The sequence below is a fragment of the Carassius gibelio genome, chromosome B4, assembly GCF_023724105.1.
Source record: "Carassius gibelio isolate Cgi1373 ecotype wild population from Czech Republic chromosome B4, carGib1.2-hapl.c, whole genome shotgun sequence".
Classification (NCBI taxonomy): Eukaryota; Metazoa; Chordata; class Actinopteri; order Cypriniformes; family Cyprinidae; genus Carassius; species Carassius gibelio.
In genome coordinates, this window is record NC_068399.1 from 20,808,719 (window position 1) to 21,894,340 (window position 1,085,622).

Sequence of the window (1,085,622 nt, forward strand, 5' to 3'; positions counted from 1 at the left end):
CGTTGTCTTCCAACCTGCTCTCACCTTTTTGGGTTTCTGACATCATATTTCATCACATTTTGAACCTCTAGAATATTTCTGGATTTATGTGTTTGAGTAAAATTGAAAAAGTGATAATGAAAATTTTATAAAAGGGTTGATTAATTGATTGATTAATGTAGCATACTTGCATATTCAAATAACATAAATATTAAAACAAAAATAACATTAAAATATTATATTAAAACTTCTTTAGTTTTTAAAATTAATAATATAAAAAATAAAAATACAAGAAATTCTATCTATAGATAGCTATCTATCTATCTGTCTGTTCTTTCTCTATCTATCTATCTATCAAATTAACCATAAAATTATATAAAAAATAAATAAAGTAATTATAAAAATAATAAACAATAAATATCTAAATTCAGGAATTGAGGTTAATAAATACTCTAAAATAAAATCTTTTTATCTATTGATCTAGGATTTATGCAATAATAAATAAAGGAATAAATAAATAAGCTGTAGAACAAATTCTCTGCTACTTAAAAGTATTTCTCTTTTTTGTCATTGTGAGAAGTGTTCCTCTTTGGTGTCCATAAACCAACTTCAGCCTTTCTATTAAAATAAGCAGCAAGCAAATTAAATTTACTAGTAATTACTTAAAACCTAAATTAAAAAGTAATACATGGAGCTAGACTATACTGCCTTCTTACCCCTCGCTCGCTCTCTGCTTGCTGTAACAAAGCCACTGATAGACAGAGCTGTTAATGTGTGAATTTTTTACCCCTGAGTGCTAAAGACAAAAGTGCCTCACAAACACCAGCTGAGTGTGTGAAGGTCTTTCAGAACCTTGCAATTGCACAAAAAAAAAAAAAAAAAATCAACATCTCTCAGTGCCTTTAGCATGTCTGTATATAAGTGTTTCCTGCTTTTAATGAGCGGGTCTATTCCAATGTCTCATCACCTTTACAACCAAACATGCTCTTTAGGTGTTTACACCACATAGACCTGCAGAGATGATGGACAGACACTACACCTCCTCCAACTTCTGAGACATCAGGAGGCTAAAAACATCCACCTGCAGCTTGGTCTCTCGATCCACTCACAGCAGATCTGCTGGCATGCCGAGGAATTCCTCTGGTCGTCGCTCTTCTGTACCTCAACTATGTGGAGGGGATTTGTCAGGGTGCTATGACTAATGACGTCTTAATGAATTGCGACTCGCAGTCCGCTAAAACAAGATAGCTCATTGACAACTAGTTTCCAGAAGCCTGTCAGTAGCAAAGTGGTAAATATAGCCTCTGAAACATGAGATCCACAGAGGAGCAGCCTCTTCGAAACACAGGGAATGGATTCTGTCAGTCAGAGTGGCTTTGATAAATACGGCATTTGTGTTGAGGATGTAGGCTTGCTAAGTGTTTGTGTTATCTTTAGTGCAAATGCAATGAGTCTTTGACACCTGTTGGCATGGAATGATTTGTGCAATCTACTGTACAAATAGCCAATGTAAATAATTACCGGTCTGTCACTTACGACTAGGCCTATAGGCAAATGCTAACATTGCTGGCATGTATATACATGCAGAAGCACATATGTGCATGTTGGTGACTTCTTGTATTCATCCTTTGTTCCAAGAAATGACTGAGGTGATATAAGGCGACAGTTGGTGATGAATTTAGTATTTTTGTCTAATTTTTCAGTTAAAATATATACATATAAAATATCCACTCCACCAGAAGGAACTTCCTGTTAAAGCGGTCATATTTCTTGCCTGAGTAACGCACAGCAGTGACATCTCTCCAAACCATGTACAGTAAGTCAGCAGATATCAGTAAACCACGTCCACTTCCCCTGTGACTCCTGAAAGAGTTTTGGTTTAGGTGAAACGAGAATGATGGGAGTGGAGGAGAGGAAGGATAGATGGAAAAAGAGAGAGAGGAGAGGTGTAATGTTTGCGTGGCATAAGAAGTCAGTCTCCACTCTACCCACATCCTCCGCTCGCCGTGATGACAGCTCAGACGCCTTGGTCTGCTCAATCAACACATGGCCCAGTGAAAGAGAGAAAGAAAGAGAGAGAGCGAGAGCAGTAAAAAACACAAATCACATCTGCTCATGAACAACAAGCCTGAAGATTGATAGACTGGAAATCTGTGTATCACAAGTAATGCTGTTTTAGTGCAGGCAGATGGATAGATGGATGGATGGATTTAGTGCTGTTATAAAGAAAAAAAAAATAGATTGGACTAATAACACAATAATTATAGAACAAAATTATTTGTTCACACTTTTAGTAAATTCTCAGTATTAAAGCATTAACTATTTTTACCTCAAACTCCTAATTTGCTGCTTATTAATAGTTAACGTGGTAGTTGTTAAAGGGGTCATCGGATGCTAAACATGCACTTTGACTAGCTGTTTGAACAAATGTGTGTTGGTAGTGTGTGTCCATAACCACCCTATAATGATAAAAACCCAACAAGTGTTTTTAGTTTTTTTCTACTAAAATCTTTACCCCTTTCTCAAATCTATCTTCGCGCAAATCATTCGTGATCCAGCTTCACCTACAGAAAAAGGGAGTATAAAGTTTTTTGAATGTATCTTTGCAAAATAGCGTTTCCTAATAACGTTCTAAAGTAAAGAGAGCAGAGAGGGGTGGGGTCAGCAAAGCTCATTAAAATTTAAAGGTAAATGCTACAAAATGGCTTGCTCTGAAAAGAGCCGTTTTTGACCGGGTAAAAATGATTTTTTGTTTTTTTACACTACCATTGAGAAATTTTAACCAAACTATGTTACTGGTTTTTCATTAAGACCCCAAAGAATCATATCAACTAGTGGAAAATGTGCATCCGATGAGCCCTTTAAGTTCAGTTACTGGGTAGGATGGGATGTAGAATATGGTCATGCAGAATATGTGCTTTAGAAGTAGCCTACTAATAAACAGCCAATATGCTATCAATAATAGGAATGCTAATAAGCAACTAGTTAATAATGAGAATTGGTCCCTATAAACAATAATTAAAAAAACAATAAAAAATACGAATAAAAACCATAGATCCCACTCATTTATTTTTTCTCTATGAATCTGCATAAGGTTAAATGTAAATATAAATATTACAGCAAAAATATAAATATATATATATTTTTTATTTAGATCCATTATTCACTCAGTGTTTCACAGGATCACACAGAATTTGCATGGTAATGACAGCTATAAAGTGGAAATACCAGAGTAGACAGTGCCAAAAACAAGAGCCTCTCTCTCAAGAGAGTATGCAAGTAACCTGAGGGCTTCATCACACTTCAGAAAGAGAGACAGAACTCCGAGCATAATCACTTTACCAGAGATTCCTGCTGGAACAGCAAAGCCCCTTGAAACACGTCCTCCATTACTTGATGTAATAGAGAGGTGTTACACCAGCAGGAGACAGGAGACAGAGTGAACGCTGATGACGTAGTCGGCCATGGTAAAGATACCTTGCAATGCTTAAATTTTACGATTCAGAATTTAATGCTAGAAACTTTTTGACATTTCCATAATATATGCAAAAATGCAAAATATTTTTATATACTTGTAAGACAATAAAAACTTTTTCTGCTGGTTTCATTCCATCATTGTCAACTTTATAACGAAGCACGCAGAAGCGGCACTGAATTTGTCCATTTTCCTTAGAACATGAGGGTGTGTTGGGAAATTTAGTACCTCCTGTCCATTTCCATTTCTGAAAAGGCGTGTTTCCTCTGTTTCATCGGAGGTGCAGAGGTCAGAGGTCAGCCCTCATTTCACAAAAGGTCATAGTCCTTGACAAGTGGACAACGGAAGTTTCATAATCCACATCCCCCCCACCCTGACACCCACCCCTCATAAAAGCTTTTGATATTAAATATTTTTGACAAAGTTTGTAAACTGAATGTAAACAAACAGTGATGAACCATGACGTATGGGTGAAATGGCACCCTCATAAAAACATCAATGAAAGAGCTCCAGGGTTGAGAAACTAGGCAGATTATTTTCTATAAGTAATTTCTTCCCGTATATCACTGTGAAGGAAGAATCCCGCAGCGTCTTTGCCACAGATGCATCCGTTCCAGTGGTGCATCAGCAGGGTCTTCGGATTTCAGGAGTGATTTATAGAGCAGAACAGAGGAAGAAAGAGAAGAAGAAGAAAAAATTTCATCTGATTCATAAAGTCTGACAGTGCCTGGACTTGTCTTACAGGTGATGTAATGTGAGTGGCAGGCAGCAGGACGAGGTTGAGCTTTATCACCGTGTGGTTTGGCGTAGGAGAATCTCAAGTTAACATAAGTGCAAATGGAAAGGCTCAGCACACCTGGATCTCATTCACTGTGGATTTTTGGGGTTGTCAGTTAACCAAGTAAAATACTATTGCTAACAATGAGAAAATAATATGTTAAATCCAAAAAAGGTACCTTAAAGTGTCATGAAGCAGTGTGGTACATGATAGAGTCATGGTATCAGTTTGTAATATCATGGTACTTTGGTAAAAACACCATAATACTAAATGCTTCTGATTTCTACCACTGCTAATGAAGATTTAGTTTTATTAGTGAATGAACAAGATACAGTGCAACCAGTGTAGTCTAATTCTCCAACAATAACTCTCATCAGCCATTTGATGAGAGTAAATCAAGAGAGTAAATCAAAACCATGCAGTGCAACCAGTGTAGTCTGATTCCCAAACAAGTTACTCCGGTTCTTTCTAGTGAATCAAAAACACACCACACAGCCAGTGTAGTCTGATTCTTGAACAGATTACTCATAGTTAATCAAAACCATACAATCTAAAAACAAAAACAATTATCAAACAAATTACTCTACGAATTGACTATTTTAATTAATAAAAATCAGAGCATAACCAGTGTAGTTTGATTCTCAAACAAATGACTCTTACGAATCATGACCTTTTAGTGAATCCAAACCAGACATTTCAACCAGTATAGTCTGATTCCTGAACAAGTTACTTTGGTACTTTTTAGCGAATCAAAGATAATATTTTATGTTTTAATTCCTAAATGAATTACTCTAAGTGAAGCAAAACCATACTGTCCAACCAGTGTAGCCTGATTCCTGAACAAATTACTCTTATTACCAACTGGATCTTTTTAATGAATCAAAAATCCAAAGAACAACCAATGTAGTCTGATTCTTGAACTAATTATTCTTATGACTCAGTTTTTATTTTTTATTTATTTTTTGGTGACTCAGAAAGCAAATGGTTGTTTTAATGCATAGTTGCTGGTTTTAATTAGTCTGACAAATACTCCACTGAACCAAATTCATCAGCGGAGATGGTGAATCAACTTCTGAGTCACTTTCTGAACACACACACACTACCAAAATACATGGGAACATTTTGGTACTTTTTTTGTTGGAGAAAAGATTAATTACAACCTGATTACTTTCATTAATAGACGTCTTTTCCTAAAAAACAGCAAACATTAGCTGTTGCTGAGGTATTCAGGTCAGAACAAACAACACTAGTTTCAGGATAGAAACTAAATGGTCTTTGAATGGATGTGCAGGTCTATGCTCCGGATCACAGGAGTTCATTGTCCGATGGAGTGCTCCTAAAAAGTGCTAGTGATGTGGAAAGGCCTCGTCGAGTTTGTGAGGAAGCTGAACTAATTCAGGAGGCAAAAGCTTTTTTTAAATCTCATGTATATGTAAATGTTGTGTGGCGTCAGTGAATGGTCTGGTCCGCAGAGCTTTACTCCAGATCGGCTGAGACAACAGAAAAGCGCTCATTATTCCATCTGTGTAACCCAATCAGAAAGCTTAAGCTGGCAGAAAATCCCCCCTGCAGCCGTTGGTCAAGGTATATTGGGGTTAAGAAGGACAGGGAAAGAGCATTAGCTTCTTTGCATGGCTGCTGAAATTAAAATGTAACCAAATCAAATGTAGAGTTTCATCTACAGGGGTCAATTAATGTATCTAGACCAATACACAAGGCTTGTTTGGAAATGTTAAGTAGGCTTCATTAAGTCTACCATTATGAACAAATTAAGAGTTCTTCAAATAAAAGTAGGTGACAGAAGTTCACCATATACTGTACATGATGAGGCTGACCAGAACCAAAACCAAACTTTAAAAATCAAACAAAGACATATTAATTACTGCTGTAGGTGTAAGAAAGTTAGGGATGGACATCTTTGGCCAATGTGTTGCATCTCATTACTATTTTCAGCACTGTGAACATACTGTAGCATTTTAAGTCTGCTGTGTCAAGTTTCAAAAGTTCTGAAACTTTTACAGTCCACTCCATGTACATTTAATTATATAGATCGATAGATAGATAAAACAGTTTTCATTTATGTATACTACTCACCAATTTTCAAACAAGATAATTTTAAATAATTGTAAAATTTGTATATACTAAATAACAATGTCGCTACAAAAAAAAAAAAATCGAATTTAAATTGCATAATCTGGTTTGATCATATAAATAACAACATTTTAAATAAAATAGCACTTAAAATCTACACCACTGAAGCTGTCGATTGACAGCCATCTTTTGTAATTTTGTCCAGCCCAACCACACATTGGTGGGCGGAGTTAGTGCAAATAGATGTTGGACTATTTGCAAATAATGTAAATAGACAATGCGTTAAAATAATTTTATATTATAGTATATTATAGTAAACCATAAAAATATACTATAAAAAATATAATAATAATAATCATAATAATAATAAAATAAATCACTTTGATTAGGCTACTGATATGACTGGAGTGTTTTTCTCACCCAAATAAATGTCTTTTCAAATACTGGAATCTTTTCAAACCTTTCATTTGGACAGACACCAAATTGTTACATCAAGCCTTCAAGCCTCATCTCAAAAATATTGCTGATGTTGCCAGACACTGTTGCTCATTATCCAACTTAGTTTGAGCCAAAGGTAAATTACATTGTGGAATTCAGACCTAGCCCAAAAAAATAATAAAATAAATTGCACTAGAGTATTATATAAATCTGACCTGTGTGTCATGTATCTCTGCTCTTGTTGTCAGGCACAGTGCTCTTCAGCTTGGGAAAACTGTCATAGTGACATTGCAGTCCAGCCTGCATCTCTATTAAACATTTACATGCTTGTGAAACGAATAAAAACTAACCACTGGCACTCACGTTACAGCCAAGCTGGGGAGTCATATTCAATATGGAGCTGAAAGTGCTGCCAAAAAACATCAGGGTAAAAGAGAGAGAGAGAGAGAGAGAGATAGAGAGAGAGAGAGAGAAAGAACAGCAACTGTAATCCTCTTTTGAATGAAACCTGATGATCTGTGGTTAAATCCATTTATATGGAGTGTTTTGGTGTAGCGCTTAATTCGATTTGCTTTATTATGCACCGTTTCGGTGTTTAAGAAAAATATAATGAGTCAGTCTGTGCCTCGGTAACCTTATGTGATAGTCTATGAACTTGAAATGCTTACATCACACATTAACACGACAGTGCCACCGGGAAAAACAGGCCTTTGTGACAAAAACATGCGGGTGGATGATTGCACAAATAACCGGATGCTCTTCAACGTAGGTGTTTCTCTCGGACACTGAACGTTTCCTGGGAACGCGGCGTTAATGCAATGTGCCGTTGTGATGAGTCACCAGGTGTTTGCCGCTAGTGACGAGACCCAGCTGTGGGCACGAGCGGCTGCATTCATAAAGAGAGAAACATGTTTTTTCAAGACAATGACGCACAACATGACTTCAGGGACAGTTTCAGATGTTAACAGCCTCCCTTGTCTCTCACCTGATATCAGTTTTTAAGTGTCCATATAATGAGAGTCAGTTGAGACAGTAACATTCAAATGACGGTTCCCCTGTAGATTACATAAGTTAAGAGATATAATACAGTATATATTTATTTTTACAAAGACATGTACTGTACCTGATATATTAAAATACATATATAACACTGAATCAATTTGTGAAATGTGTCAATTCCAAACCATACAATGAAGTCACACAGGTTTGGAAAGACATGAGGGTGAGTAAATCATAATTTCAAAACGTTCTTCAAGGATTGACAGTCCATGATAGTTTTCACTTGTGTTGGAACAGACTAATGGACACATTTTCATGTTACCCAGAAGAAAATCTTCATATATAATGCAGGACATGCTTTTGGAGAACACACATGCTTTTGTTAAATGCTGCCCGCGATTGGGTCACGTACACATTACTGAATAAGGCAAGTCAAGAGCTATTCAGGAAATAATGGAGGGCAAGACAAATTGTTTGGTTGCCATTTAGGATAATGAAGGGATGTTTCTGCATGCAAATGAAATGCTGGCACACGCTCGTCCACTCCGCCACTGTCCTGCTCTCATTCATCAACCCCCTAAAGCGAAACAATCAAGCTTTCGATAAAAACAAGCTTCACTTATGGGGTTGTTCAACCTCATCGTACTGTACATCCAACACAACTGACAGGAGCACGAGATAAAATGCAGATCTCCTCAATAATGATAATAATAAAAATAAATAAATAAAATACTTTCATTTAATTCTGTGTGGTCAATTACTTTCAAAGAAAGGCTATTTTTATGGGACAGCCAGAGATAGAAAATGTATTCCAGCAGCATATCTGATTTCAAACAACTTAATCTTTCAAAAAAATGAATAGTGTTTCTCCATCCAGTATATCAGTAACTTGCACGATTTGATTTAAAATTAAGTGGAAACAGCATTGGGAGCGTGTGGAAAACACATCTGAGTGCGTTCCTATCAGGGTCAGGCAAAAGTGAATTAAAGAAGAGGGAATTTGAACTGGACTGGTTCCAGATGATTTTAACATGTTCTTCCACCCTGATCCACAAAAGCTTCAAAAGAGTTCAGATGCAAAAGCGCTGTCTGAAATTTGCATCTAAAATTTGCATTTTTATAAGGCTCCTATGTTTCTGTTCAGCAATTTTACTCAAATGGCAATGTTTAGGTACTTTTATATGCAAGTGAAATAAATTCAAATAACTAAACAGTAAATGTAGAATCCGGATAAAAAATGCTCATCTATTCATCTTCCTCTCTATCCATCCAACCAACCAACCATAGATTTCTTAAAGGTCCCATGACATGAAAATTTCACTTTATGAGGATTTTTTTTTACATTAATACTAGTTCCTCTAGCCTGTCTAGAAATTACGATAGTTGTAAACCAAGCCCTGGGTGTCCTGCTCTGCCTTTGAGAAAATGAGAGCTAAGACGGGCTGATCTGGAATAATCCCCTTACGTAATTAAACTACAGAGAGCGATCTAAGAAGCTCCCTTTATTTTGTTTGGAGTTGTCAATCACACAATGCGAGTGATCTGCACACTTGCCCAAACTGCCGTTATAATGAATGACGCTGTTATGTATATTGTGTTTGCTGTTAGTTGTGGTGAAAGCATTTTCTGAGAGAAAATGCGGTGACGCGAAATGACAAGATCACTGCTTTCTCACTGCAGCCTTTCATGTGATGGGAAAAGAACTAAAAAATTATGCTATAATCAACACTTCCATGATTCGTTAATCTCGACAGCTGTAATAGTAAAAAAAAAAAAAATGTAGTAAAAGTATTTGAGAGGGGTTCCACATGTAATACGCATTTTGAATGCAAAGATGTCAGCCAATCACAACAGTTGTCGTTTACTCTGAGTCTCACAGCAGACATGTCCCTTCAAAATGAGCATTCAAGCCAGAGGACTAAAATCAGGATATAAAAATGACTTTTATTTCTACATTTTAAATGTAAAAATCATACTAACAATATAAGTACACCTCAGGAAACATTAAAAAGGCATTTAAAAAAATAAAATAATCCACATCATGGGACCTTGAAGCAAAACAACCAATTTTTTGTTTTTATTGTTAAAATAGTCTTTACATAAATTTTTTTTTTTACATTTTAATTTAAACTGCTCTTACATTCAACATCGAATTGCAATTAAGCAGCCTATTTGCTACGTCAATTCAAATTTCATTATTAAATTGGAATTCGAAAGGCATTCTCAATTCAGTCCTAATGCTTCGAAACCCTAATTCACACAAGAAAACCATCCATGCAACAGAGAAAAAAATAAAAAAATAAACTTATGTTTTTTTTCTATGTAATGTGACAAACGTTCATTGCACTTTGATGAAATAATATGATCTGCTCTTTAACCAACATTTTATATTGTAATTTATTACCACAATTGAAACACTCCATTATCTTTTATTGTATAATAATCAGCATGTTTAGGGAATTTCCCCACAGAAGAAGGGGTCAAGCGATTAGAATGAAGACAGCTTTGATTTACTCAGTGGGAAAACCGAGATTTGTAATTGAAATGAGATGTTTTCTATCCTTGGAATGCATTTTACTGGATCTGCAGGCTTTGTACATAAATAAGCCTTCTTTCAGCCCTCATTCCATTATGACAAGCCATCCATCAGAGACGTCTAGTGTGCATTCTGTGGTTGCTTTAGGGAAACGCTAATGGCTATTCAACTGTTGGCACTGGTGCTCATGACAATAACTTTTGGCTCATGCAATAAAGACTTTGCTGGGAACAAGCCAAGGCATCTCATTGAGATATTAATGTACATGCTGATATAACAAATGCACTACTGTCTAATGATAGACAGTTAATAAAATACACAAATATAATGATCATAATCATAGAATCAAGACCAAAAACTGCCTTAATCTCATAAACGCTTCTGTACTGAAGATGGTTCGCATTATGATCAGGTATGCGCTGTTTAATGGAACAGTTACTGGCTGGCCAAGGCTCTTCTAGATGTATCCGCAGTAGAAATTCCCTGGCAGAAGATCAGTCTCATTCATTCCTTTCCAGACAATATCATCCTCTCGCTCCCATCAGCGAGACACTTCAGAGAACTGACGTGCTCCACTTTGAAAACAAACCCTTGTCCTGCTGGTGGGAACAGAGTTAAAAGATCAGCTAATGACCGTGAATTATACCTCATCAGATCCACATACACGCACATGCACACTGCCTATATTCATGCGGGACATAAAGTCACTGATAACAGCTGTGTGTGAACATAGTAGCTACTACTAGGGCTGTGTGATATGTTGAATTGAAAATACTTACTGTAAGTCAAAAAATTTGATTAATTTACTTTTTACTGTTACACAAAAGGACAAGCTGTCCATTTAAATTAATTAGTTCAAAACTGTTACAACCTGTTCGTCATTTCTTGAAGTTTTTATTTATTCAAATGTTATACTAATATTATATATATATATATATATATATATATATATATATATATATATATATATATTCATATGTGTTTGTGTGTATAGGTAGGTAATATATATGCAAGGAATAATATTGATTATTGAGTACGGAAAACTAAATGAAAATGAGAAATGCTGCCTTGACATCTAGCTGATTTTATTAAAATTAAATAAAATGTTAATTTCAGTAAATGTTTACTTTAAACAAAAATATTTCTTATAGCTTTAGTATTAGTTAACAATAATAATCCTAGACTTAGCTACCATAACAAAAGATGATACTGCTGGATAAGATGGGGCATTTAGCAAGAAGTTTCACTTTGATGCGACTCCAGTGCTGATAGTAAAGTTAGACATGGGGGCTGATGGTGGAAAAGCCACATCAAGGTCCTGTGCGGTTAGAACCATGGCTCGCACCCTTCACCGTACCTTGAGGAATGCATACCTCAAGTCTCCTGTCCACTTAGTCTAAATATCACACCACCCTATTTCAACGAGCACACTGCATTCATCAAGTCATCTCAGTCACTAACAATGCCAGCTTTTCATCTATTACCCGTCATTGTACTCGACAAGGTTCACAATGTGCCATAAAACACACTTTTCCTCTCAACAGAGTGATCAGAGATTGAGCAGCGTCCTTGGGGAAACGAAACCAAACAAGCATCTGGAGAGACATCTGTCAATATAAAAGCTCTGTATGCGTCTTTATGAGTTTGCACTCCCATCATGTTCTGCCGCTGATGTTTTTGTGGTTGTGGTTATCTGTTGGCCCAGTGGTGTTTTTGGCGAGATTCACCCCTGACTCACTGTTGTTTTGGTAGCTTTTGAATGAGCCCGGTTCCTCTGTCATACCCAGATCAGAGAATCCCTGCTAGCATTGTTATTTTTGGACGAGGACACACTTTAGAGTTATGGGAACCTGGCATTTGAAGCCTGTCATTTGATTCCTAGCTACAGTATTGTGGTTAAGTCATCTAGAGCTTAAATTTATTGTCAAATTTTATGTAAACCCTTTATAATGATATTAACATGTATGTAGCCTCAGGGTACAAGACAGCATTTTAAGAGTACATTTTAACAAATAAATTTAAGTACGTGCATGACGCAACATTTTCACCATATACTTAAAAAGCCTGATTTGTTTCTCAAGTTACAACTTGAATAGTCAGATTTGGAAAAACAGACAGACCTTTGCATTTGTTGGCTTGCAAATGTAATCCCTTAAACAGGGTTTAGCTACCTAAAGAATTTTTTTTGGAAACGTTGCATGTGCTGAAGACAGGTTTTACCTTTTCAGCTAATTCCTTTACGATCATCGTAGCTTCGCGACATACGTGGAAGATTTACCCTAAAACAACATTTGTCAGGGAAATATGTTGTCCAGACAGTAGTGCAACGAGCAGACTTGCCCTCCATTAATACATTTCTGTCAGCGTGCGATCACAAATAAAGCCAAACGAGTAAAAAAAAATACATTTATAGCTCATGTGATGCTCTTCCAGAAAGCACATGCACACCTGTCTGTCTAATTGACTGTTTAGGGAGACCACCCTAAGTCAATATCTCTTCCTGACAACCTGACATACATGAGATTATAGGATATGCCTCGTCTGAAGGAGAATATGTACTGTATCAACAAACTTCTGGTTAAAGAGATTGAGTTGATGCATGTAGCAACACACTGCATTAATAACAATCAGTTTTTTGCATGCTTGAGTCTCAGAAGCAAATAAACATACACGCAATAATCAACGTTATTCAGACTTTGGCCACATGTTGGGGTGAGTCAGTGGGGTCTGTTGGGAGGTTGCTCACAGGGTGGGAGATTAACTCAAGCTGCACAGACAAAACACTCCAGGGCCCTCTAGAAAAGACTAGCTCCAGGCCCCCGACCCGTCGCCTAATCCAGTCCCAGCTGGACCCAATCCGTCTGGGTTTGCGTCGCTGCAGACCTGCGGCGCTAAGCCTGCAATAAGAGGCTTGGACGAGTCTGACAACCTGTCAAACTGAAGACTTAATTAACCATCTAAAGTCAACCTGACTAACAGGCAAGAAAAGATCCACTCAAGTGTTGCCACAAAAGAAGAGGGGGTCAATTCCTACTCTCTTGATTTAATTATGAAAGGCGGGCACTCTGCTAAACCATCTTGGATGTTTTTTGCATGACATGGGGTTTTTCCTGTTACAGAACAACATATGAAATTGTAACTAAAAAATGAATCTATTTATTTAGTAATTTAGTCGTTTATGTGTTTCTGCAGAGGGAGTTTCAGAAATGTACTGTGGTAAAGGTCAGTTTTATTATTATAAGCAATTATAACTACAATTTACACAATGAAAAGAAACAGGATTTACAGGATGCCTAAGACAAAAAGCCTCCCCCCAAAAATAAATAATCTGAAATAATAATAATACTAAATCTTATCAAATATGGCATCTATTAAATCATAATAATAATATATTTTTGTTTGTTGTTGAAAAATAAGTGAATGAAACAAACCGACAGACATTATCACTGCCATTTGTACAGACTTTAGAATTACATACAATACATAAAGAATATATATATTTCAAAATTTTAAAGAATTTAAGGATGACAAAATGAAATTGAAGACATTTGAAAAAGCTATAAATCGACAAAAAAATATTACTAATGTAAAACATGTAGTTTAAAGCATTTTACATTCTTCGCTTAAAGTAGAGAACGTAAAAAAAAGAAAAGAAAAACCAATTCTTATTTTTTTTTAACTTAATTAACTTGATTAAATAAATTTTTCTTAGAATATCTTAAAATAATGTAGATTTTAAAGTTTCATTCATTTTTTTCATCGGTTTAAACCAGTATAAAAACATAAAAAGTACATTTTAAATATGCAGTATTCAAACACGAATCACATGTTTGTTTAATTGTGACACTGAGATGAAAGAAAACTAATATGATTTCCAGTGATAAAATATGTAGTATTTTAACTAAAATAATATTTTATCCAAGATATAAGGAAATATATAGTGTAGCACTGCATAGCAGGAATGACATAGCTGCATTTTGTTTTATTAGCATACCTGCAAAAAGTGTATAGTTGCATCCCAAATGACGCACTATGCACTTATACACTATGTACTCAACCATGTAGTATATAAATTATATAAGGTTATTTTGTCACTCATAATTGGAGTCTGATAGCCTAATTAAATCTGTGACAGGTGAGTGCTTGAAGTGTTCCATACTTAGTTTTTTCGGTTATTTAAGTGCATCACCTAGGTGTTTAAAGTGCAGTTTATAGTGTGAACGCACTACTAATACAAAAAAAACCTCACAGAATTGTGCATAAGTATGCGATTTGGGATGCACCTAAAATACCAGTCAAATCTAGCAAGTGCACTTTTATCTGCCATTTCCAAATAAACACTCGGCACTATCACACATCTCCCAACAGGAAGAACAAGAGACACTTCAGAGTTAAAGGAGACAGTGATCAACTATGTCTAACTTGTTTGTTTTCACAAGGTGAGTCTGTGTCAAAACTCAGGAGAGTTGCTAAAACTGTGGCTCCTGACCTTCCTTTCTTCCTCCTCTTCATCACCGTTTAGTGTTTAAGGACACCATCTCCTTTCCGCCATAATGTATTTAGAAATCTCACTCGCACCCCCCCCCCTCCCCCTTTCAATCACCGTAATGTGTTTGACTGCGCTAACCCTCTTCCCTCTGGCCATAATGTGTGTAAAACTGTCATACACTCAAGCAACACTCTAGTAAGGTATTGTGTTTGATTATTCCAGTCCCGGGCTACTTTACAAAACGTGCCTGACTGTGTCAGTGCACTAAACAGGGACGCACCGGCCATATGGAGCACCTGGACCTGTTTGTGTTCAAATGAAAACCAAAGCGCACTGGATTGAGCATTTGAAATCAGTGTACTATGTAATCCGAGTCAGTGTAATGTGTAATCCGTCTCTGTGACCTCCAGCTGAATGACCGTCTGAGAGCTTCCAGGTGTATCATCAGATTTTCCACTTCTCTGCTCCCTTAAATCTCATTCTTTCTTTCCTGGCACCTTCTGCCTTTTCAGACTAAGCCACTTGATGCTTTTTCCTCCATCAACTTTCACTTTTTTCCTTCGCTCAACCCACTTGAGTCCTTTTTCTTTTTGTCTACAATACACATTGCATTGCCTTTTGAACTTTTTGTTATTCTGTCCCTTTTGTCCACATTCTTCCCCGCTAAATCTTCTCATTTTCCGTCAACAAACCTTCTCTTTCCTGCTGACTCTCTCTCTGTGCGCTACTGTTCTGAGAGCCAGAGGTTGCAGAAGAAAAGCAGACTGTGCCACGGCAGTAATAGCAGTGTTCCAGTGCGGTACAGCTAATGATGTGTAGCTGTTAACCTCCGAGGTGCGGACCCTGGCTGTGGAGAGATCACCCACGGAGAGGTAGCCCCAACTCTATCCAACTTGTTAACATGCCTATTTGAATCTCAAACTGTTATTTGATATTACACACTTAGTGGCAATTTTTTCCCCCAAATGATTTTTTGCACAGAAGACTAAACATGAAATTTTCCAGAGATTCTTATGTTGTTATCTCAGCTGAGACTTTGCCTGCTTTATGAACATACAAGATGCCTTTAAAAGGCATAATTCAAAAACATTAATATTCTGTCTTCTCTAACAAACCCTGATTTCTTAGCAAACCTGTATGACTGATGTGGAACAAAAAAATAAAAATAGAGTGATTTTTATAGAAATTCCAAGCTGCTCTTTCCCACACAATGGAAGTGAATAGTGACCAAAGCTGCCGAGCTAGATTTGTAGTGCAATATTTTTAAATAAGTACAATTTCAGTCTGTTCCTTACAAATTCTATTTTATGGTTTCAGATTATTTTTTATTATTATGCTTTATTATTTTTTTCTCCTTATATGAACTGCATGAAAAAAAGAGCTGCATGAACATACCTTTAAACGTCATCTTTTATGTCCCACGGAAGAAAGAGTTATGCGTATGTTTTTAGGATCACCAACATTTTAGCTTAGGTATTTTTGTAGATTCTGTTATTTTGTTATGTATGTGTGTTTTTTATATTTTATTTCATTTTAATTCAATTTTAGTTTTACCAAAAGTTTAGAACTTCAACTTGCACTTATTTTATTTCAAGCAACTTTTCTAATTTGATTTATATTTTTCATCAAATATTTATATTTTATTTTATTTGGATTATTGAAAGTGTTTTAAACAGTTCTGGTTTCAACAATAACAACACTGGAGATCACATAAGGCAGAGTAAATGATATTGGATTTTTTATTTTTGTATGGACTAATCCTTTAAGTTCACATTAATTCCGAGCAGCACGTCTAAATCCCTTGGCACCTATTTCCTGATTAACCAATGATGCTGCTCTGTTTAGTATCAAATTAAATTATTAAGGAGTCAGTAGGGAGTAATTTAATCAATTAACCTTCTTCCATTGGAAATGACTTTAGGAATGTGGTCTGGCCTGACGTCCAGTGCAAACCACCTTGTTAACAAACCAAAGACTCTGAGTGCTGCACACACGACACATACAAGTGTGTTCTTGAGTGTGTGAGTGGATGAAACCCGTGTGGTGGAGCCTGACATTAATAAATCCCAAATCAGGCTGTGTACACATAAAAACTCTATTGTTCTTTGAAGTGTCTCTGTAGCCTTGCAGACGGCGAGTCGTACATCACACACAGACATACAGAGGGGTCCTGGGGGCCACGGCTCCAGCTTGTCCCTACACTCTCAACAGCTCACCACACGTTCAGTCTAATACAGCCTATGTGTCCCCCAAATATCATCTTTCCCAAGGGGTCAAGCCCAAGGTTAACAATGGATGGCTTTGTGAATGAGTCTACTGGATGATCAATTAACCTTCCCATAGCCACCATTTGTATTGTACTAACTGACCCATATAGGTGATATTCCATAGTACCAAATGCCAAGACATACAGCAGCATGCAAGGCCACTACGAATTTTTTTTTTGTGTCTGTGATGAGATGCTAATTTTTACATACAAACAATTTATTCTAAAATACATTAAAAATGCAATTCACGCATACCATTTATTTTATAAATCTCTTCCAAGATAAAACACATTATTTACATTTCTGAACCAATTATTGAGAATTTATTTATTTTTATTTATTATTTATTTATTTATTTATTTTATTTATATATTTTGACTGGACTGGACTTTGACTAGATTTTTTTTTAGTTTTTTTGTCAAGCTGATAAAGATGCCCTTATACTGCACAGTAACTAAAAATCCTGAAATGATTTATTACTGTTTTTATATAAAAAATATATTTTTTAAAATGGCTAATATAAAACACTTTTACTGCTTATAGATATTTGAAAAATACCCCATGACATTTTAAAGTTATTCATTTGAAACCTTTCTTGAAAATGCTATAAAAGTATTTCAAAACCATATAAAACCACCATTTAAATTAACTTTAACAAGTGTTTTCATTAAGACTGTTTTTTTTTTTATTGTCACTGACCCATCTACACACTCGCAGAGTCCGTTTGGCACCTATACATGAAAAAGCTTTATTTATTCAGAAGTAGTCTTGCCTTTTCCTTAAGCCCCTTTCACACTGCACGTTGGATCCGGAAAATTGCTAGATTTCCTTCTGTGTGAAAACAAACACATCCCGGGATTGATACCAAGATTGATTCCGGGTTGGGGACCTAGTAACATTGCCACGTTCAGTCCCGGAACGAGCTCTGTGTCAACAAAAGCCATAAATAATGGCGTAAAGGGTACGTCATAGTAATGACAAATTTGTACTGTACTGGGTGTTTTGAAGGAAGATCAACGTTCACAATGAAAAAATGTGCAAACTAATGAAGCAGAGATCGTTCGCCAGTTTAAGTGAAAGTTAACATGCCTAGCATTTTCGACTCTGACATTACACGTCATATCCCTATATCACTTGTTATTACGGGACCTTTACGGGTTGTGTGTGGATGCACGCACAGATTCTGGGAAATCACTGGCAGTGTGAATATGTCAGGACATATTATACGTGTATTATCTGGAATCTCAGTGTTAAAGGGACTCTAGTTTGTTGTACACCAACCCATGTCTAAGTGGTCTACGTGCTCCCAGCAGCCAATTACTGCCCATTTTAGCCAAAAAAAAAAAAAGAGCAGCCATATTGAATTTACATTTCACCGGTTTTACACAAAGTCCCTTAATGGACGCGGGCAAGAGAGCGAGGGTCAAATTGTCATGTTTGCTGTGCCTGGGGCATATCACAACACACAGGGCCAATGGCAGCCCAAGACAGAGTTTGGACAAGCCGAAGCTTATCTACATATAAGAGGGACAGATTGTGATTGAGGAAGGGGGAGAAGAGACAAAGAAAAAAAAGAATACAGGCACGTTTCTGAAATTGAGCCAGGAAGAGAGGGGAGGATGAAGACAAACAGGAGATTCATGCAGACAGGTTGCTGCTTATCAGTGCATGTGATGGAGAAGATAATAGAGTGATGACAGTCGTGACTGGTATCCAGTTCAATCAATCACTGCATGCTGTCAGTCACAGCACTGATGCTTTATTGACAGAGTCAGGCTGTCCGATAACATTAACCCCCATTCACATGCCAAACTAACCTACAACACAAACTAATGTGTGCTGTTGACAACAGATGCCTTTGAATCCGATCAATACTGGCACGGGATTGCTGAGAACAGTCAGGGTCAGAGCTTAAACTCAAGGGCTTGATGAGTAGACTATAAAAAAAAAAGACAGGTGTGGCTTTTTTGTAAATTTGTTTAAAATATTGTATAATCATATTACATGCCTTTACAGCCTTATAACAACTTTGTTTTAGTTCTGACTGTGAAGAAAATTGTCTGTTTAAACTGCATTTGACCTTTGCATGACTGAACTTTAATGCTTCACAGGTTCCATTAAAACCCAGGATCACACGTCGATAAGAACCAGCCCGACATTGACCTAAACCCTGAAGCCTGTATTAGCCGACATGTCAATGTCATTGATGAGCCATTCGTTCCGGTTCTGATTGATACGGGACAAAGCTGCATGTGCAGCTCATTACCCATAATGCTGCAGTGGCCAAAACTACAGCGATCCAATTTCCCCAATAGCTTTTTTCCCCTCCATCATTCTCTTAGCATTTCATTTGTCTTCTTTCTCAGTGTCTGCAATTCTGACTGAACCACACTGATAAAAAATGATTCTATGGAGAAATACTACAGAAAAACAAATGTAATTTCCACCTGAAAAAGTTAAAATAAAATAAAGTTCTCAATTGAATCTTGTAAAAACGAAAGCGTAAATATCAACATTACACAATTAAATAAAACCTACTTAACTTTTTTTTTTGATACTGGTGTTCCCATCATGCACTGGGAACACATAAATATTTTTCACATATAAACAGTGTGAAAAACACATATATACATACACATAACATACACATATATACACACACACACACATATATATACATATATATATATATATATATATACACACACACACACAGTATAAACATACATATACACACACACACATATATACATGTATATATATATATATATTTTATTTACTTAACTTCGGGACGATTTTACTCGACAATATGTATATTAATCAGAGCAGTAGTAGTACAATTAACTTAAAATGTGTTAGTGTAAATTATTACAAAGATTTTACAATTATATCATTATTTATATTATTATATACATATATTATGAATTGACCTGGTTAAACTTGCTAATACTGTGCCATATCCAGATACAAAATGCAAGAAAAGAGGACTGTTCCATGAAATTCAGTGGTTTTGTTCTATATCCAGTCACAGCTGTGATAAGAGATGAGGGACAGGATGAGTGCCTGTCTTTTATCTATATAATTACGTTTTATTCTTATGTTTTATTTGAACTTTTGCAGCATTGTGCTGGTTAGTCCACATCTCTTTTTTTTTCAGTGCAGCATCTACACTGTTCCTGCTATCTATTTTGGTCACAATTTCCCACTGTTTTTGCTTTTCTCTCTCTCTCCCCATGTCTTCACACTCCTCTGGCACAGTTACACACACACCGTTCCCTGGACCGGGCTCGCGGGAGAAGCTGAAAACAGACAGGACCAATTTTCTGCTAATTGGAGCTCAGGAAATTGCTCCTCATTTTAATTTACTGCCACACAGCCAGACAGACATGTGATCCTCCGCTGGTTCTCACCGCAGGTGTGTGTGTGTGTGTGTGTGTGTGGGAGAGAGAGAGAACCAGACGGAGATGGAAAGATACACTATGCATCGGTCCTACTATTACAGTCCACAGGTGCAGAGGTCACACCTCTGGACATTAATTTGACTTAAATACAACATGAACTCTCTCAGAGGTCAGACGCATCGGGAGAAACACACAAGACCTTTGACTTTCACTGCGGTCTGACTTTAAAGCTGCAATGATAATTCAATTGATTTCATTTTTATTTTTTGAAAGCCCACGAGGGATGCGGTCAGTTGATCTATGATGACTGTCATAATATTTCTATAGCCGCAAGACCCTTTTTGATCCTGAAAACAGACTTGCAGCAAACTCGGTGTTAAGGTATAGCTTAAATACAATTGTAATAAAATGATTATAAGTTGAAGTGCTAAAATTACTAAACTAAAAATGAAATACATGTAGGAATGTTATAAATAATTAGTAAAGCTAGCTATTTTATTTACATATGGCTTTAATTTTTTATTTACATTTTAATTTTAGTAATTTTGCTACTCAAAATTTCAATTAGTTTCCAGTTTTTCTAATTTAAGTTTTTCATTGAATATTCGTATTTTATTGCATTTTAGCCTTATTTCGGTTATTAAAAATTGTTTTAATAGTTGAAGTTTTATTTAACAATAACAAAGACAAACCCCATCATAATTGATAACAGGACATTATCAGATGACCTGTAATACTATTACAGTATCTAGTAATATTTTAAATGAGCTTTTAATTTCATATTTACTGTTTTTATTTTAACTTTTAGTACTCTTTTTTTTTTTTCATAAAAAGCAATAATGTTCAAGTTGAAGTGAAAACTAAAAATGAAAAAAAATAAACATGTAGAAATGTTTACAATAGTAAATAATACAATTAGATATTTATATATAGCTTTAATTTCTTTATATAAATTTTCATTTTAGTATTTCAATTTCAGTTAGTTTTGAGTTTTTCATCTTATATTCATATATTACTGCGATTTAGCCCATTTAAATGATCAAAAATGATTTTTAACAGTTGTAGTTTTAGTTAACGAACAGAAACACTGATTCAGATGAGATCTATGAAGACAAACCCAATTCATAACAGGAGATTTCAAACCCGTGTCAAGGGCCATCAAGCGCTGATCTAACCAAATGAGATAAAATCTGGATAAACAATGAAACGATAACATTTATAAGGAGATTACATTATTACTCATGACCCAGACCCTCTTTAGGGAAAAGTACCACTTCCTAATTCTATCTCACATAACAGATAGGATATGAATGACTTAAGTGCTATATCGCTTTAAAAATATCGTTATTGCCTCTTGTTTCTGCTTTGTCTACCTCCTCCACAGCCCCCCATAAAACTATTTCCTCTAACATTCTCCCGTCTGCGTTCGCTCTGTGTGTCTGGATCGCTCTCCCTGAATTCATTCTCTCTCTGGTTGTTTCTCCACTGGCTCTTATTTGTTGCTTCAGAGCAGCAGGGTGAGATCCCGCTGCAGAGACGTCAAGAATGTTTATTTGGGATATGCGATGCTCGCCACATCTTTGACAGTTTATGTGCTTATGGAGACAATAACATTGCTTTTTGATGGATTCAGCGGTTCGGTACAGTTCTTTTTTAATGGCAGTGAATGGAACTTTTGAATGAGCACGAGTGCTTGGATTGAATCCAAGCCTTGTGTGACAAGAATCCAGCATATTGAGTTTATTTACTGTGGGACTGGAGTGAAAACAAGACCACGACTCCTAATGAGAGGGAAATAACTCTGAGACTGCAGATTTTGGCGTCAAAAAGTGCCTCGCAAACAAGTTTTGGCGAGCATATCTGACCTTGCCTGACATTTATCATTGGTCATTCGTATCTGAGGCTTGTGTTGACCCCGATCGATAAAGAGATATGTGTATTTTAACACAGAACCGCTTACTAATCAATAGTGCGATATTGCCAAACAGAGACGTCTATCAGATGTGTATCACTCAATGAGACAAGAGCACAATCGATGGATGCTTTGTGAAAAGCACATCCATCCCGCGCTGACATGTTTTCCAACATCTGACACTGTCATTTATCCATGTGTGGAAGATCAGGTGGGACTGAACATCGTGTTGCACACACAGGCCGTTTTAATGAGACTGTGACCTTTTCTTCGTGGAGCTGTGGGCCCGTGTTCTCTGAACTTGAATAAATCCTCTCTTCCGGTCAAATCAGCCGGCCGTGCTAATGCCATTTCAATCCATCGATCTCTGCCGAATACACATGCACAAACAAGCTTTAAGAGCACATGCATTAATATTTATAAACTATCTTGTCGATCATTCATATTCAACATTACTATTGCTCATACAGTAGCATGGGTTATTAGACTTCTTATTCATCGTTTGTGCTACAAACAATTGTTGTTTTCACCTGTTTTCTTGTCCACCTTATGAAAACCAAGTTGATAAAACACATTAAATATATCCCAAGAGGTGCCTGAATCACAGAATGCTTGCAGACCTATAATTTTATCTGTACTGATACATGCCAACTAAAATTGCAGTTGGGTTTTTAAAAAGAAATTACTTTCATTCAGCCAAAATGCATGAAATTGATCAAAAGTGACAGTAAAGATATTTATTATGTTACAAAAAAAGTATTTTCTCCATTCTGTCACCAGTGGAGTTTTGGTTCCTTGCCGCTGTCGCCTCAGCCTTGCTTTGTTGGGGACACTTCATTACCAGCGATTTCGTCGATTTGATTGCACAGATACCATTTAAACTGAACTGAGCTGGATGATGATATCATTGAATTCAATGATAAACTGCCTTTTTGAATTATTGACATACTATTTTCTATTTAATGCTATTCAGTTGTTTTGTCACAATCTGTATTGTTAAGAGCGCTATATAAATAAAAGTGACTTGACAAAATATTTATAATTTCAAATAAATCCTGTGTTTTAGTGAGTGATGTGATAAGTGCAAAATGTAACATGGCTTCTACAAAAGTAAACAGCACAACTGTTTTCAACATTGGTAATAAGAAATGTTTCTTCAGAAGCAAATCAGCATATCACAATGATTTCTGAAGGTTCATGTGACATTAAGGACTGGAGAAATGATGCTAAAAATTCAGCTTTTCCATCACAAGAATTAATCCCATTTTAAAATATATTCAATTACAAAACAGTTATATTCAATTGCAATAATATTTCACATTATTATTTTTGATCAAATAAATACAGACTTTCAAAAACAAAACAAAAAATATATAAACTTACACACCCCAAAAATAGTTCAAGGTCAAAACATTTCAATTTCATCCAAACTAGCAGCATGGCACTGGCAAACACAACTCACAACATTTTCTGAAAAATAAAATAAAAGTCTAGTTTCCTTTATCAGTAGCATCTAAACATCTCCACTCATGGCATCTCTTCTCTCTTTTTCTTCAGTACGAGACTCATTTGTGCTGCTCCACTGACTTCTCAAGGGTCTGTTAGGGACAAAATGTCACTATATGCAAACTCAATGAGTGTACAAGAGGTTGTGATTCCAGCACTCCAAGCAACTCTAGAGCCAGTCCCAGCAGCTCATTAAGAAATGTCATGCTTGACTGGCTCTCAACTCTTATGTGGCCTTTGCTATCCCTTGTTTCTACTCCTCTTCATTTGTCTAGACCCTCTCTCCACCTTTTACGAGTCATTATGATCGGTTCAGACTTTTGAACATCTCTACAAGGTTTGGAGGCCGTTCTGTTTAAGAGTCTTTCTCTATGAATAATTCACCCTACACCCTTCTGTCTATCTGTCTCCCTATCATATGCTGCAGTGGGTCTATTAAAACAGGAGCCTCTGACAGTAAAAGTGAGTGGTCCGTTGTGACTGATACAACCATCCATCATAAGATTCGGTATGTGTCTCCTGAGGGTCTTTCTCCACTTCTGGCCGTCCCCTTAATGAACTGCTACCATCACTCACTCACACACCTGCAGTCAGGCCAGCATGTGTGGGCTTAGACTCAATAAAACTGTATTATGTACTGGCTGTGGTTTCCAAATAATTACAGAGCAAGGGGAAGCAATGGGAAAAACAACAAATGTTTAACCGTATTTCACATGCACGTTACGACATACAGGCAATGTCCATCTGCAGTATGCTGTAATACCAGGTGGCATTATGACCAAAATCTCAAACGGAATGGGTAATTTATAGTATTATTTGAATTATTTATATATATATATAAAATTATTACTTTTTTATCATCAACTAATAAATGAAATACTTTTAATTAGTGCTTATTTTACAAGAATTTATAAAATTACAACATTTTACCCTTTCACTTTATCATAGTTTTTTTTATCACAGTTTAGTATAGTTTCTTTTTAAATCAACCCCTAATTTTTAATTATTTTAATTAATATTATATTATTAATTATTTATTTATTAAATCAATTATTATTTTAATTAATATTATTTCTGTATTATTTTATTGCAATTTAGTATTGCTATTTTGAATTCAACCCAAAATATATATATATATATATTATTTAACTATTAAATTAATTATTTTAAATTAATGCCTATTTGAAAGTGAAAGTCGTGACATTTGCCAAGTATGCTAAGAAGTACATAAGAATTTTAGCATCAATACAAAACCAGCATTTTATAAGCAAAGGTTGTACTTTAAAACTTAACAATAAAGTATTAGTTAGAAAAAAAATAAAAATACAATTTGTTAATGGCTTAGATATCAGTCTAACTATGAACAATATTTTTTTACAAGTTTTTACAACATTAATCAAAGTTAGTTATTTTTAGATATTGTAAAGTGTTACCAAAGTGGAACCCCCAATGCAATGCACCATTAAAACTATCCAAGCCTAAATATGTAATCAGAGACAGACTCTGCAGCTCAGAATGCACAAATAAATGTGGTGCACGACATGAGGCAGAGGAAACAGTACACACAAACATACAGAGAAACTGCTAATGCAGCAAAAAGGCTGATGCAGCAATGCAGTGGCTGATTATAGAACGCTGCAGCAAAACAGAGGAACACACAACAAAGCAGTGTTGCAGCAGCAGCACTGCAGCCGAGCAATTAAAGCCAGAGCTGCAGAAAAGACCAGAAAGGCAGCTGATAGCTCTGTTATTAGGGTCAGAGAGTTCATCGCTGACAGAACTTCCCCTCCGCTTTTAAAACAGGGAATCTATATGACACCTACAGATGCTACATAGGTGGTGGCGGTAAAAAATTAGGTGCTACATGACTTAATGTGAGGACATTTTAGCAATTAAATATCAAAAAGTCTGGCATTTTTAAATGACTGTGGTAAATATGGAGACGGTGCAGTGGGGGGTGATCAGTGTGGCTTTTTGGTTTTGGTTTTATGAAAGTTATATATGTGCTTTACTTAAACCACTGGTCCTCTCAGTTAAAGTTTACTCCATTATGAGGGTGAAAGACAGAGCGTAGAGACATGCAGGAATTTACAGAGACACATATGCATACAAACACAGATTTTCCTCAAAAACAAGGTTTAAACTCTAGTCCCTCGTTTCAATCTTTAATCTTCATTGCAGATAAAGAGCACACACAAACTTTGTTTGAATCACTCCAGTTTTGTTCTAGTGTATATGGATTTGCAAATGAATCATGCCAAAAATAACTTTTTTCCAACTTCAAAAAGAAAACCTTCAAGTAATTTACTCATTTTATTTAAATTATTAGCTGAAAATCTTGAAGTCTGTGTTAGTTTCATGTTTATGAGTTCATGAGAAAAGTACAGTAACAACATAAAGTATGATTCATTAACGAATCATTGTTTTGACTCTTTTCAATGAATAAGTTGATTCAGTTCACAAAAGTGGTAAATTATTAATTCATTAATTGTTACTGGATGACAAGTACAATTACTAAGAAATCTCTCCTTTTGTCTTCCATCAAAGAAAGTAATTCAAGCTTGGAATGACATGAAGATGATTAAATATTGTCAGGAGTTTCATTTGGTGAACTAATCCTTCAAGCTCCTTCAGATCTTACAGGTGACCCTTCAAACGGGCAAAGCCATAACCCCTTAAATAGCCCTGGGGATCCTAGTGGTTAGGTGACCTCTGACCCCTGACCTCAGAAGCTGCTAACTTATTACTCTATGCCTCTTGCAATTCTGGAATGTTCCAAGCCAATGGCAGGAATGCTGGAGGGTGTGCAACCACCTCGATTCACTAATTGATCTCGGAGAGCGTGAGTGCTGAAATGAGTGTTTGATTAGGAACGAGCAGGCTTGACAAGAGGAAAAACTGAAAGAAAGAATATCTTTCCATACCTTAAGAGATATTGAGAAATGAGGTCAGAGCCCTTTGGCCCCTTGGTTCTAAATAGCACCCGGAGCTTATTGACTGTAAACACAGAGAGATGAGTGAGCTACTTGTGGAAAGCACTTCCATCTTCTTGCAATTTTTTTTTTTTACCCTCAATGCATGTCTGAACCACTGAAAAACACTTAAACTCACTTACTGTTAGAATGAAACTGAATAGTGTGCGCTGTGAGGCATTTATTGGCTTTTAAAGGATAAAATGTCAACCAATCACACGCATTCCTGGTCCCTAACAGATCCAATAGGGTGCTCTGATGCATATGGTTGGAGAAAATAAATTATCTATCACTTCTTTTGCTACTAATGCAACTTTAAGACAACAAAATTCAATATGACTGATGATCATGGACCACAAGCTTGCAAATTTTAAAAGCATATTAACTTGGCATTCCTCAACTCTGTCACACAGAGGCCCGGAGAGGACGTATCGCTCAAACACCAATCAAACACAATGTCAAACACAATTTGAGTTATTGTTCAGCCAGATGAGCGGATATCTCTGGAAGCACATAATGTTCAAAAGCAAACATTTAATCAATGGTAGTACAGTAGGACGGGTTGACGTTTTTACAAAAGGCCACTGTGAGCTGCTGAGGAGGTAGAAAATAAGACAAGGTTTAGAAATTTGAACCAGATGTGTGTGTGGAGAGAGAAAGAGTGCTAAATTGCCTGGACAGAGAATGGATGGTGATTTTTAAGGGGGCATGTGGTTTTTGAAAACAAGTTTGGTCGGTGCAATTAAGAAATGAATAAAGAGATGGTAACACAGGATGCATAAACATGTTTTTAGGGTTTGCTGGCCATTTTGTTTTACAGAATTAAAGAATAAAATTAATGTAGCTAGTATGACTCAGATGCCTGTAAGAATTTTATGAGAAATAATACATAATAATAATAATAGTTATAAAATATTTGAGCTAATATTTTCACTTTACAGCCCAATATTTTTTTTCTCTCAAGGAAAAACTTTGAGAAACACATGAGACTCAGTTGACATTCAACTAAAACACAAATGACTCCATTCCTTATGAAAGAGCAACCACGGAGGAATAAAAAAGCAGAAAGAGAGAGCAATAAAGTGAAAAACTGCAGTTGGGCGACGGAAACACTGGTATTTATAACCAAGAGGCCGTGACACAGCAGAATGCTGGGCTATGTTTGGTGTGGCCCGTCACATCATGACATCCCGACTTCACATCACACTAACGAGGTAAGGTCTCGACTTCAGCTCTTATAACTCATCCAGAACGCTGACCTTATAACCCAGGCACTTCGCCACATACTCTCAGCTTCAAAACTTCCACTCGACACAGAGATGTATGCAGAAGCCGCAACACAGAGCCGATGAAACCATTTCCACTTCACTAGGACAACAATCAGACAAGTTGTGACAGACGTCGCCAGCAAAAACTAACGACTTCGAATGGCCTCCCACAGGAAGCCGAACAACTTTTACATACTGATACTTCTCAAATTTTATATCATTTTTTACTAGTCGTTTTAATTTACAAACCTTAAAAAGAAAATAAACTAATTCCTACAGATTTACAAACCAAACATATTCTGTGTGTGTGTGTGCGAATGCAAGCAGTGGCAGTGTGAAAACTCAAAGCAAAGCTCTGAGCTGTAAACAGGAGGTGCTAATTCATATAGGGTTTATAACGCCTGCAAATGCCCCCTATAAAGAACATATGTCACCCCCTATCAGTTTTTATTGACAGCCGTCAGTTATACTGATTGTTCTGACATATGTTTCATAAACCCAGAGAGATTGTAAATCAATGGACGACCGTTACAGAGCTATACTAATAAATGAACAAGGACAAAAGACCAGTGGCCTTCAACTATGGCTCAGGATCTCCAGTAAAAACACTGTCTACCAAAATGTTCAATACTTTACTAAAAAGTCAGATAATGCACAGAGACTCAGAGAAACTCAATGACACCAAACACAAAGACACACAAGCACAACATTGACTATAACGAAATATCGGCCACTTTAAATTAATGGCCAACCCGCTAGATTGGCCGCTGTAATTTATTGACATCTGTTAGGTGATTGTGGCCCACCAGAGTGCAGAAAGGAGAGTAGTCTGGAAAATCGACTTCCATTAAACACTGTTCGGATCAGGCCATTCAGCGTGAGATTGCTTTATGACATATTACCCCTCGCCGATACTTCACACAAGAGACCACGAAGCTGAGCACACAGTATGCAGCTGAGTATGCATCTCCTCACATCATTTACAGTGACAAGCCCTTCCCAGATTTGAGATTTATTCTGTCATGTTTGATCAAGATGTTGATTTTGATTAAAGTCATTACAGTGATGTCTTTTTCAAAGTATGAAATCAAGACTGAACCAGTTGCTTTGCTTTCAAAATAATGAGAGCTATACTTCAAATTTAGTTTTCTATTACAACAGAGTTATGACTGTGTATAAGCTGCCAAACAGAAGTAAAAAAAAAAAAAAAAAAAAAAATAGTAAAAAATTAAGATTTACACTTCAGTGACTTCTTTATTACTGTACCTATGTAATGAAACAATTTCAATTAATTGCTATTTTAATTTCCTCTCAGCAGGAAGCTGCGTCGATGGCTGATGCCAGGGAGAGGGCAAGAGGAAATGAAACACAAATGCCCTTCACTAGCGAAGTTAACATGTCTGTGACTACAGGAGCTGGCAGAGACTCCTTCCAGTGCTTAATGTGTTCCCTGGAATGGAACAACAGAGCGGTCTGGATGACCTTCAGTACAAGCACACACCCAGTGAGACACGCAAGATCTGGGACTACTGTGGACAGCAGCCAGAAACTCCCTAAAAATGCGAGAAAAAAACAGGCAGGTTCTACTAATATACAATAAGTAATACAGAGCTCTCTCGCGCTCTCTCTCGCGCTCTCTCTCTCTCTCTCTCTCTCTCTCTATATGATTAATGTGATGTTCATGCAATGTTTTTTTAATGAAGTTCGTAAAAAAATTGTGAATTGGTCCATATCCATTCATCCTATATCTGTATCTATCTATCCATCCATCCATCCTTTTATGCATCCATCAATCCATCTATGTACAGGTGCATCTCAAATTACAATGTTGTGGGAAAGTTCATTTCGGTAATTAAACTCAAATTGTGGAACTCATGTATTAAATAAATTCAATGTACACAGACTGAAGTAGTTTAAGTCTTTGGTTCTTTTAATTGTGATGATTTTGGCTCACATTTAACAAAATTATCCATTTTTAATTATCCAGAGTTTTCTGGCCAGTCAAGGACACTAACACCATGGTCATTTAACCAACTTTTGGTGCTTTTGGCAGTGTGGGCAGGTGCCAAATCCAGCTGGAAAATGAAATTAGCATCTTCAAAAAGCTGGTCAGCAGAAGGAAGCATGAAGTGCTCCAAAATTTCTTGGTAAACTGGGGCAGTGAATTTGGTTTTCAAAAAACACAATGGACCAACACCAGCAGACGACATGGCACCCCAAATCATCACAGACTGGGGAAACTTTACACTGGACTTCAAGCAACTTGTACAGTTCTTCTCCTTAGCCCAGGTAAGACACCTCTGACATTGTCTGTGGTTCGTGGCTTAACAAGAGGAATACAACAACTGTAGCCAAATTCTTTTCAAGTGAAAAGTGAGGTGTGCTCTGATTGGCCAGCGATCCAGTGCGTTGTGATTGGATGAATGCCTCAAGTGTGTGACAGAAATGTTAAGCCCCTTACCATACTGTGCTGCCATACTTCTTTCTTTGCGTGAACATTTAGGCGGCATTATGAAGATCTTTATGACCCCTTTAATTCTATGTCCTTACATTCAACTCAAAAACTGAACTGGAATATAAAAGGCATTCTCAGTTTAATTGTGAAGGTCTCACAACCCTGTTATTCACTACAACAGCTTCCACTCTATCACCAGATGTTACAACATGGCTGTGGGGATTTGCTCTCATTCAAACACAAACATCAGTGAGGTCAGGCCCTGATGTTGGGTGATGGGGTCCAGCTCGCAATCTGCATTCAAATTTATCCCAAAGGTGTTCAGGTCTGGGCTTTGTGTAGGCCAGTCAAATTCTTTCCCACCAGGCTCTGTAAATTATTTCTTTATCTGCATTGCTTTGTGCACAGGGCCATTGTGATACTGGGGCCCATTCTTCTTAAAATGTTTGTCTGGAGATTACATGGCTGTATGGTTGATTTTATGCACCTGCTAGTGATGTAGCTGAAATAGTTTAAACCCAATAATTAGAAGGTCACATACCTTTGATTTTATTATTTATAACTAATTTGTTTCTTAAAAAAAAAAAAAAATTACGAATATCAAAGAGTTTTAAAGAATAGTCATAAGCTATCAACAATGCATAACTTCAATATGCCTGTTTTACATTAACTGTTCCAGGAGAGATGTCTGTGACGAATGAAATATTGTATTGCTATTTATCAAACGCAGACAAAGAAAAAGCCAACATTTCCAAAGCACAATTCCAGCACAAAGTTTCCAAATACCTTTGACCTAAAGAACTTCCAAGATGTGTGGTGGAGCTATTTCTGGATGGGTTTCTTTGCTCTTCAAAACTGAATAAGAGTAATTGCAGCCAACAATGGACACTTTTCTGCCATGGTTCACTGAAACTTCGCATCCTTGGACCACAAAGTTATGTGTTAAGATGGAAAATGTTACCAAGAATGTTTCTGGAAACAAACAAATCCCCTGTATACATATATTTTTTTAAAATGCATTTTTATTTAATGTATTTATTTTCAATCTTAAAAGGCATCGTAGCTTCACCTCTTCTCTAAAAAAGTTCCTGCATCGACAGTCTTCCAGTAAATTTTCTTTGCGAATCAGCATAGTAATCAAAACTGGGCTAATCCATCATTGTCTCCTGAAGTCCGACTCATAAATACCACAAGGACACAATCTGTGCACTGTAAAGGATTGTGGGTGATTGTGTTAGTGGCTCGGAGGACTAGTGGTCCAAATGAAGGCAGCAGTCTTTAATGCTGGCTCAGCAGAGAGGGCTGCGTCTCATTCACCACTCTTATTACCTTACATCAGGTGCCTGTCTTCAGTTGGATTGAGCTCAAAACCCAGCCATGTTTTATTAAAAATCGAGTTCAATCTCTGTTCACTACTAGTTTTCAGTTCTTGCAACCCACACAGGTTCTTCATCAAACTCATTTATTAGCCAGTTGTCATTTCTACTCTTTTTTTTTTTTAAATGGCCCCTCTAGAGGTCAAAGTACGCAAGCCTTCAGCTTGATATCTAATATAGAGTTTCCCCCTCCTTTCTTCATTTAACTACCGTTTTCCTGGTTGCCAGCACCTTGGCATAATCTTCTGTGACAGATCTGGCCCTCCTCTGGCATTCCCGTCTCCATGGAGAGAACCAAACACAGAGGCGTTTTTATTCAGCTGGAAAGAAAAGCTCCTGACATGATAAATACAGCTCTGTCATGTCTCTCGAACTCATCTGCACACGTTTAAAAGTGTGAAACAAGACAACCAACTCTAAAAGGTGGGAATCCTGTTCAACTGATGCATCCACACAACACAAAGGCCCTCTAGAGATCCAGAACATTTGGAGGGATTGCCTCAAAAATCTTCCGTGATGAATGCTCAAATAGAAGTGTGTTGGTGTCTTTGAGCCAAAACCAGTTTTTTAGTTACCTAGATCCTAGTCTCAGCCTCAGATGGCATGCCCACATGCCGCCCACAGCCCGCTTACTGACCGATGATGCATACTGTACACAAAAATGACAAGCACTGGCTGAAATGACCAGTTTCAATCTGAATGCCAACTTCACGCAACTCTCACACACGCTTTTCAATCAGTCTGCCTGAAATATTAATAAACAGTCACTGGACTTTCCAGATTTGTGCAATTAAATCTGAAGAATTATGCCACTTACCTGTAAGTAAAAGGGTAGGTAAGTAGGTAAGTAAATAAATACTGTAAATAACATTTTATGTCTGTAAAATAATAATTGTTTATTACTTTTGGAAAGACCAACATTCAGATCGGATTCTTATCATTCGGAGCCTAAGCACATTTGTAAAATGTACAATTGCTTGTTATAATTGTCACACTATTATTATTATATGAATAATTTATTAATGTTTATTCATTTTTTTAACAGTGAATAAAATGCATTTATTAATAAATGCATTTATTTTTTTTTCATATTTTATTCATTTTTATTCATTATACATTTCATTATACACTTACTAAACTTTGAAATTGTAATTGTAAAAATGTTCTATTTTTAATTCATATATTATACATTTTTATTAATTTTAAAAGTTTTCACATTTGTATTAATTGTATTATAGCTTTAAAATATTAAAATTCATACATTTTTATTAATTCCATTACAAATGCATACAAATTTATTTGATTGAATTGTATACATTCATAAATATAATTTGTTTTGCCCACATCACTGAGATATTATCTATCTCAAAATAAAAGAGCACCTAAACAGCACATAAAACTAAATATAATTTGGGTGATCACATTATGTTGGTCTTTTCCTTCTGTCTAAGTGGCTGGTTGTTTGCCAGAATAATAGTGTATAGTCAAAAGTTTTTATACATGAGACTACCATGATCCAAATGTGAAAAACAAAAAAACAAAGCGATAAATAATTAAGAAAAGAAACCATCCTCAAGAGAAATGAAGAAAGCATCTAAAACGAATTCACTCCCACAAGCAATGCAACTCCTTAAAAATCAATATAGTAATTTTCTACTTTGATAACCCAATTCCTCAAGAGTGATTTTTTAATTTCCTCCAAGAACATCTTCGATTATTCAATTAGGGAGTCCGTTCAAGGGCCGAACCAGCAACGAGGTGACAGTTTTCAGATCTGTTTCTCTTGTTCTCGCCCGACACTGATCTGTCAGCAGCTCATGCATGCCGGTTTTATTAGATATCGGCTCAAGCTTTGCCAAATGTGAGGCAGAAATGATTATGCACAGCAGCGGCCACAACAGAAAAGACAAGCGCAGACGCATACGACAATTTATATGCCTGAACCTGGGGATTTGAGGTTGGCTTGCAACCACACTGTAAATGTATATCCTACACATATGTGGTCTGAAGCCTGGGTGGTGCGTTTTGGGCAAGTTTGTGGTTTATTAAACTATGAAATAGGAAAAGGAGATGAGGAAACAGCCGGCTGGCGATTTTGAGGCAGTGGTGTGGTAAACGAGTGGGCGGTAGGGCGGAAAACAGCAGACGTGTCGTTTTATCTGAGGGGTTCAGACTGTAGCATAATCTTGGTGGCGCAGGAGATCGGCCTGAATGTGAACAATTAAGATGATGAGACAAAATAATTTATCAAGCTTCCTACAACCCCCCTTCTTGTTCCAAAAGGAAAAGAAAGAATTAATTCATTTCCTTTATCTCCTCAAGTCGTTAGTTCCAGCAGTCATTGTGGATCACAATGGAAGCCACACAGACTGGCGGCAAATAAGTATTCATTAGGACGTATAGATGGACGGGCACAAACATTAATTCACCCACACACACACAAACAGACAGACAGTCTGCGCACACACAGACAAAGGGGACAGTCTGCGTGCTCGAGCCTGGGATATTGCAGATTTTACTCTCGCTGTATGAGGTAAGTGTGAAGTGATGTTGTCCAACAGCTGGACGGTACTTCTCTCCCTTGGAGTCTGGATCATCTTTCTATTGCCGCTCCGCTACAATCCCCTTCTTTTTTTTGGGCTGTGAGTGAGCAGCCCTCGCTAACTGTTACCAGGCCCAATGAGAGATCAAACGGACCCTCGCAGCACATTTGGATCAGATAAGAGATTTATAGAGCCAATGTCTAGGTACCAGTCTTCCATGACTGACCCTTACCAGATAGTGCTGTGGACTGACCTGATTTGGTAATATTAGGTTACGGTAAGCACAGGTATATAATGAAACATGGGCACATGAAGGGAAAATAAATCACTCATTACTTACTACATATTTAGCGTTTTTTTTTTTTTTTTTACTGCAAATGTCGAAATACGTGCTCTTTGGTCCATCAGTGCTGATCACAGAGCAGTGACTGATCACATTAGAATAAAATATCTTATAATAAAATACAAAATTGACTGATTTATGAATGTATATGCATAGTTCTCATCAGTCGGAAATACAGATAAACGCTTTCATTTGTTGTATTTTTTTATCCTGAAAGAAAACAGAACAACAAAATAGCGAATCATACCACCGTCTGAGGCTGTGCTTCAAGTCGAACGCACCCATTTTTAAATCGTTCACAGCTGAGCATCGCGAGAGGCGGATCTGCGCCAGAGTGCGCCAGAGTACACGTGAATGAGCTGCACAAAGTCATTTTCAGATGCAATTAAAAAAAAACAACAACAACCCTGGATAGCCTAGATTAGGCCCATATTCACAAATGTGTTAGCTATGGAATGAAATATCTGATACTCCGATTGTAAAATACATGCAAGTGGAAGTGTATTGTTGTTTAAACACCTTTATAACTATTGCGTTAGTTGAGCTGTAGGCCCTATGCGCGATATAATTTTATGACACAAATTTTGAAATAGGATTAAATCAAACACATTTTAATTCAGATTTTATAAATATATATATATATATATATATATATATATATATATATATATATATATATAAAATCACCCGATGGGTGACCCGCAAATTTGGCTGAAATGGGTGAAAAATATCCAACTGTGTCGGATACGGGTGCGGGTTGGGTCGGACACAGGGAAATACGGGTTTAAACACGGGTTCAAAACAGTCACGTGCAAACGTAACAATAGGCCTACGTTCCACTTTTTAAAAAAATCACAACCGCGCAAATGACTGCATGATTCATTAGTTAACAGACGTAAAAGATCAGCCATCTGGGTTTTTTTTTCCGTTGTTTATGTTTTCAGTTTACTGTGCATGTATATATATATATATATATATATATATATATATATATATATATATATATATATATATATATATATATATATATATACACACAGATGGCTGATCTTTTACGTCTGTTAACTAATGACTCATGCAGTCATTCGGGCGGTTGTGATTTTTTAAAAAGTGGAACGTAGGCCTATTTTTACGTTTGCACGTGACTGTTTTGAACCCGTGTTTAAACCCGTGTTTCCCTGTGTCCGACCCAACCCGCACCCGTATCCGACACAGTTGGATATTTTTCACCCGTTTCAGCCAAATTTGCGGGTCACCCGTCGGGTGCAGGACTCTAGTTGACACAGAATAGGGGACAATCACAAGCCTTGTGGTTTTCATCCAAAATATATTAAATTGTGGTCCGAAGACGAACAAACTTTTAGGGGGGGTAAGGGATTAATGACAAAATTTTCATTTTGGGGCGCAGTATCCCTTTAATATCCTTCTGATTTTTGGCATAAAATAATTTTTTTATTTATGTACTGTATTTTTGGATATTGCTACTAATAGTTTGTTGGCTATTGTTATTGTTTTGTGTTCCAGGGTATGTGTACATGTCTATTTTTATATTCATATAATCTATATTATGAATAAAAATCTTTAATATATAAATAACATTTTTCTGAAATCTATGCAGCATGCCATCCTAATTGTTGAGCCCTGACCGGATCAGTCCCACCAACTGCTAGTCTAGTTGATCAACAGTCCAGACCTGTTTGGAACAGCAAAAGGCTATTAGGTTCCATATTAGCTGCATTTTCCAACAGGGCGAGATCCCCAATTTCCATCCTCACAGCTGCCTTGACTGGACTAATCTCCGGCATGACACACAAGCATACTCAGAACAAGGGCACAAACATAAGCATGCCTGCGAAGTTACGGAAATGACAGAGGCATCTTGGGAGTCGACGGAAACACCTTCACCGTGTGTGGTGTACAAGTGGTTAACAGCATGTTCAGGGCATTATTCCCAGCCAGTGGAAACACTCAGGCTGATATTACATCCCTGCTGTAATAATAAACCTGTTTCATCTAGGGCGAGATGGATCGAGAGTTCCAAATGCACAGAGTCCTGAAATTACATCCTTGATGCTGAGGGCATCTCTCCAGAAATGAAATGAAATCCTATAGCTGAAGTCGGTGGGTAGTGCGGGGATCTAGATTAAACATATGCTAGTATTAAAGTCAGCTTTAAATAAAGAGAATTCACACATGGTCACAGACTCTCTCCATGACCTCCCATAGATCACACTGAGAGCTACAGACGCTCTCGTGTAACTCATCTTGAAGTAATGAAAAAATGAAAATGTTGTGACAGTAAAAACGGAGACTGGAGTAGAACAATAGCCCCCTTTGTGTCCAGGAAATAAATGCTTTTAATGACTTGTTAGGAAACTCCAAGGAAGCTGCCTGGAAGTGTTTTTGCACAAGAGGAATTCGCTAAATCACAGTAACTGTGTGTTGCATAAAACACTGTCGAACAGCTGTAGACAAACTGAAATGACTACAGGATGAAGCAATGCAGCATCCAAGTCACTGCCAGTGTTTTCATCTGTTTCTCGTAATCCTAATTAATGTATCCCCAGAGGAACCGTGCGGTCTGAACCCCCACGTGCCATTAAACCTGACATACCTGATAACACTGAGAGCTGGTCAGAACAGAGCCAGCGTGACCTTTCACCTTTGAGAGAGGGATGGGAATAACAGGAAAAGCACATGAAACTCAATTGTTAGTAAGCAGAATCTGACAAGCAATTCCAAAAGATACAAACTGTCTGCTAATGAAAACATCTGCTGTGATTCTTCTAATGGCTTTTATATTAGTGGAAAATTTGCCATCATTCGTTTATCTAGAAAACACAAATCGTTTTTTTAGCATAAATCTAACTAAATTTAGGAAGGTTTATGCTTAAAACATGAAAAATTATTTATCAGTGAAGAACGAAAAATAAACAGGATTCTAGATATCCTCTCTGAAAACGATTGTAATTATCTAACGCAACTATGGTTAAGTAAACTTACATTGCTTTATGGATGCTAAGATATTTTTACTGCAAAACAAGAAAAATTCTGATTAATAATTATTTTTTGATGTTATGTAAAAAATATCCTTTTCCCTCAAAGTTGAAAAAGAAAAATTTTATAAGATTTGGTCTAAATGGACTGAGTATGTAAAACCAATTAGATCTGATTTCATCTAATTGTACTTATGCTTTGTGTAGACCTACCCTCTTTTTATGTGAGGTTGTAATTACTGGAAATGGTGCACATCCCGGGTTCTGTTTTATTTATTGATTGTCTTTACTGGAATAAGTAATGGTTGGTAAAAGAAAATGTCGGAAGGGCAATATAGACAAACTCATCTAAAACATCTGAATCCATCCCTATATATGTACTTGAAAAACTAATTCTGTAATTAATGTATGTGATGGGAATTTGCCTTTCTAAATAAAAAGATAATTAAAAAAAAAAATATATATATATATATATATATATATATATATATATATATATATATATATATATATATATATATATATATATATATTTTATATATATATATTTATCTCAATGCCAAAGTGACAGAATATTTGTAATAAAATAATTTTCTTGCCGGTAAGAAATATTTATGGTCAGTGATAATGAGCAAAAAAAAAAAAAAAAAAAAAAAAACATTAAAAAATGTGTTGTCGGTGTGGGTGACCAAATCAAAGTAGGGAGTTTATTTGGTTTTCCTCTCTTGCTCTCTCTGCCTTTTCTCAGTTAACAAAGAAAGTCTGTTCATAAAGTAACCGCTATCTCCCAGCACTATCTGTCATTTGAATATTCTTCATCTTTTCCTGTCCTCCCCGTGCTCATTTCTTTCTCTCGGAGTCAGACAACACACGCCAACATCGGCACAGAGCGATGCAGGCGTTCCTCAGCTGGTTTTCATTTCTCTACAGCCAGGTCAGGGTTTAACAGTCTCACAGTCTATCACACACACATCAGAGCCTGATACCTGAGCGCTGTCCCCCTGGAGCTTCACCATACAGCCCTCAGCACGCTCAAATACCCTCACATGTCAACAGCACCTTGAGAGAAGAAGTGTGAGGATCATGAACCAAACACCTTATGCTCCAGGAGCTCCTCTTGAGACAGCAGGAGACGGATATGAATGCATTTCTGTCTGAATTAACTGATTTTGACTTTAAGTCAATCACAGCTTCCTTTAGGGGCCTTCTGTGCTTCTGAAAGGGTCACACGTGGGCCATATGAGGGTGTAGAATTGCTTGTAGAATCCTAAATTAGGATTTGGTGCATAAATGGCTTTAATCCCAAGTAAATCTCACAGGATTGGTTTGTCTTCTGGGGAAGAGGTGAAAAGATTAACCTGAATCGCTCAAGCCAGACTAATATAGCCCCAACTAATACTAATGCGCCATAAACAAACCCTTCAGACTGCAGACCTTCTCTGTGTGGCTGCACATTCCTACATTGCTGGTACAAGCCATCATGACCTTTAAAACTGTTGTGGATCTTAGACATCTGAACTGGTTTAATTTTCTACAGTTTGACCTGTGTTTAAGACTAACCATAATGTATGTATATGATATGCATATAGTAAATGCATATGCATATCAGAGATGATAGTGATATTAGAGGTCACATGGTAAAATTACTCATGTATGGCTTTCGATCAACTGCTGCCTTATTGCAATTGCTATTATGTGACATTACATTTCAACTAAAACAAAAATTTCTTGAAATTTTTTTTTTTTAAACTAAACTAAACTTTTAACTAAGTTTAGATCCTATTCCTGTTGATGTCGATGGCAAAACTAAATCTCACATAATATGGTTACTTAATGTATTTTTCTACCAAAACTCAAACCTTAACCAACAGAAAAATAAAATTCTATAAAATATGTTAATTACGTAATATTGTATATTACACAAATATTACTCAAAATAAATATAAAAATTACATGGAGTAAATAAATGTAAAAAAAAAAAATTAATAACCATATGCAAAATTAAATAAAACAATTAGAATGTTTAAATATAACAACTAAAATATCTTATTTTATTTTTGTATTATTTGTATTTTATTGAAACCATTTATAAAATGTAAAAAGTATTTGTTTTTTTATTAATTATGAACTGTTCTTTATTTTGTTAATAGAAAAAAAAAGCGGTATACGCTCTCAAATTGCTTAAATAATCATCAGTATGTACTGGAGAGGCAAGTCCAATGTATTAATCATTGCATTCTCATACACTTCAATGAAGCGCAGTAAGTTTCTGAAAAATGAAGCTGTAAATTTAGACCAGAATACCACTAGAGACTGAGGAACTATAACCTCTGACTACACAAATAACGGTCCACTCACTCCTACAGAGGTTGATTTGTGCCTGTATTGAATTCAATACAGGTATTTAAAATGATTAAACGTCCAAAAAATAATGTTTACATTTGTAGTGATACACATTTCCTTCCCGCTTATTCCCAGAGGTCTGCCATCCAGGTTTATGTATGTTAGCAAAAATGTAAAACGCCACCATAAACTACACATTTTCTACACTCTCAGGGACTTCTGGTGAATGGCCCTGTTCATATTTTTATGATCTACACAAGTTTAGTTTCCAACAATTGATTATGCCTGCGCAGTCACGGTGCGGTGGTTTTGGGCTCACTTTTTACTCATTAACGATGCCAAGAGCTCCACCGCCAAGCGGCACCCGGTTTGGCGCATGCCAAGCTTCTCACCTTCCTCTGATTCTACGCCACACATTCAGTCCCTTTCTCTTCACCTCGCCATTCCAGTTGCTCTGGCTTGCTTTACTACTCTTGTTAACTGCTGGAGCGGATTCAGAAAGCTGCCCCAAACTTAATGAGATGTGACTAGCTATATGGCGTGGCTTGAAAATGAAACGTGGTGCTGCCGGTCTAAGCAATCTCAAACCAAAGCATGAATTGCTATAAATGTGTCACAATCGAGAGCACTGGAGAAATCTGACGCTAAGCAGCTCAGAGGGTTGTTCGAATCAAAAACCCATTGGGCGTATTGAAATAAGCAAACTTTCCCTTTTTGAAAATGCTGAGTTTTCCAGGCAGGATTTTTAAGTATCCCCCCCCCCCCCCGAGTGACGGAGCCCAATGGCATCCATATGTGCCGCTGCACTTGCTCAGGTTGGAGGGAAAATGGATTGGCATGCGGCACGCTCTGGAAGGCTCTGAGTAAACATGACCCTATAGTGACCCCCACTGCTCATAGCCCCTGCATGTCTCAAACAGGTCCATTAAGCCTGTTCAGATACCCTGGGGCTGACCTGCTCCATTTCAAACTCAATCACCAACAGCCCAATCACGCCACACCAACTTACAATGCATTCAGGGTACTACCAAATACCCAAAAGCCTTTACAATCGCATCATAACGAGACAGAAAAAGGTTCGCTGAACTGAAAAGGAGAAAAAACAACATCCACAAAAACAGTTTGTTTAGCTACCTCATACATATAGCTGACAATCACCATTTGTTTTCCTTTAACGCAGTTCCTTCACACTCTGCTTAAGGATCCTGGCAGTCACGCTCAGTTAGCAAAAACAGACGGCTTTGGGAAAATCTTCAATTTCTTGTACGCTTGTGGTTTGCGCTTTCATTTACAAAGAAAACTGATATGTGCACATGTATAAACATACTGAGCCGCTATTGTGCAGCTCACCTCGTACCAAGAAACACAGTGTCATTGCCCCAAAGAAATTGTGTTAAATACAGCTTTAATGACAAATGATTAATTAAAAGCACGTCATCCAAACCAAAAGAATAATTTGTCATCCATTGACAGGTCAATGATCCGAATCCACTGTAAGCCTTTGATTCTGGATTCAAAGGAAAACAAGACAAATGCATAAATCAACACTGTCGTCAAAGCCAAAAGGTTAAGAACCTGTGAATATAAGCTGGTTTTATCAGCCTTCTTTCCCACATTCACAACATTCATATAACTTTAGACATCATCCAGTAAAACTGGCACCAAGGTACTTTCATTCTTAGTGCCGTAGCTCTGCGTGCACCATTGAGGTTAATCGTTTCTAAACAGCATTAGGGATTCTATGCCAGCCGCTGAAGTGCAATTACTTCACGCTGCAATTATCTATTCAAGCCTCGGATTCTTCTCAAGAACATATTCATTCCAGCTGTGTAAGAGCTCTTAGCTTATTCACTTACCTGGGCAAATTACTTGTCTCGGTTCAATCACATTCGCTGGGTGGCCAACAGCAGCTCTTTTGCATCATGACAAACTCTGTTCTCTGTTGTCAAAGAAAACAGGAAAAGTGATGTTAGCCTATATTGAAGAAGTAAGATGAGACTCATAATAAACATCTTAAGCTAAAATAAAGATGAATTGCAAACATGATCCTGTTTTTTAAGGCATGCCATTACTGCAAGCATAATTATTATAAAGCTGATGTCTTTTAGTTTCCTATTCTAGTGCATTCAATTACATTGTAGCAATTAGCTGTGATTACCTGAGAGAGCTTTTTAATTAGCATGCGATAAAAAAGACCAATCGAACCAACCACTCAGAATTACTTTCCATTGTTTAAGTTTATTTACATTTTAGACCACAAAATGTTGACTAGCCTCTTAGCCCAGCATTTAGTAATGCAAACAATAGCTAATGAAACAAGAAAGATTTTATCTCATTCGCTCTTCAACTTAACAGACTTAGCAATAGTGACTCTGAATGGCTTTCCATGTTTATTTACATATTTTATACCACAACATGTTGACTACAGGTGTGCTTAATTGTGTTGAATGTGCACTTGTAGTGTAATTCAGATCTTAAAATCTTACATTTTTAAAAACTGTACTTGCATATATAATATTAATGAATTTCAAGGCAACTTTCATAATTACTTTTTCTTTAAAAAAAAACCAAACACTTCAGACCTTACACTTTTTAAAGTTTTACTTTAAAGTGCAATGTAATATAGCCTACTTCAAATATTAAAAGCACATTTTTAAACAGTATTTGCAGATATATCATTAATGAAAAATACCATGTTTAAGTACACTTAGCACAAGCACTTCAAATGCCAAATCAAAATGTTTATTTTAAAGTACATTTAAAATCTTTTTTAAGTCTTTTCACGCTTTAAAGTGCACTTATTTTGATGACTTCTAATTGCATTAAAACATTTTAGTTTACCATAAATGCTTGTCAGTACAGTACATACAAGAACACTTTTTTAATGTGAAAGTACATATAAAGTTGTCCTACTTAAGTTGGTGAATAAAAGCCCTTTTAAAGTTTAACTAATTGCTTTTCAAATAGAAATTTAAAACATAACATTTTCATTTAATTGTAAAATAACACTCAAATTACAATTCACGCTTAAAGTATATTTCCAGAATAAGCACTCTCTTTAAATTTTTGTTATAACACTTTTTTTCTTTCTTTTTTTTACACAATTGGTACAATCTTTTAGCCTAGCATTTAGCAAAGCAAACAATAGCTAATGAACCATGAAATCTTTTGTCTCATCTCATTCAACCCATACTGACTTAGCAGAAGCCACAATCTCATAATGGGAGCTTTAGTTGAAGTGTTTACCTTTCCCATGGTTCAACACTAGCCGCGATTGCTTAACCATGCGGCGGGGAAATCAATGGAGGGACATCTTCCCTCCCTACATACCAGGTTTCACTAGTGTGGAAGTTATTCTGAGGTCGCCGCAAGATTGTTTGGATGCTCGTCAAGAACTCCAAATTAAAAACCACAAACATTTCAGAGCACTTAACCCAAAAACCTTCTCCCCAATCAAGTTGAAGACTTGAGGGAATGGACACGTCGTTCTCACAGGTACTGAAAGTGCCCAAGGGACCACCAAGGGCCCCCAATCTTCAAAACATTGTGGGGTTCGATGATGTATTGATTGGAGTACCTCCCAAAAGGCATTTCACTCACCGTAAACACCCTCTTAAAATAGTGCCGCTGTCCCACAGGTCGCCAAAAGCCCTGTCCGAGGCTTGCTGCTGTAACTACATGACTGCATAATTACGCTGGCATGTGATGTGATATAAAGAAAATGGCCCTATTTTAAGATCAATCTTGTCCAGGCAAGCCACCAGAGTCTTAGCAGTTACCCTTAAGTAGTTCAATAATATCTGTGAAACCATACATAGATCATGTCAGCTCTCATAAACACGCAAAAGAGTTATTTTAAATCACCACACAAGGCTTTAATATGAGTTTTGATGGTTTTCGGTAGAGACTAGGAGTCTTGGAACAAACAGTGCTGGAGTATCAGACACAACCCAAGCCAAGGGATCATTTCTTAGAGGCTTTAATCATCTGGCTCCTGCTTTGCACAGGGGGGCCAACAATTAAAAGTTTAGCGGGATAATATAAATGTGTGCTGCTCTCCTTGTTTACTTCCCTTTTTGCACCAAATGAATGGCTTTATATTGGCGTTATAAATTATGCAAGCTTTAGCTTCACAATAGGTAATCCTATATGAATTTCTGTGATAAGTTTGGACACATAATGACAGGATAAACAAATGTAGTCCAGATGGGAGATCTAATTCTGTTTATCCCTATTGTGTCACAGCTATTCAGTAAAAAGCTTGATCAACCAAACATTATTTACTGCATTGTTTCGCCAACACTTCAAGCTCAATGGTAACAGGCCTTAGATCTCGCATATTGGGTGTCATTTATGGTTGTCTCACACATAAAAATATGTAGCTTTAAATTACGATAACAGCCACAAGAGGCGAGCTCTGAAACCTGCAGGAGTTGCTCTTACATAACTACACAAAGTGCATCCAGGTACAGAGCCTTATTTGAATATTTGAGCAGATTTTGGGAAAAAGAAAATCCTCTCTGGGGCAAAATGGTCAGAAAATGGAACTGAAGTTGAGGGTTAAAGCAGAAATGTGAAGCTAATAATTTCATAAAACCAAATTAATTATTAATCCTGTTGAAAATGTATAGTTTAGTTCATTTTTGCAGGCATTTTAGGGTTTATGGCGCTGCATTATCATAGCAAGTAATAAAATTGGATATACTGTAAATCAATACACAATGTTAGTAAGTGAATTCTGTCCAGTAAAATCAATTGAACACACACATTGTTTAGGTTTATCATGGCGGTTCCATTCATATTCACTGTAAGAGTCTCATTGTATTTCTTAAACAACTATTTTATTACAAAACGGTATGTTTAAAATATTTGTCTAAATATCACTAATTGATTTCTTGAGGACTGCAGGACTCCTGGAATGAGAGTTCGCATATGAGAACTATTACCCAACATGCTTTGCTATCTCCCCCATATGAAAGAAACACTAACACAACTCCGCCGAAACCCAGCTGACTGTTTATTGTTACAAGCTTAGGCCTAATCAATGTTTTAGAAACTGGACCCAGGCTAAGCTCTGATGGACGGACAATGACAACCACCTGAAAGCTGAGAGAGTGAAAGGAAGGAGATCCAGCAAATCAAACCACAGTGTTTTGAGGGGGAAGGATCCTTGTTATGGCATCCCAAAGAGTACAAAGGCATTTTAAAGGAGGATTCTTTGACTCTGTGGCCTTTTATTCAACCTACAAGTCTGACGTTAGTTTATGGACACTGATTTAGTTTTTACTCTATTCTGTAGTTCTGGTTCTCCATAATGGCCAAGGAATGACTCCGTAGTGTTGGCTGACTATTCTCAGACTCACATGAATGGATCAGATTTAAATATCTGGCAGATGTTCTGACTAAGTTCTTGTCGTCATTCTCGGCTCGACCCACTCAAATTGTTTTCTGTGGCCCGTGCATGAAACAACCAATAAAATACACAGCAGACGGATGGTAGTCCAGGAAAGCGCTTACACCATTAAACTGACTGGCAATCTGAGATGCCATGCTGACATGTGGGGAATAGCGTTGTCATGGAAAATACTTTTGTCATGATGACAGTTTTGAAATTGGGTTTTCTAGCTCCTGTATGTCTGTAAACAGCATTATGGCAGGGAACGCTTACAATTTCCCATCATAAAATGAAACTTATCCATAAGTACGGTTCTGTAGTATGCAATCACAAGATATCAAGCCATCATGACATGTTACAAGAATAATGTGTGTATGATTATGAAGTTCTAGAAAATAATTACAGCCGCCTTAAAAGCCTTATCTGGAAACTCTCATGACGTACACATGTCAGATAGTGGAGGAAAAAATCTTTCAAATTCAAGATTCAAAGTACATTTGGGATGGTGTCGACATATTGATTGACAGTGGTATGCCCACCTGTTTGGGAAGACTCAGCAGGTGTTCCAATCTCCATGACAACCGTACAATCAATTTACTTTTACTGTCAGTCTTCCACAAAAACACAGAACCAGTGAAATCCTGGTCTGCTGTACTCGCAAACAAACACAACTTGGAAAATTAAGTGGCAAAACAATTAGTTATCCATTAACTAAATGAAAATTAAATATGTAAAATAGAAATGTATTAATTATTCATTAATTAATTATATATCAACATGAATTAACAGTTTATATATATATATATATATATATATATATATATATATATATATATATATATATATATATATATACACACACACACATACATACACACACACAACTATAAAGAGAGAGCAAATTTATTAATGTTAACATGCATCTACAACTATATATTATATATATATATATATATATATATATATATATATATATATATATATATATATATATGTGTGTGTGTGTGTGTGTGTGTGTGTGTGTGTGTGTGTGTGTGTGTGTGTGTGAAGTCAAACTATTAATCACGATAAATCACATACAAATTAAAAATAGAGAAATATGTTATTTATAAATTAAATATTTTAGATATCAAATTATATGAATATGAATATATCGGCTACATTGTAAATAATTTAAAAATATATACTGAATGTATGCGTATTTACATATAAAGATACACAACAAACACCTATATTTTATTTAAATATTACATTTTTGAATTAATCAATCATTTGACAAAAATGCTATTTTTTATGAAAATTACATTAAAGGCTTCATATATTACATTACACAAATATTTTATATATTATTAGAGGCTACATATATTACATTTTAATGAATTTTCTTTATTATTATTATTATTATTATTATTACAATTAAAAGTAATGTATAATTAAAAGCTTTTTTAAAGTTTATATTATATTATTTGTAAAATAGAGGCTAATGGTCCTGTTGGTACTTTGCTACTTTCCTCCTGCGGAAATCTACATAATTTATGCATTTACATTTTTGTAAATAACCTTGATGAAACAGTACATTACTATTTCTCTTTGCAGATGGTAAATTTGAGTAGATCCGGACTGGTAAAAGTCCAGAAAGCCCACAAGAGGTGAACTGTGAACAAAACATCATGTGCCTTTAAGTAAAACACTTAACCTTAGGTTGTTCCAGAGGGACTGTCCCTATAATAAGTGTATTTCAAGTTGCTTTGGATACAAGGGTCAGCTAATTAGTACTTTGATGACTTACAAAGCACTAGTATGCCAAGAAAATGAAATATAGTGTGCACTAGTATTTTTAAAAAAATGTAATGAAATTTAAAGTAGAGTCATTAGAGGGCCTGGAAACTAAGAGGACACACCAATGAACAGTCACAAATGGTTGAGTGATCACAGACCAGGTCATCAAATGGTCTTTCCAGCAGCACTTTTATGCGGGTCATCTGTCTAACTAATCCCAGACACATCAACACAAGACTTAAACGAACCAAGATCCATTCGATACACACACGCAAGCAGAAAGTAGTAGCCCCCTCTGGAAAGCAAGACCTGGAAAGACCTAAATTGTCATCTGGTCAATGCGTTAGGACTTTCTTCCACCAAATCCGGCCATTACTCCTTGAATAGCAGCAGAGAACGCAGAGGTAAGCTTGAGCAATCTGTCTTGAGTTTGACACTCACTTTCAAACTTCACACTTTTAACAGGGGCAACTCAACACCTTTCAGCTCAATGAGTTGCACAAAGGAGCCAATTAGATCCTGGGCTTCAGTGACCAGGGATCCCACGCTCAACTCTATTACGCTGACTGCTCAACTGAGGGAATAAAGCCTTTTTTTTTTTTTACTCAAGCATTTGGCAAGCTTTTTTCACATACTCGCTGCTTTTTCAAAAAACAACAACATTGACAATCTTATTAAAGCAAGTTCATATGGAAGGAATGTGGCCTCAGCCCCACTTTGCATTGTAGCGTATCTTCTGATGAAGCATTTTTATAAAGTTGTTTATAGTATGTTTGCTCTAATTGGTTAGGGTGATGAGATATATTGGCCTCATTCGTCTCTGAGATGCATCCTTGGGATGAATTCCAAAGAACAAAATCCACCCTGCTCTATCAGCCAGAAGATCACGGGGCTGTAGCAGTGGATCCAAGGCAACCAAACAACTCTTAGATTATTGACTCGGAATATCAAGTAGAGTTTCTATATTTAGCATATTTGCTGTCAGTTTGCAATTAACAGTATAGGTTGGGAATGAAAAACTGGTTCTTACTTGCAAGAGCCAAATGATATTTAGACGTTTTAAGTGATTCAGAAATGCAAAAAAATACTTATTAAAAATGCGCAATCATGCAACATTTCAGCATAATTCTGTCAGCAGTATGTTAGTGAGTTAGAATATTTGGATTAGACAACTGCATTTCTCCTTTAACAAGCAAGAAATGCAGAGATCCTAGCCAGCTCTTTTGACTGTCCTTAGCTTGTCCTTAACTCACACGACCATTCGACTGCCATTCTAACACAATAAAAGTTAAATGAGGCCGTTGGGACAGGAGTCAAGCCTTTACCATTGCATTTGCAGTGTTGACTCATGGCTTTGAATTAAACTGAGCCCTGACATGACTGCAAGAGGGCACGGTGCTCTGGGTTCATCGTAATGACTCCATCCTCTGGCAAAATCAGGAATCACGTCACAAAGAATAACATCACTACCTTAATAGCACTTAAAATGACTGATCTACATCTCGGTAAGTGTTTTATCAGCCCGTCTCGATGAAAGCAGGTTTAAGAGAAGTAGAGATAAAGAGCATCTTGGGGGTGGGGTTGAATCCCTGTGCAGAACGACAGGCTGAATTACAGCCTGTCACAAGATAAACACGACTGTCTGAAATATGACAGGTATTAATGAATGCTAATGAGAGGGAGAAAGCACAAGGAGAGTTAAAGAAGAGACGAGGCACAGGATGAATCCATGCAAAGTTTTGATGGTGTTTAAATAAGGGACACGCATACCTCCAGACTAGGTTCCCCAGGGAATTACCAGAAAAGAGATCTAAATATGGACCCTGGGACTTAGGCGAGGTCAGAGTTCAAAGGGTCAGTACACACCTGACCTCACACTCTGCTAACGTCTTCATCAGATGTCCGGTTACATTAGACCTTTTACAAGAGCAGCTAGAGGACGCACTGTCCACAAACACACATAATAACTGCACAAACAGTGCTTTATAAGAACACAGTCCATCCTGACAGATGGACAGAGACAATTTTAGACACCAGATGATTTAGTAGCCTTCTTTCGTCTCAGCACTCTGAAAAATTATAATGTTACTGGTATCAATTTATTTCTTTAAAAGATATTATAAAATAAATTAATTTATAAAAGGAATTAATCTTAAAAATCAATTCTGAAACTTCCAAAAGGAAATAATATAATTATTTTAAAAAAGTCCCAAAACTATCTTTTTAACAATGTATACTAATCAATAAATAAATAAAAAATATCTAGTTTAAAATTAATATTTGTTTTATTCATAAATTACTGCATTGCTGAATTTTAGACCCAATCCCAAAAGCATACTTTTTTTGGTATAGTATACAAATCACTCAATTTAATTTAATGTAATGTAATGCAATTTCATTCAATATAATTAACCCTAATTACATTTCATTCCATTTAATTTAATTTTAATAATATAATAACATTTTAATAAAAGTTCAACTTTTAATTTTTTATTTAAAATGACTGATTTTATTTTTTTTGTGTTTTTTGTTTGTTTGATTTTAATTAAATACATATTTTATAATTAAATTATTTCATACAGAAAAGACAGAATTCTTGAATTTTAGACCTAAGTCCAAAAGCAAACATTTTTGGTATTAAATTAAACTTTATATTTACAGTTAAATGTAATTTTTAAAACATAAATTTTTATAATATTCTGGTGCCTAAATTCACTTGTACCATTTTAAATGTTTAAATATATGATAAGTCATTTATCATTATCAGCCATTACATGAAAACATATCAGTTTATCTGTATCAGCAGAGTTTTAATGATTGGTGCATTTATTATTTTAAAAAGCTGTCTGTAAAGCTAAATTCGAACTCATGACCTCTCACACGAAATATTTTCTCAGAGCCACATCAACTCACGCTCAGGTTGAACTGAGACCCCTAAGACTGAAATCATAGACCATCCCCTGCTGAGGTGTTATACAGACACCCAATACAGTGTTGCAGCCCTAATGATTTTATATAGCCGGGTGCTGATGTGAGAGTAATGATTTATTAATAGAGTGGGATTTAAGAATAGCTGTCTGATTACATTAGCAGAGGCTCAGTTTGTATGTGTGTGCTGAGATTCCCTCAACTATTTCCGGGTGATGCATGGAGACGGGCCATAAATGGGGGTCTCCTTTCAAGCTTGCTCGGATTCTTTCCCTGTTCGTGTGACTCGACCCTTGGTCTTTGTCTCCCTGATCCGCACATCACAGTGTTTCACCACAGCGGCACTCGAGGTCGCGACCCAGAGAGGAACACGGCTAAATCAGCCTGAGCATTGACATTTACTGTACACCTGTAGAGAGAAGTTCAGTCGTCTTTTTCACGCGCCCTTACTTTCTGCTTTTTTATTCACTTAAAAGAATTTCTATATTCAGCGAACAACAAAGGTCTAAGACCTCCAGTGAAATTTTTTAGTTTAATAATAAAACATGAATACCTAAAATTCCTTAAATACCTTAAAATATATATATATTTTTATAATAATTTGAAATATTAAAGAAAATGGCAATTATTATTATTACTGATTCAAATTAATAATCAGTAATTTATTTTATTTGAGTGTAAAATTAAAAGGAAAAATTTATCCAACAGAAATATAAATATTTTTTAATTGAAATTATTTATTTACTTGGTATATTTAATGAAATACTATAAAATACATTTAAAAGTAAAATAAAATAAAAATGTCTGTGAACCTGTGCCCTTTTTATTGGGGTACAAGGACACATATATTCCTGGGGCTTTACCTAGCAGGTGTGTTAGCCTGTCCTGTTACTTCACTTTCTCCCTCTCTCTCGTTTGCCTCAGTACTGCCTCAAAGCGAGATCTCTATTACAGGAATCAAGCGCTGCATTAGAGCAGTCTGTAATTAAACATGTCCAGTGGTGGTCATTACCAAATACCAGCTCTAATTGCCCCTTATCTGGGGTAATTACTGCCTAGTAGGAGAAAATGACTCCATATCATGTGGAGAGAGGCTGATGCGGCAATGGGGTGTGTGTGTGTGTGTGTGTGTGTGTGAGAAGAGATGGGTAATTGTGTTAAATTTATGTTGAGGTGGAACGAGAGCTTTAAGAGTCAGAGGAGGTGAGAACGGATTGTAATACAGAGGTGACGGCTTAGCAGGTGCATTAACGCTGAAAATACACACACTTACACATGACTTTCCCCCCGATTTACAGTTTGAACAAGCTAACGCTAGATGCTAAAAAGTCAGAGCCAGTCTGCGGATTTCAGTTGACAAATTTTCTTGAAAAACACAGTGTAGGATGGCCACAGACTATAGCTAGCAAGGCATGTGTTTTTTGGTATGCATGAGTTTGACGACTTGAACATGTTGTAGTGTCGTATGTGTGGCCCAGCCTCTGTAACTATTTACAATCGGTAAGTGTATGATGTCTAGTGGTTTAAAATTGAAAAGATTTTAAAGGTTGCGTTGCGTATTTCAGCCTTTACTTGAAAAAGGGGATCAGTAAAGTTGATAATAGGATCATATAAATGTACCCCTTGTATCATAAAATGTTTTTTTTCATTAATAAACTAATAAACCAATTAATAGACAATAATAATTATAATTATAAAATGTACTATAAATTATAGAAATGTATTTATATTTATTAAAATAATTGTCTAATTGTCTATGATTATATATATATATTGGATATATATATATATATATCCAATTTAGTTTATACTTTAGTTTTACTTAGTTTAATATATTTATTAAAATACTACTACTACCACTACTACTACTACTACTACTAATAAGGAATTTTCTTGTATTTTACAACAACAACAACAACAATAATAATAATAATAATAATCATCTGTTGCCTTTATTTTAATTATACCAATAATAGTGATTATAAAAGACATTTATTTATTATCTAAATGTAATATTTTTAGTGTTTTTGCCTTCCTACAGTATATAGGACAGTCTAGACTCGACAAAGGAAGTGGGACAGAGAGAGTAATGGATGCGGGACATGACATGTCCCAGTGCTTAATTGTTAACAGAAAACTACTAGGTATTTTGAAAATCAGAAAATATGCTTGTGAAGCACCATTTTACCTGACCTCCTCAGGGAAACTCAGTCCCATCCGGATAGGGTTTTATAGTCACTGTGGACTCTAGCAGCACTGCAGGTTTTGTGAGGGGGGTGTTGGCAGCCTTTTTCTGGTCTACTGAGACACTCTTCTCTCCCTGCAGCATGAAGCAATGTTTTATCCATACATGAGTGCGCGCTCTCTCTGTCTCAGCGATTTCCAGACCTCTGCAGCTCTCAGCACATACTCCCAACCTCTGAGGATGTGTGTGTGTACCAGTGATCGGGGTGTCACTACTGGATCGATGCCTCACAATGTCTGGCAAGACTGTGTCGATTCAGCACACTCTGTGAACAAAGAGCAAACAGCACACACACACACATACAACTCAAAATTCTTGAAATCCATCACAAGGTCATTGCATTCAGTCAGGGTCCCAAGGGACATGTGTTGAGCGCGCCGTCCTGCTCTAATAGTGCTGCCCAAATCTGAAGAGGAGCACTGAGGTTATTGTACAGAAAAAATCTTAACATGTCAGCGGTCGGTCTATACATTCACAGTTTTCCTAATTTCCTAAAATAATAATCAGTTTGAAATTAATTTGAAAAATAAAAACATTAATAAATCACTTTAAAAATAAATAAAAATATGAAACTACATTAAAATATCAGCGTCATGTCTAATTATAAATATTAAATAATTAATACTCAGATTTTTATAGCTAGAAAATGTATTACATTATTATTATTATTTATTTTAAATTATAGAATTAAATTATACAACTGTTTAGCTTATGCCATGTTTTATAGTATATAGTTAAATATTCTAAGTTAATCGTTATATTTAAATACAAATATTTATCTCTAACAAATGGATTATGTATGATTTAATTGTATTCAAATGTACTGTAAATGTTTTAGGGTGCACTCAATCCTCTTTACTAATTGAAATAACTGGATCTTTTATCAGGATGCATTGATTAGCGGACACTTTTTTGTATTTTGTATTTCGTTCTTACAGTTAGTAATTTGCTAAGAGTCTGCTAAAGGAATAAAATGTACAATTATTTGATAAGCCAAATAGGAATCATACTCAGAAACTAGCAACACTTAAACCACAGATCAAACCTGTCAAACAGCTCGGATAATGGATATTCATTGCAGTAGACTGATTAAATAACAGTCTATGCAGCACATGTATTGTCTATGCACTACTCCGATTAAAAAAAAAGAGCAGAGTACGTGAGGTTCACGGATAGCATATACAGTTGCATCTTTGAACATGTGTGTGTGTGTTAATGATTAAACTGTTTTGGCTCTCTGTTCATCTCTGATTGATAACTGGTATCCCTGTCTCCCCATGGGCCCATTAAGAACCTCTTGTCTGTGTTTCTGTCACAGCTCATGCTTCGAAAGAGCCCATCACACTTCCTCCCCGGCAATGTCGGGATGGGATTAAACGATCGCCTGTCCCCGAAGAGTGCAAATGAAACCAGAGAGCCGATCCGCTCCGGTGTGGTAAAAATCGCTGCTCCTCAGCAGTATACTTGGCATTTCTCAGATCAGTATCAGCTTTCGGTTTCAGCATCACTTTTGGCTTCCAGACATAATTTCAATCTGTGATCCATAAATCCTTTTCACTAAAGGTTTTTTATAATATATATCCTATGCGATTGTATGTGATGCGCACCAAGAGAGGAAGCGGAGATGACGAGATGTTCCTCACCCTCTTAAAAGATTTCAAGGTGTCTTACAACTAATCGTCTGTCCGTGACTTTAAAAAGGATTTATTAAATACAAAAAGATCATGGGAAAAAGGACACATGTCGGTGTGAAGAATTCCTAAGTGTAATGTTTCTAGATGGTACCACAGTAAAATGAATACACCGCTAAAGGTTAATTTCACACTAGATCTTTTGGCGCAGATTTGGTTCAATATGGCATTTGAGTTCAGTTCATTTGGTTGATGTGAAAACCAGAAAATAATATTTGAAAGATGGCTCTACTAAACATAATGACACATGAATTGTCCATTTCTGAGGAGTCTAGTGAATTGAAGCCCTTTGCTAATAAAAAATAGATCCACAATAACTGCTGAGCCAGAACCAAATCTCATCTTTGAACCATTAAATTAATCTAACATTTGATACCATGGATGGCTGACCGAAGTTCAGTCTTCTATCTAAACTCCATGGAGTTTTTATGGAAAAGAGTCAGTCATAGTCTCTAATGAAATTATAGCATGTAAAAATGGATGTCTTGATAGTGCCAAAGAAAAAAACCTCACTATAGTTACCACAAAACAGAAAAACATTTCACCCGCTTATCACTGCATAGAACTCTACCTATAAAAAAAACAACTATAAACTACTTGTAAATTGATCGCCTTGATATTCAAAACATTGCTCTGTTTGTTTGAGTCTCCTGACCAGTGTAACATAGCAACTTTGGCTCATCCAATGGCAGTACTATCTGTGTGATCGTCCAATGACAAATGGGGGAAGTTTTCAGGAAACTTGTTTGGAACAGTAATTGTTTTTGCTATAGTAGTGAAAAATTATATAAATGTTTTGGAACCAATAAAGCTAACACTAAAAGAAACAGTTAGGAAAAATTACACCGTAAGGAGTGCGATGAAAGAGTGCAACCACAACTTGTTATTTCGACTCCATGTGTCTCCATTTAGACACGAACACGCGCTCGCATAAACAGCTGCATCAGTAATGACGATGAATAGCATCTCTCAGCGCTGTCTAGGGGCATTGATCATGGACACTAAGCACGGAGGTCTGCGGTCTGGGAGAAAGCTGTTCACATGCTTAAATCTGTGACTAATCCATTCTAATTTGGCTCTCTATCTCCTGATAACCTCCAATACGGGGTGCTTTGTAGAAACAAATCGCCTTTAACACTGTATGCCAACATCTATCTTCCAGAAAATGGCTCTTACAATTCGACATCGCTTTAAGGGATAGTTCACCCCAAAAAATAAATAAACTCACTCTAATGATTTCCAATCTTGTATGACTATTACGGTATTGCTCACTGTTTTTTGTCTATACAATAAAAGTCAATGGGGTCCAATGCTATTTAGACACCAATGTTCTAGACTTATCTTTTTGTGTTTCAAGGAACAATACATTCTAATTTGGTTCCTTCTAATACTTGGTGCCTTGTAGAAACAAATGGCCTTTAAAGGGTTAGTTCCCTTCTGACCCTTTATAGACAGGGAATACAGACAACAGAACAACAGAATAACCATGGTCAAGGTAGTAAGGACATTGATAAATTAGTACCAAATTTGTATGACTTTTTTTTTCTAAAACACAAATGAAGATACAGAGAAATGTCTCAGTGTTTATTTGTCCATACAATGAAAGTCAATGGGGTCCAATGTTGTTTAGACCTAAGTGTTCTTCAAAACATAATATTTCTGTGTTACACAAAAGAAAGTCTTAAAGGTTTGGAACATGCGCACAATAGAGTGAGTAAACTATGAATTTACATTTTGAATGAACTATCCCTTTAAGTGCAAAGGACAAAAACAATTGCTTCTTTCCACCAACACATGAGATAGGGGTTAAGTGTCTGGATTTGAAAGATAAATTACTCAATTAAGTTACGTTAACAGATGGTTGGTCCTCAAGTTCCACATCAATGGTATCGATCAGAGCCAGTGGCAGAAAATAAAAGTGAAGTGAATTCCAACGCAACGTTGAGCGCTCTCATCTTCTTCATCAAATAGGGATGGCCTGTGTTGTTTCTCATAAATGTCATCTCACCCATTCTAGCCATTAATCTCCATGAGGCCTCACTCAGTGACTTGATTTAGTGGGGTTGTTGGCAAAGGCCCACCAGACCAGGGTTGGCAGGGTTTAAGGTAGTGTGTTTACGCCCATTTTTATTTGACTGGACTACAGCGGCAGCAGCAGGGGTACGAGTGGGAAAACAGGAAAGGGTTTTATGATCAGATCCATAGCTGCCACTGGAATCAAAGACACACAGACAGAGGAAACATGGGCACATGGACACAAAGAGCAGACGCGCAATTCTAGCTGAGAAAGCCCAATCAAGCAAATCCAGTCTCAGAGAGAGCGCGTTCTCGCATGGTAGCACACCAGTGTGATATAAATGGCAACCTACTGGGCCATTTGTGCTCCTACATTTGATATCTAATAAACAAGAACAAATGAGACTGTCCTTCACACTCGAGGAACGAAATCTGACATCAGTGCACAAACAGCCCATTGACAACTGGCCTCTAATGCGACAGAGGAATGCTTGGAACTGTGTGAAAAGGTTGATTTGCCGCCGAGATGATATTGGTTACGTCCTAATGGGTTCTTGTTGTACTTTCCATATCTCGAAGTTGGCAAACTATGCAAGAATTACTATTGCCTAGTTAATTCCTGGAATTTGAGGTTTGAGTGACAAGGCTGACAACCAATGGCGTTGCTTGTTTCATTGTGATTGGCTGAAAGCAGCAAAGGGATAAGTGTGACCCTTGGCCGAGAAACCATCAAATGCCAAAGTAATTTCCATTGCGGCTAAGTTTAAGTTTAACTGGTTTACAGGTCTTTATTTTGAGCACACAGCTGAAGTAACAAAAAGCAAAAGCACCAGCCAATGGGTTTGTGATGCCATGAAAGAGAAGCAGAAATTATGCCAAGCCTAAAATGTATGCTTAGACCCAGTAAAACCCTAAAGAGGGTTCTCTGAATATTTTACCCCCACATAACCTGTATGCAAGTTATACACACAGATCTATTCATAATGATATTTAAATTGACAGCAAGATGAATCTATAGATCTAGCCCATAAATAAAGCTTTTAAAATCACCATCACTTATAAAGAAAGCAAATACAATGGGCAAATCATTCAGCAGCGCTGTGTCCATAGCAACAGCAGAACCATCTAGCCTTCTAAACGAAACATTGACCCCATATTTTCATTTTCTGTCACCAGAGGCACTGAATGCTGAAAAATACACTAAGAAGGCGAATCTCACAAAAACCTGTCAAAAACATGTCTGGGTCATATTTTAGCCCAAATGGAGAAGAAAGGAGAAGGCCATTAAGATTATTAAGGCATTATTTTTTTAACACTTAAGCACACAGATTTCTTCAAATAAATGAATAAAACACAAGTGAAAAAAGTCTGGGGTCAGTAAGATTTTAAAATGCCTTCGAAAGTATTATGAAGAATTATGCTCACCAATGCTGCATTTATTTTGTTCAAATATAGTAAAACATTATTAGAATCTAGTTAGAAACCATTTAGTATTTTGGTATATTTTAAAATGTAATTTATTTCTGTGATGCAAAGCTGAATTTGTAGCAGTCTTCAGTGCCACATGATGATCCTTCAGAAATTATTCTAACACGCTGATTTGCTGCTCAAGAAACATTTTATCAATGTTGTAAATAGTATTCCTTAATATTTTTGTGGAAATCATAATGCATTTTTCAGGATTCCTGACGAATATAAAGTTCAAAAGAACAGGAATTATTTGAAACAATTAACTTTTTGGTAACATTATAAATTTCTTTACTGTCACTTGTGATCAATTTAATGCATCTTTGCATTCATTTCTTTTTCAAACATTGCACATTGCCCCAAACTTTAAAAAGTAGTATATTGTATTACATAATTATATTATTATAGTTATAAATATATATATAAAATATGCAATTATTTTATATTTTATATAATGGTCATTTTGTATTTCCATTTATGCTGACATAAATGTTTTATTAAATTAATAAAAATCTAATGAGGATAATTTAAAGAATTGTCCAAAAAAACAATGTCCAAAAACTATACTAATTTTTAAGAATTTACTGAAACAAAAATAGGTTTATACTCTTCTGACAAATACAATTTCTCATTGTATTCAGCTTTGAATTTTGCACTGAAATGCAACCTGGACATGTTTTCGTGAGATTCACCCAGGACCGCTGGCAAGATGTGGACGGGAGGAGTGCTGGGGTCTGAAACAAGAGAACAGAGCAGCTCAGTGGATGTAATCTCTGTGCTGACTTATCAGAAACACATTTGCTGAAGTAAATCGGTAAGCGCCTGCATATACATGGGGTAACAGGCCAAAAAGTCCTCCTCAGCCTGTATGAAGCAAGCCTCTCCAGGTCCCCTTTCAACCTGGGACCCCCATCTCATTCTCATTCAATTTTTCTTCACCTGTCCTTCTCCCCATCTCTCTGTAGCCTCACAGAAAAATAATAAGGCTTCCCCCCACGTCCCTGAGGACTGCACTTGTGAGAGGGGTCAAAGTGGACCCCGCTCGTGCAAAATCCAGCCTCTCTCTCCTTAGCGGGCTGTCAAGAATTTAAAAAATGGAGACAGGCTGAGAGAGGCTGAGGCAATTACTCATTTACAGTCTGTATAGACGTTACTGAAAGCTGCTTTCCCTCGGCTGCAAAGCAGCAAATGTGTTTCCAATTAAAACTCATGTGTTTACATATTCTGTATTTTCTATTGTGTAATTGCGAGATTTATTGCAAGGCCTGTTATATTTCCTATGGGGCGGAAAATATGGTCGTGAGGCTTGAATATGTCGCATGACTGGTGCCAAGCACAGAACACTCTTAAAATTCGATCAGCGAGGCCGCAGAAGCAGGACGGCGTGGTCCGAGTTCGGTCATGTGGGATTACTAGTCATAAGATATAAACAACAAGTGGCTTAACGCTGAACGTGATCCAGTTATGGACGTCCGTTGAGGTCCACTGCAGAAGCACCCCTAACACACTGTACATATGGTCATACGTAACTTTCTGAACAACAACAAGCCACATGGAAGAATTGCGATCTGGCCTTTGAAACGAACACCAACTCTAAATCTATTTAATGACACAAGAGATATGAATAATTGCAATAATGTCCTGGCGGTTTCCGTCCGCCTCCATCCCCAGATCCCTCATGATGCATGCTGTTGTCCAAAACGAAGGCACGCTCATGGCTTAGATGTTTCGGAGCGGAACTTGGCAAGCGCCGTTTGGATCCACACTCTTAAAGGCTTGTCGTCATGGTGATTTGTCTTAATGCCCATGCGACCCAGACCCCTGCATCTGTTTTCCTTTCTCTTCCTTCTCTCATAATCGGCTTAATTATTTACCGTTACTCATTCATCTTTCAGAGCTGGCTCACTGAAGCAACATATTTAGCAACCTGAAGAATTTAAGGGGTCTTTAACCTCGTATTTGTTCCTACAGAATCAGGGCCATCTCACTTTACAAGCACTAAATAAAGAGTAACAATCCTTTGCTCCAAAAAATGATCTTGTTAAGATTAAATAAACATAGATAGATTGCATTTATACTGCCCTTAAAATAGAAAAAGAGGAAACTTGCAAATAAAATAACAGCTCTTGAATGCACTTCCAACGATTTTGAACTAACAGTGCCCTCTTCTGGAAACTAGGAGCATCTCAATTGGACCACCACTCAAGATCAGCCATTTTGTAGTTTTAACATGTGGCCACAACCACTAAAACTCACACTGACGCTAAGCAGACTTTCCAAGAAGTGGATTTTTCGGGCCCCTGTATGACCACCACTGCCGTATCCCGAACAGACACTCGCAGTGATCGGTGAAGACGCCAGTTGTAATGTGAGGCATGTGTGTGTGAGAACTGTCTGAGGGTCTCGCAATGCTCGGCACGACTGTGGTGCAGTGGGAAAAGGATCTGTGTGTGTGTTACGGTATGTGGAGCTGCGAGTCAGCCAGAGTTCCACAGACACACACACTCGCAAACAAACGAACACACACATATACACACGTCTGCTGTTCCCATGAGAGAAAGAGAAAGATATGCCAGCAAAACTCCTCACCACAGTCCTCAGTAAGAGGTTACGGATCAAGCATGAGGATATGAAGAGGTCCGCAGGCATTTCTGTAGCAACTGCTCACACAACAGTTGAATAAGACTGATTCATGGTGAAGTGTGTCATTTCTGAGCCACACAAAAATCATGATGGCCACGTTTATCAACTGCACCTAGGACAGAACAGATCAAACTCAAACATCAGACTTTAAAAAATGAACTCAGTTTCAACCTGAAAGGCCTCCAGTGAAAGTATAACCATCTCACCTTTTTTGAATTTACATAGTTTGGATTGAACGGAGGAAATTCCTCCTGAACAGGCAGAGGATTGTTATGTAATGCTCTGTGGTGCTGTAAATAACATTTACTCTTTACAGATGCTTTCATCTAGAGCGACTTACAGATAACCTAGATAGATATGATATGATGTCATATATCCTCAGGTGCATGGCATCCTGAACCTGTTCCAAAATTGTAATATTAATAAATACAATAACTGATCCAGCATCAAAAGTGTTACTCTCATAAACAAGCTCAAGTTTCCTTTGAACTGCGAACTGTTTAGCTCACAGAAAATGTGTTCCAGGTGTTCGTGTCAATATAGTTTTTCTGCAGTCTTGTTGTGCGCTGTTTGACATGCGAGATCATACAACTTTGAGATGTTTGATTCATCTCATTTAAATGTTAGATTTACCTCAAAGAGCAGCTAGGCTGAATTCCTTCATGTGCGCTTTGACATATTACCGTTGATTCTGTCCTGTTTCTTTGTTTGTATATCAAGCCAACTGAAAATGTGCCTGTCTACTGCATTTTAAGTTCATTTTTTCAGTCAGGACACAACGCAGGAGATAAACAACTGTCAAAATCGATCATACTGTGTATATTCCAGTGGAAAAATGGAGAGAGAGAACCAGGTCACTCAAGATCAAGGCTCTAGCTCTCTTTTTTTTTATAGACATGAATGATATGAAGTGAATTTGTCACAGACTTACAGATAAGAACTGAAAGAAGGTTAGGAAGGGTTAATAAAAATGAAACAGCTTTTCAAAATAAAATGATTAATTTGGAACAATTGCTCCCATGAAAATTAAAAAAAAAGTCCTTGGCTTTGCTTTTATAAATCGGTCTTAGATAAAGAGAAGTGCCATTTCTGTTTGTTAGGTTTTTTCCTAATTTGCAGACGGTGCCAAGGGCATATCACTAATTGAACGGTGATAGCCCACTCAAACAGATACAGAATATGACATGAATGCTGACATAAAATGCACTAGCAGATGTAAATATAAAGCACAGGCAACACCCATCAGTTTAATAGAAGAGCAGGGCCATCAAAGCAAATAATATACAAACAATACCAAAGCAAACATTTAATGCAATGCCAGTCTTTTGATTTCTCACATACATAATTCAACAGTTAGGTAACTTACCAGTCAGATAAGATGCTTTTATCCAGATGAATAATCTTCTTAACCTGAAACAATATAAACGACTAACGTTAAATGTATCAGTAGTGTATCTCATATCCCTGCACATCTGTTGCTTTTGTGCAGACTTGAATAGCATCTCATGTGTTGTTGTTTTTTTAGCAGTTTAAATGGATTCTGGAATATTGTAATCCTTGGTTATCTAGTTAATTTCTCACATTTAATTAAATTATATATTACCCTGGTTTAGTAATGAATCCTCCAGATTTCAGGGTTTCCTAGCTACTGTTCGTTTGTAAACACGGGTTTAGCGTTGTATTTGAAAATTTCTGAAACAGAAATGTCCCCACGTAAATTCGCTTATATGGTTTTGTTCTGACATACGAAGTAAAATGATGGTGTTTATCATAACGACGTTTAACACGTTTGGCGTCGTTGTTCAATATTTTTAACGTGGGGTAAACTGCGCGAGAGAGTTAATCGGATTAAAAAACGTACGTCAATATTTTATGACGTCAGTGCTGGTGCTATTTATGATTGGCTGCAAGTTGTTAATTGGTTTTCACGTTTAGATTTATACGGGTTTTAAAACGACATTAAAACAAAGTGAAATATGTTAAAACCTTTTATTCTAGAGAGTCTTTGAGTTATATAGCCTACAGTTATTGAACAATTTTAAACGATTGAATGAGCATCATGTGTGTGTGATTGTGTTTTGTAAATAAGTTATAGTATGTTTAGTTAGTTGTCTATAATATTTTTATTTTTCTGCCTGCTTGGTTTTTGGTTGACTGTTTCTGAGGGTTTGTTCTGGAAGTTATAACAACTCCTGTAAATAATTGGAGAAGAGATTAATATATGATGGTAAGGCAGCACATCAAACTTAAGTGTCTTTCTCTCTCATTTCATTCCAAGGCTGGAAGGGCCAAATAGCTAAATAAACAAAGCATTTGCTGATGGATCTGTATAAATTTGCATCAAGAATTTGTTTAGGTCTATGACACACAAGAATTGCATTATGTAAAGGCCAAAGGTCGTATTGTTCAGTGTACAATGTATAAACAATAATTTTACAAGTACAACAATCTACTCAGTGGCCTAAAGCAGCATTAATGTTAGTCAATGACAAAGACAAACATAATTTCATTTAATTCATTTAGAACATTGAAGAACTGACAGATGTAAAACATTCTCTCATCTGACTTAGGTTTGATTGAAAGCTCTTCTCCCTGGACGTCTGGAGGCCATCTCTCCAGGCTCCGATCCAAGAAGCAACATCTGGCACTATTCATCTCTGGCAGCGTTTGCTTAGGTTCTGACACATCTCCGCATGCTGACAGGAACACACCACGGTTTCAGTTTGTGTGCCGGACCTCTGGTCCTGGTCCCGCTGACACCCACAGCTTTTGTTGTCTAAACGGACGTCTTACCAGAGCTTTGATCATGCACTGAAACATTCCAGCATGTTTACTGCTGAGAACAATGCAGTTTAAATATTCATGTCAGGTCAGTTTCACTTCCACTGTGGGCAATTTTGTGGGATGGACAGATGGATGAAAAGACAGACAGATAGATAGATAGATAGATAGATAGATAGATAGATAGATAGACAGACAGATGAAATGAAGCATATAGGTGTGGCATTACTCAGAGATTTGATCTCAGGGTGTGTGTGTGTGGAGCGTTATGTATCACCAGCTGTCTTTCATTCACTCTCACTTGTTGGTAATGTTAAACAGGGGTAGGGTAGGGTAGGGTGTATGGGGGGGGGGGGGGTGTTGCGCTCGCTCATATGCTTTACTCAGTTATTCATGGTTTCCTGAGGAAATGACAGGGGGGAATGAGAGGGGGGATTTCAGCCACAATAATCCGCTTTATGAGTCTTGGATTTATCAGATAGATGCCCTCCAGTGTAACTGCATCTATGCATTGCAATTGCATTGCTTAAAGCACACCGAGAAGTGGTTTAAAACACATTGTGCATGTGAGTGAGCAGAAAACATCTGTTGCATAAGTCATCATTACTCAACCCTAATTGAATATTTCAGTAACCTACTTATAATTGATGACAGAACAGTTAGAAATGCTAGGGGCTGCAATGCAGCTCAAGATTAAAACTCTTAAATAGGCAGAAAAATGCAAGACTCTGCCAATAACTCAAAAGTCTTGTTCTTATGCACACAAATCCATATTAACAATGACATTTTATGGCATCATCACAAAAAGGAACCAGGAAATGAGCTTCCTCAGATTTGTTTGCAACAAGGGAAAAAGCATTACAGATCAGATTTTTATCTGACAGAGACACAAAACAGAGACAAATTTATTGTGGTCAAATGTAAAGACAATCTGGATCTGGATATTATCCGGATATGAAAGTTACTATCCGGATATTAGGGGCTGCATGTCAGTTGGTCTTTTCCCAAAATAAAGCACATGAGAATCATGTGGATTTTCAATTTAAAGTTGAACATGAGTTCTTGTCCTTGAAGCAATTTATTTGTGTTCGTCTCCATCTACTGGCTACAGTACGTCAGTACAAGCAGTCAAAAAGAATACGTCAACAAAATAAGTTTATTAGAAATAGATTTTTTTGAAAACATACAGCTGTTTCAGATAAATCTCTACTGCCCACAAAAATTTGCAACAGTCTTAAGGCAAAGAATTAATCAAGTGAATTCTTAATGAAAATACATACACATTTCCATCTACAAATACATAACAGTTTTCAAATGAAAGATTACATCTATTATATCAACTACTGGGATGATTAAATGCATATTTTAAATCAAAACCTACAGACTTAACGTGCAGTTCATGAGAGATGTTTTTACTGACAATGTTTTTAAAATATGCATAATCTGTCGTAAGCATAAAGCAATTGGATTACAGACGGTAATCATTACAACAGAAAACAAGAATGTTACATTAAATCTTTTTCTAACCATTTTTCACCCAAATTACATTGAATTTCAATAAGGCTGATGTTGCTGTGGCAACTACATTAAGATTTTGCAGCTGTGACTTGTGTTGCAATGCAATGGAATGGTGCTCATTCTTTTCCTTCAATCAGCTGAACGTTTCATGACATGGCCCTAAATTGGAGTTCATCCTTGGAGTAAAATCTCCTTCAAAAAAAGCATAATATTCTGCCATTATTAGAAAAATCATTAAGACTCAAACAGCAGCTTTATTATTATTTAAATTTTTTGTGAATGATATTTAACATGAAGTGTGACAATTGGCAGAATTTAAAAGACACCTGTTTATTGCAATGTTAAAGTATATATATATATATATATATATATATATATATATATATATATATATATATATATATATATATATATTTTTTTTTTTTTTTTTTTTTTTTTTAATTTGTTAATGATTATTGGATTGGTTTTAATGTTGTTCTGTTGCATTTTGTGCCTACAAGCAGGTTCCCACACCTGCTTGAGATCTAACAGCACATAACCTAGCTATTTAAAGTGAATATGTGGTTAATACAAATATTTTGAAATATTATAATTTACTCAAAGTAAAAAATATTTATTTTTATTCCTTGAGATCGAAATGACTACAGGGCAATATCCCACATCCATATATTAGGATCATAAGGAGGCAATGCCACTAGCAACATTTGTCTTAAAAATGTGGCAAATAAAAGATAATAAAGCCCTTATATGAATGCAAATGCATTTGGTCATGCAGTTTAAAATGGACACAGTAGTAAGGCCATGGATGTGTGTGTTTATAGTGTAATAAAGGCATATAACATTTCCGAGCGGTCAATACGGGTCCAGTTTAATTCGCCTATGCAGGCAACAGGTGAACACCATTCCACAAATCTGAAAGACACAGACAGAGATTACTTAAAATGTATCAAAGTAACATGAAAATGATGAAGATTGGTCTTGCATTTGACTAGACCAGATGGCCATCAGCCACACTTTTTTTGTCTGGTGGACATCTGTCTAGTCAAATACCCGTAATATCTTGTACTGAATGAGATACTGGCAGGCATCAGGCAGCAGAACATTCCATAAAAAGAGCTCCAACAATGTCAGTCTTGAGATTTAGGATTCATTTTTTCATTTGGTTCAAGGCTTCACAGGACTAGTTCATGCCAAAATAAAAATGTTCAGAAAATTTCCCTCAGGTCATCCTCCAGATGTAAAGGAGTTTGTTTCTTCATCACACCTGATCAAAACTTTGGAGAAATGTAGCATTATATCACTTGCTCACCAATGGTTCCTCTGCTGTGAATGGGTGCCATCACAATAAGAGTCCAAACAGCTGATAAAAACCACATAATATCACAATAGACCACACAACTCCAGTAAATAAATTAATGTTTGGACTGCTTTTGCTAATAAACGGTGCTTGATGTATGTGCATATTTCTCTCCTGATTCAGAAAAGATAAAAAAAAAAAATGTTGTTTTACTGAGAAAGCAATATCATGGATAGAGGACTCAAATTTGAGTTAAAAGCAACAGTTTGAAGTTAAAAACAACCAAATGATTTATTAGTTTATTACAAACATGCAACTTTTTACTTCACAAGATGTTAATTGATGGAGTGGAGTCAATGTGGATTACTTGTGATGCTTTTATCAGCTGTTTGGACTCTGATTCTGATGGCACCCATTCACTGCAGAAGATCCATTGGTGAGTAAAATATTTTCCAAAACTCATCTTCATTTTGGATGGCCTGAGAGTGTGCACATTTTCAGCAACTTTTGGGGTGAGCTATTCCTTTAAAAACAGATATATTAAAAGCCATGTGATAATTGTTGAAACTCTCTTCATAAAAGGCTCGGAGAGGAAGAGGGAAGCGGTGTACAGTTACTATGGAAACCGAGGTGTAAGGCAGCCGGTAGCAGTGTTGTTGTAACTGGGTCAATCAGCATGTGTGGGAGTGTGTGTGTGTGTATGTGCACGTGTCTATATAAAGGCTAAAACATGTAGGCAGGTTCACACCAGTGGTAAACTCTAATAATGAAAAGCATAAAAATGAATTACCCATTTCCATATTTCAAAATGCCTTTTCACTTTAAATGTTGCAATGAGCCACACTCTTCAAAGGCGAGTTAATGTTGTACATTTTTGTTGTAAAATTTGTGGCGGCATAAAAAAACACCCTGAGTATATTCCTCTAGCTGTAATTGTGGGGAAAAAAACTTTAAAATATGAAGGAGATAAACATATAAGAATCTTAACAAACCTCTGAAAACTCTGTCTACAAATTACAAAACATGCCCTAAAAATATAGTGTTTCAACATCCAGCCACTATTTATTTTTCCTCACTCTCTCTCTCTCTCTGAAAAAAGCTGAAGACAATCTGAAGCCGGGTCCTAGGAGGGCTCTTGGTGGGCGATCGTTTCTTCAAAAATGATGGAGCCTCTTCCTACCCACAAACACAGAAATAAACCAGAGCTGGGAGTGCTGCTCAACTCAAGTGTTTCCTCGCCTTAACAATGCTTTACTTTTATGGGAAATACCATGAACTTTAAATTGGTTAATTTGTAGTTAATTGTAGGGGTAAATGAGCATTCATGGCACATCCCAGTAAGGATCTCTGGATTATGAGTGTTTTTAGAGGACTCAAATGAACCTCAGAATGGGATCTGTAATATTTATGTCACTATGTGGAAGATTAGTTCATAAAACTTGCTCATGGTACAGTGTAATTTTAATTCACTTAATTCAGAATAAATTATACCAAAGTTAAGATTGAATAATATACGTTTTTCACCTTTTCTAACCTATTCATTAACCCATGAGATATTCTTTCTTTTGAAGATATTTTACAGATATTTGTCAGAGGTGCTCTTTTCAATACAAAGAAAATGAAAATGAATATTTTATTTGCACTTGGGTCAATAAATAAATAAATAAGGACATTTACAAGAACCGGTGATATCTGATGTCAACTAGGCCAATCTTGGTGCAAATAGGTCTTGAAATGCCAATTTAGAGTGTTTAATAACACAAATATACACAAGATTTAAAAACACACCCAAAAGTATCAATTTCAGCAAATGATTAGTATAGTTGAAAGGTTTGCGGTTGGAACATGAAGTCACTTATGCTCACCAAGACGGCTCAAAAATAGTAAAACCATAATATTCAAAAAATTCAAATGTAATGCTATTTCTGTGAAAAAAAAAAAAAAAATCCTTACTGAGGAACTTATGAACAATAATGTAAATTTGTCATAAAATGATCTTTACACATAACTCATATGTCATTAGCAAATGTAGAATATAGTTTACCAAAAAATGATATGCTTTATGCCTCTTTATTATTTTTGGAGCTTAAAAGCCCCCGTCTTCATTCATTTTCCTTGCTTAGAAAAGAGCCTCTTAGAAAATCTACAGAATTCTTTCCCTTGTGTCCATTTTTCATTTTTGGTTTAAAAAGCTTGTTCTTTTCAAAAGCTCTCCTCCATGTCATAAAGCACTGAGTGAGAAGCAGTATTAATGCTGTCTGCCAGCACTTCTAATGCTACTCCAGAGGAAAATAAAGCCGGATGAAAGTGGGATTAACTGGACGGGAGAAAGCCTTGATAGACAACAAACCCAGAGATGAGACTTCATCACAATCAGCAGACCTACACAAAAAGCTAGGGACAAACAGGCTTTTTTCTGAGCAGATATGTTGACACCTTTTAAAAGTTCTTTTTTCTAGCAGTCTGGGTCCAGAGGAAGGGATACAATAGACAGGAAGAGAGAAGCCTGAAATAGATCTGACACACTGGGAGTCCCACAGCAGGTTGCAGGTAAAAGGCTATATCAGATAAACGGTCGACACGGTCTACTTATTCTCAAAAATACAGGTTTTTTTAACATGAACATATTCAGTTATCTGCCTTATGCCCTTATGAAATGATTTTGGTCTCAAAACACAAATGTTTAACATAATAAAATGGTATTTGATGAGATTAGTTGTGAGTTTTTGTTCATTTTTTGCCATGCAGCATTCAGCGTGTCTTGAGTAAGAATGCTGGTTTCATGCCAAACACACATAAGTCATACAGAAAGCATGAGGTGGACATGAAGTGACAGGAACAAGGCACGTGGACATGCACACACACACAAACACACACACACACGAGCACAAAATCAAACGGCCGACCTTCTCATTGCATAGCGCTTCAGGAGTCAAACATTGGCACTAGCCAATCAAACATCAGAAAAGTCTTCTTCCTCTTCTTTATAAAGCAGATAAATAAAGCAGGCAGTCAGCACTGCTCCTACCAGCTACACCACACACACACACACACACACACACACACACACACACACACACACAGAAACAACAGATAAGAAAGATACAACCAAAAGGAAAAAGACAAAGATCGAGAGAGAGACAAAGACAAACAAAACCAAGACAAAACAGAGACACATGCTGTAATTTAAGACAAACATTACAAATCCCTGAAATAGTGTTTTTTCTTCAGACAACCTCAGAAAAAGATGTTCGGGGAAAGATAAAGAGTTGAGCTTATCACCTTTTTAAATAATAATAACTTGTTTTCTGAAGTGAAATATGTTAAATGATGCTTTGTAACAAAATTCATTGTGTTTTCTAGCGTTTTATTTGGTTACGCACAATCTTCAAAAAGTCTTGTGTTCAGCAAAAGAAAGAAATTCACAAGTTTGGAACAACTTGAGGGTGAGTAAATACTGACTGAATTTTATTCTGGGTTAACTATTCCTTTAAATGATGAGTGGCTTGTGCTGTAGCTTATCAAGCTAGTTTTAAGTAGTTTCTTCAAAAATACACTGCTGTGATTACACAGAAAAGATAAAACCAAACGATTTGTTACAGTATGTTATGAATGTGAACCGATGCTCTAGACCCCTGCAGAGCACTGTGTTTACAGCCATAATGACACTAATAATGAAAGATCACTGAAGAGGATAAATTTAATTAGCTCTGCCTCTAGAGCTGCTTCAAGCTACACTGTGGCTTTTTACAGTAAAATCATTACATTAAATTCAACGCAGGATTTATTTTTAGTCACTTAATCACTCCAGAGCTTCACATTTCCTGGATGTAATAATCACATGACCAGCAGCTGAGACCTGCTATAACATCCAGTATACTACATAGTATGTGATTCTAAGTATAGACTGTATCCTACATACCATACTCTACAATCTGCATACTATACACTGCAAATTCAAAACATTTGAGAAGAATGCAGTGTTCTAATAAGATGTTAAAAGCTAAAGGTGTGACTTTTAATCTCACATTTCTGAGTTTTTCTTGCAAATTCTGAGTTTATATTTCACAATTCTGACTACTTAATCGCAATTCTAAGAAAAAAAGTCTGAATTATAGGATAAAAACAAGCAATTTTGAGAGAAACAGCCTAATTGTAAGTTTATAATTTGCAGTTGTGAGATAGAAATATGCTATTCTAATCAGTTGTTAAAAGCTTAAAGGTAGAACTTTTTTTCCTTGCAATTCTAAAGAAATCTGCATTGGTAGAGAAGAAATAAACATATTGTGCAATATACAATATATAATGCACTTTATATTGTATAAGAATTTAAATATAATACAAATATATAAAAAAAAAATACAATTGAAATATTAATCCACAATTCTCAGAATAAAAATTCAAATTGTGAAATATAAACAAGTTTGTTTCTAAAATAAATAAATAAAAAAGCTAATGGAAAAATGGAAATATGCTTCAATACCAAACGACATATAAAAACATTAAAGAGTGGGATAAACTTCTCAAAAGTATAATCTGTGGTTATTACACATCCCTCCCAGCTCAGAGAATCAATATGAGGTCGGAGCTGGACTCAGATTTCAGAGGTGTTTATATACAGAGTTTATTGAAGGGAAACAACAGATCAATGGCCCTCTGCACCCCTGCAGTGAATGCAGCACTCTCACCGCGAGTTCTGCACTTAAAGCTAAGAGCTCTCGATCTCCCTGTCTTTCATTTTCTCAAACCTGCATGTGGTCTCCACCTATTTTTACCCAGCAGGCTGTGCTCTGTGTGACTACAATGCGTATTAACGGTCGAGGGTGAAAACAGAGTCCATTAAACGATTGCCCGCAGGTCATTGCATTAGCTATTTTAGTGAAGGCTTTCATGTTATTGAACCACCTCAATGATCCATTGTTCCTACTGTTTCTCTGAGATATAGTTCACAGTAATTGGACATAAACATAAAAAATATAATATGCAGGTTATATGCATGTTGAGTTGAGCTCAAAATAACATACATATATATATATATATATATATATATATATATATATATATATATATATATATATATATATATATATATATATATACACACAGTTAACATGTTTTAAGAACAACATGACATTGAGTAAACCATTTTTTGAGTGTGCTATCCCTTTAATTGCACAGCATACCTGAGGAGGGCGGGGCTTACCTGTAGACAGGCCACGCCTATTCCCACAGCACCAATAATGAGCAAGTGATCTGCCAGAAACTGCTCCAGTTTAGTGATACAGCCGCCCTGTGAGAGACCACAGCACTGTTAACTCTGTTAACAGTTCCAGTTTACTGTATATATCATGTTCTTGGTGTCAACGCGCATATGTGGATGTGTAAATTGATTTATTTTGCAGACTTATAAAGAGTTACTGATTTTTTATTGTGTGATTTAATAGACAGTATCGTGGATACTGCCACAACATATCAAATACAGAGTAAAACTAATGGCCCACTAGAGGCCAGTAAAACCAGTGCTGTATTGTATCATGTATCACACCGGAGGTCGGTTCCCAAAGAATGTACACAGAGAGCTTGGCAGCCGTTAACTGCAGTGTTACCTCGCACTTTACAAGCTCATATATGTTACCAGTCACACCTGCTTTGCTCACAGCTGTGCTTTCTTAGTCTAAATGACCCCCAAGGGGCGCATCAAACACTTTAGGATAATTTGGTTCACAGGCATAGTGTAGTTCCCACAGACAATGAGGAAGAATCTAAGCATGTGTTTTGTAAAGCACGTTAAGTACAGATGAATAGACACACGTTGCGTAATCGTTGTGTGGGGGTTGCTTTGAGGTTAACAGTATCTGACCCACCTCCACCTTGTAGATGTTCGAGGGGTGGTCTCTCATTCCACACTGAGGAGTGATGGTCTTACAGCAGCTGTCAGGGACCAACCGCTTCTCCGCTTGCTGGGACATGATGTACACACTGTGTGTCCAATCAAATGAGTTGTTGCTCCCACAGCACTTGAACTGGAAGGTTAGGATGAGGGAGTTATGGTTTTAAAGGTATGGAGTAACTGTATTTCTGCACTTTGTGCACAGCAAGGATTTTACATGATGTTTAGAGGCAGTACACTGTTGAGTGCATCTAGTTTAAATTAAATGAAAGTGCTAATAATAAAATAAAATAAAATATAAATAAAAAATACATTTATACTACATTAAAAACAGGCAAAATAAAAATTATAGCATTTTATTTTTAAATAAAACAAATAAATGATATTGGAATAAAAATTGAATTAATTAATAAAAACAAAATAAAAAAATAAAAAAATAATGAAATAAGCATGAAATAAATGCAAAAAAAAGCTAAATAAAGACATTATAAAATAAAATAAAGCTACTGAATTTCCCATCTCTAGCAGTGTTTTGAATGATTTAAATTTCATTACTGTCAAAAAAAAAAATGATTCTGAAATTTGTGTTCACAGCAAAAAAAAAAAATAGATGTGAAAATGTCTAGTAACATGCTGTGATCTGGCGTTCCTCACATCCTGCTGTAGTCTGTCCACAGACTGAGTGATGCTCTCTTTTCCAGGTTGGGCATAGTTCTCCGTCATCGTCTTGCTCAAGTGCTGCTTCAGCTCTTCACTCAGCTGCGAGAGACGGAGAGAAGAGAAAGACAGAGAGAAATGAACAAAAAGATAGAGTGTGAGCAGTATGCAGTGTCATCTGTCAAATGTCTCATCTCACCAGTCGGGTATAGTCCTACAACTAGATCCATCATAAAAGCAAATTGGAGGTTGGTAGAGCTTTGTTTTGTAGCAATGTTGTCTAAAAGTGTGTCTGAGTTCACTCACCGCCTGGTAATAAACGTAGGCCAGAACACCAGCCACCAACTCAATTAGGAAGATCAGAAGCAGACAGGAGAAGTACTGCAAGAAGACAGGAACCAATAAACAATACAAATATAATTAATGCACAAAAATCATACAACATCCTTTACAGAAAACAGGAAATCCACTCATTGCCACTCTAGATATGCTATACAAATGATAAAATACTGATAGCATAAATATCCATGGGAAATACACATGAAATCAGAATTCATATTATAGTTATTATAGAAAGTCATGAATGCCAAGCAGATGATCTATAAAACTAAAATTGAATTAAAAAACATAAAAATGAACTGAATAGATGAATGAATGAATGAGTAAATGAAAAAATATGTAACTTTTGCTAACATTTAATTTGACTTGAATTTAACTGGATTCGTTAAACGAAAAGCTAAAAGGTCGCCAAAAAACTAATGCATTATGGATCTTTTGTGCAGAAAATGTTTCATTATTTAGTTGCATTTGCCTTTGTCTTTATCAGTAACAATTGTAAATGGCTTCCCTCTAAAACAAACAATATCTTACAACAGGGTGGTTTATTCACACACACCAACAAACAACATTCAAAATGCTTCAAAATGTAACCATATTTTCCCTGTCATGGGGCTAAAGTAAATAAAACCGGTTTCTAAGAAATGTCTTGCTCAGAGGTGGAGATGCCTGACAGATGAAAATAAAAGACACGGTGACATTTTCCTCAGAGGAGAATAAAGCAATAAATGACTGAATAAGCCGTCACAGTTTATTGTGGAGGGAGAGAGAGTGGGTGATAACAACCCCAAATATTTCTTGTGGTGTAATTGAAAACAAACCAAGCAACAAACAGATTTTTTTTTACAATATTATACATAACTCAAACTCACCATCTCTTTCTGTGCACACACTTATTTCTATTTTTATTGCACTGCGAGTACTGAAAAGTCAGTTTCCATCACTAATCTATGGTGGCTCAGTAGTGCACAACACAACAAAATCTCCACATCACAACGGAAACAAACTGTGCTGTGCACTGTGTAGTGACAATTTCATTGTGTTGAAAACACAAACAGAGTTTGTTGTGTTGTTCACTACTGGGCCCCATCACGTTAAAGCTGCAGTAGGTAACTTTTGTAAAAATATATTTTTTACATATTTATTAAACCTGTCATTATGTCCTGACAGTGGAATATGAGACAGATAATCTGTGAAAAAAAATCAAGCTCCTCTAGCTCCTCCCAGTGTCCTATAGCCATTTGCAGAAATCCATCGCTCCTGTTAAGAAACAACCAATCAGAGCTGCGGTCCGTAACTTTGTTTGTGTTCAAAATGTAGAAAAATGTATATAATAAGTGAGTACACCATGAATCCATTTTCCAAACCGTGTTTTTAGCTTGTCCTGAATCACTAGGGTGCACCTATAATAAGTGTTTATATTCAAACTATTTTAGATTGCTTCGGGGGTACCGCGGCGGAGTAACCCAGTGCCTTTGTGATTCTTCATAGACATAAACAGAGAGAAGTAGTTCCGGCTACGATGTTCTTCCGCAAGACGCAAGCAGTTCTGTTTATTAACCGCTAGAGCATCAAAAGTTACCGACTGCAGCTTTAATCAGCAGAATTCAATATAAGCAAAGAACAGAAATATGCAATTACACACAAAGACTGTAGACCAAAAATAATAATTTAGAGCAAACAAACACAAATACTCTGTACAAACACATTCATATATTTGGCAATTCTCTTATGGAGGTCGAAAGAAAGGACAGGAAGTCGGATGTAATTTATATAAACACCAACATGAGCACAGTAGCAAATTAAATGAGCCGATTCAAGGTTGTTCAAACAAGTAGCGCACTGAACAGCTGTTAACCTCACAGCAGCTGTCGCGTGTGGACATTTTTCTATGTTTTTCCCATAATGCAACGCACTCAGATCAGACCAGCAACGGCAATATCCTCATTGCTAATTCCTAGCGAAGTGGCGCTCGTCCGTAGATTCATACAGATTCAGTGAGAGTGGGCTATAAATAGCACTGCTGCAGTGGCAGTCACAACCTTGCTTGTCTCGTTCTCTCTTTTGAACAAACACATGGTACACTATGTTTTTAAAAAATGGAGAGAAAGCAGATGCCTGTCAGCTCATTTGTCACGGCTGCCATGGAGCCGTTTCTGCTTTGTCTATGGACACTCAGTGCCGCCCACCTCGACTTACAGGCAACAATAACTGAGATGACCAAAAAGAGGCCGGGATCTAGTGCAATTATATCTAATGAGTGGAGCACAATGGATAAATTGGCACAACATGATGTCCTCTCATTCATCTCTATTCTCTCACCGTGGACAGACAGCTCTTCTGCTCACGTATGACGGCACAGCAGCCCAAGAACCCAGTGACCATCACCAGCCCTCCTGCCAGGATCAGGATGTAGGCGGACACAGCGAATGTACTAGAGGCCAGCAGGCTCAGGTACTCTCCTTTATCGACCAGCGTCCAGACCCCGACACCCATCACCACCCCGCCGCCCATCTGGAAGAGAAAACAAGCATCTCAAGATATCAGAACGTTTGCTCTAATACACATATTACAAGTTTAAACGGGTAAAATAAAATGAAATCAAAGACAAAATGTCCAATTTAGAAACAAATATACCATTTATCATGAGTAAGTCACAAAAATGGCTTGTTCTGAACATCCAGAACTTTATGATGTATAGGAATACACACGACAGCACACATTTTGAACCTTTCACAATGAAACATTTGCTTATTGAAGAATGGGACAGCGCACACACACTCACACACACATACACACACACACAGAAATATCGGTCTAATTCTGTTTATATAAATTTTTATTTACGTTCATTTAAAATGTATTTAAAATATTGATGCACATTTAAAAATGACTAGTTTTGACTGTTTCTTAACCATGTGGATTCGTGTCATGTTTTTATCAGCTGTTTGAACTCATAGATCATTCTGACGGCACCCATTCACTGCAGAGGAACCAATGGTGAGCAAGTGATGTGATGCTACATTTCTACAAATCTATTTGAATAAATAAACTAATTCATAAACATCTTGGATGGCCTAAGTGTAAGAATTTTCTTTGCAAATTTCAATTTACCTTTGATGTAATTTAAAAAATACATCCACTGTATGACTAGTTTAGGTTTTTTAACAACGTGGGAAGTGGAACTGAGGGAAAAAGATGAAAACAAATGATTTTTAGGCAATAACGATAACGAAGATAAAAAGATCTTTGTAAGTCTGAAAAGTCTTCAAATTAAAGACAAAAACTGTAGTTTTGGATAGATGGTTAGGGAAAAACAATGATGAGAAGGTCGCCCAAGTAAAAAAAAAACAATGGCGTTAATTATACACATCAAACTGAAACCCCTGTTTCGAACGATAAACAATTATTTCATTGTTTGACAGGCGTGTCATTATTTAACCAACTCAAATAATCATTCATTTACCCTGGGATTTCAGCACAGGTTAATTCTACACCTGTGTAGTGCTGTGCAAAGTAAAGACCCCATTAATCTATATGCAAACACACTCATTTATACGTTTCTCAGATCTATCCAAGTCAGAAACTGGGGAAATTCCAAAAAGACTCCTCCCTTCAACACTTCCAGTTCTTTCCATGACACCATCCAATTCCAACACTCAAACAACAATCCCTAAGTCCCACGGTCTCTTTATTGCCCCCCCTGAGCTGCTTGCATACCACACACAATGAGGACTCAGAGTTCGAGGAGGAAATTTATTAACAAAAGAATCTGCATTGAACGAATCACTAGAGTTAATATATTTTAGAGGTTAAGCTCCAAAGGAATTGTTCACCCAAAATTGAAAATGAGTCATTAGTTACTCACTCACCAATGTCAGTTCAAACTTGCATGACTCTTTCCACCCCCAGGCAACACAAAATGTGAATATAAAGAAAGTGAATAATAATTTTGAGTTAGATACAGATTGAGATGCGTAAAAACCTCTTTTATAGTGCTTTTGTGTCCTTTTTAATATTTGAAGCAACACAACGACAAAAACAACCAGTGCATTATTCAGAACTTCTCTGTTTGTGTTCCGTAAAAGAGAGTCAGTCATACAAGTTTGGAGTAACATGAGAGTGAAGAAATGATGACAGGATTTAATTGTGGGTGGACTACCCCTTTAAATGAGTGGAAACATGCTCAGGGTTGTGCATTCTGGATGAAGGTGTGGTTCTGAATCATTTCCTGGACTTCTCTTGTTTGGTCCACGATTCATGGAATAAATCCATCTGTCTGAAACTGCAGTAGAGATGTAACTATAAAGATGAATTTAATTAAATAATACTTCATATTGAGAAATGCTTTTGCTCAGACAGCAGGTTTGTCTTTCTCCACTCAGAAACAAAGTCAACTCTAGAGGGCAGTGTACTTGTTCAGTAAGGGGGGGACAAGAGCACACACTGCTCCGTGTGTGTGCATTTAGGATGGGTTAAATGCAGAGCACAAATTCTGAGTATGGGTCACCATACTTGGTTAAATGTCACTTCACTTCACTTCACTTTTAAGATGATGGGACAAGACTTAGATTTAAGTTATGATTTGAACGTCACACTCTTTCATTCACATACACAGTTTTTGTTCCATCTCCTTGTCATTTGTCTCTCACTGCATCTGATATTACATAAGAATGCTGCCTACAACAGAATATGGAAATAAAATGTATGACAAAGAGAAACAACAGCCTAAAATCAGCTTTTTAACTGTAAACCATCTCTTCAAAATACTATCCATAATCCGTAATATCGCTTCTTCCAGTGAAAAAAAAATCTATCCCGTTGTGTTTGGATGTTTCTGCTTGTAAACCATGCTTGAACTGTGCATATTTCTCTCTTGATTCAGACAAAACAATGTTTTTACTGGAGAAAGCAATATTATAGATACAGTATTGTTGTTTGAAGATAAAATACTTCAAAATGGATTTCTGACAAACACATAGTTTTACACTTCAGATATTAAGAATAGAAGATATTAACTGATGGACTGAAATAATGTGGATCTCTTAAAGATTATGGTGACGTTTTAATCAGCTGTTTGTACTCGCATACTGACGGCACCCATTCACTGCAAAGGATCCATTGGTGAGCAAGTGATGTAATGTTAAATTTATCCAAATCTGTTACAATTCATACACAAACTCATCTACATCATGGATGGCTTGAGGGTGAGTACATTTTCAGCCATTTTTTATTTTGGGGAGTGTTATTCCTTCAAGCAGCAAAGCGGAACAGAGAGAGACTCACCCAAAACAGGAAGTTGAAGACGAAGAGGAGGTACTTGAGACACACCGTGATCCAGTCGCCCTGCTCATCCTTATACAAGCTGCCCATCTCTCCTGTTGGTGAAAGAGAAAAAAAAACGGTGTGGAACAGAGTTGTGGCTCACTCTTTGTGAATTTACGAAGCAAAATGGGAAAAGGACAAAGAAGAGGAGGTGGGCAGGAGCATAAACAGGCTTTTGGAAAGATGGCAGTCAAACACTGTTCCTTTCCATGACATGTTAATTAACAGCTGTGGCCCGTGGGTTTCTGCCACAGAAAGACGACACGCTCACGTCTCAGGGCCTTGTGTGGAGGAGGTGCGTGTCAAAACAGCAGCCATGTATGTATAAAATGAGGGTGTTCAGTTTGAAATGGCTAAAAAAAAAAAAACTACAAATAGTCCAACCCACACTGCTGGTTTTAAAAATATTTAGGACAGCGAATGCAGCACCAGATTAGAAAGGTGACTGACACGTTCTGTTATTTAAAAAAATCCCTGCTATAATGGATTCTATAGTCTGGATTTTCACAGATTTCTTTCAGATACTGAGGCTTAAAGAAGTTGTTCAGAATGACTGCGAGCACATATTGATTTGCTGATCACGTGTTGTAAATGTATGGAGAAAGGCCTTGTTGTGTGTCAGTGGTAATCACTTAGAGTGCTTTTTCTAAAGCGTTATTTACCTGCACTGAGCAGATTATTTATGATGGTGACGGACACCAAGTGCAGAATTTTGAATTTGAAATTAGGATTTAGTTCAAAATAATGTTTTATTCATTGCATTTGCATTTATTATTCACCTCACTGTGAGGGTCTTGCATGATAAAGACAAATTTCCTCTCATCTATGCGGTTGACAGGCCGATGGCTTTGGCTGGGATTTGGAACACATGCAGGCTTTGTGTCGTTATGGGTTACCACAAGTATTCAAAAGCCAGGTCTTCTTATTTACTGCATATACTGATTTACTTCAAAAATGCTGTAGCCTATTATTGAACCACATGCTGATTTACTTCAAAATAAATATTGCATTATTTAAAAGTTTAATAAAATATTAAACTTAAACCAAACCAATAGATGTTTCTTATTTTAATGAAAGCAGTAAAATTAGATATAGTTAAAAAATTCATTATACTGTTAATATAATAATATAGGTGCTATTAAAAGTAAACTTTTACATTACATAGGGCCTATAGGCTATCATTAAATGCAATTTGGGGACTTTATCGTCTTTTTGCTTTTTTCCAGCAAACTGTAAGGCGTCTTAAAAACTATTTTAACAATATAAAGTAGCCTCCATATAGCTGAAGAAAAATCAAATTAGCAGGTTTGCTGGTCTCTCAGAGTGAAGTTTTAACATAAGTCTACCAAACTATTTTTTGGGGCTGGTTTAGTTTGGTTTGTTAGTTTTTTTCCTCTCAGGGTATTATCTTCTTGAATATAATATGGGCTTTTGCTGTAAAGTAGTCTTTGTGGCTATATTACGCTTTACTTCTAAGAAAGAATTGGCATTTGTAAGCGTAAAATTACATATATTGTCCTATTTAACAGATTTATAGTGTAGCAGTTTCTCATGGTTAAAATTAGTAACATTTTTACTGACATTATCGTGGGTTTTTTAAAGGTTAAAAGAAGTTGAAAAGCGTTCTTTGGTCTATTTGTAGGCCAACAGCGTTTCACTTTCGCTCTGGTAAGTTACCTTTGTGTTAAGGAGAGTTTGCGGTTACATGTTGTTGTGCTAACACCTTGACTCAAAAAAATATATATTTTAAAGCCACGGATTATTTTGATTTCAGAGCGATGTGACTAAAAATCATGAGAAATTACTCCTGTGCATTTCAGTTATTTCAATGTATGTTATTATCCTTCTTCCTTCAACACCCCACATACTGTACTACAATGAACGCAATGGTGGTTGTCCCGGTAAAAAAGGAGACGTGGTGATTCAATGCAGCCGATTACCTTTCTTTCCTCCCCCGGACTTTGGCCTTATACTTTACCGCAAAACGCGTTTTCAGTTGCGTTGATCCTGCGACACTCTTTCCGCGCTAAAGAACATCAACAAAATAAAACTGCGTGGTATGATGCACACTTTAGTTATTTTTTCTCTTATTCTGCGTTTGGGACAAGCACCAATGTCTCTGCCGATCGCACAAAGAGAAAGCATAGCGTGTTCAAACTTACCTTAACAGCAGATAAAGGTCTTTTCACCGGCAGCGAGGCTTGTTGCTCCGCAGGCGCTTGATCAGTCGGTGGGGGTATCGGGGGGTCAGCGCAGGATGTGAGGAGGAACTACAACTACAGCCCGCCCCTTCATTTAACGAGATTAAATACAGCGAGCTGGTCATCTCCAGAGGCTGCTCATGGACTAATAACTGTTATTAGTGCTTTTGAGTAAGTTGCTTTGTCGCATTCATTGAAAAATATCCCTTGTTTTCTCTCCAAGGGTTGAATTTGAACTGGACTCACGTGATCTCCAAACGTGCAGTGCTGTTGAATACTGTAAGTAATGTCATTTTAACAGAAAACAGCTGTAAAAACCTGTTAATCTTTAAACTGTGAAATATTTAGGCCTGCAATTAAAGGGATAGTTCATATAAAAATGACAGAACATTCCAAACACAAGATAAGATATTAGAATAATAAGAAGAATGTTGGTAGGCTAACCAAGCAGTTGCTGCTAGCCATGCATTGACTTCCATATTATTATTTTTTTTTCAGCTTCTGTTTGATTCTTCAAAATATCTTCTTTTCTGCTCAATAGAGAAAAATAATAAGAAATTATCATTTTTTTGTGATGAACTACCCCTTTAAGATTTATGTAATTTAATTGCATATAAAGTTCCAATCATTATGATTACACAGTTATAACAAAATTGATGCATGTTTGTCAGTAGTAGCCTACATAAAAATAAATAAAAAAAACAGGTAAGAAACAGATGTTGTCTAAAATTACATAGTTTATTGTGAATTTGAACATGTATGAACATGTCTAAAATATGGCTAGCTGCATGTGAAACAAGCTAAATAAATTGTAGTATAAATAATTTATTATTAATGATAGTATAATTATCTTATAACATGGAAAAAGCTTATATTATTGTATATATTAAATTTATTATAATTATTATATTTTATTCCAAATTTATATTTTAAGCATGTTATATTATATTATAGAGTCAAAATCATATTATAATTCATTGGGAAATGGGCTTTCCCAACACAAACAATTATTTCTGTTGCAAACATTTTTCTTATTTTTGCAATAGTTTGTGTCCAAGAGTGTTTTTTATGTTGCATTTGTGTTTTTAATGTTTAGAACATTATTTTAAAGTCATGGAAGCTTTAAGAAAGTATAGATTTGTCATAAAGATTTTTACCAATATTTTAAGTACCTACATCTGTCAATGTCCCCCAGCTGTGATAAAAGCTAGGAAAAGGCAGGGACATGGTAAATTATGCTTCCCAATGGATGTCAGTATTTCACATTTGTGAAATCGTTCACATTATGGAAATAATCTTGACAGTTTCTCAATGCATGCAGCTCGACTTTCTGTTGACTCTCCGTTTGATCTCAAACAACACTTGTACTCTCTGTTTTTTAGTGCACAGAGATACCTCTGTGTGCCTTTCTCTTTCAAACCTCAATCCCAGTAACTCTATAAAGTCAAAACCCCATTAGGAGAACACACAATGCCACAGGCAAAAGATATAAGCCACATTTACCTGTCTGTGACAGTTTCCCAGCTGAAACAGCATTAGAGAGGAAATGTTATCCATCACGTCTGAATTAATGGAAAGAGTCTACTGAGAGAGTGAAGAAACCGTGCACTCAAAGTGAGAAATGTCATCGCTAATCTGTATTCTGCCTCTGTTAGGGCTTCTAATGGAAATGAACACAAACTAAAGTGCATTGTATTTGAGATTAGAGTTCTGCATCAAGTTTTCATTCTGGAAGTCAAATCAGATGGAAATCCATGCACAAGCGGTAACATGAGGGACAACAAACATACAAACACAGAGAAGATGGCAAGAAAGCATGACATTAACAATGCAGCAGATGACAGAGAACTTTGAAAAGGAGCTCAGCCCTTTGAACTTATGTTTATCCTTTTGAATTTGTCTCATTGTGATTCCTACCTGGTTCTATCTGGTTTTCTCTACTGCTCCCGTTATTTTATTGTTGTGTCCTCATGCCGTCCTCAGTTCTAAACTATGAAATGGCACCTTCATGGTGGACGGCAGGAGTTTGTGTGTATATGTGTGAACAAAAACATGACAACAGCCCTCGGGATAGTGAAAAGGACAAAAGAAACCTACTGACTCACAGATCAGAAATGTACACGCACACACTTCCTCCATCAAGTCTCAGAAAAGGCTTTCATTTAGCAGACCAACAACAAGGCCAAGGACAATCCTGCTGTTTCAGGACCGTTTCAACACACAGATAAAGACATGCAACCAAAAAACTAAAAACTGTTTGGTAATTTTTATAAAGGAATAGTTCACCCCAAAAATAAAAATTTGTTTAAAATGCACACACCCTCAGGACATTCAAGAAGTGAGTTTGTTTCTTCCTCAGAACAGATTTGGAGAAATGTAGCATTACATCAGTGAATCTTCTGCAGTGAATGGGTGCCGTCAGAATGAGAGTCTATACAGTTGTTAAAGCATCACAACAATCCACAAGTGTTCCACAACTCCCATCAATTAACATCTTGTGAAACAAGAAAGAAATCCATCAAGATATTTTAACTTTAAACCATCACTTCTGACCAAAATACAGTCAATAATCCATAATAATGTTTCCACCAATGAAAAAGTCTATCCCCAATTGTCCTCTCACATCAAAATCCACCAACATATATATAATCAGACCTGCTTTGTTTTATAAATAGTGCTTGATCTGTGCATATTTCTTTCCTAATTCAGAAGAAATCACTTTTTCACTAGAGAAAGCAACATGGAGAGAGGACTTGTATTTTAGTTGGAAGCAATGGTTTGACTTAAAAACATCTTACGGATGGATTTGATGAGTTCAAAGAAAGCAGCCTGTCGATTACATCCATTACTTGTGGGTTACTGAGTTGTCTTTCTGATGGCACCCATTCACTGCAAAGATCCATTGGTGAGCAAGTGATGTAATGCCAAATTTCTCCAGATCTGTTCAGATGAAGATACAAACTCATCTACATTTCAAATTTTCATTTTTGGGTGAACTATTCCTTTAAGAGCAAGAGAACACAACTGAAACGAAAAATATATGTGATTCAAGGATTCTTACTTACACAAACCATCTCAATGCCAGAAAAAGAGCAACAGGCTTCTGGAAATTTAGAAAATAATTAGTGTTTTGCTGTTTGCTGCCCACAGTTTCTCCTGGAAATGTTTTAAGCATGCATGACTGTGTGTGTGTGTGTGATTGACAGTGTATGGTGTTGTGGTGCTGTGTGCGAGTGTGTGGTATTACTCAGCATGCGTGGGCATCCGTCCTTCAGTTTTATACATGAGCAGCCCATGTGTTGGAAGTCCTCTCAGCAGGATACAACAGAGTGTACCTTTATTTCAGTCTGGTAGATCATACCATGAGCTCCATTACTGTGAGTGCTCTGAAACCAGCACTGATTGAATTTATTTTGTTGACATTTTCAGTACTAAGAAAATATGATTTTCATTGCTAATTCCACATGTTTTTTTTTTTTGGATATTTGGAGAGGATATTGATCTTTAAACTCTTTAAAGTGTATGTTTGTGTGTGAGAGAAAGAGTATATGTTCTGGCCAGGACTGCCTCCCACATTAGCTCCAGGGATTACACAAGCAGATGAGTGGGTGGCATGTAAAAACAACGAGGGGGCCGCCGTTCGACTCCAAATCCAGAATCCCACACCTCTCTGTGTATACAGACACTGGTGAACTCGCTCCACTGTGGGCTTAGATTGGCACAAACAACAGCTGCTGGTAAAGTTTCTTCTAAGCTAACCATAAATAAATGCAAAGAATAAAGATTTTGTGTAAAGATATATTTTTTATGGGGCTGGTCTTGTGCTGCAGTCTAAAACAAATAAAAATGCATTACCTTAAATCAATGGATGTCTAATTATATATGCATAATGAGAATAATAACCTGAAATGTGAATCCAGCAAAAACACAATGTAGAAAGATACAATAATGAAAATATATGTATTTGCATTAAATGGCGTTCAGTGTTATTTTAGTATCATTATATTATAATTTAGAAAGATTTTTTTAGACCGTTTTAGTATTTTTATTTCAATGTTTGCCATTTTTTTAAATGTCCATATAGTTTTTTTTTTTTTTTTTAGTTTGAGTTATTTCAGTACATTGAATTAAACTATATATATATATATATATATATATATATATATATATATATATATATATATATATATATATATATCAAATAATTAAATATTTTTATACATTTATATGGTTACATTTATATATGTACTGTATGTATGTATGTGACATTAAATATGTATGGGGTCTTTGAGACTCAAAGCATATGTAGCATTTTCAACATTCAAATAAGAATGTAGAAAAATAAAATGTTAAAATGTTGTTTATCAGTTCTCATGAATAGCATTCTAAAGTCTTAAAAGTTCATTGTTTTTAGTTATTTTTAGACTCTGGGATACCCAGCATAATGTAAGTAATGCAATATACATTTTATGAACATTTTTTTTTAAAGGAAATTTAAGAAAGGCGATTCTTACAATCTGGAAACTATGCGTATAGTATATATATATATATATATATATATATATATATATATATATATATATATATATATATATACACATATATGTATGTATGTATGGCCTTAGAAACACCAAGGTCATGGGTCCGAATCCCAGGGAATGAACTGATAAGATGTAGGCTGTATACTGAATGCAGTGCAGTCATTTTGAATAAACGCGTCTGTAAATGAAAAAGTACATGTTCGTCTGAAAAGGTTCAGCCTTGAAATGGACTAAAATGTAGTCGACCTTGTGTCCTTTATTTTGAGTAAGTGGAGGTGCGATACTTGTGTGGGAGGCACTAATTCAGCTCCTGATATCGCTCCAGTTCTGCACTCACTGCGCTCGAGTTCAGTCAGCAGTCTTTCAACTCCAACTTTCAGCGTGATCCAGGCGCACTTGACTGACCGCAACGCCACGAAGTGTACAACTAGGCTCCGATGACATGTTAAGAACTGAAAATAATGGATTATCGTGTTAAACCGAAATAAAAGATGATTTCTAGTCGGTCAGACTCCGTGTAACGCGGCGATGCGCAGCGGCAGGTGATGTGGATGCTGACGCGTCGGGGCTCAACTGGTCTCCAAGTGGCGCTCAGAACCCGTGGAAGAACTTCTGCACGATTGGCTTTCAGTAGGAGTCGGAATCATGGAGTTGAGGGACTATCCAAGAAGTCTTTATGACAATTTCAGAATTAGTTTCTATTTAGGCACTTACTGTTCTTTAAACACAGCTGTGCGAATCAACAAATGGGTCGTTTTAAAGCACTAATCTACTATTGCTTATTGCAGTAGGTTTTTAAAACTTTTCTAGGACGTTTAGTGACAACGCTTCTTATCGAGTTAATCCGGATCCCGTTGGCTCGTATGGGACTGAGGCACTCATCGCGGTGCCTGCTCCTGCGGAGAAAGATGGCGGAGGCGGAGAGCTCGGAGGTAAGTCAAAGATTCCTCAAGTCATCTATAAAACATTAAACCTCGTCCGGATATTCATATATCTACCTCTAAATCGCTTGAGATGCATTATAGTTGTTTATTATGTTTTTAAGTGCACGATTGCGTAAAATGACGCGCTGGTTTGGAGGTCATACAAATCAGTGTCCGGTGATGTATGTGACTATGCAGGCTAAAAAACACAGAGATCCGAGCAGAGCAGAACACGTCCGATTTCCCAAGACGATGTCTTGAAAGCGATCACACAGACCACACCAAACGCTAAATATAAAGGTTTATATTAATATTTATGTTGCGCGTATCGGTTGCGTAAAGATAAGGCAGGCAGACATCAGATGCAAGATGTTATTTAAAATCTTGAACGCAACAAATTAGTGTATAATTCGGACCTAAGCGATACAGTCAGACGGTAAAGTTGGTCTTGTGCGTGTTGAATTGAACAGTCATTGATCTTTTTCTTTACTGGGTCATCGCGAGACGGCAGAGCGCTGTCCTTGGTGCTGCAGTATTCACCCCCCCCCCCCCACGAGCTCATTAGCATATCCACCTTTGCATACCTGATTTTAATGTTGACGCTGTTAATAGGTCACTAAAAAACACAAGCCCTGAATGGCAAGGTGAAGACAAATCACAAGGTGAAAAGCATTGAAGAAGTGCCTTCTGGCCATCTGCTTTGTTAATTGTTTTTTGTCACACATCTATCTATCTATCTATCTATCTATCTATCTATCTATCTATCTATCTAAATATATGCAAGATACCTTGAAAAAATGTTTGTTGAAAAAAAACAAAAAAAAAACGCTCTTCTAAATAGAGGCTTTTGCCGTGCTGCCATAGTAGCACCATTTTAGGTTCCCAAAAGAACCTTTCAGTGAACAGTTCCTGACCATTTTCTAAGAATATAAAAAAAAATCTAAAGAACCCTTTTCCACTATATATATATATATATATATATATATATATATATATATATATATATATATATATATATATATATATATAAACCTTCTTGTGCATATTGAAGGTTCCATGGGTGTTAAGGTTTTTCTTTGCCAGTAAAGAACTTTTATTTTTATGTGTATCACATAAATAAATACATTAAAAACATTTGCAGAAAAAAAAACCTTTCAAAAATGAATTACATAATACAACTAAATATTATAAAACCCCATAGTTCAAACAGTAGGTCACAGTACTAACAACACCAAGGTCATGGGTTTGATTCCCAAGGAATTCACGAACTGAAAAAGTCGAAGAATTGTTTTAGATAAAACTGTCTGCCAAATGCATAAATATACTTATTGAACCAATAATTGGTGATGAAGGCCAGCGAGTCTATTGTTATATATCATCTTGACCAGCAGCACCAGCATCAGCAGCACCAGCAGCAGCGTATTTCCAATGACCCCTCGTCCCAGTCCTTGCAACCATCTCCACTACCAAAACCAGTGACATCTGTTCATCATGTTCCTCACCCCCCACACACTCCACACGTCTCCTCGCTTTCTGCCTGTCCGGGCCGAGGCAAGATGGCCAAGCTACTCAACCCGGAGGAGATGACATCACGAGACTACTACTTTGACTCCTATGCCCACTTTGGAATTCATGAGGTATACGTAGTACAATTTTACCATCGAGCATTAAAAAGTATGCAAGTCTAAGATGAAACTGTGTTATTATATTGTTCATCTCTGTTGCTTTAAGAAAGGAAAAAATATCAAGAAGAACCCAGGAAGCACACATTTGATACTCTCACATGTATAGCATAAGGGTCAAATTGGATCTGTCTGAAGTTAAAAGAACACCCCTTGATAACAGAACAAAGAATTAAAAGAATAAGATGAGTGAGATGGAGAAAGGGAGAAAGAAAAGGGGAGAGAATTAGAGCAGAGGGAGGGGGTGGACGGAAAGATGTGTATCAGTTAATCCCAGCAGGCTAAATGGAGACCTGTCTCTATAAAAAGAATCCTGGAGACACTGTGCTTTGTGTCCTATATATTGTCCTCCATAGCCCAGTCCAAGAGAAAAGGTGCGGAAACAAGGGATAAAAGTCATGGGCTTGAATTCTCAAAAGTGCACCAGTAAAATATGTACAGCCATACACTACCGTAATGTAATGGTGTAATGTAGAAACATAAATGATAAGTTCTACAGAATCGAATTTAAGACTAAACTTGTTGATTCCTCTCAATAGGAAATGCTAAAGGATGAGGTGAGGACGCTGACCTATAGGAACTCCATGTACCACAATAAACACATCTTTAAAGATAAGATCGTTCTAGATGTGGGCAGTGGAACCGGAATCCTCTCCATGTTTGCTGCCAAGGCAGGAGCCAAGCATGTATATGGGGTGAGGACTCACATTACTCATTACAAATGTGTGATGTTATGTAAAAAAGTTTTGAGTTGGAGGACAACATGCAGGCATTTCTGCAGATCGTACTCTTTTTAAAAAAAAATTTTATACTCACAAACTTTATGTATATCGGGAGAGACAGAGTGGGAGATGGTGCTGATAAAATCAGTACCCTCACTGTGTTTCTGGTCTGTAGTTAGATAACACTCCACTGATCCACCCACTAGGTCCAGTTTTAGTTGCCGTTTTTATCTTTTCTTTGCCACTAAGCACAGAATATTCTAAGCAAAAGAGGTCTCTGATTTTGTCCAGAGCACAAATACATCTAAGCAGAAAGGGTAACCAGGTTCATAGATTTTTTAAATTAAGAAAAAAAAAAAATGTTGAAAATCATTAGTTTTCTGTTAAACACACTTAGGCTTAAGGGTAAGCAAGAACAAGACTGTTCTAGCAGAAAATAATGGCTTGATTACACAAAAATGCAAATGCAAGAGAATGGGAATAACATGCATGTGTAATATGCATAATAACCAGCAGGAAACTGGAGTAGATGGCTGTGCTGATATTCAGAACAACATAACTGTGGTTTAGACACAACGTTGCCAGTTGCTTTGTCTATTTTTGCTCTGCCAACAATAACAATTCCAGACAAAGCATAAGAAGAATTTGTAATATAATCTCACAGCAACACAAAAGTGATGTTCTTTTGAATATAACAGTGGTCTTGAACAAATCGGTTGAGTGAATGATTAATTGACTCATGTATAAAGACTGCAGTCACTTGTTTCATTCCAGAAGAAATCAGTGGTTTTGAATGAACTAGTTGAGTAAATGATTCAGTGACTGACACAAAGACAGTATCCACTTATTTAATTCTGGAAAGAATAAGAGTTCTTGAATGAATCGGTTGAATGAATGAATCTTTGACTCATTCATAAAGAGAGTCACTGGTCGCCACCTACTGGCATAACAACATAATAAAAATAAAAAAATCAATGAAACATTGCCACAAAACACACAGATTTACAGTCAGTCTAAAGCATGCAAACAAAGACAAGCAGATTGATACAAATAGTATATTCCACAAAATATTTATAATCATTCATTTTTTTTCTTTAAATATAAACCTGAATCCAATAAAACGTATACAGGAAAAAACGGTCTCGAGTCTGCTAGAATGGATTTTTTTTTTTTTTTTTTGCATTAGTTGCAACTATATCAATGAAGAAGAATGTAAATATCTTTATAGTTATGCTAACATAATTAAGCTAATTATCTTCTTTTATATATAGATTGAATGTTCCAGTATATCAGAGTATTCCGAGAAAATCATCAAGTCAAATCACCTGGACAATGGTAAGATTTATAACCCCCTGCTTATTCCTGTTAGGGCACAGCACAGTGTCTAGGTCTGATCTGCATTCATGTGTCGAGTAGAGGAGTCATACATTTTCATTTTGGCAAGTGATGTTCCATGACACAGGAAGCAGCTTCCTGTAACGGACACTCTCCCCTTGTAGTGTGATGGCAGAAGTTTTTGTTTAGTTGTCAACAGCAGCTCTCATTAACACTGGAGCGCAACAGGCGAGTGAGAAGCCTGAGTCAGCGTTAGAGAGTCACTGCTGTATACACACACACACACACACACACACACACACACACACACACAAACAAACACAAACATACACCAGCATGGTAGCTGGACATTGGCAACTTGCCTTTTGCAAAATAGGAAAAATTGCAACGATGGAGAAAAAAAAGAAGAGGGAGAGAAAGAGAGAAAACCATGAAAAACCCATCAATCAAACATAGCTTTCTGTAGTCTTTATGGTTATTATTTTTAATGACTAAATACTGGATTTTTAACCCATTTGATTTCTATAATATGACATATTTATAAGTGAAACAAAAATGGGGGTAAGACTTGAATTTGTTCCATTAGGAAATAAAAGTTTGTTGTTATAAATACATTTATTCAGAATAAATTCAAAATTGTATATAATATGCAAATACATTCAATAATAATTGTATTTAATATATAAATATATTTCATATTTAATTGTAAATTAAACTGCATTAAGTCAGCTCAGCCATTTAGATTTTAGAAAATAAATAATTGTTATCTTATTTAGACAGTAATTATAATATTACATTATATTATGTGTTGTATTATATATGTATTATTTATGCTACCAATAATATTAGAACTTAAACCATTTAAAAGATTTGACAATAATATAGATTATCTAGTTTTGATATTAATTATAATAATTATTAAATATTACATCATATTGACAATTATGAGTAAAACAAAAAAAAATGTGGTGAGAGACTTGATTTTATCCATTGGGTATTATTAATAAAGCAAATCTGGAAATTTAGCTGTACCTAAAATTATCACTTTATTGTTATAAATATATTTGAGAATACAATATATTTCATATTTAATCGTACATTCAATAGAACAAAATCAGCTCATGAATTTAAATGTTTTAATTTTCTGTGCATTTGCAGTAATCACCATCATTAAAGGGAAGGTGGAGGAGACTGAACTGCCGGTGGATCAGGTGGACATTATTATTTCAGAGTGGATGGGCTACTGTCTTTTCTACGAGTCCATGCTCAATACTGTCATCTACGCCAGGGACAAATGGCTGGTCAGTGAGTGTGTGTGAGCTGGCTGTCTCAAGGCCAAGGTTACGTGTCTAATTAGAATGTAAAGCATGTGTCCATGCTGAGACTGATCATTTACAATGGGAATGAGTGGCTAATCATCGGCTGCTGATGAATGTCTGCCGCTGAATCACAATTTGGTCCAGAGGACAAGTGGCTTGTTAGACATTTTATGGAACCACTGTGTTAGTTCCAGAGCATTGTTTCACCCTAGGGTTATTTGTATGGTACATTGAACAGGAAGGAAAATAAATTATAATGTGAAATCACTAAAATAATAGGAATATAATCACGCATATGCCAGGAAAACGTTTTTAAGATTATTTTATGAATGTAGTTTCAGCAGTGTCATGTGGTGTGACAAGATACATCTAAAACCATTTAAAAGATTAGATATTAATAAAATATTTCCATCAATTATTATATCTCATTTTATGTATAGTGATATTATATTAAACATTTTAAAACCATTTAAAGGATTTTAGGTAATAATTTTAGATTATTTAATTTAGAGATTATAATAATGATTATGATATTTTGAAAAATTCTAATTCAGAATATCGTCCCCTTGGAATTATAAGGTTCTATCTGACATTTTTGTCAAAATTGAGTTATTCACATATTCTTATTCTGTGACAATTTATTTACATTATGTGATGGTTTATTTTAAGTTTTGTACATTTTGGGATTTTTTTATTGAAAAAACAAAAAGGTTCTATCTACAGAAGTCTATGGAACACAAAAATTTTGAAGCTCAATATCTCAAAACTACTGAGAACGCAGATAGAACCTTATAATTCCAAGGGGACGATATTTGAAAAGATTTTAAAATAATAATTTTATAGTTTTATGACCTCTTTCATGACATTTATACTACTACTACTACTACTATTTGTACCTTTAACAATTCAATTTAAAAATATTAAATTGCATTATATGTTGATTTATGACATTATAACAATATATAAAATAATAATTTATGACCTATATTATTTTTTTTTACTTCTACTGCTACTACTACTACTACTAATAATAATAATATTTAAAAATATATATATTTTAAATACTAATTTAAAAATACAAAGGTAACTTGGACATAAGTCACCTGCCCATAAATCTTTTTCAGATGGGAGATCTGTAGATTCTCTTTCCTGTCATTTTTCAGAAACCTGGTGGCTTCATGTTTCCAGACAGAGCGACACTGTATGTGGTTGCCATTGAAGATCGGCAATACAAAGACTTCAAAATCCACTGTGAGTACTCTATCTCTCTCTCTCTCTCTCTCTCACACACACACACACACACACACACACACAAACTTACTGCCAAGAGTCAACAGATACTGTATTAAATGAGCATTTAATACTGTATTGCATCTCTTTCTCATTCTGCAATGTGGCTTGATCAGTGCTTTGTTTTGGATCACTCACTTAGCTTAAGGAAGAAAAGAAAAACAGTAGGAAAAATTCCTGTTGGGTTCCATTACTCCCCCGCAGCAAGAGCTTTGCTTTTTCTCCCTCCTCCTTGTTTGGACAGAAGTGTGAGATTGGCCTCGGCCTAACACTCATGTGAGGGGATGCAATCAAATGCTGCCAGACACAGAGGAGGCAGGAGTCTATTTTAGGGCCAAATAAAGACGACCAGACACAGCCAGAAAGATTTTCAACTTTTCCGAGTTCTAAAATGTCTTAAAAATAAGTTTTCTCTATGCTTGCAGGGTGGGAGAACGTCTATGGTTTTGACATGACATGCATTCGGAACGTTGCTATGATGGAGCCCCTGGTGGACATAGTAGATTCTAAACAAGTCGTGACCAACTCCTGCCTCATTAAGGTACAGGTATACGCTCGATGTGTGTGTACATGTGAGCAAGATCTGACCTGAATCATGGTACTGATTGACTGCGCGATTGGAACACATGTAGCGTGGGTGTTACCTAACAGAATCGTTCGCAGTAAAGAGCGCCTGATGATCTCAGCACATGCACAAACACCAATCATTCATTTAAATAAGCCAACAGAAATGAGTCCTCGTGGGATATAATGCTAATAATATCATCATGTAGGTCATTTAAAGGCATATATTTTGTTGTAATTAAGCATCTCAGTAGGAAAGAAAAAAAACACAAATTAGATCTCTTTAGTATCTCAATTATTTCTCCTAAACAGGAATGAGATTAAATTCATAATATAATTTAATATAATGCAATATAATATAAATTATTATAATTATTTTTCAAATAACATAACATCTAAAAGTTTGAGATAATATTGTCTTTATTATATGTCATTCAAAGCTAGCAATTACTACTTGGAACTTGAAAAAAAAAACTATGCTTTAAGTTTCCGTGACTTTTTAATATTTCATACTTTCCTTTTTTGTCATACACAAAAAATCAAACCTGATCTGGAGGCAGTGTGTAAACGTGACTGTATGTCTAAATGTTTCAAATTTTGCTCAATTTTATCTAGATATCAAAGTTGAATAATAATCAGAGATCTTAGTATTAATTCTCAAAATATGTGAACTGTACTACATATATTTCCATATCCGTAACTTTATAGTCTTTCATTACTTTGACAATTGTCTCTTTTGTCTTGGAGAAACATCTAAGATGAAGTTTATATATTTAAGTTATATATTTATAGAAGTTTATATAGTTAATGTTTTCTCTAAAGCAGCAAACTATGAGCAATAATATCCTCATTCTCGTGAGCAAGTTTGTGATCTGTTTGACAGTGGAGACATATCGAATTTCAAAAATGTCAAAAGAAAAAGCAACAATGTAGGGGAGAGAGAAAAAAGCTGTATAGCCGCCAGCAAATGAACGGGAAAGAAAGAGAAGGCTCTGTATCACCTGAGGGATCAAACTCTTTGAAGAGGAGAATGATTTGGGCCTCTTTGTGAGGTGTACTCAATGAAGGCTTGAATTGAACAGATGAAAGGGTCAATGCTGCTACTGATCTGTTGTTCGCACAAAGAGTAATAGGATCTTTGTTCGTCAAAACCGATGCTTGAGCCAACTCCTCAACTTAAACAGGCACCAATATGGCCATATCCCAACAAAAAGTCTTTGAAACTGTTCAGATATATGGGTTAAGGCTATATGACATAAACCACATTACACTTCAAGCTTACAGTAGATCACAGCTGAAGTATCTCATGGCAGACCATCAAAGGACTTTAGTGCAAGTATGCGGCTCAATCATAATCTCTACATTTCAAACTGTGGGCCGCAGCCCCCTAGTGGGTCACAATAGTATTGCAGGTGGGCTGCCAATTACTATTAAAAGTAATTATAATATTGTTCATATATGTAAAAATGTCTATGTCATAACATAATAACATCATTTCATATATAGAATTAAATAAGAACAAAAATAAATATTAAACTGTAACTATGCTTCCACTATTTGAGCTCGCTGGTTGGTTTAAGAATAAACCACCAATTTATCTTAGATATTTTTGCTGCATATGCTACAGAACAACAGCAGTTGTGCCAAACTGAGTTATTGTCTGTTCATTGCCAGTTCATTCAATAAAGACTTTTACAATCTAGCTTCTGAGTACTAAGTTATTAACCCAACAGTAGCGGGGTCAGTTAATTTTTTTGCAGTGGGCCGCACAAACATATGTGTTTGATTGTGTGTGCCGTGAGTTGAAAAAGGTTGGGATCCACTGCTTTACATAAACATAACTTCTGCATCAAAAAGTGAGATGTGACATGTTGCTTTCAGGAGGTGGATATCTACACGGTGAAGCCAGAGGATCTGACGTTCACCTCGGCCTTCTGCCTGCAGATCCAGAGGAATGACTATGTTCACGCTCTCGTCACGTACTTCAACATTGAGTTCACCAAGTGTCACAAGAAGACGGGCTTCTCTACAGGTTCAACCATCACTTCTTCTGAACCTTATTATCTTTTACAAATAAATTTGGTCATAACCGAGTCATACATTCCCTTCAAGCCCCCGACGCTCCCAGCACTCACTGGAAGCAGACAGTGTTTTATCTGGAGGATTACTTGACGGTGCGGAGAGGGGAGGAGATCCTGGGCAGCATCACCGTGAAGCCCAATGAGAATAATGAGGTGAGGCTGTGAATGGAGGAGGTGAGAAGCCTAACGTTTAAACAGTGGTTCTCAACCTATTTTATCCAATTGATCCAAGGCTGCCTATGTCAAATACAATATTAGAAGGACCCTAAAGATATTTCTGGTACTTCTACAGTAATGATAATATTTTTTTTTGTTTTTAATTCAATGAAACATGACAATATATTAAAATAATTAAAAAAAATTTAACTGAATGTTCTTTGGGTTTTACTTTTCATTACCAAAGAATTTACAAGACTTTTCTAATTACAGGATTGAAAATTAAAGTTTTTTAAATTATACTTCATTCACAAATAGCAATTTAAACTTAGAACTTGAAAGTAAAAAATAATTTAAAGACTTTTTAAGACTTGACTAATAAATTTGTCAGGTATGGAATATATATATATACACGCACACACACACACACACACACACACACACACAGATATATATATATATATATATATAAACCTTTAGCTTGTTTTGTCTTATTTTGAATCATTTAAAGCCATCTTGAAAATAGCTATTTCTACCCAATATAATAATTAAGAATATGACATAACTGGGAAAAAAAACAAGTATATATACATGTATAAATTTAAAATTTCCATGACACTTATTTTTAGTTCCACGATTTTCTCATACAGCATAACAAATGAAGAGATAAAAAAAAATAGCTTATGCTAAAAACAAAGTACTGACGCAGCCAAATTTGATTTGTTTCAGCGTGACTTGGACTTCACCTTTGAGCTGGATTTCAAAGGACAGCTCTGCGACGCAGCCATCTCTCACGATTACAAGATGCGGTAAAACACGAGCGGCATCCTGAGTCGGGCCACTGCTTCCCAGGGAGATTCGTGCAATCAGCAGATTGTGCCTCTCCTCTGCCTCTGTCTAGATCAGAGAGGCTGCTGACCTGCAGGACCCGTCGGTGATGTCATCAGTGCCAGTCCAGCACTAAAAGCAATAGTGTCAACACGTGTCCCGTTCTTAAATGCACATAGAGGATAGACTGTAAAACATCACTCTGAATGTAACCGTTAATGAGTCTGAGAATGTCAAAGCTTGTGTTTATTTAACCTTATAAGATAGGAAAGTGTTACCGAACAGTATATGCCAATGTGAATCGTACAATAGAACTCATCGAACAAAGGCTTCAGTTTGGATGCATACATGAAAAGAGCATTTTTGATGTTTTGCTTATGTTGAAGTACTTTTATTGTGTTCTATTTATTGGGTTAATGTTGAGTTGTTTAATATAGTGATCACTGGAATATTTTCTGCCTTTGCTTTATTTGAATTCATTCAGGTTTCACTAAGATTTTTCTAAAGGACTTCTAAGAGCAGCTACACTATTTTAAATCATTCTGATCAAAAGCAGGACCTACAAGATTTGTTATCTTAGTGTAACATAATGTGACTGTTTTATCTTAAGAATATTTTGGGTTTTGTGTTCTTGGTCAACTGTCAGGTCATTGTCACATTCAACCTTTGTGTGAAACAACCCCAGAGCAGTTCAGATGAAGATAACGAATGAGGCACAGCATGCTTGACACTGAATCCAGACAATGTTGTTCCCTCAGTAATATATCTGAAGATTTCGGTGGCTCATGTAGTTTGTCGTCATCTGAACCGTCTCTGTGAATGGTAACTGAAACACTTGTTCAAGCAATGAGGTTTTACTGGGCAGTCTGAAATCCAGGTTTCATGATGCTAGCAAGACTTCAGGAGCTTTGAATGAGGCTATTGCAATGCTAAATAAATGGGAAGTAACAAACAATCACATTTTCTCCTGAATTATTTTGCTCTCACTCATTCGGATGAATGGGATAAATTGGTTAAACTACATTTGTCACATGCAGCTTGACTGAACACATTTTCTCAATAAATGTATTGTGAATGACAATTGGTATCATTAACAAATAGAATATGTACAAAGACCATTTAAAAGAGGTGATATACTGACCTGTGAATCTATAATATACTATACTTCATCTACATTTTGGAGAAACTCATCAGATGAGCACAGATATACAATGCCCTATGACAAATAGACATAAAAAACCTTTTTACACTTTACACTATTAATTGATACAAATATAAGTGAATCTGTCCTCTTTCAGTCAACATGAAATTATTTACATTAAATATAATGTGGTTTGACGATGATACGTAAAGCTTAAAGTGATTTCACTCGTGTGTTTTATGGTGTTTGTGTGTGTGTGTGTGTGTGTGTGTGTGGTCACTTGCAGCAGGCTTTCTTCTTTAAAGGTTGATCCACCAATCTGATCGTGTTTACCCATACTCTGTCTTCCTGCTCCCTCAGGACCCTTAAAGCATATTAATTAAGATACTTATTAAAAATAAAAAAAAATTAAACAATTAAAAATAATAATAATAATAATAATAAATTGCATTTACATACAGTATAATAATTCCTTAAAAGCTTAAACAATATAAAATAAATATTAAATTTTTAATGCATAATATTAAATGCAATTATATATAAAATTACATGTATATCAAATATAAATTTATATATTTTGGTTGTACAAATACTCTATTCGCACGTTTCACACCCATATTTAATTTATTCAACAGCAGAAAGTGTCTGATTAGTGAAGTTATGTGATCTCAACATTGAGTGGTTCACACAATCTGTGAAGTTGCATATTAGATCACACTTTAACAATACAAAAACCGCAAGCTTTCTAGTTGACATCTGATAATGTTTACTGTCGGTTAGCTGTCTCACAGTTTAGACCTCTCTCTGTTTTTGTGGGTCGCACCCCTGACTGAAGCGTTACAAACATCACAGCTAAACAAAATGTGACAATGTTTGATTCGACGTTGCATTCATTGTGTTTTCTGAGCTCTTACCTGGCCAGATGAATCATGGCCTCCAGCACATTAGCTCCAGTAAAAGCACTGCACTCGTAGAACATCAAGTTTGCTTCCTATCAAATACAGCAAACTACTATTAATCTCTGCTCACTGTGTTGAATTAGATGAAGTAGAGTAAAAACAAAGCATATTAGGTAATATTAATATTTTAAAGGGCTATACTGTGTGTTTGAGAGCACTAGAGACATCCACACCTCTGCAAGCATATCAGCCTCTTTTGTCTGCACTTCTCTCTCATTCTCCTTGTCTGATTTGTTGCCAAGGAGCATGACGGGTATAGGGTCGCCTACGGCCTCCAGTATGCTGGCCAGCCAGGGGCGGACTGATCTGAAACTGTCCTCCATTGTGATGTCATAGATGACCACCACGCCATCTGCCTTACGGAAAAACTGCTTGGTAATGCTGCGATACCTGCAGGGCACAGTGACATTGCTTTTATTAATGCTGGATGTTTATCAGCTGTGACAAGCCAGATTATGTTTTGGTTATGCAACAGATTACTCTAGAGTCTAGACAACAAGGCTTTTAGAGCCGTAGGATAACAGTACAGGAACAAAATTAAAGAATATAAACTGAAGCTGAATGTAAATATCCTAAACCAGATGAAAATGATTGAATAAATGCAAAACTCAATCCTTTTTGTACTATGTTGGTATCAGGGCCTCACCTTTCTTGGCCTGCAGTGTCCCATAGCTGAAGAGCCACATGACTGTCCCCCAAATTTAGTGTTCTGACACTATAGTCAATGCCTGCACAGCACAGCACAATACAATTTCATTTTTTTGGATTATGTTTACAAAATTATATATTTGTATATATATGCACACAACAAATAAAGTCATAAAAATGCTGTAAAAACATGTTTCTTTACGAAATCAAAACTGCAGTAAGATATAATGTCCACTAGGAGGTACTGTCGTGTAAGATTTCTGTGTGGAACATACACGTGCATTGATTGAAAGTCACTAAAACACTCCAGTTCTGTTCATTTGCAAATGCTGTTTGGTTTGATTGTACCTAATACAATGAAATTCATACTTTTTAATTGTTTAGATTATTAATGAAACCACTAAAGTGAAAGTCTATGAAAACTTTGCAGAAAGTGAAATTATGATGTTTGACATAATCTGCCGTGCAATGTGTGCCAGGGTTTTTAATGCAGGGAGTGTGACTTCTCAAGCTGTTTCATGTGATGCTGACTGCTTTGAGAAATCCGTCTGATATAGCAGAGTAGACTTAAGTTAACACACCTACACACACACACACACACACACTCAATCACAATGCACTGCAAAGCCTTGAAAGACTAATACTATGCACAAGAACAATGCACAGACTTTAGATGTCAAAGGTTACAAACTTTGGTAAATCCGTTTGAAGGGAAGTATAATTGATAACAATTAGCACAAGCGAGAGGAGTAATCCATCCTTCTGACCAAATAAGCCAAACTCCAGTAAAGGGCCACCAATTAGCAGGACCAAATATCTATTTCCACTGGAAAAAGTAATGTGTTAAATTGTAAATTGCACGTGGAGTGGGTAACCAACTTACCCACAGTGGCTGTGGTGGCAGAATGAAACTGGCCATCACAGAAGTGTCGCAGCAATGCAGTTTTGCCAACGCTGGAATTTCCCACCAGAATGACCTTAAAGAGGCGCTGAGGGGACACAGTGGATCTTTCTGCAGGACCCTGCAGCCAAAAATACCCAGAGTGTTCTCTTAACACTACAGTTAAAGGCCAGTTTTGTTGAAAAGTGCACACAGGGATATAGTCTAGACCAGTGGTGTCAAAAATCTGTTCCTGGAGGGCCACTGTCCTGCAGAGTTTAACTTCAGCTCTGTTTAAACACACTTGAGCCAGCTAATCAAGGTCTTCAGACTCACTAGAAACTTCTAGGCAAGTGTGTTGGCGCTAGACTCGGCAGGAAACTGGCCCTTCAGGAACATGTTTGGGCATCCCCGGTCAATATTAATGATCTCTTGAGCTAAAACTATTCATTTTAAATGCTCTCTTTTGCATTAGATAACTTTTTTTGTTCCCGTATCTTTAAGATTTCTATGTTAATCTGTTCTGTCATGGTAATCAACATCTTTGAGGGTTTTCTTGCCTGCTGGAGGGTCTCCTTTCCGACAGGCTGACCCCGTGCAGATGAGGGCATGTTTCCTCTGATATATTTCTTCTTAGAAGGCTTCTTCACTCTAACTGGGGGTGGAGAGCCAGCAGAGGCCAGGGATGCATTGGAGGGGCACAAGAAGCTTGTGTTTAGACTGGCCTGACCTTCTTCTTTGCCCCACTCTTCTTCTTCTTCTTCACTTAGCTGATGGAGGAGAAGGTGAGGTTCTCCTTGCAGCAGGTGGGGGAGGTGATCCTCCTCGATGGATATGACTCTGCGTAGAGGCCATCCATCCAGTGGAGCATCCTCCACATCCACTCTGTCATTTACACCTTCTGAGTCTCCAGCTTCTTTTTCAGATCGTCCATCCACCTCTGGCTTCCCATCATCCCATGTGCTGAAGGGTGAACAGAGACCGTTTGCTAGAGAGGAGGTCTTCCTGTTAGAATGCTGAGTCACTTCCTCTTTATCAACTTCTCTGAAATGACAGAAAGAGAGGTGAAAGAATAAATGTTTCCATGTTGATAAATCGCGTACGTAACCATTCTAAGAAAAAATATGTGAGGATTTCTCACTTTCTGACAGATGGTTTTCTCTCAGTGTATTTCATTGAAGCTGTGCTCGGTCTTTGCTTGCGTGAGGACTTTTTCACTGAATTACTGCACTTCTGTTGTGAAAAACAAGGAGATTTTTTGTTTAGATTGCTCTTATTAGAAGTCAAAGATTTGAACACACCCACTCCTTTTCCATTATTAATATTCTCCACATTTTAGAATAACGGTACAGTCATCAAAAATATGAAAAAACACAACTGAAATACATATAATAAAATAAAATGTAAAGTGTCATATAGAATTTGATATGTACATACAATTTATGTGTGCCTGCCAAATTCATTTCATATGTGTTTACGCTTTAGGCTTTAGATCAAGGAGTTTTAAGATCATGACAAGCATAGATTAGTGTTGGTAAAACTAATAAACATTTAATTTCATTGAAATCAAATAAATGTTCTATGTTGTACTAAAATGACTAAAACTAAAATGATACTGAGTGGACATAAAAAAAACTAAATAAAAATAAAAACTATTTTATATAGATTTTTTTGTAATTGTGGTAATTTTGTTGCTTTGCCATCTAGGCTATATTTTCTGTGTCATTTTAGAAATGGAAAAAAATGTAGAAAATTTGTAAACTTACCAGAAACGTAATGTCTCGCTCATCTCGTAGATGTTTATTCATTTCTCTGAAAGAACAACATTTAATTTGTGATTTCAGTTGACTGATTTTTTTTTTTTCACAGCACCTGTTAGCATATATGAAGCTCACCTGAGCAGATCCAACTGTTTCATCAAGCTCTGTTTTTCTCTCTGCAAGCCTTCTGTGATTCTGTACATCTCCCTGTGAGGGGGAAAATGTTTGTGTTTATGAGAAACTCTAGACACTGGTGGGATCTATTTGTGTACATCATAAATGCACGGACTAACATCTCTCTTTCCTGCTGTAGTCGAGAGGCCTGCTCCTGCAGAATGCCCAGCTGCTCCTGAGCCAACACTAGCTCCTGGCAGGTGTGCTCCAGTTCACGAGACAGCTCCTCGTTGGTCATTTTGAGTTTAACATTCTCCAGTCGACTCACCTGGTGTTCGCTATGAAGGTCACGACATTGTCGCTCCAACTTATAATATATACACAAGGAGAGCAACTTGAAAAGGTGTGAGTTATAAAGATGTGAGTTGCACAAAAGTATAAGATTTTGTACGATTATGACTGTTTGATCATGGCACTAACCCTCCTCTGTTTTTGGAATAGCTGCTCCAATTCTTGTTCTTTACAGCGGAGCCGCTGCTGAAGCTCTTGACTGCGCGACTGCAGATTTTCAGAGTCCTGAAAGAAAGAATGAACACACTTGTTCATTTCAGTTTAGACAGCCTTGATCTAAACAATGCACCATTATCTCCAAGTCGAGATCAAGAGATAACAACCGCACAAACTGAAACAGAAACTGTAGTTTGAAACCGAGTTGACTATGCAAGATTAGCTGTATGAACTGCAGACATTCAAAAGTTTGGGGTTAGTAGGATTTTTTTAAACAAGTTTTAGAAAAATGCTCACCAATGTTGTACTTATTTGATAAAATATACAGTAAATATGTTGTGAAAAATCTTTACAATTTAAAGGAAATGTTTTCTATTTAAATATATTTTAGAATGTTATTTTTTCTTGTGATGGGAATGCTGAATCTTCAGTAGACATCACTTCATGTCACATGATCTTGCTCAATAAACTCATTATCTTATAATTATTCTTATTACTATCAAATGTTGAAAATATGTTGAAATATTTTTATTGAAACTTTGATGTATTTCTATTCAGGATTCTTTGATGAACAGAAAAATCTAAGTTTAAAAGAACAGTATCTAAAAATATTTTATAATATTATAATATTATATTATAAATGTCTATACTGTTGCCTCTGATAAATGTAATGTGTATTTGCTAAAAATAAATATTCATTATTTTTTTCAAAAAAATAAAAAAATAATAATCGAACAGAGTTTAAAATAATGGGGTTTTTTTTACCTTCAGAATTGCTCGATCTTTTTCATGAATGATCTGTTGCTCCATTTCCTCGTATAATCTGCAGATTTCAGTGTCATGTGTGGCTGCTTTCCTGTGCAATGAGGCAATGGTGTATAATGTTAAAACAAACATTAAGCCTAACAGGCCTACAATCGAAAGGAAATTTTATGATACAAACGAGCCGTTCACATAATATTAAACCACAAATTCAGTATTTACATTCAAAAACTGGCTTAGACATTTACATCCAGTTAGGTAATAATTAAAGGATATTCTTATATAACACTTAAGCTCAAACGTGAGTGCGTCACACTTGAGAGCAAATATATATTCCATTTTTTTTTCCTGTATTTACTACATATTACCTGGAGATGACTTTAAAAAACACATTAATTGTTGCAATCGTCAATTAAATCGTATGTTTACGTTGATTTATTCGGCTTATAAAATACGCTACTACTATGAATCCGGTTTGGACTTTCATCGCGAGAGCGCCCCCTGCTTTGAGTATGAATGAAACATTCACTGCGTGAGAGTTTAGAGCTTTACTGTTTACTTGTTTTGGATAGGAATAAAACGTCATGCATAGACGATCCTGTCTCTTTGCATTTAAATATATATTTATTCACACTAGTGCCTGAAAACCTCTTCATGGACATAAGTAATGAGAGATCTTTATTTGTTGTCCAAAGATGAATAAAAGCCTTATGGGTGTGAACTGACATGAGGATGATTTGTTCAAATTATCAATTATGATCAAATCATCAATTTGAGTTTCCGTCTCATCTGGCCCTTTGCTTTCACATTTGGTTTTCTTTTTTGTTTTCCTTATCCATGTTGTATTGTTTTCTGTGAAAACTTACACTGCTGTCTGCATTAAAGGGACAGTTAAAATTAAAATTTGATGACTTATAAGTCTGCAGTCTGCCATAAATCAAGAAGAAAACATCTCAAGCACCCGTCCGCCTGCTTCTAAGAACATGCAAAGAAGAGTTCTAACAGTTCAGGCATTGCAGTGCATCGGAAATATAAAAACTTTTTTTTTTATTGTATGTTTTAGGCGTGATTCCCATCAACTTACATTATAAGACTGATAGACTGCAACGGTTTGAGCTAAAAATCTTGGTTTGTGTTCTACTGAAGAAACAAAGTCACCTACATTTTGGATGCCCGGGTAAGCAGATAAACATCAAATTTTCTCTTTTGGGTAAACTATCCCTTTGACAAATAACTGACCATGGCAAAAGTCTTTTTTATTTTTATGGCAAAACCTGGGTCGCTGTCGTGGAACAGTTAATGGTTTCCCTTTGCTAAGGGAAGTGTTTAAGGGATTAGGCTATATGCATTAATCCCTTAAACCCAAATTGCCTTATACATAACATAATAATTCCCTTAAACCCAGATTCTTTGCATATCTTTAACCAATACATATTGCAAATCTCATCATTATGACCTAGATTTTATCAAAATATGCTTTATTCCCCCCAGAAAAGTATGTAAAATAATGTTAACTATTAATCTTAGTGACCATTGGATATGGATAGAACACATAGCATTCTATAGAGAATTACATTAAACCCCTAAGAAGAAATTATCCCCTATAACATCGTGGAAATTAAGAAAACAAAGCAGATTATCGGTTCTTAAACATGGGTGACTTTAGATCAGGGGTGCCCAACCCTGCTCCTGGCGATCGACAGTCCTGCCAAGTTTAGATCCAGTCCTAATCAAACACAGTGTTGCTTCAGATGGTACTGCTCTCTATTTATTCTCAGTCACCTTCTGAGGGCGCTCTCCATCTCCTTCCTCTCTTGTCGTGCCTCTCTGATTTGATCCGTGACACAGGCCAAGAACTCTTCGAAGTTGGACAAGAGGTGAGGCTCATCTTTCCGGAGCTGAGCCCACAGGTCACGAACCTCACTCGGGCTGAAATGAAGAGGAAACTTTTACTTGTAACAATATAAAGTGTAAATGTATAGCTTTTTTTTTTTTTTTTTTGCAATGCAATGTGCAGAGCAAACTGTAAAACAACAGTACTAACTCTTCAAATACATTGCTAGCACCCAAGCTCTCCATCAACATGCTGAAATGTCTCTCTTCATCATCCTTGTTCTCTGACAGCTGTTCATTCCCAGAACTCTGATCAAGAGCTTCTGGATCTATTTGAGAGGATGTAGTCATTAGTTCCTCTGACATAGAGACTCTCCGTCCATGAAGAAAGTCACCTGGGGAACAGTTACAGAAACAGTTTCATTTTCTGTGCTATATATATTGCACCAAAAAACACATAATTTTTTGAAGAGCTCCTTTTGTCTGGAAGGAGATGAGAGACTTACTAAATCCAGAAGAAAACTCTCCTAGTGTCAGGTATCCGTTTTTGTCAAGATCTAGTGAGTCAAAGACGTTCTCCAGTTCCACAGTAGTGAGTGGCAATTCTTTGTGGAGCCTCTATTGTAAATAAAAATAACTTTTAAATAGGAGGGTAAAAAAAATTATATATATGCACCCTAAATATTTAAAACCAAAACTTTCATGGCCATAGAATGGCAAAAAATATAAACAAATAATTTGAATAGACAGAGCTATTTGGTTATACTGAAGCCACGACAGTTAAAAATCAAAATCAAAAACAAGTGGTGTCCCTTTTAAGGACCCCTACTTTACCGTCATATCCGTACGTGTGATGAAGCCCTTTTCCTCGCTGTCACAGATCTGGAAAAAGTCCTTTATTTTGTCCAACATAGCAATGTGTCCCCCTCCTGCCTCCTTATTCACACTTTTGCTTGACTTTTCCTGCTTCTCATCCTGCTTTGAGCCACTGCTTATGACCTGTGTAGATCTATCCTGACCAGTCTCTGACATGATTCCAGTATAACTTGCCTCGACCGTCTTTAATAAGAGGTCAGGATGCAGTGCAGGCGAGAGACATGACTCAAACTCACTGGACATCAAAGATAGATCCAGTACGGAGAATTTTCCTGATTAACTGAGGAGATGTAATGCATGCATTGTTGTCTTGAACTGAATCTCTGCTGTGGGTCCCAGCTGGAAGTGCAAGAAAAAGTCAAATTAACAATCCTCTGAGTCTTTAGGAATGTTAAGACTTTGAGAAGTGAAATGCAGATTACTGTTGTATATGTGTTTGTGTGCATGCAGCAGAACAGATTAACAAGCCTTGATTTTAAACTTCAGCTTCACTTTGGCTTTGAGTGAGAACTGTAAAACATTTAAGGTTTAATTGAACACTTGAATACTTTATCACTATGTAATAAAATTATAAAAGTTGCTAAATATAAAATTATGTATGGCAATGTATGGAAGGTGATATGATAAGAAAAAATCTGTAATCTTGACATGAGTATACAATTATATTTAGTTCAATTGAATCGAGTTCATTTAGATAATGAAAAATGATCAGTGCACATCTACAAAGCCACTGCTGATGTCATCATTGTGCAGACCTGACACTTTTTTGCTTTGATGTCCCACCACCACAGTGTCGAGGGGAAAAGGAAGAGGTTTCTGTGGTGAAATTTCCTGTTTGAACAGAAGTTGAAGTTGCTAAGGTTTGGACATGAGGCTGTCAAGTATTTTATATTTATATTAAAGCATACACCAATTAAAATGACTCTGTTGTTTGTCTAAATGGTCCCATAAAGAACCTTTAACATCCGAAGAACCTTTCTGTCTCAATACACAATAAAATGCTTAATTCATGAAGCTTCAAACTAAAAATACATGCATACAACGTTTTTATAGAGAGCAATAAGTAAAAATATAGCTGCAAGCAGCGATGGCGGGCTCAAGCCGTCAGTGCAACGCCACCCCGGTGGCATCGGGAAAACTGTGCCCAGCGGGCATAAGCATTTACAGTAACCCTCTGGCAATCAAATTTTAAGGGATATGGCAGTTAAAGGGTTAATCCGACCCGTCTAGACTTTGAAATCACATACACAGAACAATATATATAACTTTAGTAACACTTTATTTTAATATATATATAAATGTATAAGGTGTACATTGTAGCTGACACCTAAATTAACACATTAAAATTGTTTTATGACTGCAAGTCTTTCTCCTCAAATGCTATTGAGCTTCAAATTTGCTTTTGAGTCCATGTGAAAAAGTAGCATAATTTACATATGACTTACAGTTTGTTTTAATAAATATCAAACATTCAATTTAATGGTGCATTATAGCTGTCACCTAGATGAACAATTACAGTTGTTTTTATGACTGTAAGTCATTCTCTTCAAATGCTACTGACGTTAGAAAATTGTATAACAATATCACATGTAACTTAAGAGACGGCCCCTAAATTTGAGACTCTCGAATGTCCAATGTCAAGCCAAATTTATGCCTGTTTTTGTTTTGTTTTTTACTTTATTTTTCTTTTCTCTGTGCCGGATTGCTGATGACTTTTACCCGGGCATAGATGTCCATCCATCAATTACGAACATTCATCCGCAAATGTCCGAGCGGTCGCGAGCGCGGATGGGAGAATGGCGCATGTTTTATTTTACTGGGATGGTGCCTCCTCTGGGAGTTGGTGCCCTACGAAGACTGCGTATTCTGCATATAGGGAGCGGCGGTACTATCTGGAAGATATATTCCTCAAACCGTCGTACAAGAGGAGGTGATGCTAGTACTTCAAGCATCTCTCAAAACCTATCTGTTCATAAAGCCTATATATAAAGTCTTAATATAGTATTCCACAATATGTTGTGCTATTCTAATATTATTGTGGTTTTTTATTGACATTGTTATTTGCTGTTATTTTTTGTTTTAATATTGTTACTGTTGTTACTTGTTGTACGGTGACCTTGAGTGGTTTGAAAGGCGCCTTAAATAAAATGCATTATTATTATTATTATTATTATTATTATTATTATTATTATTAGCTGTACACTTGATAAAAAAAATTAAATATAAACTTATGCAATTGTATATATATGTATATATAGTGTACAGTTTTCTTTTATTGCATCTTGAAATAAATGTTTCTGAGTTCTGTGTTTGTTTATTTTTTTATTTTTATTTTTTTATTTTTTTTAGGAAGATTACAGCCTTTAATCTCCTCAAAATAAATGTGCATATAAACCATGAACAATTTAATTATAGCTGTATTTATAAAATGCTTACTAATGACTATTAATTTTGGGAGATGGCTATATAAAGCAGCAACAGTTGATGTTGAGGCCTAAGATATTTCTTAAGCTGTAATGATGAAAAAACAACAACAACACAAAATTGCTTTTTTTTTCTGCTGGTGATTAAAGAGATGATTAAGTCTCCCTCCCTCTCTCTCTCTCTCTCTCTCTCTCTCTCTCTGACACCAAGCCCATCCCCTCTCCCACACATTCACACAAACTCAGCACACACACTTAACACACAAACACACACACACACACACACATTACCCACAGTGACAGAGGGACAGAGTGACATCAGATGTATGGTAGTTTTTTAATTTTCTATCATCCATATAGTGTTGTATAGTCATGAAACTATGCATATTTCCTCAGCATGACTTCTATGTGTACATTTTGTTGAAGTGTTTAGAAGCTGCACTTTAAAAAAATAAAAGACATTTACTGGTTACTTTTTTACTGTTATTTCAAAAAATCACCACGACAAAACCATTCAAGCTATCCAAAATTAATTTGCATCTGTTCTGTAAGATAAATTCTTTAAACAGTGGTAAAAGAGGATGTGGTGCTGATCCTTCAAGAGTCACTCAAAACGTGTCTGTCCATAAAGCCTATAAAGAATTATTCTTAATATACAGTTCACAATATTTCAGCTTGTTATTCTAATAAAGTGAGGGTCATTTTATCAGTAAATACATAAAATTCATATTATTTTTCTTTGAAAGATTTCTATAAATGATTTAAATCATACTTGTTTCTACAATAATTATTTAAAAGTAATCCTATACCTCCATCTGGTGGCCATTATTGGTACTAAGAATTGCAAGCTTCATTTATAAGTTATGATAGTTTTAATTTTATGCTGGCTCTTGAAAATGATAAAGCTATTAAACTTACTGTGCTTCCTTCAAATGATAACTTCTACGTATATAAAAAAATATGAAGAGTTTGGAATGAAAAAAATTAAAGATATAGTAAAATAACTATTGTATTTTTTTTATGTTACTTTAATAAATCGCTATGACCACACCATTTAAGCTATCCTAAACCCATTCGCAATTTAACATCTCAGTATATTGGCTTCATGTTAAAAAAAGTTTGGTGTGAACTACTTGTGTCTTCTTGGAGGAGTATGAAATCATTTACAGGCTGATTTTATCATAAATCCACAATAGAATTTCTGAGTTCTGTATCAATCAGTGTTGTTGTTTGTTTATTTTTATTTTTTTATTTTTCATAGGAAGATAACTGACCCTTTACTCTCCTTTTTAACAAATGTGCTTATAAACCAAAAACAAGCTATTTATAGCTGTATTTATAAACTGCTTACTACTGACTATTAATATTGGGACAAGGCTTTATAAAGCATGAACTGACTATTTACTTTTTGAGTTTGAAATTATTATTTGCAGCACAAATAAGGTTTTTTAGGATTTTTAAAAATCCCTAAAACTGTCAGAAAAGGATAAGGCCTATTTCTATGTGAGTGGCTACATTTATTTGTTTTTATAACTATAATGCATAAACTATGAAATTATACAAAATGTATAAAAAAAGTACAACAGTTATTGTTTTCCAATGTTTTTTATTAATTTTTTTTTTTTTTTTTTTTTGGATTTACATTTAAAAAAATTAGCCTACTGCAATCATTCTAAACAGCTTGAATAAAACCTGTCAATATTTATTATAGACCACTGTAACTGTGTATAATCTAACAAACAAGTTTATTATGAAAATAAAAGTGTGTACACCAGAAAAATTGGACGATAAAGAAATTGCTAACAATAGTATAATAGATCATGTTTTATGTTTTTAGGCGTTTAGATGCAGAAATGGACAAATAAAATGTAAAATAAAATGTAATTGATTTAATTAAATATAGATTAATTCTTGTTAGAGCAAAATAATAAATACATACGTACACACATTAAAAAAGCAGCCAAGATGAATGAGTTTCATTTTTTTTATAGATTCAAATTGAAGACAGAAGCAGCTGGTATATGCGGTCACTTAATATTCAAATCCAGTAGATCCACTTCAGATTTATTTCTCAACAGTTTATGTTCAATTGGCTGTTTTCGTTCATATTCGCCAAGCTATTTTGAAATAATCTTGTCCGTTATGTGTTCGTTCGTACGACGAAAGGCAGAATCCTGCAGCTCGAGAGATACATGTTATTCTGCCAGTGGCGGTGTCAAATAGTCTTTCACACTTAAACGAGTCACAAACACCTGCATTTAGCTCTTGCAGTGTTACAATGGGTTTATTGTGTGCATTTGTGGTAATATTTTATTTAAAAAAGCTCTTAAACAAGAATAAATTCGTTTGTTTTGAGCTCGACACTGTACGCGCTGATCGGAGCGGTGATTTCAGATAGGCAGCCACAAATATTTAATTTTCACACAAACAGTTCAAAAACATCTGAATTTAGCTCTTGGTGTGTTCTAATTGGTTGATTGTGTGATATCGCTGTAATAATTTATTTTTAAAAGCTTTAAAACAGGAATAAATTCGTTTTTTCTGAGCTCTTTACTCCAGACGCTCGTGATCAGAGCGGTGATTCACCTCTCCTATTTCTCACGTATCTCTGGCCAGAAATTATTTATCCATGAGCCCTGAACCGGTAATAATCAGATATGTTGGTTTAGCTTGTCAGTGTGAATTAAATCTAAGTATGTATTTGTATTTTTAACCGATTTAAAAGTGAAAGTAAAAGTCCGGTAATTGCACCTGTAGGGGCGCTATTTCTCTCAGACAATGGAAGTCTGAAGCACATATACTCAAACAGAGGGACAGAGTGAGATGAGATGTCTGACAGTTTTTTAATTTTCTGTTATCCATACAGTGTTGTAAAGTCGTGAAACTATCCATATTTACTCAGAATGACTTTTTTTCTGTATGAAAAAAGGTTTTGAAGTGTTTGGAATTTAAAAATGCAGGACAATTAATAATTCCATTTTTATTGTCATTTAAAAAAATCACCATGACAAAACCGTTCAAGCTATCCAAAATCCATTGGCAATTTAAGTTGTTTAAAATGTTTTGGCATCATGTAGACAAAGTTTGGTGTGTATAGTGTTACTCTCCTCTGAGCAGTATGCATTAATTCACAGCTAAATGTAAAAAAAAAATCCACATTCAAATCAAAATAGCTGACTTCCTGTTGATCGTAGCTGATGACTGTGAATTAGAAAGTTGTCCGTGTTGATAAGAACAATTTTTGTACCGAGTTTGGTGTCTGTAGCTAAAACTAACCCCCCCACTTTTGACAAAAGGTGGCGCAATAGAGTGCCTCTTCCACGCCCTTTTAAAAGCTTTTTCCATTGTCTAGCTATCAAGAATACTGATATGTGTTTTGAGTTTCATGTAAATCTGAGGTTGTTATCTGCCTCAAAATCACCATAACAGAATATTCAAGTTTGACACGTTGCCATGGCAACAATATATAAGATATCAATATCCCCACAACAGATTTACATCGGCCATGTTTTGTCATTATTCTGATGAAGTTTGAAGCAAATCGAGTAAAAATAAGATGCTGAATTCAAAGCATTTTGAAAATGACTCACTTCCTGCTGCCAGTTGGTGGCGCTATAACGTTGACTCTTAATAATCACATATATACGATCGGTATCATACATCGAACAAACCGATGAAGTTTGATCAAACTCAGGCAATGTATGTGGATGTTATTAGGCATTTCCTGTTTCTCACTTTTTGCCCTAATTTCAACGCCTCGCCACGGGCAAACCGTTCGAGATATAAAAAATCCCCTCGCAATTTTTCATCCCCAATGTCTTGAGATCATGTTCACCGAGTTTGGTGGCAATCATGTAAAAAACCTATGACAAGTATATCAAATTCCAGAACATGCTTTTTTTAAACAGCCATGAATAGCTGACTTCCTGTTGGGCGGAGCCTTTGACATAGAGCGCGAAAGTTGTTCAGCTCAATGAGATCTACAAGTGTACTGAGTTTCATATAAATATATGCAAGTGTGTGTGAGCTATGGTTCAAGATTTCTGACTGTGTTCCAGGGGGCGCTGTAGAGCCCCTGTGCCACGCCCGGGTCCCAGTCTCTGTGGCGTCCTGATGGCCGCAGATTCCAATGTGTGTGCCAATTTTCAAGAGTTTTTGAGCATGTTAAGGCCCCCAAAAACCCCCGGAAGGTTTAATAAAAAATAAAAAAAATAATAATAATAATAAGAAGAAAAAGAATAATCCTTAGGGGAACAATAGGGCTCTTCGCCCCTTCGGGCTTGAGCCCTAATTACAGTTCTTACCTGATCAATAAAACAAGTATTTAACTCTTCCAGGTATATGCCTACAATAATGTTAGTAGTAATGTTAGTTTGTGGAGAGCGACTGTTGCTCGGTTTTATATGATGGTGCGCGCGAGAAGAGGAGGAGGAACTTGTTCAGCTAGGAAGCCCTGCTTTCTATCAGCATAGTTCAAAAACATAAGGCAGCGTCATCATCTTGTAAATGTTAAATTAATATGTAAAAAGACCAAATATTCAATATTGCGGTGACCAAATGTGTTAGAATTAGTCATTAGACCCCCATATTAAAACCAGTCTTGCTTAAGAGTAATTACATGCGACGTAATTACTTTGTATTATATATTTCAGTTTAGTATATATTACAACAGTAAATAAAGAGTAAAATTAAGAATTCAGTTCAAGAAATCAGAAAAATGATATACGTGTAAAAGGGAGAATCTCCATCATGCGGTGAGACAGGAAAAGACATTAAGAAGTGTTTTTCTGCCATCTGCTGGACAAATACAACATTGCAGCAAATGTTTATTGCTGTTGTATTAGTCTCCAAGATATACCAGTTGAATGTTATAATATATCATTAATAATTTATACAATAAACATTCATCGTTAACAATATAGTTTATGCTGTGTTGTCATCATATTTTATTGTTACATTGGATAGAATAAAAAAAGTAGTAAAATCCACTTACAGTAATATTATGCATAATTTGTCCAGAAACAATGAGATGTGTGAAATGTTACATTTATTGAAATTAGTGATGGAAATTAGTTTTAGTAAGTTTTTGTAAGTGTTTGAAGTTATCAGACTTACTGAGTATGGGTCACCATACTTGGCTGAATGTCATGTCACTTTCACTTTCAGTGACATCACAATGCTATTTAGCCATAATCAGCCTGCCTTTAATAGCTTTTCCTGAAATTTTGTTGGAAAAACTGCTTGCAGTATCTTAATGAAATAAATAATAACAATTCCTTACATTTATATAGCCTTTTTCTAGGCACTCACAGTGCTTTACATAGTCAGGGGGTATCTCATTATCCACCACCAGTGTGCAGTATCCGACTGGAAATGCCACATCTTTCACTCAGGTTCCTCTCTGGGTCTTCATGATGGTCTGGTGCGGTTGTCTGGAGAGAGACAGTGTGAGGGGGAGCTGGAAGTTTTCCTCCATCAGGTCTGGAGGAGAGTTCTGCTGGACTCCTGGAGTCTCACTGAATCCTCTGTGGTCTGCAGACAGCTGGGCTGTGGCTCTGTGCTGAACTTCTACGGCTCCTCTTCATCCAGTCCTGAACACAGTCATGAGTGTGTGACGGGCTTCCAGTGCTCTGGGAGTGAAGCTCATCTGGGGAACTGCAGTTCTCCACAAACTCTCAACTGCAGCTCCACACAACAGCTGTACATTACCCAGGGCCGCGGGAAGTAATTTTGAACAGGGGGTGCTGTGAATTTTTTTTTTTTTTTTTTTTTACAAAAAACCTATGAGCCTATAGGCCTATTTAAAATACATTTTAAAAATATATACATTGAGATTTACTACTTTATTGTCATATACACTTCAGTGCACAGCCAGCAGGGTCTGAAACACACAGACATCAGTTCTCAGATATGCGCAATGCGCTATTAATCTGAAGCAGAATCAGAATCAGAAATAATAGTTTAAATAATAGTTTAATAATCGAAAAAAACGAAATAATTACTTTCATTACAATTTCAGATAGCCTATACATACATGCAACTCATTTAGATACAACAAATAATATTACAACAAAATATAATATTAATCAAACTTCACAATAACGCTAAAAAAAATGCAATCGATTTGGTCAGCTGGCTTGAGTCACTGCACGTTTATGTCACACGCAACTCTATTAACTCCAAAATCTTTTTACGCACACCACAAGGAAATAATCTCTGACTATTTAAGCAATTTGTTTATTGAACAGTTCTCCACATCCATTACGCAAAGAACACACGCACAGTATAAAGCTTTCTGTCTCCATCTCCAACCTTTTTACACAAACCACAAGGAATCTCCGACTATTTAATAGGGCTGGGTAAAAAATAGATTTTTCGATTAATCGTTTTTTAAAATGTGGTCGATTCAAAATCGATTCTCAAAGGCCATGAATCGATTTATTTTCCGTATTTATTTCCGCATACATTGAACGTAAGATTAGCGTTAATCTAATTACAAATCTCCTCCACTAGATGTCACCCTCTTATCTGCCTTGTGCGATGTTACCAACGAACCTATCATTCATTCATTCAGTTTAAAGCAGTGGTTCCATTTTCTGCAATGTGCGTCAGGTCATGCTCCCGTTCGCGTCTTACAGACTGCATCTTAAAGCCTCTTATACTTTCTGCGTCCTCGAGTCCGCTATGGACCGCTATGCAGGCTTGATGTAAACATCGCCATCGGAGAGTGTGTACCGAGTCTGAGCAGAGCAGACAACCGCGCGGACAGGTGCGCGTGGTCAGTGGTCTTCAAAAGCACAATTGCACATGTTCAGGCAGTGTGAAGAATCCCATTGCCAATCGAACTAATCGTGCCGGGCTCGGGCTTGTGCGGTAAATGAGCGGTCATGTAATGTTTCGATTAGCGCGAGAAATATGCGAAAATGTATGCTGAGTAGTTGAAACGGAGGCTTGCTTCTGACGATTACGTTTTGGTAGCACCAGCAACTAAAGCAAAGTCTGAGGTTTGGAAAAGTTTTGACCTTGTTTATAATGAGAATAATGAGTGAATAATGACGCACCATCAGTGAGCGCAGGAACGCGCTGAAGACATCTACAGTGGATTCAGTGATTTTCCTCCACATAAACACTTAAGCCTTACCTAATCTTGGTGAGTAAATGTTTTTCAAATAATAACTAAATATTACTTGAGTCTTAAATGCATAATGTAGACAGAGTAGGCTATATAAGCTAATGTTGGCATTATTATTTTATTATGTCAGCTGCTATGGCGAAGCAAATCCGGCAGAGCCTTTATCTTAATTCATTTCGTTATTGCCAAATACCCATCTTAATTTATAATTTATCTTAATTAAATTTTTTAAGAAAGACTTGTTTTTATTGGTGCGTTGGCCTATTTATATGCTAAATGAGCCTATACCTTAGGGCTATTTATAGAGTGCTGAGATGTTACGATGTTACAGAGGACTTATTTTATTTCTTTGTTCAAACTTCAAAGTGGCCTATTACGTTAGTCATGTATAAATTATGTTAAATTATGTATAAATGACTCATTCCTGACAAAAGGCAAAAGAGCTGTGTGCTGCGCACATTTGAATACTGTCGGGTTGTAAATGGGTTCGGGCTCTTAAAAAGCTGTCAATCAAAATGTACGTGTCGGCTCGGGACGTGTCGGGCTTATATTTTAAGGCCCGATTACATCTCTAATAGAAAATCGAATCGAAAATCGAAATCGAATCGAGGATCGAAATAGAATCGATTTGAGAGCTTGTGAATCGAAATCGAATCGATCTGGAACATCTGAATCGATACCCAGCCCTACTATTTAAACGTTATTTAACAGTTCTCCACAACCATTACACAAAGAACACACGAACGAAATAATAGCTACTCTCCATCTCCATCCCCACCACCTTAAAAAAATACTATAGTGTACTACTTAGAGCTGTAGTCAAGTCCGGCTTTGTCGAGTCCAAGTCAAGTCCAAGTCCAGGACTAGTCGAGACCGAGTCAAGACCGAGTCCTAAGAGGTTCGAGTCCAAGTCAAGTCCAAGTCCAAAAGTTTCGAGTCCAAGTCCAAGACCGAGTCCAAATGAGTGAAAAAAGGGTCCTATTCAAGACCACATACTTAACTACTGATAATGTTTGTGATGCGAGAGAAAGCATACACCGTAAACCCTAATGTTGCCTTGACTTAAAAAATCAAGTAATGTTGACTAAACATTACTTAAAATTTTGCATTTTGGCCCTGTCACTTAAAAATATGAGTTAATTTAACTAATTTACCTTCAAAATGCATAAACTTAAGATTTCAAGTGTTGTGAGCTCAAAATCATGAGTAATCCTTTCGAAAAACTCAAGGTCACTCTCTTCTTCCTTTAATGTGATTGGCCATGGAAGAAATTCTGCCTAGCAACAAGAGAACAAAAGCACTGATTGGTGGATTACAAAATTTGTCCTTTTGGTCTGTTTGGTTGCTGAACTACAATTCAAGAGGAAGTTTTTCTTTCTGTACTATGTTCGGTGACTAAAATTATGTAGATATAAAGTTGTTTTGCATGATTTCTACTGGTGAAATATGTTAATTTAAATCCTTGTGGTACGTGATTTTGAGATGATTATTGAAACGACAACTTAAGTATTTGATGAAGTGGCCCAATCGTTTTCCTTTGAGCGAAAGAACATGGCAGCTAAAGTTACTGCTTAACTCGTTAGATCGAAAACCCTAATAAGTTGACTGAACTAAATTTATTGAGTAAACTCGTTGCCTCAATTTAATTGAGTAATGGAGTCTCCCAAAACTTACATTTTTAAGTTTATTTAACTTGACGGTTTTGTAGATTGTACTTAAATCAATCAGTTCACCAAACTTGATGCTAATTTAACGTACTTAAACAATTATGTTCACTTAACTTGGTACTAATTTCAAGTGTACTTATATATTTAAGTTAACTCAACATGTAAATTTAACTGAAAATGATGTTCTTATTTTTGACAGCACACTGAAGTAAAACAAATAACAGCATATTTAAACTTTGACCTTTTGACAAACTGTCTCAATATTTATGAAAATACAGTAAACCCTATACTGCACTGTAAAAAAAAACAAAACCAAACAAACAAAAAAAAAAGTATTTTTATGTCTTTGCAGACATTGAAAAGACATCCACTGAGGAGAGAATGTTTTTATGACGTCTTTTTTTAATGTTTTTTATGTCTTCTGTACATCCAATATAGACGTTCACATATCCTCCTTACAAGGTTCTGTGACTTTATTTCTGTCAGACATCTAGAGAAGCTCTTATTGAGAATTAACAGAGGTTTAAATGTGCATACTTGATTCATTTGAAGTCACCATTGTGGTGGAAAATGTTTGGTTTAGTTGGGATCTTGGTCCAGATACTTCTATTCGCTTGTCTCTTGCTGCTATAACAGTATATTTTAAAATGCTGTTTTTGTGGTGAAAAAAGACAAAGTTTAAAAGAGCTCAGGTGTTATCAGCTCTTTGTTGGTGTAAGCTTGTCTCTTGCTACTGTAACTTGTGTGTTGTAAAACACTGTTACTGTGGCAAAGAGAGTTGAGATCTAACATACACATATCTTGCTTGTAATGGTGACTAGTTATAGTAAAATAAAATGTATTGCTGCAACTATGGATATACTTTTATGGATATAAACTTTGTAGATAAAACAATGTACTTACTTTTAGAAAACTGATCACGTCGTCACAAACAGACATCAAGATTTTGGATATGCATCACATCAATGGTGACAATCAGAACAAAAAAGGCTGGAAAATAAGGAGGAGTTTGTGCTATGGAGATCTTTTGTTTGTCACCATTATTGTGATGCATATGCTAAATCTAGAAGTCTGTGTGTGTGAATACTTGATTGATTCTTTTACTCAAATTTTTTCAAACGCATTCATTTCGTCCATCTTTAAAATAAGTATTTTACTCCTGGTGCCTGTTAAAAATATCAAACAAAACTTATTTTATGATCTCAAATACGTATTATGTGATGACTTTCTCAACAACAAAAAACATCAAATAACACCTGAGCTCATTTAAATTTGTCTTTTTTCACCACAAAAACAGCGTTTTAAAATACACCAATACAGCAGCAAGAGACAAATTAACCCAAGAAGTAACTGGACCAAGATCCCAACTAAACCAAACACTTTCCACCACAATGGTGACTTCAAATGAATCAAGTATCAACATTTAAACCTCTGAGGGATTTAGGTAGTCTACAAAACCGTCAAGTTAAATAAACTTAAAAATGTAAGTTTTGGGAGACTCCATTACTCAATTAAATTGAGGCAACAAGTTTACTCAATAAATTTAGTTCAGTCAACTTATTAGGGTTTTCAGTGTATCTCCTATTCTAAGAAAATCATTTTACATTATTATTTGTAATGATCAAAAAGCATGTGCAAAGTAACAACTCTGTAGGACAGGGGTCTCCAAACTACATCCTGGATGGCCAATGTCCTGAAAAGTTTAGCTCCAACTGGCCTTAAAACACCTGGAAGATTAGTGTGTCTAGTAAGAGCTTGATTAGGTTCAAGTGTGTATAATTAGGGTTAAAGCTAACAGGGGCGTTAAACAAGATCCTGGGCCCTATGCTTAGGCAGTCCTGATGGGCCCCCATGCCCCCCACCCATGAAAATATCCAGGTAAAATAAAATATATTTCAGATTCATACTTTTCAAGGGCCCTCTCTTCCTTTGGGGCCTTGCTAATGAGTACTGGTTTTACCCCCAGTCCGACCCTTGGAGCTAAACTTGGATAAACAAACAAAGTTTGGAACTGTAAGGTCAAATAATTTTTATGTACTTTATTTTTTGTTGACATTATATCTGTGGTCAAAAATGTATATGACTATGCCTAATTGGCACAGTGCACAGACACACGCAAAGCTCGGGATATGACAAATGCACGCAGCAAGGCTAGAATGGATACGTTTGGCTCTACTGGGCATGCGCACATAAATACAGCAATTTTTGTCATACTGTGCTAGTGTTTGCATAGACTAGTCGAGCACTGTCACAATCGACTACTCCAGCATGTATTAACCATAATGCATACAAAGTGTTTGCAAGTACGACGTGAATTTTAGAATTACAATATTGCGTGGAGCTGTTACTATATGACCTTATCTATGTTGCATGTAAAAAATAAAATAGGCCTATGTAATGTAATAATTAGGGTTGTGCCTGAAGCCGGATACCTTATTCGGAATGGCACGGATAATGGCTTAAAAAACGAATAACGGACAAGGAATAATTCTGCCTGAATACTTGCCTGAAGCTGACAGAGTCTGGTGTTTGCTAGATAACAGGTGAGCCAGGGCATCAGCGCCAGAAGTGAATGAATGTAAACTTTATGAGTGAAAAGCGCCCAAATCAAACACCGCATTGTTGTCGCCTCTCTGTGCATCTCTCAGAAATCAGAGCATTGCAAGAGTAATTTTACCTATAATAATACATCATAGCTACACGTTATATTATTTGTATATATTTAAAAGGCAAATATTGAAAGCTTAGGCTACCATGATACGAATGAATGGAATAAGCACAGCGCGCTCACCAATCAAACAGCCGCGCTGCGCGTCTCAGTCTCTCAAAAACCAAATCAATTCTCTCTCAAAAGTAGGCTAATAAATAACATAGATATGGATACATTGTCTACTTGTCCTACATGTTTGCATCTTTATGTTTTGCTGGTTTGCGCGGCATACACACATCTGTTTAGTGAAGTCGACTATACATTATAGACTCGCTCAAAGTGTTTTGCGTAATGAGAATGTGTGCATTAAATGGATTCAGTCGTGTTCAAATGATCACTATGACACGTTTGTCATGACATCTCTCTGCTTGCATGATAAATATTATTTTAGAAATTAATAATTAATTCAGTTTAACACGACATACTTGTTCAGTGATAACTACGAAAAAATATATAAAAAGTCATAACAGTCTTATCAAGTAACTGTACGATGTTGTATCCGAATGCAGATAGGAAAAATTTTGTGATTGTTACAGATACAAATACTGGCTGTTACATGAAAATGTAAATATGTAATGTCATATATAAAGTTTTTAAAATTTACATATGTAATTGTTGCATAAGGCTATACATTAATACGCGTTTATTGATAAAAAAAAAAAAAGGCTATCTAGGTGTAGACGTAAATAAAACACAATCTAACAAGTAGAAAATTAAATTAGAAACATCTAAACTTTTCAGGTCGCAGTAAGTGCACCACTGGTCATGCACATCCAGGCACGTGCACAGGTAGGGCTCAACCTGTGCAGAGCACATGCCCTTTTTGCCCTTACACTCCGAAGTGCCCTTTTTTTTTTTTTTTTCTTTTTTTTTTTTATCAATGCTATTGGTCACCCTTTACGTCTGTCTGTCTGTTTTACAAATATTTAGCAAATGAAAGTTCTTAAAACGAGTTTGTGTAAATCTTATTCGATCCTCAAGCTGTCAGTAAGCTGATAACTCCGCCCCATCTATATTCATTAAATCAACTGAAGTTCCACAGCAGCCGCACGGTAGACACCAGCTGAGCTGAACAAAGTTTTGCGAAGGGTAAATAAATATCTTGTTGTTTGAATAAGTACTACTAAACACTATGTCTATGTCTGACTGACTCACTGACTGAGACATGTGGGACGTCGCCTGAGAGAGAGGGCTAGCATTTGCCATCTAGTCATAGCCAACACTTAAATAGCCTGTGCATACAGTTGCATTTCATCTTTTATAAAATGCTATTTTGGCCAAATGCATTTTACCACAGGAAAAACTGAGCGCTCCGTCTATATAGCTACAAAAACTAGTTTGGAACCTGTAACGTTAGATGAAAATGTAATGTGATGCCGGCAGCGGCAGGCGCCGTCGCCGTTTTAATGACGGACAAAAAATAAATAAATCACATTTGCTGGCCAAAAACAATATATTGATAATTTGTTTTTACCATCGGGAAATCATAACAGGTGCGCAGCCGCGCTGTTTCGTACTGGAACTTACACAAAGCGACGAGTGATCCTCGTCACCTACATAACTATATTTCTAAGAAATTTCTTCTATGATTTATGATTGCTGATACACTTAATTTATTAACATTTAGGCTAATCATGTGATGGTATACTCTCCGCTCGTCCTCACATGTATAAAATGTTGTAAAAAATGGTTTTACTACAGTAATGTAGTAAGTTAGTAACTAAAAAAAAAAATTACAGAAGATCACTGTGAAATCTTTATATTTTATCATGCAGAATGTAATTCATGATTCATTCCAAGGGTTCATTTAGTTGATCCAAAATACAGCAAAATCAGTAATATTGTGTAATATTTTTACAATTTTAAATAACTGTTTTCTATTTGAATATTTTAAAATGTGATTTTATTTTTTTGTGATCAAAGCTGAATTTTCAGCATCGTTACTCCAGTTCAGTACTCTTCAGTGTCACGTGATCCTTCAGAAATGCTTTTCACTGCAACTGTACTTTTCACACTATTTTTATTTATTTTTTTTATTGCTGGCTTATTTTAGGGAAAGTGTAGTGAATAAGAGACCTTCAAGAGACCAACATCCCTGGTCCACCACAGTGTCAAATTTTTGCCAGGTACATGGCTCACAGAAGGTTGCTGTTGTAATTAGGGTTAAAGAAGCCCTTAAAACCCTGTTTATCTATATTATCTAATTATCTAATATTATTATTATGGTTGTTATTAATCGGGAATAAATCTAAAGCTTTTGAGACTATTATTTTGTGTTATTGAATTTGTCATGAAGATGTGACCATTTCTTCCTTTTATGCAGGCTTACTAAATAATCTTGATATAAAAAAGGGAGGGGGGTGCCCTTTTTCAGTTTCAGCACATGCCCCTCAAAAGGTCTGTGCACGGCCCTGTGCACATCCTTTCCCGGAACAATACTGAAAGCTAAGGCAAGATGGAGAAACAGATGATCATAGTTGTACAAGGATAGCCATTTTTTAAATGAATCTATTAGCAGAGCTACTGCAAGTGATTTTAAGTGCTGGAATTCCATTTATTCTTTGCTGAAACGTCTGCGTCATCATGGAGAGCGGGTCATGGTTGCCCAGCAACAGCAGACGCAACTGGAGCGCGAGCGCAGATTACAGAGTGCTTTGGAAATAAGGAGAGCGGCGCGCCTAGCGTTCCCTCTCGAGGCGGTAACTCAACATTACGTCAGCTAAGACGTATATGGGAACTCTTCCCTTCTCCACTTTCACTGAAATCTTATTGGCTAACGCCAGCTGGGGACAGCTGGCCAATTGACGCGAAGCATGCAAATACTGGCGGGTAAGCGTGCAGTATAAAATGCATGGGCGCGAAAATTACGTCAGAATCTCTTTCTTCACGCTAGAAGTCTTATCTAAGTCATCGTGGAAGTTGCAATAGAGGACTACTCACCCTGTTTTTCCTCTCCGCATCCGATGGCTGCTAATGCTAGATTCGGACCTTCACCAGTTCTGTGTGACCTGCCTGGGATTCTCACACGGACAACACTTGCGCCCACTGTACCGAGCTGCCAGTGCGCGCCCTCAGAGCCAGAGTGGCTCGGAGGACGGCGGGAATGAGGCCCACTGCCGCCAGCGAGCCGCTGGTGGGCCCTCCCCCGCCCGAAGACGAGTTTGACGTCGGCGTGGTGGACTATAGCTTAGCGAACTTCGTCCTCTTCGGAGCTGACGAGGAAAACGACTCCATGTCGCTTCGACGTCGAAAAAGGTTTGGGCCTCTCAGTGGGACCGTCCCGACCAAGAGGGCCCTGAGACCTCCAGGAGAAGCTCGTCAGGGTCTTCGGAAAGGTCGTCACGGAGCTGAGTCTCACTTGCAACGCACATGACGAGCCTGTGATAGGTAACTAGACTCGTGGCTCCTCCAGTCGAGCTGCTACCAGATGGCATTTAGGCATGCAAGAGCTCGTGGTGAAATCGTGGGCTGCACCCCAATCGGCGCGCACCCACTCTGCCACGAAGGCCATATCACGCACGTGGACGGGACGGGACGGAAACCCTCCCCCCGTCTAGGAGACTGTTACCACACACCTGTGCTCGTCTCCCTCTGCTTTTGGTCCGGACCACAGTCTAGAAAGAGCGAGTGCAGCTTCTGCTCTTCATGCCAGGGCAATACTCAAGGTATTTCAGGCAAACGGCGGCACAGTAGCTCTGACGTCATCAGGATCTGCACGCGGCAACTGATCTCGCGCTGATTGCTACTAAGCGCTCTGCTCAGCTGTTTCACGGAGCTCATGGTCATCTTTACAGGCACCTATGGCTTACCCTAGCTGTCCTGAAAGACGCAGACCGTAGGCCGCTCCTAAACGTTCCAGTTCCTCCCTCCGGCCTCTTTGGTGACGTCATGGAGCTATTCTCAGAGACGCAGAAAGCGCGCCAAAGTGTGAGCCATGTGATACCCCGTCGCTCACCCCAGTCTTCTTCTGCGAGATTCTAATGCACCGGGCCAGGCTCTGAAACCAGCTAAAATAACCCACAGTGGCACCCCGCTCTGAACCGGACGCTCGTTTCTGCCGAAACCAGCAGTGGTAAGAGCCTGGAAGGTAACGTCAGGGTCAGTTGAGGATCTCGCGCCGCGAGGGAGCCAGCGCGCCATACGAGCCGTCTCCCTGACGGTGAAAGAGTGAGTGAGCGGGAGGCCCCGCCCCCAAGCGCCATGTTCATATGCATAATGTCCCCCATGTTTCTTCGGGCGACGATTGCTATGTCTGTTTGAATGCTGTTTGTGTGAGTTCCACAATAAAAGCATGTTACAATCAACTAAAGAGCTTTACTTCCTCTTACGCTCATCTCTGTGTCACTCGCCCTGTCTCAGAACAGTGCAGAGCCACAACCCATGATTATACTGGCCTCGCGAGAATGCCAACACCACATAAACACGGTGTCACCCTCAATGTTCAAATGCATCATGTCCCCCATGTTTCTTCGGGCGACGATTGCTATGTCTGTTTGAATGCTGTTTGTGTGAGTTCCACAATAAAAACAGGTCAGCGAAAGAACTTTACTGCCTCTTACACTCATCTCTGTGTCACTCGCCCTGTCTCAGAACGGTGCAGAGCCACAACCCATGATTATACTGGCCTCGCGAGAGTGCCAACACCACATGAACACGGTGTCACCCTCAATGTTCAGATGCATCATGTCCCCCATGTTTCTTCGGGCGACGATTGCGATGTCTGTTTGAATGCTGTTTGTGTGAGTTCCACAATAAAAGCATGTTACAATCAACAAAAGAGCTTTACATCCTCTTACACTCATCTCTGTGTCACTCGCCCTGTCTCAGAACAGTGCAGAGCCACAACCTATTATTATAATGGCCTCGCGAAGGAGCGAGAGTGCCAACACCACAAAGACACATGCATCATGTCCCCCACATCACTATGGGTGACGATTGCTCTATGTGTTTAAATGATGTTTTTGTGAGTAAAAATTGTACTAAGAAGCATATATACAAATTCTTGCACCCAACGTTGTGTCACTCGCCCTGTCTCAAACAGCGCAGAGCCACAGTCCATGATTATAATGGCCTCATGATAGCGCAAGAGTGTCACACCATTTCGCGACGCGCCCGCCCTCCCGCCAGTGCTTCCAGCCTCGCGGGGGCGGGGCCCTGGTCAAAATATGCCATCAGTGGCTGTAGACGTAACGCGTCCGCCGTGTCATCTCATGGACGGTAAGAGGGCTATCCCGGGCGTTTCACCGTGGATACTGGGAATAATTCACGACGGATATTCTCTCCAATTCAAACGCAGACCTCCCCGCTTCAATGGCGTGGTCCCGTCACTGACTTTGCCCCAAAACCGTCCTGTTCTGCGACAGGAAGTTCTCAGTCTGCTGTCATAGAGAGCGATAGAGCGAAATTTCCCCTCAGATCGAGCGGAATGCGCATGTTGAATTATCTGGACGATTGGCTGATTTTAGCCCACTCAAGAGATGTGCTATCAGTCACGTGGAAACAATGCTTCGCCGTTTGGATACGCTGGGACTGCGTGTGAATATGCAGAAGAGCGTGTTGTTACGAGTCGGACTGTAACATATCTGTGAATATGTTTGGACTCGATGGCGATACTAGCCCATCTCTCTCTAGAGCATTTCATCGACTCTGCACTGTTTCTGACTGGGCAGGTCGTTTGCACTGAGGGAATTTCAGAGGCTTCTGGGACTGATGGCGGCGGCTTCTTCAGTGTGCCATCTGGGTCTGCTACATTGCGGCCGCTACAGTTTTGGCTGTAACTCGAGTTCCGCCAAGGGCGTGGTCTTCGGTCCACAAGCACTTACGGTCATTCACAGTTGCGTCAGCACTCTGAGACCGTGGAACAGACCAGAAATGTTCAGCCCAGGAGTTCTTTTCTCTGCGAACACGATCTAGGCTGGGGAGCAGTGCTTCTGGGCCTGTGGTCGGAGTCACAGAGAAGGTGACACAAAACCGTTTGGAATAATGGAAGCGGTGTCCTAATATCCCTGCAAGCCTTTCGGTCGAAATTGGAGCGGAAACATGTACTGATTCAAACCGACAACACGTCTGTGGTCTCGTACATAAATCGCCAGGGCGGTGTGCGCTCCAGAGCTCTATTCAAACAGGCAGCGAGTTTCCTGTTGTGGGCGGACCGACACTTAATCTCCATAGGAGCGTCGCACATCCCCGGTACTTTGAACCGTGGAGTGAGCATGCTTTTGAGGAACGGGATTCCTCAAGGAGATGTTGGCTTCACCCAAGATCAGATCTAATGATTTGGGAGGGAGGAAGTGGATTGTTTGCCACGAGCGAGAACACGTTTGCTATCTCACCCCCCCTGCTGGGAGATGCTCTGATCGCGCTGGCCGGAAGCCAGGCTTACACATTCCCTCCTGTGAAGATTCTGCCTGTGTTGTGCAAAATCAGGGAGGAGAAAGCATCAGTTATACTCGTGGCCCCGAACTGGCCGAATCAGCCCTGGTTCGCGGACCTGAGAGAGTTACTGATGGCTCCCCCATGGCGAATCCCCCTCAAGCAGGACCTGCTGTCTCAGGCGAATGGCACTATGTAGCACCCCAGCCCCGAGCTGTGGAACCTTCATGTGTGGCCGCTGCGGGGACCCTAATGAGCGGAACACTCTGCACTGACGAGTGCTAAACACACTTACTGAGACGCGAGCATCATCAAACATTCGCTGCTACGCGCAGAAGTGGTGAGTTTTCACAAAATGGTGCGAGAACATTTATATTGGCCCGGGGACCTGTTCCGTGTCGGATGTTTTGCGCTTTCTACAGCACAGTTGGATAGCGGGAGTTTGAAACCATCCACGCTGAAGGTGTATGTGACCGCTATTACCGCTTTCGTTCCCCGGTTACGGGTAAACGATCGGTAAGCACGCTCTGGTATTCAGTTTTCTCAGGGGAGCAAGTAGATCGTGTACTTCATGGCCGCCTTCCGTGCCGCCGTGGGATTTCGCTCTAGTTTTGAGGGCTCTATCTGCTATTACCGTTCGAGCCATTAGCTTCGATTGCGGTTAAGGAGCTTCCCTGAAGACTGCCTTGCCTCTTGCTCTCGCCTCAGCGAAGTGCCTTGGAGAATTTCGTGAGTGTTTGGTGAACGATATTGCATTGGTTTCGGGCCTGGCGACTGTAATGTCACTCTCCGGCCGAGACCGGGTTTCGTTTCGAAGTCACTCAATACACCGTTTTGTTTCCCTGCCCGCCTTATCTGTTGAGCCGTCAGCCTCGTGCGACGCTGATGCTCAGAGCGCCAGGACCCTGTTAGGGTTTTACGGATGTATATGAATCGCTCGGCCGCCTTTCGTCAGTCGGACCAGCTGTTCGTGTGCTTGGTGGATGTAATAAGGGACGTGCTGTTTCTAAACAGAGACTTTCTCACTGGATCGTGGACGCTATCAAATGCCAGGGGAAGGAGTACCCCCTCAACATCAGAGCTCATTCTGCGAGGACATTATAAATGCTTCCTGATGGGCCTGGTCTAGAGGTATGTCTGTCCAGTATTTATGTTTTGCTGCTGGCTGGTCTTCCCAGAACACAATCGCCAGGTTTTACAAGCTGGATGTACCCTCTGTAGCGTCACATGTTTTTCGGTGAGTTAAATTTTTATTCATTAAAGCTGTTATAACCAGCTATACAGTAGTTACCATGGCTGCTAACTCTGTGTTATGGTTTAAATGGTTTATGCAGCAGTCACCGCAAACGCCGTCGACTCTGTTTAACTCTCATGCTTGAGTGCTTATTGCTTTGTGTCTGCCCTGGTTAGTGCAGATTTCGATATATTGCTTGAAGTTATGCATATTTTGTTAGGGTCGGAGCAGATGTCTCATTGGCCTAGTTCCGCCTATCAGATGCAAGCACTCTTAGCGACACGGCCATTGGCTAGAACTGTACTGCTTATGTGTGGGGGTGATTGACTCCTTTCAGGGCTTATCTTCACTGCTCTCACGGCGGGATTTTATACAGTTCCCATATACGTCTTAGCTGACGTAATGTTGAGTTACCGCCTCGAGAGGGAACGTCTCCGGTTACTATCGTAACCTCGGTTCCCTGAGAGGCGGGAACGAGACATTACGTTAGCCGCCGTGGTCGCTGTTTGATCAGCTGTGCTAGCGTTCAGTCGTGATTCTGACGTAATTTTCGCGCCCATGCATTTTATACTGCACGCTTACCCGCCAGTATTTGCATGCTTCGCGTCAATTGGCCAGCTGTCCCCAGCTGGCGTTAGCCAATAAGATTTCAGTGAAAGTGGAGAAGGGAAGAGTTCCCATATACGTCTTAGCTGACGTAATGTCTCGTTCCCGCCTCTCAGGGAACCGAGGTTACGATAGTAACCGGAGACGTTTTCCACACAGTTTCAGTCGCGACATCATGCAAATGTGGTTTTGTTTTGAAGGAGACATTTTTTTTTTTTTTTTTTTTTTTGCTGGACTCGGTCGAGACCAACTAGAAGACTTGGCGAGTCCAATGGCCAAGTCCGAGACAAGTCCGAGTGCAAATTCAACGAGTCCGAGACAAGTCCGAGACGACAGAAAAATGTCTCGAGTCCGGACTCGAGTCCAAGACCGGACTCGAGTACTACAGCCCTATGTAGGAAATTTACAAAATGTTTTCATGGAACATGATCTTTACTTAATGATTTTTGGCATAACAGAAAAATCAATAATTTTGACCCATACATTTTTTTTCTTTGCTATTGCTGCAAATATAGCAGCAAATTAAGACTGGTTTTGTGGTACAGGGTCACATATGGTCACAGTAGTCATATTTCATTAAATGCCAATTTTATGTGGTATATAAACTAATTTGCAATAAAAATAATATCTTCAGTTTTATATATTATATTGTTGTGAATGTTGTGCTGAAGCTGCTCAGTGCTGGGTCATTTGTGTGTTTTAGAACATGTTCCTCTCAGACTGAGTAGAGGGGAGGGCCAGTGCTCATTATTATGAATTTGTTTGTGTCTGTTTTGCCAGATGTGTCAGTGTCCTCTACTCCTGCCACAACAACATCAGCTTCTCCTCCAGTTTCTCCTCCAGTGCGCTCAACATCAGTCTCTCCTCCACAAACTCTCTTGTGCTCTTACTGCTCTTAGTGCCACTGCTTATACTGATTCAGCAGAACAGAGTGATGAGGAGTTTATTTAAAGTTTATTGAGACATATGTTTTTATTATTTTATTTAGACAACAATCATGTATGATGACGAACTTCCTGATTTATAGATTTATTTCTTTACTTTTTACATGGTGTCTATTTTTTCATGTTTTATTTCCACTCTTGTTCTCATTTAAAGTGTTTTAAATTTGAAATATGAATAACCTAATTTATTTTAAGATATATATTAAGCAATTGTTGCTAGCTGACTGTTGCTGGCACACATTTGTCTTTTAATTAAATCTTGTAATGTTACCTAGTTGTATTTTGGCATTTTTAAACACATAATGCATTTGTAAAATGTTTCATTTTTAAACAATCTTAAATTCTTTTTGTGTTTGTAATTATATTGAACAGAAATAATATTATAGGTGTATTTTTATGTGTAGATGACACATCTGAGAACTGATGATGCCACTCCAAAAGATCAAATCACTGATAACAGGTATTTGTATAGATTTATCATCCTTCTAAACGTGTATTTCAATTGTAGTCCATTACTTCTACAAGAAAAATAATTTATGTTCACTAAATGTGGCAAGCATTATATTTGGACTTTTTTCTCAGTAGCTTTGACACTATATCTACAGTAGTATCATGTAGACTGAACTTTGACTAAAGATGCAAAAGTCATGTTATAAAATATTCCGGATAAGAACCACTAACACGTAGAGAGACAGTCTGACTGACATGTAAACCAGACACAGTCAGTTTTGTTTTCTATGTAATGTTATTTTACATTTTAATTAGTCATAATACATTATTTTCTCATTCATCTTTTTTTAATGGGTGAGATACCACTGATACACTCATAACCAGATTTTTTTTTCTCATGCAAAAATACACTCATGCATTAATTCAACATCGCGTTAGTTCAGGCAGGCCATGTTAGTCACGCTTGCATCAGCCGACAGTCAGCTGTTCCTGACGTGTACCAATCCAGTGTTGACACTTATCACCTTGCGTCTATTTAAATTCCCATTATTCAGCGTCTTTTCCGTTGCATCGCTGCTTTCAGTTAACTCCCTCCTCCAACCCCAACTCCACCAACTGAACCTGTAATCCGATCTAACTTTCTTTCTTTACAGTCACTTCATTGGAAGCAGTCTCTGTCATGTTTCGTTTACAACTCATGTAATTCTTAATTGTAATTATGCTTATAATGGTTCTGTTCTGTACCCCAGGGGGGTTTTTGTCTTGCTGCTCTCCCCACTCTGTCCAAGCATGGCTGCATGGACTGGTGTGTAGAGAACATAACTTTTTGCCCAGAACATAACTATACCGCCAACACTAACAGTATGCAATTTAATTGTCATAAATATACCTGACGGAAGTGGTCCTTATTGAAATTAAATTATTATTGCTTTGTTCAAATGTAAAATTTTAGATGGTGGCAACACTATTCTGGAAGTATCAATGTACAATACAAGGTGGTATAGCAGAAATGTACAGATGCAAACTGATTCTCTCTACTGGTCACAAGGTGAAGAACATGATCACCATTGAATGACAGTTATGATTTATTTGGGCCATCAAAAAAAAAAATATGGAATTAAATTTGACATTAGTTACAGGAATAATTTTGACAGATGTTGAGGTTTCACAACATTTAACTCATAGTTTATTAAGTCTTATACAAAGTTAAGCCTTTATTTACTCAAAATAATGCCCTTTTATAATTTTACAGAGTTGAGTTTATGATATGATATTTGTATACACTAATTTGGGACATTTTCAGTTTGTTATCAGTGCTTTTATCTTGTCTTAGCAGGTGTTTGGCTTTGATGCTGTAAATAAACTGGAGAGTTTCCTGTCTCCTGTAAATCAAAAATGTGTTTGTGCATGTGAGTGCCTCCCCTCACTGAGGTCTTGATGTGTGTGGAGGAGGAGTTCACTGACAGTTTTGATATACTGTATATGGAGAAAATAAAAAAAGTATCCTCTGATTTGTCACTGAAGCTGTTTGATGATTTCCTCTGTTGTGTCTAATAAGGTAATAGCGAGTGTGATTGGAGGGTGTTGGGCCTCTTTCTCTCTCATTAAGGGGGCTGAGAGGATGCCTGTACTTCTGCATTATCAGAGCGAAGAAGCTTGTTCTGGGTGTTGAATTAATCATGTTGCGGATGATGGGAAGATACCTGATGTTCATTTTACTGTCTGCAGTTACAATACTCATCACAGCTGGTAAGTACACAAATTAAATACAACAACATAGAGAGGGATGAAGAAATGTTACGTTCTGTAATTGATCAGAATATTGTGGGATTTAAAAAACTTTAGATTTTTTTGCTACAAGATGTTTGATTGTAGCTTTTTAGATGACAATAGTATTTATTATTATTCATTCACAATACGCCTTTCTCATTTGTTTCAAATATTAGACCGTGTGAATGTGAGGTTGGTTGGTGGTCACAGTCGTTGTGCTGGTCGAGTAGAGGTTCATCACAGAGGTCAGTGGGGAACAGTGTGTGATGTTGCCTGGGATTTGGCTGATGCTGCAGTGGTGTGTAGAGAGCTGGACTGTGGAGAACCTGTAGATGCCTTGGGTAATGCACACTTTGGACAAGGATCAGGACCAGTCTGGACGGATTTTTTCAGATGTGTTGGTTCAGAATCCACACTTAAGGACTGTTTAACAGGAGGATGGGAAGAAGGTGACTGTGATCATTCTAAAGATGCTGGAGTCATCTGCTCAGGTAACATTTGCACACTTGTGGCTGACACATGAGACACCTGAGTTTTGCTATTCATATTTTATCTAAAGTATGAACAGCCACTCAATGTCACAGTTTACAACATTTTAGACTGATGCGCACAATGTGCACAAAAATAAGAACATGGTAAAAAATAATAATAATAATAATAATATTTAACAGTACCGACAAGGCAATTGTGTGATAGTGTATAGCCTATTGCAGGGGTTTTCAAACTGTGGGTCGAGACCCACTTGTGGGTCACAGAATAATACAAGGTGGGTCGCACAAAGTCACTTGGCTGCATCTAAATTTGCATTTCACACACTCACATAGTTCAGTCTAGGGCTGCACGAATGTGATGAGTTAGGCGTGGCCGAGAGCCATGGGAACGGAGCGAGGCCGGTGGAGTGATTGGGAAATGAGCGACACCTGCTCCACTCACCGGTTTCAAGAACCACGGAGGATATCGGAAGGATACAAAAGAGGAGCGACAACAGTGAAGGACGAGAGAGGACCAGGCCTGGGCTTTATTTTGTGTTTGTTTTTTCTTTGTCCGCGGCAGTCATCCACGAGGGGCTGTCACGCTGTTTTGTGTTTATTTGGTTACTAAAACTTTGTTTGGTTGTCCACCGGTTCCCGCTTCCTCCCCGAAGGAGTCTTCGAGGCGGTGGGCCGGTGGGCAACTCACTCCAGCCCACCGCCTCGAGCATCCTCGGCAGCAGACTCCTTCGCCCTGCTCAATGGCACCGCGGATCCACCCTAGCGGCTAAGGATCTTAGGCAGCACATCCCTCCTTCCTCCCGGGCTTCGGCAGAAGTGTAACACGTTAAAAACTTCACAATAACGGGAAGAAGGAGGCGGGAACCGGGAACCCACTCGTCACAACGATATAGCCCACCAACATTAATAACGAACTGCAATATCCTCAGTGTGATTTTCGAATTACAATAGTACAAAAAGTCCACGTGCATTGCGTGTTTTGAAGCGCGGGTATGCAAGAGTTATAATAACAGTGAAGGTCTCAGAGCAATGTCATTTAAAGGTTCAATCGATCCGCATTATTAAAAGAGAAAAAAATTGCTAACTTCAATACACTATATTCTGCATGAGACTGCATACACCAGAAAATTCAAATGTTACGAAAACGGTTTCAGGTAGGCCATGTTCATTAATTTCTATCGTCCATTTGAACTCTGCACTTTTTTTCGTTCGGGAAACGGTTTGTAAAAAGCATTTCATATGTACAGGGTGAGCAGGGCACAAACGCAGGGTTAATTGTAATAATACAAGATTTAAACATTTCCACATAACAAAATGTACAAAAGTTCGCAATAATTCCTAGACATATCATCTCTGTTTAGAGAAAATTTTGCCAATAATGTTCAGAAATATTTTGTAGATATTGCTGAGTATTTATTTAGAACACACAGAAGTGGTGTGCACATCACATGAACCCAAATTTGGGCCAGGTGCAAGACAACAGGATATGCAATCAATAAATACAAAAATGCAGTCTGCACACTGAAAAATACTGCTCCATACAAAAGTGTATTTAATTATTTACAAGGCAACGTTTCGACCCTCAGGTCTTCATCAGGCACAATCTCAATAAGTGAGGAACACCTTTAAATACATAACAGGTGCTCACCTTAAGGTGTTTATTTAACCATCACAAAAATGAATTTCTGCCTGAACTAAATGTCATCCAGTTTTTTCTCTTTTTTTTTTTTTTTTTTTTTAAACGAGACACGTTTATTCTAATTTATAATATATATATATATAATTATTTTAATCTCCAAACTGTTTTAGATGGTTCTGCTTGGCTTATGCTTTTCTAAAAAAAAAGTGCTCCATTCTCGGCGGAAGGATCATGAGTGTATTTACTGCAACAAAGCACAGCAGCGCAGATTACAGTTCCCTGGAGTGAGCCTGTTTCACGGACACTACATATTTTAGCGTCTGTACACAAATATTTAAAGTTAAATATTAGTAGTGAAATTTTTCAAGAGTACTCTAAAATAAAATGGTTCTTTTTCTTAAATACTTAATTTCTGTCATCAAACTTTAAAGTAAGATTAGGCTTAAAGTAATGTCAACCGTTTTTTGTTTCTCAAATATTTTGGTGAGTCGTGAAATAGATTGCACTTGTCTAGGTGGTTCGTGGGATGGAAAAGTTTGTCACTTTGTCTAAATATATGTTCATATGTGTAATGTTTAACACAAATACAGTTCAGAGAGGACCACTTTGGTAAGTTACTTGAGTTTATTGAACACAATTTATCTTCGGCGGTATGGTTCCTCATGGGGGTCCTTGCTCCAAAATAATTGAACACACAAGAGCTTTAACTCAAGAGATCCAGCTGTCTCTAGGCAATGGGTCGTAGTGGCAGGCTTCCATCGAGCCTGGGTCGCATCACCGACCACCGATCTCACCACTTCCCACTTCGACTCAACCTTTTTACCACAGCTCTTCCGGCCGCAGCGTCATATGCAGCTGGGCAACAAGTCCTTGTGCTAGCGCCACAGGCCATGTTGCAAATACATTTTTAGGTAAATTGCTAAAAAGTTGTCATTGGTCGCCGAAGTTGCTAAACGACACCTTGACTCAAGGATCTTGATGTTATTTCATATTTATTTATTATATGTCGCAATGGCGTAGAGAGAGAGAAAAAATATACATTTTCGCTAGCATTTTTTCCTGTATTTTAAATTACACTTCACTCAGATAATGGATAGAAAGATTGAGTTGTGAGAAAATGAAACCAACAATGTACCTGAATGATCAACAATTATAGGTGCATAATGTTTTTATACAGTCTGGGTTTACCACAAGTAAACGATTAAACAACCAATTAGTGCAATTAATGATCAAATGGAACTAGCAACCTAATTCACATGTGACGTGAGTATTTCTAGGCACCTCTAGCCAATGTGCTGCGCTGGCTAACTTTTCAGTACTTGCTTCTTTGTGTGGTTAAGAGGAAAATGCATATCTTTGAACTTCTAATAGTCATTAAGGTAGTCAAAAATCCCAGCTAAATCTAAACAACAAATGGCTAAATTGGTAACAACACTGGCTTCAGTTTCCCACCCCAAGCCACAGAGGTTGCTTTTAAGCAGGAGGAAGCTGCCTCCCCGGACAATCACAGCCCCTACTCATCTGCCTCACAGCTCTCTACTTCATTTAAAATCAGAATTTATTTTATAGCAATATCACTGCCTGTTACACAAAATGCCATTGCCTTGGAGAAACCTCCAATGGTTCAGAGTTTTCCATGGATTATTCTGATTAATCATATAAATATAATATCTATTGATGTTAAATATATATATATATATATATATATATATATATATATATATATATATATATATAGAGAGAGAGAGAGAGAGAGAGAGAGAGAGAGAGAGAGAGAGAGAGAGAGAGAGAGAGAGAGAGAGACCTAATCAAACAATAGCCTTTAAAATTGCATTATTATAGCAATGAGGCAATGGTGATTGGTTTAAGTGAAGTATGAAAAACAATTAATTACACTGTTCCATTGAACAAACTTAACATAATGCATCGCAAACAATATAAATGTACATGAACATTATATCAAAAGCCTTCAAAGGGGACCAACATCCCAAAAATAGTTTCTACATGTCACTGTACAATCTGGTCCTCGTTTGGCTAAACATTTCATTCAAATGTACACAATCTTTAATATTTGGACAATTCTTTATGACAGGCATGCTATAGCAATCATAAATCCTTGAATGTGGACATCAAATGTTGCCATTTTTCTTTACGTTCAGCTATTTCACTGACATAATCTGTTCATCTTTCCCCATAGGTGGCATGAATCAAAGAAGGGTTTATGATCAGAATTTTTGAAGCCCTGCCTTTCGGTTTCTCATTAGCCCACTGGAGTGGCTAATCTGAAATTTCTGGGAAAAGAAACTAATAATCGATCTGTCAGCTCCATATAATTTGCCATTTTCAAGCATAATCACCTCGATTGCTCTTGATGAATTCTCTCTCCCAACCGCAGAATAATGATCATGCAATAAATATGGAGAGAGAGAGAGAGAAGTATTGCGTCTTAGCACTTGGCTGGCAAAAGTTGACATCACCTCAGCTTTCAATCTATGCCCATGCATCCAGATTCATGGCACTTATTTGGGGTACACTGTTGTATGCTTAACTTCGAATACATGCCGAACCAAGATTTTCTGATGTTATTGGAAGCATCTTATTGGATTTGATAAACAACTATGCAAAGTAATCCTCATAGCATCCCCTTTAGACAACTCAAATTGCTCTGAGTATTGAACTCCCTCTCAGGTCGAGCAACCTTGCCTTTTCTGACAAACTGCCGGTGGAGTTTACCTGTCTGATGCCGTTAGTATTAAACTCCTGTCAGATGCTTCAAGAGCTTTCCCGGTCGAGTGAACGTTTTCTTTCAACTAACAGCGTTGCTTACCCGTCCGTGCGCGAGTATTGAACTCTCGTCAAAGGCTGCAAGAGCCCTACCGGTCAAGCATTCTTGGCCTTTCCATCCGACTACCAGTGTACCCATCTGGTGCCAATGCGTATGCACAAATTTCGGATCCGATTTGAGCTTCGGATGCGTTCAAATATTTGAACTTCTGCGGCTAGACCATATGCGACCGCCTGACCGAATGTGATGTATTCTAATCAAAACAATTGGCGCAAGGTTAGAATTACCAATATTTTGTTCACTTTAACACTATTCTTTAAACACAAAACATGGGGGATACCAGTTCTTTTCCCCTCATTGGAAATGCATGGTGTAAACTCAGAGTGGCCTACATGAAATCATTTCTGCCGCTCGACAGAGCAACATGGGCATAAAAACTAAGCTGTATTGGATCAGACTGTCCGTACAGTATCTGTGACTGGACAAACGACTCAACAAAATGGATAAAGAATGCCAAGTACAAGCCTATAAGAGGACGAAACAGCTTGTGAAAAGTAAACATTTTACGTTATGTTTTGCTTAATTTTAAGAGTGATAATGACTTTAGTAAAAGCCTGTCGTACTTTATTATTGATATATTAAAAGTATTTGTAACATTGACAAAGCAGGTCCACTGAAGTGCCTTGAAATGCGCAGCTTTATTCTGTGTATTGTGTGCTGAGGCTGCCTAATCATTTTCACAAATACGTGCTGTAAAATAAATATATAACGTGAGAATTTGTATATAAAATATGAAAAAAAAAACATGGTCATTGGTTACTACTTAAACCTTGGTAAAAACAATGTTTTGCTTCATTAACCATAGTTTAACTATGGTATCTGTAGTAAAACTGTGGTTATAGGCTATAATTGGTAATAAAAACGCCAAAAAGAAAAACCTGTCTAGCCTACTTTACATTTACTATAGTAATATCATGGCTAATTTAAGTAAGGGATTGTGTATAATAATACAAAATAAATGTTTTAATAGATTATGACATCACAAAATATCAGGGAGTGAGATTTATTTGATTGTGATGCGAAGGAGCATTAGCCGTGCAAGGGGACAGGACTAATGACAGATCATTGCAGAGTAAGTAGTGTGTAGCCTATCATATAATTAGAATATCATCAAAAAGTTGATTTCACTAATTCCATTCAAAAAGTGAAACTTGTATAATATATTCATTCATTACACATATACTGATATATTTCAAATGTTTATTTCTTTAAATTTTGATGATTATAACAACTAATGACAACTAAGGAAAATCCCAAATTCAGTATCTCAGAAAATTTGAATATTGTGAAAAGGTTCAATATTGAAGACACTTGGTGCCACACTCTAATCAGCTAATTAACTCAAAACACATGCAAAGTCTTTAAATGGTCTCTCAGTCTAGTTCTGTAGGCTACACAATCATGGGGAAGACTGCTGACTTGACAGTTGTCCAAAAGACTACCATTGAAACCTTGCACAAGGAGGGCAAGACACAAAAGGTCATTGCAAAAGAGGCTGGCTGTTCACAGAGCTCTGTGTCCAAGCACATTAATAGAGAGGTGAAGGGAAGGAAAAGATGTGGTAGAAAAAAATTGTACAAGCAATAGGGATAACCGCACCCTGGAGAGGATTGTGAAACAAAACCCATTCAGAAATGTGGGGGAGATTCACAAAAAGTGGAATGCAGCTGGAGTCAGTGCTTCAAGAACCACTACGCACAGACGTATGCAAGACATGGGTTTCAGCTGTCGCTACATCAGGGTGTGGCCAAGTAAAAAAAATATAAAAAATAGCTAGTTTTATTTAAATATAGCTAAAATAGCTCATTGTTGCAAAAAATAAATAAATAAATAAAAAATGTCACAGCTACAATGGGGAAGTAGCTAAATTTGGTGATAAAATCCCAAAATTGGCAACACTGCTAGACGACAGCACCACGGTCACTCGCTTTCAATGTCAACACTATGCTTCCAGTAACTTTTTCTAACTTATTTTAACATGTTCATTGAAAAGGACTTACTAAATGAATTTTAATCCATGCATGAACCTTTTCATATAAACTGGAATAAATACAAAACAATAGTCAAACTAAAGCTGAAATGAGAAGTGCGTTAGTAATAAATAGTATAGTGAATAAATGAAATAATCATAACTAAAGGACATATGAAAGCATGTATTTCTGTATATTTCAAAATAACTTGCATTTAAAGTCAATAAATCCTTGATTAATATGAATACTTTGATAAAAAAAAAATGTGCTTAAATTATAGTCATTTAATCTATTAATGAGTGAGCGAGTTTTTAGATATGGTAAGATTAAACCTATTTTTGTGAATAAAGTACCACATTTCAGCTATGATTTTCTTATGGTGAGTACACAAAATTTTATATTTTATTCTTGCTTCTAGAAAATCCTTCTAACAACTTCACGTGGCTGTCTACATTTGATTTTAAAGTGGCTTTAGGCACTCATTACATTTTCACACTAGAGGTATTTGGCACAACACACTGGATAACCGGCCAATCAGCATACACCTTTTCAGAACGATGAGCTTTGTAAACATTTCAGAAAGGTGGGGCATAGACGAGAAACAATAATGTACAGTTTGTGGAAAATAATGTTTTTTTTTTCTTTTTTTTACCTTAAACTGCATAAACACATTGCATTACTCCAAATACATAAAATAATGTTCTATTTAACAACGTCATATGACCCCTTTAAAAAAAAATCAAGAATGGGGTGTAACTGGTGTGTTTTATGTCGTAGGCCTAGAATAAATGGTAACACTTTAGTATAGGGTCCAATTCACACTGATAACTAGCTGCTTATTAGCATGTCTATTATTAACATATTGGCTGTTTATTAGTGCTTATAAAGTACATATAATGCATGACATCCATAATCCTACCCAATTCCCTAAACTTAACAACTACCTTATAAACTATAAGTAAGCATCAAATAAGGAGTTAATTGAGGCAAAAGTTATAGTTAATGGTTAGTTAATAGTGTGAATTGGACCCTAAAATAAAGTGTGACCGAATAAATTTTTTTAATTTAATTATTTAATCAAACTCCCATTCATAACATCTATGGACTATGGAACAGGAAGTGCTAAAATGCTAATTCGCTTACAGGTTAGCAGACTCACAGTCATGTTTTGGCTGCTTTAAGAGCTGCTGCTGCGTATTTTCTCACAACTCTTTACATATTCTGACCCACTTCAGGTCTCTACTAATAATGAGCTGAGTTAAATCGGGTGTGTTTGACGAAGGAGAGAATGCTGGAATTGCTCCAGGCATCGAAAACTGCTGCATTTCAGAGACATGCTCTTAAATCTGACTCCTATATCAAATACTTGCCTGCACAGTTTAGGGCAGCTTAAATGAACTTTTTGGTAACTTTATGAATTAACTGATGCCATAACTACGACACTGCATGCTCATAGTCATAGTTTCATTTGTGCTTTAGTATAATACAGCATGCGCCACTGCATTTGCAGAACACAATATAACGGCTGACAGGAGAGGAAGATTAGTTTTTACTGGCATTTGGTCTGTCAACATCTTTACTGGCATATGGTCTGACAACATCAACAGCTCCCTCGTCACCTGGGGGGTATTCCAGAAAGCAGGTTATGTGACGTACTCGGTATCTTTAAGAGTAAGCGGATAACCTCAAATTTCGGTTCCAAAAACGGAGGTAACTTTCAGGGTATGTTAGTAGTCATAGCAGCTCACTTCAGCAAGCCTTCAGTGGGCATGACAGATAGCGCAAAACATTATATAATATTACAATATGTAATATAGCCTATTTTATATATATATATATATATTTTTTTTTATTATTATACCTTTATTTAACCAGGAGGTCCCATTGAGATTCAGAATCTCTTTTACAAGAGAGACCTGACCAAGGTAGCAGCCAAATCACAACAAATGCATACATAACAAACACTAAAGTACATTTTAACAATAAAAGAAGTACAAAATATTAAAAATAAAAATATAAAACACAATGAGACTCTTAAGAAAAACAAGAACATGTCTCCATCACAACACTCTTTATAGTAGTTTTAAATTCATTTAAGGACATAAGGGTTTCTAACTTTAGCTCTTTTTGTAGATTATTCCACCCCCAAGGTGCTAAATAAGAAAAGGCAGTTTTTCCCAATTCAGTTATAACTCGTGGCACATTAAAAAGCAACCACTTTGAGGAGCGTAGCTGATAGGTACCAGAGCAAACAGAGAGGAGGTTACAGAGGTACAGTGGAAATTTGCCAAGTATAGCTTTATAAATAAAGATATACCAGTGCTGTTGTCTACAAATTTTAAGTGATGTCCAACCAACTAAATCATAAAGAATGCAGTGATGGGTAAGGGACTTTGTATTTGTTATGAATCGTAGTGATGCATGGTAAACTGAATCTACATGACGCAGGATGGAAAATGCAGCATGCATGTACAATATATCTCCATAATCAATTACAGGCAGAAAAGTAGCTTCCACAAGTTTCTTTCTAGCACTAAAAGTAAAGCAAGATTTGTTTCTGTAATAGAAGCCAAGCTTGACTTTAAGTTTCTTAACTAAAGCAGTAATATGTTCATTGAAGGAAAGCTTATCATCTATCCATATCCCCAAGTACTTATATGAAGACACTCTTTCAATTGATTTCCCATCTAATGACAAAATGCCACAATTGTCGAGTAGCTGTGCTCGAGCTTTTGAGAAGACCATAAACTTTGTTTTCTGTGTATTTAAAACCAATTTTAGACTCAATAATGTTTATTGCAATGCCTGAAATGCAGTCTGAAGTTCCTGCACTGCTACTGAAATGGTGGAAGCCTGGGTGTAAACCACTGTATCATCAGCGTATAAATGTAATTTGGCTTGAACATCTCTATCCAAATCATTTATAAAAATTGAAAACAAAATGGGTCCTAAGATTGATCCTTGAGGGACACCTTTAGTTATCTCAAGAAAATCAGATTTATAACCCTCAGCATAAACACATTGAATACGATCTACCAAATAATTCTGGAACCATGCAACAGCCTTCTCACTTAAACCAATTGAACGTAGTTTGGTCAATAACAATCCATGATCAACCGAATCAAATGCCTTAGAAAGATCAACAAATAATGCAGCAGAATGTTGCTTCTTATCTAAGGCCCCAATAATATCATTTGTCACTAATGTAGCAGCAGTGATAGTGCTATGGCCACTTCTGAACCCTGACTGAAAATTATTTAAAATATTTTTGTCAGTCAAATACTGTTTTAACTGTACATTCACAAATGATTCCAAGATCTTTGACAAAACAGAAAGTTTTGATATTGGACGGTAATTATTCAATTCTGATGGGTCTCCACCTTTATGTAAAGGGAGAACATAGGCTGCCTTCCAACTTTTAGGAATGGAGTTAGAAAGAAGACTCAAATTAAAAATATGCGCTATGGGCTCAGCAATAATATCAGCTGCCACTTTTAACAGAAAGGGATCCAGATTATCTGTACCTGCTGACTTTTTGTGATCAATGTCTCTGAGGGCTTTATGAACTTCTGAAACTGAAATCGGTTTAAAATTAAACAATTCCCGGTTTACATTTTCAGATGCTGACATGGCTGGACATGGGACAGATTTATTTACGGTTTGATTAAATATGAATCCAGCCTGAATAAAGTGTTTATTAAACTGATTGACTATGACTACTTTATCTTTTATTTCATCTGAACCAATAAGAATCTGATCTGGGAGGTTTGAGGTCACACGTGCACCCGATAAAGATTTAATTGATTTCCAAAACTTTAAAGGATTGTTTAAGTTTTCTGTGGTTGACTTAAAAAAAAACTCAGATTTGGACTTTCTAATCATCAAAGTACACTTGTTTCTTACAGTTCTAAATGCAGTCCAATCAGCAGAAGAGTCGGAAAATCTGGCTTGTGCCCACATTTTATTTCTCAAACAGATTAGCTCTGATAGGCTGTCTGAAAACCAATGATTGTCCTTACCACTGATCCTAAACTTTTTGATTGGTACATATTTATTTACAATGGAAATAAAATTTGAATGAAAAAAATCCCATGCCATTTCAGCATCCGAAAACAAAGACACCCTGCTGAGTTCACTATGATACAGATCATGCAGAAAAGCTTGTTGTTCAAAACTTTTGAAATGTCTTTTTAGGATCATGCGTGGTTTTACCTTAGGGATTTTTGTATTTCTTACACAAGCGACTGCACAATGGTCACTGACATCATTACAAAATACGGCAGTTGAGGTGTATTTATGAACTGAGTTTGTTACGATTAGATCTAGGAGAGTAGATTTTATTTCTGCTTTGGGATTTATTCTTGTCGGTTCATTAATAAGTTGCACTAAATTTAAGTCATTACATAAGTCTTTAAAACAATCAGAGTTCCCAGACAGCCAGTCCCAGACATGGGGACTTGAGACTTGGTGACTTGGACTCGAGTCGACTCGAGTCGCTATTTTTAGGACTTGAGACTTGACTCGGACTTGGAAGTTAAAGACTCGGGACTTGACTTGACTTGAGACACGATGACTTGAATGACTTGAGTGTTAATCAAATCATGTTTTCAGTTTGAATATAAAATATATAAATTATTTTTTTAAATAAAGTTGATTACTCAGCTGGAGCGCAGGCTGAGAATAGCGTCGTGACTGGATCAGGACACTATCATCAGTCATGCCCTCTTTACCTTACACACACCACGCCCACTTAAATCAGATATCACATCACATCACATCAACATGTCAGCCTGAGAGGTACCGAGGGTCATCGCTTTTGTCTTCAATAGTTCGCGACTAAAAACGCGTGGAAAACGCTAGTCGCGCCGCTTTCTCCTCCTTTCCAAAGCGCTCGGGCAGAAGTGCTCCTGGGGCGTCTGACTTTGCTAAGCATACATGATGACACGCTCTCTCTCAATGAAGACGCGGAAATTTCATCAAAGGATAAATGGATTTGAAGCACTAAAAATCGCTCGCAGTAGCTCTGCTACTAAATTCACGTTGATACGGGAAAGGATTAAGCTGATTGGTTAGTTATTGTCACATGACCTGCAGTGCGCTTGCAGCATTCTGAAAAGTTTAGATGTTTTTAACTCGATGCGGTGCGCGTCGTGATCGCGTTGCTTCCATTATGAGCGCGCATACCGCGCGCCTACATTGGAAATAACGAACTTGCGCGTGCAAAAGACGTGATGTGAACAGCCCCTAATGATCCGCTAGCAGGCCGTCAAAAAAACGCATTCCAGGGGCGGCGCTAGGGCTGGGCTAAGGGGGCAAAAGCCCCGAATATTTTGTTACATTGTCTTTCTCATAGAGCAAAACAATTAATCAGAAAAACAAATGTAGCTGCCGCGATTACCCAATCATGAGAAGTGCATATATATATATATATATATATATATATATATATATATATATATATATATATATACAGTACAGACCAAAAGTTTGGACACACCTTCTCATTCAAAGAGTTTTCTTTATTTTCATGACTATGAAAATTGTAGAGTCACACTGAAGGCATCAAGGTCTATTTGAGCAAGAAGGAGAGTGATGGGGTGCTGCGCCAGATGACCTGGCCTCCACAGTCACCGGACCTGAACCCAATCCAGATGGTTTAGGGGTGAGCTGGACCGCAGACAGAAGACAAAAGGGCCAACAAGTGCTAAGCATCTCTCGGGGAACTCCTTTAAGACTGTTGAAGACCATTTCAGGTGACTAGCTCTTGAAGCTCATCAAGAGAACGCCAAGAGTGTGCAAAGCAGTAATCAAAACAAAAAGTGGCTACTTTGAAGAACCAAGAATATTACATATTTTCGGTTGTTTCACACTTTTTTGTTATGTATATAATTCCACATGTGTTAATTCATAGTTTTGATGCCTTCAGTGTGAATCTACAATTTTCATAGTTATGAAAATAAAGAAAACTCTTTGAATGAGAAGGTGTGTCCAAACTTTTGGTCTGTACTGTACATAACAAAAAAGTATGAAACAACTGAAAATACGTCATATTTATATTCTATACTCTGAGAGAGAGAGAGAAAGAGAGAGAGAGAGTGTGTGAGAGAGAGAGAGCGAGAGAGAGAGAGAGAGAGAGAGAGAGAGAGAGAGAGGAGAAATGTAACAGTTTAATGTTGTATGTAAACTGTGTTTGAGAGAGAGAGAGAGAGAGAGAGAGAGAGGTGTTCAGAGAGGAGTCTGTTGGATGTTTAGTTTTATGGACTCAATGTTGAAAATGTAAAACATTTCAAACACTGTTGGCAGAAGTGAAAAATAAATAATTTTAGGAAGTTACAATTTTGTTTGATTCCATGATGTATATTACTGCACATGAGTATTTACAATGCAAATCCAAATTATTTTAATTTACTGACAGTTACTTATATCTTGTCTTTTAACTTTATTAAGGTCAGATTCTGCAGGTAAAATAACAATATTAAGGTGACTTGACTTGGACTTGACTTGACATAGCTTGTGACTTGACTTGACTTGACTTGCCCAAGAAAAAAATACTTGGGACTTACTTGAGACTTGAAGGTTAAGACTTGAGACTTACTTGAGACTTGCACATGTGTGACTTGGTCCCATCTCTGGCCAGTCCCAATTCATATCACCCATAAGAATAAATTCAGAGTCATTAATTTTATGTAATATTTCGGATATAGATTGGAAAGCATCCTTTGAAGCAGATGGAGGTCTATAGCACCCAACTACTGTAATATCAGCGTCTTTTGAAATATTCACTTTCACTGTCAGAATTTCAAACTGTTTAGCTTTAGTTAGTGACAGGGTTACCGAGCTTAAAAACTTGGATTTCACATATATGGCAACCCCACCTCCTTTGCCAACCCGATCAGTTCTATAAACTTTAAAACCTTCAATAGAAATAAATTCATCAGATACAGATTTTTTTTAAGCCAGGTTTCAGAAATAATAATGATATCAGCATTGGTTGTATTAGCCCAGATCCTAATCATATCCATTTTAGGGACTAGGCTTCTAACGTTTAAATGTATAAACCCAAGGCCATGTCTGCTTTTGAAATCTGAAGGAGTGGCTAAGGATTGCAAAGTATTAAGAAGACCAAGAACAGGACCAGGATTGGGCTGAACATTACCAGATAACATCAATAAAAGCATAATCAAACAACGTAGTTTTTGTTTAGCTGGGTAATATTTATCATTACCACTGTCCTCTGTACATCTCATAATAACTTGTAGATGAAATTGAGAAATGACCGTAATTTAACTGTATCGGTATACTACTCATTTTGGGCATATTAAATTCATCTAGTATAGGGCTGGACTGTAAAAGTATGAAGAGTATAAAAAAATGCATGATGTCAAGTTACCAGGTTTAGTTGAAGACAGCCTTAACAGGGGTGAACAGTAGCTTGGAGTCAAAAAGTAAGGGCTATAGGATGGAGGCTAGCAGGGAAGCTTCCAGGTGATAGCTCGCAAGCAAGGCTAATAGTAGCAGGCTAGGAGTAGGGTTATCAGCAACAAAGCTAGCAGCAGGGCATCCAGGTGGTGGCTAGCTAGTGGGGCCAGCAACAAGGCATCCGAAAGGTGGCTAGCAAGTGGAGCTAGTAGCAGAATCCTGGTGGTAGCTAGCAAGGGCAGCTAGCAGCAAGGCATCCAGGTGGTAGCTACCAGCAACAGGCTAACAACAGAGCATCCAGGTGATGGCTAGCAGACAAAGCCACCAGCAGCAGGCTATGAAGCAAGGCCACCAACAGCAGGCTAGCAGCAGAGCTACCAGTAGCAGGGTAGCAGCAGGGCATCCAAGAACCGGCTAGCAAGCAAGCAGGACTACTGACAGCAAGCTAGCAGCAGTAATTCCAGCAGCAAGGTAGCAATAGATCATGCAGGTGGTAACTAGCTGCAGGGCTAGTTGCAGCAGGCTAACAAGCAGGGCTACCTGTAGCAGGCTGCTAGCAGGGCATCCAGGTGGTGGCTAGCAAACAGGGCTACCAGGTGGTCAATGTCCAGGTTTTAAGTTCAAAATTCAGCCTTATCCGCTATTAAAATAATCCCAGTATGGAAGAGAATGTCCTGTTTCTCAAGAGTATACTCATTTGAGTTTAAAAGACATAAAAAAGACATAAAACATCACAAAAAAAAAACTAAAACCTTGAGATCTCAAACACTGAGGTCAACACATAGGTGTGGCTCGGCTGCCATCTTGGATGTTGCTTCAAAGCATATATATATATGATATGTTAATGAGGAAGCGCTAAAATATGTAATAAATAAGGCAATATATTATTCTAAAATGATTATTTCTTTTATTGGCATATATAAGAGTTATCTATAAATTATGTATTAAGACGTATGCATAAATTATAAAACACTATGACAAGGTAATGTTTAACATATATTTTATTTATTACATGTTATATCTCACACATGGAGTGGTATTTTCTATAATGTCTAAATTCTAAATCAAAATACATATCTGATATGACTTAATGTATAATTAGCATAAAACAAACAATATAATTCACATTCTCAAGGATTAAAGATTAAATGGAAAAAAAATTAAAATGATTGCACATCCATCAATAAGATGGCGATATGCACCAAGCATGTAAACAACTAATGAACAAAAGAATAAGAAAGAAACTGCCTGGCACACTTTTTCTTAGCGTCTCGTCGATTCGTCGCTCTGTTGAGAATGTCTTGAGTCTTAACCAATTTAAGCCCACTGTCAACTATAGTTGCCGCTGTTTATAGTTGTCATTTTCCTTTTGTAAGTATTTTTCTATATGTTATCAATGTTATATTTCTCAATGACATGCAAGTAAACAACCAAATAAAGGATTTCAAGAATAAAAATAAGGTATCCACTTCCTTCCTGTCACATGAGGCTGTCAACTTCCTACCCCTACTTCCAGGAAGCATGGCGAAGGCAAACCCTCCCAAAGAAATTAAATTTTCATATTACTAATAAGTTTTTATTGTCTCTAGAATCATCCAAACAAAACAAATCTTCCAGGAGATCTATAGTTTTTTGTAAACTTAGTCAAATGTCCGGTGGACAAATAACTTGTAAGTACATATCATGCATGGGAAATGGTGTATACGGTGTTAACAAGTTATGAATCAAGGTTATTGGTCTTGTTTAGTGCTTTTTCCTTTCATAATATCCCACCTAAAACCCTTAACCCTTTAACTGACATCTCTACTGTACAGTAGACCTTAAATTAATCGGGAATAAATCTGTCAAAAGGAGGATATGAGAGATCAATCTTTCCACAGCTCTACTGCCCCTCTTCTGTGTCTGCTTTTGCCACAGGGGTTGACAGCAGCAGTTTACTAACTTCAGTCAGTCACACAAAAGGAAGAACGGAAAGATAAAGAGCTAACACATGGGATTAATTGATGTAGATCATGTTTTTCACCCTTTTATGACATTATGTCTCGTAAGGGGCAAAATATTGAGGGCCCTTTATCCAGTTTGGATGTGTTTCATTCTAATATGTCAAGGACCCTAATTAATTTTAAAGTGAAAGTGAAAGTGACATTCAGCCAAGTATGGTGACCCATACTCAGAATTCCTGCTCTGCATTTAACCCATCCGAAGTGCACACACACAGAGCAATGAACACACACACACACTGTGAACACACACCCGGAGCAGTGTGCAGCCATTTATGCTGCGGCGCCCGGGGAGCAGTTGGGGGTTCGATGCCTTGCTCAAGGTCACCTAAGTCGTGGTATTGAGGGTGGAGAGAGCACTGTACCTGCACTCCCCCCACCTACAATTCCTGCCGGCCCAAGACTCGAACTCACAATCCTTCGATTGGGAGTCCGACTCTCTAACCATTAGGCCACGACTTCCCCAAGACTTATGACTTTAAGCTTATGATTCCATTGTAATGCTGAAAGTAATGAATTTACATTATTATGAAATCACCTTTTACAGTAAGCCACTGAATACTATGGGCCTAAAAAAAATTCGTAATTTTATTTCAGGTATACCTTTTTTATTATATAGGTGTAATATTTTCTTCATTCTATTTTATTTTATTTACTTACATTTAACACACTTTTAAGAATGAAAATACCTGCATGTTCAATAATAAGTAAATAAACAAACAATCATGGGTGTAGCCTACAAATGATACTTATATTAATAATCATATATTTAAAAAGAATATCATTAATTTCATTAATATCAAGGATTTTTGTCAAGGTTAATTAATTTGACCTAATCAATATGTGCCTATTCATAGTTCCATTGTTTCATAGAGTTTCTTTCTTCTGTTGAGCACAAAAGATATTTTGCAGAATGTTGGTAACCAGACAGTTAAATGCATAATTTTCTTTCAGGTATACTCTTTATTATATAGATGTAATATTTCCTTCATTATAATTTTTTTTTATTTCTATATTTTTTTTATTAACCTATTGATACACAATACCCTGTTGGGTCAACTTAATGGCTGCACATTGTTCTGCACTATGTTCCACCATTTTAAGACAAATGGACAAACTTTTTGGGGGGTTGCATTAAATGTTTTTCGACTTATACATAATTTGTTTATGAATAAAGATTGACCTTTTGAAAGCAATTATTTTGGGTTAGATGCCAAATGCTCTCCTCCTATTCAAATTTGACATTGAAGGGGTGAATACAACTATAGTTGCCAGACATTCAAGTACAATTGTCAAGAAAATAAGGAGCGGCTTCCAGACCATTCAAGTACAATTGTCAAGAAAATAAGGAGCGGCTTCCAGACCATTCAAGTACAATTGTCAAGAAAATAAGGAGCGGCTTCCAGACCATCCTCAAGGGGACATCAAATTTGGGACATGACTGACTGAGATACAGACTCAAACCAACAACACATGACAAACAACAATAAAAGGTAAACAAGAATACACCACGACAGGGTTTGGGTGACATATCAGAAAAAAACAAACAAGGAAGGGGAGGAGGCGGGACAGCAAAGCTCATTGGGGTAGGTCCATGGTGGATGGGTAGAGCGGAGGTCTTAGGTTGACGGGACGAAGGCTGATGATGAGGGGTCTGGGCAGGTCTGGGTGGCATAGAGTGGGAAGTGAGCTTGGGAGAAACAGTCTGGGGTTGTACTGTGACAAGGGGTACAGCAGGCAACTATGGAGTGGGAAAAGGTGCTGGGCTCACAGTAACAGACCCGGAATCAAAGCTTCCATCCGAATCCACACTCATCTCTGATTCTGCAGCAGCATTGACAGAAGCTGGCTCTGGAACGGAGCTCACTGCAGCTGGCTCGAGATCAGAGCTCACTGCAGTCTCTGAAGCTGGCTCGAGATCGGAGCTCACTGCAGTCTCTGAAGCTGGCTCAAAATCGGAGCTCACTGCAGTCTCTGAAGTTGGCTCGGGGATCAGTGCTCTCTGAAGCTGGCTTGGGGATCAGCGCTCTCTGAAGCTGGCTCGGGGATCAGCGCTTTCTGAAGCTCTAGGTACGGGGTCTGGGGACAAGACAGGTCTGACAGGGACTTCTAGGATCTTGACTAGGTGTGATAGGGTCTTGGCAGCAATGACAATGGGCATCTCCTGATGAGCCGAAACAGACTGCAACACCACCTCAGCAGCCAAGTCAGCCGCGGCTCTCTCCTCAGCACTCACGACTGCAGACTCAGACACAGTTCTCTCCGTTGCTGGTTCAGAAACCTTCTTCACTGAGGTAATCTCAGGAACAACATTCTCCACCGCAGTCTTCGGAACAGCCTTAAACAGCAACCTCTGGAACCACGCTTAAAGCAGCATGCTCAGGAACAGCGCTCTCAGATACAGCGGCGGGTTGGAGAGGCGTCGCAGACTCATGGGGAGACAGGGACGGAGGACAGAAAGGACCCTTCTTCCTCCTCTTTCTCCTTGGCCACGGAGCAGAGGCAATAGCCGGATCTGTGACTGGTTGGGGAAGTTCAGCAAGAGCCGTGACTGGTAGTGGAAGGACAGTCTCAGGCAGGGCTGACTCCGATGCTGAGGATTCCGAGGCAGACCCCCACAAGATCCATCTCCCTCGTTTCCTGCAGAGACTGATAGGTGCGGAAGGTGCCTCGGGATTCGGGGAGGGATGAGCCTGATCCCCCAGTGTTGCAACGGCCAGGACACGACCCTCTGAGATCACTGGCAGCTTGGCAGAAGGTGGGGACCTTGAGGGAGAAACTCTCCCATAGTTTCTCAGGATCCACTCACCCTGGGACGAGAATGGAAGGATGACCCTCCTCTTGTCAGTTGGGGATGACAACCAGCATTGCTTACGGAACTCCAGTTGTCGCTGAAGTTCGGAGGACATCCTGTCTGCTGAGTTCTTTCTTGGGCGGGTCATTCTGACACGAAGGGTGCGGGGATGAACTCAAGCGCAGACAGAATGCACTACACACAAGGTTTATTAATGACAAAAAAGGGGAAAACAAAACCCACCAGGGGGAAAACAACAACTAGGGAATAGACAAATAACTTAACAAGACTTAGACTAGACTAGAAACAAACAATAAAACAGAAGACTCTTCACTCTGGTACTCACACGACAGAAATACAATCCACACATCTCACAACGTTTGACCAAGTGTAACAATGAACCACACTAGACAGCGAACACAAGGAGATTGACAACACAAGTCAGGAAACAAGACAACACAAGCACATGACCCAAAGACAAGGCCATGTGCTTGCACACAAAACACGGGCCTGTCATGATCCTGCCTCAAGACTAGAGAAAAATCAAGGACATGAAGGCAGAATCATGACACGAGTAAGCAAGGTTTGGGGTTAATCAACTGAGAGTTCAGGGTTTAGTTCACGGTAAGTTAACCCTGCTTTCTGGAATACACCCCTGTACCTTTTCCATGCTCGTTTAACTTCGCTGAGGTTAAGTTGAAGTGTGCACCTGAACAGTGTTGCCAACTAATTTTCAGGGGAAGTTGTTAAAGGAAGATTGATTTTTTTTATTAATTTGTTTTGCTTAAAGTTGCTAAATGACGTTGTTATGTCATTGCATGATGACATAATTATGTAACCACAACACAAAATTGTGTCACTACATCAAGACTCAGTAAAAATTATATTTTACTTATGTTAATTTAGATTTGTTTGTGAAATAATATAACTTAATGGTATTAAAACATAACTATCTTTTAGCAGTTAGTTAGTATGCTACACTATAAGAAAGTCTCTAAAAACAGGACAAAATCTGTTGTGTTAATATTAAGAAATTTTCCGTGTTGATGTTTCACAGGGTTTTTTTTTTTACCTGCTTTTTAAATTACTGGTAATTCCTGGAAAATTACTAGTTAACTTTTCCATTTTTCTAGATATTTTTCTGACTGTGTACTAACAGATCAATAGTCGCAGGTACAAGCTACTAACAAGGTATATCATAAATAAACAATTATTCAATTATTACTATTAAACTGAACAATTTGCAAACAGCAGCTAAATTCATTCATGTGATGTGTGTAATACTAGGCATCTTTGGTTTCCTCTTGTCTAATTTAGATGGAAAATGTGTGCCTTTTTATTGTTTGAGTCACTTATCAAAAGTTACTAAAAGTTGCTAAATAAATTTGAAAAATAGCCAAATTTGTTGCTACTGTAGGTGCTTTTGGAAGAAAAAGTTGCTAGGGTCGTGTGAGAAGTTGCTAAATTTAGCAGCAAAATTAAGTTGGCATCACTGCATCTGAAAAGTCTCCTGTTTTGTGTTGTTGTAAAGATGTTCTGCATCTAAATAAATGCAATTCAAGAAAAAACACAGAAGCAGCAGTTGTGTGTGGGGTGGCTTCACCCCGGTGTGCACTGCATTAAATATTTTTAACAGTCAAACTGAAAAAATCATTTGCATGCGTTAACCCGATGTTTTTACAGCACTGGTTGTTGTATTAATGTTATTAAGATAATTAATGTCTGCTATATTTGGTTCTGTTCTGTTAACTCATACAAGGTTATTGCAGCTTTCCTTGGTCATTCATGACAAGCTGCATGGATGGGCAGGGAGTTTATACCCAGAACAGAACCATACCATCAACCCAAACTATATGCTAAGTGTCATTTTGACAATAGTGGTCCTGACAGAACTAAAATTTATGTTCTTTCAGGCGTCAGACTGGTTGGAGGTTCTCGCTGCTCTGGGAGGTTAGAGATACTTCATGATCAGACGTGGATGTCAGTGTGTGATGCTGTCTTTGACCAGCAAGATGCAGAGGTTGTGTGTAGAGAGCTGGACTGTGGGGCTCCTGTACAGGTGCTGGGAGCAGCTGCTTTTGACAAAGGAGACACTCAGATGTGGACACAAGAGATTCAGTGCAGAGGGAATGAATCTCAGATTCACCTCTGTCCAACATCACCATCACATGAAAACAATTGTTCTCATGACAGTGATGTTGGACTGTTGTGTACAGGTATGTGTTGACTGTTTCAACAGGAAAGATTTCTTTAATTTTGATAGAGCTCTTCCAATTTATTCCTCTTTCTGTTCACAGAAATAATAAATGTGCGGTTGGTTAATGGAAACAGTCCCTGCAGTGGGACAGTGGAGGTTCATCACAGAGGTCAGTGGGGAACAGTGTGTGGTGATGGTTGGGATTTGGCTGCTGCTGCAGTGGTGTGTAGAGAGCTGGACTGTGGAGAACCTGTAGATACTCTGAATGATGCTCAGGTTGGGCTCGGATCAGGACCAGTCTGGATGAATAATGTAATGTGTACTGGATCTGAGTCCACACTGAAGAAGTGTGGATCTATCATATGGGGTTTTCAAGGTTTGTGTCAGAGCAAAAGTGCAGGAGTCATCTGCTCAGGTAAACTCAAAACTTCATTTTGTTAAAAAAATAAAATAAAATAGTGCATGTTTTGTTATTTAAGGTTCATTCATACTCGTGCTTTTTTCAGGTGTCAGGCTGGTTGGTGGTTCTCGCTGCTCTGGGAGGTTAGAGATACTTCATGATCAGACGTGGATGTCAGTGTGTGATGCTGTCTTTGACCAGCAGGATGCAGAGGTTGTGTGTAGAGAGCTGGACTGTGGGGCTCCTGTACAGGTGCTGGGAGCAGCTGCTTTTGACAAAGGAGACACTCAGATGTGGACACAAGAGATTCAGTGCAGAGGAGATGAGTCTCAAATTCACCTCTGTCCAACATCTCTGTTACACAAATACAACTGTTCACATGATAATGATGTTGGATTGGTGTGTGCAGGTTTGAGCAAATTTATTTTTCTTCACTGAAATCTTATTTCAAATCTTCTGACTCTTTGTATGAAAGATTCTTTTCTCTCTCTCTCATTATGAGATTCTTCTTACTGTCTTGTTTGCTCTGTTCATAAGAATTGCTTCTCTTGTTTTCTGTATTCAATATACAGACCGTGTGAATGTGAGGTTGGTTGGTGGTCACAGTCGCTGTGCTGGTAGAGTGGAGGTTCTTCACAGAGGTCAGTGGGGAACAGTTTGTGACGCTGGTTGGGATATGACTGAAGCTGCAGTGGTGTGTAGAGAGCTGGACTGTGGAGAACCTGTAGATGCTCTGGGTGATGCTTATTTTGGACCAGGATCAGGATCAATCTGGACTAATCGTATGATGTGTACTGGATCAGAGACTACACTGAAGAACTGTGGATCAGTTCAATTCTATGATTATGATAAGTATGACTGTAATCATGGTACAGATGCTGGAGTCATCTGCTCAGGTGAGCTGTTCTAAAATGTAAATTATTACATCACTGTTAATCCACATGATTTACAGTATATTTTAGTTCCAAAGATTTATATTTATTTTTTAACACCAAGTGTTGGCAACACGAAAGTCATAGGTTCATTTCTCAGGGAATGCATGAACTGATAAAATGTTAATCTTAAATACATCTGTAAGTAGCTTATTCTATGTGCATAAATGTGTGCCAAATGCATAAAAGTACTATGTAAATCTAAATACGAATAAGGCAGTGATTATACAAAAATTGCATTAAGTACTGTACACCTTCTGTGTTGTCTAAGGCCAAGACTAATGATAGTATATCAGTAGTTCATGTACATTCATAAAAAATATAAATGTATCATGGTTTAATAACATTTGTAACCAGTCGAATGCACATAAAATAATTATCTGTCAGCATTACTGAATGGAACAATAATATCAGTAAAAGTTATTGCCAAAGTTATTATGAAGTCTTGTCTTTTTATTTTAGATAAATGTGGTTGCTTATCATAACAATGGTTATTGAACTTTTATTTTCTCTCACTTCTGCAGGCGTCAGGCTGGTTGGAGGTTCTCGCTGCTCTGGGAGGTTAGAGATACTTCATGATCAGACGTGGATGTCAGTGTGTGACGCTGTCTTTGACCAGCAGGATGCAGAGGTTGTGTGTAGAGAGCTGGACTGTGGGGCTCCTGTACAGGTGTTGGGAACAGCTGCTTTTGACAAAGGAGACGCTCAGATGTGGACACAAGAGATTCAGTGCAGAGGAAATGAGTCTCAGATTCGAATGTGTCCAGCATCACAGAAACACAGCTGCTCTCATGATGATCACCAGGTGCTTCAGTGTGCTGGTAAGAAGATTAATATGAGAGAAATTAGTAGTATTCAGAAGAATTAACAAAAATTCTTAAAAATATAACACTATAATTCTGCTTTTTAAAAATATATTTCTATTTTTAGTTTTTCTATTTTTTTTTTTTAATCTATTTTAGTAGTAGTTATGCCAATTTTAAACACTATGACATCTCATTAGAATGATTGATTAATTTTAGTCTCTGTCTTTCTCTCTTAGATGTAATGCATGTGAGACTGGTAAATGGTAACAGTCCTTGTGCTGGTAGAGTGGAGGTTTATCACAGAGGTCAGTGGGGAACAGTGTGTGATGATAGCTGGGCTATGCCTGCTGCTGCAGTGGTGTGTAGAGAGCTGGACTGTGGAGAACCTGTAGATGCTCAGGGTCGTGCTCATTTTGGTCAAGGATCAGGACCAATCTGGATGAGTGCTTTAACATGTTTAGGATCAGAGTCTACACTGAAGAACTGTGGGTCAGCAGGATGGAATATACCTGTCTGCAGTCATAATCGTGATGCTGGTGTCATATGCTCAGGTGAATAAAGTTAAACCTCAAAGCATTCCTCACTTTCTGATAATTTTGTCTTGATTATGTAAGAAAATAAAGATATATATTTTTGGATATGGTTAGCTTTAAACATGTTTTATTATTCTTAGAATTAATTACCACTTAAAAATAAGGCATCTTGAAAATAATGTAAATTTGCCATGATTATTTTACTGCATTTTCACAATGATTTAAATAAATATTTACAGCACACCATCAATAGTTAAAGGCATTGGTGACCTCAACTGTCCAGGTTCAATATACATTTTCAGGGAATAACAACTACGATGAGAAATTCCATTAAAAAAAAACTTTAATTATGTATTACAGTAAACATTTAAAATTGCATATATATTCAGAAAATGTAATTGAATGAATGTAAAACTTGCCACATCCAAAACCTGCTCACCTAATACTCACTTTTATGCAATATAAACAGGACATAAACGCTCCAGACTTGCTGATGGGTCTAATCTTTGCTCTGGGAGGTTAGAGATACTTCATGATCAGACGTGGATGTCAGTGTGTGACGCTGTCTTTGACCAGCAGGATGCAGAGGTTGTGTGTAGAGAGCTGGACTGTGGGGCTCCTGTACAGGTGCTGGGAGCAGCTGCTTTTGACAAAGGAGACACTCAGATGTGGACACAAGAGATTCAGTGCAGAGGAAATGAGTCTCAAATTTCATTCTGTTCAATATCATCACTCAAACACAACTGCACCACTGACAACATTGTGGGACTGATCTGCTCTGGTTAAGTATAAATATTCAGCATCTCTTCATTTGTTTTTGATACTAGGTGATGTCTTAGGTTTGAGTTATAATGTTATCAATATAGTGACAACTTAGCTTAAGAATGTTTTATGCATTGTTTCTGAACTCTTTTTACTTCGCTCAGGTTACACTGATCTCAGACTGATAAATGGCTCAGACACTTGTTCTGGACGAGTGGAGCTTCAGTTCCTCAAAGAGTGGGGCACAGTGTGTGATGCATGCTGGGATATGAGAGCTGCCAATGTCCTCTGTAGACAGCTGAATTGTGGGATTGCTGTGTCTGTTGTGGGATCAGACTGGTTTGGAGAGGGAAATAATGAAATCTGGGCTGATGTGTTTGATTGTGACGGGAATGAAACAAAACTCTCAGAATGTTCCATCTCTTCATGGAGTCGAGCTGAATGTTCTCACAGACGAGATGTTGGAGTCATCTGCTCTGGTAAATTTTTTTGACTTTTAGAGAATTATGTTACTGAAAAATGTTTAATATATTTTCTAAACACTATCTCATTACATTTTAACACATTTCAGATTCCTCTCTGGCTCTTCATGATGGTCTGGTGCGGTTGTCTGGAGAGAGACAGTGTGAGGGGGAGCTGGAAGTTTTCATTCATCAGGTCTGGAGGAGAGTTCTGCTGGACTCCTGGAGTCTCACTGAATCCTCTGTGGTCTGCAGACAGCTGGGCTGTGGCTCTGTGCTGAACTTCTATGGCTCCTCTTCATCCAGTCCTGAACACAGTCATGAGTGTGTGACGGGCTTCCAGTGCTCTGGGAGTGAAGCTCATCTGGGGAACTGCAGCTCTCCACAAACTCTCAACTGCAGCTCCACACAACAGCTGTACATCACCTGCCTTGGTGAGAACAACAACATCTGGACAGATATTTTTTTAGTTGTATAATTATGTGTTTTTCTTTCTCTGAATATCAGGTCGCGGGTCCATCAGGCTGGTGGGTTCTGGGGGAGACTGTGCAGGGAGGCTGGAGGTTTTTCACAGCGGCTCATGGGGGACAGTGTGTGATGACTCCTGGGATATTAAAGATGCCCATGTGGTGTGCAGACAGCTGCAGTGTGGAGTGGCCCTCAGTAACCAGCAGGTACCAGCCTGGTTTGGTCCTGGTTCTGGACACATATGGCTGGATGAGGTGGAGTGTGAGGGGAATGAGACGTCCCTGTGGAGCTGCTCTTCTTCAGGCTGGGGAAAACATGACTGTAATCACAAGGAGGACGTAGGAGTCGTGTGCTCAGGTAAACATGCAGCTAAATTGTTTACACTGAAATTAAATATAAGGTTTTACACATTTCAAAATTTAAGTGTCCATTATGCTTTTTTCAAATTTGTGATTTTCAAATTGACATTTGTTATGTAGAGTTTAAAGAGATCAGGTTAACTGATGGCTGTGAAGGGAATGTGGAGGTTTTCTACAATGGATCCTGGGGTAATGTGTGTTACAACCAGATGGACAGAGACACAGTGAGTCTGATCTGTCAAGAGTTGAACTGTGGAAGATCTGGTGTTTTGTCTGATTCTACATCAAGAGTGAAATCAGCCCCTAACTGGCTGGATAAAGTTACATGTCGACCACATGATTCCACTTTATGGCAGTGTCCTTCTTCACTCTGGGGACAGAATAACTGTGGTGACGATGAAGTGGCCAAAATCATCTGCTCAGGTAAAACAGATGTTGTTGTTTTTTATCAGTGAACAATACAAACATGATCCTTTATTATGTGTGCATAGAGAAGATGTGTGGAATACATTTAATAATAATTTAATTATTGTTACAGAGCAGGAGATCCATGAGTCTCCTCGAAGCTCTCTGACATGCTCCACATCTCCCCATCAGAGAAAGTGTTCAGGTAAGTTCATTTAACAGAAACAACCATAAAAATTATGAATGTTGAATGCAACCCCTCTTGAAAAAATCAGCACATGCTGGTTAGGTATGTTCTTAAGTGTGGCAGCTGCTTTAAGCGTGTCCTTAGTTTGTCATAAACTGGTTCAAAGCTGGTTATGAGCAGGAGCTAGTTGCTTTGGACCGGCTTAAACCAGCTCACAACCAGCTCAGGACCAGCTGCCATGCTTCAAAACATCTGACCTGCATATACTGTTTTTTCGACAGGGACATAAGATAATGTTTTTTTTTTATATGAGAAACCAGCAGGATTTCATCTTGGAATATACAAAAGATCACACACACACTCCTGTGCAGACGCTGCTGTTCAGACAATACTCTGCTGGCAATTAATGTATGTAGTTTTTTGTGGTGTGTGTGTTTTAGATCATGTTCCTCTCAGACTGAGTGGAGGTAAGGGCCGGTGCTCCGGGAGGCTGGAGGTGTATCATAACGCTGTGTGGGGCTCAGTCTGTGATGATCAGTGGGACATCAGCGATGCTCAGGTGGTCTGCAGGCAGCTGGGTTGTGGAGCAGCACTGAGGGCTGATGGGAATTCAGTCTTTGGTGCTGGTGAAGGTGTTGTGTGGATGAACAGAGTCGAGTGCAGAGGGAATGAGATTCACCTGTGGGACTGTCCTCTCTCCCTGAAAAACCACACTGACTGCTCCCACAAAGAGCACGCTGGACTCACCTGTGCAGGTCACAGGAAAATACTGAGAAATAATATTTCCTTTTAGACCATTTTAAAGTGTCTAATGTTGTTATATTCAGAACATTCCTAGCTTTGAACATGATTGTGTCTGTTTTGCCAGATTTGCCAGATTTGTCAGTGTCCACTTCTCCTGCCACAACAACATCAGTTTCTCCTCCAGTTTCTCCTCCAGTGCTCTCAACATCAGTCTCTCCTCCACAAACTCTCTCCGTCCCCCCAGTGCTTGTGATTGTTCTGGGAGTTGTGCTCTTACTGCTCTTAGTGCCACTGCTTATACTGATTCAGCAGAACAGAGTGATGAGGAGAGGTAGGAGAGATCCAGAGACTGTCATATTGTGTCTTATTCAGTGTGTGATCAGTCATGTGTTGTGAACTGACAGCAGGTTTGTCTGTCTACACTCACAGCTCTCTCTAAGAGGAGACACAAGATGAAGACTGAGGCCGTTTATGAGGAGATTCAGCACAGATCCACTAACAGACACAGTCTCTTCACTCAGAGGGGTGAGTAACTGTCATAATATTAGATTTGTAGTCATCAACAGGATAATCACTTCATACAGAGGGATGAGTGGAAAAAATCACACTGATTTATTTGTGGGACCTTGAGTGTTATTTGGAATCATAGTATTAGTGTTGAGTGATTCAAAGGAAGTGGAGGTTTGGCAGATTTGTGATTGTGAACATCTGTCTAATGGTTACTTCATAACAGGAAGTGTCTTTTCTGGAGAACAGCATTCTGGGTATGAAGATGCTGATGAGCTTCTTTCAGGTTGGAGGACTTAAATATATTAATGTCATCCACTACTAAACCCTGTGTACTGCATTTTGTGTAATGCATATATAATTAAAAACATTCTGAACATATTTTTACATAGTTTAGATATGGTTTTTATTTATTTATACATTCATTCCTTTTTATATTTTTTTATTAAAGCAAACTCTGCAGAAAGAGCCACACCTGAATACCATAATGATTTCTCCAGCACTGAAGGCCCAACTGGTGAGTGACTTCAGCTGATGGGGTTCACTTCTTTAACCTTCTGTGCCTGTGAACAGTAAACCTGTTTCTGATTATAGACTTTAGTCAAGGTAGATAGCACATTGTATGCAGATGAAAATGAGGATGTGAGGTACAGACTTACAGTCTTAACAGTGGCATGTACTGAACAAAGGTTCTAGATCACATCATTTTCACAAAGTTTGTGATTACTGAAAGTTTTTGGAAAGATGTGATGTCAGTTGAACAATTAGTATGTTGATCAACAACAGTACGATCCATTGAACCCCCTGTACTTCTATCCAATCTTTTCCTTCTGTCCTGACTAATGTCTGTTCTCTCTTTGTTTTTAACTCATTTAGAAAAGCAACAAATCACATCAGAGAACTATGATGATGTCATCACTTCTGGACTGAGACATGCTACAGGTTTAGTTCTTAGAATTATTTCTACACATTTTAACACTATGTATGTATATTATATTTATTGCATAGTTTCAATATCCAATATTTGTTCATTTGATGGATACATTTAATTTTTCATTATTTTGTTGTAGATGACTTGCCAGAAAACTATGATGAAGTCGTCATCATACGACGGTTCTCCAATGATAAAGCAGGTGTGGGATTCAATTTACACCCTTCTAGATTGGAACAGGGTTTTTTTTTTTTTTACTTTTTTTTTTTTTTTTTTTTGTGCCAAATAAAGTATGTAGTCCAGTGGTGTCCAAACCTGCTCCTGGAGGGTCAGTGTCCTGCAGAGTTTAGCTCCATCTCGTCCCAACACCCCTGTCTGGAAGTCTCTAGTGACTCTGAAAACCTTGATCAGCTGGTTCAGGTGTTTAATTGGGCTCAGAACTAAACTCTGCAGGACTGAGGCCCCTGAGGCCCCTCCAGGAGCAGGATTGGTCACCCCTGATTTATGTCTATTTGTTCATGTAATTAATAACAGCCACATTTATATCAGAGGGTGTTCAGGAGGAGTATGATGATGTGAAGAATGTCAAAGAATATATGAGTGACATGTTTGGTAAGTTATTAACACCTTTATTTAGTCTTTATTTAACTTTATAGGAACAATTTCTGTGGTTATGAAAGTTCAATTAAATTTACTGCTAGTTTTAGTGTTGTAGTGTTTTTTTTTTATCATGCATTTTAATATATGTATTGATACATGAATCATTCTCTTGTTTTTCAATAACAGACTATGATGATGTGGAGGAGGATCCAGGAAAACAGACAGGAGCTGTTTAACTCAAACCTCACACACTGCATCAAATCCTTTCAAAGCTTTTAAAGTTTTAGCAGTCTTACTGTATACATTTCAGTTACAGTCTAACAGTGTTTTGTTACATTCTGTACTGAAATATACAACTGCAATTTTTGTTTTTTTTTTGTCTAGAAAAAAAAATGCTTTGCTTTCATGACCTTTTCGAAAGGTGCTTGACTTTTTCCAGACGCTTTTACAGATCTTTTTTATTGTGTAGCCTTAAAAATTTGAGAGACATTTTCATTTTCTGACATTTAGTTACTTTGTATAAACATAATTGTGTTGAGTTCAGATTGTTCACTATTCAACTACCACCCATCATTAATGGGTTACAGTATCTTCAACTTAATAATATCATAATATTAAATATCAAAATATCATTCACTGATGGTTCTGTTAATATTTTGTTAAAGGACACTAGAATGTTACGGTGGCTGAGAGCTCAGTGCGAAACACACGCAAATAGAAAAAGCACCAGCAAATAAAGAAAACATCTTCATCAGTCTGAGAGCTACACATACTCCAACACAACCAAATACAAAACATGCTGCAAATCCTCGCAACACAAACAAATAAAGAAACACACAAGTACAGACCTTAACAAAATTACCCAAACAAAGCTAAAATTAACGTTTTTTTTTTTTGGCATTTTGATTACCATTTGTTACCACAGTTGAACAAATAACATAGTTAATCTATAGTATGTATTAAATCCATAGTTAATTGTAAAGAGTAGTCCACTGAAGGCGAGCGTAGATGAACCCAAGTGCAGTTTATTTACAATGGTGCATAATCCAAACAATAAACAAAGACTTGACGTGGCATTAACAGATTTGACACACCAACAGCAGGTTACATACGTTAATACACAACAGAGGACAATGCCAAAAACATGGCTACTTATAACAGACAATACAGGTCACATTACATATCCCCCCCTCTAAGGGTGGCTCCTGAAGCCCAAATAAACAAACCCCAAGAAATACCAGGAGGGTGGTGGAGTGGAGGCGAAACAGGGGGAGGGATGGAGCGCCAGGCCCGAGAAAACGAACATGTAGGAAGCCATGGTGAAGCAAAATCATGGACAGACCACTTGGTAGTGACAGGACAGACAGTGAGTTCTTGAGTGGCCTCCGTGGCCATGACAGGACAGGCAGTGAGTTCATCAGCAGCCTTCGAGGCTGTGACAGGACAAGAAGTGAGTTCATGAATGGCCTTCTTGGCCATAATGGGACGGACAATAAGTTCATGAACTGCTTCCATGGCCATGACAGGACAGGCAGAGAGCACAAAGGTGGGTGCCACCACTTCTGGAGGTTCTGCAGTGGATGCAGCTGCCTCTGGGGCCACTGGAGTGAGTTCATGGTCAGGAGAGGCCTCAGGAGCAGACTTGTGGACAGGAGAGATCACTGGAGGGCAGTGTGCAGCCCACAAGCTCAAAATGGCGACTGCCATTACTAGAAGTACTGAGGCCACGGGAACAGTCTCAGTGACTACCAAGACTTGACGAGACTCTGGCATGGCAGCCATCTCGGCCGTGTCGTGATGAGACCCTGGATGATCAGCTGAGATTAGACGAGGCTCTGGTAGTTCAGCTGAGACATAAGGAGACTCTAGAAGGGCGGCCATTTTGAAGTTCATGAAGTTCTTCAATGGCAGGCATGTTGTGGAGAATCTCTTGCATGACCAGCGTGATGTAAGCAGCCTCTGGCTTGGCAGACGTGATGTGAAGAGGACTTGGTGTAGCAGGCATGATGAGAGCAAACCCTGACATGTTGGGAGAAGTTCCTGGAATAGCGGGCATGACGTGAGCAAACCCTGGCTTGTGGTGTGCAGGTCCTGGAGTAGCAGGCATGATGTGAGCAGACTCTGGCTTGGAAGGCATGACATTAGCAGGCTTTGGCTTAGCAGGCATGATGTTAGCAAGCAGACGTGGCGTGAGCAGGCCCTTGAGTAGCAGGCGTGACGTGAACAACTCCAGACATGACTGTTGGGATGTGAAGAGGCACTGGTGTGGTGGGCACTGTAGGATTGCAGGTCTCCTTATCCGCAAAAACCACCGTGTACGCTGATCCGCACAACAGCTGAGCATGATCAATGTATTGTTCCAGAGACCAGTTTATTTTTCCTCCAGGTAGCCGGGAACAAATTGGTTTGAGCACAACATCATTAAAATCCACATGGTTAGAAATTTCACAAAAATCCTGAACATAATCCTCAATGCATCGGTTACCTTGATGTAGTCCAAGGAGGACAACCGCTGGGTTCATGTTTGCTGGTTGTGTATTCTGTAACGGATAGTCTACTGAAGAGGAGCGTAGATGAACCCAAGTGCAGTTTATTTACAACGGTGCATAATCCAAACTTCCAATAATTGATCACCGTGGAATTACATAATACTTTTACAAACAGCAGACATGAGCAATAATCTTTCTTTTTTAATAAATAATACCTCTTTTTTTTAATACTGATTCATTGATTCTTTATTTAACCAGGATTAAAAAAATCTCTTAAAAGAGTGACCTGGCCGAAAAAGCAGAAACAAATAACAGAAATATACAAGTTTACATCAAAAACACAAATCAAAGATCACAACAATGAATTTACTGAACAGAAAAGCATGTTGTTCACTTTATGTGCTGCAGTGCTGCTTTATGATTGTCAGAAACACATGACATGAATACTTGCTCACGACGTCACAAAAAGTGAAACCACTGCACCGCCATATTGATTTGCTCTAGTATTCCCACATATTAGGAAATTGTGCAATCAGAAAATAAATCAGAAAACGTCACTTAACAAGTCAGAATTTTTACAAAGTCTCACTATAGATTCTCAAATTGCAGATGTCGCCTGTAAATGGTTGTTTCATGTTGGCAATTGTTCCCGCTTGAAAAAATGACACTGAGTCATTATAGTAGTGAATATTTGAATGAGACATCTCAACATATGTAGGGGAGACCGGGGAGTGTTTTAACATGGCGTTAGTTGTAACACTGTCAGTTAGACCAATCAGAAACAACCTATGGTGGTTATCCATATCATACCATCCCATCTCCATTTTGAGCTAACAGGAGAAGTGACGTGAATTTTCAGGGAAGAAAGTAATTTTTTTAATCAAGATTATTTTTTGTAATGTAGATAAAAAAAGCCCTTTCTGTAGTTTAATTTGATGCTAGACATTAATACTAACTTCAATTAGGTGGGGATAGTTGTAACAGTTCATTAAAAATGTTAGAAACACCGGAAAAAAGGGCACAAAAAGAGATTGGTGTCTGGGAAGGGTCAAAATAAGAAAACAAGCAAAAAGCCCAAGTCCACTGACCAAGAGTGTTCCGATTCGTCTAACAATGAGAATTTCTGCATCGTGTGCATGGATCACTTTGCAAATAAGTCAAAAGTGTGGGTCAAGTGTGTTTCTTGTGAGTTATGGGCCCATGAAGCCTGCACCCCAGCGGCAGCCATCTACATTTGTCACAACTGTGAGCATGACTCAACCCTTATGAAATATACACTATACACACACTCACACTGACACACAGCATTTTTTTTATAGTGTTAAGTTTAAAGTCCTATAAGATATACACCACACACACACACTTAAACACAGAGAAATGTGTTATATTGTTACATTTAAAGTTGCAACAAACACAGCAATTTGTTATAAGCTTTACATTTAAAGTTCCAGAATATTTGTGTTGGTAAAACTGTTCATTTTTGTTCTTCAATAAAGTTCTTGCATAATCTGGAAAGTGGATATTGTTTCACCTGACTCCCTCTAATTGTTACATCTATCCCCAACCAGTGTTACAACTCACCACAGGAGTGGGGTAGGATTTAACAGCGGAACTCTTTGTATTTGACATTAACTCATATAATCTGTGATTGTGTAGTACAAATGTAATGCACTGTGTAGTTATTCACTGTTCTTATGTAAATCTGTTTTTGTAATATTGTTTTTATTAGTAAATTACGATAACTGCAAATGTTTAAAAAATGATTTCATTAACAGTATGCAATTTGAAGCGCTTAATGATTTAAACATCGCTTAAATTAATTATAACAGAAAATTTTTTTACTCCTATGGAAACTGTAGATCAGTAAAATGCCATAACTTGTACATTCTTGACAATGACAATGGTCAAGAGTATGAAATAGATGTTGCTCAATCAGGAAATAAAATACACATACTTATTCAGAGAAATAATGCTGACTTTGTAGAGATTTTAAAGATGTGAAACTTTAGTGAGGTTGGTGTGTGGCAGTATCTCTGTGCTGCTGAGTGAAGGTTCATCATGACAGTCAGTGTGGAGCAGTGTGTGATGAGGATGCAATGCTGGTATATAATTGGTTTCTACAATATATTGTTGCTTTTTATTTATTTTTTCACACTGTTCCTTTAAGGGTTGTACAGATTAAAATGTTACAGATCTGCATTAAATATTCTTATTTTATGTGTATTAGTTTAATGGTATCTGTATATAGCCAAGATAACCAGATAAAATAGAAACAAAGGAATTTTAATGAAATCAGGAACTAAAAAAAACTAGCATTAACATAAAACATCATCATAACAGCAACACAAGACCATGAACTGAAGAAACTGTGGGCTGATATATACTTGCCGGGAGTAATCAAGAGAACAGAAGTTGATGCTATAAGGACAGATGTTAAAGCAGGTATGTTTATAAGTTTATATCCCTTCTTCCCTTGAAGGGAGAAAGAAGTGTGCTTAAAATGTGCACTTATAATATACGTCAAATTAAAGGCCACTTAAAGGCCATGTTGCAGGTTAACCACCACTTTCGATTAATGGGTACCTAAATCACTCAAGATATGTATATCATTTTATCATATCAGGAAAGGTAGCCTCAGTCTAGTATGATGCCGCGTTCCAGGCAACCCATAACCCGTGTTTTTCCAACCTTAAGCCCGTGAAAGTGCACTGGAACGGCAATCAAACCCGTGACTTCCCACCCGTGAACTCGTGTCTCGTACTAGATCGATGTACTCCGAGTTCTGAGGTCACACAGCAGGCGAAACAAGGATGACAGCCCCTACGAATAATACTGCCTGCTGATGCAGTGTTTATGCAAGTGGTACACGTTGAAAAAACGATTTTAGGTCAATGCAACGTTGCAATAAAATAAATAATCTAGTTACAATTCCTTGCGCTCAGAAAGTTTGGCGTAACTTGCCTGGAACGGTACAAAGTCATTAGTAGTGATATGAAATAGTGATTACGAGCTCAAAAACCTGCCTGGAACGCGCGCAGCATCAGAACTATCAGGGCCGTGCACAGACCTTTTGAGGGGCATGTGCTGAAACTGAAAAAGGGCACCCCCCTCCCTTTTTTATATCAAGATTATTTAGTAAGCCTGCATAAAAGGAAGAAATGGTCACATCTTCATGACAAATTCAATAACACAAAATAATAGTCTCAAAAGCTTTAGATTTATTCCCGATTAATAACAACCATAATAATAATATTAGATAATTAGATAATATAGATAAACAGGGTTTTAAGGGCTTCTTTAACCCTAATTACAACAGCAACCTTCTGTGAGCCATGTACCTGGCAAAAATTTGACACTGTGGTGGACCAGGGATGTTGGTCTCTTGAAGGTCTCTTATTCACTACACTTTCCCTAAAATAAGCCAGCAATAAAAAAAATAAATAAAAATAGTGTGAAAAGTACAGTTGCAGTGAAAAGCATTTCTGAAGGATCACGTGACACTGAAGAGTACTGAACTGGAGTAACGATGCTGAAAATTCAGCTTTGATCACAAAAAAATAAAATCACATTTTAAAATATTCAAATAGAAAACAGTTATTTAAAATTGTAAAAATATTACACAATATTACTGATTTTGCTGTATTTTGGATCAACTAAATGAACCCTTGGAATGAATCATGAATTACATTCTGCATGATAAAATATAAAGATTTCACAGTGATCTTCTGTAATTTTTTTTTTTTAGTTACTAACTTACTACATTACTGTAGTAAAACCATTTTTTACAACATTTTATACATGTGAGGACGAGCGGAGAGTATACCATCACATGATTAGCCTAAATGTTAATAAATTAAGTGTATCAGCAATCATAAATCATAGAAGAAATTTCTTAGAAATATAGTTATGTAGGTGACGAGGATCACTCGTCGCTTTGTGTAAGTTCCAGTACGAAACAGCGCGGCTGCGCACCTGTTATGATTTCCCGATGGTAAAAACAAATTATCAATATATTGTTTTTGGCCAGCAAATGTGATTTATTTATTTTTTGTCCGTCATTAAAACGGCGACGGCGCCTGCCGCTGCCGGCATCACATTACATTTTCATCTAACGTTACAGGTTCCAAACTAGTTTTTGTAGCTATATAGACGGAGCGCTCAGTTTTTCCTGTGGTAAAATGCATTTGGCCAAAATAGCATTTTATAAAAGATGAAATGCAACTGTATGCACAGGCTATTTAAGTGTTGGCTATGACTAGATGGCAAATGCTAGCCCTCTCTCTCAGGCGACGTCCCACATGTCTCAGTCAGTGAGTCAGTCAGACATAGACATAGTGTTTAGTAGTACTTATTCAAACAACAAGATATTTATTTACCCTTCGCAAAACTTTGTTCAGCTCAGCTGGTGTCTACCGTGCGGCTGCTGTGGAACTTCAGTTGATTTAATGAATATAGATGGGGCGGAGTTATCAGCTTACTGACAGCTTGAGGATCGAATAAGATTTACACAAACTCGTTTTAAGAACTTTCATTTGCTAAATATTTGTAAAACAGACAGACAGACGTAAAGGGTGACCAATAGCATTGATAAAAAAAAAAAAGAAAAAAAAAAAAAAAAGGGCACTTCGGAGTGTAAGGGCAAAAAGGGCATGTGCTCTGCACAGGTTGAGCCCTACCTGTGCACGTGCCTGAGAACTATAGCGACTGACTGGGATGAGGAAGAGGTGGCAAGAGCCAACATGTATGATGGGCCGCAGCCGTGTAATTTCGATCGAGCCAGACGTGAGAGGGCAAATGAGGAATTGCCAAGAACTGATGTCCATCAAAGCCTGTAATGCATGGCCCGAGGAGAATGAGTGGAGTTGGTGAAGTGTCCTGGTGAGTTGCTATCATTTAGCATCGCAGCAATGAGCACTGGAGCTAGTTTACGAGCAGCAGTGCACAATAACGACACACACACACACACACACATACAAACATATATATATATATATATTAAGTAGCACCGATTGAAAAAAAATCATTGTTTTCTTTATATCTAGTGGCAGTGATCATGACGTTAGTTCAGATAAGTATCGGTAACCTTTGTCATAGTGTCGTAGAACTGGTAAATTTTGTCTTTGTCATCTAGAAATAGAAGGCACGTTTCTAAGCGTTTATCTCTTCCTCCGGTGAAAATGTTGTTGCAAACGTAGCCGCGTGTGTGTCGCTGTGTTTGACAGGTGCTTGTGTGGGAGGCGCTGTCCCATTGAAACTGCGCTGAAAAGCTTGTGCTGTAGGGAAGCGAGTGCGTTTGGGTAGCTGTTGGTCGATATCTCTCTATCTATCTGTCTGTCTATCTATCTATATATGTAGTCTATCTATATGTATATATCAATGTATTTATCTATTTATCTATAATCTGCGCTATCTGAATACTCTCGTCTACTACTCGTCTCTCTAGTCACTCTCAATGCTCTCAAGGCGGCTTTGGTAAATTCTCTCCCCAACGTGACGTGATGCAATGCATTGTGGGGGAAAGGAGACCGCTGCAAGATAGTACCTACTTTTTCGTATTATATTCCGTTTTGTGATACCCAACAACATAAAATACAATGGATAACAGTTTAAATGTGTATTACCAACAAGCAAATTGCACAAATTCGTTAAAAAATTAACCTTGCAACACGGCCTTTAACTATATCTAGACAGAGTACTCACTTTATGTTTCTTAACGCACTTTAAGTACAATTAAAAATGTGCTTTGTAATATTGAGCATTTAAGTTGTACTTAAACTTACATTTTGAATCACTATGTTTTTGTCATTCTTTAAAGAGTAATTTTGATGTATTGATTAATATACTAAGCACATGTAAAATAATTGACTTTCATTTCAGCTGAAGTGTGTTGTCCTTTACATTTGTTCATGTATTTTAAAAGTGTTTATAATATATACTGTGCATATATTATATACTGTGTGCATTGTGTACTGTGTGAATTGTTCTTCTAAACTTCACTAAATGTTTTTTTAAATCGGATTGTACTAAAAAAAAAATTATTTAACAGATTAAATGTTATACAATTCTTTAAAAATTAAGGCCCATTAAAAGTTATTGAGAAATTAATTATTAGTTATTTAAAAATTAATGTAATTTAAATTTTGTTAATTCTGTATCGAGATCTCAACATACCAAGAGAATGTCATGAGAACCAAAAATACAAGAAATATCACTGCTAGAGTATTTATTTCATTCTGTCGCGTTGTGTCTTATGTTATAAAGCAGACAAAGAGTAAAATTATGTGCTACATGAAAAAAAAAAAAAACAGATTTGTAGCTATAATGCATCTGTAAACAAAGAAATTAAGTTTCTGTCCAGGAAAAAAATATTCATTAGTAAGAAGCTCCCTCATGTGGAGACACAAGGACTAGACTCTTGTCTGCTCTTCTTTACAATAAGAAGTGTTCTGCTGCCATCTGCTGGATGAATTACACATTACTGTATTAAACACACATCTACAGCTACAAATGTATTTGATATAATATCAGATGAATATCTCTGGAATAGAAACCAATGTTTATTTACAAATCCTGTCTGAATATACCTCTGTTTGTGTCCAATTCATTTTATAACATTATTAAATTAATACAAGTTAATAGTGCTTTTATCCAAAGCGACTTACAAATGGACAATGGAAGCAATCAAAATCAACAAAATAGCAATGATATATGTGCTATAACAGTCTCAGTTATCTTAACACAGTACACATAGTAAATTTTTTTTAATTATATGATAACTGTAATATATAAAAAAGTAACAGTAGCTTCTCTAATATATTTGTATTCTAGCCTATATATTTGCTTTCTTATTTATTATAATATTAACAAAAGAAAAAAAAAGAAAGAAAAAAAAGCCTCCAGCTTGCTTTTCCATTCTATCTTTACATTTTTTTTTTTTACTATGTGTACTGTGTTAAGATAACTGAGACTGTTATAGCACATATATCATTGCTATTTTGTTGATTTTGATTGCTTCCATTGTCCATTTGTAAGTCGCTTTGGATAAAAGCTTCTGTTAAATGACTAAGTAATGTAGTCTAATGTAATATAATAATATTATTACATTAACTGTTTAGGGCTATAGCCATACATGTATTTTTTATATTAATTGTTATATATTTCCCTTTCAATTCGTGTATCGTTTTACCTACAGTAATTAACTTTCTGTATAATTATGCTATAGCATTATTATGCTACCATATATTTTGCAAATACTGTAAACGCCTGACAGTTATACCAATAAAGTTTTGAATTTATGATTGTATTTATGTATTTGTATGTGATGATAAATGACGTGTTGTGTTTTTCATTTACAAATGAAACAAAGGGAATTATTAATTCATCAACTAAAATGTATAATTATAGTTTATTGATTATCCAAAATGAAATGAAATCGCCTATATGTTAAGATTTGACTTTAAACTGCACTTCCATTACAAATTCCCGTAAATCATAGAGCATATGTCAGGCATTTACAATGGGGTATTATTTACAAAACTGTTCAGAACGTAACGTAAATAAATCGAAATGAAGGGAAAACAAATAAAATACATAATAATAATAATATACAAATATTACAGGGAAAAGACAATAAGTTAATGGACTTTGGATGGATAAAAATGTTTTCTTATAGGCCTTTTTTTTAATTACTTTATGTAACTTTGAACAACTATGGAGGACCAATCCTGCAGAAATTAAAAATAAATAAATGAATATACAGATAAATAAATAGCTACATGTAATAAAAGGAAAATAAATAAATTATGTGATTAAAACAAAAATCAGGCACGTGCACAGGTAGGGCTCAACCTGTGCAGAGCACATGCCCTTTTTTTGGTGTTATTATTATTATTTTTTTTATCAATGCTATAGGTCACCCTTTACGTCTGTCTGTCTGTTTTACAAATATTTATCAAATGAAAGTTCTTAAAACGAGCTTGTGTAAATCTTATTCGATCCTCAAGCTGTCAGTAAGCTGATAACTCCGCCTCCTCATAGCCAACACTTAAATACCCTGTGCATACAGTAGCATTTCATCTTTTATAAAATGCGATTTTGGCCAAATGCATTTTAGCACAGGAAAAACTGAGCGCTCCATCTATATAGCTACAAAAACTAGTTTGTAACCTGTAGATGAAAATGTAATGTGATGCCGGAAGCGGCAGGCGCCGTCGCCGTTTTAATGACGGACAAAAAAAAATTCACATTTGCACACATTCGCTGGTCAAAAACTATATATTGATAAGTAATACAACAACAAATAATTTGTTTTTACCATCGGAAAATCATAACAGGTGCGCCCCCGCGCTGTTTCGTACTGGAACTTAAACAAAGCGACGAGTGATCCTCGTCACCTAGATAACTATATTTCTAAGAAATGTCTTCTTTGATTTATGATTGCTGATACACTTATGTTAGCATGTTATGGTATACTCTCCGCTCGTCCTCACATGTATAAAATGCAGTAAAAAATGGTTTTACTAGCCTACAGTAATGTAGTAGCTAGTAACTAAAAAAAAAAAAAAACAGAAGATCACTGTGAAATCGTTATATTTTATCATGCAGAATGTAATTCATGATTCATTCCAAGGCTTCATTTATTTGATCCAAAATACAGCAAAAACACTAATATTGTGTAATATTTTTACAATTTTAAATAACTGTTTTCTATTTGAATATATTTTAAAATGTAATTTAAAATGTAATTAACCTCATTTTTGAAAAAGATCTCTCCACAGTTGCAGTTGATACTCAATTCCAACTCAATTCCAGATTATAAGAAACTATAGAGCTCGGGCGTAGACGTCATGGAATGGTGCATTGTGGGTAACGGCGGCCATTTTAGAGGCATCGCAAAGCAGGTTTGTAATAAGATAATAGCCAGTCTCCAGAAAAAGTTATAGAACGTGACAAAAAAAGTTGCCTATACCTATACGGACAAACTTAATAATGAAGCCAAACAACGCTACTTAAAAAAAAAGAGGTTGTAGGCGGAATCGATCCCTATGAACACATGAAAGTTTACCAAGCCTCAGTTTCCCTGATAATTTATCCTACCGGGTCTGTGGAGTGAGCGCTTACACCTCCGATCAATTTAAAAATGTCACTTTCACTTTTTAAAAAGTCACTGGAGGCTCACCTGCAGATCATAAATGGATCTGCAAATTAAACGTGGAGAAAACAATCTTTTTCACTAAGGAAATGTTAACATTAACCAAGCATCAGTGGTGACACACACACACACACACACTTATCAGATTCTGCGAGCTATGAAGCTTGTCTATGCGGGTTTGTTACACTTCAGGAGTAATTACTCACCTATCATACTTGCAAAAATCCACTGTTTTCCTCCGGTAGTTCTGTAATCCGGTATAATATTGACGAACATTCACCTCAGACACAACCCACCATTCACCAAAACAAGACGCTTAACTTCCTATTTTGAAGTTCGTTCCAGTTTTTTTTTTTTTTTTAAACAAGTTGTTCAAATTTGTTAAATACAGTCAGCACAAAAATATCAAAAAGCAAATTAAGTTCAGGATTGGGTCAAAAGAAAATGTTTAAACAAAAAATACAGACACTAAACTGACTCCCTTACTGGCCAAAAACTAGAGAAAACGTAATGTGTTTGTGTGTGTGTATGTGTGAGAGAGAGAGAGACCATACACAACATGTCTCACCATAACTATGTATTATAATATTATCGAAGGTGATGGTTTCCCTCCGTACAGTGGCGACCCAAGCCATCTGACGCCTCTTGGTGATTTCAGACACCTTGTGTTTTTTTTCCAAGTAGGAAAATGTTGAAAACTAATATGATTCACGAGGCGTTTGCCCTGTCGATCATGAAACCGATTACAGCAGTTCACAATACAGCAATACTGAACCATTTTCCAAAAAATAATCAAAATTAATGACCAAATGACCAACGTTACCTAATGCCTACTATACAGTACATCTACTTCTGTACCGCGATTCCCACAATGCATTGCGACGTGACGCAACGATCCCGACCTCTATAGCCATACCGTTACTCTAACATATCCAACATACAGTGTTGTAGTCGAGACCGGCTCATTCGAGTCCGAGTCCAGATCGAGTCCAGAGAGGGTCGAGTCCGAGTCAAGACCGAGTTCAGAAAGGGTCGAGTCCGAGTCAAGACCGAGTTCAGAAAGGGTCGAGTCCGAGTCAAGACCGAGTTCAGAGAGATTGGGTCTGAGACAAGACCTAAAGAAATCTTCAAGAGTATGTCAAATGTTTGGTGGAAACAATAAAGGTTAAAAGGGCCACATAGTATGTGGTTTAAAGGTAATTTTATTAGTATTATGAAGTGTTGTCAATATTAAGTGCTCATTTTCACATAACATCGTTGTACCATTATACACAACCATATAACCTTTCTAGTACACATAATATTACTGTACGACTCTATATTGTAATTCTACATAACACTTCTAGTACAAGTAACATTACTGTACCACTATACCTGTAAATGTTCAACTGTAACAGCTTTTACATAACTTTAACCTTGAAGCTTAACTAATGACTGCTAATATCCTTACAATGTATTGGATTATGTGCACTTTAGATGTTGTGAAGATTACAGATGGGCATAATTACTTTTCAAAAATATAAGTGAGGAGACCATCCTGCTACCCAACCAAGCACCATGTGGTCTCATGATCAATCCACCCAGACTAAAAACTCTCTCTACTGGTGCAGAGGAAGCGGGGACTGACAACAGTTACCATTTTATCACTTTCTGTAACAGCAACGGATAATCTAATGCTAATTTCCCTGGATGGTGCATTTTAATGCAGGGTAAAATACACACTAGTCGAAGTTTTTTTAGTTATGGAGGGCATACACACAAGAGCCGAGTGACTGTCCAGGAAAATTTCATCCAAAAGTGTGTATGTGCCAGGGGAAGAAAGCTGGATCAAATGCAATATAAGTTCAATGCATTCTGTCAGACATTGTTTTTGAGGGGGAGATGTTTAGTGTTGAGACAGTCAGTCTGTGTCTGTATTCATTATATAATTTAATTAAACAATATTTGTTTTTTTTCTGTGACCATTTTGTCCTACTTTGTAAAAATATCACAGTTGAGAGAAATAATGTAGCAATGTGGCTTTCTGGAAAGCGGGATCACTACAGGCGGATGGCAGGAGGGTAACTTAAGGCCGGTGACACACTGGCTGCGTGGCGTCTCTGCTGCGTGCTAGAAGCGTGGTGGCTGCTTCGCGTTTTCTGTGTCTTTACACACCAGAAGCGTGCAAGTATCCCAGAGTGCAGTCTGGACGATGGGGCGGGGCGACACGTTGGGGCGGAGCGACACGTGTCGCCCCGCCCACCTCAGCGGTTATTGGTTTATGATTAAGATGAGCTTATTGGTGTACAGATGAGTGACGATTTTACAGCTTATTGGTATAGAGAATTATGACGCTATTAGCAGGATTGGAATGCGGAAGTAGACACTCAGATGAATAAACTTTTAATATAAATTAAAAAGTGAATATGAATGTTGTGTTTTTGCATTTATTGTTGCATTTCCACAACATCCCGTATAAATACAAAGTGTTTTGGATTACGACGAACAGAATAGAAATAAATGGTCTACTCCCTCAATGGCTGTAGTGTAGACGCTACCTCGGCATTACTCGCTGGTTTGAAAATGACACGGCAATATTATGCGAAGTATGGTTATGTAGATAGTCATGGAGTACCTTGATTTATATATTCAAATTATATATATACATACATATATATATATATATATATATATATATATGTGTGTGTGTGAGTGTATATATATATATATATATATATATATATATATATATATGTGCGTCGTGTGTGTAACAAATTGTCACCAGTCTCTGAACCTCACCAATAATATTCTGAACATTCCCTTGGCCCCTACGAAAATTTACCATGGTTCTGCTACAGTAACTATAGTAAAACTATGGTGTTTTTATAATTACAGCTCACAGTAATTAATATGCCAACAAATATTTTTACTACAATAAATCCATGGTTACTTTTTGCAAGGAAGGAACTATACAGGTTCTAAAGAACTTGCCCAAAAACACTTGTTACTTTCTGTTATTTGTTTTCTGAACTGCACTACTGAAAACCTCATTAATCCTCACAATCCTGTCACAACTAAATTAAGAATCCATTATGAGCAATGCATAGCAAATGATGTTATCATCAAATATGAGAAACCTTAAAGAATGATAGACTGATGTAAATGACTGAAACCTGTTGTCATGCACGTGTTTTCCATAGCTTTTTTATTAAAACATTATACACTGCAAAGTTGAACTTTAAATGACATCAATTAATGCATCAAAACCAGTTGATCTCAGTCCATTCTCTATTTCCCTTCAATAAACTTAACACACAAATGTGTTTCATGCCGAAAAAAAAAAAAAAAAAAAAAAAAACAGTCCTTGGAACAAAATCCTGTGTAAACAAAAGCCCAGAAGATCACCACGCCGGTCTCTTCCCTGTAACCTGGTGGGTTAAACTTGAAAAGGGCTCTGCACTGCAAGCATTCCCTGATGCTGTATATCCGTCTGAACTTGTTCCGGTCAGGAGACAGGAGGACAATTCTTCCAGTTGGCCACAACTTATAGTGTAAAGACAAAATACATGAAAGATAATAATAATAATACAAAAAAAGTTTAACAGCCTTCTACTACAAAATTCAATTGGAGAATGAGCATTAAACGGGGAAATCTTACTGTCTAGCCAGGCAAACTGTGCCGCTTTCCGAAAAACTTCGGAGCACATCCCTAAACCATCTGCAAACCAGAGAAAGTGTCAAATATGCAGAGTCACCCGCCAACAAAATAACTTCCCTGAGGATTTCCAGTGGAAGCTGTTGAATCAAAAACATACATAGGTTTATTTATACATGTATATAAAAGTTATTAAACATTATATAAACACTGAATACAGACAACCTTGCTTTAAAACTCTTTTATAATAACACTAATAAAATGTTAATATATACAGTACTGTGCAGAAGTATTAGGCATGTTAGTATTTTCACATTGAAAAAAAAAACAGTTTTAAGCCAATTATTTATATCTTTTGCTGTTGTGTGTCAGTAGGATATATTAGTTTACATTTCCACACATTCATTTTGCCATTAATTGTAATAATCCAGTGATATATTTGTATATATTTGTATGCATGATCCACATGAAGATCTTTTACATTGAATATAAATATTTCTGTCTTATATGGTGAACAAAATCCACATTAGATCGCAAACAGAAGTTATTTAAAAAACTCGCTGCTGTCTGAAAATGAATTAAGCTGAAATGTTTTTAAATGTCTTTGATGCTGATGTTAACTGATAGCTATATATTAAATAATCCACAGTGCTGACCAATATAGTACTTGTACATAATACCAATTTCACATCTGAACAACTATGTAGCTGTAATAACTAAAATACCTCTGCATGTACACACATGTAATTATTAGTTCTTAATGAATGTATGTGCACAAATAACCTGCTTTGCTGGACTCTGCCTGAAGACATGGTGAATGGTGAAGTTCCTCCCCTCAGTGGTTGAGCTCTAAAAGAACAAATGTCAAGAGGTAGGTATATTGCTAGATATAGTACAGAGTAATGTTTCATGTAGCAACATTCAAACAGCTACATACATTTGCGGAGTGAAGCTGTCCAGGAGAACAGAACACCACCACCTCCTGATCATGTCATCCTGAATAATAATAATAATAATAATAGTATACACACAAAAATCATGCATGTCTGTTCAAATAACTTGACAAATGTGATGCCATACCTCTGTAAAATCGAACCTATGAACTAAAGCCATGTACAGAGTGTACTGTTACAATCCACAAAGAACAATAAAATTAGCAATTTATAACAATTATTAACAATAATTATTCAAATTGAACGTACCATGGATAAATAAATGATCGAACATCGCATTTCATATTATAAGATATTTACACAACCACTTTTACTCACCTCAAGCAATCAACGGAATAGCGTTATTACTCTGCTGCTGTAGTTGCCACTGTTCTGTTTGTTTCAACGCAAACTGCCCCCTACTGGCTCGGAGGAAAATGTCAAAGGCGGTGAAAACAAATATGGGCGGGGCGACACGTGTCGCTCCGCCTCGAAGTGTCGCCCCGCCCCATCGTCCAGACTGCACTCTGGGGTTACTCGAAGCGTGCCTGCACGCGGCGCTTGGCGCGCTGCTGCGGCTGTAGGTGACATAGAGAGAGGCCGCCAAAAAACCAGGCTCTTGTCTTCATGACAACAATATCAAATTTATTTTTTTATTTTTTTACACACCTACTGATAAGACACCGTCAACAGTATTGACGGCAAAATAGAGTATGTTTGACAGGTGCAATATTTGCAAATCGATCATTATTAATTTATTTTTAAAATTACATTTATATCTGAATTTATGTCAACCTATAGACTTTCAAATATCAAAATGTCATGAATTAATATGTATTTGTGTTCAAAATGACATATAAAAATATTTTTCTAGTATATTTTGCCTTGAAACGCTTCCAACATGCACGCGTGTCGCGTGAAAAATAGGCGTCGGTTCTATTTCTAGCATGCACGGGTTTTAAGCGCGTCTCACGCAGGCAGTCTGCAAGATCTAACCTGTTAACATGGGAGCCGAATTAAAAACAGACACGCCACGCAGCTGAGACGCTTGCGCCACACATCCAGTGTGTCGCTGGCCTAACGTCTCACGTCAAAAGAAAATCACCAGTCATTGGATGTGTCAATCATACATCAATTTAAATAAACATTAACATACAGTAATAATCATGAAATATTTTGATTGGGACTCGAGTGGACTCGGGCATAAGTCCGATTCCTAATATGTTCGAGTCCGAGTCAATACCGAGTCAAAATGCACACGAGTCCATGACAAGACCGAGACCATTAAAATACGGTCTCGAGACCGAGTCCAAGACCGAGTCCGAGTCTCGAGTACTCAACACTGCCAACATATATCCGCCTACCTGGCAAAAAATTTGATACTGTGGTATCAAAATTCAGCTTTGATCACAAAAATAAATTACATTTTAAAATATATTCAAATAGAAAACAGTTATTTAAAATTGTAAAAATATTACACAATATTAGTGTTTTTGCTGTATTTTGGATCAAATAAATGAAGCCTTGGAATGAATCATGAATTACATTCTGCATGATAAAATATAACGATTTCACAGTGATCTTCTGTTTTTTTTTAGTTACTAGCTACTACATTACTGTAGGCTAGTAAAACCATGTTTTACTGCATTTTATACATGTGAGGACGAGCGGAGAGTATACCATAACATGCTTAGCCTAAATGTTAATAAATTAAGTGTATCAGCAATCATAAATCAAAGAAGAAATTTCTTAGAAATATAGTTCCCTGTCAAGGGAACTTCGAACTGCGTCCTCTGAAGGGACACTATGGGGAACACCTCGTCATGACCCGTGTCTGAAGCATACTTTGAAAAACGCCAACGTGTTGGCCGGCGACAGCCTCTGACGTCGCTACCGGCGCGACTATAAATACGCGCCCGTAGGACCCGTCACTTATCTTCTTCGTCTTCATTGACTGTTTTGTTTGAAGCGTGCATCTGAGAAACGACCAGAACAGTAAGAGCGATCTTTTATAATATCATGGCATCCACTAGCAAGACGTTTAAACAGTGTGTGCATCCATGTCAGCGTTATTTGACACCTGATGACACACACAGTCTTTGCGTCTCTTGTTTGGGCGAAGAGCACGCGCGCGATGTCCTTGAGGGGGCAATCTGCGCGCACTGCGAGCGTTTTTCTGTGAAAAAGCTCCGCTCTCGTTTGTCATCTGGATCTCGCGGCTCAGGACCCGCCGTTGCCGAGGCACGGAGGAGAATGAGCTCGTGGGGATCACAGGTGGATCTCGCTGAGGAGTGTAGAGAGGGACTTTTCCTCTCACACTCTCCGGCGGCAAACGAGAGCGAACTTCGGGAGGAAGATGATTGTCATTAACCCATTCTGACACTGAAGTTAGTGCTCTGCTGGGTTCTACCCAGAAAGAGCAGGAGATATTTGAGAGTGGCGAAGAAGCTGAGGCTGAGCCGCTCATATCTCCTGCTCTGCGTATGGGGAGCTGTTAGAGGTTATGGATCACGCCGTGGCAAAAAAATAAATAAATAAAATAAATAAATAAATAAATAAAAATAAAAATAAACTTGCCATGGAAGCGTGCCAGAAAGGTAACGTCGCGAGGTAGCCTCGATGAGCGTTATTTATCTGACCATAGCCCACCAGCCCAGGTGAGCCTCCCATTCTTGTCTGACTTACATGCAGAAGTCAAAAAGGAATGGAAGAGGCCGTTTTTCTCTCGCATCCATCGGTTTCAGCATTCGAGTTATGCTGATATCGATGGCATGCACGAGAACGGCTATGAGAGGATGCCCCCTGTAGAAGAGATGCCGGCTAAAAGAGCTATCTCTCAGTGGGGGAACATCCTCTCTAAATTCTCCCTCTTTGCCATCTAAGCCCTTCCAGGATACATCCCGCTTAAATGGTAAATCATACGCATCAGCAGAGCCCGAACAACAAAGGGGTCCTGGCCCATCTCGATCTGAGGATCGAAGACGGGCGCAGAAGGCTAGTGTCGCGGCTCGCGCTCCTCCCCCGCCTGAGGGCAGGGGCAAGAGGAATCGCGGGTCACGAAGAGGTAAGCAGGGTCTGAGGGATGTGATTCAGATGAGGCAGCGTTCTCGTCCGGATCGGAGCGATACCTAGGAGTTCGTCACTTCCTTTTGGATGTTTTTAACTTCTGTTTTATTTCTCCCCTGCCTAATTCCCCTGTAGCCACCAGCGCTCCACCTGATCGGGGTTAGGTGGAAAGTTTCTCACATAACAGTCTCCTATCCTGGACCTGTTATGTTTTTGGTTGGTCCTATTTTCATAGTGACCACCTTACTGACGGTCCGGACCAAAAGGGGGCGCCCCATAAAGCGGGACTCCAGTCCATTAGGGTGGGTGAGTATGTAACCCTTTCTGCTTATGGGTGTTATGTTGCTGGTGGTTATATGTCTACTACAAACTCTGTGAGTTTCCTTTACAGTGCTCAGTTCCAGCCTTGTGCTCTGGCCACGATCACAGGCTTTCGGCAGGCGGCGGCGCCGCGTGGGTTCGCCCCCCCCAGGGCGCGACACCCACCGCGGAGCGAGTTCCGCGTGCGGGAAGCAAGCGCTCTGCGGTTGCTCGTCCCACACCCCTCCCGAGGAGCCTGGCTGATCGTCGGAACTGGCACAGCACTGCAGGGAATTTCATGGATATCCGGCCAGGTCACCCTGAGGGGCCGCCTGGCCGCTTGGCGCATCCGGGGAGGTGGTAGCTACGGAGTCCTTCTGTATGTACTGTCTCAGGTGATGCTCCCCTCGCTTGAGGGTTGGAGCTCACCTCTCCCATGCGTTCCAGCGCCTCTGCGATGCTTAGGAACCTTTCTGTACACACGCTAAGCCTGTGTACTGTCTCAAAACCACATTGTGGTCAGTGTGCACGTGAACACTTTGCGCACTGTCTCAAATCCACGTAAGTGGTAAGTGTGCACGCAAGGCTCTGCGCACTTTCTAAAATCCTGTACGGTAAGGGTTACGCGCTCTGCTTCGTTCCCTTTCTTAAGATGATTAGCCCCGAGGTTCCTTGGGCTTCATTCAACCAGTGTGTATTTGTTATACACCCCAAGCATCACTTCCCTCAACATGAGGGGCTGTGTGGACTCCCGCATATTGTGGTTTTTCAGATAGTAGGCTTCACCAGGTCTCTCTGAAAGCGAGCTCCCACATACTGTGGTTGTCAGGTAGTAGGCCTCACCAGGCCTCCCTGGAAATTTAGCTCCCACATGCTGTGCGTTTCCACTAAAAAAAACGAGCTCCCACGGTTTGTGGTTGTCAGGTAGTAGCCTCACCAGGCCTCCCTGGAGTCGAGTTCCATATTACCTTCCACTGAGGTGGTTATCTGGTAACAGGCAGTAGTCCTCTCTAGGCCTCTCTGTAGGTGAACTCCCACATATTGTGGTTATCAGATAGTAGGCTTTACAGGTCTCTCTGAAGGTGAGCTCCCACATACAGTGGTTGTCAGGTAACTTTTCTGTACACACGCTAAGCCTGTGTACTTTCTCAAAACCACATGGTGGTCAGTGTGCACGTGAACACTTTGCGCACTGTCTCAAATCCACGTAAGTGGTAAGTGTGCACGCAAGGCTCTGCGCACTTTCTAAAATCCTGTACGGTAAGGGTTACGCGCTGCGCTTCGTTCCCTTTCTTAAGATGATTAGCCCCGGGGTTCCTTGGGCTTCATCCAACCAGTGTGTATTTGTTATACACCTCAAGCATCACTTCCCTCAACATGAGGGGCTGTGTGGACTTCCACATATTGTGGTTATCAGATAGTAGGCTTAACCAGGCCTCTCTGATGGTGAGCTCCCACATACTGTGGTTGCCAGGTAGTAGGCCTCACCAGGCCTCCCTGGAGATTTAGCTCCCACATACAGTGGTTGTCAGGTAACTTTTCTGTACACACGCTAAGCCTGTGTACTTTCTCAAAACCACATGGTGGTCAGTGTGCACGTGAACACTTTGCACACTGTCTCAAATCCACGTAAGTGGTAAGTGTGCACGCAAGGCTCTGCGCACTTTCTAAAATCCTGTACGGTAAGGGTTACGCACTGCGCTTCGTTCCCTTTCTTAAGATGATTAGCCCCGGGGTTCCTTGGGCTTCATCTAACCAGTGTGTATTTGTTATACACCTCAAGCACCGCCCCTCAACATGGGGGGGCTGTGTGGGCAATTCTCGCGGTAGTTTAGCAGCGCTCCCCTTTTCAAAAAGGGTCGCCTATGAGCATGCTGCTCGGAGCTCGGAGTCCTCCTCTCAGGGGAGACTGAATTCTCGGGTTTTTTCATCAGAGCGCTCCAGTACTACATACTGTTTTGAGACGCACTGTGAGAGCAGACATCCTGCTGAGGCAGGGGCTGAGGCTCGGGGAATGGCGCCTTCGCACCAAGGTGTTGAAGCAGAGTTAGAGAGGTTGGCCAGACCTGGCTGGATCGGTTTTGCGGCTCAAGAGAGCGTCGCACTATCCCCTCTGGCTTCCTCTGACTCATCCAGCTCCATTGAGGCTGGACGCCATGGTACAGGCGTGGCCGAGGCTTCATCTGTACGTTCCGTCCTCCAATTGCTCTGCTCCCGGGCCATTCCATCTACGAGCTGCTCTATCAGAGTGCCACGAGAGCCCCTCCTTTGTGACAGGCAAGACTTGGTAATAAACAGTGCTAGGTTCTTAGCCGTATCCCTTTAAAGGAATCTTTCGTGATTCCAAGCCTTCAGCTCTACCCCGGGCCGAGGCCCTTCAGGTAAGTTGGGTATGTAGCGTAGGCCTTTGGCCATAAGGGATAATGTCATGGACAGCCGTCAAACCGTCCCAGGGGCGACTCCCGGTGAAATGGTAGAGTTGGTACTTAGTGTTTGCCATGGTTCTGGCCTGCACTCCCCTCAGCATGGCGGCGTGGGTATACTGTTCCCCATAGTGTCTCTTCAGAGGACGCAGTTCGAAGTTCCCTTGACAGGGAACGTCTCAGGTTACGAATGTAACCATGGTTCCCTGAGAGGGAACGAGACACTGCGTCCTCTAGCTTCCTGCCATGCTTCGGACGTAAGCTTCACGAAGAAGATAAGTGACGGGTCCTACGGGCGCGTATTTATAGTCGCGCCGGTAGCGACGTCAGAGCAACAACACGTTGGCGTTTTTCAAAGTATGCTTCAGACACGGGTCACGACGAGGTGTTCCCCATAGTGTCCCTTCAGAGGACGCAGTGTCTCGTTCCCTCTCAGGGAACCATGGTTACATTCGTAACCTGAGACGTGCGCAGTCAAGAAAAATCACTTATGTACAGTAAGTGTGGCAAGCATTGTGTTTGGACTTTTTTCTCAGTGTAGGTTTAAAATTGCATCTAGTCTCATGTAGACTGAACTTTGACTAGACATGCAAAAGTAACGTTGTAAAATATTCTGGACAAGAACAGCATGTATAGAGACAGTCATGACTTGTAAACCAAACACAGTTAGTTTAGTTTTGTTTTCTATGTAATGTTTAGTGGAGAGATTATTTGAAATTTTATTTAAGTTATGTGATGTCATATTAAATTATTAAAACCAGATTTTTTCTCATGCAAAAATACACGGAGATTAAATTATTTTTGCTTTGTTAGAATACAAGGTGGTTTAGCAGAAATGCACACTGACTCTCTCTGCTGGTCAATAGGTGAAGAACGTGATCATCATTGAATGAGAATTATAATTTTTGCAGGCCACCTAAAAAAAAATAATAATTATGGAATTAAATAAATTTTACATTGGTTACAGGAATTATTTTGACAGATGTTAAGGTTTCACTAAATTTTCCTCATAGTCTATTAAGCCTTATACAAATGTAAGCCTTTATTTACTCAAAATAAAGCCATTTTATAATTTTACAGAGTAGAGTTTCTGATATGATATATGTATACACTAATTTTGGGACATTTTCAGTTTGTTATCATTGCTTTTATCTCGTCTAAGCAGGTGTTTGACTTTGATGCTGTAAATAAACTGAAGAGTTTCCTGTCTCCTGTAAATCAAAAACATGTGTGAGTCTGTGAGTGTGTGTGTGCGTGTGTGTGTGCCTCCCCTCACTGAGGTCTTGATGTGTGTGGAGGAGGAGTTCATCATTACTGACAGTTTTGGTATATATGGAGAAAATCAGAAAGCGTCCTCTGATTTGTCACTGAAGTTGTTTGATGATTTCCTCTGTTGTGTCTAATAAGGTAATAGCGAGTGTGATTGGAGGGTGTTGAGCCTCTTTCTCTCTCATTAAGAGGATGCCTGTACTTCTGTATCATCAAAGCGGAGAAGCTTGTTCTGGGTGTTGAGTTAATCATGCTGAGGATGATGGGAAGATGCCCGATGTTCATTATACTGTCTGCAGTTGTAATAATCATCACAGCTGGTAAGTACACAAATTAAAAACAACAACATAGAGAGGGATGAAGAAATGTTACTTTATGGAATTGGTTAGAATATTGTGGGATTGTTTTTTATTATTTGCTTGAAGATGATGGATTACAATGTAGCTTTTCAGATAACAATATTATAATTTATTAATTCACAATATGCCTCTCTTTCTCTCTCTCATTTGTTTCAAATATTAGACCGTGTGAATGTGAGGTTGGTTGGTGGTCACAGTCGCTGTGCTGGTACAGTGGAGGTTCTTCACAGAGGTCAGTGGGGAACAGTGTGTGATCTTGCCTGGGATTTGGCTGAAGCTGCAGTGGTTTGTAAAGAGCTGGGCTGTGGAGAACCTGTAGATGCTCTGGGTAATGCACACTTTGGACAAGGATCAGGGCCAATCTGGATGAGTTTTGTCAGATGTATTGGTTTTGAATCCACACTGAAAGACTGTAGATCAGCAGGATGGGACCAAAATATCTGCAATCATGCTAACGATGCTGGAGTCATCTGCTCAGGTAACATTTGCACACTTGTGACTACACCCTAGTTTTGCTGTTCATATTGTACCTAAATTATGAACAGGCAAAGTACTCAATGCCTTAGTTTACAACATTTTACACTGATGTGCGCAATGTGAACAAAGATTAGAAACATATGGAAAAAAAACTTCCAGTACCCAGAAGGCAAAATTATGTCACAAATGTTAAATATGTGATAGATTGTGTGTAGTGAACACTAATAAGTATGTTCTTTTTTTTTTGCATTTCATAATTTCATCTTTAAAACATTAATATCCTATTTCTGTGTAAACACATTTATGCCACATTTGTACAGCATTAACAGTTATGCACATATTCAAGGTATATGCTAGTTGAGATGTAGCTTCTGTCTTGCCTTGAGAAATACTTATATTTACACAAAGCAAACTTCAAATTTTAACACTCCTTGTTAAATGTGCACACGTGAACCGATATTTAAACATGGATATACATTTGGTTAGTTAATATAGTAAGCCTACAGTGGGTTTGCTTTCGTTATCAGTTTGTCTAAATATATGTTCACTACAGTTGAGGTCCAAAGTTTACATCTCCCTTTCAGAATCTGCAAAATGTTAATTATTTTACCAAAATAAAAGAAATAAAAAATGCATGTTTTTGTTAATTTAGTACTGACCTGAATAAGATATTTTGCATAAAATATGTTTACATATCGTCAGGGCTGTAACTGGGGTCAGCGGGGCCCTGGTGAAGGTTGTACCAGTGGGCCCTGTTTGAAATTGTTAATTTGTATGTTCGTTCATTTTTATTTATTTGTGCATTTAAACAATGTTTACGTTTTTTTCAAGTTTGGTCAAGTAGGTGTCCAGGTACAGACACCGAATAATTAAATGTAAAAATAGCACTGGATACTCTTCAATGAAAAATGAAATATACAATCAAACCAAAATTTATTCAGACACCTTCAACATTTCTCACATTATTACAGTTTTATTTGCTATTGGTTCTAAAATGGTTATAAAATATAACAAGAATTTAGAGTTAAACTCTGTCAGAACAAATTCGTCTTGATAATGTCATAACTTTGATAGAAATGTATGTAATGGATTACAATCAACCAAAACTACAGACAACTGTAATATTTACACAACTATCAATACTTTGATGACCAATTACCAAGCAATGCTTCATTTTGTTCAGACTGTGGTTATTATAAATATTATTATAAATATATTTATGTGGGTTTTTCACATGAAACTGTGTTATGTAAAAATATATACATATTTTATTTTATTTTTTTCTAATAGGCCTGGAATAAAATGAAAACAAAAGGCATTAATTATTTAGTCACTGAAGTCTTTTTTTAAGATGTCATTGTGCTTTCAAAATGTAAGTGCCTCTACATCTGTAGACAGCCAAGCGCATGAAATCATTTTGTAGGCTACTGCTCAGCAGGGACGGAATATTCTCAGCACATTCGCAGTAGGCTAGCCAAATAAAAAGTGTAAGTTACGATCATGAATATTCAAACCGTTATCAATCCGCATCAAATGCAGGCACGTGCACACATAGACATCAAAGGGGGCTTGAGCACCTGCCCTTTTTATTCCTGGAGAGAAAGTGCCCTTTTTTTCTGGGTTTTTTTTTTTTTTTTTTGAAAAAATAATATATATTCCTGTTTGCGCACAGCTTCCCTGTCAAACAAATATATTTATTGAAGAATAGTATATCTAAATATCAGGTCAGGAGTTCTGAAGCGCTCATTGACCCCCAACATTTTACTGCTGATTAGCCAAAGGCAAATATAACTTAGTTAACCTGTGTTTTGCTAGCATGCATGCCTCATGAGCTACTAGACTAGAGCTGTGTAAGGGATAATCGCTATACATTATCCTCCTGCTTATTACATGGCTACCTACCAAAAAATAAATATTAAAAGGGAGTTTATTGATTTAAACCCGATTGTATTGCTTCCACTAAAGAAAATAGTACGCTCCGTCTCTACGGTTAGAATCCTGTGAGTCCATAGCAACACTCTGTTTTTCATGGCAACGGTCTGTTATACTCCGCACAGCGGTCTGTTATCAAGAAATAACAGACCGCATTCTACATTAGAGATCAACCAAGCCATGTAATAAAATAAGTTAATAAAATAAGAACGTCCCCAGTTAGTCACCTTTATTTATATAGTGCTTTAAACAAAATACATTGCGCCAAAGCACTGAACAACATTCATTTGGAAAACAGTGTCTCAATAATGCAAAATGATAGTTAAAGGCAGTTCATCATTGAATTCAGTTATGTCATCTCTGTTCAGTTGAAATAGTGTCTGTTTTAATTTGCAATCAAGTCAATGATATCGCTGTAGATGAAGTGACCCCAACTAAGTAAGCCAGAGGCGACAGCGGCAAGGAACCGAAACTCCATCGGTGACAGAATGGAGAAAAAAACCTTGGGAGAAACCAGGCTCAGTTGGGGGGTCAGTTCTCCTCTGACCAGACGAAAACCAGTAGTTCAATTCCAGGCTGCAGCAAAGTCAGATTGTGCAGAAGAATCATCTGTTTCCTGTGGTCTTGTCCTGGTGCTCCTCTGAGACAAGGTCTTTACAGGGGATCTGTATCTGGGGCTCTAGTTGTCCTGGTCTCCGCTGTCTTTCAGGGCAGTAGAGGTCCTTTCTAGGTGCTGATCCACCATCTGGTCTGGATACGTACTGGATCCGGGTGACTGCAGTGACCCTCTGATCTGGACACAGACTGGATCTGGTGGCCACGGTGACCTCGGAACAAGAGAGAAACAGACAAATATTAGCGTAGATGCCATTCTTCTAATGATGTAGAAAGTACGGTGTTATGTGAAGTGTTCCGGTTCCAGTTTACCTAATTAATGCAGCCTAAAAATCCTTTAACGGATTTGGATATTAAAAGCATATTAGTATGTTATGTGTATGCCAGGTTAAAGAGATGGATCTTTAATCTAGATTTAAACTGCAAGAGTGTGTCTGCCTCCCGAACAATGTTAGGTAGGTTATTCCAGAGTTTAGGCGCCAAATAGGAAAAGGATCTGCCGCCCGCAGTTGATTGTGATATTCTAGGTATTATCAAATTGCCTGAGTTTTGAGAACGTAGCGGACGTAGAGGAGTATAATGTAAAAGGAGCTCATTCAAATACTGAGGTGCTAAACCATTCAGGGCTTTATAAGTAATAAGCAATATTTTAAAATCTATACGATGTTTGATAGGGAGCCAGTGCAGTGTGGACAGGACCGGGCTAATATGGTCATACTTCCTGGTTCTAGTAAGAACTCTTGCTGCTGCATTTTGGACTAGCTGTAGTTTGTTTACCAAGCGTGCAGAACAACCACCCAATAAAGCATTACAATAGTCTAACCTTGAAGTCATAAATGCATGGATTAACATTTCTGCATTTGACATTGAGAGCATAGGCCGTAATTTAGATATATTTTTGAGATGGAAAAATGCAGTTTTACAAATGCTAGAAACGTGGCTTTCTAAGGAAAGATTGCGATCAAATAGCACACCTAGGTTCCTAACTGATGACGAAGAATTGACAGAGCAACCATCAAGTCTTAGACAGTGTTCTAGGTTATTACAAGTAGAGTTTTTAGGCCCTATGATTAACACCTCTGTTTTTTCTGAATTTAGCAGTAAGAAATTACTCGTCATCCAATTTTTTATATCGACTATGCATTCCATTAGTTTTTCAAATTGGTGTGTTTCACCGGGCTGCGAGGAAATATAGAGCTGCGTATCATCAGCATAACAGTGAAAGCTAACACCATGTTTCCTGATGATATCTCCCAAGGGTAACATATAAAGCGTGAAGAGTAGCGGCCCTAGAACTGAGCCTTGAGGTACTCCATACTGCACTTGTGATCGATATGATACATCTTCATTCACTGCTACGAACTGATGGCGGTCATACAAGTACGATTTAAACCATGCTAATGCACTTCCACTGATGCCAACAAAGTGTTCAAGTCTATGCAAAAGAATGTTGTGGTCAATTGTGTCAAAAGCAGCACTAAGATCCAATAAAACTAATAGAGAGATACACCCACGATCAGATGATAAGAGCAGATCATTTGTAACTCTAAGGAGAGCAGTCTCAGTACTATGATACGGTCTAAATCCTGACTGGAAATCCTCACATATACCACCTTTTCTAGTATCTTGGACAGAAAAGGGAGATTCGAGATTGGTCTATAATTAACTAGTTCTCTGGGGTCAAGTTGTGGCTTTTTTATGAGAGGCTTAATAACAGCCAGTTTGAAAGTTTTGGGGACATATCCTAATGACAATGAGGAATTAATAATAGTCAGAAGAGGACCTATGACTTCTGGAAGCACCTCTTTTAAGAGCTTAGATGGTATAGGGTCTAACATACATGTTGTAAGTTTAGATGATTTAACAAGTTTATACAATTCTTCCTCTCCTACAGTAGAGAATGAGTGGAACTGTTCCTCAGGGGGTCTATAGTGCACTGTCTGATGCGAAACTGTAGCTGACGGCTGAATGGTTGCAATTTTATCTCTAATAGTATCGATTTTAGAAGTAAAGTAGTTCATAAAGTCATTACTGCTGTGGTGTTGGGAAATGTCAACACTTGTTGAGGCTTTATTTTTCGTTAATTTAGCCACTGTATTGAATAAATACCTGGGGTTATGTTTGTTTTCTTCTAAAAGAGAAGAAAAGTAATCAGATCTAGCAGTTTTTAATGCTTTTCTGTAGGATATGCTACTTTCCCGCCAAGCAATACGAAATACCTCTAGTTTTGTTTTCCTCCAGCTGCGCTCCATTTTTCGGGCTGCTCTCTTTAGGGTGCGAGTATGCTCATTATACCATGGTGTCAGACTGTTTTCCTTAACCTTTCTTAAGCGTAAAGGAGCAACTGTATTTAAAGTGCTAGAAAAGAGAGAGTCCATAGTTTCTGTTACATCATCAAGTTGTTCTGAGGTTTTGGATATGCTAAGGAATTCGGATACATCAGGAAGATAACTTAAAAAGAAGTCTTTTGTGGTAGAAGTGATGGTTCTTCGATACTTGTAACAAGAAGTAGAATTTACAATTTTGGCTATATGAAGTTTACACAGAACTAAATAATGATCTGAGATATCATCACTTGGCTGAATAATTTCAACACTATCAACATCAATTCCATGTGACAGTATTAAATCTAGAGTATGATTTCGACAATGAGTAGGTCCTGAAACGTGTTGTCTAACACCAATAGAGTTCAGAATGTCTATAAATGCTGATCCCAATACATCTTTTTCATTATCGACATGGATATTAAAATCACCAACTATTAAGACTTTATCTGCAGCCAGAACTAACTCGGATGTAAAATCACCAAACTCTTTAATAAAGTCTGTATGGTGCCCTGGTGGCCTGTATACAGTAGCCAGTACAAACATAACAGGGGATTTATCATTAACATTGGTTTCTCTGGATAATGTTATATGAAGCACCATTACTTCAAACGAGTTATACTTGAAGCCTGCCCTCTGAGAAATCCTGAAAACGTTATTATAAATTGAAGCAACACCTCCACCTTTGCCTTTTAGACGCGGCTCGTGTTTATAACAATAATCTTGGGGGGTGGACTCATTTAAAATAATGTAATCATCAGGTTTTAGCCAGGTTTCTGTCAAGCAGAGCACATCTATATTATGATCAGTTATCATATTATTTACAAAAAGTGTTTTCGTAGAAATGGATCTGATATTCAATAAGCCAATCTTTATCATTTGTTTATCCATATTGCATTTGTTTTTTATTTGTTGAACCTCAATTAAATTGTTAACCTTAACTTGGTTTGGACGTTTTTTGTATTTTCTAGTTCGTGGAACAGACACAGTCTCTATAGTGTGATATCTAGGTGAAAGAGTCTCTATGTGCTAAGAATTAACTGACCTCTGTGACGGGAGGCAGCTAGCAGACGGTCGGTTTAGCCAGTCTGTCTGCTTCCTGACCTGGGCCCCAGTTAGTCAAGTATAAACACTAAGACTATTTGCCATATTTCTAGACAGAAGAGTGGCGCCACCCCAGGAGGGATGAAGACCATCTCTTTTAAACAGGTCAGGTCTGCCCCAAAAGCTCGTCCAATTGTCTATGAAACCTATGTTATTCTGTGGGCACCACTTAGACATCCAGCCATTGAGTGATGACAATCTGCTATGCATCTCGTCACCACGGTAAGCAGGGAGGGGACCAGAGCATATTACAGTGTCTGACATCGTGCTTGCAAGTTCACACACCTCTTTAAAAGTTATTTTTAGTGATCTCCGACTGGCGAAGTCGAACATCATTAGCGCCGGCATGAATAACAATCTTACTGTATTTACGTTTAGCATTAGCCAGCACTTTTAAATTTGCCAAGATGTCAGGCGCTCTGGCTCCCGGTAAACATTTGACTATGGTGGCTGGTGTCTCTATATTCACGTTCCGTACAATAGAATCACCAATAACTAGAGCACTTTCATCAGGTTTCTCAGTGGGTGCATCACTGAGTGGGGAGAACCTGTTTAATGTTTTGATCGGAACAGAAGAGCGGTGTTTTGACCCACGACTACGCTGCCTCACCGTCACCCATTTGCCCTGCTGCAGGGGCTCTGCTGGAACCGGACAATGTACAGGAATCCCTGAGCTAGACGCATCCAAAGCTGTATCTAGAGCCCTAACATTCTTACTGTCCTCAATTAAAGTTTGGATGCGTGTCTCTAATTCTGAAATCTTCTCTGTCAGCCTAACTGTTTCCCTGCATTTATCACATGTGAATCCCTCATCAGCGACAGAGATAGATAAACTGTACATGTGGCAAGAGGTGCAAATAACAATTGTAGGAGAAGCAATTACTCACCGTGCTTGATGAAATATTCTTACTGCAGTTGTTTGATGAACTTGTGGAAAACTGCAGCGTGGGAAAGGAGAGGAGAGGAGAAAAGAAAACGCTAATGACAAGCTAACGAGTGCTAACGCTTTGCAGGTGTGCTGCAGTCACGGAAGAGTGAACGATCAAAGTTAATCTGATAAGATTGATCGGTAATATCAGAAATATGGTGTGAATTAAGTTATATTTTACAATTAAAAAAACAAACAAACAGACAGTGATAGTAAGAAAGATTATAGAGAAAAAATATAAAATAAAAACAGCTACATGGAGCTATGATTAGCTACAGAAGGCCAACAGGAAGTAGAGAAAACACTGTCCAACAGCCAAGTTAGTTAATGACTTACATCAAGAGTCTTTCCCCCTGAAATTTAGAAATCTAAATTGGTTAATCAAGAAGAAATCTACAGATGCAAACATATGGAGGATAGGCTACACTCTAAAACAGGGCTCTCAAGTTTTGAACTGAGTTCAGAGTGAGATTTTGGCGGCGGTCGCGATGGCGGCAGGGGTTTGATGGGGACGGGTCGGGTGTCTGATCTCATAAATTACACTTTCTTACAAATAAAATAATATTAATTCAGCATTTATTTGTGTGTGTGTGTGAGTGTGTGAGCGAGAGAGAGAGAGAGAGAGAGAGAGAGAGAGAGAGAATGGTCAGTGTTGTTTATTGTAGGTGTTGGTAGCTGGTTTTGAGGCCAGGGGTTGGTGGCTCCCATTTGAAGCACTGTGGTTCCAGGCCAGCCATTTTTCACAGTTCCATCAAGTGCTAAGCTGTTCCTGGTTTTGGTCTTGTTTAATCCCACCATGGAGAAAACCCTCTCAGCATAGGCATTTGAAGGAGGTAGCACTAACACTAATGCACCTATTTTAGAAAGCCTCCCTGCTTATGTCCCTCACACCTTGATGGACACAGGAGTTCTCTTGTCTGCGGACTAAGCACCAGTAAAAAGAGCTGGTGGTTCCCATTGTGATGAATGGCCATCGGGTTGACCACTCCTTCTTAAAGGAACACCTATAGGTGGCTGCTCTACATAACCCTCTCTTTTCCCTGTTTCCAGTGGGTTCTCCACTGTTTCCTCTATGGTCCTCCACAGTCTCTTCCATGGACCCATCCTCTACTGGCACCCTAACTGCCTCCTCCACTGTCTTTTCCACAGCCTCCTCCTCTGACCTAGCCACCTTTTTAGGGAGCTGGGCCCGTATTCATAAAGATTCTAAGAATCCTCTCAGAAAACTCTTAATTTAGCTTAAAAACCTTTACGTAGGAGTCTTAGCTTAAGAGCGATTCGGGACCGATCTGAGAGCAAACTTTCATCTTAGTGAGGAGGCGGGGTTGACCCCGTTGCTATGTATGACACAATCTTTTGAAGACTGTGATTGGTTGGTTGTCCAAGAAGGAAAAAAAGAGGGATTTTAAGTATAGGGTCTATTCTAATTCTCACTTTGAATTTACATGCATAATTTTTCCTATTTGACCGCTCTCTCTCTCTCTCTCTCTCTCTCTCTCTCTCTCTCTCTCTCACACACACACACACACACACACACATTATATGTGTGTATATGAATTCTATTTTTATTTACCATGCTTCTAATTTTCTATAAGGTATTTGATTGGCTTAGAATGATAAAAACATTCTTCCACTCTTTCCAATTACAGTGATTGCTGTCCTATTTAAGTGTTTGAATGTTGGTTTTAATGTATCAAACATGGGATCAAAACCAAGAAGGGCGAGAAAGCCAAACTGGACAGAGGAACAGTGTTTACTGTTAGCCCAGTTAGTGGATGAACACAAGGCCATTCTTAAAGGAAAATTCGGGATGGGTGTCGCAGCAAGGGACAAGAAGCAGACAGAAGCGTATAGCACAAACTATTAACGGTTCATTCCCTCTGCTTGTGTGCACCTATAAGCCTGCTATATTCATAAATGCAGTTTTTTGAGCCTGCAAGGTGCGAATGTCCAGTGGAAACTAAATGAACTGCGACACAATAAGATGTTCTGAAAGTGCTGTAATTGTTTGTGTGATCAATCTGCTTACAGAAGGTTGTGACAGACCAAAATCATCACTATAGCATTGTTGCATTTTCCCAGTTGCCAAATATCGTAATGTAGTGATTACTTTAATTTCTGGCGCTATGGCATTTCTGCGCTGTGTCGGAGATGTTAGCACGTCTCTAATAAGATCAGTCACAAACATGATCTCTGCACGATCTAATCTATAGCGTCTTATTAACTCACTGTCATCCACTGTCTGCAACACATTTCTTCTGCCATTTTCTCCTCTGTTAAAGAAACTCTTAAGCCTCTTAAAAGTCCTCGTCTGTGCTCCTAACAAGTTTGACCTTAAGACCTCTTTTAAGGGTTAAGATGATTTCTGAATTACTTTTTCCTTTACTAGGATTTTTTCTTTAATTTTAAGAGTAAACGCCCACATTTCTGAGAATTTTGTCACTAGGAGCTACTTTTTGCATTAAGATTCTTTATGAAGATTCTTTAAGATTTTTGCATTAAGATTCTTTATTTTTTATGGGCCCTGGATGTTGTGCAGTAAAAATAAAAGGAAACAAAAAATAATTCAAACTATTAGGCTATGGGTACTGCCATACAAGTATTACGGATAGGCCTATTATAGAAGTCTCTTGAGTAGCCCCGCATCCTCTTCAACGTGTAACTTTAGCTATAAAAAAATAATAGTGGGCTAATAATAGGCACAAAAGCTACTGCCGACCACGTATGATGGCCAAAATTGCGTGCGTGTCGGGGTCATAATAACCATCAGACCAAAGCATATCTTAGACTGTTCTGAATTTTTTTTAAATTAATATATTGATGATGAATTCATATAGTGAATTCATGTGTCATTGTCTTGGCAAGTCTGTAAACGTTACGTAACCTACTTCAGCGAGCGTCTGGATCTGTGTTGCACACGAGCTAGTAAAAATCTTACCCAGATACAGCAATGCTATTTTCTGATTGGTAGCTATATTTTTTTATTTGATTAGCTGGTGCGTGTCAGGGCCTTCGGGGAACTCACTTGATTCCTCTACCTGTTTCGCTGTTTAAAAAAATAGCGCCGCAACTTGATAGGCGTAATCCTCGCAATGTCTCTGCGTGAGAAATACAAGGTGTGGCGTGTGAGCGTGTGAACGGATTGAAATGCGTGGGTCTCACGCCCAATGCGTGAGACTTGAGAGCCCTGCTCTAAAAAATGTAGTAAATCTGAGTAACTGCATCTGTACATTAATAAATAAAACTGAGTAGAAATAAGTTAACATTAAACATTAAAAATAACAATATTTATAAATTAACTTTTTTTTATTTCCTCTAAACCTTTATAAAATAGTATTCCATACAACCACAAATACATACATGACATTGGCTTTTATTTAATTTTATTTAATTTTTACTCAGTTATTTTGGTAAGTTTAATTCAAACAATCAAGTAAGATTTTCAGAGATTTTATTAAGTTAATTAAGTTAAATATTTACTAAGCCACAGAATATTTTTTGAGTGTAGTAGGTTTAAAACAAACTCCATCTAAATGTGGATTTTGAAGGTTTTATTTGATGATTTTTTGACCAATCATAAGAGGGTCAGTGCCCTCCTTGGTTTCCGCCCCCAAATTGTCAAAAGTCATGTAGACTCGAGCGAGCAGAAATCAGCTGGGCGAGCAGAAATCCACCGCGCGAGCAAAACAGCACTCCGCGAGCAGAAGCCCGCTGCGCGCGAGCAGGATTCCACTGCACAAGCAGAGTTAACCTATGCGAGTATGCCAGGCGCTCGCTCGCAGCTACATGTACACCTCTCGGTTGTTGAATTTGTGCGCGAGTACTTTTATCATGCCAGCTGAAGGTTCATTTTTGCGCGTGTGAAATAACATAATGTGCTCGTGAGCATGTCTTACACGCTCATAACATTTGACTAAAATGTAACGCCATAGGGGGTGTTGGGGGTCAATGAGCGCTTCAGAACTCCTGACCTGATATTTAGATATACTATTCTTCAATAAATATATTTGTTTGACAGGGAAGCTGTGCGCAAACAGGAATATATATTATTTTTTCAAAAAAAAATTTATTCCTGCTTTCTCTCCAGGAATAAAAAGGGCAGGTGCTCAAGCCCCCTTTGATGTCTATGTGTGCACGTGCCTGTCCCCGGGCATTAACCCCAATGTACCCTACTTTTTCCTATACCCTTTACACAAAGAAAGAAGTTCAAAGAGTGGTTCAAATAAATATTATTAATATAATTTGAAACAGGATGGGACAGACAATGGTTCTACACATGGTCGTTGCTAGCAGGGCAAAATGTGGTGACATTTCTAGGGGCCCTGGGCTTGAAGGGTCCCTCATACCGGAACGCGTTTTCAAGGGAGTCCACAGCAAAAATCTGCATTGGGTCCCAGATACCCCGAAAGATTTGGAGTCGTTCATATTTACAGATCCCATTAGTAATAGTAGTTTGACTTGGAGTGGATCGCCTATATAGTAAAGAAAATTATACCTTTCTAAAGAATCAAACAACTCTTTCTCTGTTTATTAAATAAATCCAGTGCACACAGACTGAAGTAGTTTAAATCTTTGGTACTTTTAATTTTGATGATTTTGTCTCACATTTAACAAAAACCCCACAAATTCACTGTCTCAACAAATTAGAATACTTCATAAGACCAATAAAAAAAATGTTGGCCTTCTGGAAAGTATGTTAATTTACTGTAAATGTACTCAATACTTGGTATGGGCTCCTTTTGCTTTGATAACTGCCTCATTTCGGTGTGGCATGGAGGAGATCAGTTTGTGGCACTGCTGGGGTGCTATGGAAGCCCAGGTTTCTTTGACATTGGCCTCAGCTCATCTGCATTTTTGGTCTCTTGTTTCTCATTTTCCTCTTGACAATAGCCCATAGATTCTCTGTGGGGTTTAGGTCTGGTGAGTTTGCAGGTCAGTCAAGCACACCAACACCATGGTCATTTAACCAACTTTTGGTACTTTTGGCAGTGTGGGCAGGTGCCAAATCCTGCTGGAAAATGAAATCAGCATCTTCAAAAAGCTGGTCAGCAGAAGGAAGCATGAAGTGCTCCAAAATTTCTTGGTAAACGGGTGCAATGACTTTGGTTTTCAAAAAACACAACTGACCAACACCAGCAGATGACATTGTACCCCAAATCATCACAGACTGTGGAAACTTAACACTGGACTTAATGCAACTTTGGTTATGAGTTTCTCCACCCTTCCTCCAGACTCTAGGACCTTGGTCTGCAAATGAAATACAGATGAGCTCGAGAGGCAGTATAAATATACTGAATTTATTTAATACACGAGTTTCACAATTTGAGTTGAATTACTGTAATAAATGAACTTTTCCATGACATTCTAAGTTATTGAGATGCACCTGTACTTGTCTGATCCTTGACACAATCGCGCATTCTGTGCTTACTTGTTACAATATTTTATGCTTTTTAAAATATTGTAGATTTAAATAAGAATCACTAGAATGAATGTATATACTTTGAGACAAAGGTCTTCTTCATGATTTTCAGTTTTGTTTAAGATAATAAATAATAATATAGCAACAGTTTTTAAATAACAAAAGAATATGCAAAAGTATGGTATTTGGGGTAAAAAGAGCCCCTGCTGTTGGGGCTAAAGGTGCACAGTAGTTTGTTGACATGACATGGTTTGATTCAGATGGTAAATATCATATATTATGTTGTGTGTCCATATTACATATAATGACCATGTTTAGAATGAAACCATATTATTCATATCATATAATAAATATAAATTGTTTTTACTACTGTAAATATATATTCAATTATAACTGGACACCCTTCAATATTTTCAGAATGTTTACTTATGAAAATGATTTTTGCCTCTGTATTTTTAAATATATTTTTTTATATTAACATATTTTAATGCCAGTATATTTATTGAACATAAATTAATTCTTTTATTTTTCAAAATAAGCAGAACATAGTACAAACTTTGCTAAAGTGATAATTTTGAACAAGTATTAACAGTCATTTTTAAACAAACAACAACAACAACAACAACATGATTTTAGCTGAAGTATTTGTATCAAAACCGTGTGCCTTTTATCCTGTGTGAGGGGTAAAAAGCCCCTCTTGCCACCTCATACATTTAAGATTTTTTAAAACCAACTTCAATGATTTATTTCCACACAAATCATTTTTCTCCATTAATGTTCAATACAACGTAAAAAAGTTTCTGCAATTATACATTAACTACTTCAGTCTGTGTGCACTGAATTTATTTAATACACGAGTTACACAATTTGAGTTGAATAACTGAAATAAATGAACTTTTCCACGATATTCTATGAGTCTCACGCTCTCACAATGCCCATGTATATCTCATGCTAAATTGGCAACCTCTCAGCTTTCAATATTTGTAAGTTTAAATACGAAATGCAAACAATAAATACAGTTTTGGCGCACTTAATGTGCGTACATGGTAAATTGTAGGCTTCGGTTAAAGCCAGAGCCATTGAAAAACAGAAAAACACAGAGTTGTGACAAGCTTTGATCACGTGGTTCATGGAGCTTTCCAAACAAACCAGTGTTAACAATACATTTGAATGGGTTGATTAGACAACAGCTTCTTTATACAGGTATTTACAGCAATTCTTGGTTAACATTACAGCATATTATGCACTGGTTATTATATCGATGACATTTACAGTATCATTTTATTCTTAAGAGTCAACCCTCAGGTATTGCTATAACTTATAATGTGACCATACAGCTTAACTCTGTTTTCAGTTAAGTAAATGTTCTATATTTTAGTTCAATAATATTTATTTAATAGTTTAAGGAGATCTTTTGGTACTAAATTCTGTTTATGAAGTAATTATGGTCGATTAATGACGTAAAATATTTTATATTTCAATTACTTATATTACAATTAATAGTATTTAAGGCTAAAATAGAGAAAACGTTTTAATTCCAATCCAAAATGGCAAATTGGAGTAATTTTATGGTCATAATTTTTTTTTTTTTGGTAATGTCATGGTTAACCCACTATAGGTACCTGTATGGCTCTGTACTAAATTGTATCTACAATACTGAAGGTCATGCCTGCGTAATTAATTGCGTATTAATTTTAAGTGTTTCATTTGAAAAAATATTTAGACATAATTAAACACTATATTTTTAAATGAAACAAAATATTTGTATCCCCCTTTTTGTACAGTAAATGCATATGAATTGATATTGAACCCCAACCCCCCAAAACTATCTCTTTATATAAGTATAATGACATATAGTTTCCAGTTCACAAAGCTATTTAATTGGTTAAATGAGTGCTGCAAGTTTCAGAGTCAGATGCTGCGCTGCTTTGTTTACTGCAGTTACGAGGGACCTGCGCCACCTGCTGGCAGAGAATAAATTAGCATTTTTCAATAAGTTCTTCTGCTCTTTGTTTAGGCCAAAGGCAAAAATTACCCTTATTTTTACGCAGAAAACACGCAGTTGTAAATGTGAACTGGTGGATAGACAAGACAATTAATTATATGAAGAAAAAAAAAACAGTAAAGATGTAGCTTACACTAAGATATATTTGTTACTAAATTAATTTAATTGTTTGATAATAATTGTTTGAATTAATATAAAAATAATATTATAAAATATAATATAATATACTATACTATATATTTTTTTACTTTTGAAATATTTTTAATGCCGTTTAACTGAAAAAAATAAATAAATGCAAATATATTAAAATGTTATTAAGAACATTAATATCTATATTTGGTTCTATTCCGTTTACTCTAATGGGGCTATTGCAGCTCTCTTTGCTCATTCGTTACAGGCTGCATGGATGGGGAGGGAGTTTTTACCCAGAACAGAACCATACCGTCAACCCAAACTGTATGCTAAGTGTTATTTTGACAATAGTGGTCCTGACGGAATTATAATTATTTATGTTCTTTCAGGTGTCAGGCTGGTTGGAGGATCTCGCTGCTCTGGGAGGTTAGAGATACTTCATGATCAGACGTGGATGTCAGTGTGTGACGCTGTCTTTGACCAGCAGGATGCAGAGGTTGTGTGTAGAGAGCTGGACTGTGGGGCTCCTGTACAGGTGCTGGGAGCAGCTGCTTTTGACAAAGGAGACACTCAGATGTGGACACAAGAGATTCAGTGCAAAGGAAATGAGTCTCAGATACACCTCTGTCCAACATCACCATCACATGAAAACAATTGTTCTTATGAAAATGATGTTGGACTGATGTGTGCAGGTATGTGTTGACTGTTTTAACAGGATAGATTAATTTAATTTTGATAGATCTCTTCCAATTCTTCCCCCTTACTGTGCACAGAAATAATAAATGTGCGGTTGGTTAATGGAAACAATCCCTGCAGTGGGACAGTGGAGGTTCATCACAGAGGTCAGTGGGGAACAGTGTGTGGTGATGGTTGGGATTTGGCTGCTGCTGCAGTGGTATGTAGAGAGCTGGACTGTGGAGATCCTGTAGATGCTCTGAGTGATGCTCAGGTTGGACTTGGATCAGGACCAGTCTGGATGAATAATGCAATATGTAGTGGATCTGAGTCCACACTGAAGAAGTGTGGATCTGTCATATGGGGTTTTCAAGGTGTGTGTCAGAGCAAGAGTGCAGGAGTCATCTGCTCAGGTAAACTCAAAACTTCATTTTGTTAAAAGAAAGAAAGAAAAGAAATTAGTCCATGTGTTTTTTTCTGGAAGATCAATTCATAATCGTTTTGTTTTTTTTGTTTTTTTTTTTTTTTTTAGGTGTCAGACTAGTTGGAGGTTCTCACTGCTCTGGGAGGTTAGAGATACTTCATGATCAGACGTGGATGTCAGTGTGTGCCGCTGTCTTTGACCAGCAGGATGCAGAGGTTGTGTGTAGAGAGCTGGACTGTGGGGCTCCTGTACAGGTGCTGGGAGCAGCTGCTTTTGACAAAGGAGACGCTCAGATGTGGACACAAGAGATTCAGTGCAGAGGAAATGAGTCTCAGATTCACCTCTGTCCAACATCTCTGTCACACAAATACAACTGTTCGCACGATAATGATGTTGGATTGGTGTGTGCAGGTTTGAGCAAATGTATTTTACTTCACTGAAATCTTATATCAAATCTTCTGACTCCTTGTATGAAAGATTTTTTTTCTCTCTCCTTATGAGATTCTTCTACTGTTTTGTTTGCTCTGTTCAGAAGTATTACTTATCTTTCTGTATTCAATAAACAGACCGTGTGAATGTGAGGTTGGTTGGTGGTCACAGTCGCTGTGCTGGTAGAGTGGAGGTTCTTCACAGAGGTCAGTGGGGAACAGTGTGTGACGCTGCTTGGGATATGACTGAAGCTGCAGTGGTGTGTAGAGAGCTGGACTGTGGAGAACCTGTAGATGCTCTGGGTGATGCCTATTTTGGACCAGGATCAGGACCAATCTGGACTAATCGTATGTTGTGTACTGGATCAGAGACTACCCTGAAGAACTGTGGATCAGTTCAGTGGTTTGGTTATGACTGTAATCATGGTACAGATGCTGGGGTCATCTGCTCAGGTGAGCTGTTCTAAAATATAACCTATTACATCACTGTTGATCCACATGCCTTATATTTTAGTTCCAAAGATTTCTATAGATTTTTTCAACACCAAGGGCATAGGTTCAATTCTCAGGGAATTCATGAACTGATAAAATGTTAATCTTGAATGCATCTGTAAGTAGCTTTTTCTATGTGCATAAATGTGTGCCAAAAGCATAAAAGTACAATGTAAATCTAAATACAAATAACGTATTGATTAGTTCTTCAGCAGAAGCTTTTATTGTACAAGCCCAGTATCACAAGTGTTTGCCCTTTTACCTTTCAGAAACGGCATTAAGTACGGTACACCTTCAGAGTTTGTCCATGTCGTCTAAGGCCAAGAATAATGATAATATATCAATAGTTCATTTACATTCACAAAAAAAAACCCCACACATATGTATATATATATATATATATATATATATATATATATATATATATATATATATATATATATATATATATATATATATATATATATATATATATATATATATATGTATGTATGTATCATAGTTTAGTAAAACATTTTACTATTTGAATGCATATAAAATAATGATCTTTCAGCATTAATGAATGGTACAATGCCAAGTTTGGTGAAATGGTGTTATGAATGGTGTTATTGTTATCAAGTTTTTATAAAGTCTTGCTTTTTTAAGTTTATGATAAAAGTGTTTATAGAACTTTTCTTTTAATTTCTCTCACTACTGCAGGAGTCAGGTTGGTTGGAGGTTCTCGCTGCTCTGGGAGGTTAGAGATACTTCATGATCAGACGTGGATGTCAGTGTGTGACGCTGTCTTTGACCAGCAGGATGCAGAGGTTGTGTGTAGAGAGCTGGACTGTGGGGCTCCTGTACAGGTGCTGGGAGCAGCTGCTTTTGACAAAGGAGACGCTCAGATGTGGACACAAGAGATTCAGTGCAGAGGAGATGAGTCTCAGATTCGAATGTGTCCAGCATCAGAGAAACACAGCTGCTCTCATGATGATCACCAGGTGCTTCAGTGTGCTGGTAGGAAGATTAATATGAGAGAAATTAGTAGTATAACTAGGATCATATGCATCTCATTGCACTTGATGTGGCCCTCGCCACACCCACAGCTTCAAAAAATGAACTTAAATAAAATAAAAAATAACACTGTAAATCTGTTTTTTTTTTTTAGCTATATGAGTAGTTATGCCAATTTTAAAAACACAATGACATCTCTTTAGAATGACTGATTGATTTTAGTCTCTGTCTTTTCTCTCTTAGATGTGATGCATGTGAGACTGGTAAATGGTAACAGTCCTTGTGCTGGTAGAGTGGAGGTTCTTCACAGAGGTCAGTGGGGAACAGTGTGTGATGATAGCTGGGCTATGCCTGCTGCTGCAGTGGTGTGTAGAGAGCTGGACTGTGGAGAACCTGTAGATGCTCAGGGTCTTGCCCATTTTGGTCAAGGATCAGGACCAATCTGGATGAGTGCTTTAACATGTTTAGGATCAGAGTCTACACTGAAGAACTGTGGGTCAGCAGGATGGAATATACCTGTCTGCAGTCATAATCGTGATGCTGGTGTCATATGCTCAGGTGAATAAAGTTAAACCTCAAAGCATTCCTCACTTTCTGATAATTTTGTCTTCTTTATGTGAGAAAAATATATATATTTTTGGATGTGGTTAGCTGCATATCATATTTAAATATGTCTGTTTTATTCTTAGAATTAATTACGTATTCGAGATCTTGAAAATAATGTTAATTTACCATGACTAGTTTACTGCATTTTCAAAATGACTTAAATAAATATTTACAACACACCATCCATAGTTAAAAGGCATTGGTGACCTCAATTTTTCAGCTTCAAGAAGCATTTTACATTTATTCATTTAGCTGATGCTTTTATCCAAAGTGACTTACAATTGCTATTTATGTCAGAGGTCGCATGCCTCTGGAGCAACTAGGGGTTAAGTGTCTTGCTCAGGGACACATTGGTGTCTCACAGTGGATTCGATCCCGGGTCTCTCACACCAACACCACCCCATTTTCATTGAATAACAACTACACTGAGATTACAATTGTCTTTTTTGGGAAATTAAAAACCCTTTCATTATGTACTACTAAAAATGTATATATGTATAAAATCTAATTGGATGTAAAACTTGCCACATCCAAAACCTGCTCACCTAATCCTCACTTTTATGCAATATAAACAGGTCATAAACGCTCCAGACTTGCTGATGGGTCTAATCTTTGCTCTGGGAGGTTAGAGATACTTCATGATCAGACATGGATGTCAGTGTGTGACGCTGTCTTTGACCAGCAGGATGCAGAGGTTGTGTGTAGAGAGCTGGACTGTGGAGCTCCTGTACAGGTGCTGGGAGCAGCTGCTTTTGGAAAAGGAGACACTCAGATGTGGACACAAGAGATTCAGTGCAGAGGAAATGAATCACATGTTTCATTCTGTTCAGTATCATCACTCAAACACAACTGCACCACTGACAACATTGTGGGACTGATCTGCTCTGGTTAAGTATAAATATTCAGCATCTCTTCATTTGTTTTTGATACTAGGTCATGGCTTAGGTTTGAGTTATAATGTGATCAGTTTAATGACAGCTTAGTTTAAGAATGTTTTATGCATTGTTTCTGAACACTTTTTACTTTGCTCAGGTTACACTGATCTCAGACTGATAAATGGCTCAGACACTTGTTCTGGAAGAGTAGAGCTTCAGTTCCTCAAAGAGTGGGGCACAGTGTGTGATGCATGCTGGGATATGAGAGCTGCCAGTGTCCTCTGTAGACAGCTGAATTGTGGGATTGCTGTGTCTGTTGTGGGATCAGACTGGTTTGGAGAGGGAAGTGATGAAATCTGGGCTGATGTGTTTGATTGTGACGGGAATGAAACAAAACTCTCAGAATGTTCCATCTCTTCATGGAGTCGAGCTGAATGTTCTCACAGACGAGATGTTGGAGTCATCTGCTCTGGTGAGGGATTTTATTGAACAAAAAAGTTAAGTGCATAAATTACCATAAAATATATTAATAAAAATGCCACATCTTTCACTCAGGATCCTCTCTGGCTCTTCATGATGGTCTGGTGCGGTTGTCTGGAGAGAGACAGTGTGAGGGGACGCTGGAAGTTTTCATCCATCAGGTCTGGAGGAGAGTTCTGCTGGACTCCTGGAGTCTCACTGAATCCTCTGTGGTCTGCAGACAGCTGGACTGTGGCTCTGTGCTGAACTTTAATGGCTCCTCTTCATCCAGTCCTGAACACAGTCATGAGTGTGTGACGGGCTTCCAGTGCTCTGGGAGTGAAGCTCATCTGGGGAACTGCAGCTCTCCACAAACTCTCAACTGCAGCTCTACACAACAGCTGTACATCACCTGCCTTGGTGAGAACAATAACATCTGGGAAGATTCTTCAGATGTTAGTGATCAGTAATGTGATATTCTTTCTCTGAATATCAGGTCATGGGTCCATCAGGCTGGTGGGTTCTGGGGGAGACTGTGCAGGGAGGCTGGAGGTTTTTCACAGCGGCTCAGGGGGGACAGTGTGTGATGACTCCTGGGATATTAAAGATGCCCATGTGGTGTGCAGACAGCTGCAGTGTGGAGTGGCCCTCAGTAACCAGCAGGTACCAGCCTGGTTTGGTCCTGGTTCTGGACACATATGGCTGGATGAGGTGGAGTGTGAGGGGAATGAGACGTCCCTGTGGAGCTGCTCTTCTTCAGGCTGGGGAAAACATGACTGTAATCACAAGGAGGATGTAGGAGTCGTGTGCTCAGGTAAACATGCTACTAAATAGTTTAAACTGAAATTAAGTATAAAGTTTTACACATTTCAAAATTCAATTGTACAAAATGTTCAAATTTTTTAAATTTGTGATTTTAAAATTTATATTGTTTATGTAGAGTTTAAAGAGATCAGGTTAACTGAAGGCTGTGAAGGGAATGTGGAGGTTTTCTACAATGGATCCTGGGGTAATGTGTGTTACAACCAGATGGACAGAGAGACAGTGAGTCTGATCTGTCAAGAGCTGAACTGTGGAAGATCTGGTGATTTGTCTGATTCTACACCAAGAGTAAAATCAGCTCCTAACTGGCTGGATAAAGTTACATGTCGACCACATGATACCACTTTATGGCAGTGTCCTTCTTCACTCTGGGGACAGAATAACTGTGGTGACGATGAAGTGGCCAAAATCATCTGCTTAGGTAAAACAGATTCTTTTTTTCATCAGTAAACAACACAAGAGTTATTCTTTATTATTAGTGCTTTGAGAAGATGTGTGGAATACATTTTATAATAATTTTATTGTTGTTACAGAACATGAGATCCAGGAGTCTCCTCGAAGCTCTCTGACATGCTTCACATCTCCCCATCAGAGACAGTGTTCAGGTAAGTTCATTTAACATAAATGATGTAACCCAAATTTTGACTTCTGTCATGTGTGCATTTGCTACGTGCTTAAAAGTACAGGACAGCCTGTTCTGAAGGCCTCAGCTGAACTTTAGACTTAGAAGACTTCTATACCAATATGGAAATAAGAAAAGTTAAAGATAAAAGATTTCCACGAAATGTTTATACTTCTAAAAACAGCATGATTCAGAGACGTTTATATTCCATCACACGTCTGTTATTTGGAGCCATTCGAACCCCCCCCTGTGGGTTCTTAACAAAAGAGAACCAGACGATTAATCTTCTGAGGTAGGACAGTTGGACTTTGAACATACAATCTGCTGACCTTACGAAATAGGGAACTGAAATTAGGCTGCAAGGGCTAGTATGTATTTTCGGAGAAAGATGACGAAGGTTTTGATATCTGTCTGAGACGTGGCTGCAGAGACGTGGCATGAGTTTGATACAGATTGGCAGGACTATAAAAAGGAGGCAAATTCACCCCTCCTTACTCTCTCTCTCTCTCAGACTGAGTTCAGCATAGACCCTTCTAGCTGGACTTAGTCTTTTCTCACCTTCTTTATCTTTGATTCCGGGCTCACTTGAATACTTTGAACTTCTCTCAGGTTTTATTCATCTCAGATATGATTATTATTATATTATTTGTTATTATATGAATACTATTATAACTTTTGACTTTTGATATACAGGGTATTGTTGTATACTTTGTATTATTATTTTTAACATCTTGATTACTTTTGAATATTATAATGCATTTTGTATTACTTTTAATTGGGCAGCATCCATCATACATGGATTGCTTTTAAAACTATATTAATTTTGGGATTTGTATTTTCTATATTTGAAGCTGATTTTAATACTTACTAATCTGTTTGCAAGTTATGAGTTGTATTCTCATTTCCTATATTCTTTGAATAAATTTGCATACTAAAATACCACCCCACCGTCTGACCAGAATTGAAGTCTCATTTTTTGCATCAGTTTTTGAAAATTACGAATGGTGAATGCAACCCCTTTTGAAAAAAAAAACAGCACATGCTGGTTAGGTATGTTTTAAGCATGGTAGCTGGTTTAAGCTGGTACTTAGTTTGTCATGAGTCTGTTTAAAAGTTGGCTATGAGCTGGTCCTGAGCAGGAGCTAGTTGCTTAGGACCACCACAGACCAGCACATGACCAGCCGTCATGATTCAAAGCATATCTAACCTGCATATGCTGTTTTTTTTTTTCGATAGGGACATAAGATTATGGTATTTTAATATGAGAAACCAGCAGCATCATGGAATATACAAAAGATCACACACACTCCTGTGCAGACGCTGCTGTTCAGACAGTACTCTGCTGATAATTCATGTATCTACCTTTTTGTCTGTGTGTGTTTGTGTTTTAGATCATGTTCCTCTCAGACTGAGTGGAGGTAACGGCCGGTTCTCTGGGAGGCTGGAGGTGTATCATAACGCTGTGTGGGGCTCAGTCTGTGATGATCAGTGGGACATCAGCGATGCTCAGGTGGTCTGCAGGCAGCTGGGTTGTGGAGCAGCACTGAGGGCTGATGGGAATTCAGTCTTTGGTGCTGGTGAAGGTGTTGTGTGGATGAACAGAGTCGAGTGCAGAGGGAATGAGATTCACCTGTGGGACTGTTCTCTCTCCCTGAAAAACCACACTGACTGCTCCCACAAAGAGCACGCTGGACTCACCTGTGCAGGTCACAGCCAAATACTGAGAAGTAATATTTATTTTTAGACCATTTTAAAGTGTGTAATGTTTGTATATTCAGAACATTCATAGCTTTGAACATGATTGTGTCTGTTTTGCCAGATTTGCCAGATTTGTCAGCAGTGTTGTGGGTAACGCGTTACAAAGTAACGCGTTAGAGTACTCTAATTACTTTTTTCCTGAAATGTGTAACTTAACGCGTTAGTTTCGTGCGTAAGTAATCAGTAACTTCGTTATTTTTTAAAAAAAGTAATCCGTTATTTTAAGGAAAGGAAAATCCCGACTGCAGCCTGCTTTTTGTCAGACAGTATGCCTAGGTCTACTGTGCCACCTGCGGATGTACAGTATCAGCGGAGCCGAAGCTCTGTGATCGTGAAGTCAATGGCTGTGATGCGTCTGTGCCCTGCGCCTGACCCTGTGTGTGGTTTTTTTTTTTTTTTTTCGAACTCCCGGCAAGATAGCAGAGAGGACAGCGTTTGGTTTATGGAAGTACGCATATTATTTTCAATTTGTCAACGAAAAAGAAAAGAACATAACGGTAAAATGCACACTCTGCTTTGGTGAAAAGCTTCTTTCGACCGCCAAAATTTCTACCTCAAATCTAACGCTACGTTTTAATCACTACTTTGAAGAGTAAATGTAAGAGGATTGTGTTAAAGCGAATTTAGGCTTGTGACTGTGAGTGACACTTTAATAATAATTAGTTCGGCTATTAAGCGATTTGTCATTTGCCTCTGTGGCAGTGGAGGATTTAATTCGGTTTGTTATCATTTTTGTCTGACAGGCAGCTGTTAATTTCTGTTAGATCATTGGCTGGCTGGTTGTTCATCATTTCTAAATGGATTTAAATCTGCAAGCCTGTTTAAGGTTGTGTTTACAAGTAAGCATACTTGTACTTTGATAACTGCATTATTTAAAGTTAAAGAAAAATCAGGAGTTATCTTGTGGTGCTCATCATAATATACAGTAGCCTAGGCTACCCGGGCTGGGTAGGTGCAAATTTTGATTAATAATATGTTCTGTGATAATAAATAAATAAAACGCCATGTGGAATAGCCGATTGCTGACTGTCTTTCCTGTTATTGTTATCCTGCAGTGTTAATTTAGTCGGATGAATGACGTTATTCGTTGTCGGGAGTCACGACTTCTAGGTGCATTTAAAGGGGCCGGGGGCTGTGTCTGTCATGTGTGAGCCGCTGCAAACGGCTTTTAATTTTTGGTAACGCATGAGTACTCTAACGCGTTACTTTTATGAATAGGTAACGCTGTATCATAACTGATTACTTTTAATTGATGGTAACGTTGTAACCTAACTAACTACTTTCCAAAGTAACTATACCCAACACTGTTTGTCAGTGTCCTCTTCTCCTGCCACAACAACATCAGTCTCTCCTCCAGTTTCTCCTCCAGTGCGCTCAACATCAGTCTCTCCTCCACAAACTCTCTCCGTCCCCCCAGTGCTTGTGATTGTTCTGGGAGTTGTGCTCTTACTGCTCTTAGTGCCACTGCTTATACTGATTCAGCAGAACAGAGTGATGAGGAGAGGTAGGAGAGATCCAGAGACTGTCATATTGTGTCTTATTCAGTGTGTGATCAGTCATGTGTTGTGAACTGACAGCAGGTTTGTGTGTCTACACTCACAGCTCTCTCTAAGAGGAGACACAAGATGAAGACTGAGGCCATTTATGAGGAGATTCAGCACAGATCCACTAACAAACACAGTCTCTTCACTCAGAGGGGTGAGTAACTGTCATAGTATTAGATTTATGATTTATTTGTGGGACCTTGAGTATTATTTGATTATAATATTAGTGTTGAGTGATCCAAAGGAAGTAAGGGTTTTGAAAGATTTGTGATTGTGAATGTCTGTCTGATGGTTCTACTCCATAACAGGAAGTGTCTTTTCTGGAGAACAGCATTCTGGGTATGAAGATGCTGATGAGCTTCTTTCAGGTTGGAGGTCTTAAATATATTAATGTCACCCACTGCTAAATTCTATGTACTGTATTTTGCGTAATGCATATAAAATTAATTAGAAACATTCTAAAAACATTCACATCGCAAGTTTTTATATACACCATTCAACTTATAATATAGATATGGTTTTTATTCATTTATACATTCATTCATTTTTTTATTTTTTATTAAAGCAAAATCTGCAGAAAGAGCCACACCTGAATACCATAATGATTTCTCCAGTACTAAAGGCCCAACAGGTGAGTGACTTCAGCTTATGGGTTTCACTTCTTTAACCTTCTGTGCCTGTGAACAGTAAACCTGTTTCTGATTATAGACTTTAGTAGAGGTAGAAAGCACGTTTTTTGTGAGGGACAGACTTACAGTCTTAACAGTGGGATACTGTACAAAGGTTCTAGATCACATCATTTTCAAAAGGTTTGTGATTACTGAAAGTTTTTTTGAAAGATGTGTTGTCAGTTGAACAATTAGTATGCTGATCAACAACAGTACGATCCATTGAACCCCCTGTACTTCTATCCAATCTTTTCCTTCTGTCCTGACTAATGTCTGTTCTCTCTTTGTTTTTAACTCATTTAGAAAAGCAACAAATCACATCAGAGAACTATGATGATGTAATCACTGCTGGACTGGGACATGCTACAGGTTTAGTTCTTACAATTATTTCTAAAGGTTATAACACAATGTATGTGTGTATATTATTTTTAATTGTAAATATGCATATTTTTAAATATCCAAAATTTTGTTCATTTGATGGATACATTTCATTTTTCATTATTTTGTTTTAGATGACTTACCAGAAAACTATGATGATGTCGTCATCATACGACAGTTCTCCAATAATAAAGCAGGTGTGGGATTCAATTTACACCCTTCTAGACAGGAACAGGGTTTTTTTGTTTTTACTTTTCTTCAAATTATTGTGCCAAATAAAGTATGTAGTCCAGTGGTGTCCAAACCTGCTCCTGGAGGGTCAGTGTCCTGTAGAGTTTAGCTCCATCTGGTCCCAACACAACACCCCTGTCTGGAAATTTCTAGTGACTCTGAAGACCTTGATCAGCTGGTTCAGGTGTGTTTAATTGGGCTCAGAACTAAACTCTGCAGGACTGTGACCCTCCAGGAGCAGGATTGGTCACCCCTGATATATGTCTATTTGTTCATGTAATTAATAATCACCACATTTATATCAGAGGGTGTTCAGGAGGAGTATGATGATGTGAAGAATGTCAGAGAATATATGAGTGACATGTTTGGTACGTTATTAACACCTTAATTTAGTCTTTATAATCACTTTATATGATACATTTATGTGGTTATAAATGCTCTTTTATATTTACTGCTAGTTTTAGTGTTGTAGTTTTGTATCATGCATTGTAATGTATGTATCGATACATGGATCATTCTCTTGTTTATCAATAACAGACTATGATGATGTGGAGGAGAATCCAGGAAAACAGACAGGAGCTGTTTAACTCAAACCTAACACTCTGCCTCAAATCCTTTCAAAGCTTTTAAAGTATAAAACTTACTATATAAGTTTCAGTTGCAGTCTAACAGTGTTTTGTTACATTCTGTACTGAAATATACAATTGCAATTTTTGACAGAAAAAAATGCTTTGCTTTCATGACCTTTTTTAAAAGGTGCTTGACTTTTTCCAGATGCTTTTACAAATCTTTTCTATTGTGTAGCCTTAGAAATTTGAGAGAACAAAAACCTGTTATTTTCTGACATTCAGTAACTTTGAATAAACATATTTGTGTTGAGTTCAGATCGTTCATCATCCAGCTGCCCCCAATAAATAATGGATTACGTTATCTTCAACTTAATAATATCATAATATGAAATATCAAAATATCATTCACTGATGGTTCACTGTTAATATTTGCTAAAGGACATTAGAATGTTATGGTGGCTGAGAGCTTAATGTGCTGCAACTTCAGAAAACAAATTAAAAAAACATCTTTATCAGTCTGAGAGCTACAAATACTCGCAACACACCCAAATACAAAACACACTGCAAATACTCCTAACATAAACAAAGAAACACACAAGTAGCACAGACCACAACAAAATTACCCCAACAAAATATTTTTTTTTTTATTATTACAATTTGTTACCAGAGTTGTACAAATACCATGGTTAAACTATGATATGTAGTAAATCCATGTGTAAATTGTGCAAGGTTACCATGGTTTAACTATAGTAACCATTTTTTGTTTTCATTTAATTTTTATATATTAAATGAATTAATTAATTTTAAAGCTATGTTTAATTTTTATTGGGAAAGTTGTAAAAGTGAGACACATAATGTTAAAATAAATCTCACCTTTCAGAGCAAACACTGATCAGCATGTCCCAAAGGTGTTAGTCACTTTGTGGTTCCCTTAAAGATATCTGTGTGTCTATTTGCAGCACATTTCTGTTTTTGCAGCACGTTTCGTTATTGTTTTTTATAGAGAGCATTTGCAGCGCATTCGTTGTCAAATTGATGAAAGTGAAAAAGCGAAAGTCGTGACATTTGCCAAGTATGGTAACCTATTCTTGGAATTGGTGCTCTGCATTTAACCCATCCAAGTGCACACACACACACACACACAGCAGTGAGAAGTGAACACACACCCGGAGCAGTGGGCAGCTATATCCAGCACCCAGGGAGCAACTGGGGGTTCAGTGCCTTACTCAAGGGTTCAATGCTTACTCAAGAGAGCGCTGTTCAATGCCACCCAAATGATCATGCAAAGAAAGCAAGTGTGGTTTCAGTAACTGCAGTCAATGCTGAAGCAGCCATGTCAGGGAGATGTTGTTTGTTTCTAGGTGAAAGCAAAAGTACTTTATTTGGCCTTCAGAAAGTAGATGCATTTAGAAATCTTTAAGATCACTTACAAAAGAACAGCAGCGCACCGTGGACGACCGTTTCGTGAACCTAGATAATCTGCCGCTGCTGAATCAGCTACTGTAATTACGTTTTGTTATTAAAGTATTTGCTATTGACTGTTCAAATGTGGATTTTTGCACATCATGTGTGTGTGTGTGTGTGTTGAGAGAGAGGGTCACACAGTGCAGTTAGCTGTCTTAACTGTCCATGGCTTGTGTTCTGCAAACACAAAAGAGCTTCATGGCTGTGTGTCATGCCACTCTTTTTATGATATTATAACTAAGGACATTATTAACAGTATTTGAAGAAAATAATGTGTTTTTTGAACATTAAACCATGTCAACATATTCTGTAACACCAAATACACAAAATAATGGTCTTTAAAAAAAGCATTATGTGATCCCTTTGTTTTTTCATTTGCAGCGTTTTGAACTCTTGCCCACCATAGAATGTACTTAAAGCGGGGGTGAAATGCTCGTTTTCACTCAATATCCTGTTAATCTTGAGTACCTATAGAGTAGTACTGCATCCTTCATAATTCCAAAAAGTCTTTATTTTTATTATATTTATAAGAGAAAGATAGTCTGTACCGATTCTTCCCGGAAAAACACGAGCCCCTAGAGGCGTGACGTGTGGGCGGAGCTAAAGAATCACGAGCGCCAGTAGGCTTTTGCGTTGAGAGCGTTTGGAAGCTGTGACACAGATCCAGACCAGAGGCTGAAATTTAACAAGAGCAGCAGCAGCAACGACGTCTCTATGTGGTATGTACTGAAACTGTATATATTTGCTTAGCGGTTTTGGAAAATGACTAAGTTCCACTTTATGTCGTCTTTTTTTTTTTTTTTTTTTTTTTTTTTTTTTTAAGCTGTACATGTGGGAAGTGCAGTTTGATGACAACATTGCATGTTGTTTACTTGATGTGCTTACGCGCTGATAGCTAAGTTAACAACACAGAGATATTTGAAGCAGTTTTACTCACCGCCTGCGGTTCCAACACACGATCGTGACCCTTTTTCGTTGGGACTGCATTATCCTTAAGAAATAAACAATGTGCAAATCCGGCGTCAAACTGGGCCTCGTTTGTAAAACAAGCATCTTCGAAATGCAGGGAACAAACAAAAACACTTGCACAACTCCGTTGATGCTCTGCAAAAATAAACTCCATCCACTGGTCCCTTGATGCTGTTTCTCTTTTGGTAATCTGTGCAGGGTTGTCTTGCCCTGTTAACCAAAAACACACTCCTTTTGTGATATTTCGCGACGCTCTCGCTCTGATCAGTGAATGTCTGTGCTCTCAGTGCTCTGCTCTATGGGAACGCGCGCTCTTCCGGCAGAAGTGCCCTTGGACCCATATAAGGAAATTCCGCTCCATCTAACGTCACACAGAGCCATACTCGAAAAAAACTTTCCGAAACTTGTGACAAACTGGAAGGAGTATTTTTGGAACAGAAATACTCCTTCAAACGTACAACTTAATTTTTGAAACTTTGCCCATGTTTAGCATGGGAATCCAACTCTTTAACAGTGTAAAAAACTCAGTATGCATGAAATAGCATTTCACCCCCCCCCCTTTAATAAATTTAGAAACAGGAGACAATAGCAAACATTTGAACAAAGACATCTCAACATATGTATTACAAATGTCAAAGTGTTCATTCTGAAATCTGAATAAAGATGTATGCTTTGTAATGTATGCACTGTTTAGTTAGTCACTGTGCTTATGTAATTCTGTTGTAATATTGTTTTTATTAGTACAGTAGGGTAACTGCAAATGTATCAAAAATGCACTTAATGATTTAAACATTGTTTAAATTAATAATTACATACAACACATTTTACTTCTATGGAAACTCTTGAAGAGTCTGAAATAGATGTTGCTCAATCATTTATTCAGGGAAATAATGCTAACTTTGTAGAGACTTTAAAGACCTGAAGCTTTAGTGAGGTTGGTGTGTGGCAGTATCTCTGTGCTGCTGAGTGAAGGTTCATCATGACGGTCAGTGAGGAACACTGTGTGATGATGACTGTGCAGCTCTGTTATTATATGATCGGTTTCTACAATATATTGTTGCTTTTTATTTATTTTTTCACACTGTTCCTTTAAGGGTTGTAGAGATAAAAATGTCACTTAACAGTTTAATGTTTAATGTAAGAGCTTGTAATGTGTGTGAGAACAATATTCACACTAAACAATGATTATGTTTATTAATTTCTCTGAAAGAACAACATTTAATATACGATTTCAGTTGAGAGATTTTTTACACAGCACCTGTTAGCATATATGAAGCTCACCTGAGCAGATCCAACTGTTTCATCAAGCTCTGTTTTTCTCTCTGCAAGCCTTCTGTGATTCTGTACATCTCCCTGTGAGGGGGAAAGTGTTTGTGTTTATGAGAAACTCTAGACACTCGTGGGATGTGTGTGTGTACATAATAAATGCACGGACTAACATCTCTCTTTCCTGCTGTAGTCGAGAGGCCTGCTCCTGCAGAATGCCCAGCTGCTCCTGAGCCAACACTAGCTCCTGGCAGGTGTGCTCCAGTTCACGAGACAGCTCCTCGTTGGTCATTTTGAGTTTAACGTTCCCCAGTCTCCGGTGTTCGCTATGAAGATCACGACATTGCTGCTCCAACTTATAATATAAAAATACATACACAAGGAGAGTAACTTGAAAATGTTTGAGTTAGAAGGATGTGAATTGCACAAAAGTATAAGATTTTGTAAGATTATGACTGTTTTATCATGGCACTAACCCTCCTCTGTTTTTGGAATAGCTGCTCCAATTCTTGTTCTTTACAGCGGAGCCGCTGCTGAAGCTCTTGACTGCGCGACTGCAGATTTTCAGAGTCCTGAAAGAAAGAATTAACACACTTGTTCATTTCAGTTTAGACAGCCTTGATCTAAACAATGCACCATTATCCCATTATCTCCAAGTCGAGATCAAGAGATAACAACCGCACAAACTGAAACAGAAACTGTAGTTTGAAACTGAGTTGACTATGCAAGATCAGCTGTATGAACTGCACACATTCAAAAGTTTTGGGTTAGTAGGATTTTTTTAAACAAGTTTTTGAAAAATGCTCACCAATGCTGCACTTATTTGATAAAAAAAAAAATAAAGTAAATGTAATGTGAAAAATCTTTACAATTTAAAATAAATGTTTTCTATTTAAATGTATTTGAGAATATATATTTTTTTCTTGTGATGGAAATGCTGAATTTTCTGCGGACATCACTCCAGTCTTCAGTGTCACATAATCTTGCTAAAGAAACTCGTTATCTTATTATTATTATCAATGTTGAAAATATGTCGAAATATTTTTGTGGAAACTTTGATGTATTTTTATTCAGGATTTTTTGATGAACAGAAAAATCTAAGTTCAAAAGAACAGTATATAAAAATATTTGTTATAATATTATATTATAAATGTCCAGACTGTCGTCTTTGACCAATTTAATGTGTCTTTTCTAAAAAAATCAAACCAAGTTTAAAAGAATGTTTTTTACCTTCAGATCTTTTTCATGAATGATCTGTTGCTCCATTTCCTCCTATAATCTGCAGAAATCAGTGTCATGTGGCTGCTTTCCTGTTCAATGAGGCAATGGTTTAAAATGTTAACACAAACATTTAGCTTAATACAATCAAAAGGTAAAGTTATGACACTGTAGCGTATCTGACCCGAACCAGACTGTGACGATCGTGCACCAGGAAAACACGAGGAGAGGGAGAGGTCCAATAGCAGGTACGTTTATTTGACAAAAAGGGTAATCCAACATAAACAGTCCAAGGAGACAAACAAAACAAAAGAGGGAACCGGATGGAACGGAACGGGAACTCGGAGGACGAGAAGGCAAGGGTAAGTCTCGGGAGACGAGAACACTGGTAACACGAAGGGTAAGGACTCCATACAAACAACAGGGAAAGACAGGTATTTATAAGGAGACTAATGACAATAGATTGCCTGCACCTGGTGCAATGAATTGGAGTGCAATTACTGTGAAGACCGGACCAGACTAGAGGAATTATAGTGCCTATGGTGAAGTGCCTAAGGAGAAGTGAGCTCACTAGTGGACACTCAGGAAAACAGAGACTGACAGCGTGACATTACCCCCTCCTCCACGGAGCAGCTGCCAGATGCTCCACCTGAAACCAAGGGAAAACCAACAGATAAAGAAACTAGGAGGGAGGTGGAGCGGCGGAGGACTAGGGGGAGGGACGGAGGGCCAGAAAACATGATACACAGAGACAGGAGAACCAGGTAGAATGGGGAAACCGAGACAAATCAACCAGGTAAAATGGGGAAACAGAGACAAGACAACCAGGTAAAATGGGAAGACAGAGACAAGAGAAGTGTAACACAAAACAAGGAGTCCAGGAGGGTGGTGGACCGGCGGAAAACCAACAGATAAAGAAACTAGGAGGGAGGTGGAGCGGCGGAGGACTAGGGGGAGGGACGGAGGGCCAGAAAACATGATACACAGAGACAGGAGAACCAGGTAGAATGGGGAAACCGAGACAAATCAACCAGGTAAAATGGGGAAACAGAGACAAGACAACCAGGTAAAATGGGAAGACAGAGACAAGAGAAGTGTAACACAAAACAAGGAGTCCAGGAGGGTGGTGGACCGGCGGAGGATCAGGGGGAGGGACGGAGGGCCAGGTCCAAAGAAGGAAACAGACAGAAAAACAAAAGAAAACAAAAACACAAAAACATAAGTCCATGAAGGACATCACGTGATGCCCACCAGGGCGGAACAGAAGACCACCACAACCGTGTGGTCGGCGGAAGCCTCCCAGGGCGGAGCAGAAGACCACCACATCCTTGTGGTCGAGGCCGGAGTCCCCCAGGGCGGAGCAGAAGACCACCACGTCCATGTGGTCGAGACCGGAGCCCTCCAGGGTGGAGCAGAAGACCACCACAACCATGCCCCCCAGGGCGGAGCAGAAGACCACCACAACCGTATGGTCGGGATGGAAGCCCCCCAGGGCGGAGCAGAAGACCACCACGTCTGTGTGGTCGAGACCGGAGACCCCCAGGGTGGAGCAGAAGACCACCACAGTGGGATCAGACTGGCAGGAGAGCAAGTCTGGTTGGGCAAGTCTGAAACAAAGAACATGAACAAGTTAAGGGTGGCCTCCGTGGCCACGACAGGATCAGTCGGGCGCTCAGAGAGTTCGACTGAGATGTGACGAGGCTCTGGAAGTTCCACAGAGGTGTGGAGAGACTCTGGTAATCCAGCTGAGACGAGGAGAGGCTCCAGTAGTTCAGCAGAGACATGGAGAGGCTCTGGTAATCCCATGGTGTTTAGACTGGATTCCAGAAGATCATTGGTGACTTGCATTTGTTCATGGAGATCATTGGTGACTTGCATTTGTTCATGGAGATCATTGGTGACTTGCATTTGTTCATGGAGATCATTGGTGACTTGCATTTGTTCATGGAGATCATTGGTGACTTGCATTTGTTCATGAAGATCATTGGTGACTTGCATTTGTTCATGAAGATTAATGGTGACTTGCCCTTGTTCACGAAGATCATTGGTGACTTGCATTTGTTCATGAAGATCAATGGTGACTTGCCTTTGTTCATGAAGATCAATGGTGACTTGAATTCTCCCATGAAGAACCCCGGTGACTTGACTCTGTCCTTGAAGATCACCAGTGACTTGAGTCTGTCCTTGAAGATCACTGGTGACTTGACTTGACTCTGGAAGGTCCATGGTGACTAGCCCTGACTCTGGAAGGTCAACGGTGACTAGCCCTGACTCTGGAAGGTCAACGGTGACCAGTCCTGACTCTGGAAGGTCAACGGTGACCTTCACCTGACTCGACTCTGGAGGGACAACTGGAACCTGACTCAACTCTGGATGGTCAACGGGAACCTGACTCGACTCTGGAAGGTCAGCTGTGGCTGTCATCCTGTGCAGAGGCGCTGGGCAAGCAGCCATCTTGTGCCATGACTCTGGACCAGCGGCCATCTTGGGCCGTGGCTCTGGACCGGTGGCCATCTTGGGCCGTGGCTCTGGAGCGGTGGCCATCTTGGGCCCTGGCTCTGGACCGGTGGCCATCTTGGGCATTGGCGCTGGGCTAGCGGCCATCTTGTGCTGTGGCGCTGGGTTAGCGGCCATCCTATGCTGTGGTGCTGGGCTGGCGTCCATCTTGCGTCGTGACGCTGAGCTTGCGGTCATCTTGTGCTGTGGTGCTGGGCTGGCGGCCATCTTGCATCGAGGCGCTAGGCTGGTGACCACCTTGTGCTGAGGTGCTGGGCTGGCAGCCATCTTGTGCCATGGCGCTGGGCTGGCGGCCATCTTGGGCTGTGGCGCTGGCTCAGCAGACGTGATATGAACAGTCTCTGGATCAGCAGACGTGACGTGAACACTCCTGGGAATCTCTAGGATCTTGTTCAGTATGGAGAAATAATCCAAGAATGACTCAGTGGCCATCTTGGGCAGTGGCGCTGGGCTCGAAGGGGGGCCATGGTGGAGAGCGATGCTGAGCCTCCTCTCGACCACTCCCTCCTCGGCGACCTCCCCTGGTCCCGCGAAACACGACCAGGCGGGTTCCCTCAAAACGATCGCTTCTCACCCGCTCGGTGGCTGGGGAAGAAGCATCAACTGACATACTGCTGGATCTCGCTGTGACGGAGTCCTTCTGTCACGACCGGGATACAGGAAAATACGGAGAGAGTTTTAAATGCGGGTATGTCATTTATTAGGGGTAATCCAAATCGTAAACAGTCCATGCAGGGGTCAAAACCAAAGAATCAATCCAAACAACATAAACCGACAAAAACACAAGGCAAGAACAAGACTATGAAACGGACGTGATAATCATACAAGGACTCCGTGCCACATACTAAGACAGACAGGGTATAAATACACAGGGAGATGACAAATGCTAATGGGGAATTGACTGAGTGCAATGATTAATGATTAGTGACAGCTGAGTGCAATGCGAAGACAGAGATCGTGGGAAATGTGGTTCAGGAAGTGACAGACACCGTGGGGAAGGAGGACATCTAGTGGTTACCCAGGGAACACAAACCAGACACTGTGACAATAAACCAATAAAGAAATTATACATATTGCTAGTCTTGCTGGGCTTTTATATTTTACTTTTAAGCTACTTTTATATTCTATATTTTACTGTAGAAGTACTGTGTTATATATGTGTAATTCAACAATCTGTAACATGTTTGAAATATTTATTCTCTGTACACCATATGTAAATATATAATATAACAATATATTATAACTTAACAATGCTTAACAACAAAATATTAAAATCTCAGGGCAGCTCATGTCATATCTATTAATATAAAACAAGCAGAGTTGCCTGTTGTGTGACGTAAGCTTCATTAAAGGGTTAGTTCCCCCAATAATCAAAATTATGTCATTAATAACTCACCCTCGTGTCGTTCCAAACCGGTAAGACCTCCGTTCATCTTCGGAACACAGTTGACGATATTTTAGATTTAGTCCAAGAGCTCTCAGTCCCTCCATTGAAACAGTGTGTATGGTATACTGTCCATGTCCAGAAAGTTATGAAAAACATCATCAAAGTAGTCCATGTGACATCAGAGGGTCAGTTAGAATTTGTTGAATTATCGAAAATACATTTTGATCCAAAAATAACAAAAACTACGACTTTATTTAGCATTGTCTTCTCTTCCGGGTCTGTTGCGAGAGAGAGTTCAAAACACAACAGTTCAAATTATATCCGGTTCGCGAAAAATCACTCGATGTAACCAAATCTTTTTGAACCAGTTCACCGAATCGAACTGAATGGTTTTAAATGGCTCGCGTCTCCAATACGCATCAATCCACAAATGACTTAAGCTGTTAACTCTTTTAATGTGACTGACACTCCCTCTGAGTTCAAACAAACCAATATCCCGGAGTAATTCATGCACTCAAACAGTACACTGACTGAACTGCTGTGAAGAGAAAACTGAAGATGAACACTGAGGTGAGCCAGATAATGAACGAAAGATTGAACCGGTTTGAACTAACCCTTTAATGTCCTTCTACTTTTGCTATTATTTTGTTAAAATGTAAATTATCTTTACCTGCAGTATTGAGTTTATGAGAGCCTCTTCATTAATGACAAACAACATTATGGAGCTGCAGGTTTCTTTTTTCCATTTTATTATCTCTATGTTAATACAGTATACAGTCACTGGCCACTTAAATTCATCTCCACACTGACTTCTGACTGATACGAGTCTGTCCTCAGTGAAGTGTCTCTTCACGCTGGAGGAGGAGTCCCGCTCATCAGCGCTCACACTTTATTGATATATATGGAGAAAATCAAAATCCTAAATGTTCTCACAGATGAGATGTTGGAGTCATCTGCTCTGGTGAGAGGATTTTATTTAACAAATTTAAGTTACATGAATACATGTATTACCTTGCAATCTGTTTTGCAAAATTTGCAATTTTGTTACTAGATTTATCAACTTTTTTAACTGCATTAGCTACTTATTTCTTCAAAAATAACCTGAGCAAAAATATTTTACTCATTTGGCAACTTTGAAAAGTGTACTGCAAATAAAAAGGCATGCATTTCCCCTCTTAAAACTACAAAAAGAGGAAACCATGGAACAGCTATCAATCCGAGCAGCACATCAGTCTGGAGAGAGCTGTCTTGCAGTAAACACATCATGTAGGAATTAACTTGCTGGTTGGAACTGTTCAATATTTATTGTTCATTTATGATGCATCATGCATTGGCTTGTACCTCTTAATCAGTTGGGTCAAGAACATTATCTATTATAATAATGCACATAACCTGTAGCCCTAAAAAAAAAAAAAAAAAAAAAAAGTATGATTCATTTACAATACAGGCAAAACACCTGTGAAAAGATACATAGGCTATTAACACAATACATTGTGAACTTTTTTTTTTTACAGGCTTTTAGAGTGTAGCATATTAATACCACAATTGTCATGACTTAAGTCTGAGATGTTGTGTTTTTGTCTTTTTGTCTGTGTGCCTAGTCTCTGAGCACATGGGTTTTGTTTTGGCTGCTCATGTGTTGTGTCTTCCCCCTCCCACTCGTTATCCTTAATACTCTGTGTTCTGTCACACCTGTAGCCACTCTTTCCTCATTAGCTCTGTGTATGTCATTTAATGTTTTGCTGGTGACCGTCTTGTTTTGTTTGCCTAGTCCTGCCATGTTATGTTGTATTAGGCTCCAAGTGTTTTTGATTTTTGTTTTTGTCTGGAACTGGTCCCTCTCATCCTGCCAGACTTAACTGGTTCTGCTTCCGGCCCTGGCATTTCTTTTCTGTTGGGATCACCCGAAACTTGACTCCAGCTCCTCTCTGCACTCAGGGAGTTTGATGGGCCTTCGACACTGTGTCCCAATGATGCTCTGGTTGATGTGACTTTGATGCTACGTCACGGGAGACATTATAGGACCGGTCCCTGCTGAGAGGTTTCTTTTTGGCCCTGTGCTTTTGGAGTGATCCTTCATTTGTTTTCCCTGTTTGCCCAGTGAGGGCGTAATAAACTTTTTGTTACCTGCAATTGAATCCTGTGTATTCCTGACAAAAATATACTGCTTAAAACTATTATTGTTCAGGATGTGTATTTAACTAGTAAATGATAAAATAAATAAAATAAAAGTGTTTAAAAAAATATGTACACTGTAACTATTCAATAAATTAATGTTTAATATAAAACATATAATAATAAAAATGTGGTGTGTTTATATTACCTTTACTTTCACATATAATGCATACTACTTTTATGAACAAATCTAAATTTGTTAACAGATTTCAAATCTGATTTCTCACTGAGAGGCCAGTCAGTTTGAGTAATCTCTTTGTGTTTTACAGTTACACAGTTTTGTGTCATGTAACGATGAGTGACATAATGTCATTTGGCCATTTAAGCAACTAATCAGCCTGCCTTTAGCAACTTCTTTTGAAAATTTGTTGGAAACACTGCTTTCATATTTCATATTTTTTTCATATATTTTAACAGTTGATTTGTGCAGGGTAAATGCATCTAGTGATTCCACTTTTGTCAATAAAATTATTCAAAATATATAAATGTCTCTCTGCATCCATCTGTCCAATCTGGCTTTACATTCATCAGTTCTATTAGATATATTCAGTGATTCACTTAATTCTTTATTAGAATTAATTAGAATACCAAGATATTTGATCATATATTGCAAATTTGTGTGAGCTGAGATTGTTTCAATGTCATTATTTCACATTTACTTGATCAGTATTGTTTAGAAATAAGACTGTGTCATCAGCCAGTTGACTGATCACTACGCCATTATCAAAAAATTGCTCAATTTAAGAATTTTTGATTGCGAGAGAAAGCATTTCAGTGGCCAAAATGGGACAGCCTTGTTTAATACCTCCTCGACTTATATTAAGGTGGAAACAGAATAATTTGTATCCTGATATAAACTACCAATTATACTTATTATATTCAACTATTTCCCAAACCCATACAATTTTAAAGCCGCAAATATAAAGAGGTGTTCGACTTTTAATTTCCCATAAAAGAGAAAGATTTTTTTGTGCTATGTCATTGGCGTTGGAAGATTCAGTCCAGTTTGGGAAACCCTGAATTAATGTCATTTTTAATGCATTGTATGATGATGATGATATAAATTTGTCATTCTATTTGCTTTTTTTATATCAATATGGTACGTTTAATGGAAAGTTTAAAACAAGTTAAATAAAAAAGAAATCTAAAAAGTAGTCAGAATACATTACCAAAAATGAATTACGCTATAACTAGTTTTCTTGCAGTTTTCATCATGTAATCTGTAATCAGTAATGGACTTCAAGTAATAATTGATGACGGACCATTGAATTATTTAAAAATAATACACAACCGAGATGGTGATTTGGCCACAACGTAAAGTGCTTTTTTGTTTTGTTAGTGTTTTTTTTTTTTTTAATAACCCAAAAAGAATTATCATACAAAGAAAAATCATGTAATAATATGGAATAATTAAAGTATTAATATTACTCCAAAAAGATTGAAAGGACAACCCAAGACAAATGACTTGTAGTTTTAGGCAAAGATTGACAAAAAGAGCAGGATGTGTCAATGGTATTTTTACATTTTTGTAAGTAATGCTTAACAGGGTCAAATCCGTGAATAATTTTGGAAGATATTTCTTTAACTTTATTCATTAGGAAAAAAAATTGAGGGAGTGACCACACATGTGGCCAGTTAATATCATCATAAATATTATTTCAGTAGCAAATTGCTGAAGGAATGGAGGTAATATGGTCTGAAAAAAGAATCTGACTTTGTAATTACACTTTTGCATTGAGAAACAAATACCAACCAGTGAATTCAACAGAAATCATTGAGCTATTATTATCATTTCTAAAGAGCATACAAATTTCCAAAGAGATTGAAAGCTATATTGAATTATTTCCTGGATACTGTAAATTAATATTTTAAAACGAAATCTGAGTGACTGAATAAATGATTGTTATCAGATAACTGGGTTCAGATAAAGTGCTTCTCAAACTCAAACTGATGCTTCCTCGTTTCCTTGCTCCTCTGTTCTCCAGCCCTGACCTGAAACTAATCCAATAAATAAATAAATGAATACACATAGCAAAATATAAAACAACAAATATAAAGTCTTTCTATATTTCCTTAAAAATGTATAATTAAATTTTTTCCACATTTTTTTTCCATTTATTTATTTATACGCTTATTTATTTTCACTTTTATTTATGTATATATTTTCACATTTATTAAAATGTGACATAGATACATATATAAATAATAAATACATATGAAAATGAATAAATGTATAAATAAATAAATTAAAAATAAATGTTGAAAAAAATTATACATAAAAAATGAAATATAAGTAGAAATTATTTCAATTTTTTCCAAATTTTATTTATTTATTAATTTTCTAAGTATATTTATATACTCATTTATTAATTATTTTGGAAACTTTGGCATTTACTATAATAGAGTCTGTCCTGTAATACTTTCACTGGTGAGAAGTTCCTCATGCAGCAACACAGAGACAAGACTCTTGTCTGCTCCTCTTTACAATAAGAAGTGTTTTGCTGCCATCTGCTGGACAAATGCAGCAGCGCAGTATTATACACTTGATTATTGCTGTTATTTTATTTTCAAAATTATACCTAATGAAAATAGATTATATTTAATTGAATAAAAATTAAATAGACTAAAAAACTAAATAAACTAAAAACAAAATAGCTTTAACACCAATATAGTTTATACTATGGTGTAATCATATTTTTATTGTTTCCTTGGTTAGAATAAAGAACAAATGAGTAAAATCCATTAATTCATTAAAATTAGTCGTGAGGAATTGGTTATAGTAAGTTTGTGTAAGTGTTTGAAGTGTTCCGGCCTTACAGAAGTCAGTGATCAGAGCTTGTGTCTGCTGTGTTCAGGTTCAGGTTTGATGCTGAATATAAGCTGCAGTGTTTCTGTATCAATCTGCTTTAAGTTTAGTGTGACTTTATCTCCACCCTGACTTCTGACTGTCACGAGTCTGTCCTCAGTGAAGTGTCTCTTCATGCTGGAGGAGGAGTCTCGCTCATCAGCGCTCACACTTTATTGATATATATGGAGAAAATCAAAATGCTGCTTTCTGATTTGTCACTGATTGTGTTTGATGATTTCCTCTGTTGTGTCTAATAAGGGAACAGTGAGTGTCATTGGCAGCTGTGAGTCTCTCTCTCTCTTTAGGGGGCTGACAGGAGCCAGTTTTTTCAGTGTGTTTGAGGAGCAGACGTGAAACTTGTGCTGACAGAGTCAAACAGACTGTGTGACGAGCAGAAGAAGATGGAGGGATGCCTGACACTCATTTTACTCTCCACTATTATCACTCTAACCACATCTGGTAAGTTCAAAATAGAGAGTAAAGAGGTGAAATGATACATGCTTAAATGAGCAGTTTATCTGTGATGGGTTTATATCACTAGAAGCTGAACAGATGTCTATGTAATATAGAAATATAGATTTTGAAACATTAGACTTATAATTTATTAATGCATGTACAGAGAGCAATTTAATGAAAATTATTTGTTAAATTGTCTTGTTAAGAAGAGCGCTCAGTTTGTGCTCCAGCTTTAGCTTACCAGATACTAAAAATATATTTATATTTATGTGTACTGTGTTCATTGTATCAAATGAATATATGAAGGCTTCTGATGCACACACACACAAAAAAAAAAAAAAACATTAATCTGAGATTTTTCAGACATTTTTTCTTTTAAATTAGCTTTTTATGTTTGTTTTTTTTAATCAGGCTCAATAATTTCACTTTAATAGCAAATAAAAGGTTGTAAGTCAGTTATTCAATGACTTATTTTAAAAATTGTACTGTTATTTTCATAGGAGTCTAACATAAATGCTAATTTAAAGGAAAAATCATAGACAGCGTTTGAGGTTTTTGCATCTTAAGTCTTCATATGTTTTTTGCAATATTCTACAGATGATTGTAGGCTGTTTTACTTCTACTGGCTAAATCTCTCTTTCACAAACAGACTTCAAAACTGTTAGGTTGGTCAGTGATAACAGTCGCTGTGCTGGTCGAGTGGAGGTTCTTCACAGAGGTCAGTGGGGAACAGTGTGTCATTATTACTGGGATTTGACTGATGCTGCAGTGGTGTGTAGAGAGCTGGGATGTGGAGAGGCTTTACAGGCTCTGGGTAGTGCTCATTTTGGTCAAGGATCAGGACCAATCTGGATAGATAGTGTGCATTGTAGTGGATCAGAGTCCACACTGAAGGACTGCTGGTCAAGAGGATCGGGTGAACATAACTGTGGTCATCAATATGATGCTGGAGTCAGATGCTCAGGTGAGTTGCCCCATACATCACTCTGTTAATGCATCACTCATCAGACTTTCATCCATTCGAATATCATATATGAAATGTAAAATAATTTGATGTAATTTATTTTCAGAGCTACTACCCTTACGGAACAAAAAATATGGGAATATACTGCAAAATATAATGTGATTTATTACCTAATACATTTCTATATATTGGAAACTAGTGTTTATGTTTTTCAATATACAGTATCTCACAGAAGTGAGTACACCCCTCACATTTTTGTAAATATTTTATTATATCTTTTCATGCGACAAAACTGAAGAAATGACACTTTGCTACAATGTAAAGGAGTGTGTGTACAGTTTGTTTAACAGTGTAAATTTACTGTCCACTCAAAATAACTCAACACATAGTCATTAATGTCTACAAAAGTGTAAAACAAAACACAAAAGTGAGTACACCCCTAGGTGAAAATGTCCAAATTGGGCCCAAAGTGTCAATATTTTGTGTCTATTTCCCAAACACAACCTTGAAATATGACGCTGAGCAAATGCACTCAACTTCTTTGGTCGACCATGGCGAGGCCTGTTCTGAGTGGAACCTGTCCTGTTAAACCACTGTACGGTTTTGGCCACTGTCCTGTAGCTCAGTTTCAGGGTCTTGTTGATCTTCTTATAGCCTATGCCATCTTTATTTAGAGCAACAATTCTTTTTTTCAGATACTCAGAGAGATCTTTGCCATGAGGTGCCATGTTGAACTTCCAGTGACCAGTATGGGAGAGTGTGAGAGATAACACCAAATTGATTTTTTTTTGTTCGGAATCTGTCAGTTACACTTAAAAAAGTAAAAAAAAAATACAGTAAAAATACAGTAGGCTATGGATCACACCGTGCCCACTTTAGTAAAAAATAAAACTGTAAATGTATTTTTTGTTGTTATTTTAATTAACTTAAAGCCATCTAAAACACACACATTAAATTTCATGTAAATTATCCATGCTAACACGTTTTCTTTTTTTTTTTCATTTGAAATGTAGACATTTCACTCTCTACAGATTTATTTTTCATACACAGAGTTTCAAAGTTTCTCGCTCAAGTTCACATGACACAGACTGCAGAAACTGCATTTTGTTTGTTTTAATTATGTTACAGAAGCACAGCGTTTCGTTGTTATTATGAGTGCACACAAATAAATGCATACGGATTCGAAAGATTGATTACTTTTATATGTAATTTATTAGTAGTATTTTAACAACAATTTCCCTCTGCGCTCCAAGCATTTAATAATCACTCCACTCTGCGCTGATCCCAGAAACACCACTCCGCCTTCGCTCTGTGGATAAAGTATTTCAGTATGTTTGTATTTCAATGTTATGTTCATAACGTAGCCTATATTAAAATAAAATAAAAAAATATATAAGTAAATAAAATAACAGGAGAGTTTCAAAGTGGCTTATTGTGTGCACTTTTTTTTTCTACCACATGCAAAACTAATAACATTGTCAGCATTAAAAGGTAGGCTATTTCCTGCTTTCTGTTGTGCAAATTTTGTTTGTGATGAAAATAACAGTACATTTTCATCATTTATATTATCTTCAGATCGATGCATTTCTTACAGATTTCTGCTCAATCCAAATCAGATACAGATGAAGTAGCAAGATTACTTTTTTTTTTAAATGTATTATTGCCAAAGCAACTGCATATGAATGTGCTGAATCTGTTTAAATCATGCTTTAACCCGAAAATATTCAGTAAAAGTAACAGACAAACTCCTTGAGAACTAGCATGTAACTTCTTGCTTGGTTATTGCCATCATTATAACCTTTTGATCGGAGAGATCCAATTGTACTCGTGGTGGAGCGGTGGTGGAGCGCTTGGAGCAAGTAAGAACCACGACGCTCCGACTTTTAAAAAATCTGCTCCTCGATCCAGTCAAAATCCCTGCAAGTATAGGTCTCTGAGTCTCCATCCCTGGGCGCCGCCATTGGCTAGCGGACCCCCAACTGCTGTTAGCATTCCATTCACTCCCATTCATTTTGGCGTCACTTTGGCAGTGAATAACTTTACATCTGAGGCGTTTAAAGACTCCATTTGTCCATTAATTATTTCTAAAGAAACACGAAAATGTATTAAAAGCTCCATTACCTTGTATCTTATGTTATGGCCCTGTAGAAGCAGTTTTTGTAAAAATAGGCTAACAATTGCATCATAACCTGCGAAATTACCGTATGGACGAGAGGAGAAGCTCGCAGGCAATCTTTTACTGTCTATGAGGCTATCAGGGGGGACGTGGAGGCATAAAGTCAAGGGAGATAATTAATCAGAATACTTACCAAAATTTGCTTCTGTTCACGCTCGCCTTTTCTGCAAGATTCGGTGGGTGATTCAGATTTCTCTTGGCACAGCGATTAGAAGACTTACAGGTTGCTCACGTGACATCTACGTCATAAAGCTCAGTTTGAGTCTGCGCAGTATGCCCGACCCCCAGGAAATGCATGCTTCTAATTGACTTCACTTGTCTCAGTTGAATCAAATGGCTGTGTCCATTTCTTTTTCTGTCTATGATGTAAACATTCAGCAAGTCGAACGTGAAGAAGCAGAGTTGGGAGAAAGAAAAAAGATGTTAAAATCACGAAAAGGTTGTGGGATTTACAGGGATACACTAAATAGGGATGCCATGGAGTGGTATGCAGACAAAATTGGCAAATTAACAGTTTGGATCCATATAAAAAATTCCAAACAAAGAGTGGAGCACTGACGACGACTTGCTGCTGCACTTTTGCATTACAGATATCTCCAGCTAATGTTACCTTGTTTGTTTTGTGAGCGCCTACACTTCAGAACAGTTCCGAAGCTAAAAGGCATTGGAGTCTCATGTGCAGTTCACAAATGGATGGGTTCAAGAGCTGCAGATCATAAAGCCTACAAACAGTGTACAGTAATCCGGACAACAATAAGCTGCGCTCATCCTATCTGCTAGTTAAGTAACTGTTAGTGCTAACAACCTCTCACAATGTACTTTTAACTATGCGTTTCAAAAGTGTAGTTAGTAACTGTCAACCCTCCAGTTTTATCCGGGGTTCTCATGTATTTGAGCTCTTTTCCCGCTGATCATTAGTATTTTCATGTAAAATATCCCGTTAGCCCTTCCATCGGTTGAAAGCAGTTATGGCCATGAGATTGAGACCAGAATGAGTAGCAATAGAACAAATAAATTCTGCTTTGTTTACAGCAGACTGGCAGTTTCAGAGTAGAGGTCTTCACAGTGCACCCAAGACCTGTCGACCCGGGACCCGTACGAGTTCGGGTGTATATTTTAAATGATCAGCCGTGTCTGGGTTGGGTCCGAATCTATTACTTTGGGTCCCGGGTCTGTTTAACATTGTGTGTAATAACCGTGTGATCGGAGTCATCGGACTCGGAGAACACCCGGCTGTGATCAGACACTGCTTGTGTTTTTTGTAAATTGCAGCTTATAAAATTAAGAAAAGAAAAGTGTGAACCAAAAAAAAGTTCTCTCTCTCTCTCTCTCTCTGCATTAGAAGCAGAGCATGCAGACTCAAGAGTTAATGCAAGTGCACACATGGTAATAATGGATACGTTCATGAGCGATGTGCGAAAAAAGCTAAAAAAACGAATATAAAGAGGTAAAACCTATGGGCACCTCTTCTGTCTGGGCATTCTTAATGTAGATGAACATCAGAAAAAAGTAAGTGCAGTTAAGTGTAATATGTGTGATGTCCTTTTGAAGTTTGATTCAGCAAAAAACTGGCACATCGCATCTTTTAAAGCACAATAGGTCATGTGGTAAAAAAATTTTGACTAATTTATTGACTTGTAATATCAATTTAAGGTGGAATATGTGAGAATCGGGTCCAGTCGGGTCTGTGTCTTCCCGGCAGGTTTGGGTCCAGCTTTTTAATAATACACGGGTCCAGGTCGGGTCCGGGTAGGCACTTCTCGGATCTACATGGGTCTGGGTCCAGCCTTTGAAATAATAGACGGGTCCGGGTCAGTTCGGTGTATTAAATTATGGGTCTCTTTTGGATTCGGGACAAATATTTTGACCCCTGAAGATGTCTATTCCAGAGACCAACTGGAATAGAGAGTAAAGTAGTAAAGGATATAGGGACAGGCCGGAGATTATTAGGATTGGCCTGCCTTCAACATACAGTGTGTGCTTTCCGAGTGTTAGTAGTAATAGTAAAGATTTGAAAGCACATTGTAAGTACAATTGACTAAACAAGTAAATGAGAACAAGCTTTACAAAAATTTAAGAGAAGGGGAGAAAAGCAATCCTCAAGTGACTTGTCGTGATCCTTCCTCAACGGAGTCGTGCAGGTAGAGTCAATGGTATTTACACTCGTCGATCTTCAAACAAGGGCTGACACGACCAGTGCCGTGGTGAACTAACCAGTTTTATATTCGCCTTATTATTGTTATTGAAGTCATCTGGTCTCGCGTTACTACTTAGCAAACCAAAACTGCACAAGTACAAACGTGACTAGAGCACGCATTTACCATGGTAAAAACAGTAATTAAAACAATGTTTCCTAGCAACGACAACCACGCTAAAACATTAAGAACATTTTAGAACATTAAAACTGCTCAGGGAAGTTCAGCGGTAGGCTGTGATACATATTGCTGTATTAAACTTGTAACTCATGATAGTGTGCTAATTTCTGCCCGTTTTCACACTGCTAGTTGTCAGCCTCTGCTTTTCTGCAACAGACTGAAGCCTCTGCATTAATTCAGCATGCCTTGCATTCAGTTAATGAAAGAAGAAAAAAAAAACATATCCTGGAGTTATTTTATGATTGTTTGGTCAAAATACAGACCGCTTCAGATTCATTTTAATCTCTGCACAAAAAATGTACGTAATCTTTATCTCATTCTGATTCAACAAACAATCAACAAACATTTTTTTTATCTAAAAAAAATTTTCCATTAAAAAATAAACACTGACTTGCTGTTTGTTTTATGTTTATATTTGTGTGCAGATGGTTTTCTGCATTGTCTAAATATTACTACAAACCTTAACCTTCTGAAGGTATCATCTTGTTGCTGGTTCTCACCTGGGTTACCAATGTTCCTTTTTCTTTCTTTTCTCAGAAGTCAGACTGGTTGGAGGTTCTCGCTGCTCTGGGAGGTTGGAGATACTTCATGATCAGACGTGGATGTCAGTGTGTGCTGCTGTCTTTGACCAGCAGGATGCAGAGGTTGTGTGTAGAGAGCTGGACTGTGGGGCTCCTGTACAGGTGCTGAGAGCATCTGCTTTTGACAAAGGAGACACTCAGATGTGGACACAAGAGATTCAGTGCAGAGGAAATGAATCATTCATTCGACTGTGTCCAACTTCACAGTACATACAGTGCTCTCAAGAAAACAACGTGGGACTGATATGTTCTGGTAAAATGGCAATATCTAACCTTTATTTGTGGTCCTTGCATAGGTGGAGCATGTGTAAGGCTGGGGCTTAGGCCCAATCCCAGTTCTACCCCTTAGCCCTTCCCCTTTCCCCTACCCCTACCCCTTGATTCTCTTTTGGTTTGAGGGGTGAGGGGAAGGGGAAGGGCCAGATAGCCCTTCAAATGAAGATTTTTCGGGACCACACTTCAAACGAAGGGGTATTAATTATCTCGGAAACATGGCTGCTACAGCGAACAAAAATACACATAAATGTAAGCTGTTTTGGCATAAATAAAGATTTTGATGAAATGTAATCATTTTATTTTATGTTAAATTCAATTGGGAGTTCATTTTAATGGTCATGTTACTCAAAAAATTCGCTAATATTTGCTAACGTCATATCACAGACTTTAAACTGTATTTAATAAAAGTCGCGGGGCAGCGTTGACAGGCTTATTTTCCCCTGGATGTGTGAGCTGCGTGATTTCCGATATGTGTCATGTCATATGTGTCAGTAAGCAGCTCATTAATACAGAATGATAATTAAAGGCTCTAATGCAAACCAGCACACCAGTATATGTGTGTATTGTAAGAGCTAGACGACGAATGATGATGGCGTGTGACGTCATGGTAGTGGTGTCCCAATCCTTAGGGGAATATTTTCTCCCCTGCCCCTTGACACTGTTTCAAGGGACAAGGGGAAGGGGTAGGCGGAGGGGTAGGGGTAGGGGAAGAGGAAGGGGTATAAAATAGAATTGGGATTGGGCCTTAGCCTTCCACTGACCACGGGTTGGAAAATAACGGCCGCTTCACAGTCAAACAAAACTCATTAATGGCTGTCCAAAATAAAATGAAATGAAGTGTTTATTGCATCATTAAATTTAAAATCTGTTCATGTTGCATCAGGCCTGTGTTTAAATAGGCATTGGGGGGACATTGGGCCCTTGCTTACATCATCACGTGCAAACTGAGAACGAAAAACATTCATTTTACTAATATAGCCATTAAATATTTCAAAACAGATCATGTATTCAGCAGCATTTAGCTCAAAGGACCCCTAATCTCTACAACAGTAACTTAATATTAAGCTAATAGTAGTCGCATAGCGGACGGGCACGCACTGCGGTGTAAATAGCAGCACAAACATCAGAACACAAGATCCTTACCTGCAGTGCTCGTGTAAGGAGAAAAACTAATATGAATGAATAAAACAGCATATGAATGACTACAATAAATAGTTAAATATATTTCTCTTAAATAGACTAATAAACATATTTACAAAACCAGGGGAAAAATGTGCGACATATCTACAGATTAATTTTTGTGACTGCGCCACAAGTTTAAGGAAACCAAAAATTCTGAAAGTGCCCCCTATTTGTTTTTCATTATTTTACAAAAGCACAATGTTTTGATTTAATTATGAGTGTACACAATTATGAGTGTACACAATTAAAAGTTAACCCTTTACAGTTCCAAATAATATGTTATTCTTATTTTAAGTCGTTTCTGCTGCTATAAGGAAAAAAAAACAAATCGATTGTGCCCGCGCCTCTCGTGGGAAACATTTGTATTTGTACGATAGAGAGATGTATAGGTGCTTTTCAGTTTCTCTTTAAAGAAATTTGTTTTGTCTAGACTTTTATATGTTGTTTATAAGGAATGCCATTATAATTTGTGTTTTATTTTAGAATTTGTGCATACAAATTTGTACTATAATTTTAAAGCTGCTTACATTTTCTGTTCTGTGTTGCCTCTCTTTATGGCACATTTACATGTTTATGGCCAGCCTGGAGGATTGGTGCAGTTTTACCCAAAATATTGTACATGTCACAATCACGTAGTGTACATTATTTTTTGAGGAATAAAGAGCAGATCATTTTGATACCAAGTAAGAAATATCTAGAAGATACAGTCATGCACCTGAATATCAGCGTTAAGAGCAGGGGTCAGTCAGGACCATTTCGGCACAATGTGCCATTTAACATTTTTCTGATTAACCACTGTGCCAACGCCCCCTCCCCCACCCTTATTGCATTATCATACAGTAGGCCTATAGAATGCATTAATGCTTTGTACAGTACATACACATTTTTAAATGATATGATTAACAAGTAAAAACAATAGGCCTGTTTAATAGTTTCTGAAGATTGATTTTTTATAATATTTTTTTTTTTAACTTTTCAAAAGTTTCTTGAATAACAGATATACAATGTGACTGTACTGAACATCACTTGTAAGTTTGTGACAAGGCCAGTGCATAATAACGTTCAGTTTAATGACCGTTCTACAATAATGAGCTGCTTTAACTGATGCGTGCACACCCCACTCTCACACAGATCTGAGATCACACTGTGAGTGTGCAAAAAGTAACAGTCAGAAGATCATAAACTTGTTGCATCACTGGATATAGCTGTTGGTCATCTAACATTTCTATCATAAACGTATCGTTAAAAGCTTACTAATATTAAACGATTTGCAGCTTCATCTTATCTCGCTCTCTTTAACGTTAAACTGACGCTTCGCGCTCTGCTTCTGTGAACCGTAAACCCCAGCTACTTTGATTTGATTGGCCATCTTAGTCATTTTGACATTCACAAGCGCTGGTGTGCAGCCATTGCGTGCACCTCCATAGTCTCGCTCAAGTTAATTATGCATTTAGGATCGGGGATCGGTGCATTCCCTTCAAAAATAAATTTAATGGTAAATGCAAATGTAACTTCAACAGTGCTTTCCGGTAAAAAAGTTGACAAAAAATCCCATAGACTTACATTGACGCAATGTTGTGAATTTGAATCTCAACTGTCACTTTCACAAATACAGGGCCTTAAGGGGGTCTCACACCAGACGAGAAACGCAGCGCCACGTCGCATCGCGCCACGTCTTTAAAATTCTAACACATTATTCTCTATGAGTGTAGACACACCGGTCTGTCTGCGGCACCCAGCTATGACTCAGAGCGCCATCTGCATAATTTTGTATTAAATAACATAATTATTAGTTTTCTTCAATTACTCTTGTCCAGCTTTATTTGTCCAGTTTGTCCAATATGTATAATATTTATAATTACCAACTTCTGTTCTACTGCTGTGGTTAAATCCCTTTCTCTCTCTTTCATGTACAGATTTTGAAACTGTAAGGTTGGTTGGTGGTAACGGTCCCTGCAGTGGTAGAGTGGAGGTTCATCATAATGGTCAGTGGGGAACAGTGTGTGATCAATACTGGGGCATTGATGATGCTGCAGTGGTGTGCAGAGAGATGGGATGTGGAGAAGCTGTACAGGCTCTGGGTAGAGCTCATTTTGGACGAGGATCAGGACCAATCTGGATGGATGATTTGTACTGTAGTGGATCAGAGTTAACACTGAAGAATTGTAGATCAAAAGGATGGGCTGTTCATAACTGTGGTCATAATCAAGATGCTGGAGTCAAATGTTCAGGTGAGCTGCTCCGTAAATTACCCTCTTAATGCATCACTGATCAGAATTCCATTCATAAACATACACAATTTAAAATAAAGGGTGTGTAATTTGTTTTTAAAGCAATTCATAAACAACTAAATGATATTTCATGGTACAAGAGTATTATTATTACTTTCATCCATTTAAAAATCCAATATTAATTAAAGGACTTGCTGTTGGTGATATATTTGTGTGTGTGTGTGTGTGTGTAAATGAAATCAGAAACCATAAACTATAGACGATTTACAAGACTTGCTGATGGACCTCACTTGTGCTCTGGGAGGTTAGAGATACTTCGTGGGAACACATGGTACACAGTGTGTGCTGCTGCCTTTGACCAGCAGGATGCAGAGGTTGTGTGTAGAGAGCTGGACTGTGGGGCTCCTGTACAGGTGCTGGGAGCAGCTGCTTTTGACAAAGGATACACTCAGATGTGGACACAAGAGATTCAGTGTAGAGGAAATGAAGCAACCATTCGACACTGTCCATCATCAATCTTACATGATATAAACTGCACCAATGACAATGACGTGGGACTGATATGTTCTGGTAAAATGTCAATGTTCAGCCTCTAACAAGGAAATCTAATTGTTAAATAGTATAATTTAATCATTTGATGAACTTCTTCTTTGTTTGATCAATTTAAATGAGCTCTGTATTCTTTTTCCAGTTTACAATGATCTCAGGCTGGTAAACGGTCCTGACATCTGTTCTGGTCGAGTTGAATATCTGTACTTCAGTAAATGGGGTACAGTGTGTGATGCATGCTGGGATATGAGAGCCGCCAGTGTCCTGTGTAGACAGCTGAATTGTGGGATTGCTGTGTCCGTTGTGGGATCAGACTGGTTTGGAGAGGGAAGTAATGAAACCTGGGCTGATGTGTTTGATTGTGACGGGAATGAAACAAAACTCTCAGAATGTTCCATCTCTTCATGGAGTCGAGCTGAATGTTCTCACAGACGAGATGTTGGAGTCATCTGCTCTAGTGAGAGGATTTTATTGAAAAAAATTTTTAATGCATAAATAACCTTAATAGTATTATCTTTATAAAATGCCACATCTTTCACTCAGATTCCTCTCTGGCTCTTCATGATGGTCTGGTGCGGTTGTCTGGAGAGAGACAGTGCGAGGGGGAGCTGGAAGTTTTCTTCCATCAGGTCTGGAGGAGAGTTCTACTGGACTCCTGGAGTCTCACTGAATCCTCTGTGGTCTGCAGACAGCTGGGCTGTGGCTCTGTGCTGAACTTCTATGGCTCCTCTTCATCCAGTCCTGAACACAGTCATGAGTGTGTGACGGGCTTCCAGTGCTCTGGGAGTGAAGCTCATCTGGGGAACTGCAGCTCTCCACAAACTCTCAACTGCAGCTCCACACAACAGCTGTACATCACCTGCCTTGGTGAGAACAACAACATCTGGACAGATTCTTCATTTGTTCGTGATCAGTGATGTGTTTTTCTGTCTCTGAATATCAGGTCGAGGGTCCATCAGGCTGGTGGGTTCTGGGGGAGACTGTGCAGGGAGGCTGGAGGTTTTTCACAGCGGCTCATGGGGGACAGTGTGTGATGACTCCTGGGATATTAAAGATGCCCATGTGGTGTGCAGACAGCTGCAGTGTGGAGTGGCCCTCAGTAACCAGCAGGTACCAGCCTGGTTTGGTCCTGGTTCTGGACACATATGGCTGGATGAGGTGGAGTGTGAGGGGAATGAGACGTCCCTTTGGAGCTGCTCTTCTTCAGACTGGGGAAAACATGACTGTAAACACAAGGAGGATGTAGGAGTCGTGTGCTCAGGTGAACGAGCTGCTGTATTTATTTATTTAATTTAGTTTTTCAGTTGATATAAAGGTTTTAGAAATAAGCTTTCAACACTTTCAAGTTTATGATGGCAAGGTTTTTCAGTTCAGATATTTTAAAAGGACTTTCCTATTCTGTTCTGTATCTAGAGTTTAAAGAGATCAGGTTAACTGAGGGCTGTGAAGGGAACGTGGAGGTTTTCTACAATGGATCCTGGGGTAATGTGTGCTGGAACCAGATGGACAGAGACACAGTGAGTCTGATCTGTCAAGAGCTGAACTGTGGAAGATCTGGTGATTTATCTGCTTCTGCAACAAGAGTGAAATCAGCTCCTAACTGGCTGGATAAAGTTACATGTCGACCACATGATTCCTCTTTATGGCAGTGTCCATCTTCACTCTGGAGACAGAATAACTGTGGTGACGATGAAGTGGCCAAAATTACTTGCTCAGGTGAGATGATACTTAAATTATTTAATTTAGTCTCAGTAGTCATATTTTCTTTTTATGCTATAATTATGTGGTATGATTTTTCTGCAAAACTAAACAGAGCAGGTGAGAAGAGTCTTGATTGTTTAATGTTTTATTTCAGTGGAGGAGAGTGATGAGTCTCCTCGGAGTCGTCTGACATGTTCAGCATCTCCTCACCAGAGACAGTGTTCAAGTAAGTTTCCTGATAATACATTTGCTAATGTGTCTTAGTTTAAGGATGTATTCTCTTGTATGCCTCATATATTATTCTGTGCACTGCGATATTTTCTTGTAAAATCCTGTCTTCAGTATAAGTGTATTTTAGGGATGCACCGAATCGAGTGTTTAAGATTCGGCCGAATCCGAATCCAAATACCAAATCCTACTCACATCCTCATTTAATTAATACAGTAAAACACATTAATGAAGTAAACAACATCCACAGAAGTGTATTTTTCATTTTATTTTAACTGTAAAAAAAAAAAAAAAAGATTAGCAAACATTATGCCAGGATGACAAGTGGGAAAAAAATATTTTGACAATTTCCATAAGCCTATGCTTACCCAAGTACAAACCAAAACCTTTCAATGAATGTGCAACAATGCAAAGAAAAGCGTTATTCTTTTCTTTTTTAAACCAGAATATGTTGGGTGACTTAACTGAAATTAATGTTATTGAACATTTACTCAATAAACAGGAAGTTTTCGTTTATAACAGTAGGCTAGGCTATGATTAGAACAGTAGCCAAATATTACGAAAAATATTACGGAAGATCACACACATCTCCTGCGTCATAATTAAATTAATGTAAAACCTCTAACCTTTCACATGAAATTTCCTTTAAAAAAAAACAAGACGCTCTGCATTAACAGGTGTAAGCAGGCGGCAAGGATGTCGACTGGAAGTTGAAGTCGGCTGCGTGCTGCCATCTTGTAGCAGAACTTCACTTGCGTTAGCATTCCCATTGACTCCCATTCATTTTTGCGTCACTTTGACAGCAAATAACTTTACATCTGAGGCGTTTAAAGACTCAGTTTGTCAATTATTTATTTCTAAAGAAACACGACAATGTATAAAGGGCTACATTACCTTCTATGTTACATTATGGACCCGTAGAAGCAGTTTTTATAAAAAATAGGCTAACGATTGCGTCATAACCACTCGTCTCTCTGTCGCATTACTTCACAGACAGGAGGAGAAGCTCGCAGGAAATTAACTTAATATGGCGTACTGGCGTTACATTTTAAAATACTATACAAAATAATTAATCAGAATACTTACTCCTGCTCACTCACGCCAAAGAACTCCCCGCTCAAGCTCGCCATCTCCATGTCAGCGCCCAATGTGACTGGCTCTGTATTGCTACAGAACAGTCCTCATGTAAACACCATCACGTAATCAACGGCCGTGTGACGTCGAGCAGCATAGCGCAAGCCTAGGGTTCGGTTCGGTGGAAAAAAAATCTAAGGTCCGAAACCAAACCCCATCAAAAAGCCTAGTATTCGGCCGAATTCGAATCCTGGATTTGGTGCATCCCTAGTGTATTTTGTTGTAAATGTTGTGCTGAAGCTACTCAGTGCCGGTTGATGTGTGTGTTTTAGATCATGTTCCTCTCAGACTGAGTGGAGGTAAGGGTCGGTGCTCTGGGAGGCTGGAGGTGTATCATAACGCTGTGTGGGGCTCAGTCTGTGATGATCAGTGGGACATCAGCGATGCTCAGGTGGTCTGCAGGCAGCTGGGTTGTGGAGCAGCACTGAGGGCTGATGGGAATTCAGTCTTTGGTGCTGGTGAAAGTGTTGTGTGGATGAACAGAGTCGAGTGCAGAGGGTATGAGATTCACCTGTGGGACTGTCCTCTCTCACTTAAAAACCACACTGACTGCTCCCACAAAGGACTCGCCGGACTCACCTGTGCAGGTCACAGCAAACACAAAGGAATAATATTCATTTTTAGATCATTTTAGAGCAGTGGTGCTCAAACGGTCCTGCAGACCTTTAGCTCTAACTTGCCTCAACACACCTGCCGGGAAGTTTCTATGCCTAGCTTGATTAGCTGGTTCAGGTGTGTCTAACTGAGGTTGGAGCTAAACTCTACAGGACACCTGCCCTCCAGTACTGTGTTCGGGCACCCCTGTTAGAAGTGTATTATATTTTTCCATGAACTGAATTTCAGTATTTTTTTTCCAGATTTGTCAGTGTCCACTACTCTTGCAACAACATCAGCTTCTCCTCCAGTTTCTCTTCCAGTTTCTCCTCCAGTGCGCTCAACATCAGTCTCTCCTCCACAAACTCTCTCCGTCCCCCCAGTGCTTGTGATTGTTCTGGGAGTTGTGCTCTTACTGCTCTTAGTGCCACTGCTTATACTGATTCAACAGAACAGAGTGATGAGGAGAGGTAGGAGAGATCCAGAGACTGTCATATTGTGTCTTATTCAGTGTGTGATCAGTCATGTGTTTATGGGGATGTCATGGCCTAATGGTTAGAGGATTGTGGATTCAAGTCTTGGGCTGGCAATACCATGACTGGGGTGCCCTTGAGCAAGGGACTGAACCCCAAACTGCTCCCTGGGCAGTGCAGCATAAATGACTGCCCACTGCTCCGGGTGTGTGTTCATGGTGTGTGTGTGTGTTCACTGCTGTGTGTGTGCAATTTGGATGGGTTAGATGCAGAGCACGATTCTAAGTATGGGTAACCATACTTGGCTGTATATCACTTTCACTTCACCTGTTGTGAACTGACACAGCAGGTTTGTCTGTCTACACTCACAGCTCTCTCTAAGAGGAGACACAGGATGAAGACTGAGGCCATTTATGAGGAGATTCAGCACAGACGCAATCACTTCACTCAGAGGGGTGAGACATTAGTCATCAATCTCATTTAATAACATTAATAAGAGTCTGTCAGACAGTTGATGTTCATCTATTATTAGTCCTGTTAAACCTCCTTCTGCAAACCACAGAATTCCTGACAGAAAACCACAGAGCTGCAGGTGCATGTTTATGTGTGTGTGTCTCTGTGTGTGTGTGTGTGTGTGTGTGTGAGAGTGTGTCAGTGAGTCTGTGTGAGTGTCTCTTCCTGTGAGTTTTTTTAGATTGTCATGAGGAGGTGTTCATGTGTTTTTAAGTATAGGTGCAGGTGTGTGTGTGTGTATTTCGGGAAGGCAGTGAGGAATGGGTTCGTGTGAGGATAAATGTGTGTTTGCTAATAGGCATTTCTGCCTAAAATTATTTTAAAATGTGAATAATTAATATTTGTGTTGTGTTTTCTTCTTTAATATGCAAAGGAAATGAGGATTCAGTTTGTTTGTAATGATTAACATGTTTCTGACATGGTTCTGCCTTTCTTTAACAGGGAGTCTTTTCTCTGAAGAACTGCATTCTGGCTATGAAGATGCTGATGAGCTGCACTCAGGTTAGAGATGACTCAAATCCTTTTTTTAAGAACTCATCTAAATAAATACATTGTTACATGTTTTATTAATGACACAATACTATTCAAATACTGCCGTTCACTTATATATAAAAAGTCTGCTCTCCTTTTAGCAAACAGGTTCAAGACAGCATATTATAATGATGTCACCAATGGCAGTGGCCTAAAAGGTCAGTGATCTTTTTAATTGATCACATGATTAATTACCAAATGTTTATGATGTCTCATGACATGTAACAAAAATATATTTTGGCTTTTTTATCCAAACATATTTTGTGTTGATGCAGAAGAGATGAAGGGAATCACACTGGGATACTATGATGATGTCATCACTGATGGACTGAAACCAGATCGTGAGACAGGTGTCACTCTCTTATGCTGTAATTGGATTAAATATTTAAAATACATAAAACAGGGATGTCCAACCCTGCTCCTGGTGGGCCTATATCCTGCAGAGATTAGCTCCAACTATTTTCAACCCACTTGCCTAGAAGTTTCAAGTGGTTACTTCTCAAACAGCAGGAATCAGGATGCATCCTTGTATAGCTGCATATATATATATATATATATATATATATATATATATATATATATATATATATATTAGGGCTGTGCAAAAAATCGAATGCAATTTTCATGCACATCTCATCAGTAAAAACGCTCCTTTAATTAGAAGTATTATCTCCAGCTTGTGTGTTCAGATCATGGTTGCCAGGTTTTCACAACAAATCCTGCCCAGTTGCTTCTCAAAACTAGTCCAAAACTAGCCCATTCGGGTTTCCAGGAGGTTCCCCGATAAAAAAATTAAAGTTTTATGGCATGGTTGCCTTGGTAAAGTTCGCATTTTAGGGGCTAAATATCACATTATTTGTATCGGGGTCGCTTCGACCCGCGGACATGAAAGACAACCACTATACAAACACTATAGTACTGCATCATGTCTCTGATGAGAAGAGGTGGTTCATGCTGGTGATGGTTGATGCTTGAGATTTAAATCGCGAAATGGTCGCAAACGATTAGTAAATAAACTGCAGGATGTTATATTTTCTAATGCATGCACACATTGCATGTATTCTGACAGTGCTGCACGAGCTCGCAGGCGCTATAGGGTTCAAAGTACAAAGTGCAACAGCTCTATTAATACATTTATTATAACATTCACACATAGTTTACAAATTGGGATCGGTAATATATTCTAATGTTTTAAAATAATTATCTTCTGCTCAGCAAGACTGAAAAAATTCAGTGTTAAGTAGATATTTTAAAATTGTTGTTTTGTAATATATATTTTTTTTATTTGAAAAGCAGTACAAAATAGTAAAAATAGGCCTACATGGTGGGGGAGGGGAGATGCGATAATCCGTGTTCGGTATTTGCCGTTTGGCCCAGTGTTTCATTTTGTTTAGCTTTGGCCAAGAATTTTCATTTCGGTGCATCCCTAGTTGTTTTCTGCAGGGTGACCATACGTCCTCTTTTTCCCGGACATGTCGTCTTTTTGGACCTTGAAAAATGCATCCGGTCAGGATTTATATATCGCTCAAAATCGCCATTCATAGAGTGCATTTTTGTATTAGAGCCCTGAAAAAGACTGTCAAGTCTCGTCCACTCCCGCAAACATTCTAATATTACATATAATTTTTGCGCATCAGGGGGCAATCAATATGCAGAGGATATCATTTATTTTCAATGAGCTCAGGATCTGAACAGCACATCCTCCAGCATTGTCTGTCACCCATCTCTCTCTTCTAAACCTGTGATCAGTCAAATCTGACTCCTGCAGCTGGTGTTGGATGCAGAGTTGTCATGTCCACGTAAATTTTTTTTGATGGAATTTTTTTAAAAGAATAAACTATAAAACTGTTGCCAAGGATTGCTTTTCCTCCATGAGTTATGTGGGAAGTCGTGGCCTAATGGTTAGAGAGTCGGACTCACAACCGAAGGGTTGTGAGTCCTGGGCCGGCAGGAATTGTGGCAGGAATTGTGCCCGTCCTGGGCCGGCAGGAATTGTGGGTGGGGGGAGTGCATGTACAGTTCTCTCTCCACCCTCAAATACCACGACTTAGGTGCCCTTGAGCAAGGCATCGAACCCCCAACTGCTCCCCGGACGCTGCAGCATAAATGCCTGCCCACTGCTCTGGGTGTGTGTTCACTGCTCTGTGTGTGTGCACTTTGGATGGGTTAAATGCAGAGCATGAATACTTGGCTGTATGTCACGTCACTTCATTTGTATTGATGTGGTAGTTAAAAATTGCATTAGGAAGCAATGTGAGGTCAGTAACACGGTCACCACCAGTTAAATTGTAACACCCGTATGTGCCCGCAATAATGAGCTCTTGAAGCTCCACACTCGTCTGAAAAGGGAGGCAGGAGTACCAGCTCATTTTCATTTATAGGGGACAAACACAAAATACAGTCATTTTTGGCTCATACCCTAAAAGTGGCAATTTTAAGAAGCTATAAAAAATTATCTGTGGGGTATTTTGAGATAAAACTACACGTACACACTCTGGGGACATCAGAAAATAATTTAAAATAATGTATCAATGCATTCTATGGCATCCTTAACATAATACCTTGATCTTTAGAACTGATATGATGATGTGACATTTGTTCTGTTCATATCTTCATGTATGTGTAGTGGACACACCAGAGAGTTATGATGATGTCATCATTATTGGACAGAATTTTCAAGGTGTAACAGGTGAGTCACACAGAACTGTAATTTATTATCACTCTTATATATGGTTATATAATATTGAAAATGCATTTCTTCCATTAATTAACAAGGCTTTATATAGGGCAGCGGTTCTCAATTCCAGTCCTCGCGCTCCACTGCTCTGCTAAATTTGTATGTTTCTATTATTGCTTCAGACGTTTGTTCTATTCAAACATAAGTGCCCTGCAAAGTGGGCACCACAGGATATTCCACCATGATCCCAGTTCGAAGCGAACATTTATGTTCCATTAAAAGTGCATTAAAGTTTGCGAGACGTGAATTTAAATTGCATTGATTTACAGAGGTATATGATGTCACATTTGTCCGTGTGTGCAGACGGACATTGTAAAACGCAAATCCATGAATGAATGTTCTGAAGTGAAGTCAACTTCAACAGATTTCCCCTCCTCAGGGAGTAGGGAGCAGTAAACACTGTGTAGAGACCATGTCAATGGCAACACAGTTCATGCATGGAGCTCACTTCTAAATCAGGGGTGTTAGCAAAAAGAGACATACAATATGTGCAGAGCATTGGGGCACGATGACTGGAATTGAGAACCGCTGATATAGGGTAAATCTAATAGTTCAGACAGTCATGAGCATAAAAAGATCAAGGCCACAAGCTGTGTTACACATTACAATGTGAGGTTTTATTTCACATATATACCAGAGTTAGATCAGGAGGAGTATGATGATGTGAAGAACAGCAATGGAAATAAAAGAAACCTGTTAGGTAGGTTGTCTTCACCTTTAGCCATAATCTACTTTTATTCATTTAAGCCCTATTAAATGTAAATTTGTGATGCATTTATAAAAATGAACATGTGAATTTGCTTGTTTTTAAAAACAGACTATGATAATGTGGGGAAGGAGGGAGGGGCCATATGAGTGACCACAGCATCTGCCTCTGTTCATCAAAATAGTATTACAGTAACTGGAGCTACTGGGAGTTTCTTATATTGCTACTAATGCATCAATGCCTTATGTTTTTGTGCTATTTTAAATATTTTTGTATGAAAGGTTACATGCTTTGCAGAATTCATTATCAACAAAGTTTAATGTTTGTATTTTAGTATTTGGCCTCTTATTTCTATTTTGACATCAATGCTTTTCACCTAATAAACAAAAGATATCATTCATTTGTCTTGTCAGAAAAATAATTTTTAAAAAAACTGTAAAAGAAAAGAAGAAAATTATGCTATAAATGTTTAAGGAAGCACTTTTAGGCACAATGCCTGATGGCATTATCGACCTAAATACAATGATAAAAATAGATTTACCACTTAATAGATAGTACAAAGCTTCATGTTGTTCCATAAGCGTATAGCCATAGCATTAGTTCTGTACTGTCAGCTTGAATTAACTTAATTGGAGGATCATTTAATATTTATTTACAAGAAATATTACTTGGGAAAAACAAAGGTATGCAAAGTTTTTCACATCCTAGAGGTCAGAAAACACTCACCCAAACTGCACAGTTTATTGTGTGGGATGACACTGAATTATTTGCGCTGAGCTTGAATCTTTTGCAGCAATAGCTCCATATGCAGATTAAGGTTGGGCTGACCTTTCTTGATTTTTTTTTCTCTCTTCAACAACTGATAGGTTGCTATTTTCTTCTCCTTATATTTTTTTCAGAGCCTCCTCTCGCTGAGCTTTGTCTTTCAAAAATTCCTTCACAGACACACATAATAAAACATGCATCAATCATTTTCCAAAGAATGTAAAGGGTAATAATAATCTGTATATTTACATGACATAAGGCATCCTTCCTTAATTACATCACATTGGAGATTCATTAGGGAATGGAAAACTGTACAGTTTTTATTTCCTCACCTCTCGTTTTCTTGTACGCTCCTCTATCCTTTCATTTTCTTGCTTTGTCTTCTGATACGATGACATTCTCTACTTCCTTTGGATGAATGCAGTCTTGTGGGAGCTGATGAGGACAATTAAAAAATCACAAATGTGGCTTTGTGTGTGTGTGTGTGTGTGAGTGTATCTGTTCTCTTTCAGAAAGGTATAGATGTCTGAGATGTTTGGGATATTCCTCCTCTAACTGCATATTCTTCCTCTCTTTTCTGAGAAGTTTATAATATTCATGTTTTATTTTCTCCTTCCTTTTGAAAGTAAACCCTTGAGCTGAGAAAGAATGAGAGGGACATGAGACTCAAAAAGAATACATTACATGTTTTGTCCTTTTTATGCACACTGAACTATTTTTTGTATATACTGGTCGATAATGTAAATACATTATTGCAATATATATATAAAAAGAATAATTGGATTAAACTTTTCTTTTAAGAAAATTGTATAAACGTTTTTGTTTTTTTAAAGTACTTAACATTAATAATAAGATTTCATATCTAAGAACTAGGCAGTCGTTTTACAATAGATTTTATTTTTCACAGACGTATTTACTTCATCAAATTTGTTTATTCAGTGTGAATTTTATACATCGACAACATTTACTCACCGTCTTTTAAACTACCATCAAAAAACTTATTCTCCGGGACCCATGTTATTTTCCTTGTGGCAATGTGTGATAACCACCATGTGGAATTTTGTTATTAAAGTATTTTCCCTTAATCAGATCCTTACTTTTTTAGGTTTGTTTTAAATGTTTTAAACGTTAACATCTGCTTACGCAAGAATGTGGATGGGAAAAACGGATGTTTCTCGTGTAAAGTCGCACAGTAATGACGTAGGGATGGTCGCATTGCAAATTCGTGATTGTGCATTTATAGTATTACATCACTATTACATATTGTATTTGCATATTGTATGTCTGCCTCGGAGAATTGTTAATATTGTTTAGTCAGTACCTATTTTGTATGTACATTTGTTTGTTTGCTAATAAAAAATAGATAAATAAATAATAATAAAAAAGTCAATAGCAGAGCCTGTCTACGGAGAGCCTTCCCACTGCCTATTAAGTCATATTGTACCGAATTTTTGGTTGCAGTACCATCAGAGTTCCACTGGGGGCGATCGCCATGAGTGCAAAATGAATGGGAGTCTATGGGGCTGGCGGCTAAATTTGTCCCTTTCACTCGATTGCCGTTGAGAAATCTCAGATCTGATTGTAGGTTTTGCAAGTTCAACATGGGTTATAGGTTGAAAGTTGAATGAACGAGTACTTATGTCTTTTCGATTTCTTACAGGTTGAGTTGTTGTTGCCCATAACACGCTAGCATTATGCTAATGAATTGTGTATGACGTCATTGACATTTTAAAAGACTTTTTAAAGCAAATAAGTGACTCTGAAAAATCTAACACACAGCAATGTGTAATTTCTTTTCATCTCCTTTCGAATACAACATTCAAATTACTAGAAAATTGGATTTTGGTTGACCTCCGTTCATTCTGCACTCGTCCTGTGAGCGCCCTCAAATGGAATCAGAGTGGAATTGCAACCAGTTCAGAAGCCGGACGTGTAGTGAGAGTGAAACTTCTCACCATATTAGACATTCTCTGTCAATATAAACACGTGTGAGGGCAACATATTCGATTCGCCATTCAACAAAACGCACACTGGTACACTCAACATGGCCGCGCATTCGGTCGCTCAGAGGAATCATTTCCTTATTTGACTACTTACGTCTTAAACACTGTGTCAACAGCTTCTGCTCTCACTAAATATTCTCACCCGTGAACAATGGCATTTAATGACATACCCGTCGACACTTTAAAAAGAATATTAGGCGCTTTCTCTCCATATCATTAAGTATCTCAAATGCGCACACTGTGGACTTTTACACGCGTGATGTTTGGAGTACGTTTAAGTGAGTCCAGAGGAAGTGTTTTGTGCTTACAGTTCCACACAAGACCGCATGAGAGCGATAGAAGGTAAGATACTCGCCATCATATATATATGTGTGTGTGTGTGTGTGTGTGTGTGTGTGTGTATATATATATATATATATATCTCAGGGGCGTAGATTACTCGGGGGACGCGCACGCACTTTATCGGGCAAGGGTGTTCGTATAGAGTATTCAAGGGCTGGTGTGAATAAATATATATTTAAACTTAAAGAGACAGGATAGTCAGCGCATGACATGATATTTTATTCGGACTCATAAGGCGAAATGAACATCACGGAGCGCTAAACTCTCCTGCAGTGTGTGTTTCTATGGAATGCCACATCTGCCAAAATAAAAAATAAATAAATACATGAATAAATATACAAATAAATGTGAAAAAAAAAAAAAAAAAAAAATATATATATATATATATATATATATATATATATATATATATATATATATATATATATATATATATATACATGGAAAAGCACAAAAACGAAAATAAATAATTATTTATACATTTATTTCCTTATTTATGTAAATATTAATTTTTTCCCATATTTATTTATTTCCTCTTTATTTCTACATTTATTCATTTATACATTTATTTATTTCTTCATTTATTTATTTTTACATTTATTTATTTCTACATTTATGTATTTCTACATTTATGGAGACCCGTAATGTACTACACCGAACCGACCCGGACCCGTCTATTATTTCAAAAGCTGGACCCGGATTCGTGTAGATCCGAGAAATGCCTACCCGGACCCGACCCAGACCCGTATATTATTTGAAATCTGGACCCGAACCCGCCGGGAAGACACAGACCCGACTGGACCCGACGTTCACATATTCCACCTTAAATTGCTATTACAAGTCAATAAACCTGTTGCGAAGAATACAGCTAAGAGCCGTCGTCTCTCTTCCTTGTACCTGACTGCCTGTGATGCATTACAATCCTCCGACAAGAAAGTTTCTCTCGTTATTCCAAGTCCAAGCTGAATCCACTCATTATTTTTTCAGCTTCAAAAGTCCACTTGATGTCACGGTGATGGATGACAAATGCTACTGTGCACATGTACATTCTGACTCGAGTTAATTCGCATAATAACTTACACTGTTTGCCTTTTGAACTATAATAACGATCGCTCGTGCAATGCCATGGCCACTGACGTTATTTATTTGCTATCATCTGATCTCTGTGCTCTCTGCTCTGCATCGAGTCTGAATCTGAACCACTAAAACTTTAAGATTAAACGGTTCATTTATAATATTATAAAAATGGGAGAAAATGCAAAACGCGGTTTGGCGGTCGAAGTGTCCCTCACTGCTTGCCATACAAACATGACTGCACATGCGTGCTAGCTGTATCAACCTAAAATGCTTTAACGCAATTTGAGCGTCATAGAAAACATTCATGGGACAGTTCACCTCAGATTGTGTTGCTGATTTGAAATATATTAAACATGAGTGTGTCAAGTCTGCAAGCATTACCGTGTGTGCACTTGTATTAACTCTGAGTCTGTGAGCGAGAGAGAGAGAGAGAGAGATCACTTTTTTTGGCTCACTCTTTTCTTTTCCTAATTTTACAAGTTGCAAGTTACAAAAAACACAAGCAGTCTTTGATCACGGCCGGATGTTCTCCGAGTCCGATGACTCCGATCGCACGGGTATTACACACAATGTTAAACAGACCCGGGACCCGAGGTAATAGATTCGGACCCGACCCGGACCCGGTGTTCTGTCGATTTGTTCTACGCTGTCAGATTTTCCTACCTCCCACTAAAACAGTGGGTGTTACAATTCCACAACGAAAAATGCTACTGTAAAGTTATGGTTTATTAACGTCTATACCTACCACAACCCTAATCATACCCTTACAGTACTGCAAATACAGTAATTATGTGTTATATTCGCGGTTGTAGCTAGACGGGATACAGCTACAGGAAACCAACAATAAATATTATTTTCTACCAATTAGATTGCGTTTTTATTAAAGTCTATCCCTACCCCAAACCTAAACTTACCCTTACAGTAATGCAGATACATTAAATATTGTTGTTTAGCATGAGACAAAGGACGCGATATTGATGTGCGCGTGCGCAGTAAACCCGGGTAGGAAAATCTGACAGGGTAGGATAAAATGTCAGGACACCGGCTGATTTAAATTTAAAATATAGACCCGAACCCGTACGGGTCCCGGGTCGGGTCCGGGGTCCGGGGTCGACGGGTCTCGGGTGCACTGTGAAGACCTCAACAGAGTAAGCGAAGGCGAAGGGTTGAGGCCACAGTGACACCCTGTGGGCGAAATACAATAAGTATCACTGACGTTGATACGGTCTGTGACTGCGAGGTATATGGTTAAAATCTTACTGTGTGACATGGATATGCTAGTCTTTATTCCGGACATGGCCGTAGAGGATCGTTTGGTCTGGATTTGTAAAATGTCCTGGGCTAAGAAACATGAAACAGAGACTCTGAAACGGAAGCGCTTGATATTTTGCATTTTTCGGTCAAAACTCACGGAAAGGAAGCAGGGCACATAGGCTACAGTGAAGTCGACGCAAGCATATTGACCAATGCTTTTGAAACGAGACCATTGCATTTGAATGTAGCCTAATTTCCAAAAGCAATACTGACAGCAACAGCCTTATTAAATGTATGAACGTCACGTTAATCCACATCGATAAATTCAGTTAGAGGATAAGACTGTAGCCTATAGGGCAGTTAGCCTACCACTAAAATCCAACCAGAGCTTCATCAGAGCCATCAATACAGAAGAGATCTTAATGCATTTACACAGCAATTAGCCTACAAGTGCATACAAATATTATGAAGTGTCTTAGGCCTACATTTTGAAGACATAAATATGACATGATGGAATCAATGAAGTGATAGCCTACGTTTAATATGAAACTAAAACAGACACCAGGTGGCAGATAGTCACTGTCTTAATGAGTGAGTTCAATCCACTCGTTTGATACACCGAATCAAAAACACTGAATCAAAAACAACTCGACGTGTTGAAGCAATTTGTTTCTGATCATTTATATTTAGGTCTATGCGTTATCGAAATAATTATAATAGCCTAATAATAATAATAATAAATAAATGACCAAATGTTCAAAAAGTTGGCAGAGAGGGGTCATGTTCGGTGTGGTAAGATGGTCGATGCAATGGCTAACTGACAGCAAAAGAAGTGGCAAAACTCCAGGAAAAGTCCATGGAAAGTCCTTTTTTTTATTCTTGGGATCCACAAGTTTCAAACAGACATAGCAAAACCAAAACAAACTATCAAATAAATGGGCAAGTTGAACCCAGGAAAAAAACAAAACAAAAGAAAACTTATTTAAAGTACAACTCAGGACATAACAGAAAACTAAAGAAAAAAACCTAAATAGTTGGCTACTGTTCCAACAAACACCCGTCCCTCCATTCAGACATTTCCACTACTCTTTTATACCCTTGGCCCCCTCCCCTAGTATTCAAACGGACCAATCATAACACTCCATTTGTTAAACGGTACATTTCACACTTCACATAGACTTTCAGCCTCACAAGTCACACCCATAATGAAGTTCTCCTTTAACCAAAGGCTTCCCTCCCTAATAATTCATCAAAGTATACATATACAAGACATTTAATCCACACATCCTTAATTGTGTAACTCCTCCCCTTCAGAATGCCATAAACTGGTTTCCTGTTCACGGGCCACTCTTTTGGGCTTTCCAGGAACCGGTAAGACACAGAAACGAAACGCATGTTACGATTCACACATTTCTTGACTTTAACACTATATTGAATGTTTCACATTACCAGCAGTCACCATGGAATGTGCACCTTCCATGTTACTGTTTCTAAGTAAAACAAACAAAATAAATATCTTGCCAAACATGTCTATGGTGTTTTCATTTGACCCATGTGTGCCACATCACATTTTCCCCTTTCTTCCCCCTCTGGATGATCTAAATTTGGCAAACGGGACAAATAATCAGCAATAATATTTTTCTTACCTGGACAGTGCTCAATGGTACATACATAGGGCTGCAGAGTCAGACACCAGCGCAGTATCCTTGAGTTACTATTCTGCATAGTTTGCATCCACTTCAGGGCACGATGATCAGAACGTAATGTGAATTCACACCCCAGTAAGTAATACCGCAGGGAGTCCACAGCCCATTTGATGGCAAGTCCTTCTTTCTCAATTGTGGAGTATTTCCTCTCTCTTTCAAAGAGTTTTCTGCTCAAAAATAGAACTGGTCTCTCATCATGAGCCTCTCCTTGGACCAGTACAGCTCCCAAGCCAACATCAGAAGCATCCACCTGTACAATAAATCTCTGGGTGAAATTAGGGCTCTGTAACACTGGTTCATTGCATAACAGATTCTTCAGGGCCTTGAAGGCTTCTTCACACTCACTCGTCCAACAAAACTTAGCAGGACTCTTTTTAGTCAGATCAGTCAAAGGTTAAGCCAGTGATGCAAAGTGGGGAACAAATCGGCGGTACCAGCCGATTAATCCAAGGAAAGATCTCACTTGCTTTTTAGTCTGCGGGCGAGCAATATTTTGGATAGCCTTAAGCTTTTCCACCTGTGGTCTGATCTGACCATGTCCCAGTAAGTACCCCAAATACCTGACCTCCGTCTGAGCCCATGAACATTTGGTGGTGTTAATGGTGAGCCCAGCTTCCTGAAGCCTCTTTAGGATATCCTCAAGATGCCTTAGATGTTCTTGCCAGGATCCACTGTATATCACCACATCATCAAGGTATGCGGCTGCATACTGCTCACACCCCGTAAGTACACGGTCCATCAACCTTTGGAAGGTGGCTGGTGCTCCATATAATCCAAAAGGCATAACAGTGTATTGATATAACCCTGAAGGAGATCGAAAGGCTGTGTAGGGCTTGCAAGAAGGATCAAGGGGCACTTGCCAATAACCTGGCTGTGTAGGGCTTGCAAGAAGGATCAAGGGGCACTTGCCAATAACCTTTACACAGATCTAATGTGGTCATAAAGGATGCTTTACCCAGTCTCTCAATCAACTCATCAATACGAGGCATCGGATAAGAATTAAAGCATGAGACACTGTTTAGTTTTCTGAAGTCAGTGCAAAATCTAACTCCTCCATCCTTTTTAGGGACCAACAGGATGGGACTTGACCACTCACTTTTCGAGGGTTCTATAATCCCCATTTCCAACATGGTCTTGATCTCAGTCTTTAACTGTTCCACCATCTTCTCTGGGACTCGACAGGGCTTCTGTCGTATGGGAGTAGTGTCTTTCAGGATGATGTTGTGTGTTAGGATCTCAGTCCTTCCAGGCCTCTTCTGGAAAAGAGAGGGAAAAGATTGAAGTACCTCAGTTAGTTGCTGTTGTTGTTGGTTATTTAAGCTTGAATAGCATTCTGGGGCCTTCAGCAACGAACGAACTGGTTCCATATCAGGTTCATCCTCTTCCTCCTCTATGGCCCTCACCATCATCACTTGGTCTTTGACATCCTCTGGACCTGTCAGATCAGACCCCCTCTCCTTAAATTCTCTCAGGAGATTGACATGTAGGACCTGCTTAGGCTGTTTTCTTTCGGGACACAAAATCTCATAGGTTACTGGACCAAGTTTTCTGGTCACAACATACGGCCCCTGCCATTTTGCCAACAGCTTGCTGATACCGGATGGTAATAATAGCAGAACTTTCTGCCCAGGTTCATAGTTCCTTCCCCTGGCATGTGTATCGTACCATACCTTTTGTCGTCGTTGGGCGGCAGCTAAATTTTCTTTAGCCAGAGTTCTAAAGTTCTCCAATTTGTCCCGCATCTGTAAGATATATGAAGCAATACTGCACTGGGCTGGTTCCTCTGATGTCCACCCTTCTTTGAGCACGTCCAGGGGCCCACGAACTTGCCTGCCAAACAAAAGTTCAAAAGGTGAGAATCCGGTTGAACACTGAGGGACCTCTCTATAAGCAAAGAGAAGAAACGGAATCCATTTATCCCAATCCCTCCCAGACTCATCGACAAACTTCTTCAGCATGTTTTTCAAGGTACCGTTAAACCGTTCGACAAGACCATCAGTTTGAGGATGAAATTGTGTAGTTCTAATTCCCTGAATGCCTAGCTGTTTATACAATAGCTTCATCACTTTAGCCATAAAGTTTGTTCCCTGATCAGTGATAATCTCAGATGGAACTCCAACCCTTGAAATCAAGTTTACCAAACATCTCACGATGTGCTTAACTTGAACTGAACGCAAGGGGTACACCTCTGGATATTGGGTAGCATAGTCACAGATCACCAATGCAAATTGGTGACCAGAACTACTCTTAACCAAGGGAACGATGATATCCATCCCTATACGCTCAAATGGAATTCCAATAATGGGCAACGGTTGCAGATAACTTCTATCAGCCGTTCGAACAGGTGCTACCATCTGACATTCAGTACAAGTTTTACAGTAGTCCTGCACATCTTGGTACATTTTTGGCCAATAAAATCTTTGGCTGACTCGCTCATACGTTTTCTGTCTGCCTAAATGCCCTGACCAAGGGATGGTATGGCCCAGATGTAAAATCATTTGATGCAGTGCTTTAGGTACCACTAATCTAGGACTCTCGAGATCAGCCAAATACAAAAGATTGTTCTTTAAAATATACCGATCCCCCCCAAACTTTGGTACCCCTACAGGCTTACCATCCACTTCACACACTTTTGCAAACAAGGGCTGTAAAGCAACATCTTCCTTTTGCAATTCCCTAAAATTTTCAGGAACCAGCCAATGAGAGTTAATCAACTCGGACCCAGAGTCGGGTAAATTTGGTAAGCTCTCTTGTATCCTATCTTTCCCCTTATGCTTCTCTTGTCGTCTCTGTTTTTTACTTTTTCTATCCTTCCCTGCATTAGAGAACAGATCACCATCAGCATTGGGAAGGGGTTGCAATCCTTTGGTCTGGGACCTTGTAACTACTGCACACATTTTGGATACGGAACCCACCAAATCAGTTAAATAAGGAAAATCTTCCCCTAACACCACATCAAATGCTAGTTTCTCAACCACCCCCACCCTTAACAGGTATACTTGTTCTTCTATCACTACAGAGACCTCCGCAGTTGGATAAATGTGTTCATCCCCATGTACACATCCCAAGCACACAGTATCACCATAGTTCAACATTTCACAATTTAGCAAGTCAGATTTGACCAAAGTTTGTGTACTACCTGTATCAACCAAAGCCTGAGCATGCTGACCATTTACCGTTACCATTATAAGGTGACTATGTTTCTCAGTAGATGTTGCTGATTCACCAAGGCCCTCATTCCTAGGAACATAACACATATTAGTCACTTTGGGCTTTCTAAGGGGACAAAGGGAAGCCTTATTATTTAAAAATAGGCTAAATAATAAATGAGAAACGGTTTGATTTTGGTTTTTTCGTTTTGTTTAAGAAACGGAAAACGAATAGCTGGATTTTTCGTATTTTTGTTTGTGGGTAAAAAATGAGATTATGCTTTAATATTTGTTTGAATGTGTGGGCGGCGCTGAAACGCCCCTTTCATCCCTTCTGTACTGCACCGACAAGCAGCAACCGCAAGCTCAGTTCATTTTCACCAGGAGAGAAGCGGCAGACAGCAGAGTTTATTAATCCTGCGAATTCTGCATTCCATATGTTTCATTCATACTCGAAGACTGAGGGTGCTCTTGTGCAGAAAGTCATAACAGGAAATTCTTAATATGGACAACAGCGTCCAGCTATCCTGTATGAAAACAGTTGTTTTCGGTTTTGTTTTTTTCAAGTCCAAAAAAATCTCCAGCAGGTGATAAATAAAGTATATGAACAATGCAGAGCAATAGCATTTATAACAGTATATAAACTATTCTATATATATATATATATATCGAGAGAGAGAGAGAGAGAGAGAGAGAGAGAGAGAGCTATACAGCCATGTGATTTGCAGTGCCAACCACAATTAACAGGCGAAATTAATGAGTCAATTTCTGCATCAAGGCACGTAATTTGTGAAAGATTCACAGTGCTTCTGAATTGTGAAACAGGGGGGCGAGGTGCTGAGGCATGCTTTTCTATACACCCCTGCATGTCCAGTGCCTTTGATGGGGAGAGATTTATTGTGCAAACTAAATTTGACACTGATTGCAGACTCTGGGGGTGTCCGAGTGGCAGAGAAAGAGCAGATTTGCTGTCTGCAAGCAGAACCAAAATGGTCATATGAATGGCACATCATAAATTCTGATTGGGCTGAAATGATGTGTGAACTGGCTAAAAATCGAACAAAACCATTTGACAGAGAGATTATGCTGCCTGACAAATTGCATTGCACGTCACATGTTGTAATACAACGAGATGACCAGTATGAAAAAGACTGGTTTGAGGGGGAGAAAGGAGAAACCTCACATTTTGATAAAATGTTTTGGACAGAAAATTTGTGTGCAGTTTCAGTTGACAGAAAAACAGCTTCAGTTTTACTTAATGGCAGAGGATTCTGTGCCTCACTTATCACTTTTCCGAGGACAGGAGCCAGACAGGGCCCAGATTAGAACTGTTTGTGAAAAGCTGTGTTTATGCCAAAGACTGGAGACAGATAGAGTGTGTGTGTGTGTGTGTGTGGGTGGGTGGGGGGGGAGGTGTCACAGTGAGAGTTTATGTCTGAGTTCAAGCATGACATTGAGACAGAGAGAGTTGTGGAACCCATTGACAAAAGAGAAAGGGAAAATCATTGCATAACAATTATTTGTGCCTCAGATATACACCCAGCATTAGCCGAAGTGCCATCAGAGTTATGGGCAAAACACAAATATGATGTGGGTTTGATTAAAGGATGTGAACCAGTTGTGGTCACCCCAAAATCTGGTTACAGACCATGTCAACGTCAATACCCTCTAAAACTAGAAGCAATTCTTGGCATAAAACCAGTATTTGAGTCACTATTAAGAGAGGGGATAATGGTGCCATGCAATGATTCTCCAGTTCGCACTCCAATTTTTCCTGTGAAAAAGGGATGAGGGTCAGCCCACAGAGTGGCGATTTGTACAGGATTTACAGGCTGTGAATGCTGCTGTCAGACAAAGAGCTCCATCAGTGCCAAATCCATACACAATTTTGTCACAAATACCACAAGATGCAACATTCTTCTCAGCGGTAGATTTGGCAAATGCATTTTTTAGCGTGCCAGTTGATAAAGACAGCCAATTCTGATTTGTATTTGAATTTGAGGGCAAAGGTTACAACGAAGCCCTAAGGAGGAGTTTGGAACCTTTGACCCTGACAGCAGGTACAGCTCTGTTCAAAATCATCAGAGTATATTTTGTTATCTGAAAATAACCCTGATATTTCTTCATCTTTACAGAGCATGCAGACATTTGCGACAGGGCAGGATAGAGATAAATGGAAACAGAGTGGCTGTGAAGTGGTGAATGGAGTATGGATGAGTGGAGATGGCAAGCCTTGTTTACCCAAACACTTCTTTCCTCGCTATGCTAAGTCGATGCATGGGAAAGACCACACATCGAAAGGGGGAATGATTATGGTGTGCTACTTGATCGCAATCTTTCCTTAGAAAGCCACGTTTCTAGCATTTGTAAAACTGCATTTTTCCATCTCAAAAATATATCTAAATTACGGCCTATGCTCTCAATGTCAAATGCAGAAATGTTAATCCATGCATTTATGACTTCAAGGTTAGACTACTGTAATGCTTTATTGGGTGGTTGTTCTGCACGCTTGGTAAACAAACTACAGCTAGTCCAAAATGCAGCAGCAAGAGTTCTTACTAGAACCAGGAAGTATGACCATATTAGCCCGGTCCTGTCCACACTGCACTGGCTCCCTATCAAACATCGTATAGATTTTAAAATATTGCTTATTACTTATAAAGCCCTGAATGGTTTAGCACCTCAGTATTTGAATGAGCTCCTTTTACATTATACTCCTCTACGTCCGCTACGTTCTCAAAACTCAGGCAATTTGATAATACCTAGAATATCAAAATCAACTGCGGGCGGCAGATCCTTTTCCTATTTGGCGCCTAAACTCTGGAATAACCTACCTAACATTGTTCGGGAGGCAGACACACTCTTGCAGTTTAAATCTAGATTAAAGATCCATCTCTTTAACCTGGCATACACATAACATACTAATATGCTTTTAATATCCAAATCCGTTAAAGGATTTTTAGGCTGCATTAATTAGGTAAACTGGAACCGGAACACTTCACATAACACCGTACTTTCTACATCATTAGAAGAATGGCATCTACGCTAATATTTGTCTGTTTCTCTCTTGTTCCGAGGTCACCGTGGCCACCAGATCCAGTCTGTGTCCAGATCAGAGGGTCACTGCAGTCACCCGGATCCAGTACGTATCCAGACCAGATGGTGGATCAGCACCTAGAAAGGACCTCTACTGCCCTGAAAGACAGCGGAGACCAGGACAACTAGAGCCACAGATACAGATCCCCTGTAAAGACCTTGTCTCAGAGGAGCACCAGGACAAGACCACAGGAAACAGATGATTCTTCTGCACAATCTGACTTTGCTGCAGCCTGGAATTGAACTACTGGTTTCGTCTGGTCAGAGGAGAACTGGCCCCCCAACTGAGCCTGGTTTCTCCCAAGGTTTTTTTCTCCATTCTGTCACCGATGGAGTTTCGGTTCCTTGCCGCTGTCGCCTCTGGCTTGCTTAGTTGGGGTCACTTCATCTACAGCGATATCGTTGACTTGATTGCAAATTAAAACCGACACTATTTCAACTGAACAGAGATGACATCAATGAATTCAATGATGAACTGCCTTTAACTATCATTTTGCATTATTGAGACACTGTTTTCCAAATGAATGTTGTTCAGTGCTTTGGTGCAATGTATTTTGTTTAAAGCACTATATAAATAAAGGTGATTGATTGATTGATTGATTATGCAAATTAAAGAATTGTGGTTTACAAAGGGGTTCAAAATTTATGCAGAATTCTTTTGCAAAAGGTGTGTCATTTATAATACACATAATGTGGCAAGAGGCATAAAAATGTCTCTGGTATCCCAGACAGCCCCGATGGATTTCATTGAACTGTCCCCATGTGAAGGGAAGGAAAAATGGTTTGGTATTTGTGGACATGTGGTCCAAATGGGTAGAGGTCTTCCCAATGTCCAAATAGGATGCAGCAGCAGTAGTAAAGGCTCTGCTGACTGAAATAGTCCCGAGATGGGAAATTCCACGAAAAAGCAGTTCAGACAATGAAACACATTTTGTGTAGGGGCAATAAAAATCTAATTGGCTAAGTGTTGTGAGAAAACTGAACTCACATTGGTTAAGGTGCTCCCAATCATTCTCATGTACATGAGAATGAGAAAGCGATCCTGAGTAAACCTGAGCCCTTTTGAAATTCTCTTTGGCAAACCACCATTTATGGGTAAAGAGGGGGAGGTAAACAACAGCTACCATCAACAGAGGTGTGTGAGCATGACATGTTGAGTTATTGCAAGGGAATGTCTTCTCTGTTGTCTAATGTCTGTGTTCAGGTGAAAGCTGCTCAGTAGGAAGGTTGCTGAAACACCGTTGCATAACCTGAAACCCGGAGATTTTGTGGTGGTACAAGATCTGAGGAGAAAGAGCTGGAAGGCGAAAAGGTGTCTGGGACTGTTCCAGGTGCTTCTGATCACTCACACGGCTGTGAAAGTAGCAGAGAGAGCAATGTGGATCCAGGCTAGCCACTGCAGAAAGGTCCCACAGAAAGGAGTGGAGACATACACGTCAACAAGGCCAGAACCAAGAATCAGCGGGAAGAGCAACGTTAAGACTGAAAAACAGCATCGAAGTAGTCTGCGCGCAAGTGAAAAGATAAACATGAGCCTCATGGTTGGGTACATCATATTGTTTTCATATTCCAGACTACAGTGACAACGTTACCAATATCATCACCCAGATGAGAATGGCCGTAAAAGAGCCTGAGCATACACATAATGCTGCTAAATGATTTTTGCTGCTGTTATGTCTACCATGTATTTTTCAGTTGATATCCAGTTCAGTACAGAGACTGGTGAAGTCTAGTGTTTCCCATCAAATGGTTCAAATGACTGTGTACAATGAAGACATTATCATGGATTTGAGTGGGGAGAAAGCAATTGATGAAGAGACAACCAGTAGCGGAAGCTACAGTGAAATGTGTTAAATGTATGAGATTTATGATATTTTTTCTTTGAAATAAGTAATGTTCAGGCCTATCTGAATCTATACTGTTTGCTTGCTTGAAATAGGGTCTGTCCCCATACAAAAAGCTTTCTTTTACAAACTTAAGAGAGTGATCATTTATGAGAAAATCGGAGATGAAGAGTATAAATGTGATGATATGCCTTAAGTTTGCTTTATTTTGAATTATGTTTGTATTCCTGAGTGTGATTTTTTTTTTGAATTGTGTTTGTATCTGTGAGGTGACTGAGGGTCTGACTTATGTCAGGAATGCAGTAATGCAGTGGTGTATAAAGTACCTGAAAGTCATACTCAAGTAAAAGTACAGATATCTTACCAGAAAATGACTTTGGTAGAAGTCACCGTTCAGAATATTACTTGAGTAAAAGTCTTAAAGTATGTATTTATTGTACTTGCAAAATGGTAAAGCAGCATATTATATTTATGTTTTATATATTTATTTATAGTGTCTCCTTTATCTATACACCTTTTACCTATTTATTTATTTATTATTCTCAGGTAGGTAAGGAAAGTCGACTCTGGACAACACTATAAACATTACGATTACAATTTTACAACTTCCCTGTGGTCAGTTCTTGCTTACGGCTCTTAAATTACTACTCTTTTAGACAATAACTTGTAATTAATATAATATAAGTTTATATAACTTTTTTTATTAAAGTTAACAAAAGTTATATAAATGGTACAACAGTAGAGTTACAAAATTAAGAGATAATCAGCTGGAATCAGCCGTCGAGGGACACTGCGCTATTCAGGATCCGTCCGTCGAGTCAGTCTGTTATATGTAGACGGTCCACCATTGCTGCCAAGCTTTCTCCTGCTGTCATCACCTGGAGTGCTGCCAAATCCTCTGTCAAGGCTTTCATTTCCTTACCTCGCAATGCTTTCCAGTACCTTTGAGCCCTTTTCTTCTTTTTCCTCTTTACCGTCTGTAAAATACATATTAACTACTATAGTGTCTCTTTATCATAAAAACTATTTCTAATACATAAGTGTTTCTACTCTAAATCATTCACTACATACATTTCATGCAAATAAGCAGTTTTCTTAATGTTAGTAAAGTTACACAAAACATTTTCCCCATATAGCATTAATCACAGGGTTACATATTTGTACTTAGGCAAAAGCATTATTACTACTTAGGTAACAGTACATCAATTTAGATGTGTGTATGTGTATATATATATATATATATATATATATATATATATATATATATATATATATATATATATATACACACACACACACATATATATATACTGTACACACACACACACACACACACACATATATATATATATATATATATATATATATATATATATATGAAGAGTTCAGATGCAAAAGCCTCTAAATGCCATCTGAAATTTTCATCTAAAATTAGGATTTTTATTAAGCTCCTAATGCATAGGTTGAGTCATTTTACTTTAGTGGCAATGTGCAGGTCCTTTTCCAGGCTATTAAAGTGAAATAACTGAACATAAGTATAGAAACTTGATAAAAATCCTAATTTTAGATGAAAATTTCAGATGGCATTTAGAGGCTTTTGCATCTGAACACTTCATATATATATATATATATATGTATGTATAAATGCTCATACACAGCTTGAGTAGCAAGATTGTGTTTAGTTTTAACTATTTCTTCAATTTTGTATTTGTGGGTAAGAATAAGTAGCACTTGTTCCAGAACTTTGTGTCTTTCATTCTAACATAAACATTTCTGGAATCTTCATCTGAAATGGCATGCATTTACACAGTTTATGTATTTCAGAAGAGATATGGATTAATTTAAACTGCAGATACAGATGTATAAAAAGGACTAATGTTTTGTTTTTAACATAAAACGTTGAATACGGACATTTGAAATCATTTAAAACATGGGGTTGACAGCAAGTGAATGTTAATGAGTGAGTCTTTGAGATTCAACCGATTAATTCAAAAGGCTTATTCAATCAGAAACAAAGCATTTGACTGTGTTAATGAGTGAATCACTGAGTCATTTATTCAATAATTCATTCAAAAAGATGATTCATTCAATAAGTTAACACTGTCCATTGCTCAGAGATGCAAACAGTGCTGTGATCCTTGTTTGGAACTGTTATTGTTAGCAAAATGAGCAAAATTACTTTTGTTGAGAATAATAATATAGTATAAAATTATAATTAAGTGCAGTTTAATGCAGTTGACTGATTTACTGAATTGCTTAATTTTGAAATTTATCATGTTTTGACCATTTTAAAGATTATATTTAAACAATAATACACTTAAAATGTATGTGATCATTTAACCATTATCATGCAATATTGTATTTATCTTGTTTATCATGGGTCACATTATATGCTGCCAGATCTTAGCCTGATGTGGGCCACACTCCTCCCACCAACAATCGGCCCTCATATTGTTTGCTGTGATCCACCCGTGCCATCAGTGCTACACATGGCCCAGCTCTGGTTGAAAAGCAGTGCCAGCAGTGCCAACTCGAGGCAACATTTGGGCCAAGTCCGTTTGCTATGTGGGATGTTAAGGTTTCACTAAATTTCTCTCATAGTCTATTAAGCCTTATACAAAGGTAAGCCTTTATTTACTCAAATGTCATTTTATGTAATTTTACAGTTTTACTGAGTTGAGTTTATGATATGATATATACACTAATTTTGGACATTTTCAGTTTGTTATCTGTGCTTTTATGTCATCTCTGCAGGTGTTTGACTTTGATGCTGTAAATAAACTGGAGAGTTTCCTGTCTCCTGCAAATCGTGTGTTTGTGTGTGTCTGTGTGCCTCCCTTCACTGATGTGTGCGGAGGAGGAGTTAATCAGTACTGACAGTTTATATATGGAGAAAATCAGAAAAGTGTCCTCTGATTTGTCACTGAAGTTCTTTGATGATTTCCTCTGTTGTGTCTAATAAGGTAATAGCGAGTGTGATTGGAGGGTGTTGGGCCTCTTTCTCTCTCATTAAGAGGATGCCTGTACTTCTGTATCATCAGAGCGGAGAAGCTTGTACACTGGGTGTTAATCATGCTGAGGATGATGGGAAGATGCCTGATGTTCATTTTACTGTCTGCAGTTGTAAAACTCATCACAGCTGGTAAGTACACAAATTAAAAACAACAACAACAGAGAGAGGGGTGAAGAAATGTTGCTTTCTGGAATTGGTCAGAATATTGTGGGATTTATTTTTTTTTTTGCTTCAAGATGTTCGATTACAATGTAGCGTTTCAGATGACAATATTAATTCACAATATCTTTCTCTCTCTCAATTGTTTAAAATATTAGACCGTGTGAATGTGAGGTTGGTTGGTGGCAACAGTCGCTGTGCTGGTAGAGTGGAGGTTCTTCACAGAGGTCAGTGGGGAACAGTGTGTGATGTTGCCTGGGATTTGGCTGATGCTGCAGTGGTGTGTAGAGAGCTGGACTGTGGAGAACCTGTAGATCCTCTGGGTAATGCACACTTTGGACAAGGATCAGGACCAATCTGGATGGTTTTTGTCAGATGTGTTGGTTCAGAATCCACACTGAAGGACTGTGTATCAGGAGGATGGGACCAAGGAATCTGTGATCATGCTAAAGATGCTGGAGTCTACTGCTCAGGTAACATTTGCACAATTGTGACTACACCTGAGTTGTGCTGTTCATTCAATATATAGCACTCACAACATTTTAGACTGATGTGCACAATGTGCACAAAGATAAGAAATGTATGGTTGAAAAAAAAACAGCAACAACACTTCCAGTACCCAGAAGGCAAAACTGTCACAAATTTTAAATGTGTGCTAGATAGTGTATAGTGAACACTAATTAATACGTTAATTTTCTATTTTTGAATTTCATAATTTCATCTTTAAACATTAATATCCTATTCCTGTGTAAACACATTTATGCCACATTTGTGCAGCATTAATAGTTATGCGCATTGCGCACATATTCAAGGCATGTGCTGGTTGAGAAGTAGCTTCTGTCTTGCCTACAGAAATAGTTACATTTCGACAAAGCAAACTTCAAATGTTAACACTCCTGGGGCCCGTTCTTTGTACGTCGCTTATTACATCCGAGATCAAATGACACATCCAAGATGATATCATCGTGCTAATCATGATCCGGCTAATTGGGTTCTTCGAACACACCTGTTTTGTATGATTAGTATCGCTGGATTGAGTTACCTGAGATAATTGCGCGTTCATGTGTTGGGCGTTCATGTTAAAAGGGGATGTACTGGATCAGTACAATACTCTTGTAATAAAGCAGGTTTAAGCTTACGGACCTGTTGCTATGACAGCAGCTCCGGGATGAGCTTCGAAGAACCAAATGATCCAAGATCATGCCAAATCAGAGCTGTCATAGCAACAGGTCCGTAAGCTTAAACCTGCTCGGGAGCACATACATTATTTAATGTAAACAGGATTAGATCGCTTCTTTTCAACCAGAACTGATACTCAAAATATGTGTGCTACCACCGCTACTTTATTACAAGAGTATCGTACTGATCCAGCGACAATAATTTAAAATAATAATCATTAAAAAAAATAATAATTAAAAATAATATAAAAATGCTGTGTAGTTGATAACAGCCCACTATAGACACAGCCAGTTTTACTCACTGAAATATTTATTTGTCATAAAATTATTACTTCATAATTGTATTAGAGTCTTACACACATGCTAAACAGATAATAGAGTCGTGCATTATTTTGAGTGACGACTGCTATTATAAGAGTGGCTTGATGGAGCGCAGGAGATGCAGATAACATGATATTGACCCTTAAGAAACTTTCATTAATGCTGTCACGTAACAAATCTGTCCAAATATAAAATGAAATGAATAGATAATTTCTAAATTGAAATAAAAATGTAAAGACTGCACAACTATTATAAATTGCAAATCTAAATAATTGGGAATCATGAAAAAAAAAAACATATCTCTTTCATGTATCTATTATAAAATTTATGTAGTTTTGTTTGCTTGGCTGTTTCCTTATAAAAGTCCAGAAATTTTTCCTTCAGGTGTCGTTTTAAATTATATGATGTCATTACATTGCCGTCTTGCCACCAGCCAATCGCTGCACTGCTGATCATGATTTCGAGTATCAATACATATCCCCTTTTAAGCCAACACATGAACGCGCAATTATCTCAGATAACTCAATCCAGCGATACTAATCATACACAACAAGTGTGTTCGAAGAACCCAATTAGCCGGATCATGATTAGCACGATGATATCATCTTGGATGTGTCATTTGATCTCGGATGTAATAAGCGACGTATGAGGAATGGGCCCTTGGTGTTCAGGGCTCATGCACGATTTGTATTTGTCGTCTCAGAACACTTGAACATCGAATTTGCTTATTTTTGTTCTTGTGCTGACAAATACATAGCACTTTGTGATGCTTTTTGGAAACAAGAGATGAGCCCCTTTTCTAATGCACCACCTAGTTTGTCAGTTTTATTTGGGTAACACACATATTCTGAATGCCGTCGGCAGAATTCGGATGAGCCATTTTAAACTAGATTAATCAAGATTAATCTAGATTAATTTCAAGATCACAGTGAGATTAATCTAGATTAAAAAATGTATCTATGCCCACCACTAAAATATATATATATATATATATATATATATATATATATACATATATATATATATATATATATATATATATATATATATATATATATATATATATATATATATATATATATATATATATATATATATATATATATATATATATATATATATATAAGACCTCTAACACTAACTTGCTCTATTCTTTTTCTATTCTATCTGTTTTCTTTTTATTTATTATATTATTTAAAAGCCCTTGCTATGTGTACTGCGCTTAACCTAACTGAGACTTGTTATAGCAATTACATATCATTGCTCTTTCTTTTTTTTTTTTTTTTGATTGCTTCCATTTGTCCTCATTTGTAAATTGCTTTGGATAAAAGTCTTCTAAATAACTAAATGTAAATGTGATTTTTCTTACTGTGTACTAACAGATAAACAATTGCAGGTACAAGCTATTAATAAGGTTTATCATAAATGAACAATAGGCACCTATTGTATCCGTTAGCGTAATTATTTTCTTCCGCCGCAAGTCTATGGCAGCCCATAGAACCGCTTGCGGGAAAGTTTTATAATTTGGCACACTGATAGAGGACAGTCCCAACATTAACTATAGCAAACTTGAAGTCTCTAACTCCAACTCTCTAGCGCCACCACTTGTCCAAAATGTCAATATTTTTATGCTAATAACTTTTGAACTGTAAGCCAGAAAATGAAAATTCTTTTTTCCTCTGAATCCTTGGCTCATGCCGAGTCGAATTAACCCCAAAATTCGAACCAAAAAAAAAGTCGAATGATGTCCAGATTTCCCGTGTCAGCCATTTTAGGCGTCGGCCATTTTGAATTATGTTTTAAAATGCTGTATTTTTTATCGTATCGTTACAAAAATATCGTTACGAAAATAATTACAAAAATATTCAGCTCCATATAAGGTACTCAAAAAGTTTGGTGGCAGCGCCACCTTGTGGTTAAGAGTTATAATGAAAACTAAAAATGCTAATAACTTTTAATAGATTAGACTATTGAAATGAAAATAGTCTCCCTATAATCTTTGCATCATGCCGAGAACATCGATACCAATTATGCCAAAATTAGCCATATTTCCTGTCCGCCATTTTGATTAATGTTGAAAATCTACTTTTTCTAACTCCTCCTAGACCGTTAGTCCAATGTTCACCAAATTTGACGCGGATCATCTTCAGACCCCACTGGATTTATGAGTTATGGATTTCGTGTCGATGTACGAAATGGTTCTCATTTAGCATCAACGAATTTACTGGAAGGATGCCAAAATGCATTTGAGGCTGTATCTCAACAAAGCTTTGACATATTTGCACCAAACTTTGTATGTGTCATTGTCAACTCACACTGACCATGTCACATCAATTTGGTAAAAGCGCCACCTATTGGCCAAGAGTAATAAACCATTCATTAACCTTCAATTATGAAATTTCCAAAAATGCTAATAACTTTTGATTGCATTAGGCTATTGTAATGAAACTGATCTAAAAATATTCCTTGGGTTGAGCCGACGATAGACATACCAATTTATACCAAAGGAATACCAAAGGAAATCTGAACTCCCTGTCCGCAATTATGATTTATGTTAAAATCCTACCTTTTCTAACTCCTGTTGGTCCAATTTTCTACTAAATCGAGTCAGATCATCTTCAGACAATGCTGACAAAAAGTTAAGCATTTTGTGTTGATTGACATTACCGTTTTCATACAGCACCATTACAAATTTTAGGCACGGTACCAAATGCATTTGAGGATATATCTCTGCAAAGCGTTGACATATTTGCACCAAACTTTGTATGTATCACTGTCACTTCACACTGACCATACCTCATATGCTAATAACTTTTTATTGCATTAGCCTATTGTAATGAAAATGGTCTCAAAATATTCCATGAGTGAGATAATCTAGAGACTGTGCTGACAAAATGTTATGGATTTTGTGTCTATAGACAAATCCGTTTTTGCATGCTCCAGCAACGAATTTGAGGCATAATGCTAAAATGTCAATTGAAGCTTTAGCTCTGCATTGCTTTGGCTTATTGATACCAAACTTAGTGTGTGTCACACAACATATCAATTTGATAACAGTGCCATCTATTGGTCACACTTGGTAAGCCAATAAATCATGCTACAATCATCCTAAAATTGAAGTAATTGCTCATTGTTGCATTTGGTGTGATGCTCCATGCCAAGCTTAGCTCCTCAATTTGTCGGTGGATTGCTTGGGCCTGTAATCGCTGCTTGCAGCTATATTTATTATTATTATTATTAAATTGAACAATTGCAAATAGCAGCTAATTTGATTCATGTGATGTGTTCTACTAGAAATCTTTGGTTTCCTATTATGTAATTTAGAAGGAAAATGTGTGCCTTTTTATTGTTTGAGTCACTTTTCAAAAGTTGCTAGAAGTTGCCAAATTAAAAAAAAAAAATGGCAAAATTTCTTGCTAGGTGCTTTTTGGAAGAAATGTTGCTAGGGTAGTGTGAGAAGTTGCTAAATTTAGCAACAAAATTGCTAAGTTGGCAACAATGCACCTGAAATTTCTCATGTTTCATGTGAAGATATTCTGCATTTAAATTAACACAATTCAAAAAAATATTTTTAACGCAGTTAAACTGGAAAAAATTATTGCATGCGTTAACGCGCTAATTTTGACAGCACTGGTTGTTACATTTAAAAGGTTATTAAGAGCATTAATGTCTGCTATATCTGGTTCTGTTCTGTTAACTCTTACAAGGTTATTGCAGCTCTCTCTTTGCTCATTCATGACAGGCTGCATGAATGGGCAGGGAGTTCTTACCCAGAACAGAATCATGCCACCAACCCAAACTGTATGCTTAGTTTCATTTTTACAATAGTGGTCCTGACAGAACTATAATTCAATCCGGACCACTTCCGTCAAGTATATTTATGACAGTTATATTGCATACAGTTAGTGTTGGCGGTATGGTTATGTTCTGGGCAACACTTCACACACTTGTCCATGCAGCCATGCTTCAACAGAGCGGGGAGAGCAGTAAGACAAACCCCCTGGGGTACAGAACATAAACATTATAAGCATACATAATTACAATTCACAATTTCATGAGTTGTAAACAAAAAGTGACCGAGACTGCTTCCAATGAAGAGACTGTAAAGAAAGAACAAAGTTAGATCAGATTACAGGTTCAGTTGATTGAGTTGGAGGAGGGAGTTAATTCCAAGCAGTGATGCCATGGAAGAGACACGTAAGAATGGGAATTTAAATAGACCGCATGTGATAGGTGTCAAGACTGGATTGGTACACGTCAGGAACAGCTGACTTTCGGCTGATGCAAGTGTGACTAGGTGGCCTGTCTGAACTAACGCGATGCTCATTTATTTGTTCTTTCAGAAGTCAGGCTGGTTGGAGGTTCTCGCTGCTCTGGGAGGTTAGAGATACTTCATGATCAGACGTGGATGTCAGTGTGTGACGCTGTCTTTGACCAGCAGGATGCAGAGGTTGTGTGTAGAGAGCTGGACTGTGGGGCTCCTGTACAGGTGCTGGGAGCAGCTGCTTTTGACAAAGGAGGCGCTCAGATGTGGACACAAGAGATTCAGTGCAGAGGAAATGAGTCTCAGATACACCTATGTCCAATATCACCATCACATGAAAACAATTGTTCTCATGACAATGTTGGACTGGTGTGTACAGGTATGTGTTCACTGTTTCAACAGGAAATATTTATTTAATTTTGATAGATCTCTTCCAATTTTTCCCCCCTTACCGTGCACAGAAATAATAAATGTGCGGTTGGTTAATGGAAACAGTCCCTGCAGTGGGACAGTGGAGGTTCTTCACAAAGGTCAGTGGGGAACAGTGTGTGATGTTGGCTGGGATTTGGCTGCTGCTGCAGTGGTGTGTAGAGAGCTGGACTGTGGAGAACCTGTAGATGCTGTGAGTGATGCTCAGGTTGGACTCGGATCAGGACCAGTCTGGATGAATAATGCAATGTGTACTGGATCTGAGTCCACACTGAAGAAGTGTGGATCTATCATATGGGGTTTTCAAGGTGTGTGTCAGAGCAAGAGTGCAGGAGTCATCTGCTCAGGTAAACTCAAATGCATTTTGTTAAAAAGAAAAAAGTAGTGCATGTTTTGTTCTGAAAGGTTAAATCATAACCATGTTTATTTATTTTTTTTCAGGCGTCAGGCTAGTTGGAGGTTCTCGCTGCTCTGGGAGGTTAGAGATACTTCATGATCAGACGTGGATGTCAGTGTGTGATGCCGTCTTTGACCAGCAGGATGCAGAGGTTGTGTGTAGAGAGCTGGACTGTGGGGCTCCTGTACAGGTGCTGGGAGCAGCTGCTTTTGACAAAGGAGACGCTCAGATGTGGACACAAGAGATTCAGTGCAGAGGAAATGAGTCTCAGATTCACCTCTGTCCAACATCTCTGCCACACAAATACAACTGTTCACATGATAATGATATTGGATTGGTGTGTGCAGGTTTGAGCAAATTTACTTTACTTCACTGAAATATTATGTCAAATCTTCTGACTCTTTGTATGAAAGATTTTTTTTCTCTCTTTATGAGATTCTTCTTACTGTCTTGTTTGCTCTGTTCATAAGTATTACTTCTCTTGTTTTCTGTATTCAATATTCAGACCGTGTGAATGTGAGGTTGGTTGGTGGTCACAGTCGCTGTGCTGGTCGAGTGGAGGTTCTTCATAGAGGTCAGTGGGGAACAGTTTGTGATTTTGGCTGGGATATGCCTGAAGCTGCAGTGGTGTGTAGAGAGCTGGACTGTGGAGAACCTGTAGATGCTCTGGGTGATGCCTATTTTGGACCAGGATCAGGACCGATCTGGACTAATCGTATGATGTGCACTGGATCAGAAACTACACTGAAGAACTGTGGAACGGTTATGTTGTATGAATATGACTGTAATCATGATACAGATGCTGGGGTCATCTGCTCAGGTGAGCTGTTCTAAAATGTAACCTATTACATCACTGTTGATCCACATGCCTTATATTTTAGTTCCAAAGATTTATTATGATTTGTATTTATTTTTTTACACCAAGTGTTGGCAACACCATGGTCATAAGTTCAATTCTCACGGAATGCATGAACTGAAAAAATGTTAATCTTGAATTAGTAGTTTTTTCTATTTGCATAAATGTGTGCCAAATGCATAAGTGTAAATGTAGATCCAAATAATGCAATGATTATACAAAAAATGCATTAAGTACCGTACACCTTCAGGTTTGGAGTCGTCTAAGGCCAAGACTAATGATAGTATTGTAACAACAATGAGTTTTACAGAATAATTAACTCAAATGATATATAAGGAATTTGAATAATTAATCAGGAATATGATTAATATATATCTCAGATGACAGTTACATTAAATTTTATTGATTATGAAAAATAGCTCAATTGCCTATACCAATACTAATCACAGGGCACTGTAATTTACTCATTAATATGTCAATATTCCATTCTTCATATCAATTGTTGTGATATCTCTTACTGTAAATTACTGCAAATCAAACAGTGGTTTGTCCAGCAAACCAGATTGACCTATCAATTTTCAATAAAGTTATCACTTCTTATAATTCAAGGAAAAATATTCTCTGGCGATGAAAACATCATCCTATCCTTATGATAAATTTAGTTTCTAAATTTAAAGCTTGTAGCTAAAGATCAGACCTCTCAGTGACTCGTAATGTGAGTGGGGTGGAGTCCAAGCCAATCATTAATATAGGGTTTTTAATAATTCAACTAGTGATACATCGAAACTACAAATCACACAGAGTAAATATGCGTACGACAATACAGACAGTAACCTTTATACAAGACATAACGGGATCCAAATAAAAGAGAGAGAGAGAGAGAAAGAGAGCGAGCGAGCGAGAGAGAGAGAGAGAGAGAGAGAGAGAGTAAATGGAGAAAGCGAGAGAGATCACAGAATGAGCTCAGGTATGAAAATCAGTCAGTAACCTTTTTGGAAGCCAACAACAATCAGATCATAGCAACACTTTAAAGCAGCATTTAAATCTCCATAGAAAACGATACTTGCATGGCCCAGTGGGTGAGCGTGGTGCCTGGATCTTGGCGTGAGCGTGGGGTCACGTGGTCCTTTGTGGCAAAGGGGTGTTCGTTCATCTTCGCGCAGTATTTGAAAGGTTCAACAAACAATGTTCCAGAATTCGTCTTCCTTGTGTGGAGAGGCGAATAGTCGAATAAACTTAGTAAAGAAAAGAAAACAAACAACAAAAACGAAAGCTTCCAAAGGAGCCATGACAATGGCTTTCCTCTCCTCAGTCCCTGTGCTGAGGGGGAAGGCGAAATGAGCGCGGCCCAAGGCCGCACCGAGGGACTCGCGGGAGCGACGAGGGTCGCACAGGAGAGCAGCGTGTCCGAGAACGAAGAACGAGAAGAAGAGAAGAGAGGGCGGATCTAGTCCGGTCGGTTCTTATGGCTTGGGATGGTTCACGCTTCTTTTCGCGTGAACATCCAATGAACGTCCGCGATCTGAAGCGGGGGAAAAGTTTCTTTGTCTCTGTGGAAACACTTACCCTAATGATTTTGGTTTTGTCAGATTTCATCAGGGATATTCTAGCAAGTTCTTAATTCCAGAATAATACATTTTTCATTACTTTGCTTTAGATAAATGGGTCTGTCAAAGCATGACGATTACAAGAACACCAAACAGTACATGTATATAACTGATAGAAACACGAAGTTACATTCAAATGCAGAATTAATCACATTTAAAGATTAACACACGCTAATAAATTGCAGATAGTCTCAATTTATATGGGAAACAACTAATGTACCAAAAAGAACAATACTATATACATTTAGACTACATTTGAGTACATTTTACCATTCTTTTGTAAGGATTAGATTTTCTGTCCTGTTGCCCTGTGTGGTCGTAAAATTTTACGACCTGCAGGAGTGGGGGTTGCAGAACATGGCTCTCTTTGAGAAAGTTAAAGTGAGGAGAAACAATTCCAATTTATACGCTAGAAAAATTATAATCCTCGCATAACCAGGATTAACCATGGTCAGTGTTGGGTATAGTTACTTTGTAAAGTAGTTAGTTAGGTTACAACGTTACCATCAATTAAAAGTAATCAGTTATGATACAGCGTTACCTCTTCATAAAAGTAACGCGTTAGAGTACTCATGCGTTACCAAAAATTAAAAGCCGTTTGCAGCGGCTCACACATGACAGACACAGCCCCCGGCCCCTTTAAATGCACCTAGAAGTCGTGACTCCCGTCTCCCGACAATGAATAACGTCAGTCATCCGACTAAATTAACACTGCAGGATAACAATAACAGGAAAGACAGTCAGCAATCGGCTATTCCACATGGCGTTTTATTTATTTACTATCACAGAACATATTATTAATCAAAATTCGCACCTAACGTTACCCAGCCCGGGTAGCCTAGGCTACTGTATATTATGAGCACCACAAGATAACTCCTGATTTTTCTTTAACTTTAAATAATGCAGTTATCAAAGTACAAGTATGCTTACTTGTAAACACAACCTTAAACAGGCTTGCAGATTTAAATCCATTTAGAAATGATGAACAACCAGCCAGCCAATGATCTAACAGAAATTAACAGCTGCCTGTCAAACAAAAATGATAACAAACCGAATTAAATCCTTCACTGCCACACAGGCACATGACAAATCGCTTAATAGCCGAACTAATTATTATTAAAGTGTCACTCACAGTCACAAGCCTAAATTCGCTTTAACACAGTCCTCTTACATTTACTCTTCAAAGTAGTGATTAAAACGTAGCGATAAATTTGAGGTAGAATTTTTGGCGGTCGACAGAAGCTTTTCACCAAAGCAGAGTGTGCATTTTACCGTTATGTTCTTTTCTTTTTCGTTGACAAATTGAAAATAATGTGCGTACTTCCATAAACCAAACGCTGTCCTCTCTGCTATCTTGCCGGGAGTTCGGGAAAAAAAAAACCCCACACACACACAGGGTCAGACGCAGGGCACAGACGTATCACAGCCATTGACTTTACGATCACAGAGCTTCGGCTCCGCTGATACATCCGCAGGTGGCACAATAGACCTGGGCCTACTGTCTGACAAAAAGCAGGTTGCAGTCGGGATTTTCCTTTCCTTAAAATAACGGATTACTTTTTTAAAAAAATAACGAAGTTACTGATTACTTACGCACGAAACTAACGCGTTAAGTTACACATTTCAGGAAAAAAGTAATTAGAGTACTCTAACGCGTTACTTTGTAACGCGTTACCCACAACACTGACCATGGTACACATAAAACATATTCAAAATACATATTATTAATAAAATGATGAAAGTAAGGAACTTCTAAGAAAGGTTTCTTTTTGTGTGTGTGTTCAGGAATTTGGTTGGGGGTTTTCATTTCTCCTTTGAGGCTTGCACGGGTATCGTAAATTAATTTAAGTCCAGCCAGGCTGGCGCCAGGCCAGGCATTTAGTGCAAAAAGGGTTTCATTTGTATGCCTGAATTTAACCCATGAATCGATGATCTGCATATCCGTTACAGAATATCAATAGTTCCACAAAATATGTATCATAGTTTAATAACATTTGAAACTATTTGAATGCACATAAAATAATGATCTGTCAGCATTACTGAATGGAACAATAATTTCAGTAAATGTTATTATAAAGTCTTGCCTTTTTTATTTTAGATAAATGTGGTTGTTTATGATAACAGTGGTTATTGAACTTTTATTTTCTCTCACTTCTGCAGGCGTCAGGCTAGTTGGATGTTCTCGCTGCTCTGGGAGGTTAGAGATACTTCATGATCAGACGTGGATGTCAGTGTGTGACGCTGTCTTTGACCAGCAGGATGCAGAGGTTGTGTGTAGAGAGCTGGACTGTGGGGCTCCTGTACAGGTGCTGGGAGCAGCTGCTTTTGACAAAGGAGACACTCAGATGTGGACACAAGAGATTCAGTGCAGAGGAAATGAGTCTCATATTTCATTCTGTTTAATATCATCACTCAAACACAACTGCACCACTGACAACACTGTGGGACTGATCTGCTCTGGTTAAGTATAAATATTTAGCAGCTCTTCGTTTGTTTTTGATACTAGGTCATGTCTTAGGTTTGAGTTATAATGTGATCAGTCTAATGACATCTTAGCTTAAGTTGTTTTATGCATTGTTTCTGAACTCTTTTTACTTCGCTCAGGTTACACTGATCTCAGACTGATAAATGGCTCAGACACTTGTTCTGGAAGAGTGGAGCTTCAGTTCCTCAAAGAGTTGGGCACAGTGTGTGATGCATGCTGGGATATGAGAGCTGCCAATGTCCTCTGTAGACAGCTGAATTGTGGGATTGCTGTGTCTGTTGTGGGATCAGACTGGTTTGGAGAGGGAAGTGGTGAAATCTGGGCTGATGTGTTTGATTGTGATGGGAATGAAACAAAACTCTCAGAATGTTCCATCTCTTCATGGAGTCGAGCTGAATGTTCTCACAGACGAGATGTTGGAGTCATCTGCTCTGGTAACCTTTTTTGACTTTAAGTTTTATGTTACTGATTATTTTTTCTTTTAAATGTATCTTATAAGCACTATTTAATTACATTCTATCACTATTCAGATTCCTCTCTGGCTCTTCACGATGGTCTGGTGCGGTTGTCTGGAGAGAGACAGTGTGAGGGGGAGCTGGAAGTTTTCCTCCATCAGGTCTGGAGGAGAGTTCTGCTGGACTCCTGGAGTCTCACTGAATCCTCTGTGGTCTGCAGACAGCTGGGCTGTGGCTCTGTGCTGAACTTCTACGGCTCCTCTTCATCCAGTCCTGAACACAGTCATGAGTGTGTGACGGGCTTCCAGTGCTCTGGGAGTGAAGCTCATCTGGGGAACTGCAGCTCTCCACAAACTCTCAACTGCAGCTCCACACAACAGCTGTACATCACCTGCCTTGGTGAGAACAACAACATCTGGACAGATTCTTCAGTTGTTAGTGATCAATAATGTATTTTTCTTTTTCTGAATATCAGGTCGAGGGTCCATCAGGCTGGTGGGTTCTGGGGGAGACTGTGCAGGGAGGTTGGAGGTTTTTCACAGCGGCTCATGGGGGACAGTGTGTGATGACTCCTGGGATATTAAAGATGCCCATGTGGTGTGCAGACAGCTGCAGTGTGGAGTGGCCCTCAGTAACCAGCAGGTACCAGCCTGGTTTGGTCCTGGTTCTGGACACATATGGCTGGATGAGGTGGAGTGTGAGGGGAATGAGACGTCCCTGTGGAGCTGCTCTTCTTCAGACTGGGGAAAACATGACTGTAATCACAAGGAGGATGTAGGAGTCGTGTGCTCAGGTAAACATGCTGCTAAATTGTTTACACCGCAATTAAGTATAAATTATTACACAATCATTTCAAGATTCAAGTGTCCATAATGCTCAAATTTTTCAAATTTGTGATTTTAAAATTGACTTGTGTTTTTTTTTTATGTAGAGTTTAAAGAGATCAGGTTAACTGAGGGCTGTGAAGGGAACGTAGAAGTTTTCTACAATGGATCCTGAGGTAATGTGTGTTTAAACCAGATGGACAGAGACACAGTGAGTCTGATCTGTCAAGAGCTGAACTGTGGAAGATCTGGTGTTTTGTCTGATTCTACATCAAGACTGAAATCAGCTCCTAACTGGCTGGATAAAGTTACATGTCGACCACATGATTCCACTTTATGGCAGTGTCCATCTTCTCTCTGGGGACAGAATAACTGTCGTGACGATGAAGTGGCCAAAATCACCTGCTCAGGTAAAACAGTAAACAATACAAGATTTATCTTTTATTATTAGTGCTTGAGAAGATGTGTGGAATACATTTAATAATAATTTAATTGTTGTTACAGAGCAGGAGATCCATGAGTCTCCTCGAAGTTCTCTGACATCCTCCACATCTCCCCATCAGAGACAATGTTCAGGTAAGTTAATTTAATAGAAACAACCATGAAAATTATGAATATGAATGCAACTCCTGTTGAAAAACCAGGACATGCTGGTTAGGTATGTTTTGAAACATGGCAGCTGGTTTGAGTTGGTCCTTAGTTTGTCATGAGTTGGTCCTGAGCAGGAGCTAGTTGCTTAGACCAGCTCAAACCAGCTGCCATGCTTCAAAACATATCGAACCTGCATATGCTGTGGGGATTTTTTTCCTCCTCTTCTTTTATCTTCAGTAGGGAAATAAGATAATGTTGTTCTAATGAGATACCAGCAGGATTTATTTTTGGAATATACAAAAGATCACACACATACTCATGTGCAAACGCTGCTGTTCTGACAGTACTCTGCTGGTAATAAATGTATCTACTTTTTTGGGATGGGCGTTTTAGATCATCTTTCTCTCAGACTGAGAGGAGGTAAGGGCCGGTGCTCTGGGAGGCTGGAGGTGTATCATAACGCTGTGTGGGGCTCAGTCTGTGATGATCAGTGGGACATCAGCGATGCTCAGGTGGTCTGCAGGCAGCTGGGTTGTGGAGCAGCACTAAGGGCTGATGGGAATTCAGTCTTTGGTGCTGGTGAAGGTGTTGTGTGGATGAACAGAGTCGAGTGCAGAGGGAATGAGATTCACCTGTGGGACTGTCCTCTCTCCCTGAAAAACCACACTGACTGCTCCCACAAAGAGCACGCTGGACTCACCTGTGAAGGTCACAGCCAAATACTGAGAAATAATATTTATTTTTAGACCATGTTAAAGTGTGTAATATTCAGAACATTCATAGCTTTGAATGTACTTGTATCTGTTTTGCCAGATGTGACAGATGTTTTAGTGTCCACTACTCCTGCTTCAACAACATCAGCTTCTCCTCCAGTTTCTCCTCCAGTGCGCTCAACATCAGTCTCTCCTCCACAAACTCTCTCCGTCCCCCCAGTGCTTGTGATTGTTCTGGGAGTTGTGCTCTTACTGCTCTTAGTGCCACTGCTTATACTGATTCAGCAGAACAGAGTGATGAGGAGAGGTAGGAGAGATCCAGAGACTGTCATATTGTGTCTTATTCAGTGTGTGATCAGTCATGTGTTGTGAACTGACAGCAGGTTTGTCTGTCTACACTCACAGCTCTCTCCAAGAGGAGACACAAGATGAAGACTGAGGCCGTTTATGAGGAGATTCAGCACAGATCCACTAACAGACACAGTCTCTTCACTCAGAGGGGTGAGTAACTGTCATAGTATTAGATTTGTAGTCATAAACAGGATAATCACTTTATACAGAGGGATGAGTGGAATAAATCACAATGATTTATTTGAGGTACCTTGAGTGTTATTTGATTAGAATATTAGTGTTGAGTTATCAAAAGGAAGTGGGGGTTTTGGCAGATTTGTGATTTGTGAACATCTGTTTGATGGTTCTACTCTATAACAGGAAGTGTCTTTTCTGGAGAACAGCATTCTGGGTATGAAGATGCTGATGAGCTTCTTTCAGGTTGGAGGACTTAAATATATTAATGTCACCCACTACTTAATCCTGTTTACTGTATGTTGTGTAATGCATATATAATTAAAAACATTCACATAGCATGTTATCTTAGTGGGAAATCATTTACAACATTCAACACATAATTTAGATATAGTTTTTACTTATTCATTCACTCACCTTTATATTTTTTAATAAAGCAAAATCTGCAGAAAGAACCACACCTGAATACCATAATGATTTCTGCAGCACTAAAGGCCCAACTGGTGAGTGACTTCAGCTGATGGGTTTCACTTCTTTAACCTTCTGTGCCTGTGAACAGTAAACCTGTTTCTGTTTATAGACCTTAGTCAAGGTAGATGGCATATTTCATGCAAATGAAAAATGAGGATGTGAGCGACAGACTTACAGTCTTAACAGTGGCATGCACTCTACAAAGGTTCTAGATCAAATTTTTTCAAAAAAGTTTTTGATTTATTTAAGTCTTTTTTGTTTTGTTTTTTGTTTTGAAAGATGTTTCGTCAGTTGAACAATTAGTATGTTGATTAACAATAGTACAAATAAATTGAACCCCCTGTACTTCTATCCCATCTTTCCCTTCTGTCCTGACTAATGTCTGTTCTTTCTTTGTTTTTAACTCATTTAGAAAAGCTACAAATCACATCAGAGAACTATGATGATGTCAACACTGTTGGAGTGAGACATGCTACAGGTTTAGTTCATATATATGTGTATATATGTGTGTGTGTTTATATAAATATATATATATATATATATATATATATATATATATATATATATATATATATATATATATATGTATGTATATGTATGTATATGTGTATATTTTTTATTGTGTGTGTGTGTGTGTATGTGTATGCATGGTTTCAATATCCAACATTTTTTCATTTGATGGATGCATTTAATTTTTCATTATTTTGTTGTACAGTAGATGACTTGCCAGAAAGCTATGATGATGTCGTCATCATACGACAGTTCTCCAGTGATAAAGCAGGTGTGGGATTCAATTTACACCCTTCTAGATTGGAACAGGGTTTATTTATTTTTCTTCAAATTATTGTGCCAAATAAAGTATGTAGTCCAGTGGGATTGGTGCAGCTGGATTGGTCACCCCTGATATATTTCTGTTTGTTCATGTAATTAATAATAGCCACATTTATATCAGAGGGTGTTCAGGAGGAGTATGATGATGTGAAGAATGTCAGAGAATATATGAGTGACATGTTTGGTACGTTATTATACCTTCATTTAATCTTTATAATCACTTTATCAATTTCTGTGGTCATAAAAATTAATTTAAATTTACTGCTATTTTTAATGTTGCTAGTTTTTTTTTTAATGCATTTTAATGTATGTATCGATACATGAATCATTCTCTTGTTTTCCAATAACAGACTATGATGATGTGGAGGAGGATCCAGGAAAACAAGCAGGAGCTGTTTAACTCAAACGTCACACACTCCATCAGCTCCTTTTAAAGTTTTAGTTTTGTTTCAGTTTAGTTTAACAGTGTTTTGTTACATTCTGTACTGAAATATACAATTGCAATTTTTGACAGAAAAAAAATGCTTTGTTTTCATGAACTTTTGAAAAGGTGCTTGACATTTTCCAGACGCTTTTACAAATCTTTTCTATTGTGTAGCTTTAGAAATTTGAGAGGACAAAAACCTGTCATTTTCTCACATTCAGTTACTTTGTATAAACATAATTGTGTTGAGTTCAGATCGTTTATCATTCAACTACCACCCATCATTAATGGATTACAGTATCTTCAACCTAATATCATAATATTAAATATCAAAATATAATTCACTGATGGTTCGCTGTTAATATTTTGCTAAATGACATTCGAATGTTACGGTGGCCGAGTGCTGCAACTTCAGAAAACACATTCAAATAGAAAAGCACCAGCAAACAAAGAAAACATCTTCATCAGTCTGAGGGCTACAAATACTTGCAACAAAACCAAATACGAAACACACTGCAAATCCTCACAACACAAACAAATAAAGAAACACACAAGTAACACAGACCACAACCAATTGACTCTAGCAAAACTAAGTCTTTGTTTTTGCATTTTGATTACCATTTGTTACCACAGTTGTACAAATGCCATGGTTAAACTATGGTATGTAGTAAATAAATGGGTAATATTTGCAGCTCTTAAGGTTTTAAATGACTTAATTGAATCCATAGAAAAACAAACTGTAAGTTGGTTTGTTAAATTACCTTAAAGACAGAACTCAGTGTGTGCAGGCGGAGGGAAATACCTCTAGCTATCTCAAAATAACAAAAGGCGTGCCACAGGGATCAGTGCTGGGTCCACTGCTTTTCATTCTATATATAAATTAAAACTTAAACTAGGGTTTTATTTTAGAATCAAATCCTGTCTCTCATTCGAATCTAAAAAGAGGTTAGTTGCTGGTACTTTTATGTCTATTATTGACTATGGTGATGTTTTATATATGCACGCTTTGTCTCAAAGTTTACATGCACTGGATACTATATACCATGGAGTTTTGAGGTTCATCACTGGTCTTAAAGTCCATACTCACCACTGTGAACTGTATGAAAGTGTTGGATGGTCTTCTCTGTCAACACGGAGACTTCAACACTGGTATGTTTTTATATATAAGGCTATTTTAGGTCTTCTTCCATCCTACCTTCTGACCTACATCAGTGTAAATACTGGGATTTACAATCTTCGGTCCCAGGATCTTGTTCTTCTGTCTGTACCAAATGTTAGAACTGAGCTGGGGAAAAAGGTGTTTAACTTTGCTGCTCCCCTTGCATGGAACAAGTTACAGAAAAATTTGAAACTTAATAAGCTTGTCTCATTGGTTACTTTTAAGAAGATATGAACTGATCTGGAAGCAGCCACATCTGTTCTGCATGATATGCTAAGGATTTGTGGTTGTTGTATCTGCTATTTTAGTTGTCTTATGTTATTGTGTATTCTGTGTTGTATGGTTGCACTGCTGCATATCTTGGCCAGGACACTCTTGAAAAAGAGATTTTTAATCTCAACGAGCACTTTCCTGTTTAAATAAAGGTGAATTTTTTTTTTTTTAACATGGTTTAACTATTAACCATTTTTTGTTTTTATTTACTTTATATATAATGTATTCATTCATTCGTTAATTTATTTTAAGGCTATTGTTTTTATTGGGGTAGTTGTAAAAGTAAGCAAACATTGATCAGCATGTCCCAGTCGTGTTAGTCACTCTGCTATTCCCTCAAACATTTCTGAATGATTGTGTCTATTTGCTGCATGTTTGTTGTCAAATTGATGAAGTTGTTTTAAATTGCATATGTTTTTTTTTCACTTGCAGTGTGTTGAATTCTCACCCACTTTAGAATGTATTTAATAAGTTTACAAACATCAGACATGAGCTATAATCTTTCCTTTTTAAATTCATATAGTTTATATATACTGCTTCATTCATTCTTTATTTAACCAAGATAAAATCTCTTACAAGAGTGACCTGGCTAAAAAGCAGAAACAAATAACAGAAATATACAAGTTTACATCAAGTTTACTTGTCCTAAGCCTCTAAATGATTTTTTTTAATGTTGGTAATTTCTCCTGCTTTAAAAAAATACATTCATATTCATTACAGTAGCGAATATTGAATGAGAAATCTCAACATATGTATTACAAATGTCAAAGTGCAAATTCTATTGTTTTTATTTGTACCGTAGGGTAACTGCAAACTTTTCAAAAATGATTTTGTTAACAGTATGCAATTTGAAGCACTTTAATGATATAAACATTGATTAGTAATTACATACAAAACATTTTACTCCTATGGAAACTACAGTAGAATTTGTGCAGTCTTGAATAGTCTGAAATAGATGTTGCTCAGTCAGGAAGTAAAATACACATCCTTTATTCAGAGAAATAATGCTGACTTTGTAGAGACTTTAAAGACCTGAAGCTTTAGTGAGGTTGGTGTGTGGCAGTATCTCTGTGCTGCTGAGTGAAGGTTCATCATGACGGTCAGTGAGGAACACTGTGTGATGATGACTCTGCAGCTCTGTTATTATATAATCGGTTTCTACAATTTTTTATTTTACAACTGTTCCTTTAAGGACTGTAAAAATGTCACTTTATCAGTTTAATGTTACATTTCAGAGCTCGCTAAATGATGATGTCATTAATGGGGCTGAACAAGTTACACAGAACATTAAATATTCTTTTTTTATATAATGTGTATTGGTTTAATGGTAACTTTGTATATATATTAGATAACCAGATGAAATAGAAATCATTTTAATGAACTCAGGAACTAAAAAACCCATTAGCATGAACATAAAACATCATAACATCAACACAAGACCAAAAAAACTGAAGAAACTGAGGGCTGATACTTGCAGGGAGTAATGAAGAGAACAGAAGTGGAAGCTAATCAAGACAGATGCTAAAGCGATATGTATCCCTTCTACCCTTGAAGGTAGAAAGAAGTGTGCTTAATGTGCACTTATAATATACATCAAATTAAAGGACACTTAAGTTTATCTAAATCATTTATGTTTTTGTAACCCAGGCTCAAAAACCTTTGTAGTCTAAATTAGATTTAAACACAGTCATCTGAATAGCTAGATACTGTTAGAGGAAGAAATATGGAACAAATACTAAATGTATATATATGTATATATAAATATTTTCCATTTGAAATGGGTTACTTGTTAGGTAAACTAAATAGTTGAAATGTAACTTTAATTTTGATTGAGCTCTAGATCTGTGCAGGTGAGCAGCCAATCGAGCGTAATTAGGTCAAGCTGACTCCGCCCACCGAGAGATGCGGCATTAGAGAGAGAGAAAAAAACTTGAGAAACAACGTGAATTAGAAGCTGCGTAAGATCTTGATTTATTTCATTTTGAGAGAGAACGCATGTGAAAACCAAACATTGTAAGTTATTTTGCAGACATTTTGTTGATAAATAAGTTTTATTTCAAACTACTCACTTACTTACATTTTGTTGATTATGTGACCGTCGTCACGCTGAATTCCAGTGGAGTAGGCCATCATTGCGTCATCCGAGAGAAACCTGGAAAAAAACAGAGAAATATCATTAATACACGAGGGAATCGGTGAGTTAGTAAAAATAAATAATTAATGTTTAGTATATATGTTAAAAAAAATAGCGATTCAAGGGTGTATTGGTGTAACTGGAAGGAAAGAGGTGTTCAGTGAATGTACACGCTGTTATAAAAAATATGTACAGACATGTAAAGATTGTGTAGATTTAGTGAAATGTATGTAAAGTGAGGATTGATTAAGAATGTTGTTTTGTGTTTGTGCACAGGCCAGTTTTGTTATTTTAGAAATCTAGAATCTGGATTTTTTCAATTCATGAAGATGGCGAGCCAACCGTAAATCGATCAGAAACAACTATCCTTTGTCTTTTTGGACATCTGTATCACTTCACTTTCGGCAGGACATCGCGTCGGATTTTTTTCTTTTGAGGTTTGAAACATCTGACATTTTCATTTTTCCTTTTGAGCATTGGATCACTGATTTAAAGGAACTGAGGAGACAATAGAGCTCGGGCGTAGACGTCATGGAATGGTGCATTGTGGGTAACGGCGGCCATTTTAGAGGTATCGCAAAGCAGGTTTGTAATAAGATAATAGCCAGTCTCCAGAAAAAGTTATAGAACGTGACAAAAAAAGTTGCCTATACCTATACGGACAAACTTAATAATGAAGCCAAAAAACGCTACTTAAAAAAAAAAGAGGTTGTAGGCGGAATCGATCCCTATGAACACATGAAAGTTTACCAAGCCTCAGTTTCCCTGATAATTTATCCTACCGGGTCTGTGGAGTGAGCGCTTACACCTCCGATCAATTTAAAAATGTCACTTTCACTTTTTAAAAAGTCACTGGAGGCTCACCTGCAGATCATAAATGGATCTGCAAATTAAACGTGGAGAAAACAATCTTTTTCACTAAGGAAATGTTAACATTAACCAAGCATCAGTGGTGACACACACACACACACACACTTATCAGATTCTGCGAGCTATGAAGCTGTCTATGCGGGTTTGTTGCACTTCAGGAGTAATTACTCACCTATCATAGCCTACTTGCAAAAATCCACTGTTTTCCTCCGGTAGTTCTGTAATCCGGTATAATATTGACGAACATTCACCTCAGACACAACCCACCATTCACCAAAACAAGACGCCTAACTTCCTATTTTGAAGTTCGTTCCAGTTTTTTTTTTTTTAAACAAGTTGTTCAAATTTGTTAAATACAGTCAGCACAAAAATATCAAAAAGCAAATTAAGTTCAGGATTGGGTCAAAAGAAAATGTTTAAACAAAAAATACAGACACTAAACTGACTCCCTTACTGGCCAAAAACTAGAGAAAACGTAATGTGTTTGTGTGTGTGTATGTGAGAGAGAGAGAGAGACCATACACAACATGCCTCACCATAACTATGTATTATAATATTATCGAAGGTGATGGTTTCCCTCCGTACAGTGGCGACCCAAGCCATCTGACGCCTCTTGGTGATTTCAGACACCTTGTGTTTTTTTCCAAGTAGGAAAATGTTGAAAACTAATATGATTCACGAGGCGTTTGCCCTGTCGATCATGAAACCGATTACAGCAGTTCACAATACAGCAATACTGAACCATTTTCCAAAAAATAATCAAAATTAATGACCAAATGACCAACGTTACCTAATGCCTACTATACAGTACATCTACTTCTGTACCGCGATTCCCACAATGCATTGCGACGTGACGCAACGATCCCGACCTCTATATCATTCTTTATTGTTCAGACTGACATTTTGTTTGAACTGTGCATTCAAGAATTACTGATACTGCATTGATACGCATTCATTTAGACTTTGTTTCGTATAAACAAGTGTTTACAGTGGACATTTGTACGTGTGACTAAACACAAGTCCTGACATTCGTGTTTATTTTATATTTACTGATCTTGAGTATACATTTGAGTTGTGTACATAAAAAAGGAGATCAGAAATTGAATGTTTATTACAATTTAATTTGCATTGGAGAGAAGAATTTTCTATGTCAAGGGTTAAATTTCAAATTCATTTAGCTTAATTGGTAAAAAGTAATATTTAAAGCAGATTTAATATTTCTTTTTTTGGTTTTATTTTTTTTTTTTGTTTGTTCTTGTTATTTTTGCCCTTTATGCAGTGTCATTGATATTTTTTTTTTTCCCCAACCAGTGTATCCTATCAATCGCGCTTACAAGTAAATTTTATCCAATATAAAGGTGCGCATTTACATCTATGTGTGTGTGTGTGTCTTGCCTCTTACGAGTTTCAGTCTCTTCTGATTTGGTCCTGATTTGCGAATTACAGTTTACCTACAATAACTGTTAAACCTTAGTGAGTTATTGTTTTCCCTAATATATGAGTTAACCCCTCTGTTTCATTTTACAAGACAAGGGTTACATTTTACTTAAACTTAGATTTTAAATCACTATGTTTTTGTCATGCTTTTAAGAAGTAATGTTGATGTATTGATTAATATACTAAAGCATATGTAAAATAATTTACTAAGTGATTTAAGTGTGCTGTCCAAATTTACATTTGTTAATGTATTTTAAAAGTTTTTATAACATATACTATGTACATTGCATACTGTGTATTTGTCTTCTAAACATTTTTTTTTTAATTGGATTGTACAAAAAATGCGTTATTACACTGGTAATTTAAATTTAACAGATTAAATGTTTTCAAATTCTTTCAAAATTAAGACCCATTGAAAATAATTAAAACAAAATTATGTTAAATTAAATTCTGCTAATTCTGTATCGAGATATCTCAATATATCAAGAGTTGAAAAATAAGATTTTTTTTCCTGTATAAAAGATTACAATGAGAACCTGTCAGGAACACAACTGGACACAGATGCAGGTATAGTGTGAGAATTTATTCAAAAAGTCCAAAAGAAAAACTCCCTCCAACTAACAGAAACAGGCCGGGAAATAATGGAAAAATGTCCAACAGAAAAATAAGAGACTTGAATGTCCTTTCGTAAACACCCGGCAGGGGGCGCCCGACGGCGCGGCCGCGTAGAAAGTGGAGGAGGGAGGAGGACACGAGACAGCCCGTCACGGAGCAAACCAAAAACACTTCTGAGGAATGCAGGGGTCAGGTCTAGGAAATGAAGGAGGGGAAAAAATAGAAAAAACAAGACAAAACCAGTAGCAGCAGACAATGGCACGACAGAGCAGGGCTAGACAGAATGGCTACACATGGGCTGTAGTCGAACAACGATCTGGCACCGATTGACGCGACAGACGGGAATAAATAGAGGAAGAGATGAACAGACATTGAATGCAGGTGAGTGGAGTCAAACAATTAGAAACGGAAACTGTAGTAATGAGGGTGAGGGAGGAACGCCACAGATAGGTGCAAGACGAACGATCAAAACCAAAACAAAACACCATGTGCGCATGAAATGAAGACATAAACAAAAACACACACCGAAGAACAGGGTGATCAGACAGCGGACATGACAGAACCAAATAAATATACAATAAATATCACTTCTTGTGTATTTACATCATTCTGTCATGCTCTGTCTTATAATATATTATAGAAGCAGTCAAATATTAAAATGATGTGCTGTGAAATTAGCTCTATGTGAAAAAAAAGAAAGAAATAGATATGTAGCTATTATGCATCTGTTAACAAAGAAATTAAGTTTCTGTCCAGAAAAAAATATTCATCAGTAAGAAGCTCCCTCATGTGGAGACACAAGGACAAGACGCTTGTCTGCTCCTCTTTACAATAAGAAGTGTTCTGCTGCCATCTGCTGGATGAATTACACATTACAGTATTAAACACATACAGATACAAATATATTTGATATATCAGATGAATATCTGGAATAAAAAAATAAATTTATTTACAAATCATGTCTGAATAGACCTTTGTTTGTGTACACAAACAGTACAATACATTTTATAACATTATTAAAGTAAAAAATAAAAAATAATATCATAACACAGTAGTAAAATTCCCTTGATGTTATGCACATCATCCCCAAAATAACTTGAAATGTTCAGTTTATGAAAATCTATAAATGTATAGCAAATATCAACTTTCTTTCTGTGTGAAGTAAGTTTTAGTACTGTGAAGTGAGGAGTCAGTGATCAGAGCTTGTGTCTGCTGTGTTCAGGTTCAGGTTTGATGCTGAATATAAGCTGCAGTGTTTCTGTATCAATCTGCTTTAAGTTTAGTGTGACTTTATCTCCACACTGACTTCTGACTGACACGAGTCTGTCCTCAGTGAAGTGTCTCTTCACGCTGGAGGAGGAGTCCCGCTCATCAGCGCTCACACTTTATTGATATATATGGAGAAAATCAAAATGCTGCTTTCTGATTTGTCACTGATTGTGTTTGATGATTTCCTCTGTTGTGTCTAATAAGGGAACAGTGAGTGTCATTGGCAGCTGTGAGTCTCTCTCTCTCTTTAGGGGGCTGACAGGAGCCAGTTTCTTCAGTGTGTTTGAGGAGCAGATGAGAAACTTGTGCTGACGGAGTCAAACACATGGTCTGATGAGCAGAAGAAGATGGAGGGATGTCTGACATTTGTTTTATTCTGTTTCATATCAACACTAACCACATCTGGTAAGTACAAAATAGATAGAAAAGAAGAAGACTTATACATGTTTAAATGAACAGTTTTTCTATGATGGCCTTATTTCACTAGAAACAAAGGCCTTTACAATCTAGAAATATATACTTTTGAAAACTAGACTATTAATTAATAGTACTATTTTTGAATTTATTAATGCATGTACAGACAACAAGTGTATTATAAACAAGATGATTTGGCAAATTGTCTTTTTTCACAGGAGTGCTCACTTTGTTCTTCAGCTTTAGTTGTCCAGATAATAATAATATATTTTATGTGTATGTTCTGTGTATTCTCTGTATCATATGAATATATGTTCTTCAACTTTGCAATGTTGTACAGATGATTGTAGGCTGTCCTACTCCTATTAGCTAAACCTCTCTCTTTCATGTACAGATCCTGTGAGGTTGGTTGGTGGAAGCAGTCTCTGTAGAGGTCGAGTGGAGGTTCTTCATGATGGTCAGTGGGGAACAGTGTGTGATGATGACTGGGATATTGATGATGCTGCAGTGGTGTGTAGAGAGCTTGGATGTGGAGAAGATGTACAAGCTCTGGGTGATGCTCAATTTGGAGAAGGATCAGATCCAATCTGGATGGATGATGTGGCCTGCAGTGGATCAGAGTCAACACTGAAGAACTGTAGTTCAGGAGGATGGGGTGAAAGTGACTGTGGTCATAGTGAAGATGCTGGAGTCATTTGTTCAGGTGAGGTGCTCCATAAAACACCCTGTTAATGCAACACTGATCAGACTTTCATCCATTCATATATAAATTGTTGCTTTTCAGAGCAACTCATCAAAAATATTATTTTATTATCTAAAATGTTATCCATAAAAAATAAACACAAAAATAAAAAATTTAAAAATTTAAACATGCTGCTATAGATTGTCTTCTGATTTGTGTAAAATTACCAAAAACCTTAACCTTCTGAATATCTATAGTCTTGTTGCTTGTTCTCACCTGATTAACCAATGTTTCTTTTTATTTCTCACCTGATTAACCAATGTTTCTTTTTATTTCTTTATTCAGGAGTCAGGCTGGTTGGAGGTTCTCGCTGCTCTGGGAGGTTGGAGATACTTCATGTTCAGACGTGGATGTCAGTGTGTGACACTGTCTTTGACCAGCAGGATAAAGAGGTTGTGTGTAGAGAGCTGGACTGTGGGGCTCCTGTACAGGTGCTGGGAGCAGCTGCTTTTGACAAAGGAGACACTCAGATGTGGACACAAGAGATTCAGTGCAGAGGAAACGAATCCAGCATTTGATTGTGTCCAACTTCACATGACATACAGTGCTCTCAAGAAAACAGTGTGGGATTGATATGTTCTGGTAAAATGTCAATATTTCACCTTTATTTCTACTCCCTCATTTGATTTATCTTTTCAATTGACCAATAACCTACTTACTGACCAATACACTTACAGCACCCTAGCAACCACCCTATAGCTTACAATTTAAACAGATAAAAATTAAACTTTGGATAGAAGTGTCATAGGAACATGGTATTTTTGTTCTTTTGACTCTAGCAAACAAGATTTCCAATCATGCATGCTACAAATAGCCTACTAACAGTGAATAGCTACATGCTAATAGTGATAAATCAGTGCTAATTGCTGCAAGCTAAATGCTAAATCAAGCAATGAACATGCTAAGGACTTTAACTTCATAGTAATAGCCACCTAGCAACAGATAGCAACTGCCCAGAACAACCTAGCAACTGCTTAGCAACTGCCTATAAAACAACCTAGCAATCAAATGCAGCATTTTAAGGCAAGTCAAGGCAAGTTTATTTATATAGCACTTTCCGTACAGAATGGTAATTCAAAGTGCTTAACATAAAAAAAAGTAAAATAGTCATGAAGAAAAATAAAAATAAAAACAAGCAATTTTAAAACTTTGGAAATGATTTAAAAATTGACTTATTTAAAATGAATGTAAAACTAGTTAAAAATAGAAAAAGATTTTACATAAAATACAGTGAATTTGTAAAAGTTCAGACATTGCACAGTGCTCATTCAATAAATGCACAGCTAAACAGATGGGTTTTGATTCTAGATTTAAATGTGACTAGTGTTTAAGCACATCTGATCTCTTCTGGAAGCTGATTCCAACTGCGGGCGGCATAGTAACTAAAGGCAGACTCCCCTTGTTTTGTGTGAACCCTTGGTATTTCTAACTGACTCGATCCTAATGATCTGAGTGGTCTGTTAGGTTTATATTCAGTGAACATATCCGCAATATATTTCGGTCCTAGGTCATTGAATGATTTATAGATGAGTAAAAGTTAGATTAAGAGCTCACTGGGCCCCGGGGCTATGAGTTACTGCAGGGCCCCCCACCAATTTAGGTCACCAACTACAGAGAGAAACCGCGTTTTTCTAAAACACTGCTGAATTTGTTTTACATAAATATAGAAACATTCAGAATAACAGTTGCCAATTATTTTACAGTATAAAATTAAGAAAATAGCTATACTTGAAAAACTTAAAGCACTGAATAATATTATATTGTATAAAGTAATCAAATATACAATACATAGTTTTCACTATAAATTCAATATTCATTCTTATTTATTTTACAAAAGTGATTCAGTCAAGGGCAGTAAATGACTTTCTTTCTGATGTTTGATTAACATTGATACAAATGGCGACAGCAGCTTTATTAGCAGCTTCTGTCACTTTAAGACCTCAGGGTCTGAACTCAAGCCAAGTGCCCTGTGCAAAACTATCTCAAGTTCACCATGGTCTCAAAACCAGCATTTACAAAATGAATTCTCTCCCGGTGACATGCCCCCACGGAAGAATTTTTAAACAAAAATAACCCCTGAAATAATGACTTCTGGTGAATATCGTGGAAACTAATTGATACATTTAGATAAATATATTTCATACATCATAGCATATTATAATACAACTTATTAGGCCTATATATTTATAGAATAGCAAAGTAGGCTTAATCAATATACAAGACTGAACCACATACATGTGAAATATAAAGGCTATCATGATCATTTTGCCAACAATGAACCATGGATTTGTTTAGTTTATAATACGTTTTAATTTTAACTTAAATACAACATATAAAATACAAAACTAATTGGCTTAGACTGCATTTAAAGAAAAATAAACACAACAGTTTTCTGTACCTTGTTCAAACTTATTCAATAGAATTAGACTTCTGTAATGTTCTTTCCAGTGCAAAAAGTACAGGAACACAACAAGGGGGGACACTGGGGAGATGTATATGGAATGTTAGGCTAAACATGTATTATCTCTTTTAATATAATCACTTTCATATCAACTATATTTGAGTTTTAAAAATCCACATGATTACATTGCCTACCATATCTCGCTTCTCCTGTGCTCACAGCTTTGCGCTCCTCTTGTGATTATTGCCTGATGTGTGCTGCTTAATATCACACACTCCGCTGTGACTAACAGAAGACACACGACGGCATATGGTACAATTGGCCTTGAACAGTGGCGGCTCCAGACAATTTTGATTGGGGGGGCAATGGGGGGGTCCTGGTCATTTCAAGGGGGGTCTCATGAAAACCAACAAAAATACAGTGGGCATGGCTAGTGACTTCATATTACTGCATCGAAAATACATTTTGGTCCAAAAATAGCAAAAACTATGACTTTATTCAGCATTGTCTTCTCTTCAGTGTCTGTTGTGTGAGATTTCAAAACACTGAAGTGTAGTGATATCCGGTTCACAAACGAATCATTTGATGTAACCGGATCTTTTCGAACCAGTTCACCAAATTGAACTGAATCGTTTGAAATGGTTTGCGTCTCCAATAAGCATTAATCCACAAATTACTTAAGCGATTAACTTTTTTAACGTGGCTGACTCCATCCGAGCAGGGCGATGCAGAGACCTTTGGAGGGGCAAGTACTCAAAGTATAAAAGGGGCACATGGAACAAGGCTTTAAATGCTGCTGTTCAAAATATCAATACAGCAATATATTGTGATGCATTCCTTGCCAATTCGAGTATCGATATGGATGATTATGTATTGATACAGCAGCAAATCCTATGATGCAGTTTTGAAAAAGAAACAATAGAGAAGACAATTTTAAGTTTAAAATAATAATAGCTATGGGATTAGAAACGGAAATGGCTTAAATTGTCCCAGCCTGACTGCTTTTTGTTCTCTGTTCTACAGAATAATTAAGAACAGCAGTTATAGTAAAAACTATAGAAAACACTTGTGCCTCTACATTTTCCTCTTTCTCACCAGCCTCTGTCTCCTGGCTTGCTGTTCCCTGCTCTCTTTCTGTCACTTGTGCCTCTACATTTCCCTCTTTTTCTTCCTCTCTATCTCCATCTCCTCATTTGATCTATTACTTTCCACTCTCTGTCCATCTAGGAACAAGGCTCAATTTAATCTATTATTTTAACCATCACTAGTACTCTTGCACCTAATCAATAAGTCCACCTTAAATATTGATACAAAACATAAAAACACTGATACACTGGAATATAGTGATTAATATTATTATTACTGTTGTAGTTGTCTAAAATGTAACACCTTTGCAATATAAACAAATGACAGGCTACATTTGGTATTCATATCCTTCACACTGCACTCTGATGTCAGGTATATTATGCATTTTTTATTGACATGATATTTTTACATTTATTTCCAGAGAGATATAATTGAGTTTACAGGCTAAAGTGGTCTTGCTGTTGTAAATACTGTTGCTATTGTAGAAAAAAAAATATTTGCATCACATTTAAAATATAATTATATTTTAATTCATTTCTGAAATGTTTTTATTTTTATAATGATAATTCAGAGAATGAGAAAATCTGAATAAGCCTTACCAGTGTTGTGATATAATTTAACTTTACGTGTTAAAAAATAAATAAGTACTGTAATATATAGTGGTGGGCCGTTATCGCCGTTAACGTGCTGCGTTAACGTGAGACTCTTATCAGGCGATAAAAAAAATATCGCCGTTAATCTATTCTCAAAGTTGGGTTGGGAGCTAGGTCTATACTAAGCAAGCTATGATGACTTTCACCTTGATATTTTATAAAACTGACTGGCTGAGGCCAGCCTAACGGACAGCGACACTGAACCGAGCTCTCTTCTGCAAAGTTCTCCTCGAAGTCCCTCCTGCACCGGAACGAACAAATACCAATCGCAGTTTGAAACAAACAAAAAGATGTGAAAGAGCCGAGTTCAGTACTCACGGTGTTCTGGTGTTCAGGGCTCACGCAGAGAAGGCGTCTCGAGACACTAAAAATAAGTGTTTTCAAGTGTTTTGATCAAAACACTTGAACATCGAATTTGCTTATTTTTGCTCTAGTGCCGACAAATACATCCCAATTTGCAAAATACAAATATGTCAAAATATCCACCTTGGAAATCATGCTCGAAAAAACTGTCAGTTATTTCTTAAGTGAAAGTAAACAGTTGAGGGAAAAAATGGGATGTGTATTATATTGGATGCGTTCATCATCTCTTAAAGGGACCGTGCCTAATTTAGCTACTGGCTGCTGTAATGTTAATCCAAGAAAATGAAAATGAAAATCACTCACTGCTCTTGACTACTTTGTAGTTTTAACAGTCAAACCAAAAATTATTCAGACACCAGATATATTTTTTTTATATGTATAGCAAAACTGAAATAATGTGAGAAATGTTGAAGGTGCCTGAATAAATGTAGGTTTCATTGTATATTTCATTTTAACATTGAAGACTATCCAGTGCTTTTTTACATTTAATTATTTAGTTTCTGTACCTTGACACCTACAAACTTGAAAAAACTTAAACGTGTAAATAGCACAAATAAATAAAAATAAACGAACATACAAATTAGACAATTTCAAACAGGGCCCACTGGTACAACCTTCACCGGGGCCCCGCTGACCCCAGCTTCGGCCCTGCTCACGCCTGTTAATCTAAATTAACATACTCCGTCTGCAGTTCGTATGCAGTCCATATTCTGAATGCCGACGGCAGAATTCGAATGAGCCATTTTAATCTAGATTAATCTAGATTAATTTTAAGATCACAGTGAGATTAATCTAGATTAAAAAAATTTAATCTATGCCCACCTCTAGTAATATAATAAAAGTTTAGTCAAATAACATAAAAAAGACCAGACCCTCGATGCCTGTGAAACTTTTCTCCCTCAAACAGCACGCTAAAATTACTTCTACACTACAGGCTACACACAGCAATATAAACAACATATCTGCATGTTCTCACATCACATCAGTCTTGTAAAATAATAATAAGTAAATAAACATCAAAATAAAAAACAAAGCGGTTCACCGGTTCTTTTGCGCTAGATGTAATGTCATTGGCGATGACCGCCCTTCATTCAAGCCTTCGGTTTATCCCAGTGTTCGAACTATACTGTGTCCTTTGGCCTTTTTTTGAAATTGTCACACTAAACGATTTCTTAATAAATCAAAAATTTATTAAACTGCCTTGTTTCTTTTTTGCCATGGCTATGATGCTGTAACTGCCGAATGAATTAAGGACTTTGCATGCGATAAATGGCCTCCAATGTTTATTTTTTTCTACGAATCTATGACGTACTAACATATGTTGAATTTGCAGTGCAGCGCCCCCACACCTTGATGCTCATTACAAGACTAGCATGTATAGTAATCTTTATTGAAGTAAATTAGGTTTTAATCGCCGTCATGCATTAATCAATAATATTTTTGCTATTTTACACTTAATAATCCATCATGATCACATTACACAACCGAAATTGCACTTCAAAATATTCACATTGTCAGTATTTTTTGAGACCCCCCAAAATTTCATATTTCTCGTTTCCAGGGGAGCCCATGTCTTATTAAGGGGATCCGAGCTCCCCCTAGCTCCCCCGTAGTTCGCACTATGGTTTACCCGCGCTTATAACATTAGCACAGAATCAGTTCAGAATCAATCACCAAAAGAATCAGTTCGGTTCAGACACGCTGTGAGTCAGTCTACTTCACGCTGAATCACACATGTGCAGTATCATCAGCTCTTCGTTTCTCGAATCGGACGCGTCTGACAGAAACAGGTCTCGGTTCAGTGTACGAATAAATGTCTAAATAATTATTATTTATTATTGTTCTGCGTAGTTTGAAGAGAAAATTTTTTTTAATCTTTATCCTGGATATATATATGTTTTTATCAGGAAGAGGATGGGGGGTCAAAGCGTTTTTTTGCAGGCCCCGCAAGCGTTTTTCTTGAGACCTCCCAAGACCCCCCTGGCGCCGCCGGTGCTCACGCATTCCAGCCACGGGTTGTTATTTTCCCATTCAACTCTATATTTTTGTGGTCTTTTCTTTTTCGCTGGCTGCTCTGAGGTAGTCATTTCTACATTTCCCGCTGTTGTCACTTGTCGTCATCGCTGCTAAGATACGTGACTCACAATGACTGAAACGACCAATTAAAAGGGCATTCTCTGATAATGTTCCAAGATGTTAAAGAGCTACGCTGATCAAAGACAAATGGGGAGAAATTAGTAGGCCTATCTACCGCGCTGTCATTTTTTTTCTTATCATAGCCTACAAATGTCTTCGTTCATAGTCTGATATATATTATATACTGTGTGTGTGTGTCTGTCATGGATTTGCACTGAATTGATTCTCAAAAATATGGAACAAAGTGCGTTCCGTATCAGTTCAATATGAAACAAGACTTTTATGTGTCAAATACAGGACGATTCCATATGGAATGATTGGCAACCCAGTAAGCTGCTCTGAGCTCTCTCTTGAATGTCAGCACGTAATCATTATAACGTTAGTCTTTGCCCCGCAATGTATTTTTCACTGGGTGAGTGAGAACATGATGTGCATGACTCGTGAGAGCAGCTTGTCACACAGTAACTAAATGAGACAGGTCTTTGCGAACAGTCACTATAATATTAATGATAATGATTCCATGATAATGCATGGAATATACAGCAAAGCGCCACTAAATAACAGGGCTAATTTGTGGGGGGCGTGGTAAGGCTTTGGCAATCAGATAGCTAGTGGTCAATCTTCTCCACAGCCTATCACCGGCCCTCTTCTTGCTCGGGCCCTGGGGCTTAAGCCCCGCCTAGCCCTATTGTTAATGCGGCAGTGCTGAGGACTGGTGTGATATGCTCAGATTTTCTGTCTCTAGTCAGAATCCTGGCAGCAGCATTCTGGATGAGCTGCAGCTGTCTAATTGTCTTTTTGGGAAGGCCGGTTACGAGCCCATAACAATAGTCCACCCTGCTTGAAAAAGTTTCTCCAAGTCTTGACTGGAAAAAAACATCTAATTCATGTAATGTTTTTTAGATGATAGTATGCTGATTTAGTCACTGCTTTGACATGACTACTGAAACTAAGGTTTGTCTCCAGAATCACACCAAGATTTTAGTTGTTTGACCCCTAGAGTCAAGGTATGCATTCACCTTGAAACTTCATCTTTGATTCCAAATGCAATAACTTCAGTTTTTTCCTTGTTTAACTGAAGTTCTGGCACATCCAACTATTAATTTCACCAATACATTGGCAGAGGGAGTCAATGGGGCTGTAGTCATTTGGAGATAAGGCTAGGTAAATCTGGGTATAATCAGCATAGCTGTGATAGGCAATTTGGTTCTTTCTCATTATTTGACTTAGTGGGAGCATATACAGAGTAAACAAGAGCGGTGCGAGGATAGACCCTTGTGGGACTCCGCATGTCATGGACGTCCACTTAGACTTATGCTCTCCTAGACTCACATAATAGCCTCTCCCTTCTAAGTATGACCTGAATCATTTGAGTACCATCGCAGAAAGCCGACCCTAGTTATATGTCGCTCTAGTTATATGTTATGATCAACAATGTTAAACGCAGCACTGAGATCTTTCAATACCAGCACTGATATTTTGCCAGAGTCAGAATTTAAGCAAATATACAGTACAGACCAGAAGTTTGAACACACCTTCTCATTCAAAGAGTTTTCTTTATTTTCATGACTATGAAAATTGTAGATTCACATTGAAGGCATCACAATATGAATTAACACATGTGGAATTATATGTGAAATTATATACATAACAAAAAAATGTGAAACAACTGAAAATATGTTATATTCTAGGTTCTTCAAAGTATCCACCTTTTGCTTTGATTACTGCTTTGCACACTCTTGGCATTCTCTTGATGAGCTTCAAGAGGTAGTCACCTGAACTGTGACTGTGGAGGCAAGGTCATCTGGCGCAGCACCCCATTACTCTCCTTCTTGGTCAAATAGCCCTTGATGCCTTCAGTGTGACTCTACAATTGTCTTAGTCATGAAAATAAAGAAAACTCTTGAGTTTTTGAGAATGAGAAGGTGTGTCCAAACATTTGGTCTGTACTGTAATTTATTATCTTAATGAGTGCTGTATCTGTGCTGTGATGTGGTCGGAAACCAGATTGAAAACTTTCCAAGTATTCATTTGAGTTCAAGTATTTGTTCAGCAGACTAAAAACTACCTTTTCTATGATTTTGCCTATAAAAGGAAGATTGGATATTGGTCTATAGTTGCTCAAAATGGTGTTATCAAGATTGCTTTTTTTCAGGAGGGGGCTTAACAACTGCAGTTTTTAGGGAGTGTCCCAGAAAGAAGTGAGGCATTCACCACTTCTAAGAGATCTGCTTCTTAACAATTAAGCACACTTTTGAAAAAAAGATGTGGGAAGTGTGTCAAGATAGCAGGTTGACGATTTTAGGTGATGCACTATTTCTTACTATTTCTTCTGAGAGCATTTCACTGGGAATCTGACTTGGGGGGTTTGTCAGTCTCTCAACGGTGGCAAAAAGAGTACGAGTGTTGTTTAAGTTACTGTTTATAAGGTCTGAGAAGAAATTCTCTCTAACATTTCACATTAAAAGCATGAAGGCTATCTTTACAGATGCTATAGTGAATTTCAAGTTTCGTCTTCCGCCACATCCACTCTGCTTTTCTGCATTGTCTTTTCATAGTGTGGACTGCTGTTGATCTTCTCCAAACTGATTTCTGTCTGTTTGTTTTTTCTAACCGACTATTATTCGACCAGTATCATCAATAACATTCTTAACTTTTGAGTTAAAGCAATCAAGGAGAATATCAGCAGAGTCTGCAGAAATTCTTGGTGTTAAAGATATAGCCTCCATAAATAGTACATGTTCTCATTTATGCATCTCCTTCTGACAGAGACAGATCTAGATTCAGTGGTAGCAGAGATCAGTATCTCAAAGCAAAACCAGAAGTGATCAGAAGTGCTAAGTCCTTAATAACAATGGATGAAATGTTTAGACCTCTACTCATGATTAAATCTAGAGTGTGTCCACCTTTGTGTGTGGGTCCATGCACATGCTTAATCAGGTCAAAGGTATTTAGAACCATTATAATTTCTTTTGTCATTTTGTTTTATGCATTATCTATGTAAATATTAAAATCCCCTGCAATAGCAAAACAATCAAACTCTGAGTAAATCATTGATAACATTTCTGTGACCTCTTCAACAAATGCTGGAGAGTATTTTGGAGGCCTGTAAATAATGATAAACAGATTTCTTGGAGCACCTTTCAGCACAACCCCTAGATATTCAAAAGACAAGTACTGACCAAATGACGCTTGCATTGATAGACATCTTTAAATAGAGCAGCTACACCTCCACCTTTCCTTACAGTCCTGCAGACACTCATGAAAGTACAATTAGGAGGGGCTGCTTCATTGAGGACTGTTGCACTGCAGCTGTCTTCTAGCCATGTTTCGTTTAGAAACAAAATCCAGATTGTTTGTGGTTATAAAGTCATTGATTAGAAATGATAATGTTTTTAGTGAGCGAATATTTAAAAACTTGATGGCAGTGCTTTGTGTCTTTACATCGATCTTAGTTTGATGCATAATAGGCCGCAGATTTACATGAGTTTGCCCTTCGGCTTGAAAAGGCCTTAGACTTTCTAGCACGTGATAAAAGGCAAGGCAAGGCAAGGCAAGTTTATTTATATAGCACATTTCGTACACAATGGTAATTCAAAGTGCTTTACATAAGAGAAAGTAAAATAATCATGAAGAAAAATTATAACAAAAATAAAACAAGTAATTTTAAAACTTTAAAAATGATTAAAACATTTTAGAACAGTTCATAATAAAACAATAATAAATCATAAAACAGTGAAAATATAGTGCAATCAGTTCGGACATTGCACAGTGCTCATTCAACAAATGCACAGCTAAAAAGATGCGTTTTGAGTCTAGATTTAAATGTGACTAGTGTTTTAGCACATCTGATCTCTTCTGGAAGCTGATTCCAACTGCGGGCGGCATAGTAACTAAAGGCAGACTCCCCTTGTTTTGTGTGAACCCTTGGTATTTCTAACTGACTTGATCCTAATGTTCTGAGTGCTCTGTTAGGTTTATATTCAGTGAACATATCTGCAATATATTTCGGTCCTAGGTCATTTAGTGACTTATATACGAGTAAAAGTACTTTAAAATCAATCCTAAATGTAACTGGAAGCCAGTGTAAGGACCTGAGGACTGGTGTGATATGCTCAGATTTTCTGGTCCTAGTCAGAATCCTGGCAGCAGTGTTCTGGATGAGCTGCAGCTGTCTAATGGTCTTTTTGGCAAGGCCAGTGAGGAGCCCATTACAATAGTCCACCCTGCTGGTGATAAAGGCATGAACAAGTTTCTCCAAGTCTTGACTGGAAACAAAACATCTAATTCTTGCGATGTTTTTTAAATGATAGTATGCTGATTTAGTTACTGCTTTGACATGACTACTGAAACTAAGGTCTGTCTCCAGAATCACACCAAGATTCCTGACTTGATTTTTAGTTGTTTGACCCCTAGAGTCAAGGTATGCATTCACCTTGAACACTTCATCTTTGTTTCCAAATGCAATGACTTCAGTTTTTTCCTTGTTTAACTGAAGAAAGTTCTGGCACATCCAATTATTAATTTCTTCAATGCAATGGCAGAGGGAGTCAATGGGGCTGTAGTCATTTGGAGATAAGGCTAGGTAAATCTGGGTATCATCAGCATAGCTGTGATAGGCAATCTGGTTATTTCTCATTATTTGACTTAGTGGAAGCATATACAGGCTAAACAAGAGCGGTGCAAGAATTGACCCTTGTGGGACTCCGCATGTCATGGATGTCCATTTAGACTTATGCTCTCCTAGACTCACATAATAGCCTCTCCCTTCTAAGTATGATCTGAACCATTTGAGTACCATCCCAGAAAGCCCGACCCAGTTTTCCAGTCTCTCTAGTAGTATGTTATGATCGACAGTGTCAAACGCAGCACTGAGATCTAGCAATACCAGCACTGATATTTTGCCAGAGTCACAATTTAAGCGAATATCATTTATTATCTTAATGAGTGCTGTCTCTGTGCTGTGATGTGGTCGGAAACCAGATTGAAAATTGTCCAGGTATCCATTTGAGTTTAAGTATTTGTTCAGCTGATTAAAAACTACCTTTCCTATAATTTTGCCTATAAAAGGAAGATTAGATATTGGTCTAAAATTGCTCAAAAATGTGTTATCAAGATTGGTCTTTTTCAGGAGGGGCTTTACAACTGCAGTTTTTAGGGAGTTTGGAAATGTCCCAGAAAGAAGTGAGGCATCCACCACTTCTAAGAGATCTGCTTTTAAGCAGTCAAGCACACTTTTGAAAAAAGATGTGGGAAGTGTGTCAAGACAACAGGTTGATGATTTTAGTTTCTGCACTATGTCTTCCAGAATTTTGCTATCAATTTTTTCAAATTTAGACACAGTATATTTTTGATATTTTGGCCGAATCTGTCTGACCTCTGCATTACTTGAGGATGTGCTAATCGCCTTCCTGATATTTATGATCTTCTCAGAAAAGAAAGAAGCAAACTCATTGCATTTGCTGTCTGATAGCATATCAGTGGGAATCTGACTTGGGGGGTTTGTCAGTCTCTCAACAGTGGCAAAAAGAGTACGAGTGTTATTTAAGTTACTGTTTATAAGGTTTGAGAAGAAGTTCTGTCTAGCTGTGGCTAGTTTCACATTAAAAGCATGAAGGATGTCTTTATAGATGCTATAGTGAATTTCAAGTTTCGTCTTCCTCCACATCCGCTCGGCTGTTCTGCATTGTCTTTTCATAGTCTGAACTGCTGTTGATCTTCTCCAAACTGATTTCTGTCTGTTTGTTTTCTTACTGACTATTATTGGAGCAATATCATCAATAACATTCTTAACTTTTGAGTTAAAGGAATCAAGGAGAATATCAACAGAGTCTGCAGAAATTCTTGGTGTTAAAGATATAGCCTCCATAAATAGTACACTTGTGTTCTCGTTTATGCATCTCCTTCTGACAGAGACAGATCTAGATTCAGTGGTAGCAGAGATCAATATATCAAAGAAAATACAGAAGTGATCAGATAGTGCTACGTCCTTAATAACAATGGATGAAAGGTTTAGACCCCTACTGATGATTAGATCCAGAGTGTGTCCACCTTTGTGTGTGGGTCCATGCACATGCTGAATCAAGTCAAAAGTGTTTAGAACCGTTATCATTTCTTTTGTAGTTTTGTTTTCTGCATTATCTATGTGAATATTAAAATCCCCTGCAATTGCAAAACAGTCAAACTCTGAGGAAATTATTGATAACATTTCTGTGACCTCTTCAACAAAGGCTGGAGAGTATTTTGGAGGCCTGTAAATAATAATAAACAGAATGCGTGGAGCACCTTTCAGCACAATCCCTAGATATTCGAAAGACAAGTACTGACCAAATGACATTTGCTTGCATTGATAGACATCTTTAAATAGAGCAGCTACACCCCCACCTCTTCTAACAGTCCTGCAGACACTCATGTAAGTGAAGTTAGGAGGGGCTGCTTCATTTAGGATTGTTGCACTGCAGCTGTCTTCAAGCCATGTTTCATTTAGAAACATAAAATCCAGATTGTTTGAGGTTATAAAGATTTATTTTTTAGTGAGCGAATGTTTAAAAGTGCTAGCTTGATGGCAGTGCTATGTGTCTTTACATCAATCTTAGTTTGATGCATAATAGGCCGCAGATTAGATGAGTTTGCCCTTCGGCTTGAGAAGGCCTTAGACTTTCTATCACGTGATAAAACTGAAATAGAGAAAGCTACAGGCACACTGGGTTCCCGCTTGTTCAGTAGGCATTTGTGAATGTTGCTGCTATTATAGCGGAGACCCGACACATATCACTGAGAGCTGCTATCAGTTGTTTTTGGTTCACCTTCAGCAGATAGAGGGTTTGGGCCCTGGCGTTGTGGCAGCGGTCGGAGAGCTCTCATAGGAACAGGGCCCACAGGCTTTGGTGGTTGGGGGGCCCGCCGTTTTTTAGTTGATATCTGCGGGCTAGCAGCGAATGAGTGGGAGAGTTTAGTCCCAACATACACCAATTCCTCCATTTTCTGTGAGAAGCACAGAAGTGGAGATGCTGGAGAGAGGGATAATGTGTCTGGTGAGATGGGCTGTGTCTCTGGTGTTTCCGGTGGCTGTGATGTGTTGTCCTGGCTTCCCTGGCTGTTTTCCAGAAAGTTGTCCTTGGGTGGTGAATCTTGTAGCTGTTTTGATACATCACAGTCAGTCTGTGAGGAGCTCTGTGGGCAGGGCTCAGCAGGGATAGTGTCTATCAGCAGTGATTGTTTTGGCTGCATGTTGTTATCAGTGTTCTTGTGGGATATGTCAACCACATGATGACTCGGACCCGGTGTGTGTGTGCTGAATGGATTGACACACTCTGCTGAAGGATGACAAAGGGAGAAGAAGATATTGTCCTTAAACACTCTTGCACCTAGTTTGTTTGGGTGAAGGCCATCCGGTTTAAACAATTGTCTATGCCCCCAGAAAAGATTGAAGTTGTCAATGAAATGTACTCCTTTTATATTACAAGATCTTTGTAGCCATGTGTTCAGCCCAAGCAACCGTGAAAACATATTTGTTCCCCTAGCTGGGAGTGGTCCACTGATGAACGACTGAACTTTGAGTCTTCGAAGTGTTTCAAAGAGTTCAATGAAGTCCTTCTTAAGGAGTTCTGACTGCTCTTTCCGAATATCATTCTTCCCCACATGGATGATGATTCGATTTGCAGTTTTGTGCTTCATCAGAATGTTCTGAAGTTCCTTGTTCACATCAGAGACTGTTGCTTGAGGAAGGCAGCATGTTGTTGTAGTCCTGCTACGGATGTTTCTGATAACAGAGTCACCCACTATCAGAGTCCTGGGCTCGGCTGCGCTCTGAGCTGAAAGCCGCTGTCTGCTCGTCCTTGAGCGCCTGTTAGTAGCGGTGTTTGCTGCTGGCTGATCAGATCCATATTTAAATACATTTGGGGATTCCTCACCCACATTTATTAATGCTTGAAATCTGTTCTCCAGATGTATAGGGGGTGGTAGAATACCAGTATTTACAAGCCTTGTCATAGTCGAATCTGGGGTAGAGGAAGCAATGGCAGCAATACGAGAAACTCGTGACAATCTGATATCTTGTGTTCCTTTGGGTCTAGCTCCCTGTTTGTGCCATTGATTAGTGTGGCGATCAGTTTCGGCTTGTTCCTCTACACTTGGTATAAACTGTTGAGATTCAGAAGATTCATGGGACTCACCGGCTGTATGCTGAGAGGGTCCATGACGACGGTCTGCTAAGTGTTCCGTCTGTTTTGGAAGTCCAGCAAGTAACTTTGTTTCAAGAATCACAATCCTTTGTAGAAGTTTGCAGCAGTTCATGCAACAAGTAAATCCAACAGGAGGCATTTTCTCTCTCTTCTGTTTGGTAGGCAGTTGTTTTCCCGTCTCCGGAATGTAAGCTGTTTGCAGTGGGAGACGAAGTCTTCTTTTTGTAGTATTATTCCAGTCCCAGTGTTTTTAGTTTCAGCGTTTGTGCCAAAAATCTGTTGTTTGAGCACTGTGCTGATCTGCTGAAGTAAAAATCTTAGAAAAATCTGAGAAAAGTACAGAAATAAGAAGCAAAGCGCAGAGCAGTAAGCTAGAACGTCCGAACGGTAGCAAAGCCGGAAGCATAATGATAGATCAAAAAAACTGAATTCAGAAAACTGAAATGGAGAAAGCTACAGGCACACTGGGTTCCCGCTTGTTCTGTAAACATTTGTAAAAGTTGCTGCTATTATAGCGGGGACCCGACACATATCACCGAGAACTGCGATCAGTTGTTTTTGGTTCACCTTCAGCAGATTTAGGTAGATTCAGGTTTGGGCCCTGGCGTTGTGGCAGCGGTCGGAGAGCTCTCACAGGAGCAGGGCCCACAGGCTGGTTGTCCTGGCTTCCCTTGCTGTTTTCCAGAAAGCCGTCCTTGGGTGCTGAGTCTTGTAGCTGTTTTGATACATCAGAGTCTGTCTGTGAGGAGCTCTGTGGGCATAGCTCAGCCGGGATGGTGTCCATCAGCAGTGCATTTTACCATTGTCACATCCATGTGTAGTTTTGTAGATTACATTTTTTCTTTTGTATGGTGCAAAAACTATTGAGAATACTTAAAATAGTTTTAAAATAAATGTTTGCTATTCTAGGAGATGTGTGCTGTTTTGAATGTTGTGTCTTTTGTGGTTTGTGTATAGAGATAATAAGATAATAAGCCATCATTTTAGAAGGAGTGCATAAACAAACAATTTGACACAACAGTAATAAACTAAATTATTTGTTTTCTTGAATTTAATTTGTAATATACTTTTGCCCACTTGTATTTGTCCAGTTCAAAATATGTATAATATTTGTACTTACCAACTTCTGTTCTATTACTTTGGTTAAACCCTTTCTCTCTCTTTCATGTACAGATCCTGTGAGGTTGGTTGGTGGTAACAGTCCCTGTAGAGATCGAGTGGAGGTTTTTCATTATGGTCAGTGGGGAACAGTGTGTAGTGATGACTGGGATATTTATGATGGAGAACCTGTAGAGTTTCTGAGTAATGCACACTTTGGACAAGGATCAGGACCAATCTGGATGGATGATGTGGCCTGTAGTGGTTCAGAGTCAACACTGAAGAATTGTAGTTCAAGAGGATGGGGTAAACATGACTGTGTTCATGATGAAGATGCTGGAGTCAGATGCGCAAGTGAGCCTGTTTATTCTGTTTGTTTTACAGAAATGAAATAAATAATGGAAATGTTTATCTTAATAATGAAATAATAAGCACATCACACATTTGTTATGCTGATTTTTATTTGTGGTGTAGACATGTCATATTCCCAGACTTACTTTTATGCACCAGGAAATACATCATAAGAAGACCTGGGTTTAGAACTTGAAAAGTAAATGTATGAAATATACATTTTGGAATATCACTCTGAATAACCACATTTGTGTGTGTGTGTGTGTGTGTGTTTTTGTAATATATAGATCATAAACATTCTAGGCTTGTTAATGGATCTCACCTGTGTTCTGGGAGATTAGAGATACTTCAGGAGAACACATGGTACACAGTGTGTGACGCTGTCTTTGACCAGAAGGATGCAGAGGTTGTGTGTGGAGAGCTGGACTGTGGGGCTCCTGTACAGGTGCTGGGAGCAGCTGCTTTTGGTGAAGGAGACGCTCAGATGTGGACACAAGAGATTCAGTGCAGAGGAAATGAATCTTACATATCTTTCTGTCCAACATTATCATCTCTCAAATACAACTGTACAGAAGAAAATGACATTGGACTTTTATGTACTGGTAGGTCTTTTTTTTTTTTTTTTTTTTTTTTACAAATGTATTTAGCATGTTTCATACTGTATAAATAATATCTGTTCTTTGTCCAGGTTATACTGATCTCAGGCTGATAAATGGCCCTGACATCTGTTCTGGTCGAGTTGAATGTCTGTACTTCGGTAAATGGGGCACAGTGTGTGATGCATGCTGGGATATGAGAGCTGCCAGTGTCCTCTGTAGACAGCTGAATTGTGGGATTGCTGTGACTGTTGTGGGATCAGAATGGTTTGGAGAGGGAAGTGATGAAATCTGGGCTGATGTGTTTGATTGTGATGGGAATGAAACAAAACTCTCAGAATGTTCCATCTCTTCATGGAGTCGAGCTGAATGTTCTCACAGACGAGATGTTGGAGTCATCTGCTCTGGTGAGAGGATTTTATTGAGCAAAATATTTTAAATACATAAATTACCTTGCACTATCTTAAAGGGTTAGTTCACCGAAAAATGAAAATTATGTTATTAATAACTCACCCTTATGTCGTTCATTTTTCAGTGAACTAACCCTTTAATAAAATGCCACATATTTCACTCAGATTCCTCTCTGGCTCTTCATGATGGTCTGGTGCGGTTGTCTGGAGAGAGACAGTGTGAGGGGGAGCTGGAAGTTTTCATCCATCAGGTCTGGAGGAGAGTTCTGCTGGACTCCTGGAGTCTCACTGAATCCTCTGTGGTCTGCAGACAGCTGGGCTGTGGCTCTGTGCTGAACTTCTACGGCTCCTCTTCATCCAGTCCTGAACACAGTCATGAGTGTGTGATGGGCTTCCAGTGCTCTGGGAGGGAAGCTCATCTGGGGAACTGCAGCTCTCCACAAACTCTCAACTGCAGCTCCACACAACAGCTGTACATCACCTGTATTGGTGAGAACAACAACATCTGGACAGATTCTCCAGCTGTTCGTGATCAGTAATGAGTTTTTCTGACTCTGAATATCAGGTCGTGGGTCCATCAGGCTGGTGGGTTCTGGGGGAGACTGTGCAGGGAGGCTGGAGGTTTTTCACAGCGGCTCATGGGGGACAGTGTGTGATGACTCCTGGGATATTAAAGATTCCCATGTGGTGTGCAGACAGCTGCAGTGTGGAGTGGCCCTCAGTAACCAGCAGGTACCAGCCTGGTTTGGTCCTGGTTCTGGTCACATATGGCTGGAAGAGGTGGAGTGTGTGGGGAATGAGACGTCCCTGTGGAGCTGCTCTTCTTCAGGCTGGGGAAAACATGACTGTAATCACAAGGAGGACGTAGGAGTCGTGTGCTCAGGTAAACATGCTGATAAATTGTTTACACTCAAATTAAGTATAAGGTTTTATACAAATTTAAAAATTCAAATTTGTGATTTTAAAATTGAATTCTTATAATTTTATGTAGAGTTTAAAGAGATCAGGTTAACTGAGGGCTGTGAAGGGAATGTGGAGGTTTTCTACAATGGATCCTGGGGTAATGTGTGTTACAACCAGATGGACAGAGACACAGCGAGTCTGATCTGTCAAGAGCTGAACTGTGGAAGATCTGGTGTTTTGTCTGATTCTACATCAAGAGTGAAATCAGCTCCTAACTGGCTGGATAAAGTTACATGTCGACCACATGATTCCACTTTATGGCAGTGTCCATCTTTACCCTGGGGACAGAATAACTGTGGTGATGATGAAGTGGCCAAAATCATCTGCTCAGGTAAAACATATGATTTTTTTAATCAGTAAACAATACAAACATGATCCCTTATTATTAGTGCTTAAAAGAAGATGTGTGGAATACATTTAATAATAATTTAATTGATATTACAGAACTGGAGATCCATGAGTCTCCTCGAAGCTCTCTGACATGCTCTACATCTCCCCATCAGAGACAGTGTCCAGGTAAGTTAATTTAACAGAAACAACCATTAAAATTATGAATGTTAAATGCAACCCCTTGTTGAAAAAAACAGCATATGCTGGTTAGAAATGTTTTGAAGCATGGTAGCTGGTTTAAAGCTGCGGTAGGTAACTTTTGACGCTCTAGCGGTTAATAAACAGAAATGCTTGCGTCTCGCGGAAGAACATTGTAGCCGGAACTACTTCTCTCTGTTTATGTCTATGAAGAATCACAAAGGTACTGGGTTACTCCGCCGCGGTACCCCCGAAGCAATCTAAAATAGTCCGAATATAAACACTTAATATAGGTGCACCCTAGTGATTCAGGCCAAGCTTAAAACACGGTTTGGAAAATGGATTCATGGTGTACTCGCTTATTATATAATTTTTTTTACATTTTGAACACAAAGTTACAGACCGCAGCTCTGACTGGTTGTTTCTTACCGGGAGCGGATGAATTTCTGCAAATGGCAATAGGACCACTGGTAGGAGCCAGAGGAGTTAGATTTTTTCACAGATTATCTGTCTCATATTCTACTGTCAGGACATAATGACAGGTTTAACAAATATGTAAAAAATATATTTTTACAAAAGTTACCTACTGTAGCTTTAAGTTGGTCCTTAGTTTGGCATGAGCTGGTTAAAAGCTGTTTCACTAGTTCACGCTTACATATAATTAGCTGAGGTATGGTATGCGTATTTGGCGTGCTGTCCGGGGAAGGTCTCCGAGCTCGGGAATGGCCCGAACCTAGAGTACCCCCCCTTCCCCGTCTATTTATAAAGTGAACTTGAAGTGAGGAGATGGGGTGGAGGAGGGATGCTGATAAACCGTCAATGGATAGAGGTAAGTCAGCGATATTTATACTATGGAATTGATTACTTGATTATGGTCCACCTGTGTTGATTAGGCTAAGTATCTGACGCGCTCCTCCCGAATCTTATTAATAAATTACATTTCACAAATTCACGCTTACATATAATTAGCTGAGGTATGGTATGCGTATTTGGCGTGCTGTCCGGGGAAGGGCTCCGAGCTCGGGAATGGCCCGAACCTAGAGTGCCCCCCAAAAAGGCAAATGTACAAGAGGACAGCCGCCAGTTTAAAGAATGCCCCCCCAAAAAAGCAGAGTACTGGCGGGGGCTGATTTGGTTTCTGAGAAGTCATCTCGTTGGCAGGCTGGAAGGGTCTACGTACTCCAGAGGGAGCGACTTGGGCATTGGGAGAGTAGGCAGCTAGTGAACTACGTGGTTGTTGGCGCCCGGTCGGTAGGGCTTGAGCCGATGCTCAACTGGAGCTTTTTGGCGTTGGAACGGTGAGCCCTACCGGCCGATGAGGAGGAGCAGCGTGGTTGTGGTGCCTGACTGGGAGGACCCGAGTTGCCTCGACCGGAATAGGTCACGGTGTCGGCGTACGGGCCCTATTGGCTGATAGCCCCTGCTATTCAGTGGGTGAAGGGCCTAACGCTGACCGAGAGGGCCCATGAAGCCTCCGACAGGAGATTGAGACTCAAGATGACGGACGTCTGGGTCCTCTCGGTTTGGCAGATAAAAAGCTTTGGGCTGGCCGACAAGGAGGACTCTGGCGACATCTGAAGGGAGATCCCGACTCATGGCATCGGATGGATGAGACTCACTTGTGGCCGGCAAGCATAGGCCCGTCTGGGAGAACTCTTGCCAGACGTCTGAAGGGAGCACACGCATCAGACGGGTAAGCCTCGGCGGAGGGGGAGAGTTGGAAAGGAAAACCCGACTGGGAGGACTCTCGCGGCATCCGATGGGGCCTCAAACTCAGAACATCGAACGGGTAAGCCTCGCCAGGCAGGGTTAAAAGATGTGAGAGTAGCTGAGGGTAGCTGAGAGTTTTTTTTTGCTGATTTATTATTTATTTATTTTTTTGGGGGGGTTAATCTGGCTTTTTAATCGGGTAAGCTTCGCTGGTGGTCGGATGGAAAGTACAAGATTGCTTAAGCGGGAAAGCATCTGACAGGATTTTAATACTTGCGATGTTATACAAGTAAGCTTTGCTGATAGTTGAACGGAGAAGGCAAAGGTTGGCTCAACCTGGAGCACTCTTGCAGCGCCTGACAGGGAGTTCGATACTAAGGATGATTTGTTTGTCTACGAGGGTAGACGCTGTGAGGCTTACTTGAGTAATTGTGTAGTAAATCCAATGAGCTGCTTCCGATAATGGGTCCGAAAAATCTTGGTGCAGTCATAGTATTCGAAATTAAGCGTGCAAAAATAAATTGGATTTCCTGTGCCAGTGTACCCCAAATAGGTGCCATGTGTCGGCGATGTGGTCATTCTCAGCACGTGAGATCGATGGTACATATCAACGATGTAATCGTGCATGGGTGGAGTAAGAGAAAGATTCTTTATACTTGTCTGAGCTTACTATTTCCCATTTTGACCATGCAGGTGCACGTAAAGAGCCTATGGAATCACCAATAATCTAAAAATATACTTTTGGACGTACTGATAAACTGGCATTAAGTATAAAATACTATATTTAAATTCTGCTAGTTCATGTAGCCTGCACTACTGTCATCTCGCTTGTCCTGTGAATTTTTTTTTTTTTTTAATATACGATAGTAGATTCCATTTAAAGTCCAATGATTTAACCCTAAAATGGACGTAAACTAATGCCTTAAATATAAGGTATTCAAAAACCGGTAAGTGCATATATTTGGAGTGAGTTCGGTTGAAATGATGCCTTGGTCGTACGCGCCCCGGACCACATGCCTCATGATGGGACCGACGCGCCACCCCTGAAACCAGAATGAGATGCGTTCTAATGTAACTGTGGCATTAAACTCCGAGGTACAGGAAAGGCTCCTGCGGGAGCAGGCACTGCTGCGGCAGTGGGGAGATACGGGAAAGGCTCCTGCAGGAGCAGACGCTGCTGCGGCAGTGGGGAGATACGTGAAAGGCTCCTGCGGGAGGAGACACTGCTGCAGCGGTGAGGAGGTACAGGAAAGGCTCCTGCGGGAGCAGACACTGCGGCGGCAGTGGGGAGATACAGGAAAGGCTCCTGCAGGAGCAGACACTGCTGCGGCAGTGGGGAGATACGTGAAAGGCTCCTGCGGGAGCAGACACTGCTACGGCAGTGAGGAGGTACAGGAAAGGCTACTTGCTTCGGCTGCTGTAGATGTTGGCTGTGGGAAGAGTAAAAAAGTTTAGTAACATTTGATGGGGCAAGCTAAAAATGAATGGGTAGCCTACTGTGTTACCAGCTTAGCAATTGGTTGCCTGATTTGACAATTCCTCAAGCCATGTCCACCTTATTATGTTCCTGTTGGAAAAGCATCTTTCCTCTCATTTGGCCTCCGGGCTCTTTAGATGGTCTCCCGAGGGGATACGTTTGGAACGCTGTTTTCACGTTGTAGTATGGACTGTGGAAACAGAGGCTTTTGGAAACGATGAAGCATGTTTAGTCTTGTAAGACATTGTACCGAAAGACATGATTATGGCAGTAACGTTAACCCCTTACCAGTCACCCCCCATTTTTGGCATGGAGACAGAAATTATATACCCAAAATAAAGATGTTTCTGTTCATGATTCTTTCTGACTAGATCCATGATCAACATTTGTCCACGAGCTAACACTTCGAAGTTTACCGTTCAGGAATGGGAATAGTTTTCCTGACATGATTGAAAATTATCACTGAAATGATGTTTTACCGAAATATTGTATTTGGCATACTGTGTACAAAGGTTTTAGATCACATCACATAGAAGCACCGTGCTGTTATGCACGTTGTTGTATAAAATTATAATTAATGTATAAAAAATTCATAGCACATTTGTGCTCGCACACATTGAAGTTTCAAATTTCAATATTTTATTCAGAATACAACATAGATGACATATCAAATGTTTAAACTGAGAAGATGTATCATTTTAAGGGAACAATAAGTTGATTTGAAATTTCATGGCATCATCACATTTAAAAAAAGTTGAGACAGGGCCATGTTAACCACTGTGTAGCATCCCCTCTTCTGCAAACTTATGGGGACTGAGGAGACAAGTTGCTCAATTTTAGCAATAGGAAGGTTGTCCCATTCTTGTCTAATACAGGCTTCTAGTTGCTTGACTGTCTTAGGTCTTTGTTGCATCTTCCTCTTTATGATGTGCCAAATGTTTTCTATGGGTGAAAGATCTGGACTGCAGGCTGGGCATTTCAGTACCTGGATCCTTCTTCTTCGCAGCCATGATGTTGTAATTGATGCAGTATGTGGTCTGGCATTGTCATGTTGGAAATGCAAGGACTTCCCTGAAAGCGACGACATCTGGATGGGAGCATATGTTGTTCTAGAACTTGGATATACCTTTCAGCATTGATAGTGTCTTTCCAGATGTTTAAGCTGCCCATGCCACGCGCACTCATGCAACCCCATACCATTAGAGATGCAGGCTTCTGAACTGAGTGCTGATAACAACTTGGGGTGTCATTGTCCTCTTTAGTCCAGATCACATGGCATCCCTGTTTTCCAAAAAGAACTTCAAATTTTGATTCATCTAACCACAGAACAATTTTCCACTTTGCCACTGTCCATTTTAAATGAGCCTTGCCCCAGAGAAAACGCCTGCGCTTCTGGATCATGTTTAGAAATGGCTTCTTTTTTGACCTATAGAGTTTTAGCCGGCAACAGTGAATGGCACGGTGGATTGTGTTCACTGACAATGTTTTCTGGAAGTATTCCTGAGCCCATGTTGTGATCTCTATTACAGTTTTTCATGTATGTGGCGCACTGTCATCTAATGCTGCGTTCACATCAATTGTGAATAGAGCATCTGGCACAAATAATTTCAATGTTAAGTCAATTTAAAGATGTGTTTACGTGCATCTGTAGGTGCATCGCGGTGTGAATGGGGCATTTAGCGAGGCGTGGTAGACGTGAATGTTCGCGCATTGACATGTGAATGACGACTCTAGTCGCGCAAATGCATTCAAAATCTTCAAGCGGCAAACTAGACACGGTAGACATGAATTAGACGCTCTATTTGTGTTTGGTGTGAACGCAGCATAAGGGCCCAAAAATCACGGGCATCCAGTATGGTTTTCTGGCCTCAGACCTTACGTACAGAGATTTGTATGATTTTATGCACTGTAGATGATGATAACTCTTTGCAATTTTCTTTGAGAAACTCCTTTCTGATATTGCGCCATGTTTCACCACAGCATTGGGGGAATTAGTGATCCTCTGCCCATCTGCCACTCTGAGAGGCTCTTTTTATACCTAATCATGTTGTCAGTTGACATAATAAGCTGCAAATTGGTCTTCCAGCTGTTCCTTATATGAACATTTAACTTTTCTGGCCTTTTATTGTTACCTGCCCCAACTTTTTTGGAATGTGTATCCCTCATGAAATCCAAAATGGGCCAATATTTTGCATGACATTTCAAAATGTCTCACTTTCAACATTTTATATGTTATCTATATTCTATTGTGAATAAAATATAAGTTTATGAGATTTGAAAATGATAGAATTGCTTTTTTACTCACATTTTGTACAGTGTCCCAACTTTTTCGGAATCTGGTTTGTATATGCATAGTCTCAATATCCAAAATTTTGATAATTCGATGTCTGCATTAAATTTTTTATTTTTTTGTTGTGATGACTTACCAGAAAACTATGATGACATCATCATCATACAACAGTTCTCCAATGATAAAGCAGGTGTGGAATTCAGTTTGCACCCAGGTTTTTTTTTTTTTTTTTTTTTTTTTATTGTGCCAAATGAAGTGTGTAGTCCAGTGGTGTCCAAACTTGCTCCTGGATGGTCAGTGTCCTGCAGAGTTTAGCTCCATCTCGTCCCAACACCCCGTCTGGAAGTTTCTAGTGACTCTGAAGAACTTGATCAGCTGGTTCAGGTGTTTAATTGGGCTCAGAACTAAACTCTGCAGGACTGAGGCCCTCCAGGAGCAGGATTGGTCACCCCTGATATATGTCTGTTTGTTCATGTAATAAATTATAGCCACATTTATATCAGAGGGGGTTCAGGAGGAGTATGATGATGTGAAGAATGTCAGAGAATATATGAGTGACATGTTTGGTACGTTATTAACACCTTCATTTAGTCTTTATAATCACTTCATATGATCAATTTCTGGTTATGAAAGGTCATTTAAATTTACTGCTAGTATATTTTAGTGTTATAGTGTTTTTCTTTATCATGTATTTTGATGTATGTATTGATATATGAATAGTTCTCTTATTTTCCAATAACAGACTATGATGATGTGGAGGAAGATCCAGGAAGAGAGGCAGGAGCTGTTTAACTCAAACCACATCCACTGCCTCAAATCCTTTCAAAGCTTTGAAGGTTTTAGCAATCTTACCATATACGTTTCAGTTGCATCCAATCAGTGGGTGTTATGTTACATTCTGTACTGAAATACTGTTAAAAATTGCAGCTTTTGAAAGAAAAAAATACTTTGTTTTCATGACCTTTTGAAAAGGTGCTTGACTTTTTTCAGATGCTTTTACAAATCTTTTCTGTTGTGTAGCCTTAGAAATTTGAGAGAACAAAAACCTGTCATTTTCTGACATTCAGTTACTTTGTATAAACATAATTGTGTTGAGTTGAGATCGTTCATCATTCAGCTGCCACCCATCATTAATGGATTATCACATGTGCTGCAAATACTCCCAACACAACCAAATACAAAACATGCTGCAAATCCCCATTACCACAGTTGTATAAATGCCATGGTTAAACTATGGTATGTAGTAAATCCATAGTCAATTTGTGCATGGGTACCAAGGTTTAACTATAATAAGCATTTTTTGTTTTTATTTGCTTTTTATATAATGTATGAATTAATGAATTAATCTTAAAACAATGGATAATTTTTATAGGGGAAATTGTTAAATTAAGTTAGCTACATACAGTACTTGTTAGTCACTGTGCGATTCCCTTAAACCTTTCTGATGTCTGTCTATTTGCAGCATGTTTCTTTATTGTCTGTGTTGTGAGTATTTGCAGCACGTTTTTGTTCAAATTGATGAGGTTTCCTTAAGTTGAGATTATATATATATATATATATTTATTTATTTTTATTTATTTTTTTTACTGATTCATTGATTCTTTATTGAACCAGGATAAAATCTCATAAAAGAGTGTCCTGGCTGAAAGAGCAGAAACAAATAACAGAAATATACAAGTTTACCTAGAAAACACAAATCAAAGATCACAACAACAATTTACTGAACAGAAAAGCATGTTGTTCACTTTATGTACTGCAGTGATGCTTTCTGATTCTGTCAGAAACACATGACATGAATACTCGCTCACGACATCGCAAAAACCACTCCGCTGCCATATTGCTTTTCCCAGTATTCCCACATATTAGGAAATCGTGCAGTAAATTAGGAAATCAGTAAAGAAATGAGAAATCATCAACTAACAAGTCTGAATTTTTATATCTAAAGTCTCACTATACATTCTTAAAATGCAGATGTCCTAAGCCTGTAAATGTTTGTTTAATGTTAGCAATTTTCCCTGCTTATTAAAAAATGACACTCATATTCATTATAGTAGTGAATATTTGGACAAGACATCTCAACATATGTCTGTATGTATGTATGTATGTAACAATGAGAATTTCTGCATTGTGTGCATGGATCAGTTTGGAAATAAGTCAAAAGTGTGGCTTAAGTGTGTTTCTTGTCAGTTCTGGGCCCATGAAGCCTGCACCCCAGGGGCAGCCATCTACATTTGTCACAACTGTGAGCATGACTCAACCCTTATGAGATATAAACTATACACACACTCACAATGACACACAGCAATTTTTTATAGTGTTAAGTTTAAAGTCCCATAAGAAATACACTACATGCACACTGTTCAGTTCAGTTCAGTTCAGTTTATTTATATAGCACATTTAAAAACAACCATGGTTGACCAAAGTGCTTAACAATGTCTAGAAAAGAAAACTAGAGAGTCACATACAAATAAAACAAATACAGTAAAAACATACCAATGTCACAGCTCAGCTTGATATAAAAGCCAAGGAATACAAGTGTGTCTTAAGAAATGACTTAAAAATTCCAACAGTCTGAGCAGTTCTTATGTGTACAGGTAAACTATTCCACAAATTAGGTGCCACCACTGAAAAAGCCCGGCCACCTTTATTTTTTAACTTAGTTCTTGGAACACTGAGGAGCACCTGACTGGATGACCTCAATGCTTTAACGGGGGCATGGACATGTAAAAGCTCTGATAAATACGCAGGCGCCAACCCATTTAAGATCTTAAAAACAAACAATAAAATCTTGAAATCAATCCTGAAGCGGACAGGAAGCCAGTGTAGTGAAGCTAGGACAGGGCTAATGTGCTCATACTTTTTAGTCCCAGTCAAAAGCCGAGCTGCTGCATTTTGGACTAACTGTAAGCGTTGAAGAGATGACTTATCCAGACCAACATATAAAGAGTTACAGTAGTCTAGTCTAGATGTTATAAAAGCATGAATTACACTTTCAAACTCCTTACGTGGCAGGTAGGGCTTGACTTTAGCTAACAGTCTTAGTTGAAAGAAACTGGCTTTTACAACAGAACTAATCTGTTTTTCAAATTTAAAAGCACTGTCAAAAATCACACCGAGATTCTTGGTAAATGGACGAACAAATAACCCTAAATTACCAAGTGCATCTACACAAGCACTTAAATCCCCAGGACGACCAAACACAACAATCTCAGTCTTATTTTCATTAAGACAAAGAAAGTTCTGATCCAACCATATTTTTAAATCTTTCAGGCAATTCAGTAATGAAAGAAACGAAGCTTTGTTATTAGTATTGACAGGCAAATAAATCTGTACATCATCTGCATAACAGTGAAAAGTGATATTGTGCTTTCTAAAAATATACCCCAAGGGCAGCATATACAAAGAAAACAGCATAGGGCCCAATACTGACCCTTGAGGGACGCCACAAAAAAGAGGGTGGGCAGATGATGAAAATTCACCAAGGTGAACAGAAAAACTTCTGTCTGTCAAATATGACTGAAACCATTTAAGGGCTATGCCCTTAATACCGACACAGTGTTCAAGTCTAGATAAAAGAATAGAATGATTGACCGTATCAAAGGCCGCAGTAAAATCCAAAAGGACTAAAACAGCAGAGTTACCAGAGTCCACAGTTAAAAGAAGATCATTAGAAACTCTTAAAAGAGCAGTTTCTGTACTGTGACGGGGCTTAAAACCAGACTGGAAATTTTCATATATACTAAATTCATCAATAAATGACTGAAGTTGATTAAAAACAACTCTCTCCAAGACTTTCGATAAAAAGGGGAGTTTAGATATAGGTCTAAAATTTGACAAATTGTAAGGATCCAAGTTATTCTTTTTCAGTAGTGGTTGTACAATGGCATGTTTAAAAACAGATGGTACACACCCTGAGCTGAGAGATGTATTGACCAAAGATACAATGCTTTGCCCAACAGTGTCAAAGACATCTTTAACTAAACGTGCAGGAATACTGTCAAGGGGGCAGGTCGTAGGATGTAGCTGTTTAACTATGTCAAAAAGATAGGAGAATGTAACCGGCTCAAACTGCTGAAAGACAGCTGGGCAAAAAGAAAAACCGGGGGAGTTACTGATAACTGTAAAGGGTGGAAAACTGAGACCAGCAATTTTGTCCACAAAGTGTTTCAGAAAGTTTTCACATAACATTAAAGATGGCACAGTACAATCTGAATCACGTGGGTTAACGAGAGAATTAAATACATTAAAAAGAACCTGAGGCCGCTGGCTGTTACTGGCTACGAGGTCAGAAAAATATTTAGTTTTGGCCGCTTTAACTGCTCTCTGGTATTTACATAATGCGTTCTGCATAATTTCGAACGAGATTTTAAGTTTATCTCTTTTCCACTTTCTCTCAGCTACTCTGCAGGCACGTCTGAGAGAGCGGGTAGTGTCATTTAACCAGGGTTCTGAAAGAACTTTGGGACGTTTTTTCCTCAACGGAGCGAGCGAGTCTAAAATCTCAGTACAAGTAGAGTCAAATAAGGCCGTGAATTCTTCTACACTGAGATTACAGTCATCAAGATTGTACAACAGTGAATCCTTAAAAACATTAGAAAACTGTGAAGCAGTTAAAGGGTTAATTGCTCGCACACTGGGTTGCGCAGAAGCACAGGGTGAAATCTCAAAATTGGGAACAACCAGAGTAAATAAAACAGGCAGGTGGTCTGAAATACTTGTGTCACATATTTCACTGAGAGTAATACATAAACCATAGGACAACACAAGGTCCAAAGTATGTCCTTTTTCATGGGTCGGACCAGTGACTGACTGCGTTAGATTAAATGAATCAATTAGACTGAGAAAATCTTTAACCAGAGGTTTTGATTCGCAGCACACATGAATGTTAAAATCACCAATAATTAAAAAACGATCATATTTCAATGCAATCGCCGCCACAAATTCTGCAAAGTCACTGACACAGAGAAATTTGTTATTTTGTTAAGTTCCAACACATACACACACAGATACAGCAATTTGTTATAGGCTTGAATTTAAAGTTCCAGAATGTTTATTTTGGTTAAATTGTTCATTTTTGTTCTTCAATAAAGTTCTTGCATAATCTGGAAAGTGGATATTGTTTCACCAGACTCCCTCTAATTGTTACATCTATCCCCAACTAGTGTTACAACTCACTGCAGAAGTGATGGGATTTAATAGTGGAACTCTTGTATTTGACATTAACTCACATAATCTGTGTTTGTGTAAGTTACTGACCCTCAAACAAAAGTGTCACTATGATCCCCAGTCTCCCTAACAAATGTCAAAGTGTTCATTCTGAAATCTGAATAAATATGTATGCTTTGTAATGTATTCACTGTACTTATGTAATTATGTTGTTGTAATATTAATATTACATACTATATATATGTAGGATAATGGCAAATGTTTCAAAAATTATTTTGTTAACAGTATGCAATTTGAAGCACTTAATGATTTAAATGTTGCTTAAATTAATAATTACATACAAAACATTTTACTCCAATGGAAACTCTACAGTAGAGTTTGTGCAGTCTTGAAGAGTCTGAAATAGATGTTGCTCAATCAGGAAATAAAATGCAAATAATTTATTCAGAGAAATAATTCTGACTTTGTACATACTTTAAAGACCTGAAACTTTAGTGAAACTGGTACATGAAATTGAGGTCTTACTGGTTTTGAACGACATGAGGGTGAGTCATTAATGAAATAATTTACATTTTTCGGTGAACTAACCCTTTAATGTGCACTTATAATATATATCAAATTAAAGGCCACTTAAGTTTATCTAAAATGAGTACTCACTCTATGTTTCTTAACACTTAAAGTGCACTTATGTGCATTTAAGTTTATTTTAACTTAAATTTTTTCTGACTTTCATATTAACTGAAGTGTGCTGTCCAAAATTACATTTAGTGTTTTTAAAGTTTTTATGTATATATATTATATACTGTGTGCATTGTATACTGTGTATTTAAAGTTTTTATATATATATATATATATATATATATATATATATATATATATATATATATATATATATATATTTGTAACTATAATGCATCTGTAAACAAAAGAAATTTACGGTTTCTGTCCAGAAAGTTAAGATGCTCCCTAATGTGGAGACACAAGGACTAGACTCTTCACTCCTCTTCACAATAAGAAGTCTCCTGCTGCCATCTGCTGGATCAATCACACATTACAGTGTAATACACACATCTACAGATATATCTCTGGAACAGAAACCAATGTTTATTTAAAAATCTTGCCTTAATATTAAAAAATAAAAAATAAAAACTGTCCAATTCATTATATAACATTGTTAAAGTAAAAAAAAAAATATATGCTAATTGTGCTCATTAGAATATCAAAATATTGTTAATGTTCTGCACATCATCCCCAAAATAACTTTAAATGTTCAGTTTATTCAAATTGATTGACATTTATAGCAAATATCAACTTTCTTTCTGTGTGAAGTAAAGTTTTAGCAAGTGTGTGAAGTGAGCAGTGAGTGATCAGAGCTTGTGTCTGGGTTTGATGCTCAGATTTGTCACTGATTGTGTTTGATGATTTCCTCTGCTGTGTCTAATAAGGGAACAGTGAGTGTCATTGGCAGCTGTGAGTCTCTCTCTCTCTTTAGGGGGCTGACAGGAGCCAGTTTCTTCAGTGTGTTTGAGGAGCAGACGAGAAACTTGTGCTAACAGAGTCAAACACATGGTGTGATGAGCAGAAGAAGATGGAGGGATGTCTTAACCAACTTTTTTTTAGTTAATGATCTGTAAGAATGGGGCTTTATTAGTGCTGTTCATTGATTCAATTAACTTTTTTGACATTTGAGTATGAAGTGTTTTAAATCTACAATATATGGTGTAAAAACGTCTGAGTGCTGCCCTCTTCAGGTTGAACGGTGGCTACTGCAGTTGATTTTTCCTATTGGATGTTGCGGTGGCAAGTGAAGTAAGCGGTGGCAGGTGACGTAAACAATTTCCAGCTCACCACGCCCCTTGGTAAAACCATCTTGTTCCGTCAAAATCACTGTAGTGAGTCAGGAGTTGGAATTGCGAGTATTGAAAACGATCAGGATAGACTAATATAGCATCTATTTAGCAGTAAATTATATAGTTATTTAGATCTTCAAGTTAGCTAAATTTATCTGTATTTAGTACAGTGGTCAGGATGGAACGTAGGTGTGTTGCTGGTTGTGACAGCACTGCTGGACTATCGCAAGCCGTTTTAGCATTTAAAACGTTGTTTTGAATATCCATAAATATAATTTCGGATAGTTATGGCAAGCCGTTTTAGCATTTAAAACTTGGTTTTGACTATCCATAAATATAATTTTGGATAGTCACAATTGTAATTCCAGATATCTATATTGCGATTATGACTCGTCGTAATTGGAATTAAGATATCTACAATGTGATTATGACTAGTCATAATATGCATTGAAGATATCTACAATTTAATTTTGACTAGTCATAATATACATTCCAGATATCTGCAATGCTATTATGACCAGTCATAATCTTCCATTAACTTCCATTGAAAAATATTTTCAGATATCTTCAATTGAGTTTTGACTAGTCATAATTCCAATTCAAGATATCTTTAAATATGATTTGACTAGTCAAAATTCTAATTAGAGATATCTCAAATAACAATCTGACTAGTGATAATTCAATTAGATATATCTTCAATTGAGTTTTGACTAGTTGTAAACCCAATTCAAGATATCTTTAAATATGATTTGACTAGTCAAAATACAATTTAAGATATCGTTAATTTCAAATTTTAAAAGATATCCAAAATACATTTGTAGATATCTGCAATTCATTTATGACTAGTCAAATTACAGTTGTAGATATCTTGAATTGGAATTTTGACTAGGCAAATCATATTTAAAGATATCTTGAATTGGAATTATGACTAGTCAAAACCCAATTAAAGATATCTGCAATTTAATTATGGATATCCAAATCAGATTTTTGACTGGGAAGAACTATATTTGGAGATATCTGCATTTAGCTTCGTGACTAGGCGTAATAGCAATGTAGATATCTGGAATTAACAATTTGACTAGTCAAAATACGTTTATAGATATCTACAATGTGCATGCAAATACACATTTGTTGAGCCCCGCCTTAAACATTTTATTTAACCAATCCTAGCTTTGAAACTGTTGTCATTCACAGTTTTGTCTAAGAGTTATATAATAAAAGTCCCGCGTCTTTGGTTGATTTTAAACTGTTTTATACAGAAGTAATTCAAAAGTATGGAAATAAAAATGTAGCTGTAGCATGTGTAAAAGTGGTAGGTTATACAGAGAGGACTTAAATAGGCTTTTGTCCTGTTTTTTTATCGTAATGTTGAGACGCTGTGGATTAAATTTTGTTAGTCTTCATTTACAAACGAACACATGCATAAGCCTCATGAAAGCTCTTGCAACATTTGATATAATGTTAAAAGAATCAGTGTCTATTTACATTGCAAGCCTGCCTTGTCAGAGACTAATTACATTATCGCCCACCATGTGATTGGGATAGTTAACACTGATAAACGACGGCAATCAAATATCAGCTGCTGTGGATTAGTGGTTAAAATGCGTGCCTTTTGACGCGATCGACCTGAATTCGCGTCCGCCTTTTGTCAAACATTTTTTCTCCTTTTTCAAATCTCATATTGTATCGGAAAGGCATTTATTTTCTATAAAAATTAAGGAAATAAATAAAAAGTTGAAACTAATTATTGGGTAGGGTTAGGGTAGGTTTAGGGAGGGCTTTATTGTCCAAGTAAGGTGGCATCCATTTAAAATTTGAATTAAAATTCAAATTAAAAAGTTATTATTGCGTACTGTTTTATAATGTACTACAAAATTGCCACTATTTCAAATAAGTAGTCTACATAGCATCAAATCTAGCTGTTTTAACACAGTGTAAATATAATCAATTGCTATTTGCACTTAGTGTAAATAGCATTTATTGCTAAGAAAATATGCTATTTACACCTAATGCAAATAGCCCCTGCCTAAAAGAATACATTGGTGCTCATCACTGAACACAGCAGAATGTAATCATCATGGAAATCTCCCTTTAATACAATACTCCTTTTATACAAGAATACTATTTATGGAAGCTCGTTTCCGCCACTAAATAAATAAATTAAAAAATAAATTAATAAAGAAATAGCAACTTTTTATCTCACAGTTATTAAATCTCGCAATTCTGGGATAAATTCTGAATGAATGGTAAGATAAAAGCTGCAAATTAGGCCTTTCTTCATTTTTTTTAAAGGTACCGGCCTACCTTTCTTTAATAAAAAATAAACATTGTTTTTCATTGTCTAAATATATAATAAATAAATTCAGACGAGCAGTTTGTGATTTTTTGCCTTTATTGAACATTACACTGCATTTGGTCTATTTTGCAAAATGATTCAATTAAAACACAGCGCTATACATACATGCACGCGGGAGACCTTTTACCACACAAGGCTACATCCAGATTTATTTAATAATCCTTGAAGCACCTCATCCAGTAGTTTTTTTCTCCGTAACAACAAAAACAGACTTTTATTATGTTGTTAGCGGTTAGCAGAGTAGGCGGGGAGGTGCTGAGTAAATTTATTCTGACGTCACACAACAGGATTTCGACTATCATTTCAAATATCTTAAACTATAATTGTGACTAGTCGAAATTGAATTAGAGATATTGTCTATTGAAGATATATATAAAGTAATTACAGATATCTTAAATGTAGTTTTGACTAGTCATAAATATTTAGAGATATCTCTAATCCGATTTCTTACTAGTGCAATTATAATTGCAGATATCTCTAATTGTCATTGTGACTAGTCGAATTATAATTATGACTATCCGAATTACAAATTGTGACTATCCAAAATTATATTTATGGATGGTCAAAACTAAGTTTTAAATGCTAAAACGGCTTGCCATAACTTGCGTCATTACAGCCACTCTCCATTTTAGCGACTCTGACAGCAGCTGTCAATCAATCCGTCACTGCGGGTCTCAGGGTGGTGGTGGGGGGGTGTTTTGCCCTTTTGGATTTGTTTGCTTTTTGTGACCTCTTCCTTTTTCCTTGTAATGGAGCCAGCAAGAAAGAGGAAATCCTCCCGTCTGGGAGTTTTTTTAAATGGTTGGTCACAATAAGGTATGTGTACTATTATTGTTTTACTGTCTTGATCTAATAATAATACTCACTATAAGTCTGTATTATATTTCATGTCTATTCATTTATGTTTCTAGGTGAAATGCTTGCTGAGCCTAAAGGAGCTGACATACAACAATAACACCCTCCTCCATGCTTAGGCATTATCGCACGAGCATGCACAGACTACTAACAATCTTTATCAGTCAAATTAATATTTATCCAAAGTGAATCTCTCAAGATCTGAGGATCCACTAGTATATTGGGCTCAACATAAACATCTGTATCCTCATTTATACCAGCTGGCACTGACATTTTTATGTTCCTCCGCATCCTCTGTTCCATGCGAAAGGATCTTTTCCAAGGCTGGAGAGGTTCTGTCCAAAAGGAGGAATCGTCTAAGCCCCAACACACTTGAACAAATTCTGTTCCTCAATAAAAAGAATGTGAGATCCTTTCTTCACCCACCCCAAACAGCAGTGTTGCAGTTTGTTCCTCTAAATCCATAGTCCCATAAGCACAACACTGCACTAAAGCTAGGAACAGTTTAATGCACAAAACACACCAGAAAAAATTCTTAACCTTTCCCACACCACACTTTTCTGTTGCAATTTGCGTTATTACACTCCCTCCTCCACCATAAGAACTATGGCATTGAGTAATTTGGCTTTTCATACTTTAGATACAATATGAACAGCAAAACTCTTAAAAGACATCTACAGGTTCTCCACAGTCCAGCTCTCTACACACCACTGAAGCATCAGCCAAATCCCAGGCAACATCACATACTGTTCTCCACTGACCTCTGTGAAGAACCTCAACTCTACCAGCACAGCGACTGTGACCACCGACCAACCTCACATTCACAGGGTCTAATTTCTGGTGTGTTTTGTGCATTAAACTGTTATTTTGTCAGATGTTCACTAAATTTCCCTCATAGTCTATTTAACCTTATACAAAGGTAAGCTTTTATTTACTCAAATGTCATTTTATCTAATTTTACAATTTTACAGAGTTGAGTATATGATCTATATATATATATATATATATATATATATATGTGCGTGTGTGTGTGTGTGTGTGAGATATATGAATTTTCAGTTCTTTATCAGTGCTTTTATGTCATCTCTGCAGGTGTTTGGCTTTGATGCTGTAAATAAACTGGAGAGTTTCCTGTCTCCAGTAAATAAAAAACATGTGTGAGTCTGTGAGTGTGAGTGTTTCCCCTCACTGAGGTCTTGATGTGTGGGGAGGAGGAGTTCATCAGCTTTGATGGTTTTGATGTATATATTTATATATGGAGAAAATGAGAAAAGCGTCCTCTGATTTGTCACTGAAGTTGTTTGATGATTTCCTATGTTGTGTCTAATAAGGTAATAGCGAGTGTGATTGGAGGGTGTTGAGCCTCTTTCTCTCTCATTAAGAGGATGCCTGTACTTCTGTATCATCAGAGCGGAGAAGCTTGTTCTGGGTGTTGAGTTAATCATGCTGAGGATGATGGGAAGATGCCTGATGTTCATTTTACTGTCTGCAGTTGTAATACTCATCACAGCTGGTAAGTACACAAATTAAAAACAAAAACAGCAACAGAGAGAGGGATGAAGAAATGTTACTTTCTGGAATTGGTCAGAATATTGTGGGATTATAAATTTTTTATTTGCTTCAAGATGTTTTTTTTACAACGTAGCATTTTAGATTACAATATTTTTTATTTATTTATTCACAATATGCCTCTCTTTCTCTCGCTCTCATTTTTTTTATATTAGACCGTGTGAATGTGAGGTTGGTTGGTGGTCACAGTCGCTGTGCTGGTCGAGTGGAGGTTCTTCACAGAGGTCAGTGGGGAACAGTGTGTGATTATGCCTGGGATTTGGCTGATGCTGCAGTGGTGTGTAGAGAGCTGGACTGTGGAGAACCTGTAGATGCTTTGGGTAAAGCACACTTTGGACAAGGATCAGGACCAATCTGGATGCGTCTTGTCAGATGTGTTGGTTCAGAATCCGAACTGAAGGACTGTGGATCAGAAGGATGGGACCGAAGTTACTGTGATCATGCTAAAGATGCTGGAGTCATCTGCTCAGGTAACATTTGTACACTTGTGGCTAAATCCGAGTTTTGCTGTTCATATTGTATCTAAAGTATGAAAAGCCAAATTACTCAATGCCATAGTTTGCAACATTTTAGACTGATGCACAGCAATATGCACAGAGATAAGAAACATACTTTATGGTAAAAAAACAAACAAAACCCTTCCAGTACCCAGAAGGCAAACTCTGTCGTAAATTTTAAATGTATGATACACAGTGTATTTTGAACACTAATTAATGTTAATTTGTTTTATATATAAAAAAAAAAAATCTTTAAAACATACTTTATTCCAGTGTAAACACATTTATGGCACATTTGTGCATCATTAACAGTTACGCACATATACAAGGTATATGCTGGTTGAGATGTAGCTTCTGTATTGCCTTGAGAAATAGTTACATTTTTACAAAGCAATCTTCAAATTGTAACACTCCTGGTTAAATGTGCCCGTGTAATGTTTAATACAACTACAGTTGAGGTCAAAAGTTTGCATTCCCCTTTGTTAAATGTTAATTATTTTACCAAAATATGAGGAATCATACAAGATGCATTTTATTGTTTTTTTAGTAGTGACTTGAATAAGATATTTCACATAAAATTTGTTTACATATAGTCCACAAAAGAAAAAAATAGTTGAATTTATAAAAATGGCCCCGTTCAAAAGTTTACATCCACTTGATTCTTAATACTTTGTTGTTACCTAAATGATTGTGCGTTTTTTTATTTTTTTACTGATAGTTGTTCATGAGTTTCTTGTTTTTCCTGAACAGTTAATCTGCCTGCCATTCTTAAAGGCCATGTTGCAGGTTAAGTCTTAAAGACCAGTTTTTTATGTTTTTGGTATTAACGTTTTTTTTTTTTTACAAACTCAGTGATGACCAGTGTTGGGTAAGTTACTCAAAAAAAGTAATCCACTACAAATTACTAATTACTGCTCTAAAATTGTAATTTGATTACATTACTAATTACTGCATGTAAAAAAAAGTAATAAGATTACTAATTACTTTACTTTCAAGTTACTTTGAAAACCTATTAAACCTACAAGGAAAAAAACTACAAACAAAGTGAAACTCAGTTCTTTCCGTAATTTAATATTGACTGAAAAATATTACAGAAATATGAAAACAGCAACTTGAATTAAAGATCCAATGCATTTCTATAACTTAACACTCTTAACATAAACTTGCATAACAATGAAAACTGTAGTCTTTTTAAATGTATCTACAGTATGTCTTAACTACATATGGGCTGTCATTCCAAGGAAGCTTCTATTATTACAAGTCCAGATGTCTGCGGTTGTGGAGACATATTCCAAACGCTCAAATGTTTTTTTTTATGTTCATACTCCATGTCCGCATAGGGCTGTCACTTTTCGTTAGAAAATCAATTGCACAATCGATCGGACCAACCAAAAAAAGTTTTGAAAATGAAAATAGGGAATCGATTTTGACCAAACTATTAATTTTAAAATAATTAAACAATTAAAAAAATATTGATGTAAAAAAACTCGTGTTGGGGCTTAATTTATATCAACTTACACTGGCTCGGGCTTTGTTTGATTAAATCCTTGTTGGATTAAATCCTGCTGTGGATACGCTTCAGGATTATACACAACGAAACGCAGCGAGTTTTGTCGCATGCGTTTTCCTTCTTGTTCGCCAAGGTATTATCCAGATATGGCTGGACAGAGTGGATCAGCTGCTGCTGGTGGCTCCGCGGTGGCACACGCAGCCGTGGTTTGCGGACCTGATCAGTCTGCTAGCGGGCTCTCCATGGAGATTCCCCTCAGACAGGATTTATTATCACAAGCACAGGGACTGATCTGGCACCCGAGGCCAGATCTATGGAAACTGTGGGCGTGGCCTCTGAGCGGAGTGAGTTAATAGCTATGTCCCGGTCTTTCTGTTGAAACCACTGAGACTATACTGAGTTCTAGAGCAGCTTCTACGAGACGCTTATATGCTTTGAAGTGGAGACTGTTTACAGCCTGGTGTGAAAATCGTAATGTGGATCCAGTTTACTGCCCAGTGGCTTCAGTAATGGATTTCCTTTCAGGACCGTTTTTCTGATGGAATGACACCAGACACTCTTCAGGTTTACATGGCAGCCATTTCAGCTTACCACAAATATATAGACAGTGCCTCAGTGGGCCGTCATCCACTGGTTTCTTGTTTCATACAGGCAGCGCTACGGCTGAGGCCTTTCCGCCCTGTGCAATTTCCTTCATGGGATTTATCCATTGTGTTGCAGGGTTATCAGGGCATCCGTTTGAGCCCTTGGAAACTGTATCGGATAAAATCCTGACTCTGAAGACACTTCTTCTTATGGTTTTATCCTCCCTCAAGAGAGTTGGGGATTTTCAGGCTATCTCTGTCTCACCCTCGTGCATGGAATTTGCACCGGGCTCTGTGAAGGTGCTGTTGCGACCGAGGCCTAATTTTGTTCCTAAGGTCGTATCTAATCCCTTTCGCTTTCAGCGAGTTGTGCTGGAGGCTTTACCCCCCTGCTGAGACGGGGTCAGGAGATCTAAGTCTTTGCCCTGTAGAGCTTTAAAGACTTATGTGGATAGTACAGCCCCATGGCATGAGTCTGACCAGCTGTTTGTCTGTTTTGGACATAAGAATAAAGGCCATGCGGTTACAAAACAGCGCATGTCCCATTGGCTGGTGGAGGCAATATATTTAGCCTATGAGGCGTGCGGACTCGCTTCGCCTTTAGGAGTTAAAGCTCATTCCACAAGAGCTGTGGCCTCTTCTCAAGCTTTCTCAGTGGATCTTCTTTGGATGATATCTGTGCTGGGGCAGGTTGGTCCTTACCGAGCACTTTTATCAAGTCTTACAGTCTGAATGTGAGGATGGCTCCTGGCCCCCTGGGTTCTCTCCGCTTGAGCAGATGCTTCCTTGGATCCCAGCTATCAGGTACAGTGTGTCAGGGGTTATGGTATGGGCTAGTTGCATATCTCCGCCATCTTGGATTATTCGGTTTTACGAGTGTGTGCGTAGATATTTCCGGTTGTGCTAAACGTCAGTGCAAAGAACCGGAGAAGTCAAAATATTACCTTCTGTATGTTTACAGGATTTATAATATCACTTCAAATCCAAATAAGATATACACTGCTATTATTAATATACTATAAATGTTACCTGAGCCAGTGGATTTGAAACTTGCATATGTTTGGGTCCGGTGAATGAATTAAATACACTAATGTTCCCTACTGTTCACGAAATGAAAGTTGAACTCATGGTGTGTATACACAGCTACATAATGTATTTTTATCTTACCAAATATGTGAATGTACAAATTACTTATTTCTCGAAAATGTTTGCATTATTGTTATTATTATTTTTTCTATTATTTTATAATATTTACCTCGTGAGACGTGGGCTGCGATTTATCTTCAATAGTACACGCGCATCAGTCTTCTTTCATCGTTATTTTCACAACAAGGAAAGGAAACTACAAACAAAGTGAAACTCAGTTCTTTCCGTAATTTAATATTGACTGAAAAATATTACAGAAATATGAAAACAGCAACTTGAATTAAAGATCCAATGCATTTCTATAACTTAACACTCTTAACATAAACTTGCATAACAATGAAAACTGTAGTCTTTTTAAATGTATCTACAGTATGTCTTAACTACATATGGGCTGTCATTCCAAGGAAGCTTCTATTATTACAAGTCCAGATGTCTGCGGTTGTGGAGACATATTCCAAACGCTCAAATGTTTTTTTATGTTCATACTCCATGTCCGCATAGGGCTGTCACTTTTCGTTAGAAAATCAATTGTACAATCGATCGGACCAACCAAAAAAAGTTTCGAAAATGAAAATAGGGAATCGATTTTGACCAAACTATTAATTTTAAAATAAATAAACATTTAAAAAAATATTGATGTAAAAAAACTCGTGTTGGGGCTTAATTTATATCAATTTACGCTGGCTCGGGCTTTGTTTGATTAAATCCTTGTTGGATTAAATCCTGCTGTGGATACGCTTCAGGATTATACACAACGAAACGCAGCGAGTTTTGTCGCATGCGTTTTCCTTCTTGTTCGCCAAGGTATTAGGTGCAAGGTGCACCGCATCAGTCTTCTTTCATCGTTATTTTCACAACATATTTTATTATTTTACACAGTAAAAAATACGTGACTATTTTTAATATCTGTTTAATCTGATAATTAATGCAAAAGAATAACAATATGGCTGCTCATAGACAGATAATGATTTATGCTGCAGATCTTTCACAAAACAAATAAACACAAACACACATGAATGCAAACAGCGATCTTTTATTTAAAGGTCCCGTTTTACGTGCTTTTTTGAAGCTTTGATTGTGTTTACAATAAACAATATAACGTGTTCATGTTTCGCTTGTAAAAAAAACACAGTATTTTTCACACAATTCACCTATCTGTTTACTGCTGTTTTCACTGTCACAAAAACGGGCTGATGTCTTCCTTGTTCTATGAAGCCTCTCCTTCAGAAATACATAACGGGTTCTGATTGGGCCAGCGGTGCCTGTGTTGTGATTCGACAGCAGCTGAGAGCAGGCTGCCCTCCTGGTAAAGTGATTGGGCTAGAACGAACGTGCTGGAGATGTATTTATAGTCACAGGCGGAGCGTTTTTACTGACGAGATGCGCATGAAAACCGCATTCGTTTTTTTGCACAGCCCTAACATCTAGTTAACAAAGCTAAACAGCGTTGCTCTTTGTGTAATAAGTTACAGAAACTGTTAAACGCACCAACTTAAATAATAAAATACACTTACCGGTTGTGGTCCATAAACAACGCCTTCTCCAGACAAGAGGGAACTGCTGCATCTTTCAAGAATAATTTTTGTGCAAATCCAGCATTAAACTGATTGAGATTGAAAAAGTTGTCCTCAGCAAGCTGAGCAAAATGAGCTGCACATAGTTTTACATGTGCATTATAATTTTCGGGAACCGAGTTAAACATAAATTGTAACCATTAATCTCAAAGTACACCTGGGAAGCCCAAACAAAGATGATTGGACTCAGAGATGAAAAAAAAAACAGCGTTTCAACAACATGGCGACAAACACAAACAGCTCTTCCTTCTTTTCCGTCGGAGCGCAACAACAGTGGCGGTTCTACATTGAAATACACCCTGGGCGAGACCCCTTTCGAGCCCCCCCACACACACAAAAAAAAAATAGCAAACAAAGTTCTGCACAAACAGCAATATTTTATTATAACAACTGTTTTCATATGATGTGAGATCATTGCATGCATGTTTCCAATTTGCCATTCCTGCACTTGTTAAATTGATGTTCCTCTTGGAAAACAATTTGCAGCAGAAGCAAAAGAGGCTGTTGTTCTTAATTGAATAAATCAGCCAACTTCTTGCCATCTTTTCACCACTTACTAATGTCTTATTAAAATATTAGTGGTGGCAACTTCTCCCATTACTCTCATTCCTACGGAAAACAAAGCCAGGTGGCACTTTACTTGGTCCTCTGTGAACCGGCTCAGTCCGAATCCTGTCAGTCAGATGTGAGGGCCAGTGGGGCTCAGTGGGGGTTCAGCTCCAGGCATTTCTATCAGACAGCATATTGGCACATTACTCAAAACACATAGCAGTGAAAAAACACAGTCCTACTCATAAATTATCAGAAATATTAAAATTACATTAAATTGCAGTTGTCTTGTAGCCCACACACACACACATACACACACACACGATATGCACACCTGAAAGCTCATGCTGGGTAGAAGTAGAGGCAAAGAGGTCTTCATCCTCAATATCAGATATTTGTGGAGACATATGGGTAGCGGAGGAGGTGGTTGGCTCATCCTGACCAGTGGCAGAGGATGCTCCGAAATATTTTAGAAGTGCCCCTGAAATTGCAATTTAACTGCATTTGAAATCAAAAGACCATAGGACAATGTTTTATAAAGCTAAAAAAAACTAGGGTCAAATTGACTCAAAACATAATAGAAGGGTTACATAAACATGCTCTTACACACTAAATGTCTGTCATTACACGCTATATCCTCCTAGACCCGGAAAAAAAAACATTTATTTATTTCATTTTTCCCCCATGTCATCACATTGTTTAGAGCATAGAAACAAATAGTAAAAAAAATACATTGAAAATTTATATTTTATTCACGTTATGCTATGGTCACTGGGACTCAGTTGTTTAAAAAAATAAAATGACTTTAAATTATATGTATAGGCAAAAACAAAAACTTTTTGGGTTTCAGGATATTTTTCAACCAAAATTTGAATACCAATCTAACTTTCATGGAGGTGCCATTAGGTTACTGCCTCAAATTATACGCATGACACACTTTTAGTTATGACTTGTAAAACTATACTTAGGAAACTATACTTAGCATACTGTGTAGCAAATAAAATGCCATTGGTTATTTACAGGGCCTAATGTTAAACCAACTGATGGAAATGATAACTGAACTTTTAACAGTTTTATTGCAAAGCACAATATTATAAATTAGATCTCGTGATTGAGTTGAAACCAAATTATTGTTGTATAAGCATAGCAAGAGTTAACAAAGAGTTATACCCACCACCAATTAACATTAGCCCTTCATTCATGAAATGGATACTGTAATCATACAGAGACAATAGTTGCATACCTTTATCTTTTGCTCGTTTCTCCTCTTCTAATTTTCTTTTTTTTTCGAAATTGGGCACCTGGCTTTGACCTTTTCTTCTCCATCTCTGTTTATTTGACACTCGACAATCAACAGATTTCCCATCCCCCCAACTGTCACTCAGGACCAGAAGTCAAGACTAAACCAATTCACCTTGATGACCGCATAATCGTCTTGTATTACCTAGTTTCATTTGCAGGAAATATAGGCCTTTATTATAACATTATGAATGAAATGTGCGTTATTTGGAAGAAAGTCGAGGTGTGTGACTGACTTTAGCCTATTATTAATTATATTACTAGTGTGGATCCCCCGTCCACCCCCGCCCTGTCCGTTCCATTGGAGAGAGACCCAGAGGTGAAATGTCGCACGCGCCTCTCGCCCCACTCCCTTACACTTCTCTCACAACACAGAGCTTCAGTGGATATTTTCAGCAAGCAGGGGCGCCGGCAGCTGCAGGGAGCGCCAATTTGCCAATTCCACACACAGTGAAATGATATAAATGACGAAAAACCGTTTCACGACACAGAGGATTTTTTGTTTATCTGCTCATGCTGCCGCCCCCAATGTGTCACGAAAAAATGACGCCCCGGGCGGCTGCCCGGTTCGCCCGTGCCTAAAACCGCTACTGCGTATATGGACAAGTTAAATCAGAAGTCTAAAATTCGCCTGCAGAGAATAAGGATGTCACAACATTTTTGAACTGATTTTTTAGTTTTTGATTTGCGTAGAATGCAAATTTTGTAGAACTTGAGAAATAGATAAAGATAAATAAAATACAGGAATTGGAAAAAATAAAATACAGAAAATACAAAGAGTGCTTCAACAAATAAAATGATTTCTTTAAACACCGTTTTTTCTTAGGGTTTCAAGGACTTTAAATACTCTAAAGGACTCGCTTTCTAAACAAAATAAATAATAAAAATAAAATTAAAATAAAAATAAAAAATAAATATATATTCTGCTATTTATGCTACTTGTTTTTAACCTGGGTTACACACCTCCCAGCAGTTTATGCACGCACTAAGCAGAAATTACATAAGCCCATATATCTTTACAGACAGCCAAGTATAAAACACAAATGCAGTTAGAAGCCACAAACAATCATCAACAATTCACCTGCTTAGTATATGCCTTATGAAAGCCAGGGCTGGCTGGCTTCAACAAGTGAATTGAACAAATGAGTTACCCTCAGAAGAGTTTCAGGCGACGAGTGCTGCTACTGAACCGTCTAAGTACTGTGTCCTTCCATTCGCTTGTGCATTTGCTAGCATTCGCAAAAGAAGTGCCAGCTCGGTACTGGACCGTGGTACTGGTGGTCGTGGCCGGAGTATCCAAGTCTGCTGATTGACGAGGGTGCGGAGGTCTAATCCATTTTCGTAAATCCATTTTTTTAATTAGCTGCTAACAACTGTCTATAATATAGACCGACAAACTGTTCTTAAACTTGAAATGGATTTTGCGCGCGCGCTGCAAATCAAATGTAACAAGTTTACTCGGCAAGATGGCGACCAATAAGCATGCACCATGAAGAAAGCCTAGTAACGTGCCATGAACAAACTAAATGATGCATTTTCCCATTCTTTTTATTTTATTTAATTTAAGTTAAAGTTTGAACATTTAATATTAAAATAATAACTAAAAGGGATATTTTTTTTTTGGCCACGCCATGGCCTGAAGGAGGGGCATCAATAACTGCTAGGGGGGGCACGGCCCTCGAATGCCCCACCATAGCGCCAGCGCTGAAGATCACAAGGAAACTAGAAAGAAATGTAATTCAAGCACACTGTAAAACCCGACAAAAAAATTGTTGAAACAGATTAAATCGAAAATTTTAAATCAAATTAACTTAATTTTTTTCAGTTCAATGAAATATATATTTTTAAGTGTCCGTTACCATATACTGTTATTGTTTTTACTGTAACAAATTGAAATTATAAAATAAAGATGAATGAAGTGTAACACGTATTACAAATATTATAAGTATAATACAAAGCTTATCTTTAGTGTTTTGTTACGTACACAAATAAAGCTGAAGTTTGTGCACTGCAATGTAAACAGATACAGAATCTCTCAGTCACACCAATGTGCAAGTATCCTATGCGAACATTCAGTCCTTCAACAAGCATTTAACATTACAACTTCTATAATATAAAACAATTCTGTAAGAGGTTTAATATACAAAACAGCATGGCAGTGTGCAATTGTCTGCTGCAAGGAAGCCATCATTTAACTTGCAGTTAACCCTATGTGCAAATTCCTATTGCCACCACACCATTCCAAAATTTCAAAATTACCTTAGTGTATTATATTTGTAAATATGTCCTATGGTGTGACATTGCAAAGACATAAAAAATAACAATTAAACAAATAGCATGAGAAAGTTACAAATACCATTAAAGAGATTAAACTATTTTTAATGATTTTTTTCCCCCACATTGTTTGTTGTCATACCACACATTTAGAATATTTGTCAACACAAATATATGTGTTAGATACACAAACATTTTACACAAGTATAAAAATGTACAAAACAGGACTTCATTCAACTTTAACGCATTAAAACTTCAGGAACAATATCTATAAAACCCATCTGGCACCCATAGGCCTCAACTTTCCATCCTCAAGACCCATCAAGACCTTTTGGACGAAGTCAAATGTGTTGAGCAATTGTTTTGGATAGTTAAGGTGCAGGGTGTATGTAAGTGCAAATAGAATGACGAATGCATCAGCCAGTGTGGAGGACTCAATAACAATGCTACCCTCAATCAGAACTGCAATCCTCTCTGGGCAGAAAAAATGGGCATCTGATGATGTCTGATTGCTTAGGAGGAGCCCAAGTGGTACATCATTGGTGTTCAGTTCTTCAGTCTGCTCCACCTAAAGACAACAAGAGAAACAATTACCCATTACTAAAATTTTTCTTAAAGCTGACACCAAACCTGCAGTCAAATACCAGGACAGTCCAAAAAAGGCAAACACAATCGCAACCTACATATCTATTAAATCACAATCAGATCATAGGTGGGTTCAAATGTGACGGCAATTATTTTAATAAACTATAGACACTGCTGAATATGCACACTTACGTCCCACATCTTGAAAAAGCTAACATCACTCTCATGCATATACGGAGGGAGAGCCCGGAGTACCACAGCACGTCTAACATGGACATCAACTTGATCCTTTCATTGTCATAAAAAAAAAAAAAAAAAAAATATATATATATATATATCATTCAGTACGGATGCTAATCAGTATAGCCTCACAACACTATTCATGAACCAGCCATTAGAGTTCAACTAAAGATAATTAAGCACCTTTACCAGGCATTGAGAATTTGAACCAACTGACCTGGAGGTCATAAATCTGGAAGAGCTGATCCAGGAGTTCAGAAGCTTTTCCTGTCCTAGAAGCTTTTTTCCGAAACAGGCTCTGAAGCCGGGGGGTATGTTGGTCCAGTTGAGCAAAGAAATGATTCTTCAGGTTGACATTCGTCACTCTGTGAAACTCAGCACAGATCTGTAAAAAAATGTGAACATTCAACACAACCACAACAAATAATTAAATGTAAATATCTTGAATAGTTATAATAAAGAAAATATTTGTACCTGCGACTCTAATTTAAGGGCAGGCCATCGTTTCAGGATTTTATCAACTGGTATCTCATTACAGACAATCTCTTTGCGCCGCAAAGCAAAAGTGCGGTCCATTAACTTTGTGATCAGGACAAGATTTTTGTCAGCCATCTGAACTTCATCTATAATTCTTTGTCTTTGTTGTTTGAGGCTTGAAGCATCTTCATCTCTTGGGAAATTAATTAAATTAATCTCTGCCCTTTTTGGTCTTTTGATGTTCGTGTGAGGGGCATCTTTTTGGGGGTAGTTTTTACTCCTCTTTCCAGAATTTACAGCAACTTCCTGAATTCCAGCACGACTTAATTTTTGCAGTAGTTGCCCATCTTAAATGTTAGGCTGTTCTTCCATCCATACCAACCTGCACAAGAGCCTGGCTCTTTTAGACAGGGGTGCTTGTTGACAAGGGCTTCTGCTACCATAGAAATTTCCTTAACATTAGGGTATGCTTTATAGCCATGCTTTTGTTCTGCTAGGGTCTCAAGAATGTTGTGCTTTTGTCCTCTATTTAACTTCAAAGTCTTTCCTGTTGTCTCGTATGCAGCATTTCCCTCAGCAAGTACAAGTTCTACTTCAAAAGAAAAAGTGGGCCCTCGAAAAATGCAAGGCCTCATTTCAGGCCTTTTTGGAATCCTTGCATGTGGCAATATTACTGTGTCATCAGATGCTACAGAACTAGCATCATTCTCAGATCGCACCACTATAAGGACAGCCTTCTGTGGAAGTTCCTCAATGTCTAAAAGGGAACATAGCTGCCCGTTGAAGTCAGGATCTTGGTATGATAGGGTAAAGTCAATGGTGAGATCAATTTTCTCTTTTATCTTTTTTTATAGCTCTTCCACAGATGCTGGACGTGAAGATAAAGTCATCTTCCTCACAATGTCAGTGGATGTATGGAAATGCAGGAAAAAGTTCTGCGCTTCCATTCCTGTAAAAAAATAAAAGAAAAAAAAGCTTGTCAATGTTTTTCCCAACCTCATTTAACATGACTGTAAGTCAACATTTCTAAATGCATTTTAGACATCCAGGTGTTTGATCAAAATGAACCTTTTCTGTGTTAACACCAAATGTCCATCAATTTTGTATGCTGGGAGACTTACTGTGTCATTTAGTTCTGGTAGCTCATGCACAGAGAAGTTGTCCAATGATGTCAGCTTAAATGATATTAAATTCTCAATGTACCAGCACTCGTAGGACCTGCACAGAAGTGACACAGAGTTATTTACAAGAAGTATACGTTCAATCTTGCAAAAATTAGGAAGTCCCCCTGACTGTCCTGCAGAAACAAACATTCCATTTGCATAATCTGTGCCATGTATGGAGACGACTGATGTGCTATATATATTTTGGCTGTCTGTCCTGGTCTTTATGAAGTCTTTCGCCACTTGAGGTAGAGTAGTAACCTGCACAGAAGTAACACTTCTGGTTTGTATTTGGGGTTTGAAAAAAGATGGGGCATTCATATGAAAAGCCACCATGGACTGATGCCTATCAGCAAGAGTCTTCAAGACATTTTAAAAATTTTGTGTGTCATGCATCACCCTTTTAAAAAAACGATGTTTCCCTTCGAACCTCATGGTCCACAGATGAACCAGAGGCCCAAAACGCTTGATCAGTTCCGGATAATGATCGATGTAATGGTGTTTCGGTCTGAGATTAAATTCTGGAAACACAGCTTTAAGAGCCTGTCTGTGATCACTTATTTTGGTCTGCAGGTACTGAAGGGATTCCTCTGTGAAAGAAGGAGATAACACAAGCTGGACAATTTCTTTAAGGTTCATTATTATGTCCCATGTTTCATTGCCTTCTGGGACCTTACTTCCTATCATCAAGGGTAATAATCTCAGCAAAGCAGAATTTTCATGTCCATTTCCTCCAATACTTAGTTTGGCAACAAAACTCTTTGGGATTGGCTGTGGTTTATCAATCTTGTCAAAATGCTGATATGGAAATGTGCGAATCTTTGTGTTCAGATATTCAAGCGTGAAATACTTCTGCCAAATCATTTCACGGATGCACAAAGCCAACTCAACAGGTACAACACCCTCGAACAAATCATGAAGTATATCTGGCGGGAAACCTGTAATGGTATGAAAATGCTGCAGGCCCTTGCTAAGAGGACACTCACCCACAACACCTAAATGAGCTACATTTTCTTCCTGCACAACTTTTTGGACATGTAGATCATGAGTTTCCTTCTTTCTCATGCTGAACTCTCCTTCAGAAACTTTGCTGATCTGTATTTGGTCTGTAGTACAGCAACAGAATCTGCAAACGTATTGTCCTCGAAAAGACTGCACAAAGCCTGCAAGACCATGAGCAGCCAAGTTATCAGCTGCAACGCACAACACAGTGCCCTGAACAAGCTGACCGAGGGTTTCAATGAAAATGCCATCCTGTTCAAGAGTTTGCAAGTCTTTCAACAAAGGTGACAGGATACTTTTATAACCACACCTCTGCACGTCAGATACTTTGCATAGCAGCGCTAGCTGTATGACATGTAGGCTGGACCTATACTTACTGGGTAGGTTTGCAAGCAGCCAATATACTGCACAAAGCTTGTGGATTTTTCTGGATGTGCCTAAAGGATTTGCTATTTCAAGGTCATCCATATACAAAATGAGTGACAATTTCAGCTCTCCTGCTTCTGACAAAAACTGGTTTTCTTTAAAATAGGTTCCATCTTCATGAGACATGTGCATTCCTGGTGATAACAGGTTGGCTTGAATTTTTTCATTAAGATCAGTATTTTTAAACATAGCTTGAAGCATTTGTAGTACTGGAACATATACCACTGTGCATTCTCTCAAACCTACAGTATATTGTACTGGCATTACCAGAGGGTAGTTGCTTCTCACAAATGTTTTCCTTCGCTTAGAGGTAGACAGCTCTGCACCTTCCGCAGTTGCACTGACAAAAACATTACTTTTCATGATACCTTCAACTAAATCATTAAGAAGGACATCACTGATTGACTGTTCATGTTCTTGAAGAACCGTCAGAATGGAGTCTCTCACAAGAGGTTTGGACAGTAAGAATATCTGCCCCAAATTCTCAACTATGTCTTGAATTGCAGTCTCTGAAACATGAAGAATACTGTGCATTTTCGAGAACAAAGACGACAAGTTGCTTTTTAGTTGACCTTGCAATTCACAAGTATCATAAGTCGACTCAAGAGGACTATAGTCAGGACTTTCATGCTCAGGAGGATTCTGAGGAAAGTCAGCAGCTTCAACTTGACCCAGCATTGTGGGGCTGTCAGTTTCTGTTCAGATAATATTCTTAAAATTTGACAAATGAGCATCAGCATCTGGATGATGCCTACTTTTGTGGGCACTGAAAGAGGTATACACATTACTCACAATAGTGTCTTTATATGGACAATCCACCATCTCATGTCGTTTTAAATGTGCCCTTAAATGACGGAGGATAGTTTTCCCATTAAATGGCTGCTTGAAACCACATTAAGGACAAATGAATGAAACCCTTTCCATTGGATTCACATCATGCTCTATCGGAGTATGTATTCGTGATAAGTGAATTTATAATGCATTTACAGTCTGAAATGTGCCAACACAGTCATAATGGACACATGGTAATGGACTGACTGAGGAAACACTGCTATGATGTAAACGATAATATTCCAGTACATGTGTCCTTTTATCAAAGGCAGCAGCACAAAGTTTGCACGTCCAAGCCATTGGATTTTTGCTTAAATGGTTCTATGTACACTGTCCTCATTCACATTTTAGTCACTATTTTGCAATGTTTCCATTGTTGTTAATAGTTTTTCAACATACCGCACTGAAAACGCTGTATGCTGGCCAGCTGCTTCAGTTTTAATTTAAAAAAATTGAAGATTCAAAAGTTAGTTAGGTTGCAATGTTCACAAAAAACACTTATCAGTATACAGTCTGCTTTCTAAAGTGTTAAAAGCTAAATACCAGCATAGAAATGTGTAATAGATAATCTTAATGCAATGCATTTATCACTGTGGTACAATACAAGAAAAAAAACATGCATATTGTCACGGTTTACGCTGCCTGAAGGAATACGGAGTCGAGGATAAACAGAATAAGGCTTTTAATATATGCAACACAGGGGATATCCAACATGGAGCACAGAGGTAGACACACGTAAGTAGCAAGTGAAGACCCGACAAAACAGAACTGAAAGGACAAGGCTTAAGTACAAAGGATAATGGGGAAACACAGGTGGATGGAATAACTAAATTATTTATCACTGTGGTACAATACAAGAAAAAAAACATGCATATTGTCACGGTTTACGCTGCCTGAAGGAATACGGAGTCGAGGATAAACAGAATAAGGCTTTTAATATATGCAACACAGGGGATATCCAACATGGAGCACACAGGTAGACACACGTAAGTAGCAAGTGAAGACCCGACAAAACAGAACTGAAAGGACAAGGCTTAAGTACAAAGGATAATGGGGAAACACAGGTGGATGGAATAACTAAATTAACAGGGACATGGAACACATGAGGAATAGAATTGACACACCTGGGAACTAATCAAACTAAACACGGAAGACAGAAACTGGGTCACTGGGGCAAAAACACTAAATGAGTCCAAGTGTGTGACAGTACTCCCCCCTCCCGGTAGGTGCGTCCTCGCACCGTAGAAACAACAGAGGGAGGCGTGGGTGGGAACTTGGGAGGAGGTTCCGGTGGAGGACGGACTCCCAGGAGGGGGCCAGCAGACAGGGACCACAGAAGGAGGAGCCAGGGAGGAGACGACGGAGGGAGGAGCCAGGGAGGAGACAGGAGCAGGAGGAGCCAGATGGTCCACCAGAGACCAGCCAGGACGGAGATCCAAGGTGGAGTCGACGGCGGGAGGAGCCATGGTGAAGGAGGGGTCGACGACACCAGGGGGCCGACAGGCGGAGACTGCACCGGTGGGTGAGGAGCCCAAGATGGAGCAGCACAGCCGCAGAGCCAGGGTGACGTCGAGGATCCGGAGGGCCTAGGTGGAGCAGAAGGCTCAGGCGACCAAGGCGGAGGCGGGGTCCTGGCAGACCGATGTGGAGCCGGAGCGACCGAGGATGGAGGTGGAACCGGAGGGAAGGAGGAGCCTGACAGAGCCGGAGGGATGGAGTGACGAGGTGGAACCAGAGGAGTGGAGTCCCGAGGCGGCGGATGGTCGACGACTGACCAAGGTGGAGCCGGAGGGACGAGGGAGCCCGGTGGAGCAGGTGGGATGACAGGCCACGGTGGAGACGAGGGAGCTAAGAGCCAAGGCGGAGCCGCTGGGTCGAAGGACCGAGGAGGAGTCCAGGGCTCGGAGGCTGGAGGCGGAGACAGGGCCTTAACACGCCAAGGCGGAGCTGGAGACTGGCAGTCCAGCGGCGAACCACCGCGCCCCGATGGCGCGGACTGAGGGTGAGCTGCGGGACTGACTGGCACCAGCAGGGATGACGAGGAACTGGCTGGTCTAGGAGGAGGAGAGAGGAGAAGGATGGGAGGAAGGACAGGAGGATCAGGGCTGGACGGAACCAGCAGAAGAGGAGTAGAGGGACCAGCAGGTCCCTCATAAATTACTCATAAATTATCAGAAATATTAAAATTACATTAAATTGCAGTTGTCTTGTAGCCCACACACACACACATACACACACACACGATATGCACACCTGAAAGCTCATGCTGGGTAGAAGTAGAGGCAAAGAGGTCTTCATCCTCAATATCAGATATTTGTGGAGACATATGGGTAGCGGAGGAGGTGGTTGGCTCATCCTGACCAGTGGCAGAGGATGCTCCGAAATATTTTAGAAGTGCCCCTGAAATTGCAATTTAACTGCATTTGAAATCAAAAGACCATAGGACAATGTTTTATAAAGCTAAAAAAAACTAGGGTCAAATTGACTCAAAACATAATAGAAGGGTTACATAAACATGCTCTTACACACTAAATGTCTGTCATTACACGCTATATCCTCCTAGACCCGGAAAAAAAAAACATTTATTTATTTCATTTTTCCCCCATGTCATCACATTGTTTAGAGCATAGAAACAAATAGTAAAAAAAATACATTGAAAATTTATATTTTATTCACGTTATGCTATGGTCACTGGGACTCAGTTGTTTAAAAAAATAAAATGACTTTAAATTATATGTATAGGCAAAAACAAAAACTTTTTGGGTTTCAGGATATTTTTCAACCAAAATTTGAATACCAATCTAACTTTCATGGAGGTGCCATTAGGTTACTGCCTCAAATTATACGCATGACACACTTTTAGTTATGACTTGTAAAACTATACTTAGGAAACTATACTTAGCATACTGTGTAGCAAATAAAATGCCATTGGTTATTTACAGGGCCTAATGTTAAACCAACTGATGGAAATGATAACTGAACTTTTAACAGTTTTATTGCAAAGCACAATATTATAAATTAGATCTCGTGATTGAGTTGAAACCAAATTATTGTTGTATAAGCATAGCAAGAGTTAACAAAGAGTTATACCCACCACCAATTAACATTAGCCCTTCATTCATGAAATGGATACTGTAATCATACAGAGACAATAGTTGCATACCTTTATCTTTTGCTCGTTTCTCCTCTTCTAATTTTCTTTTTTTTTCGAAATTGGGCACCTGGCTTTGACCTTTTCTTCTCCATCTCTGTTTATTTGACACTCGACAATCAACAGATTTCCCATCCCCCCAACTGTCACTCAGGACCAGAAGTCAAGACTAAACCAATTCACCTTGATGACCGCATAATCGTCTTGTATTACCTAGTTTCATTTGCAGGAAATATAGGCCTTTATTATAACATTATGAATGAAATGTGCGTTATTTGGAAGAAAGTCGAGGTGTGTGACTGACTTTAGCCTATTATTAATTATATTACTAGTGTGGATCCCCCGTCCACCCCCGCCCTGTCCGTTCCATTGGAGAGAGACCCAGAGGTGAAATGTCGCACGCGCCTCTCGCCCCACTCCCTTACACTTCTCTCACAACACAGAGCTTCAGTGGATATTTTCAGCAAGCAGGGGCGCCGGCAGCTGCAGGGAGCGCCAATTTGCCAATTCCACACACAGTGAAATGATATAAATGACGAAAAACCGTTTCACGACACAGAGGATTTTTTGTTTATCTGCTCATGCTGCCGCCCCCAATGTGTCACGAAAAAATGACGCCCCGGGCGGCTGCCCGGTTCGCCCGTGCCTAAAACCGCTACTGCGTATATGGACAAGTTAAATCAGAAGTCTAAAATTCGCCTGCAGAGAATAAGGATGTCACAACATTTTTGAACTGATTTTTTAGTTTTTGATTTGCGTAGAATGCAAATTTTGTAGAACTTGAGAAATAGATAAAGATAAATAAAATACAGGAATTGGAAAAAATAAAATACAGAAAATACAAAGAGTGCTTCAACAAATAAAATGATTTCTTTAAACACCGTTTTTTCTTAGGGTTTCAAGGACATTAAATACTCTAAAAGACTCGCTTTCTAAACAAAATAAATAATAAAAATAAAATTAAAATAAAAATAAAAAATAAATATATATTCTGCTATTTATGCTACTTGTTTTTAACCTGGGTTACACACCTCCCAGCAGTTTATGCACGCACTAAGCAGAAATTACATAAGCCCATATATCTTTACAGACAGCCAAGTATAAAACACAAATGCAGTTAGAAGCCACAAACAATCATCAACAATTCACCTGCTTAGTATATGCCTTATGAAAGCCAGGGCTGGCTGGCTTCAACAAGTGAATTGAACAAATGAGTTACCCTCAGAAGAGTTTCAGGCGACGAGTGCTGCTACTGAACCGTCTAAGTACTGTGTCCTTCCATTCGCTTGTGCATTTGCTAGCATTCGCAAAAGAAGTGCCAGCTCGGTACTGGACCGTGGTACTGGTGGTCGTGGCCGGAGTATCCAAGTCTGCTGATTGACGAGGGTGCGGAGGTCTAATCCATTTTCGTAAATCCATTTTTTTAATTAGCTGCTAACAACTGTCTATAATATAGACCGACAAACTGTTCTTAAACTTGAAATGGATTTTGCGCGCGCGCTGCAAATCAAATGTAACAAGTTTACTCGGCAAGATGGCGACCAATAAGCATGCACCATGAAGAAAGCCTAGTAACGTGCCATGAACAAACTAAATGATGCATTTTCCCATTCTTTTTATTTTATTTAATTTAAGTTAAAGTTTGAACATTTAATATTAAAATAATAACTAAAAGGGATATTTTTTTTTTGGCCACGCCATGGCCTGAAGGAGGGGCATCAATAACTGCTAGGGGGGGCACGGCCCTCGAATGCCCCACCATAGCGCCAGCGCTGAAGATCACAAGGAAACTAGAAAGAAATGTAATTCAAGCACACTGTAAAACCCGACAAAAAAATTGTTGAAACAGATTAAATCGAAAATTTTAAATCAAATTAACTTAATTTTTTTCAGTTCAATGAAATATATATTTTTAAGTGTCCGTTACCATATACTGTTATTGTTTTTACTGTAACAAATTGAAATTATAAAATAAAGATGAATGAAGTGTAACACGTATTACAAATATTATAAGTATAATACAAAGCTTATCTTTAGTGTTTTGTTACGTACACAAATAAAGCTGAAGTTTGTGCACTGCAATGTAAACAGATACAGAATCTCTCAGTCACACCAATGTGCAAGTATCCTATGCGAACATTCAGTCCTTCAACAAGCATTTAACATTACAACTTCTATAATATAAAACAATTCTGTAAGAGGTTTAATATACAAAACAGCATGGCAGTGTGCAATTGTCTGCTGCAAGGAAGCCATCATTTAACTTGCAGTTAACCCTATGTGCAAATTCCTATTGCCACCACACCATTCCAAAATTTCAAAATTACCTTAGTGTATTATATTTGTAAATATGTCCTATGGTGTGACATTGCAAAGACATAAAAAATAACAATTAAACAAATAGCATGAGAAAGTTACAAATACCATTAAAGAGATTAAACTATTTTTAATGATTTTTTTCCCCCACATTGTTTGTTGTCATACCACACATTTAGAATATTTGTCAACACAAATATATGTGTTAGATACACAAACATTTTACACAAGTATAAAAATGTACAAAACAGGACTTCATTCAACTTTAACGCATTAAAACTTCAGGAACAATATCTATAAAACCCATCTGGCACCCATAGGCCTCAACTTTCCATCCTCAAGACCCATCAAGACCTTTTGGACGAAGTCAAATGTGTTGAGCAATTGTTTTGGATAGTTAAGGTGCAGGGTGTATGTAAGTGCAAATAGAATGACGAATGCATCAGCCAGTGTGGAGGACTCAATAACAATGCTACCCTCAATCAGAACTGCAATCCTCTCTGGGCAGAAAAAATGGGCATCTGATGATGTCTGATTGCTTAGGAGGAGCCCAAGTGGTACATCATTGGTGTTCAGTTCTTCAGTCTGCTCCACCTAAAGACAACAAGAGAAACAATTACCCATTACTAAAATTTTTCTTAAAGCTGACACCAAACCTGCAGTCAAATACCAGGACAGTCCAAAAAAGGCAAACACAATCGCAACCTACATATCTATTAAATCACAATCAGATCATAGGTGGGTTCAAATGTGACGGCAATTATTTTAATAAACTATAGACACTGCTGAATATGCACACTTACGTCCCACATCTTGAAAAAGCTAACATCACTCTCATGCATATACGGAGGGAGAGCCCGGAGTACCACAGCACGTCTAACATGGACATCAACTTGATCCTTTCATTGTCATAAAAAAAAAAAAAAAAAAAAAAATATATATATATATATCATTCAGTACGGATGCTAATCAGTATAGCCTCACAACACTATTCATGAACCAGCCATTAGAGTTCAACTAAAGATAATTAAGCACCTTTACCAGGCATTGAGAATTTGAACCAACTGACCTGGAGGTCATAAATCTGGAAGAGCTGATCCAGGAGTTCAGAAGCTTTTCCTGTCCTAGAAGCTTTTTTCCGAAACAGGCTCTGAAGCCGGGGGGTATGTTGGTCCAGTTGAGCAAAGAAATGATTCTTCAGGTTGACATTCGTCACTCTGTGAAACTCAGCACAGATCTGTAAAAAAATGTGAACATTCAACACAACCACAACAAATAATTAAATGTAAATATCTTGAATAGTTATAATAAAGAAAATATTTGTACCTGCGACTCTAATTTAAGGGCAGGCCATCGTTTCAGGATTTTATCAACTGGTATCTCATTACAGACAATCTCTTTGCGCCGCAAAGCAAAAGTGCGGTCCATTAACTTTGTGATCAGGACAAGATTTTTGTCAGCCATCTGAACTTCATCTATAATTCTTTGTCTTTGTTGTTTGAGGCTTGAAGCATCTTCATCTCTTGGGAAATTAATTAAATTAATCTCTGCCCTTTTTGGTCTTTTGATGTTCGTGTGAGGGGCATCTTTTTGGGGGTAGTTTTTACTCCTCTTTCCAGAATTTACAGCAACTTCCTGAATTCCAGCACGACTTAATTTTTGCAGTAGTTGCCCATCTTAAATGTTAGGCTGTTCTTCCATCCATACCAACCTGCACAAGAGCCTGGCTCTTTTAGACAGGGGTGCTTGTTGACAAGGGCTTCTGCTACCATAGAAATTTCCTTAACATTAGGGTATGCTTTATAGCCATGCTTTTGTTCTGCTAGGGTCTCAAGAATGTTGTGCTTTTGTCCTCTATTTAACTTCAAAGTCTTTCCTGTTGTCTCGTATGCAGCATTTCCCTCAGCAAGTACAAGTTCTACTTCAAAAGAAAAAGTGGGCCCTCGAAAAATGCAAGGCCTCATTTCAGGCCTTTTTGGAATCCTTGCATGTGGCAATATTACTGTGTCATCAGATGCTACAGAACTAGCATCATTCTCAGATCGCACCACTATAAGGACAGCCTTCTGTGGAAGTTCCTCAATGTCTAAAAGGGAACATAGCTGCCCGTTGAAGTCAGGATCTTGGTATGATAGGGTAAAGTCAATGGTGAGATCAATTTTCTCTTTTATCTTTTTTTATAGCTCTTCCACAGATGCTGGACGTGAAGATAAAGTCATCTTCCTCACAATGTCAGTGGATGTATGGAAATGCAGGAAAAAGTTCTGCGCTTCCATTCCTGTAAAAAAATAAAAGAAAAAAAAGCTTGTCAATGTTTTTCCCAACCTCATTTAACATGACTGTAAGTCAACATTTCTAAATGCATTTTAGACATCCAGGTGTTTGATCAAAATGAACCTTTTCTGTGTTAACACCAAATGTCCATCAATTTTGTATGCTGGGAGACTTACTGTGTCATTTAGTTCTGGTAGCTCATGCACAGAGAAGTTGTCCAATGATGTCAGCTTAAATGATATTAAATTCTCAATGTACCAGCACTCGTAGGACCTGCACAGAAGTGACACAGAGTTATTTACAAGAAGTATACGTTCAATCTTGCAAAAATTAGGAAGTCCCCCTGACTGTCCTGCAGAAACAAACATTCCATTTGCATAATCTGTGCCATGTATGGAGACGACTGATGTGCTATATATATTTTGGCTGTCTGTCCTGGTCTTTATGAAGTCTTTCGCCACTTGAGGTAGAGTAGTAACCTGCACAGAAGTAACACTTCTGGTTTGTATTTGGGGTTTGAAAAAAGATGGGGCATTCATATGAAAAGCCACCATGGACTGATGCCTATCAGCAAGAGTCTTCAAGACATTTTAAAAATTTTGTGTGTCATGCATCACCCTTTTAAAAAAACGATGTTTCCCTTCGAACCTCATGGTCCACAGATGAACCAGAGGCCCAAAACGCTTGATCAGTTCCGGATAATGATCGATGTAATGGTGTTTCGGTCTGAGATTAAATTCTGGAAACACAGCTTTAAGAGCCTGTCTGTGATCACTTATTTTGGTCTGCAGGTACTGAAGGGATTCCTCTGTGAAAGAAGGAGATAACACAAGCTGGACAATTTCTTTAAGGTTCATTATTATGTCCCATGTTTCATTGCCTTCTGGGACCTTACTTCCTATCATCAAGGGTAATAATCTCAGCAAAGCAGAATTTTCATGTCCATTTCCTCCAATACTTAGTTTGGCAACAAAACTCTTTGGGATTGGCTGTGGTTTATCAATCTTGTCAAAATGCTGATATGGAAATGTGCGAATCTTTGTGTTCAGATATTCAAGCGTGAAATACTTCTGCCAAATCATTTCACGGATGCACAAAGCCAACTCAACAGGTACAACACCCTCGAACAAATCATGAAGTATATCTGGCGGGAAACCTGTAATGGTATGAAAATGCTGCAGGCCCTTGCTAAGAGGACACTCACCCACAACACCTAAATGAGCTACATTTTCTTCCTGCACAACTTTTTGGACATGTAGATCATGAGTTTCCTTCTTTCTCATGCTGAACTCTCCTTCAGAAACTTTGCTGATCTGTATTTGGTCTGTAGTACAGCAACAGAATCTGCAAACGTATTGTCCTCGAAAAGACTGCACAAAGCCTGCAAGACCATGAGCAGCCAAGTTATCAGCTGCAACGCACAACACAGTGCCCTGAACAAGCTGACCGAGGGTTTCAATGAAAATGCCATCCTGTTCAAGAGTTTGCAAGTCTTTCAACAAAGGTGACAGGATACTTTTATAACCACACCTCTGCACGTCAGATACTTTGCATAGCAGCGCTAGCTGTATGACATGTAGGCTGGACCTATACTTACTGGGTAGGTTTGCAAGCAGCCAATATACTGCACAAAGCTTGTGGATTTTTCTGGATGTGCCTAAAGGATTTGCTATTTCAAGGTCATCCATATACAAAATGAGTGACAATTTCAGCTCTCCTGCTTCTGACAAAAACTGGTTTTCTTTAAAATAGGTTCCATCTTCATGAGACATGTGCATTCCTGGTGATAACAGGTTGGCTTGAATTTTTTCATTAAGATCAGTATTTTTAAACATAGCTTGAAGCATTTGTAGTACTGGAACATATACCACTGTGCATTCTCTCAAACCTACAGTATATTGTACTGGCATTACCAGAGGGTAGTTGCTTCTCACAAATGTTTTCCTTCGCTTAGAGGTAGACAGCTCTGCACCTTCCGCAGTTGCACTGACAAAAACATTACTTTTCATGATACCTTCAACTAAATCATTAAGAAGGACATCACTGATTGACTGTTCATGTTCTTGAAGAACCGTCAGAATGGAGTCTCTCACAAGAGGTTTGGACAGTAAGAATATCTGCCCCAAATTCTCAACTATGTCTTGAATTGCAGTCTCTGAAACATGAAGAATACTGTGCATTTTCGAGAACAAAGACGACAAGTTGCTTTTTAGTTGACCTTGCAATTCACAAGTATCATAAGTCGACTCAAGAGGACTATAGTCAGGACTTTCATGCTCAGGAGGATTCTGAGGAAAGTCAGCAGCTTCAACTTGACCCAGCATTGTGGGGCTGTCAGTTTCTGTTCAGATAATATTCTTAAAATTTGACAAATGAGCATCAGCATCTGGATGATGCCTACTTTTGTGGGCACTGAAAGAGGTATACACATTACTCACAATAGTGTCTTTATATGGACAATCCACCATCTCATGTCGTTTTAAATGTGCCCTTAAATGACGGAGGATAGTTTTCCCATTAAATGGCTGCTTGAAACCACATTAAGGACAAATGAATGAAACCCTTTCCATTGGATTCACATCATGCTCTATCGGAGTATGTATTCGTGATAAGTGTATTTATAATGCATTTACAGTCTGAAATGTGCCAACACAGTCATAATGGACACATGGTAATGGACTGACTGAGGAAACACTGCTATGATGTAAACGATAATATTCCAGTACATGTGTCCTTTTATCAAAGGCAGCAGCACAAAGTTTGCACGTCCAAGCCATTGGATTTTTGCTTAAATGGTTCTATGTACACTGTCCTCATTCACATTTTAGTCACTATTTTGCAATGTTTCCATTGTTGTTAATAGTTTTTCAACATACCGCACTGAAAACGCTGTATGCTGGCCAGCTGCTTCAGTTTTAATTTAAAAAAATTGAAGATTCAAAAGTTAGTTAGGTTGCAATGTTCACAAAAAACACTTATCAGTATACAGTCTGCTTTCTAAAGTGTTAAAAGCTAAATACCAGCATAGAAATGTGTAATAGATAATCTTAATGCAATGCATTTATCACTGTGGTACAATACAAGAAAAAAAACATGCATATTGTCACGGTTTACGCTGCCTGAAGGAATACGGAGTCGAGGATAAACAGAATAAGGCTTTTAATATATCCAACACAGGGGATATCCAACATGGAGCACAGAGGTAGACACACGTAAGTAGCAAGTGAAGACCCGACAAAACAGAACTGAAAGGACAAGGCTTAAGTACAAAGGATAATGGGGAAACACAGGTGGATGGAATAACTAAATTAACAGGGACATGGAACACATGAGGAATAGAATTGACACACCTGGGAACTAATCAAACTAAACACGGAAGACAGAAACTGGGTCACTGGGGCAAAAACACTAAATGAGTCCAAGTGTGTGACAGTACTCCCCCCTCCCGGTAGGTGCGTCCTCGCACCGTAGAAACAACAGAGGGAGGCGTGGGTGGGAACTTGGGAGGAGGTTCCGGTGGAGGACGGACTCCCAGGAGGGGGCCAGCAGACAGGGACCACAGAAGGAGGAGCCAGGGAGGAGACGACGGAGGGAGGAGCCAGGGAGGAGACAGGAGCCAGATGGTCCACCAGAGACCAGCCAGGACGGAGATCCAAGGTGGAGTCGACGGCGGGAGGAGCCATGGTGAAGGAGGGGTCGACGACACCAGGGGGCCGACAGGCGGAGACTGCACCGGTGGGTGAGGAGCCCAAGATGGAGCAGCACAGCCGCAGAGCCAGGGTGACGTCGAGGATCCGGAGGGCCTAGGTGGAGCAGAAGGCTCAGGCGACCAAGGCGGAGGCGGGGTCCTGGCAGACCGATGTGGAGCCGGAGCGACCGAGGATGGAGGTGGAACCGGAGGAAAGGAGGAGCCTGACAGAGCCGGAGGGATGGAGTGACGAGGTGGAACCAGAGGAGTGGAGTCCCGAGGCGGCGGATGGTCGACGACTGACCAAGGTGGAGCCGGAGGGACGAGGGAGCCCGGTGGAGCAGGTGGGATGACAGGCCACGGTGGAGACGAGGGAGCTAAGAGCCAAGGCGGAGCCGCTGGGTCGAAGGACCGAGGAGGAGTCCAGGGCTCGGAGGCTGGAGGCGGAGACAGGGCCTTAACACGCCAAGGCGGAGCTGGAGACTGGCAGTCCAGCGGCGAACCACCGCGCCCCGATGGCGCGGACTGAGGGTGAGCTGCGGGACTGACTGGCACCAGCAGGGATGACGAGGAACTGGCTGGTCTAGGAGGAGGAGAGAGGAGAAGGATGGGAGGAAGGACAGGAGGATCAGGGCTGGACGGAACCAGCGGAAGAGGAGTAGAGGGACCAGCAGGTTTGGGAGGAGGCGGGAGAGGGAGGCTGGGAGGGAATACAGGAAACACAGAAGATTCAGAGCTGGGCGGAACCAGCGGAGACACAGAAAATTCAGAGCTGGGCGGAACCAGCGGAGACACAGAAGATTTAGAGCTGGGCGGAGCCAGCGGAGATACAGGAAACTCAGGGCTGGGCGGAACCAGCGAAGAAACAGAAAACTCAGGGCTGGGCGGAACCAGCGGAGAAACAGAAAACTCAGGGCTGGGCGGAACCAGCGGAAATGGAGCAGAGGAAATGACTGGAGGAGGTAGGAGTGGGAGACTGAGAGGGTATACAGGGGAATCAGTGCTGGACGGAACCAGCGGGGAAACAGGAAAATTAGGGATTACCTCCATAGACCAGTCCATCAGATCCTGAACTTGCTCCATATGATCTTCAGAGACTGCATACAGCTCACCCTCAGTCGCAGGAGTGTGGGCAGGGCTTTCCTCCACGCCCTCGATCTCCACGAGGACTCCCACGATGCACGGTGTTGCCGGCTCACACACCTGGTCAGTCGCGCTCTCGAGATCCGGCTCCCTGTCAGTGGATGGCTCGGGCTCTGCGGCTGCGGTGGGCTCTGGCTCCGTGCGGCGTGATGGTGGCTGGCTGGTCTCTGGGTCGGGAGTGGGGCTGGCGAGGTCCTCTATGGGGCAGATGGTGAGAGATGAGCCATTTCTCGCCAGAGTCCACTCCACGAATGCGGCGAAATCCTCTCGAGGACCATCTTCGGACGACAACGCTCTGCATTTGGAGTTCAGGCTGGTGTTGTAGAAGGTGCAGAGCGCGCAGTCCGGGTAGCTGGTGGCATTAGCTAATAGGAAAAACTGTCTGGTATGGTCCTCGAGAGAACGTCCTTCCTGCTTCAGCAGGAGGATGAGGAATTCGGGACGATAGAGGGGATCCATAGACACTAAGAAAAGAAAAGACTGTGAAAAAACAAAAGCAAAACGGAGGGAAGAACACGCAGTTTTCTATTTTCTCTTTTGAGGTCGGGTCTTCTGTCACGGTCTTCGCTGCCTGAAGGAATACGGAGTCGAGGATAAACAGAATAAGGCTTTTAATATATCCAACACAGGGGATATCCAACATGGAGCACAGAGGTAGACACACGTAAGTAGCAAGTGAAGACCCGACAAAACAGAACTGAAAGGACAAGGCTTAAGTACAAAGGATAATGGGGAAACACAGGTGGATGGAATAACTAAATTAACAGGGACATGGAACACATGAGGAATAGAATTGACACACCTGGGAACTAATCAAACTAAACACGGAAGACAGAAACTGGGTCACTGGGGCAAAAACACTAAATGAGTCCAAGTGTGTGACACATATAACTTGTTAAAGTAAAAAAACGTAATTAAGGTAGCTTGTTTTAATCTGTGCTTTAACATTGACGCTCTGGTAAACGCACCAAGCCGACGAATTAGTTCCAAAATATCTATATTTACCAAAAAAATATAGGGACAACTGAAACCACCAGTGTGTGAACACCTGCAAATTTAACGAGAGTGGCTAAAAGGAAAGGGTGTGCCGCCAATTTTTCTAAGTAGGAAAACCCCTGCTCTAGCACGTCACGTTTGTTGGTCGTCACCACAATTATTATTCATTTTTTATTTTTTATTTATTTTACCGCGAAACGCGAACCCCAACTGTGACTATGTTTAACAAGGATTATGTCATGTTAATGTCATGCCCGAATTCAATGATTACCGGTTTGCTAGTTTGCGATGGACACCATATTTAATTGTAAAGGCATAAAATAAATCTACTTTTAAGACACCAAGTTTGCAGATAATTATAAAACGACAGTAAAATATAGTGATATAGTGTTAATAGATTACTTACCAGATTAATGCTCCCAAAACCAACAGACAGCGTGGTCAAAACGGAGTAAAACTTTGTCCGATGATCTTCATAAAATTGCTGCATGCTACAGCGCGTGTCTTCTCAGAAGTATTCACAGAATAATGCCACTGTGAAACTTGTTTCGCTATATTTTCTCAACTTTTCTCGACAAAAAAAAAAAAAAAACGCACCCGAGTCAAGCAAACCCAAAATGGCGAACTCTCTCTCAGGCGCAGATGAGCATGTGCGTTGAATGCACATGGATGTGACGTCAGGCGAGATAGTGCTATGACAAAAATGAATTAAAGCGTTTGAGCACTGTAAACTTAAAAATAAAAAAAATGTACACATGACAGAAAATTTGAGACTAATTCACTTTTTTTTTTTTACATTTTTAAGTTATTACAACCCATTTTATTTATCAAACCTTTACTGTTCGGTCTTACATTGCAGAAATCATGCATTTCCTCTCAGTTTTTCCCTACTGTTTGTATCATCCAAGCAAACTGAACATTAATGTGCTTGTACTTCACTTCAACACCAACTTAACAGATAAACATAATTTATCAAACATAAAATAGACTTTATGCAGTTATTATAATGCACTATTACCATGTTTTGGGAAATATCTAAATAACAACCTGTTACAAATGCATCTACCGTAATGCAAACTTAACATTTAGTGTGAAGCGAAGTATACTGAGACGTTGTATATATCAGGCGTCTTGTGAGGCGACGTATATTGAGACGGCGTATATATCAGGCATCTTGTGAGGCAACATATATTGAGACGGTGTATATATCAGGCGTCTTGTGAGGCAACGTATATTGAGACGGCGTTTATATCAGGCGTCATCTAAGGCGACGTAGCTAGTTCAGACGTACTTAGAACACGTACTATTTTTGATAAATTTCTTACGTACGCCGCCATCACGTCGCCGTCTATGATTGGTTCCAACAGTGACGTCGCCGTGACGTAGCCGCGGGTCTGTTGTCTGCCCTCTCATTCAATCCCATTCAAAAATGGACACGGACTGACGGCGACAGAAGGGTCGACTGCTCCTTCTCCTTCTCCTGCTAAGCCTTCGATGTGTCACAAAATGCACGCCATACCTGGTGAGTTGCTATCATTTAGCAAAGCAGCAATGAGCACTGGAGCTAGTCTATGCCAGCAGTGCACAATAACGACACACATATATACATAAATATACACACATGGGCGTGGTAGTGGGGGGGAAAGTGGACCTGACTACCCAGGGCCCCGTCTAGGGAGAGGGCCCTTTGAAATTCCATCAGTTTTTATTTTTTTTGGTAGCCTAATTCGAATTAATTGGGCCCTCCAATTGATGTCATTATTCATTTCAAAATATATTGATAACACCAACTGAGAGAATAAACTCAGTGCCAGACACTCTGGACCTAGTCAAACGCACATGAGTTTGCTAATCAGTGTCTTCAGGATCATTAGAAAATCACAGGCAGGTGTGTTTAATTGGAGGTGGAGCTAAACTCTGCAGGAAACTGGTGCCGAGTCCCAATTCGCCTACTTATACTACGACCTAAAAGTATGTACTTTTTTTGTGAGGAAAAAGTACATACTTTTGAGTGTGTAGCAAAAGAGTATGCACGTTCTGGGACATACTTCGATGACGTCATGCAACGTGAACGACAACGTGTTTGCCTAGTTATGCACACCACAACTGTTAAAGTTTCATTCATTCTTTATGTCCAGTAAAATTTTATTTACTATTCCCATCTTTTTTTCTTATCGTTTTTTTTTACAATACATTTTACAATGTGTTCTTCTACCAAGTTGAGGAGTGAAGAAGCAGGGCTGCGTCGTCGTAGAACCAAACGCAGGTCCTTTGTGAGGTGACTGGTTCTGACGTTCATGTGCAATGTGTGTAACAAAATAAAATATAACTTTAATTAGGGTTAAACATTTGAATTCTTACACTTAAAAGCTGAGGGCGCATCTCCGCTGCTGCACCCGGCTGCCATGTTTACATCACCGCAAAGCTCCTCCCTCCCGTACGCAATGGGTTGTGGGAAATATTAGCACTTAGAGTGTGCATTGATCTGCACTTCGAATTCTAACCGGAAATAGTAGACCATCCGGGTATCTTTGGAATACTAGTTTCGCATACTATTTAGGACGGATAGTATGCGAATTGGGACTCAGCGTGGATCTCGCGAGCCAGATTTGAGGATCACTGGTCTAGAGTCTTGAAGCCTGATCATGCTGAGCAAAAAGCCCAAATCGGGCATTCAAAAAAAGAAAGGAAGGAAAAAGAAAGGAGACAGAATGAGGGGAAACAGCTGATGACTGCTTTCTTTCCAAAAGGTGGACTGAGTTTGCTTGTTATGCACCTATTAAAGTTAACGTAGTCACCTCCAGACAGCTGCTGCTAATGTATGTATGCTGATGTTAAATCTTTAGCTTAGTTTGTCAACCAGGCTGCTTGTTGCTGTTAGTAAATTATGGGCCAGGCCAGCTAACGTCAGGTTGCCAACAGTAACCAGAAACATTTCAGAAACAACCAGTGGTTCTGACACACCAGCAGTAGTAGCAGCACTGGCCAGTCCTGGCTACTGTTCTGGAGATGAGGCCGAGACTGAGAGCAGAAATGAGTAAAGACAAGGTGAGATCACTGCTCGAAGGGCGAGCTCCCTTACTTCCTGATTGTGAGTTTTTTTTTACCTTAAATAAGTAAGCCTTTTGATTCAATGTGTGTGCTATTGCCTAGTGCTATTGGAGTGGTGGAAAGAGTGTCAGCACAGTGTAAAGTTACTAGCCCTACTATTGCTTATAATGTGTGATATATTCTCAAACTCCTTAATAAATTAAGTAGCGTGGCCTCAGTAGCCCTGCAGTGTGCATGTGATTTAATATAATATATGTATAATGTATAATACACATACATACGTATATATATATATATATATATATATATATATATATATATATATATATATATATATATATATACTGTCATTGAATAGCACCGAGAGAAAAATCAACGTTTTCTTTATATCTAGTGGCAGTGATCATGACGTTAGTTCAGATAAGTAACGGTAACTTTTGTCATGGTGTCGTAGTACTGGTAAACTTTGTCTTCGTCATCTAGAAATAAAAGGCATCATGCTAGCTATATGGGTGTTTCTAAGCGTTTATCTCTTCCTCCGGTGAAAATGTTTATGCAAAGGTAACCGTGCATGTGTTGATGTGTTTGGCAAGTGCTTGTGGGGGTGCTGTCCCATTGAAACTGCGTTGGAAAGCTTGTGCTGTAGGGAAGTGAGTGCGTTTTGGTCGCTGATGGTCGATATCTATCCATCTATGTCTATCTTCTATCTATCTATATCCATGTATTTATCTATAATCTGCGCTGTCTGAAAACACTCGTCTACTACTCATCTCTCTCTAGTCATTCTCAATGCTCTCAACGCGGGCTTTGGTAAATTCTCTCCCCAACGTGACGCATTGCAATGCGTTGTGGGGGAAAGCAGACCGATGTAAGATAGTACCTAATTTGTCGTATTATATTCCGTTTTGTGATACCCAACAACATAAAATACAATGGATAACAGTTTAAATTTTTATTACCAAAAAGCAAATTGCACAAATTCGTTGAAAAATGTACCCTGCAATATGGCCTTTAAGAAAAATCCTTCAGGTTTCACAGATTCTTTGGTTTTCCAGCATTTTGTGTATTTGAACCCTTTCCAACATTGACTGTACTTTTAAACAGTATGGAGGCATGTACATTTGCTCGTTGGAGGCCACAGAAGATAGTTACATGTTTCCCAGAAGAAAATAAGTTAAATTTACCCTGATTTTCAAATTCAGCTCTTAATGCATGTTTTTTCCCTTGAGAGTGTCTGAGCATTTGAATCTTCTGTAAGGGTTCAAATACACAAAAATGCTGGGAAACCACATAAATAATTAAAAAAACTAATTGAATATAACCTAAAACAATCATTACATAAACCCATCATAATAAATGTCATAATTAGCTACCGGTGCCCTTCAGCAAGTAGATAATAACTGTATTCAGTACAGTCACTTTGTAAGCCAATCAGCTGTTAACATCACACTGGTTCCCGTGACAATAAGCTAATAACATTTTTCCATAGGCTTTTGAATTATCGAGAAAAAATAAAAATCAGAATCAGAATCAAAATGAGCTTTATTGCCAAGTATGCTTACGCATAAAAGGAATTTGTTTTAGTGACATAAGCTTCCAGTACACAGAGACAACAACACACAGACAAAAAAAATAAAAATTTTACAAATTGGCAAATAAATAAGTGTATAAACAATTGTGCTATAAATGATAATGGAATAGGATTGAGTGAGATGCAGGAATGTTCTAGGATGGAGGGTTAACAAATAAATATAAGGATATTGCACGTTTATAAGCATAAGTAGGGAACATTTAACTGTTCATGAGTTAGATTGCCTGGGGGAAGAAACTGTTCTTGTGCCTTGCTGTTCTGGTGTTTGCGGCTCTGAGGCGCGGACCAGATGGCAAAAAAAAAGTTCAAAGATGGGGTGACTTGTTAAGACTGCACCAGACAGCCAGCTGCTCAACCTCTTGTCTGTAAGCAGACTCATCACCGTCCTGGATGAGGCCGATGACTGTAGTGTTGTCTGCAAACTTTAGGAGCTTGACAGAGGGGTCCTTAGAGATGCAGTCGTTGGTGTACAGGGAGAAAAGCAGAGGGGAGAGAACACATCCCTGAGGGGCACCAGTGTTGGTGGAGCAGCTGTTTGATGTGAATTTCCCCAGTCTCACTAACTGTTGCCTATCTGTCAGAAAGCTGGTGATCCACTGACAGATAGAGCTAGGAACAGAGAGCTGGGTCAGTTTGGTCTGAAGGGCTGTTGGGATGATGGTGTTGAATGCCGAACTAAAGTCCACAAATAGGATCCTCACATAAGTCCCTGTTTTGTCCAGATGTTGCAGGATGAAGTGCAATCCAATGTTGATTGCATCATCCACGGACCTGTTTGCTCGGTAAGCAAACAATTTTAAAATAATAAAATTATAATAATAATAATAATTGTGAAGCGTATGGAAGTGCCAGAACTTAAAAGCTAAACTTAGGCAATAAACGGACTACATTACCACGGTCGCTCGTCTTCAACGTCACCACCACCAGCATGCTTCTGACAACTTTTTCAAACGTATTTTTAACATGTTCAGTAAAAAGGATTTACAATGTATATGAATTTTAATCCATGCTACATTTTCATAAAAACTGGAATAAGTATAAAACTAGAGCCAAACTAAAGCTGACACAGTACGTTGGTAATTAGTGAATAAATTAAATAATTATATCTAAAGGACATATGAAAGCACGTATTTCTGTGCATTTCGAAATAAGGCACAAAGTCAATAAATACTACAATATTTGGATTTAAAACGTGTCTCACTGAAAATTGTTTGTCTTCGTAATCTTTAATCAAAATCTGAATATTTACTTCTGCTCTGGGTATTCCCTTTCTGATGACGTCAGTTTGACGACTTGGGCAGAATATCCTTTAACCCCTCAGACTATTGGATTGCTATGAGTGCGAGACACAGAGGAGGAGCGCAAACATAAAACTATGCCCTCTATTCAATATGCAGTTTCAGATGGAAATACATCACTACCAGGGGGCAGGGTTTCATATTTTTTTGAAGCACCCCTGGGTGCCGCCATTGGCTAGCAGACCCCCACCTGCTGTTAGCATTCCATTGACTCCCATTCATTTTGGTGCCACTTTGACAGCGAATAACTTTACATCTGAGGCATTTAAAAACTCAATTTGTCCAGTAATTATTTCTAAAGAAACACGATTCGTTATGTTCCCGTAGAAGCAGTTTTTGTAAAAAATAGGCTAACGATTGCATCATAACCTGCGACTCTCTGTCGCACAGTAGAGAAATTACCATATGGACAGGAGGAAAAGCTTGCAGGCAATCTTTTACTGTCAATGAGACTATCGGGGGGACGTGGAGGCATAAAGTCAAGGGGGATAATTAATCAGAATACTTACCAAAATTTGCTCCTGTTCACGCTCGCCTTCTCTGGAAGATTCGGTGGGTGATTCAGATTTCTCTTGGCACAGCGATTTGAAGATTTACAGGTTGCTCACATGACATCTACATCATCAAGCTCAGTTTGAGTCTGCGCACTACGCTCGACCCCCAAGAAGTGCGTGCTTCTAATCGACTTAATTTTTCTCCGTTGAATCCAGTGGGGTCGCTGTTTCAGTGTAGTGGCACGCACTTCCTGGGGGTGTGGAAGTTATATGTTTCATTCAAAGTGCATTGATGTGTGCGAGACATGAATTTAAATTGCATTTATTTAGAAATATGATGTCACATTTGTCCGTGTGTGAAGATGTTGTGCAACGCAAATCCGTGAATGAATGTTCCAAAATGAAGTTAACTTCAACAGATTTCCCCTGCTCAGCGAGTACGGAGCAATGACCACTGTGTAGGGACCCTGTCAATGGCAACACAATTCATGAGAAGGGTATTCCTGCACAACCGGAGGCTACAGTTACAGGACCGCAATTCTGTGACCGCAGCTTTAGGACCCTAGTATTTTTGTGACAGCGCCACCTACTGTACTGGATCAACACTAATTCAAGTTGGACGACGTGGACAGCAGTCAGATGGTGAGTACCGATATTTAATTAAGTTTTATTTTATAACGTTTAAACGGTGCAAAGTTTACATAGTGAGAACTGCTACCTATGAATTAATAATTAATTCCCACCAAATTAAGAATTTGTTACCTAGTTTTATAAATTACTACGACGTTAATTCGTGGCTATGATTTCATAAATCCTTGTTGTGTTTTAATGACGAAGTATTATAAGTGAATCTAGCCTGCACATTAATTAAACTTATCAGATGACAAGAGTATGGTTGATGTAAGGTTTGTAAGATTTAACTGCAGCTTAATGTATTAGTGTGAATACTGGCTTAATAGTCATTGTTTTACCATATTTATGTATAAAATATCTTTCATAATTAAACTGCACTGACTACCTAGTTGCAGTATGTGTTAGCCTGTTGTTTTGGCATTGTTTTGCAATGATAAATGAGGCATTTGGCAATTTTAATAGCTTGTTACAATTTGGCCTAATCTGCAGGTCTATTCCACATACAGTTATACATTGCTATCATGTGTTAGTTTCTGTCATGTTCTGCATGGCCAATATGAAGTGATTTTATGGATTTGATTAGGCTCATTGTAGGAGAGATGATTAAAACAGGCACTAGGGATATTTTCATGATCTCAAAATATTCTAAGTACATTCTCTCTTTTCCAAGATAGATATAACAATCCAAAAAGGGAGATCCCTGCCCGAATTGAAGAGATGCACCACATGCTGCAAGGACTTTCACTTTTTTTATATATATATACACAGGGAGTGCAGATTATTAGGCAAGTTGTATTTTTGAGGAATAATTTTATTATTGAACAGCAACCATGTTCTCGATTCCAAAAACTCATTAATATCGAAGCTGAATATTTTTGGAAGTAGTTTTTAGTTGTAGCTATTTTAGGAGGATATCTGTGTGTGCAGGTGACTATTACTGTGCATAATTATTAGGCAACTTAAAAACAAATATATACCCATTTCAATTATTTATTTTCAGCAGTGAAACCAATATAACATCTCAACATTCACAAATATACATTTCTGACATTCAAAAACAAAACAAAAACAAATCAGTGACCAATATAGCCACCTTTCTTTGCAAGGACACTCAAAAGCCTGCCATCCATGGATTCTGTCAGTGTTTTGATCTGTTCACCATCAACATTGCGTGCAGCAGCAACCACAGCCTCCCAGACACTGTTCAGAGAGGTGTACTGTTTTCCCTCCTTGTAAATCTCACATTTCATGATGGACCACAGGTTCTCTATGGGGTTCAGATCAGGTGAACAAGGAGGCCAAGTCATTAGTTTTTCTTCTTTTAGACCCTTTCTTGCCAGCCACGCTGTGGAGTACTTGGACGCGTGTGATGGAGCATTGTCCTGCATGAAAATCATGTTTTTCTTGAAGGATGCAGACTTCTTCCTGTACCACTGCTTGAAGAAGGTGTCTTCCAGAAACTGGCAGTAGGACTGGGAGTTGAGCTTCACTCCATCCTCTACCCGAAAAGGCCCCACAAGCTCATCTTTGATGATAGCAGCCCAAACCTGTACTCCACCTCCACCTTGCTGGCGTCTGAGTCGGACTGGAGCTCTCTGCCCTTTACCGATCCATCCATCTGGCCCATCAAGACTCACTCTCATTTCATCAGTCCATAAAACCTTAGAAAAATCAGTCTTGAGATATTTCTTTGCCCAGTCTTGACGTTTCAGCATGGGTGTCTTGTTCAGTGGTGGTTGTTTTTCAGCCTTTCTTACCTTGGCCATGTCTCTGAGTATTGCACACCTTGTGCTTTTGGGCACTCCAGTGATGTTGCAGCTCTGAAATATGGCAAAACTGGTGGCAAGTGGCATCTTGGCAGCTGTACGCTTGACTTTTCTCAGTTCACGGGCAGTTATTTTGCGCCTTGGTTTTTCCACACGCTTCTTGCGACCCTGTTGGCTATTTTGAATGAAACGCTTGATTGTTTGATGATCACGCTTCAAAAACTTGACAATTTTAAGAGTGCTGCATCCCTCTGCAAGATATCTCACTATTTTTGACTTTCGGAGCCTGTCAAGTCCTTCTTTTGACCCATTTTGCCAAAGGAAAGGAAGTTGCCTAATAATTATGCACACCTGATATAGGGTGTTGATGTCATTAAACCACACCCCTTCTCATTACTGAGATGCACATCACCTAATATGCTTAATTGGTAGTAGGCTTTCGAGCCTATACAGCTTGGAGTAAGACAACATGCATAAAGAGGATGATGTGGTCAAAATACTCATTTGCCTAATAATTCTGCACACAGTGTGTGTATGTGTGTATATATATATATATATATATATATATATATATATATTCCAGTTGATTATGTTAAACAAATGTTTCTTATTTATCTCTCTGTCTCTCGCCCTCTCTTTCTCTAGAGTTGATGCCTACAGTCATTCTATCCATACAGCGACTGATGGAAAAGGGGTTCACTTTGGTGCTGTTGTGATGTTGTCACAAAAATGACATGTATATACAGTACAGACCAAAAGTTTTGTTCTCATTCAAAGAGTTTTCTTTATTTTCATAACTATGAAAATTGTAGATTCACACTGAAGGCATTAAAACTATGAATTAACACATGTAGAATTATATATGGAATTATATACATAACAAAAAAGTGTAAAACAACTGAAAATATGTCATATTCTAGGTTCTTCAAAGTAGCCACCTTTTGCTTTGATTACTGCTTTGCACACTCTTGGCTTTCTCTTGATGAGCTTCAAGAGGTAGTCACCTGAAATGGTCTTTCAACAGTCTTGAAGGAGTTCCCCGAGAGATGCTTAGCACTTGTTGGCCCTTTTGCCTTCTGTCTGCGGTCCAGCTCACCCCTAAACCATCTGGATTGGGTTCAGGTCCGGTGACTGTGGAGGCCAGGTCATCTGGCGCAGCACCCCATCACTCTCCTTCTTGGTCAAATAGCCCTTGATGCCTTCAGTGTGACTCTACAATTTTCATTGTCATGAAAATAAAGAAAACTCTTTAAATGAGTAGATGTGTCCAAACTTTTGGTCTGTACTGTGTGTGTATATATATATGTATATAAATAAACATTCTTGAATCATTCTTGTGTATTGTCTTGCCTCTCAACAACTTTTAAAATATTGGCAGTAATTTAGTGACTCCATACGCTGATTCCAACTTTAACTTACCTGATAATGAGCTAATTCACCTTTAAGTAGGTTAATCAATATACTGTATTATTCAAGAGACTAAGACTTTTAAGGTTCTTAATTTTTTACAATTGTTTTAAAATTGATACATCAATTTTACAAAATTTATATTTCATTTATATTTTGTGTAAATTCATGTTTAAATTTAAAATTGTGACTCAGCACACTTAGTAATTAACCTCTGCTGTATTTTGAATCAAAAATCACATTTAAAAAAAAAATGCTACTGAGATTAATATATTGATACTATATACAAAGTAAAGTGACTGCAAACTAAACCAACGGTACTAGAACTGCGGTCCTGAAACTGCAGCCATCGCTATATCGTCCAGTACGGTAGGTGGCGCTGTCAGGAAAAACTATGGTCCTAGAACTGCGGCCCAGATCTGCCGTCCTGAATCTGCAGACTCCGGTTGTGCAGGAACATACTATTGCAATTCATGCATGGACCTCACTTCTTACAAGCTGGTTTTCTGAATCAGGTGTGTTAACAAAGAGAGACGTGCAAAGTATGCAGAGCTTGTGAGGGATGTGAGGACTGGAATTGAGAACCACTGCACTAGAGTTGTTTATTTGAGGTGTTTGTATTTTATGAATGAGAAAATAAAATACCTGTAAAATGAGGCCTCCTTTGGAGAAATCATTAGAAAAAATTGGAATGTGTGTTTGAGTATTTATGCATTCCACTACAATATATTATATTTTCTAAACAACAAAATTAAGTAGTAAAGCATTACATGATTGAGGTGTTTATTCATGGTCCATCATTAATTTAGAATTTAGTCTTTGGATTTAACTGTGTTAATGCATTAAGCCATTTTTCGATTAATGGTGTTCTTGGGGACAACACTCAATTTATTTATTTTTTTTCCATTTAGATTATACTGCCGTTATCTTAGCGAAATATGGTGCTTACAAAAGAGTGAATTGGTCATACAATCTTAAAGTCATAAACACTTTTAAATAATATTGAAAGTTAATTGATCAGATAATATTGCAGTGTTATTATTGTCATATGTTCGTCAACATTCTTGGATTATGAAATATTCAGGGATTTGGAGGTGCTAAAATGTTATAACGCACATGTTATTTCTTTCTTTTTGCTCAGAACAAAACAAAACAAAAAACACTAAATCATCATCATAACACCTCATAGTCAGAATGCAAGAGACTGTCCATATGCATCAGACATTCATCCAACGACAATGTGTGTGACGTCTGAGGCTGAGATGGGACAGCTCCGCCCCTGTGTTAACTGTATAAAATATTTTTAACGCTGTAAACTGGAAAAATAAATAGCATGTGTTAATGTGCTAATTTTGACAGCACGGGTTGTTACATTAAATGTTATTAAGAGCATTAATGTCTGCTATATCTGGTTCTGTTCTTTGTACTCTAAAATGGGTTACTGCAGCTCTCTCTGCTCATTCATGGCTGCATGGATGGGCAGGGAGTTTATACCCGAACAGAATCATGCCACCAACCCAAACTGTATGCTAATGTAAGAGTTAAATTAAACAATTTTATTTTTGTGTTAAAAAATGCCCCATATCAAAGTGCCTGTTGTTATGAGGACTTTTATTCTGACGGGGCGGAAAAAAGAGAGAAGTGAGGATTTTGTGAACCAGAGAATAAGGTGGGAAAAAAGAGCTCCTCAGTATTCGAGGGTTTTATTTCTATAAACATTAAATTAAAGCCCCGAAAACACCCACAAGCGCTCAAGCAAGCATTACACTAAGTGTCATTTTGACAATAGTGGTCCTGACAGAACTATAATTATTTATGTTCTTTCAGGAGTCAGACTGGTTGGAGGTTCTCGCTGCTCTGGGAGGTTAGAGATACTTCATGATCAGACGTGGATGTCAGTGTGTGACGCTGTCTTTGACCAGCAGGATGCAGAGGTTGTGTGTAGAGAGCTGGACTGTGGGGCTCCTGTACAGGTGCTGGGAGCAGCTGCTTTTGACAAAGGAGACGCTCAGATGTGGACACAAGAGATTCAGTGCAGAGGAAATGAGTCTCAGATTCACCTCTGTCCAACATCACCATCACATGAAAACAATTGTTCTTATGACAGTGATGTATTTCTAGTGTGTAAAGGTATGTGTTGACTGTTTCAACAGGAAAGATTTATTTAATTTGATAGCTCTCTACTATGAAAGCATATGGGTAGCATTATTCAATTTGGGATGTAATATGCAAAATGACAATGCAATATGTAAAATGGCAATGCATTTCTGTATTTACATTTACATTTTCCAATACATTTGTGCAACGTTTGGTGCAAAATGAAAATGTAAATTAAATTACATAATTTTCATTTGCCATTTCCTACACCAGTTTTAATATGTAAAATGAATATTAATTTTAACGCTTTATAAGTTGCAAAATTAAAATGGAAATGTATTACAGAAATGATTAGATATGTCTAACATGTTCAAGCAAAAACTGTGGCAAAATGATCATTTAAATGCTATTTTTCTTAAATGCATTAACACTCACAGTCAAGACACTTGCGATTGCTTTTTCATTCAGTGACCCGCAATTAATGTAGCAAAATTTAATGAGCACATTGAAAATGCATTCCGAGCCGATCATAACTCCGCCCCCTCCCACCCTGTCAATCAATGCGTGAACAAGGCGGGGCTCACAGAAGGTCTCAAATCTCAAGAAGAGGATTCAAGTGAGAGAACATGGACAATACAGATGATCCGTGTAGGTTTTGATCATTTTGGTTTATGGCTTCAATATTTCATTCACACTTGTGGGCGGAGCTGAAACGCTGCGTTCATCTGATTGGTCGAATCGCTCCGCCTTCAGCTCGGTCTTTTTATTCTTTCAAGCAGAATAATAAGAGTCAGTGCGAGTGAAGCACTGTAATATCTGAAACCACCGCTCACTGTTAATTAGCAAAATATTTGAATCAGATGTAGCTGGGCAAATAATTTGTGCTGTCGAGACCTGCAAATTATTTCTAGGTTGTAGTATTGTATGAATATTGTCCCACTGATAAATACAGTGCAAATAGTTCTCTCTATTTGGATAAAAGTAAAGTGGAAATAAAAGTCAATAATAGACTGAACAGTTCCATGTCTGTAACATTTACCACTCTCATCTTTTAAGTCATAAGGCAGTAGGTATGTGTGTATGTGACCTTAATAAATAATTGTAAAAATGAAGTTAAATTTCTAAATAAAAATAGTAAAATTAGCTCTATGCTGCTCAGTGCTCATGTTGCTCAGTGCTCCTGTAGCCTACCCTAGAGCGCCCTCTCGCCGCTGTAGACGGTAATGTTTTCTCTTGGTCCTGAATAAATGCGACTTATAGTCCAGTGCAATTTATGTATGTTTTTTTCCTCGTCATGACGTATTTTTGGACTGATGCAACTTATACCGAAAAATACAGTTAACATTATTATTATTATTTATTATGAGAGTAATTGACACAGACTAGAACTTAAATGTTTCACCCAATTCAGCTCAGATCTTCAGACTCATCTGACTCGTGTTGCTTGTATAACTGGCCAGACTTACCTTCCCAAAAAATCCTATTTAATTTTATTTCATAAATGTAACTATATTTATTTCCACTTCACTGTTATCCAAGGAGACAGAACTATTTGTACTGTATTTATTAGTGGGACAAATTCATATTCATACAATAATTTAATGGGGTCTCTTGGAGGTCTCAGCAGCACAAATTATGTGCCCAGCTACATCTGATTCAAATATTATGCTAATTAACAGTGAGCGGTGTTTTCAGACATTAAAGTGCTTCACTCGAACTGACTCTTATTCTGCCTGAAAGAATAAAAAGACCGAGCTGAAAGCGGAGCGATTCGACCAATCAGATGAAAGCAGCGTTTCAGCTCCGCCCACAAGTGCAAATGAAATATTGAAGCCATAAACCGAAATGATCAAAACGTACACGGGCCAACTATCTTGTCCATTTTCTCTCACTTGAGTCTCTTGACCTTCTGTAAGCCCCGCCTTGTTCACGCATTGATTGACAGGGCGGGAGGGGGCGGAGATGTGATCGGCTCGGGATGCATTTTCAATGTGCTCATTGAATTTTGCTACATTCATTGGGGGACATTGAATGAAAATGCAATCGTAAGTGTCTTGACTGTGAGCGTTAATGCATTTAAGAAAAACAGCATTTAAATGATCATTTTGCCACAGTTTTTGCTTGAACATGTTAGACATTTCTGTAATACATTTTCATTTTAATTTTGCAACTTATAAAGCGTTAAAATTAATTTCCATTTTACATATTAAAACTGGTGTATGAAATAGCAAATTAAACTTATGTTATTTAATTTTCATTTTCATTTTGCACCAAACGTTGCACAAATGTATTGGAAAATGTAAATGTAAATACATAAAATTAATGGCCATTTTACATATTGCATTGTCATTTTTCATATTACATCCCAAATTGAATAATGATACCCATATGCTTCCATATATCTTACTGTTCACAGAAATAATAAATGTGCGGTTGATTAATGGAAACAGTCCCTGTAGTGGGACAGTAGAGGTTCTCAATAAAGGTCAGTGGGGAACAGTGTGTGACATTGGCTGGGATTTGGCTGATGCTGCAGTGGTGTGTAGAGAGCTGGACTGTGGAGAACCTGTAGATGCTGTGAGTGATGCTCAGGTTGGACTCGGATCAGGACCAGTCTGGATGAATAATGCAATGTGTGCTGGATCTGAGTCCACACTGAAAAAGTGTGGATCTGGCATATGGGGTTTTCAAGGTGTGTGTCCGAGCAAGAGTGCAGGAGTCATCTGCTCAGGAAAACTCAAAAATGTTATTAATAAAATAAAAGAAAGTACTGCATGTTTTGTTATTTAAGGTTCATTCATACTCATGTTTTTTTCAGAAGTCAGACTGGTTGGTGGTTCTCGCTGCTCTGGGAGGTTAGAGATACTTCATGATCAGACGTGGATGTCAGTGTGTGACGCTGTCTTTGACCAGCAGGATGCAGAGGTTGTGTGTAGAGAGCTGGACTGTGGGGCTCCTGTACAGGTGCTGGGAGCAGCTGCTTTTGACAAAGGAGACGCTCAGATGTGGACACAAGAGATTCAGTGCAGAGGAGATGAGTCTCAGATTCACCTCTGTCCAACATCTCTGCCACACAAATACAACTGTTCACATGATAATGATGTTGGATTGGTGTGTGCAGGTTTGAGCAAATTAATTTTTATTCACTGAAATTTTGTCAAATCTTCTGACTCTTTGTATGAAAGATTATTTTCTCTCTTTCTCTTTATGAGATTGTTCTTACTGTCTTGTTTGCTCTGTTCATAAGAATTGCTTCTCTTGTTTTCTGTATTCAATATACAGACCGTGTGAATGTGAGGTTGGTTGGTGGTCACAGTCGCTGTGCTGGTAGAGTGGAGGTTCTTCACAGAGGTCAGTGGGGAACAGTGTGTGATAGGTGCTGGGATATGGCTGATGCTGCAGTGGTGTGTAGAGAGCTGGACTGTGGAGAACCTGTAGATGCTGTGGGTGATGCTTATTTTGGACCAGGATCAGGACCAATCTGGATTAATCATTTGATGTGTACTGGATCAGAGACTACCCTGAAGAACTGTGGATCAATACAATTGTTAGGTTATGACTGTAATCATGGAACAGATGCTGGAGTCATCTGCTCAGGTGAGCTGTTCAAAAATGTTAATTATTACATCACTGTTAATCCACATACTTTACAGTATATTTTAGTTCCAAAGATTTATATTTATTTTTTAACACCAAGTGCTGGCAACACGAAAGTCATAGGTTCAATTCTCAGGGAATTCATGAACTGATAAAATGTTAATCTTAAATGCATCTGTAAGTAGCTTATTCTATGTGCATAAATGTGTGCCAAATGCATAAAAGTACAATGTAAATCTAAATACGAATAATGCAGTGATTATACAAAAATTGCGTTAAGTACCGTACACCTTCTGTGTTGTCTAAGGCCAAGACTAATGATAGTATATCAGTAGTTCATGGACATTCATAAAAAATATAAATGTATCATGGTTTAATAACATTTGTAACAATTCGAATGCACATAAAATAATTATCTGTCAGTATTACTGAATGGAACAATAATGTCAGTAAAAGTTATTGCCAAGGTTATTATAAAGTCTTGTCATTTTATTTTAGATAAATGTGGTTGCTTATCATAACAATGGTTATTGAACTTTTATTTTCTCTCACAACTGCAGGTGTCAGGCTGGTTGAAGGTTCTCGCTGCTCTGGGAGGTTAGAGATACTTCATGATCAGACGTGGATGTCAGTGGGTGACGCTGTCTTTGACCAGCAGGATGCAGAGGTTGTGTGTAGAGAGCTGGACTGTGGGGCTCCTGTACAGGTGCTGGGAGCAGCTGCTTTTGACAAAGGAGACACTCAGATGTGGACACAAGAGATTCAGTGCAGAGGAGATGAATCTCAGATTCAAATGTGTCCAGCATCACAGAAACACAGCTGCTCTCATGATGATCACCAGGCGCTTCAGTGTGCTGGTAAAAAGATTAATATGAGAGAAATTAGTATCATTCAGAAAAATTAACTAAAAATCTTAAAAATATAACACTGTAATTTTGTTTTTAAAAAGTATATTTCTTTTTTTAGTTTTTCTATTTTTTATCTATTTTAAACACGATGACATCTCTTTAGAATGATTGATTGATTTTAGTCTCTGTCTTTCTCTCTTAGATGTAATGCATGTGAGACTGGTAAATGGTAACAGTCCTTGTGCTGGTAGAGTGGAGGTTCTTCACAGAGGTCAGTGGGGAACAGTGTGTGATTTTAACTGGGATATGCCTGCTGCTGCAGTGGTGTGTAGAGAACTGGACTGTGGAGAACCTGTAGATGCTCTGGGTCATGCCTATTTTGGTCAAGGATCAGGACCAATCTGGATGAGTGCTTTAACATGTTTAGGAACAGAGTCTACGCTGAAGAACTGTGGGTCAGCAGGATGGAATAAACCTGTCTGCACTCATAATTATGATGCTGGTGTCATATGTTCAGGTGAATAAAATTAAAACTCAAAGCATTCCTCGCTTTCTGATAATTTTGTCTTGATTATGTAAGAAAATAAAGATATATATTTTTGGATATGGTTAGCTTTAAACATGTCTGTTTTATTATTATAATTAATTACCACTTAAAAGTTAGGCATCTTGAAAATAATGTAAATTTGCCATGATTATTTTACTGCATTTTCACAATGATTTAAAGGAATATTTACAGTACACCATCAATAGTCAAAGGCATTGGTGGCATTGTATATATATATATATATATATATATATATATATATATATATATATATATATATGCAGAAAATGTAATTGAATTAATGTAAAACTTGCCACATCCAAAACCTGCTCACCTAATGCTCACTTTTATGCAATATAAACAGGTCATAAACGCTCCCGACTTGCTGATGGATCTAATCTTTGCTCTGGGAGGTTGGAGATACTTCATGATCAGACGTGGATGTCAGTGTGTGATGCTGTCTTTGACCAGCAGGATGCAGAGGTTGTGTGTAGAGAGCTGGACTGTGGGGCTCCTGTACAGGTGCTGGGAGCAGCTGCTTTTGACAAAGGAGACACTCAGATGTGGACACAAGAGATTCAGTGCAGAGGAAATGAGTCTCATATTTCATTCTGTTCAATATCATCACTCAAACACAACTGCACCACTGACAACATTGTGGGACTGATCTGTTCTGGTTAAGTATAAATATTCAGCATCTCTTCATTTGTTTTTGATACTAGGTCATGTCTTAGGCTTGAGTTATAATGTTTTCAATCTAATGACAGCTTATCTTAAGAATGGTTTATGCATTGTTTCTGAACTCTCTTTACTTCGCTCAGGTTACACTGATCTCAGACTGATAAATGGCTCAGACACTTGTTCTGGAAGAGTGGAGCTTCAGTTCCTCAAAGAGTGGGGTACAGTGTGTGATGCATGCTGGGATATGAGAGCTGCCAGTGTCCTCTGTAGACAGCTGAATTGTGGGATTGCTGTGTCCGTTGTGGGATCAGACTGGTTTGGAGAGGGAAGTGGTGAAATCTGGGCTGATGTGTTTGATTGTGACGGGAATGAAACAAAACTCTCAGAATGTTCCATCTCTTCATGGAGTCGAGCTGAATGTTCTCACAGACGAGATGTTGGAGTCATCTGCTCTAGTAAACATTTTTGACTTCAGAGCATTATGTTACTGAAAAATGTTTTGATGTATTTTCTAAACACTATCTCATTACATTCTAACACAATTCAGGTTCCTCTCTGGCTCTTCATGATGGTCTGGTGCGGTTGTCTGGAGAGAGACAGTGTGAGGGGGAGCTGGAAGTTTTCCTCCATCAGGTCTGGAGGAGAGTTCTGCTGGACTCCTGGAGTCTCACTGAATCCTCTGTGGTCTGCAGACAGCTGGGCTGTGGCTCTGTGCTGAACTTCTACGGCTCCTCTTCATCCAGTCCTGAACACAGTCATGAGTGTGTGACGGGCTTCCAGTGCTCTGGGAGTGAAGCTCATCTGGGGAACTGCAGCTCTCCACAAACTCTCAACTGCAGCTCCACACAACAGCTGTACATCACCTGTATTGGTGAGAAGAACAACATCTGGACAGATTCTTCATTTGTTCATGATAATTATGTGTTTACAATCACTGTTTTTCTGTCTCTGAATATCAGGTGGTGGGTCCATCAGGCTGGTGGGTTCTGGGGGAGACTGTGCAGGGAGGCTGGAGGTTTTTCACAGCGGCTCATGGGGGACAGTGTGTGATGACTCCTGGGATATTAAAGATGCCCATGTGGTGTGCAGACAGCTGCAGTGTGGAGTGGCCCTCAGTAACCAGCAGGTACCAGCCTGGTTTGGTCCTGGTTCTGGACACATATGGCTGGATGAGGTGGAGTGTGAGGGGAATGAGACGTCCCTGTGGAGCTGCTCTTCTTCAGGCTGGGGAAAACATGACTGTAATCACAAGGAGGACGTAGGAGTTGTGTGCTCAGGTACGCATGCTACTAAATTGTTTACACTGAAATCACATGTAAGGTTTTACACATTTCAAAATTCAAGTATCCATAATGCTCACATTTTTCAAATTTGTGATTTTTAAAATTGACATTTTTTATGTAGAGTTTAAAGAGATCAGGTTAACTGAGGGCTGTGAAGGGAATGTGGAGGTTTTCTACAATGGATCCTGGGGTAATGTGTGTTACAACCAGATGGACAGAGACACAGTGAGTCTGATCTGTCAAGAGCTGAACTGTGGAAGATCTGGTGTTTTGTCTGATTCTACATCAAGAGTGAAATCAGCTCCTAACTGGCTGGATAAAGTTACATGTCGACCACAAGATTCCACTTTGTGGCAGTGTCCATCTTCACCCTGGGGACAGAATAACTGTGGTGATGATGAAGTGGCCAAAATCATCTGCTCAGGTAAAACAGATGTTGTTGTTTTTTTTATCAGTTAACAACACAAGAGTTATCCTTTATTATTAGTGCTTTGAGAAGATGTGTGGAATACATTTAATAATAATTTCATTATTGTTACAGAGCAGGAGATCCATGAGTCTCCTCGAATCTTTTTGACATGCTTCACGTCTCCCCATCAGACACAATGTTCAGGTAAGTTCATTAACAGAAACAACCATGAAAATTATGAATTTTGAATGCAACCCCTCTTGAAAAAATCAGCACATGCTGGTTAGGTATGTTTTGAAGTGTGGCAGCTGCTTTAAGCTGGTACTAAGTTTGTCATAAACTGGTTCAAAGCTGGTTATGAGCAGGAGCTAGTTGCTTTGGACCGGCTTAAACCAGCTCACAACCAGCTCAGGACCAGCTGCTATGCTTCAAAACATATCTAACCAGGGACATAAGATAATGGTGTTTTAATATGAGAAACCAGCAGGATTTCATCTTGGAATATACAAAAGATCACACACATACTCCAGTGCAGACGCTGCTGTTCAGACAGTACTCTGCTGGCAATTAATGTATCTACTTTTTTGTGATGTGTGTGTTTCAGATCATGTTCCTCTCAGACTGAGTGGAGGTAAGGGCCGGTGCTCTGGGAGGCTGGAGGTGTATCATAACGCTGTGTGGGGCTCAGTCTGTGATGATCAGTGGGACATCAGCGATGCTCAGGTGGTCTGCAGGCAGCTGGGTTGTGGAGCAGCACTGAGGGCTGATGGGAATTCAGTCTTTGGTGCTGGTGAAGGTGTTGTGTGGATGAACAGAGTCGAGTGCAGAGGGAATGAGATTCAACTGTGGGACTGTCCTCTCTCCCTGAAAAACCACACCGACTGCTCCAACAAAGAGCACGCTGGACTCACATGTGCAGGTCACAGCCAAATACTGAGAAATAATATATTTTTTTAGACCATTTTAAAAGTGTGTAATGTTGTTATATTCAGAACATTCATAGCTTTGAACGTGCGCTTGTGTCTGTTTTGCCAGATGTGTCAGTGTCCTCTACTCCTGCTTCATCAACATCAGCTTCTCCTCCAGTTTCTCCTCCAGTGTGCTCAACATCAGTCTCTCCTCCACAAACTCTCTCCGTCCCCCCAGTGCTTGTGATTGTTCTGGGAGTTGTGCTCTTACTGCTCTTAGTGCCACTGCTTATACTGATTCAGCAGAACAGAGTGATGAGGAGAGGTAGGAGAGATCCAGAGACTGTCATATTGTGTCTTATTCATGTGTTGTGAACTGACAGCAGGTTTGTCTGTCTACACTCACAGCTCTCTCTAAGAGGAGACACAGGACGAAGACTGAGGCCGTTTATGAGGAGATTCAGCACAGATTCACTAACAGACACAGTCTCTTCACTCAGAGGGGTGAGTAACTGTCATAATATTAGATTTGTAGTCATCAACAGGATAATCACTTTATACAGAGGATTGAGTGGAAGAAATCACAAGGATTTATTTGTGGGACCTTGAGTGTGATTTGAAATCATAATATTAGTGTTGAGTGGTCCAAAGGAAGTGGAGGTTTGGCAGATTTGTGATTGTGAACATGTCTGATGGTTTTACTCCATAACAGGAAGTGTCCTTTCTGGAGAACAGCATTCTGGGTATGAAGATGCTGATGAGCTTCTTTCAGGTTGGAGGACTTAAATATATTAAAGAGCCAGTAAGATGAAAATTGTAAGCTTCCTATCACTGTTTATAAGTCCTGTACATTAGGTTTAAATCCATCCAAGGTTAAAAAACATTGTAATTTTGTCAAAATATCATTTTAAAATTACCTCAATTCTCAGAGATCCCCAAACGGTCTTGCGAAGCTGTTCAAAAGATTCAGTTTCCTTAAACCCCACCTTTCGGTAGCATACTGTGTTCTGATTGGTCAACTAACATAGTCAGGTTTGATTTGTTGTTCCGCAACCGGTAAACTATGCGTTAGAATAGGGGTGAATTATGTCTTATTCCTTTCACCGCGAAGCAAACAGTAAAATAAAAAACTTGAACAGTCTCGCTGCTTTTTCTTCTGTGTGGGTGTATTCAAGCCGCACGCTTCAGTTTGAATCTGAATAGTGCGTTTAGCGCGGGGGCGTGGTCACGAAGGGAGACATGAAAAGCAGACATTGCGTTGTTTTCATATGGATTACTTTATCACAGAATATCTGTTTTCGGCAGCACTTGTTTAGTTTTAAAGTAGACATGTCAAACTTTCTATAGATATCTCTCTCATGTCTCTTCGTTGAGTATTCACTGAGGGGGGGTTTGGGGGCGGTTGATGGGGGCAGGTCAGAGTTCCGTTTCTCCCAAGACGGTAGGCGGAGATTATTATGCAAAGTGTTCCTAGGGACGTACATAGAGATGGGCAAAATATTTGAAATCTATGACGACTCGCTTCAGCGATTCAGAGTCGACTCCTTACTTTAGAAGCCAATAACTTTATAAATCATGTAGTTTTTGGTTTAATTACTTTGCACATCGTTTACACTGATGGACAGCTACATCATACACTGTAATACAGGTAATTTTTGATTTCCCATCTGTGTGGCTCTTTAATGTCACCCACTACTAAACCCTGTTTACTGTATGTTGTGTAATGCAGATATAATTAATTAAAAACATTATAAAAACATTCACATAGCAAGTTTTTATATACACCATTCAACACATAATTTAGATATTGTTTTTATTTATTTATTTATTTATTTTTTATTAAAGCAAAATCTGCAGAAAGAACCACACCTGAATACCTTAATGATTTCTCCAGCACTGAAGGCCCAACAGGTGAGTGACTTCAGCTGATGGGTTTCACTTCTTTAACCTTCTGTGCCTGTGAACAGTAAACCTGTTTCTGTTTATAGACTTTAGTCAAGGTAGACAGCACATTGTATGTAGATGAAAATGAGGATGTGAGGGACAGACAGTCTTACAGTCTTAACAGTGGTATGCACTGTACAAAGGTTCTAGATCACATCATTTTCAAGTATGTGATTACTGAAAGTTTTTGGAAAGATGTGTTGTCAGTTGAACAATTAGTATGTTGATTAACAACAGTACGATCCACTTAACCCCCTGTACTTCTATCCCATCTTTCCCTTCTGCCCTGACTAATGTCTGTTCTCTCTTTGTTTTTAACTCATTTAGAAAAGCAACAAATCACATCAGAGAACTATGATGATGTCATCACTGCTGGACTGAGACATGCTACAGGTTTAGTTCTTATAATTATTTCTACACATTGTAACACTATGTATGTATATTATTTTTATTGCATAGTTTCAATATCCAATATTTGTTCATTTGATGGATGCATTTCATTTTTCATTATTTTGTTGTAGATGACTTGCCAGAAAACTATGATGACGTCATCATCATACGACAGTTCTCCAATGATAAAGCAGGTGTGGGATTCAATTTTCACCCTTCTAGATTGGAACAGGGTTTTTTATTTATTTTTCTTCAAATTATTGTGCCAAATAAAGTATGTAGTCCAGTGGTATCTAAACCTGTTCCTGGAGGGTCAGTGTCCTGCAGAGTTTAGCTCTATCTCGTCCCAACACCCCTGTCTGGAAGTTTCTAGTGACTCTGAAGAACTTGATCAGCTGGTTCAGGTGTTTAATTGGGCTCAGAACTAAACTCTGCAGGACTGTGGCCCTCCAGGAGCAGGATTGGTCACCCCTGATATATTTCTATTTGTTCATTTAATTAATAATAGCCACATTTATTATCAGAGGGTGTTCAGGAGGAGTATGATGATGTGAAGAATGTCAGAGAATATATGAGTGACATGTGTGGTACGTTATTAACACCTTTATTTAGTCTTTATTAGGGATGCACGATAATATCTGCACAACATCGGTAACGGCCGATAAAAGCTTAAAATGACCATCATCGGTATCGGCCGATATGAATATTTCTGCCGATGAGCCAAACCGATATTCTCCAAGTGAAATTATTGACCTGTTTTTCAGATGTGAATGTCTGTCTACATTTTTAAAATAATACATTTATGGTAGAATCAGTACAGAAGAGATACATGGATTTCTCTTCAGTAAAATTAAAGTTTAAATATATTAGTATATATTTGTATATATATCGATATCGGTATCGGCATCGACCAAAATTATTTTGAAAATATCGGCCAAAATCCAATATCGTGCATCCCTAGTCTTTATAATAACTTTATAGGACCAATTTCTGTGGTTATGAAAGTTCAATTAAATTTACTTCTCTTTAAGTAATTTATTTATAAATTTATAATTTAAAAATGTATTTCTCGTTTTAGTGTTGTAGTGTTTTTTTTTTTTTTTATCATGCACTTTATTGTATGTATTGATACATTAATCATTCTCTTGTTTATCAATAACAGACTATGATGATGTGGAGGAGGATCCAGGAAAACAGACAGGAGCTGTTTAACTCAAACCTCACACACTGCATCAGATGCTTTGAAAGCTTTTAAAGTTTTAGCAATCTTACTATATGTTTCAGTCTAACAGTGTTTTGTTACATTCTGTACTGAAATATACAATTGCAATTTTTGACAGAAAAAAAATGCTTTGCTTTCATGACCTTTTCGAAAGGTGCTTGAGTTTTTCCAGACGCTGTTACAAATCTTTTTTATTATGTATCCTTAAAAATTTGAGAGAACAAAAACCTGTCATTTTCTGACATTGAATGACTTTGTATAAACATTAGGGGTGCTCCGATCACGATCGGTCGATCGTTAATGCGCATCTCGTCAGTAAAGCCGGTTATGTAATCAGTGGTTAATTCCATCAGGTGCCTGATTTCAAGTAGAGCAGCTGTTACTACACAGAGCCGTTGTTAATAGATAAGATGCGCAAATCCACTTCATTTTCAGCGGTTTTTGGCACATCTTCTCAGTGATCGGAGCACCCCTAATAAACATAATTGTGTTGAGTTCAGATCGTTCATCATTCAGCTGCCTCCCATCATTAATGGATTACAGTATCTTCAACTTAATAATATCATAATATTAAATATCCAAATATCATTCACTGATGGTTCTGTTAATATTTTGTTAAAGGACATTGTTATGGGGACCGAGAGCTTAATGTGCTGCAACTCCAGAAAACACACGCAAATAGAAAAAGCACCAGCAAATAAAACATCTTCATCAGTCTGAGATCACATGTGCTGAAAATACTCACAACACAACCAAATAAAGAAACAGACCACAAGAAAATGACTTTAACAAAAAAGAAAAATGTTTTTTTTTTGGAGGAGGGTGGGGGGGTATTTTTTATTAACATCTTTCTTTTACTGTCTATGGTTACCACAGTTGTACAAATACCATGGTTAAACTATGGTATGTAGTAAATACATGGTTAATTTGTGCATGGTTACCATGGTTTAACTATAGTAGCAGACATTAGCATAATCTTTCTTTTTAAATTAATTTAATCTATTTAAAAAAAAAAAAATCTTAATTAAAAAAAAATATATATATATATTTATTTTTTATTTTTTTACTGATTCATTCGTTCTTTATTTAACCAGGATAAAAAACTCATTGAGATTAAAATCTCTTACAATAGTGACCTGGCCGAAAAAGCAGAAACAAATATACAAGTTAACATAAAAAAAAACAACATAAACATGAGGGGATACAATAGCAATTAAAAGGTAATTAAATAAATGGTTTAATGTTAAGGCATCACGCTTTGTGAATGTTGAATTTTCCCATCATACAAATAAAGTCCAGGACATCCTCTAGCTCTCTATTATCAGAAACCACAGAATGAAAGAGAACCTTAACTGCTGAAATGTTACATAGACGAAAGAATTCAAGACGTAAAGATGCTGAGATCTGAAGCCAGAATTGTTAGAATCTTCTGAAGACAGAAGAAGAATAAATGTGAAAGAGATTCTTCCTCTTCTTGGCAAAAAGAACAGAGTGGAGAAATATTTTTTATAAATTTACTTAAATATTTCTTGCAGAGGTAAAAATGATGAATCATTTTAAAATAACTTATTTTATTTTATTAGTAAAACAAAATTGGTTTGGGACTGCCTATAATTTCTGAAAATTAACATTTGGATAAAGAGCCAACCACTTTCCATGAGCTTTAAAAGTTGAACCATTATTAGCAGTAACAAAGTTTATCAAAAATAAGCTTGTAAATGTATTATCCATAATATTAAAGCCTTTAATAAATAATCTAGTGATAATTAAACTAAAATTACAATGTATTTTCTTCAATATATTTTAGACATCATTAAAAATAACAATTTAGCAGGAATGGAATTTGTGAGAATAGTATAGTCCCGTTATGAAGCATTTATCCTATTTTTATTAATAAAATCAACATACTCATGCTTTGCTCTAGTATTCTCACACATTAGAAAATCATGCAGTGAGAAAAGAAACGAGAAAACGTCACCTAACAATACACAGTATTTATCTCTGAAGTCTCACTATACATTCTTACAATGCAGATGTCCTAAGCCTGTAAATGATTGTTTAATGTTGGTCATTCCCCCTGCTTATTAGTCAAGGCAACGCAAAGCAAGTTGAAAATATAGTGAAAAAAACAGTGAAAACATAGTGCAATCAGTTCAGACATTGCACAGTGCTCATTCAATAAATGCACAGCTAAACACATGGGTTTTGAGTCTAGACTTAAATGTGACTAGTTTTGTAGCACATCTGATCTCTTCTGGAAGCTGTTTCCAACTGCGGGCAGCATAGTAACTAAAGGAGGACTTTTTTATAAAAAACAAAAACAAAAAAACATTCATATTCCAGTAGTGAATATCTGAACGAGAAATCTCAGCATATGTATTACAAATGTAAAGTGTTCATTCTGAAATCTGAATACGATGTATGCTTTGTAATGTATGCGCCGTGTTATTCACTGTGCTAATGTGATTATGTCGTTGTATCATTGTTTTTATTAGTACAGTAGGACAACTGCTGTTTAAAAAAATATTTTGTTAACAGTATGCAATTTGAAGCACTTAATGATTTTTCTCCTATGGAAACTGTAGTTCAGTAAAATAGTCTTCATAGCCGGCGCCAGCGCAGCACTGGTGGCTAGAGACCTGAGACGATTCAAAATGTCAAGTAGCGCAGTTACATTGAAATACAATGGAAAAGTACAGCAGTGGAATGAACAATGTGTCCTGAGTTATGTCTGCTTTACAATGAAACACAAGCTCATTGTGACCGATTCCCCAGACAGCAAGCAGTTTCAGCCTAAAAATGGCCCAAATCTGGCCTGCATGGATTTCACGTGAGCCGGTTCTGGGCCGAAACTGCTTGCTGTCTGGGTCCCTGACATAATACATTCATTACGACCCTTTTAACAGATGCATCATTTTAAGAACAACTTAAACACCAGCAAAAAATAACAATGCAGCGAAATAATGAACAAACTTCTAACTCATCTAGCTCTCTATTAAACACGAAAAAAAAAATGTAATCATAGCTTACTCAGTAGGCCTAGGAATTAGTTTCAGAGTAACAATTAAAATGCGACTTTGTGAAACACTGTGCTAAATTGTTGCTATAGTAGCATCATATTAATTCTAGAAAGCCCATGCATTTGGCAACTATATATATATTTTTAATAAACAATTATATTTCATAATCAAAATATATTTTCACAATCATCTTGGGAGAGGGACTACCATCGGAGTATGTTTGCTTTTGACATTGGTGGGGACATAAACCCAAGTACCTACAGCCCCCCACCCATCACTCCACCACCCAAAAAAATAACCACCCAATAATTGCACAATTGTTATTCTGTGAACCAACAACATCAGCATCAGAATTTTTTTTTTTTTTTTGTACAATTACCGATTTCATAAAGTAGTCCAGCTAATGGTTCTGAATCTAAATATACAATTATTCTGAATAATTAGACTATACAATTTTTTATCTTAAATCCAACAGCTATTAAAGTTTGTAAGTGTCATTATTTATCCAGACCACTTCTAATGTCTCCAATAAGACAAAAATGCTCTGAGATATGAACACAACCCAACAGAGGTTCTTTCTGAGTCAGTGAGGCTCCTCTGAGGAGAACACTATCCTTTGTGTCGTGTACGTAAACCGTTTTAATCAATGTTTCTGATTATTTGTATTAATCTGTGGTTCTCAGGTGTCAAAACAAATATGTGGCCAGGTCATTATATTCTATCTTTCTTTTTCATGTTGATGAAAAAAAGTTGGTTTGCTGACTATTTTTAAAACCTGATATAAATAAAAGCTCATTTAAATTTAGATCATGAAATAAAATACACTTTTGATGGTAAATATTAAGTAGGCTAATTTACAAAAAAGTAAAGTGATGATAATACTTTATATGTCATTTATTATTACCAAAGTAGCCTACACACAGTAAATGTTTTCCAGAGCTGGGTAGTAATGTAATCATATTCCAAAAATCAAGTATTCATAATTAGAGTATATTACATTTTAAAATGCTCAATTAGATTAAAGTTACTTTTTTATTGATAACATTATTACATATTATCCACACAATGACAGTAAATCCTTAATAATTTATTGACTCTCCCAAATTCATATTTTTTCTCTCTCTCTGCTTTTAAAATTTACTCTCTAAAATTATTATTTGTGTCACATTTAGTTTTGGCTATATTCACAATATTAAACGATCGATTTATTCTTTCGATACATTTTCAAACCATGTTTCTGAATTTGGGTGAAAAAAAAAGCGCCTCATAATAAATGAGATCATGTATGACACAAATAATATTTGCAAGTTACTAAATACTGCTGATGTCTATCTGTGAAACACTATAGCAGCAGGGGCTTGTCTAGGGGGAGGCTGGGGGAGGCAGTGCCTCCCCTAGGATAAGCCCTGCCTCCCCGAGAAACGGACTGTCCCTCTGATGATAAATAAACATTTAAAAGTTGATTGTTTTGTGCATATTTTTCCATCAGTAGCAGATGAGTCTGACCCAACAAAAATCCAGTTTGGCGCTGTTTGACAGTGCGCGCGCGTTTCAGGCTTACGGGCTCAGGAAAAGTGCATCATGTGAGAATAGAACGCCAATGAAATGTTTACCTGGCAGAGCCTTAGACAGTGGCGTGTCCACAAGAGTGGCACAAATGAGCTTTGCCACTCCAGTTGCCACCCCAAAACAGCATATGGGATCGAAGTGCATTGAGAGCGGAACATCGTGATTTTGACTGAAACAGGGTTTTTTGAAAGTCAGAGAATTCTGCGACTTGCGGCTACGACTTTGAGGTCCAACGCTAAAGTGCCCTCGCGGTCCGGTCTGCCCCCTGTCCTCAATTTCTGCCGAGGGTAATATGTTAATATTTTTGGTTGTGGACGATAAAAATGTCTCCACGATCTGCTTTTGAAGAAATATCGTTGCATTGTGCCGCAGCGCACATTCTATCAGCTGCAGTTCTAGTTTTTTTTTTTTTTTTTTTTTTTTTTTTGTATCTGCTTTAAATCCTTACTGCTTATTTAAACGTTTCATTCCTGTGCTTTTCTGACAAAAAAAAAAAAAAAAAAAAAAAAACGAAAACGAAAAAGCCCTTCAAACTGTGCCTGATTTCTAAGTTATGTTCTGTGCTAATACTGTCGAAACACACAAGGTTTATGTATAGACTAAGTTGGATATGTCTAAGATGAAAGTAAACAACTGAAAGAGGATGCATGTCTGTATGCATGGAGGTCTTAAAGGGACAGTAGGCAGTACATGCTGCCGTGTGAATTAAAGGGATAGTTCACCCTAAAATTTAATTTCTGTCATTGTTTATACACTCACATGTTGTCCAAAACCTATATTAACTTCTTTCTTGTGCTGAACACAAAAGAAGATATTTTGTAGAATCTGTGTAACCAAACGGTTTCTGGTTCACATTGACTTTGATAGTATTAAAACATACTCTGGAAGTCACTGTGAACCAGCAACTGTTTGGTTTGCTTCAAAATAATGCTTATGTTTAGCAGAAGAAGGAAACTCATTCAGGTTTTTTTCTTCAAAAATATCTTTTATTTCAACTCTCTAAGTCTCCTTACCCCCTGTAGCCTAATATGTTCCCTTTTATCTAGGCCTACATGTTTACATTTATTCATTTAGCAGACACTTTTATCCAAAGCCACTTACAACCAGAAAATACCATTCAAATACTGTTCTCATACTGTTTTTTTTTTTACCTGGGGCCGCATTCACAAAGAAACTTATAAGAGGCTAACTGGCAAATTTATGGTAGCACCTACGTCTGGAACAGCTTAGAAGAAACAAATTAATTTACCTCTTGTCTATACAAACATGACTTCAGATTCATTTAAAAAAAGCCAACTCGTGTAGCAAGTCTTCTCACAAGCAAACACCTGTCACTCATCATCAGGCAATCACTGTGATCTGTTCTATATATGAATCTGTGAATAATAATAATAATATCATCATCATATTATTAATGTTGACCGGGTTTAACTAACTTTTATGTGACAGCCCTATAGTCTAATAGGGGCCCTGTACCTGTCTCTGGGTTCCTGGCTTAGAAAAAGATATGCACTAAAACAGATTGTGTGTAGTATAGCTTAATTTTGCGCCGATTTTTTCAGTTGTTTATGTTTCCCCCCAAAAAACGCCAAATGCCCCCCCAAACATGACATCCTGGTAACCCCTCTGTATAGCAGTCCTCATCATTTTCAGAAGGACCTTAACTGTTGAACTGAGAAATATGACCTGAAAGACTTAAAATAAAATATATCTGTTTTTAGTGTTCAAGTGTACATTTTTATGATTTAAATAATTATTAGCTTTTTAATCACAAACCCACTGCAGTTTTTACATTAAGCCCAGTTTGGGAAACCCTGAATTAATGTCATTTTTAATACATTGTATAATGATGATAAATTTTGCATTCTATTTGCTTTTTTATATCAACATGGTACGTCTAATGGAACGTTTAAATCAAGTTAGATAAAAAAGTTATCTAAGAAGTAGTCAGAATACATTACCATTCATCATTAAAATGAATTACGCTATAACTGCAGTTTTCATCATGTAATGTCTAATCAGTAATGGACTACAAGTAATAATTGATGACGGACCATTGAATTATTAAAAAATAATGTACACCCCAGATAGTTACAATGTGAAGTGCTTTTTTGTATTGTTAGTGTTTAAGATAACACTAATCCAAAAATAATTATCATACAAAGAAAAATCACGTAATACATTCAGAAAAATTAAAGCATTAATATTACTCCAAAAGGATTGAAAGGACAATTCCAAAACAAATGGCTTCTAGTTTTAGGCAAAAAGAGCAGGATTTCCAATGAGATTGGAAGACATATTCAATTATTTTCTGGAAATTGTAAATTAGTATTTCAAAACAAAATCTGAGTGACTGAATAAATTATTGTTATCAAATAACTGGGTTCAGATAAAGTGATTCTCAATACTCAAACTGATTCTTCCTTATTATTTCCTTACTCTGTTCTCAACAAATATTAAGTATGTCAGTATTTGTATAGTTGCATTTTTTTACACATTTATTTTTTATTTATATATACGTTTATTTTCGTATTTTTCTTTTATTTATATATGTATTTGTCAACATTTATATATTTTCCACATTTAGTAAAATGTGGCATAAATGCATATATAAATAATACATACATGTTGAAATAAATAAATAAATGAAAATAAATGTTGAAAAATACAATTCTACATAAAAAATGAAATATAAAATTCATTTTTTACACATTTTATCTATCTATCTATATATATATATATATATATATATATATATATATATATATATATATATATATATATATATACTCTTTTATTATTATTCTTCTTCTTTTTTACTATTATTATTCTTCCATCTTTGGCATTCCACATAATAGAAGTCCTCAAGTCCTCATGCAGCAACACAGAGACAAGACTCTTATCTGCTTCTCTTTACAATAAGAAGTGTTTTGCTGCCATCTGCTGGACAAATGCAGCAGCGCAGTATTATACACTTGATTGTTGCTGTTATTTTATTCTCAGTTAATCCTAATGAAATGTAATGACACGAAAAAGTAATTATTTATGTAACATAACAAATTATATGTCAGATTTGTTTATTCAGTGTTAACTTATTACATTTAAAATACATTTTCTTAAATGATAATTTGTTTAGTGGTTAAGTTTAAAGTGGACTATTCTTTTAAACTACCATCAAAAACGTTGTCCTCTGGAACCCATTTTCTTTTATTTTGGGCGTTGTGTGTTAAACAACCATGTGCACATTTGTACTGAAGTATTTTCCTTTAATCGGACCTTTATTTTTTGCATTTTGTTTAAAAGGTGCCATGTTCACGTTAACATATTCTAATTTGTGGACAAAACGGTTGTTTATTTCTCGCGTAAAGAAGGATGCACAATAATGACGTACGGATGATAGTAAGGCATTCCTGTTCAAAATGAACACCGAACATCAGATTGGTTTTATTCTCTTTTTAGATTTTAAAAAGGCATTTGACACGATCGAACATAATTTGATATTTAACTCCCTCGAAAAATTTGGTTTTGGCATGAAATGTATTTCTTTTATAAAAATGTGATATAAAGACATCAATAGTTCTATATCCCTTTAATTTGGAACATCCCAGAGATTCAACATTTCAGGAGGAATAAGACAAGGATGTCCCATTTCCCCTTTTCTATTTATCTTGGCAGTAGAAATGCTTGCTATCTTGATAGATAAAAATAGCAACTTTGATAGACGCAGTGTATTTGGAAGACAAATTGGTATAAGTCAATTAGCTGATGATACAGTGATCTTTTTAAAGGACAAATTTCAGATTAATAAAGCCATTCAACTAGTTAATCTATTTTCCAAAGCATCAGGCCTACACTTAAATTTGAGTGTAAAGTGTGAAAGTTACTTGCAATTCATGGCAGCAAATTAGACTCTTTATGTAACATACCCATAAAAACATGTGTAAAATATTTGGGGATAACTATTACTAGAGATAGTAATCAAAGTGTCCAAGAAAGTTTTGTTAAAAATCTTTCAAAAGCAAAAGCAATTCTCAATAACTCAATAACTGGCTACAAAGAGATATCTGTTTTATTGACTAAAATGGAATTACTCTCCAGGTTCGTTTATCCAGCCTCCTCCTTAGCTATCCCACCTCATTTACTAAAAGAATGTAATATTGCATTGTTTAACTTTATCTGTAAAAATAAGCATCACTATATTAACAAAAATGATTTAGTTCACAGTTATGAAGAAGGGGGTTTAAATGTTATTGACTTAGAAATAATGAATAGTGTTTTAAAAACTCAGTGGTTAAGATAATTTCTTTGTAATACAAACTGCTTATGGTTCATTGTATCTTCTTCAATATTTGGGAAAGTAGATGGCTTGGATTTTTTGATTAGATGTGACTTTGATATATCCAAATTACCTCTTAAATTGTCTGCATTCCACCAACAAGTTCTCCTTTGTTGGAAAATAGCATTTTCTCACAATTTTAGTCGACACAAAACTTGTATTTGGAACAATCGTTTTATTTTGCACCATAACAAATCTTTATTATATGAAAACTGGTTTCAATATAATATTCTTTCCCTATTGGACATGGCAGACATTTATGGAAATGTTCTCAATTACAAGGGATTTCTTTTTAAAATATGGATTTGTCATCCTAAAGAGTTTTACAGTGTTGTAAATGCCATACCCAAAACACATGGTATTATTAGTAAAAGGGATTCTTTCACATTACTCTGTAACATTCTCTCTCCCATCTCCTTGTTTGGGTAATTTGTTTATTAGAGATCATAAATTTAATAACAAATATATTAGAAATGTCTTCATTAATAAACTTTATCCAAATAGAATTAAACGATATTATGTTTTCAAAGAATTTAACACTAAAGAGGTAAAGGAACTGAGAATGAATTATCTTACCTTTCCAAGTCTCTAAAGTAAAAGAACTTCATTTTAAAATATGATATATACCCGTCTAAAGAACTTCTCAAATCAAAATTTGATATTGGAGAAAACTTTTGTCAATTCTGTGATAGTGATATTGGAACCACCGAACATATATATTTTTAAATGTAATTACTCAAAGTTGTTTTGGACTCAATTGTGCAGTGAAATGTCATGCGTAATTACATGGGTAAATCCCCTTGAATACAAACAAATTAAGTTTGGTGGGCTTAAGAAAGATGCTTACAACATTACTTGGTTAACAACCTTTTTGATGTTGCTAAATACTTCATTCATAAATGCAGATTTCTGAAAACCCCTCCATCCTTTCCTCACTTTTCTGATGAACTTAAATGTTTTGCTGCTTCTCTTGATGCTCTTTCAAATGAAAAAGCTACTGCAGTTGCCAGCTTCTTCAGTGAACTAAGTACCCAATAACTACTTGCTACCCCTTGTAAGAAATTAGCTATCTATGATTGCTCTTTTATTTTTATTTTATTGTAAGGTTGTTGTTTTTTTATTATTATTGTTATTTATTTATTTTTTAATCCCTTTTCGCTATTTAATGTATTACATCACTATTACATATTGTATTTGCAACTATGTCTGCCTCGGAGAATTGTTAATATTGTTTATTCAGTACCTAATTTGTATGTACATTTGTTTGTTTGCTAAAAAAAAAAAAATCAAAATGAACACCATTTGTGTGAGGGCAACATATTCGATATCGCCATTCAACAAAACGCACACCGGTACACTCAACATTGGCTGCGCGCATTCGGTTGCTCAGAGGAATCATTTCCTAATTCGATTACTTACGTCTTAAATACTGTGTCAACAGCTGCTGCTCATCCTGCTCTCACTAAATATTCTCTCTTTTCTGTGCCCGTGAACAATGTGATTTAATGACATACCCGTGGACACTTTAAAAGAAAATAGATTCTCTTAATCGCTTTTTCTCCATTTCATTAAGTATCTCAAATGCGCACACTGTGGGTGTTTGGAGCACGTTTATGTGTGTGAGTCCTGAGGAAGTGTTGTGTGCTGTCAGTTCCACACAAGACCGCATGAGGGCGATAGAAGGTAAGATACTTTGATTTGCGTAAAAAAGTATATATAATATTTATTATTTTATTTTATTTATATATAGTAGTGTTTTCCTTAATATAAAAATAATAATAAAAAATAAAATGAAACACACACACACACACACACATATATATATATATATATATATATATATATGTGTGTGTGTGTGTGTGTGTTTCATTTTATTTTTTATTATTATTTTTATATTAAGGAAAACACTACTTTTTGTTTCTGCAATGCCTCAAAGAAGTTGGTGGGCAGCGAAAGCCCACTGTTTACAAGGTCTGGGGGTCTGTATGCAGCTGGAAGATCTGATGCAGAATCTGAGACTGATGACTAGAGACACTACTGCAGGTAACTGCAGTCAGAAGCACTGAAAACCACATTTAGATTCCACTGGATCTTTATTGTGATTATTATGCATGCCAAATTCATGTTATTATTAGAAGGTCATATGTCATGCATTGTCTGTAATTCCCATCAGACAAAGCAGTAACACCGGATGAGTTTATGAACTGTAAGAAGGCCCATGAGGTGCAGGCAATGTCTGAGGTTGTGGCTAGTTTGGCCAAATACTGCAGAGTACAGGTAAACAGGTAAAAATGATTGAAATGTAATTAGTTAAAAACAAACTGAATTTAGTCTTTTGATCATGTTTCTGCTTGTCAGGTGATAGACGTGGGTTCAGGGAAAGGCTACCTGTGCTCCTATCTGTCCATGCGGTTCAACCTGCAAGTGTTCGGGATCGACTCCTCCAGCACCAACACACATGGAGCTCAGGAGAGGAACAGGAAACTGAAGAAGTTCTCCAAAGCTTATCAGAAACCAAACAAAGCCACTAGGAAGCAAACTTTGGACAGTGAGGATGCGAGTATACAACACAGCAGAAACTTTGAAAACAGCGATGGCCTCAAAAACTTTATTACTGAGGAAAAGTAAAGCTTTGAGGCTCGAGCGGATAGCAGTGCTTTATCAAAACAAGTCCCCAATGATTTATCTGCTTCAGATGATGCTGGAGAATGTCCATTAGACCTGAATGATTCAGATTCAGGAAGCAGCTTCCTCAGTATGCTGCCTCTAGACGTCACAGAAGACGTCTCTCCCCGCGTCAACCACAGCCAGCTGAGTCTGGAGGAAAGAGAGAAGAGGAAGAGATTGAATCTGGAGAGGAAAGCTGGAGAAGGAAGGGGGAACATCAGAGACGACGGCCTGTTTTCCCCTCTGACCTCATATGTCACCGCAGAAACTGAGCTCAAGACGCTGATCACAGAGCTGGAGGTGAAGAGATTATCCTTTTGTCCAAGGGAGAATAAATAAATAAATAATAATAATAATAATAGTAGTAAGAATAACAATAATAACTGTTGTTCTTATTATTTTTATGTTTTCAATTAATTAATTAATTAATAATTAGTAATACATTTTAGAATAATTTTAAGAAAAATTGTGTAAATATGTTAAAAAAGTAAGGTTTAATAAATAAAGATGAACAATTATACTAATAATTTTAAAATTCTAATTCTAAAAAAAGTACCAGGGCAGAACAATGTTTACAAAATATACAACAATACGATATGATTTATAGAATCAGTCATTTAATTCATTGTTAAATAATAATAATTATAATAATAATTATAAAATAGTTGTTAACAGTTGTTAATAAAAATTGTTAAAATAGTAGTAGTAGTAAGAATAGAAATAATACTAATTTATTATTCATTGTGAAATAAATAAAATACATATATTAAATAGAGATAATAAATAACTACAATGAAAACAACATTAATTATAATAGTTATTTCTGTATTATTATTTTTATTATTATTAAAATGTAATTGTAATCATTTTAATGTCTACTATTACTAATATTATAATATACAAACATTGACATTTTTATAATTACAATTATACTAATTATCATCATTATAATTAATGAATAAAATAATTTGACATCGTTGTTTTTATAATGTTATATCATCATATAATATTGTGCTAATAAGTGGGTGTGAAATATTTTTTATTTAAAGCATTACTTATTTTTGTCCTCGTAAATGCACTATGTATTAATTTGATATGATATTCAGGATCAAGGGGAAGTCGTGGCCTAATGGTTAGAGAGTCGGACTCGCAATCGAAGGGTTGTGAGTGTGAGTATCGGGCCGGCAGGAATTGTGGGTGGGGGGAGTGCATGTACAGTTCTCTCTTCACCTTCAATACCTCGACTTAGATGCCCTTGAGCAAGGCATCAAACCCCCAACTGCTCCCCGGGCGCCGCAGCATAAATGGCTGCCCACTGCTCCGGGTGTGTGTTCACAGTGTGTGTGTGTGTGTGTTCACTGCTCTGTGTGTGTGCACTTTGGATGGGTTAAATGCAGAGCACAAATTCTGAGTATGGGTCACCATTCTTGGCTGAATGTCACTTTCACTTCACTTCACTTCACTTTAGTTGTCCAGCTGCTGGCTCTGATTATAGACCTGAAGTTGTATCATTGCTGTTACAGCTCAGCGAGACGACTGTGATTATCCTAATCATGTTAATTAGGTGAAATTGAGCTCAAGAATGGAGAGGGACTTGGATGTGTCCATAGCACATTATTTATGATCAATGAGAGATGGCAAACGATCTGTGTTGATTTCACTAAATTACCCCCTTTCTTTCTCTCTCTCTCTCTTTTCTCTGGCTGGTACCCAGGATGCGGTTCTGGTTGGTCTGCATACGTGTGGAGATTTGGCCCCCAGCACTCTGAGGATGTTCGGGGCCAAACAGGAGCTGCGCGCCGTTTGCAGTGTGGACTGCTGCTACCATCTGCTCTCTGAAGAGTTTGATCAGGACAGACAGGGTAAGAACACACACACACACACACGTGGGCAGATCAGTCTCTATTAGAACGGATGAACAAGTTTTCAATCAAGACAAGCTCTGTGGAAATGCATTTCTTTGTATAATATTTTTTCCTGCACTGTGCAGCCCTATACCTGTATTTTTAATAATAATAAAAACAATAATGTATTATTATTATTATTATTATTATTATTATTATTATTATGAAAATGTGTTATTATTTTATAATGAATATTTTTGTTCTTGATTGTTTAGTAAATAAATAATTATTTCACAATACATAAAATATATAATGTTTTGTGTATGTATGTATGTATATATATATATATATATATATATATATATATATATATATATATATATATATATATATATATAACACTATAATAATAATAATTATTACTCAGTGTATTCAGTGAACACATAATTATAAAAATTGGAACAATATAATATACAATGTAATTTAATTAATATAGTAAATATAATGACTGCAACAATGATAATAAATGTAACATGTCAACATGTTTTTGTAACATAATAAGTCAAAATTCTTATTATTAACTTGTGTTATTTTATAACAAATAATACATTGTTTTAGAATAAATAATAAATAGTTGTTTATTAAATAAATTACTTAATCGTTTATTATTATTATTGTTGTTGTTGTTGTTGTTTAACTGTAATTTAATTATGAGTTTACTAGTCTCTAAAACAACCCCATTAGGCTCCACTTACTTTTATTTTGTGGACAAAAAGCACAAAGACACTTTTTTCAGATTATGTTCATAAAGAACACAGGTTTGGAACAACATGAGAATAATTAAATGATGACAAGTTTTACAGTTTTTTTTTTTAGGTGGACTTTCTAACTTGGTGTTAGCTTTAAGAGAGCATGTGGTTTCTCTCTGCCTCTTAGAAACGTTCTCTTTGAGCAGACAGTGCAGAAACGATTCGAGTGCCTACAAAATCTGATATTTTGATCACGTAATTACTGCGTTATGAAGCACAGCAGGTCTACAATAATATCTCAGTGTCTTTTAAAGCCTGCTGATCACATCACAGACCCTCGATTGCTGCAGGGACAGAGCTAAAACACAAGAAGTGTGTGCAAAAGCTGGACTGACATCACAAACACTCTTCCCTTCATCAGACTGATCTCATGAACTCAAGAAGACTACAGCATGTGGTGTTTTCAGTCTGATGATGTCAGTGTTTTCAGGGCTTCAGCGGCTCACTTTACAAGCACATTTGTTCTGCAGAAAAAAACTAAATCTAATGAAACAAATGCAGTTTCATATGTGTCTCAAAAACTCTGTATGATTACAGCATGCTGTGCGTTTAAAGGTGAAGTGTGTCATTTCTGTGCTACTCACACCATGATTTTGCATAGAATTTCACTTGCATACCAGAATGTATTTCTATGGTCTTTTCATTTTGACAGCGTAATACTCTTCCACGAAATCTCTTCTCAGGCCCTGCATTTGCTGACACAATTCAGAAGAGCCCCCCGCAATGTGTCCTACTTAAACAGAAAACAGGAAGTCCCACCCACCAACAGCATTCATTAAGCAGTCGCTTATTTATAGTGCATTACATTTGCATTTTCATAAAAAAAAAAAAAACACTTCAGTTATACATTTTTGTATTATAAAACATGAACTGAAGACTCAGTTTATCATCCAACAGCAGCTGGTCGCCTCAAGACAGTGTTAAAGTTCACTCGCAATGAGTCAAACCTTTTAGAATGAAATCACTGATATTGTTTTGTACACTGTCCCTCTCTCAGGCATTTTTCTTACGCACAGCTCATTCTGTATCACAAACACATTTTTCAGGCCTGTGCTGGACTCTGGATCCTGTTCAGTTTGGCGTGGTTTAGATTAGTATGATAGCTGGAGTAAACAGTGTTTGTCTGCACTGAATAGACCTCGAGCCGCAGTGTGGGTCTTGTTTGAATGACACGTGTTCGACAGGTTCTCATCCAAAATGTTTGGTGATTAGTTTTAAAATGCAATAAAAATTTTGGGGGTTGTTAAGATTTTTACTGTTTTTGAAGGTCTCTACAAAAATACAATAAAAAACTGTAAAAGTGTGAAATATTATTACATTTTCAGCATCATTACTCTAGTCTTCAGTGTCACAAGATCTTTCAGAAATAAGTTTAATATAGTGAATTGTTGATTTATAAACATTTATTATTGTTATCAAGGTTAAAAAAAAAAAAAATAATAATAATATATATATATATATATATATATATATATATATATATATATATATATATATATATATATATATATACATAAAGGACAGTTTGATGGAAAAAAAAAGTTCAAAAGAACAACATTCATTTGAAATAGACATTTTATAACGTTATAAATGTTTTTATCAATATTAATGCATCCATGCTCTCTTCAAGTATAATTTATTTTTAAAAGATCTTCTGACTCTGAACATTTGAACAGTACTTTATGTTAAAACTTAAGCTGTACAGTTTTTCATCTCCGTGTTGTTCTGTGGTTGTTGTTCAGGGTGTGTTGATGGTGTGTGTGGTTTCCCTGTGAGTCAGTATCTGAAGGCTCAGGAGTGTTTCTGTGGTCGAAATGCACGGATGTCAGCGTGTCTCGTAAGTCTGCCTCACACGTCACAAATAACATCACGTTGCCCACGCATCTTCAACCACATCCTTTGCTTATTAGCTGATGCATGTTGCATAAGGTTTTAACTATAAATACATAATCTTTTAGGTGTTTTAAAAAAAAACATTGCCAATAAGCTGAAGGCGACCATCAAATCATGAAAATTTGTGTTGAGTTATCACTACTTTTTCAATTCAAGCTTTTCATTCCCCTCTCAGGCTCTGGAGAGAGTGTCTGTTGGAGGAGGGGTGAGTATCTGATTGTGTCATGTGACTCATGTATCTTACAATATTCACTTTTTTGATTAGAAACTCATTTCCACTGCAGGATTTGCATATAAAGACTTCAATCTAATGTGACCGAGGCTGTTTGCACAGCTGATTGTAATGTGTTGGTCAAACATGAATGCCAGAATGAACAGCGTATGCACCTATGCATATGCACAGTGCTTCCAAATTCAACTGGAAGCACTGTGTATTTTAATTTGAACTATTCTCTTTTAAAAAACGATTGAAAGTACAGAGGTGAAACAGTCAGCATGAACAAACTCTTTCTATCTTGTGCATGTCTGATTGTTTGGATTATATAATTGTCATGGAAAATATGAAACAATCTGTTTTCAGAGTTGTCACAAATGGTACAAACATTTCAAATGAAATAATTAAGAATATAAATAAGTAAGCAAACATAACCAAGTAAGCATGCGTTGTGTAAGTAAAGCAAAATTAGCTTTGAAATGTAATCGTGGTTAACTTGGTTTCTTGTCTGTTTCAGCTGCCTATGGAGTCACTTTTTTATCGGGCCGTCCTTCATGTTATTTTATGAGATTGCTACAGCAAATCTTCATGGTTTAAAGAGAAATATAACCAAATATTGGATGTTTGTCAGGAAATAAGTATTTAAGTAAAATATTTACTTAAAATTGAAAATTATTTTACTCTCTCTCTCTCTTAATCTATCTCTCTCTATACACACACGCACACACACACACACACTATACTTTTATTAATTTACAGCACAGATTATATAAATAGACATCTAAATACATAAACTTTTATGTATTTATTATGTATGTGTGTATATTATGTCAATATAAATGAATAAGTATATGAAGTGTAATTTCTTAATTAATATTTTTTTGTAAAATTATAAATATATATATATATATATGTGTGTGTGTGTGTGTGTTTATTAATTTTTATTTAATGTTTTTTGTAATATTATATATGTATTTTTATGTATTTTCTTGTCAATATAAATTAGTACATTCATTTTTTTAATGTTTTTTTTTATTATGTGTGTTTTGAAAATCATTAAGTCTTTATGTCTTGTTCTCTTTAGATATCTATGACTACTTTTTATTTAAAAATATTTTATATTTATAAGTGCATGTGTATATATATTTTAAAATCATTAAGTCTACATCTTTTGTTCTGTCCATCATATGCACCATCATATAAAGTACATTATAGATTTTATGTCATGCTGGATTTGTTTTGTTTCTGTGCCACACAATCTATTCATTTTAGTAGTTCAGTAGCTCAGGCTGTTTTATGGTTTTTAGATGCATGTAGATATTTGGAAAAACTTATGATTTAAACACCATAAATGACATAAAATATTAAATATTTATCATCAGTAGATTGAAGACAAAGTTGAGCTATTTGGTGATTGCTAAAACAGTGACTGAACCTAAAACCTTCAGCTGACACACAGATGATACCCACACATTTGGAAATTACTGTAGTTGCTCTGTATGTGTCACGACCGGGATCCAAGGAAACGCGGAGAGAGAACCAATTGCGATTGAGTCTTTATTTAAGAGGTAATCCAAAGAGCATAAACAGTCCAGGCAGGGGTCAATACCAAACACAACCCAAACATGAAAACAAAACAAGAAGACAAGGCATGGGCAAGACAGACTGATGGACATGAATTCACAATGACTCCGTGACACATACTAAGACAGACCGGGTTAAATACACACTAGGAGAGACAAACGTTAATGGGAAATTGCCAGAGTGAGATAATTGATAACTAGTGACAGCTGGGTGCACTGATTAGGCAGGGACGTGAGGAATGTGATTAATGAAGTGACAGACACCGTGGGGAAAGGAGGACATCTAGTGGAAACCCAGGGAACACAACCCAGACACTGTGACAGTATGATGTTACAGAAAGTTGAAAGTTGATACAGACAGTGGATACGCCGATATTTTTGCTCATAAAGGTAATGAACATGTTTCTGTGAAGAATGTGTGAATTTGTAGAAGACACATCTGAGAGCTATGATGAGGTCATGACGAGCGGGCTGAACTCTGATATCAGAAAAGGTGTTTTAATTCATCAATTAAAAACAATATGTAATAATATTCCTTCAAATAATATGCCTTAATGATTTTTAGTTTACATTTTAAATTGACTTATATTTTTATGTGTAGTGGACGCGCCAGAGAATTATGATGATGTCATCATTAATAGACGGATCTCTCAAGGGGTAACAGGTGAAATGCACAGAACTACATTTTTTATGACCCTTTTCATGTTTACATGAGTATTAGATTTGTGATCCTTCAAATGTGTTTTATAAACTGATATGAGATGTTTTTATGTCATTCTTGATCAGAGAGAGTTCAGGAGGAGTATGATGATGTCATGAGTGTCAGTGAAGATGTGACAAACCTGTTGAGTAAGTTACTATAACACTTTTGTTCTCATCTTAACATTATTTTAATTTAGTTAAAAATATTCCATTTTTATTTAATTTTTTAATATTTTCCAGTTTTAAAATAATTATCCAATAACAACATTTGACCTGATTTAATATTTTGTATTTAATAACAGATTATGATGATGTGGAGGAGGAGTCAAACAAAGAAGAGGGACATTTGGCTCGATGTCATCCACTGCTTCAGTTTAACACATCTGAGCAACGTTTTATTGATGTTGATACTGATATGTTAATTCTCAGGTTTTTCTGCCCCCCACTCCTTTGGTATTAAACCTTTGTGAGATTTGTATTGTTTTTGTAATTAAGATCAATAAAAACAACAAAAATTTTTTGCTGCAGTCATAAATGATATCATTCTAATGTACTGCTACTTTCTGATACTTTTAATATTCTTTCGGTTGGAAACTGTCCTTCACTGCAGGACCGAGTCATTCAAAGCTCACGCAACATTCTAAAGTGCTGCTTCATTGCTGTCAATCGATAATATTTATTTGCAGGGCTCATTTTGTTATCTTGATGTTAATATATGGTTACAGTGTTTCTGAGTAAGCTCCAATGATTCCGTTCAATGATTTATTAAAGGGGGGGTGAAATGCTATTTCATGCATACTGAGTTTTTTACACTGTTAAAGAGTTGGATTCCCATGCTAAACATGGACAAAGTTTCAAAAAATTAAGTTGTACGTTGGAACAAAAATACTCCTTCCGGTTTGTCACAAGTTTCGGAAAGTTTTTTTTTCAAGTATGGGTCTGTGTGACGTTAGATGGAGCGGAATTTCCTTATATGGGTCCTAAGGCCACTTCTGCCGGAAGAGGGCGCGCTCCCGTATGGCAGAGCACTGAGAGCACAACAGACTTCATTGATCAGAGCGAGAACACAAGAAATGTCACAAAAGACGTGTATTTTTGGTTGCCAGGGCAAGACAACCCTGCACAGATTACCAAAAAAAAAAAAAAAAAAAGCATCAAGGGACCAGTGGACGGAGTTTATTTTTACAGAGCATCAATGGAGTTGTGCAAGTGTTTGTGTTTGTTCCCCTGCATTTCGAAGATGCTTGTTTTACAAACAAGGCCCAGTTTGACGCCGGATTTGCATATCGTTTATTTCTTAAGGATAATGCAGTCCCAACGAAAAAGGGTCACGATCATGTGTTGGAAGCGCAGGCGGTGAGTAAAACTGCTTCAAATATCTCTGTGTTGTTAACTTAGCTATCTGCGCGTAAGCACAGCAAGTAAACAACATGCGATGTTGTCATCAGACTGCACTTTCCACATGTACAGCTTAAAAAAAAAAAAGACGACATAAAGTGGAACTTAGTCATTTTCCAAAACCGCTAAGCAAAGTTTCAATACATACTAGAGAGACGTCCAGATGTAGTCGTTGCTGCTGCTGCTCTTGTTAGATTTCAGCCTCTGGATCTGATTCTAGATCATAAATATACGGCTGAATCTGACTGTTACCCATGGTTTGTTTTGGATTATGTTTTTTTCCTCATGCAATGTCACAGTTTCCAGATGCTCTCAACGCAAACGTCACGCCTCCAGCCGGTCTTGTTTTTCTGGGAAAAATTGGTACAGACTATCTTTCTCTTATGAATATAATAAAACTAAAGACTTTTTGGAGTTATGAAGGATGCAGCACTACTCTATAGGTAATCAAGATTAACAGGATATTGAGTGAAAACGAGCATTAACCCCCCCCCCCCCCCCCCCTTTAAATAAATCTGTAGTCCTCAAGTTTACATCTCAGTGCTTTACTGCCACCCAAAGAAATAGATCGGTATTGCAGTATTAAACAAAATTGCAACTGCAAACTTGGTCTATTATTCCTGTATGATGAGTTCATAGATATAATTTATTATCTTTTTTGATTACCTATTAACAAAGTATGGACTAATATATACTGTACCTGACAAGCATTGCTAAAATTTACTTCTGAATAACAGTAATTAAAACATTGAAAAGTGCATGTGATTTTACAACTAACATGAACGCAAAGCTTTACATTTATTGTTTATGTGAAGTTTTTTTCTTTTGTTTATGTTCACATTAAATTAAAAGTTTTTATATTTTTAAAACATATTAAATGTAAAAAATAATAGCTTTTTAATTATATTGTAATGGCAAAAATGTATGGCTATAATTGAGGGAAAATGCATTCAGACATCTGTGTAGTAATATAAGCACACTGGTCTTTAGTAAAAACTCATATTTAATATTACTCTAAAAGGATTGAAAGAACAATCCCAAAAAAATTTATTATAGTTTTAGGCAAATATTGACAAAAACAGCAGGACGTGTCATTTTGTGATATTTTTACATTTTTGTAAGTAATACTTAACAGGGTCAAATATGTGATGAATAATTGTGTAATTATGTATTTATTTAACTTTAATTATTAGGATACATTTTGAGGGAGTGTTAATATCAGTTAAAATCATCATAAATATTAATTCAATGTGGAAGGAATTTAGGTAATATGATCCAAAAATAGAATCTGACTTTGTAATAACACTTTTGCATTGAGAAACAAATACCAATCAGTCAATTTAATGGAAATCATTGAGCCATTATTATTGTTTCTAAAGAGCATACACATTTCCAAAGAGACTGAAAGCTACAGTAAATTATTTCCTGGAAACTGTAAATTAATATTTCAAAATTAAATCTGAGTGACTGAATAAATGATTGTTATCAGATAACTGGGTTCAGATAAAGTGCTTCTCAAACTCAAACTGATGCTTCCTCATTTCCTCGCTCCTCTGTTCTCCAGCCCTGACCTGAAACTAATCTAGTGATTAACAGTTTTATTGATTCTCAGACAAATTTCAAAATAGAATACAGAATACAACAATTTATTCTGTTAACAAACCCAACCCAAACTAATCCTCAAATACGGCTTCAAGGTTAAATACAATAAAAGCATCCATCATTATATTACATTATATAATCAAAAGAAAATTCAGTAAATAAAATACATTACATTAAATTAATAAATAAATTCAATCAATAACACATCACATTTACACTGTCACAAACAGTGTATTTCTCACACACAGTTATTAATGTCCCTTTTCCAAATAAATTAAGTACTTAGACCATTTTTCATAATACAGATTTAGCTTGAGTTTGCTTAAAAGACAATTGTTCAAATGCAGACACTCTAGTTCTACCGCCCATTCCTGATAGGAAGTGACATCCTCTGATTTCCAACTCTTGACAATTATTTGTCTTGCCTAAAAAATGTAAAACAACAAATATTAAGTATGTCTATATTTCCTTGAATATGTATAATTGCATTTTTACCACATTTTTTACATTTTTTTATTTATACGCTTATTTTCACTTTTATTTATGTATGTATTTAACATTTATATATTTTCACATTTATTAAATATTAAATGAAAAAAATATAATTGTAAATAAATAATGAAATATAAGTATAATTCTAATTTTTATTATTTTTATTACATTTTATTTATTTTCCTAGTCTATTTATATACTCATTTATTTATTATTTTGTTAACTTTATCATTTCACATAATAGAGACTGTCCTGTAATACTTTCACTGGTGAGAAGTTCCTCATGCAGCAACACAGAGACAAGACTCTTGTCTGCTCCTCTTTACAATAAGAAGTGTTTTGCTGCCACCTGCTGGACAAATGCAGTAGCGCAGTATTAAACCCACATGATTATTGCTTTTATTTTATTCTCAAAGTTAAACCTAATGAAAGTAGATATAATAAAATAAAAATAAAAATAATACTCAAAATAAAATTAGCAACAATATAGTTAATACTTTGGAGTAATCACATTTTTATTTGTTTTCTGATAGAATAAAGAACAACTGAGGAAAATCCATTAAAATTAGTCATTAGAAATTGGTTCTAGTTTGTTTGTGTAAGTGTTTGAAGTGTTCAGACTTACAGAAGTCAGTGATCAGAGCTTGTGTCTGCTGTGTTCAGGTTCAGGTTTGATGCTGAATATAAGCTGCAGTGTTTCTGTATCAATCTGCTTTAAGTTTAGTGTGACTTTATCTCCACACTGACTTCTGACTGACACGAGTCTGTCCTCAGTGAAGTGTCTCTTCACGCTGGAGGAGGAGTCCCGCTCATCAGCGCTCACACTTTATTGATATATATGGAGAAAATCAAACTGCTGCTTTCTGATTTGTCACTGATTGTGTTTGATGATTTCCTCTGTTGTGTCTAATAAGGGAACAGTGAGTGTCATTGGCAGCTGTGAGTCTCTCTCTCTCTTTAGGGGGCTGACAGGAGCCAGTTTCTTCAGTGTGTTTGAGGAGCAGACGAGAAACTTGTGCTGTGCTCTGAGTTGATGAAGTAGTGTGTGTATCGAGCTGAAGGAGAAGATGGAGAACTGTCTGATGCTGATGTTTCTGTGTTATATGATAAAACTCATCACCTCTGGTAGGTACATACTCAGAGTCAAGAGGTGATATATTCTTTAAAATGTGCTGAAATAATTTACATGTAATGTTACACTTTACTACATACTATGTTTGGTATGTTCACTGTTTGTCTCTCTCTCATGTGTAGACAGTGTGAGTGTGAGGTTGGTGAATGGTAGTTATCCCTGTGCTGGTCGAGTGGAGGTTTATAATGATGGTCAGTGGGGAACAGTGTGTCATTATTATTGGGATATTGCTGATGCTGCAGTGGTGTGTAGAGAGCTGGACTGTGGGACGGCTGTAAAAGCAACACATGAAGCTTACTTTGGACAAGGATCAGGACCAATTTCAATGGCTCTTGTAGGATGTAGTGGATCAGAGACTGCACTTAAAGACTGCAGGTCAGACAGCGAGGTTGCACAGCAGAACTGTAATCATGGTCAAGATGCTGGTGTCATCTGTTCAGGTAAACAGCTCCAAACCTCAGTCTGTTATTTCATCACTCTCTTTCATAATTCACACTCAAGCTAAAAACATATTTATGCTGGTGTTTACAAACATCACTATCAATCTCATGAAACAGGCAGCCTCTGTTTAATTGTTTTATTCATAATAATATATTAATCCTAATTCCTTATTATTTTAAAATAAACTATGATGAAGAGAGTCACCATTTAATATGTCATGTCTTTAGTATATTCAGACAGTCTGATCTGACAATCTTATTTCAGTTGTTTATAGAATGAAAATTATCAAATTACAGATGAGAGATAAAATTACATTTTATCTACTACGTTGAGCTGGAGGGACATGTTAGTTCGTAGTTCTTAATAATCCCTTAGGACCTGGGATTATTAAAGATTGATAAAACATTTTTCTTCAGTTTTGTAAATCCATTAACTGATCGTTTCTTTTTATTTAATATTTGTATTTTATAATAATAATAACTGCAATATAATAATATAATAATAATATTATTGTAATGGGGCTGACGAGTCATGAGACATGCGGATCCATGTGCAAACTTTTATTACACAGAGACGTGGTCGTAACAGGCATGGGTCAAACACAAACAGTTATATAGAGTGCAAGACAAAGAATATTCCTAGGTGGTGAATAAAGGGAAATTCATTGACCGGATCTTGACAATTATTATATTAATTAAATTATTAATATAATTATTTGTATATTTATTGTTATATATGCTTATTTCCCCTTTCAATTTGTGTATCATTTTACCTAATTAATGTTCTGTATAATTATGTTAGTGTTATTATTCTTCCATATATTTAGCAAATAGCCTACTATAAACGCCTGACAATTATACCAATAAAGTTTCGACTTTATAATTGTATTTGATTGTATGTGGCGTGTTGTGTTTTTCATTTACAAATGACACTATGCAAATGATTGATTCTTCAACGAAAATGCATAATTATAGTGTATAAATTAGCCAAAATAAAATGTAATATATGATAAATTTGACCTTCAAATTGCACTTCCATTAAACATTTCCGTAAGTCATACAGCATATATCAGGCTATTATTATTATTTACAAATCTGTTCAGAACATAAAGAGATCGAAATGAAGGGAAAATAAATCAAATACATAATGAATATGATAATAATAATAATAATAATAATAATAATAATAATAATAATAATAATAATAATAATAATAATAATGTACAAATATTAAGGGAAGAAGATGATCAGTTAATGGACTTACAAGAGTGTGGGATGGATAAAAATGTTTTCTTGTAGCCCTTTTTTATTTTATGTACTTTATGTAACATTTATTCATGATAAACTTTTGATTGCTGTTTACATCACGTGCACAGACTACAGTCTGGTAACCTAGGCCTGTTGTTAATATAGTAATTAAATAATGTAATAATTTCTATAATAATGTACATAATATTAATAATATTAATAAATCTATATCTCTGATAATCCCAGGCTTCTATGGTCATGCAGGTTTGTTTACACAATGAACTCGTGGCCACGACAAAACTAAGTGAACCGAACATATAAAATTAGTGCAGATTAAGTGAATTAGCTACATTCATAGATTTGACAAAAAAAATTCTAAATGTAATGATTTTTCTCTAGTCCTCCAGCTGAGTAGAGATGTTTAATTATGTGTCTTTATATTTCAAAGACTCAGAGCAAAGACTTCGACTTGTGGACGGGCTTCACCTGTGCTCTGGGAGAGTGGAGATGTTTCGTACAGAAGGATGGGGTTCAGTGTGTGACGCTGTCTTTGACCAGCAGGATGCAGAGGTTGTGTGTAGAGAGCTGGACTGTGGGGCTCCTGTACAGGTGCTGGGAGCAGCTGCTTTTGGTAAAGGAAAAGGCCGTGTTTGGTCAGAAGAGATTCAGTGCAGAGGAAATGAATCTCAGATAGACGTCTGTTCAAGATCATCTTCACAGAAGCAAAGCTGTTCTCATGACAATGATGTGGGAGTGATCTGTTCTGGTTGAGTATCAACATTTGTCATCTCTTTAGATAAATTACATACTCATGTAATATACTGCTGTTGTTTTGTTCAATTATTTTAACTCTAGTTTCATACTGTTTGAAAGAGCTGTCAATTGTTTGTCCAGGTTACACAGATCTCAGGCTGGTGAATGGTTCAGACTCTTGTTCTGGAAGAGTGGAGCTTCAGTATCTCGATAAATGGGGCACAGTGTGTGATGCATGCTGGGATATGAGAACTGCCAGTGTCCTCTGTAGACAGCTGAATTGTGGGATTGCTGTGTCTGTTGTGGGATCAGACTGGTTTGGAGCGGGAATTAATGAAACCTGGGCTGATGTGTTTGATTGTGACGGGAATGAAACAAAACTCTCAGAATGTTCCATCTCTTCATGGAGTCGAGCTGAATGTTCTCACAGTCGAGATGTTGGAGTCATCTGCTCTAGTGAGCACATTCACACCACACTGAAGTCTGGTTTCAGAATAAAACTACACATTTCAACAAATGTAGCATATTTTAGATAAATATTAAATGACAAATAAATACTATCTCCAGACAGTAAAGCTCACCTGGAGAACTGCAGCTCTTCACAAACTCTCAACTGCAGCTCCACACAACATCTGTCAGTAAAGAACACTGGTGAGAAAATCAACATCTGGACAGATTCTGCAGTTGTTCGTGATCAGTAATGTTGTTTTTCTGTCTCTGAATATCAGGTCGTGGGTCCATCAGGCTGGTGGGTTCTGGGGGAGACTGTGCAGGGAGGCTGGAGGTTTTTCACAGCGGCTCATGGGGGACAGTGTGTGATGACTCCTGGGATATTAAAGATGCCCATGTGGTGTGCAGACAGCTGCAGTGTGGAGTGGCCCTCAGTAACCAGCAGGTACCAGCCTGGTTTGGTCCTGGTTCTGGTCACATATGGCTGGATGAGGTGGAGTGTGAGGGGAATGAGACGTCCCTGTGGAGCTGCTCTTCTTCAGGCTGGGGAAAACATGACTGTAGTCACAAGGAGGATGTAGGGGTTGTGTGCTCAGGTAGACATGCTGCTGATTTTTTTCTATTTAAATGAATATTACATATTCATAATTATATTAATTTGTCCATAATGCCCTTTTTTAATTAATTTATTTAATGGTATTTTTGCATTTCTATCTAGAGTTTAAAGAGATCAGGTTAACTGAGGGCTGTGAAGGGAATGTGGAGGTTTTCTACAATGGATCCTGGGGTAATGTGTGCTGGAACCAGATGGACAGAGACACAGTGAGTCTGATCTGTCAAGAGCTGAACTGTGGAAGATCTGGTGATTTATCTGCTTCTGCACCAAGACTGAAATCAGCTCCTAACTGGCTGGATAAAGTTACATGTCGACCACATGATTCCTCTTTATGGCAGTGTCCATCTTCACCCTGGGGACAGAACTACTGTGATGAAGATGAGGTGGCCAAAATTATCTGCTCGAGTAAGATCAATTTAAATGTTTTTTGGATTTAATATGGTCAGGTTTATGTGGTAAGTAAACATTTTTCTGCAAAAACAAACAGAGCAGGTGAGAAGAGTCTTGATTATACAATGTTTTATTTCAGTGAAGGAGAGTGATGAGTCTCCTCGGAGTCATCTGACATGTTCAGCATCTCCTCACCAGAGACAGTGTTCAAGTAAGTTTCCTGATAATACACCTGTTAATGTTTTTTAGTTTAATCATGTATTTGTCTCATATATTATTATCTGTGGATTGGAATATTTGCATTTAAAATAAGCACATTTAAATTTCTGTCTTCAGTTTTAGTGTATTTTGTTGTAAATTATGTGCTGAAGCTGCTCAGTGCTGATTGATGTGTGTTTCAGATCATGTTCCTCTCAGACTGAGTGGAGGTAAGGGCCGGTGCTCTGGGAGGCTGGAGGTGTATCATAACTCTGTGTGGGGCTCAGTCTGTGATGATCAGTGGGACATCAGCGATGCTCAGGTGGTCTGCAGGCAGCTGGGTTGTGGAGCAGCACTGAGGGCTGATGGGAATTCAGTCTTTGGTGCTGGTGAAGGTGTTGTGTGGATGAACAGAGTCGAGTGCAGAGGGAATGAGATTCACCTGTGGGACTGTTCTCTCTCCCTGAAAAACCACACTGACTGTGCGCAAAAGAAGCTTGTAACACTCAACTGTGCAGGTTTGTCAAAAATTTTGGACCATCTCAATTCTAACAATATTTGCATTTAGATCAATCATTTACATTATTGTTAATGTGTTTATATCCATTTTGACAGATTTGTCTGTGTCCTCTACTCCTGCCACAACAACATCAGCTTCTCCTCCAGTTTCTCCTCCAGTGCACTCAACATCAGTCTCTCCTCCACAAACTCTCTCCGTCCCCCCAGTGCTTGTGATTGTTCTGGGAGTTGTGCTCTTACTGCTCTTAGTGCCACTGCTTATACTGATTCAGCAGAACAGAGTGATGAGGAGAGGTAGGAGAGATCCAGAGACTGTCATATTGTGTCTTATTCAGTGTGTGATCAGTCATGTGTTGTGAACTGACAGCAGGTTTGTCTGTCTACACTCACAGCTCTCTCTAAGAGGAGACACAGGAGGAAGACTGAGGCCGTTTATGAGGAGATTCAGCACAGACAAAATCACTTCACTCAGAGGGGTGAGACATGAGCCATCAATCTCATTTAATAGCATTAATTAAATGACATCTGTCAGACAGTTGATGTTCATCTATTATTAGTCCTGTTAAACCTTCTGCTTCAAACCACAGAATTCCTGACAGAAAACCACAGAGCTGCAGGTGCATGTTTATATGTGTGTGTGTGTGTGTGTGTGTGTATGTGTGTGTGTGTGTGCGTGTGTGTTTGTGTGTATGTGTGTCTGTGTGTGTGTGTGTCTTCCTTTGAGTATTTTTAGATTGTCATAAGGAGGTGTTCATTTGTTACACTTGTTTAGTGTAGGTGCAGGTGTGTGTGTGTGTGTCTATTTCTGGAATGCAGTGAGGAATGGGTTCATTTGAGGATACCTGTGTGTTTAGTAACATAAAATAAAGGGATTTCTGCCTATAATGCTTTTAAAATGTGAATAATTAATATTTGAGCTGTCTTCTTTATGATCAAAAGGTATTGAAGATTCAGTTTGTTTGTAAAGATGAACATGTTTCTGCTCTGCTCTTCTTTAACAGGGAGTCTCATCTCTGAAGAACTACATTCTGGGTATGAAGATGCTGATGAGCTTTTCTCAGGTTCGAGAGATGATGCGCATATTTACTCAAATCTTTTTTTTTTTTTTAATTCTTAAATAAATAATTAAGTGAAGTGAACCAATGCTATTACAAATTAGATTATTGACCCAATATTATTTAAGTACTTCTGTTTGCTTATATATTAACAGTCTGTTCTCCTTTTTTTTTGCAAAAGAGTTCAAGACTGCATATTATGATGATGTCACCAATGGCAGTGGCCTAAAAGGTCAGAGACGTTTTTAACTGATCACATGATTCATCAACAAATGATTAATACATTCTCAATCTGCCAAAAGAAAATATTTTGGTTTGTATCCAAACATATTGTGTGTTGATGCAGAAGAGATGGTGAAGGAAATCACACCGGGATACTATGATGATGTCATCACTGATGGACTGAAACCATATCTTGAGACAGGTGTCACTCTCTTACTCTACAACAGCATAGAATATAGTTTTAATTTAAAATATTACTGTATAATTAAGTTAGATATTTATTTATTTTTCTGAATGCAATGAATGTGTCTGTTATGAATGTGTGTATTTGTAGAAGACTATGATGATGTCATGACAAGCAGACTGAACTCTCATATCAGAAAAGGTGTTTTACTTTTTTTATCAGTTAAAATATATATAATATTTAAAATCCAGATTGTTACAGATAATATTTTAAATTACTGACTTTAATGGGTTTATTGGATCATATTTTATTATGACTCATATTTAAATATTTAAACTAGAGCCATTTTCATGTTTACAGGAGGATCAGATATTCGCTCTTTGTAATCATGTCAATGAAAGGAAAAGGGACTGTTTATAAACTGATATGAGATGTTTTTATGTCATTCTTGATCAGAGAGAGTTAATCAGAGAGAGTATGATGATGTCATGAGTGTCAGTGAAGATGTAGAGTAAGTTACTAAAACACTTTTGTTCTCATATTAACATCTTTATTTAGATTTAATATTTTATATTTTTCCAGTTGTTTAGACTTCAAATATTTATTCAGTTACAGTATTTGACATGATTTAAAATGTTGTATTTAATAACAGATTATGATGATGTGGAGGAGGAGTCAAACAAAGAAGGGGGTCATTTGGTCAATGATGTCATCCACTGCTTCAGTTCAACACATCTAAACAAATGCTGAGTTATTGATATATCGATATTGTTATTGATATGTAAAATTTCAGGCTTTTATATTTTTCGCCATTTTTTTTATGAAATCTGTTTTGCCTTTGTGGATTTTGTTGGATGTTTTTGGCCTTGTTAATAGCAATAAAATAAAAATAAAAATTGGACAAGTTTTTGTATGTCAATAAGAGATTACATGATCCCTGAAGTCAAATATAAGTATTTACATTATAAAGCACAAAAAACAGTGACAATCCAAGACTAAGTATAAAATATAAATATAAACACAATGACCATCAGTGACGTAACAGCCCTCAGCATTACCACAGAAAGTACTGAGTTCATGAGCGGATAATGCTGATAATATGCTTGCATTTATTTTGGATGCAAGAAGTAACTTTCACAATGGAGAAAAAAGAAATAAAAATTAACTAAAATCAGCTGTATCAACTTATTTTCTTAAGTGATCAGGCATAAACCAATAAATAAATTATGCATATTGCTTGTCTGCTGGGCTTTTATATTTTACATATAAAAAACGTTTAATTTTATTTTATTACTGTAGAAGTACTGTGTTATGTGTGTAATTCAACAACCTGTAACACGTTTAAAATATTTATTCTACCATACTGTATCATATTGTCATAATCATGGACTTTCTGTTCCTTTTTGTTCCGCTCCCTTGTTTTGTTAATTAATCCCCACCGGTTTCCATTCCCCTGATTACTTTCCTTGTGTTTAAAATCCCTGTCTGTTTAGTTCCTCCTTGTCTGCTATTAATGTTATATCATATGTTTGATGATTTGTGTTGGATGTGCCTTGTTCTCCCATGAGCATTAAAATAACTTTTGATATAGCCTATATATCCTTCATCTTGCGCGTTAGCACACTTGTGACAGAATAGCGGACCGAAAAGTGAGTTTAGCTATGTTTTGTAATCTTTCCTTTTTGTTTGTTTTGTTCTCCCCCCTCCCAGAATGAATATCCCCCAGCTGTTCAGTTCCTATGCCTGGAGCAGTCGGTCGTGGAGTGGGTGCTGGAGAATAATGGATCCCCGTTCTCCGTCTGCCCTGCTGAGGAGTATATTATGGGATTAGAATCCGGCCAAATGTATTGCAGTCACAGATCGAAAAATAATAAGCATAAATAAAATATTTAAAAACACGTGTAAAATAATAACGCACAAAACCGAAAAACAAATGCAATTTTTTACAATAACAAACAGTGCAGTCATGGATTACACAAAACTGAAACATGAATTAAAAATTTTCCAAGTCGCAAACAAAATCAAAATCAATTTCCTGCTCACATGTTATTTTTTTATGTGCTTGTGGTCTTTTCCCCTTTGCCCTTCTTTCCACTGTCTGCGCTTGCATTTCTAAAAGTTGCAGTTTGAGTTTCAATCAGTCCAAGGGGGAGTTGACGTCACTCCAGTGCGACTTGTGGCTGCTGTGGCAGGTGTGTGAAGATGGATAACCAGAGTCAGCAGACAAATCTCGGATGATCTCAGGTAATTACCCATAAATATTTTGTTAGTGGGTGACAGCACTATTTTCTGCAAGCACTATGTAGGCCGATATCCTGTTAACACGTGTCTTGTTAGTTTGGTTTATTTACCAATACTTTATATTTTAGGCAGTTGGGCTGCACGATAAATCACACGCGATATTTAATTTATCTTGTCAGTAAAGCCGGTTGTGTAATCAGCGGTAAATCTTCATCACCTACTGACAAGATGCGCATTAAATATCACACAAAGGGAATGTTTCTGTCACCTGCTAACAAAATATTTAAGACCAATTACCTGAGATCGTCCGGTATTTGCTTTCTGACACTGGCTATCCATCTTCACACTAGAGGCTGACATTTATTGTAAACAAAATCACTATCACAGGATTGGGACGGGACGAGAAAATTTTTTGGTGGGACCTAGAATCGTAATAACAATTTGATCCACAACTTTCTACACAAATATAGCCTACCTTTTAAATAAATAAAGTTGTGGCGAGTGGGGCGGGGCCGAGAGGCGTGGGAACGAGGAGTGAGGCCAGGTGTAGTGATTGGAGATGAGCTACACCTGCGCCCCACCGCCAGTATCGAGTCCCACGTAGGAGATGGAAGTATATAAAACTGGAGTGACGACCATGAAGGACGAGAGAGGACCAGGCCTGGGATATTATTTTATGTTTTGGCTTTTATTTGTGCGCCTCAGTCACCGTGAGGGGCTGACGCGCTGTTTTGTTTATTTTGAATATTAAAGTGTTTTGATTGTCTGCCGGTTCCCGCCTCCTTCTTCCCGATGTATATGGAGATTTTAATATTGTTACAGTGGTGCCGAAGCCCGGGAGAAGGAGGGACGCGCTGCTGAAGATCCCTCGCCGCTGTGGTGAATCCGCGGTGCCCTCGAGCAGGCGAAGTATGTGCCGCCATGGACGCTCGAGGCGGTGGGCTGGAGCGAGTTGCCGGGGACGGGCGAGCTCGCTGCTGACCGCCCACGATATGGAGGGGCGGCTGCCGTCCGTGAGGGAGCGGAGGAGTCGGCGCCGTTCGCCAGGGGGCCGGAGCCTGCCGCCTCCGTGACGGAATCCGGAGGGGCAGGGAACGGGGGACTCCTGCCGCTGCCCAAAATCGGAGGAGCCGTCGCCGTCCACCGGGCGGCGGAGGAGTGTCGTGCCGTCCGGCGAGGGCCGTCCAGTGCCACCGCCGGGCACCGCGGAGGAGATCACCCAGCCGGTGGAGGGCCGAGCAGCAGTGCGTCTAGGAACCAGAATTTTTATTTTATTTTTTCCTCTCTCCCCTCTCTCGTCCTTGTCGCTCCTCCTTCCATCTCCTTTTCTCTCGCCTCGTCTGTCCTACCCCCAGGTTCCTGCAGGTCCCCGTGAGCGGTCCCCCCCGGAGGGAAGGGGGGGGGGGGGAGTAGAGCGCAGTGTCGAGGGTACCCCCCGGCCTGCGAGGGGCGATGGGGGTATGTGGCGAGTGGGGCGGGGCCGAGAGGCGTGGGAACGAGGAGTGAGGCCAGGTGTAGTGATTGGAGATGAGCTACACCTGCGCCCCACCGCCAGTATCGAGTCCCACGTAGGAGATGGAAGGATATAAAACTGGAGTGACGACCGTGAAGGACGAGAGAGGACCAGGCCTGGGATATTATTTTATGTTTTGGCTTTTATTTGTGCGCCTCAGTCACCGTGAGGGGCTGACGCGCTGTTTTGTTTATTTTGAATATTAAAGTGTTTTGATTGTCCGCCGGTTCCCGCCTCCTTCTTCCCGATGTATATGGAGATTTTAATATTGTTACAAAAGTATAAACTGTAGGCTTATATTTTAATTTTGAATTCAATTGTACTCGACCTGTGTCTTTATGCTGTCCTCCTGTTTGTTTGGTGTGGCTGATAAAGGACAGATCATTAACATCTGGTCAATGTGGTAATACAGTAGCCTACATCGGGCAGTACATCCAAAAGCCCACCTTTTGGATCATTCATAGACCTCAAATATAGCTTTTCATCGAAAAGATGTATGTATATCTACATACATATACCTACAGAAATGTGCACTATTGAAGCGTGTGTAGACACTGAACAGCAGGACAGATGGAGGCACAATAAATACAAATAAATAAATACAACATGGGAGAGGGAGAGATCGTGAGTCATTCCGGGAAAAAGGACGGGATGTTTCCCCAATGTTTTTTTCGTAGGATTGGAATGGGACGGGATCTTTATTTGCGGGAGGGGGATGGGAGAGATTTGAAAATCCACTCCCGTGTCACCATCACCCTCTACTTCATACACACACACCTACCCTCTTGGCCACAGCAGCCACGAATCACATTGGAGTGATGTCAAGTCCCCATTGGACTGATTGGCTAGAGGTGCAGCTGTCAATCTAGAACTTGCGGGCCAATGGTGACACTGAAGCCTGCCCTGATTTACATGAAACTCAAACTGCAACTTTAAGAAACACAAGCGCAGAACATGGAAACAAGAGCAAAGGGGAAAAAAACCACAAACACACACACAAAAAAAATTACATATGAGCAGGAAACCTGATTTTATTTGAGATTTGGAAATTTTTTAATTCATGTTTCAGTTTTGTGCAATATAATTTTAAATGCGTTTACATTTTTGATTTACACTTATTATTTTTCGATCCATGACTGCGCTTTTGGTAAAAAAAAAACTGCATTTGTTTTTCGGATTTGTGCGTTATTATTTTACACGTGTTTTAAAATATTTTATCTTTGCTTGTTATTTTTCGCTCTGTGACTGCAATACATTTGGCGGGATTATAATCCCATAGTGGACGAGTGAACGATTTAAGAACCACTGACATATAGATGGGAAGAGATGGTCTGACTGACATGTAAACCAAACATCAGTTTTGTTTAGTGGAGGGTTTATTTAAAAGTTTATTTAGGCTATATGTCATGTGTTCACCACTGAATCACAATTATTATTTGTGTGTGCAAAATGAAAAAAAAAAGAGCAATTTTATGAAATTCAATTTGACATTATTTACAGGAGTTATTTTGTCAGATGTTCACTAAATTTCCCTCATAGTCTATTAAGCCTTATACAAAGCCTAAGGTAAGCCTTTATTTACTCAAATGTCATTTTATGTAATTTTACAACTTTACAGAGTTGAGTGTGATATGGAAAGATGAGGACCCAAAAGCGGTTATGCAAAATGAAGCCCCTTTAATAGAGTAGCGTTGCAACAAAACAAGTCTTGGGAATAAACAACAAAAGCAGCCGATGAGCCGTGTGTGAGTGTAGCAAAATAACCAGCAGAGGAGGGGGAAGGAGAGAAGGGAAACCGAATCCATGACAGTTGACTATATGATATATGTACACATTTTCAGTTTGTTATCAGTGCTTTTATGTCATTTCTGCAGGTGTTTGGCTTTGATGCTGTAAATAAACTGGAGAGTTTCCTGTCTCCTGTAAATCAAAAACATGTGTGAGTCTGTGAGTGTGTGTGTGTGTTTCCCCTCACTGAGGTCTTGATGTATGGGGAGGAGGAGTTCATCAGCTCTGATGGTTTTGATGTATATATTTATATATGGAGAAAATGAGAAAAGCGTCCTCTGATTTGTCACTGAAGTTGTTTGATGATTTCCTCTGTTGTGTCTAATAAGGTAATAGCGAGTGTGATTGGAGGGTGTTGGGCCTCTTTCTCTCTCATTAAGGGGGCTGAGAGGATGCCTGTACTTCTGCATCATCAGAGCGGAGAAGCTTGTTCTGGGTGTTGAGTTAATCATGCTGAGGATGATGAGGAGATGCCCGATGTTCATTTTACTGTCTGCAGTTGTAATACTCATCACAGCTGGTAAGTACACAAATTAAAAACAACAACAATTTGCTTCAAGATGTTTGATTACAACTTAACATTTCAGATTTCGATATTTTTTATTTATTTATTCACAATATGCCTTTCTTTCTCACTCTCTCTTTTTTTTTTTATATTAGACCGTGTAAATGTGAGGTTGGTTGGTGGTCACAGTCGCTGTGCTGGTAGAGTGGAGGTTCTTCACAGAGGTCAGTGGGGAACAGTGTGTGATGTTGCCTGGGATTTGGCTGATGCTGCAATGGTTTGTAAAGAGCTGGACTGTGGAGAACCTGTAGATGTTTTGGGGAATGCCCACTTTGGACAAGGATCAGGGCCAATCTGGATGAATTTTGTCAGATGTGTTGGTTCAGAATCCACACTGAAGGACTGTGTATCAGGAGGATGGGAACAAAGTTACTGTGATCATGCTAAAGATGCTGGAGTCATCTGCTCAGGTAACATTTGCACAATTGTGGCTAAATCCGAGTTTTGCTGTTCATATTGTATCTAAAGTATGAAAAGCCAAATTACTCAATGCCATAGTTAACAACATTTTAGACTGTAATATGCACAAAGATAAGAAACATACTGTATGGTAAAAAAAAAAAAAAAAACAGCAAAAACAAAACCCTTCCAGTACCCAGAAAGCAAACTCTGTCACAAATTTTAAATGTATGATATACAGTATATTGAACACTAATTAATGTTATTTTTATTTTATATACAGTATATAAAAAAAACTTAACACTTATATTTTATTCCAGTGTTAACACATTTATGGCACATTTGTGCATCATTAACAGTTACGCACATATTCAAGGTATATGCTGTTTGAGATTTAGTTTCTGTCTTGCCTTGAGAAAAAGTTACATTTTTACAAAGCAAACTTATAATTGTAATACTCCTGGTTAAATGTGCACGTGTAATGTTTAATACAACTACAGTTGAGGTCAAAAGTTTACATTCCCCTTTGTTAAATGTTAATTATTTTACCAAAAGAATTTGCCATTCTTAAGAAAAATCCTTCAGGTTCCACAAATTCTTTGGTTTTCCAGCATTTTGTGTATTTGAACCCTTTCCAACATTGACTGTACTTTTAAACAGTATGGAGGCATGTACATTTGCTCTTTGGAGGCCACAGAAGATAGTTACATGTTTCCCAGAAGAAAATTTTCCCTGATTTTCAAATTCAGCTCTTAATGAATGTTTTTTTTTTTTCCTTTGAGAGTGTCTGAGCGTTTGAATCTTCTGTAATAGTTGCATACGAGTCCCTCATTTGTGAAAAGATGGATCTCAAAATCAAAGTCATTGTTGGAAAGGGTTCAAATACACAAAAATGCTGGAAAACCAAATAACTAATTTAAAAAAAACTAATTGAATATAACCTAAAACAATCATTACATAAACCCATCAAAATAAATGTCATAATTAGCTACCTGTGCCCTTCAGCAAGTAAATAATAACTGTATTCAGTACAGTCACTTTGTAGGCCAATCAGCTGTTAGCATCACACTGGTTCCCGTGACAATAAGCTAATAACATTTTTCCATAGGATTTTGAATTATCGAAAATTATAATAATAATTGTGATTCCTATGGAATCGCCAGAACTTAAAAGCTACTTTGGCAATAAACGGACTACATTACCACGGTCGCTCGTCTTCAACGTCACCACCACCAGCATGCTTCTGACAACTTTTTCAAACTTATTTTTAACATGTTCAGTAAAAAGGATTTACTATGTATATTAAATTTAATCCACGCTACGTTTTCATAAAAACTGGAATAAGTATAAAACTAGAGCCAAACTAAAGCTGAGACAGTATGTTGGTAATTAATAGTTTAGTGGATAAATTAAATAATCATAACTAAAGGACATATGAGAGCACGTAATTCTGTTCACTTCAAAATAAGGCGCAAAGTCAATAAATACTTGAATATTTTGATTTAAAACGTGTCTCACTGCTTCAATAAAATTCTAGTGCATATCGTCTAAACAACAGCAGAGTGAGCAAGTTTTTGAATATAGTAAGATTAAACTTATTTTTGTGAATAAAGTATCACATTTTAGCTAGCCTATCATTTTCTTAGGGTGGCACACAAAATGTTATTTTATCCTTGTTTCTAGAACAGCTTCATGTGGTGGTGGCCATTTAATTTTAATGGGGCTTTAAGCACTAATTAAAGTTTTGCGACAAAAAGACATGCGCTTAGGACTGTGCATGCACACTGACTGATCTACCCTGAAAAATAAGCTTTTAACACTATTTGAGCAAAATAAACAAACAGTGTATATAAATGACTTTTTCTCTCTCTCTCTTCCCCATTACACAGCTATTAAAATAGTTCAGTTTTTGTTTTTAATGGCAAACTGGTCATGTTTTATTTTGTTTCTTAAGTTAATTTAAAAATACGTTTGGAACATTTTATGTTCGGTAATTTTAAGTTTAGTTTTTTAAAGGAAAGATCAAGCTGCAGCAGACAGTGAGTTGTGCATAATGTTCGATGAATTAAGCCTTCTCAAACCAACACGACTTGCCTAAAATAATCAGACATAAAACACTTAATGCATTTCACACTATTCATTTAAACATTTAACCTAGATAAATGAGTGCTGTTAGGTTCATATCCAATTGTTTGTGTGGAAGCCAAAGCATGCTTTGCAGGTCATTGAGGCGGCAGTGCGACCACATGCACTTTTTTTTGCAATAACAGTGGGAACTTAAAAAAATGACGTCATTTTTGTTCATAAAGGCAAGAGTATGCATCATTCAGAACTGCAAAGGGTCTACTGGTATTTGAGTGCACTCACAATATCAACGAAACCTTATGCTTTTGTAAAAAAAGGAAAACAAACAGGATGCGCTTTCTGTCCTCTTGGTCTTGAAATTTTCTATACAATGCTTTAAATTACTATTTTTAAACAAAATAATTCAAATCAAAAAGAAAAACTCTTTCATTATACAATCCATAAAGTTGAATTTCTCTCAAAAAGCACGTCTAGTGAGGAAATGGTAAGTCAGGTTCCTCAAATTCATTTTTGCAACATTGACTCAGAAAACATTAGCTTGTTAATAAATAATTAAAACATCCCCTCACTTTTTGGTTTGTTTTTTTATTTATTATGAATGTAATATAACACAGGATACCTTTGATTACATGCATAAATAAATTGGACAAATTTCACTAAATTTAAAATTAAATTAAAAATCTAAATTAAATTAAAGTAAATGTATGCATTTAGCAGACGCTTTTATCCAAAGCAACTTACAGTGCATTCAGTCTATTAATTTTTACCTATCATTGCAGCTTCAGACATAGTTCTGCAAAAACATGAGTAAAAAAAAACAAACAAACAAAAAACTGGCTAAATTTGCCAATCACAAGTTTGAATGTGTGTATGTCATACTGTTTACTGGGGACCAAATAGTGAAATGTCCCTGAAAGCAGTCACCTGCTCTCCTGTTTATACTAGCCTGAGATTCTGATTGTTGTGTCATCAGTTTTGCTACTGAATGCTTGCTTTTGGATAATTGTGTTATTTGAGTTCACACTGTGACACTAGAGCAGTGGTTCTCAATTCCAATCCTCGTCCCCCCCTGCTCTTCACATTTTGTTTTTCTCTTATTGCTTCAGATGTTTATTCTATTGGGATGTTAGTGCCCTGCTAGGTGGACATCACAGGATATTCCGTCATGATTCACGTTCGAAGCGATCCTATATGTTTCAATCAAAGTGCTTTGATGTGTGCGAGACATTTAAATTGTATTTATTTAGAAATATGATGTCACATTTGTCTGTGTGTGAAGAAGTGTGCAACACAAATCAAATCCGTGAATGAATGTTCTGAAGTGAGGTAAACTTTAACAGATTTCCTCTGCTCAGGGAGTAGGGAGCAATGAATATGCACAGAGCTCACTTCTAAAAAAGCTGGTTATCTGAATCAGGTGTGTTAACAAAGAGCTTGTGAGGGATGTGAGGACTGGAATTGAGAACCGCTGCTCTAGAGTTGATTATTTGAGGTGTTTGTGTTTGTGAAAATAAAATACCTGTAAAATGAGGCCAGCTTTGGAGAAATCATTAAAAAAAAATTGGAATGTGTGTTTAAGTATTTATGCATTCCACTATAATATATTATAATTTCTACACAACAAAATTAATTAGTAAAGCATTACATGATTGAAGTGTTTACTCATGGTCCATCATTAATTTGGTCTTTGGATTTAACTGTGTTAATGCATTAAGCCATTTTTCGATTAATGGTGTTCTTGGGGACAACACTCAAAAAAAATGTGTCTTTAGATTATACTGCCGTTATCTTAGCGAAATATGGTGCTTACAAAAGAGTGAATTGGTCATAAAATCATAAAGTCATAAATTATTTATGTTCTTTCAGAAGTCAGGCTGGTTGGAGGTTCTCGCTGCTCCGGGAGGTTAGAGATACTTCATGATCAGACGTGGATGTCAGTGTGTGACGCTGTCTTTGACCAGCAGGATGCAGAGGTTGTGTGTAGAGAGCTGGACTGTGGGGCTCCTGTACAGATGCTGGGAGCAGCTGCTTTTGACAAAGGAGACACTCAGATGTGGACACAAGAGATTCAGTGCAGAGGAAATGAGTCTCAGATTCACCTCTGTCCAACATCACCATCACATGGAAACAATTGTTCACATGACAATGATGTTGGACTGGAGTGTACAGGTATGTGTTGACTGTTCAGCAGTAAAGACATATTTAATTTTGATAGTGTGTGATTTAGTTTTTTCCCTTAATGTGCACAGAAATAATAAATGTGCGGTTGGTTAATGGAAACAGTCCCTGCAGTGGGACAGTGGAGGTTCTTCACAGAGGTCAGTGGGGAACAGTGTGTGATGTTGGCTGGGATTTGGCTGATGCTGCAGTGGTGTGTAGAGAGCTGGACTGTGGAGAACCTGTAGATGCTGTGAGTGATGCTCAGGTTGGGCTCGGATCAGGACCAGTCTGGATGAATAATGCAATGTGTACTGGATCTGAGTCCACACTGAAGAGGTGTGGATCTGTCATATGGGGTTTTCAAGGTGTGTGTCCGAGCAAGAGTGCAGGAGTCATCTGTTCAGGTAAACTCAAAACTTTATTTTGTGAAAAGAAAGTAGTGCATGTTTTGTTCTTTAAGGTTGATTCATATTCATGTTTTTTTCAGGTGTCAGGTTGGTTGGGGAATCTCGCTGCTCTGGGAGGTTAGAGATACTTCATGATCAGACGTGGATGTCAGTGTGTGACGCTGTCTTTGACCAGCAGGATGCAGAGGTTGTGTGTAGAGAGCTGGACTGTGGGGCTCCTGTACAGGTGCTGGGAGCAGCTGCTTTTGACAAAGGAGACACTCAGATGTGGACACAAGAGATTCAGTGCAGAGGAGATGAGTCTCAGATTCACCTCTGTCCAACATCTCTGCAACACAAATACAACTGTTCACATGCTAATGATGTTGGATTGGTGTGTGCAGGTTTGAGCAAATTTATTTTACTTCACTGAAATCTTATTTCAAATCGTCTTACTGTTTGTATGAAATATTTTTTTTATAGTAATTCTTCTTACCATCTTGTTTGCTCTGTTGATACAGTAAGTATAACTTTTCTTGTTTTCTGTATTCAATATACAGGCCGTGTGAATGTAAGGTTGGTTGGTGGTCACAGTCGCTGTGCTGGTAGAGTGGAGGTTTTTCACAGAGGTCAGTGGGGAACAGTGTGTGACGCTGCTTGGGATATGACTGAAGCTGCAGTGGTGTGTAGAGAGCTGGACTGTGGAGAACCTGTAGATGCTGTGGGTGATGCTTATTTTGGACCAGGATCAGGACCAAGCTGGACTAATCGTATGATGTGCACTGGATCAGAGACTACACTGAAGAACTGTGGATCATTTCTGTTGTATGAATATGACTGCAATCATGGTACAGATGCTGGAGTCATCTGCTCAGGTGAGCTGTTCTAAAATGTAATCTATTACATCACTGTTGATCCACATGCCATATATTTTAGTTCCAAAGATATTTATTTAGATAATTTTTTTAACACCAAGTGTTGGCAACACCAAAGTCATAGGCTATATTCTCAGGGAATGCATGAACTGATAAAATGTTAATCTTGAATGCATCTGTAAGTAGCTTTTTCTGTGTGCATAAATATGTGCCAAATACATAAAGATAATATTTAAATGTAAACCCAAATAATGCAATTATTAGTTCTTTATCAGTAGCTTTTATTGTACAAACCCAGTATCACAAGTGTTTCCTTTCAAAAAAGGCATTAAGTACACCTTCAGTTTTTGTCTGTGCGATCTTAGGCCAAGTCTAATGATAGTACCAATAGTTCATGTACATTCACAAAAATATATATATGAATCAGTTTAATAACATTTGTAACAATTTGAATGCACATAAAATAATGATCTGTCAGCATTATTGATTGTTGTTTATAACTTTGATAACAATGGTTGTGGAACTTTTATTTTATTTTCTCTCACTACTGCAGAAGTCAGGCTGGTTGGAGGTTCTCGCTGCTCTGGGAGGTTAGAGCTACTTCATGATCAGACGTGGATGTCGGTGTGTGACGCTGTCTTTGACCAGCAGGATGCAGAGGTTGTGTGTAGAGAGCTGGACTGTGGGGCTCCTGTACAGGTGCTGGGAGCAGCTGCTTTTGACAAAGGAGACACTCAGATGTGGACACAAGAGATTCAGTGCAGAGGAGATGAATCTCATATTTCATTCTGTTCAGTATCATCACTTGAACACAACTGCACCTTTGACAACATTGTGGGACTGATCTGCTCTGGTTAAGTATAAATATTCAGCATCTCTTCATTTGTTTTAGATTCTAGATCATGTCTTAGGTTTGTGTTATAATGTGATCAATCTAATGACAGCTTAGCTTAAGAATGTTTTATGCATTGTTTCTGAAGTCTCTTTACTTTTCTCAGGTTACACTGATCTCAGACTGATTAATGGCTCAGACTCTTGTTCTGGAAGAGTGGAGCTTCATTTTCTAAAAGAGTGGGGCACAGTGTGTGATGCATGCTGGGATATGAGAGCTGCCAGTGTCCTCTGTAGACAGCTGAATTGTGGGATTGCTGTGTCTGTTGTGGGATCAGACTGGTTTGGAGAGGGAAGTGATGAAATCTGGGATGATGTGTTTGATTGTGATGGGAATGAAACAAAACTCTCAGAATGTTCCATCTCTTCATGGAGTCGAGCTGAATGTTCTCACAGACGAGATGTTGGAGTCATCTGCTCTAGTGAGAGGATTTTATTGAGTAAAAATGCAAACAATACATACTGCAACATCTTTGTAAAATTCCACATCTCCTCAGATTCCTCTCTGGCTCTTCATGATGGTCTGGTGCGGTTGTCTGGAGAGAGACAGTGTGAGGGGGAGCTGGAAGTTTTCATCCATCAGGTCTGGAGGAGAGTTCTGCTGGACTCCTGGAGTCTCACTGAATCCTCTGTGGTCTGCAGACAGCTGGACTGTGGCTCTGTGCTGAACTTTAATGGCTCCTCTTCATCCAGTCCTGAACACAGTCATGAGTGTGTGACGGGCTTCCAGTGCTCTGGGAGTGAAGCTCATCTGGGGAACTGCAGCTCTCCACAAACTCTCAACTGCAGCTCCACACAACAGCTGTACATCACCTGCCTTGGTGAGATTAACGACATCTGGACAGATTCTTCAGTTGTTAGTGATCAATAATGTATTTTTCTTTCTCTGAATATCAGGTCGTGGGTCCATCAGGCTGGTGGGTTCTGGGGGAGACTGTGCAGGGAGGCTGGAGGTTTTTCACAGCGGCTCATGGGGGACAGTGTGTGATGACTCCTGGGATATTAAAGATGCCCATGTGGTGTGCAGACAGCTGCAGTGTGGAGTGGCCCTCAGTAACCAGCAGGTACCAGCCTGGTTTGGTCCTGGTTCTGGTCACATATGGCTGGATGAGGTGGAGTGTGAGGGGAATGAGACGTCCCTGTGGAGCTGCTCTTCTTCAGGCTGGGGAAAACATGACTGTAATCACAAGGAGGATGTAGGAGTCCTGTGCTCAGGTAAACATGCTGCTAAATTGTTTACACTGAAATATAGGTTTATAAGTTGTACACATTTCAAAATTCAAGTTCCCATAATGTTCAAATTTTTTCAAATTTGTTATTTTAAAATTGACATTTGTTATGTAGAGTATAAAGAGATCAGGTTAACTGAGGGCTGTGACGGGAATGTGGAGGTTTTCTACAATGGATCCTGGGGTAATGTGTGTTTAAACCAGATGAACAGAGACACAGTGAGTCTGATCTGTCAAGAGCTGAACTGTGGAAGATCTGGTGTTTTGTCTGATTCTACATCAAGAGTGAAATCAGCTCCTAACTGGCTGGATAAAGTTACATGTCGACCACATGATTCCTCTTTATGGCAGTGTCCATCTTCACACTGGGGACAGAATAACTGTGGTGACGATGAAGTGGCCAAAATCATCTGCTCAGGTAAAACATGACTTTTTTCATCTCTAAACAATACAATAGTTATCTTTTATTATTAGTGCTTAGAGAAGATGTGTGGAATACATTTAATAATAATTAAATTATTGTTACAGAACATGAGATCCCGGAGTCTCCTCGAAGCTCTCTGAAATGCTCCACATCTCCCCATCAGAGACAGTGTCCAGGTAAGTTCATTTAACTGAAACAACCATGAAAATTATGAATGTTGAAAGCAACCCCTGTTGAACAACCAGCACATGCTGGTTAGGTATGTTTTGAAGCAGGGCAGCTGGTTTAACCCTCTGGAGTCTAGGGGTATTTTTGGGGCCTGGAGAAGTTTTGTCATGCCCTGATATTTGTGCTTTTTTCAGTTTCTTACAAATATCTAAATGGGTCTAATCTCACTGTAAACAGCACAAAACTGGGCTATAATAATATGTGAAATGCATGCATGTACACGATTGTATTTTTGAGGAAAAAATTTTTATGTGTGGATAGTGAAAAACTAAAAATGTTAAATCACTTGAATAAGGCCATAAAACATATAAAGAACAATGGTTCCCAGGATTTTTGAGAACTGGAGCTTTGCTTAGAATTTTTCTTTCTAAATTATGTGAAAATCATTTTGTTTACTCACAGAAAACAATATATTGATTTACATTTTCAAAGACACTTTTTGTTGGTAAGAGTCATATGCGAATAGGCGTCAACTATCATGAATATCATTGTGATTTACACCTGAGAAGACAAAGGGCTGCATAATGAGCTGCATAATGAGCCTCTCAGTCAGCTGTGCCACTGTGAGGGAGGTGTTACAAGAAAAAATGTAGGGACAAAATAAATCTATATAATTTTATGTTTGTAGTTTATTAAGAATATATTTAATTATCCCACAACATAATTTAATATCCACTTGGGGAAGCAGTTAAACAGTTTATTAGACAAGCTGAGATGCAAGTAGCTACCATCAGATCATCAGGATGGAATTAGAGGTAGAGTTGAGTGTCATCAGCATAGCAGTTGTATGAAAAGCCATGTTTCTGAATGACATAACCTAATGATGCCATGCAGACAGAGAAGACAAGTGGTCCAAGAACTGAGCCCTGAGGCACCCCAGTAGTTAGATGATGTGAATAAGAAACAACCATGAAAATTATGAATGTTGAATGCAACCCCTGTTGAAAAAGACAGCACATGCTGGTTAGGTATGTTTTAAGCTGGTCCTTAGTGTGTCATGAGCTGATTAAAAGATGGTCATGAGCAGGAGCTAGTTGCTCAGGACCAGCATAGACCAGCACATGACCAGCTTTAACCAGCTGCCATGCTTCAAAACATATCTAACCAGCATGTGCTGTTTTTTTCAACAGGAGTTGCATTTCACATTCATAATTTTCATGGTTGTTTACCCTGTTTTCAGGGAAATAAGATAATGGTGTTTTAACATGAGAAACCAGCAGGATTTCATCTTGGAATATACAAAAGATCACACACACTCCTGTGCAGACGCTGCTGTTCAGACAGTACTCTGCTGATAATAAATGTATCTACTTTTTTGTTATGTGTATGTGTTTTAGATCAAGTTCCTCTCAGACTGAGTGGAGGTAAGGGCCGGTGCTCTGGGAGGCTGGAGGTGTATCATAACGCTGTGTGGGGCTCAGTCTGTGATGATCAGTGGGACATCAGCGATGCTCAGGTGGTCTGCAGGCAGCTGGGTTGTGGAGCAGCACTGAGGGCTGATGGGAATTCAGTCTTTGATGCTGGTGAAGGTGTTGTGTGGATGAACAGAGTCGAGTGCAGAGGGAATGAGATTCACCTGTGGGACTGTTCTCTCTCCCTGAAAAACCACACTGACTGCTCCCACAAAGAGCACGCTGGACTCACCTGTGAAGGTCACAACAAAATACTGAGAAATAATATTTATTTTTAGAGCATTTTAAAGTGTGTAATGTTGGTATATTGAGAACATAGCTTTGAATGTGCTTGTGCCTGTTTTGCCAGATTTTAAAGGTTTATCAATGTCCTCTACTCCTGCCACAACATCAGCTTCTCGTGCAGTTTCTCCTCCAGTGCGCTCAACATCAGTCTCTCCTCCACAAACTCTCTCCGTCCCCCCAGTGCTTGTGATTGTTCTGGGAGTTGTGCTCTTACTGCTCTTAGTGCCACTGCTTATACTGATTCAGCAGAACAGAGTGATGAGGAGAGGTAGGAGAGATCCAGAGACTGTCATATTGTGTCTTATTCAGTGTGTGATCAGTCATGTGTTGTGAACTGACAGCAGGTTTGTCTGTCTACACTCACAGCTCTCTCTAAGAGGAGACACAGGGTGAAGACTGAGGCCGTTTATGAGGAGATTCAGCACAGATCCACTAACAGACACAGTCTCTTCACTCAGAGGGGTGAGTAACTGTCATAGTATTAGATTTGTAGTTATCAACAGGATAATCACTTTATACAGAGGGATGAGTGGAATAAATCACAATGATTTATTTGTGGGACCTTGAGTGTGATTTGATTATAATATTGGTTATGAATGATCCAAAGGAAGTGGAGGTTTGGCAGATTTGAAAGATTTTTGATTGTGAACATCTGTCTGATGGTTCTACTCCATAACAGGAAGTGTCTTTTCTGGAGAACAGCATTCTGGGTATGAAGATGCTTATGAGCGTCTTTCAGGTTGGAGGACTTAAATATATTAATGTCACCCACTGATAAACTCTATGTACTGTGTGTAATGTGATTCATATATAATTAAAAACTTTCCAAAAATATTCACATTGCATGTGTACAGTAGCATGCACTGTACAAATGTTCTAGATCATCATTTTCAAAAAGTTTTTGATTACTGAAATTTTTTGGGAAAGATGTTTCATCAGCTGAACAATTAATATGTTGATCCACAATAGTACAATCCACTGTACACCATTAACTTCTGTCCCATCTTTTCCTTCTGTCCTGAATAATGTCTGCTCTCTCTGTTTTTTACTCATTTAGAAAAGCAACAAATCACATCAGAGAACTATGATGATGTAATCACTGTTGGACTGAGACATGCTACAGGTTTATGTATGTATGTGTGTGCTTATATATATATATATATATATATATATATATATATATATATATATATATATATATATATATATATATATATATATATATATGTGTGTGTGTTCATATTTTCGATATCCAAAGTGTTTATTTGATGCATTTAAATTTTCATTATTTTGTTGTAGATGACTTACCAGAAAACTATGATGATGTCGTCATCATACGACAGTTCTCCAATAATAAAGCAGGTGTGGGATTCAATTAAAAAACTTCTAGATACAGAGTTCTTTATTTATTTTTCTTCAATTTATTGTGCCAAATAAAGTAGTCCAGTGGTGTCCAAACCTGCTCCTGGAGGGTCAGTGTCCTGCAGAGTTTAGCTCCATCTCGTCCCAACACCCCTGTCTGGAAGTTTCTAGTGACTCTGAAGACCTTGATCAGCTGGTTCAGGTGTTTAATTGGGATCAGAACTAAACTCTGCAGGACTGAGGCCCTCCAGGAGCAGGATTGGTCACCCCTGATATATGTCTGTTTGTTCATGTAATTAATTATCACCACATTTATTATCAGAAGGGGTTCAGGAGGAGTATGATGATGTGAAGAATGTCAAAGAATATAAGAGTGACATGTTTGGTAAATTTTGAACACCTTCAGTTAGTCTTTGTAATCACTTTGTATGATCAATTCCTGTGGTTATAAAAGCTCATTTAAATTTACTGCTTGTTTTAGTGTTGTAGTTTTGTATCATGCATTGTAATGTATGTATCAATACATGAATCATTCTCTTGTTTTTCAATAACAGACTATGATGATGTGGAGGAGGATCCAGGAAAACAGACAGGAGCTGTTTAACTCAAACCTCCCACACAGCATCAGATCCTTTTAAAGCTTTTAAGATTTTAGCAATCTTACTATATGTTTCAGTCTAACAGTGTTTTGTTACATTCTGTGCTGAAATATACAATTAAAATTTTTGACAGAAAAAAATGCTTTGCTTTCATGACATTTTAAAAAGGTGCTTGACTTTTTCCAGACACTTTTACAAATCTTTTCTATTGTGTAGCCTTAGAAATTTGAGAGAACAAAAACCTGTTATTTTCTGACATTCAGTAACTTTGTATAAACATAATTGTGTCGAGTTCAGATCGTTCATCATTCAGCTACCACCCATCATTAATGGATAACAATATCTTCAACTTAATAATATCATAATATGAAATATCAAAATATTATTCACTGATGGTTCACTGTTAATATTTTGTTAAATGGCATTAGAATGTTACGGGGACCGAGAGCTCAATGCGCTGCAACTTCAGAAAACACATGCAAATAGAAAAAGCACCAGCAAATAAAGAAAACATCTTCATCAGTCTGAGATCACATGTGCTGAAAATACTCACAACACAACCAAATAAAGAAACAGACCACAAGAAAATTACTTTAACTAAACGAAAATGTACGTTTTCTTTTTTTTTCTTTTTATTTTTTATTATTACCATTTGTTACCACAGTTGTACAAATACCATGGTTAAACTATGGTATATAGTAAATCTATGGTTCATTTGTGCATGGGTACCATGGTTTAATTATAGTAGCAGACATGAGCATAATCTTTCTTTAAAAAATCATTTAATAACTTTTTTTTCTTTTCTTTTCTTTTTTAACTGATTCATTCGTTCTTTAATTAACCAGGATAAAAACTCATTGAGATTAAAATCTCTTACAACAGTGACCTGGCCGAAAACGCAGAAACAAATAACAGAAATATACAAGTTTACATCAAAAACAAAAAAAAACACAAATCAAAGATCACAACAATGAATTTACTGAAAAGGAAAGCATGTTGTTCACTTTCAGAACTTGTCAGAAACACATGACATGAATACTTGCTCACGACATCACAAAAAGTGAAACCACCACTCCACCATATTGCTTTTTAGCATTTTGTTTTTTTAGCATTTTTTTATTTATTTATTTTTTATTAACAATATCAGAAAGAAACTGATAAACATTAGAACAAAAACATAAACATGAGGGGATACAATAACAATTAAAAGGTAATTAAATAAATGGTTTAATGTTAAGGCATCACGCTTTGTGAATGTGGAATTTTCCCATCATACAAATAAAGTCCAGGACATCCTCTAGCTCTCTATTATCAGAAACCACAGAATGAAAGAGAACCTTAACTGCTGAAATGTTACATAGACGAAAGAATACAAGACGTAAAGATGCTGAGATCTGAAGCCAGAATTGTTTAGTATAAGGACAGAAAAAGAATAAATGTGAAAGAGATTCTTCCTCTTCTTGGCAAAAAGAACAGAGCGGAGAAAGATTTTATATAAATTTACTTAAATGTTTCTTGAAGTGGTAATAATGATGAATCATTTTAAAATAACTTATTTTATTTTATTATTAAAACAAAATTGGTTTGGGACTGCCTATAATTTCTGAAAATTAACATTTGGATAAAGAGTCAACCACTTTCCATGAGCTTTAAAAGATTATTAGCAGTAACAAAGTTTCTCACAAATAAGCTTGTAAACGTATTATCCATAATATTAACGCCTTTAATAAATTATCTAGTGATAATTAAACTAAAATTACAATATATTTTCAATATATTTAAATAAAAATTCATTTTTAAATTAAAAATTATTAAAAATTAACAACTTAGCAGGAATGGAATTTTTGAGAATAGTATAGTCCCATTTTGAAGCATTTATCCCATATTTATTAATAAAATCAACATAAGCATGCTTTGCTCTAGTATTCTCACACATTAGAAAATCATGCAGTGAGAAAAGAAACAAGAAAACTTCACCTAACAATACACAATATTTATCTCTGAAATCTCACTATACATTCTTACAATGCAGATGTCCTAAGCCTATAAATGATTGTTTAATGTTGGTCATTCCCCCTGCTTATTAGGCAAGGCAAGGCAATGCAAGTTGAAAATATAGTGAAAAAAAAACAGTGAAAATATAGTGCAATCAGTTCAGACATTGCACAGTGCTCATTCAATAAATGCACAGCTAAACACATGGGTTTTGAGTCTAGACTTAAATGTGACTAGTGTTGTAGCACATCTGATCTCTTCTGGAAGCTGATTCCAACTGCGGGCAGCATAGTAACTTATAAAAAATAAAAAAATGACATTCATATTCATTACAGTAGCGAATATTTGAACGAGAAATCTCAGCATATGTATTACAAATGTAAAGTGTTCATTCTGAAATCTGAATATGATGTATGCTTTGTAATGTATGCGCCGTGTTATTCACTGTGCTTATGTGATTATGTCGTTGTAAATTTGTTTTTATTAGTACAGTAGGACAACTGCAAATGTTTAAAAAAATATTTTGGTAACAGTATGCAATTTGAAGCACTTAATGATTTACACATGCTTAAATTAATAATAACATAAAAACATTTTACTCCTATGGAAACTGTAGATCAGTAAAATGCCATGGAATTTGTACAGTCTTGAAGAGTTTGAAATAAATGTTGCTCAGTCAGGAAATAACATACATATCATTTATTCAGAGAAATAATGCTGACTTTGTAGAGACTTTAAAGACCTGAAGCTTTAGTGAGGTTGGTGTGTGGCAGTATCTCTGTGCTGCTGAGTGAAGGTTCATCATGACGGTCAGTGAGGAACACTGTGTGATGATGACTCTGCAGCTCTGTTATTATATGATCGGTTTCTTGTATATTGTCTAGCTTTTTATTTATTTTTCACACTGTAGGCTACAGATAAAAAAAAAACAACAACAAAAAATTCACTTTATCAGTGTAATGTTACATTTCAGAGCTCACGCTAAACAATGATGATATCATTATTAATGGACAGCACTGAACAAGTTACACAGAACTGCATTAAATATTCATATTTTATGTGTATTAGTTTAATGGTAACTGTGTATATATATCAAGGGTTCTATAGTCTTCATAGCCGGCGCCAGCGCAGCACTGGTTTTCATTTTAAGAACAACTTGAACAGCAGCAAACAATAACAATGCAGCGAAATAATTAACAAATTACGATCATCTAGCCCTCTATTTAACATGAAAAAAATAAATAAATCAAAGCTTACTCAGTATTAGTGTTGTGCTGCTTTCTTGGTTGCAATTAAACAAGTGAGTAACAATTAAAATGCCACTTTGTGAAACACTGTGCTAAATTGTTGCTATAATAGCATCATATTAATTCTAGAAAGCCTATGCATTTGGCAACTATATATTTTTTTATAAAGAATTATATTTCATAATTAAAATCTATTTTCACACTCATCTTGGGTGAGGTGCGACCATCGGCGTGTGTTTGCTTTTGACATTGGTGGGGACATAAACCCAATTACTTACTTTATTGATTCTCTCAAATCCAAATTCATAAAGTTTGCATTCTATTTGCTTTTTTTATATCAATATTGTATGTTTAATGGAAAGTTTAAAACAAGTTAGATAAAAAAAGTTATCTAAAAAGTAGTAAGAACACATTACCTAAAATGAATTACGCTATAACTACAGTTTTCATCATGTAATCTGTAATCAGTAATGGACTACAAGTAATAATTGATGACGGACCATTGAATTATTTAAAAATAATGTACACCCCAGATAGTTACAACGTGAAGTGCTTTTTTGTATTGTTAGTGTTTAAAGAAAATAACAATAATCCAAAAATAATTATCATACAAAGAAAAATCACGTAATACATTCTGAAAAATTAAAGCATTAATATTACTCCAAAAGGATTGAAAGGACAATCCCAAAACAAATGGCTTCTAGTTTTAGGCAAAAATTTTACAAAAAGAGCAGGATTTCCAATGAGATTGGAAGACATGTTCAATTATTTTCTGGAAACTGTAAATTAGTATTTCAAAACAAAATCTGAGTGATTGAATAAATTATTGTTATGAACTAACTGGGTTCAGATAAAGTGATTCTCAATACTCTGTTAATAAATACTCTGTCAATACTCCTTACTCTGTTCTCAACAAATATGTCAGTATTTGTATAATTGCATTTTTTTAACACATTTATTTTTAATTTATATATACGTTTATTTTCATATTTTTCTTTTATTTATATATGTATTTGTCAATATTTATATATTGTTTTCACATTTAGTCAAATGTGGCATAAATGCATATATAATTAATACATACACACTAAAAAATCCTGGGTTATTTTTTCTACCCAAGTGCAGGGTTGAGCCATTTGGGTAAATTTTTTGGGTTATTTTCTCAGTCTTGGGTAGTTTTTGGGTAGTTCTATGTAACCCAACCGCTGGGTTATTTTCTGGGTCGTTTTCACTGAGAGCTGAATCAATGCACCCCCTCCCCCACTCGGACGCAATAACCCAGCTCACTGGGTCAAATCAACTCCGCGTAGGATCCAGTGTTGCCAACTTAGCGGATTTGTCGCTAGATTTAGCGACTTTTCAAACCCCCATAGCGACTTTTTTCCAAAAAAGCGACTAGCGACAAATCTAGCGACTTTTTTTTGACAGACCTTATTTATTCTCTGAGACTCTCCAGTACTGCCGAACGAGCACAAGCGCTCGCGCTCTCTCTCTCTCTCTCTCTCTCTCTCTCTCTCTCTCTCTCTCTCTCTCTCTCTCTCTCTCTCTCTCTCTCTCCCCCCCCACAGGCAGCGCGCGCACACGCATCTCTATCTGCCCTGTTCAGCGAGCAGAGAGGAGCAGCACTTTCAGTTAAAAAAAGATATTCTGTTGCTTCAAACTCTATTTTACATACAAGTACAGTCGAAATCACAGTTCAACCATTGTCTTAATCTTATGTGTATGTTATTTCATAGTCGTGAATAGGATTTTAGTGCACAGATTAACATCTTTGAGAGCTGGTATGTAGTCTTAATGGACCGCGTTTCAGTCATTATAATATTAATTCCGTTGTCTGACAACAGAAACATTAAAATATAATAATAAAAAACGTTTTATTGAGAATTTTTGCAGCATTAAAATGCAGTACATGAGCACAGAAAGGGCGAGATAATATGACGCACCTACGTCATGAATATGGTAATTACCATATGACGTCATCTAGCGACATTTAGCGACTTTTCAGGCAGGGTTTAGCTACTTTCCATTGAAAGAAGTTGGCAACACTGGTAGGATCAGCGCAGCGCGGGCTGACTGAATTCGAGGTGGAGGTGGATGCCACACACACGCTGTAATATTTGGAGAAATAAGGTTCGTATCAATACATTTATACATTTGACATGTATTTTTAAACATATTTACACACATAACATAATAATGAGCGAACGAGCGATAAAAAGGCAAAGAAATGTGCGACAACAAGTCACGTTTACATGACATTAAATGCACCGCCAGATTCGCTCGTTTTGGTTTGCTGGTAATGCCTGCTGGATAGTAAATACGTTTTCTTCAGTTTTTATGTGTTAAACGACCCTTTTGTCAAAGTCTTACGTTTCTTCTTAACTGTTAAATGACATAATTTACTTCAAAGTCCATTAAGTCAATTAATTTCAATGCCACGAGATCAATGTGATGTAAACGTGCATTCCTTGCCTTGCCCATCCCCCATCTTTCTGCATGCAGTGCTAAGTCAAAACAACCCAATTTTTGGGTCATCTGTCGCGGGCATATTTTGGATCGTTACAGGAGAAATTATTTTAAAAACAAACTGACTTCAGCCTTTTTTTCTGGTGAAATAAATGTTTGTATTGGTCTTTGTATCATTGAATCGTTACCGATTGGCAAAAATGTCCCATTCTGATTTTAAAATATCACTTAACGTTATATGATAGATCATAAAGCATCCTGCATTTGCAAGCACCAGAGATAAGGTTAGCTATTTTTTTTCTGATGCGTTTCGGGTTTTTTTTTTCACAATAAAAATAAATTTCTAATCATTTATTCATTTAATAAATGTATTATTATTCGAAATCCAGGTAAGTGTCAATTAATCTTGGACTAAAATATATAGTTTTTTTCCCACAGACCCGCTCTTGACTGTCCGTGGTGGCAAATCCACAGCCTTTCGCTGGAGGTGACACTTTTATCTCATCTAATTTGAATGATTGCCATACATTGATCATAATAAAATTACCATAAACCATTAAAAACAGCTGTTACTATTATTAAAAAGATCCGGTAAAGTTATTAGGGTTATACCCGTTTAGTTAAAGGGTTAACGTTACTTCACCCAATAATCAAAATTATGTCATTAATAAGTCACCCTCATGTTGTTCCAAACCTGTGAGACCGTGAAGATGAACAGAGGTCTTACTGGTTTGGAACGACTTGTGAGCAAATTATGAGCAAAGTGAAATGTATGAGCAGTATAATTCAGGAATCAGTTTGCATGGAGTTTAGAAACATCCAGGATTTACTAGTTAAAGTGTTGAAAAGCTCTGAAGAGTATTTCTGTTTTTATGGAAACTAATCCTTTTACATGTAAAAAATGTTCATAAGCCTCTATTTGATTAACAGCATTGTTATTTCTTTGTCCAGTAGAATCAACCGTATCTGAAGAGAGAGCTGAGGAAATTAAACAATGGCTGAGAAACAACACACAGCCCATCAGCCAGGTGGAACAGTACATCTGAAAAATATTTGAGGTCCTCCACGAGTTTCCTCGGCTAACTACCTCAGGCATGGTATGTTAACATAATGTCTTTGTCATATGGTAACATGAGTTATATTAAGTCTTTTTTGAGAAGTTTTTTTTTTTGTAATTTTTGCTTTTAGATTGCACAGGACTTTCACATTTTACATCAAAATGAAGCCCCAAAACTGTTTGAAAAATGGCTGGTATACTGACAGGATCTTGCTTTTTGTGAGCGAGAAGCAAAGCTTTCATGTACAGCTGAAGAAATGACAGAAGGTTAAAATGTTTCTACAATATTTTGATATTATGGGCCAGATTTACTAATAGCTTGCACCATAGTACTGTCAGGATTACTAAAGAAATGCAGTGATGAACTAACATTACTGCATATTTGTGGTAGTTTATATATTTTAACCCATTTTTGTGCTTGGCAATAATGCTGCTAGGAAATGCAGGATATGTTGGTCATTATGTGTCTGTGTTTTTTTTTTATTTGCATATTGTCAGTGGATCAACAGCACAACTTTACACTTCAGTCTACACTTTTATGGGATTTTGGACTCACGCTAATTTGACCTGTTTAGTAAATCTGGCCTTATATTCTCAATGACAACTCGCTACTGTTTTTACTAGTGTTGATGAATGTAATATTATTTTCCTACAGATGCAAAGGGAAATCTTGCACTAAAGCTGTTACCTGTTTTGCTTCTACCTCCACCCTACAAAATTGGCAGAAAAACAGTCCGACCCAGCAATGATGAAAGCAAAAAAGCTTTCATTGACATTCAGCCTGTAAGTACGACTTACAGAAATTTACTTCAATCATTTAATGACTTCACCAGGTTGAATACACTACCATTCAAAAGTTTGGGATCGGTATGATTTTTTAAATGTTTTTAAATTAAGTCTCTTCTGCTTACAAAGGCATTTATTTGATCCAAATACAGCAAAAATAGTAATGTTGTGAAATATTGTTACAATAAATTAATATTTGCTATTGATTGAATAAACAGTTTCGAATGAATCCCCAACCCACCACCCATACCAACACCCCTGACACTCCCATTCTGTTTCACCTTTATTCATTTGCATTATCTGTCCTTTAGGTTGGAACAAATATGGAGTACCTCCAGCAGGCTGAAGCATCAAGACCTTACCCTTATGTCCTGTAACTTGAAAATGGACACATTGCGTCGCGGGCATTTGTCATCCTCGCAGGAGAAGCTTTGGAACAAAGCACTATTGTTTAAGGGGAAGTCGTGGCCTAATGGTTAGAGAGTTGGACTCGCAATTTAAGGGTTGTTTGTTCGAGTCTCGGGCCGACAGGAATTGTAGGTAAGGGGAGTGCATGTACAGTTCTCTCTCCACCTTCAATACACGACTTAGGTGCCCTTGAGCAAGGCATCGAACCCCCAACTGCTCCCCGGGCGCCGCAGCATAAATGGCTGCCCACTGCTCCGGGTGTGTGTTCACAGTGTGTTTGTGTGTGTGTTCACTGCTGTGTGTGTGTGCACTTGGGATGGGTTAAATGCAGAGCGTGAATTCTGAGTATGGGTCACCATACTTGGCTGAATGTCACATCACTTTCACTTCACTTCATTGGGACAGTAAATGTATGTTTCAAATCGTTTTATGTTTTTGATGTAAACTAACCGAAACATTGTTTCTATATTAGGGAGTTTATTCATAATATTTTTGAGTTGGAGGGAAGTGAATCCCCAACAGTGAGATTTTTGCACTGGGCACTACATTCTTGCAAGTAGATTATAAGAGGTTCTTTGAACAAACAGTGGTTCAAGAACACGAGGTAGCATTTTAGTTTAAGTTTTATTTGCACATGAGATTTTTGTTCTGTTTTTTTTTGTATAAACAACTGTTTTATTGCTTGAGGAAGAGTATTACTTTATGCGTACTGATGATTATCAATTACATTTTTATGTAGAAATATTTTACTGCCAATACGTATGTATTTCATAGATTTATTTTTGTGTTCATTTTGTAGACTTAAAACAACAGGTCCATAATGTAGACTTAAAACAAATGTGCTTTGTAACAAACAGTTCTTGAGGTAAAGAATTTTATGTGCTTATGGATTATTTAAAAATAAGTATTTATTTGTATATTTTAAAAAAAAACCTTGAGGTTTTTTGGACTTAATGAATTTCATAAGCATATGGATTAAAAATAATATGAATTATTTTTTAAATGTATTACTAAACCTTGTGGTTCTTTGGAGTTTATGAATTCAAATGTTTTTTTCTAAACATTTACAGTTTAGAAAAGTTACAGAGGCAAACCATAAAAATGAAAGAAATTGTTTTAAATACTGTTTATAAATGGAATTTTATTTTTTTAGTTTTGTATGATCTCTTGAATTTTTGGTTGAGGTAAAGTGTAATTACAAAGTGTAATATGCTGAAAGAAAAATAAAGATAATACAATGTTGTCCTGTTTGTTTATTATGTGGTATATTTAATGTTAAAAGGAATAAAAATTCCTTTGAAAATATAACCCATTTATGAAATCAAATTAACCCATTATTTTTGTAAAAATAACCAATTTTTGGGTAGAAAAAACAACCCATTTGCTGGGTTAAAATTAATAACCCAACTTCTTGGGTTAGTTTAACCCCATATGGGTTCTGTCCTATATTTACCCCGCAGTTGTGTTAAAAACAACCCAATTTGGGTTGTTTTTAACCCAGTGTTTTTTAGAGTGTACATGTTGAAATATTTTTTTTTTCTATTATTATTCTGGCAACTATGGCATTTCACATAATAGAGGCTGTCCTGTAATACTTTCACTGGTGAGAAGTTCCTCATGCAGCAACACAGAGACAAGACTCTTGTCTGCTCCTCTTTACAATAAGAAGTGTTTTGCTGCCATCTGCTGGACAAATGCAGCAGCGCAGTATTAAACCCACATGATTCCTGCTCTTTTTTTATTCTCAGTTATGATACCTAATGAAATTAGATATTTTTTATATTAAATTAAATATTATAAAATTAGCTTTAACAACAATATAGTTTATACTATGGTGTAATAATTTTTTCTTAATTTTTCCTTGGTAAGAATAAAAGAACAACTGAATAAAATCCATTAATTCATTAAATTAGTCATGAGAAATTGGTTCTAGTAAGTTTGTGTAAGTGTTTGAAGTGTTCAGACTTACAGAAGTCAGTGATCAGAGCTTGTGTCTGCTGTGTTCAGGTTCAGGTTTGATGCTGAATATAAGCTGCAGTGTTTCTGTATCAATCTGCTTTAAGTTTAGTGTGACTTTTTCTCCACACTGACTTCTGACTGTCACGAGTCTGTCCTCAGTGAAGTGTCTCTTCACGCTGGAGGAGGAGTCCCGCTCATCAGCGCTCACACTTTATTGATATATATGGAGAAAATCAAAATGCTGCTTTCTGATTTGTCACTGATTGTGTTTGATGATTTCCTCTGTTGTGTCTAATAAGGGAACAGTGAGTGTCATTGGCAGCTGTGAGTCTCTCTCTCTCTTTAGGGGGCTGACAGGAGCCAGTTTCTTCAGTGTGTTTGAGGAGCAGACGAGAAACTTGTGCTGTGCTCTGAGTTGATGAAGTAGTGTGTGTCGAGCTGAAGGAGAAGATGGAGAACTGTCTGATGCTCATGTTTCTGTGTTATATGATAAAACTCATCACCTCTGGTAGGTACATACTCAGAGTCAAGAGCTAATCTATTCTTTAAAATGAGCTGAAATAATTTACATGTAATGTTACACTTTACTACATACTATGTTTGGTATGTTTACTGATTCTCTCTCATGTGTAGACAGTGTGAATGTGAGGTTGGTGAATGGCAATAATCCCTGTGCTGGTCGAGTGGAGGTTCTTCACAGAGGTCAGTGGGGAACAGTGTGTCATCATTTGTGGGATATGACTGATGCTGCAGTGGTGTGTAGAGAGCTGGACTGTGGGACGGCTTTAAAAGCAACATACAACGCTCACTTTGGACAAGGATCAGGACCGATTTCAATGGGTTTTGTAGAATGTAGGGGATCAGAGACTGCACTGAAAAACTGCCGTTCAGACAGTGAGAGTCCACAGCAGTACTGTAATCATGATGAAGATGCTGGTGTTGTTTGTTCAGGTAAACAGCTCCAAACCTCAGTCTGTTATTTCATCACTATCTTTCATAATTCACACTCAATCAATAATTATGCTGGTGTTTACAAACATCACTATCAATCTTATGAAAAAGGCAGTCTGCTTAAATTTTGTTCATAATAATATATTAATCCTAATTCCTTATTATCTTTCATTAAACTATGATGAAGAGAATCAAGATTAAATATGTCATGTCTTTTGTATATTCAGACAGTCTGATCTGACAATCTTATTTAAATTGTTCATTTAATGAAGATTATCAAATCACAGATGAAAGATAAAATGACATATCTACGGTGAGCGGGAGGGACATGTTCGTAGTTTTGTCGTGTTCACGAGATCATTCTGTCGAGATTAACGACATTCTTATGTTTACGAGTTTAATGTGTAAACAACTCTGTGTGACCATAGCAACCTGGGATTATGAGAAATGGATAAAACGACGGGCCGTTTAATTATTACAAAAAGTCATCAGTTATTCCTCATATTGTAAACGCCTGACAATTATACCAATAAAGGTATACATTTATTATTGTATTTGTGATCGTATGTGACATGTTGTGTTTTGCATTCATAAATGAAACTACGCAAATAATCCATTCATCAACGGACATGTATAGGTAGGTGTCACGCTGTCAGTCTCTGTTTTCCTGGGTGTCCACTAGTGAGCTCACTTCTCCTTAGGCACTTCACCATAGGCACTTTAATTCCTCTAGTCTGGTCCTGTCTTCACAGTAATTGCACTCCAGGTAATCGCACAGGTGCTGGCAATCTATTATCATTAGTCTCCTTAAAAATACCTGTCTTTCCATGTTGTTTGTATAGAGTCCTTACCCTACGTGTACTAATATTCTCGTCTCCCGAGACTTACCCTTGCCTTCTCGTCCTCTGAGTTACCTGTCCGTTCCATCCGGTTCCGTCTTTGTTTGTCTCCTTGGACTGTTTATGTTGGATTACCCTTTTTTTCAAATAAATGTACCTGCTATTGGATCTCTCCCTCTCTTCGTGTTTTCCTGGTGCACGATCGTCACAATAGTCTAATTATAGTTTATTAATTAGCCAAGAAATTATATATATATATTTGTTAAATTAAACCTTTAAACTGCTCTTCCATTAAACATTTCCGTAATTCCTAGAGCATATGTCAGGCATTTACAGTAGGCTATTATTTACAAAACGAATGTGAAGGGAAAATAAATCAAATACATAATGAATAATAATAATTTTATTATTTGAAAAAGATGATCAGTTAATGGATTTAGAAGACTGGGATGGATAAAAATGATTTCTTGTAAGCCGATTTTATTTTATGTACTTCATTACCTCATTTAACATTTATTCATTATAGGCTACAGTCCGATAGGCCTGTGGTATATATAATAATTTAATAATTTAATAATTTACATATTAATAAATGTAATATTTTCTTAATTCAAATTAAAATATTAATAAATCCTTCTCTGATAATTCAGATTTACACAGGTTTGTTTATGCAAACAACCCTGGCCATATAAAATTAAATTAAGTGAATTTATTACATTCATACATTTGACAAAAAATTTCATTGATATCATCAATGTCATCGTTTTCTCTAGTCCTCCAGCTGAGTAGAGATGTTTCATTAATAATCTCTTTTTATATTTCAACATCTCAGAAAAAGGAGTTCGACTTGTGGACGGGCTTCACCTGTGCTCTGGGAGAGTGGAGGTGATTTTTGGGAACACATGGTACACAGTGTGTGACGCTGTCTTTGACCAGCAGGATGCAGAGGTTGTGTGTAAACAGCTGGACTGTGGGGCTCCTGTACAGGTGCTGGGAGCAGCTGCTTTTGGTAAAGGAAAAGGCCGTGTTTGGTCAGAAGAGATTCAGTGCAGAGGAAGTGAATCTCAGATAGACGTCTGTTCACGATCATCTTCACAGAAATACAACTGTTCTCATGACAGTGATGTGGGAGTGATCTGTTCTGGTTGAGTATTAACATTTGTCATCTCTTTAGATAAATTACATACACATGTAATACACTGCTGTTGTTTTGTTCAATTATTTTAACTCTAGTTTCATACTGTTTGAAAGAGCTGTCAGTTGTTTGTCCAGGTTACACAGATCTCAGGCTGGTGAATGGTTCAGACTCTTGTTCTGGAAGAGTGGAGCTTCAGTATCTCGATAAATGGGGCACAGTGTGTGATGCATGCTGGGATATGAGAGCTGCCAGTGTCCTCTGTAGACAGCTGAATTGTGGGATTGCTGTATCTGTTGTGGGATCAGACTGGTTTGGAGAGGGAGTTAATGCAACCTGGGCTGATGTGTTTGATTGTGACGGGAATGAAACAAAACTCTCAGAATGTTCCATCTCTTCATGGAGTCGAGCTGAATGTTCTCACAGACGAGATGTTGGAGTCATCTGCTCTAGTGAGCACATTCACACCACACTGAACTCATGAGTTTCAGACTAAAACTACACATTTGAACAAAGGTAGCATATTTTATATAAATATTGAATGACAAATAAATACTCTCTCCAGAAAGTAAAGCTCATCTGGAGAACTGCAGCTCTTCACAAACTCTCAACTGCAGCATCACACAACATCTGTCAGTAAAGAACACTGGTGAGAAAATCAACATCTGGACAGATTCTTCAGTTATTAGTGACCAGAAATATGTATGTACAATCACTGTTTTTCTGTCTCTGAATATCAGGTCGTGGGTCCATCAGGCTGGTGGGTTCTGGGGGAGACTGTGCAGGGAGGCTGGAGGTTTTTCACAGCGGCTCATGGGGGACAGTGTGTGATGACTCCTGGGATATTAAAGATGCCCATGTGGTGTGCAGACAGCTGCAGTGTGGAGTGGCCCTCAGTAACCAGCAGGTACCAGCCTGGTTTGGTCCTGGTTCTGGACACATATGGCTGGATGAGGTGGAGTGTGAGGGGAATGAGACGTCCCTGTGGAGCTGCTCTTCTTCAGGCTGGGGAAAACATGACTGTAATCACAAGGAGGATGTAGGAGTCGTGTGCTCAGGTAGACATTCTGATGATTTTTTTTTCCATTAAAATGAATATAACATTTATAGTATATTAATTTGTCCACAGTGCCCTTTGTTTTCAATTTTTAGTTTTTTCTTTTAGTGGTATTTTTGCATTTCTATCTAGAGTTTAAAGAGATCAGGTTAACTGAGGGCTGTGAAGGGAACATGGAAGTTTTCTACAATGGATCCTGGGGTAATGTGTGCTGGAACCAGATGGACAGAGACACAGTGAGTCTGATCTGTCAAGAGCTGAACTGTGGAAGATCTGGTGTTTTGTCTGATTCTACATCAAGAGTGAAATCCGCTCCTAACTGGCTGGATAAAGTTACATGTCGACCACATGATTCCTCTTTATGGCAGTGTCAGTCTTCACTCTGGGGACAGAATAACTGTGTTGGAGATGAAGTGGCCAATATTACTTGCTCAGGTGAAATTATATTTTAATGATTTAATATGGTCTCAGTAGTCATATTTCTGCAAGACTAAACAGAGCAGATGGGAAGATTATTTGTGATTGTTTAATGTTTTATTTCAGTGGAGGAGAGTTATGAGTCTCCTCGGAGTCATCTGACATGTTCAGCATCTCCTCACCAGAGACAGTGTTCAAGTAAGTTTCCTGATTATTTATTTACATTATTTATAATACATTATTTAATGTTTCTTTGTGCAAGCCTGTATTTGCCTTTATTATATTATTATCTGTGCACTGGATTATTTGCTTTTAAAATCAGTTTTAAATATTTTATATGTTTAACCAACTCTTGTCTTCAGTTTCAGTGTGTGTTTTTGTTGAAAATGTTCTAAAGTTTGTACTAATGTGTGTTTTAGATCATGTTCCTCTCAGACTGAGTGGAGGTAAGGGCCGGTGCTCTGGGAGGCTGGAGGTGTATCATAACGCTGTGTGGGGCTCAGTCTGTGATGATCAGTGGGACATCAGTGATGCTCAGGTGGTCTGCAGGCAGCTGGGTTGTGGAGCAGCACTGAGGGCTGATGGGAATTCAGTCTTTGGTGCTGGTGAAGGTGTTGTGTGGATGAACAGAGTCGAGTGCAGAGGGAATGAGATTCACCTGTGGGACTGTCCTCTCTCCCTGAAAAACCACACTGACTGCTCCCACAAAGAGCACGCTGGACTCACCTGTGCAGGTCACAGAATTAGTTTTTTAGATCATTTTAGTGATTTGTGTATTTTAATCAATCAATTGCATGATTGTTAATGTGTTTGACAGATTTGCCAGATGTGTCAGTGTCCTCTACTCCTGCCATAACAACATCAGCTTCTCCTCCAGTGTCTCCTCCAGTGCGCTCAACATCAGTCTCTCCTCCACAAACTCTCTCCGTCCCCCCAGTGCTTGTGATTGTTCTGGGAGTTGTGCTCTTACTGCTCTTAGTGCCACTGCTTATACTGATTCAGCAGAACAGAGTGATGAGGAGAGGTAGGAGAGATCCAGAGACTGTCATATTGTGTCTTATTCAGTGTGTGATCAGTCATGTGTTGTGAACTGACAGCAGGTTTGTCTGTCTACACTCACAGCTCTCTCTAAGAGGAGACACAGGACGACGACTGAAGCCGTTTATGAGGAGATTCAGCGCAGACACAATCACTGCACTCAGAGGGGTGAGACATGAGCCATCAATCTCATTTAATAGCATTAATAAGAGTCTTTCAGACAGTTGATGTTCATCTATTATTAGTCCTGTTAAACCTCCGGCTTCAAACCCAATAATTCCTGACAGAAAACCACAGAGCTGCAGGTGCATGTTTATATGTGTGTGTGTGTGTGTGTGTGTGTGTGTGTGTGTGTGAGAGAGAGAGTATCTCTTCCTGTGAGTATTTTTAGATTGTCATAAGGAGGTGTTCATATGTTACACTAAGTGTAGGTGCAGGTGTGTGTGTGTCTATTTCTGGAACGCAATGAGGAATAGATTAATGTGAGGATACTTGTGGGTTTACTAACAGGTTGAAAAGGGATTTCTGCCTATGATTATTTTAAATTGTGAATAATTAATACTTCTGTTGTGTTCTTTATGATCAAAATATCATGAGAATTCAGTTTGTTTGTAAAGATGAACATGTTTCTGCTCTGCTTTTCTTTAACAGGGAGTCTCATCTCTGAAGAACTGCATTCCGGGTATGAAGATGCTGATGAGCTTCTCTCAGGTTCAAGAGATGATGCACATCTCACACATATTTATTCAAACCTTTTTCATTTAAAAAAAAATAAATATTTAAGTGAAGTGAACCAATTCTATTACATATTTGATTATTGATCCAATATTTTTTTAAATACTGCAGTTTGCTTGTATATTAAAAGTCTGTTCTCCTTTTTTAGCAAAAGAGTTCAAGACTGCATATTATGATGATGTCACTAATGACAGTGGCCTAAAAGGTCAGAGACATTTTAAACTCATCGTATGATTCATCACCAAATGATTAATAAATTCTCGATCTGCCAAAAGAACATATTTTGGTTTTGTATCCAAACATATTGTGTGTTGATGCAGAAGAGATGGTGAAGGAAATCACACCGGGATACTATGATGATGTCATCACTGATGGACTGAAACCAGATCGTGAGACAGGTGTCACTCTCTTACTCTACAACAGCATAGAATATACCTTATTTTAAAATATTACTGTACATTTAAGTTAGATTTTTTTACTGAATTAAATGAAAGTGAGACTGATGAATGTGTGAATTTGTAGAAGACACACCTGAGAGCTATGATGATGTCATGACAAGCGGACTAAACTCTGATATCAGAAAAGGTGTTTTACTCTTTTATCAGTTAAAATATATATATAATATTTTAAATCCAGTTTGTTACAGATATTTTAAATTACTCATATTCAATTTTGACACATATTTTTATGTGCAGTGGACACACCAGATAATTATGATGATGTCATCATTAATAGACGGATCTCTCAAGGGGAAACAGGTGAGATGCACAGAACTACATTTTTATGACCCTTTTCATGTTTACATGAGTATTAGATATTCGCTCCGTTTAATCAAGTCACTGAAAAGGGATCCTTTAAATGTGATAAAGTGTTTTATAAACTGATATGAAATGTTTTTATGTCATTCTTGATCAGAGAGAGTTCAGGAGGAGTATGATGATGTCATGAGTGTCAGTGAAGATGTGAGAAACCTGTTGAGTAAGTTACTATAACACTTTTGTTCTCATATTATACTTTATTTAGATTCAATATTTTTATATTTTTCCAGTTGTTAAGACTTCAAATATTTATTCAGTTACAGTATTTGACATGATTTAAAATTTTGTTTTTAATAACAGATTATGATGATGTGGAGGAGGAGTCAAACAAAGAAGGGGGTCATTTGGCTCCATGATGTCATCCACTGCTTGGGTTCAACACATCTGAAAAAATGTTATTGAAATATCGATATTGTTATTGATATGTCCAATCTCACGTATTTATATTTTTTCCCATTTTTGTATTAAATCTGTTATGCCTTTGTAGATTTTGTTGGATTTTTTTGGCCTTGTTAATAGCAAAAAAAAAAAAAAGTTTTTGTATGTCAATAAGAAATTACATGATCTCTGAAGTCAAATGTATGATCTTACATTATAAAGCACAAACACAGTGACAATCAAAACATCCTAAATATAAACACAATGACCATCAGTGATGTAACGGCCCTCAGCTTCATCACAAAAAGTACTGAGTTTATGAGCGGATGATGCTGAAAAAATGCTTGCAAAAAATCCACTATAATTATCTTATGTGATCAGGCGTGTTATAAACCAATAAATAAAGAATGCATATTGCTTGTCTGCTGGGCTTTTATATTTTAATTATAAACAACTTTTATATTCTATATTTTACTGTAGAAGTACTGTGTTATAAATGTGTAATTCAACAACCTGTAACATATTTAAATATTTATTCTACCATATCATGTACAAATATATTATGAGTTAACAATGCTTAACAACAGAATATTATAATCCTAAGTGCAGCTCATGTCATATCTATCAATATAAAACAAGCAGAGTTGCCTGCTGTGTGACGTAATGCAATTTCATCAATACACAAGATAATGTCCTTCTACTTCTGATATTCTTTTGTTTGTAAATTATCTTTACCTGCAGTACTGAGTTTATGAGATCCTCTTTATTAATGACAAACAACATTATGGAGCTGCAGGTTTCTTTTTTCACTTTTATTATTTCTATGTTAATACAGTATGAAGTCACTGGACACTTAAACTGCTCTTTAACACAGATATCTAATCAGCCGCTCATGTTTTAATGATTTTAGATAAGAAAGTTTGTATGACCACAGGTGCACTAGAAGTGATATAAACAGATGCCCAGGCTTTGTTCTTCAAGGCTAAAGTAGCAGCGTGTAACCAAGTAATAAATGTAGCTTGCAGCTCACTTTCACTGAAAATAATCACTATTGCTCTAGTAACCAGCAGCAGTCGTGGTTTTAACCATCATCCAAACATTCTATGTGTGTGGGGCCCCTGTGAGACCCCCCTCCCCTGGAACCTGATTTGTCACATGCAATGTGAGCATGAAGGTTATAGTCGTTCAAGACGCCTTGCCTTAGATTTCATTACTCTGATTTCCTGTGTGAACCATGAAGAGAAGCGGAAATAATCGAAAGGGACAAAAAAAATAAAAATAACTTAAAACTTTTTTTTTCCATAAAATAAATTACAAATGTTTATAACGTTACCTAAAGAAGCTAGGTATGTTGATATTTCAGCACTCGATGAATGGGGGACACCACAGGGTATCGTCTTGTCACCATTATTATATATATATATTGTTATTGTTATTATATATATATATATTCTAGACTGATTGTTGTCGCAGTAGTTACCCTGGACGTTATATAATTAAATTTGCAGATGATACTGTTGTGATTAGTTTATTGGAGCGAGATGAAACTGAACACGGTCCAGTGTTGCATGAATTTGTTGACTGGTGTGAAGCCTCCCAGTTGAATTTGAATAAGTCCAAGACCAAAGAGTTGGTCTTTGATTTTAGAAATGGGGCTCCCTCACCCACTCCAACTCTGATAAAAGGAGAGGAGATAGAGATGGTGACGGAGTTTAAATATATCGGTCTTATCAGTAACTGTAAATTATCTTGGGATCAGTATGCTGTATCCACTCACGGCACCCCTCCAGGAGCTCGGCTTTTCCCGGAAAGAATCGGAAAGCTGTATTTGTCTTCTATAAATATGATAAAAACTAAAGACTTTTTGGAGATATGAAGGATGCAGTACTACTCTATAGGTACTCAGGATTAACATGAGATTAGGTGAAACTGTGTATGTTATGTACCCTATAAACTGTTGTAGCTTTATTTAAAGTAATTAAAAATAATAAGAAAACGTATTTATTTACTTATTATCAAATATTAAATAACCAAAATTTAATTCTCGGGTTATGTAGCCGATGTTTTCATTAAAAAGTACTGAAAACTACTACTACTACTACTACTAATTATTATTACTATTATTAAATCAGTCAATCATAGCAACATGGATGGATGAATTATGTAGTGCAGCTATTAATGGTCCAGATACTATTTTTTTTAAATAATTCTTGTCACGCTCTCAGTCTCTGTTTTCCTGGGTGTTCCCTAGTGAGCTCACTTCTCCTTAGGCACTTCACCATAGGCACTTTAATTCCTCTAGTCTGGTTGTGTCTTCACAGTAATTGCACTCCAATTAGAATCGCACAGGTGCTGACAATCCTCTGTCATTAGTCTCCCTATGTATAGCTGTCTTTCTCTGTCATCTGTATGGAGTCCTTACCCTATGTGTGAGTTGTGCTCGTCTCCCGAGTTTTCCCTTACCCTCTTGTTCCTCCGAGTTTCCTATCCGTTTCATCCGGTTCCCTCTTTTGTTTGGTTTTGTCTCTCACGACTGTTTATTTTGTATTTTTTCCCTTCTGTAAATAAACCCATACTTGCAATTGGATCCTGCCCTCACTTTGTGTTTTTCCCAAAACCCAACCGTCACAGAAGGACTCCATCAAACAAGGATCCAGCGGTATGTCTGCTGCCATGTTCTCCCCAGCCAGCAAGCGGGAGAAGGGTGGCTTCGAGGGCTCTCGCCTAGTGGTGTTCCGGGGAACAAGGGGAGGTCGCTCCGGAACAAACAGCCGGGAGGAGGTCCGGCAGCGATCTCCACTGTGGGCAACCGTCGACCCGGGATTCGGTTGGGGGCTGCCAGTTCCCCAGTTTGTCCCGAGAGGAGAGGGGAGACGCAGGTCGGCCGAGCCAGCGCCGTGGAACCAGATGGCCGCCAGTCCTGTGCATCGGCACAAAATGGCCGCCAACCCAGCACCACAGCACAAGATGGCCGCCAGTCCTGCGCCACAGTACAAGATGGCCGCCAGTCCTGCGCCACAGTACAAGATGGCCGCCAGTCCAGCGCCACAGTACAAGATGGCCGCCAGTCCAGCGCCACAGTACAAGATGGCCGCCAGTCCAGCGCTGCTGCACAAAATGGCCGCCAACCCAGCGCCACAGCACAAGATGGCCGCCAACCCAGCGCCACAGCACAAGATGGCCGCCAACCCAGCGCCACAGCACAAGATGGCCGCCAACCCAGCGCCACAGCACAAGATGGCCGCCAGTCCAGCGCCACAACCCATGAGGGCCACCAGCCTAGCACTACAGCACAAGATGACCGATTCAACGGCTGAGTCTCCTGATAAGGTGCCACCGACTCGCCATCATAAAGGACGGAGGAGGAGACGGGCGTCTGCCGTTCCTCAAGGTCCAGAGGCGGTGCCCGATGCTGTTCCCGAGGCCGAGGCGGTGCCCGAGGCGGTGCCCGAGGCGGTGCCCGAGGCGGTGCCCGAGGCGGTGCCCGATGCAGTTCCTGAGGCGGTGCCGATGCTGTTCCCGAGGCCGAGGCGGTGCCCGAGGCGGTGCCCGACGCAGTTCCCGAGGCGGTGCCCGACGCAGTTCCCGAGGCGGTGCCCGACGCAGTTCCCGAGGCGGTGCCCGACGCAGTTCCCGAGGCGGGGCCCGACGCAGTTCCCGAGGCGGGGCCCGACGCAGTTCCCGAGGCGGAGCCCGACGCAGTTCCCGAGGCGGGGCCCGACGCAGTTCCCGAGGCGGAGCCCGATGCAGTTCCCGAGGCGGTGCCCGAGGCGGTGGCGGTGCCCAAGGCGGTGCCCGATGCAGTTCCTGAGGCGGTGCCCGATGCTGTTCCCAAGGCCGAGGCGGTGCCCGAGGCGGTGGCGGTGCCCGAGGCGGTGCCCGATGCAGTTCCCGAGGCCGAGGCGGGGCCCGATGCAGTTCCCGAGGCCGAGGCGGTGCCCGATGCAGTTCCCGAGGCCGAGGCGGTGCCCGAGGCGGTGCCCGATGCGGTTCCCGAGGCGGTTCCCGATGCGGTTCCCGAGGCGGAGCCCGATGCGGTTCCCGAGGCGGAGCCCGATGCGGTTCCCGAGGCGGAGCCCGATGCGGTTCCCGAGGCGGAGCCCGATGCGGTTCCCGAGGCGGAGCCCGATGCGGTTCCCGAGGCCGAGGCGGTGCCCGATGCTGTGGCCGATGCAGTTCCCGAGGCGGAGCCCGATGCAGTTCCCGAGTAGGTGCACGATGCAGTTCCCGAGGCCGAGGCGGTGCCTGCTGTTGTTCCCGAGGCCGAGCCCGATGCAGTTCCCGAGGCCGAGGCGGTGCCCGATGCAGTTCCCGAGGCCGAGGCGGTGCCCGATGCAGTTCCCGAGGCCGAGCCCGATGCTGTTCCCGAGGCCGAGGCGGTGCCCGATTCAGTTCCCGAGGCGGTGCCCGATGCGGTGGCCGAGGCCGTGCCCGATGCAGTTCCCGAGGCGGAGCCCGATCCCGATGCAGTTCCCGAGTCCGAGGCGGTGCCCGATTCAGTTCCCGATGCAGTTCCCGAGGCGGTGCCCGCTGTTGTTCCCGAGGCCGAGGCGGTGCCCGCTGTTGTTCCCGAGGCCGAGGCGGTGCCCGCTGTTGTTCCCGAGGCCGAGGCGGTGACCGCTGTTGTTCCGGAGGCCGAGGCCGTTCCAGAGTCAGGGCTAGTCATAAATGGCCTTCCAGAGTCAGGGCTAGTCACAGATGACTCTCCAGAGACAAGGCTAGTCACCGGTCATCTTCGAGGACTGAGTCAAGTCACCGGTGATCTTCGTCCTCCCATGGGGTCGGCCACAAGAATGTGGTGGTCTTCCGCTCCGCCCTGGGGAACTCCGGCCTCGACCGCGAGGACGTGGTGGTCTTCCGCTCTGCCCTGGGGGACTCCGGCCTTGACTGCGAGGATGTGGTGGTCTTCCGCTCTGCCCTGGGGGGGCTTCTGCCTTGACCACATGAATGTGATGGCCCTCTGTTCCGCCCGGGTGGGCATCACCTAATTTCCTCCTTTTACCCATGTTTTGGTTTGCATTTGTTTGTCTATTTCCTCCTTTGGACCTGGCCATCCGTCCCTCCCCTTTTTCCCTCCGCCGGTCCACCACCCTCCTGGACTCCTTGTTTTGTGTTACACCTTCCTGTCTCTGCCTTTCCATCCCATCTGGTTGTTCAGTCTCTGCTTTTTCCATTTTTACCTGGTTGTCCTGTCTTTTGTCTCTCCATTCCACCTGGTTGTTTGTCTCTGTCCACTCTATCTGGTTCTCCTGTCCCTGTTTTCTGACCCTCCGTCCCTCCCCCTAGTCCGCCGCCGCTTCACCTCCCTCCTACCTCTTTCTGTTGGGTTTTCCGGGGTTTCAGGTGGAGCATCTGGGAGCTGCTCCGTAGGGGAGGGGGTAATGTCACGCTCTCAGTCTCTGTTTTCCTGGGTGTTCCCTAGTGAGCTCACTTCTCCTTAGGCACTTCACCATAGGCACTTTAATTCCTCTAGTCTGGTTGTGTCTTCACAGTAATTGCACTCCAATTAGAATCGCACAGGTGCTGACAATCCTCTGTCATTAGTCTCCCTATGTATAGCTGTCTTTCTCTGTCATCTGTATGGAGTCCTTACCCTATGTGTGAGTTGTGCTCGTCTCCCGAGTTTTCCCTTACCCTCTTGTTCCTCCGAGTTTCCTATCCGTTTCATCCGGTTCCCACTTTTGTTTGGTTTTGTCTCTCACGACTGTTTATTTTGTATTTTTTCCCTTCTGTAAATAAACCCGTACTTGCAATTGGATCCTGCCCTCACTTTGTGTTTTTCCCAAAACCCAACCGTCACAATTCTACTATATAACTTATCTTAAATCCAATAGCTATTAACAGTTTTAAGTGTCATTATTTATCCAGAACACTTCTAATGTCTCCAATAAGACAAAAATACTCTGCGATATGAATGCAACCCAACAGAGGCTCTTTCTGAGTCAGTGAGGCCCCTAATAATAATACTTTATGTGGCATTTATTGTATACAGTACCATGGTACACACAGTAAATGTTTTCCAGAGCTGAGTAGTAATGTAATCAGATACCAAAAATCAAGTATTCATAATTAGAGTATATTACATTTTAAAAATGCTCATATCAGTTACTCCTTTATGGATTACATTATTACATATTATTCACACAATGGCAGTGAATCATTAATAATTTATTGATTCCCCCTAATTCATCTTTCACCTCTCTTTTAAAATTTCCAAACTAAAAATCCTACTTTGAGTCATACATTTAGTTTTGGCTATATTCACAATATTGAATGTTCCTGTAAATGTCATGTTAATAAGTTTTCAAACCATGCTTCTGTATTTGGGTGAAAAAGGCACCTCTCAATCAATGAGATCATGTATGACACAAATAATAATGCAAGTTACTAAATACTGCTGATGTCTAGCTGTGAAACACTAAAGCAGTCCTCATCATTTCCAGAAGGACCTTAACTGTTGAATTGAGAAATCTGGCCTGAAAGAATTTGGCTGTGGACAAAAACAAATGAAATATATCTGTTTTTAGTGTTCAAGTGTTCAAGTAATTTATTTGACTTTTTTAAGATTTAAATAATTATTAGCCTTTTAATCAGCTCAAAAACCCACCGGAGACTGCATTGTATGACGATGATATAAATATTTAATTATTTAATTGTGCATGTGTGTGTGTGTGTGTAGCCTATATATATACATACATATATATATATATATATATATATATCAGTAATGGACTACAAGTAATAATTGATGACGGACCACTGAATTATTTGAAAATAATGTACACCCCAGATAATGTGATGCAGCCACAACCTGAAGAGCTTTTTTGTATAGCTAGTGTTTAAAAAAAGAAAAATACTGACACAAAAAACATTAACCCAAAAATAATAATCATACAAAGAAAAATCACGTAACTTTTTTTGAGGGAGTGACCACACATGGTCCAGTTAATATCATCATAAATATTATTTCAATAGCAAATAAATTATTGTTATCAAATAACTGGGTCTAGATAAAGTGCTTCTCAATACTCAAACTGATGCTTCCTCGTTTCCTCACTCCTCTGTTCTCCAGCCCTGACCTGAAACTAATCTAATAAATAAATACATCTACAAAGATATGTAAAAAACGAATATTTCTATATTTCATTAAATATGTATAATTGCATTTTTTCAACATTTATTTATTTATAAATTTATTCATTTTCACTTTTATTTGTGTATTTGTCAACATTTGTATATTTTCACATTTATAAATAATAAATAAATATGAGAATTAATAAATCTATAAATAAATGTAAAATAAATTAGGAAAAAATACAATTATACATAAATAATGAAATGTAAGTAGAATTCTATTTTTTACATTTTATTTATTTTCTTGGTCTATTTATATAATAATTTATTCATTATTTTGGCAACTTTTGCATTTACTATAATAGAGACTGTCCTGTAATACTTTCACTGGTGAGAAGTTCCTCATGCAGCAACACAGAGACAAGACTCTTGTCTGCTCCTCTTCACAATAAGAAGTGTTTTGCTGCCATCTGCTGGACAAATGCAGCTGCGCAGTATTAAACTCACATGATTACTGCTCTTATTTTATTCTCAAAGTTCAACCTAACGAAAGTAGATACTATTTAATGTAATAAAAACCCATAAAAATAGCTTTAACAAAAATATAGTTTATACTATGGTGTAAACATATTTTTATTGCTTTCTTGGTCAGAATAAAAGAACAAATTAGTAAAATCCATTAATTCATTAAAATTAGTCATGAGAAATTGGTTCTAGTAAGTTTGTGTAAGTGTTTGAAGTGTTCAGACTTACAGAAGTCAGTGATCAGAGCTTGTGTCTGCTGTGTTCAGGTTCAGGTTTGATGCTGAATATAAGCTGCAGTGTTTCTGTATCAATCTGCTTTAAGTTTAGTGTGACTTTATCTCCACACTGACTTCTGACTGACACGAGTCTGTCCTCAGTGAAGTGTCTCTTCACGCTGGAGGAGGAGTCCCGCTCATCAGCGCTCACACTTTATTGATATATATGGAGAAAATCAAAATGCTGCTTTCTGATTTGTCACTGATTGTGTTTGATGATTTCCTCTGTTGTGTCTAATAAGGGAACAGTGAGTGTCATTGGCAGCTGTGAGTCTCTCTCTCTCTTTAGGGGGCTGACAGGAGCCAGTTTCTTCAGTGTGTTTGAGGAGCAGACGAGAAACTTGTGCTGTGTTCTGAGTTGATGAAGTAGTGTGTGTCGATCTGAAGGAGAAGATGGAGAACTGTCTGATGCTGATGTTTCTGTGTTATATGATAAAACTCATCACCTCTGGTAGGTACATAACTTAGAGTCAAGAGGTAATCTATTTAAAATGAACTGAAATAATTTACATGTAATGTTACACTTTACTACATACAATTTTTTGTATGTTTATTAATTGTCTCTCTCTCATGTGTAGACAGTGTGAGTGTGAGGTTGGTGAATGGCAATAATCCCTGTGCTGGTCGAGTGGAGGTTTATAATGATGGTCAGTGGGGAACAGTGTGTGATCAGCGGTGGGATATTGCTGATGCTGAAGTGGTGTGTAGAGAGCTGGACTGTGGGACAGCTGTAGACGCAACACATAGGGCTCACTTTGGACCAGGATCAGGACCAATTTCAATGGCTTTTGTACAATGTAGTGGATCAGAGACTGCACTAAAAGACTGCAGTTCAAACAGCTGGTTTGCACAGCAGCGCTGTGATCATGTTTACGATGCTGGTGTCATCTGTTCAGGTAAACTGCTCCAAACCTCAGTCTGTTGTTTCATCACTCCCTTTCATAAACCACACTAAATCAATAACATAATTATGCAGGTGTTTACAAACATCACTATCAATCTTATGAAACAGGCAGTCTCTGTTTAATTGTTTTGTTTATAATAATATCCCAGCCAGCAATGACATGTGGGGCCCAAATGGGTTAACTGCGGGTTCCATGGTTATTGTGTGGGCATGGGCTTTGGCTGGGTGAAATCAGCGGGTCCCATGTAGGTTTTGTAGTATGAGTCCTACATAGGAAGCCCATATGAGCTGATTACATGGGCCCCATTAGGGACAGGCATGGGCCAATTGGGCATGGGTTTGATCTGGGAACACATATGAGTCTTGAATGGCATATTTATGGTCCAAGTGGGCATGGGTTTGAACTGGGAATGATCAAACATGCCCACTTGGCCCATAAATATGCTATGCAGGACCCATATATGTGTTCTCACTTCAAACCATGCCCAGTTGGCCCATGCCTCTCCCTTATGGGGCCCATGTAATCAGCTCATATGGGCTTCCTATGTGGGAGTCATACTACAAAACCTACATGAGACCAGCTGATTTCACCCAGTCAAAACCCATGGCCACACAGTAACCATGGAACCTGTACTTAACCCATCTTGGCCCCACATGTCATTGCTGGCTGGGATTCCTTATCTTTCAATGATGAAGAGAATCACCATTAAACATGTCATGTCTTTTGTATATTCAGACAGTCTGATGATCTGACAATCTTATGTAAATTGTTAATTTAATGAAGATTATCAAATTAGAGATGGGAGATAAAATTACATATCTACGTTTTGTCGTGTTCACGAGATCATTCTGTCGAGATTAACGACATTCTTATGTTTACAAGTTTAATGTATAAACCACTCTGCGTGACCATAGCAACCTGGGATTATGAGAAATGGATAAAACGACGGGCCGTTGAATTATTAGAAAAAGTCATCAATTATTTTGCATGATCGTAACTTGTTGTGTTTTTCATCACAGTCCCGCCCACAGCCCGAGAGAGCTTCGATGCCGGTGTTGTGCCCAATTTCGCCCCTCTGCCGAATTATCACACCGCTAGTATTGGTAGGTTTAGGAGAAGGTGTGGGGGAGGGGTTAGTATTAGGGGTGGGGTTAGGATTAGGCAATCAGGTAGCGATTTAAACAAAGGGGGTAATAATTCGACAGTGGGTCGAAATTGTGAACAACACCGGAAGTAAATTTCCCATTAATTTCTCCCATTGACTTTCGGAAAAATCCATATCTATAGAGTTTTAGAGCATGTGTGAGGATAACCAGCTACGGCTGAACTCATAAGCATATAACATATAATTTTGAGTGAAAGAATTAAGAGAAAATCCAAAAAAAAGTCAAAGGTACAAGACTGTGAACATATTTTCATTTCGAGCACAGGAACTCTGATGACGGCTGCCTGCGCTAACTTTTTCCTCCAGTGAATTTTATTTTATATAGTGAATGTGCAGTAATAGCAGTTCTTTCAGTATTAATCATGTAAATAAATAGTGTTTTATATAGGTATTGTGTATTGATTTTTATATTTATCATTGTGTATTTTATATTGTGTGCATGTGTGAAAGTGGTTAACGATAACATCATCAACATGGTTCAGTGCTTTGTACCTGACTGCAATCACCGCTCAGTCATCAACACATGTCGTTGCCATCACACAAATGTTCAGTAAATGCACAAAAAGGTATGCCTAGGCTAAATATTGTTTTGACAGTGGCATTATAAAATGCTTGATATGACTCATACCATATGAAGGCTACAGTAGCCTAGCTAAAGTTGACGATAATGCTAACTAACTTTACCAACCTCCCTGCAAAACACTCATGGGAGCCAAGGAGATCATGATTGCACTGATAAGTCTACCGTGCAAAAACGCTACACAGGGTTTTATTATTTTTTTTTATTAATGATATTCAGTCTTCACGGACCTTCGCGGGGTTTAACCAGAGGGTTACACGAGCTCCACCAATCAGATGCATCACTGTGGGATTGTTCAGGATTGTGGGTAATGAAGTACTTAACCAAGACATCACGAATAAAAGGCATTTATCTCAAAACAAGATTTGTGCCCTATGAACCTTTGGCGTTTATATGAGCATATACTATCGCTTAGTACAGCTGTAGCTGGTTTTAAGTCTACCATGTATGGTTACGTTTTTATGGCTTATACCCCAACTGTCAATGCAGAAATTGTATTGAATTTGTACTTCCGGCACCGGTTGTGCGCGGAACTGTGATGCTCTATGGATGAAACTACGCAAATGATCCATTCATCAACGGACATATATAAGCTAATTATAGTTTATTTTTTAGCCAAAATAAATTAAAATATTTGTTAAAATGAAACCTTTAAACTGCAGTCCCATTAAACATTAAAGCTGCAGTTGGTAACTTTTGACGCTCTAGCGATTAATAAACAGAACTGCTTGCGTCTTGCAGAAGAACATCGTAGCCAGAACTACTTCTCTCTGTTTATGTCTATGAAGAATCACAAAGGTACTGGGTTACTCCGCCGCGGTGCCCCCGAAGCAATCTAAAATAGTCTGAATATAAACACTTATTATAGGTGCACCCTAGTGATTCAGGACAAGCTAAAAACACGGTTTGGAAAATGGATTCATGGTATACTCGCTTATTATATAAATTTTTCTACATTTTGAACACAAACAAAGTTACGGACCGCAGCTCTGATTGGTTGTTTTCTTACCGGGAGCGGTCTGTAACTGCAAATGGCAATAGGACCACTGGGAGGAGCCAGAGGAGCTTGATTTTTTCACAGATTATCTGTCTCATATTCTACTGTCAGGACATAATGACAGGTTTAACAAATATGTAAAAAAATATATTTTTACAAAAGTTACCTACTGCAGCTTTAATGGAAGATATAATCACTGATATTAGTGCAGATTATATGAAATAATAAAATACAAAATTTAATAAAAGTTTTCTCTAGTGCTCCAGGTGAGCAGAGATGTTTAATTAATAATAATTTGTTCATGTCATGTAAACACAGGTCGTCACCCCAAACTTGTTAATGGATCTCACCTGTGTTCTGGGAGATTAGAGATACTTCAGGAGAACAAACAGTACACAGTGTGTGACGCTGTCTTTGACCAGCAGGATGCAGAGGTTGTGTGTAGAGAGCTGGACTGTGGGGCTCCTGTACAGGTGCTGGGAGCAGCTGCTTTTGGTAAAGGAGATGCTCAGATGTGGACACAAGAGATTCAGTGCAGAGGAGATGAATCACACATTCGACGCTGTCCATTGTCAACTTCTAAAAAAAACTGCACCCATGACAATGACATAGGACTGATATGCTCTGGTAAAATATTCAACCTTGTAAAGAATACAGTAACTAAAATTAATTTGTTTTAGTTTGAGTAGTTTGATCGATACCACAATCTGAAATCTTTGACAGAATTAAACAGAGATTAGAACTAGTGAATTATTCAGATTATTTCTGTTCTCTTAGTTTTTGATTGATTGACTGATTAATTGTATTTGATTCCAGTAAGAACTGTGTTGTTTGCCCAGGTTACACTGAGGTTAAACTAGTAAATGGTTCAGACTCTTGCTCTGGACGAGTGGAGCTTCAGTTCCTCAAAGAGTGGGGCACAGTGTGTGATGCATGCTGGGATATGAGAGCTGCCAGTGTCCTCTGTAGACAGCTGAATTGTGGGATTGCTGTGACTGTTGTGGGATCAGACTGGTTTGGAGAAGGAAGTAATAAAACCTGGGCTGATGTGTTTGATTGTGACGGGAATGAAACAAAACTCTCAGAATGTTCCATCTCTTCATGGAGTCGAGCTGAATGTTCTCACAGACGAGATGTTGGAGTCATCTGCTCTGGTGAGCACATTCACACCACACTGAACTCATGAGTTTCAGAATAAAACTACACATTTAAACAAATGTAGCATATTTTAGATAAATATTAAATGACAAATAAATACTCTCTCCAGACAGTAAAGCTCATCTGGAGAACTGCAGCTCTTCACAAACTCTCAAATGCAGTAGCACACAACAGCTGTCAGTAAAGAACACTGGTGAGAAAATCAACATCTGGACAGATTCTTCGGTTATTAGTGATCAGAAATATGTATGTACAATCACTGTTTTTTTCTGTCTTTGAATATCAGGTCGTGGGTCCATCAGGCTGGTGGGTTCTGGGGGAGACTGTGCAGGGAGGCTGGAGGTTTTTCACAGCGGCTCATGGGGGACAGTGTGTGATGACTCCTGGGATATTAAAGATGCCCATGTGGTGTGCAGACAGCTGCAGTGTGGAGTGGCCCTCAGTAACCAGCAGGTACCAGCCTGGTTTGGTCCTGGTTCTGGACACATATGGCTGGATGAGGTGGAGTGTGAAGGGAATGAGACGTCCCTGTGGAGCTGCTCTTCTTCAGGCTGGGGAAAACATGACTGTAATCACAAGGAGGATGTAGGAGTCGTGTGCTCAGGTAGACATGCTGATGATTTTCTTCCATTAAAATGAATATAACAAATTCGTAGTATATTCATTTGTCCACAGTGCTCTTTGTTTTCAATTTAGTTTTTCTTTTAGTGGTATTTTTGCATTTCCATCTAGAATTTAAAGAGATCAGGTTAACTGAGGGCTGTGAAGGGAATGTGGAGGTTTTCTACAATGGATCCTGGGGTAATGTGTGCTGGAACCAGATGGAAAAAGACACAGTGAGTCTGATCTGTCAAGAGCTGAACTGTGGAAGATCTGGTTTTTTGTCTGATTCTGCACCAAGAGTGAAATCAGCTTCTAACTGGCTGGATAAAGTAAAATGTCGTCCACATGACTCAAATCTGTGGCAGTGTCCATCTTTACCCTGGGGACAGAATGACTGTGGTGACGATGAAGTGGCCAAAATTACTTGCTCAGGTGAGACTTTTTTTTAAATGATTTAAAATGGTCCCAGTAATCATATTTTCTTTATATGCCATAAGTATGTCGTCCCCTTGGAATTACAAGGTTGTATCTGCATTCCGAGTAGTTTTGGGATTTTGAGCTTCAAAGTTTTTGCATTCCATTCGACTGTGTAGATACAACTTTATTTAAATAAAAAGTCCCAAAATGTACAGAACATTAAAAAATGGATCACATAATATAAATAAGTTGTCACTGAATAAGAATATGTGAATAACTCTACACTCGCCTAAAGGATTATTAGGAACACCTGTTCAGTTTCTCATTAATGCGATTATCTAATCAACCAATCACATAGCAGTTGCTTCAATGCATTTAGGGCTGTGGTCCAGGTCAAGACAATCTCCTGAACTCCAAATTGAATGTCAGAATGGGAAAGAAAGGTGATTTAAGCAATTTTGAGGGTGGCATGGTTGTTGGTGCCAGGGGGTCGGTCTGAGTATTTCACAATCTGCTCAGTTACTGGGATTTTCACGCACAACCATTTCTAGGGTTTACAAAGAATGGTGTGGAAAGGGAAAAACATCCAGTATTTGGCAGTCCTGTGGGTGAAAATGCCTTGTTGATGCTAGAGGTCAGAGGAGAATGGGCCAACTGATTCAAGCTGATAGAAGAGCAACTTTGACTGAAATAACCACTCGTTATGCAACCGAGGTATGCAGCAAAGCATTTGTGAAGACACAACACGCACAACCTTGAGGCGGATGGGCTACAACAGCAGAAGACCCCAACGGGTACCACTCATCTCCACTACAAATAGGAAAAAGAGGCTACAATTTGCACGAGCTCACCAAAATTGGACCGCTGAAGACTGGAAAAATGTTGCCTGGTCTGATGAGTCTCGATTTCTGTTGAGACATTCAGATGGTAGAGTCAGAATTTGGCGTAAACAGAATGAGAACATGGATCCATCATGCCTTGTTACCACTGTGCAGGCTGCTGCTGGTGGTGTAATGGTGTGGGGGATGTTTTCTTGGCATACTTTAGGCCCCTCAGTGCCAATTGGGCATCGTTTAAGTGCCACGGCCCACCTGAGCATTGTTTCTGACCATGTCCATCCCTTTATGACCACCATGTACCCATCTTCTGATGGCTACTTCCAGCAGGATAATACACCATGTCACAAAGCTTGAATCATTTCAAATTGGTTTCTTGAACATGACAATGAGTTCACTGTACTAAAATAGCCCCCACAGTCACCAGATCTCAACCCAATAGAGCATCTTTGGGAAGTGGTGGAATGGTAGCTTCGTGCCCTGCATGTGCATCCCACAAATCTCCATCAACTGCAAGATGCTATCCTATCAATATGGGCCAACATTTCTAAAGAATGCTTTCAGCACTTTGTTGAATCAATGCCACATAGAATTAAGGCAATTCTGAAGGCGAAAGGGGGTCAAACACATTATTAGTAGGCTATGGTGTTCCTAATAATCCTTTAGGTGAGTGTATTTTGACAATGTCAGATAGAACCTTATAATTCCAAGGGGACGATGTGCTAAGTAAAAAAAAACCGAGCAGATGGGAAGAGTATTTGTGATTCGTATAATGTTTTATTTCAGTGGAGGAGAGTGATGAGTCTCCTCGGAGTCATCTGACATGTTCAGCATCTCCTCACCAGAGACCGTGTTCAAGTAAGATTCCTGATAATCAGTTTTTGGAATAACGGCGTTTAAAAGAACGGCGTTAGGTAACGACGTTATTTTTTCAGTAACGGGGTAATCTAACTAATTACTTTTCCCGTCGTTACAACGCCGTTAACGTTACTGAACGTTAAATGCGGTGCGTTACAATGCACTGATTTAATAAACTATGCAACCCGAACGCACCCCTGGCTCACACAGCGAGTGAGCAGGTGTGTTTATGACGAGATAAGCGATTGTGATGGGCTAAGGCAGAGTCATGTGTTTCATGGTAGCCAATCAGAGCCAGTGTTTTTACACACATGCCGGCACACGCGGCGGCGTCAGCGGCGCCAAACACACACACACACACACACGCAACAGCTACACAGAGATTCGCAGCAGAGATTGCGAGTCAGGAGCAATCCGATGAAAAGTTGGCATTTTCAAGGTGAAGATATAAGCACTACTTCAAATTAATTGTGTTCAAAGGCAAGAACGTGCATGTAATGTGTACATGCAATGTGTGACACGCATCTACAAAGCTAGTGGCCAAAAACACTTTTCTTACAAAGATAATACTTGAAGTGCAGGATAAAACTCTTGCTGTCTGTTGACGTGCAATAAATATTGAAAGATATGTACCTGTCTGTTCTACTCATTTCAACTGACTTGTAAAAACTGGAGAAAAAAAAAAGTACTCTGACATGTAGCAACTTTTTTTTTTTTTTTTTTTTTTTTTTAACAGTAACGCAAATAGTTACTTTCCCTGGTAACGAGTTACTTTTATTATAGAGCAGAGGGGTTACCAGGATGTCATGTTTGGGGGGGCATTTGGCTTGTTTGGGGGGGCAACATAGACAATTGAAAATATCGGCACAAAATTAAGCTATATTACACACAATCTTTTTTAATGCATATCTTTTTCTAAGCCAGGAACCCAGAGATAGGCACAGGGCCCCTATTAGACTATAGGGCTATCACATAAAAGTTAAAACCAGGTCAACAGATATGACAGATTCATATATATAACAGATCATGGTGTTTGCCTGATAAATGAGTGACATGTGTTTGCTTGTGAGAAGACGTGTTACACAAGTAGGTTACCGAGAAGGACAAGATAGTTCTTTAAATGAATCTTCACATTTGTATAGACAGGAGGTTAATTAATTTGTTTCTTCTTTTAAGCTGGTCCAGAAGTAGATGCTACTTTTAGGGCTGAAATGCTTCGTGAATTACTCTTAGTAAAACACATTAGCAGTCATTATTTGCAGGAGTTTCTCTTAAATTCGCCTGTTAGGAGCTACTTGTAGCCTCTTATAAGTTTCTTTGTGAATGCGGCCCCAGGTAAAAAATTGGAATTTTTTTATATGCTCATTTGAACAGTACGAGAACATTATTTGAATGTTATTCTGTGGTTGTAAGTGGCTTTGGATAAAAGTGTCTGCTAAATGAATAGATGTAAACACGTAGGCCTAGAAATATATTAGGCTACAGGGTGTCAAGAGATTTAGAGAGTTGAAATAAAAGCTATTTTTGTAAAACTATAACAATTTCAAGTATGATATGATTAGCAGAGGCAACATAACTTTTTTTAAATATAGTTTTATTTTTTTATTTATTATTAGTGGTGCTTGCCATAGGCAAATATTATTATTATTTTAGGGGGGGTTGGAGTCTGTATGGGTTTGGTCTCCCTGGGTGGGTGATATAATAAAAATCCAACAAAATTTTTTTTTTTTTAAGAAATACCATGATTTTATCATGATATTTGTCATGTTGGTTTTTCTATTTGCAAGCTGTTTGAGCATCAGAGCCAAACTAATTTCCCTATTTAAAGCCTTTTAAGGTAACAAAATATGAAAGAAAATGTCCGATATTTAGGCCAAAGTGCATGGATTAAAATCTTTGTCATTATTTTATCTTTGTTATTAAAAAATGAGAACAAAGATAAACATTACAAATACAGATATTATACAAATAAAGTGCTTAATTTTCAGGTACAAGGGGTGTATTTAGCAGGAGCATTTAAAAAATTTAATGAACAAATATAAAAATAAAAACTATATACACTGATTCCTATTAAAGCAGCTGAATTAAAGTTTTTCAGTCAAGAGTATAGAGTATTGATTTTTCTCTGTGTGTTTGTTGTTTCATTAACATATAATTCACCCAAAAATGTAAATAGTGAAGGAAAAAAAATCTGAATGAGTTTCCTTCTTCTACTAAACATAAACTCTATTTTGAAGAAGGTGGAAAATCAAACAGTTGGTGGTTCACAGTGACTTCCAGAGTAATTTCCCCCCTACTATAAAAGTCAATGTGGACCAGCAACTGTTTGGTTATCCTAATTTTTCAAAATATCTTATTTTGCTTTCAGCACAAGAAAGAAGTTAATATAGGTTTTGGACAACATGTGAGTGTATAAACAATGACAAATAAAATTGTAGGGTGATCTATGCCTTTAATTCACACGGCAGCATGTAGCCTACTGTCCCTTTAAGACCTGCGCACCTCTAATATTCAGATATGCATCTGTTTCTTTCAGTTGTTTACTTTCATTTTAAACATATGAGTCTATACATAAACCTTGTGTGTTTTGACAGTATTAGCACAAAACATAACTTAGTAATCAGGCACAGTTCGAAGGGATTTTTCGTTTTCGGGCCGCGCGTTGTGCTCAGAAAAACCGCACGTCAGAAAAGGACACGAATTAAACGTTTAAATAACCAGTAAGGATTTAAACAGACGCAAAAAAATGTGAATGAGTTAACTGTGATGTTAATGTATGTCGCAGTATATTAATCCCGCTGGGCCAAAACTGCAGCTGATAGAATGTGCGCAGCACACAATGCAACGATCTTTCTTCGAAAGCAGATTGTGGAGACATTTTTATCACCCACAACCAAAACTATTAACATCCTACCCTCGGCAGAAATCGAGGACAAAATCAAGCTGTTCAGCTGTCAATGCACTTCGATCCCATACGCTGTTTTGGGTTGGCAAATCTAATTTTTTGCTACACTTCTGGACACGCCACTGCTTTAAAGCTCTGCGAGATAAACATTTCTATTAGCGTTCTGATCTCACATGATGCACTTTTTCTGAGCGCGTACCCCCGAAGCGCGCGCAATGTCAAACAGCGCCAAACTGGATTTTTGTTGGATCAGACCCATCTGCAAGCTATGAAAAAATATGCAAAAAACAATCCACTTTAAAGTTTTAATTTATCATCAGAGGGACAGATCATTTCTCAGGGGAGGCAGGGCTTATCCTAGGGGAGGCATTGCCTCCCCCAGCCTCCCCCTAGACACGCCCCTGTTATAGAGTAATTCAGTTACTAACTCAGTTACTTTTTGGAACAAGTAGTGAGTAACTATAACTAATTACTTTTTTAAAGTTCCCAACACTGCTGATAATACATTATTTAATGTTTCTTTGTGCAAGCCTGTATTTGCCTTTATTATATTAATATTTGTGCACTGGATTATTTGCATAGAAAATCAGTTTTAAACATTTTATATTTAACCAACTCTTTCTTCAGTTTGTGTTTTGTTGTAAATGTTGTTCTAAAGTTTGTACTAATGTGTGTTTTAGATCATGTTCCTCTCAGACTGAGTGGAAGTAAGGGCCGGTGCTCTGGGAGGCTGGAGGTGTATCATAACGCTGTGTGGGGCTCAGTCTGTGATGATCAGTGGGACATCAGCGATGCTCAGGTGGTCTGCAGGCAGCTGGGTTGTGGAGCAGCACTGAGGGCTGATGGGAATTCAGTCTTTGGTGCTGGTGAAGGTGTTGTGTGGATGAACAGAGTCGAGTGCAGAGGGAATGAGATTCACCTGTGGGACTGTCCTTTCTCCCTGAAAAACCACACTGACTGCTCCCACAAAGAGCACGCTGGACTCACCTGTGCAGGTCACAGAATTTTTTTTTTTAATTAAAATACACATCACAAAAATTATCAATCAATTGCATGATTAATGTGTTTGTGTGTTTGACAGATTTGGCAGATTTGTTGGTGTCCTCTACTCCTGCCACAACAACATCAGCTTCTCCTTCAGTTTCTCCTCCAGTGCGCTCAACATCAGTCTCTCCTCCACAAACTCTCTCCGTCCCCTCAGTGCTTGTGATTGTTCTGGGAGTTGTGCTCTTACTGCTCTTAGTGCCACTGCTTATACTGATTCAGCAGAACAGAGTGATGAGGAGAGGTAGGAGAGATCCAGAGACTGTCATATTGTGTCTTATTCAGTGTGTGATCAGTCATGTGTTGTGAACTGACAGCAGGTTTGTCTGTCTACACTCACAGCTCTCTCTAAGAGGAGACACAGGACGATGACTGAGGCCGTTTATGAAGAGCTTCAGCACAGACACAATCACTTCACTCAGAGGGGTGAGACATGAGCAATCAATCTCATTTAATAGCATTAATAAGAGTCTTTCAGACAGTTGATTTTCATCTATTATTAGTCCTGTTAAACCTCCTGCTTCAAACCACAGAATTCCCAACAGAAAAGTGTGTGTGTGTGTGTGTGTACTTGTTTTTCTATTCTGGTGGGGACTTAAACCTGAATACACACAGACTCATGGGGACTTGTGTCACGGTGGGGACCTAAATTGAGGTCCCCACGGGTAAACAAGCTAATAAATTACACAGAATGAAGTTTCTTGAAAATCTAAAAAAAGAAAGTTTCCTGTGAGGGTTAGGTTTAGGGGTAGGGTTGGTGAAGGGCGATAGAAAATACGGTCTGTACAGTATAAAAACCATTACACCTATGGAGAGTCCCCACAAGGATAGCTGACCAGACGTGTGTGTGTGTGTGTGTGTGTGTGTGTGTCAGTAAGTATCTCTTCCTGTGAGTATTTTTAGATTGTCATAAGGAGGTGTTCATATGTTACACTAAGTGTAGGTGCAGGTGTGTGTATTTCTGGAATGCAGTGAGGAATGGGTTCATGTGAGGATACTTGTGTACCTGCAGCTCAATTGGTAGAGCATTGCGCTATCAAGTGCAAGGTTCGTGGTTCGATTCCCCAGGAACACATGATAGGTAAACACTGATAATGAAAGGTAAACATTGATAGCCTTAATGCACTGTAAGTCTCTTTGTATAAAAGCGTCTGCTAAATGCATACATTTAAAAAAGGGATTTCTGCCTATAATGACTTTAAAATTTGAATTGATATTTGAGTTGCCTTTTTTTATGATCAAAAGATAATAACAATTTAGTTTCTTTGTAAAGATGAGCATGTTTCTGCTCTGATCTTCTTTAACAGGAAGTCTCATCTCTGAAGAACTGCATTCTGGGTATGAAGATGCTGATGAGCTTCTCTCGGGTACGAGAGATGATGCACATATTTATTCAAACCTTCAATTTTTTTTTTTCAAACCCAATATTATTTAAATACTGCAGTTTGCTTGTATATTAACAGTCTGTTCTCCTTTTTTATCAAAAGAGTTCAAGACTGCATATTATGAGGATGTCACCAATGGCAGTGGCCTAAAAGGTCAGAGACGTTTTTAACTGATCACATGATTCATCACCAAATGATTAATAAATTCTCAATCTGCCAAAAGAACATATTTTGGTTTTGTATCCAAACATATTGTGTGTTGATGCAGAAGAGATGGTGAAGGAAATCACACCGGGATGCTATGATGATGTCATCACTGATGGACTGAAACCAGATCGTGAGACAGGTGTCACTCTCTTACTCTACAACAGCACAGAATACACTTTACTTTAAAATATGACTGTACAATTAAGTTTTTTTTTTTTTTTTTTTTTTTTTTTTTTTTACTGAATTAAATGAAAGTGAGACTGATGAATGTGTGAATTTGTAGAAGAGACACCTGAGAGCTATGATGATGTCATGACAAGCAGACTGAAGTCTGATATCAGAAAAGGTGTTTTACTTTTTTATCAGTTAAAATGTATATAATAATTAAAATCCAGATTGTTACAGATATTTTACTCCTACTTCATTTTGACACTTATTTTTATGTGCAGTGGACACACCAGAGAATTATGATGATGTCATAATTAATAGACGGATCTCTCAAGGGGAAACGGGTGAGATGCACAGAACTACATTTTATTATGCCCATTTTTCATATTTACATGAGTATCAGACATTTGCTCGGTGTAATCAAGTCACTGAAGGGAAAATGGATACTTCAAATGTGATAAAGTGTTTTATAAACTGATATGAGATGTTTTTATATCATTCTTGATCAGAGCGAGTTCAGGAGGAGTATGATGATGTCATGAGTATCAGTGAAGATGTGACAAACCTGTTGAGTAAGTTACTATGACACTTTTGTTCTCAAATTAACGTCTTTTATTTAGATTATATTTTTTATATATATATTTTTCCAGTTGTTTAGACTTCTAATGTTTATTCATTTACAGTATTTTAAATTATTTAAGATTTTGTTTTTAATAACAGATTATGATGATGTGGAGGAGGAGTCAAACAAAGAAGGTGGCCATTTGGCTCAATGATGTCATCCACTGCTTCAGTTCAACACATCTGAAAAAATGCTTAATTGTTAAATGCTTAAATGCTAAGTGCTTAGTTCTTGATCTTGTTATGGATATATCATCTCAGGTTTTTATATTTTTTCCCCATTTTTGTATTAAATGTGTTATGCCTTTTGTAGATTTTGTTGGATTTTTTTTTTTTTGTTTTTTTTTTTTGGCCTTGTTAATAGCAAAAAAATAAAATAAAAAGGGTTTTGTATGTCAATAAGAGATTACATGATCCCTGAAGTCAAATATACAATCTTACTTTATAAAGCACAAACACAGTGACATTCTAAATATAAACACAATGACCATCAGTGATGTAACAATCCTCAGCTTCACCACGGAAAGTACTGAGTTCATGAGCGGATGATGCTGAAAAAATGCTTGCTTTTATTTTGGATGCGATAAGTAACTTTCACAATAGAAAGAAAATAAATAAAAATCAACTATTATTATCTTATGTGGACAGGCATGTTATAAACTAATAAATTATGCATCTTGCTTGTCTGCTGGGCTTATACATTTTGCTTATAAACTACTTTTTATATGCTATATTTTACTGTAGAAGTACTGTGTTATATATGTGTAATTCAAAGATCTGTAACGCGTTTAAAATATTTCTTAGGGATATGCCAGAATCAAATGTTCCTGTTGCGATTAATTGCTCATGCTTTTATCACAGTATACGGTATTATCACAGTATTGAAATTACAATTTTGGTCAGAATACAGTATAAAAGGTTAACTAACTTTTTTTTTCTTATAACAAAAATAACATTTAAATGCAATAAAGCAATACAGAGAAAAAAATAAAGTCAAAAGTTTTACACAGATTAAAGTGCAAAAGAACTAAAAAGACTCCTAGGTATCATTTTACAATAAGACCTCTTTAGTTAACCATTAACGTTCACACTGTGCAATGGCTACATTTGTTACAGAAGTTATTCATCTTTTTTTTTTAAGTCTTAGTTCACGTTAGCTGATTAAATATACAGTTGCAACTTTAGATTTAACAACATGTTATTAGATACTGGAATAGCTAAGATTAATGAATGTTCAGAAGAATTTTTAATTGGCAGAGATGTTGCTATGATTGACTGATTTAATAATAATAATTAGTAGTAGTAGTAGTTGTAGTAGTTTTCAGTGCTTCTTTAATGAAAACATCAGCTACATGACCCGAGAATTATATTTTGGTTAAGTATTTGATTAAATAAATGTTTTTCTTATTATAATTTTTGTTAATTAGTTTAAAAAAAGCTTCAACAGTTTAAACCTGTAATATTTACTCGATACATATGAAAGCACAAACCAATACTTCTTCACCTGTAAACGATTCTCCCATTTCTTCTGGAATTTAAATCCAAAGTCAGCGAGGCTTCTCTGAGGAGAACAGCATCCTTTGTGTTGTGCACGTAAACCGTTTTAATCAATGTTTCTGATTATCTTTTATTAATCTGTGGTTCTGGTGTCTAAACAAATGTATGTCATGATATTCTGTCTTTCTTTTTGTGCTGATTTTTTTATGAAAGCTCATTTAAATCAGATCATGACAAAAAAAAAACACACTTGCGATTTCTGAATGAGTGAGCATTTCTGATGGTAAGCAAAGTAGGCTAATTTCCAAAAATGTAAAGTGATGATAATACTTTATGTGGCATTTATTGTATAAACAGTACCATGATACACACAGTAAATGTTTTCCCCAGCTGAGTAGTAATGTAATCAGATTCCAAAATCATTTAGATTGTAGTTTTAGATTTTAGAATTAGAGTATATTAAATTTTAAAAATGCTCGTAATCAGATTAAAGTTTCTCCTTTATGGATTACATTATTACATATTATTCACACAATGGCAGCAAATCATTCATAATTGATTGATTCTCCTTAATTCATATTTTTTTCTCTCTCTCTTTTCATACATTTAGTTTTGGCTATATTCACAATATTGAATGTTCCTGTAAATGTCATGTTAATCAGTTTTCAAACCATGCTTCTGAAATTGGGTGAAAAAAGTGCCTCTCAATCAATGAGATCATGTTTGACACAAATATTAATGCAAGTTACTAAATACTGCTGATGTCTATCTGTGAAACACTATAGCAGTCCTCATCATTTCCAGAAGGACCTTAACTGTTGAATTGAGAAATCTGACCTGAAAGACTTAATAAAAAAAGACTTAGATAAAATATATCTGTTTTTAGTGTTTAAGTGTTTAAATCATTTATTTTTATGATTTAAATAATTATTAGCTTTTTAATCAACTCACTGCAGTTCTTACATTAAGCCCAGTTTGGGAAACCCTGAATTAATGTATTTTTTAATGCATGATGATGACATACATTTTTTAAATATAGTTTTATTCTATTTTATATATTCACCTGTTAACTAAGGGAGTGACCACACATGTGGCCAGATAATATAATCATAAATATTATTTCAATAGCAAATTGTGTAAGGAATTGGTTTAATATGGTCCAAAAATTGAATCTGACTTTGTAATAACACTTTTGCATTGAGAAACAAATACCAACCAGTGAATTCAACAGAAATCATTAGCTGTAATTATTGTTGCTAAAGAGATTGAAAGCTATATTAAATTATTTCCTGGATACTGTAAAATAGTATTTCCAAACAAAATTTGATAGACTGAATAAATTGTTATCAGAAAACTGGGTTTAGATAAAGTGCTTATCAATACTGAAACTGAAGCTTACCTTGTTTCCTCGCTCCTTTGTTCTCCAGCTGTGACCTGAAACTAATCTAATACATAAATAAATAAATCTACAAAGATATGAAAATTTTTATATATAATATATATATATAGTTAAATATGTATAATTGCATTTTTACACATTTTTCTTTATTTTTATTTATACACTTAATCATTTTCATTTTATTCATATGTGTATTTGTAAACATTTATATATTTTCACATTTATTCAAATGTGGCATAAATACATATATACAAATATATAAATATGGAAATAAATGTATAAATGAAAAAATAAATGTTGAAAAAATACAATTCTACTTTTTTCACGTTTTATTCATTTTTGTATATTTGTATACAATATGATATATTCAGTTGAAACTGAATGATTTACACTGAGTTTGAATATTTAGCATTAGCCCCCTCTGCAGGTCCTTGGACAGGTCCATCTTGGTTTTACTTTTCATCAACTTTTCAGCTCTTAAGAACTGCTACACATGCAGGCATAATAAAACAAGCATGAATTATTAAATTACCATTTACAAAAAAAAAAAATCACAATTTTATCCCTTATCATGCTAAATACCCATCACTCATAAATCATTAAATCTGACTCCTGATTCTTAGTGATTGTTTAAAAGTGCAGCAGGTGATGTCAGCATCAGAGATGGGCATAAATACATGAAATTTTTATTTATTATAAAATACAAAATAGAGTGTGGAAAAACGTATTTAAATACAAATACAATATTTTGTATTTTGAAAATATATACATGTGAAATTGTCCATCCAGTGCAGATATCCCTACAGGGTGAAATCTGTCTGGACCTATTCTGAATGCAAAAATGAAAATAAAATTGATGTGTACAACTGCTTAGAAACTTTTGATTTCACCCCCCTCAATATTTATTTAATGTAAAGGTTTTTGGTTGTATATAAAGTTGAGTAAACTTATAAAGTTTATCTAAAATAAATAAAAATAGAATTTATTTAGTTGGCATTTACAGTTTTTCAGAATTTCGAAAACACATTTCTTGAAACCATCACTAATTTTCAAAAAAACTTGAACAGAAATCCAAATACTCAAACTAAATTCACAAAACCTCGCAAAACGATTTCACTTACACTCAAAATCAACTGGTGCTCTCAGATCACACGAGTGAATCATTAAACACTACAGAGCATTTATTAGACACTACATGAAAAAATGGAGAACAAAGCACCCAAAACATTACAGGAAAAAAAATTATATTGTATTGAGTAAACAATTTTGCAATTCTATATGAAAAAGTATAGTAATTGCAACAGAGTAAGGTGAATATACTGAATAGGCCTATGAAAGAACAGCCTTGAGCTGAATACTGAATAGTACTGTATGTTTGTGTATATTCAGCACTTGGATACTGCAAAAATACTGCAGCCCAACTGCAAACGCCAAATATGTCAAATAAAACTCTAAACGAATCTGTCTGTTTATAGATAAATAATCTGTAATTGTTTATGTCTGTTGTAGATAAAGTTTAGTGTGACTTTATCTCCACACTGGCTTCTGACTGACACGAGTCTGTCCTCAGTGAAGTGTCTCTTCACGCTGGAGGAGGAGTCCCGCTCATCAGCGCTCACACTTTATTGATATATATGGAGAAAATCAAAATTCTGCTTTCTGATTTGTCACTGATTGTGTTTGATGATTTCCTCTGTTGTGTCTAATAAGGGAACAGTGAGTGTCATTGGCAGCTGTGAGTCTCTCTCTCTCTTTAGGGGGCTGACAGGAGCCAGTTTCTTCAGTGTGTTTGAGGAGCAGACGAGAAACTTGTGCTGTGCTCTGAGTTGATGAAGTAGTGTGTGTCGAGCTGAAGGAGAAGATGGAGAACTGTCTGATGCTGATGTTTCTGTGTTATATGGTAAAACTCATCACCTCTGGTAGGTACAAACTCAGAGTCAAGAGGGGATCTATTCTTTAAAATGAGCTGAAATAATTTACATATATTGTTACACTATTCTAGCATATTACATGTTTGGTATGTTCACTAATTGTCTCTCTCTCATGTGTAGACAGTGTGAGTGTGAGGTTGGTGAATGGTAATAATCCCTGTGCTGGTCGAGTGGAGGTTTATAATGATGGTCAGTGGGGAACAGTGTGTCATGATGCCTGGGATATGACTGATGCTGCAGTGGTGTGTAGAGAGCTGGACTGTGGGACGGCTGTAAAAGCAACAAATGAAGCTCACTTTGGACGAGGATCAGGACCAATTTCAATGGCTCTTGTAGGATGTAGTGGATCAGAGACTGCACTGAAAGACTGTACATCATATGGCACACAGGGCTGTAATCATGATGAAGATGCTGGTGTTGTTTGTTCAGGTAAGATGCTCCAAACCTCAGTCTGTTATTTCATCACTCTCTTTCATAATTCACACTCAATCAATAGCATAATTATGCTGGTGTTTACAAACATCTCTATCAATCTTATGAAAAAGGCAGTCTCTGTTTTATTTTTTTGTTCATAATAATATATTCTTATATATATCTTAATTCCTTATTATCTTAAAATAAACTATGATGAAGAGAGTCACCATTAAATATGTCTTTTGTATATTCAGACAGTCTGATCTGACAATCTTATTTATGTTGTTTATTTAATGAAGATTATCAAATTACAGATGAAAGATAAAATTACATATCTACGGTGAGCGGGAGGGACATGCTCATAGTTTTGTCGTGTTCACGAGATAATTTTGTCGAGATTAACGACATTCTTATGTTTACGAGTTTAATGTGTAAACAACTCTGCGTGACCATAGCAACCTGGGATTATGAGAAATGGATAAAACGAGGAGCCGTTGAATTATTAGAAAAAGTCGTCAATTATTCTATTCTATTCTATTCAATTATTCAAAATTTGTAAATGCCTGACAATTAAACCAATAATGTTTTGACTTTATGATTGTATTTATGATTGTATGTGACATGTTGTGTTTTTCTTTAACAAATTAAACTACGCAATTGATCCATTCATCAACAGTCATGTATAGGCTAATTATAGTTTATTAATTAGCCAAAATGAAATATATCTTAAATTAAACCTTTAAACTGCCCTTCCATTAAAATTTTAAAAAAATTCTAGAGCATATGTCAGGCATTTACACTAGGCTGTTATTTACAAAATGAATGTGAAGGGAAAATAGATCCAATACATAATGCATATAATAATATTAATAATAATATTATAAAAATATAAAAATATTATGGGAAAAAGATGATCAGTTAATGGATTTACAAGACTGAGATAGATAAAAATGTTTTCTTGTAGGCATATTTTATTTTATGTATTTCATTACTTCACAATTATTCATGATAAACTTCTTTCGAATGCTGTCTACGAAAGGCTGCAGTCTGATTTGGCCTGTGGTAGATATAATAATTAAATAATTAAATAATGTAACAACCCCACGGAGTTCAGGGGAGGCAGAGACCATCACACTCAGATGCCAGTTAACACGCAATTCTTTATTAATTGTTAAAAACATAACACCATCTCATAAAACACGTTACCCCCCTTTTTCATTCGAAATTGGTTCACATGCAAAGCAGACAAGTTCACATCAGGAGAGGAGGATACACAGGAAATCTTTATCACTTGTGTCTCTCGACAGACATAATCAGACCCCTAGTTTCTTTAGTGCTTAAACAGTTACTGGTTGCATTGGTCATATCCCATTCTGCTGTACACCTTAATTTAATTAAGCAACACCCATTCATTCAGATTAAGGGGGCGTGTACATTAATCACACCTAAATTCAAAATAATTTCCTTCTATTCTTCACAATAATTTCTATAACAATTCATGTAATATTTTCTTAATTCAGATTAAAATATTAATAAATCCTTCTCTGATAATCAAAAGTTTCTACAGTTATGCAGGTTTGTTTACACAAACAACTGTGGCCACGACAAAACTAAGTGAAACGAACATAGTGAATTAATTACATTCATACATGTGAAAAAAAAAATGTCAAAATGTAATGATAGTTTTCTCTAGTCCTCCAGCTGAGTAGAGATGTTTCATTAATAATCTCTTCTTATATTTCAACATCTCAGGACAAGGACTTCGATTTATGGACGGGCTTCACCTGTGCTCTGGGAGAGTGGAGATGTTTCGTACAGAAGGATGGGGTTCAGTGTGTGACGCTGTCTTTGACCAGCAGGATGCAGAGGTTGTGTGTAAACAGCTGGACTGTGGGGCTCCTGTACAGGTGCTGGGAGCAGCTGCTTTTGGTAAAGGAAAAGGCCGTGTTTGGTCAGAGGAGATTCAGTGCAGAGGAAATGAATCTCAGATAGATGTCTGTTCACATTCATCTTCACAGAAACACAGCTGTTCTCATGACAATGATGTAGGAGTGATCTGTTCTGGTTGAGTATTAACATTTGTCATCTCTTTAGATAAATTACATACACGTAATATACTGCTGTTGTTTTGTTCAATTATCTTAACTCTAGTTTCATACTGTTTGAAAGAGCTGTCAGTTGTTTGTCCAGGTTGCACAGATCTCAGGCTGGTGAATGGTTCAGACACTTGTTCTGGAAGAGTGGAGCTTCAGTATCTAGATAAATGGGGCACAGTGTGTGATGCATGCTGGGATATGAGAGCTGCCAGTGTCCTCTGTAGACAGCTGAATTGTGGGATTGCTGTGTCTGTTGTGGGATCAGACTGGTTTGGAGAGGGAAGTGGTGAAATCTGGGCTGATGTGTTTGATTGTGACGGGAATGAAACAAAACTCTCAGAATGTTCCATCTCTTCATGGAGTCGAGCTGAATGTTCTCACAGACGAGATGTTGGAGTCATCTGTAAATTCACACAACACTGAACTCATGGGTTTCAGAATAAAACTACACATTTTAACAAATGTAGCATATTTTAGATAAATATTAAATGACAAATAAATACTCTCTCCAGACAGTAAAGCTCATCTGGAGAACTGCAGCTCTTCACAAACTCTCAACTGCAGCATCACACAACAGCTGTCAGTAAAGAACACTGGTGAGAAAATCAACATCTGGACAGATTCTTCAGTTATTAGTGATCAGAAATATGTATGTACAATCACTGTTTTTCTGTCTCTGAATATCAGGTCGTGGGTCCATCAGGCTGGTTGGTTCTGGGGGAGACTGTGCAGGGAGGCTGGAGGTTTTTCACAGCGGCTCATGGGGGACAGTGTGTGATGACTCCTGGGATATTAAAGATGCCCATGTGGTGTGCAGACAGCTGCAGTGTGGAGTGGCCCTCAGTAACCAGCAGGTACCAGCCTGGTTTGGTCCTGGTTCTGGACACATATGGCTGGATGAGGTGGAGTGTGAGGGGAATGAGACGTCCCTGTGGAGCTGCTCTTCTTCAGGCTGGGGAAAACATGACTGCATACACAAGGAGGATGTAGGAGTCGTGTGTTCAGGTAAACATGCTGATTAATTTTTCCCATTAAAATTTATATAACATATTCATAGTATATTAATTTGTCCATAGTGCCCATTGTTTTCAATTTAGCTTTTCTTTTAGTGGTATTTTTGCATTTCTATCTAGAGTTTAAAGAGATCAGGTTAACTGAGGGCTGTGACGGGAATGTGGAGGTTTTCTACAATGGATCCTGGGGTAATGTGTGCTGGAACCAGATGGACAGAGACACAGTGAGTCTGATCTGTCAAGAGCTGAACTGTGGAAGATCTGGTGTTTTGTCTGCTTCTGCACCAAGATTGAAATCAGCTCCTAACTGGCTGGATAATTTTAAATGTCGACCACATGATTCCACTTTGTGGCAGTGTCCATCTTCACTCTGGGGACAGAATAACTGTGGTGACGATGAAGTGGCCAAAATTACTTGCTCAGGTGAGATGATATTTAAATGATTTAATATGGTCTCAGTAGTCATATTTCTGCAAGACTAAACAGAGCAGATGGGAAGATTATTTGTGATTGTTTAATATTTTATTTCAGTGGAGGAGAGTGATGAGTCTCCTCGGAGTCATCTGACATGTTCAGCATCTCCTCACCAGAGACAGTGTTCAAGTAAGTTTCCTGACAATACATAAGTTGATATTTCTTTGTGCAAACCTGTATTTTCCTTATTATATTATTATCTGTGCACTGGATAATTTGATTTTTAAATCAGTTTTAAATATTTATATATTTAACCAACTATAACTTCAGTTTGAGTTTTTTCTTTTTTTTTTTTTTTTTTGTAAAGGTTTGATCTAAAGTTTGATCTAATGTGTTTTAGATCATGTTCCTCTCAGACTGAGTGGAGGTAAGGGCCGGTGCTCTGGGAGGCTGGAGGTGTATCATAACGCTGTGTGGGGCTCAGTCTGTGATGATCAGTGGGACATCAGTGATGCTCAGGTGGTCTGCAGGCAGCTGGGTTGTGGAGCAGCACTGAGGGCTGATGGGAATTCAGTCTTTGGTGCTGGTGAAGGTGTTGTCTGGATGAACAGAGTCGAGTGCAGAGGGAATGAGATTCACCTGTGGGACTGTTCTCTCTCCCTGAAAAACCACACTGACTGCTCCAACAAAGAGCACGCTGGACTCACCTGTGCAGGTCACATTATAATTTTTTTATATTTGTGTATATAAATCAATTAATTGCATGATTGTTAATTTGTTTGTGTGTTTGACAGATTTCCTAGATGTGTCAGTGTCCTCTACTCCTGCCACAACAACATCAGCTTCTCCTCCAGTTTCTCCTCCAGTGCGCTCAACATCAGTCTCTCCTCCACAAACTCTCTCCGTCCCCCCAGTGCTTGTGATTGTTCTGGGAGTTGTGCTCTTACTGCTCTTAGTGCCACTGCTTATACTGATTCAGCAGAACAGAGTGATGAGGAGAGGTAGGAGAGATCCAGAGACTGTCATATTGTGTCTTATTCAGTGTGTGATCAGTCATGTGTTGTGAACTGACAGCAGGTTTCTCTGTCTACACTCACAGCTCTCTCTAAGAGCAGACACAGGATGAAAACTGAGACCGTTTATGAGGAGATTCAGCGCAGACACAATCACTTCACTCAGAGGGGTGAGACATGAGCCATCAATCTCATTTAATAATCGCATTAATAAGAGTCTGTCAGACAGTTGATGTTCATCTATTATTAGTCCTGTTTAACCTCCTGCTTTAAACCAAAGAATTCCTGACAGAAAACCACAGAGCTGCAGGTGCATGTTTATATATATGTGTGTGTGTGTGTGTGTCCCTACCTGTGTATATTTTTGGAAGGCAGTTAAGAACGGGTTCATGCAAGGTTACGTGTGTTTGCTAATAGGCCCAACAAAAAACATGCCATTTCTGTTTCTGATGCTTTTGTGTGTGTGTTGTGACTAATTCAGTGCTACATGATCCAAAGGAAATGAGGATTCAGTCTTTTTGTAATGATGAACATGTTTCTGACTGCTCTGATCTTCTTTAACAGGGAGTCTCATCTCTGAAGAACTGCATTCTGGGTATGAAGATGCTGATGAGCTTTTCCCAGGTCAGAGAGCTGAAATATAAATAAATAATACCTAAATAGTGGTCAAAATCTAATTCACACTTATAAATCACACATATAAAGTGTAATTATATCACTAAATTAAATATATGACCAATGACTCAAAGGCTGTGTTGATGCGGTTCATAATACTAAAACTTTTAACTTATTAAACAAGTAAAACGCTGTATATTATAATAATGTCAACAATGCCAAGTCTCAAGACCTGCAACAGCACAGTTTATATTTTGTTTTCTACAATATTCCACAAGCACCAAAACATATGATATGTTTTGATGCAGAAGAGATTAACAAAATCATGTCAGGCTACTATGATGATGTCATCACTGATGGACTGAAACCAGATCGTAAAACAGCTGTCACCCTGTTTTATATACATACAATACACATGTATTTACATATGATACATTTATAGAAGACACACCAGAGAGTTATAATTATGTCATGACAGGTGGACAGAACTCTAATATTAATGTGCTTTTACATTTTTATCTGTGTTTAACTAAATACCTTTTACATTTTTACTCAGTAAGTCTGATATGACAAAATGTGTTTTGTTTAGATCTTCATGTATGTGTAGTGGACTCACCGGAGCATTATGATGATGTCATAATTATTGGACAGAACTTTAAATGTGTAACAGGTGAGTCACACAGAACTGCTTTTTATCATAACCTACTGTATTATATATTTATTTATCATGTTAGATAATGAACATGTATTCAAACCATTAATGAATCATCATAGGTTTATCAGGTTTAATCTAGTCTTTAAAACTATTTTTATCTTAAAATAGTCTTAGACAGTCTTGAGGAGAAAGAGATCAGTGACACAAGCTGTGTTACACATTACAATGTGAGGTTTTATTTCACGTGTGTATCAGAGGGAGATCAGGAGGAGTGTGATGATGATGATGATGTGAAGAGCAGGCGGTAAGATGAGAGAAACATGCTGGGTTGGTTATTGCTACCTTTTTACATAATCTTCTTTCAATCAATATATTTAAAATTTAAACCCAATTTTAACTAAATAATGATATAATTATAATAATGATTTTTTTTCTTTTTTTTTTAAACAGACTATGATGATGTAGGGGAAGTCGTCAAATAAAGAGGGAGGAGCCATATGACTCTATGGAGACTGTTTATGAAATCATATTACAGTTACTGGTTCTACTGAGAGTTTCTTATATTGCTACAAATGCATCAATGCCTTCTGTTTTTATGAAAATTTTCATGTTTTATCAACAAATTTGAGTATTAAAATTTTAGTATTTGGCCTTTTATTTTGATATCAATGCTTTTAAATTAATAATCAAAATATACCATTCATTCATCATGTCACAAAAATATATTTTTTAAATAACGGTTAGAAGAAAAGAGAAATAATGCAAAATTCTATGAATGTTTAAGAAAACACTTTTAGGCAGTTCAGCTTCTGAAAGCATTTTATAGCTAAATATAATAATAAAATATAGATCTACCACTTATAAGATCTTAAAAAGCATCATTTTTTTTTCACAAACTTGAATTAACTCTAGTAAAATAATTTAACATTTTGTTTACTAGAAATATTACTGGGAAAGACAAACTTATGCACATCCTTGTGGTCAAAAAATAAAAAATAAAAATACACTCACCCAAACTGCAGAGTTTATTGTGTGATGGTCTATTTTAACTTCAAACAGTCTCATTTTATGTTTGATGGTGAATTATTTACGCTGAGCTTGAATCTTTTGCAGCAATAGCTCTGTATGCAGATTGAGGTTGGGCTGACCTTTCTTAGTTTTTCTCTTCAACAACTGATAGGTTGATATTTTCTTCTACATATATTTTTTCAGCACCTCCTCTCGCTGAGCTTTGTCTTTCAAAAATGCCTACAGACACACATAATAAAACATACATCAATCATGTGCTAAAGAATGTAAATGATTCCTTAATGACATCACAAAGGAGATTGGTTAGGAAACGGAAAACTGTACAATTCCATCATACTGATGGCTCTAGCACTGAGAATACATTTGACAGTTTTTATTTCTTCACCTCTTGTTTTCATGCACATTCCTCCTTTATCCTTTCATATTCTTGCTTTGTCTTCTGATACGATGACATTTTCTGCTTCCTTTGGATGAATGGAGTCTTATGGGAGCTGAAGACACAAATCAGAAATGTGGCTTCGTGTGTGTGTATACAATATATACCATATACATAGAGAGATATATATTTTTTTTTTTACTATCTGTGACTGTACCTGTCAGACTCTGAATCAGAGGCAGGTGTTTGGTCAGTTGTTGTGTTTGAGATGTGTTTCTCAGTAAAAGGTAAATCCAACACTGTTTTTAGTTCATCATATACCTCTGTCTCTTCATCTACTGCTCTCCCTTTACATCATTTCCTCTTTTTTTCTTGTTCTTCTTCATCTAGGCGTTCTTTTTCCGCCAGGTACAGATGTCTCAGATGCTCGGGATATTCCTTCCTCCTCACCGGATTGGTGATGCTTGATTTTCTTCTTCTCCTTTCTGAGAAGTTTGTCATATTCATGTTTTATCTTCTCCTTCCTTTTGAAGGCAAATCCCTTATCTGAGAAGGATTGAGAGGGAGATGAGATTCTAACAGTAACTTATACACTTAGTCCTAGTTAACTATTTGTTTTATAACTATTTGTACGACATTTTCTGGATCTATTACGTTGATCAAAAATGTAATTTATATAAGAAAAATAATTAAGTTAACTTTTTTGTATAACATGATATTAACGTTTTTCAAAATGTAACCAACGTCTTTATTTGTCATTGACCCTTATGTCAGATGTCTTATGTTTATTAATTGTTAACTTTATACATCTAAAATACATTTTCTGAAAAAGAAGCTAGGTTTAAAGTGGACTAACGTTACTCACCTTTTTTAAACTACCATCAAAAACTTTGTCCTCTAGAACCCATTTTCTTTTCTTCTTGCTATTATGTGTTAAACCACCATGTGCACATTTGTTATTGAAGTATTTTCCTTTAATCGGACCTTTAGTTTCTGCGATTTGTTTTAAAAGTGCCATGTTTCACGTTAACATATTCTAATTTGTGAACCAAACATTAGTTTGTTTCTCGCGAAAAGAAAGACGCACATTAATGACGTAATGACTATTTGTGTGAGGGCAACATATTCGATTTCACCATTCAACAAAACGCACACCGGTACACTCAACATGGCCGCGCATTCGGTCGCACAGAGGAATCATTTCCTGATTCGACTACTTACGTCTTAAATTACTGTGTAAACAGCTGCTGCTGCTCAGCCTGCTCTCAATAAATATTCTCACTTTTCTGTGCCCGTAAACAATGATATAAGATGATATGCATTAAGACCGGGTTCGGGCAAAGATCTTAAGCTCGAATGCAGAATCTGAGACTGATGACTGGAGACACTTCAGCAGGTAACTGCAGTCAGACCAGAAGCACTGAAAATGACATTTACATTCCACTGGATCTTTAATATGATTATTATGCATGTCAGATTCAGATTATTATTAGAAGGTCACATGTCATGCATTATCTTTACACAAATAAATATATAAATAAGAAATAAATAAGAAAATGAATACATGTATAAATACCTAAATAAATAAATGAAAAATAAATGTTAAAAAATACAATTATACATAATGAAATATAAGTAGGAATTCTCATTTATTTTTTCACATTTATTATTTTTTTCTTAATATATTTATATAATAATTTATTTTGGCAAATTTGGCATAACACATAATAGAGGCTGTCCTGTAATACTTTCACTGTTGAGAAGTTCCTCATGCAGCAACACGGAGACAAGACTCTTGTCTGCTCCTCTTTACAATAAGAAGTGTTTTGCTGCCATCTGCTGGACAAATGCAACAGCGCAGTATTAAACCCACATGATTATTGCTCTTATTTTATTCTCAAAGTTAAACCTGATGAAAATACATAATATTTAATGTAATAAAAAATCATCAAAATAGCTTTAGCAACAATATAGTTTTTACTATGGTGTAAACATATTTTTATTATTTTCTTGGTAAGAATAAAAGAACAACTGAGTAAAATCCATTAATTAATTCAAATTGGTTCTAGGAAGTTTGCGTAAGTGTTTGAAGTGTTCAGACTTACAGAAGTCAGTGAAAGTAGATAATATTTAATTTAATAAAAACAATATAGCAACAATATAGTTTATACTATGCAATAGTAAAATAGTATAATAGTAGCATAGTTTATACTATGGAGTAATCATATTTTTATAAGTGTTCAGACGTACAGAAGTCAGTGATCAGAGCTTGTGTCTGCTGTGTTCAGGTTCAGGTTTGATGCTGAATATAAGCTGCAGTGTTTCTGTATCAATCTGCTTTAAGTTTAGTGTGACTTTATCTCCACACTGACTTCTGACTGACACGAGTCTGTCCTCAGTGAAGTGTCTCTTCATGCTGGAGGAGGAGTCCCGCTCATCAGCGCTCACACTTTATTGATATATATGGAGAAAATCAAAATGCTGCTTTCTGATTTGTCACTGATTGTGTTTGATGATTTCCTCTGTTGTGTCTAATAAGGGAACAGTGAGTGTCATTGGCAGCTGTGAGTCTCTCTCTCTCTTTAGGGGGCTGACAGGAGCCAGTTTCTTCAGTGTGTTTGAGGAGCAGACGAGAAACTTGTGCTGTGCTCTGAGTTGATGAAGTAGTGTGTGTCGAGCTGAAGGAGAAGATGGAGAACTGTCTGATGCTGATGTTTCTGTGTTATATGGTAAAACTCATCACCTCTGGTAGGTACATACTCAGAGTCAAGAGGTAATCTATTCTTTAAAATGTGCTGAAATAATTTACATGTAATGTTACACTTTACTACATACGGTGTTTGGTATGTTCATTATTGTCTCTCTCTCATGTTTAGACAGTGTGAGTGTGAGGTTGGTGAATGGTAATAATCCCTGTGCTGGTCGAGTGGAGGTTTATAATGATGGTCAGTGGGGAACAGTGTGTCATTATTGGTGGGATATTGCTGATGCTGCAGTGGTGTGTAGAGAGCTGGACTGTGGGACAGCTGGAAAACCAATATATAATGCTCACTTTGGACAAGGATCAGGACCAATTTCAATAGGTTATGTATATTGTAGTGGATCAGAGACTGCACTGAAAGACTGCAGGTCCAACAGCCAGTATACACAGAAGTACTGTAAACATGGTCACGATGCTGGTGTCATCTGTTCAGGTAAGCTGCTCCAAACCATTTCATCCCTGTCTCTTAAAATGCTTACTCAAGCAATAAAATACTTGACATGGAAAAACTGCATCAATTTCAATCCCATGAAATAGGCAATTTGTTTAATTATTTTTTTTCAAAATAATATATTAATATTCATTCCTTATTCCTTTATAATAAACTATAAAGAGAATCACCATTAAATTTGTCATGTCTGCTGTTTTATTTTATTTTTATCTTATTTTACTCCGATTTAACAAAGATTATAAAATTATGGATGGAAGATAAAATTAGTGCTGATTAAGTGAAATTAATGAAACCCAAAATGTCAAAATTAAATGCCAGTTTACTTAATTATCTGTCTTTATATTTCAAAGACTCAGAGCAAAGACTTCGACTTTTGGACGGATTTCACCTGTGCTCTGGGAGAGTGGAGATGTTTCGTACAGAAGGATGGGGTTCAGTGTGTGACGCTGTCTTTGACCAGCAGGATGCTGAGGTTGTGTGTAGAGAGCTGAACTGTGGGGCTCCTGTACAGGTGCTGGGAGCAGCTGCTTTTGGTAAAGGAAAAGGCCGTGTTTGGTCAGAGGAGATTCAGTGCAGAGGAAATGAATCTCAGATAGACGTCTGTTCACGATCATCTTCACAGAAACACAACTGTTCTCATGACAATGATGTGGGAGTGATCTGTTCTGGTTGAGTATTAACATTTGGTATCGCTTTAAATTAATTACATTCTTATGTAACATACTGCTGTTGTATTGCTCAGTTATCTTGACACTAGTTTCACACTGTTTAAATAAGCTGTCACTTGTTTGTTGTTTGTCCAGGTTACACAGATCTCAGACTGATAGACGGTTCAGGCTCTTGTTCTGGGAGAGTGGAGCTTCAGTATCTTGGTAAATGGGGCACAGTGTGTGATGCATGCTGGGATATGAGAGCTGCCAGTGTCCTCTGTAGACAGCTGAATTGTGGGATTGCTGTGTCTGTTGTGGGATCAGACTGGTTTGGAGAGGGAGTTAATGAAATCTGGGCTGATGTGTTTGATTGTGACGGGAATGAAACAAAACTCTCAGAATGTTCCATCTCTTCATGGAGTCGAGCTGAATGTTCTCACAGACGAGATGTTGGAGTCATCTGCTCTGGTGAGCACATTCACACTATGGTTTCAGACTAAAATTACACATTTTAATAAATGTAGAATATTTTACATATAGAATGAATGGCAAATTAATATTATCTCCAAGCTCATCTATTGAACTGCAGTTCTCAACAAACTCTCAGTGAGCTAGTGTTTGAATCAACATCTGGGCAGATTCTTTAGTTGTTAGTGATCAGCAGTGTACATGTACAATCAATGTTTTTCTTTCTCTGGATAGCAGGTCGCAGGTCCCTCAGACTGGTGGGTTCTGGGGGAGACTGTGCAGGGAGGCTGGAGGTTTTTCACAATGGCTCATGGGGGACAGTGTGTGATGACTCCTGGGATATTAAAGATGCCCATGTGGTGTGCAGACAGCTGCAGTGTGGAGTGGCCCTCAGTAACCAGCAGGTACCAGCCTGGTTTGGTCCTGGTTCTGGACACATATGGCTGGATGAGGTGGAGTGTGAGGGGAATGAGACGTCCCTGTGGAGCTGCTCTTCTTCAGGCTGGGGAAAACATGACTGTCAACACAAGGAGGATGTAGGAGTAGTGTGCTCAGGTAAACATGCTGAATGCTAATATGGCTATAAAATATTTTAAAGGGGTCATATAATGTTGCTAAAAATGTCTGCATTTGTGATCAGAGAAACGACAAACAACATGCGCTACTCTACCATACTGAAAACTTGCGTTTGAATATTCAGTTGCAAATTCTTTAAATATAAAAATTTACTTACAGGCTGTGAGTCAGAACAGACAGCATTGTACCCCTTGAACACATTTAACGCACATGCCCCGGCCCGCCCCCAGACCTGTACATCATCTTATATTTCATTCAGTTGACTACTGATAAATATCATGCACTCCATAAATGCAGTTATGCCCTAAAATTCAAGATAATGGGGTAATATTAGCCCCTGTATGAGTTTTTGTCTAATATTTATATCATATTCATATGTTCATGTTTTCCTGGGTCTGTGCAAGCAACAAGTGGATGGGCAATCTGCTAATGTTTCATGTTGACATGACATGAAATGGCTTGAGATTAGTTTTAAAAAGGATCAGAGTCTACACCTACTTTTGATAGACAATAACTTTATACACAGTGAATTTCAGATTTAAAACTTTGCAGGATTTTTTCATTCACTTCACACTTCATGAAAGGTTAAACTGAATTTTTATTTTATTCTCCTAATTTCTGCTTTATTCTCTAAATTTTACGACCTTTATCTTGTAATCTTAGATTTTTAAAATTTATTTAATGTGGCATTAAAACACTGTCATACTAAAACACCATCGTAAGTTCACCCCAAATTAAAAATCTTTCATCATTTACTCACCTTCATGTAGTTTTACACCTGAATAACTTAAAGAAGGTAGTTTAAACACTGTTGGTAACAGCAGATTTAGTTGCCAGTGACTTTCATTGCATGAACAAAAAATACTGAGATGTTTCTCAAATCATCTTTCTTTATGTTCCATAGTTTATGTTAGGCTGTTGTAGCCTAAATGTTTGTGTAATAAATTTTATGTTGAATCAAATAAAATATTTTTCTAAAGCTACTATTTTATATCTACTTAATACTTTTCTCGTTTAACTCAATAATAGCTTTATATTACCTTTTGTGGCTATTTTCAAAGTTAAATTTAGTTTAGTTCATTTGTTTCTGAAATTAATAGCGATTAATCCCACCTAAAGTTAAAGTTTTTCAGTATACTTTTATATTGCAATAATTTCACATTCAATCTTCAAATTAATGCAGAAACAACAAAGACAATATATTTGTAATAATTGTTTAGTGGCATCTTTTATTACATATCCATAATGCCCAGATTTTTACACTTTGGTATTTTAAAATGACATTTTCTTTTCATTTCTATCTAGAGTTTAAAGAGATCAGGTTAACTGAGGGCTGTGAAGGAAATCTGGAGGTTTTCTACAATGGATCCTGGGGTAATGTGTGCTGGAACCAGATGGACAGAGACACAGTGAGTCTGATCTGTCAAGAGCTGAACTGTGGAAGATCTGGTGATTTGTCTGCTTCTACAGCAAAAGTGAAATCAGCTCCTAACTGGCTGGATAAAGTTACATGTCGACCACATGACTCAAATCTGTGGCAGTGTCCTTCTTCACCCTGGGGACAAAATAACTGTAATAATAAGGATGAAGTGGCCAAAATCACCTGCTCAAGTGAGACGATATTTAAATAATGTAAAATGGTCTTAGTAGTGATGTTTCTTTAAACACAATGTTTTTATCTAATATGGTGAGTAAACTAATGTTTATGAAAGACTAACCTGAGCTGATGGAAAGAGCCTAAAAATTATTTATGAGGCTTAAATTATGTTTTCACATTGATATGTTTCACTGTGAGGTGTTACAATTTGTGCCTTGTATCTGAATGTTCTCTTTATGTTTTAATCTCAGAGGAGGAGAATCATGAGTCTTCTCGGAGTCGTTTGTCTTGTTTTATCTCACCATCTCCTCAACAAAAACAGTGTTCAAGTAAGTTTTTTTTAAAACAAATTTGGTACATTTTAGTTATTTAAACTTTTTTTATTTTTATATTTTTTTGCTTTAAAGGTCCCGTTTTACGTACTTTTTTTGAAGCTTTGATTGTGTTTACAGTGTGCAATATAACGTGTTCATGTTTCGCGTGTAAAAATACACAGTATTTTTCACACAATTCACCTATCTGTATACCGCTGTTTTCAGTGTAATAAAAACGGGCTGATATCTTCCTTGTTCTATAAAGTCCCTCCTTCAGAAATGCGTAACGAGTTCTGATTGGGCCTGTTGTTCCTGTGTTGTGATTCGACAGCAACTGAGCGCGTGCTGCCCTCCTGGAAACGCGATTGGACTAGTTTTGAGAAGCAAGGGGGCAGGAGCATGGGCAGGAGATGTATTTATAGTCACAGGAGCGTTTTTACTGACGATATGCGCATGAAAATCGCATTAGATTTTTTGCACAGCCCTAACATCTAGTTAACAAACCTAACAGCACTGCCCTTTGTGTAATAAGTTACAGAAACTGTTAAACACACCAACTTAAATAATAAAATACACTTACCGGTTGTGGTCCATAAACAACACCTTCTTCAGACAAAGAGGGAACTGCTCCATCTTTCAAGAATAATCTTTGTGCGAATCCGGCATTAAACTGATTGAGATTGAGGAAGTTATCCCCAGCAAGCTGTCCTCAGCAAAATTTGTTGCACATAGTTTTACATGTGGATTATAATTTTGGGGAACCGAGTTAAACATAAATTGTAACCATTAATCTCCAAGTACAGCATCCCTGGGAAGCCCAAACAAAGATGATTGGACTCCGAGATGATAATAACTGCTTTTCAAACGACATGGTGACAAACACAAACACATCTCTTCCTCCTTCTCCGTCGGAGCACAACAAGGCCACGCCCCCCTTTTTGTTAATTCATGTGGGCGGAGGTTAGTCAAAAAACTGTTTTAGTGACGTCATTACTGCAGGAACTAGAGGGCTGTAGTCCAAACGGGTCGTTTTTTGTAGGCGAATTCTGTTAAATCAAATATTTCGCTTGGCATTGAACTTTGAGCTTTAGAATTTTACAGATATTATATATATATATACTCTATCAACAACATTACACACTAACTAAAGTTTAAAACATGGAATCACGAAGAAGGGGACCTTTAAATATGTGTGTTCAAAGAAGATCAAGAAGTCTAATCATACATTTAAAGCCATCTTGGTTTAGCTTCAGTGTGCTTTGTTATAAATTATGTTTTGAAGCTGCTCAGTGCTGGTTGATGTGTATGTTTTAGAGAATATTCCTCTCAGACTGAATGGAGGGGAGGGCCGGTGCTCTGGGAGGCTGGAGGTGTATCATAACGCTGTGTGGGGCTCAGTCTGTGATGATCAGTGGGACATCAACGATGCTCAGGTGGTCTGCAGGCAGCTGGGTTGTGGAGAAGCACTGCTTTCTGATGGGAATTCAACCTTTGGTGCTGGTGAAGGTGTTGTGTGGATGAACAAAGGTCAATGTAGAGGGAATGAGATTCACCTGTGGGACTGTCCTCTCTCCTTGAATAACCACACTGACTGCGCCCACAAGAAACATGTTAGACTCAACTGTACAGGTTACAGCAAAAAAAAATTAAATAATTTTCTAATAGTGCTAATAATATTTGTCATTTGCATGATTATTAATGTGTTTATGTATGTTCTGCCAGATTTGTCAGTGTCAACTACTCCTGCAATAACAACTTCAGCTTCTCCTCCAGTGCGCTCAACATCAGTCAGTCCTCCAGCAGTGTGTCTCTCCCCCCGCCCAGTGCTTGTGATTGTTCTGGGAGTTGTGCTCTTACTGCTCTTAGTGCCACTGCTTATACTGATTCAGCAGAACAGAGTGATGAGGATAGGTAGGAGAGATCCAGAGACTGTCATTTGTGTCTTATTCAGCGTGTGATCAGTCATGTGTTGTGAACTGACAGCAGGTTTGTCTGTCTACACTCACAGCTCTCTCTAAGAGGAGACACAGGACGACGACTGCGGCTGCTTATGAAGAGATTCATTTAAGACACAATCACTTCACTCAGAGGGGTAAAACATAAGCCATCAATCTCATTTAATAGCATTAATAAGAGTCTGTCAGTTGATGTTCATCTATTATTAGTCCTGTTAAACCTCCTGCTTCAAACCAAAGAATTCCTGAAAAAACCACAGAGCTGCAGGTGCATGTTTATATGTTATTGTGTGTGTGTGTGAGGTGAGCATGTGTCAGTCAGTGCCTCCTCCTGTGTGTATTTTTAGAGGGTCGTAAGCAGGGGCTCATGTTTGTACAAGTACAGTAGGTGCAGGTATGTGTGTGTGTCTCTTCCTGCATGTATTTCTGGAAGGCAGTAAGGAATGGTTTCATGTGTGTATGCTAGTAGGCCTAAACTCCATTGGATTTATGTGTTGAATGCTTAAATAATTAAATTAACTGTGTTGAGTAATAAATTCATTTGTTGTGTTGTCACTATTACGATGCTTTATGATTCAAAGGAAATAAATCAGTCGGTTTGTAATGATGAACATGTTTCTGACTACTCAGCTCTTCTTTAACAGGGAGTCTGATCTCTGAAGAACTTCATTCTGGGTATCAAAATGATGATGAGCTTCTCTCAGGTTCGAGAGCTGAAGCGCACATTCATTCCACATCCTTTTTATGAATTAACTGAAATGAATGAATAAATAAATAAAATTAATAGTTCTATTATATATTTGACTGATGATTCTATACTAAAAACTGGTGTTTACATATACAGTATATTAACAGTCTGCTCTCCTTTTTAGCAAAAGAGTTCAAGACTGCATATTATGATGATGTCACCAACGGCAACGGTGTCCTAAAAGGTCAGTGACCTTTTTAATTGACCACATGATTTGCAACCAAATGTTTCAGAAATTCTCCATCTCATGTTCTGTAACAAGATATTTTGGCTTTTGTATCCAAACATATTGTGTGTTGATGCAGAAGAGATGGTGAAGGAAATCACATTGGGATACTATGATGATGTCATCACTGATGGACTGAAACCAGATCGTGAGACAGGTGTCACTCTCTTACTCTACAACAGCATATAATATACTTTTAAATCAAAATATTACAGTATATTTAACTTAATATTTCACATTTGTGTTGAATGTAATTAATGTGTTTCTGTGATGAATCTGTGAATTTGTAGAAAACACACCTGAGAGCTATGATGATTTCATAATGAGCGGACAGAACTCTGATATCAAAAACGGTGTTTTAATCAGTTCATAAATATAATAAAGATCTTGAAAACATTTTAAATTAGTGTTAATGTGTTTGTGGCGAGTGGGGCCGGGCCGAGAGGCGTGGGAACGAGGAGTGAGGCCAGGTGTAGTGATTGGAGATGAGCTACACCTGAGCCCCACCGACAGTATTGAGTCTCACGTAGGAGATGGAAGGATATAAAACTGGAGTGACGACCATGAAAGACGAGAGAGGACCAGGCCTGGGACGTTATTTTATGTTGGCTTTTTATTTGTGCGCGTCAGTCGCCGTTAGGGGCTGACGCGCTGTTTTGTTTATTTTTGAATATTAAAATTATGTTTTGATTGTGCGCTGGTTCCCGTCTCCTTCTTCCCGATGATTAGGGAGTTTTTATCGTTACAGTGGTGCCGAAACCCGGGAGAAGGAGGGACGCCCTGCTGAAGATCCCTCGCCGCTGTGGTGAATCCGCGGTGCCCTCGAGCTGGCGAAGTATGTGCCGCCATGGACGCTCGAGGCGGTGGGCTGGAGCGAGTTGCCGGGGACGGGCGAGCTCGCTGCCGACCGCCCACGATATGGAGGGGCGGCTGCCGTCCGTGAGGGAGTGGAGGAGTCTGCGCCGTTCGCCAGGGGGCCGGAGCCTGCCGCCTCCGTGACGGAATCCGGAGGGGCAGGGAACGGGGGACTCCTGCCACTGCCCAAAATCGGAGGAGCCGTCGCCGTCCACCGGGCGGCGGAGGAGTGTCGTGCCGTCCAGTGCCACCGCCGGGCACCGCGGAGGAGATCACCCAGCCGGTGGAGGGCCGAGCAGCAGTGCGTCTGGGAACCGGATTTTTTTTTTTTCTCTCTCCCCTCTCTCGTCCCTGTCGCTCCTCCTTCCATCTCCTTTTCTCTCGCCTCGTCTGTCCTACCCCCAGGTTCCCGCAGGTCCCCGTGAGCGGTCCCCCCTAGAGGGGGGGGGGGGGGGAGTAGAGAGCAGTCTCGAGGTTGCCCCCCGGCCGGCGAGGGGCGATGGGGGTATGTGGCGAGTGGGGCGGGGCCGAGAGGCGTGGGAACGAGGAGTGAGGCCAGGTGTAGTGATTGGAGATGAGCTACACCTGCGCCCCACCGACAGTATTGAGTCCCACGTAGGAGATGGAAGGATATAAAACTGGAGTGACGACCGTGAAGGTCGTTAGGGGCTGACGCGCTGTTTTGTTTATTTTTGAATATTAAAATTATGTTTTGATTGCGCTGGTTCCCGCCTCCTCCTTCCCGATGATTAGGGAGTTTTTATCGTTACAGTGTTTTTTTTTTTTTTGGCTTATTTAATTTGGACTATTTTTATGTGTAGTGAATGCACCAGAGGTTTCTGATGATGTTGTCATAAATAGACAGAGCTGTCAAGAGGTAACAGGTGAGATGCACAGAACTAAATGTTATCTTATTTAATCTTTGCATATTTAAATCAGTATTAGACATGCCTTCTGTGTAATCGAGTCACTTAAAGTGAAAAGGGATCCTTAAAATGAGATAAAATGCTTTATAAACTGATATGAGATGTTTTTATGTCATTCTTGATCAGAGAGAGTTCAGGAGAAGTGTGATGTCATGAGTGTCAGTGAAGATGTGAGAAACTTGTTGGGTAAGTTACTATAACCCTTTAGTTCTCATTATATAAACATCTTTATTTAGAATATTTAAATATTTTTAATATTTTCCAATTTTTTTTACTTTTAAAATATTATGCTAATTATACAGTTTGACATGGTTTAAGCTTTTGTTTTCAATAACAGATTATGATGATGAGGAAGAGTCCAACAAAGAAGCCATTCAACAAATCTGAACAAAGTTTGAGTGACACATTATTGATTTGTCAAATCTCAGGTTTTTATATGATTTTGCATTTGTGAGATGTTTTTGTATTGTTTTTTTTGGCCTTGTTAATATTAATAAAAACATTTATGACACATTTTTTTGTGTATTTCAGTATGATGTTACACGATAAAGCACATCTATAGTGACAATCAAAGACATCCTAAATATAAGCCCAAATGACCATCAGTAATTAAACAGAAAAAAAACATATTTGCATTTATTTTGGATACATTAAGTATGTCTTCTGGGCATTTTATTTACCAGGCTTTAGAAGTGTTGCGTTATACAGTAGGCGGCCAACCAGAACGTGCTTTCTACCACTGTGGACACCTGTGAATTTCCAAAATCCAAAATATCATATAAAACACTTAAATAGACAGATAATGTTCTGATGTCTGGACTCTACTTGGGATTTAGAAAAACATAAAGAGATGGTTCTTGGTAATGAATACATCCTGTGAGAATTTATATTTCAGGTTTTGACTGTGTATGTAATGTCCTTAATGCTTGAATTGCTCAATAATGAAACTAAAAATAGTTAGGCCTACATGAAGTCTCGGGACAGTTTCTTATTACTGCACTATATTTTTACATTTGTATTGCCAAAACTACTGCAGTATTGCCACATACTATTAAAACTGAAACTAGTACAAAGCAGCATAGACTATAAATTAAGAACAAAACTTTTTGTCTCTCTGGCAGACGCACTTCTCTTTCGGCCAGTTTCTTTTTCTTTCTCATCTCTCCTGAGAAAAAAACTAAACCCTTTCATATAAAAATAATTTGCCACCCTGTATTGTTTTTTAATTTGATATAAAAATACATGAAACCAGTCCTGGAGCAATCTAGAAAAGTCACATGTCTCATGAGTTTCTATTTCAAATCTGAAGAAGATAACATGAAAAATTAGATTCCTGCAACCATTTTTCTGAGACTATGTCTAACAAGGGGAGTTCAGGGCGCCCGCATTTGGTTGCATGTTAACAGGTTAAGGATCTACGTGCAGCAACAGATTTCGAACTTAAAGCCACAAAGAAGACGGCCCAGGCAATCGGACGGAGCATGGGCTACATGGTCGTGCTCCACTGGCACCTGTGGCTGACACTCACCTAGCTGAAGGACGCGGACAGGAGGGCGCTGCTCAGTGCTCCTGTATCTCAATCTGGCCTATTTGGACAGGCAGTGGAGGCTATCGCAGAGCATTTCTCAGAGGCACGGAAATGCTCTAAGGTGATGAGACACTTCCAGCCATCAGTGCCAGACCCGGAGCCATCTGTTCATGCCAAAACTCCATGGCAGAGGACACCAAAGGAAAGGCGTCGCAGATTCAAGAAAGGCAGCCGTCCTGGGTGAGGAGAGTCCGTGATGTCCTTACGAAGTCCCCTTTGCAGTTGCAGGTGACTATGAGAATGTGTTGTGTATGTTCAAAATGCAAAATTAAAATCTGTGACACCCTCACAAAAAGAGCACTTTTCTCCTCCTCCAGCGATAACGGCTTTACAAGCAGCCGTGAAATCGTCAATAGAATTGGCCTCGCAGCTTCCCCATGTATCTGGCAATGCTCACGCCCTGGTGACAGGTGTCGGACCCCCGCAGCCATGGCTTGCTCTCGACATCTTGCACACACACATGTTCATGTTGCTCGAACATTCAGCAGAAGGCTCGAGCACCCCGTTGATCAGCAAGGCAAGATCCTCTCTAACATACAGCACTCCTACTCGTCCCGTGAGCTTTCTGAATATGACCCCAGTACGCAGCAGTGTTGTTCAAAATTCAGAGGGTGAAGTGCTCGCCCTCTGTGTCTTTTTGCGAGCGCATGGCGGTACATTCCGGGCATTTTGGTTTGGTTGTGGAACGTCATAGAGAATGGCTACACGCTTCAGTTTCGACACAGACCACCCTGTTCAATGTCGACAGTTCCGGCACACAACGAGCCAGTTCTGAGGCAAGAAATTCTCAATCTCCTTGTGAAACATGCAATAGAAGTTTTTTGTAGTTTACGAAGAAAGATGCTGGTCTCCGTCCAATAGTAGATTTGTGACCTATCAACCATGTGTTTTACAAATGCGCTTTCAAAATGACAACGCTAAAGCGGATGCTCACACAGATTCGACCTGGAGATTGGTTTGTTTCAGTGAACCTGAAAGACACATATTTTCATATCCAGATCACCCTTTGTAATGCTTTCTGAGATTTGCGTTCGAAGGCATAGTGTATCAGTTCACCGTGAAGCCGTACGGGCTAGCACTGGCATCATGTACATTTACAGAATGTGTGGACGCAGCACTTTCCCCTCTGAGAGCCAGCAGAATGCGCATACTGAATTATTTAGAGGATTGGCTGGTCTTGGTCCATTCAGAGGATGTGCTCAACAGCCACAAATGTGCTCTGTTACGTCACCTGAAGAGTTATGAGTGGGTCTCTGTGTGAACAAACAAAAAAGTGTGTTATGCTCCAGCCAGAGGATCATGTATCTGGGGTGCAGTTGGACTTAATCTCAATGAGAGCATGTCTGAGCCAAGAGCGCATACTAGATTTAAGCAAAAAAAAAAGCCTTTTACAGACATGCAAAAATGTCTCCTTTTGCTGTTGGCCGATCACAATCTGCTCTCGATTCGAGCAGGGCATGTTCCAGGATGCCTGAACTGTGGTGCAGATATGCTTTCGAGGGAAGGGATTCCTCACAGAGAATGGAGACTGAACCCTGGGACAGTGAGGCTTATCTGGGAAGGGTTCAGGAAAGCGGAGGTAGACTTGTTCGTGACAGAGGAGAACACTGATTGCCCTCTGTTCTTTTCTCTGTCACATTCTCCCCAGGTGAGGACGCACTCACAATGCCGTGGCCAAATGCCCATCTGTATGCATTCCCTCTGCTGAAGATTTTGTCACAAAATCAGAGAGGAGAAGGCGACAGTGTTATTAGTCGCTCCGTACTGGCCGAACAGGCCTTGGTTTTCCGATCTGCTGGAAATATTATTGGCTCCCCCAAGGCCGATCCCGCTGAGACGAGATCTCCTGTCTCAGACGGATGGCTAGATTCTGGATTTTCTGCAACAACGAATGGATTGCGGCAGTATGCCCTCCACACTTAAGGTTTACGTTGCAGCTATATCAGCCTTTCATGCTGCTATTGACGGGCAATCAGTGGGAAAACATGATCTAGTGATCAGAATTTTGAGAGGCACGAGAGAGTGCCATCCTGGGAACTGGCTCTGGTGCTGGGAGTGCTAGCCCTCCCCCCACTTCAGACTGTCGGCTTGAAAGAGTTCTTGCTTAAAATTGTACTGCTCCTCGCCTTTGCTTTGGTCAAGCATGTAGGTGATTTGCAAGCATCCGGACTACATGCAGTTTGGACCAGGTGATTGTAATGTCACACTCAAGCCAAAATTTGGCTACATGCCTAAATCGCTCTCGACACCGTTCAGAGTGCAAGTGGTGGCTCTTTCTGCTTTCACTCCAGATTCGGAGACTTCATTGGATGTAACCCAGACTCAGGTTTTGTGTCTGATGAGGGCTTTACGACTCAGTTTCAGCAATCCGAGCAGCTATTTGTATGCTTCGGAGGCAGCGCCAAAGGGCAGCCTGTCTCAAAACAGTGGCTGTCATATTAGGTGGTCGACGCTATTTCCTTCACATATTCTAGCCGTGGTATGGAATGTCCTATTGGTGTCCGAGCCCATTCGACGAGGGCTGTCATCTCCTCGTGGGCGTGGACTAAGGGAATTTCTATCAAAGATATTTGTATGGCGACTGGATGGTCTTCACAGAATACCTTCACCAGATTCTACAATTTGGACATGCAGTCATTAGCCTCACAGGTCCTATCTGTGAGTACGACCTGCGGTTCTACCTGCAACCACTAGCCGCTCAACTGCGCTGGTAGTTTCGACTAGGTCCTGTAGGAAAATTGGGGGCAGGATCATCGTCAGGTTCAGACTGGCACCTCGATGCAGCCATTCTCTATGCATGTTATATTGTGCCCGACATTGTCACTCACATGCTTGTTGCACTCTTTTAATACATGCTTGTATGTGTTCACCAAAATGTAATTTCTTATCTTTGTAAGGCGACAGTGCTGCATCTCTCTCTCAATAAGAGACCTGTCGTCGGACATGAATAAGTAATCTGATCGGAAACCCATATGGGAGTCTACATCCAATCCCCTCGAGGCATGTCACAGGGTCGTATCTGATTGGTTGGGGATTCATTTTTTGGGTCTCGCCAAGGCTGAGCCTTTTTACCTCGCTGTTTCCACAGCATTGTTCTATACAGTCCCCAAGGCATAAACTCCATGTCGAGAGACCGTTCTTGAGAAGGAACGTCTCCGGTTACGGTCGTAAACTCAGTTCCCTGAGAGATGGGAACGTGACATGGCGAGACATGGCTGTACACTGCTCAGGTCTGCTGGTTCAGTCTGAAGATTCGGAGTTTATGCTGCCAATAAGGCCCCGCCCCCATTCGCCGTCTTGGCTGGCATTGGCCAGTGAGAATTGCAACTTCACTGGCATTGTGCAAGGTAGGTTAACAAGGGAAGTCCCCAAGGTGTTAATGCCATGTCTCGTTCCCGTCTCTCAGAAAAAACAAGGTTACAACATTTTGTGACATAGCCCTGACACTCCAATTATATAATTTTCATGAGTGTGCGGCTTTGAGACCGCTCCAGCCGTGCTCTCTCGCCTGCGTGTCCTGGAGCTTGGTGTTCAGATCCTGGCACTCAAGTCTTGAGTTTCAGTTGCGTGTCGGGACATCCGCGCTTTTCTTGTTGTGGTGTTCTTGCACACAGCTTGTGTTATCGGCTGCATGCTTTCATGTCCTGCTTTTTCTTTTACATTGTTGCACGCAGTTTGGTTTTGCTGTCTTGTATCGTTCCGTATCGAACGGTTTATCTTTCACTAATCCCTTTGAAGGGATTAGTGCATAGGGATGTGCCCTTCCAAATGGAACACAGGGACGTATTCTTTTGGGGAAGTCGTGGCCTAATGGTTAGAGGGTTGGACTCCCAATCGAAGGGTTGTGAGTTCTAGTCTCGGGCCGGACGGAATTGTGGGGTGCATGTACAGTTCTCTCTCCACCTTCAATACCATGACTTAGGTGCCCTTGAGCAAGGCATCGAACCCCCAACTGCTCCCCGGGCGCCGCAGCATAAATGGCTGCCCACTGCTCCGGGTGTGTGCTCACAGTGTGTGTGGCTGAATGTCACTTCACTTCACTTTATTTGTTTGTTGGGTGTGTCAAACATGTCAACATGTATATAAACCAAGCTGTATTAAAGAGACTGCTTTCACAATGCTATATATTGCTTTTCAAGAAAATATCGCCTGGATTAAGGGGAATGGAGTTTGCACCCCCAAACAGTGAACCATATACGCCGAGCGTTTGGAGAAGCGGAAGTGGACTTTCGAGCACGAGTATGCATTGCCCCCATGGTTCTCCCTATATCCCCCATCGCCCCTGGGACTGGAGGCTCTGGCACATGTATGGCCCAGGACCAGTTTGTATGCTTTTCCTCTGATTCGGCTAATTCCAGCGGTGCTATCCAGAATATGGCCCGACAGAGTGGAATAACTGATGTTGGTGGCTCCGTGGTGGCCCACTCAGCCATGGTTTGTGGAACTGAACAAATTTGTTAGCGAGCTCTACATGGGAAATTCCTCTCAGACAGATTTTGCTGTCACAAGCACGGGGAATGATTTGGCACCCAAGGCCAGATCTATGGAAGCTAATATGTCCCGGTCTCTCAGTTGAGACCACCGAGACTATAATTAATTCTAGAGCAGTTTCTACGAGACGTTCATATGCCTTCAAGTGGAAACTGTTAACTACTTGGTGTAGAATTCATAATATGGACCCAGTTTACTGCCCTGTCGCTTCAATAATGGAGTTTCCTCAAGACTGTTTTTCAAAAGGAATAACAGCAGCCACTCTTAACAGCCACTCTTAAAATGTAGGTGGCAGCCATATCAGCTAACCATGCATATATAGATGGCGTTTCAGTGGGCCGTCATCCTCTGGTCTCTCGCTTTATGCAGGGTTTGCGATGGCTGAGGCCTTTCCGTCCTGCGCAAGTTCCATCGTGGGATCTAGTTATTGTATTGGAAGGATTATCAGAACATCCGTTTGAGCCCTTGGAAACTTTGTCTGAAAAAATCCTGACTCTAAAGACAGTCCTCCTTTTAGCTTTTTCTTCCCTCAAGAGAGTTGGGGATTTACAAGCTTTTTCTGTTTCACCTTCATGCATTGATTTTGCACCAGGATTTGTGAAAGTTTTGCTGCAACCAAGGCCTGATTATGTCCCTAAGTTCGCTTTGAATCTTTTTCACTTCCAGCAGGTGGTCTTGGAAGCTTTCTCCATTACAGAGGCAGGGCAAGGAGATCTAAGCCTTTGTCCTTTGAGATCGCTGAGGGTCTATGTTGATCGCACAGTCCCATGGCGTGAGTCCGACCAGCTGTTCATCTGTTTTGGACATAAAAATAAAGGCTGTGCTGTTACAAAGCAACGCATGTCCCATTGGCTGGCGGGATGGTCCTCACCAAGCACTTTTGTCAGGTTTTACAGCCTGGATGTGAGGAGGGCTCCTGGCTCCCAGGTTCTCTCTACTAGCTCAGGTACGTCAGGCGTGATGGTGTAGGGTTCACACAAAGTTAAGCAAGCTTAGAATATAATTGTTCGTTTGTTCACAAAATGTAATAAATTGTTTCTTGTGTTATATGTTTATTCAACGATTACAGCCAATGATTTGCCAGAGGTAGCCTATCGTTAAATAAGGTGAGATATAAGGAACAATAAAAGGACTCTTAGGAATTCACAACTTTTTACCTTACATTGTTTTTTACTTTTATTTTTCTCCTTTAAAAAGGTGTCACATGGAAGTGCACGACAGCCTTCAACAAGATGCCCATGTGGTGTGCAGACAGCTGCAGTGTGGAGTGGCCCTCAGTAACCAGCAGGTACCAGCCTGGTTTGGTCCTGGTTCTGGACACGTATGGCTGGATGCAGGGGCAGACTGGCCATCTGGAGCACCGGGACTTTTCCCAGTGGGCCTCTGGCCAATGTGGGCCTGCCCACCTGGTACACAAATATATATAAATGACGGAAATCATAATATTACATCTCGCGGCCGACAAGGAGCATGTTTCGTTTGCATGTGAGTGTTTTGCCCTCCCTCTCTGTTTAGTTTGGTTCACTACACTGCCTATCTTGAAACACGCCCCCTTTCACGTCATCTAATTTACAGAGAGAGAGACAGATTTATCCGGTACAGAGAATTTCTCTGAGCAGCAGGCCACTCTATTGAGAGTGAGGAGTCACATGCCGATTTGGGTTGATTTGGGAGGGGTCTGAGCCGATCGGCCATGGTGGCAGGATACGCTATCGGTTGCCAGGGGCAATGCCTTCAGAACTTCACAGAGGCGCGACTAAACATTTCAGAGCGCTTTCATTTTTGCGCATTTATTTTGTCGGCGGAACAGATCGAGACGGATCTACGAATACGAGAAAGAAAAGGAAGAAAGTAAAGCAATGCAAAAACATAAGGCGAAAGAAAGGGGACTTTACAGGAACAAGCTCACACCAAGCGCAAAAAAACAGTGTTTGGAGAAGCTCTCAGGCATCCAAAATATCGACCCATACGAGCTCCCTGCAGCGGCACAGAGACCTGAACAATTTACCTCTGTGCACACATATGGACATTGGGAATTATATTGTTTACGATGTAAGTCACCTTGCATTCACGCTTATAATGGCTTTAATATATCCAGGACATTTACATCTTGCAATCACACATTTAATTACCCTAGCCAACCCAGCACTGGTTTGTCCACTTTGCAGCCCCGAACACAAAAACCTGATACAGTATGTGTCACTGGGCTAAAATCAAATCATATCTAAACATACACAGCTTTAGCCTACATCAAAACATGTTGGAAACGTTTGTATACATTGAACATCTCGTTACAATCTAGTGTTTACGAAACAGTCGCAGTTAATTACTTTGTCATTTTGGTCAAAAAGTGCATTCTAAATGCAATGCAATTACAATACACTAAAACGCATGTGAATAAACTTACTTTGGCCAGTACAACACTGTTTTCATCACCTGCTGTAGATGGACCCAGCCACAGCAGAAAGCCTCATAACTTTCCAAAGACTTGTGGCTTTTAAACTCCTGCATTGTGTAGAAACTTAAAACAAAAACAATATAATTCCCAATGTCAATATGTGTGCATGAGGTAAATGGTCCAGGTCTCTGTGCTGCTGCAGGGAGCTCTTATGGGTCGATATTTTGGATGCTTGAGAGCTTCTCCAAATCCCGCTGTTTTGCGAAAAAAACTGTATTCCATTGTTCCTATGTTTTCCATATCTGCAGTTTTTAACACAGCAGTAACTTCCAGGGATGGTAAAATAGTGCAGAATTGCGAGAACCTCCTCTAATACGGAGTTAACAACACATGTAAACAATCCTGTTTCGCCGCCCGTATCCTGCCAACATGGCGGAGACAGTGATTTTGAGGGAGGGGCTTTGTGCTATGACGACAACTTCTCATTCTCAATACGTTCACTTAAAACATAACCGAAAGTGTTTACGAGAATACTTGCAGAGACAATTATTTTGAGATAATTTTGTGTGTATGTGTTCATTCAGAAGTTACGATACGCTAAAGATTAATTAATTCTGTGTACACTTATTGTCTGAAATGCTGCACTCAGCGCATGCTTTGAACGTGTGCGCGCAAGCTCCGAATGTGCGCAAATTGTTTAAAATGCTTGAATCAGCAAGATTTAGTATATTTTGGAGCCGACTGAAAAACACAATAGACCTGAGACGTCGGGCAAGCGATTTTACGAGCCCTGCACCTCAGATCTATCCAGTTTGTGGACCATTGGTTTCCACACTGGTTTCGTTCAATAAAAGAAATTATTATTTAAAAAAAATGACTCAAAAGAATAATCTGTTCACAAATCGGATCATGAACTTGTATTACCGAGCCAAAGATGATCTATTATTGAACATCTTGACTGAATAAAGACTTCAAGTTCATCGGTAAAGCACATAAAGCTATCGTTTGACTTTATAAACTTATATTTCATGCATGATTCGAATGGATCTGTTAAGTGAATGCAAAGTGTGAGTCTTAGGAGAATGTTTGTGTCGTGATGAGCATGTATCACTCACTGGGAGTCGCTAAATGAACAGTTGCTGCGCGCAGGGTTTTGTTGTTGTTGTTGTTGTTTCAACGGAGGATCAGTTGCCCTATTGGTTAAAATCCCTGTTTACTTAAATATTAAATGACATCAAAACGGGCAGATGTGTTATGATGTGGTGGGCTGCTGTGGGCCAGAAAGTCCAGGGCCACTTTTTGGTCCCAGTCCGCCCCTGGCTGGATGAGGTGGAGTGTGAGGGGAATGAGACGTCCCTGTGGAGCTGCTCTTCTCCAGGCTGGAGAAAACATGACTGCATACACAAGGAGAAAGTAGCAGTCATGCTCAGGTAAACAGTACACTAGTGTGCATGTTTTATCAAAGATGTATTTATTGTTTCCCACAAAATATGCAATTATTAAACTCCTGTATGATGAGGAGTGGAGAGGTCTTGTATCACACTGATGATGTTTAATTTGAAATAATAACTGACTGTACAGTTTGTGGGTTCTTACCCAAAAAATAAATAATTGGAGCTGAAAATTTAGTTTTTTCAGTGTATATTATTTTAGAACTTTAAATATCCATGTATATTAAGTAATATTACTATGGATGTTTCCAGAGGTATTGTGTATTAAAAATTTAAATTACATTAAAAGATGCATGTTTTAGATGCATTTTATGCTTGCAGCATGCATTAGACTTGGATTAATCAGATATTTTGGTGATATTTTAGGTTTAACACAACTTGATTTGAATTGTATTTATGCACCTTTCTTATTTAGAGTTTAAAGAGATCAAATATATGATTTTACCCTGGGGACAATAGTATATGCAACGAATATGGATTGGTAAAAATCATATGCTCAGGTAGGATGATATTTAAATGGTAAACCGTAATCTGTAAAACGTAAACTGTTTACTCCAAACAAACTCCCCAACCCCTCCCACCACGTTGATGGTACTCAAAAAAACTTTCAAATTTGGCAGGTCTGCTTCTGTAGTTATTTTGGTGAAAGTAACTCAAAAGTAATACAGGAGTAATGTAACGCATTACAATTCTGAAACAGTAATATTGTAATGTAAGGAATTACTTTTAAATGACAGTAACAAGTAATCTATTACGTATTACAGTTTGGAAGTAACTTGCACAACACTGTTTATGATTCAGCACAGCACAGACACAATCATTTCACTCAGAGGGGTGAGACATGATCCATCAATATCATTTAATAGCATTAATAAGAGTCTGTCAGACAGTTGATGTTCATCTATTATTAGTCCTGTTAAACCTCCTGCTTCAAACCACAGAATTCCTGTCAGAAGACCACAGAGCTGCAGGTGCATGTTTATGTGTGTGTGTGTGTGTGTGTGTGTGTGTGTGTGTGTGTGTGTGTGTGTTAGTGAGTATCTCTTCCTGGGAGTATTTTTAGATTGTCATAAGGATGTATTCATATATTTTTAAGTGTAGGTGCAGGTGTGTGTGTGTGCATTTCTGGAAGGCAGTGAGGAATGGGTTCATGTGAGGATACTTGTGTGTTTGTTAATAGGCCTAACAAAAAAGGGATTTCTGTCTATAATGCTTTTAAATGTGAATAATTAATATTCATACTGTGTTGTCTACATAATAATTAAGGAAATGAGGATTCAGTTTGTTTGTAATGATTAACATGTTTATGCTCTGCTCTTCTTTAACAGGGAGTCTCGTCTCTGAAGAACTGCATTCTGGGTATGAAGATGCTGATGAGTGGACTGAACTCTGATATTGAAAAAGGTGTTTTACTTTTTTTTACGTTTTTTCTTTTTTTAATTCTAAAATCAAGATTCTTATAGATAATATTTGACATTACAGTCTTAAATTTTATTTTGCCTTCTGTTGATTTTTGACTCATATTTGCATGTATCGTGGACAGAGCAGCAAATTATGATGTCATAATTAATAGACGAATCTCTCAAGGGGTAACAGGTGAGATGCACAGAACTACATTTTTCATGTTTAGATGAGTATTAGATATTTGAAGGGAAAAGGGATCCTTCAAATTTGATAAATTGTTTTATAAACTGATATGAGATGTTTTTATGTCATTCTTGATCAGAGACAGTTCAGGAGGAGTATGATGATGTCAGTGTGTGTCATGAGACATGAATGTCAGTGAAGATATGAGAAACCTGTTGAGTAAGTTACTATAACACTTTGTTCTCATTATATTAACATCTTTATTTATATTTCAATATTTCTATTATAATTAAAAAAAAATCATTTAGATTTAAAAAATGTTATAGAATTGCAGCATTTGACATGAGTAAAGTTGTTTTATGATGATGTGGAGGAGTCAAACAAAGAATTTGACTCCGTAATCTCATCCACTGCCTCGTTTCAACAAATCTGAACAAAGTTCAGGCGATATTGTTATTGATATGTCCAATCTCAAATTCTAATTTTTTTGTATCCATTTTTTTTTTGGCCTTGTTAATACCAATGATAATACAAAAAAAAGCAGACAATTTGTTTGATATTCAATACATCGCCCAGACCTACTCGGTACTGATATGATAAATTGTTTTTGTATCTATCTTCATGTATGTGTAGTGGACTCACCAGAGCATTATAATGATGTCATAATTATTAGACAACTTTAAATGTGTAACAGGTGAGTCACTCAGAACTGCTTTTTATCATAACATACTGTATTATACACACACACACACACACACACACACACACACACACACACACACACACACACATACATACATATATATATATATATATATATATATATATATATATATATATATATATATATATATATATATATATATATATATATATTTAACATGTTACATAATTAAACCGTTAATTAATCATCATAGGTTTAACGGGTTTAATCTAATAGTCTCAGACAGTCATGAGGAGAAAGAGATCAGTGACACAAGCTGTGTAACACATTACAATGTGAGGTTTTATTTCACATGTGTATCAGAGGGAGATCAGTATGGAGGAGTGTGATGATGTGAAGAGCAGTCGGGAAGATGAGAGAAATATGCTGGGTTGGTTATTGTTACCTTTTTACATCTACTTTCAATCATTATATTTATAATTTAATGATATGAAAATGTGCTTTTGTTTGTTAAAAAACAGACTATGATGACGGGGAGTAGTCAAATAATGAGGGAGGAGCCATATGACTCTGAGGACGGTTTGTGAAATCACATTACAGTTACTGGTTCTACTGAGAGTTTCTTATATTGCTACTAATGCATCAGTGCCTTCTGTTAAGAAAATTTTCATGCTTTATCAACAAATCTTAGTATTTGTATTTTTTTTTTTGTCCATTTATTTTGATATCAATTATTTTCAACTAATAAAGAAAATATAGAATTCACTTATGTCACAACAGTATTTTTAAAAGAATGGTTAGAAGTAAAAGAGAAATTATTCAAAATTCGGTTGCACGTTATTTTACAGTACGTGTACGTGCATGTACTTATATTGTACTTACAATGTATTTATCTAAGAAAGTTCTGTAATACAAGGTAACTACATGGGGTAGAGTTAGGTTTAGGGGTAGGTTCAGGGTTAGTACCTAGTTATTACATAGTTATTGTAATTACTGTAATAAGTACATATGTACACGAGGAACAGGACTGTAAAATAAAGTGCTACCCAAAATTCTATAAATGTTTAAAGAAAGCACTTTTAGGCAGTTCATCTTCTGAAAGCATTTTTAACCTGATCTCATGAAAGTGCATCTAAATAGTACGCCAAATAAAAACAAAAACTTGTGGTATTAAAATGCAAAAATTTACTTTGGAGTGCATATGTTACACGATGGGTAGGTTTATGATTGTGGGGTATCATATGTACATGAAACCTGTGTAAGTCCATTTTTGCGTTTCAATACCACAAGTTTTAATTTTTATTTGACATACTATTTAGACGCACTTTCATGGGCTCCAAACTTGCTCGAAATTGCGTTACTCTCAGACCCCCGGTGCACACAGATAACATTAAAGCCTAAAAATCTAGATCAAAATATAAAATGTAGATACAACTATACAATAAGGGAATGTTAAAAAAGACATATAATAAAATTTAAAATAAAGTTAAATAAAGCAGTGCAAGGCAAAAGGCAGATAGAGAGCAAATCAATGAAGTGAACAGCAGTGCAGATAAAAGATTATTTAGTGCAAAAACAAAAGCTTAAGTCTGATAAAAGTGGCAAAGGGCTCAAGAACAGTTATTTTATTTAACTGACTGATGAGGTAGTGGGATGACGTCAGTTCCATGGAGAATGAGGTAGTGAGCAGACCAATACTGCACAAAGTGACTGGTGCATGTCATCGTATATTAGTGGGGGGAGGTATCTGGGGGGGGGGGGGGGGGTGTTCATAGTTCAGTGGTGCCTGGGGCAGAAGAGGGGGGGGGGGGGAGAGTTCGGGAGTGAGTTCAGCTTCCTGACAGCCTAGTGGATGAAGCTGTCCTTTAGTCTGCTGGTCCTGGCCTGGAGACTCCGCAGTCTCCTCCCTGATGGCAGCAGGCTGAAGAAGCTGTGTGATGGGTGGGTGAGATCACCTGGGATGCAGAGGGCTTTGCAGGTGAGACGGGTTCCATAAATGTCCTGGAGGGAGGGGAGAGAGACACCAATGATCTTCTCAGCTGCTCTCACTATGCGTTCCAGAGTCTTTCGGCAGGACGCGTTGCAGGCGCCTAACCACACAGTGATGCAGCTTGACAGGATGCTCTCGATGGTGCCTCTGTAGAAGGTGTACATGATGGGGGGCAGGGCTCTGGCTCTCCTCAGTTTGCGGAGGAAGTAGAGACACTGTTTTGATTTCTTGGCCAGTGCTGCTGTGTTTTCAGTCCAGGAGAGGTCCTCTGTGATGTGCACACCTAGGAACTTGGTGCTGCTCACTCTCTCCACAGTCGCACCATTGATGCTCATAGGAACTTGTTGAGTGTGTGCTCTCCTGAAGTCTACAACAATCTCCTTCGTCTTCTCCACGTTCAGAGAGAGATTGTTGTCACTGCACCACCCGGACAGGCGGCTCACCTCGCTCCTGTAGTTTGTCTCATCTTTGTTGCTAATGAGACCCACCACAGTCGTGTCATCTGCAAACTTAATAAAAAGGTTGGAGTTGTGTGAAGGTGTGCAGTCATGGGTCAGCAGAGTGAAGAGGAGGGGGCTCGGCACACATCCTTGGGGACCCCAGTGTTCAGTGTGATGGTGCTGGATGTGTTGCTGTCAACCCGTACTGCCTGAGGTCTTCCAGTCAGAAAGTCCAACAGCCAGTTGCACAGCGAAGTGTTGAGCCCCAGTTGGATCAGTTTGTAAATGAGCTGTTGAGGGATGATTGTGTTGAATGCTGAACTGAAGTCAATGAACAGCATTCTGACATATGAGTCCTTTTTGTCCAGATGTGTGAGTGCTGAGAGGAGGGTAGTGGAGATGGCATCATCAGTCGAGCGGTTGGACCGATATGCAAACTGGAAGGGGTCCAAGGAGGGCAGACTTGATCTGGTGTATGACTAGCCGTTCAAAGCACTTCATGAGGATGGGGTTAGGTGCAACAGGATGGTAGTCATTGAAGCAGGATGGAGATGGCTTCTTCGGGACTGGAATGATGGTGGTAGTTTTAAAAAATGTGGGAACAACAGCCTGACTCAGTGAGATGTTGAAAATGTCTGTGAAGACATCAGTGAGTTCTGCTGCACAGTCTCTCAGTACACGCCCAGGGATGTTGTCAGGACCCGGAGCTTTGCGTGCATTGATCCTGCTGAAGGATTTCCTCACGCTGTCTGGGGTCAGCATTATCACCTGGTCGCCGGGAGGAGGTGGAGTCTTCTGTGCAGTGGTGCTGTTTTGTTGCTCAAAGCTAGCAAAGGTCCGTGGTGGGGGCTTGTAGTCCGTAATGGTCTGTATCCCCTGCCACAGGTTCCTAGTGTTTCTGCTGTCACTGAATTGATGAGCTATCCTCCTGGAGTGTTGTCTCTTAGCCTCTCCGATGCCGTGGGACAGGTTGGCCCTGGCTGTTCCCAGGCCCACCTCATCTCCAGCTCTGAAGGCAGCGTTCTGTGCCTTCGGGAGTCTGTAGACCTCCCCTGTCATCCACGGCTTCTGGTTGGCCCGGACGGTGATGGTTTTTGTGACCGTTACATCATCAATACACTTGTTGATGTAGGCAGTGACAGTCTCCGAGTACTCCTGGAGGTCAGTGGTGTTATTGAATATGGCAGCCTGCTTAAACATGTCCCAGTCAGTTGTGTTGAAGCAGTCTTGAAGAACCTCTGATGATCCTTCTGGCCACACTTTAATCTGTTTGTGAACTGGTTTGGCGACTTTAATGAGTGGTCTGTATCCATGCATTAGCATGACAGTGATGTGGTCTGAGGCTCCGAGGTGGGGGAGGGGAGGGCTTTGTAAGCTCCTCTCTGTGTGGTGTAAACAAAGTCCAAAATGTTATTACCTCGTGTTGGAAAGTTAATGTGTTGGTGTATTTTTGGAAACACACTCTTTAAGTCAGCATGGTTGAAATCCCCAGCTATGATGAGAAAAGCATCGGGGTGTGCTTTCTGCTGCTCACTGATGTGCTGGTACAGTTCATTTAGTGCGTTGTTCCTGTTGCTGATAATGTTATTAGTATATTCCCTCGGCAGATAGAACGGCGGCACTTAATAATCATAAACTCCACCAGGGGTGAGCAGTGTTTGCTGATCACAACAGTATCGCGGCACCACGTGCCATTGATGTAAACACAAAGCCCGTGTCCGCTCGATAGCACGTCAGCTGGTCGAGCTGAATAGCGCCGTCTGGAACGCTGTTGCTGAGCCATGTTTCCGTGAACACAAAAACACAACAGTCTCTTAAACTCCTCTGAGTTGAGCGTAGTAATCGAATGTAATCCAGTTTATTGTCCAACGAGCGTACGTTAGCCAGTACTATGGTGGGGATAGATGGCTTGTGTGGGTTAGCCGTTAGCCTAGCCCGGATACCTCCGCGCTTCCCCCTCTTCTGCTTCCTCTCACACCGCTTGTGGCGCCTCCGCTGTGGGCGAGATGCAGTAGTGGGTGTTGGTGATGGTGAAGGCCTCCGTAGCAGACCGAGATCCCGTAGCTGTTCCGCATGCGCGGAGTTTAACTGTAAAAATGCGGTTCTGCCAACATCGAGCAGAAACTCGCGACTATATGCGCGCTTACAGACAGGTAGATGCGATGACGACGTACAAAAACTCTGCGACTCACAAGACATAAAGCACAAAAACACCATTCTGTCCGGACAGAGAGAAGCTGCTGCGTGTGGACGCGCCGCCATCTTGGTTAGATCCCACCATCTTGGTTAGACATTACTGGGAAAGACAAAGTTATGCACATAATTGTGGTCAATAAAAAAAACTCACCCAAACTGCAGTTTATTGTGTGATGGTCCATTTTAATTTTAAACAGTCTCATTTTATGGTTGTTAGTGAATTATTTGTGCTGAGCTTGAGAATCTTTTGCAGCAATAGCTCTGTATGCAGATTGAGGTTGGGCTTACCTTTCTTAGTTTTTCTATTCAACAACTGATATGTGGCCATTTTCTTCTCCTTATATTTTTCAGTGCCTCCTCTCGCTGAGCTTTGTCTTTCAAGAATTCCTACACAGACACGCATAATAAAACATGCATAAATCATTTGCTAAAGAATGTAGAGGATGATTAAAATGTGTTGGTTTGTGTGACATAACGAGTCTTCCTTAATGTCATCACAAATGAGATTGATTAGGAAATTGAAAACTGTACAACAATTCCATCATACTGTTGGATTAAAGAAGTGCATTTGTTAGCTCTAGCACTGAGAAAACATTTGACAGTTTTTATTTCCTCACTTCTCGTTTTCTTGCACGTTCCTCCTTTATCCTTTCATGTTCTTGCTTTGTCTTCTGATACGATGACATTTACTGCTTCCTTTGGATGAATGGAGTCTTCTAGGAGCTGAAGACACAAATCAGAAATGTGGCTTTTTGATCTGTTACTGTACCTGTCAGACTCTGCTGGTTCATTAGCTGAATCAAAGACAGTAGTTTATTCAGTTGTTGTGTTTGAGATTTGTTTCTCAGTAAAAGGTAAATCTAACACAGTTTTTAGTTCATCATCTGCCTCTGTCTCTTCATCTACTGCTCTCCCCTTACATCTTTTTTTCTTGTTCTTCTTCATCTAGTCGTTCTTTTTCAGCCAGGTACAGATGTCTCGGATGCTTGGGATATTCCTCCTCTAACTGGATTGGTGATGCTTGCATTTTCTTCCTCTCCTTTCTGAGAAGTTTGCTATATTCATGTTTCATCTTCTTCCTTCCTTTTGAAGGCAAATCCCTGACCTGAGAAAGTTTGAGAGGGACATGAGATTCAAACAGTAACTTACTCTACTTTTAGTCCTAGTTAAATATTTGTTGTTTATGTTGGTCGATGACACATGACTAAAATTTTTTTAATCTGTTGTGGCATTTTATATAAGAAAAATACGTGTTATATATATATATATATATATATATATATATATATATATATATATATATATATATATATATATATATATATATGTTAGTAACGTTTTCCAAAACGTAACCAAAGTTAAAGCAACGTAAAATATCTAACAAATGGGCTCGTGCGTTTTAAACAGATTCTGCTAATTTCGGACGTCTTTATTTGACACTGACGAGTTGTCAGATTTGTTTATTCAGTGTTAACTTGATACATCTAAAATACATTTTCTGAAAAAGTGGCTATGTTTAAAATAGACTACTCACCTTCTTTCAAACTACCATCAAAAACTTTGTCTTCTGGAACTCATTTCTTTTTGGCGTTGTGTGTTAAACTACCATGTGCACATTTGTTATTGAAGTATTTTCCTTTATTTGGACCTTTAGTTTTTGCGTTTTGCTTTAAATGGCCATGTTTCACTTTTACATATTCTAATTTGTCTACGAAACGGTCTGTTTCTCGCATAAAGAAAGACGCACAATAATGACGTAAGGATGGTCCCAAGGCATTACTATTCAAAATAAACACCATTTGTGTGAGGGCAACATATTCGATTTCGCCATTCAACAAAACGCACACTGGTACACTCAACATGGCCGCGCATTCGGTCGCTCAGAGGAATCATTTCCTGATTTGACTACTTATGTCTCAAAGACTGGCCTGGGTCTATGGTCTACAGCTGCTGCTCTCGCTATTCTGTGTCCTTGTGAACAATAGCATTTAATGACATACCCGTCGACACTTTAAAGAGAAAATAAATCTTAAGCGCTTTCTCTCCATATCATTAAAGAGCATTATTAAAATAACATTATTTTCTGGCATTTAAAATATTCCAAATATTGTTTTAGAAGTCCCCAACAACAGTTTTGCATGCATGCAAGGACAAAAAAGAGTTTAGTTTTCTTATAATTTGCATTTATTTTTACCTGTTTTGACAGCGATTCTCAAATGATTCGTTTAGTGATTCACTTTTCAAAACCCCGCCTTTACGTGACGCTAATCTGCGGTGATTGGTCCGATGTGATTATTTTCGGAAACGGAACGCCCATCAAAGTGTATGAACAAACATGGCATCAATTTTACCCTATCACTTCAAGTCTGAATATGAAGGGGAAGCCTCTGGAGATGCGAATGATCAACAAACTCAATCGCAAACACCACGACTGGAGCAGGATTTCTCAATGGTAAACATCAATGTAACGTTACCTTGGTTTTTGTCACTTCCCAATGGAGCACGCTAAATATGATGTTAAATAATTTTGCTATCAAAGTGTAACGTAAGTTACAGATGAATTAATCGGCGATTGTTTAGGCGCACGTGCGGAAACTGCATTAAAATGCCAAGCGAGAGAGAAAATGTTTGCTGCAAAGAAATACGACAGGTAATGCTAATCTATTGTTTATTCAATACTTGTGCTTTCGAAACTAGTACATGTAAACCTATAGATTAAAATCACAATCTTTACGTTAAGTGAACACATTCTATATATATATATATATATATATATATATATATATATATATATATATATATATATATATATATATATATATATACATATATATATATATATATACATATATATATATATACATATATACATATATATATATATACATATATACATATATATATATATATATATATATATATATATATATATATATATATATATATATATATATATATATATACATATATATATATATATATATATATATATATATATATATATATATATAAAAGGAAGAAATGTAGTGCTCTAAATGTCCATGGACTAAACTATTGTGTGATTTCATGCAATATTCAAATTTTCGGAGATTATAATATTGTGGTTTTCACAAGCTGTAAACCATAATCATAGATTATAACAAATAAAGGCTTGAAATATCTCACTTTGCTTGTAATGAGTCTATGATTTATTTTCAAATTTTAAGTTGAATTCCTGAAATTAATTAATATATATACACACACACACACACACACACACACACATATCTATCTATCTATCTATCTATCTATATATATATATATATATATATATATATATATAGATATATATAGATATATATATATATATATATATATATATATATATATATATATATATATATATATATACACACACACATATACATACACTCACATACATACATGGACTTATACTTGTTCTTTGATGATACACCTTTTTTCAATATAGGTTGTAAAAAAAAAATGAACGAAGTTCCAGTCCCACCAACATGCATGCTGCATCATCCAGGCTTTGATCCGAATTGTCTGAATATGCATGTACTGCAGAACATCTATAACATATACAGATGTGACTATGGCCGTCTAAGGCGAAGAACCACAGAGGAGTAAGTATAGTTTGATATTACTACAAATAATCAAATCTATATAATAACATACTTATATTTTTAGTTGAACACGTAAATGATGAAATTGAAATAATGTTTTTATTTTCATTAATCTTTATTTACAAAAAAACAATATGTAATCATCTTATTTGGTCACATAGAAAAAAAAAAGTCTTTTATTTTTTTAGAAAGTTCCACCATGTGGCATACCGCAGCTTTGTTAGCTGTTGCTGGGGCTACTTGGGTCGGAGTGTCCGGGTTGTCCTTCTGAGCTGTGTTGTGAACCTGATACACCAGGAGTTTCCAGATCCGACTGGAGAGTACACCGGCTTTCGACCTCCGCTTGACTGAATCTTGAAACATGGCTGGCAATTGCTTCCACCTTTGATGGTCTGACAAACTCTGCACAAAGTGGCTTTGGAATGGGGACTGATTTCAGTTCTTCCACAAATGTAGAGGGGTCCATGACCACTTCTTCAAATACGAGCTTCAGTAGCTCATCAACATAAGCTGTAATAAAAACATTACATTTTTTATTACTTATTTCAAATTTAAAATATCTTTATTTTTTAGTTGGTGTTTGTAATTTAAATGTTACATTACTTATTACACATTTATAATATTTGACAAATTTTTTACATTTTTTTTTAGTAAAATGTTTTGTTACTTACTATATGTTGACTTTTTTTTTAATGGCCGTGCTACACATTGCCCTTTTTTGATTTCGGGAACACCAATCGGTACACCGCCTGTCCTGCCTTGGTTGTGGCTTGTTCTCTGTTGGCGTTTTCATTATGAATCGCAGCAAGATACAGTCTGCAATAACAGAAGACACAGTAAAGGACAGCTTCTCTACAATACGTTTGAAATTTTTTTGTTAATAGTCATATTGACTCTTCCTCCTCCTCTCCCCTCTCTTCTTCCAACAGCAGAGGTATTTTTGGTGGTCTGAAACCAGACTTTACTGGTGTTGATGCAAACGGTTTATCAGGGTTCCTTAAATCTTGCCCTGGAGGTCCAATGCACTGCATAGTTTAGCTCCAACCCTGATAAAAGTCAGCTACCTCTGATTTTCTAATGATAATGAAGACATTGATTGGCATGGGTTAGAATGCTCAGGTGCGTATGATTAGGGTTAGAGCTAAACTGTACAGGAAAGTGGATCTCGAGGTCCAGATTTGAGGATCCCTGCGGTATATCACAGGTGGTTGATGTGCCAACAGTCACACAAGCAACTGTAGCCTGTGAACCTTAAAAATAACATACAATTACGTTAAAATTTTTATATTAAAAAATGACATTTAAAAAGTGATATTAAAATCTTTAAAAATAAATAAATAAATAAAACATTTATTAAAGGTATACCTGTACTCCGAATGTGAATGTTCTTCATTGTACTAGAGGACAGTTGGGTTCCAACAGATTTTTTCTGAAATTCATCTGTTTGCGTCGTCACAGAAACAGTTTGTGGACAGGCAGTCTGACAAGCCACATCAGATTGTAAAACTCTACTTTGAATGCATGCTCTGATATGATTTACTCTGAAAGAATAAAAGCAAATAATTTATTTGTTAACGAAATGTTGGTGCATAAAAAGGAATAAAAACACATAATTTACGTAAAAATTACAAAAAACAATATAAAAGTTTATTAAAACATTGGTGCACATATTCTGACCAATGTGAGTATATAAGTAAAATGTTAGCAGTGTTTACAGAGATAATACTTATTGTTTAACACGGAGCACAATTTAATTTTATCAATTAAATTGTGTTATAATAATGATAATAGTCCACTGCTTTGTAGTTTGTAGTAAAAAATTAAAAATAAGATAAGGAATTCAATGGTATGTTAGCGAGTATAGCCCAGAGTTCATATTGTAAAAGCACAATCAGTCTTTGTTTGCGTTAATTCGATGCATAAACATAACGTCTTTACCAAAAAAAAAAAAAAAAAAATGCAGTAACGTTCCTTTACTACGAGGTATGACTCTATTAAAGAAAACTCCGAAAACAACGACCAACAATTCACATATCTCAATTGTCATTGAAGACCTAGAAGCTAAACGGTGCTTACACAACAAACCAAACAATTATTAAGCATGCTACATAAAACATAAAAGCAACAATTATTAATAACATTTACAGGTTGTGATACGGAGGAGGAAGCTGATGCAAATACACTTGGAACTGAACCTTCCTCAGCCGGCTCGCGAATCCAAGTTTGATTGCATTTAAGTTGGTAAAGCAGTCGTCATTCAAACTGGCGTGAACAAAGCACAAGGCTCGGACTATACTTCTGTGGTACAGTTAGATATATGAATTGTAGCCATTTATTCTTCAAATGCTCATCCTTGGGCAGATGAAAAAAGTTTGCTTTTGAGTCGCACTTCAGAACACAGCGTCTCATCGCCATTAAGGTTTTTTTTTTTTTTTTTATTGCTTAATGTACATAACAAGACAGGGAACCAACAATGTAAGACACTTTCCTATAGACCAGCACATAGTTTACATTAAAGAGAGAGAAAAAAATAAAACAAACACAATAACAAGGAGCAAGGATGAAACCAAAATTGAAGTCAATGAAGTTACATTTTTTTTTAAATAATAGATATTTTGACAAAGAGAAACATAACTTTCATTTACTAATGAAATCAATATAAGATAAGAAAAAGCCATTATCATCTAACAAATCATGAATAAAAAAAATACCCTGGCTATACCAATCACTTTTAAACAGAGATTTTCTATTAATAATTACAACCCTATTGTTCCAAAGAGTGGAACTGTGAGGTGAAAAGTTATGGGTAAACATCATTTTCCAAAATAACAGTACTTGTTTATGAAAAGTAGATACCTTCAGAGGAATTTTACAAGGGTCGAGATCACATCTCAACACAAAATCAAGGCCGCCAATTTTTTTTAAAATGTGGTTAGGAATATGATACCATATCGAGTGTGACTTTGTTAAACACTCTTTCAACCATTTTATTCTGAATGTACCAAGAAGAGATTCAAAGTCAATGGCTCTCAAACCTCCATGTTCATACTCTTTTACCATATGAAATTTACATAGATAATGCGTTTTATTTTTCCAAATAAATTTAAATAAGATTGAATTCACCGATTTAATTACTCTAGGGGCAGTATACAAGGCTTGAGATAAGTAGATACGTTTGGATATTCCCTCAGTTTTAGTTAAGAGAATTCTACCCAGTATAGATAGGTCTCGAGATAACCAATGATTTAAGGATTTTTTCATACTTTCTATTTTAGAGTTAAAATTTGTATGTTCTCTATTAACAACATTATTTGTAATCATAACCCCTAAATACTTAATCTCTTTTTTTACTGGAATGCCCTCTATAACGTCTAAGTTACAACTATGGATTGCCATTAATTCACATTTTTTAAAGTTTATAGTCAGGCCTGATGCCTTTGAGAAAACAGAAATTTTTTCAATAACTAATGGAAGTACCTCTTTATTTTTAAGAAATAAAAGAGTGTCATCTGCAAACTGACTTATAGTAAAGGTTCTACCAAGAATATCTATGCCTATACTATCTTCAAAGTTTTTAATGAATAAAGACATAAGTTCAACTGCAAGATTAAAAAGTAATGGTGAGACAGGGCATCCCTGACGAATTCCTCGTTTAATTTGGATTTTGGGTGATGAACCAACATTAAGAGAAACACTACTAAAAATATCATTATAAAACATGGAAATTACTTTACAAAACATAGGGCCAAAACCAAAAGTTTCTAAGGATCTAAACAAAAAGGAGTGTTCAAGGGTATCAAATGACTTGAAGAAATCTAGAAATAGAAGTAAGCTTGTCTGGGGAATTAAAAAATTATAATCAAGCATATCAAGAACTAGTCTAATATGACTGTGAATACTTCTCCCTTTAATAAAAGCAGATTGTGTTTCACTGATAATTTCACCAATACCCTTTTTTAATCTATTTGCAAAAACATGAGAGAGCAGTTTGAAATCATTACATAAAAGAGTTATTGGTCTCCAATTGTCTAAAAATAATTTATCTTTGTTCAACTTTGGAGCTAGAATAATTAAACCGTGCTTCATTGATGGAGATAATTCAGCTTTATCTATACATTCCTTTAGTGCTTCAAAAACTAAAATTCTTATTTCGTGCCAAAAGTGTTTATATGGTTCTACTGTGATGCCATCAATACCTGGCGACTTTCCATTAGACATTTGCTTTATAGCAGTGTCTAATTCTGAAATCTCAATGTCAGCATCCATCATATTTCTAAAATCAGAGTCTATAATAGGAACTCTATCTTTTAAAAAGGAGAAGAAGAGATCACAATCGCTTTCTGAAAATTTAGATTTATATAAATAGTTATAGAAGGAATATATGTAGTCATCAATTAGTGTTTTTTCTTGGCTTATACAATTATCAATACTAAGTCTATTAATAATTTTCAAAGCTTGTTTTTGTTTTTCTAGATTAAAGAAATATGAAGAATTTTTTTCCCCTTCCTCAATCCACCTGGCTCTAGATCGTATAAATGCTCCTTTAGCCTTTTCTGTATAAAAATCATCTAACTCTGATTGAAGAGTATAGTTCTTTTTCCTCACTCTTACTAAGTATGTCTTTATTACTGAAATAATTTAGTCTTGATAAAATTGTTGTCTGCCTAAATTTTCTAGCATTTGCAATTTGTTTGCCTTCTTTAATCGCTATTTTTTTTACATTAAATTTGATCCATTCCCATTTGCCAATTGAGGTTAATTCAGACATGGTTTTAACATTATTAATCATTAACAAAATAGAATTACAAAAAGATTCACATTTTAGTAAATTATTATTAAACTTCCAGTGAGTTCTGGTAGACGTAGAGCTGTCATTACTCCTAAGAGAAAGTGAAATGGCACTGTGATCAGTTAAAACTGAAGGAGAAATATTACAATCAAATGTAGAAGAAAGAAGATTAGTTATCAACCAAAAATCCAACCTGGAACGCTGAATGCGCCCTGAAAAGGAACCCCATGTAAATTGTTTCTTATGTGGGTTCTGTACACGCCAAACATCAATTAAATCAAGAAACTGAGATATATTATAAATCAGGGGGTTATAGGAAAAAGTGGTGAAAGGAGTGGGGTATCTATCCTGCCATTCATCTGGAACAGCGTTAAAATCCCCTCCAATAATAATTTTATCTGTAAAATATGTGTTCTTCCAGACATCAATTTTTGTAGCCATATTCTGAAAAAACAACTTATTAGCGGCCTTGTTAGTGTAACCATAAACATTTATCAAAATTAAATTACATTCATTTGATTCAAGAACCACCATAATCCAGTGACCCACATTATCGCTTGAACTTGCAACAATTTTGCTGTCCATCCGTTTAAACAAAAAAGCGACCCCTGCTGAGTGAGAAGTTCCATGAGAGAATAAAGCCTCTCCACCCCATTGTGATTTCCAAAATCTCACATCTACATCAGTTGAATGAGTCTCTTGAAGAAAGAAACAATTTACTTTTACTTGCTCCTTGCAAAAAAGAAAAAGTGCCTTACGTTTAACATTACACCTAATACCTCGAACATTTAGATATAACAGAGAAAAATACATAAACTTGAATTAAGAAGAAGAAGAAGAAGAAGAAGAAGAAGAAGAAGAAGAAGAAGAAGAAAAAAACTAATTACAGATTTTGCAGAAGATCAAATATCGTTCCTCTTACACAGGCATATAATAACACATTTAAGGCCGATAAAACCGAACTCAAAATAAGCCTTAAAGAATGATGTACAAATAATATATTCGATATTAACTTTGAATAGAATTCTAAATGAAATACCTAGATCCATACAATCGCATGATCCTGAATACGACATAGCCTAACTGTGCCTTAGTAGACAATTGAAGCTATTCTCCTCACAGATTTAAAGTAACTCAAAAGCTATCACTTCATTCACCACTAACTAAGCTGTCACTCTCTGATCATTAATCACTGCATATCCGTCGCGAAGGGATGCTTTCAAGTTTTTCTTTCTTGCCTCCTCAACTTTAGGCCATATCACTGTAAAAACTAAAGGTGCATCAGGTATCCTTTTGAGTACTCCAGGAACCTTAAAATGTATTTTAAGTGCCTCAAAGCTCTTTTTCTCATAATATGGTTCCAGGAGGAACCATTAGAGTCTTTGCAGTTCGTGCAGGAACTCATGGGATCCTCGAAGCACTTTGTTCCCAGTTCTGAGGTTCTGGAGTCACCCTTTCATTACACTGAGACCTCAAAGTGCTCTGAAGGTTCCTGGAGGAACTCACATTTTAAAAAAGGGTTACTGTAAGCTCTGTTAACATTAAAGTGGTTCCTGGAAGATCTCACTTGTAAAAGCCAGCATCTGGAAGAACCAAGAGATTCATGTGACAAAAATGAAATTTGACTGAGGAATGTGATGGAACAATGACTTTTGTGGCACTTTCCATGTGAAAAAAAAACTAAATGTAAAAATCTTCACACTTGTTCTGTCAAAACATAAATAAATAAATAAATAAATAAAATAGTTTTATTGAAATAGGCTAAATGTTAAATCATTTGAAGGTGGATAGAAATATGATTGAACTAAATATGACTCATTACGCATTAGCTACTTTAATAAAAAATATTCTAATTATAACAATCGGTACAATAGTAATATTTAGAGTTTTTTTTTTTAATTTGCCTAATAAAATAAGTTTAAATTATTCCGAAATAATTTTTCAGCTGTTGTCAAGAAGAAAATGCATGAGGTTTGGACGCGTCCGCGCTCCTACTGTTTGCTCACGCGCGCGTGCGTGGAAGAGAGATTTCAAATACAAAGAAGTAACGGCTCCAAGCTCCATTCATCAAAGAGAGTAAGAAACAACCGCTGCGCAAGGTGAGTAAAGACTCCGAAATAAATACACAGGTTTATTATTTGTATACTAATTCCCACACTGACACATTAGACTGTAGGCTATGTTTTTTTTTGTTTGTTTGTTTTTTTGTATGTTTGTTTTAACCATTAATTTAATAGCCGCGATGCTTACGAGTCTAAAGCACTTTGTGGGACAAACAATAATTAACGTTATTAGTTTGGTTTACGCATGATGTTTAAATGTTTACGTGTTTATTCATTGTTTACGTGTTTATGTGTTTATTGATTGTAACTTTTTCGTTTACGTTTGTTAAATAGTTACACATCCATGTTAACGTACGTTACATTTGCACATAACGTACTTAACTTAACTCGCACCGGCCCGCCCCCGGGCCGATAGGGCGTGGCAGGGCGTGGCTGTCAATTTAATAACCTTTGTTTTAGAAAAATATTCAATAAACTATCATAAACTATATATCATTTGAAAGATAAAACACTCAATATCCACGTTCTGAGCTTGTTTTTTAAATCAATACAGCAGAGAGGAAATGGTTAACATAAATACTGAAGGACCGGTCATTTAAACTTGTACAAATTGCGTGGCAGTACTTACGTTTCATCGCCTATAGTTCTGGTCAGCTCGGACTATTCCAAGAAACACCAGCACACATTTCAAGGTAAGGGTCCACTCTTCAAGATGCATCCCACTTTTTAATCCAAAACAACAAATAAATAGGGGAAAAAACGAAAGACCCTCCTTTGTTTACATGCGCGATTTGAGTTATAGTTGTAAATAGCGTCCATTTTCAAAGAAATATCGATTCTAAATCGTAATCCAGCTCTTGTTTCTCATAGAATGGTCTCTTCCGAGTAAAATGAACCCTCCCTCGTCTCTTTCCTTCAATCACAGGCGATGTTATAGCCCAGAACACTCCAGGGGTCACTGACTGGTTTAGCGAGGTGTCAATCGCCACACCTCTTGTTTGGCTATTGTAAACTAGCCAATGCCTAGCCAGCAGAGTTTTGATCGATGGAAGTGTTAGCCAACCATAAGGACGTTTACAGCGATTCACAGTTTGCACCGTTACGTAATCAGTTTGAAGAATCTCCGTGCGCAAAACTTTAGTTTGTTTGTACTTGGAGTACTCAGATCGCTCTGTCGCGCAGCACACGGGTGTTTGTCAGCGACAGGATTTTCTCCAGAGCTCACATCTGAATCTCTCCATCAAAGAACGTCGACTTTAGAAGAGTTTTTGTGGTGTTTGATCGTGTTTTGGTGGGAGTGATGAGAAGCAGCGGTGACAAGCAGCAGGAAGACGCGCAGAGACGTGTGCCAGCGAGCCATATAGCATTAGCACGTGAGTTTCAACGCCGTTCTCTTCAATGCTTATATATGTTTATCTTGTGTTTGCAGCTTTTGATTCATGTTAGCTGTATTAGATTATAAAAATTACAACGGAGAGGGAAAACATGAGGGGCTAAATGATTTATTTATGCTTGTTGGTGCGTGCGTATGTATATTGAGTGCGTGTGTTTGTTTCTTTGTTTGTGCATATGCATGAGTATTGAGTGTGTGTTTGTGCGTGTTTACAAACATTGGCTATGTATGTTTATGTGTGTGTATACAACATTTAACATTGTTGCAAGTTTGATTTGATTTGCTTACACACTCTTTCTCCCTTTCCTGTGTTTCAGTGTCTTCCGTATCCTGTTTGTCAGAGAACAAAGCTTTTTGGTGACTGCCTTGAGTGTCTTCCTACACTGTAAATACTGTAAATAGTTTCTTTTAGTTTTTCAGTGACTTGATTATGCATAATAATTAGCAAAGAAAAGAAAAAATACTATTACAAAATGTAAAATGTAAAAAATAAATAAATTTGTATTTTTCATTTTTTGTTTATTTGCTCTAAAATGCTCACTGATCAAATATGTTTTCATAATTAGAATTGTTCAAAATAAAGAGTTTCATTAAAATGTTCAAATGTTGTTCTGATAGTTTTGTTTTTGTGTGTGGTTTCATGGGTAGATTTCTGAACTGATATTCATATGTAGTTTATGAAGTATGCAGGCCCAAATGGAGTCTCTAAATAGCCTTTTTGAAAGGATTCCTAGACTTTTCTTGAAATAAAAGACCTAAATTACTTTTCCAAAGCTTATATTTAAATAAAATACCATAAAAATGTACTTTCTGCAGGTTTTTACCAGTTTTTTTTTTTATTTCAGCTTTTATTATAAGGTGTCCATTTGGAGTCCCCAAGTAGCTTTTTTGAAAGGACGCCTAGACTTTCTTACATATAAAAGCTTACAGAAACTACATTTTTGGGAGTATTATCTTCAAATTTGAATCAAAACATGGTCAGACATTCAGCTTTATGTTTATGGTATGTTTAGGCCTTTGGCATCAAAGTCCCATCCATTTTCCCTTAGTGAATTTCATTCAAACGTATCGTGAGTCACTTTCATGTACGTTTTACCTTGTTTTACTCTATTACTATACTAATTCTGAGATAATTTGGCTTCAGAGTAATAAAGGTTTAAACGTCTAGTTTCAGACAATACCAGATTTATAAATTTACACCATAGGGTTCAAGAGCTACAGACATTTTCATTTGGGTATGTCGTTTTTCAGAAAATGCTCAAAAATAGGGGCACAGGTTAAGAGGTTAAACTGGTTTTAAGTACTTAAACTCTCCTCAGAAAATCCAGTATGACTTCTCTGAAAGTCTCAAAAGCTTAACAGAGCAGCACCATGTAAGTATTTCATTATTTATTTGACATTGAAATAACTGAAATAGTGTTTCAGCTTGGCCTAATCCAAAATTATATATGATACACTGTTACACTGAACTGAATTAAACAATAAAAAAACTACCCATATGTTATTTTTTATTCAGCAGTTAATGAAGAAATGTGGCTCTGTAGTGGACACCTGTGAGGCAGTGGACAGACAGCTGCTGAAGTCTGATGCTGGTTGACAATAAACAGACCTCTCTGGACGTACCCCATCTTTTGCAGGTGTGTAATTAAGTGAACGGTAGCAGACACACACCAGAAACCCTTCTAAAACATTCAATTATTTCACTAGCTAGGACCACGCCACAAACCAACTATGCAACTGGGGAAGAGTAGAAAGAGGATGAAGGGGTCGAGGGAATGGGATGATGGTCAGGTTGATCAGGGAATCTTGAATTGATGGCTCAGGGAGACTCAGGGTGGGGGTACCGTCTCTAGCGTATATTTAGGCCAGACAATGAGGACCCCCTGATACAACCTGATAGAAATATAATGTGGGATAAGGTTGGTTGAATGGATGAGAAAGGGAGGGAAGGGTGGGTTCTCGAGAACAAGACTAGCAGAGCGGTGTGAGGTGGCCCGGTATATATGGAGGTTTGGAAGTCAGGTGATTGTTTGAGGTGTGGCCCTGCTCCCGAACTTTAGTTAACTTCACTTAACCCCATTTATAGGTTATTAACAGTTCTTTTTTATTTTTTTTATTTTAGAGAAATTATACCATTGCCCTTCCTGTTACATGATGATCCTGCTGTCCTGGACTGTATATGATGAGGTAAGTATGAGTTTGTCCATGTGTGCAGACATATGTAGTGTACACACACACATTATAGACACATTGTGTACTTAATTAGTCTACAACCATTATTCAATGCAATAATATGACATAAATAATTCCTGTGGTGTTCCTCATTTTTAAGATAATAAAAAAAATACCTGTGCTAAATGAATAAATGTAAATATTTTATTATTTAATTTGATGTATATCACTATAACAGCCTACACATAATCTCAGAACAGCAGTGGTAATAACAGGAGACCCATTTGGTGAGAGCAGCACTGCAGACTTTCCTGATGGTGAGGAGCTTCTTGCTGATGAACATGCAGACATGAGTTCACCTTACTATGAGTAACTGTGTTCTGTTCAACATTATATAGAAAAGCAATTAAAAGTTCACTAAAGCGCACTATTTTTCTGCTGTATCTGTTGGTCATTCAGGAGGAGATCATGGACAATTTTCACAAGACTGATGATGTGTTTCAGCTGTGTTTGTATCGTAAATCCTCACAATGTTTGTATATTTTGATTTTTTTTTTATTATTATGTGCATTTATAACACTATACTTTGTATTATAACACATTCATATCAAATTACAGAAAGAAATAGTTAATGCTAATGCAAGGGTGTTTCTAATCCAGAGTCTTTGGGATGAATGCTAAATTTGACATTGTTCTCTCTTCTGACTGCTGTTATCAGTCGCTGTCAGATTTTTTCCTCTGATTGAAAGTTGTGAAAATGCTATTGTAGAGTTTTTCATTTTGCTATTTGAGTAAATGAGAATGCAAAAATATATTTATGATACTCTCCCATTCACTGCTCTCGAAGTTAACCCAACTATAACAACTTATGCTGCTGAGAAACTGGTTTATTAAGCTAAATACATCTATCTCGAGGCTTATCAATTTCTTGAAATGTCCTGTGTGAATTCTCCCAATCAGTCACCACTATTTAGAACAGGAAAGAATATGTTACTATTAATTGCATTGTGTCTAAAATTTAAATCATTGTTTTAGGTACATAAAATGTTTTTTTAAAGTTCTAAGATTATTGAGTCACATTTATTTGTTTCTAATTTTAACCAAGGTGTAAATGCTTTTTTTGTTGTTGTTTATAGCAGTATTAACACTGATGTTGCCATGAATGGGACTGTGATGTGCAGTATTGTGATTATGGATATTGTTGTTGTTTATCAATAAACTGTTTTATACGCATTTGTTTTATTTTTAATCATTAAAAAGGTCAATAGCAGGACAAATAAACCAGGAGGGGGGGGGGGGCATTAAAGAACTGAAATGGTGCCTTTAAGCACCCCAGTTGGTTCCTGGCCATCATAATAAAAGGGTTCCTCCTGGAACCATTGAAAGTTCCTCAGAGAACCACCACCATTTAGAGCAGTGCCTAGAGGCTCTTCAGACGGTTCCGCCGGCGTGGCGAAGTGAAGAACCCCAAAAGGTGCCTCCAGGAACCTTTAGTTTTTACAGTGTAGATGAGCATGAGCCTCCCGGTCGTCCTTGCAAAAATCCTCTCTAAAACTAATTTTTTTTCTCCATGCAGACTGGTGCATTCTTTGACATTCTCCAAACCATGTCACGTACAAATCTCATGCCAAACTGAATGATGATTTGCCGCGATCTTGCACCCTTCACTTTTTTGCCGAGGCGATGAACTGTGTCCACAGTATTCTGCAATTGTTCTGGAGAGTGAGGGACAATCTGAGACAAGATATCAATCACGACACTTCTGACATCCTCATCTTCTCTTTCTGGAACTCCATTTAGCCTCAAACACCACCTGCGTTTGTATCTATCATGCTCCACACATTTCTGTTTCAACACTTCGTTTTCCTTCTGTAAGTGAGTTACCTGTGATTTCAAATTAACCACATCCTCCTTAACACCTTTCAACGCCGTCGTATTGGCATCCAGAGACTCGGAAATTTTGACAATTGCATCAGTGTTCACTTTCAGTTGGAATTCAAAGGCACAAATGTATTCAGAATTTTCATCGAATTTACGACTGAGGCTTTGGATGGCGGCGTACAGAACGCTAGTGGAAATATCATCACTTTCCTTTTCCTGTACTGCTTTCACTCTTTTGGGTCCAGGACTTTTGAGAGGGGTGTGAGGCATAGTCTTCTGTCTAACATCTTTAGCAGACGACACTTCAATCTCCATCGTATCGATAGGTTCATCTTTTTCTTCACCTGAAGCTATTCCAGCATAGGCATGTTCTCCAGTTTTCCCGCCATAACGCTTCAGCGAGTGCAGCAAAAAAGACAAGCGAATAGACTCGTATAAACAAAAAATCTCACGAATGTAGTAACAGAAAACAGAGTAAATCAATAATCTTAAATAAAGAAAAACTGTAGACTAAGAATAGACGGCCTTTTACACAATTACATCAGAGCCTGTAAAAAGTTCGACTTATCTCTCCGCCATCTTAACACGCCCCCCTCGCCATTATGTTTTGTAGTTTTCACTGGCGTCTTGGAGCGCAATAAGTGGGCGTGTCGTTTTCAAATAACTTGACAAGTTGACCTCATCTAGTCAGAGAAAAGGCTTCGGTCTTCTAACGATTCATAAAAATGACTCAGAGTCGACTCTTATTTTTGAAATACAATAACTTTATATACGGTGCACTGTTATATTTCAAACTTTGCAGGATGTTTTTGTTCACTTAGATCTATGTTACAAACTACATGAAAGGTAAATTTCAAAATTCCATGATAGGTGCTCTTTAAGTATCTCAAATGCTCACACTGTGTGGACTTTTACCTACATGCGTGATGTTTGGACTTGGAGCACGTTTATGTGTGTGAATCCAGAGGAAGTGTTGTGTGCTTTCAGTTCCACACAAGACCGCATGAGAGTGATAAGAAGGTAAGATGCTCTCCATCTGATTTGCATAAAAATATATATGTATATATTTATTTATTTATTTTTAGGAGAGAAAAAAAAAAACTTTTGGTTTCTGCAATTCCTCAAAGAAGTTGGTGGACATATCAGCCCTGCTGAGGGCAGCGAGAGCCCATTGTTTACCAGGTCTGGGGGTCTGTATGCAGCTGGAAGATCTGATGCAGAATCTGAGACTGATGACTAGAGACACTACAGCAGGTAACTGCAGTCAGATCAGAAGCACTGAAAACCACATTTAGATTCCACTGCATCTTTATTGTGATTATTATGCATGCCAAATTCAGGTTATTAGAAGGTCATATTTCATGCATTGTCTGTAATTCCCATAGGACAGTAATCAGACAAAGCAGTAACACCGGATGAGTTTATGAACTGTAAGAAGGCCCATGAGGTGCAGGCAGTGTCCGAGGTTGTGGCTAGTTTGGCCAAATACTGCCGAGTCAAACAGGTAAAAATGATTGAAATGTAATTAGTTCAAAACAAAATGAATTTATTATTTTGATCATCTGTTTCTTCTTCTCAGGTGATAGACGTGGGTTCAGGGAAAGGCTACCTGTGCTCCTATCTGTCCATGCGGTTCAACCTGCAAGTGTTCGGGATCGACTCCTCCAGCACCAACACACATGGAGCTCAGGAGAGGAACAGGAAACTGAAGAAGTTCTCCAAAGCTTATCAGAAACCAAACAAAGCCACTAGGAAGCAAACTTTGGACAGCGAGGATGCGAGTATACAACACAGCAGAAACTTTGAAAACAGTGATGGCATCAGAAACTTTATTACTGAGGAAAAGGAAAGCTTTGAGGCTCGAGCGGATAGCAGTGCTTTATCAAAACAAGTCACCAATGATTTATCTGCTTCATATAATGCTGCTGAATGTCAATTAGACCTGAATGATTCAGATTCAGGAAGCAGCTTCCTCAGTTTGCTGTCTCTAGACGTCACAGAAGACGTCTCTCTCCGCGTCAACCACAGCCAGCTGAGTCTGGAGAAGAGGAAGAGAGAGAATCTGGAGAGGAAAGCTGGAGAAGGAAGAAGGAACATCAGAGACGACTGCCTGTTTTCCCCTCTGACCTCATATGACCCTCTAACTTTAGCACTCACTATTCTAATTCAATTTTTTAAAAAAGAAACTACTTTTCTAATCTTTTTCTTTTCTATCTGTTTTCTTTTTATTTATTATATTATTTAAAAGCACTTGCTATGCGTGCTGCGTTGAAGCTAACTGAGACTTGTTATAGCACTTATATATCATTGCTCTTTTGCTGGTTTTGATTGCTTCCATTGTCATCATTTGTAAGTCGCTTTAGATAAAAGTGTCTGCTAAATGAATAAATGTAAATGAATGTCACTGCAGAAACTGAGCTCAAGACGCTGATCACAGAGCTGGAGGTCAAGAGATGATGGTTTTGTCCAAGGGAGAATAATAATAGCAATAATAATAGTAAGAATTATTTATTATTGTAATTTATAAAACCAAATATTTAATTAATTGTTTAAAAATAATAATTATTATTAAGTCACTATGAATAATTAATAATACATTTTAGAATTATTGTAAGAAAAATAGTGTAAATATGCAAAATAATTCATGTTTAATAAATACATGTTAATAATTATAATAATAATTATCAAATAATAATCATAAAATTCTAATTATAATATAAAGTATCAGGGCAGAAAATGTGTTTACAAAATATACAACAGTATGGTTTTATAAAATCAGTCATTTAATTGATTGTTAAATAATAATAATTATAATAATAATTTTAAATGGTTTAAGTACATATTGTTAAAATGATAACAATAGCAGTAGTAATAATAATAATTTATTATTCATTGTGAACTAAATTACAAAGACAAATAACAAATAACAGAAATGAAAACAACATTAATTATAATAGTAACTACTGTATTATTATTAATAAAATTATATTGTAACAATTTTAATGACTTAGAATATTTTAAAATATAAACATTATTGAATTACTTTTATAATTGCAATTTAACTAATTATCATCATTATAATTAATGAATAAATTAAAGAATTTGATGTTGTTTTTATTATATTAATTCATCATATTGTAACGGATATGCAGATCATCGATTCATGTGTTTAATTCAGATTTTCCAAATGAAACCCTTTTTGCACTAAATGCCTGGGCCTGGCACCAGCCTGGCTGGACTTAAATTATTTACGATACCCATGCGAGCTTCAAAGGAGACCTGAAAACCCCCCCAAATTCCTCCAACACACTGGAGACAAAGGAAACCTTTCGTAAAGTTCCTTACTTTTGTAAGTCCTTATTAATATGTATTTTTAATGTTTGTGTATTGCATAAAAATGGTTAATCCTGGGTAAATGGTTAAAGTGCTGACTTATAAGTGGAAATGTTCTCCTCAGCCTAACTCTTTCTCAAATAGTCATGTGTATGTAACCCCCACCTTTGCAGGTCGTAAAACTTTACGACCACCCTGGACAACAGGAGAGGAGAGAAGCCAAATCACTGGTTTCTTTTCCCCAATGCATTCTATGGAATGTATTCATTACCTTTTTGTTTTTATGTTTTATAAATGTATTACGTATTCCTTTTTGGTACATTAGATGTTTCCCATATAAATTGGGACTATCTGGGTTTTAGCAGTGTGTGTTAATCTTTAATTGTCTCCACAGAGACAAAGGAACTTTTCCCTCCGCTGCAGATCGCGGACATTCATTGGATGTTCCCTCGAAAAGGGGCGTGAACCATTTCAAGCTATAAGAATCGACCGAACAAGATCCGCCCCCTCTTCCTCTCTTCTTCTCGTTCTTGGTCCTCGGACACGCTGCTCTCCTGTGCGACCCTCTGTGCGGCCTCGTGCCGCGCTCATTTCAGCCCCCCTCAGCACAGGGGCTGAGAGAAAAAGCCATTTTAATGGCTCCTTTGGAAGCTTTCGTTCTTTTCTTTTCTTTACTAAGTTTATTCGACTATTCGCCTCTCCACACAAGGAAGACGAATTCTGGAACATTGTTTGTTGAACCTTTCAAATACCGCACGAGGACAGAACAAAGGACCACGTGCTACACGCTCACGCCAAGATCAAGCGCAGCGTGCACGCGCGTCACATGGCCTCCAGGACCACGCAAGCTGTTTTCAAAAGGAACAGCGTGCAAAGCTCACACGCTCGACGCCGATCTCACGCCACGCACACTGGGCCATGCAAGTATCAGTTTCTCTATGGAGATTTAAATGCTGCTTTAAAGTGTTGCTATGATCTGATCGTTGTTGGCTTCCAAAAGTTACTGACTATGATTTCCATACCTGAGCTCCTTATGTGATCTCATTCTATTTTCTCTTTCTTTCTCTCTCTCTCTCTCTCTCTCTCTCTCTTTTATTTGGATTCCGTTATGTCTTGTATAAAGCTTACTGTTTGTATTGTCGTACGCATATTTACTCTGTGTGATTTGTAGTTTGATGTATTACTAGTTGATTTATTAAAAACCCATATACTGACGATTGGCTTGGACTCCACCCCACTTACATTACGAGTCACTGAGATGTCTGATCTTTAGCTACAAGCTTTAAATTTAGAAACTAAATTTATCATAAGGATAGGATAATGTTTTCATGGCCAGAGAATATTTTTCCTTGAATTATAAGGCGTGATAACTTTATTGAAAATTGATAGGTCAACAGTGGTTTGCTGGACAAACCATTGTTTGAGTTGCAGTAATTTACGGTAAGAAATATCACAATAATTGATATGAAGAATGGAATATTGACATTAATGAGTAAGTTACAGTACCCTGTGATTATTTATTGGTATAAGCAATTGAGCTATTTTTCATAATCAATCAAATTTAATGTAACTGTCATCTGAGGTATAAATTAATCATATTCCTGATTAATTATTCAAATTCCCTATATATCATTTGAGTTAATTATTCTGTAAAACTCATTGTTGTTACAATATAATATTGAGATTTGGCCCCCAGCACTCTGAGGATGTTTGGGGCCAAACAGGAGCTGCGCGCTGTTTGTAGTGTGGACTGCTGCTACCATCTGCTCTCTGAAGAGTTTGATCACGACAGACAGGGTAAGAACACACACACACACACACACACACACACGGGCAGATCAGTCTCTATCAGAACAAGACAAGCTCTGTGGAAATGCATTTCTCTGTATAATATATATTTTTTTCCAGCAATGTGCAGCCCTGTATCAAAAAAGTAAAATAATAATATTCAAATGTGTTATTATTTTATAATTAATATTTTTGTTCTTGATTGTTTAGTTAAAATTTTTTTAAAAAACACAAAAATCTAACCTTTCATTGTGTAATAATAATTTAAAATGGGGGGAAATATCATTATGAAATAAATGTTTTTTCTCTAATACACATTGGCCACAATTAACGACACCCTTTTATTCAATACTTTTTGAAACCTCCATTTGCCAGTTTAACAGGTCTAAATGTTCTCCTATAATGCCTGATGAGGTTAGAGAACACCTGACAAGAGATCAGAGACCATTCCTTCATCCAGAATCACTCCAGATCCTTCAGATTCCCAGCTCCTTGTTGGTGCTTCTCCTCTTCAGTTCACTCCTCTCATTTTCTAGGGTTCAGGTCAGAGGACTGGAATGGCCATAGCAGAAGCTTGGTTTTGAGTTCGGTGACCCATTTCTGTGTTGTTTTCAACCCGGGATTATTGTACGGTTGGTTGATCCAAACCTGGTACATTATCACATTTCTAACAGAGTCAATCACTTTTAGATTTTTTATCTGTTGGTATTTGACAGAATCAAAGAAGCCATGTGTCTAAACAAGATGTCCAGGACCTTCAGCAGAAATATAGGTCCACAACAACAAAAATACAGCAGTATATTTCATTGTACACATGAGGTACTTTTTATCTCTGTGTTCACCTAAACCATCTTGAGTGTTTGCTGCTAAAATGCTAATTTTTTTGTTTTTGTTTCATCTGATCATAGAAGCCATTCCCCTTTAAAGTTAGTCATGGCTGATAACTGAATATCCTGGAGTTTGTTTTTAGATGAGCTACGAGAATTTTTCTTGAAACCCTCCTAAACAACATGTGTTGATGTAGGTGCTGTTTGACAATTTTTTAAAGGTTTTCTGAACCAGAGACTCAACTATTTTCAGCAAATTGTCCAGCTGTGATCCTTGGAGAGTCTTTAGCTACTCAAACTCTCCTTCTCACCGCACATTAGGACGATATAGACACACGTCCTCTTCCAGGCAGTTTCGTAACATTTTCTGTCGATTGGAAATTCTTAATTATTACCCTGATGGTGGAAATGTGAATTTTCACTGCTCTAGCTCCTTTGTTAAAGTCACTTTCTAATTTGTGAAGCTCAATTATCTTTTACTGCACATCAGAAATATATTATTCGGTTTTTCTAGAAGTGCTATTAACAGATGCCCAGGCTTTGTTCTTCAAGGCTAAAGTAGCAGCGTGTAACCAAGTAATAAATGTAGCTTGCAGTTCTCTCTCTCAGTGAAAATAATCACTATTGCTCTAGTAACCAGCAGCAGTAGTGGTTTTAACCATCATGCAAAACATGTAAGTGTGTGGGACCCTCCTTCCTTGGAACTTGATTTGTACCGAGGGGGCCTGGGGTCTTGACGTTGCTTGGGGGCCACAAAGTGGTAAAGCCACCTCTGACCAGTCGGCTCTGGTGGTCAGACTTTGCAGTTGGTTTGAATGTATTTCATCACCAAATGATTAATGTATTTACGATCTGCCAAAAGAACATATTTTGGTTTTGTATCCAAACATATTGTGTGTTGATGCAGAAGAGATGGTGAAGGAAATCACACCGGGATACTATGATGATGTCATCACTGATGGACTGAAACCAGATCGTGAGACAGATGTCACTCTCTTACTCTACAACAGCATAGAATATACTTTAATTTAAAATATTACTGTACATTTAGTTAGATTTTTTTTACTGAATTAAATGAAAGTGAAAGTGAGACTGATGAATGTGTAAATTTGTAGAAGACACTCCTGAGAGCTATGATGATGTCATGACAAGCGGACTAAACTCTGATATCAGAAAAGGTGTTTTACTCTTTTATCAGTTAAAATATATATAATACATCCGGATTGTTACAGATATTTTAAATTACTCATATTTAATTTTGACACATATTTTTATGTGCAGTTGACACAGCAGAGAATTATGATGATGTCATAGACAGATCTCTCAAGGGGAAACAGGTGAGATTCACAGAACTACATTTTTCATGTTTAGATGAGTATTAGATATTCACTCCATTTAATCAAGTCACTGAAGGGAAAAGGGATCCTTCAAATGTGATAAAGTGTTTTATAAACTGATATGAGATGTTTTTATGTCATTCTTGATCAGAGAGAGTTCAGAAGGAGTATGATGATGTCATGAGTGTCAGTGAAGATGTGACAAACCTGTTGAGTAAGTTACTATAACACTTTTGTTCTCATATTATACTTTATTTAGATTTAATATTTTTTTATATTTTTCCAGTTGTTTAGACTTCAAATATTTATTCACTTACAGTATTTGACATGATTTAAGATTTTCTTTTTAATAACAGATTATGATAATATGGAGGAGGAGTCAAACAAAGAATGGGGTCATTTGGCTCAATGATGTCATCCACTGCTTCAGTTCATCACATCTGAACTAATGCTGAGTTATTGATATATCGATATTGTTATTAATATGTCCAATCTCACATTTTTTTTGTATTAAATCTGTTATGCCTTTGTAGATTTTGTTGGATTCTTTGGCCTTGTTAATATATATATATATATATATATATATATATATATATATATATATATATATATATATATATATATATTAACAAGGCCAAAGAATCCAACAAAATCTACAAAGGCATAACAGATTTAATTTTGTTTTTGAATGTCAATAAGAGATAACATGATCACTGAAGTCAAATGTATGATCTTACATTACAAAGCACAAACACAGTGACAATCAAAACATCCCAAATATAAACACAATGACCATCAGTGATGTAACGGCAGCTTCACCACAGAAAGTATTGAGTTCATGAGCGGATAATACTGAAAAAATGCTTGCATTTATTCTGGATGTGATAAGTAACTTTCACAATAGAAAGAAACAATAGAACTATCAACTATTATTATCTTATGTGGACAATAAAAATAAATAAATTATGCATATTGCTTGTCTGCTGGGCTTATATATTTTACTTATAAACGTCTCAGGTTACGAATGTAACCATGGTTCCCTGAGAGCGAACGAGACACTGCGTCCTCTCAAGGGACACTATGGGGAACACCTCGTCGTGACCTGTGTCTGAAGCATACTTTGAAAAACGCCAATGTGTTTGCCGGCGACAGCCTCTGACGTCGCTACCGGCGCGACTATAAATACACGCCCGTAGGACCCATCACTTATCTTCTTCGTGAAGCTTGCGTCCGAAGCATGGCAGGGAGCTAGAGGACGCAGTGTCTCGTTCCCTCTCAGGGAACCATGGTTACATTTGTTACATGGTTACAACTTCGAACTGCGTCCTCTGAAGGGACACTATGGGGAACAGTATACCCACGCCGCCATGCTGAGGGTAGTGCAGGCCAGAATCATGGCAAACACTAAGTACCAACTCTACCATTTCACCAGGAGTCGCCCCTGGGACGGTTCGACGGCTGTCCATGACATTATCCCTTATGGCCAAAGGCCTAACCTACATACCCAACTTACCTGAAGGGCCTCGGCCCGGGGTAGAGCTGAAGGCTTGGAGTCACGAAGGATTCCTTTAAAGGGATACGGCTAAGAACTTAGCACTGTTTATTACCAAGTCTTGCCTGTCACAAAGGAGGGGCTCTCGTGGCACTCTGATAGAGCAGCTCGTAGATGGAATGGCCCGGGAGCAGATCAATTGGAGGATGGAACGTACAGATGAAGCCTCGGCCACGCCTGTACCATGGCGTCCAGCCCCAATGGAGCTGGATGAGTCAGAGGAAGCCAGAGGGGATAGTGCGACGCTCTCTTGAGCCGCAAAACCGATCCACCCAGGTCTGGCCAACCTCTCTAACTCTGCTTCAACACCTTGGTGATCAGGCACCATTCCCCGAGCCTCAGCCCCTGCCTCAGCAGGATGTCTGCTCTCACAGTGCGTCTCAAAACAGTATGCAGTACTGGAGCGCTCTGATGAAAAAAACGAGAATTCAGTCTCCCATGAGAGGAAGACTTGAGCAGCATGCTCATAGGCGACCCTTTTTGAAAAGGGGAGCGCTGCTAAACTACCGCGAGAATTGCCCACGCAGCCCCCCATGTTGAGGGGCGGTGCTTGAGGTGTATATCAAATACACACTGGTTGGATGAAGCCCAAGGAACCCCGGGGCTAATCATCTTACCGCGTAACCCTTACCGTACAGGATTTTAGAAAGTGCGCAGAGCCTTGCGTGCACACTTACCACTTACGTGGATTTGAGACAGTGCGCAAAGTGTTCACGTGCACACTGACCACCATGTGGTTTTGAGAAAGTACACAGGCTTAGCGTGTGTACAGAAAAGTTACCTGACAACCACTGTATGTGGGAGCTCACCTTCAGAGAGACCTGTGAAGCCTACTATCTGATAACCACAATATGTGGGAGTTCACCTACAGAGAGGCCTAGAGAGGCCGTCTACCTGTTACCAGATAACCACCTCAGTGGAAGGTAATATGGAACTTGACTCCAGGGAGGCCTGGTGAGGCCTACTACCCGACAACCACAAACCGTGGGAGCTTGTTTTTTGTTTTGTTTTTTAGTGGAAATGCACAGCATGTGGGAGCTTAATCTCCAGGGAGGCCTGGTGATGCCTACTACCTGACAACCACAGTATGTGGGAGCTCGCTTTCAGAGAGACCTGGTGAAGCCTAATATCTGTAAAAACCACAATATGCGGGAGTCCACACAGCCCCTCATGTTGAGGGAAGCAATGCTTGGGGTGTATATCAAATACACACTGGTTGAAGGAAGCCCAAGGAACCTCTGGGCTAATCTTCTTAAGAAAGGGAACGAAGCGGAGCACGTAACCCTTACCATACAGGATTTTAGAAAGTGCGCAGAGCCTTGCGTGCACACTTACCACTTACGTGGATTTGAGACAGTGCGCAAAGTGTTCACGTGCACACTGACCACCATGTGGTTTTGAGACAGTACACAGGCTTAGCGTGTGTACAGAAAGGTTCCTAAGCATGGCAGAGGCACTGGATCGCACGGGAGAGGCGAGCTCCAACCCTCAAGCTAGGGGGGCATCACCTGAGGCAGTACATACTGAAGGACTCCGTAACTACCACCTCCCCGGATGCGCCAAGCGGCCCCTCAGGGTGACCTGGCCGGATATCCATGAAATTCCCTGCAGTGCTGTGCCAGTTCTGACGATCAGCCAGGCTCCTCGGAAGGGGTGTGGGTCTAGCAACCACAGAGCGCTTGCTTCCCGCACGTGGAACTCGCTCCACGGTGGGTGTCGCGCCCTGGGGGGGGCGAACCCACACGGCACGGCCGCCTGCCGAAAGCCTGTGATCGTGGCCAGAGCACAAGGCTGGAACGGAGCACTGTAAAGGAAACTCACAGAGTCTGTTAGTAGACATAACCACAAGCAACATAACACCCATAAGCAGAAAGGGTTACATACTCACCCACCCTCCTGTACTGGAGTCCCGCTTTACGGGGCGCCCCCTTTTGGTCTGGACCGTCAGTAAGGTGGTCACTATAAAAATAGGACCAACCAAAAACATAACAGGTCCAGGATAGGAGACTGTTATGTGAGAAACTTTCCACTTAACCCCGATCAGGTGGCGCGCTGGTGGCTACAGGGGAATTAGGTAGGGGAGAAATAAAACAGAATTTAAAAACATCCAAAAGGAAGTGACGAACTCCTAAGTATAGCTCTGATCCGGACGAGAACGCTGCCCCGTCTGAATCACATCCCTCAGACCCTGCTTACCTCTTCGTGACCCGCGATTCCTCTTGCCACTGCCCTCAGGCGGGGGAGGAGCGCGAGCCGCGACACTAGCCTTCTGCGTCCGTCTTCGATCCTCAGATCGAGATGGGCCAGGACCCCTTTGTTGTTCGGGCTCTGTTGCTGCGTATGATTAACCATTTAAGCGGGATGTATCCTGGAAGGGCTTAGATGGCAAAGAGGGAGATTTTAGAGAGGATGTTCCCCCACTGAGAGATAGCAAGCCAGCGTCTCTTCTACAGGGGGCATCCTCTCATAGCCGTTCTCGTGCATGCCATCAATATCAGCATAACTTGTATGCTGAAACCGATGGATGCGAGAGAAAAACGGCCTCTTCCATTCCTTTTCGACTTCTGCATGTAAGTCAGGCAAGAATGGGAGGCTCACCTGGGCTGGCGGGCTATGGTCAGAAAAATAACGTCGTTACCTTTCTGGCACGCTTCCATGGCAAGTTTATTTATTTTTATTTTTGTTTTATTTCATTATTATTATTATTATTATTATTTTTTTTTTTTTTTTTTTTTTTTTTGCCGCGGCGCGATCCATAACCTCGAACAGCTCCCCATACGCAGAGCAGGAGAAATGAGCGGCTCAGCCTCAGCTTCTTCGCCACTCTCAAATATCTCCTGCTCTTTATGGGTAGAACCCAGCAGAGCACTAACTTCAGTGTCAGAAAGGGTTAATGACAACGCATCTTCCTCCCGAAGTTCGCTCTCGTTTGCTGCCGGAGAGTGTGAGAGGAAAAGTCCCTCTCTACACTCCTCAGCGAGATCCACCTGTGATCCCCACGAGCTCATTCTCCTCCGTGCCTCGGCAACGGCTGGTCCTGAGCCGCGAGATCCAGATGACAAACGAGAGCGGAGCTTTTTCATAGAAAAACACTCGCAGTGCGCGCAGATTGCCCCCTCAAGGACATCGCGCGCGTGCTCTTCGCCCAAACAAGAGACGCAAAGACTGTGTGTGTCATTAGGTGTCAAATAATGCTGACATGGATGCACACACTGTTTAAACGCCTTGCTAGTGGATGCCATGATAACGATAATAGATCGCTCTTACCGTTCTGGGGCCTCATTTATAAACATTGCGTACGCACAAAAGAAGGCTTACGCCACTCTATACGCAATAATTGATATTTATAAAAAGCAAACTTGACGGGAAAATGTGCGGTCCTTCACGCAAGCTCTGACCCAGGCGTACGCACAAAAACGGGTGAAATGAGAAATGGCGACACCGTCGACAGATGGAAGAAACACGTGAAAGTGAAAGTGAAAATGACAATACTGCCTCTCATAAATAACGTGAAGACTTCACAAAGCAAGTCTTACAATTAACAGCCTACACGAACACCCGTTAGATCGATCAGCAGTGAAACAAACAAAAAAAAAATCAAACGAAAATTACAACAGAAATTCAAATGAACACATATTTGCAAAAAGAAAAGTGAAATATGTTCTGCAATATTGGCATGTTGTGCAATTCATCCTCATAAATAATATAGTTAACAGAACGAAATAATGTACAAAACTGATATTCTCGTCAATGTGTCCGTCTGGCGGAGCAGATATAGTTGCAATTAGATAGACAGATAGATAGATAATTAAGGAGATAGATGAATTAGTTTGTTTTATTTTTGATAAAACAATGTATGGCGTATGTCTCAACCATTCAGAAAGCAACAAGAAATTACATTTGCACTGAACAATTTCCCATTTCCACGTCAATTATTACCGACATCTGTAGCTTGTTAGATGCAATTAAATGGATGGAAATAAAATGCCCCATCACAATGCGTAATGACGCACAATGGCTGATCTTGCGCTCTTAGAAGATGTGGCAAATGGAAGAATTCGGAGTGAACGCATCTTTAGACAGCAAGAAGACTTGCTGGCAAACGAGGACGAGTGGCTTATGAGCCGGTTCCGACTTCCTCGAGCCATCCTGTTGGACCTCTGCAGGCTTTTGGGCCCGGCGTTACAGAGGAGCACTCGGAGGAACCACGCCGTGCCAGTCCCACTTCAAGTCCTAACAACACTAGGATTCCTGGCGACTGGCACTTTTCAGAGGGAATTGGCTGACAGGTCAGGAATATCTCAGCCGACCCTTAGCCGGGTAATGCCAGACGTGTTAAAAGGCATAATAGCTTCGTCCCATGATTCCATAAAGTTTCCATACACGGCGGGTGAACAGGCAAACAAGAAAGCTCAATTTGCAGCTATGTATTGTTTCCCAAATGTCATCGGTGCTATTGACTGCACTCATGTTGCCATAAGGGCACCGAACGTTAATGAAAATACTTTCATTAATAGAAAGCATTTTCATTCAATCAATGTCCAAATTATTTGTGATGCAGACATGTTGCTCACTAATGTAGTAGCTCGTTGGCCTGGGTCAACCCATGACTCATTTATTTTAAGACACAGCAGTGTTGGACGCAGACTCGAGGCTGGTGCTATAGCCTATACGTGATGGCTGGCTTCTAGGTATGTTTGATTATAGACATTCACATTTTAATGTACTTCAATGTCTTAACCCTTTCACTATCCTTGCAGGGGACAGTGGATATCCCCTCAAACAGTGGCTGCTTACGCCTTTCCTCAACCCACATAGTGCAGAGGAAAGGCACTACAACATGTGCCACAGCCGAGCTCGCGATATAGTGGAGCGCACCATCGGCCTGTTTAAGGGCAGATGGCGCTGCCTCGACTGCACTGGAGGGAGGTTATTGTACACGCCTGAAAAGGTGTGCCAAATCGTGCTGGCATGTGCTGTGCTACACAATGTGGCACAGCTTAAAAACGTGCCTCTACCCCCTGGCGCCGATTGCTGTGCTGGCCCCGACCCTGAACCCCATCCCAGCGCATTTGAGCCAAATGCTGCTGCTGTGCGCCAGCGTTTGGAAGTGATGCGTCGCTTGTAAAGAACAACAAAAGGTGTGGAAAATATTATTTATTCAAGAAATCCCTCATCGTGCAGTTTATTTCAGTCAGGGCAGTCTTGATTTCGCCCAACTCCTTGGCCACCTCTCTGATTGAACTAATGACTTCCCTCTGCATTTCAAGGACTGCATCAGTGAGGACACGTCCACTGCTGGAGGGTTGAGAGCCGCGTGCCGTGGAGACACTGGGTCCAGACATCGTAACCACTGGCCCCGCTGGAACACCCAGCAACTGAAATAAAATTGTTCTATATTAATAAACTGTAATTGTGTAGCCTGCATACATTTGACTTGACTGCATTCATTTTACTTATTTCTCTTACCTGTGTCACCCGGTGCATCTGGCGCGTCAGTGTCCCCCTCCGCCTCAGTCACCACTCCACTTAATAGGGATTCCCCAATAATTGCGGCCAGTCTCTCATCAAGAGGGGTCAGCTCCGGTGTCCCCTTTCCCCCACCCGTGGCAGACACACTCTGGCGATGGAGCGCTAGACGTTTTTTTGCCTCGACTTTGATGTCCGACCATTTCTTTTTTATTTCGGCCACGGTCCGAGGTTGTGAGGCTACAGCATTTACGGCGTCTGCCACCGTTTGCCACTCAAGTGCCTTTTTGGCATTAGTAATGCCCACACTGTGCCCTCCAAACAACATTTTTCTCCTCTTTTCCACCTCGCCAACGATAACTTCTACTTCACATTGAGTGAAGTTACGTTTTTTTTTATTTCCTCTCTGTGTTTGCAATGATTTCGCAATCAATGAATATTAACTTGTGGGCGTTTCACGGACTATTTATGGGCAACTATGGGCGTGTCATGAAGCCGCAAAAGCTGCGCTACATTTAGAATTGATTGTGATTTATTAAGGGAAAAATCCGTAGGATGTGCGTGCGCACGGTTTTATAAATCCGAATATTTCTGTGCGTACGCACGTCCTATGTTTCATCCGTACGCCACTTCTGACACAAATCCTACGCAAAGTTTTATAAATGAGGCCCCTGGTCGGGTCCTACGGGCGCGTATTTATAGTCGCGCCGGTAGCAACGTCAGAGGCTGTCGCCGGCCAACACATTGGCGTTTTTCAAAGTATGCTTCAGACACGGGTCACGACGAGGTGTTCCCCATAGTGTCCCTTCAGAGGACGCAGTTCGAAGTTCCCTTGACAGGGAACTACTTTTATATTCTATATTTAACTGTTACACGTTTAAAATATTTCTTAGGGTTATGCCAGTATCAAATGTTCCTGTTGCGATTAATTGCTCATGCTTTTATCACGGTATACGCTATTTTAATGGTATTGAAATTTTAATTTTGGTCAAAATACAGTATAACAGGTTAAATAACTTTTTTCCTATAACAAAAATAACTGAACATTTAAATGCAATAAAGCAATAAAGATTTTTACTATAAGGCTTCTTAGTTAACCATAAACATTCACAATGAGCAATAGCTACAATTACAACAGAAGATAAATATTTAAATATTAATATTTTTAGAAACCTTTTGATGTCATATTTGAAAGAATCATGTTCCGGTTTACTTAACATTTATATATTACATTAATCTTGAGTGCTGGACATTTTTGTGACAGGATTTTTTTGTTTTTGTTTTGTTTTCCTCTAATGTTTGTCTTGTAATATTTTATGTGTGAAATTTTGTATGCTGCCATTTTGGCCAGGACTCCCTGGTAGAAGAGATTTGTATCTCAAGGGATTATTCCTGGTAAAATATGGGTCAAATAAAAAAATAAATAAAAAAGATATTCATCTTTTTTTTAAGTCTTAGTTCACATTAGCTCATTAAATAATACAGTTGCAACTATAGATTTTAATAACATGTTATTAGATAACAGAATACCTAAGATTAATGAATGTTCAGAAGAATTTTCCATTGGCAGAAATGTTGCTATGATTGACTTATTATTATTATTAGTAGTAGTAGTAGTACTTTTCTGTACTTTTTTAATGAAAACATCTGCTACATGACCCGAGAATTATATTTTGGTTATTAAGTATTTAATTAAATAAATAAATAAATATGTTTTCTTATTATTATTTTTTAATTAGTTTTTAAAAAAAAACGCTACAACTTGTAATATTTACTCGATACAAATAAAAGCACAAACCAACACTTCTTCACCTGTAAACGATTCTCCCATTTCTTCTGGAATTTAAATCCAAAGTCAGTGTGGATTCTCTGAAGGAAACAGCATCCTTTGTGTTGAGCACATAAACCATTTTAATCAATGTTTCTGATTATTTTTATTTATCTGTGGTTCCCTATCTGTCGGTCACTACGAGTTATGTCAAACGACATATGGGGTCTCACCTGGGAGGCCAATAATCTCTGAATTTAAGAGAAAACGCCAATGAAAATTGGCTAGTGGATTAACATACCTGAGCCACTCCCCGTGCCAACGGTTATAAATAGGCCGACAGGTGCATCCACTCATTAGATTTTTGCTTCGGAGCCGAGTAGTTGATGAGAGCAGTCACTACAAAGCCAATTCATCTTTGTGTTAAGAAGCTGTTCCTGGTGAGTGTGACGGCGCGGTACAGCGGTGTCCCTGTGACGGCGATTACCTGGGCGCTTCGGCTAAAAGAGACAGTTTTATAAAAGAGAAAATTCTCCTTCCTCCGAGTTGCAAGGCTCGTGGGTTGACAATGAGCGACGCGCAGCCTCCTCACTCTCACCCACGATGCCCCCTTTTGCCAGCGGCCAAGAGGTCGCAGTTCGGAGACGCAACGCCTCTCCACGCGTCTCTGGCCAGTTCCTCCGGGAACACTGGGAGTGTGGCTGTGATGACTCAGGACGCAATGCCTTCTGGGCCTTCTGACACGACTGCCCATCGCTGCACCACTGCGGGTGCGTCGACTGTCCCTTTGGTGCCACTTGTACGGGAGTAAGGGCTGTAAAAGATTGAAGATTGTCTGGGAGCGTGGCTTGCGCTGCCCAACCCGTCACGCTGGCTCATCCGGACGGTCCGACTCGGCTACGCGATTCAGTTCGCCCGCCGACCCCCCAAGTTCAATGGCGTGCTCGAGACTTCGGTGGCAGTCCGGGACGCCTCTGTCTTGCGCGAGAAGATTGCTGTCCTGCTGGCGAAGGATGCAATCGAGCCGGTCCCTCCAGCCGAGATGAGGACGGGGTTTTACAGCCCTTACTTCATCGTGCCCAAGAAAAGCGGTGGCCTTCGGCCTATCCTGGATCTGCGAGTCTTGAATCGGGCCCTACACAAGCTCCCGTTCAGGATGTTGACGCAGAAACGCATTATCAAATGCGTCCAGCCCCAGCATTGGTTTGCAGCAATCGGCCTGAAAGACGCGTACATTCATGTCTCGATCTTCCCTCATCACAGACCGTTTCTGCGGTTTGCCTTCGAGGGTCAGGAGTGGCAGTACAAGGTCCTCCCCTTCCCCGTCCATCCCCTGACGACTGGCTCATTATGGCCCGGTCCCGAGACGAGTTGTGCGATCACAGGGACTTCGTGCTCCGGCACCTCAGTCAGTTGGGGCTTCAGGTCAACCGGGAGAAGAGCAAGCTCTCCCCTGTGCGGAGAATCCCTTATCTTGGTATGGAGTTAGACTCGGTGAGTATGACGGCACGTCTCACCAGCGAGCGTGCCCAGTCAGTGCTGAACTGCCTGAGTTCCTTCAGAGGCAGGACAGTGGTACCACTGAAACACTTTCAGAGGCTCCTGGGGCATATGGCATTGGTTCAGCATTGGTTGCACTCCCGAGTCCTGAGATGGGCATGGCGGCGCGGTACACATTGTGTCACCATCACACCGATGTGTCGCCGCCTATTCAGCCCCTGGTCGGACCTTGCCTTTCTGCGGGCCGGCGTGACCTTAGAACAAGTGTCCCGGCATGTTGTTGTCACAACAGATGCTTCCAACTCAGGCTGGGGCGCGACATGCAATGGGCAGGCAGCTTCAGGGTCCTGGACAGGACCTCGACTGCTTTGGCACATCAACTGTCTGGAGTTGCTGGCAGTGCATCTAGCTTTGCAACGGTTTCGTCCGCTGTTGCTGGACAAGCACATGTTGGTCCGCACGGACAACACTGCGGCTGTTTCGTACATCAACCGACAGGGCGATCTACGATCACGTCGCATGTATCAACTCACCCGCCATCTCCTTCTCTGGAGTCAGACATGGCTCAAGTCGCTGCGCGCAGTCCACATCCCGGGGGAGCTCAATCGTGCAGCCGACGCGCTCTCACGACAGCTCACTTTCCCAGTGAGCCTGCTCGCACAGACACTGTGCAAGGTCAGGGAGGACGAGGAACAAGTCCTGTTGGTTGCGCCTTACTGGCCCACTCGGACCTGGTTTTCGGAACTCATGCTCCTCGTGACAGCCCCTCCCTGGCGGATCCGCCTGAGGAGAGACCTCCTCTCTCAGGGGATTGGCACCATTTGGCACCCGCGTCCAGATCTCTGGAACCTCCACGTGTGGCTTCTAGACGGGACGCGGCAGACCTAAGTGATCTGCCCCCAGCAGTGGTAGACACTATCACTCAGGCTAGAGCCCCTTCTACGAGGCAGGCCTATGCTCTGAAGTGGAGTCTGTTCACGAATTGGTGTTATTCTCACTGAGAAGACCCCCGGAGATGCCCGGTCATTTCTTTCCTGCAAGAAAGGTTGGAGCGTGGGCTGTCACCCTCCACCCTGAAGGTGTATGTGGCTGCCATTGCAGTCCATCACGATGCAGTAGATGGCCGGTTCCTGGGGAGGCTTGACCTGATCGTTAGGTTCCAGCTCCTGGTCTGCTTTGGAGGTCAGCAGAAGGGGAAGGCTGTCTCTAAGCAGAGGTTGGCCCACTGGATAGTGCATGCCATCGCCTTGGCTTACCATTCCCAAGGCGAGGCGTGCCCCTGGGGGTGAGGGCCCACTCCACACGGAGTGTGGCCTCCTTCTATGCACTGGCGCACGGCGTCTCTCTGGCAGACATCTGTCGAGCTGCGGGCTGGGCGATACCTAACACCTTTGCGAGGTTTTACAACCTCCGTGTAGAGCCAGTTTCTTCCTGTGCGTTGGGTAACAGGTAAATGGCGGGAAGGGCTGGCCCAGTGTCAAGCTTGCTGCACCATTCCCCCTAACATGGGGATGTGAGCGCCTTTCTTCTCCCAGTAGAGTTCCCCGGTTGGCATACCCTGGTCGAGCATCCTCCAGCACCCTCGGCAGTCAGATTTGGCGGAGCAGTCTGTCGCCAGGCCCAGTACTGGCGTTAGCATGCCCGGAGTTCCGGTCAGCCCCTGTACTGGGCTAGGTGTTCATATGGCTTGGTTCCCTACAGGTAATCCCATATGTGTATTTTTACACAGTAAGGTTTCCCTCTTGGCAAACCCATGTCTTCCCTTGACAGACCCGTTCTTTCAGTCTCTTCTGGCAACCGTTCCATCCCTACTCCAAGGTAGGACCTGCCTCAGAGACCCCTTCTATACGTAGTACTGCCCCCTGGGTCAGTCCATATCAGTGTATCCACATGTCACCTCCCTACGAGTAGGATGTGGTCTCCGTAGTGACCTTTTCCTAAGGCTCGCTTCCCCATTGTCTTGCCAGCTGAAAGAACAAATAGGGAAGATTTGAAGCAATCTTTCTCGGGAGGTTGAAATCCCTTCCATTAACTTTATGTGGGCGGAACAGCAGCGTGGCCTTCTCCAGCAGCGATGTATTCACCCTTTGGCCCCTTCGGTACCAAGGTCAGTGAATTTGCGCTGGGGCTTTGGGAAGGTTACGCCATGGCTTGTCGACAATTGCAGCGCCACAGGGTTGTGGCAATATTCAGGTTGTGGCGTTTACCATAGGACCCCATATGTCGTTCGACATAACTCGTAGTTACCGACAGATAGGGAATGTCTCGGTTACGTACGTAACCCTCGTTCCCTGATGGAGGGAACGGAGACGTTATGTCCCCATGCCACAACCTTGAACCGGTCGCTGTTGCCGGGACACGTTCTCGGCTCCTCAGCGTAAAACCTAATGAGTGGATGCACCTGTCGCCCTATTTATACCCGTTGGCACGGGGAGTGGCTCAGGTATGTTAATCCACTAGCCAATTTTCATTGGCGTTTTCTCTTAAATTCAGAGATGATTGGCCTCCCAGGTGAGACCCCATATGTCGTTCGACATAATGCCTCCGTTCCCTCCATCAGGGAACGAGGGTTACGTACGTAACCGAGACGTTCTCTGGTGTCTAAACAAATATGTAGACAGGTCATGATATTCTATCTTTCTGCTAATGAAAAAGAAAGTTGATTTGCAGATTATAAAAAAAGAAAGCTCATTTTAAATCAGATCATGAAAAAAATACACTTGTGATTTCTGAATGAGTCAGCGTTTCTGATGGTAAATATTAAGTAGGCTAATTTCCAGAAAAGTGAAGTGATGATAATTACTTTATATGGCATCTATTGTATGAACAGTACCATGGTACACACAGTAAATGTTTTCCAAAGCTGAGTAGTAATGTAATCAGATTCCAAAAAACAAGTATTCATAATTAGAGTATATTAAATTTTAAAAATGCTGATAATCAGATTAAAGTTACTCCTTTATGGATTACTTTATTACATATTATTCACACAGTAAATAATTCATAATTGATTGATTCTCCTAAAGTTATATTTTTTTCTCTTTTAAAATTTCATACATTTAGTTTTGGCTATAATCACAATATTGAACGGTCGTGTAAATGTCATGTTAATCAGTTTTCAAACCATGTTTCTGAATTTTCGGTGAAAAAAGCGCCTCTCAATCAATGAGATTATGTTTGACACAAATAATAATGCAAGTTACTAAATACTGCTGATGTCTATCTGTGAAACACTGAAGCAGTCCTCGTCATTTCCAGAAGGACCTTAACTGTTGAATTGAGAAATCTGACCTGAAAGACTTAATAAAAAAAAAAAAGGCTTAGTTAAAATATATCTGTTTTTAGTGTTAAGTGTTCAAATCATTTATTTACAGCTTATTTAGCATTTTAATCAACTCACAAACTCACTGCAGTTCTTACATGAAGCCCAGTTTGGCCCTTTCATTTTTAATGCATTGTATAATGATGATATACATTTTAAAAATATATTTTCATTCTATTGTATATATTTAACCTGTTAAATGTCACTCAAATTTTTAACAAACTTGAAAGTGCATGATCTGAACCTAAATTTTTTATAATTCATGACTGAAAACTTTTGGTAATGTGATTTTGATGTACCGTTTTCATGGTAATGCAATGTTTAAATTTATGAATTTTGAGATTTTCAGTTTTCAAGTGATATATAATTTCTGATGATTTCTAATGATTTTTTGACAAAGGTCAGAACTCATGTTATGAGGTTTTTGAGGTGCACTCTTGCCATACATTTATCTATTACTTTTCCTACATAATTTTTAACAAAAGAAATTGTTAAAATATCTATTTAGTAGCCTTAGACCTTTCCAATGATATATAGTTTGTCATGATTAGATAAGGGTTTAAATTGTAACATAGTGAAGTAAACGTAAGCGTCCCACTGAGGGTCCGGTGACAGTTAACAAGAGATATATATGGTATGTTAAATGGAAAGTTTAAAACAAGTTAGAAAAAAAATCTAGTAAGTATTCAAAAATAATACACACCCGAGAATGTGATGCAACCACAAAGTGAAGAGCTTTTTTGGATTCTTATAGTGTTAAAAAAATAATAATACTGACACATAAAACGTTAACCCAGAAATAATTATCATACAAAAAGGGAGTGAGGGAGTGACCACACATGTGGCCAGATAATATAATCATAAATATTATTTCAATAGCAAATTGAGGAAGGAATTGAGGTAATATGGTCCAAAAATAGAATCTGACTTTGTAATAACACTTTTGCATTGAGGAACAAATACCAACTAGTGAATTCAACAGAAATCACTGAGCCATTTTTATTATTTCTAAAGAGCATACAGATTTTCTAAGAGATTGAAAGCTGGATACTGTAAAATAGTTTGAGTGACTGAATAAATGATTGTTATCAGATAACTGGGTTATCAGATAACTGGGTAAGATAAAGTGCTTCTCAAACTCAAACTTATGCTTCCTTGTTTCCTCACTCCTCTGATCTCCAGTCCTGACCTGAAACTAATCTAATAAATAAATACATCTACAAAGATATGTAATATATATCTGTTAGCTGTCATCCGGGCCCATTGTGGGAGATATATATATATATATATATATATATATATATATATATATATATATATATATTTCATTAAATATGTATACATGCATTTTTACATATTTTTTTTATTTTAATTTATACACATTTTCATTTTATTTATATGTGTATTTGTAAACATTTATATATTTTCACATTTACATTTACATTTATTCATTTAGCTGACGCTTTTATCCAAAGCGACTTACAATTGCTATATATGTCAGAGGTCGCATGCCTCTGGAGCAACTAGGGGTTAAGTGTCTTGCTCAGGGACACATTGGTGTCTCACAGTGGATTCGAACCCGGGTCTCCCACACCACAGACGTGTGTCTTATCCGCTGCGCTAACACCATACCCACATTTATTCAAATGTAGCATAAATACATATATAAAAATACATAAATATGGAAAGAAATGTATAAATAAAAAATAAATGTTGAAAAATACAATTCATGTTTTATTTATTTTTGTATATTTAAATACTCATTTATTTATTATTGTGTTAACTTTATCATTCCACATAACAGAGGCTGTCCAGCAACACAGAGACAAGACACTTGTCTGCTCCTCTTTACAATAAGAAGTGTTTTGCTGCCATCTACTGGACAAATGCAGCAGCGCAGTCTTAAACTCACATGATTATTGCTCTTATTTTATTCTCAAAGTTAAACTTAATGAAAATAAATAATATTTAATTTAATGAAACTAATCAAAATATCATTAGCAGCTATATAGTTTATACTATGGTGTAATCATATGTTTATTGTGTTCTTGGTCAAAATAAAAGAACAAATGAGTAAAATCCATTAATTCTTTAAAATTGGTCGTGAGAAATTGGTTCCAATTAGTTTGTGTTTGAACTGTTCAGACTTACAAAAGTCAGTGATCAGAGCTTGTGTCTGCTGTGTTCAGGTTCAGGTTTGATCCTGAATATAAGCTGCAGTGTTTCTGTATCAATCTGCTTTAAGTTTAGTGTGACTTTATCTCCACACTGACTTCTGACTGACACGAGTCTGTCCTCAGTGAAGTGTCTCTTCACGCTGGAGGAGGAGTCCCGCTCATCAGCGCTCACACTTTATTGATATATATGGAGAAAATCAAAATGCTGCTTTCTGATTTGTCACTGATTGTGTTTGATGATTTCCTCTGATGTGTCTAATAAGGGAACAGTGAGTGTCATTGGCAGCTGTGAGTCTCTCTCTCTCTCTTTAGGGGGCTGACAGGAGCCAGTTTCTTCAGTGTGTTTGAGGAGCAGACGAGAAACTTGTGCTGACGGAGTCAAGCAGACAGTGTGACGAGCAGAAGAAGATGAAGGGATTTCTGACACTTGTTTTTCTCCATAATCACTATAACAATATCTGGTAAGTACACACATACAGTGTAAAAAGGTATAATGATACATTTTAATAAACAGTTTATCTACAGTGGCCTCACATCACTATAGAAACTGAACAGAAGCCTGTTTAATCTCTCAAAAAAAAAAAAAAAAAAATTGAGTGACACTAGGTCATTGATTATTCATTACATTTTATAAGCAATTTAATCTTTTTCAAGCTAACAATTTTAAGATTATTTGAAAAAATATATTGTCTATCTTGGGATATCAATATATATTTCTATTTATTAACCTCTTTTTGTGTTATTTTTCTCAGCATTGCCATATTCCACTTATGATTGTAAATGTCTTTACTACTATTGTACTTAAATCTTTTTCTCTTTTTCAAATACAAATTTTGACACAGTTAGGTTGGTCAGAAGTTAAAGTCCCTGAAACGGAGGTTCATCATGATGGTCAGTGGGGAACAGTGTGTGGTGATGGTTGGGATTTGGCTGATGCTGCAGTGGTGTGTAGAGAGCTGGACTGTGGAGAACCTGTAGATGCTGTGAGTGATGCTCACTTTGGACCAGGATAAGTACATATCCTTGACGGATGATGTGTCCTCTAGTGGATCGGAGTCTACACTAAAGAAGAACTGCAGCTCATGAGGATGGGTTGTTAGTGACTGTGGTTATGGTGAAGATGCTGGATTCATCTGCTCAAGAGAGCCAATTCAATCTGCTTTATTGTTTTGTTAGAAAAACAAAATAGATAATTTAAACGATGTGATCTTAATAATGAAAGAATTAGCTCATCACACATTTTTGTTATGCTGATTTTTACAGTATGCCACATTGTCAGACTTGTTCTGTGCATCAGGAAATTAGAGATGCATCATTTGCAGACCTGGGATTTAGAAGCTGAAAAGTAAATTTTCAAAAAAAAAAAAAATACTTTTTGTGTATCTCTCTGAATAACCACTTTGTGTGTGTGTTTTTATGTAATATATAGATCATTAACATTCTAGACTTGTAAATGGGACTCACCTGTGCTCTGGGAGATTGATGGGTGATTCATGGGAACACATGGTACACAGTGTGTGACGGTGTCTTTGACCAGCAGGATGCAGAGGTTGTGTGTAGAGAGCTGGACTGTGGGGCTCCTGTACAGGTGCTGGGAGCAGCTGCTTTTGACAAAGGAGACGCTCAGATGTGGACACAAGAGATTCAGTGCAGAGTAAATTAATTATTATGTATGTTATAAATCAATGGGTAATTTGTGATTGGTAAGTATGGTTTAACTATTTTTTGTTTTCATTTCCTTTTTATAAAATAAATGTATTAATTATATATAAATACTTTTTAAAGCTATGGTTAATTTTTATTTGGGAAGTTGTAAAAGTAAGTGATTCACAGGATGTTAAAATAAATTTCACCTTTCAGAGCAAACATTGATCACCATCTCACAGTGTGAAAGTCATGACATTTGCCAAGTATTGTAGCCCACTCAGAAATGGTGCTCTGCATTTAACCCATCCAAGTGCACACACACACACAGCAGTGAGAAGTGAACACACACCCGGAGCAGTGGGCAGCTGTATCCAGCACCCGGGGAGCAACTTGGGGTTCAGTGCCTTACTCAAGAGCACTTCAGCCGTGGGTATTGAGGGTGGAAGAGAGAACTGTTGAGAAGAGAATGTACTTAATAAGTTTACAAACAGCAATCATGAGCAATATTCTTTCCTTTTAAATTATATCTAAACATTTTTTTTTCTACTGATTCATTGATTCATCGTTTAACCAAGATAAAAACTCATAAAGATTAAAATCTCTTACAAGATTGACCTGGCTGAAAAAAACTGAAAAAAAATAACAGAAATATACAAATTTACATCAAAAACACAAAACATGAATCAAAGATCACAAAAACAATTTACTTTATGTGCTGCAGTGGTGCTTTCTGATTGTCAGAAACACGACATGAATACTTGCTACATGAATAATGTTAAGGCATCACACTTTGTGAATGTGGAATTTTCCCATCATACAAATAAAGTCCAGGACATCCTCTAGCTCTCTATTATCAGAAACCACAGAATGAAAGAGAACCTTAACTGCTGAAATGTTACATAGACGAAAGAATACAAGACGTAAAGATGCTGAGATCTGAAGACAGAATTGTTTAGTATAAGGACAGAAAAATAATAAATGTGAAAGAGATTCTTCCTCTTCTTGGCAAAAAGAACAGAGTGGAGAAAGATTTTATATAAATTGACTTAAATATTTGTTGCAGGGGTAATAATGACGAATAATTGTAAAAATTATTTATTTGATTTGATTTTTAAACAAAAATTTGTTTGGAAGAGCCAACCACTTTCCATGAGCTTTAAAAGATGACCATTATTAGCAGAAAAAATAATAATAATAATTTAAACTTATTATTCATAATATTAATAAACAAATATGAATAAATAATCGAGTGATAATTAAACTAAAATTACCATATTTTTACAAGACTTCATTATAAATAACAACTAAGGGGGAATGGAATTTGTGAGAATAGTATAGTCCCATTTTGAAGCATTTCTCACATATTTATTAAATAAATCAACATAAGCATGCTTTGCTCTAGTATTCTCACAGATTAGCAAATCGTGCAGTGAGAAAAGAAATGAGAAAAAATCACCTAACAATACACAATATTTATCTCTGAAGTCTCACTATAAATTCTTACAATGCAGATGTCCTAAAATGATTGTTTAATGTTGGTCATTCCCCCTGCTTATTAAAAAAAAAAGACATTCATATTCATTACAGTAGCGATTTGAACGAGAAATCTCATCATATGTATTACAAATGTCAAAGTATTCATTTAGAAATATGAATAAAGATGTATGCTTTGTAATGTATGGACCGTGTAGTTATTCACTGTGCTTATGTTATTGTAATACTATTTTTATTAGTACAGTAGTGTAACTGCAAATGTTTCAAAAATGATTTTGTAAACAGTATGCATTTTGAAGCACTTCACGATTTAACCATTGCTTAAATTAATAACATAAAAACATTTTACTCCTATGGAAACTGTAGTTGTAGTTGAATGAGTGGGCTGGGCTGGGGGGGGGGGGCGGGGGGGGGGGGGGTCGATGGGCTGCCGTCTTCTGTCAGGTAGGACAGCTTCGGCAGAACCGTTTCACTTCAGCCTCCAGGCTTGGCCAGTGGAAATGGTCCTGGATGTGCTGGACTGTGGATTCGGCCCCCAGGTGTCCCACCATCAGATGGGCATGTGCTAGTTCCATGACAGTCGTAGTCTTTGGCATGACCAGAAGCATGGCATTTTTCCTCCCCCTGCCTGTGGGCTACACTGTACAGCAGACCATTTCTTATAATGTATTGGAGGGGATGTGGGCCCGGTACCCTGTCCACCTCGTCAATGCAGCACTTGTCCTGGTAGTGTGGAGGAGTTTCTCAAACCCGTCCAGTCCCGTTACAGAAGCAGCGGTACAGGGAGATCGAACACAATGCCCACTACAAGCCTGTTCCCAGGCTCTGCCGAAACCCACACCGTGAAACCCACACCCACAATCAGGGCCGGCTCTAGGTTATTTGATGCCCAAGGCAAGAGAGCCCAATAACACCCCCAAAAAACAACTCCACAGTTATTCCATAATTATTCATTGTTTATTTTAAATGTTCACACACCAACTCTTTAAAAGCAACAACTTGAAGGATACAGTAGAAAACAATAGAGAAGCAGCTTTCATAATACGATGCATAGATTTAATTAACTTTTTTTATATAATTGCAGTTTTGCGCCCCGTCCAGCAGATGTGTCGCCTGTCGGGCAAAGCCGGCCCTGCCCGCAATGTCAAGTTCATTGTCCTTATTTCATTCATGCTTCAACACAGCGACCCCATTGGAACTCAATTGAGACAAATGAAGCCCAGTTTTAGCGTTTTTTAGCACTTCCGTTTCTGACGCGCAGACTCAAACGAAGCTTGACGACGTCAGCAACCTGTCTGCCAGATGTAAATCTTCTAAGTGGCTGTGCGTGCAAACTGCCATCGTTAATCTTGCAGAGACTGCGAGCTTGAGCGGGGAATTCTTTGTCGTGAGTGAGCAGGAGTAAGTATTCTGATTAATTATTTTGTATAGTATTTTAAAATGTAACGCCAGTACGCCACATTAAGTTAATTTCCTGCGAGCTTCTCCTCCTGTCTGTACGGTAATGCGACAGAGAGATGAGTGATTATGACGCAATCGTTAGCCTATTTTTTACAAAAACTGTTTATACGGGGCCATAATGTAACATAGAAGGTAATGGAGCCCTTTATACATTGTCGTGTATCTTTAGAAATAAATAATGGACAAACAGAGTCTTTAAACGCCTCAGATGTAAAGTTATTCGCTGTCAAAGTGACGCCAAAATGAATGGGAGTCAATGGGAATGCTAACGCAACTGAAGTTCTGCTAAAAGATGGCAGCCCCCACCCGACTTCAACTTCCGGTCGAGTTCCTTGCCCCTTGCTTCAACACCGATCACACTGACAGTGTTCCCATAGCGCCCCCTAGAGGACGCAGCGTGGAGTTCCCTTTCGAAAGGGAACAGCATTGTTTTATTACAAAAATATATACCAGGAAGGTTTTTATTATTTATGTATTTAAGTATTTATTTATTTTTACACAGAAGACGTAAAATGTAATCTAAAAATAGCTAAGTAAAAAGTTATATTATAACGGGGTTTCCAACATTGGTTGCCTGGCTGGAGTGAGATGCATGACTATATATAAATAAAAAAAATACACACTGCCCTTTACACACTGATCGTTGATAGTGTAATGTTTTTTTTTTTTAAAAAAACAATTCAAATATTTTAAAGCCTATATTATTTATTTACTCTATGGTTGTGCAGTAAAATATACTAAGATTACATTTTATTCGTGAAGATGAAAAAACATATTTCTAGTATTTCTAGTACATTCTAGTAGAAAACTTTTAGTAAAAGATTTTGAGGTGAAAATTACATTAAATGACCACTGTTAACAGTAGATGGAGGCACAGAATCAATCATCTGTAACCATTTGCACTAATATTTGTCACGTCTTGCTTTTGGATTTATTGTAAAATGGTTATTATACACTATATACTTGTATAGTGTACTAAAGTATAAATAAATAAATAAATAAATAATTAACTTATTAAACCAATTATAAAACCAAACCTTACATTATAACAGTATATTTTATGTTGTTTTCTTTTGCATTACTCGAAAAAAGACCAAAAGACTAATATACAATAATAAAATATTTTACAGTTAAACATGATTATACTGTAATTACATTTATGCAAGTGAAATGATACTGTAAAATAAAAAAGTACACTAGATTAGATTCCTTTATTGCCATTGCAAGAGTACAATGAAATTAAGTATTTTTACTATGAAATAAAATTCCAGAAAGTTACGAGCAAACTGCTGCCACGACCAAGTCCATGGTTGACACCCTCTTATTAGCATAAGGAAAAAATAAATGTGTAACTACATTCAGAAATAAATGAGTGATTAAAAGAAAAGATTAATTTTGCATTTCCTTAAACATTTCCCATTTGCTCACCAATTTATTTAATTTATTTGGCTACTTTCATCACATGTTTACTCATTTATATATTCAATTAAACAAGAGTGGGTGAATTTATACACACATTTATTTATTTGCATATTTATTTATTTATTGTTTTTGCAGTTTTCGTCCTCCATAATGCCATGGGCCGGCCTTGCCATATATCATAAAAAATAAATGAAATAAAAATTCAAACTGACATTGAATTGTACTCTAGGGGGTCCTCTGGTGACCACGGGGGCCCTAAGCAGCCGCTTAGCTTCTGCATTGGGCCGGCTCTGTACAGAAAGCACATCTCTTCAGCTCTCTCTCCCTCACAGATGCACATACAGTTTGCACACACGTTAACATACAATCTAGTCTACTTTCAGATTTGGCTCCAGCATATAGCATAAATGCATAAAAGACTAATAGCGTTTGTCCACCAAAGATTTTCCAGCCAGCTGAAAAAAAGTAGAGGGAGGCTGCAGACCTGGAGCTGGTAGATATAGGCCCCAAGCAGTTTTACGCCCCTGTAGTTCCTCATGCGTCCAGTAGGGGGAGGCTGTATATTAGTATATGTGCCTAGTCATCAAAACAGCAGACCATATCTGTATGATAGCAGCAGACATTTTTTGAAGCGATACGAATTGAGGTATGTAAATAAGTTATTGTTGTTGATTGTATTGTAATGATGCAACATTTATTATTTATAAACGATTGATGCGATATCAATTCAAAAGATTGGTCAATAATTTATTTCGAGAGGCAAAAGTACTTGCTTGAGTCAGTCTGTCTGACTCAAACTTGGCTAACCACGTGTAGGTTAAGCTGCCCCTTGTCTTCTCTTTACCCGCTCTGTCTCTCTCACTTTTAAAATTAATTACATTTTTATTTTTATCTTGTTGTCTGTCTTTAGCTTGCGTGACATGGCTTCTTCTGGTAAGACCCTGTTTACTCCTTGCATTTAAACATACTCCACATGGTTTCTGGAGCACATTAGAGTGGATAATCACAAATGTGTGATTTTTTTTTTTTTTTTTTTTTTTTTTTTTTTTGACAGTGATGTGAACACACAAAATACACATTTATATAGGCATGTATGTATGTATGCAAATCTCTAAGTCTCTGCACAAGTTGAACTGCACACTCACTCAAGTATTTTGTCAAATAATACAAACATATGTCATGCATGATAAAACCTACATTAAAAACTTTGGTCTCATATGGTTTAAATGTAGATTTTGATTTGAGTTGTTTCTTATAAATGAAACGATCTAATTCTCTAATGCAGTGGTTTTCAACCTGCGGTGGTATTGCAGGTGGGCCGCCAATTATTTTCTGTTCATTTCCAGTCCATTCTAGGGCTGTGCGATTAAAAGAAAACGTCCTAAAATCACGATTTGAGCGTGCGCATATGCCTAACTCCAGGTTCACACACTGTCTGTGATGCGCCTTTTTTCTGAGCCAATGTTGACGGATCAGAGCGTTCTCACTGCGGTAAAAGGCTAGAAATAAAAACGTGCGAAAATAATTCATGTCTAACACATGAGCATAGAGTGAATTTGTTAGTGAACAGGATGCAGTTTAAGTGAGAGGAGAGACGTTTTAAGTGTGCACACTCTCTCCTCGCAAAGCAGCGTGTATCTGAGCAAGCACGACCGGTTTTGTGACAGAGCAAAGGAAATCTGCTGCGAACAGAGAGATTCGCACTCGTGCATTATTTTAATGTGCTTTCGCGTTATATTTATGCGCTCTCACTGCTGACCGCATACACATACTGTATACACACTGCAAACACCTGAGGCACCGCTACAATTAATGAGCTCTATGAACAATGCATGGCAAAAAAGAAAAAAAGTCCCTGTATACAGGATTTTTTTTTTATTTTATTTTTTTGCCACAAGTCTATACATGTTTTTACATCTTCACTATAGTGATAATTTTGACTTATGTCTGTTCTAGAGATGTTACAACTTTTTGATAAAGCTCTGATTGGTTTTCTTTTGGAAATATGTTTCAAATTAATCCTGAATGCATTTATGACTGTAAAAGCACAATTCCAAAATTGATTAAAAAAAATCGCGATAGTTTTTTTTTTTTTTTTCATATCGCACAGCCCTAGTTTATTCAATAAATATAGTTTAAAATCTAGCTTCTGAGTACTAAGTTATTAACCCAACAATAGCGGGGTCAGTTAATTTTTTTGAAGTGGGCCGCGCAAACATATGTGTTTGGTTGTGTGGGCCGCGAGTTGAAAAAGGTTGGGAACCACTGCTCTAATGTATATCGTAATATACAGTTTTCTCAAAATAGCTTACTTATCTGGACAAATGTGCATTCAATGTGTGTTTTATCATACTCTGTCTTTAGTTCTTTAACTTGTATGTCATAAAGGTGTGTGTTTGCTTTAGCTAAGAAAATTGAAATCTCTCTTTCTAAACAAGTATAAACTAAAAACACCCATCTCTTTCTCTCTTCAGGGGAAGAAATAATATCTATACAGAGAGGTTGCAACTTACCTGCGCTTAACAGATGCACCTCCTGCTGTTCCCTATTTCACTGTCCTTTCTGTAATTCTGATTTTTTTTCAAGCCCTCAAAGAAAAGTAAAGTACAAACTCATCTTAAGCTTCACTTTTCTAGGGCAGTCGTCCATGAAGGTAGCATCATTTATGATTGATTTTTATTTATTTTTTTTTTTCTAAAAATGTAATGAATGTTAATGTTAAATGGATGCATGATAGATGTTTTAGTTTACTCAAATTTACTCATGTCAGCATTGTCAGGGCACGTTGCATAAAAGTTTAACAAATAAGTTGTGCTGTGTCTTTCTCTGAAATGCAAGAAAAGGAGTGATTTTTGTTTTGTTTTTCTTTTTTCTTTCAGATTATACAATCCACTGGTGTGGTCTAGGTTGTGTGCCACAATTACAACTACCACTAGAATCTACAGGAGTCATGCTGTTAAGAAATAAAAGTCATGGTGTTAATAAATATTTTTGTGAACAACAATATTGTCTCTTTCTTTTAAATGACCCTTGGAATTTTAGAAAAGGGTTAAATTATGTTTGTCTTCATAAAATGCTATGTAGGACATGTTTTGTAGCTGTATGACGACCAATTGTGAATTGTACAGCAGATATTTCATTTAGGATGCAAATGATTACACAGTACTGTATGTCTAATTGTCACAGTGTCTGGGTTGTTGTTCCCCGGGGTTCCACTAGATGTCCTCCTTCTCACGGTGTCTGTCCCAGATCACTTCCTGTTCCCTTATATGGTCACCTTCCTCCTTGTTGCATAATTGATTGTTCCCCCCACCTGTCTCCTGTTTCCCCATTATCCTTCTGTGTATAAATACCCAGTCTGTCTTAGTCTATGTTACGGAGTCCTTGTTTAATGTCAGTATATTATTCATGTCCATCATTCTTGCCTTGTCTTGTTGTATGTGGATTGATGTTTTGGTTTTGACCCCTGCCTGGACTGTTTACCCCTCTGGATTATCCCTTGAATAAATTGCACTTACCAGCACTTGGTTCTCTCGCCGTCTTTCAAGCGTCTCGTAACGTGACAGAAGGACTCCGTCACCAAGAGAACCAGCAGGTATGTCTGCCCATGTCTCATCCCCAGTCACAGAGCGGGACAGAGGCGGTTTTGAAGGAACTCGCCTGGTGGTTTTCCGCGGAACCAGGGGGGGTCGTCGAGGAGGAGGTGGGCGAGAGGAAGCACGGCGCAAGATGGCCACCGACCCAATGCCGCTGTGGTGCGTAACCACCAACCCCGCACCACGAGGCCAGATGGAAGCCAGCCTCACCCCACAGGGCAAGATGGCTGCCAGCTCAGCACCGACGCCCAAGACGGCCGCTGTCTCATTCTTGGATTATTTCGCTACGCTATCAAGAATACTAGAGGTTCCCAAGACGGTTCACGTCATGGCTGCTGAGCCAGCGCTTCAGCACAAGATGGCCGTTAACCCAGCGCCACAGCTCAAGATGGCTGCTGAACCAGCGCCACAGCACAAGATGGCCGCCAGCCCAGAGCCACAGCACAAGATGGCCACCAGTCCAGCGCCACAGCACACGATGGCCGCCAGCTTAGAGCCACAGACCAAGATGGCCATCAGTTTAGAGCCACAGCACAAGATGGCCGCCAGCCCAGAGCCACAGCACAAGATTGCTGATTCAACGCCTGAGTCGCCAGTACAGGTGCCACCGACTCGCCGTCATAGAGGGCGGAGGACGAGGAGACAGGCGTCGACCGTCCCTCAAGGCCTGGAGAACGTTCCCGAGCGGACCGTTTCCGTTCCCGAGGCGGTGCCCGATGCTGTTCCAGATGCCGAGGCGGTGCCCAATGCTGTTCCAGAGGTCGAAGCGAAACCCGATGCTGTTCTGGAGGTCGGGGCGGTGCCCGACGCTGTTCCAGAGGGCGAGGCGAGGCCCGATGCTGTTCCGGAGGTCGAAGCGAAACCCGACGCTGTTCTGGAGGTCGGGGCGGTGCCCGACGCTGTTCCAGAGGGCGAGGCGAGGCCCGATGCTCTTCCGGAGGTCAAAGCGAAACCCGACGCTGTTCTGGAGGTCGGGGCGGTGCCCGATGCTGTTCCCGATGCCGAGGCACAGTCCATTGCCGTTCTGGGGGCCGAGGCGGGTCCCGAGGCGGTGCCCGATGCAGTTCCCGAGGCGATGCCCGAGGCTGTTCCCGAGGAGGTGCTCGCTGCTGTTTGAGAGGCCGATGCAGTCCCCGAGGCGGTGCCCGATGCGGTGCTCGCTGCTGCCCGATGCGGTTCCCGAGGCGGTGCCCGATGCGGTTCCCGAGGCGGTGCTCGCTGCTGTTCGAGAGGCCGAGGCGGTGCCCGATGCAGTCCCCGAGGCGGTGCTCGCTGCTGTTCGAGAGGCCGATGCGGTTCCCGAGGCGGTGCCCGATGCGGTTCCCGAGGCGGTGCCCGATGCTGTTCCCGAGGCGGTGCTCGCTGCTGTTCGAGAGGCCGAGGCGGTCCCCGATGCGGTGCCCGAGGCGGTGCCCGATGCTGTTCCCGAGGCGGTGCCCGAGGTCGTTCCCGATGTGGTGATCGATGCCGTTCTGGAGGCTGAGGCGGTGACCATGAGGACGTGGTGGTCGTCCGCTCCGCCCTGGGGAACTCTGGCGGGGACCACGAGGACGTGGTGGTCATCCGCACCGCCCTGGGGGACTCTGGCGGTGACCACACGGCTGTAGTGGGCGTCCGCTCCGCCCTGGAGGACTCTGGCCTTGACCACACGGCTGTGGTGGTCATCTGCTCCGCCCTGGTGGACGCCTCAACATGTCCTTCAGGGACTTCTGTTTTGTGTTTTTTGAGTTCTGTTATGTTTCTGTCTGTTCCCCTCAGTTAGTCTGGCCCTCCGTCCCTCCCCCTGAGCCTCCACCTGTCCGCCTCCCTCCTGGTCTCTGTGTTTTGTCTTGGAGCGTCTGGGAGCCGCTCCGTAGAGGGGGGGGTACTGTCACAGTGTCTACGGTGTCTGTCCCAGATCACTTCCTGTTCCCTTATATGGTCACCTTCCTCCTTGTTGCGTAATTGATTGTTCCCCCCACCTGTCTCCTGTTTCCCCATTATCCTGTGTATAAATATCCAGTCTGTCTTAGTCTATGTTACGGAGTCCTTGTTTAATGTCAGTATATTATTCATGTCCGTCATTCTTGCCTTGTCTTCGTGTCTTGTTTTATGTGGATTGATGTTTTGGTTTTCACCCCTGCCTGGACTGTTTACCCCTCTGGATTATCCCTTGAATAAATCACACTTACCAGCACTTGGTTCTCTCGCCGTCTTTCAAGCGTCTCGTAACGTGACACTAATGGCCTAAATATGGTTAATATCTCAATATAGCTTAATATAAATTCACAACATCATATATCAGTCAGTCTCCTGTATATAAAAAGTTTATAAATACATTTTACAGTAGGTCATAGGTCTGCTCTGCAGCCTCCCCATATAGTGTTATTCGCCGTATTTCCTTCTCCCACTACTGGACGCATGAGGAACAACAGGGGCGTAAAACTGCTTGGGGCCTATATCTACTGGCTCCAGGTCTGCAGCCTCCCCATATAGGAAAAAATATATATCAGGCGCTCTTCTCAAAACGACCAGCTGGTGGCGCTTGAAAACGTTTTGAGGGCACAGCGTTTTTTTTTTTTTTTTTTTTTTTTTTTCAGAGACTCTCTTATTTGGAATATCCAAGGAGGCAAGTTTTCATGGAGCAGGTGTAGCCTACATTTCTTTCGTACCAACTAACATTTTAAAAATACGCACATCTTCATGAATTCGAAAGTTTACGTCAGAACGCCTTTACGTTTTTTTTAAACAAAACTAAAATCTTTGTGCGTTTGAAGTATATTGAACAGAAACAAAATATTCTATTATAAAAACAAATCACTGATAGCAGGTGTTTTTATAGATTTATTATCATTCTAAACGTGTATTACAATTTTAGTGCATTACTACTTCAATGCTACAAGAAAAATCACTTATGTACTTTAAGTGTGGCAACCACTGTATTTGGGCTTTTTCTCATTAAGACTCCATCTAGTCTCTTGTAGACTGAACTTTGACTAAACATGCAAAAGTCATGTAATAGAATATTCTGGACAAGAACCACTAACACGTAGAGAGACAGTCTGACTGACATGTAAACCAAACACTGTCAGTTTTGTATTGTCTAATGGAGGGTTTATTTGAAAGTTAATTTAGGTGATGTCAAACTAATGTACAGTTGCACACTGACTCTCTCTGCTGGTCACTAGGTGAAGAACATGATCACCATTGAATGTCAATTATGATTTTTGTGGGCCATCTGAAAAAAAAAATTCCATTCTATGGAATTAAATTTGACATTAGTTACAGGAATTATTTTGACAGATGTTTTCCCTTACAAGAGTTGAGTATGATATGATATAGGTATACACTAATTTTGGACAATTTTTGTTTGCTATCAGTGCTTTTATCTCGTCTCTGCAGGTGTTTGGCTTTGATGTTGTAAATAAACTGGAGAGTTTCCTGTCTCCTTTAAATCAGAAACGTGAGTGTGTGTGTGTGCGCCTCCTCTCACTGATGTCTTGATGTATGGGGAGGAGGAGTTCATCAGCACTGACAGTTTTGGTATATATGGAGAAAATCAGAAAAGTGTCCTCTGATTTGTCACTGACGTTGTTTGATGATTTCCTCTGTTGTGTCTAATAAGGTAATAGCGAGTGTGATTGGAGGGTGTTGGGCCTCTTTCTCTCTCATTAAGAGGATGTCTGTACTTCTGTATCATCAGAGCAGAGAAGCTTGTTCTGGGTGTTGAGTTAATCATGCTGAGGATGATGGGAAGATGCCTGATGTTCATTATACTGTCTGCAGTTGTAATACTCGTCACATCTGGTAAGTACACAAACTAAAAACGACAACAGAGAGAAGGATGAAGAAAAGTTACTTTCTGAAATTGGTCAGAATATTGTGGGACTTCAAGATGTTTGATTACAATATAACATTTCAGATGACAATAGTATAATATATTATTATTCATTCACAATATGCCCCTCTTTCTCTCTCTCATTTGTTTCAAATATTAGACCGTGTGAATGTGAGGTTGGTTGGTGGTCACAGTCGCTGTGCTGGTAGAGTGGAGGTTCTTCACAGAGGTCAGTGGGGAACAGTGTGTGATCTTGCCTGGGATTTGGCTGATGCTGCAGTGGTGTGTAGAGAGCTGGACTGTGGAGAACCCGTAGATGTTTTGGGTAATGCACACTTTGGACAAGGATCAGGACCAATCTGGATGGGTTTTGTCAGATGTGTTGGTTCAGAATCCGCACTAAAGGACTGTGGAGCAGCAGGGTGGGACCAAAGTTACTGTAATCATGCTAAAGATGCTGGAGTCATCTGCTCAGGTAACATTTGCACACTTGATGCTACACCTGAGTTTTGCTGTTCATATTGTCTCTAAAGTATGAACAGGCAAAGTACTCAATGCCTAGTTTTCAACATTTTACACTGATGTACACAATGTGCACAAAGATAAGAAGCAAATGGAAGAAAAACAAATTTACCCAGAAGCAAAATTCTGTCACAAATTTTAAATGTGTAATAGATAGTGTATAGTGAAAACTAATTAATACTTCCATTTTCTTTTTTGAATTTCGTAATTTTATCTTTAAAACATTAATATCCTATTCCTGTGTAAACACATTTATGCTACATTTGTGCATCATTAACAGTTACGCACATATTCAAGGTATATGCTGGTTGAGATGAATTGCCCTTCAGCAAGTAGGAAATAACTTTATTCAATACAGAAATTGAATTCAGTTATAAAACACCAAATTCTAAAATAAATATAGATGAATCCTTAACGAAAGCCACAAAAGGTATTGATTTCTTCTTCTTCTTTTTTTTTTAAATATTTTTATTAACAGACATCACAGCTGAGTTAATAGGTTATAGAGTGGGGGCAGTATGATGTCACTTTTGTAGGCGGATCAGCTGTTTGTATCACACTGGTTCCCTGACAAAAAACCAATAGTATTTTTCCATAGGCTTTTGGATTATCGCAAAAAAATAAGATCTGTGTTCAACCATAGTTATTTTAAAAATTAAATTTAGGCTATAAATTAACTAGCCGACAGCACCAGGGTAGCTTGCTTTCAGTGTCAACACTATGATTCCTGCAACTTTTTCAAACTTATTTTAACATGTTCAGTTAAAAATCCACACATGAACCTTTTCATATAAACTGGAATAAATACAAAACAAGAGCCAAACTAAAGCTGAAATGAGACCGTAAGTTAGTAATAAATAGATTAAACTTATTTTTGTGAATAAAGTACCACATTTCCGCTATCATTTTCTTAAGGTGGTTACACAAAATGTTATTTTATCCTTGCTTCTAGAAAATCCTTCCAACAACTTCATGTGGCTGTGAAAATTTTAATTTAACGTGGCTTTAAGCACTCTTTCACTGTGAATTTCCTCACATGTTTGAGGTATTCAGCCAATCAGAATGCACTGCCCAATCTGGCCAGTCATAATACACATCGCTTTTCAGAACGATGAGCTTTGTAAAAATCTATGCATTTCAGAAAGGTGGGCATAGAGGAGAAACAATATGTACATTATGTTGAATATTATGTTTTTAGAACCTGCATAAACACCAAAAACATAAAATTTTCTTTTTAACATCGTTAATGTCATGACCCCTTTAAAAAAATCACAAAATAGGTGTAACTGCTGTGTTTATGTCTTAGAATAAAATGTGAATGTATCTTAAGCTTGTGTGAGTATAGTGTTAGAAGTTGCTAAATTTAGCAACAAAATTGCTAAATTGGCAAGACTGCACCTGAAAAGTCTCATGTTTTATTGTAAAGACATTCTGCATCTAAATAAATGTAATTCAAGAAAAAAACACGGAAGCAGCAGTTGTGTGTGTGGTTTTCAGTTTGTTAGTTCAGTTACTGTCACTCAGTTAAACTGGAAAAATGAATTGCATGTGTTACCGGGTTAATTTGTACAGCACTGGTTGTTATATTAAAATGTTATTAAGAGCATGAATGTCTGTTATATTTTGTTCTGTTTTGTTTATTCTAAAGGGGTTACTGCAGCTCTCTGCTCATTCATGACAGGCTACATGGATGGGGAGGGAGTTTATACCCAGAACAGAACCATACCATCAACCCAAACTGTATGCTAATTGTCATTTTGACAATAGTCCTGACAGAACTATAATTATTTATGTTACTTCAGGCGTCAGACTGGTTGGAGGTTCTCGCTGCTCTGGGAGGTTAGAGATACTTCATGATCAGACGTGGATGTCAGTGTGTGATGCTGTCTTTGACCAGCAGGATGCAGAGGTTGTGTGTAGAGAGCTGGACTGTGGGGCTCCTGTACAGGTGCTGGGAGCAGCTGCTTTTGACAAAGGAGACACTCAGATGTGGACACAAGAGATTCAGTGCAGAGGAGATGAGTCTCAGATTCACCTCTGTCCAACATCACCATCACATGAAAACAATTGTTCTTATGAAAATTATGTTGGACTGGTGTGTACAGGTATGTGTTGACTGTTTCAACAGGAAATATTTATTTAATTTATTAATTTAATAGAGATCTCTTCCTATTTTTTCCCCTAACTGTGCACAGAAATATTAAATGTGCGGTTGATTAATGGAAACAATCCCTGCAGTGGGACAGTGGAGGTTCTTCACAGAGGTCAGTGGGGAATAGTGTGTGGTGATGGCTGGGATTTGGTTGATGCTGCAGTGGTGTGTAGAGAGCTGGACTGTGGAGATCCTGTAGATGCTCTGAGTGATGCTCAGGTTGGACTCGGATCAGGACCAGTCTGGATGAATAATGCAATGTGTGCTGGATCTGAGTTCACACTGAAAAAGTGTGGATCCGTCATATGGGGGTTTCAAGGTGTGTGTCAGAGCAAGAGTGCAGGAGTCATCTGCTCAGGTAAAATCAAAACTTTTATTTTCCTAAAAGAAAGAAAATAATGTAGAGGATGTTTTGTTCTGAAAGGTTCATTCATACTCGTATTTTTTTCAGGTGTCAGGCTGGTTGGTGGTTCTCGCTGCTCTGGGAGGTTAGAGATACTTCATAATCAGACGTGGATGTCAGTGTGTGATGCTGTCTTTGACCAGCAGGATGCAGAGGTTGTGTGTAGAGAGCTGGACTGTGGGGCTCCTGTACAGGTGCTGGGAGCAGCTGCTTTTGACAAAAGAGACGATCAGATGTGGACACAAGAGATTCAGTGCAGAGGAGATGAGTCTCAGATTCACCTCTGTCCAACATCTCTGCCACACAAATACAACTGTTCACATGATAATGATGTTGGATTGGTGTGTACAGGTTTGAGCAAATTTATTTTACTTCACTGAAATCTTATATCAAATCTTCTGACTCTGTGTATGAAAGATTATTTTCTCTCTCTCTCTCTATGAGATTCTTTTTACTGTCTTGTTTGCTCTGTCCATAAGTATTACTTCTCTTGTTTTCTGTATTCAATAAACAGACCGTGTGAATGTGCGGTTGGTTAATGCAAACAGTCCCTGCAGTGGGACAGTGGAGGTTCTTCACAGAGGTCAGTGGGGAACAGTGTGTGATGGTGCTTGGGATATGACTGAAGCTGCAGTGGTGTGTAGAGAGCTGGACTGTGGAGAACCTGTAGATGCTCTGGGTGGTGCTTATTTTGGACCAGGATCAGGACAAATCTGGACTAATCGTATGATGTGCACTGGATCAGAGACTACACTGAAGAACTGTGGATCAGTTCTGTTGTATGAATATGACTGTAATCATGATAAAGATGCTGGAGTCATCTGCTCAGGTGAGATGTTCTAAAATGTAACCTATTACATCACTGTTGATCCACATGCCTTATATTTTAGTTCCAAAGATTTCTATTTATTTTTTTAACACCAAGTGTTGGCAACACCAAGGTCATAGGTTCATTTCTCAGGGAATGCATGAACTGATCAAATGTTCATCTTGAATGCATCTGTAAGTAGCTTTTTCTGTGTGCATAAATGTGTGCCAAATGCATAAAAGTACAATGTAAATGTAATTCCAAATAATGCAATTATTAGTTCTTCATCAGAAGCTTTTATTGAATAAACCCAGTAACAGAAGTGTTTGCCATTTTTCCTTTCAAAAAAGCCATTAAGTACTGTACACCTTCAGTTTTTGTCCATGTCGTCTAAGGCCAAGACTAATGATAATATATCAAAAAAATATATATGTATCATTGTTTAATAAGATTTGTAGCAAGTCGAATGCACATAAAATAATGATCTGTCAGCATTATTGATTGGTACAATAATGCCAGTAAATGTTATTGCCAAAGTTATTACTAAGTCTTGCCTTTTTTATTTTAGATAAATGTGGTTGTTTATAATTTTATGGTAACAATGGTTATGGAACTTTTATTGTATATTTTCTCACTTCTGTAGGAGTCAGGCTGGTTGGAGGTTCTCGCTGCTCTGGGAGGTTAGAGATACTTCATGATCAGACGTGGATGTCAGTGTGTGCCGCTGTCTTTGACCAGCAGGATGCAAAGGTTGTGTGTAGAGAGCTGGACTGTGGGGCTCCTGTACAGGTGCTGGGAGCAGCTGCTTTTGACAAAGGAGATGCTCAGATGTGGACACAAGAGATTCAGTGCAGAGGAAATGAGTCTCAGATTCGAATGTGTCCAGCATCAGAGAAACACAGCTGCTCTCATGATGATCACCAGGCGCTTCAGTGTGCTGGTAAAAAGATTAATATGAGAGAAATTAGTAGCATAACTAGGATCATATGTGTCCCATTGCACTTGTTGTGGCCCTTCACCACACACACAGCTTCAAAGAATGAGATGAAATTCATAAAAATATGACACTGTACTTCTGTTTTTATTTCAATATATTTCTGTTTTTAGTTTTTCTATTTTTGATTTTAGTCTCTGTCTTTCTGTTTCCTTCTCTCTTAGATGTGATGCATGTGAGACTGGTAAATGGTAACAGTCCTTGTGCTGGTAGAGTGGAGGTTTATCACAGAGGTCAGTGGGGAACAGTGTGTGTTTATAACTGGGATACACCTGCTGCTGCAGTGGTGTGTAGAGAGCTGGACTGTGGAGAACCTGTAGATGCACTGGGTTTTGCTCATTTTGGTCAAGGATCAGGACCGATCTGGATGAGTGTTTTAACATGTTCAGGAACAGAGTCTACACTGAAGAACTGTGGGTCAGCAGGATGGGGTAAACATGCCTGCACTCATAATCATGATGCTGGTGTCATCTGCTCAGGTGAATAAAGTTAAGACTCAAATTATTCCTCACTTTTTGATAATTTTGTCTTGAGTATGTAAGAAAATAAAGATACACATTTATGGATGTGGTTAGCTGCATATCAGATTTAAACATGTCTGTTTTATTCTTAGAATTAATTACCACTGAAAGAGTTCACCCAAATATTTAAAAATGCTTTGAATATTTGAAATGCTCGTTTTCACTCAATATCCTGTTAATCTTGAGTACCTATAGAGTAGTACTGCATCCTTCATAACTCCAAAAAGTATTTAGTTTTATTATATTCATAAGAGAAAGATAGTCTGTACCGATTTTTCCCGAAAAAACACGAGCGCCTGGAGGCGTGACGTGTGGGCGGAGCTAAAGAATCACAAGCGCCAGTTGCATTGAGAGCGTTTGGAAGCTGTGACAGCTGTGAAGGCTGAAACTGAACGAGAGCAGCAGCAGCAAGGACTCGCTCCGAGCGGGGCTCGAACCCGGGTCTCCGATGGGAGGCGGACGCACTAACAAGGAGGCAGAGATATTTTAAGCAGTTTTACTCACCGCCTGTGGTTCCAACACACAATCGTGACCCTTTTTCGTTGGGATTGCATCATCCTTAAGAAATAAACGATATGCAAATCCGTCGTCAAACTGGGCTTTGTTTGTAAAACAAGCATTTTAGAAATGCAGGGAACAAACACAAACACTTGCACAACTCCGTTGATGCTCTGTAAAAATAAACTCCATCCACTGGTCCCTTAATGCTGTTTTTCCTTTGGTAATCTGTGCAGGGTTGTCTTGCCTTGGCAACCAAAAACACACTCCTTATGTGACATTTCGCGACGCTCTCGCTCTGATCAGTGAATGTCTGTGCTCTCTCTGCTCTGCTTTACGGGAGCACGCCCTCTTCCGGCAAACGTGCCCTCAGGACCCATATAAGGAAATTCCGCTCCATCTAACGTCACACAGAGCCATACTCCAAAAAAACTTTCCGAAACTTGTGATAGACCGGAAGGAGTATTTTTGGAACAGAAATACTCCTTCAAACGTACAACTTAATTTTTGAAACTTTGTCCATGTTTAGCATGGGAATCCAACTCTTTAACAGTGTAAAAAACTCAGTATGCATGTGTAACAAACAAATCTCCATATTCATCGGGAAGAAGGAGGCGGGAACCGGCGCACAATCAAAACTCATTTTAATAATTCATAAATAAATACAAAACGGCGCACCAGCCCCTCACGGACGACTGGTGCGCATAAACTAAAAGCAAACACATAAAGTAATATCCCAGGCCTGGTCCTCTCTCGTCCTTCACGGTCGTCACTCCAGTTTTATATCCTTCCATCTCCTACGTGGGACTCAAGACCGGCGGCGGGGCGCAGGTGCAGCTCATCTCCAATCGCTACACCTGGCCTCACTCCTCGTTCCCACGCCTCTCGGCCCCGCCCCACTCGCCACATACCCCCATCGCCCCTCGCAGGCCGGGGGGTACCCTCGAGACTGCGCTCTACTCCCCCCCCCCCCCCTTCCCTCCGGGGGGGACCGCTCACGGGGACCTGCAGGAACCTGGGGGTAGGACAGACGAGGCGAGAGAAAAGGAGATGGAAGGAGGAGCGACAAGGACGAGAGAGGGGAGAGAGGAAAAAAAAAAAATCCGGTTCCCAGACGCACTGCTGCTCGGCCCTCCACCAGCTGGGTGATCTCCTCCGCGGTGCCTGGCGGTGGCACTGGACGGCCCTCGGCGGACGGCGCGACACTCCTCCGCCGCCCGATGGACGGCGACGGCTCCTCCGGTTTTGGGCAGCCGGCAGGAGTCCCCCGTTCCCTGCCCCTCCGGATTCCGTCACGGAGGCGGCAGGCTCCGGCCCCCTGGCGAACGGCGCCGACTCCTCCGCTCCCTCACGGACGGCAGCCGCCCCTCCTTGTCGTGGGCGGTCGGCAGCGAGCTCGCCCGTCCCCGGCAACTCGCTCCAGCCCACCGCCTCGAGCGTCCCTGGCGGCACATACCTCGCCAGCTCGAGGGCACCGCGGATTCACCACAGCGGCGAGGGATCTTCAGCAGCGCGTCCCTCCTTCTCCCGGGCTTCGGCACCACTGTAACAAACAAATCTCCATATTCATCGGGAAGAAGGAGGCGGGAACCGGCGCACAATCAAAACTCATTTTAATAATTCATAAATAAATACAAAACGGCGCACCAGCCCCTCACGGACGACTGGTGCGCATAAACTAAAAGCAAACACATAAAGTAATATCCCAGGCCTGGTCCTCTCTCGTCCTTCACGGTCGTCACTCCAGTTTTATATCCTTCCATCTCCTACGTGGGACTCAAGACCGGCGGCGGGGCGCAGGTGCAGCTCATCTCCAATCGCTACACCTGGCCTCACTCCTCGTTCCCACGCCTCTCGGCCCCGCCCCACTCGCCACAGCATGAAATAGCATTTCACCCCCCCTTTAAATTATGTCATTAATAACTCACCCTCATGTCTTTCCAAACCCATAAGACCTCCGTTCATCTTCGGAACACAGTTTAAGATATTTTAGATTTAGTCTGAGAGCTTTCTGTCCCTCCATTGAAAGTGTGTATACGGTATACTGTCCAGAAAGGTAATAAAAACATATTCAAAGTAGTCCATGTGACATCAGAGCGTTCGTTTGAATTTTTTGAAGCATCATAAAAACATTTTGGTCCAAAAATAGCAAAACTACGACTTTATTCAGCATTGTCTTCTCTTCCGTGTCTGTTGTGAGCGCGTTCACTGCAGTGTAGTGATGTCCGGTTCGCGAACAAATCATTGATGTAACCGGATATTCTTGAACAAGTTCACCAAATCGAACTTTATCGTTTCTAACATTTTGCGTCTCCAATAAGCATTAATCCACAAATGACTTAAGCTGTTAACTTTTTTAATGTGGCTGACACTCCCTCTGAGTTACTCCCTCTACCAATATCCTGGAGTAACTCATTTACTCAAACAGTACACTGACTGAACTGCTGTGAAGAGAGAGCTGAAGATGAACACTGAGCCAAGCCAGATAACAAACGAATGATTGACTCGTTCTCGAGTCAAGAACTGTTTCTGTTGGACGCGTCCGATTCGAGAACCGAGGAGCAGACGATACTGCGCATGATTCAGCGTGAACCTGTCTGAACCGAACTGATTCTTTTGATGATTGATTCTGAACTGATTCTGTGCTAATTTTATGAGCCCAGGTAAACCGAAGGCTTGAATCAAGGGCAATCATCGCCAATGACATCATTATGTCAAGTGCAAAATAACCGGTGAACCATTTTCTTCAACCGGTTTATTGAATCGAACTGTCTGAAAGAACCGGTTCGCGGAAAAGAACCAAACTTCCAATCACTACTGGTGATCCGAAAACCGAAAACTGGATCTTGACTCAAGAAACGAGTCAATCGTTCGTTTGTTAACTGGCTCAGCAATAAAATAAATATCTTCATATAATATAATATAATATCTTTAAATATCTTAAACTGTGCTTCGAAGATGTACGGAGGTCTTACGGGCTTTTGGGAACGACATGAGGGTGAGCCATTAATGACATAATTTTCCTTTTTGGGTGAACTAACCCTTTGAGAATTAGGCATCTTGAAAATAATGTAAATTTGCCATGATTAGTTTACTGCATTTTCACAGTCATTTAAATAAATATTTACAGCACACCATCCATAGCTGAAGACATTGTTGACCTCAACTGTCCAGCTACAAGAAGCATTTTCAGGGAATAACAACTAATGAGATTACAATTTTCATTTTTTGGAAATTTTATAAAAAAAACCCTTTCAGTAAACATAAAAAATGTATATATGTAGAAAACACTTTGAGTGTTCAAAATGTAATTGGATGTAAAACTTGCCACATCTAAAACCTGCTCATGTAATGTTTACTTTTATGCAATATAAACAGGTCATAAACGCTCCAGACTTGCTGATGGGTCTAATCTTTGCTCTGGGAGGTTGGAGATACTTCATGTTCAGACGTGGATGTCAGTGTGTGACACTGTCTTTGACCAGCAGGATGCAGAGGTTGTGTGTAGAGAGCTGGACTGTGGGGCTCCTGTACAGGTGCTGGGAGCAGCTGCTTTTGACAAAGGAGATGCTCAGATGTGGACACGAGAGATTCAGTGTGGAGGAAATGAATCTCATATTTCATTCTGTTCACTATCATCACTTGAACACAACTGCACCACTGACAACATTGTGGGACTGATCTGCTCTGGTTAAGTATAAATATTCAGCAACCCTTCATTTGTTTTTGAATCTAGGTCATGTCTTAGATTTGTGTTATAATGTGATCAATCTAATGACTTAAGAATGTTTTATGCATTGTTTCTGAACTCTCTTTACTTCACTCAGGTAACACTGATCTCAAACTGGTGAATGGGCCAGACTCTTGTTCTGGAAGAGTGGAGCTTCAGTTCCTCAAAGAATGGGGCACAGTGTGTGATGCATGCTGGGATATGAGAGCTGCCAGTGTCCTCTGTAGACAGCTGAATTGTGGGATTGCTGTGTCTGTTGTGGGATCAGACTGGTTTGGAGAGGGAAGTGGTGAAATCTGGGCTGATGTGTTTGATTGTGACGGGAATGAAACAAAACTCTCAGAATGTTCCATCTCTTCATGGAGTCGAGCTGAATGTTCTCACAGACGAGATGTTGGAGTCATCTGCTCTGGTAAACTTTTTTGACTTTGAGAGCATTATGTTACTAAAAAAAGTTTTTAATGTATTTTATAGGCACTATTTCATTATATTCTAACACATTTCAGATTCCTCTCTGGCTCTTCATGATGGTCTGGTGCGGTTGTCTGGAGAGAGACAGTGTGAGGGGACGCTGGAAGTTTTCATCCATCAGGTCTGGAGGAGAGTTCTGCTGGACTCCTGGAGTCTCACTGAATCCTCTGTGGTCTGCAGACAGCTGGGCTGTGGCTCTGGGCTGAACTTTAATGGCTCCACTTCATCCAGTCCTGAACACAGTCATGAGTGTGTGACGGGCTTCCAGTGCTCTGGGAGTGAAGCTCATCTGGGGAACTGCAGCTCTCCACAAACTCTCAACTGCAGCTCCACACAACAGCTGTACATCACCTGCCTTGGTGAGAACAACAACATCTGGGCAGATTCTTCAGTTGTTAGTGATCAATAATGTGTTTTTCTGTCTCTGAATATAAGGATGGGGGTCCATCAGGCTGGTGGGTTCTGGGGGAGACTGTGCAGGGAGGCTGGAGGTTTTTCACAGCGGCTCATGGGGGACAGTGTGTGATGACTCCTGGGATATTAAAGATGCCCATGTGGTGTGCAGACAGCTGCAGTGTGGAGTGGCCCTCAGTAACCAGCAGGTACCAGCCTGGTTTGGTCCTGGTTCTGGACACATATGGCTGGATGAGGTGGAGTGTGAGGGGAATGAGACGTCCCTGTGGAGCTGCTCTTCTTCAGGCTGGGGAAAACATGACTGTAATCACAAGGAGGACGTAGGAGTCGTGTGCTCAGGTAAACTTGCTGCTAAATTGTTTACACTGAAATTAAGTATAAAGTTCTACACATTTCAAAATTCAAGTGTCCATAATGCTCACATTTTTTAAATTGTGATTTTAAAATTGAAATTTTTTTATGTAGAGTTTAAAGAGATCAGGTTAACTGAGGGCTGTGAAGGGAATGTGCAGGTTTTCTACAATGGATCCTGGGGTAATGTGTGTTTAAACCAGATGGACAGAGACACAGTGAGTCTGATCTGTCAAGAGCTGAACTGTGGAAGATCTGGTGATTTATCTGCTTCTACATCAAGACTGAAATCAGCTCCTAACTGGCTGGATAAAGTTACATGTCGACCACATGATTCCTCTTTATGGCAGTGTCCATCTTCACTCTGGGGACAGAATAACTGTGGTGACGATGAAGTGGCCAAAATCATCTGTTCAGGTAAAACATATGATTTTTTTTTTTCATCAGTAAACAATACAAACATGATCCTTTATTATTAGTGCTTAGAGAAGATGTGTGGAATACATTAAATAATAATTTAACTGTTGATATAGAGCAGGAGATCCATGAGTCTCCTCGAAGCTCTCTGACATGCTCCACATCTCCCCATCAGAGACGGTGTTCAGGTAAGTTCATTTAACAGGAACAACCATGAAAATTATTAATGTCGAATGCAACCGCTGTTGAAAAAACCAGCACATGCTGGTTAGGTATGTTTTGAGAATGGAAGCTGGGAGCTAGTTGCTTAGGACCAGCACATGACTAGCTTTAACTAGATGGCATGTTTCAAAACATACCTAACCAGCATGTGCTGTTTTTTTTCAACAGGGGTTGCATTCAACGTTCATAATTTTCATGGTTGTTTCCATGTTACCAGGGAAATAAGATAATGGTGTTTTTTTTAATATGAGAAACCAGCAGGATTTCATCTTGGAATATACAAAAGATCACACACATGCTGCTGTTCAGACAGTACTCTGCTGATAATTAATGTATCTAGTTTTTTGTTATGTTTGTGTGTTTTAGATCATGTTCCTCTCAGACTGAGTGGAGGTAAGGGCCGGTGCTCTGGGAGGCTGGAGGTGTATCATAACGCTGTGTGGGGCTCAGTCTGTGATGATCAGTGGGACATCAGCGATGCTCAGGTGGTCTGCAGGCAGCTGGGTTGTGGAGCAGCACTGAGGGCTGATGGGAATTCAGTCTTTGGTGCTGGTGAAGGTGTTGTGTGGATGAACAGAGTCCAGTGCAGAGGGAATGAGATTCACCTGTGGGACTGTCCTCTCTCCCTGAAAAACCACACTGACTGCTCCCACAAAGAGCACGCTGGACTCATCTGTGCAGGTCACAACAATCTCTGAGGAATAATATTTCCTTTTAGACCATATTAAAGTGTGTAATGTTGGTATATTCAGAACATTCCTAGCTTTGAACATGTTTGTGTCTGTTTTGCCAGATTTGCCAGATTTATCAGTGTCCTCTACTCCTGCCACAACAACATCAGCTTCTCCTCCAGTTTCTCCTCCAGTGTCTCCTCCAGTGCGCTCAACATCAGTCTCTCCTCCACAAACTCTCTCCGTCCCCCCAGTGCTTGTGATTGTTCTGGGAGTTGTGCTCTTACTGCTCTTAGTGCCACTGCTTATACTGATTCAGCAGAACAGAGTGATGAGGAGAGGTAGGAGAGATCCAGAGACTGTCATGTTGTGTCTTATTCAGTGTGTGATCAGTCATGTGTTGTGAACTGACAGCAGGTTTGTCTGTCTACACTCACAGCTCTCTCTAAGAGGAGACACAGGACGATGACTGAAGCCGTTTATGAGGAGATTCAGCATAGATCCACTAACAGACACAGTCTCTTCACTCAGAGGGGTGAGTAACTGTTATAGTATTAGATTTGTAGTCATCAACAGGATAATCACTTTACAGAGGGATGAGTGGAATAAATCACAATAATTTATTTGTGGGAGTATTATTTGATTATAATATTAGTGATGAATGATCCAAAGGAAGTGGAGGTTTGGCAGATTTTGGATTGTGAATGTCTGTCTGATGGTCCTACTCCATAACAGGAAGTGTCTTTTCTGGAGAACAGCATTCTGGATATGAAGATGCTGATGAGCTTCTTTCAGGTTGGAGGACTTAAATATATTAATGTCACCTGCTACTAAACCCTATGTACTGCATATTGTGTGATGCATATATAATAAAAAAATTAGTTACCTTATTTACACCATTCAACACATAATTTAGTTATGGTTTTTATTTATTTATTTATTCATTCATTCACTTCTATATTTTTTATTAAAGCAGAAAGAACCAAACCTGAATACCATAATGATTTCTCCAGCACTGAAGGCCCAACTGGTAATTGACTTCAGCTGATGGGTTTCACTTCTTTAACCTTCTTTGCCTGTGAACAGTAAACCTGTTTCTGATTATAGACTTTAGTCAAGGTAGATAGCACATTGTATGCGGATGAAAATGAGGATGTGAGGGACAGACTTACAGTCTTAACAGTGGCATGTACTGAACAAAGGTTTTAGATCACATCATTTTCACAAAGTTTGTGATTACTGAAAGTTTTTGGAAAGATGTGTTGTCAGTTGAACAATTAGTATGTTGATCAACAACAGTACGATCCACTGAACCCCCTGTACTTCTGTCCCATCTTTCCCTTCTGCCCTGACTAATGTCTGTTCTCTCTTTGTTTTTAACTCATTTAGAAAAGCAACAAATCACATCAGAGAACTATGATGATGTCATCACTGCTGGACTGAGACATGCTACAGGTTCTAGATATAGATATAGATATATAGATATCAAAAATGTTGTTCATTTGATGGATGCATTTAATTTTTCATTATTTTGTTGTAGATGACTTGCCCGAAAACTATGATGATGTCATCATCATACGACAGTTCTCCAATGATAACAAAGGTGTCGGATTCAATTTACACCCTTCTAGATTAGAACTGTTTTTTTTTTTCTTCAAATTATTGTGCCAAATAAAGTATGTAGTCCAGTGGTGTCCAAACCTGCTCCTGGAGGGTCAATGTCCTGCAGAGTTCAGCTCCATCTCGTCCCAACACCCCTGTCTGGAAGTTTCTAGTGACTCTGAAGACCTTGATCAGCTGGTTCAGGTGTGTTTAATTGGGCTCAGAACTAAACTCTGCAGGACTGTGGCCCTCCAGGAGCAGGATTGGTCACCCCGATATATGTCTGTTTGTTCATCTAATTAATAATCACCACATTTATTATCAGAGGGTGTTCAGGAGGAGTATGATGATGTGAAGAATGTCAGCGAATATATGAGTGACATGTTTGGTACGTTATTAACACCTTCATTTAGTCTTTATAATCACTTTATCAATTTGTGTGGTTATAAAAGCTCATTTAAATTTACTGTTAGTTTTAGTGTTGTAGGGTTTTTTATCATGCATTTTAATATATGTATCGATACATTAATCATTCTCTTGTTTTTCAATAACAGACTATGATGATGTGGAGGAGGATCCAGGAAAACAGACAGGAGCTGTTTAACTCAAACCTCACACACTGCCTCAAATCCTTTTAAAGCTTTTAAGATTTTAGCAATCTTACTATATGTGTTTCAGTTGCAGTCTAAACAGTGTTTTGATACATCCTGTACTGAAATATACAATTACAATTTTCGACAGAAAAAAATGCTTTGCTTTCATGACTTTTTAAAAGGTGCTTGACTTTTTCCAAACACTTTTACAAATCTTTTCTATTGTGTAGCCTTAGAAATTTGAGAGAACAAAAACCTGTCATTTTCTGACATTCAGTAACTTTGTATAAACATAATTGTGTTGAGAATGTGTTCATCATTCAGCTGCCACCCATCATTAATGGATTACAATATCTTCAACTTAATAATATCATAATATGAAATATCACAATATCATTCACTGATGGTTCACTGTTAATATTTTGTTAAATGGCATTAGAATGTTACGGGGACCGAGAGCTTAATGTGCTGCAACTTCAGAAAACACACGCAAATAGAAAAAGCACCAGCAAATAAAGAAAACATCTTCATCAGTCTGAGATCACATGTGCTGAAAATACTCACAACACAACCAAATAAAGAAACAGACCACAAGAAAATTACTTTAACTAAACGAAAATGTACTTTTTCTTTTTTAAACATTTTTTATTATTATTACCATTTGTTACCACAGTTGTAAAAATACCATGGTTAAACTATGGTATATAGTAAATCTATGGTTCATTTGTGCATGGTTACCATGGTTTAACTATAGTAGCAGACATGAGCATAATCTTTCTTTTAAAAATAATTTATAACTTTTTTTTCTTTTCTTTTTTAACGGATTCATTCGTTCTTTAATTAACCAGGATAAAAACTCATTGAGATTAAAATCTCTTACAAGAGTGACCTGGCAGAAAAAGCAGAAACAAATAACAGAAATATACAAGTTTACATCAAAAACAAAAAACCACAAATCAAAGATCACAACAATGAATTTACTGAAAAGGAAAGCATGTTGTTCACTTTATGTGCTGCAGTGGTGCTTTCTGATTGTCAGAAACACATGACATGAATACTTGCTCACGACGTCACAAAAAGTGAAACCACCGCACTGCCATATTGCATTTTTTTATGATTTCTTTTTCTTTCTTTTTTTCCTTTTCTTTTTTTTTTTGGAAATTTTTTTATTTATTTATTTTTTATTAACAATATCAGAAAGAAACGGATAAACATTAGAACAAAAACATAAACAAGAGGGGATACAATAACAATTAAAAGGTAATTAAATAAATGGTTTAATGTTAAGGCATCACGCTTTGTGAATGTGGAATTTTCCCATCATACAAATAAAGTCCAGGACATCCTCTAGCTCTCTATTATCAGAAACCACAGAATGTAAGAGAACCTTAACTGCTGAAATTTTACATAGAAGAAAGAATACAAGACGTAAAGATGCTGAGATCTGAAGACAGAATTGTTTAGTATAAGGACAGAAATAGAATAAATGTGAAAGAGATTCTTCCTCTTCTTGGCAAAAAGAACAGAGCGGAGAAAGATTTTGTATAAATTTACTTAAATATTTCTTGCAGAGATAATAATGATGAATCTTTTTAAAATAACTTATTTTATTTTATTATTAAACCAAAATTGGTTTGGGATTGCCTATACTTTCTGAAAATTAACATTTGGATAAAGAGCCAAACACTTTCCATGAGCTTTAAAAGATTATTAGCAGTAACAAAGTTTCTCAAAAATAAGCTTGTAAACGTATTATCCATAATATTAACGCCTTTCATAAATAATCTAGTGAAAATTAAACTAAAATTACAATATATTTTCAATATATTTAAGACATTAAAAATAACAACTTATCAGGAATGGAATTTGTGAGAATAGTATAGTCCCGTTTTGAAGCATTTATCACATATTTATTAATATAATCAACATAAGCATGCTTTGCTCTAGTATTCTCACACATTAGAAAATCATGCAGTGAGAAAAGAAACAAGAAAACTTCACCTAACAATACACAATATTTATCTCTGAAGTCTCACTATACATTCTTACAATGCAGATGTCCTAAGCCTGTAAATGATTGTTTAATGTTGGTCATTCCCCCTGCTTATAAAAAAAAATGACATTCATATTCATTACAGTAGCGAATATTTGAACGAGAAATCTCAGCATATGTATTACAAATGTCAAAGTGTTCATTCTGAAATCTGAATAATGATGTATTCTCTGTGATGTATGCACCGTGTAGTTATTCACTGTGCTTATGTGATAATGTCGTTGTATCATTGTTTTTATTAGTACAGTAGGACAACTGCAAATGTTTCAAAAAAAATTTTGTTAACAGTATGCAATTTGAAGCACTTAATGATTTAACTCCTATGGAAACTGTAGTTCAGTAAAATGCCAGAACTTGTACAGTCTTGAAGAGTCTGAAATAAATGTTGCTCAGTCAGGAAATAACATCATTTATTCAGAGAAATAATGCTAACTTTGTAGAGACTTTAAAGACCTGAAGCTTTAGTGGGGTTGGTGTGTGGCAGTATCTCTGTGCTGCTGAGTGAAGGTTCATCATGACGGTCAGTGAGGAACACTGTGTGATGATGACCCTGCAGCTCTGTTATTATATGATCGGTTTCTTATATATTATCTAGCTTTTTATTTATTTTTCACACTGTTCCTTTAAGTGCTGTAGGCTACAGATAAAAAAAAAAACAACAACAAAAAATTCACTTTATCAGTGTAATGTTACATTTTAGAGCTCACGCTAAACAATGATGATGTCATTATTAATGGACAGCACTGAACAAGTTACACAGAACTGCATTAAATATTCATATTTTATGTGTATTAGTTTAATGGTAACTGTATATATATATATCAAGGGTTCTATAGTCTTCATAGCCGGCGCCAGCGCAGCACTGGTGACGAGAAGCTGCTAGAGACCTGAGACGATTCAAAATGTCAAGTAGCGCAGTTACATTGAAATACAATGGAAAAGTACAGCAGTGGAAGGAACAATGTGTTCTGAGTTATGTCTGCTTTACAATGAAACACAAGCTCATTGCGACCGATTCCCCAGACAGCAAGCAGTTTCAGCCTAAAAATGGCCCAAATCTGGCCTGCATGGATTTCACGTGAGCCGGTTCTGGGCCGAAACTGCTTGCTCTCTGGGTCCCTGACATAATACATTCATTACGACCCTTTTAAGAGATGCATCATTTTAAGAACAACTTGAACATCAGCAAAAAATAACAGTGCAACGACAATACGATCATCTAGCCCTCTATTAAACATGAAAAAAAAAAATGTAATCATAGCTTTCTCAGTAGGCCTAGTGTAGTGCTGCTTTCTTAGTTGCACCACTTGCGCAGGAATTAGTTTTAGAGTCACAATTAAAATGCGACTTTGTGAAACACTGTGCTAAATTGTTGCTATATTGTTGCATCTTAAAGCCTATGCTTTTTAATTCTAGAAAGCCTATGCATATATATATATTTCTAATAAACAATTATATTTCATAATTAAAATCTATTTTCACACTCATCTTTGGTGAGGGGCGACCATCGGCGTGTGTTTGCTTTTGACATTGGTGGGGACATAAACCCAATTACTTACTTTATTGATTCTCCCAAATTCATATTTTCTCTCTCTCTCTCTGTTTTTAAAATGTACTCTCTAAAATCCTACTTTGTGTCACATTTAGTTTTGGCTATATTCACAATATTAAACGGTCGTGTTGATACATTTTCAAACCATGCTTCTGAATTTGGGTGAAAAAAAAAAAGCGCCTCTCAATCAATGAGATCATGTTTGACACAAATAATAATGCAAGTTACTAAATACTGCTGATGTCTATCTGTGAAACACTATAGCAGTCCTCATCATTTCCAGAAGGACCTTAACTGTTGAATTGAGAAATCTGACCCGAAAGACGTAAAATCAAATAAACAAAAGTTTAAAAGAAGTTAGATTAAAAAAGATATCTAAAAAGTAGTAAGAACACATTACTTAAAATGAATTATGCTATAACTGCAGTTTTCATTATGTAATGTCTAATCAGCTAATGGACTACAAGTAATAATTGATGACGGACCAATGAATTATTTAAAAATAATGTACACCCCAGATAGTTACAACGTGCTTTTTTGTATTGTTAGTGTTTAAAAAAAATTACTCTAACCCAGAAATAATTATCATACAAAGAAAAATCACGTAATACATTCTGAAAAATTAAAGCATTAATATTACTCTAAAAGGACTGAAAGGACAATCCCAAAACAAATGGATTCTAGTTTTAGGCAAAATTTTTTACAAAAAGAGCAGGATTTCCAACGAGATTGGAAGACATATTCAATTATTTTCTGGAAACTGTAAATTAGTATTTCAAAACAAAATCTGAGTGACTGAATAAATTATTGTTATCACATAACTGGGTTCAGATAAAGTGATTCTCAATACTCAAACTGATTCTTCCTTATTATTTCCTTACTCTGTTCTCAACAAATATTAAGTATGTCAGTTTTTGTATAATTGCATTTTTTACACATTTATTTTTAATTTATATATACGTTTATTTGTCAACATTTATATATTTTTCACATTTAGTCAAGTGTGGCATAAATTCATATATAAATAATACATACATGTTGAAATAAATGCATAAATAAATAAATGAAAAATAAATGTTGAAAAATACAATTATACATAAAGAATGAAATATAAATTTTTTACACATTTTATATATATATTGTTTTGTTTTTGTTTTTATTCTGGCAACTTTGGAATTTCACATAATAGAGGCTGTCCTGTAAAACTTTCACTGGTGAGAAGTTCCTCATGCAGCAACACAGAGACACGACTCTTGTCTGCTCCTCTTTACAATAAGAAGTGTTTTGCTGCCATCTGCTGGACAAATGCAGCAGCGCAGTATTATACACTTGATTATTGCGATTATTTTATTCTCAGTTAATCCTAATGAAATTAGATAATATTTAATTTAATAAAAAAGCATCAAAATAGCTTTAGCAACAATATAGTTTATACTGTGGTATAATAATTTTTTTCTTATTTTTTCCTTGGTAAGAATAAAAGAACAACTGAATAAAATTCATTAATTCATTAAAATTAGTCGTGAAAAATTGGTTCTAGTTAGTATGTGTAAGTGTTTGAAGTGTTCAGACTTACAGAAGTCAGTGTTTAGAGCTTGTGTCTGCTGTGTTCAGGTTCAGGTTTGATGCTGAATATAAGCTGCAGTGTTTCTGTATCAATCTGCTTTAAGTTTAGTGTGACTTTATCTCCACACTGACTTCTGACTGACACGAGTCTGTCCTCAGTGAAGTGTCTCTTCACGCTGGAGGAGGAGTCCCGCTCATCAGCGCTCACACTTTATTGATATATATGGAGAAAATCAAAATGCTGCTTTCTGATTTGTCACTGATTGTGTTTGATGATTTCCTCTGTTGTGTCTAATAAGGGAACAGTGAGTGTCATTGGCAGCTGTGAGTCTCTCTCTCTCTTTAGGGGGCTGACAGGAGCCAGTTTCTTCAGTGTGTTTGAGGAGCAGACGAGAAACTTGTGCTGTGATCTGAATTGATGAAGTAGTGTGTGTGGAGCTGAAGGAGAAGATGGAGAACTGTCTGATGCTGAAGTTTCTGTGTTATATGATAAAACTCATCACCTCTGGTAGGTACATACTCAGAGTCAAGAGATAATCTATTCTTGAAAATGAGCTGAAATAATTTACATGCAATGTTACACTTTACTGTTTGGTATGTTCACTAATTGTCTCTCTCTCATGTGTAGACAGTGTGAGTGTGAGGTTGGTGAATGGCAATAATCACTGTGCTGATCGAGTGGAGGTTTATAATGATGGTCAGTGGGGAACAGTGTGTGATGTTTGGTGGGATACGACTGATGCTGAAGTGGTGTGTAGAGAGCTTGACTGTGGGACGGCTGTAAATCCAACATTAAAAGCTTACTTTGGACAAGGATCAGGACCAATTTCAATGGGTTTTGTAGAATGTAGTGGATCAGAGACTGCACTGAAAGACTGTAGTTCAGACAGTGAGACTGCACAGCAGGTCTGTAATCATGATCTTGATGCTGGTGTCATCTGTTCAGGTAAGATGCTCCAAACCTCAGTCTGTTATTTCATCACTCTCTTTCATAATTCACACTCAATCAATAACATAATTATGCAGGTGTTTACAAACATCACTATCAATTTTATGAAACAGGCAGTCTGCTTAAATTATTTTGTTCATAATATTATGTTAATCCTAATTCCTTATTTTCTTTTAATAAACTTTGATGAAGAGAATCACCATTAAAAATATCATGTTTTTTTTTTGTATATTCAGACAGTCTGATCTGACAATCTTATTTAAATTGTTAATTTAATGAAGATTATCAAATTACAGATGAAAGATAAAATTGCATATCTACGGTGAGCGGGAGGGACATGTTTGTAGTTTTGTCGTGTTCACGAGATAATTTTGTTGAGATTAATGACATTCTTATTGTGACGAGCACTCCCAGAGGAATCAGCGTCGCCCTGGAAACCAACGGAGAACACCTGCACGTCCTCGTCACGGGCTGATCGGTCACAGCTGCCCCCCATCAGCCCACACCCTTTTAAGCAGCACACACTGCACTCAAATGGAGTTCTTGAACCGAATGCAACGCTGGTCTAATCCCTCTCTCTTCACTTTGCAGAAAGCAGCGAGTGACCGACAGCCCAGCCACTTTGGAGCACGTTTGGACACCCATTTTCACCTTAACTGGCACAGAAGAGCACACGGGAAGCACCGGCCACCAGATAGCAGAGCAGCACCTTTCACCAGGCATCACTGTGACAATAAATCCACCCTCCGGGGCTTTTAATTTCACGTACCTCTTGTTGAGTGATTTTTCACCCCGTGACAGTGGTGGAGAATGCAGGCAGTACAGTGAGGAATCACCGACAAGATCCCCGCCCCAGCTCCTAATTTTTTTCCTTTTTTTCCTGTTTCTGGCACCAGCATCATGGAAGGCGGCACGCGCGTCCCCGCGATGGAGGACGTCTTACAACGCCTCGCTGAAGTTAGCATCCGCCAGCAGCAAATAGCGGAACACCTTGCCACTCGCCTGGGCAGGATGGAGGATGAACTCGCCGCCGTCCGGGCGGCCGCAGCACAGCGCATTCCGCTACCTGAGCCTCGGGCACAGGCCACCCGTCTGTTACCTAAGATGACAGCCGATGACGATGTGGAAGCCTTCCTTCAGGTCTTCGAAAACACTGCCCAACGAGAGGGATGGCCAGAGGGCGAGTGGGCACGTGCGCTGGCACCCCTCCTCACCGGTGAAGCACAGAGGGCTTACTTCTCGCTCCCCCTGACGAGTGCTGACAGTTATGTCGAAGTTAAGCAAGAGATCCTGGCGAGGCTGGGCCTCTCCCCTGTAAGCGCCGCCCAGCAGTTCCACGAGTGGGAATACAAGCCCCTGGTGCCAGCCCGTGCCCAGGCAGCCGAACTCAGCTGCATCGCCCAGCACTGGCTGCTGGAAGGAAACCCCACACCAACACAGGTAGCGGAACGAGTGGTGGTTGATCGCCTCCTGCACGCACTACCTCGCGCCCACCGACAGGCCGTCGGCATGAGGAACCCACGTGACGTCCAGGAACTATTGGAGGCGATCGAGCTGGCAGATGCTGTCCATCCCAGCGGGGCAGGGGACCGGCTGCCGCCATTCCCCCGGAGGGTGGTCCAGGAGCGATGCCTGCTCGAAGGCACCGCGCGACCAGTCAGCAGGCCGACGGTTCCCCCACCGCGAGATGAGCCCATGCCAAGTGCCGAACCACCGTCGCCTCCACGAGCCTGGCTGGCAGGCTGCATCCTTCACCAACGGGTGCCGGCGGGAGCCCCCGAAGCAGACGAAGGAATTGGCCCGGCTTCGAGAAGCTGCTGTCCGCCGCTACTCAGCCTGCCAGCCCCAAGGGGAACCGTCGAAGACCGAGGCAGCCGCCTGGACCTGCTCGTCTCCGACAGTGGGAGAGAAGGTGAGGCCCCCTCCCAATCTACTAATCTGTTTTATGTCTACCAACAGGCCGCTGGAGGGGGCTCTTTCGCCAAGGAACAGCGGGAGGACGACCGACTCAAGCACTGTTGGAGCCAGGTGCGATTCGTGGATGTAGAGGACGTCCTCCCCCGGCCCCACCCTCTCCCACATTTTGTTGTAGAGAATGGCCTGCTGTATTGTGTCGCCCAGCCTAGGGGGGAGGAGAAAAGGTTACTAGTTGTGCCTCGAGCCAAGACCGAGATCACTCTAGAGCTGGCCCATTCCCACCCCATGGCAGGACACCTCACGGTAGCCAATACTTCTCAACGCATCCGCGACCGCTCTCATTGGACAGGCCTGGACGCCGAGGTAAAGTGGTTCTGCCAAGCCTGCCCGACCTGTCAGGCCACGTCGCCCAGGACTCCTCCCCCCAGCCCGCTCATCACGCTGCCTATCATCGAGGTGCCCTTCGAGCAGATTGGAATGGACATAGTGGGGCCGTTGCCGAAGTCTGCCCAAGGGCATGAGCACATCCTGGTAAGCGTCAACTATGCCACCCGGTACCCAGAAGCAGTCCCCCTGCGGAAGGCCACCGCGAAGTCCATCGCCCAGGAGCTGTTTCTGCTGGCCAGCCGAGTTGGCCTCCCCTCGGAGATCCTGACTGACCAGGGAACCCCCTTCATGTCCCGGCTAATGGCTGACCTCTGCCGGCTGCTGCGGGTGAAGCAGTTGAGGACCACTGTTTATCACCTCCAAACTGATGGCCTTGTAGAGAGATTTAACCAGACCCTCAAGCAAATGCTCAGACGTGTGGCGGCGGAGGACAAGCGGGATTGGGACCTCATGATCCCCTACGTGCTCTTTGGTATCTGTGAAGTTCCCCAGGCCTCAACTGGCTTCACCCCCTTCGAGCTCCTGTTTGGCCGTCAACCCCGGGGCCTCTTGGACGTGGCCCGGGATGCGTGGGAGCAGCAGCCGGCCCCGCATCGTACCATCATCGAACAGGTCCGGCAAATGAGGGAACGGATCGACCGAGTGATGCCGTTAGTCCGGCAACACCTTACCAGGGCCCAACAGGCGCAGCAACGTCATTACGACCGGGCAGCCCAACCACGGGAGTTCCAACCGGGAGATCGCGTCATGGTCCTGGTCCCCAGCTCCACCTGCAAATTTCTGGCCACCTGGAAGGGACCCTACTCTGTCGTGGAGAGGATTGGACCGGTCACTTACCGCCTGAGACAGCCGGGACGACGGCAGGCGGAACAACTCTACCACATCAACCTCCTAAGGAAATGGGTGGGGACCCGGGACCAAGTAGCTGCCCTGAGCCTCACCGAGCCCGTGGTTGTGGATGTCAACCCCCACCTTTCGGCTGCCCAGAAGACGGAGCTGCAGCACCTGGTCAGTCAGTTCCAGGATGTGTTTTCCTCTCAGCCCGGGCAGACCAACGTGCTTCAACACCATATCCGGACACCCCCAGGAGTCGTCGTTAGGCAACGGCCCTACCGAGTCCCGGAGGCTCGTCGGCAGGCTATCGAGGAAGAGGTCCAACAGATGCTAAAGTTGGGGGTAATAGAACCATCCCGGAGTCCGTGGTCCAGCCCCATTGTGATGGTTCCAAAGCCGGAAGGCACCCTCCGCTTTTGTAATGACTTCCGCTGCCTGAATGAAGTCTCCGAATTCGACAGATACCCCATGCCTCGGGTGGACGAACTGCTGGACCAGCTAGGAAGGGCCCGGTATATCAGCACCCTAGACCTCAAAAAAGGGCTATTGGCAGGTACCACTCTCCGAGTCCGCCAAGCCGAAAACCGCCTTCTCCACCCCCAGTGGCCACTGGCAGTACCGGACCCTTCCCTTCAGGCTACATGGGGCCCCTGCTACGTTCCAGCGGATGATGGACATCCTCCTGCGGCCTCACCAAGCTTATGCGGCCGCCTACCTGGATGACGTCGTGGTCCACTCCGAGGCGTGGGACGAACATCTGGATCATCTTCGGAGGGTGCTCTCGGAGCTCCCGCGGGCTGGACTTACCGCCAACCCCCGAAAATGCCACCTAGCCCTCTCTGAGGCCAAGTCCTGGGCTACCAAGTCGGCCAAGGACTCATCCGGACGCAAGACAAGAAAGTTGAGGCCATCCATGCCGCCCCGAGACAAAGACCCAGGTACGAGCCTTCTTGGTGTTGGCGGGTTATTACCGTTGTTTTATCCCCAACTTCTCCTCTTTAGCCGCCCCCCTGACAGACCTGACCAGGAAGGGGCAGCCGGAGAAAGTATGCTGGACCCGTCGGCGGAAGACGGATGCCTCCGACACAGGACTAGGAGAGGTCCTGTCCCAAATTCAAGAAGGTGAGGAGCATCCGATCATCTACATCAGCAGGAACCTGTCCCCCGCCGAGAGGAAGTACGCTGCCGTAGAGAAGGAAGCCCTGGCCATCAGGTGGGCAGTCCTGGAGCTCCGGTACTACCTCCTGGGCCGCAAGTTCACCCTGGTAACCGACCACGCGCCCCTACAGTGGATGGCCCGCGCCAAGGACACCAACGCCAGGGTGACTCGCTGGTTCCTAGCGCTCCAGGACTTCCACTTCGAAGTCCGCCATCGAGCTGGGGTCACCAACGCGAACGCCGATGGCCTCTCCCGGATCTGGACAGCTTATGCAGGTCTGTCAGGGGTCATTCCCCACCCTCCCCTACTTTCACCCCTACTCTCAACATATCTACACAGGACCAGAACGACACTTGCTTTTGATTCACGTACCTCTTGTCAAGTGATTCTTCACCCCGTGACATTATATTTACAAGTTTAATGTGTAAACAACTCTGTGTGACCATAGCAACCTGGGATTATTTGAATTATTAAAAAAAGTAGTCAAATATTCCTCATATTGTAAACGCCTGACAATTATACCAATAAAGGTATAAGTTTATGATTGTATTTGTGATCGTATGTGACGTGTTGTGTTTTTCATTAACAAATGAAACTACGCAAATGATCCATTCATCAACAGAGACGTATAGGCTAATTCTAGTTTATTAATTAGCCAAAATAAGATAAAATATTTGTTAAATAATACCTTTTTAAACTGCACTTCCATTAAAAAAAATTCAGTAATTCATAGAGCATAGGCTATGTCAGGCATTTACAGTAGGCTATTATTAATGTGAAGGGAAAATAAATCAAATGCATATGTCTGAATGCACTGTAAGCCGCTTTGGATAAAAGCGTCTACTAAATGCATACATTTAATTTTAATTTCATTACTTCATGTAACATTTATTCATTATAGGCTACAGTCCGATAGGCCTGTGGAATATATAATAGTTAAATAATGTAATAATTTATGTATTAATAAATGTAATATTTTCTTAATTCAAATTAAAATATTAATAAATCCTTCTCTGATAATCCCAAGTTTCTACAGTTACACAGGTTTGTTTATGCAAACAACCTTGGCCATATAAAATCAAATTAAGTGAATTAATTACATTCATACATTTGACAAAAAAAAAAATAATTCATATTTTTCTCTAGTCCTCCAGCTGAGTAGAGATGTTTCGTTAATAATTTATTTTTATATTTCAACAACTCAGAAAAACGACTTCGACTTGTGGACGGGTCTCTGTGCTCTGGGAGAGTGGAGGTGATTTTTGGGAACACATGGTACACGGTGTGTGACGCTGTCTTTGACCAGCAGGATGCAGAGGTTGTGTGTAAACAGCTGGACTGTGGGGCTCCTGTACAGGTGCTGGGAGCAGCTGCTTTTGGTAAAGGAAAAGGCCGTGTTTGGTCAGAAGAGATTCAGTGCAGAGGAAATGAATCTCAGATAGACGTCTGTTCACGATCATCTTCACAGAAACACAACTGTTCTCATGACAATGATGTGGGAGTGATCTGTTCTGGTTGAGTATTTACATTTGTCATCTCTTTAGATAAATTACATACACATGTAATACACTGCTGTTGTGTTGCTCAATTATCTTAACTTTAGTTTCATACTGTTTGAAAGAGCTGTCAGTTGTTTGTCCAGGTTACACATCTCAGGCTGGTGAATGGTTCAGAATCTTGTTCTGGAAGAGTGGAGCTTCAGTATCTTGATAAATGGGGCACAGTGTGTGATGCATGCTGGGATATGAGAGCTGCCAGTGTCCTCTGTAGACAGCTGAATTGTGGGATTGCTGTGACTGTTGTGGGATCAGACTGGTTTGGAGAGGGAGTTAATTTAACCTGGGCTGATGTGTTTGACTGTGACGGGAATGAAACAAAGCTCTCAGAATGTTCCATCTCTTCATGGAGTCGAGCTGAATGTTCTCACAGACGAGATGTTGGAGTCATCTGCTCTGGTGAGCACATTAACACCACACTGAACTCATGGGTTTCAGACTAAAACTACACATTTAAACAAATTTAGCATATTTTATATAAATATTGAATGACAAATAAATACTCTCTCCAGACAGTAAAGTTCATCTGGAGAACTGCAGTTCTTCACAAACTCTCAACTGCAGCATCACACAACATCTGTTAGTAAAGAACACTGGTGAGAAAATCAACATCTGGACACATTCTTCAGTTATTAGTGATCAGAAATATGTATGTACAATCACTGTTTTTCTGTCTGTGAATATCAGGTCGTGGGTCCATCAGGCTGCTGGGTTCTGGGGGAGACTGTGCAGGGAGGCTGGAGGTTTTTCACAGTGGCTCATGGGGGACAGTGTGTGATGACTCCTGGGATATTAAAGATGCCCATGTGGTGTGCAGACAGCTGCAGTGTGGAGTGGCCCTCAGTAACCAGCAGGTACCAGCCTGGTTTGGTCCTGGTTCTGGACACATATGGCTGGATGAGGTGGAGTGTGAGGGGAATGAGACGTCCCTGTGGAGCTGCTCTTCTTCAGGCTGGGGAAAACATGACCGTAATCACAAGGAGGATGTAGGGGTTGTGTGCTCAGGTAGACATGCTGATAATTTTTTTTCCATTAAAATTAATAAAACATTCATTTTTCCACAGTGCCCTTTGTTTTCAATTTAGTTTTCTTTTAGTGGTATTTTTGCATTTCCATCTAGAGTTTAAAGAGATCAGGTTAACTGAGGGCTGTGACGGGAATGTGGAGGTTTTCTACAATGGATCCTGGGGTAATGTGTGCTGGAACCAGATGGACAGAGACACAGTGAGTCTGATCTGTCAAGAGCTGAACTGTGAAAGATCTGGTGATTTATCTGCTTCTGCACCAAGACTGAAATCAGCTCCTAACTGGCTGGATAATTTTAAATGTCGACCACATGATTCCACTTTATGGCAGTGTCCATCTTTACCCTGGGGACAGAATAACTGTGATGAAGATGAAGTGGCCAAAATTACTTGCTCAGGTGAGACGATATTTAAATGATTTAATATGGTCTCAGTAGTCATATTTTTTTTCTATGCCATAAGTATGTGGTTAGTAAACTATTATTTTCTGCAAGACTAAACAGAGAAGGTGGGAAGATTATTTGTGATTGTTTAATGTTTTATTTCAGTGAAGGAGAGTGATGAGTCTCCTCGGAGTCATCTGACATTTTCAGCATCTCCTCACCAGAGACAGTGTTCAAGTAAGATTCCTGATAATACATTAGTTGATGTGTCTTTGTGCAAGCCTCTATTTGCCTTTTTATATATATATATATATATATATATATATTTATCTGTGCACTGGATTATTTGCATTTAAAATCAGTTTAAAATATTTTACATATTTAACCAACTCCATTTTCAGTTTCACTGTGTGTTATGTTGTGCTGAAGCTGCTCAGTGCTGGTTGATGTGTGTGTTTCAGACTGAGTGGAGGTAAGGGCCGGTGCTCTGGGAGGCTGGAGGTGTATCATAACGCTGTGTGGGGCTCAGTCTGTGATGATCAGTGGGACATCAGCGATGCTCAGGTGGTCTGCAGGCAGCTGGGTTGTGGAGCAGCACTGAGGGCTGATGGGAATTCAGTCTTTGGTGCTGGTGAAGGTGTTGTGTGGATGAACAGAGTCGAGTGCAGAGGGAATGAGATTCACCTGTGGGACTGTCCTCTCTCCCTGAAAAACCACACTGACTGCTCCAAGAAAGAGCACGCTGGACTCACCTGTGCAGGTCACAGAATTCTTTTGATAATTTTAGTAATTTGTGTATTTAAATAAAACAATCGCATGATTGTTAATGTGTTTGACAGTTTTGCCAGATTTGTCAGATTTGTCAGTGTCCTCTTCTCCTTCAGTTTCTCCTCCAGTGCGCTTAACATCAGTCTCTCCTCCACAAACTCTATCCGTCCCCCCAGTGCTTGTGATTGTTCTGGGAGTTGTGCTCTTACTGCTCTTAGTGCCACTGCTTATACTGATTCAGCAGAACAGAGTGATGAGGAGAGGTAGGAGTGATCCAGAGACTGTCATATTGTGTCTTATTCAGTGTGTGATCAGTCATGTGTTGTGAACTGACAGCAGGTTTGTCTGTCTACACTCACAGCTCTCTCTAAGAGGAGACACAGGACAACGACTGAAGCCGTTTATGAGGAGATTCAGCATAGATCCACTAACAGACACAGTCTCTTCACTCAGAGGGGTGAGACATGAGCCATCAATCTCATTTAATAGCATTAATAAGAGTCTGTCAGACAGTTGATGCTCATCTATTATTAGTCCTGTTAAACCTCCTGCTTCAAACCACAGTATTCCTGACAGAAAACCACAGAGCTGCAGGTGCATATTTATGTGTGTGTGTGTGTGTGTGTGTGTGTGTGTGTGTGTGAGAGAGAGAGAGAGAAATAGAGTATCTCTTCCTGTGATTTTTTTTTTAGATTGTCATAAGGAAGTGTTCATATGTTACACTAAGTGTAGGTGCAGGTGTGTGTCTATTTCTGGAACGCAGTGAGGAATAGATTCATGTGAGGATACTTGTGTGTTTACTAACAGGTTGAAAAAGGGATTTCTGCCTATAATCCTTTTAAAATGTGAATACTATTTCAGTAGTCTTCTTTATGATCAAAAGATAATGAGAATTCAGTTTGTTTGTAATGATGAACATGTTTCTGACTGCTCTGCTCTTCTTTATCAGGGGGTCTGATCTCTGAAGAACTGCATTCTGGGTATGAAGATGCTGATGAGCTTCTCTCAGGTTCGAGAGATGATCCACATACACACATATATATATATATATATATATATATATATATATACATATATATTTATAATTAAGTGAAGTGAACCAATTCTTTTGCATATTTGATTATTGACCCAATATTATTTAAATACTGCAGTTTGCTTATATATTAACAGTCTGTTCTCCTTTTTTAGCAAAAGATTTCAAGACTGCATATTATGATGATGTCACTAATGACAGTGGCCTAAAAGGTCAGAGACGTTTTTAATTGATCACATGATTCATCAACAAATGATTAATAAATTCTCGATCTGCCAAAAGAACATATTTTGGTTTTGTATCCAAACATATTGTGTGTTGATGCAGAAGAGATGGTGAAGGAAATCACACCTGGATACTATGATGATGTCATCACTGATGGACTAAAACCAGATCGTGAGACAGGTGTCACTCTCTTACTCTACAACAGCATAGAATATACTTTAATTTAAAATATTACTGTACATTTAAGTTAGATTTTTTTTTTTTACTGAATTAAATAAAAGTGAGACTGATGAATGCAAGCAATGCAAGCAAGATGGCGCCGCCGAGTCTGGTCGCCGTCCAGGTCGGTCCGCTTAGATTATGTTTTTATTTACTTTTTTACCTACTTTTGTATGGAATAAAATCACTTTCAAAAATAATCGCACGTAATTCAAAACATTTGTGTGTAATTTTAATATACTCGTGCGTAATTTAAAACTATTGTACGTAATTCTGTTTTTTGTCAGAGTTGGATTCCAAAATCTACGGCCACGACAGTTTACAGATACGCGAGTTTGTGTGTTTTTTAGAGTACAACTCTAAAATGTACGACTGTGACAGTTTACAGACACGGCGCTTTTTTTCACAATAGCTCTGTTACACACACGACATGCGAATTACGACAACGAAATGCAGTGTGCGAAACGGCTGTCAAAAATACGTCATTAAGGTCACAGGCATTACTATCCGAGGGAAGATGAATCGATTCAACGAAGTGCGCATGCGCCTTACCAAAGTTTTAAACCACTGGCGCCGAACTGGCGGATCAACAGCCAAGCGCTCACACCTCGTCTCAGGTAAGTTAATAATAACTATTATTTTTTTTAATCTGACATGTTTAAGCTGGGGTCATCAAACTTGTTCCAGGCTGTCATGAGGTCGGAGCTAATCTCTGAAGGACACGGGCCCTCCAGGACCGAACTTGACGACCCCTGTGTTTAAGGGTTAACGTTAGTTATAACTAATAACAGAGAGTATCAATATTACAGAGATAGTAATCGTTTGTTAACATGGACAAATGGTGCATAGTCTAATTAAATATGTGCTAATTTGCATAAATACCACAACAGATCTAAACATTGGGTCTAGCCAGGTGAAAATGTCTTGTTAAATTTTGTTGACAAATAACAGTAAAATGCTTAATATTAAGATCTGAGTGGAACCCATTTAGGCTACCCATGAGCATCAATACAGAGAGTCAGGAAGAAGTACTTTGGTTCCTACTTGGCTGGTTCCTTTATTAATTTTTAAAAGATTATATTTGGGGCTGTTTCTGGGGGACGAGTCTGAGGCAAGAACATGAGACAATAGTAAGGAGAATGCAGAAGACAAAAAGTAGGCAAAATAAAAAGTAAATTTCATGAAACAGTCCCACGGACCAAACTAATAAAGGCTGGTTTCTAAAGTACTTCTTCCTGCCTCTCTTTATTAATGCTCATGGGTAGCCTAAACTGGTTCCATTCAGACCTTAATATTAAGTATTTTACTGTTATCAACAAGATCGAACAAGACATTTTCACCTGGCTATACCCAATGTTTAGATCTGTTGTGGTATTTATGCAAATTAGCACATAAATACAGAAAGAAATGACTGTGTAAGTTAAATTGTTTTTAAACCATTGATTTATCTCTATCAACATAATCACACACAATATTGTAGTAACAAGATGTTGTAATCTTTATTTGCTGGAAAATGACAATCAGTCAAGTTTGTGTTTTAAGCACATCTGACACATCCCTACACCTGAAATGTAAAGCAGAACGAGCTCCACTTGCAGGTTATTGTAGAATATGTAAGCACACTGACATATGCATAATTTATTTTTGCACTGTTAATCAATTTTACATTTTCACTTAGTGCAGGTTAATGTAAGGAAGATAATGTACTACAGATATTTAAATCTTTTTTGTATGTACTCCACTTCTTCACTGCCTGACCATCATCTTAATGTTTATGCAGTTCAATGTTTTTATTATTTTTTATATCTAAAGCACCTTGTTCAGTAAGTATTTAGTTGTTTTTCATATATGTCACGGTCTAAGCATGATCTGTTTCTGTTGTTCTGATGAAGGAAACTTGTGTTGGGGAGGATTCAATATCTGTTGAGGCTCATGTGAATGTGTTATAAAGTGAAACACATCCAGACACATGGCTGTCAAAGAGCACACGACAGGAACATTCTCCTGGAGACGCTGAGAAAGCATTGAAGGAATCTCTGGAGGAGGATGTACTCAAAAAATACACATACTTCAGGACACCTGCTGGAGTGAGTATATTAAAGAAAAAAAAACTCATCAACTGTAAAATATCATGTTTCACATATTTTCAGGTAATATTTTATTCTTCTGTACCTTTTTAGCCCATCTGTTAAAAATTTAAAGCAATAGTTTTAGAAAACAATGTAAGATTTATCAGTCTAGACAAGAACATGAAATGCACTGTATATTGTGAAGCTTATATACATTAGCTTCTGATTGTTTCTGCAGTTCTGCACTGTATGTAGCTACACTGTCTGAGCCAAAGAGAATGCAACAGAATCTGATGAATCTGAAAAGTGTTTTCTTTTTTTTCTTCTTGTTATTATTATTATTATTATTGTTGTTGTTATTATTCTTTTTATTCATTTATTTTATGAAAGGTGGACCCGGCTACACCTTTCCTACCGTACACCTGATGGATACTGACTGTAAAATGTCAATCATAGTTCGAGGGCTCAGTGTGGTGACAGAAGATGGAACAGATGAGTGTCAGTGCACCAGCCTTGATGAAGCCTTCATAACAGCCTTCTGGATGTATTCTGCTTTCAACATTGCATATCCACCACACATGAGAAAGACACTGACTTTCCTTCAGAGGGACATTGTCAACATTAGAAGATGGAGACAAGCACTGCCAGTAACTTTACTCTGAATGATTAGCCTCTTGTATTAGATCATCATGCTTTGACTTAACCATTGCACAAAGTGCACTCGAAGGACATTCACTCTTTTGAAGTTGACCCAACATGTTGGAGTTGTACATGCACATGAACCAAATAGCTTACTCTATTCTTTTTTCTATTCTATCTGTTTTCTTTTTATTTATTATATTATTTAAAAGCCCTTGCTACGTGTAATGTGTTAAGCTAACTGAGACTTGTTAAAGCTCTTATATATCATTGCTCTTTTTGTTTTTTTTGATGGCTTCAACTCTGTCCTCATCTGTAAGTCGATTTGAATAAAAGCGTCTGCTAAATGAATAAATGTAAATGTAAATATTAGTATAACCTGTGGTATAGATGAGTGCCAGTCAACTTTTTTCTGATTCCATTCTTTTAGAAACCATGCACAGGAAGCATATGTGCTTTTGTTACTCAGTGAATAGTCAGTAGTACAGTTGTATTATAAGTTACTGTATCTTCAGTCTGGACTCCACTGATGGTGAGAGTGAAATCACTGTTAGATCCACTGCCACTGAATCTAGAAGGAGTTCCAGTGTAACGGTTCGTTGCATCATATATGAGGAGTTTAGGAGCTTCTCCAGGTTTCTGTAAGTACCAGGCTAAGTCATCACCATTACACACTCTACTGCTGGTTTTACAGTTTATTCTGACGTCTTGTCCTTGAGCTGAAAATTATTACCTAAATTATTATGGTAATATAATGGAGAAGGGTCTGGCTGCAGACTTGCAGTCTCAGACTCTTGCGCTTCTTTTTTTTTATTGGATATTTTATTCTACTTATTGGTTACTTCTTGTTTGAATCTCTCAACATTTGTTTTTCTCTCGTGTAGGTATGGTTGACTGGAAGTCTGTCAGTCCAGATGTGAGGAAGACACAGAGTGGAGCTGGAGCTCAGCAGATGTGTGATGCTGTAGATACTGTGGTCTTGGAAAGAAGGGATCTTCACAGCTTTCTATTCAGACAAAGAGTTTGCTGGATTCTGTTCTATGGACTGCTACTACAGAATGAATGAATGAATGAGTGGTCTATCTATCTATCTATCTATCTATCTATCTATCTATCTATCTATCTATCTATCTATCTATCTTTTTACTTGAATTGGTGAATGAAACTGAAAGCTAAATAAATGTTTTAGTGGATAAACCTGTGTCTGTTTGCTTAATTGGTTAATGTCACTTAAAACAAGGTTACTAAACTCTTCTGACTAATTTTTAAATTTATTAGTTTTTTTTTTTTTTCTTACTCATTTTTCTCTATCAGGCAAAACCTAGTTTTCTAGTGTAACACTTTACAATAAAGTTTAATTTGTTGAATGATGTATTAACTAACATTAACTATGAGCAATGCATTTGATACAGTATTTATTAAACTTTGTTAATTTATAAAAATACAGCTGTACGTTGTTTGTTCTTCTTAGTTCACTAATGTTAACAAATACAGCTGACTTTAAATTACTTTAACTTAAGAACATCAAGTGCGACTAACCATGTTAAGAGACGTTTGTATTATAAAAAATAATTGTAATCTGTATTTGATTATTGATAAACTAAGACCTAAACGTGCGGTGGTGATTACGTCAGTAAGCCGTTTTGAAGGTACTTTCGAAGTTTAGTTTAATTTAAAACAATATTATTTACATCATTAACGCTGTTTTTACATTGGATAAATTAATTTTTTTTTTTTTTTTTTTAGGATTATGTGTTTAATTTATCGCTTTCTATGAATCTATAGGCCAATAGCGATTAAGAGTATGACTCTTCGTTGAATCGATTCATCTTCCCTCGGATAGTAATGCCTGTGACCTTGATGACGTATTTTTGACAGCCGTTTCGCACACTGCATTTCGTTGTCGTAATTCGCATGTCGTGTGTGTAACAGAGCTATTGTGAAAACAAGCGCCGTGTCTGTAAACTGTCACAGTCGTACATTTTAGAGTTGTACTCTAAAAAACACACAAACTCGCGTATCTGTAAACCGTCGTGGCCGTAGATTTTGGAATCCAACTCTGACAAAAAACAGAATTATGTACAATAGTTTTAAATTACGCACGAGTATATTAAAATTACACACAAATGTTTTGAATTACGTATGATTATTTTTGAAAGTGATTTTATTCCATACTTTTGCTTTCTCTTTTTACACACATTACCTCTGCACTGATCATATATGAAAAGGAAACACTTTTGGACATTGGACACTGCTTCACTGACCTGTTTCAGGACACTTTATCCTCCAACCCATCGTGGCCATCTGAGATTCTCCGGATCGCTGAGATGAACAATGGCCACCTGAATAACCACCCGAGGCGACGGAACAAGAAACACCGCGGGAAACATGCTGGGATTCGCAACAGACTGAGGAAAAGAGCACACAGCCCTCCTTTACCGAGCATTTTGCTCGCCAATGTCCAGTCTCTGGAGAATAAGATGGACGATCTTAGAGCCAGGATAAGTTTCCAACGGGACATTAGGGACTGTAACATCCTTTGTTTGTCTGAAACGTGGCTCACGCCCTTGGTCCCGTATGCTGCTGTAACGCCGTCTGAAAACTTCTCTGTTTTACTGATGGACAGGACAGCCGAGGCCGGCAAATCCAAAGGCGGAGGAGTTTGTTTCATGATTAACAAGAAATGGTGTGACCCCAGGAATATCTCCACTCTGTCGCGCTCCTGCTCGCCTCATCTGGAACATTTATCCATTATTTGCCGCCCATTCTATCTGCCTCGGGAGTTTTCATCGATCATCATAACTGCTGTTTACATCCCTCCACAAGCAGACACTGGCTTGGCTTTGTCTGAGCTTCACGATGCGCTCAGCGGCAACATCAGCAAACATCCTGACGCTGCTATTATCATTGCTGGGGACTTTAACAAAGCCAAACTCAGGCAAGTCATGCCTAATTTTTATCAACATGTATCCTGTCCAACCAGAGGACCGAATACACTGGATCATTGCTACACTCAGTTTAAGAATGCCCACAAAGCACGCTCACTACCGGCTTTCGGCAAATCGGACCATGCCGCCATTTTCCTCACACCGGAATATAAACAACGGCTCGTTCAAGATCCCCCGGTGCAGAGGGTGGTGACGCGATGGTCCGACCAATCAGAAGCAACGTAACGATGGTCCTTAGTCCCAGTCTACGTCATCAAGAGCCACCTGTAACAGGCGGCTCTTGATGACGTAGACTGGGACATGTTTCGCGCAAGTTCATCTGACGTCAGCGAGTTCACGGATGTAGCGTTAAGCTTTGTAAACACGCTAGCCGAACAAGCTACAGATACAATAACTATAAGGACATTCTCAAATCAGAAACCATGGGTGGACAGATCAATCCGTGCAGCAGTAAACAAACGCTCTGCTGCTTACAACGACGGTCTTCTGTTGGGAAACATGAGCGAGTACAAAGCATCGTGCTATGCTCTCCGGCGTGCAGTAAGAGCCGCCAAACACAGACACAGGGAACGCATAGAGTCACATTTCCAGCTAAATGACTCCCGACACATGTGGCAAGGACTAAGGACCATCTGTGACTTTAGAAATAAATCCTCTGCAGAGGTGAGAGCAGATCCATCGCTGGCTGACGAGCTAAACACTTTCTACGGCCGCTTTGAAAGCAATCGAAGCAGTGCGAGTCTGCCGATCAGCGTGTCAGGAAGCAGCATCAGATCAGCAATCATCATGTGATCACCGTGTCGGAGGACGAGGTTCGGAGGGCACTAAAGCGAGTGAATGTAAGGAAAGCAGCTGGACCTGATGGGATTTCTGGCCGTGTTCTGCGGTCCTGCGCTGATCAGCTCGCTGGTTTGTTTACATCCATTTTTAACGAGTCTCTTACTACATCGGTGGTTCCAACCTCATTCAAAAAATCGGTCATCATCCCTGTGCCTAAAAACAACAAACCCTCTTGTCTGAATGACTATCGTCCAGTTGCCCTCACATCAATAGTCATGAAGGTCTTTGAGGGACTGGTTAAAAACGTCATCTGCTCCTCCATCCCGGATACTTTGGACCCTCTTCAGTTTGCTTATCGCCCAAACAGATCCATAGATGATGCCATCTCTCACATCCTGCACTCTTCTCTCACACACATCGACAGCAATAACAGGAACTATGTAAGGCTGCTATTTATTGACTATAGCTCAGCTTTTAATACTATAGTCCCCATAAAGCTAGCTTCCAAACTCATAGACCTCGGACTGAATTCTTCACTCTGCGACTGGATCCTTGATTTCCTCACCGGCAGACCTCAATTGGTGAAACTAGGCCAGTACACCTCCAGCTCCATCACCCTGAACGTAGGAGCCCCGCAGGGCTGTGTCCTGAGTCCCCTGCTCTACTCTCTCTACACACATGACTGCGTGTCTTCCCACAGCTCCACATCCATTATCAAATTTGCTGATGATACTGTGGTTCTGGGCCTCATTCACAACAATAATGAGACCGCATACTTGGATGAGATAGAGAAATTGACATCATGGTGCCAGGACAACTGTCTCTCTCTGAATGTGAGCAAAACTAAAGAACTGATTGTGGACTTCAGGAAGAGACAGCAGCAGCATACTCCTCTTATGATCAGCGGGTCACCTGTGGAGAGGGTGAGCAGCTTCAAGTACCTTGGTGTAAACATCTCGAAGGACCTGACTTGGACTACTTACATTCAAACACAGGTTAATAAAGCCAGGCAAAAACTGTACCATCTGCGACAGCTGAGGAAATTCAGGGTCTCACCAGCAATCCTGAAAACTTTCTATTCTGGGGCTATAGAAAGTGTATTGACTCAGTGTATCTCAGTGTGGTATGGGAACAGCTCCAGTCAAGACTGCAAAGCCCTGCAGAGAGTTGTGCGCTTAGCTGAGCGCATTTCAGTGTCTGCTCTCCCCTCTCTGCAGGACATCTACCTCAAATGCTGCAGAAGTAGAGCTGCAAAAATCATCAAAGACTCCACCCACCCCAGTAATCATATTTTCACTTTGCTGCCATCTGGTAAGCGCTTCCGTTGCCTGATGGCAAAAACTGAGAGACTCAGGAGGAGTTTCTTCCCCCAGGCCATCAGGCTCTTAAACTCTAAACCAGCTTCTTAACATCCTCATGCCTCCACTTAATGTTCACTTTATCTTTTTACTATATTCACTACCTCACATAGACACGCTGACAGTGTTAAGACTACAGTAAAATGCATATATGCACATTGTATATCCCTGTACATCTTAATATTTAAGAGTACAGTTTACATTCATGCACATTATTTTTGCTTTCTATATTTAATTCTACAATATACATTTTTTATATTTTATTCTTATATTTTTATTGTTTACTTTTATTTCATTCTTACATAGCTTTATTTATGTATATTTTCATCTGTGTTGTTTTCTTTAATAATTGCACTGTCCATGGAGCGGACCTGACTCACATTTCACTGCTGGTTATATATGCTATATATAATTTTGTATGTGACGAATAAAAATCTTGAATCTTGAATCTTGAATGAATGTGTGAATTTGTAGAAGACACCCCTGAGAGCTATGATGATGTCATGACAAGCGGACTAAACTCTGATATCAGAAAAGGTGTTTTACTTTTTTATCAGTTAAAATATATATAATATTTAAAATCCAGATTGTTACAGATAATATTTTAAAGTACTCAGAGAACTATGATGATGTCATCATTAATAGACGGATCTCTCAAGGGGAAACAGGTGAGATGCACAGAGCTACATTTTTCATGTTTTGATGAGTATTAGATATTCACTTCATTTAATCAAGTTACTGAAAATGGATCCTTTAAATGTGATAAAGGGTTTTATAAACTGATAAGAAATGTTTTTATGTCATTTTTGATCAGAGAGAGTTCAGGAGGAGTATGATGATGTCATGAGTGTCAGTGAAGATGTGACAAACCTGTTGAGTAAGTTACTATAACACTTTTGTTCTCATATTATACTTTATTTAAATTTAATATTTTTATATTTTTCCAGTTGTTTAGACTTCAAATATTTATTCAGTTACAGTATTTGACATGATTTAAGATTTGTTTTTTTTAAATAACAGATTATGATGATGTGGAGGAGGAGTCAAACAAAGAACCGGGATCATTTGGCTCAATGATGTCATCCACTGCTTCAGTTCAACACATCTGAACTAATGCTGAGTTATTGATATATCGATATTGTTATTGATATGTCCAATCTCAGGATTTTATATTTTTTCCTATTTTTGTATTAAATCTGTTATGCCTTTGTAGATTTTGTTGGATTTTTTGGCCTTGTTAATAGAAAAAAAAGACAAGTTTTTGTATGTTAATAAGAGATTACATGTTCTCTGAAGTCAAATATGATCTTACATTATAAAGCACAAACACAGTGACAATCAAAACATCCTAAATATAAACACAATGACCATCAGTGATGTAACAGTCCTCAGCTTCACCACAGAAAGTACTGAGTTCATGAGCAGATAATGCTGAAAAAAAAATATTTTGGATGCGATAAGTAACTTTCACAATAGAAAGAAAATAAATAAAAATCAACTATCAACGATCAACTATTATTATCTTATGTGGACAGGCGTGTTATGAACTAATAAATAAATTATGCATATTGCTTGTCTGCTTGGCTTATATATTTTACTTATAAACTACTTTTATATGCTATATTTTACTGTAGAAGTACTGTGTTATATATGTGTAATTCAAAGATCTGTAACACGTTTAAAATATTTCTCAGGGATATGCCAGTATCAAATGTTCCTGTTGCGATTAATTTCTCATGCTTTTATCACAGTATACGCTATTTTAATGGTATTGAAATTTAAATTTTGGTCAAAATACAGTATAACAGGTTTAATAACTTTTTTCTTATAACAAAAATAACAACATTTAAATGCAATAAAGAAATACAGAATATAAATATATATATATATTTTTAATCAATGTTTCTGATTATTTTTTATTAATCTGTGGTTCTCTGGTGTCTAAACAAATGTGTGGCCAGGTCATGATATTCTATTTTCTTTTTGTGCTGATGAAAAAGAAAGTTGATTTTCAGATTTTATTTTTATTTTTTTTTAAATGAAAGCTCATTTAAATCAGATCATGAAAACTTGCGATTTCTGAATGAGTGCGTTTCTGATGGTAAATATTAAGTAGGATAATTTCCAGAAAAATAAAGGGATGATAATTACTTTATATGGCATTTATTTTATGAACAGTACCACGGTACACACAGTAAATGTTTTCTAAAGCTGGGTAGTAATGTAATCAGATTCCAAAAAACAAGTATTAATAATAGTGAATAGTGAGTATATTAAATTTAAGAAATGTTCGTAATCAGATTAAAGTTACTCTTTTATGGATTACATTATTACATATTATTCATACAATGGTAGTAAATCATTTATAATTGATTGATTCTCCCAAATTCATCTTTTTTATCTCTCTCTCTCTCTCTCTCTTTTAAAATTTACTCTCTAGAATCCTACTTTGTGTCTCATTTAGTTTTGGCTATAATCACAACACTGAACAGTCGTGTAAATGTCGTGTTAATCAGTTTTCAAATCATGCTTCTGAATTTGGGTGAAAAAAGCGCCTCTCAATCAATGAGATCATGTTTGACACAAATAATAATGTAAGTTACTAAATACTGCTGATGTCTATCTGTGAAACACTATAGCAGTCCTCATCATTTCCAGAAGGACCTTAACTGTTGAATTGAGAAATCTGACCTGAAAGACTTTATAAAAAAAAACTTAGATAAAATATGTCTGTTTTTAGTGTTTAAGTGTTCAAATAATTGATTTTACATTTTTATGGTTTAAATAATTTGTAGCTTTTTAATCAACTCACTGCAGTTCTAACATTAAGCCCAGTTTGGGAAACCCTGAATTATGTCATTTTTAATGCATTGTATGATGATGATATACATTTTTTTAAATAATTTTTCGTTCTTTTGTATATATTTAACCTGTTAACTGTCACTCGAGCCTCCAAGTTTTCATGTTTAAATTTAAAATGGCTTTCAAAGGATGAATTTTGAGATTTTAAGTTTTCAAGTGATATATAACTTCTGATGATTTAGTGTGATACAGAAAAAGGCAACAAAGAATACTTTTTGTGACAAAGGTCATAACAAAAAAGATTGTTAAAATATCTATTAAGCAGTCTTAGACCTTTCCAAGGATATATAGTTTGTCATGATTCGATAAGGGTTTAAATTGTAACATAGTGAAGTAAACATAAGCGTCCCACCGAGGGCCCAGGTGAAAGTTAACACAATATATATATATATATATATATATATATATATATATATATATATATATATATATATATATATATATGGTATGTTAAATGGAAAGTTTAAAACAAGTTAGATAAAGTTATCTAAGTATTTAAATTAAAACACCCGAGAATGTGATGAAACCACAACGTGAAGAGCTTTTTTGGATTTTTAGTGTTTAAAAAAAAAACACTGACACATAAAATATTAACCCAAAAAATTATTATCATACAAAGAAAAATCACTTAACATTTTTTAAGGGAGTGACCACACATGTGGCCAGATAATTTAATCATAAATATTATTTCAATAGTGGAAGGAATTGAGGTAATATGGTAAAAAAATAGAATCTGACTTTGTAATAACACTTTTGCATTGAGAAACAAATACCAACCATTCAACAGAAATCACTGAGCCATTATTATTGTTTCTAAAGAGCATACACATTTTCTAAGAGATTGAAAGCTATATTAAATTATTTCCTGGATACTGTAAAATAGTATTTCAAAACAAAATCTGATTGACTGAATAAATTATTATTATCCGATAACTGCGTTCAGATAAAGTGATTCTCAATACTCAAACTGATGCTTCTTCTTTTCCTCGCTCCTCTGTTCTCCAGGCCTGACCTGAAACTAATATTCAAAGGTACAGCACGCACATCCTAAACCTTAAAACTGGGTGCTGGGCAGAGTTGCAAAGGTAAACAATGAGTCCGCACACCAGAAAATGCTCCTAAGCAATTTTAATGATTGCTCACCATCTGAAACTAATCTAATCTAATAAATACATCTACAAAGATATGTAAAAACAAATATTTCTATTTTCATTAAATATGTATGTGACGACCTGGGTATTCATTGGGCTTTTTTCCAGTAGACGTCGGATGACTCCGCCCCCCGTAACCTGGTTGCATCCGTGACACCTGTGCCCAATTTCCCTTGCCTCTTTATAAGAAGCAAGCTTGATGGCAGAAGAGCGGGCGGCCAACTTGATTGTTTTTCGTTATAGTTTGATGTTTCTTTTTTGCACACATCACGAGACCACACCACAGGATATTACATTCTCGCACATATCTTTAGGATGCCATTACTGACTTTGAATACTATCTTAAGACGTTTTGGTATATTTGTTTGAGCTAAATAAAACGTTTTTTTTTACGAATTGGCTTTCTTATGTCCCAGTTTTTGTTGCGTCCCCTTTTTGAGTCACGGGACGTAACAAATGGGGGCTCGTCCGTTCTTAGGCTAATTCTATGCCTTAGTTGAATATGTTTGATTATTTGGATTGTTTTGTTGTTTTCTATTCCTTTAAAGGGGATTGGAAATTATTTGGTCGTGACGTTTGGGGGATCCCAATTTGAATAATTATGTCATGATAGCTGCTTTGGGACATCTGAAAGCGTTTGGTGTAGCAATTTGTTTGGTCGTCGTTTGAATCCTCCGACTGGTAAGTTTCTTTTGTGCAATAGTGTTTGTTTTGACTTGGAATTTATCCCTGGTAGGTTTAGCGGTGTGTTTCCTTTGAAACATATCGGGTTTTGTTATTTTTTGTAGAGTTGTGGTGAACGCGGGTAGTAGCGGTTGTCTCGGGAGCATTTCCATGGTGTTGAGAATTGTCGCTGGTTTAACCAGTTGCAGTTCCACCCACTGGGCTTGTGTGCTTAATTTCCCCCCGCCAGTATCCACATGAAGATTTAGGTTTTAGTTAAGTAGGTAGATTTTTGGGAGTTAGATAGTGGGCTAATTTCCAAGTATTTGATTGCACATTTGAATACTTTCAGTCTGTGGTTTATTTGCTTATGGCTGATATTGACCAGTTTGTTGAATCGCCGTCGTACGTGTTGTTAAATAAGTGTACAAAAGAACAACTTTTGAAAATCGCTGAATATTATGAAGTAAAACTTAGCGATAAGAGAATAAAAGAAAGTAGTATTAAAACTGAGCTGAGGAATAAACTGGTTGATAAGAAAGTTCTGACAGCTGAAATGAGTGAAAGTGACCAGCATGTAAAAAGTTTGACTACACAGTCTGCTTTAACTTTTGACCAGCAAAAAGAGTTATTATTGTTACAAATGGAACATGAGAAAATAAAGCAGAAATCGGAGCGTGATAAAATAGAATTGGATAAAGCAAGGATGGACTTGCAGTATTTAAAACTGAAGCTCATTGAAGAAGGTAAAGTTGGTGACGTTGGGTCAATTGTTGGTCAGAGTGAGAAGTTTCCACTGAATCAAAGCTTAAAACTTGTTCCTAAATTTAATGAGGTTGATCCGGATGTTTTCTTTACTATGTTTGAACGTGTTGCGGTGTTACAAGGTTGGTCTAAAACCGATTGTGTTCTGTTACTACAGAGTGTATTGGTCGGTAAGGCTCAGTTAGCTTTTGCTGCTTTGAGTACAGATGACTGTAGAGATTATGAAACCGTTAAATTCGCAGTTTTGAAAGCATATGAGTGTGTACCAGAAACATATCGACAACGTTTTAGGTCTTGTAAAAAGGAGCAAGGACAGACTCATTTGGAGTTTGTGCAAGATTTAAGACGACATGTTACTCGTTGGTGTGCATCGCTAAAGGCCAAAACATTTGAGGAACTGCTGGAATTGATTATAGTTGAACAGTTTAAACTTTCCGTTTCTGATCCGATTGCGATGTATATCAGTGAGCACAAAATTGAGTCTCCTGAGGCGGCAGCATTGTTGGCTGATGACTTTGTGCTCACTCATAAAAACACTGCTGCTGATTGGAGAACACGTGAAGTTGCCGCGAATCGTGTTACATATGCTGGTTCTCAGGGTGGATACTTTTCTTCAGGGAAGTTTGATTCGTCTAAAATATGTAATTACTGTCGGGGAAAAGGCCATTGGAAAGGGGACTGCCCTATACTTAAAGAGAAAAATAAACAGATTGACGTAAATAAGTTTAAGCCTGCTGCAGTGGCAAATTCTGTTCATTCTAGTGGGGCTGAGTCTGACGATAAACTGTTTAATGATTATTTGTCCACTTATGCTCCTTTTATTACAGAAGGTCGAGTGTCATTGTCAGATGGAGTTGAAGTTCCTGTCAGAATTCTACGTGACACAGGTGCTATGGATTCTTTCATTTTAGATTCCATTTTGCCGTTTTCAGTGCAATCTGAAACTGGTAATAGTGTTTTAGTTCGAGGTATGGGCTTAAATACATTAACAGTTCCTCTTCATAAGGTTAAGCTTCACTCTGACTTAGTGACTGGGGAAGTAGTAGTGGGTTTGCGTCCTGCTTTACCAATTGAGGGTGTACACCTTATCTTGGGAAACAAATTAGCAGGAGATAAGGTGTGGCCAAATGCGTCTCCGTCTCCTATGGTTTCATCTAGTGGAGAGTTGAGTGAGTACGAAATGGTGGTAGACCCTGTGGGTGTTGTAACTCGCGCTATGGCTAAAAGTATGGAGCATTTGAAGCCTCAAGAAAGAAGTGAGCTAAAGGCACAGCACATTTTTTTGCCTGTACCTGATTTGTCTTCTCTGCCTTTTCCTCTGTCTGCAGATGACCTGAGTAAAGAACAACGGTTAGATTCCACTTTGGATGAGCTGTTTACCTCTGCACTTCAGGATGGCGATGTATCAGATAAGACTAGAGGCTATTTTGTACAAGATGGGTTATTGTTGAGGAAATGGAGTCCTCATGGTGAGAATTTTGTGGGAGATCCTATTGTTCAGGTAGTGGTTCCCACAAAATTTCGGCGTGGCGTGTTGGAGGTTGCACACGAAAAGTCGGGGCATTCTGGGGTGCGTAAGACCTATGATCGTGTTTTGCAGTATTTTTTTTGGCCACATTTAAAGAGCAATATTTCAACCTATATACGGTCATGTCACGTTTGTCAGGTAACCAGTAAGCCAAATCAAAAACTGAAACCAGTTCCATTACATCCGATTTCTGCTGATTGTAATCCCTTTGAACATCTCATAGTTGATTGCGTGGGCCCTATGCCACCTTCAAAATCGGGAAGCAAATATTTGCTTACGGTCATGTGTTTGGCTACACGTTTTCCTTCAGCCTATCCATTGCGAACAATTACATCGCGATCAATTGTAAGAGCTTTGTCACAATTCATGTCATTTTTTGGCATTCCTAAAATCATTCAAAGTGATCAGGGTACTAACCTTACCTCTCATCTCTTCCAACAGGTTTTAAAACAGCTTAAAATCAAACATAATCTTGCTAGTGTGCATCATCCGCAAAGCCAGGGAGCGTTGGAGAGATTTCATCAAACGTTGAAGTCTCTTCTTCGTGCTTATTGTGTGCAGTTGGATAGAGATTGGGAGGAGGGTTTGCCCTGGTTACTACTGGCTGCACGTGGGGTTGTGCACGAAAGCACTGGGTTTAGTCCCAATGATTTAGTTTTCGGTCATAAAGTTCGTGGGCTTGTGGGAGTGTTACAAAGTTCCGTCAAAATTTCTGACTCACCGAAAAATCTGTTGTCGTACGTTTATGGGTTTAGACAGAGGTTAATTGAGGCTAGAGCATTGGCCAGAGTTCAACAAAAAAAACAACAGGCAGGCATGAAACGGTTGTATGATCGCCAGGTGGAATGTCGTGTTTTTGAGCCAGGAGACCAAGTTCTTGTGTCACGTCTTTTGCCATCTTCTCCTTTTGAGGCAAAATTTGAAGGCCCGTATGTGGTGAAGCGTAAATTGAGTGATGAAAATTATGAGATTTTCACTCCGTTTCGGAGAAAGTTAACTCAATTATATCATGTGAATTTACTGAAACCATATTATGAGAAGTCTAATGGGGAAGTAAACCCTGTTTGTTCTGCTCTCCTTGCTGTTTCAGGTGTTGGAGCTGGGTTTTGCTCCGGGCAAATGGAGAATGAGGGTAAAGAACCAGATGATGGTATTTTACGTGGACGTTTAAATAATTCTGAGTCTTTGGAAAGGTTAAACGATGATCTGGTCCACTTGTCTCCTTCGCAGATGGCGGAGTTGAGTGCACTTTTGCGGAGTTTCCCTGGGTTGTTTGGAGATACGCCGTCTCGAACAGATTGGGTTGAGCATGATATTGATGTGGGTAATGCTTCCCCTGTCAGACAGCGTTATTATCGTGTGTCACCAGAAAAAAGAGATTTGATGGAAGCAGAGATTAGGTATATGCAAGAAAATGATATTGCAGTTTCTTCGTGTTCCAACTGGGCTTCTCCGTGTCTATTAGTAGGAAAACCTGATGGGTCTGTAAGGTTTTGTACAGACTTTCGAAAGGTAAACGCTGTGACAAAGCCTGATTGTTTTCCACTCCCTCGGGTGGACGATTGTGTTGACCAGGTAGGCTCAGCTAGGTATGTAACTAAACTTGACCTGCTAAGAGGTTACTGGCAGGTGCCCTTGACTCGGCGAGCTCAAGAAATCTCTTCCTTCATTACACCATCAGGTCTTTACTCTTACAAAGTAATGAGTTTTGGGCTTAGAAATGCTCCTGCCACCTTTCAACGCCTGATGAATCGTGTGGTATCAGGCCTTGAGGGGTGTGCTGTGTATTTAGATGATCTGGTTGTCTTCAGTGACAGTTGGGATTTGCACTTACAACGTCTGCATGCAGTTTTGATGCGCCTTTCGGAAGCTAGCTTGACTGTGAATTTAGCCAAGTGTGATTTTGCTCGGGCCACTGTGACATACTTGGGTAAAGTGGTCGGAAGTGGTGAAGTTCGACCATTAAATGCAAAAGTTCAAGCTATTCAAGAATACTCTGCGCCTACTACCAAAAGAGAGCTTATGCGGTTTTTGGGTTTAGTGGGTTATTATCGTTCCTTTTGCTGTAACTTTTCGTCAGTTGTTGCACCACTTACCGATCTTTTGAAAACCAAAACAAAGTTCATATGGTCGTCAAATTGTGCGCTAGCTTTTGAAAATGTTAAGTCTCTATTGTGTTCGTCTTCTGTCCTTGCGGCTCCTTGTTTTGAAAGGTCCTTCTCTTTGCAGGTTGACGCAAGTCAGGTTGGAGCTGGAGCTGTTCTCCAACAGTCTGATGAACAGGGGGTTGTTCGGCCTGTCAGCTTCTTTTCGCGCAAGTTTAACTCATACCAGCTAAATTATTCCGTGGTGGAAAAGGAGGCTTTAGCGTTGATTTGGGCGTTACAGCATTTTGACATTTATGTTGGCTCAAGTCAACCTGTTGTTATTTATACAGACCACAACCCCTTGACGTTTTTAAATTCTCTTCACTGTCCTAACCAAAGGCTGATACGTTGGTCTTTGTTTCTTCAGGCTTATTGCCTTGATATTAAGCACATTAGAGGGTCTGAAAACGTTGTGGCAGACGCCCTGTCACGTTCCCCTATGAATGAGGCTTAAGTTGGTGTAAAAAAAAAAAAAAACACTAATTTGGCTCGGGTTGCTGTCTTTGGTACTTAATTTTTTTTTCTTTTCTGTATGGTGTTTGTTTTTGTTTTAATTGTTTGTTTGTTTGCAGGGATTCTTAACAGATCCCTGTTCTAAGGGGAGGAGTGTGACGACCTGGGTATTCATTGGGCTTTTTTCCAGTAGACGTCGGATGACTCCGCCCCCCGTAACCTGGTTGCATCCGTGACACCTGTCCCCAATTTCCCTTGCCTCTTTATAAGAAGCAAGCTTGATGGCAGAAGAGCGGGCGGCCAACTTGATTGTTTTTCGTTATAGTTTGATGTTTCTTTTTTGCACACATCACGAGACCACACCACAGGATATTACATTCTCGCACATATCTTTAGGATGCCATTACTGACTTTGAATACTATCTTAAGACGTTTTGGTATATTTGTTTGAGCTAAATAAAACGTTTTTTTTTTACGAATTGGCTTTCTTATGTCCCAGTTTTTGTTGCGTCCCCTTTTTGAGTCACGGGACGTAACAATGTATAATTGCATTTTTACACATTTTTTATTTATTTATACACTTATTCATTTTCATTTTATTTATATGTGTATTTGTCGACATGTATATATTTTCACATTAATTCAAATGTAGCATAAATACATATATAAAAATACATAAATATGGAAAGAAATGTATAAATAAAAAATAAATGTTGAAAAATACAATTATACATAAAGAATGAAAAATAAGACTCTTTTTTTCACGTTTTATTTATTTTTATATATTTATATACTGCTTTATTTATTATTTTGTTAACTTCATCATTTCACATAATAGAGGCTGTCCTGTAATTCTTTCACTGGTGAGAAGTTCCTCATGCAGCAACACAGAGACACGACTCTTTTCTGCTCCTCTTTACAATAAGTGTTTTGCTGCCATCTGCTGGACAAATGCAGCAGCGCAATATTAAACTCACATGATTATTGCTCTTATTTTATACTCAAAGTTTAACCTAATGAAAGTTGATATTTAATTTAACAAAAACTCATCAAATAGCATTAGCAACAATATAGTTTATACTATGGTGTAATCATATTTTTATTGTTTCCTTGGTTAGAATAAAAGAACATATGAGTAAAATTCATTAATTCATTAAAATTAGTCATGAGAAATTGGTTCTAGTAAGTTTGTGTAAGTGTTTGAAGTGTTCAGACTTACAGAAGTCAGTGATCAGAGCTTGTGTCTGCTGTGTTCAGGTTCAGGTTTGATGCTGAATATAAGCTGTAGTATATATATATATATATATATATATATAAGCTGTAGTATATATATATATATATATATATATATATATATATAATTTTTTTTTTTATTAATGTGTGGTTCTCTGGTGTCTAAACAAATATGTAGACAGGTCATTATATTCTATCTTTCTTTTTGTGCTGATGAAAAATCAAGTTGATTTGCAGATTATAAAAAAAGAAAGCTCATTTTAAATCAGATCATGAAAAAATACACTTGTGATTTCTGAATGAGTCAGCGTTTCTGATGGTAAATATTAAGCAGGCTAATTTCCAGAAAAGTGAAGTGATGATAATTACTTTATAAGGCATTTATTGTATAAACAATACCATGGTACACACAGTAAATGTTTTCCAGAGCTGAGTAGTAATGTAATCAGATTCCAAAAAAACAAGTATTCATAATTAGAATATATTACATTTTAAAAATGCTGATAATCAGATTAAAGTTACTCCTTTATGGATTGCATTATTACATATCATTCACACAGTAAATCATTCATAATTGATTGATTCTCCTAAATTTATATTTTTTTCTCTTTTAAAATTTCATACATTTAGTTTTGGCTATAATCACAATGTTGAACGGCCGTGTAAATGTCATATTAAACAGTTTTCAAACCATGCTTCTGAATTTGGGTGAAAAAAGCGCCTCTCAATCAATGAGATCATGTTTGACACAAATAATAATGCAAGTTACTAAATACTGCTGATGTCTATCTGTGAAACACTATAGCAGTCCTCATCATTTCCAGAAGGACCTTAACTGTTGAACTGAGAAATCTGACCTAAAATACTTAATAAAAAAAACACTTAGATAAAATATATCTGTTTTTAGTGTTCAAGTATTCAAATCATTTATTTAAAATTTTTATGGTTTAAATAATTTGTAGCTTTTTAATCGACTCACAAACTCACTGCAGTTCTTACATGAAGCCCAGTTTGGCCCTTTAATTTTTAATGCATTGTTTGATGATGATATAAATTTTTTAATTAAAATTTTTATATATATATGTTATGTTAAATGGAAAGTTTAAAACAAGATGCAACCACAAAGTGAAGAGCTTTTTTGGATTCTTAGTGTTTAAAAAAAATATACTGACACAAAACATTAACCCAGAAAAAATTATCATCCAAAAAAAAAAAAAAAAAAATCACATAACATTTTTTTGAGGGAGTGACCACACACGTGGCCAGATAATATAATCATAAATATTATTTCAATAGCAAATTGTGGAAGGAATTGAGGTAATATGGTCCAAAAATAGAATCTGACTTTGTAATGACACTTTTGCATTGAGAAACAAATACCAACCATTCAACAGAAATCACTGAGCCATTATTATTATTTCTAAAGAGCATACAGATTTTATAAGAGATTGAAAGCTATATTAAATTATTTCCTGGATACTGTAAAATAGTATTTTAAAACAAAATCTGATTGACTGAATAAATTATTATTTTCCGATAACTGCGTTCAGATAAAGTGCTTCTCAAACTCAAACTCAAACTAATCTGATAAACAAACTAACAAATAAATAAATAAATAAATTATATATATATATATATATATATATATATATATATATATATATATATATATATATATATATCCTGTTAGCTATCATCCGACCCTTGGTGGGATATTTATATTTATATATTTCATTAAATATGTATAAATGCATTTTTACACATTTTTTATTTTTATTTAGACACACTTTCATTTTATTTATGTGTATTTGTAAACATTTAGATATTTTCAAATTTTTTCAAATGTAGCATAAATACATATATAAAAATACATAAATATGGAAAGAAATGTATAAATAAAAAATAAATGTTGAAAAATACAATCCACGTTTTGTTTATTTTTGTATATTTATATACTAATTTATTTATTATTTTGTTAACTTTAACATTTCACATAATAGAGACTGTCCTGTAATTCTTTCACTGGTGAGAAGTTCCTCATGCAGCAACACAGAGACAAGACTCTTGTCTGCTCCTCTTTACAATAAGAAGTGTTTTGCTGCCATCTGCTGGACAAATGCAGCAGCGCAGTATTAAACTCACATGATTATTGCTCTTATTTTAATCTCAAAGTTAAACCTAATGAAAACAGAACATATTTAATTTAATAAAAACTCATCAAAATATCATTAGCAACAATATAGTTTATACTATGGTGTAATCATATTTTTATTGTTTCCCTGGTTAGAGTAAAAGAACATCTGAGTAAAATCCATTAATTCTTTAAAATTAGTCATGAGAAATTGGTTCTAGTAAGTTTGTGTAAGTGTTTGTAGTGTTCATACTTACAGAAGTCAGTGATCAGAGCTTGTGTCTGCTGTGTTCAGGTTCAGGTTTGATGCTGAATATAAGCTGCAGTGTTTCTGTATCAATCTGCTTTAAGTTTAGTGTGACTTTATCTCCACACTGACTTCTGACTGACACGAGTCTGTCCTCAGTGAAGTGTCTCTTCACGCTGGAGGAGGAGTCCCGCTCATCAGCGCTCACACTTTATTGATATATATGGAGAAAATCAAAATGCTGCTTTCTGATTTGTCACTGATTGTGTTTGATGATTTCCTCTGTTGTGTCTAATAAGGGAACAGTGAGTGTCATTGGCAGCTGTGAGTCTCTCTCTCTCTTTAGGGGGCTGACAGGAGCCAGTTTCTTCAGTGTGTTTGAGGAGCAGACGAGAAACTTGTGCTGTGCTCTGAGTTGATGAAGTAGTGTGTGTCGAGCTGAAGGAGAAGATGGAGAACTGTCTGATGCTGATGTTTCTGTGTTATATGATAAAACTCATCACCTCTGGTAGGTACATACTCAGAGTCAAGAGGTAATCTATTCTTTAAAATGTGCTGAAATAATTTACATGTAATGTTACACTTTACTACATACTATGTTTTGTATGTTCATCAATTGTCTCTCTCTCATGTGTAGACAGTGTGAGTGTGAGGTTGGTGAATGGTAGTTATCCCTGTGATGGTCGAGTGGAGGTTTATAATGATGGTCAGTGGGGAACAGTGTGTCATTATGCCTGGGATATTGCTGATGCTGAAGTGGTGTGTAGAGAGCTGGACTGTGGGACGGCTGTAAAAGCAACATACGATGCTCACTTTGGACAAGGATCAGGACCGATTTCAATGGGTTATCTATACTGTAGTGGATCTGAGACTACACTGAAAAACTGCCGTTCAGACAGCCAGTATGCACAGTACTGTGATCATGGTCAAGATGCTGGTGTTGTTTGTTCAGGTAAGCTACTCCAAACCTCAGTCTGTTATTTCATCACTCTCTTTCATAATTCACACTCAATCAATAACATATTTATGCAGGTGTTTACAAACATCACTATCAATCTTATGAAACAGGCAGTCTCTGTTTAACTGTTTTGTTCATAATAATATATTAATCTTAATTCCTTATTATCTTTCATGAAACAATGATGAAGAGAGTCACCATTAAAAATGTCATGTTTTTTTGTATATTCAGACAGTCTGATCTGACAATCTTATTTACATTGTTAATTTAATGAAGATTATCAAATTACAGATGAAAGATAAAATGACATATCTACGGTGAGCGGGAGCGACATGTTCGTAATTTTGTCGTGTTCACGAGATCATTTTGTCGAGATTAACGACATTCTTATGTTTACGAGTTTAATGTGTAAACAACTCTGTGTGACCATAGCAACCTGGGATTATGAGAAATGGATAAAACGACGGGCCGTTGAATTATTAGAAAAAGTCATCAATTATTCCTTATATATTTTTAAAATATTGTAAACGCCTTACAATTATAACAATAAAGTTTTGACTTTATGATCGTATGTGACGTGTTGTGTTTTTCATTAACAAATGAAACTACCCAAATGATCCATTCATCAACAGACATGTATAGGATAATTATAGTTTAATAATTAGCCAAAATTAACTATGTTTAAACCTTAACTACACTTCCATTAAAATTTCTGTATTGCTGTAATCATAGAGCATATGTCAGGCATTTACAGTAGACTATTATTTACAGAACTCTTCAGAACGTAAAGAGATTGAAATGAAGGGAAAATAAATCAAATACATAATGAATAAAATAATAATAATAATAATAATAATATACAAATATTACGGGAAAAGACTGGGATGAATAAAGATGTTTTCTTGTTTTTTGTTTTATGTAGCTATACTTCATTACTTCATGTAACATTTATTCATGATAAACTTCTTTCGAATGCTATCACGCGCACAGGCTACAGTCCGATAGCCTAGGCCTGTTTTTGATCTAATAATGAAATAATGTTTTAATTTATATAATAATGTAATATGTTCTTAATTCACATTAAAGTATTAATAAATCCTTATCTGATAATCGCGAGTTTCTACAGTTAAGCAGGTTTGTTTACGCAAACAACCGTGGCCACGACAAAACTAAGTGAACCGATCATATAAAATTAGATTAGTTGAATTCATTGCATTCATACATTTGACAAAAAAAAAAATCTAAATTTAATGATTTTCTCTAGTCCTCCAGCTGAGTAGAGTAAAGATGTTTCATTATCTGTCTTTATATTTCAAAGACTCAGAGCAAAGACTTCGACTTGTGGACGGGCTTCACCTGTGCTCTGGGAGAGTGGAGATGTTTCGTACAGAAGGATGGGGTTCAGTGTGTGACGCTGTCTTTGACCAGCAGGATGCAGAGGTTGTGTGTAAACAGCTGGACTGTGGGGCTCCTGTACAGGTGCTGGGAGCAGCTGCTTTTGGTAAAGGAAAAGGCCGTGTTTGGTCAGAGGAGATTCAGTGCAGAGGAAATGAATCTCAGATAGACGTCTGTTCACGATCATCTTCACAGAAATACAACTGTTCTCATGACAATGATGTGGGAGTGATCTGTTCTGGTTGAGTATTAACATTTGTCATCTCTTTAGATAAATTACATACACATGTAATACACTGCTGTTGTTTTGTTCAATTATTTTAACTCTAGTTTCATACTGTTTGAAAGAGCTGTCAGTTGTTTGTCCAGGTTACACAGATCTCAGGCTGGTGAATGGTTCAGACTCTTGTTCTGGAAGAGTGGAGCTTCAGTATCTCGATAAATGGGGCACAGTGTGTGATGCATGCTGGGATATGAGAGCTGCCAGTGTCGTCTGTAAACAGCTGAATTGTGGGATTGCTGTGTCTGTTGTGGGATCAGACTGGTTTGGAGTGGGAAGTGTTGAAATCTGGGCTGATGTGTTTGATTGTGACGGGAATGAAACAAAACTCTCAGAATGTTCCATCTCTTCATGGAGTCGAGCTGAATGTTCTCACAGACGAGATGTTGGAGTCATCTGCTCTGGTGAGCACATTCACACCACACTGAACTCATGAGTTTCAGAATAAAACTACACATTTAAACACATGTAACATATTTTGGATAAAAATATCACAAATAAATACTCTCTCCAGAAAGTAAAGTTCATCTGGAGAACTGCAGCTCTTCACAAACTCTCAACTGCAGCTTCACACAACAGCTGTCAGTGAAGAACACTGGTGAGAAAATCAACATCTGGACAGATTCTCCAGTTAATAGTGATCAGAAATATGTATGTACAATCACTGTTTTTCTGTCTCTGAATATCAGGTCGTGGGTCCATCAGGCTGGTGGGTTCTGGGGGAGACTGTGCAGGGAGGCTGGAGGTTTTTCACAGCGGCTCATGGGGGACAGTGTGTGATGACTCCTGGGATATTAAAGATGCCCATGTGGTGTGCAGACAGCTGCAGTGTGGAGTGGCCCTCAGTAACCAGCAGGTACCAGCCTGGTTTGGTCCTGGTTCTGGACACATATGGCTGGATGAGGTGGAGTGTGAGGGGAATGAGACGTCCCTGTGGAGCTGCTCTTCTTCAGGCTGGGGAAATCATGACTGTAATCAGAAGGAGGATGTAGGAGTCGTGTGCTCAGGTAAACATGCAGATGATCTTTTTTAGCATTAAAATGAAAATAACATATTTATAGTATATTCATTTGTCCACAGTGCCCTTTGTTTTCAATTTAGTTTTTCTTTTAGTGGTATTTTTGCATTTCTGTCTAGAGTTTAAAGAGATCAGGTTAACTGAGGGCTGTGAAGGGAATGTGGAGGTTTTCTACAATGGATCCTGGGGTAATGTGTGCTGGAACCAGATGGACAAAGACACAGCGAGTCTGATCTGTCAAGAGCTGAACTGTGGAAGATCTGGTGATTTATCTGCTTCTACGTCAAGACTGAAATCAGCTCCTAACTGGCTGGATAATTTTAAATGTCGACCACATGATTCCACTTTATGGCAGTGTCCATCTTCTCTCTGGGGACAGAATAACTGTGGTGATGATGAAGTGGCCAAATTTAATTGCTCAGGTGAGATTATATTTTAATGATTTAATATGGTCTCAGTAGTCATATTTTTTTTCTATGCCATAAGTATGTGGTTAGTAAACTATTTTTTTTTTTTTCGGCAAGACTAAACAGAGCAGGTGGAAAGAATATTTGTGATTGTTTAATGTTTTATTTCAGTGAAGGAGAGTGAAGAGTCTCCTCGGAGTCATCTGACATGTTCCGCATCTCCTCACCAGAGACAGTGTTCAAGTAAGATTCCTGATAATACATTAGTTAATGTCTCTTTGTGCAAACCTGTATTTGCCTTTATTATATTAATATCTGTGCACTGGATTATTTGCATTTAAAATCAGTTTTAAATATTTTATATATTTAACCAACTATGTCTTCAGTTTCAGTGTGTGTTTTGTTGTAAATGTTGTGCTGAAGCTGCTCAATGCTGGTTGATGTGTGTGTTTCAGAGCATCTTCCTCTCAGACTGAGAGGAGGTAAGGACCGGTGCTCTGGGAGGCTGGAGGTGTATCATAACGCTGTGTGGGGCTCAGTCTGTGATGATCAGTGGGACATCAGCGATGCTCAGGTGGTCTGCAGGCAGCTGGGTTGTGGAGCAGCACTGAGGGCTGATGGGAATTCAGTCTTTGGTGCTGGTGAAAGTGTTGTGTAGATGAACAAAGTCGAGTGCAGAGGGAATGAGATTCACCTGTGGGACTGTCCTCTCTCCCTGAAAAAACACACTGACTGCTCCGAGAAAGAGCATGCTGGACTCATCTGTGCAGGTCACATAATTTATTTTTTAGATAATTTTAGTGATTTGTGTATTTTAATCAATCAATTGCATGATTGTTAATGTGTTTGACAGATTCGCCAGATTTGTCAATTTCTTCTACTCCTGCCACAACATCAGCTTCTCCTCCAGTGTCTCCTCCAGTGCGCTCAACATCAGTCTCTCCTCCACAAACTCTCTCCGTCCCCCCAGTGCTTGTGATTGTTCTGGGAGTTGTGCTCTTACTGCTCTTAGTGCCACTGCTTATACTGATTCAGCAGAACAGAGTGATGAGGAGAGGTAGGAGTGATCCAGAGACTGTCATATTGTGTCTTATTCAGTGTGTGATCAGTCATGTGTTGTGAACTGACAGCAGGTTTGTCTGTCTACACTCACAGCTCTCTCTAAGAGGAGACACAGGACGACGACTGAAGCCGTTTATGAGGAGATTCAGCGCAGACACAATCACTTCACTCAGAGGGGTGAGACATGAGCCATCAATCTCATTTAATAGCATTAATAAGAGTCTGTCAGACAGTTGATGCTCATCTATTATTAGTCCTGTTAAACCTCCTGCTTCAAACCACAGAATTCCTGACAGAAAACCACAGAGCTGCAGGTGCATGTTTATATGTGTGTGTGTGTGTGTGAGTGTGTGTGTGAGAGAGAGAGAGAGAGAGGGAGAGAGTATCTCTTCCTGTGAGTATTTTTAGATTGTCATAAGGAGGTGTTCATATGTTACACTAAGTGTAGGTGCAGGTGTGTGTGTGTATTTCTGGAAGGCAGTGAGGAATGGGTTCATGTGAGGATACTTGTGTGTTTACTAACAGGTTGAAAAAGGGATTTCTGCCTATAATGATTTTAAAATGTGAATAATTCATATTTGAGTTGTCTTCTTTATGATCAAAAGATAATGAGAATTCAGTTTTTATTTGTAATGATGAACATGTTTCTGACTGCTCTGCTCTTCTTTTTCAGGGAGTCTCATCTCTGAAGAACTGCATTCTGGGTATGAAGATGCTGATGAGCTTCTCTCAGGTTCGAGAGATGATGCACATACACACATATATATATATATATATATATATATATATCGCATATATATCAAACCTTTTTTTATAATTAAGTGAAGTGAACCAATTCTATTACAAATTTGATTATTCACCCAATATTATTTAAATACTGCTGTTTGCATATGTTAACAGTGTGTCTTTTTTAGCAAAAGAGTTCAAGATTGCATATTATGATGATATCACTAATGACAGTGGCCTAAAAGGTCAGAGACGTTTTTAACTGATCACATGATTCATCACCAAATATTTAATAAATTCTCGATCTGCCAAAAGAACATATTTTGGTTTTGTATCCAAACATATTGTGTGTTGATGCAGAAGAGATGGTGAAGGAAATCACAGCGGGATACTATGATGATGTCATCACTGATGGACTGAAACCAGATCGTGAGACAGGTGTCACTCTCTTACTCTACAACAGCATATAATATACTTAATTTAAAATATTACTGTACATTTAAGCTAGTTTTTTTATTATTAAATGAAAGTGAGACTGATGAATGTGTGAATTTGTAGAAGACACACCTGAGAGCTATGATGATGTCATGACAAGCGGACTAAACTCTGATATCAGAAAAGGTCTTTTACTCTTTTGTCAGTTAAAATATACATATAATATTTAAAATCCAGTTTGTCATAGATATTTTAAATTACTCATATTCAATTTTGACATATTTTTATGTGCAGTGGACACAGCAGAGAATTATGATGATGTCATCATTAATAGACAGATCTCTCAAGGGGAAACAGGTGAGATGAACAGAACTACATTTTTCATGTTTAAATGAGTATTAGATATTCGCTCCGTTTAATCAAGTCACTGAAGGGAAAAGGGATCCTTCAAAATTGTTTTATAAACTGATATGAGATGTTTTTATGTCATTCTTGATCAGAGAGAGTTCAGGAGGAGTATGATGATGTCATGAGTGTCAGTGAAGATGTGACAAACCTGTTGAGTAAGTTACTATAACACTTTTGTTCTCATATTATACTTTATTTAGATTTAAAGGTCCCGTTTTTCACGTTTTTTTAAGCTTTGATTGTGTTTACAGTGTGCAATATAACGTGTTCATGTTTCGCGTGTAAAAAAAACACAGTATTTTTCACACAATTCACCTATCTGTATACCGCTGTTTTCACTGTCATAAAAACTGGCTGATGACTTCCTTGTTCTATAAAGTCCCTCCTTCAGCAATATGTAACAAGTTCTGGTTGTGCCAGCGGTTCCTGTGTTGTGATTCCACAGCAGCTGAGCGCAGGCTGCCCTCCTGGTAACGTGAGTTGAGTAGTTACTTACTCAATTCTTATGTACTTATAATCACAGGAGCGTTTTTACTGATGAGGTGCGCATGAAAATTGCATTCGTTTTTTTTGCACAGCCCTAACATCTAGTTAACAAAGCTAAACAGCGTTTCCCTTTGTGTAATAAGTTACAGAAACTGTTAAACGCACCAATTTAAATAATAAAATACACTTACCGGTTGTGGTCCATAAACAACGCCTTCTCCAGACAAAGAGGGAACTGCTCCATCTTTCAAGAATAATCTTTGTGCGAATCCGGCATTAAACTGGTTGAGATTGAGAAAGCTGTCCTCAGCAAAATGTGCTGCACATAGTTTTACATATGGATTATAATTTTCAGGAACCGAGTTAAACATAAATTGTAACCATTAATCTCTAAGTACAGCATCCCTGGGAAGCCCAAACAAAGGTGATTGTACTCCGAGATGAAAATAACAGCGTTTCAATGACATGGCAAACACAAATGCAGCTCTTCCTCTTCTCCGTCGGAGCGCAACAAGACCACGCCCCCCTTTTTGTGAATTCATGTGGGCGGAGGTTAGTCAAAAAACTGTTTTAGTGACGTCATTACTGCAGGAACTAGAGGGATGTAGTCCAAACGGGTCGTTTTTTGTAGGCGAATTCTGTTAAATAAAATATCTTGCTTTTATTGAAATTTGAGCTTTAGAATTTTACAGATATTATTTATACTCTATCAACAACTTTACACACTAACTAAAGTTTAAAACATGGGATCACGAAGAAGGGGACCTTTAGTATTTTTTAATATTTTTCCAGTTGTTTAGACTTCAAATGTTTATTCACGTACAGTATTTGACATGATTTAAGATTTTGTTTTTAATAACAGATTATGATGATGTGGAGGAGGAGTCAGACAAGGAAGGGGGTCATTTGGCTCAATGATGTCATCCACTGCCTTGGTTCAACACATCTGAACAAATGCTGAGTTATTGATATATCAATATTGTTATTGATATGTCCAATCTCACATTTTTATATTTTTTCCCATTTTTGCATTAAATCTGTTATGCCTTTGTAGATTTTGTTGGATTTTTTGGCCTTGTTAATAGAAAAAAAAAAAAAAAAAGTTTTTGTGTGTCAATAAGAGAATACATGATCCCTGAAGTCAAATATGATCTTACATTATAAAGCACAAACACAGTGAAAATCAAAACATCCTAAATATAAACACAATGACCATCAGTGATGTAACAGCCCTCAGCTTCACCACAGAAAGTACTGAGTTCATGAGCAGATGATGCTGAAAAAATGCTTGCATTTATTTTGGATGCGATAAGTAACTTTCACAATAGAAAGAAAATAAAAAAAAAATCAACTAAAATCAACTATCAACTATTATTATCATGTGGACAATAAAAATAAATAAATTATGCATATTGCTTGTCTGCTGGGCTTATATATTTTACTTATAAACTACTTTTATATTCTATATTTTACTGTTACACGTTTAAAATATTTCTCAGGGATATGCCAGTATCAAATGTTCCTGTTGCGATTAATTGCTCATGCTTTTATCACAGTATACGGTATTTTAATGGTATTGAAATTTTAATTTTGTTCAAAATACAGTATAACAGGTTAAATAACTTTTTTCTTATAACAAAAATAACTGAACATTTAAATGCAATAAAGCAATACAAAATTTTACTATAAGACCTCTTTAGTTAACCATTAACATTCACAATGAGCAATAGCTACAATTACAACAGAAGATATTCATCTTTTTTTTAAGTCTTAGTTTACGTTAGCTCATTAAATAATACAGTTGCAACTTTAGATTTAACAACATTAGATACTGAATAGCTAATTAATGAATGTTCAGAAGAATTTTCCATTGGCAGAGATGTTGCTATGATTGACTTATTATTATTATCAGTAGTAGTAGTAGAACTTTTCTGTACTTTTTTAATGAAAACATCAGCTACATGACCCGAGAACTATATTTTGGTTATTAAGTATTTGATTAAATAAATAAATGTTTTCTTATTATTTTTTAATTAGTTTTAAAAAAGTATAAACCGGTAATATTTAACAATTCTCTCATTTCTTCTGGAATTTAAATCCAAAGTCAGTGAGGCTTCTCTGAGGAGAACAGCATCCTTTGTGTTGTGCACGTAAACCGTTTTAATCAATGTTTCTGATTATTTTTATTAATCTGTGGTTCTCTGGTGTCTAAACAAAAGTGTGGCCATGTCATGATATTCTATCTTTCTTTTTGTGCTGATGACAAAGAAAGTTTGTAATTAGAGTATATTACATTTTAAAAATGCTCGTAATCAGATTAAAGTTACTCCTTTATGGATTACATTATTACATATTATTCACACAATGGCAACAAATCATTCATAATTAATTGATTTTCTCTCTCTCTCTCTCTCTTTTAAAATTAAAAAATACATTTAGTTTTGACTCTATTCACAATATTAAACGGTCATGTAAATGTCATGTTAATCAGTTTTCAAACCATGCTTCTGAATTTGGGTGAAAAAAGCGCCTCTCAATCAATGAGATCATGTTTGACACAAATAATAATGCAAGTTACTAAATACTGCTGATGTCTATCTGTGAAACACTATAGCAGTCCTCATCATTTCCAGAAGGACCTTAACTGTTGAATTGAGAAATCTGACCTAAAATACTTAATAAAAAAAACACTTAGATAAAATATATCTGTTTTTAGTGTTCAAGTATTCAAATCATTTATTTACAATTTTTATGGTTTAAATAATTTGTAGCTTTTTAATCGACTCACAAACTCACTGCAGTTCTTACATGAAGCCCAGTTTGGTCCTTTCATTTTTAAAGCATTGTATGATGATGATATAAATTTTTTAAATATATTTTCATTCTATTGTATATATTTAACCTGTTAACCGTCACTCACATTATATATATATATATATATATATATATATATATATATATATATATATATATATATATATATATATATATATATATATATATATATATATATCAATCACCCGGACCCCATATATATATATATATATATATATATATATATATATATATATATATATATATATATATATATATATATATATATATATATATATATATATATATATATATATATATATATATATATATATATATATATATGTTATGTTAAATGGAAAGTTTAAAACAAGTTAGAAAAAAAAAAAATCTAATAAGTGTTGGAAAATAATAGACATCCGAGAATGTGATGCAACCACAACGTGAAGAGAATTTTTGGATTCTTAGTGTTTAAAAAAACATACTGACACATAAAATGTTAACCCAGAGATAATTATCATACAAAAAAAAACACACAAATAAAATTTTTTTGAGGGAGTGACCACACACGTGGCCAGATAAAATAATAATAAATATTATTTCAATAGAAAATTGTGGAAGAAATTGAGGTAATATGATCCAAAAATAGAATCTGACTTTGTAATAACACTTTTGGATTGAGAAACAAATACCAACCAGTGAATTTAACAGAAATCACTGAGCCATTATTATTATTTCTAAAGAGCATACAGATTTTATAAGAGATTGAAAGCTATATTAAATTATTTCCTGGATACTGTAAAATAGGTTTTCAAAACTAAATCTGATAGACTGAATAAATTGTTATCAGATAACTGGGTTCAGATAAAGTGCTTCTCAAACTCAGACTGATGCTTCCTCGTTTCCTCGCTCCTCTGCTCTCCAGAAGTGCCCTTTTTTTTGGTGGTGTTTTTTTTTTTTTTTTTTTTATCAATGCTACTGGTCACCCTTTACGTCTGTCTGTCTGTTTTACAAATATTTAGCAAATGAAAGTTCTTAAAACGAGCTTGTGTAAATCTTATTCGATCCTCAAGCTGTCAGTAAGCTGATAACTCCGCCCCCTCGATATTCATTAAATCAACTGAAGTTCCACAGCAGCCGCACAGTAGACAACAGCTGAGCTGAACACAGTTTTGCGAAGGGTAAATACATATCTTGTTGTTTTAATAAGTACTACTAAACACTATATCTATAAAGGCTCATATTTTATTTATTTGATGTCTGACTGACTCACTGACTGAGACATGCGGGACGTCGCCTGAGAGAGAGGGCTAGCATTTGCCATCTAGTCATAGCCAACACTTAAATAGCCTGTGCATACAATTGCATTTCATCTTTTATAAAATGCTATTTTGGCCAAATGCATTTTACCACAGGAAAAACTGAGCGCTCCGTCTATATAGCTACAAAAACTAGTTTGTAACCTGTAACGTTAGATGAAAATGTAATGTGATGCCGGCAGGGGCAGGCGCCGTCGCCGTTTTAATGACGGACAAAAGACAAAAAAAAAAAAAAAAAAAAAAAAAAAAATCACATTTGCTGGCCAAAAACAATATATTGATAAGCAATACAACAACATATAATTTGTTTTTACCATCGGAAAATCATAACAGGTGCGCCCCCGTGCTGTTTCGTACTGGAACTTACACAAAGCGACGAGTGATCCTCGTCACCTACATAACTATATTTCTAAGAAATTTCTTCTATGATTTATGATTGCTGATACACTTAATTTATTAACATTTAGGCTAATCACGTGATGGTATACTCTCCGCTCGTCCTCACATGTATAAAATGTTGTAAAACATGGTTTTACTACAGTAATGTAGTAAGTTAGTAACAAAAAAAAAATTACAGATCACTGTGAAATCGTTATATTTTATCATGCAGAATGTCATTCATGATTCATTCCAAGGGTTCATTTATTTGATCCAAAATACAGCAAAATCAGTAATATTGTGTAATATTTTTAAAATTTTAAATAACTGTTTTCTATTTGAATATATTTTAAAATGTGATTTTATTTTTGTGATCAAAGCTGAATTTTCAGCATCTTTACTCCAGTTCAGTACTCTTCAGTGTCACGTGATCCTTCAGAAATGCTTTTCACTGCAACTGTAGTTTTCACACTTTTTATTTATTTTTTTATTGCTGGCTTATTTTAGGGAAAGTGTAGTGAATAAGAGACCTTCAAGAGACCAACATCCCTGGTCCACCACAGTGTCAAATTTTGCCAGGTACATGGCTCACAGAAGGTTGATGTTGTAATTAGGGTTAAAGAAGCCCTTAAAACCCTGTTTATCTATATTATCTAATTATCTAATATTATTATTATGGTTGTTATTAATCGTGAATAAATCTAAAGCTTTTGAGACTATTATTTTGTGTTATTTAATTTGTCATGAAGATGTGACCATTTCTTCCTTTTATGCAGGCTTACTAAATAATCTTGATATAAAAAAGGGAGGGGGGTGCCCTTTTTCAGTTTCAGCACATGCCCCTCAAAAGGTCTGTGCACGGCCCTGTATATATATATATATATATATATATATATATATATATATATATATATATATGCATTTTTACACTTTTTTTATTTATACACATTTTCATTTTATGTATATGTGTATTTGTAAACATTTATATATTTTCACATTTATTAAAATGTAGCATAAATACATATATAAAAATACATAAATATGGAAAGAAATGTATAAATAAAAAATAAATGTTGAACAATACAATTCACGTTTTATTTATTTTTGTATATTTATATACTCGTTTATTTATTATTTTGTTAACTTCATCATTTCACATAATAGAGTCTGTCCTGTAATTCTTTCACTGGTGAGAAGTTCCTCATGCAGCAACACAGAGACAAGACTCTTGTCTGCTCCTCTTTACAATAAGAAGTGTTTTGCTGCCATCTGCTGGACAAATGCAGCAGCGCAGTATTAAACTCACATGATTATTGCTCTTATTTTATTCTCAAAGTTAAACCTAATGAAAATAAATAATATTTAATTTAATAAAACTAATCAAAATAGCATTAATATAGTTTATACTATGGTGTAATCATATGTTTATTGTTTTCTTGGTCAGAATAAAAGAACAAATGAGTAAAATCCATTAATTCATTAAAATTAGTTGTGAGAAATTGGTTCTAGTAAGTTTGTGTAAGTGTTTGAAGTGTTCAGACTTACAGAAGTCAGTGATCAGAGCTTGTGTCTGCTGTGTTCAGGTTCAGGTTTGATGCTGAATATAAGCTGCAGTGTTTCTGTATCAATCTGCTTTAAGTTTAGTGTGACTTTATCTCCACACTGACTTCTGACTGACACGAGTCTGTCCTCAGTGAAGTGTCTCTTCATGCTTATAGAAGTGATGTGTTTGATTGTGAAAGAAACAAAACTCTCAGAATGTTCCATCTCTTCATGGAGTCGAGATGTTGGAGTCATCTGCTCTGGTGAGTTCAATTCAATTCAATTCAAGTTTTATTTGTATAGCGATTTTTACGATACAAATACTTGCAAAGCAAATTTACAGAAAATTTAGTTTCTACAATATTTAGTACTTATACTTATCAATGGTGACTTTCAGTTTATGTGAATATGACAGAAATTTTCAGAAGAAATAATACAAGATGTAGTCAACCAACGATGAACACTATTATTAGCAATGTGTTTTGTTTAGATCTTCATGTATGTGTAGTGGACTCACTAGAGCATAATGATGATGTCATTATTATTGGACGGAACTTTAAATGTGTAACAGGTGAGTCACACAGAACTGCTTTTTATCATAACATACTGTATTATATATTATTTATCATGTTACATAATGAACATTAAAACCATCATTGAATCCTCATAGGTTTATAAAGTTTAATCTAATAGCCTCAGACAGTCATGAGGAGAAAGAGATCAGTGACACAAGCTGTGTTACACATTACAATGTGAGGTTTTATTTCACATGTGTATCAGAGGGAGATCAGGAGGAGTATGATGATGATGATGATGTGATGAGCAGACAGGAAGATGAGAGAAACATGCTGGGATGGGTATTGTTACCTTTTTACATAATCTACATGTCAGATTAAATTAAATTAAATTAAATTAAATTAAATTAAATTAAATTAAATTAAATTAAATTAAATTAAATTAATGCATTTAGCAGACGGTTTTATCCAAAGCGACTTACAGTGCATTCAGGCTAACAATTTTTACCTATCATGTGTTCCCGGGGAATCAAACCCCCAACCTTGCGCTTGCAATCCTCTACCACTTGAGCTACAGGAACACTATATTATATATTATAATATTAGGAACACTATATTATATATAGTTTCTTATATTGCTACTAATGAGTCAATTTCTTCTGTTTTTATAAAAGTTGAAATGCTTTATCAACAAATTTTAGTATTTGTATTTTAGTATTTGCCCTTTTACTTTGATATCAATGCTTTTCAACTAATAAAAAAAAATATGCCATTCATTCATCGTGTCTCAATAATATATTTTTAAAAGAACGGTTAGAATAAAAGAGAAATTCAGAAGTTCAGCTTCAGACAGCATTTTATAGCTAAATATAATAATAAAATTATATTTTATAAAGCATCATGGTTTTTTTACAAACTTGAATTGACTCAAGTAAAACAATTTACAATTTTGTTCACAAGAAATATTACTGGGAAAGACAAAGGTATGCACATCCGTGTGAAAAAAAATATATATAAAAACACTCACCCAAACTGCAGAGTTTATTGTGTGATGGTCTATTTTAACTTTAAACAGTCTCATTTTATGTTTGATGGTGAATTATTTGCGCTGGGCTTGAATCTTTTGCAGCAATAGCTCCATATGCAGATTGAGGTTGGGCTGACCTTTCTTAGTTTTTATCTTCAACAACTGATAGGTTGCTATTTTCTTCTTATATTTTTTTCACAGCATCCTCTCGCTGAGCTTGTCTTTCAAGAATTCCTACACAGACACAATAAGAATGTAAAGGATGATTACAATGTGTTGGTTTATGTGACATAATGAGTCTTCCTTAATGACATCACAAATTAGATGGATTAGGAAATTGAAAACTGTACAACAATTCATTCATACTGATGGCTCTAGCACTGAGAAAATATTAGACAGTTTTTATTTCCTCACCTCACGTTCCTCGTTTATCCTTTCATATTCTTGCTTTGTCTTCTGATACGATGACATTTTCTGCTTCCTTTGGATGAATGGAGTCTTTTGGGAGCCGAAGACACAAATCAGAAATGTGCCTTCGTGTGTGTGTGTGTGTGTGTGTGTATATATATATATATATATATATATATATATATATATATATATATATATATAAATATATATTTTTTTACTATCTGTTACGGTACCTGTCAGACTCTGCTCGTTCATCAGCTGAATCAGAGACAGTAGTTTGGTCAGTCGTTGTGTTTAAGATGTGTTTCTCAGTAAAAGGTAAATCCAACACTGTTTTTAGTTCATCATCTGCCTCCGTCTCTTCATCTACTGCTCTCCCTTTACATCGTTCCTCTTTTTTTCTTGTTTTGCTTCATCTAGTCATTGTTTTTAAGCCAGGTACAGATGTCTCAGATGCTCAGGATATTCCTCTTCTGACTGGATTGGTGATGCTTGCATTTTCTTCTTCTCCTTTCTGAGAAGTTTGTTATATTCATGTTTCATCTTCTCCCTCCTTTTGAAGACAAATCCCTGACCTGAGAAAGATAGAGAGGGAGATGAGATTCAAACAGTAACTTACACACTCTACTTTTAGTCCTAGTTAAATATTTGTTGTTTATATTGGTCGATGACATGACGCCATTTTTTCTGGATCTATTACGTTGATAAAAAAAAAGTAATTTATATGAGAAAAATAAGCAAGTTAACTCTCTCTCTCTTTTTTTTTTTTTTTTTTTTTGTATAACATGATATTAATGTTTTCCCAAATGTAACCAACTAGGCGCGTGCTGTTTACAAAGATTTCTGTCTTTGTTTGTCATTGATCCTTATGTCAGATTTGTTTATTCATTGTTATCTAAAATGCATTTTCTGAAAAAGTGGCTATGTTTAAAGTGGACTACTCACCGTCTTTTACACTACCATCAAAAACTTTGCTCTCTGGAACCCATTTTCTTTTCTTTTTGCCGTTGTGTGTTAAACCACCATGTGGACACATGTTATTTAAGTATTTTCCTTTAATCGGACCTTTAGTTTCAGCGGTTTGTTTTAAAGGTGCCATGTTTCACGGTAACATATTCTTATTTGTGAACATTAACGGTTTTTTATTTTTCGCGTAAAGAAAGGCGCACATTAATGACGTAAGGATGATCATAAGGCATTACACTGGTACACTCAACATGGCCGCGCACTCGGTCGCTAAGAGGAACATCTCGGTTACGTATGTAACCTTGGTTCCCTGAATAGGGAACGAGATGCTGCGGTGACGTCACCACGTATGGGAACACCTCCGGTGTGACGAATGTCTGAAGCCCTATACCATCCCGCCAATCCTATTGGCCAAATGGCGCATAGCACCACCCTACGCATGCGCACGCATGATATACCTGGGTGCAGCGCGCCATTTCGCTCAGATTTCATGACTGAAGATGAAGAAGTTATCAAGGTACGGAACGGCCAGAACCGCAGCATCTCGTTCCCTATTCAGGGAACCAAGGTTACATACGTAACCGAGATGTTCCCTATCATAGGTCACTTCGATGCTGCGGTGACGTCACCACGTATGGGAACGATATACCAAAACGCCTGACGTACCTGATAACTGAGATCCGAGGAAGCATCTGCTCAAGCGGAGAGAACCCGGGAGCCAGGAGCCATCCTCACATCCAGACTGTAGGACTTGATAAAAGTGCTCGGTGAGGACCATCCTGCCGCAGCACAGATATCATCCATAGAAGATCCACTGAGAAAAGCTTGAGAAGAAGCCACAGCTCAAGTGGAATGAGCCTTAATTCCTAAGGGCGAAGCGAGTCCGCGCGCCTCATAGGCCAAAGAAATTGCCTCCACCAGCCAATGGGACATGCGCTGTTTTGGAACCGCATGGCCCTTACTTTTATGTCCAAGACAGACAAACAGCTGGTAGATTCACGCCAAGGGGCTGTACGATCCACATAAGTCTTTAAAGCTCTCACAGGGCAAAGACTTAGATCTTCTGATCCAGCCTCAGCAGGTGAAAAAGCTTCCAGGAACACTTGCTGAAAGCGAAAGAGGTTAGATGCGACCTTAGGAACATAGTTAGGCCTGGGCCGCAGCAGCACCTTCACAGAGCCCGGTGCAAATTCCATGCATGAGGGTGAAACAGAAAGAGCCTGTAAATCCCCAACTCTCTTGAGGGAGGATAAAGCCATGAGAAGAAGTGTCTTCAGTGTCAAGAATTTATCCGATACGGTCTCCGAGGGCTCAAACGGATGCCCTGATAAACCTAGCAACACAATGGATAAACCCCATGAAGGAACTCGCACAGGGCGGAAAGGCCTCAGCCGTCGCGCACGCTGTACGAAACGAGAAACTAGTGGATGACGCCTCATAGAGGCACCGCCTATGTATTCGTGGTAAGCTGAAATGGCTGCCACGTAAACCTAAAAGTGGCTGGTGTTACGCCATCCGAAAAACAATCCTGGAGGAACTCCAGCACTGAAGCCACTGGGCAGTAAACTGGATCCACATTACGATTGCCACACCAGGCTGTAATCAGTCTCCACTTGAAAGCATATAAGCGTCTCGTAGAAGCTGCTCTAGAATTCAATATAGTCTCAGTGGTTTCAACAGAAAGACTGGGACATACTAATGCACTCCGCTCAGTGGCCACGCCCACAGTTTCCACAGATCCGGCCTCGGGTGCCAAATCAGCCCCTGTGCTTGTGATAATAAATCCTGTCTGAGGGGAATCCCCAAGGAGAGCCCGCTAGCAGACTGATCAGATCCGCAACCCACGGCTGCGTGTGCCATCGCGGAGCCACCAGCAGCAGCTGATCCACTCTGTCCCACCGTATTCTGCATAATACCGCTGGGATCAAACGAATCGGAGAAAAAGCATACAGACTGGTCGTGGGCCAGCTGTGAGCTAATGAATCCACGCCCAGGGGCGATGGGGGGCATAGGGAGAACCATAGCGGGCAATGCGTAGTCATGTTTGACGCGAATAAATCCACTTTCGCTTGCCAAATATCCGCCATAAAAGATTCACCGTCTGGAGGTGTAATCTCCATTCTCCCTGTTCCAGAGCCCGTCTGGATAGCATGTCCGCTCCGAAGTTCAAACGTCCGGGGACATGAACAACTCGGATCGACAGAAATTTTCTCTGAGACCAGAGAAGAACATGTCTCGCCAGCCTGCACAGGGGGCGAGAGCGTAATCCTTCCTAATGATTCAGGTATGAGACAAACGCTGTGTTGTCTGATCTGAGCAGCACAAGACGGCCGATCAGCAGATTCGCAAATTACTGGAGAGCCAGAAAACTGCCAGTAATTCCAACCGGTTTATATACCAACTGCGTTGTGCAGCTGTCCACACTCCATGGGCTGGTAGCCCTTGACAAACAGCTCCCCAACCGGTCAAAGACGCATCCGTCGTGACGGTCTCTGGGAAAGCTCAAATCCCCAGCCGAACCCCGGTAGGAGAAACTCGGTTGGCATCCATAGCTTTAATGACATCACACAACTCCGTGTCACCGAAATCGTCGGATGCGGAAGACAACGGGGTGAAATATTTCGTCTTTCCGCCCACTTTTCCACTGAAAAGGGCGCATGTGAAGTAACCCCAGACAAATTACGGGGAATGCCGCTGCCAATCGTCCAAGTGGTTAACAGACGGACGCCCTGGAGCCGCAACGGGGCCAGAGCTACATCCATGCATTGAGAAGTACGGGGTCTACGACTTCTATAGCCCCTTTGCTCAGCAGAGTTGACATCTCCTGTCACAACACTGCTATTACCATCAGTCTACCACCGTGGAAAGAATTCAGCGGAAAGAGGCGGGCCTCTAAAAAACGAATTGGTGTATCCGTGACAATTGTGCGTAACACCCATTGAGAAATGCCGGGCAAGCGTTCCACGCGACCCAAAACGATACTAGCAGTCTCAAATTTCCGCTTTCTGCAACGCTGTCATACACATAATGTCCGTGCACGGAAAAGCCTGCGGCATTCGTGCACAGGGGAAGTGTATGCATAAGAGCTATTGCGTCCCGTTGTGTATATTCCTGAACGTGTCCACGGCAGGAATTAGACCAACGAATTGAACATCAGGCTCTGCCGCTAACTACAACGGCGGCTGTGCGAGCCGTCATAAACGGGTCGTCTGTGTAAGACCCTTGAATCGCCCCTCAAGATCTGAAAGCTGGATTGCGCAGTGTCTGAGGGATTATTATTTATTATTTACGCCTGGCATTACAGCCCGATCCAATGCTGCTCGAAGCGCTGTTTGCTGCGAGACAGTCAATGTTAGAGCGTAGGGACTGCAGTGAGAGTGTTGGATGCGCATTAGCGGTCCAACAGCACTCTATAGTGGAGGGCACAGTCCCTGGCGAACATGAAGTAAAGCGCATGCGTAAACTTGCTGCGTTTCGTTGTGTATAATCCTGAAGCGTATCCACGGCAGGATTTAATTCACCAAGATAAAAATCGGGCCACGTCGCCATTGCGAGAACGTGGCGGCTGTATGAGCAGTCATAAACTGGCCATCTCTGCCAGCCTTTTGTGCCGTCCCTCAAACTCTGAAGGCTGGATTGTGCAGAGTGTCTGAGGGGGCGCTCAAATGATAGCTCAATCCAATGATGCTCGAGGTGGCTTGCTGCGAGACAGTCAATGTTAGAGCGTGGGGACTGCAGTGAGAGGGTTGGATGTGCATTAGCAGTCCAACAGCACTCTCTAGTGGAGGGCACAGACCCTGGCAAACATAGAAGGAAAGCGCAAGCGTCAAACTCGCCGCGTTTCGTTGTGTATAATCCTGAAGCGTGTTCACGGCAGGATTTAATCCAACAAGATAACATTAGGCCACGCCGCTAGCGAGAACGCGGCAGCTGTGTGAGCCGTCATAACTGGCCATATTCGCCAGTCTCTCGTGGCGTCCCTCAGACTCTGAAGGCTGGATTGTGCAGAGTGTCTGAGGGGGCGCTCAAATGATAGCTCAATCCAATGATGCTCGAGGTGCCTTTGCTGCGAGACAGTCAATGTTAGAGCGTGGGGACTGCAGTGAAAGGGTTGGATGTGCATTAGCAGTCCAACAGCACTCTTCAGTGGAGGGCACAGACCCCGGCAAACATAGAAGGAAATGCATGCGTCAAACTCGCTGTGTTTCGTTGTGTATAATCCTGAAGCGTGTCCACGGCAGGATTTAATCCAACAAGATAAACATAGGGCCACGCCGCTAGCGAGAACGCGGCAGCTGTGTGAGCCGTCATAAACTGGCCAAATTCGCCAGTCTCTTGTGCCGTCCCTCAAACTCTGAAGACTGAATTGTGCAGTGTCTGAGGGGCGCTCAAATAACAGCTCAGTTCAGTGACGCTCGAAGTGCTTGTGCTGCGAGACGGTCAATGTTAGAGTGTGGGGAATGAACGAGAGGCTTCTCGTAAAGAACCGTAATAAGAGAATAAAATTTGCCGAAATAGACACGACTCGATACGTCTAGACGAGACTAGGTCGCGGCGGAGTTTGGCGTGATCTGTTCGGCTAGAGAGGTAGTCAAACGGCATCGCTATATAATAGCAGTCCGCCATGTAGCACACTGAGGAAGGGGAAGCGCGTTTCTCCTGTCCGCTCGGAGGGAGAGAACCGCTTATGCAGGTCAGAGCCTACTCTGAGTAGAAGCTGTTTTCGGTTAGACAACATAGTATAAAGCAAAACTGCTCTGATCAACGCGCTCGAGTAGGGGAGAGCGAGCAAGTGGAAAACTCCAGTGCATCACTGTACTCATAGTCAAGCCGCACATATCGCCCCTAACCAACACCTCGTGCGGGGCCTCGGCGACCGCAGAAGCGAACGGTGGGGGTTAGACGCGAGGCGACTGAAGAAATAGACTCCAGAGCGCGGATACTTTTCTTATTTTACCATAGCCGTAGGCTATCACAGAGAGAACATGAGAGAGGCTGCAAACGAATCTCTCATGAGTGCCTCCCTGTGATAAACCCATATACGGCTCTTACCTTTCGTTGACTCATCGCGTCCGCGAAAGAGGAGTTAACACTGCTCGAAGAAAATCGCTGGAGAACGCGAGATGATAGGGCACAGATGATTCGCTATTCCTGAAGGAATGAAATCTGAGCGAAATGGCGCGCTGCACCCAGGTATATCATGCGTGTGCATGCGTAGGGTGGTGCTATGCGCCATTTGGCCAATAGGATTGGCGGGATGGTATAGGGCTTCAGACATTCGTCACACCGGAGGTGTTCCCATACGTGGTGACACGTATCCACTTTCCATGTAATTTTCATAAGAAAAATTTAATGTAATATTTATAATTGTATGTGTGTGTGTGTGTGTGTGTGTGTAATTATTATATATATATATTTAGAGAAGGAAAACACTACGTTTGGTTTCTGCAATGCCTCGAAGAAGTTGGTGGACATATCAGCCCTGCTGAGGGCAGCGAAAGCCCACTGTTTACAAGGTCTGGGGGTCTGTATGCAGCTGGAAGATCTGATGCAGAATCTGAGACTGATGACTAGAGACACTACTGCAGGTAACTGCAGTCAGATCAGAAGCACTGAAAACCACATTTAGACTCCACTGGATCTTTATTGTGATTATTATGCATGCCAAATTCAGGTTATTAGAAGGTTATATTTCATGCATTGTCTGTAATTCCCATAGGACTGTCATTAGACAAAGCAGTAACACCGGATGAGTTTATGAACTGTAAGAAGGCCCATGAGGTGCAGGCAATGTCTGAGGTTGTGGCTAGTTTGGCCAAATACTGCCGAGTCAAACAGGTAGAAAATGTTACAAATATAATTTAGTTAAACCAAACTGAATTTAGTCTTTTGATCATGTTTCTGCTTCTCAGGTGATAGACGTGGGTTCAGGGAAAGGCTACCTGTGCTCCTATCTGTCCATGCGGTTCAACCTGCAAGTGTTCGGGATCGACTCCTCCAGCACCAACACACATGGAGCTCAGGAGAGGAACAGGAAACTGAAGAAGTTCTCCAAAGCTTATCAGAAACCAAACAAAGCCACTAGGAAGCAAACTTTGGACAGCGAGGATGAGAGTTTACAACACAGCAGAAACTTTGAAAACAGTGATGGCCTCAAAAACGTTATTACTGAGGAAAAGGAAAGCTTTGAGGCTCGAGCGGATAGCAGTGCTTTATCAAAACAAGTCACCAATGATTTATCTGCTTCAGATAATGCTGGAGAATGTCCATTAGACCTGAATGATTCAGATTCAGGAAGCAGCTTCCTCAGTTTGCTGTCTCTAGACGTCACAGAAGACATCTCTCCCCGCGTCAACCACAGCCAGCTGAGTCTGGAGGAAAGAGAGAAGAGAAAGAGAGAGAATCTGGAGAGGAAAGCTGGAGAAGGAAGGGGGAACATCAGAGACGACGGCCTGTTTTCCCCTCTGACCTCATTTGACCCTCTAACTTTAGCACTCACTATTCTTATTCAATTCTTAAAAAAGAAACTACCTTTCTAATCTTTTTCTATTCTATCTGTTTTCTTTTTATTTATTATATTGTTTAAAAGCACTTGCTATGTGTGCTGCGTTGAAGCTAACTGAGACTTGTTGTAGCACTTCTATATCATTGCTCTTTTGCTGGTTTTGATTGCTTCCATTGTCATCATTTGTAAGTCACTTTAGATAAAGTGTCTGCTAAATGAACAAATGTAAATGTAATGTCACTGCAGAAACTGAGCTCAAGACGCTGATCACAGAGCTGGAGGTCAAGAGATGATGGTTTTGTCCAAGGGAGAATAATAATAGCAATAATAAGAGTAAGAATAACCACAATTATAATAATAATTGTTCATATTCTTATTATTGTAATTTATAAAACCAAATATTTAATAAATTCTTTAAAAATAATAATTATTATTAAGTCACTTTGAAATAATTAATAATACATTTTAGAATTATTGTAAGAAAAATAGTGTAAATATGCAAATTAAGTCATGTTTAATAAATAAATGTTAATAATTATAATAATAATTATCAAATTATAATCATAAAATTCTAATTATAACATAAAGTACCAGGGCAGAAAATATGTTTACAAAATATACAACAGTATGGTTTTATAAAATCAGTCATTTAGTTCATTGTTAAATAATAATAATTATAATAATAATTTTAAATGTTTTAAGTACATATTGTTAAAATGATAACAGTAGCAGTAGTAATAATAATAATTTATTATTCGTTGTGAACTAAATTACAAGGACAAATAACAGAAATGAAAACAACATTAATTATAATAGTAACTACTGTATTATTATTAAAACAAATTATATTGTAATAATTTTAATGACTTCGAATATTTGAAAATATAGACATTATTGAATTACTTTTATAATTACAATTTAACTAATTATCATCATTATAATTAACATCTGAGGATGTTTGGGGCCAAACAGGAGCTGCGCGCCGTTTGTAGTGTGGACTGCTGCTACCATCTGCTCTCTGAAGAGTTTGATCACGACAGACGGGGTAAGAACACACACACACACACACACACACACACACACACGTGGGCAGATCAGTCTCTATCAGAAAAAGACAAGCTCTGTGGAAATGCATTTCTCTGTATATCTTTTTCCAGCAATGTGCAGCCCTGTATCAAAAAAGTACAATAATAATATTCAAATGTGTTATTATTTTATAATTAATATTTTTGTTCTTGATTGTTTAGTTAATATATATATATATATATGATAAATTATTCAATAATGTATTGAAATTGGAACAATATAATATACAGTATACAATGTAATACAGTCATGTGCCAAAACTTGGACACCCTTGGTAAATATGATCAAAGAAGGCTGTGAAAATGTATCTGCATTGTTAATCCTTTTGATCTTTTGTTTTTTGGTATCTTTTGGTATTTGACAGAATCAAAGAAGCCATGTGTCTAAACAAGATGTCCAGGACCTTCAGCAGAAATATAGGCCCACAACATCAAAAATACAGCAGTATATTTCATTGTACACATGAGGTACTTTTTATCTCTGTGTTCACCTAAACCATCTTGAGTGTTTACTGCTAAAATGCTAACTTTTTTGTTTTGTTTCATCTGATCATAGAAGCCATTCCCCTTTAAAGTTCTAGTCATGGCTGATAACTGAATATCCTGGAGTTTGTTTTTAGATGAGCTAGGATAATTTTTCTTGAAACCCTCCTAAACAACATGTGTTCATGTAAGTGCTGTTTGACCATTTTTTTTAAAAGGTTTTCTGAACCAGAGACTCAACTATTTTCAGCAAATTCTCCAGCTGTGATCCTTGGAGAGTCTTTAGCTACTCAAACTCTCCTTCTCACCGCACATTAGGACGATATAGACACACGTCCTCTTCCAGGCAGTTTCGTAACATTTTCTGTCGATTGGAAATTCTTAATTATTGCCCTGATGGTGGAAATGGGAATTTTCACTGCTCTAGCTCCTTTGTTAAAGTCACTTTCTAATTTGTGAAGCTCAATTATCTTTTACTGCACATCAGAAATATATTCTTTGGTTTTTCTAGAAGTGCTCTTAACAGATGCCCAGGCTTTGTTCTTCAAGGCTAAAGTAGCAGCGTGTAACCAAGTAATAAATGTAGCTTGCAGCTCTCTCTCTCAGTGAAAATAATCACTATTGCTCTAGTAACCAGCAGCAGTAGTGGTTTAAACCATCATCCAAAGCATTTAAGTGTGTGGGACCCTCCTTCCTGGAACCTGATTTGTACCGAGGGGGCCTGGGGTCTTGATGTTGTTTGGGGTCCACAAAGTGGTAAAGCCACCCCTGACCAGTCGGCTCTGGTGGTCAGACTTTGCAGTTGGTTTGAACGTACCATAAAATCGGGAGCATTTTACAGGAACAGCTTCATTTAGGGTCAGAACACCAAAAACTCAGACTGTTCCTGGAGAACGGGGAGGTCTGGTGATCCTACTTTAAAGACCCTTATTATAAAACTGAATGAAAATACCAGAAATATCACTCTCACTGCTACAGTGTATTGACATTATTAAGCTATATTAAATTATTTCCTGGATACTGTAAATTCATATTTCAAAACTAAATCTGAGTGACTGAATAATAAATAATTGTTATCAAATAACTGGGTTCAGATAAAGTGTTTGTCAAACTCAAACTGATGCTTCCTCGCTTCTTCACTCCTGTTCTCCAGCCCTGACCTGAAACTAATCTAATCTAATAAATACATCTACAAAGATATGTAAAACAAAAAATATTTCTATATTTAATTAATTATGTATAATTGCATTTTTTCCAAGAAATAATTTCAGTTGTTTATACACTTATTTATTTTCACTTTTATTTATATATATATGTATTTGTCAACATTTATATGTTTTCAAATTAATTAAAATGTGACACAAATACACATATAAATAATAAATAAGAAAATTAATAAATGTATAAATACATAAATAAATAAATGAAAAATAAATGTTAAAAAATAAAATTATACATAATGAAATATAAGTAGAAATTCTCATTTCTTTTTTCACATTTCTTTTTTTAAAATATATATATTTATATAATAATTTATTTTGGCAAATTTGGCATAACACATAATAGAGGCTGTCCTGTAATTCTTTCACTGTTGAGAAGTTCCTCATGCAGCAACACAGAGACAAGACTCTTGTCTGCTCCTCTTTACAATAAGAAGTGTTTTCTTGGTCAGAATAAAAGAACAACTGAATAAAATACATTAATTCATTAAATTAGTCATGAGAAATTGGTTCTAGTAAGTTTGTGTAAGTGTTTGAAGTGTTCAGACTTACAGAAGTCAGTGATCAGAGCTTGTGTCTGCTGTGTTCAGGTTCAGGTTTGATGCTGAATATAAGCTGCAGTGTTTCTGTATCAATCTGCTTTAAGTTTAGTGTGACTTAATCTCCACACTGACTTCTGACTGACACGAGTCTGTCCTCAGTGAAGTGTCTCTTCACGCTGGAGGAGGAGTCCCGCTCATCAGCGCTCACACTTTATTGATATATATGGAGAAAATCAAAATGCTACTTTCTGATTTGTCACTGATTGTGTTTGATGATTTCCTCTGTTGTGTCTAATAAGGGAACAGTGAGTGTCATTGGCAGCTGTGAGTCTCTCTCTCTCTTTAGGGGGCTGACAGGAGCCAGTTTCTTCAGTGTGTTTGAGGAGCAGACGAGAAACTTGTGCTGTGCTCTGAGTTGATGAAGAAGTGTGTGTCGAGCTGAAGGAGAAGATGGAGAACTGTCTGATGCTGATGTTTCTGTGTTATATGATAAAACTCATCACCTCTGGTAGGTACATACTCAGAGTCAAGAGGTAATCTATTCTTTAAAATGAGCTGAAATAATTTACATGCAATGTTTCACTTTACTCCATACTATGTTTGGTATGTTCACTGATTGTCTCTCTCTCATGTGTAGACAGTGTGAGTGTGAGGTTGGTGAATGGTAATAATCCCTGTGCTGGTCGAGTGGAGGTTTATAATGATGGTCAGTTGGGAACAGTGTGTCAATATTGGTGGGATATGACTGATGCTGCAGTGGTGTGTAGAGAGCTGGACTGTGGGACGGCTGTAGACGCAACACATAGGACTCACTTTGGACAAGGATTAGGACCAATGGCTCTTGTAGGATGTAGTGGATCAGAGACTGCACTGAAAGACTGTACATCATACGGCACAGGGGGCTGTAATCATGGTTACGATGCTGGTGTCATCTGTTCAGGTAAACTGCTCCAAACCTCAGTCTGTTATTTCATCACTCTCTTTCATAATTCACACACAAACAATAACATAATTATGCTGGTGTTTACAAACATCACTATCAATCTCATGAAACAGGCAGTCTCTGTTTAATTGTTTTGTTTATAATATTCATCTTAATTCCTTATTATCTTAAAACAATGATGAAGAGAATCACCATTAAATATGTGATGTCTTACTCTTTTGTATATTCAGACAGTCTGATCGCACAATCTTATTCATGTTAATTATTTAATGAAGATTATCAAATTACAGATGGAAGATAAAATGACATATCTACGGTGATCGGGAGGGACATGTTCGTAGTTTTGTCGTGTTCACGACATTCTTACTAATTATGAGAAATGGATAAAACGACGGGCCGTTGAATTATTAGAAAAAGTCATCAATTATTCCTTATATTGTAAACGCCTGACAATTAAACCAATAAAGTTTTGACTTAATGATTGTATTTATGACCGTGACGTGTTGTGTTTTTGATTAATAAATGAAACTACGCAAATGATCCATTCATCAACGGACATAGGCTAATTATAGCTTATTAATTAGCCAAAATAAATTAAAATATTTGTTAAATTAAACTTTTAAACTGCACTCCCATTAAACATTAATTGAAGATAAAATCACAGATATTGGTGCAGATTAATTATAAAAATAAAAATGTAATGACAGTTTTCTCTTGTGCTCCAGGTGAGTAGAGATGTTTAATTAATAATCATTTGCTCATGTCATGTAAACGGTCGTCACCCCAAACTTGTTAATGGATCTCCCCTGTGATCTGGGAGGATAGAGATACTTCAGGGGCCTGTTTCACAAAGGAGGTTAAGTGAAAACTCTGAGTATGTTAACCCTGAAATGAGGGAAACTCAGGTTCCCTATCATAGGTCACTTCGATGCTGCGGTGACGTCACCACGTATGGGAACACTTCCGGTGTGACGAATGTCTGAAGCCCTATACCATCCCGCCAATCCTATTGGCCAAATGGCGCATAGCACCACCCTACGCATGCGCACGCATGATATACCTGGGTGCAGCGCGCCATTTCGCTCAGATTTCATTCCTTCAGGAATAGCGAATCATCTGTGCCCTATCATCTCGCGTTCTCCAGCGATCTCTTCGAGCAGTGTTAACTCCTCTTCGCGGACGCGATGAGTTTTCGCAAATGCAAGGAGCCATGTACCAGGTACATCACGGCGGGGGACACTCATGACAGGTGCGTAGTATGTCTTGGTCTACATCACGCACAGGCGGCGCTTAGCGGCCTTTCTTCCTGTCCCCATTGTGATGGCCTGCGGCTCAGAGTACTGCGCTCTAGGGTGGAAGTATTCTCTAATGTCGCCCTCGAGTCTAACCCCCGTCAGGTCACCTCTGCGACTGCCGAGGCACCGCACGAGGCGAGGGCCTGGGGTGACACGTGCGACATGGATTTCGTGGACAGCGCAGCGCTGGAATATTCTCCACATCGCTCGCTCTCCCCTACCCTGCTGCAGAATAAAAATTATACTGAGCCTGTCGTCTTCTCTAATGAGGATTTACTTCCCACACCGGAGGCATGCGCCGCCATCTCCTTCGGTTGTGGACGCTATGACGACGATGTTTTATCCACCGCGGCCTCGGGGTCTGAGGACTTCGCGACCGACACTAGCCCTCTTCCTCCTAGCGGACAGGAGAGGCGTGTTTCCCCCTCCTACAGTGAGCTGTTGGATGTGGTTTCTCGTGCGGTGGGTAAATTGGGGCTAGACTGGGAGGTTGACAAGGCCGAGGCCCAACCTTCTTCTAAGCTGGACGACCGTTTTCTAACTAGTCGGACACCTACACAGCCCCGGAGGCCTTTACCTTTTTTCCCGGACCTCCACCAGGAGGTTTCGAGGTCCTGGAAACAGCCGTTTTCGGCGCGGATCACTAATGCTGCGGCCGCGGATTTCGCCACCGTTTCTGATATGACGAACCATGGCTACACTATGATGCCCCCGGTGGAAGAGACTCTCGCCGAACACCTTGCGCCTAGTTCGGCCGCGGCATGGAAGTCTCGCCCCCTTCTTCCTTCGAAGGCGTGTCGAGTCACGTCTAGTTTGGTGGGTAAATCCTATATGGTGGCTGGTCAAGCGGCTGCTTCACTCCACTCTATGGCGGTCCTTCAGGCCTACCAAGCGGAGTTATTGAAGGAATTGGATGAAGGTGAGGGCATCACACCGGAGGCAGTGAAAGAACTTCGCAGAGCTACGGATTTAGCGCTACGTGCTACCAAACATACCGCTCGTGCAGTGGGCCGTACTATGGCCGGTTTGATTTCGGTTGAGCGCCACCTCTGGCTTAATCTCACCGATATTAAGGAGAAGGATAAATCTTTCCTTATGGATGCCCCTGTCTCCAGGGATGGGTTGTTCGGTGAGGCTGTCACGTCAGTAGTGGAGAAGTTCAGGGCAGCGAAACGGCAATCAGCCACTTTCCGCCAGCTGATTCCCCGCAGACCCAGGGAGGTTGAACGCCGGCAAGCGCCCGCGCGTTCTCGCTCAACCTCCTCTCACCGCCAGCGAGCAGCCTCTCGAGAGGAGCCCACACCTATGGCGCCTCCTCGTAAGGATTGGGGCCCTAGGGTTTTTCCTCCGGCGCACCAGCGTCAACGTAAAAGATTGAACCTGACCTCGACGGCAAAAGCCTCTCGTTCTCGGGTACCGAATAGCAGCTCCTGATCTTTTTGCTGCTTGCCAGGGACTGTGCCCTCCGCTAGAGAGCGCTGTCGGACCGCTTTCGCGCATCCTACACTCTCATTGCAGTCCCCATGCTCAAACATTGACTGTCTCGCCGCAAACAGCGCCTCGAGCAGCATTGGATCGAGCTGTAATGACAGACGCTCCCTCAGACACTCTGCGCAATCCTGCTTTCGGAGTTCGAGGGACGACTCAAGGACCCTACACAAACGGCCCGTTTATGACGGCTCGCGCAGCCGCCGCTTTTTCGCTAGCGGCAGAGCCCGATGTTCCATCTGTTGGCCTAATTCCTGCCGTGGACACGTTTCAGGATTATACTCAACGGAACGCAATGACTCTGGCGCATACGCTTTCCCGCTGCACGAACACCACAGGTTTTTCGTGTCCGGTCGTTTTAACGCGTATGACAGCGTTGCAGGGAGCGGAAGTTTTGAAACCGCTAATATTGTTTCGGGCCGCGTGGGAACGCTTGCCCGGCATTTCTCAATGGGTGTTACGCAGGGTTTGTCACGGATACACCATTCAGTTTCGGAAAGGCCCGCCTCCTTTCCGCGGAATTCTTTCCACTACGGTGAAGTCTACGGAAATGGCGGTGCTGCGACAGGAAATGTCAGCTCTGCTGAGCAAAGGGGCTATAGAAGAAGTACACCCCTCTCAGATGGAGACAGGTTTTTACAGCCGTTATTTCGTGGTACCGAAAAAAGACGGCAGATTACGGCCCATTCTGGATTTACGCCGTCTGAATCTTGCACTCAGGCCGAGCAAATTCAAGATGTTGACGGAGAAATCTATTCTGTCTCAGATCCGACCAAACGATTGGTTTATTACGATCGATCTGAAGGATGCGTATTTCCATATTCAGATCGTCAAGAGACACAGGAAGTTCCTCAGATTCGCTTTAGAGGGCAAAGCGTATCAGTACCGCGTTCTTCCCTTTGGCTTGGCTTTAGCGCCCCGTACTTTCTCAAAATGCATGGACGCAGCTCTGGCCCCGTTGCGGCTCCAGGGCGTTCGTGTGTTGAATTATTTGGACGATTGGCTGGTGCTAGCGCAATCGCGGACTCAAGCACACTCTCACCGAGATCTTGTGCTGAATCATTTAAACAGCCTGGGCTTACGCACAAATTTCAAGAAAAGTGTTTTAACTCCCTCTCAACGGATAATTTTTCTGGGAATAGATCTGGACTCTCGCGCGATGACAGCAAAGCTTTCTCTCCCGCGCGCTCAGTCGATTGCGTCATGCGTGCGGCACTTCAAGCGGGTCGCACGGTGACCGTGAGATTGTGCCTCAGGCTCTTGGGTCTAATGGCAGCAGCATCCCCCGTGATTCGTCTGGGACTGCTTCAAATGCGGCCCTTTCAGTGGTGGACAAAAAGGCGGAATATTTCACCCCGTTGTCTTCCGCATCGCACGATTTCGGTGACACGGCGGTGTGTGATGTCGCTAAAATTTTGGATGTCAACCGAATTTCTCCTGTCAGGAGTTCGACTGGGAATATATGCTTTCCGAGAGACTGTCACGACGGACGCGTCTTTGACTGGTTGGGGAGCTGTGTGTCGAGGGCGACCAGCCCACGGAGTATGGACAGCGGCTCAGCGCGGCTGGCACATAAACAGACTGGAATTACTGGCAGTTTTTCTGGCTCTCCAGTATTTCACGGATCTGCTGATCGGCCGTCATGTGCTGCTCAGATCAGACAACACAGCGGTTGTGTCTTATCTGAACCATCAAGGAGGACTGCACTCTCGCCCCCTGTGCAGGCTGGCGAGGCATGTTCTTCTGTGGTCTCGGGACAAATTTCTGTCGATCCGGGCCATTCATGTCCCCGGACGATTTAATTTCGGAGCGGACTTGCTATCCAGACAGGCTCTGGAACAGGGAGAATGGCGATTACACCCCCAGACGGTGGATCTTTTATGGCGGATATTCGGCAAAGCGAAAGTGGATTTATTCGCGTCGAGCATGACTACGCATTGCCCGCTATGGTTCTCCCTACGCTCCCCATCGCCCCTGGGCGTGGATGCGTTAGCTCACAGCTGGCCCAGGACCAGTCTGTATGCTTTTCCTCCGATTCGTTTGATCCCAGCGGTATTATGCAGAATACGGCGGGACAGAGTGGAACAGCTGCTGTTGGTGGCTCCGCGATGGCACACGCAGCCGTGGTTTGCGGATCTGATCAGTCTGCTAGCGGGCTCTCCGTGGGAGATTCCCCTCAGACAGGATTTATTATCACAAGCACAGGGGCTGATTTGGCACCCGAGGCCAGATCTGTGGAAACTGTGGGCGTGGCCATTGAGCGGAGTGCATTAGTATGTCCCGGTCTTTCTGTTGAAACCACTGAGACTATATTGAATTCTAGAGCAGCTTCTACGAGACGCTTATATGCTTTCAAGTGGAGACTGTTTACAGCCTGGTGTGGCAATCATAATGTGGATCCAGTTTACTGCCCAGTGGCTTCAGTGCTGGAGTTCCTCCAGGAGCGTTTTCCGGATGGCGTTACACCAGCCACTTTAAAGGTTTACGTGGCAGCCATTTCAGCTTACCACGAATACATAGGCGGTGCCTCTATGGGGCGTCATCCATTAGTTTCTCGTTTCATACAGGGTGCGCGACGGCTGAGGCCTTTCCACCCTGTGCGAGTTCCTTCATGGGATTTATCCATTGTGTTGCTAGGTTTATCAGGGCATCCGTTTGAGCCCTTGGAGACCATATCGGATAAATTCCTGACACTGAAGACACTTCTTCTCATGGCTTTATCCTCCCTCAAGAGAGTTGGGGATTTACAGGCTCTTTCTGTTTCACCCTCATGCATGGAATTTGCACTGGGCTCTGTGAAGGTGCTGCTGCGGCCCAGGCCTAACTATGTTACTAAGGTCGCATCTAACCCCTTTTGCTTTCAGCAAGTGGTTCTGGAAGCTTTTTCACCTGCTGAGGCTGGGTCAGGAGATCTAAGTCTTTGCCCTGTGAGAGCTTTAAAGACTTATGTGGATCGTACAGCCCCTTGGCGTGAATCTGACCAGCTGTTTGTCTGTTTTGGACATAAAAGTAAGGGCCATGCGGTTACAAAGCAGCGCATGTCCCATTGGCTGGTGGAGGCAATTTCTTTGGCCTATGAGGTGTGCGGACTCGCTTCGCCCTTAGGAATTAAGGCTCATTCCACTCGAGCTGTAGCTTCTTCTCAAGCTTTTCTCAGTGGATCTTCTATGGATGATATCTGTGCTGCGGCAGGATGGTCCTCACCGAGCACTTTTATCAAGTCCTACAGTCTGGATGTGAGGATGGCCCCTGGCTCCCGGGTTCTCTCCGCTTGAGCAGATGCTTCCTCGGATCTCAGTTATCAGGTACGTCAGGCGTTTTGGTATATCGTTCCCATACGTGGTGACGTCACCGCAGCATCGAAGTGACCTATGATAGGGAACATCTCGGTTACGTATGTAACCTTGGTTCCCTGAATAGGGAACAAGATGCTGCGGTTCTGGCCGTTCCGTACCTTGATAATTCTTCATCTTCAGTCATGAAATCTGAGCGAAATGGCGCGCTGCACCCAGGTATATCATGCGTGCGCATGCGTAGGGTGGTGCTATGCGCCATTTGGCCAATAGGATTGGCGGGATGGTATAGGGCTTCAGACATTCGTCACACCGGAGGTGTTCCCATACGTGGTGACGTCACCGCAGCATCTCGTTCCCTATTCAGGGAACCAAGGTTACATACGTAACCGAGATGTTTTCTTAGGTTTTCTGTTTCAGGATGGGAGGTTTGTCAAACCTGAGAAAGCAGGGTAAGTCAAGCCCGTTTCTGAAAGAGAGCTAACTTATACTCAGAGTCAGTTACCATGGTAACTTACTCTATGAACTTAACCTGGTCAGGAGCAGGTTTTCTTCGGTAAACCCAGAGTTTCTTTCGGTCTCCTCCCCCTTTTTTAACATTTCATTGATGCACACTGGAAAAATGCTCTTCTTACTACTTGTTTTTTCTCTTCTTTTTTTACCCAAGTACAAATATATAAAAAAATAACATAAAGATGGATTCTCTGTATAAGAAAATTGTATAAGATACTTAGTCTTGTTTCCTGGGGGGATCTAAATTAAGTGCATTTTACTTAAGTCAAATTATATGCCAGTGTGGTAATAAAAATAATGTTAATGCAAATGGAAAACAAGATTATTATGTTTTGGGCACGGAAAACTAGCTTGTAATGCGATTGATTGGGTTAGAGTCCAGCTTTTGCCAAGCTCGTTCTTCTCACTTTTCCTTTCACATGTCACATTAGAATTTATTTTCAATAAAAATGAACAAAATGTTCTAAAAGTGGAAGTAAAGTGCCTAACTAGTGTTTAATAATGATGCAACTATTTAATAAATATAATAATTTACAATCTGTTATTATTGCATCCTGTTATTAACAATACTGAAGTGCACATGGGCCTATGTATCTGCCAGTATAAAGTATAACTAGCATCTAATTCTATTTACACTTAGCCTGTTGCAAAGAACTAATAATTTTACATGGTAAATATGATACATCACAATTTTCACTGTACATTTTTTCTGTAAATAGCAACTAGAGTTACTTGCACTTAGCCTACTGTAAATAGGATCTATCGCTAAGAAAGTAGGCTAATTCCACTTAGTGTAAATATAGCCACTGCCATATTTTTCTTACTCTATTGGCAGATCATTTGTAAAATAAGATAAAGGCACCTTAAAATATTATTATTACTGTTATTATTTTATATACAGGGAGTGCAGAATTATTAGGCAAGTTGTATTTTTGAGGAATAATTTTATTATTGAACAACAACCATGTTCTCAATGGGTCTCATTCATGAAACACGAGCAGAACGAATTTTTGTGTAAATCGCGTGTAAAGTGGTTTTGGCGTAAATTTTCGGATTCATTAAAACGTTCGTATTTTCCAAATGTTAGTTGGTACGAAAGAAATCTACACCTGCTCCCAGCCATGCGTAAATAGTGCGTTTAACGTCTGAACGTTTTGCTCATTAATACGGCTGCATTTTAATTCACCTTAATCGGGTACATATTTACCCAGCATTTTGAAAATAATATTATATATATTAATTACATACGGTTTTTCTTTGAACTTTTATTATGAGAGCCAGTAATAGGATCTGTAATATGCTGCCAAACTTCCTTTTTTAGGACCCGATATGCCAATAGTAAGCTTGAAATAAAATATGGCGTTTTGAATGAACTTCTGATAATAAAACTTCAATTTCTGCAGCTGAGAAATGTTTCTTTTTCAGTCGCTTTTGAGAAGACATGTTGAAATCCTTCGTTTGGTGTCATTATATGATGCTCATATATAGTTGTCAGTCGGATTTAATGGGCGGGATTTATGGTATTTGAGAGTGAGCGTGCACGCGCGTCCCGTTTACGACTGATTGGAATTCATTAACACACACACACATTTCACTATCACATCTGAGGTTTACGAAGTTTTTGTGAATCAGGAGAAGAGTTTTCGGGAAGTTCTCTTTACGCGCAAATCACTCAGATATTTACTCGTATATTTACGAATGTTTCATGAATGAGACCCAATGATTCCAAAAACTCAATATCAAAGCTGAATATTTTTGGAAGTAGTTTTTAGTTTGTTTTTAGTTGTAGCTATTTTAGGAGGATATCTGTGTGTGCAGGTGACTATTACTGTTCATAATTATTAGGCAACTTAACAAAAAACAAATATATACCCATTTCAATTATTTATTTTCAGCAGTGAAACCAATATAACATCTCAACATTCACAAATATACATTTCTGACATTCAAAAACAAAACAAAAACAAATCAGTGACCAATATAGCCACCTTTCTTTGCAAGGACACTCAAAAGCCTGCCATCCATGGATTCTGTCAATGTTTTGATCTGTTCACCATCAACATTGCGTGCAGCAGCAACCACAGCTTCCCAGACACTGTTCAGAGAGGTGTACTGTTTTCCCTCCTTGTAAATCTCACATTTCATGATGGACCACAGGTTCTTTATGGGGTTCAGATCAGGTGAACAAGGAGACCAAGTCATTAGTTTTTCTTCTTTTAGACCCTTTCTTGCCAGCCACGCTGTGGAGTACTTGGACGCGTGTGATGGAGCATTGTCCTGCATGAAAATCATGTTTTTCTTGAAGGATGCAGACTTCTTCCTGTAACACTGCTTGAAGGTGTCTTCCAGAAACTGGCAGTAGGACTGGGAGTTGAGCTTGACTCCATCCTCAACCCGAAAAGGCCCCACAAGCTCATCTTTGATGATAGCAGCCCAAACCAGTACTCCACCTCCACCTTGCTGGCGTCTGAGTCAGACTGGAGCTCTCTGCCCTTTACCGATCCAGCCACGGGCCCATCCATCTGGCCCATCAAGACTCACTCTCATTTCATCAGTCCATAAACCTTAGAAAAATCAGTCTTGAGATATTTCTTTGCCCAGTCTTGACGTTTCAGCATGTGTGTCTTGTTCAGTGGTGGTCGTTTTTCAGCCTTTCTTACCTTGGCCATGTCTCTGAGTATTGCACACCTTGTGCTTTTGGGCACTCCAGTGATGTTGCAGCTCTGAAATATGGCAAAACTGGTGGCAAGTGGCATCTTGGCAGCTGTACGCTTGACTTTTCTCAGTTCACGGGCAGTTATTTTGCGCCTTGGTTTTTCCACACGCTTCTTGTGACCCTGTTGGCTATTTTGAATGAAATGCTTGATTGTTCGATGATCACGCTTCAGAAGCTTGGCAATTTTAAGAGTGCTGCATCCCTCTGCAAGATATCTCACTATTTTTGACTTTTCGGAGCCTGTCAAGTCCTTCTTTTGACCCATTTTGCCAAAGGAAAGGCAGTTGCCTAATAATTATGCACACCTGATATAGGGTGTTGATGTCATTAAACCACACCCCTTCTCATTACTGAGATGCACATCACCTAATATGCACCTAATAGGTAGTAGGCTTTCGAGCCTATACAGCTTGGAGTAAGACAACATGCATAAAGAGGATGATGTGGTCAAAATACTCATTTGCCTAATAATTCTGCACACAGTGTATATATTTTGCCCATGAAATATCATTAAATGATTAGCTATTAGTTCATTAATCTAACGTTCTGCCAGTTTTCACTTGTGATATTATAACACTGTGAAGAATTATATTTGTATTGAGTCTGAAGTGTGCAGACATCTTTTTGGCGGGAGCTGTTGCCATGGTGAATCGTAATATCGGTGCTCCATTGATAATGGCTTTTTATAGTTGTGGTGCACACACTTAACTCAGAGTCAGTCAGTGTAGAGTTTATTAAACCAACTCATTTTAGCTGTTCTGTAACCGAAAACTAAGAGTTTCCCATCTCAGGGTAAGTCAACTCAGAGTTCAAGTTTAAACTCAGAGTTGGTTGAACCTCTTTAGTGAAACCGGCCCCAGGACAACAAACAGTACACAGTGTGTGACGCTGTATTTGACCATAGATATATACACCTTGGGGTTCTAAGCATGCGTCAAAACCGCCGCCATCTTGGAACAGGGGTCTTGTCATAGGAGGTAGCTAGGTAACACTGTGATCTCCGCCTGTACTTTGAATTCATGGACAATTTCGGACTTTTGTGCTGCATATGGATGTTCAAACGAAAGAAATATAAAATCCAGACAGCGAGGATGTTGAATCATAAAGCTATTTTAATTTATAGACACACACGTATTTATCTAACACACATACTTAGTCTAGGCTACACTTCAATTTTTGAACATAATATACCTGTACATACAAAACTGCCTATACCTGCATGTCAAATACCTGCACACACAATTGTTAATTTGTATATTGTCATTCCTTACCTACTTATTTGTATTTTTTATTCTTTTATTATGTCATTCCTCACTTTTTTTAATGTGTTTTTTGTCATTTATGTTGCGCGGAGTTTCTGTCACGAAAAAAATTATATTCAGTAGTTTCTCCGACTGGCGCTGTGTGATACTACACTGATTTAAGGGGGTTTTCTATGAATGTTACTTTAGTACATACATTTAATGTGGCAAAAGTATTGCGGGATATAAAGAGAAGTTTGAATGGTCTTTGGCACCTGAACTATCTAACTTACATTATGTTCCTCTCAAATTTGTGATTTGCTTCCGCAAGCAAATTGCGTTGTGTATCATATTTAATAAACCAATACAATTAAAATGTTTAAATTAACATGTATAGTCACACCATTGCAATTTTGAATGCAGTAGGCTAAGGTAAGTAGCGATAGTTCATTCGAAGTTTACTCAAGTAGAAGAATGTTACTAATAAACTTAGGCTTACTATGCATTATTTTTTGATATATATCAAAACCTTACATTTTCTCTGGACTCGATGATAAATACATGTCTGACTGTTGTGACGAACCAAAAAAAAAATGAACAAAAAAACATTAACAAAAAAGAAAACGATAAAGAAAGGGGGCATTATTTAAATGAAAGGAAATCTAAACATTTAATAAAGTAAAAAGTTTGTAGGTCATAGTTCTGAGCTTTATGGTGTTTTTTTTTTTTTCGGTTAGACCTTTGCCTATATTGACGCTGATGCATTAAAGAGGAATAGCTCCCCTGTTCCAAGATGGCGGCTCTGTTGAAGCATTCGTTCCAATGAACTGCCGTAGACAAGGTGACATCTAGTGTCTATGGTATACACTACTTTTGGACATTTTCAGTTTGTTATCAGTGCTTTTATGTCGTCTTTGCAGGTGTTTGGCTTTGATGCTGTAAATAAACTGGAGAGTTTCCTGTCTCCTGTAAATCAAAAACTTGTGAGTGTGTGAGTGTTTGTGTGCCACCCCTCACTGAGGTCTTGATGTGTGTGGAGGAGGAGTTCACTGACAGGTTTTGATATACTGTATATGGAGAAAATAAAAAAAGTATCCTCTGATTTGTCACTGAGGTTGTTTGATGATTTCCTCTGTTGTGTCTAATAAGGTAATAGCGAGTGTGATTGGAGGGTGTTGAGCCTCTTTCTCTCTCATTAAGAGGATGCCTGTACATCTGTATCATCAGAGTGGAGAAGCTTGTTCTGGGTGTTGAGTTAATTATGCTGAGGATGATGGGAAGATGCCTGACGTTCATTTCAACCCATTCTCACTCCAAAGGCGTCAAAAACCGAAGCATGGTCAAGCGCCCCTAGCGTCACTTTTATGACGCCAAATGTGCCTCTCGGCGTCGAATATCGAAGCACTACGACCTTCATTGCTTTCAATGGGAAACTTTTGGCGTCAGAATTTGACACGAGGACATAAGATGTTTATCGCTATGAAATCACGTTCAAGAAGTCTCATTCAGCACACATCGCGATACTTGATATCAGTTCCACAGTTTGGGTGAGTAGTCGTAAATACGCTCTTTTAATGCCTTTTATAAAATGTATTCTGTCTTATTTATTAATCAAATTAGTGCCATATGTTTAATCGCTGTATTATATCGGTCATCCGCGGCTGTCTTTGAGTTTCATTGCGTTTAAATAAATGAACACAGCTGCTAATTAGTCTGATTAAACTGTCACCTGACGTGCCATAGACCTTCGATCCGTTTTATATTATTATTAATTTCAGGATCAATGATGTAAGTTGTATTTGTAGTAAAATCATGGTAATCACGACACTTACAATAGTAATAAATGAAATGTGAAGTTAAAACACAGTAAACAGGACATTAGTAACTGTAACTGTAGTTTTACTATGGTATATTAATAATCAATACAACAATACAATAATCACCAAACCAGCTATGTTTGTATCACTGTAATGTTAGTGTTTTTATGTGCTTTTATATGACAGATATCACAGTAATCATATGTTCTGTACCATGCTTTTAATACCTTTTAATGTAAATCCAAAAAAAAAAAATCAAATTAAAAATAAATAATAAAACATGTATTTTTCCATTTTGCAGTTCATTCATATCAGTTTATATTTATATATATATATATATATATATATATATATATATATATATATATATTTATATATACTTATTATATCTAAATATTTTGCTCACAGATCATTATTAACATTCTTTATATAATTCAATTTTATTTACTCTCCCCATTTTATTATTTTTATTTTTATTTTTAGCTGAAAAGACATAAAGGCAGTCAGCCCAGTGGTGTTTCTGGAGAGGGATTCCTTCAGAAATGGAGAAGACAGAAAGCTGCGGAGGCAGATATTTGCAGCAGTAAGTCTGTGATAGTTTGTCTCTTTTATCAAACATTCCTGCTGTTATAATTTGTACAGCATTTGTTGTTTCTTAAACTGTTGCACTGTCCAAATACCCACACTTGCCATCTTTTCACTTGACCACTTGATTACTTATTTGACGTATTTCCTGTATTTGGCCTAGTGTTCGAGTGAGCATGATAACCACAAGTGTGTGTCGAACTTTTCATGACCTGATGACTGTGTTTCCCAATCCTGATCCTGGAGAACCCCAGCACTGCACGGTTTTGGCGTCTCTCTTATCTGACAAACACACTTTTGAGGTCTTGGAGTCTTCACTGATGAGCTGATGAGTTGAATCAGGTGTGTTTGATCAGGGAGACATCTCAAATGTGCAGTGTTGGGGTTCTCCAGGACCAGGATTGGGAGCCACTGCCTTATGGGACACTTATGTGTTTACAGAGATTTTTAATAACTAATTATCAATATTTCACATACTGTACATTGGACAGCTTCCCATGACCTCTTGTGAGATCTCGGCAAAAAGTCTGACGATTTATTCCAAAACATGATGCATGATGGGATACACTAAGCTTTGTATAGCGCTCCGGAGCAGTATTGGAGAGGTTTAGTGTGTGTTAAGGACGCTGTGCTTTGGCATTATTAAGACCGGGGACAGTCTCGTTCACACACTGTCACGTACACACACTCTCAAGTTTTTACAGAGGCTGCTTTTATGGTCTAAACAAAACACAGTGTAATGTATAAGTTGAATGTAATTTAATATTTCCTTCCTTTCTGTCTTACAGGATTGTTTGAGGATAACGCTGTAGCTCCATCATGCACAAGGACTCGTTTACTCTTTATCACCCACACACACAGAAATGGTCCCTGGATCAGTGATTAGACTTTGCAGTGGTTTGATTTTTGCAGAAGATGTAACTTTGTTTTAATTATAAGCTCATAATGAATACATTACAGAACCAGTGATGAAAACAATAGTTAAAAAAAGCGCTCCATATTAAAAATATATTGCACACTTGACATGCATGTCTTCATGGTGTTTTTTTGTGAGTTTGAAACATTTACATTGTGTTGTATAACATTTTGGTCACAACACTTTTTCCAGTGTTCTCTGAAAGACATACTGTATTTACTGTTTTGTTTTTTAATAAAAGCATTTTCATTTGCATACTGAAAATAGTTAATGTTTACAACATAACTGCCTTTTTATTCTTTATGGTGGCAAAAACGAGCTTGGTGACAGAGGATGCAGTGTAGTAATTTGGGCATGTTGTCTTTAAATGAGTTTGACATATAAATAAATAATGGAAGATCCTTACAAAAATATGCATGTTTATTATGCTTTATGTATTTATTTGTTCATTCATTCATTCATTTATAATTTCAGTTTTTATTCCTAGAGTTCAAATGGTAGAGAATGGTAAATCACAGAAACACAAATGTGAACAATTTTAACTTGTAACTTGTACACAATGTAATATACAATGTAAATTTTAGAAGCACGTCATTTGATTAGTAAATATATTTGTCTTTGGTCAAAAAAAAAAATACAAATCTTAAAAATGTGTCTTATATTTATTATAGAGGAATCTGTCTGTTGGATACAACTGCGACTGCTGGGCATGTGCACATCAATATTGCCCAATGTTTGTCAAGCTGAACAACGGAGGAAGGTGAAGACGTTAATAAAACCGAATCTAATAAGTAGCAAGCTTAATCTATTGTTAACCGAATCTATCCCTTCAGCCGAAAAACGAAAGACGTCGGTCATACATGGATAAGGAAGTGTGTCGCTGCTGCTCAGCTTTGATGTCATTGGCTATGAATTTTCAGGACAGTCTGTGGTTGGACTATCTTTTAACCCATATTAAACAGCGCATCATGTAAAAAAGTATGTTTTGCTGCTATCATCACATTAGTAATATATTAAGTCAACAATGAAGTGTTGCTATCTTGACAAAAATGACATCTTTAGCGAGATCCTAATCCTAACCCTAAGCATAACTTCAATGAACTACAAAAAACAGCCCCCTAGTGTTGCCTTTGCATAGATAGAACGACGGAGGCTTGTGGGTAATGTAGTTTAAAACTTTTTATTAACGAAACGAAATAAATTATTTATTTTAAGGAAAACTGGATATCTAAATATGTTTATTGTGCAAACCTCTATGATATATTTGAGAGGCAGGCTGAAATGTGGTATTTTACAGTGAGAAATATTTAAAATGCCTTTATGTCAGCTTTCCATTTATTTCTGAAAACTGAGCTCAACATTATTTTATCAGCATAGCATAAGTAATAATCCTGCCCATTTTCTCTTTGATATGTTAATTGGACTCTGATTTACAGCCATTTGAAATGTACAGTTTTGGGCTCTTCCGGGGGGTGCTACTGGGCCCCTGGGGGTAGAAGGGCAGTAAAACCTACATATATGTATTCTCCTCATGATGGACAACAAACTGAGCTGAGTCACATTTATATCTGACAGTTTTCACAGTCCTCTGTTTTCTATTCTATTCATCATGACTATTATACCTTTTGACAGGACATTGTGAGGCCATCTGATGAAACATTGAAAAATTAGAAAGAAATGATTTAATAATGAAAATAATAGATTATTTATTTGATTTTTGAAGTATATGGCAAGAAATATAATGGATGAACCTGCAACAACTTGCCTTTATCTATTCCCCACATGTAAAGCAGTAATCAAGGACAATGTATACACATTGTGATACTTCACTATTACACAAGGACAAATTCATGCAGTACTAAGAATATTAATTTATATATATATATATAACTATTTAGCAAAAATCAGTGTAAAAATGTCCTCCTCACCCCCGTATCTTGCTCCTCAGGTGCTGGACATCATGTGTGTGCTCTTGGTTTTAATGCAGTACAAGATCCCATTGATCATTCCTGCTTCATTCTCAATTATCTCTCAAGTGTTTGTAACAATAAAGCCCATGGCACCATCTTGTAATGCAGAATAGTTAATCTCGTAACTCCCTTTATTTCACTAAAAAATTTGCATATTTGTTACTAAAATATAAAAAAATTACTTTCTGGTGTACTGATGTCCCAGATGTTATTAATCCGATCAAAAATGTTTATGTCTTAAATAAAAAAATAATCCCAATAATTAATATGTAGTTTTTCCAAGTCTAAAATAAACACATATGAGCCTACCTAGTAAAATTATGTATTTAACAAGAATCTTCAGAACACAATATTCACCATTTTCATTTTATTGAAGCATAGACTATAAAGTTGATAAAGTAGCATCAAGACGAATAAGATTCAATGAAAATAATTATCATCAAAAATACATTAACCTCATATATAAATCAGTTCACACAGATGAGTGATGAAATGTCCTTAAAAGTCACACAGTCCCATCCATTCAACTGTGATACAGATCATGTGATACATATAAGACATGAGATACTGTTCCAGAAAATAATGATTCCCATCATCACATCTAAACTGGTTTCATCTCCCCATCGTGTTCTTCTTCTCTCGTGTCTGGAAACAGTTTGTGGTTGATATCCAGCACTGATGTGGTGTAGCTTCTCTCAGCCAGAGGATCTCTCAGTCCTAAGATCCCAGACCTGGTCAAAATGAAACAAACAATCCAGATGAAGTTGTTTAATGGACAGAGAGCTCAGCTTATGTTCTGTGTGATTTTAGCAGTGTGAGCAACTATGACCCTTGTAGTACTGCTACACTTACCATTCTTCAAGCTGTTTTGAGACCTTTTGAGAAGCTTTTTCTCTGAAGAGAATTTAGCACATCCTCTTCTTTCACTCCTTTCAAGAGCATCACTTGGTCAAAACCCCTCATTTGGCTGATGAGATCATCTGTACAAATTAAAATACTGCAATAAAAATTAAAGAATTAAGAAAAAGTTACAGAGGCAAAGGTCTTGCTCATGAGACTGCATTAGCATGTGTAGTTCTCATAGACTCTAGAATTCATCTATTGTTGCAGTAAATGTGTTTTCTTCCTCTAGAATCTTTCTCCAAAGTTCCTGACTTCTCTCACAAATGTGTTTTAGTCTGTGCAGTGTAAGGCCTGGCTTCAAACCAATCCACTATCAATTCACAATTTATAACATAACATTTAGAAAACAATGAAATAATGTACATTGGTGTTTATATCAACTAAACCAATTTCATGATGCTTGTCTACTTTTAAAACAGGTGGTGTGTTTTTAAAAACATAATATTAAAAATGTCCAGTCACACTTTGCTAACATGCTGTAATTGTAATAGTAAAAAAAGAAATCAAGGCTGACATGACCAGTTCTGTGAGAGATCATCATAAAATGTTGTATAACACAGCATTGCTTCAACACACACATACCAGAGGACTTCTGTTTGTTTGAGCACAAGATGGCCATCTTCATTCCTCATCCTGAGCAAATCATTTCCTTGGTCTTCCTTCTCTTCTGTGAAACAAGATAATCTCTACTTACTCTGTGTGCAATTAATATTGCTCATTAAACATAATTAAGTTAATTTAAAGTAAGATTCAGACCAGAGCATTTGAGGAGTAAATGTTGATTAAAAAAAATATTCTAAACAAATGTACCTGGGAAGAGCTGATCATGGCAAGATTCGCTGAGACTCAGTAATAGCTCTTTTAGGTTTTAGGAAGGTTTGTGAGGGTTGGCTCTTAAAATAGCTGTTGAGCTCGATATTTTAGACCTGAAAAAGAAGAACAGCATTAGGATTATCTGCAAAAAATCCTGTAAGACAGAAAGAAGGAAATATTATTAATTACGTGCAACTTGTACATTACACCTCTGTAAAGATGCTGTATAATTAAAAGTTAAATGCATCCATTATTGAAAGCAAGTAATTAATAGCAAGCTATAGTCATATGAATTCTTTTGATAATGTCAGATGAGGCTGTCCTGGGGCTTGTACAATATCATACAAGTGTTAAACTGGATTATTAAGACTGTGATGTGTTTAGGGATCATTTTTAAGACTTTGACCCTGTCCAGATACCCACACTTGCAGTCTTGGCCACTTGAGAGTGTGTGTACATGACAGTGTGTGAACGAGACTGTCTTAATAATGCCAAAGCACAGCGTCCTTAACACACACTAAACCTCTCCAATACTGCTCCGGAGCGCTATACAAAGCTTAGTGTATCCCATCATGCATCATGTTTTGGAATAAATCGTCAGACTTTTTGCCGAGATCTCACAAGAGGTCATGGGAAGCTGTCCAATGTACAGTATGTGAAATATTGATAATTAGTTATTAAAAATCTCTGTAAACACATAAGTGTCCCATAAGGCAGTGGCTCCCAATCCTGGTCCTGGAGAACCCCAACACTGCACATTTGAGATGTCTCCCTGATCAAACACACCTGATTCAACTCATCAGCTCATCAGTGAAGACTCCAAAACCGTGCAGTGCTGGGGTTCTCCAGGATCAGGATTGGGAAACACAGTCATCAGGTCATGAAAAGTTCGACACACACTTGTGGTTATCATGCTCACTCGAACACTAGGCCAAATACAGGAAATACGTCAAATAAGTAATCAAGTGGTCAAGTGAAAAGATGGCAAGTGTGGGTATTTGGACAGTGCAACAGTTTAAGAAACAACAAATGCTGTACAAATTATAACAGCAGGAATGTTTGATAAAAGAGACAAACTATCACAGACTTACTGCTGCAAATATCTGCCTCCGCAGCTTTCTGTCTTCTCCATTTCTGAAGGAATCCCTCTCCAGAAACACCACTGGGCTGACTGCCTTTATGTCTTTTCAGCTAAAAATAAAAATAAAAATAATAAAAAGGGGAGAGTAAATAAAATTGAATTATATACAGAATGTTAATAATGATCTGTGAGCAAAATATTTAGATGTATATATATATATATATATATATATATATATATATAAACTGATATGAAAGAACTGCAAGATGGAAAAATGCATGTTTTATTATTTATTTTTAATTGGATTTTTTTTTTTTTTTTGGATTTACATTAAAAGGTATTAAAAGCATGGTACAGAACATATGATTACTGTGATATCTGTCATATAAAAGCACATAAAAACACTAACATTACAGTGATACAAACATAGCTGGTTTGGTGATTATTGTATTGTTGTATTGATTATTAATATACCATAGTAAAACTACAGTTACAGTTACTAATGTCCTGTTTACTGTGTTTTAACTTCACATTTCATTTATTACTATTGTAAGTGTCGTGATTACCATGATTTTACTACAAATACAACTTACATCATTGATCCTGAAATTAATAATAATATAAAACTGTTCGAAGGTCTATGGCACGTCAGGTGACAGATAGAGTTTAATCAGACTAATTAGCAGCTGTGTTCATTTATTTAAACGCAATGAAACTCAAAGACAGCCGCGGATGACCGATATAATACAGCGATTAAACATATGGCACTAATTTGATTAATAAATAAGACAGAATACATTTTATAAAAGGCATTAAAAGAGCGTATATACGACTACTCACCCAAACTGTGGAACTGTCACTGATAGCAAGTATCGCGATGTGTGCTGAATGAGACTTCTTGAACGTGATTTCATAGCGATAAACATCTCATGTCCTCGTGTCGAATTCTGACGCCAAAAGTTTCCCATTGAAAGCAATGAAGGTCGTAGTGCTTCGATATTCGACGCCGAGAGGCACATTTGGCGTCATAAAAGTGACGCTAGGGGCGCTTGACCATGCTTCGGTTTTTGACGCCTTTGGAGTGAGAATGGGTTGTTCATTTTACTGTCTGCAGTTGTAATACTCATCACAGCTGGTAAGTACACAAATTAAAAACAACAACAACAACAGAAAGAGGGATGAAGAAATTTTACTTTCTAGAAGTCAGAACATTATGGGATTTTTTTTTTTTTTGCTTCAGGATGTTTGATTTCAATGTAGGATTTCCGATGACAATATTTTTTATTTATTAATTCACAATATGCCTCTCTTTCTCTCTAATATGTTTAAAATATTAGATCGTGTGAATGTGAGGTTGGTTGGTGGTCACAGTCGCTGTGCTGGTAGAGTGGAGGTTCTTCACAGAGGTCAGTGGGGAACAGTGTGTGATATAGCTTGGGATTTGGCTGATGCTGCAGTGGTGTGTAGAGAGCTGGACTGTGGAGAACCTGTAGATGCTCTGGGTAACGCAGTCTTTGGACAAGGATCAGGACCAATCTGGATGAGTTTTCTCAGATGTGTTGGTTCAGAATCCACACTGAAGGACTGTGTATCAGGAGGATGGGACCAAAGTTACTATGATCATGCTAAAGATTCTGGAGTCATCTGCTCAGGTAACATTTGCACTCTTGAGGCTACACCTGAGTTTTGCTGCTCAAATTGTATCTAAAGTATGAAAAGCTAAAGTACTCAGTGCCTTAGTTTACAACATTTTAGACTGATGTGCACAAAGATAAGAAACATATGGTAAAAAAAGAAGGCAAAATTCTGTCACAAATTTTAATTGTGTGATAGATAATGTATATTGAACACTATTTAAAATGTTTATTTATTTATTTGCATTGCATTTTGCATCTTTAAAACACTAATATTTTATTCCTGTGTAAATAAATGCATGCCGCATTTGTGCAGCATTAACAGTTATGCACATATTCAAGGTCTTTGCCTTGAGAAATACTTAAATTTGTACAAAGCAAACTTCAAATTTTAACATTCCTGGTTAAATGTGCATACCCATGTTTGGTTAGTTAGTTTAGTAAGCCTGCAGTGGGTTTCCTTTCTTTATCAGTTTGTCTAAATATATGCTCTGTAATGTTAAATACAGCTGAGGTCTAAATTTTACATCTCCCTTTCAGAATCTGCAAAATGTTAACTATTTTACCAAAATAAAAAGGAATCATACAAAATGCATGTTATTTTTTATTTAGCACTGACCTGAATATTTCATATATATCACAAAAAAAAAAAAAAAAAAAAAAAGATAGTTAAATGTATCAAAATGGCCCCATTCAAAAGCCACTCGATTCTTAATACTGTGTTGTTCCCTGAATGATCCACAGCTGCGTTTTTTGTTTAGTGGTAGTTTATGAGTCCCTTGTTTGCCCTAGGTTATAGAGTGGGGGAACTATAATGTTACTTTGTAGGACAATCAGCTGTTACGAGTTGGCCGGTGATGTCACTCTGGTGGTGTGAATATGCATAAATAGGCGCCGGGAGAACATGTCATTTTCTTCTTAATCTTCATCGACTGTTTTGTTTGAAGTATGCATCTGAACATAAAAGATAACAGCGATCGTTCTCATGGCATCTACTAGCAAAGAGTCATTTGTTTGGGTGAAGAGCATGCATACGATGTCCTTGAGGGGGCAATCCTCTGTAATCCTCCTGCCCTGCGTATGTAGAGCTGTTGCAGGTAATGGATTGCGACACGGCAAAGTTGGACTTGCCGTGGAAGTGCGCTAGCACACATAGTTTCACCATATCAGTTGTGCCAGCATAGAGGTGATGCGTGAAAGCGGCTTTGAGAGGATACCCCTGTAGAAGAGACGCTGACTAGCTATCTTTCTGTGAGGGAGACATCCTGGAAAAAGGCGAGGTGCTTTCTCCTGATCAGATAGCCGAGCTGCGCCGCACCACATCTCTCTCTCTCTCCAAGCTATACCAAGCAGGCCACCTCGGCCATAGGAAGGTCTATGGCAGACATGGTGATAACAGAGAGACATCATTGGGTGAACCTGGCAGACATCAGGAAGAAATATGCTCCGGTTTCGCCTTCCAAACGTTACCTCCGTTGAGACATAGTCAGAAGTTGACAGAGGCAAAGGAGAGCTCAGCGGCCTTCAAATCCTTCCTTCCATGATGGTCCAGGTCTGAGCCCAAACAACATAGGGGTCCTGGTCCGTCTCGATTTGAGAATCAGAAGGCTAGTGTCGTGACTCGCACTCCTCCTCCACCTGCGGGTAGGGGTAAGAGGAATCGTGGGTTACGTGGAATTAAGCAAGACATACGGGATGTGATCCAGATAAGACATCAGCATTCTCGTTCGAATCTCAGAGCGATACTTGGGTATCTACTCGTTCCCCTTGGAGGTTTTTACATCTGCCCTTATCATCCCCTTCCTAATTTCCCTGTAACCACCAGCTCTCCACTTGACCGAGGTTAAGTGGGAACTTCTTGCATAACAGTCTCCTATGCTGGACCTATGATCTTTTGGTTGGTTCTATGTTCATATTAACCACCTTACTGATGGTTGGGACTAAAAGGAGTCACCCCTTGAGCAGGGCTCCAGTGCAAGAACCAGGGTGGGTGAGTATGATCCATTCTCTATGTACATATATATTTGTATCAAATTGCTGGTGGTTATGTGTGTACTTATCCTCTGTGATTTCTTTGCAGTGCTTAGTTAGTGTTTACTAAACTCGTCTGCGTTATGTCCATCTGGTATGATAGCCCTGATTCTGGCTTCATGTTTCCAGTATCAGGCAGTCAAGATCACAGGTTTCTGCAGCACTGCAAGGAATTTCATGGATGTCCAGCCAGGTCACCCTGAGGGGCTTGAGCTTGCCTCCCATTTCAGTTCGGCACCTATGTGATGCATACTAAGCTTTAAGTACACACGCTAAGCTCTGTGTACTTTCTGAAAACTATATAGTGGTGAGTGTGCACGTTGAACACTTTGCGCACTTTCTAAAATCCACATAAGTGGTAAGTGTGCATGCAAGACTATGCGCACTTTCTGAAATTCTGTACGGTAAGGGTTACGCGCTCTGCTTCATTCCCTTTCTTTGAGATGGTAAGACCTTGGTTCCTTGGGATCCACTCAGCCAGAATGTCTTTATTTGTACACTTCAAGCATCGCTTCCCTCAACATGAAGGGGCTATCTGGGATCTCTCAGCAACAGTTCTCCTCTCACGTGAGATTGAGTTATCTGTTTTTCCCCCCAAAGCGTTCCAGCATTATTACCACAGGTCGAGTTGATGACTCTCAAACATATTGTTTTGGGATGCACCATTGAATCTATGAGTTGCTCTATCTGAATGCCACGATAGCCCCCTCCCCCTTAAAACATCATTTAAAACCATGTAATGGTAAGTGTGCACGTGAAGTCTTTGCGCACCTATTGAAATCCACACCGCGCTAGTGCTCTGCGTTCTTTCTAAAATCCTACATAGGGCCTTGCGTGGTTGCTTCATGCCCTTTCTTGTGTTGGTAGAAGCCCTGTTCATCTTGGGCGCTGCTCCACCTGTGTATCCTCGGATATCTATCTAAACAGGGTGTTGGTACTAGGAATCTGTTGAGACAGCTCCTTCAGCAAGCTTATGTAAGAGCAAGCAATAGACCCTGTATGACAGGCAAGACTTAGGACAAAATTCTAGGCTCTTTCCAGTATCCCTTTAAAGGAATCTTTCTTGATTTCAAGCCTTCAGCTCTACCCCGGGCTGAGGCCCTAACAAGTAAGTTGGGTATGTAGCCTAGGCCTTTGGCCGTAAGGAGTAATGTCATAACGACCCCTAGAGGACGCAGTTTGAAGTTCACTTGAAAGGGAACGTCTTAGGTTACGAATGTAACCATGGTTTCCTGAGCAAGGAACGAGACACTGCGTCCTCTAGGGGTCGCTATGGGGAACAGTATACCCACACCGCCATTCTGAGGGTAGTGCAGGCCAAAATCATGGCAAAGACTAAGTACCAACTCTACCATTTATATTTGAGTTGCCCCTGGGATGTTAGACAGCTGTCCGTGACATAACCCCTTAACAAAGACCTAGACTACATACCCAAATTACTTGTTTGGGCCTCGGCCCAGGGTAGAGCTAAATGTTTGGAATCAAGAAAGATTCCTTTAAAGGAATACGACAAAGAGCCCTAGCAACCCCTAGAGGATGCAGTGTCTCGTTCCCTACTCAGGGAACCATGATTACATTCATAACCTGAGGCGTTTTTCTATAGGCTTTTTGATTATCGCAAATGTGTGTTTAACCATAGTTCATGGAGCTTACATGTTTTGTTCATCAGATAATCTTCACAAAATAATATAATTTGGAAGCCTGCATAAAAGTGCCAGAACTTAAAAGCTAAACTTTTTTTAAGCTATTAATAAACTATAGGCTACAGTACCACGGTCGCTCCCTTTCAAAGTCAACACCATGCTCCCAACAATTTTTTGAAATAATTTTCCATTATTTTACAGATAGGTGAATTTTAAAACACCTGAAATCGTCTCATTTGTTTTATCAATTAAGCCGTGCTAACTAGTATTTTTCTCCTGCAGTGGTGCTGGCTGACCAGCTGGACCATCGCGAGGCAGGCGGGAAGAGTCGTCGCTATAAAGAAGACCATTTTAAATGTTTTGAGATGAGTTCTCTGAATATTGTTGTAGAGTCTTACTTATTAAGTGCATTAACTATTCAAACTTTAATAATATATTTACAAAAATTTTTCCCACTGGCACATCTAACAGGTTTTCCCACAAATATAACATTTTTAATCTATTATGAAGCAGACATTCCTATATGCGCTCACATTAAAAGCTTTTTTATTGAAGTGAAAATGTTTTAAGGGTGACTGCATTACACGCAGAAACATTCAAATTCTTGCGCAATTCTTGCGTTAGCAAGCGCAAGGTTGTGGGTAAGATTCCCAGGGAACACATGATAGGTCAAAATTGTTAGCCTGAATGCACTGTAAGTCGCTTTGGATAAAAGCATCTGCTAAATGCATAAATAACATTTTTAATTAAATTTAATTTAATGATTTAAACATTAAATAAATACAATTAAATCAATATATTTAATTGTTAGGGTTATGTAGCTACACATAACTGCATAGAAAATAAATAATCTGCAAAAAAACTAAATGTATGTCAGTTAACTATAAATATATCCTAATATAGCCCAAATGTGGTCCATCTAGGACCCACAAATAAACAATAATGAGCAACCTAACTGGGGCCCACAGCTGTATACAAGCTGGGACCCACATTCAGCCCATCAAAGTGCCCACTCTGAGCCCATGCCCAGTTGACACCCACATAGCCCAGATAAATCCCATGTGGGGCCCACATGGACAAGTTGGCTGGGTTTTTGGATATGGTAAGATTAAACATATTTTTGTGAATAAATTACCACATTTCAGCTATGATTTTCTTATGGTGGGTACACAAAATGCTATTTTATCCTCGCTTCTAGAAAATCCTTCTTATAGTTTATAGGGGCATTTACTATAAACATAATTTATTTTCAACCTTAGGCATACATGACTTTCTGGCGAAAGTGAATCTAGCAGCCTGTGTGTAATGCCCTCAGCAGTAAGTTACTACTGTCCATCTCATTCTGCAACAGTACAAAAACATGCACGGGTTGCGTGTGTTTTGCTTGCTTGAGAGTTTCTGCATTATATGAGTGGCTTTTGGAATATAAATCGCAGTACGTATCAGATAAATAAAAAACACAACTTCTATTTGTGAAAAATATAATGAGTGGTTGCCTTCATTATTACAGCAAAGCGCGTCATAAAAGAACTAAGTCACTCCAATGGTCAGTTCTAATGCTATTAATTTACAGGTGATGAACTATAGAGCAAAATTTATATATATTTAATTATATATTTATATAAAAAAAAAATAACTTGTAAAACTTGTAAAATACATTTTAATGGGCATAATTAAGTGTGAAAATAACCAAAGGATATACAGTTACACCGAAAATGATTAAGAGACCAGATATAATATATTATATTTTTTACTAGAGGGTGTAGGAGATTTCAGTTCATTTATTAAGTAAAGTTAGCAAAATAAAGTAAATTGTGACAAATTATACCCCAACAATTCTTAAAACAGTGGATTACCAGCTAAACAAATTTTGGGACCAAAACTTTTTCAGACCAAGTCTGCATGAACCTGGATGACAGCATGGTCAGGAGACTACACACAGTCATTAAGGCTAAGGTTTGCCTGTATTAATAGATATCTTAATATTGTCATGCTAACAGCTCTCTGAATATTTTTAGGTATCCATTACATACCTTTCTATCAAAGTTATCTAACATTATAAAGATACATTTGTTCTTACACAGTTTAACTCTGAGTTCTTGTGATATTTTATTACCATCTTCTAAACTATATAGATTAAACTGTGATAATGTGTAATGTTAAAGCTGTGTTTTTTTAATAAACCCAATATTACATTTTTTTACAAATGCAATAGAAATATTGGTATCGGTACTCGGTATCAGCAAGTAACAAAAATAAAAGTATTGTGTCGGGCTAGTACTGAATAAAGCGGAATCTGTGCATCCCTATGCAATTTTTGGTAAACATTACAGTATATTATGCACTGATTTTAATGTTGATGAAATTTACAGTATCATTTTATTCTGAAGAGTGATCGAAATGCAACAATCAATTCTATTCCATTCAAGTTTATTTGTATAGAGCTTTTTACGATGCAAATCATTGCAAAGCAACTTTACAGGAAATTAAGTTTCTACAATATTTAGTAGTAGCTTATCAGTGGTGACTGTCAGTTTATGTGCATATGACAGAAATTTTCAGAAAAATGAATACAAGTCGTAGTTAACTAGACGACGAACACTATTATTAATTAAGTTAAGTAAATGTTCTTTATTTTAGTTCAATAATATTTATTTAATATTTTAAGGAGATCTTTTGGTACTATTTCTATTTGTGCAATAATTATTGTCCATTAATGATGTAAAAAAAAATTATATTTCTATTAATTATATTACAATTTGTATAGTATTTAAGGCTAACACAGAGAAAGGGTTTTAAATTCCAGTCCAAAGAGGCAATTTGGAGTCATTTTGTGTTCAGAATATATACATTTTTTTCAATTGTAATGCCATGGTTAACCCACTATAAGTAGTATGGCTTTGTACTAGAATACTGCAGATCAGAGAAGGACTTAACCATTAGCCAAAGGTAATGGGCCCCCAAAATCAAGAGCCTCCTAAAATGTAGAAAATGGGTACGGAATCACGGAAATCCATTCATAAATACGGAAATTTACTGTATAATGCGGAATGTGACGGAATGAACGGCGAAAACGCATGTTTCGTTTGCTAGTTTGCTATTAAAGCACGTGCAATGCTCCCGGTTGTTGTTTGTAGCACCTAAATAGTATTCTTGCTTTTTAATATACAAATACACTAGTCCATATCGCGATTTGATTGAAGTGTAGGCTACTGTATTTCATTTGATTTATTCATTCAATATTTGACGCATTCAGTGACATTGCTCATTAGACAGTAAACTTATTCTGAGTAGCACTTTGAATGTAGAAAATTTAAAAGGTTTGTTTAATTTATTGGAATAAAATATAAATTTATGTTTTTGCCTCACACAACACCAAATATCTTGATAATAAGTCAATAAAATAACAAAATAAAATTTCATAGGGCCCTATTATTGTAAACAAATTAATAAATTGTTATTTATATGAATTCAATTAATTAGATGATTTTGATTAAACCATTGAAATGGAATACAGACAAATGTAAATGGAAAGCACAGAATTTGGACCCTAAGAATTAAATTTTTGTTAAACTTTTGGTAGGCCTAAATTGCAGTTAAATAAAACATGGACATGTTTTTTTTATTATTAAAATGTAATATAATCATCCAGAAAAAAAAAAAAAAAAAAAAACTAAATGTAAACCCCTGAATTTGGGAATAATGAAAAAGATTTCATAGGTTGCGACAAATATCATGCATCTGAAGCTGTAATTTAGTTTTTGTGAAGGACCCAAGAAGGGCCACTTTCCACACACTCACACTTCATAATTTGTTAAAATAACCCTTAAGCGTGTAAATTTATAATTTCCTTCAGTTTCATTTAAATGTGTAATTAAAATAAATAAATGTATATTTTAAAGTTTAGAATTAGATAGTCTTGTTGTGTAGACAACTGCATCCTGAAAATAACCCCACTATTAGAACCGGTTTAAATGTGAACAAGGGATCTACCACTTTAAATAAATCCTTTATTTATAACATGAAAATGAAAAATATAAAAGATTGTATACAACTGGGACACAGCAGTGCAGCAGCGAGCATCACAACAGTGAAAGGAACCTCAAAGTTATAAATGTGTAAAATTGTAGAGGGCCCCATTCCTGTATTTTGCCTGGGGCCCCCAAATCACTAAATCCATGTACTTTAATTTAGTTACTTTACTTTAGTTTCATTTGAAAAAAATATTTAGACATGATTAAACACTAGATTTTTAAATGAAACAAAATATTTTTATCCCCCATTTTGCTCAGTAAATACATATGAATTGATATTGAATTCATATGTGAAAAAAAAAATCTCACTCTAAGCTGAAGTTGGCAACCCTGCAGTACAAATTATAAAAAAATATATTTTCAAATGGAAAATACTGTACATTGATAAACTGTTCGGCATGATGACGTTTAATATCTCCGACAGTGCCTGTAGTCCCATTTAGCAACTTGTTAGCAACCATCTAACAAGAAATGTACGGTTAAAATAAATCACAAATGGGGTGTAACTGGTGTATATTATGTAGAATAAAGCGTGAAAGTATCTTGAGTTTGTGTGGACCATGGACCTTTAGGGGATTTAATCAAACTCCCATTCAAAAACCTTTGGAGCTATGGACTATGGAACCGGAAGTGCAAAAATGCTAACTCGCTTCCGGGTTTTTGCCTACAAAGTCATGTCATAGTTCTTCCACTCTATTTTGGCTGCTTTAAGAGCTGCTGCTGCTGCTTAATATTACATGGATCTGACACACATCGTATTTTCTCACAACTCTTTACCTAAAGTCTCTATAATGAGCTGATGAGTTGAAGCCATACCTTTCAACCCTCCTGCTTCTCCTGGGATTCTCCCTTATATTACCATTCTATCCCACTGTCATCCCGTTTAAATATTTTCCTGTATCTTTTATCTTTCTATTAAAAAAAAGATTCCACTGGGCGTACTTTATATGTTTGCTATTGCTTCTGGTAAAACTCCTGTAACTTGTAACCTGTAACCTCTTTATATGAATAATCACAACAACAAATTCCAAGGTTGTCCAGTTGCCAGATCTTGTATGAAATGCATATTTCTCACACGATCGATGCATTCAAATTTCAACCCAGTTGTCCCCTCACCTTGGCAAGATACAGCCAGTAATGCTATTCTTATCTGCGCTGGGAGAACCGCAGGAAGGAAACAATGATTACTGGTAGAAATGAGATGACAAGACACAGGACAAGGTGGTGCTCCAGTGAATGTATATTTAGAAGAATAATGAGATATAGTTTCCAGTTCAAAAGGCTATTTCATTGATTAAATGAGTGCTGCAGGTTTCAAAGTCAGATGCTGGCAGAGAATAAATGTGTCTTTTTCAGTGAGCCCTTCTGCTCTTTGTTTAGACCAAAATCAAAAACTACCCTTATTTTTACACAGGAAAACATGCAGTTGTAAATGTGAACTGGAGGATAGACAAGACAATGAATTATAAAACTCTAAATATGTAGCCTACACGAAGATACATTTGTTACTAAATTAATATTATTGTTTGATATAAATTGTTTGAATTAATATAAAAAAATATTATACAATATAATATAATATACTATACAATAAAAATTGTTACTTTTGCAGTAAGTAACCTTCAAGTATTTCTAATTGCTAATACCCCCATAGTTTTTACTGGGATATGGCCTGACAGCATCTCATCTTTACTGTTCTACTGAAGCTCCCTCGTCACCTGTACCTTTTCCACACACATTTGATATAGCTGAGGTTAAGCTGTAGTGTGCATTTGAAAAGTCTCCTGTTTCTTGTTGTTGTAAATACATTCTGCGTCTACACAAACCGATTTTTAGACAGAAAAAATAGGCTCTGCCCCTGTGTTAACTGCATTAAATATTTTTAAGGCAATTAAACTGGAAAAATTAATTGCACGTGTAAACTTGCTAATTTTGACAGCACTGTTTTTTACATTAAATGTTATCAAAAGCATTACTGTATATATTTGTTTGTTTCCATTCCGTTTACTCTAACGGGGCTATTGCAGCTCTCTCTGCTCATTCGTTACAGGCTGCATGGATGGGGAGGGAGTTTATACCCAGAACAGAACCATACCATCAACCCAAACTGTATGCTAAGTGTCATTTTGTAAATAGTTGTCCTGACAGAACTATAATTATTTATGTTCTTTCAGAAGTTAGGTTGGTTGAAGGTTCTCGCTGCTCTGGGAGGTTGGAGATACTTCGTGATCAGACGTGGATGTCAGTGTGTGACGCTGTCTTTGACCAGCAGGATGCAGAGGTTGTGTGTAGAGAGCTGGACTGTGGGGCTCCTGTACAGGTGCTGGGAGCAGCTGCTTTTGACAAAGGAGACACTCAGATGTGGACACAAGAGATTCAGTGCAGAGGAAATGAGTCTCAGATTCACCTCTGTCCTACATCACCATCACATGAAAACAATTGTTCTTATGAAAATGATGTTGGACTGATGTGTTCAGGTATGTGTTCACTGTTTCAACAGGAAAGATTTATTTAATTTTGATAGATCTCTTCCAATTTTTTCCCCTTACTGTGCACAGAAATAATAAATGTGCGCTTGGTTAATGGAAACAATCCCTGCAGTGGGACAGTGGAGGTTCTTCACAGAGGTCAGTGGGGAACAGTGTGTGATGTTGGTTGGGATTTGGCTGATGCTGCAGTGGTGTGTCGAGAGCTGGACTGTGGAGAACCTGTAGATGCTCTGAGTGATGCTCAGGTTGGACTCGGATCAGGACCAGTCTGGATGAATAATGCAATGTGTGCTGGATCTGAGTCCACACTGAAGAAGTGTGGATCTGTCATATGGGGTTTTCAAAGTGTGTGTCCGAGCAAGAGTGCAGGAGTCATCTGCTCAGGTAAACTCAAAAAAGAAAGAAGACAAGAAAAGAAAGTATTCCATGTTTTTTCTGAAAGGTTAATTCATAATTGTGTTTTTTTTTCAGGCGTCAGGCTGGTTGGAGGTTCTCGCTGCTCTGGGAGGTTGGAGATACTTCATGATCAGACGTGGATGTCAGTGTGTGACGCTGTCTTTGACCAGCAGGATGCAGAGGTTGTGTGTAGAGAGCTGGACTGTGGGGCTCCTGTACAGGTGCTGGGAGCAGCTGCTTTTGACAAAGGAGACACTCAGATGTGGACACAAGAGATTCAGTGCAGAGGAAATGAGTCTTATATTCACTTCTGTCCAAAATCTCTGCCACACAAATACAACTGTTCACATGATAATGATGTTGGATTGATGTGTGCAGGTTTGAGCAAATTTATTTTACTTCACTGAAATCTTATATCAAATCTTCTGACTCTTTGTATGAAAGATTTTTTTTCTCTCTTTATGAGATACTTTATGAAGTATTACTTCTCTTGTTTTCTGTATTCAATATACAGACCGTGTGCATGTGAGGTTGGTTGGTGGTAACAGTCGTTGTGCTGGTCGAGTGGAGGTTCTTCACAGAGGTCAGTGGGGAACCTGGTGTGACGCTGGTTGGGATATGACTGATGCTGCAGTGGTGTGTAGAGAACTGGACTGTGGAGAACCTGTAGATGCTCTGGGTGGTGCTTATTTTGGACCAGGATCAGGAAAAACCTGGACTAATCATATGATGTGTACTGGATCAGAGACTACACTGAAGAACTGTGGAACATTTCTGTTGTATGAATATGACTGTAATCATGGTACAGATGCTGGAGTCATCTGCTCAGGTGAGCTGTTCTAAAATGTAACCTATTACATCACTGTTGATCCTCATGCCTTATATTGTAGTTCCAAAGATTTCTATTGATTTATTCAACACCAAGGTCATAGGTTCAATTCTCAGGGAATTCATGAACTGATAAAATGTTTATCTGGAATACATCTGTAAGTAGCTTTTTCTATGTGCATAATTGTGTGCAAAATGCATAAAAGTACAATGTAAATGTAAATCCAAATAATGCATTGATGGGTTCTTCGTCAGAAGCTTTTATTGTACAAACCCAATATCACAAGTGTTTGCCCTTTTTCCTTTCAGAAAAGGCATTAAGTATTGTACACCTTAAGTGTTTTTCTGTGTCGTCCAGGGCCAAGACTAATGATAGTATATCAATAGTTAATGTACAAAAAAAAAAATGTAGGTATCATAGTTTAGTAAAATTTGAACTATTTGAATGGACATAAAATAATGATCTGTTAGCATTATTGAATGGTACAATAATGTCAGGAAATGTTATTGCAAGTTTTTATAAAGTCTTCCCTTTAAGTTTATGATAACAGTGGTTATGGAGCTTTTAAAAAAAATAATAATAATAAATCTCTCACTACTGCAGGAGTCAGGCTGGTTGGAGAATCTCACTGCTCTGGGAGGTTAGAGATACTTCATGATCAGACGTGGATGTCAGTGTGTGATGCTGTCTTTGACCAGCAGGATGCAGAGGTTGTGTGTAGAGAGCTGGACTGTGGGGCTCCTGTACAGGTGCTGGGAGCAGCTGCTTTTGGTAAAGGAGACACTCAGATGTGGACACAAGAGATTCAGTGCAGAGGAAATGAGTCTCAGATTCGAATGTGTCCAGCATCAGAGAAACACAGCTGCTCTCATGATGATCACCAGGTGCTTCAGTGTGCTGGTAAGAAGATTAATATGAGAGAAATTAGTAGCATAACTAGGATCATATGTGTCCCATTGCACTCATTGTGGCCTTCACCACACCCACAGCTTCAAAGAATTAACTATAAAATATTCATACAAATATGACACTGTAATTATGTGTTTTAAATATATATATATTTATTTTTTCTATTTTTTTTTCTTGAGTAGTTATGCCAACTTTAAACACAATGAAATCTCAGAATGATTGATTGATTTTAGTTTCTGTCTTTCTCTCCATTTCCTTCTGTCTTAGATGTGATGCATGTGAGACTGGTAAATGGTAACAGTCCTTGTGCTGGTAGAGTGGAGGTTCTTCACAGAGGTCAGTGGGGAACAGTGTGTGATAATAGCTGGGATACACCTGCTGCTGCAGTGGTGTGTAGAGAGCTGGACTGTGGAGAACCGGTAGATGCTCTGGGTCTTGCCCATTTTGGTCAAGGATCAGGACCAATCTGGATGAGTGCTTTAACATGTTTAGGAACAGAGTCTACTCTGAAGAACTGTGGGTCAGCAGGATGGAATATACCTCTCTGCACTCATAATCGTGATGCTGGTGTAATCTGCTCAGGTGAATAAAGTTAAACCTCCAAGCATTTTCAGATTTCCTCACTTTCTGATAAATTTGTCTTGATTAGGTAAGAAAATTATGTTAGCTGCATATCAGATTTAAACATGTCTGTTTTATTCTTAGACCTAATTAACACTGAAGAATTAGGCATCTTGAAAATAATGTTAATTTACCATGACTAGTTTACTGCATTTTTTACAAAGATTTAAAGAAATATTAACAGCAAATTATCCATAGTTAAAGAAATTGGTGACCTCAAATGTCCAGCTTCAAAAAGCATTTTCAGGGAATAACAACTACACTGGGATTAAAATTTTCATTTTTGGGAAATTCAATTACAAAACCCCTTTTATTATGTACTAAAGTAAACATTAATATATATATATATATATATATATATATATGTGTAGAAAATTTAATTGGATTTAAAACTTGCCACATACAAAACCTGCTCACCTAATCTTCACTTTTCTGCAATATAAACAGGTCATAAACGCTCCAGACTTGCTGATGGGTCTAATCTTTGCTCTGGGAGGTTAGAGATACTTCATGATCAGACGTGGATGTCAGTGTGTGACGCTGTCTTTGACCAGCAGGATGCAGAGGTTGTGTGTAGAGAGCTGGACTGTGGGGCTCCTGTACAGGTGCTGGGAGCAGCTGCTTTTGACAAAGGAGACGCTCAGATGTGGACACAAGAGATTCAGTGCAGAGGAAATGAGTCTCAGATTTCATTCTGTTCAATATCATCACTCAAACACAACTGCACCACTGACAACATTGTGGGACTGATCTGCTCTGGTTAAGTATAAATATTCATATAGACATAAATAGGTAATGTCTTAGGGTTGAGTTATAATGTGATCGATATAATGAAAGATTAGCTCAAGAATGGTTTATGCATTGTTTCTGAACTCTCTTTACTTCGCTCAGGTTACACTGATCTCAGACTGATAAATGGTTCAGACTCTTGTTCTGGACGAGTGGAGCTTCAGTTCCTCAAAGAGTGGGGCACAGTGTGTGATGCATGCTGGGATATGAGAGCTGCCAGTGTCCTCTGTAGACAGCTGAATTGTGGGATTGCTGTGTCTGTTGTGGGATCAGATTGGTTTGGAGAGGGAAGTGGTGAAATCTGGGCTGATTTGTTTGATTGTGATGGGAATGAAACAAAACTCTCAGAATGTTCCATCTCTTCATGGAGTCGAGCTGAATGTTCTCACAGACGAGATGTTGGAGTCATCTGCTCTGGTAAACTTTTTTGACTTTGAGAGCATTATGTACCTGAAAAGTTTTTTATGTATTTTATAAGCACTATTTCATTACATTTCATCACATTTCAGATTCCTCTCTGGCTCTTCATGATGGTCTGGTGCGGTTGTCTGGAGAGAGACAGTGTGAGGGGGAGCTGGAAGTTTTCATCCATCAGGTCTGGAGGAGAGTTCTGCTGGACTCCTGGAGTCTCACTGAATCCTCTGTAGTCTGCAGACAGCTGGACTGTGGCTCTGTGCTGAACTTCTACGGCTCCTCTTCATCCAGTCCTGAACACAGTCATGAGTGTGTGACGGGCTTCCAGTGCTCTGGGAGTGAAGCTCATCTGGGGAACTGCAGCTCTCCACAAACTCTCAACTGCAGCTCCACACAACAACTGTACATCACCTGCCTTGGTGAGAACAACAACACTGGACAGATATTTTTTTAGTTGTTCATGATAATTATGTTTTTTTTTTTTTGTCTCTGAATATCAGGTCGTGGGTCCATCAGGCTGGTGGGTTCTGGGGGAGACTGTGCAGGGAGGCTGGAGGTTTTTCACAGCGGCTCATGGGGGACAGTGTGTGATGACTCCTGGGATATTAAAGATGCCCATGTGGTGTGCAGACAGCTGCAGTGTGGAGTGGCCCTCAGTAACCAGCAGATACCAGCCTGGTTTGGTCCTGGTTCTGGACACATATGGCTGGATGAGGTGGAGTGTGAGGGGAATGAGACGTCCCTGTGGAGCTGCTCTTCTTCAGGCTGGGGAAAACATGACTGTCAGCACAAGGAGGACATAGGAGTCGTGTGCTCAGGTAAACATGCTGCTAAATTGTTTACACTGAAATTAAGTATAAAGTTTTACACATTTCAAAATTCAAGTGCCCATAATGCTCAATTTTTTTACATTTTTAAAGAGTTTAAAGAGATTAGGTTAACTGAGGGCTGTGAAGGGAATGTGGAGGTTTTCTACAATGGATCCTGGGGTAATGTGTGTTACAACCAGATGGACAGAGACACAGTGAGTCTGATCTGTCAAGAGCTGAACTGTGGAAGATCTGGTGTTTTGTCTGATTCTGCACCAAGATTGAAATCAGCTCCTAACTGGCTGGATAAAGTAACATGTCGACCACATGATTCAAATCTGTGGCAGTGTCCATCTTCTCTCTGGGGACAGAATAACTGTGATGAAGATGAGGTGGCCAAAATCATCTGCTCAGGTAAAACATATGATTTTTTTCATCAGTAAACAATACAAACATGATCCTTTATTATTAGTGATTAGAGAAGATGTGTGGAATACATTTAATAATAATTTAATTGTTGTTACAGAACAGGAGATCCATGAGTCTCCTCGAAGCTCTCTGACATGCTCCACATCTCCCCATCAGAGACCGTGTTCAGGTAAGTTCATTTAACAGAAACAACCATGAAAATTATTAATATTGAATGCAACTCTTGTTGAAAAAAAAACAGCACATGCTGTTTAGGTATGTTTTAAGCATGGCAGCTGGTTTAAGCTGGTACTTAGTTTTTCATGAGCTGGTTAAAAGCTGGTCATGAGCTGGTCCTGAGCAGGAGCTAGTTGCTTAGGACCAGCACATGACCAGCTCAGGACCAGCCGTCATGCTTCAAAACATATCTAACCAGCATGTGCTGTTTTTTTCAACAGGGGTTGCATTCAACGTTCATAATTTTCATGGTTGTTTCCAGGGAAATAATATAATGGTGTTTTAATATGAGAAACCAGCAGGATTTCATCTTGGAATATACAAAAGATCACACACACTCCTGTGCAGACGCTGCTGTTCAGACAGTACTCTGCTGATAATTAATGTATTTACTTTTTTGTTATGTGTGTGTTTCAGATCATGTTCCTCTCAGACTGAGTGGAGGTAAGGGCCGGTGCTCTGGGAGGCTGGAGGTGTATCATAACGCTGTGTGGGGCTCAGTCTGTGATGATCAGTGGGACATCAGCGATGCTCAGGTGGTCTGCAGGCAGCTGGGTTGTGGAGCAGCACTGAGGGCTGATGGGAATTCAGTCTTTGGTGCTGGTGAAGGTGTTGTGTGGATGAACAAAGTCGAGTGTAGAGGGAATGAGATTCACCTGTGGGACTGTCCTCTCTCCCTGAAAAACCACACTGACTGCCCCAACAAAGAGCACGCTGGACTCACCTGTGCAGGTCGCAACAATCACTGAGGAATAATATTTCCTTTTAGACCATTTTAAAGTGTGTAATGTTGGTATATTCAGAACATTCCTAGCTTTGAATGTGCTTGTGTCTGTTTTGCCAGATATATCAATGTTCACTGATCCTCCTACAACAACATCAGCTTCTCCTCCAGTTTCTCCTCCAGTGCGCTCAACATCAGTCTCTCCTCCACAAACTCTCTCCGTCCCCCCAGTGCTTGTGATTGTTCTGGGAGTTGTGCTCTTACTGCTCTTAGTGCCACTGCTTATACTGATTCAGCAGAACAGAGTGATGAGGAGAGGTAGGAGAGATCCAGAGACTGTCATATTGTGTCTTATTCAGTGTGTGATCAGTCATGTGTTGTGAACTGACAGCAGGTTTGTCGGTCTACACTCACAGCTCTCTCTAAGAGGAGACACAAGATGAAGACTGAAGCCGTTTATGAGGAGATTCAGCACAGATCCACTAACAGACACAGTCTCTTCACTCAGAGGGGTGAGTAACTGTCATAATATTAGATTTGTAGTTATCAACAGGATAATCACTTTATACAGAGGGATGAGTGGAATAAATCACAATGATTTATTTGTGGGACCTTGAGTGTGATTTGATTATAATATTAGTGATGAATGATCCAAAGTAAGTGGAGGTTTTGGCAGATTTGTGAACTTCTGTCTGATGGTCCTACTCCATAACAGGAAGTATCCTTTCTGGAGAACAGCATTCTGGGTATGAAGATGCTGACGAGCTTCTTTCAGGTTGGAGGACTTAAATATATTAATGTCACCTGCTACTAAACCCTATGTACTGCATATTGTGTGATGCATATTGTCACGGGGTGAAGAATCATTCAACAAGAGGTGCGTGAATTAAATGCCCAGGAGGGTGGATTTATTGAGAAGTGTATGGTGCCTGGTGAAGTGTGCTGATCCGCTTTCTGGTGGCTGGTGCTTCCCGTGTGCTCTCCGTGCTCTTTGGTGCCAATCAAGGTGAAAGTGGGTGTCCTGACATGCTCCAAAGTGTGTGGGCTGTCGTTCACTCACTGCTTTCTGTAGAGAGATGAGAGAGGGATTAGACCAGCGTTACATTCGGTTTGAGACCGTCTTCTGAGTCCAGCATGTGCTCCTTTTGAGTGTGCTGGCTGATGGGGAGCAGCTGTGACCGATCAGCCGGTGACGAGGACCTGCAGGTGTTTTGCCTTGGTTTCCAGGGCCACGCTGATTCCTCTGGGAGTGCTCATCACAATATATAATTAAAAACTTAGTTACCTTATATACACCATTCAACACATAATTTAGATATGGTTTTTATTTATTTATTTATTCATTCATTCATTCACTTCTATATTTTTTATTAAAGCAGAAAGAGCCAAACCTGAATACCATAATGATTTCTCCAGCACTGAAGGCCCAACAGGTGAGTGACTTCAGCTGATGGGGTTCACTTCTTTAACCTTCTGTACCTGTGAACAGTAAACCTGTTTCTGATTATAGACTTTAGTCAAGGTAGATAGCACATGGTATGCAGATGAAAATGAGGATGTGAGGGACAGACTTACAGTCTTAACAGTGGCATGTACTGAACAAAGGTTCTAGATCACATCATTTTCACAAAGTTTGTGATTACTGAAAGTTTTTGGAAAGATGTGTTGTCAGTTGAAGAATTAGTATGTTGATCAACAACAGTACGATCCATTGAACACCCTGTACTTCTATTCCATCTTTCCCTTCTGCCCTGACTAATGTCTGTTCTCTGTTTTTAACTCATTTAGAAAAGCAACAAATCACATCAGAGAACTATGATGATGTCATCACTGCTGGACTGAGACATGCTACAGGTTTAGTTCTTATAATTATTTCTACTATTTCTATTAATTAATTAATTAATTAATTTTATATATATATATATATATATATATATATATATATATATATATATATATATATATATATATATATATATATCCAAAATGTTGTTCATTTGATGGATGCATTTAATTATAGATGTCTTGCCCGAAAACTATGATGATGTTGTCATCATACGGCAGTTCTCCAATGATAAAGCAGGTGTGGGATTCAATTTACACCTTTCTAGATTAGAACTTTTTTTTTATTTTTCTTCAAATTATTGTGCCAAATAAAGTATGTAGTCCAGTGGTGTCCAAACCTGCTCCTGGAGGGTCAGTGTCCTGCAGAGTTTAGCTCCATCTCGTCCCAACATCCCTGTCTGGAAGTTTCTAGTGACTCTGAAGACCTTGATCAGCTGGTTCAGGTGTGTTTAATTGGGATCAGAACTAAACTCTGCAGGACTGTGGCCCTCCAGGAGCAGGATTGGTCACCCCTGATTTATGTCTGTTTGTTCATGTAATTAATTATCACCACATTTATATCAGAGGGTGTTCAGGAGGAGTATGATGATGTGAAGAATGTCAAAGAATATATGAGTGACATGTTTGGTAAGTTATTAACACCTTCATTTAATCTTTATACTCACTTTATCAATTCCTGTGGTTATAAAAGCTCATTTAAATTTACTGCTAGTTTTAGTGTTGTAGTTTTTTATCATGCATTTTAATGTTTGTATTGATACATTAATCATTCTCTTGTTTTTCAATAACAGACTATGATGATGTGGAGGAGGATCCAGGAAAACAGACAGGAGCTGTTTAACTCAAACCTCACACACTGCATCAGATCCTTTTAAGATTTTAGCAATCTTACTATATGTGTTTCATTTGCAGTCTAACAGTGTTTTTTTTACATTCTGTGCTGAAATATACAATTACAATTTTTGACAGAAAAAAAAATGGTTTGCTTGCATGACATTTTTAAAATGTGCTTGACTTTTTTTCCAGATTACCAATCTTTTCTATTGTGTAGCCTTGGAAATTCGAGACCACAACAAAATTACTTAAAACAAAAATTAACCTTTTTTGTTTTTGCCATTTTGTTTACCATTTGTTACCACAGTTGTACAAAAACCATGGTTAAACTATATGTAGTAAATCCATAGTTCATTTGTGCATGGTTACCATGGTTTAACTATAGTAACCAATTTTTGTTTTTATTTACTTTTTATATAATGTATGAATTAATGAATTAATCTTAAGGCAATGGTTAATTTTTATAAGGGAAGTTGTAAAAGTAAGTGAGCCACAGGATGTTAAAATAAATCTCACCTTTCAGAGCAAACATTGATCAGCATGTCCCAGCCGTGTTAGACACTTGGCGGTGACCTCAAACATTTCTGATGTCTGTGTCTATTTGCAGCAATAGTTTCTTTATTGTTTGTGTTGTGAGTTGCAGCATGTTTGTTTGTTAAGTTGGCTTGAGAGAGCCAACTTACTGATATTCTATTTAAACTTATTATTATGTTGGCTTGGCAACAAGCCAACATACTGTTATGCTATTTAAACTTCTTCTTTTTCTTCTTATTATTTTTCTGACAGAAATTCTGAACGCAACTCCTCCTAGGGCTTTAAAGCCACAAGCCCCAAACTCGGCAGACACCTGCGGGATAGAGCGGTGGTGTGTGCTATATCTTTTCAGACTGATCAGACTTAAAGTTTTTTTTTTATTAATTTTTAAATGTCAAAATACATTACCCATAGACTTACATTGTCTGAGAAAAATTGCGCCCCTACAGTTGCAATGACATTTAGGGGCGGAGTCGGGTTTCGTTTCACTTTTAAACTGGTTAAAAATACTGCTGCTCAGCCCAGGCTGTCTACACGGAGCCGAGAACTAGCGAATTCATTCTTATTTAAGACCTTTTAAAAACGCGATTACACGCAATCCACACGTTAGAACACACCAAGAGCTAAATTCAGATGTTTCTGAACTGTTTAAAGTAATAACATTATATATTCGCGGCAGCCAACTGCTCGCGAGCTGGCGATGTATTTCTCTGAACACTTGAAGTCCACAGAGAATTTACAGCCTTTCGCATTAAAACACTGCAGCGAAACGGCACAAAACAATTAGAATAATATATTATATGGTTTTAAAGTAGTTTTGGCCACTGTCACGCTGGTCTTAGCTGGTTTCTAACTGAATCATCATGCTGAACGTCACAGATGAGCTCGGGATGTATTCCTCTGAACACTTGAAGTACACATTTACAGCCTTTCACATTAAAACACTGCAGCGAAACGGCACAAAACAATTAGAAGAATATATTACACATATGAAAATGAGTGTTTATATGTGCTTGTGAGATTTCTCTGTCAGGCTTAACGTCGCAGCAATTGCTCAGCGTTGCATAACATGGTAAAGCAGGGAGCTACACTGAGACCAAAAGGGTCGCATGCATCACTGATTATTTTTGTACCTACTTATGTGTTATGCTATGATTTAATATGACCATTTATTAAAACAGAAATGTGTATTTTAAGAATACGTTTTATAACGTGCTCCGAGCATTCAACACATCAAGTTGGCTTCAGCCCCGCGCTGCGGGAAACGAGCAGCTGATGGCGCGTGTGCACGAGAGAGAGCCGCGCGTATCGCGGACAGGGACAGCAACACTGAACAGAGCTGTCGTTCAGGACGTTCACTTCCTCCTGGACCTGAACGAACAAATTCAAATCGCAGTTTAAATAAACAGAAAAAAGAGCGAAAAGCAAAAGAGCTCAATTCAGCAGCGCGGTGTTGTTCAGGGAGCGAGACGCGTCTCAAAGTCTTCTTGCTTTTGTACCGACAACAAATACATACAAAATATGTCGAAATACCCGTGTTGGAAAGTGTGTTCGAATAAGTATGTGGTTATGTCTTAAGTGAAAGTAAAGATTTGCAAAAAAAAAAAATCGGATGTGTATCATCATAATGGATGCGTTTGTCTCTTAAAGGGACCGCGCCTAATTTACTAGCTCTGCTGTCAGAGTCTTTAATGTATGAAAATGAAAGTAAATCACTCACTGCTCTTGACTGAATTACCTTGTAGTACAAGAATTTATCCAAAGTCAATCCAAAAATAAGATAGAATTGTTTTACTAGTGGGTGCAGGCCACTAGTTCATTTATGTAAGTGAGTATGGCAAAATAGTGATCTGTGAAATATTATACCCACTAAATCTTCATACAGTAGGCTACCAGTGAAATTGATTTAAAAAAATAATAATTAAGGACCTGCCCATGTTTTGCTTAAGTGTTTCTTTCTTTAATTGTTAATGGAACCTTTTCACACCACAGACTGAACCAAATTAAGCATTTCTTGCTTGGTAACTGTTCAACAAAGTATTGATAGTTGTGTAAATATTGTCATACTGACAGTCTGAAGTTTTGGTTGATTCCATTACATATCTTTTTATCAAAGTTATCCGAAATTATCAAGATGAATTTGTTCTGAGTTATTGTCATATATTATTACCAGTTTCTAAACTACAGCAAATAAACTGTGATTATGTGAGAAATGTTGAAGGTGTCTGAATACATTTTGGTTTGATTGTGTATTTTATCTTACAGTGAAGACTATGCAGTGCTATTTTACATTAACAAAAACAAACTTAAAAAAATGTAAACATTATGTAAATAGCACAAATAAATAAATAGAATGAACATACAGTACAAATTAAACAATTTTAAACAGTGTGTAACTGCATCATCTATACAAACCATTGTGCTTGGACCCCTTATGATCTCCTTGATGTAAAATGCATTGTTTCAGTAATCTTGTGTGTCGTTGCCCACAACGCGATGGTGGCAGGACTGTGAAATACATACACGAGAAAAATAGACATGACTTATTTCACATCCAGCTAGACAACCCTGTCATAGCTGTTATCATAGCCCAGGCTTTTTATTAAAAAGAGAAAACAGCAAGGGAGCATGGAAAAAGACTGTTGCAGGTGTATTTTTTTATGGCATTATTATGTGTATTAATTTTGCAGCGGGGCAACTCAATGTTGGGCACACAAGTACTTTGGCTCTTTTGCTCCATGGCCAAGATGGCCAAGCCAACATCAAAGTTAGTTCACTAACTTTTAATTCTAGTTATTATGTTGGCTTGTTGCTTGGCAACAAGCCAACATACTGTTATGCTATTTAAACTTATTTTTATTTTTATTATTATTATTCTTCTGAGAAAAAAATTCTGAACGCTACTCCTCCTAGGGCTTTAAAGCCACAAGCCCCAAACTCGGCAGACACCTGCGGGATAGAGGGGTGGTGTGTGCTATATCTTTTCAGAGTGATCAGACTTAAAGTTTTTTTTGTATTAATTTTTAAATGTAAAAAAAAAATAAAAAAATTGCGCCCCTACAGTTGCAATGACATTTAGGGGCGGAGTCGGGTTTCGTTTCACTTTTAAACTGGTTAAAAATACTGCTGCTCAGCCCAGGCTGTCTACACGGAGCCGAGAACTAGCGAATTCATTCTTATTTAAGACCTTTTAAAAACGCGATTACACGCAATCCACACGTTAGAACACACCAAGAGCTAAATTCAGATGTTTCTGAACTGTTTAAAGTAATAACATGATATATTCGCGGCAGCCAACTGCTCGCGAGCTGGCGATGTATTTCTCTCAACACTTGAAGTCCACAGAGAATTTACAGCCTTTCGCATTAAAACACTGCAGCGAAACGGCACAAAACAATTAGAATAATATATTGTATGGTTTTAAAGTAGTTTTGGCCACTGTCACGCTGGTCTTAGCTGGTTTCTAACTGAATCATCATGCTGAACGTCACAGATGAGCTCGGGATGTATTCCTCTGAACACTTGAAGTACACATTTACAGCCTTTCACATTAAAACACTGCAGCGAAACGGCACAAAACAATTAGAAGAATATATTACACATATGAAAATGAGTGTTTATATGTGCTTGTGAGATTTCTCTGTCAGGCTTAACGTCGCAGCAATTGCTCAGCGTTGCATAACATGGTAAAGCAGGGAGCTACACTGAGACCAAAAGGGTCGCATGCATCACTGATTATTTTTGTACCTACTTATGTGTTATGCTATGATTTAATATGACCATTTATTAAAACAGAAATGTGTATTTTAAGAATACGTTTTATAACGTGCTCCGAGCATTCAACACATCAAGTTGGCTTCAGCCCCGCGCTGCGGGAAACGAGCAGCTGATGGCGCGTGTGCACGAGAGAGAGCCGCGCGTATCGCGGACAGGGACAGCAACACTGAACAGAGCTGTCGTTCAGGACGTTCACTTCCTCCTGGACCTGAACGAACAAATTCAAATCGCAGTTTAAATAAACAGAAAAAAGAGCGAAAAGCAAAAGAGCTCAATTCAGCAGCGCGGTGTTGTTCAGGGAGCGAGACGCGTCTCAAAGTCTTCTTGCTTTTGTACCGACAACAAATACATACAAAATATGTCGAAATACCCGTGTTGGAAAGTGTGTTCGAATAAGTATGTGGTTATGTCTTAAGTGAAAGTAAAGATTTGCAAAAAAAAAAATCGGATGTGTATCATCATAATGGATGCGTTTGTCTCTTAAAGGGACCGCGCCTAATTTACTAGCTCTGCTGTCAGAGTCTTTAATGTATGAAAATGAAAGTAAATCACTCACTGCTCTTGACTGAATTACCTTGTAGTACAAGAATTTATCCAAAGTCAATCCAAAAATAAGATAGAATTGTTTTACTAGTGGGTGCAGGCCACTAGTTCATTTATGTAAGTGAGTATGGCAAAATAGTGATCTGTGAAATATTATACCCACTAAATCTTCATACAGTAGGCTACCAGTGAAATTGATTTAAAAAAATAATAATTAAGGACCTGCCCATGTTTTGCTTAAGTGTTTCTTTCTTTAATTGTTAATGGAACCTTTTCACACCACAGACTGAACCAAATTAAGCATTTCTTGCTTGGTAACTGTTCAACAAAGTATTGATAGTTGTGTAAATATTGTCATACTGACAGTCTGAAGTTTTGGTTGATTCCATTACATATCTTTTTATCAAAGTTATCCGAAATTATCAAGATGAATTTGTTCTGAGTTATTGTCATATATTATTACCAGTTTCTAAACTACAGCAAATAAACTGTGATTATGTGAGAAATGTTGAAGGTGTCTGAATACATTTTGGTTTGATTGTGTATTTTATCTTACAGTGAAGACTATGCAGTGCTATTTTACATTAACAAAAACAAACTTAAAAAAATGTAAACATTATGTAAATAGCACAAATAAATAAATAGAATGAACATACAGTACAAATTAAACAATTTTAAACAGTGTGTAACTGCATCATCTATACAAACCATTGTGCTTGGACCCCTTATGATCTCCTTGATGTAAAATGCATTGTTTCAGTAATCTTGTGTGTCGTTGCCCACAACGCGATGGTGGCAGGACTGTGAAATACATACACGAGAAAAATAGACATGACTTATTTCACATCCAGCTAGACAACCCTGTCATAGCTGTTATCATAGCCCAGGCTTTTTATTAAAAAGAGAAAACAGCAAGGGAGCATGGAAAAAGACTGTTGCAGGTGTATTTTTTTATGGCATTATTATGTGTATTAATTTTGCAGCGGGGCAACTCAATGTTGGGCACACAAGTACTTTGGCTCTTTTGCTCCATGGCCAAGATGGCCAAGCCAACATCAAAGTTAGTTCACTAACTTTTAATTCTAGTTATTATGTTGGCTTGGCAACAAGCCAACATACTGTTATGCTATTTAAACTTATTTTTATTTTTATTATGTTGGCTTGGCAACAAGCCAACATACTGTAATGCTATTTAAACTTCTTCTTTTTCTTATTATTATTTTTCTGACAGAAATTCTGAACGCTACTCCTCCTAGGGCTTTAAAGCCACAAGCCCCAAACTCGGCAGACACCTGTGGGATAGAGCGGTGGTGTGTGCTATATCTTTTCAGACTGATCAGACTTAAAGTTTTTTTTTTATTAATTTTTAAATGTCAAAATTCATTACCCATAGACTTACATTGTCTGAGAAAAATTGCGCCCCTACAGTTGCAATGACATTTAGGGGAGGGGCGCATTCAGACGAGAGAAGAATCACTGCTGCTCAGCTCAGGCTGTCTACACGGAGCCGACAACAAGCGAATTCATTCCTATTTAAGACATTTTAAAAACACTATTGCACGCAATCCACACGTTAGAACACACCAAGAGCTAAATTGAGATGTTTCTGAACTGTTTAAAGTAATAACATGATATATTCGCGGCAGCCAACTGCTCGCGAGCTGGCAATGTATTTCTCTGAACACTTGAAGTCCACAGAGAATTTACAGCCTTTCACATTAAAACACTGCAGCGAAACGGCACAAAACAATTAGAATAATATATTAAATGGTTTTAAAGTAGTTTTGGCCACTGTCACGCTGGTCTTAGCTGGTTTCTAACTGAATCATCAGGCTGAACATCACAGCGAGCTCGCGACGTATTCCTCTGAACACTTGAAGTACACATTTACAGCCTTTCACATTAAAACACTGCAGCGAAACGGCACAAAACAATTAGAATAATATATTAAATCCCAGACAGCACACATACGTTGTGCCGATGTCGAGCCGACCTACAAAATTCCATCGGGACGATATCGCTCAGGGAGCGTTTGCTAATAGGCAAGATGTCTCGGCGACGTCGGCCTCTGATCGGAAATGCTCTCCGGCCGATGCTGGGACGATACATCCCGGCCGCTCTGCGTGGACGCGGTTCACCGGCGTTTTGCTCATCGTTACGGACCACCCGCGGCTACCGCCGCTGGTTTATAATAAAACAATACACACCACTCTCAAGAACAGACGCAACTTTATTAATATTATATATTAATATTTTGTTTAAAAAACAAAATCAACCATAGTTTTACTACAATCACCATGATTTTACTACAGCTTTTGCAGTAAACCCATAGTAAAAACAAAAATAACCATTACTACAGTCCTTGCATGGTTAAATGTTGTATGAGTATAGCATCTTTTGACAATACTTATTTCAAAGTAGGTTTACAGGAAATGCATGTTTCAAGGTTACAGTTTAAAAAGCCAGAGATGACTGAGACTCACTGGGAAGACCATCTAGTTCATAATAAAAAGTCATGTGTTCAGTGCTGTCAGCATCGCATGCGAACTTTATGCCAAGAACTTTTTAAAAAGAGTTACATAAACACAAAATAAAACCAGGAAAACAATACTAATTAAGCAATTAAAATGTTTTAAATTGCATGATAAAAGTTCAAAAATATTTTCTGATAAAATCTTACTAAACAAGTCTCTAGTTTTGTATTCAGTTAACATTAACATTATCTTTCAACATTTTTAAAGTGATGCTTACAAATAAAAGGGGACATGTAGGTCCACATAACTCAGAGAGTAAATATTGTTCATTTACAGATATAAGAGACGTTACAATAAAGCAGTTTGAAAATCATCAAATTTACCCTTATAGGCAAAATAAGGATAATATTTGTTTTGTGTGTCCAATGTTTTGTGTGTTCATGTACAGTTGTCGTCTGTAGTCTTTGTGAGCGTTGGTGTCATCTGAAGTCTTCAAAAGTGAGTTTGGATTCCGTCTGGAGCTGCTGTAATCTCTAGAAACCTTGCGATGGCCATCCTGAGATAGAAACAGGAAATAAAAAGGAGAAAGTTTAGAATAGCTGCTGCTGTTCATATTATTTCAGATAAAATATTATTTATTTAATCACATATAACTGGAGTGCATGGTTATTAGATGTGTTGTGTGAATACTAAACTATGTATTTTAATTTAATTTAAACAACAACAAAAAAGTGTGTCCGAGCCCCAAATATTATTTGGAAGGCTATTTTCAAAGTAAAATACCAATAGGTTTTGCTTCCTTTAGTGGACTTTGATAAATTCTTGGTGTTAGAATTTAGTGACCTCACTACAGGCCATGCACCATAGATGCTGCTGCCTCAATTTGAGCTTATTTTGCTATATATATATATCTGATTTAATCACAAGTAGGTTTAATAAACGCACATCCACTTCCAATTCACCAATCAATAAACAAAAATCGACACACTGCCACTAATGCTCTCAAAAATCAGTTTATTGATGAAGTGTTTCACGTGATTCCTGTAAATGTAATATTTGTGGAACAGGCATCTCTTTAGAATGGAATAGACATTTCAGTAGGTGGAACAGCATATTTGTAATTTATACTACCGTTAAAAGTTTGGGGTCAGTACGATTTTCTTTTTACATCTTTGAGAAAAGTCTCTTCTGCTCACCAAGGCTGCCTTTATTTGATCAAAAGCAAGTAAAAAAACTGTAATATTGTTAAATATTACAATTTAACAACAGTTTTCTACGTGAATATATTGTGAAATGTAATTTATTTCTGTGATCTAAGCTAATTTTTATTACTCCAGTCTTCAGTGTCACATGATCCTTCAGAAATCATTCTGATTTGCTGCTCAATAAACATTTTCAATTATTATCACTGTCTTATCAGTTATCAAGAGTTAAAACAGACATTTCTGTTTCAAACACTGTACTGTTTTAAAACTTTATTCATCAAAGAATCCTGAAAAAATGAAGGAACACAGCGGTTTTCAACACTGATAATAGTCAGAAATGTTTCTTCAGAAGCAAATCAGAATATAAGAATGATTTCTGAAGATCATGTGACACTGAAGACAGGAGTAATGATGCTGAAAATACAGCTTTACCATCACAGGAATAAATTACTTCTCTAAATATATTCAAATAGAAAACTATTATTTTAAATTGTAGTGAATTGTTTTCATTTCATATATTAAACTGTGGTTGCCATAAAAGACTTTCAAAAACACAAAAAACCATACCTTCCCAAACTTATGATACAGTTGTGTATGTTCAAGATTGTACTTACTGGTCCTGCAGTTTATAGCATCTTGGAGATGTTGTCTGACAGCAGCGGTGGGCCGTCAGGGTGAGCAGGGCTCTGCTGGCCCTATAAAAAACAAAATTGTGTGAAAAAAGCTTTTAAAGACTATTTAGTTATCATTTACATTTGTGTAATGTTCACAAATTGCTTGTGATTAGTTTAGTTGAGGTGACCTGGAATATCCTACATTACAAAAAGTCTATGGCCAGCACTACTACCCTTTTGATGAAAGAAGTCACATCTGATTTGTTACAAGCATTAGTGACAGAATCATCAGCCAATCAAAATTTTGACATTCAATGACAGCACACCCTCTGGGTCTAGAGACGTGCCCAGTGCTACCCCCAGCGTTAGACTGCCCTTTTAGTCAGGGATTTCCAAAGTACGAAAGTGAAATTAAATGAAAAGAAAATACAGCCTACAGACCTGGTTGCCAATCTACTAAAATGCTTTAAGGTGCTATTTTGCAGAAAAAAAAGTGAATAACTGAGAAATGAAGACCTACAACTGAGAAAGGAAGACCTACACCTAAACTGAAGGCCAGCAACATTTTTATGCACCATTTCAAAGATTGCAACTACGAGTGCTATGAGTGGCTAACAGTTAACACCAAGCACAAGTTATTTTTTTGGCCGTGATTACTTTTTAATCTGAGTCAAGGGACATGAAAAGAGTTCTTTATTATTTGATGAGTATTGTATCATGCACATCGTTATAACAGAGGTCGACCGATTCATTGGTTTTGCTGGTTAATTGGCACCGATAGTTGATTTGTAAACTATCGGTTATCTGCAAAATCCATGGAGATATTTTTCCGTGTTGCGTTTGTTTTGCCATGTGACACTGTGCGCTGCACAGAGTGGGAAACTTCAAACGCGAGTTTAAATGCAGCCGTTCACATAGTTTTCTATTAAATAACATTATATTAATCTCAAATCATTGTAAATTTACATAATGACTTCACCCTAGGCTATAAATTATGTATTGTGCATTTTACAGCAAAAACGTTGGTCTTTCTGTGGCTCTAATACAGTCTGTATGCTTCATATAGAAAGCTGTAATACAGATTGCGCGTTTTCTTTCCGTTTGCTCTTTTTTTTTTTAACACTGAACTTTAAACACATATGCCACATAGTTCATTCCTGAAGCAAACTTATGTCCGTCTGGTGATTAAATAAACAGTTTTAGACTGCTGCTTGAATTGAATGTGACGCATCCGGTGTGTGTGATAACTGTGACTTCTCAAAGACGCTGCGCATGATTAGATAATCATGCACTGTTCTAAAATAGCAGCAAATAAAATGTGATGCGTTCGGTGTGTAGGGTTGGGTATCGTTTGAATTTATTGATTACAATTCTGCTTATCGATTCCTAGTTTCGATTCCAATAAGATAAAAAATCCAATATAAAAAAATTAAGTCAAACATTTAGATGTCAAACATGTTTCTGTCTTTTTACAAAGCATTCTGTTACAGCTGAATAACATGAGCAAAAATCAGCAGCTTACAAAACACTGCAAGAGGAATTTTGCCTGTGCTTAAAAAACAAAAAAATACCATAGCAAAAACAATTAATTAATACAAATATTAAAGTGTTAAAGACAAGTAACCAGTCAGTAGTAAGATATGAAAAAACAAATCAATTAGCAATATCCTAAATACAACTAAACAAAATTTCAGGTACAGAAACTGTAATTAAAAGTTTAAAAACACTGCATAGTTTTCTTTTTATAAATAAAATAAAGATTAATCAATTAAAGTTGTTAAATATATTCAGTCGAGATCAGCGAATGATTTTCTTTTGTTCTTTGATTAACATTAATGACAGACAGCGCGTTTATTAGGCTGTTGTCTCTTTAAACAAAAATACTGTACGTGTGTGTTTTCTTTCTCATCTGTTCACCTGTTTACATTCATGTAAGACAAAAACGTTTGTGTTTATGATGATATACTGATGTAGTTGGTCGACAAATATGAAAGAAGTCAGTTTCGGCTCGGAACAACCTTTTCTACAGTTGAAATACATGGAATGGTCCGAGAATGGACACAAACCCGGGAACCCGCAGTGCGACCGCAGACCGCTGCTCTCATTCAGTATCCATTTGTTCAGTATTCATTTTAAAAACTATTGGTTTATAAATCGGTATCGGCCAGTGTGGTCCAAACTAGCTATCAGTATTGGAAAAATCCACTATCGGTTGATCTCTAGTTGATAATACTGTGGTGCTGTGTGGATTTCCAGAAAAAAAAAAAAAAAGACCAAATCAATACCGGTGGCTACTGGTGATACACTGAGGTCTAATGAAGCGAAATGATCGGTATTTAGGAGAAAATGAACACTACTTACAACAGTATTACCTTTAATCCATAGCCTGGGCAACCAGCTGTCAGCACGTTCACAACTGTCTATAGAAACTGTCTATAGAACGTGACTTCTCTGTCGCATGACAACAGATGCACTGGCGAGATACTGGAGCTGATGACGCTGTTTCCGGCGCAGCATCGTGATGTCTATCAGCCATCGGCGATGGACGATGGCATCGTCAATCAGGCAAACCCTAACCAGGATGACATAATTAAACAATTGTACACAACTGTTGTACACAGTTTTTATAATTTATTAGCTAAACAAATGCACAGCTTCCACCAATAAAAAAAAATAGTTAAAGCAAGAGTACAGCACCAACTACTGTTACCCGGATGAGCCTGTGTTATTACATTTTACAGGTTTTTATCCAGGGATAACATGCATCGGAATGTCGCAACTGACCAATCAGAATCAAGTACCCACAGAGCCATTTAATAAAAGTAATTAGCTAATGGTAAACTAATCATTTACAAAACATGACTATGTGTTCATAGATGATTAATAAGTGATGTTAATATTTTTATCTATGTTCTGTAGATTAAGTTATAAATAACTTACAAAGCTTTCTGCACCCACAATCTAAAGTGTAAACTACTCATCAGTTGTAAATGTAAACTTTCCGGTTACAGGTTGGTTGATTTTGTGTGTGTGTGTATATATATATATATATATATATATATATATATATACACACATACATACGCACACACAACTGAAAACCACAAAGTTTGTAAAACATTTACAACTGATGAGTGGTTTACACCTTAGATTGGGGGGTGCAGAAAGCTTAATGATTTATACTGTTTATTGAGATAATAGTACAATGTTGACATTTCAATGATTTATAAGTGATTCATAATATATTAACTAGTAACTATTAACCATTAAGGATCTGTTTGATTTTTTTCGGGATTTTATTTTTTTTAAGATTGCTTATGAAAGATGTGTAAATCATATCATATTACTTAATCATTAGTGAATGTATATTCATGTCACTTGTAAATTATTTATAACTTAATCTACAGAACATAGATAAAAATATTAACATCATTTATTTCTATGAACACAGTCATGTTTTGTAAATAATTAGTTAATCATAATCTAATTACTTGTAAATGACTTTTAAAATGAAATTTACAAAAAGTACACAAATTATTAGTATATCACTTATTAGGCGCTTATGAATGTTTTGTAAATGATTAGTTCATCATTAACTACTCACTTAAAAGTGACTTACAACCGAACTTTATTATAAATTGTAACCAAAAAGTCACCCACACCTTGGAAGACCTGGGGGAAAGTAAATTAACAGCAAATTTTCATTTTGGGGTGAACTATCCCTTTAACCCACACTAATCTAGCCTACTGCTGAAGTTGTTGATCAGCCCCGTCATTGTTGTTGAGAGCCTGTGTGGGGCATAATATGTGCATTAAGGGGCGGTCACACTGCACTTTTCGTTCCACTGACTTCCATTCATACACATGCGAATGCGTCAGACCGGAAACCCAGGCTCATGTGAAAATTTTCGCATTTCGCTGCATTCGAAAGTTCAAGTTTGGTGAACTTTGATCTGCGAATTCGCATCACGTGAAGTCGTGGGACCATTAGATGAATGATACGTCACTGCGTGACCTCTCTGTACAGAAATTAAAAAATGAAGTGCTAATTTTAGCCGTAGGGCAGCATCCTATTTTATATAATACATATTTAAAAGATAATTTAAAAAAGAAGCTGCATGGTTCGCAGTGTCAATGGAAACAGGAACAGATGGCACATCTGAATGAGGACACGTTCTATATTTTTTTTTTATTGTTTAGTGTGTATATTTTTTTAGAGAGAGAGAGAGACAGAGTGCAATATAATAAGACGCTTTCGACGCCATCGCCAAAGACAGAGTAAAAGCACAGATTAACCCATGTTGTGATAAGGGGAAACCGTTATATCTTGCTCCCGCCCATATTCGCAGTGGCATCCGAAATAATTTTGCACGTTCAAAGGCTAGTGTGACCGCACCTTTACACATACGGCTGCGTTAGCTGTAACAGAGATGTGTAAGATGTGTACAGGTATCTAACAGTTGTTTACTGAAGGCCCTGACTGAAACCCCACGGTACTCACTGTCTGACAGCAGGTTCACTCAGACTCTGATCGTCATCACTGAAGAATCCAGGAACAAAACAAGCAATCTGACACAGAGTCAACAATATTTACTCTGCAGTTCCAGGTTCATTAGAAGGAAACAAGCTAGAGTAGAGGTGGAATGGAGATAAAAGACAGAATAATATATAACAATTATAATAACATGTAATATACATATTCTACTACTAAAAATATAATCTTAAAATAACACAATCTATATTTTTAGTTTTAGGTTGAGTGTGACTTGCGTTATGATGTCAGGGACTTCTTAAAATTGGTGAAATGTATTCTGAAAAAGGCATATTCATGTTTTTCATGAGCTTCTTCAGGTCACCTTGTATTTCTAAGTCAGAATCTCCCTTCAGAAATGTTGAAATCTTGGAGCTTCACTTCTGTTCTGTAGAGTTTCTTTCTGTCCTCCTGAAATCACAGAACAATTTGTATTAATATCTGTTTATCATGAAATATCGAAACTTATGTGAACTTGATTTCAGCCGATTACACTCTCACTGTAAGTGACGTCATCGATTCAGTAAATCAGCCTTTTCCAATAACATACTGACAAATCACCAGCAAAACATTCAAAGTGCCATCAAAATATCTCATACACACACACGAAGATTTGATTAAAAGCCCAGAGTTTCATCAACAAGAGCTCAATCTATATAGTTAGCATACCTGAAAACTGGTAAAATGCTAACGGACTTTTCCGAAGAAACTAAACCGTTTCTATAAAATAAATTTAATTGAAACATGTCAATAACAAGCAAGAAACGTGTCAGGAACATTTGTATGTAATATTTGTGTGATTTTAGCGACTAAACTTACCCAAAACAGTGTAAACTGCAGCGAGAGACGGAGATTACTGCTTGCCAGTAACGGTTTTTGTGTTGACGCCCCGTTTCCATGGCAACTCTGCTCCCCGCTCGCGCAGGACTCAACTCGCACACAGCATTTACACAAACAAACATCTATAGTTAAAACATTACATTTATAAAGTACAGTCTCATTCAATAATCATTCAATAATTAATTTAAAAATCATTTTGTTAAGCCCAGAGTTTCATCAACAAGAGCTCAATCTATATAGTTTCCGAAGACACTAAACCGTTTCTATAAAATAAATTTAATTGAAACATGTCAATAACAAGCAAGAAACGTGTCAGGAACATTTGTATATAATATTTGTGTGATTTTAGCGACTAAACTTACCCAAAACAGTGTAAACTGCAGCGAGAGACGGAGATTACTGCTTGCCAGTAACGGTTTTTGTGTTGATGCCCCGTTTCCATGGCAACTCTGCTCCCCGCTCGCGCAGGACTCAACGCACACACAGCATTTAACGTTACACAAACAAACATCTAGAGTTAAAGCATTACATTTATAATGTACAGTCTCATTCAATAATAAATGTAAAAATCATTTTGTAGTTCAGAAGCAACAGCTCACCATATTATTTCACCGGATTATTTCTGGAAGCCTGTAAAAGAGTGAAAAACACGGTGAAAAAGCAGTCAGGACTTCTCTTTAATAACCCGCTTTTACATTTTCTCTCCGAGAAACTTCTGAAAACGCATTAAGGCGTTAACATTAATGTTAAAAAAAATCGCTACCGTGACCGTTGGCTCAAAAAGTTAACGGTAACATTATTTGAAAATGAGCCAGACTCTTCAGCTGCCCATAGACTGTATAAAACACACCGTGTGCCTTACTAGTACTTTTTCAGTGTCACAGAATTAACAAAGAAGTATTTTTTGTCTAATTGAGCTGAAGTGAAATCGTAACGTTACCTCAGAGCCACAGATGTCGCTGGGATTATCCTCTTCTCTCTCTCTGGGTGGCTAAAAAAGAGACGAATACTGGGCACGCGCACACAGAGAAGCGCGGCATCGGCCCTGCGGTCGTGAACCAACTCAGGGCCGACGATTGATGAGCTGGAGAACAGAGCACTGACCAAATTATATCGGCCTCCGCCAGGCCGATGTTTTATAGATGTTTTAGGTATAGAGGCCGACGTTTCGATATTGGGCCGACGTCGGCCAGACGTACATGTGCTGACTGGGATGGTTTTAAAGTCGTTTTGGCCACTGTCACGCTGGTCTTAGCTGGTTTCTAACTGAATCATCAGGCTGAACATCACATCGAGCTCGCGACGTATTCCTCTGAACACTTGAAGTACACATTTACAGCCTTTCACATTAAAACACTGCAGCGAAACGGCACAAAACAATTTGAATAATATATTAAATGGTTTTAAAGTAGTTTTGTCCACTGTCACGCTGGTCTTAGCTGGTTTCTAACTGAATCATCAGGCGGAACGTCACAGTAAACTCGCGCTTCAGCCCCGCACTGCGGGAAACTGGACTGAGCAGCTGATGGCGCGTGTGCACGAGAGAGAGCCGCGCGTCAACACTGAACCGAGCTCTCGTTCAGGACGTTCACTTCCTCCTGGACCTGAACGAACAAATTCAAATCGCAGTTTAAATAAACAGAAAAAAGAGCGAAAAGCGAAAGAGCTCAATTCAGCAGCGCGGTGTTGTTCAGGGCAAGCAGAGACGCGTCTCAAAGTCTTCTTGCTTTTGTACCGACAACAAATACATACAAAATATGTCGAAATACCCGTGTTGGAAAGTGTGTTCGAATAAGTATGTGGTTATGTCTTAAGTGAAAGTAAAGAGTTGCAAAAAAAAATCGGATGTGTATGATCATAATGGATGCGTTTGTCTCTTAAAGGGACCGCGCCTAATTTACTAGCTCTGCTGTCAGAGTCTTTAATGTATGAAAATGAAAGTAAATCACTCACTGCTCTTGACTGATTTACCTTGTAGTACAAGAATTTATCCAAAGTCAATCCAAAAATCAGATAGAATTGTTTTACTAGTGGGTGCAGGCCACTAGTTCATTTATGTAAGTGAGTATGGCAAAATAGTGATCTGTGAAATATTATACCCACAAATTCTTAATACTGTAGGCTACCAGTGAAATTGATTAAAAAAATAATAATTAAGGACCTGCCCATGTTTTGCTTAAGTGTTTCTTTCTTTAATTGTTAATGCAACCTTTTCACACCACAGACTGAACCAAATTAAGCATTTCTTGCTTGGTAACTGTTCAACAAAGTATTGATAGTTGTGTAAATATTGTCATACTGACAGCTGTCTGAAGTTTTGGTTGATTCCATTACATATCTTTTTATCAAAGTTATCCGAAATTATCAATATGAATTTGTTCTGAGTTATTGTCATATATTATTACCAGTTTCTAAACTACAGCAAATAAACTGTGATTATGTGAGAAATGTTGAAGGTGTCTGAATACATTTTGGTTTGATTGTGTATTTTATCTTACAGTGAAGACTATGCAGTGCTATTTTAAATTAACATAAACAAACTTAAAAAAATGTAAACATTATGTAAATAGCACAAATAAATAAATAGAATGAACATACAGTACAAATTAAACAATTTTAAACAGTGTGTAACTGCATCATCTATACAAACCATTGTGCTTGGACCCCTTATGATCTCCTTGATTTAAAATGCATTGTTTCAGTTATCTTGTGTGTCGTTGCCCACAACGTGACGGTGGCAGGACTGTGAAATACATACACGAGAAAAATAGGCATGACTTATTTCACATCCAGCTAGACAACCCTGTCATAGCTGTTATCATAGCCCAGGCTTTTTATTAAAAAAAGAAAACAGCAAGGGAGCATGGAAAAAGACTGTTGCAGGTGTATTTTTTTTATGGCATTATTATTTGTATTAATTTTGCAGCGGGGCAACTCAATGTTGGGCACACAAGTACTTTGGCTCTTTTGCTCCATGGCCAAGATGGCCAAGCCAACATCAAAGTTAGTTCACTAACTTTTAATTCTAGTTATTATTATTCTTCTGAGAAAAAAATTCTGAACGCTACTCCTCCTAGGGCTTTAAAGCCACAAGCCCCAAACTCGGCAGACACCTGCGGGATAGAGGGGTGGTGTGTGCTATATCTTTTCAGAGTGATCAGACTTAAAGTTTTTTTTTAATTAATTTTTAAATGTAAAAAAAAATAAAAAAATTGCGCCCCTACAGTTGCAATGACATTTAGGGGCGGAGTCGGGTTTCGTTTCACTTTTAAACTGGTTAAAAATACTGCTGCTCAGCCCAGGCTGTCTACACGGAGCCGAGAACTAGCGAATTCATTCTTATTTAAGACCTTTTAAAAACGCGATTACACGCAATCCACACGTTAGAACACACCAAGAGCTAAATTCAGATGTTTCTGAACTGTTTAAAGTAATAACATGATATATTCGCGGCAGCCAACTGCTCGCGAGCTGGCGATGTATTTCTCTCAACACTTGAAGTCCACAGAGAATTTACAGCCTTTCGCATTAAAACACTGCAGCGAAACGGCACAAAACAATTAGAATAATATATTGTATGGTTTTAAAGTAGTTTTGGCCACTGTCACGCTGGTCTTAGCTGGTTTCTAACTGAATCATCATGCTGAACGTCACAGATCTCGCGATGTATTTCTCTGAACACTTGAAGTACACATTTACAGCCTTTCACATTAAAACACTGCAGCGAAACGGCACAAAACAATTAGAAGAATATATTACACATATGAAAATGAGTGTTTATATGTGCTTGTGAGATTTCTCTGTCAGGCTTAACGTCGCAGCAATTGCTCAGCGTTGCATAACATGGTAAAGCAGGGAGCTACACTGAGACCAAAAGGGTCGCATGCATCACTGATTATTTTTGTACCTACTTATGTGTTATGCTATGATTTAATATGACCATTTATTAAAACAGAAATGTGTATTTTAAGAATACGTTTTATAACGTGCTCCGAGCATTCAACACATCAAGTTGGCTTCAGCCCCGCGCTGCGGGAAACTGAACTGAGCAGCTGATGGCGCGTGTGCACGAGAGAGAGCCGCGCGTATCGCGGACAGGGACAGCAACACTGAACAGAGCTGTCGTTCAGGACGTTCACTTCCTCCTGGACCTGAACGAACAAATTCAAATCGCAGTTTAAATAAACAGAAAAAAGAGCGAAAAGCGAAAGAGCTCAATTCAGCAGCGCGGTGTTGTTCAGGGAGCAAGCAGAGACGCGTCTCAAAGTCTTCTTGCTTTTGTACCGACAACAAATACATACAAAATATGTCGAAATACCCGTGTTGGAAAGTGTGTTCGAATAAGTATGTGGTTATGTCTTAAGTGAAAGTAAAGATTTGCAAAAAAAAAAAAATCGGATGTGTATCATCATAATGGATGCGTTTGTCTCTTAAAGGGACCGCGCCTAATTTACTAGCTCTGCTGTCAGAGTCTTTAATGTATGAAAATGAAAGTAAATCACTCACTGCTCTTGACTGAATTACCTTGTAGTACAAGAATTTATCCAAAGTCAATCCAAAAATAAGATAGAATTGTTTTACTAGTGGGTGCAGGCCACTAGTTCATTTATGTAAGTGAGTATGGCAAAATAGTGATCTGTGAAATATTATACCCACTAATTCTTCATACAGTAGGCTACCAGTGAAATTGATTTAAAAAAATAATAATTAAGGACCTGCCCATGTTTTGCTTAAGTGTTTCTTTCTTTAATTGTTAATGCAACCTTTTCACACCACAGACTGAACCAAATTAAGCATTTCTTGCTTGGTAACTGTTCAACAAAGTATTGATAGTTGTGTAAATATTGTCATACTGACAGTCTGAAGTTTTGGTTGATTCCATTACATATCTTTTTATCAAAGTTATCCGAAATTATCAAGATGAATTTGTTCTGAGTTATTGTCATATATTATTACCAGTTTCTAAACTACAGCAAATAAACTGTGATTATGTGAGAAATGTTGAAGGTGTCTGAATACATTTTGGTTTGATTGTGTATTTTATCTTACAGTGAAGACTATGCAGTGCTATTTTACATTAACAAAAACAAACTTAAAAAAAGTAAACATTATGTAAATAGCACAAATAAATAAATAGAATGAACATACAGTACAAATTAAACAATTTTAAACAGTGTGTAACTGCATCATCTATACAAACCATTGTGCTTGGACCCCTTATGATCTCCTTGATTTAAAATGCATTGTTTCAGTAATCGTGTGTGTCGTTGCCCACAACGCAACGGTGGCAGGACTGTGAAATACATACACGAGAAAAATAGGCATGACTTATTTCACATCCAGCTAGACAACCCTGTCATAGCTGTTATCATAGCCCAGGCTTTTTATTAAAAAAAGAAAACAGGAAGGGAGCATGGAAAAAGACTGTTGCAGGTGTATTTTTTATGGCATTATTATGTGTATTAATTTTGCAGCGGGGCAACTCAATGTTGGGCACACAAGTACTTTGGCTCTTTTGCTCCATGGCCAAGATGGCCAAGCCAACATCAAAGTTAGTTCACTAACTTTTAATTCTAGTTATGTTGGCTTGGCAACAAGCCAACATACTGTTATGCTATTTAAACTTATTTTTATTTTTATTATTATTATTCTTCTGAGAAAAAAATTCTGAACGCTACTCCTCCTAGGGCTTTAAAGCCACAAGCCCCAAACTCGGCAGACACCTGCGGGATAGAGGGGTGGTGTGTGCTATATCTTTTCAGAGTGATCAGACTTAAAGTTTTTTTTTTATTAATTTTTAAATGTAAAAAAAAATAAAAGAATTGCGCCCCTACAGTTGCAATGACATTTAGGGGCGGAGTCGGGTTTCGTTTCACTTTTAAACTGGTTAAAAATACTGCTGCTCAGCCCAGGCTGTCTACACGGAGGCGAGAACTAGCGAATTCATTCTTATTTAAGACCTTTTAAAAACGCGATTACACGCAATCCACACGTTAGAACACACCAAGAGCTAAATTCAGATGTTTCTGAACTGTTTAAAGTAATAACATTATATATTCGCGGCAGCCAACTGCTCGCGAGCTGGCGATGTATTTCTCTGAACACTTGAAGTCCACAGAGAATTTACAGCCTTTCGCATTAAAACACTGCAGCGAAACGGCACAAAACAATTATAATAATATATTATATGGTTTTAAAGTAGTTTTGGCCACTGTCACGCTGGTCTTAGCTGGTTTCTAACTGAATCATCATGCTGAACGTCACAGATGAGCTCGCGATGTATTTATCTGAACACTTGAAGTACACATTTACAGGCTTTCACATTAAAACACTGCAGCGAAACGGCACAAAACAATTAGAAGAATATATTACACATATGAAAATGAGTGTTTATATGTGCTTGTGAGATTTCTCTGTCAGGCTTAACGTCGCAGCAATTGCTCAGCGTTGCATAACATGGTAAAGCAGGGAGCTACACTGAGACCAAAAGGGTCGCATGCATCACTGATTATTTTTGTACCTACTTATGTGTTATGCTATGATTTAATATGACCATTTATTAAAACAGAAATGTGTATTTTAAGAATACGTTTTATAACGTGCTCCGAGCATTCAACACATCAAGTTGGCTTCAGCCCCGCGCTGCGGGAAACTAAACTGAGCCGCTGATGGCGCGTGTGCACGAGAGAGAGCCGCGCGTATCGCGGACAGGGACAGCAACACTGAACAGAGCTGTCGTTCAGGACGTTCACTTCCTCCTGGACCTGAACGAACAAATTCAAATCGCAGTTTAAATAAACAGAAAAAAGAGCGAAAAGCAAAAGAGCTCAATTCAGCAGCACGGTGTTGTTCAGGGCAAGCAGAGACGCGTCTCAAAGTCTTCTTGCTTTTGTACCGACAACAAATACATACAAAATATGTCGAAATACCCGTGTTGGAAAGTGTGTTCGAATAAGTATGTGGTTATGTCTTAAGTGAAAGTAAAGATTTGCAAAAAACAAATCGGATGTGTATCATCATAATGGATGCGTTTGTCTCTTAAAGGGACCGCGCCTAATTTACTAGCTCTGCTGTCAGAGTCTTTAATGTATGAAAATGAAAGTAAATCACTTACTGCTCTTGACTGAATTACCTTGTAGTACAAGAATTTATCCAAAGTCAATCCAAAAATAAGATAGAATTGTTTTACTAGTGGGTGCAGGCCACTAGTTCATTTATGTAAGTGAGTATGGCAAAATAGTGATCTGTGAAATATTATACCCACTAATTCTTAATACTGTAGGCTACCAGTGAAATTGATTTAAAAAAATAATAATTAAGGACCTGCCCATGTTTTGCTTAAGTGTTTCTTTCTTTAATTGTTAATGCAACCTTTTCACACCACAGACTGAACCAAATTAAGCATTTCTTGCTTGGTAACTGTTCAACAAAGTATTGATAGTTGTGTAAATATTGTCATACTGACAGTCTGAAGTTTTGGTTGATTCCATTACATATCTTTTTATCAAAGTTATCCGAAATTATCAAGATGAATTTGTTCTGAGTTATTGTCATATATTATTACCAGTTTCTAAACTACAGCAAATAAACTGTGATTATGTGAGAAATGTTGAAGGTGTCTGAATACATTTTGGTTTGATTGTGTATTTTATCTTACAGTGAAGACTATGCAGTGCTATTTTACATTAACAAAAACAAACTTAAAAAAAGTAAACATTATGTAAATAGCACAAATAAATAAATAGAATGAACATACAGTACAAATTAAACAATTTTAAACAGTGTGTAACTGCATCATCTATACAAACCATTGTGCTTGGACCCCTTATGATCTCCTTGATTTAAAATGCATTGTTTCAGTAATCTTGTGTGTCGTTGCCCACAACGCAACGGTGGCAGGACTGTGAAATACATACACGAGAAAAATAGGCATGACTTATTTCACATCCAGCTAGACAACCCTGTCATAGCTGTTATCATAGCCCAGGCTTTTTATTAAAAAAAGAAAACAGCAAGGGAGCATGGAAAAAGACTGTTGCAGGTGTATTTTTTTATGGCATTATTATGTGTATTAATTTTGCAGCGGGGCAACTCAATGTTGGGCACACAAGTACTTTGGCTCTTTTGCTCCATGGCCAAGATGGCCAAGCCAACATCAAAGTTAGTTCACTAACTTTTAATTCTAGTTATTATTATTCTTCTGAGACTAAATTTTCTGACTCTAACTCCTCCTAGACCGTTAACTCTACAGACTCCAAACTCGGACCAGCTCTTCAGACTAATCTCGCCGGGTGTGCTATATCTTTTCTAACTGATCGGACTTATACTTTTCATAAAACTGAAGATTAAAAATCATAAAAATCCCATAGACTTGCATTGAAAAGCCTCTGCTCATCTGAACATTCCGTGAACTCCAACTGTCAAAAATTCAAATCTAAACACACTGAAGCCCATTAGACTCAATCAGACTAACCTATGTACTATTACTAACCCATTCAAACTCATTCAAACTCATCTATCTATCTATCTATCTATCTATCTATATTCAAACTCATCTATCTATCTATCTATCTATCTATCTATCTATCTATATTCAAACTCATCTATCTATCTATCTATCTATCTATCTACTAACTGTTTCTATCTATCTATCTATCATCAAACTCATCTATCTATCTATAATCAAACTCATCTATCTATCTATCTATCTATCTATAATCAAACTCATCTATCTATAATCAAGCTCATCTATCTATCTATCTATCTATCTATCTATCTATCTATCTATCTATCTATCTATCTATAATCAAACTCATCTATATATCTATCTATAAATCTTTCTATCTATCTATCTATCTTCAAACTCATCTATCTATCTATAATCAAACTCATCTATCTATCTATCTATAATCAAACTCATCTATCTATCTATCTATAATCAAACTCATCTATCTATCTATCTATAATCAAACTCATATATCTATCTATCTATCTATCTATCTATCTATCTATCTATCTATCTATCTATCTATCTATCTATCTATCTATCTATCTATAATCAAACTCATCTATCTATCTATCTATCTATCTATCTATCTATCTATAATCAAACTCATCTATCTATCTATCTATCTATCTATCTATCTATCTATCTATCTATCTATCTATCTATCTATCTATCTATCTATCTATAATCAAACTCATCTATCTATCTATCTATAATCAAACTCATCTATCTATCTATATATCTTTCTATCTATCTATCTTCAAACTATATCTATCTATCTATCTATCTATCTATCTATCTATCTATCTATCTATCTATCTATCTTCTGACTCCTTCTATCTATCTATCTATCTATCTATCTATCTATCTATCTATCTATCTATCTATCTATCTATCTATCTATCTATCTATCTATCTATCTATCTTCTGACTCCTTCTATCTATCTATCTATCTATCTATCTATCTATCTATCTATCTATCTATCTATCTATCTATCTATCTATCTATCCTAACAACATGCTAATCATGCTAAAATCATGCTAGCAACATGCTAATCATGCTAAAATCATGCTAGCAACATGGTAATCATGCTAAAATCATGCTAGCAACATGCTAGTCGCATGCTAGTCATGCTAGAGACATGCTAGCAACATGCTAATCATGCTAAAATCATGCTAGCAACATGCTAGTCGCATGCTAATCATGCTAAAATCATGCTAGCAACATGCTAATCATGCTAAAATCATGCTAGCAACATGCTAGTCGCATGCTAATCATGCTAAAATCATGCTAGCAACATGCTAATCATGCTAAAATCATGCTAGCAACATGCTAGTCGCATGCTAGTCATGCTAGAGACATGCTAGCAACATGCTAATCATGCTAAAATCATGCTAGCAACATGCTAGTCGCATGCTAATCATGCTAGAATCATGCTAGCAACATGCTAGCAACATGCTAATCATGCTAAAATCATGCTAGCAACATGCTAGTCGCATGCTAATCATGCTAAAATCATGCTAGCAACATGCTAATCATGCTAAAATCATGCTAGCAACATGCTAGCAACATGCTAATCATGCTAAAATCATGCTAGCAACATGCTAATCATGCTAAAATCATGCTAGCAACATGCTAGTCGCATGTTAATCATGCTAAAATCATGCTAGCAACATGCTAGTCGCATGCTAGTCATGCTAGAGACATGCTAGCAACATGCTAATCATGCTAAAATCATGCTAGCAACATGCTAGTCGCATGCTAATCATGCTAAAATCATGCTAGCAACATGCTAATCATGCTAAAATCATGCTAGCAACATGCTAGTCGCATGCTAATCATGCTAAAATCATGCTAGCAGCATGGTAATGTTAGATGTTTATCTCTCTATCCATCTATATTAAAACTAATCTATCTATCTATCTATCTATCTTCAAACACTATCTTCAAACTCTATCTATCTACCTATCTATCTTCAAACTTTATCTATCTATCTATCTATATTCAAACTCTATCTATCTATCTATCTTCAAACTCTATCTATCTATCTATCTCAGACTGAAAACCGTCAAACTTAAAACTTTTTAAACTTCTTAAACTTTTCAAACTTTTCAGACTTTCTGGTCAGGCTTTCTCAAGCCAACTTAAAGTTTGTCTTGACGAACTTTTTTATCTAGTTCAAATTGATGTAGATGTTTTCTTAAGTTGCATGTTTTTTCATTTGCAGTTTGTTGAGTTCTCGCCCACCGTAGAATGTTCTTAATGAGTTTACAAACAGCAGACATGAGCACTAATCTTTCTTTTTAAATTAATTTAATAACTCTTTCTTTCTTTCTTTTTTTACTGATTCGTTGATTCTTTATTTAACCAGGATAAAAACTCATTGAGATTAAAATCTCTTACAAGAGTGACCTGTCCAAAAATGCAGAAAAAAAAATAACAGAAATATACAAGTTTACATCAAACACAAATCAAAGATCACAACAACAATTTACTGAACTGAAAAGCATGTTGTTCACTTTATGTGCTGCAGTGGTGCTTTCTGTCTGTCAGAAACACATGACAAGAATACTAGCTCACGACGTCACAAAAAGTGAAACCACTGTGCCACCATACTGCTTTTTTATGATTTCAGTTTCTTTATTTTTTATTAACAATATCAGAAAGAAAAGGATAAACATTAGAACAAAAACATAAACATGAGGGGATAAAATAACAATTAAAAGCTAATTAAATAAATTGTTTAATGTTAATTCATCACGCTTTGTGAATGTGGAATTTTCCCATCATACAAATAAAGTCCAGGACATCCTCTAGCTCTCTATTATCAGAAACCACAGAATGAAAGAGAACCTTAACTGCTGAAATGTTACATAGAAGAAAGAATACAAGACGTAAAGATGCTGAGATCTGAAGACAGAATTGTTTAGTATAAGGACAGAAAAAGAATAAATGTGAAAGAGATTCTTCCTCTTCTTGGCAAAAAGAACAGAGTGGAGGAAGATTTTATATAAATTTACTAAATATTTGTTGCAGGGGTAACAATGATGAATAACTATAAAATAACTTATTTTATTATTAAACCAAAATGAGTTTGGGATTGCCTATACTTTCTGAAAATTAACATTTGGATAAAGAGCCAACCACTTTCCATGAGCTTTAAAAGATGAACCATTATTAGCATTAACAAAGTTTATCAAAAATTTGTTTGCAAGTGTATTATCCATAATATTAATAAATAAATATGAATAAATATTTGAGTGATAATTAAATTGAAATTACAATATATTTGATAAAACTTCATTAAAAATAACAACTTAGGAGGAATGGAATTTGTGAGAATAGTATAGTCCCGTTTTGAAGCATTTCTCACATATTTATTAATAAAATCAACATATTCTCACACAAGAAATGAGAAAACATCACAATAGTTATCTCTGAAGTCTCACTATACATTCTTACAATGCAGATGTCCTGAGCCTATAAATGATTGTTTAATGTTGGTCATTCCCCCTGCTTATTAAAAAAATGGCATTCATATCCATTACAGTAGCAAACATTTAAATGAGACATCTCAGCATATGTATTACAAATGTCAAAGCATTCATCATTATCAAATATCATTATGAAATAAAGGTTTATTCTCAAAAACTCATTGGACACTATTATTGGCACCCCTAGAAATTCCTATGAGTAAAATATCTCTGAAGTATATTTCCATTAATATTTACAATTTTGAGCACTCCAACATGAAATTATCCAGCCATTGCTTCCTGTTTCACAGAAATAAAAAGAGGAGGGAAAACAAAGCCCAAATTCCCTTAATCAACAATCAAAATGAGAAAAAGCAAAGAATATATTTCTGATGTGCAGCAAAAGATAATTGAGCTTCAAAAATTAGTGAACTTGCTTTATTAATAAAAAAGCTAGAGCAGTAACAATTCCTATTTCCACCATCAGGGCAATAATTAAGAATTTCCAATTAACACACAATGTTACGAAACTGCCTGGAAGAGGACATGTGTCTATATCGTCCTAATGTGCGGTGAGAAGGAGAGTTTGAGTAGCTAAAGACTCAAGAGAACTGCAGAAAATAGTTGAGTCTCGGGTTCAGAAATCATTAAAAAAAATTGTCAAACAGCGTCTACATCACCACAAATACTAACAGATAAAAAATCAGTAGGTGACTGACTGTTAGAAACCTAATAATGGGCCATGTTTAGATCTTCCAACCGTACAATACACAATCCTATATAATAGTTTTCACGTAATAGTTCCTTTAAAAACAAACAAAATTATTATTATTTTTTTAAATACATGTGAAAAGGTACTTCATGGCACAAGACGTATTAAGGTATAACGTATTAAGGTATAATTAACACTGGATTTATTTAACATGCATTATGTTCCATGTGTTGAGTTCAGTATAAAATGCAAAGAAGTTAATATACAAGACTTGGTATGTCCTTGTGCTTTAGACACAAACTTTCAATAATAAAAAAAAAAAACTTATTTGACCCGTGTTATGATATTTTATTTATTTATACTATTTGAATAATATAAAAATGAGTGTATTCCTATAGATAATACGCCTTGTGTTCAGTAAAAAAAAAAAAAAAAATTCTGATATTCATTAGGTAAACATGACTTTTTATGTTGTGACAACTTATTTGAAGTTGGGTGGACTTTACTCACTGTTTGTTAAGTTTACTCAAAAAAGAGCTTGCGATAAGTTGCCTTATTTTTTCAAGTAACTTTTTTTTTTTTACAGTGTATGTATAATTAAATTTTCTCTACATTCATTTTTTCATTTATTTATATAAATGCCTCTTTTTTTATATTTTATACACTTATTTATGTATGTATTTGTCAACATGTATATATTTTCACATTTATTAAAATGTGACATAAATACATATATAAATAATACATCAATATGAAAATGAATAAATGTATAAATAAATAAATAAAAGATAAATGTTGAAAAAAATATTAAATTATAATAAAATAAATATTAAATATTATATTTATTATCACATTTTTTCACATTATTCACATTTTTTTTCAAATTGTATTTATTTATTTATATATATGTATATACTCATTTATTTATTATTTTGGAAACTTTGCATTTCGCATAAGAGAGGCTGTCCTGTAATACTTTCACTGGTGAGAAGTTCCTCATGCAGCAACACAGAGACAAGACTCTTGTCTGCTCCTCTTTACAATAAGAAGTGTTTTGCTGCCATCTGCTGGACAAATGCAGCAGCGCAGTATTAAACCCACATGATTATTGCTCTTATTTTATTCTCAAAGTTAAACCTAATGAAAATAAATTATATTTAATTTAATAAGAACTAAATAAACTAAAAAGCTAAATAAACTTAAAAACAAATAGCTCTAGCACAAACATAGTTTATACTATGGTGTAATCATATTTTTATTGTTTTCTTGGTCAGAATAAAAGAACAACTGAATAAAATCCATTAATTCATTAAAATTAGTCATGAGAAATTGGTTCTAGTTAGTTTGTGTAAGTGTTTGAAGTGTTCAGACTTACAGAAGTCAGTGATCAGAGCTTGTGTCTGCTGTGTTCAGGTTCAGGTTTGATGCTGAATATAAGCTGCAGTGTTTCTGTATCAATCTGCTTTAAGTTTAGTGTGACTTTATCTCCACACTGACTTCTGACTGACACGAGTCTGTCCTCAGTGAAGTGTCTCTTCACGCTGGAGGAGGAGTCCCACTCATCAGCGCTCACACTTTATTGATATATATGGAGAAAATCAAAATGCTGCTTTCTGATTTGTCACTGATTTTGTTTGATGATTTCCTCTGTTGTGTCTAATAAGGGAACAGTGAGTGTCATTGGCAGCTGTGAGTCTCTCTCTCTCTCTTTAGGGGGCTGACAGGAGCCAGTTTCTTCAGTGTGTTTGAGGAGCAGACGAGAAACTTGTGCTGTGCTCTGAGTTGATGAAGTAGTGTGTGTCGAGCTGAAGGAGAAGATGGAGAACTGTCTGATGCTGATGTTTCTGTGTTATATGATAAAACTCATCACCTCTGGTAGGTACATACTCAGAGTCAAGAGGCAATCGATTCTTTAAAATGAGCTGAAATAATTTACATACAATGTTACACTTTACTACATACTATGTTTTGTATGTTCATCAATTGTCTCTCTCTCATGTGTAGACAGTGTGAGGTTGGTGAATGGTAATATTCCCTGTGCTGGTCGAGTGGAGGTTTATAATGATGGTCAGTGGGGAACAGTCTGTGGTGTTTGGTGGGATATGACTGATGCTGCAGTGGTGTGTAGAGAGCTGGACTGTGGGACGGCTGTAAAAGCAACATACGATGCTCACTTTGGACAAGGATCAGGACCAATTTCAATGGCTCTTGTAGAATGTAGAGGATCAGAGACTACACTGAAAAACTGCCGTTCAGACAGCCAGTATGCACAGCGGTCCTGTAATCATGGTTACGATGCTGGTGTCATCTGTTCAGGTAAGATGCTCCAAACCTCAGTCTGTTATTTCATCACTCTCTTTCATAATTCACACTCAATCAATAACATAATTATGCTGGTGTTTACAAACATCACTACCAATCTCATGAAGTCTCTGTTTAATTGTTTAGTTCATAATAATATATTAATCTTAATTCCATATTATCTTTCAATAAACTATGATGAAGAGAGTCACTATTAAATATGTCATGTCTTTTGTATATTCAGTCTGATCTCACAATCTTATGTAAATTGTTTATTTAATGAAGATTAACAAATTACAGATGAAAGATAAAATTACATATCTACGGTGAGCGGGAGCAACATGTTCGTAGTTTTGTCGTGTTCACGAGATCAATTTGTCGAAATTAAAGACATTCTTATATTTATGAGTTTAATGTGTAAACAACTCTGTGTGACCATAGCAACCTGGGATTATTTGAATTATTAGAAAAAGTCATCAAATATTCCTCATATTGTAAACGCCTGACAATTATACCAATAAAGGTATAAGTTTATGATTGTATTTGTGATCGTATGTGACGTGTTGTGTTTTTCATTAACAAATGAAACCACGCAAATGATCCATTCATCAACGGAGATGTATAGGCTTATTTTAGTTTATTAATTAGCCAAAATAAAATAAAATAAAATATTTGTTAAAATATATCTTTAAACTGCACTTCCATAAAAAATTTCCGTAATTCATAGAGCATAGGCTATGTCAGGCATACAAAACATTACAAAACGTATGTGAAGGGAAAATAAATCAGATACTTAATGAATCTAATAATAATAATAATATACAAATATTACGTGAAAAAGCTGATCAGTTAATGTATTTAGAAGACTGGGATGGATTAAAATGTTTTCTTGTAGGCCTATTTTATTTGATGTACATTCAGTGTTCATGTAACCCAGTTGGTAGAGCATTACCTCATTAAGCGCAGGGTTGGTGATTTGATTCCCAGGGAACACATGATGGTAAAAATTGATAGCCTGAATGCACTGTAAGCCGCTTTGGATAAAAGCGTCTGCTAAATGCATAAATGTAATTTAATTTAATTTAAATTTTAATTTCATTACTTCATGTAACATTTATTCATTATAGGCTACAGTCCAATAGGCCTGTGATATATATAATAATTAAATAATGTAATAATTTATATATTAATAAATGTAATATTTTCTTAATTCAGATTAAAATATTAATAAATCCTTCTCTGATAATCAAAAGTTTCTTCAGTTATGCAGGTTTGTTTACACAAACAACTGTGGCCATATAAAATACAAATACAAAACTAAGTGAAACGAACATAGTGAATTAATTACATTCATACATGTGAAAAAAAAAATGTCAAAATGTAATGATAGTTTTCTCTAGTCCTCCGGCTGAGTAGAGATGTTTCATTAATAATCTCTTCTTATATTTCGACATCTCAGGACAAGGACTTCGACTTGTGGACGGGCTTCACCTGTGCTCTGGGAGAGTGGAGATGCTTCGTACAGAAGGATGGGGTTCAGTGTGTGATGCTGTCTTTGACCAGCAGGATGCAGAGGTTGTGTGTAAACAGCTGGACTGTGGGGCTCCTGTACAGGTGCTGGGAGCAGCTGCTTTTGGTAAAGGAAAAGGCCCTGTTTGGTCAGAAGAATTTCAGTGCAGAGGAAATGAATCTCAGATACACGTCTGTTCACGATCATCTTCACAGAAATACAACTGTTCTCATGACAATGATGTGGGAGTGATCTGTTCTGGTTGAGTATTAACATTTGTCATCTCTTTAGATAAATTACATACACATGTAATACACTGCTGTTGTTTTGTTCAATTATTTTAACTCTAGTGTCATACTGTTTGAAAGAGCTGTCAGGTGTTTGTCCAGGTTACACAGATCTCAGGCTGGTGAATGGCTCAGACTCTTGTTCTGGAAGAGTAGAGCTTCAGTTCCTCAAAGAGTGGGGCACAGTGTGTGATGCATGCTGGGATATGAGAGCTGCCAGTGTCCTCTGTAAACAGCTGAATTGTGGGATTGCTGTGTCTGTTGTGGGATCAGACTGGTTTGGAGAGGGAAGTGGTGAAATCTGGGCTGATGTGTTTGATTGTGACGGGAATGAAACAAAACTCTCAGAATGTTCCATCTCTTCATGGAGTCGAGCTGAATGTTCTCACAGACGAGATGTTGGAGTCATCTGCTCTGGTGAGAACATTCACACCACACTGAACTCATGGGTTTCAGACTAAAACTACACATTTCAACAAATTAAGCATATTTTATATAATTATTGAATGACAAATAAACACTCTCTCCAGACAGTAAAGCTCATCTGGAGAACTGCAGCTCTTCACAAACTCTCAAATGCAGCTCCACACAACAGCTGTCAGTGAAGAACACTGGTGAGAAAATCAACATCTGGACAGACTCTTTGGTTTTTAGTGATCAGAAATATGTATGTACAATCACTGTTTTTCTGTCTCTGAATATCAGGTCGAGGGTCCATCAGGCTGGTGGGTTCTGGGGGAGACTGTGCAGGGAGGCTGGAGGTTTTTCACAGCGGCTCATGGGGGACAGTGTGTGATGACTCCTGGGATATTAAAGATGCCCATGTGGTGTGCAGACAGCTGCAGTGTGGAGTGGCCCTCAGTAACCAGCAGGTACCAGCCTGGTTTGGTCCTGGTTCTGGACACATATGGCTGGATGAGGTGGAGTGTGAGGGGAATGAGACGTCCCTGTGGAGCTGCTCTTCTTCAGGCTGGGGAAAACATAACTGTAAACACAAGGAGGATGTAGGAGTCGTGTGCTCAGGTAAACAATAATGTAAATAATGATTTTATTTAAAAAGGTTTAAGATTTCTAAACTATTTGCTCATCTACACCACAACATAACACTGAATATACAACACAAAACATGCAAAAAATAACTAATTAACTCTAATCTTTGTAGTGAATCACAGACGGCTTACAGCTAACTGTGAGATTTAAATGAGTGTAGTTACAGACTGGATGTTCATATGACAAAGTTCAGCTGAAGATACGCATTTTGTATTTGGTCAGTATTAGTATAATTTTATATATATATATATTAATGAATGAAGAATTTTTGTTTGTTTGTTCATGTTGTTTTTTACATAAAAAATTAATGGAACTATTAATGAACTGTAATCGTAAGGATTAATTAGAATCATCAAAACATGTATAATTCAAATCCCTAATTAAAACGCTGTCATTCCGTGAGAGTTGAGATTGATTCTCATTCTTTTCCATCTAGAGTTTAAAGAGATCAGATTAACTGAGGGCTGTGAAGGGAATGTGGAGGTTTTCTACAATGGATCCTGGGGTAATGTGTGTTACAACCAGATGGACAGAGACACAGCGAGCCTGATCTGTCAAGAGCTGAACTGTGGAAGATCTGGCAGTGAACCCGGTTATTCAGAGGGACTGAAGTCCCATAATTGGCTTGATCAACTGAATTGTCGACGACATGACTCCACTTTATGGCAGTGTCCATCTTCACCCTGGGGACAGACTGACTGTGATAATGAAGTCGCCAATATCACCTGCTCAAGTGAGATGATATTTAACTGATTTAAGATGGTTTTAAATAGTCATGTTTTTTGTTCTATTTAGTAGTAAATACAATTTTAACATGTTTTATTCTCAGAGGATCAGACACGCGAGTCTCCTCAGAGTCTTCTGACATGTTCTACCTCACCATCTCCATACAAGAGACAGTGTTCAAGTAAGTTTATTATGATTATTTTAATTATAATCACAACTTTAGACTTTGTGGTGAATTTTGCTGCTCAGTGCTGGTTAATGTGTGCGTTTCAGAGCATCTTCCTCTCAGACTGAGTGGAGGTAACGGCCGGTGCTCTGGGAGGCTGGAGGTGTATCATAACGCTGTGTGGGGCTCAGTCTGTGATGATCAGTGGGACATCAGCGATGCTCAGGTGGTCTGCAGGCAGCTGGGTTGTGGAGCAGCACTGAGGGCTGATGGGAATTCAGTCTTTGGTGCTGGTAAAGGTGTTGTGTGGATGAACAGAGTCGATTGCAGAGGGAATGAGATTCACCTGTGGGACTGTCCTCTCTCCCTGAAAAAACACACTGACTGCTCCGAAAAAGAGCACGTTGGACTCACCTGTGCAGGTCACAGAATTATTTTTATAATTTTAATAATTTGTGTATTTAAATAAAACAATTGCATGATTGTTAATGTGTTTGACAGATTTGCCAGATGAATCAGTGTCCACTACTCCTGCTTCAACAACATCAGCTTCTCCTCCAGTTTCTCCTCCAGTGCGCTCAACATCAGTCTCTCCTCCACAAACTCTCTCCGTCCCCCCAGTGCTTGTGATTGTTCTGGGAGTTGTGCTCTTACTGCTCTTAGTGCCACTGCTTATACTGATTCAGCAGAACAGAGTGATGAGGAGAGGTAGGAGAGATCCAGAGACTGTCATATTGTGTCTTATTCAGTGTGTGATCAGTCATGCGTTGTGAACTGACAGCAGGTTTGTCTGTCTACACTCACAGCTCTCTCTGAGAGGAGACACAGGACGATGACTGAAGCCGTTTATGAGGAGATTCAGCACAGACACAATCACTTCACTCAGAGGGGTGAGACATGAGCCATCAATCTCATTTAATAGCATTAATAAGAGTCTGTCAGACAGTTGATGTTCATCTATTATTAGTCCTGTTAAACCTCCTGCTTCAAACCACAGAATTCCTGACAGAAAACCACAGAGCTGCAGGTGCATGTTTATATGTGTGTGTGTGTGTTTGTGAGAGAGAGAGAGAGAAAGAGAGTATCTCTTCCTGTGAGTATTTTTAGATTGTCATAAGGAGGTGTTCATATGTTACACTAAGTGTAGGTGCAGGTGTGTGTGTGTGTGTGTATTTCTGGAACGCAGTGAGGAATGGGTTCATGTGAGGATAATTGTGTGTTTACTAACAGGTTGAAAAAGGGATTTCTGCCTATAATGATTTTAAAATGTGAATGATTAATATTTGTGAATACTATTCCAGTGGTCTTCTTTATGATCAAAAGATCATGAGAATTCAGTTTGTTTGTAAAGATGAACACGTTTCTGCTCTGCTCTTCTTTAACAGGGAGTCTCATCTCTGAAGAACTGAATTCTGGGTATGAAGATGCTGATGAGCTTCTCTCAGGTTCCAGAGATGATCCACACACACACATATATATATATATATATATATATATATATATATATATATATATATATATATATATATTGCATATATATCAAACCTTTTTTTATAATTAAGTGAAGTGAACCAGTTCTATTGCATATTTGATTATTGAACCAATGTTATTTAAATAATGGTGTTTGCTTATATATTAACAGTCTGTTCTCCTTTTTTAGCAAAAGATTTCAAGACTGCATATTATGATGATGTCACTAATGACAGTGGCCTAAAAGGTCAGAGACGTTTTTAACTGATCACATGATTCATCACCAAATGATTAATGTATTTACGATCTGCCAAAAGAACATATTTTGGTTTTGTATCCAAACATATTGTGTGTTGATGCAGAAGAGATGGTGAAGGAAATCACACCGGGATACTATGATGATGTCATCACTGATGGACTGAAACCAGATCGTGAGACAGGTGTCACTCTCTTACTCAGCATATAATATACTTTAAAGGGGGGTTGAAATGCTATTTCATGCATACTGAGTTTTTTACACTGTTAAAGAGTTGGATTCCCATGCTAAACATGGACAAAGTTAAAAAAATTAAGTTGTACGTTTGAAGGAGTATTTCTGTTCCAAAAATACTACTTCCGGTTTGTCACAAGTTTCGGAAAGTTTTTTTCGAGTATGGCTCTGTGTGACGTTAGATGGAGTCCTAAGGGCACTTCTCCCGGAAGAGCGCGCGCTCCCGTATAGCACAGCACTGAGAGCACAACAGACATTCACTGATCAGAGCGAGAGCGTCGCGAAATGTCACAAAAGGAGTGTGTTTTTGGTTGCCAGGGCAAGACAACCCTGCACAGATTACCAAAAAAAAAACAGCATTAAGGGACCAGTGGATGGAGTTTATTTTTACAGAGCATCAACGGAGTTGTGCAAGTGTTTTTGTTTGTTCCCTGCATTTCGAAGATGCTTGTTTTACAAACAAGTCCCAGTTTGACGCCGGATTTGCACATCGTTTATTTCTTAAGGATAATGCAGTCGCAACGAAAAAGGGTCACGATCGTGTGTTGGAACCGCATGCGGTGAGTAAAACTGCTTCAAATATCTCTGTGTTGTTAACTTAGCTATCGGCGCGTAAGCACATCAAGTAAACAACATGCGATGTTGTCATCAAACTGCACTTTCCACATGTACAGCTTAAAAAAAAAAAAAAAAAGACGACAAAGTGGAACTTAGTCATTTTCCAAAACCACTAAGCAAATATATACAGTTTCAGTACATACCACATAGAGACTGATTGCTGATGCTCTTGTTCAATTTCAGCCTCTGGATCTGATTCTGGATCATAAATATACGGCTGAATCTGACTGTTAGCCATGGTTTGTTTTGGTTGTTTTTTTCCTCACGGTAATGTCACAGCTTCCAAACGCTCTCAACGCAAAAGCTTACTCGCACTTGTGATTCTTTAGCTCCGCCCACACGTAACGCCCCCAGCCGCTCGTGTTTTTCTGGGAAAAATCGGTACAGACTATCTTTCTCTTATGAATATAATAAAACTAAAGACTTTTTGGAGTTATGAAGGATGCAGTACTACTCTATAGGTACTCAAGATTAACAGGATATTGAGTGAAAACCAGCATTTCACCCCCCCTTTAATACAAAATATTACTGTAAATTTAAGTTAGATTTTTTTTTACTGAATTAAATGAAAGTGAGACTGATGAATGTGTGAATTTGTAGAAGACACACCTGAGAGCTATGATGATGTCATGACAAGCGGACTAAACTCTGATATCAGAAAAGGTGTTTTACTTTTTCATCAGTTAAAATATATATAATATTTAAAATCCAGATTGTTACAGATATTTTAAATTACTCATATTTCATTTTGACACATTTTTATTTGCAGTGGACACACCAGAGAATTATGATGATGTCATCATAAATAGACGGATCTCTCAAGGGGAAACAGGTGAGATGCACAGAACTACATTTTTCATGTTTAGATGAGTATCAGATATTCACTTCATTTAATCAAGTCACTGAAGGGAAAAGGGATCCTTCAAATGTGATAAAGTGTTTAATAAACTGATATGAGATGTTTTTATGTCATTCTTGATCAGAGAGAGTTCAGGAGGAGTATGATGATGTCATGAGTGTCAGTGAAGATGTGACAAACCTGTTGAGTAAGTTACTATAACACTTTTGTTCTCATATTATACTTTATTTAGATTTAATATTTGTATATTTTTCCAGTTGTTTAGACTTCAGATGTTTATTCACGTACAGTATTTGACATGATTTAAGATTTTGTTTTTAATAATAGATTATGATGATGTGGAGGAGGAGTCAAACAAAGAAGGGGGTTATTTGGCTCAATGATGTCATCCACTGCTTCGGTTCAACACATCTGAACTAATGCAGAGTTATTGATATATCGATATTGTTATTGATATGTCCAATCTCACATTTTTATATATTTTCCCCCATTTTTGTATTAAATCTGTTATGCCTTTGTAGACTTTGTTGGATTTTTTGGCCTTGTTAATAGAAAAATAAAAAAAGTTTTTGTATGTCAATAAGAGATTACATGATCCCTGAAGTCAAATGTACAATCTTACATTATAAAGCACAAACACAGTGACAATCAAAACATCCTAAATATAAACACAATGACCATCAGTGATGTAACGGCCCTCAGCTTCACAACAGAAAGTATTGAGTTCATGAGCAGATAATGCTGAAAAAAATTATTTTGGATGCGATAAGTAACTTTCACAATAGAAAGAAAATAAATAAAAATCAACTAAAATCAACTATCAACTATTATTATCTCATGTGGACAGGCGTGTTATGAAATAATAAATAAATTATGCATATTGCTTGTCTGCTGGGCTTTTATATTTTAATTATAAACTACTTTTTATATGCTATATTTTACTGTAGAAGTACTGTGTTATATATGTGTAATTCAACGATCTGTAACACGTTTAAAATATTTCTTAGGGATATGCCAGAATAAAATTTTCCTGTTGCGATTAATTGCTAATGCTTTTATCACAGTATACGGTATTATCACAGTATTGAAATTTACATTTTGATCAGAATACAGTATAACAGGTTAAATAAATGTTTTCTTATAACAAAAATAACTGAACATTTAAATGCAATAAAGCAATACAAAATTTTACTATAAGACTTCTTTAGTTAACCATTAACATTCACAATGAGCAATAGCTACAATTACAACAGAAGATATTCATCTTTTAAGTCTTAGTTCACGTTAGCTCATTAAATAATACAGTTGCAACTTTAGATATTAACAACATGTTATTAGATACTGGAATAGCTAAGATTAATGAATGTTCAGAAGAATTTTCCATTGGCAGAGATGTTGCTATGATTGACCTATTATTATTATTATCAGTAGTAGTAGTAGTAGTAATACTTTTAAGAACTTTTTTAATGAAAACATCTGCTACATGAACCGAGAATTATATTTTGGTTATTAAGTATTTATTTAAATAAATAATAAATGTTTTCTTATTATTTTTTAGTTAGTTTTAAAAAAGTATAAACCGGCAATATTTACTCGATACATATGAAAGCACAAGCCAATAATTCTTCACCTGTAAACGATTCTCCCATTTCTTCTGGAATTTAAATCCAAAGTCAGTGAAGCCTCTCTGAGGAGAACAGCATCCTTTGTGTTGTGCACGTAAACCGTTTTAATCAATGTTTCTGATCAATCTGTGGCTCTCTGGTGTCTAAACAAATGTGTGGCCAGGTCATGATATTCTGTCTTTCTTTTTGTGCTGATGAAAAAGAAAGTTGATTTGCAGATTTTATTTTATTTTTTTAATTGAAAGCTCATTTAAATCAGATCATGAAAACTTGCGATTTCTGAATGAGCGAGCGTTTCTGATGGTAAATATTAAGTAGGATAATTTCCAGGAAAATAAAGGGATGATAATTACTTTATATGGCATTTATTGTCTGAACAGTAACACGGTACACACAGTAAATGTTTTCCAGAGCTGAGTAATGTAATCAGATTCCAAAAATCAAGTATTCATAATTAGAGTATATTACATTTAAAAAATGCTCCTCAGATTAAAGTTACTCCTTTATGGATTACATTATTACATATCATTCACACAATGGCAGTAAATTATTCATAATTAATCCATTTTTTTTTCTCTCTCTCTCTCTTTTAAAATAAAAAAAATACATTTAGTTTTGGCTATATTCACAATATTAAACGGTCATGTTGATACATTTTCAAACCATGTTTCTGAATTTGGGTGAAAAAAGCGCCTCTCAATCAATGAGATCATGTTTGACACAAATAATAATGCAAGTTACTAAATACTGCTGATGTCTAGCTGTGAAACACTATAGCAGTCCTCATCATTTCCAGAAGGACCTTAACTGTTGAACTGAGAAATCTGACCTGAAAGACTTAATAAAAAAAGACTTAGATAAAATATATCTGTTTTTAGTTTTAAGTGTTCAAATCATTTATTAAAAATGTTTATGGTTTAAATAATTTGTAGCTTTTTAATCGACTCACAAACTCACTGCAGTTCTTACATGAAGCCCAGTTTGGTCCTTTCATTTTTAATGCATTGTATGATGATGATATACATTTTTAAAATATATTTTCATTCTATTGTATATATTTAACCTGTTAACCGTCACTCACATTTTATATATATATATATATATATATATATGGTATGTTAAATGGAAAGTTTAAAACAAGTTAGAAAAAAAAAATGTCTAATAAGTATTCGAGAATAATACACACCCGAGATGTGATGCAACCACAACGTGAAGAGAATTTTTGGATTCGTAGTGTTTAAAAAAAAAATACCGACAGATAAAACATTAACCCAGAAATAATTATCATACAAAAAAAAAAATCACGTAACATTTTTTTGAGGGAGTGACCACACATGTGGCCAGATTATATAAATAAATATTAATAAATATTATTTAATAGCACATTGTGGAAGGAATTGAGGTAATATGGTCCAAAAATAGAATCTGAATTTGTAATCACACTTTTGCATTGAGAAACAAATACCAACCAGTGAATTCAACAGAAATCTTTGAGCCATGATTATTATTTCTAAAGAGCATACAGATTTTCTAAGAGACTGAAAGGTATATTAAATTATTTCCTGGATACTGTAAAATAGTTTTTCAAAACTAAATCTAAGTGACTGAATAAATGATTGTTATCAGATAACTGCGTTCAGATAAAGTGTTTCTCAAACTCAGACTTATGCTTCCTCGTTTCTCTGATCTCCTGCCCTAACCTGAAACTAATCTAATAAATAAATACATCTACAAAGATATGTAATATATATATTTATATATATTCATTTATTTATATATATATATATATATATATATATATATATATATATATATATATATATATATATATAAATAAATATATATATTTATATATATATATTTATATATATATATATATATATATATATATATATATATACATATATATATATATATATATATATATCTCTCTCTGTTAGCTGTCATCCGGCCCTTGGTGGTATATATATATTTCATTAAATATGTATGAATGCGTACAATGAATACATTTTTTTTTTTTTATACACATTTTCATTTTATTTATATGTGTATTTGTAAACATTTATATATTTTCACATTTATTCAAATGTGGCATAAATACATATGTAAAATAGATAAATATGGAAAGAAATGTATAAATAAAAAATAAATGTTGAAAAATACAATTCATGTTTAATTTATTTTTGTATATTTATATACTCATTTATTATTTTGTTAACTTTAACATTTCACATAATAGAGTCTGTCCTGTAATACTTTCACTGGTGAGAAGTTCCTCATGCAGCAACACAGAGACAAGACTCTTGTCGGCTCCTCTTTACAATAAGAAGTGTTTTGCTGCCATCTGCTGGACAAATGCAATTTTATTCTCAAAGTTAAACCTAATGAAAGTAGATCATATTTAAAAAAACTCATCAAAATAGCTTTAGCAACAATATAGTTTATACTATGGTATAAACATTTTTTTTTTTGTTTTCTTGGTCAGAATAAAAGAAAAAAATAATAAAATACATTAACTCATTAAAATTAGTCGTGAGAAATTTGTGTAAGTGTTTGAAGTGTTCAGACTTACAGAAGTCAGTGATCAGAGCTTGTGTCTGCTGTGTTCAGGTTCAGGTTTGATGCTGAATATAAGCTGCAGTGTTTCTGTATCAATCTGCTTTAAGTTTAGTGTGACTTTATCTCCACACTGACTTCTGACTGACACGAGTCTGTCCTCAGTGAAGTGTCTCTTCACGCTTATGGAAGTGATGTGTTTGATTGTGACGGGAATGAAACAAAACTCTCAAATGTTCCATCTCTTCATGGAGTCGAGATGTTGGAGTCATCTGCTCTGGTGAGTTCTATTCAATTCAATTTTATTTGTACAGTTCTTTTTACGATACAAATACTTGCAAAGCAAATTTACAGAAAATTTAGTTTCTACAGTATTTAGTACTTATACTTATCAATGGTGACTTTCAGTTTATGTGCATATGACAGAAATTTTCAGAAGAATTAAAGCTGCGGTAGGGAACTTTTGATGCTCTAGCGGTTAATAAACAGAACTGCTTGCATCTTGCGGAAGAACATCGTAGCCGGATCTACTTCTCTCTGTTTATGTCTATGAAGAATCACAAAGGTACTGGGTTACTCCGCTGCAGTACCCCCGAAGCAATCTAAAATAGTCTGAATATAAACACTTATTATAGGTGTACCCTAGTGATTCAGGACAAGCTAAAACACGGTTTGGAAAATGGATTCATGGTGTACTTGCTTATTATATAAATTTTTCTACATTTTGAACACAAACAAAGTTACGGACCGCAGCTCTGATTGGTTGTTTCTTACCGGGAGCGGTCTGTAACTGCAAATGGCAATAGGACCACTGGGAGGAGCCAGAGGAGCTTGATTTTTTCACAGATTATCTGTCTCATATTCTACTGTCAGGACATAATGACAGGTTTAATAAATATGTAACAAATATTTTTTTACAAAAGTTCCCTACAGCACCTTTAATAGAAGACGTAGTCAACCAACGATGAACACTATTAATAGCAATGTGTTTTGTTTAGATCTTCATGTATGTGTAGTGAACTCACTAGAGCATAATGATGATGTCATTATTATTGGACAGATCTTTAAATGTGTAACAGGTGAGTCACACAGAACTGCTTTTTTTCATAACCTGCTGTATTATATATTATTTATCATGTTACATAATGAACATGTATTTAAACCATTAATGAATCCTCATAGGTTTATAAAGTTTAATCTAATAGTTTCAGACAGTCATGAGGAGAAAGAGATCAGTGACACAAGCTGTGTTACACATTACAATGTGAGGTTTTATTTCACGTGTGTATCAGAGGGAGATCAGGAGGAGTGTGATGATGATGATGATGATGATGTGATGAGCAGGCGGTAAGATGAAAGAAACATGCTGGGTTGGTTATTGTTATCTTTTTACATAATCTACTTTTAATCATATTAAATTGTAATTTAATTTAATTTAATTTAATTTAATGCATTTAGCAGACGGTTTTATCCAAAGCAACTTACAGTGCATTCAGGCTAACAATTTTTACCTATCATGTGTTCCTGGGGAATCAAACCCCCAACCTTGCGCTTGCAATCCTCTACCACTTGAGCTACAGGAACACTATATTATATATTATAATATTAGGAACACTATATTATATATAGTTTCTTATATTGCTACTAATGCATCAATGTCTTCTGTTTTTATAAAAGTTAAAATGCTTTGAGCAAATTTTAGTATTTTTATTTTAGTATTTGGCCTTTTACTTTGATATCAATGCTTTTCAACTAATAAAAAAAATATGCCATTCATTCATCGTGTCTCAATAATATATTTTTAAAAGAACGGTTAGAAGAAAAGAGAAATTCAGAAGTTCAGCTTCAGACAGCATTTTATAGCTAAATATAATAATAAAACTATATTTTATAAAGCATCATGGTTTTTTCACAAACTTGAATTAACTCAAGTAAAACAATTTAAAATGTAGTTTACAATAAATATTACTGGTAAAGACAAAGGTATGCACATCCTTGTGGTCGAAAAAATAAAAATAAAAAAACCCAAACTGCAGAGTTTATTGTGTTATGGTCTATTTTAACTTCAAACAGTCTCTTTTTATGGTTGATAGTGAATTATTTGCACTGAGCTTGAATCTTTTGCAGCAATAGCTCCATATAGGGGTGTGACGGTTAGTATATAACCGTGAGACCAGCGGTTACAGTTGAACACCGTCATTAGAACTCTATAACCGCCAAAACCGTGTCATTAAAATATTTTTTATACGCTACAGAGGGTACATCCAGCTTGTAAAACCTGGCGATAGTGTTCTGGGAAGACCAGCCAGCAGCAAAACATAAATACTGGACAGACATACCTCTAGACCAGGCCCATCAGGAAGCATTTATATTGTCCTCGCAGAATGAGCTCTGATGTTGAGGGGATAATCCTTCCCCTAGCATTCGATAGCTTCCACGATCCAGTGAGAAAGTCTCTGTTGAGAAACAGCACGTCCCTTATTACATCCACCAAGCACACGAACAGCTGGTCCGACTGACGAAAGGCGGCCAATCGATTCATATACATCCGTAAAACCCTAAGAGGTTCCCGGCGCTCTGAGTATCAGCGTCACGCGAGGTTGACGGCTCAACAGATAAGGCAGTATATAACGGTGTATTGAGTGACTTCGGAACGAAACCCGGTCTCGGCCGGAGAGTGACATTACAGTCGCCAGGGCCGAAGCCAATGCAATATCGTTCACCCAAAACTCATGAAATTCTCCAAGGCACTTCGCCGAGGCGAGAGCAAGAAGCAAGGCAGTCTTCAGGGAAGCTCCTTAACCACAATCGAAGCTAATGGCTCGAACGGTAGTAAGAGATAGAGCCCTCAAAACTAGAGCGAAATCCCACGGCGGCACGTATTGGGGAGGGCGGCCATGAAGTACACAATCTCCTTGCTCCCCTGAGAAAACTGAATACCAGAGCGTGCTTACCGATCGTTTGCCCGTCAACCGGGGAACGAAAGCGGCAATAGCGGTCACAAACACCTTCACAGTGGATGGTTTCAAACTCCCGCTATCCAACTGTGCTGTAGAAAGCGCAAAACATCCGACACGGAACAGGTCCCCGGGTCAATATAAATGTTCTTGCACCATTTTGTGAAAACAACCCAATTCTGCGCGTAGCAGCGAATGTTTGATGATGCTTGCGTCTCTGTAAGTCTGTTTAGCACTCGTGAGTGTAGAGCGTCCCACTCATTAGGGACATATTTTTCTTGTTCTGCTTCATCTAGTCGTTCTTTTTCAGCCAGGTACAGATGTCTCAGATACTCAGGATATTCCTCTTCTGACTGGATTGGTGATGCTTGCATTTCTTCCTCTATTTTCTGAGAAGTTTGTTATATTCATGCTTCATCTTCTCCTTCCTTTTGAAGGCAAATCCCTGACCTGAGAAAGTTTGAGAGGGAGATGAGATTCAAACAGTAACTTACACACTCTACTTTTAGTCCTAGTTAAATATTTGTTGTTTATATTGGTCGATGACATGACGCCATTTTTTCTGGATCTATTACGTTGATAAAATAATTTTTATAAATAATTTTTTTAAGTTAAATCTCACTCTCTCTCTCTTTTTTTTTTTTTTTTTTTTGTATAACATGATATTAATGTTTTCCTAAATGTAACCAACTAGGCACGTGCTGTTTACAAAGATTTATATCATTCCGGACGTCTTTGTTTGTCATTGACCCTTATGTAAGATTTGTTTATTCATTGTTATCTAAAATGCATTTTTTGAAAAAGTGGCTATGTTTAAAGTGGACTACTCACCGTCTTTTACACTACCATCAAAAACTTTGCTCTCTGGAACCCATTTGTGGACACATGTTATTTAAGTATTTTCCTTTAATCGGACCTTTAGTTTTTGCGTCTTGTTTTAAAGGTGCCATGTTTAACGTTAAAATATTCTAATTTGTGGACAAAACGGTTGTTTATTTTTCGCGTAAAGAAAGTCTCACATTAATGACGTAAGGATGATCGTAATGCATTACTATTAAAAATAAACACCATTTGTGTGAGGGCAAAATATTCGATTTCGCCATTCACCAAAACGCACACTGGTACACTCAACATGGCCGCGCATTCGGTCGCTCAGAGGAATCATTTCCTGATTCGACTACTTATGTCTTAAATACTGTCTGTCAACAGCTGCAGCTCTCGCTAAATATTCTCACTTTTCTGTGCCCGTAAACAATGGCATTTAATGACATACCCGTCGACACTTTAAAAAGAAAAATAAATGAACTGAAGCGGTTTCTCTCCATATCATTAAGTATCTCAAATGCGCACACTGTGGACTTTTACACGCGTGATGTTTGGAGCACGTTTATGTGTGTGAATCCAGAGGAAGTGTTGTGTGCTGTCAGTTCCACACAAAACAGCATGAGGGCGATAGAAGGTAAGATACTCTCCATCTAATTTTCATAAGGAAAATTAAATATAATATTTATAATTGTATGTGTGTGTGTGTGTCTAATTATTATATATATTTTAGACAAGGAAAACACTACGTTTGGTTTCTGCAATGCCTCAAAGAAGTTGGTGGACATATCAGCCCTGCTGAGGGCAGCGAAATCCCACTGTTTACAAGGTCTGGGGGTCTGTATGCAGCTGGAAGATCTGATGCAGAATCTGAGACTGATGACTAGAGACACTACTGCAGGTAACTGCAGTCAGATCAGAAGCACTGAAAACCACATTTAGATTCCACTGGATCTTTATTGTGATTATTATGCATGCCAAATTCAGGTTATTAGAAGGTCATATTTCATGCATTGTCTGTAATTCCCATAGGACAGTCATCAGACAAAGCAGTAACACTGGATGAGTTTATGAACTGTAAGAAGGCCCATGAGGTGCAGGCAATGTCTGAAGTTGTGGCTAGTTTGGCCAAATACTGCCGAGTCAAACAGGTAGAAAATGTTACAAATATAATTTAGTTAAACGAAACTGAATTTAGTCTTTTGATCATGTTTCTGCTTTTCAGGTGATAGACGTGGGTTCAGGGAAAGGCTACCTGTGCTCCTATCTGTCCATGCGGTTCAACCTGCAAGTGTTCGGGATCGACTCCTCCAGCACCAACACACATGGAGCTCAGGAGAGGAACAGGAAACTGAAGAAGTTCTCCAAAGCTTATCAGAAACCAAACAAAGCCACTAGGATGCAAACTTTGGACAGCGAGGATGCGAGTATACAACACAGCAGAAACTTTGAAAACAGTGATGGCATCAGAAACTTTATTACTGAGGAAAAGGAAAGCTTTGGGGCTCGAGCGGATAGCAGTTCTTTATCAAAACAAGTCACCAATGATTTATCTGCTTCAGATAATGCTGGAGAATGTCCATTAGACCTGAATGATTCAGATTCAGGAAGCAGCTTCCTCAGTATGCTGTCTCTAGACGTCACAGAAGACATCTCTCCCCGCGTCAACCACAGCCAGCTGAGTCTGGAGGAAAGAGAGAAGAGGAAGAGAGAGAATCTGGAGAGGAAAGCTCGAGAAGGAAGGGGGAACATCAGAGACGACGGCCTGTTTTCCCCTCTGACCTCATATGTCACCGCAGAAACTGAGCTCAAGACGCTGATCACAGAGCTGGAGGTGAAGAAGTGATGGTTTTGTCCAAGGGAGAATAATAATAAATAATAATAGTAGAAGTAGTATTATTTTTATTATTATTAAAATGTAATTGTAATCATTTTAATGTCTACTATTACTAATATAATATACAAACATTATTGATTTTTTTTTAATTACAATTATATTAATTATCATCATTATAATTAATGAATAAAATAATTTGACATAGTTGTTATATAATATCATATAATTTTGTGCTAATAAGTGGGTGTGAAATATTTTTTATTTAAAGCATTACTTATTTTTGTCCTCGTAAATGCACTATGCATTAATTTGATATGATATTCAGGATCAAATAATTGATGTACACTAAACTGATATAAAAGCACGTTGCTGCAGTAGTCGTCCAGCTGCTGGCTCTGATTATAGAGCTGAAGTTGTATCATTGCTGTTACAGCTCAACGAGACGCCTGTGATTATCCTAATCATGTTAATTAGGTGAAATTGAGCTCAAGAATGGAGAGGGACTTGGATGTGTCCATAGCACATTATTTATGATCAATGAGAGATGGCAAACGATCTGTGTTGATTTCACTAAATTACCCCCTTTCTTTCTTTCTCTCTCTCTTTTCTCTGGCTGGTACCCAGGATGCAGTTCTGGTTGGTCTGCATACGTGTGGAGATTTGGCCCCCAGCACTCTGAGGATGTTCGGGGCCAAACAGGAGCTGCGCGCCGTTTGCAGTGTGGGCTGCTGCTACCATCTGCTCTCTGAAGAGTTTGATCATGACAGACAGGGTAAGAACACTTCCTTTCTGTACACACACACACGCGTTTGTTTTTGTGAAAAGTGGGGACATCCCATAGGTGTAATGGTTTTTAAACTGTACAAACTGTATATTTTAATGCCCTTCACTAACCCTACACCTAACCTTAACCCTTACAGGAAACTTTGTGCATTTTTACTTTCTCAAAAAAAAACTAATTCTGTATGGTTTATTAGCGTTTTGAAACCCTCTCCTTGTAATACCTGTGTCATACACATGTCATTATACAAAGTTGTGTCCTGATATGTCACAAAAACACACACACACACACACACACACACACACACACACACATATGTGGGCAGATCAGTCTCTATCAGAACGGTTGAACAAGTTTTCAAACAAGACAAGCTCTGTGGAAATGCATTTCTCTGTATAATATTTTTTCCTGCACTGTGCAGCCCTATACCCGTATTTGTAATAATAATAAAAGCAATAATGTATTATTATTATTATTATTATTATTATTATTAAATGTGTTATTATTTTATAATGAATATTTTTTTTCTTGATTGTTAAGTAAATAAATAAATTATTTCATAATACATAAAATATATAATGTTATATATATATATATATATATATATATATATATATATATATATATATATATATATATATATATATATATATATATATATATAACACCATAATATGAGTTATTACTTATTGTATTTAGTGAACACATAATTATAATAATTGGAACAATATAAAATTAAATATTATTCATTTTAAAAAATGTATAATATTTTTTATAACATAATAATAGTCAAAATTCTTATTAGTATGTTGTGTTATTTTATAACAAATAATACATTGTTTTAGAATAAATAATTAATTGTTGTTTATTAAATAAATTACTTAATTCATCGTTTATTATTATTATTATTATAATTGTTGTTGTTATTTTAAGTTTACTTGTCTCCAAAACAACCCCATTAGGCTCTACTGACTTTTATTTTGTGGACAAAAAGCACTGAAACCTTTTTCAGATTATGTTCATAGCGAATACAGGTTTGAAACAACATGAGAATAATTAAATGATGACAAGTTTTACAGTTTTTATTTTAACTTGGTGTTAGCTTTAAGAGAGCATGTGGTTTCTCTCTGCCTCTTAGACACGTTCTCTTTGAGCATACAGTGCAGAAACGATTCGAGTGCCTACAAAATCTGATATTTTGATCACATAATTACTGCGTTATGAAGCACAGCAGGTCTACAATAATATCTCAGTGTCTTTTAAAGCCTGCTGATCACATCACAGACCCTCGGTTGCTGCAGGGACAGAGCTAAAACACAAGAAGTGTGTGCAAAAGCTGGACTGACATCACAAACACTCTTCCCTTCAACAGACTGATCTCATGAACTCAAGAAGAGTACAGCATGTGGTGTTTTCAGTCTGATGATGTCAGTGTTTTCAGGGCTTCAGCGGCTCACTTTACAAGCACATTTGTTCTGCAGAAGAAACAAAATCTAATGAAACAAATGCAGTTTCATATGTGTCTCAAAAACTCTGTATTATTACAGCATGCTGTGCGTTTAAAGGTGAAGTGTGTCATTTCTGTGCTACTCACACCATGAGTTTGCATAGAATTTCACTTCCATAGCAGAATTTATTTCTATGGGATTTTCATTTTGACAGCGTAATACTCTTCCACGAAATCTCTTCTCAGGCCCTGCATTTGCTGACACAATTCAGAAGAGCCCCCTGCAATGTGTCCTACTTAAACAGAAAACAGGAAGTCCCGCCCACCAACAGCATTCATTAAGCAGTCGCTTATTTATAGTGCATTACATTTGTATTTTCATTAAAAAAAAAAACAAGCACTTCAGTTTTACATTTTTGTATTTTAAAACGTGAACTGAAGACTCAGCAGCTGGTCACTCGCAATGAGTCAAACCTTTTATAATGAAATCACTGATATTGTTTTGTACACTGTCCCTCTCTCAGGCATTTTTCTTACGCACAGCTCATTCTGTATCACAAACACATTTTTCAGGCCTGTGCTGGACTCTGGATCCTGTTCAGTTTGGCGTGGTTTAGATTAGTATGATAGCTGGAGTAAACAGTGTTTGTCTGCACTGAATAGACCTCGAGCCGCAGTGTGGGTCTTGTTTGAATGACACGTGTTCGCCAGGTTCTCATCCAAAATGTCTGGTGTTTAGTTTTAAAATGCAATAAAAATGTTGGGGTTGTTAAGATTTTTACTGTTTTTGAAAGTCTCTTACACTCACGCTGATAAAAAAAATACTATTTGAAAAAAACTGTAATTTTTTTTTATATTATTAAATTTTCAGCATCATTACTCTAGTCTTCAGTATCACAAGATCCTTCAGGAATAAGTCTAATATACTGAATTGTTGATTTAGAAACATTTTTTATTATTATTATTATTATTATTATCAAGGTTGAAAACAGTTTTTTTTACAAGATTCTTTGATGGAAAAAAAAAAGTTCAGAAGAACAGCATTTATTTGAATTTGACATCTTTTATACCATTATAAATGTATTACTATCATCTTTGATAAATCTTAACGCTCTCTACAAGATCTTCTGACCCTGAACATTTGAACAGTACTTTATGTTTAAACGTAAGCTGTACAGTTTTTCATCTCCGTGTTGTTCTGTGGTTGTTGTTCAGGGTGTGTTGATGGTGTGTGTGGTTTCCCTGTGAGTCAGTATCTGAAGGCTCAGGAGTGTTTCTGTGGTCGAAATGCCAGGATGTCAGCGTGTCTCGTAAGTCTGCCTCACACGTCACAAATAACATCACGTTGCCCACGCATCTTCAACCACATCCTTTGCTTATTAGCTGATGCAGGTTGCATAAGGTTTTAACTATAAATACATAATCTTTTGGGTGTTATTTTTTAAAAACATAAAGCCATTAAACTGAAGGCTACTATCAAACCATGAAAATTTGTTTTGAGTTATCACTACTTTTTCAATTCAAACTTTTTATTCCCCTCTCAGGCTCTGGAGAGAGTGTCTGCTGGAGGAGGGGTGAGTATCTGATTGTGTCATGTGACTCATGTATCTTACAATATTCACTTTTTTGATTAGAAACTCATTTCCCCTGCAGGATTTGCAAATAAAGACTTCAATCTCATGTGACCGAGGCTGTTTGCACAGCTGATTGTAATGTGTTGTTCAAGCTTGAAAGCCAGAATGAACAGCATATGCACCTATGCATATTTATCTAATTCAACTGGAAGCACTGTGTATTTTAATTTGAATTATTCTCTTTTAAAAAACGATTGAAAGTACAGAGGTGAAACAGTCAGCATGAACAAACTCTTTCTATCTTCTGCATGTCTGAGTGTTTGGATTATATAATTGTCATGGAAAATATGACACAATCTGTTTTCAGAGTTGCCACAAATGGTACAAACATTTAAATGAATAATTAATAATATAAATAAGATAGCAAACATAACCAAGTAAGCATGCGTTGTGTAAGTAAAGCAAAATCAGCTTTGAAATGTAATCGTGGTTAACTTGGTTTCTTGTCTGTTTCAGCTGCCTATGGAGTCACTTTTTTATCGGGCGGTTCTTCATGTTATTTTACGAGATCACTACGATTGCTTTAAAAGGTATTTTTACTAATTGTTGCCACAGAAAATCTTCATGGCCCAAAAAAAACTACCAAATATTGGAGGTTTGGCAGTAAGTTCTACTTAAGTAAAATATGTATTTAAAATTGAAAATTATTTTCTCTCTCTCTCTCTCTCTCTCTCTCTCTATATATATATATATATATATATATATATATATATATACACATACTACACTTTTATTTATCTACAGCACAGATTATATTAATAGACATCTAAATACATAAACTATACATATATATTATGTATAATTTATTTGTCAGTATAAAATTATCATATAAAGTCTTATTTTGTATTTAATATTATTTAGTAATATTGTGTGTGTATATATATATATATATATATATATATATATATATATATATATGTATATGTATATGTATTTATTAAATATACATATAAAACATACATTTTTTATGTTTTTATTTAGTAATATTTATTAATTATATTTTTATATTTTTGTATATTTTAGTCAATATAAATAAATTAAATTAGCACATAAAATGATTTTAGCAATGCATGTGTGTGTATTGAAAATGATTAAGTCTATATCTCTTGGTCTCTTTAGCTATCTGTGAATGTTTATTTAAAAATATTGTATATTTATAAGTGCGTGTGTATTTATAATTTAAAATTTAGTCTACATCTTTTTTTCTGTCCATCATATGCACCATCATATAAAGTACATTATAGATTTTGTGTCATGATGGATTTGTTTTGTTACTGTGCCACACGATCTATTAATTTCAGTAGTTCAGTTGCTAGTTTTATGGCTTATCTGGAAAAACTACTAATTGTAGTAGTTGCAGTAAATTATAGTTTAATACAAAACCAGAAACGGTCTGTAAAAGCAGAAACACACACACCCCGGACCCCCTGACGAGCGACTCTCAGTCGGAAACACACGCGATGACAAATATTTAGCTCCCGCACTGACGCCGTTCCTCTCCAAAAGACCAGGATCAGATATCTCATCGACAGCACTCTCACCACATCATCTGCTCATTAGACAGAAAACAACCGCGTGTCGCCAGAGAGCTTTAGTAAACTAGAGGAGAGAATAAAGAGCCTCCAGATTCCCTCTAGTCCTTCCTTCCTTTTTGCGGAGGATGAGAAATGTTTATTGAGATACTTGATCGTGGCTGCAGAGAGCAGATCTGATTCAGTGATGACTGATGCTCGTGACTCAAACCCTAAAGCCCTGTTTTCAGGTTTAAGCTTCTGTGAGTCAAAGCCAAACCATCAGGTTACGGTAATGGGCGAGTCAACAAAGAGTGCAGAGTTCACCCTCTACATGTGACTTACTGTCTGAACATTTCGTTTTTAAACTACATTAAAAACTGTTGTGTTAGTTGGTTTTTGTTATGATCGATTTTTGAAGTATTTTCTTTTCTTTTGACAGTGAGAAACGTGTTGGGAACGTGTACTCCAAAGCCTCGTCGTTTGTGGACTATGTCAGACGAGCGCTTAAGAAGCTGGATCTGGATGACACCAAAGTAATAACCAAGAGTTCTCACATTACATTCAATGTTTTTTTCAGTCAGCCCACATGCATCTGAATTACACCACAATGGAGCTAATGAGATGAACAGACTAAAATGTGTTTGACACGTAGAGAAATAAGGGAACAGGTAGCAAGAGGCTATTAAAAGGCTTTTCACCAGGCCCAGGGCAAATCTGCAGCTCTCTGTGGAACCCTAATCAGAAACAGAAAAATATACTGTATATATTTTATATAAATATAAAATATTTAAATTTTCAATCATTTAAATTACTTTTAATATTGATTAATTTATTTGAATTCTGTAATAAAAAAGATGAATTATATGAAGTATAATAAGAGTGCGTTGACCAGTCACATATGTTTCCCTTATGAATTCATCTTCCAGCGGATGTATTGTGCCATATCCTGTTCTGTGTCTAAATCAGAGAAAGGAAAAGCTATATGAAATCATTCTAATGTGAATATTTAGTAATATTTTGCTAATGTGTGTGTGTTACTAGTCAAAAGTACAGATTATGTAATTATTTTAATAAATTTAAAAAAAATGTATGTGTAAAGTATTTTTAATTTAATATAAAATCTTGTTTTTGTAATTTTTATTTTGCAATTAATAAAACAGTAATGATAACAATAATTGTTAATTCTATACTAAACAGTACAAAATGTATAAAATATTTTGCAGTATATCTGTGAGTAAAGTATCTAAATATATTTAAATAAAAATATAATATAAATAAAATAAAATAAAAATATATAAAAAAAATGTTATTTACATTAAATTTGTATTAGTCTACAGGAATGCATTTGTGTTTTAGATCCTGGTTGGTGAATAGACCATCATCTTTTTCCTTTGTTTCTTTAAAATCTTTTTTTTTTCATATCTCTTGTTGTCTCCAGCTATCTGACAGTGACATACAGAGCTATCATGAACACTACAGCCCCAGAATGAATGAGATGGTGGCTTTCAACATGGTGAGCATGACAGAGTAACGTGCCATATATTTTATTACTAACTCTATACCTGCCTCATGCTGTTTTTATCTTCCACAGTTGAAAGTCATTTTGGCTCCCTGTATAGAGGGTCTCATCCTCCTTGACCGACTTTGCTACTTGAAAGAGCAGGTAACAAACCAAATGTCAGAACAGATAACAGAAACACTACAATTTGTGCTCAAATGTGCATTTACTTTCTAGATGTGTGCTTGTACAGATATTTAATCCTCATATAATCAGAGAACTGTGAGGGGATTTTGTTTGAGGATTTACTTCAGGACCACAACACCGAATTCCCAAGTCTGCTACTTATTCTCAAAGTATATATACCAGCAGACTTTAGCCACGTATAGTAGATCCAAAAACTGGTTTCCGACTTACAGGAGTTCAGAGGTTTTGAGTTACACGTCCATTTCCTTCTTGCCCACCAGGCTTTGAACATAAAACCTCAAACCTCCTCGCGACGACAGTCAGGAGTGTCAGACTCAGCCATCTGTGAAGAACGTTAGACTGAAAATTTAGGGCATGACAAAATCATTTTGTTTATACCCACAAAACAGTGACTCCAGGTTTCTGTGGGATCAATTTCCACATGATCTTACAGGGGTCACTTATCAGTCATGTAATTTAAAGAAAGGAAAACCTCCCCAGTGTCAGATCTGTGGGATTGTTTTCTACATTGGTCTATGATTTGTGAATGTTGGACATTAAAGGGCTTGGCAACATGATAAGGTTTATCAGTGACGACTCCACTAACCACATTGAAATCAGAATCCGCTTTACAATTTGGCCTGTGGAGGGTTTTGTTATGTATAAACCATTTCATAACACGGTACTCTGGGTGTGCTGCCAAGTATATTAATGTGCTTTGGTCAGTGATTATGGAAAGCTGTAATATGGATTTTGGATTGAAACAAGCTGTGGCCAGTTATGCTGATTATTTTGATCAGGTCCAATATACTTTTTTTATTTTTGGATATGCTGGAAACGTAATTTAAATTACGGTTCATCTAAAATAATATATCTTGAGTGTGTGTGAATATATACTGAACTTATGAACCGAATGTTTTAGAGAATCAAAACCATACATGACCAGGTAGATTGATTTCTGAATGAATGACTCTTATGTGTATGTTCTTTTAAAAGGAATCAGAAACAAAGAGTGCAAACAGTGTAGTCTGATTCCCGAACAAATGATTCTTTTCAACTGCTCTTGTTAGTGAATTAGAAATAAACAGCATGACCAGTGTAGCGATTCCTGACAAACTCTTATGAGTTGTTTTTTTTTATTGAACCAAAAACAGACAGCATGTACAGTGTAGTCCACTCCAGAACAATTGATTCTTATGAGTCAGTTCTTTTTAGTGAATCACTGAGAAACCAGTGTAGCCTGGTTCTTTAAAAAATTATTGCAAAGCATTGAAAAGTCATGATCCTTGATACATGTTGAGAAGGCCTAAAATGCATTAAGATTTATGCCTTAAATATTACGTAAAAATTGTTAATAAATACATATTGAAAGCTAGATCATTGCATTTGTTTTTCAGACTTTCACATGTCTACATTTGAAATGTCTCTGTTCTTTCAGGACAATGTGTCTCATTCAGCGCTGGTCCAGCTCTTTGACCCTCTCCAGTCCCCGAGATGTTATGCAGTTGTTGGTATAAAGGAATCTACAGTCTGAAGACCAAAGCTATAGCCCTGCTGTTTAGTGTAATTTATTGATTTAATTTTCATTTATTCTTTTGGTAAAACTTTGTTTTAAATGTTTGTTATTAATGTTGTTTTTAAAGTCAAACTCAGATTGACTCTTGCCAATTTTTCAAACAATAAAAATGCTTTTTTTATGTATGTAATGATATTTTACAAAAAAATATGTAAAACATAAATTGTCAAAATAGGGTTGTTCTCAGTAAATTAAAAGCAGTTTTTCAATCCAGGGTCTTCAAAGACCTGGCTGTATTACTCTCCAGATCGGTTCAGTTATGATGCATAACGGTTCGTCTGTAGCTTAAAGCGGAAAGTTATAGTGATCAATGTGACGAAGAACGTTGCTTTTAGTGTTCATTAGTCTGACTGGTTTATAAATCAGTCTCTCAGCCTTAACTGAGCCACACGAGGACATCAGTCACACTTGAGACGTCTTGTGCTTCCACTTATTTAACACACCATTAATATTAATCAGGCATTGAGCTCTTCATTATTTTCAGGCCAATCCCCACAGACCATTATTCTCCTGTCCTATGTTTTAGTTAATATTCATAAATGAAACACCTCGAGGTAGCTTTTGTTTTAGCCTGATTGATTCTTCAGTGTAGTTTTGCTTAAAACCCCTTTAAGAACTCACAAAGAGTTTTTCTCATGCATTTGTTTTACTTTCTCATACTACTATATTTGGTGTTACTATTTATGTATTTGTTTTCATACTAGGAGGGAATGTGGCTTTATAGAGCTCCAAGAGAAAATTCAAAGCCACTAATTCTAACTGCATGAAGTTTATTCATTATGCACATCGATCTGTCATAATTGTTCAGCAATATGGTTTCATATGTGATAATTATGAAGTTTCAAATACAAAGTTCTGTCGAAAGATTAACATCACTGTGACTGGCTGATTTGTTTTCTTTTTTTTGAAAAGCAGTCAATTAATGTTTTCAGCATAGTAATTAGAAGTCATTATTTATTGAATGCAAGAAGTTGTGGAAAAAAATTGAGGAAGTTTGATCTTTCAGAGAAAGTAGGCCACATAGCTTAGCTTAAGTCTACATCATTCCTGCTCTTAATGATTTTTCCTTCTTTAACAACACTACATCATTTATCATGGGTACCACTTGATGAGAACAAAGCCAGCTCTGCCATTATTTCTGGAAAAAAAATAGATGATATTCGTGTGTCTGTGTGGAGATGAGCATGGCTACACATCAACACTGCAGCTTGAACTTCACTGAATGTGTTGGTACCAGTCTAATGCTTCACCAATAAGAGTCCGCTGACCAGTCACATATGTTTCCCTTATGAATTCATCTTCCAGCGGATGTATTGTGCCATATCCTGTTCTGTGTCTAAATCAGAGAAAGGAAAAGCTTCAGGATAATGATATGATGCACTCCAAAACATCTCTCTCCGTGACAGAAATAGCAGAGCGATGGGAAACCAGCTTACTCACTCCCTTATTTCCTGAAATGTAGCTTTTTTTTTTCTTCTTTGCATGCAAAGGAGGCTGAGGAAATGCTCCTCTATCGTCACCAAGAATGTCCAGCTACAACGCAACAAGTTTCATTTTTAGAACATCATCATCATCAAAAAAAACAAAAAAGATTTAGTTTTCTTCACCTAAAGCAGAAACAGTTGACTGATGTTTTTTACTAGTGAGGAGGATAATTTGTATAAGACCCCTTTAAGAACTCACAAAGAGTTTGTTTCTCATGCCCTTTTTTTTCTTTCTCATACTACTATATTTGGTGTTACTATTTTCTGTGTTTGTTTTTATACTAAGAGGGAATGTGGCTTTATAGAGCTCCAAGAGAAAATTCAAAGCCACCAATTCTAACTGCATGGAGTTTATTGATGATTATGTATACCGACCTGTCATAATTGTTCAGCAATATATTTTCATATGTGATAATTATGCAGTTTCAAGTACTCAGTAAAGTTCTGTCGAAAGACTGGCTGATTTGTTTTCTTTTTTTGAAAAGCAGTGAATTAATGTTTTCATCATAGTAATTATAAGTCATTATTTATTGAATGTAAGCAGTTGTGGAAAAAAATTGATGAAGTTTGAAAACAAGTTTCATTTTTAGAACATCATCATCATCAAAATCAAAAAAAAAAAAAAAAAAAAAAAGATTAAGTTTTCTTCTCCTAAAGCAGAAACGGTCGACGATTTGTTTGCTAGTGAAGAGGATCATTTTTCACTTCACAAAACAGCTGCTGTCCCCTGAAGTTTTGTGGTCAATAACCATGGTGTGTTTCGCTGACTTAATGACTAACAGGATATAAATAAATATCACATTTACCCAAGATGTGAGATGGCAACACAACATTTGTTGACTTGCATTAAACTGCAGCTTTTAATTCGGTTTTCTATATAGGTGTGTTAGTAAAATGGAAAAAAAAAGGTTCTTTTTAAATTTGAACTTAACTTGAGCGCCATATTTTCGAATGATGTAAGGAACACTCCACATTTTTTGAAAAAAGGGCCCATTTTCCAACTCCCCTAGAGTTAAACAGTTGAGTTTTACCATTTTCGAATCCATTCAGCCGATCATTTGTAAAAACATTCAACCAATTTGCCATTGCCAACCAAATTTATTTTTTAATTTGAGTGCAATGTTGCAAGGTGCTGTGTTTAAATATGGTGGCTGTGTGCTTTTTCTTACTTTCCATTTTCTTTTTCTTTTTTTAAAGGAGTGCAATGCATCCCATGTGAACGTCCTCTTATGCCAATTATTTATGCTTTGTCTTGCTTTTTCGAAAGCAAGTACGCATTTTATGTGAACATCCTATTAAATTCAGCTTTAGTGTGAAAGATTATACATTGATTTAATTTTTAATCCCAGAATGTTAATTTTCTTTGCTGATTTATATGGACATCAAGGCCCTGGCAAATCTTGTGTATAACAATGAGATGAAAAGAGAAACGGAGGGAAAAGTCAATGGGGAGCCATTTAAGCTTCCGGTCAGCGGAGGAAACAGGGAGGAACCACACAATACTCCTTATCAGGCATCGTAGCTTGCATGGGAAAAGAAGAAGGAGAGGGGAGAGTGAGAGCGAAGGGAATTGGAAGGAAAAAGAGGTGCGATTTATCTTTTCATCAGTGATTCAAAGGGACTAAACAGGATGCACAGATGGAAAATATTCTGTTATTATTTCTCTCTCTCTTTCAATCTCGTCTCTATTTCTCCATCACACGCAAACATATGCCAATCTCATCTACAATGACGCATGATGAGTTCCATCTGAAAATAATCAGCTTCTTTTTTGCCTCACTGTCTGAAGTGTTAACAGCATTTTAGTGAACAATTTCATGTCTGCCCGAAAGACGTACATGAATAAAATATCTTCAAGTTCAGTTATTTCACTCTTTCACTGTGCACCATGGGCCACAATCCAAATTTGATTGTAAAAATCAGTGATATATATTTTTTTGTTTTTGTGAATAAAATAAAAAAAACAAGATCGTGTTTTCATTGTGTTTTCTGTCACAAATCGGATCGCAGTGTTTCAGATTAAAATGTTTTGCCCTGAAAACATTTGCCTATGTTATTGTGACTGACTTTATTGAGTTGGGCTGCATGGAAAATGCAACAAAGTCACTCATTAGACAAGCAGCATTGTCCTAATAGGTCAACATGGCAAATGTATAATATATGAACATATGGCAGAACTAAGACACTTGTTTTATCAGTTTAATTAACGCAGCTGTTTAGTATTCTGTGGATCCTCTGCTGTGAATGGATGTCGTCAGAATGAGAGTTCAAGCAGCTGATAAGAACAGAAACATGACAATTATCCATACGCTATCCACAAGACTCTAGTCAATCCATTAATGTCTTGCAAAGTGAAAAGCTGCACGTTTATAAGAGAAACAAATCCATCATTATGAAGTTTTTAACTTCAAACCGTTGCTTTCGGCTTTTCTTAAAAACATGCAGGATTTCCTTGGGGTTGAGTCCATTTTTAACTGATTTGTGGAATTATGGAAAAACCAAAGAGGTGTTTGTAATAATAATGATATTATAGCTTGATTAAGAGCGTGTTCAAACACAGGCCCGACATGAAACATGAAAATATCAAATACCAGTTGTTGTAATCAAAAAGAGATGACGAAGAACAAAATACCAACGCCAAGTCAAGACTTCAATCAGTTTCCATCTGAAATGTTCTTTTAATCAGCATAAAACATAATTTTGGTGCTATTTATTATTTTAATACAATTGATCCCAGTGTGGTCTAAATCAAGCAGGTGCTATTTAGGGGCAGGAATGTTCCAGACTCTGGCACTGCCCATCATGACTGTTTCCTGTTTGATATTCATCAGCTGTGATGAAAAATAAAATATAATTATTTATACAACAGGAACTCTGAAAAACAAAATGAGACACGTCTTACAGTCCTCATCAGGCTTGTTTTTCATTCAAAGGTGAATAAAGTCAAATAATGTAAAAAATTGACGTTAAAATGTATTAATATTACTAAGAATATAATGCATTTTTTATTTTTATTATATTATATTATTAAATTGTATTATTTGCATTGAAAAATATCTCTATAAATTACCCTAACACACCTGCAACCAGTTACAAACCTTTTTTTTTTTTTGTTATCTATTGCGATTATAATTTTGTAATTTTTTTTTTTTTTTTTTTTTAATGTATACTTTTCAGATTGACATCTATTCCATCTGACTGTTTGTATCCGCAGCAGAATGCAGCACTGATAAGGTCAGAGCTCGTGTTGATCCCTGAAAACAGCAGTTGTCCTCCCAGTGGGGTTGATGGTCAAGGGTCAACAGCTTGAGGTCAGCGGGGAGGAACAGGAGTGGAGTGACTACACAGGGGTACAAATGATCTCTCGCTCTTGTTCCTGTGTTTGACTCATGCAGATTCTCACATGCACTGAACAGGTTTTGCACCAGCTGTTCCTCAGTGGGGACTTTCAGAGATCCACATGCAAAAAGCACAACTCACCGCAGGGTGCAAAGATCAAATTCATCATCTACTTCCTTCAAAGCAGATTATTCTTAGGAGGAAAAAACAAACAAACAACAACAATACTTTTTTCTTGCAATTCTGAGAATAAAAGTCTGAATTGTGAAATATACTAAAGTTGCTAAAAAAAAAAAGAATTTCAAGATTTGAACAGAATTCTGAGGGGAAAATGTCAGAATTGTGAGATATAGTCTATATGGGATGTAAATTCAGAACTGAGAAAAGTCAGAATTCTGACTTTATATTTTGCAATACTGAATTTTTAACTCTCATAATTGGGGAAACAAAGTATGAATTTTGACATAAATTCAGAATTATGAGAAAAAAAAGTCACAATTAAATTTATTTATTTGTTAATAACAAATAAATTAATTACATTTATAAAATTTGTTACATGTATTTACTAATGTTAATGCTTCAAACCAAAGCAACTGCATATATATATATGAGATATAGCCTATAGCCTATGGGATGTAAACTCAGAAAAGAAAAGAGAAAAGTAAAAATTAAGATTTTACATTTTGCAATTTTACTGACTTTTTTACTCAAATGGGGAATCAATGTTTGAATTGTGAGATATAAACTCAGAATTGCAATAAAAAAGTGGCAATTACATATATTTGTTCGTTTGTTTATTTACTTATTTATTACATTTTGTTTCATTTTTGATTCAGGCAAAAATGTGCTTCCATGCTGATGTGATATTTAGGCTACATAGCCTCTACCAATCAAATCACAGAATGGAGCTTAATATTTATTTATTATTTTTTATTTACTTACAAGTTGTTCAAAACTAATGTAAATGCTGCAAACCAAAGCAATTACACTTATGGTTAAGCTCTAAATCAATGTAATAGGACAAGACTCTCTCAGCTCAAGGGTGATGACTCTCTCGTGAATTGATTTCTGCGCATGCGCGGCGTTTCCAAACATCACACGCGTGTTGTGTGTTTGATATGAGGGTGTAACTGCAACGGGATGTTTCACTACGGCTTTCTGGACGAAGAGCAGCCGAATACTCTCCGTTCATTAGCGAAAGCGCACAGCACGAGCAGATATCTGGGCTGAATCCACAGCCTTTGACTGAGAATGGGTTAGACGAGCGATGCGCGCGTTTGAAACTCTCCCCATCTCGCAGCGGGAGCAAAACAATGAGGACAACAGCAAACAGAGAAGGGGACTGATCAGTGTCATTCATTCCTGGACTTTCTTTTCTCCTCTCTGTCGTTGAGATGATAGTGGAGCTGGTGTGCAGCGTGGTGGCTCTGCTCCTCTACATGAACACACTGAGCGCTGATTTCTGCTATGATGACAGGTAACTTACAGTCCTTGAGCATCACTTCGCATTAACAGATAAGCACAATAATGACTGGTGTGTTCACTTAAATGTGCTCTTATTCACACAGATCAAATAATCTGTATGCTTATTGTTTGTTAGAATAACGCATACAACTTTATGAAAACATCTTTAGTTGCAAAATGTATCACTTTTAGGCTACTCAATGTATTTACACATGGGAAACGTTTTAGAAGTGGCAGATTAAAAGGGATTAAAACATGTTTGTTTTAATTTGATTATTTTCATTTATTTGTTTGTTTATGACACTTGCCATATATCTAAGAAACATTTATATTGTGACACATCTGGTCACTTTTATTGTTTGTCATTTTACATTTGTTTATTGTTTAGTGTGAACTGTTTGCACTAAATTGAGGAGATCCCAGTATGGGAAATGGGGATAGTTGTCACATTTTTCATTACAGTGACTATGTTTCAGTTTAGATTAGTTTATTTTAATTAGCTTGAAAAAAATAAGCATGTAAAAGGTAGCCTATTGTGCAATCATGCATAGTTAACAACATGTAAAATGTGACAACTTGCCCCAAGGGACTCAAACACTACACATGTTGTATATTTTTCTAAATTAAACGCACTCAATTGAGCACATTAGCTAATTTAGGGCCTGAAACAGATGTGGATGGAGACATCCAAAATGAGCTGGATCATGGTTGGGAAACAGATTGTTCTAAAGCATATTTACTGAAATGTAATCTCTGTGACAACTATCCTATCCCATATCTGACTGAGTGACAGGCCTGCTGTTACTGTCTGTCTCATCATTATATTAATGCTTTTTTTTCCTGGGAAATTGATTAAAACCATTTCAGTATGCTTTGTGAGACACACCCATGGGCATCTTTTGTGGTTTTACTGCAGAGAAATGACCCATGAAATGATGGGTTTAGTGAACTAGCCAATGCAGAAGGAAAGTGATAATTTGTGGAAACATCTCCCGCCACATCTGATTCTATTAAGATTCATTTATAGACTCCAGTCCACGGTGGAACCTAATCAGGCTTTAAAGATAATTTCAAAGACTCAGCTGGGCATATCAGTGTCCATGCCATAATTGTTTCAGTATATCATAATGCCATTCAAATGTAAATCATTGATATTCAATTAGTCCTATATTTAAAAACCGATTCAACCATGTGTTGATCTACTCTGTGTTGATAGACAAAATTTCATGGGTGAACTCCAGTCATTCCAATCGGAATCCATATGATTTGGAGTTTTAAGTATAAGCGAAATGTACCCCATTCGCTTATGCTCAAGTAAAGCAAGCAGTTTGAAACCGGTGGACAATGGACCTTTTGCACACACATTTCTACAAATATTTCACTGATGAGACTGCAAATTATAGCTCTAATTACTAGTGATGCAAATAGTGTGTCTCACACACTGCGTTTAAATGTTAAATCACGACACATGACCTTTAATTTTCAGATGAGACCCAGTGTTAATTTAAACCCAAGAGATGCACAGATGCATGCATCCTTCTCTGTCCCTCTTGAGTGACCACAGATACCCAATCAGTACACTGACCTTCCAGAGTCATTCATCAAGTCGACCTTCTCACATAAAGGTCAACAGTCTTGCGTCCTACACCCGTTCCCAGGGGTTTAAGTTGCTTTGATTTATGTGTTTGTGTGCACAAGGCATAATCAAAGAATCTGGCGATTGGTTTTCTGTGATTCCCGTCTCGACTCCGGGGACTGGTTTCTGTCTCTGACTGTGGTCATGCACCAGCTGTTGAAGTGTGGTTGCAATCCTAAGCTCTCAGAGCTCTGGAATACTGCGCTCTGTCTCTGTTTTCTTAATCACGTCAAGTGTTTTTCCCTGGAACGGTATGGAGGGTTGTCCACACTCCATGCGCCAATGGTAATATCAATAAAAAAGTGAATAAAGCATTCTTGGTATGAAATGCGCAACTTGACTGAAGGCAGAAGACATCAGCCAGTGGTAATCCTACTGGGGGAAATTTATTTTTACATGTCTTGAGAGCGATGTTTGAGAGCCGGCATGTGATCTTGTGCCAATTGTTCTGTTCTAAAGCATTTCCATGGTTCTGACTGAGAGTTATACATGGTTTTTGCCCTCTGGATGAGTTTCACATTGCTTGCAGAGATAAAATCTTGCTGTTTGTTTTGAATGCCAGAGTTTTATTAGTGAAGAGATTTCCAGAGGATGTTGTTTGCTGATTAGCTCAGGTTGCAGAGGACATGTTTCCCCCAATAAAGTTAGTTTTTGATTAATTCAGTGGGATATTACTCTTGTAGAGCAGTTGTTTCTTAAATAACAAAGTGGTTGCAATTAATGCGTAGTACTGTAAGACATCAGCACTATTACATTATAAAAAATTAAACCGACTTGTAGTCAAACAAAAGATTTGCATACGAAATAAGGTTTTTAATTCAACCCAGTCATCTACTACTGCCCACTTTTCTTCATTCTTCATGTTTTGTTCATCTGTAACAGTCCTTAAACATGACCCTAGAAATGTGAAATGGGCCTCAAGGGGGATTTACAAAGAAAACATCCATCTCTTTTCCAGCTGTGTGGCGAAATGCATGCTTAACAAGTTGTCTCGTGTATTGCTGTAACTTTGATATCTTGTAAATAAGCAGGGAATGTTTTGTCTTTGTTTCACTAAGTATTTTGCAGTATCTCAATTGTTGCACTCGGTTTGATGGTTATCTGGTGCACATGTGTGTTCTATCAATGGAGAGACTGTATAGCACTTTGTGGCTTTTAGGAGGAGTGTTTCATTATGCGCCTTTGTGTGTATTGTTATTGATTGATTGTGTCAAAAAAAAAAAAAAAACTTGCACTGTAAGCTTTATCACCATATGTGTGGTTTTGACAGATGTACAGATTATAAATGATTAATTTGCAATTCTATGCTCATATAAAACATTTACACTGCATTTTGGTCACAATCATGTTTTTGTTTCACTCTTATATCCGTAATGATTAAAGTAATTCTTAAAGTAAAATACATTGTCATCCACAAAAATATAACAAAATACATAAGCGGTTTATCTTCTTCATGATGTTAATGCTTGCCATTACGAGCCTTAATATTAGATGGCAACAGACCATTTATTTTATCAAATCATTTGTTCTAGACATGCTCTCATGTCTTTTAAAATGTCAGAATGCTATTTTATTGGAGTTATAGGACAAAGAGTTTTCCTGAAATTGCCTTTTTATCACTTTGGAAGTAGGTATGTGGTCATTGGTGGTCTTGGAAAGAATTCAAGTCAACATTGAATTTTCAGTTTATGCATTTCTCCAATCCATATGGCAGTAATCAGAATCATCCATGCTTATGAAATGATCAATTTACGCCATATTATAATTAATTTTAAATGTATTTTAAATTTTTCAAAAATATATAAAAAATAATTAGTGCTGTCAAACGATTAATCGTGATTAATCACATCCAAAATAAACTTTTTTGTTTACATGATGTGTGTGTATTGTGTATTTTATTTTATTTAATATTTATATATAAATACACACATGTATGTATTTTTCGGAATTTTGTTTGTTTGTATATTACATAATTTATAAAATATAAATTATACGAATATAAATATATACATGTAAATATTTTCAAATATAATAATTATAATAAGAATATTTATGCATTATTATAACTATACACCGTACACAAAAAAACAAAAACTTTTATTTTGGATGCTATTAATCGCAATACATTTTTAATTAATTAATTTGACAGGACTAAAATAATATAAAAAAAAAAAAAAATATATATATATATATATATATATATATATATATATATATATATATATATATATATATATATATATATATATTATTATTATTATTTTTTTTAATCATGTATATTTTATATGATTTAACATTTATGTATTTATTTATTTTCAATGTGCGGTTAATCCACATCAGTCTACACACACTATCTCATTACACTTAGAGGCAGCTGGACTTTATAACAGATCAATGCACTCACATTACTTTGCAGCTCTTGTCACACCCTGTTAGCATCTTCAGGCTTTTTTTCCATTAAACCAGTTACAATCCCAAATATCTACATTGGCAACAGAACATTTAGCACTTTTTTTTTTTAAACTCCTCTAACTGAACCGCTGTCATTCAGCTCTGACTGCTGTGGGATGCAACATGAGCGATGCAGCGAAGAGTGACTTATTTAAAGAGGGTAATTTGAGATGTTTGGAGGCTAAAGAGAGCGCTTAAACCACATAACCCAACACAGAAATGCTATATTTTATGAAGGAGAGGCAGATGGGCTTCATCAAAAGTACCAAAATGAATTTTAAAATAATTTTCAGTGGTTATAGTGAGCCGGAGGCAAAGTGAAAGAGATGCAGACTGAGTGAGTGACTGAAAGGTTTGATTTGCTGCCAGTGGAAATAATTGCATTTTAAAACACCCCGCGTTTCTCCCTCGATGTGCTGTATTATTCCACCAGTGTAGAACACATGTAAGTTTTTAAGTTCAAACCTACCATCCCTATTGATTTATGCACACTCTATGGGAGTCTGTGTCGATGTGATGCTGTGTGTTGGGGGTTGATGCCTTGATTACTTGCAGATTTGCACTGGTTATCCTTCTGTGGCCAGCTTAGAGGAACTGTCAGCCATCTCTGCACATCTGAACGCTGTCTGAATCCACATTCATGGTGAAACCCCATGTACTGACCAGTGACACTAGCCTCCCAATGGAGGATCATCTACAGTTAAAAGTTAAGAGTAGTCTTGTCAAGTCTTGAAAGAACTTACTAGCCAGTGTTGCAACAAAGAGCATGTCGCCTTTATTGAGCTTTACTGAGCTCGACTATTGGTTGTATTGGTGTAGATATACCACTTTGGGATCTGACCCTTTGTACCCAGAAACCTCAAATAAATTGTTTCTTTAATAGAAAAGGACATTAGTTTTGTTCAAACATGAGTGGCTGGAGCAGAAGTTTAATGCAGTAGAATATGCAATTACAATTAGATTCTCTATAGTTTGCCGCTATGTGCCACAATCATTCATGGGATCACATCAAGCAGAATTTTATTGTGTGTATGGACTAGACTTTGACAGCTCCCATCAGTGCCACTATGAGGTAACTTTTGGAAACGTGAACCCCCTTACGTTCCCTCACTGAAGTCGTACCAGTGTAAGTCTGGATCAAAGGGTTCAGCAGAGCCATCAGTGAGTTATGAAGTGTTCACACATGATGAAAATCTCAGTCCTGAGGTCTTGCAGAGTTGAGGCATAACTTCCCATCCAGGTTAATGCTCCACAGACCTCAGAATATGGTTGCTGATGGTTGAAATACAGAAGATATTTTGAATGTATGTGAAAACATGTTATCCATTCAGTCTTTGACTGTTTGCAGAGTTCATGGCCTTTATATGGCTCATGGTTTTTGTGGGTCTTGTAGAGTCTGTCTGCTCTGGTCCACAAATTGAGGCAGGCTTGTACTGATTTTTATTTATTTATGTATTGACTTATTTATTTGAAATGACTTCTTTCTGACTTTCAGTAGGATGTTGGTTTTAGTCGTCATCCCTTACATTACTAATATAACAACTCACTGCAATATTAATTTATTTTCTTATTTCTTTTGCTTCCCATTTCTAATATCACACTGCATTATTTACTCTAGTTATTTAATTACATACCACTTTTATTTAATTTTATTTATCTAAAAAAACAAACTAGTTTCAGTAGACTGTTGGTTTTAGATGTCGTCTTTTTCACATTACTAATAAACCATCATACTGCATCATTTATTCATTTAATTTTTTAATATATTTTAGTTATTTATCTACTTGCTACTTTATAAATTTGTTTATTTGAGAATTGCTTCAGTTTTAGTTTAGTATCACACTGTCATTTTTTTATTTTATTTACTTTATTCATTTGTTTAGGTGCTCATTCACTTTCTACTTTATATATTAATTTGAACGTTGCTCATTTTAAAAGGCATTTTGTTTTCGTTTTCAATCCTTACATTTATAATTGCACCACATTGTACCATCTGTCTATGATTTAAACAGACCACAGTTTATCAGAAACTACATTGTTTTACGATAATGCTGAATCAGCTTTTGGGTTAAAGTTTTATTCATTCAGTTCCCAACAACAATAAAATCAACTTGGCTGTAAGTTGTCACTATACGAGTCAGCAGCTTTCACTGGATCAGACCATCTCTTCCTGGGTGGTTCATTGGTCAGATTTGAGAGATTGTTTAAATCAGATCATCCGGCACTGATTAAAAAGTTGTATTCTATTCCATTTGTTTATATTGCAGTGCTTATTTACAAGTCCAGTTTTGTTCTTTTGCAAACCGCCGTATCTAAGTTTTTGTCTTCATAATATTTTCCATCAATGATGATAACCTCAGGCTGAGGGACCACACACACTTAAGCCCAGCGATTATGAGCTTGATCTGCACTGGTGTCACATTGCACTGGCATCTGCCTTCTCCCACAAACACATAGGTGGGCATAAAAACTCGCCACAGTAGGGGGAAATTCAAACCCTCACAAGCCCCCACAGAGTACACACACATTCGTAGCTGTTTGCTGTCTTTGTGATCGATGACGATTGTGTATCATCTTTCGGCAGCTCCCGCTCTCAGCACTCTCTGCCTCCTCCTGTCTTTGTCTTGCTCTGTCTTTTGTTCTCTTCTCTTTCAAACGCTTCCCCACCAGCCTCGTGCCATGTTGGAATCAGGGGAGCACACAAAAATAAATCCTCCATTCTCAATGTCAGTTCTTTGCATCTGATTGACAAATCTTTGAATGAATTGGTGCCTTCTGCTCAGGTAGAGATGACAATCATAATCCTGTAGAGCTCAGAGAGAGTGTGTGTGGATATAAAGGGCATCCATCAACATGGTGTCATGCCGTGATAATTGGGCGGCTAGGTTGACCGGTTAATCAGGGGATGATCATGGTTCATGTGGAGCATGTGGTCCTGGTCATCTGTTAGGAGTGAGTCAACCGAATCAAATCCCAAGCCTTGTTAGACGCTGCTGATTGTTTCTTGTATTGATCCTTTTTAATCTTTGTGCTGTTTTACTGGCAGGACCAAAGGTAAACCGTCCAAGACCACCAGTGAAAATGCTTCTGTTTTGCATTTGTCTAGTTTAATACAGTTTTTCCAGTACATGGTCAGTGTCACGGTCCAAGTCACAAATGTTATTAGTGTCCTAAAAGGCAGAATCGAATGCATTTTTTCATTAATTTGATGCCACAGCGTTCTAAATTGGTCAAAATCCTGAAACTTTATTTCCCTGTTTTGAATTAGATTATGAATCCCATTTTTGAATGAGGTTTAAGACTTTTGGATCCCTTTGTGAATAATGTCTTGCGTTACCTTTTAAAAATGCAAATAGTGAACAAAGTGGTTTAAATAGTTTTTAATTTGTGCAGCAAAGTGGTTGTGATTTTTTTGTTTTGTGTAAAAAATACAAATAAGTAAAATGTATAAATTATGCATGTATGGCCATTTATAAATATTCATAAATATTTCTTGACAGTGTTCTAACAAGTAGGTTTTTTCATGAATATTTAGTTTGCTTTGTCTGTGCTAATGAACAGAATTTTTTTTAGATTGTTCTAAATTTCCTCAGTAGTTTGTTTATTGCAAAAAAAAAAAAAAAAAAAATAACTTGAGTTTTACAGTTTTTGTCAACTTTATTTGTGGTAATAAAAATAAAAAAAATGATTTAGAAGAATGGTTTTTGTTCTCCATTTCCTCAGCATACCGTAGTAGTTTTGCTTTTTCTATATAAAAAAAAAAAAAATCCAGATGCAAAATAAATTGTTTAATACAAAGAAATACAATTTGCATATTTTTTTTTTCCAGCTTGATCTGTGCTAATGGTTCTCTGTGCTTGACATTATTCATGCGCATTCTGCCAAAGCTACCTGCAAGCTAATGAGGGCCTCTAATTTTGCCTTCCTGGATGGATTTTATAAATGACTTCAAATGTCACATCTCCATGCCCAGCTGCTTTATGAGTTCAATAGAGATTCATTAGGCCGTGTCACAGAGCGTGGCGGCAAAGTCCATCATCGCGTCTAGTCTATTCAGCCAAATTCTCCACACTCTAAAGCTAAAATGCATTTCTAGGTAATTACTCCTGCTTCAAAAGACACACCGTTCTTGAATGCCTAATTCTAGGGGATGTTTTTATAGCCTCTCACTTCATAAAAAGAAAAGCAAACAAGGCGAGAAGGAAATGTAAGGGTTTTAAAAGGCCCTCTATATTTCTCACACCTGTAACCCTCTAGCACTGAGCCATTAATGCATTTCCCATTATATAGACCCTCAGTATTTTTTTAGGATGTCGTTGTGAAAGAGTATTGTGAGCAGCTCTGAATTGAGGATATGTTTTCCAAAGAACAAAGAAAACATCTAAAAATTCCCATATCCAAGTAACCTTCCCTGAGGGAAAGCTGCAACTTCATCATTTCATACATATGACCTGTACTACATCACTCAACCTACATTATCTTAATGATATACTGTGTGTGTAGGGTGGGGGGCGATGTCTAGAGCTTTGTGTTTTTCCTTTTATTCTGCTCGGAGCGATAGGGCATCATTAGTAACCACATCCAGGTCATATTTCATTCCTATTCAAATCTTTTTAGGGTCTGCAATTCATCACCAGTCCGGAAGCAATCTGTTTGCTTTTCCTGTGTTTCCCCCAGATAAGAGGCGCATAGAGCGTTTCGCCTGCCGTGTAAAGAGATCTCCGTGATATGAGGACTTGTTTAGGTTCACTGTCTGCAGCGCTCTCATTGCTATGCAAAGCCATTACCGGTCAGATGATACAGTTAATTTATTGTTCAGGTGCAGAGGGTTTGTGTGAGGAGTGGGGTTTTGGCAGAATTGATTGTTCCCTGAAGTTCACACATAGTATTTTGTGTTTTATGCGTCCATTTTTATACCACCTTTTTGTCTGTTTTAGATATTATGCATACTGTACATTAATGTAAATGACCTATGTTTTGATTGGTTGTTTATATGTTCAAGGTTGTGATGTCTAACCATCAGTGCTGATGTAACTGGTTGCATATAATCTGGATTAAGTAATCAGATTCCAAAATTAAGTACTTTTTTTAGAGTGTATTATTTTTTTTAAATACTCATTATCAGATTACAGTTAATTTTTATGGATTACATATTATTCGCACAAGTAAATGATTCATGATTTTTTGGGGGGATTTTTAAATGTCATTGTCGTTTTTCATTTTTATTAATATTTTTTTTTTCATATAATGCAGGGATATCCATTTTTATCAGCCAAACCCATTCAAATATAATGTTTACTTAATGTCTTTGAAAAAGCTAATTCAAATAATTTAATAGAATATTTGCATGTTTACAGTTCTCTGATGTCATTAATGGTCAGACTGACAGGCAGGTAAACATTTTTAGTGTTTAAATTATTTTAATTTTACTTTTTTATTAAATTAAATTTAAGTATTTGTTTTTTTTATCAACTCACAAACCCTCTGCAGTTCTTACATTATCCCCACTTCCTGCTGTAATGTTTAATGCATTTTATGTTGTTAATATAAAAAAATAAAAAAAATAAAAATAAAAATATATATATATATTCCCTTTGCTTTTATATATCAATACGCTTAATGGGACACCTACATTTACTTCACTATATTACAATTCAATCTAGTCTAATCTTGACAAACTATATATCGTTGGAAAGGTCTAAGACTCCCGAATATATATTTTACAAATGTTTTTTGTTAAATATTATGTAGGAAAAGTAAGATTAATTTATGACAAGAGTGCACCTTCAAAAATCTACATTATAACAGGAGTTTTGACCTTTGTTTAAAAAAAAAAGACTTATTCGTTGTCTTTCTCTCTATCACATTTTAGAAATCATCAGAAATTATATATAAACTGATATTACATCAATATCATGTTACAAAATGTTTTCATTCATGAATTATAAAAATGTAAGTCTGGATCATGCACTATAAAGTCTATGCTCAAAAATGTGAGTGAAGGGGTTAAACAAGTTGAATTAAAATGTAATCTAAAAGTATTATACAAATAGTCAGAATACATCAACTAACATGAGTAACCTAGATTAAATTACTAACTACAGTTTTCAATGTATAATCTGTAATCAGTACCAGACTGCAATTTGTAATTTACCCAGCTCTGCTACTCATGACGACTCTTTCTAAACTGCCTAGGTTTTCAAATCTAGTTTTCATAAATGATGAGAATGTAACGTTTACCTTACATTCAATTTTAACTTGATTTGAGACATATTTTTGAAACTTTTGACCCCCTGCTCATTCCTCAATGCTGTTTTTCCTCTTATCTGGCTCACAGACAGTATTATTCCTCATGTGGTGTCTGGCTCTAGTAACATCACACCATCAGGTCCTGGAGTTTGTGTTTTATCTGGCCTCGTCTGATTTCAATAAACGGAAAGAAACCATATTTCAGAGTGGGATTTAGATAAACTCCTGCCTGCTGTGTTTATCTGTCTTGGAGTGTGTAAGCTCTGAATATCTCTCTGATATGACATCCATGGTCGCTCTCAGACACCATCTGTCAGTTTTTGATGAAATGGACATTTCTATCGCTCGATATGTTGCAAAGATTCGCAGTGCATAAGTTAGGATACTATGATTCAGCAGTATGTCTAGCCACAATCTAATCTCTCTTTGCTCTTTTTTTCTTTTCTTGTTTCCTCCCCATTTTAGACATTATCTTCGATCCCTCTCTTGTCAACTCAAAGTGAATGTGGATTCCAGATCGCATAATTTGATGATTCCAAGTGTAACAGTGTTCAATTTTACCCATCAAGAATTGATTGGATTAAAAGTGTGCACCTCTAAATCTGAAAACAAAATTGTACAATTGTAAAATAATTTAAGATGCTAAAATAGTTGCAGTTTCATCTAATAAAAAGCTACAACTACTATAAGTAAAATGCAAGGAGTTGACAAGCCCCCCCCCACCTTCTGCTGTTTCAAATGCTTGTTCTCTATAAAGTTGAGTGGATGCTGATTGGCTGTCAAGTCCTTCAAGTCAGCGTAGTTGTAGTTTTGTCTCCTATAAATAACCAGAACTCAAAAGATATTGGCTGATAAACTGGATTAAATGCTCTAAATGACTGTTTTTCCTCACTGTACTCTCAACTTCCTCTGAAGTTCAATTTGTGTTCCTGAAAACCTGCAGATGCTTATTTACAAGACATTTTCTTGCCTCACTCCGAGAAGATTCCCTGTGGTGTTTAATAGAAGAATAAGTGGCAGATGAGTGGAGTATTACACAAGCTCTAAATCAAAGCATGGCAGATTTCTAACATGCATAAGCCTTTGAGTGTTCGCTGTTCTGGGAGCTTATGTGGAGTTTTAGAGGGAGAGGTTGTTGTGGGACACAGCTGGTTGCTTGCCAATTAGTGGATGTCCTGAAAAGTGTTACAAAAAAGAAAGCAAGGTCAGAGAGGACTGGATGAGGAACACAGACAGATAATGGAATGTGATCAATACTAGCCTTTTTCTTTTCGCCCTCATTCTCTGTGCTGTGGGTGTCTTTTTTTGTGGGTTTTGTGTTTTTAATGACTAGTCTGGGGCAGCTGGACAATGAAAGAGCTCCAAAAGAACCTGCTGTTCTTCATTTATGGATCTGTACACTTCACTTTTACTCTTGTTCCCCACTGGAGTCTGAATACATTCAGCTGTCTTGTCCTCGAGCAGGTGGGAGCTTTTTAGGTCACCGTGACATCCAGATAACCAGCTTACCTTGTTCCTCCTGATAACACCAGACATGTATCATACAGATGCAAGACGAGAGCAAGACTCTGAAATACAGAGTAAGACTTTTTATATAAATGTATATTGTAAAGCTTATAGTGAAAAATAACTGTATGGACCAAAACATCTTTTGGACATTTATTATATGTCTATCGTGATATAAACTAAACTTGAGACCAGCTATTTAAAGTAATTGTAAAAATGACAACAAAAAGTTGTGTTGTTTATTTTCTTGCAAAAGTTACTTGGTGTTTATATTTTATCATTTTTTTTATTTTTTTTTATTTTTTATAAGATTTAGGTAAACTGAATTTGGCACCAGCTACTTAAAGTATCTATAAAAATGTTCTACTCTATTTGTTTACAAAAGGTATTATATTATATTATATTATATTATATTATATTATATTATATTATATTATATTATATTATATTATATTATATTATATATTTTGATGAATGGATGTAAACCATCTATGATCATTAGAACAACAGAATTCAAAAGTGGCATCAAATTAGCATCAGTCCCTGGAGTGGTTCTTGTAGATTACATTTTGATTTGCCTGATAAGGCAGTGAGTAGACAAACACGGTTTGTTGCTGGGAGAACCGGGCAGTGTCAGAATTTAATCAGGGCCATCATTTATCACCGCTGAGTAGACAATGTAGGCATTAGCTTTTAATTAACTCCTCAGACTCAATTATTGCATATCCAGACAACAGAAGATGAGGACCAGGATCCGCAGATGATAATATTTCACTGCCTGGTTACTTCCCTGTAATGTACATTTTGAGCATGCATTTGTGTTGAAATGCAATACAGTCCGGATCCAGGCACTCGTGCCCGGTTGGGTGGCCCTATAAATCCAGCTTTAACTGGATTTTATAGAAGCCATTCATGTTATGAAAACTTTCACTGTTAAAGCTCCAGTCTTTGCCTGGTAAGAGCATTTGTGCTCCATTCACATTTTATATGCAGGGAAGGCCTGCATATATATTTTCATTAAAAGCACCTCAACGGAGGGCCAAGAAACACTTCAAGCTCACACTTTTCCAGATGTGCAGCTCAGCATCCATCACAACGTTCAGACGGTGAGACTTTAAAGGGTCTGGACTATGGGAAGTGAGGAAATCAGGGCCTTTTCAGGCTTTTACAGTAGCAGGTTTGCAAAAGCTGTGAAGTATTTTTGTTGTCCCACTTAATGTATAATATAATAATGTTAAAATGTGTATAATTATTAAATTATTTTTTCTGAATTTTTTTTAATTTTACATTTTATGTTTTATTTTATTTGATTTTGTGTAAGATAAACCAAACTTGGCACTAGCTACTTAAAATATTTTTACAAATAAAAAATGCTCTACTTCATTTGCTTGTAGAAGCTACTTGATTGGTTATTTTGTTATCCAATGCATTTAAAGGACATTTAAGTGTGCTTTAAATGTAAGTAGTGGTACTATCTGAAGGTTTTTTTGAGGATAAAAAACATACCTGTTTTCGGCTTCTTAATTGGTTACTCAATTAGGCTTGATTTATTTAAGTCTCAGAGCTTTTAAGCTGTGAAATACTCTATCTGAAAGCCAGGCGATCTGATTGACTGAACTGCAGTGGTTTTATAAGGGATTGATTTCCTTTAACTGCGGTTCTCTCTGTGGCTACCTCTGCCACTGGGCTTCTTATGGACATCATCCATCATTGAGCTAACAAGACTTCTTTGTGCTGAGTGAAATGGCTGTTCCATTAGCAGGACATTGCTCTGGGATTAGCCCAGATGGCTCGTGCTGTAGCGAGGAAGCTCTCAGATCAGTTGTCAAAGTGAGAAGAATCGCAGATACTCACTGGGTCTGTTCAGATCATTAAAATGATTGTGAGTCAGTGCTGTTTGTATGAGGGCCATCATAGTTTTTCTTTCTTTCTCCCTTTATCTGCAGTTTCTGTCTCTTTGAATTTGAATGTGAGCAATCTGTATTTTTCTCTAAAAAGCAGAATAGATAGTGATTCTTCAATTAGGGTAACTTTTCTGTTCCCTATTATCATTTTGAAAAAAAGTGTAGCTTTTTTTTATTTTTTACTATTGTTTATTATTTATCCTTTGTATTTATTTATTTGCCTTTTCTATTTTTTATATATATATTTTCTCTTTATCAGTTTATTATTCAATTTTTATTGTTATTGATGTACAATATGTATCTATTTATCTGTCTATTTATGTATCTACCTTAATTTATTATTTATTTTCAAGTTTACTTTTCTATGTATTATTTATTTGTCTGTTTCTGTCTGTTTTATGAGCAAAGAAGGGTATGAAAAAAATGTCTATTGTTTAACCTATTTTTTGTGCAAAATATTAACAAAAAACTATGCTCTCACTGAAAACAAACAATTGCAAACAAAACAGTATATATATAAAAAATATATATTTTAAATATTTGAGCCACAATAACTTGGCGTCCTTTTAGTCAAGTCTTTGTGCTGCCAAGATAATAGCACTGACTCTTCTCCTTGACTGATGAGTTTGGAGAATACATATGGATGGGATCTGAGGCCATTCCTCATAACAGAATCTTTTCAGATCCTTCCCTCCTCTTCAGTTCACCCCGCACATTTTCTATGGGTTTCAAGTCAGGGGACTGGGATCGTCAGGGTTAGACCTTGATTTTGTGGTCAGTAAGCCATTTTTTGATGACTTTGATGTATGTTTTGGATTATTTCTAATCATGGCCCATTTTAAGCTTTCTGTCAGAGGCAATCAGGTGTTCATTTAATATCTGTTGATATTTGGTAGTCCATGATGCCATTTATCCTAAGATGATGTCCAGGTCCTCTGGCAGGAAAAACAGCCCTAAAATATTAAAGACCCACCACCAACTGTGGGCATGAGGTACTTTTCCATAAGGCTACCTCTCTGTGTGCGCCAAGCCCACCTCTGGTGTTTATGGCCAAAAAGCTCAAATTTTGCATTAATCTGACCATAGAACCCGATCCCGTAAGTTCCAGTAAAGTCTGGCAAACTGAAGATGTTTGAGTTTATTTTTGGATGAGAGAAGAGGCTTTTTTTCTAGAACCCTTCCAAACACTTTGTGGGCATGTAGGAGATTATGGAGACTTTCTGACCCATAGACCCAACTAACTTCTTAATAGGCCCTTTTGTTAGAAATGGGCATTTTCACTGCTTTTGCTATCTTATTGCCACTTCCCATTTTGTAAAACTCAATAACCTTTTGCCGCACATTACACAACTACTGTTTTTTTTTTTTTTTTGTGATGAATGAGTAAGGGAGTTTGGAGTATATGTTACCTCATATTTATACCCCTATATGAGCTTTATTGTATGAATTCATTGGGGTGCCAATAATTGTGGTGCACACACATTTAAAGGGACACTAAGTAGGAATTACTCCCATCTAGTGGTGAAATTGTATTTTGCATTCAAACTAATTTTGCTCTCCAGCGCCTCGCTTTTTCAAATGCGCGTTGCATCTACGGTAGGCGATATGTACCAAAAAGCTTTGACAGGATGTCTTCTAATAGCACTTCGTCGAGTTTTCCTTCAGGTGAACAGGTGTGTTATTTCAAACAAACTGCAACATGACAACTAACAAACGAATGTTACAGTATGAATCACTGACTGTGGAAAACATGAAATATTGTAATTAGTAGTTATGTCTAATTTATTCGTTATATTTTCTGAATTATATGCATTGTTAGATATAAAAAAAAATATTATAATATAGATTGTAACACTGACTTACCTGTCGAGAAGAAAACTGGCCACTTCAGCGTCTCTTTTGAAATCTTTATCAAGCATTAGCTCTTTCCACCTAGAAAAAGCTTCCCCGACATTAACTCTTGTTTTCTGTAATCTACAGTCACGTTTCCTTATATGTTCTATTTTTGACTGTTTTGGCGACGATGTTTTCTTCTCCTGTGGCGCGGCATATGTATGGTCCATAATAAGAATGCAATCCAGACTTTTAAACTTGCCGGTGCAGTTTCAAGCGCCTCTCACTGCTCTGCACCTGCGTTTCTGGCTCTGACCGAAAATGTGCTGTGGAAACGCGTTGGCTTAGTACTTTTTGTCCCTCTCTGCTATTGTAGTTTTGCAAGATGGCGGAACTACATGGTAGCCTCCGTCGACCTACCCGTCCCATGTATATAAAGATAATAAATTCTTCATTTACAAGGATTAGTTTAAACATTGGCATAGGTATTTGTACACCATTGAGGGCATATTTATGAATAAAAATATTGATTTTAGATAATAAAATACCTAAAAAGTTACTTATTGTCCCTTTAACAAAGATTTTTATTTTGTATTTTTTTATTAAACTGTGGTGGTTTTGCAATTGTTTGATTTCAGTGAGAGCTGATATTGTGTTAATATTTGAATCAAAATATTAAAAGGTTAAACAATAAAGACCTATTTACCAAAGGTGCCAATATTAGTGGATGGCACACTCTAGTTTTTATCTACTTTTATAAATGATAATTATTTATTTATTTATTTTGTTAAAGCGAAACTTGCCAAAAAAGTTACGGTCTTGCACTTTTTTTTTTCTAGCATAATAAATCTAATTTTTAAGTAGTGCTATTTTTCTTTATTTATTTATTGATGTGTGGGTTTGCAGTGTTTTTGTTAAAATGTCTTTTTTCACAGTTTTTAACATCATTAAATTCAAGGAGCTGTTATATTTTGGTCTAATTAAACGCCCTGGATCACTGCATGCTGTCACTGTTTGTTCGTAACAGGCTCTCTTGGCGTGCTTTTCTCCTGTAGCTGTTGTTGGACTAATCAGGAAGTGTTCTCTGAGCAGATGAAAGAGTCCAGCACTGAAGGACACTACCGTTTCACTGCTCCACCCCAGTCCGCCAGCGCCTTTGATGGCCGGAAAAAAACTGTGCACTCGTAACTGTGCTCTCATAAGTTTTTTGTGCTCATGAATGAGTTCCAGTAGACAAGAGGGTTAAACCTTAATCAAGATCTCAGCCTAGTTAAATGCTCATGCCATAGTTGGCTTTAACATCTGGCCAGCTGTGAATGCCTAGCTTTGATCACTGCCTCTTTCCTGCAGTTTTTTGCTTTTGTTCACTGCATGACCCCTATAGATGCCTTTAATGTGAATATATGTTGATGAATGGTGGCGCTGAATTAATAAATGTTGGTTAAAAGATGCCTTTAAATTGTCAAAATATTCAAGTCAATAATACTGATATAATTTATTTAATTTACTGTAAATTATGTCCAAACAATTTAAAGTTTCTTTTTGAAAATCCATTCTTGTGTAGACACTTTATCTTGTCTACAAAACTGATTTAAAGCATTTAAACATAAGCCTTCAGATCACAAGATTTTTGTGACTGGTTGTGTATATGTTGCATATTTAACCTTTTAGATGGATGGCATGAGATATTGCTTCTGATTAAATGTGGAGCGCTCAGTGATTTTGTGGTGATGTTGTAGCCAGAAGCCATATGGGAGAAAGGATCAGCAGGATCAGGCATTTCTGCTGTAATGAGTTTATGATGTATTTCTGATGTTGTGCACCGTACACAACACTGACATCTCTTCAACAACTGAAATATGGGCTGGGAGATGTGGATGTGGGTTTAAATCATTCGAAAAATCTGAAATATCGGTAACACCTTAAGAAATTATAGTATTTAGTGAATGCAGTGAAGAATTGCTTAAATGCGCTAGCAGTTATTTTAGGTGTTTTACTACATATTTTGTTGTTGTGGAGATGCTTTACATACATCATATAATTTAGCTTTATGGCCTAATGGATGTTTTTACACTTGGTTCCTTTAAAGAAATGGGGAACTCTTGCCAGTATGAATTAAATGAAACCAATCCATCATAGTGGTCCAGCATTTGTGAATGCGGTGACATTTATGAGCGTGTTTTTTATGCCAATTTTCCCCAGAGTTGTTTTCTATACAGCGTTTATGAATACTTGCCTGCAAGGAGTTGTAAAGGGTGCAAGTGGGATGTGCTTGAATCTGTTGGAAAACATCAGTGTTTATAGATACTGCTTCATGTTAAGCTAAGTAATGTTTTAGTTAATTTATTTTTTAAGACAGCCATACAGCTGATTGCTTTTCATTACTGAGTTTGTTAAAACTACAAACACAAGGGTTGCACACATCTCTGTTGGGATAGGTTTAAAGTGATTAAGACCTTGTCCTCCAGCTGTGTCCCTAAAATACTCTGGCTCTATGATATGCCTGTAATCTTGTTAGCGTTATATTAACACCGCAGCAATGTCCCCCTGTGCAGGGATGCAAAACCGCTCTGTCCCGCTCCGATGCTCGTCACTAATCTGCCAATATGAGGTGCGATCTGCTTTAATGTGCTTTTGCTTGACAAATTCACTTCAAAGTTTATTTGTATAGCGCTTTTTACGATACAAATCATTGCAAAGCAACTTAACAGAAAATTAAGTTGCTACAATATTTAGTAGTAGCTCATAAGTGGTGACTGTCAGTATGTGTGCAATTGTGCATATGACAGGAATTTTCTGAAAAATTGAAACCAGAAAAAGTCAGTCAGATGATGAATACTATTAACAGCAATTATTATATGATGCAGTCACACTTGTAGCAATATTTGTTAGTTCTTTATGTTGTTTCAGGGTAAGCATCATCTGAGGTCCTCTGAGGGGTCAGCATCATCTCTTCTCAGGTGTTCTGGATCCAGACTGGAGCTTGTATAAATCCTAGTTACCACGGGATTGATGGAAGAATAATATCTTTCAAAAATTATCATTGATGATGATGATGATGGTGATAATCTAGTTTGTAATAATACATAATGAAATGATGATCACATAAATAATCATACAATATATTAAAATAATTAATAATAATAATAATGTTTTTGACACATCTGATTTATTGTCCTGTAATATAACTGTTTGACATGGTAGAATAAGATCTTAAAAAAAAGTATTACTACTAATAATATAATATTGATGCAATAATTTGTAATAATTATTTTTGTAATAAAAAATAATGAAAAATTTATAGAAATTTCAACAATAATAAAATATAATAATCCTAATATAGTATCCTAATATAGTATCCTAATAATAATTATTAAATCTATTTTATTTGTGAAAATAACAATGTCATACAAACACATTAGTTTATGAAATTATTATTATTTTAAATCAATAAAAATATTTATGTATTATTGCCTGCAATGTTTACATCTAATCAAAGTGCCAGCTAAAGCTAGTCTAACATAGGGCCAATGAATTGTTTTGGAAACCCACTGACTATTTTATTTTTAGAATTTGTACAATAACTGCATTTATGCTTCTGTGCAACATAACTAGTTCTTGTACCCTAAATTGCACGATCAGTCTGATTACTCTCTTAGCACAGGCTATGTTGGAATTGAATAATGACTGAACATCAAGCCGCCCTCACTGTCAACTGCATTAACCTTCTGAACTCTCTGTGACTGAGAGGCTTTGTGAGGCGACTCACAAGTAATTTACAGAGATTATAAACACTGGAAGCTGAAAACTTCAGTATGTACATGTATGTGGTTTAAAGTGTATTGCCAATGAATCAGGGATAGATACACCAAGATAGGACTGCATTTTTCCAGTTCCCCGAGGAGACAAATGACGCTTTCTGGATTTTAGGAAAACGTAAATTCACAGGCCTTCACAACTTGAGTGTGTTTCCTCCTCAAGGTCCACAGATAAACCTCATAACATAACTCGGCCTCATTACTGCTATTCAAAACAACCAGCTTTCTCAAGCACTGCTTATCTTTGGGTCAAATAAGGAATGGTAAGTGGAGACATAGACATTTGCTATAAAACTTAAATATTTTGGAGACACTCAAGTGCTCAGTGTCACAGCTGTCTACCGATGAGCATCTTGGGTTACATAAATTTGATTGGACCACACAAAATCTATACACACAGGGTACGTTTGTTTGTCTATCTACATCTTTTGCTTCTGAGTGTGTTTGTAATAGTTTTAGAGCAGTGCATGCTGTTTGCTAATACCTTCAGTTATGACCTCGGAGCAAAGCTGTAATCTGATTTATCATGGCCCAATTAAAACAAGATTACCTCATAATCAAACGTACATGACATAAGCATCTACATAAACCCAGATAAGAGTTAATAATGTACAATTGTTTGATAAACACTGTGGTCCATTTCTGAAACGTTCAGGATTTACTGTCTAGAAGTGCACGAAGGGCTACACTGATTCATCTAAATGTAAAGCAAATATTCTTTATTTAATATATTTGTTTACAAATTATATATTATGCATTTTTAATTGTATTTGTTCTTCACTTGGCTCTTGAATAGACTGTTAATATAATAAAGAAAAGGGCAATATGTGGAGTTACGGTTGTGAAATGTGGCGTCTGATGGTTTGTGACCTCACTGCAGGGGTCATAGCGTGATGGCGGCCGTCGATCTCTTCATTTTCCCAGCATTGTGTTTCCTGAGTCGAAAACAAGTGCAGGCTTTCTCATGGAGTCACAGAGAGCTCTATAGACAGAGATATGGGTCACAGGAAACTGCGCCACTTGTACTGAAGGCTTGATGTATTAACTACCACTGAAACAGACTGGAAAAGTGTTATTCTCTCTCTATTTTTTCAGGGGCTGGGGTGGGGGGGTATATTCATTTTTTTTTAAGATATATTTTTGTTGGATGTTTATTGCATTCCATATCACTGTTTTCAAGCTACAGTAAGATTTTCCCTCTAACTTTCTTTTGTTTTATTGTATATCTAAGAAATATAGAACCTTGTTGGCCTCAATTTTTTATTCTTTTGTTTTCTGAGATACAGTAAATGTGCCCATGTTCATTCCCCCCGTGGCTTTGGCTTTCAATTTCTCATCCTTCAGAGATCATTGTAATTTAAATATTCAAATCAGCTCCACTCCCACATCATTGCCAATCACAAATGAAAAGAATACATTAAACTGATGAATACATTAAGAAAGCGCATGTATTGTGCTACTGTCACTGCAGGGACAGCAGGATAGTGATGGCTTTATTTAAAACACTGTGAAATACAATGGGATCACAGGTGCTATTAAAATTTACTGCAAAGCTGCATTAGAACAGACTTTATTTATTGTTATACTTTATAAAATAATTTAAAATGTATTCTTTTTATTTTAAATTATTTTATAAATCGCCATCACCTGCTTTCAGATGGAGTGGCTCTTAGCCGTAGTTCACTGGCAAGCTAGGCAATATCGTGTTCATAATCGCAGATGAATCAATCGCATGCGATTAATTGCACAGCCCTATTGTAAACACAAGGTTTATGCAACTTTTATAGTATTCATGTTCTAAATGTCTTTTTATGCAGTATGGCACCTATTAACTGTATGTTACCTTTTTTTTCTTCTTTCCATATTCTTTAGCCGAGCTATCAAAACCAACCAAGACCTCCTACCAGACACTCCATGGACGAACATCCTGTACGATGACTTCTGGGGCACTCTACTCACCCACAGCGGCAGCCACAAGTCTTTCCGCCCTCTCTGCACTCTCTCTTTCCGCCTCAATTATGCCCTGGGCGGCTTGGACCCCAGGGGCTACCACCTGGTCAATGTGGGCCTGCACTGCTGCGTCACTGCGCTCTTCACTGCATTCTGTCGCCCCCTGCTGGGCGGAGGACCGTGGAGCCTTTTGGCGGGTCTGCTCTTCGCCTCTCATCCCGTACACACTGAAGCGGTAGCTGGGGTGGTGGGGCGAGCAGATGTGGGTGCAGCTTTTTGCTTCTTGTTGTCCCTGATCTGTTATGGCCAGTACTGCCGTCTCAGGGCCAGGGTTGAATGGCGGACAGCGCTGTGGCTTGCTGGGAGTTTGGGTGCTGCTGCAGCTGCTTTACTGTGGAAGGAGCAGGGAGTCACTGTTCTGGCCGTCTCAGCCGTTTATGATCTCTGTGTTGTGCGTCGTCTGAGACTCCGGCAAGCGGTAATGATGGTGATGAAGGTGAGAACTGATTCTCATTGTGTGAATCAGCCTTAGGTCCAAGCAACAATGCAACAGGAACAATGAGGTGGTACAAAACCAGGTCCTGAAACTTATAAAATATAATTTTATATATGAAGAGTTCAGATGCAAAAACCTCTAAATGCCATCTGAAATTTTCATCTAAAATTAGGATTTTTATCAAGCTCCTATGCTTAGGTTGAGTCATTTTACTTTAATGGCAATGTGCAGGTCCTTTTCCAGGCTATTAAAGTGAAATAACTGAACATAAATATAGGAGCCTGAAAAAAATCCTAATTTTAGATGAAAATTTCATATGGCATTTAGAGGTTTTTGCATCTGAACTCTTCATATATAACTGATATAAATCCAGAGTCTAGTTTCAGTTTATTTCAGCTTATGCTCAAAGTTCCTACCTGTCTTGGAAAATGCATGTTTGTAATGCAAGAAAATTACCCAGATTTCTTAGAAAATGAGTTGGTCTTTAATTTTTTAGTGTAATGTTATAATAAAACTGTTGATTATGATTACAGACCTTTAGGCTTGTAGGTGCATAAAAAAAAAAAAAAAAAAAAAGTGAAATCACTATGACTCAAGGTTATTAACATGTTTTCAATTTTATTTTAATTGAAATAAAATAAAATATAAAAATACAAATTAAAAGAAAAAGAAAGTTACAATGTTGTCTTGGTATCTTACTGATATAATTTCAAAGTAAAGTGCTGAAAGTACTAGTTAGCAATAAATAAAAACATAAAATGTAACTAAAACTGGGAAAAAATAGTATTTAAAAAATATTATATTACAAAATATTAATAATTATAATAATACTTTACCTATTACTAATGTTCTTGAATATAATGTCTTGTAAAATAAAGGAACTGTCAAAATGGCTTTTACTTATTGACATTTTTATATAACGGAGTATTTTACTGTGTTTCATCCTGTTAATGTTACCCTATTAAACAGACCGATGATAAGCATTGCATTATGGCAAATGCCATGTAGATGTGCAATGATTCTGTCAGAATTATCACACTTAAACTCATGATGTGTTCTGTACAATATACAAAGCTAATCTTTAAATGTCCATTTTTATCAATATTATAATAAATGGGGATTTTTACAGCTCTCCTCCACCCGTCTCCAGACAATAATACAAGGGTAATCTTACCAGTCCAGACTCTGTACACAGATGCCAACCCCGCTGCACATCTGGGCTCTTTATCGTGGCCTCTCTGCCCATGTCTCCGGCTTTTCTTGCTTGTAATCACGAGGTGCACGAGAGGGGCGACAGGGAGAGATTACAAACCCTCCAGACGGCCACGAGCGCATGGGAACGCAAACAGAGGGAGAGAAAGGAGGATGAGGAGGAAGAGTAGAGAGGAAAGGAAACCATGCCCTCACTTCCCCTCTTTCTCTTTATCAAAGTACTTTCTCGTTTACTCTTAGTCCCATGGTGTAAAATTGGCTCATTGGCTTTCAGTGCTTCAGAGGGGCCTCATTAAATTCAGAAGGAACGGTCAACAATAAAAGATCCCACAGGATCTTCTGAAATGGTTTTTGAACAGCGAAGCTCTGACTTTGCATATTTAATGCCACGCGTCTTAGACTTTAAATTCACGCGGTAATGAATGCGTATCAGGGTAATGAAAACAGATAGGGTGCCCTCATTGATATTCCAGAGGCTACAAACACCCCTAATATATGATATTGCTTTGATTTGAGCAGAATGCGGTATGAGTCTAAAACAATACGCTGTAGATTAGTTTTGAGGTTCAGCCATATGAGTGCACAATGCAGATAGAGGGCAATTTTTCATCCCATTTGCTCTCTAATCGGACGGAGATGAGATAAGGCTCTGTTGATTGTCTGGAATGCGTTCTGCCCTTTTTCTGAATAGCACATGGCTGCTGGTTTAGTGCAGGATCTCCACACCAGCAGCCAACCTGTCTTATTCCAGAAAAAAAGAAAAATAAAATGCTAATTTGATTATTGAACTTTTAAGGGGGAAATGCAAAAAGTCGAAAGACTGATTAGCAAGGTATATGAATCTTTCAAGCTTCACAAGGAATTCTTCGTAGTCGCTTTTAAAAAATAATTCCACTTTTACGCACAATATTTTGACTCATTTGTCTCAAGTGGAAAGATTTGCAAATAACAGTCAACAGTTTGATTAATGTGGCATCGTTTTTGCTGTGACAGGAAATTCAGCTGTGAAATGATGCTATGGATCTCACACATCCTTGAATACAGTTCATTTCTGGTGTGTAATGACTTTTAGATGCATGAACTGTCTGAGGTGTTATATATATTGATGTTACTCAGACTGTAGTAGGTCTGCTGTTGTTGATGCTCCTACCTTTTTCTTGATGTTAAAAAACTGAAAGATCCTGATTGAATTTGGGCAGTGTCCCAATAGAGAAAGCTGCAAACCCACAACCTTCGTCACGAGTGGCGTAATTAGCAGCAGCTAAAACAAGCACTTCCTTTGTCCTCTGCAGTGTAATGAGTTCAGTTCATCAATGTCCTCCAACGCCCTGGCTATTCCTGTTTGGATTTTGCACTAAATGCAGAGGTTATTCTGTGTGTTTTATGCATTCTTTTTATTTTAGTTACTAACTTTTATAAGCAGAGAAGAATATTATCCTGCAGGAAAATTGCTATTGGTCTAGTGACTTTCTTTCACATCTCCGTTGATAAGGTCTTTGTCATCTCCAATCTAAGATTGATTTTCACAGTTTAGTAAAAAAGAGCGGGAACAAAAACAGGTGATGAAAGAGTGTTCATTTATTTCAACCCTGAACCATAGATTGAAGTGTCACGCTCAGTGGGAGCAGAGGATCTATTGTGGCTTTAGTCCATAAGTTTCTGGCCCGTTGTGTGTGAAATAAAGGAATCGATATTTGTGGCATCTAATTTCCCTGGTCTTTGAGCTCAACTTCTCCAGTGTGCACTCTGTCAATTGTCATGCTGTGCCCAAAGAACCATTTATATAAGAAAAGATTTTTCAATTTTACACTCAAAGAACTGTTCAGTATGCAGGATGTAGTATATAGTAGAAATGCAAAGGAGTGCCTTTCCCTTTCTTTTCCTTTCCTTTCCTTTCCTTTCCTTTCCTTTCCTTTCCTTTCCTTTCCTTTCCTTTATCCATTCCTTTCCTTTTTCATTTCCATTGCTTTCCTTTTTCCTTTCCTTTTCCCTTTCCTTTCCTTTCCTTTCCTTTCCTTTCCTTTCCTTTCCTTTCCTTTCCTTTCCTTTCCTTTCCTTTCCTTTCCTTTCCTTTCCTTTCCTTTCCTTTCCTTTCCTTTCCTTTCCTTTCCTTTCCCTTCCTTTCCTTTTTCCTTTATCCATTCCTTTCCCTTCCTTTCCTTTTTCCTTTATCCATTCCTTTCCTTTCCTTTCCTTTCCTTTCCTTTCCTTTCCTTTCCTTTCCTTTCCTTTCCTTTCCCCAACCCAAACTTTATCTGAAATCAGAAAATCCAAGTCCTTACTATCATTTAAAGCTGATAAAAAAATATAGAGATGTAAAATAAAACAATTCCGTTTTTATTTAAAAAAAAAATAATAGAAATTAAAATTATATTCACCACATAGTTTTTTAAAATCTTAATGTTATTTCCACCATTGTTTTTTCAATCTCTTAATGCAGTTAAACACAATACATCATGTGAGATGTGGGATTTTTCATGACTAAAAAAATGTAATTTCTCCTGTTGCAAAACTATGTCCACTGTTAAATGTTGTTACTGGACCAATTCAAAGTGTCTCAACGGATGCATTTCATTCTCTTCATTTCTAGGGGAAGAACATGAGCTTGCTGGTCAGTCTCGCATGGCTTGTTGGTTGGGGGATGATTCTTCTGGCAGTTCGGTTTTACTGGATGGGCAACAAGCCTCCAAACTTCTCCAACTCTGACAACCCTGCAGCCGACTCGCCTCACTTCCTGACCAGAGCACTCACTTTCCTGTACCTGCCAGCTGTCAATGCCTGGCTCCTCCTCTGCCCTGACAAACTCAGCTTTGATTGGTCAATGGATGCAATTCCTCTGCTCAGATCCATCACTGATTGGCGGAACCTTCATTCAGTTTTGTTTTACTTAGGATTTGCTCTTCTATCATGGTTTGGCTTGAGAAACCCATCGCTGCAGTCCTCTAAAATCAGTGACACCAATGGAAAATCACATTTGAGCAATGGAAAGTCTGCAACTAATGGATACAGTCATAATCATGATGACAATCACTACAGGGACTCAAACTCCCCCCCAAAAAATGGATATCATAAACCACCCAAAGCACCTCAAAAATCTCTTCCAGCCACAGAGAGTGTGGTGGTCTTTTCCCTCGGACTGCTGGTTTTGCCCTTCATTCCAGCCACTAATATGTTCTTCTACGTGGGCTTTGTGGTGGCCGAGAGGGTGCTGTACATCCCCAGTATGGGCTTCTGTCTGCTCTTGACCGTAGGGTTGAGGAGCATGTTTGTTCGCTGCAGGTCGAGACGCTCCAGAGTGTTCCTGCTGGGCTGTGCTGCAGGTCTGCTGCTTCTCTACAGCCTGAAGACTGTGAGGAGGAACCAGGACTGGCAGAGCGAGGAGATGCTGTACAGGTCTGGCATTGCTGTAAACCCTGCTAAAGGTGAGCTTGGAGAGCTGGGCTTTTGCAATCAGATATGATAGTACTGACAAAGTAAATACTAGTGAAATTTCTTTTGTCTGTTTCTCTTAGCTTGGGGTAACCTGGGTAATGTTCTGAAGAACAAGGGAAAGATGGCAGAGGCAGAGAGCGCGTATAGAAATGCTCTTTATTACCGTGGAAATATGGCAGATATGCTCTACAACCTGTGAGTACACAAACACAGACATGTTTTTAGCAACTACATCACACTTAAAATGTCAGAATGAGGTTGTGTATATATATATATATATATATATATATATATATATATATATATATATATATATATATATATATATAAATAAAATAAATGAATAAAAATATCAAACCAAACGGGTTCTGAAAAAAAATGATACTAACCCTTTTTTTCAGAATTAACTTGATCTTTGGTCTTTTTCTGGCAATGGTGATTTTTGATTAAGGTGATTTTTATTGGATGTATCACATTAATCATGAAAATGTTTGACAACCAGAAGATTTTTTTTATTTTTTTTATCAAAAGTTTTTTTGCTTGTGTTGGCTTTATTAAAAATAAATATATAAATATAATAGGTACCAATAATAGTTTATTTTTTATTATTGAATGCATTGTCATTCATGCATAATGTTATATAAAGTATTCAGATACTTGAGTTTGTGTTACTCTGTTCTGAACTTTTTTTATTTAGTGAAAAAAATGTATACGAAAATGCTGATAAATACTTATTTAGCTTGCACCAAGTCTTGTTGTTGTTTTTTTGACCAGGAATATGCAAAGTATTTTGCATGGTAGAATGCACAGCTCTCTTACTGTATTCACAGGACAGTATTTGTGGTGTTGGTTTTCTCAAGGTCGTACAGCACTTTATCTGAGCCAGTTTTCCATGGCAACTGCCGTAATCACATTAATATGGCATACAGGGCAGCAGACATGAGCAAATGTACACAATTATGGATATGTGCCATAATATTGCTCATTGCTCAACACTACAGAGCATTTAATATTTTTTAAGGTTGCCTCCAAAATTGCAAAGTCTAGTTAAGAGTCATACTTGGCATTCAGAAAACGAGAGTGGGAGGTTGAGGAGCAGTGAAAGTGTTTGCTCTATCTCTCACTCTGGGCTTGTGCATGTGACGGGATTTCATTAGTTCTTATTTGCAGACTCGTGAGACACCTCTAACATTCATTAACCCTGGAGAGGAGCAGAGACCTTAGTGTTTCTCCACATTCTTGTCCTTGCAACAACCTCTTACTTCGCATATCATCTCTCAAGCTCAAAAGCAATGTGTGCTTTATTTCACTCAGTGGTTTGCTGCTACAGGAGAGTGAGCGATTCTCAGAGGCTCTGCATTACTACAAACTGGCCATCGGGAGCAGACCGACTCTGGCCTGTGAGTTCAGATCTTTAGTTTCACCATTTTGACAAAAAAAAGTCTGTTTTTAATTACGTCTCCCTTTCGTCCTCTTTCACAGCTGCATACTTGAATGTGGGCATCATCCTGGTCTCCCAGGGGAATATCGAAGAGGCCAAACGCACCTTTCACACTTGCGCTGACATCCCCGATGAGAACCTGAAGGACCCTCATGCCCACAAGAGCTCCGTCACCAGCTGCTTGTACAACCTCGGCAAACTGCTTCATGAGCAGGGCCAGCACGAGGTACAGTACTCATCTGTATATGCATTCATTATTAGTTTAGATGGATGCAGTTATGTTCTTGTTTGAATTGTTCCATGGTTGTTCTTAATTAACAGTTCTCGTTATCACATTATGACTGTTTGTTTTTATTTGTCGTCCTCAGGAGTCGCTGTCCATGTATAAAGAGGCTGTGCAGAAAATGCCACGACAGTTTGCGCCACAGAGTTTGTACAATATGATGGGTCAGTGATTATTTCTCAGTACATTCAGATGTTTTTATCTGAGATTCAAAAACACTTACATGACACTCTAAATAAATTATTTGCATTTACATTTAGTCATTTTAGCAGATGCTTTTATCTAAAGCTACATACAAATGAGGACAATATAAGCAATCAAAACCAACAAAAGAGCAGTAATATGTAAGTGCAATGACAAGTCTCTATTAATCTAATGTATACAGTAGATGGCATCTCCATTGATTTTTTTTTTCCTACTACTACTACTCCTTTCCTTCACATCTGGAGATGCTACTGGAATCTGATACATAAATGTCCTCGTGTTACTGATCTATTGTCATGAGATATGATGAGTTTACATTTATTTGTTTGGCAGATGCTTTTATCCAAAGTAACTTCAGAGTCCATTCAAAGTGTAAATTTTATTAACATGTTTCGTAGGGAGTAAAACACAGGACCCTGGTGTTGCAAAAGCCATCCATAACTTCTCAAACTCATCCCATGACTTGCTTGTCTCTGCATTTGATTTGATGGCATGGAGTGCAAAAAATTCTACGTAATTTTACACGTCCTTCTGACCTTGGCCCACAGGTGAGGCATATATGAGGCTGAATAATCTAGAGGAGGCAGGGCATTGGTACAGAGAGTCTCTGAAGGCCAAACCTGACCATATTCCTGCCCACCTGACCTATGGAAAACTGCTGTCTGCCATGGTGAGTCAAGCTGACAAGTGCATTATTAACCCTTCGTGTTTTTGTGCTGTCAAACGGTCATTGTGAATAACATGTGGAAGATCAAACATATAGTGGTGGTGTATAAAAGTATGAGACCGCATTGAAAATCTGCAATTAAAAAGTAACATTTAAACCTAAAATGTATTTATTTATTTACTTGCACTTAAAATTGCAATGGTTAAGCCAAGCATTATTTATTATTTGTACTTTTATATTCATGTTTCGGGAAAATAGAAGCATTTTTACTTGTGGTCTCAGGCTTTTCTGATCTATTTTAGCGCACTGTCACTGCTATTACATTTTCAATATGAATGTAAAAACCTGAAGCTAAATGGATTTGTGAAAGCATAATTAAATATTAAATAAATTCAGCTTTCATTTCAAACTTGAAAAGGGGAGACCAAGTGGAAAGAAGAGTCCACAGATACCTGGTTATTAAAATAATTTGAGTCACAGAAGACCCTTCATGAGCCTCTTACTGCTGAGGTTCCTTTTAATTGCTTTGTCCTTGAGGGGAACATTAACACAAAATTGTCTCTCAGACACCAGCATCGCTTTGATGTCTGTCTGCATACAATATAACAGTCGTCCAGTCGCTTGTGATATTTTCTATTTTCCTCTCTGACCACTATGATGTAAATGGAGATGGGTGATGAAGAAAGGTCGAGCAGCTGCGTCCCCCCAGGACGGGATATCTCACATCCTTCCTCTAATCTGATTTAGGTTTGTGTCCCGGCACGGCTGGTCAAGAGTCCAGACTGTTGCCTCAAACCTGTTTGCTCGCTTTTAAATTCCCCTCACCGGCCTGTCCGTTTAATAAACAGCTTAAAACCAGTTATTATCCCTCAGGCACCGTGCTTAATGTAATTACTCTCTTATTGAAAACATCTTACTGGTGAACTTTTGACCAGCTGTCGAGGAACTGCAGTGTATTAGCCGGGTTACTCTGTGTCAAACGGTCAGGACAGCATCAGACAAATTGACTGAAGTTATGGCATGTTGTACTTGAACGATTCAAACATTTACTGTTCTGGTTTACTTTTCTGTCCAGCCTGGTTTTGAACTTCTATTGAAAATATGTCCCTGAAAACCTCTAAAGCTAATTTAATGCTTTAGTTGCTAGATTAAAGTACAGGTTGAGGCTAAAACAATAGCTTGTTTTGTATTTACCCTTTTGGATTCAAATCTGAAGCCATTTAGTGCTTTTTGAAACCTTGACTTATAGGTCTGTACATTTGATAAACGTTCTTGGATGTAGTTGAATGCTTTTCAGGAACCGTGGCTACATGCTACAGCTTTCCAAAGTACTACTTTAGACTCTTATCAAAAGTGTTTGCCACAGAACCATTCAGTGAATTAAGCATAATATAACCTCACTGCTTATGACAAGAACATATGCAAAGGTAACACCAACATGGAAGCAATCAGCACTGAACCATAAAGAAAGTGTACTTTATTAGAAAGTGTACTAACCATAAAAAAGGTATACTTTCCCACACTTTGATAACGTCTAGCATCATATATAGCACAGATTTAAAGGGTCTGGTTATGATTGTGTCCCTTCATTAATAATGCTGGGTGCAGGTGTAATTATTTCTTAATTTCTCCACAGGGACAGAAGTCTGAAGCAGAGCATTACTTCCTGAAGGCAATAGAGCTGGATCCTGCTAGAGGAAACTGCTACATGCATTACGGTACAATCTGATTTGCTTTCTGATTGATTTGCTTCACTTCTAATTTGTTTGATACAGTGCTCAAATATATTTGAAATTTAATTTAATAGTGTCTTTAAATATTTCACCTTTTATTTTTTTAATAAAATGTATTATTATTATTATTAAATCGTTTTTTCCTGTTTATTATTATTACTGTTATTATATAGAATTTATGTAAATCTTTTAAGAATATTACACATTGTAATTTATTATGATTATTTATTAGAACTGTAATTATTTTTATATACTGATATACTCATTTTATATACTGAAGTTCACTGTGCCTCATGTTCTTCATCCTCCACTCTTCCTTTCTTTGTCTCGGTGTGTTCTTGGAAGCTTGCGCTGTGTATCTGCTCTGATCTCTGTCTGTTCGACCTGTGGGCTTCTGGCCTGCTGTGTTTGAGTTGTTTTCAATCCTGTGAGCTCCTCTTTCTTTCCTCTTGTCTGTCAGGTCAGTTTCTGTTGGAAGAGTCTCGTCTGGGAGAGGCGGCAGCGATGGCTCAGAAAGCTGCAGAGCTGGACAGTTCAGAGTTTGACGTGGTGTTCAGCGCTGCTCATATGCTCAGGTGTGTGTCTCTCAAAAACATCTGCACAGTTTTAGTTTCAGGTGGTTTGCGGGTGAACTCCACTTGTTTCATCTTCCACAGCTTCTCGCCAAATAGATACAAGGACATTGATTTTATATCGTCAAACACTTGTTGTTGTTGCTAACTTAATGTGTGTTTGTTCACAGACAAGCCAGTCTGAATGAGGCAGCTGAAAGGTATTATGGGAAGGCAGCTGATTTAAGACCTGATGTAAGCACCTTCTATAGCTATTATTTAAGATTAAAGTACTGTCTTCCATCGTACTTGTTGCCTCTACTGTTTAGGAATATCAAAACCTAATTCTTTAGCCATCCTCATCCTAATTATCTGTTTCTTGATTTCCCAGCATCCAGCTGCTCTGATGAATCTCGGGGCGATCCTCCATCTTAATGGGAAGCTGAAGGAAGCTGAGAGCAACTACCTCCGTGCGCTGCAGCTCAAACCAGACGACCTCATCACACAGTCCAACCTCCACAAACTCTGGAACGTCATGCAGAAACAGGGTCTACGAGCCTCTGGCACGTGATCCGCTGCTGAAACCTCTGCTGATACTTCTGATCCGATTGGAGCTGTGTGCTGATTCAGTGCTTATTGAGAGATATTGCTGGAACAGGTTCATACTTGAACTAGTCTGGAGGTAGGGAAGGAAGATGGAGACTCTGTGAAAGTTTGCTTTGGACACTAAAGATCCCTAAAAGTGTAAAAGAATAGTAAAGTGCACAAACACAGGAGAGATGGTGTTTGCATCCTGCTGGATTGTATTCTTCTGAAAGCACTGACCATGTTGTATTTCAGTGGTTACCCCCCCCCCCCTCCAACTGAATCACATTTTATTTTTCTTTTGTAGTGACAAAGGAGTTGAGGTTGTCATTATGCTGATATTTAAAATGCCTAATCTTAATTTATTGTTGATAAATCAACAGTTTGTTACCTACAGTGGTTGTTAATAGAACGTAAATTCTCAGTATCTCCCATCACTCAGATCTCAATCTGTAATGGAGCACTATTACGATGCTTTGTCTGATTTCAGGCTTTTACCAAATGTTTTACCACAATAAAATGTCTGTTTGACAATAAATCATTAAGAGTCATTATTAAGAGGAAAAAAAATAAGTGTTCAACATGAAGAAGCTCTCTCCTGTCTAAACACATGGACAAAACCCTTAATAGATCCTTTCTGTAATTAATGTTTTGCTGCCATCTATTTGAAGACTAACGCATTGCAGTACAATAAAAGCACCTTGCAGCCTGGAATTAAAATAGATTTTGTCGCCATCTTGTGGTTGAGTAACACATTGCTACATTCAACAAACCTTGTACTGTATAAATAAATAAAAGCGGTTTATTTACAGTAAGACATGGATTTTTGTGTCGGTTTTCTAACAATTAATATTAAAGTTGAATGGATAATAATAATAATTGTGTGTGTGCAAAATTAAATTATATTTTCATATTTGTATTTTACATTTAAGTTCCATCAAATGTCTCAAAACCCGACTGTACAAACTTGATTTAATAAAAATATTTTATTTTAGAGTATTTTTATAAAACATTTTTTCAACAGAATGAACAATATAAAAATGTAATTACATTAGCATAATATAAATTCTAAGCATACAGTAGGCCCATTCAATTTTCCATCCAATTGTTTTTATGCATAAATTCAAAATGTGCATAAAAACATCTGGAAACACTGCAAATTCATAGGTGGAGGTGTAAAAGCTAAGGTAAATGCGAGGTAGCAGCTGCTCAGGGAGTGATGGTCCTCTTATGTCCAGAAACGCCCTCTCATAAACATCTGGATTAAACCAGACCTCTGTCTGTCTTTCTGACCCTCACTCTTGACATATTATTTTGGTATAATATGACATAAACATTTTAATAAATTACGCAAGACACAGAAATTCACAATATAGTGTAGTAAACCTAGACAGGAGACTTTATGTTGTGGCTAGAGGAGTCTACTCTACAGACCAAGCAACACCACAGGGGTAGAAACAGTAATCTTTATTTTATATAATTCATGCAGTTACCAAACATGTCAGACGGGGTCAGGTTCTGAAAGTCCCAAGCACTAATGTTAAACAAATCTGGGCGAACAACACCACCATGGAAGCTGCTAAACAGAGAACCGCAATAAATAGGCCATAAAAAACCTAGCGCACATGCAATAAATAGGCAAAAGCTATGAAACACGTATCACCCCCGCAGGACACGGCACACGTTCACACAACACGTCACCGTCACACAAAAGACGCCATCAGACTGCCACATAAGAATTTAGTTCATCATAACCCTCCCACCCAATCATTAAATGGCTATACTGCTAGATTTAAAATCACACACACACACACACATAAAGAGTTAAAAACTTGACTCTCCCGGGATGCGAGACCCTCCCCCGGGGTCTAGGCTTTGCGCTGGTTGGTAGAGGGGAAAAAGTAGACACCAGTCCAGCGCTCGCGAGGCCTCCGACTGTAGCGAAAACGGAGCCCCCCCTTTTCTGAGAAGCCGCATCGCCTGACGCACTCCTATACCCGGCCTTATCTACAGGTTAGCCCGCTAACTATCTTCACCGCCGGCAGCCCTAAACAGCATGCGAACGGCACCCACCCCCCAACCTTGAGTGCAACTCGGCGTTTAGCAAAAACACTGCTTCCCAGAACATCTCACGCTTCGCTATGCCTCTCTATTTATTGTTCTCTCCTTCACGCTAATCAGTGGTCAGGTGCAACAATTATTTACTCAACCCCATCTTCCATCAAATCTCTCCCGCCCACACGCAATCATAACAATGCATCTTTACCACGTCACTTCATTACAATAGCATGCACCGGAACAAAATAAATATTTATTGTAGCAGGACAAAAGTAACAATCGTTACTTTCGTCCTGACAGAAACTCCTGACATTTAAACCTGATTTACTTTTTTACTGAAAACTCTGAAAATGCAAACTTTAGGATGTGTTAAAGCTCTACGTAAATAACCTGTAGATGTGACACATGAAACAAGAAAAACAACACAATAATAAAAAAAGACCGCTTCAAGAATTTACTTGTTGTACTCGAAAACAGTTTTACGGACCTAACTGTGGGAAACAATGACGAAATAACGTGATATTTCTCAGCTCTGTCAAGGATTGCATGCTGAACATGCTGTCATAGTTTGGAATGCAAATGCATTAAGTGGCTCTGAGAAAATCGCTTTGTTACTTTCGTCCCCACTCTCCCCTAGTAGTTCTACTGTTGAAGTTCTGTTATGGACAGTAAAGATCCTTATAGACTATAAAAGACGGATTGAATTCTTCTGAGATCACTGGATGAACTTTTCCTGCATAAAGCTAAACATGTTAAATGGTTCTCTTAATTTATCATTAAAAAATCAAAGGTTTGTCACCTTTTTATGGAACTTAAATTTCCCATCACACATTAATTTTCAAAAGATTTTAACACAATAAAAATTACGTTTTACCAAAAGAAAAAAAAAAAAAAAAAAAGAGAGAAGTAACTGAATAATTTATCTTCCAGAAATCAGTCAGCATTGTTCTCACATCCGGTACTAGTGAGACAGTCAAGCAGACGCAGCATCTAGTTTCTAGTCTGCAGAAAGACTAACGCATTGTAGTAAGAAATACGAGTCTTACCTGTCATTCTGGAGTCGATTAATGCAGATACGCCTTATGAGTCATTTTCTCCTGATAACCCCGAAAATAACTTAAATTACACTTTCAGTTTTAATCGTACAGATAAGAGCAATACATCAATCGAATCTGTAAAGGGTCTACTTTTTTTGGATACAGACATAATAACAAAAAAAACTTTGTGCACTTTTAAAATAAAGATAACACACAAGGTGTGCTGTCTGCAGCCATGGTCTGCCCTGATCTTCATTTACAAACACGTCATTAAAATGAACTGTAACTCCATGAATACTCAACAAAGAGAAATGAGAGAGATATCTATAGAAAGCTTGACATGTCTACTTTTAAACTAAACAAGTGCCACCGAAAACAGATATTCTGTGATAAAGTAATCCATATGAAAACAACGCGATGTCCATTTCTCCTCTCCCTTCATTATAAATGTGACCACGCCCCAGCGCCAACAGATTCAAACTGAAGCGCGCGGCTTGAATATGCCCACACAGAAGAAAAAGCAGTGAGATTGTTCAAGTTTTTTTTTATTTTACTGTTTGCTTTGCGATGAGAAGAATAAGACATAATTCACCCCAAAAAGATGTGATGTGGTTGAGGGTTTGAGAAATGGATTTCCTCAGAAAAAAAAGAATGAAGCACTTTATTTAGCAGAGATCATAAACATGAGTAAGTCTCTTTTTATTTATTTATATACTTGTACTAGTTTTCACATGATGTGTAAACATTTTACTAGTTAGACTTTTTCTAAAGACTTTTTCCAAACTATAATTCCTGACTAAATGTATAATCAAGTGAAACATTATGAAGTTTCAATAACAATATACAATACTATACCATTCAAAAGCTTGATGTAAATAATATAAATGTTTAAAAAAATTGTTTGAAAGTCAGCTTTGATTGTTCTAATAAACTGTTTAACTGCTCCCCCAAGTGGATATTAAATTATGTTGTGGGATAATTAAATATTTTCTTAATAAACTACAAACATAAAATTATATAGATTTATTTTGTCCTCACATTCTTTCTTGTAACACCTCCCTCACAGTGGCACAGCTGACTGAGAGGCTCATTATGCAGCTCATTATGCAGGCCTTTGTCTTCTCAGGTGTAAATCACAATGATATTCATGATAGTTGACGCCTACTCGCATATGACTTTTACCAACAAAAAGTGTCTTAGAAAATTTAAATCAATATATTGTTTTCTGTAGCTAAGTGAGTAGTAAACAAGATGATTTTCACATAATTTAGAAAGAAAAATTCTAGGATACAAGCTCCAGTTCTCAAAAATCCCGGGAACCAATGTTCTTTATGTATTTTAGTGCCTTATTCAAGTGATTTAACATTTTTAGTTTTTCACTAACCATGCATAATATTTTTATTCCTCAAAAATACAATCATGTACATACATGCTACTCACATATTATTATAGTCCATTTTGCGCTGATTACAGTGAGATTAGACTTCAGCCATTTAGATATTTATAAGAAACTGAAAAAAGCACAAATGTCAGGGCATGACAAAACTTCTCCAGGCCCCCAAAATACCGCAGGAACTTTACCCAGGAACTAGGGACTTGGTCCGGTACTTGGTGTGTTTCCACCGCAGGAACCAGGAACTAAATAAAAGTTCCGGGTAAAAAAATGCCCCCCAGAAAGTCCCTGCTGGCGAGGTGGTACTTTTTTAAAGTTCCGGAACTTTCGGGGGCGGGACTTTGGCGCTAAACATGCTGATTGGTTGAGTTCACGCAGCATTGGTTGAGTTCAACCACCATTTATTCGGATCAACATTTTCAAAATATTACTGTTATTGTATCATGAAATGTAATTTTAAAAGTATTTCAGGCGAGAATGTAGTTGTTTGAAACTCAAATCAGTTGTTTATTTATAAAGACAGCGCCTATTTAAAAATGTGTTTCGCCGATCTCGTAGACGGTGAGCTCCACTCGATCAGCGGGAGCTCAGTCCTCATGTATCCGCAGAGAGCAGCCTCTCCTGGGATAGACCTTCTGATATGTGCCGCTGGCTCTGATGTGTCTTTAGTGGTTAAACATAAAATATAATTCAGCTGCGGGGTAAATCTAACAGGTTTTCTTTGGTCTGTATTCAATTTATCTATATGTTAAAATGAAAATAAAAAGGCAAGTCTATATAATATTTCTTTCATTGTAATGGCTGTATATAACGTTACACTTATCCCTGAACTAAGTACATTTCTGCAGCTGTTATTATGTTTAAATGAAAATGAAAGGAGGCAGTGGTATTTTATATCCTATTTCGTTTTATTGTAAATATACTGAGGGGAAAATTGCAGTAGCCAAAGCCATCTGAGTTCACGCAGCATTGGTTGAGTTCAACCACCATTTATTCGGATAATTTTCAAATATTACTGTTATTGTGTCATGAAATGTAATTTTAAAAGTATTTCAGGCGAGAATGTAGTTGTTTAAAACTCAAATCTGTGGTTTATTTATAAAGACAGCGCCTATTTAAAAATGTGTTTCGCCGATCTCTGCGACGGTGAGCTCCACGTGATCAGCGGGAGCTCAGTCCTCATGTATCCGCCGAGAAGCAGCCTCTCCTGGGATAGACCTTCTGATATGTGCCGCTGGCTCTGATGTGTCTTTAGTGGTTAAACATAACATATAATTCAGCTGCGGGGTAAATCTAACCGGTTTTCTTTGGTCTGTATTCAATTTATCTATATGTTAAAATGAAAATAAAAAAGGCGAATTTATATAATATTTCGTTTCATTGTAATGGCTGCATATACACATTTCCCTGAACTAAGTACATTTCTGCAGTTGTTATTATGCTTAAATGAAAACGAAAGGAGGCAGTGGTATTTGATATCCTATTTCGTTTTATTGTAAATATACAGTAAGGAAAATTGCAGTAGCCAAGACGAGCTGACTGAATTAATCAAGTACGCTGCTGTTTATTGATTTACCGGACTTGCGTCGTCGCGGACATCACACTACCGAGAGGAATGCACAAAGTCTGAACCAACTACCGAGGATGCAAGTCCAAAATCAGCATACTTTTTTTTTTTTTTTTTTTTTTTTTTAATCAGCGGTACTTTGTATTGAGAAACGCGCGCAGACCTACGTCACCAGTCTATTTGCCTAATCTACCCGGTACTTTACACCGCGGTGGAAACACAGAAAGCAACAGGTCTGGGGGGAAAAAAGTTCCTGGGAAAAAAAGTTCCTGGTACAAATGTTCCGGGTAATTTCGGTGGAAACGCGGCATTAGACTCCAGGCAAATGCTGTTTTCTGCCATCTTGTGGATGAGTACCTCCTTGCTACATTTAACACAAAGGGTTACTGGGTTCTCTATGTGACTTAGTTGTTGCCCCAGTGAATTAAACCATTTTGATTAGTTTAAAACTAATTGGTTATACGGTGTGTGGTTTCTGATTTTTCTAGCAATATATATATATATATATATATATATATATATATATATATATATATATATATATATATATATATATATATATTTATTTATATTTACAAATATAAATAAATATAAAGTTAAATGTATTTTTGTATGTTATGATGTTTTAAGTGAGCATTTATCAGTCTCTGTATCTCAGCAGGTGTTGATTCTGTAAATATCCTGGTGTGCTTCCTCTCTTTAATGTCTTCTGTATTATGTGTGACTATTTTTGACTCTGGTACTCTCTCTGTGTATGTGTGTGTGTGTAGATGTGGGTGTGTGTGTGTCTGTGTGTGTATGTCTCTATATGGAGGAGGAGTCCATTTCAGCGCTGACGTTCCTTTGATATATTTGGAAAAAAATTAGAAATGCCTCTTCTGATTTGTCACTGAAGTTGTTTGATGATTTCCTCTGTTCTGTCTAATAAGGTAATGATGAGCACGATTGGTACATTTAGGGCTTTCCTCTTTAGGGGGCTCTTTAGAGGAGAAACTTCTGAGCTGATGGAATAGTGTGTGTCGTGCTGCATGAAGGAAATGATGAGGAGTCTGAAGATGATGTTACTGCTAAAACTCATCACCGCTGGTAGGTTTATACTTTTAGTTAAGAAGGAAAACCATCTTTATTGCCACATTATTTAAATTTTGTGCATTTTTTAAGTTATTTTTGAAACTTCTCATTCTCTTGTTTTCTAATTGTGCTTTCCTTCTTTCTCTCAGTGTATCATACATCTGTTGCACAAAAAGACAGTGTAAATGTGAAGTTAGCCGGTGGTCACAGTCGTTGTGCTGGTAGAGTGGAGGTTCTTCACAGAGGTCAGTGGGGAACAGTGTGTGATAATAGCTGGGATATGACCGATGCTGCAGTTGTGTGTAAAGAGCTGGACTGTGGAGAACCTGTAGATGCTCTGAGTGATGCTCATTTTGGACCGGGATCAGGACCAGTCTGGATGAGTTATGTTGTGTGTACTGGATCAGATTCTACACTGAAGAATTGTGGGTCAACAGGTTGGGGTAAAACGAGCTGTGATCATTCTAAAGATGCTGGAGTCAGATGCTCAGGTAAAGTGCTCCAAACCTCACCATAACAATACATCCTCAAAAATTTGGGGCCAGTAAGGTGATTTTACTTTATTCTTTTATTTGAGTCTTGTGTGTGCAAGGACTGAATTTATTGCCACGGTTAAATGGTAATTATTTGAATTATTGTTATTATTACAATATTATAATTTAAAATATATTTTCTGTTTTATTATAATTAACAGTGTTTATCATTTATTATTATACCTTTTTCCATCGCTGCAGTCTACGCTGGCACATTCATTTTGAATGACTTCTTATATCTTAATCTTTTATTATTATTTTTTCATATATAAAGATTATTGTTGGACTTTAAAATTAAAATATGAAATGTTTAGTGTTTATTTTTCCTATAAATCATTTAAAATGTCTGTGTTCTTTCAGGCTTTTCATTTTTATTTTATTTATGTTGTTTATAGCTTTAAGATTAGTTGGTGGTTGTTAAAAAAACTAATAGGCTAGTGGATATATTACTTTTATACATCAAGTGTACAAAAGGGATTTTCAGTAAATTTTTTAAATTAAAATTATCATCTGTGTTCTTTCAGAAGTCAGGCTGGTTGGAGGTTCTCGCTGCTCTGGGAGGTTAGAGATACTTCATGATCAGACGTGGATGTCAGTGTGTGATGCTGTCTTTGACCAGCAGGATGCAGAGGTTGTGTGTAGAGAGCTGGACTGTGGGGCTCCTGTACAGGTGCTGGGACCAGCTGCTTTTGACAAAGGAGACACTCAGATGTGGACACAAGAGATTCAGTGCAGAGGAAATGAGTCTCAGATTCACTTCTGTCCAACATCACCATCAGACAAACACAACTGTTCACATGAAAACATTGTTGAACTGATGTGTGCAGGTTGGAACAAATGATTTCTTCAGATTTAAATCTCCTTTAAATCTTCTTTAAATGTAAAAAAAAAAAAAAAAAAAAAAATGATGTTAGCAAAATAACAGATTTCCCTCTCATGATGTTCATGAACATTATTTAACATTTTTTGTTCTCTCCGTTCAATATATAGACAGTGTGAATGTGAGATTGGCAAATGGTTCCAGTCGCTGTGCTGGTAGAGTGGAGGTTCTTCACAGAGGTCAGTGGGGAACAGTGTGTGAAGAAGACTGGGATTTGGCTGATGCTGCAGTGGTGTGTAGAGAGCTGGACTGTGGAGAACCTGTAGATTCTCTGGGTGATGTTCATTTTGGACAAGGATCAGGACCAATCTGGATGAGCAATGTTTTATGTACTGGAACAGAGTCCACATTGAAGAAGTGTGGCTCGACAGGATGGAATAAAAATTACTGTGATCATACTGGGGACGCTGGAGTCATCTGCTCAGGTAAAATGCTCCAGTCTTCAACATAATTATATCACCAGAAAGTGTCCCCCTCCAACTCCATAAAAAGTTTTTTTTTCAGGAATCTTTGAACATAATTTTTTTAAGGCAAGGACTTGATTTATATTGCACATATCATACACGATGGTAATTCAAAGTGCTTTGCATAAAATAAAATAATAATAATAAAAAATAATAACAACAATAAAACAAGGAATTTAAATGTAATTTTATTAATGAGATTCGAGAGGAGCGCGTCAGATACTTAGCCTAACCAACACCTGTGGACCATAATCAAGTAATCAATCCCATAGTTTAAATATCGCTGACTTACCTCTATCCATTGACGGTTTATCAGCATCCCTCCTCCACCCCATCTCCTCACTTCGAGTTCACTTTATAAATAAACGGGGAAGGGGGGGGGGTACTCTAGGTTCCGGCCATTCCCGAGCTCGGAGCCCTTTCCCGGACAGAACGCCAAATACGCATACCATACCTCAGCTAATTATATGTAAGCGTGAACTAGTGAAATATATATTTAAAAGGATTCAAATGAATTTAAAACAGTTAGGAATAGAAAATTATTAAACATAAAATATAGTGCAATCAGTTTTGACAATGCACAGTGCTCATTCAATAAATGCACAGCTAAACAGATGAGTTTTGAGTCTGCATTTAAATGTGACTAATATTTTAGTACATCTGATCTCTTCTGGAAGCTGATTCCAACTGCGGAAGGCATTATAGATAAAAGTGGACTTCCCTGGTTTTAAGTGAACCCTTGGTATTTCTAACTGTCTCGATCCTAATGCTCTTAGTGGTCTGTTAGGTCTTCTGTATGTATTTAGGTCTTAGGTCATTGAGTGGTTTATAAACGAGTAAAAGTACTTTAAAAACAATCCTATATATAACTGGAAGCCAGAGCAAGGACCGGAGGACTGGTGAGATGTGCTCAGATTTTCTGGTTCCAGTCAAAATTCTGGCAGCAGCATTCTGGATGAGCTACAGCTGTCTAATGGTCTTCTTGGGAAGGTCAGTGTCTTGACTGGAAACAAGACATATAATTCTTGCAATGTTTTTTTAGATCGTAGTATGCTGATTTAATTACTGTTTTGACATGATTACTGAAACAAAGGTGTGTATCCAGAATCACACCAAGATTCATGACTTGATTTTTGTTGTTGTTTGACCCCTAGAGTCAAGGTATGCATTCACCTTGAGAACTTCATCTTTGTTTCCAAATGCAATTACTTATTTTTTTTTCATGTTCAACTGAAGAATGTTGTCTCACTGGTAATTTCATCAATACATTGGCAAATGGAGTTAATGGTGTTGTAGTCATTTGAAACAAAAGCGGTGCAAGAATTGAGCCTTGTGGGACTACGCCTGTCATAGACGTCCACTTAGACTTATGCTCTCCTATACTCACATAATAACCTCTCCCTTCTGAGTGTGACCTGAACCAATTGAGAACCATCCCAGAAAGCCTGACCCAGTTTTCCAGTCTCCCTAGAAGTGTTTTGATCGACTGTGTCAAACTTAACACTGAGATCTAGTAGTACCAGCACTGATATTTTTCAGAATCAGAATTTAAGCAAATATAATTTATTATCTTAATGAGTGCTGTCTTTGTGCTGTGATGCGGTCGGAAACCAGATTGAAAATTGTCCAGGCATCCATTTGAGTTTTATTTGTTGACCTGATTAAAAATTTCCTTTTCAATAATCTTGCTTTTAACTGAAGTATGTTGGAACATTATAAGTATTAGTACTGTAATTTTTGATAAATTTGACCACAAACTTTTGAATAGTATACATAAAAATCACAAACATATCTCATTCAAGTGTATGCTAACTAAATCAATAAATAAGAATAAACCTACAGTATGCAAGATACCTTTGTTTATTGTTTACGTCTACTGTTGTTGTTTTTATTTCAAGATTTTTATTAATATATTCTGAATACAATACAAATATATAAAAGTGTAGTGTTTTTCATGTGAAATGTGATCTGAGGAATTTCAAAAATATTGTTTTTATAAACCAACGTTTTTTTTTTTCATATCAATTCATTGTTTTTGCTTTCAGAAGTCAGGCTGGTTGGAGGTTCTTGCTGCTCTGGAAGATTAGAGATACTACATAATAAGACGTGGATGTCAGTGTGTGACGCTGTCTTTGACCAGCAGGATGCAGAGGTTGTGTGTAGAGAGCTGGACTGTGGGGCTCCTGTACAGGTGCTGGGAGCAGCTGCTTTTGACAAAGGAGACGCTCAGATGTGGACACAAGAGATTCAGTGCAGAGGAAATGAGTCTCAGATTCACTTCTGTGCAGCATCACCATCAGACAAATACAACTGTTCACATGAAAACAGTGTTGAACTGGTGTGTGCAGGTTGGAGCTAATTTATTTTCTAGATTCAAATCCCCAGGCTGAAAATGAATGTAATGTTACCAAAATACCAAAATGTTTTTCCCTCTCATATTGTGTTTCATTTATAAAAAAAAATTAATTCAGATTTTCTATTTTCCTCGCTGTCTCTTTATTTCTGATTCTCTCTGTTCAATATACAGACCGTGTAAATGTAAGGTTGGTTGGTGGTCACAGTCGCTGTGCTGGTAGAGTGGAGGTTCTTCACAGAGGTCAGTGGGGAACAGTGTGTGGTGATGGTTGGGATTTGGCTGATGCTGCAGTGGTGTGTAGAGAGCTGGACTGTGGAGAACCTGTAGATGCTCTGGGTGATGCTCATTTTGGACCAGGATCAGGACCGATCTGGATAAGTTATGCTGTGTGCACTGGATCAGAGTCTACTCTGAAAAACTGTGGCACATCAGGATGGAGTAAAAGCGACTGTGATCATAATGAAGATGCTGGAGTCAAATGCTCAGGTAAACTGCTCCACACAGTACAGTACCTCACCTTAATCATGAAAATAGTCTCTACTAAAATAATTTAGTTTGATATACTGTACATACAAACCCAAAATATTTGGCAAAATATAGTCTTTGCTACTTGAATAAATCCGCTTAGTTTCTCTATGGTTCTCAACATCGGTCTTGGGGACCCACTGATCTGTACATTGTGTCTTACTTATCTGACACACTCACTTCAGTTGATGGAGTGTCAGATGATGATCTGAATTAGATGCATTAAATAAGGAATACATGTAAAATATAAAAAAGTGTCCCCAGGACCAATGTACAGGACCAATGCTCTACATCTTCAAGACAGGCAAGAAGGCAGAACACTTTTTACTGTATGTACTTGCTCAGTAATATATTTTTGTATTTAAAAAATAATATTGTGGCTTTTACATTGTTTTATCAATATTTTTATAGGTTTCAGATTGTATTTGGTGGTTATTAAAAAACAAATAGACTAGTTAGATGTATTACTTTTATACATCAAGTGTACGAAAGGGAATTTATTTTCCCAAGTAAATTATTAAAATGGTCTGTGTTCTTTCAGAAGTCAGGCTGGTTGGAGGTTCTCGCTGCTCTGGGAGGTTAGAGATTCTTCATGATCAGACGTGGATGTCAGTGTGTGACGCTGTCTTTGACCAGCAGGATGCAGAGGTTGTGTGTAGAGAGCTGGACTGTGGGGCTCCTGTACAGGTGCTGGGAGCAGCTGCTTTTGACAAAGGAGACGCTCAAATGTGGACACAAGAGATTCAGTGCAGAGGAAATGAATCTCAGATTCACCGTTGTCCAACATCAGCATCAGTCAAAAGCAACTGTTCACAGGACAACAATGTTAGACTGGTGTGTGCAGGTAAGAACTGTATTAAGAGAGAGAGAAAGGAAGAGACACTTATGTATGTTTACAACACAGTAGTCCATTATTTTAAATATGACACATTTGCATGCTCCCTTTCTGTTACTCTTTATCAGATTCAATGAATGTGCGGGTTGGTGGTGGTAATAGTCGCTGTGCTGGTAGAGTGGAGGTTCTTCACAGAGGTCAGTGGGGAACAGTGTGTGATGATGACTGGGATTTGGCTGATGCTGCAGTGGTGTGTAGAGAGCTGGACTGTGGAGAACCTGTAGATGCTCTGAGTGATGCTCATTTTGGACCAGGATCAGGACCGATCTGGATGAGTGCTTTGTGTTCTGGAATGGAATCTACATTGAAGAACTGTAGATCAGCAGGATGGGGAACGCACACATGTACTCATAATAGTGATGCTGGAGTCATCTGCTCAGGTGAATTATATAGTATACTGTTTACTATGATAAATGTCATTAATGACATAAATTGACACAAAACTGTAAATCTGATATTCATGTTGTATTTTTCATATGCTCAACATATACACTCCATATAACTGTGATTTGTCTCTTTTGTATCATTTATTAAATATAATATAAACAGATCATAAACATTCCAGACTTATTGATGGACCTCACCTGTGCTCTGGAAGAATAGAGTTGAATCATGGGAACACATGGTACACAGTGTGTGATGCTGTCTTTGACCAGCAGGATGCAGAGGTTGTGTGTAGAGAGCTGGACTGTGGGGCTCCTGTACAGGTGCTGGGAGCAGCTGCTTTTGACAAAGGAGACACTCAGATGTGGACACAAGAGATTCAGTGCAGAGGAAATGAATCTTATATTTCTTTCTGTCCAACATCATCTTTTAAACACAACTGTACCCATGAGAATGCCATTGGGCTGTTATGTTCTGGTAATGTAACTGTAGTTTCCACTTACTGTGATAATCACAAAGTTTCTTTATTTTTTTGTAAAAAAAAAAAAAAAAAAAAAAGTAAATAAAATAAATAAACATTGTTCTTCATTAAGGTCACACTGATCTCAGACTGGTAAACGGACAAGACTCCTGTTCTGGTCGAGTTGAACATCAGTATCTCAGTAAATGGGGCACAGTGTGTGATGCATGCTGGGATATGAGAGCTGCTAGTGTCCTCTGTAGACAGCTGAATTGTGGGATTGCTGTGACTGTTGTGGGATCAGACTGGTTTGGAGCAGGAAGTGGTGAAATCTGGGCTGATGTGTTTGATTGTGACGGGAATGAAACAAAACTCTCAGAATGTTCCATCTCTTCATGGAGTCGAGCTGAATGTTCTCACAGACGAGATGTTGGAGTCATCTGCTCTAGTGAGAGGATTTTATTGAAAATAGGTAATAAATTACCTTGCAATATATTAATAAAATGACACCTCTTTCACTCAGATTCCTCTCTGGTTCTTCATGATGGTCTGGTGCGGTTGTCTGGAGAGAGACGGTGTGAGGGGGAGCTGGAAGTTTTCATCCATCAGGTCTGGAGGAGAGTTCTGCTGGACTCCTGGAGTCTCACTGAATCCTCTGTGGTCTGCAGACAGCTGGGCTGTGGCTCTGTGCTGAACTTTAATGGCTCCTCTTCATCCAGTCCTGAACACAGTCATGAGTGTGTGACGGGCTTCCAGTGCTCTGGGAGTGAAGCTCATCTGGGGAACTGCAGCTCTCCACAAACTCTCAACTGCAGCTCCACACAACAGCTGTACATCACCTGCCTTGGTGAGAACAACAACATCTGGACAGATTCTTCATTTGTTAGTGGTCAATAATATGTATTTGTTTTTTTTTCTGAATATCAGGTGGTGGGTCCATCAGGCTGGTGGGTTCTGGGGGAGACTGTGCAGGGAGGCTGGAGGTTTTTCACAGCGGCTCATGGGGGACAGTGTGTGATGACTCCTGGGATATTAAAGATGCCCATGTGGTGTGCAGACAGCTGCAGTGTGGAGTGGCCCTCAGTAACCAGCAGGTACCAGCCTGGTTTGGTCCTGGTTCTGGACACATATGGCTGGATGAGGTGGAGTGTGAGGGGAATGAGACGTCCCTGTGGAGCTGCTCTTCTTCAGGCTGGGGAAAACAGGACTGTAATCACAAGGAGGATGTAGGAGTCGTGTGCTCAGGTAAACAGTAAACAATAACTGAAATAATGTCATTTTAATAACCCATAATTGGGACTCATAATTAGCAACATCCATTGTGTTTGCGCTATACACATTAAGAAACAGGGTTGAATTAGTTTATTATGCATTTTTAAAAGAATTCCGAAAGTGATTCCATTGAGGGTTCATGCACACTTTCTAGTGTAGATGGAATTCACAACTGAAACACTCAGACAAAGTTCATCTTACTCCGAGGTGCAACACTTCTGCTGAATATTCATTGTGGAACACATGAAAATTTGAATTAGATTCTCAAATGAATTACTCTAATAAGTCTGTTCTTTTTAGTTAATCAAGAAATGCATCTTACAATTGCAAATTTTAAAATTTTTATCTATTTATTATTGAAATGGTATTATTGTCTTGCAGTGAAAAACAATCCCCCCCCACCCCAAAATGTTTTTCCTTCTTTTTTTATTAATTAATTCCCTTTCTTTTCTATCTTTAAAAGAGTTTAAAGAGATCAGGTTAACTGAGGGCTGTGAAGGGAATGTGGAGGTCTTCTACAATGGATCCTGGGGAAATGTGTGTTACAACCAGATGGACAGAGACACAGTGAGTCTGATCTGTCAAGAGCTGAACTGTGGAAGATCTGGCAGTGAACCCGGTTATTCAGAGGGACTGAAGCCTCGTAACTGGCTGGATTATTTTAAATGTCGACGACATGATTCCACTTTATGGCAGTGTCCATCTTCACCCTGGGGACAGACTAACTGTGATAACGAAGTGGCCAAGATCACTTGCTCAGGTACATTTTTAAACTATTTAAACTCTGTAAATATAAAGGTTACATGAAATAACATGAAACACTGAATAAATTATTTTAAATTGTTTTCATGAAACCGTGATCATGTTATAATCTCAGAGGAGGAAAGTCAACAATCTCTTCGAAGTCGTCTGACATGTTCAGGATCTTCTTTTCAGAAAAAGTGTTCAAGTAAGTTTATCTGACAACAAATTGTTGTAAATATTTATTACTTTTTCAACATATAAAGCGGAAGAGCTGATATATCTTTGAAAAGTAATGAGTTTCATAATTCGTACTGTGACAGACCTTGACCAAAGACAATAGAAAACATTTGACTCTGTAAACCACAAAGAATAAACTTCACCAGTTAGCAAAATTGGAGGTTCATTTTGCCAGTCATTTGTTTTGCATTGATAGGTTGCTAACATTGATTACAGCATTTTTACTATATGTGCAGTTAAACGTCATTCTCTGTGTATTAGTTGTAAATACAATACATTGCAATATTTATTTATAAAGCTAATTTAAAAACAACAGAGATTGACCAAAGTGCTTTACAGAATAGAGCAAAACATAAAATAATAAAATAAAATAAATAAAAATAAAAACAAGACTACCATATTTAAAACCCAACAATACTAAAACAATAACCTTACTGTTATTGACAGGCCAAATTGTTGAAAGCATTATAAACAAATAATATAATTTTCAAAACAGTTCTGTATTTAATAGTGTACTGGTGCAAGTGTAGATACAATAAAAGTCACTGGCTCATTCTTGTGGGTCCCAGAGAGAAGTCTAGCAGCTGACTTTTGCACTAGATGTAGGTGGGAAGAGGAAGGTTGAAACAACGTAATAAAATTAATTTCAATATTCTAAACAAGTTTTTACAAAGGTATGAATCACCATTTGGAAGCTTCTCTGGGATTAAAAAAGTGTTTCATTTGAGAAAGATGACAAACATGAAAAAGCATGATTTTACAACAGTTCTGGTCTGTTTGTAAAAATGTTAGTTATAATCCAACAGAACTCCCAGATTTCTAGTGCTCTTACTTTCATAGGGGGCCAGAAGGTCATGGTCAGTATCTAGCACACAATATTCCTTAGGCCCCAAAATAATTATTTTGGTTTTATTTTCATTTAAATTTAGAAAATAGCTTGATAGCTAAATCTTAAGTTATTAGAAACAGACCAACAGTGGTTGAATTTTTGTTTTATGCTTTAAGGGAAACACATATTTTAAATTATTTAATATGAAGTGAGGAATGAAGTGAAGTGAAGAAGTGAAGTGACATTCAGCCAAGTATGGTGACCCATACTCAGAATTTGTGCTCTGCATTTAACCCATCCGAAATGCACACACACAGAGCAGTGAACACACACACTGTGAGCACACACCCGGAGCAGTGGGCAGCCATTTATGCTGCGGCGCCCGGGGAGCAGTTGGGGGTTCGATGCCTTGCTCAAGGACACCTAAGTCGTGGTATTGAAGGTGGAGAGAGAGCTGTTCATGCACTCCCCCACCCACAATTCCGTCCGGCCCGAGACTAGAACTCACAACCCTTCAATTGGGAGTCCAACCCTCTAACCATTAGGCCACGACTTCCCCTGTATCATATTATCCTGTATTATATTGTATCATAGTTTCAAACAGATCAGTAATGCGTGGGTCAGTGTATTAATAACCCGCACCCGAATGATGTTTTCAACTAACCTGCCCACAATCTGGCCTCAAAAAAAGGAAAATATTGGAAAACACTACCTGACCCACATTTTTTAAAAGAAGTAAATGTTCATCATAGCGTCATTGGGCCATAGACGTAGGAACTAGGCAAAAAATAAATAAATAATAATAATATATTCAAATTTTGACCATATTTAAAACCCAACAATACTAAAACAATAACCTTACTGTTATTGACAGGCCAAATTGTTGAGGGCTTTATAAACAAATAATATAATTTTCAAAACAGTTCTGTATTTAATAGGGTACTGGTGCAGTGTAGATACAATAAAAGTCACTGGCTCATTCTTGTGGGTCCCAGAGAGAAGTCTAGCAGCTGACTTTTGCACTAGATGTAGGTGGGAAGAGGAAGATTGAAACGCCATAATAAAATTTATTTCAATATTCTAAACAAGTTTTTACAAAGGTATGAATCACCATTTGGAAGCTTCTCTGGGATTAAAAAAGTGTTTCATTTGAGAAAGATGACAAAGATGAAAAAGCATGATTTTACAACAGTTCTGGTCTGTTTGTAAAAATGTTAGTTATAATCCAACAGAACTCCCAGATTTCTAGTGCTCTTACTTTCATAGGGGGCCAGAAGGTCATGGTCAGTATCTAGCACACAATATTCCTTAGGCCCCAAAATAATTATTTTGGTTTTATTTTCATTTAAATTTAGAAAATAGCTTGATAGCTAAATCTTAAGTTATTAGAAACAGGCCAAAAGTGGTTGAATTTTTGTTTTACGCTTTAAGGGAAATACATATTTTAAATTATTTAATATTGTATCATAGTTTCAAACAGATCAGTAATGCGTGGGTCAATGTATTGATAACCCGCACCCGAATGATGTTTTCAACAAACCTGCCCACAACTTGGCCTCAAAAAAAGGACCCACTTCCTGACCCACATTTTTTAAAAGTAGTAAATGTTCATCATAGCGTCATTGGGCCATAGATGTAGGAACTAGGCAAAAATATATATATATATTCAAATTTAGTCAAGAATTAGAAAAAAACAAACAAATCACCAATAAGCTCATAATTAGTTCTATAATAGTCTAGTCTGCTATGTCTATTTTGATGGTTCTGTTCAGCAGACAGTGAGGTTCGGGTTTGTTCTGATCAGAGCTCATGAGCGGAGAGTGCATTTCTGCATATTCTGCTCCGCTCACTCATTCCATGGGGTCTCGCTCAACCCAGAATGGCCTGCTCGTCAGAAAATATGCAAGGATATATTTAATTGTTTAGTAATAAACTCATGTTTTCTGTGTCGCTGCAAAGATGAAGTTGAAGTCGTTGCCCCCAACTGCTCTCCGGGGGCCGCAGCATAAATGGCGGCCCTCTGCTCCGGGTGTGAGTTCGTGTTCACTGCTCTTTGTGTGTGCACTTTGGATGGGTTAAATGCTGAGCACGAATTCTGAGCTGAATGTCTGAATGGCTGAATGTCACGTCGCTTTTGACGATGCGGACTCGCCATGCCTGTGAGAAATGCACATTTCTTATGAATTACATAATAAGAGAGTAGCCTGTTTATTTTGGTTTGAAAATTTTCATTTAAAAGTAGACATTTCAAGCTTTCTGTAATATATAGACTATATTTTTCAAATCTGTGAGGCATAAGCTGAGTTTCGGCGCTTGTCACATGCAATGCAAGTGATCGTGCCGGCGCCTTATAACATTGTCTGCTATATATTTGTTTCTTATTTATAAAATACAGGCAATTTATTGATAAAGCATTGATCAAAATTAAGATACAATTTATACAAAATGAAAATATTTTAAAAATTATGCTTAATGAAGTCGTCAAAATCATGTTTTACCAAAAACAGCGTCTTCACCTTTTCTCTTGCCGCCTCTTGAGCTTGTGTGTTATCTTCACGCTAGTTATTCAGCCAATAAAGTGTAGGCCTATGTATTTCAAAATTGTGTCTAGTACTATATTAATTACAAAGGTTTAATTGCCATATTTATTTCAAGCGCATCACTGATACAGATGAACAATACTTTATATTTGTTAAAAATAGGAGGCATCATTAGCACGTACAGGGTTAACAATACCAGCCCAAGGTTTGCTGCAAAGTGTACATTGAATTAGATGGGATCTTAATGTTGTGATCTTCTCAAAAAAAAAAAAAAGTTTTCACAAAGAGAAGTAGAGGGCTCTAAAATAGAATGTGCAGAGGGATTTAAACCAGTTTATAATAAGAAAAGAACTTGAGGTTTATGACAATGTTGTGCTGAAGCTGCTCAGTGCTGATTGATGTGTGTGTTTCAGATCATGTTCCTCTCAGACTGAGTGGAGGTAAGGGCCGGTGCTCTGGGAGGCTGGAGGTGTATCATAACGCTGTGTGGGGCTCAGTCTGTGATGATCAGTGGGACATCAGCGATGCTCACTGTCCTCTCTCCCTGAAAAACCACACTGACTGCTCCGAGAAAGAGCACGCTGGACTCACCTGTGCAGGTCACAGAATTATTTTTATAATTTTAGTAATTTGTGTATTTAAAAAAAACACAAAAACAATGAAAACACACACACACACACACTTTTTTTTTTTTTTTTTTGCATATATTTTTGATTCTTTGGCTTATCCCTCAATTGAAGTTGTTGCCATTTCCCTGTTCTGTTTTATATAATTAAAATAAATAATAATACAAAAATAGATCAGATGCTTGTTTAATGTTTATTTATTTTTATTTTTTTTTACACCATATTTGCTTTTTTTATATAACAGACTATGATGATGTTGGATAGGATTCAAAATTAGGACTGGACTTTATGACTTAAAGGCCACACCCACTGCTACGGTACATGAAATCTCAATATGGCAACTAGAGATTGGTTTAAATGATCTTACAGCTACTTCAGGTTTTTCAATGAGTTCTTGTTACTTGCATTTTAAAAAAGGCCGCACCCACTGCTTCGGCTCATGAAATCTCAATCTGACAATTAGAGTTGGGTTTAAAAGATCTTACAGCTACTTCAGGTTTTTCAATGAGTTCTCATTGATGGATTAAACTACATCCATTTAAAAAAAGTTTTAAATTGCTTTACCATTTTTATGATTCTCTTTCTTTTCTTTAACACACTTTTAAACGGTCATAAAAAAACAATTAAAACACACACACACATGATAACTGCATAAAAAATTGCTAATGATTTTTTGCAAATATTATTGTTGTGCTCTGGTCTGTAACGTTAATCTATCAGTGTCCGTGGAGGCGTGGAGAGAAGCACACAACAAAGATAATCCGTTGAAGGAACTTTACTTAGTAAAGTATAAATTTACAACAGCGGGGTTATGCTCTTGCCAAGTGATGATGGGTTTACTACAACCATCTGCACCAAAACCTGTGAGCATACTAGCTCTGAACATAACAATCAGTATAAACTAGTCCCCGTGTAATGACATTACAGCATCTAATTGGACAGTATTATTATTATATTATACTTTTTTTTTTAGTCCATATAACATCTTGGGGCCCGAACAAGTCGCCCCCCTTTTTGTCTTCATCCCCTCTTTTCCACAATGATATGGGTCACTGTTAGAATCCATGGTGAGAAGGGTCTGAGGCTCTTTTGACAAAGAGTTGTTGAAGGGAGAAGGATTTGACGCCTCTGTCATAGTGACTACATGTTTCTAAGTTTTTGGAACTAACGAGCCTTCCTCAGTGTCATTGTATTTTCGTCACATCCGTTGCATCCAAGTAGGGATGTGTTCACTTATATAGGGTTGTAACGGATCATGATGTAGTACTCCCTCACTTCATCTGTCTTTGACTCGGTAGAGCACTGGTCCAAGGCATTCTGTGACAATGAATGGCCCCTGCCATGGAGCTTGAAGTTTTGGACTGTATCCCTTTTTCCTGCTGCAGACCCTCACTAGAACAAGATCACCCACTTGGTAGGACTTCTCTCTGGCTCGTAAGTCATACACCTTCTTCTGCCGAATCTGAGCAGAGTGTAAGTTCTGAGGCGCCACTTGATGAGCCATTTGAAGGTTAGCTTGCAGTTCATGAACAAACTCAGGTTTTTCTCTAGCTTTCCTGGTATCTTCAGCTGTCCTTAACCAGATTTCATGTGGCTGGAAAACTTCTCACCCCAGGATCAGCTGATTTGATGTGAAACCTGTCACTGAATGCACAGTGCTCCTGTACGCCGCAGTGAGTAGGGGAAGATGTTTATCCCAATTCCGTTGACTTTGATCCACGTAACACTGTATCATCTGCAATAATGTTCTATTGACTCTTTCCACTTGTCCGTTTGATGCTGGATGGTATGGTGTGGACTGGGTCCTGGTGACTTGTAACAGGCGACAAACTTTGTTGAACAGTGAGCTCTCAAAGTTCCGTCCTTGGTCAGTGTGAATTTTACGGGGAATTCCAAAGTGGGAAATAAAGTCAAACACCAATCTCTTTGTGGTTGTCTCAGCTCCTTGTTCTGGAATAGGGAATGCCTCTACCCAGCGGTTAAACTGGTCAATTATAATGAGAATGTAACAGTGGCCTGAATTAGATTCTGGAAATGGTCCTAGGACATCAAGGTGGAGTCGGTCCATAGGTGCTCCAGCCTGGTACTTCTGGTGCTTGACTCTTTCAATTAGACTGGTGATCTTATAGCAACTACACTGTGGAAACTTTTTTGATGAAAAGGCGTTTCCAATATTGTACCAGTGGTAACGACTGCGGAGGCACATGAATGTATTTTCCTCCCCTGCATGACCTGCTTCTGCTGGATTATGACTGGCTTGGAGAATCTCATTCTTCATGGAAGCAGGAACAAGTAAGCACAGAGACGACATACCTCCAGTAATACTGTCCCAGTGGTAGTATGTTCAATGTTCAATGTTCAATTTATTTATAAAGCACACAATAATACAACCACAGTGCTGTACATAGAATAAGCTAACAATCATAAAAACACATCCAACTTCTAAACATTGCCATAGACAACCTTATAATCCAAGTGGCATTAATAATTACCTATTACACCACTAGCACAGCACTCATGAATGATCAAATGCTAAAGTGAAAAAGTAAGCTTTCAGTTGTCATTTAAACTCTGTAAGAGAGGAGCATTCTCTGATATAAGGAGGTAAACTATTCCACAGCTTGGGAGCAGCGGCTGTAGTAGAGGATGCCATCTCTCATCTCCACTTGGGACCAACACAGCCAGTCCTTGTGAATTGCTGGGCTCAGCATCATGACTTCTTTTGCAGGCAAGGAACTATCAGACATCCATTTATGGAGAATTGAAAGGTCTGGGTCAGCTAACTGTTATTCCTGGATAATTTTGAGGTCCAGTTGTTGCAGCCAGTTTGTGGAAGGACCTGGATTTTCAGCACCTACTTCATTTACATGACTGGATGTGTTTGTGCAACTGCTCTAATTCTGATATTTAATGGAACATCATCAACATCTTCCTCGAACCTGGCCCATTGATGGTGCAGCTTTCGACAGAATGGACAGCCCTTGCACGGCAAGCTCTCCAGCTCTTTTCCTGCTTGATAACAGTCACAAGATCCCTCATCCAGTGCCCTTCGGGACAGTGCATCAGCGTTGGCATGGTGTGTGCCTGCCATACGCTCGATGACAAAGTTGTACTGGCTAAGTTCTTCAAGCCACCTTGCAAGTTGGCCTTCAGGTCTCTTAAACCTGTATAGCCAAGTTAGACTGCTGTGATCCGTCCTCAGTATGAAGTTAGTCCCCTGCAAATAGTGGCAGAACTGTCTGGTAAATCTAACAACAGTTAGGAGCTAGTGTGCTGGTGTGCTGGTGTGAGGAGACAGCTGGCGAATGAGATAACCTTATTTTCCCCCCACTGTAAATGTGAAAGCACTGCTCTAATGCTCTGGTTTGATGCATCAGTTTCTAAGACAAACTGTCCTGATGTAATTGGGAAAACCAAGATGGGTGCAGTCGATTTTTTACGATTTTCGAAAGCCTTTTTCTGCTACTCTTCCCAGGAGAAGGGAGTCCACTTTTTGTGTAGCATTGTCAAGGGTGCAGTTATTTCAGCAAATTTGGCAACAAACCTCCTTTAATAATTGCAAAGACACAGGAAAAACTGGAGTTCCTTGATGCTGGTTGGGGTCCTCCAGTCCTTAACGTCATTAAAGAGGGAAGGATTGGTCTCAAGTCTTTCGCAGCTCAAAATGTGACCCAGAAACAGGACTTTGTCCTTTAACAGCTGCCATTTTGAGGGCTTTAGCTTGAGTCTATAGTCCTGCAACCTTTGAAAAACACTGTTCGACATCTTTACCAAAGATGATTATGTCATCCAGGTATATTAGCAACGTGTCCCACTGCAACCCTTGTAGAACCAACTCCATGGCCCTCAGGAATGTGCTGGTTGCGTTATACAACCAAAATGGCATTCTGATGTATTGTATAATCCATAACGTCTCACAAAAGCAGTCTTGGATCTGGCTTTTTTATTCATTTCAGTTTGCCAGTATCCTGACTGAAGGTCAAGTGTCGAGAATGTCTTCGCACCACCCAGCACATCCAGGCATTCCTCTATTTTTGGTAGGGGATACGCATCCTTAATGGTAAGATCATTAAGCTGGCAATAATCTACACACCAACGGACCCCGCCATCTTTCTTTCTTACGGGGACAAAAGGGGATGCCCATTCAGACCCTAAAGGGTTACGTCACACTGGCTGTCGAACAGGCTTAGCCATTCCGGTATCAATGCTGTGCTGCAGAGCAGAGAACTTCCCCAGATCATCATCAGTTGCTGCAAAAACTTCTTGCCGTTCATTCAGTAGAGCTATTAACATCTCTTGCTGATTTTCCTTGAGCGTTTCACTTGCAGAAGTGAACAACTGTCTGAGGTGCTCTGGAATGTCAAGGGCATTTGGTGATGACACCCTTCTCACATCGTGCTCATCCAGGGGCTCAATGTTAGGGTCTTGTAACACTGAGTCCCCACCTTTTGAGTAAAAATGTGCCTTAACTGGAACTGTATAGGCTCTCTCTCCCTCCTCTTGAGCATCAGGATATGTTTCTATGAGCACCCCCAAAGAGACTCCCCCTGATAAGGGTCTACTGGAAGCTGTGTTGTTGCATAGCCTGACCGGAATCCTCTGTTCCATGTTAATCATGAGGCTGCCTGAAGACACTTCATCAGCCAGGCTGATAGGCTCTAGAACAGCAGGGAGTTCTGGTTTTGGGTCATCTATCACACCCCAAACTAACCATTCACACTCTGGCAGCACAGTTAAATCACTCTCTAAAATCAATCTCGAAATGACGTAGTTTGGCCCTTTGCCTTCAGATATATAGGCTGGGATGAGTTCTGAGCCCATTGAAACTTTGCCAGAGGCATGAACAGTTGAAATCAGAAGCTTTTAAGAAATCTAAACCCAGGAGCAGGGAATCACGAATTGGTGCAATGCAAACTGTCCAATCCAACACTTGCCAATTCTGAATTCCTTGTTGCTTTTATCTCTGTGAAAGAGCGGTTAATTAATACGCTGAATAAACGTGTCAATCAGTCTTTTATACTACTTCACAACGGTGTTTTGCAGATTATAATGTCCATAGAATCACAAGGGATGTCCCGGCAGTTCACAACACTCACAATTCTCAGATGATTTTCTTTCGCGCTTAACTTCTGATGCCACTTGTTGTGCTCTGGTATGTAATGTCAGCTATAAACTGGTTGGATGAAGTGAAATGTCGAGCATATTATTCAAATCTGTGGCAATGTCCATCTTTACCATGGGGACAAAATGACTATAATGGAGATGAAGTGGCCAAAATCACCTGCTCAGGTAAGACTGTTGAAAAAAATAAATAAAAATAAACATGATTATATATGTACTTATCTCTCTCTCTCTCTCTGTGTGTGTGGTTTGTATATTGATATATAAATTAATGAACTGATTACAGAACAGAAAAGCCATGAGTACCCTCGAAGCTATCTGACATGGTCCTCATCTCCCCACCAGAAACAGTGTCCAGGTAATGTAATGTATTTGTTGTTCTGGTTACAACAACAGTATACTGTATACACCTGACCACACATGTACAGTACCCCTCCAAAGTGCTGCTGTTCTGACAGTGATGTATTGCCAGTTAAGGTGTTGTTTTTTCTGTGTGTGTGTTTTAGATTATGTCCCTCTCAGACTGAGTGGAGGTAAGGGCCGGTGCTCTGGGAGGCAGGAGGTGTATCATAACGCTGTGTGGGGCTCAGTCTGTGATGATCAGTGGGACATCAGCGATGCTCAGGTGGTCTGCAGGCAGCTGGGTTGTGGAGCAGCACTGAGGGCTGATGGGAATTCAGTCTTTGGAGCTGGTGAAGGTGTTGCGTGGATGAACAGAGTCGAGTGCAGAGGGAATGAGAAACACCCGTGGGACTATTCTCTCTCCCTCAAAAACCACACTGACTGCTCCCACAAAGAGCACGCTGGACTCACCTGTGCAGGTCACAGCAATCACTGAGAAATATTACTTATTTGATGAGTTTTGTGCTAAGTAATGCTTGTGTATTGTAATCATTTATAAATTAAGCATTTTTATATTGCCAGATGTATCAGTGTCCACTACCCCTGCCACAACAACATCAGCTTCTCCTCCAGTTTCTCCTCCAGTGCGCTCAACATCAGTCTCTCCTCCACAAACTCTCTCCGTCCCCCCAGTGCTTGTGATTGTTCTGGGAGTTGTGCTCTTACTGCTCTTAGTGCCACTGCTTATACTGATTCAGCAGAACAGAGTGATGAGGAGAGGTAGGAGAGATCCAGAGATTGTCATATTGTGTCTTATTCAGTGTGTGATCAGTCTTGTATTGTGAACTGACAGCAGGTTTGTCTGTCTACACTCACAGCTCTCTCTAAGAGGAGACACAAGATGAAGACTGAAGCCGTTTATGAGGAGATTCAGCACAGACACAATCACTTCACTCAGAGGGGTAAGTAAGTGTTATAATGTCCAATGTGTTAAGATCAACAGGGTAATCATTTTATTTAGAAGGAAGAGCAGAGTAAATCACTCCGATTCCTTCAAGGGATGTTTTTTGCATTGAAATGATATAGGTTTAGTGTTAGCCAATGATCCAAATGAATTGGGGATTATGGATGATTTGTGATTGTGATCATGTGTCTGTTGTTTCTACTTCCCTAATAACAGGAAGTGTCCTTTCTAAAAAAAAATCATTCTGGGTATGAAGATGTTGATAATCCTATTTCAGGTTAGAAGACTCAAGTATAATATTGGTACCTTCTAAATAAAAAAAAACATGCATGTTATATTATTTTTTAACAATTACAATTAATTGTCTTCAGTAGGAGTCACACCTGACTACTATAATGACATCACCACCACAAAAGGTCAATCAGGTCAGTGAAATTGTAACCAATCACAGGATTTCATTTAATTAAATAACCTTTTTGCCTTATGAACAGTGCACTTAGTCTCTGCTCATTTTTTATTTTCTTCTGCATAATTTAAAAGAGCAACAAATTACACCAGAGGATTATGATGATGCGATCACTGCTGGTGGGAGACATCATGCTACAGGTTTACATCTGTTATTTATTTCTACATTTAAACAGTATTTATATGGTTTCTAATTATACATGTGAACTGGAGATGCACCGATTGTCAGGACAGGGTCTGGAATCAGCTGATATTCCACATAATTGTCCCGCATCGGTGAATGGCCAGTCTCATGTATTGCAGACTCCACAAGCTTTTCCATTTTGACGGTACAGCTACGTTCACATTCACGTGTAAATGTTGTCATGGAAGTTCTTCACTGTGAGTGAAGAAAACACAAAGGTCACAATTCATAATATGTGTAAGGCCAAAGTAAACCGTAGGGGAACCATTGGGCTCGATTAAAGCTTTTCTGGAACAAGTAATTTTTTTAAGAGATCGTTTTTCTTGCCTTAATCAGGACAAGAAGCCTGATTAAAACCTGAATCAAAAAAACAACCAGGGAAGCACTGAAACTTGGCCACCAAAAATTATCACACTAGATTGATTGAGACTTTATTGCATTCAGTGTTACAAGAGACTGATAAAGTATTGATATTGTGGCAGATGTACCTTGCACAGTCTGTCTGAGTGAGAGATAGACTTGTGCAGAAATCAAAACAAATGAGTGCAACAGTATACACAAAGTAACTCAGAGAAAGTTATAGATGCATAATGCAGTATAGCTTTAGCATAGCTTTTCTTCTACTCTGATGTGTCCCTCAGTCCCTGCTGCTGAAAAACAGTCCCACAGCATGAGGCTGCATATAATACAGCATGTGGTATATGGCATGCCTTATCTTATTTGTTTTTTTTTAATAAACATAATGTGAGCTAATCTATCTATCTTCATTAAAAAATATATTTTTATGTTGATGTGCTTATAGTTCTTAGAAAGATAATTAGAATCATCAAAAAATCGGCATCAGCTGGGCACACTGCACAAAAATGGAAATCTGATTTGGCTAAGAAAATTGAAATCCGTGCATCTCCACATTTTGTACTTTTAATGAATGCATTTTATTTTCTATTATTTAACTGAAGAAGAATTATCAGAAAACTATGATGATGTCGTCACTGTACAGCAGTTCTTCAAAGTTCAAACAGGTGTGGATTTTAAAATATTCCTTTCTAAATTAGAATTATTTTTCTCTCATTTTCTTCAAATTATATTGGCAAAGACAATTGCAAGTGTAATATAATATGAGCCACATTTATCAAAGCATGTTCGGAGAGAGAAGTTTGATGATGTGAAGAATGAAAAGTGGAGTGTCATAATTAAACACCACACTACTGAAACTTCTTATACCACACACTTAATCTTTTTTATTTAGTGTTTGTAATTACTCTTTAAATGATGAATTGCTCTGCTCATTTTAGCTAATTTAATTTGAATCTTGTTTTCCAGACTATGATGATGTGGGGGAGGAGCCTGGAAAACATAGAGGAACTGTATAAATGAAAGCACACCCACGGTCCCACATCCTTTTAAGGGTCCACAGATTTTAAGTTAATGTTTTATCTGCAATCCACCGATGTTTTATATTGCCTTTTTGTTTTGAAATCTCCTAAATCAGTTACAATTTCTGAGAAAAAAATAAATACTTTTAACTCATATAGAAGTTCAACAAATCATACCTGAGAATAATGATGATATAGTCACTGATATAATATATACTGAGACATCTTGTTACAGGTTTATTTCTTTTATTATTAAGATTATTCTAATATGCATGTATATTTTGTGTATTTTAATTATATTGTTAAAAATATGTCTATTGTGTATTTTATATTATCGTTATAAATTTTTTGTCATGATGTCTTAAACATTTCCAGATCATTAAACTCATTTTGAAGTTGTGAGAAATCTGCTAAAAAAAATTGTCTTTATAGTTGACTCCATATTCGATATGTTGAATATGAAGTCGATATGTTGAATATGAAGTCAATATGTTAAATAGGGGTGCAGGATTAATCGAAATACACAAAAGCTGTGATTGTTAAGCGTATCTGTCAGTGAAGCACAGTTCTGTGATCAGTTGTCAGTATCGATCTGAAGGCCAGAGGGCGCTCTCGCGCTGAACCTCTAAATATGACGCAGAGTAATGCATGTCTCTCCAGGAAACAGAAGATTGATATGCTTTTATTAATTCAATGTGACTAATAAACACACACACACACACACAAAAACCTATTATCCAAAGGAAGTGAGGAATTTGTTTGATATGTTATGACTTGACTTGAAAACTGATGATGTTGTGTGGGATTTGTCATTAAATGTAGATCTGTCATATCTTTTATCCACCAATATTTTTATATTATGTATAAATATATATAAATATATATTTTTTACAATGTATATTGAAATCTCTAAAATCAACACATTTTTAAGAGAAAAAGTGCTTTGTTTCATAGCCTTTTTCCAGATTATATATATATATATATATATATATATATATATATATATATATATATATATATATATATATATATATATATATATATATATATTTTATATATATCTAAAATTATATCAGTTTTTCTATAATTGTTCTATGAATTCAGATTTTTAACAGTTGGCAGGGTCTTCAACTTGAAAATATGGCTCCTTTTAAATGTAGACCCACTCGTGGTGGACTTTTATATTTTGCTTAAAGGCATTGAAATTAACTTCAGGAAATAAATTTACAAACAGCAGCCTAGAAACTATTCAATTTTTCACTTCATATCCTGGAGATTGAGTTTCTGACAATCGGGAACACACGGCATGTAGTTATATTTGCTATATTTGTTCGGAGAGAAAGTAAGAGAGAGAGGGGGGTCTTTTTGTGTGGAGTTGGTATGTGCATGGGTTTCCTCACAGGTACATTGGTTTGTAGATCTGGAGGTTTCCTCCAGGTGCTCCGGTTTCGCTCACAATCCAGAGACATGTGACATAGTTGAAGCAGAAATATTTCCCATGGGTGTGAGTGAATGTGTGAATGTTTGTCTTTGTGTGTGAGCCCTGTGATGGACTGGCCATCTGTTCAGATGTCACCTGCCTCTGTGGACAGAGATGCTATAGCTCCAGCCAAGCATGACCCTACAGAGGATGAAGTGGTTCGGAAAATGGATGGATTGATGGACGTGGTTTTTTTGTAAGCAAAAAGCAAAACTTCGATATAAATAGTAAATTATATATATATACTATATAATCATACTTGACTATGACATTACAAGCAAGAAAGGCTCCATAGGTCAATGACTTGATCACAGGATTTCATTTTCATTTGATCATAGAATTAACATATTGGGCCCTCAAATAGTATTTTTTTCAACTCTGAGATAAACTCTGCTGATCTGTGCCCCTCCTAGGAATTTAGTTTAGACGTGCATTCAAAAATTGCTTCTACAATGTGGAATGTTTTTTTTTTTTTAGGGACAGTTGAGTAGTTGGTGGATATTGGAACATGTTTCTAGCGTTCCTACTAAATGATATGCCCTTGTCTACTCAAACAATTCCTGAATTGTTCTTAATATAGCTGAAGAACATTAATTAAGGATAAAATCAATCAATAGATTCCATAAACAAGTATTAAATACTTCAGTCATATCTAATTTAACATATCACCGTTCATTTCACTGTACTGTATGTCTATGCTATGGTTGTAATTTAGAGAATTTTTTAATATTGTTGAATTCATTGAAATATATTAATATTTTTTGTGTTAACTCAGTACTGTGTTACTTTTGAAACAGAAAAAAAATAACTTCAAACTTCAATTATGCTGTCAAGAGTACTGAACTTATGATATAGATGAAATATGAACTTGGAATTTAAATATGCATTTATTTGGCTATTGATTATTAATGATGAATTGTATTTATAAGTGGTCTAATTTCTTTTTCCAGGGGTGTAAAAACTTGGTCCTGGAGGGCCACTGTCCTGCAGAGTTTAGCTACAACTCTAATTAAAACACATCTGAACTAATCAAGGTCTTAGGCATATCTACAGGTGCATCTCAATAAATTAGAATGTCGTGGAAAAATTCATTTATTTCAGTAATTCAACTCAAATTGTGAAAATTCAATGCACACAGTCTGAAGTAGTTTAAATCTTTGGTTCTTTTAATTGTGATGATTTTGGCTCACATTTAACTAAAACCAATTCACAATATTTTATCTCAACAAATTAGAAAACTTCATGAGACTCAACTCAACTCAACTTTTATTTATAAAGCACTTTCAAAACCATTAGAATGGACCAAAGTGCTGTCCATAAGTAGGCTGATCACTAACTCTAAAATACATACCAACAATAAGTTACATTAAAAACAAGACACAAGAAAATCAAACCATAAATCACTCACAGTTCTCAGACCTAATCAAACGCCAAAGGCTTGATTAAATAAATAAGTCTTCAATCCCTTTTTAAAAATATCCATGCCTGATGAGGTTTTTAAGGATAGAGGCAACACATTCCAAAGTGCAGGAGCCGCCACAGAAAACGCGCGGTCTCCACTACGCCTCAAGCGAGACCGTGGGATGGTTAGGAGCATATTCCGAGAAGAGCGAAGGTGACGTTGAGACTGATAAGGAGACCAATTCTTTGCCTTCTGGAAAGTATGTTAATTTACTGGTATGTCCTCAATATTTGGTAGGAGCTAATTTTGCTTAATTACTGCCTCAATTCTGTGTGGAATGGTTGTGATCAGTTTGTGGCACTGCTTTGGTGGTATGGAACCCCAGATTTCTTTGACATTGGCCTTCAGCTCATCTGCACTTTTTGGTCTGATTTTGGATGATTTTTTTTGCTTATTGATTTTCCTTCTTCCCAAAAGCAGGTGATGTTCAATGATGTTAGTGTCTCTCTAAATAAAAAATGCTGGGCCCATCAACTCTTAAATTCCTGGGTACATTACCCTGTCAAAATGCAGGCTTCTCTCCCAAATTAAAAACTCTACATACCATGACTAAACGATTTTCTAAAAATTAGCTTCAGTTTCTGTCTCGTTGGCTCTTCACAAAATGTATTCCATCGTGGTAGCAGGTGTTCTTAGGGGTGCTAAGTGGTACCATAAGTGCATAATTATGTTCTTAATAATAATGAAATAATGCAATTATGTCACTATGATTTTTTTTTTTTAGTTTAGTTTAGAGCTTTATTGATCCCCGTGGGGTAATTAATTTAAGATTACATGGTGCCTCACATAAAACACTTGACATATACAATTACAACACATAAAACAAAAGAAGAAGAGAAAAAATAAAAAAATAAAAAAATAGTCACCTATGTGTGTGTTACATAACCGTATTGCTTCAGGCACAAAAGTAAATTTATAATGATTAGTAGAGCATTTAATTGCTCTTAAACATCGCCCCAGGGGCATCCACTCAAAATCCAAGTGCAGCGGGTGAGTATTATCTCCTAATATTTTGTGTGCCATCCTCATCTCCTGCTGTTCATAATAGGAAGTAAGGCTTCTTAAGGGGACACCCATGATTTTAGAGCACGTGCTAACAATACCTTGCAACCAATTTTTGTTTTTTATAGACAATGAAGAAAACCAACAAATAAAAGAAAAGGACAAAATACTTTCAACAAATGAATTATAAAAAGACTTAAGAATAACACTCTGTACATTATAATAATTGAGTTGTCTCAGCACAAACAATCTTTGATTTGACTTTTTGATGATAATCTCAGAATTCTGATCAAACTTTAACTTGTTGTCCAAAACCGTTCTAAACCGTGGTTGAAGTGCTAATGTCCTCCTGCTAAAATTAATAATCATCTCTTGTAGTTTTAGAGACATTCAGATCTAGTTTCATATTACTGCACCAAGAGATGAAATTGTACAAAACAGAACCATATTCCTGATCTGAATGTGAAAGCAAGGAGAGCAACACAGTATCATCTGCATATTTTACCAAGTAACTATTATCTTGCAAACTCTGACAGTCATGTGTATATAATATAAATTAAATAGGAGAGAGCACACACCCTTGTGGGGTACTTGTGGAGATATTTACAACATCTGATAACACCTCATTAATCCAAACCCTTTGTTGTCTGTTTGATAAAAAGTTAATAATCCATAAAACTAATCCATCATTAAAATTAACTGATTAGTTTTTGCCCCAACATTACAGGTTGCAAAAGATTAAATGCAGATGAAAAATCTACAAACAAAAGCCGTGCAAAAGCTCCGCTGTTTTCCAGATGATGACTAAGAGTATTTATCAAGAACAGTTTTGCATCATCTACGCCTCTTCCAGCGTGAAATGCAAACTGCAGCGGATCTAAAAGTGGTCAAGCAACTGTCATTATATACCTCTTGATCTCTTTTTCAAAAATCTTCATAACTAAGGAGGTCAAGGCGATTGGATGGTAATCTTTCAAGGAATTTGGTTTAGTTTTTTTTAGGTATCGGTACAATAATTGAACTTTTCCACAAATCAGGTACCAACCCTTGATCTAAGGACGATTGAAAAAGTAACTGGAGGACTGCTCTGAGCTGGTCAGCGCAGTATTTCAGTGTACCATATACCATCTGGACCTGGGGTCTTGTTAAGTGGTGTGGCCTTCAGCTGTCTTGATATATTAGATAAATTAATTTTAAAATTATTAGAAATACTCAAGGTCTTTTTAAAAATGGTTATCTCATCAATGACCGAGGATGTATCCAAACGAGAAAAAAAGTAATTAAACTCATTGGATAGAATTAAATCACTGTCAATGTTTCCACTTGGAATGTGGATCTTTGGTACTAATGTACTCACAGGCATCCATACTCTTAATTCCTTTCCAGGCAGCTTTAAGATTACCTTGCATGAACACATCCTCAATCTTATTTTTATAATTATTTTTAGCGATTTTAATTGCTCTTTTTACTTCCCTATTTATCTGTTTTTTTCTCCTCATTGGTCCCCACAAAAAATATTCTCTTCTTCTCGTTCAATATGCATTTTAACTCCTTCGTGATCCAAGGTTTATTATTAGGATACAGAGTGATCTTTTTTCTTAGGTATAACAGAATCAACACAGAAAGTGATATATTTAGAAATGGTAACCACCTGATCGTTCAAATCAGAAGATGTATTTAAAAACATATTCCAATCAGTGCAATCTAAACACCCCTTCAAACTTCAATATTAGAAGGTGTCTATTCTTTCACATGTTGTATTTCTTTCTTCACTTGCTTCACAATGGGAATGTATCCAGAAGTCATTAAAATCATATTGTGATCAGCTGAACCAAGAGGAGGTAAAGACAGAGACCGATACGCTCTCGGGATGGGTCCGTTACTCTTTGATCATGCTGATTCTGAGGAGACTGACCTGGCAGTCAGTTATTCATAATTTTTTTTTCAAAGATATTCAAAACACACTTTAAGCTAAGGAATAAGGCTGAGAGCTCTGTCTCTAGGAACTTTCAGTGTCTTGGAAATCTTCATATAGCCTTAGTCTTTCTAAAGTAATATAATCTTTCTTCTCTTTTGCTTTTGTGAGATCTCTGTTGACATTTTTGCTACTCAACTTCAATACATGCATAGGCCAAACTGTATGTGTAACAGCTCAAGCTAATTCTTTTTTTAATAGAGTTTCTAAAGGCTTAATTGTGTTTTGAGACTGTTTTATTCCCCACCATGCAAATAAGTGATTTAAAAACAGCAATGTTGAATAGGGGTTGAATAATTATGATATAGCAGTATTATTAAAAAAATCTTATAACTCAAATATATTTCATTATATATTGACAATATCACTTTTAATATGCAAGTGAACTGTTTTAGATGCAAGTCTTATTATATCCTGGATCTTCAGAAAAGCTTGTATTTGTAAAGTACTGCAATCTCTAGGGGGTTGAATAATTTTGAACACAACTGTATTATGGTGCACCTGTAACTAAGGCCTGGTTCAGTTCTCACTTAGCCACTGGTATAGAAAGCTGTAATCTGTCACTGCTCCAATACACTGGCCATTATTTTAGGATTGGGGCAGCCACCACTGCCCACGTGAAGTTCCAACTTCAGCGATCAAGCTACTGGGTAGATGGTCATCCCCTGCTTTTGAATCTTACATAAGACTTGAATCACAAACTATCTCAAATTCTAAGGTAATAATTTCTAGTTCTCAAGGTCATCAATTAGAAACTACAGGTGGTGATGCAATACCTAATACTCCTAACTTCTATCACTGTTTCCTATCTATAGCTTGTTTATGCTTCTTTGCTTGCAGCCAATTTCTGTGGCCTTCCCCTCTGTTGCCTATTGTGTGGCATTTCTCACTACATTGTATCTTCATGGCTTTCCTCACTATAGCTAGGCATTCCTCCTAACACTTCATGGCTTCTCACTGTGTCCATCGAAGCATCTCATTCGGCTGCCTATCTAGTTATTTCCTTGTGGCTTTTCTGGTTTCATTAAGGCCAATCGGGGCTGTTCCCACTGTGGCTTATTGTGGCCCAACTCTTAATATGACCTATCCGGGCTCTATCACTGTCTTTCCTGTCATGGCCTCTATCCAGCCTATCGTGTATTATCAATATCCGATCTTTCATGACCTCTATCACTATCTGGCTTATCTGGCCTCTATTCACTCCCTATCTCCTCTGACGAGTCGGCTGTCTCCCCCCTATTTATCATTTTCACCCCGTCCCTTAATCGCCACCCTTCACCAGAATCCAGACAGGAGTGGGTGCGTGAGAGAGGAGGGGTGCTGGAAGAGCCAGGGGTGGTGGCAGGATATGGGGCACACCTGATGTGATTGGAGCCTCATCACTGCTGCTGTTTAAATGCCAAGTGCACCTTTACTCAAGAGTCTGGTCGGTCCCAGACCGAAGAGGGAAGCACGTGCAGTCGCCAGACTCTGCCCCTTACCTGGACCCTTATTTCTTGAACCCTACCTGCCCTTCACATACTCCGCAGCACTACAATGACACAATATCCCCTGTTTATTTTGGACACTTCTGTTCCCTCCTTTGGTTATTTTTGGTTACTCCTGCGACCAGTGGCGGCTCCAGACAATTTTGATTGGGGGGGCAATGGGGGGTCCTGGTCTTTTCAAGGGGGGTCTCATGAAAACCAACAAAAAATACTGTGGACATGGCTAATAACTGCATATTACTGCTACTAAACAACAAAAACACCTTTGCAATGTAAACAAATGACAGGCTACATTTGTTATTCATATCCTTCACGCTGCACTTTCATGTCAGGTATATTATGCATTTTTATTGACATTGATATTTTTACATTTATTTCCAGATAGATATTATTGAGTTTACACGCTAAAGTGGTCTTGCTGTTGTAAACACTGTTGCTATTGTAGAAAAAATATTTGCATCACATTTAAAACATAATTATATTTTAATTCATTTCTGAATTGTTTTTATTTTTATAATGATAATTCAGAGAATGAGAAAATCTGAATAAGCCTTACCAGTATTGTGATAATTATTTTTACGTGTTAAAAATAAATAAGTACTGTAATATAATAAAAGTTTATTCAAATAACATAAAAAAGACCAGACCCCTCGATGCCTGTGAAACTTTTCTCCCTCAAACAGCACGCTAGTTGTTACTTCTACACTACAATATAAACATCTGCATGTTCTCACATCACATCGTTCTTGTAAAATAATAATAAGTAAATAAACATCAAAATCACTTCGCTGAGAATGAAACACCACTTACCAGCTGCCACGATGTTGAAAATATCCTCTAGCAATTAAAAAATGCGCGTGCAGCATGAGGAATCTTCCCGGTTAGATGAGGTTGCGGTGAACGGTCATCATGTTGGTCATATTGTTTATGGCTAAATTATTATTAATAAATTGTACTGATATTATGATTTGGCGTGGGCAGGCATTCACAAATGTTTATGTTATTACAAAAAACATTTGAGGAAATTTTGCTTTGACAAAAGGGCACTTAAGGGGCAAAGTAGCACGTGCTCAAGTAAACCGGTTCTTTCGGACAATTCGATCAAATAAACCAGTTGAACAAAAAAAAATTTCACAGGTTCTTTTGCGCTCGATGTAATGCGGTCATTGGCGATGATTGCCCTTCATTCAAGCCTTTGGTTTACCCGCACTTATAACATTAGCACATAATCAGTTCAGAATCAATCACCAAAAGAATCAGTTCGGTTCAGATGCGCTCTGTGTCAGTCTGCTTCACGCTGAATCACGCATGCGCAGTTATCATCAGCACATCGGTTCTCGAATCGGACGCGTCCGACAGAAACGGTTCTCGGTTCAATGTATGAATAATTATCGAAATAATTATTTATTATTGTTCTGCGTAGTTTGAAGAGAAACATTTTTGGATCTTTATCCCGAATATATATATTTTTTAAAAAGGAAGAGGCTGGGGGGTCAAATGGGGGGTCAAGGCATTCTTTGGCAGGGTCTTGAGACCCCCCAAGACCCCCCCTGGCGCCGCCGGTGCCTGCGACATTGGAGGAAAATGCAGGCAAGGCAGAGCCTAGACAATACAGTTGGGAAACACCTGGTGATGTCATTCCCTCTCGCTTGCAAAAATTTGCGAAAACCCGGACTGGGACAGAGGAATGATGGAGACGGCCTCCCAGCCACAAAAGGAGTAAGTGATTTGTTTTCTATAGTCATTTACCCTGTGGTTGGTTGAGGCTGTCGACTAAAACCCAGTTTCTCTGTCCCTGTTCTGGCGCGGAGCGAGAGGAAAAAATGTCCAGAGAGGAACACCTCTGGACAGTGTGGGCAGCGGCCTGATGATGAGGATGTCACTTGGGTGGGGTGAATGTGATGAGTCGGATGGCTTCCCCCTAATTATCATCATCATCCCATCCCTTAATCATTGCCCTTGACCAGGCACCACTAGGTGTGTGAGAGAAAAGGGGCGCTGGAAGAGCCAGGGTTGGTGGCAGGATATGGGGCACACCTGATGTGATTGGAGCCTCATCACTGCCGCTGTTTAAATGCCAAGTGCACCTCTACTCAAGAGTCTGATCTCTTCCCTGTGCATGCATACTGGTGTCCTCGTGGGTCCAGGAAGAGTGGATAGATGGATTCCTGCACCGCCAGAGACATGAGCTGCCAGACCTGAGGTCCAGGTGTAGCCTGCACCCATTACACAGGTCATTTCAGGTCAGGATGCCGGGCTGTCTAGTCCCTTCAAGCGCCGTGGCCAGTGAGATGGATGCAGCCGCTGCCCCTTGTGCCCCAGACCGAAGAGGGAAGCACGTGCAGTCGCCGGTCTCTGCCCCTTACCTGGACCCTTACTTCTTGAACCCTACCTGCCCTTCACATACTCCGCAGCATGTCAAGGACACTAGACTCCCTGTTTATTTTGGACACTCTTCCCCTTTGGACATTTCTATTACCTCTTTTGGTTATTTTTTGTTCATAAAAGCCTCTCTGAGGCCTAAGGTCATCTACACCATGTCTGTCATTTGCTCCCCAAGTCACATTCCCCATGGCATTTAATATTTAATTTAATGTATTGATTTTCATGCTAATCTTATCCATATTCACTATGACTCATACATTTTATTTTTTTATATATATATTGATATATTATATATTTGAAAAATATAAATATATATATTAATGTAATTTGTATGTGTTATGATGTTTGTAGTGAGCATTTATCAGTCTCTGTATCTCAGCAGGTGTTGATTCTGTAAATATCCTGGTGTGCTTCCTCTCTTTAATGTCTCCCGTATGATGTGTGACTATTTTTGCCTCTGGCACTCTGTGTCTGTGTGTGTATGTCTCTATATGGAGGAGGAGGAGTCCTTTTCAGTGCTGACGTTCTTTTGATGTATATGGTAAAAATGAGAAATGCCTCTTCTGATTTGTCACTGAAGTTGTTTGATGATTTCCTCTGTTCTGTCTAATAAGGTAATGATGAGCACGATTGGTACATTTTAGGGCTCTTTTCTTTAGGGGGCTTTTTAGGGGAGAAACTTCTGAGCTGATAAAATAGTGTGTGTCGTGCTGCATGAAGATGATGAGGAGTCTGAAGATGATGTTACTGCTAAAACTCATCACTGCTGGTAGGTTTATACTTTTAGTTAAGAAGGAAAACCATCTTAATTGCCACGTTATTTATATTTTGTGCATTTTTAAAGTTATTTCTTAAACTTCTTATTCTCTTGTTTTCTTATTGTGCTTTCCTTCTTTCTCTCAGTGTATCATACATCTGTTGCACAAAAAGACATAAATGTGAAGTTAGCCGGTGGTCACAGTCGCTGTGCTGGTAGAGTGGAGGTTCTTCACAGAGGTCAGTGGGGAACAGTGTGTGATAATAGCTGGGATATGACCGATGCTGCAGTGGTGTGTAGAGAGCTGGACTGTGGAGAACCTGTAGATGCTCTGGGTGATGCTCATTTTGGACCGGGATCAGGACCAGTCTGGATGAGTTATGTCATGTGTACTGGATCAGAATCTACACTGAAGAATTGTGGCTCAACAGGTTGGGGTAAAACGAGCTGTGATCACTATAAAGATGCTGGAGTCAGATGCTCAGGTAAAGTGCTCCAATTTTCACCATAACAATACATCCTCAAAAATTTGGGGCCAGTAAGGTGATTTTACTTTATTTGAGTCTTTTATTTGAGTCCTGTGTGTGCAAGGACTGAATTTATTGTCACGGTAAAACGGTAATTATTTGAATTATTACTATTATCATTATTATTATTGCTATTATCATGGCAATTTAAAATATCTTTTCTGTTTTATTATAATTAACAGTGTTTATAATTTATTATTATACTTTTTTCCATGGCTGCAGTCTACGTTGACACACGATTCAACAAGATTCTTGCTGGATTTTAAAATACAAATATGAAATGTTTAGTGTATGTTTCCTATAAATCATTTAAAATGTCTGTGTTTTTTCAGGCTTTTCATTGTTTTATTTGTTGTTTATAGGTTTAAGATTAATTAGTTGTTTAAAAAAAACTAATATGCTAGTGGATATATTACTTTTATACATCAAGTGTACAAAAAGGATTTTCAGTGAATTATTTAAATTAAAATTATCGTCTGTGTTCTTTCAGGTGTCAGGCTGGTTGGAGGTTCTCGCTGCTCTGGGAGGTTAGAGATACTTCATGATCAGACGTGGATGTCAGTGTGTGACGCTGTCTTTGACCAGCAGGATGCAGAGGTTGTGTGTAGAGAGCTGGACTGTGGGGCTCCTGTACAGGTGCTGGGAGCAGCTGCTTTTGACAAAGGAGACACTCAGATGTGGACACAAGAGATTCAGTGCAGAGGAAATGAATCTCAGATTCACTTCTGTGCAGCATCACCATCACACAAACACAACTGTTCACATGAAAACAGTGTTGAACTGGTGTGTGCAGGTTGGAACAAATTACTTCTTCAGATTTAAATCTCCAGATTGAAAATTTGATGTTAGCAAAATTTTCCCTCTCATGATGATGTGATTTGTTAACATTATGAGACTGTCATTCTTTTGTTCTCTCCGTTCAATATATAGAGAGTGTGAATGTGAGATTGGTAAATGGTTCCAGTCGCTGTGCTGGTAGAGTGGAGGTTCTTCACAGAGGTCAGTGGGGAACAGTGTGTGATGAAGACTGGGATTTGGCTGATGCTGCAGTGGTGTGTCGAGAGCTGGACTGTGGAGAACCTGTAGATTCTCTGGGTGATGCTCATTTTGGACAAGGATCAGGACCAATCTGGATGAGCAATGTTTTATGTACTGGAACAGAGTCCACATTGAAGAAGTGTGGCTCGACAGGATGGAATAAAAATTACTGTGATCATACTGGGGATGCTGGAGTCATCTGCTCAGGTAAACTGCTCAAGTCTTCAACATAATTATATCACCAGAAAGTGTCCCCCACCAACTCCATAAAAAGTTTGGATTTTTTTTCTGGACTCTTTGAACATATATTTTTTTAAGACAAGGACTTGATTTATATATCACATATCATACACAATGGTAATTAAAACTGCTTTGCATAAAAAAAAAAAAAAAAAGTAAATAAAAATAACAATAAAGCAAGAAATGTAAAAACATTTTAAATGATTAAAAGGAATTTAAAACAGTTAGGAATAGAAAATGATACATAAAATGTATAAATAAAATATAGTGCAATCAGTCTTGACGATGCACAGTGCTCATTCAATAAATGCACAGCTAAACAGATGAGTTTTAAAGTCGGCATTTAAACGTGACTAATGTTTTAGTACATCTGATCTCTTCTGGAAGCTGATTCCAACTGCGGAAGGCATTATAGCTAAATGCAGTCTTCTGATTGTAGCAGGTTGATATTGGTCACAATGGTTTCAATCACACGGATTGTAACAGGTTGATTGGTCGCAGTGGTTTCAACTACACTCTCTTTGGACCAATCAGGACTTGGTTGCATGCTATCTAGGCAGGGGTTCCCTATGGACACTCCTTACTCTTTGTTGTCGCAGGCACATTTCGGCTCTTGACTCTTCGCGGTGCAGTCATGGTAATTCGATAGGTAATTCAATGGGCGGATTTGATTCATCTATAGGCCTTGTTTACATTTACAGCGTGCATTGTCTCTCCCTCCTGCTGCAGTCTAGAAAATAAAGCTTCCTGAAGGGCTACGTAGGACTCGTAACAGCCATACAACTACTGTAATGCCACTATAATTTTGGTAGATCACCTCGCTCTGTACTGGGCCAATGCTTTATTTCTTCATGCGCTTCTCCCTCCAAATGGTCAAACAAGAAGAAGGCCTGATCCGAAACAGACAAGTGGCGTGCCCTCATGCAGGCCTGCACCTCATAAAGCCACTCTATGAGCCCTATACCTGATCTACCCCAGAACATGGGACATTTTCGAACTCCAGCTACAACAATAAGTCGCTCAGTTACAGGGGCATTAACCATGGCAGTAATAGGGGCTGCAGAGCTGGGATCAGGAGCATTAACATCCTGCTCCTAGCGCATCCTCTCATTATCCGCTCTTAACTGTGCAACCAGCTCCCTCAACTCCTGTAACTCCTCACCCATAACTAAGCCCTACTGGTACAATGGAGCCGAAAAGGAAAGTAACAGCAGTTCTTCAAAATCCACAAAAGGGTGAAGCCAGCTGCTGTTTTGTCTCTAAATTAAAAAAAAAAAAAAAAGAGGTTAAACACAATAACACCCAATACAATAGTCACACCACACAAAAACCGGAACAAACGTCTATGGCTTTCAGAAATGCACAAGACCCTTCCGACTACGCCAGATTGTGGGGAGTAGGACTTCTTTTACCGGCAACGCCACCTGGGGAATTTCACCCCGAGAATAGGATTTGACTAACTCAATAGTTAAACCACCAAAATACAAAAAGCACACAGGTTTGAATTATGCATGAAGCCAGAGACGTAGTTCCGTTAGAAGACAAATTTTATTCATACAATTACTAAAAAAAAAACCAGTATAAGATACCATACTCTAAAATAGGGGAAATGAGTGCTGAGGCCTTACCAGTGGAGAGGTAGGGTCAAGGGGTGTGGGATCTCGGGAGGATTCCCCAATCACACGTGAACACACACACTCACTGCGATAAAAAACCCAAAATAAGCAAACAAGGGAAAGCGGCACACAAGAGACCACCACTTTTGCCACTCAGCACTGTGGGAGAGAGAACAGTCAATTATTGGGGAAGGGGAAATAAATCAATAAATGAAAAAAAAGCAACTTCAGTCTAAGGCAATTTCTAGGCAGCAAAGGAGACTTAATACCTGCCGAGAGCCTAACAAAAAGAACCAGAGTTTAACAAATAAAAGTTTCTGCAAAAATGAAAGTCGTTATCAAAACTTAAAGAAATATAAATTAACCAAGAGAATCACTGAATCGTAAATTTAACAAAAAAATAAATAAATAAATAAACATAGACCCTAATCTACACACACATTAAGGAGCACAGTCAGTCCAAAAGATAGCAAAAGCTATCATCTATCACAAATCACGCAAATACCGCCCTACCAGACACCCAATTGGGCATTAGGTCCTGGTGTTGGAAGGCACGTTGCTATGAAGTTATTTTTGATTCAAAACAACTGAACACCTGTGGCAGTGCGATTTGTAGTTGTAGAGAAAAGCCACACATGTGTATCAGTAAATTTGAAGTCACAGAGAGAAATGTTTTAAGAGATGCAAACCTGTAGACTTTTTTTCTCTCCCACAAACACAACACAACAGTTACACCTTCTCAAATTCTTCATTGCAGGTGCACAAATCCTATTCTACAAATCTAACATTTAGAAACTCGTACGCTCACATTTTTGATACAATTGCTGCAGTGAATGTGGTGCAAAACGCACTTACACACCCGCATCAAGAAATGTGAAGTCGTGGAGAAATGTTGAACATCCGCAAATCAATACGTGAATCACTAAATATTGTAGAAACATAATTTTCTGTAAAGTTGCTTTGTAAAGATTTATTTTGTAAAAAGCGCTATACAAATAAACTTGAATTGAATTCATCAAATGAGAGTTGCACACTTGTAGAATATTTTCTCAGAAATGTCTTGTAACTTTTTCTAACACAAAGTACATAACTACAGCTGCTTGAATCTGCTGCGATGAATCTCAAACACAGTTTTTCGCTTTCAAGTGACAAGTTTCGCACTCTCCCTTTTGCACCGAGATATTTGGTTCAAAAGTGATTTGTGCATCTGTAGAGGTAGTGGGCGGGACTGTTTAGAGATTACAGAATTTCAGCCAATCAGAAGAGCTATTGAGCCGGTAGATATACGCCCCAAGCAGTTTTATGCCCCTGTTGTTCCTCATGCGTCCAGTAGGGGAGGCTGTATATTAGTATATGAGCCCAGTCATATATAAGAACAGCAGACCATATCTATGATAGCAGCAGACCTTCTTGAAGTGATACTTATGAGGTATTTTAAATAATCTGCTAAAGTTATTGTTGTTGATTGTATTGTGTAATGATGCAACATTTATTATTTATAAAAGATTGATCACTTAATCAATTAGCATTATCAATTCAAAAGATGGGTCAATTTATTTCGAGAGGCAAAATTACTTGATTGAGTCAGATGTTCCTACTCAGCAACGAGCCAAAGTAGCTCTTCTGATTGGCTGAATTCACTAATCTCTAAACAGTCCCGCCCACTAACTCTACAGATGCACAAATCACTTTTGAACCAAATATCTTGGTGCAAAAGGGAGAGCGCGAAACTTGTCACTTGAAAGCGAAAAACTGTTTGAGATTCATCGCTGAAGATTTAAGCAGCTGTAGTTGTGTACTTTGTGTTAGAAAAAGTTACAAGACATTTCTGAGAAAACATTCTACAAGTGTGTAACTCTCATTTGATGAATTCACGTATTGATTTGCAGATGTTCAACATTTCTCCACGACTTCACATTTCTTGATGCAGGTGTGTAAGTGCGTTTTGCACCACATTCACTGCAGCAATTGTATCAAAAATGTGAGCGTACGAGTTTCTAAATGTGTGATTTGTAGAATAGGATTTGTGATTAGAGTTTGTGATTGAAATATACACATAATGCCAACTAGTATACATACGTACCAATCAAGGAGTCTCACACCAATAGTGAGAATAGTACAGCTACACTGAGCCAGCAGCAAAACTCAACCCGGTTCTGTCACAGGAATGATCGGGTTCATAACAGGGAGACACTGCACACTGTAAACGTAAACAAGGCCTATAGATGAATCAAATCAGCCCATTTCATTACCTGTCGAATTACCATGACTGCACCGCGAAGAGTCGAGAGCCGAAATGTGCAACAAAGTGTAAGGAGTGTCCATAGAGAACCCCTGCCTATATAGCATGCAGCCAAGCCCTGATTGGTCCAGAGAGAGTGTAATTGAAACCACTGCGATCAATCAACCTGTTACAATCAGTGTGATAGGAACCATTGCGACCAATATCAACCTGCTACACCTTGTTTTGTGTTGAACCCTTGGTATTTCTAACTGACTCCATCCTAATGCGCTGTTAGGTCTTCTGTATGTATTTAGGTCTTAGTTCATTGAGTGGTTTATAAATGAGTAAAAGTACTTTAAAAAAAATCCTATATGTAACTGGAAGCCAGTGCAAGGAACTATAGACTTGTGTTATATGCTTTAGATTTTCTGGATCCAGTCAAAATTCTGGCAGCAGTGTTCTGGATGAGCTGCAGCTGTCTAATGGTCTTTTTGGGAAGGCCAGTGAAGAGACTATTAAAATAGTTCACCCTGCTGGTGATAAAGGCATGAAAAAGTTTCTCCAAGTCTTGACTGGAAACAAAACATAATTCTTGCAATGTTTTTTAGATGATAGTATGCTGATTTAATTACTGTTTTGACATGATTACTGAAACAGGTGTGTATCCAGAATCACACCAAGATTCATGACTTGATTTGTTTTTGTTGTTTGACCCCTAGAGTCAAGGTATGCATTTACCTTGAGATCTTCATCTTTGTTTCCAAATGCAATGCCTTAATTTTTTGCATGTTTAACTGAAGAATGTTCTTGCACATCCAACTGGTAATTTCATGAATGTATTGGCAAAGGGAGTCAATGAAGTTGTAGTCATTTGAAACAAAAGTGGTGCAAGAATTGAGCCTTGTGGGACTCCGCATGTCATAGACTTCCACTTAGACTTATGCTCTCCTATACTCACATAATAACCTCTCCCTTCTGACCTGAACCAATTGAGAACCATCCCAGAAAGCCTGACCCAGTTTTCCAGTCTCCCTAGAAGTGTTCTGATCGACTGTGTCAAACTTAACACTGAGATCTAGTAGTACCAGCACTGATATTTTGCCTGAATCAGAATTTAAGTAAATATGATTTATTATCTAAAGAGTGCAGTCTTTGTGCTGTGATGCGGTCAAAAACCATATTGAAAATTGTCCAGGCATCAATTTGAGTTTAAGTATTTGTTCACCTGATTAAATATTTCCTTTTCAATAATCTTGCTTTTAACTGAAGTATGTTGTAACATTATAAGTGTAATTAATGTAATTTGACCACAAACTTTTGAATTGTATACATAGAAATCACAAACATATCTCATTCAAGTGTATGCTAACTGAATCAATAAATGAGAATAAACCTACAGTATGCAAGATACCTTTGTTTATCGTTTACGTCTACTGTTGTTGTTGTTTTTTCAAGCTTTTTATTCATATATTCTGAATACAATACAAATATATAAATTTTGTAGTGTTTTCCATGTGATCTGAGGAATTTCTAAAATATTGTTTTTATAAACCAAGGTTTTTATACATATATATATATATATATATATATATATATATATATATATATATATATATATATATATATATATATCAATTCGTTGTTTTTGCTTACAGATGTCAAGCTACTTGGAAGTTCTCGCTGTTCTGGAAGATTAGAGATACTTCATAATCACACGTGGATGTCAGTGTGTGCCGCTGTCTTTGACCAGCAGGATGCAGAGGTTGTGTGTAGAGAGCTGGACTGTGGGGCTCCTGTACAGGTGCTGGGAGCAGGTGCTTTTGACAAAGGAGATACTCAAATGTGGACACAAGAGATTCAGTGCAGAGGAAATGAGTCTCAGATACAGCTCTGTGCAGCATCACCATCAGACAAACACAACTGTTCGCATGAAAACAGTGTTGAACTGGTGTGTGCAGGTTGGAGCTAATTTATTTTCTAGATTCAAATCCCTGGGCTGAAATTATAATGTTACCAAAATACTTAAATGTTTTCCCTCTCATACTGTGTTTCATTTACAAAAAAAATTAATTCCGATTTTATATTTTCCTTGCTGTCTCTTTATTTCTCATTCTCTCTGTTCAATATACAGACCGTGTAAATGTGAGGTTGGTTGGTGGCAACAGTCGCTGTGCTGGTAGAGTGGAGATTCTTCACAGAGGTCAGTGGGGAACAGTGTGTGATGATTATTGGGATATGGCTGATGCTGCAGTGGTGTGTAGAGAGCTGGACTGTGGAGAACCTGTAGATGCTCTGGGTGATGCTCATTTTGGACCAGGAACAGGACCGATCTGGATAAGTTATGTTGTGTGCACTGGATCAGAGTCTACACTGAAAAACTGTGGCACATCAGGATGGAGTAAAAGCGACTGTGATCATAATGAAGATGCTGGAGTCAGATGCTCAGGTAAACTGCTCCACACAGTACAGTACCTCACCTTAATCACTTAAATGGTCTCTACTAAAATAATTTAGTTTGATATACTGTACAGACAAACCAAAAATACTTGGCAAAAAATAGTCACTGTTACTTGAATAAACCTGCTTAGTTTCTCTGTGGTTCTCAACATCAGTCTTGGGGACCCACTGCTCTGTACATTGTGTCTTACTTATCTGACAGCTGATGATCTGAATTAGATGCATTAAATAAGGAATACGTGTAAAATATAAAAAAGTGTCCCCAGGACCAGTGACCAGGCAAGAAGGCCGAACATATATATAAATATAAATCTTCCGCTGCTTTTGACACGGTTAACCACCAGATCCTCCTATCAACGCTACTGGCGAAAGGCATCTCAGGAAGAACACTCAATGGTTTGAGTCTTACCTATCAGATAGGTCCTTCAAAGTATCTTGGAGAGGTGAGGTGTCCAAGTCTCAACATCTAACTACTGGGGTGCCTCAGGGCTCAGTTCTTGGATCACTTCTCTTCTCTGTCTACATGGCATCATTAGGTTCTGTCATTCAAAAACATGGCTTTTCATACCACTGCTATGCTGATGACACTCAACTTTATCTCTCATTCCATCCTGATGATCCGACGGTAGCTATTCGCATCTCAGCTTGTCTAACTGGCATTTCTTCCTGGATGATGGACCATCACCTTCAACTCAACCTTGCCCAGACAGAACTGCTTGTGATTCCAGCAAACCCATCGTTCCATCACAATTTCACTATCAAGTTAGGCACATCAACCATAACTCCTTCAAAAACAGCTAGAAGCCTTGGAGTTATGATTGATGATCAGCTGACTTTCTAAGACCACATTGCTAAAACTGTATCCGATCCTGCAGATTTGCTTTATTCAACATCAAGAAGATCAAGCCCTTTCTTTCGGAACATGCTGCACAACTCCTTGTTCAAGCTCTTGTTCTGTCCAGGCTGAACTATTGCAATGCCCTCTTGGCAGGTCTTCCAGCCAATTCTATCAAACTTTTACAATTAATTCAGAACGCGCCAGCAAGATTAATTTTTAATGAGCCAAAAAGAATACACGTCACACCTCTGTTTATCAATTTGCACTGGCTTCCAATAGCTGCTCGCATAAAATTCAAGGTATTGATGTTTGCCTACAAAACTACCACTGGCTCTGCACCCATTTACCTAAATTCGTTACTTCAGACTTATGTGCCTTCTAGAAGCTTGCATTCTGCAAGTGAACATCGCTTGATTGTGCCAACCCAAAGAAGCACAAAGTCACTTTTACGGACTTTTAAATTAAATGTTCCCTTCTGGTGGAATGAACTCCCCAACTCAATCCGAGCAGCTCCTTAGCCATCTTCAAGAATCGGCTTAAAACACATCTCTTCCATCTTTATTTGACCCTTTAACTGTAACACTCACTATTCTAATTATATTCTTTAAAAAATCTAACTACCTTTCTAATCTTTTTGTATTCTATTTTCTTTTCATTTATTATGCAATTGTATATGTATGTGTGTGTGTATGTGTAAAGACCTCTAACTAGCTTGCTCTATTCTTTTATTTTTTTATTCTATCTGTTTTCTTTTTATTTATTATATTAGTTAAAATCCCATGCTACATGTACTGTGTTAACCTAACTGAGACTTGTTATAGCACTTATATATCATTGCTCTTTTTGTTGTTTTTGATTGCTTCCACTGTCTTCATCTGTAAGTCTCTTTGGATAAAAGCGTCTGCTAAATGAATAAATGTAATGTAAATGTAAATATATATATATATATATATATATATATATGTTTTTTTTTTGTTAGTTTTTTTTCTGTATGTACTTGCTCAATAATATATTTTTGTATTTAAAAAAATATATTGTGGCTTTTACATTTTTTTGTTCTCAATATGGTTTATAGGTTTCCGATTCTAGTTGGTGGTTATCAAAAAAACAAATAGGCTAGTTAGATGTATTACTTTTATACATCAAGTATACAAAAATGATTTTATTTTCAAAAGTAAATTATTTAAATGATCTGTGTTCTTTCAGAAATCAGGCTAGTTGGAGGTTCTCCCTGCTTTGGGAGGTTAGAGATACTTCATGATCAGACGTGGATGTCAGTGTGTGACACTGTCTTTGACCAGCAGGATGCAGAGGTTGTGTGTAGAGAGCTGGACTGTGGGGCTCCTGTACAGGTGCTGGGAGCAGCTGCTTTTGACAAAGGAGACGCTCAGATGTGGACACAAGAGATACAGTGCAGAGGAAATGAATCTCATATTCACTTTTGTCAAACATCAGCATCAGTCAAAAGCAACTGTTCACAGAACAACAATGTTAGACTGGTGTGTGCAGGTAAGAACTGTATTAAGAGAGAGAGAAAGGAAGAGACACTTATGTATGTCTACAACACAGTAGTACATTATTTTAAATATTAAAAATTTTCTAAAAACTTTCTCTTTCTGTTACTCTTTCTCAGATTCAATGAATGTGCGGGTTGGTGGTGGTAACAGTCGTTGTGCTGGTAGAGTGGAGGTTCTTCACAGAGGTCAGTGGGGAACAGTGTGTGATGATGACTGGGATTTGGCTGATGCTGCAGTGGTGTGTAGAGAGCTGGACTGTGGAGAACCTGTAGATGCTCTGAGTGATGCTCATTTTGGACCAGGATCAGGACCGATCTGGATGAGTGCTTTGTGTTCTGGAATGGAATCTACATTGAAGAACTGTAGATCAGCAGGATGGGGAACGCACACATGTACTCATAATAGTGATGCTGGAGTCATCTGCTCAGGTGAATTATATAGTATACTGTTTACTATGATAAATGACACAAAACTGTAAATCTGATATTCATGTTGTAATTTTCATATGCTCAACATATACACTCCAAATAACTGTGATTTGTCTCTTTTGTATCATTTATTAAATATAATATAAACAGATCATAAACATTCCAGACTTATTGATGGACCTCACCTGTGCTCTGGAAGAATAGAGTTGAATCATGGGAACACATGGTACACATTGTGTGATGCTGTCTTTGACCAGCAGGATGCAGAGGTTGTGTGTAGAGAGCTGGACTGTGGGGCTCCTGTACAGGTGCTGGGAGCAGCTGCTTTTGACAAAGGAGACACTCAGATGTGGACACAAGAGATTCAGTGCAGAGGAAATGAGTCTTATATTTCTTTCTGTCCAACATCATCTTTTAAACACAACTGTACCAATGAGAATGCCATTGGGCTGTTATGTTCTGGTAATGGAACTGTAGTTTCCACTTACTGTGATAATCACAAAGTTTGTTTCTTTTTTGTAAAAAAAAAAATAAAAAAATGTTTTTAAACATTATTCTTCATTAAGGTCACACCGATCTCAGACTGGTAAACGGACAAGACTCCTGTTCTGGTCGAGTTGAACATCAGTATCTCAGTAAATGGGGCACAGTGTGTGATGCATGCTGGGATATGAGAGCTGCCAGTGTCCTCTGTAGACAGCTGAATTGTGGGATTGCTGTGACTGTTGTGGGATCAGACTGGTTTGGAGAGGGAAGTGGTGAAATCTGGGCTGATGTGTTTGATTGTGACGGGAATGAAACAAAACTCTCAGAATGTTCCATCTCTTCATGGAGTCGGGCTGAATGTTCTCACAGACGAGATGTTGGAGTCATCTGCTCTAGTGAGAGGATTTTATTGAGCAAAAAATTTAATACATGCAATATCTCGCAACATCTTTGTAAAATTCCACATCTCCTCAGATTCCTCTCTGGCTCTTCATGATGGTCTGGTGCAGTTGTCTGGAGAGAGACAGTGTGAGGGGGAGCTGGAAGTTTTCATCCATCAGGTCTGGAGGAGAGTTCTGCTGGACTCCTGGAGTCTCAATGAATCCTCTGTGGTCTGCAGACAGCTGGGCTGTGGATCTGTGCTGAACTTCTACGGCTCCTCTTCATCCAGTCCTGAACACAGTCATGAGTGTGTGACGGGCTTCCAGTGCTCTGGGAGTGAAGCTCATCTGGGGAACTGCAGCTTTCCACAAACTCTCAACTGCAGCTCCACACAACAACTGTACATCACCTGCCTTGGTGAGAACAACAACATCTGGACAGATTTTCCAGATTTTCATGATCAATAATGTGTTTTTCTGTCTCTGAATATCAGGTCGAGGGTCCATCAGGCTGGTAGGTTCTGGGGGAGACTGTGCAGGGAGGCTGGAGGTTTTTCACAGCGGCTCATGGGGGACAGTGTGTGATGACTCCTGGGATATTAAAAATGCCCATGTGGTGTGCAGACAGCTGCAGTGTGGAGTGGCCCTCAGTAACCAGCAGGTACCAGCCTGGTTTGGTCCTGGTTCTGGACACATATGGCTGGATGAGGTGGAGTGTGAGGGGAATGAGACGTCCCTTGGGAGCTGCTCTTCTTCAGGCTGGGGAAAACATGACTGTAATCATAAGGAGGATGTAGGAGTCGTGTGCTCAGGTAAACAGTAAACAATAATTTAAATGAATTTTGATAACCCATAAATGGGACTTGTTATTAGCAATATTATAATAAATATATTATACACTCAGACAAAGTTAATCTTACTCCGAGGTGCGACGCGTCTGCTGAATATTCATTGTGGAACACATGAAAATTTGAATTCTCAAATGAATGACTCTGATTCGGTTCTTTTTATTTAATAAAAGACATGCATCTTACAATTGCAAATTGTAAAAATTTGATCTATTTATTATTGAAATGGTTTTATCGTCTGGTAGTGAAATATAGGTTATTTTTTCTAAAAATATTATTTATTCCTTAAAAGGTCTAAAATATATATTTTTTATTAATTCCCTATCTTTTCTATTTAGAGTTTAAAGAGATCAGGTTAACTGAGGGCTGTGAAGGGAATGTGGAGGTCTTCTACAATGGTTCCTGGGGAAATGTGTGTTACAACCAGATGGACAGAGACACAGTGAGTCTGATCTGTCAAGAGCTAAACTGTGGAAGATCTGGGAGTGAACCCGGTTATTCAGAGGGACTGAAGCCTCGTAACTGGCTGGATTATTTTAAATGTCGACGACATGATTCCACTTTATGGCAGTGTCCATCTTCACCCTGGGGACAGACTAATTGTGATAACGAAGTGGCCAAAATCACTTGCTCAGGTAAATTTATTAAACCATTTAAACTCAGTGATTATCTGTAAATAAAAAGGTTACATGAAATAACATGAAATGAATAAATTATTTTAAATTGTTTTCATGAAACCGTGATCATGTTATGATCTCAGAGGAGGAAAGTCAACAATCTCTTCAAAGTCGTCTGACATGTTCAGGATCTTCTTATCAGAGAAAGTGCTCAAGTAAGTTTATTTGACAACAAATTTTGTTTTAAATATTTATTACTTTTTCCACATATGAATCTGAATAGCTGATATAGCTTTGAAAATAATAGTAATGAGTTCCATTATTCATACTGTGCCGGCCTTTGCCAAAGACAATAGAATACATTTGACTCTGTAAACCACTGAGAATAAACTTCATCAATTAGAAAAATTTGAGGTGCTTTCTGCCAGTCATTTGTTTTGCATTGATCGGTTGCTAACATTGATTACAACATTTTTACTATATGTGCTGTTAAACTTCCTTCACTGTTTTTTTTTAAATAAAATCTATTACATTATTTATTTATAAAGCACATTTAAAAACAACAGAGGTTGACCAAAGTGCTTTACAGAATAGAGTAAAACTTACAAATAATCATAAAATTAAATCAAATTAAAAACAAGATTACCAAATTTTAAACACAACAATACTCATACTGGTATTGACTGGCTAAATTATTGAGGGCTTTATAAACAAATAATATAATTTTCAAATCAGTTCTGTATTTAATAGTGTACTGGTGCAGTGTAGATACAATAAAAGCCACTGGCTCATTCTTGTGGGTCCCAGAGAGAAGTCTAGCAGCTGACTTTTGCACTAGATGTAGGTGGGAAGAGGAAGATTGAAACGCCATAATAAAATTATTTACAATGTTCTAAACAAGTTGTTACAAAAGTATGAATCACCGTTTGGAAGCTTCTCTGTGATTAAAGTGTTTAATTTAAGGAATGTTAACAAAGATGAAAAAAAAGCTTCACATATATAACAGCACTGATCTGTTTGTCAAATTAAAGTTATGATAAAACAGAACTCCCAGATTTCTAGTGCACTTATTTTCATAAGGGCCAGAAGGTCATGGTTAGGCCTAAAAATAATTATGGTTTTATTTTCATGGTTTAATTAATTATTTTTTTACTTCTTATATTGTATCATATAGTATCATACAGATAAAATGAATGGGATCTTAATGTAACCCCCCCCACCCCCCCCCCCCCCCCCCAAAAAAAAAAAAAAAAACCTCAGTCGTCACAGAGAGAAGTTGAGGGCTCTAGAACAGAATAAACACAGGGATTTAAACCAGTTTATAATACAGAAAAGAACGTGAGGTTTATGACAATGTTGTGCTGAAGCTGCTCAGTGCTGATTGATGTGTGTGTTTCAGATCATGTTCCTCTCAGACTGAGTGGAGGTAAGGGCCGGTGCTCTGGGAGGCTGGAGGTGTATCATAACGCTGTGTGGGGCTCAATCTGTTATGATCAGTGGGACATCAGCGATGCTCAGGTGGTCTGCAGGCAGCTGGGTTGTGGAGCAGCACTGAGGGCTGATGGGAATTCATCTTTTGTTGCTAGTGAAGGTGTTGTGTGGATGAACAAAGTAGAATGCAGAGGGAATGAGATTCACCTGTGGGACTGTCCTTTCTCCCTGAAAAACCACACTGACTGCTCCCACAAAGAGCACGCTGTACTCACCTGTGCAGGTCACAGTAATCACTGTGGAATAATATTCATTTCATCATTTTAAAGTGTAAAATATTTCTATATTTCCAAACATTTGCATCAAATCATTATAATTTCTGTATTTTTTAATTTGCCAGATGTTTCAGTGTCCACTACTCCTGCCACAACATCAGCTTCTCCTCCAGTTTCTCCTCCAGTGCTCTCAACATCAGTCTCTCCTCCACAAACTCTCTCCGTCCCCCCAGTGCTTGTGATTGTTCTGGTAGTTGTGCTCTTACTGCTCTTAGTGCCACTGCTTATACTGATTCAGCAGAACAGAGTGATGAGGAGAGGTAGGAGAGATACAAAGACTGTAATGTGTCTTATTAAGTGTTTGATCAATCATGTTTTGTGAACTGACAGCAGGTTTGTCTGTCTACACTCACAGCTCTCTCTGACTGGTACACAGGACTACACAGGACTCATTCTCAGACTGAGCCAGTATATGAGGAAATTTATCACAGACACAATCAATTAACTCATAGAGGTGAGGCATCATGACAGAACATAACTGTAACCGTTTACTGATTCAAAGGGACTCTACAGTGTTTACTTCTCCTCCATTGCTAGCACATGCAGTACTAATTACCCTTGTTATGTTGAAATAAGCTTGGCACCTCATTCTTGAGTAAGGATCAAGTTGTTGATCTTAACTTTCAAAACATCTTGCAGTTGAATCCTACCAAGATGAAATAATAGCAATAACAATATAAAAAAAAATATATGTTTCTGATTGTTCTGCTCCGCTTTAACAGGGAGTCTCATCTCTGAAGATGCCGATGAGCTTCTCACAGGTTAGAGAGGTGATTTTAACAAAATCATTAAACTGTGAAATTTAGAAATTTCAGGAAATTAATGATCCAGTATCTCAAAATATTATAATATTTCCTAAGATAAATAATAATATTAAAAATGTATTAGCAAAACAGAAAGGCTCAAGTTCTTTGAAGTGTGTTCATTGATGCACTCAAAACTTTTTCGGGGCTCCTTATGCACAAATGACAGCATCATTGAGGTGTGGCATGGAAGCTATCAGCCTGTCTGTGGCACTGCTGAGGCACTGTTGAATCCCAGGTTTCGTTAATAGTGGCCTTCAGCCCTTCTGTATTGTTTAGGCATGTTGGCTGTCCAATCAAGCATAGTAATATCATGGTCAGCAAACCACTTGAAAATGGTTTTGGCAATATGGGCAGGTGCTAAGTCCTGCTGCAAAAGAAATCAGAATCTCCATAAAGCTTGTCAGTAATGGAAGCATAAAGTGTTCCAAAATCTCCTGGTAGATGGCTGCATTGACTTTGGACTTGATAAAACACAATGGAGCAACACCATCCGAGTTCATGGCACCCTAAATCATCTCTGAGTTCAGAAACTTCACACTGGACTACAAGCAGCATTGAATCTGTGCTTCTTCAGTCTTCCTCCAGACCCTGATTGTCAAAAGAAATGTTAAAGGTACTTTTATCTGAAAAGAGGACTTTGGACCACCGAGCAACAGTCTATTTCTTTTCAGTTTTTCCTCAGCCCAGGTAAGTTGCTTTGGATCATTGTTTCTGTTTCATAAGTGGCTTGGTAGCCCTTTTCTTGAAGACGTCTGAGTCTGGTGACTCTTGATGCACTGACTCCAGCTTCAGTCCACTAATTGTAAAGCTCTCCCAAGCTTTTGATTCAGCTTTGCTTGACAGTATTCTCAAGGTTGTGGTCATCCCTGTTGTTTGTGCACCTTATGCTACCCAATTTCTTCCTTCCAGTCAACTTTTAATTTAATATGCTTTGATACAGCACTCTGTAAACAGCCACCCATCTTCTGGAACATTGTCAAGTCAACAGTCTTCCTCATCATTGTGGTTACCAATAAGAGATACCCAGAATTTACTGTAGAGATGGTCATTTAAAGAAACCCAAATGTAAATATTCTAATATTTTGAGATAGAGTTTTCTGTAGGCTGTAATCATCAAAATTAAAACAAACAAACAAAAACTTTTGAAATATTTTACTTGATGTAATGAATCTACAATGTATGGAAGTTTCACTTACAAAAGTTATAAAAAAATTTTTTCACTAAATATATATAATTTTGATTTTACAGCGAGAGTGAATGAGATCACAACAGGATTGTATGAGGATATCTTCACTGGTGGACCAAGACCAGATCATGAGACAGGTGCTGGTGCTCTTCTGTACTTCAGTTGTAGTTCACTCTGTGTAATTCTATAATGTGCATATTGCGCACATAACGACAATAGTTTTGTGTTAAATTTGTAGACAACACACCAGAGGGATATTATGATGTCATTACTACTAGACAGAACTATGCCACTGAAAAAGGTGATTTTATGTTTGGATAATTTTTCTCATGAATTTTTACATCCTGCTGCTTTAAGTTGAAGGCTGGTTCAGATAAAATAAAATTTTATTTTAATGTTAATGTTACATTTAAGAGCTTAAAATGTATGTGTGTGTGTGTGTGTGTGTGTAGTGGACACACCAGAGAATTATGATGATGTCATTATTAATGGACAGTGCTCTCAGTGTGCAACAGGTGAGTCACACATAACTTTTTAAAGTAACTAAATTTGTTTCTTTGATATATTGAATGTGTTTATACCATTCATGAATCATTATGGCTATATCAGGTGTAATCTAATAATCTGTCATGAGGTGACAGGGACGTACTGTATGACAAGCTCAATGTGTATTAGAAAAATTTAAATTATCTTGTTTGTTTTTTTTTTTTACATGTGTAAAGAGGAAGATCAGGAGGAATATGATGATGTGTGGAGTATAACTGAAGATGTGATAAACCTGTTAGGTAACCTAATTGACTTATGATTCCAACATTTATTTTAAATATTAAGAATAAATTGCATGTCTCATTCTTTATCAGCTCCTGTTTTAAGAGACACACACTTTGAAATAATTATATTAGTAATTTGCTGATTTAAATTAAATTAACTTGGATGTAATCATAATATATTTTTTTAATGCAGACTATGATGATGGGGGGGAGGTGTCAAACGGTGAGGGAGGAGCTGTATGACTCAATGGCCACACCTGCTGCCTCTGTTTATTTCATCAAGTTTTTTTTTTTTTTTTTTTTTAAGTTGCCTTTGATTCTCTTAATATAATTTAATATGTTGCTTAAAATAGTCATGAACACAGATGAAGAGAATCACTTTTAATATTATAAATTCTATTTAACATATGGTGGTTATGGATCAGGACTAGGGTTTAAGGGACTAAGTATTTTCTATGCTTAATCATTTTTGGTTAATTAATATGTGTTTGGGGCAACATGTAATGAAAAAAGAAGTGTAACAAAGGGAGTAATAATTGACAAGATTTTCATAATGTTATATAACATTTCAAAGAATATTGAAATATAATTTCTTTCCGTATAAATGTGTTATGTCTCCCAAAATGCTTAATAAACATGCTTTAGTCCCGGTGTCTTCAACATTCTTTTTTTATAACAGAAAAGTCATATTTTGATTTGAAACCCCATAACATTTTCCAGAGATGTTGATTTATGACACACAATTAAAAAAATAGATATAATGATAATCACAGAATATTGTCATATTTCCATAAGAGTGTCACTAAATTAATTTCAGACATATTTGAAGACCAATGAGAGGGAGGGGTCCTGGTGAGACATCCAATCATTTGGTCTCTCTGAAAAGCCCTGAATGTACTCTGTACAGGACATCCAGACTTAAAACTGGCATGTAAAGTCTCAGAGAAATCCCCCCCCCCCCCCCCACAAAAAAAAGTATTACAAATTTAATTTAATATTTTACAACATTAAAATATATTATACACTAATAAACAACTTGTTTAGAACATTTGTAATATTTTCAGTATAACTGTTTTTATTTATATGCCTACTATTAATATGGTTGTAATATAATATGATGGGTTATAGATTAATAGTATCGAGACAAGTAATTTATGATGGGAAATATACTTAATTACAAGAATTATGATGATTTACCTGCTGGCTTGCTGGAGCTTTGTATTCATGTTTGCAATGTTGAACTGCCTTTAGCAGCCTCCCTTCCTCTTCGTCATCTTCTTTGTGAAGGTTTTATTTTTAAATATCTGATTGTTTGTTTATTTATTCATTGTTTGTTTGTCTACAAAGGGTGCAAACAACAGCAAATGCTATTTATATTAGATCTACTCGGCTACAATGATTTGTTTGGACATTCTAATTCTAAGAACTTGGATATTTTGTTGTTATAACTTCTATAAAACTGAGAGAAAATCATTACTGATAGAAATTCAAAAACAAACTACCAAATTACTGTTTCAGGGAATCATCCACTGACTGTAATGTGAATTGTAATGCATCTACCTGTTAATGCAACGACACTGGGAACAGATTGTGAGTGATACTGCGGATTCGAGCTAGCAGGAAAACACGGAGCGGATTAACGGAATCTTTATCAGAGCAGTTACAGACCATTCTTAGCTGGGTCGATGGGGGTATTGGTGAGAGGGGCATGGGCCTGATGACAACCACTATTTATTTAAGTGAAACCTCTGGTGTTTTTTGTAAGATGACCCTTACTGCCATATATTTTCAACTGTCTTGTCATGTGGCCTGCTTGTATTGGGCAGTTTTTGAGACCTGCCATCAAATGAACAAAATTATGAGATGCTAAACCTAAATAAACATCCCCCAGATCTAGCTGATGCATGGTCGAATTTGTTTTTCGTAAATTAAAGTTCATTATTTAACATCTTGAGGCTACATGTGAACAGGTAGGTATTTTCAAAATGTTTGTAAAATGTTTTGTGTTGGTAAAAGTATGATAACATGTCTAATCTTGAGCTGAAGACTTAAAGCGATAGTTCACCCTAATGAAAAATTAACTCACCCCATGATTTACTCACCCTAAAGCCATCCAAGCCATTGGTGTATATGACTTTCTTTTCAGAGTAGGCTACAATCATAGTTATTTCTATAACTTAAAAATAAAGGCCTTCAGAAGTTAATGTATGAGATTTTATAGGAAAACTATCTATATTTAAAACTTTATAAACAATAATTTCTAGATTCTGCTAACTGTCATATGCACATTCATGAGAGAGTGGCATTTCACCTTGGGGACAGTGGGCATTTGATAGAATACATTAATTTTGAAAAAAAAAAAAAAAACCTAGGCCAATTATGCATTCATTATATAATTATTTTTAGAACTTAATTTTGTGGTGGATTTTACTCTGGACCTGAAAATCAAACAAGAGTGGTTTACAAACTAAATCAAAGAAATAAAACTTATGTTTTCTGAAACCACATTATTTACCTTTAAAACTTTGTCTTAAATTGATATTTGAAGATATTCTCCTTGCTTGCGCTAATCTAGCAATAACAGGTTTTGAGAGAGCACATTCAATGATGCTGTCATTATTGTTTTTCTGTAGATGGTGTCAGCACAGCATATAGCTCTATAGGGCAGAGTTCAGACTCATTTGCTATTAGTAAGAAGGTAACATTTTTGTTTGTTTGCCATAAGTGAGGGCCAGAGAGTTTTTCCACTATCTGTTAGGTAGAAGGGACATTTTCTGCACTGAAAAATCAGTTCCCTTTCAAAAGGGAACGCCATGCTGCGTCCTCTAGAGGGCACTATGGGAACACTGTCAGCATGGCCAGTGTCTGAAACATGAATAAAATAATATAAAATGAACTTGACTGTGGCAGGCACAAGCTTTTGACTTAAGCAAATGAGCGACTGCGGATATAAAAGGGCACCTGCAGAACACATCATCCTCTGTTTTGTCTTCAGGATCATTTGTTCTGAAGTGTGAGTGGTAAGTAAAGGGGAATGTCTAATCTTAGGTGTTTTAGGAAGTGTGCAGATCTGTGTCCATGATATTTGACACCGGATAATGCACACAACCTTTGTGTCATGTGCTTGGGCGAGGAGCACTCACGCTCTGCTCTCGAGGAAACAGAGTGTGTTTGTTGTTAGTGTTTATCATTAAGGAAGCTCCGCTCTCATTTGTCCCTTTTCTCGAGGTAAAGGAGCTGGAGCTCGCTGATGAGTTCGAGGGTGAGATTAATCTCCCACACTCACCGCGGGCTGACGAGGCCGAACTGGGGGAGGAATATGTGCTGTCTCTCAAATCTTCTTATCCAGCAGGAAGTGCTCTGCTGGCTTCTAGCCATCATGAGCAGGATTTGGCTGAAAAGGTGAAGAGGATTCTTCAGAGCTTTCACAGCCAGCCTGCCCTGCCTATGTGGAACTGCTGGAGGATATGGAGCATGTTACTGCTAGGTTAGGTCTGCAGTGGAAGCACTGAGACACAGAGAAAGACAGGATAAACCAAATTCATCCCATATCCATCAGTGTCAGCATACTAGTTATGCTAAAACTGAGTGAATTTCGAGAGCATGTATATGTGTCGATGCACCCTATCAAAGAGATGCTTGGGAGCTATCTCTCAGATGGGGTAACATCTACGATGAAGGCTCCGGCCCTGCCATCCAGGCTGCTGAAAGAAATATCTCGCCTGAATGGTAGGGCATACGGGGCACCATGTCAGGCAGGTGCTGTCTTGCATACAATGGCTGTACTGCAGGTGTGCCAGGATGATTTGCTGAAGGACCTAGACCAGGGTGCACCGGACCACAGATCAGGCTAACAGGGCCACCAAGCAGATGGCTGCCATGATTGGTAGGTCAATGGTGGTTATGGTGGCCACGGAGAGGCACCTGTGGGTGAACCTGGCGAACATCGGGGACAAAAAAGTTTTCTTCTCGATACGCCGGTTTCGCCCTCTGAACTGTCCTGCACATCCGTTGAGACAGTGATTGGTAAATTCAGGGAGGCGAAAGTGCGCTTAGCAGCCTATAAATCTTATATACACCGCCAGTCTACGTTTGCCCCCAAGCACGAGGAAGGACCTGGCTAGTGTAGCTACTTGTGGTCCTCCACCTCTGATGAGTCAGTCACAGAGTGACTTTTGGCGGGTTAGTTAGTCTATGATGATTGGAGCTTGAGTGTGCCGAAAAGCCTAGCAGTTTCACTGGTAGGGATGCTGTTCCTCAAGTCCTGACTTGGGGAAACAGTTACCTAGGCACTTAGCCCTTAGGTGTTGGTATACAGTTCCCATAGCACCCTCTAGAGGACACTGCATGGAGTTCCCCTTCAAAATGCTTCGGCATCATGACAGCATTTCAATAGCGCCCTCTAGAGGACGCAGCGCCTCATTACCTATTCTCAGGGAACCATGGTTACATGTGTAACATGAGTCATTTTGTTAGTGTTGCAAACATTGTATTAAAAACTGCCTAGTCTCACATACAGAACTTGAACAAGATGACAAAAGCTCAGGTCCATATTGTAAAATACTCAAGAAAGATGTACAGTGCAAGCAGAAATGAACCTCACAGACTCTGTTGGCCAGAAATGCTGCGTTTCCACTGAAATTACCCATAACATTTGCACCAGGAACTTTTTTTCCCCAATAACTTTTTTTCCCTCCAGACCTGTTGCTTTCTGCGTTTCCACCGTGGTGTAAAGTACCAGGAAGATTAGGCAAATAGACTGGTGACGTAGGTGACGTGCAGTCTACTACTGCGCGCGTTTCTCAATACGGAGTATGCTGATTTCGGACTTGTATCCTCGGTAGTTCATACTTTGTGCATTTCGATAAACTGAAAACAGACCAAAGATTTCCTGTTAGATTTACCCAAAATGAATTATATTTTATGTTTAACCACTAAAGAGACATCAGAGCCAGCGGCACACATCAAAAGGTCTAGCCGAGGTGAGGCTGCTCTCGGCGGACACATAAGCACTGAGCTCCCACTGATCGCGTGGAGCTCACCGTCTCCGAGATCGGCAAAACACATTTTTAAATAGGCGCTGTCTTTATAAATAAACCACAGATTTGAGTTTTAAACAACTACATTCCCGCCTGAAATATTTTTCAAATTAGATTTCATGACACAATAATAGTAATATTTTGAAAATTATCTGAATTAATGGTGGTTGAACTCAACCAATGCTGCGTGAACTCAACCAATCAGGATGTTAAGCACCAAAGTCCCGCCCCCGAAAGTTCCAGAACTTTGAAAAAGTACTACCTCGCCAGCAGGGACTTTCTGAGGGGCATTTTTTACCCGGAACTTTATTTAGTTCCTAGTTCCTGCGGTGGAGACACACCAGGTACCAGCCCAAAGTCCCTAGTTAATGGGTAAAGTTCCTGTGGAAACGCAGCAAAAGTGAACAACTTGCTTAGTGTTCACTGAATGCAAGTTATGGTTTTTGTGGGCCATCTGAATCCACTTGTGGATTTAGTTAAATTAGGTAATTTTTTATCCATTTTACAATGTTATTATTTTTACTGAATTAAGTTCATTATTTTTTAATGTCGTGCTAACACTAATAGACATTTTTAGGATATATGCTGGTATTTATCAGTGCTTTTATCTCGTCTCTGCAGGTGTTTGGCTTTGATGCTGAAAATAAACTGGAGAGTTTCCTGCCTCCTGTAAGTATCGTGTGTGTGTGTGTGCATCCCCTCAGTGAAGCGTCTTGATGTATATGGAGAGGAGGAGTTCTTGATATATATGGAGAAAATCAGAAAAGCGTCCTCTGATTTGTCACTGAAGTTGTTTGATGATTTCCTCTGTTGTGTCTAATAAGGTAATAGCGAGTGTGATTCGAGGGTGTTGGGCCTCTTTCTCTCTCATTAAGGGGGCTGAGAGGATGCCTGTACTTCTGCATCATCAGAGCGGAGAAGCTTGTACACTGGGTGTTGAGTTAATCATGCTGAGGATTACAATGAGGTGGAGATGTCTGACACTCATTTTACTGTCTGCAGTTGTAATACTCTTCACAGCTGGTAAGTACATAACAAATGAAACAGATTAAGTTATTTTCAGAAGATATCTTAGAGCACAGTCAAGCTAATGTGCTGTTTCAAATAATAGTAGTAGTAGTAATAATAATAATAATAATAATAATAATAATAATATTAATAATAATAATAATAATAATGAGGTGATGGAAAATAATGCCTAATCATTTATTTGTTATTTACAGAATACCAAAGAGACACGCACCATTTTAGTTATTTTTATAATATTTTTCCCTATATTGATTTGTGCTTAATTGATATGAAAGCTTATGGATAAAGATATACAAAAATTAAGATATATTAAATTTAAAGGCTTATGTGTTCCATTTGTATAGTTGCCACCATTTGCATTCATTTTTCTCTTCCTCTTCCACCCTCATTTTAATCCCATCATCTCTTTGCCATTGCTTTAGCTCAGTATATAGATTGTTTGAATGTGAGGTTGGTTGGTGGTCACAGTCGCTGTGCTGGTAGAGTGGAGGTTCTTCACAAAGGTCAGTGGGGAACAGTGTGTGATGATGACTGGGATTTGGCTGATGCTGCAGTGGTGTGTAGAGAGCTGGACTGTGGAGAACCTGTAGATGCTCTGGGTGATGCTCACTTTGGACCAGGTTCAGGACGAATCTGGATAAGTTTTCTTAAGTGTAGGGGATCAGAGTCCACACTGAAGAACTGTGGGTCAGGAGGATGGGGCACACACAACTGTGATCATAATAAAGATGCTGGTGTCATCTGCTCAGGTAAAGTATTACTCTTATGTAAAATCTGTGTAAAACTTTTGAGCTTGCATATTGGTTTGTAAATACTTACATAAGTTGTAAGTTATCACTATTTTGAGTATCTGTAAATGAATGTTTATTTGTTGTTGTTTATTTTGTTTATTTGTGTTGTTTTATTTAGAAGTCAGGCTGGTTGGAGGTTCTCGCTGCTCTGGGAGGTTAGAGATACTTCATGATCAGACGTGGATGTCAGTGTGTGACACTGTCTTTGACCAGCAGGATGCTGAGGTTGTGTGTAGAGAGCTGGACTGTGGGGCTCCTGTACAGGTGCTGGAAGCAGCTGCTTTTGACAAAGGAGACGCTCAGATGTGGACACAAGAGATTCAGTGCAGAGGAAATGAATCTCAGATTCACCTCTGTCAAAAATCAACATCAATCAAAAACAACTGTTCTCAGGAGATAAATATTGGTTTGCTGTGTGCTGGTAGGTGTTACCTGCAAAATACAACAAAGCAGTATTATTATTATTTTTTGTTATACATTTTTTATTATTATTAATTTATTTCATTTTAATTTTCACTTGAGTTTTCTATTTCCCTTTTGTGTTTCTTATATCCCTAGACATTATAAATGTGAGATTGGTAAATGGTACCAATTACTGTGCTGGTAGAGTGGAGGTTCTTCACAGAGGTCAGTGGGGAACAGTGTGTGGGTATGGCTGGGATTTGGCTGATGCTGCAGTGGTGTGTAGAGAGCTGGACTGTGGAGAACCTGTAGATGCTCTGGGTGATGCTCATTTTGGACTAGGATCAAGACCAGTCTTAATGAAAATCGCAATCTGTACTGGATCAGAGTCTACACTTAAGAAATGTGGATTCATAAAATTGACTGACAAATGTCTTGATAAGAGTGCTCAAGTCATTTGTTCAGGTAAGTTAAAAGTTTTGTATTATAGAAAACAGATGTGCCAAAAGCACTCATTCTGTGACTATTTCACCTTCTTGTCTGTTAATTGACCTAAAAACCTGATCAAAAACTATGGAAAAACCAGTGGCCCCGAGGAACTCATTGGCATACACAAGCAGTGGCAATTCTGCAAGACCCCAAATTAACCTCAGGTGCCTATTTAGGAAAGGCCCTTGAAGGTTCAGACATCCAGTATCTTCTTATTCACCTTTAAAATAATGCATGATTTTGTTGATATGTGTTTACTTATTCAGAAGTCAGGCTGGTTGGAGGTTCTCGCTGCTCTGGGAGGTTAGAGATACTTCATGATCAGACGTGGATGTCAGTGTGTGATGCTGTCTTTGACCAGCAGGATGCAGAGGTTGTGTGTAGAGAGCTGGACTGTGGGGCTCCTGTACAGGTGCTGGGAGCAGCTGCTTTTGACAAAGGAGACGCTCAGATGTGGACACAAGAGATTCAGTGCAGAGGAAATGAGTCTCAGATTTACTTCTGTCCAACTAACTCCTCACACAAGCACAGCTGTTCACATGAATACAGTGTTGGAATGGTGTGTGCAGGTTTGTCATGTCTGCTTTATTGTCAATTCTTCCACATGTACAGTACATAAATACAGAGAATCAAAATTTTGTTACTCGAAGACCCTCAGTGCATACAGATAACACTAACAGTAGAGCCTAAAAATCTAGATCAAATATAAAATACAGCTATACAATAAGGGAATGTAAAAAAAAAAAGTTATATAATAAAATTAAAAATTATTCTGTCTGGTTAAACTGACAAAGGGCTCGAGAGCAGTTATTTTATTTAAATGACTGATGAGGTAGTAGTTTGAGTGTTTTCTTTAAATAAATGTTACTTTCATAGTTTGGTCTTCTTTTTGTGTTACTTTTTTCTTTGCTTCTGTCTGTACCTTTTTTTTTTTTTTTTTGGTAACACTTTAGTATAAGGACCAATTCTCATAATTAACTAGTTGCTTTTAAGCATGCCTATTATCAACATATTGGCTTTTTATTAGTACCTACAGGTATAGCACATATTCTGAATTATCATATTCTACATCCCTATTTCTATCCAATATCAACTGCCTTACTAACTTCTAATAAGCAGCAAATTAGGAGTTTGAGGCAAAAGTCATAGTCAATGGTTTCTTAATAGTGATAATTGTACCTTAAAATAAAGTGTTGCCCTTTTTTCTTATCTCTGTTTTTATTATGTAGACAATATGAGAGTGAGGTTGGTTGGTGGTCACAGTCGCTGTGCTGGTAGAGTGGAGGTTCTTCACAGAGGTCAGTGGGGAACAGTGTGTGGTGTTGACTTTGATATGACTGATGCTGCAGTGGTGTGTAGAGAGCTGGACTGTGGAGAACCTGTAGATGTTGTGGTAGATGCTCATTTTGGATCAGGATCAGGAGCAATCTGGCCAAATCGCAAGTTATGTACTGGATCAGAGTCTACACTAAAGAACTGTGGATCAGTACAATGGGGTACATATATCTGTGATCATACTAAAGATGCAGGAGTCATCTGTTCGGGTAAGCTGCTTCAAAGCCTACTCTGTTTTATATTACACATGATCCATCTGTCTGAAAGGGGTAGTTAAACAAAAAATTAGAATAGGCTTCTTTATTTACTCACCCTCATGCCAGACCAAACCAGAATGACTTTCTTCTGTAGAGCACAAGGTATGTAGTTTTTTTTTTTCTCCATAAATAATCAAAATAAGAAACTTAGTATGATGCTTGTGCATTCTGTTATAAAATTACATTAAAATGGAATTTAATTTATTTTTGGTGCTTTGACAGACCCAGTCCTAATTCACTTGCATCATATTGAAAAGACTGGGCAGGATATTCTTTAAATATTCTCTCTCTGTGTTCCATGAAAAGAAAGGAATTCATAAGGATTTGGTTTAACATGAGAATGAATTCTCCCATAATCAAAATGCATGTAGGATAGACAAATTTTTTATCTCTTGCTACTTCAGGTACCAGACTTATTGGAAACTCCAGTTGTTCTGGGAGGTTAGAGATACTTCATGATCAGTCGTGGATGTCAGTGTGTGACGCTGTCTTTGACCAGCAGGATGCAGAGGTTGTGTGTAGAGAGCTGGACTGTGGGGCTCCTGTACAGGTGCTGGGAGCAGCTGCTTTTGACAAAGGAGACGCTCAGATGTGGACACAAGAGATTCAGTGCAGAGGAAATGAGTCTCAGATTCACCTCTGTCCAACATCCCTTTATAAAAACCATTGTTCAGATGATAACTTCCAGGAGCTGTTCTGTGCTGGTAAGAAATAAATTAAAGTGAGAGTTATATCTTTTTAATATTCGTCTTTTTACTCCTAGTCTCTCTTTGTATTCTTCTGTCACTTAGAGAGAATGAATGTGAGGTTGGTTGGTGGTAACAGTCGCTGTGCTGGTAGAGTGGAGGTTCTTCACAGAGGTCAGTGGGGAACAGTGTGTGGTGAATTCTGGGATATGACTGATGCTGCAGTGGTGTGTAGAGAGCTGGACTGTGGAGAACCTGTAGAAGCTTTGACTGATAATCACTTTGGACAAGGATCAGGACCAATCTGGATTAGTGCATTATGTATTGGATCAGAGTACACGCTGAAGAACTGTGGGTCATCAGGATGGAGCATAAATGTCTGTACTCAAAATTCAAATGCAGGGGTCATCTGTTCAGGTAAATAATGTTGTACTTCTAAGCATTAAGTATTTTTTCCCTTATTTCTTGGCCATGAATTTGTGTTCATGCAAAGAGTTATTGTGTTTTATGTGGAAAACTTTTTGTTTTATCTGCGTTATATCTGTATTATGTGTTTTTTTCTACTGTGCACTGTGGTTCATGCAATATAAACAGGTCATAAGGCTTCCAGACTTGCTGCTGGATTTCACCTGTGCTCTGGGAGGTTAGAGATACTTCATGATCAGACGTGGATGTCAGTGTGTGATGCTGTCTTTGACCAGCAGGATGCAGAGGTTGTGTGTAGAGAGCTGGACTGTGGGGCTCCTGTACAGGTGCTGGGAGCAGCTGCTTTTGACAAAGGAGACACTCAGATGTGGACACAAGAGATTCAGTGCAGAGGAAATGAATCTCATATTTCATTCTGTTCAATATCATCACTCAAACACAACTGCACCACTGACAACATTGTGGGACTGATCTGTTCTGGTTAAGTATAAATATTCAGCAGCTTTTCATTTGTTTTTGATACTAGATCATGTCTTAGGTTTGAGTTATAATGGGATCAATATAGTGACAACTTAGCTTAAGAATGTTTTATGCATTGTTTCTGAACTCTCTTTACTTCGCTCAGGTTACACTGATCTCAGACTGATAAATGGCTCAGACAGTTGTTCTGGAAGAGTGGAGCTTCAGTTCCTCAAAGAGTGGGGCACAGTGTGTGATGCATGCTGGGATATGAGAGCTGCCAATGTCCTCTGTAGACAGCTGAATTGTGGGATTGCTGTGTCTGTTGTGGGATCAGACTGGTTTGGAGAGGGAAGTGGTGAAATCTGGGCTGATGTGTTTGATTGTGACGGGAATGAAACAAAACTCTCAGAATGTTCCATCTCTTCATGGAGTCGAGCTGAATGTTCTCACAGACGAGATGTTGGAGTCATCTGCTCTGGTGATGGATTTTATTGAACAAAAGTTAAGTACATAAATTACCATACCATATATTAATAAAAATGACACATCTTTCACTCAGATTCCTCTCTGGCTCTTCATGATGGTCTGGTGCGGTTGTCTGGAGAGAGACAGTGTGAGGGGGAGCTGGAAGTTTTCTTCCATCAGGTCTGGAGGAGAGTTCTGCTGGACTCCTGGAGTCTCACTGAATCCTCTGTGGTCTGCAAACAGCTGGGCTGTGGCTCTGTGCTGAACTTCTACGGCTCCTCTTCATCCAGTCCTGAACACAGTCATGAGTGTGTGACGGGCTTCCAGTGCTCTGGGAGTGAAGCTCATCTGGGGAACTGCAGCTCTCCACAAACTCTCAACTGCAGCTCCACACAACAGCTGTACATCACCTGCCTTGGTGAGAACAACAACATCTGGACAGATTCTTCAGTTATTAGTGATCAGAAATATGTATGTACAATCACTGTTTTTCTGTCTCTGAATATCAGGTCGAGGGTCCATCAGGCTGGTGGGTTCTGGGGGAGACTGTGCAGGGAGGCTGGAGGTTTTTCACAGCGGCTCATGGGGGACAGTGTGTGATGACTCCTGGGATATTAAAGATGCCCATGTGGTGTGCAGACAGCTGCAGTGTGGAGTGGCCCTCAGTAACCAGCAGGTACCAGCCTGGTTTGGTCCTGGTTCTGGACACATATGGCTGGATGAGGTGGAGTGTGAGGGGAATGAGACGTCCCTGTGGAACTGCTCTTCTTCAGGCTGGGGAAAACATGACTGTAATCACAAGGAGGATGTAGGAGTCGTGTGCTCAGGTAAAGATTAGACCAGTGGTTCCCAGCCTTTTTCAGCTCGCGGCATACACAACCAAACACATATGTTTGTGCGGCCCACTGCAAAAAAATTAACCGACCCCGCTATTGTTGGGTTAATAATTTAGTATTCAGAACCTAGATTGTTAACTGTATTTATTGAATGAACTAGGGCTGTGCGATATGGACAAAAAAAAAAAAAAAAAAAAACACTCGCTATTTCTCTGAAAATTTTTCTTCAAAAAGTTTTAACGTCTCTAGAACAGACATAAGTCAAAATAATCACTAGTAAATGTGTAACAAAATGTATAGAAGAAAAAAAGGAATTAAAAATATATAAATAACACTTGTGTCCAGGTTTTTCACACTTAAAACGTGTCTCCTCTCACTTAAACTGCGTCCTCTGCACTCACAACTCTCTCTATGCTCATGTACTAGATATTAATTATTTTCGCACGTTTTTATTTCTAGCCTTTTACCGCGTGCAGTGTGAACGCTCTGATCCTTACTTGACTAGTGTTAAATGTTAACTTTTTAGAGAGCTGCTGCAACTCTGTCAAAGTGTTAAATTAGACATATGCCCAGTCTGTTTTGTTCTGTTCTGTTGCATTCTGATTGGATTATTGGATAGCATACTGCGGGAGGTCAGGGCCACGGAAAATCGTGCTATAAAGCCATGTAGAAATCGCGCATGCTCAAATCGTGATTTTATGACTATTTCCATTAATCGCACAGCCCTAGAATGAACTGGCAATTAACAGAAAATAACTCGGGCTGCACCGCTCAGCAAAACTGGAAAACCAGATCCAGCCAGAGCTCGGCAGCAGATAGACAGTCAGCAGAACAAGCAGTCAGGAGCAAACATGTTGACAGCCATTTATTCATGTTTGAATTTGTCGTTCTGTAGCATATGCAGCAATAATATAAATTGGTGGTTTATTCTTAAACCAATCATCCAGCTCGAATAGTGGCAACAAAGTTACAGTTTAATATTTATTTTTTGTTATTTAATTATATATATGAAATGATGTTATTATGTTATGAGTTAGACATTTTTATATATGTTAACAATAGGAAGTCGGGGGAAGTCGTGGCCTAATGGTTAGAGGGTTGGACTCCCCAATCAAAGGGTTGTGAGTTCTAGTCTCGGGCCGGACGGAATTGTGGGTGGGGGTAGTGCATGAACAGCTCTCTCTCCACCTTCAATACCACGACTTAGGTGCCATTGAGCAAGGCATCGAACCCCCAACTGCTCCCCGGGCGCCGCAGCATGTGTGTGTGTTCACTGCTCTGTGTGTGTGTGCATTTCGGATGGGTTAAATGCAGAGCACGAATTCTGAGTATGGGTCACCATACTTGGCTGAATGTCACTTTCACTCACATATTATATAGCGGCCCACCTGCAATACCACCGCGACCCACAAGGGGGCAGATGACCACAGGTTGAAAACTACTGGATTAGACTGTTGTTTTTTAAAATCAACTTAAATTTGATTTTTTTTTATAAGATTTTATAATAATATTAGTTTAAATTTTCTTCAAGATTTTAAAGAGATCAGGTTAACTGATGGCTGTGAAGGGAATGTGGAGGTTTTCTACAATGGATCCTGGGGTAATGTGTGCTGGAACCAGATGGACAGAGACACAGCGAGTCTGATCTGTCAAGAGCTGAACTGTGGAAGATCTGGTGATTTTTCTGATTCAGTATCAAGAGTGAAATCAGCTATTAACTGGTTGGATGAAGTGAAATGTCGACCACATGACTCAAACCTGTGGCAATGTCCATCTTTACCATGGGGACAAAATGACTGTGATGGAGATGAAGTGGCCAAAATCACCTGCTCAGGTGAGACTGATACAGACAAAATTATGTGCCTGAAAAAAACAGCAATCCATATAAAATAAAAATATAAGTGTAAAACATATTCACTTCATTTATAATTACAGAACAGGAGAGTCATGAGTCCCCTCGTAGTTATTTGACTTGCTCTACATCTTCCTACCAGAGACAGTGTTCAGGTAATGCTCAGAGAGCATAAAATGATGAAAGCTACATGCAATGTATGTTGATAGTGCAATTTGATATCAAGGCATGTATCTGGCACTGTTCTAACATACATCAGTTGGCCAAAAATGTGTCATCTTGTCTTTGAATTAAGATCATGTTCCTCTCAGACTGAGTGGAGGTAAGGGCCGGTGCTCTGGGAGGCTGGAGGTGTATCATAACGCTGTGTGGGGCTCAGTCTGTGATGATCAGTGGGACATCAGCGATGCTCAGGTGGTCTGCAGGCAGCTGGGTTGTGGAGCAGCACTGAGGGCTGATGGGAATTCAGTCTTTGGTGCTGGTGAAGGTGTTGTTTGGATGAACAAAGTCGAGTGCAGAGGGAATGAGATTCACCTGTGGGACTGTCCTCTATCCCTGAAAAACCACACTGACTGCTCCAAGAAAGAGCACGCTGGAATCACCTGTGAAGGTCACAATTTTTTTTTTTTATTATTATTAATTTTAGCTCATATTAAGACAATCATGACTGGATGATTTTGAATGTGTTTGGCAGATATTACAGATTTGTCAGTGTCCTCTGCCACAACAACATCAGTCTCTCCTCCAGCTTCTCCTCCAGTTTCTCCTCCAGTGCGCTCAACATCAGTCTCTCCTCCACAAACTCTCTCCGTCCCCCCAGTGCTTGTGATTGTTCTGGGAGTTGTGCTCTTACTGCTCTTAGTGCCACTGCTTATACTGATTCAGCAGAACAGAGTGATGAGGAGAGGTAGGAGAGATCCAGAGACGGTCATGTTGTGTCTTATTCAGTGTGTGATCAGTCTTGTATTGTGAACTGACAGCAGGTTTGTCTGTCTACACTCACAGCTCTCTCTAAGAGGAGACACAGGACGATGACTGAAGCCGTTTATGAGGAGATTCAGCGGAGACCCATTAATAGTCATGGTCTTTTCACTCAGAGGGGTGAGTGGAGTAAATCACGCTGATTCATTTTTGAGACCTTGTGTGTGTGTCATTTGAAATTACATAGGGTTAGTGTTATGTTACCCAAATGTTTTTGATTGTAAACATTTTTAAGATTCTGCTTCCCAATAACAGGAAGTGTGATTTCTGAAGAACAGTACTCTGGGTATGAAGATGCGGATGATGAGTTTCTTTCAGGTTAGAGAGATGACATGTAAAAATGTTACATACAGAAACGTGAAATTAACTAAACAAAACAAAAAAAGTACTAAACAAGTTAATATTATTCAATGTTATATATCTTGAATATAAAAATTACAAACAAAATTTTCAATGTAAATATAATACATATAATAACTTTTTTTTCTGTCATTTTTAATGTTCATTGTTTTTTATTTATTTATTATTATTATATTGGAGTATCACCTGACTACTATAATGACATCACTACCACTACAGGCCCAACAGGTCAGTGAATTTTTAACCGATTACAAGATTTCACTTAATTAACTTTAGTTAGTTAACCTACTTTGGCCTTGAACTTATTTGTTTGTTTGTTTTTTTCCTCTTTTGCTTTTAACCCTTTTAGAAGAGCAACATATCACACCCGATAATTATGATGATATAATCACTGTTGACTTGAGACGTCCTGCTAAAGGTTTATTTATTTCATTATAAATATTAATTGACTATGCATGTATATTATGTGTAATTTGGTTGTCACATTTTATTATTCTTTATTGTGTTTCAGATGACGCTTCAGAAAGCTATGATGATGTTGTCATTGTAGGGCAGTTTTACATTAATCAAGCAGGTGTGCATCACAAAGTTAACTTAAATAGTCTGGTACAGTGTTTTCCTTTTCTTTTGTTATAGTTTATTATAGTGTTAAATTATACATTTCATAGACTTCATTATTATATTATAGTTTTCATATAATGTATTGAGTTTTGTGAATTATTATTTTCTTGTCTATTTATTTAATAAATGACACATTTATATCATAGGGTGGTCAGGAAGAATATGGCAATGTGACAAATTTTAGCGAAGATGTGCAAGATTTGTTTTGATAGGTTATTTTGCTTTACGTCACTCTGAATGTGTCTAGTTTTATTAGCTAAAAATGCTAATGCAATGAAAACATTTGTTCTTGTTTTCAAACAGCAGACAATGATTAATTGAGGGAAGAACCATGAAAACTGGGAGGGACAGTTTGAGTTAGTGACTACATCCACTGCCTCACATTTTGTTATCTCTGAAGTGCTCTACACTTAAAAGTGTTGAATATGCCAAATCAATTACATTTAAACATGGACATCAATTCAAAACATCCAGCAAATAAACTGGAAAAAAAATAGAGAATAAATTCATAAAACAGACAGGGTGTTTAATTTGTTCTCTCATAAGCTTGCATTTCTGTGATAACCTCTACCCCTTCTAGACAACAGGATTAACATGTTTTCATATACTTTTGAAATGAAAGATTATTGCACAAAACTCTTTTTGTAAATTTATTTTAAATGCATTTATCTTTTGAGTGCATTTAGCAAAAAAAAAAAATAATAATAATAATAAAAATGATTTTCTCTTTTCTGACGTATGTTTAAAGATTACACATTTTATTTAGACATCAATAATGTATAATGACAAAGTTTCTGAAAATGTATTTCTTTATTAAAGCGGCATTAAACTTTTGCCTCTCTATCAGCATCTCTGCTTGAAACATAAAATTCCAAGTTGATTGATAATTGACAAATGGCATACAGCCAAGTATGGTGACCCATACTCAGATTTCATGCTCTGCATTTAACCCATCCAAAGTGCACACATACTGCAGGGAACACACTCACACACCGTGAACGCACACCCGTAGCAGTGGGCAGCCATTTGTGCTGCGGCGCCTGGGGAGCAGTTGGAGGTTCGGTGCTTTGCTCAAGGGTACCTCAGTCGTCTGTCATCGTCATAATGTCATCTGAACAAATTTGCCATATTTGTTTTAACCAAATGAAAAAAATAAATGTTTAAAAATAAATCATGTTAGCCTACTGAAGATGAGCTGTATTGATTGCTCATTCAGATCATAGATCACAGAGCATTTGTGTTGAAACCAGATGGACAGAGACACAGTGAGTCTGATCTGTCAAGTGCTGAACTGTGGAAGATCTGGTGATTTGTATGCATTTACACCAAGACTGAAATCAGCTCATAAATGTGACGGCTGGTGAAAGGACAGTCTGGAAACAATAGTGAGTTTAAAGTTTTAATGAGAAGATATGGTGATGGTACATAAACAAACAATGACGATGAGACAGGGATACTCCGAGGGGATGGTGAAGCGGTGAGAAGTCCAGATGATGGTGGAGAGAAGGTGAGTAATCCGGATGCAGACGGCGTGAGGCAGCAGGAGAGAGTGGCACAGGAACTGCGGGGAATAGAGCCGAAGGTAAGTGACCATGGCTGAGTGAACGTGCGAAGAGTGGATGCGGTTCTGGGGAAACTCAGACATCCAAATGCAAAACAACACTGAAGCCAGGGGGGGGGGGGGGGGTTGTAAACACATCGAACATAGAACAACGATCTCACAAACACAAGACATGAGACAAGCCATTATATAGTGGATGAGTAATGAGTGGCAGCTGTTGCTGATACAATTAACGGAGACGCCCACAACTAATCAGTGCAGACGCGGAACACACAGAATTCACCACAAAGTGTAAACATCCCGAGATCACTGTTTACCAACCGTGACAGTACCCCCCCTCCCCTAAGAACTCCTCCTGGAGTTCCAAGAAGGGCCTACCTGCTGATTGTATTCATCAATAAGGGAGTGATCCAATATGTCCCTAGCAGGTACCCAACTCCTCTCCTCCGGACCGTAACCTTCCCTGTCCACCAGATACTGGAATCCTCGTCCCCTCCATCTCGAGTCCAGAATACGATTAACCGAATATGTCGGTTCCCCATCTACGAGACGCGGCGGCTGGGGAACCGGAGTAGGCGGATTAATACGTGCATAAAACACGGGTTTAATTTTGGACACATGAAAGGCAGGGTGTATCCTCTTGTACGCAGGAGGTAGTTTGAGGCGGACTGTCACCAGACTAATGATCTTGGTGATAGTGAACGGGCCGATAAATTTAGGAGCTAATTTATTAGAAACGGATCGCAAGGGAATGTTACTGGTAGAAAGCCACACTTTTTGACCCACGACATAGACGGGAGGCTTTGACCGGTGGCAATCGGCCTTGGCCTTAGTGCGCTCCCTCACCCGCAGCAGAGTCTCACGGGCTCTGGTCCAGGTGCTGTGACACCTCTGGACAAATGCGTGAGCGGAGGGGACCGCGACTTCAGATTCCAGACTGGGAAACGCTGGTGGCTGGTACCCTACACTACACTGAAACGGAGAGAGGCCCGTAGCTGACACTGGCAACGAATTGTGGGCGTACTCCACCATAGAGAGTTGTTGACTCCAGGAAGAAGGATTCTTGGAGACCAAACATCTCAACGTCCTCTCTAAATCTTGGTTGGCTCGCTCAGATTGTCCGTTGCTTTGGGGATGATAACCCGACGACAAGCTAACTGACGTTCCTAATAATTTCCAAAACTCTTTCCAAAATTTGGATATAAACTGAGATCCCCTGTCTGAAACCACGTCTACCGGGAGGCCATGAAGCCGAAAGACGTGATCTAAAACAGTAACCGCTGTCTCCTTGGCTGTCGGTAATTTGGGCAAGGGAATGAAATGTGCCACCTTCGAGAACCGGTACACTACGTTCAAAACGACCGTCATGCCATTAGAGGGCGGGAGGGCGGTAACAAAATCTAGAGCGATATGGGACCAGGGTCTTAAATGGACGGACAGCGGTTGAAGAAGCCCATCAGGAAGGCAGTTAGATGACTTACCACTGGCGCAAACTGAACAAGCCAAAACAAAATCGTGGACATTGCGAGCCATACGTGGCCACCAGAATCATTGTCTAACCAAACCATTACTTCTACTTATCCCTGGGTGACAAGCCATGTTGGAACAATGACCCCACTGGACAACTTCAGACCTTAACTCCTCCAGCACAAATAAGCGGTTCACTGGGCAACCGGACGGAGGCATTACCCCTTCTAAGGCCGTCTTGACCTTCGACTCGACCTCCAATACGAGTGCTGAGACTACTAATTTCTCAGGCAAAATACACTCGGGAGTAACGGGACGGGCGGAGGGATCAAAAAGACATGACAAAGAATCGGGTTTGACATTTTTGGAACCCGGGCGGTATGACAGGGTAAATTCAAAATGGCCGAAAAAAGTGCCCACCGAGCCTGCCTGGAATTGAGTCTATTGGCAGTTCTGATGTATTTGAAATTCTTGTGATCGGTCCAAACAATAAAGGGAACCCCTGAACCCTCTAACCAGTGGCGCCACTCCTCCAACGCTAATTTGACCGCCAACAACTCTCTATTGCCAATGTCATAATTACGTTCGGCAGGAGATAATCGATGTGAAAAAAACGTGCAAGGGTGTACCTTATCGTCTGAAGCAGCACGTTGGGACAACACTGCTCCTACCCCCACCTCTGATGCGTCGACCTCCACCACGAACTGCCGTGTGGGATCAGGGGCCACAAGGATGGGAGCCGAAAACAAAGCGGTTCTTGAGGTTAGTGAACACAGCCTCAGCTGCGTCAGACCACCTGAACGGAGTACTGGGAGAGGTCAAGGCTGTCAGAGGTGAGGCTAGTTGGCTGAAATTACGAATGAAACGATGATAGAAATTGGCGAACCCCAGAAACCTCTGTAGGGCCTTACGGGAATCTGGAGATAGCCAATCTATCACAGCCTTAACTTTGTCAGGGTCCATTCATATTCCCTCAGAAAACACGATATACCCTAGGAAGGGGACTGACTGTCAATGGAATATGCACTTCTCTGCCTTGACAAAAAGCCCATTCTCTAGTAACCTCTGGAGCACTCGTCTGACGTGTTGAACATGTTCCTGGAGAGATGAAGAAAAAATCAGTATGTCATCCAGGTAAACATAGAAACTGATCTACCATATCTCTCAACAAGTCATTCACGAGTGCTTGGAAAACCCCGGGCAAGTTGGAGAGCCCGAACGGCATCACCAAATACTCATGGTGCCCTCTAGGGGTGTTAAAGGCAGTTTTCCATTCATCCCCCTTCCTGATGCGGACCAAATGATAAGCATTACGTAAATCCAATTTTGTGAATACAGATGCTCCCTGCAACCTCTCGAAAGCTGAAGACATGAATGGTAAAGGATAAGTGTTCTTAATCGTAATGTTGTTCAACTCTTGGTAATCAATACAAGGTCGCAATGAGCCATCCTTTTTACCCAAAAAAAAAGGCCCCCGCTGGAGAAGAGGAAGGACGGATGAACCCAGAGGCTAAGGAATCAGAAATGTATTTCTCCATGGCCTCCCTCTCAGGAATAGAAAGAGAGTATAACTTGCCTTTAGGCGGAGATTTACCTGACACTAAGTCTATGGCACACACACGTAGGGACGATGCGGAGGAAGAGAAGCAGCCCGGGACTTACTGAACACTTCCTTCAAGTCCAGATACTCAACGGGCACGTTTGGCAAAACCATGGTCTCCTTCTGAAAAACAGAAACAGGAACAACAGGACAAGCAGAAACCAGACAAGACTCATGACAACTTTCACTCCACAATGTGACAGTGTTAGAACCCCATTCCACTCGTGGATTATGTTTGAACAACCAGGGGTGACCTAAAACAATGGGAGCAAAAGGGGAGTCCATGAAGAAAAAGGATATGGTTTCTTGATGGTTTCCAGATGTGATCAGTGTGATGGGTTCTGTATGGTGTGTGACGTGAGGCAGTTCCTGGCCATTGAGTGCGGTGACATGGATGGGGAGAGACACAGGAAGGACAGGAATGTTCAGGTGATGTGCAAGTGAAGAATCAATGAAATTACCTTCGGCTCCGGAGTCCAGAAGGGCTTGACATTCATGATGTTGATTCTTCCACTGCAGTCTCACCGGAAGGAGGGTCAATGATGTTGGTGAGGACTTCTCAGCGGAGATCCCACCCGATAGTAGCCTCAGATTTACTATCGGGCTGACTCTTTTACCGGGCAAGAGTAGGTGTTATGGTCAGAGCCTCCGCAGTATAGACATAGTCTTTGGGATCTCCGCTGTTCCCTCTCCCTCCGGGACAGCCGAGCTCTACCCGCTTGCATGAGCTCGTGATCGTCGACAGAACCGACCGTGTTCTCTCGACTCAAGCAGGAGAGAAGGGAGGCCTGGAAGGACTGTGTTGGCGGCCCAGACGATTAAACCTGGCATCCACCCGCAACGCCAGGTCAATGAGTTCGTTGAGAGTAGGGGGCAGCTCGAGGAGGTAGATCTCCTGCTGAACACGGTCGGATAACCCATGCAGGAATCTATCCCACTGCGCCGCCTCGTTCCACTGGCATGCGGCCGCCAGGGTACGGAACTCGATGGAGTATTCGGTTACAGATAAAGATCCTTGCCGGAGTTCCGAGAGGCGATGGGCGGCCTCTCTGCCGGTCGCGGCCCGGTCGAAGACTCTCTTCATTTCGTCCGATATGAGGTGGAACGAGGCACAACACGGGTGTTGATTTTCCCACACCGCCGTTCCCCATAAGGCAGCCTTGCCAGAGAGAAGTGTGAGCGTGAACGCTACTTTGGATTCCTCCGTAGCGAAAGTGCGGGGCTGTAGAGCGAAATGCATCGAGCATTTGTTAAGAAATGTTCTATAAAAGGTTGGCTCACCCGTATAGTTCTCCGGCGCCGGAAGTCGCGGCTCTGGCCAGAAGTGGTCCTGGGGAATCCCCGGGGGAACGGACGGCGCAGGCGGTGCGAAGGGCGAAGTGGGAGACGTGAGCTGATGGATCTGCTGGGTGAGCTCGGACACCTGTGCCACCAGCGCTTGGACAGCGCGTCCGGTGTTCAAGATACTCTCCTGCTGCTGATCCATTCTTTTGACATTTGTGGTGCATGAAGTCGGTGAGGGTATTGGTGCTCGCTGCTTCCATGTGCGGTGAGATCCTTCTGTGACGGCTGGTGAAAGGACAGTCTGGAAACAATAGCGAGTTTAAAGTTTTAATGAGAAGATATGGCGATGGTACATAAACAAACAATGACGATGAGACAGCGATACTCAGAGGGGATGGTGAAGCGGTGAGAAGTCCAGATGATGGTGGAGAGAAGGTGAGTAATCCAGATGCAGACGGCATGAGGCAGCAGGACAGAGTGGCACAGGAACTGCGGGGAATAGAGCCGAAGGTAAGTGTCCGTGGCTGAGTGAACGTGCGAAGAGTGGATGAGGTTCTGGGGAAACACAGACATCCAAACGCAAAACAACACTGAAGCCACTTTTAGAGCTTTTAAAAGTGTTCACAGAGTTTAGTGACTCTACTCTACTGTTATATTCAAAATATCCTAAAAAAAATGCTTTGCTTTGAAATATGTATAATAAATAATAATAATAATAATAATAATTTAATAATAATCTGGTAGTTCTTGGTGTCTTTAACATCCACCTAACAAACCTTGAGTGACTGACTTCCTAACATTTCTGGCCTCACTTGACTTCATGAAACAGCACACCCCTGCGACACACAAACCAGGCAATAAGCTAGACCTCATCCTAACACAAAACAGCACCACTGGCAACCATCTGGTTACTCCACATTCCTCAGATAATTACTTTCTTCCATTTTCTGTCACGCTGCCTTCATGCTCACCGCTGATTCCTCCTCTTGTATCCTTTCATCACAACTTCTGCTCTCTTCCACCTACAGTACGGGTTTTCCTCTGTGGTCTCAGCACTCAGAGGGAGTGTCAGTCACATTAAAAAAGTTAACAGCTTAAGTCATTTGTGGATTATAGCTTATTGGAGACACAAACCATTTTAAACGATTCAGTTCGATTTGGTGAACTGGTTCAAGAAGATCTGGTTACATCGAGTGATTTGTTCGCGAATCAGATATCACTACACTGCAGTGAACGTGCTCACAACAGAGACGGAAGAGAAGACAATGCTGAATAATGCCATCGTTTTTGTTATTTTTGGACCAAAATGTATTTTCGAATGCTTCAACAAATTCCAAATTGACCCTCTGATGTCACATGGACTTCTTTTGATGATGTTTTTCTTACCTTTCTGGACATGGACAGTATACCGTGCACACACTTTCAATGGAGGGAGTGAGAGCTCTCGGACTAAATCTAAAATATCTTAAACTGTGTTCCGAAGATAAACGGAGGTCTTACGGGTTTGGAACAACATGAGGGTGGGTCATTAAAGCTGCAGTAGGTAACTTTTGTAAAAATATATTTTTTACATATTTGTTAAACCTGTCATTATGTCCTGACAGTAGAATATGAGACAGATAATCTGTGAAAAAATCAAGCTCCTCTGGCTCCTCCCAGTGGTCCTATTGCCATTTGCAGAAATTCATCCACTCCCAGTAAAAAACAACCAATCAGAGCTGCGGTCCGTAACTTTGTTTGTGTTCAAAATGTAGAAAAATTTATATAATAAGTGAGTACACCATGAATCCATTTTCAAACCGTGTTTTTAGCTTGTCCTGAATCAATAGGGTGCACCTATAATAAGTGTTTATATTCTGACTATTTTAGATTGCTTCGGGGGTACTGCAGCGGAGTAACCCAGTACCTTTGTGATTCTTCATAGACATAAACAGAGAGAAGTAGTTCCGGCTACGATGTTCTTCCGCAAGACGCAAGCAGTTCTGTTTATTAACCCCCAGAGCGTCAAAAGTTACCGACTGCAGCTTTAATGACATAATTTTCCTTTTTGGATGAACTTACCCTTTAACTTCACTTAACTGAAGTGTAGTAACATCTACAATGTTAACATCTACAATGTTTTGCTCAGGGGCAATATATGCCCCTGAGCAAAATTTCAAATGTCCCAGATACGGGTATGAATACTTCTGTTTTTATTTTTAATAAATTTGCAAAGATGTTAAGATGTTTTTTTTTTTTTTTTTTTTTTTTTTTTTTTTTTGCTTTGCCATAATGGTGGCAAAGAATAATTTAAGTAATTTAAAGCACTTTAACACAAGGCAGCAACATAATAAATCATGAAAAAAAATTTAACGGTATTCAATAGTACTTTAGTAAGGCAATGTACAGTATATGTCATTAAAGATAAAGGGATGTGTTTTCTCTCAAATGAAAACAAACAGCAGATGACCATGTATTAAATTTTTAAGTTATACAATTTTAGTTTGTCAGTACTATTGTATAAAGGTGCTTTAATTAGAAATATTGCACAGCAGCTCTCTCTACTGGTCATAAGGTAAACAAGCAGTTAATTTTCACAATTATGGTTTTTGTGGTCCAGCTGAATGAAACCACTTTTGAGCAATTTGTCTAAGTTTCACATTAGTCACAGGAGATAAAATTTGAGATAGAGATAAATGATTGCATTACATTTTAAGACTCAAAAGGGCCTATTGTGCAGTATGCACTGTGCTCTCTGTAAACATTTACATTTTTAACTGTTGTTTTGCAATATAATCTATTTTACATTGAGTTCATTATGTGTTACTGTCATGCTAAAATATTTGCGCACTAATAGACATTTTTAGGCCATTTTCAGTTAGTTATCAGTGCTTTTATCTCGTCTCTGCAGGTGATTGGCTTTGATGCTGAAAATAAACTGGAGAGTTTCCTGCCTCGTGTATGTCTTATATTTATTTATGTATCTGTGTACGCATGTGTGTTTCTACACCCCTCTACACCAAGCACTGACAGTTTTGATATATATATATATGGAGAAAATCAGAAAAGCGTCCTCTGATTTGTCACTGAAGTTGTTTGATGATTTCCTCTGTTGTGTCTAATAAGGTAATAGCGAGTGTGATTGGAGGGTGTTGGGTCTCTTTCTCTCTCATTAAGGGGGCTGAGAGGATGCCTGTACTTCTGCATCATCAGAGCGGAGAAGCTTGTTCTGGGTGTTGAGTTAATCATGTTGAAGATGAGGTGGAGATGCCTGACACTCATTTTACTGTCTTCAGTTGTAATATTCATAACAGCTGGTAAGTATGAAATAACCAAATGTAATTTATTTCGAGCTACTTAAAAAAAAATACAAATAAAGGGTAAGATTGTGTTCTTTAAGCACTTCAACTATACTGTACTTTGTGTGTGTGTGTGTGTGTGTGTGTGTGTGTGTGTATATATATATATATATATATATATATATATATATATATATATATAGTACATGTAATTACATTGTCATAATATTTCGAAAGTTTTCCTTTATTGCTAAACAGCGGTTTTTTGTTTGTTTGTTTGTTTTGTTTTTCTAATTTATAAACATTTATAATTATTGTTTAAATGGTCTTTAGATCATTATAATATTTGACCCTGGACCACAAAACCAGTCTTAAGTCACTTGGGTATATTTTTAGCAATAGCCAAAAAAATAAATAAGTAAATAAACATTGTGTGGGTCAAAATTATTGATTTTCATTTTATGCCAAAAATCATAAGGATTTTAAGTAAAGATCATGTTCCATGAAGATATTTTGTAAATTTCCTACCATAAATATATCAAAATTAAATTGTTCATTATTAATATGTATAGCTAAGAATTCATTTGGAAAACTTTAAAGGCGATTTATGTGTACATATCAGTTACTCTTTTTTTTGGACACAAATTGAAACAACTGAGATTGGTTTTGTGGTCCAGGGTCACATATTATTACCAGAATAATGTTAATATTTGTTATTTATCAAAACCCTAAGAGGCCTATTATTGTTTCCCAATTTGTATCACAATTTAATTTTCATGTGATATCAGTAAAGTCTAAATATTTCTACTGACTCCAATATAAATACATAAATGCATACATACACAAATGTGTGAACATGTTTACATAAAATAAAAATGGATGGCTCAATCATAGTCCAGCAGCACTACATTGAAAGAAGACTCCTGTCTTTTAATGTTTCCATGTTAGCCTCTTACACAAAACCATTTTGCAATAGCTAAAGAAATCAGCTGCAGAGTATCTACTGTATATAGAGAAAGAAAAATAAATATTAAAGTAATAAGGTATAAGAGGTTTAATATTGTTTAAGCCCAATCAACATCATTTGTGGCATAATTTTATACACTGCAAAAAAAATCTTGGTAACAGTCAAAGAGAATGGGACCAGTCCAAAAACTAATAGAATCGAGACATGAACATGTGCTAACATGATTTTATTGTGAAAAAAAAAATGCTTACTAACCTTTTCAGTGCAAAGTTATATCCAATCAACTGAATACTGATGTTACTTTAGTGCAGTTTGTATTGAATTCCGAATTTGCCTTTAAACTCTCATTATACTAGTTGTACGATAATGTAATCTCATAAATTAAATGTTCATGTTCTATCTCACTGCTTAATATTTAGACTCTGTGCATGTGAGGTTGGTTGGTGGTCACAGTCGCTGTGCTGGTAGAGTGGAGGTTCTTCACAGAGGTCAGTGGGGAACAGTGTGTGATGATGAATGGGATTTGGTTGATGCTGCAGTGGTGTGTAGAGAGCTGGACTGTGGAGAACCTGTAGATGCTCTGTATAATGCTCATTTTGGACCGGGATCAGGAATAATCTGGATGAGTTTTGTCTTATGTACTGGATCAGAGTCCACACTAAAGAACTGTGGGTCAACTGGATGGGGTAAAAGCAACTGTGATCATAGTAAAGATGCTGGAGTCATCTGCTCAGGTAAAGTGTTTTACATATTAAAAATAAATATCAAGATTTGTTTGTTCTTCTATATTGGCTTCTAATATTTGTTGATTTTGATATGTTGATTTTGATTGATTTTAACTTGTTGGCTTAATGAATACATTTTGTATTAAGTATATTTTTTGTGTGCTTTTCTTTAGTGCTTTTACACTGTACGTTATAAGTCTAAAAATAAAATGGCTTCTCTGCAAATCATTACCTTATTTAGAAGTCAGGTTGGTTGGAGGTTCTCCCTGCTCTGGGAGGTTAGAGATTCTTCATGATCAGACGTGGATGTCAGTGTGTGACGCTGTCTTTGACCAGCAGGATGCAGAGGTTGTGTGTAGAGAGCTGGACTGTGGGGCTCCTGTACAGGTGCTGGGAGCAGCTGCTTTTGACAAAGGAGACGCTCAGATGTGGACACAAGAGATTCAGTGCAGAGGAAATGAGTCTCAGATTCACCTCTGTCCAACATCACCAACAGTCAAAAGCAACTGTTCACATGAACAGAACATTGGTTTGCTGTGTGCTGGTAAGAGTTCAAAGTAACAAATCACATTTAATTTAATTTAATAATAGTATTTTACATTTAATTATGCTCTCTGTTACATTAACAGACATAATAAATGTGAGGTTAGTCGGTGGTCACAGTCGCTGTGCTGGTAGAGTGGAGGTACTTCACAGAGGTCAGTGGGGAACAGTGTGTGGTTATGGCTGGGATTTGGCTGATGCTGCAGTGGTGTGTAGAGAGCTGGACTGTGGAGAACCTGTAGATGCTGTGGGTGGTGCTCATTTTGGATTGGCATCAAAACCAATTTGGATGATAAATGCAATGTGTACCGGCTCAGAGTCTACACTTAAGAAATGTGGATTCATACAATCAACTGATCCTGATGTGTGTCTTGAAAACAATGCTCAAGTCATTTGTTCAGGTAAGCTAAAGCTAAGAAAGTCTTGTCTCATTGTACAAAACAATTGCACCAAAAGCAGACATTTTTAGTGGCAATTTTCCCCCTTCTATTTGACCACACAAACCGTTAAAGTCAGACTGTAATAATCAGGGGCCTTGTTAAAAAAATGTTTAGAACTTGATTTCTAACGCTACTGTACATTATAATGTAATATGTTGAAATTATACGTGAAAATGTGAGCAGTCATGCAATCAGTTTACATTTTTACATTAACACTAACAATACACAGTTATCTGTATGAGCCAGTATTGTAGCTTACTTTCAAGGTTTTTTGGAATGAGGAAAATGTTTTGCCATAATACAGTATGTTTTCATAGTAAATATAGCTTATTTCAGAATTCAAATTTTTTGACTGATATGTTGATGATATTATTATTGTCAGGATCCTGCCCTGACAGCCCTGTCCATCTTGTCTCTGTTCCATGTTTCTCTGTTTGTTTTGTGTCTAAGCACATGGTTCTGTCTTTGTTTGTGTCTGCCACGTGCTCCCCTTGTCCCACCTCCTTGTTACCCCTGGTCACGCCCCCTTGTTTAGCCCTTGTCTGCTTGATTGTTTTCACCTGATCCTCATGTGTACTTTCCTATATATTGGGGTTTCTTTCCTTGTGTCTCTGCTGGTTCGTTTTGGTGTTTACCCATCTCTTAGCCTAGAATTTATCCCTTTGAGCTTGATAATTATTTTGATATCTTATCTAGTTGTTTATATCCTTTTTGGTCCTTAGCTTTGTCTAGTTTAAAAGAAAAGGAAGTCTTTTTGTGTATTCTAATCTAGTTTTGTTTCTCATTCGATTTAAACTTTCATTTATTCTTGCTTAAGTGATTCCAGTTTTGGATTGAGTTTTGTTCTTACTCTTGGATTATAGCTTTGGTTTTCTTTTGCTTTGTTCTAATTTTGTCTTCAATTGTCTGTGTCGTTTTGAATCTTGTTTTTGTGTATTGTCCTGTCTTGGCCCCACTCGGATTTCCTGACCACTGTACCCCACTGCCTGGAAGCAGCTCACCTCTCTCACGTGTCAAGTCTCTGGTATTGTGAGTCTCTACCTGGCGACTAGTCTGGTGACGTTGCAGTTTCACTTGAAGCTACGAGTTTCCTGTGTCTACCTGACCCTTCCTCTGGAGCTGCCTACTCTGTGCTTGGGCCTGTGGTCATCTTGGACTGTCTCAGTGGTCATCCCTCCTGCCCGTATTGTTGTCTGCCCAGCCCATCTGTTTGAACTGTTTCACTGCAAATTCCCCAGCTGTTCCAGTCTTTGTCTTGTTAATAAAATACCCTTGTCTGCTCATTCTGCATTTGGGTCCCATTTCTTGCAGATCCCTGACAGAACGAACCAGCCACACTCGGGACCCAGCAATGAGCATCCGTATTGTTCCTCCCAGTACCGCTAAGGGGAGACTGGCACTCCAACAGGCAGTGGCATCGCTCCGCCAGCAGGGCCAGGAGGTTGTTTCATTCGCCCAGTTTTTCTGGACCATGGCAAGGGGCTTGGAGTATCCGGACTCTACTCTAAAGGAGGCTTTTAATCTCTGCTTGGATGATCCCCTACCACAATGGGAGATGGAGCAACTAGGAGGCATAGATTATTGGACCTTTTCTAAATATTTGCACCATCGCAAGGACTGGCAGATTCTCACACCCCCAGAGTCAGTCTGCAGGGACCATGCCACCCTCCCTCCCACGCCGAGTCAAATTCAAGACCCTATCCCATCTCCTACGTTGAAGCGTAGAATGAGGAGGAAGAGAGCTGCCCAGAACGCCACATCCGTTGCGGAGCCGGTCGTGCCCACGCCAGAGCCGGTCGTGCCCACGCCAGAGCCGGTCGTGCCCACGCCAGAGCCGGTCGTGCCCACGCCAGAGCCGGTCGTGCCCACGCTAGTCAGTCCAGAGTTGATTCGAAGAAGTAATACCATGTTCCCAGAGCTTGCTGTTGAGAGGTCACCCCCTGCGCCCATGTCAGCTCCAATCTCTGAGCCCATTCCAGTGTCTGTGCCAGCTCCAGAGTCTGCGCTGGTCCAGGAGCCTCTAGAGTCCATCACTGCAGCCCAGGAGGGCCCGTCAGAGTCCAGCCCAGTGTCTGTCCTTACAGCCCAGGAGGGCCCGTCAGAGTCCAGCCCAGTGTCTGTCCTTACAGCCCAGGAGGGCCCGTCAGAGTCCAGCCCAGTGTCTGTCCTTACAGCCCAGGAGGGCCCGTCAGAGTCCAGCCCAGTGTCTGTCCTTACAGCCCAGGAGGGCCCGTCAGAGTCCAGCCCAGTGTCTGTCCTCACAGCCCAGGAGGGCCCGCCAGAGTCCAGCCCAATGGCGGTCTCCGAAGCCCTGGAGAGTGCTTCCAAGTCCGTATCGGAATCCATTCTTGCATCTCCAAAATTATTTTCCCAAGGATGCACCCTCTCTGCTCCTGTGGTCATGGCACCTGAGTTGGTCCCAAGGCACTTCATGCATCAAGAGTTGGCCCCAGAGGCCATAAAGGCTACCTCCAAGGTTCCTCCAGTAAGACAAGTCCACCTCCCTAGAAGGACCACCAACAAGATCCCTATCCCATCCACCCCTTTAGCTAGTCCTTCTGGATCCCATAAGCCAGAACCTCCCTGGTCCTCAAACTATTCTCCAGGATTATTTTCCTCCCTCCCAGTCCCACCCCTTAGGGTTCCTGGCTACCCTGGAGTTCCAAGCTTTGTTCCCAACCCACCCCCCCAGTTGGTACCTCCCTGTACTGTTTTGCCCAGTGTGGACGCCTGGGGGCGTCCATTAGGGGGAGGGTACTGTCAGGATCCTGCCCTGACAGCCCTGTCCATCTTGTCTCTGTTCCATGTTTCTCTGTTTGTTTTGTGTCTAAGCACATGGTTCTGTCTTTGTTTGTGTCTGCCACGTGCTCCCCTTGTCCCACCTCCTTGTTACCCCTGGTCACGCCCCCTTGTTTAGCCCTTGTCTGCTTGATTGTTTTCACCTGATCCTCATGTGTACTTTCCTATATATTGGGGTTTCTTTCCTTGTGTCTCTGCTGGTTCGTTTTGGTGTTTACCCATCTCTTAGCCTAGAATTTATCCCTTTGAGCTTGATAATTATTTTGATATCTTATCTAGTTGTTTATATCCTTTTTGGTCCTTAGCTTTGTCTAGTTTAAAAGAAAAGGAAGTCTTTTTGTGTATTCTAATCTAGTTTTGTTTCTCATTCGATTTAAACTTTCATTTATTCTTGCTTAAGTGATTCCAGTTTTGGATTGAGTTTTGTTCTTACTCTTGGATTATAGCTTTGGTTTTCTTTTGCTTTGTTCTAATTTTGTCTTCAATTGTCTGTGTCGTTTTGAGTCTTGTTTTTGTGTATTGTCCTGTCTTGGCCCCACTCGGATTTCCTGACCACTGTACCCCACTGCCTGGAAGCAGCTCACGTGTCAAGTCTCTGGTATTGTGAGTCTCTACCTGGCGACTAGTCTGGTGACGTTGCAGTTTCACTTGAAGCTACGAGTTTCCTGTGTCTACCTGACCCTTCCTCTGGAGCTGCCTACTCTGTGCTTGGGCCTGTGGTCATCTTGGACTGTCTCAGTGGTCATCCCTCCTGCCCGTATTGTTGTCTGCCCAGCCCATCTGTTTGAACTGTTTCACTGCAAATTCCCCAGCTGTTCCAGTCTTTGTCTTGTTAATAAAATACCCTTGTCTGCTCATTCTGCATTTGGGTCCCATTTCTTGCAGATCCCTGACAATTATATGATTGGAGCATTTTTGAAGTTCTCTAACATTTTATTTCTTTCCTGTGTTTTATTTATTTTTTTTTTTTTTTAGGCGTCAGGTTGGTTGGAGGTTCTCGCTGCTCTGGGAGGTTAGAGATACTTCATGACCAGACGTGGATGTCAGTGTGTGATGCTGTCTTTGACCAGCAGGATGCAGAGGTTGTGTGTAGAGAGCTGGACTGTGGGGCTCCTGTACAGGTGCTGGGAGCAGCTGCTTTTGACAAAGGAGACGCTCAGATGTGGACACAAGAGATTCAGTGCAGAGGAAATGAATCTCAGATTCACCTCTGTCCAACATCAGTATCACATAAAAACAGCTGTTCACAGGAAAATGATGTGGGACTGGTGTGTGCAGGTTTGAGCCCTTTTTAAATAAACTGCCAAATTCAATGTTCCCTAAATCTACACTGAATATTAGTTTTGTTTCAGAAGAGTTTTTACTCTTTGTTTAATAAATTTTTTCTCATTCTTTCTCTTTGTCCATTTGTTTTTGCTCCCATTTATTAATTTTATAGGCAATGCGAGAGTGAGGTTGGTTGGTGGAAATAATTCCTGTGCTGGTAGAGTGGAGATTCTTCATAAAGGCCAGTGGGGGACAGTGTGTGATAATGACTGGGATATGCCTGATGCTGCAGTGGTGTGCAAAGAGCTGAATTGTGGAGAACCTATAGATGCTATGGGTGGTGCTCATTTTGGACCAGGATTAGGACCGGTCTGGACACATCGTATGTTATGTACTGGATCAGAATCTACACTGAAGAACTGTGGAGCAGTAGAATGGGGTATTTATGACTGTAATCATAATAAAGATGCAGGAGTCATCTGTTCAGGTAAGCTGCTCTCCAACCTACCCTGTTTTTACATCACTGATAATCCACTTAGTTTTAAAGTTCACCCAAAAATTTTAATTCAGTCTCATTTACTTAACGTCTTTTCAGACATCTATGACTTTGTTCTGTGGAGCACAAAATGCGATCTTTTTTTTTCTTTTCTTGTTTTCATGTAATTATATTGTAAAGAGCCCTGCATGAAAAAAGAGCTGTATAGCCAGTAAAGTAATCCCCTAAATGAAGGGGGCATACTCATCTTTGTGCCATTGTGCCTTCCCTTTTTGGTCATTCATGTTAGACTGGATTGGTTGATTTGAAATTAAACCCACCCCTAAACCAGACAGATATTTGCCTTGTCCAAATACCCACATTTGTGGACTTTGCACTTGACTACTTGACTACTCCTATGACATATTTCCTGTATTTGGCCCAAGTGTTCAAGTGAGGATGAAGACAAAAAGTGTGTCAAACTTTTCATTACCTGATGGGACACACTTATAAAGTATTGTAAAAATGCAAGTGTTTACATAGCTTTATTCTAATGTTAAATACTTTGCATTTTAAAATTAAACTTAAAATTAAAAGTTGATTTTATCTCAGTAGTCCATATAACATGAGATACTTTTAATTTGTGGAAATTAAACATGTAGCACTTTGTTTACTACCAAATTATATGTAATATTGTATTATTATTAATATTTAGCTTAAATTGCAAAGCTTTCTGTTAACCTCTTACACGATCTTGGCAAAAAAGTCTCACAATTTATCTCCAGAACACGATGCAGGATGGGATACACTAAGCCCAGAATTCAAGATAGTGTGTATTTAGTATGTGTTAAGGGCACTGCCCTTAAGCGTTTTTAAAAACTTGGGCACTTACTTCCTTCCTATTTCTTAATACTTCAGGTGTCAGACTTATTGGAAACTCCAGTTGCTCTGGGAGGTTAGAGATACTTCATGATCAGACGTGGATGTCAGTGTGTGACGCTGTCTTTGACCAGCAGGATGCAGAGGTTGTGTGTAGAGAGCTGGACTGTGGGGCTCCTGTACAGGTGCTGGGAGCAGCTGCTTTTGACAAAGGAGACACTCAGATGTGGACACAAGAGATTCAGTGCAGAGGAAATGAGTCTCAGATTCACCTCTGCCCAACATCCTTTCATGAAAACAGTTGTTTGCATGATAATTTCCAGGGGTTGTTCTGTGCTGGTGAGTTAAAATCACATAAGAGCAATATCATACCTTTTACTAACAGGGTGCATCTCAATCAGCTTCCTAGTTCAATAGTCAAGACAATGATAATTTTGAATGAATACAGTTGTGATGAAGTTCCATCACCAGGGGGTCACACATTAACCCATTAACTCTGACATTATCAAGAAAAGGTAAATGAAATTGGCGAGTAAAATTTGCATAGCTAGCCACGCCCCAGATATCCGGGTATAAATAAGCCAGTGTGGCATTTGCTCAGTCATTTTGTTCTTCTGAGCCAATGCAGTGTCCTTTACAAGCAGCACTTCATTCACCTCTCCAAAAGCTTGTAGATGGATCTATGTCAAAGGCAGTGGTCCCTCCCTTTCTCATATACAAATAAGTGTAGTGAGAGTGTCCCTGGGTTCTTCAATGGCGATCCTTGAGAGCAAATTCCCAAAAAAGAGCAAAAAAGAACAATTTCTTTAAAAGAGCATTCACAGTCAGATTTTATTACACACCATGCTTTTCCATCTGTCCTTCTGGTGGCAGTTTATACATCTCATCCTCTGACAGGTAAGATTGCTGTGCTCAGTGTTTGGGCCTCACTCATGCTATAGCTATATAGCTATAGCTTACTGGATGGTTTATGTCCTTCTTGTGAGGACATGGCTATTGGCTCGTTGTGCCTCGTGTTCCTTTTTAAAAGACCACAAGTCATACTGGTCCTTCTACTTCTGGTTGAAAAGCCTCGTTGAGAGCACTGAAGCAAAGCAAAGAGATGTTACAAGAGCAATTCCACCGGATGAATTCCTGAGGACATCTCTTTACTCTAACCACACGTGTTCACCAGTAGAGATTCTAAGTGAGTTTGAGAACCTGCATCAGTTCGGATTTGATTTCTCATTCGGGATTCAATCATCAGCGGATGACTTAACTAAACCAGCACTTCTGGTAGCTGTGTACTAGTCTTAGGCTGATGCTGAGATGACGGCAGTGTTTATCTGGGCAGCAGAGAGCATCAGGTTTGAGTAGAATCCTTCACCTTGTCCAATCTCGGTTGAATGATTGGTTTTTGGGTGTGAAACTCCCTCTTCCATGCATGCGAAGGGTGCTTTCTTGATGCCCCCATTTCACAGGTTGATTCCTTTGCTCAGCAATTCTTGACAGTTAAAAAGCAGACATATGCTGCCTTGTCATTCTGGTTCTATCCCTGTACCCCTAAGACAGCAACTTCCATCTGCTCATTGTGAGGGACAGCCCCCTATGAGGCCTGCATCGGTTCCGTGAAAGCCTGGACCAGCAGTCAAGCCTGAATAACAGTTATGTGTTTGTGGGAAGGTGTAACCACCAGCTCATTATTAGACTTCTAAGAATCCTCTTAATTTTTCAAAGTGGTCCAGAGATGAGCGACCCAGGAAGGAGGGACTTGCTGACTAGCCAAACTTAATTTCTGCTGCTGCATATGTAAGTTGCGTAATGTTTGTGTGTAGTTTGTTTGTTTGTATGTGTTCCACATTCCATTGGTCCACCAGTCTTTCACTCATCATTCCAGAGGATGATGCTCTGGTCCACGTTGTCCAATCATCTTACAACACCCAGTTTAAAGATCCTGGCTGTCCCTCACATCCCTCATGCTCCCCCATCCTACCTTTCTATTTGTTTTGTAATATTTATGTTGTTTACCTTATTTTCCTGTAAATACTGCAATAGTTACAGGAAATATCAAGTCAGGTCTGACTTGAAAGACCAACCTCTGTGAACACACTGTTCCCAAATACTTTAGTCTTTGAAAGATCTTAAAAGCAAGGTTGCTCACCCATCACCATGTGTTGTGAGGGACTCAATGTTTCCTGCCATGGTGAGCTTTGCTGCAGGAACCTTATTTCAGGTACTTCAGATGTAGTTCCGCTGAGGCCATTGGCGTGGTGTCTGGATACTTGGGTAGTGCTCCAGACCACCTCATTGGGTCTTCAGGACCATTCAACTTTGCGATGCAATTCAATTCATCAGGCGGCTGCCTGGGTACATTGGCATTCTCTTTATCTCAGTATGTGGAAAGAATGAAGGACAATAAGCCCGTCCCCCAGCTGAGATGAAGAATGGGTTTACAGCCCCTATTTCATTGTACGTAGGACGGGTATGGGGCTCAGACCAATTCTGGATTTTATGGTGCTGAATTAGGCCCTTCACAGGCTCCTATTCAAAATGTTCAACCTGAAACACATGTTAACATGTGTCAGATACTGGGATTGGTTCACAGCAAGAGACCTGAAGTATGTGTTCTCTCATGTCTCAATACTTCCAAGGCTGACTGTTACTTTAGTTTCTCCTTGGATAGGCATACACATACAAGGTTCTCCCCTTTAGGCTGTCCATGCCACCTTGCATCTTACCAGAACAACACAGGCTGACCTTGCCCACTCAAGGGTTTAAAGCATTCACAATCTCAACTTTCTCTGTAAATGGCTAATGCCAGCTTGCTCTCGAGAGCAGACATATGCATACAGGGACATGGTTTTCAAGTACCTTGCCTGACTTGGACATGAGGTTAGCTGGGAAAAGAGCAACCTGGTTCTCAGAGCTCATGGTTACAACATCAGCTCCTCTCTGGCAGATTCCCCTAAGAAGGGATCTGCTTTCTCAGTTGCAGGGCACAATTTGGCACTCAATTTGGAACTTAGTGCTCTCTCTATGAAGACAAGTCTTCCTGACAGTGCTCACTTTTGTCAAGAGGGTGGGGAATCTGCAAGACCCAAGGTTCCCACTACTTCCTTTAGGGACAAAGTGGTGACCCTGCAAGATATGCCTTCTGATGAGAGAGAACCAGTCTCTTTTGTGCTTAGCGTGAGCTCTGGACATATATTTTGTGCACACAGAGTTTCAGATTGTCTGTACGTGCTTTGTTCTGGGGGACATCAAATAGGGCAAGCTTTACAAGGTTTGTGGATGCAATTTTCATGACTAATCAGACCAGAGGCTTACCATTCACCTTGGAAGTAAGAGCACACTCGAACAGGGCTTATAGAGCTTATAGAAACTCACCAACAGTTTCACTTTGTATTTTTCTGTCACTTAGATAAAAAGAATGTGAGGTTGGTTGATGGCAACAGTCGCTGTGCTGGTAGAGTGGAGGTTCTTCACAGAGGTCAGTGGGGAACAGTGTGTGATAATGGCTGGGATATGTCTGAAGCTGCAATGGTTTGTAGAGAGCTGGACTGTGGAGAACCTGTAGATGCTCTCAGTGGTGCCCATTTTGGACCAGGATCAGGACCCATCTGGATGTATGTCGTTTTTTGCAATGGATTAGAGTCTACACTGAAAAACTGTGGGTCAGCAGGATGGAGCATACATGCGTGTACTCACAATTTTGATGCTGGTGTCATCTGTTCAGGTGAGTAATTTAACTTCTTGCCCATGTACTGGTTGTGACATAAATAATGTTTTGTTTGGAAACTGTAAATGTTTGTTTTGTTATGGTATTTAACTATCAAACATTTGTTTTTGTCTACTGTGCATTGTCATTGATGTTATATAAACAGGTCATAAACCTTCCAGACTCATTAATGGATCTCACCTGTGCTCTGGGAGGATAGAAATCTTTCATAATCACATGTGGGTTTCAGTGTGTGACGCTGCTTTTGACCAGCAGGATGCAGAGGTTGTGTGTAGAGAGCTGGACTGTGGGGCTCCTGTACAGGTGCTGGGAGCAGCTGCTTTTGGCAAAGGAGACACTCAGATGTGGACACAAGAGATTCAGTGCAGTGGAAATGAATCCCAGATTTCATTCTGTTCAATATCCTCATCAAACAAACACAACTGCATCAGCGACAACATTGTTGGACTGATCTGTTCTGGTAAGTAATCAATATTGAAGTGTCTCTTCATTTATATTTGATACACTATATTTTCTGCTTCAGCTTCATTATACTTAATTTTAACTTGTCTTTTCTTAATTCAGGTTACACAGAGGCCAAACTACTGAATGGTTCAGACTCTTGTTCTGGAAGAGTAGAGCTTCGGTTCCTCAAAAAGTGGGGCACAGTGTGTGATGCATGCTGGGATATGAGAGCTGCCAGTGTCCTCTGTAGACAGCTGAATTGTGGGATTGCTGTGTCTGTTGTGGGATCAAAATGGTTTGGAGAGGGAAGTGGTGAAATCTGGGCTGATGTGTTCGATTGTGACGGGAATGAAACAAAACTCTCAGAATGTTCCATCTCTTCATGGAGTCGAGCTGAATGTTCGCACAGACGAGATGTTGGAGTCATCTGCTCTGGTGAGAGGATTTTATTAAGCAAAAATGTTGAAAACATACTGCAATATCTTTCAACATATTCGTAAAATTCCTCATCTCCTCAGATTCCTCTATGGCTCTTCATGATGGTCTGGTGCGGTTGTCTGGAGAGAGACGGTGTGAGGGGGAGCTGGAAGTTTTCATCCATCAGGTCTGGAGGAGAGTTCTGCTGGACTCCTGGAGTCTCACTGAATCCTCTGTGGTCTGCAGACAGCTGGGCTGTGGCTCTGTGCTGAACTTCTACGGCTCCTCTTCATCCAGTCCTGAACACAGTCATGAGTGTGTGACGGGCTTCCAGTGCTCTGGGAGTGAAGCTCATCTGGGGAACTGCAGCTCTCCACAAACTCTCAACTGCAGCTCCACACAACAGCTGTACATCACCTGCCTTGGTGAGAACAACAACATCTGGACAGATTCTTCAGTTGTTAGTGATGAATAATGTGTTTTTCTGTCTCTGAATATCAGGTCGTGGGTCTATCAGGCTGGTGGGTTCTGGGGGAGACTGTGCAGGGAGGCTGGAGGTTTTTCACAGCGGCTCATGGGGGACAGTGTGTGATGACTCCTGGGATATTAAAGATGCCCATGTGGTGTGCAGACAGCTGCAGTGTGGAGTGGCCCTCAGTAACCAGCAGGTACCAGCCTGGTTTGGTCCCGGTTCTGGACACATATGGCTGGATGAGGTGGAGTGTGAGGGGAATGAGACGTCCCTGTGGAGCTGCTCTTCTTCAGGCTGGGGAAAACATGACTGTAATCACAAGGAGGATGTAGGAGTCGTGTGCTCAGGTAGACATGTTGCTCTATTTTTACATTGAAATTAAATACAAAGTTTTACTAATTTTGACAATACTTGTCCATAATGTTCCGATTTTTTTGTTTTGCAATTTAAAATGTACTTTTCTTAATTTTCATCTAGATTTTAAAGAGATCAGATTAACTGAGGGCTGTGAAGGGAATGTGGAGGTTTTCTACAATGGATCCTGGGGTAATGTGTGCTGGAACCAGATGGACAGAGACACAGTGAGTCTGATCTGTCAAGAGCTGAACTGTGGAAGATCTGGTGTTTTGTCTGCTTCTATACCAAGAGTAGAATCAGCTCCTAACTGGCTGGATAAAGTTACATGTCGACCACATGACTCAAATCTATGGCAGTGTCCATCTTTATCTTGGGGACAGAATGACTGTGGTAAAGATGAGGTGGTCAAAATTGTCTGCTTAGGTAAAATTCCATCACTTAACATTACAAGAGTAATCATACAAAAATAGAAGATGCATAGAATAGAAATAATATAATATTGATTAACTTGTGATTACAGGACAGGAGAGTCCTGAGTCTCCTAGAAGCTATCTGACATGCTCCACATCTCTCCATCAGAGACAGTGTTCAGGTATGCTTATTTAATGAAAACAAACATAAAAATCATGGTTATGATGTTCTAGTATGTGGCACCACCAGGATTTAATCCCAGGATCACACACATGGTATACTCCTGTGAAGGCGCTGCTCTTCATACAATAATCTGCTGAAAGGTAAAATGTTTTTTTTTTTTTGTCATGTTTATATAAGATCATGTTCCTCTCAGACTGAGTGGAGGTAAGGGCCTGTGCTCTGGGAGGCTGGAGGTGTATCATAACTCTGTGTGGGGCTCAGTCTGTGATGATCAGTGGGACATCAGCGATGCTCAGGTGGTCTGCAGGCAGCTGGGTTGTGGAGCAGCACTGAGGGCTGTTGGGAATTCAGTCTTTGGTGCTGGTGAAGGTGTTGTGTGGATGAACAGAGTCGAGTGCAGAGGGAATGAGATTCACCTGTGGGACTGTCCTCTCTCCCTGAAAAACCACACTGACTGCTCCCACAAAGAGCACGCTGGACTCACCTGTGCAGGTCACAGAATTATTTTTATAATTTTAGTAATTTGTTTATTTAAATAAAACAATTGCATGATTGTTAATGTGTTTGACAGATTTGCCAGATGTGTCAGTGTCCTCTACTCCTGCTTCAACAACATCAGCTTCTCCTCCAGTTTCTCCTCCAGTTTCTCCTCCAGTGCTCTCAACATCAGTCTCTCCTCCACAAACTCTCTCCGTCCCCCCAGTGCTTGTGATTGTTCTGGGAGTTGTGCTCTTACTGCTCTTAGTGCCACTGCTTATACTGATTCAGCAGAACAGAGTGATGAGGAGAGGTAGGAGAGATCCAGAGACTATCATATTGTGTCTTATTCAGTGTGTGATCAGTCTTGTATTGTGAACTGACAGCAGGTTTGTCTGTCTACACTCACAGCTCTCTCTAAGAGGAGACACAGGATGAAGACTGAAGCCGTGTATGAAGAGCTTCAGCGGAGACCAACAAACAGACACAGTCTCTTCACTCAGAGGGGTGAGTAAGTGTCATAGAGTCTGATTTATGGAGATCAACTGAGTCATACATTTATTTAGAGGGGTGAGTGGAGTAAAATATATTAATAAATTCTTGGCACTGTTTTGTGTGTGTGTGTGTGTGTGTGTGTGTGTGTGTGTGTGTGTGTGTGTGTTATTTGAAATTGTAATTTAAAATTGGTGATTTTGGCAGATTTTTTGACTGTGAACGTGTCCAAATTAGACCAAACTACTTCCTCTCTAATTTTCACAAAACGGTCATCCATAAAATGTGTTGCTGTTCTGTTGTAAGTAATCTTAAAGATTCCTAAATGCATCTACTTTCAGAAGGCCAAATAAAGGGCTTTTGCTTTCATCTAGATACACAGAGCATCTCCCTGACATGGCTGCTTCAACACTAACTGCGGTTACTGAAACCACGCCTTCTCTCTTTGTGTGAATATTTGGATGGTATTACGCAAATATTTCCACACAGTGATGTAGACATGTGGGGGAATTTGAATGAGCTGTTTTAGGGGGGCGTGGCAGAGCCTTAACTTTGATAAATAATATCTATTTGGATTTGAGACTAGTCTTTGTAACTTTACTGATCTTCTTCATGCATTAAGAGCTTGCAACACTCCAAAAAGAAAGGAAAAATTGAATCATATGACCCCTTTAAATAACTTTAATTTTATTTATTTTTATTTTTTAGGCACCAGACAAGACCAAAATTTGTTGTCAAAATAGTTCTATATTTTAGCTTTATTTATATATTTATTTTTTGGTTCACAGATAAACTCAAGATAGAGCACAAACAAAGCCACCGACACACCACACAATAACACAAAAGCATTTGTTAAATAACACACTCACAAAAGTAAATTGTGCCTTTTCAAGTCAAAGAATGTTACTTAAAAAAATACACAAAATTACAATATTTAATTTCACATCATTTAAACAATTTTGGGGGAAAAAAAGAAAGTTCAGTCCTTAACTCAATTCAAATAGTCCAACAAAGAAGAAGAAAAAAAAGTAAAAAGTTTCAATAGTTCAAAAGTTTAGATTAAATTTTATTACATTTTTACTTAGATTAGAAAAAACTAGGTTAGAGGACTGAAATATGATGTTACTTGCTTTGTACAGAAATTGATGTATATTAACTTAACTAAAAACATTAAATTAACAAGTTATCTAAGCATAGTTATATAAACCTATCAAAACAAAGGTAAGATAAGGATTTATTTTGCCTATTTTTTTTTTTTCATCTGTTGTTTAAAGAAAGTTCTCCACTAGAAGTCACACCTAACTACAATAATGATGTCACCACCACTAAAAGCCCAGCAGGAACTGATTACACTGAATTAAAAGCAATGTTTATACTGTATTTTCTATTAACTAATTTAGAAGAGCAACAAGTCACACCTGAAAATTATTATGATATAATTACTGTTGGATTGAGACATTATCATGGTGCAGGTTAATATTTTTATTTTTTATAATTAATTCTACAAGTTTTAACATTTGATTTATATGCATTTTAACTAGGCATATGCTTCCAGTTTTTGTACATCTAATGAATGCATTGCATTTGTCATTGTTTTGCTGTAGATGACTTACCAGAAAACTATGATGATGTCATCATTGTACCACAGTTTTACAATGATAAAGCAGGTAGGGGGTGTCAAGTTTTATCCAAGTTCACACAAATATGTTAAGTTTTTTCTTTTGTTTTTCTTCAAATTATATTTGCGCATACAGTATGTAAACTTGTGTATTTCATAACAGACACATTTATATTATCAGAGGGTGTTAGGGGTGAAGTATGATAATCAGAAGAATGTCAGGGAATATGTGAGTGACATGTTTGGTATGTTATTGGCACTTTTTTTAACCTTCAACTGAATTTTGGAGCTTTTATAATTGCTTTATGTAATGAACTTTTGTGGTCACAGTAGCTCATTTAACTTCACTGCCAATATTGATGTGTTAATTGTAATACTTTTTTAAAAGCATATATCGATGCATTAATTTGCTTTTGTTTTCTAATAACAGACTATGATGATGTGGTGTTGCTGCAAAGAAAACATGAAGGGACTGAATAACTGAAAGCACCCACTGCCTCAAATCCTTTGGAAGTGTTTGTGGTCTTATATACTACTGTATGTGTTCACTGAAATCCAATTGTTCATTACATTTTGTATAATATGAACTAAATCAATTACCTTTAGCCAATATATATATATATATATATATATATTTCTTTACGGCCTTTTAAAAAAAATAATAATAAAAAAAATCTATTTGCAGAGGTTTTTACAAATTATATTGATTTTGTAATCCCATTGTAACCTTTCTATCATGTATACTTAGCAATTTGAGAAAAAAAATAAATAAAGAAATAAAATTACTAACACTTAATCAATGTGTATGTACTGTAATTGTGTTATAATTTATCATTATTATTATTATTATTATTATTATTATTTTTATTATTATTATTATTACCAATTAATTTCCACCAGCCCAGTCTTTAACCTTTTCAAAGCACCTTCATCACATATTCACTTTTGATGTATAAAAACTAATCATGGACCAGTCTGAATGAGGCAGCTGAATTTTTATTTTTATTTATTTTTTTTCAGAAACTGACAGCCACAGACATTTACTGACCTAATTCTATTGTCTCCACACAAATGTACATGTGCATAGATGGGTGAACAAAATCACCTTATTTTGTAAATGCACCATAGTTTTCATTAAGCACCAAGTTTGAAAATTTAAAAAGCTTACATTCAGAAAATGAGCCTGCAATAATAACAAATAAAGTAATGGTCAGGGTTTAATACAAACATTAATAATAATAAAAAAAAAAAGTTTAATGAATTAAATACATATATATATATATACTTATAAGAGAATATTGATCAATTTAGTGTTATGCATCTACTGTATTATCATATTCATATGTTTTGTTCTAATGTCGTAATTCCAAGTTTAGTCCTACTGTATTAATACATACGTGGCCTTGCGGTAATTAAATGTTACGGTAATTATTATTAGCGAGTGATCATATTTCCAAATACTTTTTGACATTTTAACAGATAACAAATATTGTATTTATTTTTTCTTTAGAATCATTTTTAATAAACACAACTGATAGGATTAGAAGTGAAAAGGGGAGACTATTACGATTACATTTTAAAGGGGGGGTGAAATGCTCGTTTTCACTCAATATCCTGTTAATCTTGAGTAATTATACAGTAGTACTGCATCCTTCATAAATCCAAAAAGTCTTTAGTTTTATTATATTCATAAGAGAAAGATAGTCTGTACCGATTTTTCCCGGAAAAACACGACCGACTGGAGGCGTGACGTGTGGGCGGAGCTAAAGAATGACGAGCGCGAATAGGCTTTTGCGTTTAGAAGATGTGACATTACGAATGAGGGAAAACCCATCATTCCAAAACAAACCATGGCTTACAGTCAGATTCAGCCATTTATTTATGATCCAGAATCAGATCCAGAGGCTGAAACTGAAGGAAAGCAGCAGCAGCAACGACTCGCTCCGAGCGGGGCTCGAACCCGGGTCTCTGGCATGGGAGGGGACGCACTAACAAGGAGGCAGAGATATTTGAAGCAGTTTTACTCACCGCCTGCGGTTCCAACACATGATCGTGACCCTTTTTCCTTGGGATTGCATCATCCTTAAGAAATAAACGATACGCAAATCCGTCGTCAAACTGGGCTTGTGAACAAGCATCTTCGAAATGCAAGGAACAAACAAAAACACTTGCACAACTCCGTTGATGCTCTGTAAAAATAAACTCAATCCACTGGTCCCTTAATGCTGTTTTTTTGGTAATCTGTGCAGGGTTGTCTTGCCCTGGCAACCAAAAACACTTCTTTTGTGACTTTTCGCGACGCTCTCGCTCTGATCAGTTAATCGCTCTGATCAGTGAAATGTCTGTGCTGCTCAGCCTCGCTATACGGGAGCGTGCGCTCTTCCGGCAGAAGTGCGTTTTGGGAACAAAAATACTCCTTCAAATGTACAACTTAATTTTTGAAACTTTGTCCATGTTTAGCATGGGAATCCAACTCTTTAACAATGTAAAAAACTCAGTATGCATGAAATAGCATTTCACCCCCCCTTTAAAGCATCCATGTGAAAACAAACCTGTGGCAAGAGATGTGAGGATTTGGGGAGAAAAACAAGAGATTCTTCGTAAATTATTCATGGTACAGTATATAGCCTATTGTAAATGAAATCAGGAGGTCAGACCACAGATGTGCAGTTGTCTACATTTGTTTGTTTTAGTTTTTTTCCCCTTCATTGTTGTTATAGTAGAATACAAAGAAAAAAAAAATAATGAGGAAAAGACTACAGCAGACTGAAAGAACTCTTCTCATAGATATTCTTGTTATACCATGTCATTAATATTTATTTAACGAGGTTGTATGATGTTGCTAAAGATAACATTATATTGTGTGTTTGGTGTAATGCAGGGGTTTCCAACCCTGCTTCTGGAGAGATACTGTCCTGCAAATTTCAGCTCCAACCACAACTGAACCAGCTAATCAAAGTGTTCAGGGCTACATGATAATTACTGGCCAGTGTGTTGGAGCAGGGTTGGAACTGAAGTCTGCAGGATGGTAGCTCTACAGGAGCAGGGTTGGAGATCCCTGGTGTAACACCATGTGTTTATGTGATTTAATGTTCAAAAAATTTTTTTATGATGTAATCACTGTTGGACTGACACATCATGCTAAAGGTTTATTTCTTTAATGACTATTTTTAATATTTGAAGATGCATGTATAATGGATATTTCTATTATAATTTTTATAAGTTATGTCTCTTGTCACATTTTATTTTGGTTGCAGGTGACATTTCAGAAAGCTATGATGATGTTGTCATCATTAGACAGCTCTCCAATAATAAATCAGGTGTGAGTTTCATATTTTACTTTATTAAATAGACTGGTACAGTGTTTTTCTTTTCTTTTACTATAGTTCATTATAATGTTATATAAATTATATAGACTTAGTTTTTATGTTGCCCCTTGGCAGTGTTGTGGGTAACGCGTTAGAGTACTCTAATTACTTTTTTCCTGAAATGTGTAACTTAACGCGTTAGTTTCGTGCGTAAGTAATCAGTAACTTCGTTCTTTTTTTAAAAAAGTAATCCGTTATTTGAAGGAAAGGAAAATCCCGACTGCAGCCTGCTTTTTGTCAGACAGTAGTCCTAGGTCTACTGTGCCACCTGCGGATGTATCAGCGGAGCCGAAGCTCTGTGATCGTAAAGTCAATGGCTGTGATACGTCTGTGCCCTGCGCCTGACCCTGTGTGTGTGTGTTTTTTTTTTTTTTTTTTTTTCGAACTCCCGGCAAGATAGCAGAGAGGACCGCGTTTGGTTTATGGAAGTACGCACATTATTTTCAATTTGTCAACGAAAAAGAAAAGAACATAACGGTAAAATGCACACTCTGCTTTGGTGAAAAGCTTCTGTCGACCGCCAAAAATTCTACCTCAAATTTAACGCTACGTTTTAATCACTACTTTGAAGAGTAAATGTAAGAGGACTGTGTTAAAGCGAATTTAGGCTTGTGACTGTGAGTGACACTTTAATAATAATTAGTTCGGCTATTAAGCGATTTGTCATTTGCCTGTGTGGCAGTGAAGGATTTAATTCGGTTTGTTATCACTTTTGTTTGACAGGCAGCTGTTAATTTCTGTTAGATCATTGGCTGGCTGGTTGTTCATCATTTCTAAATGGATTTAAATCTGCAAGCCTGTTTAAGGTTGTGTTTACAAGTAAGCATACTTGTACTTTGATAACTGCATTATTTAAAGTTAAAGAAAAATCAGGAGTTATCTTGTGGTGCTCATAATATACAGTAGCCTAGGCTACCCGGGCTGGGTAACGTTAGGTGCGAATTTTGATTAATAATATGTTCTGTGATAATAAATAAATAAAACGCCATGTGGAATAGCCGATTGCTGACTGTCTTTCCTATTATTGTTATCCTGCAGTGTTAATTTAGTCGGATGACTGACGTTATTCATTGTCGGGAGTCACGACTTCTAGGTGCATTTAAAGGGGCCGGGGGCTGTGTCTGTCGTGAGTGAGCCGCTGCAAACGGCTTTTAATTTTTGGTAACGCATGAGTAGCTACTCTAACGCGTTACTTTTATGAATAGGTAACGCTGTATCATAACTGATTACTTTTAATTGATGGTAACGTTGTAACCTAACTAACTACTTTCCAAAGTAACTATACCCAACACTGCCCCTTGGTAATATTATTAGAAAATACGGAATTAGCTTCCACTGTTATGCTGATGATACTCAGCTATATATCTCAACGAGACCAGATGAAACTTCCCAATTATCTAAGCTAACAGAGTGTGTTAAAAATGTAAAAGATTGGATGACACACAATTTTCTCCAATTAAATTCGGATAAGACAGAGATACTAATTATTGGACCAAAAAACACTACACAGAATCTTGTAGATTACAATCTGCAACTAGACGGATGTACTGTTACTTCCTCTACAGTCAGAAATCTGGGTGTTATATTAGACAGCAATTTGTCTTTTGAAAATCATATTTCCAATGTTACAAAAACTGCATTCTTCCATCTTAGAAACATTGCCAAGCTACGAAACATGTTATCTGTTTCTGATGCAGAAAAGCTAGTTCATGCATTCATGACCTCTAGACTGGACTATTGTAATGCACTTCTAGGTGGTTGTCCTGCTTCGTCATTAAACAAGCTACAGGTCGTCCAAAATGCAGCAGCTAGAGTCCTTACCAGGTCAAGAAAATATGATCATATTACCCCAATTTTACAGTCTCTGCACTGGCTACCTATTAAGTTCAGTATCAGTTACAAATTATCATTACTTACCTATAAGGCCCTAAATGGTTTAGCTCCAGCGTACCTAACTAGCCTTCTACCACGTTACAACCCATCACGCACCCTAAGGTCACAAAACGCTGGACTTTTGGTCGTTCCTAGGATAGCAAAGTCCACTAAAGGAGGTAGAGCTTTCTCACATTTGGCTCCAAAACTCTGGAATAGCCTTCCTGATAATGTTCGGGGTTCAGACACACTCTCTCTGTTTAAATCTAGATTAAAAACACATCTCTTTCGCCAAGCATTCGAATAATGTATCTTTTAATTGTGAGTGTAGTTGCATCTGTTCAAAGGTGCATTTTTATTCATTAACTTGGGTTTAACTAATTAACTAATTTTACTTTGTTGGATCAGCAGCTATGCTAATGATGTCTGTATTTTGTTTCTATGTTTCGCCACGGGATTTACATCCCGTGGTAACTAAGATTTAAACAAGCTCCAGTCTGGATCCAGAACACCTGAGAAGAGATGATGCTGACCCTCAGAGGACCCCAGATGATGCTACCTTGAATCAACAAACAGAACTAACAATTATTGCTAAATGTGTGACTGAATCATATAATAACTTAATTAATAATATTGATAGTTCATCGTCTAGCTGACTACGTCTTGTATTATTATTATTATTTTTATTTTTTCTAAAATCCTGTCAAATGTGCACAAACTACTAGCTACTACTAAATATTGTAGAAACATAATTTTCTGTAAAGTTGCTTTGTAACGATTTATTTTGTAAAAAGCACTATACAAATAAACTTGAATTGAATTGAATTGAATGTTTTATATTGTTATATATTTGTGTATTTTGAAGTGCAGTGTGAGATTTTGTTTAATTAATTGTAGTAATTAATGACTGACACTTTTATATCAGAGAGAGATCTGGAGGAGTATGATAATTCAAGGAATGTCAGTAAAGATGTGCAGTTACCGTTCTGTCTGTCACGTACGAGTATACATCTTTACGATTATACTGTCACATACAAGCATAAATCTTTATGATTATACTGTCACATACGAGCATAAATCTTTAAGATTATATTTAACTAATGACAATTAGTACATTTTTTAAATACATAATTACTTATCAAAATATCTCTCATAAAGCATAAACATAATTAATAGGAAAAAAAAAAAAACTTACTGTGTACGTCTGTTTGTCACTTACCATTGGAAGCTAATTGAAGCAGCCTACGTTTCTGCTGAATCCTGCAGCTCATCTGGCAATCTGGAGTCAGGGGGTAGGGGGAGGGGATACACCGCTCTACAGTATTTTTATAGTGATTGCAGTACCAGTTTAGGCCACAATCCTACATACGGCTCCTTTAACTTCTTAAACTGATAATTGAGCAATATCTAGTAACAGATGGTTAAAACACATCTGATTATTATATCATTACTGCTTTTCTGTCGATGGCATGTAAATGTCACTGAAAGGAGGTTAAAAATTGTTTGTTGGATGTTATTTGGATGGTTTGCCATAATATGCCAGTGCCCTGAGAGTTATTCACTGTCTTTCAAGTAGGAGTGTAATTTAGTCATCTATTTTTATTTTTTTTTAAGTGTGGCAAGTGTATTCTTTTAAGTAGCTTTAGGACAGCATAGTTTCGCATGCAGATTCTTGAAGACAAAAGCTCAGGTTCATATTTTATAGTACTCAGAAACGATGAATGTATGGTACAGAATGCTGTAGCAGACAATGAGCACGCTGACTCTCTCTGCTGGCCACAAGGTGAACAACATGCTCATCTTCCCTCAATGAGAATTATGGTTTTTGTGGGCCATCTGAAACCACTTGTGGAATTAGGTAAATTTCACTTTGGTTACAGGAATTCTTTTTAAATACAAATTTAAGCTAAATATTTATTAATCATTTTTTTATCTATTTGTTTATTTAAATTAATTGTATTATTCATTTTTGAATATGTTTGGTAAGTGTTAATGTCATGCTAGCAGATGTATACACTAATAGACATTTTTAGGACATTTGCAGTTATTTATCAGTGCTTTTATCTTGTCTGCAGGTGTTTGGCTTTGATGCTGTAAATAAACTGGAGAGTTTCCTGCCTCCTGTATGTCTTATATTTATCTCTCTCTTTGTGCGTGTGTGTGTGTGTGTGTGTGTGTGTGCATCCCCTCAGTCAGGCGTCTTGATGTATGGGAGGAGGAGTTCATCAGCACTGACAGTTTAGATGTATATATTTATATATGGTGAATGTCAGAAAAGCGTCCTCTGATTTGTCACTGAAGTTGTTTGATGATTTCCTCTGTTGTGTCTAATAAGGTAATAGCGAGTGTGATTGGAGGGTGTTGAGCCTCTTTCTCTCTCATTAAGGGGGCTGAGAGGATGCCTGTACTTCTGTATCATCAGAGCGGAGAAGCTTGTACACTGGGTGTTGAGTTAATCGTGCTGAGGATGAGGATGATGGGGAGATGCATGACACTCTTTTTACTGTCTTCAGTTATAATACTAATAACAGCTGGTAAGTACAGCATTAAAAAATAGACGTTGGAGCCTTTTAGACATTACTGTTACTAGAGTTACTTTCTGAAATATTGTGTTTATAAATTACTTGCTTTAAATATTTTTATTATAGTGTGATGTTTTAAATTACAATATAATCATATAATAAGTCACAATATGCTCTCTCTCTCTCTCTCTTTCATTTTCTCTGTTCAATATACAGACCGTGTTAATGTGAGGTTGGTTGGTGGTCACAGTCGCTGTGCTGGTAGAGTGGAGGTTCTTCACAGAGGTCAGTGGGGAACAGTGTGTGATGATGACTGGGATTTGGCTGATGCTGCAGTGGTGTGTAGAGAGCTGGACTGTGGAGAACCTGTAGATGCTCTGGGTGATGCACACTTTGGTCAAGGATCAGGAGCAATCTGGATGACTCATGTCAGATGTGTTGGTTCAGAATCCACCTTGAAGTACTGTATATCAGGGGCATGGGGTAAAGATTATTGCAATCATACTAGAGATGCCGGAGTCATCTGCTCAGGTAAAAAGTCCCAAACCTTGTCATCACTGAGGAACACATGTTCCTCTTTACTAAAAACAATGGGGTTCATTTAATCATTTTTGTCAATTTTTTAAATTATACTTCAGATACATGCAAAGGTTAATTATTTTCATTACATTAACTTGAGTAAGGTTTCGGGAAAAAAGCACTTTCAATAGTTTTACTGTAAACTTTTACTCGATTTCAGTGTTAGCTTATTAGTGTTTTTATAAACAATTTTTTTTTGTAAATATTTAGTTGATTTTTCAGATTCTTCTGTTTATTTACTGAGTATTTGACAATCACTGCGTACCACGAGCTAAGAGCAAATGCACCAGTGTGTTTGACTGCCCACTGTTAGAGCAACATTTGTTCTGAAAAAGAATATCCGAAAGTGAGCATAACTCGAGGCCCTAACAGCCAAGCCTCCAATGCTTTTACCAAGGGGTTAAATGGAACTGAATTATGAGTTATTAAATGCTTAAAAGCTCTCTTCCAGTAACACCAGGATTTGATCCTTTTCGCACAGTTCAAGGAAGGTTGGAATAAGCTTTTGAGAGTTTTTTTCAGAGTACCTCTTAGTATTCTCTCTTTCCTACACACATATACTGTATATCAGGTTAACTGGGACTCTAATGTTATTTATAGCGTACATTTTCTATCCCTTAACCCTAACCTTGACTCCTCAGAAAACTCAATGAATTTTTTGGATTTCAACACAGTCCTCAGAAAGTTGCGTTGGAAATAATGCAGCGATGTTTACAGAATTTTATGAAATTACAAACAAACAATCCTTTAATTGGATACATGCAAGACAATTAGTGGTCAATGGCAACTCTGAGTGTGTGTTAAATTAAAAAAGAAACACATCCCAGCATGACAGGCTGTAGCAGTGGTGAAATGAGACTGTTGTGAAAGTGGAGCTAATTTTAATGTTAAAGCATTTACATTTTAATAAATTACTTGTCAACAGTTTGGAACCATTATGATTTTTAAATGTTTTATTGTCTTATTTCAAGTTTCTTATGATTGCATAGGCTGCATTTATGTGCATTTATCATATACTTAAAAAAAATATATATTTTTACTTGATTTAACCACAGAGGGTGTCTTTTGTGTAGCGCAAAGAGATAAAATAAAATAAAATAAAATAAAATAAAATAAAATAAATGGTCAAGTAACCTAGTTCACTTGAGATGGATTGACTCAGTAATAAAGACTATAAAATATATTTTTTTTTTTTTTTTTTTATACAGTTGAGTATACAAAGAGTAAATGTATCTTATCATGTAATCTTATTCATGTGTAAATGCATTTATTCCACCTGTGTGCATCAATAACCAGTGACATTTAGCATCAAAATAATGATGCTCATTCATAGTTATAAATGTTTTAAAAAAATTTTAATAATCCTAAACATGTTAACTACAGTATATCATGAAATATGTGTACGTAAATGCATTTTGTACCTTTAAAGATCATGTTTGTACCAAATAAGGGTGTCATGCCATAAAATATTTTAAATACGACTGACTTTGCATTTAATGTGAATTTAATAATAATAATAATAAAAACATTGTGAGCAACTAATTATAACACTTTCATTTACTTTGACAGAAATAAAGCAAAAAACATTTACATATAATACATTTACAATAATATTGTCACTGACTTCAATCTAGCCAGAGTTGAAGCACAAAAACTCCCATTATATTTACTGAAGCTGCTTACACTTTTGAAATTAATCTTTTACATTTGTACGCACATCTGCACTTTATTGTTTCTGATTAGAGAATTCGACGGAGAGCAGAATTTAGTCAGTTAGTGCACGCACACTGACGAGTGTTTCAGCGATGACTCATCTGAATGCCTCTGATTGGTCATTGCATTCATAAACTCAACAAAATCGAGAGTGATTAGTTATAATGCACAGTGCTATAAAAACTCATCTGTCTCTGGCTCAGTGCAGATCTGAATTTAGTAGCTGGTTATGTGAAGCACTGAAAAATATAATCAAACCGTTATTTATATATATTTTTTTGTCTTTTGGAAGCTGCATTCAAAATCCACTTGGCTCAAAAATCTGAGGGTGCACGTGCCTCCAGTTTCAATGGGCATGAGAAATAATGTTTGTTTGGGCTAAATAATTTAACGATAACGATTTTTTTCATTTGTTCCAACATGCAGAAATTTGTTTTTTGAGGTTTTTTTTTTATTTTATATATATATATATATATATATATATATATATATATATATTTTATTTTTTTTTATTTTTTTAAAAAAAATTTTTTATTATTATAGTCATCCTAGTTCAGGTTACCATAATGTTTGTTTGGGACAGAATAATAATATGTAAAAGAAAGCAGCCACATACAGTACATAATTGCATATCTTCTGTAGCTTGTTTAGGGATCAAGTCCCGTTAAGTTTTTTTCTTCATTGTATAAAGTCATGCTCAATTGGGATGAAACAACATTATCTGTGGCATTATCTGTGTCTTCTTAGAAGCCAGACTGGTTGGAGGTTCTCGCTGCTCTGGGAGGTTAGAGATACTTCATGATCAGACGTGGATGTCAGTGTGTGACGCTGTCTTTGACCAGCAGGATGCAGAGGTTGTGTGTAGAGAGTTGGACTGTGGGGCTCCTGTACAGGTGCTGGGAGCAGCTGCTTTTGGCAAAGGAGACGCTCAGATGTGGACACAAGAGATTCAGTGCAGAGGAAATGAATCTCAGATTCATATGTGTCCAACGTCATTCAGATTTAAACCAAAATACAACTGTTCAAATCAAAACAGCATTGCACTACTGTGCACTGGTATGTGTTGACAATTCAGAGGCAAAATGTATTTAATTTTGATGAGTGTCCTTGAATTTTATTTATTTATTTATTTTTTTCTCTCACATGCATCTACAATTACAATATAATCATATAATAAGTCACAATATGCTCTCTCTCTCTCTCTCTCTCTCTCTCTTTTCGTTTTCTCTGTTCAATATACAGACCGTGTGAATGTGAGGTTGGTGGGTGGTCACAGTCGCTGTGCTGGTCGAGTGGAGATTCTTTATAGAGGTCAGTGGGGAACAGTGTGTGGTTATGGCTGGGATTTGGCTGATGCTGCAGTAGTGTGTAGAGAGCTGGACTGTGGAGAACCTGTAGATGCTCTGACTGATGTTGAAGCTGGACCCGGATCTGGACCAATCTGGATGAGTGGTGCAATGTGTACTGGTTCTGAGTCCACATTGAAAAAGTGTGGATCAACCACATGTGATTTTAATGGTGTGTGTCATGGTAAGAGTGCTGGAGTCATCTGTTCAGGTAACCTAAAACTTCATTTATTAAAAAGAAAAAAGTAATGTATGGTTTCAGTCATTCATTCTAAGTGTTTTTATTTTTTCTTACCTTTTTTTTTTTAGATGTCAGGCTGGTTGGAGGTTCTCGCTGCTCTGGGAGGTTAGAGATACTTCATGATCAGACGTGGATGTCAGTGTGTGATGCTGTCTTTGACCAGCAGGATGCAGAGGTTGTGTGTAGAGAGCTGGACTGTGGGGCTCCTGTACAGGTGCTGGGAGCAGCTGCTTTTGACAAAGGAGACACTCAGATGTGGACACAAGAGATTCAGTGCAGAGGAAATGAATCTCAGATTTACTTCTGTCCAACATCACCATCAGACAAAAACAACTGCTCTCATGACAACAGTGTTGAACTGATGTGTGCAGGTTAGAGCAGATTTATTTTAGATCAGTAAAATGTCAAAAAATATGACGCTCTGTATGTTTTATTCCTCTCTTTGTCTGATTCTGCCCTCACAACTCTATTTCTCTCTGTTTATACATATTTATTCTTCTGTTTTCAATATATAGACCATGTGAATGTAAGGTTGGTTGGTGGTCACAGTCGTTGTGCTGGTAGAGTGGAGGTTCTTCACAGAGGTCAGTGGGGAACAGTGTGTAGTCTTGGTTGGGATATGGCTGATGCTGCAGTGGTGTGTCGAGAGCTGGACTGTGGAGAACCTGTAGATGCTTTGGATGGTGCTGATTTTGGACCAGGATCAGGAAAAATCTGGATGAAAATTGCATTTTGTACTGGATCAGAATCTAGACTGAAAAACTGTGGAACAGTAGATTCAGTTTTCTATGACTGTAATCAAGATAAAGGTGCTGCCGTTATCTGCTCAGGTGGGTTGCTAAGTTCAGTGTCTTTCTAAATATAAAAAAAGGCATGTGGAGCACTAATGATATCCATTCCTTTTATTTTTAGTCCCAAATTTTATACAAATTTTATTTGAACAACAAAAAGAATCGCAGAAGTGGTGATTTAATGATCGACTAATCTCATAGAGCTGGATTATCTGCATAAACTGCCAACTGATACTGGAAGAGTTCATGACATTAACCAGGATAAACCAATGCTCATTTATTTTTACAGAAAATGTAGTGGTGGGTAAATATGCAATAGATGATGCCACAATAATATACTCTTATCCAGATCCGACTAAATCAATAATTCAGAAGATCTTGTTGTATCAGCCCAAGACCACTAAACACTTTTTTTCATAAATCATATCATAAATAAATGCATTCTTACTGCTAGAAATCAGAGTTGAGCTTCTTCTTTTTTCTTTTTTTTTCTTCTCAGTAAATTGACTGTGGATGTCCATGGGTGTACCAACTATGGTCAACCACTAATGATATTATTTCTAATAATTTACTTTATATCAGTAACAAAGAATGTATAGCCTGATGTTCATCCTATATCAGTAGTTTATGTACATTACTATATATATATTAATGTTCCATAAGATTTTTCAATTATCTGAATGTACATAAAATATTGATCTGTAAGCATTGGTAATAAGACTTAAAAAATATTATATTGTACAAAGTTATTATCGTTTTTGATTTATTTTAGATTTTAATTTTACTTTTTTTCTGTAATTTATTGCTCTCACTTCTTAAGGTGTCAGGTTGGTTGGAGGATCTCGCTGCTCTGGGAGGTTGGAGATACTTCATGATCAGACGTGGATGTCAGTGTGTGACGCTGTCTTTGACCAGCAGGATGCAGAGGTTGTGTGTAGAGAGCTGGACTGTGGGGCTCCTGTACAGGTGCTGGGAGCAGCTGCTTTTGACAAAGGAGACACTCAGATGTGGACACAAGAGATTCAGTGCAGAGGAAATGAGTCTCAGATTAACTTGTGTCCAGTGTTATCACAGAAGCAGGACTGTTCTCGTGATGATCACCAGGGTCTTCTGTGTGCTGGTAAGAGTTGGATTACCATGAGAGTAATCAGTAGTTTAACTTGGGTTGTATGACACCCAGTGTAAAAATACTTGGTGGTCCCCTGACAGCCCAACAACCTCACCCCATTTTACAAGAATTAATTCAAGATACATAATATACTGTATAATCCTGTAATATTGTGTTGTAGCCTACCGTATTGGCCAAATTGGTGCTCTCAAGGCATCTTTTCAAAAATGTAAAACTGAATGTTTTTGTTTATCATGTTTATTTATTCTGAAATGTTGTATTTTGCTTAATATATTGCTTAATATATTGCTTAATTCTACATTTAGGATAAATTAATAATCATTGACCCGGTTTTCTAAAGTATTCAAGTAATCACCATGAATGAGATACAGCTGTAAATAAGAAGCAGCTGATGAGATCAGTAAAATTAGGCATTAATGCAATTTATCTCTTCTTTTAAAGTGCAGATTAAGAACGTAAAATTTTTATAAGAGATCCAAAAGCCATCTGGGGTTATCTGTGCACTACTGGGTTTCATTATAGCATTCAGTTTATAAAAATGGCCCCAAAACGTTTTCATATGATTTGTATTTTAAGTTTAATAAACTGATAAAATAGGTTTGTTTGAAGAACAGGTCAACATTTAACTGATTGCTCACATTGGTAGTTACACCCCTGAGGATAATAATAACTAAACTGATTTAATTTTATTTCTCTCATCCTTTGTATTCCCCTCTCTCTTAGATGCAATGAATGTGAGGTTGGTTGGTGGTCACAGTCGCTGTGCTGGTAGAGTGGAGGTTCTTCACAGAGGTCAGTGGGGAACAGTGTGTGATGATAGCTGGGATATGCCTGCTGCTGCAGTGGTGTGTAGAGAGCTGGACTGTGGAGAACCTGTAGATGCTTTGATTAATTCTCATTTTGGGCAAGGATCAGGACCAATCTGGATAAGTGTTGTATTATGTAAAGGAACAGAGTCTACACTGAAGAACTGTGGATCAGCAGGATGGAATAAACCTGTCTGCACTCATAATTATGATGCTGGTGTCATCTGCTCAGGTGAAGAACACATCTATCTATCTATCTATCTATCTATCTATCTATCTATCTATCTATCTATCTATCTATCTATCTATCTATCTATCTATCTATCTATCTATCTATCTATCTATCAGTGATTGTTTTACTGCATCTTCACAGTGAATTCAATAATTCATCCATGATCAATGTCAAGCACTACTTTTTGCAATACAAACAGGTAACACACACTCCAGACTTGCTGCTGGACCTCATCTGTGTGCTGGGAGGTTAGAGATACTTCATGATCAGACGTGGATGTCAGTGTGTGATGCTGCTTTTGACCAGCAGGATGCAGAGGTTGTGTGTAGAGAGCTGGACTGTGGGGCTCCTGTACAGGTGCTGGGAGCAGCTGCTTTTGACAAAGGAGACACTCAGATGTGGACACAAGAGATTCAGTGCAGAGGAAATGAATCTCATATTTCATTCTGTTCAGTGTCAACATACAATCACAACTGCACCAGTGACAATAACGTGGACATTATATGTTCTGGTAAAATATCAATATTCAGTGACCCTTTCTTTATATTTAATATATTATATCTTCTGCAGCGTTATGGCATTATATTTTGACTTTTATATTCAGGTTATACAAAAGTCAAACTGATGAACGGTTCAGACTCTTGTTCTGGACGAGTGGAGCTTCAGTTCCTCAATGAGTGGGGCACAGTGTGTGATGCATGCTGGGATATGAGAGCTGCCAGTGTCCTCTGTAGACAGCTGAATTGTGGGATTGCTGTGTCTGTTGTGGGATCAGACTGGTTTGGAGAGGGAAGTGGTGAAATCTGGGCTGATGTGTTTGATTGTGACGGGAATGAAACAAAACTCTCAGAATGTTCCATCTCTTCATGGAGTCGAGCTGAATGTTCGCACAGACGAGATGTTGGAGTCATCTGCTCTGGTGAGAGGATTTTATTAAGCAAAAATGTTGAATACATACTGCAATATCTTTCAACATATTCGTAAAATTCCTCATCTCCTCAGATTCCTCTCTGGCTCTTCATGATGGTCTGGTGCGGTTGTCTGGAGAGAGACCGTGTGAGGGGGAGCTGGAAGTTTTCATCCATCAGGTCTGGAGGAGAGTTCTGCTGGACTCCTGGAGTCTCTCTGAATCCTCTGTGGTCTGCAGACAGCTGGGCTGTGGCCTTGTGCTGAACTTCTACGGCTCTTCTTCATCCAGTCCTGAACACAGTCATGAGTGTGTGACGGGCTTCCAGTGCTCTGGGAGTGAAGCTCATCTGGGGAACTGCAGCTCTCCACAAACTCTCAACTGCAGCTCCACACAACAGCTGTACATCACCTGCCTTGGTGAGAACAACAACATCTGGACAGATTCTTCAGTTGTTAGTGATGAATAATGTGTTTTTCTGTCTCTGAATATCAGGTCGTGGATCCATCAGGCTGGTGGGTTCTGGGGGAGACTGTGCAGGGAGGCTGGAGGTTTTTCACAGCGGCTCATGGGGGACAGTGTGTGATGACTCCTGGGATATTAAAGATGCCCATGTGGTGTGCAGACAGCTGCAGTGTGGAGTGGCCCTCAGTAACCAGCAGGTACCAGCCTGGTTTGGTCCTGGTTCTGGACACATATGGCTGGATGAGGTGGAGTGTGAGGGGAATGAGACGTCCCTGTGGAGCTGCTCTTCTTCAGGCTGGGGAAAACATGACTGTAATCACAAGGAGGATGTAGGAGTCGTGTGCTCAGGTAAAAACTAGACTGCTGTATAATTAATTAAAAAAAAAGGATTTTAAATTGATATTTGTTTTCATTTCCTTTAAGATTTTAAAGAGATCAGGTTAACTGAGGGCTGTGAAGGGAATGTGGAGGTTTTCTACAATGGATCCTGGGGTAATGTGTGCTGGAACCAGATGGACAAAGACACAGTCAGTCTGATCTGTCAAGAGCTGAACTGTGGAAGATCTGGTATTTTGTCTGCTTCTACACCAAGAGTGAAATCAGCTCCTAACTGGCTGGATAAAGTAACATGTCGACCACATGATTCAAATCTGTGGCAATGTCCATCCTCCCCCTGGGGACAGAATGACTGCAATGAAGATGAAGTCACCAAAATCAACTGCTCAGGTAAAACTGATGCAAAAAAAAAAAAAAAATTGAAAAAAAAAATAATTCAAGATTAAATATATACCAAAACCACAAGCACTATCTTGTAGGGATGCAACGATCTGATATTCTGGATTGGTATCGGCTCCGATACTGCCATTTAAAAGTGCCTGGCCCAAGTCTTGGAAAAGCTGTGGATGTAGCCTTTCTTTTAGATGTGAAATACATTCGAATTGTTATACAAGTACTACAGAAACTACAATCTGCTTTTACAACTGAATAATTAAAAATGCTTCAAGGTTACAGTGAAGGGGAATTTATCCCTAATGAGAAGGACCATTTTCCAAATCAGCTTTTTTCAAAAAATTCCACTATAAAAGGCCAATCTAAAATGTACACTAGATACTGACTGGTTTTCGGACCCCCCAATATAGTAAAACTACACATTTTAGAGTGGCCTTTTAATGTGGCCAGCCTAAGGCACACTCGTGGAATAATCATGCTATCTTAATCAGCATCTTGATATGCCACACCTGTGAGGTAGATGGATATCTTGGCAAAGGGGAAGTGCTCACTAACACAGATTTCAACCAATTTGTGAACAATATTTGAGAGAAATAGGCCTTTTGTGTACATAGAAAAAGTCTTAGATCTTTTTGTTCAGTGTACTGTATATATGTGTGTGTGTGTAGAGAGAGAAAGAGCAAGATAGAGTTTAATACTGATAATATATAGGCCTATGTATTGATGTATAAATTAATGAACTGATTACAGAACATAAAAGCCATGAGTCCCCTCGAAGCTATCTGACATGGTCCTCATCTCCCCACCAGAAACAGTGTTCAGGTAAGTTTAACTTTGGGGAAAATAGCATCATAACAGCCTATGTTATGTATTTGTTTTTCTGGGGACAATGACGGGATTTTATCTCTGCATGTTGTATACGCCTGACCACACATTGTTGTTCTGTCTGTGTGTGTGTTTTAGATCATGTTCCTCTCAGACTGAGTGGAGGTAAGGGCCGGTGCTCTGGGAGGCTGGAGGTGTATCATAACGCTGTGTGGGGCTCAGTCTGTGATGATCAGTGGGACATCAGCGATGCTCAGGTGGTCTGCAGGCAGCTGGGTTGTGGAGCAGCACTGAGGGCTGATGGGAATTCAGTCTTTGGTGCTGGTGAAGGTGTTGTGTGGATGAACAAAGTCGAGTGCAGAGGGAATGAGATTCACCTGTGGGACTGTCCTCTCTCCCTGAAAAACCACACTGACTGCTCCAAGAAAGAGCACGGTGGACTCACTTGTGCAGGTCACAACAATCACAGAGAAATATTATTTATTTTATCAGTTTAGCGCTAAGTAATATTTGTGTATTTAAATAATTTATCAATTAAATAATTTTATATTGCCAGATGTGTCAGTGTCCTCTACTCCTGCCACAACAACATCAGCTTCTCCTCCAGTTTCTCCTCCAGTGCACTCAACATCAGTCTCTCCTCCACAAACTCTCTCCGTCCCCCCAGTGCTTGTGATTGTTCTGGGAGTTGTGCTCTTACTGCTCTTAGTGCCACTGCTTATACTGATTCAGCAGAACAGAGTGATGAGGAGAGGTAGAAGAGATCCAGAGACTGTCATATTGTGTCTTATTCAGTGTGTGATCAGTCATGTGTTGTGAACTGACAGCAGGTTTGTCTGTCTACACTCACAGCTCTCTCTAAGAGGAGACACAGGACGACGACTGAAGCCATTTATGAAGAGCTTCAGCGGAGACCCACTAATAGACATAGTCTCCTCACTCAGAGGGGTAAGTGTTATAGTGTCTGGTGTGTTGAGATCAACAGGGTGATCTCTTTATTCAGAGGGGTGAGTAGAGTAAATCACTCTGATTCCTTTGAGGGATGTTTTGTGCATTGAAATTATATATAGTTAGTGTTAGCCTTTATGATCCAAAAGTATTGTGGATTTAGGATGATTTATGATTGTGATCATGTGTCTGTTGTTTCTACTTCCCTAATAACAGGAAGTGTCCTTTCTAAAGAACAGCATTCTGGGTATGAAGATGTTGATAAACTTATTTCAGGTTAGAAGGCACAAGCATATTCTAAAAAAAAAAAATGCATGTTAAATTTAATTATTAACAATTACAATTTATCGACAATTTATTTTTAGCAAACTCTTCAGTAGGAGTCACCCCTGACTACTATAATGACATCACCACCACAAAAGGCCAATCAGGTCAGTGAAATTGTAACCAATCACAGGATTTCACTTAATTAAATTACCTGTCTGGCTTATGAACTGTGCACTTAGTCTCTGCTCATTTTTTTATTTTATACTGCATAATTTAAAAGAGCAACAAATGACACCAGAGGATTATGATGACGCGATCACTGCTGGTGGGAGACATCATGCTACAGGTTTACATCTGTTATTTATTTCTACATTTAAACACTGTTTATATGATTTCTAATAGTACAAGTGAACTAGAGATTGACCGGCCAGGGATCGGAATCAGCTGATATTCCGCGTGATTGTCCCTTACCAGTAAATGGCCAGTCTCACGTCTTGCCGATTCCAAGAATTTCCATTTTGACATTACAGTTACGCTCACATTCATGCGTTAACAACATAGTCCTGAAAATTCTTCACTGTGAGTGGTGAAAACACAAAGTTCAGAATTCATAATATGTGCAAGGCCAAAGTAAACCATGGGGCTCGATTAATGTATCAATGCTTGTCTGGGACAAGTAGTTTTTTTTTTTTTTTTTTTTTGGTTTTTATAAGAGAGAAATTTACTTGCCTGACCGGACAAGAAGCCTGATTAAAACATCAATAACAAAAACAACAAGGGAAGCACTGAAACTTGGCCATCAAAAATGTCTTCTGGAGACGGGGCGGGAATATGCAGCTAATTTGCATTTAGAGTGATACATTTAGACGCACCCCAAAAATGACATTTTAGAGATGTTATAATATGATCTTTTGGCCAATTTTTTACTGAAACTTCACAATCACATCCTGGGGACACCCATGACCAATATTGCATCTTGTAAAAAGGGAGTTTGGTCTATGCTATTTTCAGTTGATGAATGAACACTGCATAGTTGACCTCCCTTCCAATAAATTGCAATAGCCTATGTTTTCTTACTTTGTTACTTTTGATATAAAACAAAGTCTCCGATTTAAAATTCTGTTCATTTCATTAGGAAATTTAAGCAATAATATTGTTGCACAATGTAGTTTAAAGTGGGTACTCAACCAGCATAATTAAATGCATAGCAAAACATGTCTCCAAGACACTTCAAGAAACCAACCTGCTAAGATACCTGAAATCAAATGTTGATTTAATTTAGTTAAGTTAATATAAGTTCATTAATAAAATATATTTATAGCATTATTTTTGAAGGCAGTACTGTAGCTTTGCAGGTTTCTTGAAGTGTTTCGTAGACATTGCCACGGTTCTTCTGGATTAGTCTGTCTCAGTTTGTTCTGTTTCTTCATGTTATTCCAGACAGACTGGATGATGATGAGATCAGATCTCTGTGTGGAGCATGGGTGCTGTCAGACTCCTTGTGCAAACAAAAGTCTCACTGGGTTATTAAATTTAATAGCAAAAATAATGTTTGGAAATGTAAACTGATATTTATTACTGACACACTACAGCAAAAGATAGAAATGACTGCCTTAAAAAAAATTTACACAGTACTGTATTCCTTTGTTAAAAAAAAAAAATATATATATATATTTTTTTTTTTTTTATTATTTTTTTTTTGTATTTTTTTTTTTTTTTTTTTTAATTTTTTTTTTTTTGTTGTTGAATTGCTTGTAGTTCTTAGAAAATTAGAATTGGCAAAATCGGTACAGAAAAAAATGGAAATTGGAATCGGCTAAGGATATTGCAATCTGTGCCTCTCCAAATTGTGTACTTTTAATGAATGCATTTTATTTTCTATTATTTAACTGAAGAAGAATTATCAGAAAACTATGATGATGTCGTCACTGTACAGCAGTTCTTCAATGTTCAAACAGGTAAGGATTTTAAAATATTCCTTGCTAAATTAGAATAATTTTCCTTCCGTTTTCTTGAAATTATATTGGCAAAGACAATTTAATATTAGCGACATTTATATCAGAGCATGTTTTGGTGGAGTATGATGATTTGAAAAATGCAAAGTAATGTATGAGTGACATAATTAAACACCATTTGAACTTTTTATACCATACACTGAATCTTTATTTTATTTAGTGTTTGCAATTAGTCTTTAAATGATGAATTGCTCTGCTCATTTTAGCTAATTTAATTTGAATCTTGTTTTCCAGACTATGATGATGTGGGGGAGGAGCCTGGAAAACATAGAGGAACTGTATAACTGAAAGCACAACCAAGGGTCCAGAGAGTTTAAGTTTAATGTTTTATCTGCATTCCACCGATGTTTACATTTTGTACTTAAATCTCCATCAGTGACAATAACTCTTTTTAACTCTTTTTGAAGTGCAACAAATCATACCAGAGAATTATGGTCACTTATATACTGAGACATCTTGCTACAGGTTTATTTCTTTCATAATTAAGATTATTAAAATATGCATGTATAACTTGTGCATTTTAATTATATTATAAAAAATTACATCTATTGTGTATTTTAGATTATTATTATACATATTGTGTCATGATGTCTTAAACATTTTCAGATAATTAAACTCATCTTGAAGTTGTGAAATCTGTAAAAAAAAAATGCTCGTCTTTAAAATGTATTACACATGGAAAATGTTGAATAAATACTCAATATATTAAATAGGGGTGCAGGATTAATCGAAATTAAATCGCAATCAAGATTAGGCAAAAGCTGTAATTGTCATGCATTTCTTTCAGTGAAGCACAGTTCTGTGATTGGTTGTATATATCCATCTGAAGGCGCTGAAACTCCGAATATGACCCGCAAGAGTAATGCACATCTTTACAGGAAACAAAAGATTGATATACTTTCATTGATTCAATGTGACTAATAAACACATGAAATATAAACTTTGGTTCCAGGGAAGTGGGGAATTTTGTTGACGTGATTTTTGGATGTATGTGTCTGATGGATGTACTTTTTCCAATATTTCCAAAATTTTGTTCTAGATGACTTGTCTTGATAACTGATGATGCTGTGTGGGAGTCAAAATGCATACTACTTTTGTCATTAAATGTGGAATGTAAAGTATGTCTTTTGTAATTAATAAAAGACATTTACAGTTGTGCTCAAAATGCATATGGTAAATATGATCAAGGCTTCTGTGAAAATAAATCTGTATCATTAATCCTTTTGATCTTTTATTTAAAAAAAAAAAATACAAAAATCTAGTCTTTCACTGGAGAATAAGAACTTAAAATGGGACAGAAATCCCTTAATGAAATAAATGTTTTTCTCTAATACACATTGGCCAAAATCATACTCCTTTATTCAGTACTTTTTGCAACCTCCTTTTGCCAGATAGCAGCTCTGCATTGTCTCCTATAATGGCTGATAAGTTTGGAGAACATCTGACAAGAGATCAGAGACCTTTCCTTCATCCAGATTCAATCCAGATCCTTCAGATTCACTGCTCCATGTTGGTTCCACGTTTGTTTTGATTTTGAGGTTTGTTTGTGGATCTTTGTCCTGCTGAAAGATCCAACAATAGCCCACTATAAGCCCTTCTAGTATGGACCGAGTCAGTTTTAAATGTTTTATATGTTGGAATTTAATTGGATCCATGATTTCATGTATCTAAACAAGATGTTTAGGACCTCTGGCAGAAGAATAGGCAGTACAGCAGTATATTTAATTGTAAACATGGGATACTTTTTTTTTATTATTATTACTTGTTCTAACTATTTGTGTTGTCACATAGCTAACAATATGACTACAAACATTGACAGAATATCATGGATGCAATAAAGGAGGCCTAGACCAGACAGCAACAGTTTCTGATTGGCTGAAGTACTGTAAATTGGCCTCAGGCATGGTGGAAGTATGACAAAGCAACGCAGCGTCTCGCTCCCTTCTCAAGGTCCCTCGAAAGAGAACCCAATATGTAATCTCAGCTTTTTAAAGTGCCCCTATTGTTCCATTTTTCAGGTTGCTAGTATTGTTAACTTTTGGGTAACACTTTACAATATGGTGGCACAAAAATGCATTATTCATACTTAATTAATGCACAGATAATCGTGAGTTGATATATTCACGCTTGTAAATGTCAGTGATGATAAATATACAAAAGTGAGTTCTGCACGCCATTTCATGAGAAAAACCTTTTTTGACAACCACTATATTTGTACTTATTTTTCTCAAATTGAATGGCTAAATCTGGTCCATACTGTCCAGACATTCTGGACAAGAAGCACTAAAACTTAGAGAAGAAGAGACTATATGACTATGTCCATGAATCAATGTGCAATACTTCAGCAGAAATGTAGCACAGCAGCTCTCTCTGCTGGTCACAAGGTGAACAAGACGTTTATCTTAACTCTGACAATTATGGTTTTTGTGGGTCACCTGAAAGAAACCAATTTTGTGCAATTTGAGTAAATGTCACTTTAGTCTCAGCAATTGTTTTGAGATTGAGATGAAAGATTACACAGCAAGAGGCTTAAAAAAGGGTACTTAAAAAAATAGTTTATTTTGTTTTGAATTTATTACGTGTTAATATCATGCTAACATATGTGTACATTAAAAGACATTTTTAGGCCATTTTCAGTTAGTTGTTTATCTAGTCTCTGCAGGTGTTGGGCTTTGATGCGGTAAATAAACTGCAGAGTTTCCTGCCTACTTATATATAAAATGTGTCTTGAGAAGGAGGAGGAGTTCATCAACACTTACTATTTTGATATATATGGAGAAAATCAGAAAAGCGTCCTCTGATTTGTCACTGAAGTTGTTTGATGATTTCCTCTGTTGTGTCTAATAAGGTAATAGCGAGTGTGATTGGAGGGTGTTGGGCCTCTTTCTCTCTCATTAAGGGGGCTGAGAGGATGCCTGTACTTCTGTATCATCAGAGCGGAGAAGCTTGTACACTGGGTGTTGAGTTAATCATGCTGAGGATGAGGATGATGGGGAGATGCCTGACACTCATTTTACTGTCTGTAGATGTAATACACACTACAGCTGGTGAGTAGACAAGGAATAGAAAAAGATAAAACTGTTTTAGACATTCTCTGAATATTGTGTTTTATATATATATATATATATATAAAATCAATTATGCTTTAATGTAATGTGGTGTCTTGTAATGACTAAAATATTAATATTTAATCGGGTTTATTTATTTATGAAACCCGTAGTGGCATGCATTATTACATTTTTTTTCCCTGTCATGTTTTTAGTAGATCTCTGCTTAATTTTCACAGTGCAAAAAAAAAAAAAAAATTGTCAAATGTCATTGTACTATATAACCATACATTAACATGTCAGTCGCTTGGGTTGACTGACGATGAAATTGACAGTTTGAACACTGTAGTTTCTATGCGTGATAAAGTTATGTAAGTGGTTTCATGTAAATGCATACATTTTTAGTAAGTGTAATCAAAGGTGAAACTTTGTTTTCCCCGTGATTAAACAGTAGACTGTTTATAATAAATTGAAATGGCTTTTGTTAAATTCATACCACAAAAAAAGGTGAGAAAACAAATTTTGTATGTATAGATCCCAAGAAAATTCGACCGTGAGCACACATTTTTTTTGTGAAAAAAACCAAACAGAAAAAATAATAATATTAATAATACACATCCCCGACATCACAGAATACACCTGTCTTTCAAACAATGCAAATTTATAAGGAATAAATAGTTCCCTCAGACTCTCTTCAGTTACTTAATCTTTATTCTTTCTGCTCAATATTTAGCTTATGTGAATGTGAGGTTGGTTGGTGGTCACAGTCACTGTGCTGGTACAGTGGAGGTTCTTCACAGAGGTCAGTGGGGAACAGTGTGTGATGATTTCTGGGATCTTAAAGATGCTGCAGTGGTGTGTAGAGAGCTGGACTGTGGAGAACCTGTAGATGCTCTGTATAATGCTCATTTTGGACCAGGATCAGGACCAGTCTGGATGAGTTATGTCATGTGTACTGGATCAGAATCTACACTGAAGAACTGTGGTTCATTGGGATGGGATAAACACAACTGTGATCATTCTAAAGTTGCTGGGGTCATCTGCTCAGGTAAAGTATATATTGTTCATATTTTAGGTTATATTTATGTATGTTTTGTGCTTTTCATATTGCTTTCTAATACATATGTTTTTTTTTTATTATTATTAAGATGCTTGCTTTGTTAACATTTTGATTCTCATTATTTAGTCATTCAACGATTAAAAATAACATTTGTTTGACAATTCATAATCTGTTAAATGAATGAATTAATATATAGCTATGGCATTTTTTTTTTCTTATTCAGAAGTCAGGCTGGTTGGAGGATCTCGCTGCTCTGGGAGGTTAGAGATACTTCATAATCAGACGTGGATGTCAGTGTGTGACGCTGTCTTTGACCAGCAGGATGCAGAGGTTGTGTGTAGAGAGCTGGACTGTGGGGCTCCTGTACAGGTGCTGGGAGCAGCTGCTTTTGACAAAGGTGACGCTCAGATGTGGACACAAGAGATTCAGTGCAGAGGAAATGAATCTCAGATTCACCTCTGTCCAACATCACCATCACATGAAAACAACTGTTCACGTGACCACAACATCGGTTTGCTGTGTGCTGGTAAGATTTCAAAATGTCAAAATATTTCCTTTATCTCCCTTTTGACAGTTTCTGAGTTAAAGTCCAAATCATTAAGCAACAAATAAGAACTTTATTGCCATAGATGCTACAGTGATTCATTTTCAGTAGGTCAGTTTCATTTGCAGTCAACTCGAGGGAAAACAGTATAGTTTAAATGATGATGTTTGACATAGTTTTAAATAGTTGCAACTGACTCCATCGGTGACAGAATGGAGAAAAAACCTTGGGAGAAACCAGGCTCAGTTGGGGGAGCAGTTCTCCTCTGACCAGATGAAACCAGTAGTTCAATTCCAGGTTACAGCAAAGTCAGATTGGCAGAAGAATCATCTGTTTCCTGTGGTCTGGTCCACCGGAAACAGCGGTGACAGTAGTAGCAGAAAATATTTTGGTTGAGGCTATATCAAAATCCAGCTTTCTAAAATCTGAAAGTTACAGAATGTGATTCCTTCAGCTCTACCAAAATAGTTTGACTTGAGGTTTTCAAATAGGTTATCGGATTGCATACTGTATGTTTATTTTTATTTCAGTGGATGCATTGTTACATTATGCTCATCAAAATTGCTGTTTACACTAGATAAAAACAAAATGGAAAAAAAAATATGGACTATAATAATCAAATTTTTCAAGGGGGACAAAAAAATGTGTTTGTCTTTTACTAATAAAAAGAGAGACATTAACTTTTAAAATGACAGTGTTATTATGCTATATGTTCAATGCTAAATGTTATTTAGTACAAATAATTATATTTAAAAAAAATGATCAAATGGTCAAAGTTTGTGTAATACACAATGCTAATCTCTCTCTCTCTCTCTCTCTCTCTCTCTCTCTCTCTCCCTCACACACACACACACACACACACACACACACTCACAGACAAAAGAAATGTGAGATTGGTAAATGGTTCCAGTCGCTGTGCTGGTAGAGTGGAGGTTCTTCACAGAGGTCAGTGGGGAACAGTGTGTGGTTATGGCTGGGATTTGGCTGATGCTGCAGTGGTGTGTAGAGAGCTGGACTGTGGAGAACCTGTAGATGCTGTGGGTGATGCTCATTTTGGGCTTGGTTCAGGACCCATCTTAATAAAAAATGCAATGTGTAATGGATCAGAGTCTACTCTTAAGAAATGTGGATCCATGCAATCAAGTGTTCATGATGAGTGTCTTGATAAGAGTGCTCAAGTTATTTGTTCAGGTAAGTTCAAAGTTTTGTATTATTATAGAAAAACAGCTGGCAGAGCTATCGAACTTGGGACATAAAACTGACATGAGAATTAGTGATCACAAAAATACATCATAACCATTCTATTGTAAAAGTTGCATTATCTTGTATGTTTGTGTTTTTTTGTGAATTCCATGGGGGTGAATAAATTTCCACTTAAAATATTTTTAAATATGTGTACATTTTATCAATTTTTTATCATTTTATAATTTTATCAATTTTTTTACATTTTATCTCAACAAACAGTGGCATTTAAAATGATTAATAATTAATGAAGAAAATATAATATCATAAAACTGGTTTTGTTCCCTAATTTAAATGATGTTATTTTTATGTTCTTTCAGAAGTCAGACTGGTTGGAGGTTCTCGCTGCTCTGGGAGGTTGGAGATACTTCATGATCAGACGTGGATGTCAGTGTGTGACGCTGTCTTTGACCAGCAGGATGCAGAGGTTGTGTGTAGAGAGCTGGACTGTGGGGCTCCTGTACAGGTGCTGGGAGCAGCTGCTTTTGACAAAGGAGACGCTCAGATGTGGACACAAGAGATTCAGTGTAGAGGAAATGAATCTCAGATTCACCTCTGTCCAAAATCACCATCATATGAAAACAATTGTTCTCATGAAAATAATATTGGACTTGTGTGTGCAGGTTTGAGCAATTTATTTTTGTTAAATGTAAAATTAAAATTAATTTAATTCCCCTAAATGTAGAATAAATTTACATTTTTACTGTAGGGATTTTTTCTGTTTGCATTATGCATTCCCTTTGTCCACATCTGTTTCTTTTTTTTTCTTTCTTGCTATTCATTATATAGAAAATATGAAAGTAAGGTTGGTTGGTGGTAACAATTCATGTGCTGGTAGAGTAGAAGTTCTTCATAGAGGTCAGTGGGGAACAGTGTGTGATGGTGCTTGGGATATGACCGAAGCTGCAGTGGTGTGTTGAGAGCTGGACTGTGGAGAACCTGTAGATGCTCTGGGTTCTGCTTACTTTGGACAAGGATCAGGACCAATCTGGAGTCGTATTATGTTATGTACTGGATCAGAGTCTACACTGAAGTTCTGTGGATCAGTAGAGTGGGGTTTTTATGACTGTGATCACTCTAAAGATGCAGGGGTCATCTGCTCAGGTGAGCCGCTTTAAACCCCACCTTTTTTATTTACACATTTAGCAGACGAAGTGGCTTACAGTGCATTCAGGCTTATATATATTGTGTGTTCCATTGGATTTTTTTTTTTTTTATATATATATATACATTTTAATTAATATGGTGGTGAGTGAATGATAGAATTTTCATTTTTGGATGAACTGCCCCTTTAAATTAACTACTTAATTATTTTACTTTGATTCATTTTAATATAAAAAAATGAAAATTTGTGGTAGACAACTAATGACATGAATCTGGATCCAGAATGTAGATATTTAAGTTTATGAAAGTATTGTCAGGCTGTTTTTAGAATTTATCGTTTGCTACCTAAGGTGTCAGACTTGTTGGAAATTCTCGCTGCTCTGGAAGATTGGAGGTTTCTTATGGGAACACATGGTACACAGTGTGTGACGCTGCTTTTGACCAGCAGAATGCAGAGGTTGTGTGTAGAGAGCTGGACTGTGGGGCTCCGGTACAGGTGCTGGGAGCAGCTGCTTTGGACAAAGGAGACACTCAGATGTGGACACAAGAGATTCAGTGCAGAGGAAATGAATCTCAGATTCACATCTGTCCTAGTTCAACCTCACACAAACACAACTGTTCACATGACAATGACCAGAAACTTATGTGTGCTGGTAAGAGTTAAAATAATATGAAAGTATATATATAACTTTACGTGTAATCTTTCTCTATTTCTTCTGTCACCTAGATAAAAAAAATGTGAGATTGGTTGGAGGTAACAGTCGCTGTGCTGGTAGAGTGGAGGTTCTTCACAGAGGTCAGTGGGGAACAGTGTGTCATGATTTCTGGGATTTGGCTGATGCTGCAGTGGTGTGTAGAGAGCTGGACTGTGGAGAACCTGTAGATGCTGTGAGTGATGCTCATTTTGGACCAGGATCAGGACCGATCTGGGTGAATACTATTTTATGTGCTGGATCCGAGTCAGCATTGAAGAACTGTGGGTCATCAGGATGGACCATACATGTCTGTACTCACAGTATGGATGCTGGGGTTATTTGTTCAGGTAAATAGTATTGTACTTCAAATAATTACACTGTTTGTTTTTTTCCACTTGTTTATGCAAAAATAAAAAAGATTTATGTGAAACATCAACATATCTGTATTGTTATTATAGGTGTTAAATTGCCAACGTGTTTTGTATACTGTGCGCTGTGCTTCATTTAATTTAAACAGGCCATACACCTTCTCGACTTGTTAATGGACCTCACCTCTGCTCTGGGAGGTTAGAGATACTTCATAATCAGACGTGGATGTCAGTGTGTGACGCTGTCTTTGACCAGCAGGATGCAGAGCTCTCCAGGTCTTGTTATTGTGTATAAATAGTGCACGTGTTTCCTTTACTTCTTTTGTTGTTGAATGTATTGGTCAGTTTTTCATGCTTTCACTTTTTTTTTTTTTTTTTACCCATGTTTCCCCATGTTCCTGGTTGTTTGTTTGTTACTTTCAAACTAGTGCAAATAGCTCCTCATTGGTTTACCCACATTTAACGATTAAGTGTTTTTTCCTTTGTTTTTGATACTTTGTGTCTTAGATGTAAGATATTCTGTCTTAAATGTATTATATTACAAAATATTTTCCCCCAAATTATTTTCTACATTGTTACCGAATGACTAAGTAATAATATGAACCCTCTTTACATTATTCTACACACGTAAAGAAAATATTTTTCTAATGGGCCATGTAGTGACTAAAGTTCTTTGCGCAGGTTACACAGATCTCAGACTGGTAAACGGCTCAGACTCTTGTTCTGGAAGAGTTGAGCTTAAGTTCATTACTTGGTGGAGCACAATGTGTGATGCATGCTGGGATACTAGAGCTGCCAGTGTGCTCTGTAGACAGCTGAATTGTGGGATTGCTGTGACTGTTGTGGGATCAGACTGGTTTGGAGAGGGAAGTGGTGAAATCTGGGCTGATGTGTTTGATTGTGACGGGAATGAAACAAAACTCTCAGAATGTTCCATCTCTTCATGGAGTCGAGCTGAATGTTCTCACAGACGAGATGTTGGAGTCATCTGCTCTGGTAAACCTATTAGACGTTGAAAGTGTTTAGTTACTGAAAAACATTTTAATGTATGTATTTTTAAATCTCATTACATTTTAACACATTTCAGATTCCTCACTGGCTCTTCATGATGGTCTGGTGCGGTTGTCTGGAGAGAGACAGTGTGAGGGGGAGCTGGAAGTTTTCCTCCATCGGGTCTGGAGGAGAGTTCTGCTGGACTCCTGGAGTCTCACTGAATCCTCTGTAGTCTGCAGACAGCTGGACTGTGGCTCTGTGCTGAACTTCTACAGCTCCTCTTCATCCAGTCCTGAACACAGTCATGAGTGTGTGACGGGCTTCCAGTGCTCTGGGAGTGAAGCTCATCTGGGGAACTGCAGCTCTCCACAAACTCTCAACTGCAGCTCCACACAACAGCTGTACATCACCTGCCTTGGTGAGAAGAACAACATCTGCAAAGATTTTCCAGATTTTCATGATCAATAATGTGTTTTTCTGTCTCTGAATATCAGGTCGAGGGTCCATCAGGCTGGTGGGTTCTGGGGGAGACTGTGCAGGGAGGCTGGAGGTTTTTCACAGCGGCTCATGGGGAACAGTGTGTGATGACTCCTGGGATATTAAAGATGCCCATGTGGTGTGCAGACAGCTGCAGTGTGGAGTGGCCCTCAGTAACCAGCAGGTACCAGCCTGGTTTGGTCCTGGTTCTGGACACATATGGCTGGATGAGGTGGAGTGTGAGGGGAATGAGACGTCCCTGTGGAGCTGCTCTTCTTCAGGCTGGGGAAAACATGACTGTAATCACAAGGAGGATGTTGGAGTCGTGTGCTCAGGTAGACAGTTGTGTAAAAAAAAAAAAATCTAAAGTAGTGAGCACACATCTCGACAAACTATGTGCTGGTGTTAAAAAAAAAAAGATAAAATAACAGCACTCATCTTTAATAAACTGCTAATTTTGTTTGGGTCAAAACATTGCATTGGAGTATTTTAGCCACCCATGTGTAATTCTTCAGTGGTTGTAAAAAATTAGTTTGGGTGAAAGCTGAGTATATATGTTTCCATCTAGAGTTTAAAGAGGTCAGGTTAACTGAGGGCTGTGAAGGGAATGTGGAGGTTTTCTACAATGGATCCTGGGGTAATGTGTGCTGGAACCAGATGGACAGAGACACAGTGAGTCTGATCTGTCAAGAGCTGAACTGTGGAAGATCTGGTCTTTTGTCTGCTTCTACACCAAGACTGAAATCAGCTCCTAACTGGCTGGATAAAGTAACATGTCGACCACATGATTCAAGTCTGTGGCACTGTCCATCTTTAGCCTGGGGACAGAATGACTGCAAAGGGGATGAAGTGGCCACAATCACCTGTTCAGGTAATTTTTAAGGAATATCTGACGATGGGCTGTTGATTTACTAGAAAATTAATGCACACCTGAAGTGGTGATGCGGCCAACACGCGAACCGGATTCAATTATTCCACTTATACTACAGTTACCACATCTCAAGACATCAATCAGATGATATATGTCAAGGTATTTGTCTGATTTTTGTACTTAGAACACTATTGTGAGTAGAGCTGCATCCCAAATGGCACAATATACAATATATTTATATATATTGTCCTTCTTGACTTGAGCGCTGCCTTTGATACTGTCTCACATAACGTACTTCTTGACAGATTAGCTTCCATTGGTATTACTGGCACTGCTCTGTCTTGGTTTACTTCATATCTATCTGGACGCAGTCAGCGTATTCAATTAAAAGGTTTTGGTTCAAGACTATCTACAGTCACCACTGGTGTTCCCCAAGGTTCTGTTTTGGGCCCACTTCTCTTCATTATATATATGCTCCCTCTTGGTAATATTTTAAGGAAATATGGTATTAATTTTCACTGTTATGCGGATGACACCCAACTTTACCTGTCTGCCAAACCTACCGGTTCTTTTCCTCCGCCATCTTTGTCAAGCTGTTTAGCTGAAATTAAAGACTGGCTTTCAGCAAACTTCTTGAAATTAAATGGCAATAAAACTGAGGCTCTGCTTGTTGGCACTAGATCTGTTGTGTCTAAATCTAATTGTTTCTCTTTACACATTGATAATACTGCAATCTGTCCTTCCTCTCAGGTCCATTTCTTTCAAATAATAATACTGCAGTTCACGTACTAGTCACCTCACGTGTAGCAATGCTCTTCTCACAGGTATTCCCTCCAAATTGCTGAATAAGCTTCAATTGGTTCAGAATTCTGCAGCTCGTGTTCTCTCTAGAACACCTTATACTGATCACATTTCTCCGGTTCTCCAGCAATTGCACAGTAAAATATAGAGTTGAATTCAAAATCTTGCTACTCACTTATAAGGCACTTCATAATCTTGCACCACAATACCTTACTCAGCTTCTCCAGGTTTATACTCCTTCACGTGCACTTAGATCTTCATCTTCAATTTTTCTTGTGGTACCTCGGATTCCATGAAGTGTCCAACATTTCACAACATTCATTTTTTGGTTATTTAAAAGGGTCGTTAGATGCAAATTTTGTTGTTCATTGAATCTTTGCAAATCACCTTTCCTATACTATGCTAGTAAGTAAGTTTCACGGCTAAAGTAAACAGTATCGTGAGAATGGCTTGTCACCCCACGGAAGAGGTGGGCGGGGTGAACAGAGCTCATTAGCATTTAAAGCAACATTGAGTAGAACAGTGCGCTAAAGACAGAGCTGATTTTTTCTACCATTGAGAAATTTTAACCATGTTATAGACTTTTCATTAGGACCCTAAAGAATCATATAATTTTGTGGAAAATGGGAATCTGATAACCCTTTTAAGTGCATCATCTAGGACAGGGATCCTCAAATCTGGACCTCGAGATCCACTTTCCTGCAGAGTTTAGCGCTAAGCCTAATCAAACACACCTGAGCATGCTAATCAGTGTCAATCAATGGATGCATCCGAAAACTGAAAAATGCTGCCTTCGGAGGACGCATTTCAAGGTCGTGAGGCATCAAGGCACATCCGAATTCAATGTTAGCTTCACTTCCTGTCTCCTGAGATGCCTTCATCTGGCCGATTTTTTAAGGCAGCATAGATGTATCCTTCGCTGCCTTTGATATCCCACAACCCTGTGCGTTACATTCTGTGAGAGTTAAGCAAACAAAAGAAAGATGGCGTCTGAAAGTTGCGGTCGGTGGTCAGTTTGTGTGTAAATGTATGTTTCTGATCAACGTTTTCCACTTTTGATGTCATTTCTAGAAATATTGCAAATCAATATTGCAGTAATGAAATATTCACTTAGTTATCACCAAAGCTCTCTATGTTTTGCTGTAGATCATTAAACCATTACACTGCCTCAGAAGCCTGTCTGAAATCAGTTTCGTGAGGTGCCTTCATGCAAAAACGCTGCCTGCAAAGTCGTTGCCTGATAAGACAGCTAGGCAGCAAGTCACCTGCCTAAGTTTTCGGATGCAGCCAATGTCTTTGGGATCGTTCGAAAATGGCAGACAGGTGATTTTAATCAGGTTTGGAGCTAAACTCTGCAGTGCATTGGACCTGCAGGGTAAGATTTGAGGAAGGGGGATCTAGGAATTGAAAGTGCACTTTTTCTTTTTGAATTTTGTTTGAAATTTTTCTTTGTGATTTTTTTTTTCTTTTTCTTTGTGCACTACTTTAACCTCCGTGAAGTTGGCATAGAAAAGAAAAGAAAAGAAAAGAAAAGAAAAGAAAAGAAATAATCACCAAACTATGCTATGCAATCCGTTTGTGCTAATTGGTTTGGTGTTTGAGATATTAAACATTGTTTTTTTGACCATGTGACCCCATGTTGCCCAAATCGTTCCAAATCAGCACAGTTCGCTTGCTCTCTGCTTGTTTGTGTTAGATACAAATGCTTTATAGATTTTATTTCCTTAAAAATAAACAATTGTTTTCATCTAATTCGCACAAAACCATTGTAATTTTTTTGTGCTCGATTTGTGCTGGTGTGTGCCATTGAAATAAAAACATAAAATATATTTTCCCTTTTTAGAAGTAACAAACATAATTTGGGGCAATGATGTTACTCTCCACTCCCTGCTGTCCAAATCTCTCCAGATTTTTCATACTCTCCAAATGAACCAGTGCCGTTCATTTGTGCTCGATTTGTGCTGGTTTGTGCCATTACAGAAACCTTGCAGCAGTGACATCTTTATTTTTCTGTTTCTTTCTTTCTTTCTTTCTTTCTTTCTATAATTTACATGGAGTTTAAATCCTTTTGTTTGTGCTCAATTTGTGCCATAAAAAAATGAAAACATCAGCCATCTAAAAAAAAAACAATTATAGGCCTATTCTTCAGGGCTACGTTCACCATGCATTTCCCTGAAAATAAGTGCCCACCTTAGAACGCATCATCAGCCAGTCAGATTAAAGTTTTCAACTATATTATATTGTATTGTATTATATTATATTATATTGTATTGTATCGTATCGTATCATATCATATCATATCATATCATATCATATCATATCATATCATATCATATCATATCATATCATATCATATCATATCATATCATATCATATCATATCATATCATATCATATCGTTATGTTATGTTAATTCCAGAACAGAAAAGTCATGTGTCCCCTCAAAGCTATCTGACTTGGTCCACATTTCCCCACCAGAGACAGAGTTCAGGTAAGTTAATTTGATGACATAGAATATCTTAGCACTCATGCTGTATGTCAATGGTCAATGTTAAGTGCCACAGTCCTGCAGAATTTAGCTGAAAAAAAAAAAAATAGCTTTAGCTTTTTAGTAACCCTTAAACCTTTATTAGTAGGTTCAGGTGTGTTTCATCAGGGTCGGAGGCTTGGAGCTAAACTCTGTAGGACTGTGGCTTTCCAGCACAGACGTTGGTCCACCCCTAATGTACTGTATTAATGTAATTGTGTTTTTTGGGCATTTGATCTCATCCAGTGTTGCTGCTATTCTAACAATAATCTGCTGGTGATGAATGTGCTGTCTTGTCTAAATAATTTAGAACGCCTAGCTGTCAGACTGAGTGGAGGTAAGGGCCTGTGCTCTGGGAGGCTGGAGGTGTATCATAACGCTGTGTGGGGCTCAGTCTGTGATGATCAGTGGGACATCAGCGATGCTCAGGTGGTCTGCAGGCAGCTGGGTTGTGGAGCAGCACTGAGGGCTGATGGGAATTCAGTCTTTGGTGCTGGTGAAGGTGTTGTGTGGATGAACAGAGTCGAGTGCAGAGGGAATGAGATTCACCTGTGGGACTGTCCTCTCTCCCTGAAAAACCACACTGACTGCTCCAAGAAAGAGCACGCTGGACTCACTTGTGCAGGTCACATCAATCACTGAGAAATATTTGAAAATTTTAGTGCTAATAATATTAGTTTATATAAATCACTAATTTACGTGAGTATTGATGTCTTTCTCTTTTCACAGATTTTACAGATGAATCAGTGTCCTCTACTCCTGCCACAACAACATCAGCTTCTCCTCCAGTTTCTACAATGCGCTCAACATCAGTCTCTCCTCCACAAACTCTCTCCATCCCCCCAGTGCTTGTGATTGTTCTGGGAGTTGTGCTCTTACTGCTCTTAGTGCCACTGCTTATACTGATTCAGCAGAACAGAGTGATGAGGAGAGGTAGGAGAGATCCAGAGACGGTCATGTTGTGTCTTATTCAGTGTGTGATCAGTCATGTGTTGTGAACTGACAGCAGGTTTGTCTGTCTACACTCACAGCTCTCTCTAAGAGGAGACACAAGATGAAGACTGAGGCAGTTTATGAGGAGCTTCAGCGGAGACCCATAAACAGACATGGTCTTTTCACTCAGAGGGGTGAGTAAGTGTCATAGTGTGTGATGTGTTGAGGCCAACTGGGTCATAATTTCTTTCAGAGGGGTGAGTAGAGTAAATCACATTGATTCATTTGTGGGACTTTTTTTGTGTATTATTTAAAATTGTAATTTAAAAGTGGAGGTTTTAGCTGATTTGTGAATTTAAATGTGTCTAATGTGAAAATTGTTCTAATCTCCATAACAGGAAGTGTCCTTTCTACAGAACAGCATTCTGGGTATGAAGATGCTGTTGAGCTTCTTTCAGGTTAGTGGACTGAAATATGATGTTATTTGCTATATACCTAAATTAATGTATATTAAATTGCTAAAATAATTAAATTAACAAGTTATCTTATAGTTATATAAACCATTCAGAACATATAAGGATTTATTTTGTATTTTGTTCATCTGTGTTGTTTTAAGCTTTTTGCTTTTTAAAATATAACTATTTTGAGTATTTGGTGTGACAGAATATGTTGACATGCTTAAATGTTCAAAAAGCACTTTTTTTTTCTCTATGCCCCGCCTCTCTCAAACGTGTAATTTTCTATAAAGTCCCTCCTTCCGGGTCTGATTGGCCAACAAGACCTTAATCAATCATTGGAAATGTAATGACCCCTTTTCATATTCGCGGGCTTAATTATGTCCTTAGTTTTACCATCAGTTCAAGCCCGAAAGGGCAACAGAGTCCCTTTACAGACACAGTGATGAAGCTCGTATGTGTTTGCAGAACACAAGCCACGGACAGTTAAGACAGCTAACTCCACTGTATGTGATCTTGTCCTATTCTCTCTCTCTCTCTCTCTCTCACACACACACACACACACACACACACACATATCCATGCGCATGCTTGCGCGCACACACACAAACATACACACAACGGGCAAAACACATTTGAACAGTCAATAGCAAATACTTAAACTAAAGACAAAACATTCTCACAGTTGCTGATTCAGAAAAGGCAGATTGTCTTAGCAAAATCAAAATTACTTCCTCTCCTGGGTTCACGAAACGGTCATCCATAAAATGCGTTGATGTTCTGTTGTAAGTAATCTTAAAGATTCCTAAATGCATATACTTTCAGAAGGCCAAATTAAGTGCTTTCTCCTAGATACACAGAGCATCTCCCTGACATGGCTGCTTCAACACTAACTGTGGTTGCTGAAACCATGCCTTCTTTCTTTGTGTGAACATTTGGGAAGCATTACGCAAATATTTCCACACAGTGACGTAGTGATGTGGGCGAGTTTGAATGAGCTGTTTTAGGGGGGCGTGGCAGAGCCTTAACTGTGATAAAGAATATCCCTTTGGTTTTGAGACTTTGGTCTTTGCAACATTGTAGATCTTTTTTGTGCACCAAGAGCTTGTTACACTCCAAAAAGAAAGGAAAACATGAAATCGTGTCATATGACCCTTTAAATGAATAAATACTTTAAATAAATACTGGGCCTCTGTTTTACTGTCTTTTCCATTAGCTAATTTAGAAGAGCAACAAGTCACACCTGAAGATTATGATGATATAATTACTGTTGGATTGAGACATTATCATGGTACAGGTTAATATTATTCTTTATAATTATTTCTACAAGTTTTAACATTTGATTTATATTCATTTTAATTAGGAATATGCATCCAGTTTTTGTACATTTAATGAATGCATTGCATTTGTCATTGTTTTGCTGTAGATGAATTACCAGAAAACTATGATGATGTCTTCATTGTACCACAGTTTTACAATAATAAAGCAGGTAGGGGGTGTCAAATTTCATCCTAGTTCATACAAACATGTTATGTTTTTTCTTTCGTTTTTCTTCAAATTATAGTTGCATACATATACAGTATATAAACTTGTTTATTTAATAATAGACACATTTTTATTTACAGAGGGTGTTAGGGGTGAAGTATGATAATCTGAAGAATGTCAGGGAATATGTGAGTGATATGTTTGGAACATTATTGTCACTTATTTAACCTTAAAGTGTTAGTACACCCAATAATCAAAATTGTGTCATTAATAACTCACCCTTATGTTGTTCCAAACCAGTGAGACCTCCGTTTATCTTCGGAACACAGTTTAAGATATATTAGATTTAGTCTGTGAACGAGTCAATCTTTCGTTCATTATCTGGCTCGGCTCTGTGTTCATCTTCAGTTCTCTCTTCACAGCAGTTCAGTCAGTGTACTGTTTGAGTAAATGAATTACTCCGGGATATTGGTTTGTTTGAACTCAGAGGGAGTGTCAGCCACATTAAAAAAGTTAACAGCTTAAGTCATTTGTGGATTAATGCTTATTGGAGACGCAAACCGTTTAAAACGATTCAGTTCGATTTAGTGAACTGGTTCAAGAAGATCCAGTTACATCGAGTGATTCATTCTGGAACTGGATATCACTACACTGCAGTGTTTCGAAATCTCACAATAGACCCGGAAGAGAAGACAATGCTGAATAAAGTCGTAGTTTTTGCTATTTTTGGACCAAAATTGATTTTCAATGCTTCAGAAAATTCTAACTGACACTCTGATGTCACATGGACTATTTTGAAGATGTTTTTCTTACCTTTCTGGACATGGACAGTAGACCGTACACACAGCTTCAGTGGAGGGACTGAGAGCTCTTGGAGTAAATCTAAAATATCTTAAACTGTGTTCTGAAGGTGAATGGAGCTCTCACGGGTTTGGAACGACATAAGGGTGAGTTATTAATGACATAATTTTGATTATTGGGTGAAATAACCCTTTAAATTGAAATTTTTATTGTTTTTTTTTTTTGTTTTGTTTTTTTTGTTTTGTTTTTGAAACAGAATTGCTTTATGTATTGAATTGTTGTGGTCACAGTTGCTCATTTAACTTCACTGACAAAATTGATGAGTTAATTGTAATACTTTTTTAAAAGCATATATTGATGCATTAATTTGCTTTTGTTTTCTAATAACAGACTATGATGATGTGGTGTTGCTGCAAAGAAAACATGAAGCGACTGAATAACTGAAAGCACCCACTGCCTCAAATACTTTGGAAGTGTTTGTGGTCTTATGAACCGTATGTGTTAGCTGCAATTCAATTGTTCATTACATTTTGTATAATATGAACTAAATCAATTAACTTTAGCTACAAACTTTATTTAAGTTTATCTTTCTGGCCTTTTCAAAATTAAATGAAATTTCTATTTCCAGAGGTTTTGCAAATTGTACTGATTTTGTAATCCCATTTTAAAATGTTTATCCTGTATACTTAGCAATTAAAAAGAAAAAAAAATCCTAACACTTAATTTTTTTGTATGTACTGTAATTGTATGAATTCAGGTTTTTTTTTTTTAAAGTCAATTTCTATCAGTCCAGTCTTTAACATTTAACAGCACTTTTTCCTCACATTGCCTTTTGAATGTATAACCACTTATCATATATCCCAATATATATATATATATATATATATATATATATATATATATATATATATATATATATATATATATATATATGTGTGTGTGTGTGTGTGTGTGTGTGTGTGTGTGTGTGTGCATTAATGCGCATGTAGATATTATTATTATTATGCTCTGGTCTGTAGTTCATTCTCAGCTCTCACAAAACCACATATTTTCCTATCACTGAAATTAATCTGTAAATGTACTTGTACTTGTTGTGAATAATAATAAATGTATTATATCTGCATAATAATATTCAAAGTAATTATAGGCTGCAGAAGCCAAAAAAAAAAAAAAAACATAAAAAAAATAATAATCATGGGCTTCTTATTATATATAATTATATTATAATATATTTGTTGTTGTCATCAAATATAGTCTTCTCAATATAGTATAATAATAATAATAATAATAATGTAATTATGAATGCGTTTATCACATATTTGATGTTGCTGATGCTGTTGCTGATGCTATCTTCATTAAATGTACATACGTATGCTTAATAATATTCATTGTAACTTAAGAGTTTATTGTAATGTGTGTGTTTGACAGGCCAGTAAAAAAAAAAAAAACACATGAAGCACTACTGTTAATTTACCTAAAGTCGTCGTTGCTTGTTAGTTTGGTTGAACTGGATCATCAAAGATCAGCAACAAAGACATTAGTTAATAAAATGGGATTAGATACATTTGTGTTATTTAACATTTAATTATTGGAAGTTTACATATGCTGAGCTTGCATTTCACTGTTTTAATTCATTTTGATGAATACTAAATCTTTTTATTTGTTTATTTTATTGTATTTATTTAATTTTCTGGTGAGTGGGATGAATTAATGCACATTTACATTTAGTCTAGAACTACATCATGAACACACAGAGCACACAACACCTCTGTACTTCCGATTTCTCCCAATATGGGGACAGGAGACTTGCCAGTCAATGAATGGGAAAACAAAGTAACTGGCATCACTTTTTTGAAAAGAAACTCTGATATTTTAATGTAAATTAAGTAATGCGTTACTTTACAAGTTACCTGAAAAAAAGTAATCTGATTACATAACTGGCATTACTTGTAATGTGTTACCCCCAACCCTGGTTACGGGATGGCAGTTCACCCAAAAATGAAAATTCTGTCATTTACTCGATGTTTTTGATGAAAATTCTTTACAAATTAAGATGTTTTTGATGAAACCCAAGATGAATAAATACAATTAAATAAAAATAAAAAAAAATTATAAGTGTATTTTTCAATTTAGTGTTATGCAAATACTGTTCATACTTATCATATTCATATGATTTGTTCTAATGTCATAATTCCATAGGGCTACTGAGTTTTACACAATTCTTTTTGATAGCTAATTTATCTGGAATTCCAGTATTATAATAAGCCAGAACAACTGTTACGATACTGAGATGGCCAATATCACTTGCTCTGGTAAGAATTCATTTAATGATTAATAATGATTTTATTCATTTTTTTGTATTTTTTTTTCTAGTAAATAAAAATAATACATTCATTCGTTTTTATTTATTTATTTTGTTTTCATAAATGTTTATTTGCCAATTTGAAATTGAGTTAAAAGTTTTAATTTCACATGTTCTAAATGAAAGAAAATCACGAGTCTTCAAAGAGTCATCTAACATACTCAGCATCTCCTTACCAAAGACAGTGTTCAAGTTTTAATAGTAAGATTAATATAAAATTATTAATTGGTTTTTCTTCACCATACAATTGTAAATTGTCTGTTACATGATAACTGATGAGTCTCTTGATGTATGCTGTGTATATTTTAGATGATGTTAGTCTCAGACTGAGTGGAGGCGAGGGCTGCTGCTCAGGGGGTCTGCAGGCAGCTGGGTTGTGGGACTGTCCTCTCTCTCCGAAAAAACAACACTGACTGCTCCAACAAAGTGCAGGTCACAGGAAAACACAAACAAATATAATTAATTTTAGGCAGTTTTATCAATCATAATTTTGAATGTGTTTGTTTGTTTGACAGATTTGCCAGATTTGTCAGTGTCCTCTTCTCCTGCCACAGCAACATCAGTTTCTCCTCCGGTTTCTCCTCCAGTGCGCTCAACATCAGTCTCTCCTCCACAAACTCTCTCCGTCCCCCCAGTGCTTGTGATTGTTCTGGGAGTTGTGCTCTTACTGCTCTTAGTGCCACTGCTTATACTGATTCAGCAGAACAGAGTGATGAGGAGAGGTAGGAGAGATCCAGAGACTGTCATATTGTGTCTTATTCAGTGTGTGATCAGTCATGTGTTGTGAACTGACAGCAGGTTTGTCTGTCTACACTCACAGCTCTCTCTAAGAGGAGACACAGGATGAAGACTGAAGCTGTTTATGAGGAGATTCAGCACAGATCCACTAACAGACAGTCTCTTCACTCAGAGGGGTGAGTCTGTCGAAGTAATCACCTTTATAATTAATATGAAAACATTTTATACTGTTGTTGTAAATAGCCAAAATTATGAATTTATAGCTGAAGGTATTTGTCTTTATCTGTTTTTTTTTTTTTTTTTATTACTGTGCTGACAAGTCTAATGATTCTACATGTCTTTTTTGACTGTTAGAGTTAAAGATATGTTAATCCTGTTAGGCTTCCTGCTTTTAACCACAGAATTCAACAGTGAAAACCACATCGCTGTGTTTGTGCAAGCTGCAGTCAGGGTCAGAGGAGAGCACACAGGTGTTTGTCTGTGGGGGAGGTTTCAACAAGATATCCTACTCAGCATTTCTGAACTGTCTTAGTACACTGTAAAACCCGACAAGTTAACTTAACTCAAATCGTTTGAGTAAACCAATTGCCTTGACTGTAATACCCGACAAGTAAACTTAACTCAAACGGTTTGAGTAAACAGATATCCTTAAGTTATGTTAACTCAAACTGTTTGAGGAAACCAATTGCCTTAAACCATTTAAGTTGAAAAAACTAACAGTTATGAGTACTCTGAACGTAATTCAGTTGAGTTCACTGAAAGAAGATATACATTGCAATTAAGTGATTAAGTGATTAATTGAGCTTTAGTGATGAACACCTGCTGTTAACAAACAGAATTACTGAAGAAAAGAGAGAAAGGAACAACAGCTGACTTCAGACACAGCCTCACTCAAACCTGACAAGTTATGTTAACTCAAACCATTTGAGGAAACTGATTGCCTTAAACCATTTAAGTTGAGAAAACTAACAGTTATGAGTACTCTGAACTTAATTTAGTTGAGTTCATTAAAAGAAGATATACATTGCAATTAAGTAATTAAGTGATTAACTGAGTGATAATTGTGAATTAGTGATGAACAGCTGCTGTTAACAAACAGAATCACTGAAGAAAAGAGAAACACAAGAACTACTACAACTGACTTCAGACACAGACTTAGATGAAATCAACTGAAATAAAATACATGAAATCTCTCAAGACCTGATTAAACAACCCACAAACAGCATCACCAGCTCCACTTATTAATAACCAGACTGACTTTATTTCTGTCAGACGTCTACAGAAGATCTTATTGAGAATGAACTAAGGTTTAGATGTTGATTTATTGTTTCATTTGAAGTAACCATGTTAGAGATCAGTGTTTGCTTTAGTTGGGCTCTTGACCCTTGACTTCTGTCTTAGTCTTTTCTCTGACTGTTATAACCGTGTGTTTCTAAAACACATTTGTTGTAACTCAAAAGCCCAGAAGAAATGCCATCAGGTGTTAGCCTGTACCTAGATGTAGGTTGTTTTACTTTATATAGGTGATGATAATTATTCATTATTATTCACAATTATTGATCTGTACGGAGTCTAATCTCTGATGAAGTAGATGTTATGTAATTAGTAGAAGTGGACCTAATAAAAGTGACACTAAGAGCCAGTGATTCTGCGAAAATCAGTTAATATAAAAATGACTTCATAAACATTTTGTACACATTTGTCTTCTATGCCAGTAACTGGTCAAACACAGACATCAATAATCAGAATATGAACCTCAACAATGGTGACAAAAAAACATGCTGCAATGCATGCTGGGTACTATTGTAGTACAAAACTCATCCATGGCTCCCAGCATGCTCTGCAGCATTTATTTATTTTTTTTTATGGTCACCATTGTTGAGGGTCATATTCTGATTATTGATGTCTGTGTGTGACTAACTGACACCGTAGAAGACCAAACTGTTTGGAAAGTCTTTGTATTAACCGATTATTACAGAACCACTGGCTCTTAGAATCATTTACTATAATCAATCAAATTACACAACACTTATTTCATCAGAGATTAGACTCCTAGCAGTTCAATAATTGATGATTATCATCACCAATATAAAGTATAACAACCTACATCTAGGTACAGGTTAACACTTGATGGCATTTCTTCTGGGCTTTTGAATTACAACAAAAGTGTTTTAGAAACACACGGTTATAACAGCCAGAGAAAAGACTAAAACAGAAATCAAGGGTCAAGAGCCCAACTAAAGCAAACACTGATCTCTAACATGGTTACTTCAAATGAAACAATAAATCAACATCTAAACCTTAGTTCATTCTCAATAAGATCTTCTGTAGACGTCTGACAGAAATAAAGTCAGTCTGGTTATTAATAAGTGGAGCTGGTGATGCTGTTTGTGGGTTGTTTAATCAGGTCTTGAGAGATTTCATGTATTTTATTTCAGTTGATTTCATCTAAGTCTGTGTCTGAAGTCAGTTGTAGTAGTTCTTGTGTTTCTCTTTTCTTCAGTGATTCTGTTTGTTAACAGCAGCTGTTCATCACTAATTCTCAATCAGCACTTAGTTAATCACTTAATTACTTGAATGCAACGTTTTAAACTTACAGGGTTTAAATCAAGGCATTCTGTTTACTCAAATGGTTTGAGTTAAGTTAACTTGTCGGGTTTTACAGTGTAAAGTAAAAGTTCACCCAAAATAAAAATACACACTATCAGGCTATCCAAGATGTAAATGCATTTGTTTCTTCATTGGAAATTATTTGATGAACTTAGCGTTACTTCACTTGCCCGCCATTGGATCCTTTGCAGTGAATGGGTGCCGTCAGAATGAGAGTCTATCCCTTGTTGTCCTCTCACATCAAAATCCACCACTATGTTTGTTTAGAAGTCAATAATTTATTGGTTTTCATTTATGGACAAAATGGACCAACAGGCTCCAGAAGAATGTCAACACCGATAGACTGAATTGTGAGAATTTTCCATACTAAAACAATCATTATAAAATTAATATGAAATAGGACAGCAAATATAACTTAGTCCTAGTTTAGCGAGAGTGATGTTGTATTTTTGGACATATTGTATGATTGAGACCTATGATGACGCCTCAATCATGAGAGAAGGTTATTTTTACAACCTAGTTTTTTAATGTTTGTTTTGGCATGACACATATTTGCATAATATGCATCTGCTGTACTTTAAAAAAAAAAAAAAAAAACACTGAAGAATTATGATAACATTGTTTGTGAACAAAATGTGAGAGCTGTAAGGGGTGAGTGTCATGGTGTTTCAATCAGACATATTTTATGTTCCATCTAAAACAAATAATTTTTTACGTCACATGCTATTTCAGCTAAAGTAGTCACCATCTGGTGCATATGTAGACTAAATTCAGAAGATATTGCAAAATTTACAGATTTATCTTCATTTCTTTATTGTAAATCATTCTTGCAGTTTTATTTTTAAATTTAATTTGATAAAAAAAAAAAAAAACCTTGAGGCTGAATTAGTAAATAACATGCAGTAATATAAATGGGGCCAATGTTTAATATACTTCAAAACAAAATGGTCAAATGTGACCCTGGACCACAAACCCAGTCATAAGGATACATTTTCTGAAACTGAGATTGGTACGTCATCTGAAAGTTGAATACATGAGCTTTTCATTGATGTATGGTTTGTTAGGATCGAAAAATATTTAGCCGAGATACAACTAGGCTATTTGAAAATCTGAATTCTGGGTAAAAAATTAAATAAAATGAAAAGAATCTTTAATGCTGTCAAAATGAAGTCCTTAGCAATGCATATTACTAAGTTTTAATATATTTACGGTAGGAAATTTACAAAATATCTTCATGGAAAATGATCTGTACTTAATCTCCTATTGATTTTAGTATAAAAGAAAAATTTATCATTTTGACCCATCTTTTTTTTTTTTTTTTTTTTTTTTTTTTTTAATCATACAAGCGCCCATGCGCTCATTTGTGACTTAATTGATTGTTTATGAGCTGAGTTTGTAGACTCCGGCAAACGTAACAAATTTTTTTTCAATAAAACCTTATTTCAGGAACATTAAAAAGATTATTCCCATTACCTTCAATTTATAATCCTTATTAAAGGAAAATGTAAGCTATGACCTAAGCACATTTTAAGAGTTGATAATATGTTGGTAACGTTAATCAAGTAACATTATTCCTGTTCTGATAGCCATTATTAGTTTTGTCATTAGTAATCCCATCATAAATTGAAAAGTCTGCTAGTGTGTTGCCTTTTTTTGGACTCAGTACACAATGAGGAAAAGGCCTTTATCTTAAGATTTTTGTTGGATGGTTTGTTTATTTATTTATTAGGACTGGAGTGGTGAATGCAGTGTTTATAATTGACTTTCTTCTTCTTCTTTTTCCCCTTTCAGCTTAAGGAGCTATTGTCTGACAAGTCCTCCAGATATGAATAATATGGATCTTACAGGTTAGAGAACTGTTTGCTTATTGACTGACTATGTGATTGAAGAGTCTCAGCATTGTAAATAGATTTGTATTCTCAAACTATTTTAAATCAGAATCCTGGGAATTTATATGTAACAACTGTAAAACTTTTTTTTTTTCAGTGTAATTAAAACAGTCAATGTCTGCTCAGGGACTGGATTTATGAAGTAGTCGAAAAAATTTTAATTGAAAATCTGATGCTTTGCTGTGATGCCGGTTTCAAGTTGTTCAAGCAGCCTAAACCAGCGGCCTCTCTCTAAAATGCAATTTATCACACTTTGAATGTTGTATTATTGTTTTGTGTCATTTAAATAATATTGTGGTAATGGATATGGTTAAACCCCAAAACCTAAATCTTGTACCATATTTATCTTAATGAATATACAATTTATCAGTATGTCATGCTTGAAAGTGACCAAGGGGACCAGCAGGAACAAACTGAGGTTAGACGAGGTTGCATGATGCACACTTTCAACTGCAGTTCACATTTTGATCACAAGGTGGAAACGTGTGATTGAGGAGATCTAGACTACTTAAATATGTGTGATGTCTCTATCTCTGTCTGTCTCATATCCATCCTTTTTCTTAAAATATAAGTAAAAACAACAACAGCTAAATTATCCAGTTCTTAATTTACATTTTGGCTTTCATCAGTACGTATTCATTCAGTTGCTATTGATCATCAAATTAGGGCCTTGCTAGGTCATTCTGCTCTGCTGTGGCCAATAGACCAGAGATGAGAAAAATTCACCTCTTTGCTCTTCAGTACAGATATTGTGCTCATATTAATCACTGGTCTATTCATTGCAGTTCAGCTGGATGGTGTTGTAATGCGAAGTGTTACTCACAAGCAATTAAATCACAAATGTTCTCCGGCAATAAAAGATGTGTTCTCAAAGAACAGCTGTGACTGACACCAGCGTTATCTGCTGTCTGGTCACCGTGGGAACGCAGGTATACCGATTAAATTCTTACAGAAACTGCAGAAGCAGACGGGGGTTTCCATAGAGACTGCAGGAGGCCAAGTCCACAATAAGCAACCCCAAAACTATCTTTACTGCAGCTCAAACATTCTCTGAAAACTTCCCAGCCAGTTATTAGATAGATAGATAGATAGATAGATAGATAGATAGATAGATAGATAGATAGATAGATAGATAGATAGATAGATAGATAGATAGATAGATAGATAGATAGATAGATAGATAGATAGATAGATAGATAGATAGAAAGAAAGCTGTTCAATGAAGAAACAAACTTTTTGGATGGCCTGAGGGTGAATACATTTCCAGCAAATTATCATTTTTGAGTGAACTATTCTATATGGAGGCAGCTGTAATTCTTGTGCCGTCTTATATTGAAGGAGGGTTTGTTGCACCTCGCTACCATACCAAATTTTACTATTTAAGCAAGATATGCCTGTAACCCTCCAGCTTCCTATCACTCTTTTGACACCAGGATGGATAGATCGGTTTAGCACACAGCACTGGCAGGCTTATCGCCACTGCTCACCAAATTGAGATGGGACCTGTGCCTAGCCGACGGTATCAAGCAGCTTTAGCCCGACCATGCGGGCATCAATCTACCGCCCCCTCGATGATCCTTATTCTCATATTTCAAGCCTTTCAATGCTCAAGCCAACAGCAGAGCCTTGGCTTCCCGTAATGGACATCAGACTCTGACCACAGATGTTTTGCCTGCTGTTAAATAGCCAATAATTATGAGCCAGATGGTGAGCAGTCTCACTTTAGTGCATATTGCAGATATTTGCTAAATACAGTTTCAAGCCCCAGAATCACCTGCTTTTTCTTAGTTTAGATGAGACTAAAGATAAATTTAAGAATTTGAAGAGAATGGAAAGTTCTGATTGATCTGTAATGTAAATCAATGCACCAATGGCTGAGAATTAAGGATGTACAATAATGATGTAATTTAGTGTTTTATATATATATATATATATATATATATATATATATATATATATATATATATATATATATATATATATGGGGGGGTGAACTTTTGTGTCATTGTTTATTTTTCAAAGAAGGAGGGAAAAACTGCAAAGTCTTAAGATTAATCATGAACAAATGATATTTTAATTTACCTCTTCACCTGCAGCATTGATATTAGCGTGTGTTTTGGTGTACATGTCTGTAAGAGTCGACTTGGGTTATGTCTCACAGTTCAGTGATCTAACAGTGCACAGTTGGCGGCACCCACTGACTCTGAGAACACCAAGTTTCAGTCAATGACTCATGATGTGTGGAGTGGGCGTCTGGACACTCATTCATAGAAATAACATCTCCTATGGACAGAACTTAGTTACTGAGTGCCGCTGGACAATTTACACAAAACATTCTATTTGTGTCCGTCTATCCATCAATTTGTCTGTCTTTTTTTTCTGTGTCTATCAATTTTTTCTCAATCCACCTGTCTTTCTTTCTGTCTTTTGTTCTTTCTTTCTGTCTGTCTGTCTATATATTTATATTAGATCCATTAGTAATTTATTCACCCATCTATCCTTAGTTAGTTTATTTATTGATTTGTTTATTTGCTCTGTCATTATTTCTGTCCCTCCCTCCCTCCCTCCCTCCCTCCATCATTTGTTTGTTTCATCCATCTGTCCATCTGTGTGTGTCATTGTCTGTTCTATTATTCTGTCTCGCTAGAATTCCTGCCCACCATTAATCAGTATAGTAAAGGTTCCTTTAAAAATGGATGAGGTCAAAATGTATAAGGAAATATGGCCATTTAGTGTTTTATGTGTATAGGTCATTTATGAGCTAATGAGAGCTGTACAGTGTGTGCAGAAAGCAGGAGAAAGACACAAGTCTGTATAATAATAGATAGAAAGTAACCATAATGGCTTGCTCCCCATTGATCATTGTAATGAATGTCAACATAAAAATTCACTGTCACGTTTCTCTGTTCTCGCAGGCGATTTACGATATAACATCCTTAAATTAGGCTCTGTAACAGGAATAGACAATCATGCTTAAATCCAACACCACGCTGAATGAACGAATGCGATGTATGGAGCTTGGATTAAAACACAGGTTTAGTGCCACGAGTATGAAGTGATTGCGAGTCAAACCCAAAGGTATAATTCCAGGGAGTTAGAGCTGGAGATCTTTAAATAATAGGAATGCTGTCATAACACAAGAAGTGGATGCTGTCACTAATCCTAGAGAGTTTCAAGCATCACTGGATAGGACACATGCTAAATAAATAGGAAGTGTCTTGAAAAATGTATCTGCTTTATAAGGGTTAGGGTTAAGTGTATGGTTGGTGAAGGGGGATAGAATATACAGTTTGTACAGTATAAAAACCATTATGCCTATGGGATGTCCCCACTTTTCACAAAAATAAACGTCTGTGTGTGTGTGTGTGTGTGTGTGTTTGTGTGTATGTTTGTGTGTGTGTGTGAGTGTGTCAAAGGATATCAGGCAACAGAGCTCTAATGAAAGATGATTTCTGTTCTCTGATCCAGGGGGCAAGATGTCTATTTCTGGTTCCTCATATCAATACACATCCACCGCCGGCACCTCTGTCAGTAGCTTGGAAAGTCGGCGCTGTACTTTGTATGCGAGAGGGCTCTCAACAGCCTTTTAAGAAATAAAGACAGTAATGGATTAAGTTATTTACAACAAACTGCATAATGCTCATTAAGATGAATGATAGAGATTCTCTTAAGCAGTCAAATGTATATTTTGTAAAACGTATATTGAAAAATTATACTAAGCTAAATTTTAATTTAACAAAAATGCTTTAATATGCTTTTAGAAGAATGTGTGTGTACCGAATAGACATGCATATTGAAAAATTATATATATATATATATATATATATATATATATATATATATATATATATATATATATATATATATATATATATATATATATTTTGTTGTGCATTTTTAACATGCTTTTTGTCATTATGCAGCCATTTCATGCTTATTTGAGCATATTTTTGCACATTTAGATTGACGTTTCTAGATAGTAACTGAAGTATAGAACTTCATTTTCTTTTCACTTATGTCAGTGCAGGAACGCTGTCAGATAGGGCACATTGACTGTGGGTACTCATCCAGAATGTGTGAAATATAAGCAGCAGAAGTGTGATGCCCTCTAATAATTAAACCTTCAAATGACATGACAGCTTCTAGCTGATGATTACAGAAGGAGACGTGCAGTGTTTATGAGTCAGATCCATATGGAAGCATTGTGTTCACATGTTAACCAGAGCTGTTAGAAGTAAATCATTGCTACCTATCCTCCTGCTTATTATTCAATCCACAATTTTTAGTCGGGTTTCAGCATTCAAATCATCTTGGCAGCTGCTTGATCAAGCCATGAACCACAATGTCTGTGAAGCATTGCAGGGTGACTGTGATGACCCTCATAATGGAGAGATGAACTCCCTGTCCACTACATCCCCTCAACATGACAACACTCATATATCACAGAATAACCTCTGGCTCACACTGATCAGGATAGTGCTAATGCAAAATCAAAAATGGGCAGAGCGACAGATATAGGACAGGATTGGTTTACAGCAGAGCTAAAATCCATGTGCGAGGATTAATTCACTTAAAAATTAGCTGTGAATGTTTATAGAAAGAGGCTACAAGTTTAGATGTGTAAGTAACAAGGATAAATGCAAATTGGTGTTTACATGGCAAGAATGAGAAACCCAAACCATTTGAGAGCAACAGAAATTGCAGTCGAAGATTGTACAGCTTCAGGTCAGCTCAACTTTCTGCTAGTTTCTCAGACATCAGAAAAGCACAAGTTGTTCACAATCATGAGGCTTTCATCACGTCTTGCATTAGTCAACAGAAATGGCTAGAATGGAGAACATGTCAGACGTCAGCCCGATGGGAAATACATGGACCCTTGTTGCCTTGTTGTGAGTGACAGTTCAACAATTAAACTGACAAGGTGAACCCATTCACACACGCTGGCCCTGTAGCCTCTATCTAAGGAGACTAAATGCACTGTAGATTTCATAACATGCAAACAGCATGCAGGCTTTGACCACTCAGATGTCCAATCATTCCTGTATAATGGAAGCCAGTGGGGCGTTGGAAGGACGGTAGCTTGAAATGCTTTCTCTAATGCTTTATTCCTGATTGCTGTTAGAATAATTGACGGAGACTTGCTTGTATTTCATACATTGTTGGTTTTATTGAGCAGTGATGTGCTATTTTCAGTCTGGAGAGGTCTATCAGACATATTGTGTCTACCTTTCCAAACCTGCATTGTGTTATAGAAGAAGAATGACAACCAAGATTTGTAGTGTAGCTTAGGATGTGACTTGATATTCCTGGAGCTAAGAGCTTGCATTATTTTATATTTTTACAGTACAGAGGTCAAAGTGATAGTAATGCATATAGGAAATAATAATGCTGTACATTACAGCAAAACATTGTATTATCATGTTATTACATTGTAATAATACATAGAAATATTTAAAAGGTAATATTCTACCAGGATTTGCTATGTTCACAGATATATCCTTTAAACCTTAAAAAAAAAAAAAAAAAAAAAAAAATCACATGTTAAACATCTGAAAAATCAATATGGAAAATTACTTCACATTTTATTTTTCTTGAAAATTCTTCCACTTTTCCACTTTTCTTGAAGTACAAAATGTTCTCTTCTCAATCATGGCATTATGTATTTAAATATTTTTGTATAATAATGCTAAACCACATATTTGACTGACAGTAAATGGCATGCTATTTTTTTCTTGTATAATAAACTAATAATAAAAAAGGCCATTGGAGTATTTTATACAAGAAAATCTAATTTCAGCCTTCCTACTTCAAAAGTATTTCTTGCCAGTTCTTTGTAATAATTTGTAACATTTCTGAGTGAAAATTGTTTAAAAACATTGAAGTGTTTTTCACATAACAAACCCATTGGGGATTATACAAATCCTCTCTTGCTCACTGTATCAGGGTTTATTTTGCGACGATGACTGGCTGACTCAGTCCTGTTCCACTTATCGGGCTGAAAAACGGCTTAAATGTGTTAAACGAACTTGCCTCTGGAATCTAGGCCTTTGGCAGTTCATGGCTCATGATAACAAGATGTAAGCTCAACATTAGTACCAACTGGTTTCCTGCCATATCCCTCCCCAGCAGACTGAGGAGACTGCAAGCCTTTGAGGCAGACGACTCTTTGATATCCGCAGAGATGAAGGAAATAGCAGTTGCCTGTCAGCACGATCAAGATATTTTTAGGTGTGCCAGGCTTTTGATGAGGCACCTTTTAGCAGTCCGAGGCTCAGAGGTAAGATAGAAAGCTCTGCCTCATTCAACCACATCTCCTTTTGTGTTAAGCTTGGTTTTTATTCTTCAATACTTGCATCATGTCACTGGTACCTCTCTTTTCTCTTTTAGCCGTTTGGCTCTGGTCTCTTGTTAAATGCAGTATTGATGTGGGTCAAACACGTTATCTGAACATGAATAGTTCACAGCTGCTTCTTTTCAGCGATTACATTTTGAATTTTTTTTTATAGTGATTTCAGCAAAATAAGAGACCAAATAGGGCCTTTTCAACATATTGTAAAAGCATTTTTCACTTAAATATTATAAACTATGAGACACTTTGACAAACCGTTAAATTTCTTGCTTTTCTTTATAAGCTTGAGGTATTTCTTTCTGGTGCTCTTGCTGTCTTTCCCTCTCTGTCTGTGTCATTATGTATTAAATATCAGAGAAAGCCTTATTACATCTGAACAGTGTGATGCCATTAAGTAAATTGTCAGAAAAATTGGTACAGTGCAGCATACAGAGCTTTCTCACTCAGTTCCTGCTCTCTGAAAGACATCCATCATCTCTCAGAAGATACGGTATCATTTTTACCGTACCGTTTTCTACTTTACTCATAGTTGCTTCTTCTGAAATTGGCAAATTAAAAATGTTTCAAAGTGTCCGTGTCATTTTGAGTTAACATTTATTCTATAATAAGGGATATAATAGGATATTCTGTAATAGAATATTTGAGTAATTAGAATATTATGCAATTTAAGTGAAAAAATTATATATATAACTATTAAAATGAAAACCAAAAATAAAAAAAAAAACTTATAAAAGTCAACTTATAAAAATACTCATAAAACTATAATACTGTCTACTGTATGTGTACAACATCATTTTATGTGAAATCTGTCATGATTTTTTTTAAGTTTAAACTTTGAGCTACGAAAAACTGAGTAATTGTAAAATACACTTCGACAATTCAGAATTTATTTAGTTAAAATACATTTGAAACATCCAGTAAAATCGTATTTCAAATATTTAGTGCATTTTTGTTTTTTTTTCTTACAAAAGTTATCACAAACTGTACACATCATGACTACATGTATAGCGATCATTTTAGTCCTGTGCAAGAATGACAAAGAATCACCGAGAAGCAGTTCATTAATAGCAAGAACAAGAAGTTATCTTAGCAAGTTGAGTGCTAACCAAAACAGTTTTACAATTTTTAGAGGCCATTACACAATATATGCAAACTGTGTATAAAGTTATTCAAGATCACAAGCCCATAGTACAAACCAATCACCAAACAATCCATAGAAATGCACTTTCACAACATAACAATTCGAAGAAATCTGGCAAAGTTAAATGAAATAAAAAATAATTCCTTTCAGAAAGAATATTTGTATACATTTCTAAACAATATCTAATATACTGGTATGAGCATGCTACAAGAATACTACATCTTTGTTCTATCACGCCGACCGAGCTCTGGGGCAGAAACTGTCTTGTGCAAATGAAAGATAACAGTACACAGCCATTTGTGTAATTGCCATGATTGCATTATTACTTAATGGACACACCAGAATATACTCAGAAAACACAATTGTCAGGGTCCAGCTTTAAAACATTAGGGGCCTCATTTATAAAGTGTCTGTATGCACAGATTTAATCTTAGAATATACATACGCTTAAATCCACGCCAAAGCTCATATTTGTAAAAACTTCCTTTGATGTGGAAAAGTGCTTAGTGTAACGCCAGGGTCTGAGCAGAAGTACACACTTGCCGGTTTTTGTAAATGTAAGATGTTCTTCCGGCTCACTGTTCTAAATGAAAGGACTAGGATGATGAATGGTGATCTTTTATATGTTAATGACATTGACTAAGAGTCGTTTACAAGGCAGAGAGCTGAAAGCAATCAGTTGCGTGCAAGTTTTCACGATTTCACATCTGAAAGAGAGGCGTACATGCGTTTTCTGTGCGTACATTCATTCTATGAATCACACGTATGCATATTTGAGAGATGATTGTAAGGTCACATTTAGGATGGTTTCTGTGCAACATTTTAGAAATGAGGCCCTAGGTGTGAAATTACCATGATGTACCATATTATTTGCATACCGACTGATTAGATGCTGGATGATTTCACACAATGAATACTAATTCTCTTACATAACAAAACTCAACTACATGGATACTAATCAACAGACAAAATTCATTCAAAAAAAAAGTAAATCAAGGCTTCTCTATTGTCCATCCATTTTAAATTACCACTGAGCAATTTTTCCATTGTACTTAATGTTTGTGTGGTTGGCAGTGCTTCACCTCTCTTTATGCAGAAAACGATGTTTCAATCACTTTAATTGCTTTAGATGCTATATATTCATCTGAAGATGGATCTGCATATGGTAGATTTTGCTAATATTCACATGATGGAATCATTTCTAACATATTTACACACAACTTTGTGTAACTTTGTGAGGGTGCCAGACGCCATTAAAAGTCAATTTACTTCTCTAGTTGTTCAAACACTGAGGAGTGGGATGATTGTTTTTAGATTTGAGAATTTAATATTAGGCAAGTGTTTCATAAATTTGAAGATATTATGAGTTGAAATGAGTGTATGTACGTATTTTTGTCTTCAAAAACAACTATAATAAAACATGCTACATCATTTGGCTACTCTAGATGTTCCATTTGACCATAATTTTCAGCACATGCTAGCTAAGAAAAAAATAATCGGTTTTAAAAAAAATGGCTAATTATAATTACATTTTGGAATGTTATGACAGCTGTTAGCCTTTAGTGACCTCCTGCTTGATATATTTTGTATTTTGTGCTTTTTTTTTACATCAATACTGAATTATTGTAATATTTTCCGTTTATTTAACAACTTGAACGATGTTCAAGTATAATGAGCACATCATTAAATGTTAATATAATCAAATTACAATACATTTAAATACCTTTAAATCAGTATGCTACAACAGTTTTATTAAAATAAAGAGTCTTTAGAAAGCTTTTTAATGAGCAAATAGATTCAGTTTGTACGTACAGTAAACATGCTTTGAATATGCTTTCTCCTTCATAATTGCCTCTCTGAGTCTTGGTGATAAATGAAATATCCATCCTGTCTCAAATTAGATAAAACACAAAGATTTATACTTTTGACATCCAGTTGTCTTGGTTGATATAAATAATTGTTTTATATCAATTGTAAAGTCTTCTTAATATAAAGAGAGCCAGATTCTTTATAAATAATTGTAACAATGCTGACATCTCCATTGTTCTCCATTTGATCACATGATTGCATGAAGGTTTTGCATACCAAACCAGTCTTGATTTCATATTCAAACACCTCTTTTTTTCTCTCCCCAAACCCTGCATCATATTTGTCAAATGTTTTCACCAGACAGGGGAATATGTATCTGAAATGTTCAAGAATATGACAGGATAAGCACTATCATTTCATGTGTCTGTAAACTGACATGTCATCATTATACTGTCAAACAGCAAGAGACTTCACATTATTTCACTGTCAGCTTCAAAGTGACCTGAAAACTATTGTTTTAGGAGCTCATAAACTCAGCACCAGCAAAATGTCAAAGAAACTGTGAGATGTGGAAACTCGATTGTGTCTGTAGCAGGCATACCAGTCATGTTTAATTCTTTGCCAAAGAAAAATGCAGCAAGCTAAAACTAGAGAAAAATATACCCTATTAATTATACAAACCAATTATGTTTTGCCATTAGATTTGTGTTCCGGGGTGTTATGGGGTCTGTGGAGGTTTTGGGGATGGACATGATCCTTGACTCTCAAAACTGGATGCTCTTCCAGGCCACTGCAGGGACGGATGAGACCAAAACATAACAACAGAGTAGTTTAGGAAATATTATACTTAAATACACTTGGCAAATGGATCAGAATTAGCCAAAAAGCACTATATCAAGGCTCAATCTACATAACACTGTTGCATAAAGTTGTCATTGTTATTTTTCTTCAATAGTTCACATTTTTACCACCCTGTCAACATTTGTACTGGTCCCACCATACATTTTTTATGTAATTTTTTTAGCAACACATATGTGTAAAAACATAAGAATGTGTAAAAGATATTTAAAAGATTGCATTGGGCCCAGTGAAAATATATAAATATGTAATTAATTTGACATAAAAAAATCATTTCGACAAAATTGGATAATAATAAATCATTAATCAATAAATCCCACAAATCCAAATGTTTACACTTTGCAAGGCATAAAAACTACATAATGCAACATCTTTACTATTGGGAAAGTGCAAGCTGGGTCTGGCTTTCTGCTCCAGTTTCTAGTTTCTCACCTCACAAAGTGCATGCCAGTGGGTGATGGGCTTGCGTGGATAAGCCAGCATCTCGTTCCAGTGGTCCCTTCCAAGACCCTCTGCATCCGGCCCTGTCCTGCATACTCCTATCACTTCATTGTGTCCAACTCTGAAAGAGAAACAAAACATAAGACTTTATTTTAGTGGTTTACTATCTTCCCATGACATTTTATGACAGGAAGGATGTGCATTTTCGATCCAGTTAAAAAGACTAAGGAAACCAGTTGAAATGAAATCAATCATACTTGATCAACAGGACTTTTGCATAAATGCTCCCACATCCACCTACATATATATTTAACTTCTGATGGTTGAACAATGTTTTGATAGCATAATCTGCCCTTAATTACACAGCGGAGCAGAGTTTTATAAGTATCTACATTACTGTTACAAATATTTCAGTAAGAGTTGCCAAACATGAGTGGTTTGCTTGCATGCTATCTGAATTAATATTATAACCACAATCATAAATATCATCATGTCAGAATAAGTTATTTTCAGCATGCTTATTGTTTTTTTAAATTATCTGAAGGAGCAGGGACTGACCTGTCGTAATCCATCACCATTATGGACAGGCTGACCTGCTCCACATTCTCAGGAGGGATGTCAAAAATGATGGCCTCGTTATAGACAGGGTTGAGTGTGTTCTTTTTGGTTGTCGTCTTCCGCTTCTTCAGTCTCCGACCATCACATATGAGGGAGACTTTAACGTATGGATCTGTGGAAAGAAGCAAGGTGAATGTGTTTAGAGCTTTTCGCATCTGAAATATGACTAAAAAGGTTTTTCCACATAGCGTTATAATTGTTATTTTTTCTGTTAAGCTCTCTTAACACGTTCTGCTTGCGATATGCCAAGAGCCCACAGGCATTTTAATATCTCACAAAACATGCTTAGCATTGATGTGTCTGTTGATGACTTTTCCCGCTCTCATGAGAACTCATAAATAAACAAATTTTTAACTTAATAACATGCATGAAATTAAAAATTGTATATCATTTTGGGTTTGCAGAGACTCAGGCATAAACAAAGTGCAATTAATTTCTTCCGATTGACTGGGGAAGGAAGCGTCTGCCAATAGTTTAATTGGATTCATTTTACTGTATTTTTCTACAATATATTTTTGTATTTACAAACCGTATATAATTTATTTGATACCAGTGACATTTTTTTGTGCAAGTTTAAATAAAAATACAAATGCTACGTAAGGTTTCAACAGTTTCTGTCTACATAAAATATAGGACAATAATAAAAATAATAACACTGCCAAGTTTCAGTTCAAAGTACATGTAAAAGTGAATTTTCCATTCGAAGACCCTAATGAATAATTTCAATTTGTGGGAAAAGGGCATCTGATTTCCCCTTTAACTCAAATCCTAATTAATCTAAACTAACAAAACTTTTGGATTACTGGAAACTGCCAAGCAAATGTTTTGGGGTATGCTGGAGATAAACATGAGCCTAAAGATGGTAAAATTGTGAGGGACAGGAAATAAGGGTTAACACTGACCGGAGTAGCCAGTAATGTCCATGGCTTTCAGATTGCGACACTTGATTACGGTGAGGGTCATGCGACCAGCCGTGGGAAGATAGCAAAGGGAATACATAATTTCACCCAGATCAACACTCTCCTGAAAGAAAAAAAAAGAAAGAGAGAGAAGGATATTGAGAAGAAAAATATTGAGATATTGTATATCTGATAGAAAACTTTGGATAGTCGGATGCTGAGAGGAGTAATGTCTGCACATCAGTGTCCTAAAATAGCATTAAAAATGATTTATAAAATGGTCTGCAGGATCTTCAGCATATATTGTAAGATTATTTTTCGCTTGAGAGCATCTCTAGAGAGCACTTGATGCGACTGCAAACAAAATCCTTATTGACTGACTCTCCAAATAGACTTTTATTTGCCTCGCCATCAACAACATAGCTTTGTGAGATATTGGACTAATGTTTGCTCATCAGGTTTAAACACATCCCTTTTCTATATTAAATCTAGAGAGAGGATATGTCTATAAAAAAAACTTCAGGGGAAAAAAAAACTCAGTGACAAAGAAATATGATTTCTAAGAAAGAAAGCTTTTCCAGAAAGACTTTAAGACTTTCATAAAGACTGTGTTTGTGTTTGTGTTTGTGTGTGAGAAAGTGTTACTGTGGGAAGTATAGTTTGGGTGGCTGGTTTTGTTGCGATTAAATAACTCAGTTTTGAATGAGACAAATCTAGCTTCCCTGACCTTTATTAGCTTTGCAGAGGCGGTAAAGATTATTCTAAAAGGCCAGTATGTATTTTGGTATTTACAGCCTCTCACTCCTGGAATAAGACAGCCATTATTCTCTCAAAGGCAGCTAAAGATAGTGATTAATCTGTCCAAGTAAAGATTAAATACTGATTGTGTAATGGGGAGATACATACATATTTAACCACTGTTGTACTGTGTTTAAATTTCAGGTGTACCACATGCCTGTTTTCTAGCCTTCCAAAGCAATGCATTTTCCCAATACCATTGAACATTGAGTTTTTGTCTGGTGGTTTTTTATTGTTTAAATAATATTTCATCATATTGATTTACTTTAATTCAGTTTTACTCTGCAATGGCAATCTAAAGTCCAGAAGATTAGGGTAATTTTAATGTTTTTGAAAGATGTCTCTTATGCTCACTAAGTCTGAATTAATTTAATACCGCAAAACAGTAAAATATTATTTCAATTTAAAATAACTGGTTTCTGTTTTAATATATATTTTAAATGTAATTTATCCCTGTGCTGACAGCTTAATTTTCAGTATCATTATTCCAGTCTTCAGTGTCACATGATCCTTCAGAAATTATTCTAATATGCTGATGTGGTGCGGAAACATATCTCTTCTTTTATCAAAAACAGTTTATGGCAAAACAGCAGCATTTGTTTGGAACAAAAACCTTTTGTAACAATGTAAATGTATTTGCTGTCACTTTTGATCAGTTTAAAGCATTCTTACTAAATAAAAGTCATGGTGACTCCAAACGTTTGAATGGTAAAGTACATTTAGTCAATAAAAATAATGGTTTAGTTACCAAGAAAGTGCAAAATGAAACCAAATATTTAATATTTTTTTGTTAATTAGGTATAATTAACAATTTTTTTATCATTCTATAAAGTGAATTCCAAACCATTTGAGAAAAAAAAAAAAATCTAGAATTTTTTGCCAACAATATTGTACATTTTAACTGTCATTATCATGAGGCACATTTCATTATAGTAATCATTATTTTTTTATTTTAAATCTAATAAAAAAAAGAAAATCTAATAAAAAAAAAAGTTTGTTTAGAAACACTGTTGTCTGTAATTGAAAAGATCAACACAGATTATATATCAGATGAGGATGTGTTACCTATTTTGTTGTAATATGATGTCAAAACCCCTTTCTGTCACGTCCTATCCCCTCCTCTGACTGCTCTTGTTATCCACAGCACAACTGTTGAATACAGAGAGCCACGAGCTAGTTCTAGAGTCACGTCTCCTATCAGTGTTCGTGTCCAAAGAAATCCACAAATCTTTTTGGGGCAATAATACCCTTCCTGTTTTGGCTGGCCAATTTCCTCTCCTCCAGATCTGAAATGGCATTGTGCCACAGTAGCAATGTACAAAATTAGACCTTCTCATGTCAGCTTAAGATAAAACATAGGGTTTCAATGTGCAGTCGGAAGTGTAACAGAGCAAGGCTGCAATCTATGGCTCTGACTATTTTAGGAATTGAGAGTTACTAGCTTCTTTCCGCAGTCAGGGGCCTAAGAGCAGCGGGTCTGGTTCTGAGAGTCAGTTTTTGTCCCTAAAGGGCAGTTTTCATGCTCTCATAACGGAGCACAATAAGTCGAAGTCTCTCCACCGCCTTTCCAAGCCCAAACATCAATACTTCTGTCTTGTAGCTATGAGGCAAAGCAATAGTCAGTGAAGAGAATGAGAAGGAAATAGCATGAGAGCAATCCAAATGTTAGCAAAACACAACAGAAGTGATTTGACAGGCACAGAAATGTGCATCCCGGTCGAGCAAACAACAGGGAAATGAATAAATATGCTGACAACAAACACAATCAGGAAATTAATGAGCCCTAAAGAGACTGATGCATCTAACAAGTAGGAGGAGGAGATTGCGTTTCCCAAACAGGAATGAGTCACCACAGATTTCTCTCTATGGTGAACAAAATGAAACTGTCACCATTCACTTTGTCTTTGAAGCAGAAGGCAACGGGACAAGTGGCATAGCAAGTAAACCCCAGGGCCATATGCAAATCCCCACCCCACCACCACCCAAACTTCAACACTTAACTTGGGCCCTATTGTTGATTTTCCCTATTGTTAACGTTTAAATAACGTTACGTGAAACGTTACTATTCACACACTGTTTTACGGTATAGGCTGAATGCTTGGAAATTCTATTTAAAGTTTTCAAGTCCATTCCTTATTTGTGGCATGCAAGCCACCCAATAATCTCAGCTTTGTGCTTCTGTCAATTTTATGATAAAATGCAAACAATAAATGTGTTTTCTCTTTAATGTTTTGTGAGATAATTCTCCTCAGTTCAAGGGGCATATGAATCAGTTATATTTTCCTCTTTAATATTTGCAGCACGACATAAACATGAATATTCGAATGTGGGCATGAAAGAATCTGAACAATTTAATACAAACTAATGTCAAAAATGTTTAAAAACGTCAATAAGTCTACATTTTATTGCTGTTTTTTTATGTTAAATGTGAAGTATGACGGATGACTTTCCAGTTTCAAATGGGGTATTAAAAATGACGTCATATTTAAAGCTTCCAGTGTTATTTAAAAAAATGCTAGTTATCGCACATGCACCTCCTATCTCCTTCAAAGTGCAATTCAGCTTCCACTCTCAGCACAAACGAATGGATATGCACATTTATCTAGGTAAACAATTTTAATTAATACTGTGAAATGCACAAAGTGATTTATGTCGACGTATTGATTTGAAAAGGCTAAATTGATCAAACATACACTCAACTCACTGTCTGCTGCCAGCCACTTGGTTGTTCCTTTAGAAAACAAAAACCTTAATTTAACAAACATAAAATGTTCCAAACATACTTCTAAATGAAATTAATACAAAAAAATGCAAAGAAATATTACCACTTTGCCATTAAAAACCAAAACTGAACTATTTTAATGGCTGCAACAGCAGCTGTGTAATTTTGGAAGAGAGAGAGAAAAAAGAGATGGGCTCCTGTCTCGATAATTCTGATAAACTGTTGGACAAGAGAAATTCAGGGAAATTGCAGGGAAATTCATTTCCTCGTTTCAATTAAAAGTTCCCCTCAGCTCGGCTGGCCCCCAATATGCTCGGGCCCATATGCACCTCCATACACTGCATTGTTAAATGCTTCTGAGTCACTCACTGTTAGTGAGGTGAGTGTGACGAATGATGCCTTTCACCTCATCGATACAGATCATCTAGCAGTTTAACAAGTCAGTATCTATGTAATAATATATAAAGTCAAACCTGTGTGCATATTACCACTTAAACTAGGGTTTAGTGTTTCAGGTGATGTGAAAAATCATAGATTCTGAACTAAGTACCAAAACATTTTTCTTTGCCCAATCTTTATAACTTTTTTTTTTCTTTCAAAATGCTAGTATGCTCATCATAAGGCTAAATACCTCGATATTATTCAAGTGCTAACTATTAGTGATAGTTAATAAAAAAATATATATTATTTATTCATGTCACTCCAAACCTATATGACTTTAATCATGAAATAAAAAAGAGGATATTTTGAAAAATGTCTTGTGTTGCAGTCCATACAGTGAAAGTCAATGGGGTTCACTGGGGTTGTTTTGGAACCCATTGAATGGTATAGAAACTGTTCTGTAAACAAAAAAAGTTGTAACAATCTTTAAAATACAATCCATACTCTGCAGAAGAAAGAAAGTCATACAGATTTTAAAGAGTAAGTAAATTATGAATTTGTATTTTAAGGTGAACTAAAATAAAAAATGTATCTGAGACATAATGAGTAGGCTTCATTATCATGAGGGCCAATCTGACTAAGGAACCTAAAAAGAAAGTTAAAAAAAAAATAATAATAATAATTATATATATATATATATATATATATATATATATATATATATGGTAACTGTCATAAATGTATACTGCCGGTAAGGGTTGCTTTTGTACGAAAATTTTGCACATTAAAAAATAAATACGAACTCACGTTATTATAATCACTTTTACACAATCCCTCCAAATTTTTTGTCAGTCATAAAAAATCCGGATCTAGTTCATTTTTCTTCTCTTTTTTTTTGCATCTGTAGCAAGCATTTTCAGATGTGTTTTGACAGCTCAGAGCCACCGTACAAGCAAACGCCAAAATCCAGAAAGGCGGTTGTTAAGTTTGTCTACTTTGTCTTGCAGCACAAAGCACCGTAACAATCCTTGCACACTGGGTTCACAGAAAATGGTGGGCTTTTTTTAATATGTGGCTTTAATATGTATCGCTAGCAAAGCATCAAACGGAGCCACTGACATCCTGAAGTAAACATTGAATCACCCGGGATGATCCCACTGCTCCTGAATGGGAACTCTACTTCTGCTTGAAGACTCCATGTAGTGTAGTTTTGCAATATTTTTCCGCAACATATTAATTAATACACATTTGACTCAGTCAGCTAAGTTTCTGTGTGTGACCAATTTTTTGGAATACGCATACAAAAATTTCAAACTCAGTGTGCAGAGACCTTACCATTTCTTCCTCTACTCTGTAGTCAGTGGGACGGTATAGGACAAACTCCATTTCACACCTGTTGGATTAGTCATGGCTGACGTTTGAAGGCTCTGACTTGATAATCATGCTTCCTGTGGCTCTGGAAACTGGCAATTGGATCTATTTTTGGAAGGGGTACGTGGGTGCCCTGAAAGGGTGAGTCAGGTTGGAGATGAGCCCTTGCTGACACCTGGCTTTACATAACAGATCAATCTATCCGTTAATAAGACCTTCACATTTGTGCAGTCAGATTTCCTTTGATTGAAGCAGAGGTATGTAACCAGTTAGTGAATACAGTTGTCCTTGTATTTCTGTTCGTTCATTCGTTCATTCATCTTTTAAACAAATCTTTGCCTAGCCACCATTCAACAAATTCTTGACAAACATTCTTTAATTAAAATTCTACTTCCCATAAATACACATTTAAATTCTGCATCATGATTGCTACCTTTAAAATGAATCCAAAAATTCAAACCTGCCAGAAATCTGGTCTCAATGAGGGATCTGAGGAAAGTACTGGTTATGACCTTTGCTTTTCTGTACGCACTGTACTTACTGTAGTGGCTGCAAGGATGTCCTTCCAAACCACAGCTTCACGTGATAGGTCAGACAGCTCAAACAGGTTATCGACCACCACCTCTCCGATCATGTCATGACTCGTAAAGCGGTCAAAGTCGTAAACGCTGAAGTGCAGCTTGCGATTGCACAGCTCACTGTACTCCACAGGGAAGCGGAACGTCTCGTCGAACATGGGGTTGAGCGTCTTGCGGTGGACCCTCGTCTGAAACTTCTTTTTGCGCTCTGGAAGCAGGTAGATCTTCACGTAGGGGTCGGAGGTGCCCGTGAAGTCTTTAGCAGGCAGTTCCAGAGCCTTTAGAATGCGAACCACTAGAGCTTGTTCCTCGTAGTCGTAGCTGAGGGCAAAGCTCAGCTTGCCGCACGTCTCTACTGGCTCCTTGGCGCCCTCTTCAGAGTCCACAGACTTCTGCTTGTACAGCTCAGGTTTGATACGACCGATACTGACTGCAGAAGACTGGCGCACAGGTAGAGCGTCCATGGTGAAGTCCACACTGGTCACATTCTTCTGCCGTGGCAGGTGTCGGCGGAAAGAATTGTGCCTGTGAAAAGAGAAGTCGTTACAAAATATTTATGTATATTGGAAGTTCTGCATTAAATGGGTGCCGTCAGAATGAAAGTTCCAACAGCTGATGAAAACAACGCAATAATGTAAACTCAAGTCCATCAGTTAAACTATTTTTGAAGTTAAAAGCTGAATGTTTGTGATTTGTGCATATTTCTCTCTTGATTCAGACAAGATGACTTTTCCACAAGAAAAATAAATATTATGAGATAAGAAGGGTAATTATTTTTTAGTGGATTTGTTCAATTGCAAACAAGCGTTTTTTTTGCTGATCAGGATGTTTCACTAGTTCACGCTTGCATATAATTAGCTGAGGTATGGTATGCGTATTTGCCGTGCTGTCCGGGGAAGGGCTCCGAGCTCGGGAATGGCCCGAACTTAGAGTACCCCCCTTCCCCGTCTATTTATAAAGTGAACTTGAAGTGAGGAGATGGGGTGGAGGAGGGATGCTGATAAACCGTCAATGGATAGAGGTAAGTCAGCGATATTTATACTATGGGACTGATTACTTGATTATGGTCCACCTGTGTTGGTTGGGCTAAGTCTCTGACGCGCTCCTCCCGAATCTTATTAATAAAATTACATTTATTGCAATGTTTTTATCAGCTGTTGGGACTCTCATACTGATGGCACCCATTCAATGCAGATGATCCATCGGTGAGACTGTGATGTAATGCTACATTTCTGTTATCTGTTCTAATTGGGGGGGGGGGGGGGGTATGACTCATCTACAACTTGGAAGGTCTGAGTGTAAGTTACTTTCCAGCAAAATCATATTTTTGACTAATTATCCTTTAATGCAAAGGTTCCTTTTACTTAATTATTCCCTAGCACTGGAAAACAACCACTTAAGTACCGCAATTTAATTTTTAGAACCCTTTATATTCTAGACTTCACAATAATTTATTAACAATAGTTAGGTCGGGATCTTTTTACTATAGAAAACCTCATTTTGGCTCCTGTGAGGAAATCATATTTCTCTACTTATCCTCGGTGTTTCCTAGCAACTATAGCACCTTTAAGACGATGACAACAAACAAATGACAATGACAGCATGATACCAAAAAAGTGATGGATTATATCATTAACAAATTTGTGATATATTAATCATAATATTTACCAGATTGTGTGTTTCCACAGAATTGTTTTTGCAGTTTTTCTCACGTGATCTCATAATGACTGTCAATCTCTCTTTCTCTCTCTATTTTGTCCATCACTTGTCTGTCACCTGCACATTTGCTGCACATCATGTCTTGCAGTTTGCACAATCATCCAATCACAATGCAATGATAAATTGTAGACAGAGTAATTAACTTCTGTCTTCTGATGTTTTGAAGAGCACTTTTTTCAAAGTGCCATCCAGTGTTTGATGGCAATGTTTCTGAAACATCTTGCCAACCATAATGAATGAACCTGTGAGCCAGTGCCAGATTTTAATTTGTGTTTGTACTCTCCCATATAAGCGATTGTAGAGGAAATATTAAATTCCTGTTTTTCACAGACACGTCTGTTACCTGTTGCACTCTACACTGATGACTGATTGCTACACGTGAAATAAAATTTTCCTCTCTACTCATCATATTTTGGATTTTAGTTTATGCAAGCTATCTAATAAGAGTGTTTTATCATTTTACAGCAAAAGTAAGTTCGTTTTTTGCAGGAATGTGTAATATGCTCATGCAATTAAATTAATTATGCATAAAGTAATTCAGTTACAATTTTTAAAGGGGTCATGAACTGAGAAAACAAAATCCCCTTTATCATTTGATATATAAGAGGTCAATGTATTATATAAACTTCCTGTAAGTTTCCGAATTCAAAACTTCGTCATTACTCTAAAAACAGCTTATATTGAAGGCAGTGGATTAACTTTATTTTTAATGAAATTCCAGACCATGGTAAAATAGTCAGCCGTGCCTATGCATTCTGATGAGAGGGGTTAGTAACAGGACAGAAAATAGCTTATTTCTGATAAACTATTATGCTTTTTTATGTAAAAATCTTGATAACATTATAAGTAGACCTCAGAGCACAGTACAAAAAAAACTAACAAACACCGGACAGAGTTCACGAGCCCTTTAACTATAGGACTATAGAAATGGAACTAAATTCCATCTTAACTATTAAAGGCATTTAATGGATATTTTTGCTTGGTTTGTGCAAAAAAATATAGAATTTATTACTGCACCTAATGGGTTGTGTGACTGTGAATCATATATTAGAAATCTTCATTTGAGTCACTGTAAAACAATAAGAAGTTATATAATAATAGCAGTTATATATATATCTTCAGTTTCTTCCCTAAAAACTAAATGATTTAAAACAATAGTGCATTCACTCATAAGAAATAGATAAACTAGCTTCTCCAAAGCAGTTCTGCTCAATTTGATAATTTCAATTGATGGTATAGCATGAAATTACCAATTTCAAAGAACATAGCGTCACATTTAGCCTATTTTAAAGTCTTTTGAACATGGTTTGCAACTATCTCAAAGCATACAGTATCTGGTTATTTATTTATTGTTTCTTTGATTCTTTTATCACCTCTTACTCCAGATAAGGTAATATTTAAAGAAATGACAGAAAAATAGGAAAACAATAAAAAAATGTGTCAACCCAAGTCCAGTCAACCAGTCTTTCACAATGCCCTTTGAGTAACTTCTCCTGGCCTTTTCATGCACTTCGTCATTGTGCGATTTATAAGGACACCTTATTGTTACACCATGTTGTAGTTTTTAATAACAATTCTGTGGCTTGTCAGTAGCGGATTCCATAAGGATCCGAGCACAGCTGTTCCTCACTTCCCCAGTCGGACAAACAGTCGCAGCATGTCAGCTCTATTGTGTGGCAACACTAATTACATCCCTGCTTCCTTTAAACACGGAGCCGCATGAAACAAAGAGAAGAAGAGCTGATTGTTTAATTGCTGGGGACGTTTAATGCTGTTGCCATGGCGATGTGACTCTAGGGCTCTGATTGGTGAACTGTAATGATTAATGGGCGTATGTAGTAACCATGAGACATCACCTATCAACAGGGTAAATATGTCAAAATAAAAGTTGTGATAAAACATTTTATAAATGAATTCCTTTGTACATAGTAAACTAGAATATATTTAGTATTTTTTACTAATATTATTAATTTTTCTAACAATTATACTAATTATTTGATCATTATTTATTTATGCATTTAGCAGATGCTTTTATCCAAAGCGACTTATAGTGCATATATGTATAGATATAGATAGATCTCCGTGTACTGTAATTTATCATTTGTTTGGCATTCAGATGTGTGTATCACCTGGAGGATGAGGTAGGTTCAGTTGTCTGTCTCTGGATTTTGGCCTGCTTGCTCAGACGGTCACGCAGTGCCTGCTGCACCTCAGCAGGGATGTCTGGCAACGTCTGGCTGATCTTCATGGCCGCCTCCAAAATCTTAACCGAGCTCCGTCCATTAACCTTTACTTCTGGTACCTTCCTCTTCTTATCCTCCTCATCCTCGTGCTGGATGTGCGATGGCTGCCTTCCCACATTTCCAATTGCATTGGTCTCTGGATGAGTTGAAACAGAACGAGACACCGGAGTCGGGGCCGGGGCTGGGGGGGCCTCGGGATGCACCCCCAGCGGATAGCTGTCAGCATTGGATGAGAGCGCCTTGCTTCTCCAAATGGGCCAGCACAGCTTCCAAAAGACAAAGAGAGAGACTACCAAAAGGGCGAGCCCACAGAAACCTACGACCAGAGCTAGGAGACTTACAGAGATGTCTACAGGCAACAAGAAGAAGAGAGAGTGCAGAAAAAGAGGCCAGATTGGAAGGAGAGTGTGTTGAGAAGATCGTAAAGAACAGAAGGTGAGGGAGAAAAGAGACGAGGATAGGAGAAAGAGATAAATGAACACCAGATGGAGACAGACAGAGACCAGCAATAATAAATGATGCATGACAGACAAACAGGAGAAAGAGGGAGAGAGAAAAAGAAAAGAATGAGAGGGCAAGGTATAAGAAAAAAGAAGACTGAAATGTGCTTGTTTAGTAAAGCAGAGATCAGCAGAGTCATTTTGCTCCCCGGTTTGGTGTTCCAAAGATTAAAACAGTCCTTTCATAGGCATTAATGAGCTATTTTTTTTTAAATGTTAAATATCTCGTAATGTCAATTTAAGATGCAAAAAGTGGCACTGTTGAACTTTCATACGTGTCCAACAGGTGCAAGAGTTTCAGCTGCTTAATGGACTGCACAATGCAGCACATAATTATAGCTGATTGCTGTTTAATGGGTTGAGTTTTACCACCATACTAATGGTGCGACTAACCAATTAGAAATGAGATTCAGGGATGGACTCACTCTCATACATGGACACAAAAAATATAGGAAAATGACTTTAAAAATATATTTATATAATTTGCATAAGCATGTCATAGTGTAATTTGATTTCTATCTTCCAATGCACTCTTGGCCATACTTTACTGTGAATATATCACGCACATTGGTCCTCACTGTTTGAAGCACATTCTTTACTGTCTGACGTTTTGTTAGCTGTAAACCCATACAACTTGTAGTTTTGTATTTCATTTTGATTTGCTCTGGACTACAGGGCTAAAAAAACATTAACAAAAAAAAACAAACATGCAGGTTTATGTGCATTGTCGACGTGTGGTACACGCGAGTTTTTTCACGCAATACAAAACGTTTGACGATTATAATTGTACACAATCATAAAAAAAAGTGTGGCGGAACCCTGTGAAAACGTATACTAATATGTACCCTTCAGGTACTAATATGTACCGCTTAGGGGGAAAGGGTATAAAAAGATGTAGCTACCTTGTAGCTTTTGTACCTGCCGCCCAGTGAAATAAAACTGAGACAACGAACTCAGCTGCCATTTTCACACTTGTTGCGCACTGATAATCAACAAGTGGAACCGTTTTTATTTCAGATAATGTTATGAATATAAAGTAAGTTTCTATGCCCGTGAACGAACTTTTAAAACTTTCAGTATACTAACTCCGCGCACTCGTGCTTAGAAAAAGTCTCCTTAACTCGCTAACCAGAGTTCATGGGAATATGTTTGTGAGAGGATAATAAAACATTTTTTAAGTTAAATTTACCTGAACTTCCTTTACCTGGTATGTTGCTCTCCAGTGGAAATATATCCGCGCATTTCTCCCGGTCGACGTGCCCGGCAAGACACAGCTCCGTCACTATTTGGAGAGCCCTTTGGCACAGGCTGATGCCGTCCTCTGTGCGGACATTCATCTCTTTTTTGTTAATCCATCGTATGTTGGACGGTGCGTGAGGATGAGGGTTCATTGGGGCACCATGTGAGCTGGGGAGTGCAGCTGATGCGTAAGGGAATGGAAAGAGAATGGTGCGTCCAAGTCCATGTCCTCCGCGCAAAGGCGCACCAGATTGTCTGCCACGGTGGAACATTGTAGGGGCATTTCTACACTGCCCAATAGGAGACACGCGTTGTCTAGAGAGGGAGGATCATAAACAGGGCACAAATATACATTATGTTCTCATTATTTAAATTCTTCCAATAGAACATGCATTTTCTTCTTAGCAAAAAGACAGAGACTGAGCTGACATTGTATATAATATATTGCTTATAGTTATTACCAAGTGTTGTCCGTATCTTTCAAACTTAAGATGAAGATGTAAAGCAGTGTATAAAATAATAAATGTGAAGTATGACCACTTTAAATAACTTTCTTGAAATAAATAATACAGTCTAGTGATATTCATGAAATAAACATTGCATGTAAACATTAGATATGCATATCTTTGTTCATATAATATATAATGCATACAAAAATATATGTATATGTGACATAAGAATATGGAATCATTTTTATTAGAGTTTTTAATAAGATTAACGATTTCTATTACTTATTTCAGTTTCATTGTTTTAAGTGATTCTTAACTTTACCTATATTTACATCATGCTCTTCTTTAAAGTTATTAAAGTCTTGTGTAATAGTTTGTTGGAAGTATTTTGTATTATTATTATTTACTTTATTTTACAAAGCATTCCGTTATCAATGAAAAGGAGTTTCCAAATGTTAACGTGTTTTCAGATGTAGAAAACAAGTCAAATATGAGTAGACATTTTGTTTAATAGAACAAAAGAGGTCTGGAAATGCATGTCTGATGATAAGAGAACGCTATGTGCTTGGCTCGGGTTTTCTCATAGAGTCTGACAATCTCCTTGACAACCAAATGCAAACCGGGAAGCAGTTGAGGCATCATCCTCATGCAGACCCATGTGTATGTGGCTTTGCCCTGTGAGGCTATCGGCTTCAGAAAATGCGCTCGTCTCATACTAAACAGATGCGCATATTTTGCCTAGGTGATTTATACAGGCAGAATGGATACAGAACAAGTTTCTGGGTTCACTCAAACCCTGACTGACCTAGCGTGGGGCAGATTTATAATACAAATATATTCTGAATTAATGACAATAATTAAAGATGTCTGTGCAGTCTATTGTTATTATTATTATTATTTTAACATTAAAGTGGTCATATTATGTTTTTTAAAGATCATTATTTCGTGTATTTGGTGTAATGGAATATGTTGACATGCTTTAAACCTGTTAACTGTCACTCACGATTTTGAAGATAGACTTGAATGTGCATGATACAAACCTACATTTTTATAATTCATGACTGAAAACATTTTGTAACATGATTTTGATGTGCCATTTACATGGTAATGCAATGTCTGATTTTAAAATGGGTTTTAAAGGATGAATTTTGAGATTTTATGTTTTCAAGTGATATATAACTTCTGATGATTTCTAAAATGTGATAGAGAAAAAGGCAACGAGGAAGTCTTTTTTTTAAACAAAGGTCAAAGCTCCTTTTGTAATGTAGATTTCTGAGGGTGCACTCTTGTCATACATTAATCTATTACTTTTCCGACATAATTTTTAACAAAAAATATTGGTAAAATATATATTTGGGAGTCTTAGACCTTTCCAACGATATATAGTTTGTCAAGATTAGATTAAATTTGATTGTAGTATAGTCAACGTAGGCGTCCCGTATACGGGACGGGGTGACATTTAACAGGTTAATGTTCAAAAAACACTTTATTTTTCAAATACTGTACATTATTGTAGGTCCTCTATGCCCAGCAAACACGTCGTTTTCTATAAAGTTTCTCCTTACGACAAACTCAGTCTGCTCTGATTGGCCAACTGACCCAGTGCATTGTGACTGGCAGAACACCGAAAACACTCATCTGAAATATTATGCCCGTTTCCATAATCGCGAGCTTCTTCTTTCAAAATAAATATAAAGAACTTTAATGATGTCCTTAGTTTTACCATCAGTTCAAGCCTGAAAGGGGAACAGAGTGGCGTAACAGACACCGTGATGAAGCTCGTATGTGTTTGCAGTACGCAATCCGCAGATGGTTAAGACAGCTGACTCCACTCCGCATTTGAACGGTCAATAGCAAATACTTAAACAAATGACAAAACATTCTTACAGTAGCTGATTCAGAAGAGCCAGATTGTCATAGAAAAGTCAGAAATACCTCCTCTCCTAGGTTCACGAAACGGTTGTCCATAAATGCATTGCTGTTCTGTTTTAAGTGATCTTAAAGATTCCTATATGCATATACTGTTGGAAAGCCAAATAAAGTGCTTTTGCTTTCGCCTATACAGACAGCATCTCCTTGACATGGCTGCTTCAACACTTACCTGGTTACTGAAACCACACTTTCTTTCTTTGTGAACATTTGGGCGGCATTATACAAAAATTTCCTCAATTGTGATGTAGATATGTTGGGGCATGTTTAAACAAGGCGTTTTATGGGAGTTTTAACTTTGACAGAGAATATCTCTTTGGATTTGAGACTGTTGTCTTTGCAACTTTACAGATCTGCATTAAGCACCAAGAACTTGTAACACTCCAAAGAGAAAGGAAAAATTTAAATCACATCATACGATGCATCAGATCTTGCTTCTGTTTTATTTGTATGTGTCCATATTTTTCTGCCATTCCATTTATTGAGTAAGATAACAGTATAATGCTAGAAAAAGTTGACCAGGTTTTTTAGAGGTGAGTGCGTGCCATGCGCTGGGAATGTCTCTTTCCTGGAATGACAACCGTGAAAAAGCTTGTCATCAAACAGTATTTACTCCCAGGCTTAAGTAGCATGTTATTAATTTGTGAAGCCTCCTCAGTGTGCTAGCGATAGGAGCTGTCCATGGTGCTGAAACGTAATTAGAAAATGCAGTACTTACAGCTAGAACCACTCTTGTGCTGGATAAATTTCAGATTAATGTTATTGTGCAAAATTAATGTAATAAATGTAGCATTACAAATATGTTTCTCATATCAACATAGATAAATGCAGGTATCTCTCCACATTTTAGGAATAGATCACCCTAAAACTAAAATTTGCAGAAAATATATCACCCTCAAGCCATTCAAATTGTAGATGAGTTTGTTTCCTTATCAAAACATGTTTTGAGAAATTTAGCATTACATCTCTTGCTCACCAGTGGATCCTCTGCAGTGAATAGTTCTAAACAATGACAGTGGATTGTGATGGGGGAGGACAACAAAAGGAAGGAAGTGTTACTTTGGATTGTGGACTTATATTTATACCAGAAGTGACAGTATAAAGTAAAAGAGAGAAGAGAAAGAAAATAAAATCATCTACATTTTATAGTATGTACATTGTTCTCAGTAATAAAAAGAAATTAATTGAATGTTGATGAATATAGAGATTATTGCAGCTTCTGGTTTTATTTTGCGCTAACACCATTTGGCACATGTAAGAGCAGAATGGCTGGTTCAATAGATCAGTCAAAACACTGTATTTATACAGCATTAAACAGTGTGTGCTGCTTCCATAGCTTAATATAAAATAATGATTATATTATGGTAAGTGATGTCTATTAGCATTTCAGTGGCACGGTTCCTATGGCACGCCATTAAGTACAGATGCTCCCATGGCTCACATGTCCAAAAACCTCCATTAGCAGTAGGAAGATGCAGAAACCCAAATTACTCATTCAAATAGCTCCTTGTTTACAGAGAAAATATCACACTCTCACAATGGCGGATATATCACTTAGATTTATTTTCATGACATTAAAGACTATTTGGGAGATAAAACATAAAACAATGGGCAAGGACTGATTCTAAAATGTTGGCAGATTTCAAGCATTTACACAAAAGTTTTATTGGGTTTATGAACTACAGTAGTTTTTTTGAATTTATGATTTATCTTACCAATTCTGCTTCTGTCACTTTTCTAACTACTTTTTTTTTCTCCTAATACATGTCCTCACATGTTGTTGTGTTGTAGCTTGTTAGCAGCAATAGAATATTTAGTTTTTGAACAAAGTATACAGTTAATACATGTTTAAATTTGTCATGCAGAATCAGAAACATTTGATTTAAAAATGTGCTCACCCTCAGGTTATAGATGAATTAGTTTTTTTCATCAGAACAGAAATTATATATCAGTTCACTGCAGAGGATCCATTGGTGATCAAGTGATTGAATTCTAAATTTCTCCAAGTTTGTTCCAATGAAGAAACAAACTCATCTAGATCTTGGATGAGCTGATGAGGAGTAAATACCAAACAAATTTTTATTTTGGATAAAATATTAATTTAAGCCATTTTGCGGTTCAAAAAAGCGTGACTTTTAGAGCTGACCTTTAACCAAGTTAAATTAGACTCCTTGTTTCTCCCGCCACTGATGGACCACTAATTAGAAGCTGTTGTTTTCCTTTAATCACATGCTTAACAGACAGTATCCTAGGGCCTCATGTATAATTTGCTACATCACTTCTCATTCCTTTAAAGGTTAAATTAATTCTTCATCTGTGTAATGGTTCATTGCCCAAGAATCCTGATTGTAAAAGAGAACCCCATTAAATCGAAGCCACTGCTTACAATTATCTTTTTTCTGTGTTTCTCTAGCATCCAGGTACTAATTCAGTGACAAAAAAGGCAATAATACATTGAATGCACATGCCAGAAAAACTATAAATACATCAGCAAAGGCATATTAGTTGTCCTTTCAGAATAACTGCTTTTCTATCAATAGAGAACCTCGATATAAGCACACATTCAACAACACGCTTAAAAAATTTCTGGTCGTTTTTCACACACAACCACATATTCATACGCATACACATAGACTGGTCTAAAGATGAGTGGAGGTTAGTGAGAGCCTCATACTGGGCTGTTCTGAGTGATTACCTCCGCATGGCTAACCCTCCAGACACCCCCTGGAAAGTCATTATTCATAAAAGAGTCACTTCTCGCATAACAGTTCTTGTATTGCATGTCTAATCAGTCACATTCTGATTTAAAATGCCCAATAGCGATTGTTTGGTAGTATGCTTCTTCCAAGCAATTTCTTTTCCTGAAACAGCAAGGTCTGATTTTTTTTTACTTTATGTGAATGTGTGTATTCAGGATAATTTTTAAAATACAATTTTATTACAATATGTCCTATAATGTAATAGCCAAAGTCAAGTGTACTCTCATTTATAATACAACTCAGCATATCAAAATAAATGAATAAAATCTGAGTGAAAAATGCATATTTTCCTGATTCATTTAAAAGCACTTCCTATACCAGCAGTTATTATTGTACTTGTGACCAATTTGATAGCACAGCCATTACAGAAGCAAAAAGCCATATTTTATTCTAGTAATTGACATAATTACCTGAATGTACTAATTGTTTTTCCATTTTCAAAAAAAAAATAAAAATCAATTTGTATGTCTCTGTTTCCCCCATCGTCCAAAAGGAAGTAATCAAAAGGAGAGAGCTTGACGTAGAAAAACCAGTGCATCTTTTTGTTTGAGCTATCATTACAAGGATCACCATGGAAACAAATGACATTAAAATGTCAAAACAGAGCAAATTGAAAAAATGTCCAGGCTGTTACAATCATGTTTGGTTGTTTACTAGCTGATATTTGACCATGTATAGCTAGATTGTTCTAACAATCTGTGATTATAATGACAATACGATGCTTTTTTATTGTAATTATGTTGACAACATCTCTTTCAGCACCAATGGAGATTTGTGCATACAAACAGATCTGTTACAGCGGTGTTACAATGATTATTAAGCATAAGGTCTGTTAATAGTGTGTTTTGGTATGTCAATACACAAATCTGAAGATATCCCTATCATTAATTTCATGCACTGACCGTAAAGGAAATCATATAGTGTTAATCAGTATGAAATCCTCTCACAAATCTCCCAAGGGTGTAACGTGTGCATGTGTGTGAATATCCCCATGCAAGAATGCTCTGGACCACAGCTTTACTCTCAAACAGACGTTCACCATTCATCAGCCTTGCTCTTTGATTGCCCCGTTGCCAAGGCAACCCCGTCGCCAGTCAATACTGGTTGGGGACTGCCAGTGAAGGTCTCCCCTAACACCTAGATGGGCTATAATTAAACTCCAATTAGACAGAGCGTCCACCGCTATTCTCGCCCATCGGCTTTTTGAACAAAGCGGTGGGCAGAGACGATCTCGGGAGTGTCTCAGCATGAGCACTCCAGCTGCACGTGTACATAATGGATGTGTTCAAACCCTGTTACACACCACATTAAACTAGTGACAGTCGCTCTGCACTGCTTCTGATCGGTTAATGGAAATATTTACAGAGGAAACAGGGAAATTTGCGGGAAACTGGCAATTTGGTGTTTTAAAACAGCTGTAAATGTGGCCGGCAGGTTGCAGGTTGAGACCTCCATGGAGTAGCTTAGCTTGAAGCTTAAAGGCAACACGATGGAAAAAAAGATGTCTGTGAGCAGTAACTTTCCAGTGACCCGCTCATTCTCCTCAGTCAGTGAGAATTTAAACCCTCATCCTCACAGCTTCATATCTTTGACTTGAAGGCAAACATTGCCATGTTTATTATGCTGAAGAAACAACTTGTAAAAGTGATTGTTTATCTGCATTCTCACATAATTCTCTGTAGTGTCCTCAGATGACTCCGTGGAAACAATAATACGAATAATAAATCAGAGCTTTCTTATATTGTATATTTACACCAGAAGATTTTTAAATTAGTCTCTTATGCTCAAAAATACAGTAAATACAGTAACGTTGTAAAATATAAATGACAATATAAAATAATTGTTCTCTATATGTTAATAATCAAAATATAATTTATTAGTCTTTAGACTATTTTTTTGAACCTGTGATTTTTTCCTTAATAAATACAAATTTTATTTGTATTTTATTAATTTTATTTTGAGTTTATTCAAAATAAAATAATAAATTACATTTTACAATATATATTAAAATAGAAAACTGTTTTTTTTAAACGTTATAGTATTTCACAAGAATACTACACTTTTTTATCAAATAAATGCAGTCATGATTTGCAGAAGAGACTTCTTAAAAAACATAAAAAATCTTACTGATCTTACATCTTTACAGTATGTATATACTATCTATCTATCTATCTATCTATCTATCTATCTATCTATCTATCTATCTATCTATCTATCTATCTATCTATCTATCCATCTATCTATCTGATGGATGGGTGGATGGGTGGATGGATGGATGTATGGATAGTCTCCAAAGTTGCCGTGTAGTTATTATCCTCTCAGCATCTGATTTTTAAGAAAGGTAATCAAGAGTAATGATTCTTCCTGATTGTAGAGTGATCCTGGTCCCTATGAGTGGCAGCATGTCTTTGTAGATTTTGTATTATATTATCAGCATAATTTTATTTTTATTTTTATTTTTTTTACATTGTGGGTCAGTTGCTTACTGAATAATATGCCTTACAAAACCAATATAAGGAAAACAGCGTGCTTGCGAGGGTGATGTTACTTTGAACAGTTCCATAAACAAGAACGTAATAGTATACTTGACAGTTGATGTTTTGGTTTTTGACTCACCACGCAAATAGTTGAAAACAAACTGACGACAAAAGTAACAGTTTTGTCTGCTAGCAGCACTGAATGCATCAGCGCTTTTGAACGGATTGTTTGACTGAATGATTCAATGAAAAGATCACTTGATTCATTCATTCATGAATCAGCTTTTTGAATGAATCTGTTGAATGAATGATTCACCTTTACAGACAGCCACCTACTGGCTTAATGACAAAACCTGCGGTTCATAAAAATGGTTAAAAATTTCACTCTGGTGTAGTTTATCACATGAACTATTCCTCTCTCTCATTTGACAACAAGAAAATGTCCAAATACTTTTTGTCTATATTTTGTGCTACAGGTCTATCGATTTAGCAGCTGAAACATTTTATTTGCTTTAAATGTTTGCTTGTGTTGCTTTTCTTTAGAAGAAATGGCACTTGGTTTGATTGTATTATATAAAGCAATGACATCAATACATTTTTAAGTCTTGAGTATACGGCAAAGTGCTCTTTCAAGGATTTTTTATTTATTTATTTTTTATATTCTGTGAAAACGATATCTGACAGAAGCATTCATCTGAAACATTGAGACATTTGGTCAAGCGTGGCTGTATAACAGAGAATTGTAATGCTTTTACAGTGCAAGTCGTGACTAGCAAATCCATGCCTCTTAAAACCTTCACTCAGCGCCAGTTTATAGGGTGAAAATATTTTCATTCATTTTCCACTGATACCAACCCACCACCAGATCCACTAAGAGAGTCCAAATAGCTTTGCTTCAATAGAGGCTTATGAGAGCAGGTCTGTGACAGAGAGGTGCGTGTTATTTAAGGTGGTTCTGAGACTGTTTAAAAGTTATCTCTACACCTTATGTAATCAGGCACACTGGATTATGTAAGAGCACCTTATATAAGATCACAGGACAGGAGTGAATGATAGCTACGGGGAAGATGTCCTGTGAATGAACAGCGGATAACAGATGATCAGGATTAGGGATGTTTTGATCTCATTGTTCTGCTGTGCATCCTACTTGAAAACACTGATGCTGCTTTCCACACAGGCTTAAGAAATTTATAGAGTCCAGTCATTCGCGGTCCATCTTCCTCATATTCTGGACAGATGAAACAGTGGGTTCAACAGGTAGTCATTTTAATAATCTATTAGAACATGTGAGTAACCAAACTGGGCAAACCTAGGCAAATAGTTAAACAAAGATGGCATCTACATCTGCAGCATCTACATTCAATACTGGACAAAGACTAATGGAACAGACTGGACTATAAGTACAGAAGCTAATGAAGATAATTAACAACACACACCTGAAAATGACACAATCAAACACAGACGACAAACTAGGTCACAGAGCACATAGGGAATGAAAACACAACTATGTCCAATGGGTTGTGACATTACTATACAGCAAATACAGATTCTTTTCACAGATGTTTATGTCATATCATGGATTTTAGGACATTTAGAACACCATATTGACTGATCAAAGCCAGCCATGTATGCATTTTATAATTTGCAATTAATTTGTAATTTAGAAATATTCACAGTATCCATGTGTTCTATTTGAATTCTGTTTCACCTGATTGTCAACCAAGAAAATGTAATTTTATTAAATTTTCATGGATTCTGAAGCCATAATGTGTTTTTTAAAAGCCTGTGCAAAATCATTAAAATCATTCAGCATTCAGTGTGCGCTTGTCGTTAGACTGGAGCCTTTCTCTTTTTATGCATGTAATGTATTGCGCTGCTTCTCTGTGGGTGATCTGTGACCAGAATAACCTGGCAGCAGCTGTACATGTTCCACCACAGCCCTTTATGTGCTCGCTGCCCTTTTGGGTCTGCTGTCGATGTTATCAGACCTTTTCCTTCTAGCTGGCATGTCACACCTGACAGTGAGACACTTTTGAATAGTTTGGAAACCAAAGGTGTGCAGAGCCTGTTATCTTGGTGTGGACTTCTGTGGTCTCCTGTTTAGCTTTATCTGTTTGCTCGCTCCGGTTTATCTAGACACTTGTTCATACTGAGACACTGAGACAAACAGAAGCGGATAAAGAGTGGGGAATTAGCATAGCCGCTTGCATTTAAATGCACATATGTTTCATACTTGCCTTTTTGTAGCTCATCTATTAAAAATAATAAGAATAACAATCTTAAAGAATGTCATATCTAGGTAGTTTTGGGAGTGCACATTAAACATGACATTATATCTTGTAGTTCACAGTACAAATGTCATATAAGCTGTTGTGGTGATCGATGGCTGGAAGGATGTCTGTATCTGGATGGCAGGAGGTCACCAAAACAACATCACTGCCAAGTCAGACTGAGCGGCACAACAGCACAAAATCAATACAAAAAAATTATAGGTACATTGCAGATTGAACCAATAGCTCAGCTAGTTCTCAAGTTCTTATCCCTTGCTGAGATAGAATGTAAAAAGAAATAAAATTTGGATCTGATATTTATCCCACGGTGTTCAGCTGTCACACTTTCTCTAAACTCACGTCCAGTCAGATCTGAAGGTTGCTGCTGACAGGAGATAAATGGACCAGGCTTTTAATTTACAGACAATGTCAGTCAGAAAATGTCTGGGACAGGACGCTCTCACCCTGCGCTTCTCCTCGCTGCTGGTATTGTGAACACAGAGCATGAGAACACTGATAGAAACAGCTTGTTCATTCAGAAACAGCACATACTGAAGGAAAGAGACCTTGAACATCCACAAGGAACATAACATTCTCAATGAACACATAAGGTGATAATGTGTTTCTACTACAGCAAGGAAAACCAGAACCCATGTATACTGATGTTTAATAATAATTCTGATGTTTAATAATCATAATGAAATTGAATTAGTATCCAGTATCTAACCAATAACTGTAATATTTGCATACTAAATTGCAGCTGGTCTTGTTTATAGCATTTATTTGCGTTGTCTTACTATTGCAAGCAAACTGTAATACTCTTGCAAAATTACTTGAGATGCTTGTGTGACCTCTGAAGTCATGTTTTGATCTTCTGCTGGTAAAATGTATTTTCGCTATACTGTAAATGTTTGGTACACAAATGAAAGTCGCAACTTCTTGCATTTCCATTCATGTTCCTTTTGTTCCTCATGTGGCAAACTGTTTATTGCCAGCTTTTTGAAGCCTCGTTTCTAGCATTTCCTTCATGGAGCCCTTCAATCGAAGTGGGCAACATTATAAGCTTAAAAAAATCAATGCTGTGTAATCTAAGTGGTTTCTAGTAAAAAAACAGAGATAAGATGTTAAAACTCCAATTAAGTGAAAATCGATATAAAACATGGTACCTTAAGAGATAGATCATGATATGCACAGGTGAGATATTACTGCCTCTTATAAAAGTTAAAAGCATTCAGTGCAGCATCTCTGCATGAAAGCAATATGAATTGGAGCTGGTGAAAAGAGGCCTGCTGTGAGAACTGATTGGAACCTGATACGGTGGGAGTCCTAACTTCACCTCCGGCATGGGGGAGGTTCTGCGTTTAGGAGAGCATTCTGAGCAAAAGCAAAAGTGTTTGTCGACTGAGCACTGCGGACTTGAAAAAGGCAGCCAGCATGACATCAGTAATGGCTCCTGATAGCTGCTCCAAATAAGAGTTTAGCATTGTGTGTTTGCTCTCTTTCCTCTAGTGACAGTGAGAGTCTCACTGGTTTAATTGGACCCTTTAGTGGATTAGAGGATACTCAAGAGCTTGACTCTCAGCATAACATGTTAAAACCCACAACAAATCTTGTTAACAGACAAATTAATTACTCAAAGTATTTAAAAACTGTTTTTGTTTTTGTAAACTACACTGATTGATTTTGTTCTTTCATAGTCCTCTGATGTTTTTTGAAGTGTCAGTCATGGTTTTCTGAGCTTTGGATCAGCTCTGTGAATCATTATGGTGATGTAGTTTGAATTTCATGAGCTCTTGTCTCATCCCCTCCAAGGCTGCATTGTTTATGAATTTCTCCAACAAATAAAGCGGTTATCATATTTGGGTCATGGAACATGCTGGAAATGGCAAAGATTGTGAGTCAGAGAACTGTTATATGCATTATAATATGCCTGTGTTTATGAGAGCTGACCTGGTTTCACAGCTTTAATATGTGAATATTTGTATTATGTGCTCAATAAAAGGGGGTTTCATAGAATGGCATTTTTTGGTTCCCTAAAGAACCTGTTGAGTGAACAGTTCTTAAAAGAGCCATTTTTCTTTTTGTGGAAAACACTTTAATTAAAGAAACCTTTGCCATTAAAAAGAAACATTTGTGCAATGCAAAGGATCCATCAATATTAAAAATTCACGAGCCTTGTTTGACACAACATCCCATTTTAAAAGAGATTATACTCAGTATACTCAGCACATGATGATGAATAGCCTTATTTTTCAGATATCTGCCATAACTTTAGTACATTTAAGTGCTTAACAGCTAATAGACTTTCTTTAGGGAAGGCCAAAGTTTTGCTTAGCATGACCTGATGCCCAAAAAGCATTTTTCTCAAATGATGATGGCAATTCACAATCAGCCATGCAGTCTGCTAAAAGAAAAAAAAAAACTATAGTAAATTGCATTTTTTCATTAGATTCTAATAGAGGTTTTACCAGTGCCCATCTTTTATGAGGGGCTGGAAGTCAGAAATGATTTCTGTGATTACATTTATTTATTTATTTAACAAATGCTGTTATCCAAAGCGGTTTAAAATTGAGTAATACAACAAGTGATTCTTCAAAAAAAGGCCAATAAGCACAGTGCTCATAATACAAAGTTTTAGACATCATTCAGATTAGTATAAACTAGACAGGGAGGGATTAAGGAAAATTGAAAGCAAGCTATTTATAAATCAAGGACAGCTTTCATGTATATGTATATGTATATGTATATGTATATATATATATATATATATATATATATATATATATATATATATATATTTATATATATATATATATTAGGGGTGTAACGGTTCACAAAATTCACGGTTCGGTTCGATACGATACACTGATGTCACGGTTCGGTTCGGTTCGGTTCGGTTCGGTTCGATACGTTTTAGATACAGCAAAATGTAAAAACATCTCAACTTTTCAGAATGCCGCAAGCGCACCGCGGGTCATGTGACAAGAACCAACCAATCAGCTTCATCCTTTCCCGTAACAAGGTTGAGAGCTCAGCCAAGATGAAGGAACAGCTGATCATAGTTGTATATGGATTGCAATTTTGAAATAAATTTAGTAGCAGAGCTACTGCAAGCGATTTTTAGAGCTGCAAATCCATTTATCCTTCGCTGAAATTTCCGCGTCTCATGGAGAGAGCACGTCATTGTTGCTTAGCAAAGACAGACGCCTCATGAGCGCTTCTGCCCGAGCGCTTTGGAAAGGAGGAGAAAGACGTGCTTAGCGTGTTCCACGCGTTTTTAGGCACGATATGTGAACGGCCCCTAAGGCGCTCGCTCACTCAGCACGCGCTGAAGGCTCGTTGCAAAATGTCTAATGCATTTAACAGACCAGAAATATAAGATCCTAAAATAACCAACAGGTCTGGTGTTTGGGTTGGATTCCCTGTAAGCTATAGTGTCTAAATGCTGCAGGGATAGTTTGCTGCGTGCATGTTTCTACTTTTTTTTCCGTCTTTTCCCAGATAGTACTGATGCATATATCCCAGATATTCCCGCTGGTGTTTTTTTTTTTTTTTTTTTTTTTTTGTATTCCCGCTGGTGTACCCTGTCATGTTGCAGATGCGACATACCGTTGTTTTTTTATCCACCACTCTCTTGCCATCACCATTATAGCTTAAAGGGAATCCAAAGTGCACCCAAACACCAGACCTGTTGGTTATTGGAGGATCTTCTCATTTCTAGTCTGTTAAACGCATTGGCTATTTTGCAACGAGCCTTCAGCGCGTACTGAGTGAGCGAGCGCCTGCTGAGTAGCCTAACATAAACATATAAGATGGTGTTTTTTTCTTCTTCGGGAGTGTCAGGGGCGTTGCCTGTTACGTTGTTTGGGTTATTGGGCTACCTTGTTGAACGCATATCATTATATTTCTATCTCTCTCTTTTTTTCTTTTTTTTTTCAAATATAATTAATTACTCCAACGTTCAATATGAATACGCGTATCGTTACACCCCTAATATATATATATATATATATATATATATATATATATATATATATATATATATATATATGTATGTATGTATGTATGTATGTATGTATTCATAAATGTTTGTAAATTGTTGCATATAATTCAGAAGTAGGAGTAGGTTTGAATGATAAGATCCAGGATTTTTCTGAAATTACATACAGTATCACATGCTATGCCATAATGGGATATCAGTAGCAATTCTTATTAATTATGTCAGTCTGCCACTAGTAATGTTAAGACCCTTCCATTAATCACATTGTAAAATTGTGGTCAAGAGAAACCCTCTCCATGGCTGAAGTGTAAAAGATTATGAGGATGGGAAATGGAGCTAAAAATAAATTGAGAGGAAGCTCTCTCGTGTTCTTGCTCATATACCTCTATTCAGTGTGTCAAATCTTTTATTTTAGCAGTGCCAGAAAGTTATCTGATTTATCCACAGTGTGAAATTACCCTCTCAAAGCCGACATAATGTCAAGAGCTGCTGAGCACACACTTGAGCCCAGAGAGAGAAAACCTAAACCTGTGTGGCACTAGCTGGATAGCAGCTACAGAGATTCTCAGCCATTTGTTGTTTAAAAGTAACACTTTTTGTTAAAAATATGGAAATTCAGTAATGATGCTTCCAAAGTGAAGATTTTACACGCAGTTCAGAGAATGCTCCATTTGCTAAGCCACTTAAACAATACTTTAAAATAACTGAACATAAAAGTGTGGCATTTGTTTAAATAAAGTATCACTTTGAGGCAAAATAAGTTGTTTTGTTGTAAAGTTGTAAAACAATAGAACATTGTTACCCAAACTTTTATTCAAAGGAATAATCACACTGTACTCCATTAACCAAAAACGTTTTCTTGTGTGCGTGTGTGCAATGAGCTCTTTTCATTTGGCTTGTGTTGGCTTGGTTGCATATTATTTTCTTTATTTGTTAACATGCCAAGTGTAGTAGAGTCTTTCTTTCCATCTGTCAGCCTCTTCCTGAGTTCCTCACATAATTGAATCAAACCTGTTTTGCATGCATCAACAACCTGCATGAGCAGTCTTTGTCCTGGCTTTTGGCTACCCTCTAATATTCAAAACAGTGGCGGTGACCCATAGCCAGATGTTATTCATTACAGCCAAGCAGAAAATGGCCTCTTTTCAAGGCTTTTTAGAACTGCAAGGTATTAACTTCAAGCTGCCTTATGTCTAGTGCAGAAAACATATGCATGAATCGTCTGTTCATGCAAGAAAACATATTGCACATTAACATCAAAACCAAAAGATTTTTTTTAATTATGTGTTGCAAGCACAGGTAAAGCAATTATACAAATTAGAGACAGACATGATTTGTGAAACTCATTTTTGTTTTTGTCACACAGATGAATGGCAAACACATGCAAACATGAAAAAGCATAACTGTGACTGTGCCAGGGGGTTTCACCCATCAAACCTTTGGAATCATTTCCATTTCTCAAGCTGGGCAATGTCTCTCCTATTGCCCTAAACGTTAATTGATTTCTTCCCTCGAGCACCGAATATTCTGGAACACGGACATGAATAATAGAACAGGACTGTGAATGGTGCCGGCACACCGGGTGATGTGTGCAGTTCATCTGTGCATTACATGCATATGATGCATGTTTTACATGATCTGTAAAAGGTCTCCACCCCAGCTGACTCGCTCAGACCTGATTGGGAGGAGAAGGACAGCAGTAGAAAAATTCACAGGAAGAATTGTAACTCATTAAGTATGATGACTAAATCCATTTTTATGATGATTTGATCTAAATAATTTTTGCCTTGTTATATATTATACCTGTTGAATTCTTGATTTTAATTGGTTGATGAACATTATAAGGTGTGCAGTTATTTTTCAGTGAACTCACAGCTGAGAAGTAGCTCCAGGTTTGTTGAAAAATAATGCATTAGCTCTTAGGGTATCAATTCAATGGCCCTTCATCGGTTACTCTTTAATTATTGTTTTAATGTTTTGAATTCCTTTTTTAATGTGCCTTTGCACTTTTTAATGTCTGTTTAGATTTATACTTCTGTTTTTGTAATAATTTTAGATTAAACTCATTTTAATTCAGTAATTTAATTCCTCGCTTATTTTTTTAATGTTTTGAATTAACTTTTATTTTTTTTATTTTTTTGGCTTACATTTTAATTTAGATTTTAGTTTTTTAAATGGTATGCTTTTGTCTTTTTGTTTAGTTTTGACATTTTTATAAAAATATTTATATTTAACTTATTTCAGTGTATGAGGTGATAATTCAGGAACATTTTGTATTATTCAAAGGTGCAATAAAAATGTCGTATGTTTGTTTAAGAATTCAACTGGTCATGTGATCTCAAAAGGGTGGCCAACAAATGAAGCAAGTGAACAAAACTGAAGTTTCTTCTAGAGCACTGATAACTCAAGATTTTATCTCATGTGAACGTACATATTTTTTTTACATTTTAGTCAAAATTATTATATTTTTTAGAACTTTTGAAATAAAAATAGGCTGATTATCCAAGGAGCTTAGCAAGATATGAGTCCTATGCAAATATAGAGTACATTTAAAGGGCAGGTCCTGCATGTTCCTTTTGTGACAAAAGATGTCTACATCTCATCAGAGAGCTGTCACATAATGAAAGATGAAAATCTTATCCTTCAAGCCACAAAGTAAAGGTCACCATGGCCAGTAATACTCTGCCTGGGGTCAAATAAATGTCATGAACATGGTTACTAAATTCAAAGGAGGATTTCTATTTGCGTGTCTGTCCTGGCAATGCTCTTGTTCACTTGCTGCATGTGTCTCTCACCTGCTTTAGAGTCGGACGGGAAACAGGTGGCCAAATCTATGCCATTGCCCTGCAGGATCCACCCAGATCGATCGGTGACACTTTAATGCCTGCGGCGACTCTTTCTCACAAAATATGTGTGAAAGAATCAAAATGTCTGGGTTTAGCAAATCAGATACACCTACACAACAATCTTTAGAAACCAGTCTGGAACTAAAGCATAATTTGAGAATTTCTCTCAGAAGAGGGAATGAGAGAGCCATCTAAGCTAACAGATCAAAAAAAGAGATATGTGAAATGAACACAAAAGAAAGGCATTGGCGCAGAGGTGATGGGGTAGTTTGCTGAAACACCAGGCAAATTGATTTCCTGGCTGACAGCAACAGCAGCAGCGCGGCCGTGCATCATGGGTTGCATAAGCGGTCTGCCATCATGATCAAGCGCAGCGGGAAGAAACATGCCAGCGCTCCACCGCTGGCAAGATTGACAGAGACAGGGTCGGCAGCATGGGTTACAGGAAATGCGATGTGGAAATTGGCAGGGCAGAAAATCTTTCCAGCGCCCACCTTGTGTCTGTCGAGTGGCATCAAAGCAAGACGCTTGGCTACAAAATCATCTTGGCTACAAAGAACTAAATACTTTCTGACATGCTTTGATGCTTTTGACATCACCAGGGTCGGAGGCTTGTGCTGTGTCGTGTTTTCATCGGTGGCCAGAACTAGCCTGGCTTAACCTCGCTTGCTACATGAATTATTTAAAATAAAAATAAAGCAAAATGGCATTTAATAAACAATCCCCTGGCAGTGCATGTATAATGTCTGAAATGCATGGATGCGCTGGCCTCGAAAAAGTGCTACCCTCAGGAAGAGTTAAAAGAAAAACTTATTGAAGTAATTTGTTAACATTCTTTTTTAATTATGTTTTGCCCTGGTAGAGCAATTTAAAGCTTATTCCTAATCACTTCTGCTCAAAAGTTTGAGATTGTTGAGAATATATATTCTATATGTTCTCATATATATCATATATATACGTTCCTTACTTATAACATTTGTTCTATTTGAAAATGTTTGAAATTGAATATATTCTTGCAATACATTTTAATTTATTACTCGAGTCTTCAGTGTCACATGATGCTTCAGAAATCATTCTGATATACTGATTTGGTGCTCAAGCAGTTATTAATATTTCTGTCGATTCTTAAAAAGAACAGCAATGATTTGAAATATAAACTTTTTTTTGTGACAACAAATTTGTTTACTGTCAACCTTTATTCAATTTAATGCACCCTTACTGAATTAAAAAAAAAAAAAAAAACACCCCAAAACGTTTAACCAATGTCCTGCATTCGCTAAACATTAATCCCAGTCAGATTCATTATATCATCATAACATTAACTACCTTTTTTAGTAAATGGCATCAGTATTATATTTATTTGAAATCCTTAATTATATAAAAAATGCACTCTTAGCAGCACATTTGGACTTTAATTGCAGTACTTTGGCTCCAAAGCTCTCAGTGTTCAGCAGTAGTGTTTAAGACTCTCAGCTTTAAGATAGCTTACAAACTCAGTGACCCTGCAGAGAGTTCTCTGGCAGCAGAAAACAAAGACAAATAGATACAGGAGTAGCTGACCGCAGGGGCCGAATCAAATGAAATCAAGCATAGAAAAAGCAAGCAGCCGCTGGCTGACAGGTAATAAGTATCGAAGTCTGCGGTTATGCTCCGGTGTGCTCAGGATACTCGAGTCAATAACCGCAAGATGTCGCGCATTCAGATGTTGACATTCAGCTTGACTACATGCAGGCAAAGGCAATGTCAGCTGCTAGTGTAGAATAACTCACAAACACAGCTGTCCCTCTGAGTCTCCTGCAATGAAGACAAAGTGGCAGTGGCTTCATGCAATTGATCCCATCAGCTGAAATCAATGCCTGCGCACAGGACATGATCTGAACTGTTACAACCCTCTGCGCAAGGCCAGATGGCAGATGGCCATTCAATCCAAGATAAAATGCATCTTGTGTACTGGCCCTATATCATTAAGCAGGACTGAACAATATGTAGGCTACTGGGTTTCTTAAAATGATGGTGACACAAAGTGTTTAAAAAACCCACATTTGAGCAAGAATACATTATGATTAAAACATTTTCAGTTCATTTGTTCAAACTCATTATAACAGCAGGAAATAAGCACATGCTAATGATTTAGGCCCGTCTTAAGTCATCGAACAAAACACTTTGGGTATTAGGGAAATTTGACTGTGTCTAATATTATTTTGTTTGGCTTTTGGCACTTGCTGACTTTCCTCACATTTTGAGATCCCTGTCCATTTGATATGGATTAAGCTAATGTATGTTTTGATATAAGAAATAAAAAAACACATTATGTAAAGAAGACAAAAAAAAAGACTCCATATTACTTTTTAGGGACCTGAGATGCAGATTTCTATATGCACATTGCATATATTTTTGTAGATATGTATATACCGCGTGCATAATTATTAGGCACATTGATATTCTGATGACATTTATTCCAATCAAATTTTACCAATTCCAAACCACCTCAATCTTTATAGCTACTATTGATTTTTCATTTAATTATTTATAAGTGATATATAATTGTCCACAAGGCTGGAAGTGAAAAACTCCTTATAATCAGGTGTGCATAATTATTTGGCTTGTTTTCTTTTAATGATAAAATTAGGCAAAAAAGAGGTTTAACTAAGAAATTGCAAAGTAAAGAGATGGCCATTGGACAGCAAAATGCTCATTGGGTCAGCGAGGTCAGAAGAAAATACAGGTGGAGAGGAAAAGTATTAAAAATTAAACTGAAGAATTTGGTGTAAAACCATCAAAAACCATTTAGTCTCTAGCACCACCATTTTCCAGAACGGCAACCTGAGTCTTTGCTTGGGTTAAAAAAATGGCTACAAAATGACCATGACTTAATATGAATAACTTAATCATAGGCTTTATGGACAGATAAGTTTTATATATATATATATATATATATATATATATATATATATATATATATATATATATATATATATATATATATATATATATATACAGGCGCATCTCAAAAAAATGATATGCAATGACAAATATTTTGTTGGGCTTTTATGTTCACTGCTCACTGCCAACCGGCCTGATAGTCCTGCCAGCATAATGTCAGTCACACAAATACACACACAGACATCTTCCTTCCTCTCTCCTCTCTCTGCCCTTGTCTCTCCTTTTTAATTAACCTCCAGTCTACCCTTAAATCAATTCACACTGCAGAGATGTCTTGCGGATAACCTATGCTTCTACTTGGAGGCCTTCAATGATTGGCTGCCTCTCCCACAGCACTTGCTTGACAAACACCCCTCTGATTGTGGGGCTACAGACGGCAGGGATGTTTTATTTGCGGCATATAGAGGAAAATGCATTACAATTCAATTGATGTATATGGGATGTATTCAATTTTATACCACATAGGTTCCAATTCTGGCCTTTGCAGGTCAATAGGAGAAGGGATTGTCCCCTTTGGAACACTGAATCTCTAGTAATGGGATTCGGCTTTTGTTTAAGATGGTCATTGAGCTGCTCTGTTGCTGTTGCATATAGCTGCAGATCAGCTTTCAGAACTATTAGAGCTGATTGAGGTCAGATGTTAATTACAGACTAGTTCTCATATGTGTATCTGTCTGTGAATCCCATTACTGCAGATAAGATCCACATTACAGTGTCAATACAAGTGAAGTAGGGACAGACGAGACCCTGTGTAATGATACAACGTGTGGCAGGATAAAACCCTTTCAGCGATTAAACTACTCTGATGTGAAAACTGTCATTTCCAGAGGCAAGTTTTTTCCTTGCTGATGTTGCTCACGTCTAAACAATTTGTCTTAGCTGTTTGTGTGCTGTTCTAAGACGACCAAATATAATGGGTAATCGGACGTATTTGTCTCTGTTTGATTAGGTAATAGTTCTGATTGGATTTGTGTCCTCTAAAATGAATCTGAGCCCTTAATTCTTACATCCAGCAGAGAAACATCTGGTCAGACCAAACTGGGCTTCTATTTAAGCCTTTAATTACTGTTTTCTCATTACTTGTCTTTGCATTTGTATAGGTGTTTATACTGTAGGATCCCACAAACATATTCACAGATTCCTGTCTTTCACAATTACCAGTTTTCACATTTGTGCATGATGTTATTGATTTCATTAAGCTTTCAGCTACTGCTTTTTACATTTTAAATGTATTCCATATTTTAGTGCTGAAGTAAAGATACAAAGAATGAACAGGCATTGTTCAAATTATAAAAGAACATTATTATTATTATTATTATTATTATCATCATCATTTGAATAAAATTTTAATGAATGAAATAAATAGATAAATAAATAAAAGTGCTTTTAAATGAGTGTGTAAGAAAATATGTTATTTTTATATGATCAATATATTTATATAAAATATGGAGTATACTGTGTATATATATATATATATATATATATATATATATATATATATATATATATATATATATATATATATATATATATGTGTGTGTGTGTGTGTGTGTGTGTGTGTGTGTGTGTGTGTGTGTGTGTGTGTGTGTGTGTGTGTGTGTGTGTGTGTAAATACACGTAAATATTTTCAAAATATTTACTGTATGTACATTTATATACACATAACAAATGTACACAAAACACATGTATTATGTGAAGAAAAACCTTTATTTTGAATGCAATTAATAGCGATTAATCATTTGACAGTGCTAAAATAAACAAGCAAATAAATACTGTTTGGTGACTACTGGCACAGAAATTATACACTTCAGCATTAAGAACTTAAGAAAATAGCCAAAATCTTTCAACTGTCAATGGTCCATTTTTCTTTGCAAGGAGTTTTCATGATCTTTTCTTATTTGCAACCTTTCAGACTTTTAGAACTCTTATATTTGAAGGGTTCTGTTGTCCTACTGCATTGTTTGATTGAAATTCAAGAGCACCAATATGGACACAGATGTACATTAAAAGCCTTTAGAATTCCAATTGCAGAATCCAGCTCTGCCCTCTGGAAATGTTGTGTAAGACCCAGCAGGTGTAGGTGTCTTGCCAGAATTTATGTGCAGCTGGTGCTGGACGCACAGTAGGTCATGAATGGTTCAGTGAATGTGCACTTAGCATGGTACCTTCCTCATTAGAGCTGTTCGCTCACACAAAAAGACATGATGGGGGAAGAGTGTAAGAGTGTGAAATTAGGGCTTTATGGACTAAGTTGCCAAAATTCTTACTTCACAACCTTGCACACATAAAACCAAGTGCAAAAAAAAAAATAAGGAAAGAAACACTTAAAGATGGAGAGTAAAGAAAAGGGTGTGTGTGTGTGTGTGTGCTTGGAACAGTCAATAGATTACAAAGAAGGGGAACAGAGATCATTACTAATAAGAACAGAAAAAAATGAATGTGTGCATTTGCGTGCATCTTTCCTGATGTCTGTCGGTTTGAGTGTCTTTCTGAGAATAATGAAGGACAACCAGGCCAGAAGGGATACTGAAAAGGTTTCAAAGTGGCACAGTCACTAAGTGCTCTCTCTGCTCGTAAACAGGGAGGACAGCTCGCACACTGCCGAGCTGATAAGTCTTTCTAATGGCCTTGAAATGTATTATTTACTACCAAAATCTGAATTTTGTTCTCTTCTGTGAAAAACAGTTTGCAAAAAGGTGTTCCACTGTATGCACACTTTTATTATTAGGACACCATTTTCAACATTTGAGACATTGTGTGCTGCATGCATGATTAATAATTAGTTATAAAACCTAATTGGAGTTATGAAACTAAAATTTGTAAACCAAAAAATATATATATATATTTTTTTTAGATGGATGATTCAAAAACATTTACTTTTCTTGATAACTATAATGAAACATTTTGAAAAACGTTCTGTCCTGATAAAAAGGACAAATGTTTGGTGTTTGTTTAATTTATTTATGGCATTAAATGTATCTAAATTACACAAAATGCATGTTACTCATGCATTAAATCATCATATTACAACGTGACATGGAAGACTGGAGTAATGATGCTGAAAATTCAACTTTTTCCATCACAGGAATAAATTGATTGGCAAATAATTGGCTTTAGTTTGGGTGATTCAGATGCACAAATAAAGATACATTTTAGTGGGTTACTTGTATGGTGGTCTCTAGATTAAACTAGAATAGGAGAAGTTATTATGCATCTGCAACAACTAAATAACTACCGAAATAAATAATAAATCACATCAACATTGCATTCTGCCAAAAAGAAATTATTGCTTGTCTCCTGAAGTGAATCAGTAGCTACATTATTTTACAATGACATAAATATAAAAAGGATGCACCCTGAATTATTACACACCTTCCTCCATAATCAAGTATATATACTAACTGAGAGACTCTTATGATACATGAAAACTGTCCACTTCAACTTTCCATAGTTTCCTGATTTTTTCAAGTTCTTTCGAAGGTCAGCAGCATATTCTTCAGACAGATTTACGGTTCAGACTTGAGGATTGCAGTACAAGGCAGACAGACAGAGGGTTGAATTCATTACCATTTTCAGCAGTATAGAGAACAAAAGCACTTCATGACTTCTTCTGCTCCTCTTCACTCAAGTGTGCTACTTTGTGTGCATATGCTGATGTACTGTAAGTGCTAAAAACCTTGAACATTTGCCAGGAAAGTGAGTGACTTTTTCCACACATATATCCTGACATTCGCCTAGATTACAAGATGTCCTACACAATCTAAATGTAATGTGAGTTTCTTCTACCCTTTTTTTATTTGCATGTTTTGATGTTGTCATAATCTCATGTTATAATCAGAAATGTGTTTTGCTGGCATTTGGTTAAGACGACGAAATGCTGAGGATGTCTAGATGCGGCCTGACCTTTATGAAGTTCTTGTTGGGTAAGACCTCAAAACATTTGGCACAATATTAGCATAGCGGCTGACGAGCGTTCACATGGGTGACCTTTTCCTGCTAGACAACAGTCTTGTCTTGTGGTATAGTTGACTTTGAGATTACAAGTACTTTCAAGTACATCTCGTTGTTTGAGTACTAACAGCTGCTTGAGGTCCGTCATATATGGATACTTCTAGAGATAAATATTATTAAAATTAAAAACTGAAAGGGGTTTTTACATTTTGGTAATATGTCCTTTTCCAACCCCCAATCTATTTTCATAGGTCACGACAAGCCTTAATTGTGGCTTGACATGCCTTTGTGTGTACCAGTCAGTGAACATCATCTCTGCTTCAAAATAGTTTGCTGCATAAAATTTTCTTTAAAGCATAAATGCCAATTTGTGATGAAAAGCAAATAGATTGCCTTAAAATCTGGATAATCAAACCTAACCTTGAACATTCATAAGAGACGTTTCATTACATTTTCCAAAATGTTTTTCCTTGGAAATGCCTTAGAATCAGGATCTTAAAGGTCCAGTTTTTCATGTTTTTTTTTTTTTTTTTTTTTGAAGCTTTGATTGTGTTTACAGTGTGCAATATAACACGTGTTCATGTTTCGCATGTAAAAACACAGTATTTTTTACACAATTCACTTATCTTTCTACCGCTGTTTTCACTGTCATAAAAACGGGCTGAAGACTTCCTCGTATACGTAACGAGTTCTGATTGGGCCAGCGGTTCCTGTGTTGTGATTCGACAGCAGCTGAGCACAGGCTGACCTCCTGGAAAAGCGATTGGACTAGTTTTGAGAAGCAAGTGGGCAGGATTTGTTTTGAAAACCTGGCAATCCTGATCTGAACGCACGTGCTGGAGATGTACTTATAATCACAGGAGCATTTTTACTGACGATATGCGCATGAAAATTGCATTCAATTATTTGCACAGCCCTAACATCTAGTTAACAAACCTAACAGCATTGCCCTTTGTGTAATAAGTTACAGAAACTGTTAAATGCACCAACTTAAATAATAAAATACACTTACCGGTTGTGGTCCATAAACAACGCCTTCTCCAGACAAAGAGGGAACTGCTCCATCTTTCAACAATAATCTTTGTGCGAATCCGGCATTAAACTGTTTGAGATTGAGGAAGCTGTCCTCAGCAAAATGTGCTGCACATAGTTTTACATGTGGATTATAATTTTCGGGAACCGAGTTAAACATAAATTGTAACCATTGATCTCTAAGTACAGCGTCCCTGGGAAGGCCAAACAAAGGTGATTGGACTCCGAGATGAAAATAACAGCGTTTCGACAACATGGTGACAAACACAAACGCAAATCTTCCTCCTTCTCCGTCTGAGCGCAACAAGACCACGCCCCCTTTTTTGTGTATTCATGTGGACTGAGGTTAGTCAAAAAACAGTTTTAGTGACGTCATTACTGCAGGAAGCAGAGGGATGTAGTCCAAACGGGTCGTTTTTTGTAGGCAAATTCTGTTAAATAAAAGATTTCGCTTGACCTTGAACTTTGAGCTTTATAATTTTACGGATATTATTTATACTCAACATTACACACTAACTAAAGTTTAAAACGTGGGATCACAAAGAATGGGAACGTTAAGTTATTTAGCACTGCTCATCAGATAGTCAAAAGGTAATTAAAGCTGCTGTTTATTTTAAATGATAATTGTCAATAAGCTTGCATATATTACAATATTTTGGGAGTAAACTGATTTTCAGCCAATTCCATTTTTTTAATGATTGAGATCAGTTTATAGTGAAAATCTGTCAATGGTTCATGCTTATTTTCATCTATTTTTACATCTGTTTTACATTTTTACATTTGATCTACTAGCACGATTAATTGCAATCTTTAACCAGTTTTTTACCCAAAATATTCTTACATTTAATTTCAGATATTTATTGTTCATTAACATAAAATCAATTGTTTATTTTTCTTTATTTATGATACTATTTATTAGTTAATTTATAGCCAGATTTGTAAAATCAGTGCATTCCTTATTCACAATATTTCAAAAAATTTAAACTATAAAATGTTACATTACTGCATACTTTGGCATTTTGTTTTGTTGATACATTTATGTCATTTCTTTCTGTTTTTTTTTTTTTTTTTTAACTTGAGCTTGTGCCCAAGAGGGCAGAAATGTAATTGGTTCAGTGAGTTCAGTGTTTCTGGCTCGTACACATGCAGCAGCGAGCTGGATCTGTGGCCTTTACAGGTGAGCCAGAACTGTCGTTATGTAACTGTTAACCTTCAAGGTGCTTGATATGTTGACATAACTTCAAATGAGCATTTGAATAGGATATTATGATCTTGATTAAAAGAGTTATGTAATACTGACAGACAATCGTCTCTTCGCCGTACCACCCGCCAGCACCCGATCTCCTTTCTAAGGCGCCAAACAGCGTCCAGCTGTTACATCATTGACTTCAGGAGAATTTGGGATGTCTAAAGAGGAAGTGGCTTTACAAACACTCTCTGCAGAAAATCACTGTCAAATCTATTTCTCATCAAACAGAGCCCCATATCGCCTGCTCCCGAGCTCACACGAAAATTAAAAGCTGTTCAATTTAGTTTGGATGCTTGTGAGTGGTTGATGGCATATTCGATTCCAATATCAATGACAAAACTGTGCAAAGGTCTTGTTATTTTGAGTGTAGTATTTTGTGTGTGAAATATACCTCTTAGTAAAGAAGGTATTGTGTTTAATGATTTAAATTGACTGTCATTTAAAATGAAGTACTATCACTTAAGGATGATTTAGTTTAGATACAGTACTTATGAACAAATAATATAGACAATTTTGTTATTATTTTCACCAACTGCCGAATCACACACACAGTATTGTTGTGGGTCAACTGCTATACTGTCACCAAGGTCAATACAGCACATGGGCTTATATTTGCCATTGTTGATATTTTTGTCATGCATTAAGTTTTCATTTTTAACTGTTTTGTGCAAGAAGTGGGACTTTTATTTTGACAGCGCTGAAATTTGCAGTATAGTAGGCCTGTGCATAGTTCATGTTACCTGATTTTTATTTGAGAAAATATGATTCTCAACGCACACTATTGGTTATACTGCATTTACTGTCATTTTATTCATCTGTGTTTCTTTATTTGTGAATTATTTTTTTTTCACAAATATTTGTGATTTTTTACAGATTCATTTTATATCAGGTTCAATTAAACAAATGTTAATTGTTTCAAATTATGTAATAAAATGTAAAATAAATATTAGATTTATTTGCAGCAATAGACTGCTGCTATGTGTGTCATGTGTGTATTACTGTCCTTAAATTAATTCCTTTTTAAACCCATCCAATTAAATGCATCTTACTAAACAAGATATGCATGTACTTTTTTTTCTTTTCTGCCTCTGATATTGCTTTGTATCAATTTCTGCTCTCAGACACAGCTGAAGTCAGGCGTTAACCAACCTAAACTCATGCCCACGTGAATTCCACTCGGCTCTTTAGCCACTTAAACAGTATGATTTACAGCTTCTCTCACAATGTCATTTGTTGGAGGGCTTGACAACTGAACTAATGAGTGATATGATATTGTAATAGGTGGCTTAATGCAAGTCCTTCTTTAAGCATAATTACATTTATCATGCAGAAATGTAAGGTTTGCATAACTCTGGCTGAATGAAAATGAGGAGCGAATGGTTTGGCCGGGCTTACCCTCTCAGATAAGATATCAAATTCCTTTAATTTACATGAAAATGACTTGATTAATTAATGCACCAGTGTTAATGTTTTACAGTTGTGTGTATCTTTGTTTCCACTGTGGTAATTAGGCAGATAAGTGGATCTCATTGCCAGCATATTGTGTTTAAAAGCTCTGAGGAAAGATTGTATTTCATGCATTTAATTAATTGAGTTTCTCCTTAGACTGGCATGACTTAATTACTGTTTAACTTCAAGACAAACGGATTGAAAGTTATTAAAGTGAATAATGAATAAATGATCAAACTTATAAATCTCAACAGGCCCTGCAGTTTGACGTGACATAAGTATGTAGACCGTTTAATTCTTTTTTTCATTCCCATCATCAGAAATGATGTAATTACACAGAGAAGCGGAGCAGAAGAGATGGGAGACTGTCTGAAAGACTGTCTACCGACCTCATTTATTTCAAAGGACAAATCATTATTATCGCAAAAGAATTATGCAGTTTTGAACAAAAGAAGTGTAGGAGACTCTCAAGAAAAGTCAAGATGAATAAGCACTAAAGAAGCAGCGGCATTGCTCATCACCAAGAAAGGATAATTTACATGCACTTCGTTATTAACACATTTATTCCTAGTTTTCACAATTCATGCATGTTTTAGGACGATTTTTGGTTGAACATTCTTCAATACATCATTTGGCATCTCAGCACTTACTGTGTCCCTTGAGATTCAGAAATATGAACTACTGATTTTAAGTTTTCATTAGATCATAATGCCTTTTTTATTTTAACAACTTTTTTTTCTCAGTTGTTTTCTTTTAAACCATTGCAATGCATAATTATAAATGTTCTTGTGTTCGTGAGTGTTTTTTTTAAATCTCTGTCTGGTTATATTAGGTACTAGGTGTTCTCTGTGCACCCAAAATAAAAAGGCTTTTTATATACTGTAGAAAAACATTTCTATCTTGCTATCATCTGTAAGAAAAAAGGGTGAATTATTTATCTAGCATTAAGAGATCGGGTTCTCAGTTACATTCTCAGTTACATTCTCAGACATTAGCTGATTTGCCAGTATCCTTCAGCCATATAGGTGACCTGTTAGAGCAGGGATGTGCAAAGCGTATATCATTATTTTTAGCTTGGCATAGCTCCCAAAATAAAATATGACAATGGAGCGACTTAAATGTATACTGTCATTCTTGTTTCTTTTTTTATGCTGGGTTACTTTGTGAAAGGTATAAAGAGATTCAAATGTACATCTTCATGTGGATTATTGTGTTTTTATCAACTGTTTGGACTCTCACTCTGACGGCACCCATTCACTGCAGAGGATCCATTGTTGAGAAAGTGATGCAATACATTTCTCCAAATCAGTTCGGTTGAAGAAACAAACTCATCTTCATTTCGGATGGCCCAAGGGTGAGTACATTTTAATCAAATTTTCTAAACTTTTAATTGACAGCAATTCTAATGCTTTTTCAACACATTGGTAAAGAAGAGAGATATTGAGGCTTTAACATTTGCTATGGTGACATCCTATGCAGACCAATCCATGCATGAGTCACTGCTTGAGTCACCCAGAGCTGAAAACATCTGAGAACTACTCTGAATGACCATTAAGACTATCCGCTCATTATTATCAGTAATTCCACCCCAGCACGCTCACGACAAACACGAACCTCTGATGAATAAACAACGTCATAGCTCCGGTGTGTTTATTTTCAACTCCTCTAAAAATAATCTCTTTTCTAAGAACATTCTGTACAGCATTTGATGTTCTTCAGAGTGAGTATTTAGAGAGGAAAAACAAAAGTGTGCAGGAGCATGAATGAATAATGGAACTGAGAACCTCGGGATATGAAGAAGCTTGACTCTAAATGAACAATCTAACTGTTTCTCTTATAGAGGCAAAGATCCAACTCATCTATCTCACTTTACGGGCATTTCTTTACTAGGTGTCACTAAGTGCCTCCCCTATACATGATTCCCCTGCTGAGCCATGGGCTCCTTGTTACTGGCTCCCAGCAACCACAGATCATTACTGAATGTGGTAGGGTCTTCCATGCTATGAAAGGCTATTTGTGGAGTTTTCTCTTCTTTTTTTTTCACTGAGGTTTTTCAAATGACAGTTCAGTTCACCCACAAATAGATATTCTGTCATCTTTTACTCACTTTTCAAACCTGTATGACTTTGTTACTTCTGCAGAATAGAAAAAAAAGTTATTCTGATCAACAGTTTTTGTTCATACAACAAAATCAGTGCGGACTAAAACAAGGTTTCAAAACTTATTTTGTGTTTCACACCAATTCAGCTATTCATTATTTAATTTAATTATTTCAAAAATAAATAATAAATTATCAAATAGATTAATAAGATTTTATAAATAGCTCATTTTGCAAAAAATAAATTAATAAATGAAAAAAAAAAAAATATATATATATATATATATATATATATATATATATATAATTAATTAATTGTAATATTTTAAAAAATTATTAGTTTCTTCCTCTGTATTTGATGTTTGCACTCCTTATGAATGTCTGAGCAGTGCAGCATAATTTAATTATTAAAAAAATAAAATAAACAGTAATCAATTGAATAAATGAGGTGCTATTAATTGATCATTTTATACAGAATAATTAGTTGCTGCTTTCATTGTACTTGATTTTTTGCACACGTTTTCATTCCCATTGCCTGAATGTTTAAGCAGCGAGGAAAAATTCAATTGAATTTAAACAATAATTAATTAAAAATAAATACATTTGGTGCTATAAATGGCTTGTTTTGTACAACAGAATATTATTTGTGGCTTTCAGTGTACTTGGTTTTTGCATGCATTCCCACTGCCTGAATGTTTGAGCAGCACTAAAGAATGTTATTTTATTTTAAATTATACATTAATAATTATGAAATAAACAAAGTGCTATTTGTAGCTTAATTTGCACAAGTAAATTAGTTGTTGCTTTCTGTGAAAATGACATTCTTACATGCACTGATGTGACTGGTATCTTGCAGTTGCCCAGGTGAGAGAAAGAGATTGCTGTTCTCCTTCCCGCTAATTAACATGCTGTGTCCTTATATACAGTGAATGAAATAAACAAAGATCATCTCTGTGACACCTGGAAGGAAAAATGATTCCATAAACCCCTTCATGTTGGTGGTTCGGTGTGGTGCGTCTGCTGTAATGTGAGTTCTCAGTGTTCTTTGGACACAGTGAGTCACTGGTTTCACTCAGAGTTGGATTAAAAAGGCCACTTTGATATTGAGCATGTTCTATACTATTTGGTATCTGCCTCTATTTACTTGGGCTAAATCCAGCAATAGCTCTGCCCACACAAAATTGCTGGGATTCACAAGGGAAGTTATTTTGAAAACTAAGTTCTATATTGGTATTCTCCAGAATCATTATCTTTTCCCTTCTCACAGTATGTCTTGTACTTTTTCAAGAGTGACAACATGACCCAAGCAGGGCACAGCTCTTCACCCAGTGGGCAAAAAAAAGTGGGTTGTTTGTGCCATTGAGAAAAAGGGACTAAAATGATTCCCCCATGAGCCTGGTTACCATGGACACAGAAGTGCCTCAATCCAAAAGGCATGAGCAAATAGACCAGATATTACAGGTTAGTGGAAGTAACTTCACCTGTTCTGTTTTTCAATGTCTTAAGACAATAAATCACTGGGTACGGACTGTAAAGATGGACCAGCAAATCTCTTTAAATCCTAAAATCATGGGTCTGTCCAGGAAGAACACTGAAAAGAAAAGAAAAAGAAAAAGAAAAAAGATCAATTGAATTAACTAAATTCTTTTGATGAAAGTGATTGCAATCAATTTATTTTAGCTACATTTAAATAAACAAATTTAGTTGACTAACTTTTTTTTATGTTGCTAAAATCAATTGTTTGCAACCACTTTTGTATAATTTTCAGTGAACAATGTTTGAATGTGGTGACAGAGGGTCAGGTTTTAGCAACCTTGAGCATCCAAGGCATAACTTAAATGCACAAACTGAATTATGATATGATCCCATAGTAAATAATGGTTTTAATAGCAGTCACATATGTATAAAGTTAAGGAATTTAATTCAGAAACAAACTTTTACAGTAAGAAAAAAAAAAAAAAAAACTAGCGTTTGCCTGCCATCTAGTGTGAAGTGGAGACAACAATATATATATATATATATATATATATATATATATATATATATATATATATATATATATATATATATATATATATATATATATATATATATATATATATATATATATATATATATATATATAAATTAATATTCACAAGAGGGCGATATTTATCTGTTTCCCGGGAGCTTTTACTTGCTTCTATGCAGATGACTTCATATCAGAAAATTTTGGAAATATTTTAATAGCTCTTGTTACTAACGTCAGCAATCATTACTTCAAATTATATTATAACTCTAGTTTATGCATATTCACATAGGTAAACATGTTTATTCCTATACTTTATCATATAACATGTATATTTATTGTATGCTATAAAGCAACAAAAAAAAACAAAAAAAAAATTAAAAACACAATTAAAAGCTCTAACTGGAGGAAAAGGGCATTTTATGTTCATTTTTTATTTATTATTCATTTATTTAGTCCAAAAATATCAGTCTGCTTATAACAAAGGGATATGTATATCAATTAAAAGTTAAATAACAAATGATATCAATTGAAATTGTCTTTGGCAATCACAAACCTCGGTGATTAGTCTAGTCTGAGCAGAAGAAATAAACAGACTACCACGTGATATGCCGCCTGCTACGTTTTAGCAACAATAATTTAATTTAATTTGAATGAGAACATTTAAGAAACGTTCACAGATGTTGAAAAAAGATAGTGAATAGTTTAATTAGATGACTATTGTTTCTGAATCATGCCTGACCAATTACTTGGACGAAGCCCTCTTTTTTATTTTCTTCCACTAATTATATTTCTGTGTAGGTATCATTTTATCGCATTGTTATCTGTCTTTAACAGAAAACTGAAGTCTCACGTATGTAAAAAATCTAAGTTTTTACTTATAGTCTTCTGTGGAGGTAATTGATGATGTTAGATAGTTTTGTGGTTGTGACTGGTCTGGCACGCGCATGCGCACTTGGGCGCAGAGTTCTCAACTTTAAGTCCGAAAGATCCGCCGCTGCTCTCAGAGACGCGTTCAACTTCATTAGAAACATTAATATGAGAGACGCTCGGGAATATCTGTTGATTTTGGACACACGCGTCTGCTGAAGGAAGTTTATCATTTCGAATAACGATAGGACTCTCATTACATTAGAAGGTAAGCCATTTACGATAAACTGAGTAAACAATAATAATGTGCTTCATCTGTGTCGCACCTGATGGTCGTTTAGCGTTTTAAGATGCGTAGAATTACGTTTCTATGTTTTTTTTTTAATTATTTATTTTTTGTCTTGTGTTCACTCATTCTTTGCCCTTTTTCATAACTACACTTTTATACACTTCAAAGATTTTAAATGAATGTAACATTTTAGGAATGTAGCCTATTTGTACAACATCCATACATGTTACGTTCAGATTAATTAGAGCTCTATGCTCTTTTAGGACATGAGCTACAGTAACTTTATTATTTTTTTAACTTGTTAATGTGTATTTTTGTTGGACAATATCAGTTATTTTTTTGTGGATTTGTGGAAGCTGAATTTGCTTGTGGGTGTGACTTTTGGTTATGTGAATGAATAAATCTGAAGTTACTCATGAAGTTGGTCATTTTTTTTTCACACAATAAAGTGAAAGGTCTGTCTTAACCTGGTGCTGTCAAGCCTATAAACCTGGAGCGTGTAAGTATATCATGTGTTTACTGTAACTTCCAGGGTGGAACTGTGGCCTTTCACAGTGGGAAAAGGTCAGCTATGACATCAGGGCTTTTTTTTCCTTTAATTCTTCAATATAAGACCCTAAATTGCTCCCATGCAGGCTTGAAGTGTGTGTCAGATGTTTCCTATCTTGTCCTCCACATGTTTCCTTGTATTGATTTCAGCAAACCACAGACGAGCTACAAATTACAGAATCAAAGCATTAGCAATGCAGCCATTTGTTTTTGAAATTTTAATGATGTTTATGTAACTTTGATGTGATTGGGATAAAAGGAGAACTCTAGCAATCATAGGATGTTTTTAATCATGCAACATGTTTCATTTCTGCACTTTTGTAGTATGTTTAAAGTTTTGTACATTTTGTTGGATGGGTTTTTCGTCCCATTATAATTGTGATAATGCTAAATAATCCCACAGTGAATAAGCAAACATTTTTGGATTGTGTCAGTTAAGGGCTTTACTGAAGGGTCTGTGGGCGTACGTTAGACATAAATGGTTGGGAAACACTGATGTATGGGGAGTGATGTGTCTCTGGTCTTTATCGACTGACAGCTCACTCCTCTTTAAGAAGAATGGTGCTCAAATGCACTTTATCAAACCAGGTGATACAAAATATGCTTTTACTTTCATTCAAGAACTTAAAGCTATGCAAAAATTTCTGTGTTGAATTCTGAATTTGCACACTCCAGTATCCAGCTCAATGATTAGTAGCGGATAGGACTTTGCCACTAGGAGCTTGTTTTAATGCTGGAGGCCACATGTGTGTCACATCTGTGTGTTTGTATAGCGTATAGCTCAGTAGCACAATCCGTCTGAGGGATTGGGTGTATTTGGGACGAGGCTCAGCCTGGATAACGGCACGGGCAGTGGGTTGTTTTTCTTTCAGACTACCCCCACTCCATCCCCTATCTCCACATCTGGCCAACGTCAGAGTCTGAAAATAAACCAAAAAGACTTCTACCTTTGTACTGGTAGGCCTGTCTGGGAACCAAGCCAGCTAGTCACCACCGTCCCTCCCACAGTGCTTTGGTTAACAACCGTTTAAGGCAATCTGCAATCTGCTGATTAATTGTATATTTACTAGTAAAACAACTGAATTAATTTGCACAAGGGTTTGACAGGGCTTTGGCCTGAGGGGGGGCTGTACGATATCTATGTTTGGAGGAAGTGCTGATTGTGAAGGTATGTGAGAGGGAGCACACATCTGGAGGAGTTTTTCAGGAATCTGGGAGAAGGGGGAGGTTCGTGATGAAGCTGGTCATTTGGGTCACGGAGCGATTGGTGCATGGTACACACAGGGCCTCTGGCTGAGAGAAAATACAAGGCCAATTAAGTCAACCCGACTGCTTTTTCGGCTCTTTCCGTTTGGAAATGTAATTCCTCAGTCCATTTGCGACTGATTAAAATCTGTTGCGTTTACTACTGTTGGAAAGTATTGTTCAAAAGTGTACTTGGAGCCAAAGATCACTCGACACTATCACAAGGGGCTCGCTTTTATCCATGATTTTCCGTCCAGGCTTTGTGAAATGGAAAATCAAAATATCTGTGAAAAGAACCGATCAGAGCTGGCTCTCGTCAGAGTGGAGATATATATATATATATGTATGAAAAAAAAAAAAAAAAAAAATATATATATATATATATATAACCCTAAATTGCTCCCATGCAGGCTTGAAGTGTGTGTATACCCACACACATACAATCATATATGGTATGAAGGATCTGAGAGTCATATATTTTGTTTCTGACTTCATATTAAACGGTTCGAATATTGTATAAAGCATCTGAGAGTCATATAATTGATATCTGATTTCATAATCTTAAACTGGTCAAATAACATCCCCAATGAACTCTTTTCTGATGTAAGCAAATATTCACACTCAGACTTTCTACTTGCACTATTTGGAGAAACTGCCAGATATCCAGGGCTTCCCCATAGGAAGTGATGCAGGCAGCTGACTAAATACAGCTCCTTTTCTCTCCAGGGATGTGGAGAATTATTTTTATTTTTTTTGCCAAAAGTAACTGGAAAAGCTGTGGATTTCAAGCTGGGCGAACCTCCACTTTGGCCAGTGTTTCTACAGGTGGTAATGGATCTGAATGTCAAATCCAGTCGATTGTAACTCATTTTAGCACTTTGATTCATCATTGAAGTTTCGGTGAGTATTTGGTTGATGTTTTGCGGTCAGCAGCTTGATTTGGTCATTGGGATCTAAAACAGCTTTTATTTGCTTGGAACAAGTGTTGTATACAAAGGATTCATTGACCCTACAAAATCTAATGTGCATAAACAAAACCTTGGTCTGCTCCTCTTGCTACATAAGAACTGCGAAGTGACATGGGCTGGCTTGCTCTTTCTGCGGTCCTCGTTGATCAGATAAGGTCATAATTGAAGGTTCATGTTAGAATGAGAATGTAGCTTGTGCTTTTTCTCTCAGGGTTGGTGGTAAATGGACAAACAAAGACCTCTGTGTTAGTTGTTGAGAGTTCCAGCTCTCTTGCAGTCTGTAAATAAGTAGGGTACCCCCCTGTTTTGGCTTGTAATTGTGACCAGTGTAGTCCTATAATTGTGATGGATCAATATGGTTTACTAGTTGTTTGTATTTTTTCACCTATTTTCCCTATTATATTTTTATATTGATATTTGTAGTTTGCATTAATGTAACTGAACTATTAAAAAGGTTGGATTTACTAATAACATATCTTGAAACCAATGTATGCTGTTTTCACATTCCTTGGATTACAAGTTAAATTATTCATAAAGTGAACATTTATTAGAATTTGAAACATTATTGTTAAATGTAAAAATACATTGTAAATCAAAACATTTTGTTTGGCCTTCATCCTACTTCAGTGTTATTTTAGTATTATTTCTTAATATTTGTAGAATATAAAGAAATATTTTGTATGGTTTTATTTCTAATTTCCCTTTTAGTATAATTAACCTTTTTTGTTTTATATTTAGTAGGCTAAATTATTTTTATATTTAGCTCTGTTAAATCTTAGTTTCGTTGCTAAATTTGAATTTATTTCAGCTTTATTTGAATTCTGGAAAAATAGTTTAATAGTTTATTTTTAGTTGAGTTACACTGTCTTCGATACCTTAAAAGAAGTGATATGATTTTTTTGTAAACAAATTTGAGCAGCTGCTCATGCCTGTTTTGACGTGTTCATAAGTGCGGCGTAGCTGTCTATTAGATCTAATTTGCCTTGCTAATGTAAATTAATTTTGAAATGGTAATTAAAAGATTAATTCAGGGATCCAACCAGGTGGGTGGAGAAGGCAATCTTCTGTCAAGCTGTAGGCCAGTGGCAGTAACAGGCTGGACATGACTGATCTCCTGTGGGACTTTGTTTTGAAAGTCTGGAATTCCAAGCATTCCAACGCAAAGTGGAGAAAAATCCTGGGAGAATCATGCAATTATCCCACACATGAGTCCTCCCATTCTGCATGATTTGACAGAAACGCCTCGTACTAGTGCCAGACAGGAGAGAGAACATCAAACATCAGATTTTTTTTTGTTTTTTATAGCGTAATGTCCTTGTTTACCATTAAATGTTACATTTGCAGGTTTCAAGAAAGCTGATCATGATGTGTGATGCGAGTGACATGTTGGCAGCTGCTCTGGAGCAGATGGATGGCATCATCGCAGGTACAACTAAATCATGAAAAATACTATGTACAAAAAAAGATTCTTTCTCCTCTTTTCTTTCATTTGCAGCTTTGCAGAACCTGATTTTACCAAGTGAGACATGTTCCTGGGACAACATCGTTGTTGACCCTGGAACAACATTGTGATTAACCAATCAGATTTGAAGAACCAGTTTATAGATTTTGTGAAGTTTACGCTTAAAATCAGTGTTTGGTGCTTGTACATCAGTGTCATTCATCTATCATTTCCTATGATTTTATAGATTACTCATGGTTAAGGTTAGGTTTAGGTGTAGGGATATGGTTAAGAATGTATTTTTGGAGTACAATGTTGTTCCAGGGTCAACAAAATATGTTGACCTAGGAACACATCGAACTTGGCAAAATCAGGACGTGCTGCAGCTTTACACAGTCATCAACAGTGTAGTCATTTATTAAAATTAAAAGACACAAATTATTTGAAAGAATTTTTAGGGTCGATGCACGTATGTAAACTTGCAAGGAGAATAAATCTGCACTGTGAGTGTTTCTGCAGATTTGTGAGAACTGAGAGTATGCGCAGTGAGCGACATTACAAGGCTTTTCCACTATTTCAGCACTGATGAAATCTAATGCTTATTCAGTATGCGACCACAATATTGTCCATCTCTGGAAACATCAGGGCTGCATCAGAGAAAAGTGAATGTCTTCGCCTGAAGCAAGAGTGAATCTCTTGAAGGTTATGCTTTTCCATTCACTCTGTAATTATGGAAGTGGACGTCCCACTGTTTACATCATCTGACAGTAAGCCACCCGAGCACTGTGGTCACAGTCATCCGACCTGTGTTTGGTTTTGGAAAGTGCTGAAAGTAGCTACAGCAAAACAAAGCAGATTTAAAATGAATTTACACAAGAATTCAGTTTAAAATTAAATAATTTCAGTCATTTACTCACTCTCATTTTCTGTTTATTTTTAGGAAATACAACCTCACGGTCACACAGATAAAAAAAAAAAGACACAAATATAACAATAGAATTAGTCTATTCAGTTTGTGCACTATATAACAGTCTAATTAATTGTGCATGGAACCCAGTAATTTTGACTCCTCCCCAAATTTTTTCACTGATCCTCATTCCTGCACTTTCCTCAGGTTCTAAGGCTATGAATTACACCAATGGCCTCTTTGATTGTCAGTCACCAACTTCACCATTCCTGGGCAGCCTTCGGGTGCTGCATCTCTTGGAGGACCTGAGGGGTGCATTGGACTTGATGGATCCTGAGGAAAAGGAGAGTCTGCGCACCCAGGTGTCCGAAACCACAGCTGAGGGTCTGATGGAGTGGCTACACAGCCGACTGGTGGGTTTTCATTAGACAACAATTGGTGGGCTTAAATTGGAAGCTTTCAATAAAGTTTATTTTAAAATAATATTAGCGTTTTTGGCTGAAGATTTTTAAGCTGTTTGATGCAAAAATTATTCTGGAGGAAAATACTATTGATTGTTTTCCTTTTAATATATTTATCTGTAAGTCTGACATAAGATTTTCTCCCTTTGCGTTTTCCATCCTTAACTCTAGTCATGATTCTTCTGGATTAGAAACATTTAAACTCCCCATCCCCTTTTTCCATATTTAACCTGAAGCATGCTTGCTTTGTGAAATTTCCACTCCTGGAAACGTTCACATGCATCTCATATAGCAGAGTATCATCTGCACGAACCTCACATGACTCACTGATGGCAGCATGTGATTTTTCTTTTTCAGGTCCCACTGGCATTTGACTGAATATGGTCATTTCAGTTCATTTCACTGCATTTTGTTGCCACACCACACAACCAGTAAATCTGGTGTGTCTATTTGGAAATGTGTTTTCATGTATGTTTCACGTAGAATACAAATGCATGTAATAATTTGTTGATTTATGTTTTTAGACCAATGGCCATGGATCTCCAGCAGGGGATTTGGTTTACCAGGAGCGACTCTCTCGCTTGGAAAGTGACAAAGAATGTCTAGTGCTCCAGGTGAGTTGTCAAAATCAAGTCGAGAGGCTTTGTGGGATTTTCTTGTCAGATATGAAGTTGTGTGCCTCTGTTTTCCTATTATCTGTCAGTTTGAATGCAGCAATTGTAGTTTCTAAATGTCACACATCACACACAACTCAGTTAGTATCCACTCTGATCCACCAGGTAAGTGTTCTGACAGACCAGGTGGAAGTTCAAGGAGAAAAAATAAAGGACCTAGACTCGAGCCTTGAGGAACACCAAATGAAACTGAATGCTACAGAAGAGTTACTACAGCAGGTGTGCGATCTCTTTTAAAGGCTTATGTGCAATAACAGAAGTGCAAGGCATTTAAGACACGTTGTTGTAAGAGTGGTCAGTATTAAAGGAATAGATTTCCAAAAAATGAAAACGAATATGTAAATTGTGTGTAGGAACTGCTTAGCAGAAGTGCTTTAGAGATGGAGAAACTGGAACTACAGACCGAGGTATCAAGTCTCAAACTAAAGCTAGCTGCTACAGAGGGGGATTGCAGAGAAAGTGAGGTAAGGAGCACATGTTTGCACTATCAACACTGAGAAATTTCACAGGGCACAGAGTCCCACAAACCTAATAAATTACTGTCTCCAGTCATTAATCAGAACCTTAAAAGTGCTCTAAATGCAGAACAGAATTAACTATACTGACAATTTAATGAAATTAAACCTGGCTATTATGGTTTGACCACCCTGTGGTTTCCATAGTGACATTCATTGCTGCTTAAGCCCCCAGCTTTATCCAGCAGAGGGTGAGAGCAAAACACAGAGTGCCAGAGCCATTTCCTGTTATAAAGCTTGTTTTGCCCCGTTTGAGTCCAGACTATACTGGACCCATTCAGCTTTCTCTCACTTGCATGAGCCCGAAAGGGAGTTTCACTTTCAGAAACCAGAAATCCACAGTGGACCAAAAGAATGGGCTAGGTTTCCTCTGTGTTAGATGAAAATATAGATTTCATTTTAGTATAATTTTAAGTTCTCAGTTTCAATGTTTTTTCCACTTTGTAAGTGTCTTTGATGGCCTTCTCATCCAACAAAACTCAAAGCATTTAGCATTACAAGTCACAAAATTATTTTTGACTCTTTGACTTCTAGATATCATGGTCTTTCTCCTTAGGGTTTTTATCAGGATGTAAAAGACATGCGCCTTCAGTTGACTTCTATGGAGGACGAGAGACAAGAGTATGACAGAAGTCTTAACTCTACCAAAGTACGAGAGCCTCATGGTCAGGTCATAATTACACAACATAAGATTAACAGCAGTGAAGTGTTACAGCAAGCACTTGTATATGAATCACTGAGAAATCCTTGTAAAGTTCACCCCTAACCTTCACGACTAGCCACTGGAATGTGCCAAGCTAATGAACTTATCCACATGCTCAAAGCAGAACAAATTCAAATAGCTGAAAAGATTCATTAAAAATCATGTCCCTTACTCCTAATTTTATTTTTATTTGTTTTGCATTTCTGCCACTCAGTTTGGTTTCTTGCATAACTTGAAATTACATTTCCCATTGTATTTTTGATAATGCTGTATTTTGCAGATAAGTAAATTTGGGGTTGGCACATGGTGAGCTTATTTTTAGTTCTGGAATGTCCTGGGAGCATTAATTGTGGTTTTTATTGGTCAGGAGGAATTGATATCGCTACAAAAGCAGTTGGAGGAGAGAGAACAGGCACTTAGAAGATTTCAGGACCAGACCATGTCAGAAACCCCAAACACAGAACAGTCACAAAGCAGAGAGAAAGGTAACATATGAACATTCGGCTTTAGCAACAACATGCCAAAGTCAATTTGAAATGTAACTAGAGGAGATGCAAAATCAAATTTAAAATAATGTAATAATGTACAGGAAGGTGAAAAAGGTGAATTATGCTTAAATGTGAAATTTGATCTAGTTTACTCTACTTTGTGATCTGTAAAAAATTCAATCATCAATGTTTTTGTATATATATATATATATATATATATATGTATATGTATATATGTATATGTGTGTTTTTGTATTTAACATCATTATTTACGCTGATTGGCATAAATATGGTGGATGAGTGGAAAACGTAACTAGTTGTAGACTTGGAGTCTAAATCTAAAGGGAGTCTTGCACAGACACATTATGCAGCTATTAAATCCTCTCTTAAATGTATGACACAGGAACAAAAACATTTATGCGTTATAAAGGAGAAACTATCCCAGCACACTGTAAGCTCCAGAAAAACTGTTGGAATGTATGAGGAATATGAAGGTTTGTATTACGCGTCTAGACATGCTTTTTGATTGATGGTGACCTGGTTTTGACTCCAGACTCCCCTTCTCTTATAACTCCGATTTGCTAGATGTGCATGAATTGTCTCACAATATTTATTCTTGACTGCGAATCATCTTGACTTCCAAAATGACGAGTATGCAGTTTCTGGGGTGTTTATTTGAATGATTCCAGAGACATAAAAATGTATCAAAAGCCCCAGTCTTGTTCTGAAATGTTTAGCTGTTGTGTGCCATAAGATATTATTTCTGGAGTTGTTTTGTGTGTTCAGACATGGAGGTGCAGAGAATGAGGAGTGCTGTTGAGTCTTTGAAGGCAGCTAATGAAGAGAAGGTAAACAATACGATGTCCTGCTATTTTGTTGTGATGATCACATCAACCACCTACCAGCACACACATTATTTCACATACTTTGGTTTCCAATTAAACCATCTCCGTAATCTTTGCGTAAACAGTTTTTACATAGATTTATACATGTAGAATATATATAATGTAGACAGAACCAGTCAAAAGGACTTTTGATATGATACTTTTATTCAGCAAGTGTGCATTAAATTTACCAAAAGCTTCCACAAATTTGATTTCAAATCAAAGTTATTTTGGTCTAAATGTACTATTTTACATATTTTACAATATTACTGTGTTTGTGTATATATTTAAATAAGAATAAGAATATTTGTGTATATATAATATTACAAATAATACATGCATTTGTATTGTGTAAAAAGTATTTAAAACATTTTTTAGTTTAATTATTAATCTGTATTTCATATGATAATCAGTTTTACATAGTTTTAATCTGAATCGTTTTAGGATTTGAAGATAAAAGAGCTGCAGCAGTCTCTGATCCGTTTCAAGCGAGTGCAGGATATGGTGTCGTCCGTGCAGGCATCAAAAGGTGAGATGTCCTTGGCACATTTTTATGTCTTCAGTTTATTATTTCCTTTTGAGGAAAAAAAGAACGCTCATATTGCAAGGGCACGCTGTAAACAATTAAAAACAATATCTCCTAGACACAAAATTGAAAGCTGTTGAAAAATCTCTGAGAATAGTATGTGAGCTTTTCTATTTCTATACATTCTGTTATAATATAAAACCACTGATCTTTAGCAGTTCTCTACATGTACAAGTAACTTGATTTCATTAATATTATGAACGACATGCATTGCTTAATCATTACCACTTGTGTCTGTTTTTGTTTTTGTCTTTATGACATTAGGAAAAAGATTATTTTGATCCCAAGAATATTTCCCAAAAAGCTTTTGTCTGATTCCCAGTCTAATAGCTTGGCTGATTTATCCTGTCTTATGACTTATGCTGTTTTCCCAGACCAAACCAGGGATGAGGACACAAGAGAAGGGCTGTGTGACACCGAGATGGTCTCCACAGGAGGCACAGAGGAAACCGATGAAGTATGAAGGGTCTTACTCACTCACACACACACACATGGTTTATGTACACAGGATGTTCCTCAGACTTCCTTTTAGACCCCCTCCTTGCAGTATTTTCATTGTGATGGTCTGACAGAGAATAACAATTTAACCATAACCTTTTTGTTGACGGGGAACGTCTCTGTTGTTTTTGTTTGGGAGCAGCATCCTGTGATTTTCAGGTCATTTCAGAGCGGTCACTGCCTGCTCTTGTCCTTTGAAATCTGACTCCTGAGGGAAAATAGTTTCTCACTGCTGATCTCCTGCATACTCGCGTCCATCAGTGTTATTGTTGTTGTGTCTCACACAGCCTCAGCTCATTCCATGTTCAGAGCTGCTCCCTGAAGTGACCACACACAAACCTGCAGCTGAGACCACCGACAGGTCTGTTTACTTACTGCAGACATTTATTTAAACCGTTCATACAAAAGATATATTGACGTTCAAGTATTTTCCATGGTTGGGGAGCAAAGTTGAAATTGAAAAAATAGATCAAACTGACTATTATTTTCAGGCACTTTCCATGAACAGAGTACAAAATGGGCTTTAAAATGTAACATTGTTTTACGAAATTAAGGTAAACACAAGAATTGTAAAATTAATACATTTAATTTAAAAATTCATAATTTCTTCCATTATCAGGGATTTGTGGTTTTATTGCAAAATTTTATTACAATTTATAATTACATTATTAAAATTCTGATCGTTTTGATTTCTTCCTTATGCTTTTCAGTGTCTCTGAAGTACAGCAGCCTGAAAGGTCTCGTTTGACAAGCAATAATGAGGTACCAACTTAATCTATATGAGAAATTATGAATTAGATATGTTAATAAGATCCTGTAAAAAGGTTCGAGATTCGCAAATGTAGGGTTCAGTCACCCCATGTTGGTTAAAAACACAGCTTGAACACAGTAATGTTTTCATGTAAGCACAGTGGCTCCCCCTACAGCATTTCACACCACCCTTTACTAGTCATTGTACAATTAGATCAACCTGAGCTCTCTTTATAATAAAACAACATCATAGCTGCACTGGAAACATATAATTATAAATGATGCTAATAAAGAAGCATCTAATTTGTTTTTAATTAGAACTGTTAAGATCCAATCATTTGGCAAATCAAAAACTGAAATATCTTCAACCAAGAACTGCAATTTGCTTGTAATATTTTAGGATGAAGCCAGTAAAAATGGAGGCTCTCCGTCCATCTCCCCGACTGAGAATTTTGGCTCTAAAAAAACGCGTTCCTCTTTCGGACGTGGCTTTTTTAAGATCAGAGGCAACAAGATGTCAAGCACCGCTCCCAATCTGAGTGAGTGAGACCAAACACTTTCTGAAAAACATTTTGTATTTTAAAAACTGCAAAAGTTTGTCCTTAATGAACATGAAGTATGCATATTTCTTGGCAGTTTTGGAATCTTGGATGATTTATCCTATTAATGAATTATTGATTACATATTGGCTTGGCAGTTGAAGGAGAGCGTAAGGGGACTGAGCACTTGGATTTGGCCGGGTTGCAAACTCAGAAGCCGAAAGCATTAGAGACATACTCGCCCGAAGGAAAGAAGAAATCAAAGGGGATCATGAAGTTATTTGGAAGGTCTTTTTAATGTGTTTTAATATATTACTACTAAACTCCAGTGTCTATTAAAATGCAGATATTAACTATTATAATCCCTGCATCAGAATGAAGAGAAGTCAGTCCACCTCTGACGACCTGGACGATTCTCCCGAGTCAGCGTTTCGGAGAGGGGGAGTTCGAGCCACAGCGGGACCCAGACTGGGCTGGTCACGTGATATGCAGCGAAGCAATAACAAGTACATACAGTTTGTTTTTTAAGAGTTCTTTCGTTTCAATTTTTTTTCATGCACTTCAACATGTAATGTTGTAAATGTCACTGTCAGTGAGCTGGACAGCCCATTTTCACGCTGGAGTAAAGAGCAGGTGTGCGTTTGGCTGCAGAACCAGGGACTGGACTTGTATGTAAATCAAGCTCAGCAGTGCATCAGCTCTGGGCAGACATTATTAAAGGCGTCTCCGCATGATTTGGAAAAGGTCACATTTTCAAATATGCATGCACATACTTTTATTTCTTAAGCTTTAAGGTTAGGTTATTCTGTGTGGTGTATGACATTTCTGTCTGTGCTTCAGGACATGGGCATCCGGCATCCTCTGCACAGAAAGAAACTGCAGCTGGCTCTTCAGTCGCTGGGCTCCGAAGAGGAAGATGCCATGGGTAAACTGGACTACAACTGGGTTACTCGTAAGTAACAATCAGGGTTTTTTAACTAAATGAAACAAAATACAATTCTTTCAATAATTACTCAACCTCATTTTGTTCTAAACCCGTAAGTCCTTGGATCCTCTTCGGAACACAGATTTAGATATTGTTGATCAAATCCAAGAGCTTTCTGACCCTGCATAGACAGCAAGGTTCAAGTGCCAAAAAAGGTAGTAAAGATGTTGTTCAAATGGACCATGTGACATGAGTGGTTCAACTGAGAGTCATGGTACTCTCCTGAACATGTGGCGAATACTCAATAAGAGTAAGATATTATTGAAACATTTTTTTTTTCTTTAGGCACAAAAAGTATTCCTGTATCTTCATAATATGACTGTTGAACCACTAAAGTCATATGGACTATTTTAACAATGTCCTTAATACATTTCAGGGCCTTAAACATGTCATTTGTTTTACTGTCTGTGCAGGGTCAGTAAACTCTCAGATTTCAGTGTTCCAAAGATGAACGAAGGTCTTGCGGGTTTGGAATGACACGTTTTCATTTTTAGGGTGTAATATCACTTTAAGCCAGACATCTGAATAAGGTTGATTACAAATGTTATTTGACCCATTAATACTTTATTACAAAGTCAGAGTACTGATATTATTATTGTAATTATCTCAAAGGATGGCTGGATGACATCGGCCTACCTCAGTATAAATCTCAGTTTGATGAGGGCAGAGTGGATGGGCGCATGCTTCACTATATGACTGTGGTAGGTGTCAATTACAATTTAAATATTACAATACCTTTTCTTATATATATATATATATATATATATATATATATATATATATATATATATATATATATATATATATATACAAGCTAAAATTTTAGCAGCTATTTTTATAGTCTTTAGAAATCATTGTAATGTTCTGATGGTGTCCAAGAAAAAAAAATGTTGGTACCAGTTTTTGCGGAAATGCAATACTAAAGTTTACTTTTTTTTTGATCTCATTGGTTAGGATGACCTGTTGGGACTGAAAGTGGGCAGTGTTCTTCACCATCTCAGTATTAAGAGAGCCATTCAGGTGCTACGCATCAACTGCTATGACCCCAGCTGCCTCCGTCGCCGACCAACGGAGGTAGCATGCCCTGCTGTTATACCACCACACTAAGAGCCAGTCACTTTGAATATGACTTTGATTTTTGCTGTATTTTTTCCCCTTTGATTAGAATAATCCCACGCCAGCAGAAATCTGTCAATGGACCAATCACAGAGTGATGGAGTGGCTTCGTTCAGTGGATCTAGCGGAGTATGCACCCAACCTGAGAGGAAGTGGAGTTCATGGAGGCCTAATGGTATGTGCAATGGAGCAGAAGACATCAGTTTCTATTCAAGTTGTTTTTTCTTATTTTTATTTTTTACCTGCGTTTCCCAGGTTTTAGAGCCTCGCTTCAATGTTGAGACAATGGCTCTGCTTCTTAACATCCCACCAAATAAAACTCTGTTGAGACGTCACCTTGCAACCAACTTCCATCTTCTGATTGGCTCAGAGGCACAAAGGCTGAAGCAGGAGCATCTTGAAAACCCAGATTACACTGTCCTGACAGCTACAGCCAAAGTCAAGGCAAGTAACTGTGTGTAAGGTTGCCTCTGGGTCTCTGAATGTCACTTATATTTGGAATATAACTAAACAGCTGTTTATTAACTTAACACCATGCTGATAACGTTTTACCTCTTCTTTACCATTCTCTCCTCCTTTTAGCCAAGACGTCTGTCATTTGGAAGTTTCGGGACATTGAGACGGAAGCGACAGGAGGAGATGGAAGAGTATGTTTGCCCCATGGATGTGCAGATGCCTAAGAGCAGTAGTTTCAATAAAGGCCTTTGCGTTTACGAGGACAGCTTGGATCAGCTGGAGCAGGTATGGACAATTCCACTGACTAGGATGCAATGGAGCTAAAATTGTGAATCATATTTTAATTGCTAGTTTTTAATAAGTTTTCTGGTCATAGTTGGATGTAATTGTTCGATTGTTTAAATGATGGTGTGCAGATGGAGGACTCTGAAGGAACCGTGCAACAGATTGGCGCATTCTCGGAAGGAATCAACAACCTGACTGTAAGAAAACCACACAATATTCCAGCTGTACTGTATCCTGTTCTTACCTCAGTACCTCATGTGTTCTCCAGAGCATGCTAAAAGAGGAGGAGTTCTTCATGGAAGCATCGTCCCGTTCACCTGAAACCAGCACCATAGATGACAACTAAGAATGTTTGAACTTGACTAAGTCTGTAGCTGTGAAAGTTACTGTGATTTCAGTATGAAAGCAATAAGCTCAGCTCACAGTGGAACTCAAAATGATTACACAGTACATGCAATAGAATATTAATTCAATTAAATGCTATTTATTCGTTTAGGATCTACAGTAACTGAAACAGTATTTTTAAGTGTTTGCACCAAGCTAAAAACCAAAGACGACAAATCAAAATGGCAGTTAGTTCTTAATGATTTTAATTGTCTTTTATACTAGGCTATATATTCTTATGTGACCGTTCACTGCATGTTTTCACCCTTTTCTAGTTGGACGTTTACATGATTTTATTGGGAGGGAAAATTTATATTTTTGCCTGCAAAAACTTGATATTGTTATACTATAACCATATCAGTGAATACCATGTACTATGTACTGTTTTATGCATGTAAGTCAAAGAAATTCCATTAAAACTATTTTTTTTTCTGAATCCAATCTTTTTAAAAGTTTTTAGACAATGCATATGTTTGCCTTGGATCTTTTCATATGGGAGATTATCATCTATGAGTCTATATAAAATAAAAAAAGTCTAATGCAGTCTTTCCATATGAAAGGCAGAAAACTTTGAAAAATAAAAGTTTCAGGCTAAGTGGCATAAGGTTTTACATGTGGAGCTTTGTTAACATGAAAAGCTGTAACAAGCTGCCATGTCTGGGCTAGTACAGAAAAATGTGAAAATGTCAAACTTGTTTTAAGTCTTCGATCAGTTCTCCAAACCACTTGTCCTGTGTAGAGTTACCTGGGGGAAACATCGTTGCACAAAAAAAGTAGGAACCAGATGCTTTCATTGACTTTTAAGCTATGTTCAACCTTTAAGATACATTCACGCTCTACACGTTGTCACAAGTGTCATGTTGTCAGCCAGCAAATGGAAAACTGCACTTCAGTTTCTACAGTTCCAGCAGGCTTAGAGCAGAGGTCTGCACGGGCTTTAAACTGAAACCCGAACCCGCCAAGCCCGTGATCGTCTGACCCGACCCGAGCGAAACCCGAAATCTTTTTTTTTTGTTTGTTTGTTTGTTTGTTTGTTTTTTTCGGGGAGCCTAAAATAACGAGGAGAATAACAACGTGCAGTAAACGGTAAAACAGTTTGCACTACAATCCAGTGTGTTCCTAATTAAGATAATCCATTAAAATAATGTAAGACACACTTTCAATATCAAGCTGCAAAACAAACAGATTTGTACAGCTAAAAATAGCTGGACACAGACTAGACCGGAAACCAGACCCATGTAATCATAGACAGTTAACGAATGTAATTTACAAATGGCCACGCCCATTTTTACAACTACAAAACAAAGTTTTGCTGAAATCACGACTTGACCAGTCTGTCACGTGTTCCAAAATCATTGATTCAAACAAAAGACAAAAGATCCGAAGCTAAACGAATCATTTTCACTAAACACGTTAACAATATTTTAGAAAAATTGTGGCAAGCGTGGTGCTGCTGCTTTGCAAGTTACCCATCTTGTGTTGGTAGTGGTGTGTACCACAGTTGCCTTGCCGATTGCGAAACGTGATTGGTAAACAGTTTGCCAGATTATACCAAGACCATTCAAACTGGCTCATTTACTAAATGTCTGTCATTTACTCTGGCCGGCAGCCATATCACCCTGGAGCCCAAGACCGGTTGCCCACTGAAGCTAAGCAGGGCTGAGCCTGGTCAGTACCTGGATGGGAGACCTCCTGAGAAAACTAGGTTGCTGCTGGAAGAGGTGCTAGTGAGGCCAGCAGGGGGTGCTCACCCTGTGGTTTGTGTGGGTCCTAGCGCCCCAGTGTAGTGATGGGGACACTATACTGTCAACATGCACCGTCCTTCGGATGAGATGTTAAACCGAGGTCCTGACTCTCTGTGGTCATTAAAAATCCCAGGATGCCTTTCGAAAAGAGTAGAGGTGTGACCTCGGCATCCTGGCTAAATTCGCCCATTGGCCTCTGACCATCATGGCCTCCTAACAATCCCCATATCCGCTGATTGGCTTCATCACTCTGTCTCCTCTTCACCAATAAGCTAGTGTGTGGTGGGCGTTCTGGCGCACTATGGCTGCCGTCGCATCATCCAGGTGGATGCTGCACACTGGTGGTGGATGAGGAGATACCCCTTGACTATGTAAGCGTTTTGAGTGTCTAGAAAAGCGCTATGTAAATGTAAGGAACTATTATTATTATAAGCGAGTAGCGACACATACATTAACGTTTTCATACTCGAGCAAAAGTCCATGCCTGCATCCTATTTTCAATTTTATTTAGGGCAGACGGTGGAAGTATACACATTGGGACGCAGGATATATTTGTTGTTAAATGTGAATAGAGGCTTGTAAATAATAGGAGATCATCAGCTCCCTCTTGTGGCTGATTATACGAAACTACATACCCGAGGTGCTGAGCCATAGGTATATACAGTGTGTGTTCATATGTGTGTGTGTGTATATATATATATATATATATATATATATATATATATATATATATATATATATATATATATATATATATATATATATATATATAATTCAGTTCTACTTGCAACCAATGGGGAAAGAAAGATCAAATTTCTGATGTTTTCAATTCAAAGCCTAATAAAAGCGCATTCTTTAAGACAGACATTGATCGCTTCACACTGCTTTCCATCCCCAGAAAAGCCTAGCTTGCAGTAACATGCATTCTTGAAACAAATGAAGTAAATGTACATTGCCATTACTCCAACTGCATTCTATGGATGACTCCAATCTTTCTCAATTATATCTTGGTCATTTTGTACCCCCAATATTTAGCTCAAATGTTTCCTCTGATTTTGTGAACACATTTAGTACACATTTACAGTAATAAGAATATGCTATTGTTTATGCAGTATTGGTAGTATTTGTGCTGTTTAATTTACAGTGGGAGGGGAAAGTGATTATCCCCCTCTTTAAACATTACATTTTATTTCAAATAGAAATACCTTCAAGACAGAAAGGTGTATTGCCTGGTCAATAGAAGTGGAGATAACAGATAGGCCTTACCTTAAAAACATTGGTTTCTTTGATGTCACACCTGTGAGGTATGGTGGGCTCTATGGACGGAGGGATTAGAAGCCCCTCCACTGAATGAAGACGGCCAGTCTTTACTTCAACATCCAGCTCTAGAACAGACTCCCCATTGACCAGGATCTACCCCTGTATGTGAGGGAATCAGTGGTTACATAAAGTATTTGGACCTTTAAATCACAATTCAAATATATGGATTTCATTGTATTATTTCAATGGCATCATTTTTTGTGTCTGTATGGAGGGATTTACCCTCAAGTTCACACAGGTGTCCTAGCAGAGTAACAGCAGGTGTAATTAACTAACATTTAACCATGTGTATAAATAAGTATACTTTTTGTGTTACCTTTCAATCCTACATTCAGATTTTAGATAAATCAAATAAAAAGTGTTCCTGTGGCTCAAGTGGTATAGCATTGTGTTAGCAGGGCAAGGTTGTGGGTTCAAAATTTAGCCTGAAGTTGTTTTGGAAAAAAGCGTCTGCAAAATGATAAAATTTTAATTAATCTAATATATACACTCTAAAAAACGCTGGGTTGTTTTTTCAACCCAACTGCTGGGTTGAGGCCGTTGGATAGGACTTTGGGATGTTTTAACCCAAGTTTGGGTTGAAAATAACTATCTTTTTTAACCCAGCGGGGGTGGGTTGAGGACGCGGACGTGAAGGAGAGCACGCACGTCACGTCAAAATCGTACGTCTCTCCAGTGCGAGCAGCCGCCATTTTCTCAGCGTGATAGAAGCGAGAAGCGAGTGAAAGACTATGGTAAGTAACGTTAAATATTCAAAATGTAAAGTTATCTTTTATTGTTTACCCGGTTGTATGAAAGGCGGAAGGTTTTATGAAAGGCGGAAACAAAGGAGCTTAACGTTATATCTAACGTTATATAAAAAAAAACGGACGCGGTTTTCGCCTCGGACACGGAGGTCTTAACTGCCTCATGTAACGTTACTGAACGGAGGATGTACTTTTAATATAACGTCTGTGAATGTATTTTGTCATATTTACATAAGATTTGACATTATCTGTTCTCTTTGAGGCGTTAACAGACGGTTATAGTCACGGTTACGCTCATGTGAATTTGTCTTTTTTTTCGCGGTTAAACTCAATGTGTGTTTGTCTCCTAAAGGAAACGGCATTGTGTAGTAAAGACTAGCATAATTATTTTGAGGCTGTTGAAGTGGTAACTGTTAAAAGTATGTTTTACATGTAATGTTTCAGACTTGTCCAGCTCCTGTCTTCATTGTCCTCGCGCTGAGAGTTAAAGACACAGAAGCTGTTTGTGTGAGGAGTCACAGACCTGTGTGAGGATGAGGAGGTGTTCTTCTGAAGAGAGGGACAGACGGTTTAAGGAGAGTAAACTTCAGAATAACATCAAGTTATTTATTTTTTTACTAAGACTAAAATAATGTGTGTGTTTTTTTTTAGATGTTGAAATCCAGAGACAAGATAACTTCATTCTTTTGAGACTGATGTAAGTTAAATTATTATTACTTTTTTTTTTTTTAGAAAATTTATGTTTCTGTTGTGTCCTGCCTGTTAACTTCACATTTTGATGCAAAAACAGTGTGATTTTATATATGTATGTATGTATATGTTAATATTTTATTGAAACCATTGATGCCCCTCTTTGCAGAACTCAAACTAACTGGAGTTAAGGACACACAAGTCTGCTTGTGTGAGGAGGTGGTTTTCTCAGCTTCTTCTGAAGAGAGGGAAAGATCGTTTAAGGCAAGTAAACTTCATAATTTCATGTTATCAGTTGTTGTTTTTTTACTTAGAGTAAAATAATGTTTGTTTTTTGTTTTTGTAGATGTTAAAAGCAAGAGACATGGGAGATCATCATTCCTTTGAGATTTTATGAAAGTTATTTTTAGAAAATAAATTTTTCTGTTGTCTCCTGCCAGTTTACTTCACATTTTGATGCAACAACAGTGTGATTACGTGCTCATTTCATTAAGACCATTGATGTCTGTGTTTTTCATTGCAGAACTCAAACCTGATTTGGAGAGTCATTATTCTTGGTCTGCGCTCTTAGAGGTAAAGTTCACACAAAAAATCATTTACTTGCCCTCAAGTCATTCCAAACCTATAAGACTTTTGTCTGTCTTTACAACATAAATTAATATATTTTTAGTTTTCTCATAATATTTGTTAATATTCTCTTTTTGTGTCCTCCATTGCTGGTCTGGGAGACCAATATTTTATTTTGAACATACATGTTTGCTATCATATAATTTAAGATGTATTCATATATAAATATCAGAATTTACTTCTACAATAACTCTATATTTATGAAGCTTGAAAATACTGATTATCTAAACTATAAATGGATTAAATATATTCATATGTTTTCCAAAAAATGAACAGAGTTTGTATGAGTCTGGAAAAACATGGGGAGAGTAAATTATGAACATTATTTGGTGAACTAACGGTTTGAAGAGCAGCCCTCCATGTACATGAATATTGTGAGGTATGTGAATGTCATGTCTGTTTTAATCTTTCAGTAAAGAAGCTTTCTGAAAGCAATATTTATTCAAACAATATCGCATGTCCTCACACTAGTGCTGCCATTATAGACTTCATGAGAGCTGTGGTGGACTGAGACATTAAACAACCGCACAAAGTGTTGAAACTTTAAAACCGATTATTTACCTATCCTTACGGATGTGAATACACCTCTACCTGAAAATCGATAGTTTAATTAAATGTTTAATTTTTTCAAATGTGTTTCTCTTAGGCCACTGATGAAGAACAGGCGGTGACTGGGATGAATGCTGGTCAGAGAGGAGAATCTTCTTTCACCTAAACAGCAGTGGTTTTAAAGGAGGACGCTGCCCTGGATGATGTAGAAGATGTCAGATGCTGTGCTGATGGGGTTTCTTTATGATTACATCAGTTATGCTAAAGAGATCATGAAAATTGACCGTGATGCATGATCTGTATTCATGGACTATGAAACAAACTGTAAGTGTATAATTTGTTAAAAAAAAAAGTTAAATGCTTTTTCTGTGTTGTTTAGTAGAAAAGTTTACACTCGGTCATTCATACACCTGCTCACATTCTTTCACACACACACACACACACACACACATGCGTCTGTTAAAGGTTATAATATCAAAGTTAATGTTGTGATTTATTTTTCAGTACTGTCATGCCAGAATAGTTGGAAAAAAAACTAACTAATTGTAAATTTATTGTATGTGTTTTCGTATATTTTTATACAATATATACAATTGAACAAAGTCCAATTTGATCTTAAGTTATATTCATCAAATGTTCAATGCTTTGTTTATGAACTCTGTAGCTGTTAATGCCATCCTTTTCTGCATTTCTTCTAACATGTTACTTTTTGACTTTTCTCTTGTTTTTAATAAATATTTTCCTTTTGGTAATTATTATTTGTGTGTAAAAGTGATATTTAAAATGAACAACATTTGTAGGTTTAATGCCTAGCTCAATTTGGGTTAATTTTAACGTAGAAATGCATTGTTTCCCCACATGGCTGCACTCTGCGAGTTTATTTTCTGCCAGCAGGAGGCGCTAAGAGCGAGAGGTAGGTTTCTCTGGTAACGGCTGCAGAGCGGTGCTGAGCTCACAAATGCTGCCTTATCAAGCATATGCGAAATGATATCGAACATTTTCTAAATAAAGTAGTTTTCCTTCTGAAATACAGTGATAAAAAAACACCCGCTCTGTTTTTTTAAACCCTGCAATATAGTCATTTTAAACCATAAAAAAGGCAACCCAGCAGGCTGGGTTAAATATGATAACCCAACTGGTTGGGTTAAAGCAACCCAGCGCTGGGTTCGTCCCTTTTTGACCCAGCGCTGGGTTGTCAAAATAACCCAAATTGGGTTGTTTTCAACCCAGCAGTTTTTAGAGTGTATATATATTTTTTTTTCAGTTAGTTTGTGATGTCTGTGTAATATATATATATATATATATATATATATATATATATATAAAATATGTTTTTATTTTATTTTTTTAATGACTCTGTTTCACAATGAATCCCACATATTATATAATGCATTCTATGTTTCTTAGGTGCTCCAATACTTTTGATTGCCATATTTTCAATTTATTTTAACATTTGATTTATTTTAACACTTACAGCAGTTGTTACATTAAATGTCAGGACCTGGTCCACCAAGGTCACAGCACGAAGATTCAACACAATGAAGCTGGCACTCAACTGTAGACAGATAAGACAGACAGGATTTAATTCATTAATGACCTAGAAATGATTTGATCACACATTTTTGCACACATTTACACACAAACCTGAGAAGTGGACACTATGTGATTGTGCATCAGTTCAAGTAGTTTTGTCTTACCCTGAAATTGGGAGAAATGAAAAGAAAATGTAGAGTGTTGCTTAAGTGACTGGATCGAACATATATACAGAGAATGTGACATAAAAACATATTTAATAAAAAATAAATTTTTAAAACCAAACAGTTGTTATTTTTGCACTCTAACAAAAAGGATGAACTGGGATAAGTTTTATATGGTCAGAAAAAGATGGCCAATTAAATAATTATAAATTAATTAACCTTAAAAAAATTCAATAATGTAACAATGTGCAAAATTCTAAATACAGCTAAACATTTGAATTCCTTCATATTAATACAATACATCATTACCTATTTTTATGAATTATTATTATTATATATATTTTTTTTACAACGTAGCAAATATTTGGCTTATAACAAAAAAAGGTAATATCTAGCAGGTCAAGTGTCTTAAAGTACATTCATTTAGGGATTAATAGAGTTTAAAACTCAACCTCAAGCAGAGAATTTTCCATTCCCTGAGAGAATATGCAACAGGTTTTACTTTAAGAAAAATAAGAGACAAAAACATTATTGGTCCTCATGACAATCAAAAACAACATTAAGTAAGTGTATGATGTTTATGTAACACAAATCTTTTATCTTCACGAACCTCTTTCTCGCTTATCTACACTTACTTATTGTTGTTTTTGGAATCATCCATTTGGTTGATAAGCTGATGGAAGCAGTTCCAACCAAATGGATGATTCAATTTGAGGCAAAGATATCCGTCTCCACAAGAGTTCCTTACTTACGACTGCATTGAAGATGGATTTTTATCTGGTCTGCCTTGAAAATAGAAGTTTACAGATTTCAGAAAAGTTCATGTATTCCCTGTCATCTTAACAAACACAATGAAACATAATCTGATCTGAGCAGAAAAGAGTGAAACAGTATGTGATGATTCTGCTCTTGTATCCTGCATTTGCACATCCTTGAAAACATCTGGGGAATACACACACACACACACACAAACACACACAACCTGCATTCAATCACCTCCATCTGTCAATGTTTCTACAGCCAGGCCGGTCAGAGTGTAGTAGAGGATTCCCTTCTTCAGCGAGTCAGTGTTCACCTCTCCTGCAACCATGTGCAGCTTAGCAAGTTAGCGAGCTCTCATCTCGTTAGCCAGCAGGGTTTTCACCTGGAGCAAAAGCATACTTAGTATTTGTTTGAATGTATCCACCTTATTTTGCAAGAAACAACTGCTGTTTTCTGTGAATGTAACAATGAAACATCCAAACAATTGAGAATTTGTCACCTACTCGACTGTTCCTGGTTCCACTGTGGCACAGGTGGCATATTTATGGCAGGAGTCTGGTCTGCACAGATCTTTTACACTGCAGCCCTATCCTTCAACAAACTGGGGAAAACAGCAGGATTGTGAAGATGGCAAACTGTAATCAAAGCAATGGGTGCATTCAAGCTGCTCAGAAAAGAGTAAAAGAGTGTTCACAAACTCACCTTTTCCAGGGCCATCATACACAAAAAATGTCCAAAAAGTCACATCAGATGCTCAATAATAGTGTTTGATTCAGACAGAAGAAAAGAAGGAAAATAAATGTACTGCACATGTGCAAGTCCCATTGCCTGCTATACCATCAGAGCAGACTCCATTATTGCTGCAGGGAGTCGCTGCTGATCCTGTACACTCTATTGACAGAATAAAGGATTCCTTTCATTAGATTTCATGACATTAAAAGTGAAGAAACCTTTTACATTTTTTTGTTTCAATCAGATAAAATGGTCAACTTGGTGATATCAGTCACACATTTGGACATCCAAACAGTAAAGAATGGCGCTAACACTCCCAAGGTCATGGGTTTGCATGAATTGCATTAATTTAACCGTCATGTTGAGATCTGGTAATTTATTTTTTGTTTTTAAGGATTTTCCCCACCATGTTAGACTCATGGTGTTCCCAGTAAAAAATGACCAGCCTACAAATCCACTTGTTAAATTCTAATTTTCCTTTATTTATACCAAAAAAAAAAAAAAAATGGATTCAATTGTTTTTATCGATTTGTATTATTTAAATTAGCACAGGTTTTGTTTTCTATTTGGAAATGACTGGTCGTAGGCCTCACTGATCTGAGCTTATGCACATTGGCAAAATTAAACACAAATAATGTTTAAATTAAAAAAACTGAAGTGCATAAAATCTGATTAATGAGCTCTACGACAAATCATTTTAAAAAAGAAATACAAAACTTAGTCTGAGAGAAAACAGAAATAATTAATCCTAGATTTGGTGATAATATCACATATTGAAAGATTCAAAAGCGATTTTTAAAAGGCAAAATTAAGTAAAGGATTTTCAGAACATGACACATGTATACTGGCACTTTGGGTGTAAAAGATATATTTTGGATAAATGATTTACATGCATAAAATGTAAATGTTAAACATAAAAATGTAATTTGTTTAAATATTGCTAAGGCAAAGTCAGCAAGAGATCAGGTGTCATGGTGTCACTATCACATAAATGTTAAAAATGGAAACAGAAAGGATAAAGTGTGCCTTCCAAATACTGACAAGGTCACTGTGGAAGGTGGAAGGTCATATTCATGCATATTGGATTTATATCCCTAGCCAAAATGAACGCCAGTGGAATTCCTATCATAATTTGAAATCGATCCAAAAGGATCTTACTGGAATCAAACAAGAATTCTAATAAGAGTCACATAAGATCCTGCCGGATCAACTATAATTCCTACTTCCGTTTATTTCTTCTGTAAGTTCAATTTATCCAGATATTTATTTTTATTTTTAGAAAATGTTTGCTTTAGTTGTTTATATTATCTCATATTATCATTTCTTAGGACTGGTTATGACAGAATTATGAGAAACCATCATAAAAATTTATATGAATTATGATAGAAATTCAGTTTAGCATTCCTTTAGCATCTAATCTGGACTAGGAATGATAGCAATATAGTTTTTTTGGTCCCACTTTACATTAGGTGGCCTTAACTACTATGTATTTACATAAAGAAATAAGTACAATGTACTTATTGTGTTCATATTGTATTGTAAAACACTTTTGCTGCTATTGAGGTGGGATAGGGGTAAGGTTAGGGAGAGGGTTGGAGGTATGGGTAAGTTTAAGGGTGGGTTAAGGTGTAAAGTATGGGTCAACAGTGTAATTATGAATGTAATTATAGAAATTAAATACAGATGTAATTACATGTAGTTTTTTTATATAAGTACAATGTAAAAACATGTATGTACACAATAAGTACATTGTACTAAATTATTAATTAAAATGTAAGTACATAGTAGTTAAGCCCACTTAAGTAGTAGTTAAGTAGTTAAGGTCCGTTTTTTTAAAAGAGCCACACAGATGGGAAATCAAAAATTACCTGTATTACAGTGTATGATGTAGCTGTCCATCAGTGTAAACAATGTGCAAAGTAATTAAACCAAAAAGATTTATTAAGTTAAGTGATTGGCTTCTAAAGTAAGGAGTCGACTCTGAATCGCTGAAACGAGTCGTTATAGATTTCAAATCTTTTGCCCATCTCTATGTACGTCACTAAGAACACTTTGCATAATAATCTCCGCCTACCGTCTTGGGAGAAACGGAACTCTGAGCTGCCCCAATCCCCCACCCCCCCCCACCCCCCCCCACCCCCCACCCCAAACAATGAAAATCAGAAGAACCAATGGCTAAAATTCATTTTCACCACAATACCAGAGCAGTACAACAAATCCCTTTTGTTGTGTTCACAACATTTCACTGATGACTGCTTTTCTAATCTCGGTGAGTACAGCAGGATTTTCAAAGCCATAAAAGAGGGTTCATTACCAACTTTATTTAGAACAACGAGCATCTCCGAATCACAACGCGAAGTATGATTATGAAGTTATGTGTTTGTTTTCTCCCGAGCGTCTTATCAGTATGTGTGCTGTCTGCAGCCTTTGTTTGTGCTGATCGTCATGTACAAACACGTCATTAAAATGAAGTGTAACTCCGTGAATACTCAACGGAGAGACATGAGAGAGATCTCTATAGAAAGCTTGACATGTCTACTTTAAAACTAAACAAGTGCTGCCGAAAACAGATATTCTGTGATAAAGTAATCCATATGAAAACAACGCGATGTCTGTTTTTCACGTCTCCCTTCACTATATCTAATGTGACCACGTCCCCGCGCTGAACGCGCTATTCAGATTCAAACTGAAGCGCGCGGCTTGAATACGCACACACAGAAGAAAAAGCAGCGAGACTGTTCAAGTTTTTTATTTTACTGTTTGCTTCGCGATGAGAGGAATAAGACATAATTCACCCCAAACAGATGCTAACGCATAGTTTACCGTGGAGGTGTGTGCGGAACAACCAATCAAACCTGACTATGTTAGTTGACCAATCAGAACACAGTATGCTACCGAAAGGTGGGGTTTAAGGAAACTGAATCTTTTGAACAGCTTCGCGCGAACCGTTTGGGGATCTCTGAGAATTGAGGTAATTTTAAAATGATATTTTGACAAAATGACAATGTTTTTTAACCTTGGATGGATTTAAACCTAATGTACAGGACTTATAAACAGTGATAGGAAGCTTAGAATTTCATCTTACTGGCTCTTTAACTTCTTTTCCCAGGAGGAGCCATGCTTCCCATGTTTGTGTTTCAGTCTTGTTAGTGATCACATTAGGATAGTTCCTCTCCGATTCTTCCGATCAAAATATTCCCTCAGTGTACAGTATTTCCCCTCACAGAATGAAATACCAAATGCTATTTAAAATGTGTAAAAATCGTATATAAAGACAAACTCACCAATGCAGTCATCGCCCCAGTGACCTGGACAGCACTTGGGCTCCACCGTGTCTTTGTAACACTCGAACGAACAGCCCTTGACAGACAAAGCCATGGTGATGTGATACCTAAAGACATATAGAGTGATTATTGTATAATTGTTGCCTCTGTATTTTGTTTATGCATGAAGGAAACACCTCATCTTGTCACAAAAGCTATTAATGTCCTGTTAAAAGTGGGCTTTGTCAGATATTATAGCTTAAGATTTACATTAATATCTATCTATCTATCTATCTATCTATCTATCTATCTATCTATCTATCTATCTATCTATCTATCTATCTATCTATCTATCTATCTATCTGTCTGTCTGTCTGTCTGTCTGTCTGTCTGTACTACACATTATACTAAATATAATGTGTAGTAATAGATGTCTGAGCTTTTAAATAAATTATTGCTGTTCTTGATCCCTGATAATAGCAAAGCCTTACCAGCACACATAAGCACATGTCTTGTACTTCTCTCTGGCTGACTCTTGGTGTAGTCATCAGGACATTGTACTAAAGACGTCAAGGAGCAGGAATGACATTTTGATTTAGTCACCACCTCGATGTTCTGGTCACAGCGGTTCTGGCCACAGAAATCAACACAACCACAAACAAAGACACACATACACATAGCACATTAATTCTCACAACAAAAAACTAACTAAAAGACTGTTGAAAGCAGTGCTTCCATTTGGTATTTTTACAAAACCAATAAAGTTGGAAAGAATGCTGGATCTCAACACCTGTCACTGATTTTCCTGATTAACCTGATTCATTGACTTTACAGTTGGCCAATAACATTCTCAGGATTACTTTACCCAGCATTCCACAGTGCATGTCAAATGATACTTAATAAGAATTGCTTGCATAATGTGTCTTAAAGTGCTAAAAATGTCTCAATTTTTCAACTGCAATCACAGAAATTTAAACATTCTCCAACTAAATAAAGATAAAGTATCCCTGGAAACGGATATGAACAGTCATATCAAAGAGAACCATGTTTATGCTGTTATATAGATTGTAGACTGACAAAGAATGTAAACAGGAAACTGAAGTAGATTGAGCTTTGATTTGAAAGATTTCAACTGATTAACCTTGGAAAGCATATGCGTCTACAACAAACTGCTTTCTCTACTAATTCTACTCTACTAATTTGTTCAAACATATTTTATTTGGCAGTATGGCTATTAAAAAGAATATAATGTCAATCTTGAACACCCATATTACACACATGTAACATGAGTATATATGTGTGAATCTCACCTGTGATGCTGCACAAGCCACCCAGAGTATGTCAGTCCCTAGCAGTAGTTTAAGATGAGCTTCATGGTCATTATATTTTCTGTTTCTCTCTCACTCTGTCTTTCTGGCCCTCTGAGGTCCTTCACCAGACTGTAGCCACACAAGTTCTGCCTTTTCAACAGTTCCTCCCTCTGTCTTTCCTGTATCACAACCCCACGAGATTCAGGGGTGACACCTTCCCGCCAAAATTTCAGGCAAATGCCTAAATCCCTTTCATACTGCACATAAAATCATCAGCATGCAGCTTGGAAATAATATCATTATAGAAGGTTGTTTCCACTAATTAAAAAATAATAACAAGATTTGAAAGATAAAAAAAGAAAGAAAAATCTAAGTTTACATCACACTTCTGTTTTTATTTATGACACAATAAAAAAAACTAAATGGTAATTGTGACTTTGTATCTCACAATTATGACTTTTTTCTTACAACTGTGATTTTATGTTTCACAATTTTGACTCCTAACTTGATATCTTGTAATTCTGAGTTTGTATCTTGTATTTTAGACTTTTTTTTTTCTCAAAATGTCAGAATTGTGAGATATGAAGTTGTAATTAATTTTTGTTAATCTTGTGGCATAAACAAGCTATCGTAGATCTTGGTGTCATCAAGTAGAGATGGAGAAAAATCTCTTTGACGCCACACATTTATGATTATGAAGGCCAATAAACAACTATTTTTCTGAATAGTTGGTGAATAATGCAGCTAGAAAGCTGGGAAGAAACTGGTCGATTTCCAGGAACAATCAAACTGTTGTGAGTATGTGTACTGAATAAATGCATGCAGCCGAAAGCAGAAGAATCACAGGATGTCCTCAATCATAAATAAGCCAATTGGTCAGGTGAAGATGCCCTGTCACACACACTTCCTTTATGTCTTGCTGCATCATGTCTTTTCTTTCATAGTTCCATAACTTTCATACTAAGGAAACCCTTGTAGACCACATACATGTGTCTATATATATATATATATATATATATATATATTTGCCTATGAGGTGGTTTGTATTTTTTATTATCATTAGAGTGCACATACAGTGCATATGTTGCTTGTTGTTTTTCCCAACTGCTTAGGAAAACAAAAGAAAAACTGTATGACCACACGTTCAATTTTCTTTCTACGTGCTAAAAGCTATTTAAAATGGTTCTCTGAAATCTGCTGTGAATGGCCTCCCAACCAGATGTAAAAAATCAAACATGTTTTTTATCCCATTTAAACTGTAATTGACACCCCAACCACAAGAACGCCATGTACTATACAATATGCTAACAATAAACGTATGTGGTCCTACTCACCACAAGAATGATTTGACCGAGTTAGTTTCTTTCTGTTTAGAAAGTTTTTTTTTTTTTGTTTGTTTGTTTCCTGAAATTGACATTTATACATGAACTGGGGTTTTGAAAGAGATGTTTCAGGATTTTTTTATGTATTTCACTGATATTCACTCGACTGCTTTGCAATACTTAAACGGACCTTAACCTGACTTGCAGAAGAAAGTTTTGTAGTTGCAAGCTACACTTACCTTAGTTGTACAACGGGAACATTCAGATCTAAATTTTATGTTGTTACTTTCGCTTTGTGTTGTCCAAATAAGTTAATAGTGTATCAATTATGCATTATTTATATGTGAATGATCGACTCGCAATAAATCATTTGTCAAAGTGTTATTAACATGTTAAAATTAACACATATTTGAACCTCATACTGTTCAATATTAAACAGTCTGTGTGAAATGGCAGTTTGACCATGTTAATTTGGCAATTTGAAACAGTTGTAATATTTTTAAGTCATAGACTATTTACCCATTCACATCAATCCAATCTTTTAGTTTATGGTGGATTATAAGGCGCACCTTCAATGAATGGCCTATTTTAGAACTGTTTTCATATATAGGGTGCACCGTATTATAAAGCACCTAGAATAGAAGATACAGCAGTCAAACGTTTGACTGGGTTTACGGTATCCATCCACTAGATGGAGCTGTGCTATAAAGGGAATGTCAACATTTTGACAGAGCGCATCGATCCATATAAAAGGCGCTCTGGATTCTAAAGCGCACTGTCTGTTTTTTTTTTTTTTTTTTTTTTTTTTTTTGAGAAAATTAAAGGCTTTTAAGTGCGCCTTGTAGTGCGGAAAATACGGTATATAACTTACACAAAAAATACCTGAGTGACAGCACATATTAAATAGCAATAAAGTGAGTGATTTATCAAATCGGAAGAAGCATCTCTTATTGGATCAGCATTCTAAATAATAATTAAATACATGGACGGACAAAATGTATATCAGATGTAGATAATTAGATGCACTTCCACATATGAAAATGTATTACAAAAAAGATGTTATTTAAATGTGTGAACATCACATCATCTAGTGTTACATGCACCTCAAAGTCATGCCATATATATTCAGTTTTGTAGAGATTAAAGCCATTTTCTCAAATTATGACCGCCACCATCTAAATGAAAAAGCAGTACAAACACACTGCAAACTAGAAAGCAGAAAATTTCACTCAGTGCATTCTTAAAATGGAGTATAATATAGGCCTATAACTGCAAATGGCCTTTTACTTATTTAAAATTATATGGACTATAAATCAAGGGGTGGAAGGGATTTGTATGAAACAGGTTTTTCAGCAGAGTTTTGATTATTATAATAATTCAGAGGCCTTGATACAATAGGTTTTGTAGAATTAAAAGTTTTCCTGTGGCATCAGGGTGTAAAACCCCTTTTGAGTTTAATGAAACCATCATTTTCTAAGCATTTTAGTGCTAAAATAATGATTAAATGCCAATGTGTTGAATCAGTCTTCCTCTTGTAGTCCTCTCTGGCTTGTAGACTTTGTGACTCCAGTAGAGGGAGGCAGAAACCATCATGTCACTGATGGATGGATTCACTCTGTTCATATTCTCCTTTCACCACATATGTGTACAAGACCAGATACGTCAGTCAAGTTGTTATATGAACAGAACAACTGGCAAGCGTGTGATGAATTGCTTTAAAAGAAAAACATTTCATCGCTCTATGGTGAGATATAGTAAGAAAGAAACAAAGAAAACATACAGGATGAATTAAGGGAGAGCGAGCACTAAGACGTGTGTAGAATCTTAACATTGACTCTGCAGCAGTTGTTGTGGGAATTGTTGACATTTAAGCAACAGTTATTGGCAGGAAAACAGTGCCGCCAATCCAAAACCCCTCAGGCCTTAACCAACACAACCAGACACAGCCACGAGCCCCTACAGACTTCTGGGAAGGCGTACAGAGCATGGCACCACTCATAGAGCATGCGGGAATGGGCCAGTGAAAAAAGCGTGACTCTTGGCTTCGTATGTAATGCTATGCTTGGATGGACATAACTGATCATTCACATACTGAGACAAAAGATGAGCGATGATTGGGATGAGCGATGACCATGGTCTCCACAGGCCAGCGTGGATCAAATTAACATCCAAAACATATTGTGCGTGTGTGCATGTGGTCGCACCACCCACCGCGATGCATTCAGTCTCAACTCAACAGCACACACACAGAAAAACTGAATAATTTGAGAAGGGAAAAAATCTCTTCAACTTAGTTTAAAGGAATGTAAAATATTGCATGGACATGCCTCAAAAAAACCTCTGGGGCTCAGCAAACAATGAGTATAAAAGGCAGAATAATTTCATTAAAGTGTAAGGAAAAAAGTGTAATTTATTATACGATTGAATTTCATCGGCAGAAATATTTGTCTTTGTTTTAACAGTTGTGCTACTTTTTCCTCAGCAAACTACACTTCCAGAACATTAAGAAACAGTTTCGGCTCATTAGCAATGATGGCACAAAACCTGAAAAGGTAATATTGCAGTACAGTAGATTTAATTTGACAAATCATCTCATTTCAAGAATGATTTAACCATTAAACACATACTAAAGAGAAAGAGAGGGGTGAAGGAAGGCACAGAGGAAACCAAGAGGTTGGCAGCCACCTGAGCTGTTGGCTTTATCCGAAAGAACAGATGCGTCCACGTGGACTCATTTTGCCTGCGTTTCACTCTGGGATGATGGGCAACAGATTTCCAGGGCTGAAGGTCTGAGCGCTGCTCTTAAAAATATACCTGGAGGGTTGCAGAGATGTTTTCAATGGAATTGATTTGGGAATCACTGTCTGTGATTCATCAACTTACTGCCCACGGGGTGCAGAACTGACAAGAATGAGGAGAAGGTTTTATCTGCAAAACTCTTCTAGAGTAAAAAATAAAGAAATTGGTCAAAATGTCTCATTTATCGGTACCATGAATGATGAAAAAAAAAAAGAGAGAGAACTGCAACATTTCCAAAAGGGAATCATTTATTGTATTGAATTGTGTTGAGAGTCTGTGAGAGTCAATGTAGAAGAATAATCTGAGTGATTTTACACAGACAAAAAAAGCTTGATGCAACTTCCACTCAGCGGTAAATACAACCACATGAGAATGAACAAGCAGGCATTCAGAGTGAAATCATGAAATGCAGCATGAGCGAGACTTTCCAGACTTTAAGAGATTTGCCAGCATGTGCCAGAACTCACAGGATTTTTTCCTTCTGTCACTGGACAGAAGATCTCTGATATGTTCTGCGTGTGTTGCCGTAAACTGTCACCGTCCTGTTGGCTGGAATGCGGCTACATAAAAGGGCCACTTGCATTAGCATTTAAGGGCTGTTTAAGAGAATGCAGCCATGGTATTTGGCACAACTCTGTTAGTTCTAGCAAAGCACTACTCTTTCAGAGATGTGTGTGTGGGATTAGAGTTTAAGAGGAATGGAATGTGACACAAACATCAGTCACAAGAAATAAGTACTAGAAAGACAACAACCATGAAAAGTAATTTGAAATATACATTATATTATTATTTGATAAAGCTGCTATTGCGAACTGGATCCGTTGTCTACACTTTTGGGAATTATACTTGTTTGTTTGTTTGGGAGACGGAGAAACATCAGCAGTCACAAGCAAAAAGAAAGTACAGGGTCTCTACATTTTTTTATTTAATTTTAATAAGGTTGAAATCGCACACGTCCATTGTTCATAATTTAATATGTACATTTAAATCGTGAAATATATAGCTAAAATTGCAGAATACATGCTTTGTGAATTATTTCTCTCTTTTACTCAAGGGATTCTCAATTGCAACCTATAAAACATCGTATAAAAAATACCTTGGTATATTATCTACATAATTCCCACTATAAGTCATCGTTAACTGTAAAAGCGTTCAATACAAACTTAAACAAAAGCATCTATTTACACTTTTTCTGCTGTTCCCAGTATTTTAGTTCCCTTTATGCTCCAGTTATATTCCACAGTCACTATATACAAAATGGCTTAACTCCCACTTGAAGCCCATGGGAAGAGTTACGCATGTGGATTTAGGGATTATACCATTTCTCCCTGGTATTGGACTGCCGGTTGCCATGGATATTTTGTTATTTGTATAGGCCCAACGGGGGTGAGAGCACAAAGAAGGTCCACTTCCTCTCACAAGATCCCTCCCCGAGTAGTTGCACTACTTGCAGGTGTGCATGTCGTTCATTGTCTCACAGCGGCGACAGCGAACGTAGCAGCACCAGACGAATTTACACTCGCAGCGCTCTACGTGTCGTACCACGTGTGTGTTGTAGCCCCGCCCACAGCAGAGCAAGTTACAGCCGTCCGGCCCGGCTGAAGTTCTGTTACACCTGCGGCCCCTGGTCCCCGTCACGCCCAACCGCCGGTCCTCCAAACAGTAATTGGGAGATTTGTTGAAGAAGATTAACTCTTCTTTGCTAATAGGTGTGTGGCGATGGTCTTTGTCCTTACGTCGCACCTTATGTTTAGAACGGTCCACCACCTGAACGCTGTTTTCGTAACGCTCCTTCAGGTAGGCGCCCACACGCTCGAATGCAGCCATTGTGCGCCAACATGTTTTTACCGCACACGAACCCGACACGCCATGACAGCGACAGTCTGTCAACATTGTTTTGGCCACCGCCTGTAGAGGAAGAGGACACGGAGATCATTATATATCTGATCGGTAACAGAGAGAAGCTGGGAAAGCAGATTGTTTTTCTAGACAATGTAAGCAAGAAATAAATAAGCATGCAGACATGTGAGCTGTGATTTGAGCCAACATTTTTGCAATTTATTTTGACAGACTTCCTGGATTTAAGGCAAAAACGCAGAACTAATGTACTTCGGCGAGAGAGTTCACCTTGGTTTGCTATAAACCACATTTCCAAGGACTATATAATTTTTACGGACTAAGCTTTTATGTTCTCCCAATGCTTCATGTTCTGCACCATGAAAGCGGAAGGAGTATTTTGTGAGCTGACGACTTTCATAAAATAGGAGCATTTGTTTGGGTGAAGGATTATGGGGGCCCTTCGCTGACTTGAGGGGAATTTTGTCTCGCTTAAACGCTTCCAACCAGAGCAGTGGTTTAGGGTCTCCAAAGACTTACAAGTGTTCTTCAGTCAAGGCTGTGGAATTCAGTGCAAATCATCAGCTTCTCAGATTAATCAAGAACATGTGGGGAGATGTAACTCATTTGATCGACAAATTGCCAGAGCTGAAACAGCCCATTACTATTTCTGTTCCTATTTGGTTGCTTTGAAATGGTTTTTCTTGTCAGCCAGAACGAGTCAAATATTCATTTGCTGGAGAAAACTGTCATATTTTATGACTGAGGACTGAGGGAACCTTACACTGAAGGATCAACGTTCAGTTTTAGAGATTAGATGTGTTTATAAAAGAGGCTGTGAGATCACAAGAACTTGAATGTGTTACAAATGTTTCAGGAATGCTGTCTGAGTGAATGGGGAAGGACAGACATTTTCTCCACTGTCACACTTTTCAGATTTTCTTCTATTAGAGTGAATTAGTGTCTATACAGGGAAACACAGCACTGAATTAAGAGAACTCTCTAGTACTTTTTGTCGTTTTGAAGCAGGCAAGCATAGTCAGTCACATGCACCAATCAGCTTCACATATCAATCAAAATGTGAATGGAAAGGCAAAATAAATCATCTTCAGTCCTTCAATACATCAATGAAGGGAAACAGCCCTGAATCAGAAATAACATTTCTATTTTCTCCATATAAAAACAATTTTATGATGAGAAAATGGGACAGAATTATGAGCTATGTAAAACAATGACATAAGCTTCTGTAGAAGCTCCAAGTCAGTGTGATTTACTTAAAAATCATGTTTAATTTAACTACTCATAATTCTTAAAAGAAATCAAAGAAGTCACTATGGGAATCTAAACTGCCTCAAAAGAGCTCAGAAACGACCACACACACTCTCATGAAGCATATCAGATTACGTCATTTGCAATACTACATGGGATTGTATTTTAGGCTTTTATAAACAATGTTAAGTACAAAGTCTTGTACCTTTGTCTGTTTGTTCAATTTTCAAATTCTTTTTTTGTTACAAATAAAGTTTGGAATGTTATGATTCATCTCAAAGCTGCTTGGCTTCCATCCATGACTTCTTATTAAAGCCTTTATTAAAGTACTTTTAGAAATCCCTATGGAGAAAACGAAGGGGAAATATACAGATGCTTCTGAAAAAGTGAGCAGCCACTGTTGTGCATGTCATTTCTTTCAACATACTTCTACTTTAAAGAGTTTAGTTGTTTGTCACCTACCTGTCTCCCAGCCTCGCTGTTATGCTGGTTCATAGTGAGCAGGGCATCCTCACTACGGGCTGATATGTTCTTTACCGAATTGTTGATGAAGCGACGGCTGAACGAAGTCCCGAAGGCGATGTCATCAGAGCACCCACCCCAGTGCCATCCCTCCGTGGGAGAACCGCTGCCCAGCAGGCTCATATCACACGAACACTCTGTCATATTTCCAGCACTGCAAGAGCGGGTGACCGCGTGAACCAGGCCGGCAGCCATTACTGCGTAGATAAACGCTGTCTCTTTTGTACCTTAAAAACAAAAAAGAGAATTTAAGCAAGATGCCAATGCAAGTTAAGTACTTAAAAATGTTGAAACAATCATAAAATATGGAAATATTAGATTCACAGCGGGACATTTGTGAGAAGGGTCTCAGTGCAGCAGTATTAGAGCAGAAGAGTCTGGAAATGTTACCTATATTCATGCAGAGAAACACTGATATCACATTATACAAAATGAGCACAAATGTTTGGCTGATGTAATTTATTTTTTATTGTGAGAAAAGATGATGCTTTAAAAATTCTTAACATCCTTTTAACTGAAATGAATTGTTTTTTTAACGTGACAATTTTATACATTATGCAAATGGCTCTATACATTTCTGCAGTTCTGATTAAATGTTACTTACAATAAATATATCAATTGAATAGCAGATCCTAATAAAATGCAGTGATTATATGATCATACGCAGTGATTAATAAGATAAATATACTAGTTCTAATCTCGTCTCTAAACAAATCGAGTCATAAAGTTACACATATAGTTTCTAGAAAGATCATTTTAATAGCTTTTATAAAATTATATTTATAATAAGGCACATTTTTAATCAAGTTTGGTTTATAATGTTTTAACTTTTAAGTATATTTTTCTTATTTTTACTCTTTAGACACAATAGCAGATGCCTGTAAAATTCCTTGGTTGTGGCTGCATGAAATGAGATGTACAGTATATCAAATTCAGTTTGCCCTTGAATCAAGCTTCAAATTGAACTGCTCTGGAAGATAAGCTTCAGGCAAATCTTAGAAATGGATTCACAAAAATCAAGAAACAAGTTCTACCATTTCAGTTTGACTCTTTGTTTTGTAATCACGCTTATCCTGCATGCATTAAATTCAGGGCCAGATAAAGACCATAGTAAATTTAGTATAGAGATGGTTAATCTAAAACAGATGTGTGTCAGAGCTGTTCCAAGAATCAAATCATCTTTTCCATAAACATTTGAAATCAAAACAGCTATTAAGGGGTCAAAAACAGGATTCCCAGTCGATTAAAAAACATTCAGATTCCTTAAGCAATTACAAACTGATGATCCCTCATTATATATTACAGAATGGCTGACTTGTTTTTATTTATTAATTTTGTTGAACTGTCCAATAACCACATATATGCATATATTTTTTGCATATATCATTTTTAAATAACTATTTTCTTCTTTTAGACATAATATCAGCATAATTACTAACTTCCGAAGGTGAACAGCCTGCTCTATTAAACTAATGTTGCACTCCAAATAAATAATTTAACGTTTTTTTTCTAACCGTATAAAGCACTTCTTAAAATAAGTCTTAAGACTTTGTTCAGTTTCTGTGAATCGCAATTTGATAAACATTTGATTGATTTTTAATGAAAACTATCAGACAATATTACCACCCTAATTTGTAATATTTTTGTCTCATGATTACTCAGTCATGTTGCTGAAACTTTACTACTAACTTTAATTAATACAATGGTCCAAATAATCTGGATTATAAAGTTCAAGCACAAGTCTATTTGAGACCTGGACCACAAAAACCAGTCAAAAGTAGCAAGGGTATATTTGTTGCATCAATAGCCAAAAATACATTGTACAGGTCAAAATTATAGATTTTTATTTTATGCCAAAAATTATTAGGATATTAAGTAAAGATCATGCTCCATTAGGTTAGTTTGTACAACTTAATTTTTGATTAGTAAAATGCATTGCTAAGAACTTCATTTAGACAACTTTTAAAGGAGATTTTCAAAATATTTAGAATTTTTTTTCACCCTGAGATTCCAGATTTTCAAATAGTTGTATCTAGGCCAAATATTGTCCTACTATAAAGAACCATACATCGTCATATTTATTTCGCTTTCAGTTGAAAAACAAAATGACCCTTATTTTTGGTTTTGTGGTCCAGGGTCACATTTCAGTATGACAGTTTGCATGCATACCACTGGTGAGTTCGAAGCCGAACACGTTGGGGTCCCGTCGGGTCGAGCAGTTCCAGCGCTCGTGTTTGAACTGCGTTTGGCACTCGGTGATGCCCAGGCGCGCGCCCTCTTTAATGCTCGGTAGAAGGTGCGGTTTGCGCGCGCACAGCTCCTTCTGCTTGTGCGACAGGGGCAAATGCGCGCAACCCAACTTCTCGTGCACTCCTACAGATGTGATGCCCAACCACCTGTGATGCGGAGCAGTGTGACACAAATATCAGAAGCGGTTCTCCTCTCCTGTCGGCCTGGATTGAAATGCCATAACCAGGCCCGAGGAAAAGGAGACAATTTTCAAACATTTTTATTCAAACATTAATAGACAATAAAGTAACATAGCACTTATAATACTTACATCCAACTTCCCTGAGAGCACAGAGGGCAAACTGAGAGCCATAGAAGGAATAAATGGTAAACTGCTTGTATCCCACAACCGGTTTTATCCATGTCCGCTTCATTAATCTAGCATTAGGATAATCCACAAACGGTGTTTTTAAAATAAATTAAAAAATGTCCCTTTTAAGTATCCATTAAGTTGCAGGTACGATCACAAACATCCAACCACCAACAAGTCACCTTCGCCATCGGTACGAACTCAAAAAGACACAAACTGTTATATGCGGCTGTTGGAAAACGCGCAACTAAACACTCTCCTGTGAAATGCTCCCACATCGTGATAGGCCGAACCGTTCATTAATATTCATAAGATAAGACCGTTCTCAACACTGATTGGATAAACAGATCTTCGGCTGGAGGCCAGTGAGAGACACGGAGCTCAAAGCGAGCGCGACTGATGCAGAAAGAATCAGTCATTTTTGCAGCTCCATCGGGATTTTGAGATTGAAAGAACAGTTACGGATAAAAAGGACTTGAATGTTTAACGGACTGAGCGTTTTACATATACGTTGAAACCATGATTAAAATAAAAGGCAGGGCAATAGAAAAAGATGAGTTAGACTGGGCACAGTTTTAAAAGCCATGTGAGAGAGAGACGGTGTTCACATTATACAATAACTTTCAGAGACGTCGTCGAAATAACTGAGAAATGTAATACTTTTAAAGGTCCAACAAATTAAGTAACTTTAGACCAAGTTGTTAATGTTAAGGTTATTTTCCGGGCGCAAATGCTCGCAACGCAGTTTGTAACTTGGAAACTAACACAGAGTTACACTTATTTTAGAAGAATTACACTTATACAGTAAAACTTTACGTTTTGTGATGGATTTGTGGCAGGTAAATTTGTTTTAAACAATAATAAAGTGATACCTACTCACTCTTCATCGACAAACGACCGCCAAAAATGCTAGTTATGAAGAGCGCGCGTGAGGCTCGAGCAACGGACTGTTGTTGTTGTTACCTGCAGCGTCAGGTGAAAATGCGCGCTCTGCCTTTTAGTTATTTTCTTTGCTATTTTATAATTACTGAAACGTTACTTCAATTTTTTTAGATATGTATTTTTTTCGGTTGCTGAATTGGAAAGTTACAGAATATTGGCATTTAATTTCATTTCGATCTACTTTAAAAAGGTATTTCAGCTTAACCAGATATAAATACAACAACTAAATATTATTAATTAAACGTTCCAGTTGAGAAAAAAGTTTTACGAAATGAAAATGCAACAAAACCCCACAGATATTGATAATAATTTTTTTATAATGATGTTTTTCATAATGCCTATAAGTTAAGCAACATATTTTTGGTGTCGATGCATAGGTACAAAATGCGGGGAATAGTTGTTATATATATAAATCTGTTTGTCATTAAAATATGGAAATGGAAATAATTGAATTCAAGAAGCAACTTTTTTTAAATTACGAAAATATAAATTTTTAATTGTTCAGGATAAGTGACATTCATAATGATTGTTGGAATCATACATTTCATGCACAGGCACAGACAAATATCTTGGAATAGCTCTTCATAAACATCCAAAACCTTTGACAATAAATTCTGACATTAAAAAGAGAGTTATCACTTGCTGTGGAATATTTACAGGTCAACACATGGTTTCATTTCACTTCAAGTGGAAATAGTGTCTGTGCCCATACTGAGCTCAGCTTAACAACTGGTGGGAAGATACATTTTATGGGATATTTCAAATAATCCTACTAATTTTCTCTCTCCACAAACGACATCCTGTTTAACGTAAATTATGGACACATAAAACATCCTGCATTCCAGCAATTTAGAGTAAACCCAGCAACAAGTATAAATGTAACAGTATAAATATCCTCTTTTTTTGTAAACAGCTTTTATAACACTTTACACAGATTATTATTAAAGGCACTGGAAGACACTGGTAGAAAAATAAATGTGTGAGAAACATAAGACAGTACAATACAATATACTTCATAAGACCTTTGGCATAGAAAATACTTCATAAATACTTGTGAACCTGGCATGTGAAGGAAAGGCGGTGTAAAGCTAGACTTCAAAATGTTGCCCGAGCTTCCATAAAAGTGACAATGTGAGGCAGGATGACATCAAAGGCACTCCACAGCAGCTGCCAAACGTTCCCAAAACATACTGGGAACATCTCAGCCCATGGCTAAGCGGTAGCAGCATTGTGGGAACGTTGCATGAGCGTTGCAGGAAAGTTTTTCGCAAGGCCCTTTGAAGGGGGGAGCGCGACCGTCTCGGTTATTTTTCATCAGTGGCCACTGCCTTCCCTTAAGCTGCAGCTGCCAAAGTCATTTTGGCAGGGATTCAGGGGGTCTCACTGAACCCCCTCACACCCTTTATCCATCTGGATCGCTCTACACAAAAACACACATGCGCAAACAAACACCTACCTAACTCCTCCTCCAATTTACCTCTTTGATCCAGCATATGGTTAAGTAGATTCGGAGCAATCGGCGTGCACACTTTAGCCCTTTTTACGCAGATTTCTTAACACATATTCACAGCTAGACTTACAGACACACACCTGAAAGACACGCACAGGTTAGCGTCACCAGCCGCTAATTATCTGTTAGTCACTGTTGGCGAATGGTCCCGTTGACGGCATGATTCACACACATCCTGCTGAGAAGGATCTCTGAATACACCGCGTTCACTGGTCCCTTTACGTGGTAGGACACGCCGGGCTGAGACGACGGTTCCTTGGGCTCTCGAGGCCCTGTTTGCTCATCGGCTGGGTTCCTGCTTTCTCCACCGAGCCTCAAAATCTTTAGCTTTCTTTGCGAAGCAGCGGTTGGAAAGGGAAGCTTATAGACCTGCAAACAACATAATATAAAATCTTTAAATTAGCTATGGAAGCTAATCAATGACCGACTGCATAGGGAATGAGAGATTTCAATCTTGTGAGCAATAACATTAGGCCTATCTATCGGTGTGTGGTTATGTTCTCTGACATGTGACACATTTTTTTAATTAGGGATCTAGCCTTTATCCCATTTTAGTTTTATATCCTCTTAAATTGCCAATTCTTATTGACTCCCTGCTCTACAAAATACTTAATGGTTAAGAGCGTGTTTCCGCTGAACACTAAACAACAAAAATGCATCATAAAAGTATCAAAAAATAAGCAGCTTGAGCAAAAGATCCTGATGTTATGTATTGGTAGGTCTCAATCTGCTGGCCTGTTGTCAGATGTGGCCGCTCTATAGTGATATCAGTCCCATATGTGAGCAGGTTTGGCATTTCTACCACCACTTCACACACTTATCGAGCTGAAACATCTGTTCCCAACCTGCCCTTTATTGTCTAATAAAAGCCTGCCTAATTGCTAATTACTCATTAACTGATCTGCCAGGCACTTTTAGGGTGAAGTAAAAAATGAACGGCTTCTCTTTTAAAAGATTTATGGGGCTGGAAGGCTGGAAATGTGCTTCTAGCAGGATCTGTATCCATGTGTACGAAAAGTAGAACGGTTTCATTCGCACATATCAATGTGTGGATCTAAAAATACTAAAAGGTTACTTCTGTGTAGTAAATTACACCCATAATAATATAATTACAGATACAAATTTCACAATATTATCACAGAGGCCATGGTTCAACAACATGGTTATTAAAATAAATCATTTTCTTTGGCTTCGTACGTTTTGTAGACTGTTGGATGAGAACTCTGAAACAGTGATTCTCTGTTTATCAATAATATTTACCAATAATACAGTTTTTACTGTATTTCTATTTAAATAAATGCAGCACTGGTGAGTACACTGTATAAGATACATGATATAGTATTCATATTAATATAAGCTAACATAAATAATTAAATATATATATATATATATTTTTTTTTTTTTTTTTGCATTTTTACTGTATTATTGAGAATCTAGTAATGGTAATGTAACCAGAATAACTATCATTCACACTATCATTCAAAAGATTTTATAATGCTTGTTCTGAAAGTCTGCATTTATTTATTTAGAAATAAAGTGAAGAATAAAACGTTGGGGAAATTGTTACAATGTAAAGTAACTTTCAATATATTACTATAAAAAGTTTTTACTATATCTTTTAATATATTTAAAAAATAATATTCAATATTCACATGATTCTTCAGAAATCATCCTATGCCTTATTTGCTGTTAAAGAAATATTTCTTATCATTATCAATGTTGAAAACAGCTGTGCTATATTTTATTTTTTGAGAAAATTTAAACGAACAGTGTTTATTTGAAATCGTTTGCAAAATTTTGTATTTAATTGTCCCTCTTGATCAATTTAATGAGTCCTTGCTGAATAAAAGTAAACTGTAAATAATATTTTTTTTGTTCTTTTACCTCATGGAAATGGCAGGCACATCGTCCTTGCAGGAACTCCTTATAACGGCCCATGGTAATGCTGAGAGTGTCAATGACCTCATATCCAAGATGCTTGGCACTTTCCAGAATATTTTTGTTCACATTATAGAGTTCTTGCACTCCATTCTAGAACCAATGAATGAAGATGACAAAGTCCGACAAGTTTATAGATGTCAATAAACGAAGTTGAAAAAGCAGAACATCTGCTCTACAGGACATTTTGTGATCTCCAGTGGTTCTTACCAGTGGAAGAGAGCGAATACCATCCACAGGCAGATGGAAACCCATTCCTAAAGACTTCACCACCACCATGATTTTCTCAAGACCCTCCCTTGGAGATAAGTTAGAGATATGATATTAAACATCCAAAGCCACTTAGAAGGATCGGCAGCAAACTACATAAAACAAAACCAGCATTCTTAGAAAGGAAGAATAATCTTGCCATTAGAGCATTGCTAATTGAAATGTGGCTAAAAATGCAAAAAAATTGCATTTGCGAACGTTTACCTCTCTAAAACCTGCTGAATGGTCTTCAAATGGTTCATGTTCAGCCACTGCACCCCACCAGCGACCAGCACTGTCTGAGGTGAGTTCTCCAGGGGTTGTGACCTGTCCCGTGGAAGTGGTTTCAGAGAAGAGGTTAAAGATCAACAGTACATACTGAAGACATAATCAACAATCCATTTCATGAATCGACCAATAATTTCAAGTGGAAATATGTACCCAAAATTGCAAAATGTTTAGTTTCGTACCACTTAAACCAAACAATATTCTGCTTATGAAGTATGGGGTGTGAAAGATTTTGTAATGTTGTGGAAAAAGGCTGTTCACCAAGGCTTACAGTGTCTGATAAAAAATACAGTAAAAACAGTAATATTGTGAAATTTTATTACAATTTAAAATACCCGGTTTCCATTTTTAAATATTTTAAAATGTAATTTATTCCAGTGATGCGAAGCTGGGTTTTCTGCATCAGTACTCCAGTCTTTAGAAATCATTCTTATATGCTGATTTGCTGCTCATGGTAGTGTATATACATACTTCAACACTTAGACAAAGGAAAGCTCTGCCTTTTAATTGAATTTAGCAAAAACAAAATGAGTCAGATCATTCAGGCAGCTCCCAAAACGCGTGTCCTCAACAGATACACACTATAACACACACACACACAATCACATCTGTGCTGCATGTCCCACCCCTCTGCCCACATCAGTAGCTGTGTGAGATCAACGGCGCGCTGAGCCAGCAGCGGTTACCATCCCTGCTGACATACTCTGATCTGACACACAGCCGCCCAACCACACGCAGCCCACATCCCACCATCAAAAACACTGCCAAAGTCATTCAGTGTGTTAACAAGGCCTTTGCCACTTTAGACCGACACCAAACCCGCACATTCACAGCTTAATGGGTGTAACCCACAGCCACATGGAGACAAACATCATCCAACATGCACATACACAGACCTTTCTAGAAGCTGCTGCAGAGCTCTTTGGAAAGTTGGTCTCTGAGCCTTCGGCAGCCAGAATTGTGGGTAGTAGGAGTAGCTGACGATAGTTCGGCCCTGATTCAGGTTGTGGTAGACGATGGTGTCGTGAGCCTTGTCCCAGTCCTCCAGAGTAGTGTTCACCCTCTCCATTAGATAGTACATCATCCCTCGATTAGTGGAGTCGCCGATAAACAGGACCTAAGGGAAGACATGCATGTTAGATGTTGTGAAACTACAAAAGTTCTGGGCTGGTTTCTTAAATCCAGATCTTGTCAAGTCCAGAAGTAGACTGCACTAAATGCACACTCCTCAATTTAAAAACAAAAAGAAGTCATCGTCTATGTGTTTTAGTAGTCCTGGCAAATTGTTTTTAAAACATAAAAGCAATTTATTATTCATCTCACCATAAAGCGTCCCCTTTTAACAAAATTTTTTGAAAGCCACTGATTTTAGTCTTTATCTCATAATTATGTTATCATTTTTAACATTTACTTTAAACATGAACATTTCTGGATAAAGCTTAAAGTAGAAATTCTTCGGGTATATTTTTATGGTAACACTCTACAATAAAGTTTCATTAGTTAACAACATTAGTTAATACAGTTAACTAACAAAAAATTATAATGTTATGTTAATAAAGTTGTTATCATTTGTAATAAATTCATTGTTATTTCGTGTTCAGGTCCAGTAAATAATATTAACAGATAACATTTTCGATTTTAATAATGTCTTGATAAATGTTGAAATTGACAGTAAGGTTAACGAAGAGATTATTAAACACTATTGAATTTTTCATTACACCTATTTTTCAATGTTAGTTCAGTTCATTCACACTTATGCAGTTAACTAATGTTCACAAGTAGAACTGTATTGTAAAATGAAGCATTTTTATAAGGAATACTTCATATTTATAGTATTAGGCATAAATCTTACAAATAAAAAGATTATATAAATATTATATAAGGGATGTTGCATACCATATGTGTATAACATAAATATGTTTGTGTGTATATACATGTATGATACTTAAGTCTTAAATGAGTGGCAGACTACTGACAACACAAACATGAGGAAATGAAATAACCCAGTTGTGTCATTATAAAGGCAAAAGACACAATAGAACCTTTTGAGATCACAGTCGCCATGAAACACTTCAACACAAGTCTAATAAGTTTGGATGTTCATCTGTGTGTGCGCTTTTGGCACTGAAGCTGGCAGGCATGCCAGTCTAAATCACAAGATCCCAGGGAGCAGGCATTGTGATCTGCAGACTTGCTCACAAGATTAAAGACACATATTTCCAACAAGAAGTCAGAAGTTGCACTCATGTCATTCCAAACCTACAGTTCTAAACATACAGTTATCAACAGAGCAGTCTATACCACTGTCTTGTCTTTTTTTCAGCTCTGATTTTATGCATGTTAGTAAATGTGTTTTGTGTGACTTGTACAGGAAACAAGTTAGATTTAACTCCAAACAATACATAAGGCTCTCTGCAGACCACAGAAATGGATTTAACATGAAAAACTCACGCATATAGACCTTGACAATCTAAAGCTCTTTTATTTGAAACAATCTTTCCTGAAGAGGAAAGAGGAAATCTTTTCCCGTTGAATGGGCGTGCAGTCAGAGGGCTGTGGTTTGTCTATAGCTGGAGCTCAGGGCCCTTGTGTAATGTGGCCATTTGTTTGTGTCAGATCTGATCTTGTGAATCTTAAATCGAGACAGGGTGGAAAGAGTCATGCAGTGAGGATGAGTGCTGAGGGAGTGTGTGAAGCAGGAATGGACTGTAGGTTTGGCACACAGCGTTGAAAACCCCTGCTGGGCTTTAAGCAATGATTTAAAAACAACCTAAAACACAGGAGGTGTGCGGATCACATCAAGAACAAAATTACAATAAAATAAAATCTAGCAACAAACACAGGGGAGTATTGGTTTTCTTCTTCAGAAAATCTCTCCCTCTTCTTCCTGAGGAATTTACACTATGAGTGCATATATAAAAGCAGCAGTGTGATTGAATCACGCGGTTGCTGTGAGCTCAGCTGCAGATGAAGCTCAAACACCTGCTATTAATCTCTGATAAACAGCTGTTCATTGCCACTGGAACTTCAATGCTAATTGAGCTGCCTGCCTTTAATTTATTCCTCAGTACTGTATATACACATATGGCACAGCTGTCAGCTGCATACAGAGGAACCGACAAATTGTCCATCAAGTCCAGAAAAAGAAACTTGTTTAAACAGTTGATTCAAACCGAGTACTTATAACAATTCATTAATATTTTTTACATGTAAACACAAATATATAGTAGCCTCAAAAAGTATTCACCCTACTGTTGAAATGTTTGGAGTCAGTAAGATTTTTTATTATTATTATTATTCAGCAATAATGCATTTAATTGATCAAAAATGTAAATAAAGGCATGTATAATGTTACAAAAGATGCTTTAAAAATTTTCTACTCATCAAAAAATCCTGACAAAAATGTATCACAGTCCTCAAAAAATTATGAAAGGGGGTTGAAATGCTATTTCATGCATACTGAGTTTTTACACTGTTAAAGAGTTGGATTCCCATGCTAAACATGGACAAAGTTTCAAAAATTAAGTTGTATGTTTGAAGGAGTATTTCTGTTCCAAAAATACTTCTTCCGGTTTGTCACAAGTTTCGGAAAGTTTTTTTCGAGTATGGCTCTGTGTGACGTTAGATGGAGTGGAATTTCCTTATATGGGTTCTGAGGGCACGTTTGCCAGAAGAGTGCGCGCTCCCGTATAGCAGAGCACAACAGACATTCACTGTTCAGAGCGAGAGCATTGCGAAATGTCACAAAAGGAGTGTGTTTTTGGTTGCCAGGGCAAGACAACCCTGCAGAGATTACCGAAGAAAAAACAGCATTAAGGGACCAGTGGATGGAGTTTATTTTTTACAGAGCATCAACGGAGTTGTGCAAGTGTTTGTGTTTGTTCCCTGCATTTTGAAAATGCTTGTTTTACAAACAAGTCTCAGTTTGACGCCGGATTTGCACATCGTTTATTTCTTAAGGATAATGCAGTCCCAACGAAAAAGGGTCACGATTGTGTGTTGGAACTGCAGGCGGTGAGTAAAACTGCTTAAAATATCTCTGCCTCCTTGTTAGTGCGTCCGCCTCCCATCGGAGACCCGGGTTCGAGCCCTGCTCGGAGCGAGTCGTTGCTGCTGCTGCTCTCGTTCAGTTTCAGCCTCGGGATCTGATTCGGGATCATAAATAAACTGTTGAATCTGACTGTTAGCCATGGTTTGTTTTGGATGATGTTTTTTTCCTCAAGGTAATGTCACAGCTTTCAAACGCTCTCAACGCAAAAGCCTACTTGCGCTCATGATTATTTAGCTCCGCCCACAGGTCACGCCTCCGGTCGTGTTTTTAAGGAAAAAATCGGTACAGACTATCTTTCTCTTATGAATATAATAAAACTAAAGACTTTTTGGAGTTATGAAGGATGCAGTACTACTCTATAGGTACTCAAGATTAACAGGATATTGAGTGAAAACGAGCATTTCACCCCCCCCCCCCCACCCCCTTTAAGCACCGGAACTTTTAACAACATTGATAAGAAGAAGAACTGATTCTTGAGCACCAAATCAGCATATTCAAATGATCACAGGAATTAGTTGAAAATACATTAAAATAGCTAAAAGATTGTAATCATATTAAAATGTTTTACTGTATTTTTTAGCCTTTTTTAAATAGCTATTAACTGTTGAGCATTATATAAAATGTTTGTTATGGTTACTATGGCAAAATGTGTATTATGATATTGGAATCCTTTTCAAAAGGCACTAATATGTACCATTTAGGTACTATTATGAACCATTTAGGGATAAATAAGGTACAAAAATATAACTTTTTGAAAGTGTACCATCTCTTGTACCCTTTTTCTGACAACATAGGGTTAACACTCCAAAAATAAAATTTTTTGAGTTTTCTTGACTTGTTTTCAGTTTATAACCAAAATCAGAGAAAACTCAAAAATCTCCTGAAGCTGGTTGCCTACAACTCTTGATTTTTACAGGTACCTCTGGTACTGACTTCATTTTTAATGTCTTTTTGGTTCCTGTTCCTCACCCTTCGGTCCGTCATGCAGGTTTGCAGCTGAGGTTGGTCCAGTAAAGGGTGATAACAGCTGTCGGGTTGCCAGGCGACCTCTCTCCAATCACAGGTCCTGTTGTCAGAACAGCTCAGGCATGGGACGACCCAACGGCCTGACAGAGATGGAAAATATTCTGTTATACTGTCTTTATACTGCATTATACTACATTTCCGTGACAGAACCTACTCAACTTACAGTATTCACAGGTGATTCATAGTGATGTGGATCTCTGTGAAGTTTTAAAGTTCTTATACAGCCGTATGTCAAAAGTTCAGCATAAAATGATGAATTAGCTGGGAAACTCCAGCTAGACATGATTACTTCATTGTGCCGATTTTCAGTCCCCTATTTGCGGCAAATATACATCATCTTTTCTCTCTTACACACAATGACACACACACACAATGTGAGTGACTCCACCTTAAACAGTTAATTCAAGTAGATCCCCACCGACTTTGATGTACTACCCTGCTGTGAACGACCTTTTTACTTTTATAGCACTGACTGAACCGTCTTCTGAACCCTAACCTAGTGGTTTTAAATCTAAAAGGCCTAGCAGCTGAACACACACTCACAGAACTGAAACCTGCAGAGGAACAACTCACTCAGAATACCTGGATGAAGTTATTATATTCCTTATATATTACCTTATAATTGAGCAATGATTCAACTCAGGCAATGAATCAGCACATTACCCCACTGTAAAAGGAGGCACATAAATTACCAAACTCTGAGTTCACAAGCAAACCTTTCCCATCCTCTAGTGGAGCGGTTAATAAACCGTGAACCTCCTGCTAATATAACACATGATGAACTACTTTGCAACTGAAATATATGGTTTAAGGGCCAACATCGTCTTTCATACAGGAGGAAAAGAATCGGAAAATGTATAATCTGTCCACAAAACAGACAACGACCAGTTTGACTTACGATCTTGGAGATAAAAAACAGGATAGTTAATCTTACAGCAAGTTTCAGATTCAAATTTCAGATTCTTTACTACAAGCCCATGATCAAAACCTGGAATAAACCTACCAGGTTCATCTCCTGAGAGGCAAAGCCGAGGTGAGGCCTGGGCCTCTTCTGAAGATCTCATCCCTGGAATGGGCTCCAAACCGCAGGGCTGATCGGGTCTGACCACCAGGCCACAGTCCTGCTCAGACACAGTGAGAAAAGAATGAGAAACAGGTGAGCTTTGAGTCTGGAACGACATTCTGAGACAACAGTTAAAAATGTAACCACTCAAGACAATAAAATTGCTTTCTGACAAGTAAAGATTGAGTCGTTTCAAAGTTTCCAAAGCTTTTTTCACCCCCTTTGCTTTCATGTGGTCGCGTATGCGAGGTTCCTCACAGACAAATTAAAGCAGGCACGCCGCCCGATGCCTGCCCCGTGGCCTTGGCCCTTGTTAGGGGTCAAGGGTCAAACAAACCCAACAGACTAAATGACAACATCGAGCCTGCTCCGCTGACCCCCGAGGTCCCTCACGGGAGCCATCGGGTCTGGCTCCACTTCAGAAGACCGGCTCTTCATTCGCACTTTCATTTGCCCCCTTCCTTAGCACTTTGCACAGGGGCTTCTCGAAGCCACGCAACATTCCCCAAGTTCCCGCCGCTGTTCTCGACAAAGTGCCACAAGACAACTTAACAGGGATTTTCTTGTTTCGTACCTGCACACAGTGTGTGCGTGCAAACACGAGCGGCCTTTTGATTCTGAGCAGGCAGGCATAAATCAACAGGTTAGTCCGAGCCCGGCGGAAACCACCTAGCACTTTCACCATCACAGTTGGCGAAAAGTTAGCTTCCCTCCGGAAAGGAAAACACATATAATTAATTCACAAGGTGGGCAAAGAAACATGAAAGAACGAAACCCCTCCGTTTTATCTCTCTCATCTATCATTTTTCCATTCCCCAGAGAAGAAACTACGGAATAAAGAGATTCATCCGAGGTCAGGTACTCTCAGGATGGTTTAGCGGGGGATCCAGTGAATGAACTTGAGATCAGAGCGTGGCTTTCAGATGATACAGTAAATCCGTCTGCCTCTATATCACCAGAGAATAATGAATCAGAAACATCTGGTTAATGAAGGTTCACAAAACCAGTAAGAATGAGTGGATATGAGAGACGGGGAATAGAACAGATGACGAAAACAAAACAGTTATTGAGTATTTATTAATTTACGTAGCTCATCTAACAGGTTCTATGAAACATTTTGTACGTGATTGTATTCGAGAGTGTACGAACATGTAAGTTCTGAAAGCTCGCCGAGCCACTTGTGTTGGTTACAGAGATCGGAGACCAACAGCAACGGCAGGGTAATCTCCACTGATCAAAGTGAAAGAAAAGCCAGGATTACTGCCGTACATCAGACCGTGCTCTGAGCGGCCACCGCGGTCAAGTCTCCGCCTTAGAACCAGCTCTCGCAAACCACGAGAACCCTCTGCTCAGCTTTTATCTTTAAAAGTTTGTTTCGAGAGAGAGTCCTTAAGCCTTCTGAGAGGAAGGACACATACTTAAGAGGTCTGTTTTAATGAGCCACCGTTGGAGACAAAGCCCTCAGCTGTACTGCAATGAAAGACATCAACATTTACAAGCAGGAGATTAGCAGCTTTCTGTCGGGATCAAACATGTAAAACCATTCCAGCGGGAACAAGTGGTGCTCTATATGGGATGAAAGTTAAGCAAATGCTAGCTGAAATGAAACTTTGATGAAAAAAAACGACAAAAGTTGAAATAAAGGGAACATTCTTATAATGTCTACTTTTTATATTTTTTATTTATTAAAATTTTTTTTTGTTGCCCTTTTTTTATTCCTTGCAACTGCAAGATTTCCTCTCACAATTCTGACCTTTTTCTTTAGAAGCGTGTGACATAAATGGCCAACTGTAAGAAAATATATCCTTTTTTTGGTCAGAACTGGACTTTAGAACTCGCAACTGCGAGTTTTCATCTCAATTCTGACAGAAGAAGTCTAAATTGTGAGATTAAAAAAGTCAGAATGCGAGTTTATTTCTCGCAACTTTTTATCACAATTGCAAGTACATATCTCACAATACTGACTTCATATCTTACAGTTGTGATCATGCAATTGAGAAAAAAACGGTGGTATGCAGACTTCTCAGGTTTCCGTATAAATTATATTATGAAGAAACAATCTTTTGTTAACATTTATTTTTGTGAATCTTTGTAATAACGGCAAAATGACCAGGTCTATTTTTAAAAGCTCTCTTCCAAAATACCTTTTCCTCTTTTGCCCTGATAACAAGGTAACCGTGACATTTTTTCAGATGGGAACTTGATTTGACAGATGTTATATTACAGGTCAGCTTGAGACCAGTGTCCAGCCAACAAAGAAACTTGGTCGATAAGCTGATCTATTTTTTGCATGCTTTCCTCAACACTAATCAATGCCAAAAGGAAAGTGTAATTAAATGAGATGCATAGTAAGAAGTACCATACAAATGTCCCATCTGGTCATTGAAATACAGCCTTTGTTATGAAAGTAGCTTTACCCAGAGTGTTTAATGTAATCCTGTGGATTGTGGATTGTAATCCTATAGAATTGTCATGCTGTCAGCCAATCCCTCACACTACAAGACAACCTAGACAAGCTATTGGGTTTCATTACAATTAGGATGGAGAAACGGAAGCAGCATATGATGAAGGCATCAAAAAGCTTCATTTAAAGAATATAAAAGAGGTGTTCTGACTGGATCCTTTAATCAGTTAAGAGAGAAAAAAAGAGGTTTTATTTAGTGCAACTTCAAAAAAGTGGAATTCCAGCATTCACATTTAGCAAATGAAAGATCACAGACCACGAGGGAGTATATTCGAGATAAAGGAATAAGTAAAGAGAATGGAGGAAAATAAAATAAAGTCATCAAAACATCGCTGATGCTCAGGCCCTAGTTTAGACATTTTTATGGATCAGATCAAGTGAAAAAAAAGTTTCTTAATTTAACACATTTGCAATGTTTACAGTGTAACAATTATTTTTGTGTGTCTCCTAGAAGAACTATGGACCAAATGATTGAATCATTCATTGGGAAGAGGAAGCAAGAAGCAATTTGATACATCTTCATATAACTGACTCAGGCTCTGCTCTGAAAATCATGTCCCCAAACATAATTATACAGATATACATACACGAACACACACACATGGATGCAATCATAGGTAGCAGGTCCAAGCCAAACAGCTCATATATCTTTTGGAAAACAGTATAGACATGCTCTTATAAGGTCAGGTTATCTGAAGAGGAACTTAACTCCACATCTGGACTCTGTCTTCATACAGTAGATCTCTATTAGAACTGAATGCAGAGCTACCGCCAGCTATAAACGAAACAGGCACACACTTATGGAAGTGAGCAGATAAATCTAGGCAATATAAAAAGACAGAAGGATCTCACACAAATCCACAGAAAAAAGCCTTTTAACTTAACTCACTCAATTCACAAAAATAGTGAATATCAGTAGGATAACACCATACTAGTCATACTGTTTTAGAAGTATGAAATACATTATGTATAAAATTCTCTAAATGCACAAAAGTTAAGACATCTAAACTTAAAAAAAAAATTATATTTTAGCGTCATTCAGACACTAATATACTTTAATTTTTATTAATACTTTAAATCTGTTTTTATTATTATATTTTCAATTTCCATTAAATTTGAGTTAAAGTTTTAATATTTTTTATTTCATATTTTATTAAATTTAGTGTATTCAACTTTATTTTATATTTTATTTGTTTATTTTGTTTACTTCAAGTTACCAAAATGTTGTTGTTGCTTTGTTTGTTTTTTTGTTTGTTCTTTTTTTGTTTTGTTTTTTGTTTGTTTATTTGTTTTAAATATTTATTTATTAAAATTTAGAAAAAAATAAAATTGTAATGTATATTTTAATTGTATATTTTATATTTTATATACATTTTTGCAAAAAGCTATATTGCATTTCACAAACAGCTGCCCCGTAAACGTATAGTGTACTAATGTCACTGCTAGTAATATATAAGTCTGTATCTGATATGAGATCAGTGAATTCCACTAATACAAACCACATGACTACACACACAATCACACAGAATCTAATTACTGATATTTGCAACGGTCTTCTGAATAATTATTGGATATGCTGACTGTAAATGCTTTCCAGGCCAGGCTGAACTGTAGGGCAGGGGTTCGAGGGTTCATTAGCAGTCAGTGTCAGCATCTGATCTGGGAGGGTCAGATCAAAGCTCAAGAGGTTTGAGGTTCACGTCTTTGAACTCTGACGTCGTTAGCTCGCTTTTTTACTGAAGTGGTGTTCGACAGCTGTGGTTCTGACAAATTTGAGTCATAATGGAAGATGACGGATGGAATCCGGTGTCGAGTCAAGCTCTGTTAAGGGATCTGAGCAATCAAAATGTGCATCCATCATCTACAGAAGATACAACACAAGGATGCAATGAGAAGACAGTCAAATTCTGTAAGTGTTTATTTCCTTTCTGTGTCAGTGATAACTGATGCCATGGCAAGTGTTGGAACTGCAGATGAAATTGAAAAAAATATCATTTTATTTTATTTTATTGTTATTAATAATTATATCCTATTTAAAATAATAGAAAATAATATAACAATGGGACTAAAACAAGAAACAACAAATCAAATTTTTGTGATTAAAAATTATATTTGTATTTTATTAGTAGTAGTAGAAGTAGTAGTAGTAGAAGTAGTAGTAATATTGTATGTTATTATACTAATAATAATACTAATAATGTAATGGTATACACTTATAGTTATATATTTGTATTAATTATATTTATATAATTATAATTATTTTTATCACCTCATTCAAAATAAAACAATTTGATTCAGTATTTGTATTTTTTTTTACTTTGTTATTATTATCTATATGCTATTTATAATAATATAACTGTAATAATAGCAATAATACACACACAAAAAAACATGCTATATAAATTGTGAAAACATTACATTTTATAAAACATTTCACAAATATATATATATATATATATATATATATATATATATATATATATATATATATATTGTTTATTAAGTACTTTAATGTCATCAGCTTAAGTAATTTGAATAATTAAATATGTCATGACATTATAATTGTCTCCATTACAACTGCCTCAGTCTGGCCTATTTATAAGTTGGCTGTTTCTCTTCTCTGAGTTTTTCCTCTTTCTCAGGTGAACTGTGGCATCAGATAAGCATTTACTAATTACAGTGAGGAAATGAGCAGAAGTCAAAGCTGTCAGTCTCATCTTTTCAGAACACACAAACTAACTTCCTCTGTAATATGACACAGCCCTGTACCACCTGCGACACACTCATGGCCCCTGTTCCCACACCACACACACGCACATATGCACACACACGGGCACTAAATAAAGTCAAAAGCACACAGCTTTTCTGTCAAGCGATCTCTCTGTCATGTTAGGAGTAGAGGCAGTTGGACACAGACGCAAAGACGCAGCTGCTCTTACTTCACCGATCTGTCTCTCAGTAGGAGAGCTGAAGAACGAAAACAGGCCTGAGTTATTCAGGAACGTGAGTGTGAGATTTAACGGTGGGAAATTTCCAGTCATTGAAGACAAATTGGAATAAGGTCAAAAATGTTGCATCTTTACTTTGGCCAGAATAAAGCATCGCCAACACAGATCTTTCTTTTACTGACTGGAGTAAAAAAAGGTCTGTAATACCTGGAAAGAGCTGTAAACTTTCTCATTCATCTCAATGACAGGCTTTCTAGGCAAGCATCTGCTCATGTGGATTTTATGTATTTAAATAAATACACAATATATACCAATAAATAAATAAGTTGTATGCACATATACACTTTGGTTTGGTTTCTTTTGCCCACACCAAGGCTACATTTATTTGATCAAAAATACAGTAAAAAATTTGGAACATAAATTACAATTTAAAATAACCATTTTCTATAAAAAATTAAATTAAATTTATGCATTTAGCAGACACTTTTATCCAAAGCGATTTACAGTGCATTCAGGCAAAAAAATTTACCTAACGTGCTCCCTGGGATTCGAACCCACATCTCTACCACTGCTCTACCACTTGAGCCACAAGAACATTTGAAGATATTTCAAAATGTCTTCAGTCTCACATGATACTTCAGAAATCGTCTGAATATGCTGATTTGGTGCACCAACATTTCTTATCATTAATGTTGCAAACATTGGTGCTGCTTTAAATTTTTGTGGAAACCGTGACACATTTGTTTAGGATCCTTTGATGAACAGAAAGTTCAAAAGAACAGCATTTATTTGAAATCTTTTGTAACATTATAAATGTTTTTACTGACACTGATGTGATTTTTTTTTTTTTTATCGTATAGACTCAGGCTAACAGTGGACCGCCAGCGGTTTTGTTTTTGTGAAATAATTGGGCCACTGAACAACAAAATCACAAGGCAGAGCAGGAAGCAGTCAGCTTCTGAGTGAGACTGGCAAACAGCATTTAGCTGGATTTCTCTTTAACAAGGACTGATTAAGAACAGAACGGATACATTTACTCAATTCTCTGGTACAAGTGAGCTGATTAGGTACAAAAGCAAAAAGTGGGCTGTGGCCAGACCGCAAAACCATTCAACGAAAACCAGCAGTCAGGTCCAAAATTTACCACATGGGTTCACATTTCTTAACACAGGATCCATGGGGAATGTGTCTCAGACCATAAACCAGTATCCCCATCTTGCCTGGTACCAAACCTCTACTTTAAACCCAACAGCGGCCCCAAAACACACTCAGACACTTTAAGGGACACTTCATCCAAAAATGAAAATTGTGTCATCATTTAAGCGGTTTCAGACCAGTATGAATTACTTTTCCTAAGCTGAACATAAAAGAAAATATTTTGAAGAAAGTGTGTAAGCAAACACTTTCTGGTCCCAACTTGCCTCCATAGTATGGAAGTAAATGGTGACCAGTTATTGATTAGCAACCCACATTCTTCAAAATATCTTTTTTTAGGTTCAACAGAAAAACACTTTAACATGTGAATGTCATTGCATTAGATAATATAACATTAAAAGGCATCTGCAATGAAATGATGGTATACCTTTCTGGTAACACTTTATAATAACTGCACACTATTAATCATTAATTAAGCATTAATAAACAGATAATTCATAATTTCTAAAGCATTAATAGACAGTAATAATCAGTTTATAAATACAGATATAAATGCTTTATTCTTGATTAAAAAGCATATCTATAATCTGTAATTTCATACTTTATTCATGATCAATTTATCATTTCTCAATGAAGTATAGCATTATTTACAAACCAGTTATATAGGAGTTGCCAGTGATTCATAAGATCACAAGAAATGTAGTAAATTCAGGTAGTTATAAAGCATTTAGTAGTGGTCAGTTAACTATTTATGTGAGCTCATCTAAAGTGAGGACTAGTTATGCCTTGTAAAGCATTTATAAAGGATATTTAAAGGCTCAGTTATCTTCTAAACAAAAAACGGAAAACAAACACAACACAGTGATACAGAGCATAGAAATATTAACAGCCCTAAAATCTCATTTGTAAAAGCTTTACAAGGCATAAATAGTCCTCACTTTAGATGAGCTCACAAAAATAGTTAACTAACAACTACATATGTTTTATAACTACCTGAATTAACCCTGAATTACAGTAGAAATACATGTTAATAAACCATTTATTAACACTATTAGTAACTATTACTATATGTCTGAATAAATGCACATTTAAATAGTTTATTAATCATTTACTTGAAATTTCTAAGTGATCTTATGAACCACTGACAACTCCTTAATAACTGGTGTGTAAATAATGCTATACTTAATTTAGAAATGATAAATTGATCATTAATAAATTATGAAAAAAACAATTATTAAATACATTATAGATATGATTTTAAATCAGGTATAAAGCATTTATATCTGCATTTATAAACTGCTTATAAATGTCTGTTAATGCTTTATAAATGATGAATTAACGGTTTCCTGATGCTTAACTAATGATTAAAAGCATGCAGTTATTATAAAGTGTTACCATACTTTTCTTAAAACTAACTTCACTTTTCAGAGCCACTTTTTCTTTTAATTTACTGCTGTCAAATTGATTTTAGTGAATATATGAAGTCAGTTCCATTCAAGGTTACACAGGTGTGCAACAAAAAAAAGGGTGAACAGGCAAAGCTTGCAATGCAAGTGTAAAAAAAAAAAAAAGTGTTGTCTTCTTGACTCAGCGATCAGATGCCAGATGTGAAATCACCAAACAGAGAGGAGGCTTGTTCTCTGATTTATTTCTGGCGTTAAAGTCCTCAAACAGTAGTAATAACACACAGTGCATAACTCAATCATTTGGAGAAGTACGTGCTTGTGCATTCACTGTCCTGCAGCCCGCTCTGACCCATACGCTGCTGTAAGAGGTTAATCCCTGATCTGACAGACTTCAAAAGCAGAGCTCCCGATCACGCGCGCATATGGACCGCTACATAATCTCTTCGATTCCACCCCGGAATCTGGAGGAGCAAAGAAAGGTCCCAAGTGTGCTTGAGATGGGGAGAGTGAAAAAAAACAAGAGATTTTAGTGTGTGAGAGGGAAAGAGAAAGATGAAATGTGTTGGTGGGTGGGTTCAGGAGGTCTCGTCTGTCTCTCTCCATATCTCCACCTCCATCAATCATCCCAATCAAAACCTTCTGTCATCATCTGATTGAAACTTGAGTCAAATCATGAAAAAGGACACTGAAGAATGAAGGATTAGATAAATATAATAGCCCCCAACTAGTTTGGTGTTTTTGAAGTATTCTGAGAAAATAAAATAAAATTAAATTAAATTAAATTAAACGTAAACAGGATATTAAATGAAAAAAAACATCCTTAAAATAAATAAAACAAATGAATATGAAATTATAAAAAGGTTAAAAGTATGCAAAAGTATATCAAATAAAAATAAAATGTGACTTTTTGAAAAATTTGGTCAAATATTAGCCCTTTGAAAACTTTAGCAATAGTTTTAGACAAAATAGTTCAAACAGTCATTGTTACAAGAACCACTGTTATCAATATAATTCATGTAATTCTTGGTTAATTTTACTTTAAACTGGCAGATAGCATAGCTAGCATGGTACATTTTTTGATAAGTGAGACGTTATCTCTTGAATTTAGTCACATATGACCAACAGCTGTGTTTGTAACTCTTCGACAATAACAACGAAAACCTCGTTCCTTAATCAAATCTGCAGGAAAACAGCTGGATCTCATTAAGATTGTGTGAATGTGGCACACTGTGCCAAATTGGCATTTCCCCTAGCAGGTGATAACTCTGTCCAGCACTAATAAGGCCAATGAAGTCTGTCATTGTGGTAATTTGCTCTCTGTGGTGAGCTAGCCAGCTCCAAACGTACGTAAAAGACTATCGGTAGCAAGCCGATAGCTGTCTGATGAGCAAACATATGTTTTCTCTACAAAATAGGATTGAGGCTAACGGTGGAGGATCCTGCAAGCTGGTGCACTTCAAAGTGGGATTAAGAGCTCCTGACAATATAATCAGACTAACCGCCACTCCACGAGTCTATTTTCATGTTCAATGGCATCATTAGAATAGTGCCATCTTCATAATTGTCTTTGGTAAGTTTGTTTTCACTACAAGATGAAAGCAGGAATTCACATAGGAAGACAGAGAAGGAACATGCGTGTATTTGCCCTCCGTGGGTGGGAGTAATAACTGTTTGCATACCTGCCATCCTGCCTGTGTCGTCTTCAACTAATTAAAAATCAAATTGCCCCAACAATCAGGCAACATTCTGCATTAGCCTGACAATACAGTGGCCAGAGACACTCGAGAGGACTTCAAAGCCCAGCAGGGTGAATGGAGCTTGTGTTTGGTAGGGGGTGCTGGTGGTCCTCAACCCCCCTGGCCCAGTTTAAAGACATCCAGCTCTGACCATCATGTACTCTCGCTGACCCAATGAGGTGGAGGGGGAAGAGATGAGAGAAAAACATGAAAAGAGAACAGATGACAGAACACTTGGTAGGGGAAAAGAGTCCAGGTGGTTTTTGGGAGTCAGTTAAATGGACTGAAGCAACATAATCACATACTGAAAAATCCCCAGTATTTTTGTCCTTCAAGCCTGTATAGAGAGTCTTTCAATAGATATTACAATACATTTAAGTGTACTTTTGAATCAATGCATTTAGGTTATTTTGTATATATACAAAAAAATATTTTGTATATGCTTATTTTGTACTTTGCATAAAACATATAAATTGTACATTTTAAATAAATAATTACACTGTTTACACTACGGTATAAAACTTTTGTGTCAGTCAGATTTTTTAAATAGAAATTACTACTAACATTTAGCAACAATACATTAAGTTGGTCAAAAGCATATATATATATATATAAATTCTGCTCTTGTAAACTTTCTATTCATCAAAAAATCCTGAAAACAAAAATGCATTACAGTTTCCACAATATGTATGTGTGTATATATATATATATATATATATATATATATATATATATATATATATATATATATATATATATATATAGCACAATTGATGTGAATGTTAAATGTTTTTCACATTGATAACAATACATGTTTCCTGAGTGGCAAATCAGTACATTAGAATGATTTCTGAATGATCCTGTGACACTGAAGACTGGAGTAATGCTGCTGAAAATTCAGTTTGCATCACAGGAATAAATTGCATTTTAAAATATCATAAAATAGAAAAAAACAGTTATTATAAATTGTAATAATTACACAACATAAAGTACTTTTCAATTACATAAATGCTGCCTTGTTAACATAAGAGAAGTCTTTCAACAACATTAAAAAAATCTTACTGACTCCAAACTTTTGAACTGCGGTGTACATTAATATTATAAAAGTGTATTTATACATTTATATATTTTCTTAAAGACAGAAAAAAAAACAATAACTTTACTTTCATTTTTAAGTCACACTAAATTTAATTTACACATTAATAATTATCTGTCAAGAACACTGATTTCAGCATCATACTGATGAGAGAGATTTGAGCCGCATGATTCAAAGCCAAATTATCTAAATATGTTTAAAAAAAGTCAAATACCGTAATTGAACATACTGTACTAACTCTGCAGCCCTACTGAAAACTTGAAAATTTCTACTTGTTTTTCCTCTTCGTCCTTACGTTGAGGTCAGACAAATCAGAAATAAAATAAATAAATAAAAAATGCATTAGATTGTCCAACTCATGCCAGTTTCCCTACAGAAAGAATCCCATCAGAATCCTAACAGACCATTACATCCTTTAGCACTTCATTGGTTTTATAAGCCACACAGCACTGAAAAGGTCACACAATTTTAAAAAAGACCTCATCTGTATATTTACAGTGCCAGGGTGACACAGAATACGTCCCTTCTCCTAATTACCAACTCCATAAAGCCAGAAGACTCCATACACACACCAAAGTGCCAAACACACTGTGGTGCACTTCTCAGCTGGAGAGAGCTTCAGGAACCAGGGGTCAGTTGACTAACGACAACACCAGACCAGGCCCTCAATACCCACAGAAATAACAAGACCCAGGCAAACTCGCTTTAACGGCTTCAGAACAGAGAGAATGAAGTAACAATAACCATCCCAGAATAACTGAGGTTCATGTTTCAAGGAACAGATGAATAGCTTTGGATGCAAAAACACCATAAATGAATCATAAAGGTGGTCCATGCCACTTGCACAGATTATTTAAAGTCTTCTGAAGCCATGAACTCTTCAAAATAAAAGTTCTTATTTTTCATTTTCTTATATTTTTTGACTTCACAAAAATGTAAAAAAAAAAAAAAAAAGGTTATTTGGATTATTTAAATGTGTGCATCACTAATTAAAACAATCGACAAAAAATTAAGACAATCGAAAAAAAAGTGCTATAATTTTTTGACTCTTATCGCTTTCTTCTACAGAAAGCAAAAGAAGATATCAATACAACACTGGATCCAACTGACTTTCATTGAATGGACAACCACATTTTTTTTGTGTGTGTTCTGGTTTAATATACATGAGGGTAAATTAATGATTTCCATTTTTTGAGTGTGATTTTCTTTTACTGATCCGATCACACATGCTAATCTAATTGCTGTGGAATCAGAAAGTTTAAAAAGAGGTGATTGTTTGTCTCCGCAGAGCTTTTGATGGATGCTGAGGGCTCTAATGGCAAACAGAGAGTGTGTTGAGAGGGAGGGCAGATGGTAGACGTGGATGTCGACATGTTGTAGCTTCAAAAGAATTCCTCTGCGCTGCCACCTTGCTTCCCCTGTCTCTTCTGCGCTAATGTTTTCCACAGTCTTCTGCCTGAGGACGACTAACAGGGAGACGTTCTGAGAGTCAGAATATGGGTGTATTTGCAGTTGTGGCATGAACCAAATGTGTTTATATGATGTCGTGTCAAGTTAAGACCCATGCATTTAAGTTTCATTGCTGTACATTACTTGTGCGAGCTGCTCCTTAGAAGTCAAGAAGGATTGTGGTGTAAAAAGATGAGCATAAACAGTTGGAAAGAATTAAAGTCTCTTGCATTGTTTTCCCTCAAGACCACCCTATGTGTTTTGGCGCGAGTTCGAAATACAAAAATGGAAAACGAAAGTGTTTACTTCAGATCGTGCTACAATTGAGTTTCGGGAAAGTTCCTTAGCTAAAATATCTACATATAAATCAACCAAACAGACGGCAACAAGCCAATCTGCTCCGTTATGTCTGAATGTCACCTCGAGGCTTGAAAAACACCCATCATGTGCAGGGGAAACGCTCCAGATCTCGAAAACCGCATTGTGGCTTCTGCTCAGAAGAAAAAAACAAATGCTTCCTACTTCAAATCCATTCCATCACAAGCTATATGTCAACACTGAGCTGAGAAGATACAGAGGAACTACACTCTCTTAAAGTCAAAAAGACCATGTACAAATGAGCTTTAAACCAGTCACTTAAAGGGATGGAAATTCTGTACTAATTTACTTTATATGATTTACGCAACACAAAAAGTAGATTTCTTTTGTGTCCATCTAATCAAGAAAACGTTGTTTTGAACAGATTATGATAACGCTTTTATATTACACAGACAAAAACATTTGAAACATTATTCAAAATATATATTTTTTTTTTTGTGACTAAATGATGAAAACGATTCACATAGGTTGACAAAGTGAATACTTGACTTTTATTGTACTTTTTTATTGTGTGTGCAACCTGTGCCTTAAATTTGTGCCCAAAGCCAAAATTAAAGTCAGAAATATTTTACTGACGTCTGTATTTTCTATAACCATTATTTTAAATGTTATACATAAATACATAAAAAGTGCATATTATGCAAACAAAAAATGTAATAAGTGAATGAATGAACAATATAATGTATTGCTCACATAAGCTTTCCAGCTGCATGCTTTCAAAACAGTGAACAATTCATCAAGCTTAGCGCTCGCATTTATTCGCTGGATGAGGTCAGGAAGTCCTGTGTGTATTAATGAGGCACACATGGTGCTGAAAGAAGTGAATTATCCTTTGACACATACAGATATCTTTTGGTCAATTGACAACAAAAGGTTGTTTTCTAACTATACCCATGTGACTGCAGTCAGTAAAAACTGATGCTGCTTATGGTTTTCGGATTATGTTCCTGATGTACAAAGAGAAGAGTTATGAATGTGTTTGCCTCGCTGTAAATAAGGCCTAAGACAACTTTTTGATTGGTCTTTGAAGGGAAACGTGATAAAATGCTCGATTTCCAGCCCATAATTCTCTCTAGGGATCAAGGAATAAATGCAGGAATGTTGTATGTAAGGAACGATCGGTTCTCGATCTTAGTCCAGAGGCTTCGATACAAGTCTCACCAACTGGTCCAAATGATAACTATTCCAGACACACAATCAAAAGCTATACCTGTTTACACCTGACCTGACATTAATATTTTTCTTGTCTTGTCTGTGTTCATCTGCTCCAAAGAAAAGAACTGAAAAATTCAGAACATACTAGGGAGCAATATTTTTGGTTTCCTATGTTCATTAAAAAAAAAAAAAAAAAAAACAGCGAATGGAATTAATTTAGGAATACTCACAGCCTGTCACTTGGTTTTGAAGCTCTGAATCTTTATAGAAAACACTCAAGCAACTCTTACACCTAACTTATTTACGACGCTTGAGACAGAAAGTGGTTGATGCTCTCTGAAGCTCCAACCAAACATGACTCTCTGGGGAAGATGCTGTCATCAGCACAGATATACAGCCATAAAACACTTTCATTAAGAACTGGCGTTAGCTAGAAGTCACGAACACTGTCACTCGCCCATTTCCTGTCATTCTGCTTTTCGCCATTCTGTTGCATCCAGTTAAGCATGAAATACAACGTAACACCATTAAGAAGCAGTGGAAAAAAAACTGAATAAACTTCGCAAAATATTTCAATCATGCCTAATTCAGTAGCGAAAAGATTATTCAGACCCATCAACACCAGGAATGGTAACCACAAAAGATAATTATATCAAAACTAAACTTTAAAAAATACAAATGCTGTCAATCGGCTGGTTCCTTTTGTACCTAAAGCATTCATATTGGTACCTTAATGGAGCTAGTGTACAAATTAGTATCTAAAAGGTACTAAAAAAAAGAGGTACCACTCAAGTGACAGCATTTGTATCTTTATATTATATTATGTTAGTGGAGTATAATAGGTAACACTTTAGTATAGGGACCAATCTCACTATTAACTAATCCAACCCAATACCTAAACGTAGCAACTACATATTAACTATTAAGTATTAACTATTATGAAGCAGCAAATTAGGAGCAAAAGTTGTAATTAATGTTTTTTAATAGCGGTGAATTGGACCTTAAAATGAAAATGACCTTAATGGTTAAAATGGTTAATTCTGAAATGTTATGCTTAAATATGCACATAATGCATTATCTGATAAATATGCACTGTTTGCATAAAATTATAGAAAAAAAACTTGACTTATGATAAAATAAGGTTCAATTATTTTATTTACATATTAGTAAAGATTTTTACAGACAGGATTTTGATCTTTTATCACTCACTAAATCAGAAAATACTGACAACAGCTAGAAAAAAAAAAAATCACAATTTTTAGGAATAAAAAATAAGGCAAAACATATATGAATAAACCCTTCTGTAAAAACCTTTGGAATATAGGAATAAAACTGTAAAGTTTGCTGTATGCAAGTTCTACTGAACTGCTTCGATAAAGTGGAGGTTTTTGGTGTGGAGCAAGAGAAAAATCTTGTTTTGGGAAAATTATGTGTGAGAAAAGAGATGTGTGTTGTAATTGAAATCTACATACTAAAAATGGAAAAATTGATATAAAAGAAAAACTTTTAGAAAAAGTGTATTTTTGATGATATCTTCCCACTAGTATGAAAAAATACTAAAAGCTCAAAAACTCAAAATTGACAGATGCATGAAAAAAAAAAAGTTTTTGCCTGTAATGTCTCACCTACACTTATCAGGTATAAATATAAGTAGGTAAATTTTGGTGAATATAAATAGAAACTATCCATTATTTCTAAATTTCACACACACACACAAACAACTCACACACTAGTCACACTGCTGTGATCCAATATAACTGTGAGTCTACGATCAGTGCTATCAGCTTGCACTGAAACCTGAACATCCATCCATGAGAAAGAAGGTACTGGAATGACTCCGGAATCTTCAAATTGGGAGGTTCTTGTTTCAGAACCAGGTCTAAAGACTATACTGCATTAAAAATGAAATAACAATATGAGATGCACACCTCCTCTTGTAGACTACAAGAATCTCCATGGCTTAAAATACCTCAGGAATGTAACAAACTTCATAAGAAGGCCGACAAATTCCTCTTAGACAGATGTGTGTGTTAGTGTTTAGGAGAGGAGCTGGTGAGAGTGTGTGAGTGTTTGTACCTGCACAAAGCTGCACATCACATACTCATCAAACATTGGCAGACTGGGCCTGCTTTCACGGTATATGTGCAGAGTGTATATCGTCATGACGACAGGCTCTGCCTCTGATTCGTCCATTACCAGAATGTTGATTCTGCTGTTGCCCAGGCCAACCGGGTAGTTAGCCATCCTGAAGGAAACAGAGGAAACTTCTGAGAAACTCAGCATACTTGATCACATATACACACACACACACACACACACTCTCAGCCTTCACTTTCTGTTATTAATGTCGTGACAGGACAGGAGGATTACTGTGGATTAAAACTGGGTCCCAGTCAACAGGTGACCCCTCACTCGTGGACAAATAAAGCTGTGCTTTCACAAAACCTTGAGAAAGGAGACGGCTCAGACTGCATGCAGACGGGATCAGTCAACCCTTTGCTTTCTGTGTGTAGAACTATTAACTTTTATTAACTGTTTAGTCTTTTGTCTGAAATGCTTTATTGTAAAAAAAAAATGCAGTTGTTATATAATGGTGCTATTTATGTGATCTAAACCATTACTTTCACGGTATAATCTAAATAATTCACATTGATTCAGTCATTTCAAATAATTAAATATTTTATAACATTTAAAAGATTTTTAGTACAAAATTTTAACTTTATGAAATTATTATAATTATAATATTGTGTTTTAAATAAACTTATTTGGACATTTTACAAGATGTCTGACAAAACATCAGACAGTTTTCAATAAAAATGTATCTATCTATCTATCTATCTATCTATCTATCTATCTATCTATCTATCTATCTATCTATCTATCTATCTATCTATCTATCTATCATTAACATATACATTATTCATTTGACATAATTTTACGTAGTTTATTTATTCTCTCACCAATAATTTTGTGTAATTTTAATAACTGAATATAGTCTCTCACTAACGATAATTTATTTTTGCTGTTTATTTATATTTTTGGCCATAATTATTTTTTATTTTATTTTTATTAGCATAAAATTGTTTCACTTAACAGCAATGAAATGGTGAAAACGTCAAACTCCTGTTGTAATCCTGGGTCAGGGTCAGCTTTAAATATGTAAAAGCTCTGTACAGATTACAGGCTGTAACAGAGTCTAATAGGCAGTAATCAGGGACTTTACATGGGGATATGTGTGTGACTCGCTGGGCATGGGAAAGCATATTCAGAAATTAATCTGATAAATCAATCAAACGGAGAAGTGAGTTGGAGCTGACACATAAGAAGCCAGATCTGATTACTAAGAAAAGGCAGCCACGACATTACCGTACCGCAGACCCTTTGTTCATTGTTTCCCAGCTCAAGCTGCTGTGTTTTACAACACTGACTGCATGCCTGCATTTCATGTTTTTATCCACTAAACTTAAGTCTACTATCTGGCAGCTGAGTTTGTGGTTATGCCATTAGTGTTTGGTTTACCTGGGTCCACGGTGTTCGTCCAGGTGAATGTGGCAGTGTGGGCTGACTGGTTCTGGCCAGATTCGAACAGTGATCACATCAAACGGAACCTCGGCGCGATATTCCTTCTCAAGCGCGTTAAATGCTGGCATCAGCACCAAAGGAGGGTCTGTGTACAACTGCCTCAGGTGGGGATCAACACACCTCCCTAGAAAACAGGAGAATTTAACAGTTTTATTTCATTTTCTTATTAAGTACAAACAGCTGGTGCTTTATAAAAACAAATCAAATGTGTATTTGTAGTTCATATGGTCAGGCTAATATGTTACCACATGCTACTTGCCTTTTCTTGACAGCGGGTCTGAAGCCTCTGGGCTCTTTGGGTTGTCCAAACTGTTGGAATTACAGAAATCACAGTAATTTTTAGTAGGAAACTCAACAAGTGCTCTAGAATGGTCTGTTAAATGCAGATGATTGGTAGTATGGGACGTTATTAGATTTTTCTCCCCCGAGGAAGAGCAAAAGCGAGCCTTTTATGGCTTTTCCCTCTACTTTTGAACATATAAAAACAATCAGTGCTGGCTTGAAAAAGTGTCTTAATTTGTTTGAGAGGCAATCAATCATCCCTCAATGAAGTAAGATGCTCAAAGACCGTTATATCATTGTGCACTGGAGTTGTGTCCTGGTTTGGATTCGCGTCCAGCCAGACAGATGCAGACAATTTACTTCCCACCATCCAGCATACACACAAATCCAATCATCACAGATACCCAGACCTTACATGGCTCAACCATACGTTTTTTTATTTAAAATTGTCTATATTTTCCACTGGCTTAAAATAAAATAAAATAGTTCCTGATATTAAAATGTCACACACATATACACACACACACACACACACACACACACACACACATGTACATTCAGTATATATAAAGTAAAAATGTAAAGTAAAGTAAAAATTTAATTTTAATGTGACCAAATGTGAAATTAAGCTATTCTTACTTTACTTTTGCAGGAAAATGGAAATGTATATTCAACGGCACTTTAAATTAATAATAATAATCGCTCAATAGGGCATCTGTTTTCCTCTTTTTTCTTAACAGAAAAAGATAGTGTGTGAGAGTGAGAAAAAAAAATGAATATATAAAATGAAGACATCAGGAGGTTTGGGAGTTATTGTGTGGTGAAAAAGTTTTGACTGGACAACAGGCTTAAATCAACAGGACACGCTCAATATAAAATACTGTTTTGTGAATGATATTCTCTTCGGACTGATCGTGAGAATCTGCAAATGTGTCGTGTTGTGCAAGTGTGTGTTTGTGTGCGTGTAACCTCTCGGTCTGATGTTTTCTCGTGTAGTAAAGGCTGAGCTCTTGGAGCAAGGCCATGAGAGCTGGTCTCCATCCATAATCCTGTGCGCTGAGGGACTCTGTCTGGATTAGATCATGGTGGAGATCATCAGGAAGAGGAGATATAGGGTAGAGCTGCCAACACACACACACACACGATTCATTTAACAGACAAAAATGCACATAGAGTAACACGTTTATCATGTGATAATTTCACAGCCTTCAAACAAGTCCAGTTTAACATTATATTAAATCAATTTGTGCAGGTTCAACTATTTTAATATGCTTTGAGGAATGAGTATCTTTTAAAGTGCATAAAATGTATCTTTACCAGCTGAAAGGGTCCTGGTCTCTTGAGGTGCTGATTGAACTGTTGCAATAAATTCATCTCATCTGGAGGCAGACACAGACCGTTTGGCCCTTCACAGTCACCGTACTGCACATCATGTTCAAATAAAAAGATCAGAACAATGAAAGCTCTCGATATGCATTAAAAATGACTGTACTTCACAAAGCAACAAAACAATTCAAAGGAAATGGAACAGAATAAATACAAATTGACAGTTTGTATAGCATGAGAAATGACTGATTTTACATTTGAATTCACTTATTATTAAATGGACCTCATTCATGAAACACAATCACAACAAAAGTCTTAGCTACTAATTAAAAATGTGCATTAATTAGTTCACTTGCACATCATAATATCAGGAAAAACTGAAGCTATGTTTACATTTTTATTATCTTCCTGCTCCACGGGCTCGCTGCTGCATGCTGGGAAAAGCAGTTTCAGCACATCCTCCAGCATATACTCTTTGGCTATCTGTCCGTCAAAGAGAGGGTCCTTCATTCCATCAAAGTGTAGATCAGTCTGAAGCTGAGACAGAAAGATTGCAGACCAATAATAAATGTGAAAGTGTATTAATATGCTGCCATCTAGTGGTCATATTGAGAGCTTGCATAGCAGATCATCTACAGTTAAAATCATTTTTACACCTCTGTCCTCACCAAGCACAATTCTAAACCAGTATTTATTCTTACCTTCACCACTACTGGATGAAGAGAAGAGTTATAGCGCAGTGAGAAGGTCATCAACTGAAAACAAAGCTGACACCTATAAGAAAAACAACAACAACAAAAAACACTCAGGTTTATATAATGACAAATATGTACATAAAAATTGTTTTTTCTTTTTTTTAATGTGGCTATTTTCTGGTTGAAGTGTGTGTTTTTGACCTGGGCGTGTAGCTGCTCTCCTTTGTGCTTAATAGAGCAGCCTTTAGGATGTCACTGATGACGCGATTCATGTGCTCAACGGCCCGATGAGAGAGATCAGCACCCAGTCTTTCTCTAAAGAACACCTGTAACTGAAAGAAAGGAATCTAAATCAGTCTGACACAGTACATAAACTCAGCTGAGAGGAAAACAGAGAGATCTCATTACTTCACTCAGCCTCTCTAAACAGATTGAGCAGAACACTGCAATTTCTCTACACTACAACTACTGCTCATCAATACTGATTTAACACTGACAGACTACAGCAGTCTACAGCTGCAGATACAGTAACAGACAAAAACAAATGATGTATCCGGTCTAACTCGATAACCTCTAGGTGATGACACAAACCATACTGAGACTTGTTGACAGTTAAGGGTCTCTTAAAATGTCATTTTCAAATGTTCATTTCTGGGTGAATCAGCTACTATAAAGTAGCTATTTTTTGAAGTAAAAAACTATCCGTTTACCTATTAAGACTATGTCCTGTTAATAATTTTGCATAGTGTCTCAAATTTTGATTTTAAGAATGTTTGTGAGCACTACAAATATTAGTGTGTATTTCGTTAACTTTGTGAGGGATCTGTACACATACTAGCATCAAGACATTAAGTCATGTCAGAGAAACCTTGCCATTGTACAATAGGCAGAGATAGAGGAAGCTGAGGAGCTAGACAGAAAAGTGATGAGAGAGAGCTACCATTAGAGGGCAGCAGAAGAACAATAGTCTATTACTACACATTATTACAGACAAGGGGTAATAAACAATGGGAATCAACTGATTGGTTCATATGGGTCAGAACCAAAACAATAAAAAGTTTAAAGCAGCTTTATTTTTTTTATACATTATATTATGCCCTGTTTTATTTAGGTTTTCTCTGAGCAAAAAATAATCAAGTTTTTACCATTATTTACAGAAAAAAAGTAAATCAGTGTAATAGTAATGTGTATACCTTAAAAAATCCTGTCAGGCATATTTAGAACAAAAATCATCAGACATCAGATATTTAGAGACACATGTGTCTGAAACATTAAAAGACTCTAGTAAGGATCACAATGCAACCCTAAAATACTAATTAATTGTCATTTGAAATCTTAAGATATTTTTGACACTATCCTTCAAACCACTAGGTTTTACCCATTTGTTTTTAATCATTAATATATATATATATATATATATATATATATATATATATATATATTTTTTTTTTTTATCAAGTACAAGTCAGAATAAATATGTTGTTTCATTTTTCCATAAAAATATGTTATGCTGAAAGATTATTTCACCCATATTTTGACATTTTATCTAGTAAAACACCCACTTTAATTTGAAGCAGTCACTAAAATGGGCTGTCTCATCTTTGACCCATATATAAATTTAGTTTATAGCCTGTTATATAGCTTTATTGTTTACTTCTAATGAGGATGTCACCAAAGGGAGGTTTTGTCACTCACTGTCACACACACTACGTTTTCCATAAGGTGTGCTAAGCATATCTTCACATACCAACAACCAGGGGGGAACGAGCAGACATTTATGAAGACTTGATAGTGATCTGCTTGTTTGTCAGGGCTCTTTTATCAACCCTTGAAACTCAGTTAACATGATCTGTGTCTTATTAGATCTCAGTGTGCCCTCCAGCTGTTTACAAGACTCTGACTGAAGCCTCTTCAGTAATCTGGCATCACACACAAACAGAGAGAGCGAGAGAGAGCGAAAGGAAGAGAGAGAGAGAGAGAGAGAGAGAGCAGTGTTTCACAGCTGTGGAGGCCTAATAAACATCACATGGGGAATAAATGCTTAGCCAAGCCTTCATCATCATTAAACGGCAGCACAGGGATCCAAACTGCAATATTAAGACTGGAAAAATCTCGTCTGATCTGATTTAAAAAATATAAATGCTTATTGAAATAGCTAAAAGGCACCTAATAATCATAAGCTCATTTGAGAACTGAGATGCAGATATTGTTTTATTTTGACTGTAATTGTTTTATAGCTCTCACTCAAGTGCTTGCTTACCTCGGTGGCATAACTAGTTTTATCCAAGTGGGTTTTGACCAAGGCTGTGCGGTGGACAAAAGCGGTCAGCGGTGTTGCCGAGGTAACCAGGACGTATACGTTTACGGTGGCATTCAGGTCCTGATTGGCCGAGCGGTTGTGTGTGATTGGCTGCCTCCTGTAGGACACAATCACAATAACGCTTGACATTGCAATATTTTGGGTTGGCAAGTTCCTTTAGATGTGACTTGACTTACCGTTCATCTTCAGCAGCATTTGGGGTTCCCTCTTGTGGAGATGTGGAAAAAGCACAGGCAGAAGGAAGTATTGGTAATGTCACTCCTGAGATGGAAAACAGACGGGAGAAGTGGATAAAGTCTGAGTTCAGGCACATTGATTTCCTCTGTGAGGAAGACACATAGCACATGTATCGACATGAAGGCCAAAGCTACTTCAATTCTTTCCACAAACACCTCCAGACATGTGTCTTGAGCAGTGGTCTCAAACTCAATTCCTGAAGGGCCACAGCTCTGCGGAGTTTAACTCCAACCAGCTCCAGATCACACCTGCGTGGAAGTTTCTAGTAATCCTGAAGACCTTGATTAGCTGGATCTGGTGTGTTTGGTTAGGGTTAGAGCTAAACTGTGCAGTGCTGTGGCCCTCCAGGAATTGAGCTTGAGACCAGTGGACTAGAGATACCACGTTACTAAATCATTGAGTTAGGCCACGTTTCTCAAATGCAGGTTTTGCTCCTGTGATAAGTAAACTGTAGGTCTGTTCTAAAACATAGTGAGCTGCCTTACTTCTTACTGTCTAAACAGGTAGTAACAGTAACTGATTTTAAATTCTCTACATTGGAAACAACTCTGCAAAACAAATGTGAAGCTTATAAGAGACTTTAATTGAAAATAATTTCAACATAATTTGCTGCTAAGCTAACTGCATGTTAGTCTTAGCATACAAATACACAGCACTTAAGTATTAGGTTAAAAAAGTTACGTTTTCTGAATTAAATTTTTCTTGACTCATCCAACATGTTATAATGACCTTTCAGTGTCGCAATGCATTTTGGGATTGCATCTCACCATGAAGTTGTGCAGTTTTGCCTCAAAATTTGGTTTAAACAAGGTCACCTATTGAATGTTTTTGAAGAGTCTCTTTTGTTTTTGCTCAAAGTAAAAGAAGTGAAATTGTGATTCACAATTGTGAATTGTGAAATTGTTTAAAATACCTGTTTTCTAGTTGTGCTGCTTAATTAACTATGATTTTTTTTTTTTCAGGATTCCTTGTCAAATAAAAATCTCAAAAGAACTACATTTATTTGAAAAATAATATATTTTTGTAACAGATAAAAATATTTTTACTATTTTAAAACACTATTAACTATTTACTGTCACTATTGATCAATTTAACACATCCTTGCTGAATAAAAGTATACTAATTAGTATCAAAAATTAAAAAATGTAAAAAAAATTAAGTTGCACTTTTGGTTACATAGAAGTGACATACAAAACCAATCAGGGTGGGGAGCCTTCCTCTTCCAGTTTTTATCCAATGTAGTCAAAAATTGATAAGAGACAGAAAATTTGGCGTTCTCTGGGTTTGTATTTGTGCCATTGCACAAGGTACCATTGCTAGCCCCACCACTATTTGTGGTTAGGATCAATTGATCGCAATTATCATCATATTCCAAGCTGAACAGAAGTCAATGTATGTGCAGTGTGCATATGTGTGTGTTTACTAGTCCTCATATCAGCACATGCACAGCTCAGCATTTCTGAATAAGTGGCTGGTGATCTGGCACTGCTGTGCAAACGAACATTCCTTCACTGTTTCTAATCGCCGTGTCACCATTTAATCAGAAACACACACATATGTCTCTCCAGCCTCAGAGAAAGGTTGTCATCACACCATACAACTCAAGCAATACTTAATACTTTCTTAAACATGTCTCCAAACCTTCAGTTCAACCACACACCACACCAGCCTTGGGCCCCATTCCAGACCCAAAACACTTGAAAAAGCATTAGGATCTCAGCAACTCGTGCGTCTGTCAAAGTCCCGGTCATTCCCAACCCAACTGTGTGAGCTATGTGGAGTTTACATTCAACTCGGTCACTGACCCGTCCATGTGATGTGTATATTTGTGCACTCTACAGTACGCCTGTCTTCAGATGCCATTATAAAAAGGACACCACCTGGCCTAGCCAAACCCCAAACACCAGGACTCAATCGTTCGTGTTTCTGTGGGCGTCAGGCCAACAGGAAGGACAATATTGTTTCAGAGCCGGAGACAAAGCCTTCTTTTCTGAAGCTGGGAGGTCATGATGCCGTAGGGGCAGCGGGTGAAAAAACGGTCATTATTGTAACAAAACGTAGGCACTGTTATCCTCCTCCTTTGAGGAGTGATGATCATAATTGGTTCAAAGCATTAAAATTAAGCTTGATCAAGTTCAAAGAGCTTTGTAATGCAGCATTCTGACATATAAGAAAAAAGGCAACTTTCTGAAGAAAAGATAACTCACTATGGCTGTTATTAAATGGCATTTATGATGTGCACTTACCTTTAATTATCCCTGCAGTAGAGAGTTACTCATGGTAAATATTACCCTTGACACTGACCTTTGTAAGTAATTACAGGGACACGCTTAAAATGCTCTAATACGCACCTGACAGAAGTGCATCGGAGGCATCTGTTTAATTTAGAATGGACTTTTTAACCAATTTAACTGTGCCGATGCTTTATTACAAAGGATTATTACAAAAGGAAGTTTTTTATTTCCAACCAGTGAAAGCCAATGGAGTCCATAAAGGTTGTTTTGGATTCAGTGTTGTTATTGTTAACTAAAACTTTTAAAAATAATTTTGGGTAATTAAAACATAGCTGAAACAAGATCAATCATAAGTAGATTAAAAAAAGTGTTACACACTAATTGAAATAAGTTTAAGCACTTAAACTGAAAATTTAAAAACTGAAAAAATAAAAGCTAATTTAAAATGTTAATAAATAATACTTAAATGATAGTACAATAATGCTGTTTGGACCCATTGACTTTCATTATTAAGTCAAAAATAGCTAAAAATATCTTCTTTTGTTTTGTTTGAGTTAATGTCAGAATTTTTTTTTGAGAACTGTAAATTTCATGCAAAAAATTTATATATCATATTTTTTTTCAGAAGACTTGGAATACAGTGCACAGGTTGATTATATTATGCTTTATCGTTGTACAGAAAAGAGCAGGGTGTCCATTCAGCAAAATGTCTCCTTTTGTGCTCCACAGAACAAAGTCATTCGAAACCGAAATGAAAATAAATTCATGTTGAGGCTACAAAATATACATCACTGTCTCAGTATCTGTGTGAAAGAAACGCTTAGAACATTTCTGCTCACCTGTCAGCTGGCTGTCAGTCAAAAACCGGCAGACTCCGCCCATGTCCAGAAATGCTCCGGCAAAGGCTGGTATTATGTTAACCTGTGTGAAGATTTTACCCCGGAGGGATCAAAGGTCAGAGTTTAACGAAGACCACCATGATGGATAGTTTAAAATAATTTAAAACAGTCGTTTTTCAGTAATGGCTTAAGATCCAGTGAGATGACTAACGGCTTATGAACAAGAGCGATTTAATAACTGAGACAGTAAGTAGCAGTTGTTCTTGGATCAGATCCAGATCTATAACTGGCCCAGGAGACTCAAAACAGCTGGGATATTTAAGCAAATCTGATCATTATATGTGCATTACTAAATACAGGTTTCAGATGAATCGTAAGTAAAATACGAGAGTTCTTATAGAGGGGTTTTCTTCATTTAGAGCATGAGCTCAGAGTAGTTGAGGATGCTGGAATGTTTTATTGCGTCCTGGTTTCTATAAACATTCCCTTTGAATCTCTGGACCGTATCTTATTTCACAGTCATTTCAAACAAAAAGCATTTGGCATTAGCGCTTGGCATTTGTTTGCTTTCCCTTCTCAGTGTCAGATCTATTATGTGCCATATTTTTTAAATGATTGTGCATTACGTTGCATCATAAACAGGAATCTCTTCGAGAGCACTGGCTGTGATTGCAGTCGGCTGTAGGGAGTGGGTGGTCTTACCCTCTGGCGGCGCTGCGGATGGGCGAAGTTGATTTTTCGCAGGCAACTTTTTTCAGAGCCCTTTAGGCATATCAAGACGGACCAGTCTCTTCCATCTGTGTTCAAGGGAGAATATATTTAGCGAGAGATGAAGAAATGAAAGCAAGAAAAAAGATGGCAAGATCAGCACCAACTATGTGCTGATGACAGTTTGCCAAAAACAAAGGATTAATGAGCACACACGCACACACACACACACACACACACACACACACACACATTTTCTTGGCTATATAAATGAGGACATTTTTTAAAGTTCAAACAAAACAAACCCTAACTATAAAGAACAAATTAATAATTTATAGTCAGCAATATATCATCTATTAAAGTAAAACAATATCTGCACATAAGTTTAAGACATTTGTTTCAACAGAAAATATTATTTTTTATTACAAATGAGGAAATCCCTGTTCCCGAATAATAATAATATTAATCAATTATTCTAATTATTAAACATAATATTTATTTATTTACTTAAGTGAGATATTTCTGATGGAAATGTTGAAATACCATAACTTTATTGATAAATAGTTTTTCCAAATTAGGACATTCGTGAATGTCCCCAAAGGGAGGTTTGGTCATATTTAGCTCACCTCTGGGGAGAATAATCCCCAAAGTACAGCTAAGTAAACACTGTAAAAAAAAGTAACACAAAACCTTAAGGAAGAAAATGTTAGACTTGGAAAAATCTTCGCTCTTTTAATAAAGACAGCCAATAGTTGTGAAATCGTTTTACAGTCCTAAAAAATGAGGACAAAAAGGAAGAAACTGAGGCACAGCCAATTTTCCTTTCGCTGTAAGATTGCCTTCATCTATACTTGACAGTCTTTTAACTTTTTTAATATCTGTTGTGCAGCTTTGAATAAAAGGAGGGGCATTCATGGCTTTGACAAGACATCAAAGACACATAGCCCCCTACACAACCTCTCTGCATGCAAACACATATGATTTATGACTGCTGTTTTAATTTACCAGATTCCAGACCAGGGGTTCAGAGGCGCAATTATTAGCCAACTAGAAGTCACATATGATCGGCCCACTTCAAACTGAATATATTATGGCACATGCTTCAGTACGTGACAGCTGTTAAATGTAATATACACTGCCTTGATTAACCAACCCGAAATAGTAAATAAATAAACAAATAAATACATTCCAACTAACTAATCCAATCCAAGACCAAGAGGATGTTGATTGAGGAACTTATTCTTCATCAAGTTGTATGTGCATATGTAATGTTTAATGCTTTAGAAATCTGAACCATTGTTTATTGAGTTAATAAAACATCAAATTCTTTGAGAGAGAGAGAGAGAGAGAAACTGGAAAAAGCACATCTGGTAGTTATTGTGGTGCTCAGCACCGCTCCAGGATATGGGCTGGTGTGTATTTGGCATTAAGTCCAAACATTTGTGCCTGAGTGCCGTCCCAGCCCAAACAACAGGAAGTACTGTTTATAGCCAAAGGGAATCATGGGAAATCAGCCTTCATGTCCCTCCTGATACAATCAGGGTAATTTCAGCTCATTCTATGTTCAGATAGTGCTGTTAACAGCTCACCATTTCTAATCAGTTCAATGCATTTTAATGTTTCTGCTTTTCCTGTTGTGTTTCAGGCCAAAGCTTAGACTACAGTTTATAAGTAATGCATAATAACAGCCCATATTTAAATAAGCACCTCTATTACGGTTTGAACTTACTATATAACTGTCACCACGTGTAAATCTATGATAATTAAACCCTTTACATACATGCATATACACACACACTATCTGAGATGTTTAACGTGCCGGTAAAGGAAAGCATTGGAAGCGTTCCTGGCATTAGATGAGTGTGTGTTTTATCGGCAGTGTTTCTGTGTATGGTTCTGGTAAAGTTGTTTGGGTGGAGCTAGCTGTTTTTGATGCGTCTGCAGGCCAGCACATCAATCTGACTGACAGCTGTCCACAAACTGTCTTTGTCCGCAGCGGCAAACAAACACCTGCTTGTTTCATCACATAATACACATACTTGCATGGCAATTTTAGTACCTTTAAAGCAATGAACAAAACCACCACTAAATAACTGTCAATCCAATATAAAATGAGATTATGTAAAATATTGAGAAAAAAACCCCATCTTTCTCATATTGTTATGTTGATACATAATTTGTCAATGTGTATTCAGCTGGAGAAAAATGTGCAACAGAAGCATTTTCACTAATGATCTCAGATGTTTGGACAATTTTTTCTTCATCCACAATAATGTGCCATTACATACTTCTTTCAGGAAATGTGGTTTTCAAAAGGAGTCAAAATAACTCTTTTGAAAAATTAAAGTTTGTTTATATTGAAGAAATGGCTCAAAATAACTTAATTTGTGCTAATAATCTCAATAAATCTCAATTTGTGGTTGCATAATACTAGTTTATGCATCTATGTATAAATTTCAGGAAGAATTTGGAATAAACAAGTGACAAAACATGAAAAACATACACAGAAACTAAACAGCACAGTTCATGAGAGAGGCCTCCATCTCAATCACCTCTCTGTGTCCAGTCACGACCGGGAGGAGGAGGAGGAGGGGAGGAAGGTTTTAGGACCCCAGCTGTGACCGTGAACCAGTGCTATAACTGAGCTGGAGACCAAATTAACCCCTGAACCACCTGACGCTGGATGGGAACAACAAACCTCTGAGATCACAAGCCAGCACTGTAATTTATTACATGGCTCTCTAACTTCATTCTGATTGGTCAATCTGATTGACCACTAAAATATATCTGACCATTGTCCCTGGAGACCAACCAATGATAGCTCACATAATACACAAAAAATAAATCATTGCTAAATCACACAAAGGTAAAATCAGACTGTTTGGGATACTTGTATACAACATACTATACAGCATGTACTGTGTATTGGATACTCACACAAAAATTCAATTACTCAACAATAAATATATCAATCAGTAGTATGCTTCACTGTTGTCAAATGACATCTATCTTGGAAATAAACAATTATTTCACATTTTTTATTTAGTTCAAAATTTCATTTAAACAAAAATTCATTTCAATCAAATGAATTGTTGGGGACTACAATGTAATAAATACAATTCTAGGCCTATTTATTATTGACATCTCTTCCAGTTCATTTTTCTCATTAGAAACAGATGGTTAAGTCAAGTGTATTGCTCTGCATTTGCAGCATGCTCAGGTTATATACCACACATTTTGGTGAATTTAGTTGACAGCAGGCATTCCATGCATCCAGAAAATTAGCATACTGTGATATGTGGTGCAAAAATAGAAGTTGGTAGCATGCCAGTCTAAACATACCCAATCTGTCCTGAGCCCATACATGAATGCAAATGTGTGCTGCTGTTATGTTCTCAACAGTACATTAACATCATAGTATACATTGTATACATTTTTAGTATACATTTTAGTATACATTTTGTATGCAGTATGCATTTTGTGTGTTATATGCAAATGTTCTGTATGCATAATTAAACGCAGATGTCATATTAAATATCGAAATGTGGCATGACAATACACTACACGGAACACTGTATCCCACAATTCAATGCACTTACTTGAGATTCCATTCCCACTGCTGCAAATTAATCCTAAATAATTTCAACCATGATTTAACACAAAATTGGATTAAAGGAATAGTCCACCAAAAAAAAAGAACATTTGTTGAAAACTTGTAAGGCATTAAGTCCCTTGCTCTCCAATGGATTCGCTGTAGTGAATGGGTGCCGTCAGAATAAGAGTCCAAAGCAGCTCATGCAAACATCATCATAATCCACAATTAATCAACAAGACTCTAGTCCAACAGTTAACATTGTTTGAAGCAAAAATCTGCATATGTTCGTGACAAACATATTCACCAGTAAGATGTTTTCATTTCAAACTGTTGCTTCTGGCAAAAATACAAGTCCTCCATCCATAATAATGCTTTCTCCAGTGAAAGAGTAATGTAGTCTGAATCAGAATTGAAATTATGCCTAGATAAAGCACTGTTTACAAGTGAAAACAGTCCAAAACAGTCATAAACAAATACTATACATAAATACATAATATTTGTGTGTGAGAAGACAACAGGGATGGACTTTTTCACTGGGGAAAATATTATTTCAAATTATAGAATAATGCCAGAAGCAACAGCTTAAATTTAAAAGCTGCAGGGAAAATTTGTTTCTAACAAACACAGTTTTCACCTCACAAGACATTAAACGATGGACTGGAGTCATGTGGATTACTTGTGGATTATTGTGATGTTTTATCAGCTGTTTGGACTCTCATTCTGACGGCACCCATTCACTGCAGAGGATCCATCGGTGAGCAAGTGATGTAATGCTATATCTCTCCAAATCTTATAAATACGTACATTTTCATTTCTAGGTGAACTACTCCTTTAAAAAAGCACAAAAGGAGAAAATGTTATCGTTCCCCTCTCACCTCTCCTGTCCTGTCTGAGTGAGGCGCTGGTCTCTGCATAACGGGCCTGATCCACTCTATACCCCTGCTGCTGTAGGACTCTCTGGTACAACTGGACCTCGGTGTCCGTCGGAGCATGTTGGCCTGTCAGAATAATGGCTTTTCCAGCACAGCTGCGCTTAGAATGACGCACCTAAGAGAAAGAAATGAGAAACTGTTCAGCAACTATACTTTTTCTTTTAAACATAAATTTATTCTTGATGTTACGTAATAAAATGCACAATAAACCTGATTTGTAGGTTACAAATTCACGACGAGGTTTATAAAAGGGTTTAAAGCGTCTTCTGGCTTTGTCACATGTGAGGATCACAACACCAGGGGCTAATCAGAAAGGCAGCTGAGCATTTCAAAAGTTCCCATGATGCAGTCTAGCGTGGTAATGACCTCTGTGGGCCATCAGGTAGGGAGGAGGGCTTGTGTGTTTTCTATGATATTCTTACAAATTTTAAGTTGCACAAAAAATTGCCCTCCGGGCTTATAACAAACTTTGAACCTTGACCCTAGAGGGCTGAACCCCCGATTAGATGAGAGCAGACTTCAGACGCCTGGACTAGCTCAGAGTTTCAGGTGACGGCTACTGCACAGGAGAATTCTGGGATATGGTTCAGTTTAGCACCAGAGGAATGATCAACAACATGAGCCTTATTAAAAGTCATATTAAACATAGCACACGATCATCCAGTTTCCGTGTTGCATAACAGAATCCGAGGAACACAGCGTTATTTGGGCAGAGCTTCAGCATGAGGAAGGGAGGGGAGCGTTTCCTCTCCTTCAGCATGGATGATACTGTTCCCCTTTCTTCTCTCTCTCTATGTGTTCATCTTTTTTTCTGCCGTCCTGCTGTGCTGTTTTCTCTCGCTCTCTCTCAGAGGTCCACTCCTCCTCTGCTTGTAAATGTTTCCATCTGGGAGCACAGCCACAATAATGAAAGGGTCGTAAATGGCCAAAGTCAAGCCCTGCACCCCATTATTCACTCATTTAGTCCTCAAAACAGACTCTTCATTACTGCTTATACATTACATAGTTTAGAAATTTAAAAATAAAACCGTAAACAACTTCTAACTGGCAATCTCTTATTAGAGGATATACAAAACAACATTTATACTTTTTCTTATTATTATTCTTATTAATTATTATTAACAAAATTTGGGTTAGCTTTTCATTAGTTTTAGTCATATATTAAGTAATATATTTATTCATTTTTTATATATAATCATAGAAGCAGTATCATTTTAGTTATAGATATTTGTATTTGTAAATATAATAAGTTTATTTCTGATGTATAACCCTTTTATATCATCATCATCATCAACAACAACAATATTGAAACAAGTTAGTTATACAGTTATAGTAATATATTTATAATATATATAATTATGTTTAAATTTAATAATAATAATAATAAATATTATTAACAGTAAATGTAATACTTATATTTATTTATAATTATATTTAAATATTGTACATTTTAATTATTCAATACATATTTTATCCCCCCCTCATATATTCTATTACGCAATATATGTATTTCTAATTATATTTAAATATTGTACATTTTAATTATCCATCACATATTTTATTTCCCCCCTCATATATTCTATAACACAATATATTATATTTATTTCTAATTATATTTATTTCTAATTATATTTAAATATTGAACATTTTAATTATTTTATTTTTAATGTATTTTATTTCCCCCCTCATATATTCTATTCTATTCTCTACTCTACTCATCTATATCTATATGCTATGTAATATATTATACTGGATGTTTAAATTTCATTTGTTAATTTCTCAATTTTACAAGTACCGGTAAGTACATCAGGGGCCATGGGATCTCAAAACAAAGAGACAATAAAATCAAGCTCAGTATATGAACACTTACATACAATCATTTACTTACAATGAAGGATGGACTTAAGCCATATCTAGAATACCAGAGACGTTTGGCCATCTAACGCATCAATAACACTTTGTCAACTGGATATCAACACATAAACATCATGATGGCGAGTTTTGCAAGGGCCAACACCACTAAAATCCAGCGTATAACTGTTCTTTCTTTTCAAATACTAGAATTCCAACTTCGTCACCGACTCAAAAGAAACAAGAGGCATCTCATTTCCATTCATACTTAGTTCCCCACTCTTTCTTCCCTGCGTCCCCCCAGTCTGTCTCTCTTCCTCCCATCTGCCCCTCTGTGAGACCTCGGGCTGCAGACGCTAATCTAAAACATGCAATTACTGGACTGCATTCATTTCACCCTCCGTGTCTGCGGCCCAAGACACAAACATCATTACTTCATTAAAGCGCTGCCTAAAACAGCCCGGCGCTCAAAGGAAGTAATAACAACCAATAAGAAACATCTCGTGAAGAAAAAGGGGAAATAAAAAGGAAGTAGGGAGGGAGAGGAATATATATATACATAAAACCCAAAGAGCTGAGAGAGCACAATGATACATTAACTTTAATAAGATCTGAAATTAAATCAGCTACACACAAAACATTAAATCCTCTCAGGGAAATCTTCCTTTAATTCCCGCCACATAAAAACAGGAGATGAATATACACATAAATATTCATTTAGTCCTCTGGTGCAGGGATCTGTGGAAACGCAGTCGAGTCGCAGCAGAAATTGCTCTTTCGTGGAAAAGCATCCTCTTTTGTTGCTAACTTGTAAATGATGAACAAGCAAAGGTCATATTAAACAGTGGGAACCAGACATTAAAGAACATCCACGTCTAGAATGCAAAAATAAATGAGACAGAGTAGATGGTGTTTGGTATGTGCAACTAAATCCCAAAGTGTTTGGACTAAAAATAATACTACTATCTTTAAAAACCAACCTCCTAATACCGTGCCCAAAGGGTCATGACTTTTACAGCACACATGGTGCAGAAAAGACATATGTGCAAATGCATGCAATACTGACAAATCTCTCTCTCGCACACACACACACACACACACACACACACACAAACACACATATACAAGTCGGTCGCAAGTGTTGTGTACAATACAATGAAACAAATCCAAGCATAACAACATCTGTACTCAGATTCAAACAACTCAATCCTCACATGGCCTCTGACCCAGTAAACACACTGATAAAGAACAGACCACCCTGACAGATATGTAGAAATCCTACACACGACCTTACCAGAAAGTGGTCCTAGTGATGATATTACCTTGGCTGTGAAGGCTACTAAAACCTTTTGTGCCCTTGTCAGGCCTGGGAATCTCATGCAGAATTTTTTTGTGTGCTCAGATAGCACTTTGGGAGTTAGTACTCATGCCAAAAACAATTCTCATCTCAAAATCTTAGCTCTCTTTTGCTAACCCTAAATAATATAAATCAATATGTATTTATGTAAGTATGTATGTTGTAGATATACACATAGACAAACACACACACACACAAAATAAAGTAAATAATATAGATGTATTAATATGCAGTAAATTTAAATGCATTTAATAATGTCTTCAGTCCTAATAATGTCTCGCGTCACCATTTAATACATTCATAATTCAAATTCTGAATGAGCTGCCTTTGAAACCATTGTAATGGTAAATGTAGACATTTAAAATAATACGTCTACATAAATATATCTATTTTATATTCATATCGGAGCTGCCTTCAAAGTTTTGTAAAACACATATTAGTGATTGGATGTGCTAAGCTGCTACATTCCTTGGTGACCATAAACAGCCCACCATTATGGATAGCGTAATGAAGCGCTTACTTGCTGGATAAAGTGTTTATTAGACTTTTTGTGCAGAACGTGATATTTCATTCTTCGGAGGAATTTCCTGCATAGAAATGAACAGGATTACACTTTGCAATTGAATATTTGAACCCAGCGCGAAGCACAGCTGGGTCAAGTTAACATGGCCTAGACTTCAAGAGAGCGCTTGAGATGTGGAAAAGAGGAGGGAAACAAAACACGGGTTCTGTTAGTATTCAGAGGAGACCTCAAACTCTGCTTGTCCATGCAAAGTCAATGGTTCACTTGGCTAAACGTTTGGCATTGGCTCAACATTTTATTCAAGCTTTCCCCCCACAAACTACTTCTCCCTGTTTTTCTGCACTTTCCTCGCTCTTCCTCCCCCTCCACAAATACCTCTCTCTCTCTCTGTGCCACTCTGGATGAGGGGTTCTGTTACCACTGGCTCCATGTATAAGGTTCAGAGGTTAATCATGGCTGTCGAGAGGCCCCTATATATAAAAATAACCCCTTTTCCTCTCTCCTATTCGAAATAAACCACATCAAACACACTCACAAACAAATAACATACCAAACCCGCCTCTATGCCACATCTAGACCCTCTAAAACAATGCGACGCATGGTGTAGAAAAGAAGTGAGCGCTACTTGCTGACCTCCTGTACTTGTCCTCTCCCCACACAGTCAAAACGGCAGACAATAAACTCTCAGCGCACTTGAACGCGAGTCTCTTTGGGGAGCATTCAGCCCAACAGTGATGGAGTGCAGTTGTTCGTGCAAACCACAGGCCTAACATAGATTATAACATGTAAAGCATGTGCTAGACAGTAGGTTACAGTGTCTCCTGACAGCAATGTCACAGCAGAGGTATGACTTCATGCCCTGTATACTGCAAACCTAAATTATAGATTTATAAATGACATTTAAATACGTGAATGCTGTAATATTATGAGTATAAAATATAAATATTGTTCAGTATTATATATAACTGTATTTTAGTCATGGTTTAAATTTCAGTACATTTAATACAATAATAATTACATTTAAATAAATGAATGCTGCAATTTTATAAGTATAAAACAAATATTGTTCAGTATTACATAAATATATTTTAAATGTGCATTATATTCAAAACTAAATACTTGAATAATACTTTTAAAAAAATTACACTTAAATACAATATAATACAACATTGTGAGCATTAAATATTATAAATATCATTCAGTATCATATAGAACTATATTTTATTTATGCATTAAATTTTATATTAAGTACAATAATAATATATTAATAAATGATTACATTTAAATCTAAAATAATACAATATTGTGAGCATTAAATATAATAAATACTGTTCAATATTATAACTACTGAATTGTAAATACATTAAAGTTGTAATATTATGAGTATTAAATATTTAAAAAAAAATTCTGCATTTTATATAACTATATTTTAATTATGCATTCCATTTCAAGTGAAATACACAAATAATACACTAATAACGACGTAAATGTAAATAATTAATGCTGTAATATTATGAGTACTAAATATAACTATTTTCCGGTATTATAACTATATTTTATATATTTTAATTTATATATTTTTTCTGTATTCTTAAATTATTACTTTGTATTATTTACTACAGTATTAGGTCCCTAGGTTCCTGGGATATTTTTTATCATCATAAGTCTGATCACTTTAAAAAATAGTGCCAAACATTAATACTAAAGACCTATGAATAATACTAATACTAATACTACATTTAAAAAATGTAAAATAAATATTATACTTAATTGTTTTAAAATAATCAATAGAGCACACAGTGTGAGATTAGTATGTGACTATGACCTTCCAACTGGCTGTTAAAGTGTGATGTCTAAACACTACATAGTGAGGTTTATATTAGACTGACATATGGCAGCAGTCAAAGCAGTGATTCACATTCACTGCGTGTGTGTAAACTCTAGAAGTTAATCAGCTGAAAGTGAATGCAATTGTCTGAACCTGGATCAGAACCAGGCGGTCCAAAAGCGCAGACAGACGTGACTTCGTTAACATGAATGAACGTCCTCCAGTGGTCTCCGGGGACAACGAGACAGCAATGGTTTGCAGGATGGGAAAACCTTTTCAGAGTTTTCACAGTCCGCACAGCAACCATGGGAATAGGCATCTTCTTCAAATGAACATTATGAATATATGTTAATGTGAAATGGCATTATGTTAATTCACACAACAAACATTATCTCACTCCTGTTGCTGAGAGGCTGAAAACGTCCCAGAATCCTTAATTCATCCATACAAACACCCACACACTCACAATCATGATGCCCACAAATGCAATGGGTAATTCTTCACTTCCTGCTCAACTCTGTTACCTACGTGTTTATGACTTTTATACGGCAGCACCAGACACTGCAGGGCACAGTCCGTCTCCAAACACATCAGAGAGTCACTGATGGTCACACAGACTGATAACTCCATCCTACTCAACACACACACACACACACACACACTGATTGAGGACAGCTGTCATGGTTCTCAGTGTTGACTTCCTGCTAGGAGTTAGTTAGTGCGGGATTATTGGATGGCATACTGCCGCAGTCCCAGCTTAAAACTAAACCTCTCTCACCTCTCATTGATTTTCCTGCCCTCATCTTCTGCCTCAGTGACCTAAAATCTGTTTCCCAATTTCTCCCTCTCTCACTTTTTTCCAGGCTTTGCACTCTTTCTCTCTTGCATGCACACATGCTCCGCCTCCTCGTACAGAAGTCGTAAATAAACCTATGGCTGGGCATCCCACATGACAGCCGTACTTTATTCCCGGCATCTCTCCTCAGATCTTTCTATCCCGTACTGACATAACACTTCCCCGCAAATGTCAATCATCCCAGCACTCAAACGAAAGCATGTGTGCACTCATAAATAACCCCTCCTTTATGTGCGCTCTTAAACCAATGAATGTCCAGCCTTGAGTTTTTCCACCTAAAATACCCCCAACAAAGACAACCATAATAAATGAACATTACTCGGTGGCTATTTTAACTGGGTCTCATGCTGAAAGAAGGGAAGACAAATATTCTAAAAGCAACAGCTTTTCCAAAAGTGATGAGAACTTAGAAATAATGATGTTTTTGATTTGAACATCTGTAACAGCTGATGTGTAGTGTCACATCTATTGTTTTGGAATCTATAGTAATGCCTGAAAAAAAAAAAAATCTAGGTTATTTTTCAGATATCAAGCTATGAAAAAGGTCATAGAAAATTTTTTTTAATGCCAATAAAAAAATAATAAAAAAATTGTGCATTGAACACAAAGTCGATTAAAATAATAATTGCATAGATAAATAATACATAAACAAGTGCATTTAAATATTAATGCTGTAATATTATGAGTATAAATATTCTAAAGTATAATAAATAAATACTTTTTCAGTATTATAAAAAACTATTTTAATTATGCATTACATGTAAAATACATTAATAATAAGTTAATAAATAACTTGCTTTTAAATGCATTAATCCTGTAATGACTTAAATATTCTATTTTGCTTTCAGTATTCCAAATTGTTCTTTTAATCACGCATTAAATTTAAGATTAAATACACATAATAATGCAATAATAAAATGTAAATACATTAATATCATAATATTATGAGTATTAAATACTGTAAATATTTTTAGGATTATGAAAAAATATTTTAATTACACAGTGAATAATACATTCAATGATTATACAAACGCATAAATACATTAATAAATAATTACTTTTGAATACATTTATGCTGTAATATTGAGTATCAAATATTAAAATGTTTTAATATTGTAAAAAGCTATTTTAATTATGCATAAGAGTTAACATTAAATACTTGAACAATACATTAATAAATAATTATATATTAAAAAAATGCTGTATTTTTTCTGTAATACGAAGAACTATTTTATACATGCATTAAATGTTTAATTATATGCAGGAATAATGCATTAAACATTGTGTAAGAAAATGAATACTACATATTGTAGACAAAATAAATTGCACTATAATGATCCTTAATAATAATAATAATATTTTTTAATTTTATCATTATTATTATTGTCAGCAGCAGCAGCAGCATTATTATTAGCAAAAGATAAAAAACAATAAATAGAGTTCAAACATCATACTTACAAAACTGTCTGCCTGTGATGCTTCTAGTAGAGATACGAGTCTCTCTGGGTTCTTGAGGAGTAGTTTATAATCAAACACCGCAGATTTGTTCCTTTGGTCCCGTTGATTGGACTTGAACTCAGTTCTGTCCCGGTGCATAGACACAGTGTGATAAAACAGCCCGACCGCTATCCCCAGCAGCAGAAGGGGACCAGTGCAGCACCTCCGGCGGAGCGCCCAGATCCCACGGAAAAGCATTCCCACTTCTGCACAAACGTTCCTGGACAGAGTCAAGACACGTACCATTGGGAATGCGCGTTTGGCCCCCACATCATCCCTCCGGATCACGGCGCGCTGTCGAGCGACAAGCGCTCAAACGCGCAGCTCAGGAATTAAAGCGCACATTTGTGAGGAACGCTTCAGGACTCGAACGTGGAAAATCTTGAACTTATTCGACGCGCGGGTGAAGTCTCGTTTCAACGGTCCGGGTGTCCAAACTGAGTGAAAAGTTTCTCTGAAGGCTTCTTTCTTCTTCTTAAAGCTGCTGATCCCCACGGATGATTAAAAACACTCCCGAGCGGAGGAACCTCATGACTGAGAGGAATGATACGCCTCCTTCACGCGCTGTCAGAGAGCGCCTGCCTCCCTTTACCAACCACTGCGAATGTTGTGGGTTCGGCTGCTGGGCTTTTCAACATATTTAACTTAAAGACCTTTTCACACAGGACGTGTTTAGTGGTCATTTACAGTCCTTTTTAACTGCTGGTCAATCTAGACGAGCGAAAGACTGCCATCACGGTTGCGTCGCGTCTCATTGTTGTCGGTTTCTCGCGCGCATACGCGCTACGTTTTAAATAACCATTAAAATTCTTCAACTTTTACAAAGTTGAACAATACATTAACATAATTTATTGTTCGAGTATTTTCAATTATATTGTAACTTTTACTCCAGACTCCTGTGTGCTGCTCCTTTTTAAATTGAAGTAGCCAGCATGAAAAAAGGAGGATGTTTGAGTCTGTTCTTTTGATTTGTTAAAGTGCGCACCTGGTTTGCGTTAACATTTTCCCAGCTAAGATAGCACATGCATTTTAGTCTTTGGAAAGCCCAACAAAACAATATATAATTCACATTGTAATATTCTAAAACAAACAAACACAAAATGTTGCGATTCCTCCGGAAGATAAATATTAATCTAAAAATGCTATTCTCTATATTATATAGAATATATCATATAGCTATAGAATATATATATATATATATATATATATATATATATATATATATATATATATATATATATATATATACAGTATTGTTCAAAAAAATAGCAGTACAATGTGACTAACCAGAATAATCAAGGTTTTTCGTATATTTTTTTATTGCTACGTGGCAAACAAGTTACCAGTAGGTTCAGTAGATTCTCAGAAAACAAATGAGACCCAGCATTCATGATATGCACGCTCTTAAGGCTGTGCAATTGGGCAATTAGTTGAATTAGTTGAAAGGAGTGTGTTCAAAAAAATAGCAGTGTGGCATTCAATCACTGAGGTCATCAATTTTGTGAAGAAACAGGTGTGAATCAGGTGGCCCCTATTTAAGGATGAAGCCAACACTTGTTGAACATGCATTTGAAAGCTGAGGAAAATGGGTCGTTCAAGACATTGTTCAGAAGAACAGCGTACTTTGATTAAAAAGTTGATTAGAGAGGGGAAAACCTATAAAGAGGTGCAAAAAATGATAGGCTGTTCAGCTAAAATGATCTCCAATGCCTTAAAATGGAGAGCAAAACCAGAGAGACGTGGAAGAAAACGGAAGACAACCATCAAAATGGATAGAAGAATAACCAGAATGGCAAAGGCTCAGCCAATGATCACCTCCAGGATGATCAAAGACAGTCTGGAGTTACCTGTGAGTACTGTGACAGTTAGAAGACGTCTGTGTGAAGCTAATCTATTTTAAAGAATCCCCCGCAAAGTCCCTCTGTTAAAAAAAAGGCATGTGCAGAAGAGGTTACAATTTGCCAAAGAACACATCAACTGGCCTAAAGAGAAATGGAGGAACATTTTGTGGACTGATGAGAGTAAAATTGTTCTTTTTGGGTCCAAGGGCCACAGGCAGTTTGTGAGACGACCCCCAAACTCTGAATTCAAGCCACAGTACACAGTGAAGACAGTGAAGCATGGAGGTGCAAGCATCATGATATGGGCATGTTTCTCCTACTATGGTGTTGGGCCTATTTATCGCATACCAGGGATCATGGATCAGTTTGCATATGTTAAAATACTTGAAGAGGTCATGTTGCCCTATGCTGAAGAGGACATGCCCTTGAAATGGTTGTTTCAACAAGACAATGACCCAAAACACACTAGTAAACGGGCAAAGTCTTGGTTCCAAACCAACAAAATTAATGTTATGGAGTGGCCAGCCCAATCTCCAGACCTTAATCCAATTGAGAACTTGTGGGGTGATATCAAAAATGCTGTTTCTGAAGCAAAACCAAGAAATGTGAATGAATTGTGGAATGTTGTTAAAGAATCATGGAGTGGAATAACAGCTGAGAGGTGCCACAAGTTGGTTGACTCCATGCCACACAGATGTCAAGCAGTTTTAAAAAACTGTGGTCATACAACTAAATATTACAGTCAAAGGTAGACACTGCTATTTTTTTGAACACACCCCTTTCAACTAATTGCCCAATTGCACAGCCTTAAGAGCGTGCATATCATGAATGCTGGGTCTCATTTGTTTTCTGAGAATCTACTGAACCTACTGGTAACTTGTTTGCCACGTAGCAATAAAAAATATACTAAAAACCTTGATTATTCTGGTTAGTCACATTGTACTGCTATTATTTTGAACAATACTGTATATATATATATATATATATATATATATATATATATATATATATATAAATAGAGAGAGAGAGAGAGAGAGAGAGAGAGACATTTCGAATATTGTTTCTTTATATAGCACTTGAGTCCTATTTAATCTTAATCTGAGTGCTACAATACTGTATATATAGTAGTCAACATTTGAAGTGGATCAAAAAGGTTCAAAGTAAGTCTTAGGTTAACTTTAATGAAAGGTTTTGATCCCCTTCAAATGTTGACTGTGCATATATATTTACACACACACACACACACACACACACACACACACACACACATATATATATATATATATATATATATATATATATATATATATACAGTATATAGTTTTATTTAAAGAAACAATACTTGAAATTCTATTTATTTATATATTTTCAAAATACACAGTGTGACCACTATCATGTTTACATGTATTGTGGTCAGGATTTATGAGAGCATCTATACAGGTGCATCTCAGTAAAGTCGAATGTCATGGAAAAGTTTATTTATTTCATTAATTCAACTCAAATTGTGAAACTTGTGTATTAGATAAATTTAATGCACACAGACTGAAGAATTTTAAGTATTTGTTTTTTTTTTCAATTGTGATGATTTTGGCTTACCTTTAACCCAGAACCCACCAATCTCAACAAATAAGAATACTTCATAAGAATAAAATAAATAAATAAATTAGTTAATTGTTGGCCTTCTGGAAAGTATCTTCATTTACTGTACATGCACTTAATACTTGTTAGGGGCTCATTTTGCTTTAATTACTGCCTCAATTCGGCGTGGCATGGAGGTGATCAGTTTGTGGCACTGCTGAGGTGGTATGGAAGCCCAGGTTTCTTTGACAGTGCATTTCAGCTCATCTGCATTGTTTGGTCTCATTTCTCATTTTCCTTTTGACAATAGCCAATAGATTTTCTATGGGGTTCAGGTCTGGTGAGTTTGCAGGCCAGTCAAGCACACCAACACCATGGTCATTTAACCAACTTTTGGTGATTTTGGCAATGTGGGCAGGTGCCAAATCCTGCTGTAAAATGAAAACAACATCTTCAAAAAGCTGGTCAGCAGAAGGAAGCATGAAGTGCTCCAAAATTCTTGGTAAACAGGTTCAGTGACTTTGGCTTTCAAAAACACAATGGACTAAGACCAGCAGATGACATTGCACCCCAAATCATCACAGACTGTGGAAACTTAACACTGGACTTCAAGCAACTTGGGCTATGAGCTTTTCCGCCCTTCCTCCAGACTCTAGGACCTTGTTTTCCAAATTAAATACAAAACTTGCTCTCATCTGAAACGAGCACTTTGGACCACTGGCCAAGATTTCAGTTCTTCTCCTTAGCCCAGGTAAGATGCCTCTGACGTTGTCTGTGGTTCAGCAAATTCCTTTGACACGTCTGTGTGTGGTGGCTCTTGATGCCTTGACCCCAGCCTCAGTCCATTCCTTGTGAAGTTCACTCAAATTCTTCCATCGATTTAGCTTGACAATCATCACAAGGCTGCAGATCTCTCGGTTGGTTGTGCATCTTTTTCTTCCACACTTTTTCCTTCCACTCAACTTTCTGTTAATATGCTTGGATACAGCACTCTGTGAACAGCCAGCTTCTTTGGCAATTGTTTGCTAAATGTTTGTGGCTTACCCTCCTTGTGAAGGGTGTCAATGATTGTCTTCTGGACAACTGTCAGATCTTCCCCATGATCGTGTAGCCTATTGAACCAAACTGAGAGACCATTTTGAAGGGTTCAGGAAACTTTTGCAGGTGTTTTGAGTTGATTAGCTGATTTTTCATGTCACCATATTCTAATTTGTTGAGATAGTGAATTGGTAGGTTTTTGTTAAATGTTAGCCAAAATCATCACAATTAAATAACAAAAAACTTGAACTACTTCAGTCTGCATGCACTGAATTTAATACAGAAGTTTCACAATTTGAGATTAATTACTGAAATAAACTTTTTCACGACATTCTAATTTATCGAGATGCACCTGTAAATAAAGGGCCCTTAAATATTATATATACAGTCGGCAGTGACAAATTTAGCGTTTTGCAAAGTTTGCAGCTTCGGTATTTGTAGATTTTTCTTCATGTTTCTATGGTACACAGAAAAACAATGATAAGCATATCATAAGCTTTAAAGTCTTCTATTGGCCCCCCAAAAAATAATATATATATAATATAAAAATATGATATACCAATATTTTGGTATTCCGTTGACCTTTGACGTTTTCTTTTTAAAGTAATATCTGGAATTAATAAATTTTGCTCAATTAAACCAGCTATACAAATGCTCACAAGAAACCAAGGTCTGAACTTAAAATGGGTACAGTTTTTTAGCCTTTCAAACTCAACGCATATTTTTATTAAAAATGGATTTTCAAGGTTTAGTATTAAATGAGTTAATTCGAAGAGAATGGCATCCTAAATTATCCTATTTGCTTGAGTGTGAAAACTTAGGAACGGTTTCAAGATGGATTTACACAAAAATGCATTCTGCTTTTTTCATGAATATAGCTCAGTGTGTCTCTCAATCCTCACATCCTTCCCACGCTCCTACTAAAGTCAGAGGGAACTGACTGGTTCATATAAATGTTGTTTCAGGACCAAATGGTCCTACTTGGCAAAATACATTAAATCTTTTACATTGCACTGAAAGACGGTGTGTACCAAAAGTTCTTGATCATTTTATTTTTCCCTTGCCCACATCTCTCTAAACATATCACCACATCAGTGCAGCACAAGCTAGAAACACAGACACACAAACATACTCACAGGTCACAGCTGTTAATTTGTTCTATTGTACACCTTAAGAGCTCCTCTGTAAAATAAGAAACATCCTGTCCTTTAAGCAGAGCACAATACATCATCTATCCATTACACACAAATAATCCTGCAAAATAGTCACGTTCACTGGCGAGCAATGAGGCGTCACTGTTGCTGTCGTAATCCGTTCATATCAGGATCCTTTAAGATTTGTCAAGAGCTGAATGTTTCGAGACTTGTAGTCCATCAAGCAGTTCAGGACTACAATTCCCAGTCTATTTCATGTCAATCCATACTATGCAGATATGGATTAGCAGGAGCTGCCAGATGCGAAGGGTCATCACGCATGGCAAACCGAGGAATGTCTTGAATGTTAAAAAATTGGGGCCTCCCAATACCATCTTGCCCATCCATCTCCATAACGATTAATGGAGATGAAGAGAAAAACATAAAAACAGGAAAAGTTTTGAGGGCAGTGTGAGCTTAGATTCACCCGCTAAAAACACCAACCTGGCTGCGATTTACACAAACACACACACAGCAGCCACACCATCTTTCAGGCAGCGACATCTCTCTCTCACATCTACACACCCTGATCGCATGGTGATGAAACATGTACACTCTCAGTCGAGGACAACAGTCATTTCAAAGAGGTCGGCCCAGGGGATCTGGAATTTATTTGTGCCGGCTTCCCCTCCTCTTCATGGCCGCCGTACACTGTGGGCAGTACCACTTCCCTTTGGGTGCCTCGGTCAAACCCACACAGCCGTAGTGGAACCACTCGATTGGACACTGTGGGAAAAGACGGAAACGTGTCGGGATCACATGACAATTTAAAAAAATGTAAAAAAGAATACAAATTTAAAAAAAGAAATTATATTACGTTCAATATAAATTGTTATATTACAATATTACAGATTTCAGAATTGTAAAATATTCAGTAGAGATGGCCGATATATTGCATGCGATTGTCACGTGCATTTCGTCAGTAAAGCCGGTTCTCTGATTAGCGGGAAATCGCCATCACCTGCTTTCAAATGGAGCGGCATTTAATAGACAGAGCCGTAGATCACTGACAAGCTACGCAATATCGCGTTCATTATCACAGATGAATCACCTTCGATAATGAACGCGATTTTGCGTAGCTTGTAAGTGATCTACGGCCCTGTCTATTAAATACCGCTCCATTTGAAAACAGGTCGCCATGATTTCCTGCTAATCAGGGAACCGGCTTTACTGACGAAATGCGCATGTGATATATCGCCCATCCCTAATATTCAGTTAATAAAATAATTATATATTTTATTTTATTAATAAATGTTATATTTTTATTATTTTTATAATAGCAGTTTATATTTTTATTGATAGGAAATGATCATAAAATTAATATTAATAGATATTCTTATTATTTTAACAATAATACTCATGACTGCTTTCCATCCTCCCTGCAAAAACACTAATTGCCCAAGGGTCACAAGAGCCGACAGAGCTAGAAATATATAAAACATAGCTGTGTGTCTCTAGAGCTGAAGTCTTGACTTACATCTTGGTTATCACAGCCGACCATCTCTCCGTATGACACCTGCACAATGACAGGAAGAGAATGAAAGACAGAACATACGAGACAAACACGCACATACACACCTGCAGCCGAGTGTCATGGATGTGCGCACCTGCGAACAAAGACTGTGCAAGTTTTGTCTTTGATGTCTATTCAGAGACACACACACACTTTTCTATTTTTGATACTTTGACAAAAACAATATTACTTTGAGGCCATAAAACAAAGCATTCGTGGGGAGACAATTCTTTTGCACTCACACATAAACTAAAACACACACACACACACTCACAGGAGTCTCACACACACACACCTCACCTCCCTAAACAGGTCTTTGATTTTCCAGTAAGATATTGCTCTATTGGGGATAGTTAAAAATAGCTCAAGAGACTGAATTTGTTCCTTTTCAAAACATTTGTTCTGTTCATATTTGGCAATTGTTTAAAGGAATAAATCTTTCAAAATAAAATAAATTATTTTACAGGGATAGGAAAAAAAATGATACGTTATATATGATTATTATTATATATATGATTTTTTTTCATTAAGTAGAAACATTGAAAAGGGAATAGAACATTTCTTGAGGGAACCTCAGAACAATTGGAATTTGGACTAACTAACCTGTCTAACCTACATGAGCTTAACAGCTTTAATGTTTGAAACTTTACTGCCACAAAAGAGCTTCGTAATTTGCAAAAAGAGCTCCCAAATCATTAGAATTAGTGAATCAATGTAATAGTAAATCAATTCAATAATAGCAGTACAAACAGCGGTGTTGCTGGATGCTGTGTAAGAGAGATGTGACGGGAACACACCTGGTTGCAGATGCAGTATCTGGGTTCATTGGGGTCGTAGGTCCAGTCCACCTGACTGCTGGTGTCAGTTTCTGTGATGGTGGTCTGAACCAGCTCATGAGCCAATGCTGACGATGACGAGCAGGATGACAGTGAAGAGGAAGAGGAGGATGAAGAGGACTGGTGGTTGGAAGACTTAGTGTTGCTTCTGAAAAGCCAAGCAAGAAAGTGGTTTCAGATCAAACGTATATAAATTTGATGAATACAATATGTCAGAGAAAGAGGTTTATGCTTACAAAGGAGGCACAATGTACAAAAACACCACAAAAAAACGTGTCTGGGTGGCTCATTCAGGAACCAAATAAATGGATATGGAATCAGTGCGGGTCTTACTTGGTCTTGCGCCCTGTGCGAGAGTCTGAGCCGTTGGTGGACATGAGGGGCTGTGTGAGTGTGTTAGCCAGTGCAGAAGACGAGTAACTGCTGGTGTCCCGACTCAGAGCAAACTCCCGCCCCAAGAAATCATTGTTCTTGACAGCTTCATAACTGGCCTTGAGACTGGATGTTCTCCTGCCTTCTTTCATCTGAAAAACATGCACACAAATATTAAAGAAACTTTTCAAGTTCCTATGTATATATTACTGTTTCCCACAGACTTGCATATGTGGCGGCATGAATATGCAAATTAATTCTCTGCCAGCAAGAGGCGCTTGTAGAGCGGGAGAAATAGGACAGAAATGGTAGTTATTAAAGTATTTCTATTTAATTTTTAACGTCAAAGGAAAAAGTAAGTTTAATTTTGATATAAACAATATCATGCTTTTTTTAACAACAACAAAAAATTTATTTCATTTAAAAAAATGTACAAGTAAAGAATAATGGTTTAATTAATGTGATTATTGCATTTAAGAACACTGAAAATTATCAAAAAATAATAAAAAGGATTTAAACAAATCGTATTTAATTATTTTAAATGCTTTTTAAAGAGACCTTGTCCTCTGGTGTGACTTTTTTTTGTCCAATGGTGTGACACCGGAGGACATTTTCACCCTTTTTCTGTCAATATACAACCTTGCTATTCTGAGCCAACTTGTCATCTTGTAAAACTTTAATTCACTGTGTATGGGAGTGCCCTAAATTGGTAATTTTTTGGAAAATTTCTGTACCTTAAGTAACGTCACAAAAACTCAAATACTGTGGATTGCAAAACTCTGTATTCTGGGGATATACCCAGATCATCTTTCTATCAATAACAATCAGAGGACTCTTATCGACTTCGGCCTCCTGCAGGTCAGGAGGATGGATGCTTTGAGTTGGAAAGAGACTGAAATATCTTCTGCACACTCTTGGATCAAGGAGATGGCAAGGTGTGTTACTTTAGAGAAGTTAAAGTACATTACAAGGGGTAAAGCACAGCAATTTGAAGAGATGTGGGCACCTTTAATTTATTTCCTTAAGAAATAAGAGGGTACATGTATTAATGTTTTGAGTGTGACATATTTTTATTCTGTAGTATTTCAATTACTGCTGCTTTGATTAGCATATTTGGAATTTTGTTATTTGGTTATTGTTTGTTTTATTGAAACATCAATTAAAAACATTGTTGGGAAAAAATAATTGAACAATTCTGTGACAAAAACTGACCATGTGCACATCACAGATTACAATTATGAATGGATTTCTTGAACTATTTAAAGTTTTCTCTGGATTTGGGTGATTTAAAATCAGGATAAGGTGTCCCACCAGACGACATGGTTTTTGAGACAAAATGGATCAAGTTCCTACACTTTCAAAAACATATATAGATGAAAATAAAATATTGGCATTTACTAAAATAGTACAATTGTGCCAGAATTATTTAGTAAAAAGTTTATGTGTTTCTTTTTAATTTATAAAAGTTGTTATTTATGCAACCATGCCTGAGATAGTCACACCATAGAACAATTTTGACATTTGGCTTAACATTTTTTAAAGTCTAATAACTGCAGCTTTTTTAACAACAGTTCTATGTAAGACAAATAAATGTTTAACAATTGACAGCATTTTAAATAATGACAATATTCATTATATTCATTTTTATCTTGTGAGGCACTGAAAATGCCATGTCATGTAAACAACATACATACATTCATACATACATACATACATACATATATATATATATATATATATATAATTTTTTTTTCTTTTTTTTATATATATATTAAGCGACTAAACTTCTAATGAAATGAATAATGATAATAACAGAAATACAAAAAAATACAAAAAAGGGTAAAATATATAATAAAATTATGTAATAAATTGTAAAATATTTTATTTCTGAGCTTTATAATTATTAATGCATTTTAAATGCCAAAAATATTTAGAGTGTCAATATCTTATTACAGTTACTTGTATTTTTTTTAGATTTTTTGATGTAAAGGAGTCTCATGGGAAAACAAAACGAGAGTTTTTAATGAAAACTGCGTCGATATGATTTTCCTCGAGAAACAATATCAAAGTGACTCTGTATAGTAAACACTGAAATTAACACGGGCAGGGTGCCAGGAAAACATAACCTAAAAAATACAAAAATAATATGGGAGGTAAAAAGGACCCTTAAGAGGCCAAAAATAGTTGAAACAGGAAGTGAAGGGAGGAGGGGGTAGAAAGAGATCTAGAATTAGAGGGGAAGAGGGGGGACGGTGGTTTTACCTGTGCGGTGGCTTGCACTGCCTGAGCTGCTGCCATGGAAATGGCCCCCGCCCCAGCAGCGGGCCCCGCAGGAAGTGGGCTCAGATTGTATGAGGAAAGCGACTGGGAGGAGTTGACGTTATACACGCTGTTAGAAGAGGACGTGCTGTTCACTCTGCAGCCTGCAACACACACACACACACACACACAAAAATACCATTTCATACAGAAACACTTGTCCAACATGACTCATCTCATTACACTCATTTCTTCTGAACCATTCAGTAGTTAGCACACACAGCAAACATAAGTGCAGCAGCATTACGACAAATCATAGTTGTTGTTTATTTCCCTTGATACTGTGATTAGGATAAGGGCTGCAGTTATACTGAATATTCGCCATATATACAGTACAGACCAAAGGTTTGGAAACATTACTATTTTTAATGTTTTTGAAAGAAGTTTCTTCTGCTCATCAAGCCTGCATTTATTTGATCAAAAATACAGAAACTGTAATATTGTGAAATATTATTACAACTTAAAATAATAGTTTTCTATTTGAATATACTTTTAAAAATAATTTATTCCTGTGATGCAAAGCTGAATTTTCAGCACCATTACTCCAGCATTCAGTGTCACATGTAACATCCAGTCTATCACATGATCATTTAGAAATCATTCTAATATTCTGATTTATTATGAGTGTTGGAAACAGTTCTGCTGTCTAATATATTTGATGAATAAAAGGTTAAAAAGAACTGCATTTATTCAAAATAAAAAAAAATTCTAATAATATATATTCTAATAATATATTTTCTTTACTATCACTTTTTATCAATTTAACACATCCTTGCTGAATAAAAGTATTGATTTAAAAATTACTGACCCCAAATTACTGACCAGTAGTGTATATTATTACAAAATATTTATATTTTAAAAACATAGATTCTTCGTTTTTTTTTTTTTTTTTTTTACTTTTTATTTATCAAAGTATCCTAAAAAAGTATCACATGTTCTGAAAAAATATTAAGCAGCAGAACTGTTTCCAACTTTGATAATTAATCATCATATTAGAATGATTTCTAAAGGATCATGTGATAATGATCCTAAAAATTCAGCTTTGCATCACAGAAATAAATGATAATTTAAAGTATAATAAGTGTAAAAACAATTATTTTAAATTTTAATAATATATCACAATATTACATTTATTTTCTGTATTTTTGATCAAATAAATGCAGGCTTGATGAGAAGAAACTTCTTTCAAAATCATTAAAAATATTAATGTTTCCAAACTTTTGGTCTGTACTGTATATATATATATATATATATATATACATATATATATATATATATATATATATATATATATATATATATATATATATATGTACGTATATGTATATATAATAAAATGATTCTTAATGTTCCCTAAAGAATGTGCCGTTAGTTTAACAATCCTCTCACAAAATGAGCAAGGATTTTAAAAAAAATTATTAAAAGTGACAGTAAAGACATTCATAATGTTACAAGAGATTTCTATTTAGATTAAATTCTGTTCTTTTGAACTTTCTAGTCATCAAAGAATCCAGAAAAAAAAAGAAAAAATGTATCGCAGTTTCCACAAAAAATAAACCTTACAAATATTTAAAATTTTCAACAATAAAATGATAAGAAATGTTTCTTCTTGTGCACCAAATCAGCATATAAGGATGATTTCTGAAGGATCACGTGACACTGAAGACATGCTCATTCAGCAGGATTAAATTCAATTTTAAATTAAATACTAAAATTATTTTAAATTGTAAAAATGTTTTTAAACAAATGCAATCTTGTTGAGCGTAAGAAAGTAAAAAAAAAAGTTACCGACGCCACACAATTGAACAGCAGTGTAAATATTAAGATAAACTAAAATATTGCCAAATGCCTGAAAAAAGTTTACTTTCTTTCAAAAAATCTTTCTGTTGTAACTGACATGTTTTCATATGGTGACTCATAAGACAGAGCACGTGTGTTTTACCCGGTGTGTTTTCTTTAGACGCGTCTGACGTGAGTGTGGAGAGAAGGGCTTCTGACTTAAACTTCTTCTCTGGTACGTGTTCAGTAGTGTGGTGTGCTGGCGTGCTGTACTTCCTCTCTGTCAAAGACACAAAACAGGTAAGAGCACTGGAGCAGGAAACGAGGAGCAGTCATTCTCTTGGAACAGACTTACTCTCCACAGTGGCGTGTGAATGCACGTGGTGGTTATTGACAGGTTGAGAGGGGCTGTCCATCTCAAGTGACCCTAGAAAACATAAAACATGATACATGACCCATAACATGATCCGTTGACTGAAATGAACCCAAACATTTTCAGACTACCTTGAATTTTTCCTATAAGGTACTTTTCCAAAGGCTCAGTAAGTAGAATTTTATTTGCTACACATTATAACATTCCATCATCTTTAAAAGCGTAAATGAGGTAATTCCTGGCTTTTAATTATTATTTAAATGAGCCCTTTAACCATCTATGAAGAAGGCGATTGACAGGTGCCACTCACGTCTCTCTAGGACTTCTGTGATGCCAGCGTTATCTGCCTCCAACTCCATTTTGAACTTCGCCAATTCCTGATCCAACTTCCGCAAGTGTCTATCAACCTACATAAAGGGTCAAGGATCAAGGTTATGTATTATTATATACATTTTGACTAAAATAAAATACATTCCTATTCAAAGGAGACTTGAATTAAAGCACACGAAAAGCGTTTATAACTTAAACAGCAGAAGTAGCATCCCTTAGAGCAGGGGTCGGCAACCTACGGCACACATGGCAGCAGTGGCACTCAGAGGGTTAATGTCTGCATCTGTCTCTCTCTACAAACAATGAAGTGATTTTGCCCCCATGTTGTTGAGAAATATAATGTAGCGATTCATTATCGATTAATAAAAGTCGCGTGGCAGCACTGTCAAGTTAATGAGCTTCAGAATGTTACTTTTTGCACAAGATCAGATCTCGGGTGTGTGTATGTGCGCGCACACGCGCATTAATTAAAGCAGCGCATTAACGGTGATTATACTGAACTGTTTTAATGCATCGGCCTTGTCACACACACACGGCACACTTATGTTATTCACTTTTTCTAAAGACAAAGTAAAAAAAAAAATTATTAACAAATATTCAGACACTATTTGCATCAAGGTTTTTTTTTTTTTTTTATCGTATCATTTAAAAATGTGTATGTACTGTTTAAATACAGAAACCTGAAAAAAAAAAAGGTTGCCACCCCCTGCCTTGGAGCTGTGGCTTATTCACTATCTATGATGTGCTGCCACCTAGTGGAAACCCTGTTACTCACCAGATCATAAATTTGATTGGCTAACTGGACCTTCTCATCTGCATCTTCCAAAGCTTTATAGTAGTCCTGATGAAAAAAAAAAAGTTCTCATGACCATTCAATTTCAAACCTATCCATCAGTGATTAAAGGAGCAGTTTCACTTTATATATATATTATATATATACACTCACCCTCAGGCCATCCAAGATGTAGATGTGTTTTTTTCTTTATCTGAAAAGTTTGGAAAAATGTAGCATTACATCACTTGCACACTAATGGATCCTCTTCCGTGAATGGGTGCCATCAGAATGAGAGTCAAAACAGCTGATAAATACATCACTATAATCCATGTGTAGAGTAATTAACATGACTCCAGTCCATCAGTTATTATCTTGTGAAATAAAAAGATGTATATTTGTATGTAAAATGTCCTCTCATACAAAAATTCACCAACTTATTCATAACTCTTTTGGATTTTCACTAATATTTACAGTCAGAAAAAAATAGCCTTTACACTGGAGGATGCAATTTTATCTCTAGAAGACATGCAGTTTAGATGGAAACATCATTTAGAAACATCTGGATGGAGTTATTACAAACATACAGCTTTTCAATCTACAAGATGTTAACAGATGGACCAAAGTCATGTGGATTACTGTTTTTATCAGCTGTTTGGACTCTCATTCTGACGGCACCCATTCACTGCAGAGGAACGACTGGTGAGCAAGTGATGTAATGCTAAATTCCTACAAAACTGTTACGATGAAGAAACAAACTCATCTACATCTTGGATGACCTGAGGGTGAGTACATTTTTAGCATTTTTTGTTTTCTGGTGAACTTTTCCTTTAAAAATGTCACATTTGAATTCCAGTATCAATATTCAACCTAATATAACTGTTATTAATAATATTAAATCATTGATCAACTGAGCTGCACAGCATCTGTTCTTTACCTTTTTAATGATTTCCATCTGTTCTTCTCTCCATTCAGGCTTGTTCTTCTTGGCATTAGTGAAGAACTCATTAACCCGCTGCTCTAGCTGATCCATCGCATCTGAACAAAAGAACAGGGACAGGAATGAGTCAAGAACCCAACACTCAGCTCACACCCTCTGGCTCCTGTGGAACCTATGGTCAGATCACCTAATTAAATCTTTCAACAGAGGAGGTGGTGTAGCCTAGTGGCTAGATCATTAAAAGGTTGTAGGTTCAACACCCATGAAGGGTGATCCATGAACCATAACAATTGAAGGCAAGGCAAATAATAGAAAGGGGGAAACAAAGGTCACACTCACCTCAAAATAACAATAAAAATTTTCTTAAAAAAGGTTTGCTATAAACATATATATATATATATATATATATATATATATATATATATATATATATAAAATTAATAATTATTTACTTATTTTTGGTGTGAATTATAACTGGGCATGTTCTTGGATATGACATTAGTGGCGAAACCTGTCAACCTGTCAAGAACGACTGTTTATTGTAATAAATGTAATATAAACATGGCTAAATTAATTAGTAGTTCAAATTAATAACTAAAATTAGTTACTAAGCAGAGTAGGGAGGTATTGACAGCCAGTGGACGGTAAAAAAAAAAAAGTACAAAAAATAATAATAATTGTGTGTGTGTGTGTGTATATATATATATATATATATATATATATATATAATTTATTTTTATTTATTTTAAAAATAATGCATTCGAAACCCAAGCTTTACCTTGGCTGAGTTAAACTCATATAGGTTAACTTCCACTTGGACTTCAACATGATGTTGCATGCTGGTGTGAAGTGAGTGCATAATGCATGCATGCTCTATATATATGTATGCAAATCCGCCAAACATATCCCCACTAATACGAAAGGCTTTCTGCATTAGTCAAGGTCAGAGGTGATGTTTTACAGCAGAAGTGTGAGCTTAAACTGAATTCGTACTCTGCACTTGCAGGTCCATCTCTCTCATTTCCGTAAACCTGTCGCGGAGATCCATGGGTAGCTGCTCGATCACTGCCGGGAGAAGAACAGAGCCGCGTTACAGGCTAACAGCTGCGATGCATTCACGCGCACAAAACAGCCCTCTCAGACATGTAGCCTCTCTTATATAATCAAAAACCATTATAATAGCTCATATACTCACTCTCGAGGTAATCCTCAAGGTACAACATTCTGGCGGAGAGAGTGTTTCAGGCGTTTTTGAGAAAGGGTGTTTTTCGTCAATATGGCGTCGCAGGCATCGGAGAACTGAAGGGGAGGAAAAACAGAAGTAGATAGGGGAGGGGCTTACGTGTAGGGCGTGGGATTTGATTGGAAGATGATGGAGTTGCGCGGAAGCTGACTTTTTTTTAATGGCTTGCGTGGGATTTGTAGTTCTTTCACTGGGCAACTACACAACTACAACCATCGTGGGATGTACGCAGTTTAATATGGATTATCGTGCAATATATGGTAATATCCAGACGTATGCTTACACAAATGTGTGTTTTCTCTACCAGTGCATGTATATGTTGGTTTCTAACACATAGTTCAAAACAATGTTGTGAATTCTGTCCCCTCTCTCTCATTAAATATGTGTAAAAAAAATTAATGTATTGAAAAAGTCAAATATAAATAATACAAACGGAAAATTATGTGCAATTTACTTCAAAGTGTTCATTTTACAGTTGTAGTCTTTTGAACAAGATCTTTATTTGTTTGTGAATGTTGTCCTGTAAATTCCTCTACATTATACACACACAAACACACACACACACACACACACACACACACACACACACACACACACACACACACACACACACACACACATATATATATATATATATATTAGTGCTGGGCAACGATTAAATATTTTAATCGCGATTAATCGCATGATTTTCTGCGATTAATCACGATTAATCGCAGCATGCGCAAAATTCAATAATGAAATCAAAAGTAGTGTATTGTGTAATTTTATTCTTTCAAAGTTCTGCTGTATGAATAAAAGTGCAATAAAATGTTGTTTGTCAAAACTTTAAACAAAATAAAGTGCTTTTTTACAGCAGTTAAAAGTTAGTAGCAGTTAACATTTCTTGTAAATCTTAACTTAAACATTAATGTAATCAAATTAAATATAACATTAACATATAAATAAAACATTAAAACATTAATGTTTTATTTAGTTTGTAAAAAAAAAAAAAAAAAAATTGTCCAGAACCTCGATCATTACATTTTAACTGGCCCCTTCTGAGCAACAACATCAATCTCCTTTAAGAGACTAAGAATCTCAGTCAAAAAAAAAAAAAAAAAATCTTTCAGTGATGCAGGTTGAGTGGACAAGATTAACTTCATTTATCCATTCTTCCAACTTTACATTTACTTACTCATCTGCACCTAGCCAGCTGCTAAGACACACAAGGTTATTCACATTTTCAGATGATAAAGAGAGACATTTTGCTGAAACGTGCGCTAAACATTTTATTCACGTTGCACAGCAGTGGGATATTTCAAATAAAGTCAGCACACTTAGCACAGATAGTGCAAGAAATATGATCGCTGCTGCAAGACATCTGCCTTTTGAACACGTTCCCTGCGTCGCGCGCAGTCTCCAGCGTTCTGTCATAGTATCTCTGCACAACAGCGCGTTTGACAACGTCCTGGCCAAATGAAGAAAGGTTGTGGGCCATTTTAAGCACAGTGCAGCGAGTGGTGCAGAATTAGAACAAAAACAAATTGAACTTAGACAAAAGAAGGAGTCGCTTATACAAGACATTCCAACCAGATGGAATTCGACTCTGGACATGATTTTCTGTTTTGCGCGCTAGCTCATCCCAAGCAGCCAGTAGCCTACTGATAAACATCCCACCCCTCCTGTGACCCATGGTTTGTGTTGTATTCGGTTGTTTTATTACAGTCTAGCTATGTGTATTGAAACGCAGTGAGTAACGGACTTTCAAAATAAAAAGTACGTTAACGTGCGATAAACTAATTGTCGGCGTTAATTAATTAATGCGTTAACGCGATAAAAACGCGTTAACTTGCCCAGCCCTAATATATATATATATATATATATATATATATATATATATATATATATATATATATATATATATATATATATATAAAGTACAGATCAAAAGTTTAGACACACCTTCTCATTCAAAGAGTTTTCTTTATTTTCATGACTATGAAAATTGTAGAGTCACACTGAAGGCATCAAGGGCTATTTGAGCAAGAAGGAGAGTGATGGGGTGCTGCGCCAGATGATCTGGCCCCCACAGTCACCGGACCTGAACCCAATCGAGATGGTTTAGGGGTGAGCTGGACCGCAGACGGAAGGCTAAAGGGCCAACAAGTGCTAAGCATCTCTCGGGGAACTCCTTCAAGACTGTTGGAAGACCATTTCAGGTGACTACCTCTTGAAGCTCATCAAGAGAATGCCAAGAGTGTGCAAAGCAGTAATCAAAGCAAAAGGTGGCTACTTTGAAGAACCTAGAATATGACATATTTTCAGTTGTTTCACACTTTTTTGTTATGTATATAATTCCATATATAATTCCACATGTGTTAATTCATAGTTTTGATGCCTTCAGTGTGAATCTACAATTTTCAGTCATGAAAATAAAGAAAACTCTTTGAATGAGAAGGTGTGTCCAAACATTTGTTCTGTACTGTATATATATGTGTGTGTGTGTGTGTGTGGGCATGTTTTTGTGACATATCAGGACAAAACTTTGTATAATGACATGGGTATGACACAGGTATTACAAGGAGAGGGTGACTTATGAGGACATAACCCATGTCCCCATTTTTCAAAACGCTTATAAATCATACAGAATGAGTTTTTTTTTTTTTGAGAAAGTAAAAATGCACAAAGTTTCCTGTGAGGGTTAGGGTTAGGGTTGGTGAAGGATGATAGAATATACAGTTTCTACATTATAAAAACCATTACGCCTATGGGATGTCCCCACTTTTCACAAAAACAAACGTGTGTGTGTGTGTGTGTGTGTGTGCGTGTGTGTGTGTGTGTGTGTGTGTGAGTGTGTGTGTGTGTGTGTGTGTGTGTGTATGTTTGTTTTTTGGTGTGAAATATTACCCGAAATCCTTCTGTCAAGATCGACTGTCCTTGTAATAATTATACTATAAACATGACTAAATTAGTAGTTCAAATTACTAATATATACTAATATATATACATACATTTAATTATTTAATATTAATATTTTAATATAAATATACTTATGTATTTATTTATATGTGCTTTTGACAGTGTTTATAATGATAATGAAATCAAAAAGTCTAATTCTATAATATAAAAATTTTCTATATTACATTTTTCAACAAGATTTTCTTAAGAAAATAGTAATAGTTTTGAACAAAATCTTTATCCATTCGTTTTTATCAGTTACTAAATAATATTATTGTATAACTTAAGCATGAAAAAAATATTTAATGTTCTTTAAATTTTGCCTAATCATGGTTATCGGACACACAGAACCCTTGTACCTCTGTATAGTCTCTCGTTTGACAGGTTTCAGTTTTGGCCTTTGGAGGGCAACACTGACTGCAATGCCTGATGACAGTTCAGACGTTTGCTCTAGACAGTTACAATTTGGAACCGTCTGTGTGTAAGAGGCTTTGGGAACACATACCACTAGAAACTGGCCAGTGGAAGATAATGTAACTACCCAACTGTTTCTTGAGAGGAAAAAGCCTCAGTTTGACCCCATGCTCATTGTAGACAATTATGATTTGGCGCAGTCGTGGTGGAGGCTTTTATAAAACATCCCATTAAAACAATTTATTCTTTAGACAAAATTACCACACAGTTGTAGACAAGAAGTGTTCCTCAAATTGACATTCTACCTCTCAATTTAGATCAAATAAAAATATGCTCATAAACAGGAAATGTGGCTCCTCTGATGACTGTTCCATCTGCATTTGTGGCAGTTTGAAAGCTATTTCTATTTGGCTTTTGATATTTATTTTCATCTGAGTTTCCTGGTGCTATATTTGCACACAAGAATATCAAATAATATCAATCAGTCAGCAGTTAGGATGTTTCAAATTAAACAATGCAGACTCTATTGGTTTTACTTGCCATGTGCTTGTGAACAAAAGTACCGTTTTACTTAGATTTTTATTTTTTATTTTTATTTAAGGATTAAATAAAATGTTCAACAATTAATATATTTAATAACCCAACTATTAACAATATGAAATATTGAAACCCTAAGTGTTAGAATAGGCCTCTTTGTGAGAGAACTAAATAAAGAAGTGCTGTAATATGCAACTATGCATGTCTATAGTCAATGTAATGAGCAAGTCTTTTCCTTGCCCAATGTTAATAAACTTATACTGCTATTATAGTTATACTGCTTTTGCAAACTGATATTTACATGGACACTCTGATATAAAGTAGTACCAGGATAGCTGCAGCATAGTAATGTTCATCAACACATCCCCAGATAATAGCAGATTGTGACAGACTTTCTCAAGACAATAATACGCCCATCAGATCTGACCTCTTCACCCTGGCATATGATACCCTGGGGGCAGGGATCTGGATACATGCCAAACACTGCTGATGCATGCATTTGTGAGCATAGAAACAGATTAAGTGGGTGGACTGGCAGATTAGAATTAATATATGGCACAGAAAAATGAGTAAGCCCAATCAAGTACAATGAGTGCATAATAACACATATTATTATTATTATTTTGTGATCTTTACATCTTTTACACCTTTTAAATCTTTCAACAGAGGAGGTGGTGTAGCCTAGTGGCTAGATCATTAAAAGGTTGTAGGTTCAACACCCATGAAGGGTGATCCATGAACCATAACAATTGAAGGCAAGGCAAATAATAGAAAGGGGGAAACAAAGGTCACACTCACCTCAAAATAACAATAAAAATTTTCTTAAAAAAGGTTTGCTATAAACATATATATATATATATATATATATATATATATATATATATATATATATATATATATATATATATATAAAATTAATAATTATTTACTTATTTTTGGTGTGAATTATAACTGGGCATGTTCTTGGATATGACATTAGTGGCGAAACCTGTCAACCTGTCAAGAACGACTGTTTATTGTAATAAATGTAATATAAACATGGCTAAATTAATTAGTAGTTCAAATTAATAACTAAAATTAGTTACTAAGCAGAGTAGGGAGGTATTGACAGCCAGTGGACGGTAAAAAAAAAAAAGTACAAAAAATAATAATAATTGTGTGTGTGTGTGTGTATATATATATATATATATATATATATATATATATATAATTTATTTTTATTTATTTTAAAAATAATGCATTCGAAACCCAAGCTTTACCTTGGCTGAGTTAAACTCATATAGGTTAACTTCCACTTGGACTTCAACATGATGTTGCATGCTGGTGTGAAGTGAGTGCATAATGCATGCATGCTCTATATATATGTATGCAAATCCGCCAAACATATCCCCACTAATACGAAAGGCTTTCTGCATTAGTCAAGGTCAGAGGTGATGTTTTACAGCAGAAGTGTGAGCTTAAACTGAATTCGTACTCTGCACTTGCAGGTCCATCTCTCTCATTTCCGTAAACCTGTCGCGGAGATCCATGGGTAGCTGCTCGATCACTGCCGGGAGAAGAACAGAGCCGCGTTACAGGCTAACAGCTGCGATGCATTCACGCGCACAAAACAGCCCTCTCAGACATGTAGCCTCTCTTATATAATCAAAAACCATTATAATAGCTCATATACTCACTCTCGAGGTAATCCTCAAGGTACAACATTCTGGCGGAGAGAGTGTTTCAGGCGTTTTTGAGAAAGGGTGTTTTTCGTCAATATGGCGTCGCAGGCATCGGAGAACTGAAGGGGAGGAAAAACAGAAGTAGATAGGGGAGGGGCTTACGTGTAGGGCGTGGGATTTGATTGGAAGATGATGGAGTTGCGCGGAAGCTGACTTTTTTTTAATGGCTTGCGTGGGATTTGTAGTTCTTTCACTGGGCAACTACACAACTACAACCATCGTGGGATGTACGCAGTTTAATATGGATTATCGTGCAATATATGGTAATATCCAGACGTATGCTTACACAAATGTGTGTTTTCTCTACCAGTGCATGTATATGTTGGTTTCTAACACATAGTTCAAAACAATGTTGTGAATTCTGTCCCCTCTCTCTCATTAAATATGTGTAAAAAAAATTAATGTATTGAAAAAGTCAAATATAAATAATACAAACGGAAAATTATGTGCAATTTACTTCAAAGTGTTCATTTTACAGTTGTAGTCTTTTGAACAAGATCTTTATTTGTTTGTGAATGTTGTCCTGTAAATTCCTCTACATTATACACACACAAACACACACACACACACACACACACACACACATACACACACACACACACACACACACACACACACACACACACACACACACATATATATATATATATATATTAGTGCTGGGCAACGATTAAATATTTTAATCGCGATTAATCGCATGATTTTCTGCGATTAATCACGATTAATCGCAGCATGCGCAAAATTCAATAATGAAATCAAAAGTAGTGTATTGTGTAATTTTATTCTTTCAAAGTTCTGCTGTATGAATAAAAGTGCAATAAAATGTTGTTTGTCAAAACTTTAAACAAAATAAAGTGCTTTTTTACAGCAGTTAAAAGTTAGTAGCAGTTAACATTTCTTGTAAATCTTAACTTAAACATTAATGTAATCAAATTAAATATAACATTAACATATAAATAAAACATTAAAACATTAATGTTTTATTTAGTTTGTAAAAAAAAAAAAAAAAAAATTGTCCAGAACCTCGATCATTACATTTTAACTGGCCCCTTCTGAGCAACAACATCAATCTCCTTTAAGAGACTAAGAATCTCAGTCAAAAAAAAAAAAAAAAAATCTTTCAGTGATGCAGGTTGAGTGGACAAGATTAACTTCATTTATCCATTCTTCCAACTTTACATTTACTTACTCATCTGCACCTAGCCAGCTGCTAAGACACACAAGGTTATTCACATTTTCAGATGATAAAGAGAGACATTTTGCTGAAACGTGCGCTAAACATTTTATTCACGTTGCACAGCAGTGGGATATTTCAAATAAAGTCAGCACACTTAGCACAGATAGTGCAAGAAATATGATCGCTGCTGCAAGACATCTGCCTTTTGAACACGTTCCCTGCGTCGCGCGCAGTCTCCAGCGTTCTGTCATAGTATCTCTGCACAACAGCGCGTTTGACAACGTCCTGGCCAAATGAAGAAAGGTTGTGGGCCATTTTAAGCACAGTGCAGCGAGTGGTGCAGAATTAGAACAAAAACAAATTGAACTTAGACAAAAGAAGGAGTCGCTTATACAAGACATTCCAACCAGATGGAATTCGACTCTGGACATGATTTTCTGTTTTGCGCGCTAGCTCATCCCAAGCAGCCAGTAGCCTACTGATAAACATCCCACCCCTCCTGTGACCCATGGTTTGTGTTGTATTCGGTTGTTTTATTACAGTCTAGCTATGTGTATTGAAACGCAGTGAGTAACGGACTTTCAAAATAAAAAGTACGTTAACGTGCGATAAACTAATTGTCGGCGTTAATTAATTAATGCGTTAACGCGATAAAAACGCGTTAACTTGCCCAGCCCTAATATATATATATATATATATATATATATATATATATATATATATATATATATATATATATATATATATATATATATATATAAAGTACAGATCAAAAGTTTAGACACACCTTCTCATTCAAAGAGTTTTCTTTATTTTCATGACTATGAAAATTGTAGAGTCACACTGAAGGCATCAAGGGCTATTTGAGCAAGAAGGAGAGTGATGGGGTGCTGCGCCAGATGATCTGGCCCCCACAGTCACCGGACCTGAACCCAATCGAGATGGTTTAGGGGTGAGCTGGACCGCAGACGGAAGGCTAAAGGGCCAACAAGTGCTAAGCATCTCTCGGGGAACTCCTTCAAGACTGTTGGAAGACCATTTCAGGTGACTACCTCTTGAAGCTCATCAAGAGAATGCCAAGAGTGTGCAAAGCAGTAATCAAAGCAAAAGGTGGCTACTTTGAAGAACCTAGAATATGACATATTTTCAGTTGTTTCACACTTTTTTGTTATGTATATAATTCCATATATAATTCCACATGTGTTAATTCATAGTTTTGATGCCTTCAGTGTGAATCTACAATTTTCAGTCATGAAAATAAAGAAAACTCTTTGAATGAGAAGGTGTGTCCAAACATTTGTTCTGTACTGTATATATATGTGTGTGTGTGTGTGTGTGGGCATGTTTTTGTGACATATCAGGACAAAACTTTGTATAATGACATGGGTATGACACAGGTATTACAAGGAGAGGGTGACTTATGAGGACATAACCCATGTCCCCATTTTTCAAAACGCTTATAAATCATACAGAATGAGTTTTTTTTTTTTTGAGAAAGTAAAAATGCACAAAGTTTCCTGTGAGGGTTAGGGTTAGGGTTGGTGAAGGATGATAGAATATACAGTTTCTACATTATAAAAACCATTACGCCTATGGGATGTCCCCACTTTTCACAAAAACAAACGTGTGTGTGTGTGTGTGTGCGTGTGTGTGTGTGTGTGTGTGTGTGTGTGAGTGTGTGTGTGTGTGTGTGTGTGTGTGTGTGTATGTTTGTTTTTTGGTGTGAAATATTACCCGAAATCCTTCTGTCAAGATCGACTGTCCTTGTAATAATTATACTATAAACATGACTAAATTAGTAGTTCAAATTACTAATATATACTAATATATATACATACATTTAATTATTTAATATTAATATTTTAATATAAATATACTTATGTATTTATTTATATGTGCTTTTGACAGTGTTTATAATGATAATGAAATCAAAAAGTCTAATTCTATAATATAAAAATTTTCTATATTACATTTTTCAACAAGATTTTCTTAAGAAAATAGTAATAGTTTTGAACAAAATCTTTATCCATTCGTTTTTATCAGTTACTAAATAATATTATTGTATAACTTAAGCATGAAAAAAATATTTAATGTTCTTTAAATTTTGCCTAATCATGGTTATCGGACACACAGAACCCTTGTACCTCTGTATAGTCTCTCGTTTGACAGGTTTCAGTTTTGGCCTTTGGAGGGCAACACTGACTGCAATGCCTGATGACAGTTCAGACGTTTGCTCTAGACAGTTACAATTTGGAACCGTCTGTGTGTAAGAGGCTTTGGGAACACATACCACTAGAAACTGGCCAGTGGAAGATAATGTAACTACCCAACTGTTTCTTGAGAGGAAAAAGCCTCAGTTTGACCCCATGCTCATTGTAGACAATTATGATTTGGCGCAGTCGTGGTGGAGGCTTTTATAAAACATCCCATTAAAACAATTTATTCTTTAGACAAAATTACCACACAGTTGTAGACAAGAAGTGTTCCTCAAATTGACATTCTACCTCTCAATTTAGATCAAATAAAAATATGCTCATAAACAGGAAATGTGGCTCCTCTGATGACTGTTCCATCTGCATTTGTGGCAGTTTGAAAGCTATTTCTATTTGGCTTTTGATATTTATTTTCATCTGAGTTTCCTGGTGCTATATTTGCACACAAGAATATCAAATAATATCAATCAGTCAGCAGTTAGGATGTTTCAAATTAAACAATGCAGACTCTATTGGTTTTACTTGCCATGTGCTTGTGAACAAAAGTACCGTTTTACTTAGATTTTTATTTTTTATTTTTATTTAAGGATTAAATAAAATGTTCAACAATTAATATATTTAATAACCCAACTATTAACAATATGAAATATTGAAACCCTAAGTGTTAGAATAGGCCTCTTTGTGAGAGAACTAAATAAAGAAGTGCTGTAATATGCAACTATGCATGTCTATAGTCAATGTAATGAGCAAGTCTTTTCCTTGCCCAATGTTAATAAACTTATACTGCTATTATAGTTATACTGCTTTTGCAAACTGATATTTACATGGACACTCTGATATAAAGTAGTACCAGGATAGCTGCAGCATAGTAATGTTCATCAACACATCCCCAGATAATAGCAGATTGTGACAGACTTTCTCAAGACAATAATACGCCCATCAGATCTGACCTCTTCACCCTGGCATATGATACCCTGGGGGCAGGGATCTGGATACATGCCAAACACTGCTGATGCATGCATTTGTGAGCATAGAAACAGATTAAGTGGGTGGACTGGCAGATTAGAATTAATATATGGCACAGAAAAATGAGTAAGCCCAATCAAGTACAATGAGTGCATAATAACACATATTATTATTATTATTTTGTGATCTTTACATCTTTTACACCTTAATAAACAGTGTTGGACTGTTTTGAATATACATTAAAAAAAATGTATGTCAATTTTTACATATATAAATTCCAACACCCCCCCCCCCCCCCCCACACACACACTTTTGACACGGGATGAAATTCATGGATTTTAGGATCAAATCTAATGGTATGTATGTTTCACAAATGAGGCCCTTGAAACTATACTTTATTGACAATGTTTTCCTCTTCATAGTATTACTACTCTGTTATCAAAAAACGAAATATTTTTTTATTTAGTAGAAATGACATAATTGTAAAATGAACAAGTGAATGTTTTATTTAAATATAAATAAAACTAGATTATAACATACGAGCATGTAATATTAGTAAAGCTGGCATATGTGGGAGTTATAGCAGCTAGAAAACAAATACTATTCTTTTCATAAAATGTTTATGTTACTGAAATTAAATATAGCTGTTGAATAGTTAGCAACAATTAAAATATTCACTAGAAGTGAATAGTTGATATCTGAATCATAGGTTATAGAATGCAATGGCAAAAAAAATAAAAAATAAAATAAATTAAAAAAGATAATTGCAACGTCTTATATCACTATTCTTGCATTTCAGAGTTTATATTTCAGGACTGTAATATTAAAGTCTGACTTGTATGATATAAACAAATGTAATATTTCGCAAAAGTCAGAATTGTGAGATAAAAAGTTGGAATTAACTTTTTCTTCCTAATTCCGTTGGGTAAATTAGCTTCCATAGTACATACATATACACTTTTTGGTCTACATATACATAAGTGTTAAAACGGCTTGCCATAATCGGGATGGATATGATGACCCGGTTTTTGCCTTTAGGACCCGGAGGCACCGCTGCTCCGGATGACACTCGCGCGTTTGGACTGAAAGTCTTTTACAAGCACAAATTAAACACAACACTTGTGGAAAGGCGAGGTGCACTCAGCTGGCCCTGACAAGAAAAGAGTATATAACTCCTGAATGACAGTGGACGTGAATGGATCGCAGCGAAAACGCCAGACTGCTGCGCGCAGCTCCGTTAGGAATATAATAATTATGATTTTTTTCATTGCAGGCGCAACAAAGTTTGAGGATTTCCTCCAACTTCATGCTGGACAAAATATAAATGGTTCGTCTGTGTAGTGCCTTGCAAACGTTTTTCTTTTTCCTTTTGGATACGCCAGGGATTTTTTTTCTTATTGCTTTTTTTTTTTTTTTTTTTTGTGAAAAGTGTCAAAGTGAGTTTAATAACCGTTGGAGGGGAGAAAGTTGTAACTTGCTCTTTTTAAAACCACGTTTCTTCCTAAACATCCCACGGATATTTATAACACCATTTCAAGACATTCTGGATGCGAACTGAACGCACACAAGGATTTATGATATGGTATGATTTCAAAAATCTCTGTAAAAACATCTTAAACCAGCCTAATGGCCAAACTGGTCTTCAGATGGTCTTAACTGTTTTAGGATGCACTTAACTGGTCTCCAGCCTGGCAAAGATGGTCTTCAGCCAGCTAGTCTTAAGATGATTTTTAGCTAGCTGGGTGTGCAAAACCACTTTAAAATGAGCCAACAGTTCAGTGTGGGGTGGAAGACCAGTTAAGACCAGAAAGCCATTTAGACTGGTTTGTACAGAAGCGATGTGTTCCAAATGACATCAAAAGCTAGCTGTACGATTGTTCAACTTTTAAAAATGCTTTACGCAATTTTCGAACTGATTTTTCTCCGCAGCGGTCATGGTGCCGTGGTGGCAGAAGTTAAAATGAGGTCTTTTGGCGAGCAGTTGGTGCGCTCAGAATGGCCCGGGAGGATTCGGTGAAGTGTCTGCGCTGTCTGCTCTACGCGCTCAACTTTCTCTTCTGGGTAAGACGAGTCCAAGTCGGAGCAGGTGGCTGGGCGAGCGCTCACGTTACATGGCACGCCGCTGCTGCGCGCTCTGCGCTCTCCAAGACGCGCAACAGCCACTCACTCTCCGACACACGCGCTATCCGTGTTCCCTCCCTCCCCATCCTATGTTATCTTCATGTAGAGGGCAGCCTGTATCCCAGCTATGCTCGAATGGCGCACATCTCACATTCTGCCAGGCGCTATTTTTAGGGAATTAAATGTGATAAGCACCAGGGTGTGTTTTTAGACCAAGAATGCCTGCGTAGGGCAAACTAAACCCATGCCACTAATATTGCAGCATGTCAAACATAGCTCTGTTCCTAAATAGGTTTCCAAGCCAACCAAAAACACAAATACAGATCCATGCAATGCTTGCTTGTTTATTAGTCCAGTTATGTACCTTTTTTGCCTGTCTACATTCTCCAAAGACTAAGCCACAACTAAAATGCATGAATTTTGTAGCAGCATGCTATCAAACCAAATTACATCTGTAAGCAATTTTCTTTGCCATTTTTAACCAGCTGTGATTTTTTAGTGGCTTTATGAAGTCTAATATTTGGCAGCCAGAAGAAATTAAAACTAGTTAACAATTAAAAAAAAATTATTGATCTCATATCTTAATTTCAGTGTATATTAATACATTATAAAATCAAAAGTTGCATTAACGTGACATAATAGGACCTTATTGTAAAGTGATAACAATATAATATATAATAGATTCAATCTTGAAACAAATATTAAAACAAAAACCAAACTTTTTGTTTTTTTGCTTGTATTATCTTTTTCAAAAATAAGGATTTCCATATTCAATTGTGGCTCAAGTACCTTTTCTTCTCTTTTCCCCCCCAAGCTTATGGCCCTGTGTGTGCTGGGAGTGTCCGCCTGCCTCAGGGATCACCTGAACAATGTGCTCACCTTAACCGCTGACACCAGGTGAGTGGTAGCAGATGGACAGGTGTGGGCCGTGAAATCCTTTCATCCGGGGCAACGGTCCATGTAAAGGTCTAATTTACTGTTTTCCCACTTTTCAGCCACTCTGGATCAAATTGCCTCGAGCTTATGAAGTAATTACAAGCATGAATGAGGTGTGCAGTTTTGGGGAAGAAATCAGATAAATTTGCCAGTTGAGACATGGGACTGGGTTGACAACCATTCATTTGTGTATGTTTTGTAATTGTGTAGAGTTTTTTTTCCCCCAACTCCTTTCAAGCAATAAAGGAAAACATATTAAAATTGGAAGAAATATCCCAAAAGTATCAATATTATCCTGGAGGCGAGTGATATCTAATTAGTGTTGATGAAAAGCAATTTATCACCAATGTGTGTATTATAATTTGAGCAGTTACTGAGTGCTCTGTGGCTCACTTCATGACAGGAATGGGAATCAACAGAGAGAAAATTGTGTTAAAACCTGATTGTACACAATGAATATGTTTCCAGAGTTGCACTGCAGTAACATGCTGCATCAGCCCTTCTTCCATGACTTTAAAATAGAATATCATAACAAACTGTAGTAGAGTAGAACATTTCAGATTTATACAGATATGTTTGATCCTTAGTTAGATATTTAGAAATATTGAGTCTAAATTAAGCTCGGCAGCAATTATTTTTTGTTGTTGTAATAATTTTTATTATATTAAAAATATAATAAAAATATATTATAGTTTTTTTTCTTTTGAGATATATATATATATAACTTTTATCCATATTCATATTTGTGTATAAATTATTAATATATATTATACACGTACATGCATTTTACATGCACACACACACACACACACACACACACACACACATATATATATATATATATATATATATATATATATATATATATATATATATATCCAATTATTACCCCTAGATAATTCCTTAAAAATGTAGCATTGAATCTTAAAAACAATGTTGCATCTTAGAGGACTGAAGCAAAAGAAAGCCAAACAAAAGTAGAGACAGCAAGAAACAGGAAGAGAGAGAGAGCTTGCATTCCTACAGAGTATAATCACAGTTTATTTGCAACTGGTGTATTACTCAAATATGCTGCCCTATGAGACGAGGAAGAGACTAGTAAGCAGGATGGACGGATAAATAAACAAAATGCCCGCCAAGAAATGACTCTTCCTCTCTCTCTCTCCTTCAGACTGGAGGAGGCAGCCGTTCTCACATACTCCCCCGTCGTCCATCCTGTCGTCATCGCCGTGTGCTGTTTTCTAATCATCGTGGCTATGGTGGGATACTGCGGCACACTCAAGTGCAATCTGCTCCTACTGTCTTGGGTAAGTAGAACTGGGAAGAAAAAAAAAAACAAAAGACGAGGACAGCAGGAACATTGTGTGGTTTGGAATGTGTGTGGTTTTGTGTACCGAGAATATTTTAAGTTTAGCTGGCAGTGACGTTGTTGACCCTAACCACCCTCCAACCAGATTCCAATAAAAAATGCTTTCTTTATCCACGCATCCCCTCCGAGACCGCTGTGTCTTCACTTCATACACTAGAGGGGAGTAGAGAGAGACAGCACATCCTTATAGTCTTCCTCAACCATTTAATCGTGTAATGTTTTTTCACTGGTAACAGATTGGATTGTGAAAAGTGGCCTTTATATAGGAAAATGGAATCAGGTAGTTAAAACATACAGTAAGCGCCTTGATGATGTCAGCAGAAAAAAGTTGTTTCAGAGTCCGAGTAAATAAAAAAAAAGTTAATGAAACTCTATTTAGAAAAAGGTAATTAAAAATGTCCAAACTGCTCACTGTTAATTGGCTGAAATTGAAAGTTCATTTTGTTTTTAAATCTGATGTGGAACACAGAAATATATCCATGTTTTTATTATTATTATTATAGTTTATTTTTTATTTTTTTTATGAATACTTAATTATATAAATGTTTTAAGTAATATATAAATTTTATTTATATATTATTTACACTTTTTAGACATGTGTATGTATGTGTGTATGTATATAATGTATAAAAGTAATGCAAAAAAGTAAAAAGTTATTTTTTTTATTCAATATTAATTTAAATTATTAGTAGTACTAGAACTAGTAGTGTTTAATTATAAAAATTGTTAATAAAATACAAACTTTTTTAGTTATTTTTTCAGACAAATGTTTTTGCTTTTCTGGAATAACATGTTATTATTAATCATGCACAGTGAGCTGTGCAACATGCAATAATGGGTCAGTATGTTGACTTTAAAAACACCCTGACATTAAAATCGGCCATATTTTGCCATAACTGTTTATACTGATTTAACAAAAGACTTTTGGTCAGAAAATGTTAACAGCATGACAATCATATTCTAATCAAATCCCGATGGAAATGCTTAAGTCCTGCCACTGTTATTTCCCACCAAATTGTTTTTCACTTGAAAATATGTCTTATTAAAGAAGTTAAATGCAGTGTTTATGCAGTGTCATGTAGTTTTGACTCCACTGCAGACGTGTGTTTAAAACTAGTGTCACTCATCTCAGAGCTACATTGGTATTCTACAAGGCCATATCTTTCTTATATTAGATGTCACGGTGCACCCTGCGACTAGTTATGCTCATCATCATGTGTGTGTGTCAGATGATAATAACCACCTCAGACACGTGTAGTAACTTGCTTTAAAGGTTATG

The 1,085,622-nt window shown here is 37.7% G+C and overlaps 22 protein-coding genes, 22 long non-coding RNA genes and 2 pseudogenes across 71 annotated transcripts in view; 31 read left to right on the forward strand and 15 right to left on the reverse strand.

Annotated features, from left to right (window-relative positions):
- Positions 1 to 41,555: 41,555 nt before the first annotated feature.
- Positions 41,556 to 62,198, reverse strand: LOC127956768 (uncharacterized). Of its 2 annotated transcripts, XR_008153636.1 has the most exons (5): positions 61,935 to 62,170; positions 61,698 to 61,741; positions 60,278 to 60,443; positions 42,024 to 42,106; positions 41,556 to 41,674 (listed from the first exon to the last, which is right to left on the reverse strand). It is a non-coding gene; the product is annotated as an uncharacterized LOC127956768 (long non-coding RNA). The 2 variants fall into 2 exon arrangements; XR_008153635.1 differs by lacking the exons at positions 41,556 to 41,674; positions 42,024 to 42,106 and adding an exon at positions 58,256 to 58,422 and having other exon boundaries at positions 61,935 to 62,198.
- A 2,052-nt stretch (positions 62,199 to 64,250) lies between these two features.
- tspan11 (tetraspanin 11) lies at positions 64,251 to 80,568 on the reverse strand. 3 transcript variants are annotated; one of them, XM_052554901.1, is made up of 9 exons: positions 80,298 to 80,568; positions 78,097 to 78,188; positions 75,133 to 75,324; positions 72,781 to 72,855; positions 72,472 to 72,576; positions 71,792 to 71,950; positions 71,131 to 71,217; positions 68,834 to 68,958; positions 64,251 to 65,542 (listed from the first exon to the last, which is right to left on the reverse strand). In XM_052554901.1, exons 2-8 carry the CDS (start codon positions 78,181 to 78,183, stop codon positions 68,881 to 68,883), a joined length of 783 nt encoding a protein of 260 aa, XP_052410861.1. In that variant the 5' UTR covers positions 78,184 to 78,188; positions 80,298 to 80,568; the 3' UTR covers positions 64,251 to 65,542; positions 68,834 to 68,880. The 3 variants fall into 3 exon arrangements, with proteins under 3 accessions (XP_052410861.1, XP_052410862.1, XP_052410863.1); XM_052554902.1 differs by lacking the exon at positions 80,298 to 80,568 and adding an exon at positions 80,076 to 80,227; XM_052554903.1 differs by lacking the exon at positions 68,834 to 68,958 and having other exon boundaries at positions 80,298 to 80,559.
- Positions 80,569 to 85,185: 4,617 nt separating this feature from the next.
- Positions 85,186 to 96,732, forward strand: prmt8b (protein arginine methyltransferase 8b). 2 transcript variants are annotated; one of them, XM_052554215.1, is made up of 10 exons: positions 85,186 to 85,809; positions 87,189 to 87,437; positions 88,022 to 88,177; positions 89,476 to 89,539; positions 90,698 to 90,840; positions 92,022 to 92,109; positions 92,574 to 92,689; positions 94,594 to 94,744; positions 94,825 to 94,946; positions 95,679 to 96,732. In XM_052554215.1, exons 1-10 carry the CDS (start codon positions 85,741 to 85,743, stop codon positions 95,760 to 95,762), a joined length of 1,242 nt encoding a protein of 413 aa, XP_052410175.1. In that variant the 5' UTR covers positions 85,186 to 85,740; the 3' UTR covers positions 95,763 to 96,732. The 2 variants fall into 2 exon arrangements, with proteins under 2 accessions (XP_052410175.1, XP_052410176.1); XM_052554216.1 differs by having other exon boundaries at positions 85,187 to 85,809; positions 87,192 to 87,437.
- On the reverse strand, positions 95,993 to 112,123 carry cracr2ab (calcium release activated channel regulator 2Ab). 3 transcript variants are annotated; one of them, XM_052554212.1, is made up of 19 exons: positions 111,985 to 112,123; positions 106,013 to 106,088; positions 105,680 to 105,767; positions 105,216 to 105,596; positions 104,888 to 104,999; positions 104,593 to 104,710; positions 104,331 to 104,477; positions 102,552 to 102,642; positions 101,760 to 101,855; positions 101,459 to 101,646; positions 101,301 to 101,372; positions 101,172 to 101,217; positions 100,547 to 100,638; positions 99,966 to 100,449; positions 99,409 to 99,547; positions 98,524 to 98,605; positions 98,051 to 98,267; positions 97,833 to 97,909; positions 95,993 to 97,282 (listed from the first exon to the last, which is right to left on the reverse strand). In XM_052554212.1, the coding sequence occupies exons 4-19, from the start codon at positions 105,498 to 105,500 to the stop codon at positions 97,195 to 97,197; spliced, it is 2,334 nt and encodes a 777-aa protein (XP_052410172.1). In that variant the 5' UTR covers positions 105,501 to 105,596; positions 105,680 to 105,767; positions 106,013 to 106,088; positions 111,985 to 112,123; the 3' UTR covers positions 95,993 to 97,194. The 3 variants fall into 3 exon arrangements, with proteins under 3 accessions (XP_052410172.1, XP_052410170.1, XP_052410171.1); XM_052554210.1 differs by having other exon boundaries at positions 104,593 to 104,776; XM_052554211.1 differs by lacking the exon at positions 105,680 to 105,767 and having other exon boundaries at positions 104,593 to 104,776.
- An 18,304-nt stretch (positions 112,124 to 130,427) lies between these two features.
- On the forward strand, positions 130,428 to 486,265 carry LOC127956567 (uncharacterized). Its single transcript, XM_052554600.1, has 51 exons — positions 130,428 to 130,544; positions 130,742 to 131,056; positions 151,637 to 151,939; positions 152,021 to 152,335; positions 152,427 to 152,729; positions 152,893 to 153,216; positions 153,777 to 154,073; positions 154,295 to 154,609; positions 202,768 to 202,816; positions 267,657 to 267,726; positions 268,518 to 268,713; positions 323,258 to 323,572; positions 365,983 to 366,285; positions 366,447 to 366,761; positions 367,322 to 367,618; positions 367,812 to 368,126; positions 368,521 to 368,639; positions 414,894 to 415,089; positions 415,170 to 415,484; positions 415,568 to 415,870; positions 416,027 to 416,341; positions 416,895 to 417,194; positions 417,340 to 417,654; positions 417,730 to 418,053; positions 436,355 to 436,672; positions 470,251 to 470,553; positions 470,662 to 470,733; positions 470,945 to 471,259; positions 471,348 to 471,545; positions 471,644 to 471,727; positions 472,122 to 472,181; positions 472,762 to 472,842; positions 472,996 to 473,131; positions 476,521 to 476,526; positions 476,819 to 476,877; positions 476,985 to 477,005; positions 477,109 to 477,426; positions 477,795 to 478,112; positions 478,248 to 478,562; positions 478,797 to 479,117; positions 480,444 to 480,749; positions 480,987 to 481,064; positions 482,364 to 482,678; positions 482,772 to 482,960; positions 483,058 to 483,141; positions 483,649 to 483,708; positions 483,877 to 483,936; positions 484,058 to 484,135; positions 485,655 to 485,717; positions 485,886 to 485,945; positions 486,097 to 486,265. Exons 1-51 carry the CDS (start codon positions 130,475 to 130,477, stop codon positions 486,144 to 486,146), a joined length of 10,557 nt encoding a protein of 3,518 aa, XP_052410560.1. The 5' UTR covers positions 130,428 to 130,474; the 3' UTR covers positions 486,147 to 486,265.
- LOC127956379 (uncharacterized) lies at positions 159,441 to 163,201 on the forward strand. The gene is made up of 3 exons (XR_008153548.1): positions 159,441 to 159,617; positions 159,965 to 160,027; positions 160,202 to 163,201. It is a non-coding gene; the product is annotated as an uncharacterized LOC127956379 (long non-coding RNA).
- On the forward strand, positions 167,341 to 200,872 carry LOC127956356 (deleted in malignant brain tumors 1 protein-like). The gene is made up of 7 exons (XM_052554213.1): positions 167,341 to 167,382; positions 183,471 to 183,599; positions 183,802 to 184,116; positions 198,964 to 199,266; positions 199,348 to 199,662; positions 199,782 to 200,084; positions 200,240 to 200,872. The coding sequence occupies exons 2-7, from the start codon at positions 183,530 to 183,532 to the stop codon at positions 200,566 to 200,568; spliced, it is 1,635 nt and encodes a 544-aa protein (XP_052410173.1). The 5' UTR covers positions 167,341 to 167,382; positions 183,471 to 183,529; the 3' UTR covers positions 200,569 to 200,872.
- On the reverse strand, positions 174,436 to 176,654 carry LOC127956372 (uncharacterized). 2 transcript variants are annotated; one of them, XR_008153541.1, is made up of 4 exons: positions 176,561 to 176,654; positions 176,227 to 176,285; positions 176,073 to 176,138; positions 174,436 to 175,429 (listed from the first exon to the last, which is right to left on the reverse strand). It is a non-coding gene; the product is annotated as an uncharacterized LOC127956372 (long non-coding RNA). The 2 variants fall into 2 exon arrangements; XR_008153540.1 differs by having other exon boundaries at positions 176,227 to 176,609.
- LOC127956375 (uncharacterized) lies at positions 243,259 to 245,313 on the reverse strand. Its single transcript, XR_008153544.1, has 3 exons — positions 245,107 to 245,313; positions 244,467 to 244,569; positions 243,259 to 244,304 (listed from the first exon to the last, which is right to left on the reverse strand). It is a non-coding gene; the product is annotated as an uncharacterized LOC127956375 (long non-coding RNA).
- On the forward strand, positions 246,173 to 257,392 carry LOC127956371 (uncharacterized). The gene is made up of 2 exons (XR_008153539.1): positions 246,173 to 246,479; positions 255,801 to 257,392. It is a non-coding gene; the product is annotated as an uncharacterized LOC127956371 (long non-coding RNA).
- Positions 277,607 to 278,125, forward strand: LOC127956383 (uncharacterized). The gene is made up of 3 exons (XR_008153552.1): positions 277,607 to 277,674; positions 277,831 to 277,908; positions 278,075 to 278,125. It is a non-coding gene; the product is annotated as an uncharacterized LOC127956383 (long non-coding RNA).
- Positions 281,224 to 283,959, forward strand: LOC127956370 (uncharacterized). Its single transcript, XR_008153538.1, has 2 exons — positions 281,224 to 281,775; positions 281,991 to 283,959. It is a non-coding gene; the product is annotated as an uncharacterized LOC127956370 (long non-coding RNA).
- LOC127956355 (deleted in malignant brain tumors 1 protein-like) lies at positions 284,809 to 304,896 on the forward strand (annotated as a pseudogene).
- LOC127956378 (uncharacterized) lies at positions 328,771 to 329,476 on the reverse strand. The gene is made up of 2 exons (XR_008153547.1): positions 329,297 to 329,476; positions 328,771 to 329,142 (listed from the first exon to the last, which is right to left on the reverse strand). It is a non-coding gene; the product is annotated as an uncharacterized LOC127956378 (long non-coding RNA).
- LOC127956376 (uncharacterized) lies at positions 343,050 to 343,811 on the reverse strand. The gene is made up of 3 exons (XR_008153545.1): positions 343,796 to 343,811; positions 343,530 to 343,625; positions 343,050 to 343,320 (listed from the first exon to the last, which is right to left on the reverse strand). It is a non-coding gene; the product is annotated as an uncharacterized LOC127956376 (long non-coding RNA).
- Positions 386,206 to 392,216, forward strand: LOC127956364 (probable methyltransferase-like protein 25). Its single transcript, XM_052554228.1, has 5 exons — positions 386,206 to 386,885; positions 388,300 to 388,447; positions 390,981 to 391,075; positions 391,307 to 391,336; positions 391,863 to 392,216. The coding sequence occupies exons 1-5, from the start codon at positions 386,676 to 386,678 to the stop codon at positions 391,911 to 391,913; spliced, it is 534 nt and encodes a 177-aa protein (XP_052410188.1). The 5' UTR covers positions 386,206 to 386,675; the 3' UTR covers positions 391,914 to 392,216.
- On the forward strand, positions 427,332 to 432,177 carry LOC127956368 (uncharacterized). Of its 3 annotated transcripts, none has more exons than XR_008153533.1 (6): positions 427,332 to 428,143; positions 428,918 to 428,966; positions 429,431 to 429,576; positions 429,668 to 429,803; positions 430,192 to 430,319; positions 430,634 to 432,177. It is a non-coding gene; the product is annotated as an uncharacterized LOC127956368 (long non-coding RNA). The 3 variants fall into 3 exon arrangements; XR_008153534.1 differs by having other exon boundaries at positions 429,434 to 429,576; XR_008153535.1 differs by lacking the exon at positions 429,668 to 429,803.
- Positions 466,351 to 469,555, forward strand: LOC127956359 (deleted in malignant brain tumors 1 protein-like). 2 transcript variants are annotated; one of them, XM_052554217.1, is made up of 4 exons: positions 466,351 to 466,595; positions 466,728 to 467,036; positions 468,774 to 469,085; positions 469,212 to 469,555. In XM_052554217.1, the coding sequence occupies exons 1-4, from the start codon at positions 466,538 to 466,540 to the stop codon at positions 469,538 to 469,540; spliced, it is 1,008 nt and encodes a 335-aa protein (XP_052410177.1). In that variant the 5' UTR covers positions 466,351 to 466,537; the 3' UTR covers positions 469,541 to 469,555. The 2 variants fall into 2 exon arrangements, with proteins under 2 accessions (XP_052410177.1, XP_052410178.1); XM_052554218.1 differs by lacking the exon at positions 469,212 to 469,555 and having other exon boundaries at positions 468,774 to 468,950; positions 469,040 to 469,074.
- LOC127956366 (thyroid transcription factor 1-associated protein 26 homolog) lies at positions 471,628 to 475,401 on the reverse strand (annotated as a pseudogene).
- Positions 486,266 to 500,561: 14,296 nt separating the features above from the next.
- On the reverse strand, positions 500,562 to 717,057 carry LOC127956360 (uncharacterized). Of its 7 annotated transcripts, XM_052554221.1 has the most exons (6): positions 716,911 to 717,057; positions 622,094 to 622,213; positions 503,485 to 503,669; positions 503,182 to 503,287; positions 502,853 to 502,951; positions 500,562 to 502,664 (listed from the first exon to the last, which is right to left on the reverse strand). In XM_052554221.1, the coding sequence occupies exon 6, from the start codon at positions 501,689 to 501,691 to the stop codon at positions 500,777 to 500,779; it is 915 nt and encodes a 304-aa protein (XP_052410181.1). In that variant the 5' UTR covers positions 501,692 to 502,664; positions 502,853 to 502,951; positions 503,182 to 503,287; positions 503,485 to 503,669; positions 622,094 to 622,213; positions 716,911 to 717,057; the 3' UTR covers positions 500,562 to 500,776. The 7 variants fall into 7 exon arrangements, 5 of the variants coding, with proteins under 5 accessions (XP_052410181.1, XP_052410179.1, XP_052410182.1 ...); XM_052554219.1 differs by lacking the exon at positions 716,911 to 717,057 and having other exon boundaries at positions 622,094 to 622,344; XM_052554222.1 differs by lacking the exons at positions 622,094 to 622,213; positions 716,911 to 717,057 and adding an exon at positions 504,099 to 504,231.
- LOC127956377 (uncharacterized) lies at positions 504,880 to 507,552 on the forward strand. The gene is made up of 4 exons (XR_008153546.1): positions 504,880 to 505,016; positions 505,145 to 505,214; positions 506,034 to 506,190; positions 506,379 to 507,552. It is a non-coding gene; the product is annotated as an uncharacterized LOC127956377 (long non-coding RNA).
- LOC127956367 (uncharacterized) lies at positions 513,426 to 517,861 on the forward strand. Of its 2 annotated transcripts, XR_008153532.1 has the most exons (6): positions 513,426 to 514,415; positions 514,753 to 515,808; positions 515,955 to 516,072; positions 516,558 to 516,622; positions 516,846 to 516,924; positions 517,067 to 517,861. It is a non-coding gene; the product is annotated as an uncharacterized LOC127956367 (long non-coding RNA). The 2 variants fall into 2 exon arrangements; XR_008153531.1 differs by lacking the exon at positions 517,067 to 517,861 and having other exon boundaries at positions 515,952 to 516,072; positions 516,846 to 517,053.
- LOC127956363 (probable methyltransferase-like protein 25) lies at positions 519,595 to 520,981 on the forward strand. 2 transcript variants are annotated; one of them, XM_052554227.1, is made up of 3 exons: positions 519,595 to 519,742; positions 519,874 to 519,953; positions 520,068 to 520,981. In XM_052554227.1, exons 2-3 carry the CDS (start codon positions 519,912 to 519,914, stop codon positions 520,731 to 520,733), a joined length of 708 nt encoding a protein of 235 aa, XP_052410187.1. In that variant the 5' UTR covers positions 519,595 to 519,742; positions 519,874 to 519,911; the 3' UTR covers positions 520,734 to 520,981. The 2 variants fall into 2 exon arrangements, with proteins under 2 accessions (XP_052410187.1, XP_052410186.1); XM_052554226.1 differs by having other exon boundaries at positions 519,874 to 519,992; positions 520,068 to 520,979.
- Positions 522,280 to 526,320, forward strand: LOC127956374 (uncharacterized). The gene is made up of 4 exons (XR_008153543.1): positions 522,280 to 525,614; positions 525,718 to 525,773; positions 525,925 to 525,987; positions 526,130 to 526,320. It is a non-coding gene; the product is annotated as an uncharacterized LOC127956374 (long non-coding RNA).
- Positions 548,164 to 550,728, forward strand: LOC127956373 (uncharacterized). Its single transcript, XR_008153542.1, has 4 exons — positions 548,164 to 548,231; positions 548,496 to 548,518; positions 550,060 to 550,238; positions 550,465 to 550,728. It is a non-coding gene; the product is annotated as an uncharacterized LOC127956373 (long non-coding RNA).
- Positions 554,667 to 614,062, forward strand: LOC127956351 (scavenger receptor cysteine-rich type 1 protein M130). The gene is made up of 25 exons (XM_052554207.1): positions 554,667 to 554,967; positions 555,159 to 555,473; positions 557,323 to 557,625; positions 557,716 to 558,030; positions 558,124 to 558,426; positions 558,590 to 558,904; positions 559,527 to 559,823; positions 560,042 to 560,356; positions 564,275 to 564,586; positions 564,724 to 565,038; positions 565,133 to 565,456; positions 565,533 to 565,850; positions 565,977 to 566,279; positions 566,396 to 566,467; positions 566,868 to 567,182; positions 567,295 to 567,513; positions 611,181 to 611,264; positions 611,761 to 611,820; positions 612,002 to 612,058; positions 612,174 to 612,251; positions 612,372 to 612,434; positions 612,543 to 612,605; positions 612,749 to 612,811; positions 613,036 to 613,131; positions 614,005 to 614,062. The coding sequence occupies exons 1-24, from the start codon at positions 554,898 to 554,900 to the stop codon at positions 613,128 to 613,130; spliced, it is 4,974 nt and encodes a 1,657-aa protein (XP_052410167.1). The 5' UTR covers positions 554,667 to 554,897; the 3' UTR covers position 613,131; positions 614,005 to 614,062.
- Positions 585,163 to 588,898, forward strand: LOC127956369 (uncharacterized). 2 transcript variants are annotated; one of them, XR_008153537.1, is made up of 4 exons: positions 585,163 to 585,610; positions 586,886 to 587,080; positions 587,453 to 587,709; positions 588,586 to 588,898. It is a non-coding gene; the product is annotated as an uncharacterized LOC127956369 (long non-coding RNA). The 2 variants fall into 2 exon arrangements; XR_008153536.1 differs by having other exon boundaries at positions 587,453 to 588,898.
- LOC127956361 (probable methyltransferase-like protein 25) lies at positions 627,526 to 630,046 on the forward strand. Its single transcript, XM_052554224.1, has 3 exons — positions 627,526 to 627,702; positions 627,834 to 627,952; positions 628,027 to 630,046. The coding sequence occupies exons 1-3, from the start codon at positions 627,645 to 627,647 to the stop codon at positions 628,651 to 628,653; spliced, it is 804 nt and encodes a 267-aa protein (XP_052410184.1). The 5' UTR covers positions 627,526 to 627,644; the 3' UTR covers positions 628,654 to 630,046.
- Positions 652,475 to 709,376, forward strand: LOC127956352 (scavenger receptor cysteine-rich type 1 protein M130-like). Its single transcript, XM_052554208.1, has 24 exons — positions 652,475 to 652,658; positions 652,861 to 653,175; positions 663,040 to 663,342; positions 663,424 to 663,738; positions 663,826 to 664,128; positions 664,265 to 664,579; positions 665,183 to 665,479; positions 665,756 to 666,070; positions 666,557 to 666,868; positions 667,001 to 667,315; positions 667,408 to 667,731; positions 667,813 to 668,130; positions 704,964 to 705,260; positions 705,357 to 705,434; positions 705,527 to 705,841; positions 705,921 to 706,127; positions 706,226 to 706,309; positions 706,805 to 706,864; positions 707,080 to 707,136; positions 707,252 to 707,329; positions 708,598 to 708,660; positions 708,767 to 708,829; positions 708,981 to 709,043; positions 709,184 to 709,376. The coding sequence occupies exons 2-24, from the start codon at positions 653,064 to 653,066 to the stop codon at positions 709,237 to 709,239; spliced, it is 4,650 nt and encodes a 1,549-aa protein (XP_052410168.1). The 5' UTR covers positions 652,475 to 652,658; positions 652,861 to 653,063; the 3' UTR covers positions 709,240 to 709,376.
- On the forward strand, positions 716,884 to 727,498 carry LOC127956357 (probable methyltransferase-like protein 25). Its single transcript, XM_052554214.1, has 12 exons — positions 716,884 to 717,453; positions 717,550 to 717,717; positions 717,849 to 717,967; positions 718,042 to 718,650; positions 719,278 to 719,425; positions 722,097 to 722,191; positions 722,426 to 722,455; positions 722,972 to 723,045; positions 724,469 to 724,562; positions 725,468 to 725,542; positions 725,621 to 725,692; positions 727,152 to 727,498. Exons 1-12 carry the CDS (start codon positions 717,249 to 717,251, stop codon positions 727,245 to 727,247), a joined length of 1,785 nt encoding a protein of 594 aa, XP_052410174.1. The 5' UTR covers positions 716,884 to 717,248; the 3' UTR covers positions 727,248 to 727,498.
- Positions 727,499 to 733,157: 5,659 nt separating this feature from the next.
- tmtc2a (transmembrane O-mannosyltransferase targeting cadherins 2a) lies at positions 733,158 to 766,065 on the forward strand. The gene is made up of 12 exons (XM_052554209.1): positions 733,158 to 733,589; positions 754,846 to 755,419; positions 759,222 to 760,053; positions 760,144 to 760,258; positions 761,378 to 761,463; positions 761,546 to 761,730; positions 761,873 to 761,951; positions 762,540 to 762,661; positions 764,295 to 764,376; positions 764,852 to 764,966; positions 765,134 to 765,197; positions 765,334 to 766,065. The coding sequence occupies exons 1-12, from the start codon at positions 733,507 to 733,509 to the stop codon at positions 765,511 to 765,513; spliced, it is 2,517 nt and encodes an 838-aa protein (XP_052410169.1). The 5' UTR covers positions 733,158 to 733,506; the 3' UTR covers positions 765,514 to 766,065.
- Positions 766,066 to 772,192: 6,127 nt separating this feature from the next.
- LOC127956568 (deleted in malignant brain tumors 1 protein-like) lies at positions 772,193 to 885,937 on the forward strand. Its single transcript, XM_052554601.1, is given in 40 exon segments — positions 772,193 to 772,668; positions 772,803 to 773,144; positions 773,711 to 774,013; positions 774,177 to 774,491; positions 776,576 to 776,878; positions 812,175 to 812,489; positions 814,545 to 814,847; positions 814,972 to 815,283; positions 815,434 to 815,745; positions 815,850 to 816,238; positions 816,240 to 816,583; positions 816,645 to 816,961; positions 817,336 to 817,382; positions 835,938 to 836,234; positions 836,354 to 836,366; positions 836,507 to 836,821; positions 836,906 to 837,118; positions 837,217 to 837,312; positions 837,448 to 837,510; positions 848,750 to 849,064; positions 849,297 to 849,599; positions 849,685 to 849,999; positions 853,813 to 854,115; positions 854,276 to 854,590; positions 855,497 to 855,796; positions 858,858 to 859,172; positions 859,321 to 859,635; positions 859,740 to 860,054; positions 860,138 to 860,461; positions 860,538 to 860,855; positions 880,441 to 880,743; positions 881,497 to 881,568; positions 881,710 to 882,024; positions 882,128 to 882,325; positions 882,424 to 882,519; positions 882,736 to 882,795; positions 882,885 to 882,950; positions 883,067 to 883,132; positions 884,682 to 884,744; positions 885,036 to 885,937. Coding segments are annotated over 40 exon segments (9,384 nt in total). The 5' UTR covers positions 772,193 to 772,610; the 3' UTR covers positions 885,086 to 885,937.
- On the reverse strand, positions 806,985 to 810,117 carry LOC127956380 (uncharacterized). Its single transcript, XR_008153549.1, has 4 exons — positions 810,072 to 810,117; positions 809,903 to 809,975; positions 807,832 to 807,978; positions 806,985 to 807,462 (listed from the first exon to the last, which is right to left on the reverse strand). It is a non-coding gene; the product is annotated as an uncharacterized LOC127956380 (long non-coding RNA).
- LOC127956381 (uncharacterized) lies at positions 821,823 to 822,697 on the forward strand. Its single transcript, XR_008153550.1, has 3 exons — positions 821,823 to 821,887; positions 822,095 to 822,157; positions 822,336 to 822,697. It is a non-coding gene; the product is annotated as an uncharacterized LOC127956381 (long non-coding RNA).
- A 1,571-nt stretch (positions 885,938 to 887,508) lies between the features above and the next one.
- Positions 887,509 to 905,378, forward strand: LOC127956365 (scavenger receptor cysteine-rich type 1 protein M130-like). Its single transcript, XM_052554230.1, has 14 exons — positions 887,509 to 887,848; positions 888,582 to 888,896; positions 889,132 to 889,434; positions 890,329 to 890,643; positions 891,015 to 891,317; positions 891,484 to 891,556; positions 892,186 to 892,451; positions 893,543 to 893,629; positions 893,949 to 894,290; positions 894,355 to 894,666; positions 894,900 to 895,202; positions 898,422 to 898,493; positions 898,840 to 899,154; positions 905,081 to 905,378. The coding sequence occupies exons 1-14, from the start codon at positions 887,623 to 887,625 to the stop codon at positions 905,350 to 905,352; spliced, it is 3,504 nt and encodes a 1,167-aa protein (XP_052410190.1). The 5' UTR covers positions 887,509 to 887,622; the 3' UTR covers positions 905,353 to 905,378.
- LOC127956382 (uncharacterized) lies at positions 899,581 to 901,220 on the forward strand. Its single transcript, XR_008153551.1, has 3 exons — positions 899,581 to 899,656; positions 899,861 to 899,920; positions 901,134 to 901,220. It is a non-coding gene; the product is annotated as an uncharacterized LOC127956382 (long non-coding RNA).
- An 11,643-nt stretch (positions 905,379 to 917,021) lies between the features above and the next one.
- LOC127956276 (synaptotagmin-10-like) lies at positions 917,022 to 933,740 on the reverse strand. Of its 2 annotated transcripts, none has more exons than XM_052554110.1 (7): positions 933,434 to 933,740; positions 931,616 to 932,078; positions 927,731 to 928,292; positions 921,921 to 922,041; positions 920,959 to 921,130; positions 920,392 to 920,521; positions 917,022 to 919,891 (listed from the first exon to the last, which is right to left on the reverse strand). In XM_052554110.1, exons 1-7 carry the CDS (start codon positions 933,738 to 933,740, stop codon positions 919,820 to 919,822), a joined length of 1,827 nt encoding a protein of 608 aa, XP_052410070.1. In that variant the 3' UTR covers positions 917,022 to 919,819. The 2 variants fall into 2 exon arrangements, with proteins under 2 accessions (XP_052410070.1, XP_052410071.1); XM_052554111.1 differs by having other exon boundaries at positions 933,419 to 933,698.
- Positions 933,741 to 965,866: 32,126 nt separating this feature from the next.
- LOC127956728 (liprin-beta-1) lies at positions 965,867 to 980,957 on the forward strand. Its single transcript, XM_052554895.1, has 25 exons — positions 965,867 to 966,066; positions 970,194 to 970,275; positions 971,405 to 971,610; positions 972,183 to 972,272; positions 972,438 to 972,551; positions 972,686 to 972,796; positions 973,404 to 973,496; positions 973,918 to 974,035; positions 974,825 to 974,886; positions 975,367 to 975,451; positions 975,883 to 975,965; positions 976,294 to 976,367; positions 976,717 to 976,768; positions 977,157 to 977,295; positions 977,454 to 977,583; positions 977,670 to 977,801; positions 977,889 to 978,039; positions 978,136 to 978,247; positions 978,893 to 978,981; positions 979,235 to 979,354; positions 979,446 to 979,571; positions 979,652 to 979,840; positions 979,979 to 980,137; positions 980,269 to 980,334; positions 980,406 to 980,957. The coding sequence occupies exons 2-25, from the start codon at positions 970,212 to 970,214 to the stop codon at positions 980,481 to 980,483; spliced, it is 2,643 nt and encodes an 880-aa protein (XP_052410855.1). The 5' UTR covers positions 965,867 to 966,066; positions 970,194 to 970,211; the 3' UTR covers positions 980,484 to 980,957.
- A 2,075-nt stretch (positions 980,958 to 983,032) lies between these two features.
- On the reverse strand, positions 983,033 to 994,101 carry LOC127956286 (uncharacterized). Its single transcript, XR_008153521.1, has 8 exons — positions 993,963 to 994,101; positions 993,144 to 993,282; positions 992,674 to 992,780; positions 989,463 to 989,548; positions 989,161 to 989,258; positions 987,843 to 989,039; positions 987,673 to 987,753; positions 983,033 to 983,685 (listed from the first exon to the last, which is right to left on the reverse strand). It is a non-coding gene; the product is annotated as an uncharacterized LOC127956286 (long non-coding RNA).
- On the forward strand, positions 984,068 to 985,288 carry LOC127956285 (uncharacterized). Its single transcript, XR_008153520.1, has 3 exons — positions 984,068 to 984,320; positions 984,777 to 985,029; positions 985,192 to 985,288. It is a non-coding gene; the product is annotated as an uncharacterized LOC127956285 (long non-coding RNA).
- Positions 985,375 to 986,956, forward strand: LOC127956287 (uncharacterized). The gene is made up of 2 exons (XR_008153522.1): positions 985,375 to 985,595; positions 986,296 to 986,956. It is a non-coding gene; the product is annotated as an uncharacterized LOC127956287 (long non-coding RNA).
- A 4,212-nt stretch (positions 994,102 to 998,313) lies between the features above and the next one.
- LOC127956717 (protein Wnt-16-like) lies at positions 998,314 to 1,004,514 on the reverse strand. Of its 2 annotated transcripts, none has more exons than XM_052554885.1 (4): positions 1,004,271 to 1,004,514; positions 1,003,880 to 1,004,106; positions 1,001,651 to 1,001,937; positions 998,314 to 999,991 (listed from the first exon to the last, which is right to left on the reverse strand). In XM_052554885.1, the coding sequence occupies exons 1-4, from the start codon at positions 1,004,360 to 1,004,362 to the stop codon at positions 999,527 to 999,529; spliced, it is 1,071 nt and encodes a 356-aa protein (XP_052410845.1). In that variant the 5' UTR covers positions 1,004,363 to 1,004,514; the 3' UTR covers positions 998,314 to 999,526. The 2 variants fall into 2 exon arrangements, with proteins under 2 accessions (XP_052410845.1, XP_052410846.1); XM_052554886.1 differs by having other exon boundaries at positions 1,003,880 to 1,004,163.
- A 1,202-nt stretch (positions 1,004,515 to 1,005,716) lies between these two features.
- cped1 (cadherin-like and PC-esterase domain containing 1) lies at positions 1,005,717 to 1,054,501 on the reverse strand. 3 transcript variants are annotated; one of them, XM_052554996.1, is made up of 21 exons: positions 1,053,787 to 1,054,501; positions 1,045,857 to 1,046,028; positions 1,041,381 to 1,041,475; positions 1,040,679 to 1,040,760; positions 1,037,545 to 1,037,629; positions 1,037,309 to 1,037,465; positions 1,035,250 to 1,035,374; positions 1,035,055 to 1,035,127; positions 1,034,747 to 1,034,890; positions 1,034,345 to 1,034,449; positions 1,033,997 to 1,034,148; positions 1,033,001 to 1,033,054; positions 1,032,683 to 1,032,865; positions 1,031,240 to 1,031,408; positions 1,015,317 to 1,015,434; positions 1,014,257 to 1,014,393; positions 1,010,133 to 1,010,353; positions 1,009,174 to 1,009,275; positions 1,008,910 to 1,008,997; positions 1,008,646 to 1,008,792; positions 1,005,717 to 1,007,130 (listed from the first exon to the last, which is right to left on the reverse strand). In XM_052554996.1, the coding sequence occupies exons 1-21, from the start codon at positions 1,054,069 to 1,054,071 to the stop codon at positions 1,006,891 to 1,006,893; spliced, it is 2,934 nt and encodes a 977-aa protein (XP_052410956.1). In that variant the 5' UTR covers positions 1,054,072 to 1,054,501; the 3' UTR covers positions 1,005,717 to 1,006,890. The 3 variants fall into 3 exon arrangements, with proteins under 3 accessions (XP_052410956.1, XP_052410955.1, XP_052410954.1); XM_052554995.1 differs by having other exon boundaries at positions 1,032,683 to 1,032,869; positions 1,033,005 to 1,033,054; positions 1,035,250 to 1,035,380; positions 1,053,787 to 1,054,499; XM_052554994.1 differs by having other exon boundaries at positions 1,035,250 to 1,035,380; positions 1,053,787 to 1,054,499.
- A 4,809-nt stretch (positions 1,054,502 to 1,059,310) lies between these two features.
- Positions 1,059,311 to 1,075,672, reverse strand: ing3 (inhibitor of growth family, member 3). Of its 5 annotated transcripts, none has more exons than XM_052554929.1 (12): positions 1,075,517 to 1,075,672; positions 1,075,315 to 1,075,386; positions 1,068,707 to 1,068,807; positions 1,067,773 to 1,067,838; positions 1,066,978 to 1,067,074; positions 1,066,650 to 1,066,721; positions 1,066,458 to 1,066,574; positions 1,064,459 to 1,064,619; positions 1,062,158 to 1,062,348; positions 1,061,786 to 1,061,972; positions 1,060,953 to 1,060,991; positions 1,059,311 to 1,060,201 (listed from the first exon to the last, which is right to left on the reverse strand). In XM_052554929.1, exons 1-12 carry the CDS (start codon positions 1,075,542 to 1,075,544, stop codon positions 1,060,085 to 1,060,087), a joined length of 1,248 nt encoding a protein of 415 aa, XP_052410889.1. In that variant the 5' UTR covers positions 1,075,545 to 1,075,672; the 3' UTR covers positions 1,059,311 to 1,060,084. The 5 variants fall into 5 exon arrangements, with proteins under 5 accessions (XP_052410889.1, XP_052410888.1, XP_052410887.1 ...); XM_052554928.1 differs by lacking the exon at positions 1,075,315 to 1,075,386 and adding an exon at positions 1,069,703 to 1,069,774 and having other exon boundaries at positions 1,075,517 to 1,075,671; XM_052554927.1 differs by lacking the exons at positions 1,075,315 to 1,075,386; positions 1,075,517 to 1,075,672 and adding exons at positions 1,069,703 to 1,069,774; positions 1,069,905 to 1,070,059.
- Positions 1,071,930 to 1,078,020, forward strand: LOC127956751 (uncharacterized). Its single transcript, XR_008153629.1, has 2 exons — positions 1,071,930 to 1,072,216; positions 1,077,864 to 1,078,020. It is a non-coding gene; the product is annotated as an uncharacterized LOC127956751 (long non-coding RNA).
- Positions 1,078,021 to 1,080,970: 2,950 nt separating this feature from the next.
- The window catches only part of LOC127955891 (tetraspanin-12-like), a 14,529-nt gene continuing 9,877 nt past the window's right edge, over positions 1,080,971 to 1,085,622 (forward strand). The window contains exons 1-4 of the mRNA XM_052553500.1: positions 1,080,971 to 1,081,499; positions 1,081,847 to 1,081,978; positions 1,082,853 to 1,082,935; positions 1,084,146 to 1,084,281. Coding sequence (XP_052409460.1) covers positions 1,081,913 to 1,081,978; positions 1,082,853 to 1,082,935; positions 1,084,146 to 1,084,281 — 285 coding nt within the window. The 5' untranslated portion in view covers positions 1,080,971 to 1,081,499; positions 1,081,847 to 1,081,912. The remainder of the gene's footprint in view (positions 1,081,500 to 1,081,846; positions 1,081,979 to 1,082,852; positions 1,082,936 to 1,084,145; positions 1,084,282 to 1,085,622) is intronic.

What these genes read in the sequence shown, in the direction of transcription:
- tspan11 (XM_052554901.1), bottom strand. Translation starts at nt 78,183, where the DNA reads ATGGGCAGCTTGTATAAGGATGAGCAGGGCGACTGGATCACGGTGTGT. An exon ending in CCTACGTTTATTACCAGGCG is followed by an intron (nt 72,577 to 72,780) that starts GTGAGTGAACTC and finishes CGTCTCTCGCAG; the next exon opens with CTGAGTGAAGAGCTGAAGCA. An exon ending in TGGACAGACTACAGCAGGAT is followed by an intron (nt 71,951 to 72,471) that starts GTGAGGAACGCC and finishes CTAACCTTCCAG; the next exon opens with TTCAAGTGCTGTGGGAGCAA.
- prmt8b (XM_052554215.1), top strand. Translation starts at nt 85,741, where the DNA reads ATGGGACTGAGGCACTCATCGCGGTGCCTGCTCCTGCGGAGAAAGATG. An exon ending in GAGCCAAGCATGTATATGGG is followed by an intron (nt 88,178 to 89,475) that starts GTGAGGACTCAC and finishes TTTTATATATAG; the next exon opens with ATTGAATGTTCCAGTATATC. An exon ending in AGCCCAATGAGAATAATGAG is followed by an intron (nt 94,947 to 95,678) that starts GTGAGGCTGTGA and finishes GATTTGTTTCAG; the next exon opens with CGTGACTTGGACTTCACCTT.
- cracr2ab (XM_052554211.1), bottom strand. Translation starts at nt 105,500, where the DNA reads ATGTCCAGTGAGTTTGAGTCATGTCTCTCGCCTGCACTGCATCCTGAC. An exon ending in TATTCCAAAAACAGAGGAGG is followed by an intron (nt 101,647 to 101,759) that starts GTTAGTGCCATG and finishes ATATATTATAAG; the next exon opens with TTGGAGCGACAATGTCGTGA. An exon ending in AGAAAACCATCTGTCAGAAA is followed by an intron (nt 100,450 to 100,546) that starts GTGAGAAATCCT and finishes CTGTCATTTCAG; the next exon opens with AGAAGTTGATAAAGAGGAAG.
- LOC127956567 (XM_052554600.1), top strand. Translation starts at nt 130,475, where the DNA reads ATGTTGCGGATGATGGGAAGATACCTGATGTTCATTTTACTGTCTGCA. An exon ending in TGCTGGTGTCATATGTTCAG is followed by an intron (nt 368,127 to 368,520) that starts GTGAATAAAATT and finishes CAATATAAACAG; the next exon opens with GTCATAAACGCTCCCGACTT. An exon ending in CAATCACTTCACTCAGAGGG is followed by an intron (nt 471,728 to 472,121) that starts GTGAGACATGAG and finishes CTTCTTTAACAG; the next exon opens with GGAGTCTCATCTCTGAAGAA.
- LOC127956356 (XM_052554213.1), top strand. Translation starts at nt 183,530, where the DNA reads ATGCTGAGGATGATGGGAAGATGCCCGATGTTCATTATACTGTCTGCA. An exon ending in TGTAATAATCATCACAGCTG is followed by an intron (nt 183,600 to 183,801) that starts GTAAGTACACAA and finishes TTCAAATATTAG; the next exon opens with ACCGTGTGAATGTGAGGTTG. An exon ending in TGTTGGACTGATGTGTGCAG is followed by an intron (nt 199,267 to 199,347) that starts GTATGTGTTGAC and finishes TACTGTGCACAG; the next exon opens with AAATAATAAATGTGCGGTTG.
- LOC127956364 (XM_052554228.1), top strand. Translation starts at nt 386,676, where the DNA reads ATGCTGCCTCTAGACGTCACAGAAGACGTCTCTCCCCGCGTCAACCAC. An exon ending in GTTTGATCAGGACAGACAGG is followed by an intron (nt 388,448 to 390,980) that starts GTAAGAACACAC and finishes GTTGTTGTTCAG; the next exon opens with GGTGTGTTGATGGTGTGTGT. An exon ending in CACGGATGTCAGCGTGTCTC is followed by an intron (nt 391,076 to 391,306) that starts GTAAGTCTGCCT and finishes TTCCCCTCTCAG; the next exon opens with GCTCTGGAGAGAGTGTCTGT.
- LOC127956359 (XM_052554217.1), top strand. Translation starts at nt 466,538, where the DNA reads ATGGAGAACTGTCTGATGCTGATGTTTCTGTGTTATATGGTAAAACTC. An exon ending in GGTAAAACTCATCACCTCTG is followed by an intron (nt 466,596 to 466,727) that starts GTAGGTACAAAC and finishes TCTCATGTGTAG; the next exon opens with ACAGTGTGAGTGTGAGGTTG. An exon ending in TGTAGGAGTGATCTGTTCTG is followed by an intron (nt 469,086 to 469,211) that starts GTTGAGTATTAA and finishes TTGTTTGTCCAG; the next exon opens with GTTGCACAGATCTCAGGCTG.
- LOC127956360 (XM_052554221.1), bottom strand. Translation starts at nt 501,691, where the DNA reads ATGCTAATGCATGGATACAGACCACTCATTAAAGTCGCCAAACCAGTT.
- LOC127956363 (XM_052554226.1), top strand. Translation starts at nt 519,912, where the DNA reads ATGAACTGTAAGAAGGCCCATGAGGTGCAGGCAGTGTCCGAGGTTGTG. An exon ending in AATACTGCCGAGTCAAACAG is followed by an intron (nt 519,993 to 520,067) that starts GTAAAAATGATT and finishes TCTTCTTCTCAG; the next exon opens with GTGATAGACGTGGGTTCAGG.
- LOC127956351 (XM_052554207.1), top strand. Translation starts at nt 554,898, where the DNA reads ATGCTGAGGATGATGGGAAGATGCCTGATGTTCATTATACTGTCTGCA. An exon ending in GAACAGAGTGATGAGGAGAG is followed by an intron (nt 567,514 to 611,180) that starts GTAGGAGAGATC and finishes CTACACTCACAG; the next exon opens with CTCTCTCTAAGAGGAGACAC. An exon ending in GATCTCTCAAGGGGAAACAG is followed by an intron (nt 612,606 to 612,748) that starts GTGAGATGAACA and finishes ATTCTTGATCAG; the next exon opens with AGAGAGTTCAGGAGGAGTAT.
- LOC127956361 (XM_052554224.1), top strand. Translation starts at nt 627,645, where the DNA reads ATGCAGCTGGAAGATCTGATGCAGAATCTGAGACTGATGACTAGAGAC. An exon ending in GACTAGAGACACTACTGCAG is followed by an intron (nt 627,703 to 627,833) that starts GTAACTGCAGTC and finishes TAATTCCCATAG; the next exon opens with GACTGTCATTAGACAAAGCA. An exon ending in AATACTGCCGAGTCAAACAG is followed by an intron (nt 627,953 to 628,026) that starts GTAGAAAATGTT and finishes TCTGCTTCTCAG; the next exon opens with GTGATAGACGTGGGTTCAGG.
- LOC127956352 (XM_052554208.1), top strand. Translation starts at nt 653,064, where the DNA reads ATGAGTTTTCTCAGATGTGTTGGTTCAGAATCCACACTGAAGGACTGT. An exon ending in TGTTGGATTGATGTGTGCAG is followed by an intron (nt 664,129 to 664,264) that starts GTTTGAGCAAAT and finishes TTCAATATACAG; the next exon opens with ACCGTGTGCATGTGAGGTTG. An exon ending in CGCCAATATCACCTGCTCAA is followed by an intron (nt 705,261 to 705,356) that starts GTGAGATGATAT and finishes TTTTATTCTCAG; the next exon opens with AGGATCAGACACGCGAGTCT.
- LOC127956357 (XM_052554214.1), top strand. Translation starts at nt 717,249, where the DNA reads ATGGCATTTAATGACATACCCGTCGACACTTTAAAAAGAAAAATAAAT. An exon ending in GACTAGAGACACTACTGCAG is followed by an intron (nt 717,718 to 717,848) that starts GTAACTGCAGTC and finishes TAATTCCCATAG; the next exon opens with GACAGTCATCAGACAAAGCA. An exon ending in GTTTGATCATGACAGACAGG is followed by an intron (nt 719,426 to 722,096) that starts GTAAGAACACTT and finishes GTTGTTGTTCAG; the next exon opens with GGTGTGTTGATGGTGTGTGT.
- tmtc2a (XM_052554209.1), top strand. Translation starts at nt 733,507, where the DNA reads ATGATAGTGGAGCTGGTGTGCAGCGTGGTGGCTCTGCTCCTCTACATG. An exon ending in TGCTGTAAACCCTGCTAAAG is followed by an intron (nt 760,054 to 760,143) that starts GTGAGCTTGGAG and finishes TGTTTCTCTTAG; the next exon opens with CTTGGGGTAACCTGGGTAAT. An exon ending in GCAGATATGCTCTACAACCT is followed by an intron (nt 760,259 to 761,377) that starts GTGAGTACACAA and finishes TATTTCACTCAG; the next exon opens with TGGTTTGCTGCTACAGGAGA.
- LOC127956365 (XM_052554230.1), top strand. Translation starts at nt 887,623, where the DNA reads ATGATTTCCTCTGTTGTGTCTAATAAGGTAATAGCGAGTGTGATTGGA. An exon ending in TGCTCAAGTTATTTGTTCAG is followed by an intron (nt 890,644 to 891,014) that starts GTAAGTTCAAAG and finishes ATGTTCTTTCAG; the next exon opens with AAGTCAGACTGGTTGGAGGT. An exon ending in TATTGGACTTGTGTGTGCAG is followed by an intron (nt 891,318 to 891,483) that starts GTTTGAGCAATT and finishes TTCATTATATAG; the next exon opens with AAAATATGAAAGTAAGGTTG.
- LOC127956276 (XM_052554110.1), bottom strand. Translation starts at nt 933,740, where the DNA reads ATGTTCCACCGTGGCAGACAATCTGGTGCGCCTTTGCGCGGAGGACAT. An exon ending in ACTGGAGAGCAACATACCAG is followed by an intron (nt 932,079 to 933,433) that starts GTAAAGGAAGTT and finishes TGTTGCCTGTAG; the next exon opens with ACATCTCTGTAAGTCTCCTA. An exon ending in ACATCCTTGCAGCCACTACA is followed by an intron (nt 922,042 to 927,730) that starts GTAAGTACAGTG and finishes TTTTTCTTTCAG; the next exon opens with GAGAGTGTTGATCTGGGTGA.
- LOC127956728 (XM_052554895.1), top strand. Translation starts at nt 970,212, where the DNA reads ATGATGTGTGATGCGAGTGACATGTTGGCAGCTGCTCTGGAGCAGATG. An exon ending in GGGATTGCAGAGAAAGTGAG is followed by an intron (nt 972,797 to 973,403) that starts GTAAGGAGCACA and finishes CTTTCTCCTTAG; the next exon opens with GGTTTTTATCAGGATGTAAA. An exon ending in GAAGTCTTAACTCTACCAAA is followed by an intron (nt 973,497 to 973,917) that starts GTACGAGAGCCT and finishes TTTATTGGTCAG; the next exon opens with GAGGAATTGATATCGCTACA.
- LOC127956717 (XM_052554885.1), bottom strand. Translation starts at nt 1,004,362, where the DNA reads ATGGATAAAACCGGTTGTGGGATACAAGCAGTTTACCATTTATTCCTT. An exon ending in TGCTCTCAGGGAAGTTGGAT is followed by an intron (nt 1,004,107 to 1,004,270) that starts GTAAGTATTATA and finishes TCCGCATCACAG; the next exon opens with GTGGTTGGGCATCACATCTG. An exon ending in CGGCTTCGAACTCACCAGTG is followed by an intron (nt 1,001,938 to 1,003,879) that starts GTATGCATGCAA and finishes TTTGTTTTTAAG; the next exon opens with GTACAAAAGAGACAGCGTTT.
- cped1 (XM_052554995.1), bottom strand. Translation starts at nt 1,054,071, where the DNA reads ATGGTACGTGTCTTGACTCTGTCCAGGAACGTTTGTGCAGAAGTGGGA. An exon ending in AGAAAACATCAGACCGAGAG is followed by an intron (nt 1,033,055 to 1,033,996) that starts GTTACACGCACA and finishes TAATTCCAACAG; the next exon opens with TTTGGACAACCCAAAGAGCC. An exon ending in TGATGTGCAGCTTTGTGCAG is followed by an intron (nt 1,015,435 to 1,031,239) that starts GTACAAACACTC and finishes GTGTCTGAGCAG; the next exon opens with GACTGTGGCCTGGTGGTCAG.
- ing3 (XM_052554929.1), bottom strand. Translation starts at nt 1,075,544, where the DNA reads ATGTTGTACCTTGAGGATTACCTCGAGA. An exon ending in GATGGACCTGCAAGTGCAGA is followed by an intron (nt 1,068,808 to 1,075,314) that starts GTACGAATTCAG and finishes TCTTTTGTTCAG; the next exon opens with ATGCGATGGATCAGCTAGAG. An exon ending in CGCACAGGGCGCAAGACCAA is followed by an intron (nt 1,061,973 to 1,062,157) that starts GTAAGACCCGCA and finishes TTGGCTTTTCAG; the next exon opens with AAGCAACACTAAGTCTTCCA.